General features: G+C 43.0%; 1 protein-coding gene across 7 annotated transcripts; it reads left to right on the plus strand.

Moving 5' to 3' along the window:
* Positions 1–151,934: 151,934 nt before the first annotated feature.
* LOC137518990 (polyamine-modulated factor 1-binding protein 1-like) lies at positions 151,935–691,910 on the plus strand. Of its 7 annotated transcripts, XM_068237519.1 has the most exons (27): positions 151,957–152,013; positions 158,696–158,806; positions 179,141–179,320; positions 216,497–216,580; positions 227,706–227,873; positions 236,126–236,209; positions 248,722–248,889; positions 254,932–255,174; positions 256,624–256,854; positions 297,294–297,524; positions 300,006–300,128; positions 307,177–307,461; positions 319,424–319,670; positions 338,806–338,995; positions 344,934–345,087; positions 401,967–402,134; positions 416,762–416,929; positions 428,364–428,531; positions 431,083–431,250; positions 506,199–506,357; positions 536,273–536,335; positions 555,703–555,812; positions 604,911–604,985; positions 649,919–650,012; positions 654,155–654,216; positions 678,269–678,371; positions 690,943–691,910. In XM_068237519.1, exons 3-27 carry the CDS (start codon positions 179,162–179,164, stop codon positions 691,384–691,386), a joined length of 4,149 nt encoding a protein of 1,382 aa, XP_068093620.1. In that variant the 5' UTR covers positions 151,957–152,013; positions 158,696–158,806; positions 179,141–179,161; the 3' UTR covers positions 691,387–691,910. The 7 variants fall into 7 exon arrangements, with proteins under 7 accessions (XP_068093619.1, XP_068093621.1, XP_068093623.1 ...); XM_068237518.1 differs by lacking the exon at positions 158,696–158,806 and having other exon boundaries at positions 151,935–152,013; XM_068237520.1 differs by lacking the exons at positions 158,696–158,806; positions 536,273–536,335 and having other exon boundaries at positions 151,935–152,013.
* Positions 691,911–812,500: the final 120,590 nt, after the last annotated feature.

Below are 812,500 nucleotides of genomic sequence, written 5' to 3' on the forward strand. Positions count from 1 at the left end.
CATGTAGATGGAAAAGAGGAGGGGACCAAGGACAGAGCCTTGGGGAACCCCGACAGACAAAGCATGAGGAGAAGAGATCTGATCTGAGTAGGAGACTGTGAAGGACCTTCCAGAGAGGTAGGAAGATAACCATGTGAGAGCAAGGCCCTTTATTCCGACATTTGAAAGTATTTGTAGGAGTAAGGTGTGGTCGACAGTATCAAATGCTGATGACAGGTCAAGAAGGATGAGTATGGAAAATTGACCTTTGGATTTGGCTGTAAGAAGGTCATTGGCCACTTTGGTAAGGGTTGTTTCCGTGGAGTGGTTAGAGCGAAAGCCAGACTGGAACTGATCAAGTAGGGAGTTAGCAGATAAATAATGGCTTAATTCTGCATGTATATGGCGTTCAAGTAGTTTGGATGCAAATGGGAGAAGTGACACTGGGCGGTAGTTGGCAAGTGTGGTAGGATCTAGAGAGGGTTTTTTAAGTAGTGGTGTCACAACAGCTTTTTTGAGTGGGGACGGAAAGATGCCAGTAGAGAGGGAGAGGTTAAATAGCGTTGTTAGTGCAGGCAAGAGAGATGAGGATAGCTGCGGAATGAAATGGGAGGGAATAGGATCCAAAGAACAGGTGGTTAGATTAGCTTTGGCAATTTTAGAGGAAAGAGAGTGTTCAGAGAGTGGAGAGAAGGCAGTTAGAGAACAGTCAATGAGAGGTGTGGAGGTGGGATTTGAGGGCCGCATGGAGAATTCACTTCTGATTTTGTCAATTTTATCAGTGAAGTATGTTGCAAATTCTTCAGCTGATAAGCAAGATGAAGGAGGAGGAGGAGGGGGATGGAGAATGGAGTTGAAGGTGCTGAACAAGCGTTTTGGATTGTGTAAATGGGCGGATATTAGGGAAGAAAAATAGGACTTTTTTGCCACAGAGAGTGTGTTTCTGAAGTTGTTCAAGGCAATTTTATATAAGATGAAGTCCTCACTTGTGTTACTTTTCCTCCAGCGCCGTTCAGCTGCTCTAGAGCATCTTTTTAACTGTTTAGTGGTTTTGGTCATCCAGGGTTGGCGACAGACATGGTGAGGGCGGGCCTTGACGAGGGGGGTGAAGTCATCCATGACTTTTGTAATGGAGCTGTTGTAGTGTATAGCAGCCGAGTCTGGGTCAGTGAAGGATTGTTTGAGGAGAGGTGCCAGGGCATCAGAGACAGTTTGAATGTCAAGATTGCGATAGTTTCTTCGAGTATGTGAGGATTACATACATTTTGTTGTACTTATCTTCATATGGAATAAATATGACACAAACTTAATGACTGTCCGGTAATGCAAATTGGTTTGTAACAATAGAAAGAGGAATGTCCTGCAGAAACAAAGATAAAAACATGGAATGGACAGTGCACTGATGTTGAAGCTTGTAAAGCAGCTCTGATGGTTTAGTGTAGGCACCACATACTATATGCAGGTAACTTTGTATGCTACAAATTATTTCCTGCATGCTAACAAAGTCTCATTGTATGAATCCAAACTTAATAAAAACCTAAGGCCCCTTTCACATGGGTACCTGACAGGAGGTGAGTTCCCCGCCTGTCAGTTGCTCTCCTGCACCGCTGGGTGATTCTTAGCGCCCGGTACCGATGCTAGAGATGCCCCCCCCACGCGACCAGATCCATGCTCAGACTCAACCTGTCACGGCCCACTGCCGCCCTGTAACACCACCGTGTGTCAGTGCTTGACACTCATGGCGTTACTATCGCTGCAGTTCGGCTGCATTTAAATTGCTCTGGTGAGCAGCAGTTGGGTGACTGAACTGCTCCTCAACCGCACAGTTCAGCATCTAGTTTGAAGGAGGCCTCACTTACTCTGACTTGAAACCAAAGTCTTACTTGTTTCTGTCATCCATAAATTAATGGTTTCAGGGTACCTCATCGAGATGTCAAAAAAGATAACAGATCATATTATTATTTAGTATTTACAGTATATAGCGCCGACATCTTACGCAGCACTGTACAGAGTATATTGTCTTGTCACTAAATGTCCCTCAAAGGAGCTCACAATCTAGTCCCTACCATAGTCATATGTCTATATATGTATCATGTAGAGTATATATTGTAATCTATGGCCAATTTTTTTAGGGGAAGCCAATTAACTTATTTATATGTTTTGGGGATGTCAGAGGAAACCCACGCAGACACGTGGAGAACATACAAACTCCTTGCAGAGGTGCCTGGCTCTTCTACTGACCACATATGCTATTGCTCCGTTGTTATTGCCTGATGAAGCGGGATCAATCCTGCAAAACGCGTTGCATATTTGGAGTTCATAAATAAAATATATTGACTGTCTTTACTACAGTCGTTGTGTGTCTACTTGGAGGAGGTAAGTCCACCACTACCTCCTCTATTTACCAAGAATTTGTTTTTTTAAGCTCATTTAGCTTCCTTTTATCCTTTTGGCGCCTCTGTTCTCCTGCATAATATTGAGTCCACCCTGGGTGGAGGGTTGAACCTCTTTTTTCTCATCTACAGAGAGCGACTTCTTATTCCTGAGTGGGGTCAGGAAAATCTCCCCACCTGCCTTTACAGTGGTTGCCTAATGGTAACCCTGGTTTGTGAGTATTAATATTTACCATAACCATTACCAGTAACCATTTACCAGTACATATTACACTATTGGGGCTCTTGGTGTTCCTTGTTTTTAAACTCCTTGCAGATGTTGACCTGGCTGGGATTCAAACCGGGGACACAGCGCTGCAAGGCGAGAGCGCCAACCAGTACGCCACCATGCTGCCCTCATAGAAGGCAATCTCTCCTTTGACCACTGATCGGGGTACTTTGTTATTGCGAAGTTCTCGTTGAATTCGATGGATGTAGAAAAAGTCAGAGAAAACGGTTTCTGAACTTTATGGTAACAGCAAGGATGGTTCCATCACCGATTTTATAACATAAATATGCCCTTACACAGTTGAATACATAAACATAGCGTAATTGCATGCCAAGTACATTGATAGACTCCCTCTTTATTTTCTTGTTTGTTAAAAACACACTTTAATTTTTTGAGAGCACACCACAGAAGAGCTTGTTGAAGAGCTGCAATTTGCTATATGTTGATATAATGGGTTTTAGAGAATATTTAATTAAAACGACATGCAGATTTTCCTGATGTACATTAGCTTTGTCTGTGTTCGCCGTACGGCTGAAATGAAACACTTAAGATATTTTGCATAAGCTAGGTTCTTCAAGTGCTGTAAATGGCCAACATTAGTGCTGGTTCACATCTATTAGTAATATAAAGGGTAAGAGAAAAAAACAATATGCATGAAATCTAAGTGGCAGCACTGCTACAAAGGTAGCGCTATAAAATTGCCTCTAAAGGGCATTACATCAACGCAGTATATCTCTAAGAAGAACAGAAGAAGGAATATGGCCATGTGTAATAAAAGAATTGCCCACATTTGAGAAAGGAAGCTACTTTTCCACTAGGCAATAGTCAATTAGTGTATGATGCTGTGCATGCTAATAACAGATAAACGGGGGTTTAGACATATACAACTAATGGAGGTGGACTGGGACAAAGAATCCCAGTTACTGAACCATACAGGAGGAAAAGATGGTAACGGAAAATGTATTTTTTAAAAATAAATTACTGACAGTTAAAGGACCACTATCATGAAAATCATAAAATGTCAAATATATGTAAACAATACAAATAAGAAGTATGTTTCTTCCAGAGTAAAATGAGCCATAAATTACTTTTCTCCTATGTTGCTGTCACTTACAGTAGCTAATAGAAATCTGACATTACCGACAGGTTTTGGACTAGCCCATCTCCTCATATGAGATTCTCAGGGTTTTCTTTATTTTCAAAAGCACTTACTGTGTATAAGACTACTTTTTAACCCTTGAAAATCTTCTAAAAAGTTGGGGGTCGTCTCATACGCCAGGTGTCATTGATGCCGGGTGATACGCTCTATCCTGTTACCGCCTCTCAGATCTCCCTGCTGAGGTTGGTTTGTAACAATAAAAAGAGGTATGTCCTGCAGAAACAAAGATAAAATATGAAACATGGAATGGACAGTGCACTGATGTTGAAGCTTGTAAAGCAGCTCTGATGGTTTAGTGTAGGCACCACATACTATATGCAGGTAACTTTGTATGCTACAAATTATTTCCTGCATGCTAACAAAGTCTCGTATGAATCCAAACTTAATAAAAACCTAAGGCCCCTTTCACATGGGTAACTGACAGGAGGTGAGTTCCCCGCTTGTCAGTTGCTTTCCTGCACCGCTGGGTGATTCTTAGCGCCCGGTACCGATGCTAGAGATGCATCCCCCCCCCCCCCCCCCCCCGCGGGCAGAGCCATGCTCAGACTCAACCTGTCACGGCCCACTGCCGCCCTGTAACACCACCGTGTGTCAGTGCTTGACACTCATGGCGTTACTATCGCTGCAGTTCGGCTGCATTTAAATTGCTCTGGTGAGCAGCAGTTGGGTGACTGAACTGCTCCTCAAGCGCACAGTTCAACATCCAGTTTGAAGGAGGCCTCACTTACTCTGACTTGAAACCAAAGTCCTACTTGTTTCTGTCATCCGTAAATTAATGGTTTCAGGGTACCTCATCGAGATGTCAAAAAAGATAACAGATCATATTATTATTTAGTATTTACAGTATATAGCGCCGACATCTTACGCAGCACTGTACAGAGTATATTGTCTTGTCACTAAATGTCCCTCAAAGGAGCTCACAATCTAGTCCCTACCATAGTCATATGTCTATATATGTATCATGTAGAGTATATATCGTAATCTATGGCCAATTTTTTTAGGGGAAGCCAATTAACTTATTTGTATGTTTTGGGGATGTCAGAGGAAACCCACGCAGACACGTGGAGAACATACAAACTCCTTGCAGATATGCCTGGCTCTTCTACTGACCACATATGCTATTGCTCCGTTGTTATTGCCTGATGAAGCAGGATCAATCCTGCAAAACGCGTTGCATATTTGGAGTTCATAAATAAAATATATTGACTATCTTTACTACAGTCGTTGTGTGTCTACTTGGAGGAGGTAAGTCCACCACTACCTCCTCTATTTACCAAGAATTTGTTTTTTTAAGCTCATTTAGCTTCCTTTTATCCTTTTGGCGCCTCTGTTCTCCTGCATAATATTGAGTCCACCCTGGGTGGAGGGTTGAACCTCTTTTTTCTCATCTACAGAGAGCGACTTCTTATTCCTGAGTGGGGTCAGAAAAATCTCCCCACCTGCCTTTACAGTGGTTGCCTAATGGTAACCCTGGTTTGTGAGTATTAATATTTACCATAACCATTACCAGTAACCATTTACCAGTACATATTACACTATTGGGGCTCTTGGTGTTCCTGAGGGAGCGCAATCTATTCTTCCATACCGCTCTGATAAACAGGTAGACAAGGAGAGCTGACCAGTCTATTTAAGGAGAGTTGACCAATGCAACAAGTTAATTGACTATATACTGTTATATACTAGGTAACACATACAGTACAGCACCAGTATCTGTTCATACACAGCACCAGTACATAATTTTTTTATTTTAATTTTTATTTTGTGTGCGTTGGAAGAGGGGTAGTCTTATACGGCGAGTATATCCCAAACTCTATATTTTAACTGGAAAAATTGGGGGGTCGTCTTATACGCCCAGTCGTCTTATACGCCCAGTCGTCTTATACGCCGGAATATACGGGTAGTAAATGGCAGGTGTTCTGTCCAACTGCCAAAAAAAAGTGTGCAGCGAGCAGGGAGGCTGGCCAGCATCTTTGTATAAATCCTTTTCAGGGAGTGTCTTTATAAAGAATAAAGGTAATGCTGAGAATCCCCCATGAAGATATGGACTAGTCCAAAGCCTGTTGGTTCTGACATATTTCTAATACCTACTGTGACGGCAACATAGTAGAAAAGTAATTTGTGGCTCATTTTACTCTGGAAGAAACATACTTTTTATTTATATGCATTTATGTGTATTTTACACTTTTTCCTGATAGTGGCCCTTTAATCTTTGGCCAATGGGCGTGGCGCCAACCCCAGGACCGCCTAACGCCGATCGGCGTAAAGTCCTGGGGCCAGCTAATGCAGGAGATCGCGCGCAGCTTGGGGGGCGAAACTCCGTCCCGCCTTCATTCTCCAAGCGGCAATTGCCACTCGGGAGACTGTTAGACGGCGCAATCGCGTCTATTTACATGTACAACGCTGCGATCGGCAGCAGCACTGTACTGGGGACAGCCGTGTGACACGGCTGTCCCCCTAGGACATTGGAGAGCGATCGTCTCTCATAGGCAGAAGCCTATGACAGCCGATCGCCATGATTGGCTGGCTGTGGGGAGGGAGGAAGGGAGGGAAGATATTTAAAAAAACACACTTTTTGTATTAAAAAACACTGATAATAATATTTGTACAAAAAAAAATAAACATGAGGGGAGCAATCAGACCCCACCAATAGAGAGCCGTGTGTTCCAAGCCACATCACGTAACTACTATGCTTCTCCCTTAAACCCGGAAGGAGGAAGTGTTTGTAGTCTCGTGACCGTGGCTTGGAACGCAGTGTGGGACGTGCCGTGGGACGGGTTAAAGAAGGCGGCTGCTGGGTAAGTTTAACCCCCCCTCCCGCACACACCCGCTCAGCTGCACTAATTAGAGGATGAAATCCGAATGAAACTCATTTGGATTTCATCCGGAGCTCATCCCTAGATGTAACTGCATTGAGGATAGTGTTAGGTGCAGCAGCAGTGAGGTTAGTGTTAGGTATGCAGTGGCAATGAGGTCAGTGTTGGGAGTAGTGACAGTGTTAGTGTAGTGTAGCAGCAGTACATTTTGTGTGCTGCAGCAGCAGTGAGGTTAGTGTAAGCGGTAGAGAGGTTAGTGTTAGGTGTAGCAGTAGTATGGGGGCTAGTGTAAAGTGTAGGAGGTTTAGTGTGAGAGGAGGGATTAGGAGAGGAGTTTGACGCGAGAATAAGATTTGAAATAGTATAATGTTGGTAATATAAAATTAATAATATTAATACTATCTACTACCGCTCACCCCAAACTCACTAGCGTAGAAACGAAATGTACGCAAAATACATTACTGGTTGAAGAGGTGCCTTTAATCCAGAATTACTTACTTACATGCACTGATGAGGACCAGAAATTCCAATACAGGTTGTATGCATGTTGGATTGGTGTGGCTCTGGAAAGTAAAGCTACAGGCTCACTATACACCAGCAGTCTTGGATGTGTGCTTGGCTTTCAGGGCCATAAAAAGATGATGCACATATTTGGAAGTGATGCATCATGGGAAACCACAGTTGCTCACTTGTAGGATACCAGAGCACAAAAGAAGATGAGAAACGTGGAGAGCAGGCATGTATGGTGAGCTGTCCTGATGCTCACCACCCCTCCCCCCGTTCTCTCTTCTGTCCCACTCGGGTACCTGTAAATGTCCTGGTGTCCCCGCCTTCTGGTTTTCTTGGTCGGGATACAGTGCACCTGCGTTGGCTGGGCTGTATGCTGGGCTGTATGCATACTGCAGCACGCAACTCCGGCTGCAAGCGCTCTGTGCATGCATGTGACGTCATTACAGGTACCCGACGGGGCAGAAAAGAGCATACTCTTCTAGTGGTTCCAGGTCACCATGAGCTATGTGGGTATTCTGTAATTATTTACCGTCTATGCTGATTTTAATTGCCTGCATCTGATGCCTGAGAAACTTAAAGCGGCTATACATCAGGCAACTTGGCGGCCAATCAACCATCTGATTAGTTTATTATAATCGAATCGGATGAAAATCGGTACCGCCAAGTACATGCCCAACCGACAATGTGGCCAATTTCGGCCACAAAATTGGTCGCACAGCCGATCGCGCATGCTGCAAGATGTTAGGGCCGACTTGCTCGATCGGGTGCACGGCGTGCAATTTTGTGATGATCGCCGAACGCAACAAAACCCCAGGTGCTGCCCCCCGCAGGCTCGGCTGTGCATAGACGCGTGCCCCACGTGGTTTCCTAGTAAGGAGCGTGCGTATGAAGTCAGACGTCATACAGGTGGCCATGTGCTAGGCAATCACACGGCGTGTGTGTTTGTCGAGTGCACCCGGAGCCTGCGGGGATTATCGGAGGCGGAGAAAAGGTAATGTATACATTGCACCAGGGCACCCACCGGGGGGCAGCAATGCAGTCGTATGTGGCATCACAAGGCCGATTCCCTAGATATTTTATGCTGAAATTGATTGGAAATTGGCCTGTGTTGTATGGACAGCTGACAGATCTTTCTCTTAACAGATTCGATTAGAGAGAGATTTGTCTCTTGGTCAAATCTGCACATACATTACTAGATGTATGGCTACCTTTAGACTCCTATTAAACATCCCATGATTAGTCATATGTGTCTGTAGAAGGGAAACTGCTCTGAGTAATAAAAACCCAGATGACTAGACTAGACTCTTTGTTACATGGGGCCCCAATGCTATGCAAATAAACAATATGAATTAAAGGCCAACTCACATTCAGAGTTAGTATTTCACTATTGCATGACATGTGTGTGCTAAACCATGTGCTAGCCTTTTCCCCCTTGCTTTCTAAATGACACTTGAGTTGTGGTATCCTCTTATCCACCATAACTCTCGGTTTAGTCCAGCTGCCTCTGTCATTAAAAAGCCAAATGTCATGTCATGTTCAAAGTATTCTGCACAACATAAAACTAATTTCTGGGAAGATCAACTCTAATAGAATGACACCTTTGTTATATGAGGGGGCAGAGAGACAAACTACTGAAAAGATACATCAACAGCAGAGATAAAAAAAGGATGTAAGGAACTTGCTGATGCATTAACCTACAGCAACTTACTCTCAATATTGGGTAGAGATGTTAAAGTTTAGAGAAAAAAAAAAAGAGACAAATAGTCCCACCTTAGGTGCTACCGTCGCTTAAGAAAAAACACAGAGTTTATTGCTACAATACCGTTATAACTAAAAGAAACAGCATGTACCAGTAAAACATACAGTAATACATTTTGTGTTCATATTTTAGAAGGTCCCCTTGTGACATTATTGGAGGTAAGCCTTCATTTTAATGTTTTAATTGTTTTATGGTGATGCATGCCTTTTGTGTCTTAATTAACAATGTTGCTAAAATGCTACCTATAGAAATGTTTCATTTTTTCTCAGGGGATAGACCAATCACCATCATTCAATGGGGAAAGGAGATAGTCTGTTATTATTCAACCTTTTAAATGTGTATACCAGTTGTCCTCTAATGGTTGTCCTCTATTATTTTTAATTGTTTTAAGACTTTTTTGGCACCTCTTGTTTTTTATCTAGCACCGTTGTGTGAAAATGGCCTGTAAAATATCACCAAAGTAAATTAAACCGTTAAGTACATGTAAGGGGGGATAGTATGGTTTCAAGGGTAAGTGTGGGTGAGTGGCAAATGTGTTAAGGGAGGGTGTTCCAGAGGAAGGGAGAGGGGAGGAAAACTCTTGTAAGCGGGAGTGAGAAAAGGGGTGACCAGAGAGGAAGAAAAGAAAATATTGTTAGAGCGGTATGGTATCTGGAAATAAGTTTATTTAGATAAGAAGGAGCTAGGTTGTGGAGAGCTTTGTAGGTGAGAGCAATGCTGGGTACACACAATGCGTTTATCCTCCAGTCGATCCTCCAGTCGATCCTCCATCCAATCAATTTTTGATTCGATTTTCTGGTCGATTTCCTGCTCGATTCTCTTATCTTTTCTTATCTATTTCCATTCACTTCTATGAGAAATTGACCAGAAAAAAATTATCGAAAATAATATCGGACATGACGGAAATTATCTATCGAACCATCTATCTGCTGAAAAAACGTATGGTGTGTACCTAGCATAAGGATTTTACGAACGAAAGGATGTCTGCGCAGTGCCTCTAAGATCAAGCTCCTTTATTCATGGACGTGTCCAAAAAGTCATCACATAACACCAGCTGACATGTTTCGGACCTACTGGTCTTTAATCATAGTAGGACCGAAACATGTCAGCTGGTGGTATGTGATGACTTTTTGGAAACGTCCATGAATAAAGGAGCTTGATCTTAGAGGCACTGTGCGGACATCCTTTCGTTCATACAGTATATCTGATCTTGGAGTGGCTATCCTGGTCCTGGCACTGCCCTACAAGTTGAGTGAGCGGTTTTTCTCGTTTTCTACCATAAGGATTTTACATTGTATCCTTTGTGTAACTGGCGGCCAGTGACGGGACTGACAGAGGGGGATTGGGCTGGAGAAGGAGGAGAGGTGGATGAATATTGTGCCATGTCCATATAAATTGAGCTTGCTAGTAATATTAGACATTTAATTATCAATAAAGAATAATATGTGACAGCCAGCTAGGTGTCCCTTTTGGAAGACCTACCATCCTAGGCCATGGCCTATGCAGAGAACCAGCACTGGATTTGGCTGTCGAACATCTAATATTTGTTAATACAGAGAAAAATCGGATCCACAGTTGCTCGACGAAGCCATATTTCTAAGCATGAAGGCTGCAGGTGCGTTTTTAAGACTGCACACTATGAAGCCTCGCTCGTACTTAATCTTTTTTGAAGTGACTTTAGGTGTATTTTAGGTTACACGATATCTCAGCTTGCCTAAATGGTCCTCAGTGGTGGGTCTGACAACAACCTACATGTCCAAGAATATTTCCCAAAGATAATTATTCACGTTTCTACCTTCCTCCAGAAAGAATGGCCCTCTGCGTGTGTCAAGCAGCAGCAATAATACTCCGGCGTCGCAAAACCAGCAACTGGAAAATAAAAGGCCGTAAAAAGGTAGGCGAAAATATAAGAGAATTTACGAAAACACGATATGGAAATTCTTTTTTTTCCCCTGGATTCCTTCACTTAGGAATTCATAGATTTTCCTCTTATTATTCTTAACCATCCTCGGTAAACCATTCCTTATCAGAGGGTTTTCTTTTTCTGACATTGAACAGATAGAACTATACAGTAAATAATAAATTGTGGGATGCAGCCAGGCTTGCAGAAAATAACCATTTGAGGAATGGCGCATGAACAGAAAGCTGTAATTTTGACAGGTGGCAAGGTGTCGTGTCACCAAGCCCTTCCAAAGTCTCATATCTCATACCTTTTGATTAATGACTCTAATTAAGGAATGAAATCAAGCATGTGAAGACAGGGGATCGCTCTAGGTCCTTGTTTGGTAGTTTTCTCTTCCTGGCACATATCTCATCCATCTAAATATCACTGCTCTTTCATTCATTACAACTGGATGATACCAAAAAGATACTCGTGGGGGTGCATGCTCGTGTCACTGCTGCCAGGTAGCCATATGACAGCTCTTACAAGGGATAAAAATAAATTATTCTGAGCTTTTTACGAGACTATAAATATCTTTTACTTTCGTGAAGTTTTATTTTAGTTCAAATGAGAATCCAAAGAAGATCAAAGACTGCTGGAACTACCCCTGTGCAAAGTTACCTGTTCTGAATTGCAGAGTCAGAGTTATTGATCAACAAAAAGGACTGTATCAGAATTTAGTCATACAGTGGTGTTTAATTAACTATTACGCCATGCCTCTGACCCCTGTGCTCAGTTACAATCATTTGAATGAATAGACCAAGAAAAAGAAAACAGTCCACAGACAATGCATGTAGATATGGAAGTCTATGATTTAAATGACTACAGGTTAGTAAAGGAAAGTAAAACCTTGGATTGAGAGTAACTTGGTTTAAGAGTGCTTTGCAATACAAGCAAAAATGTTTGTAAATTTGTGACTTGATATACAAGCAACGTCTTGATATGCAAGCAAAAAGAAAAAGTATACATGGGTCACCTCATCACAACTGAGCCGATAGTTGTTCTCTCTTTGGTGCTGTACGATTGTACTTAATCTGAGGGTAGAGACTGTGCAAAGTCACATTTCCATGAAATCTTCAAAAGTAACTGTCATTAAATAAGTTCCTTATTAAAGCCCCCCCCCCCCCCCCCCCCTGCAAAAAAAAAAAAAGAAAAAAAAAAGGTTGGGGTGTCCCAACAGATGACAATGATTCTGTAAAGCTCGGTCCAAACTTGCCCGTTTGCAAAACGCAAAACCGGTTTTCAAAAAGCCGAAATGCAAACGAATCCGTTTGTCAAAATGCTGTCCTTTTGCAGCATACGTTTCCATTCCGTGTCCCCAGCCCTGGCCATGGGTGGGGTGGGTGCCGCCAAGCTGAAGGGGGTAGCAGCCAAGAAGAGAGGCAGCAGGCACAGCGGCGGGGACAGGGGGACCACCTCCCTCACCTGGGTCCCTCTTTCCCCGCTCCCCCTCCAGCTATGTCTGCTATAGCAAATGTAATAATGATCCGTTTTTAAAGTGTGTGAAGACGGCCGCTATTTTAAACATTGGCATCCGTGGCTCCGGTTTTGGTCAGGGCCAAAAAACGGAGCGACGGATAAGTTTTTAAAACAAATGTGAACCGACTCTTAGTTACAGTGAACGCCTTGTTTTTCATTTTTATTTTATGCTGTTTTACTATAACTGTTTTTGGATTGTGGAACAAATCAACTGGGTTCCCATTAATCCTTATGGGGAAATTCACTTTGATATGAGTGCTTTGGATTACAAGCATGTTTCCATAACAAATTATGCTCACAAACCAGTGTTCCACTGTACATTGTAAACAGTAAGTTCCCTCTTTTGATCCCTCCTGGAAGGTTGTAGATTGAAGAGCAAAGTATGAAGACCAATCATATTTGTTACCTATCTTTGAAAACGCGACTTATTTACTGTACATTTTCTATGACTATATAAAGTCTATACTACACCATGAACTCCATGTATAGAAAACATTTCTATACAGTGAAAATCTGTAGCCAGTTGATAAGTCTGTTACAATATTTCATTGTCAGCTGTAAGTACCAGTAACTAAAAATAGCAAATCTATTGGAAAATCGCACAGGTGTAACTGTAAAGACTAGAAAGACCCATCAGTTCCACCTTACTATATTAACAGTATTTACTGTCAGTTACGTCTTTAAAACCTGTTTGAAGTTCTTACCCATTTTAAAAGGGAATTTGAACCGAGTAAAATGATTTAAAATAAACCCATGATGTACCTATAAATTAATATTACATACAGGTAGTCCCCGACTTAGGAACGTCCGACTTACGAACGACCCACTGATACAAAAGGATTCTGTGTTTCCATGGGAACTAGTCAAAACATTTTTTTTTCAAATCAGACTTGTAGTTTTTGAAAAAATTGATTTAAAAAAAATTCAAAGAAAAAATGGCTTTTAAATTTGTATAAGCCGGTACAGAGGGCAGAGGTGACACAGAGGGGGGCACTGGAGGCATGGTGGGGAACAGAGGAGGTACAGGGGACAGAGATGGCACAGTATTCCGACTTAAGAACAGATTCAGGTTGTAAGAACTAACCTACAGTCCCTATCTCGTTCGTTAACCGGGGACTACCTGTACTTACCTCGCCGTCCATTCCTCTCAGAAGCTCTCAGAAGCTTCTTCTTACAACGATTCTTTCCAGTCCTAATAAGATTTTGTCAGAACTGAAATATATCAGTTGCTGTCAGTTATAGCTGAAAAGACAACTGATGTGCAAGGTAAGGTCCATGTTTCCCTATGGCTAAAGTGGCCAATAATACAGTTTAACAGTGTGCTGACCCAGAGAAGCTGTTACAGGGTCATTGCCATTTTTAAAATGGAGGATGAAGAATTCCATTGATCACAGTGAATAAACAGGACATAATTGAATATAATGTATTGCATTACCCTCAACTCATTGCCTGCTTAAAGAGGAACTCCAGTGAAAATAATGTAATAAAAAAAAGTGCTTCATTTTTTCAATAATTATGTATAAATGATTTAGTCAGTGTTTGCCCATTGTAAAATCTTTTAAATCCCTGATTTACATTCTGACATTTATTACATGGTGACATTTTTACTGTTGGCAGGTGATGTAACTGCTGCATGCTTTTTTGGCAGTTGGAAACAGCTGTAAACAGCTATTTCCCACAATACAACTGCCAGGAGTACCACAGTCCTCAGAGTTTCTTGTGGGAGGGGTTTCACCACAATATCAGTCATACAGCGCCCCCTGATGGTCTGTTTGTGAAAAGGAATAGATTTCTCATGTAAAAGAGGGTATCAGCTCCTGATTGGGATAAAGTTCAATTCTTGGTCGGAGTTTCTCTTTAAAGCCTCGTGCACACGCTTGATTAAAGTCGGCTGAGGTGGTCGTTATCAACTGCCTTAGCCGACTTTAATCAGGGGTCTATACAGAAGCTGTATAGTGACTGTAGTGAAAATAATATAGTGAATACAATTGCTTATTTTTTACACTATTCATGTATAGATTATTTAGTCAGTGTTTTCCCATTGTAAGATCTTTCCTCTCTCTGATTTACATTCTGAAATGTATCACTGGTGGTGACATCTTTAGTTCTGCCAGGAGATCTGTACAGAATGTTTGTTACTGAGAGTTCTATGCACAGAGGGGATATTGCTTGCTTGGCAGTTGGAAAAAGCTGTTATTTCCCACAATGCAACGAGGTTTACAGACAGCAGACTGTCAGGGCCATGGTCATCACATCACACTGGGGTTTCTCCACAATATCAGTCATAAAGAATCCACCCCACACACACACTTCCTGATGATCTATTCGAGAAAAGGTAAAGATTTCTTGTGAGAAAGGGGGTATCAGCTACTGATAGGGATGGAGTTCAATCCTTGGTTACAGCTCCTCTTTAGAGCAATGCCTTTTTCCCACGTGAAATTTCCCATCTGCACATTTATTCTTATTTGTATCATTGTAAATGTCTTTTTTACATTTTTTTCCCTACAAAACATTCCCACCTACTGTTCAGCTCTTTAATACAGAGATGAATATTTAAATGAACTGTCTCTATCTCTGCCTGATCATCATTCATCTCTAGCTCAATGATGTGCATGCAAAATGCAGAAGACTGGTAGATTATCCTGATGTGGCCTCGCTTGAACATGAAATTAAACTCTGCATTTCGCAGAAATCATCATTTAAGTTCTCCCTGTGTCAAACTGCCTTCAATAGCCCCACTTGTCTCAACTGCATTCTCGCCCAAAATTTTTGCCAAAAATAAAAATAGCTCCAGATAAGACCGTCTCAGTCTTGATCAGGCCCGGCCCTAGACCATTTGCCGCCTGAGGCAAACTTTAAAGAAATCGCTGCTGCGCCCCCCCCCCCCCCCCCCCCGTGGGTGTGAGGGGGCCGCCCGAGCTGGAGGGGATAGCGGGCAGGAAGGGGGTATTGGGGCTAGCGGCGGGGAGGGGGGGTCGGACCCCCCCCTCCCTCGCCTGGGTCCCCCGTCCTCCGCTCCCCTCCAGCTTGTTATGCGCGCTGGCTGGCTGGCTGCGGCTGTAAGAGGCAACGGGCGGGGATCACTCACCTCTTCCTCGTTCAGCCTGCGCTCCACTGACGTCACTTCCTGCTACGCCGCAGGAAGTGACGTCAGTGGAGCGCACGTTGGAACGAGGAAGAGGTGAGTGATCCCCGCCCGTTGCCTCTTACAGCCGCAGCCAGCCAGCGCGCATAACAAGCTGGAGGGGAGCGGAGAACGGGGGACCCAGGCGAGGGAGGGGGGGGTCCGACCCCCCTCCCCGCCGCTAGGCCCAATACCCCCTTCCTGCCCGCTATTCCCTCCAGCTCGGGCGGCACTCCACACCCACGGACGGGCGGGTGCCGCCCCCTCAGAAGCGCCGCCTGAGGCAAAGTTTCACCCCGCCTCATGGGCGGGCCGGCCCTGGTCTTGATGCAATTCTGATGGAACTGGGCAGGAGATTTGACAGAAATGATCATAGCACAAAAGGTGATAACTGATAGAGCAGAGTGGTCTGTACTCGCAGATAGGCACCCAGTATAACAAGTTAGAACTCTTTACTGAAGAAAACATGCAGAGATGGATAAATCATACACGTGCATGAAAAAAGAGCGCCAGGAAAAAAGGGCACATCTGGATTACGAAATGGCGCCAGTGGATAACGAAATCTCAATAACGATAAACATCGTTAACAAAATTGGTTAACAATAAATACATGTTTAGGAGGGAGAGATGAGGTAGAGCCAGCACTGCGATTAGGGTAATTTATTGAGTCAGATAAAACAGATGCACTTACAGTCAGCAGGATCAGATGCAATGTGGGGAGGTGGGCGCCAGATCTATATCCCCCTGCGGACGTCCGTTTCGCGCAGCAAGCGCTTGTTCACCGCAATGGGGAAAGAGGTGGGGGCGGGCAGTTTCAATGTGGGTTACATACCCATGTAGCGGCGGCACTTCCGCCTACGTCAGCCTGCCACACCCCCGGTTTCTAGGGCAACCACTGATGCCCGCCTTCTCCGTAAAGAGGACGGGGAGCGTCCATGTAACTAGGCGATGGAGGACCTAAGCGGCGGCGGCGCCACTCGCCGCACCAATCAGAGCCCAGCTCGCGCGTCTAAATGTAAACAAAAGATGGATGCGTACAGTACTGCAACCAAATGTACAAGTAGATGCTAACTATATTAGAAGCATGTGAGACGCAGGGGCACGGGCAGTGACGGGGCGCACTGGGGCATCGCCGCACAGGGACCCCATCCCAATGTTATAGCACATAAAAACCAACTGAAGTGAAACTTGAGGGAGGGGAGGGAGAGGGAGAGGGGGGGGGGGAAAGAGGGGGGGAGAAAAAGGGGGGGATAAGGGGGGGGGGGGAGGAGGGGGAGGAGAAGCAAAGGGACAAGGCGGGGAGGACAAGGAGCGGACAGAGGAGAGAGCCAAAGGAATGGAGGAAGCACAAAGAATAGCATAAAGCCCAAAGTAGTCCTCAAGAAAGGGAGAAGTGCAGAGTCAAGTAGGGCTGCACATGCATGCGCGGCTAAAAACGGGGGGCCGTGCAGGCATGTGCAACAGAGAACGAGAAGGCTGAGACGTATAGAGGCCAAGGACCCAAGGAGCCAGAAGTCCAGATACCCCAAAGGGTGTAGATATAGAGTCTCACATGGGACGCATGTGAGACTCTATATCTACACCCTTTGGGGTATCTGGACTTCTGGCTCCTTGGGTCCTTGGCCTCTATATGTCTCAGCCCTCTCGTTCTCTGTTGCACATGCCTGCGCGGCCCCCCGTTTTTAGCCGCGCATGCATGTGCAGCCCTACTTGACTCTGCACTTCTCCCTTTCTTGAGGACTACTTTGGGCTTTATGCTATTCTTTGTGCTTCCTCCATTCCTTTGGCTCTCTCCTCTGTCCGCTCCTTGTCCTCCCCGCCTTGTCCCTTTGCTTCTCCTCCCCCTCCTTCCCCCCCCCCCCCCTTATCCCCCCCCTTTTTCTCCCCCCTCTCTCCCTCTCCCTCCCCTCCCTCAAGTTTCACTTCAGTTGGTTTTTATGTGCTATAACATTGGGATGGGGTCCCTGTGCGGCGATGCCCCAGTGCGCTCCGTCACTGCCCGTGCCCCTGCGTCTCACATGCTTCTATTATAGTTAGCATCTACTTGTACATTTGGTTGCAGTACTGTACGCATCCATCTTTTGTTTACATTTGGACGCGCAAGCTGGGCTCTGATTGGTGCGGCGGGTGGCGCCGCCGCGTAGGTCCTCCATCGCCTAGTTACATGGACGCTTCCCGTCCTCTTTACGGAGGAGGCGGGCGTCAGTGGTTGCCCTAGAAACCGGGGGAGTGGCAGGCTGACGTAGGCGGAAGTGCCGCCGCTACGTGGGTATGTAACCCACATTGAAACTGCCCGCCCCCACCTCTTTCCCCATTGCGGTGAACAAGCGCTTGCTGCACGAAACGGACGTCCGCAGGGGGATATAGACCTGGCGCCCACCTCCCCACATTGCATCTGATCCTGCTGACTGTAAGTGCATCTGTTTTATCTGACTCAATAAATTACCCTAATCGCAGTGCTGGCTCTACCTCATCTCTCCCTCCTAAACAAGTTTGTCTGCTGCTACACAGCCTGTGCACGCTTTTAAAGGGGATTACATTGCCTCAGTCATATGCTAAGGAAGGTCGAGCTCAGTCCCCTGCTGCAATCTTGAGAGTGCTGGAGTTCTATCTCCTCTACCTCCTACTAACAATAAATACAGTTTTAAAACGGATGGGAGTTGATAACGAGAATATATTAACGCTAAAAATCATAATGTAATTCAACAATGCAGCTTAACCTAAGCCTACTCTCACACAGAACCCCCCTGGTGGTGCCTAAAAATAACCACTCCCCTGGTGGTGCCTAACCCTAACCACCCCCACAGGGGCCTAACCCTAACTATCCCCCCCTGGGTGGTGCCTAACCCTAGCCACTCCCCCTGGTGGTGCCTAAACCTAACCACTCCCCCTGCAAAAACACTCTTTTACACATAGAAACGATAATATATTTGATAACATAAACTCTGTACATACAAACAAAATAATATGACAAAAACTATAATGTTGCAAGCTTCTAAAATGATAACATAGTTCAAAAACTTTAATTTTCTAATGTTAACGATATTTATTGGGTACCCTTTTTTGTATATTAACGATAATTGCATTAGAATCTGTGGCGGTGCCCTTTTTGTCAACTAGCCGCCGGTGCCCTTTTTTCCTGATACCATTCATACACCACCATCAGAACACAGAATGAGTACAGGAAATTACAATACCATATAGATCTTCACATCATTTTACAGACAGTGACATCTTGTGGTTGCTTTACTATACTGTAGTTTAAAGTGTACCTGGAATAGGGCCACAGCATGATAACATTTACACCTGGGGCTTCCTCCGGCCCCCTCTGGCCTGATCACTCCTACGCCATCCTCTTCTGGCTCCCCTTTCGCCCTGCAACTGGCCCCGTAAAAAACAGCAGTCGAGGCCATTCGGCGCAGGTGCAGTCCGGCCAGGTGCCCTCCCCCATATCGCTCCCATCGCCGGGAGCATTCTGTGTCTGCAGGCACAAGAGCGCCCCCTGGTGACGTGAACAAGGTGGGAGCGCGCACGGCCTGGTCGCGCATGTACAGTTGGCCATGGCCCGGAGGGCTTTCCGGGGCCATTTGCGGGTGAACGGGGAGCCAGAAGAGGATGGCGTAGGAGCGATCAGGCCGGAGGGGGCTGGAGGAAGTCCCAGGTATGTATGTTTTTTATGCTTTGGCCCCAATCTCAGGTTCCCTATAAAGTAATTCTGTTGGTACTTCCAACAATAACCCTAGTCTCTGATCTCTTGGAAGAAAACTACCAATGATATCCAGTCATATTACCATTTCTGCAGTAGACCTAGAAAGCCCTGCACCAAGTGTGAGAACACAAAATCAAGGGTAAATACTTTTTGTTATAATTTATGGGTGCTACACATTTTGTGGGTCCCGATTCCTAAATGACTCTTAAAGGGCAACTGAAGTGAGAGGGATATGGAGGATGCCATATTTATTTCCTTTTAAGCAGTACCAGTTGACGCAGCCCTGTTGATCTATTTGGCTGCAGTAGCATGTGAATAACACAAGAAACAAGCATGCGGCTAATCTTGTCAGTTCTGACAATAATGTCAGAAACACCTGATCTGCATAATATTGTTTAGGGTCTATAGCTAAAGGTATGATGGCCAGTGCACACCAAAAAGCGTTAGTGTAATCGCAAATGCTTAGAACATTTTGAAGTGATTTTCCTAGGCAATTTTAGGCATGTGCCTAGCGATTTTCTAACCATGACTAGTGATTTTTGGAGCGTTTTGGTGTAGTGTTTGTTATTTTTTGTTACAGTAGAGCTGTAACTGAACAGCTTCTGTAACACAAATGCTTGGAGAATCGCTCTGTTCTAGCGCTTTTCAGAGCGATTTTCCACTTTCCTATACTTAACATTGAGGCTGAATCGCCTCAGAAATCAGCAGAAATGCTGCAGGACCCGCGTTTGCGTTTGGGAAAAAAGCTCATCGCTCTGGTGTGCTCCATCCCATTCAAATACATTAGCCAAGCGCTTTTCAAAGCAATGGCGTTTTTAAAATCGTTTAGACGCGCTCTTGGTGTGCACCAGCCCTCAGAGGCAGAGGTCAACAGGATGTCAGGCAACTGGTATTGTTTAAAAGGAAATAAATATGGCAACCTCCATATTACTATTATTATTGATTTATAAAGCACCAACATATTACGTGGTGCTGTATCCCTCTCACTTCATTTGTCCTAATACTATAAACTGCCAGCAAAGTTAAAGAGGAACTCCAGTGAAAATAATGTAATAAAAAAAGTGCTTCATTTTTACAATAATTATGTATACATGATTTAGTCAGTGTTTGCTCATTGTAAAATCTTTCCTCTCCCAGATTCACATTCTGACTTGTATTACATGGTGACATTGTTACTGTGGGCAGATTATGGAGCTGTTTCTAGCTGGCCTGGCTTTAACAGACAGCTATTTCCTGTCTGAACATTGTTACATTGTGACAGTTTGCCCAGAGTACCGTACGGTACCAGAGCCTCTTGTGGGAGGGGTTTCAGCACAAAATCAGTCATACAGCGCCCCCTGATGGTCTGTTTGTGAAAATCATTATTTTTCTCATGTAAAAGTGGGTATCAGCTACTGATTGGGATAAAGTTCAATTCTTGGTCGGAGTTTCTCTTTAAGGTTGCAAGTCTCCTAATTACTACATAAAACAGGCTTAAACCCTCAGAATAGCATTATTGTGCAAATAGTAATAAAGTTATTACACAATCAATAAGAGCACAGCTGCAATGTCAAAACTGCATTGGTCCATAGGGTGAAAAACCTTTGGATGTGAAGTGGTTAATATTGTCAAAAACTACAGTTTAGCCTTTTGCAGAGTACATACGGTACTTCAGCGAGATGCACTGTACTGACAAGTGCCAAGGCAAATTGTTACCTTGCATTATGGTAATTCAGCTGTACACCTCTTAAAGGGAACCTGAAGTGAAAAGCAATGCAGGCTGCCATATTTATTTCCTTGAAAACTATACCAGTTGCCTGGAAATCCTGCTGATCTCTCTGGCTACAGTCTGCATTACACACCTGAAACAAACATGCAGTTATCCCAGTCAGACATCTGTGAGAGCACCTGATCTGCGTACTTGGTTAGGGTCTATGTCTACGGGACAGATAAAAACGGTGCACAGCACCAGGGTATAAAATGGTGCTGCATTGACTTACATTATATATAAAACGCTATTTAGCGTTATAAGTGTTAAAAAATGGCGCACGCAGAAGTGTTAAAAATGCAGGGGGCTGGTGTTAGGCAGGGGGGGGGGGGGGTCGGAGGGGGAGAGTGTTAGGCAGTGGGAGGGTTTAGTGTGAGAGAGGCAGACACAAGCAGAGGGATTTGTATACATTACCTGGTCCCTGATGATTGCATCCTCTCTCCACTTCCTACTTAGTTTGAATGAGTCTGGCAGCCAGCCAATCACCATGTGGCTTCAGTCCCCACATGCAGAGGTGCTCGGATACCCCTTTTTAAAATCCGAATAGATTCGGATTCGGATACCCAGATATCCGGATCCAAATCGGATATCCGAATCCGAACTTTTGCGTATCTGAGTAGAATCGGATATCCGAACCCAATATCCGGTCGGATTCGGATATCCGGATTGAAAACCGGAAGTGGCCTTTAAAATGCTTTCAAAACGGTTTGGAAGGTAAAAAATCTCTCTCTCTCTCCCTCTCTCTCTAGGCCTGACTGCCATCAAAAGGGATTTTTGCCATTGAAGGTGATTTTGGCTTCTGCACGGATATCTGAACTAACTATCCGCCCGGATTTCGGATTTTAGATGGGAAATCCGAGTTTGCTCGGAAAGTCTATTCGGATTTTAAAAAATATCCGAATTGCTATTCAAAGTTCGGATAGTGGAAAAAGTTTGGATTATCTGGGTAACTCGGATATCCAAAATCTTGCTGAGCAGCACTGCCCACATGGTGATTGGCTGGCTGCAGGACTCTTACAAACTAAACAGGAAGTGGAGAGAAGACGGGATCGCCGGGACCATGTAATGTATGAGAGATGCCGCTAATGACATCTTATTACTAAAGTTATTTAACGTTTCAGGACATTTCTGAAACATTAAATAACTTTAGTAGCAAGATGTCATTATCGGCATAAACCAGCGACATTTTTCACAGGCGCCATTTTTTACTGTACCCATGTGGCTAAAGATATTGGAGGCAGAGGATCAGCAGGACAGCCATGCAATTTCCATTGTTTAAAAGGAAATACATATGGCAGCCTCCATGTCCCTCTCACTCCAGCTGTGATTTAAAGAGTGGCAATGTGCAGGTATAGGGCTTATCATAAACTAACAGGGCTGCTCACAAGTATCGTGTAGCAGTCCATAAACCCTTTCCTCTGATATCAGCCACTTTAAGAATGATCTTGGCTATTCACCCTGTTAAATCAAATTAAAATCAAATTTCAACATAGTTCAAAGTTGTTTATGTCCACTGGCTTTAAATCATCGTTTGATATTTATTTCTTTTTTTTTTTTTTTAATATAACTTCGTGTTCTTCATTCAATATATGAAGACATTTCATAACAATTTGCAATCAACAATTTAGCTGTTGAGAAAGCCTTGAGCAAAAAATTTAACCTTGTTGAATAAGAGCCATTTAGGCACTTAGACATTTTGAAAAGACAGGAAAAAAATGCTCATACATTTTGAAGCAGTTTTCTTCCAAGTCCTGGTTCATCTATAAGTTATATACATTAATAACAAACAATACATACACATGAAAAGAACTGAAGTGCTGTAGTCATGGCCAAGCATATATCTGCAGTAATGAAAACATGCCCACTCAAAATTGTACTGTATTGGAGAAAGACCCATAGCCTGGGAATAATGAAATAGTATAGTACATAAACATTGCCGGTAAACATTCCATGTGCCCTTAACATGTACCTTCTGGAATGCATAGTTAGTGTTCAACAAGTTGTATTTCAAACATTCTCTTTACTTTTTCAGCTCAATAAAGGGTCGATGACAAAAAAATTGTTTGTTTTGTGTAAATGAAGGGTGGTTAGTGGATGAAATAGGTCATTGGAATCATGCACTTGAGGATTATTAGAATTATCATTGAAGCAGCAAGACAGCCAGTGTGTCAGAGCTGCCGCTGTAGCCATAGTAGCTGCCATGACGTACGGAGGCACAAGGGACCACCATTGACCTTAACCAGTTCACTTTTTATTTATTAATATTATTTTTAGTGCTTCCATTTTTAGTGCTTCCACAATAAAAGAAAAGGATCAGAATGAACACACACTGTAGCACCTAATGTTCTGCTGAAACAGGAACTGTAGTGAAAATAATGTCATTAATAAAATTGTTTATATTTAACAATATTCACTTATACATGATATACCCAGTTATATGCCCATTGTAAAATATTTATCCGTAAATTTATCACAGGTGGCTGCATCTTTAGTCCTGTCAGGTGATCTCTGTGGAAGGTTGGCTTATGTACTGCGGGAGATACAGCTTGCTTGGCAGGTAGAAACAGCTGTTATATCTCACAATGGGGACAATTCATAAAAGGTTGTGCGGGAAAAAATCTTGTCGGGAAAATACCGCATTCGGTATTTTAGACTTTTGTGTGATCATTCATAAAATGTTTTACAGTTGCGAGATTTACTGAACTAAGCTGGCAGTAACATGGGAAGCTGCCTGAGTTGTTACATTTCTCCATACAGAGACAGCATTACAACAAAAGAGGCAACTTCCCTTTAGATGTGCATTTTTTGTTATACTGCCTCTGTTTGCCCTAAATTTGCGCTGAATCTGTCTTTTAGTCTTTCTAAACAATCTATTTAATTGTCACAGCTTAGAAGAACTTCAAGTAATGTTACACATGCAGGCTTTCTGATGTAAAAAACATATGAAAACAGGTACCCAAAAGGTTAAGAAACACAGTCTGGGGTATACAGGGAACCCTTGTTTGTTCTGCTCTTGCTTCTGCTGCCTGGGAGATCTGCCTCTATTAACTTTGCTCTTATCTGCTCCCTTATCACCTCTTCAAAGCAGGCGGTATTCTCTGTGTCATTACCGCCTGCTCGAATCTTTATGAATTGACATTTACTGACATGTGCTGGAGTCGTTCACCACACAAGGTGGTACCGTAATTTACCTCACTGCTCGGGAATGTCAGCTTTTCATGCGGTAACAGCTTTTATGAATTGACATTTTGCTAAGTGTTCAGTAAAGTCAGCTGTTTTCAGCATTACGGCATGCGGTAATGCTTTATGAATCGACCCCGATGTAACGAGGTTTACAGACAGGAAACTGTCAGGACCATGGCCCTGCCATCACACTGTGGGAGGGGTTTTATCACAACATCAGCCATTCAGATGTCCCTGATTATCTATTCAAGAAAAGGTAAAGATTTCTCCAGGTAAATGGGGCATTGGCCACTGATTGGGATGATGTTCAATCCCGGGTTAAAGTTTCAACAGATCTAATGAGCATACAAAAGAGGACAAATTACTCTGAAAATGGAAGGAACACTACATTGATCACTTTTTATTCATTTATTATTATTATTATCATTTTTAGTGTTTCCATTTTTAGTACTTCCATAATGAAAGAAAATGATCAGCATCACCACATAGCACATAATGTTCTGCTTAAAAATGAACTGTAGTGAAAATAATGTAATGAATAAAATTGCCTATTGTAACATCCATAGAAGCTGCGGCTGCGGGCACCTAGGGTGTCTCCGCAGCCGCCTCGCTTTCCTGCTCAGGGACTTTGCCCGTTCCTCTGGCGTCTAGTACGCCGAGGACGGGGTTGTCAATTGCTCGTAGGGTTACTGTATCGCGCGGGCGCACGCGGAGACAGGAACTTTATGTGGGGAGGAGGCGCGTCAGCTGACCAGCCGGTCGGCTGACGTCAGAGGAGACTCACGGCGCTCCGGATTGGCTGATTGGTGGTGGGCGCGGCCGTGGGTCTCCTCTGCTTCAAAAGTCTTCAGTCTTCACTCGCAACCTGTCTGCTGTTGCGAATACTCATGTGTTAGCGTTCAGACCTTAGATAGTATCCGGTGTGTTTTGATCTGGGAGGAAACCAGGGATTTCACACAAGACTAGGATTATTGTATTATTGTATATTTGATATTCTGTGTATGACTCTAGCAATCCTCTGACCCTGCTCTTGCTAATCGATTCTGTACTTCTGCCCATCTGACTCTGTTGCTGAACTCTGCCTGATATCTTACTACTCTCTTGCCTGTCGATTTTGTACTGTACCTGCCTGCATACTGATCCTAGCCTGTCTGACCACTCTACTCACCAGTGAGCCCTTGTCACTGGTGAGGTGCTCTTTGCTAGTACTCATCAACTTATCTGGTGAGATCTAGTCTATCTATTCTATTACTGTGTACTAATAGTACCCACCAGCTCCTCTGGTGAGGTTTAGCCAAACTATTCAGTTACTGTGTACCAATAGTGCCCACCAGCTCCTCTGGTGAGGTCTAGTTAAACTATTCAGTTACTGTTGCACCAAGCACTATACACCTTGCTATTCTGCTAGCTATACTTGCATTATTGGTGATTCTGCAGATCACCACATAATCAGGTATAGCGTCTGTATTATCGGTGATTCTGCAGATCACACATAATCAGCCGTCTGTGTTGCTACACCAATCGTTACACTTATATTTTACAATATTTACTTAGTGTTAGCCCACAGAAAAATCTTTCCTTACCCCTGATTTTCTATTCAAGAAGAAGTACAGATTTCTCATGGGAAAGGGGGTATCGGCTCCTGATTGGAATGAACTGAAGTTCAATCCTGGGTTAAAGTGTGAAATAGATTTAATGAGCATACATAAGAGCAAAAACATACAAAAAACATAACATAACAAAAACAACATGAAACTTACTACTGCTATGATTACTAGTGCATGAAATCTGCTTGACGATCATCGTACCATTGTGCCACTACTTGCCCATCATCATACCATTACGCCACTGCTTACCGAGCTGCGCTGAATCTAAACGCCCCAGTGCACCCTAGTCACAATAAATATTGAAGGCTATGGGGCTGAGGATGAGGCCACCATATGCTGCCTGTGTCCAAAATAACCGATTTGCATGATTGTACATAAGGGTTAGTAGTTTATCCATAGCTGCCTGAAAGCCTTGCATCTGTAAGGACTGCAGGGATAGTCCTCCTAGGAACATACATTCAGGGCCATCCTCTGCACCCACACACAACAGCTATCACCCAGTCTGGCTTACAATGCCTATACCCTGCTGATCTCCAGTGACATACCTACCATAAGGCTGCAGGTGCTCACAGCCCTGGGTATAGCCATGGCTAGGGGTGCTGATGTGGTGCTCAGTCACTTTATTCTTCCACCTGAGGCTTTTTTTTCGTAGTTTTGGCAACATTCAAGAAAATAGCAGCAGGCAGTGCAGGGGACTGTACTAAAATTGAAAATGGCGCAAAAGGTGGATCAGCGCAACACCAGGCCGCCTCCGAATGGCCTCCATCAGAGATGCGCTGAGCCCCCCCAGGAACTACAAACGCACCTTGAACCCAAACAGAAGCTCTGCATATACACCAAAAGCATGGCTGTTAAGTGGGAGCAGCTGACCAAAAACGAATTACATTAGTACATAGCAAGGAAATGAGCAGCGCTACTTAAAAACAGACTAGTGCCTACCTGCAAAAGAGTGCAAGCCCCACTTGTGGGGTCGAATACACACCGAGCATACACATGACCTGTCTACCACTAGAGGAGGATGTTGGTTTCCATTAACAGCTTGCATGCAACCTATTAAGTACTCGTCCCTCCCACTGCGAAGAAGTCAATCCTCCATGGGAGGGGCCTAACACTAACTAAATCCTAACCTATGTATATGCATAGCCTGGGTGCGGCTAATCAAATAAAATTGAAAATTGCGCAAAAGGTGAACTGTACTACTTCCTACACTAGATGTAGCATTCCCCCATTCATGTCCAGTGGGCAATGTGTCTCCTTACTCTCTACACACAACCTGCAGTGAGTGAATGTGCAGAGCAGCAGGGTGAGTAGAGAGAATGATTGCTGTGCTGCAGATGGGACACTAGCAGGGAGATATAGATGTGTTTAGAGAGAGGATGTGTTTAGTGCTTCCGAAGTTGCCTCTTATTAGTAGCCATGTGCACTGCCTGCTGTAATAGCAGAGTGCCCTAGACTATTGATTGATCATTTATCCTGATCAGAGTAATTGATCAATAATGCAGGGTAGTCTGCTTTTGCAGAAGCCAGTGATACAGGTGCTGACAGCTGACTTCTGTAGTGAGCAGAGAAGCAAGCTCCAGGCAATTTAGATTAGCTTGATTGCAGGTACTCTTATCTCTTTTCCAAGCTCCCCCTTCCACCCTGTTGTCTTCCCCAAGATCCTCTTTTCAGATTTTAGTGGCTTCTTTTAACGCATGTTCCTGCCAAACAGCACTTGTAATGTCTACAGTCCTAGTGAGAGGTATTCCTGACATTTCTCCTCTCCCCCCAGGCTCTCTGTCTTGTGCCTCTACCTCTGTATCCCCCCTTCCTCCTAGGCATCCCCCTCTTTCATATGTCCCCCTTTTCTAACTGTCCTCAGAGGAGCTCACAATCTAATCGTACCATAGTCATAGTTTAATGTCCTACCATATTATTATTGTTTATTTATATAGCACTGCCATCTTCTGCAGCACTGTATAGAGTACAGAGTTTCATAAAGGTTAGCTCTGTCAACATCCTGATGACTCCTTTCCTTTCTCAAAAATCCCCCCAAATTTGCAGCGACACACTCGGCGCCCCAATTTTACAGCACTTTACAACTGAAAAAGTACCCAAAAAATAGGTGATAAAGTGCTGTCAAAATTAGTTGTAGTATTTCCTTGCTTGTTGGTGGCTTAAAATACATTGGGTATCATTCATGAAGGAGCTGTCGGTAAGGAGAATCAATGCGGGAAAACACCGCTGCCGGTATTTTAGACTTCTGGGTGGGCATTCATAAAAATGTATCCAGTTGTGATAGCAGTGCAGAGATTCCCCGAACTAGGCAGGCGGTAGGCAGGCGGAGACACAGGAAGCAGCCGAGTTGATACATTTCTCCGTGTTCCGCTCTACTGCAGCTGCCTGGGAGGTCTGTGTCTCCATTAACTTTACATTAGTATCGCCACATGAGAGGGAGCGGTATTTCCTGTCCACATACCGCTTGCGTAATTCTTTATGAATTAACATTTTGTTACATTTGTTCGGATAATCACCGCACAAGGCGGTGATTTATCACTCTGCTCGGTAGTGTCAGTTTTTCATGCGGAAAAAGGCTTTATGAATGCCGAACTTGCTGAGTGTTCGGAAATGCTTTATGAATGATAGCCATTTTATTATCAAGTTGTGAAAATATCACCTTGGAGAAAGCTTAGGAGAAAAAGTGAATTGCATATGGGCCCTTGTCATAAAATGCCTTTAAAGCACCAGCAAGCAAAATAATATTCATAGGACTTGTATATGACATATGAATCAGGGGAGGACTGGGACGATTCGGCCTGGGGGGAAATCCCAACCTAGAGGCCCGGTCACAGAATCCCCAGCCCAAATACATTTGCATGCAATAAAGATATGTTTTTAATGGTAGTTTAAAGCAACGATACATTTTGCAGTTACGTTAAGCATTTTAGGCTGGGGGTGTAATTGCGTGGGGAACATTTACTTGATGCACTTTGGGCCTTTGAGGGTACAATCTGTATTAGGTTTGTATGTTCTCCCTTTGTCTACGTGGGTTTCCTCTGGGCACTTCAGTTTCCTCCCACATTACAAAAAAATACAGATAAGTTAAAAGGCTTACCCCTAAATTGGCTCTAGACTACAATGGACATATGTCTATGGTAGGTATTGGCTTGTGAGCTCCTCTAAAGACAGTCAGTGACATGACTATGTACTCTGTAATGTGCTGCAGAAGATGTCTGTTCTATATAAATACATAATAATATGGTAGGACATTAGACTATGAATAAAGTAGGATTAGAGTGTGAGCCCCTCTGAGGGACAGTCAGTGACATGACTATGTACTCTGTAATGTGCTGCAGAAGATGTCAGTGCTATATAAATACATCATAATAATAATATGTAGGACATTAGACTATGACTATGGTAGGATTAGAGTGTGAGCTCCTCTAAGGACAGTCAGTGACATGACTATGTACTCTGTAATGTGCTGCAGAAGATGTCAGTGCTATATAAATACATAATAATAATAATATGGTAGGACATTCGACTATGACTATGGTAGGATTAGATTGTGAGCTCCTCTGAGGACAGTCGGTGACATGACTATGTACTCATTTAGCTCCTTTAGTGGTTACCCTCCTACTCTCCCCCAGTATAAACAGAGCAGCTGCCATCATGCTCCTCCCCTTCCATAGCAGTGCCACAGCTTCCAGCATGCTTCTCTTCCTCCATATAGTATTAGATTGTCCCCCAGGGCTCCTGAGGCTTTTTTCAATGTGAATAAATGGTCCCCTGGCGCCCCTGTATTTGCAGTGGAGCGCACTCACCTGTCCTCCCTCTATCCGTGTGCTTCATCCTCATAGGCACCTCATCTCCGTGATCTGGTGACATGTACACACCCATGTGCCGCTGGGTCACTGAGATGAGACGCCTGTGAGGATGGAGACGTTAGCATACAGATGAGCGCGCCAGCTGGACCAGTGAGTGCGCTCCGCTATGAACACACTGCAGAGGCTCCGGGGGTCCACTATTCAATTTGGGGAGACCAAGGTGGGCCCAGCAACCAGCTGTGAGACCCTGGGGACAACCCAACAATATATGGAGGAGCGGTATACTGGGACTTGTGGTGCCTCTTTGGAAGGAAGGGAGCACAATGGGAGCCGTGGTGCTTCTAGGGAGGGGCTTGCTGGGAGCTGTGGTCACTCTATGGAGGGAAAGGGGCATGCTGGGGCTGTGGTGCCTCTATGTAGAGGGATGGGCTAGCTGGGAGCAGTAGTGCCTCTATGTAGAGGGATGGGCATGCTTGTAGCTTTAGTGTCTCTATAGGGGAGGGCGGGACATTGTTGGGGCTGTGGTGTCTCTATGGAGGGGGATAGCATGCTGGGAACAGTAGTGCCTCTATGGAGAAGAAGGGCCTGCTGGGAACAGTACTGGCTCTATAGGGGGAAGACTTGCTGGGGCTGTGGTGACTCTATAGAAGGGGGGAGGGGCATGATCGGAGCAGAAGTGCCTCTATGGAGAAGGGCATGCTGGCAGCTTTAGTGCCTCTGGAGGGGGAGACTTCCTGTGAGCTTTGGTGCATCTATTGAGGGAAAGGAGCATGCTTGGACTTGTGGTACCTCTATGGAGGGGAAGGACATGCTGATAGCAGCTGTGCCTCTATAGAGGAAGAGGGCATGCTGGCAGCTATAGATAGTGCTTCTATTGGGGAAGGAGACCTGCTGGGGCTCACTCTATAGAGAGGGAGGGCAAAACGGGCTACCTAATGCTGTGGAGTGGGGGGAGGGGTGTCAAACTCACAGGCATGCAGCAGAAGGAATTCCCAGCCAGGCACCCGATCCTCTTCTCTGCACTGGGGAACTGGCTGCACTGAGAGCCTTGGCTGCTTCTCCCCATGTGAGCATACAGCAGCCTGGCATGCCGTCTGTCCCAGCGTGGTCTCCACAGGCCGAGGGGGGCGGAGCCTAAATACATACACACACAGTGCAGCAGAGAGGATGCTGGGAGGAGCAGGAGCTCTCAGCCAATGCCCTGCTCCCCGGCCCGACACACGGAGCTGAGTTGAGCCCATGAGAACAGCTGGGGGCTGGGCTGAATCCAGTGGCTGCGGAGCTGCTGATTTTTAATGTAATTCACCACCGCACCGGCCCAGATTGTTTGCGGTGGCGGCAGCCCGGGGGGAGAATGCCACCCGTCCCCCCGGGCCAGTCCGCCTATGCATATGATCTCCTAGAAAAAAAAGGTGAAAAATGTAAATGCATAAGGGCCATGGTGAGAAATTGTGTAACATTTTCATTGGGCACTATCATGTCTGTCACCAATACTTGATTAGGATGAATAGGTTTTACTGGGTGGATAAACATTAAGTCATAGAGCCTGATGTTCTAACCCGAAGGTGTGTTTGTTTACTATATTACGGTGGACATGATTGCCAGATGAGATGCCTTTATGATGCACAAACAACTTCAGACTTTTACAGCTCTGATCAACTCTGATCAGAGATGAGCTCTGATCAAACTAAATAATGCCTGCCAATGAGAAGAAGGTGTTTTTCAAGGTGGATAGGGCTTCCTCTCCTTGCAGAGGCTTGTCTCAATGTTGCCTCAATGCTGTTTTGTATATTGGTAAATGTGGGCCTAGAGCAGTGATGGCTAACCTTGGCACTCCAGCTGTGACAAAACTACAAATCCCATCATGTCTCTGCCTCCCCGAGTTATGCTTAGAGCTGTCAGAGTATTGCAATGCCTTATGGGACTTGTAGTTCCACCACAGCCGGAGTGCCAAGGTTAGCTATCACTGGCCTAGAGCCTTATGCTTGCTTGCTCCACCCTCCCGGAAAATCCATTGGCATGGCTGATTAAGAGGTAAATAGTGCTTGGGTGCCTTCTTTGTTTTTGTTTACATTATTAAATAAAACATTGTATGGCACATAGAGTCCTTTCCCACTAGCTGGGTTTTTGTCAAAAACGCAAAACGCATGCGTTTGTTGATTCTTAAATGCAGCCTGTTTAAATAATAATCTTGGGTGGCCTTTTTGACTGCTGCGTTCCGCGTTTCGTGTTTCAATGTAAAGTATAGGAACGCATGAAAAACGCATAGAAATGCGTTTGCGTTTTGTATTGATTTAACCACTAGTATCTATTTTCAAAAATCAAGACAACACTAGCTAATCAGAAAAACCAAAACACATAAACACGAACAAAAAACGCACATCAAAATTGGTCAAGTTTTGCAGTGGAAAAGGACCCATGCTCATTCATGCGTGGCCTTTTGTTCCTCTTTATTAAATCTTATTTTTCTTGATCACATATCATCACAGCTTACAGGCCTGATATGTACTGTAAATATTTTTTTCATTTGCACATGGATACTTAGAATAAAATACGTTTCGTATTTTAATGGGAGCAATAAGGTTCTGCACACCCGCAAAATCCAAGTATGTCTCTTGGAGGTCTACAGCAGTGGCGTCCCTACCATAGAGCGCAGGGGGGCGGGGCGCACCGGGTGACAGACACCCAGGGGGGTGTCGCCACGACCCCCCACAGCAGCACAGCAGGAGGGGGAAGCAGGGCTAGAAGGAGAGGCTGTGGAGGCAGCCGTGGGGAGGGGGGACATATCCCCCCCCCCCTCACCTGGGACCTCTCCTTCTGCATCTCTCTCCCCCTCCAGAAATTAGCGGCGAAAAGTGCGGGGCAGCCGGAGGCGTATAGACAATTACTCACCTGAATTCCGCGTTCTAAGTGTGGAGCGCAGCGTCATGACGTTACAGGTCTCCGTCTTCAATGCCGCCCACTGTGCTTCCTGATTAGCAGAAGCACAGTGGGCGGCATTGGAGGCGGAGACCTGTAACGTCATGACGCTGCCAGCGCTTGGAATGCGGAAATCAGGTGAGTAATTCTCTGTACGCCTCCGGCCGCCCCGCACTTGTCGCCGCTATGCTGGAGAGGGGAGAGAGAGGCAGAAAGAGGGGTCCCAGGTGAGGGACCCCTCCACAGCCCCTCCATCTAGCCCTGCTTCCCACTCCTGGGGCACCTACATTGGGGGCAACTATACTAGCTTACTGGGGGCAACTATACTAGCTTACTGGGGGCAACTATACTAGCTTACTGGGGGCAACTATACTAGCTTACTGGGGGCAACTATACTAGCTATACTGGGGGCAACTATACTAGCCATACTTGGGGCAACTATACTAGCCTTACTGGGGGCAACTATACTAGCTTACTGGGGGCAACTATACTAGCTTACTGGGGGTAACTATACTGGCTTACTGGGGGCAACTATACTAGCTTACTGGGGGCAACTATACTAGCCATACTGGGGGCAACTATACTAGCTTACTGGGGGCAACTATACTAGCTATACTGGGGGCAACTATACTAGCCATACTGGGGGCAACTATACTAGCGATACTGGGGACAACTATACTTACTGGGGGCAACTATACTAGCTATACTGGGGGCAACTAAACTATACTAGCTATACGGGGGGCAACTAAACTATACTAGCTATACTGGGGGCAACTATACTGGCTGGGACAACTAAACTAGCTATACTGGGGGCAGCTATCCTGGCTGGGGGCAACTATACTAGCTATACTGGCTGGGGCAACTATACTAGCTATACTGGGGGCAGCTATCCTGGCTGGGGGCAACTATACTAGCTATACTGGCTGCGGGCAACTATACTAACTGTACTGGCTGGGGGCTACTATACTAGCTATACTGTCTGGGGGCAACTATACTAGCTATACTGGCTGGGGGCGACCATACTAGCTATACTGGGGCAACTATACTAACTATACTAGGGCAACTATACTAACTATACTGGGGCAACTATACTAGCTATACTGTGGGCAACTGTACTAGCTATACTGTGGGCAACTGTACTAGCTATACTGTGGGCAACTGTACTAGCTATACTGGGGGCAACTATACTAGCTATACTGGGGCAACTATATTACCTACACTAAGGGCAACTATACTAGCTATATTGGGGGCAACTATACTAGCTATACTGGGGCAATAGCAGCGACATTCTCCAAGCACCCCTAAAGCACCCCATAGCGTGAACTGACTTTCGGCGTCTAATAGACGCTGTGTCAGTTCACTGACAGCAGCAGCCCACAGCTGCGGCAGAGCAGGGCTACAGTAAAATGGCGTCTGAAGCCCTGCTCTGGAGACTTTGAGTCTGCAGTGCAGGGCTTCGGGCGCCATTTTCCCATAGCCCTGCTCTAAGCGCGGGAGTTTCAGTTGCTGGCTGGCTGCAGAGGATTGTGGGAGCTGCGCCGGACAGAGGCCGGGACAGGAGGTCTGCTGCTGCTTCAGGTGAGTAAATGGTTTTTTTTTATTTATATTAGCAGGTGTATCGACTGTTCTGGCCAGGTCTGCTACATGATTGAAGTGTTTTCTGGCCAGGTCGGCCACATGATTGCATGTATTTTCTGGTCAAATCTTCCACATGATTGCATGTATTTTCTGGTCAGGTCTGCCACATGATTGCACGTATTTTCTGGTCAAATCTTCCACATAATTGCATGTATTTTCTGGTCAAATCTTTCACATGCTTGCATGTATTTTCTGGCCAGGTCTGCTACATGATTGAAGTGTTTTCTGGCCACGTCTGCCACATGATTGCATGTATTTTCTGGTCAAATCTTCCACATGATTGCATGTATTTTCTGGTCAAATCTACCGACATGATTGCGTGTATTTTCTGGCCAGGTCTGCTACATGATTGAAGTGTTTTCTGGCCAGGTTTGCTACATGATTGTATGCATTTTCTGGTCAGGTCTGCTACATAATTGAAGTGGTTTCTGGCCAGGTCTGCCACGATTGCATGTATTTTCTGGTCAAATCTTCCACATGATTGCATGTATTTTCTGGGCAAATCTGCCGCCATGATTGCATGTATTTTCTAGGCAAATCTACCGCCATGATTGCATTTATTTTCTGATCAAATCTACTCACTTTACGTGTATTTTCTTGAGAAAATCTGAATTATGTGAATTTTCTGGGAAAAGGCTCACCAAAACTTGGGCCCACTGTCTTTGCGTTGCACTTTTAAAGGGAACCCGAGGTGAGAATAATATTGAGGCTGCCATATTTATCTCCTTTTAAGCAATGCCAGTTGCCTGGCTGCCGTGCTGGTCCTCTGCCTCTAATTCTTTCAACCATAGATCCTGAACAAGCATGCAGCAGGTCAGGGGTTTCTGACAATATTGTCAGAACTGACGAGATTAGTTGCATGCTTGTTTCTGGTGTAATTCAGTTTACTACTGCAGCCAAATAGATCAGCAGGGCTCCTTATTGTTTAAAAGGAAATAAATATGGCAGCCTTCATATCACTCTCATCCCGGGTTCACTTTAAATTAGTTAGCTCCGCCCTCATCTGGTCATGGCAATGCCCATTTTTCACCGCAGTGCGCTTCGCGCGCCGTAGGTTATAGCCACACCCAATTATCTTTTAATACCCAGCACCGGGTGTCAAATGCCCTAGGTATGCCACTGGTCTACAGTCTTGCTGATCAGAGACATTTTTTTGTCCCATAAGTAAATTACCCCCTTCACCTCTGTGGGAAATAAAGTGAAGAACTAAACTCCACAAACATATTGTGAACATAGAAGTTTTACCATGTGGAGCACAAGGACTCTCTTTCACTTATTAATGTAATATAAAGGTTAAGTGTACTTACACAAGTACGGTTATCCATTTGACCCCTGACTGCATTAAAAGTATATTGAAGCTTTGTTTCTGACATCTGTAGGAGGAGATCGGCAGAACAATTCTTAGCACGCTGTGTTTTATAAAATTCTTATAGAATTCTTATGCACAACTTCTAATTCCTTAACGGATACCACAGCTGAGAAAAAAGTTTGCTGCAGTGTGTGGGGGGGTTAAAAGTACATACCATTAGCCGGTCCTGCCCCCCTCCGTCTGCCGCCGTTAGTCTCATATAGGTCCCGGTGTCCTGCAACTTGATTAACCCCCACATGGACATACTGCGCCATGTGCGCAGTATGTCCTCCCCTCTTCACCTCTGGCCGGCGCATAGCGAGCGGCTCAGAAGCACACTGACTCCTCCGTCTAGTCTGGGCTGCGTGTGCGCTCCATTGCACTAAGCGTCACATGATTAGCATGTGACGCTTGGTGCAATGGAGCGCACACGCAGCCCAGACTAGACGGAGGGGACAGCGTGCTTCTGAGCCGCTCGCAATGCGCCGGCCAGAGGTGAAGAGGGGAGGACATACTGCGCACACAGGGCGCAGTATGTCCGGGTGGGGGTTAATCAAGTCGCAGGACACCGGGACCTATATGAGACTAACGGCTGCAGACGGAGGGGGCAGGACCGGTTAATGGTATGTACTTTTAACCCCCCACACACTGCAGCAAACTTTTTTCTCAGCTGTGGTATCCTTTAAGAAAGGAAAACATGGTAAGTTTGACACCTAAATGAGCAACATTGATTAGCAAAACAAATGAGGCCTGAATAGCATAGCAATGAGATGGTAGACGCAGGGCCGGTTCTAGACATTTTGCTGCCTGGGGCAAACTTGTGAGGATGCGTCCCCCTCCAAATTGGAATGATCGCACAGCACCCGACAATGTGCATGTTATAGCAGTGGTGAGCCCCCCAAAACACCCTCAGTATAGGTAGGTAGCCAGGTGTAGGTGCCCCCAGTATTGGTAGCTAGGTACAGTTGCCCACAGTATAGGTTAGCCAGGTACATTCGCCCCCAGTATGGGTTGGCCAGGCACTCTCTTCAGTTCCTGTTTCTGCCTGGTGCTGTCCGCAGACTTCTGCCTGAGGAAGTTGCCTCACCTGGCATCATGGGCGGACCAGGCCTGGGTAGATGCTAATAATGTGTAAATGAAGCTTTGATTGTTTTAAATTTGGTCTGAATTGACCTGTAATGGCACAGACTGTACATAGGTAGAATATATATATATATATATATATATATATATATATATATATATATATATATATTTATATATATATATATATATATATATATATATACACATATATATATACATATATACATATATATATATATATATATATATATAGTGGTTACACATAACAATTCTTGGAGGGTTTTTTTATGTGGATTCCTTCTGTTTAGGACAGTAAGGTATATCTGGCCTGAAAACATTTTTGTTTATTTTATGTTTCTGTGTATAACCTATTATCACCTTGTAATTGATGCATGCAAAAGTAAGGTTTTTTTATGTAGACTATGATCTTGCAATTCACAAGTTTGGGGAAGGAAAACGTGGCCTTGCGTAGGGCGCCAACATGGCCAGAATTGGTCCTGCTTGTTAGGCCTACTACTGCCTCTCACCTCCAGGCTCAGTCATTTGTAAGAGCCTGTTTCTACTGCTGAGGAAATTAGGCCGAATCCGCAGAGCTTCCCCACAAGCAAATTGCGCGGGGAAACTCTGCCTTAGTGGATAATGCTGTCGCTGCCCGAATCCCTTGCCTTAATGATTCGGCCGACATTGCAGCATTTTTTCATCTTGGAGGCAGCGAATCCCATAGTCGTGCATGGCACTGCTTCCGTGATTCGGCTGCGTACTCGCACAGGAAGGAAGTGCCATCGTGTGTCTCGCAGGACGCACAGCGGCTAGTGCAAATGGGCCCTAAAAGTTTTCTTTTCACTAAAAGCAGTTTACAGGTAGGTCCAGGGCTAAAACTTACATGCAACAATGGCTCTCTATGACTGTGATGTCAGAAGTCCCATCACCAGCCATTCTCGTTTACCCCTCACCTCATTTTAAAAACCGGGAGATGAACTTGTGTGGACTGGACATTAAGCTGTCACAGTCCATGCACACTATGCAGATAAAAACATGAAACCATGTACGTATAGTAAATTACCTTAACTCATTTTGATTGGCTTCTCCTTAATTGGCTGAGCTAAGAAACACGACAATTGTGTTTCTTCATTTACTTCCATGTTTTATCACCTTAATAAAGGTCATTCAATATCCTCGACTGCTTGTTTGCTGGGTTTTATTACTACAATTCCCATGTGTTATTGGTTTTTGTCTCTTACATGCCTCTCAGTCATGTTAGCAAATAAAAACAATCAAGAATCATTTTATTTAAATGTTTCTGTCTGTCTTGCATCTTCCTGATATTATTAGCATATGGTTCATTCAATCAGTGCTGAGGCTACCTAAATTTGCCTGGTCAGACATTTTTCTTTTAACCTTCTGAAGATATGGCATAACCCTGCCAACGAGGAAGTTATTAATGGACACTATATAGTAACTTTGGTGCATGTGCCACTCGATTTCCTCTACAAGTCCAGACTGTGTTCTGCAGCACAGAGGATTGCAAATGACCCCTCACATCCAGGCTTCGGGCCATCTCCACCAAGACAGCTAGGCATATGAACTCCTTCTTCCCCTCCGCTGTCAACCTCTTGAACTCTATACACTGGCTTCCCCCTTAGGACTGTAGCCAGAGCAAATGCTCCCGATAGAACAGTGGACTGGTACAGCTACTGCTTTTGTGTTCAAGTCTCCAATGTCACACTCCAGTGTCACACTATGCCTAAAGCTGCATTTATTACTGTATTATCAATCACTACTGTTTATGGTTGTCTTCGTTTTTACGGTTGTTTTAGTTTTTGTGTTTTGCTCTACTCATCAATTGTTTTAAGGATTATTGTCTTACTAATATGAGCCGATCTTCTGTGCCAAACCCAATTCCAGGAACGGCCCAGTCGTGCTTGGCGAATAAAACCTGTTTCTGTGTATGGTGTTACTTGGAAGCTCATTGGCTAAGTAATTCTTCTAAGAGTAGCATTTAAAGTATGGTAAGTGAACAGGAGTAGTTTTGGTGTTGGAATTCGGGTTATTGAAATTCAGAAACCTAAATTTAGCCCTCACTACACTTTAGCACCCAGTAATATGGATGGGATCAGGAGTTCACTTATTTGTGCTTCAACAGCCTCCATAGAAGCAGCAGGCCACTGTGAACACGCAAGGCGATTTCCCCCTTCTCCCTCCAGCAGCTGGGACTTCACAATCTTGGTAAGCACGGACAGCACTTTACACTTTATTGATTTTTTGAGATATGCAATATTTTTTAGTGTTCCCGGAATCCATTGAGACAGCAATGGATCATTGGCACTTTTTAAGCACGCAGCACCTTTTTGAATTTTTTTTTTCACATATGCACTTTTTTTACAATGGGAAAACACTTATATATATAAACTTTTGTGTGATGTAGTTAGGGAGCTGTGCAATTTTGAATACCTTGTGCCCCAGACACAATATGGATGTTTATTCTGTCACACCGATATGGCTATAGAACTTTCCCGGTAGCTGGAGAGATTCCTGATAACAATCGGTTTCAGAAGGTGGTTTTAAACTGTTTTTAATTGTTGATGTTTTTTGGATAAGTCCTAAATAAAATGATTATGCTTTGCATCATATCTGGATATGAAGTGTGATATGTTATCAGCATGTCTCCAATTAAAGGGAACCAGAGAGGAATGGGTCGTCAAAAACAGAAACAGCTTTTATACATACCTGGGGCTTCTTCCAGTCCCATAAGCCTGAATCGCTCCCACGCCGCCATCCTCCGCTTCCTGGAACCGCCAGTACCGGGCCCGTCACTTCCGGCGGACGCGGACAATTGTCCGCATCACAGGGGCTCCCTCCATACCTGTACGCATGCGGCTGCGCAGTAGGCAGCCTCATGCGTACTTGTATAGAGGGAGCGCCGTGTGATGCGGAGAATCGGCCGCGTCCGCCGGCCGACTGGCCGACTCGCGCCAATGACGGGATCCGGTGGCGGCGGATCCAGGCAGCAGAGCATGGCGGCGTGGAGGCGATCCGTGCGTATGGGGCTGGAGGAAGCCCCGGGTATGTATAAAACCTTTTTCTGATCCTCTCTGGTTCCCTTTAAGGCCTCTTTTTCATGGTTTTGTATTTGTTTGTTTAGCCTTTAAGAATTTTGGAATTTTGAAGCTCTACTAGCAGTGGTACTAAAAGGAAAGTGATTGTGGTGCACACACACACACACACACACACTTACACACACTTACACCACACACACACTTACACACACTTACACCACACACACACTTACACACACTTACACTACACCACACACACACGTTTTGATTTTAGTGATTTTTCTACAGTAAAAAAAGAGAAAATTCTTCTTAGCATTTCCCATTTTAAAGGACTTCCGAGGCCAAATCTACAAAAAAAAAATTAAAAGAAGTTAGATACCTGCATCACTTTGGAAGACACGGAGGACGCCGTCTGCGCCCTCCATGCTGTTCCACCGGGTCTCAGTCTCACAATAGCTCCCCGAATGGCTCCCGACCACACGCCCGGGTCGGGCTTTCCTGCCTGCACAAAGATGGTTGCCGGAGCTGGCTGCGCAGTCCACATACGCGAGTGCGGCTGTGCAGCTCTAGGGCCAACCCCCCTGATCCACGCTACAAGCTGTTTCCTGTAGCGTGGATTAGGGGGTTGGCCCTAGAGCTGCGCAGCTGCACTCGCGGCTATGCGGACTGCGCAGTCGCGGCCAGCTCCGGCGGCCATCTTTGTGCAGGCAGGAGAGCCCGACCGGGCCGTATGGTCGGGAGCCGTTCGGGGGCTATTGAGCGGCGGAGACCCGGTGGAACAGCACGGAGGGCGCGGACGGCGTCCTCCATGTCTTCCAAAGTGAAGCAGTTATCTAACTTTTTTAATTTTTTTTTTGTGGATTTGGCCTCGGAAGTCCTTTAAGTGTGGCTATTTTGAAGCCAATTCTGATGCCATTTACTCCCTTAGTCTCCTATGCCTGCTTTGCCTGCCCTTCACTATAGAAAGTGCATTGTCTCAGCATAAGAAATATTGGCCAATCAGAGAGGAACAGAGGTGTGGGAGGGGAAAACAGGAGGGAAAGAGGCTTCAGCCAATCAAGCTGCATTTGTCTTAGGGGAAGTACAGAAGCAAAAAAGGACAACCCAGCATGCCCTGCAACTTCCTTTTTGTGTACCAAATTTTGTGTGTACCAAATAAGAGTCAGATAAACTGGGGAATGATAATTTATCAACAAGAAAAGTAATAAAGATTTTAACCACTTCACCCCCCCAGTGCTAAATTTCTCCGTCCCTCTGCGCACCGCTTCACCCCCAGGGACGGAGAAAGGCGCACTTGTTTATTTACTTGCTGGGAGTGGGCGGGGAACTCTCGCGCGCACTCCAGCCAGCCCGCACAGCAGGTGACTAATTGGATGTTAGGAACGAGCGTTCCTAAATCCAATTAGCCTCGCCGATTGCGAGTAGAATGAAGACGGCTTTAAACAAAAGCCGTCTTCATTCAAAACAATGTAATGTAAACAAATGTGCAGCGCGCGATCGCGCGCCCCCGCGACCCGCGCGCGCACACACACCCCGGCTCTGCAGTACAATGATTGGTTATGGAGACTCTCCAGTCCCCAATAACCAATCATAGTACATAAATACTACAATGGAGGCAGCGCTGAAAGGTAAAAATAGCGCTGGTGTTTCAGGGGTAAAACCCCTCAGTTGTGAAATGGTTAATGTTTGGATTGCCTGGTTAGCATCCCTATTACTTGTTTACCAGATAAAAATAAAGAATTGGTTTGTGATTTTATGCCCGACAGTTACACTTTAGAAGACTTTTTGTCATCGCTTCAGCACATGTTCATGTCATGGACATGTCCGAAGTGTGTGTTCCTATCACATAGACAAGAGGTGTGCCCAGATATATGTATGCATTCATACTGTGGCATAACTACAATTCATGATTCATGGGACCTCATAGCAAAAAATTGCTGGAACCCCCTGAGCTAGGCACGCTCAATGACTCCCTTCATCTCCCCTCCCGCCAGAGTTTGCATGTGTGTATACCGATTCATCCCATCATTCTCCACACTACATTCATCCCAAACCCCACAGCCTGATTGCCACTGCTTGATTTTAACTCTTTAGCAGCCGCATTAGTAAAACTATATGTGCATTGCAGGGCCACATTTTTTTCTGCCCCTCCCCAGTGTTTCTTCCCCTATCCTGGCAGCCTAAGCAGAGTGGTGCCGGGAGCCCTTTCATATTTACCTGTTCCGGACGTTGGATCTGCTCTCCTCTTCCTCTTCTCTTCCTCCACCCATTGCACTGCAATGTTGACATCCTGTTCTGGATCCTGATCACATGATATACAATACAATACAATAACATTTCTATAGCACTTTTCTACCATAGGACTCAAAGCGGTTAGGCTCTCTCAGATACAGTAGTTGGTAGTAGGATGAAGTATTCACACAACAAAAGTTATATTTCTTCAAATGCCAAACTGAACAGGTGGGTTTCCAGTCTGGATTTAAACACATCCAGGGATGGAGCTGTCCTGATCTGCTGAGGTAAGAAGTTCCAAAACATAGGAGCAGCATTACAGAAGGCTCTGGGACCAAAAGTTTTCAAGTGGACTCTGGATATGACTAGATTATTAGAACCTGTGGATCTGATAAGAACAGTAATGAAGGTTTTAAAGACATCAAGTAATATATAAATACAGGTTTTAAGGCTGAGAGGAGATCGGGACCCAGAGGATGATGTCATCCTCTTCCTCTTCTCTTACATCCTGTTCCGGGTTCCAATCACATGATATGACAGGTGATCGGGACCCAGAGGATGATGTCATCCTCTTCTCTTTCATCCTGTTCTGGGTCCCGATCACATGATATGACAGGTGATCGGGACCCAGAGGATGATGTCAGCATTGCAGAGCTGCTCGGTGGTGGAAGAGGGTTAATTGAGGAAGAGGAGAGCCATGGGTGGAGAAAGAGAAGAGCCGATCTAGTGTCTGGAACAGGTAAATATCAAAGCGCTCCTTGCTCTCGCTCTGCATTGGGCTGCATTAGGCCCAAGTTTAGTCGTCTGTCGCTGCCCTTCCCCAAGTTATCTAAGGCGAGATTACTCACTGCTAAAAGGTTAATGCAAGTGTCTAGTAGTCAGAGAATGAAGTAACACTGAAAAATGTAAACCAGTAGTGAACACTAAGGGCTACTTTGCTCCTGGGTGCCATGGCAGTCATTATATCTGCTATGGCTATTTCTTTTCCCCTGCAGTCATATGTAATAGGACCTGCCTTACAAAACAAAGTAATAAAGCATTATTGAAATTATAAACTATTAAACAATACATTTATGTAGAGCAGAAACATTATCAGCAGTACATGGAAATTTTCACATCACTAGCTGCTCCATATCATAGCTCGCAACTTAAAAACTATTTTGGAGAAGACAGTTGACCTGCTAGTATGCTCTTACTATGTAGGAGGAATCATAGTAACTGGAGAAACATCTCGTTCAGATTGGGTAAAGAATTCAACCCTGAAAGAGTACCTGTAGTGAAAAAAAGGGCCCCTACGGGGTACTTACCTCGGAGGGGGAACTCTCTGGATATTAATGAGGCTTCCCTTGTCCTCCTTAGCGCACTTGATCCAGCACTGGCCCCCCAGAAAGTCTTTTGTGCAGGCGCACTACGGCTTCCACCGCTGGGTCGCCCGAATTGTGTGCATCTCATGCAGGCACAGTAGCTGCTGTCCATTTGGGCTCCGGCAGAAATAGCCAAGCTTGATCGGGTCCACTCTACTGTGCAGGTGCAGATGGGCCCAGCCTGCACAGTAGAGTAGATCTGATCAGGCTTGGCTATTTCCGCCGGACTCTGAGTGGGAAGCTGATACTGTGCCTGCGCGAGACTCGCAGTGTAAATATTATGGCATCCATTTCTTCGGGGGAGCCGCTGGATCGGAGCTGCAGAGGAAGACGGGGAAGCCTCATTAGGATGCAGAGGCTAATTACCCCCCAGAGGGAGTTTTTTTCCCTACAGGTTTCCTTTAAATCCTAGAGCAGGTAGGAGGCACCAAAAATAATGAAAAGACAACACCATTAAAAAGGAGCACCTCTGCTCTTATAGAGCATTTTTGAAACTGAGGAAGCGTTTGTCCCACCAAACATGTTTTTTGTCTAATAAGCTGTTTTTGACCCAAAACTAACAATTTGGTCACACGTGGCACTGGGGAAATTTGAATGCCACAATAGTCCCCCATAATAAAATAAGAAAATACCAGCTACAGCTAGAAATTTGGGTGCATAGATAGAGGTGGGTTCATGTGAGAGTTAGGGTACATAGAGCATTGAATATCATACAACAAAGACGGATGGCTCGGCCCTCGAATCGGTGGAGATATAAGGGACAAGCACGCTATAAAGCCAATTAAAATGGATCTCACCTGCCTTAACCCCTGTCCGCAGGACCTACTCGACGTGCTGAAGACACACAAGCTGTTGAAATCCAGTCATATCACTATCACATGAAGAAACAGAGTCCAGCACCGTCGGACTCTGTAGTGTGTGACTTTTTCTCCTCTATTCTACTACCGCTACTTCGCACCCATTTTACCTCGCGCCTCCTTTGCCCTGACTTGTTTTGACCTTTGTTGAGGTCTTTCCCTCTACTACAAGAGATAGTAGAATACAATTATTGATATTGTACTATAGCAGATAATAGAATAAAATCATGGATATTCTATTACAGCTATTTCCTGCCCATTTTTCCGTGAACCTTTTTTGCATAGTCACATTTTTACCAATGTTGTGGTCTTTCCTTTTGTGTAGGTAAGTCCACCACTGTTCCTTATAGATGTTTTTTAACCTTGAAAGTCATTTTTGATATCTGCTAGTATCTCTTATGCACAAGGAAAGACTTCCCATTTCTCATCTGTCTCCTTTTTGTCTGTAAGGTCTAGTTTTACAATGCACAGGCCTCTCAATATATATTTTAGGAACCAAAAAATTGCATTGTGAGATACAGGCAGAGTACCAGGAAGGTAAATGTTTAGTGGTCCTTGTGCTGTTGATTGCTTCACACCAGCATTTCATAAAGTACCCCAGGAAGCCGCATGAAATTGACACACAAGTATCTAGATTAATCACTCTTCCATTCTTCATGAATAGCACGTCCCGGATATATAATCTCACAGTCACACACTTTAACTACTAATATGCTGTGAGTATCTGATGTCCCAAGGGATGAAGAGATTAGATTTCAGCATCTTTCATCCTTTCTTAAAATGAAGGGTCCAGCAGGCATCCCATTTCCATCCAGAAGTCATATTGCATTAAATAATTATTTTAAGGCACGGACATGGCATGATTTATTCTACTAATCAGCAACTTGAAGACAAACGTCGTAATTTGATTTAAGTTTTATCCTGACTGATTAATGTAGATCTCTCCAGAAATTTAAGTTGCTTATTTATCAACGTGATCCTTTTGCCAACTATATCAATTTATTGGGCATTTGCATCATAAAAGGAAGCGTGCCTGAAAAAAATAATCCTGACATCTGCACCTTGGTCAAGATAATAAGCCAAGAGTGTGTGTAATGTGGTGATTAGCATGTTAATGCCTGGCATGCGCTAACTGCGCACCATTGTGAATCAAACAATGCTAACAGCAAAAATGCTAAAGCTACCAAATTGATAAGACTTGCATAAAAGGGCAAAACCTGAATAGGAATAGTAAAAAGAAGCTAAATATGCAAGGAGAGAAATTAGGTTACATTTAAACAACCTAAAACATACATTTAAAAAAATGAATGTGGTAGCATAATGTGAATCCTAATATTTAATAATGTAAAAAAAAACTATTTACTTCTACATAATAATTTATATGATATATGAATCTATTATCCGAATGTATACTAGGTTATTTGTATTTTATTGCTGTTTATAAATGCTTCATTAGAAATCTTGTAGCTTAATATATATAGCTTTACACACCTTTAAAATGAATGTTTTGCTTTCTTTTTTAAATTAACGTTATTATGTACTGTATGTATTATGGATAGTATTTAAAAAAAAATAGTAGTAAACATTTCCCTTTAGCAGGGAACTGCAAGCAAATCCACCTACCTGTCTCACTGGATCGATTTCCGAAGAGGATAGGAGGCGCCCGTATGGTGTATTGGGTGTTCTCTTAGTACAAAGAGACTCCACTTGATAAAAAGTTTAAGAGGGTTTATTAAGCACAAAAGACAACGCGTTTCGCGGTCCAAGCCGCTTCCTCAGGTCAGTGACAGGTGCTTTCTTAGGATAATGTCAGGATAGCCTGAGCGCCAAAACAAAAAAGTTTTGGCGCTCAGGCTATCCTGACATTATCCTAAGAAAGCACCTGTCACTGACCTGAGGAAGCGGCTTGGACCGCGAAACGCGTTGTCTTTTGTGCTTAATAAGCCCTCTTAAACTTTTTATCAAGTGGAGTCTCTTTGTACTAAGAGAACACCCAATACACCATACGGGCGCCTCCTATCCTCTTCGGAAATCGATCCTGTACCACCCCATTCGTGGGGTTCTTCGCGACTTACGAGAAGCGAAATCTTTTTCTAAGGAGCAGCGACCAACGATCATAAAGACCGAGTGGGGACGGGACTTCCCTACACGCCTATACAAGTGGTTGCCTCTAGCAACCTACACTTGTGAGTATATTTTTCTCTAATCTCTATCTCATTATCTGAAGATAATACACCAAAAGGGCTCCTGGTACCCCTGCGGTTTTTTCTTTTCTCTCTTCCACACTGACCAGTACCTGTCTCACTGGCAAGTTGTAAGCTGACAATTGCTTTGGCTCATTCATGTACAAACAAGTCTGTAACATCACAGTAACACACATCTTATGACTCTATGATTTATAAGGAAGTTCTATTATTCTCAATGGGTTTATGTTATCTTTCCCGTATAAACAAGAAGCTGCTCTACTTGGAAGACTGGCCAATAAGGATGAGTGAGGTCGGTTTCACGGGATGCCAAACTGCACCCGCTTTTGTCTGGGAGGCGGGGGGGGGGGCTGTGCTAGTGAGAGTTACCTCACCCAGGTATTTGGCCCTTGCTGCGTCACTTTACGATGCAGTCCATGCAACTGATACTTCCTGTTTTACTGCGGAAGTTCCAACTGTGAAATAGGGTGTATCAGGAGGCTGGAGTGGAGTGCTGTTTGTATATTGCCTAGTGTTTTGCTTACCGGGATAATCTTGTAAAGACTATTCTAACCCCTTGTTTCACATGCATAATGGTGTTGCCAGAATCACTGAGCTGACTAATGTGAGTTTCTTATACCTGTAGAATACCAGCTTACATCAGAACCGGATTACACACAAGGCAACCTAGGCAGATGCTTGAGGTCGGTGGGTGTCTAAGGGTCTGCCCGCCACATCTTCTGACCCTCCTCTCATCAGAATCATTTATTTCGGCAAGTACAACGGGGGTTGTACCCGGAATTATTTTTGGAACATACAGGGTCGGTGATGGTACAGCAAAATATACGAAATTACATGGCAAGCGTATACATACTGGTAATACATAGAACTTAGTGGAGGGTCCCGAGGGGTCATCCAAGTGCTATGTGAGCGGAGCTGCTACATTCCCTGTAGAGCTCGACGTCTCTGCAGCTATTCAGATGCCCCAAGGAATTATCTTGGAGAAAAAAGAGCAGAGAGAGAGAGAAGAGAAAGAAAGAGAGAGATAGTCCCTGGGCATTGCCGTAGCTGGCTAGTGGCCTGGTTAAATGACCAAGTGGCCATCAGTGCAGTCCAGTTGATGCAAACGGACAGTTTGGAGGCCTGATGTACAACAATGGTACTGAAGGCACAGTGGTGGTTGAGCGCAGGACTTCTGGTACTCCTGTCCATGTTTACCAAAAAGTAGGATGGTCAAGCAGAGAGGGAACAATGTTGTATGTTGCCTAAGGCCCCATTTATACCTTAATATATACTCTGGCTTACATGGTCCTTGACGTGGGGAGTGTCTTGCAAGAGTTAGGCAAAAATATTAACACCAACCCCTACATCACTAATCACTCTTGTCCATGTCAATGACAAGCTGCCCATCCCTATGCTTGGCAACCAGCAGAGGGGAAACTAACTGCCCCCATGAATGAGGCAATCGACTCTAGGCAGTGACTTAAGGCTTGTACCCACCTTGCGATTTTGTGCGCAATTCTTCCGATAACTGGCAGAAATTTTTTGTGCAATAAGCGATTGTTTCCACAATCTCGCAACATGGGCATAAGTGCGTGATTAGGCAGACAACGCTTTGCGACACATGGCGATAATGACCGTCACAGCAGAACGGATCTTTAAGATCCCCGAAAACTCTTGTGCAAAGTGCCGCGATCATTTTAACTCTCATTCCCGCCCATCATGTGCTATTGCATGACATTGTGTGTTCACATGGACAGGAAGGTTGTTGTCAGGAGACATCGCTGTGATCCATCTTCCTGCAACTTCAGGTGAGTATTCAGCTTCAGGGTGGAATTCCAAATTTCTGCCACTCCAATGGAGGTTTAGAATGATTACGGTGTACACCAGTGTATTATAGGCATACATTAGCACATAATAGTAACTAAACTAAAAAAGGTAAACTCATTTTGTTCAAAAATGGACTATACTGTCATAAATACTGCTATTATTATCAGCATGCACATTTTCTATCACATGGCCATGCAGAAATGTATATTTATGGGCGTCCAGTCCAGCAATAGTTGAAATTGCATCAGGCCTGATATCTTGTGTTATGTGTATGGTCCAGCATGACAGCATGACATATTTCAATGGGCATACATGACCAGATGATCATAACTGCTATCTTTACTGAAAAAGGATTCAGATACTGATAATGCTGATGGCTCGTTACTGCTGTCAAATTATTATAGAAACTCAGTGAAAGAACAAAAACTCACCGCAATTAAAGAATACAAATAGACAATGTGATTATGCTAATTTAAATAGAATTTAATGACGTTTTATTGGACTGGGTATTGAACCGGAATAATCTTTGTAATAAATACCTTTGTAAACTATTTTGACCTTCAAAACTCCCTCAAGTGTTTCTCTAGCCAGTTGTCAGGTAATCAGATTGCAGAAAATACTGGGGGCTGGACTAAGCTTTTCCTGTTAAAGCTGCATCAACAATGACAAAACAATAGAATGGCCAAAATGGCGTTTTCCTGGCCGACCCTGGCCATTCTATTGTCTGACGTTCCAAGATTTAAAGCGGATCCGAGATGAAAAACTAACTATAACAAGTTACTTGTCTATATATCTTATCTAAAGTTTAGATGGTTTACACAGCAAATCTAGCTGCAAACAACTTTAATAGAAAATGATTATTTCTTCCTGTGATACAATGACAGCAGCCATGTTGTTTGTAAACATTACACAGAGGCAGGCTTATCTGGATCTTGAGCAAAAAAAATGAATCCTCCTCCTCCCCTCTGCCTTTGAAATCAATGGCTAGTAACACCTCCTCCTCCTCCTGCCCAGACTGAGCTCCCATGAGCCCTTGCTACTGCCAAGGCTCTCTGAAAACATGTGGGTGGTTTATTTAGTTTATAGGGAATTAGAGTATTAAAACAAAAACAAAAAAGTATTTGGCTTGAGGAATGCCCTATAAACAATAGGAAAGGAACACAATTATGCAATGAGTAAAAGTTCACCTCGGATCCACTTTAATTCACTCATTCCATTATGTCTAAAGCTGTCAATCAAGCATATGAGGTCACCTCTCAGGAGGGTCACCTCCTGAGAGGTAGTTACAGACGTACATATAGACAAAATTTGGGCAATATTGAAAACTTTTGAAGCTCATAATGTCTGAATGGTACAATGTTTTTTAAAGCCAAATGTAACAAATTTCAGAATCATGCAATGCCCAATCTTTATGACTCTTTATGAAGATCATCTCCCATTATCCAATCAGAAGTCAGCTAACACAAGAAGCTTAGGGGTTAATATTCAAACTGTGGTGTCAGATGCCTGGCAATGCATGTAGAATAGATGCCGGAGCCAAACTAGGGAGATAGAGGCACAAGAACAATGTGATGCTTACAGTGTAATTACAGTCTGGCATAACACACACAATAAAAACGTGTTTTCCTAATCTTTTTCCACAGACATATCCTACTTGTATTTGTCCAGTAGTCAGGGGCGTAGCTAAGAAACCGTGAGCCCCAGTGTAAGTTTAGCATTGTGGCCCCCCAAACATGCCATAGATAACAATTGATACAACACACCAAAATCAATCAAGGACAACCACAGTGTCAGAGGTGCAAAAAGGGGATGGGAAACTGTGTGTTAATGATCACTACTATTCAAATCAACTATAGAGGAGAATATTATCAGCACAGGACCAACAAAGAGCTAGAAATGTGTATGAGGGGTGGGCCCCTCTTGCCCAAGGCCCCGATGCGGTCGCTACCTCTGCACCCCCTATTGCTACGCCACTGCCAGTAGTAATGTCATCTGCATAAATATCACAAGTCCCCCAGCTCAGTACAGCTTTGGCAGGAGCTGTCATTAATTACATGGATATGGCGTATCATCAAATTCATGTAGCCTACCGCAGAAATTATGCAGTAATGTAAGTCTATGGCAACACGATAAATGTTAAAGCACGATCACGGTTGCAGTGTGGCACACAGAGCAACAAAACTGGAGGAGCTATGCATTTTACCTTGCTGGTGCAGTCTGCCACAGGGTATGTGCAAGGTAAAATGATGTGGTGCAATTGTCCTGGCAGGGGTCTCATCGCACCGTACCATGTGTAAACGTAGCCTTAAAAGACTGGCTGAAGAGAACTGCATCTGTTATCAAAAACATAATTACAGATTTATCAAGGCCCACCAAACTGGAGCAAAACCAGAGCAGCAGCCCAGGGCAGCCTATCATAGTTCAGCTTATAAAGCAAAAGCGGAGCAGGAGCCCAGGGCAGCCTATCACAGTTCAGCTTTTGAAACAAAACTGGAGCAGCAGCCCGGGGCAGCCATCACAGTTCAGCTTTTGGAGCAAAAGTGGAGCAGCAGCCCGGGGCAGCCATCACAGTTCAGCTTTTGGAGCAAAAGTGGAGCAGTAGCCCAGGGCAACCTATCACAATTCAGCTTTTGGAGCAAAAGTGGAGCAGTAGCCCAGGGCAACCTATCACAATTCAGCTTTTGGAGCAAAAGTGGTGCAGCAGCCCGGGGCAACCTATCACAGTTCAGCTTTTACATAAAGCAAAGTATCAGCTTGGGCAGCTGCTCCACATCTGCTCTAGTTTTCTTTGCACCTGCAAATCAACTCATTTATGTTTGACTATTAGCCCGATATTACTCTCTAAACGGATGGGTTGCTGGAATACAACCACGGATTCACCTAGGTAATGTACAATATAGTAAATTGCCTGCGTACATTTTTTTTTCTTTAATCTACAGACGCAAGCTCAATTCCCTTATTACTCTTCCAGCCCGCTCCCCTGCCTACATGAACTGTAGTTTAGGGCGATTTGAATATTTCATACCATATTTAGAGAAAATACACTCAACATTTTTCCTTTTTGAATTATTCGATTAACTCAGCTGCGGCATAATGCATTCCATAAATTAATTTTCGAGATTACCTCATTCTTTTCATCTAGATTTTAAGAGCCCTTCATTTCAGATTAGAAATAGTGATAAAATCATTGCTTACTGAGGCAAATAGTCTATGAATCTAACTATGCACATTAGGAAGATGTTACACACAGCATACTTTTAATAATGATCATTTAGAAGATAATTTTAGCATCCACACAAGGGAGAAATGGATTTTAGATGAGTTCGTGTATGACCATATGTGGTATTAGTCAGTGTGAGGTATGGCTAGCAAGCTCATTGCTTTCAAAAATCAAAGTTAAATGGTTCATCTATCATCTGAATTTGTGTCTGGCCGACTTGTCTGAACATCAGTATGATTTATGGTTTGAATTCTGGAAGTCAACCATGCATGTTTCTTAGTTTATCGTTTTATGCTGTCTTCAATTAAATGTCTATAAACATAGTGATGGCTTTATGACGTTGTCCATCAATAAGAACCGTCACGTTTTTGCATGGGAATATGCAAAACAGACCCGTGGTGACCTTTAGACTTTAACCTGCCCGGGTACGGAGGCAGTGCGGGGTTGTCACCGTACCAACCTGGTTGATTTTTCTGCCGAATAAATTTTATTTGCGTCAGCATAATTAAGCTCGTAAGCGTGCTAAAACAGGTCACTGGCATTTTCAATTTTTATTAATGTTTCTCCTTTTTACATATCTGTTCCTTTAAGCAATTACAGTTCCTCAGGTACTGGCATTTTTTTTTCTCCTCACGAATCCTGCTGATGCAACAAGAATTAACCGACGCCGCACAATATGTATCTTGTCCGAATTTTCGCCAGCTTATTTTTCATAAGTGAGACGGGGAATGTATATATATTCATCTACGGAGACTCCGTGTGTGTGTGTGTATTTAGACAAAAATTAGTCTGCTAAAGTAATGTGGAAGTTAAAAGGAAAATAAATCATTCTGGTGGAAGAATATACAGTTGAAAATACAGGCTTTCATTTTACTGCGGGACGGTGAGGAATGGTATGCGTAGCCTTCCTATATTATAAATGTAGAGGGTTCTCAGTGGCGGCAGAAAGAAGCTGAACTTCTCTCCAGGGCTGCTGTGTCCTATTATGGATACTAAAAGCTGCAGACTGATCAAGAAAGGGAATTAAGGTTTTAAAGGACAACTGAAGTGAGAAGAATATGGAGGCTGCCATATTTATTTGCTTTTAAACAATACCAGCCCTGCTGGTCTATTTGGCTGCAGCTGTGTCTGAATCACACCAGAAACAAGCATGCGGATAATTTTGTCAAATCTGACAATATTGTCAGAACCACCTGATCTGCTGCATGCTTGTTCGGGTCTATGGCTAAAAGTATGAGAGGCAGAGGATCATCAGGATACCCAGGCAACTGGTATTGCTTAAAAAGAAATAAATATGGCAGCCTTCATATCCCCTCTCATTACAGTTGTCCTTTAAAGCATAATTCCACTGTTAGGCCTCTTTCACAGTGGGACGTTGTGTTTGATGCGACGTTAAGGTCGCACAACGTGCCCCTAATGCAGCGCATGTAGGTTATGAAATTGGACGTTATTTTGCACTGCGTTATGTGTCTCTTGGTGCGCCGTTTTCGTCACATACTGATGGAACAAAAACGGCGCATGCATTACATTTACAAAAAAAAACATTACTGAGCATGTGCAACACACATAACGCAGCAAATTTATTGCTAAACGCACAACATGCAGCACTTTCTAAATATTGCTACACATTACACACAACGTAACGTGTGCACTGTGAATGTCGCTCAGACTTAGTATTGCTGTGCGTTAGTCCACGTTAAAACATTTTCTAACGTGCGACTTTAGCGTCGCACTGTGAAAGAGGCCTTAAGGAGAAAAAATAAGCCTCTCCAAGATTCCATGAAATTCAGAAAAAAGCCATTGTGTGCTCGTTCACACTAAGGTAGTTTTTGCCCTTTTTTCAAGCACAGGCGATTTTCAAACTTGCTCTAAAAACGCTTGTACAATGATTCCCTATGAGACAGTTGACATCTGAGCGGTTTGTTTTCGATCCGCACAGCAAAGCGGTGCCTGTACCATTTTTGAGGCAATTTTGCCTCAATGGAAAGTATAGGAAAAATGCAAATGCTCACAAAGTCGCTTTGTGCAGCGATTGCGTGAGCATATTTAAGAAACCTTTTCCAGGTCAAAGAGTTCACTTCCTGATTTGCGTCAGGGAGTGAATTACAAAATCGCTCTGGAAAAGCACTTAGAAAAGCGCTTTTACCAGAAATGCAGCGCGCATGAGGGAAAAAAACACACAAAACCGCAAAACGCTTGTGTTTGCGTTTTCTATTTTAGGTATGAATGAGGCCTAAAACATGTTATATATTCATGTAAATCACTCTGAACTGGTAAGACACGTGATTGCTGTGGGTGGGCTAGTGAGAGCAAAAGATAACTGTGGATGTCTTTAGAGGTTCAGGCCAGCAGTGGGAAACAGACATTTGGAATTCTAGCATCCCCTTACATGTGAATAGCTTAATTAATTTAAAGGGCCAGATCAGGCTTGTGTTTTTATTTAAAAAGTACCTCCAGTGAAAGAGACAGCACCTGTCAGGCTCTGTCTTAATGCTGCCAGGATCAGGGGGTCAATAGAATAGTGATGCTCCGCCCCCCTTCCATTTTGGAAAAGCTGCCCATGGCACTTTTTTTTTCAAAAGTCTTCCAAAGTTAGGTGACCCCCACCAACGTTGCAGTGGCCCGCCCACAGATCGGCAGCCACGGCCTAAATGGTGGCTGCTGAGCTGGAGGCAAGCCACGGCAGTGCAAGTGGGGTTGGCCACAGAGCTTTGTAAAAGTTCGGAACAATGGCCGCGACTGTCTTGCTGAGGAGGGAGATGGAGCGTCACCTGTCTGATGAGTAACAGGTGATCAGGTAAGTTATTAGCCCTGAGACCCCAAATCCTGGCAGCATTAAGACATAGCCTGACATGATAAGCTCGGTGTTTTACACTGGAAGTTTCTATTTAACCACACCCTCTCCAGTGGCTTTAGAAAATAAATAAAGATCAAAGAGAAATAATCTGCCATACTATGGTGTGGTAATTGATTCAGGTGTTAGCTCCAGGTCCTGCTCAAGACTGGGTGGTTTCCAGATTAGCTACATAGTGGAAGAGGAAAGTGTGCTCCAATAGTACATTAAAGAGAGTCTGAAGTGAGAATAAATCTCGCTTCAGACCTCATAGATATCAGGGGCACGTGTGCCCCTGCTAAACCGCCGCTATCCCGCGGCTTAACGGGGGTCCCTGATCCCCCAAATCCCCTTGTTTCAGCGAGGGAGCGCTTCCTGGTTGGGGCAGGGCTAACCGCCGCAGCCCTGCCCCACGCGCGTCTGTCAGCGTGTATCTCCGCCTCTCCCCCGCCCCTCTCAGTCTTCCTTCACTGAGAGGGGCGGGGGAGAGGCGGCGATGCGCCGCTGATAGATGCAACTGGAGGTAGGGCTTCAGCCGTTAGCCCTGCCTCCAGGAGCGACCAAGTCTGCGACCAAGTGTCGCAGTGGGGGGTTTGGGGGTGAAGGGACCCCCGTTCAGCGGCGCTACAGCGGCGGTTTAGCAGGGGCACATGTGCCCCTGCTAACTATGAGCTCTGAGGCGAGATTTATTCTCGCTTCAGAGTCTCTTTAAATCTTTTATTGGCTTACAAATGTTTAAATTTCCACTGACATGAATTGTAGTGTTACATGCGTGTCTGATGGCCGCCAGTGGGTCCTCTCTGCACCCCTGGCCAAATAGACATACTGAGGAGGGTTTAGGAAGAGCTTAATGCCTTGTTACATACTAAGGATGGGGAACTAGGCGAAAAAACACATATTCTCCTTCCAGCTGGGTGATCACATAACTCACTTATCCAAAGGCAATGTCTCTGGAATGTCTGCATATCTTCTAATTTTGTACTGCATTAACCTGAACACCTTATATTCCTCATGTTTACTTTTGGGCTACGTTAAACACTTTCTAGGTCCAATAAACTGTTATTCTTGTAGACACAATAGTTTGTACACATCCCTAGTGATGATGATAATTTGCTAATTACGATTACACAAAATTTCACATAATTACAATTTAGACATTCAATTGATTCAGTGAAATCTATTCATAATTTTCTTATATTTTTGTGCCGACTTTAGAGGCTAAAAGCTATCGTCACTAAAATTGCTATGTATGTTAAGGAAAAGAGTTGGAAAAAGGCGAAAAAATTTTTTTTTTCAAAATGACCATGTCGTTTTTAAAAAAATCGATTTTAAAAATGCTGATGAAAAATTTGTGCTCATCACTACACATCCCAACAATGATATTATCTGGCACAAGGCCATTCTTGACTAGATATGCAAGAGGCAGGGCTCAGAGAAGGGATGGTATGTCCCATCATCTCTCCACTGTCATATTAATGACCTGGCATTTGATTGGAAGCTGGTTTTATTCTGGCGTCCAGAGACTGCTGGACGGAAGTGTGAAGAAAGTGTTCACAAGCCTGTGTTTAGAACAGGCTTAGGTAGTGAAAGTCAAGGGTAGAAGATCTAGCACTTTTATGCATGAACATGAAAGGGGTGTGTCAGGACACCCTATAGGAGAAAAGACACAAAAACAACCGGGAGCTAAAATAGAATAGTAGGTTTAGTTGAAACAAAGAAGACGTAAATTACAGGATGGCTACTCATGAAAGTGGGTTGCAATGAGGGCTACCAGCCGCTGGAAGCAGGTGGAGACAATGAACCCACTTCACTTGGGGTGCCCAGCAAAAACTGGATGCGGTCACTCTCTTTGGTGAAAAATGACTCTCTCTAACACTGGTGTCAACCAAGTGAGGCCAGGGAGGACCCATCCAACCACAGTAGAGTCAGGTGTATACAGAGCACGAAAGGGGTAAAGAGGTGCGCAGGTGTAGATAAAACTAGGTCAAAAACACTAAAAACATAGAGTGAGGTGGCTTACCTCAATAACGACAGGTTTATTTAGCACAGGCAAAGCGTTTCATGGGTCCAAGCCCACTTCCTCAGGCCAATACAAGTGCCAAAGGAGCGATCAGACAGTAGCATTGAGAGCCACCTTTACATTTGTAGTGTTTTTAACCTATTTGTATCTACACCTGGGTGCCTCTTTAACCCTTTTGTGCTTTTATGTATGTATCTGTTCCCACTCATTCCAATACTTCATGCTGATTGACAGCTGAGTTTATTAGAGCCATGGGGACCTCATAAACTCTAATGGTCTTATCCTATAAAGAGCTGCTGTTGTTTTTGTTCTTCACATGCCCTGGCATTATGTTACATAGCAATTTTAGATGCGAAGTATGCTCAGCAGTGTCCCTTGCTGAAATGTACTTCTGATTTAAGTTTTCCATTGACAGATCCATTTGAGAACTGACTCAGGAAACTGTTGCTGCTGACTGTACCTCCAGCCCTTCGTGTGTCCTTTGTGTGTGAAAGCCAGACACACACACACGGATAGCCTGAGGAAGGTGAGAAATATTTCTGAGATTGTAGCTGTCAGGTCCAATCTTGTGGATTATATCATGACATGTAAATATTTAACATGGAAATATTTTCTCATACAAATGTAAATATGACGTGCATCTGACAAACCGGGGCAAGATTCCAAGCCAAGAAAACAGCATGGACACAGTTTACGAGTTTAAAAATGTATAATATATACAAATTGTATTTCCAAGTGAAAATACTTTGTTATATATACGGTACATGACAGCAAGCTAGGATCTCCCGCTCCACGCATGAGATACTCCATCCGAGACTATGATTGGGTGACTGGACTTTCCTAAATGGGGGAGTAGGACTCAGAGAAGACAACATGGCTATTTAAAGCAGTTAAAACAACTTTTAACTGAGAACTGCTGCAGGGAGGAGAGCTGGACTCCAAGGGTGAAGCAGTTGTATAGCTCTGTGGGAGTTGTTAAAGATTGTGCCTTATCATCACAAAGTTAGCCTGTTGGTAGGCAGGAAATGCCAGACTTCAGAAGGGCCTCAGCTGTGGCTCTCAATCCAAGTTTCACACAAAGTAAGTGAAGCCAATTACGGAGTAAATATGAACAATAATTTATAAGTAAATATGTACAGTTAAAGGACAACTGAATCGAAATGGGTATGGAGGCTGCCATACTTGTCCCCTTTTAAAGAGACTCTGTCACAAAATTTTAAGCCTCAGTTCTTCTTTCCTATAAGTTCCTATACCTGTTCTAATGTGATCTGGATTACTGCGGCCTTTTCTAGTTGCACTGCCTCTGTAATATATCTAATCTTCTTTTCTTTGTGAGGCAGGGAACACACTACATGTGGTTTTGCGTGTTTGGCCGCGAACGGCAAAACGCACACGATTATAAAGGCTTTTGAAGTCAATAGCCTTGCATGGGAAATGCGTGTGCTGCGTCGGTTTGTGCACGTTTGCGTTCGCCTTTTTTTGCGTTTTCTAAACACACAGTTTTCTGCTTTTTCTCGTACGTTGCATGGCAGTACATGCCATGCAAACGCATAAACATGGAAAGGCACGCTCCACCCTCCTCCTTCCACCCTCCTCCCTCCACCCTCCTCCTTCCACCCTCCTCCCTCCTCCCTCCACCCTCCTCCTTCCTCCCTCCTCCTCCCTCCTCCTGCCTCCCTCCAACCTCCTCCCTCCCCCTCCTCCCTCCTCTCCCCTCCTCCCTCCCTCCACCCTCCTCCCTGTGAGTGTGCACACATAGAAGGAGAACACAGGCCTATCAAAAGGTGGCTGTGTATGCAATAAGATATTGCAAAGGTGCTGACTATGTGAGCTTAAAGAAACTTAAAATGGCATTTCAGTTTTTGGATAGAGTGAGAAAGGGTTATCACCTCTGTCAAGAATGTATTGTGTTGCCAAACTGAAATTTCATCTCCTTTCCTGTACCAAAGGTATAACAGAACAAGTCATGTATAGGAAGTAAGGGCATTCTGCTCAATCTGAATGATACAAATTCTACCCCTATACCACACTTTTCAAAATTAGAAATAATAATATGATTGAATTTAAACTTTGGGATGTCCCAGTGTTGCTTGAGATTTTTCACCAATGTAATTTTCACATTGAAAATGCTATTTTCAATTTCAAGAATATATTTGCAAAAGTAAATTGTATTTTCGCAATTCGGTCAAAGAAAACAATTTTTTATGATGGAAAGGTGAAAAATCACTCCTTATAATGTGAAAATTTGCAAAAAAAACAACCAAAAACCTTGTAGTCGCTAAAAAAAAAATTACAAATGCATTACAAAATGATTTTCGAAGGCATTTTCACTCAAAAATCTAATTTTACATTATTTTCACAAAACATTAATCCGAAAAGAATATTGGAATTTTCGCTCATCATTGTACATGCACTGTAGATGCAAGCTTAAAGTCAACCTGAGACAGGGCCAAATATAAAAATGTATAAATACCTGAGGCTTCCTCCAGCCCCCTTCAGGCTTATTGCTTCCACGCCGCCGTCCTCCTCTGCCTTCTCGTTCGTCCACAATTGGCCCCAGAAAGTCCTCTGATCCAGGCCAGTTGCGGACAAACCAGGTGTCGCCTGAGGACGACGAGGGAGCGATTGGACTGGAAGGGGCTGGAGGAAGCCCCAGGTATGTATACATTTTTCCTTTGGCTCTTCTCAGGTACACTTTATAACAATATTTGGTAACAGAATATCTACTTAATTCTTAACAATTGATAAGGCCAGAAAATAAACTACAATAAATTTGGGCCCTGGGGAAATTTTGAACACACTAAATACTTACCGACGTAAGCTTCTTCACCTGATGTAAACCCTTTCTATTGCTTACAATGTCAACTTCAGACTTATGTGAGTTGATGACAGCGCTTAAAGAGAACCTGAACTGAAAATAATACGTGAAAATAACCATGCACAGGTCATACTTCCCTCTTGTGTAGTCTACTCCTCAATCTCTTTCTCCTCTCCTGCGTCCCATTTGTCCACTGTGATCAATGAATTCTCCGTCCTCCATTTTGAAAATGGCCATTACCCCATAACAGCTTCCTTGTCAGCACACTGTTAAACTGTAATATCACCCACTTGAGCCCTAGGGAAACATGGACATTACCTTGCACATTCAGTTGTAACTGATAGCAGCTGATATATAACTGACAGCAACTGGTATATTTCAGTTCTGACAAAATATTGTCAGAACTGGAAGGGATCGCTGTAAGAAGAAAATGGAGACCTTCTGAGAGGAACTGACGGTGAGGTTAGTATGTAATATTCATTTACAACTACGTCATGTGTTTATTTTCGCTTCAGGTTCCCTTTAAGTATACTTCCTGGTATGCCAGGTAGCAACTCAAAGGTACTCTAGGATGCCTGGATATGGGGGCAATTGGCAAACGCAGTAGTTCCACCTAATTCTGCCAATGGCTTCTTATACTATCTCTTAGAGTTTTTAGCATAGAAGGGGCAGGAAATTGTATATGTACAGTATATACAGTACAACTGGTTTATAAAAATGGAAAAAACAATTAAACATTTATTTAAAAAAAAAAAATAAGTTTACTAAATGTATAACCATATTTTCTTGAAGTGAATCACACACTAAAATTTTACACCCATTATGATACAGATCTTGAATGTTCTTTCTTTCTGCCATTTCCTCTGTGTTGGATATCGTTTTTGTATAATACCGTAATCAATGTTAATCTGTTTTGTAAACCTAATAATCACAACCCTCAAAAGGTCAATTTATAATAAAAAACTTAAAGCTGAAAAACAGTGTATACCCAGTTGACATTTAACCTCTTTTCCTTAAATTATTTTTATTAATCTGTTATGTTAGAGATTAAGGCCTCATTTCCACGTATGCGTTGCTGTGTGCATTACAGCAATGTATATAGTGTGCAGTATGCAAGGACTTCAGAAATACATAGATTGCACTGTCTGATGTTCCTGCTTATGAGCTGCACAGCAGTATGTTGCCATAACACTGCTGCATGCATCCATTCTGGCCCACAGTGATGTCCCATTCACTGTCCCTAAATGGGGTCAGCACTACAATGGACAGCAACGCAGGTGTCGTGTATTAAGGTACCAATACATGGCCACCTGTGTTGTATAGTGGAAATGAGGCCTGACTTTGTAGCATCTTTGTTCTCTCTTCACTCTCCTGGGTTACATAGACGGAGCTTCATTACTATTACATTTCGGTAGAGCTGCCTGTTCCTTTTTACATCCACTAAAAGACAAAAGACTCTTATATCGCGCTTTTCTCCTGGCAGACTCAAAGCGCCAGAGCTGCAACCACTAGGACGTGCTCTATAGGCAGTAGAAGTGTTAGGGAGACTTGCCTAAGCCCTAAGGTCTCCTGCTGAATAGGTGCTGGCTTACTGAACAGGCAGAGCCAAGATTCGAACCCTGGTCATCTGTGTCAGAGGCAGAGCCCTTAACCATTACACTATCCAGCCACACACTCAGGATGATCTGATTTGTTTGTCAGGCAGTACCGGTAGGTGTGGCCTTGCTCTTAGCACACTGTTCTCCTTCAGGTCCTGCAGTTAGACGTGCATGTTTTCTTTTACAGCGCAAACATTAGTGTAGTTAGGTGTTGTTGTGAGCACTGTGCAAATACATGAAGGATGTCTGCGTGTAGATGTTCAGTGATGAGTCCATGATTGTGTGTGTGCGTGTTACGTGATTCAAACCAAAGCACCTTTTTGAGTCTAGAGAATGCCACTCTCCAGTGCTGTTGTATTGCAGCTTGTTGTGAATGTGTACTCCCATGACTCCACCTAGTGTCTGCCTGTTTGCGTTTCTGGACCTTGACCCACCTGACTACCCGATCTATCACTGACTTCTGCTATGTCCGACCTGTTACCAACTTCTGCTTGCCTGAGAACCCATCCTGTTGCTGAACTCATGTTTGTCCGGGAGATTGATCCATTGCCGGCCTTCGCCTGGTTGATAACCTATATGTTGCCGAACCTCTGCCTGATCCTAGACCTGCCTGGACGTTAAGAGATTGCAGTTCCAGACTCAGCCTGTGGGAGTGCTGCTGTACCACTTTTTGTCACACACCTGTCCTGCTGGGACTCTGGGCCCATGTTAACTGGAGATGCCCTTTCCAACTCCAGGTTCCTCAGTTGACATGCTGCAAGGGTTGCTGTCCTCAGCTCATCGGCCTCCTGCATCCAAGGTACACGACAGTTATTCTCATTTTCAAATAAAAACATTTTGACATATATGGCATTTTGTGCCATCTGCAAGAAACACTACCCCTTACACTTAATAAAAAAAAAATTTTTCAAATGAAATTCTTTCTGAAATAATATTCTGTGGTATGACTGTAAGAGCCGGCATTGCTGTGCTATGTATACATCTAACAGGACCATACTTATAACACATAGCTGGAAGCTAGTCATTTCTGGATTATATGACTTGCTTTCTTCTTAGGCTACTTTGTGCCAAATCTTTAAAGTGGTTTATAAGAACTTCTGATACTTTTGCCGCCTGGGTTGTTGTCTGTAATCTTAGGGCATTTTTGTGTCAGTTGGAACAAAGTAAAGTTTTAGAATTCTGTGTTTCGGTCATTATTTCAGAGTTTGCATTGTGTACTATTTTGTCTGTCCTCTGAAAGTGTTATTTTTTACTCTTACACTTCTGTGTATTTACACATACAATATGTACTGAAGAAAAAAAAACTTTAAATGTCCAAATAAACATAATTTAGTTGGTTCACTTATTAGCAAACAAAGTACATTTTATCTCTATAAATTTGGTGAGGAGCAGACAATCAGAATTAAAGTGGGATACATCTCTGACATATATATGACATTCAATAAAAATGTGTTTTCCTACTTTTTATTATCCTTACAGTTACCATATTTGCTTTTGTGCATAGCTGCTGTATTTATATATTAAAATCTATCTAGTAATCACTTCTCATCTCTTTCTGCTTCTTAGCTCAGTACAGGTCAGTTTAGCTCAGTTTCGGCAGGTTGCTAAATGTATCTGACAAAGACATGTAAACAAAAGATAATGTTATTACCTCTTTGAAAGCGGCCAGAAGCTTTCCACTGAAGCAGGCAGCTTTCTACTGAAGAACAAAGTGCTGTGTTTAACTGTCTGAATGCTGTTGTGCTACAATTGTTGTTTTGTGGTACTAGATTGTATGCTGTAAAACAGAGGGCATGCTAAGTTTCATACGACTTTAAGCAGACACAAGGAAATTACACGAACGTTTCTTTTTCTTCCTATAAGAAACATAGGCAACCAGCTAAGTATGCTTATAGCTGTAAGAGTAAGCATGACATCAGTTTTACCTGGATGAATCCTCTTACTTCTATATGATGTTGTGCAGTCACCAAGTAAATGTGCAATTATAAGGGCCCTTTTACACTTATGCATTAGTGTGCATTGGTATGCGTTAGTACGCATTGGTACACAGGAAAACTGAGAGCAACTCATTAAGTATAAAAGGGGCCTAAGGAAAATAAAAGTGTGAGTATGGAGCTGTGCTAGTGACATACAGCTTGTCCCCTGTCTGGGGAGGGAAGGGACGCAGGCACAGAGCGTCGCTATAGAGGAGGCGGGGGAGCGGCAGAGACTGAGAGTAACATCCTGGATGTAAACAGCCTGCTAGCGACACGCTGCATGTCGATAGCACAGCGTTTGTTTGAGCTGCACAACCAGCCTCTATGTCCTAATAGCTTTCTTAAAACCCACCTCGGGTTCCGTTTAAAGAGGAACTTTAACCAAACTTTGAACTTCATTCCAATCAGTAGCCGATTCCCCCTTTCCCACGAGAAATCTTTACCTTTTCTCAAATAGATCATCAGGGGAATCTGTGTGGCTGATATTGTGGTAAACCCCTCCCACAAGTGTGATATCACGACCAAGGTCCCGACAGTTTGAAATCTGTGAACCTCATTGCATTGTGGGAAATAATGGCTTTTTCCAACTGCCAAGCAAGCTGCATCTCCCTCTATCATAGAACTCTCAGTAACGAATATTCTGTACAGATCTCCTGCCAGGACTAAAGATGTCACAACCTGTGAAACATTTCAGAATGAAAATCAGGGAGAGGAAAGATTTTACAATGGACAAACACTGACTAAATAATCTATAAATTAATATAAAAAAAATAACAATTTTATTAATTACGTTATTTTCACTAGAGTTCTTTGTTTAGAGCTCCTACCTTGTAAAGTGTGGGCTTGCATAACAATAGACAAAGATAGTTGTAAAAAAAAATAAAAGTGGGCAGCCCATAATAGGTAAAAAATATCATCAAACACCTTTACCAAAGAAGTGGCGATACTAGAGCTAAGTATTTGGGGCATGTGCCTAGAGATGAGCGTAATGACGTAATTACGATTTCGCGAAATTTCGCGTAATTAGTGTAATTACGATTATGGCCGTAAGTACATAATCGTAATGAAGAAGGATTTCGCGAAATTTCGCGTAAGCGTAATTTTCACGTAATTTTCGCATTACAATGGGTATTTGTTCATGCCGTAATTTCGCATTAAACGCTACCGTAATTTTGCGTTAAACCGTAACGCTCCGTATAATATAAAAAAGCCGCCGACTTTAAGGGTTAATAGCAAAGCCCCCTTAAATGCTAAGAGCCTCAAATTTGGAGAATATATTAAGGAGATCAGGAGGAATAAGAGGAAAATTTTTTTTTTCAAAAAGACCTTATAGTTTTTGAGAAAATCGATGTTAAAGTTTCAAAGTAAAAATGTATACATTTAAAAACCTGCCAACTTTAACGGTTAATAGCAAAGCCTGCTTAAAGTTTAGGAACACCAAATTCCTAGGGTATATTAAGGGGATCAGTGGGAATAAGAGGAAAATTTTTTTTTTTCAAAAAGACCTTATAGTTTTTGAGAAAATCGATTTTTAAGTTTCAAGGGCAAAAATGTCTTTTAAATGCGGAAAATGTCAGTTTTTTTTGCACAGGTAACAATAGTGTATTATTTTCATAGATTCCCCCAAGTGGGAAGAGTTTTACTTACTTCGTTCTGAGTGTGGGAAATATAAAAAAAACGACGTGGGGTCCCCCCTCCCAGACCTCTTTAACCCCTTGTCCCCCATGCAGGCTGGGATAGCCAGAATGCGGAGCACCGGCCGCGTGGGGCTCCGCACCCTGACTATACCAGCCCGCATGGTCCATGGATTGGGGGGTCTCGGAAGGGGAGGGGCAGCCAAGCTTTCCCCTCCCCCTCCGAGCCCTTGTCCAATCCAAGGACAAGGGGCTCTTCTCCACCTCCGATGGGCGGTGGAGGTGGAGGCCGCGATTTCCTGGGGGGGGGGGGTTCATGGTGGAATCTGGGAGTCCCCTTTAAAAAGGGGTCCCCCAGATTAGTGTTGGGCGAACATCTAGATGTTCGGGTTCGGGCCGAACAGGCCGAACATGGCCGCGATGTTCGGGTGTTCGACCCGAACTCCGAACATAATGGAAGTCAATGGGGACCCGAACTTTTGTGGTTTGTAAAGCCTCCTTACATGCTACATACCCCAAATTTACAGGGTATGTGCACCTTGGGAGTGGGTACAAGAGGAAAAAAAAAATTAGCAAAAAGAGCTTATAGTTTTTGAGAAAATCGATTTTAAAGTTTCAAAGGGAAAACTGTCTTTTAAATGCGGGAAATGTCTGTTTTCTTTGCACAGGTAACATGCTTTTTGTCGGCATGCAGTCATAAATGTAATACATATAAGAGGTTCCAGGAAAAGGGACCGGTAATGCTAACCCAGCAGCAGCACACGTGATGGAACAGGAGGAGGGTGGCGCAGGAGGAGAAGGCCACGCTTTGAGACACAACAACCCAGGCCTTGCATGAGGACAAGAAGCGTGCGGATAGCATGCTTTGTACCACCATGCAGTCATAAATGTAATAAAGATAAGTGGTTCAATAAACAGGGACCACGCGGCAACGCTAACCCAGCAGCAGCACACGTGATGGAACAGGAGGAGGCGCAGGAGGAGAAGGCCACGCTTTGTGAGACACAACAACCCAGGCCTTGCATGAGGACAAAAAGCGTGCGGATAGCATGCTTTGTACCGCCATGTAGTCATAAATGTAATAAAGATAAGAGGTTCAATAAACAGGGACCACGCGGCAACGCTAACCCAGCAGCAGCAGCAGCAGCAGCACACGTGATGGAACAGGAGGAGGCGCAGGAGGAGAAGGCCACGCTTTGTGAGACACAACAACCCAGGTCTTGCATGAGGACAAAAAGCGTGCGGATAGCATGCTTTGTACCGCCATGTAGTCATAAATGTAATAAAGATAAGAGGTTCCATAAACAGGGACCGGCAACGGTAACCCAGCAGCAGCAGCAGCAGCAGCAGCACACGTGATGGAACAGGAGGAGGCGTAGGAGGAGAAGGCCACGCTTTGTGAGACACAACAACCCAGGCCTTGCATGAGGACAAAAAGCGTGCGGATATAGCAGCAATGCTTTTTGCCGCCATGCAGTCATAAATGTAATACAGATGAGAGGTTCAATAAACAGGGACCGGAAACGCTAAACCATCCCAGATGTTCATCGGTCATGTTACTTGGTTGGGGTCCAGGAGTGTTGCGTAGTCGTTTCCAATCCAGGATTGATTCATTTTAATTTGAGTCAGACGGTCTGCATTTTCTGTGGAGAGGCGGATACGCCGATCTGTGATGATGCCTCCGGCAGCACTGAAACAGCGTTCCGACATAACGCTGGCTGCCGGGCAAGCCAGCACCTCTATTGCGTACATTGCCAGTTCGTGCCAGGTGTCTAGCTTCATGCCCGGTTTCAGGTCCAGCGGTGCCAGCCACAAATCCGTCTGTTCCTTTATTCCCCTCCAAATTTCCTCCCCTGTGTGCTGCTTATCCCCAAGGCAGATCAGCTTCAGCAACGCTTGCTGACGCATGCCAACAGCTGTGCTGCACTGCTTCCACGATCCTACTGCTGTTGGTGCTGGGTTAGCATTTCCGGATGAGGTACAGCTTTGAGATGCGTTGGAGGAGAAGGAGTCAGAGAGGTAGGTGCTGCTGTTGTTATCCAGCTGTTTGCGGCGTGGGCAACACCCGCGCCGTAGCAGGTGAGGAATCGCTGCCAGGCTCCACAAGGTTCACCCAGTGCGCGGTAAGGGAGATGTATCGACCCTGGCCGAACGCACTCGTCCAGGTGTCAGTGGTGAGGTGAACCTTGCAGGCAACGGCATTCTTCAAGCTTCGGGTTATTTAGCTGACCACGTGCTCATGCAACTCAGGCACTGCAGAGCGCGCAAAGTGGTAGCGGCTGGGAACCACGTAACGTGGGATGGCCACTGACATCATGCCCTTGAAGCTGTTTGTCTCCACCACTCGATATGGCAGCATTTCGCAGGCCAGAAGCTTGGCTATGCTGGCTGGCTGTTACTGCCACGGCCCGGGGGTCATTTGCTGGCAATTTCCTCTTGTGCTCAAACATCTCAGAGACAGACAACTCAACCGTAGCGCTGCACACCGAAGGGCTGTTGGTTGTTGTGTTTGATGAACACTGGGAGACCTCAAGAGCACTAGTCCGGAAAGTGACAGTGTCAGCATCGTCTGATGTTTGTGAATGTTGTGAACCACGCAATGGCTGGGCTACTGCTGCTGCTGAGGCGGGTCTGGTGGTGAGTCTGGTGAACCCAAGGGAGGCAGTGTTGCTGGTGGTACCCTGTCCTGCCGCGTTTGCCCACAGAGTGGGATGTTTGGATAGAATGTGGCGGCTCATGCTGGTGGTGGAGAGGTTGTTAATACTTTTCCCCCTGCTCAGGCGGGTCTTGCACACCTTGCAAATCGCCATGGTAACATCCTCAGTGCAGTCTTCAAAGAAAGCCCAGACTTTAACTGGCTGAGGACTCGGACCTCGTGCGTGATGTGCTGGTGCTGCTTAACCCACTGCTGGACGCTTGAGAGGTCATCCAAGTAATTATCTGGTCCTGTTCTTTTGGATCTGTGAGGGTTGTTGTCCTGGACAACATGGGCAGTATTGAGTGGGTTTTCTTGGGTGCTCCCCTGTGGCCTGTACGTGAACCGTCAGGGGAAACACCTCTACCCTTGCCCCTCCCTCTTTCACCGGATTTCTTCCTCATTTCACTTATCCTTAAAGTACACGCTGACTGGCAGCAGTACAGTGGCAGTACAGAAATGCTATACAGTGGTGGGTGAGCGGTGTACCACTATTGTCAGCAGTGACACAGAGCACAATGCTATACAGTGGCGGGTGAGCGGTGTACTACTGTTCCCAGCAGACACAGAGTGGAAGTAAACACAATGCTATATAGTGTGGCTGAGCCGTGTACACAGAGTGGCATTAAACACAATGCTATATAGTCTGCTATATAGTCACCCCGAACAGGGTGATGTTCTGCAGAACCCGAACAGTGGCAAACACTGTTCGCCCAACACTACTGGGAGGGAACGCAGATTTTAGTACCTAAACACACGATACAACATGTTTTCCGGGGTCGGACTCTGAGGCACATACAGATGGTCCCGATCATCATCCTCATCATACAACTCTTCTCCTGAGTCTGACCCACCCACCACCTCTGCCACCCCAACATCCCCAGACACAGACCCCTCATCGTCCTCAACATTAACTTGGGATGCTGGCCTGAGCCAGACCTCCTCCTCCACATCAGGCCCCATCATCTCCTCAATGGCAGCCCTCATTAATCGCTCTGGCGACGGACTGATGGACACAACGTTCTCCTCCGGGGAGGGCTGCTGCTGACCACTGGCTGCTGGGGTGGATGTTATAGCTTGCGTGGGGCGTTGGCTGTTGCTGTTGTTGGGAGTGCTGCTCACAGCGGAGGTCTCTGGGGAACTCATGTTGAGCTCATATAGTGGTTGACGGTGAGTGGAGTATTACTGATCCCAGCAATATACACACTGACTGGCAGAGTACGCAATGCTATATAGTGTGGCTGAGCGGTGTACACAGAGTGGCAGTAAACACAATGCTATATAGTCTGGCTGAGCGAGCGGTGTACTACTGTTCCCAGCAGAATCAGAGTGGCAGTAAACAATGGTATATAGTCTGGCTGAGCGGTGTACACAGAGTGTCAGTAAACAATGGTATATAGTCTGGCTGAGCGAGCGGTGTACTACTGTTCCCAGCAGAATCAGAGTGGCAGTAAACAATGGTATATAGTCTGGCTGAGCGGTGTACACAGAGTGTCAGTAAACAATGGTATATAGTCTGGCTGAGCGGTGTACACACAATGCTATATAGTCTGCTATATAGTGTCAGTAAACAATGGTATATAGTCTGGCTGAGCGAGCGGTGTACTACTGTTCCCAGCAGAATCAGAGTGGCAGTAAACAATGGTATATAGTCTGGCTGAGCGGTGTACACAGAGTGTCAGTAAACAATGGTATATAGTCTGGCTGAGCGGTGTATACAGAGTGGCAGTAAACACAATGCTATATAGTCTGGCTGAGCGAGTGGTGTACTACTGTTCCCAGCAGAATCAGAGTGGCAGTAAACAATGGTATATAGTCTGGCTGAGCGGTGTACACAGAGTGTCAGTAAACAATGGTATATAGTCTGGCTGAGCGGTGTACACAGAGTGTCAGTAAACAATGGTATATAGTCTGGCTGAGCGGTGTACACAGAGTGGCAGTAAACACAATGCTATATACTCTGGCTGAGCGAGCGGTGTACTACTGTTCCCAGCAGACACAGAACAGTAAACAGAATGCTATATAGTGTGGCTGAGCGAGCGGTGTACCACTATTCCCAGCAGACACAGAACAGTAAACAGAATGCTATATAGTGTGGCTGAGCGAGCGGTGTACCACTATTCCCAGCAGACACAGAACAGTAAACAGAATGCTATATAGTGTGGCTGAGCGAGCGGTGTACCACTATTCCCAGCAGACACAGAACAGTGAACAGAATGCTATATAGTGTGGCTGAGCGAGCGGTGTACCACTATTCCCAGCAGACACAGAACAGTGAACAGAATGCTATATAGTGTGGCTGAGCGAGCGGTGTACCACTATTCCCAGCAGACACAGAACAGTGAACAGAATGCTATATAGTGTGGATGAGCGAGCGGTGTACCACTATTCCCAGCAGACACAGAACAGTAAACAGAATGCTATATAGTGTGGCTGAGCGAGCGGTGTACCACTATTCCCAGCAGACACAGAACAGTGAACAGAATGCTATATAGTGTGGCTGAGCGAGCGGTGTACCACTATTCCCAGCAGACACAGAACAGTGAACAGAATGCTATATAGTGTGGCTGAGCGAGCGGTGTACCACTATTCCCAGCAGACACAGAACAGTAAACAGAATGCTATATAGTGTGGCTGAGCGAGCGGTGTACCACTATTCCCAGCAGACACAGAACAGTAAACAGAATGCTATATAGTGTGGCTGAGCGAGCGGTGTACCACTATTCCAAGCAGACACAGAACAGTGAACAGAATGCTATATAGTGTGGCTGAGCGAGCGGTGTACCACTATTCCCAGCAGACACAGAGTGGCAGTAAACAGAATGCTATATAGTGTGGCTGAGCGAGGTACACAGAGTGGCAGTAAACAGAATGCTATATAGTGTGGCTGAGCAAGCGGTGTACTACTATTCCCAGCAGACACAGAGTGGCAGTAAACAGAATGCTATATAGTGTGGCTGAGCGAGGTACACAGAGTGGCAGTAAACAGAATGCTATATAGTGTGGCTGAGCAAGCGGTGTACTACTGTTCCCAGCAGTGACACAATGACAGGGGGGACCCTGGCTAGCGTGGCTGGAGCGCGAACTACCCTGCCTGCCTACCCAAAGCTAAACCCACAGACAAATGGCGGAGATATGACGTGGTTCGGGTATTTATTTACCCGAACCACGTGACCGTTCGGCCAATCAGAGCGCGTTCGGGTCCGAACCACGTGACCCGTTCGGCCAATCACAGCGCTAGCCGAACGTTCGGGGAACGTTCGGCCATGCGCTCTTAGTTCGGCCATATGGCCGAACGGTTTGGCCGAGCACCGTCAGGTGTTCGGCCGAACTCGAACATCACCCGAACAGGGTGATGTTCTGCAGAACCCGAACAGTGGCGAACACTGTTCGCCCAACACTACCCCAGATGCCCACCCCCCCTCCCAGGAGAAATGAGTATAGAGGTACTTGTACCCCTTACCCATTTCCTTTAAGAGTTAAAAGTAAATAAACACACAAACACTTAGAAAAAGTATTTTAATTGAACAAAAAACATAACCACAAAAAAAGTCCTTTAATATTCTTAATTAACCATTAATACTTACCTGTCCCTTTAAATAAATGATCCCTTGAAATAGCCTCGGAAATGTTCTATCAGTTACAATGTAACAAAGTTATTACAATGTAACAACTTTGTTACATTGTAACTACGCCGCACCCGACGTCACTCGCCGCTCAGCCGCCGCATACCCTTCTGCGCTGCACGGACCCGACAGAGCTCTGAGCTATATAGCTCAGAGCTCTCTAAGCATCTTTGAATTTGGGCTCCAAGGAGCCCCATTGGTCCTTAGCAGACCAATGGGGTTCCTTCAAATCAGAAGGAACCCCATTGGTCTGCTAAGGACCAATGGGGCTCCTTGGAGCCCAAATTCAAAGATGCTTAGAGAGCTCTGAGCTATATAGCTCAGAGCTCTGTCGGGTCCGTGCAGCGCAGACGCGTATGCGGCGGCTGAGCGGCGAGTGACGTCGGGTGCGGCGTAGTTACAATGTAACAAAGTTGTTACATTGTAATAACTTTGTTACATTGTAACTGATAGAACATTTCCGAGGCTATTTCGAGGGATCATTTATTTAAAGGGACAGGTAAGTATTAATGGTTAATTAAGAATATTAAAGGACTTTTTTCGTGGTTATGTTTTTTGTTCAATTAAAATACTTTTTCTAAGTGTTTGTGTGTTTATTTACTTTTAACTCTTAAAGGAAATGAGTAAGGGGTACAAGTACCTCTATACTCATTTCTCCTGGGAGGGGGGGTGGGCATCTGGGGGACCCCTTTTTAAAGGGGACTCCCAGATTCCACCATGAACCCCCCCCCCCCCAGGAAATCGCGGCCTCCACCTCCACCGCCCATCGGAGGTGGAGAAGAGCCCCTTGTCCTTGGATTGGACAAGGGCTCGGAGGGGGAGGGGAAAGCTTGGCTGCCCCTCCCCTTCCGAGACCCCCCAATCCATGGACCATGCGGGCTGGTATAGTCAGGGTGCGGAGCCCCACGCGGCCGGTGCTCCGCATTCTGGCTATCCCAGCCTGCATGGGGGACAAGGGGTTAAAGAGGTCTGGGAGGGGGGACCCCACGTCGTTTTTTTTTATATTTCCCACACTCAGAACGAAGTAAGTAAAACTCTTCCCACTTGGGGGAATCTATGAAAATAATACACTATTGTTACCTGTGCAAAAAAAACGGACATTTTCCGCATTTAAAAGACATTTTTGCCCTTGAAACTTAAAAATCGATTTTCTCAAAAACTATAAGGTCTTTTTGAAAAAATTTTTTTTCCTCTTATTCCCACTGATCCCCTTAATATACCCTAGGAATTTGGTGTTCCTAAACTTTAAGCAGGCTTTGCTATTAACCGTTAAAGTCGGCGGGTTTTTAAATGTATACATTTTTACTTTGAAACTTTAACATCGATTTTCTCAAAAACTATAAGGTCTTTTTGAAAAAAAAATTTTTCCTCTTATTCCTCCTGGTCTCCTTAATATATTCTCCAAATTTGAGGCTCTTAGCATTTAAGGGGGCTTTGCTATTAACCCTTAAAGTCGGCGGCTTTTTTATATTATACGGAGCGTTACGGTTTAACGCGAAATTACGGTAGCGTTTAATGCGAAATTACGGCATGAACAAAACGCGAAATTACGCGTTGAAAATTATGCTTACGGTATTTTCAATTACGATTTTAATGGCAATTACGCTACGCTAATTTCGCATCGTGATCGCAAATTTCGCATGCGTAATTATAGTAATGCGAAATTACGAAAATTTCGGCTCAACTCTACATGTGCCCAAAATATACATCGTGATACTTGTTTCAGAGGTACCAAGGTGAAGTAACATTTAACCACTTCCCAACTGGGGGTTTTACCCCCTGACCACCAGAGCAATTTTCACCTTTCAGCGCTCCTTCCATTCATTCGTCTATAATTTTATCATTACTTATCGCAATAAAATGAACTATATCTTGTTTTTTTCGCCACCAATTAGGCTTTCTTTAGGTGGGACATTATGCCAAGAATAATTTTATTCTAAATGTGTTTTAATGGGAAAATAGGAAAAAATGTGGGAAAAAAATTATTATTTTTCAGTTTTCGGCCTTTATAGTTTTTAAATAATGCATGCTACTGTAATTAAAACCCATTAAATGTATATGCCTATTTATCCCGGTTATAAAACCGTTTAAATTATGTCCCTATCACAATGTTTGCCGCCAATATTTTAATTCGAAATAAAGGTGCATTTTTTTCAGTTTTGCGTCCATCCCTAATTACAAGCCCATAGTTTATAAAGTAACAGTGTTATACCCTCTTGACATAAATATTTAAAAAGTTCAGTCTCTAAGGTAAATATTTATGTATTTTTTTTAAATTGTAATTTTTTTATTTTTTTTTTAATTACAAAAAATAAATAAATTGGGGAGTGTGGGAGGTAAGGAGTTAATTTTTTTGTGTAAAACTAGTTTATTTGTGTGTAAAAAATGCTTAGGGTGTAGTTTTACTATTTGGCCACAAGATGGCAACAGTAACTTTTTGTTTCATGTGACCTGCAAGCGTCCTTCCGGACGCTTGCACGAAGTAGAAAGAGGCTGGGAGTTTGTTATTGCTCACAATGATCGCGCTGCTCAGCCGAGTAGGGCTTAGATCAACGAACGGGAATGGATTTTCCCGTTCGTTGATCTCTGGGCGAGCGGGCGGCGGCGTGTTTACTAGCGGCGGGCGGCGTGTTTACGAGCGGGAGCGCGGTCAGCGGCGGGAGTGCGCAAAGTACGGATTTCTCCGTCCCTGGGGGTTAAAGGATGGAAAAAGGGACGGAGAAATCCGTACGGGCGGGGGTAAAGTGGTTAAAAACAGGTTATGAGCTGGGGCACACTAAAAATCGCAAAGCGCAATTGCTAGTGCTTTGTGTCAGCGTTTTGAGCTGCGGTTTCTGGCAATTCAAAATGCTGCATGTCCTGCGTTTGCGATTTCCAAAATTGTTAGTGCTCTAGTGGGCTCAACACTTTTTATACTAGCAAAGCGTTTTGAAATTGAAGGTTCAAAAACGTGCCCAAAATCACTGTTGTGTGCCCCAGCTCTAAAGGTGGCCACACACCATACAATTTTTTAAATATCTGTTCAATTTAAGAATTGCAATCAATTTTTCTGACTGATTGTAACAAATTAAAAAATATGACCAATGTACCACACACCTATGTTCAATTTTTCCCCAATTATGATAAAAATGATTGGAAACTCTGAGAAAATTGCTAGGGTGTGTATATTAATAAACTTACAATCCAACACACACCATACAATCTTTAGAGAAATTGAACAGAAATATCTGGCATTCCGGATCGATTTAAATCGAAAAAAAAGGGAATTCCGATCAGATTTTTCAGTCGAATGAAAAAAAAGCTTTTGATTTTTTCGAGAGATATGATCATTTTCATCGAATTGCTGTAAAATCGGATCATTTTATTGTATCGTGTGTGGCCACCTTAAGGCTAGGTTCACACAGATGCTTGAAGTCCTGAGGGGTCTTGGTCAAATGCTTTTCTGCAAGCCCACAAAAAAGAATTTGACAGCTTTTGGCAGCTTTCAGCGGTGATCAATGTTTTCCATCCCCACAGGGACACACGGAGGTGTGGCAATAAATGACCCTGGAAGCAACCTGTTGCTTCCAGGGTCTGCTTAAAGGGGCACTATGGCGAAAAATTTTGAAATTTTAAATATGTGCAAACATATACAAATAAGAAGTACGTTATTTCCAGAGTAAAATGAGCCATACATTACTTTTCTCCTATGTTGCTGTCACTTACAGCAGGCAGTAGAAATCTGACAGAAGCAACAGGTTTTGGACTAGTCGATCTCTTCATAGGGGATTCTCAGGTATTTATTTATTTTTAAAAGCACTTAGTAAATGGCAGTTGCTCTGTGGGGAAATGGGGATAAAAATGTGGCTTCTGCGCAAATAGTAAATGGTGGGAAACAACAGCAACGGTTGAATGGGCATCGCTTAATGATGAGTTCCACTGCAATTGTTCACTGTGAACCGGGCCTAAAGGGAGGTGATAGATGTGAACTTATAGCTGTGCTCATTCACAAATGAGAGCATGCTCACAAGCTTCTTGAGAGCCCCAACGTCCAATGATAGTCTCGAGGAGGTTGTGGGAGGCTTCTGCCTCTGCCAAGGTAAGTATATGATTTTTCTAAAAGTCACAGGTTTGCTTTAATCACGTTAATTACAAAGTAAGTCATGTTTACATTCACTTCAGGCATCCAACATATACAGGGGAATATGAAAAAAGAGCAACTCTCCACATCAGAGTGTGAAATTGTAATTGCCCTAAAGAGGTCATAGAAAAGTTTATGAGACATGAAGGTCTTGACATACTTGTACTGAACCAAAACGATCATGGAATTATTCACTTTCAATTAAGATTGTGCATCTTAAACATTTGTGGAAAAGGTGACTGCATTCATGCAATTAACTGGGGAACATTTACCTGGATGTCTGACAGGATAAATGAATGATTTTTAAATTATATTAATAATTAAAATAATAATAATAATTTGCTTAAAGTAAATCACAACCTATCAGTAGGTGTCAGCTAAAACACATGTGAAATCCAGAGTGATAATGCCTGGTTTATTTTTATTTATTTATTGTATTACATTTCTTTCCTTTTCCAGCATCATATAGAGTTAGAATTATATTTCTAAATAATCTATACAATTTCTAAATTATAGAATTATAGGTGTTTTTTATCTTTTGTGTACAGCCTTAACTTGATGGCCTTTTTGTGTCCTTAAAGAGGAACTGTCACGAAAATCTTAAAATGAAAAACAGACAAATAAGAAGTATATTTCTCCCTGAGTAAAATGAGCAATGCATTACTTTTCTCCTATGTTGCTGTCACAGTAGGTAGTAGAAATCTGACATTACGACAGGTTTTGGGCTAGTCCATCCCTTCATGGGGGATTCTTAGCATGGCCTTTATTCTTTATAAAGACATTCCCTGAAAATGATTAATACAAAGATGCTGGCCAGCCTCCCTGCTCGCTGCACATTATTTTGGCAGTTGGATGGAGCAATGTCCATTCACTAAAAGTGCTCTTGAAAATAAAGCCCTAAGAACCCCCCACATGAGAAGATGGGCTAGTCCAAAATCTGTCGGTAATGTCAGATTTCTACTACTTACTGTGAGTGACAGCAACATAAGAGAAAATTAATTTATTGCTCATTTTACTCTGGAAGAAACATACTTCTTATGTGTATGTGTTTTAAATTTTAAGATTTTCATGATAGTTCCTCTTTAAGGCCCTGTTCACAGTGGTCAGTTACATTGCAGAATATCTTTGCATGTCAACTTACTGCCTGTACACTTCTATGGACCTGTTCACAGTACTGCGTTGTAACTGATCACGTTATTCTAACTCACTGTATGCAGGCTTTGCATTAACCTCCCCAGCGGTATTGATAGTCAATAAAAAACATGCTGTAAAAAGTATTGACATGGATACACGTAAATACTCTACTGCACTGCACTGTATACTAGACCCTTGCTTGACAGATTTTGACAAGTTACAGGAAAAAAAAAGGTTATACAAATTAATTGGATCATTTTTTTGCACATAAATTCTGGGAAATTGAAAGCCAGGGAGGTTAAAGTCTATGGCTAGTCTCCATTGCAGTTCACACTCATTATAACACATTATAATGCACGTGTTATACAACTGACAACTGTGAACCTAGCCTCCTTCTAACTTTTAATATTTTTTAATATTTTTTAATCATGCCAGCTTTGAGGCCGGGTTTTACACCTATTTTTTGCATTGAGGTGAGATGCGATGCTCCTGCCGCAAAGCAAAAAAATGACAAGCATATGACCCTGTGGCAGAATGCCCCATCAAGGTCATATGCAATATCCAAAAAACTGCACACCCATGAAGCCTGTGTCTAGACTCCTTTTTTGAACATTAGAGTCATATGCATTGCACCGCCCCCTGCTTAGTGACGTACTCCCTGCTGGGCAGGAAGTACGTCATTGAGATTCCTGTCAGGCCTGCGCATGCATACCGTGAGTCATTTACACTACGTGCATTGCCCATAGACTTATGTTACCCCAAGCACCATACGTTACGCATAATATTACTTATGACTATTTTATAAATATTCCTTTCATCTGTTTCACTGCATGCTCACATGCAATTTTTTTACTTTTAAATTGCTTCTGTGTGAGTTTAAACATATCGCAGCAAAACACAACTTCTTTGAAACACTTGCAGTATATGTTAAAAAAAAATCTGCACTCAAGCTGCTTTTAATGCACAATGCAAAGCAAAATTGGAAATGTGAATTAATGCAAAAATATTGCCGAATCGTGAGCAGCCCATATAGAATACATTACACATGTAGCGTTTGATGAAATGTGGTTAAACGTCTATGATGTGCCCTAGTTTGCAACCAGCCAAAGACAACTCCCTTTCAATTTGTTTCTGGGCTACAGGGGTGACCTCTAGAAAAGCAAACAGTGCTGGGCTTTCTAACTAGAAAACTCCTTGCATTTTTCAATTCAGGAAAAATTGATGCTCCTATTAGTACATTTTTTTTTCAAACACAAACAATAGAAAAAAATACATTAAATATCAGTTTGTAAATTTGGCAATATTTCCCGCAAAAACTTACAATAACTGTATTTGGAAAATAAAACAACACAAATTTGAAATACATCACATAATTATGAATACCCTGAACTGAATATAATAATTATTAACCACTTGAGGACTGCAGTGTTAACCCCCTAGTAACCAGGACATTTATTACTAAAATGGCCACTGCAGCTTTAAGGCCAAGCTACAGTGCCAAACAACTCAGCACACGAGTGATTCCCCCCCCCCCTTTTCTCCCCACCAACAGAGCTCTCTGTTGGTGGGGTCTGATCGCCCCCCAGGTGTTTTTTTTTGTAAATATTTATTTTATTCATTTTTGTAATGTAGGTAGATAGTGAAGCACCGCTCTTAATCTAATAGTTGATGTGCCAAGGCTACGACCCGGCAGCACTCCTGGGTCAACGTCAAACAAGAGGAAGGGTAGCCGGCACCATCCAGTATAAATGCTCTTTTATTCTTCAATTTCCATAACAGCCATTATTGCAACGTTTCAGAGTCACAACAACTCCTTTGTCAAGCTAAGCTGTATGTCAAATGCATCAAAGTACAACATCATTACCTTTTTATATCAAACATGGTGGGCTACTAGCCAATAGCGCTGCGCTATAGCTCTCTCCCTATCACTGCAGTCCGTGCTCTTGCCGGACCTGATGGGGAACTGCGCTGCTATGTGCCCATTGGTCGCTGTCTGTAGGCCACCACCTCCTCCCATTTCAAAATTACTGGTCGGCGTCACGCGTCCAAACGGCCGCTTGCGCCACGCGTATACCCGCCGGCCCGCCCACTGCGGACCTGATGGGGAACTGCGCGGCGTGACGCGTGCGGAGGGCGCGTCAACCGTGTCCTATCCGCACCCGTGGCTGACCACCAATGGCAGGAGGGGTTGGCTACAAGCCACCCCCAACAGCCATCTAGATGTAAATAGAAGTTTGTGACGCGTGATACCACACTATTTAAACATATGATCCATGATACACCTATAGCGGGGATATCAGAGGACAAAAGGGGGGGGAAGAGAGGGGAGGGAATATGTACATGTATGTCTATCTATATAATAACACATCTAAATATGATGGAGATGTATGCGCATATGGGGACGCGCAGAACCGCGCATCCCCACACGAGCACACACCAATCCACATCAACATATCAACAGTGCAAATGGCAATCAGCCAGAGGGCGGCACCGACCAACCCACATGAGGAAAATCTAAGGACAATAAATATATTTTCTCGTCTCACATCCTACAGTCTAGATGAAAGGAATAAGATCTAGCTCTCGATTAAGTCCACGGGGTTCCATGGTGTCTAGTCTCTTGATCTATACTGCCTCCCGCCAAAGTAACTTTTTAATGCGATCACCCCCTCTCCTGGGGACCGGGACTTCCTCAATGATCATAAATCTCAGCTGGCTGACATTATGTCTAGCTGCTGAGAAATGATATGGTACAGCCTGGTCGACCAAGTTCTCACGTATGGCATGTTTGTGCGATGATAATCGCACTTTCATTTTTTGTGTCGTCTGTCCTATATATAACAACCCACACGGGCATTTTTACGCATATACTACAAACATGGAGTCACAAGTGTGACATCCATGTATTTTAAATTTAGTACCCTTATGAGGGTGTATAACTTCATCACTTCTAATCACTGAACTGCAATGAACGCAGTTCATACAGGGAAAAGTACCTCTACGTGAGAGTTTTGGTCGACCACCCGTACCACCTGTATCAGCATGTACTAACCTATCTTTTAGATTAGGGGCCCGGCGATATGAAAAAATCGGTAAATTGGCAAAATGCTGTACATAGGGAAAGCTATCGGACAGAAGGTGCCAGTGTCTCCTAATAATTTTATTAACTTGCTCACTAGCTGTACTATAAGTAGACACAAACGGTAATCTATCCTGCTTCTGTCGGCTTTTTCTCTGTCGGCCGGTGTCACCCAATGGCCGATCACGTGCCATCCGAACCACCTCAGCTGGGTATCCCCGCTGTCTGAATTTCACCTGCATCTCATCAAGTCTACTCCTCTGCACTGCCTGATCCTCCACGATGGTGCGAACCCTCTGAAATTGGCTGATTGGCTGATTGGCACAGACTTCTTCGTAGCCCTCGGATGGAAACTCCCATAATGGAGTAGGGAGTTCACATCCGTCGGCTTAACGAAGAGGTCGGTCACCAAGCGACTACCCTGTCTCACTACCACAGTATCGAGGAAGCTGATCCGTTCACTCGAACTGTGTAACGTTAGTTTGATCTCCTGGCACTGTCCCATAAGTTCTGACATAAACGTCTCAAGAGCCGAATGTGGCCCCACCCACACGCAAAACACATCGTCAATATATCTAAACCACTGTGCAGCATGTTGTTGAAACAACCTGTTAGTATATACGTACATTTCTTCATACATACCCATATAGATGTTTGCGTAGGATGGGGCCACATTCGACCCCATAGCTGTGCCCCTAAGCTGCATGTAGAACGTATCCTCAAATAAAAAATAGTTATATTTCAGTACAATCTCCAGGAGTGCACAAACAAATGTAATCTGGGTCTGAGTATAATCAGATGCCACCTCCAACATATGGCGGACCGCCTCCACACCTCCATCATGTGGGATGGAGGTGTAGAGGCTTTCCACATCCATAGTTACCAACAAACATTCGCCCTCAATGGGCTGCATATTGCGCAACACCTCGAGAAACATAGGAGTATCTCGTAGATACGATTTCTGTGATATCACATAGCGTCTGAGGATTTTATCTAGATATTTTGCAATGGGGGCAAAAACTGAGTCCACCCTGGCCACTATAGGCCTGCCGGGAGGATTCTCAAGTCTCTTGTGAATTCTTGGACACACGTACAACACTGGTGTGATGGGGTCAGATTGTATCAAATAATTTGCCAGTTTGTCATCAATGATCTCCTGCGACAGAGCCTGGGCGACTTCCAACAAAATTTTACTTTGTATCTTTCTCAGAGGGTCTCTTGACAGGGCTCGATAAGTATTGTTATCCGCTAACTGCCTTAATATCTCTCCACGATATGTCTCAGTGTCCATTACTACAATGGCTCCGCCCTTGTCGGCAGGTTTTATCGTTATAGATGGATTCTCTGCCAGCTCCCTGATAGCCATATTTTCCTCACGTGAGATGTTGTTTTTGATCTTATAGTCCCATGTATTACCCCTCATAAGGGAGTCAACTTCATTTTGTACTTTCTTCATTAAAAGGTCAATGACTTGGCAAGATGGTGGTTGAAAATTACTTTTCGTGCGGAGACCCGCTTCACTGAGTAACAACCTATCATCATCACCAGCCAGATGTCTGGTTGAGGCCGGAAAGTCTCTAGGGGTAGAGAAGAAGTATTTTAATTTGATGTTCCTAAAAAATCTTTGTAGATCAACATCCATCTCAAGTGCATCAGGGGAATGTACTGGAGCAAAGGACAGGCCATGATTCAGAGCAGACCACTGTGGAGGAGTCAGGACAGTGGAAGAGATGTTGACTACTATGTTGTTCTCTGGTATGGTTTGTTCTGCCGCGATCTCAATCGCTCCCTGATATTTCCTCCACCTCCTTCCACCCCTGCGCCTTCTCTTGCGCTTGACGGGTGATCCGACTGTCCCTCCTGCGAGGAGCTGGTCAAAAAATCAGAAGACTCTTGCTGTGCTCCTGCACGTGGTTGTCCTCTAGGGCCAGGGCCCGGTCGTGGTCTCCGTATCGGTCTTCCACTACAGATTGGTCTCTGCCACTGATACACATAACCGGAACTGTAATCTTGTAGATCACGTTGGTATTTGTCTCGCTTGACAGATTCAATCTGTTTTTGGTGTATCTCTAAGATAATAGCCAGTTCTATGTCAAATTTATTATATTCTTCGCTGGAAATCATCTCACGTAATTCATTTCTGAGTGATCGACATTGTGTATCCAATTTAGGTAATTCTTGTTGTAATCTCTCAATTGTAAGCAACATAGAATCAAAGGATGCCTTGTTCCAGATACGACACCATTTGTGGCAGAACTCCGAATCCGTGGGGAACATAATTGGCGCAACATTAGATCTCATGCCTCTTGGGATGCGCTTGGTTCTGTAATATTCCGCAAGAGTCTTGGCGTGCAGTTCAAAAGCAGTATGAGTTTTAGATATCTTAATGATCTGTTTGCGTAAAGCTTTCTCATCCGCCATGTTCAAATATGTAACTTCTGTGGATACCTGTGATATAATCCTTGAAGCCACTTCAGGAGTATAGGAGAGGACAAGGGCCTCCATCTCAGCGTCCTCCATGTTCTCTGTGAAGAGTGTGCCAGAGGGCGGCACCGACCAACCCACATGAGGAAAATCTAAGGACAATAAATATATTTTCTCGTCTCACATCCTACAGTCTAGATGAAAGGAATAAGATCTAGCTCTCGATTAAGTCCACGGGGTTCCATGGTGTCTAGTCTCTTGATCCATACTGCCTCCCGCCCGTGTGGGTTGTTATACAGACGACACCAAAAATGAAAGTGCGATTATCATCGCACAAACATGCCATACGTGAGAACTTGGTCGACCAGGCTGTACCATATCATTTCTCAGCAGCTAGACATAATGTCAGCCAGCTGAGATTTATGATCATTGAGCAAGTCCCGGTGCCCAGGAGAGAGGGTGATCGCATTAAAAAGTTACTTTGGCGGGAGGCAGTATGGATCAAGAGACTAGACACCATGGAACCCCGTGGACTTAATCGAGAGCTAGATCTTATTCCTTTCATCTAGACTGTAGGATGTGAGACGAGAAAATATATTTATTGTCCTTAAATTTTCCTCATGTGGGATAGTCGGTGCCGCCCTCTGGCTGATTGCCATTTGCACTGTTGATATGTTGATGTGGATTGGTGTGTGCTCGTGTGGGGATGCGCGGTTCTGCGCGTCCCCATATGCGCATACATCTCCATCATATTTAGATGTGTTATTATATAGATAGACATACATGTACATATTCCCTCCCCTCTCTTCCCCCCCCCCCTTATGTCCTCTGATGTCCCCGCCATAGGTGTATCATGGATCATATGTTTAAATAGTGTGGTATCACGCGTCACAAACTTCTATTTACATCTAGATGGCTGTTGGGGGTGGCTTGTAGCCAACCCCTCCTGCCATTGGTGGCCAGCCACGGGTGCGGATAGGACGAGGTTGACGCGCCCCCCGCACGCGTCACGCCGCGCAGTTCCCCATCAGGTCCGCAGTGGGCGGGCCGGCGGGTATACGCGTGGCGCAAGCGGCCGTTTGGACGCGTGACGCCGACCAGTAATTTTGAAATGGGAGGAGGTGGTGGCCTACAGACAGCGACCAATGGGCACATAGCAGCGCAGTTCCCCATCAGGTCCGGCAAGAGCACGGACTGCAGTGATAGGGAGAGAGCTATAGCGCAGCGCTATTGGCTAGTAGCCCACCATGTTTGATATAAAAAGGTAATGATGTTGTACTTTGATGCATTTGACATACAGCTTAGCTTGACAAAGGAGTTGTTGTGACTCTGAAACGTTGCAATAATGGCTGTTATGGAAATTGAAGAATAAAAGAGCATTTATACTGGATGGTGCCGGCTACCCTTCCTCTTGTTTGACGTTGACCCAGGAGTGCTGCCGGGTCGTAGCCTTGGCACATCAACTATTAGATTAAGAGCGGTGCTTCACTATCTACCTACATTTGTATTTACAGCACATTGTGAGTGCACACTCTTCACGGAGAACAAGGAGGACGCTGAGATGGAGGCCCTTGTCCTCTCCTATACTCCTGAAGTGGCTTCAAGGATTATATCACAGGTATCCACAGAAGTTACATATTTGAACATGGCGGATGAGAAAGCTTTACGCAAACAGATCATTAAGATATCTAAAACTCATACTGCTTTTGAACTGCACGCCAAGACTCTTGCGGAATATTACAGAACCAAGCGCATCCCAAGAGGCATGAGATCTAATGTTGCGCCAATTATGTTCCCCACGGATTCGGAGTTCTGCCACAAATGGTGTCGTATCTGGAACAAGGCATCCTTTGATTCTATGTTGCTTACAATTGAGAGATTACAACAAGAATTACCTAAATTGGATACACAATGTCGATCACTCAGAAATGAATTACGTGAGATGATTTCCAGCGAAGAATATAATAAATTTGACATGGAACTGGCTATTATCTTAGAGATACACCAAAAACAGATTGAATCTGTCAAGCGAGACAAATACCAACGTGATCTACAAGATTACAGTTCCGGTTATGTGTATCAGTGGCAGAGACCAATCCGTAGTGGAAGACCGATACGGAGACCACGACCGGGCCCTGGCCCTAGAGGACAACCACGTGCAGGAGCACAGCAAGAGTCTTCTGATTTTTTGACCAGTTCCTCGCAGGAGGGACAGTCGGATCACCCGTCAAGCACAGGAGAAGGCGCAGGGGTGGAAGGAGGTGGAGGAAATATCAGGGAGCGATTGAGATCGCGGCAGAACAAACCATACCAGAGAGCAACATAGTAGTCAACATCTCTTCCACTGTCCTGACTCCTCCACAGTGGTCTGCTCTGAATCATGGCCTGTCCTTTGCTCCAGTACATTCCCCTGATGCACTTGAGATGGATGTTGATCTACAAAGATTTTTTAGGAACATCAAATTGAAATACTTCTTCTCTACCCCTAGAGACTTTCCGGCCTCAACCAGACATCTGGCTGGTGATGATGATAGGTTGTTACTCAGTGAAGCGGGTCTCCGCACGAAAAGTAATTTTCAACCACCATCTTGCCAAGTCATTGACCTTTTCATGAAGAAAGTACAAAATGAAGTTGACTCCCTTATGAGGGGTAATACATGGGACTATAAGATCAAAAACAACATCTCACGTGAGGAAAATATGGCTATCAGGGAGCTGGCAGAGAATCCATCTATAACGATAAAACCTGCCGACAAGGGCGGAGCCATTGTAGTAATGGACACTGAGACATATCGTGGAGAGATATTAAGGCAGTTAGCGGATAACAATACTTATCGAGCCCTGTCAAGAGACCCTCTGAGAGAGATACAAAGTAAAATTTTGTTGGAAGTCGCCCAGGCTCTGTCGCAGGAGATCATTGATGACAAACTGGCAAATTATTTGATACAATCTGACCCCATCACACCAGTGTTGTACGTGTGTCCAAAAATTCACAAGAGACTTGAGAATCCCCCAGGCAGGCCTATAGAGGCCGGGGTGGACTCAGTTTTTGCCCCCATTGCAAAATATCTAGATAAAATCCTCAGACACTATGTGATATCACAGAAATCGTATCTACTAGATACTCCTATGTTTCTCGAGGTGTTGCGCAATATGCAGCCCATTGAGGGCGAATGTTTGTTGGTAACTATGGATGTGGAGAGCCTCTACACCTCCATCCCACATGATGGGGGTGTGGAAGCGGTCCGCCATATGTTGGAGGTGGCATCTGATTATACTCAGACCCAGATTACATTTGTTTGTGCACTCCTGGAGATTGTACTGAAATATAACTATTTTTTATTTGAGGATACGTTCTACATGCAGCTTAGGGGCACAGCTATGGGGTCGAATGTGGCCCCATCCTACGCAAACATCTATATGGGTATGTATGAAGAAATGTACGTATATACTAACAGGTTGTTTCAACAACATGCTGTACAGTGGTTTAGATATATTGACGATGTGTTTTGCGTGTGGGTGGGGCCACATTCGGCCCTTGAGACGTTTATGTCAGAACTTATGGGACAGTGCCAGGAGATCAAACTAACGTTACACAGTTCGAGTGAACGGATCAGCTTCCTCGATACTGTGGTAGTGAGACAGGGTAGTCGCTTGGTGACCGACCTCTTCGTTAAGCCGACGGATGTGAACTCCCTACTCCATTATGGGAGTTTCCATCCGAGGGCTACGAAGAGGTCTGTGCCAATTAGCCAATTTCAGAGGGTTTGCACCATCGTGGAGGATCAGGCAGTGCAGAGGAGTAGACTTGATGAGATGCAGGTGAAATTCAGACAGCGGGGATACCCCGCACAGTTTCCCATCAGGTCCGCAGTGGGCGGGCCGGCGGGTATACGCGTGGCGCAAGCGGCTGTTTGGACGCGTGACGCCGACCAGTAATTTTGAAATGGGAGGAGGTGGTGGCCTACAGACAGCGACCAATGGGCACATAGCAGCGCAGTTCCCCATCAGGTCTGGCAAGAGCACGGACTGCAGTGATAGGGAGAGAGCTATAGCGCAGCACTATTGGCTAGTAGCCCACCATGTTTGATATAAAAAGGTAATGATGTTGTACTTTGATGCATTTGACATACAGCTTAGCTTGACAAAGGAGTTGAAAAGACTCTAAAATGTTGCAATAATGGCTGTTATGGAAATTGAAGAATAAAAGAGCATTTATACTGGATGGTGCCGGCTACCCTTCCTCTTATTCATTTTTTTAAATAAAATTTACATTTTTTATTTGTCTTATATCCCTCCCTCCCTCCCTCCTTCCCTCCATCCTTCCCTCCATTGGCTAGCCAATCACTGCGATCGGCTGTGATAGGCTTCAGCCTATCACAGTGGATCACTTTCCCTGTGTCCCAGGGGGACAGCCGTGTCACACGGCTGTCCCCAGTACAGCCGTGTCACACGGCTGTCCCCAGTACAGCGCTGCTGCAGATCGCAGCGCTGTACAAAGTAATTAGATGGCGGTTACACCATCTAACAGTCTCACGAGCGGCGCTAGCCACTCAGAGACTGGAGGCAGGGCGGAGCTCCACCCCCCAAGCAGGAGATGCACGCGCAGCCTCCTGCTAGCCCCATAGATGGCCGTTCACGACAATCGGCGTGGAGCGGTCCTGGGGCTGCCGCACTGCTCACGCCAATTGGCGTGGAGCAGTCGGCAAGTAGTTAATTCTGTTGAAAATGGTTGTGTTACTTTGTTACACCAAAATGAATTCAGTATGTATGACACTATCAGGCTGTTTACTCTTCCCACCCTTCAACACAATTCTGTGCAGCACAAAGAGTGAATCATTTTCCTTACAGCACTGCTAAGTTGTAACTGAGTAAGGGAGTCAGCTAAGACTTCTCTGTCCTCATCTCCTCGACTTCTCACATACCACCTCCCATTTTCTGAAGGGGGTGTGTCTGGGACACAGAGACTGCAAGATCAGTTTTTGATGAAACTTTTAGCAAAAATCATTGGTAGGCATAAATTCTACTAAACTTACTATGGCAACAATCAAATTTAGCAGCCATTTTTAAAAGCAACCCTGAAGCTAAATATAAATCAAAAGATTGATACCATGGCATTGGTAGCTCAGTTCCCAGACCCTGTTAAATCTGACTGTTTCAGCACTAGGTCCCTCTAAACCTGTTTGACCCGTATAGACTTGACTATAAGTCTAGAAATTTAGGTCTGACTCACTAAATAAAAGTATAGTGGTCGACTTGTACTTGAGTCGGACCTGAGTTTCTGACTCATGATCAAGGGGGTAGTGGCCCACCTTTCTCTCACCTTTTGCAGAGTGATCCCCAGCAGCCAGCATGCTTTATACCCCCCCTCCCGCTGTCACCTTTTGCTTGTAAAAACACTACTTTGTATGGCTTACTTTTGATTTTAGGAGGTTTTAGCGGCATCCATTGCCTGCGAGACACTAATATTTTTACCAACCAATAGCTGCACCACTGAGCACACTGAGTAATGTGTGTACAATTAGTGACATAACTATTTGCACTAATTTACCCAGTGGTAAGTTATACTTTCTTGATAAAGGCAATGCCAAGAAAACAAAGCTTTGAAAGTCTTGGCCACAACAATTAACAAGGAAATTGCAAGGGGAAAGATACTAGCCTGACTAGCCTGCAGTGCTTACTAAGAGGGGGAGTGGATAATGGCTGTATTTAGGGATCTGGAGGAATTATTGGCTGCAATACTGTATGCAGTGCAGTCATTAACCCCACCTGGTCCCCAAGTGCAGTCATTAACTTTCCTGGGTAGACTTATACTTGAGTCAATAAAAATGTTCAGCTTAAAGTGGTCTGAAAGCCAGCATTTCTACTTTGCTCTAAAAGATTCCTCACAGCTTGAAAGCTACTATCCCAGAAAATAATTCTAGTAGAACATCACTGAAATGGTTAAACAAAGCACTTTCTCCTGCTATTCAGCTTCAAATCAGCATCCAAACTGCAGATAACAGTATATTTTTTACTTGTTAAACACAAATGTATCAACACCGGAATGTAAACAAACACTCTCTGAGAAACTTTCTCTGCTTCAGGCACACACAGTGTTCAGAATAGCTCATTAGAATATTTTTATATGTAATAAAAAGCAGTTATAATAGAAGAATAAAATGCAATGCCAGCTTTCAGGGTAAGAAAAACTACACTTTGGAAACTTGTAATTTGTAAGCAGACAATATTACGTATGCACAAAAGCAAATAGCATAACTGTATGAGTAATAAAAAGTAGGAAAACACATTTTTATTTAATGTTCTGTCGGAGTTTCAGACCACTTTAAGTGTTGACTTATACACAAGGTCAATTTATATTTGAGGATATAAGGGTAGGTTTTATCTGACCAGGATCGTGGTCATGGATAGGAGCTTCCATATACAGCAATGCAAGAGTACGATTTGCACATGCCCAGTAGAATGAAGCACTCGTGCATAGAGGAAAAATGCAAGTGCTTCAGTCTACTAGACATGCATGGACCTCACTCGTGTATGCCCAGTACACATGTGCTCGCCTATAGTTGTGCTCATGGAAGAAGACAAAGATGGACTCATCGCTGAAATGGTGGCATGTAGAAGCATCCAGGAAGCCTTTGGACTATCTAAAGACTTCCTACTAATGAGGCATCTAACTAAAGTTGTTTTTTGTTTTGTTTTGCAATTCAGGGTTGCTAAAGGTAATAATGAACAGACTCCTTCTTGAAAAGGGAAATTTGTCCTGGGAGAAATAATGAACTTATCACCGCTAACCTCTTTTTTTTAAAAACTGCTAATTATTTGACTGTCAGGATGATATTTGTGGTTTGATACTTTCCAAGGCCCTGGGCTTGAACTAGAACTCAACTATGAAAGTCTAAAGCTGGGCACTGATTATGTGATTTTTACTTCTACAGGTAAAAATGAATAGCTCCCTTATATCCCACATTTTCCTGAATTATTGTTGTGTGCCACTCAATATCACACAGATTTCAGCAAATATCTGATTGAAAACTGATCGGAATCCCACCAATGCCAGTCCTGTCCCACTCAATGCATGGCTGGGCTATGCAGCTGTTGATCACTCACTAATCATCTTCATTTCTCATTGTTTCCATTTGTGCTCCATCTAAAAAGAATGACCTTTCCTAATTGATCCATTAAAATGTTGCAAAGACGCTTAAAGAATTTTTGCATTAACACTGAAACCAATGCAGTTTAATGGAGCAATTTCCATCCTCTGCATCTCCTGTTGTTACACCACTGCAATCTACTCTTATTAGGGATGGTCAATGAGATGCAAAGAAATCTAAGATGGAGCTCAATTAAGCATTACACCTGGTCTCCCATAGTCCTCTGGGGCAGAATGCTGTGACATCATAGCATGCCCTTGTGTAAGCATCACTAGGAGGTTGGGGCTACATATCAATATACAGAAATATATATAGGAAGCGTTTTTACTGCTGAAACCAGGATAGTTAATGTAAGATTGGGTATCCTGAATAAAGTAAATCACCTCCTTGCATTCACGTATATAGGATTTTGCACGTGTTTCACTTCTCCTCTGAAATCCTCTGCCACAACACATCCGCCACTCTCTAACCTTTGATATCTTTAAATGTGCCCTCAAAACTCACTTTTCCCGTCAAGCATATGATCTAACTTAGGCCAGTTCCCCTTTTGACCTCTGGCCAAGTTGTACTCCAACTTGGGCCCCTAAAACACACGGGCCCATATGCAATTCACTTTTTCTCCTGAGTTTTCTCCTAGGAGATAATTTTTCATCTTCCATTTAAAATAACTTTTTACAGCAAAAATCTATTAACCCTTCGCACTCTCGTATGCAAATGTTCAAACAAATGCATTCACAGATTTATTCATCCAGGCACAACTGTTATCCCTACAGCTAAGTTAAAAGTCGGGGTCTTAGTTCACAGAAGAATGCATTCTTATGCTTAGTCACCTATACTGCGCAGAAGTACCCAGGTAAACATAGGTGCACCTGTAGGGATAACAGGTGTGCCTGGATGAGTGAATCTGTGAATGCATTTGTTTGAACATTTGCATATGAGAGTGCGAAGGGTTAATAGATTTTTGCTGTTTTCTAGCCACACCCCCTTCAGCACCTCCCTTTCCTTAATAACTTATTTAATGTCCTAACTAGAGGCGATGTGCCTGGATATATGTATTTTTTTTAAATAACTTTTTATCAATTTTCAATGGAAAAAGTGACAAAGCGTAGGTGAAAAGGTACTATTCAAATTATTTTCAGTAAATGTTTGCTTGCTGGTGGTTTAAAAGGCCTTTTATTTACAAATTGTGAAAATATCACCTAGGAGAAAACTCAGGTGAAAAAGTGAATTGCATATGGGCCACTGCCTCTAGGTATGAATATTGTACACTAGCCCACCTCTTGTTTCCCCCCTATTCTTTTAGATTGTAAGCTCACAAGGGCAGGGCCATTTCACCCGTTTGGTATACGTTACACATGTATTCATATTAATTTTGTCTTTGTCATTCCCAATTCTATATTTTTTATCAACTCTATCAACTACGTACTTTGTATATTGGTGTATAACAATATTTGTATTATTTTGTACCCCATGGCCTTGATTCACTAACCGGCACTAAGCCGGCTAGTGTGTCTTATCACTTAGTGGGCACAAACTACAGTGCTAACCTTATCTGAGGTTAGTGTGCCTTATCTGAGGTTATTTGCCTTATCTGAGGTTAGTGTGCCTTATCTGAGGTTAGTGTGCCTTATCTGAGGTTAGTGTGCCTTATCTGAGTTAGTGTGCCTTATCTGAGGTTAGTGTGCCTTATCTGAGGTTAGTGTGCCTTATCTGAGGTTAGTGTGCCCTATCTGAGGTTAGTGTGCCTTATCTGAGGTTAGTGTGTCTTATCTGAGTTAGTGTGCCTTATCTGAGGTTAGTGTGCCTTATCTGAGGTTAGTGTGCCTTATCTGAGTTAGTGTGCCTTATCTGAGGTTATTGTGCCTTATCTGAGGTTAGTGTGCCTTATCTGAGGTTAGTGTGCCTTATCTGAGTTAGTGTGCCTTATCTGAGGTTAGTGTGCCTTATTTGAGGTTAGTGTGCCTTATCTGAGTTAGTGTGCCTTATCTGATGTTAATGTGCCTTATCTGAGGTTAGAGTGCCTTATCTGAGGTTAGTGTGCCTTATCTGAAGTTAGTGTGCCTTATCTGAGGTTAGTGTGCCTTATCTGAGGTTAGTGTGCCTTATCTGAAGTTAGTGTGCCTTATCTGAGGTAGTGTGCCTTATCTGAGGTTAGTGTGCCTTATCTGAGGTTAGTGTGCCTTATCTGAGGTTAGTGTGCCTTATCTGAGGTTAGTGTGCCTTATCTGAGTTAGTGTGCCTTATCTGAGGTTAGTGTGCCTTATCTGAGTTAGTGTGCCTTATCTGAGGTTAGTGTGCCTTATCTGAGGTTAGTGTGCCTTATATGAAGTTAGTGTGCCTTATCTGAGTTAGTGTGCCTTATGTGAGGTTAGTGCGCCTTATCTGAGGTTAGTGTGCCTTATCTGAACTTAGTGCCCCTTAAAGAAAACCTGAACTGAAAATTAAAAGTCAAAATAAGCATACACAAGTCATACTTACCTTCCATGTAGTCTACTCCTCAGTGTCTTTCTCCTGCCCCGCGTCCTGTTTGTTCACTGTGATCAAGGGAATTTTCCGTCCTCCATTTTGAAAATGGCCATTACCCATAACAGCTTTCTGGTCAGCACACAGTTAAACTGTAACATCGCCCACTTGAGCCATAGGAAAACATGGACATTACCTGGTACATCAGTTTTCCTCTCAGCTATAACTGACAGCAACTGATGTATAACTGACAGCAACTGATATATTTCAGATCTGACAAAATATTGTCAGAACTGGAAGGGATTATTGTCAGAAGAAAATGGTGAGCTTCTGAGAGGAACTGATGGCAAGGTAACTATGTAATGTTCATTGGAAGTTACCTCATGTGTTTATTTAAAATATTTTTACTCAGTACAGGTTCTCTTTAAGTAGCTTTAATCGTGCACTGCACCGTCGCATCGCGTTGCACCGTGCGCAAAGATCGGTGCATTACGCTGTGCGCGGTGCAGTGCGCGATGTAGCTTTGTGCATCTTTTAGTGTGCACAAAGCTACTTTAGGGGCACTAAGTTCAGATAAGGCACACTAACCTCAGATAAGGCACACTAACTTTAGATAAGGCACACTAACCGGCTTAGCGCCGGAAAACTCTTTTTTACTCCGGCGCCAACACTTAGCGCCGGTTAGTGAATCAAGCCCCATGTTTGTTTCTTACTTTGTACAGTGCCACGGAATATATTGATTCTTTACACATTAATAATAATAATAAATAATAATAATTATATTATATGTAATCGCTGTGGCACTTTAAGTACAAGCAAATGTGCCTAACCCAAGTACAAGTGGGCCTTTATACAGATGTTTTATTTTATAGTCTAAATTAGAAGAAATGCAGCACTGATTGATTGCTGTGGGCTATGCATCCACTTTTATGCTCAGAAAATGTCCCTAAGCTATGTTTGAAAGAAAAAAGAAAAATACAAAAGCACAAATCAAATAAACCTTTGCAAGCTTCATTACAGTAGCTCACATTTACTAAGACACTGGAGAAGAAAATGAGTTGTCAGTGTACTAATTTCTTGATGTTCAATAAAAAGGGGGGGAAAAAACAAAACTGATTTGATTAAAACAAGTCTCTGCAACACATTGGCTGGGAATCAATAAAAATGACTTAATTGCAGAGCATTGAGATGACAATGTAATAACTGAACTTGCCAGTATTCAAAGTGCAAGAAATTTAGGCGCAGAGAGAATGAATTAGTGCAATAAAGATGTATAAATGAATCAATATGGTTTGTCAGTTGTCTCACGGAAGGGCACACTGGTGTTTAGATTATAATACAGGTTATGCTACATTTAAACTAAAGCATATTCTGAGTTGGCGATACATACGATGAAACAAGTTTTTCAATTGCAAATTTTATACAATAATTTTTTGTGTTACTTTCAAATATTCACATCTACATTTTAATTATTATATTTTATATAGAAAATTGTAGATGTAATTTTCGATGACAACTATCTGAACATTTCATTTTTTTAATAAACGTGTCATAAAATTGGATGCTGCACAAGTATTTTTGTAATTTAGTGTTATTAAAAAAATATATATAATTTTCATACTGCAGCCAGCTATACATTTTTAAAACTGTCATCAAACTCATGTGACTACTATTTGTAACTCTGGAAACAGTATTTTGTGTATTTTGTACAGTAAAGTTGATAGGAGCGCTGAATAAATAATTTGTTACTCATTTTCTTCATCTGCACTAAACCACTGACTGGCAGTACCCAGATTTCTGTTAGAAACACAAATAAATTGCTGTGCTGTGCATGAAAATAAGAACAGAATAATGAAGGTGAAACAATATCACTATAACGTTGTTGAAAAATCTCAAAAACAACAACCGAGGGCAACTTCTAGTGTAGTTGCCAAGTCTCAGTGAGATAATAGATGAATGATAATATGAATAGGTGATCAGAGAGAATTCTTAAGTGATTACAACTCTCGCCATTGCAGCGCTGGGTCCCTGACTCTAATCGCATCAGGGAACAATCCGCACAGAGTTTGTATGTTCTCACCGTGTCTGTGTGGGTTTCTCCAGGAACTCTGGTTTCCTCCCACATCCCCAAAACATACAGATAAGTTGATTGGCTTCTCCCTAAAATTAGCCCTAGATTACGATACATACACTACATAATACATACACAGACCAATGACTATGGTAGGGGTTAGATTGTGAGCCTTTCTGAGGGACAGTTAAGTGACAAGACAATATACTCTGTACAGCGCCATGGAAGATGTCGGCATTATATATATACTAAATAAGTAATCAGGCACTGCAGGGGGGGGGGGGGGAGCAGATACTGAAAATGACCTGATTTGAGTATACTAACTCTAGAATAGGCCTTAAAGCTTGGTCATTCCGCCCCAGCACTAAATGGAAAGGTATTCCTGTATAAGAAATGAGCAGATATGTCTTCCCCTCCCTGATCCTACCTCCAACCAAGACCACAACATGTAACATATAGCAAGTAATTGGCACCTGCTTAGATTTTGCTAAATGGGTATGGCGTTGACTTAACACTGTACTACCTTACCACTACCTCCAGTTTCCTGCCAAATGCAGAAAATATAAGGGGTACCTGACAAAGTGTGTAAGCAGTAAATCAACCATCTTTCAGCTTTCTGTGTACACCTCCTGTATCCTACTGTAACCTAAGACAGGGAGAAGGAGGGAGTAGGGTTTGGTGCCCATTTGCGATGGATCCTTTCAGCACAGAGCCGGGTGGACAGTTCTGGGTCTGCTCTGCTGTTTTATTGCCGTGTTTGCGTCCAGGGGCGGATGTGTTGCACCAGAGGTGGCTGGGCATTCATTTGTTCAAACCGTTTTTTATAACTAATGTAAAGGCTCGTACGCACCACGCGATTTTTTTGGGTGATTCTTTCAGCGACTGGTGGTTTTATGAGTGACAAGCGATCGTTTCCGCCATCCCGTGAGGTGTGTACAAGTGTGCAAATAGGCGAACCACGCTTAGTGACGCGCTGCGATAATGACCATCACGGCAGATCTTTAAGATACTCAACGACACCCGACAACTCCCGCGCAAAGTGCGTTTGAACTCTGGTTTGTGCCCATAGTGTGCTGTTGTGTGATGTTGCATGTTCCCAGGACAGGAAGATGGATCACAGAACCTTGTTCATCAGGAGGCGTCGCTGTGATGTTTCCTGATCCATCGCCACGTATGGGTATTCAGCTTTAGTAAATCCTAATTGTAACCATAGGATCCTCTTCCTGCACTGAGCAGGTCTTGCAAAAAAAAAGTTTTTGCAACAAGTAGGTAACGAACATAACTGCTGAAATGTGCCTACAGCTGAGGCCCCCTTAAAATGTATAGATAGGGTTACATAACTTGTTGTTTTACGTCTGAAAATACTCAATCAGACAGCCTATTTATCCAAAAGCAACTCCATCAACATACACATAAAGAAAACAATGTCACATAAAGAAAGCAGCCACACCTGCTTCTGTGCAATATATATCACAGTTATACAGCATCTCCCAGTAAAAAATCAGCTCCTCATTCTTCAAGTAGTCTTCAAACACCATATAAATACTTGAAGAATGAGGAGCTGATTTTATACTGGGAGATGCTGTATAACTGTGGTATATATTGCACAGAAGCAGGTGTGGCTGATTTCTTTATGTGACATACTGTATGTTGATGGAGTTGCTTTTGGATAAATAGGGTGTCTGATGGAGTATTTTCAGAAGTAAAACCATATAAACGATACCTCTGGGCCAATCCTAATCCCAGGTCTGTGAGCATGGAGTAAACAAGGATCCTTATCTCAGCTAACAACCTCTAACCCCATTTAGATGTTCTGTTTGAATTAAGGCATCTTAATGACATGTATTTATGCTTGAAAAAAATATCTGTTTTCCCTTTTGATGTTGCATGTATATAGCTGTCTGTACCACCAGCCTGCAAACTAACAGGATGTAAGCCCGACAAAGGCTGCAAGGCCGAAAGCTTGCTTATTTTTATTCATTTTTAGTTAGCCAATAAATGGTATCATTCTGATTTAAAACTTCTTGCTTTTACTGATGGCTAACACGGTACAATACCCTACTGCATATAAAGAAAGAGATATGCTTTAGCCAACTGATTTCCGAGTTCATGCACCTTCATTAATAATGTACACACCGGCACAGTGAAAGGTCTGATGTTTCAGTTCAGCTCACCAATGGTCTTTTACACAGATGAGTTCCTGAAACTTTTACGTTGGCTGTAACGCATAGCTAAATGTACAGTTCACATAGGGTAATGTGCTGCCGATGAAATGCTATTTGGAGAGGGCATAGGAAGGAAGTTGCTATGTCTGTCTATCAGTTTTTCCAAAACCAAAAACCAGGCAGATTTACATTACTGCTGGTACCAAATTTCATATTTTGACTATCATACCCCTTACCGCAGGCTTGTAGAAATTTTAAACAGTATCTGCCTTCCTAAACCACATAAAAAAATATAAACCAGGAGAAAAAAAGTTTGAAATGCCTTTAAAGCGGACCAGAACTCAGAATTGCTCTCTGCTCTAAAAGATAAGCAACAGCATAATAACCTTTAAAGAGAAACATTTCTTAGTTACAGCAGATACAAATCCTGCAATAAATCCTTGCAAATGCAGTGTGTCTACTTCCAGCTTTCACGGAAGCAGACATAGGGTTAACATCCTGTGCTTACAAATTAGCTGCTTTGCCGAGGATTACCGAGATTCCTAAGGTGACACAGCTGAGAGATCAAATTACAGTTATAGTAAATAGTCACACATGAGGGGGGATTAGACAGGCTAAACTCTCTAAATACATTCAGGGTGCATTTCTCTATGGTTTCCTCCTGTCCTGTGCAAGAGTTCAGGTCCACTTAAAAAACTTTTCTTAGACTCCCTAACACTGCTACTGCCTACTGAGTGTGCTCTAGTAGCTGCCTAGCAAGCGTTTTAAAGTGACTCTGTAACAAAAATTACAACGTTTTTTCTACCTTCCTACAAGTTCCTAAACCTATTCTAATGTGATCTGGCTTGCTGCAGCTCTTTCTACTATAACCATCTCTGTAATAAATCAATGTATCTTTCCCCTGTCAGACTTGTCGGCCTGTGTCTGGAAGGCTGCCAAGTTCTTCAGTGTTGAACTGTTCCTCTATGCACACTCCAGTGTGTGTTTTATTTACATAAGCCAGCAGCTTCTCTGCTATCTTATCAGTGATAGAAGAGAGCTGGATAAAAATCCTCCTCTGGAGGCTGTGAAAGGAGCTGGTCTGTCACATACTGAGGAATTAACAACATAGGCAGAGCTGTCTGCAGGAAGCCTGTAATGTTCAGTGCATGAGAGAAGCTGGGGACAGAAGGTAAACACACACAAGTGATCTCTTGAGATTCAGAAGTAAGGCTGTATACAGCCTGCTTGTGTATGGATGTATTTTCTATGTGTGGACATACTGTACATCAACCTACTTCCTGTTTTGGTGGCCATTTTGTTTGTTTATAAACAAACTTTTTAAAACAGTTTTTGACTACTTTTAATGCTGCGGGGAGCGGCGAAATTGTGACAGAGGGTAATAGGAGATGTCCCCTAATGCACTGGTATGTTTACTTTTGTGCGATTTTAACAATACAGATTCTCTTTAAGTCCGACAGGAGAAAAGCACTATATAAATTCCGAAATTATTATTATAATGACATAGAGCACAATGTAATACATTATTTATGATACCTATCTTTACATTAATTTAAAGGGACTCCGAGCAGTGAATAAAAACAAAATCTGAACTTACCTGGGGCTTTCTACAGCCCACCATAGGTCGGGATGTCCCTCTGTGTCCTTCTGGCTACTCTACCAGTCCCTCCTCAGAAATGGCTCTCGGTGACACCGGGCCCGAGTGTCGGGCTCTCTTTTCCTGAAAGTTGATGTTATTCGTCATCACGCTGGCCGCCTCGCATCCTCACGGCCGGCGTGACAGTACTGCGCATGCTCGATTAAACTGTGCATGCACAGTACTGTCAGGCCAGCCGCCGTGATGACGCGAGGCGGTTGGCGTGATGACGACTAATGTCATCTTTCAGGAAGAGAGAGCCCGACACTCGGGCCCGATGTTGCCGGGAGCCATTTCTGCGGAGGGACTGGTAGAGGAGCCAGAAGGACGCCGAGGGACCTCCCAACCTACAGTGGACTGGAGAAAGCCCCACGTAAGTTCAGATTTTGTTTTTATTCGCTGCTCGGAGTCCCTTTAATTATACTGGTCTCAGCATCAGAAAAGTTTCCTACATGTATATATTGCTGTATACTGGTTCCCAGTGACGCTTAGCCCAAGCTTTGATGTCACACAGCCATCTGCTCCAGAGCACTCCAGGAGATCAGGGCACACATGCAATTAATTTTTCTCCTGAGTTTTCTCCCAGGAGATCATTTTTCATTTTATCTACAAAGTAATGTTTCAGAACTTTGCAATTCAAAAAGTACATAAAAGTAGGTACAAAGGAAATATCAAACCTATTTTGAGTATTTACTTGCTTGCTGGTGGCTTAAAATGCATTTTATTATAAGAAATTAAAATATCTACCAGGAGAAAAGTTAGTTGAATAGGGGACCTGATGTCATTTCTGCTCACTTCGCAACAAACATCCCATAGTGATCCACCTTGACAGAAGTAAAGATGCCGCCATCTGTGATACATTTAAAAATGTAAAAAAGAGTAGGGGATTTTACAATGGGCAAAGATTGACTATCCTTTTTAAAATAAATGGGTAGACTATCCTCTATTAGGCTCTCCCCTTGCACTCTCTTAGTCTGGCTATCAAGCGTGTGCCATCTCATTAGGCCACACCTCCTTCACAGAGCTCTGTAGGGGGGATTATGTGGATAGGAGGTTTCAACTAGTGCCACACCCCTTCCCATAGAGAGCAGAAAGAGGGAGCATGCAAAACAACACAAGCCACACCCTTTCTCAGTAGAGATCCTGAAACAGAGCTTTCCACGTCCTTCTGGAGAACACCGCTGCTGCCCAGGACCCTCCTTATGATTGCAACCATGCTCCTCTTCATGCAGTACTGCGTCTGCACAAGTATGGCCCCGCCTACGCAGTAGCATGTACATGAGTGGCTTCGGCTTACTGCACAGGCAATGCCTTACTCCTGCAAGTGCAGTACGGCCTCACACCTGCATGAAGAGGAGAGTGGCCATAATAACATATCAAACAAGCTTTAGTCGGATAAATATGGCAAAAGTGGAGGCCAAGATGACATGGGAAGCTGCTGCAGGATCCAGAGGCTTCCCTCTGCTGAGGTAAGTATTTCATATTTTTCTTTTACTCCGTCTCAGGTACACTTTATAGTGTAAGTTCAGTTTTGAAGGGATGTTACCTGCATTTAAAAACAGAAATCACTACTGGACAGCAAATCACTCAGGAGTTATGTCTCATTACTAGCCACTCCCCTTTATGACAAGACCTGTAAAAAAGCCTACTTACACTGCTCATTTCATATGATAAAAATGTAGCGTAACTACATAACTACAAGGCAACGATAAACTCTACACAATGAGATCTATAAACAGATTCTCAGAGCCTATTGTCCAAATTTGACTTCTGTTGAAAACACAAGAGGAGTTCTTTAAGACATGGCTGATTACCTTTCCGTCTTCTTGCTCTCCTTTCGCTAAGTCATCAGTTTCCTAAATAATTAAATAACCCCCAACAATTTACATACAGAATAGAGAGGGAAGGAAAACAATTGCTAATGCGGGAACGAAACACTGAAACAACGCTTTGAAATATATTTGGCATACCATAGAGGCCTGACTTATTAATCACCCCTTGTGGTTGTAGGCCATTTTACTTGTCAGGAATAATGCCTCTATGGTTGAGCCTTTTAACTAATGTGTGTAGATCATGGCAGGCTGCCTCACAATATATTGCTGAGGCAGACATTCGAATCATGTTACTCCATTTTCTTTATAAATCATTTTTATGTGGCACCATGCCATATTAACTGAAAAGTACACTTAATAGAAACGTGCCTAAAAGTCCTAAAGCAATTATGTTCGCATATTTCACTCGGGCTGGTTTATTTGGATGTTAATGCTATTCGCGTTTTAATAAAATCTAAAACATATTTTAACCCAAAAAAAAGTAAAAAAACTATAAAGGTTCTCTTTAACGTACCTCTTTAAATATCAAGTAACCGTTGTGTTTACCGGCTTTCCTTGGATGTTTATTGACTTGGCTATGTTTACGCGCTCTAAGGGTGTTAAAAATATGCGCGAGACAGGTTTATTCCTACAGTCAAGCCCGTGCCATTGGCTTGACCGATCTCCGCATATTTGGGGAGTCGTAAAAACACAAGATCTCAAATGGAATTTGACATTAAGAAATCAGGCTCTCGTACAAACCTCATTGCAGGATCTTTGTGTCATGCCTTTCAAAATGGTGAAGTTGGACTTGTTGTCATGGTGCTTTGGAGTTGTTTCCTGCTTCTATTTATTCTCCTCCCCCCCCCCCCCATCACTCAGCTTAACCAATTTAATGCAATCAGTCATCACATTTGTATGTAAATATGTGTTTCTTTAGATAAACGTCAAGGAAATCTGGCAGTTTATGGTCTTGGGCAGCACAGCTATCAGTGTGGCCAGGCTGCAATATAATAGCCTGTTGTTAAAGCCTTATTAAACCCTGGCAGAAAAGTAGTGCCAGGGTTTGCCCCCTCCCCCCAGCACTTACTATAATAAAATAGGTCTTACTGCTAAATGTGGTTTCTCTTTAATAAAAGTATATGAATGCAGAGTGCACAGAAGCAGCTGTCCAGGAGCGTATGAGACCGCAGCAGTAAGACACATCTCTGTCTGACGCAAAGCAGTCTGTATCCTATTAATTAACATTAACCCGTTCCAATACTGTTTCACGATCACCCACATCCCCCCATCACTTCATTTTCTCTGGTGTGCTGGGTGGGACATGGGTGAAGATGCGACCCGGCATCAGTGGCAGGGGGTGGCAGCAGCCGCAATTCCTGCACTGTAGCTAGGCCCGCTTTGCAGTGTAATTCCATTATTACACAGTGCTGCATGTTGCTGTAGAGGATTGATGTTTTTGATCCACATAGGGTGACGCGTCCACATTATATTTACATTACATAGTGCAGAGACCAACACTTTGATCAGAAGAGGATGGTGCTGTGCTGGATTTTATTTGCCCTCAGTGCCATCTATTGGTAGTCAGTTTCCCTAAGCAGGACTATGTCCGACATTGGTCCTATGAAGAAAAAATGCCAATGTCGGTCATGAATGTTCTCTCAAAACACACCTGTCCAGACAAACCTATAACTTGCTACAGGTAGCATTGCAGGTTTACTCTCACATCCTCTAACTCCTGTTTCTCCTTTCTTAATGTCTTCAACCCACTACCCTCTAGCTTGTACGTTTGTAAGGGCAAGAACTTCCTCCTCCTCTGAGCTGCTTTAGCTTCAGTTTACTTTTCAGGAAACCGGATTGAACTTTACAAGATGTTTAAAAGCTTTTTAACATAATTAACTATTTTTAACTCTCACTGTACTGGAAAACAGAAATGGACTTAAGTCAACTTTTTTACTAGGGTTAGTATTATATGTACCTAATATATTAACATGTCACATGTCAATTCAGGTGTGTTTTAAGGAAGCACAGGCACACTGTAACGATTGCGGAACTTTCTCCGTGAGCAGCGCACAACTCGTGCGCTGATACGGCGGAAATCCTCCACAAGCGTATAATTGCAGGCACCCAGCAAAAGGTGCTACGCACTCGTAGAGGGAAATTCCTGTCGGCAGATGGCACTGGGGAGTGCAGAGGAACCAATCCTCTGTACCTCCACAAATGCCAGACAGGACTTGTACGAAGCGCAGAACGCAATCGCAAGAGAAGCGATTGCGAATGAGAACGAGCAAAGGGACAGATTGTATGTGTGTGCGCCAATCTAGTCGCCACCCCGCGACCGCGCACACACAACAGCAGATACGAAACAGAAACGTAACCGCAAGAAAGGCGATTGCCAGAAGTGACACAAGGCAGATCAGAACAGAATACGACAATAGAGACAAGCACGCCTAACTAACCATCGACAGACAAACATGAAACAGGGGACGCAAACGCTTGCTTAACGGTTACCTCACCGAGCCTCCAGCAAGTGGTCGTAGCAGACAAGACAGACACACGAAAACAGGGACAAGCGAGAGATAGGATCCACAGCACTAGCGAAAGTGGCTAGCGCGATCCAGGAAGACAGAACAGAAGGATCCACAGCACTAGCGCGAAGCGAGTGCGATCCAGGTACAGAGTAGCAGAACAGAAGGATCCACAGCACTAGCGCAGGATGCTAGTGCGATCCAGGGAGGCAGAACAGAAGGATCCACAGCACTAGCGGAAAGTGGCTAGCGCGATCCAAGGAGACAGAACAGAAGGATCCACAGCGCTAGCGCAAGATGCTAGTGCGATCCAAGTGAGACAGATCAGAAGAGATAGCTGGTAGCAACCGCTGCACCAGCTATACTCCAAGAACAGAGATCAGAACGATTTCCTGTCGACCACCGTTGGGACAGGACCATCGCAACAGACAAACAAAACAGATAAACAATCCTAACTGCACTAGGGAACCTGCCTAGCACAGTTTCCAGGAATTACTCTAAGCTGATCTTCAACCAAAGAGCATGGCTGACACTCTCCAGAGTGTTTCACAGGAAGACTCCTTATGAACAGCCAAGCATTGTGGGAAACACATAGTACTTATAGTACACGCCTCCAATGAATGTGGCCAGGCAATTTGCATGACAACGTATGCAAATTCCTCAGCAAGCACAAGCTGCAAAACTGACAGAAGCTCTTCTTTCCAGAGTCCTGCAGCATGCAAACCTACACAATGGCCAAAAAACTGCCTGCCTGCACAGGCAGCCGAGCAGATCATCACACACACATAGAAAAAAATGACTTTTTGTTTAGGACAACAAAGGCTGTTAAGTGTAAATACTATAAATAAAAAAAAAACAGCAGTACAGAAAGGCGAACACAAAATACATTTACTCACTACCAAGAGGAAGTACATATGATTAGTTAATAACAGTAATCACTGTACTCCCATCAACTGTCCTCATGGTGTGGTCTTTCTAGTATAACGTAAAGCTGTTGCTGGACTTCTCCACAAAGAATATATTTAGGTGTTATTTTATTGGGTTACTGGGAGTATTATTATTTAAATATTTGTAGGTTGCGTCAGTGTCTAATTGTGCATGAAGCTTGATTTATTAAGGTTCCCTATAGATTAGATTACCGGAGATCATAAGCGATCCTGCAATTCTGGCCTAAAGTAATAGTGCTGTTAGGAACCTAAGCCTCGTCCATAACAGGCCAATGTAAGGGTTACTAAAAGGTTAGCGAATTTGTACTTGTGCCATGTCAATTACATGCATGAATCCATACCAAGAACTTTTTATTTATAAACCTTGAATGTCCTGGATTAAAACGTTCTTACTGCAGGTGCATCTCCGATGATCTTAAGTCCAAGGTAAGAAGCCAGATGGCATTGAGTGCTGGTGAAAAATCACCCAGCTCTTCCAGTAATGCACAGCAATCACTGTGCTAGTATGATGCATATGAAAACACTGCCACTGCATGATCAAAAAAAAAACAAACAAATTCATAAAAAAAACCTACTAAAATAATAAATAAGTGTATATATATATATATATATATATATATATATATATATATATATATATATATATATATATATATATATATATATATATGAGATAAAGTATGTGAACCCTTTGGAATTATATGGATTTCTGCACAAATTGGTCATAAAATGTGATCTGATCTTCATCTAAGACACAATAGACAATCACGGTCTGCTTGAACTTATACCATACAAATAATTAAATGTTTCCATGTTTTTATTGAACACATCATGTAAACATTCACAGTTCAGGTGGAAAAAGTATGTGAACCCTTGGATTTAATACCTGGTTGAATTTCCTTTGGCAGCAATAACTTCAACCAAATGTTTCCTGTGGTTGCAGATCAGACATGCACAACGGTCAAGAGTAATTCTTATTTATTTATTTTTATTTTATTTTAAGTATTTATATAGCGCCAACATATTATGCAGCGCTGCACAGAGTACATTGTCTTGTCACTAACTATCCCTCAGAGGAGCTCACAATCTAGTTCCTACCATAGTCATACTGTATCCTGTAGTGCATGTATCGTAGTCTAGGGCCAATTTAGGGGGAAGCCAATTAACTAATCTGTATTTTTTGGGGGGATGTGGAAGGAAACAGGAGTGCCCGGAGGAAATCCACACAGAAACGGGGAGAACATACAAACTTCTTGCAGATGTTGGCCTGGCTGGGATGCGAACGGGGGACCCAGTGCTGCAAGGCAAGAGCGTTAACCACTACGCGACCTGTTCCCTTTTTACAGAACTGTTTCAGTTCAGCAATATTCTTGGGATGTCTGGTGTAAATCGCTTTCTTGAGGTCATGCCACAGCATCTCAATCGGGTTTAGGTCAAGACTCTCACGGTGCCACTCCAGAAGGTGTATTTTCTTTTGTTTAAGCCATTCTGTTGTTGATTTACTTTTATGCTTTGGGTCGGTGTCTAGTTGCAACACCCATCTTCTGCTGAGCTGAGCATTTCTGCTGAGAAATGTCTATATATATATATATTCTTTTAAATATATTTTATTGATCATTTTGTGACATTTTCCACCCACAAAAAGAACCAAAAAAATAATGAAAATGGTGCATGGAACAGAGGTGCTCACATAGAAGTACAGTAGCCAATCCCACTAACTAATCCTAATTTAATTTATAAAGAATACACATTTATTCGTAAATATTATCATGACAATTAGTCAACATTTAATTGTTGCTGACAATTTTTGTTTTACTCTTTCATAACATATTCTAGTAATGCTTATATATTTGGAAGTAAAACTTAAAAAAAAATAAAAAGTAATAGAAAAAGCCCATTTAAAAACTGTTATTTCCACAAAGTGCAATTTTGAAATCCGTGTATGGAAGGTCAATAAAAGATAGGGGATGCAGATTTTGATGTGTATTGGACCATAATAAAGGACCCTGAGTAAGCTTTACCTACGGAACACACTTTCCCATCACAAAGGAGTTTTTTTCTATTAGAAACCTGAGAAGGACATTTTTGTAGTATTTACCTGAAAACCAGGACAATGGAATACTGTATCTGTACAAGGCTGAAGATAAACATATAAAGCTATACAGAGAATTTCCAAGATTAGTAAAATGTCACATTTTAAAGATTACTCATTGAGAACAGTAAACTCTGCAAAACCCAACAGACGCCTAACAAAAAAAATAGGAGATATTTACCATCTAATAATGTTTGATTCTGTTTCCTCGCCCAACAATGACAAAATCATCAAAAGGATGGACGTATCAGCTTTTAAATTTATCATTTACATATTTGTGTCCGCATGCTAGCAAACCATAAAATGTATTTTGAAAAAGGATTATATGTCCTGTAACTCGCCTTGTAAAAAAAAAAATACATCTTGGACATTTTATCTTTCTGCCTGCTGTATTAGCTAAGCACCCAATGAAGCATTATTACTTGGTTTTATAGGGCAAAATATAACAACACAAAAGAGAAATATTCGACTTGTCAGTATTACCTTTAATGTTAATTACAGGTTATCAGGGATGGGATTTTTTCAGTGTAATTCTGCTCCATTGCCCTAATACAATCTTATATGGTGACATAAACATTTATTCTCGGAGGAGTAGTCACTGGGAGTAAAATGATCACAGATGACCTCAGCATGAAATCTCAAGGTCATCCTAATACAAGTTAGGCACATGTCTGTACATTATACCTGCTGGAGTGGGTTTTGTATAAGATTCATTATTTGTTAAACCTTTCAGCCTATTTATACATTTGGACTCCGCTGCATATATGTGCATAAGCTACCTATACTATTATTTCAAGTTCTATGGTTACCATAAAGTCATTTCTGTAGTGAAGACACACAATAAAACATAAAAACATTATATTACTGCCAAAATGATGTAACTCTGTATACAGTAAACATAAACAACGATATGTTATATGCATTTATATCTGTCCATTAAGTTACCCCCTATTTTCCTCACTCTTGTCATTGTAGCTGGAGGGCATGCCAGTGTTTTCCTCCTGGCATCATGAAGTACTAGGGCTGGTTCAGACGGGTGAATGTCAGGCATCCCACGGCGTCTCTGTCACATGCCTTTCTGCAAGTGTGCAGGAAAGCATTTTAAAGTGTACCAGAGCTCACGTAACTAAAAAGATTTATACATACCTGGGGCTTCCTCCAGCCCCATCCACTCAGATCGCAGCAACGCAACCGTCCTCCGATGTCTGCAGCTCCGGTATCGGGTCCCCGCACCTCCATCAGTCGGAGCCAGTCTGGCGTAAGAGAAGTGCGCCCTCTACGTATCTCTCCAGCAGCTGCTTCTCCTGCGTAGACTGGCTCTTACTGATGGAAGTGCAGGGAGCTGCAGACATCGGAGGACGGGGACGTGGGAGTGATTCAAGCAGATGGGGCTGGAGGAAGCCCCAGGTATGTATAAATCTTTTTAGTTACGTGAGCTCTGGTTTCCTTTAAAGAGAATCTGTACTCTCAAATTCTTACAATTAAAAGCATACCACTCTATTCATTATATTCTCCTGGGCCCCTCTTTGCCTTTTCTCGCACTCCCCGCCGCGACCCTGGCTTTTAATCGCCAGTTTTAGGCAGTGTTTACAAACAAAAAACATGGCCGCTAACCAGGAAGTGAGGTTTGTATGTATATATATATAAATATAGATAGATAGATAGATAGATAGATAGATAGATAGATAGATACTGTATATATCATGTTACAGTATACTACAAGTTTTTATTACATAGTGAATTATATGCACTCCAGTCTGGATTTCGCACAGTTCTCAGCATGTGACAGGCAGCTCCCTTCCCCCTCAGAGAGTTCTGTCTGTGAGGAGTATTCAAAGCACACAAAGCCTGGGGAGGTGTGCATAACTTCTCCCTATCACAGCAGAGGCAGCACATTCCTCCCTGGCTCGACAAAGCTTGACAAAGAAAAGAAGATTAGATATATTACAGAGACAGTGCAACTAGAAAAGGCTGCAGTAATCCAGACCACATTAGAACAGGTATAGGAACTTATAGGATAGAAGACTGAAAATTTTGGTACAGAGTCTCTTTAAGGCTTTTTTTCACCCCCACAGGGGGGCATGGAGATGCGGTATGACCCTGAAAACTGCATGTTGCTTTCAGGGTCGGCTGAAAGAACAGCACAAATCAGGATTGGAACACGGCGTTCGCACAAACGATGGTAAAAGTACGATACAAGTGATGCTTTTCACTTGAATGGGCAGAGCTTAACTGACGAGCGTCGCGGCCAATGGAAAACGACCCGCAATTGTCCATGTGAAGCAACCCTTAAAGTGTTGATTGCTAGAGTGATCCTTCAAGTCTCATACTAAATGCCTCCTGGTATTCTACATGGTATATCATTCTCCTAAATAGTGTGCAGGCACCAAAAGCCGACTTGTTTTCAACTAACTACTACCTACGCTTTACTTTCAGCCAAGGTCAGATTTCTTGAAAGGCCACATAGGCAAGGTGTGGAAGGGCTGCTGTACATACTGTAGGAGAGGAGGCTGCAAATGGCATGATAAGGTAGCTGATGCACATAGAAGGAAAGCCATAAGAAACTCCAGCACTCCATCCTCTCTTGCATTTGTGCACAACATACATCCCACTGCTGTACTTTTCCCTACTTATTGTATGTGTCAGCTCTGCTCAAAGAGGAAAAAAATGAGTGAGCACCACTGACTGTTTGGATGAAAAATAGTTTTTCAGCATTGGGGATGGTGAGATGGTCCCAACCCCTCCCCCCACCACCACCCCTTGATGACTAATAATGAACACTTGCCTCCTCAACACCTCTAAACTCAGTGGAGGTCATGCTAATTTAAAACCCTTGTTCACCACAAGCAGCACACACATTAAAAGTAAAAAGACAAAGACATTAAATCTTTACATCTTTAAGTTGACTCTTCTACATCCCACCAGTTGGGCCATTTCTGACCAATTTGGTGCCCAATATACACCTGCCTGTGACCCCACCTCTCTCCCCGCACACTCTACGGAAAGGGGAAGGAAGAGGATAAGTGGGGTAGTAGAAACTAAAGGTTACACTATAGGGCATACTGAAAAATATCACAGAGCACTACAAAGGCTGTATTATGAGCATATGCAGTAAAGGGGGTATTCACTTTGGTGATGTTGTTGCCGATAGTTAGAATATAGGCAATGTTCTGTTACCGAAATTCTACTATCAGCTTGCCCATTACCTAGCACTAACTCCCCCCCCCCCCAAAAAAAAAAAGAAATCAAATCTCTATCAATTTTCCTAACACTAACCTCCCTCCCTAACCATACCCAAGTCCGTCCTAAACTGTTACTTCCCCTACCCTATGCTACTACTAGCTCTCCTGCAAGTCTATTCACAGTTAGTGATGAGAACTAATTACACATGTGGCTCTGTCTAAAAAAACACAGAACACAGAGAAGTGAATTTCTTCAGAAACTATATGTGGAATAAAGACTTTTTATTGTGTGCTGTGCAAGAGTTTGGGGTCCACTTTCAGCTATTCTTAGTTCTCAGGTTTGTGTTGCACTGTACAGATCCATATTGTGCAAGTCACTCCTAGTGGGCAGCGCGGTGGCGTAGTGGTTAGCGCTCTCACCTTGCAATGCTGGGTCCCCGGTTCGAATCCCAGCCAGGTCAACATTTGCAAGAAGTTTGTATGTTCTCCCCGTGTCTGCGTGGGTTTCCTCTGGGCACTTCGGTTTCCTCCCATATCCCAAAAAACATACAAATAAGTTAAATGGCTTCCCCCTAAATTGGCTCTAGACTATGATACACACACTACACGATACATACAATATACTCTGTACAGTGCTGCATAATATGTTGGCGCTATATAAATAGTTAAATAAATAAATAAAAATAAAATAATGGGTGCTGTGCCATGTAGATTGTAATCTACACCCAGATTTTCTATAAGTAGATGTTTTTTTTATACTCAGTTGTGGGAGATAAAGGAATAATGAGGTGAAAATAAACTAATTAGATAAATAACTGTATCTATCCTCCCCCCTTTAAGATATCCCACAATTTTATTTTATATTTAAATCTACGTTTTAACTGTTTCATTGTATTTGCTTGATGACACATTTAATGAAGCATACCAGACGTAAAATATACGAACTATTGACCCCTTGTATCTCTTTCCTGCATACAGAAGTCATTTTTCTGCCAGGAAAGTGTTTTATGACTGTAATTCCTTATCAGTGAGGGCTATGCTAAAGACCAGGTCGCGACCAGGTCCAGACTGGACAAGAAACTGTAACTTACATTTCTGATGTTTAATTCCTTGAGGCAAAGAAAGAAAAAAGGAACACAGGATAGTTAATTGTGTGCTTGGCACTGTACATACACATGTCTATCTCATCATGTCACATGCCCCCTCGGTATTCCTTTAAGGAGCAATCCAGTTTGTTATGTGCGGAGTTCAGCTTTAAGGCATTAACTTTGAATCCTAGTGCCGCAGTATATTATAATTTCAGCTGTTTATTATTGACAGGATGACTGCGTCGGAATGATGCTTGTCTGGGTTTCATTTTTTATGCATTACGGTTTCTCTGTCCAAGTGCGAGAAACGCTGTAAATCTTATAAAAAGCAGAAAATAATGTTTACAGCTTAGTCTCTTAAAAGCAAACATGTTTTTCCATCTACAAGTTTGTTAAGGAATATGTACTCTTTATAGAACATGTAGCAATCAGTTGCATTTCAGATGTGATGTGAATAAAACATTTATTACAGCCTGGACTGGAATCTGTAATTTATAGATTCTTGGCATTCTCTCGTTACTTAAGAAATACTCAGCATATTTTTTTGCTAACTGCTTTGCAAATATATTTTTAATATTCATTTTATGTAAACCGTTTTTAAGATCTGTGCAATCTGTCAGCCGTTTTGTTTAAACAGAATGTGATGTGCGTAGAGTGCTTAGGTGTTGTTTTATGAAGAACTTGGGATTGGTGCCATATTTAAAGAGCAACTTTACGGAATATAACCGAATAAATAAAATTCCTTACTTTTTACAAGGTTCATTTTTAAAATGATTTCGTCAATTTTTGCTCATTGTAAAAGCTTACCTTGCCTGGATTTACATTCTTAAATGTATCAGTGTTGCCGCCATCTTCACTGTTGGCAAGGTGCATCAATGTAGAATTGTTCATGGTGAATGAATTCTGGCTTCACACACTTATTAATCAGCTGTCTTGAGACATTGTACTGAGGACGGTTTTACATCTATTTTTTGCATTGCAGTGAAGATGAGATGCTCCTGCCACACCCACCGCAACGCAAAAAATGACAAACATATGACCCTGTGGCAGAGTGCACCGACTGGGTCATATGCATAGCGACGCCTCCCGCTCAGTGACGTACTCTCTGCTGGGCAGGAAGTACATCACTGGGATTCCGTGAAATTCCCATCGGTCCACGCATGCATGCCACGATGAAATACGGGCTCCCATCGATGAAATACCTGTGTTACCCATTAACTCCAATACTTCTGCCACCACTGCGTCAACGCAGAAGTCATACGATAACGTGCTGCAGACTTTAGGCCAGCTCGACTTCCAGCTTAAAGGTGGCCACACACCATACAATTTTTTAAATATCTGTTCAATTTAAGAATTGCAATAAATTTTTCTGACTGATTGTAACATTTCAAAAATATGACCAATGTACCACACACATATGTTCAATTTTTCCCCCAATTATGGTAAAAATGATTGGAAACTCTGACAAAATTGCTAGGGTATGTATATTAATAAATTGACAATCCAACACACACCATACAATCTTTAGAAAGATTGAAGAAAAATATCTGGCATTCCGGATCGATTAAAATCGAAGAAAATGGGAAATTCGAGTCGAATGAAAAAAAAGCTTTGGATTTTTTCGGGAGATCCGATCGTTTTTATCGAATTACCGTAAAATCGGATAATTTTATTGTATGGTGTGTGGCCACCTTTACACAACGCGGTAAATGTGCAAAGCTCCATACACCTGCATTGCCGTTGCGCTACTCTGCGGTAAAAAAGGGTAATGCAACACACACTTGCAATGCAAATGTAAAAGGGGCCTCAGGGAATTGCATACTATACTTAAAGTGAACCTCCAGACTAAAAATCTACTCAGCAGCACTGAAAAGGCTTGGTGTTTCTTCAACAGTTTCACAGCATCAGAACTTTGCTTTAGTTACCCAAGCCTCATTTTTAGCTGCACAGAAGCTAAGCTCTGCCCCATCAAAGAAATCTGCCCGGGTATTTTCCCCCTGGTGCTGTGCAAAAGCATGATGGGATTTCTGATGTTGTTGTTCTTGTTCTGCTATTTGTTTGAATTTGAGATTTGAAGCCTAGCGCACGCAGCTGGGAGGGGTGATCAGGACACAGGACAGTTGGAACTGTGTCTCATGCTCCCTGTCACCTCCTTTCAACTAAAAAGATGTCTGTCTACATGAAATCACAAACATTTGTTCTTTTACAACAGAGTGGGTAAGAGATTATATTACCCATCTGTTTTAATTAACATAACTAATGTAACTTAATGACAGTATGTTTGTTTAGGCTAAAGTTCCTCTTTAAAAACAATTATCCACACATTAACAGTTATTCCGCTGACATATTCATTCCTGAATTCTGAGTTTTCACTCCAAATGAATTACTACACTACACTCTTCCATACATGAAAACTTTATCTTCACTGACTGAGGTAAAAGGAAGTTCCATTTTGCCAGGCCCAGGAAGAGCTGTGTGATAACTGAAAGATGGGGTAAATAACAGTATTTAGTAGTGCAGCTAATGTGGCAATAAGCTGGTCATTGCATCATGCCTTAAAGCATTAATGTTACGCAGGGCTGCAATACGGCCTATATAGTCTACACTGCCCATCTTCTCTTTTGCGTCTCTTTTTGCCTTTAATCAGTAACGACAGATATCTAGTGCTCTCCTTGTTGGTCCATTACAATGACACTTCTGAGCTTCTCCCCGGAGGACAGTGCAGAATGTGATGAATTCTGGCTTTACCCACTTATTGATCAGCTGTCTTAAGACATTTCACTGAGGGAAATGCATACACTACTTAGAAACAATAATCCACACATGGCTCTAGAGCTCAGGAACTAAGTAAAATACAGCACACTGTACTATGAATCACTCGCTGCATGTCCCTAATCCAACTGCAGCATCAAAAGCAAATTGCTATGAAGGTACATTTTAAGGTCAGTATTTTTGAATTTTAAATATTTCATTAAAACACCATCTTTCTTACACAGACAATAAATAAATGGTTTGATGTGTTATTTAGATGGTTTATGTTAAAGGAAAACTTCACGTAAAAGAATACTGTGGGGGGGGGGGGATGAGTTGAACTTACCCGGGGTTTCTAATGGTCCCCCGCAGACATCCTGTGCCCACGCAGCTACTCCCCAATGCTCTGGCCCCGCCTACGGTTCACTTCTGGAATTTCAGACTTTAAAGTCTGAAAACCACTGCGCCTGCGTTGCCGTGTCCTCGCTCCCGCTGATGTCACCAGGAGCGTACTGCGCAGGCACAGACCATACTGGGCCTGCGCAGTACGCTCCTGGTGACATCAGCGGGAGCGAGGACACGGCAAGGCAGGCGCAATGGTTTTCAGACTTTAAAGTCTGAAATTCCAGAAGTGAACCAGAGGCGGGGCCAGAGCATCGGTGAGTGGCTGCGTGGGCACAGGATGTCTGCGGGGAACCATTGAAAGCCCCGTGTAACTTCAACTCATTTTCCCCTGACCCCCTACAGTATTCCTTTAATGCAATAAATGCTGTATTATCTGCATTTCACAGACATTCTTCCCACAGCATATTTTTACAGCTGGATCTTCAGAAAACTGACTTCCGCTGCATTTTTTTGCACGCATGGGAACCGTCATCTTGATTGCGGTGACAGCACTGTGCACAGAACATTGGGAATTCATATAATTTTAGCCTGCAATGTTGTTACACTTAGGTTTTTGCATGGACCTCCCATTGAATGCTTAAGGAGGACCACCTTGGCACGACTCAGGAACATCTAAGGTCAGCGTAGCTTAGGAACTTCTAAGGTCCTTCTACTCCGCCACCATTGAATCTGTCTTCTGTTCATCCATCCTGCTCTGGTACGCCTTCTCCGCCCGCGACAGATACAAAATCCAGAAGATAATCAGAACAACCAGTTCCCTCACTAGGCCTCATTCATGACACCAGACTGCGCTCCAGGGCAATGAGGATTGCCAACGATCCCTCACACCCAGGATATAATTTTTTCAGTTGGCTCCCATCAGGCCGGATGTTCCGGGCCATCATCACAAGGACTTCGAGGCATAGCAACACTTTTTTTCCCTTCTGCTGTAAAACTTGAACTCACTGCAACGTTTTTCATCTTCTAGCACCAGATGTTTTTCGTCTTCTAGCACCATGATATTCTTGTGAAGGTGGAAACTATGCAAGCTAATATTCTCATGAGCAACTGAATGTTGCCTCACTACACACATTGAGCTTTAGGTTTGGTTTCTAATTAGTTCACTTATTTGGTGTTGTAAACCTGTTCCCAAAGGTGTGATTTCCGCTGTGTGATGGCCCTTATGTAATTCACTTTTATTACTAAAATGTATCCTTTTATCTCCTAGGAGTTAATTTTTGTGTCTTCTTTTTAAAATAAAATTTCATCACTCTGCAAAAAGTACCAAAAAGTAGGTGAAAAGGTATTTTCTTACTGGTGGCTTAACCTCCTTAGCGGTAACCCCGTGCTGGACACGGGGTAAGCCGCCGGAGGGTGCCGCTCAGGCCCTGCTGGGCCGATTTGCATAATTTTTTTTTCAAACACGCAGCTAGCACTTTGCTAGCTGCGTGTTTGGTCCGATCGCCGCCGCCTGCCACAGATGCAGCGCTACCCGCCGCTAAACAGGGCCCCCCCCCCCCCCCCCCGCATACCTCTTGCGCAGCCTGGCCAATCGCCGCCAGGCTGCACTATGGGGTGGATCGGGACTCTGTGTGACGTCACGACGTCGATGACGTCGGTGACGTCACTCCGGTCGTCGCCATGGCGACGGGGGAAGCCCTCAAGGAAATCCCGTTCAGAACGGGATTTCCTTATGGGCAAGCGGCGCCGGCGGCGATCGGAGGTGACGGGAGGACGCCGCAGGGAGGGGAGAAGCATGTAGCTAGCGCTAGGCTAGCTACATGCTAAAAAAAAAAAAAGGTTAAAAAAAAACTCTGGCGGGCGCGCAGCCGCAGCAATCATACCGCCAGGGGGGTTAAACAGCTTGTTTTGGTCATTTTTGCATTCCCTGATTGGCCAAATACTTCAGAGTTGACTCAGAAGTATTAGACCATTTAGAGAATGCAGAATGTTACCACAGTAATCGGAATACCACAGAAATGTTAGGCCAATCACAAGACTTAGGAATTCTCAGTAGTATCCAAGTCTTCTTATTGGTCTAAAATTACCGGAAACATTTTGCATTCTCTGATTGGTCCAGTGCTTCCAAGTCCTTTGATTGGGTTAACATACTGTATTGCTGTAAATCCAATTTCCGTGTTCCGATCGGTAATGCGGAAATTAAAATTCTGTGTAATCCAAATGAGCATCCCTAAAGGTGTGAAAATACCACCTAGGAGAAAATATGGGAGAAAAAAGTCAATTGAATGTGGGCCCTTATATGGGCATTGGTCAGAATATTCCTAATTAATTGTGGGTTATTGATTGTGCTGACTAATGGTATATGTCACTTGATGATTGGAGAAAGGATGATTATGGATTCCATATCCATTGGTTTTAATCCACTGTTGGTTTCTATTGTTTGATTTGTTTTTTTTTTTTTTTTACTTAAAAGGACATCAAAGGTGAAAATAGACTGATTATAAAAACAATTGTATCTATCCTCAGTCTCCTAAAAATGACATTTTTTAGATATCCCACAGTTTTATTTTATATTTAAATCTATTTTTTAAGTTTTTACTGTTTCATCGTCTCTGCTCTATGACACCTTCATTGAAGTATGCTAGAGCTCAAATCTATGAATAACTGACCATTTTGTATCTCTTTCCTGCTCTCATAAGCCATTAACTGACAGGAAAGTGTTTTATGGCTGTAATTACTTATCATTGAGAGTTATGCTATAGTCTGACCCATTCCAACCCGGGCAGAAGCTGTCCCTTGCATACCTGATGTTTAACTTTTTCAGGCAGAGAAAGAAAAAAGGAACGCAACCTAGTAATTTGTGTGCTTGGCACTGTACAGACACATGTCTCATATCTCATCATATCACATGTCAACTCTGTTATCCTATAAGGTATTCAGGTTACTCTACATTATGTTCCCCTAAAATGGCCAAATAATTTCTTGCACAATTACCTAAATTATATACAACTATAAAAACACAGGAATTGATAATCTACAGATTAGCATGAGTATTTTACGGTTAGCTTGATTCTGTATGTACGACACGTAAGCTCTTACCAGAACAAAGGGGGTACGGATACAAACAAACAGCCCTTCAGTTGGTTACCTTGGATTGCAGCACACTCAGGTCAGTTCTGCAGTTCCCAAAACACCAGTTTGACATGGCAGCTAAAATGCATTATTTCCAAGAAGTAACACCAAAGAAGTGAGAATCATACTTCTACATTTTACATTTTTTTCCTATCTTCCTTTTCTGTTATAGCCATACGTTACACTTATGTTGGCATTACATTGTAGCAAACTGGCACTTTAGTACCCACTTGCCAACTGTAAATAAAAGATAAGCTGCAATGGATTCCTGTATCACCCCCCAAAAAATAAAAATGAATGCCACAATGATAGCAACATATTTTGTGGGCTGTTTACTTCGGCCTTGCCTGAAGTGCAGGAGATGTATCATTGTTTTGCTAAAGAATAGTTTGGTCTACTTTTCTCCACATATTTTCCAGGAAGAATCCCTTATTACTCACCTGAGACAATATTAGCTGCAAACACCATTCCTCTTCCAGTTGCTTGTTGCTGGAATGTAGCTATACCTAAAGATATAGAGCTCTGCAACTCCTGTAAGCAGCCGCAGGAGAGAAGGAGGCCTTGTTTTATTGGTATTTTACCAGAATTAAAGGGAAACTCAAGTTTTAAAGGTTGAAATAAACTTTCTTTATGATCAACACCTGTTTAGAGACAATCTACATTTATAATGGCAAAAAAAAAAAAAAAATATTGCGTTGAATGCCATAAAATCATTGGGAGAAATGTGATTATTGTAATTAATATTGCATGTTTCTACAGCAATGACACATTTCCTACAGCACTTTTCAGAAGATTGAACGATTGACAGCATTAACTGACCCTCAGGAGGCTTTAGAGTTTGAGGCTGAGTTCCCACTAGAGTGGAAAATGAACATTATTTGTCCGTTCTTCTCTCATTGCTAAACAGACAGTTATCAGCTCCTATTTTATAAATAGGAGCCGTTCACACTTGTCATGCTGCAATGGATTTGCAGAAACCGTTGCAATAAGCGGACTGCTCTTCTGTGCAGTCTGCGATAGTCCCGGGAAGGCGGATCCATCTGCATATGCCCCGGGTTATGTGTCTTGCTGCCGATCGCTCCCTATACACATGGAAGTAGCATGGGGATCCCCATTGGGCTGTAAAAGACCAATGGGAATCCTCAGCAACAGGGAGAATTCTCATTGGTTCATGGTGGACCAATAAAAATGATCCCTGTTGCTAGGGAGAATTGGCCTATTGCTGCCGATGGAGAGCCCCATGCTCCTGACGGCCTCTGGGCTAAATATAGAGGGATTGAGCAGTGGTAGGAGAGGTGAGCGGTTATCACTTTGGACTGTGGGTGGATGCGGAGTGGATAGAGCGGTGTCCATTTTGCATCAGCTCAAGTGGGAACTGAGCCTCAATGAGGCTGATTCACAAATGAGCACTGCTTCAGCAAAAACAATTAGCGGCCACTATGCACGCTACGCTCTCTCCTTGCAGCATAGCGTGCCTTATTTCGTTACTCGCATTGCTTCCATAGCAACGCACACTCATTTAAATACCGGCCGCTGCTGTAAAGTATCGCGACTGTGATACTTCACTAGCATGGCCCCTACTATGTTAATTAACATAGTTACTATGTTAATTAACATAGTTACTATGTTAATTAACATAGTTACTATGTTATGTTAATTAACATAGTTACTATGTTAATTACATACCAACTACGTTAACCTCCCTGGCGTTCAGTTTCTGCTGGATTTCTCTGCAAAAAGTGATCCAATTAATTTTCACAATTTCTAGTATACATTTTGAGTATAATAAAAGCTTGAAAACAAAATCAAATCAAAACGAATTTCAAAATTACTCTCTAAACTTTCTGGTCATTTACATTTCTAAGCTGCAGCTGCTCAACCTGCACGAATGTAAATGTAAAGGGGCCATACATCTAGCGATGATGGGCAGATTTGACCAAGAGACAAATCTCTTTCTGATTGAATCTAATTAGGGAGAGATCTGTCGGCTGCCCATACTCCGCAGGCCGATTCCTGATCGATTTCAGTATGAAATATTGTTAGAAAATCATCCGCGTCCGTTGCCTCGCCGCTACCCCCCCGGGTATAAATGTACCACCCCACTGTGTGCGTTTATACATTACCTGTTCACTGTCAGCGGTACACGATGAGGGATCAGCACACCGATGGCGAGTATGAGTGCCCCAAGTATAGGTAGCCAAGTATAGGTGCCACAGTACAGGTTAGCTAGTATAAGTGCCACATTACAGGATAGCTAGTATATGTGCCACAGTACAGGGTAGCTAGTATAGGTGCCAGAGTGCCGTATAGCTAGTATGGGTGCCAGAGTGCAGGATAGCTAGTATGGGTGCCACAGTGCAGGATAGCTATTATGGGTGCCAGAGTGCAGGATAGCTAGTATGGGTGCCAGAGTGCAGGATAGCTAGTATAGGTGCCACAGTACAGGTTAGCTAGTATGGGTGCCAGAGTACAGACTAGCTAGTATAGGTGCCAGAGTGCAGTATAGCTAGTATGGGTGCCAGAGTGCAGGATAGCTAGTATGGGTGCCACAGTGCAGGATAGCTAGTATGGGTGCCAGAGTGCAGGATAGCTAGTATGGGTGCCAGAGTGCAGGATAGCTAGTATAGGTGCCACAGTACAGGTTAGCTAGTATAGGTGCCACAGTACAGGTTAGCTAGTATGGGTGCCAGAGTGCAGGGTAGCTAGTATGGGTGCCAGAGTGCAGGATAGCTAGTATGGGTGCCAGAGTGCAGGGTAGCTAGTATGGGTGCCAGAGTGCAGGGTAGCTAGTATGGGTGCCAGAGTGCAGGATAGCTAGTATGGGTGCCAGAGTGCAGGATAGCTAGTATAGGTGCCACAGTACAGGGTAGCTAGTATAGGTGCCACAGTACAGGTTAGCTAGTATGGGTGCCACAGTACAGGTTAGCTAGTATGGGTGCCAGAGTGCAGGATAGCTAGTATGGGTGCCAGAGTGCAGTATAGCTAGTATAGGTGCCACAGTACAGGTTAGCTGGTATGGGTGCCACAGTACAGGTTAGCTAGTATGGGTGCCAGAGTGCAGGGTAGCTAGTATAGGTGCCACAGTACAGGTTAGCTAGTATGGGTGCCACAGTACAGGTTAGCTAGTATGGGTGCCAGAGTGCAGGGTAGCTAGTATGGGTGCCAGAGTGCAGGGTAGCTAGTATGGGTGCCAGAGTGCAGGATAGCTAGTATGGGTGCCAGAGTGCAGGATAGCTAGTATAGGTGCCACAGTACAGGTTAGCTAGTATGGGTGCCACAGTACAGGTTAGCTAGTATGGGTGCCAGAGTGCAGGATAGCTAGTATGGGTGCCAGAGTGCAGTATATCTAGTATAGGTGCCACAGTACAGGTTAGCTGGTATGGGTGCCACAGTACAGGTTAGCTAGTATGGGTGCCAGAGTGCAGGGTAGCTAGTATAGGTGCCACAGTACAGGTTAGCTAGTATGGGTGCCACAGTACAGGTTAGCTAGTATGGGTGCCAGAGTGCAGGATAGCTAGTATGGGTGCCAGAGTGCAGAATAGCTAGTATAGGTGCCACAGTACAGGTTAGCTAGTATGGGTGCCACAGTACAGGTTAGCTAGTATGGGTGCCAGAGTGCAGGTTAGCTAGTATGGGTGCCAGAGTGCAGGGTAGCTAGTATAGATGCCACAGTACAGGTTAGCTAGTATGGGTGCCAGAGTACAGACTAGCTAGTATGGGGACCAGAGTGCAGGATAGCTAGTATGGGTGCCAGAGTGCAGGATAGCTAGTATGGGTGCCAGAGTGCAGGATAGCTAGTATGGGTGCCAGAGTGCAGGATAGCTAGTATGGGTGCCAGAGTGCAGGATAGCTAGTATGAGTGCCAGAGTGCAGGATAGCTAGTATGGGTGCCAGAGTGCAGGATAGCTAGTATGGGTGCCAGAGTGCAGGATAGCTAGTATGGGTGCCAGAGTGCAGGATAGCTAGTATGGGTGCCACAGTACAGGTTAGCTAGTATGGGTGCCAGAGTGCAGGGTAGCTAGTATGGGTGCCAGAGTGCAGGATAGCTAGTATGGGTGCCAGAGTGCAGGGTAGCTAGTATGGGTGCCAGAGTGCAGGGTAGCTAGTATGGGTGCCAGAGTGCAGGATAGCTAGTATGGGTGCCAGAGTGCAGGATAGCTAGTATGGGTGCCAGAGTGCAGGATAGCTAGTATAGGTGCCACAGTACAGGGTAGCTAGTATAGGTGCCACAGTACAGGTTAGCTAGTATGGGTGCCACAGTACAGGTTAGCTAGTATGGGTGCCAGAGTGCAGTATAGCTAGTATAGGTGCCACAGTACAGGTTAGCTGGTATGGGTGCCACGGTACAGGTTAGCTAGTATGGGTGCCAGAGTGCAGGGTAGCTAGTATAGGTGCCACAGTACAGGTTAGCTAGTATGGGTGCCAGAGTGCAGGGTAGCTAGTATAGGTGCCACAGTACAGGTTAGCTAGTATGGTTGCCACAGTACAGGTTAGCTAGTATGGGTGCCAGAGTGCAGGATAGCTAGTATGGGTGCCAGAGTGCAGTATAGCTAGTATAGGTGCCACAGTACAGGTTAGCTAGTATGGGTGCCACAGTACAGGTTAGCTAGTATGGGTGCCAGAGTGCAGGATAGCTAGTATGGGTGCCAGAGTGCAGGATAGCTAGTATGGGTGCCAGAGTGCAGGATAGCTAGTATGGGTGCCAGAGTGCAGGATAGCTAGTATGGGTGCCAGAGTGCAGGATAGCTAGTATAGGTGCCACAGTACAGGGTAGCTAGTATAGGTGCCACAGTACAGGTTAGCTAGTATGGGTGCCACAGTACAGGTTAGCTAGTATGGGTGCCAGAGTGCAGTATAGCTAGTATAGGTGCTACAGTACAGGTTAGCTGGTATGGGTGCCACGGTACAGGTTAGCTAGTATGGGTGCCAGAGTGCAGGGTAGCTAGTATAGGTGCCACAGTACAGGTTAGCTAGTATGGGTGCCAGAGTGCAGGGTAGCTAGTATAGGTGCCACAGTACAGGTTAGCTAGTATGGTTGCCACAGTACAGGTTAGCTAGTATGGGTGCCAGAGTGCAGGATAGCTAGTATAGATGCCACAGTACAGGTTAGCTAGTATGGGTGCCAGAGTACAGACTACCTAGTATGGGTGCCAGAGTGCAGGATAGCTAGTATGGGTGCCAGAGTGCAGGATAGCTAGTATGGGTGCCAGAGTGCAGGATAGCTAGTATGGGTGCCAGAGTGCAGGATAGCTAGTATGGGTGCCAGAGTGCAGGATAGCTAGTATGGGTGCCAGAGTGCAGGATAGCTAGTATGGGTGCCAGAGTGCAGGATAGCTAGTATGGGTGCCAGAGTGCAGGATAGCTAGTATGGGTGCCAGAGTGCAGGATAGCTAGTATGGGTGCCAGAGTGCAGGATAGCTAGTATGGGTGCCACAGTACAGGTTAGCTAGTATGGGTGCCAGAGTGCAGGGTAGCTAGTATGGGTGCCAGAGTGCAGGATAGCTAGTATGGGTGCCAGAGTGCAGGGTAGCTAGTATGGGTGCCAGAGTGCAGGGTAGCTAGTATGGGTGCCAGAGTGCAGGATAGCTAGTATGGGTGCCAGAGTGCAGGATAGCTAGTATGGGTGCCAGAGTGCAGGATAGCTAGTATAGGTGCCACAGTACAGGGTAGCTAGTATAGGTGCCACAGTACAGGTTAGCTAGTATGGGTGCCACAGTACAGGTTAGCTAGTATGGGTGCCAGAGTGCAGTATAGCTAGTATAGGTGCCACAGTACAGGTTAGCTGGTATGGGTGCCACGGTACAGGTTAGCTAGTATGGGTGCCAGAGTGCAGGGTAGCTAGTATAGGTGCCACAGTACAGGTTAGCTAGTATGGGTGCCAGAGTGCAGGGTAGCTAGTATAGGTGCCACAGTACAGGTTAGCTAGTATGGTTGCCACAGTACAGGTTAGCTAGTATGGGTGCCAGAGTGCAGGATAGCTAGTATGGGTGCCAGAGTGCAGTATAGCTAGTATAGGTGCCACAGTACAGGTTAGCTGGTATGGGTGCCACAGTGCAGGTTAGCTAGTATGGGTGCCAGAGTGCAGGATAGCTAGTATGGGTGCCAGAGTGCAGGATAGCTAGTATGGGTGCCAGAGTGCAGGATAGCTAGTATGGGTGCCAGAGTGCAGGATAGCTAGTATGGGTGCCAGAGTGCAGGATAGCTAGTATAGGTGCCACAGTACAGGGTAGCTAGTATAGGTGCCACAGTACAGGTTAGCTAGTATGGGTGCCACAGTACAGGTTAGCTAGTATGGGTGCCAGAGTGCAGTATAGCTAGTATAGGTGCTACAGTACAGGTTAGCTGGTATGGGTGCCACGGTACAGGTTAGCTAGTATGGGTGCCAGAGTGCAGGGTAGCTAGTATAGGTGCCACAGTACAGGTTAGCTAGTATGGGTGCCAGAGTGCAGGGTAGCTAGTATAGGTGCCACAGTACAGGTTAGCTAGTATGGTTGCCACAGTACAGGTTAGCTAGTATGGGTGCCAGAGTGCAGGATAGCTAGTATGGGTGCCAGAGTGCAGTATAGCTAGTATAGGTGCCACAGTACAGGTTAGCTAGTATAAGTGCCACATTACAGGATAGCTAGTATATGTGCCACAGTACAGGGTAGCTAGTATAGGTGCCAGAGTGCCGTATAGCTAGTATGGGTGCCAGAGTGCAGGATAGCTAGTATGGGTGCCACAGTGCAGGATAGCTATTATGGGTGCCAGAGTGCAGGATAGCTAGTATGGGTGCCAGAGTGCAGGATAGCTAGTATAGGTGCCACAGTACAGGTTAGCTAGTATGGGTGCCAGAGTACAGACTAGCTAGTATAGGTGCCAGAGTGCAGTATAGCTAGTATGGGTGCCAGAGTGCAGGATAGCTAGTATGGGTGCCACAGTGCAGGATAGCTAGTATGGGTGCCAGAGTGCAGGATAGCTAGTATGGGTGCCAGAGTGCAGGATAGCTAGTATAGGTGCCACAGTACAGGTTAGCTAGTATAGGTGCCACAGTACAGGTTAGCTAGTATGGGTGCCAGAGTGCAGGGTAGCTAGTATGGGTGCCAGAGTGCAGGATAGCTAGTATGGGTGCCAGAGTGCAGGGTAGCTAGTATGGGTGCCAGAGTGCAGGGTAGCTAGTATGGGTGCCAGAGTGCAGGATAGCTAGTATGGGTGCCAGAGTGCAGGATAGCTAGTATAGGTGCCACAGTACAGGGTAGCTAGTATAGGTGCCACAGTACAGGTTAGCTAGTATGGGTGCCACAGTACAGGTTAGCTAGTATGGGTGCCAGAGTGCAGGATAGCTAGTATGGGTGCCAGAGTGCAGTATAGCTAGTATAGGTGCCACAGTACAGGTTAGCTGGTATGGGTGCCACAGTACAGGTTAGCTAGTATGGGTGCCAGAGTGCAGGGTAGCTAGTATAGGTGCCACAGTACAGGTTAGCTAGTATGGGTGCCACAGTACAGGTTAGCTAGTATGGGTGCCAGAGTGCAGGGTAGCTAGTATGGGTGCCAGAGTGCAGGGTAGCTAGTATGGGTGCCAGAGTGCAGGATAGCTAGTATGGGTGCCAGAGTGCAGGATAGCTAGTATAGGTGCCACAGTACAGGTTAGCTAGTATGGGTGCCACAGTACAGGTTAGCTAGTATGGGTGCCAGAGTGCAGGATAGCTAGTATGGGTGCCAGAGTGCAGTATATCTAGTATAGGTGCCACAGTACAGGTTAGCTGGTATGGGTGCCACAGTACAGGTTAGCTAGTATGGGTGCCAGAGTGCAGGGTAGCTAGTATAGGTGCCACAGTACAGGTTAGCTAGTATGGGTGCCACAGTACAGGTTAGCTAGTATGGGTGCCAGAGTGCAGGATAGCTAGTATGGGTGCCAGAGTGCAGAATAGCTAGTATAGGTGCCACAGTACAGGTTAGCTAGTATGGGTGCCACAGTACAGGTTAGCTAGTATGGGTGCCAGAGTGCAGGTTAGCTAGTATGGGTGCCAGAGTGCAGGGTAGCTAGTATAGATGCCACAGTACAGGTTAGCTAGTATGGGTGCCAGAGTACAGACTAGCTAGTATGGGGACCAGAGTGCAGGATAGCTAGTATGGGTGCCAGAGTGCAGGATAGCTAGTATGGGTGCCAGAGTGCAGGATAGCTAGTATGGGTGCCAGAGTGCAGGATAGCTAGTATGGGTGCCAGAGTGCAGGATAGCTAGTATGAGTGCCAGAGTGCAGGATAGCTAGTATGGGTGCCAGAGTGCAGGATAGCTAGTATGGGTGCCAGAGTGCAGGATAGCTAGTATGGGTGCCAGAGTGCAGGATAGCTAGTATGGGTGCCACAGTACAGGTTAGCTAGTATGGGTGCCAGAGTGCAGGGTAGCTAGTATGGGTGCCAGAGTGCAGGATAGCTAGTATGGGTGCCAGAGTGCAGGGTAGCTAGTATGGGTGCCAGAGTGCAGGGTAGCTAGTATGGGTGCCAGAGTGCAGGATAGCTAGTATGGGTGCCAGAGTGCAGGATAGCTAGTATGGGTGCCAGAGTGCAGGATAGCTAGTATAGGTGCCACAGTACAGGGTAGCTAGTATAGGTGCCACAGTACAGGTTAGCTAGTATGGGTGCCACAGTACAGGTTAGCTAGTATGGGTGCCAGAGTGCAGTATAGCTAGTATAGGTGCCACAGTACAGGTTAGCTGGTATGGGTGCCACGGTACAGGTTAGCTAGTATGGGTGCCAGAGTGCAGGGTAGCTAGTATAGGTGCCACAGTACAGGTTAGCTAGTATGGGTGCCAGAGTGCAGGGTAGCTAGTATAGGTGCCACAGTACAGGTTAGCTAGTATGGTTGCCACAGTACAGGTTAGCTAGTATGGGTGCCAGAGTGCAGGATAGCTAGTATGGGTGCCAGAGTGCAGTATAGCTAGTATAGGTGCCACAGTACAGGTTAGCTAGTATGGGTGCCACAGTACAGGTTAGCTAGTATGGGTGCCAGAGTGCAGGATAGCTAGTATGGGTGCCAGAGTGCAGGATAGCTAGTATGGGTGCCAGAGTGCAGGATAGCTAGTATGGGTGCCAGAGTGCAGGATAGCTAGTATGGGTGCCAGAGTGCAGGATAGCTAGTATAGGTGCCACAGTACAGGGTAGCTAGTATAGGTGCCACAGTACAGGTTAGCTAGTATGGGTGCCACAGTACAGGTTAGCTAGTATGGGTGCCAGAGTGCAGTATAGCTAGTATAGGTGCTACAGTACAGGTTAGCTGGTATGGGTGCCACGGTACAGGTTAGCTAGTATGGGTGCCAGAGTGCAGGGTAGCTAGTATAGGTGCCACAGTACAGGTTAGCTAGTATGGGTGCCAGAGTGCAGGGTAGCTAGTATAGGTGCCACAGTACAGGTTAGCTAGTATGGTTGCCACAGTACAGGTTAGCTAGTATGGGTGCCAGAGTGCAGGATAGCTAGTATAGATGCCACAGTACAGGTTAGCTAGTATGGGTGCCAGAGTACAGACTAGCTAGTATGGGTGCCAGAGTGCAGGATAGCTAGTATGGGTGCCAGAGTGCAGGATAGCTAGTATGGGTGCCAGAGTGCAGGATAGCTAGTATGGGTGCCAGAGTGCAGGATAGCTAGTATGGGTGCCAGAGTGCAGGATAGCTAGTATGGGTGCCAGAGTGCAGGATAGCTAGTATGGGTGCCAGAGTGCAGGATAGCTAGTATGGGTGCCAGAGTGCAGGATAGCTAGTATGGGTGCCAGAGTGCAGGATAGCTAGTATGGGTGCCAGAGTGCAGGATAGCTAGTATGGGTGCCACAGTACAGGTTAGCTAGTATGGGTGCCAGAGTGCAGGGTAGCTAGTATGGGTGCCAGAGTGCAGGATAGCTAGTATGGGTGCCAGAGTGCAGGGTAGCTAGTATGGGTGCCAGAGTGCAGGGTAGCTAGTATGGGTGCCAGAGTGCAGGATAGCTAGTATGGGTGCCAGAGTGCAGGATAGCTAGTATGGGTGCCAGAGTGCAGGATAGCTAGTATAGGTGCCACAGTACAGGGTAGCTAGTATAGGTGCCACAGTACAGGTTAGCTAGTATGGGTGCCACAGTACAGGTTAGCTAGTATGGGTGCCAGAGTGCAGTATAGCTAGTATAGGTGCCACAGTACAGGTTAGCTGGTATGGGTGCCACGGTACAGGTTAGCTAGTATGGGTGCCAGAGTGCAGGGTAGCTAGTATAGGTGCCACAGTACAGGTTAGCTAGTATGGGTGCCAGAGTGCAGGGTAGCTAGTATAGGTGCCACAGTACAGGTTAGCTAGTATGGTTGCCACAGTACAGGTTAGCTAGTATGGGTGCCAGAGTGCAGGATAGCTAGTATGGGTGCCAGAGTGCAGTATAGCTAGTATAGGTGCCACAGTACAGGTTAGCTGGTATGGGTGCCACAGTACAGGTTAGCTAGTATGGGTGCCAGAGTGCAGGATAGCTAGTATGGGTGCCAGAGTGCAGGATAGCTAGTATGGGTGCCAGAGTGCAGGATAGCTAGTATGGGTGCCAGAGTGCAGGATAGCTAGTATGGGTGCCAGAGTGCAGGATAGCTAGTATAGGTGCCACAGTACAGGGTAGCTAGTATAGGTGCCACAGTACAGGTTAGCTAGTATGGGTGCCACAGTACAGGTTAGCTAGTATGGGTGCCAGAGTGCAGTATAGCTAGTATAGGTGCTACAGTACAGGTTAGCTGGTATGGGTGCCACGGTACAGGTTAGCTAGTATGGGTGCCAGAGTGCAGGGTAGCTAGTATAGGTGCCACAGTACAGGTTAGCTAGTATGGGTGCCAGAGTGCAGGGTAGCTAGTATAGGTGCCACAGTACAGGTTAGCTAGTATGGTTGCCACAGTACAGGTTAGCTAGTATGGGTGCCAGAGTGCAGGATAGCTAGTATGGGTGCCAGAGTGCAGTATAGCTAGTATAGGTGCCACAGTACAGGTTAGCTAGTATGGGTGCCACAGTACAGGTTAGCTAGTATGGGTGCCAGAGTGCAGGGTAGCTAGTATAGATGCCACAGTACAGGTTAGGTAGTATGGGTGCCAGAGTGCAGGATAGCTAGTATGGGTGCCAGAGTGCAGGATAGCTAGTATGGGTGCCAGAGTGCAGGATAGCTAGTATAGGAGCCACAGTACAGGTTAGCTAGTATGGGTGCCACAGTATAGGTTAGCTGATCGCAGCGCTGCACAGAGTAAATAGACGGCGATCACGCCGTCTAACAGTCTCCCGAGTGGCAATAGCCGCTCGGAGACTGAAGGCGGGGCGGAGCTCCGCCCCCCAAGCAGGAGATGCGCGCGCAGCCTGCGCGCGATCTCCTGCAAAACAGAGCCCCAGGACTTTACGCCAATTGGCGTTAGGCGGTCCTGGGGCTGCCGCCGCGGCCACGCCTACCGGCGTGACGCGGTCGGCAAGAGGTTAAAGGACGACTATCACGACAAAAAAAAAAATTGAGAGGCATACATATAAGATGTAGATTTCTCCCAGAGTAAAATGTACTATACATGAATGTTTTCCTATGTTGCTGTCACATCTAAATGTTGTCGTAGACAGGCAGTCACAAGTGTCCTCGTAAAAAAAAAAAAAGTTGCTTATTCAGTATATATACTGGGAAAGACCATTATGGGTCCTTAGCAATAGCGGTTGTGAAGGTAAACACCCATACAGATGTGACAGACCATTGTCTGGAAGAGCATTATCAATAGATGATGAGCAGCAGCATGCCTTAGAGCTCTGTGAGACAGCAAATGACTGAGGAGATTGTGTGTGAGTCTGGATATAAAATACACTTTTATTAAAGCCAGTGCTTTTCTAAGGAAAACTCCAGCTTTCCTCAGGGCAGTGTTGATACATTTACGGCCTGAATGAACATAGTTTACCTTCAAAATACATTAGTTTTAATAAAAGTGTGTTTTATATTTAAACTTTTACAGACCACTATCCTTGGTCACTTTCCTGTCAAGAAAGATGCCACAAGCAGTAGTCAGACAAACATCAGATCCAGCTGGCAGGGCTGTTTCTTGGTACAGGACATCCAGGCAAAGGCCCGGGATGCCCTCTAGTGTACTCTACCATTTGCATATTATAGAATTATTTTTCCAGGCAGCCTGTAGAGCCCATCACAGTATATTCCAGCATTTACAGTGTTGGTGTGATGTCTTGCAGCTATTCAGTGTCCCCGTAAAGTAATCCTTGAAGGTCCACATACACAAGGCTGGATTTATACTTTTTGTGCCCCTAGGCCAAGTATGCTGTGGCTCAGCTTTCATGTGCAGCAGCCCCCCTCCCATTCCATGTGCAGCCCCCTCTTCCATGTGTTTCATCCATGTACTGTAACCCCTCCCATTCCATGTGCAGCCCCCTCTTCCATGCGTTTCATCCATGTACTGTAGCCCCTCCCATTCCACGCGCAGCCTCCTCTTACATGCGTTTCATCCATGTACTGTAGCCTCTCCTATTCCATGTGCAGCCCCCTCTTCCATGCATTTCATCCATGTACTGCAGCCTCTCTCTTTCATTACCAGCTTCCCCTCTTCCATGCATTCCATCCATGTACTGTAGCCCCTCCCATTCCATGTACAGCCCCTCTTCCATGTGTTTCATCCATGTACTGCAGCCTCTCTCTTTCATTACCAGCTTCCCATTTTCATGTGTTGCTCTCCATTTTCATCCTCCTCTTTCATATGCAGCAACTCCTCTTTAATTTTCAGATGTTTCCTTTGGGCTGCAGCCACTCAAGGCCCCAGCCTTTGTGGCCTTTCCAGAAATCATGCCCTGCACATACATGTGTCTGTGAGGGGTAAGGGAGAGTCACATCTTCTTGTCCCTGGAGCACCAAATAGCTTAGAAACAGGTCTGCCCATAGGCATGTCACAGATATCTTTGCTGTACAAGCAAAACAGTGTCATGCTGTGATTAAACCTTTCTTGCTAGGTGAGCACCGCCACATACACACAGGGTTGCTGCTAGACACAGTGCTCACCGTGCATAAGCTCAATCTAGGAAAGGTTATTTGTGACAACCATGGTTGTTGCTATTACTAGTTGAACCCTGTAACTGCCCTCCAGTGCCTAGTCCAGTGATGGCTAACCTTGGCACTCCAGCTGTGAAAAAACTACAAATCCCATCAAGCCATTATCTCCCCGAGTTATGCTTAGAGCTGTCAGAGTATTGAAATGCATCATGGGACACAGCTGGAGTGCCAAGGTTAGCCATCAGGGCTGCTCAAATCCGATCCGGGAGACATCCGGGTGGTTCTATCCGGATATCTCCCAGTAAACCTGTGCGGGGTGGGCGGGGGGTCAATCTTACTTGTCTGTCGTCTTCTTCGGTCCCTCCCTCGGCGCATCCCACGATGTGGTCCAAGCGGCGGTCACGTGATTACAAACACTTCCTCCTTCCGGGTTGAAGGAGGAAGTGTTTGTAATCACGTGACGCGCGTGGGGTGCATCGTGGGAGGCACCGAGGGACAGACGAAGAAGACGTCAGACAGGTAAGATTGCCCCCCCCGCCCACTCCGCAGAGGTTTACTGGGAGATATCCGGATAGCCATCACTGCCCTAGTCTATTGCACTGCTGAAGGGTGCCAAGGATTTCCCCACCCTCTGCAGAGTTGACAGCAAAGCATGCAGAAGATACCTCCCCCCAACCTACTCACAGCCTTCCCAGTCTCTATACAAGCTTTGCATATACTGTACTCTGCACATCTTATATGTATGTATGTTCAATTTTGAAAATTTTCACGATAGTAATCCTATCAAAGAAATGTTTTGTCTGGAGTTCCCCTTTAAAGTATGTAGCAGAGATGATATTATCCAGGGCAATGCGTTTGATTGCACTTTCCAGGGATTCCTTCAGATTTTTCTGACTTCCCACTCTTAACCTTAAACCCAGTCACAAATGACATCAATGTATGCTTTGCGACTGGTAGTCAATAATAATAGTAGCATCTCATGGATAAGTGCAGTCCATGAATAATCTCTCTCTTATTACTGAATGAACTTTTCAGTGAGATATTATCGACGACCATTCATTGTAAGGCTTGGTGGTGTATTCTCCACAGTCAGCATGCATCGCATGAGCTGGCGTGGAGGAGGTACACACACTAGCACCAGGAAACAGGCTATCCCTAGTATAGTGGAGGGGAGGACTGACTCCAATAGGAGATTGTGGCGCACAGAGCCAGTGCAGATCTGACAGCCACAAACAATGCTTTCGTTATAACGTCTCAGCGCAAAGTAGCGCTGAGCGCATAAACCAGAACTGAGGAGATCAGGACAGGTAGTCAGAATGAACGCTTGCTAGCTAGCGGCTACTTAGCGACAGCAAGCGTCCAAAACCAGACAGACTGGAATGAGGCAGCCAATGCGATGCGGCGATGGCGTGCCTCACAAAGACAGGACAGGATAGTCAGAAAATAGCAGGATTAAGATACATGAACGTAACACAGATAAATATACAATAAGTATGTTTTCCTAGCGTATTACAATTACAGCTATCAATGAAACTATTTGTAACGTCTGACTAACATATGTATATATCGGCAATGAACCGATATATGACATAAGCAGGAACGCTGACTAAGACTGGAGTAATACAGGGGACAGGACTCAGAAGGATTCGCTATCTCTTCGCAGAGATGAACGCAATCCACAAACGGTAACAGAACAGGATTCAGAAGGATTCGTTATCTCTTCGCAGAGATGAACGCAATCCACAAACAGTAACAGAACAGGATTCAGAAGGATTCGTTATCTCTTCGCAGAGATGAACGCAATCCACAAACGGTAACAGGACAGGATTCAGAAGGATTCGCTATCTCTTCGCAGAGATGAACGCAATCCACAAACAGAACCAGGAGCAGGGTAACTACCTCAGCACGGGTGGTCACGGTACGCGCAACCTACCAAAACGTGCTGGAAAGCTGACTAACTGCACACAGGATATAAACAGTTCGTGTACGTATACATCAGCGACACTGATGTATCACGTAACACAAATACAAGGAAAATAATAAACGTGCTGGTATGCATATATATTGGCAATGAACCAATATATGATGCAAAGACCAGCAAAGTATCTTTATAACAAGAAACACGATCGGGGGCTAAAGCGACAGCAAGACAGGCTTAAGCTGAAGCTATGAAAACCCAAGGAAACCCTGCAGGAAGCAGATCTTTATACTGAGGTCATCCAATGGGAGCAGACATGCAGATTCCCACACAGGTGAATGATAATCAGTCACAAGCTGACAGCAGGGAAAGACAGACAAAGCTATGCAACTTGCATGGAAATAGATCAGAACTGCCTGAGCTGCAGCACTAATACTTCCAGTAATAGCTGCTGCAGCAGCGATCATTACAGTACCCCCGCCTTTAAAAGTGGATTCCAGACGCTTTTCAAAACTGAAATTTCCAACAAAACAGTCTGACTGATAATTCATGATGACCGGGACAGCCCGGCAAGACCGAATTCCAGAATCAGTCCCCACAAGACTGGACCCATCAGAACCAGAACCTACAGAACCATGCCCATCAGTACTACAAGCCCCAGTGTGACACCCATCAGAACCATGATTTCCAGAAGAAAGCCCTCCGAAACTCCCTGAGCGATACCCACCGCCTTCCAGGAACAGTTCAGAAACGCCAAAGCCTTTGCAATGCCCACCGGTACTGTCTTTACCAACACAAAACCCACTGTTGAACCAGTCCAAGGCACCAGGACAAGTTTTCTCAGAGACCTCCCAGAACACCTTGAAGCTCCAAAGAGATCCCCATAGGTCAGAATGCCCCTTAGGCTCACATGGAGAACTATCAAGAACCCCTATGGAACCTAGGGCAATTCCCGAGTCAGGGCCACAAGGACAAACATCAATATCAGGGCTTTCAGGGACCAGAACCATCTCTGGGCATGCAGGCAGACTGGCAATATCAGAACGTGTTCCCACTAAGGAAGCATCAGAGCACGCTAACACCTTAGACACACTTGGGCATTCTGGCACACAAAGAACATCTGGGCACACCGGCACAAGAGAAACCTCTGGGCATGTCAAGGAACTGTGAGCCTCAGGGTCAGCCAAGACAGGACCAAAACCAGGACTGGCCAAAAAAAAATCATCATGACTAAACTTCGCAACTACTGGACTTTTACACGAGAATGCTGGATCAGACTTAGATGTCGCTGATTCCAGCAAAGTCAGTAACAAATCAGATTCAGGGGCACTAACAAGACAGGACAAATCTTCTGATGTATGCACTGAACCAGACAGGGACTCCACAACTACCTCTGGACTGGACAGAGACTCATTTAATACACTGGATTGGAGCTCATGAGGCGCTGCAGAACAAGTCAGTATTGCAGCAGCCCCCACTGGACTAGGCAAAACTGAGGAATTCCCTGGACAGGAAGGGAACTCTGGAACCTCTGCCACAGCGGCCAGAGAACCAGAATCTTTCAGGATACAGGGCTGGGTTTCAGGAACACTCATCAGACCGGACTGAAATTCTGAGATTTCTATTATTTTGACCAGAGAATCAGAATTATCCATGTTACAGGGCAAGACTTCTGAAACATTCAGAGGACAGGGCTGGAGTTCCTCGGCTGTTACAACACTGGAGAGGGACTCAACATTGGTTAAATCAGACTGTGTACAGGGCAAGGTATCTGACACACTTGCTGACGAGGACAATATTTCAATGGCTTCTGCTTTGCTGGGCAGAAATTCATCAAGTTTTATTAGAGCAGACTTTAATTCCAAAACAGCTGCTAGACAAGTGAATATTACTGCAACACCAACTGAGGTAAGCAGTGCTTCAGCCTCCTCTGCTAGAGGGTTTAAAGTATCCAAAGTACTGGGTGAAGCATAAGACTCTGCGACCACAGCTTCACTGGACAGGATCACTGAACAGTCCATATTGCAGGGCAAAACCATGGAAGCACCTGCTGGACAGCATAATGATTCTGTGACCTGAGTTTCATTGGAGAGATCTACTGCACAATTCATGGTACAGGGCAAATTTATTGGAAAATTTTCTGAACAAGGTAATAATTCTGCGATTTCAGGTTCACATAGCAGATGCTCTGAGCTATTCACGAAACTAGAGCGAGGTGTAGAAACAGGAAGATCAAGACACAATGTTTGCGCATCTGAATCACCATTCATTTGTAAAATTGGAAAATTCAGATGCTGGGGTTCTGAGTTTACTAGACAGGATTGCTGGGACTCGGAAACTGATGCAGTGCACCTACTGGCATCTGCTGGATCAGACAGGAGTTGAACTTTATTAACACAGGTAATTTCTGCAGAAGTGTTTGCAGAGACAGGCAAGATTTTTCTGGTGTCTGTTTCACTAAACAAAGAGTCATGAGTACTGGCTAGACTGGACTCGGAAGTCAGCAGGACCTCTGGATTCTCTGCTGAGAAATTTGCGCAGGGCAAGGTTAAGAATGTATCAGTGGCTTCTGTTTTACTGGGAAGTAACACTGAGTTATCCCTGGTACAGGGTGGAATTGCAGGAACTTCAATTTCACACAAAAAGAGCTCCGAATCACCTGCTGAATCAGCCAAAGGTGCTGAAGCAGGCGGGTCAGAACGCCAAATTTGCGAATTCGGAGTCACATAAAAATCATCCAAAATCAGTTCCCACACATCAATCAAGGGAGCCACACGGTCATACCTACACACACCAGCCTCTATTAGGTTATAGGCTGACTTAATGCATGCGTTCAATACCATTTCACTTTTTGCACTGTAAAATTGACAAAATGAACTTGAATCATTCTTCCATTCACAGACCAGGGCTTCCATCTCTCCCCTCTCGAATGGAGGATCCCATGCATACTTAACAGCGAAACATTTAGGCTGATCACAGTCTGCAGATATGATTGTGGCAGGCACATGTATAGGGTTAATTAGCAGGTGATTGGCAGATTCCTTATTCTTAAGAATTTCCAATACCTGTAGCAAGTGTTGAACTGTAGTGTATGCAAACTTCCCTTGGTTCACAAATAAGTTGATTTGTTCAATACTCTGTAATATCTCATCATAATCATACTCAGATAATTCTTTTAAACAAAAATCTTTATTTTCCCTAGCCAGGGAGGAAAGTTCATTAGTAGTTTCATAAGTCCATTTAACTCCCCTGAAAGACAATTGCATTTCATTATCTGTTAATGGCAGAATCTCATTATAGGTCTCAGTTGCTAAGGATAATGATTCTGCAGATTGGACACGTTTCTTAGAACGTTTGCGTTTTGCCTTTGACCTTGCGGTTTTTGGTGATTTATTCAAAGCTGCAGGAAAATTATCAGTAACACTTTCTGCTTGCTGCTCATTCTTGCAAGCAATTGAAGGAGCAGCTGATTGGCCTGCTGCCAGGAGTTCATTAAGAGGAAAAGGCAATGGATCTATGCGCAACCAGTTATGGATCACAAACGCTAGAAATTCCAGTGGTCTCTCTTTCAAATCGGAATGATTGAGAACATCAAATGCCCACTGGAATAATTCCCCTTTAAACAAAATATAACTTAGTTGGAGTGCCCAGGTTGAAACAGGAGTCGCTTGGAGATCAGGATTGGTCAGGAACCTGGCACATTCAGAGAAAAACTCATTTTCTGTTTCAGAGCTAAGTTCTTCAAATTTTTTAAAGGAACAGGAACCATAATTAACAGTGTCATACTTTCTGGGAATCCCCCCCACAATGGGGATTGGTAATGGGGTTTTCATAATGTAAGGCTTGGTGGTGTATTCTCCACAGTCAGCATGCATCGCATGAGCTGGCGTGGAGGAGGTACACACACTAGCACCAGGAAACAGGCTATCCCTAGTATAGTGGAGGGGAGGACTGACTCCAATAGGAGATTGTGGCGCACAGAGCCAGTGCAGATCTGACAGCCACAAACAATGCTTTCGTTATAACGTCTCAGCGCAAAGTAGCGCTGAGCGCATAAACCAGAACTGAGGAGATCAGGACAGGTAGTCAGAATGAACGCTTGCTAGCTAGCGGCTACTTAGCGACAGCAAGCGTCCAAAACCAGACAGACTGGAATGAGGCAGCCAATGCGATGCGGCGATGGCGTGCCTCACAAAGACAGGACAGGATAGTCAGAAAATAGCAGGATTAAGATACATGAACGTAACACAGATAAATATACAACAAGTATGTTTTCCTAGCGTATTACAATTACAGCTATCAATGAAACTATTTGTAACGTCTGACTAACATATGTATATATCGGCAATGAACCGATATATGACATAAGCAGGAACGCTGACTAAGACTGGAGTAATACAGGGGACAGGACTCAGAAGGATTCGCTATCTCTTCGCAGAGATGAACGCAATCCACAAACGGTAACAGAACAGGATTCAGAAGGATTCGTTATCTCTTCGCAGAGATGAACGCAATCCACAAACAGTAACAGAACAGGATTCAGAAGGATTCGTTATCTCTTCGCAGAGATGAACGCAATCCACAAACGGTAACAGGACAGGATTCAGAAGGATTCGCTATCTCTTCGCAGAGATGAACGCAATCCACAAACAGAACCAGGAGCAGGGTAACTACCTCAGCACGGGTGGTCACGGTACGCGCAACCTACCAAAACGTGCTGGAAAGCTGACTAACTGCACACAGGATATAAACAGTTCGTGTACGTATACATCAGCGACACTGATGTATCACGTAACACAAATACAAGGAAAATAATAAACGTGCTGGTATGCATATATATTGGCAATGAACCAATATATGATGCAAAGACCAGCAAAGTATCTTTATAACAAGAAACACGATCGGGGGCTAAAGCGACAGCAAGACAGGCTTAAGCTGAAGCTATGAAAACCCAAGGAAACCCTGCAGGAAGCAGATCTTTATACTGAGGTCATCCAATGGGAGCAGACATGCAGATTCCCACACAGGTGAATGATAATCAGTCACAAGCTGACAGCAGGGAAAGACAGACAAAGCTATGCAACTTGCATGGAAATAGATCAGAACTGCCTGAGCTGCAGCACTAATACTTCCAGTAATAGCTGCTGCAGCAGCGATCATTACATTCATAACCAATTCTGTGATCTCATGTGGGATGTGTCAGGCGTAGTGTATTATATCTGAGAAATTAGCTCAGCTGAACTGTTATCTACACAGAAATTTACAACAGCTTTAAAGAAATCTTGTAACCCCCCCCCTCCTCTGGAGGATACTTACCTCAGGAGGGTGAAGCCTCTGGATGGTAACGAGGCTTCTCCCGTCCTCTTCCATCCCAGCAATCCAGCGCTGTGACCCCCCCGAACAGCGGTGAGGTAAATATGTACCTACCGCGATCAAGTGCAGGCGTGGCTCTTTGTTCAGGCTAAGGTAGAAATAGTCCTTTGCTCCTGTGCAGTAGAGTGAATCAATCAGGCTTTGCTATTTCCGCCTTAGCCTGAATGAGAAGCAACTACTGCGCCTGCACAGGATCACGGTAGGTAAATATTGCAGCACCGGAGCAGTGTTTGGCAGGCTTTGTCGAGGAAATTTTGCGGGAGCCAGCGATGGAATCCCCCAGGCTACAGAGGACGGAGAAGCCTCATTGGGACCCTGAGTCTTTCCACTCCCGAGGTATCTCGCAGAGGGAGATTTTTTGTTACAGGTTCTCTTTAAATCCTTTTTAACCACTTGAGGACTACAGTGTTAAACCCCCCTAAAGATCAGGCCTTTTTTTGTAAAATAGGCCACTGCAGCTTTAAGGCCAAGCTGCAGGGCCGCACAACACAGCACACAAGTGATTCCCCCCCCCCTATCAACAGAGCTCTCTGTTGGTGGGGTCTGATCACCCCCCCCCCCCCAGGTGTCTTTTTTTTAAAAATAAATATTTATTTACTTTGTTAATATTTTTAACAATTTTTTTTATTTACTTCCTCTTCCCCCGCCAGCCAATCAGCGTGATCGGCTGTCATAGGCTTCAGCCTATGACAACCAATCACCTCCATAGCAACAGAGGGGACAGCACGGCTGTACCACACGGCTGTCCCCAGTACAGCACTGCTGCAGATCGCAGCGCTGTACCAAGTAAAAAGATGGCGGTTTCGCCGGCTAACAGTCTCCGGAGTGGCGATCGCCGCTCTGAGACTGAAGGCGGAGCTCAGCTCCACCCATTAAGCAGGAGATGCATGCGCAGCCTGCATGTGATCTCCTGTAAAACAGAGCCCCAGGACTTTACACCGGTCACCGTTAGGTAGTCATGGGGCTGCCACCGCGGCCACGCCCATCAGCGTTATGCAGTTGGCTAGTAGTTAATCCCATGTTGCACTATGCCTGACATTGGCCTTTTCCAGCATAGATCCATTGTTGGACATAGTAAAAGGGGCTGCCACTAGGTGAACCTGTTTCAGGATATAATCCTGACTCACTTTATGCACGTTGTGTTGCGTTAAAACGTAAGTTATGATCACACAAAACGTTGCAATGGTCCTACAATGGTCCGCTTCCTATCAGTGCATCGACTCTGCAGTGGATCAAGTTCCAGCGTATTAATTCAAGCCGAGCTACCGGACATTGCACACATTACTCCCTCGTTACAAATGAATGGTGATGAGCAACTGAGCGTTGTCTGAAGCTGCTACTTTTCTAATTAGTTATGATGTGCCGCATGCTCACCGCAATGGATTCAATGTGAACTTACCCGCAGTAAATCAGGCCTACTGTGCTTTAAAGAAAGATGAAGGTGGAATAAAGAGGAGAAACTGAGCCCATACAGAGGTGTCGGTATGTTTACAGAAACTACCCCACGTGTCTTGTCTCTCCCAAGAGGCTTTATGTGCCCATCATTTTCTATGGCAGCGGTCATGACTAGATTCAGTCAGCGACCTTTGAAATTCATGTACTAGTACAGCACATGCACAGTATTTCAGATCAACATCTCAGTCCGTGCTCCCTTTGCTTTTGTGCGGACAGAGGGGTGGAAATGAAATACTTTGCATGTTCTGCACAACTACCTCCGATTCCCCAACTGGAACTAGTCTTGGCCACTACTGGAGTAAATTACTGGCACACATAGGTGTCTGCAAACATCATAGCCCTGTGCGGGCTCAGTTTCCCCCCCTTCATTTTGCCTCGGTTTTCCTTTAAAGTGAACCTGAACCAAGTAATATTATTTAAAATAAACATATGATGTATCTGCTAATGAATATTACATACCTCGCCATCAGTTCCTCACAGAAGCTCACCATTTTCTGCGTACAACGATTTCTTCCAGTTATGACAAGATTTTTTCGGAACTGAAATACAGCAGTTGCTGTCAGTAATAACTGAAAGGACAACTGATGAGCAAATTAATGTCCATGTTTCACTATGGCTCAAGTGGGTGATCTTACAGTTTAACAGTGTGCTGACCAGGAAGCTGTTATGGGGTAATGGCCATTTTCAAAATGGAGAGTGGAAGATTCCATTGATCACAGTGGACAAACAGGACGCAGGAAAACAGAAAGAGATTGATGAGTAGACTACACGGGAGGTAAGTATGACGTGTGTATGTTAATTTTGAGGCCTCGTTCACACTGCACGCGTTTTCAGCCGCGTTTTGGAAACGCGTGCAGGAGGCCGACACGCACGACATCAGACAGTGCATAGAGTGCACTGTCTGATGTTCACACTGCATGCGTTCCGGACCAGTGCAGTCTGGGAACGCATGCTGCACGCATTTTTTACAAAACGCGCGGTGAATGGGATCAGCCACGCAATGCATACAAACGCGAATGGCGGGCGTTCGTACGTGTTGCATTCTGAAAGCACGGCCGTCTGCATTTGTAATGTGAACGGGGCCTGACTTTTAACTGTTTTTGAATTTAAGGACCATGGTGATTGAAATCTACGCCCTGTTTTGGTGGTCACCTGGCTGGCAGGGCGTAGATTTCAATCACCGCCACATCCGTCGCTCCCCGCCGATCTCGCCGCTGTAACCCGACGTCTCTCGGCGCAGCTCACTGGCTCTGCCTGTCTCTATGACGGCAGAGTGGATGTCAGGAGGATCCCGGCGTGTGGTGGTGACGGCGGTTGCGGTGGGTATGCGCGACGATTCTTCGGGATTCCAGCGTTATTGTACCAGAGGTCTCTGGTCCTTAAGGGGTCAGAGACCGATCTGTACTTAAGTGGTTAATTATCAGTTCAGGTTTGCTTTAAGTCTACGTCAGTCTACTGGTAAGAGGGCAATTTTGGAAGGTGCTCCAGTAGACTACAATGTCATCACGTGAAAAAGGGAAGCTCTGGGCAAGGTTGCAAAGCCCCTACATCCACTTCATGTCTTCATTTTCAATTTTGGCTAGAGGCTGCTTTTAAACATGCAAGGGAGAAGAAATATCATCAAGCTACAAAGATTGTTTTTTGGCTTCTGTATATGAAGTTTTTCAATGCAAGGTCAAACGAGAGCTCCGGCACACATATATTGTAACTTTGCGCTCAGTGTTTCAATGTTTTACAAACAGCAGCACTATCAATCATTCTGACATTCTTGTCCACTCTCAGAAGCTTGATTAAATTGTCACAGTATTATATAAATAGGTGAGTAGCACCTTTTGCAAATTATAAAATGAAAAGGTCTCTTGCTTGTTGCAGTCTGACAGACAATAAGCTCTCAATCAACATTCTTATTTTCATGTTACTAATAATAAAGTGTATCTCATTTTCATAACACTCCTGAGGGTAAAACATCAATGAAATATTTGTGTTTTTTTTAAACTAAAATGAAGTATTGATAGATAACACATTTTTTTTTATTCACTGTTGTTTTAATTCACCGTATAAACATTGAAAATACATGCAGTGTACCTGCGAAGAATGAGGAACCCTTTCCCATGCGAAAATGTCACCTTTTTTTCAAATAGATTATCTATGTGATTTATATTGTGGTGAAACCCCTCCCACAGTGTGATGTCAGAGTCATTGCCCTGAGCTTCCTGTCTGTGGACCTCATTGCATCATGGGAAACAACAGCATTTTCCAACTCCCCCCCCCCCCCCCAAAAAAAGGTATATATATATATATATTCTTTTAGCCTATCACAGTGTTAGTGAGTGTGTTTATATAATGGCAGTTGGAATACAGATATAGGATGCAACAGGCACTGCAAACACAGATTATCAATAGATATGGTAATTCAGAGTGCTGTGACACTGGCTGGATCCACATATATCAAGGATAGCGTGCTCTAATCCACAAAGAGGTAAAGAATATATACGGCATACTTGAAGAAAGCGAAGATTGGCACATGTGATTCTCCTTGTAAAACACAGCTTTATTAGATCCGGCTGTACTACATTGAGAAAGACAGGATAAATATCCAGTATAGGTAAAAAAGTTCCTACCCAGTCCAGTGTCCGGTGGGATGAAGTGGCAGCGGTGGCTGGCCTGACGCACGTTTTGCTGGTATGAGCGTCTTCTGGCAGTTGGCAGTTGGTTCTGTTTTACCTACCAATAGTAAAGATGATGACCTACAGATTCACAGTGTATCTAACATGAACAAATTACCTGACGTGTAGTAACCACTTAAAGAGGAACTCCAGTGAAAATAATGTAATAAAAAAAAGTGCTTCATTTTTACAATAATTATGTATAAATGATTTAGTCAGTGTTTGCCCATTGTAAAATCTTTTAAATTCCTGATTCACATTCTGACATTTATTACATGGTGACATTTTTACTGTTGGCAGGTGATGTAGCTGCTGCATGCTTTTTTGGCAGTTGGAAACAGCTGTAAACAGCTATTTCCCACAATGCAACAAGGTTCACAGACAGGAAACTGCCACAAGTACCACAGTACTCAGAGCTTCTTGTGGGAGGGGTTTCACCACAATATCAGTCATACAGCGCCCCCTGATGGTCTGTTTGTGAAAAGGAATAGATTTATCATGTAAAAGGAAGTATCAGCTACTGATTGGGATAAAATTAAATTCTTGATCTGAGTTTCTCTTTAAGCCTTCAGTGTTTTTTCACCTTATGCATCCGAGCAATTTTCACCTCCCATTCATTTGTCAATAACTTTATCACTGCTTATCACAATGAAATTATCTATATCTTGTTTTTTACCGCCACCAATTGGGCTTTCTTTGGGTGGTACATTTTATTAATAATTATTTTTTTTTCTAAATGCATTTTAACAAGAATATTAAGAAAAAAAATCATTATTTCTCGTTTTTTGTCCATTATAGCTTTAAAACAATACATGTCACCATAATTAAAACACATATTTTATTTGCCCATTTGTCCCGGTTATTACACCATTTAAATTATGTCCCTATCACAATGTATGGCACCAATATTTTGTTTGGAAATAAAGGTGCACTTTTTCAGTTTTGCGTCCATCAATATTTACAAGCTTATAATTTTACAAACAATAGTAATATACCCTCTTGACATGCATATTCAAAAAGTTCAGACCCTTAGGTAACTATTCATGGGTTGTTGTTGTTTTTTTTATTTGTAATTTTTTTTTTTTTATGAAAAGAAAAAATTATTTGGGTATTTTTTAGAGTGTGGGAGGTAAACAGGTAATTTTAAATGTAATTGAGTATTTGTTTATTTAAAAAATGTATGTAGATGTAGTTTTACTATTTCAGTCATTATTTTTTTATGCGTCCTGTAAGCATAATATGTACGCTTACAGGAAGTGCAGAGGGGACGTAGAACTTGTATGAATGGTAACTGCATTGATCTTTGGTCTAACGGAGCACGCCCGTTCAGCCGCGAGAGTGCGCAGCAACACGGCAGCAGCCTTTTGGATGTAGCAGCTATGTCCAAAAGGCTGAAATGCTTAATAATTTCTTGACCTAGCATCTATTTTTTACTTCTCACGTTGCAATGCATTGATCTATTTCCCCCTTTTACTATCTTTTTGTAAAGTTCCTCTTAACTACCATGTTCACGCCAATTGGCGTGACCACAGCAGCAGCCCCAGGACCGCCTAACACCAATTGGCATCAAGTCCTGGGGCCGGCTACTGCAGGAGATCGTGCACAGGCTGCGCACGCCTCTCCTGCTTGAAAGCTGTGCTCCACCTTCAGTCTCCCAGCGGCGATCGCCGCTCGGAGACTGTTAGACAACGAAACCGCCATCTAATAACTGTGTACAGCACTGCGATCTGCAGCAGCGTTGTACTGGGGACAGCCGTGTGACACGGCTTTCCCCCTGGGACACTAGAGAGCAATCGGCAGAAGCAGAAGCCGAAGTCTATGACAGCTGATCGCCGGGATTGTCCATTATGGAGATCGCTGGTGTCTAATGCTTGATGCTCAGTACCATACACTGATGAACTGGTGAGATCAATCCTATACGTCAATTGCTGCTTATGGGCCTATGCTGCTTTGCTTGACTCTTACTGTGATGCTGCTTATGCTGCTGTGAGTCCGCAAGAATCTGTGGGTTTTGATCACAATGTGGCAGTGAATCTGCTTGTCAGCTAATATTATCTGGTGACTATATCAAGTTCTGCACAAAATATCCCATAAAAACTTTGTTTCTCAATCATCTACAAAGACTCCAATTAGTGGCCTGTGTGAGTGGTGCACCTGGTGTGTGTGGATTTAGGTGTTTGCGTGGTGGGGTGGCCATCCCATGTGTTTTTAATCTTTTTTTAGTGGATATCAGTATCAATAAAAGTTTTTATATTTTTGAAACAATTATTGGATATCTAGTATTTATATCGCACTAGTCAGGTATTTACACACCACTTCCTACTATTTTGGGTATATTGATCGCCAGGATTGGCTGGCTGGGGGGAAGGAGGGGTTTGAAAAAAAAATGAGTAAAATAAACAGTAAAAAATAGTAACACAATAATGACACAAATATTTATAAAAATAAATAAATAAACACTAGGGGGGGCGATCAGACCCCACCAACAGAGAGCTCTGCTGGTGGGGAGAAAAGGGGGGGATCACTAGTGTGCTGTGTCGTGCGCCCTGCAGCTTGGCCTTAAAGCTGCAGTGGCCTATTTTTTTTTAAATAGCCTGGTGTTTAGGGGGGTTTAGCACTGTGGTCCTGAAGTGGTTAAACACTCTGGCCCATATGCAATTCACTTTTTCACCTGAGTTTTCTCTTAGGTGATAATTTTAAACTTGCCAATAAAATTTCTTTTAAGGCTCCAGCAAGCAAGAAAATACTCAAAATAATTTTAATAGTACTTTCTCGCCTACTTTTTGGTACTTTTCAAGTTGAAAAGTGCTGGAAAGTTATTTTAAATTGAAGATGAAAAATTCTCTCCTAGGAGAAAACTCAGGTGAAAAAGGGAATTGCATATGGCCCTCTTTGTCAAAAATGTAAGCTAGATCATTGGCTGGAAGTAAATACGAGTACAAAAATTCTAAAAGCATCACATGCAATAATGACATCTCTCAGGAGCAGTGCACGATAATAGTTCTAATTTTGCTGATAATGGATTTGTGAACTTTAGCTGAAATAATAGCATTCTTTTAACAAATACATTTTATTGTGTTTAATCGTACACCGTATAACAATAAGCAGTAAACAAACAAAAGCCAACAATCTTATCAGGGTTTTGTTTGACAAGCGGGGAATGTACATAAGGGAAGGGCGCATATATCATGCACAGTAAATTCCTCTGATGTGAACAGGACATGAGCATCAAAATACATTCTATTTAGAAATCACAGGATAAACGTTTTATGTTCTATTTGTATGTTTTTATACAAAACAATAAAACATTATTTGTAAAAAAAAAAGAAATCACAGGATGAATAACTGCTTTCATGCTGGGTACACACCATACATTTTCCCTCTCGATAGATGGATTCAACAGATAATTCCCGAAATGTCCAATATTCCTTCTGATCGATTCTGCGCTCGATTTCTCATAGAAGTGAATGGAAAAAGATAAGAAAAACGAGCGGCGCATAAGAGAATCAAGAGCAGAATTGAGCAGAAAAAAATGATTGGGTGGAAAATCGAGCGGAAAAACGCATCTTGTGTACCCAGCATCAGATCCTTCATCACAGATTGTCCATCTCGTTCCTAAGGACAAATGGGCGAAGAGGTGCCCAGGGTATCAATAAAACTAGGTTAAAAACACACAAAATAGAAAAAAGGTGAGATAGCTTTTATGTAATTCATGAATTTTAATATGCACTGGCAACGCGTTTCATGGGTCTATGCCCACTTCCCCAGGCCCAACAAAGTGCCAAAGGGTGCTCTGAGCTGAGACTAAGGTGCCTTTCAAAGGGGGTTCTATTTGGCTCCTTAGTGGCTCTGCCATGTTTTTGAACCATTTAGCCATTTTGTATCAAGAGCATGACCACATCTGTCTGGGCAGGATACCTGGGTGAAGTCAGGCTTGTTCATCTCCACCTGCCTGCAGTGATTGGTTGCCCGTCTTCAACCTCCCTTTGTGAGTACCACATTCTACAGTTTTCACTTATTAAATTCTCTATTATGTACTGCACCATCGGGACTCCCATGGTCTCTGTGCTTTTTCCCTCAAGATTCTTTTAGATCACGCCTATTCCTAAGGAGCACCTTGACGATATCTGAACCAGAAAATGGAAAAAAAAAGAGGCAAGTAAGTGGTGAGAGAACTGGGTGCATGTGTGTGTTGTAACGGGGTGGGGGGAGTAAGGTCTTCTATGCTCTCAAGACAGCACGCATCTCTTATTATCTGGGTTTCCATCCCACAGTGGACCGTTTGCTCATGTATGTAACCTGTGTTGGCCTCTTACCACGTGATTTTAGCAGCGTTTTTGGGAACGAGATTCAATCTGCTGGGACAGTAAAAGCAACCACATTGCCGAAAATTGCATATGAAGCTCCGTGCCATCCACGGTTCCCAAAGCACTCAAGTGGGGAAGCATTCCTAAGGAACAGCATTATTTATTATTTTATTTCTCAAAGGTTAAAATGATAAATAAGGCCACGTTCACATCATGAAACGCGGATAGCCGTGTGTTCGGAACACAACACGTACGAACACACGCTTCATTTCTATGCGTTGCATGGTTGATCCCATTCACTTAAAGTTAATGGGTCAGCCGCACGTTTTGTTAAAAAAATATATGCAGCATGCGTTCCCTGGCCGCACTGGTCCGTAACGCATGCAGTGTGAACATCAGACATTGCAGTCTATGCACTTTCTGATGTCGTGCGTGTCTGCCTCCCGCACGCGTTGCTGAAATCCGGACGGCAACGCGTGCAGTGTGAATGGGGTCTAAGGGTTTCTCCAAACAGTTCTAAATCAAAAAGGTCTCCAGACAAACCAACTCCATGACAACAGCACCCTCTGCAAGCTGGGAAGACGTGGGGTTCCTCATATGTCTGAATTACATGTAGTTTGAAATTTAATAATCTATCTTAACTTGTTCAGAATATATAATTATACGATTTATCCATATGTTCCTTAATATTTTAGCCCCTCTTTTGGCCTATAATGTTAGATCCAGCATGGTAGACAAGTGTTGCATTTGAGGGTTTCCCCACAGAGGTATATAAGTCAACCACTGATTGGGTTTCAAGAGATGGCCCCTAGCCGCAGAGCAAGTTCTAAGTGTAATTATCATCCCGGTTGTAATCCTGGCCTCAGGGGCCAGTCCGCACACACTATACCAGGCATGTCAGTCTCTCATATGAACATAAAAGGGCTTATTCATGTGTCATTGGAGGATTGTAAGTATAGTGAACAAACCACCACATAGCAGCAACTAGCTGGGCAGCCCAAAAGTATGTTTGCCCCTATACTCTTAAGGCCGGCTTTTAGTTTCTGTAGATCTTTGCCTCCAAGCAAGTATTGCCTTGGTAAAGGGGTCCTACGTGGCTCCGAAACGTTGGCCATATTTTTTACATGGAATCAATAAAGATTAATTATGGATGGGCCAGCTTTTTTACTTGTTGAATCCAGGTTGAGATAAGTGCTTCAGAAAATAGCATTGCTCTCTGACTAAATTAGTCGGAGAGCTTAGAGCTCTTTTGCATAGAAAAAAGTGAAGATTCTTAACTCTTCATGTACTGGACTCATATCTGTGCTACTAATGTTCTATATCTTAGCTGTACTACACATACAATTTATTATCTCATACGTTTATTTTCAAGTCAGATTTCCTTTAAATCATTTTGCTTGGTGCAGGTTCACTTTAAGAAACATACTTCATATGGCAAACAACTGTTTAATTTCTCTTTCAGGCTAACAGTTAATTGTTAGATGTCAGCTTTTCCATGTCACAACAATATGTAGCAGTAAAACAATGGGAAAATAGCACTGCGCCTCTTTTTTTCCATTTCCCCAATCTATATGATTATTTCCAGGCAACCGATGAATCATTTTCTATTGATTTAGGCAGTTCCATGATGACTGTGCTGCTTTTCATGTTATCCCAGCAAGCCGGTTGCAGCAAATCTCTAATTCTATATTCTTTTGTTGGAAGACTTTGAAACTGGAGCAGGCAATAATTGAACCGAGAAAGGAAATGAAACAATCCACCAACGTCTTTACTAAGAGGTGCTGGAAAAAAATGGCCGATTACAGGCAAAAATTGAAACCCAGATGATAACAGCTCTGGGAGAACAAGAAGTACTTTTAAACAAGTTGAATACTCTATTCTGTAGGTGACATGTCTTGAATTGTGATTTACTGCTTTTGTCCTTTTGTGAAATTCATAAGTTGGCATATGGTTATAAAATGCTCTGAATGCTCCCTGATGTTGTCAAGGCTTTGCAGGTCATGTAAAGAAAAGGTCAAATGGAAAATTAGAGTACAGTAATGTGCAGAGCTGAAAGCCCCGCTGGTTGTCATCCAGCAGTGCCAAATTTTAGCTGCCTGTGAGCTCTCAGACCCCCTCCCCTACCCCTATCCATCCTTCAGAGTTTGGCAGGAAAGCATGCCAGCTGTAGAATTTGCCCCAAAAGTATGTTGTAATTACCCTCTCCAGGCAACAGTGGCTTACTGGAACCAGAAGTCTCCACACAGCAGTGACTGAGGATAGAGGTGCACGTTTCCCTGCCAAACTCTGCAGGTTTGTGACAGAATGAGGGCTGCACATAGAGGCACCACTAATGTATGTCACTGCAAGCTGGGAATACACTACAAACTTAAGAACACCTTTGTGGCGTACCTATAATATAGCCGCTGGGAGATTTTGGTGCAGGGGAAAGCCAATAAACGGCTTACCCTGCTCCTGCACAAGCCCCGGCGGCGTTAATTAGTATACCCCCTCCAGGTTGATGTGGATGGTAGGGAAAGACGTAATTTGGCTTCCAGCTATTGCTGGCGGGCCAATTTCAGTGTTCTAGTAGTGATTTGTGCTCTGTCTTCTGACGGCGCTCAAAGCAGTCACTGTGCGCTGCTATAGCTGTAATTCCTATTACGGCCTATGGTGGCGCTGGCTGCACCCAAATCTGCACTGTTTTTACAGTGCTCGGCCTTGTGGGCACACCGTATAATAGCCAAACACTGAAACCCATGAGATGATTGCCTACATCCGGAGTTCGGCTTTATAATAGCTGAAGCCCGGTGACGATTATGCACCTGGCACCTAATTTACGAAGCCACACATTATATTGTGGTACGCCATTTCTATTATTGATTTGTAAAGTGCCAACATATCCCGTGGCACTGTAGAAAGTAAGAAACAAACAAGGGGTACATAATAATACAGACAAGGGTGTACAGCAATATACAAAGATTCAGAATTGGTGCAAAATGCAGAATTGGTACATAATACAGAATTGGTAATTACAGTGCCAAAAGTAACATGAATAAAATGTGTAACAAGTTCCAAGACACAAAAGGGTGGGCGAGCCCTGCCCTCGACAGCTTATACAATCTAATTTAACGAATGGGCTGTGAGCCCCAATTAACAGATTTGTATGTGGGCAAGTAGGAAGCTGCTCTTACCATGGGAAGCACTAGAATTTTTTTTTAACATAATAGGGGAAAGCAAATAAGCTGGAAAGTACTTTTCATATGTGGCAAGGGGAAAATTTCCATTAAAACCAGTTTTCAAACAAAAATACTTATAGTTTACTTGAATCAACATGATTGCTTTGAAACTTTCCCTTGTACAGTTTTGCGTTTACTGTTGGGGTTCACAGTGGATTACCTGACTTACACATTGTAGACACATATTATGGATTCCACTAGTAGTTCACTAGCATAAGAGGTCATTTTCATAGTAAATCTAGGATGGCATGACAAGCATGGTTATCTGTGACAAATCAGCTGCTATTCCTATCTGAAACTAACTAGTACATGTATGTAAGTACCCCGATTTAGAGTGTTTGTTTTATCAACCATTTCTGTAAAGAAAGGGTCTGTGCAAAGACACATCAATTAATTTACCTGGGAAGAGGTGGCTATCTATCCTCCCGTTTAATTTAATGGACAACTGTAACAAGAGAAATATGGATGTTGCCATATTTATTTCCTCTTAAGCAATACTAGTTGCCTGGCTGTCCAGCGGCCTCTAATACCTTTAGCCATAGACCCCAAACAAGCATGCAGCAGATCAGGTGTTTCTGACATTAGTGTCAGATCTGACAAGATTAGCTGCATGCTTGTTACAGACACCATTGCAGCCAAATAGATCAGGAGGACAGCCAGGCAACTGGTATTATTTAAAAGGAAATAAATAAGGCAGCCTCCATATACCTCTCAGTTCAGTTGTCCTTTAAGAGGTCAACAACATAGCACATTACATTAGCCCACCTTCTTTTTTTGAAAAAAAAAGATGGGGGCAGATTGGCCCTTGATCTGCCAGTCTTTCTCCCTAACAAAAACAATGATCCACTGACAGAAGTCACATGAGATGGTACAGATTAGGGGGAGGACACGTGTTCACTTGCATTTGCCCTGTTGCATTGTTGATAGGCATAGTTTTAGATCACCATTTTGTTAGTAAACAATGTGAGTACCGTACTCTGAATGCGATGCAGCACATAAACCCCTGATTTGCTTGGATGGGCCTTTCAACTTGTAGGGTCTTCTACAGTATCAGAGCAAGAAAAGATTATTACCTGCTCAATACTATCATGGGGTGGTTCATCCTGAAGAAAGGCTGCTTTGCCTGAAACAGCAGGGCTGTTGCTAAGACACAGACCCTTCTGTGTTTATACCCATATTAAGATGTTTAAATAGTTATATTTTGCTAAGAAGAGCTACATTATTACATAAAGGTGCTGACCTAACCTTTTTCTACTATCACGGGTAAGACTAGCCAGAGATAGCGTGAAATCCTGCCGGAGGTCAACATGTCAGAGAAGGAGCTCGGCAAGAAGTGGGACCGGCGCCTGGCAGACACCGCTGTCAAATTTAGTGGCAGTCTTGACTTGAGGATCGTCTTTTATGTCATTTTCTTTAAAAGGAAAATGTGGCCCATCTCATCTGGCATCGGCCTAGGCATGGCGTACTCCAACTGCCAGAGCAACGTCCAGTCTCTGTACCTTCGGCCACAGAAAGTTCGTCAAAGAACGGTGACCTCTCCAGAGGTGAACATCCTGATCTCTGTAAGAGTCCTAAGAGCTCACAAGCAGCCGCGGCATGGCCTTAGCAGCACCATATTGTGAAATGCAATCTTGAGATGTGCAAGCAGGCCTTTGCAGCTAGTTTACTATCAGTATAGGCTCTGAATGAGATCTTACACTGTTTATCACATAGGTGACATGTGAGTATTACAAAATGAAGCTAAAATCAACCACGCAGGTTTTTATTGTGTTATTGATCAGGACTCCACTCTTAGACATTTTTAGCACACCTAAGAATAAGCACATAAACATGAGATAAAACTCAATAAACATTCAATAAAAATGTGTTTCCTACTTTTTGTTACCCATACAGTTATCGTATTTGCTTTTGTGCACAAGTAATATTGTCTATTTACCCATTACAAATTCTCAAAGTACAGTTGATCTACTCTGAAAGCTGCCATTGCCTTTTATTGCATAGCTGCTGTATTTATATATTAAACATCTATCTAGTGATCCCTTCCTAGCTCTTTCTGCTTCTCAGCTCAGTTTCGGCATTTTGCTAATGTTTACTAAATGTATCTGACAAAGGAATGTAAACAAAATATGTTATCACCTCTTCGGATGCTGCAGAAACTTTCCAATGAAGAACAAAGTGTTGTGTTTACCGGTTTGAATGCTGTTCTGCTACAACTTTTTTTGTGGTAGTATATTTTATTCTGCAAATAATCTTTTACAACAAAGAGGAAATGTTGAGTTTCATACCACTTTAATGATGGCGGCACACAGAACAATGTACATGAAAGATCAGCCTGAATGAATCTAATAATTGATGGAATCCGCACATAAAAGAAGTAGCAAGATTTCAGCTTAAATCAATCTTTCTGAAGCATCCATAAAATTATTTTTATCGATAGACCACGCCAGATATTATTTTAGATCCAATCTGCGGCCATCAATGGAGTGGACTGGAACTATTCATTTAATTTCAGATCGATTGTTCATTTAGATTACTCTTTGTAGGGTGTACCAAGCACCATCAGATTACATGTAGCAACAGACGTACAGTGATAACCTACTTCTTTCAGATGTACACTGTGAAGATCCCCGATGACTGGAAATCAAACTTAACAACAACCAGGAGACTGCTTAGCATGCTATTGATTGTTGAAGAATGCCACTTGACATACCATCTCCTTTATATTTCCAAGGCCTTTATATCAAATTCCCCGATAGCACTTGGCAATAGGACAGATGCTTGAAAATACCCCAAATAATATATGTATAATACACATTTTGTTTATTTCAAGGTGAACAATGGCAGGTGAGCACAAGTGTACGTTTGGAAATGGTCCCCGAAGAAGGCCTTGAAAAATTGTCAAGGAATACAGTGATTTTTAAAGACTGTATTAACACTCAGCTGTATAAAGAATGCGAGAAACCAAGGTGTTTTGTTGGCAAAACACAGTTAAAGGTATGTTTAATTAAGTAAAGTGAGAGCAGAAGAACAAACGCAAGGCCACAGATAATGGACTATGTGCAAGTGAGTATCACAGAGAATCAGCTTCCTTTGTTGCATGTTGGAGCCAATTGATGCAGCAAATAGAATTCCTTCAAAGGTGGCAACGTACCATGTCAAGTTAAAAACAATATAACTAGTAAAAAAAACATACATGTATTTTTTCAACCTTGTCGTACAGCATTTCTCTTATGCCCTCCGAACACTGCAAATGAAGATTCCGTGACTGCGGACCATTCAATTATTAAATATAAATCAATCATATAGTCACTGAATAAACTCAAGGCCAAGAGCTGCCATATGTGTTTTATAGAACTAGAAGTCTTTACCAGAGCTTCCTGAAAGGGGTGATGGGCCGCCAATCCTAGTGGATGATGGGAGTGCTTTGCTGCCTAGTGGCCATCAGGTCATGACCCCCAGGAGTACCCTACCGGTGACAAGAAAAGGAGGGCAAACACCACATTGTAGGAAGGAGAGGTAGGGAAGATTGGAGGGCAGGACTGACAGAATGAACTGGCAGGACAGACTGTTGGGTCCAGTTGAGAGGATGTACTGGAGGGCAGGGCTGTCAGGAAAGACTAAAAGGCTTGACGGTCAGGGTAGACTGACAGGACAGACTGGAGGGTATGACTGACAGGAAGGACTGAAAGGTAAGACTGATAGAATAGACTAGCAGGACAGACTGGATGGTGTCTGGCCCATCAGATCAAAGTGTTGGACTAAAACTTGAGCACCACACTGCAGCGTAATTATGTATTTTTGCTGGTACACATGCAATGTGAGGCAGAGCTACAGAGCGCAAACTGGCCCCCATCCCCCACGGACAGGTCCCTTGTCAGAGACCCTACCAGCTCTTCCTCAGCAGCACACGGAGATCACCCATATCCCTCCCCTTCCCCCCAAGTACAACTGTATTGACCCTTAAAAAAGTCATGTATTCACCTATGGATGGGAAGGCTCTAGATCCTATAAGTTGTCCTGATTCCAGCGATGTCCCTCGTTTGAATTTGCCACCTCCGGGAGCCCTTGGAAGCACATGCATCCTCACAGGCGGCTCTGTACTGCACATGCCGCTGTGCATGCTTCTGCAGTATGGAGCTGCCCATCTTTGGGAGTACTTGGGGTGCAAGGGCTTCCCAGGATCCGGTTGGTTGAATAAGTGCAACTGGGGCGCTGGAACGAGGACACCGAGAGAGGACAGGGAGAGCCTTCCCTCTCATCAGGTGAGTATGTGACTTTTTTTTAGTTTTGGCTTTATGTTTACTTTAAAGTGTACCTGAGATCAGAAGAAATATATACATACATGGGGCTTACTTCCAGCCCCCTTCTTGCTCATCGGTCCCTCACCTTCTTCCTCCACCTGCATCATCTGCCTATGCAATTGGACCCAGTAATTTGGCCAGTCTGCACAGACGCAGTCCGCTCACTCCTGTCGCCGGGAGCGTTCTGCACAGAACACTCCCATACCTCCAACTTTTCGAGATGAGAAAGAGGGACACTTAAGCCACGCCCCTGATCATGCATTTTCATAAGAAAAATATGTTGTTTTATAATTCAAACTACACTGGTCCTTTCTATACTGGTTAATTTTCGTTCATATTAACAATTTAAAATTAGTAATTCAATATCAATTGAAAGGCTGGGAATAAAGTTTAGAGTCAATCAACACATTTTAGTAGAGAAATATATATATTTACATAAAAGAGGGACACATTCCTGAAAGAGGGACAAAAGAGGAGAGGGACAGGGATCCCAAAGAGGGACTGTGGACTGTCCCTCCAAAAGAGGGAGTTTGGAGATATGCACTCCAGTCGTCAGGAATGTGATAGATGGTGTGCATGGGGACTATATATATATATACACACATATATATATTTTTATTTTTTTTATTTTTTCTGATCTCAGGTTTACTTTAAGGCCTGGGGGTAAAGTGGGGGATCAGGAGAAATGATTGTAAAGGGTAAAAAACAAACAAACAAACACGGTGGCAAAGCTGTAATGTACACCACTGCAGTCATGCTATCCTTTGCAGCAATTACAATTCTATGTGACTTTTAATTCCTTGAAAATTCGTCCGACAGACTGCAGTTTTTTTTTCTCTTGCAGGTAAGGATTTGTGCAGTACACGCCCTGTCCCTTCACCGGCACAAGCTCCCCACCTCAGTCTCTGCATCGGCAGCAGCTGCCCCGGGAATGGGATACAGATTGCTACTTTCTGCTCTCTCCATTCATCCCTACACAGAACTCCCAACCGTCACCATACGGCAGGCAGCCAATCAGCGCTCTGCTCTCTCTACTCCGTGTCCCAGCCAGAACTTCCAACCGTCACAGCGCTGTGTCCAGCCAATCAGTGCCTTCCTTTCACAACGCTGAAGTTTCGGGGAAGTTTTGCCATTCACTACTCACATGTGGATGCAGGGGGCGGGCGGTGTTGTGGGGAGAGGGGAAGTGTTGTACAGGGTAACCAGGGAATACATCCGTTACACAGAGGCTGCACATCGCACTGTACACCTGCTGCAAGGTAAAATGTTACACATGCAATATTTATGCCTGATTCCAATAAACCTGGACACTGCTCACTTCCACTGAGCTGTGCCTTGATTAGACAGCATTGAAACTCCATAGAATGTCTGCTTTGGTTTGTAAATGTTTGTTATTGTTATGTACAGCTGAGAGCCATTTCACTCCAAAAATCGCAATGCATAATCGCAAATGCTTAGGGCCCTTTTCCAGTAGCAATCGCTAGCGTTTGCGCTAAATGCTAGTGATTGCGATTCAGCAAAGTCCATATTTTTACCGGCGATTGTGATTGCGATTTTGCACTGCATAGCATAGTAAAATCGTGGCAAAAATCGATCCGTGGTGCGATTGCGCTTTTGTAAAAATCGAACTGTGGTAGTGGAAATAACCTACCGCGATTCCTATGTTGTTTAGCAAACCCTGGCGATTTTAAAATCGCTAGTGATTTGCGATTCAGCAAGCGCAAATGCCTCTAGTGGAAAAGGGCCCTTAGCGATTTGCAGCAGCGGTTCTGGGTATGTGCCTAGCCATTTCTTATTAATGCCTAGCGATTTCGGAGGGTTTGGTTGTAGTGATTTTGTAGTTCTTGTAAATTTTTATCTGGAAGTGAACAGATTTGGGCAAAAAATGCTTTGATAAATTGCTCTGCTCATCGATTTAGGACACATTCACACTGGGGATGCAAAACGCTAACATAATCGCTAGCATTTTGCAAAAGGGTTTTTTTAATTGGACATTTTTGTGATTTTTGAGTGATTGCAATTCACTTCTTTAACATTTCAATCGCGATCACTCTAAAATTGCAAAAAAGTGCTGCGTGCAATGTGTTTGTGTTTATTGTGAATCGCTGGTGATCTCAGCAGAGTGTAAATGGGCCCTTAGAGCACACAAGCACTTAGAGCTATTTTCCACTTTTCCCATACTTTACATCAGGGGTCTCAAACTCGCGGCCCTCGATACGATATTTTGTGGCCCGCGCCGGCAAAAGCTTCCTTATAGTTCGCTTCAGTGCTCCCAAGTAATCCGCCGCATCCCCACCGCTAAACGAGGGCTGCCTTCACAGAGAGGGGCGGGGAGAGGCGGCGATGCGCCGCGATTGACGTCAGGAGGGGCAGAGCTGAAGCTGAAAGCTCTGCCCCTTCCAGGAATTGACGGCGGATTGCCCCCCGGGCGATTTGGGGGCTCTGCATCCCTCGTTTTGCGGCGTGGACACGGCGGATTACTTGTAATGGAAGCACTGAAGTGAACTATAAGGTAAAGTAGGCAAATAGTTTGCTTCAGTGTGAATTTGATTTTGAAATCAATGCAAGGGACGGGCGGGAGCTGCTGATTGATTTTTTTGGGGAAATCCCTTATGTGGCCCAGCCTCATCCTGACTTTGCCTCCTGCGGCCCCCAGGTAAATTGAGTTTGAGACCCCTGCTTTACATTGAGGTGTAATCACCTCCTAAATGCTTCAGGACCCGCGTTTGCATTTGGAGAAAAAAATCACATGGCTCTGGGGTGAACAAGCCCATACAAGCACGCTAGCCAAGCTCTTTTCGAATGCTAGCTATTTTAAAAACGCTCAGAAGCGCTCTTGGTGTGCACCAGCCCTTACATATGTCCTGAGTACTGTGATCAGAATTGTATGTTTTGTGTTTGAGTGAAACCCTCACTGTGACAATACAGTGCTGTTTTTAGGTGAGTGTATTGTGATAAAGAAAGAAATAATTAAATAGTTAAACACTGGAGAAAAAAAATATAACTATTGATGCCTTGTTTTTGAAACCTGATCTCCACTTTTAATGCTGTGTTATATTAAAAAGTTGGTCAGATTTTGTTCTTTATTGATCAGCACTTTGATTGGCGAGCTGTAGTTCCTCTGAATTGGTGATTCACGGAGCGCCATTTGGTTGAGTGGATCACCATTACTTCAAGTTGTCATGAGAAAAAAAAAAAACCGCATCACACAGCCCAAGTCGCCATGTGGCGAACAAGGTTTTCACAACAAACCCTACTTTTCTCCATTGTAGCTTATGGCTTTGTTTGCGCTTAAGAGGCAGACTCTGACTGGTAAACTCTCAGAGCCCTTCCACACCATGGGGTTGATTCACTAAACCGTGCTATGAAAAATAGCAGGCCTTATCAGAGATAACATGCCTTATCAAAGTTAACACACCTTATCAGAGTAGCACAGTAAGCGCTAAGAACCCTAAGGGCTGGAACCCACAGGAGCGCTTTTGGCAGCGTTTTGGCAGCGCTGCGATACACTAGCACTTTGCCAAAATGCTGGGCTAATGTTAATGGATGGGGCAACTTCCACAGGAGCGTTTGCGTTTCCCAGAAACGCAAACGCAGGACCTGCAGCATTTTGGGAGCGTTAGTGCTTCAATGTAAAGTATTGAAACGCTAGCGGAAACGCTCAGCAAAACCTAAACTGAGCGGTTTTGCTAGCGTTTTGCGGTTCAGCACACTGCAACAAAATGAAAAATAATTAACAGGACCAATCAGGATAAAAACGCGAAACGCTACGCAACCGCTGAGCAAACAAATACAATGTTGCAAAACGCAACCGAAAACGCGCATGAATCCGCTTGCAAACCGCTCAGACAAAACGCTAGCGGTAGCGTTTCGCGTTTGCTGATTTCAGTGGGTTCCAGGCCTCACTGTTCCTTTTTTTAATTATGCCATGAGGCTGTAGTCAGTATCATGTGTTAAAGGGAAGGTTCAAGCAAAATAAAAAAATGAGTTTCACTTACCTGGGGCTTCTACCAGCCCCATGCAGCCATCCTGTGCCCTCGTAGTCACTCACTGCTGCTCCAGTCCCCCGCTGGCAGCTTGCCGACCTCGGAGGTCGGGGGCTGCATTGCGTACATTTTTACGCATTCCCGCTAATGCAGGAACATTAACACATACATTTTTACGCGTTACTGGTTCAATGCGTACATTTTTACGCATTGAAGCAGTAATGCGTAAAAATGTATGTGTTAATGTTCCTGCACTAGCGGGAATGCGTAAAAATTTACGCAATGCGTCCCGCCGACCTCCGAGGTCGGCAAGCTGCCAGCGGGGAACTGGAGCAGCAGTGAGTGACTACGAGGGCACAGGATGGCTGCATGGGGCTGGTAGAAGCCCCAGGTAAGTGAAACTCATTTTTTTATTTTGCTTGGACATTCCCTTTAAATTGTAGTCATGTGTCTTAAAGCTTAAATTAAAGGAATTAACCTCCCTAGCATTATGATTATTTCCAGATTTAGGGTCTAAAAGCCTTGCAATTTACTCACAAGCTTTTAGACCCCCAAAACAAGAAAAAACAAAAACATACCACTAAGCGATCTGCAGCAGCCCCTGCATATAACTCACTCAGGCATGGGATTATTGCTCTGAGCTGCGGATTTCCATCCCAAGCTTGACTCGGGATTACCGCTAAGGAGGTTAAAGCAGTGCTGTGGAGTCGGAGTCAAGGAGTTGGAGCAATTTTTACAAGTCAGTTCACGGACGGTGTCTCTGTAAACAGCCTGCGAGCCTCGATCATGGCTCGCAGGCTAAATGTAAACAGGCGGGGAAGAAATCCCTACTGTTTACATCATACTTCGATCCCCGGCCTCTGATTGGCCAGGGATTGCCGGCATCTGATAGGCTGAAGCCTATCAGAAGCGGCGCAGGACGCATCGCCGTCCTGTGCCGCCTAGGGGAAGGAGGGGAGGGAGGGAAAGAGAGGGAGGCCCGATATCGCTGCGGAGGGGGGCTTTAAGGAGCCCCCACCCGCTACACACAGCAAGCCGGCGACGATCAGACCCCCCCTTCCCAGCAGGACATCCCCCTAGTTGGGAAAAAAGGGGGAAGCCTGGTCGCCCTGGCTATTACACAATCTGTGCTGTGGACTGGAGAGCCCACGCAGCACAGATCTGCGAAGCATAGCCTGGTCCTTAAGTGGTTAAATGATCTCTTCTTCTAGCCTCTGCCCCTCATTCCTGGTGGTCAATGGCCTGCTTCCCAATTCTACGTAATGCACATCTGGCCCACCTCCTCTGCCTTGTGAATGCATCCTGTGATTACTGATAGAAGGTCCGTGTCTGCATTCTGCAATAGTCAATGAGCTATGCTTCTCACAATTATCAGCTTTTATCAGTAGATGATACTGAGAGCAGGGAATGTGTGAGCTCTCTTTTCGCAGTTTTCAGTGTGTGAAAGACTCAAAGAGGCTCAGAGCAGGGCTATCAGTGTAACCTCCTCCTGTCTGTAAACAATTACAGCCACTTCCTCTTTGGGCCGACAAGCCTGACAAAGGAGAATACATTTGATTTATTACAGCAATGGAGCAGCTAAAAAAGGCTGCAGTAAGCCAGAGCACTTTAGAATAGATATAGAAACTTGTAGGGTAGTAGAAAAAAGGCTGAAAATTTTGTTACAGTTTATTTAAGCATAAATGGCACACAGTGGTGTGCACATGGAAGTTGCATGTATCGGGGCTGGAAGGAGGAGGCAGCTGTTCTGATGCTGCTTTAGGGCCTTAGCACACTTTGGTGTTGCTGAGTGTATTTTAGCTATATGCATCAGGGTGTGATACTCGGGGACCTCAGAAAATGCATAGACAGCACTGTATTGTGAGAAAAATTGTGTGCTGTGCATTCTGACCAGGCTTATGGAGTCAGTACAAAAATGATTTGACTCCTCAGTTTATGAAACCTCAAATTTCAGGTTCCCAAAAATTGCTCTGACTCCAATTCCTTGACTCCGACTCCACAGCCCTGATTTTGGCAATGCACTGCTGCATGCATCTCTGCCTGGTGGTCAATTGTCTCCTTCCCAGTTCTACATAATGCACTTCTGGCCCATCTCTCCAAAGTCTATCTAACCATCTGTTCTTTGGATCCTATTCCCTCCCATCTCATTCTGCAGCTAGCCTCATCTTTCATGCCTTTACTGACATCACTATTTAACCGATCTCTCTCCACTGGCATGTTTCACCTATTCAGTAAGGAGACCTTGGGCGATCTCCCTAACACTGCTACTGCCTGCTAAGCGCGCCCTAGTAGCTGCAGTTTAACCTCCCTGGCGGTAAGCCCGTGCTGAGCACGGGCTATGCCGCCGGGAGGCACCGCTCAGGCCCCGCTGGGCCGATTTGCATAATTTTTTTTTGCTGCACGCAGCTAGCACTTTGCTAGCTGCGTGCAGTGCCCGATCGCCGCCGCTACCCGCCGATCCGCCGCTATACGCGTCGCCGCAGCCGCCCCCCCCCCCCAGACCCCGTGCGCTGCCTGGCCAATCAGTGCCAGGCAGCGCCGTGGGGTGGATCGGAGTCCCCTTTGACGTCACGACGTCGGTGACGTCATCCCGCCCCGTTGCCATGGCGACGGGGGAAGCCCTCCAGGAGATCCTGTTCTTTGAACGGGATCTCCTGATCTCCGATCGCCGGCGGCGATCGGAGGGGCTGGGGGGATGCCGCTGAGCAGCGGCTATCATGTAGCGAGACCTCGTCTCGCTACATGAAAAAAAAAAAAAAAAAAAAACGTATTTGCTGCCCCCTGGCGGATTTTGCCAAACCGCCAAGAGGGTTAAGCAATTTGATTGCATTTTTTGGACTATAAGATGTGCCTGACCGTAAGACGCACCTAGGTTTAGAGGACACAAACCAAGGGAAAAAAATATATACTAAACCTGGTGCATCCATGGGGAAGGGACATCGTGTGGATTATGCTCCCTTTGTACCTTATGCCCCTTTGTACCTCTTGTGTCCTCCTCTCTCCCCCTTGTGTCCTCCTCTCTCTCCCTTGTGTCCTCCTCTCTCCCCCTTGTTTCCTCCTGTGTCCCCAATGTGTCCACCTCTGACCTCCTTGCTTCCTCCTATATGCACTTTTGTGTCCCCCTTCTGTCCTCCTCCATGCCCTTTTCTGTCCCCCTGTGTCCTCTGTTTGTCCCTCTGTGTCCTCCTCTGCATAGGCACAGTACAGGGAGTCCCCTACATTACGGCGGGTTAGAGGTTCATATTGGCAGGCGTTTCCAAGTCAGGAACTTCCTTCATTTGGACTATAAGACGCAGTGACATTTTCCCCCCACTTTTGGGGGAGAAAAAGTGAGTCTTCTAGTCCAAAAAATACAATAAATGTTGTTTATCTTGTCTTTCTGTTTTCACTCAAAAAGGTTGTTGAGACACCACTACTTAAAAAAAAAAAATCTCTCGATTCCACTGCACTCGTTAACTACCACCGCACTGTGTCACTTCTCCCATTTGCATCCAAATTACTTGAATGCCATACACTGTACATGCTGAACTAACTTAATATTTATCTGCAAACTTTACGCTTAATCAATTCTAGTCTGGCTTTCGCTCTACCCACTACACAGAAACTGCTCTTACTAAAGTAGCCAATGATCTTTTACAGCTAAATCAAAAGGCCGTTATTCCATATTCTGGAGTATATAAATACATTTTTGTTGTTTTGAATATACACAACACTCGTGTGTGTGTGTGTCTGCTTTGGGGAGGTAAGTCCACCTCTGCCTCCTCTCATTTTAAACATTTTAGAATATTTTATCCTTTTGCCGCCCCTGTCTGCTTATACATTATTCCATACTCGTCCTTCTTGATCTGTCATCAGCGTTTGATACTGTCGACCACACCTTACTCCTACAGATGCTTTCATCTGTAGGCATAAAGAGCCTTGCTTTCTCCTGAATATCTTCCTATCTCTCTGGAAGGTCTTTCACAGCCTCTTACTCCGATCAGATGTCCTCTCCTCATCCTTTGTCGCCTGCAGGAATTGATCTCATGGGCAGCGGGTCAGAATTGAGTGCCGTACAGACACATAGGTAAGCTGCAACCTAGAAACATGTTCTGTTGCTATGGTGTGTGAGGTAAGAAGGGAACAATGCGCTCAGCTGAGGAGATCCAGCACTTTAGAACTTTCAGTGACACATCGGAGAGTCACTGCTCACGTTAGATTTTCATCAGAGATTAATCCTAGCATGTGTACCAGCCTTTAGTCACTCATTAAACTGCTTCAGGCCAGGTAATGACGTTTTTAAAACAGTATTTTTAGCTAAAGAAACCCAAAAAACACAATAAGGTTACACTTAGATGATTTATTTATTATTATTATACCTAAAAGTTATTCTTATAAGCATAAGATCAGAAAAACAGACACGTAAAGGTGGCCACTAATGGTATAATTATCAGAATGATCGTTTAGGAACAATTCTTCGCTTGAACGAACGGAAATGATCGTTTATGACCACTAATGGAAAAAAAATCCCCTAACCAATCTGATCAGATTAATGAAATTGATCCGATTTTTGGATCGGTCCCATCTATCTGATCGGATTTGTTTGAGATTTTTGGCTATTAGTGGTCCCAAACGATACTTTCCAATCGTTCACGCAAATAATCGTTTGTAAACGATCATTCGGCTAACTGTATCATTAGTGGCCACCTTTACACTAAAAAATAAAATCAATTAGAATTGCAATCTTGCATACTGCTTTCATTTTTAAAAAATTTTTTTTGTTTCTTTTGAGGTGCTGGGAAGTACATATTTCCTGCAAAACTGTCAGCGGGTCCCTAGAGAATGTGAAGGCGTCCTAGAGGCAGAGTTGCAGTTCAGTACTTCCACCGTTGATTTTGGGTGACTGTTGAGAAATTGGTCTAGCGAAATTCATCTCCCACCTGCAGGCCTGAAATGGGAAAATCATTCTACAGAATCAAAACTGAGTGATTGCTGGGGAATTCATCTCCTTCCCCCATTCAAATATATGGAGGACAAGAGATTAATCGCCAATACTTCCTGCCATGAAATGAAACTGTGCGCGCTTGTGGAAGATCCATTTCATGGCAGCTGTATCGTGTAGTGGCTATAATTGAATCCCAGGTCCACCCAAAACCTGCATTTTATTTTTAGATAGCGTTATGTCTGGTTAAAACTTCTTTGGAGTTTTTGTTGGTATCAGTGTCCTTAATGTGGCTCAATTATTGTCCTCACAGGGAATGGGTAAATCTACTCAACACACACAAAAACAATGAGAAAGTAAACTTGTACATTTGGGAACCGATTTTGTGGCCCCATTGATCATCCAATTCGATAATGCGGTGTTCTCTCCAGGCTCTTTCAGCCGGGTGCTACACCCAGCTAGTTTTGGTGAGCACCTAGTTGTTATCAGCTCACCTCCTCCTATGCTATAAGCAGACATGTGCACAGAAGCACCGGCCCTGCCTTCTCTCATCTCGCCCCACCCGGCTACTTTTTCATGCAACACTGCTGGCTAAGGCAGTCCAGATGATGGCAAGATAGCAGGTTGTGGCAGAAGAATAATCACTAGACACATGCGTGGTCAATAACAGGCTAGAGTCAGTCCAGGCAGAGTTCATGGAAGTCTGTTTTACAAGCAGGGGTCGATCCAGGCGCAGCCGGGAATCCAGGTACTAGCTGAGTCAGCAAGGGGTAATCCAATAGAGAAGCATGGTCAGGTTCAGGCAGAGGTCGGCAACGATAAGGCAATCTGAAAGAAGCTTAGTCAAGAGACAGACACAGGTCGGCAGCAAGACCGGCAACTTAGTATGAGCACAGTCTCAGCAACAAGCCCAGCATAGGCTATCACGGGCGAAGACTGGAGCGCTTACCAGGTTTAAATACAAGGCCTGACAAATCGGAGCTCGGCGTGTCAGCTAATCAGCTGACATGCAGGGAGACACATGGCTACTGTTTACATAGGCGGAACACGCACTGAGACGCATCCTCCGCCTGCCACCCTGCACCCTGTGAGTCAGCGGCAGGGATGGCAACAAATGTGAGTCAGTAGCAGGGCCGGCGGAGGCGGCCTGCTGAATCCTTACAATGCCACATCTAGCATACCTGATCGGTGATTCGACCAATTTTGTGCCAGAATTGGTTGAGTACGTCAATAGGACATGCTAGAAATATCTTGGTTGAAAGCTCTTAATTGCATGCACTGTGGCAACAGTGTTCAGTATTGTGATGATCCACGAATGCGACGAGCCCCTGGCCACTGTACCTCCAAGTGTAAAATGACCCTCCCGGTACCTGTGCAGTGTAAAATCTCACTTGTCTTACTGCCCGAACACCCAGCCTTAACCACCATCACCCCCATGGTGGCGCTCGGGGGTGACAGCGGAGGAGGCTGGGAGTCAAGGCAGCGGGACAGGTGAGAGTTTACACTGCACGGGCACCAGGGGTGGACATTTAGGGGGTGGCATATGCAGCATCATGAGGCCGATTCCCGAGAGATTTCATGCTGAAATCTGTTGGGAATTCGCTGCAGTGTATGGACAGCCAACAGATCAGAGAGAGACCTTTGTCGATTTGCCCATACATCGCTAGATATATGGGCACCTTGAGAATCTCTGTCAGAGGTTACTGCTATCACTTTCTTTGCTGGAGACACCATGGGCTCAGATTGGAATTTGATGTCCCTGGGATGTGAAGAAAGAGAAAATCCCCACAGCAGGGATGAGTTCTACACTCTTCTTAATGGAGGTTCTAATCCTTCACCAGGTGTCTCAGTGTTAGCTAAAATTGGGCTTAAATTGTCTCAGTTTTTCAAGTTCCCCAAAATAAAGGCACGTAGAGGATCAGTGTAAGTAAGGTGTACTTCTTAATAGGAAACCAAGGTGTGAGACCTATGGAAGCTGCCATGTTTGTTTTGTTTTAAAGCTAATGGGAAGACAAAAACAACAGATACTTACCTAATGAGAGTGAAGTCTCTGGGTTCTATAGAGCCTTCTCGTTCCTCCGTTTGCATCCCCATCTGTGGGAGGCTTTGGAAGACTTCGAGAGCCGGAGTGCTCCCGGAGACGGGCAGCTCTGTACTGCGCATGCATGAGCACACACTACTGCAGGCGCTATAATGGAGCTGCCTGTCTTTGGGAGCACTCCGGGTCCTGAAGACTTCTGTGAGCCTCCTGTGGTGGCAGAGAGCAGTATTCGACCGATTGGTCGAATACTGCTACCGGGGGAGCCTGCGCTGGACCGCAGGGACTGTGAGAGGGGAGGACTCTATAGGTCCTGGAGCCTCCCCTCTGTTCCCATTAGCTTTAAAGTGGACCTGAACTCTTGCACAGGACATAAGGGAAACAGAGAAAATCCACCCTGTATGTAATTATAGAATTTAGCCTTGTTTGTGACTCATCACAATTAATTGTAATTTTATCTCAGCTGTGTCAGCTCAGGAATCTCAGCAGCCTCCAGTGGCTTCCCTCTTCTTGGTTAAGTATCTGTTTACCATGGGTACCATATAAAGAGGAGCTTAAAGGATACCCGAGGTGACATGTGACATGATGAGATAGACATGGGTATGTACAGAGCCTAACACACAAATAATTATGCTATGTTCATTTTTTTCTTTCTCTGCCTGAAAGAGTTAAATATCAGGTATGTAAGTGGCTGACTCAGTCCTGCCTCAGGCAGGAAGTGACTACAGTGTGACCCTTCACTGATGAGAGAAAAAAAGGAACACAGCATAGTTATTTGTGTGCTATGCACTGTACATACACATGTGTTTCTCACCATGTCACATGTCACTTTGGGCATCCTTTAAAAAGTGAAAAGGGTGAAAAAAAATACATCAAGACATTGCAAAGTGAGACATTAAAAAATAGAAGAGAGATCAAGAAATGATTGATATTTGCCATGTAATTCCTTCATTTTGTTTGAGCGACAAGGAAGCTTGCACATTATCATCTTCTGGCAGACAAGAAGAAAACTGGTCAGCACCAATTGCCATTATCTATAACCACACCCACTAACATTGCAATAGGCACAGAGGGAGATACTGGTTGCTTAGCAGTTGGAAACCACTCTTATTTCCCACAATGCAACAAGTTTCACAGACCGGAAACTGTCAGGACCTAGGTCCACACTCTGGGAGGGGTTTCACCACAATATCAGACATACAAACCCCCCTGATGATCTATTTGAGAAAAGGTAAAGATTTCTTACGGGAAAGGGGGAATAAACTACTGATTGGGATGAAGTTCAATCCTTGGTTACAGTTCCTCCTTAAATAATACAGCACTGTATAGGATTGTGGGTAGCAAGATCTGCTCTTCTCATCTAATTACCATTTTATTCAAGAACAAGCTTACTAAACTTTACATTTTGTCTTTGGGCATAACAGCTTGAAAACATTATTGCTTATGGAAATGCTAAGGGTCAGTTCACCTGTGAGTAGATGCAGAACGGATACATTTTTTTCCGTTTTGCATCCGTATGCAACAATTTAACCTATCCATTCAGCACCTCATCCGTTCTGCGTCCATCAGTCCCCTCCTGTGTCGATTACGCCCACCTGTACGCATTTCCGCTCACCTGTCCCGCTGCTGCTGTTCATTCCATCTATTCAGCCTGGAGGCCAGCAGAATCATGGGGCTCTCCATAGGCTGCAGCATGCCATTTCTCCCTAGCAACAGGGAGAATTTTCATCGGTCCAACATGAACCAATGAGAATTCTCCCTAATGCTGAGGCTTCCCATTGGTGTTTTGCAGCCGAATGGAAATCCCCATGTTAATACCGGCCACCGGGCTGTGTAGGAGAGACCAAGCGGCGGCGATGGGTGGCGGGACATGCGAGTATTATGTCACGGCAGCGAACGAAATGGGGGATGCCGATACGAAGACTAGCCTAGTGAGAACAGACAGTGTCCGTTCGCATAGGCTTTCATTGGACATATTTTCCTGTCCGGGAAGATGTGCCAAGTTGGGACTCTGCATTCCACGGATGCTATTTATAACATAGGATTCACTTCCTGTGTTAAAGCAGAGCATAAAAAAGGTCCAGACGGGTATGTTTTTTTTAAGCAAGTGTGAACCAGCTCTAATACAGATAACACCTATAGCTACAAATAGATAAGAATTGTGGACCAGTCCGGCCTTTTGTGCAAAGCTTGTTTCTAAAGCTCAACCCCAATGCAAAGTGGAAACTTTCTGCCTGGCCAGCTTTAGCAACTATTCACTTTTTTTTTTTAATGAACTAATCTTTTAGTGGCACAGCGTTTTAACTTTTACAGCTTCAAATTCAAATACTTTTCCGTAAGCTATTTGCATTAAATAATGTATGAGTGAGGCCATTACAATAATACAAATTTCCTGTGTCTTATTATCATAGATAATGCCATGCTATTTTGTTCTATGCAGTCAGTAGTCTGTAAATTAGGTATTATTCTTCAGCTGGCATAATTACGTTTTAAAGATAAACAGGGCCTTTTAACACAGCAACGTTGGTAATTTAGTGTACTGCATAAGCTCTGCGGAGACAGAAGGACGAGTGCGAAGGTGTCTCGGTAATGAACACTTACAGTTGAATTTTTCTTCCTTTTATAAGTAATTTCCCAGGTTTGTTGCAAGCCTTGTTTTTATGTGCTTGCTGAAGGGAAGATACACAATAGAACTCCAGGAGACCTATATGTGGGGAAAAGAAAGAGTTGATACTGTTCATTACTACCGGCACTATATAAAAATATCATGAAGCAAGATTGCTTGGAAATCACTGGATTTTTTCAATACGTGTAGAGAACGAACGCTTTTTGACAGCATAATTACTCCTTATTTTAAATACCGCTGATGCCAAGACACCCCCCACCCCATTCATATAAAAAAGGGTGCAGAATTATCAGATATTAGTGATTATTAATTTAAGGGTGCAGGAAATATCCGCTAATAGAATATTGGTAAAATTACAGATATTCTATATCAATAATATTTACTATGACCTAACCTAATCTTTCCCTCACACAGAACCGTCCCCCTACCAATGCCTAACCCACATCAGAAAAACTTAAAGATAAGTTAATTTGCTGCCCCCTAAAATTGGCACAGGACTACAATAGATGTAGGACTATGGTAGGGGTAAAATTGTAATCTCCTCTGAGGGACAGTTACAAGACTGTATATACTCTGTAAAAGCATTGCAGAAGATATCAGCACTATATAAATACTAATAATATGATCACTTGCCTAACATGTGGACCTAAGTTATACACTGGAGCAGGCTGTAGAGTCGGTATCTGGAGTCTGAGTCGGTAGTTTCATAAACTGAGGAGTCGGAGTTGGATGATTTATGTACCGACTCCACAGCCCTGGTAAGTATTGGGTACCTGGAGTCGGAGCAATTTTGGGTACCTGGAGTCCGAGGTTTCATGAACTTCGGAGTCGGATGATTTTTGTATCGACTACACAGCCTTGCACTGTAGCCACATTTACTACATACTCTTTACCTGTCACATATTCCTCATATATTACTGAGCCGAAAGCAAGCTTTGCTGCTTTAAGAGAACCTGTACTGAGTACAATTATTTAAAATAAACACATGAGGTAACTTCAAATGAACATTACATAGTTACCTTGCCATCAGTTCCTCTCAGAAGCTCACCATTTTCTTCTGACAATAATCCCTTCCAGTTCTGACAACATTTTGTCAGAATTGAAATATATCAGTTGCTGTCAGTTATTTATCAGTTGCTGTCAGTTATAGCTGAGAGGACAACTGATGTGCCAAGTAATGTCTATGTTTACCTATGGCTCGAGAGGGCACTGTTACAGTTTAACAGTGTGCTGACCAGAAAGCTGTTATGGGGTAATAGCCATTTTCAAAATGGAGGACGGGAAATTCCCTTGGTCACAGTGGATAAACCGGACGTGGGAAAGGAAAAACAGATTGAGGAGTAGATTATACGAGTGGTAAGTATGACTTGTGTATGTTTATTTTGACTTTAATTTTCAGTTCAGGTTTTCTTTAACTACTTTTGCTTTTTGGACGTAGCTGCTAAGTCCAAAAGGCTGCTACTGTGCTGCTGCACGCTCCCGAGATCAATGAATAGGTACACAGTGTTTGATATAAGTCCTCGTTAAAAAGACCGACCGCTTCTTTCAAAAGTTGTGATCTTTCTAAAGAAAAGAAAATATCCCGTCCTACCTTACTTCCTGTAAGCGAGAGCTCTCTCTTACAGGATTAAAAAAAAAAAATTACTGTGGCCATCTTGTGGCCAAATAGTAAAACTATATCTACATACATTTTTTTTTTAATAAATACAATTTATTACATTTAAAATTAACTGTTTACCCCCCCACACTCGGAAAAAAATACCTAAATAAATGTTTAAAAAAAAAATTACAATCAAAAGCATAAAAAGTTACCTTAACCACTTGCCGACCGCCCACTGTAGATTGGCGGCGGCAAAGTGGCAGCCCCAGGACCACGTAACGCAGAATGGCGTCGGGTCCTGGGACACTGTTTTGCAGGGGATCGCGCGCATCTGCCGGCAATAGGCTCCGCCCACCCGCGACGTCAACCCGCCGGCCAATCGGAAGCGCCAGCGGGTTGTTAATCCGACGATCGCCGCATCAGAAGCGTATAATACGCTTTGTAATGTTTACAAAGTGTATTATACAGGCTGCCTCCTGCCCTGGTGGTCCCAGTGTCTGAGGGACCACCAGGGCAGGCTGCAGCCACCCTAGTCTGCACCCAAACACACTGATCTGCCCCCCTCTCTCCTTTAAACACCCACTAATTACCCATCAATCACCCCCTATCACCACCTGTCACTGTTACCAATCAGATTAGACCCTAATCTGCCCCTTGCGGGCACCCAATCACCCGCCCACACGTTTAGATTTCCCTCAAACCCCTCCTTATCAATTCGCCAGTGCATTATTTACATCTGTTCTTCCCTGTAATAACCCACTGATCACCTGTCAATCACCTATCAATCACCCCCTGTCACTGCCACCCATCAATCACCCCCTGTCACTGCCACCCATCAATCAGCCCCTAACCTGCCCCTTGCGGGGCAATCTGATTACCCACCCACACCATTAGATCGCCTGCAGACCCGACGTCAGATCACCTCCCAAGTGCACTGTTTACATCTGTTCTCTCCTCTAAACACCCACTAATTACCCATCAATCACCCCCTGTCACCACCTGTCACTGCTACCCATCAGATTAGATCCCTATCTGCCCCTAGGGCACCCAATCACCCACCCACACCCTCAGAACGCCCTCAGACCCCAGCCCTGATCACCTCGCCAGTGCATTGCTTGCATTTATTCCCCCCACTAATCACACCTTGAGACACCCATCAATCACCTCCTGTCACCCCCTAGCACACCTACCCATCAAATCAGGCCCTAATTTGCCCCGTGTCGGCTCCTGATCACTCGGCCAAACCCTCAGATCCCCCTCAGACCCCCATCCGATCACCTCCCCAGTGCATTGATTGCATCTATTTTCCCCTCTAACCACCCCCTGAGACACCCATCAATCACCTCCTGTCACCCCCCTAGCACTCCTATCCATCACATCAGGCCCAATACAACCTGTCATGTAAGAGGCCACCCTGCTTATGACCGGTTCCACAAAATTCGCCCCCTCATAGACCACCTGCCATCAAACTTTGCAGATGCTTATACCCCTGAACAGTCATTTTGAGACATTTGGTTTCCAGACTACTCACGGTTTTGGGCCCGTAAAATGCCAGGGCAGTATAGGAACTCCACAAGTGACCCCTTTTTAGAAAAAAAGACACCCCAAGGTATTCTGTTAGGTGTATGAAGCGTTCATAGAAGATTTCCGCTAACTTTTTGCCAAAAAATAAGATCTTCTATGAACTCGCCATAGACCTAACGGAATACCTTGGGGTGTCTTCTTTCTAAAATGGGGTCACTTGTGGGGTTCCTATACTGCCCTGGCATTTTAGGGGCCCTAAACCGTGAGGAGTAGTCTAGAAAACAGATGCCTCAAAATGACCCGTGAATAGGACGTTGGGCCCCTTAGCGCACCTAGGCTGCAAAAAAGTGTCACACGTTGTATCGCCGTACTCAGGAGAAGTACTATAATGTGTTTTGGGGTGTATTTTTACACATACCCATGCTGGGTGGGAGAAATCTCTCTGTAAATGGACAATTGTGTGTAAAAAAAAAATCTAAAATTTGTCAATTACAGAGATATTTCTCCCACCCAGCATGGGTATATGTAAAAATACACCACAAAACACATTATACTACTTCTGAGCACGGCAGTACCACATGTGTGGCACTTTTTTGCAGCCTAACTGCGCTAAGGGGCCCAAAGTCCAATGAGTACCTTTAGGATTTCACAGGTCATTTTGAGACATTTGGGTTCAAGACTACTCCTCAAGGTTTAGGGCCCTTAAAATGCCAGGGCAGTATAGGAACCCCACAAGTGACCCCATTTTAGAAAGAAGACACCCCAAGGTATTCTGTTAGGTGTATGACGAGTTCATAGAAGATTTTATTTTTTGTCACAAGTTAGCGGAAAATGACACTTTGTGAAAAAAAACAATTAAAATAAATTTCCGCTTACTTGTGACAAAAAAATAAAATCTTCTATGAACTCACCATACTCCTAACAGAATACCTTGGGGTGTCTTCTTTCTAAAATTGGGTCATTTGTGGGGTTCCTATACTGCTCTGGCATTTTAGGGGCCCTAAACCGTGAGGAGTAGTCTTGAAACCAAATGTCGCAAAATGACTTGTGAAATCCTAAAGGTACTCATTGGACTTTGGGCCCCTTAGCGCAGTTAGGGTGCAAAAAAGTGCAACACATGTGGTATCGCCGTACTCAGGAGAAGTAGTATAATGTGTTTTGGAGTGTATTTTTACACATACCCATGCTGAGTGGGAGAAATATATCTGTAAATGGACAATTGTGTGTAAAAAAAAAAAAAAAAAAAAATTGTCATTTACAGAGAGATTTCTCCCACCCAGCATGGGTATGTGTAAAAATACACCCCAAAACACATTATACTACTTCTCCTGAGTACGGCAATACCACATGTGTGGCACTTTTTTGCAGCCTAACTGCGCTAAGGGGCCCTAAGTCCAGGGGTGCTTGTATTAGTGACAAGAAAAGGAGGAAAAAATTCATTTAGATGGTAGGTTGTATGACCGAGCAATAAACCGTTAAAGCTGCAGTGGTCTGAATGGAAAAAAACCGCTCTGGTCCTTGAGGGCTCGTTTCCACTATCGCGAATCTGCATGCGTCCAACGCATGCAGATTCGCACATGTAATGCAAGTGGATGGGCCTGTTTCCACTGTAGCGTTGTTGAGGTGCGTTTTTTTCAGCGGTAAAAAAACGCACAAAAGAGCCAACGAATTCGCCTGCGAGTGGAATGCATGCGAATCGCCGCTAATGTATTTATTAGGAAATTCGCATGCGGCTATGGTATGCGAATTCGCATAGGTACCAATGTAATTCAGACAGGCAGTGACATGGTTAATTTCGCATATACCCTCACCTATGCGAATTCGCATGCGAATTCGCGGCAAAAAACGCGCAAAAATTCGCATCCGCATGCTAATTCATGGAATTTCAACAGCGGTGGAATCCAGGCGATTCTGCACCGCAATAGTGGAAACGAGCCCTAAGGGGTTTTATGACTGCAGTCCTTAAAGGGAAGGTTCAGGGAGGGTGGGGAAAAAATAAAAATCAATTTCCACTTACCTGGGGCTTCCTCCAGCCCGTGGCAGGCAGGAGGTGCCCTCGCCGCCGCTCCGCAGGCTCCCGGTGGTCTCCGGCAGCCGACCCGACCTGGCCAGGCCGGCTGCCAGGTCGGGCTCTTCTGCGCTCCAAGTCCTGGTACTTCTGCGTCCCACGCCGGCGCTCTGACGTCATCGGACGTCCGCCGGGCTGTACTGCGCATGCGCAGTAGTTCTGCGCATGCGCAGTACAGCCCGGCGGACGTCCGATGACGTCAGCGCGCCATACATTGTGATAGGGACATCATTTAAATTTGGTAATAACCGGGACAAATGGGCAAATATAATTTGCCCATTTGGATTTTAATTATGGAAGCATGTATTATTTTAAAGCTATAATGGCTGAAAACTGAGAAATACTATTTTATTTTTCATTTTTTTCTTAATATTCACGTTAAAATGCATTTAGAAAAAAATAATTCTTAGCAAAATGTACCATCCAAAGAAAGCCTAATTAGTGGCGGAAAAAAACAAGATATAGATCAATTCATTGTGATAAGTAGTGATAAAGTTATTGGCAAATGATTGGGAAATGAAAATTGCTCGGATACATAAGGTGAAAAATTACTAAAGGCTGAAGTGGTTAACATACTATACATAGTCATAAGCAGGGGGGTAGCAATAGGGTATGCAGAGGTAGTGACAGCACCAGGGCCCCTGAATCAGAGGGGCCCACTATGTGCCCTCCTTCAACTGCTGTATTAGCTCTTAATTAGTGCTAAACTGGTGATGATCCCCTTTATATGTGCTTTGATTAGTTGTAACCATTAATAGACCAGGTTTTGGTACTCTGTATCAATTGTTATGTATAGAGTGCTTGAGGGGGCCCAATGTAAAACAGAGATCCTAAGCCACGCTACTCCTTACAAGTTAAAACTTGTAAGCTTTGGCAAATGTGATATCTGGGTGTCAATGGTAATATCTGCAAGTTATTAACACCTACCTCTCATTGGTTTTATCTGCATATCAGTATTTTGGGCCAGTGCACACCAAAAAGCGCTAGCGTATTTGCAAGCGCTTTTTGTAGTGATTTTTCAGAGCGATTCTAGGCATGTGCCTAGCAATTTTCTAATCATGCCTAGCGATTTATGGAGTGTTTTGGTGTAGCGGTTTTTATTTTTTGTTATAGTAGAGCTGGAACTGAACAGCTTCTGTAACAAAAACGCTTAGACAATCGCTCTGTTCTAGCACTTTTCAAAGTGATTTTCCACTTACCTGCACTTAAAGAGAACCCGAGATGGGGTTCTGACAATGCTAGCTGCACACAGAGGCTGGGTCTGCCTATACAGCCCAGCCTCTGTTGCCATCCCAATCCCCCCTAAGCCCCCCCCCCCCCTGCGCTCTGCTATCTCCCATAAATCACAGCCACACTGTCGACACACAGCGTGTCGCAGCGGGCTGGGTTTGCATCTATAGTGTTAGTCTGCTGCTCCCTCCGCCTCCTGCATAGCTCCGGTCCCCACCTGCGTCCCTTTCCTCCCCGCTGATTAGAGGGAAGGGACATGGCGGGGACCAGAGCTATGCAGGAGGCGGAGGAAGCAGCAGACTGACAGTGCAGATGTAAACACAGCCCACACAGCGCGGCTGTGATTTATGGGGGATAGCAGAGCGCAGGGGGAACTTAGGGGGGATCTGGATAGCAACAGAGGCTGGGCTGTATAGGCAGACCCAGCCTCTGTGTGTAGATAGCACTGTCAGAACCCCACCTCCGGTTCTCTTTAACATTTAGGCTAAATTGCCTCAGAAAAGCGCAGAAATGCTGCAAAACCCACATTTGCGTTTGCAAAAAAATCACATTGGTCTGGTGTTATACATCCCATTAAAAAACATTAGCCAAGCGCTTTTTAAAGAGCTCAGAAGCAATCTTGGTGTGCACTAGCCCTTTCTGTGGAATTGTTATGCCTTCAGTTTTTAATTGAATGCAGTATTATTATTTTCTCCCCTAACAATTCTTGTTCAATGAATTACTGTGGGCTATATTCACAAAAGAACAGTCAACCTGACGTGTGCACGCAGCATACACAAAGCTTACTAGGATTCACACAATTAACGTAGTGAGTCAATCAAACTGCGTAACTTGCTTTATACATGCAAACTTGCGTTGATTGTGCAACAGGCAATATAAGTGATGCATACATATGGTGTGTTACATAAATTGCGTAACTAGCTATGTAAATTGTGTAAATACCAGTAAACTTTACATGAATGTTGTTGTATGTATTTTTTCCTGAGCTTTCGTATGAGGAACCGGAATGCGAACCAATATTATACTAAGCATATTTTATGGGTAAAGCAGGTGTGGCACAGTAAGATATTGCCTGCTGCGTGGAACTGGTGTACATATATCTGTTTATCCCCATTATTTAACCTCAGCCACAAGGTGCCATGCCCACTTTTTGCTGCTTCGTAAGCTGTACCTCTTTCACGTTATCCGTGCTTGAAGTTACCCTGTATCTTCCGAAATTTTAGCAACTGACTTGTTTATTATTATTTATTGGATTTATATAGCACCAACATATTATGCAGCGCTGTACAATAAATAGGATTACAGACTATGGTAAACAGGGGTGACAACACAATACGCAGGGCTGGGCCAAGGCAGAGGCTGGAGAGGCTCCAGCCTCAGGGCGCAGTGTAGGAAGGGGTGCACAACTCACTCAGCTGTCATTCCCAATTGTGTTTGAAGCAGAAAGAAATAAGAAAAGGGGATACATGACAGTGACTGCAAGCCAGATAACTAGAGATTAAGGTGTTGGGGAGGTTGGGGGCCCTAGGGCACCTATTAGTATAATAGCAATCAGTGTGTGACGGCTGGAGTGGCAGGGATGGAGGGGCGCACTTTGCTGTCTCAGCCTTGGGTGCTGAAGGACCTTGTCCCGGCTCTGAATACAGGTAATAGACCATAGATACAACAATACAGGTAATAGCAATAAGATACTCAACAAAATGCAGATACTAATACAATGCCAGATCATACACGGGAGTGCTAGTGGTAAAAATACACGTTCCATAAATCTGGGTAAAGTGCACACAGTCAAGTATGACACACAAGGGGAGAGGGCCTTGCCAAAGGCTTACAGCAGGGCTGTGGAGTCAGTACAAAAATCCTCCAACTCCGACTCCTAAGTGTATAAAACCACGACTCCCAACTCCTACTCCCGGTACCCAAAATTGCTCCGACTCTGACTCCAACTCCACAGCATAGAATTTCATTTGAGTTGCTGTTTTCTTTTTTTCTTTTTTTTTCTGCTTCTTGTTTTTGCTACACTACTCACAATTCTTAAAGTGGGATGAAACTTTGACATAACATGTTCCTACTTTTTTATTTTTTACATTGTAGCTTCTCTGAAAACTGCCATTGCATTTTATTGTTTTATTGCATAGCTGCTGTCTTTATATATTAACCTCCCTGGCGGTAAGCCCGAGCTGAGCTCGGGCTATGCCGCGCCGGAGGATTTCTCAGGGCCTGCTGGGGCGATTCGCCCCATTCAAAGTGCTGTGCGCGCAGCCAGCACTTTGCTAGCCGCGCGCACAGCTCGATCGCCGCCGCTCTGCGGCGATCGCCCGCACGCAGCGGCGAAAGAGGGCCCCCCCGCCAAAGCCCTGCGCTGCCCGGACCAATGAGTTCCGGGCAGCGCTATGGGCTGGATCGAGTGCGCATGACGTCAGGACGTCGGCTGACGTCCATGACGTCATGCTGATCGTCGCCATGGCGACAGGAGAAGCCAAACAGGGGAACGCGTTATATACGCGCTCCCCTGTTTGCTATTGATGCCGGTGACGATCGCACTAGAGGGCCACATGCGCCCTCTAGTGGTTTCATGTAGCTACCACTCTGGTAGCTTTACATGAAACAAAAAAAAATACAAAAAAAAGGATTTTTGCCCATTTTTTTAAAAAAAATTAACCGCCAAGGAGGTTAATATCTATTTAGTGACCATTGGTCATCTCTCTCTGCTTCTCAGCTCAGTGCTGTTCAGTTTCAAGTAGGCTGCTGGCTGCATAGGAATTGTAGCAACAGAGGAATGTAAACAAAAGATGTTATCCCCTCTTCATATGCGGTCAGAAGCTGCAAGGAGCTTTCCACTGAAGAACAAAGTGCTGTGGCTAAATGTTTGAATGCTGTTCTGATGCAATTTTTTTGTGGTAGATTTTATGCTGTAAATCTTTAGAACTAAGAGGAAATGCTGAGTCTCATACCTCTTTAATAGATTGGACATTAGATTTGATAACATTTAATGCCTGGTACAAACTATGCAATTTCCCGTCAGATTGACTGGTCAAAATCTATCATTTCCATCAGGTATTTTCCGATTGATTTTGTATAGAAAAGATAACAAAAACGATCAAAAACCTTATTTGGCCTGACGGAAATTATTGATTAGACCCGTCTATTACACATGGCATTGCATGGTGTGTACCTGACATTAAACCTAATGAAAATCTGTTAAAAATCAAGGCCCTCTCGATGAATGTCTAATCATTTTATCAGTTGAATGAACGCTGATTGGCAGGGCTGTGGAGTCGGAGTCGTGGAGTCGGGCAATTTTGGGTGCCTGGAGTCGGAGTCGGGAAAAAATGCTCCGACTCCGACTCCTAATGAATTTGTAACTGTAATTTAAAATAGAAAATATGATAAAATGTTCTATTTCTCAGATAATAGTCATTAAAAATAATGTATATATACAGTATATATACAGTAATAGCTGTGCTTAGTCCACAAAAATGAAATAAACCAATCAAAATTAGTTACTTGTGCTGCTTCAATAAAGCAGTCACCGTATTTTTAAGGTCAGATTGATTGTGACTGTATATATGATGTGTACACAGGAATCTCTTATATATGTTACGGCCAGAACCCGAAGTTTGGCCACTTCTAGTTCTGGCCGGCCACTTCGGGTTCTGGCCGGCCAATTCGCGAAGTGCCCGCTGCGCTGCGGCCAATGTTAGAAACGGATTGTTTACTCTGATATGAATGTATCTTCTGGCCGCAGCGCAGCGGCCAAACGTATTAATTTGTTGCAATTTTAAGCCGGCGGCAATGTAACGATTCAAGCCGCCGGCTTTTTCATCTGCCTCATCTCTCTCCCTCTCTTTCTTATGGCCAGCCGGCGGGGGGGGGGGGGGGGGGGGGGGGGACACGCGAGTCCCCCCGGGAGTCGTTCGTCGCAGCAGAGCGGGGAGGCTGCAGACATTGCTTCTGCCAGCACCCGCTCTGCAAGAACGGCAGGCTTCCCTGCCGCGACGAACGACTCCGGAGGGACACGCGTGTCCCCGCCCGGCTGCCCATAAGAAAGAGAGGGAGAGAGATGAGGCAGATGAAAAAGCCGGCGGCTTGAATCGTTACATTGCCGCCGGCTTAAAATTGCAACAAATTAATACGTTTGGCCGCTGCGCTGCGGCCAGAAGATACATTCATATCAGAGTAAACGATCCGTTTCTAACATTGGCCGCAGCGCAGCGGGCACTTCGCGAATTGGCCGGCCAGAACCCGAAGTGGCCGGCCAGAACTAGAAGTGGCCAAACTTCGGGTTCTGGCCGTAACATATATACTAAATAACATCTATGCTGTAAGAATAAAGCCTGATGTGCAGCTGTGTCACTAATAGAGGTGGTCAATGAGATGGAAATAATTCTGCACTGATGTTGATTTATGCAAATGTATGCACTCCCTTTGCTGATGAAATCAAATAATTTGATATGTTGTTAAAATTTGGTTTGGTGACTACAAATTAAAGGGTACCTGAGACGGATGAAAAGTAAAGTTTTATACGTACCTGGGGCTTCCTCCAGCCCCCTTCAGGCTAATCAGTCCCTCGCTGTCCTCCACCACCCGGATCTTCTGCTATGAGTCCTGGTAATTCAGCCAGTCAGTGCTGTCCGGCCGCAATAGTGCTGCACAGGTGTAGTATGCTCCTGCCGGCAGAGTGTGTGCATGCGCACTACGCCCGACTGGCTCAAGTACCTGGACCCATAGCAGAAGATCCAGGTGGTGGAGGAGGACAACGAGGGACTGATTATCCTGAAGGCGGCTGGAGGAAGCCCCAGGTATGTATAAAACTTTAATTTCATCTGTCTCAGGTTTACTTTGTTACACAGTAGTACTATACTCTACATATGCACTCCCCACAGAGCTGCAGGGAATCCGCTGAGAATGCTGTGCACATTGAACACAGAGGTGTTGTCTGTCACCCATAAACCTTGTTCAGATTGTGCATGAAGAATGTGTAATAGAGGAAGAATCTCCTCATTCCCCTGCAGAGTACCTGCACATCATTCTTACATGTACCCACACTTACATTGCCTAGGGCCTGATAGATGTTCTTTGTTCCGGTTTGTACCTTTTACAAGTACTCTTACCAAGGACTAGTTTTAGTCTAAAGGGAATAAATATAGTAGTCTACATATCCTTCTCACTTGGCAGTTAAGAGACGAATTTCATGTTACATACTTTTAATCAACAAAATTGTAATATGCAAATTAGAGGAGTCGGAGTCGGAGTCGGTGGAATCCTAAACTGAGGAGTCGGAGTCGGTGGATTTTTGGACCGACTCCACAGCCCTGCTGATTGGGACGGACCATTCCCACGCTGGTTGTTCAGGTTGGAGTAGGGTTTTGGGTAGGAGAGGCATACAATGGTCGGTCAGCCGTGCAGAACAAACAAGGCAGCCTCATGTGACATGGCAAAAAAAAGTGCATGGTCAAATTGTGGAACGAAGTCAAACAACGGCCCTTGCATTAAAATATGTGAACTGCATACCTTTGTTGCATCGTATAAATGGGGCTATACTTATAAATTATGGCTCATGCAAGACTCGGCTGTAAGCATGCATCAGTGCTTCTCGTGCAGCAGTGTTGGGGCCGCTTCACACTCCGCTTGATCGCGGTTGGCAGGCAAAATGTTGCGATTCAGCGCAATGTGTGCTTGTGATTCCTGTTCAATAGAACGAGAATCACAGCGCAGTCGCCCCTCAAACTGCATGCAGCGCGTTTGTGATTGATTGAAATCGCAAACGCTGCTGTGTGAATGTATCCATAGGGATACATTAGTAACAGCACTTTGCTGATCGCCGGCAATCAGCAAAGCGCTTAAAAATCGCCCAGTGTGAACCAACCTTCACACATGCTCCTGAGACAAAAGACGTACAATAGGCATTTCAACCATATTGTCAAACATGCCTCAGTTTTAATGGGTTTTTGTTACATTTGTTGACTTTTATTGACTCTAATGTTTAATCTATTAAAAACATCTCACACTGTATGGCGGCCTTTACGTTACGGCAATTTGACACTACTGACATTTATTGGAAACCTTTTTTTGAGTGGTATATAGAGTCTGACACCTTAATACGGTAAAAAAAATTGTATGGTGCCGAGCTTTGATGTTGACATTCTGGCTTCAGCAGTCTGAGTCACACTCCTGTAAGAAGCAACCAGTGCAGTCAGAACAACTGAAGTGGGTAAATGACTCAGATTATCAGGATCAGCATGACAGCCAGGCAAATAATCATTTTATTTTTAAAGGGAACCCAAGGTGAGAGTGATATGGAGGCTGCCATATTTATTTCCTTGCCTGGTAGCCATGCTGATCTTCGGGCACATGTAGTGTCTGAGTCAAAACCCTAGAAAAAGCATATGGCAGTAAAACCTGAGTCAGCTGACAGGGCTGTGGAGTCTGTACAAAAATCTTCCCACTCAGACTCCGACTCCTCAGTCTATGAAGCCTCTGACTCAGGTATCCAAAATTTCTCTGACTCTCCGACTCCGTAGTCTAATTTTCACAAAGGCCATAAATTTAAAAAAAAAATCATCCGACTCCAACTCCTCACTTTATTGAAACCACTGACTCAGACTCCAGGTACACAAAATTGCTCCGACTCCACAACCCTGTCAGCTGAGTCAGAGTACCTGATCTGCAAATGCTTGTTCAGGGTCTATGGCTACAAGTATTAGAGACACAGGATCAGGAGGACTTCCAGGCAACTGGTTTTGTTTAAAAGGAAATAAATATGGCAGGCACCATATCACTCTCACCTCTTGTTCCCCTTAACCACTTGAGGACCGCAGTGTTAAACACCCCTAAAGACCAGGCCATTTCTCACTTAATAGGCCACTGCAGCTTTAAGGCCTTCGCTGCAGGGCCATCCAACTCAGCAAACAAGTGATTTCCCCCCGCCCCATTTTTTCCCCACCAACAGAGCTTTCTGTTGGTTGTGTCTGATCGCCCCCCAAGTGTTCATTTATTTTTTTATATTTATTTGTTTTATTATTTTTTAAATAAATCTGCCTATTTTTTTATTTTTACACTTCCCCCTCCCTCCGTCCCACCGCCAGCCAATCAGTGTGATCAGCTGTCATAGGCTTCAGCTACCCTGCTTCTGGAGGGGACAGCCATGTCACACGGCTGTCCCCAGTACAGTGCTGCCTTAGATCGCATCGCTGTACAGCAGTAAAAGACAGCTAACATTCTCCCAGTAGCGAGTGGAGCTCCGCCATCAGAGCGGAGTTGCGTGCACAAACCACGCCCCGAGAACCTTATGCTGATCGGCGTTAGGTGGTCCTGGGGCTGCTGCCACGTCCACACCTATCGCCATGAGGAGGTCAGCAAAAGGTTAAAGTAAAAAAAAGAGGGCAGCCTCCATTTCCTCCATTTGTTTTTATTTCATAGCTATTTCTAGAGCCTTATAGCTTATTACGTGATTTAATGGGATCTTTTAAAAACACTGCTAGTTTAAAAGGGCGTGGCTTTCTCCCCTATTGATTCTAGCTGCTATACAGAAATCTTGGCGCACACAGTATTAAACTGGCGCCGCTATAATAGCAGCTACAATTTGTAGCTGCTATTTGTAGCTACTATTTTTTTTATATGTGGCCGCTATTTCTACCCATGATTTGTAGCTGTTGTTTTCAATGTACTACAATTTGTAGCCGCTATTTGTCACTGCTGAGATTAAAGGTTAGCCACCACCAAGGGGGAGTTAAGGGTTAGGCACTACTAAGTGGGAGTTAAGGGTTAGGCACTACTAAGTGGGAGTTAAGGGTTAGGCATCGTCAGAGGAGGGTTCTGTGTGAGAGTAGGGAGAGGTTAGGTCATAGTAAAATATCGGTAAGTATTACCCATATTTTACTATATTAATGTAGTAGAATATCGGTAACACTACCGATATGTTATTACCGCTATCCTGTGCCCACTTGCAGCTTTTGCAAATGTATGCATTTTAATCACCTGTCTATGAACGAATGGCCCTTCAAATCTGGTCCACATTTTCAGCTGTGACCTCGATTAAAGCAATAACTGTACTTGTAAACACGACTGTGGAAAACAACAAGAGCCGACGACAAGACCGAGCTGAGTGGTTCTCGTTTATAATTAATCAGAACCAGAAGCTGTGGCCACATTTTTCAGTCCCGTTTTGAGCACATGCAGACACCCATCCATTACATTAGAACAGTATCGGGCCACGCTCTCATTCACGTCGCCTGATTTCCATTTGCAGAAGTTATTTTGAGTTTATGTCAGACACATGGCTTTGCTAGAATCCCAGCACCGCAAACTAATTACAATGCTTTTTAAAAAAAACAAAAACATCTGTTTATAGCATATTTCACTTCAGCATATCTGACATCAATCTGTTACAGCTTAGCTGCAGTGACATTAAGATGAATGAGCTCAACTTGGAACTTGGGATCCTGAAATCTGAATTGCATAAAAAGACCAGAGAGATGCAAGTGCTGGAAGCTCAAGTCCATCAGCAGCAAGAGAGCCTGAACAGGGCCAGCGACAGACTCAAGGACACAAAAAGGACCGCGGCAAGCCAGGTAATCAGAATGGGCCCCGCAATGCAGAATTATACGGTGCCACTGCCGCCTTAATGTGGAAAAGTCAGTCCCCATATGAACCAGACCTCCTGGGGCTCAATCAGCCAGAAAACATTCCAGCCACTTAGCAATTTAAGAAGAAGTTTGGGCTCGAAAATTTACTGCATTAGCAATTGTTACAGGTTGTCCCCACTTAGTGAGCTTTGGCTCCATTGTGATCCAAGGCATTAATATAATTTCAGCAGCATATGTTTTGCGGACTATTATGCAGGGAGAAAATTCAGTAAGTAACTCCAATTTCCCTCCGCTCATATTTTTTCCTAAGTATTAAAGGGCACTGTGCTCTTAGCCGAGACTTTGTACCGGTATATAGTTTCAGCTGCCACTTTTTTTTTTTTTTTTGGCTAAACTATTTTTTAGTTTTATTATAATAAACTTTAAAGGCCAATAGTAAAAATAATTCAGAATTATTTTTTTTCCCCGCACAGAACGCTGGGTTTGAAATGCTCCCAGAAGCTTCATTAGGTTGAGGGTTGAATAGGAATAACAGTAATTTAGTAAAAAAAAAAAAAAAAAAAAAAAAAAGGAACAAACTGTGGCCTATAAGATTAACTGAAAAAGTTTTTAAAACCTAGCTAAAGGAACAGATTTAAAAATATCAAATTCGAAGCTTAGTAAAGCGTTTAGATGTTTCGTCTTTTGTGTGTGAATGTAGGCTACTGCAGCTGACAATCCTGCCTTGCAATTTTCAAATGGCCAAAAGCACTGATTACAGTGCGTCAGTCTTCAGGTTTTTCACATTAAAATTTGCGCGAGTGGGCAGATTTTTGCATTCATTCTCTTGAAACCTGCATGCATAAATTTGCACACGTGCATAAATATTAATGCGAAAAAAAGCATGTAAAAACTGCACTTTAAATAAATTACATTTTTCTTTTTGCCAGGATTTTGAGTTTGAAACTTATTGCACATTCAAAATGTATACTAGACACATTTCGGTAAGTTACAGGCAAAAATTTCATGAACGTTTATTGCACATGTGTCGAACTCCAGGCCTGGAGGGCCAGATCCATGCCAGTGTTTAGGATGGACTGAGAAAGAGAGGAATGTGTTCTACCTGATGGACCATACCTTTCCTGATTCAGACCCATCAATTAATTTGAGCTGTATCAAAAATGTGTGAGGATCTCGGCCCTCGTAGGACCGGTTTGACATACCTGGTTTATTGTACCACTTTTTGCACAGAAGTCAAACAGAAATTGAATGTCAGGGTGGTAGAAGAGGAGCTATAATGGCACATAAGCAGAATGTAATTAATTATTTATTTTTTTTATCTTAATTACCTTGTTATCTGCATCAGAAACACATTTTATATCTATATATTGCTGTATATTGGTATGTAGCCCCACCTCTCCAGTGATTTAGCCTAGGCTATAACGTTATGCAGACTTCTTCCCCAAAGCACTCTGGGAGATCATGTGATGTTCCTGCCTACTTCACAGAGGAAAAAAGAAAACATTCCTCAGTGATTCACTTTGCCAGTGGTAAACATGCCAGCAAGATAAAGATAAAAAACTTTAGGACACAAATCTGGGTGAGGTAAGATTACAATGGGCACACACTGAGTACATATTTATAAATAATTATTGCAAAAATAAACAATTTTATTAATTAACGTCTTCCTTAAAGTGACTCTGTAACAAAAATTACAACGTTTTTTCTACCATCCTACAAGTTCCTAAACCTATTCTTATGTGTTCTGGCTTACTGTAGCTCTTTCTACTATAACCATCTCTGTAATAAATCAATGTATCTTTCCCCTGTCAGACTTGTCGGCCTGTGTCTGGAAGGCTGCCAAGTTCTTCAGTGTTGAACTGTTCCTCTATGCACACTCCAGTGTGTGTTTTATTTACATAAGCCAGCAGCTTCTCTGCTATCTTATCAGTGATAGAAGAGAGCTGGATAAAAATCCTCCTCTGGAGGCTGTGAAAGGAGCTGGTCTGTCACATACTGAGGAATTAACGACATAGGCAGAGCTGTCTGCAGGAAGCCTGTAATGTTCAGTGCATGAGAGAAGCTGGGGACAGAAGGTAAACACACACAAGTGATCTCTTGAGATTCAGAAGTAAGGCTGTATACAGCCTGCTTGTGTATGGATGTATTTTCTATGTGTGGACATACTGTACATCAACCTACTTCCTGTTTTGGTGGCCATTTTGTTTGTTTATAAACAAACTTTTAAAAACTGTTTTTGACCACTTTTAATGCGGCGAGAAGCGGTGAAATTGTGACAGAGGGTAATAGGAGATGTCCCCTAACACACTGGTATGTTTACTTTTGTGCGATTTTAACAATACAGATTCTCTTTAAAGTGGATCCGAGGTGAACTTTTACACATTGCATAATTATGTTCCTTTCCTATTGTTTATAGGGCATTCCTCAAGCCAAATACTTTTTTGTTTTTGTTTTAATACTCTAATTCCCTATAAACTAAAAAAGCCACGCCCACAGGTTTTCAGAGAGCCAAGGCAGTAGCAAGGGCTCATGGGAGCTCAGTCTGGGCAGGAGGAGGGGGAGGTGTTACTAGCCATTTATTTCAGAGGCAGAGGGGAGGAGGGAGGAGGAGAGGGGATTAGGCTGATGGCTCAAGATACAGATAAGCCTGCCTCTGTGTAATGTTTACAAACTACATGGCCGCTGTCATTGTATCACAGGAATAAATAATCATATTCTATTAAATCTGTTTGCAGCTAGATTTGCCGTGTAAACCAACTAAACTTTACATAAGATATATAGACAAGTTACTTGTTATAGTTCTTTTTTCATCTCGGATCCGCTTTAAGGAGGTATTCTTCCTTTGTGATCCCTGTGAGTAGCTTGCAGTGATCACAGGGTCCTAATCCAATGAAATTGTGTGCATACAGTAGCTTAACATCCTCTGCAGAGTAAACTGCTATCACCAATGTTACTTACCTAATGCTAGGTACACACAATACAATTTTTTGTCAGATCGATTATTTCTGACAGGTCCAATCTGATTTCCGAGGAAAAAAAGTTGCTTTTAACAATCATTTAAAGAGGCACTGAAGCGAAAAAACAATTATATGATGAATTGGTTGTGTAGTACTGGTAATTACTAGAACATTGGTAGCAAAGAAAATATTCCCATATTTTTATTTTCAGTTATTTAGTGATTTTTATAACATTGCATCATTCTTTAATATTTGCAGTTCACACACTACTCAGCATTCTAAATGATTTTACAGAGCAGTCTTGTGAATTTTTGACTTGTCCTCTGCAGAAAAACAAACAATACAGTTTCTGACACTTGAGATAATAAGCTTCAGAAGACAGAGCTCTCTGCGACTTTGAAAGTCGTGGAGCTCAATGGCTCTTTTGCATAGATAACAACTGGAGTCTCTTAACTAACAATATTAAACTGATGTCTCTGCTCCTAATGTTTTATTTCTTAGCTGTACTACACATACAAATCATTATATCATAATTTTTTGTTGTTGCTTCAGTGTCTCTTTAAAGGAAATCTGGGATTTCTCAGATAAAAACATTTATACTTACCTGGGGCAACCTCCAGCCCTATGTACTACTTGGACCCCTTCAACATCCTCCTGAGTTGCTGCATTCTTGTACAGTCTTTGCCAGTAATAAGTCCCAGTCATGTCAGTTGGGCTGTACTAGGTATGTGCACCTTCCCATCGCGTTCCCATAGCCAGGAGCATTCTGCACCTGCACAATACTACTGCACAGGCACAGAATGCTCCTGTACATTTAAACTGGGGCTACGCCACGCATTTAAACTGGGGCTGGTGGTCACCATATTAAAACTGTAATATGCTATGGAAGACTTTTGATTGATTGGCAGGTACTGTGGTTTGTTTGATTGGCAGTGGTGATTGTGATACGCAGAGCTTAAAGAGGAGCGGTCAGCCATACAATGCAGATAAAAAAAACAGCATATATAAGTAGATAAATACTAACTCTACTTACATAACGTGTATTGCACGGTCCAAGTGTTGATTTCAGTGAACTTTATAAAATAAAAAAGGTAAATGGAGAGAATTCTGTTCGCTGGCAGGGGCCATCTTTACTCCCTCCAGCTGAAGCCAATGGTGAGGTCATTTCCTCCCTTACTCCCCGCTCCTCCCCACCCCAATAGCGAGCGTTGATTGTAAATGCAGGGAATCCCTAAGGAAATGGTAGCAGGGACGGGGGTCCCCATGGTTGCGATGCGATGTGGTGGTGGCAGCCACTGCCCACATGAATCAGCAGAGATGCCTGTCGGGCTGGACTGTGGGGAGGGGGCAGACATGGAGAGTCATGGGAGGCAGCCAATGAGAGGAAAAGGAGTGAGAGTGACACAGGCTGCAGCAAATCAGGCTGAACTAGCTGTGTCTGTGCAGAAACTCCCCCCGCCCCAGCCTGCACTGCAACTTCTCTTTTGCGGCTGATTACTGGCTGCGTACTAAGGAGCTGGGGACATGAGGATTAATCTCTGCAATAAAAAAGTAAGATTGATTTTAAAGTTATGCATTGCCTTTTTAGCATTCCTTGTATATGATCAACAGATAGAAATAGAGAATTGATTTTGTTTTTAATGCCTAACAGTTACTCTTTAAAGAAAACTTCGGGTGAGCAGGGGATAGGTGTGTGTGTGTGTGTGTGTGTGTGTGTGTGTGTGTGTGTGTGTGTGTGTGTGTGTGTGTGTGTGTGTGTGTGTGTGTGTGTGTGTCAGTGTCATCTCTCTTCATCTATTACCTCACATTAGTTTCTGATTACAGAAGGGTGTACTATTGACGCTATACTTGCCATGAGTTTCTCTCTGCTATCACTTTATTTTTAAGGTTTTGAGACGTTTGAAAATCATCTGCTGGTTTGTGAATGGTGCATGATACAATATAGCCATTTAATTTTATGCTTTCCCCTCCTTTTTTTGCCCTCGATATTTTTCAACATCAGGGTCTTCTCCAATGAGGCCTTCTTATTGCGTGTCCAAAGTATTTAATCTTCATCTTCAGCATTGCTCCTTCCAATGGACAGTCAGGGATCATTTCTTTAAGAATTTACAGATTTGATCAGCTTGCAGTCCAAGGAAGCGACTCTCAAGTCTTCTCCAGCACCACGATTCGAAGACGTTGATTCTTTGGCGTTCTGCCTTCCTTATGGTCCAACATTCTCCACCATACATTACTGCTGGGAAAAACATGGATTTGACTATATGCAAACCTTTGTTGACAAGGTGACATCTTTGCTTTTTATTGCACTATCCAAGTTAGTAATTGCTTTCCTTCCAAAGAGTAAATGTCTGTGTCTGCAGTGATTTTTGAGCCCAAGAACACAAAGTCCAATACTGCTTCCATTTCTCCCCCTCTATATGACAGGAGGGAACGGGTCTGGATGCCATGATCTTATTATTATTTTTTTTTAATATTGAGCCTTAGGCCAACTATTGTGCTCCCCTCTTTCACCCTCATTCAAGAGGTTTCTTAATTCTTCTTCACTTTCTGCCATAAGAGTTGTATCATCTGCATATCTGAGGTCGTTGATATTTCTTCCTACAATCTTAATTCCAGCTTTTGTTTCAAACAGTCCAGCATTTTGCATGATATACTCTGCATAGAAGTTAAATAAATAGGGTGACAATATGCAGCCTTGTCATACTCCCTTTTCAATATTGAATCAATCAGTTGTTCCATGTTCAGTTCTCACGGTTACTTCTTGACCTGCAAACAAGTTCCTCAGGAGACGTGTTTGGTTATCTGGTACTCTCATCTCTTTGAGAACTTGCCGTAATTTATTGTGATCCACACAGTCAAAGGCTTTGGTATGGTCACTGAAGCAGAAGAAGATGTTTTCTGATATGCCCTTGCTTTCTCCATAACCCATTGAAGGTTTAATTTATCAACTGTTTATTGGTGAACATTTTCATGGGACCTTCGCCTCATCCTATCAACTGATTATAATGGGAACATTCTCTTGGAACCATAGCTGCGTCCTATCAAGTGATTATTAAAGAACATTTTCATGGGACCAAAGCTTCATCCTATTGACTGAGTATTAATGAACATTTCATGGGACCATACCCTCATCCTATCAACTGATTGTTTGTGAACATTTTCAACGGACCATGGCCTCATCCTATCAACTGAATATTGGTGAACATTTTCATAGTATCATCCTATCAACTGATTAATAATGAACACGTTTATGAGATCACAGACTCCTCATACTTTTCAGTAATTTTTCCAGGTTCTGAACACCCTGCAAGAAGTTAGCAGCAGTTTACTGGAAAATAAGAGTTACACCATTTACAGCTTCAGAGTAGTGTGTCTTGATTTCTCTACCTCGCTTACAGGATATTTCTAGATTTAAAGAATATTTTCTTTCAAAGTCTTATAACCAATTTTCACTACAGTGTTATTTCTTGGAATTAGGGAAGTTTAGTTCAATTTGCAAGACTACAGTGCCTCCAAGTAATTTGGAGATGTGATACAAAAGCTCTGTTGCATGTGATCTTTCCTTGACCCTCCTTACCAAGAAGTTTTTTACACACTGGCTCTGCCGGGGAGGGGAGCATGGGGGGACGAGGAGCTGCTCCAATTTACAACAAATTAGATCTGCTCTTTGCTATGTCTTTTGAGTAGATGGTTACCATAATTGCAGTTAAATTGGTTTCAGAAAAACAGATGTTGCCTTATAAAATCATTTTCATTTGTTGGATTGTAATTTAAAAAAAAAATAGCCTTGATGTCCTTATTTTTCTTTGCTGAGACTTTGCTTCTGCTCTGTTTTGGAGTAAATCTAACAGTATCACTGTTCTCTGATGGTTAATACCATATATTTATATATGGCACCATTCTTATTTGCCCTTAAACTGGAGGAACTTATGATCTAATGTCCCTAGCATCCTTATGCATACAGTCTAGGAACAGTTTGCTCAGACACAAATTAGTCTAGAAGTATATTTTGGGTTACAAATGAGAGGAATACATTACAAATGGCCAGGCAGATTGAACCTCATTTAGGTAAAAGTGTAAAGTAAACTGGTTCCTTTCAGGCATCAAGACTCACTATCATCTATAGAAGAATTAAAGAATACCGTATGTACACTTTTCTAGATTTTTCTGCCTATGTTTTTCTCTTCCACTGCACAAGGGAACTGTAGTATTTTTGTGATAAAATTACTAAATTCTTTTAGCACCCCTAAATCACAATTCCATGATTTCGGCACCGTTCAGAAACCATCTTGGTGGGATTGTACTATTTCCTTTTTTTTTTTCTATTTTTCTTCCAGCTGTTTGCTGTTTGTTTTTTTTAATTACCACCCCCCTTCCCAACCCCACACTAGAGATGGGCGAACAGTTTGGCTGTGTTAGCCGAACTGTTCGGGCTGCCCAATCTGTCATTTATCTATGCCTCTTACTACTTCCGGGTCGCAATGACCCGGAGTAGTACGTCTGCGCTGCCCGGCGGAGCGCGTCCTAGCGACGCGCTCCTGTTGCCGGGCACTTTCTGCGCATATGCGTGACGTCATGAGTGACGTCACGCACATGCGCAGAAAGTGCCCGGCAACGGGAGCGCGTCGCTAGGACGCGCTCCGCCGGGCAGCGCAGACGTACTACTCCGGGTCATTGCGACCCGGAAGTAGTAAGAGGCATAGATAAATGACAGATTGGGCAGCCCGAACAGTTCGGCTAACACAGCCAAACTGTTCGCCCACCTCTACCCCACACCCCCAAGCTCAGAGCAGATATCTCAGGCACAGCAGAAAAGAAGTGGAGCAAGTGAAGCTAGCAGTGCATCTTTCTGACCTGAACTTTTTTTTTTGTAGGGTTGATGGGAGTAATTGGTGTCAATCAGGAGGACAGAGAAGTTTTGAAGAGCAACATTTCAGGATCTGTTAAAAACGATTTCTTACATTAGTAGGGCATTTGATTTTAGGCAGGCCTCATGTATGTAATTAAATAAAAAAAAAACTGACCTCTCCTTTGTGATGATTGGATATATGAAGTGAATACCGTTTTTTTCCCCTTTAATTTTTAATCTTGATCTACTTACAGCAAGAGACAAGGGTGAGTGTTCAATTCTGATTCTTCTTGACTTGTCTGCAGCTTTTGATACTGTGGGTCATGAAATACTCCCCCTGCAGTCGCACATCACCCCAGTACTACAAACGCTTCACTGGTTGCCAGTAAAATGGAGAATCCATTTTAAGATCTGCCTGCTGACATTCAAGGCTCTAAAGAGTCTAAACCACATGGGACCCAAATACATAGCGGATCTATTGGAACGTTATGCCCCTCCACGCACCCTCCAGTAAGATGAAGCTGATTATTCCCAGGATACACTTAACATTTGGTGCTCGGGCCTTTTCCTATGCAGCCCCTACTCTATGGAACTCGCTTCCACAATCAGGACGAGAGGCTCCTTCTCTGGACAGCTTTAAGAAAAGGATAAAAACTCACCTCTTTTCTCGAGCCTTTGAAACTGCATAATGCAGGTCACAGCGCTTTGAGTCCCCAGGGAGAAAAGCGCTATAAAAAATATTATTGTTATTGTTAATCTTACTTGGAATTCACTTTAGATATGTATTAATTCATTTCATCCTGAAAACAGTTTTCAATCATTTAATGACCCTGATGGCCACTCCTGCATCATATATGCACATGTGTCATTTAAAGTAAAGCCAAGTTGAAGAAAGACTTTGACTATATTGCACCAGCAGCATGATAAATACAAAGTACAACAACACTACCTAGATAAACCTCACCCAGTATGTCTGGTAAATGCATTCCTGTATCAAATGTAGCCTACCACCATCTAAAAACTCATCCACAACCTGAAAATCACAAGCGTAAAACGCAATAGCAAAAATGCAAATGCAACCTCCAAAATAAGAAACGCATGCAATTTTTCTGCAGTTCTGTGCGAGTTTCGGGAGAGGTGCTCCTGGGAGGACTTGCCTTGTTGAAGCTAGGAGCACTGTGGCGGTAAAGAGATGAGGTTGGGAGGCCAATTTAGAGGGAAGCATTGACTATTTAATGTATGTGAGGAGACCATTAGTAATGACCCCGCATTCTATCTCCTGTCCACTTTACTTATCCTGAAAAGCCTGGAGCTAATCTGCATGGAAGAGAACAGACCAACCCCCTGAACTGACACATAATTCCTTTAACTTAATTCCTTTAACTGAATATATATATATATATATATATATATATATATATATATATATATATATATATATATATATATATATATATATATATACATATACATCACACACATACATTTCAAGAATCCCCTAAATTACTTTATATACTGTATGACACCACCCAGGATAATGTTCCCCTTATAAGCGCCCCTATACACAATGGCGGGGCGTATGGTGGTTTCCAGTGTATTCTTGGTAGTCTCAATTTAAGGTGCCCCCTACACAGTCAGGTGTTGACTGCTGTTCTACCCCCCCCCCCCCCCCCCCACACACACACACACACACACACACACACACACACAACACAAGCACACATGCTGAGGCACAGCACAACAGCCCGGAAAGATCTGCTGGATCATCAGTTTTCTACAGAGTTCAGGCCAGTTTACATCATGCCTGTGTGTTTGCACTGCTTAAATTGATCTAACCTTGTGTAAGTGTGTGTCTTCATAGACTGTACATTTAAATCCCATGTCTGCATGAGAAAATCCATTGGGAAAGCCTTATTGAAGGCTGGAGAAGAGACAAGAAGCAGAAACATGACTCTGGTTTGTGGCTTGTGGTTGTAAGCAATGCAAGTAATTGTTGTAGCTTGTATGTCTGACATTGCCTCCTTAAAGTTGGGACACCAACACATCTGCTAAGACAGCTCTGAATCTACCACTAGAAAGCGTGAAGCAGGACGCAAATGATAAAACAGAAGTTCCAATTAATATTCACAAACACATGATTATAGTGACTGACTTTTTTTAGTTACTTAAACTACTTGAACTAAAATGCCCAACTCTTGGAAAATATTTACTTTGTTTTCGACAGCGTAGAATATAAAGTTATACATTTTTTTTTAGGCTTTTATTAATGTCTCTTTTGATACCTGGGGAAGGACTCCTTGATACCTGGGAGAAGGTTCCTCACTTCCTTCCCACACAGGAAGCTGGTAAACCCAGGGACAACAACCAATGAACCCCTTTTGTGGAATGTTAGTTAAAACTCTAAGGAATTTTTTTCCATCTCTTTCCTGTTGCCTCACATAACGGTGTTCATAATTTAATTCTACTTCTAAGAGTTGACCCAGATCAGACCCCAATCAGACCGGTATTTGATAGTCTGGTAGTCATGACATTGGCCTTCTCTCCTGCATTGGTGAACAAAGGAAAGACAATTGTTAACAGCCCAACCACAGTGGTGCCTCAAGGAATCCACTGCAGGGTGGAGTGGTTGCCTGTGCTTCCTCATCCTCTTGCAGACAGAGGGTGAATGCCGCCATAGGCTATACCCTCTTCCAGAAGATGATGTGGTAATACCATCAGACAATGGTCCTTATCCTTTTTCAGATTAGAACTGTGTGGAAGGAAGTGTGAGCGATGCACAGAGACAAAGAGAGCCCAAATGGTGCAGTACGTCACAAAGTATATAAAAATTAAAAATGGGCTGAATAAATACTCACAAAGGGAGGTTGCATAGAGAGCAACCAACCACTACAAGCAGGTGGAGATGCACAAACCTGACTCCAGTCAGGTACCCAGAGAGGGTGGTAATGGTCACACTCTTGAAAAACAGTATTAAGGTCCTGACATGTGGCATCAGCCATGTGGTGACCAGACTCCGCCCTCAGGAGGGAAATAAGCACAAACTGAGTTTAAAAGAGAAAAAGGGAGAGGTGTCTTTTCTCAATAACGACAAACTCATATATAGCATTCACAGCTCAACATAGGACAAAAAGTTACCTTCTTCTGAACTGACACAGGCAAGGGGTTGCAGTTAGCTTTTGCCATGTAATAACATGTTTTGTCAAAATCCAGTTCAAGTTTACTCCATGTTGACTGTATACTTTATACTGTAGATGCCTCCTAGTCTTTCTCAGTGTTGAAGCTGGCAGTTTTATTCACCATGTACTGAGTATAACAGGTGTAAATGGTAGGATAATCCATTTTGTATGTGTGTGCTGTTTTTTGCAAAATATTTACTGTTCTGTACTGTCAATTCAAGACTATTTCAGCTAGTTCTTGTGTTTTTGATGGCCAAGCATCAGACATTAAGTTTATGGTACCAGGTAGAGATGAGCAAATTAAATTCAAAGTCTGCTTTTTTTACCTCTAAATTTGAACAACTTTCAACTAGCCAAGATTCTTAGCCAACACCTGACCCAATGTCAATGTCTCATCTGCTGAGGTAAAATGCTGTAACCCTATATGGGAGCTGAAGATGTATTCTTGGTGCTTAATGTTAAAGTGGACCCAAATTAAAAATACAAGATTTCAGAAATAAAATGTATTATCTAATTTATAATAATAAATAGCAGCCTTTTTTCAGCTGCATGATGACAAATATAAAATATTTTACATTTATTGGAGGAACCCCTCCCTTCCTTTCATATTGCTGGGACAGAATCCGGCAGGCTGGTGGAGGAGATAAAAAAAACAAAACAAAACACAGGCTGCTACTGATGATGTCACAGGGCAGGTGATCTCAGCTTGTGTGAGATTTCACATAGACGACTCCCCTGTGAGGGAGGGTAGCTGATAACAAACACACCCACGATCTAAAACCTACTAAGCTCAGAAGTAATGGCTGCCACCTGTATAGCCCTAGTTATGAAAAGAGAAGGGTGGATGGAAGCGGTGCTCTCCTTAGAATACATAATACCAAGAAATTTAAACCTGAACAGTGAGCTGAAGTGAGCAGAAACTCTTGTTACTCTTTTGCATACCTGCTCTAAACATATGATTGCAGCAGGCTGTGACAAATCTGTTTAGTGGTTTCATTGGGGAGATATGAACAGGGTGCTGATGTGTGGCTGAAACAACAATGGGGAAGACAGGGCGCCAATATAGTGTAGTACATTATATACAATAAGCCAAGGCTTCCCAACACTGTCCTCAAGTACCACCATCAGTCCATGTTTTGCAGTAAACCACAAATATTCACAGGTAAAGTAATTAGTGTTTAAGCAGAGCTTCTTAACTTCCAGAAACCATGCACTGTTGGTTTTACTTGAGGACCGGGTTGGGAAGCCCTGCAATAAGCAATATGGTAACTGCAGTACTCCGATACAGTTTACCTCTAGAACAACCACTAAGATTTACAGAGGATGGGAATAACTCCATCTTCACTCATGTGTCACAAAGTCATTGTTCTCCAGAAAAAGCATTAATTGTCAGTGTACATACATTCTAACTTTCCAGAAGAGCTGCAATGTGTATTGAGGCCCCCTTAAATTGTTAAACAAACATATGATATAATGAATTGTATGTGTAGTACGGATAAGGAATAGAACATTAGTAGCAAAGGAAATAGTCTCATATTTTTATTTTTCAGTTCTATAGCTTTTTTATTTTTTATAACATTGCATCTACTGTCACAGTTGCAGTTTTAAAACCACACTTAAGCTATAAAACACAGCAGAAATAACCTTTTTAACTTTCCTGTAGTAAAACCTTATCTCAAGCTGTCTCTCACTGTTTCTTGGCTGTTTAAAGAGACTCTGAAGTGACTTTTAAAACCGCTTTTTACCTTATATTCTACATGGCATGTTTGCCCCTGCTAAAACGCCACTCTCCCGCAGCAGAACGAGGGGTCTTTACCCCCCAAATCCCCCCCTGCAAAATCCACAACCAACTTGGTCGTAGATTTTGCTGCTCCTGGAGGCAGAACTTTTGGCTGTAGCTCTGCCTCCATGCGTGTCTATCAGTGGCGGATCTCCGCCTTTCCCCCGCCCCTCTCAGTAAAGGAAGACTGAGAGGGGCGGGCGGAAGCGACGATCCACGCTGATAGACGCGTGGAGAGGCAGTGCTGCAGCTGAAAGCTCTGCCTCTCACGGAAGCGCTTCCGCAGTGTGGGGGGATTTAATTAGTGTCCAGCTGCGGGGATGCGTGGTTTTAGTTAGGACAGGGATGTTACAGAGGTTTTTGAAATAAGTTGATTTTTTTTGAGACTTCAGCGTCTCTTTAACTCTTCCTGTACTGGATCACAATATGAGAATCTTCCTTGCTACTATTATTCTACTTTTGCTACTATTATGTTCTATTTCTTAGCTGTACTACACATACAATTCATTATCTCATAAGTTTATTTTTGCTTTGATAAGGAGAGTAGGTGTTGGTCTTACCTTTTGGAAGAAAGCAATGATGTATGTTCACAAAACAATTGAGATGCGCAAATGTATATAGTCAAATCAGGCAGTGCGCCAATATTTTTATAGACAGTTCAATATTGGGTTTGATATTAAGCGCTACACAATCCTGCTCCTGAAGGAGGGGAATCCTCTCTATCACAAAAGTTCTTTTGTGTTGCCAAAATGGTTCTCACCACCACCACACCAAATATTGGAAAGGGACTCACCCTTTTCTAAGACCCCCAATTAGGTCTTAGTCTCGCCTTGGGGTTATTCCCAGGTCACCCCCGACCTTATCGAACTGTGTCTTTAGTGGGCTAGGCCAATCCACAAGTGCTGACAGATAACCTCCAAATAAAAAATCTCACATAGCGTAATACTGTATGGTTTTAGAAACCTTAAAAATTTATTGCACTTACAATTTTCTCCAGGTAAAAGACAGCATGAGTTTTTCAACGGGCTCTCCCCCGTATTGGTGGCCTCCGAAGGGCTCCCCAAATGTTGCTACTCGGTCTAGCTGCCGCGCGGTCAGCCTTCCGTGTAGTTTCTGCGTTTGCCCCGCTGTTAGTTCTGCACTCCACGCCGTCTCAGGACCCGCCCGACTAGTTTCGTCACAGTACGTGACTCATCAGGAGATTTTTTATTTGGAGGTTATCTGTCAGCACTTGTGGATTGGCCTAGCCCACTAAAGACACAGTTCGATAAGGTCGGGGGTGACCTGGGAATAACCCCAAGGCGAGACTAAGTCCTAATTGGGGGTCTTAGAAAAGGGTGAGTCCCTTTCCAATATTTGGTGTGGTGGTGGTGAGAACCATTTTGGCAATACAAAAGAACTTTTGTGATAGAGAGGATTCCCCTCCTTCAGGAGCAGGATTGTGTAGCGCTTAATATCAAACCCAATAATGATGTATGTTGGCCAAAGGCAACAAATTCAGTACTCTGTCGCGACACAAGATACTCTCTGGCCTCAATTCACTAAGCAGTTTAGACTAGTCTACAGATGGTTTTTAGTGTACTGATGGTTTGATGTAATGTTGTAGACCTGTTTTTAGACCTGGTCTAACATTCAGCAGTTACACAATTCACAAAGTCAAACAAGGAGTAACCACGCCCACTTTTCCGAGAGAGATTAGACAATCTGATTTCTTGTCAGTAAAGTAATTCTGTGAGGTATTTTAGATGTGAGGATGTGACCTTTTGAATTAATTATGCAGGAGTTTAATTGTATGCAGAGGAGAGCTCATCAAAGGAAAAGGATGTCAGTCATAGCTACTTGTTTGTGAATTGCATCTTTTGATCATTTCCCCTGCTTTACCCACCTAATTACCAAATGTTTTAGACCAGGTCTAAAAACATTTGGTAATAGTGAATTCCCTTTTGATGCAACTGACCAAACCATCAGTAGACTAAAAAACATCAGTAGGCTAGTCTACACTGCTTAGTGAATTGAGGCCTCTTTTTTTTGGGGGGGGGGGAGGGGGGGCAGTATGTGTATAGTAATTATTTTAGCTGTGTCGTAAATGTTTGTAAAAATGTAAGTATGCTAAAAAAAAAATATTAAATGTTTGCTCAGGTTTACTTTTTCAATTTTTTTTTGTTTGATCAAGAGAAGTGAAACTTTACATTAAAGTAAAGCAACACTGCCTTTTGTTAATTCAACACTGTTCTTTTAGTTCTTCCATAGTCTTAATAAATGCCCTCAATGTTCCTGACACCTTTTCTCCTGTGTTATCTCCCTTTTTATGAAATTTTACAATTGCTTTCGTACGTTCTTTTGCCTACCCTATTTGCACAGTGCTTGCTTTGTAGACTGGGAGAATGATTTTATAGGAGTAATTTCAATAGAACACAATATTTTAGATTAGATTTTTAGTAAAAATAATCTTCTTGTAATAACATTTAAAGATTATTTGCCTTTACCTGTATTAATACTGCAATCATTTTAAGAGCATAAAGGCCAGAGTTGTACGGTCTTTAACTCTGTGTAAGCAGCGCATTTACATGTGGATAGGGAACAAAATTACAGAGCCTGTCTGGGAGATAAAATTGCTCAGTAAATTGTCTATGAAGCCTATAAATCTTTTTTCCTGTAGAAATACTTGTGTTCCTTCAAAAACCATAATTTGAGATTTGCTTATTTTCACCCCTTACCATTGAGAGTACTTACAACTCTTTAAACACTAGAATAACTTTGGTAACACGTTAACTATTGTATAGATATGGACTATTGTATAGACATGGAGGAAAAGAATGCAAAAAATATGAAGCCGCTAGTCAAACTATCTTAAAACAAACGCTAAAGTCAAGTATTGATGTTATAACAGATCTATTAAAATTCAAACCAAATTGTAAAGACTGTAAATCATTTAAAGGACACCCAAGGCAAAAATAAACTAATGAAATAAACGATTGTATCTATCTTCCTTCTCCTAACAATGACTTTTTAAGATATTCCACACTTATTTTATGTTTAAATCTACTTTTTAAGTTTTAACAGTTTTATTGTTTTTGTTCAATAGCACATTCATTGAAATATTCCAGAGCTAAAATCTATGAACTATTGACCCTTTTTATCTCCTCCCTGCTCTCAGAAGCCATTTTCTGCTAGGAAAGTGTTTTATGGCTGTAATTTCTTATCAGTGAGGGTCGCAATGTAGTCACTTCCTGTCTGAGTCAGGACTGAGTCAGCCATTTACATACCTGATATTTACAGTGATGTGAAAAACTATTTGCCCCTTCCTGATTTATTATTATTTTGTATGTTTGTCACACTTAAATGTTTCTGCTCATCAAAAACTGTTAACTATTAGTCAAAGATAACATAATTGAACACAAAATGCAGTTTTAAATGATGGTTTTTATTATTTAGTGAGAAAAAAACCTCAAAACCTACATGGCCCTGTGTGAAAAAGAAATTGCCCCCTGAACCTAATAACTGGTTGGGCCACCCTTAGCAGCAATAACTGCAATCAAGCCTTTGCGATAACTTGCAACGAGTCTTTTACAGCGCTCTGGAGGAGCTTTGGCCCACTCATCTTTGCAGAATTGTTGTAATTCAGCTTTATTTGAGGGTTTTCTAATTGAACACAAAATGCAGTTTTAAATGATGGTTTTTATTATTTAGTGAGAAAAAAAATCTCCAAATCTACATGGCCCTGTGTGAAAAAGTGATTGCCCCCCTTGTTAAAAAATAACTTAACTGTGGTTTATCACACCTGAGTTCAATTTATGTAGTCACCCCCAGGCCTGATTCCTGCCACACCTGTTTCCATCAAGAAATCACTTAAATAGGAGCTATCTGACAAGGAGAAGTAGACCAAAAGCACCTCAAAAGCTACACATCATGCCAAGATCCAAAGAAATTCAGGAACAAATGAGAACAAAAGTAATTGCGATCTATCAGTCTGGTAAAGGTTATAAAGCCATTTCTAAAGCTTTGGGACTCCAGCCAACCACAGTGAGAGCCATTATCCACAAATGGCAAAAACATGGAACAGTGATGAACCTTCCCAGGAGTGACCGGCCGACCAAAATTACCACAAGAGCACATAGAAAACTCATCCGAGAGGCCACAAAAGACCCAGGACAACATCTAAAGAACTGCAGGCCTCACTTGCCTCAATTGAGGTCAGTGTTCACGACTCCACCATAACAAAGAGACTGGGCAAAAACGGCCTGCATGGCAGATATGCAAGGTGCAAACCACTTTTAAGCAAAAAGAACATTAAGGCTCATCTCAATTTTGCTAAAAAACATCTCAATGATTGGCACGACTTTTGGGAATATACCTTGTGATCCGACGAGACAAAAGTTGAACTTTTTGGAAGGTGCGTGTCCCGTTACATCTGGCGTAGAAGTAACACAGCATTTCAGCAAAAGAACATTATAGCAACAGTAAAATATGGTGGTGGTAGTGTGATTGCCTGGGGTTGTTTTGCTGCTTCAGGACCTAGAAGGCTTGCTGTGATAGATGGAACCATGAATTCTACTGTCTACCAAAAAATCCTGAAGGAGAATGTCCGGCCATCTGTTCGTCAACTCAAGCTGAAGCGATCTTGGGTGCTGCAGCAGGACAATGACCCAAAACACACTAGCAAATCCACCTTTGAATGGCTGAAGAAAAACAAAATGAAGACTTTGGAGTGGCCTAGTCAAAGTCCTGACCTGAATCCTATTAAGATGTTGTGGCATGACCTTAAAAAGGCGGTTCATGCTAGAAAACCCTCAAAGCTGAATTACAACAATTCTGCAAAGATGAGTGGGCCAAAATTCCTCCAGAGCGCTGTAAAAGACTCGTTGCAAGTTATCGCAAACGCTTGATTGCAGTTATTGCTGCTAAGGGTGGCCCAACCAGTTATTAGGTTCAGGGGGCAATTTCTTTTTCACACAGGGCCATGTAGGTTTTGAGTTTTTTTTCTCACTAAATAATAAAAACCATTATTTAAAACTGCATTTTGTGTTCAATTATGTTATCTTTGACTAATAGTTAACGTTTTTGGATGAGCAGAAACCTTTAAGTGTGACAAACATGCAAAAGAATAAGAAATCAGGAAGGGGGCAAATAGTTTTTCCCATCACTGTATAAGTCAACATGAAACTTGTTTTGAGTATTCTCTTCCTTGCTGGAGGCATCACATGTATTTTATTTATAGAATATGAAAACATCTCTTGTGAAAAAATTCAGGAGGAAAGTTATTTGCATATGGGCCGTAATGTGATATATACCATAACGGGGGTTTCAGGTTGGGCATTGCTGGTCTTAGTTGAAGTGCTGATTTCAGGTTCATAAGGAACCATTCATTTTTCTCAACATACTCCACTTCAGTCATGCTTTGCAAGGTAAAAATAGCAAGTCTGTAGCAAATGCAGCTCTTAATTACAGGTATCAGAGTTTGGAGGGCACATACCAGTTAAAATACTAGCCAGAATAGACACTTAAAGCAAACTGGAAACAAATATGAACTTATGAGATGATTAATTGCATGCGTTATGGTAAAAATATATTTTGAGTTTTGTGTTCTGAACTCTAACCAGCAGCCTTGTCAATATGACGTAATATCTGCTTCATTCAATTGGAAAATAAAATAAGTAATAGCCATTTTAGTATTTTAGTCATTTTATCAGCAGTGTTTCCAAACCCAAAAGTGTTTTGGCTTTTGTTTACTTTTCAGGGGAGCCTTGTCTGAGTTTGTGGTTGAACTGCTTTCATATGCATAGATCAAGCACTGGTTTATTAACCTTTGCAATACAAAAAGGGAGCTTCATAGGACTAGTTCGGTGTACCCATATTTATCTCATATCACATGCCAGCTCTGACTTTGTTAAAGTGTAAAGATTCATTATTTTCCGTTCAGGTTTCAAATCACTAAAATTACATTGAATTGTCTGTTATTTCTAAATTAATTAACAATTTGTAAGTATATTCTAGTTTTCCAGACTTGTATTTATTTGTTGTTGGTGTGTGTGTGTGTGTGTGTGTTAGTTTGTGTTAATATTGTGAGTTGACGCAAGATCCCATTGGAATATTTTCAGCCAAGTGAATTTCCTTTGTATCTCACCTATGTAACATTAAGGTCATTTAATGAAAGGCACAGTAAAAAGAAGGGGGAAAAGATTGGTTTAGACATAATTATTTATAAGTCTGCAAAATAGCTTCAAAACTTAATTTTGGATGGAGTTGCTGTAATTACTGGCCTAGTGGTTCAAGCAAATTATTATGTATAATGGAAAAATGTGTTTAAAGAAATGTGGAGGCTGTAATTAAATGATAGAGTTTCATAAATGCCTGTACTTTTCGTGTTGAGTAAGCAGGGTGTGTTGTACAAATATCTTTTATACTTTCCCTCTTTTTTTTTGTTGCTTGTGCTATATTTATCTGCCATACTAAAATGCTTAAAGGGAAACTGTTGATTTGTTTTTTTCCCCTGGAGTGTCTCTCTTCATCAATCTATTTATTTATCTCTTGCTTATAATCCATTTTATATATTACTAGAGATATCAGAGGTCAGCGAAATGTACAGCTGTGATTCAATAGCACTTTAAATTTGACCTGAAGTTAAAATAGTGTCCCTAAGAGTACTTGCTTCAGGAGGGGGAAGCCTTTGGATCCTAAAGAGGATTCCCCATCCTCAGCAGAGGCAATTCATTGCTAAGATCCCTGAAAGTCCGCTTGTCTCCACTAGAGCGCCCACTGTGATTATTATTTCGGTTTCTCTGGGGTCCCAGCACTGGTATCCAGAAGCTGCCCCTGCCAAAGTAAATATCATTTTTTTTTAATCATTTAAAATTACAGATCCATTTTAAGATTCCTGACAATTTTGGCATTTCAGCTGTGTCGCTATTGATACAGCTAGTGCTCATGCCATCAAAGTGAAGTGTAGGCATTTTACAGGGTAAAAATAGGCGCAAATGCAAAAAAATTACACTTTTTTTCATGTTTCACCCTTCCTAGTTTTCACACAATTGCCACAGTTTTATGTTTTTTAGTTAGGCATGTAGCAGAGTCCAAGGTCGTTTAGCACACCAATTGTGAATTCAGAAGTATTGGATATATATAAGGTGTTTAGACGCCAGTATATGTGTATTCACAGACAGCCTAGCTTGATAAAAGGGGTGGCTGCCCGGAAACGTTGCGATGATTACGGTCTGCTGCAATTAAGAAATAAAAGAGCAAATACATATTGGATGGTGCCGGCTTTACTTTTCTTCTACTGCAAGTGAGCCAGAGTGTGGTTGACTCTGCCGAGGCACATCCGGACATCGTTCGTGAGGAGTGCTCCACTACTTCTACGAAGTATTTATTCTTCACATCATAAGCCAACACATAGATTATGGCTTCGGGTGTGGCTTAACACCCAGGTTACGCACCCACTCACTCAAGCAGCAAGGTGTGCCACTCCAAACCTTCTACCTTAGTTAGGCATGTAGCGTGCCAAGTGCAGGGGCGCACGAGTGCAGTGGCAGTTTTAATGCAGTATATGAGTCTCATGTCCAGGAATCTTTAGTGTTGCCGATTTAGGATGTGACTGGTCAACAGCAAGATCATCAACTGCCATTCCAAGTCAAACAGACGGTAAGCTTGCTTCCGATGACACATTCAAACACAGAAAATTTATAACTCGCTTTTCTCCTGGCGGACTCAAAGCGCCCAGGTCTCCTGTGTCAGAGGCAGAGCCCTTAACCATTGCACTATCCTGTGGTGAGGAGTGCTCCACTACTTCTACGACCGCCACAAGTTTTCAGCGTTGCACATGCATAGAACAGTATTTAAGCCATACGCTTCCGTGCATGTGATTGTTTCAGCCACAGGAAGTGAGAGTCACTTCCTGCTTGGCTGGCAGACGGGGATTACCGCATACTAACGCGGTAATCCCCGAAGGCCTGTATTTGGGGCCGCACCACTACAGCTAATTCTCAGGGTTAAACTGGCCTGAGGAGTTGGAGAAATTTTGGGTACCTGGAGTCGGTGGTTTCATACACTGAGGAGTCAGGTGATTTTTGTACCAACTCTACAGCCCTGGTTCTGTCCTATGGGAAGTGTAAGGAGAAATGAACTGAATGCTTACTACTGACTCTCACTACCGACTCAGTCACTTCCAGGAGCTTCAGTAACAATAGACTGAACAAGTTCTAGCTTTGCAGATGACTGCAACAGCAGCAACATACTTCAGAATTACCGGTACAAACTAAAGTATCCCCCGAAATTATCAAGAGCAATAGTTTCAGCAACAAAAGTCTATCTCTTGTTTGTAGCTTTAGATATGTTCAGTAAAGAAATCCCCAAACCACTGAAATGGGTACATCAGCGCATTCCAGCTCTGTATAGTTTATTCTTTTGGTGTATTTTTAGTTGTGCAACACTGTCCCTTTAACCCCTCACACATCCGGGTCCTGAAAGCACTGAAGCGGTTAACCAGGTACACGATCCCGTTAACGTGCTACGCTTTCAAAAGAAAACATAACTAATAGTTTCTGTAAAGATCACACGTCTTTCCAACATCTGTTTTGAGTCTGCTATGAAAACTGTGTCTCTGATCTCATGTGTTGAACTTCTGTATCTTTGCCACTGTCTATTTCCTGCGAAAAAACACACTGAACAATAATGGCTTTTGTTCTTAACCTTGCAACCACTGGAGCAGCTGAACAAATAACTTCCATGCTTTCATTTGAAATAATTTATTCCACGTCGATGTTTGCGTAAAGTCATTTCATTTATTGAATGTTTCATCATTTAAAAATCAAATTGTGGGATTGAAACTACTGAAAGCTGCCATCTAATGGCTTCCTGATGCTTAACTCTCTTAGTAGAATTTTCTTGGAAATACATCATGTCGACTTGAGCAGCGCCGGCGAAAGAAAAAAACGAATCCTCGGCACTTCGAAACTTTAATGTATTGTGCAAAAAACCCCACAGTTTAAACACTGTTTACTTTTTCTGTGTTTCCTTCCCTGTCACTGTTAATTATCGCTGACATTCAATTTGCTTTATGGCCGTCTCCGCTGCCAGTTTTCAGACAGGAATACCAACGTGGAGATTTCATTGTATTAAACGCCTAAAGTTTTAAATGACATGCAGTTGGATGAACAATTTCACATTTTCAAATGCTAAAATAAAATAGGGATTAGTAGAATGATAGGCAATGATCTTTCTGCTTCGTTCTGCTTTTTAAAAGAAACAGAAGGCAGCTGCCAAACACATAATCACTATGGCCATTTTCACTCCCTCTGCACTTCTATTTAATGGGAGTCTCCTCTTTTTGGGGGCTCTAAGTCGTTCGGACAAGGGGATGACTGTTTTACTGCTCGTTCTAGTAACTCAATGTGCTGCAAATCCATTTTTAAGATCATTAATTTAAATGCTTCTTAGAATCGTTTATTTTTAGAAAGACTTATTAAAAGGTAGTGATGCTACATTGTGTGGAAGATGCTGGCTTTGTACAGTGGTGCAAAGAGAACTGTTAAAGGACCACTATCGTGAAAAAAGTAGGCAGTTACAATTTGACAGAACCGTCAGGTTTTGGGCCAGTCCAACGCCTCATAGGGGATTCTCAGGGTTTTCTTTGGTTTCAACAGCATTTCCTGAACAGCAGTTTAACTGCCAAAATAGTAAGATACCTGCCAGCCTCCCTACTCGCTTGCACACTATTTTGTCAGTTAGACTTTGCAAATGCTGTGTAGGAAATGCTGTTGAAAACAAAGAAAACCCTGAGAATCCCCCATGAACAGATGGACGGGCCCAAAACCTGTTGGTTCTCTCAGATTTTAACTGCCTACTTTTGTCGCGATAGTTGTCCTTTAAAGTGGATCCGAGATGAAAAACTAGCTATAACAAGTAACTTGTCTATATATGTTATCTAAAGTTTAGATAGTTTACACAGCATATCTATCTGCAAACAGCTTCAACAGTGTATGAATATTTATTCTTGTGATAAAATGAGGGCAGCCATGTTCTGTTTGTCACATTGTCACAGGCTGAGAGCTGGAGATGCTATCAGCTTGCCTGTGAGTAAATTCAGCCCCCTCTCCTCCTCCCTCCTCCCCTCTGCCTCTGAAATCAATGACTAGTAACACCTCCCCCTCCCCCTGCCTAGACTGAGCTCCTATAAGCCCTTGCTACTGTCTGAAAATGCCAAGGCACTCAGAAAAACTGTGGGCGAGGCTTGTTTAGTTTTAGGGTATTCGAGTATTAAAACAAAACAAAAAAAGTATTTGGCTTGAGAAATGCCCTATAAACTATATGAAAGGAACACAATTATGCAATGCATAAAAGTTTCTCTCGGATACACTTTAAAGCAGTGTTCCCAAACCCTGTCCTCAAGGCCCATCAGCAGTGCATGTTTTGTATAAATCCACAGCTCTGCTGCAACACTAATTACTCCACCTGTGATTGTGTGTGGTTTCCTGCAAAACCTGTACTGTTGGTGGGAAAACTTTCACAATTTAATAGACTACAGTATTTTAGGAGAATCAAGTTCAAGTTTGCTGGATAACTTGCATTCACCACTGTTCTGCCACCTTAGTAAGGCCTCTTTTCCATGGATGGCTGAACTGCACGTTTGCTGTTTTCGACAAATGTTCATGGTCATGACTAGATTGTGAGCCCTTCTGAGACTAGATTGTGAGCCCTTCTGAGGGACTGTTAGTGACAAGACAATACTGTATATATTCTGCACAGCGCTGCGTAATGTCAGTGCTATATAAATACTTAAAATAAATAAAAATAAATAAAATAAAGGTTTAAGAAGAAGCTGCATGGAAATATGGCTAAGTGACATTTCATAATACTGTGCAGTAGATCATGAAATGGAATTGGACTATACGCCTTGTGCCTGCCTACATTGTGGTGTTTTCTCTGCCTTTACTTTTTTGAAAGATGATGGCACATGTGAATATAAAGAAGACCACAGTTGTCTGAAGTAGATTTCTTGAGTACTCCCGCTGGTTGTCCGTTATGACAAAGGGCAGAGTTGGGTGGTTCACCCCATCACTGTGCTAACACCAGTAGCTCCTGTCTCTTGCTTTGCGTGATTATTATTATTATTATTATTATTATTTAGTATTTATATAGTGCTAACATCTTCCACAGTGCTTTACAGAGTATATCGTCTTATCACTAACTGTCCATTAGAGGAGTTCACAATCTAATCCCTACCATAGTCCTATGACCATTGTAGTCTAGGGCAAATTTAGGGGGGATTCAATTAACTATCTGTATGTCTCTGAGATGTGGGAGGAAACCAGAATGCCCAGAAGAAACCCACATAGTCATGGGGAGAACATGAAAAACTCTGTGCACTGGCTGGGAATCGAACCAGGGACCCAGCACTGCAAGGCAAGAGTACTTATCACTACGCTAATGTGTTGCCCTAGATGTCATCAGATCTTCTACACATCCAGAACCTGCTAATACCAGGGATCCTGAAAGTGGTGCCACTTTCCTTTCCTCTGTGCCTTCTGCAGAGTTGTTAGCGGTTTTTCCATCTTTCATGGAGGAAGGAGGTCAACATTTAAAGGAACCATGAGCAGTCAAAATAAAATGAAACTGGTACTTACCAGTTTTCAAGTCCACCGTAGGCTGCGAGCTCCCTCGGGGTCCTCCTGGCTCCTCTCCCAGTCCTGCTGACGTTTCCATTACTAGCGACTTTTGGGCTGAAGGTCGGATGTTTTTTCCCGAAGGGATACGCTTTACGCCATCGTGCCTGCTGGCGTGACAGTCCTGCGCATGCAAAGTTTTTTAACTCTGAACCGGGCATGTGCAGGACTGTCATGCCTGCCAGTGCATTGACGCATAGCAGGCGGCGTGATGACGTGGAGCGTCTCTGTTCAGGAAGAAACAAATGTACTTCAGCCCATAATTCACCAGTAATGGAGCCACCAGCTGGACCGGGAGAGGAGCCAGGAGGACGTCGGGGGACCTCACGGCCTATGGTGGGCTGGAGGAAGCCCCGGGTAAGTACCAGTTTAATTTTTTTGGACTGCTCAGGGTCCCTTTAAAGTAATCTGAAAATCAGCATTTCTTCTTTGTTCTAAAAGATTGCTTACAGCCTTAAACCTACTACCACAAAAATTGTAGCAGAACAGCATTCACGTAGTTTAAGACAGCACTTTGTTCTTCCATGGAGAGCTCCTTCAGTTTAAAGGGAACCTAAACTGAGAAGGATATGGATTTTTCCTATTAAAATAAAACCAGTTGCCTGACTCTCCTGCTGATCCTGTGTCTCTAATACTTTCAACCACAGCCCCTGAACAAGCATACAGATCAGGTGCTCTGACTGAAGTCAGACTGGATTAGCTGCATGCTTGTTTCAGGTATGTGATTCAGCCAGTAGTGCAGCTAAAGACATCAGCAGGAGAGTAAGGCAACTGGTATTGTTTAAATGAAACTTTTATATCCCTCTCAGTTTAGGTTCCCTTTAAGATCCACATGGGAAGAGGTGATAACATCATCTTTTGTTTTCATTCCTCTGTTGCTGCATTCTTAGCTGTGCTGAAAAGAAGCTCTGTCTACTACACAATTGAGAAGGACTCACTAGAAGATTTTAATATAGAATTACAGCAGCTATGAATAGAATGCAATGGCAGCTTTCAGAGCAGAAAACTGCACTTTGGGAACTTGTAATTTGTAAACAGACAATATTACTTGTGCACAAAAGCAAAAATGGTAACTGTATGAATAATACAAAGTAGGAAAAATCATTTTTATTGAATGTTATGTCAAGAGTTGTATCCCACTTTGAGGAACAAATAAGATAATTAAGCATTATATTCCTTTTAATCTATAAAAACAACCTAAACGTCAGTAAAATGATAGGCTTCACCTGGTCCATTGCTACAGAGCAAGATAATTCTTTTTGGCCTATGCATGATTGGATTAGTAAGGGTGTACAGCCATCAGTATTAATCTCATAGAGGGGAATCATTTTCTTGCATCCCTCATTCTGTGAATGTGCTGATTGCCGTTTCTTTTGTAGAGTTGGAGCTGTTAAACATCGGGATTCATATGATAATACATAAGTAATAACAGTACAAGTGAAATTCTGATTAAAACATTTCCTTATATTTGATTAGTACTAATCTTTTTATTTACACTCTAGCGGAAATGGAAATTAGAGCTCACATAAATACTTTATCATCAGAATAGTTTTGAATATTTGTGTGATTATTTATCACTTAAGCATCATTATTTGATCAGATGTTCTACGAAGTAATGCTCAGTACAGTCTGGAGCTATGAATTAATCCAGTTTTATTTTGAGTTTTTCTGCTCTATGTTAATGGTCCAGTAATTGAAGTTTTCAAAGTGTGTTGTGTTGACAGAATTATGCGATGAACTTAAAAATCGCTTCCGGACCTTGCTAATTGAAATAGGCGCCCTTTTTTGGGAACTGTTATCCCTGTCAAGGCGTACATTTCAATTACCACGCCAGACACTACCGCCAATTGCGCTGCTCTCCGGCCACTGCAGCCTACTCGAAATTGGCTCCTGATCGTCTCAGATCATCTCATTTTGACAGCAGAGATCTGTGAGACGATCAGGAGCCAATTTCATTATCTCCTGACCATGTGATCACTGTGATTGGCTGTGATTAGCTCACAGTGATCACACGGTCAGGAGCCAATGAAATCGGCTCCTGACTGGCTCACGGAGCTTTGCTGTCATAATGATAGTAGAATGAGTGGGCTAAAGCGACAGGAGAGCAGAGTGAATAGCATGAGACAGGCCTGTGTGGCATGATCTCGGTGAGACCCGTTTTCATGCAATTTCTAACCTCCCTGGTGGTTTGATTATGTCAGTATATTGACTAGTCAATGCTATACATTGTATAGGTAGCCAGAAAGTGAAACCCCTCAGTATAGGAAGCTATATAGTGTCACCCCCAGTACCTGTAGCCAGAGAGTGCCACCCTCGGAATATGTAGCCTGCGAATCTCCTCCAATATAGGTTGATAGAGAGTGTCCCCTTCCTCAATTGGTAGCCTGAGAGGTCCCTTTAGTATAGGTAGCCAGAGAGTGCCCTCCCCCCGTATAGTGCCCCCCCCATATAGCTAGCCAGAGGATGCCCCCTCAAAATTGGTAGCCTGAGAGATCTCTTCAGTATAGGTAGCCAGAGAGTGCCCCCCCCCCCAGTATAGCTAGCCAGAAAGTGCCCCCCTCAGAATTGGTAGCCTGGAAGGTTCCTGAAGTATAGGTAACCAGAGAGTGCACCTCCCCCCTCCTTCTGTATAGGTAGCGAACTAGTGCCCCACCTCAGATTTGGTAGCCTGAGAAGACCCTCCGGTATAGGTAGCCAGAGGGTGCCTCCCCAGAATTGGGAGCCTGAGAGGTCTCTCCAGTATAGTAGCCAGAGAGTGCACCAGTATAGGAAGCTAGAGAATGCCCACCTCCACCCCAGTGTAGGATGCCAGAGAGGGGGCCCTCATCTCCATGCCAAGTGCTTAGCGGAAAGGTAACAAAATGCATCTCTCCAGGATGGGGAAGACACATGTGACTTGTCTTCATACTCTTCTCCTTGGTGCTTTATCTCTATGGTGTGAGCACAATTTATTATCACGTGATATACGCACTTGCAGCGTAGAGACGGAGAGCCTAGAAGGAGAGGTTGAATGCGTTGTATGTGTTCTCCTGCAGAGGGGAGGTCTTCACCTCCCGACGTGCACTCTGCTTGGACCTGGACGTTTCCTGAGTGTTGCTCAAGGTTACCGCTTTAGTAAATTAAGTTTTAACGCTGTGGACATTAAAGAGGAACTTTCCTGAATAGAACTTAATCTTTACTGCTGGCAAGATGCATCACTGCAAACTGTTTATTGTGAATTCTGAAGAGAGCAGAAACAGCACCTGGTCTCCCAGCATGCTCTTGGGGCAGAAGGCTGCAGAATTAATAGCCTAGGCTAAAAATTACTTGAAGTAGAGTGTTAAAGGGGAACTGAAGAGAGAGGTATATGGAGGCTGTCATGTTTATTTCCTTTTAGACAATACCAGTTGCCTGGCAGCCCTGCTGATCCTCTGCCTCTAATACTATTAGCCATAGCCCCTAAACAAGCATGCAGCAGATCAGGTGTTTAAGTGGTTCAGACTTATAAGTCTGATCTGACAAGACTAGCTGCATGCTTGTTTCTGGTTTTAATCAGATACTACTGCAGAGAAATAGTCCAGCAGGGCTGCCAGGCAACTGGTATTGATTAAAAGGAAATAAACATGACAGCCTCCATATACCTCTCTCTTCAGTTCCCCTTTAAATACCAGCAATATATACTGTAGATAAAGGATGTGATTTTGATGCTGAAACAAGGGTAATGAACGTAAAATTGTGTATCCTGAATAATGTATTACATTGTATTATATGTCCTTGCAGCTCTTTAAAATGAGACAATAAGAATTAAATTAAACAAATAAGTACAAATCATTAAAGAGAACCCAAGGTATTTTTTTTAATCTTAGTAGGACACAGAGGCATGTTCTGTGCACACTTACATGCCTCCTATTGCCGCCATTAGTCACATCCCCCCCCCCCCCCCGAGCTCTGCTGTCCCCCACGACAAATAGTGCCAGGCTAGTGACAATCTGCTTGTCAGTAGCCTTCTATTTACCTGCAGCCTGTCACTCAGCTTCTCCTCCCCTGCCGCCTCTATTGCAGGGCTCCCCCACCTCTGTCCCCTCACTGCCCGCCTCCGTGAGCTTCCTCCAATTGGAAGCTAATTGGAAGGAAGCCTTCCTGGGTCGCGGCTTAGCTTCCGATTGGAGGAAGCTCACGGAGGTGGGCAGTGAGGGGATAAAGGTGGGGGAGCCCTGCAATAGATGAGTCGGGGTAGGAGAAGCTGAGTGACAGGCTGCAGGTAAATAGAAGGCTAGCGACAAGCAGATTGTCACTGTCACTAGCCTGGCGCTATTTGTCGTGGAGGACAACAGAGCCCGGGGGGGGGGGGGGGGGAAATAACTATGGCAATAGGAGGACACAGAGACATGTCATTGTGCACAGAACATGCCTCTGTGTCCTATTAAGATTTAAAAAAAAAAAAAAAGCCTCGGGTGATATTTAAGCTTGTTTATTAACTTCTCCACGACCACCACGCCTAATGCTGGCGTAAAGTCCTGGGGCTGCAGAGTAAAATGAGCCATAAATTACTTTCCTCCTATGTTGCTGTCACTTACAGTAGGTAGAAGAAATCTGACAGAAGCGACAGATTTTGGACTAGTCCATCTTGTCTCGGGTGGGGGTGGGGGGGATTCTCAGGGATTTATTTTTTTCAAAAGCACTTAGTGAATGTCAGTTGCTCTGTCCAACTGCCAAAAACTGTGTAGGGAGCAGGGAAGCTGGCCAGCATCATAATTTAAATCCTTTTTAGGGAATATCTTTATAAAAAATAAAAGCCTTGCTGAGATTCCTCTATGAAGAGATGGACTAGTCCCAAACCTGCCACTTGTGTCAGATTTCTACTACCTACTGTAAGTGACAGCAACATAGGAGAAAAGTAATGTATGGCTTATTTTACTCTTGAAAAAACATACTTCTTATTTGTCTATTTTACAATTTTTCACCATAGTGCCCCTTTAAATATCTCTGTTGTTCAGTGCCTAGCTATGCTGCTGAAACTGTTTCTCAGTGAATAGAGTATAATGTGTATGAGTGAAATCATGTATACTATGTCCTAGGATACATTTATTGTATTGCTATCCTCTATAATAAAAGCCCTGTGTCCCTGCGTCCCCCGTCCCTGTGTTTTTGTGCTACTGCACATGTGTAGCACATCAGCGGCCATTAGGACAGGAGGAGGACGGAGCCGGGTGGGGGTGCGTGTGCATGTTTGCTTACATGTGGTGGCGGTCACAGGGGAGGGATGGGAGGAGGGTTGTGAGTCAGGCCTGAAGCCCGTTATGTTAACCTCCTTGCCGTTCTGATTCTTTCCAGATTTTAGGGTCTAAAAAAGGTGCAATTTTTTTCCACTCTTTCAGACCCTAAAACCTGAAAAAAATCATTCTGGCAGGGAGATCTGCAGCAGAATAAAACATTTACCTTCCTGGGCTCCTGCGCTGCAGTTTTCTCTTTGCCCACAAGATGGCGCTATTCTACATATAAACAAACTTCTCTATATTTCTCTAATATAGAGAAGTTCGTTTTAAATATTAGCCCCGCCCCGGATGACGTCACGCCGCCACCGCCGCTCCGTTTGGCAGCTGGAAGAATAGCGGGGACGTGGGGATCCCGGCGGCCAGGGAAAGACCCCACACTGCCGGGGAGAGAGGCTGGAGTCCCGCTGTACACTCCACAACTACAGGTAAATCGCTGCACTCCCTACCCCGACCTGAGTTCGGGATCACTGCTAACAGCTTCTTTTTTCTACCCTGAGCTCAGGTCGGGAAAACTGGCAAGGAGGTTAACGGCTTAGGTCTGCTAGTGCCTGATGAAACATTAAAGTAGCACTCTAGCATGTACTTCCCTCATTATACCTTTTATTGCAATTAATCCATGAATAACATTTTCCTCTCTTATAATATGGTTTAACCCTTTAGCAGCCACATATAGCAAAGCTATATGTGCGCTGCAGGGCCATTTTTTTTTCCGCTGGGGAAGAGTGCCTTTCCCAGCCTGGCAGAGTATGCAGAGCGGGGCTGGGAGCTGTCATAGTTACCTGTTCCCAGCGGCTGGATCAGCATCTCCTCTCCTCCACCGTCGGCGCTGCAATGCCGATATCCTCTTCAGCAATCCGATCACTTGATATGACGTGATCCTAACTCAGGGGATGGTGTCAGCATTGCAGTGCTGCCCGGTGGTGGTGAAGGTTAATGAAAGAGTCTCTTTCATCCGCCCCTCTTTCACCACCTGGTGGTGCTGCAACGGTGACACCATCCCCTGGGTTACGATCACATCTCATATCATGTGATTGGAGCTCAGAAGAGACTGCTGGAAGTGCAGCCCCGAGGGTGAATGGAGAGGAGAAGCCGATCCTGCCGCTTGAAACAGGTAAATATAAAGAAGCTCCCTGTGCCACTCTGCAAAGCTGCATTAGGCACCAAGACGGCATATGCCATTAGAAGACGCCCTGCCATGCATTATCTATCTCCAGATAATGTGTGCAGGGCTCTTAATGGGTAAAAATAAATAAATCTGAAAAACGCTTTTCTGCTCACAGACTGTAAAAGATAATGGCCTCCATTCTGGTAGCTGTGTGAGGTCATTTTTTTTTTTTGTAGGTAAAATACCTCATGCGGTATTTTCCTCCTTTTTTTTTTTTTTTTTTTTTTTTGCATTTCCGAACATGCGGTAAAACTTTCAGCAGTAAATAATTAATAGTAGTCTTTAATTGTCTTCCATAAGTTAGGATAGTCTTTGGAAGATGTTTTTATTTTGAAAGGGGGGAGGTGTATTTGATTATGTAGCAACCTATGAAAAATATATTTATAGGCATCCCATATAAAAAAAAAATTCCAGTAAATATTTGGAGTTTTATTTCTACTATTCTTTTCTATTACACAGCCTGACTAGGAACTCCACTAAAACAACAATAGGAACTCCATTAAAAACTGAAAAATGCATACAAATTGACTTTACCTCCAGGTACAGGCAGGTCTTAAACTGATCGGTAAATTATGTGCTAACATGCCCCCTAATTTCCATGAGAATAGTTATTTTTGGTAAAATTAATGCAAATTACCTCATAATTTACCACATGAGGAAAACATGACTAAAACCTACTAGAATTGCTAAATATCATTATCTCATGAGGTAAATTACCATACATGAGGTTTTGCAAACCCTACCAGAATTAATGCCGTATTGCTGGCCATATTCTGACTGTTAATATTGTGGAGTATCTTTGGTGTCTGTTCATATCTGTAAATCATGGTGCTAGATGTTGACCTGGATGTAGTGGCTGCTTCTTCCACTGTTACATTGTGAAGCCTCTTCTCTCCCATCTTCCCCTCACCAGCCTATCAGTTCTTGTTGGTGGATATAGAGTAAATGCCCTACACACTCTCGATTGATGTCACCCTACGGAGATCAGGATCTGATCCCTCGGATGATATCATTGGGCCAGCTGTACAGACACATAGTTGACTTACATGCTAACTACGCATTCTGTTGCAATGTGGGGGGTGGAGGGATGACGGAGAGGTACCAATGTGAGGTCATCCTATGGGCTGGGCGAGCGGCAAGAACTGAGCTATTGGCTAATGTTCGGCCGTGTTGATTTGCCTGGCGGATTGCTGGAAAGGTGCAGTTGGGAATGCTGTACACATGCAGGTTTAACAACTGAGGCAGTTATCAGCCAGCGCAGCCGACTTTAATCGAGAGTGTGTACAGGTCTCGAATTTGTGACTAGCAAATCAGAGCCTCCCATGATTCTTCCTGGGTAATCAGACATCTGAGCGTCACTCCCAATGACTTACATTACACGTTTAAGTTAGCACTGTAGAGAATGTATTAGTCTCTTCTGAATATTTGTTTTTAAATTTGTGTTAACAAAATATTAACTCTATGGGAAAAGTATGATTTGTAAAGCTTAGTTTCACTTTTAAACATACTTGCCACCATCTTAACTTTCTGTTTAGCAATTGCCAGTTGCCTGGCCGTCATATGGATTTATTTATATTTTCTTTCGTAGGGTTTAGCATACAGGTAATGGGGTTCAGAACACCTGATCTGCAATCTCATTCTGGGTCAGTAGTTTAGAAAGCATTGGCAAAGCCGCCAAACAAATGGAACATTTCAAAAGGGAGTTACGAATAATGATTTTCATATTTTTCCCAATTCAGGTATTGGAAATGGAATTTTAAAAAATTCTGCGGGAATAAGCCCATATACAAAAGGACATAAAAAATAGATCATTTTGAAGCAGCCATAACCACTTGAGGACCGCAGTGTTAAAGAGAACCCGAGGTGGGTTTGAAGAATGTTATCTGCATACAGAGGCTGGATCTGCCTATACAGCCCAGCCTCTGTTCCTATCCCAAACCCCCCTAGGGCCCCCTGCACTCTGCAATCCCTCATAAATCACAGCCACGCTGCTGACAAACAGCTTGTCAGAGCTGGCTGTGTTTATCTCTATAGTGTCAGTCTGCTGCTCTCCCCGCCTCCTGCAGAACTCCAGTCCCCGCCTGCATCCCCTCCCTCCCTGCTGATTAGAGGACAGGGACCGGAGCTATGCAGGAGGTGGGGGAGCAGCTGAGACTGACACTACAGATGTAAACAGAGCCTCACGGCACGGCTGTGATTTATGAGGGATTGCAGAGTGCAGGGGGACCTTAGTGGGGTTTGGGATAGCAACAGAGGCTGGGCTGTATAGGCAGATCCAGCCTCTATGCAGATAACATTCTTTAAACACACCTCGGGTTCACTTTAAACCCCCCTAAAGACCAGGCTATTTTACTGTAAATAGGCCACTGCAGCTTTAAGGCCTAGCTGCAGGGCTACACAACTCAGCACACAAGTGATTTCCCCTGCCTTTTCTCCCCACCAACAGAGCTCTCTGTTGGTGGGGTCTAATCGCTCCCCCAATGTTTATTTTTTTTGTGTAAATATTTATTTGATTATTTTTTTAATAAATTTGACTATTTAAAATAAAAAAAATTCCCAGTCCGCCCTCCCCCCCCCATCAGCCAATCCCCATGATCAGCTGTCATAGGTTTCAGCCTATGAAAGCCGATCACTTCCTGTACTTCAGAGGGGACTGCCGTGTCACATGGTTGCCTTATATCCCAGCGCTGTACAGCCTAATTAGACGTTTGTTTCGCCGTCTAACAGTCTCCGCTGAGAGACTGAAGGTGGAGCGGAGCCTTCCTAGTGGAGATACCCGCATTGGCACGCGAGATCTCCTGCTAGCCCCATTGACAGTCGTTCATGCCAATCGGCGTGGAGCGGTCAGCAAGTAGTTAGAGACACTGAAGCGAAAAAAAAAATTATGATATGATTTGTATGTGTAGTACAGCTAAGAAATAAAACATTTGGAGCAGAGACATAAGCCTAATATTGTTTCCAGTACAGGAAGAGTTAAGAAACTCCAGTTGTTATCTATACAAAAGAACCATTGAGCTCCACAACTTTCAAAGTCGCAGAGAACTCTGTCTTCTGAAGCTTGTTATCTCAGCTGCCAGTTACTGTATTTTCTTTTTCTCTGCCAGAGGACAGGTCAATAGTTCACTGGGCTGCTCTGTAAAATCATTTAGAATGCTGAGTAGTGTCTAAACTGCAAATATTAGAGAATGATACAATATTATAAAAAACACTATAGAAAATATGAGAATATATTCTTTGCTACTAATGTTCTAGTATTTAGTCATACTACACAACCAATTCATTATATCATAATTTTTTTTCCGCTTCAGTGTCTCTTTAAGGCCCCTGATCATTTGTGGGCAGCCTTTCCTAGTATAAATATGTTCCCAGTGGTGCGTTCTGCTGTGTAGAGAGAGAAGATGGGTGAGTGCGAGTGAGCTGCTGGCTGTTGCATAAGCACATAACAGTAGCAATCGCACATGGTATCCCTACATACTCCGTTTTTGGGTTCAGAGTGGCCGTCATGTCACCTGTAACAGCAGGAACATAATGGATCAGGAAAATGGTGCCACACATTATTCCTACATTACGTCACTTACAGTGAAGTACAGTGAAGCATAGAGTTTACTGGTAGTGGAGCATACCCAAGTGCCACCCTACCCCCCACCCCCAGATAACAAATGCGGCTCTTATCTGCCTCTTCCGCAGGAAAGAATTGCGGCCAGTATCTGGTCTCCCCCACACCCACCTTACAGAGAAGTGGGGGCCACATTTAGTCTTCCTCACCATCTTAACATGCAGTGGCATATTAAGTGGTCTTCTTTCTTCTGCACTGTAGCCTGTTACCATGCGGTAGTGTCTCCGTACATTTACAATGTCACATGACATGCATTGGGAGCCTATTGAGAGACACTGCCACATGGTGGCTGCAGTGCAGAAGAGGAGAGCACCAGGTAATTGTGGTACACTGTGATCACTGGATATATTAAGATGGTGCCACCCCCTAGATTTTGCCATCTTAACCTCTTGATGACCACGGTCTTAAACCCCCTAGTGACCAGGCCATTTTTTTACTAAGTAGGCCACTACAGCTTTAAGGGCCCATTTCCACTAGAGCGAATCTGCATGCGTTTCCTGCATGCAGATTCGCATAGACAACACAAGTGGATGGGCCTGTTTCTACTTGTGCGGGCTTCTGTACGGTTTGTCGTGCAGAAAAAATCTGCACGGCAGACCCATCAGAATTTGCACACGGCACACCCACACGCGATTCGTCTGTAATGTAACTAAATAGGAAAACCGCAAGCATTTTAGTCTTGCGGTTTTCCCGGTGTTTCCGCGTGCATTTCCGCTTTAAAACCCATTTCAATGCTTGCCGGCATTGACATGGTTAAAATTGCGTCGTGACAACTGCAAGCGATTCCGCATGAAAATCCGCATACAAACGGCAACTAAACCGCAACCGCATGCGGATTCGTTACCGTGATTTTCCCGTCACGCACTAGTGGAAACGGGCCCTAAGGGCTCACTGCAGGTCCGTACAACTCAGCACACAAGTGATTCCCCCCCCCATCCTTTTCTGCCCACCAACAGAGCTTTCTGTTGGTGGGCTGTGATTTCTCCCCCAATGTTTATTTTTTTTAAACATTTTTTTGCTTATTTTTTAATACATTTTGCTGGTTTTTCTATTTTATTTTTTTTTAACCCTCCCTCCCCCGCCATCCAATCGGCGTGATCGGCTGTCATAGGCTTTAGCCTGTGACAGCGGATCACTTTTCTGCTGCCAAGGGGGACAGCCATGTCACACGGCTGTCCCCAGTACAGCGCTGCCTTAGATCGACGCACTGTACAGTGTTATTAGACGGCGGTTTTCACCATCTAACAGTCCCTAACGGCAATCACCGCTGGGAGGCTGATGATGGAGCGGAGCTCCCTCATTCAAGCGGCAATCCCCTGCAATCTCCGCCCCTAGCACTTCACGCCAATTGGCAAGGAGTGGTCCTGGGCCTGCCGCTCTGGTCACGCCGATCGGCATTGAGCAGTCGTAACATAGTTAATCTAATGTTTCAGATGGCTTCATCATGATAGGGCTATCACTGTGCATTACGAAACATTGCATTTTACAGTGCACTGCTTTATGCACTTATCTAGACCGCGTGCACATTAAGTGGAAGTGGCTCTTTGATACATCATTGCGCTACGTTAGAAAAGATCCCATGTTAGAAAACCAACATGTTTTCATGTGTACATTTCACAAAGCACATAATGTAACCTCGTATCCTTGCATTCAAAGCTATTTAATATATTAAGTACGGTCTATGCAGGAGTACAGTGTGTCCTTGTTGAAGCGGGGTTCACAGCGCCGGTATCAATACTGTGCTCCACTGTTCAAGGTGTTAACTTATTGTCTCCACCGTAAACAAAGGCAGCCCGAGACTTCCATGTCTCCTTACTAATGTGTAATTGTGTAAAAATATATATTTTTGCAGCCGGTGACCTTGACTGTTTGTAATGGCATCTAAAGCAATTATGTCTCTGATGGTGATGGAGAACGATGGCAGAGAGCAGACAGAATTGCATGAATTAGTGTAAACAGCCGACGTTGCTAAGCAGGATTAGATGACAGTTAGCTTTTTAATGAGGGAAGACACACAGTAATTAAATGTTGACATACAATTATGAAATATATCAGGTAACAAATCAGCGCCGCAATAAGGGAATAAGAACAGACATTTCTGGAGAACGGGGAAAAAAAATCGTCCCGTGTTCTGTCATCTGAAACTGTTTTTTATGAGTGCAGGGTGAAGGTCAAGGAGGTATCTTAACGCCATCAATCGTTTGGACAGTTACAAATGACCTTTCACTTTCCATAAGACATTCAATATTCCGAATTGGAGAGATACATTTTTCTGCGTTTAGAAAAAAAAAAGCGGTGAAATTGAAGTCCTTCATAGCCTGCAAGGTGCTGCCAGGCTGGAATCTCATGAATGCCTCATTCACCCCAAACGCGCCTTCCGCCTCGTTCCCCATTAACGGCAAGCCACTCGCTTAACATGTGCTATATATTTTACTACCAAAATGGCTGCCGTCTTGCTTCATTCCAGAAGAAAGGAGCGTGTTTAAAGCTCGCGTGAAAAATGGCTGCACAAAACTGCGTATCCAGCAAGTGTTATTAAATATTTGGTTGGTGCTACAAGAAAAAAATAAATAAATAAATTGCGGGCGGGTTTGACATTCTTATAGATGGACTGCACCTATAGCAAATTACTGTGGAAAAAGTTGTCATCAGCACATATTCCAGTCGTTTCTATTGAGATGTTTTCTGAAATTTGTTTTTCCGTAGATACATGACAAAGAAAGCAAGCGCGAGGCCTTACAGAAGGAACTATTAAAAGCTCAAAACCAGTACTCTGCATGTTATGATGAGGTAATCAATTTTAATTGCCTGTTTTGTATTAACCTTTGCTTTTTATTTCCTTATTGCTTGGCAGTGCAAGTACCTAAAATATACATCTATAATTAGGGATCCTGTTGTGATTGTTTATGGTTTCTGTTACCTTTTGTAATGTCTCCATGATGTGTGCCAAACATAAAAACCATTTTCCCTTCTGTTTCCAAACAGCCAAAACTGCACATTTTTTTCTGTTTATAATAATGGGAACAGAGCAGACGAGAAAAAAAGCCCTTTCTTCTAAGGAAAAAAAGAACCACCATGATATTCTCTCTCTCTTTTTCTTTTTTTTTAAATTATTCCTACATGTGAGCTTTTTAACAATGTACGCTTTCTGTATGTTTAGAGCAAGCCGCTAAGAGAACAGAAACATACATGTTGTGCAGATCCTGCATAGGCGGAAAATCTATTATTTATTACGGGCTGAAATATTTATACATGGCTGCAATATGCAACAAATTACTTGCTGCTTAGGAATGAAGTGTGTCAAGGGTAAGACACAGATAAAAAAAGAGTAACTCCACATTTACTGATTTGAAAAATACATATATTCCTATATAAGGATTGTTAAAATTTTAGCAAATTTAAAAAAAAAAAAGTTTACCTGCTGCTGTGCCTCTGTCTGTAAGGCCCGGTTCACATTAGCGTTGAGCGGAACAGAAGTGGAATGTATACTGTACAAAAGATCCGGTATGCGAACTGATCCATTGTTAACCAATGGATCCGTTCACATCCATCCGCTTGTACGGGTCCGTTGTCCGTTCTGCTCAGCAGACAAAAAATGCTGCAACACCAATTTGTCAGACCGTTGTGCCCAGCGGAACGGAAAAGGAAGGTTTTGCAGCTTTATAGGAACTAATAGAAAACTGACAGTTTATAGTACACTGGCTGTAAAAACTTAGTTTTTACCTGATCCTGATGGCCGGATCGGTACGGACGGCTCTGCAAAAAACCGCTAATGTGAACCGGGCCTAGGAGAGACTTTTTAATAGATCTCGGTATACGAGTCTACCACACTATATCCTGAAAGGGAAGTGAGTACTTAAAGTATTTTTCTTAAACTGTAAATGTTTTGCTCTTCCAATCCAGCCAGCTGCAAACTGTGCAGAGAACAAGACAGCTGCTCAGTATGTTAAGTGTTGCCTGGAAACAAACCAGGAAAGGGACTGCACACACCAGAGCAGGCAGCATGAGTCATCAGAGAGAAGGAGGAGAGGGTAGAGTTACCAGAGAGCCTGAGCAGAGCTGTAGATCTGATCATGCTATGGTTGAGTATTTGTAAGGCTTGGTGGTGTATTCTCCACAGTCAGCATGCAACGCATGAGCTGGCGTGGAGGAGGTACACACACTAGCACCAGGAAACAGGCTATCCCTAGTATAGTGGAGGGGAGGACTGACTCCAATAGGAGATTGTGGCGCACAGAGCCGGTGCAGATCTGACAGCCACAAACAATGCTTACGTTATAATGTCTCAGCGCAAAGTAGCGCTGAGCGCACAAACCAGAACTGAGGAGATCAGGACAGGTAGACAGAATGAACGCTTGCCAGCTAGCGGCTACTTAGCGACAGCAAGCGTCCAAAACCAGACAGACTGGAATGAGGCAGCCAATGCGATGCGGCGATGGCGTGCCTCACAAAGACAGGACAGGACAGTCAGAAAATAGCAGGATTAAGATAGATGAACGTAACACAGATAAATATACAATAAGTATGTTTTCCTAGCGTATTACAATTACAGCTATCAATGAAACTATTAGTATCGTCTGACTAACATATGTATATATCGGCAATGAACCGATATATGACATAAGCAGGAACGCTGACTAACACTGGAGCAAAACAGGGAACAGGGCTCAGAAGGATTCGCTATCTCTTCGCAGAGATGAACGCAATCCACAAACGGTAACAGAACAGGATTCAGAAGGATTCGTTATCTCTTCGCAGAGATGAACGCAATCCACCAACAGTAACAGAACAGGATTCAGAAGGATTCGTTATCTCTTCGCAGAGATGAACGCAATCCACAAACGGTAACAGGACAGGATTCAGAAGGATTCGCTATCTCTTCGCAGAGATGAACGCAATCCACAAACAGAACCAGGAGCAGGGTAACTACCTCAGCACGGGTGGTCACGGTACGCGCAACCTACCAAAACGTGCTGGAAAGCTGACTAACTGCACACAGGATATAAACAGTTTGTGTACGTATACATCAGCGACACTGATGTATTAACGTATCACAAATACAAGGAAAATAATAAACGTGCTGGTATGCATATATATTGGCAATGAACCAATATATGATGCAAAGACCAGCAAAGTATCTTTAACAAGAAACACGATCGGGGGCTAAAGCAACAGCAAGGCAGGCTTAAGCTGAAGCTATGAAAACCCAAGGAAACCCTGCAGGAAGCAGATCTTTATACTGAGGTCATCCAATGGGAGCAGACATGCAGATTCCCACACAGGTGAATGATAATCAGTCACAAGCTGACAGCAGGGAAAGACAGACAAAGCTATGCAACTTGCATGGAAATAGATCAGAACTGCCTGAGCTGCAGCACTAATACTTCCAGTAATAGCTGCTGCAGCAGCGATCATTACAGTACCCCCACCTTTAAAAGTGGATTCCAGACGCTTTTCAAAACTGAAATTTCCAACAAAACAGTCTGACTGATAATTCATGATGACCGGGACAGCCCGGCAAGACCGAATTCCAGAATCAGTCCCCACAAGACTGGACCCATCAGAACCAGAACCTACAGAACCATGCCCATCAGTACTACAAGCCCCAGTGTGACACCCATCAGAACCATGATTTCCAGAAGAAAGCCCTCCGAAACTCCCTGAGCGATACCCACCGCCTTCCAGGAACAGTTCAGAAACGCCAAAGCCTTTGCAATGCCCACCGGTACTGTCTTTACCAACACAAAACCCACTGTTGAACCAGTCCAAGGCACCAGGACAAGTTTTCTCAGAGACCTCCCAGAACACCTTGAAGCTCCAAAGAGATCCCCATAGGCCAGAACGCCCCTTAGGCTCACATGGAGAACTATCAAGAACCCCTATGGAACCTAGGGCAATTCCCGAGTCAGGGCCACAAGGACAAACATCAATATCAGGGCTTTCAGGGACCAGAACCATCTCTGGGCATGCAGGCAGACTGGCAACATCAGAACGTGTTCCCACTAAGGAAGCATCAGAGCACGCTAACACCTTAGACACACTTGGGCATTCTGGCACACAAAGAACATCTGGGCACACCGGCACAAGAGAAACCTCTGGGCATGTCAAGGAACTGTGAGCCTCAGGGTCAGCCAAGACAGGACCAAAACCAGGACCGGCCAAAAAAAAATCATCATGACTAAACTTCGCAACTACTGGACTTTTACACGAGAATGCTGGATCAGACTTAGATGTCGCTGATTCCAGCAAAGTCAGTAACAAATCAGATTCAGGGGCACTAACAAGACAGGACAAATCTTCTGATGTATGCACTGAACCAGACAGGGACTCCACAACTACCTCTGGACTGGACAGAGACTCATTTAATACACTGGATTGAAGCTCATGAGGCGCTGCAGAACAAGTCAGTATTGCAGCAGCCCCCACTGGACTAGGCAAAACTGAGGAATTCCCTGGACAGGAAGGGAACTCTGGAACCTCTGCCACAGCGGCCAGAGAACCAGAATCTTTCAGGATACAGGGCTGGGTTTCAGGAACACTCATCAGACCGGACTGAAATTCTGAGATTTCTATTATTTTGACCAGAGAATCAGAATTATCCATGTTACAGGGCAAGACTTCTGAAACATTCAGAGGACAGGGCTGGAGTTCCTCGGCTGTTACAACACTGGAGAGGGACTCAACATTGGTTAAATCAGACTGTGTACAGGGCAAGGTATCTGACACACTTGCTGACGAGGACAATATTTCAATGGCTTCTGCTTTGCTGGGCAGAAACTCATCAAGTTTTATTAGAGCAGACTTTAATTCCAAAACAGCTGCTAGACAAGTGAATATTACTGCAACACCAACTGAGGTAAGCAGTGCTTCAGCCTCCTCTGCTAGAGGGTTTAAAGTATCCAAAGTACTGGGTGAAGCATAAGACTCTGCGACCACAGCTTCACTGGACAGGATCACTGAACAGTCCATATTGCAGGGCAAAACCATGGAAGCACCTGCTGGACAGCATAATGATTCTGTGACCTGAGTTTCATTGGAAAGATCTACTGCACAATTCATGGTACAGGGCAAATTTATTGGAAAATTTTCTGAACAGGGTAATAATTCTGCGATTTCAGGTTCACATAGCAGATGCTCTGAGCTATTCACGAAACTAGAGCGAGGTGTAGAAACAGGAAGATCAAGACACAATGTTTGCGCATCTGAATCACCATTCATTTGTAAAATTGGAAAATTCAGATGCTGGGGTTCTGAGTTTACTAGACAGGATTGCAGGGACTCGGAAACTGATGCAGTGCACCTACTGGCATCTGCTGGATCAGACAGGAGTTGAACTTTATTAACACAGGTAATTTCTGCAGAAGTGTTTGCAGAGACAGGCAAGATTTTTCTGGTGTCTGTTTCACTAAACAAAGAGTCATGAGTACTGGCTAGACTGGACTCGGAAGTCAGCAGGACCTCTGGATTCTCTGCTGAGAAATTTGCGCAGGGCAAGGTTAAGAATGTATCAGTGGCTTCTGTTTTACTGGGAAGTAACACTGAGTTATCCCTGGTACAGGGTGGAATTGCAGGAACTTCAATTTCACACAAAAAGAGCTCTGAATCACCTGCTGAATCAGCCAAAGGTGCTGAAGCAGGCGGGTCAGAACGCCAAATTTGCGAATTCGGAGTCACATAAAAATCATCCAAAATCAGTTCCCACACATCAATCAAGGGAGCCACACGGTCATACCTACACACACCAGCCTCTATTAGGTTATAGGCTGACTTAATGCATGCGTTCAATACCATTTCACTTTTTGCACTGTAAAATTGACAAAATGAACTTGAATCATTCTTCCATTCACAGACCAGGGCTTCCATCTCTCCCCTCTCGAATGGAGGATCCCATGCATACTTAACAGCGAAACATTTAGGCTGATCACAGTCTGCAGATATGATTGTGGCAGGCACATGTATAGGGTTAATTAGCAGGTGATTGGCAGATTCCTTATTCTTAAGAATTTCCAATACCTGTAGCAAGTGTTGAACTGTAGTGTATGCAAACTTCCCTTGGTTCACAAATAAGTTGATTTGTTCAATACTCTGTAATATCTCATCATAATCATACTCAGATAATTCTTTTAAACAAAAATCTTTATTTTCCCTAGCCAGGGAGGAAAGTTCATTAGTAGTTTCATAAGTCCATTTAACTCCCCTGAAAGACAATTGCATTTCATTATCTGTTAATGGCAGAATCTCATTATAGGTCTCAGTCGCTAAGGATAATGATTCTGCAGATTGGACACGTTTCTTAGAACGTTTGCGTTTTGCCTTTGACCTTGCGGTTTTTGGTGATTTATTCAAAGCTGCAGGAAAATTATCAGTAACACTTTCTGCTTGCTGCTCATTCTTGCAAGCAATTGAAGGAGCAGCTGATTGGCCTGCTGCCAGGAGTTCATTAAGAGGAAAAGGCAATGGATCTATGCGCAACCAGTTATGGATCACAAACGCTAGAAATTCCAGTGGTCTATCTTTCAAATCGGAATGATTGAGAACATCAAATGCCCACTGGAATAATTCCCCTTTAAACAAAATATAACTTAGTTGGAGTGCCCAGGTTGAAACAGGAGTCGCTTGGAGATCAGGATTGGTCAGGAACCTGGCACATTCAGAGAAAAACTCATTTTCTGTTTCAGAGCTAAGTTCTTCAAATTTCTTAAAGGAACAGGAACCATAATTAACAGTGTCATACTTTCTGGGAATCCCCCCCACAATGGGGATTGGTAATGGGGTTTTCATAATGTAAGGCTTGGTGGTGTATTCTCCACAGTCAGCATGCAACGCATGAGCTGGCGTGGAGGAGGTACACACACTAGCACCAGGAAACAGGCTATCCCTAGTATAGTGGAGGGGAGGACTGACTCCAATAGGAGATTGTGGCGCACAGAGCCGGTGCAGATCTGACAGCCACAAACAATGCTTACGTTATAATGTCTCAGCGCAAAGTAGCGCTGAGCGCACAAACCAGAACTGAGGAGATCAGGACAGGTAGACAGAATGAACGCTTGCCAGCTAGCGGCTACTTAGCGACAGCAAGCGTCCAAAACCAGACAGACTGGAATGAGGCAGCCAATGCGATGCGGCGATGGCGTGCCTCACAAAGACAGGACAGGACAGTCAGAAAATAGCAGGATTAAGATAGATGAACGTAACACAGATAAATATACAATAAGTATGTTTTCCTAGCGTATTACAATTACAGCTATCAATGAAACTATTAGTAACGTCTGACTAACATATGTATATATCGGCAATGAACCGATATATGACATAAGCAGGAACGCTGACTAACACTGGAGCAAAACAGGGAACAGGGCTCAGAAGGATTCGCTATCTCTTCGCAGAGATGAACGCAATCCACAAACGGTAACAGAACAGGATTCAGAAGGATTCGTTATCTCTTCGCAGAGATGAACGCAATCCACCAACAGTAACAGAACAGGATTCAGAAGGATTCGTTATCTCTTCGCAGAGATGAACGCAATCCACAAACGGTAACAGGACAGGATTCAGAAGGATTCGCTATCTCTTCGCAGAGATGAACGCAATCCACAAACAGAACCAGGAGCAGGGTAACTACCTCAGCACGGGTGGTCACGGTACGCGCAACCTACCAAAACGTGCTGGAAAGCTGACTAACTGCACACAGGATATAAACAGTTCGTGTACGTATACATCAGCGACACTGATGTATTAACGTATCACAAATACAAGGAAAATAATAAACGTGCTGGTATGCATATATATTGGCAATGAACCAATATATGATGCAAAGACCAGCAAAGTATCTTTAACAAGAAACACGATCGGGGGCTAAAGCAACAGCAAGGCAGGCTTAAGCTGAAGCTATGAAAACCCAAGGAAACCCTGCAGGAAGCAGATCTTTATACTGAGGTCATCCAATGGGAGCAGACATGCAGATTCCCACACAGGTGAATGATAATCAGTCACAAGCTGACAGCAGGGAAAGACAGACAAAGCTATGCAACTTGCATGGAAATAGATCAGAACTGCCTGAGCTGCAGCACTAATACTTCCAGTAATAGCTGCTGCAGCAGCGATCATTACAGTATTATAGTAAGCTGACATATATTTGGAAGAAGAACATGTTTTACAGAGTAACAAACAGAACACAACAGCAGTACTTTTTAATAAGCACTCTCCTATTTGAATACAACTGAAGTTGTATACTTGAATGCACTACAGGATCCAGTCAGAGTTTTAGGAAATTGTAAGAAAAGTAGCAGCTAGTGAAGTTTCTACGCAATCAGCTCAGATATCTTGACCAAAAACAGGATTCTTCTTATTCAGAACATTTTTCAAGGGAACCTAGGGTGAGAGCGATATAAACGCTGCCATTTCTTTTTAACCACTTTACCACTTCAGGTGGTGTTACCCTTATAGACCAGAGCAATTTTCATATTTCAGTGATCCTCCCATTAATTTGCCAATAACTTTATCACTTATTATCACACCAAAATGATCTTGTTTTTTTTCCGCCACCAATTAGGTTTTCTTTGAGTGGTACTTTTTGCTAAGAATTATTTTATTTTCCTTATTATTATTTTATACTAAATGAATTTTAACAGGTATAAAAAGGAAAAAAAATTCTCAGTTTTCAGCCATTATAGTATTAAAGTAAAATGTGCTACTTAAAACCCACACATTTTATTTGCCCATTTGTCCCGGCTATTACAATGTAGAAAGATAGGAAAACATAAAAAAGAAGGCTAAACTTTTATATTTTAGTCTGCAGCCAGATATGCATTTCTTACGCTGCAGAAAATTCAAAGTATGCTATCTTGTAACCAGGACAACAGTATCGTGTTTGGTGAAGGACACTCCTCCTACCCTCTGGGCATGCTTTCTAAGCAGTTTATTAGTTACCACTTTCTATTTAGCACAGCTAACACACGAGGGAATGTTTTCATTTTAAAAAAAGAAGCGTAGTTTTCCTTTCAAATGTAATTATTTATTCTAGCTTTTGGCACGTTGTGCTCAAATAATAAAATGGATCCAAAAAGGAGCATAATGGCCTGTATACATACAATGCATACATTATTAGCTCAAGTCATAAGAGGATACACAATAAATGAACATAGGACATAGAAACGACTTGTAGTTTGGCGTCATTGCAACAAACAGGTTAGATGTGTCCTATATGGCCTTTTGACAATCAACATTAGCATTAGCTGATCTAAAAAGACAGAACGGCCAGCACAGTAGACAAACTAAAACAGCCAACTTCTTCAAAACATTCTTTTTTTTACTAGCTACATTTGGGTAAATATTCAGCCCCATACTTTGCCCCCTTAGACTGACAGTTTAACAGCTTTCTGGGTGTGCAGATCAAGATCTTAACAGGATACTTAAACCAGAGCATTGCTCTCTACAAATTAGGGACTGGGAAAATAAGATGGTAACCCAGTTCTAGGCTTTCTCTCTCTCTCCAGTGTTTGTGGATACAAGTTAGATACAATCAAACCTCTCCACCAACCCAATAAATATATATTTTGATCATTACAGCGGTGCCTACAGAAAGGCCTGCTAAATGTGCTGTATCATTACTTGTCCTACATAGTCTTTATGGTAAGTCATGGCTTTCTTCAGGGACATCCTAATCAGTTACTGTATTTGAGAAGTACTGATATACCTACCATGGCCTCTCTGCAGGCCCTTCTACTACCCCCTTAATTTCGCCAACCTACACTCTATAAGCATCCTTTACCCTTGACGCTAAGCTCTGCCATCCAAGTCCAAATATCTCTTGGCTAGAATATGGGTGACTAAAAAAAGGTTGGGGATAATCTGTGCTCCCTCTGCCAACTCCTGGGCCTCAGAATCTGACAGAGTCCCGGGCCGCTTGCTGGGATTTGCACCTCAGAGCTCATGTCTCTCGTTGATATAAACACCTCTTTCTTTCTAATTTCTGTATGTACATTCTTTACTGCTGCATTATTCTGTATATAGTGGTATATTTTCTTATTGGCGATGCCAGGCTGATTTGCTAAGATGGAAAGAGAAGGTACCGAAGAGAACTTTTCCTTTAGACCCAGAGATCCTTCAAAAATTCCCTTACACTGCCCTTAGGGGTGAATTATTGGTCTGCTTTTGTACACATAGGGCAACCATGTGGGTAATTAGTAATGGGGCAATTCTACCTGGTCCTCTATGCTCTCATGTCATTGGATCTGTGTCTCTGAACTGTATGTAGGTAGTACTGGTCAGCAACCGTTAGCATGTTTTATTTTTATTTTTTTTACACAATGGACATGATTCACAAAGCTTTTTCACCTGTTTACCTCTGTTTTCACCTTATCTATGTTACTTTTTTAAGCTCCCAAAGAGCAAACATATAATGTTATTAAGGTAATAAAAGTAATATTGAAATGTAGTTAATCAGGAACAACTTACTTTGAGTAATTATTTTGCTTGTAAATGTGCTGAAAGGTTAATTTTTTTCAATTAGGTGATAAATAAGTAATTTATGAGAAATGTTGTGAATAGAGTCCAATGTGCCTTATATGCATTTATCCTTATTGTCCGCAATAAGCCTTGGCAATTTGGCCAACTGGCGCAAGCGCAGTCTGCTCGTGCGTGCTCCCGTTGCTGGGAGCACGATGGGGGCGCACACGGTGAAGCCACGCATGCGCTGTTTCCCCGAAATCTCTAAATTAACAGGGCTAATTGTGGATGATGCAGGCAGTGGAGGAGGGCGGTGAGGGACCGATGAGTCTGAAAGGGGCTGAAGGAAGCCCCGGGTATGTATATTTTTTTATTCTGATCTCAGGTTTACTTTGAAAATAAATGGGGCTAAAGCACACTTAAGAATGAGTACCTTAGCACTTAAAATGTATAATAAAGGTATGGGCATTCATATGTTTAAATTGCGCTAGCTGCGCGCACACTTGACCCTTGCAAACAGCTGTTAGAGCTGGTACACACCAAAAACCGCTAGCTGATCCGTAAACGCTAGCGGTTTTTTAAGAGGTTTTTCAGAGCGATTCTAGGCATGTTTAGAGAGATTTTCTAAACATGCCTAGCGTTTTTGTGTAGCGTTCTTTATATTTTGCTACAGTACAGCTGTATCTGAACAGCTTGGAAAATTGCTCTGATCTAGCGTTTTTCAGAGCGGTTTTCCACTTTCCTATACTTTTACATTGAGGCAGAAACGCCTCAGAAATCTCAAAAATGCTGCAGGACCCGAGTTTGCGTTTGGGGCAAAAACAAGCCACTCCGGTGTGCACCAGCCCATTGACTAACATTACCTGAGTGGTTTTCCCCCGTTATTTAGAAAGTGTTCTAAATCCTAGGTTCTCAACGTGTGGTACGCGTACCCCAGGGGGTACTTCTGATGGTTCCAGGGGGTACTCGGGCTTGATATACTTAACCAAGAATAACAAATGTAGAGTTTCAGAAAATGATACCTCTTATTTAAACAACACCAAATTACTGTTTTAGCTAATTAAAAGCAATCGTAAATGCTTCAAAATTGTTTAGAACCAATTATCATGTACTATGATTAAACATATATTTGTCAAGGGGTACTTGTGGTAATTTTTACTATGCTAGGGGGTACTTGGTGAGTACAGGGTTTTAAAAGGGGTACATTCCAATGAAATGTTGAGAAACACTGTTCTAAATAACGCTCAGAACCGCTCTTGGTGTGCATCAGCCCTTGGACATGCTCTGGTGGTGTATCGTGCTGTAGTCTGTGTGCTTGCATGTTGTGAATATTCAAAAGACAAGCAGCTTTCTTGCTCCAATTAGGTGCATTTCCTACGGAGCATTAAACTCCACTTAGGGGAACGTAATGTGAAGATGGGACAGCAGTGTTTGAAATGAACCTTGCATTTATCTGTTTTACATCCAGCTGCTCCACCGGGAGAAACTTTTACATAAACTTAAGGAAGAAAATATTCAGCTGACAGAGCGAATCACGCAGCAGTCCCAGGACATTTCCAAGATGAGTGAAGAAAGGAAGAGGCTCGAGCTAAAACTGGCAGTTGTCACCGAGAGACATAAAACTGCACAACAAGAGGTGTGTGTCTGAGTGCGTCTCTATGAATGCCGACCACTACCTCCTCTTGTCATTTACATGTTCAGAGAATATAACAAGGCATGTCATTTGCTTTACTGTAACCTCTACTCTCCGCAAATGACAAGCAAGCATGCATCATTACTTTTAAATGTAATGTAACTTGCTCTTTCATACTATTTTTCTCCTCTTTTTTTTTGCTAGACTAAAAACAATATAAAAATAACATAGAACATAAAAACATTGTGTAGACATTGGGGGACATGTATCAAGACTGCCTGAGACAAAATATTGGTCCTTTTTTTTGAAATCCATGCAGAACAGTCTCAGACATCTTAACCTCCCTGGCGGTAATCCTGAGCTACATTCGGGCTAGCCGCCGGGAGCTCTATGCAGAGTGTTGCGCGCAGTGAAAGCTTTTGCTCACCTCCTGCGGGATCCAGGTGCCAGTAGCCGTTCACCTTCCTGTCCTCTGAGGCTATGAATCACTCTGGTGAGATCGCCATCATTAATCTCACCAAAGTGTTACAGCGCCACCCGGAGGACGGAGGTAAAATTGCAGCATTGGAGCCTCAGATTTTCTTTCCCTTTTATCTTTCTCATCTCTCACACCCACTCCTTTTCTGAGTGAGGAATTCAGTAGAGGGAGGGGCACATCTCAGATCATGACTAGCTTTTAAGCTGCACAATCTGTAGAAGTGCTGTTAATAGCAGTAGAGTGTTGTACCGTGTTAACCATCAGTATACATCCTGCAGCATGTATGCATGCCTTGATCAGCGGATTGAGGGTGTTTACTGTTGCCCTGGATGTGTGCGTGTTGCTCGGTTAGAGGCGGAAGTCGCAGAGCTAAATAAGCATCTCGCAACACTGAGACGCATACACAACATGGAGATGAGCTTGGATCTCACGATCCAGACACTTGATGGAACCCTTGAAGATGAGGTGGGTGGAGTAAAGCCGGAGCAAGAAGCAGAGGTAGCCGCTAGTTGGGTCACAGTTAGAAGGGGTAGGGGAAAAAGTGGCAGGGAGGCTAGTCCCGAGTTGTCCCTCACTAATAAGTATGCTTGTTTGCGTAATATTGGTGAGGACGACTCTGGAGTAGCAATGCTGCAGCAGGATGTGCTCCTTAGCAACCAAGGGGCAGACTGCTGTAACGAGAAAGGGAATAGGAGTGCAGCTAAGGCTAGACAGGTACTGGTGGTAGGGGATTCAATTATTAGGCGCACAGACAGGGTAATCTGTCGAAGAAACCGTGAATGCCGTACAGTCTGTTGCCTCCCGGGTGCTCGGGTTCGGCATATAGCGGAAAGAATTGACAGATTATTGGGTGGGGCTGGGGAAGACCCGGCTGTCATGGTACACATTGGCACCAATGACAAAGTTAGTGGGAGATGGAAGGTCCTCAAAAATGATTTTCAGGTACTTGGAGATAAACTTAAAGCAAGGACCTCCAAGGTGGTGTTCTCTGAAATACTGCCAGTGCCACGTGCTACATCTGAGAGACAGAGGGAGCTTAGGGAGTTAAATAAGTGGCTGAGAAATTGGTGTAGGAAGGAAGGGTTTGGGTTCCTGGAGAACTGGGCAGACTTTGCAGTCGGCTACAGGTTCTACAGCAGGGACGGGCTGCACCTTAATGGGGAGGGTGCAGCTGCATTGGGGGAGAAGATGGCTAAACGGTTGGAGGAGATTTTAAACTAGGATCTGGGGGGAGGCGGGAGGATAAAGTCTCAACATATAGACAAGATAAGGTAAAAAGACAGTGGGAGCCTAACATTATGGGGGGTGGAGAGGGGGGTGGGAACAGTGTAAAGATTAAGGAGGTTGGTAAAACTTCAAGTAGCCCATTTCAGGTAAACAAAATTGGTAAATGTGGTGGTAAAAATATAAAGTGCATGATAACCAATGCTCGGAGCCTTGCAAATAAAATAGATGAACTAGAGTTCATTCTGAATGACAAAGGCTATGACATTGTGGGAATAACCGAGACATGGATGGATGAAAGTCATGACTGGATAGCCAATTTAAAAGGATACAATGTGTTCAGGAGGGATAGAACAGGGAAAAAAGGTGGAGGGGTTTGTCTCTTTGTTAAGAATTCTTTTACAGCTGTCCTCAACGATGAGATGGAGGAAGATTGCGAAGATGTGGAGTCCGTTTGGGTAAATATTCATGGTGGAAATAAAAGTTGCCAATTGCTTATTGGGGTATGCTACAGACCACCTCATATTAATGAAGCTGCAGAACTGCAATTACTACAGCAAATTGAAAAAGCGGCAAGTAAAAATGAGGTCATAGTTATGGGCGACTTCAACTTTCCAGACATTGACTGGGGTATTGAGGCTACCCATTCTGGTAAAAGCAGCAGATTTCTGGCAGCACTACAGGACAATTACTTGACTCAAATGGTAACGGAACCAACTAGGGGGAATGCGTTACTGGATCTGATCATTTCGAATAGACCAGATAATGTATCAAATGTGCAGGTTCAAGAACATTTGGGAAATAGTGATCACAACATGATAACGTTTGATCTGGTGACTGATAGGCCACGGGGCAGCGGGACCACTAAAACTATGAATTTTAGAAAAGCAAAGTTCAATCAAATTAGGCAGGCACTAAGTTTGGTGAACTGGGATAATGTACTACAAGGGGAGGACACTGAAGGGAAATGGCAAGCTTTTAAACGTATTCTCAATCAATATTGTAGTATGTATATCCCATATGGAAACAAAATGTCTAGGAATAAAAAAAGGCCTCTATGGATGAATAGAAAGGTTAGAGATAAAATGAAGAGGAAAAAGAATGCCTATAAGGTCCTAAAACAGGAGGGGTCCGAGGCTGCACTCAGCAATTACAAGGAGTGCAATAAAAATTGTAAAAAAGAAATTAGGCTAGCAAAGATCGAAGCTGAAAATCAAATCGCTAGGGATATCAAATCTAACCCAAAAAAGTTTTACAAGTACATCAACTCTAAAAAAAGAAAGGTTGACTGTATAGGACTCCTAAAGGATGAAGGTGGAAACTCAATGGTGGATGACCAAGGTAAGGCAGAGTTATTAAATGCTTTCTTTGCTTCTGTCTTTACAAAGGAAACAGCACTGTTGCAAATTACAGAGGCGGAAGAGTCTCAATCTTCTAACTGTAATATTAAATACTTAACGCAGGAAGAAGTAAAGGCAAGACTAAATAAATTAAAAATAGACAAGGCACCTGGCCCGGATGGCATGCATCCTCGGGTCCTAAGGGAATTAAGTTCAGTTATAGATAAACCCCTTTATCTTATCTTTTGTGACTCTCTTGCAACTGGCAGAGTCCCAGTGGATTGGCGTACAGCCCACGTTTTCCCATTATTTAAGAAGGGCAAAAAATCAGATCCAGGAAATTATAGACCTGTAAGCTTAACATCAGTTGTATGCAAACTATTTGAGGGGTTACTAAGAGATACTATACATGACTTCATAGTAGAAAATAATCTTATTTCTCAGCATCAACATGGGTTTACTAAAGACAGGTCCTGTTTGACTAACATGCTCAGCTTTTATGAGGTAGTGAATGCTAATATGGATATTGGGAATGCTGTAGATGTGATATACTTAGACTTTGCTAAGGCCTTCGACACTGTTCCCCACAAAAGTCTGGTGCAAAAGATGAGGATGCAAGGACTGGGGAAGAGTCTGTGTGCTTGGATAGGGAACTGGCTAATGGACAGAAAACAAAGAGTTGTGGTCAATGGATCATACTCAAAATGGGAGACTGTTAGCAGTGGGGTCCCACAGGGGTCTGTACTGGGTCCAGTGCTCTTCAATTTATTTATTAATGACCTAGTAGATGCAGTAGTGAGCAATGTTGCTATTTTTGCAGATGATACAAAATTGTGCAGAATCATCAACTCTAAGGAAGATAGTGTTATATTGCAACAGGATCTGGATAGGATGGCTATATGGGCACATACATGGCAGATGAAATTCAATGTTGACAAATGTAAAGTCATGCATTTTGGTCGTACCAATGGTCTAACACCATACAAAATAAATGGGATACAGTTGGGGACATCAAACTTGGAGAAGGACTTAGGAGTACTCATCGACAACAAGTTAAATAATCGTACTCAATGCCAAGCCGCTGCAGCTAAAGCTAACAAAATTTTGGGATGCATTAAAAGGGAAATAAAAACTCGAGATGCTAGCATAATATTGCCCCTGTTTAACTCTCTAGTAAGGCCACATCTGGAATATGGAATTCAGTTCTGGGCACCACATTACAAAAAAGATATTGCAGTTCTAGAGCAGGTGCAGAGACGAGCAACAAAATTGATACGTGGGATGGAAGGTCTCACTTACCAAGAAAGGTTAGATAAACTGGGTTTATTTAGTCTAGAGAAAAGACGCCTTAGAGGAGATCTAATTAACATGTATAAATACATCAGAGGGCAATATAATAGCTTGGCGGATGAGCTTTTTGTCCCTAGGCCTTCTCAAAGGACTAGAGGACATGATCTGCGCATGGAGGAAAAACGTTTTAGCCATTTATTTAGGAAAGGGTTCTTTACAGTAAGAGTGATTAAGATGTGGAATGCATTGCCACAGGAAGTCGTTATGGCAAACTCTATACCTGCATTTAAAGGGGGCTTAGATGCTTTCCTTGCGTTGAATGACATCCATGGCTACAATTACTAGGTAATGCCAATGATGTTGATCCAGGGATTTTATCTGATTGCCATCTGGAGTCGGGAAGGAATTTTTACCTTGTAAGGGTTTTTTCGCCTTCCTCTGGATCAACAGGGATATGTGAGGGAGCAGGCTGGTGTTGTACTTTGTACTGGTTGAACTCGATGGACGTATGTCTTTTTTCAACCAAAGTAACTATGTAACTATGTAAGTAAAAGCAAGATGTTTTGAGTCAGGATAATACCATTTAAGTTAGCCAATAAATGGTATCACCCTAACTCAAAACTTTTAATCAGCGCCAGTTGAGGGATTTGCTCTTAACTGTAGTGAAGTTCTAGAAATTCACACTAAACTGCCGCTATTAACTAAGGATTAATTAAGAATTTTCTTATTATCATGCAGAATAGTCATTCCTCCCATCTGCCCCCCCTCCCCCCCCCCCCCCCATGACTAATTGTCTCGCCTTTCTGCTGCACCCATTCTTTGTTGTATGTTAATAAAGTTATCCATACAGTTGAACACCGCACTTCCCCACAGCTTCAATGAGGTGCGTGGTCAGTCCGCCAAAGCATCAAGCTAGATTTTCCACAAGGACCAGCACACTCAGATGGTCACATTTTCTTTATTAGAAAAACATTTCTTCGGAATCCAATATAATAAAATTGTGACAAATCCAGGGAAAATTTCATCAATTAAATAACCAACATAGATTATTAAAGTCCTTCAAATGCAAAAAGTCCAGCTCAAATGGGGTTGATAGAGCATCAGAAAAGTTAAAAAAGAAGTTGGATTAAAGCCTTGGACTGATTATTGTTCTACTTGTGTTTGTGTTTGTGTTGGTTATATACGGGAGTTCTGGTTTCCAGCATTCCAAAAATATACAAGTAGGCTCCTGGTCGTGGTGGGCTATCTGTTTATTTGCATGGGATGCTATAGAGAGCCATGCTGAAACAATATCAGTGCCAAAGAACTAGCACCAGATCTTTGCCACCATAGCAGTATAATACCATCCGTCTTAATTTTGGTGCTAGATGGCCTCAGTGCAGACTTCAAGGGACCATGGTGCTGGGAATATGGATGGATGACTTCATTAGGTGACTATTATGGGGCTTTTTTTTTACTATTGGCTTTTGGCAGATTGAAGTTGGGTGTTGGCAGGACTGTGATAACATAGTGGAAATAGGTTTTACTTTGGGTATGGGGATTATGTCAAAGAGGACTAATTACATGGTGGGGAATGTTTTCAGGGAGAATTGACATTAGTAAGGGATTGCAAAGAAATACTGGCAAATATTTTATTTATTGGTGGGGGAAGGGGGGGGGGGGTGTAGTACTCCAAGAGAGAATAGTATTTTATGGTGGAGAACAACTGGGAGGCGACACTAAATTGCAGTACAGAGATTAACAGTGCTAAAACTACTATGATAGTGGGCATTGGAATGTGAAGCAGTTTATGCAAGGTAAATTGCTTTAAGTGGACCTGAACTAAGAACTTCCTCTCGGCTCTAAAGGTGCCCATGCATCAGGAGATTATGGGCAGATATGAAAAAGAGACAAATTTATCTCTAAGGGAATCTGATTAGAGATACATTTGTCTGTTCGTGGAAGCTGCCCATATACTACAGGCCGATTTAAGCATGACATCTTAACCTCCTGAGCGTTACGCCGCTCAGGAGGTTGTGTTACTTTTTGCCCGATTTTTGTAATAAATGGCTATAAACCCTCTAGCTAGCACTAGGCTAGCTAGAAGAAGTCTCCGGCACCCCCCGATCACCGCCGCTCCCCTGTTTATACTTTACCCAGCCTGGATCCAGTGATCAGCACAGCCTCCCTGGACAGGACAACTCCGGTCTTCACTATGGGGAGGATCGCAGATGACGTCATGACGTTGCCGACATCATGCGCAAACCCGATCCTCCCCATAGAGAAACCGGAGCTGTGCCGGGAGGCTGCGCGATCGCTGGATCCAGGGGGGGGGGGGGGGGGTAATGTATAAACGGGGGGATCACGGGGGATCGGACACTCTTACTAGCTAGGCTAGTGCTAGCTAGCGGATTTACAGACATTTGGCACATTTATTTCATTATGGGTGTCTCCTGGGGCCACAGAGCGGTATGCCCGACACGGGCATACCGCTAAGGAGGTTAAAGAGAATCAATCGGCTGTGCCTGCTGCGTCCGCCCCACCGCTGCCCCCCAATGTATAAATGTGCCGCCCCATATGCGTGTGTGCATTATACATTGCCTGTCCTGTGTCAGCCTTAAACACGATGTCCGTAATCTCCGGCTGGCTCTCCGTACACGCCAGTGGCGCATAGCTCCTGATGTCAGACGCGATGCGCAAGTGGCGTGTACAGAGGCCGCCAGGAGGTTACAGACACCGCGCGGAGGCTGACACGGGACAGGTAATGTATAATGCACACATTTATACATTACGCCGGCAGCGGCGGGGGTTTTGTCTTTTCGACGCTCATTCTGAAATCGGCCGTCACATACCCGAGCAACCAACTTTGGCCCGACATCTTGCACCAGGCGTGATTGACTAATGCAATATTTCGGCCCGAAATCTGTCATATCGTCGATTGGGCCTGCACTTGGCGGCATCGATTTTCAACCAATTCGATAATAATCTAATTGGGTGGATGATCCTCCTCCAAAGTCGCCTGATGTATGGGCACCTTAAAAGATAAGCAACAGCATAATAACCTTTAAAGAAAAAACATTTCTTTGTTACAGCTGATCAAATCCTGAAATAAATCTGCATTGTGCCTACTTACTGCTTTCATGGAAGCAGACATAGGGTTAACATCCTATATTTACAAATTAGCTGCTCTGCTAAGGCAGCCAGATGACACAGCTGAGAGATCAAATGACACTGGTGCTTAGTCTCAGATGAGGTGGAATTAGACAGGCTAAACTCTATAAATACATACAGGGTGCATCTCTCTGTGTTTTCCTTCTGTCCTGTGCAAGAGTTCAGCTCCACTTTAATGTACTATGTGGTGTAATATGCTAGTGCTATTTAAATAAAGGAAATACAAATGTTAAAACCTTTTAATTAAAATATTTAAGTATTTAAAATTATAAAGGAGACTGTAGGTTAAAGTCACAACCATTCAGAAACCGTTTAAGCAATCTTAACCATCTCTTGCTAAGTATGGGAACTTTGTCTTTTAAAGTGTTGGTTTGTAAATAGCTGATTTATTATTTAAGTCCATGTGAGCTTTGGGGGTGCTTTTCATGAGAGGGGCCATTGGGATATCTCTAGATCAATGCGTTCGGCCCCTTAATGTACATATACTGCCATCCTCCAGAGGGGTTAAGTGTGACTGGTTTAGCTCCAGCGGCACTTTTATATAAAATCCCGTTTGTAGACCTATAACTCAGTAATGGCCTTTGTGTGCAATATCTAAAGAAACATATGTTGAAAGGAACCAGCGAGAGAAAGAAATGGCACACAAAGGTTGAGCGCACAATGCCTTGCCTTGCTCAAGTTAGTTTTGAATGAAGTTAGTTATTCATTCCGGTGTCTTAACTCTCGCTCATTGTCCATCTGGGTTTCATTTTGATATTTTCTTTTTTTTGTAGGTTAATAACAGAGATCAAATCATTTTACAACTTAAAACAGACTTGAAAACATCACAGGAGAAATATTTTGGCTCTCAGGAAGAAGTAAGTATTTTGAGACTTTAGACTGAAATGTCTGTTCACAGATAATTCTTCAGTATCCCGAGCTGTTGGTACGATGAAAATATTCAGCCACTTACCTTCTATTTCATGCTTGCTCTGTGCACTTACGCAGTGGATCGTTCTCCAGATGTGGTCATTTAGACACAAAAATACATTTTGGGCAGGAGGAGAACAATTAGGTCATGAGGAGAACTACATTAGCTTCACTACCCCGATGGGTAGAGAGAATAGAGGCTCGCACAGTATCGTTTTAGCATAAAGGGCAACTTAAAGAAAATCAGTTACATACGAACAATTGTGATAATCTAACTCTCCACGCCGGAAATTCTTTTTTTGTTAACAGTGAACATTGTCTTCCTGGGATGGGGGGTTTGTTAAAATAGTTAAAGAGGAACTGTAACAACATATACCCACTTATACGTGTAAATGTTTCAGCATCAGTAACCCTATAGCTATATATTGCTGTATATTGGTATGTAGGCACGCCCTCCCACTGTGACTAAGCAAAGGATGTTTATTATGTGGAATTCCCTTTTCAGAGCATTCTGGGAGACCAGATATTTTTTTTTCTACTGGCTTTAGAACTATCAGTGAATGAACATTCTGCAGAGATGACCTGCCAGACAGTAAATCAGGGAGAGGAAATCTTTGAGCTAACACTGAGGAAATGATTTATAAATGAATACAGTAAAAAATAGGCAATTGTATTTATTATGTTATTTTGATAACAGTCCCTCTTTAAAGAAAACTTGTAACAAAAAAAGTGCCCATGGGTGGTACTCGCCTCGGGAGGGGGAAGCCTCTGGATCATATCGAGGCTTCCCCTGTCCTCCTCCGTACCACGGTCAGATTCAACTTGACAGGCATCTGACAGAAATGTATCTGATGGTCAAATCTGCTGCAAATCTACAAGTGTATGGTCACCTGCTCTGATGTTCCTTGAATGCATATTTACAATCACTGAAGATAACTGATAATATTGTTGGCTGTAGGACAAATTATCAGATTAATTTCTAATAAAGTAATAAATGAGAGAAAGTTCTCTGCTTCCCTCCCTGGACACAGCAGAAATACAGCTTATTATGCTGGGAATACACGGTTCGTTTCTGCCGTGCATTTCTGCTCGATCGTTTTTGCCTCTCGATTTTTATCTTCCTCTCGTTTTTCTTATCTTTTTCTATTCACTTCTATCAGAAATCGAGAGGCAAAAGAATCGGAAGTGAGATCAGACATGTCGGAAATTATCTATCGAGCCATCTAATCAACTACAAAACAAACTGTGTATTCCCAGCATTACACTTCCAACACTATCTAATAATTCTGGTCAGCAAAGGCAAGCTTATCAATTAGCAGCTAAATTAGGTAAAAACTTGGTTCTTAACCTTTCTTGAACCTTTAAAAACAGTCAGATGGTTTTAGCTGTTAATTTTGTGCAGTGGTTAATGCTTTAGACCAATTTGTGTATTATACCACTTTAATTGTTCTTGTTTTTTCTACTTACTGTAGAAGTGTTAGACTGCAAGGATCCTACACGTTTGTCTATGTCCTGCCTGACAACAGGATTTCTTCCTGGTATTTTTGATAGCACCTCTGTTTTATTACATATTAATTGGTATCTCTGCTCACAAAAGCCTGGTGTCAAAAGGAGTGTCAGATGCTGGTGATGCCTTGTTAGGAATTTGCAGGGAGCAAGATGGCATCTCCATTGTCAGAGACAATACATTTTGCAGCCTTGGCCAGCTAAGTTACATAGCAGTTTGCATTGTTATTTAGGTATGTAGAATATGGCAAAGATGAGATCAAATGAAGGAATGATTAGTTCAGGTGCTTTTTAAGTTATATTTCCCACCATGTGCCATTTGTAAAAACGCAAAACATCTTTTGTTATTCAACTGTTTACAGAACAATGATGTATGATCCACCTACGCCTGCATTGTTTTACATTTTCAGATATTACCCGCTTCCAGAAGCCAATTTCAGTACTGAGCAGGGTTATTTTGAAAACTAGTGTTACAAACACTTTAAGCTGCGTGCAGAAACTGTTATGAAATTAACATACTGCATTCTTTGGACTATAAGACTCACTTTTTCTCCCCAAAAGTGGGGAAGAAAGTCACTGCGTCTTATAGTCCCAATGCAGGGAGTTCTTGACTTGTGAATGCCTGCCAATACGAATCTCCAACCCGCCACAATGTCGGGGACTCCCTGTACTGTGCCCATGCAAGAGGAGGACACAGGGACAAATGGAGGACACGGGGACACAAAGCGGCATAGAGGACACAAGGAGGACAGAGGGAGACAAGAGAGGTACAAGGGGGCATGAGGTACAATGGAGACATAATCCACAAGATGCCCGTTCACCATGGATGTACCAGGTTAAGTATATATTTTTTTCCCTAGGTCCTCTAAACCTAGGTGCGTCTTATGGTCAGGAGCGTCTTATAGTACAAAAATACAGTAATTAATAAAACTGATTTTTTTTTTCAATATTACTATATAAATTATTTAGTCAGTGTTTGCCCATTATACAATCTTTTCTCTTCCTGATTTACTTTCTGAAATTTATGGGCAACATCTTTACTGTTGGTAAGTTGATCTGTTTTTGAGAATTTTGAAGCCAATATAAAATATACCTGGTCTCCCAGAATGCTCTGGGGGGTGGAGAGTTCTGCATATCTAATCAGCCTAGGTGAAGCATCACTGGGAGGGCGGGGTTACATGCAATATACAGCAATTTATAGATATAGGAAGTGTTTCTAATGCCGAAACCAGGATAATTCACATTAAAGGTGGGTAACCTGAATAATTTACTGCCTTCTACTATATGATGTTGCAGCCTCTTTAAAGTGGTCTTTCTACTCAACATTTCTTCTTTGTTCTTAAAAGATTTTTTTCAGCCTTAAAGAAAACCTGTAATAAACGTGAAAAAAAAAGTTTCACTAACTTGGGGCTTCTGCCAACCCCCTGCATCCGCCCTGTGCCAGCACTGTCCTGGAAAGCCTCTGTTTCACTTTCGCCACCTTTGAAATGAGTTGCGCACCTCTTCATTCGCGCTTCCGTCACTGGGAGCATCCTGCACAGGCTCAGTGCGGGGAAAAGTTGTTACAGGTTTCTTTTAAACCTGCTACAAAAAAGGAAAAAAATAACATGTAGCAGGGCAGCATTCAAACAGTTAAACACAGCACTTTGTTCTGCAGTGGAAAGCTCCTTCAGTTTGTGATCCGGTCCAAAGAGGTGACAACATTGTTGATACATTCCTATCTATGCTGAAAACAAGCTCTCACTGCCTCAAGCATGCGCACAGTTCAGAAGAGTTTACTATAGGATTTTAAATATAATATAAGCAGCTATGAATAACATGCAATGGCAGCTTTCAGAGCACATAGACTATACTTTGGTAACTTGTAATTTGTAAATGGACAATATTACTTGTGCACAAAGGCAAATATGGTAACTAAACGGGTAATAAAAAGTAGGAGAACACATTTGTATTGAATGTTATGTCAGAGTTTTATCCCACTTTAACGTTCTTGCCTTTCAGTGCTAACATATCAAGTTCGCTTTCCACCAGGGTGACAACTACCTGGATTTTGTATGACTTGTGCATGTCTTTGAAGATTTCCTCCAACAGACCAAAACTGTATTGAAAAGCTAATTGGCTTCTATTATGAAACTGGCCCTGAAGTCCGTTCATATAACTGTGGCAGAGACATTAGGGATTGATTTCAGTGGTGCATGTTCTTAGAGTTCAGCAATATTTTTCGTCAAAATAATGAAATTAATTAAATCTATCAGTAAACGAAAGGCAGAAGAAGAAGCATCACCAAACAATACAGGTTGACTGACAAGATGCTGTCAAGGTAAAAGTACTATTTTTTTTTTTTTTTTTAAATGCTCTATGTTTTGGGGGATTCCATTCAGTCACTGATGACCCCTGTTTTGGCCATCACACAAAGCCGAACAATAAATTATTTTCAATTCAAAGGAGGAAGTTGGAGAATACATAAGTCAGCCGGTTTAATTCAGTGAAAGGCAGAGCTTGACCTTGTTGCATAGTAACAATCCAAATGATGAATATGTGCTGTCACAATGGGACGCTGCAGCTTATTATTGGAAATGTTCTATTAAATTAATGAAAATTATACAATGCGGATTTTTTCTCTTGTTTGGATGTTATAACACTGCATATTGCATCAACGGCAGTAATATTCACCGGAAAGACGCCGGGAATCTATGTCCTGTCTTCCAGCCAAATACAATCGGTGTTCATGGATCCAGAATTATTTCTGTACTTTGTCATAGGATTATTTTAGCCCAGCCATGGTTATACTGTAACACTTCTTTTTTTTATGGCAAAATTAAGGCTACAGTCAATAAAAACGTGGTTTAAAGCAAGAGGCTTTATCTGAATATATGTATTTTTCTTAGCTGGGAATTAGTGCACTGCTTGTGAATGCAAGTTAATTTTACTGTGCCCCTCCCCAGTGGAACAATAGGACACTTTAGGGTTACTCATGCAGATGTCATTGCCCTCGTGTGAGCTTTGCCCTAGTCACCCTACAGTGAATGGAGCTCAAATGGACCTTGAAATAGAAATTGCTGAGCTCTGTTGTAAAGTGCCCTCTGTACACACAGGCCTCTAGTTCAAACCCTGTTCACCTGTGTAAGGGCAATTTGCATTCATCTTGGCAAAGTTGATCTGGTCATAGGATTCCACTGTGACCTCCGCTACAGGGCCAGCTCGGCAATATGGGAGGCCTGAGGCATGTATAAAATGTGTGGCCTAATGCAAAATGTTATGAACTGCGTGCTGTTGTCTTCTGGCTTCAGTCAAGAGTAGAACGCTGAGCCCTATGCCATTGCACATGGAATGCCAGTTTTTAATTTAATACAGGCATACCAAGCTCAACTTTATTATATCTCAGTGGTGTCATTGGAGAGGTAGGCCACTCTATTTAATCTTGTTTTCAACATAACTTTATTTAACCTGTGCGCCTCTTCACCCTTATTGTGCCAGCTACACCTCCCCTTTTCTAGGGAATGGGGGGGGGGGTGATTGTTGTAGCACAGGGTCTCAGCTATCTCCATTAGCACTTTCTCCAAGAGTGCAACCAATCCTTATCCAGCTATACCTGGAATGCCCGAATAGAGACTAGTCATAGTTCCCCATCTGCTTCATGTGTTTGTTTGCCCTTTGCTGCAACCCACCTTTGTGAGTATATTTCTATTCTTGTTCATTTCTCCTAGTGTAGTGACATATTGCACTATTGTTGTCTCTGTGTTTTTTTCCAAAGTGTTAACTCACTTCACTCTCTCTTCATTATCCTTCAGGTATAAGGATAAGCCTGGTTTTGTTGCCAGATATCTGTCACGATCGCTTCTGCAGCGTTTACTGCTGGCTGCAGTGGTATTGCAACCCAAGCAGTTCTGATGTCATTACATGCATTTGCTTGCATAGTTTGGTTTGCACTCAAACTAGTTGCTGATTCCATCTGCAGTGGCTCTGCAGTTCTGGCCAGCTCAGGATTGAATAATTACCATTCACCTGTGTGGGAATCTGCATGTCTGCTCCCATTGGATGACCTCAGTATAAAGATCTGCTTCCTGCAGGGCTCCTCGGGCTATCATAGTTTCAGATCAGTCTGTTACTCTGTTCTGGCCCCCCTCGTTCCTAGATCTCGTGTGGACTGCACTGACTCCTGCAAAGGGGTCAGTGAGTCCTTCTAAGTCCCGTTCTGTTTATTCAGTATTTGTTACTTGCTAGTCTTGCATCATATATCGGTTGATTGCCAATATATACGCATACTAGCGTGTTTATTTTCCTTGTATTTGTGTTACGTTAATACATCAGTGTCGCTGATATATACGTACACGAACTGTTTATATCCTGTGTTCAGTCAGTCAGGTTTTGGTAGGTTGCGCGTATCGTGATCACCCGTGCTTAGCTTGTCAGTCCTGTTCCTGTTGCCTTGCGTGGATTGCGCTCGCTTCTGCGTAGAAGTAGCGAATCCTTCCTAGTCCTGCTCCAGTTCTTAGTTAGTGTTCCTTGCTTATGTCATATATCGGTTTATCGCCTATATATACATATGTCAGTTAGTCGTTGTAGTTCATTGATAGCTGTAATCGTAATACCCTAGGAAATCTTACCTATTGCATATTTCTATGTACTACGTCTGCCTTCTTTGACTCTATTTCCCAACTATTCTGTCCTGTCCTTGTGAGGCATGCCACCGCTGCAATCGCATTGGCTGCCTCATTCCAGTCTGTCTTGTTATGGACGTTTGCTGTCACTTAAGCAGTGACTAGTTAGCAAGCGTTCATTCTGTTACCTGTCCTGATCCTCTGAGTTCTGGTTTATGCGCTCAACGCTACCTTGCGCTGAGCTACTATAGTGGAAGGATTGTTTGTGGCTGTTCGGATCTACGCCTGCTCTGTGCGCCACATCTCCTGTTGGAGTCAGTCCTCTCCTCCACTAAACTGGGGATATCCTGGTTCCTTGTGCTAGCGTGTGTACCTCCTTCACGTCAGGATATACACCACGTGCTGACTGTGGAGAATATACCACCAAGCGTAACAATATCTGGGTTTTGTACGATTTGGGCATGGGATATCTGTATGGAAGTGATCAACATCTATCCATCTCTTGAGTTCTACTGCCTCCCTACTGCCCTTCCTCCCTACTGCCCTTCCTCCCTTAGTGTAGCCTAAACATTCATTCCCAATTATACTGGGTGGTGCACAAAAGACCATACATGTAGACATCATCTGGTCCCTCTGCGCCTCTTACTCTCTCCTTGCTGTGTGTCTGCTCTCCAGCTTAATTGACACCCATGTTGCATGAATTTGCTGCCATAGGGGTAACACTCTCATACAGCAGCAAATGCAGGTGACACAAGCTTCAGTTAAGCTGGAGAAGACACACACATCAAGAATAGAGTAAGAGGGGGACGTATCGGCAGGCATCTGCCTGTATACTCTCACTTGTGGAAGGCAGCTAAGCTGGTCTTTCATGCACCACTGTGTAGTTTTGTTGCCCAAAACAATCTGTACAGATTTGTTCAGCCAAGATTGCTCTACAGACACACTGTTTGACTCTCAGCTATGTAATTCTCTATGGAGAAAAGGAGACAAGCAAGTGGCACTACACTGGAAAACAAGCTCTTTTCTGCAAACTCTAAACTACATTGGGCAATGAGATCTGTCCTGATGACCAGCGATGTTGGGGGGCACCTGTACACACACTAGATTTCTAAATGAGATAATAATGAATATTTGTTTTGAGCATTGATCCGTTTCGCGAAAGTGCGAAAATGCATTTGCTGCCCATCTAATAAATGTCAATGGAGAATCATAGTTCTGCTAAAATTTGCATTTTTGGGTTCCCATTTTCATATGTGCAGATAAAAAAAACCTACTTCTTGCATCAATTTGCACATCCCATGCAGATTCCCGTTGATTTTAATTACCAGTGGTAACAAATTCTCTGTTTTTTGCAATAAGTGGGAACCCTGCCTTAAAGTCTACATGTAGCCAAACCCCAACCTTGCAAACTGTCCATTGCCTAATCCTAATAATGTTCCCCTCCGATCTTGACTACACTGCTTCTAGCCCTGTACAGTTCAATGCAATGCAAAACTATATAGCACTTAATCACGAACCAACTCTTGCCACTCCCACACTTGAGAGAAATACTCCCTTTCCTAATCATTGTTTGATCAGTAAGATGATTGAACAGATCAAGAGAGCTTTAATATTCAAGGGTTTTTCATCCATTTAATGTTTGTATCAAATCTAGCATAAAAACCATTCAAAATATTGTATAGTAGGCTGGTACGGTATATAAACGGAACAATTTCTTTAGGTCTCATGAGTGAGGAATGTATAATCCACTTACTCAAGCCAGTGTTCTAGCTAATTGGCACTCAGTATGCAGATGTACTATAAGTGTCAGTTAGCTAGGTTGTTGGCTAAGTGGATTACCTGTACTTATAACTGTCTAGGGATTTCCTTTACTTATTATAAGAAGCTCTGCAAGAATGATGAAGCTTCTAAAATACCAGCGTAAATAAATAAAAGGCATCTAGTTGAAGGATCTAAAAAGACCTAGCCAAGGCTGTCACCTAGCCCTACTCAAAAGCCCTAACCTGACACTAAAACTTCCCAAGACTCCCGCAACAAACTCCTTTAAAGGACAAGTAAAGGGAGAAGAATATAGAGCAGTGATGGCTAACATTGGCACTCCAGCTGTGACAAAACTACAAATCCCATCATGCCTCTGCCTCCCGAGTTATGCTTAGAGCTGTCAGAGTATTGCAATGCCTCATGGGACTTGTAGTTCCACCACAGCTGGAGTGCCAAGGTTAGCCATCACTGATATAGAGGATACCATGGTTTTTTTTCCTTTCAACCTCCTTGCCGGTTATCCCGAGCTGAGCTCAGGGTAACCCGCCGCGGAGGATTGCTCTGGCCCTGCTGGGCCGATTTACATACATTTGTTTTTAAATCATGCAGCAAGCACTTTGCTTGCTGCGTGTTACCTGCGATCGCCGCCGATTCGTCGCTACCTGCCGCGTTAGAGGGCCCCCCCGCCAAGACCCTGTGCCCAGCCTTGCCAATCAGTGCCAGGCAGCGCTGAGGGGTGGATCGGGACTCCCGCTGACGTCATCGCGATCGTCGCCATGGCGACAGGGGAAGCCCTAAAGGAAATCCCATTCAGAACAGGATTTCCTTATGGGCGAGTGCGCCGGCGGCAATCGGAGGGGTGGGAGGGGCGCCGCAGGGAGGGGGGGCATCATGTAGCTAGCGCTAGGCTAGCTACATGATAAAAAAAAAAAGGCCGCGGGAATTAGAACTGCAAGGAAGTTAAACAATTCCTGTTGCCTTGCAGCCCTGCTGATCTGTTTGACTGTAGTAGTGTCTGAATAGCACCAGAAACAAGCTTGCAGCTAATCTTTTCAGATCTGCATATGCTTGTTCAGGTTACGTTTGTAACTGCACCATTGAGTTTTAGTTCTCCAAGAGAAGATATGTTTAAACTGTTTTTAATAATTTTATTTTACTTTTGCGTCTCTGAAACAGGTACACAATCCTACCACCTCGTGTGGAGTGTATATCCCTTTTTTGTTTTGCCCATAATTGCAGAGAGCGACTTTTTAACCCGAGTGGAGTCGGGTTTGTTCTTCCCACCTGCCTACTGTACTGTTATGCCACTTAGTTGGCACACAAAGATGAGTATAATTATTCATGTCATCTTAATCCTTGTGCCGCTGACTTACTACACAACATTGCAGTTGGCTGATGGTGTAATGGTTAAGGGCTCTGCCTCTGACACAGGAGACCAGGGTTCGAATCTCGGCTCTGCCTGTTCAGTAAGCCAGCACTAATTCAGTAGGAGACCTTTGGCAAGTCTCCCTTACACTGCTACTGCCAATAGAGCGCGCCCTAGTGGCTGCTGCTCTGCTCTGGCGCTTTGAGTCCGCAAGGAGAAAAGCGCAATATAAATGTTATTTGTCTTGTCTTGACATTGGCTCTTGGTTTCCTCTCACTTCTCGCTCCCCTTGTTCTTCCTACATTGTGTTATAAGGTGAGGTTATGGAAACTACGTAATGTGCATAAAGTAGTTTGCATAGTAACTGGTAGAATTTAGTTGCACTTCATGCGCACGTAAATGTATATTTTTTTTTTAGTAAAGAGACCCCTATGTCTCCTTTTGCACAGCACTAGATATACAGTAGGTATACAATTCTTATAAGATATGTACAGGTACATTGATCTGTTTCTGCACATACTGGTAGAGGCGATTGACAGTTCCTGTATTTAAGGTTGGCAACTGGCATGAATACTTCAGTGTGGTTGAAGCAGTATTGTGGAATTTATCAGTGCTATATAGGTGAGCAAAATAAAAATGCCAAGATTTGCTGGTAGTATATGTAAATACAAACTTTAGCTGCAAGCAGAAAAACTTTCAATCCACCTTCTGGGGCCACTAAATGTAAAATATCAGTCACTGGTGCTCATAAATGTGTAATGGATACTTCTAGTGTCAATAAGTGTGTACTGCCAGCCCCTGGTACTTGTAAAACGTATAATGAAGCCCTCAGCTGTCAGTCTCTGTATCACACCAAGCTCTGGGAATCATGAATGCACAATGCCCATTCCTCCTTTTACGTACTTGCGTTGTGGATCTACGCTATTCACTTTACTGCAGTATTTTTACCATTGCAAATTTATCAGGATCTCTGACCAGACAGTGATGTGAATATGCGAATGGATCTAATAAATGTGGTGTTTTTTGTTTTTTTTGTTTTGTTTTGCATTTTTAAAAATAAAAAAATGGTGAAATGGAACAAAAACAGCGATTTAAGGGAAAAATAGATTCAGCATTAAATATGTCTCCTCTAAACATAGTTTTCTAGGATGATATGAGGTCTTCACCTATAGTATGGAACAATAATAGTGTTACCATTCCTGTCCTAATGAGAACATTCCATTCCACCTGTCCTAGATTTCAGCTTACTCTCCCATGTTTTCTGTACTTAAATAAGGCAGCAGGGGGAAAAAAATCTTCTCAATAGGAGATGTAGTTTCGCATTTCAAGGTTCATCTCTGAAAAGAAAAGTTAAAGCAACTGGCTATTTTTCAGCCTGGGAATCATAAAATATTGCTTAGCTTCTTGTCTCCTAAAGAATTGCTCAATGTTAAAGTGGTATTTAACTGTGACCTTAACTATGCTTTTTGTGTTGCCACCCTAAAAATGATTTTAACCGTTAAGATTTTGGCTGACTTAAAGTGAACCTCCAGACTAAAAATCTACTCAGCAGCTTTGAAAAGGCTTGGTGTTTCTTTAACAGTTTCACAGTATCAAAACTTTGTTTTTCTTATCCAAGCCTCATTTTTGGCTGCACAGAAGCTAAGCTCCGCCCCATCAAAGAAAACTGCCTGGGCATTTTTCCCCTGATACTGTGCAAAGCATGATGGGATTTCTAATGTTGTTGTTCTGGTTTCCTAGCAACTGGGACACTGGGCACCAGGACACAGGACAGTTGGAACTGTGTCCCATGCTCCCTGTCACCACCTTTCAACCAAAAAGATGGCTGCCCCATGAAATCACAAACCTTTGCCTGTTCTTTTAAAACAGAGTGGGTAAGAGATCATTGTACCTATCCGTTTTAATTACCATAACTAATGTAAGTTAATGACAGTTTGTTTGTTTAGGCTGAAGTTCCTCTTTAAAGAGGAACACCAGTGAAAATAATGTAATAAAAAAGCGTTTCACTTTTACAATAATTATGTATAAATGATTTAGTCAGTGTTTGCCCATTGTAAAATCTTTCCTCCCCCTGATTTACATTCTGACATTTATCACATGGTGACATTTTTACTGCTGGCAGGTGATGTCAGTGGAATAAGATGCTGCTTGCTTTTTTGGAAACAGCTGTAGTCAACTGTTATATTTCCCACAGTGTGATGTCAGAACCATGGTCCTGACATCACACTGTGGGAGAGGTTTCACCACAATATCAGCCATACAGAGCCCTCTGATGATCCGTTTGTATAAAAGGAAAGGATTTCTCATGGGAAAGGGGGTATCAGCTACTGATTGGGATGAAGTTCAATTCTTGGTTACGGTTCCTCTTTAAGGTTCAAATACACACTATATTAACCCTTTCCATTCCAATTTTCGAATAACCCGCATCCCCCCCCCCCCCCCAGCACTTTTTACACCGCTGTGCTGGGGGAGACTGCTGTAGTAGGTGACGGTGGGGTCTTTACATCCTGGGGGAAGGGGCATTGCAAGCTTGCGTGTTTTAGCCCTGCCACACATCGCATGCACAACAGAGTGATATGTAGTAACATGGCCCAGCATGGTGCCGAAAGAGATTAAAATGTTGAACTTAGTCCAACAGCTTGATCTGAGTAGCCTGACATTGTGCCAGACTAGATTTAGCAATGTCGCAGGGAGCCGAAATGCTCCCACGTAATCTTTATATGTGTAGGAATTGATAACGATCTGATGGAATTCCAGTCCAGAAGGTGATGAGGGATTTGAATCAGGCTGTTATTGGTACATGTATGCCTAACCTAAGTTTAATATTTTCTTGTGACTTGGCAGCTGGTTTTTTTGAAGGTCCAATCAGGGTAGCAATAAACAAGGTTTATCTGAGGTGTTTGCATTCCTTTACCGTGACTGAACATTGGTAACTGCGCACAGACCAGAGGACACTTACTTCCATATCAGTAAGCCCGCTTCCAAGATTTTCTCCGGAAGCTTCCACGTCCCAGTCCATCCGTTAACATCTGATGGATGATACTACAGAGAAAATAGACACATCTACCTTGGCTGATGCATTCTACTCTCTCTTGCTGATTCGAATCTTTGACTTATAGCATGTCTGAACATTGCTTGTGTATACTTCTTCTTTTAGAGTAACAATATGGTAGAGGTTAATAAGCTGATTTGGTCTTTCATGCATTAATTACCGTTTGTTTCTTAGTTGGGCCTCCAAGAGGGAGAAAACGCAAGACTCCAGCAGAAGATAAAAAGTCTCCAAAAGGAATGCCGGGAACTATGGGAGAAATGCAGTGAACAAGAAGACCAATTGAGTCAAGTCGAGAAAGCGAAGCAGCAGCTCTTGCATGAACAGGAGATGCACCTTGGCCAAGTATGTGAAGAAATCAGCAGGTGCCACACACAACCACAGATATCATCAGTAGTAGAAGATTTAGACCATTTTTGAGATAATCATGTGCTGCAATTGAGCAGCTCTAGTTCCATTACCCTGGTTTATAGCTTAGGAACATTAAACAATTAAAAGGCCTTCAAGCTTGCTGATCAACCAAGTGGTGACAAATAAGTCTTTGTGGATTTAATTCTTAGAAATTATCACATGAGGAGTCTGTCAGTTCCCTTAAAGGGTAACTGAACTATGCATAAATATATGAGATGCCATTCCTGGGGGTTCTTCTGTGCCCCCATAAGCTCCATGGACCCTCAGTTTTGCAAGCCTTCCCTGTGGTTGCGCATTTTCCTATATTCATAGCTCCAGCTGAACTCAGTCAGAGCAAGGGCACATGTCCTGTCCTCACCAGGCAACCTCTTTGAGTGCACTTCCTATCAGCTGTGCAGTGCAGCTGCAGCCAGGAGCGTTCTAAGCATGCATGGTTAGGAGACATTAGTAACTGTGCATGCCCAGGATGCTCCTGCACACAGCTGGTATGCTCTGCTTTCTCAAAGAGGGTGTGCGAGTGGACAGAGCTTGCGCCAGGCAAGAATGCTGCATGCTCTTCTAATGTTAGTGATGGTTTCTGCAGAGGAAGAAAACTACGTTGATGGCGATCACTTCATTGTTAGCCATTAGATGTGCTCTGCCTATGAGATTTCAGTCACTGTCTGGGAGGAAGGAGGCTGGCACTGCATCGGGGTCAGCTATAGCCACTAGGAAAACAGATTACCGGAGGGATTACCCGTGCAGTACTAACAAGCAGAAGTGGACATAGGTCCAAGCAGGCCGGCGTACACACAGGTTTCCTACGTCCTCTGAGGTCCATACAGCTGCATCACACTTAGGGCATGGTTATCCACTAGGCCATGGGTTCCCGACCTTGTCCTCAAGTACCACCAACAGTGCATGTTTTGCAGAAAACCACAAACATTCACAGGTGGGGAAATGAGTGTCTTAGCAGAGCTGATTAACTACCTGTGTGGATTTTTACTAACATGCACTGTTGGTGGTACTGGAGAACAGGGTTGGGAACTTTACCCCGGACATACTGCGCCCTGTGTGCGCAGTATGTCCTTCCCCCTTCGCTTAGCATGTGACGCTCAGTGTAATGGAGCGCACACACAGCACAAAGGGGACAGCGTGCTTCTGAGCCTCGCACTATGCGCCGGCCAGAAGCGAAGGGGGAAGGACATATTGCGCACATAGGGCGCAGTATGTCCGGGGTAAAGTTCAGGAAAGTCGCCGGACACCGGCATGTATAAACTAAGAACGGCGGCAGACGGAGGGGGGCTGGGGGAACGGCAGGTATGTACTCATTACACCCTACACAGTGCTGCAGTCAATTGTACCACAACCGTTCGGTTGTGGTATCCTTTAACACACGAGTAACAGTGATAATTACTTGTGGCCCTGTCATAAAGTTTAAAATGTGTTGTACATTAATACAGTGCCTACAGATATGACCTAGGATCATCCACTCTTATGTTATCAATGTTATTCAGATCCACGCATGATCTGCTATGACCATGGCCACTCACATGGGGCCCCCTTTATTTTTTATGCACAGGGCACCACTGTTGGCTTTGTCCACCTCTTCTAAAAGTGTAACTGTCGGGCATAAAATCAATTATTTATTTGTATCTGGTAAACAAGTAATAAGGATGCTAACCAGGCAATCCAAAAGATAAAATCACTATTACTTTTCTTGCTGATAAATGATCATTTCCCAGTTCACCTGACTCTTATTTGATACACACAAAATTTGGTACACAAAAAGGAAGTTGCAGGGCATGCTGGGTTGTCCTTTTTTGCATCTCTACTTACCCTCAGACTTAACTAATGCAGCCTGATTGGCTGAAACCCTTTTCCCTCTGGTTTCCCCCTCCCACATCTCTGTTCTTCTCTGATTGGCCAGTATTTCTTTCTTTTTTTTCTGAGATAGTATGGCTGACAGCTCATCTTAAAGAAGATGGACAGTAGTACCCTCCCCCTTCTACCTGTGGCCACTTGTAGGTTTCAGCCTTTGTGGTTGCTACATGGTGCCTTTAAAAATTACAAGCAAGTAACATTTCAAAATATACGATTGACAAAGGCATAGCGTGTGATCTAGAAACCGTGAACTACATACGATCTTGAAGGCTGTCCTGTCTTATTTATTTATTAATCTGACATGTGGGCTCAAAAATACGAGCAGGCCCGTAGCACTGCGAGGGTTAAGGAATTAACCTCGGGAACTTTTACTCTTCCCAGACCTGTCTATGGATGCTCTGGATTTTACAAGTAGACATGCGGGATCAAAGGCCGCATACAATTGCAGGGCATGTTAAAGTGTGATGAGATAATTGTTATGACAAAGTTGCTCAGTATGCTCATCAGAATAAAGAGTGGAAACAATGCCTTTTAAATAATTTCTTTTGTAATCTTCTGTGAGGTTTCACAGAAAGCTGTTTTGAACGATTATCCAGACTAATGTAAGATGGCTTTCCTCTGACACCAGACCGCGTTTACAAAGGAATCCGCATAGAGAACCTGCAGGGAAAAAATAGAAAAAAAATCCAGTTGTTGGCGTACAGCTCCTGGAATATACATGTTAATATTTTAACACTCAGTATCTGAAGACGAGAAAATTGCGTTCGCCCGTGTTAGCTGGCAGAAATATGTTGGCAGAAAAGACAAAAGGTATTGTAAAATTAACACCTCTTAGTGACTAAATAAAGAAAAAAAAAAGCTTACAATACTAGCTTTCATAGCATCAGGCCCTTTTATCGGCCCCAGTTACAGATGAAAGCTGAAAGGACAGAAGGCATAATACATACTAATTGTGAACAAAGATGCTGAGTACTGAAATAAATAGGAACAGAAGAATGTGCATTGCACGCACATGTTTCTAATGTAATGAGTATTCAGAATTGTAAAGTGTGGGGAGATCAGAAGTAAGTCCTGGTGATCGGTAAAGAAAAAATAAAAGGATCCCTTTTATCATGCTCATCGGAAGGTTAACCCATTTATGGTAATTAACTGCCATTTTTGCAGTCTTCACAGTGATCAGATATGACTCAGGAAAGTGAAAACTGACCACCCAATAGCTGACCGTTTTGAATATCGTATTTTCTTATTTTAGCTCTGTCATTGCGTACAATCGCTGCACTCACTAAGTCTCAGTGAGTGCAGTGATTGGACACAATGACAAAGCCATGGTCCCTCCCTCGATACCTTTGGCTCCAGTAACAGTGAAGAGCAGCGGCCGTGATTGGCAGTGCCCTGGCGTGATTGGCCGCAGGTCATCTGAAAGCTGGCTACTTCTGCACACACGCTGCTGCTCCCGAGTCAGTGTTAGTGATCCCGATATGGGGATACTGGAAGGACACAGAAAGGACGGAGGTGGACACAGGAAGGACAGAGGTGGGTACTGTGACACAGGAAGGACAGAGGTGGACACGGGGGCACAGGAAGGACAGAGGTGGACAAAGGAAGCACATAAGGGCAGAGGTGGATACATGGGGACATAGGAAGGAAAGAGGTGAACAAAAGGGGACACAGGAAGGACTGAGGATGACACAGGGGGACACAAGAGGTACAAGAGAGACAAAATAATTAGGGGAGAAGACCCACAACACCTGCACAATGGACGCACCAGGATTAGTATATTTCTTCCCTGGTTTGTATCCTCGAAACCAAGGTGTGTCTTATGGTCTGAAAAATATGGTAACTTATGGGGCGTGTTTTATTTATAGTGGCAATTCTGTTGTGTGCAAACCGAACCGATAGTTAATAAAGTGGGAATACCAATATTTTATTAATTGGTTTGTAATAGTGCTTTTGTCTAGGTTTTTGTACTTCTCCCAATTGAGTGGTCTAAACCCAACCTTGTCTTTTAACGTACAGTTTTTTTCTGACATCTAGCCCTAACCCTTTAACCCTAGCTCTCTCCCGCTTTGTTCTTTAATGCTACCCCCCCCCCCCCCCAATATAGTCTATAACTGCCAACTGACTTACTATTACTCACCTTCTGTTGTCTTTTGTGGCAGGTGTATCATTTGGACACCATCTCTCAAAAGCCAGTGCTTGAGCCAGGCACTGTAGTTGGTTACAGACTTTCAGTTTTACAGTAGTCCAACTAACACGCTGGCACCAGAGACTTGTATACTATTAAAATATGCCCTAGATCTATGGCGTTGCCCAGCTGAACTGATGCTTCATCCATATGGTCTAACCAGGTGATGATCTACTGAATCAAGCACCTGTTGTGATGATTTGCTAGGAAGGCAAGTGCAAAGGATCCCCTGGTACATTATTATAAAAGGCCATTCAATGTTGACCTTAATTTTTATGGTGCAGTGTGCACAATTAGCAGGTTAAAGCTAGTTGGTTGCTTTGTGTTACTGAATTTTGCATAGCCTTCTAATAGTTTGCGTGTGTGTGCATTTCCACCTGAAGGGACAGATTTAGGGGTAGTTTCACACTGCATCTGTTGGTGGTGCAGTGTTGGTGACGCAGTGTGGCAACTCCTGTCCGAGTGACGTGCATCATCCTGTTCATTTACTAAACATTGGGTGCAATAATTGTTGCAGTGAAGCATATGTCTGTGTACTGGATGCCTCACTGTATACATTGCATCGCACTTATAACGCACGATGCGACCACCGTTGTTGTCCTTTTTTTCAGGATTTGCAATGCAACGTGCCAAATGTGAAAGTACCCGAAGCCAGCAAACGATCTCTGAGCAACAGCTGAAGTGGATCCCATTGTTCAATAATCACACTTTCAGTGAACGTTTATTTCTGTGTGACTTCAATTTCTATTGATTATAAGATGTAAAAGTATATTTAATAGCCGAGTCAGATCTCAGCACTTGGCAAGTGTTATTCTTTTGTGCTTTTCCTGTCCGATAGCTGGACTGAAGTTTGTCCTGCATGGTGAATGAAGCTGGTTTTACAAGTCAAATGGTGAGCAGTGGAAACGCCAAGCTGCTTAGAATAAGCAGGATGTGGTCTGCAATCAGCAAGTTTTAGAATAGAAATTAGTTAACCAAACAATAAGGCTCTCTGTGAGTGTGTAAAATATGATGTGCAGAAAGGTCTATCCCTCTCTTGTCCTTCCGTCTTCCCCTTTATAGTTGGCTCACTTGTGTTTGTCCCGAACATTAATTTATGCAACATAACTTCTCTCCGTGATCTTTATCATTCCTTTCTTTCATTCACTTTCTTCCTACTCCATATTAAACACCCCATGTGTCGTTTGATACTTAAATCTGGCTGTAATACTGCCTATTGTTTACATAAATTTAACTGTTCTTTACTATATTTCTTTTCAGTTACAGTGCCTCTCTAGATTAAAGTGAAAACCTACTGTATTTTGCTGGGCTTTTCTCATGTGATTTGCTTCATTTTGAAAGTTTACACCTCCTAAATTTAATTTGTAACAACTTTTAATGGCAAAAACTGCCAATTAATACACAATTTGTGGATTTCAAAGACAAACTCTGGGCTCCAACAACATTTTAACTTATGGTATTTACTGTATCCAGTTGCCCTCAGTTGTCAATTATGTAAGGTCTATAGGTGTCATTCCTTCTTTACATAGATCATTAGCATTTGCATCTACAGGTTTCTGTTTTAAATTTCTGTCAAGGTCACAATTATTTTGCATGATATGTTGGTTTTAAAGAAATGTAGAAGCATTTAAGAATTAAAGAACCTGAAAGTAATAAATGATCTGTCTTTAATGCAGGTTATGTGAAGATGCTATTCTGGCAGATTTTATATAAGAACACGCAGACTGGAATATTTTTCGTAAGATAATGTTACATAATCAAATAATATGGAAAATTAAATTCTTTGCTTATAAAGTTCTGGAAACCTTCACCCTCCATGGTGTCTCTGGTGTAAGGTTTCGCTAAAAACCAATAAAATAAATATAGGAATGTATCCTAAAATGTACTTTAATGTTTCACAAAATACTGTGTTGACTGATGTCTTCTAGCTCCAGAATTATGGGATAATTGTGGAAAAACTACAGCGTGATCTGAACGAGACCAAACAGTCCCATGCTACAGACCTAGAACGGTGGAACCAGAAGACCTCACTGATGCAGAAGGAGATGGCTTCTGAAACATCAGCCCATCAAAAAGCCCTAGTGAAGATAGAAGAGTTTAAAGAAAAAATAGCTTCTCTAGAGCTCAAACTGGAGAGTTCTGATCTTGCCTTTCAAGAAGAAAAACACAAGGTAATGAGGCCACAAAATGTGTATAGAAATTGATGTGCTTGTATTCTTCTTTATTTCCTTGACTGAAAGGAAAAAAGTTCCCCGAAGGGGTACTTGCCTCAGGAAAGGGAAGCCTATGGGTCTTCCAGAGACTTCCTCCGTACTCCAGCGCTGTCCCCTTCACAAAACAAATTCTCGATGGCGCATGCATGCATAGTACAGTGGATCCGCTCCGGTTTCTGCAGAAAATTTGAAAGCTCGAGCAGGCCCATGCTACTGCACAGGCAAAGTACGGCCGCGCTTGTGATCTTTGGTGGTTCTAGCACTGGAAAGGCCTGGTGGAGGACAACCCAGAGGCTTCCTTCTCCTGAGGTAAGTATCCCATGTTTTGATATTCCACAGTCACAGGATTACTTGAAGTGTTAGTGCTAACACATGAGTTAAATGCTCATCATCATAGCCTGCTATACACATATTGATTTTCTTCCTGTTGATTTGATCACCTTGGTGCAATCTTACAGCAGAGGACCTATAGTCAAACTACATTGTGCTACACTGAGCAGTACAGTGCTAGTGGTTCAGTTAATTTTCGTAGATCTCGATCATTAATTTAATTGAGAATCAAGTGAACAATTTGTTAGAAAATAGATCACTACCACATTTCTGGATGGGAAGAGATCGGTCATTTACCATATTGGGATTTTATTAACCTGTGCATGGGTAGCATTGGATATAGAGCTAGCTTGAACAGTCCTATACTTCGAGTCTTAGAAATCTGGGAAATGCCAGAAACGATATTAAATGTTATAATTGTTTGAAAATAAATAAATATAGCATCCTCCATATCCCTCTCAGGTCAGTTGTCCTTTGATGCTACTTTTTAATTGGGATACTGCTCACATCAACTTTTTTTATTCTGGGCCCTGAAGATGGCCAACCATGCTCCCAGATTACAGTTAAGATCTAGGTAGATGACAAAGAAAACCTTTCACACTTCCTTCCAGAAATTGTTCGCTACTGATCATCCCCCGCCACTTATGCCAAGTTGTGCCCTCTCCCCTTTGGCATCTCCAACAATTATAAGTTGAAGGTTTCATTGTCTACATTCATGCTGGAGTCAGGTACCATATAGTTATTAATTATATCGTATAAGTTGTAATCAGGGATATGATGTTGTCCATACATTTTCTTCTTTCATGCACTTCTGGGTCCCTGGTTTGAACCTCAATAATACTAATTAAGGTAAATTGCCATAATTTAACTTCTCTGTATACCTTCAGAGCATCCTATTGAATATTTACTTTTTTCTCTCTCGTTTTTTTTTTTTTTTTATCTCCTGTGATATGTTCACATAATTGTGGAGATACCACTTTCTCTGAAATGCACTACGTATTATTGTGGTTTAACTAAAACTTTTAGAAACTTGACTTATTTTCCCAATGCAGCAACCCACTATATTTTTTATTGTAGACTGAAGTGCAAGATGAAATTATAAACAGTCAAAATGTAGACATGGAACACTCACGGCAGAAAGTCAGAACACTTGAAGAGACCATTACTAAAAGCTGCAGACAAGCCAAATCGTTGGAGTCCGCTCTGGACATCTGTAAGAAAAAATATCGGGCGTGTGTAGATACCACCAAGTCCTTGGAAAAGCAAGTCAACTGTTTAGAAGATCAAATGAAGGAATCTGCTGCAGAGGTAGGTGAAGTCTTGTCCTCCAACTTTTCTTTGTTTGTTTTTTACTGAAGTAAATGTATGCGCAGGATTGTTGTGTAATTTGTTGGGCCACAGTGGATTGAACAAAATAACTAGTTTTTGGAACATTTTAAAGGACTTCCGAGGCCAAAATCTGCCCCCAAAACGTAAAAAAAGTTAACTACCTGCATGACTTTGTAAGGCACGGAGGATGCCGTCCGCGCCCTCTGTGCCATTCCGCCTGGTCTCCTCTGCTCAATAGCCCCCCGAAAGACTGCGACCCCACGGTCTGGGTCGGTATCTGCAGCCTGCATAAAGATGGCCGCCGGAGCTGGCCACGGCTGCGCAGTCCGCATAGCCGCTACTGCGGCTGCGCAGCTCTAGGGCCAACCCCCCGATCCACGTAACAGGCAGCGTGGATCGAAGGGTTGGCCCTAGAGCTGCGCAGCCGCAGTAGCGGCTGTGCGGACTGCGCAGCCGTGGCCAGCTCCGGCGGCCATCTTTATGCAGGCTGCAGATACCGACCCGGACCGTGGGATCGCAGCCTTTTGGGAGGCTAGTGAGCAGAGGGGACCAGGCGGAACGGCACGGGGGGCGCGGACGGCGTCCTCCGTGCCTTACAAAGTCATGCAGGTAGTTAACTTTTTTTACGTTTTGGGGGCAGATTTTGGCCTCGGAAGTCCTTTAAAGGGAGCAAAAGTGTAAACCACAGAATTGTTAGTAGTATTAACAAACATTCATTCAATTATTACATTTAAAACTCCAGTTTTATCTCTGATTATTTTCATAAAAATTGGAAAGTAACCCTCCTTCACATGTATACTTCAGCAATGTTTATAATTCTACCTAAATAATCAGTAATTGTGACAAACTGTATACAGCTCAGCCGTAACATCAGTTGTTGGGTATGCTGGGTTTTTTGAGAGCTTTGTATGTATTTTAACATTATATTTATATCAGATAGTACTAATCAGAGAAGCAAATTTGTATAAATACTTAACGTGTACCAGAGACTAACTTAATTAAAATATTTATACATACTTGGGGCTTCCTCCAGCCCCATCCGCATAGATCTCTCCCACGCCGCTGTCCTCAGTCTTCTCCCTCTTCTGCATCGGATCCAGTTAGTGCGGCCAGTCTGAGCAAGCGCAGTGTGCTCCCTCTGGCGTAGAATAGTACTGCGCCTGTGCAGTACTTTTCTCCACTGGAGAGAAACGGAGAGAGCACACTGCATTTGCGTCAGACTGGCCGCGACTGCCGAACTTACAGGACCCGGCGCTGAAGAGGGAGATGACTGAGGACGGCGGTGTGGGAGCGATCCGTGCGGATGGGGCTGGAGGAAGCCCCAGGTATCTATAAATCTTTTAATGAAGTTCATCTCTGGTTTCCTTTAAGCCCCATACATACGTACAACGTTTGTCACACACAGGAATTGGGACTTGAACTCTTGGGTGACAGCTGATTTATCACTAGCCTGCAGCCTAACAATGCACTCTTTTGCTATGGTGTGGGGTGAGGGGGAACAGAGGGAAAATGATACTTCACGCAAAGAAAAGGGAGGAGTATGGAGGAGAACAATAGACTTGGCCTGTGCTCAGACGAGATCGGGCAGGCAGGCTGAATTTCTCATCAATGAATTAGAGCCTCTATACACGCTAGATTTTCTGCAGAGGCCACACTGTTGTATTGATGCATCTGTACAGCATGGGGAGCCCAAACTGTCCCTCAAGGCATCTACTTCCTATCCCTGAAAGCATGTGTACGCATCTTAAAGAGACTCTGTAACAAAATTTTCAGCCTTATTTCTTCTATCCTATAAGTTCCTATACCTGTTCTAATGTGGTCTGTCTTACTGCAGCCTTTCCTAGTTGCACAGTGGCTATATTATCTCTGTTATATAATCTAATCTTCTTTGCTTTGTCGGCTCAGGCAGGAATGTGCTGCTCTGCTGTGATAGGTAGAAGTTATACACACCCTCTCCACGCCCCCTCCAGGCTCTGTATGAGTCACAGACTGAACTTTTCTCAGCCTATCACATGCTGGCTAGCAGCCATGTTTTTTGTTTGTAAACACTGTCTAAAACTGGCAATTACAAGCCAGGATCGCATCAGGGAGTGGCAGAAACAGCAAAGAGGGGCACAGGAGAACATAATGAATAGAATGGTATGCTTTTTATTGCAAGAATTTAGAGTACAGATTCTCTTTTTAAATATGTGGAACCAACAAATCTCTCTCTTTTTTTGGGTGGTGGGGAGGGGTTGCTTCATGTCAGAATGAGATCAGATACTGTGAAAAAGTGCTTATGATAAATGTCCTGAACAAAGACAGGAATGTGATGGATTATAGACTCCATGGATCCTCAGAGCTGATGTGTAATCTGATGCTCCATTTCACTTAATGTAACAGGGATGTGTGAAATGATGACTCTGGGTTTGTATTTGAACAGTGGCACTTGAGCTATTGTGTGATAGTATGGATTAATCGCAGGTGAAATCTACGTCCTACTTGTGGCTGCGCGGCTCTGACAGGACATAGATTTCAAACGGTCCCGCCGATTGCGCCGTTCTCATTCACAACTCAGTAGCACTGCCGTCTATATGACGGCAGAGCTGGGTGAGCTAGTCAGGAGCCGGCTTAATTGGCTATTGACCCTCTCATCACTGTAAGACAATCCCATTGGCTTACATTGATAGACAGCGTCAGGAGCAAATGAAAGCGGCTCCTGATCAGCTCATACAGCTCTGCCATCATAGGGACGGCAGAGAGAGGGACCTGTGGGGATGAGAGAGTGGTGTGACCAGCAAGAGCGAATGGTATGTGCGGTGAATCATCAGTAAGCGCCATTTTTGGATACCAGCAGTCTTTGGTCTTTAAGAGGCCAGAGACTGCTGGTATGGAAGTAGTTAACTAGCCTGTGGAAACAATCCCACAACAGACGGGAATAGACCCACAGATGAACAAGTCCATAAACTGCAAAATCAGTTAACCCTCTGCACACTCCCATGCAAATTCTGTCATGCAAATCGATCATCCAGGAACCACTGATATTCCTACAGCTAAGTTATTGTATATTCTCAAGTATAAGCCTAATTTTTGGGCCAAAAAAAAGGGGCCCAAAAGTGGGGATCTCAGCTTATGCTCGAGTCACTACTCTTTTCAGTAACCCTCACAGTTACCACACTATATGCACAGTGGTGCATCATCTGAGGGAGACCACACACTTGAAATTTCCATGGGAGGTCCCAGCTAACCTCCTCTCCAGTTGTAGCCTTGGACGGCATACAGGGACAGTGTCTGCTGAATGGTTAGAATCCTGGCATTCCTCTGTCAAGTTTTAGATACATGACTATGTGGCTCTGCATTCCTTGCTTTATCTTTGTGCCAGCTTAGACTTTGCAACAGGAGTTCTTTGCATGTCCATCTTCATTGAAGGCCTATGTCCTGGCTTATTATTGCAATCTGCTGAATGTATGCTACTTTTCTAATATATGGTTGAGGCTAGCCATGTCTGTCCGTGGTGTTGTGGCTTTTGCCTCTCCCGGCTTATACAACCATTTTTCCAGGTTTTTTAAGGTAAAAGTTGGGGTGTAGGCTTATGCTCGGGTCGGCGTATACTTGGGTATATACGGTAAAAGCCAGGGTGTTCGTTACAGAACATCATATTCTCTTTTGTAGTCCCATGCACTGCATAGAGGCTCCCCAGAGTTTGTATGTGTCCTAACTGTGGCCCTATAACTTACACAGTGCAAGCATACAGGGCATAATCTAAAGATTAGGAGCACATATTCTAACGTCCTCTTTTGGGATGGATATTGGATGAAACTAACACTACAAGGACGCAACAAAATACATCCATATCCACCATGCACACACTCCAGCATATAAGCTGTGTTTACGATTACAATGGTCACAGACAGGAAAAGAGGGAGAGCACTGGTTTGAACAGAATGTAAGGTGAGAGGGATATGGAAGCTGCCATATTTATTTCTCTTCAAGTAATACCAGTTGCCTGGCAGTCCTCCTGACCCTATCTCTAATACTTTAAGCCATAGACCCCGAACAAGCATGCAGTGAATCAGGTACTCTTGACTCAGGTTCTACTGGATTAGCCATACAGTATGCTTGTTCCAGAGTTTTGACTCCGGTAATACTTCTGCCAGAAGATCAACAGGGCTGCCAGGCATTGCTTACAAGGAAATAAACATGGTGGCCTCCACATCTCTCTCACCTCAGGTTTCCTTTAAACCCTGGCCACAAGGATAAGTTATAAGAAAAAACACAGGATCCAGGCCCATCGCCTCAAGGTATAGTATATGAACAAGTCCATTCACTGGGCCATATTTACAGTTTAATGTATCCAGTCTGCACCAGCCAGCAAACATCATCCCCACGAACAATTCAGTTAGTCTATTAGGAAGGACTTGAAACATTGAATAAAGTAATACACGTAATTCTTTAACACTTCCGTGTTCTTGATTTAATAGGACATTTTGGAAGTCATGCCCAAATCCCAGCTTGGATTTAATTTCCTTTGCTTCAGAAAAAAATTAGGTATTTGTGTCTATAACATGTTTATATTGAACATGGACTTTTGTACAGCTAAAAGAATCTGAACTTTTTATCTAAGAAAGTGCTTTAGGACAACTGTAAATGAACGATGAAAGGCAGTGATGTTTGAAGAAAACAAAATCTGGAATTAATTCTTTTTATCCGTAACAGATTAAAACGATGTTTTTAACTTCTACTATGATAGCACTCTCCACATTACTGATCCTTCCTAGCCACGTTTGGAAGGAAAGCCTATCTCACAGAAAGCCTGCTAGAAAAATAATTACCGACCAAGATCAAAGGCGACTTTTTAGAGGGGGAAAAAATATAAAAGTAACTGAGAGAGGTGCCTTGTTGTTTTGCTATGTAAGGAAATAATCCACTAATGACAAGGTAAAGGAGTGCACTTTTGCAACCTTCTTATTCTTGCATTCCTGCCTTTATCATTGTCTGCGATTGCTTAAAAGAAGACAATTACAGTTAGTACAATTGCCTGATTAGGTCTCTGATAAGGGAATGTAATAATAGAGTATTATTTTGACAGTTCCTTCTGTATGGTTTTATACAATGCAGTGCATGGAGATGTGAAGCTATGATTACTGTGGAAAACTAATGAGCAAATTAGGCTGTATGCACCAGACTTTTATTGAACGCTACTGAATAGCTACAGCAAAGAACTTTTTTTCCCCCTCTATTAGAAGAAAGAATTGGGAGGTGTGCATGAATGTATGTGTTGTCAAAAGATTACACTTAAATGATCTGGCTGTCATATAATTAATAAATATGCGTATAAGATAATGGGACTGCTTTGCAGAAATTGGTTGCAAATGTCTTTTATTCAGCTTATCAGCAAAAGACGATTCCCAGGTTGTATCGTTATTGGGAGAACTGCATAAACTTTCACGGAATTCGGTATTGAACAATATTTGTAACTGTTGTTTGTGTCTTATTTTTATTGGATTTTATAAACTGTTGACTGCAGTAGTTTTAGGTGATTGTGTCAAATGCCTTATTGACAACTTAAAGAGAATCTGTATTGTTAAAATCGCACAAAAGTAAACATACCAGTGCGTTAGGGGACATCTCCTATTCCCCTCTGTCACAATTTCGCCGCTCCTCGCCGCATTAAAAGTGGTTAAAAACAGTTTTTAAAAGTTTGTTTATAAACAAACAAAATGGCCACCAAAACAGGAAGTAGGTTGATGTGCAGTATGTCCACACATAGAAAATACATCCATACACAAGCAGGCTGTATACAGCATTCCTTTTGAATCTCAAGAGATCATTTGTGTGTTTCTTTCCCCCCTGAGGGGGGAGTGCATAGCAGAACCACAACACTGAAGAACTTGGCAGCCTTCCAGACACAGGCTGACAAGTCTGACAAGGGAAAGATACATTGATTTATTACAGAGACTGTGATAGTACAAAGTGCTGCAGTAAGCCAGAACACATTAGAATAGCTTTTGGAACTTGTAGGATGATAAAAAACAGGATGCAATTTTTGTTACGGAGTCTCTTTAAAGCAAACATGAACTGAAAACTCAAAATAAAGATACAAATGTCAAATTTACCTCCCGCGTTGTCTACTTATCAACCTCTTTCTCCTCTCCTACACCCTGTTTGTCAACTGTGGTCAATGGAATTCTCGGTCCTTCATTTAAAAAAATGATGATGACCCCATAACAGCTTCTGGGTCAGCACCATATTAACCAGTAATATTGCTTGAGCCATTAGAAAACAACGACTTTACCTTGCACATCAGTTGTCTTTTCAGGTATAACTAATAACTACTGATATGTTGAAAAAAAAGGCTTCACCTTCCGGAGAGTCTGTCTAGATCTAATCAGAACTGGAAGGAGTTGCTGTTAGATGGTATAAAATGCTGAGCTGCTGAGAGGAACTAATAGTGAGGTAGCTTTGTAATATTAATTTGCAGGTACACCATGCGTTTATTTTACAGAGTTCAGGTTCACTTTAAGTTTATGCTAGGCTTTTTTTTTTTTACAAGAAAATGGCTGTGGTCATTGTACTGTCTAAAGGAAAGTTAGATTTAGAGGTTTGCCAAGGCTGCCATCTTTATTGCCTTTTAAGCCTTTACATTAGTAGCTGCAGGCAGTGCACTTGCCACTTGACAGTTTCTGTAGTGTACCTGTCAGGCACTTGCATGCACTCAGTAAGGCATGGTTAACATTTATAATTGTGAAAACCTGACCAATTTTCACATTAAAATTGCCTTCGTAAGTGATTTTAAGTAGAAGTGCGATTCTCCATTGCACGTAAGGGGAGTAAGAAGCTTCCTGTGTCATAGCACTAGATTGCTGTTGACCTGCAGATTGAAGGCTGCAGAATAAGAAATTGCTTCTTAATGCAAGCTTGACAGGGTGGTGAAAGCTTACACATGCCATAACAAACATGCTAGGAAGAGCATAGAAAGGGGTGAAATACTTAATTACACACTGAGCAGGGAGTAAGGGTGCATACACACATCAGACTATAGTCTTTGGAAAATGAAAGATCACAGACCAATCTTACCACCCTTCATGTAGTATGAGAGCCTTTCTACACAGTCTATTCTATGGAGCTGAACTCCCCATCAGAAAAAAATCTTTGCAAGATGCTGCACACAAACATGCTGTACAGACACAAAAGATCAGTATCTGCAAAAGATCTGTTCCTGCCAAAGATCCGTTCCTGCAATTGCATTGATAGTCTATGAGATCTGCAGATCATCATACACACCTTGTTTAACTGACATTCATCTGCAGATCCGATCCACCAGGATGGATTTTCAGATCTGCAGATGATTGTCTGATCTGCAGATGAATGTCAGTTAAACAAGGTGTGTATGATGATCTGCAGATCTCATAAACTATGAATGCAATTTGCAGGAACGGATCTTTTGCAGATTCTGATCTTTTGTGTCTGTACAGCATCTTTGTGTGCCACATCTTGCAAAGATTTTTTTTCTGATGGGGAGTTCAGCTCCATAGAAAAGACTGTGTATGTATGGCTCTCATACTACATGAAGGGTGGTAAGATTGGTCTGTGATCTTTCATTTTCCAAAGACTATGGTCTGATGTGTGTATGTACCTTTACATAAATTGGAAGATGTTGAAACTTGTTACAGTGCTGACCAAAAATAGTTTATCTCTCAGCAGTGGGAGGAGGAGGGTACGGTCAGGTAAATTGCTCTCTGCTGGGGAAGCTACTCCCACTCTTCTGGGTGCAAGGAGCAACAGGAGCCAGCATGCCACTTGTTTTTCATATATTTATTGTAAAAGGTACAAATGTGAAATGCCTTGACAAGCATGGTTTCTTTTTTAGGAAATGTAAAGATACTTTTTCTAGATCTATCAAATGAATTACCGCTGTACTGTATTAAAGGACGACTGAAGGGAGAGGTACATGGAGGGCGCTATATTTATTTCATTTTCAACCATGCAAATTGCCTGGGCATCCTGCTGATCCTCTGCCTCTAATACTTTTAGACATAGACTGTGAACTTGAATGCAGATCAGACTGAAGTTTGACTACATTTGTGCATGCTTGCTTCAAGTGTGTGATTCAGACACTACTTTATGCATGAAAGATCAGAGATCAGCAGGCCTACAGGCAACTAGTATTGCTTAAAAGGAAATAAATATGGCAGCCTCCATATTCCTCTCACCTCAGTTGTCCTTTAACTTCCCTAGCGGTATGATTACTTCCCGATCTTAGGATCTAAAATCAGTGCAATTTTTTCACCTCATTTTAGACCTTAAAATCAGGGGGAAAAAAATCATACCTTTATATGGATCTGTGGCAGCCCTGCACTTAAAGAGACACTGAAGCGAAAAAAAATTATGATATTATGATTTGTATGTGTAGCACAGCTAAGAAATAAAACATTAAGATCAGATACATCAGTGTAATTGTTTCCAGTACAGGAAGAGTTAAGAAACTCCAGTTGTTATCTCTATGCAAAAAAGCCATTAAGCTCTACGACTTTCAAAGTCGTGTAGAGGGCTGTCTTCTGACTTTTATTATCTCAACTGTAAGTGAACAGTTTTCTTTTTATCTGCCAGAGGAGAGGTCATTAGTTCACAGACTGCTCTGAAAGAATAATTTTGAATGCAGAGTGTTGTGTAATCTGCACATATTAGAGAATGGTGCAATGTTAGAAAACACACTATATACCTGAAAATAAAAATATGAGAATATTTTCTTTGCTGCTAATCTTCTAGTAATTATTCATAGTACACAACCAAGTCATTATATCATATTTTTTTTTTTCGCTTCAGTGTCTCTTTAAGGCCAGTGCACGCCAAAAAGCGCTAGCTTAATCGCAAACGCTTAATTCTTTTTGAAGTGATTTTCCTAGGCGATTCTAGGCATGTGCCTAGCGATTTTGTGAGATCATGAAGACAGAAAGCGATCTCACCAGAGGGATTGTGAGCCTCTGAGGAATAGCAGAAGAATGGCTGCTAGCATCTGAATCCCGGGGAAGGGGAATTGAAACACAGCCAACCTGCACTGTTTCTCCATACATCACGGCGGCGACCTCAAGTCAGGCTCGGGGTTGCCGCTCTGAGCTGCAGATTTCTGTCCCGAGTCTGACTCGGGGTTACCGGTAAGGAGGTTAAGTGGTTCACTAACATCTGCTTGGGCAGTTTGTCAGCTCTGGCAACATAAAGTTCTCCCAGCAGTGCAGCATAATCCTGTCCTAGTTTTGCTCTGTGTAAAATATGCTTTTTAGTGGAACAAATGGATTTTTAGTGTGCCTTGTGCCGGAGTGTACGTTAGTGATTCCCCCGTAACAAAATAGGAAATTAAAGCGTCATTTGTTTACTTTATCAATAGAGCATTCAACAGCTCCCCATTCCAAAAATCCAGACTGGATTTCTTCTCTGCCAGACTTCTATTTATTTTCTCTAATACGATCTGCAAAAGAATAGCACACGCGGACTGGTATGTATACATGTCTTAATGGATCAATATTTCTGCAACTACAAATGAGTTTCCCATACCGTTCTGCTGACTAATATAATCGCTTTGCTATCAAAGGAACCCAGTAAATGGCTCACAGGCCAAATCTGCACATGGCACAGTTGTTTGTCTCTGAAATAATGCTGGCTGCTGTCCAAGCGCTCATTCCACACATGGAATTCAGAGCATGGCCACGTGCCAGGTTGTAGTGTGCCTTCTGTGTAATGAGCGACGAATTAAGCATCAATGCCTGGAGGAAGTGTGTTGTGGGATGGGGCTGTTTGGTACATTGATAGACACAAAAAGAAAAAAAAAGTTAATTACTCTTCAACGCCATCGTGTGATACGTCATTACTTTTATGTGCTTGCTAATTATAACTAAAACAATTGAGAAGATCTGGGCTAATTAGAGCACCCCAGGGACTGGGAACACATGCCAAGAATCACTTGGGTACTGTTAGAACAAGTCAAGAGAGTTGGCTTTGTTTCATATTGTCATGTAATTGAGACATCTGAAGAGAATAACAGGTTTTGGACAGCAAATGAGCACTGCATAATTTGTGTCGGGCTCCTTTGTAGTTGGGATTTTAATCAGATTACTTTTATAACCGTAATTAATTTTATCAACTGTTAACAAATGTTTCTAGGGCATCATTGACAGACTACATTAGACATTTAAACAATCTCTGTGTTATCGTTCTCCCCTTTAAGGATGGTGCAGTAAAGCAATTAGTGTCTCCATTGTGTAATTGCTACGTTCTTTGTCATTTCCTTCTGAATGGAATAATGTAAAGAATATATTGCGCTAAAGTTTTTAACATAAGGTCCGTACAAAAAAAAAAATAATTAATTAAAAACTGTTTGATTAACACATGAAATTTGACAAGCAAACCAATGCAAAGTTATGAAAATGTGTTAGACCACATGCTAATCTAGTATCATTATTATTATTATTATGCATTTATAGAGCATTAACACTTTTGAATGTGCCTTACAGAGTATACTAAACAAGGCTATGTTCACTGTATGAGGAAAACGTACAGTTTCCTGGAACAGACCAAAATGGACTTCTTGACAACTCCTATGTTAACGAACAAGTGACACCCATGCTTACCTAGAAATAAAAAACACATATAGAAGTAGATAAAGTAAATATGTAGATTAATATTAGTTCTACTTACATAACAGATGTATTGCACTGTCCACGTTATGATTCCTGTGAATTGTATAAAGGAAAAGCAGAGAATCCTATTCTAGACAGTTTCCATATTGGTTACCTTTAAATGAAGCTAATCCTGACATTTCCTCCCTCACTCTTTTTTTGTCCTCTTGCTAATTGTGTCTTCGTTACCCGCCCTCCTCCCAGAGTCTTTAGACTCTGACACTGAGGTCTACACTAGGAAGTGCACTGTCTTATGCCATTAGAAGGAGGGGGAAATAAAGGGAAGATAATAGATAAAAAGCCCCCCCCCCCCCCAGCATGCAACTGTTTTGCCAGCCAAAGGCAATGGCAATTAAAGGACCAGTGCTCCTAAAGTATGTGATGACTCTAAACCATAGCAGCAGAAAAAAGTTTTGAATACAAGATTAGCATTTTTATCATTTAATACACTCAGACCGGTTGCTGTTGAATTTTGATTTTTATAGTGACAATCCCGTTTTAAAGCAATACTGAAGCGACTGAGTGGAAAGTCTCTGGATCCCATAGAACCTTCTTGGTTCGCTCTCTGTCCCCTTGTTTCACTGGCAGACAGTGTTGATTTTTTTTCTGCATTCTTGGGACTCCTCAGCAGGTCTTGGAAGCACTTACTTCCCCAAGTTCTTGCAAAGACAGACACATCCATATTGCGAATGCACGAGCCCAGTACAAATCCGCTTATTTTTGGGTATGAAAATACTTCTGAAGGAGGGCGAAAGACTTATTTGTCCAAGCCGGTCAAAGAGCATTACTGGGGCCTGGTGATGGACCGAGAGGGTTGGAGAGAGGATCGGGATGGCTCTATGGCACAAGTGTCAAACTCAAGGCCCACGGGTTAAATGTGGTCCCCGAGAGTTTCCAATGTCCAGTATTGGAAAACGCAAAAGAAGACAGACAACACACTTCCCTTACATTCAAAGGAGCACACAGGTCACAGAGTTTCTGATTGAAATATTGTCAGTTTAAGTCAAGGTGCATCTATAACCCATGGGACCCTCCCTCCCCCCCCCCCCCCACACACACACACACAAAATGGGCATGAGGCCTCTTCTTTGGACCCAATCCCCTTCCTGGAAACACACACACCAACACAACCCCCTCAACCCCCCGCCCCCAACACCATCCCCTAACATTGCACAGTAGCACAGCGGAGAAATGTAATATTTACCTACTCCAGTGCTGCAATGGATCTCTTCTATTCTTCCTAGCAGTTGATTGCTCTGTGCTTCCATACCTCCTGCTCCCGATCACGTGACATACCTCAGGAGCCAGAGTTAGGCAGCATAGAGTGTGTGGCTGTCAGTAATATCGGAGGAGACCTGAAGCAGAAGCGGAATTTTTGGAGGAGAAGGGACTCAGAGGTTGAACAGGTTTCTAAATGCGATGCAGTGGCTGTGTTACTGAGAACCTGGCAAAGCAGGTGACCTAAAGCTTAAATTTAATGTTTACATTGCTGGATAGTGTAATGAATAAGGGCTCTGCCTCTGACACAGGAGACCAGGGTTCATATCTCGGCTCTGCCTGTTCAGTAAACCTGCTCCGATTCAGTAAGGCGTCATTGGGCTAGACTCCCTAACACTGATACTGCCGACTGAGCGTTCCCTATTAGTTGCAGCTCAAGCGCTTTGAGTCCGCCAGGAGAATAGATGCTATTTGTCATCTCAAAAAGCAGGTTATATCCAACACCGTGAAGTTCTGGCTTTCACTAGTAGCTAATTTGACTCAGCCCCATGTGCGCTTTTCCCCGCACATGGGGCTGAGTTATTTTTACTTTAATAACATATGAAAAGTTACAGATCTACTTTTAGTGATGGAGCCTATGGCACATAGCATGAAAGTGGTGCAACAGGCTGGAACTGTAGTAGTAGCAGCAGACATGAAACTACATACAGTTTTTCTGTGTAACAGTTTCCTATGGTTCCAAATGTATTTTTCTGCAGCTTTAAATACTTTAAAGAGAACCTGTACTGAAAAAAAGGGCCCCTGGGGGGTACTTACCTCGGGAGATCCAATTGAGGATTCCCCTATCCTCGTCTGTCTCACAGTGGTCTCTCTAAGCCACTCCAAAATGGCTGCCATGTAAATATTTACCTTTCCCAGCTCCAGCGCAGGCGCTGTAGCGGCTCTCTGCTCAGATCAGGGGGAACTAGCCGATCCTAGTCGGGTCAGCTGTACTGCGCAGGCGCAAGTCACCTGTGCAGTAGAGGGGACCCGACTGGGATCTGGGCAGTCATAAAAAATTGTTTGGAGCAGCAGGAGTTGTCGTAAGCCATGGGACCTAGAGGTAGTTCCACGCCAGTCATAAAAAATTGTTTGGAGCAGCAGGAGTTGTCATAGGCCAATTATTGTAGTCATCTTATTGGATATTGGACTCATTCTCTTATGAATCAGTGAGAGGGGCCTTGTAATTGTCACTGATCCATGACTCGTTAATTTTTATGAATGTTAGACAGACTGTTCCGTTGGTCGGTGACCACCCCACCTGCAGCGCTAAATACTCGAACACTGGTGGTGGGGCATTCAAGAACCTCCAGTGCATACTGAGTGAGTTCAGGCCAGGTATCTAGTTGTTTTGTCCAATATTCCATGGGGTCATCATTACTCTCCATATTGTCTGGAGCACTGGCTGACCCCAAGTAATCATTCATACGTGCCAGCCGCTGGTGGTGACCACTTTGTCCGCTGGTGGTGCTGCTGCTATGAAGGAGTATCTGGCGTTGCCTGGTAAAATTCCTTTAGCATACTCAGCAGGTTCACAGATTGGCTATTGGTGCTGCTGCTGGGAGTGGGACCACCAGACCTTTGCTGAGTGTGGTGATGAGGCTTGGTAGCTAGGGCCCGGAATACAGGTGCAGGAAACGCATTTTCTACCCAATGAAGAAGGGCATCCCGGATCTGGCTCATCCTGGCGTCTGCTTGGGAGGGGGCTATGAACTGGCGCATTTTCCCCTTGCACCGGGGATCTAAGTTGGTGGCCACCCACATGTCAAGCCTTGATTTTAATTTTTTCATCCGGGGGTCCTTACGGAGGCACTGGAGCATATGTGCAGCCATGGGGAAGAGATGTCTGCCATTTATCACCTCTTCCTGGCTGTCAGACTCAGAACTGTCATCATGCTCCAGCTCCACATCATCTGAATCTTCTTCCCACCTCCGGACAATTGGCTCTTCCGCTTCCACAAGCTCTGCCTCCTTATCCAGGACTGGAGCATGCCCACTCACTCCCCCACTTGACTGACCACTGTTCAGTAGGGCTTTCTCCCCCTGTTCGAGCAGTTTGTCAAGAGCCTTTTCCAGCATCAAGACAAGAGGGAGCACCTCTGATATGCTGCAGTGCTCCTCACTGGCCACTTTTGTTGCCTGCTCAAACGGCTCCAACACTTTGCACACCTGTCCAATCAGCTGCCACTGGTCCCCAGTAATGTAGTCCAGTGGCCCTGTTCTGGAGGAAGCTGTCTGAGACAGGTATAGCCTGACCACCACAACCTCTCCAGCATGTGGAGGGTGGAGTTCCACCACGTTGGACCATCTGAAATAAGCCTGTGCTGTGGCAGGCTATGGTGGAGCTGCAGCAGTTTCATGGTCGCGGTGGCAGTTGCGGAGCGACGGATGTGGGCTGACACTTTTCGTGCTGAGGCCACAGCGTCCTTCAACCCATCGAAAGTTTGTAGAAATTTCAGGACTACAAGGTTGAAGACGTGGGCCAAGCAGGGTAAGTGAGTGTAGCCACCTTCCGAAATGGTGGCCAGCATGTTGGCACCACTATCAGACACCGCTACACCTGTGTCCAGTTTTCAGGGGGTCAGCCACTGCCGAATCTGCTTGTGTAAAGCTGCAAGGATTACAGATCCGGTTTGCCTGTTCTCGTCCATTGATTCCATTTTCAGCACTGCTTGGCATCGATGGCGCTGCAGACCAGTGTAGGAGTGGGACCACTTGCGGCAGACTGGCCTTGGACAGAACAGGTAGCAGAGGGAAGTGGAACAGGCGTCCCCTTCAACCAACGTGGCGGCACCACCAGCTGAGATGCACCAGATCATGCACCCTCCTCAGCAGCACCATGGAGGGTGACCCAATAGGCGGTAAAAGTGGATACTTTCTCTGCCCATGCCTGCTGCTCCAGCCATCCATAGTGAAGTGCACCTTGCCACCAACAGCGTGATCCATAGACTGGCCAACACACTCCACAATGTGCTGGTGAAGGGCAGGGATAGCATTCCTGGCAAAATAATTGCGGCTGGGGATCCGCCATTGTGGAGCAACACTGTTCATCAGTCTGCGGAAGGGGGCACAGTCCACAAACTGGTAGGGCAGCAGCTGCTGGCCCAACAGCCTTGCCAGGAGCGCATTATTTTTCACCACAAACGCATCACTTGCAGGAAGCATCCGTTTCCTCTGCAACATTTCTGGCACAGTCTCTCTACACTACAATCTCTCACAAATACACCTACCTTACTACTACTAATATAGCTCACACTCTAACTCTCTCTCACAGAGTCTTTAAAAAGACTTTTGGTTTATATACAGTCTTGAAAAAGACTTTTGTTTTATGTTAAAACAACTAGTATGGGTCTGTCTCTCCTCTCTCCTCTCTCCAACACCAGACTGAAACCCACAAGCTTCCTGACTGCACACCTCTTATATACAAAATGGGTGGGATAGCTGCTGATAGGTAGCTAGGGAGCTGGCTGCTAACGTAGGATTGGTTGGTTATTCTTAAGACTCTAACTGGTGCAGAAATTCCTATTTTCATGCAGAAATCCTCTTAGAAGCTTCTGTCTAGGGTCTTCCTTGTGATTGGCGTCCAAAAATGTGCATACCGACGGTATTCCGCATTGCAATTCCGGAATTCCGTCGGATCGCTAAGGCAATTCCGTTCCAATGCGATGGAACGGAATCACCAGTTTCCGACTGGAATCGCGGAAAACGGAATTCCGTGGAATGCGGTGAGCACCCCTAGTAAAGACAGCCTCATGTATGAGACGACGATGTTTATACAGCATAAGCAAGGTGTGCAAATACTTCCGATACATAGAAATGTGGGTGTAATAAACCTAGTGAGGATCAGGGGATTCATGTTGTAGTGATTTATAGGGGCACTATGGCTACAAAAATTAAAATGTAAAATATCTCCTATGTTGCTGTCACTACTACAGTAGGTAGTAGAAATCTGACAGAAGTGACAGGTTTTGGACTAGTCCATCTCTTCATCGGGGATTCTCAGGGATTTATTTATTTTCAAAAGCACTTGCTTATTTTCAAAAGCACTTGCCCAGTCCAACTGTCAAAAAACTGTGTAGCGAGCAGGGAAGCTGGCCAGCATCACTGTTTAAATCCTTTTTAGGGGATATCTTTATAAAGAATTAAAGCCTTGCTGAGAATCCCCTATGAAGAGATGGACTAGTCCAAAACCTGAAGCTTTTGTCAGATTTCTACTACCTACTGTAAGTGACAGCAACATAGGAGAAAAGTAATTTATGGCTCATTTTACTCTGGAAAAAAAACGTACCTCTTATTTGTCTTTTTGCACATATTTTACATTTCACAATTTTTCGCCATAGCGTCCCTTTAAAGAGAATCTGTACTGTGAAAATCTTACATAAATAAATGTACCAGCCTGTTTGTTGTCTTCTCCTAGCCCCCTCTGTGACATTTTAGCTGCTCCCCGCTGCTTTGTTGGTGATAAAATCACTGTTTTATTCATTGTTTTTGTAAACAATGAAGATGGCCGCCAAACAGGAAATACATCATCAGAGCAGGTGCCTGTTTGCAGAGGCTCCCTTCAAACGTGATTTTATTGATGGAATGTTACTCCACTTGTTGCCTTAGCTGCTTGAGCTCTGAACTGATCTTTCTGCACTCACAGCTGTTCACAAGGTCACAGCTCCTGAATCTGCAGACCCTGGCTGTGAGCAGAGACCTTGTCTGACTCATACACACAGCACACACACAGAGCCTGCAGGGGGCGTGGACTGGAGTAGGTGTGTATAACTTCTCCCTATCACAGCAGAGCAGTGCATTCCTCTCTGCCTTGACAAGGCTTGACAAAGGAAAGAAGATAAGATTTATTACAGAGACAGTGCATCTAGAAAAGGCTGCAGCAAGCCAGACCACATTAGAACAGGTGTAGGAACTTCTAGGATAGAAGAAATAAGGGTGAAAATTTTGTTTCAGAGTCTCTTTAACACAGGAAAGTGGTAAATAAGTGAGAACACACAGTTGTTGGTCTTACATCAGTATTCCAATAAGTCTGCTCAAGATTGTTTCACTTTAGCTTGGAAACTGTGGAAAGGAGATGCCCACTTTTTTGGTTTTTACTGCAATAAAATTTGACTTGTTTTAACCCCTTTTAACATTATTCAGAGCTAAATTATTTTTGCATTTCTATAGTTAGGCTTTAAAAGCTGGTTACATTATGATTTCTTTTCAGAGTTTATTTCAATTGTACAAGTCATCAGATTCTTGTTCTGGCTCCAGATATTTGCATAACAAGTCAATTTATTAAATGGCATACGACACTAAGCAATTTAAATGCAAAGAAATAAACCTTGCCAGTGAAGTACAGGGAAGATAATTGGCCTTAGCATTATCATGATTTTATAGATGTCTCTGGCTGTATTCAGCTTTGCATACTTCCTGTGGTACTGCTGATTAAAAGTTGTAATTAGAAGTAGCAGTACTGTCTTTTTTTTAATGTTTACTTTTGGATCATTTTGATTGGCTCATTGTGATCACATGATCAGTAGCAAATGATATTGGTGCCCGACTGTTGCATAGAGCTATGACTGCCGAGTTTTGCGGTGTTGGAAACGTGATCAAGGCAGGAGCATGCCGAGGTGGTCTGTTGAAATCAATGTCTTGGATGAGATAAGAGGTTTCAAACAGGATGTACATGCTTGCAAATAATATACCGTGCATCATCATAGCAACTTGAGCATTACCTAGGTAAGGCGAGTTGTGCTAATTGGGCAGTGTGAAATAGTCCCCTGGCTTTAGTACTGCTAAAATTGCCATTCTGTTTTATAAGTTTACTCTAGAGCAGGCATGGGCAAACTCGGCCCTCCAGCTGTTACGGAACTACAAGTCCCACAATGCATTTGCCTTTATGAATCATGACTGTGGCTGTAAGACTCCTGCAATGCATTGCGGTACTTGTAGTTCCTTAACAGCTGGAGGGCCAAGTTTGCCCATGCCTGCTCTAGAGAAAGTAACATTCTATTGCCTCTAAAGTGAATATGCTCGCCCTGCAGTAGTCACTGCAGTAGTAGATCCAGTAGTCACATTGACTCCAGGAAAAAAGGAGATTGCTGGGAAATAGCTGGTTCAGGCCAGTTAGGCTACTACTTTACAGTGTCAGTGTCAATTTTTGTTTTTGAAATGAGGTGGTCCCAAACTGCTTTTAATGAACCATCTTTTGAGATAGAATTGACAAGGGCAGAGAAAAGTAGAAAACGGATGGTTGAAAACTCAACATGTACTGTAAGCTGCAGACTTACTGACAATGGTGTTCTATCTATCTGGGGCAGTTTACACGATGACACTTCCTGGCCTACAAAACTTAAAATACATGTTTATTGGTCAAAATATTTTTAAGCCATGGCAGGTTTAAAAGGGGACGCAGTGTGATTGATAGCTATAAGTTTATAAGGGATTGTGTACAGGGGCCCCTCAATAATCTTGCTGGGTGGCTTGGAGCACTCTTGTTACACTACTGCACCCTATCAATTAAAGTTCTAAGTAACTTAAACAGACCTAACTACTGGCTATCTCTCCCTGAAGCATACATTTCTCTCACTGCCTCTGTCACACCGATAACACAAGATGAAGTGACGGACCCCTCCCTTCACCCTCTTTAATTTCTGCCTTTGGTGGGATCTCTTCTTATTGGCTGCTGGGCCTTGCTGTGCATCATGTGGGCAAATAATTAGCTCAGCAGATGCTTATTTCTCGCTTCCCAACAACATTTTAGCGCTGAAGGGCCAACACTGCAAATATTGACCCTTTGCAAAAATGTTATGTACCGGCAATTGTTAATCAAAGCCTTTGAAACTGTAATTTTTATTTATTCCAATGATTTTTATTGAATTTTGCAGTATAATAACAATGTAACAATGTATGAGGGAGAAACATAAATGACTGTAACATGAACATAGAGACAACACTTCCATGTGTACAGTTTGAGGTTCATAACATATATAAAGGGTCATTTCAACATGTAATATTTCAAGGTAAGTATACATATTTAGTTTGGGGTGTTTAGATTCCTAGCTATAATATCGTAAGAGACAAGTGTATGTCTAACTGTGCTAATAACAGTAATAACAACAAAGAGAGAAGATACAATTATGTAATTATTGTAGTTGCAGGCAGAGTTATAAGTAGGTCTCGATCTACTAAGAGGAGTAATGTATAGTTGGGAGATATAGTTGAAGGGGGCCTTATATACTAGATTGAAGCTTAGATGGGAATCAGGGGAACCCGATCAATAGCATTTATGTTCAGGAAGCTGTATGTGCGGAGTGCCAGTCTAGCCATAATTGCCATTTTTTTCAATATGTATTCTCTTTACTGCGTGTTCTAGCAAGCATATGCTCATATCGGCTATTTTGCTGTACAATGTTGTTAACTTGAGAGACTTTTGGGCAATTTTCTATGTTCCTATATTCCTGGCAATGGATGACGTAATTTAACCTTCCTAGCGGTCTGGACGAGCTGAGCTCGTCCATAGATGCCGGAGGTCACTGCTCAGGCCCTGGTGGGCCGATTTGGATATTTTTTTTTTTGAAACGCGCAGCTAGCACTTTGCTAGCTGTGTGTTTCTCCGATCGCCGCCAATCCGCTGCTACCCGACGCGAAAGAGGGCCCCCCCCCCCGCAGACCCCGTGCGCAGCCTGGCCAATCAGTGCCATGCAGCGCTGAGGGGTGGATCGGGACTCTGTCTGTCGATGATGTCAGTCCGATCGTCGCCATGGCGACGGGGGAAGCCCTAAAGGAAATCCCGTTCAGAACTGGATTTCCGGACGATTCTTCACGCCGGCAGTGATCGGAAGGGTGGGAGGGATGGAGCAGGGAGGGGGAAGCATGTAGCTAGCGATAGGCTAGCTACATGTAAAAAAAATTAGGTAAAAAAAAAACCTGCCGCGGCCGTGCGCAGCACGGAATCAGAATGCCAGGGAGGTTAAATACTTGTAATTATACTTCAACACACCACAGAAACAACTGACCTAAAGATCTAAAAACACTGAAGCAGAAAACTTTGTGAAAACCAGCATTTGTGACATTCTCAAAACATTTGGCCATGACTGTATAGTAGCTTAGTGCAGGTGACCAAACATAACCGCTTCTAATGAATATGCTAAAAAAAGTATACGTTCAAAGTTAGGAGTTGGTTTTGGTTAGATACTTCACTATGGACAGGGAAGGCTCTGGATCCTGTTGAGCCTTCTCTGTCCTCTCTTGTACCCCTTATTCCAGCACAGTCACCGCCATTTGATTTGTCGCCTCAGGTGGCTTCGGAAGCACCTGTGTGCCTGAGTGCTTCCAAATATGGGTGGCTCCATACTGCACATGCGCACTCATGCATGCACAGTACGGAGCCGCCAGTCTTCAAAACCATTCGGAGACACAAGTTTTCTGAAGGCTCTCTAGGGCTCACAGATGTCTATTCAACCAATTGGTTGAGTACATACAATGGGGATGCTGGAACGAGGGGAGCAAGAGAGGACATAGAAGGCTCAATAGGTTGCAGAGTCTTCCCTGTCCATAGGTAAGTTTCTGCCTTGGCATTCACTTAAAGTATTAGAAACGAGAAGAGGGTTAGTAAGAAAAAACAGAGTAACAGGAAAAGCATCAAAAAGCCCAACAAAAGCTCAGTTACAAAGCAGATAGCAGAATATCAGTAATCACACTTTACCAAGCTATTCTTAGCGTTGGCCTCAGCTCGCGCCCAACTGATGTGGTGTTTTAACCACAGGCACCCTGAACCAGTGCCTATAACCTGCTCTAGTAATGGGCTGTTTGTTCAGCATGTGTGAAGGGGACATGCTGGAAATTAAAACCATTCTACATTGTTTTCAGTCGCAAAGCCTGTTTTTCTTTCTTTCTTTCTTGTTATGTGCGTCTATCCTGAAACACAAGCGAACGACTATGAAATTCAACCTCCTGTTACCCACGGCCAGCTTCAAGAGTATCCCGCATTCATTCTGTCATGCCAAATTTAGCTTCAAATAAAAGTAGGAACATCAGCAGTGTTTGGAGCAGACATATCTCCAGTTATCTTGTGTAGTAAAATAAATAGTGTTGAGAAAGCCACAAATATTTTGAGTTCCTTCCATTTCTGTTTAATTTGAGTTAATCCCCCATCAGCCAGATCCTTATGAATAGTTTCTCTGTGTCAGTTTTCTTATGCATTTAAAAATCCAGCAATCATATAGTCTCTTGGCTTACTATTTTCCATGAAATATAATTGCTCGTGCCTTTTAGTGTAGCTCAGATTTCCCAGCCTCTTGGTCATCTTAGTGATTCTCTGAGGCACATAATTAGACATGCAACTTCAATTAGCCGTAATGGTGGTTGTATTGCCGATCCTTCTGAAATACAGACCAGTCATAGAGAACATTAACCCTATTAACCAATATAAAATTCGTGCAATAACTCAAGGTGAAGTGGCACAGGCAATTTTTAGTTGCACTGCAGGAGCAATTTCAACTCTTTTTTTGCTAGCTTTTATTGTAGCTGAACTGGCCCTTCTTGTAATGAGTACATATTCCTGCATGTTGTGGGGTAGGCAGTTTGAGCACAGAACGTTCTGTTCTGGGGAACTAGAATCCCAAAGTGCACCTAGTCAGTAATAGGTCCGTAGTATAAAATTATTCTGACTGAAATCCCATTCATCTGATGGCATGGTTGTCAGACGTAGATGTGCTAAAAGTTGACCCTGACTTATCTCAGACTCTGTATCAAAATTGTAGTATTATTGTTTAGTATTTATATAGTGCAAACATCTTCCGCAGCGCTGTACATCGTATATTGCCTTGTCACTTAACTATCCCTCAGAGGAGCTCACAATCTAATCCCTACCAGTCCTGTGCCTATGTATGTATCATGTAGTGTATGTATTGTAGTCTAGGGCCAGTTTAGAGGGAAGCCAATGAACTTATCTGCATGTTTTTGGGATGTAGAACTTTTCTGCATGTTTTTGGGATGTAGAAGGAAACCAGAGTGCCCGAAGGAAACCCACGCAGACACAGGGAGAACATACAAACTCTATGCAGATAGTGCCCTGGCTGGTATTCAAACCAGAGACCCAGTGTCGCAAGGCAAGAGTGCTAACTACTACAGCACTGTGCTACCCGTTTTCTAATTTCAGTTGCAAACTTATCTCATCATTCACATACTGCTTAATGCACATGAGGAAAGTTCTTAAGTTTTGTGTGAGTTTAGTGTGGGCAATTTCTCATGTGTGATAATTAGAGCTGTTTTACACGGACGTCAAACAGGGGTTCGTCGTCCAAGCACTGACAATTCAAATAAATGGAAGAACTTTTTAAATGGTGGTACCGGCTTTTCCTGTCATTCGGGTTAAAAAGGAACTGCAAGAGAACCCGAGGCGGGGTTCTTCCATCGCAATCCATATACAGAGGCTGGGTCTGTCTATAGAGCTCAGCCTCTGTTGCTAGTTAGTTTCCTTCAAAGTCCCCCCTGCGCGCTGTCAGACCCCATAAAACACAGCCGCGCTGGCGACACGCAGCGTGTCGCAGCCGGCTGTGTTTATCTCACTAATGTCAGTCTCGCCGCTCCCCCACCTCCTGAATCGCTCCGGTCCCCGCCCACGTCCCTTCCCTCGCCGCCGATTAGAGGGAAGGGATGCGGGCGGGGACCGGAGCGATTCAGGAGGCGGGGGAGCAGCCGAGACTGACAGTAGTGAGGTAAACACAGCCGCATAGTGCGGCTGTGTTTTATGGGGTCTGACAGCCCCTCCTCCTGAGTTTCCTGTTTGCATAATAAGTAGTAGCAGATTTGCATATGATTTGCATCTGAATTGAATGCAAAGTGTGCAGAAAATCTATTTAGGTGCTTCACACTGAGCTGGTGGTCATTTCAGATGCAGCCTTAGTGGTATGCGCTGGCGTTATCCTCGCTGTTCAACAAAATGTAAGTTACACATTTTTTTGCTTAGCTGCTCCCAAGGTTTTTAATTTAGGTTAGGTCACTTGCCTGGAGGTTTGCCTCACCGTGGCGCAAGTGTCTAGTATAATATACTTTGCATGCAAACCATATTGGAAGCTAAAGTTCCTCCTAGTTTAATAAATGTTAGCACTTGTCTAGGATGCAGGGCATGCATTTTTCATTCTGACAGAGGCGGTGTATGCCTGTGCGATTAACCATTCAATTGCAACATGTGTTTAGGGATGCCCAGCCTTTCCCCCCACCTTTTTTAACCTCCTCAGCGGTATGGACGAATATATCCGTCCATCACCGCCGGAGGTCGCCGCTCAGGCCCTGCTGGGCCGATTTTTACAAAATAAAAAGCAGCACACGCAGCCGGCACTTTGCCAGCCGCGTGTGCTGCCTGATCGCCGCCACTCTGCGGCGGCGAAAGAGGGTTCCCCCAGCCGCCCGAGCCCTGCGCAGCCGGAACAAAAGTTCCGGCCAGCGCTAAGGGCTGGATTGGAGGCGGCTGACGTCAGGACGTCGGCTGACGTCCATGACGTCACTCCGCTCGTCGCTATGGCGACGATCTAAGCAAAACAAGGAAGGCTGCTCATTGCGGCCTTCCTTGTTTATTCTGGGCGCCGGAGGCGATCGGAAGAATGCCTCCGGAGCGCCCTCTAGTGGGCTTTCATGCAGCCAACTTTCAGTTGGCTGCATGAAACAGTTTTTTTTTAATTTAAAAAAAACCCTCCCGCAGCCTCCCTGGCGATCTTAATAGAATGCCAGGGAGGTTAAGAGGGAAGTTCATGTTGCAAGCAACCTGAGGAAAGCATAGACATCTGCTGGTGGAGAGGAGGAAGTTCATGCAGGCAGTTCATAATGTCACCAGCAGATGCGGATCGTAACACAGTTCCAACTGTCCTGTGTTCTGATCACCCCTCCCAGTTGCTAGGCAACGAGAACAACATCATAGGAAATCCCATCATGCTTTGCACAGCATCCGGGGAAAAATGCCCGGGCAGTTTTCTTTGATGGGGCGGAGCTTAGCATCTGTACAGCTTAGGTAATAAATACAAAGTTCTGATCCTGTAAAGCTGTTAAAGATACACTAAGCCTATTCAGTGCTGCTGAGTAGATTTTTAGTCTGGAGGTTCACTTTAAACGCTAATCACAACGTCCCGTCCTGGATGCTAGCGTCCAGGATTGGCTGTGTTTGGCTCTTCCATGAAAACACCTAAACACCAGTAACCAATTCTAAAAGCTTCTCTGTTCCTTTGCAGAAAAGCTTCTAGCATTGACTGAATGGGACAATGCCAGAAGCTTATGTGAACTGGCCCTTAGTACAAACGTTTTGTAATGCAATAAAAGAGACTGATTCAAAACATTTTTTTTAGCTGCTGGCAAAGCGTTGCATGTCCTGCTTTAGTATGCTGTACTGCAGGGACTCCAGTCCTCAAGGACCGAGATCCTCACACATTTTTGGCACAGCTTAAATTAATTACGCAAATTAATTTTAGATGTCCATCTGAGCATAGCCCAAAACCTTTAAACCGCTAAGTCCTTCCTCTCCAATTTGAATCAATGGAGTTCCTACTGCAAATTTCAAAAAATCTGAACTACGTTATATCTTACTCGGTACTCAAGAATTGTATGTGGTGAAGGACGCAGAGCACAAGTGTAAAAGGGGCTTTAAGGAAACCTGAAAAGAAAGGGATATGAAAGCTGACATATTTACTTCATTGTACACAATACCAGTCACCTAGCTGCCATGCCCATCCACTGCCTCTAGTACTTTTAGCCATAGACCCTGGACAAGCATGCTGACCAGGTGTTCCTGACAAAGATCTGACAAGATTGGTTGCATGCTTGTTTCCAGAGTGTAATTCAGACACTATTGATGTCAGAATGATGAGCAGGACTAGGACTGCCAGGCAACTGGCATTGTTCAAAAGGAAATAAATATGGCAGCCGCCATACACCTCTCTCTTCATGTTCCCTTTAAGTCTGAAAATGGTCATTTGGTTAGAGATTATTTTTGTCCTATTTGAAACAAGTTTGAAGGACATTTAAATCACTACATCAGTGGTGCTCAACCTTTTTTGGCCCGAGGGCCGAACTTCAAATCAAGAAAAATCTCGAGGGCCGGAACACATGCATACAAAATTTCGATGTAAAACTTTTAACGTTTTTCTAGTAACAGTTAACATGGTGTTGGAAATGGAAAGAAAACGACAATATAAGAATTGTTGTACTCACCATTTGATGCACATTATCTTAATGAGAAGTTTGCGGCTGTTTTTCAGAAACCAATTTCTGGATATTTGGCTCCAAATTTGTAACATTTTTATTCTTAATACAGAATGAAGATGATCATCTGTGATGCGAGAACGAAGATTAATGCAGCAATGGTATCAGAGTCCAGTACGGTACCTGGGTGTATGCACAGGGCAGATTAATGCAGCAGTAGTATCAGGGTCCAGTACGGTACCTGGGTGTATGCACAGGGCAGATTAATGCAGCAATGGTATCAGAGTCCAGCACGGTGCCTGGGTGAATGCAGTAATGAGCATGTGGCCTGTAGTGTGGTGGCTGAGGAGGCTGTCAGCTCTGCTGAGGAGGAACAGAGGCCTAATTACCCACACGTGGCCTGCCTGTAGTGTGCTGGCTGAGGAGGCTGTCAGCTCTGCTGAGGAGGAACAGAAGCCTAATTACCCACACGTGGCCTGCCTGTAGTGTGCTGGCTGAGGAGGCTGTCAGCTCTGCTGAGGAGGAACAGAGGCCTAATTACCCACACGTGGCTTGCCTGTAGTGTGCTGGCTGAGGAGGCTGGCAGCTCTGCTGAGGAGGAACAGAGACCTAATTACCCACACGTGGCCTGCCTGTAGTGTGCTGGCTGAGGAGGCTGTCGGCTCTGCTGAGGAGGAACAGAGACCTAATTACCCACACGTGGCCTGCCTGTAGTGTGCTGGCTGAGGAGGCTGGCAGCTCTGCTGAGGAGGAACAGAGACCTAATTACCCACACGTGGCCTGCCTGTAGTGTGCTGGCTGAGGAGGCTGTCAGCTCTGCTGAGGAGGAACAGAGACCTAATTACCCACACGTGGCCTGCCTGTAGTGTGCTGGCTGAGGAGGCTGTCAGCTCTGCTGAGGAGGAACAGAAGCCTAATTACCCACACGTGGTCTGCCTGTAGTGTGCTGGCTGAGGAGGCTGTCAGCTCTGTGTGGGGCTGAGGAGGCTGTCAGCTCTGTGTGGGGCTGAGGAGGCTGTCAGCTCTGTGTGGGGCTGAGGGTGCTGTCACAGCGTGTGCCCCGCTCTCTGCCCGCGGTGTCCTGCAGAGGAGGAGAGGATCGGGTGGTATTGCGTAGTATCGGCACTCGGCAGGCATTGCGTCCACCAGTGTGTGCTCGTAGTCAGCCCCGGGTAGCGCTGGGATAGTTAGAAAGCCTCGCTCATTGGTTACTGCAGGAACCTTCCTCCAATAGGAATTAGGCTGATTCCTATTGGAGGAAGGTTCCTGCAGTAACCAATGAGCGAGGCTTTCTAACTATCCCAGCGCTACCCGGGGCTGACTACGAGCACACGCTGGTGGGCGCAATACCTGCCTAGTGCCGATACTACGCAATACCACCCGATCCTCTCCCCCTCTGCAGGACACCGCCGCGCGGGCCACAGAAACTGGCCTCGCGGGCCACAAATGGGCTTGTAGGTTGGGCACAGCTGCACTACATAATCTGGGCCCTGGATACATGAAAGAAATGTAGCAGCTGCGTAGCAATCCCCGCATTCTCAGATCCACATATTCGAATAATCTAGACATAGCCAGAGTCCACCTGGAAAATTGTTGGGCCAGAGCCTTCTGTCATGCCGCTCCCTCATTATGGAACTCTTTACCTCAGCAGATCAGGACAGCTCCAACTCTGGACGTGTTTAAATCCAGACTGAAAACCCACCTGTTCAGTTTGGCATTTGCAGCAATATAATTTTTGTTGTGTTAATACTTCATCCTCCTACCAATTACTGAATCTGAGCGAACCTAAGCACTTTGAGTCCTATGGAAGAAATGCGGTATACAAATGTTATTATTGTTGTTTATTTGCATGGCATAATGGTAATATCAAGAACAATGGCTTGATTCCCTATGTAGTTTTCAAGTAGATTTGAGGGATGTAATTTTTTTCCTTATTGTATCCTTTTATGTTTGTATTAAAGCATTCCGTTTTTGGCAGTGTACAAGGGAATTTATGAGAAACGTCTTTCTGCCAAGGTGGTGTCACTTGCATCATTAAGCAGCCTGCCCATCTAAGGGCATAGTCTTTCTGACAGCTAAGAGCATATGCCATAAAAGTTTGAATTGTACCTTATGACTTCACATCATGCGTGTCCGACATACGGGACAAGGGAATGCACGTGCCCATACCAAATGTATATGTGTTGTTAAGACATTGCAGAATATATTCCCAGTTATTATTCAGTGGGTATGTGAAACCTTATGAGTATTTGACATTTAGTGCCTCCAGAACAAACGTATTAGAGTATTTTTATAATCAAAGAAACAAGAAAAGTGTGACTTTCTAGCAAAACTGTGTTAAGCAGTATTATGCTTATTATCCTGCAATTTGGCTGCAGGTTCTTTACACTGCCTTTATTTTAATATTGCTCTAACATAACATGGCATTTTAATGCTACAAGGAGTTAGGTACTTTGCATTGTACTCTGTTGCGAACTATGGCTTTAAAGGTGCTGTTTAAGCCTCAGGTCCCTGGTGTATAGCTTATTATTATTATTATTATTTTATATAGTGCTAGCATCTTCTGTGGTGCTGTACTACAGCATACAGGGTATAACAATATAAAATAAACAATATAAGTTAATAACCTATAGTGTACATCTGGTAAAATGGGCGGGGGGACATTCCGATGGTACATTACCGGTAATTTTACCTTTAATATACTATCCCTGATACTGTTATTCTACTATGCTTCACTAAACCCCTAATCTAACACTAACACCCCTATCCATGCCCAACACTAATATTTCCCTGCAGCGAATGTAACCGAACCCCCACCTGCAATTCATCCCCAGCTGACTATAGCCAGCATCACCACAGCAATTCCTCTGGAGTTTGGCTATATTAGCTTAACTAGGCTACCTAAGCCCGTTTAAAAACGGGCTCTAGGTAGTTAAACTACTGCCCCCACTCAGAGCGCAAGTGCGCACCCGCCTGCCATGCGCACACATGGCCGCCCTGCTCCCTGGCCCAACCTCCCGTCCCAACGGCTGTCTGTACTGCGCACATGCGAACGACAAACGGACAGACTGAGAGAGTGGATGATGCAGGGACAGTTAGGTTTTATTGTATAGGATTCCAGGGGCCTAATTACTTCTTAATTACATGCCGACCATACCTGCTATCGCCATCACTGTCCCACACCCAAATTTAAAATTACTTAGTTGGCACCAGCTATTGCCAGGTGCTAATTGCTGCAATTTCCTGCTTTGGAACTCTGCTGCCCAGTAGCCACTACCGCTCTCCCATGTCGGGTGCCAAAATTACTTTATTGGTTCTGGCTCTAACCAGGTGCTGACAATAGACACAATTTCCTGCTTCTAATTTGGGACACCCAATAGCCACTACTGCCCTCCCATGTCCTGAGCCAAAATTACTTTTTTGGTGCTGGGTATAGCCAGGGGCCTACAATAGCTGCAATTTCCTACTTCAGAAGTCCAGCACCCAGTAGCCGATACTGCCCTCTGATTTATGGCACTCAAACTACTTTGGTGCTGGCTATAGTCAGGCGCCAACAATAACCACAATTTTCTGCTTTGGAACTCTGACGCCCAATAGCATTTACAGCCCCCTTGTCCTGGGTCCAAATTACTTCGTTGGCGCTAGCAATAGCTGCAGTTTCCTGCTTCAGAATTCCAGCCGCTAACCCTGACCCCCCCCCCCCCCCCCCCTAAACTGCATAGCCCCATATGCTCACACAGACTATCACTTTTAGAGGGTAGTAAAATATTGTAGTTCACCTCTCTCAAAACTATCTGCAAAAGCAAAAGCCCGCCTTATCTAATGACCATATACAGGGGCGTACCTAGAAATCCCCGGGCCCCCTGCTAAGAAAAAAATCCGCCCCCTCCCCTCCCCCCCAGGTCCCGCTCAGGGACTTTTGGGGGCAGGAGCGGTCGCAGCATAAGTGGGGAGGGGGGAAATTCCCCCCCTCCCCCTCACCTCGGGCTCTCCTCTCAGCGCTCCCACTCCTTCAATCATTGGTGGCAGTGGGCGGTGGCAGGCTAAAGCCATTTCCATCCAATGCGAATTTTCGTACGCGTTCGTACGCATGAAAAAAATCCCACATAATTTTTTCGGACAACAGTTTGAGAATGCAAAGCATAGCATTGAAAATTTTCGCATTATTTACGCAAAGATTTGCATTAAATCCATGGTTACAAGAAGTTGTCAGCAGTCATGACTAAACTGTTACTAGGCAGATTATGTTATATTTAACGAATGCAAATTTTCGTGTATGAAAATTTGCATAAAAACGCATACAAGTTTACAAGTGAATTTTCACCAATCAGAAAAATCTTATGATTTTTTTGGATGCGAAAATTTCACACTACAGTGGAAATGCAGCCTTAATCGGCATTCTTTTTTGTAATCTAAATTGTTAGCAGCTCAAATAGCATGATTTACGTGTTGCGTATAAAATATGTGCAGGTGGTATTTCATATTGAACTGGCTGAAAAAAGCTGTGTGTTTGTTTTAGTATTGGAACTAGTACATAAATAGCGTTTCTTTAATTGCGCTTGGGTTTACATTATATGGTCCAAATGGTGCTTGGAGTTATCTGAGGGGTCGAGCTCATAGACTGGAACAATCAGATGATTGTGTTAATTTGTAAACACAATAGAAATGCAAGAAATTGGAAACATCCACAGCAAGGCAAAATCTGGGCAGGAGTCCCAGCATAACTGCAGCAATGCTCAGGGGCAGCCTTGCCGTGATTGCTACAGTGTTTCCATTCATAACAATGTGTAACGTTGTGCGGTGATGACAATCTATTTTATTTCTTCATTAAGTATTATGAATGTGTCTCATTTAAGCTATAAAAGTCTACTTAATAGTAGGACGACAGTAGCTATTTTAAGGCCACAAGCCCTTTGGCAGACAGAAGTGAGACATTGCTAGGACTCCTGAGCAATTGTACGACTGTTATAGATTTTTAGACATTTTTTTTTTTATTTTTTTTTTATTTATTTAACCACTTAAAGTGAACCTCAACATTTGCCTGCTCTTTTAAAACAGGGTGGGTAAAACATTATATTACCTGTCTATTCTAATTAACATAACTAATGTAACTTAATGACAGTATGTTTGTTTAGGCTGAAGTTCCCCTTTAAGGACCACAGTCTTTTCGCCCCTTAAGGACCAGAGCCTTTTTCTCCATTCAGACCACTGCAGCTTTCACGGTTTATTGCTCGGTCCTACAACCTACTATCTAAATGAATTTTACCTCCTTTTCTTGTCACTAATGCAGCTTTCTTTTGGTGCTATTTGATTGCTGCTGCGAGTTTTAGTTTTTATTATATTCATCAAAAAAGACATGAATTTTGACAAAAAAATTTTTTTAACTTTCTGTGATAAAATTTGTCAAACAAAGTAAAATTTCTGTATACATTTTTGTCCAAATTTATTGTGCTACATGTCTTTGATAAAAAAAAAAAATTCAGTGTGTATTTATTGGTTTGGGTAAAAGTTATAGCGTTTACAAACTATGGTGCCAAAAGTGAATTTTCACATTTTGAAGCATCTCTGACTTTTCTGAGCACCTGTCAGGTTTCACGAGGTGCTAAAATTCCAGGATAGTATAAAAACCCCCTAAATGACCCCATTTTGGAAAGAAGACATCCCAAAGTATTCACTGAGAGGCATGGTGAGTTCATAGAAGATTTTATTTTTTGTCACAAGTTAGCGGAAAATGACACTTTGAGACAAAAAAAAAAGTTTCCATTTCTGCTAACTTGTGACAAAAAAAAAATGAAATCTGCCACGGACTCACCATGCCCCTCTCTGAATACCTTGAAGTGTCTACTTTCCAAAATGGGGTCATTTGTGGGGTGTGTTTACTGTCCTGGCATTTTGGGGGGTGCTAAATTGTAAGCACCCCTGTAAAGCCTAAAGGTGCTCATTGGACTTTGGGCCCCTTAGCGCACCTAGGCTGCAAAAAAGTGCCACACATGTGGTATTGCCGTACTCAGGAGAAGTAGTATAATGTGTTTTGGGGTGTATTTTTACACATACCCATGCTGGGTGGGAGAAATATCTCTGTAAATGACAATGTTTTGATTTTTTTTTACACACAATTGTCCATTTACAGAGAGATTTCTCCCACCCAGCATGGGTATGTGTAAAAATACACCCCAAAACACATTATACTACTTCTCCCGAGTACAGCCATACCACATGTATGGCACTTTTTTGCACCCTAACTGCGCTAAGGGGCACAAAGTCCAATGAGTACCTTTAGGATTTCACAGGTCATTTTGCGACATTTGGGTTCAAGACTACTACTCACGGTTTATGGCCCCTAAAATGCCAGGACAGTATAGGAACCCCACAAATGACCCCATTTTAGAAAGAAGACACCCCAAGGTATTCCATTAGGAGTATGGTGAGTTCATAGAAGATTTTATTTTTTGTCACAAGTTAGCGGAAATTGACACTTTGTGAAAAAAAAAACAATAAAAATCAATTTCTGCCAACTTGTGACAAAAAATAAAATCTTCTATGAACTCGTCATATTTCTTTAGCTCTCCTGCTAGCCCCATAGAAGGCCCTTCACTCCAATCAGCGTGGAGTGGTCCTGGGGCTGCCGCCGCGTTCACGCCAATTGGCGTGAAGCAGTCGGCAAGAAGTTAAAGGACAACTGAAGTGTGAAGAATTTGGAGGCTGCCATATTTATTTCCTTTTAAATAATATCGGTTGCCCGGCAGCCCTGCTGATATATTTGGCTATCTTAGTATCTGAATAGCACCAGAAACAAGCATGCAGCTAATCTTGTCAGATCTGAAAATAATGTCAGAAACACCTGATCTGCTGCATGCTTGTTCAGGTTGTATGGCTAAAAGTATTAGAGGCAGATGATCAGCAGGATAGCCAGGCAATGTGCATTGTTTAAAAGGAAATAAATATAGCAGCCTTCAAATCCCTCTTGCTTCAGTTGTCATTTAAGGAGAACCAGAGATGAAGCACCCTCTTGTATTTTACCTTATAAATCAGTGGGAACATGACAGTAAACACCTAATCTGCTCTTTGTTTCATTGTTCTCTGTTTAATCTGACTTATCACCTCTGATAAGAATCCCCGACTGAGCACTCAGTCTAGCTTTGCTATGTAAAGATTATAGCCGAGTCTGTCTTCTCTGGTGTCTTTTCAAGCCCAAGCCTGCCCCCTTGTGGCTCTGCTATAATGACTCAGCTATAATTATTCTCTGCAAAGCCAGACTGAATGCTCAGTCCGAAATTCGTATCACAGCTGATAACAGACACTTTTAGCAGTGAGGATGAAACAGAGAGCATGGTAAGTGTTTTCTCTAATGTTCTTACTGATATATATGGTAAAATACACAAGGGTGCTTCATTTCTGGTTCCCTTTAAAGGATAATTCCATTTTCATAAAACTAAATTAACCATTTACTGACATTCTAACGTATTAAAACGTCATGCTTACCGCTATTAACAGCAACATGACGTTTTAATACGTCCCGCGTTCCCGCCGCTGCTACCGCCGTGTGTGCGCCGCTACCGCCGCCATTACCGTCGGGCTTCCGTGCTGGGTGATTGGGGAAGAGGACCGAACGGTCCTCTACCCAATCGCAGTGCCTGGAGTGAATGGACGTGACCGCGAACAGCGGCTACGTCCATTCACAATAACAGGAAATGTAACAATTAAATAAAGTGAAGAAAAAAAAAAAAAGTGAACATTTCCTATGAGTGTTCACTAGCGCCATCTTGTGGCCAAAAAGTATATTACACCTACAAAATACATTCATTTTCAAGTACATACAAATCTTAATAAAATTACACTTCCAACCCTCCCCCCCCCCAAAAAAAAAAACACTTGTAAAAAAAAAAAAATCAGCTAAAAAAATTAATAAATAGTTGCCTTAGGGACTCAGCTTTGTTAATTTATATTTTATGGGGGGAAATTAATTTTAATTTATTACATAGGGGCTTGTAATTATGGCCAGAATAAAAAAAAAACAGAACAGAAAAATAACACTTATATTTCAAAATAATATACTGTCGCCATACATTGTGATAGGGACATAATTTAAACTGTTTAATAATCGGGACGACTGGGCAAATAAAACGTGTTTGTTTTATCCACAGGAGAATGTTTAATTTTAAAACTATAATGGTTGAAAACTGAGAAATAATGATTTTTCTTCTTTTTTTTCTGTTTTTCTCATTAAAACGCATTTAGAATAAAAAAATTCTTAGCAAAATGTACTATCCACAGAAAGCCTAATTGGTGGCGAAAAAAACGAGGTATAGATCATTTTCTTGTTATAAGTAGTAATAAAGTTATTAGGGAATAAAAGGGAGGAGAACTGACAACTGAAAATTGCTCTGGTCCGTTAGGATAAAAATCCTTGGGGGTGAACTGGTTAAACATAGCCATATACATAGATGATCGGGGGTGCACAAGTCTTTTTGTAATGTAATGGTATTAAAAAATTATCTTTCTCTTTCAATCTGTCAAAACAGAGATTAAAGAGAACTCGAGGTGGGTTCTAAGAACGCTATAAGCACACAGAGGCTGGTTCTGCATATCATGCCCAGCCTCTGTTGCTATACAGTTCCCCCCACAGGCCCACCCTGCGCTCTGCTTGCCCCCGATAAATCATACGCCGAGCTGTCGACACAGCGTGTAGCAGTCGGCTGTTTACCTCTTGATGTGTCACTCTCGCCTCCAATCAGCAGATCAGCAGCAAACTGTATAGCAACAGAGGCTGGGCAGGATATGCAGACCCAGCCTCTGTGTGCTAATAGCGTTCTTAGAACCCACCTTGAGTTCTCTTTAAGCTCAAATTGTTCCTGTTTGCAGGTTTAGCAACCATACAGTACTCTGTGTGAGTAGTCTGTTATACTAGGTACATACGATGCGTTTTTTTTAATCGATTTTCCATTCATTTTTCTGCTCGATTTCCCATTTGATCCGCTTATCTTTTCTAATTCATGTCTATGAGAAATTGAGTGTTAAAATGATCAAAAGTAATATTGGACCTGACGGAAATTATCTATTGGATGCATAACGTATCATGTGTTCTTAGCATTAGGCGAACTGTTCCAGCAAAATTGTGCATACATTAACACCTGCTGTAGGAGTAATAAGCTGCACAGAGCATGAGCCTGTGTTACTCATTTTCAAAACCTGCAGTAATCTGTTGACTGAGAGCAAACTTCAGCACTGATATCTGCTAGTATCTGTTATAATCGTTAGGCACATAAAAAAAGAAACTAAAATGTGCTGTCAGTAATCCTTGCAAATGTATAGAGCCAGTCTGATAACAGTGAGTTTTTCTCATCAAAATTGGAATTTCCCTTTAACCTCCTTAAGACCGCGTCACGCCTATGGGCGTGAACGCGTTGGCTCCCCCAGTACCACCTGACACCGATCAGAGTAAAGTCCTGGGGGAGTGTCTTGCAGCAGATCGTGCGCGCATCTCCGCTTGGGAGATGAAGCGACGCTCCGCCTTCAGTCTCCCAGGGGCGATCGCCGCTCGGAGACTGTTACACCGCCGTCTTTTATTGCTGTACAGCGCTGCGATCTAAGGCAGCGCTGTACTGGGTACAGCGTGTGACACGGCTGCCTCCCTGGCAGGCTCGGGGGAAACAACAGAAAGCTCTGTTGGTGGGGAGAGAATGGGGGAGGGGATATGGCCCATATTGTACAAATTGGCCTGGTCTGTAGAGGCGTTTAAGCACATGGTCCTTAACAAGTGAAAGAAACAACTCCACCTCAAGGTGACCCTACATATATATATATATACAGTATGTGTATGTATATATATATATATATATATATATATATATATATATATATATATATATATATATATAATAAATTGGATTGTTTTTTTCATTTGATCAAATCATTGGAAAAATTGAACTGATATACCATACACTTTTGATTGATTTTCAGAAAAGTGAAAAAAAAAAAAAACATTGTTTTTGTACTTTCTCTATACTACAATGTATTGTCTAGTTGCAAAGAGTGAAAGTTACACCTTATGTCAAGTTACTATAAAGTAGGGAGTGATGTAACAGGCTGGAGTGGCGATCATGGTTACATTACTTTTGATACTGGCAGCTGATGTCTTGTGCTTCACCCTGTTGCCACATTTTTTATTGCCATCTGTGCTCCATCAGGGACAATTTCTCAGAACCCCCATTGTGGGTTTTTCTTTATTTTCTAAAGTGTTACCTGAGCCCCACATAAACCAGGCTTTGGCATGTAACTCCGCCCCCTTGAGATGTTCGGGCCTTGGACCTTCTGAATTTTCTGTATTAGACAAACAGGAAAGGACACGGCTATTTTCTGCAAGAGGGTGTGGCTATGGGCTGGAGCCCAGCTGATGCAAGACTCTGGCGACATCTACTTCTACTGCACTTTCCCGGTCCATTATAAATTGTTTAGTGGTCTCTCACCAGTAGTGCGCGTTAAACAAAACCTGTAAGTACAAAAAGTTCCCCCAGGGGGTACTCACCTCGATTGGGGGAAGCCTCCGGATCCGATCGAGGCTTCCCCCGTCCTCCTTTGTCCCATGGCGGTCTTGCTGTGCCCCTCCGGATAGCGGGGATGTAAATATTTACCTTCCTGGTTCCAGAGCAGGCACAGTATCGGCTCTCCACTTGGAGATAGGTGGAAATAGCCGATCACTGTCGGTCCGCTCTACTGCACAGGCGCAAGTCTCCTGCACCATCGTAGTAGAGCGGACCCAACGGAGATCGGCTATTTACGCCTATCTCCATGCTGAGAGCCGCAACAGTGCCCCTGCTGGAGCCAGGGAAGGTAAATAAATCAGCGATTGTCGGGGGAGGATTCCAGGACGCTTCAGGTGGAGCCAGTGCTGGACTGCCTGCAGCTACAGCGATGGGGGAAGCCTCATTGGGACCCTAAGGCTTCCACCTCCTGAGGTGAGTATCCCCCGGGGATGTTTTTTGTGTGACAGATAGAGTTGAGCCGAAATTTTCGTAATTTCGCATTACTAAAATTACGCATGCGAAATTTGCGATTACGATGCGAAATTACGGTAGCGTAATTGCCATTAAAATCATAATTGAAAATACCGTAAGCGTAATTTTCAACGCGTAATTTCGCGTTTCGTTCATGCCGTAATTTCGCATTAAACGCTACCGTAATTTCGCGTTAAACCGTAACGCTCCGTATAATATAAAAAAGCCGCCGACTTTAAGGGTTAATAGCAAAGCCCCCTTAAATGCTAAGAGCCTCAAATTTGGAGAATATATTAAGGACATCAGGAGGAATAAGAGGAAAATTTTTTTTTCAAAAAGATCTTATAGTTTTTGAGAAAATCGATGTTAAAGTTTCAAAGGAAAAATGTAAACATTTAAAAACCCGCCGACTTTAACGGTTAATAGCAAAGCCTGCTTAAAGTTTAGGAACACCAAATTCCCAGGGTATATTAAGGGGATCAGTGGAAATAAGAGGAAACATTTTTTTTTCAAAAAGACCTTATAGTTTTTGAGAAAATCGATTTTTAAGTTTCAAGGGCGAAAATGTCTTTTAAATGCGGAAAATGTCAGTTTTTTTGCACTGGTAACAATAGTGTATTATTTTCGTAGATTCCCCCAAGTGGGAAGAGTTTTACTAACTTCGTTCTGAGTGTGGGAAATATAAAAAAAAAACGACGTGGGGTCCCCCCTCCCAGACCTCTTTAACCCCTTGTCCCCCATGCAGGCTGAGATAGCCAGAATGCGGAGCACCGGCCGCGTGGGGCTCCGCACCCTGACTATACCAGCCCGCATGGTCCATGGATTCGGGGGTTTTGGAAGGGGAGGGGCAGCCAAGCTTTCCCCTCCCCCTCCGAGCCCTTGTCCAATCCAAGGACAAGGGGCTCTTCTCCACCTCCGATGGGCGGTGGAGGTGGAGGCCGCGATTTCCTGGGGGGGGGGTTCATGGTGGAATCTGGGAGTCCCCTATAAAAAGGGGTCCCCCAGATGCCCACCCCCCCTCCCAGGAGAAATGAGTATAGAGGTACTTGTACCCCTTACCCATTTTCTTTAAGAGTTAAAGTAAATAAACACACAGACACTTAGAAAAAGTATTTTAATTGAACAAAAAACATAACCACGAAAAAAGTCCTTTAATATTCTTAATTAACCATTAATACTTACCTGTCCCTTTAAATAAATGATCCCTCGCAATATCCTCGGAAATGTTCTATCAGTTACAATGTAACAAAGTTATTACAATGTAACAACTTTGTTACATTGTAACTACGCCGCACCCGACGTCACTCGCCGCCGCCGCCGCGTCTGTGCTGCACGGACCCGACAGAGCTCTGAGCTATAGCTCAGAGCTCTCTAAGCATCTTTGTATTTGGGCTCCAAGGAGCCCCATTGGTCCTTAGCAGACCAATGGGGTTCCTTCTGATTTAAAGGAACCCCATTGGTCTGCTAAGGACCAATGGGGCTCCTTGGAGCCCAAATACAAAGATGCTTAGAGAGCTCTGAGCTATAGCTCAGAGCTCTGTCGGGTCCGTGCAGCACAGACGCGGCGGCGGCGAGTGACGTCGGGTGCGGCGTAGTTACAATGTAACAAAGTTGTTACATTGTAATAACTTTGTTACATTGTAACTGATAGAACATTTCCGAGGATATTGCGAGGGATCATTTATTTAAAGGGACAGGTAAGTATTAATGGTTAATTAAGAATATTAAAGGACTTTTTTCGTGGTTATGTTTTTTGTTCAATTAAAATACTTTTTCTAAGTGTCTGTGTGTTTATTTACTTTAACTCTTAAAGGAAATGGGTAAGGGGTACAAGTACCTCTATACTCATTTCTCCTGGGAGGGGGGTGGGCATCTGGGGGACCCCTTTTTAAAGGGGACTCCCAGATTCCACCATGAACCCCCCCCCCCAGGAAATCGCGGCCTCCACCTCCACCACCCATCGGAGGTGGAGAAGAGCCCCTTGTCCTTGGATTGGACAAGGGCTCGGAGGGGGAGGGAAAAGCTTGGCTGCCCCTCCCCTTCCGAGACCCCCCAATCCATGGACCATGCGGGCTGGTATAGTCAGGGTGCGGAGCCCCACGCGGCCGGTGCTCCGCATTCTGGCTATCCCAGCCTGCATGGGGGACAATGGGTTAAAGAGGTCTGGGAGGGGGGACCCCACGTCGTTTTTTTTTTTATATTTCCCACACTCAGAACGAAGTAAGTAAAACTCTTCCCACTTGGGGGAATCTATAAAAATAATACTTTATTGTTACCTGTGCAAAAAAACTGACATTTTCCGCATTTAAAAGACATTTTCGCCCTTGAAACCTAAAAATCGATTTTCTCAAAAACTATAAGGTCTTTTTGAAAAAAAAATGTTCCTCTTATTCCCACTGATCCCCTTAATATACCCTGGGAATTTGGTGTTCCTAAACTTTAAGCAGGCTTTGCTATTAACCGTTAAAGTCGGCGGGTTTTTAACCACTTCACAACTGAGGGGTTTTACCCCTTCAGCATCCAAGCAATTTTCACCTTTCAGCTCCTTCCATTCATTTGCCAATAACTTTATCTCTACTTATCAGAATGAAATGTGTTAAATGTGTTTTTTTTTATCACTTATTAGGCTTACTTTGGGTGGTACATTATGCCAAGAATTTTTTTATTATAAATGTTTTTTAATGGAAAAATAAGAAAAAAAATTGGAAAAAAATCCTTATTTTTCAGTTTTCGGCCATTATAATTTTTAAATAATGCATGCTACCGTAATTAAAATCCACGTAATTAATGTGCCCATTTGTACCGGTTATTACACCATTTAAATGATGTCCCTATCACAATGTCTGGCGCCAATATTTTATTAGGAATTAAAGATGTATTTTTTTCAGTTTTGCATCCATCACTAATAAAAAGCCCATAATTTATAAAGTAACAGTATTATACCGTCTTGACATACATATTAAAAAAGTTCAGTCCCTAAGAAAACTATTAATGCATTTTTTATAATTGTAAATTTATTTCATTGTATTTTTTTACAAAAAAAATAAATGTTGGTAACTATTGGTGAGTGTGGGAGGTAAGGGGTTAATTTAAAATGTAAAAACAGGTCTTTGCATTTAAAAAAAGTACTTTTAGATGTAGTTTTACTATTTGGCCACAAGATGGCCTCAGTCTTTTTTTTGTTATATGTCCTGTAAGCGAAATATGTATGCTTACAGGAAGTGTACTGAAGATGGGAAACTTTTATTTATTAGAATGATCGTGCAGCTTCTCATAAAAGGCGCCGATAATTGCTACGGGGACTTAGATCAATGATTAGGAATTGCTTTCCCATTCATTGATCTCCTGGCGGGCAGATGGCAACATGAACGAGCGCACAAATAAGCGGGAGCGCTTACAGCAGTGGTAGCAGCGGGAGTATGTATATTTACTCCCCTGGGCGGTTAGATGAAGTCTGCAGGGGAGTAGATATACTGTACTGGAGCTGTGAAGTGGTTAAATGTTTACATTTTTCCTTTGAAACTTTAACATCGATTTTCTCAAAAACTATAAGGTCTTTTTGAAAAAAAAATTTTTCCTCTTATTCCTCCTGATCTCCTTAATATATTCTCCAAATTTGAGGCTCTTAGCATTTAAGGGGGCTTTGCTATTAACCCTTAAAGTCGGCGGCTACCTAACATTGATACATGCGTCAACTTTTCCGCTTGGGAGCATGGCCATACGCATTAATTTCGTAATACCGACTGTAATGCGAAATTTCGCGAAATCCTTCTTCATTACGATTATGTACTTACGGCCATAATCGTAATTACACTAATTACGCGAAATTTCGCGAAATCGTAATTAGGTCATTACGCTCATCTCTAGTGACAGAGTCTCTTTAATACCACGGAGGTGCCAAGGACAAAAAGTGTGAAAATATTTAACTAATTGGGATACATTAACCCAACCTGAAACTGCTTTGCTTTGGAAAAGTGCAATTACACTTCAAAATGCTTTTTTTTCTGTGCCGTAATGAAATGTCAGGGAAATGACAGTTGTATGCACTACTATTGGAAAATGTACTATGCAATTATCCATTTGTAATTAAAAAAAGAGAAACACCTAATGGCATTTCATTCCATGCAATAAAAGTCAATAACTTTGTGTCAGCATTTTTTATTGTACAACTTTATTCAATAAACCCCAGAACCATTTAAGAGGAATGTTTGCGGCGTTACAATTGAAAAAAGAATGTGTGGTGTCTATGAAAAATGGAGACAGTATGTTCTATCGCACAGAAGCTCTGGCGGGTCTGTAAAAGAGTCTCTCTTTTTTTCTCTTCCAACTTTGCTAGATTGCTAACAAAGAGGAAACCATTCAGAGTCTGAAAGCTGAGGTATTGATCCTTCAACGTCAGTACAAGGAAAAGAGCGACCAGGTAGAAACCTTTGAGCACCTGATTGACCAGTTAACTGCAAAGCTGAATTCCTCCAAGGATGATGTTAAATTGAACAAAGAGCACTACCAGCAGTATGAGCAGTTGGCTGGGACTATGAAAGAAGAGCTTGCCCGTCGACAAAAACAGGTAGCACATTCTATAACACATCCACTTTACATGAATACTTTAATGCTGTTGCTGTATGTCTAAAGGTTTGTTCTAACAAATATTTCTTATGCAGCCAGTGCTATGCAGAGCTAGGTGTCGTTAGACACACAACTGTTGATAAAGCGTTTACAGATGCAAAGATGTTCAAATGTTCATGGCTGAGTCAAGATAAGCTAAGCCCATTGGCTCGCCGTCGCCATCTGTTGTCATGTGATATTGGTGATGAGATTTCTGGGTACAGATCTTAAGACACTGAAGCGAAAAGAAACTTATGAGATAATTAATTGTATGTGTAGTACGGAAAAATAGAACATTAGTAGCAGAGAAAAGAGTCTCATATGTTTATTTTCGGTTATAGAGCTTTATTATTAACATTGCATCATTCTGTATATTTGCAGTTAAGAAACCACCCTGTATTTTAGGATATAAAAGGGAGCAGAGCTAATGACCCTTGAACTTTCTTGCAGTAAAACCTTATCTAGAGCTGTCTCTCACTGTTTATTGCTTATTTAAGCTATTTAGAAAACAGAAAGGAAGTCTAAGTTTTCCAATATCTCAGAGACGCTCTTTTGCATAGATAACGCAAGTGTTTTAACTGTTCCTGTCCTGTAAAACAACAAGGGTTTTTTCTTTGCTTCTAATGCTATGTTTGTTATCTGTACTACACATACAATTAATTATCTCATTAGTTTATTTTCGCTTCAAATTTGCATTAAGTTAGCTTAGGGCCCTTTTCCACCTGCAGTCGCTAGCGTTCACGCTGAACGCTAGCGATTGCTGAATCGCAAAACCGGCGATTCCCCGACGTTTTGCGGCCGCGATTTTGCTATGCTATGCACTGCATAGCAAAATCGCGGCAAATATCGCTCCGCCGTGCGTTCGCGTTCGGGTAAAAAATGAATCGCGGTAGTGGAAATGACCTACCGCGATTCCTATGTTAAAAAGCAAACCGTAGCGATTGTAAAATCGCTAGCGGTTTGCGACTTTGCGATTCAGCCAGCGCAAACGCGCTGGTGGAAAAGGGCCCTTACAGTTGTGTTCAAAATAATTCAACCTCCACTGTAATTGAGTGTTTTGGCCAGTTTCACATTGATTTTGATCATTTCAGTCATCTTGTTTACAATTAAATGAAGGAGGCACTTGTAAGTCAGACAAATATAACATAACATTTATAATGAAATAACCACAAATGTATTTTCTGTGCTGACATCATTATCTATTTTATTCAACCCCCAAGTGACATTCATTCTTAGTACAACATCCTTTTCCAGTTATAACAGGTTTTAAACGTGAAGCATAGCTTGACACAAGTGTCTTGCAGCGATCTACGGGTATCTTAGCCCATTCTTCATGGGCAAAAGCCTCCAGTTCACTCGCATTCTTAGGCTTGCGCGCTGCAACTGGTTTCTTTAAGTCCCACCAGAGGTTCTCAATCGGATTTAAGTCTGGTGACTGCGATGGCCACTCCAAAATGTTCCAGCCTTTAATTTTCAACCATGCTCTAGTGGACTTGGAGGTATGCTTGAGATCATTGTCCTGTTGAAAGGTCCACTGTCTACCAAGCCTCAGGTTTGTGACGGACTGCATCACATTTTCATCCAATATCTCCTGATACTGAAGATAATTCATGGTACCTTGCACACGCTGAAGCTTCCCTGTACCTACAGAAGCAAAACCGCCCCAAAGCATGATTGACCCCCCGCCATGCTTCACAGTAGGCAAGGTGTTCTTTTCTTCATAGGCCTTGTTCTTCCTCCTCCAAACATAGCGTTGATCCATGGGCCCAAACAGTTCTAATTTTGCTACTTCTAGTTTCGGCGTCATATCCGATAGGCCTGGGAACATGAGTGATTATTTGCGTTCCTGGCCGGAATAGCAGTATAGATGGCGCTACTGCTACCAGGAAGGCTTTTTTTTTTTTTGCCTTAAGTGACCCTTTAAACCGAGAAGCCTGCGGGGGAACGAGGAGACCGGGAAGGCTCTATAGGACCCAGAGCCTTCCCACTCCTTAGGAATCTGTTTTTTTGTTTTAAATTCCACTTGAGATTCATTTTAAGAAGGCAAATTACACTGAGTCTTGCTCTTTAGTAGGAGGGCGGTTTGGTCTGTTTTAGTCCCCTATACATTCCTAGTGATTTTGGATCACCTCAGGCTGCTTGAGTTTTCTAAGGCAGTTCTGTGATTGTTCAGCCCAGCCCTTATTGTATAACACACAGCTCTCTGAAATATGTTGTTGTTATTATTGTTATTATGTCACTTTTATATACTTTTAATTTACTTATATGCTGTTGTGTTCTGCGCCTTTCATGCCGTTCTAGTATCTCTGTAATAGTTGTTAAGAAGAATAATTGTTAAATACCCTTCTGTAACCTTGTAAAGAACCATGTAGGAAAACATACTGTAGATTAAATTAACCTGTCAATCAATTTTCCACAGAACAGAGTTTGATTATTTTTTCAGATCTCGGAGAATGAACGTGACATAAGTAAGATTTGTTTGGAGCTGAAGGAGTACAGGTCTACTCATAGCCATTCCAATGAGGAGTATAATGGCCAGACTTCACAGCTGCAGAAGCACCAACATGTAAGCACATTCTTATTATACTGCTCTGGTAGAAAGGACATGTGACAATTAATTACACTGAAAAATAAATAGTGTAACTTCCACCACTGGTAGAAAATTCACATATAAAAAGATCCCTCCAGAAACCTCTAATAGTGGTAAAATGTTACCTCCCCACAAACTAATGCATTAGGCCTACACGGTACTCAGGCCCAGTACAGCGTCTCTAAATTGCTGATTGGGCTATAAGTATTGAGTGCCAATGTGCCAGTATGAACACGCCCCTTGGGGCCGGATTTGTAGGCATAAATCTATGCATTCTGAATTTGATGCATATAGACTGGACCAGCAAAAGTGAAAGTACAAAGGCAGCCTACATATACCTCTGACTTGCTCTTGGAGCACTTGTTTTTGTTGTTGGTTTTTTTGGGCTGTGTTAAGTGGTGGTGGCGTGGTGCGGGGGAGGGGGGGTTATATTTATGTCTGGTACACTTTATTCTGCTCCTGACAAAATATTCTAGATGAAACATGTCGAGCACATTGTGACACACTATATGTATATATATTGCAGTTCCCCATTCCTTAATGAAACCCCCTTTTATGATAAGGCTGTATATGGACTTCCAATAGGACCAAAATCTTAGAACACAGATGTCTGAGTGCGTTTGCATTTGCTTGCAGGGATATGACACTTTCTGCAGTGCATTGCATCGAATAAACACAAACTCTGGGCACTTTATATGACTGGCCTATTTGACACCATTCTCTTAAATGAATGATTGTACAATACTGCTACAGGTTGAACAGGGCTAGCTATACCCCATTGGCTGCTAATACACCGTCATTGGGGGCATGGGCGTGTCAATAGAGGCTGCAGCCCCTGCACCCGCAGCCCTTGCACCCGCAGGGGGGCCCTGGCCCCCGGGGCCTGCTCAGGGCCGTTTTGGGGGGTGGCGGGGTCGCAGCATGAGGGGAAAGCCATGGCCAGCCCCCCTCACCTTGGGCTCTCCCCTCTGCGCTGCCCTCCAGCTTCAATAACTGTGTTCAATAACTGCGTTTCAACATCCATTCTGGAACGCACGGAAAGTATGCGGATCTGCCGCTGCCCATCGCTGCACACACACAGTTATTGAAGCTGGAGTGGAGCACAGAGGGGAGAGCCCGAGGTGAGGGGGGGGCCTCCCCCCCCCCCCCCCCCCGCCGAGTGTGACCATTGCTTTGCCCTCATGCTGTGGCCCCTCCAGCCCCCCAAAACAGCCCTGAGTGGGCCCCAAGGGGGGGGGGGGCGATCAGAATTTCTGCAGGGGGCCCCTGTGGGTCTTAGGTATGACAGGGATCAGCAAAGACAGATAAGCTCTATACAGATAAGTTCTATACAGATAGGGTCAATTGAGTCTATTGACTCGCGTGTTGTAAGTTTAAATTCCCTGTACATACTTTCGGTTTGTTGCAAGTATATACCGCTCAGTTCTGGTGTGCTTTAAAGTGACACTGAAGCTATGCAATGCTAATGAACCTTTGAACTCCTCTGCAGTAAAACCTTATCTGAAGCTGCCGCTCACCTTTTCTTTGATGTATAAGTGCTTCAGAAAATAGTACCGTCACCAACCCAAATTGGGTCGGAGAGCTCAGAGAGAAGCTCTTTTGCATAGATAAAGTTTCTGAACTCTTCCTGTACTGGAAACAATATGAGACTCGTATCTTTGTTACTAATGTTCCATTTCTTAGCTGTACTATACATACAATTCAGTATATCATAAGTTTATTTTCACTTTAGATTCTGTTTAAAACTTGGGACAAGTCCAACGGGCAGCAAGCACTGCGTCCAGTTGTTTCACTTTCATCCCTTTTTGACTTTCTATCACTTCATGCCTACAGTATTGAGGTTTCCTCTCTGTCCATAGAGAGAAACACAGTAGGATGAGCATCTCTTTATAACATGTGCTGTGACTCTGCACCTACTTGTCTGATGGGCTCCCAACAAGCACTGAAGAACTGCTTCCACAGCTGCCACTACTGTACTCTCCGTGGACAAGTGTTCTGTATTTATTGATGCCTTGCACACCTGAAATTAAACAAGCTTTGTATGAAGTGCTCATAGTGGTCATTAAGTGTAAATAAAATTATTACGGTCTGTGTCCTCCACACATGAAAGGATTGGGAAATAAACACAAAACTTTCATGTTCAGTATAAGACCTGGTTTAAAGATGCCCAAACGCTGCCTTGCAGGGATAACATTTGTAAGTTGAAGTTGCTTAAAGGACAACTGAAGCCAAAGGGAAGAATATATTATAGATAAAAAGAACCCCCAGCATACAACTGAATTGCAATGGCTATTAAAGGGCCAGTGCTCCTAAAGTATGTGATAACTCCAAAACATAAAAGCAGGATTAGCATCTTTATCACTTAATACACTCAGACCAGTTGCTGTTAAAATTTGATTTCCTTTTAAGCAATATCATTTGCCTGACTGTACTGCTGACGCTCTGCCTCTAAGACTTTTAGCCATAGACCCTGAACAAGCATACAACAGATCAGGTATTTCTGACATTATTGTCAGATCTGACAAGATTTGCTGCATGCTTGTTTCTGGTGTTATTCAAACACAGCTACAGCCAAATAGAGCAGCAGGGCTGCCAGGCAACTGGTATTGGTTAAAAGGAAATAAATATGGCAGCCTCCATTTTCTTCTCACTTCAGTTGTTCTTTAAATGACTTTGGAACATACCAGGTAGATATAACATTTTGGACCTCATTTTTTCTGTTTGGTCAGTTAATATGACTGATAACAGTTCTCATTTAATTAGAGACAGTATATCCCTTTAAAGAGGTATTGTCACCATAAAAATCAAATTTCAACAGCAACTGGTCTGAGTGTATTAAGTGATAAAGATGCTAATCCTGCCTTCAAAACTTGCAAAACTTTTTCGCCTTTTTGTTTGGAGTTATCACATACTTTAGGAGCACCGGCACTTTAATAGCCATTGCCATTCAGCTGCATGCTAGGGGTTCTTTTTATCTATAATATATTCCTCCTCTTCCCTTTATTTCGCTACCTAGTTTCTTATCTAAAACACCCTATACTCACTTGTGTTTACAAGCAAGGCTGAGGTGACTCAGAGATTGGAGTATAAGACAGTGCAGTTGCTAATATACACCTCAGTGGGAGTGTCTTAAGACTGGCAGGAGGGCAGCTAATGCATACACAATGAGCAAGAGAAGGGAGGGAGGAACAAGAGTCAGGGATGATATGATGTCAGCATTTGCTTGGGAAAATGGCCGCTGCCTTGAATAGGATTTTCTGCTTTTCCTTTATAAAATTCACAGGAATCGTTACGTGGATAGCACAATACATCTGTTATGTAAGTAGAACTAGTATTTATCTACTTATATATGTGTTTTTTATTTCTAGGTTAGCATGGGTGTCGCTTGTTCTTTAACAGTTTTCTGTAGGTCCATCTGACAGGGATGTCTTGCTTAAATGAGCCACCTCCACCACACCCAGAAGATGGAGCACTTACAGTTATGATGTGACCCTCTATCAGATTGCGTTATCAGCGCTTGTGGGGCAATCAAGGCCTCCCCCTGCCTTTATGGACTCTCCAGCCACCTTATCTTCCAAAATGTAGTGCTATCTTGATTCGCCTTTCACCTCAAATTACAAGCCAGAGGGCTTCCATAGTGTAAAACAGTCTTACAAATGTATTTTAAATTTCAATGGAACACTCACGTCAATAACTTGACGAGCAGCACAGAGTTTTAACGGGCTCTACCCTGATCATGGGCTGTCTGGCTGACGCCGCTCCACACTATATCCCTTGCATTCCATGTCTGCGCTTCTTGCCCAGGCTATTTTCTCTACAGTTTCATTTTAGTCCTATAACACAAGTTTTCCAAACACTTTGTAGGCCATCATTGGGACAGCTTGACTTTTTCTGTGTAAAGATTCCTTGACTATTTCCTACTGTACAGATAGTCATTACTACAGGCTGCAATCTTCTCCAAGAGTTAAGTCTATGCCCACCCCTTTGCATTTTAAACAGTAATGATGCAATCCAAACAGCCCTCCCTCAGACACTGCTACCAACTCCATCAGCATAGCAGTTTCAGGTCATATGACTAAATCGGGTAATATATTTAGATCAAGATGGTATAGTTAGACAAAGATGGAATCTACGGCTCAGGCCCAAAAGGTCATAGACTCCAGCTTGCCCAAAAATGTTGGGATGTTGTATAAAGTGTAAATAAAAACAAAATGTCATTATCAGAAAATCATTTTAAACATGGATAAAATTGTGCAAAGAGAACACAAAAAATGTTGAAATTGACCAATTCTGTTCTTCTATGGCGAAATATAGGCAAGCAGTACATTTCAAGAAATTTGGAATGGGACGACAAAAGACTGGAAAAGTTGTCTAATGCTTTAAAAAAATGTGATGGAACATCTCAGAACTAATTGGGTTAGTTAGCAACAGGTCAGCAATACAGTTTATTCCTGTATCCACAAATGCAAATAAAATCTCCTCCATGCCTCTGAGCTAAAGACACTGCCAAACCACATTTTACATGTATTACAACAGCATGACTCGGTAGTAAAAGAGTCTGGGTGCTAAACTAGCTTGCCTGCAGTCCAGACCTGTCAACCACTGGAAACATTTGGCGCATGATGAAACAAAAATAAAACAAAAGAGACCCTGAACAGTTGAGCTGCTGTAATTCTGGATCAGGGAAAAATCGGACAACATTTCACTTTCAAACTGCAGCAACTGGTCTCATTTCCAAAACATTTATAGAGGGTTTTTTTTAAAGCTAGGCTGTAACCAAAATAACATAATGAATACATTTGTTTTTATTTTTTTACAACATTCATTTATACATTATTTAGCCAGTGTTTGTCCATTGTAAAATCATTCCTCTCCCTGATTTACTTTCTGAAATTTATCACTGGAAACAACATCTTTAGTACAGGCAAGTGATCTTTTCAGAATCTCTTAAAAAACAAAGGAAGAGGATTGAGTGCCGTTGATAGCATAGTATGTTAAATGTCCACAATCATATAGAAATAATAAAGATAGTACTCACAAAGAAAGGTTACCGCTAAGGTAACTACTGTGATCACAGGTGGGGAGATTAGACCCAACTCCACCCGGGTTAAAAGTCTCTCTCTGTAGACAGGAAAAGGGAGAGGGGATATCACCCTTCCACCAAGGGTGTACTTAAAATGCAGATAGTATGACGGAAGCACCAAAAAATAGTAAAATGTTCAAAAAGGGATGTAGCGGTGGACTTACCTCCAACAGTAGACTCACACAAGTCAATTAATCAGCAAAATTTACTTTATTTACCGCTCTAACTTATTGCAACGTGTTTCTCGGCTCTATGCCAGCTTCATCAGGCTGTACAGGGAGCAACTGCTGATTAGCTGTAGCCAATATAAGCGCATCCATCGGTGCAGTGAAATAAAACACTTACGGACAAGCGCTTGATTTTGCTGTGCATGCATGGTTCGGACCGCCCCCCTGCAGACGTACTTGTTTTTTCTATTATATAATGAGGATTTATATGATTTGGATGCAATGACATTCTGTACCCCTTCATTTTACACAACATCACAACTATCTTGGAAATACAACTTGCAGAGGTAGAGCAGGCACACTATTGTGCAGTCCTCGGTGCTTGACAATGTGACACACATGGACATACAGACACAACGTTTGTCAATGCACCATTTTCTTCAAACGCAGAAGACTTTATTGCGCAACAATCCTCATGAATACATAGATATGAATACATAGGCATTCATGTGGATTGTTGCCATAAAATCTAATTCCATTTACCCACTGATCTGCGTTCATTATGCAGCCTGGAACCTCACCCTGTATTGCAAGCACTCCAATCTATTCAGAAATGTTTCTGCTGTAATACATCTTATCTGTCAGCCTGGCTCTATTTTTGCCATCGCCGACAAGAGGGAAGCTTGTCCTCACCCCTCCCACATTCTTGCTCCTCACTGATTGTATGAGGGAAGTTCAGTGTGAAGCTGCTGAAATCTGATCTTGCTGTGCTCACATGTTTACAAAGCAAGCTAGCAATGACAGTGCAGATTATTGGAGGAAAAAAGTAAGAGAGGAAATTAGATGAGGATTGGCCAGGAACAGAATTCTCTTTATTTACTGTATACAATTCACTGAAATCAAAACGTGGACAGTACAATACATCTGGTATGTAAATAGAACATGTAGTTATCTATCTATATATATATATATATATATATATATATATATATATATATATATATATATATATATATGTGTGTGTGTGTTTTTTACCTGGAATAGTATGGCTGATCCTGCTGCTTTAATAGGATTCCTTTTTAGGTCATTTGTACTTCCTGCCAGACATGATTGCAATACTCCCAACCGCCACCTCCATTTCCAATCTCAAGCTAGAAACTATTTAAACCCTGCCGTAAATATCACCTGAGGAAGGCGTGCAGTACGCCAAAATATGTAGTGACAATAGGACGTCACGCACATGAAGTTAGCACTGCCCACCACGTTCCTCTGCTTTACCACCACAGCGCCCGAAAGCCCTGGCCAGGCTTTGAGAGCTGACAGGACCCATTGGTGGCCAACCGACATGCACTTAACACTTATGTAAGTGCAGATTTTAGCATTTGAAACGCTATTAAAAGTTCATTGCACCATTAGAGCGCTCTTTCCATTTCTGATCAGATTTATTCAGATATTAATCTATTTGATGGTCGATCTGGTGGTCATCGACTAGTGTATGTGTTTTTCCGAAGACAACACTTGCAACTCTGCAGTTTTGTACTGCAGGAGATGGCTGGTAAAGTTGCTCCTGACAATGCACTTTTTATTTACTTATTTAAAAAAAATTGCACTTTTTAGAGTGATTTGGTTGATGTCAGCTGAACAAAGAGCTCATGCATATATAATAGCAGGCTCTGCCACTGAGCACCTACAAAGAACAGTGGTGCTTTAACGTTTACACCTCAGAAGTATTTTACACCTTTCTGACCTGTGTTTTTCTTTTTTTTTATCAAAGGAAATTGAACTTCTCAGAGAAAAACTTACTGAAAAGAAAGCTAAGATAGGAGAATGCCAGAGAATCATTGAGAATCAGAGCACTCAAGCTGTGACAGTGCTGGACCAGCAAAAAAAGTACTCACTTGAAATTAAAGAACTAGAAAAGACCTTGCGGTCATTACAGATGGAGATCCTGACATGCCAGCAAAAGCACAAATTAGAACTTGTTCGATCAGAGCAGCAAGTAGCCCAGCTGGAGGCGGAGCTTGCTGAGACCAGAAGACTCTGTGCTCAGAAGGATTTGGTATGTTCGCTGATGTATTTGTGCTGTTTATAATTTTTCAGGAGCTGCATAGGAATCGGTTCTTGCCCTGCAATGCAGACTTTAAAATGCACAATATAGGCTCAAAGGGTAATGCTGGGAATACACGGCTCAATTTGATGGCTCGATAGAAAATTTCCGACATGTCCGATCTCCAGCCCGATCGTTTCGCAGCTCAATTCAGCATTGAAGACAATGAAAAAAGATAAGAAAAATGAGCGGATGATAAGAGAATCGCCTGCGGAATCAAGCGGGGAATCGATCGAGCGGGAGAATCGAGCCGTGTATGCCCAGCATTAGGTTTAAACTATAATGCTATCCTGATAACACACACACTCACACTCACTCACGATCAGGGCCCTTTTACACTTAACTAATTTTAATGTGTTGCTATGCATTGCATTTTAAAGTATTTTTTTCTTCATAGCAGTGCATTGTAAAAACAAGCTTCAGTTTTACAGCATATAGTGTGAAAGAGGCCATATCGAGACATGGACATTGTACATCAGTTGTCCTTTCCGTTACAGCTGACAGAAACTGATATATTGTAAAAGGACACACACACACACACTCACTCACTCCCACTCTCTCATACACACACTCTCACTCACTCACTCACTCACTCACTCACTCACTCACTCACTCACTCACTCACTCACTCTCTCTCTCTCTCTCTCTCTCTCTCTCTCATACTCACACTCTCACTCACTCTGTCACCATCCATATCCTCCCTGCAATAACTTCCAATTCAAATACTCCATCTTCTTACACAGCCTGTGATTTTCCCTTTACAACGATGCTACAATGAGGCCTTCTTCAGATAGGAGTCTGGACCATCGGGTGCTTCATTGTCCTGTCTGCCGCCCACAAGCATCATTTGGGTGCCATCAAAATGCAGCTGAATGGCCCCATTTGTAAGGCATGTCAGTGCTTGACCCATGGTGGGGTCACTATGGGGCAGAAAACCGCGATAATGTTGCGTCTAAGCACGGCTGTGGCCACACTTAGTCATGACTCCATGGCCTTCAGCTGCTCATATTAACCTCCTGGGCGTTACGCACGCCGGAGGGTTTGCAGCTGACAGTCCCCCATTATAAATTTAAGTGATCGGATAGCTGTAATATCTTCAGCTAGCACTAGGCTAGCTAGTAGTGGTGGCCGTCATCCTCTGATTACTTATGATTCCCCACGATCGGATCCAGCGATCGGCGCAGCCTCCCCGGACAGCTCCGCTCTTCTCTATGGGGAGGATCACCGACGTCATGCGCAGACCTGATCCTCCCTCTAGAGAGGACCAGAGATGTGCAGGGAGGCTGCGCGATCGCTGGATCCAGGGGGGTAATGTATTTAGCGGCGATCGAGGGGGATCATAAGTAATCAGAGGATGCCGGCCACCACTACTAGCTAGCCTAGTGCTAGCTGAAGATATTACAGCTATCCGATCACTTAAATTTATAATGGGGGACTCCTGGGGACAGCCGGCGGTATGCCCGACACAGTGTCTGGCATACCGCTAAGGAGGTTAAAGAGGTCTAATACTATCAGATAGCATTTAATATTGAAGTATAGCTATCCATTCTAAATATAAACAATCCAGACTATGTATACAATAAAAACATGTAAACAGAAGCTAACGTCACTCTAAGCGGTATGTTGAGTATTTCCAGAGATATCCAGTAAAGTAATATGCAATCTTTGAACTCTGTAGACTAGTTACTTTTGATTTTTTTGCAGTTGGCTTTGGTGCCAGTGCTCCATAGCAACAACGCTTTTTAAACATTTCACTGGCTGGTGCTTTTGAGCTACGTTTTTAGTAGCCTGCAGATAGCAAGCAGGCTACAAGTGGGTGCTGGACCGACCACAGATTATGGGTCTCCGACTGGTGGGGGAGGCATGTGCCTGCCCACTTTCCTCTATAGCTGGATACAGAATACTGCAGGGGCAAAAAAAATGGGTTCACTGTAACCAGAGTTCTATTCTATCGGCCTTTACTATAACAGGCATTACTCCCGTATACTTATAATGGTGCTTGGCTGGGACCTGGACATTTTGTTTACTATTCCCGAAGTTCTACTGTATCCGAGTTTACAATAACGAGATTATACTGTACATGTAACATGGGAATGCTGCATTAAGCTGCTTTCCAGCACAGAGGCTTTGAAACAATGCCAGGTTTCTTAATAATGGTGATGCTCTATTTTATTTCCAGCACTAGGGACAACCTTTGTTAAAAAGTCCATCACATAGTTACTATTACTGTTTAGGGGAAACCTGGTCTGTGTTTGTACAGACGTTGCACTAGGAGAGTGACTCTAGCAGAGTGTAGGGTACACTGTGTTAGAACCAGGGAAAAGAGAACTGCTGCTGACAGCTGGTTACAGTGAGGACAGAGTTCTATTTAGTCAGGGTTCACTCAGTGTTCTGCCTCTGCTTTAAAAAGTTATGTTTAAGCCCCGGACTTAAGCTCAAGGGATGCTTGTAAAGTGGTTGAGGCAAAAGGTGATTCTCTCAACTCTCATTTGTGTGTCACTCTTCAAAATCTCTGCCTTCAGCTGCAAGAACAAGGAAAAGAAATCATTGTTATAAATGTAACTCGATGTATAGCTGAATGGTGAATTCTGTGCATTATCCATACCACTGATCAGCTGAAACATTACAAGGACCTGCCTATAAGTGTGTAGCTCCCTCTGAGGCATTGAGGTATAGACCCCACAAGACTTTCCGAGGAGTCTGGTGGTATCTGGTACCAAGATGTTAGCAGTGCGTCTTTTTAAAGGATACATGAACTGAACTACCTAATGCAAACTATGCACAAGGTATGTTCAGAAGGGTTGCACATACCTCTATGCACTGTTTGTTGTCCTGTGCACTCCCTCGGTCATCACATTTTCCCCTGCTTTTTTATAAAGTGCATCAAAAACGCATGCATTTATCGCATGTTTTTGAATTCCCACAGGATTACATTGCATATGAATCTGTTTGCATACAGTATTGCAAGGGTGAGTGCAAACATGTACATAATAGCAATTGTATATCTGCTGAAGAAGCTGAGCAGCTTTGTGTATACATCCCATTGTACATGGAGAAAATGAACTTCTTAGCAAGCACATATCTCAGTATAGGACAGTGACCTGCAAACTTGGCTCTCCAGCGGTTAAAGAGAATCTGTATTGTTAAAATCGCACAAAAGTAAACATACCAGTGTGTTAGGGGACATCTCCTATTACCCTCTGTCACAATTTTGCCGCTCCTCGCCACATTAAAAGTGGTTAAAAACAGTTTTAAAAAGTTTGTTTATAAACAAACAAAATGGCCACCAAAACAGGAAGTAGGTTGATGTACAGTATGTCCACACATAGAAAATACATCCATACACAAGCAGGCTGTATACACCCTTTCTTTTGAATCTCAAGAGATCATTTGTGTGTTTCTTTCCCCCTGCAGCTATCTTCCACTGAAGTGTCAGGCTGTTTCTTTCTGCAGAGTGCAGACAGCTCTGCCTGTATGTAATTCCTCAGTATGTGAAAGCCCAGCCAGCTCAGAGCAGGATTTATCCAGCTTGTAAAAGATAAGAGAGAAGAGAGAAGCTGCCCTAATCTAAATAATACACAGGCAGTGTGCAGAGAGGGGCCTGGAGGGGGGAGATGCATCACAGAACCACAACACTGAAGAACTTGGCAGCCTTCCAGACACAGGCTGACAAGTCTGACAAGAGAGAGAGAAGTTGATTTATTACAGAGATGGTGATAGTAGAACGTGCTGCAGTAAGCCAGAACACATTAGAATAGCTTTTGGAACTTGTAGGATGATAAAAAACAGGATGCAATTTTTGTTACGGAGTCTCTTTAAGGAACTACAAGTCCCACAATGCATTACAGGAGTCTGACAGCCACCGTCATGATTCATACAGGCAAATGCATTTTGGGACTTGTAGCTCCTTAACCGCTGGAGAGCCAAGTTTGCAGATCACTGGTATAGGATGACCAACTCTGCAGAAAATGAAAAGAGAGTAGCCATTTATATCAAACAGGAATGACCCATCCTAAATAGAGCAGGGGTCTTTAAAAAAGATTTTTCATTATCCTACTTGCATGCAAATTTAGCGCAAAATGTATGCATCCTAAAATTGGGCCAATTCAAGTCAACAGGACTTTTATTCTTTTATTTCATTGACTCAGTTCCAAATTCCATACAATTTGCACCAAATTTATTTACAAGCCAAAATGATTAGCACCTCATTGACCAACTATATTTGTCACTAACATAAATGCGGTGTTGTCATCTTATCCAGAAAATTTATAGCCAGTACTTTCGTCAGACAGGCTTGTAAAAAAGAACCTAAACAAAAGATTTTTCTGTAGTAAAACACACACACACACACACACACCGGAGCGGACTGCGCAGGCGCAGATCTACTGCGCCTGTGCAGTCTGCTCCGGTCCATGTGGCGGTGATTGACAGCGCCGCTCGCACAGGCCGACCTGGAGGTCAGCCTGACGTCCTTGCAAGGGACCGGAACGGAGCTGCGGCGAACGGCTGCGTGCAGAGCTGCGGTGAGGGACATGCTGGGAGCTTGAGGATGGAGGAAGCCCCGGTAAGTAGCGCTTGTTTTATTAATTTTTGCCTGATAATTCCTTTAAGGACAGAAAAAAAGTTTAGTCAAAGCTTCTGTATTTTTTATTTGTATTTTGAACCCAAATAAATAAGAAACAGTGCAATTATCTTAAACATAATGATTGTTTGGTTATTCTAGTGCAGAAATGTTTACTCTACAAGATAAATTACACCAATTTGTTTTACACAAACATACGTCTATAAAGTCACATAGCTCTTTCAAGACTTGAGAGACTTGCAGCATCCCCATAGTACCTGCTTAAAATGTTAATTATTTAAGTGTCAACATCATACTAATGGCATCCCTCCCAAGAGCTGAGAATAGGGATTCCCCACTCTATAGGGCCATATTCCCAAATTACCCCTCATGATGACGGTACTAATAATAGGACCTTTACCTTCCAGCATTGAGAAATGATAGTAACCAAGCTAATTGCATTATATCTAAATACCAGCTCTAAATATACACATATATGCAATTTTATTTGTTGCCGCTAACAATTTAACATTCCTTATTGAAGGGCGCTTAACATTTGAACCGCAAAAAAATGAATTTCACGAATAATTAAAGGTTGGCGCTAAATACATAGACAGTCGTTTAAATTTAGATCTGCAATAACATTTACTATTATTCTCCGGGGCTTTGACTGCTTGACAGAAACAAAGTACTCTGGGATTAATTTCAAGTAATGGTGCCAACTGTGTGCAATTTGCTGTAATTAAGACATGAAAGAGTACTAAATATTCAGATTAAAAGAGCTGTGATTGAATGTGATAGAGAAGCAAGGTGTGGCAACAAGCCAACAAATACCAGTCAGTCACGATGAGCACAAAATATTAATTGATTCGAAAACCTACGCCACTGATATATTACAATAAAGCAACCCAGATTAAACTAATTACAGCCCGGAGAAAAGAATTAAAAAGAAAACATTTTTTTTAGTGATGAAATGAAATTTCATTTGTTCAATATTCAGCATGCGGAGTGAAAAGAAAAACGTTTGAATAATTACCACGTTTACCAAGACCCATCACCTAATTCCGTTTTATCTTCCTTTTATACAAAAATAAAAACAGGTTTGTTTTATACGCTTACAACACACATCTAACAGTATCAAACTAGAGGATGTAGTGATAGTGTTTACATTTTCTGTACATGCATGATAAAAAAAATAATGAGAGAGAGAGCAAGATACACACTGATTTAGTTTACTTCTTATGCCTGGTACACATGATGCAATTCTCCATCGCATTGTTTATTTCCAACATGTACAAACTGACTTACAATCTTTCTTTATTATTATTATTTTAGTATTTTTATAGCACCGACATATTACGCAGCGCTGTACAGTATATATATATATATATATATATATATATATATATATATATATATATATATATATACATATATATATATATATATATATATATATATATATATATATATATACGGTATATATATCTTGTCACTAACTGTCCCTCAAAGGAGCTCCCAATCTAATCCCTACCATTGCCATATGTCTATATTATGTAGTGTAAGTACTGTAGTCTAGGGCCAATTTTTTTTTTTTTAGGGGAGCTAATTAACTTATCCGTATGTTTTTGGAATGTGGGAGGAAACCGGAGTGCCCGGAGGAAACCCACGCAGACACGGAGAGAACATACAAACTCTTTGCAGATAGTGCCCTGGCTGGGATTCGAACCAGGGACCCAGCGCTGCAAGGCGAGAGAGCTAACCACTACGCCACCGTGCTGCCCCCTACGCCACCGTGCTTCTTTCTAAACAATTTTGTATGGAAGTGATCTGAAAATCGATCAGGAAAACGATTGTGGATTGAATCAGACCTGTTGTAAATAATTGATTCAACCATCAATCTGACAGAAAATTGCATCGTGTGTACCAGACATTAGGGTCAGATCAGAGGGCGTCAAGCAGTGGGCACAACTATGTTAACCGCATACTTCTATTAAGGATTTGGGTGTCTGATTGCATCTAGCTCAAAAGTAACCTAAAGTGCCAGAGAAATAAAGGTTGCCATATTTATTTTCTTTTAAACTATACCTATTGCCTTGCAGTCCTGCTGATCTATCATGCATCAGTAGTGTCTGATAAAACCTGAAACAAACACGAGGCAAATCCTGTCAAACACCTGATCTGCATATGCTTGTTCAGGGTTTATGGCTAAAAGTATTAGTCATATTATTATTATTATTATTATTATTATTATTATTGTTTATTGTATTTATAAAGCGCCAACATATTAAGCAGCGCTGAACAAGAAATATACAATGATACAAGGATGACAGACATAACAAGGTTATACAAAATAGAACAAAGTTATACCAGGCAAATTGTACAAAATACATGATCTCTCTTTTTTTTTTTTTTAATATAATTTATTGAAGAAGTGAGAATATTTCAAACTCTCATATCAATTCCAAAACAACATATCTCACCTTCTCTTCTTCAGTTTTCAAAATTATACATACAAAATAAACAAAACCCATAAAGAAAAACCTTCCCTCTACTCTCCCCAATCTCAAATCCCAACTCTCACAAAAAATTCCATAATAGAATTCCTTCTCTAAAGATCCCCCTCCACCAATTACCTTCCAAAGTACTCCATAAGCACACAAAATAAGAATAAATTATAATTACAGTAGGCTCCGTCCCCTACATCTCCACCATATCTCTATACTCCTTAGTATCTTGAAATTCGCTCCATTTTCCCTATTTGACATTAAATGCTTCCAATCTATCCTGCTGCAAAGCAATCTGATTCTCCATATTGTTTACCATATTAACCCTCTCAACCCATTCTTTAAGGGTTGGAGAACTCTGGCACCTCCATTTAACCGAGATTAAACTTTTAGCTGCATTCAGGAGCTGGGGAACAAAAGATCTCTTATATTTACCAATAGACATACAGTAGATGTTCCATGCAGCAATACCTTTACTGGGTCCCAGTCCTCACAATCTTCCCATCATTTCTTAATACAGTACAAAAGCCTGATATTACTGGGCACTCCCATACTAAATGCATTAAAGGCCCCTTTGCCCCACACCCCCTCCAACATCTATCACTCACCCCCTGAAACATTTTGGCCAGCCTATCTGGTGTTCTATATCATCTTGTCAATAATTTAAAATTAATTTCTTTAATTCTAGAACTAACTGATGTAGCATGAGCCAAAATACATATTTTCCTTTTCAACCCATCATCTAAAGAGATGCCAGCATCCTCCTCCCATCTACTCAAGTATTTAGGAAATTCTCCCTCCCTCATTTTATTCAACTCCTTATATAAAAATGATATCAGATGCATGGGAGGGGCCTCCTTCACAAACAACTTCTCAAATTACGATAATTCAGTACAAATGGAAAGATTTCTCCCCTTCTCCGCCAATTTTTTTTTAATTAACCACTTCAGCCTACAGGGTTGAGAATTTTTTTTACATCTGAGCAACTTTCACCTCCCATTCATTTGCCAATAACTTTATCACTACTCATCACAATGAATTGATCTATATCTTGTTTTTTCCGCCACCAATTAGGCTTTCTGTAGGTGGTACATTTTGCTAAGAGCCACTTTACTGTAAATGCATTTTAACAGGAAGAATAAGAAAAAAACTGAAAAAATTCACTATTTCTCAGTTTTCAGCCATTATAGTTTTAAAATAATACATGCCTCCATAATTAAAACTCACGTATTGTATTTGCCCATATGTCCCGGGTATTACACCGTTAAAATTATGTCCCTATCACAATGTATGGCGACAATATTTTATTTGGAAATAAAGGTGCATTTTTTCAATTTGCGTTCATCACTATTTAGAAGCCCATAATTTAATAAATCATATTGATATACTCCTTTGACATGAATATTTAAAAAGTTTAGACCCTTAGGTAACTATTTGTTTTTTTTTTGTTTTTTTTATTATTGTAATTTTTTATTTTATTTTTTATTAAAACTTGTATGTGGGCATTTTTTGGTGTGGGAGGTAAACAGGGGATTTTACATGTGTAAAAATGTATTTTTTCAATGTAAAGTGATTTTTGGTGTAGTTTGCTATTTGGCCACAAGATGGCCACAGTCAAAAAGTCCTGGGAGCAATCAATCTCGCTCCCAGGAAGAAGAAAGAAGCAGGGGAACTTTTTGATCTCAGAAAAGCCGAAACGTCTGAAGAGACGCTGTCGGCTTTTTTCCGTGGGAGTCCGATCAGTGAAAGGGATTTATAATCCCTTTCATTGATCGCTGGGCTAACGGCCCCCAGCGGGAGCGTGCACGGGGGGGGGGGGGGGGGCAGGAGCGCGTGCAGCCTAACTGGATGAAAATTTTCGTCCAGTTAGGCTGAAGTGGTTAAGTATATCTCCAAAAATCAAATGGGAATTGACCATATTCCTCACGCAACCGGGTTAAAGGTTTTTAATGTCTCCATTAATTAATATCTCTTAAGATTACACCTCCCCTCTCGCCCCATGATCCCCCCCAAAAAAACCCTTACTTTTCCTGGCAGAAAAAAGAATCCTCCTCCAAAAGGCATCATTAAAGATATTCCCACAGACCAACCCCCCCCCCCTTAATTAACAACATCCCACACCTTAAATACATGTTTAACCCAAGAGGTTGTCCATCCCGGTAAATCTCTAAACTTCCCCGGGAGCCAAAAAACCTTTGCCAAATCCAGTCCAACCAATTCCTTTTCAATATCAACCCACTTCTTATCTCCACCCCCATACGTCCAATTGAAAAGTCTTACCATTACACAAGCTCTATAATAAAGTTTCATATCCGGAAGCCCAACCCCCCCCCCTTATCTTTAGGACAAACCAAAATCTCATATGCTAATCTTGAGGGTTTATTCTGCCAAACAAACATCATAAGAATTGATTTAAGGGACCTGAAAAAAGGTGCAGGCACACAAATTGGAATCATAGACATACAGAACACCAACCTAGGCAATATATCCATTTTAGTAATATCTATACACCCAAACCATGAAAAAAAATCCTTTCCATTCCATCCCTCCAGATCTTTTTTTATTGAACTTAATAATGGAAGATAATTTAGAGAATACAGCCTCGATAAATCGCTCGGTAACATTATTCCCAAATATTTAATAGCCTCTTTCCTAAAGGGAAATTAAAAATTACTTTCTATCAATTTCACAACTCCTGGTGCCAATGACACATTCAGTGCTTCAGATTTAGTCATATTAATCTTAAAATTTGAAAAAAATACCATATCTCTCAATTTCCTTGATCAAATTCGGCAAAGACACGAGAGGTTCTGAAACATAAAATAGAATATCATCCGCAAAAGCCGATATCTTATGCTCCTCATCTCCAACTCTATAACCAGTGACAAGGGACACCCCTGTCTCGTTCTATTCTACAAAGAGAAGGCATCCGACAGGGCACCGTTCGCTCTAATCCAATAGGTAGAAGAAGGCACTCCACAGGCTCCAAACTTGCGTTTGACTTCTTTATTCGAGCAACAGCACACACTACATGTTACGGGTACTCTGACCCTTCATCAGGTGTTCGCTCTAACCCTTGCAGTTGGACCAGAGTACAGTGCCTCCACCCAATTTAACATTTTCTCTCCCAATCCTACAAATTTTAAAACCCCAATTCACCGTCGAATGCCTTCTCCGCGTCCGTCGATAACACCATCATAGGAACTCCTTTCATTGAAGACCACTTAAATAATGCCATCGCCCTTGCCACATTATTCCTCCCTTCCCTCCCTGGCACAAACCCAACCTGATCTCCCTTAACCACTAATCCCAACCATGGTTTAATTCTCTCAACTAAAATTTTTGCAACATTTTTTATATCCAAATTCAGTAATGATATAGGCCTGTAACTTTGGCACAAGGCTGGATCTTTCCCATTCTTATGGATAACTGTTATATGAGCTTCTAACACGTCTTTGGGCATTACTCTACCCTCTTTAAGGAAACAAAATACATGATCATGTGATATGGGCTGGTTAGGTAGGCTCAATACAATTACAGGCTGTCATAGGACAGGAGCACACGATCCTGTAGATTACACTAGGGAAGGGAGGACCCTACCATAGGCTTACAATCTAAAGCGGTGGGGTGGAAACACTAGGTGGGACTGTGAAATAAATATTCAGTAGAGAGTTGCTGTGTGGTAGGGGGTGGGTAAGCCATCTTAAAGAGGTGGGTTTCGAGGGCTTGCTTGAATGTGTTGAAGGAGGGAGCAAGTCTGATGGGTGGTGGAAGGGCGTTCCAGAGGGTGGGGCGGCTCTTGAGAAATCCTGCAGAAATCCTGGGGTCATAGGATCAGTAGGAGAGCCAGGGAAAGTGTATTGTGTAAAAGGAAATAAATATGGCAGCCTGCATAGAAAAGGTACAAGGGACAGAGATGGCACAGTGTTTTGACTTATGGACAGATTCAGGTTAAGCACGCACCTACAGTCCTGAACTCGTTCATTAACTGGTGATCACCTGTTACTGTACAATACACTGAAAAAATGCAACTTTATTTCCAGTACAATATTTTTTTTTAAATAGTTAGCTAACTAGAGAAATCATTATGATGTTTAAAGAGAACCCGAGGTGGCTTTGTATAACGTTAGTGGGGCACAGAGGCTGGTTGGGCACACTAACACCAGCCTCTGTTGCCCCATGGTGTGTGTTAAAGACCCCCCTGCTCGCCGCTATACCCCCGCAATGCTGGCGACACGCAGCGTGTCGCCAGCACAATGTTTACCCTAGCGCTGTCTGTCAGCGCCGCTCCGCCGCCTCCTCCGCATCGCCGCTACCCGCCCTCGTCCCTTCCCTCACGCTGATTGGAGGGAAGGGACGAGGGCGGGTAGCGGCGATGCGGAGGAGGCGGGGGAGCGGCGCTGACAGACAGCGCTAGGGTAAACATTGTGCTGGCGACGCGCTGCGTGTCGCCAGCACTGCGGGAAGGATAGCGGCGAGCAGGGGGGTCTTTGACACACACCATGGGGCAACAGAGGCTGGTGTTAGTGTGCCCAACCAGCCTCTGTGCCCCACTAACGTTATACAAAGCCACCTCGGGTTCTCTTTAAAGTGTTATATCCTTAAGCAAGTAATCAGTAAAGCTTACTTTTTCCGTGGTCACATCAGTTAGAAGTTGATTTGGGATTAATTGCAACGGACCACTGCAATTTACACATCGCCGTTGCTCTCTGTGCCAGTTTTAAAATGTATGATATTTTTTTTTCTCCCTCTGTGCTTATATTTATGCTGTCCGTAGAGATGAATGCCTATGTGCCTGTATTGTCTGTAGTGGCAAATACATTTTTTGTGCTTTTCATCCTTACAGGCAATAAGCAAAAGAGATGACCTTCTGCAGAAATCGGAAGGCGATCTCCTGCAGGCAAGAGAAGGTATCAAAGAGAAGGCGGCTGAGGCAGAGCACCTTGACAGCGTGGTCAAGCAATTGGAAGAAAGAATCCAGGACGCACAGAAAAAAATGAATCAAAAGGAGAAGGAAAACGATGTGTTCAGAGCTGAGATGAAGGACCTCGGTGCAGAGCTACAAGATGTGCATAAGCTCTACAGAGAAACAGGTAATATAGCCGAAAGGTACGGTGATAGCCAGTGGTGCAAGGGCACAACCTGCAGTATGGCCTATGCCAATAATACAGAGGAAGAGGATTCTTATTTCACTTCACAGTATTTCCAGAAATGTACATCTCACAGCCAGGATTATGCTTAGTAAATGCCAGAGATGTCATGGTTAAAAGATAAATATAGTGATTCTTTTTGCTCAGATATATTCATTCGAAGTGTTAAATCTTGTGAATGAGTGCTTATATTTTTATGGTACCTATTCTGTATTTACAAAAAAAAACCAAAGTTTTGTAAAAGTATAAGCTTTTAATGGCTTTGTGTTGGTTACCTAAAACTGCCATCTTTGTGTTTACTATTTATCTGCATCAGTTTTTACTTCAGCGAACATCTGGAAATATGCCTGAAGAAGGGGACTAGATCCCAGAAAGCTTGCATAATTTTACTCTATCAGTTAGTATAGTACTGTATTAGCTAGGCCTATTTTTAACATTCAGTTTTAAACAACCATAAAGCACACTTATCCAGCATCAGCCGATCATCATCGGTGCCGGATAACTGAGAGTCTACTATAATAATGTAAATCTGGGAGTTTTAAAAGTCCAAACTGTGGGTACTTGTCTCAGGAGAGGTAAGCCTCTTGATCCTCCGAAGGCTTCCCTGTCCCTCTCTGTCCCTCCTTTCCAGCGCTGGGACCACCAAAGTTCCACGGAGTTCGCCCTCACTGCACACACACAGATGTGTGTCGCATGCTCAGTAGCTCAGAGCCGCAGATCATGCAGGTGCAGGAGGCCGCAATAGCAGCATAGGGGGAAATATACAGGCTGGGAACGCGAACAATCACTCGCGTTTACATGCCTGTCGGCCGGTGACGGCCAAACCGGAAGTGTTCGCCGGCGGGTCCTGGGCCATCGGAGCGGGGCTTCGAGAGCACCGATCGTCTGCAGGGGGCTGAGGGAAGCCCCAGGTGAGTTAATCTCATTTTTTTTGGTTGCCTTTAGGTTCACTTTAAATGTAAATTGTAATGCATGCCTAAAATGTATCTATGAGATGACAAACTCCCACTGTGCAGACCACACCTATAAACTATATATATTTTTTCTTTTATTATTATCTTTTAAATTCAAGCAAATTTCTTGATTGATTGTATTGTTTGAAAAATCCATCATACACTGATCAATTTTTCCTGAACATCGATCTGAATTTCCCACCACAGTGGATAGATCAAAACATCAAAAATTCAGGAAATGTTTTTTGTGATTGCTTAAAGAGCGTCTGAAGCCATAATAAAAATGGCTTTTTTCCTTAAATATAGCAGGGGCATGTGTGCCCGTGCTAAAACGCCGCTATCCCGCGGCTGAACAAGGGTCCTTTCCCCTCCAAATCCCTCCCTGCAAAATCACGACCAACTTGGTCGTAGATCTTGCTACCCCTGTGCGCTTCCGTGTGAGGCAAGGCTATGAGCTGCAGCCCTGCCTCACACGCTTGTATCAGCGGCTGAGCTCCGCCTCTCCCCCGCCCCTCTCAGCGAAGGAAGACTGAGAGGGGCGGGGGAGAGGCGGAGATCCGCCGCTGATAGACGCGTGTGAGGCAGGGCTGCAGCTCATAGCCCCGCCTCACACGGAAGCGCTCCCCGGGCAGCACAGGGGGGATTTGGAGGGGAAAGGACCCTCGTTTAGCCACGGGATAGCAGCGTTTTAGCTGGGGCACACATGCCCCTGCTATATATAAGGAAAAAAGCCATTTTTATTATGGCTTCAGACTCTCTTTAAAAAAAAAAATAATATTCTATGCAATTAAAAGTTTTTAGAAATGTTTTTTTTTTTAATCATGTATAGTCAGCTTAAAGGACTCCAGAGGCAAACAGGTTGATCTATCTTCACTTACCTGCGGCTTCTTTCATCCCCTTTTATTGATTTTGGTTCCTTGCCTGGTGTCCTGCTGGCCGCCTGTAAAGATCGCCGACATGGCGCATCTGTGCATGCGCACATCCATGTCACCGGGCGCCTGCTGCGCAGGTGCAGCACTTGCACAGATCTTTACGAGCGGCCAGCTGGACACTGAAAAGGACCAGAGCTGCTACGAGGAACTGAAATTACTTCTGGGACTGGAAGAAGCCCTAGGTAAGTAGATAGATTAACTTGTTCGCCTCGGGAGTCCTTTAAGGGTAGATTTGGGGGACTAGTTAACCTTACCTCATGTTTTTTGAATGTTGGAGAAAACATGATGAAATCCATGCAAACAGAGATAGAGCATACAATGGGGATGGGCCACCTTTTTGAACGGTGGCTTTTAGCGAATCAAGGCGAGGGTGTGATCCACTATTTCAAGGTTGCCATAGAAAATGGCATACTACTGCCTCTATTATTTTTATTTCCTTATTATTGCATATTTATATAGCGGTTGACATCTTCCATAGTGCTTTTTTTAGTGCATAAAGTCATGTCACTAACTGTCCATCAGAGGAGTTTACAATCCAATCCCTTTTCGTAGTCAGTTATTATCTTATATTCTTATTGTAAAACTTATTGTTATTTTCTTAAAGAGAACCTGAACTGAAAATAAAAAGTAAAACTAACCATACACAGGCAATACTAACCTCCCGTGTAGGCTACTCCTCAATCTCTTTCTCCTCTCCTACGCCCCATTTGTCCACTGTGATCAATGGAATGCTCTGTCCTCCATTTTACAAATGGCCATTACCCCATAACAGCTTCCTGGTCAGCACACTGTTAAACTGTAATATCGCCCACTTGAGCCATAGGGAAACATGGATATTACCTTGCACATTCAGTTGTAACTCACAGCTGCTGATATATAACTGACAGCAACTGGTATAGCTCAGTTCTGACAAAATATTGTCAGAACTGGAAGGGATCACTGTAAGAAGAAAATGGTGAGTTTCTGAGTGGAACCTACAGTGAGGTTAGTATGTAATATTCATTTGCAGCTACGTCATGTGTTTATTTTAAATAATTTCACTCGCTTCCAGTTCCCTTTAAGGGGAGGGGGTACTAAATAACCAATGTGTATGCTTTTTGGACGTGGAAATAAACCAGATTGCTAGGAAGAAACCCACAAAAACACAGGAAGAACATGCAAATTCCGTGCAGATAGTGCCCTGTCCCAGATTTGCTGCCCATTGTATCACATCAGTATCGATACGAATGATATGTCGGAGATATCTTGACAGAGCAGCTAGCATGAGATCAATAGATTTTCTTAGAAAAATCATGTAGTCACTCATATTTTCAAAACATTCAAGTAATGCACTTAACAAAAAATAAAATAAAGAAACCCATCTTCTGAATAAATCTGAAGTTATTATAGCATGATATGAGTACACCTTTCAGTTTCCATTCCAGTGGGCTACTCACTAGACAAGGCCGCTTACACATGGGACTGTGTATTTAGTGGCATGACTTGTGGTTCCAGGCGTGAGATCACTAGACAAATGTTAAACACCAAGATCCCATTACAGGGTGATTCATAGAATTTATTATTTCTTTTGCCGTATTCATAAGTGTTTATCATCATTATCTTTTTGTTTGCCAGAAATGACTGAAACAATTGAGAAAAGTCAAAATAATAGTATTCTGCTTTGAAAGGGGGGGAAAGAATTCAAACTCCTCTGAGAATGATGGTCCTTTGTTTTATCATGAAGTGGGAGCAAACAAGATTCAGTCTTCTGGCCGCAGCTCAACTGTCCATCCCGCTACGTATGTTTGTGGCTGGGACTTTAAAGGCTATATTTCATTACCAGCTGGGATGGAGAATCTCGGAATACAGAAAAGGGATTCATTTATCAAAGTGTCTCAAAGAATAACTGTCTGTGCTGCCATAGTAACAAAACAGGTTCCACTCAAATTTTTTTTTTTGTCCAGAGCTGGCTTTAAGTAAAAACTGCTTATGCAAGAGCGAAAAAGGGGTATCCTTTTACTTTAAAGCGAAATGTTTGTATATTAGATTAGAAAAGGACTCTATATGGTAAGATCCATTTAGATACAATTGGCCTCAATTCACTAAGCAGTTTAGACTAGTCTACAGATGGTTGTTAGTCTACTGATGGTTTGGTGTAATGTTTTAGACCTGTTTTTAGACCCGGTCTAACATTCAGTAATTACACAATTCACAAAGACAAACAAGGAGTAACCACGCCCACTTTTCCGAGAGAGATTAGACCAGCTGATTTCTAGTCAGTAAAGTAATTCTGTGAGGTCTTTTAGATGTGAGGATGGAACCTTTTGAATTAATTATGCAGGAGTTTAATTGTATGCAGAGGAGAGCTCATCAAAGGAGAAGGATGTCAGTCATAGCTACTTGTTTGTGAATTGCATCTTTTGATCATTTCCCCTGCTTTACTGACCTAATTAACAAAGATTTTAGACCACGTCTAATACATTTGGTAATAGGGAATTCCCCTTTTATGCAACTGACCAAACCATCAGTAGACAAAACCATCAGTAGACTAGTCTAAACTGCTTCGTGAATTGATGCCATTGTAGAGAGCACATTTCACATTACCTCTTTTCAGTTCAATAGCATTTTAGGTTCAAGAGAATTTTTAACCCGGCCTAGGCATTTTTTGTTGTTAATGTAATGGTTTTCTTCATCTCCCATTAAAGAACCAATTTTGAGAGGTTGATTGTTGCCCCAGCTGCTCATCAGCCTTATCAATCAGGGCACTGGAGGGGGTGTGTGGCTTATCCGCTACTTATCACCTTTCTTCACTCAAAACGTGGGAGAGGTAATGTTGCTGGTCTCCCACTCACCACTCTTCTCCATCGGGGTAAGGTAGAACTGTGTGGCCAAACCACCTACTCCCCACCCTTCTCAATCAGGGCATGAGAATGTTGTGTGGCCAAGCCACCATTCACCCAGTGCGCCCAAGCTGCAGCTCTCCACCCTGGTTTTGACTGGATGGTGTAATGGTTAAGGGCTCTGCCTCTGACACAGGAGACCAGGGTTCAAATCACGTCTCTGCCTGTTCAGTAAGCCTGCACCTATTCAGTAGGAGACCTTAGGCACGTCTTCCTAACACTGCTACTGCCTATAGAGCGTGCCCTAGTGGCTGCAGCTCTGGTGCTTTGAGTCTGCCAGGAGAAAAGCGAGATATAAATGTTATTTGTTTTTTCTTTGGCTTATCAATCAGAGCACAAGAGGAGTGTGTGGCCTAGCCACCACTCATCACCTTCCTCAATCAAAATACGGTAGATGTAATGTGACTGAGCACCCACTCAACACTCTTGTTAATCAGGGTATGAGAGGAGTGTGGCCAAACCACCACGCACCACTCTTCTCAATAAGTCCATGGGAACGATGTGTGGCAAAGCTGCCACTAACCTCCCTTCTCAATCAGGACATGGGAGTGGTGTGTGGCCAAGCCACTATTAACCACCTTTCTCAGTCATGATGTGAGAGGGGTGTGTGGTCCTGCAGACATTTACCACCCTTTTCAATAAGGGCACTGGAGGGGTTTGTGGCTGAGCTGCCACTCAATTCACCTCATTGGAGGAAAATGGAGCACAGAAGCAGTAGGAGATCAAGAGACAATTAAAATACGAACCCCCTAACTACAGCAAAAACACCAAAGCGTCTGGCTGCAGCAGGATGAGATATATTAGATTGGGTCTCTGCTGCGAACGGATCCAGTATCTTATAGGGCTCTGTGGCAAAGTGGTAAATGATTGAATTCAGGAAGATATTGATAATTTACCACATCTAATAAATGTATGCCTGACGTTAGCTTTTAACCGGTGAATCCTGCATCATTTCTCCTTCTTCTTTGCAATAAATCTCATGTCTCTTTAGGAGTGAAATATGTGGAAATATGCGAGTTGGTGAATATTTATGCAAAGTACTGTTTAAAGAACAATGGAGATTTGTAGCCATTTACATTAGCCGAGATACCTATGTGAGCATTCCTGAGCAGTCGGGTGAAGGGAAATTCACAAGGACGGTATGTTAATACCATTCGATTAGATCAATTTATAAACACAAGTTGCAGGATCTCATACAGCCTGGTTTCAACACACTCACACAATTTGGATACATATTTATAGGTACATTTCTAGGAAAAAGGTAGCTCTTCTCAGTGCTTACAGTATAAAAGCTATGGAGTGCTTGAACATTTGCAACAAATGATATTCAGTGCAGTGCTCTATACAGATAGGAAAGGCCCTGCTGCCAGTAGCTTAACCACTTCAGAACCACAGGGTTTTTTGCTTAAAAACCAGAGCAATTTTCACATTTCAGCGCTCCTCCCATTCATTCACCAATAACTTTATTGCTACTCATCAGATGTAAATGATCTATATCTTGTTTTTTTGCCACAAATTATGCTTTGTGAGGGTGATATTTGCTTTTAGTAATTATGTTATTATCTGTGCATTTTAAAGGGAAAAATGAGGGGGAAAAAGTAAAAATACACTATTTCTCCATTTCCATCCACTATAGTTTTCAAATAAACAATGTTACCATAGGTAAAACCCACACATTGTATTTGCTAATTTGTCCTGGTTATCTCAACATTTAAATAATGTTCCTAGTACAATGTACGGCGATAATATATTAGTTTCTGGTTTGTGTTTTTTGTTTTCTCATTGTACTCTATCAGTAATTAAAAGCCCTTATCTTCATGATTAACAGTAATACACTCTCATGGCATACATATTTTAAAAGCTAAGTCCCTAGGGTAACTATGTATTCTCTTTTCAATGCTGTCACTTTTGTTTTGTTTTTTTACAAGTATTTCTTTGGGGGTATAGAGTACATGAAAATAACAGTTTTATTGCTTTTCATTCAGTTTTCCGGTAAAAACAATCACATGACTTTGCCCTCAGTTTTCAAACAACACAAAATCTATTCTCTCACTTTTCACGGTTAAAATGATACCCTATATACATAATCGGATAGCTTATTGGGCATACAGCACACTGTTTACCACAAGTACGCCTATCTACTCCCCTGAGCTTCAGATGAAGTTTTGTGGGGAGTAGATAAGCGTAGCAAGGGTTTCAAAGTGGTTAAAGAGAACCCGAGGCGGGGTCCTGGGAAATAAATCCTCATACAGAGGCTGGGTCTGCCTATAGAGCCCAGCCTCTGTTGCTATATAGATCGCTCCTAAGCCCCCTCCTGCACTCTGCAATCCACCCATAACTCACAGCCGCGCTGGGCGGCTGTGTTTACCTCTCCTCTTTCAGTCTCGCCGCTCCCCGCCTCCTGCATCGCTCCGGTCCCGCCCGCGTCCCTTCCCTCCAGTCAGCGGCGACGGAAGGGACGTGGGCGGGGACCCGAGCGATGCAGGAGGCTGGGAGCGGTGAGACTGACAGAGGAGAGGTAAACACAGCGCGCTCTGACAAGCTGCGTGTCAGCAGAGTGACTGTCTTTTATGGGGGGATTACAGAGCGCAAGGGGGGGGGGGGGTTGGCGGTGATCTATATAGCAACAGAGGCTGGACTCTATAGACAGACCCAGCCTCTGTATGGGGATTTTATTCTCAGAACCCCACCTCGGGTTCTCTTTAAAGTCTTAGGGCTGTTTCACACCAAAAGTGCTTTTAAAGCAGCAGGGACAGCCATATTACCCCGGGGGAAAAACATGTGTAAGTAGATAGCTTGCATGCTGTTCTATTTTTGCTACTTTTTCACGATGATTTAATAAAGGACTGGTTTTACTCCATGGAAGGTATACGGAGGAACCCTTTTTTGATCATATATAAGTAGATAACTGCTTATTCTACTTACATAACATATGTATTGTACTATCCACATTTTGATTTCAGGGAATTTTATACAGTGAATAGAGAGAAAACTGTTACTGGTGTATTCCTTCTTAACTCCCTCTGACTAAAGCCAGTCCTGGTGTCCTTTCCTCCCCTACTTTTTTTTTCTCCTAGAAACTGCACTGTCATAGCCAGCTTGCTTTGTAAACACATTAAACACATGTGAGCACAGCATAGATCATATTTCAGCAGCTCACTGAACTTCCCTCAGCCAATCAGTGAGGAGCCAGGAATGTGGGAGGGGAGATGACAAGCTTCCTTCTTGTCAACAATGTGCCAAATATAGCCAGGCTGACTGAGATAAGGTTTATTACAGCAGAAACATGTATGATTAGAGTAGAGTGCTTGCAATGCAAGGTATGGTTGCAGGATGCAGAATAACCACAGAGCACTCGGTAAATGGAATTTTATTTTATGGCTGACAATCCCTCTTTAAAGAGCTTTGCTGATCCCCAGCCCTTCCCAGTTTTTTGAAAAGCACTTGGACAATGAAATCATATGGGCTATTTAACACCAGACAGATTTTTTTTAATTAAAATTGGAAAAGCGCTGCATGTAGCATTTTTGCGATGGTTGCGATTTTGTGACTAGTATAGGAAAGCAATAAAGGAAACCGGAAATGAGTAAGCGATGATCGTATACAATGAACCAGCCACCTCTAATTTTAGAACACGATTGTCACGTTGATGCTCTGTGAACCTTTGTGCTAGTTGGAGTCTGAACTGTTATAAGTGACTTAAAATCCTTTAAAAGCACATTTCAAAAAAATTGTTTATACTACATGTCCAAATACAGAGTTATTATTATTTATTGTATTTATAAAGCACCAACATATTACGCAGCGCTGAACATTAATTTAGGTTACAGACAATATTTAGGGGTGACATACAGCAATATGACAATACAGGAATACAAGAAAACCAGATCACACAGCACAGTATGAGTACAAGGTAATGCTTAGTCACTGGAGGGGAGCATGGAGATTAGGCAAGTTAGGTTCACTCAGATGCATAGGATGGGTGCACAGTAATGGAGGTGCATGATCAGGTAGGACACAAAAGGAGGAGGACCCTGCCCAAAGGCTTACAATTTAGAAGGAGAGGTAGAGGCACGAAAGGTAGGGGGCCAGAGTTCCGTTGTGGGTTTAGAGCAATTGTGAGGGGTGGTAAGCCAGAGTGAAAAGGTGAGTTTTGATGGCCTTCTTGAAGATGTTGAAGGAGGGGGCTGCCCTAATGGGTGGAGGTAGAGAGTTCCAAAGTGTTGGAGCAGCTCTTGAGAAGTCCTGGAGAGTTGTCCGAAAGTAAATCAGTTAGCCACGTTTCGCCATGTTTAACTCGGGACTCAATTTATAAACAAATTCAACTTACAATCTCCTGGAACGGAACCTGTTTGGAAGTAGGGGGGCCACCTTTATATTTTAGTCTGAGGAACAATAGGCTATACAGAATTATAGGGAAAACACAGTCCTCTCTCTTTTTTGATACAAAAATGCTTACACAGGTAAGTGGGTGTTGTACACCTCTGCTACCACATGGTGCACTTGTTCTTGGGTCTCCAACTAGTAATATAAACTGAATACAGGAAGAGAGCAAGACGGTGATATGAGACCTCAAGTTCAAAAAAATAGAAAACTTTATTGGAACCTTCTAAATTGACACTAATTCAAAAGTATTAAAATCACAGAATTAAAGCTCAACCGGATCTCCACCACTCTCCACTCTGGGGTCCTCCATACACACCTTCACACACCAGCAGCATCATATACATCACACATACTGTGAGATACACAGGCCTAAATACCAGACATTAGATTGCATTTGGGTACCAAGATGATAAACATCGATTGCATCAATATAGATATAAATATGTGCAGCAATTCAGCTTGTCAAAGCTTAAAAGGATCATGCAGCACTTGGATATGTTTTAAACAACGCTCATCATACTCTAGTGATAGTAGTATTAGCATGTAGAGCCATTCCAATCACATGGTTGTTAGTAAGCATAAACTTGGCCAGTGTCCAGTATTTGCATGCAGGCTTGGCATTCACTGTACAGCACATTAGGTTAGTTAAGTGTTCATCAGACGTTAGGCTGACAGCCTTTACAAGGCATAATAACATGCAGCAGCAGTCGTGGTATAAGCACTTAATTTGAATCAGGCAGTCAGTGATTGCTTGAGCGGGCAGCACTGCCCTACTTGGGCTCGCTCGCCGCAATCCTAGATTTGCCGTAAGGAGTGCGTACTCACGCTTCCAGAGGCGCCCGCTGACTGTGTGCACGGGTAGGGGGTCCCCTGTGGATAGGTACTCTTCGTCCCGCGATCAATCGGCATTCAAACAGCTGCTCAGCGGAGATCAGCGAACAATAGGCTATAATCAGCAACTGTTCAAAGCAGCCAATAGACTTTATCTTAAATTTAGTTTGCCAAAGAGGTTTGTAATTGCTGGTGGATGGCTGGATCCTGTACAAGCTTATATGAAATTGTAGGAAATGAAAGTGTTACGGCACATACAGTGAAGCATACCGTCAATGAAAAGTATGCTTCAGTGAACGTTAGATTGCACTGCACTGGGCGCGCTGTGAATGTCACATACTTTTTTCATTGCAGTGCGTTTTTCCGTAATTTGATGCACCCGTTACATCGCACTGTGAACGTAGCCTAAGGGCAGAGGATCGACATGGAAGTCTAGAAATCTAGCACCTTTTGTTTAGAAAAAGGTGCTAGAAAAAGATCAGGATTAGACACTTCGTATTTCTGATTTCCTGTTATATATGCTGCAGATTTGTCTGATCATACGCTTCATATTGTAGTAATTCTCCATCAAGAACACAAATCTACAAGCAAATATACCGCAGAAACCAAAACTTGTTTTTCAAACAGTTCATTTAGATTTTATTAATTATTTTATCTTGAGTAAGTATGATAGAAAAAATATATATATTGTTAATTATTAATAAAAAAAATGTACTTTCAAATCGTTAAGATTGTAAGCTCACAGAAACAAAGCAATCTCCATTTTTTTCCCAGTAATTGCAGATGTTGTCTTTAATATATATTATTTAGACAGTGTAAGTGCATTTGTTATTGTAAGATTTATGTTGTACCCCACCTGGGTATAATGTACCCGTGTTTGTATCTTACTTTATACAGCAGAACACCATGAGATGGCACTGTATAAATCAGTAATTATAATTGTTTTCTAGTCACCATGCCATAAAAAATACTTTTTCGTTCTGCTGTGGTGTTACATTATGAGCAATGTCAGAAAATCTGCCTAATGACAATGACATTGTTAATGTTTACACATGTCTGCGGCATCGGATTCTTGATCATTTTGTTTTGTTTTCTGAGATCAAGCCACAATGTATCAATATTACAGATGGCATAATATGAAAGGCATCAGAGAAAACTGCTTTAAGAGCTTTATTTAATTCAAAATCTTTAAATGGCAGAAAACAAAAGAGGCTTCAAAACAAAAGCAGAGGATGGTATGAGGCTCTGCATGAGATGGGTGCGCCAAGTGTGTTTTTATCTGCCATCATATTGCACGTTTCTCTGTAGTCCTGAGCAGTGTTAATTCAAGGTAAATGACTTTCACTGCCTGTCATAGCTTTCCTCCTCGATTGGATCTGCTGTGAAATGAATTCCCAGAATGAGATCCTAGCGTACACCTTACTGTCAGCCTGTCTGTGTGCTTGTCACCTGACTGCAATCCTTTCTCAGCTCTCTGTGTAATGTTTCCCTCTATAAAGAATGACACCACTGTAGTGCTTTCCAGAGTGTGGGACGTGTGCCAGTGGTCGTGCTCATCCTCACTGGAGATATGCCGGAGAGCTGAGGATTTATCGAGAGGATGGGCTTGTGGGAGGATAGGCGCTCTCTAGTGTTTGCTGATTATGGCAGGAAGGTCTAGCCTGCAGTGGCAGGTTAGTGTACTGGTTAATAGGAAACGCAGGAGACCAGGGTTCGAAACTCTGCGCCTCCTGGTCAGTAAGCCAGCACCTATTCAGTGGGAGAGATCTTGGGCAAGATTCCCTAACACTGCTACTGCCTATAGAGCGCACCCTAGTGGCTGCAGTTCTGGTGCTTCCACCTGGAGAAAATCATGATATAAATGTTCTGTATGTGTGTGACTAGAGATTGCAAAGCACTCTGAAAAGCGCTAACGCTAACACCAAGCACTTTCTGGAGCATTTTCATGGAATGGAATTTTGGACCCTGCATTCCCTGAATTAAGTTGCTCAGAACGTGCTGCGGGTACCGTGATTGCAATTTTGGCAATTGCAATCGCTCCTGTGGTATCACGACCGTTGAGTTACATTAGTGGAGCTAATTTTAAATCACCGGCGCTTCCTAGAAAGTGCTAATCGGAGCTGTAAGCACTCTAGTGGACCCAGGGTCGAACAGTCCTTTGCTGTTTTTCACATATAATCTCCCATTTCAGGGGTAGGGAACCTTGGCTCTACCTTGGATAAAACTACAAATCCCAGCATGCATTTGCCTTTATTAATCATGACTGTGGCTGTCAGACTCCTGCAATGCATTGTGGGTCTTGTGGTTCCAAAACAGCAGGAGAGCAGGAACCTGTCCTATTTAGTGGTGGTATGTGTTTAAGGTTAGGTTGAGGGATTGGAAGCTTCTACATCTTTGTCTCTTGAAACAATCTTGACTATATGCCGCATGTCCATCCATTGGAGAAGTGGCCTCGGACTTGAAGACACACTTCTGTGTACTTCAGTTAAAATTAAGCTATTTTGATAAATTAAACATCATATAAAAATAAGAAATGTGTCCAAATTCCCAAATGATCAATTTAAATTTTTTAGCACTCTGCGCTTTTCTTAAAATAAATGAAAAAGCTTTGCTCCCAATGGCAAGAGAGTTCTAATGCTAATATCCATAGAGTGCAAGTAAGAGAAAAAGAAAGACAAAAAAAGTATGCTATTTAATAGGCTAAAACTGAACAGGTTCTACCTGATGCAAGAACATTTTACATTTGCCAAATGAAGCCAGCAGGTGGAACAACAAATTGGTTTTAGGCCTCTTGCACACTACATGTGAATCTGATTTGCGATTTTGACTCGATTCTACGTGTGATACCAATTTGCGATTTTTAATCGGTACTGCACTTTGCGTTTTTTCTGCATTTTTCTTTTTTTTTCGATAGCATCTAGGAAAAATCGGAATCGCAAATCAGAATCGCAAATCGGAATCGCAAATCGGATTTGCAGTGTGCAGGAGGCCTTAGAACTGGTTTTCTTAGCCAAGTAGCCGTGCAGACTGTATTTCCTTTATTGTTGGAGAGAGTGGCTCCAGGCACGCAGCTACTTCTCAGCTTTGCTTTTTTTAGTACCTATGTGGATTTGCAAACTGTGTAACATGGCTGCACCCTGAGTAAAACGTTGCTTTTTAAATCCGAATTGTTAAACAAATCTCATAGTCTTAGTATAAAATCAGATGCAATCCGTGCCACTGTTTTTTGTTTTTTTTATCTAATGTACAGCTAAAATGTATATAGATTAAAAAATCCTATTTGCAATTGATGATAAATAAAAAAAAAGAATATTGTGTGCGATTCAAAGTAACCACACAGATGCTGTCTTTCAATCTGCAACCTGGCCTATAAAATTGCAGTTGTTACATTCTTCTTTACTTTAGCAATACCTTTTACTATTCATAAACAATAGCGATGAATGGTAAGCTCTGGCCACCAATTACAAATAATATTTCATTTCTCCTACCACCTGAAATTGGAGATGGCTACCGTGAGAAGTCTACCTTAAAAATCACCCATTTTTTCACCCTAAATAAAGATAATTCACGATTATTCAGTAAGGTAGTGTGACTAGTATAATCCCACCACAGAAAATCCAGAATTATTTTTCCTTCGTGCCTGAGAATTGTAAGTGCAATCTGATTGGTTGCTATAGGTTACCACACTTTGCATTTCATTTTTGCACTACACCAAATCAGCCCATTTCTGTAGCGCTGACAGCTGCAGAGAATGAGTAGGTTCGATGCTTAGTACACCTTATGTGGGTGGCTGTCTGAAGCCCTTTTTATGCTATAAAAAAAGGCAACAAGATTTGGAGTCCTGTAGTCAAATATTAATGAAGTCATAGGGAATGTTATAGACAGACAATGTCAGCACCTTCATTTTCCACTTCCCTATTCACAGCCTAGACAGATACTTGATTCTAGATAAAACCCCTAGAGGTCTACTGCAAATTCTTTTTCAATACAACCAGATCATTGCAGATAATTGTATTACACAGGGTATTGATCCGAGATCGCCGTTCACCGGAAGCCTGTGTGTATATATGGCTTTTTCAAGATATATTTTTTTTTCTATTTGCTGTTGTTTTACAAAACATATTATAACCTTTTTCTATTTATTGTTCGCACATCCTATGAGTGTGCTTTTGTGCGATTCACCTGTAAAGAAAAGCAAGGTGGAAACATCAGAGAAATTACCTCTTTACAACAATCTATTGATCACTTTAAATCAAAGAAGTATGTTTGACATGAGATTACCTGCCAGTTTGAACATTAGGTACACTATGTTATAGCTCGGGGCAGTTGTAAGTCTGCCAAAGGGATTGTAAATAAAGCATGCAGCTGCTAGTGCCTCTGGCCTGGGATCAACTAGAGCTCAAGTCCGGGGCATAGGTAAACCTAAACCAATTTAACCCTTCCTTTTCAGCCTGCCTGCTTTTACATACAGGTGCTTCTCTGGACCTGAAGCTAATATGTTTCCTATTCTTTATCTCTTGGGAGTATTTTTATTACGTTTCAGTTTCTTCCTTTCTTCATTGTTAATTCCCTAAATATATTTTATAATAGGATTGCTATGCATATTTTTGTTTAACATTTTTTTTTGTACTGCTCATTAGGCAAGGAAGGGGTAATGTTAAGATCCTATTTATTTTATTTTTTTCTTTTAATTATTGATTTTTTTAAACACATTTAACTAGTCATTCATGATAATTAAACTATTATTGATTTAATTGTACATGATACTTTTTCAAATTTGTTTTTTTTTTACAGGTTTAAATTTCTAATCACGTAAATATTCTATTGATTTATTTAACATTTCATTTCCATGTTAAAGAACATTGACTACTTAATATCTGCATATTACATTTTTTAAATAGGTCATCTAATTTAGGGTTGTGTATTAATATTTTTTAATGTCTGCCTAGGTGTGAAATAAATTGCTGTGCACTTGTTTATTTTCTAGTTATACAAGGATTCCAAGGAGCAGTCACATAGTCACATCATTGAAAATATTCAGCCACAGCAACGTTTAAAGGATGTCCTGTTTCTTAAGGGCATCAGATGCCATTTTTTCCTGCAACCTAAATTGAGTAGCTAGCACAGAAGAGGCACACTTCCCTTTGCAGACAGTGTGTGTGTGTGTGTGTGTGTGTGTGTGTGTGTGTGTGTGTGTGTGTGTGTGTGTGTGTGTGTATATATATATATATATATATATATATATATATATATATATACAATCATTTCTTTGCACAGATTTGTGTATTTGCCATTTGGACATTTTTTTTATATGTGAATTACATATGTATAATATATGTATATGTATAGTATATATAATTTATATGTTGTTTCTTGTGTCTTTTTGTACCTTTTTGTTATACATGCATGTATTCATTGGCAATTTAATGTTTGCAAATGCACGCATGTTATGAAATAGACACATGCACACACCATATACCATATATTAATGATATAACTTATATGTTGTTGTCTCATGTGCCTTTTTGTACCTTTTTGTTATGCATGCATGTATTCATTTGCAATGAAATGTTTGCAAATGCATGCATATTATAAAACAGACACATGCACACACCATATAACATATATTAATGCACACATCATACATGTAACGTATGCATGTATAATACTACAATTTCCTGCTGTGCAATTGAGGGAAAGTGATTGCTTTCCAGGGCTTACTGATTTCTCCATAAGCTGATACACACCTGGTAAAGGGAACAAAATGTTGCCTCATCTAAAACATTCAAGGCTTGACACTTACAAAGCCAAAAACATTGCTTTAGAGTGAGGGGGGAAAAAAAGCTGATTTACTGTGTGATTACATTTCCTTTATTGGGTAATGGCAGCACTCCCCCTCTCCCCTTTCCCCTTTAGTGAGATTTTGTTTTACAGCCTGGAGGGTTTATCTTAGATTTTGAAAGGAGTCTCACTTGAAGTTGTTCATTAGATTGCGTCCGTATTTCAACACGTGTTGAAATTATTAAACGTTCCACTCATTTGCTCAAAGAGATGCAGATGTACTTGGGACTTAACCCTTTCACAACCAACTGGGACCTGCTGCAGAGTGCATTACAACAGATGGTGGTGTAATAGTGCCAAGACCTAAGTCCATGTGATGGTTAAGAGAGAAATTTTGAATGAAGCTTGCTTACTGTCACATATTGACTATTTCATAATGTGTGATTTTTGCTCTTGGTAGAACTATAATAATTTTATTTTTTGTGAACTGGGATTTTTTTTAAATGCATTTTGTCTTTTACCTACCGTACTTTTTTTTTTAAATAAAGAGGTAAAATGACATTAATCTCTGTTCAAGTAAAAATGTTTAAATGTCTCCTACACACATACAATATGTTTATGCAGGCACGCAGCACTGGAACTGAGCAGTAAAATAAAAATGGCACATATTGTCGGCAGATGTATCAAAATGTCTGCATTGTGCGCTAATCGAGGAAGTTAATGTAATGATTCACAAATTAAGCTAATTGAGCTGATTAATTAGTTGCAGCAGCCCTGCATATAATTGCTGAAATGAACTAATTAATTAGCGCAAAACCACCCACTTTTTGCTATCGCTCCTACCATTAACAAACACGTTTGTACAATACTAAATTACTTCTTGATATCTTATGAATATTTTTGAGAAATAGATTTATGCTTTTTGCATTTTTGTATATATTTTTTTTACTGCAGTGGCTTTGTTTCTTTGTGTACTTTTAAAGGGCTCACTCTAAATGAGATTTTAGTTTATATTAATAACCAGGAATCTCCAAGGGTATAAAGGAAGTTTGCCACCTCTGCCATTGATTCTGTTGTGACTCTTTTTTTTCCCATTGATATAATATCTAACCTTTTAAAATGTGATCAGTGATGCCACATGATAAATCTTTAAGATACATAAAGTGTGCTTCTGTTCAGTGGCAGATGTTTCAGATATGCAGCTATATGATATCCACCTTTGCAAGACAGATGATGATAATTCACTGAGTTAAGATGCTTGTCTCACACCTTCAGGCAAGTTCAGTAAAAAAAAAAAGTATGGCCTTTTGGATCAATATCAAAGTGTTTAGCACATTCATACAGCATGCAGGCTTAAACCACGATTCAAAGTCAATTTTGGAAATCTGCAATTAACAGTAATTTATAGCATGTTTTGCTTATGTGTACATTTACACTAGCATGTTTACCTTAACTTTGTGTATTTATATGAGCATATAGAGTAGCACCGTAAATGATTTTCATAAGCAAAACATATATATATATATATATATATATATATATATATATATATATAACATCATACATGTTAACACATGCATATGTGTGTCTAGATCATGTTAACACGTACGTAATAAAGTAACAGAGGCGCCAGTAGAATAAAAAAAGGACCGTTTTAAAATCGGTAAGACACGGGGGGCAAGGGTGGACTTACCTCCCCAATCATTCAAACAATACCACTGTGATCAAATGTACAAAAAGCATTTAATCTGTACTCCAAAAACCAAACAATTGCAACGCGTTTCGCGGGTCTCAAGCCCGCTTCCTCAGGCAAAATACAAGACAAGGAGCAGCTCAGCTGTATGTAGTCGGAGCAGGGCGCCTCCTTGTCTTGTATTTTGCCTGAGGAAGCGGGCTTGAGACCCGCGAAACGCGTTGCAATTGTTTGGTTTTTGGAGTACAGATTAAATGCTTTTTATACATTTGATCACAGTGGTATTGTTTGAATGATTGGGGAGGTAAGTCCACCCTTGCCCCCCGTGTCTTACCGATTTTAAAACGGTCCTTTTTTTATTCTACTGGCGCCTCTGTTACTTTATTACATATTGTTATCCACCCGGTGGATGGGTGTGGACACCCACTCTATTTTTCTACTACAGAGAGCGACTTCTTAACCTGAGTGGGGACAGGGTTAATATCCCCATATGCGTCCATAGTGGTTGCCTGAATTTCGGCAACCCATGTTTGTGAGTATATATCTCTCATTTTTTTACTTAAACCACATCCATCATCAATAATACACTATTGGGGGCTCCCGTCTCAATTTTTTGTCTCCTTACATGTTAACACGTACGTTTGCATATATATGTTTTTACATAAGAAACCATGATATTTTATAAGTAAATCTGTGTGTCTAAAATGTGCATATGTGTTTAAATATATATTTATTATATATATATATATATATATATATATATATATATATATATATATATATATATATATATATATATATATATATATATATATATATCATACATATGCGCATACAGATACTGTGTACATTGAAGGCAGAATCAATGTACATGTTTAAAGTGCATACATATTCAGTGTTCCCTGATACAGACATACACATTTTTGTTTTATTTCCTGTGGTAGATGTACTAAATTATATATTTATTTTTTTTAATAAAGCTAGCCATGAAGAAACGGGCAATATTTGTATTTGATGGGCAGCAAGCTTCTTATTCAAATTGTCTCCACATATCATTTTGGACTGCGGTCAACAAAGAACAAAGGGAAATGTCTTTGTCTAAAAATCGCTTTTTTCAGAGGGGAAAAAAAAAGACCTGCTAGTGTCTGCTCTATTTGTGTTTTGGTCTGGTTATTGAGCGCCATCTATTGGTTGACCTTGAAATGACTGTCAGTAGTTTAAAACGACCATGGTAATATGTCTAAATAAATGGACTTGGAGGAAAATACAAGATGTGCTGGGTTTTATGCAGAGTGCGAGGCTGTTGTTAAGTTTAAAACAGATCCACAAGCTATTGTTTGAAGTAATCAGCATAGCAATAGTAATGATAATGATGCAGGGAATGTGGTGTATACGGTTTAATTTTGCAAATAGTTAAAGCATTGAAGGATTTACGGAAATATGAACAATTAATTATTAAGGTACAAACACTAAAAGTTTTCAAAAGGCTATCTTTTGAAAACTTAACCCGAGCAAAAAGTTTAAGTAAAATCATATGTAGGATGTTCACCCTTTACTTCTTGTATGCCTTACTTTCTTCCATTTTTTTTTCATTTTTTTTCTTGCTTCCTTGCTATCCTTTAGCACAAGAACTTGCCAGTCAAGAAGAAAAACTTCTTCTACTGGAATCCAGCTTGAAAGCAACTCAAGAGCAGCTAAGCGAGCAAATAGCAGAGACTGTTCGCCAGGAACAGAACAGCAGAAAATGCCAGACAGACCTGAAGATCCTTAAAGAAAGACTCGCAGCTTCGGAGGAAGAAAATAGTGAATGCAAGTGAGTAGTGACCAACATTATTAGGCAAGCTAGGTCCCTGTCATCAACTGGTTTGTGCATTACACCTTTAATGATGCTCATCTCTGCTGATTGTCCACATTTTGCTGTATCTCTATGTTCATATTCATTACACACAGATTCCTTTTCTCAGCATTAAAGGATCGCCTTTCTTTTTTAGCGTGTTACAGGAAACAAGGTGTCGGCGTTTCTTTTAGAAGTCTTCCATGGCACTGCGGCGGGGCAAAAGTCTTAATTTTCCAACACTGAAGAGTACAAAGGTTACATATGGCTCTTGTTGTCTCCTCTTTGTCGTCAGAGTAGCTGACTCGAAGCAGGATGGTACCAAATTATGCTGAATGCTCTGATTACATTTCTTTCCTGTTACTTCACTTAAGGAAGGCTGCTAAAAATAACCACCATATTGAACTGAATCTTTGATAAGAGCTCAGTATGCTAGGTAGAGGCCCCTGGTCACTCTCAGTGCTCTTGTTACAAAGATGCATTATTTAGCTATCAATTATTTTAGTGCTCCGAGGGATGACATGAGCCAAAGTTAAGGGTTTAAAGATGCTCAATATATGTTATGATCATTTAATTAAAATCTCATAAATTATTAAAATAATTTTGCTATTTATGCTCATGCATATTAATACAGTCTGAACGAAAATGTTTTCCCTATTAAACCTTCAAGGTTGTCTTTTTATGTCCAGATAGTTCATCTGCAGCAGATGTGTGTATAAAACTTAATTGCACCTTACCATGATTGACAAGTTGCACAACTTCATTACGTGTTTTTCTTTGAGTCTAGGGTGATGTTTTGTCAGAATCTGTGAATTTGTGTACCTCACCGTACTGGAATAATGTTTGTATGAGGCTGCCCCATGATCCAAGTTTTTTTTTTGTTAGTGAGGTAGAGGAATAATTTGATTCTGAGTATAAAGTACAGCAGAAGTTTCAAATTGCCTCACCAAGTCTTGCAAACTGGTACTAGTTAGCCACATGACCAACATGTGGGTATTGGATTTACTTATTTGACTGAACGTACGATGTGACACCTTGCATAGTCATAATATGTGACGTGAGTTGTTTTGGAACAAGAAGTTTAGGTCCAGTGAATAAAACCTAGGTCATGCATTTTACAAAGCACTTAAATTAAGCTCCGCCACTGCTCCTTAAAGTGCTTTCAAAGTATTTGAAGCTGACCTCCTACAGTGCAAAGGATGATGTCCCTCTCGTTCATACAAGTCTAAGCCTCAAATGGCCCTGCAAAAAAAATATTTTTTTTATTTTTAGCAGAAGCAGTATTAGTATTATTGATTGTAGTAGTATTATAGAAAGGGGGGGCCGTTTTCAAAAATATTTTCAGAAGCAAAAATGTAACACCTTGCAAGGTAGAAGACTGTGCAGTATATGACCTATATTATTATAATTGATGTCAATTATTCATGCAGTTAAGTGCAAAACATTCCAAAGTCATACATATCCTTCCAAGATAGATATCAGTAATTGGCAAACAGAATTTAAATTCACCCTTTTGTTGTATCAGGTGCTCTGGTGTTCTAGAATCATAATTATTCTAAAAATGTGACCTTATTATCGGTCAGAGATGGGATATTTTACGTTTTGATAATGGCACAATCAGATGGTTTAATTTTTGTGCTTTACGATATAATTTATTTAGTTGTTTTTATTTGTTTACTAAAAAAACAAAAACAAATTAGTATATATAAACAAAAATAATTGAGGACACAAGTATAAAACTGAATTATTTTTGTATACTGGTATATGCCACATTTGAACATGAAAACATCATTTAACTTTTTCAGCAAGAAAAAGTTGGCTTTTAATATCATGATGCATGTGCTTTTTATTTTATTGAGCCACCGCTTAATGAGCAGTCCAGTGTATAGACAGGGGAAAAAAAAAGAATCCCAGTTCAGACCTGCTCCATGTAAAATACTTGTCCAAAGCTTCTTGTGGGCGGCTGGAAATCGTAATAATTTGTTGCATCGATTTTTGTGCGGCTGTGCAGCTGAGGTCCCCAGTGAATAGATAAGAATAGACATTTTATTGATTCACTTTTCATAGTTATATTTGCAAGGTTCTATTGCAAAATTATTTAGACTTTTAAACTCTGAACTGAGGCATTATGAAAATGTGATTTTTCTGCCTAATCATATTACTACTTAAAGGTAAAAATTTGGACTAAATATCAAGTTTAAATATTGATCTATTTGTCTTACATCCCCTGCTTGCAAAAAAAATATATATATTGCACGGTTTTTGCTTGCAGTATGTATTTAATAGTTGACATTGCAGCCCTAAGCCTATAATTTATATATATATATATATATATATATATATATATATATATATATATATATATATATATATATATATATATATATATATATATATATATTATTATAGTGTATTTTAACTGCATATTTTTTATTGTACAGCATTTCAGAACATGTAGAATACGGAAGCCTTTCCTTTGAGCTCTTGTTTAACAGGATTAAGTAAACTCTGCTTGCTTGAAATAGCCTTCTATAATCTGAGTATTTTTATGGCCACTTTATGCGTCCAGAACTGCTTTATGCGCACAAGATGCACTTGAAATCTGTAAACCTTTGAGAAAAATCCAATTGTTATGGTAACTTTCAAGATGAGGATAAAATGGAAATATCCTCAGTTGTTGCATAAAAGACACACATAATTAGGAAGAAAAACTATCTGATTTTATTATTTATTGATTAAGCTGATCAAATGTTGTGTACAGTTGTATGGTAGGCAGCTGGTAGCTTGATTGTTCCCTGTCAGTATATAGGTATCCTTTCTATCTAGTGGCTGCATGTAGATAGACTTCATGATTTTTTTTAAAGTGTACCCGAGGATATACTGTATGTGACATGTTGAGATAAACGTGTGTATGTACAGTGCAAAACATATTAATAACCAGGATGTTTTATATGTTTTATTTTGCTGCCTGAAAGAGTTAATCTATAGGCATGGATGTGGCAACTTCTGTCTTGTCAGTACCTTGTTAGCAATATAGTAAGTATCACTGATAAGCAAATTACAGCCAAAAAAGTTTTACTTGCAGAATACAACTTCTGAGGGTAGAAAAGGTCAATAGTTAATGTATTTTAACTCTGGGACACTTAATAAGCTGCCACTGATTAGAGACCTTAAAACATTCAACCTACTTTGCAAATGTTGAAAGGACTACTAAAGTGAGAAGTATATGGAGGTTGCCCTATTTATTTATTTTTAAGCAATGCCAGTTGCCTGGCTATCCTGCTGATCCTCTGCCTCTAATACTTTTAGCCATAGTCCCTGAACAAGCATGCAGCAGATCAGGTGTTTCTGACACTATTGTAAGATCTGATAAGATTAGCTGCATGCTTGTTTCTGGTGTTATTCAGGCAATTCTGACCCCGTATAGATCAGCAGGCCTGCCAGGCAACTGGTATTGTTTAAAAGGAAATAAATAAGATAGCCTCCATATTCCTCTCACTTCAGTTGTCCTTTAAATATAAATGAAAACCATAGGATACTTGAAAAAGTCATTTTTAGGAGTAGGAGGATATATATAATTGCTTTTCTCATCAGTTTATTTTCATCTCGGGTTCACTTTAAAGGGACTCTGAGCACCTCTCATGGGTATGCCTTTTAAAGAGACTTGGACCAGTACTGCAGAGTACTTAAAAATGTATACCTTTCTGTAGCGTGTGCTCTCCTTTTCATTAGATGCCTGAATCGCCGTTCTACACCAAATAGTTTTCGCTCGATTTCAGTTTAAAAATTCCGGTTCACCCCTGTCTTCTCTGTTAGAGAAGTGCATCACTAAATGAAGCAGGAAGAGGAAGTGACATGCATGGCCATTGCAAGAGGCTCCTCCAGAGGGGTCATAGCACAACTTTGTTGGAAGTCGTCTGCCTTAAAGGCATGCCCATGAGAGGTACTCGGAGTCCCTTTAAGCCTTTAAATGACAATCTAGTTTACCATGATCAGCTTCACATTCTGTCTGTCTTCTTGAAAGAACATAAACACGTGTGTTTACATGTTTTGAAGCTGAATTTATTTCATACTTGTGATTGTTTTAAGAAATCAATAAAGTTATGAATAAATTTATTGCCTTGAAAGTTAAGTAAAAATGTGTTAGCTTGTACAAGGTGGGGTGCGATTACCTATCACACTTGCTTTGTGTTTAATGTTGGAAATGCTGCAAAGACTTACTAGCAACACACTGACAAGCCTTCTTTTTGAGGAACAGATTGCAAAATGATTTATAGTGTATATAAACTAATCTTTTTTCCTTGCGGCAAGTTTCTGTTTTGAAAAACATTAGTCCTTATGTGCCATTCAGAATTGCATGTATAGACAATATATATTCATGACCTGTTTGTGGGCTTTGCACTGGGAAGGTCTATTTTGTATGGCAGGTGTGTGATGGAATTATTGGGAAATCTTCTCCAGATGTTTACAGCCCCTGCTATTCAGGAATATAAAAGCATAAAATAAGAGAATTTAGTATGTACATTACTGCGCCCAAGCCGGTGCTGCAGAAGAGGCAAAACAACATCAGGCATCAGCATTTCTCACTGCAAACTTTTTTTTGTGTGTTTGTTACATATTACAAATCTAACAAAACATTTTTCTATCTTATATGGGAATTAAAGGGTACCAGAGCCGAAGAAAATACTGAAAATGGGACGTCATTGTGCCTTCGTGTGCAAGTGTAGAGCACTCCTGGCCATGCGGCCTACACACTACCGCCCAACCTTTGGTGACCTGGGATAAGCCACAGTGGAGGATTTTGGTAAAAAGGACTTCACCTAATGCATGCCTGCCCCCCTCCCCCCCTGTTTATAGTATTTTCCTGGGCTCTGGTATCCTTTAAGGGTCATGTAAGGAGATGTTCTTCAAAAAAAGGTTTAATCAATATAAATGAAGACCAGGCCTGATATGATAAGGGTCTGCTGGCTGTAGAATAGTAGAAGAAGCATGGGTAAGTATGGTTGCTAAGTGGTTAGTGCTCACACCTTATATATCCAGTGTCCCAAGTTTGAATCCAAGCTAAGAGAAGATCTGCATGGAGTTCCGTAAGGTCTCTTGATGTTTGCGTGGGTTTCCTCCAGGTGATCTGTTTTTCTCCTGTGTTCTAAAAGCATACTGGTAGGCCAGCTTGCATTTTCTCAAAATTTGGTTTGGCTTTGCGCTATGATAGGCGCTGTGGAAATTGTGTCAGTGCTATCAGTGCTATGTAATTGCGTTTCAAGCAGCGGTTACGTGACTATAAACACTTCCACCTTCCAGGTTGAAGGAGGAAGCATAGTAGTCATGTGACGCGGCTTGGTAACGCGCTGTGGGACGAGTTAAAGAAGAAGGCTGCTGGGTACGTTTAAACCCCCCCCCCCCCCCTCCCCACACACACACACACACACACACATCAAGCCGCTCAGGTGCACTAATTAGGAGGATGAAATCATCATTTCATCCGAATTTGATCCGGAGCTCATCCCTGCTTTCTAATTCCCCCTCATCTGTGACTAAGCTCAAGTTGTAATTTGATCTTTCAGCTGTTTCAGCTGACTGCCAAAGCAGAGAGCACATTTTTAAACACAGGATGTTAGCAATACGTCTGCTTCCATGAAAGCAGGAAGTAGACAAACTGCAGATTTATTGCAGGATTTGTATCAGCCTGTAACAAATAAATGTTTTTCTTTAAATCTTATTATGCTGTTGCTTATCTTATAGAGCAGAGAGGAAGTTCTGAGTTCAGGTCAGCTTTTATAGCTCCAGACCAGGCTTGCAAGACCACTTTAGTTCTTCTGAGGTCTTCTGTGAATAGGAAGCCAAGACCTATTCTGTCACTCTGGATATCTGCGTTAAAATACCTATTTTCCCCTCTGTTTTTTTTCCTGTAACCTAGGCAAAGGCTTGAAAATGTGAGGACAGAAATGACCTCCCTAAATGATCAGCACCATCTCACAGTCCAAGAAATGCTACAGCTTCAGCAAACCAATCGCAAGTACCAAACGGAGATCACTGCAGTCCAAGACAATGCTTACAGCTTACAGCAGCAGGTATTGGATTGTTATCTATTTCACAATTACTCTGTTAGCTGCTTTCTATTAAGTTCATCCTTTTACTGCAATAAACAGATCCATGCTCTCTACCTATGGTCTGTGCACAGTAGATGGGTATTTTGCAGACTGAACCAATGGTTATGCATTCCTCAAGCACTATACCACTCATTCTTTGCAGTCTCATGAAGGTTTAGTACTGGTCCAGCTGTTTCATAGGTGTTAGCTGGGGTTTTGACCTGGATTAATATTTGCATGGCTTAAAGAGGAACTCCAGTGAAAATAATGTAATACAAAATTGCTTCATTTTTACAATAATTATGTATAAATGATTTAGTCAGTGTTTGACCATTGTAAAATCTTTCCTTTCCCTGATTTACATTCTGACATTTACCACATGGTGACATTTTTACTGCTGGCAGGTGATGTCTGTGGAAGGAGATGCTGCTTGCTTTTTTGGCAGTTGGACCCAGCTGTAAACAGCTGTTATTTCCCACAATACAATGAGGTTCACAGACAGGAAACTGTCAGGACCATGGTCCTGACATCACACTGCAGAGGGGTTTCACCACAATATCAGCCATACAGAGCCCCCTGATCATCCGTGAAAAGGAAGAGTTCTCATGGGAAAGGGGGTATCAGCTACTCATTGAGATGAATTTAAATTCTTGGTCAAGGTTTCTTTTTATAGTGATTAGATATATATTACCTTCTACCTTAGTGATTTTGCCGTTGCCTGGAGAAATGAATAGTCGGTTCAGCCTATGCAGTGGATGCCTGTGTCTTGTGTAGGACTTAAAGGAATACTGTATGGGGGTTGGGGAAAATGAGCTGAACTTACCTGGGGCTTCTAATGGTCCCCCGCAGACATCCTGTGCCCACGCAGCCACTCACCGATGCTCTGGCCCCGCCTCTGGTTCACTTCTGGAATTTCAGACTTTAAAGTCTGAAAACCACTGCGCCTGTGCTGCCATGTCCTCGCTCCCGCTGATGTCGCCAAGAGCATACTGCGCAGGCACAGACCATACTGGGCCTGCGCAGTACGCTACTGGTGACATCAGCTGGAGTGAAGACACGGCAACGCAGGCGCAGTGGTTTTCAGACTCCCAAGTCTGAAATCCCAGAAGTGAACCAGAGGCGGGGCCAGAGCATCTGTGAGTTGCTACGCAGGCACAGGATGTCTGCGGTGAACCATTAGAAGCCCCAGGTAAGTTCAACTCATTTTCCCCACCCCTCTACAGTATTCCTTTAAATCAGCACCTGTTTTGCATACAAGATGTGTATTTAGCCTCTAGGGGGCTTTGCACACCTCTGTTGGTAGTCAATTTAGGTGTAGCCTGATTAGGAGCCCTGCATATTTCTCTGTTCCTTAAAATCTTTACTGTTTATTCAGGGTTCTGTTTAGAAAGCTGGCAGACAGCTGATCACCTAATAGGAGGCATTGTTTATGAAGAAATAATGGAACTTTTCAAGTTGCTATATTTATAAAAAAAAATAGAAATTGGTTGATAAAAAGTACTTAACAGTATTGCCACTTTTATATGATTATTGGAAATGTGTTATATAATAGCCCTTAAGCTATATTTATAAATTGACAATAAAACTGCCTTTTTAGAAATCATTGCACAGCTAGAAAGTAGTGCTGTTCACATTGGGCATCTTTATAAATTGGCTCCTCAGGCCACAGTAAAGAAGAGCAGCAATAATAGTCTATGAGCGGCGTATGTCGCTACTTTTTAAGAGTCGGCTGGCAATCCATTACGCCTTTCAATTGTAGGGGGCTGTGGATTACCACTTTGCAGGAAATGTTGGTACTGGGGATCAGGTACTGTTGGCCAGTGATTAAAATAGGATGCCCTTTTATAAATCCGATACTATTAAAGTAGCAATTAATATTTTTTAAATTGCTAAATAAAAAGAAGCAACTTATATGTAAGCGATATGCCTGTCTATTTATTCTTATAGTATCCAGGCACAGATGCTCAAAATGTATTATCTATTATCTTTTAAAATTAATTTTTTAACCTGCATTAAAAGGGTACCTGCTCTTTGAAGTAACTTGCTCAACGAGCAATTCTATGTGTGTTATTACTTTTTTCTTTTTTTTGTTTTACTTGCAAAAAGTATACCGGAGGTTACAAGCATACAAATAACTAGGTTGTGTTCCTTTTCTTCTTTTTCTGACTGAAAGAATTAAGCATTCATGCATGCAAGTGAAAGTTTCTCTACGGTCATGACCTAGTTGGACTATAGCATAACCTTTACCGAAAAAGAATTACAGGTCCTTCTCAAAAAATTAGCAAATTGTGATAAAGTTCATTATTTTCTGTAATGTACTGATAAACATTAGACTTTCATATAGTTTAGATTCATTACACACAACTGAAGTAGTTCAAGCCTTTTATTATTTTAATATTGATGATTTTGGCATACAGCTCATAAAAACCCCAAATTCTTATCTCAAAAAATTTGCATATCATGAAAAGGTTCTCTAAACGAGCTATTAACCTAATCATCTGAATCAACTAATTAACTCTAAACACCTGCAAAAGATTCCTGAGGCTTTTAAAAACTCCCAGCCCTGTTCATTACTCAAAACCGCATTCATGGGTAAGACTGCCGACCTGACTGCTGTCTAGAAGGCCATCACTGACACCCTCAAGCAAGAGGGTAAGACACAGAAATACATTTCTGAACTAATAGGCTGTTCCCATCAAGTCACCTCAGTGGGAAGTCTGTGGGAAGGAAAAAGTGTGGCAGAAAACGCTGCAAAACGAGAAGAGGTGACCGGACCCTGAGGAAGATTGTGAAGAAGGACAGATTCCACACAATGGGGGACCTGCGGAAGCAGTGGACTGAGTCTGGAGTAGAAACATACAGAGCCACTGTGTACAGGCGCGTGCAGGAAATGGGCTACAGGTGCCGCATTCCCCAGGTCAAGCCACTTTTGAACCAGAAACAGCGGCAGAAGCGCCTGACCTGGGCTACAGAGAAGCAGCACTGGACTGTTGCTCAGTGATCCAAAGTACTTTTTTCGGATGAAAGCAACTTTTGCATGTCATTCGGAAATCAAGGTGCCAGAGTCTGAGGAAGACTGGGGAGAGGGAAATGCCAACATGCCTGAAGTCCAGTGTCAAGTACCCACAGTCAGTGATGGTCTGGGGTGCCATGTCAGCTGCTGGTTGTTTTATCAAGGGCAGGGTCAATGCAGGAGATTTTGGAGCACTTCATGCTTCCATCTGCTCTAAAGCTTTATGTAGATGAAGATTTCATTTGTCAGCACAACCTGGCACCTGCTCACAGTGCCAAAACCACTGGTAACTGGTTTACTGACCATGCTATTACTGTGCTCAATTGGCCTGCCAACTCTCCTGACCTGAACCCCATAGAGAATCTGTGGGATATTGTGAAGAGAAAGTTGAGAGATGCAAGACCCAACACTCTGGATGAGCTTAAAGAGAGTCTGAAGCGAGAATAAATCTCGCTTCAGACCTCATAGATAGCAGGGGCATGTGTGCCCCTTCTAAAACGCCGCTATCCCGCGGCTTAACGGGGGTCCCTTTACCCCCAAATCCCCTCGGTGCAGCGGGGGAGCACTTCCTGGTTGGGGCAGGGCTAACCGCCGCAGCCCTGCCCCACGCGCGTCTGTCAGCGCGTATCTCCGCCTCTCCCCCGCCCCTCTCAGTCTTCCTTCACTGAGAGGGGCGGGGGAGAGGCGGCGATGCGCCGCTGATAGACGCGACTGGAGGCAGGGCTGCAGCCGTTAGCCCTGCCTCCACGAACGACCAACTCTACGACCAACTATTGCGGGGGTGGGTTTGGGGGTGAAGGGACCCCCGTTTAGCGGCGCGATAGCGGCGGTTTAGCAGGGGCACACATGCCCCTGCTAACTATGAGCTCTGAAGCGAGATTTATTCTCGCTTCAGAGTCTCTTTAAGGCTGCTATCGAAGCATCCTGTGCCTCCATAACACCTGAGCAGTGCCACAGGCTGATTGCCTCCATGCCACGCCGCATTGAAGCAGTCATTTCTGCAAAAGGATTCCCGACCAAGTATTGAGTGCATAACTGAACATAATTATTTGAAGGTTGACTTTTTTTTGTTTTAAAAACACTTTTCTTTTATTGGTCGGATGAAATATGCTAATTTTTTGAGATAGGAATTTGGGGTTTTCATGAGCTGTATGCCAAAATCATCAATATTAAAACAATAAAAGGCTTGAACTACTTCAGTTGTGTGTAATGAATCTAAAATATATGAAAGTCTTGAAAATAATGAACTTTATCACAATATGCTAATTTTTTAGAAGGACCTGTACAGCTATAAAACTCCTGCTTGGCAGAGTACAGCTTCTGAGTGCAGAGGATAGATTAAGAAGGTAAATTGTTGATCTATTTTGGCTCTTGAACACTAAGAGTGTATCATTCAAATGAGACAATACAGTATTAAACTTTTTTTCTTAAGCTCTTTTCACTTCGGGCTGCATTAAGTATTCTAGAGAGTTGCACCTACATTTGGCATATGTTCATCTCATGATTACATGGCATCACTTCAGGTACACTGTAAGTGTGATCAAAATTAGGCCCTAATCAATAATGACATGCACTTTTTGCTGCCTCTTTCAGCATACAGGCTATTTTTATTTTCTTTTTTTTCTTTACAACTTAATAACTTTTTATAATTGTATTTTTTTTTAAATAAAATCCCTTTCTGCTTAAAGTGTATGTAGAAAAGGATAGATGTACAATGTCAAGGCTGCATTACCCAGATGTGTCACATGATCAGCCTGTCATGTGACTATAGTAGGCAGTCAGATAGATTGAAAGATTTGCTCTGACTTGCCAGAGCTCTGGGACTTGGGTCGCTGTGGGAGCCATTTCCCAAGCTGTTACAGCAGCTGAACATAGGGAAACAGTGACAGGAAGTGGATTATTTTGCTTGCGTGTCAAGGACTTTCCTGGGAAACTGACAGCTTATGAAAATGCTGCTGCGTGAGGGTTAAGCAATATCCAAATTGGAAGGAATATGAGAAAAAACCTTGCTGACTGCTAATCTCACTCCTGAAGCAGCTTAAAGAGACTCCGTAACAAAAATTGCATCCTGTTTTTTATCATCCTACAAGTTCAAAAAGCTATTCTAATGTGTTCTGGCTTACTGCAGCACGTTCTACTATCACCATCTCTGTAATAAATCAACTTGTCTCTCTCTTGTCAGACTTGTCAGCCTGTGTCTGGAAGGCTGCCAAGTTCTTCAGTGTTGTGGTTCTGCTATGAACTCCCCCTTCCAGGGCCAGGCCCCTGTATGCACACTGCCTGTGTGTTATTTAGAATTAGAGCAGCTTCTCTCTTATCTTTTACAAGCTGGATAAATCGTCCTCTGAGCTGGCTGGGCTTTCACATACTGAAGAATTACAGACAAGGGCAAAGCTGTTTGCAGGAAGAAACAAGCAGCCTGAAACTTCAGTGCATGAGAACAGGGGGAAAGAAACACACAAATAATCTCTTGAGATTCAAAAGGAAGGCTGTATACAGCCTGCTTGTGTATGAATGTATTTTGTATGTGTGGACATACTGTACATCAACCTACTTCCTGTTTTGGTGGCCATTTTGTTTGTTTATAAACAAACTTTTTAAAACTGTTTTTAACCACTTTTAATGCAGCGAGGAGCAGCGAAATTGTGTCAGAGGGTAATAGGAGATGTCCCCTAACGCACTGGTATGTTTACTTTTGTGTGATTTTTTTTAACAATACAGATTCTCTTTAACCACTTGAGGACCCAGCCTTTACCCACCCTTAAGGACCAGCGCTGTTTTTTTATGATCTGTGCTGGGTGGGCTCTGCAGCCCCCAGCACAGATCAGATTGCATGCAGAGCGATCAGATCGCCCCCCTTTTTTCCCCCCTATGGGGATGATGTGCAGGGGGGGTCTTTTTGCTCCTGCCGGCTGGCATGTTGTGGGGGGGGGGCACCTGAAAGCCCCCCTCCGCGACGAAATTCCCCCCCCCCCCTCCCTCTCCTACCTCTCCCCCCTGGTGATCGGGGCTGCACAGGACGCTATCCGTCCTGTGCAGCCTGTGACAGGATGTCCTCTGTCACATGGCGGCGATCCCCGGTCGTTGCTTGGCCAGGGATCGCCGATCTGCCTTACGGCGCTGCTGTACAGCAGCGCCGTTCAATGTAAACAAAGGAGACAAACGTCTCCTGCGTTTACATTTAGTCTGCGAGCCGCGATCAGGGGCTCGCAGGCTATTCACGGAGACCCGCTCCGTGATCTAACAGGAAACGGCCGCTCGCGCGAGCGGCCTTTCCTGATTAATTAGGGAGGCACCTGGCGACGCAGATGTGCGTCGCTGGTCCTCCAGCTACCACTTTGCCGCCGCACGGTATGAGTGTGCGGTCGGCAAGTGGTTAAAGGACCACTATCAGGAAAAACTATAACATTTAAAATACGCGAAAACACATAAAAAGTAAATTTCTCCCAGAGTAAAATGTGTTATACATTAATTTTTTCCTATGCGGCTGTCACTTACAGTAGTTAGTAGAAATCTGACTGAAATGACAGGTTTTGGACTAGCCCATCTCTCCTCATGGGGGATTCTCAGGATTTTACTTTATTTTCAAAAGCCCTTATTGTGAACGGCAGTTGCTCAGTCCAACTGCCAAAATAATGTGCTAACCGGTACAGGGCTGGCCTGCATCTCTGTATAGATCCTTTCCAGGAAGTGTTTTTGTAAAGAATAAATGACATTCTGAGAATCTACATGAAGAGATGGACTAGTCAAAAACATGTAAATTCCATCAGTTTTTGACTAACTACTGTAAGTGACAGCAACATAGGAACGAAGTAATTTATAGCTAATTTTACTCTGGAAGAAACACACTTCTAATTTGTGTGTTTACATGTATTTTAAATTTTACAATTTTTCACGATAGTGGTCCTTTAACCTCTCTGGCATTCAATTTCCCCTGGATATCTGTGCAAAAAGTGATCCAATTAATTTCCATAACCTTTTTTTTTACCTATACAGTGCAGGAGAGAATTGACTTTTATGCACATCAATACTGTTCACAGCATGTTTTTTATTGACGTGTATAACCGTCAATACCGACAGGAAGGTTATTGGAAACCTAAACTGAGAGGGATATGGATGTTTCTTTTTAAACAATACCAGTTGCCTGGCAGTCCTGCTGATCTCTTTGGCTGCAGCAGTGGCTGAATCACCTGAAACAAACATGCAGCTAATCCAGCCTGACTTCAGTCAGAGCACCTAATCTGCATGCTTGTTCAGGGCTGTGGCTAAAAGTATTAGAGACAAAGGCTCAACAGAAGAGTCAGGCAACTGGTATTATTTTAAAAGGAAAAATCCATATCCTTTTCAGTTAAGGTTCCCTTAAAGGAAAGGTTCAGGGAGGGTGGGCAAAAAATAAAAATCAAATTCCACTTACCTGGGGCTTCCTCCAGCCCGTGGCAGGCAGGAGGTGCCCTCGCCGCCGCTCCGCAGGCTCCCGGTGGTCTCCGGTGGCGCGCCCGACCTGGCCAGGCCGGCTTCCAGGTCGGGCTCTTCTGCGCTCCAAGGCCCGGAACTTCTGCGTCCCACGCCGGCGCTCTGACGTCATCGGACGTCCTCCGTGCTCTACTGCGCATGCGCAGTAGTTCTGCGCATGCGCAGTAGAGCCCGGAGGACGTCCGATGACGTCAAAGCGCCGGCGTGGGACGCAGAAGTTCCGGGCCTTGGAGCGCAGAAGAGCCCGACCTGGCAGCCGGCCTGGCCAGGTCGGGCGCGCCACCGGAGACCACCGGGAGCCTGCGGAGCGGCGGCGAGGGCACCTCCTGCCTGCCACGGGCTGGAGGAAGCCCCAGGTAAGTGGAATTTGATTTTTATTTTTTGCCCACCCTCCCTGAACCTTCCCTTTAAACTAATTATTGAACATTTGAACTTTTCTAGTTCTAACTAGAAGTCTTTGCATATGAACTGCACACTCAGCATGATTTGAGTCATCTGCCATGTCAGGAAAAAGCATAGCTGGCTGCAGATTGAATAGTATTGGTAGTTTTTAATCTTACAAAGCAGCTTCTGTAACACTGATACACCTTAGATCTATTTTCAGCAAATAAACGTTTTCCTTTAAAATGCCTCAAGCTGTTGTGGCGATCCCCTGCCTTTAATATCTTCTGAATCACTTCACTCAGGGTACAAATTAAAAAGACCAGCGCAAGAAACACTGAAGAACTGGAGCAGTTACCCACAGAAATTAACCATTTTTCAGCTATTAAATGCTTGATTTCTCTGGGCAGCTGTTTCATTTTTTCTTTGGTTTTTATTGCACTTTTTAAAAAAATATATAAATCATGTCTGCTATTTTCTGTAAGTTTGGTGGATGCATGTATCCAGTAAAATCCCCTTATAGTAAACTTAAAGGGACCTGACCAAGTAGTTTACTATATCAGAAGTTTAGTATACATATCGAAGTTGGTTATACATTGTATATTCATACAGGCACATGGTCGGGGTGTGGGGCTGATTTTATTATAGGCAGAGGTTTACAATACTGAAGTTTACTATAATGAGATTGTACTGTATTAACGTCAGTGGTGGTGAGAGCTTCTTGTAGGTTATGTGATGGACCTACAAAGTTACAGATTGTTTTGTATTTTCCATTTGGATTTCAGCTGAACATTTTGGCCTGCTGAAGTCCGGCAGTTGTTTAGCATATTTTTCACTTGTAGAAGATCTTGTGGACAATGAAATGATTGATGTCTTGTAGTTTGGTGATCTGTTAACATCTCTTCCCAGACTTTGGGGCATCTATGACCTTCTTTCTATAGATCTCACAGAGGTATTTTGATGTGTGTACAGTGATATCACTAACTTCATTAGCAAAGAATAAATCAAACTATATGTCCGAGTCTTATGCAACACAGGACCTTCCAAAATCCGGTCTAATAATGTTTTAATAATTTGCACCTGATGTAGTGTGCACCTGTTTCATCTTATACGGTGTTTATGGCAGTTATTGGGGGTGCATATGTTTCCTTACACTACCCACTGGGGTAGAATATGTAAATGGTGCATATTTGTTACATTATATCACCTTTACCTATCGGTATTATTGAAATCAAGATCACATATTTGTATGTTTAGGAAACAAAAATGTTTTCCATAGGGTGCACTTGATTTTTTCAAATAACTGTACATAGATCTCGATCACATTCACAGAAATGCTTTCAGTGCGGATGGAAAGTGAACACATTTGATTTTCTGCAGCCTGATTTACTGAGTGAAATCATGAAGCCACTCTTTTAGGTCCTATTCTCGTGGGCATTTTATATTGATTTGTGGTGTGTTAGCCTACAACTGTTCTATAGAACACACCATAGTGAGCACTAAGAAGAACGTTACTAGCATTTTTTTTTTAAATGCATGATGGGTTCTGCTTGCTGCTTGCTGTCTTTCGGCCATCAGTACCGATAATGGTCTTCTTAAGACCTTACAGGAAGCTCCGATACGTTAGTCTCTTGCTGTTGAACAGGGAATAGCATGTCATCGGATGACTGAGCGTCTCGGAGCATTTGAATTGTGCTTTGAGGTGTTTAAAAAGCTGCTTCATTATTGCAGTTCATCTTTCAAGGGTTAAAATACTTTTACTACAGTTAGCATATTCTAATTAAGCTGCTCCTCTGCTAGAGCAGTCTGTCTACCAACAGTAATTAATACTGGCTGAAGAATACACAAGTGGACTTTATAAAACTCGTGCTATCAGCTGCAGGGCCCAGTGCCTGGAATTTCCAAATAGTTAAAAAAGAGACAGTACCTAATTTATTATTATTATTATTATTATTATTATTATTATTTATTAAAGTGGAATAAAACTTTGACATAACATTCAATAAGAAAAGTATTTCCTACTTTTTATTAATCATACAGTTACCATATTTGGTTTTGCGCACAAGTAATATTGTCAGTTTACAAATTACAAGTTCCCAAATTATAGTTTATCAGCTCTGGAAGCTGCCATTGCATTTTATTCATAGCTGCTGTAATTATAGATTAAAATCTTCACGTGGTAATTTACCAACTGTGTGCATGTTTGAAGCAGCAAAAGCTCCTTTTCAGCACAGCCAATAATGTAACAGAGGAATGTAAACAAAAGATATGTTATCAATGTTATCACCGCTTCGGATGTTGATAACAAGCTGAAGGCACTTTCCACTGCAGAACAAAGTGCTGTGTTTAACTGTTTTAATGCTGTTCTGCTATGCTACATTTTTTTTGTAGTAGGTTTAAGGCTGTAAGTAATCTTTTAGAGCAAAGAAGAAATGCTGAGTTTCAGACTTTATTCACTTGCACCACAGCCTAAATAGAATCTGTTCTTGAAAGTGAAGCTGATGTAGTGAGATGTAATAAATAGCAATAGGAGCTTATCTTATGTCTTCTGTAGTTTTTTTTTTTTAAATCACATTTTAAATCTCTTCTTTTTGGGGTGAAACAAACTGCCATTATGCTTTTTGAAGGGAACCTGAAGTGCGATGGTTATGGAGGCTGTCATAGTTATTTCCTTCTAAACAATACCAGTTGCCTGGCTGTCCTGTTGTTCCTGAACAAGCATGCAGATTAGTGGTTTCTACCAAAAATCAAATATTTGTTGTATGCTTGTTTCAGGTATGTGATACAGACACTACTGCAGCCAAAGAGTTCAGCAAGATGCCAGGCTACTGATATTGCTTAAAAGGAAATATATATGGCAGCCTCTATATGCATCTCACTTCAGGTTCCCTTTAAGCCTTATACACATATACAAGGACTGTCACCCACAGGGATCTGCCTTACCCAACCAAAGTTTGAGCCTGAGTTCTATACAGACGGGAGGCTAGCCTGCAGGCTAGCAACACGTTCTGTTGCTATGGAGGCATAGCACGATGCACAAGAGGACGGGGGGAACAGGAGAACAATGCCCTGAGCCTGATCTACCAGTCTAGTCCCTCTCTGACGCATTGAGGGGATCATTGCTGCTGTATACATGGTGGATTCTTGGCAGTGGCCCTGAATCTCTAATCTTGTAGAAGATACTCTGATGGAAGCAGACAGGGATATAATTCTAGATACTAACCAGGTTGCAGTATGTTTTTAGATGACTTAATTAGTAATCCTTCAGAGGAAAATTGTATTCATTTTGTAGCAACAGTTTTATATTTCTCAAAAATAATGTAACTGGGGCAAAGTATGGTTTAAAGAGACTCTGTAACAAAATGTTCAGCCTTATTTCTACTATCTTACAGGTTCCTGTATGTATTCTAAAGTGCTCTGGCTTACTGCAGCCTTTTTTAGTTGCTCTATTGCTGTAATAAATCTAATTTACTCTCCTTTGTCTGGCTTGTCGGCCCAAAGAGGAAGTGGTTGTAATTGTTTACAGACAGGAGGAGGTTACACTGATAGCCCTGCTCTGAGTCTTTTTGAGTCTTTCACACACTGAAAACTGTGAAAAGCAGAGCTCACACATTCCCTGCTCTCAGTATCATCTACTGATAAAAGCTGATAACTGTGAGAAGCATAGCTCATAGACTATTGCAGAATGCAGACACAGACCTGCTATCAGTAATCACTACTAAAGATTGCAGCATTCTTTACAAGGCAAAACGTCTTCTAAACTATGAATAAACTCTACAGGCTGAATTTATTGTTCAATAATATAACCTTTCATGGAAACTGCAATGCAGTTTACAGGAATATGCAATATTATGATGAACTTCCTGTTTGCCAGCCATATTTTTTGTTTACAAAAACAGTTTATAAAACTGCTTTTTTTGGGGCCAGGATTCTGGTGGGGAGCAGCGAAAATGTGACAGAGGCGGACAGGAGATCAAAACCTACAGGCTGGTATGTTTATTTATAGGAGGTTTTTAGGTTACAGATTCTCTTTAATTCCAAAATGTACAAACTTACACACAGCATACTGAATACAACATAACACTGTAGTAGGTTTGCATTTGACTTATTGTAGTCCTTTTTTTTCCTTTTAATAAGTTTATTATTTCAGAAAGAAACCGCTTACAACCTATAAAATGCAGATAGGATCAACAAAAGCAGGTCAGAATAATGTAGAGTGAAGCGTATAAACTCTACATGTCTAATAAAATAAACCATTTAGTCCTCTAGCATGCAAGTCTCTATAGTAACAATAAAGGGGTGATAATCACATATTATCCCCGTCCCTACTTCTTTGGCTTATATTGTAAAAACCCAAAAGAGTATTTACTGCACTGATTTGTGTGCCACAATGGGATTGGAATCATATGATTAGCTCTTTTCATCAATCTTTAGTTTGTGTGGGCGTAGACCCAAGAGATCCACAATAAAATAGATATAAATTCTTCAACAAATACGAATATATGATCTGGAAAAATATAAGCTAAATAGAAATAAGGCAATGTAAAGAAGAAAACTTATATTTCCCTCATGCATGAAAAGTATCGTTAACCACTGAATGAGAAGCAGACTTATAAAAACGTCCTGCTAGAACCTCTTAACGGCTCCAGGACATTTTTATAAGTCAAACAGTGCTGCTGCCACTGTGCACGTGTGCGTAAGCACGCGCGTTCCCGCGCACGTGAGATTAGTGAACAAATACATACATAAAATACACCTTTATTTTGAAATACTATATTGTCACCATACTTGTACTAGGGACATAATTAAAATCTTGTGATAACCAGGACAAATGGGCAGATAAAATGTTTGGGTTTTATGTACAGTAGCAGTGTTTATATTAAAACTATAGGGGATGAAATTGGAGAAATAGTGTATTTTTTCATTTTTTCCTTGTTTTTCCCGTTAAAATGCATAGAAAATAAAGTATTTGCTGAAAACAAATATCAACCCCAAAAAGCCTAATTGGTGGTGAAAAAAACAAGATATAGATCATTTCATTATGATTAGTAGGAATTAAGCTATTGGCAAATGAAAGGGATGAGCACTGAAAGGTGAAAATCACTCGTCCGTTAGGGTAAAAACGCTTTGGGTGAAGTGGTTAAAGCAAACCTACATTCAACTTTATGCATGGTCCATATTAGGTTTATTTTGTGTGTCCTTATCACACTTTCTGCAGTGATGGCTTTAAAATAAGTCTGTAGAAAGTATTATTTGCTGCTTGTATTTCCTGGTACAGCTATGTAGAAGTGACTTGTAGCAATGTTCCCACTAGTGTTGGGCGAACAGTGTTCGCCACTGTTCGGGTTCTGCAGAACATCACCCTGTTCGGGTGATGTTCGAGTTCAGCCGAACACCTGATGGTGTTCGGCCAAACCGTTCACGTGTAGTGTTGGGCGAACATCTAGATGTTCGGGCCGAACATGGCCGCGATGTTCGGGTGTTCGACCCGAACTCCGAACATAATGGAAGTCAATAGGGACCCGAACTTTCGTGCTTTGTAAAGCCTCCTTACATGCTACATAACCGAAATTTACAGGGTATGTGCACATTGGGAGTGGGTACAAGAGGAAAAAAAAATTAGCAAAAAGAGCTTATAGTTTTTGAGAAAATCGATTTTAAAGTTTCAAAGGGAAAACTGTCTTTTAAATGCGGGAAATGTCTGTTTTCTTTGCACAGGTAACATGCTTTTTGTCGGCATGCAGTCATACATGTAATACATATAAGAGGTTCCAGGAAAAGGGACCGGTAACGCTAACCCAGCAGCAGCACACGTGATGGAACAGGAGGAGGGTGGCGCAGGAGGAGAAGGCCACGCTTTGAGACACAACAACCCAGGCCTTGCATGAGGACAAGAAGCGTGCGGATAGCAATTTGCATTTTGTCGCCATGCAGTCATAAATGTAATACAGATGAGAGGTTCAATAAACAGGGACCGGAAACGCTAACCCATCACAGATGTTCATTGTTCATGTTACTTGGTTGGGGTCCGGGAGTGTTGCGTAGTCGTTTCCAATCCAGGATTGATTCATTTTAATTTGAGTCAGACGGTCTGCATTTTCTGTGGAGAGGCGGATACGCCGATCTGTGACGATGCCTCCGGCAGCACTGAAACAGCGTTCCGACATAACGCTGGCTGCCGGGCAAGCCAGCACCTCTATTGCGTACATTGCCAGTTTGTGCCAGGTGTCTAGCTTCGATACCCAATAGTTGAAGGGTGCAGATGGATTGTTCAACACAGCTATGCCATCTGACATGTAGTCCTTGACCATCTTCTCCAGGCGATCGGTGTTGGAGGTGGATCTGCACGCTTGCTGTTCTGTGTGCTGCTGCTTGGGTGTCAGAACATTTTCCCACTCCAAGGACACTGCCGATACCATTCCCTTTTGAGCACTAGCTTCGGCTTGTGTTGTTTGCTGCCCTCCTGGTCGTCCTGGGTTTGCGGAAGTCAGTCTGTCGGCGTACAACTGGCTAGAGGAGGGGGATGATGCCAATCTCCTCTCTAAAGTCTCCACAAGGGCCTGCTGGTATTCTTCCATTTTGACCCGTCTGACTCTTTCTTCAAGCAGTTTTGGAACATTGTGTTTGTACCGTGGATCCAGAAGGGTATAAACCCAGTAATTGGTGTTGTCCAGAATGCGCACAATGCGTGGGTCGCGTTCAATGCAGTCCTAGGCCGAAGAAGTCATAGCCTAGGGTCACAAAAACCTGTTTATTTAGGCAATTTCAATGGTAGTGATGCTGACGTACATAAATCTCAGCCATGGCCGTTAGCAACATCTGAATTTCACGAAATATCTCATGCAGGTAGAAGACATATTGTTAGACTTGGATTCCAAAGATGGGGTCCCTACATCTCTGCAAACCAGGTTACAGGGGTGCAAAATTGGTAAAATCCCCCATAGGCTTTCATTGCCTCCCTATTTCACTTTCCAAAATCTCACATCTTTTCAAAGGGCAATTGCTCAGCAGTGGCAAATTTTCTAGCATTGTTGGGACCCTTAGGGGGATCATGACTGGTGAGTTTCGGGCCCCTAGGCCGAAGAGGTCATAGCCTAGGGTCACAAAAACCTGTTTATTTGGGCAATTTCAATGGTAGTGATGCTGGCGTACATAAATCTCAGCCATGGCCGTTAGCAACGTCTGAATTTCACGAAATATCTCATGCAGGTAGAAGACATATTGTTAGACTTGGATTCCAAAGATGGGGTCCCTACATCTCTGCAAACCAGAGTTACAGGGGTGCAAAATTGGTAAACTCCCCCATAGGCTTTCATTGCCTCCCTATTTCACTTTCCAAAATCTCACATCTTTTCAAAGGGCAATGGCTCAGCAGTACCAAATTTTCTAGCATTGTAGGGACTCTTAGGGGGATCATGACTGGTGAGTTTTGCCACTGCTGAGCCATTGCCCTTTGAAATGGTGTGAGATTTTGGAACGGTAAATAGTAGGCCCAATGAAAGCCTATGGGGGATTTTACCAATTTTGGAGCCCTGTAACTCTGGTTTGCAGAGATGTAGAGACCCCATCTTTGGAATCCAAGTCTAACAATATGTCTTCTACCTGCATGATACATTTCGTGAGATTCAGACGTTGCTAACGGCCATGGCTGAGATTTATGTACGTCAGCATCACTACCATTGAAATGGCCCAAATAAACAGGTTTTTGTGACCCTAGGCTATGACCTCTTTGGCCTAGGGGCCCGAAACTCACCTGTCATGTTCCCCCTAAGGGGTCCCTACAATGCTAGAAAATTTGCCACTGCTGAGCAATTGCCCTTTGAAAAGATGTGAGATTTTGGAAAGTGAAATAGGGAGGCAATGAAAGCCTATGGGGGATTTTACCAATTTTGGAGCCCTGTAACTCTGGTTTGCAGAGATGTAGGGACCCCATCTTTGGAGCCCAAGTCTAACATTATGTCTTCTACCTGCATGAGACATTTCGTGAGATTCAGACGTTGCTAACGGCCATTGCTGCGATGTATGTACGTCAGACTCGCCACCATTGAAATTGCCCAAATAAACAGGTTTTGTGACCCTAGGCTATGACCTCTTCGGCCTAGGACTGCATTGAACGCGACCCACGCATTGTGCGCATTCTGGACAACACCAATTACTGGGTTTATACCCTTCTGGATCCACGGTACAAACACAATGTTCCATAACTGCTTGAAGAAAGAGTCAGACAGGTCAAAATGGAAGAATACCAGCAGGCCCTTGTGGAGACTTTAGAGAGGAGATTGACATCCTCCCCCTCCTCTAGCCAGTTGTACGCCGACAGACTGACTTCCGCAAACCCAGGACGACCAGGAGGACAGCAAACAACACAAGCCGCAGCTAGTGCCCAAAAGGGAATAGTATCCGCAGTGTCCTTGGAGTGGGAAAATTTTCTGACACCCATGCAGCAGCACACAGAACAGCAAGCGTGCAGATCCACCTCCAACACCGATCGCCTGGAGAAGATGGTCAAGGACTACATGTCAGATGGCATAGCTGTGTTAAACAATCCATCTGCACCCTTCAACTATTGGGTATCGAAGCTAGACATCTGGCACAAACTGGCAATGTACGCAATAGAGGTGCTGGCTTGCCCGGCAGCCAGCGTTATGTCGGAACGCTGTTTCAGTGCTGCCGGAGGCATCGTCACAGATCGGCGTATCCGCCTCTCCACAGAAAATGCAGACCGTCTGACTCAAATTAAAATGATTCAATCCTGGATTGGAAACGACTACGCAACACTCCCGGACCCCAACCAAGTAACATGAACAATGAACATCTGTGATGGGTTAGCGTTTCCGGTCCCTGTTTATTGAACCTCTCATCTGTATTACATTTATGACTGCATGGCGACAAAATGCAAATTGCTATCCGCACGCTTCTTGTCCTCATGCAAGGCCTGGGTTGTTGTGTCTCAAAGCGTGGCCTTCTCCTCCTGCGCCACCCTCCTCCTGTTCCATCACGTGTGCTGCTGCTGGGTTAGCGTTACCGGTCCCTTTTCCTGGAACCTCTTATATGTATTACATGTATGACTGCATGCCGACAAAAAGCATGTTACCTGTGCAAAGAAAACAGACATTTCCCGCATTTAAAAGACAGTTTTCCCTTTGAAACTTTAAAATCGATTTTCTCAAAAACTATAAGCTCTTTTTGCTAAATTTTTTTCCTCTTGTACCCACTCCCAATGTGCACATACCCTGTAAATTTGGGGTATGTAGCATGTAAGGAGGCTTTACAAAGCACGAAAGTTCGGGTCCCCATTGACTTCCATTATGTTCGGAGTTCGGGTCGAACACCCGAACATCGCGGCGATGTTCGGCGAACGTTCGCGAACCCGAACATCTAGGTGTTCGCCCAACACTAGTTCCCACCTCACCAGGGGAAAGCCACACCCCTTTTACACATATGCCCAGGTGGACGAGGGAGAGAGCAGGTTCACAGGGTGCGACCACGCCCACACTCCATATGCATACATATGTAATCGACGCGGGAGACTTGGGCGCCGGATACACCTGGTATGGCTTATCCTGCTGCTGCACTAGTCTGGGCCGTGTTAATTACTATTCCCCCTCCAGGCCGCCATGGATGGTGGGGAATGATATAATTTGGCTTCCAGGTATTGCTGGGTGCCAAATTATTGGGTTTTAAAAGTAACTTCAGCTCCATCTTCTGACGGCGCCAAAGCTACTGTTGTGTGCCGCTATAGCCGTAATTCCTATTACGGCCTATGGTGGTCCTGAAAATAACTGCTCCGCTCTATATCCCTCTCACTTCAGGTACTTTTCAAGGTGTCCATACACCATACAATCTTGAACAGTCTTATCTCATCTATGAAGTCTATAGGCCCTTTTACACTGGAGCGGAGCAGTGCAGTATTTGTACCGCACCCCACCGCGGGGCGATGAAAGTTTATGGAGACTTTCATACTGCCACGGTGCAAGACGTTGGAAGTAACCTTTTCGCCACATCCCTGACACTGGTCTGGAGCTACGTTACCGCGCGGCTTCTGCAGTGATCCCGGAACTCATGTTAGTCCTTAGTATGCCGACACGGGGATTTTGAAACAGTTTCCTACACGATGACACTCCATGCATGCACAAAAGCGTATTTTTACAATCCGCTTCCATGCACTACCATAAACCCCGAAGCAGGAAGTGACTGCAAGTGCGCATCACTTCCTGCTTGGCTGGTGGCCAGACAGGGAGCACCGCAGCATACTAAAGCGATGTTCCCTGAAGGCCTGTTTCTGGCGGTGCGGTGGAAGCGAAGCACAGCATCGCTGCCGCCAGTTTACAGTGTTAAAGAGACTCTCGCTCTGGCTTACTGCAGCCTTTTCTAGTCTCTGTAATATATTTAATCTTCTATATCTAATCTTCCTTTGTCAAGGTTTGTCGGCCCAAAGAGGAATGCACTACCTTTTGCTGTGATAGGGAGAAGTTATGCACACCTCCTCCACGCCCCCTGCAGGCTCTGTGTGTGCTTTGTTTATCCCTCACAGACAGGTCTCTGCTCACAGCTAGGGTGTCTGTGACCTTGTGAACAGCTGTGAGTGCAGAAAGGTCAGTTCAAAGCTCAGACAAGCAGTTAAAGGATACCTCAACTGACATGTGACATGATGAGATAGACATGTGTATGTACAGTGCCAAGCACACAAATAACTATGCTGTGTTCCTTTTTTTCTTTCTGTGCCTGAAAGAGTTAAATATCAGGTATGTAAGTGGCTGACTCAATCCTGACTCAGACAGGAAGTGACTACAGTGTGGCCCTCCCTGATAAGAAATTCCAACTATAAAACACTTTCCTAGCAGAAAATGGCTTCTGAGAGCAAGAAAGAGATAAAAAGAGGGATTTCTTATCAGTGAGGGCCACACTGTAGTCACTTCCTGTCTGAGTCAGGACTGAGTCAGCCACTTCCATACCTGATATTTAACTCTTACAGATACAGATAGAAAAAAAAGGAACACAGCATAGTTATTTGTGTGCTAGGCACTGTACATACACATGTCTATCTCATTATGTCACATTTCAGTTCGGGTATCCTTTAAGGCAACAAGTGGAAGAAACACTACAGCAGTACAATCACGTTTGAGAGGAGCCACTACAAACTGACATGTGCTCTGATGATGTATTTCCTGTTTGGTGGCCATCTTCATTGTTTACAAAAACCATTAATAAAACAGTGATTTTTATCACCAAGAAAGCAGCAGGAGCAGCAAAAATGTCACAGAGAGGGCTAGGAGAAGACTACAAACAGGCTGGTACTTTTATTTATGTAAGATTTTCACAGTACAGATTCTCTTTAAACCGGCCTAAAGGTGCCCACACACCATACAGTTTTTTTTTTAAAATATCTTTCAATTCAAGAAATGCAATATTTTTTTCTGACTGATTGTAACATTGCATAAATCTGACCAATGTACCACACACATATGATCAATATTTCCCCAGTTATGAAAAAAATGATTATAAAACCCGTAAAAAATTCCTTGGGTCTGTACATCAAGTAAGTGACAATCTACCACACACCATTCAATTTCCATAAAAAATTATCAGAAAAATCCAACACTCTCGATCTTTTTGTATCGAATAAAAATGGGAAATTTGATCAGATTTATTCTCGAATGAACAGAAAAAAAGCTTTCGATTTTTATCAAATTGACGTAGAATGTATCATTCTATTGTATGATGTGTGGCCACCTTAAAGAGAAACTCCGACCAAGAATTAAACTTTATCCCAATCAGTAGCTGATACCCCCTTTTACATGAGAAATCTATTCATTTTCACAAACAGACCATCAGGGGGCGCTGTATGACTGATATTGTGGGGAAACCCCTCCCACAAGAAGCTATGAGTACTGCGGTACTTCTGGCAGTTTCCTGTCTGTGAACCTTGTTGCATTGTGGGAAATAGCTGTTTACAGCTGTTTCCAACTGCCAAAAAAGCATGAGGCAGCTACATCACCTGCCAACAGTAAAAATGTCACCATGTGATAAATGTCCGAATGTGAATCAGGGATTTAAAAGATTTTACAATGAGTGAACACTGACCAAATCATTTATACATAATTATTGTAAAAATGAAGCACTTTTTTATTACATTATTTTAACTGGAGTTCCTCTTTAAGAGCCAACAGATTGAGATTTTTTTTCAAAAGGTTGTTTAGAGAAGACCTCATACTACATGGAAGGGACAAGATTGTATGGTGTAAGGCCAGTCTCACTCTTATGGCACCCATACACTGTATAATAAAAACATTCGATTTTCCATTTTTTTTTCTACCAAAACGATCGATTTGAATGATAGTTGAAAAGAATATTTTTTTCGATCAAGAAAAACAAACGATTATCCCGTTTTTTCTCTAAAAATCTGATCAGACATGTTGGAAAAATCTTTATATTCGAGTGAGGACTGTGCGATGCCTGAAACAGATTTATTTTAATAAATGTTGTTTTTGTCCAATACAAAATATTTGTTTCATATCAGACTAGCACCAAATGACAGTTCAAATCTGTATGACCGCAAAAAAGATGAACTCTGTTCCCTCTTTAAAATATGGAGGTGTACCAAATTATCTTGTATAATGGGAAGAAAAAAGGTCCAATTGGTTAAGTAGTGCACCATTTGTTTATTTATTTAACCACTTGAGGACCACAGTGCTAAACCCGTCTAAAGACCAGGCTGTTTGTCTGTAATTGGCCACTGCAGCTTTAAGGCCAAGCTGCAGGGCCGCACAACACAGCAGAGGAGTGATTTCCCCCCCCCCCCATTTCCCCCCACCAACAGAGCTCCCTGTTGGTGGGGTCTGATCGCCCCCCAGTGTTTATTTTTTGTATCAATATTTATGTAATTTATTTTATTTTTTTACGATTTCTTTTTTTTTTTTTTTCTAAACCCTCCCACCCCCCAGCTGGCCAATCCTGGCGATCGGTGTTTCACGGCTGTCCCCAGTACAGCGCAGCTGCCGATCGCATCGTTGTACATGTAAATAGTCTAACAGTCGCCGCTCGGAGACTGAAGAGGGGGCGGAGCTCTGCCCCCGAGCAAGAGATGCGCGCACATCCTGCGCGCAATCTCCTGCAAACCGCAGCCCCAGAACTTGACACCAATCGACGTTAGGTGGTCCTGGGGCTGCCACAGCGGCCACACCCGTGGGCGTGGAGCGGTCTCAAGGTAGTTAAAGGACGACTGAAATGAGAGGGATATGGAGGCTTCCATGTTTCTTTCCCTTTACGCAATACCAGTTGCCTGTCTAGTCTGCTAAACCTCTGCCTCTAAGGGCCCGTTTCCACTATCGCGAATCTGCATGTGTTTTCTGCACGCAGATTCTCACAACCAATACAACTTAATTAGCCTGTTTCCACTTGTCGGGAAAACAGAGCGTTTTTCTGTGCAGGAAAAATCTGCACAGCAGAGCCATCAGAATTCGCACACTGCCTTGCGGTGTGTGATTTGCATACAATGTAATTGTAGGAAATTTGCATGCGTTTTCGCTATGCGAATTTTCCATGTAAATTTGCGTACTTTTTTGCCTAAAATCAACGTAAAAGCACACAGGCACTAACATCGTTAAATTCGCATACTTACAAAAAAAACCGTGAAAACGTACGCGAATTCGCGGTAACATTTGCATCCGGATGCAAATTCATTTTTGCATTTTCCATAACTAATTTGCACCGCACAAGTGGAAACGGCCCTTATAGTTTTAGCCATAGACCCTGAACAAGCATGCAGCAGATTAGGGGTTTCTGACATTATTTTCAGATCTGACAAAATTAGCTGCATGCTCGTTTCTGCTGTTAATCAGACATTACTGCAGCCAAATAGATCAGCATGGCTGCCAGGCAACTGGTATTGTTTAAAAAGAATTAAAACATGGCAGCTTCCATATTCTTCTCACTGTAGTTGTCCTTTAATTTTCCTAAGGATCCTTTTAGATCTTAAATCTGTGTGGCCGCCAGATGAGTACTTCATCTTAACAAAATTGATTAATTTGGGCTCAGTCCAGTCCAGTCATGTTGAAAGTCCACCTTTAAGCACATTGTACAGTTTTCTAGATCAGCACCAAAGTTGATAAAGTATCTCCCCAATAGGATAACCCGGGTAGTACAGTGTTGTTCTGTGGAAACAAGAGAGTGTAGATCAGGGGTCTCAAACTGGTGGCCCGCGGGCAATTTGCGGCCCTCGTTACATTGATTTGCGGCCCGCGCCGGCAAGACACTGAAGCGAACTACTTTTGTTCGCTTCAGTGCTTCCATAGTTAATCCTCCTGTCCCCGCCGCAAAATGAGGGCTACAGAGCCCCCAATTCCCCCAGGGGGCAATTCGCCTGCATTTCCTGGAAGGGGCAGAGCTTTCAGCTTCAGCTCTGCCCCTCCTGACGTGAATCGCGGCGGATCGCCTCCTCTGCTCGCCCCTCTGTGAAGGAAGAGTGAGAGGGGCGGGCAGAGGCGGCGATCCGCCGCGATTGACGTCAGGAGGGGCAGAGCTGAAGCTGAAAGCTCTGCCTCTTCCAGGAAATGCCGGACAGATTGCCTCCCGGGGGAATTGGGGGCTCTGCAGCCAGGGGCGGCGACACGCTGGGGCTTACCCAGGCTTCAGCTCCGGCTGGCGCATCATTAGCCCCTATTGAAGCCCCCCGGAAGCTCAGCTAGACAGCCAGGCAGAGGCAGGCAGGACTCGGAACTTAAGTCGGAACTCCGACGAGACAAGGTGGGTGCAGGATGCAGTGGGTAGGTGGGTGGGTGTCCTCCTGACTCCTGTCCTGTAGCCAGCCAACTTCCAAATTGTTTTTTTGCCCTCCTGTGCTGAGCGGGCTAGCAGCACCAGCAGCAGGCACCACCACCAACCACCATCAGGCCTGCCTGACTCTGAGTGAGCACTCCCCTGGACTGGTAACGCTGTCTCTTATGTGCAGTTACTGGGGTAACGATGTCTCCTATATGCATTTACTGGGGTAACGCTATCTGTCATTACGAGCAGTAACTGGTGAAAAGCTATCTCTTATGTGCGTTTACTGGTGAAACGCTGTCTGTCATGATGTGCATTTACTTCATATTTTTTTTATGCAACTACATTAGTTAGCCCCGCCCACATGATGTCATGACCACGCCCATTTTGTGGCCCAGCCTCATCCTGACTTTGCCTCCTGCGGCCGTCCAGGTAAATTGAGTTTGAGACCCCTGGTGTAGATGGACAAAAAGTAGGGATTAATAAAAATTGCACCCTGCAGAAAGAAAACACAGAGACAACATGAGCCCAAATGGTGCATTATGTCACCGTACCAGAAGTATGTGAAACATGCGGATTAATTATACTCACAGAGGTGGGTTGCAGAAGGGCAACTGACCACTAGAAGCAGGTGGAGATTTATGTCCCAGACTCTACTCTGGTGACCAGACGGAGCTGGTGAGGGTAGCACTCTTGATAAAAAGCAAACCTCAAATGACCTAAATTGGTCAAAGAGGGTTGATCCCCCCTCTAAAAGGAGGTGAAGGCAGATAAAATGTGTTAAAAACAAATCAAATGAAAAAAGTGAGGTGGCTTACCTTGTTGAAGACAAATTCACGTATTACTAGAATTTTATAGCGCTGTCAACGCGTTTCGTGGGTGCATACCCACTTCCTCAGGCCAAATAGCAGTGCCCAATAGTGCTTGTAGCCACAAACAAGGCGCCTTATAAGGCTATAAGCACTATTGGGCACTGCTACTTTTTTAATTTTATTTGTTTTTAACGCATTTTATCTTCTCTGGGCGCCTCTTTCCCCTTTATCCCAAGAGAGTGCAGATGTTCATGACATCATTTTTGACTGACGGAAGAGATTATAATCATAATCTGTCAACACAGCCCAAGTCTTAAAATACGGCATTCTTCCGTTTCTATCAGTAGCTCACACTGTACAATGCTCTACTAACTGTGGTTACGGATCTCACAACATTCATATAGATCTAACACTGACACACCTGGATAAAATTTTTTGGGCAAAAGTTGATAAAGATGCGGATGCCAAAATAGCACTTTAAGTGCCCTACTTTATTACATTAAGCAAGATAAAAAAAAGGAAAAAAAAAAGACTCAAGCCAACTTGAAAACTTTCTTCAGTTATTTACTTGGCTAACCAATAAAAAGTACCATTAAATCCTACATTTACATGCAGCATGGTAACATAATGTGGAGGTGTGGTGTCACCATCATCTACAGTGTGTGAAAAAGTGACTTCATTTCCTAATTCTACTATATCTTAAGAGAGATCAAGAAATGATTGATATTTGCAGGCAATTAGTTCATATTGTTTGATCCACAATCAGCCTGCACTTAAAGAGGAACTCCAGTGAAAATAATGTAGTAAAAAAAGTGCTTCATTTTTTACCATAATTATGTATAAATGATTTAGTCAGTGTTTGCTCATTGTAAAATCTTTCCTCTCCCCGATTTACATTCTGACATTTATTACATGGTGACATTTTTACTGTGGGCAGGTTATGTAGCTGCTCCTAGCTGTTTTGGCTGTTAGAGACAGCTGAAAACAGCAATTTCCTGTCTGTGAACATTGTTACATTGTGGCAGTTTGCCCAGAGTACCACGGTCACAGAGCTTCTTGTGGGAGGAATTTCAGCACAAAATCAGTCATACAGCGCACCCTGATGGTCTGTTTGTGAAGAGCATTATATTTCTCATGTAAAAGGGGGTATCAGCTACTGATTGGGATAAAGTTCAATTCTAGGTTGGAGTTTCTCTTTAATCATCTTTACTACCGGTAGACATGAAAAAAAAAAACACAGCACCAATCGCCATTATCTATAACCACACCCCATAACAATGCGATAGGGTAAAACATTGTTGTTGTTTTTTTATAGATATACATATCCACAGAGGGAGATACTGATTGCTTGGCTGTTGGAATAGCTGTTATTTCCCACAATGCAACAAGGTTCACAGACAGGAAACTGTCCTGACATCACACTGTGGGAGGGGTTTCACCACAATATCAGTCAGAAAGACCTCCCTGATGATCTATTCGAGAAAAAATAAGCTTTCTCATGGGAAAGGGGGTATCAGCTACTGAATGGAATGAAGTTCAATCCTTGGTTACAGTTTCTCTTTAAAGGCACACTGTAGTGAAAGCTGGATGTGGAGGCTGCCTTTTTTCCATTTAAACTATGACAATTTCCTGGCTGTTCTGCTTTTCTTGTGTTTTGTAATACTTTCAGCCACTGACTGATGTGCAAATTAAAGTCTGACAATATTAGCCAGTATCCACATGCTTGTTTCAGTTATGTGGTTTACCATCAGTTATGTGGTCATGACACTATGGCAGCCAAAAGGATCAGCAAGACTGCCAGGGAATTGGTATTCTTTAAAAGGAAATAAATATGGCAGTCTCCATATCCATCTTACTACAGTGTCCTTTTAAGGTTTACAGTTGAAATCATCATGCTTTATATCAAACCATTTACATATCATCTGTATTAAAATACCAAGACCTAAAAAAAAGTTGTGCATTCTGAGGATATAGTGCTAAGTGGCTAGAACTTCTATTGAACTTTTATTGCTGTTCTGTCTTATGTTACAACTTCCGTTGTTTTATGCCCAGATGGCAACAAATATCTTTTGCTGTTTTTCTTATGGGGAAGACCAGAAGCTTTGAATCAGGATGATGCCATTTATTGGCTAACTTAGAAGAAAAAGCGTAAGCTTTCGGCTATGAAGCCCTCATCAGACTGATTCCTCTATACTGACAACTTTTAGAACACAGCTTATATATACTGGGCATTAAAAGGCGATACATTGTTCTGCAAACATAAATAAATGTGATCAGATGCCTTAATTACAACATCAAGAGGGTCTCATGGGGATGCTAGCTAATTTATGCTAAAAAATAAGATCAGTTGTTTGCTTAACATCACATACCACAGACTCAGTGTGATGAGGAGACATCATAACTTAAACTTAACTTGGTCAGGCTATAAACAATATTTCTTATAGGCTAAAACAAATTGTAGAATTTAAAACCCATCTTACCAGCACAATAATTAAAAAGAATTATGGCACAAGAAACCAAAAAAATAAAAGAACAGTGGTATTTAAAACCCATCATATCTGCACAAGAAATTGTAATCCTTATTGAACCACTTAAGGACCATAGGCTTTCACCTCCCCCCCCCCCCCCCCAGTGACAAGGCTATTTTTTACAAAGCAGGCTACTGCAGCCTTAAGGGCTCGCTTCAGGGCCATACAACTGATCACACAAGTGACCCCCCCTCCCCCTGTCTGCCTACCAACACAGCTTTCTGTTGGTGGGCTCTGATCGCTCCCACTCATGTTTATTTATTTTTATTTGTCTTTTTTTAACTACCTGCGGACTGAGTGAGTGCCAATCTACGTCGGGCAGGGGGCGCTGCGGTCCTGACCGGACGTAAACTCTACGTCCCATTGACTGCGTGCCCCTGCCCGTCTCCGCCGCTCGGTCCGCTCTGCCCCCGCCGCTCGTTGCTGCCCTGCCGCCTCTATGACGGCAGAGCTCTGTGAGCCGGGCAGGAGCCGTTTTCATTGGCTCCTGGCCCTGTCATTCATGTAAGCCGCTCTCATTGGCTTACATGGAGTGACAGGGTCAGGAGCCAATGAAAGCGGCTCCTGACCAGCGCACATCGCTCTGCCGTCATAGCGACGGCAGAGAGAGCAGCCTGCGGCGGGGACAGAGCGGCGTGTTGGGAGCGGCGGATCATTGCGGCGATTCGTCGGGAAGCGGCGATTTATGGGACCAGCACCCTCTGGTCCTTAAGGGGGCAGAGGGTGCTGGTCCAGAAAGATTAAATAAGATTACCTATTTTTGTATTTTTTCCCTCCCTCCCCCCCCAGCCAATGACCGCAATCGGCTGTCATAGGCATCAGCCTATGAGAGCCAATTGCTCCTGAGCCTCCCAGGGGGAGGAGTGACACGGCTGTCCCCAGTACAGCGCTGCTGTAGGTCGCAGCGCTGTACAGTGTAAATAGACTGTGGTTTTGCCTTCTAACAGTCTCCTAGCGGCAATCACCACTGAGAGACTGATGACGAAGTGGAGCTCCGTCATTCAAGTGGAGATGCTCATGCATCGGTGCGTCCAATCTCCTGCAAAACACTCCCCCAGCACTTGACGCCAATTGGCGTCACACGGTCCTGGGGGAGCCACCGCGTTCACGCCAATTGGCATGAGACGGTCATTAAGTAGTTGAACCTTCCTCAGCAGTTTTGAACCAATGTATACATTTTGTCTCTCTGATTAGTCTTTCATTATCCGATTTGAAGCCACCCATTAATACAGGAAGGAAAGGATCACTTAAAATGTGGCCATGTGAGCAGAAGTGTGTGGGAACTGGGATATTAGCATACTCGTTTTTTTCTGTTTGTTTTTTTTCCTGTTATTGGTGAACATGTGATGGTTCACATGCTTATGTAGAGTGGGGAAGAGTGAGGCTAAGTTTACTAAGGCCATTCTGTTCTCTGTAGCAATAGGAATGCAACAGATTGAGAAAGTGGCACCGGACGCTATTCACGTGTTGCGCCACAAACCTTGAAGTATACTATCAATGAAAAGTGCACTTTAACCACTTGAGGACCACAGTGGTAAACCCCCTAAAGACCAGGCTAGTTTTTACTAAAATGGCCACTGCAGCTTTAAGGCCAACACGGCACACGAGTGATTCCCCCCCCCCCCCCCTCTTTTCACCCAACCAACAGAGCTCTCTGCTGGTGGGGTCTGATCGCCCCCCAGTTGTTGTTTTTTTTTTTAAATAAATATTTGTGTGTGATTTTGTGTTATTTTTCAATGTTTTTCTTTTTTTTTCAGCAAACCCCTCCCTCCCCCCAGCCGGCCAATCCTGGCGATCGGCTGTCTTAGGCTTCTGCCTATGAGAGCCGATCGCTCTCTTGTCCCCCACACACGGCTGTCCCCAGTGCAGCGCTGCTGCTGATCGCAGCGCTGCACTATGTAAATAGACAGCGATCACGCCGTCTAACAGTCTACCGAGCGGCAATACCCATTCGGAGACTGAAGAGGGGGCGGAGCTCCGCCCCTCCCGAGAAGGAGATGCGCGTGCACCCTGCGCTCGATCTCCTTCAGTAGCCGGCTCCAGGACCTGACGTCAATTGGCGTTAGGCGGTCCTGGGGCTGCCACCGCGGCCACGCCCATTGGCGTGGAGCCGTCTTAGAGTAGTTAATGTCACTGTTCATGCACATGTTTTGTGGTAATGCATGCAGTGCAGTACAAGGCTATGTGCTGTTACACTGCAATGCATCTGCAGCTCTGTGAATGATGCATAGGTGGTCCTTGCAGTGCGGCAAGCCATGTTACAAAATGGACGTTAGGGCTGGTTCACACTGCAAGAGCTTTTTAAAGGAAACCTGAAGCGAGTCAAATTATTTAAAATAAACACATGACGTAGCTGCAAATGAATATTACATACTAACCTCACCGTCAGTTCCACCGTCGGTGATCCCTTCCAGTTCTGACAATATTTTGTCAGAACTGAAATATACCAGTTGCTGTCAGTTATACAGTATATCAGCAGCTGTCAGTTACAACTGAATGTGCAAGGTCATGTCCATGTTTCCCTATGGCTCAAGTGGGTGATATTACAGTTTAACAGTGTGTTGACCAGGAAGCTGTTATTGGGTAATGGCCTTTTTTAAAATGGAGGATGGAGAAATCCATTGATCACAGTGGACAAACAGGACGCAGGAGAAGAGAAAGAGATTGAGGAGCAGACTACAAAGGGAGTAAGTTTGACCTGTGTATGGTTATTTTCATTTTCAGTTCAGGTTCTCTTTATGCGCTTGCGTTTTGAAAAGCTCTTGCTAATGCAATGCTATGGTTGATTTTTATAAAATCACATCCCTCATGTCAGAACACGCACATAGCATTACATTAGCAAGAGCTTTTGAAATCACAAGAGCTGAGAAAAAAACTCTTGCAGTGTGAACTAGGCCTTAAAGGGGCTCTGTGGAGTCATTCAATACTATAAACATAAACAGTCACTTACCTGGGACTTCTATCCTGTAGCTGTAATGTCCCGCGCCGTCCTCCTCCGATCACTCGTTCCCCGCGTGTAACGCAGCTGCGGGCTTCCGCTTGCGCCTCCGGGAGCTTACTGCACAGGTGCTGTACAAGAAAACCTCGTACTGCACCTGTGCAGTAAGCTCCCGGAGATGCGAATGGGAGCATGCATTATTGGTCTTGTTAGACAAATAATTACCCGGTGACGGCAGCGGGGAACGAGTAATCGGAGGAGCACGGCGCGGGACATTACAGCTACAAGGAGCTGATAGAAGCCCCAGGTAAGTATCTATTTATGTTTATTGAATGACTCCACAGAACCCCTTTAAGCTGCAACATACCTATGTGAACAGCCTTATATTCCCCAACACTTGCTTTTTGCTGTCCCTCATTTTCTGTCCCTAGGACTACCACAGACAGTCATAAAACCTTTGTAAACAATACTTCTCTCAAAACACTTGAAAGGATCTTCCCTTGATGTGCCTTTCCAGTGGGCCAGAGAGAGAACTGATACAAGGACATATCCATGCTCTGCTTAGCTACACTACCATACAAGAGGCAGGCTGAGACTTGAATCAAGACACAAAACAACAAAAACACCTATGTCTAGTTTGACAAGAAAACCGCTATAAAGTATTTCCAACTCTTCTTTCTGCATTGTGTTTTACAAATCCAAAAATAATCCTGGGGGTAAGCCTGTTGTTTCTGTAGCACAGATAACACTCACATGTGATCCATACAATTATATTTTTGCACGGACTTTTTTTATTTTTATTTTTTATTTTTCATGGATTCATTTGTATTTATATGCCCAGTTTTTACCTACCAACAGTCCATATCACCTACATTTCTTCTTTGAGCGTTACTATGGTTATCCTTTCGAATTATTTTCTTTTTAGTATTGTGTTTATTTTATTTTGGGTAGTTAACCTATATCCTATTTTTAACACTGAGCTTTTGGAGGCTCAAGGAGCAGTAATAATAGGAAGACTCAGAGCAAGAGTGATGAATATTTATTGCGCTATATAGTGATTGAACAAAAAAGGTCATTACACACTACCAGTTTGTACTCTCCTGGAATACAAATCGAGAACAACTTTGCAAGGAGGATTTAAGTTAATTTTGCCATTACATGGAGAAATTCTGAAATGATTGAACTAGTGAAAAAAAGAAAGAGAAAAGAGGGGAAACTGCATGCTTTATTCTGTAACTAGAAAAGCTTTATTAAAAAATGCAGAAACAATTAGGAGAGAAAAGAGATTGAACCATGCAAGGAAAGTATAAATAAGTCTGAATTGAGATTGATTTCAGCATAATGCTGTGCAGGAATTCCTGTCTATTGATTCGTTTTAAAGCCTGCGCAGAGAACCTAAAAAGATAAAGTAAGCAGGGTCAGATAATCAAACTGTTTTTTAATAGTAAAAACAGCAACTGCCACTGTACACTATTAAAATAAATCCATAATACAAATTGCTTTGGAGAAAAAGTGGATGAGAAGCTGATCGTCCTATTGAACCTTTCTACTGTTCAGTGACCACACTGGGTAAAGGATAGGTAGGGATGCCTGTGAGATCGATACTAAGTAAGATGTAACAAGGAATCATTCAGAACATTAAAGGCTTACAACGAGGGAGGATAGTGGTGGTGATGTCTCTTCACTACGTCACCAGCTGAAAACATATTAACTCCTCCAAGCAGCTGCTGCTATTGTTGTTTAGTCTTTTCTTTTTTTTCTATGCCTCTGGCAAGTTATTCGTGTTGTCTTTCAACTTATTTCTTTTGGGTGTTCTTTTCGTGTGTGTAATTATTTATAGTTACTTTGTCAGGTAGTTAAACACCTGCAAGTTGAGGCTCTCAAGTAAGTATCCATTCTCTCACTGAAATCCCACACTAGTTTTAGTGATTGTGAAATTACATTTATCAGGCTGATTGCTAATGGCTATTGTCTCTTCAGGCCCCTTTCACACCGGTGCGTTGCATTACCCTGTTTAGCTACACCAATGAAAGTCTATGGGGCATTTCATACCTGGTGCGATACGAACCGCTGAAAATGCCGGATTTAATGTGAAAGCAAGCATTGTCAGGCAACATGCGCGGCTAGGTGGGGCGATTGGAAGTCATGTACGTCTATGGTGACGCAGCTTTTTTTCAAATTTTCTGCATTTGTGTTGCGTCATGCATGCACCAAAGTGTATTTTTTCAATACACTTCTGTGCAATTCTAATTTCAGCCACAGGAAGTGAGTGCTAGAGAGCATCACTTCCTGCTTGGCCTGCAGCAAGAAGGGAGATTGGCGAGCATTGCCGTGGTAATCCCCGAAGGCTATTTTTAGCTTTGCGGTGAGATGTGGTCATGGCACTGCAGGGCTCCCATAAAGCTGGTTGACGGTTCGGCACTACGTGGAATTAAAACTACGCTCACAGAGGTACCTGGCTCTTCTACTGACCACATATGCTATTGCTCGTTGTTATTGCCTGATGAAGCGGGATCAAACCTGCGAAACGAGTTGCATTGTCCCCCAGAGTATTAAAATAAACTTGTTGTATTTGACAAACACATTGGCAATTTTTCTGTCTGCTTGGAGGAGGTAAGTCCACCACTGCCTCATGTTTTAAACTTTTTAGATTCTTTTATCCTTTTGGCGCCTCTGTATCCATACTACGCTTTATTAAGTCCACCCCTGGTGGAGGGGTGTTACCCCCTTTTTTCCTCATCTACGGAGAGCGACTTCTTAACCTCCTTAGCAGTAATCCTGAGTCAGGTTCGTGATGGAAATCCACAGCTCAGAGCGGTAATACCGTGCCTAAGTAAATTATATGCAGGAGCTGCTGCAGATCTCTCGGTGGTATGTTTTTTTTCTGGTTTTTTGGGTCTAAAAGCTTGTGAAAAAAGGCGTAGACTGACGAGAATCCCAGTGATGTACTTCCTGCCCAGCAAGGATTATGTCACATGACCCTGTCGGCACACTCTGCCACAGGGTCATATGTTTGTCATTTTTTGCATTGCGGTCAGATGCGGCAGGAGCCGCATCTCCACAGCAACGCACAAGATGTAAAATCGGCCTTAATCTTTTAAGACCTAAAGTACGAGGTGTGTTACAGACCTTACAAGAAATATAAATATTCAGCAGTCACGTGAGCACTAAACGGCCTCTTCATTTTGTTATCATGATTGTAATACATGTAATGCATGCTTTATTACTGTACTGCATCTATCAAACTACATTGGCTTAGAAAAAAAGAAATCAATTTCCACCAGTGCAGCTGCCAACAAATAGCGCTGACAAGCACCTCTGATTTATTAGGCACAATGCAATGGGGATCTCAAGCAATCACAGTTTTACGGAAAAAAAACAAAATGTGTGAGTTACCATAGATGCGGTGGCATCAGTAAGCATTCAGCAAGCAAGATATGACCTAGGCTATTGCTGCTATAAGCCTGAAGTGTTGCTGAATAACCTGGCTGCCCTTTGCACATCGGCACACTGTGCTGCACCACGGTACTCTTCCCCACCACAAGAAGACTTGCACAGTTCATGCGATGTGGTGTGGTGAAAGTATCCAATCGCCGCAATGCCGATGTAAAGGCTGCAGCGCATTACCGCATGATCTGTGCCTACTGCAGGATGCAGCAATGCAAGTCAATGGGCGATGCAAGCAATGTGTACAATGCATGCGCGGACAGGAATCCCAGTGATGTACTTCCTGCCCAGCAGGGGGTATATCACCAGCCAGGGGGTGGGTCTATGCATATGACCCTGTCGCTGCATCGGGGCCTCATATCTGCGGTGCTTGCAGCGCATCACATTGCACAAATCCAGCATAAAACCGATCTGTACATTGTTTAGAAAGGACTCATTTAAACATCACTGTAGCCTTAAATAATGTTAAAGTGGACCTGAACTCAGAACTCCGTTCTGCTCTAAAAGATACACAACAGCATAATAACCTTTAAACAAAAAATTTTTTTTGTTACAGCTGATACAAATCCTAAAATAAATTTGCACAGTTTTTCTTCCTGATTCATGGAAGCAGACATATTGTTTACCTCCTGTACTTTCAAATCGACTTATCTGCTGATCTGCCATAGCCAGTCATGTGACACAGGGGAGGATCAAATTACAACTTGTGATTAGATACAAATGAGGGGGAATTAGACAGGCTAAATTCTCCATATACATTCAGGGTGCATTTCTCTAGGTTTTCCTTCTGTCCTGTGCAAGAGTTCAGGTCCACTTTAAGAATATTTTTAAGCCATAATTATCTTGTTACAAAGCGATAAAACTGTGTTCTTTTCCTTTCTGCAAACTTTTTTTTTTCAGTTCTTGATCATTAAGAAGTTTTCTCATTTAATTTTAAAAATTAAAGGACAACAATCAAAGTTAACTGAAATTCTAAATGCCACATATATTTCCAGTAATCACTAGCAAATAGCAATACAAAGGCTTTTTTTTTAATCTTTTCATGTTTTATGTGAAGAAAATAGGACATTTACCGAGAACAGTTTTCACTGTGGCGTGAAAGAACGGTGACATAGTGGACAGCACTCTCCCCTTGCAGAGCTAGGTCCCCGGTTCGAATCCCAACCAGGTCAGCATCTGCAAGGAGTTTGCCTGTTCTAACCATATCTGTGTGGGTTTCCTCCGGGTACTCCGGTTTCTTCCCACATACCAAAAACATACAGATAAGTTAATTGGCATCCCCCTAAATTGGCCCTACACATACACTACACAATACATACATACTGTATATTCCTGCGTATAAGACTACTTTTTAGCCCTTGAAAATCTTCTGAAAAGTTGGGGGCCGTCTTATACGCCGGGTGTCATTGATGCCGGGTGATACGCCCTATCCTGTTACCGTCTCTTAAGGTGGCCACTAATGATCCAACCTTTTTCATCCAATCTTACCATTTCTATGTAATATAAGGTAACTGCCTGAAGTATCCATTCAGTATATTTACTCAATTTACCCTTCTACTACATACATTTGGTAAGATTGGATGAAAAAGATTGGATCATTAGTGGCCACCATCAGGTCTCCCTGCTGAGGGAGCGCAATCCATTCTTCCATACCGCTCTGATAAGCAGGTAGACAAGGAGAGCTGACCAGTCTACTTAAGGAGAGTTGCCCAATGCAACAAGTCAATTGACTATATACTGTTATATACCGGGTAACACATACAGTACAACACCAGTATCTGTTCAAACACAGCACCAGTACATGATTTTTTTTCTTTTTCTTTTCATTTGGTTTGCGTTGGAAGAGGGTCTTATACGGCGAGTATATCCCAAACTCTATATTTTAACTGGAAAAGATGGGGGGTTGTCTTATACGCCGGAATATACGGTAGATATATGACTATAGTAGGGATTAGATTGTAAGACAGTTAGTGACAAGACAATACACTCTGTACAGCGCTGCGGAAGATGTCAGCACTATATAATTACTAAATAACAACTGGGCATTACTATGGAGGACATACAGCATACACAAACATTCTTCACTGGCTGTAATCCTATGAGTAAAATGTGTTTAGAATGATAGAAAGCAGAATTATACTGTAGCTTCAAATAATCATCAGCTTCAGCTCTGTGTGCCTGATCCTGTGTTTCTCTCTGCCTTGCAGTGTAAAATAAACAGTTTACAGCCAGGGAGATCTCATTCTGAATGGGGGGAAGCATCCAATAAGGAAAAAGTACAAGTCCTTCTTTTCAGATCCTTCTCTGTATCTAAAAATCCCTCAGCTGTTCTCATATTATCTGTGAAAAAGAAGGCAGGGCAGAAACAAACAGTAAATCATTCATCTCTGAATAGGGACAGAGAAGCGTAACCTAGCTACATGGCATAGCTCTAGCCTCTAGCATCTACACGGACACAAATTGTTACAAACAGCTGGTAGGCAAGGCATTTTTTTTCCACACAGGCTGTGATGAGAGACCTCTGAAAAGCTTTATAGTGTTGCTGGCTAAAAGCTCTATAGGTATGTGGGGTTTACAGCACAGTTTCTTTGATAGTTGGTTCTTTAAACTACTAGCATTTCTTCTTCTATGACAAGCATTAAAAAACACATTAAAAAAGAGACTTTTAAAAGCATTATTATTTTTTCATGCAAACTCTTACGTCACAAGAACAGGTGGTGCACGTAGCCTGTTGACATAAGGGGGCCTTGGAATGTAGAGTATTGCAAGATGTGAAGTGATGATATTATTTCCAGTTATTCTGCTTGTGACAGTCACATAAAGTGCAATTCGTGGTGACATTTGGGGGTTGGTGACTACAAATCACGTTAGATAGTAGTACTATATGCACTCACCACAAAGCTGTTGTGAATCCACTGAGAATGTTGTACACATTGAATGCAGAGGTGTTGTCTATCACCTGTAAGCCTGGTTCAGATTGTGCATGAAGAATGTGTAATGCAGGAAGAATCCCTTCATAGTCCTGCAGAGTACTGTACCTACAACCACTCTTAGATGTACCCACAGTTAGATCCCCAATCAATATTTATTTGGTTTTGTCTTCACCCTCTACAAATACTTTCACCAAGGACAGTCACAGAACATTTATATTGCGATTTTCTTCTGGCAGACTCAAAGCGCCAGAGCTGCAGCCACTAGGGAACGCTCTATAGGTAGTAGCAGTGTTAGGGAGTCTTGCCTAAGGTCTCATACTGAATAGGTGTTGGCTTACTGAACAGGAAGAGCTGAGATTTGAACCCAGGTTGCCTGTGTCAGAGCCCTTAACCAATACACTATCCAGCCCAGGACCAGTTTTGATTTCTATGCAACGGCTACTCCACAGCTGTATCCTTAGTTTAGTTAAAATATCTGGTGGACCTAAAAAACACAGAGGTCCGCTAATGCTTAAGAGTTAGGCTTTTCCAACACATTGTTTAACCTCCCTGGCGTTCTGATTAATTGCGGCGTACGGCCGCGGGATGGTTTTTATAGTTAAATGTTGTTTTTTAACATGTAGCTAGCCCAGCGCTAGCTACATGCTTCCCCCCTCCCTTTGCTTTCCCATCCACCCCTCTGATTGCCGCCGGCGCAAATACCCAACAGGAAATCCCGTTCTGAATGGGCTTCCCCGTCACCATGGCGACGATTGGAATGACGTAGCGGCGGATCAGTGGCGAGCGGAACAAACACGCAGCTAGCAAAGTGCTAGCTGCGTGTTTGAGAAAAAATTATGCAAATCGGCCCACCAGGGCCTGAGCAATCCACCGCGGCGTTACTGGACGAGCTGAGTTTGTCTGTAATGCTCAGGTGGTTAATAAGATTCACTGGAACCCTGTTTCAGCTGGGTTTCGGTGCATAGATCTGCCCCCTTGTAGAAAATGGCCCTGACCTTTTCTATGTCCGATATAGAAAAGTCAGAGGCCTTTTTCTGCTCAATGGCAGGGCTACACACTGGAAGCCAGCTTATATATACTAAGGTCAGTACAGAGCATTGAAGACAAGCTGAAGGTCCAACAACAGATTAGGAAGTAGAAGACTAGCAAGATGAGTGTTGATGCTTTATAATTAAACTAATCAGCGTTAGCAAGACTGACTGGAGAGTGGTGCACGACCTAGACATTAAAGCCCTACCACACATGCTCAGGGCCATGCAAGTGGTCATCCCCAACCAAAGCACACACTAACACACACACACAGTCAAGGCAACCAGCAGCTAATAACAACTGGGCATTACTATGGAGGACATACAGCATACACAAACATTCTTCACTGGCTGTAATCTTATGAGTAAAATGTGTTTAGAATGATAGAAAGCAGAATTATACTGTAGCTTCAAATAATCATCAGCTTCAGCTCTGTGTGCCTGATCCTGTGTTTCTCTCTGCCTTGCAGTGTAAAATAAACAGTTTACAGCCAGGGAGATCTCATTCTGAATGGGGGGAAGCATCCAATAAGGAAAAAGTACAAGTCCTTCTTTTCAGATCCTTCTCTGTATCTAAAAATCCCTCAGCTGTTCTCATATTATCTGTGAAAAAGAAGGCAGGGCAGAAACAAACAGTAAATCATTCATCTCTGAATAGGGACAGAGAAGCGTAACCTAGCTACATGGCATAGCTCTAGCATCTACACGGACACAAATTGTTACAAACAGCTGGTAGGCAAGGCATTTTTTTTCCACACAGGCTGTGATGAGAGACCTCTGAAAAGCTTTCTAGTGTTGCTGGTTAAAAGCTCTATAGGTATGTGGGGTTTACAGCACAGTTTCTTTGGGAAACAGTAAATTCGGGCGCCTGAGGCTAGTGGACAAATCGGGCGCCGCCATTCACTCCTATAATAAATATCGTTTAATGGGCGCCCGATAGGAAAAAAGGGCGCCGGTGAAAAATAACGTTTTAAAAGCGGCGCCCGGAGACTTAATGTTTTATTACTGCTTCTCATGATTACACATTATTTAATGATTTATACATTTTTAAATATTATTTTTAAACGAAAAACAGTACAATATTTTTTTTTCAAACATTATTTTTAAACGAAAAACAGTACATTTTTTTTTTTACATTATTTTTAAACGAAAAAACCAACAGGGGGGGTCTTAGGTTTAGGCACCAACAGGGGGGTCTTAGGTTTAGGCACCAACAGGGGGGGTCTTAGGTTTAGGCACCAACAGGGGGTCTTAGGTTTAGGCACCAAAAGGGGGGTCTTAGGTTTAGGCACCAACAGGGGGGTCTTAGGTTTAGGCACCAACAGGGGGGTCTTAGGTTTAGGCACCAACAGGGGGGTCTTAGGTTTAGGCACCAACAGGGGGGTCTTAGGTTTAGGCACCAACAGGGGGGTCTTAGGTGTAGGCACTAACAGGGGGGTCTAGGGGTTAGGGGTAGGTACAGGGAGGGTTACTTAGGCACCAACAGGGGGGGGTCTTAGGTTTAGGCATCAACAGGGGGGTCTAGGGGTTAGGGGTAGGTACAGGGAGGGTTACTTAGTAATTTTTTTTTTTAACGTTATTATACGTTTCAGTATTTAAACGAAAGATTAACGTTTTTACAATTGCCGATTTAATGCACATTATTTAATGATTTATAACTTTAAAAAACATTAATTTTAAACGAAATACAGTACAATACATTTTTAAACGTTATCCATGCTTATCGTTAAAAACCCGGCGCCCTTTTTTCCCAGCGCCCCTTTTTAACGTACGCGTTTCTTTGATAGTTGGTTCTTTAAACTACTAGCATTTCTTCTTCTATGACAAGCATTAAAAAACACATTAAAAAAGAGACTTTTAAAAGCATTATTATTTTTTCATGCAAACTCTTACGTCACAAGAACAGGTGGTGCACGTAGCCTGTTGACATAAGGGGGCCTTGGAATGTAGAGTATTGCAAGATGTGAAGTGATGATATTATTTCCAGTTATTCTGCTTGTGACAGTCACATAAAGTGCAATTCGTGGTGACATTTGGGGGTTGGTGACTACAAATCACGTTAGATAGTAGTACTATATGCACTCACCACAAAGCTGTTGTGAATCCACTGAGAATGTTGTACACATTGAATGCAGAGGTGTTGTCTATCACCTGTAAGCCTGGTTCAGATTGTGCATGAAGAATGTGTAATGCAGGAAGAATCCCTTCATAGTCCTGCAGAGTACCGTACCTACAACCACTCTTAGATGTACCCACAGTTAGATCCCCAATCAATATTTATTTGGTTTTGTCTTCACCCTCTACAAATACTTTCACCAAGGACAGTCACAGAACATTTATATTGCGATTTTCTTCTGGCAGACTCAAAGCGCCAGAGCTGCAGCCACTAGGGAACGCTCTATAGGTAGTAGCAGTGTTAGGGAGTCTTGCCTAAGGTCTCATACTGAATAGGTGTTGGCTTACTGAACAGGAAGATCTGAGATTTGAACCCAGGTTGCCTGTGTCAGAGCCCTTAACCAATACACTATCCAGCCCAGGACCAGTTTTGATTTCTATGCAACGGCTACTCTACAGCTGTATCCTTAGTTTAGTTAAAATATCTGGTGGACCTAAAAAACACAGAGGTACGCTAATGCTTAAGAGTTAGGCTTTTCCAACACATTGTTTAACCTCCCTGGCGTTCTGATTAATTGCGTCGTACGGCCGCGGGAGGGTTTTTATAGTTAAATTTTGTTTTTTAACATGTAGTTAGCCCAGCGCTAGCTACATGCTTACCCCCTCCCTTCGCTTTCCCATCCACCCCTCTGATCACCGCCGGCGCAAATACCCAACAGGAAATCCCGTTCTGAATGGGCTTCCCCGTCACCCTGGCGACGATCGGAATGACGTAGCGGCGGATCGGCGGCGAGCGGAACAAACATGCAGCTAGCAAAGTGCTAGCTAAAAAATTATGCAAATCGGCCCACCAGGGCCTGAGCAATCCACCGCGGCGTTACTGGACGAGCTGAGTTCGTCTGTAATGCTCAGGTGGTTAATAAGATTCACTGGAACCCTGTTTCAGCTGGGTTTCGGTGCATAGATCTGCCCCCTTGTAGAAAATGGCCCTGACCTTTTCTATATCCCATATAGAAAAGTCAGAGGCCTTTTTCTGCTCGATGGCAGGGCTACACACTGGAAGCCAGCTTATATATACTAAGGTCAGTACAGAGCATTGAAGACAAGCTGAAGGTCCAACAACCGATTAGGAAGTAGAAGACTAGCAAGATGAGTGTTGATGCCTTATAATTAAACTAATCAGCATTAGCAAGACTGACTGGAGAGTGGTGCACGACCTAGACATTAAAGCCCTACCACACATGCTCAGGGCCATGCAAGTGGTCATCCCCAACCAAAGCACACACTAACACACACACACGGTCAAGGCAACCAGCAGAGGTAAAGCCGTGGCTGTGTTTACATTACTAGCACCATAACTGTACACGCAGGACAGCTTTTAAAAATGCCCAATATTATCTCTGATAAATGCATTCATCACACAGAAAATATGCTTTGGTAGTAAACTCATCATCGTTCCCGGCAAAGTTTTGACTATAATTTGCCACAATTTAGAATTAATTTCATGCAGTAGGAATGCATTTTTTTAATCCTGTAATTTCACATTCCTCTTCTAATCATGCTTTTGATAGTTGAAGCCCAGGGCTACAAAGTAATTATATGTGATCATGATAGACACAAATCTGTTAATTATATAGTAGCAAGAACATAGGCAGCTCACGGTTATACCTTATTTTTTTGTCATGTTGTATTGGCTTTAGATTAACATTCTTATTAATCTCAAGAGGCACTTTGTGACATGATGTCAGGCAGGGGAAGAGAAGGTGATGTTCAGAATTCCACTAGAAAATGTTCTTTGAATTATGTATACAAATATCACTGTAACAGCATGCTAAAGAATAGCATAAAACCCAATGTAAGATAAGCTGTACTTTCATTTGGCTTTGAATCATGATTATATTTTAAAACATAACTCCAGGGATCTTTCATAAAACATTTTGTACTGCTTTAGCCCCATTCTTGATTTAAGACAGGGCGAAAAGAAATGTTAAAATTAAAGGAATACTTAAGTCACCTAAAAAAAATGACTTTTACTCACCCGGGGCTCCCCTCAGCCCCCTGCAGCTGAACGGTGCCCTCGCCATGTCCCTCCGATGCGCCTGGACTCGCTGGCGGCCACTTCCGGTTTGGCCGTCACCGGCCGACAGGCTGGGAACGCGGCTGATTATCTGCGTCCCCGGCCGCAATAGCGCCCTCTATAATGCTATTGCGGCCGGGGACGCGGATAATCAGCCGCGTTCCCAGCCTGTCGGCCGGCGACGACCAAACCGGAAGTGGCCGCCGGCGAGTCCTGGTACATCGTAGGGACACGGCGAGAGCTCCGTTCAGCTGCAGGGGGCTGAGGGGAGCCCCGGGTGAGTAAAAGTCATTTTTTTAGGTGACTTAAGTATTCCTTTAAAGTTACTGCATACCTATTTAGTGTCTTAGAAAAGTAGTTACATGCTTGAAGGTTGTATCTCCTTAACCTTTTAACTGTTGTGTTTGGTCTTTTTACATGCATGCTGCGGTACCACTTAATTATTTTGCCCCACCTCCCCATCCCCAGCCTAATGCAGAGCTGTGCAGGGAGAACTTGATATCTACAAAACAAAATGAAATTGAGCACTCGGTGCAACAACAACTGCAAAACTGGTTCCTCTGCAGTTCTGACTTATTTGTTAACTTTTTTTTTTAAGTCATTTGGTGGGAGGTTATTATGATTTTGTGTTCCACACTTGCACTGTATATATTATGTGTACCTGTGACGATGCCCTTCTTGCATGAAACACATGGGTCACTACCTTCAACCCTGTCTGACTTTACCCACTCTCGACCTACCTCTTGAGTCTCAACCTCTATGAGGTATATAAATATAATTTTTGTGCATCTGTCTATTTACCGACTCAATACCCATTTTGAATCCCATGTCACCTATGTGATTTTTGTCATTACCCTATCATTTTAGAATAAGTCAATAAAAGTTCTATTTTAGCGTGTCCACAGGGGAATTTTTCCTAGTTTTGCAGCACTTGATATCTGTGATGGATTGCGGAGAAACCGCCGCGCGTTCTGACAGTGAGGCGGCGGTGTCCGCGTACAGGGCGGCGGTTTCCCCGCAGCAACATGCATCTAGTTTGTCTGGACCTAGTAGTGCACACAGATGGAGAGCTACGCGCGCGCCGCAAGACAGGCTCTTTATGCCAATAGGAGAAGGGTCAGCTGATCGAGGCAGTCAGCTGATCCCAGCTCAGCAGGTGATTGGTTGATAGGAGCTGGGCGGCGCTGTGGAGCGCTTTGCTATATATATCTCTTGCCGTTCAGTTGCTGGTTGTCTGGCGTTGTGAATACCTATGTGTTAGCACTCAGACTTTAGTCAGATCCTTTAGTGTGGTGGAACCAGGTGGACCTGGGAATCCACACTTAGTCAGTTCACTGTATTATTATCTGTGTTATTCTTTAGACCAGTTCCATGGTGTAGAGACCATGGACCTCACACCCCAGACTAGGAATACTGTATATCATCTGTGTTATTTCTTAGACCAGTTCCTGGGTGTGGGACCACGGACCTCACACTCTAGACTAGGCAATATTGGATATCTGTTTATGAATTGTAGCTCTCCTGACTTCTCTTCTGCTTTCTGATTTGGTACCTTCGCACATCTGATCTACTGTTGCCGACCCTGCCTGTCCCTGGTTACCGAATCAGTCTCCTGTCTCTGTACTCTATCTGTCTGTGTGTTTCCGACCCGGCCTGCCCGACCTTCTGGTTGTCACCCACCCCTTGGGTGCTCAGTCCTCATGCAGAGGTGCCCTGCTCCTCAGAGGGGCCTTGCTGCAAATCCAGTCAGGGACTCCCCCCTCCTGGAGCCCTTGACTGTAGAGTCTTCTCTACTTATTGGGCCACCTGCTACCCCGGTGGTCCAATTCCTCCTGTTACACCAAACACTTACACGCTTCAGGTGTCTAGAGGTTAGTTATACTTGGATTATTGGCGATTCTGCAGATCCTCAATAATCAGGTATATCTGTATTCTTGGGGATACTGCAGATCGCCAAGAATCAGATTCTCTCTGGTTGCTGACACCAATTGTTACAATATCTACATGATGCAGGTACAGGATTGACTCTCTTTATGTAGGGTCGGTTCTCCTCTTGCACCACTGAGCAGTGCTGTAACGCTGATGTCATCCTCTGAGTCCTGATTATATGACATAATCGGGACCCGAAGGAGGATGTCCGCGTTACAGCGACGCTTGTGATTATCCTAAAATTTCCAATTTTAGGCCAATGACAAGATTCAAAATTTGGAAACATTCGATAGCATTGGACCAATCAGAGAATGCAGAGGTTTACATGGAAATTTTAGGACAATCACAAGACTGTATTATAGGAGTCTCGTGGTGTATGCAGTATGCTGATTTCCTTGGAAAATGTCTGCATTCTGTGATTGGTCCAATGCTTCTGAGTTCTGTGATTTGGCTACAATTTCAGAGTTGCAGTAATGTGGAATTCCGTTTTCTGCAGCCAATTTCTGATTACTGCTGCAGAAAGCCGATTTCCAACTGGTAACTTGGAAATTGAAATTCCGAAGGAAATTTCTGACCAAATACCTTGTCCCTGGTGTCAACTCTGAAAAGTTAATAGTATTCTCTAGTTTCTAGTTGGATAATTCTATTTAGCAATCTAAAAAGTAGCATTGCCAATAATTATGGGCAATAGTGGTGATTACAGGAAACAGGCTCTCAGTATGATTACAAAGTATATGGTTATGGAAATTTTGTAAATAAGGGTTATTTCAACGTGCAAAAATGTCACGTTAGCGGAGGCAATCCTTTGCTCTATTTGTGTATATTGTGGAATAAGGTTCACATTTCTATATCTCTGTAAAGATTGTATTGCTGTCTGTGTTCCTGGTTAGAGAGATTTACCATAACAGAGGAATGTTAGTGGAAATGAAGGGGAAACTCCACCTTTGGCCGTTCTCATAAGAGCAGATGCCACCCTGAAAAATGTATCCTTAATTTCCTGTTCCAGACAGCAGTAAGATCGTCTTATTTCCTTTGCTGGTGCCAACTGTCACTCAGACAGGTTATTAGAGAATGTCTTCCCTTAAAGAGAACCTGAGGTGGGGATCTTAGAATTAAATCTATACACAGAGGCTGGGTCTGGCTATAGTGCCCAGCCTCTGTTGCTAGTTGAATCCCCCTAAGTCCCCCCTGCGCTCCGTTCTAGCCCATAAATGACAGCCGCGCTGTCGGGCTCTGTTTACCATTCTAGTGCCACTCACACCGCTCCCCCCGCCTCCTGCAGAGTGCCGGTCCCCGTCCGCGTCCCTTCCCTCCAATCAGCGGCGAGGGAAGGGGCGCGGGCGGGGACCGGCACTCTGCAGGAGGCGGGGGAGCTGCGTGAGTGGCACTAGAATGGTAAACAGAGCCCACAGCGACACGCTCAGTGTCGACAGCGCGGCTGTAATTTATTGGGGGAGAGCAGAGCGCAGGGGGGATTTAGGGAAGATTCAACTAGCAACAGAGGCTGGGCACTATAGCCAGACCCAGCCTCTGTGTATAGATTTAACTCTAAGATCCCCACCTCGGGTTCTCTTTAAGGACACAGACATCATGAAAAAGGCAAACAGGAGTTCCATAAATCTTCTTCATGTTACTAGGAAATAAAACGTTTAGCCTTGATTTGTATTTCATGGAGTGTACACTCAGGTTAGGTTCCTACTTGAGCCGGACCACAACCGACGAGGGAGGGGGCAATTTAGTGCCCGCTCCGATGGTCCGTTGTGGTTCTGGTCCGAGTCTGATAAGTTTCAACCATAGGCTATAATGGGAAAGGCATATGTTCCATTGGATCCTTTCACTGCCAGTTTTGCGATGCGGTAAAACAGACAAAATATAGTGAGTTTTCCACTGTAGTGTAATTAGTTGAAAGTGCATACACACATCCAACTTTGACCAATTTTACCACCTCCATGTGGTATGTGAACTTACCTACACAACCTGTTCAAAGTATTCAAAATCAGTTGGCCTTCATACTACATTTAATTGGGAATACTGACCAGTCATTGGCCAATCAAAATTGGATAGGTGTATGCACCTTTAAACCTGGTACACACTTTCAATTATGATTGGCCAATTGCTGACCAATTTTACCACCTTCATGTAGTATGAGGGTTTACCTACACAAACTGATCAGGGTATTCAATAGATCAGAATGACGTCCTCCACGTCATGGGGAGTCCCGATCCACCCCATAGCCGCAGCCTGGCAGTGATTGGCTAGGCTGCGCTATGGGTCGGGAGGGGGGGCTCTTTTGCGGCGGTGAGCGGAGGCGGTCAAATAAAACACGTAGTTAGCAAAGTGCTAGCTGCGTGTTTAAAATAAAATTGTAAAAAACGTCCGATCAGGGGCTGAGATATCCAGCCTGGCGGTACTGGACTAGCTGAGCTGGTTAAAGAAACACCAAGCCTTTTCAGTGTTGCTGAGTAGATTTTTAGGGTGCATACAGACATCAGACTATAGTCTTTGGAAACTGAAAGATCACAGACCAATCTTACCACCCTTCATGTAGTATGAGAGCCATACTCTACACAGTCTTTTCTATGGAGCTGAACTCCACATCAGAAAAAAATCTTTGCAAGATGCTGCACACACAGATGCTGTACAGACACAAAAGATCAGCATCTGCAAAAGATCTGTTCCTACCAAAAATCCATCCCTGCAAATTGCAATGATAGTCTATGAGATCTGCAGATCATCGTACACACATGATTTAACTGACATTCATCTGCAGATCAAGCAATCATCCACAGATCTGAAAATCCATCCTGGTGGATCTGATCTGCAGATGAATGTCAGTTAAATCATGTGTGTATGATGATCTGCAGATCTCATAGACTATCATTGCAATTTGCAGGGATGGATTTTTGCTAGGAACAGATCTTTTGCAGATACTGATCTTTTGTGTCTGTACAGCATCTGTGTGTGCAGCATCTTGCAAAGATTTTTTTCTGATGGGGAGTTCAGCTCTATAGAAAAGACTGTGTAGAGTATGGCTCTCATACTACATGAAGGGTGGTAAGATTGGTCTGTGATCTTTCAGTTTCCAAAGACTATAGTCTGATGTGTGTATGCACCTTTAGTCTGGAGGTTAACTTTAAGTGTCCCTCTTTCTTATTTCAAAAGAGGTTGAGAGGTTTGTTGTCCGTGGTGATTGAGCCTAAGAAGTTGTTCATGAGCATTTTGGTAGAGGCTGCAAATTTAAGTTATCTTTACCAGCTTTTAAGGTTGCAGAGTGGCAGGGTATAGATTGAAAAACCTAAAGATGTAAAACTTTGGAAGTCGGTACATAAAGGAGCTCAGTGTTCTCCCCAGAATTTTTCCAGCCGGGTGGCATGAAAAAGTAGCCGGGTGGGGCAAGATGATAGAATGCAGGGCCGGTGCGTATCTGCACAACTCTGCTTACAACAGAGAAGGAGGTGATGAAAGCCGGGTGCTCACCAAAACTAGCCGGGTGGAGCACCTGGCTAAAAGAGCCTGGGGAGAACACTGGAGCTGGTGAATGGTGTTCTGATACTTTGAAAGTGATTTGACAATTATAAGTGTGTTTAGAAGCAACTAATGATAATAAAAAGTCAGCCTCTGAACACCTACACAAGACTTAGAAAAGTTGAAGTTGGGCAAACTTTATCATTGTTGAGAGTAAAAGTAATTATTTCAGGTTGGCTTTAAGTGCTAGAATTAATGCCACATTTATTTCAGGTTTCCCACCTACTGTGGACTATAAGACTCACTCTTTTTACCCCAAAAGTGGAGGGGGGGGGGAGTCACTGTGTCTTATAGTACAAATGCAGGGAGTTGCTGACTTGTGAATGCCTGCCAATACGAACCTCCAACCTGCCGCAATGTCGGGGACTCCCTGTACTCTGCCCATGCCATGCACAGAGACAAAATGAGGACATGGGGACAAACGGAGGACACAGGGGGACTTAAAGGGGCATAGAGGAGGACACAAAGGGGCATAGAGGAGGACAGAGGTGGACACAAGGTGGACAGAGGAGGACATGGGGAGATGCAAGAGGTACAAGGTGGAATGAGGTACAAAGAGGGCATAATCCACAAGATGCCCCTTCACCATGGATGCACCAGGTTTAGTATATATTTCCCTTGGATTTTGTCCTCTAAACCTAGGGTGCGTCTTTTGGTCAGGAAGAGTCTTATACTCAGAAAAATATTGTATGTATATATTAAATCAAATGCCCAGTTGCTCCTGATGGATTTGAACTGTCTAGTCTGGGTGTGTCAGTCACTCATTTTGCATAGATGTGGAAAGAAAGCAACATGTACTCTACCTCTCTGCAGCTATTATGTAGAAAGGGACAGCACGTGGCCTGTCTGTATTTAGAATGAGTGCAACACACCACAATTTCCAGACTACAAAATTAATGAAATTTGAGCCTACAGTCCATTTTCAAAATGTATATCTGCCTGCAAATGGAAAGGTAATGTTTAGAAATATTAAATTGTAAATGCATTTGTGCAGCCCTGATACGTGTTTATACCAAATTTATAGTAAGAGTGGAATTTCACTTTAAGTAATTATCATCATCGGTTTATTGCAATCATTGAGTTAATATATCATATGTCTAATGTGCTTTTACAACATTTAATTTTCATGCCAACTGCTTCAAATTGTATTTGGGGGCAGATCATACACTAAAATGTCCAATTTTGTAATATGTACTTTATATTAGTTGTTGTCTCCAACTTTAAGTTCAATAAAATATTGATCTATATTGTTCTATTGCAACTGCAAACGCTTTATAAGTTTAAATGTTTCAAAAAGTTAAAATAATAAAATCAAATACTATTTTTAAGCCTTTTATTGTAGCCTGAACTTTTAAAGGCAGCCTTTGATATTCTTATTGGTCTGTTTTGGCTACTTTAAAATGTCAGCATGTGTCTTTTACTGTGTTATGTTCTGTTCTTTGGCACTTTAAACTTTTCCCCGTGTTAACTAGCAGCATCGCAGATGTTAGCATCTAGCGCATGGCTTTATATGGCACGTGTAGGTTTGGGTGATGACCACATTGTAAGTTAGCGTGCACCTGTTTTCCATAGAAAACATTATTCTATGAATCTGGTATACAGGCAAAGAGGCACACGGTTTTTGTGCGTGTGTTTTTTAATGCATTTTTTTGTATATTTGAATGAATGGTAAGGATGAGAGAGAATGGCTCTGACAGTCTCGTGAAAATTTCCTCAAACTTTGTGGGGTTTTGCAAATTTTCAACAGACCAAATTTGTGAATTTCACTAAAGTCAATAGGCCAACTTTAAATATTAATAGTAAAGCTGCTAAACATGCTGAAACCACCAAATCACTGGCGTAACAATAGGGGAAGCAGCCCCTGCCCCCGCCCGCTCATGGCCATTTTGGGGGTGCAGGAGGTTTCGCAGCATAAGGGGAGAGCTTTGCACATCAGCTGGGGGGACAATCCCCCCTCCCTCACCTCGGACTCTCCCCTCTGCGCTCCCCCCCCCCCCCCTGCATCTATCTAAGTGGCAGCAGCTATAATTACCTCCATTCACCACGGAGGTCTCCGATCTGCAAGGGCTTCACATTACTTCACTGTTTTACTTCACTTCACATTACTTCCTGTTTTAACAGGAAGTAATGTGAAGCCCTTGCAGATCGGAGAAGCCCTTGCAGATCGGAGACCTCCGGTGGTGAATGGAGGTATTTATAGCTGCCCGCCGCCGCTGCTGCCACTTGGATAGATGCAGGAGGGGGAGCACAGAAGGGAGAGCCCGAGGTGAGGGAGGGGGGGATTGTCCCTCCTCCCCGCTGATGTGCAAAGCTCTCCCCTCATGCTGCAACCCCTCCTGCCCCCCCCCCAAACGGTCATGAGCAGGCCCGGGGGGGCACTCAAATTCTTGCAGGGGGGCCTGGGGACTTCTAGTTACGCCCCTGCACCAAATGCTCGGTATACATAAGAAAACCATGGCAACAAGGGAAAAGAAAAGTTCCAGGGCGTGGCGGGAAGCCGATGGAGTAGGTCGCAACTTGCCGTGCTCTCGCTCCGTGATCCGCTGCCCATCCGTGTATAGAGCCTGATTGCTTCTCTCTTTGCCGACACCTGGAAAATACAGGGTGGTGGGACTTTGTGGACGGGTGCAGGGTAATAAACCGTAGGGCTTTATTGAAAAGCTTCTCTTTGTTCTGTTTGGCAGGGAGGCCTTTTCCACAGGTTTTATTATTGAAAGAGAACACCGGATCTCGCCTAGGGCCCCCCACCTGGAACACCTCCTTTGCACTTTTGTTTTTAAACTTTTAAATTATTGCAACCGAGATGCTGTTCTTCATGAAGCAAGCAAAAAGGGACAAGTTAAGTATGAGAATGCTTGCATTTCTTTCTATCCAGATGACTTGCTGTATCTTCAGTGGCAGAGAGTTAAAGAGAACCTGAACTGAAAATAAAAAGTCAAAATAACCATACACAGGTCATACTTGCATCCCGTGTGGTCTACTCTTCAATCTCGTTCTCCTCTCCTGCGTCGCCTTAGTCCTCTGCGATCAATGGAATTCTCTCTCCTCCATTTTAAAAATGGTCATTACCCCATAACAGCTTCCTGGTCAGCACACTGTTAAACTGTAATATCGCCCACTTGAGCCATAGGGAAACATGGATATTACCTTGCACATTCAGTTGTAACTGACAGCTGCTAATATATAGTCAGAACTGGAAGGGATCATTGTAAGAAGAAAATGGTGAGCTTCTGAGAGAAACTGACGGTGAGGTTAGTATGTAATATTCATTTGCAGCTACTTCATATGTTTATTTTAAATAATTTTACTCACTTCAGGTCCCATTTAGGTTTCCTGAGACCAAGCTCTGCCTCCGTGACCTATACTTACCCTATGCTATGCTTTACTTAGCCAATGGTTTCTGCTGAGGGCCATAACCCCCCCCCCTTTTTTTTTTTTTACTGACCCCGAAAGTGTTTTTGGATGGATTAAGGGCTGCCCACAGGGGAGAAGATCTCCACCTCAGAACCAACCAGAGCCACGACAAAGTCCTCCAGCACCCAAGGCTGAGACATCAAAGTGCACCCCTCCATCCCTTTCACCGCAGCTATCACACACTGATTGCTATTAGACTAAGAGGCTCCCCAACACACACACACACACACACACACACACACACACACACACACACACCTCGCTGCAGTCACTGCCATGTATCCCCTTTTCTTATTCCTCTCTGCTTCAAATCAATAGGGAATGATAGCTGAGTGAGACGTGCGCCTCCTCCTACACTGCGCCCTGAGGCTGGAGCCTCTCTCGCTCTGCCTCGGTCTGACCCTGGGACCAAGATTAATCTGTGAAATGCAAATTGAGCATCACTGCTCATTATTAAAGTTGTTAACTCTTTGGATTTTCTATCTGCACATTTAATTTCTGGAACTCTCACTGTGAGACACTCACTCTGTTGTAATGAGGACATGCTGTGAGTGAACTTTTTTTGGGGTTTTTTGCGCTCCATGGACTATGTTTTCCCTTTTCCTCTATTTCTTGCTAAAATGTGTGCAGCAGGAGGTCCTGGATAACCTGCCAATTCTGACCATCTCCAATATTTACATGTCGCTATGTCTCTGGATGACTACCAGTTTTTGGAAGGACTTCCCTGCTGGCTCATAAAGACATTATTTTTCTGTTCATAAAGTTGATAATTATTTTTACAGGAGACTCTTTCCATTGCAGTAGCAATGCTTCTGAATGCTTACATATTAAATATCCTGATGTGACAATGCAGGTTGACTTCACGGTTATTTTGCTGAGATTATACCATGTTTAACCTCTTTCAGGTGCTGTTGGTACGTTAAATATGGCTCATTGTTTCCCGGACCTAGTAGTTCGGTTTCAAAGGTTCTAATATGTTACTTGTGGTGTCAGTTTAAAACTTGGGATTCACTCTGAGGCTCCCTTGACATCTTTTGTACCCCCTGCTCTCAACAAGATTAGTGGTTATTGTCGCTTAGAGTTCCTGGGCACTGTAGTGGTGGTATAGATAAGTTGCTACCCAGATGATACACGTGTTTTTTGTGTTTATTTGTACGTTGCTGTTTATTGTTTTTCTGACCTCCTGCCAGACCTATCTTTTAACCCTATGTACCATTCAGTAACGTTATGTCTGTTTTTATGGTGATCACTCATAATGTCCTGGGCCTGAATGAACCGGTTAAATGCCTTTTGCTCATTGTTTTACCTGTAAGCTTAAAGCCCTTATCTCCAAACTGCAGCTCTTTGACGTCTGGAGGGCCCAAAACAGTAGATGTAAGAAATATGCATTTTTTTCATAGTCTAGACAATCATATGTCAGATTATATTATGTCTTTGACTCAGGTTATTGCTGCAAATTCTGTTGATGCCAGGATAGTTAGTTGTGTATGCTCCAATCATCATATGGTATTGATTACTCTACAAGGGTTCAGGCTACCTGTTCATCCTAGGGATCTGGAGACTGAATGATAGTTTAATTGCTTCATGTTCCAGCCAAATGGAGATCGCCACCAAAACTGGAGAAGTGTTGTTTTGTTTTTTATAATGATGCTGGGGATACTCCCCCTCTGAGATGGGTTTGCTCGTAAGGCTGTTATTCGAGGGTTGTTTTTTAAAAAGTTCTTAACAGTTGCAACTCTCTCCAAATAGTTGGGCTAGCTTTATAAAGTAGATTTTCATTCCCTTAGGCCTGGTGCACACCAAAAACCACTAGCAGATCCGCAAAATTCTAGCAGATTTTGAAACGCTTTTTCTTCTTTTTCTGTAGTGTTTCAGCTAGCATTTTGCGGTTTTGTGAAGCGTTTTTGGTGTAGTAGATTTCATGTATTGTTACAGTAAAGCTGTTACTGAACAGCTACTGTAACAAAAAACGCCTGGCAAAGCGCTCTGAAGTGGCGTTTTTCAGAGCAGTTTGCGTTTTTCCTATACTTAACATTGAGGCAAAAACGCATCCGCAATCCAAAATCTGCAGCAGCCCGGGAGTATGCGTTTCTGCAAAACGCCTCCCGCTCTGGTGTGCACCAGCCCATTGAAATACATTACCCTAGCGGATCCGCACCCGCAAGCGGATCGCAAACAGCAGCAGAACCGCTCTGGTGTGCACTAGGCCTGCGTGCAGAGGAGCTGCACCTATTCACTCTCAAAAGAACAGAGCTTAACACCCTTTTAGATGTCACCCATCAGAAAGCTTTAGCTCCCTTTCTTCGATGTAGTTGTGATTATGGTTGAGTTCCGTTTGAGTTACATTTGCCTTGCATTCTCATTGTCCACAGTAAAGTCAGATAAGCACTTCAAATGCAGCATGATGAGTAACATATTGCAGAGCAAATACCGTTGTAAACAATTTCAAGCGCCTCAAAGAAAATGATGCAAGAAACAAACACATATTCACACTAGCCCTAAAGGAAAGAAAACTGGATAATATTATGGAAAAGCAGACAATGACATTAATAATTCTTGAAAGCTGGAGAACCTGAAGAGTCTTTAATAGCGGTGAAACTGTTGTCTTTGAATAACAAAGGGGCTAAAATGGTGGTTCATCTTCCATGTCCCTCGAGTAAAAGTTTCTACCTGCATCATCAACCTATTTATCCCTTAACAAAAGTGGAACGCATCACCCGCTGTGGCTCTTGCAAAAGCCAATCTTCAATTAACCTTTGTTTTTAAGGAATGCTGCTCTCTAGAAGAAATGACTATGAATTTCGATGGAAACCAATTACCAAAGTGTTTCTCTAATATTTATATAAAAATTATGCAGAGCCGCATCCACGCGATGATTTGAGAGGCTCTTCAGACAAAAAGCTACGTGAATAAAAGAAATTCATTATGCAACCGAGACGCTCGTCATCTAAATATATACGCTTTCAGACGCTGAAGGTTCAGCCACTTGTTTTGTACGATTTTGATTTCCTCTTGCTATTGTCAAGATTTTTTTTATTGTTTTTATTTTTTGTTGGGTGGTGTTTTTGTCTTTTTTTTCTTTCCTTTTCTGCACGCACTCTCTATTTTTCTAGCTTGCTTTTTTTCCTGTTTGTAATGTGAATTGCTGATAACAGCAACTTTAATGGCAAAAGTATGAAACAATATTCAAGCTTGTCAAGGAAAGGTCAAACTATTTGCATTCATTAGGAACCTGGGGAAGCGTGCAGTGTGTGTTTCATTGGAAGGCTTATGGTTATTGATTTTCATACAGCTGTAGGAAGAAGATAATTAGAAGTATACTTCACTTATAGGTGATGCAATTAGGTATAATTTGCCTATAACTACACAGGCATAGAGCTGTGCTGCAGCTAAACACCATTTCCGGACAGCTGCTTATCCAATAAATCTCACATAGCACTGTCCATATGGGTCGCGGTCTACCATGTTAATGTACTGTCATGGGACGGAGTGCAAGGAAATGTAACATTTATTACTGGGATCAATGTGCATAAATAAGATATAGTGCCCGGTGGCAAATCAGTGGACCATTCACAGTTGTCATTGCAAACTCTGCAAGTGATTGGCCGCAGCAATTTTTGTATGCGTTTGAATGCAAGTTTTCATTTTGCAATTGTATTTATTTTTTTTACTGTACATGCCTGTGAAGTTAACTTACGTGATAATCTATCTACTTAAAGGGGACCGGAACTCAGAACATCCACTAAAAAGACAAGCAACAGCATAATAACCTTGAAAGAATTTTGTGTAACATCTGATACAAATCCTGCAGTAAATCTACAGTGTGTCTACTTCCTGCTTTCAAGGAAGCAGACATAGGGTTAACACCCTGTGTTTACCAATTAGCTGCTCTACTGAGGAAGCCAGATGACACAACTGATAGATCAAATTAAGTTGTGATTAGCAGGGATGATCTCACAAGTGCTCATGAGTAGTGAGCTAATCGAATTCGTCATTAAAATGAGGCTTAATTGCTTCAGGTGTGCGGCTGGGAGATAAAGGGCTACTTTCCCACAATGCCGCCGGCTTATGTGTGTATTACGTCTTGCACATGGCCTATTGGGCGCGTTGGAAGACTCACTAGCTTGCACTTCCTCCTTTCGGCTTGAAGGAGGAAGGGCATGCTAGTGAGTCTTGCAACGCGTCCAATAGGCCGTGTGCAAGACGTGATACACATAGAAGCCGGCGGCATTGTGGGAAAGTAACCCTTTATCTCCCAGCCACACACCTGAAGCAATTAAGCCTCATTTTAATGACAAATTTGAGTAGCTCACTACTCGTGAGCACTCGTGAGATCATCCCTGGTGATTAGTCACAGATGAGGGGTAGGTAGACAGGCTAAACTCTCTAAATACATACAGGGTGGATTAATCTGTGTTTTCCTTCTGTCTGTCCTGTGCAAGAGTTCAGGTCCACTTTAACTTCAAAATCGCACACAAAACAAAAAAAAACCATTCCTGTGTTGCCCTTGACTTACATTGTTAAGCAAATTGAACATGAAAAATTTGCAAGCCTGCTTCTTGAACTTAAAAAGCAGAAAAAAAACATAAATAGCATATGTAAATTGCATACTGAAATACGGTAGAAGTACGGCAAACGCAATTTTTTTAAAATTCCAAATCACTCATATTTACAAATAAGGGTGACCCTACCTGCGGACCGCCGCAGTATAAATCTACGGCGGGCAGGGCGTGCTGCGGTTCTGACCTGACGTAAACTCTACGTCCCATTCACTGCGCGCCCCCGACCGTCTCCGCCGCTGTCGCCGCTCGATCTCCGCCGCAATATGCTGCCCTGCCGCCTCTATGACGGCAGAGCACTGTGAGCTGGGCAGGAGCCGTTTTCATTGGCTCCTGGCCCTGTCATTCATGTAAGCCGTTCCCATTGGCTTACATGGAGTGACAGGGTCAGGAGCCAATGAGGCGGCCCCTGACCGGCGCACAGTGCTCTGCTGTCATAACGACGGCAGAGAGAGCAGCCTGTGGCGGGGACAGAGCGACGTGATCGGCGGATTTTAGCGGCGATTCGTCGGGAAGCGTCGGTTTACTGGACCAGCACCCTCTGGTCCTTAAGGGGGCAGAAGGTGCTGGTCCTGAAGTGGTTAAGCATGTTTAAAAAATGTGACACCCTCTGGGTCTTGATGTAACACGTTTAAAAAAAATTTCTTTCCTATATGTGATTTCAGCCACCTTTATCTTGTTTATCATGTCAGCACTATGCACAGTAATGTACAACATACAGCATATTCTCATTCTGTTTGACACAGTGATCACAGAATAAGGCTAGGACCACATTTGTCCGCTTGCAGATCAGATCCGTTTTTCAAATTTTCTCTTTCCTCCCCCATTTTTTCTGCAAATGTCACTTTTGCAGCATATGTTTCCAGTCTGTAGAAACGTATGCCCAGCCCTGGCCATGGAGGTGGGGGTGAACTGGAGGGGGAAGCAGCCAGGACTGGGGGCGGGCAGTGGGGGAGGTCACCCCCCTCACCTGGGACCACTCCTCTCACCTGGGTCCACTCCCCCTCCAGCTAGTTGCGCAAATATTGTTAATGTAAAGTATGCAGCAAGCAGGGATGCTTACTTTCCTCCTTTGCGTTGCACCACTCGCCGCTTGACTTTCTGCAATGCCGCCCTCTATACTTCAGAGGGTGGCATTGCAGGAAGTGACACACTCACTGCATACATTGCATTAAATTACAACATTTGCGCAAATAGCTGGAGGGGGAGCAGGGACGGGGGACCTAGGTGAGGAAAGGGGGGGTGACCTTCCCCCTTCCCGCAGCCCCCCCCCCCCTGTCCTGGCTGCTACCCCCTTCAGCATGGCGGCCCACTCCCCACCCACAGGCTGAGACACAGAAAACAGATGCGTTTCTGTGTCCAAAGCTGCCTTTGGAGAGGGGGATCAGTTTTTCTATTGATTTTCACTATCCGTGTATCCGGGGTCTGTGAAAACCTGCAAATCTGGGCCGTCCGTTCAGATTTTCAACACGGATCCCCCTGAATGCAGTGAAGAGGGCTGCTATTTTTAACATTGGTATCCGTGGCTCTGTTTTTGATCCAGGCCAAAAAACAGAGCCACGGATATGTTTTTAAAATAAGTGTAAATGTACTCAAATAGAAAAGGTGGTCACTGTGGGGATTCGATAGTCACTTGTATGACAAAGAGAGACCCGGAGGCAAATGGTGCAGTATTGTGGGGTGTTAGATTGTAGTATAAGAGTATTTATACTCACAAAGGTGGGTTGCAGTCCCTGCAACCACCGTATATCCATCCCCGCTCGGTATTCCAGGTCCTACTGATACTCAGGCCTCTACAGGACTTATTGTGGTTATTTACTCCACTAGGATGTGTTAGCTGGCCCAAAGACTTTAGATTTTGGTGTCAAATTATGGAACCCAATACATTATATAAAAGTAATTGTAACGATCTGCTAGTGTAGGGGCACTAGCAGATCGTATATCTGAACAGAGTAGCAATATCAGAACAATAGTCAGTATTTTATTCAGAGTGTGATCACACGTGTTTTACTGTGCACAGTAAGTAATAGGAGTACTCCTACGTGATAGCCCTTGGCTGTAGGGACTATCACTGGAAAGAGTGGTCGTACAGGCAATGTCTGTAACAAGTCGGTCAGGTAGCGGTACAGTAACGTCAGACAGATACGTGGTCGAAATACAATCCGAGATCGGCAGCAATCAGATGTGCAAAGGTACAGAATCAGGAGACTAGATCAGAGTGGAGGTCGGGCTGAGGTCGGCACCAGATTAGATTGGCAAGGTACAGAATCAAGAGGCAGAAGAGTAATCAAAGGTTCAGGCAGAGAGTCATACACATAAATACAATGTAATATATTTCCCTAGTCTAAGTGTGAAATCCCTGGGGTCCTGCCGGATCAAAACACACAAGGATCTGACTAAGGTCTGAGAGCTTTCACTGCAAAGTTTCAGCAACAGCAGACAACGAGCCACTGATGACTCAGGCCTTAAATACAGAATGACATTCAGAATGTTCCGCCCCATGGATTCTAACCAATGGGCGGCGATAACCAATCCAATGTTGTCAGCTGACCGGCAGGTCAGCTGACCCACCTCCTTAATGCATAAAGGTCCTGTCTCCTGGTGCGCGCGTGCGCTGCTCTGCTTTGATGCACCCTGGAGAGACCTGCTCTATTGGAAGAGGACACCTGAGATGACGCGGCGAGATCACGGGAGCGGCGGCCGCACTGCTCCCTGCTGCAGAAGTAACCTTATTAATTCTGACAGCCATACTATATGTGCAATTGAAAAAAAAAAGTAAACGCTTTATGTAAAAAAAAAAAAAAAAGAAAGGCTTACCTTTCCACAAATTTGACCCTGGGAACACCTCTTGTTAATACCACCTGTATGAATGAAGCATATATTGGCATATAAAGCCCTACTTAAATGATTTTTGACTGTTCATTAGGTTCAGAATTACGAAGAACTCGTGAAAGGCTTGCGGGAAGAGCTTAACCAAGGACAGCGTCATCAACAGGATGAACAAAACCATATAGAGAGGTTGAGAAAACAGACTGCGGACGTGCAAAGTGAGATTGAGACATTGAGGTCCAGACTGAAGAGTGATGATCAGAAGGTAATCCCCTAAAATAACAACTGGAGGGGATGATTTGGGTCAAATATTGCATTCTATTGTTCAGTTGCACTGGTCAATTTTGCACGGTAGCAAAATAAAAATGAAATGCGATACTGAAATGTTTTTCATTATGTGTTGAAAATATTTTAGTGAGAACATGGTTTGCAAATCTGTTTCAGTCCAGTGGAACCCCATCCACACGTACCTGAACCAAGCTCGATAGGCAGTGAAGGTGGATATCGAAGTGAACACTATGGGGAAATAGAATTTAGCAAAACCTGTCGGGGCAAAGGCTATACAAACAGGTCGCTAGTCTGTAGGCTAGCAACGCATCCTGTCACTGGAGGGTTGATGTGTGGTGCATGACAGAGGTGGCGGAGCAGCGTACATGTAAAAAGGGTGCTGAAGATGGCCACTGGTAGGTTATCAGTAAAAGTACTGATATTCTACTACTTAATTATGATAGTAAAATATTGGAAATCTTTACCAATATTTTACTGTGACCTAACCCAACCTTACTCACACAGAATCCTCCCTCTACTATTGCCTAACACTAAGACTTCCCTGGTGGTGCTTAAAGAGAACCCGAGATGGGATTTAATGATGTTAATGGGGCACAGAGGCTGGTAGTGCACACTATCACCAGCCTCTGTTGCCCTATGGTGTGCCTCCAGGACCCCCCTACGCTCCCCTATCCCCAGTGCCGTGCTAGCGACACACAGCGTGTCGCCAGCAGGCTGTTTACATTTGACTGTCTGTCAGCGCCGCTCCCCTGCCTCCTCTGTATCGGCGCTACCCGCCCGCGTCCCTTCCCTCCCGCTGATTGGAGGCAAGGGACGCGGGCGGGTAGCGCCGATACAGAGGAGGCAGGGGAGCGGCGCTGACAGACAGTCACATGTAAACAGCCTCGCTAGCATGGCGCTGGGGATAGCAGAGCGCAGGGGGGTCCTGGGGGCACACCATAGGGCAACAGAGGCTGGTGATAAGTGTGCACAACCAGCCTCGGTGCCCCACTAACATCATTAAATCCCACCTCGGGGTCTCTTTAGGACCACTGTCACAAAAATCTTAAAATTTTAAATATACGTAAACACATATAAATAAGAAGTATGTTTCTTCCATAGTAAAATGAGCCATACATTACCTTTTTCCTATGTTGCTGTCCCTTACAGTAAGTAGTAGAAATCTGACATTACCAACAGGTTTTGGGCTAGTCCATCTCTCCACAGGGGATTCTCAGCATGGCCTTTATTGTTTATAAAGACACTCCCTGAAAAAAATTGGTATAAATATGCTGGCCAGCCTCCCTGCCCACCGTACATTTTTTTGGCAGCAACTGCCATTCAGTACTTTTGAAAATAAGGAAAACCCTGAGAACCCACCATAAGGAGATGGGCTTGTCCAAAACCTGTCCGGTCTGTCAGATTTCTACTACTTGCTGTAAGTGACAGCATTGGAGAAAAGTAATTTATGGCTCATTTTACTCTGGAAAAAACGTGCTTCTTTGTATAGGTTTAACATGTATTTTAAATTTTAAGATTTTCACAATAGTGGTCCTTTAAGCGTAACCCCCATGGTGCATAACCTTAAAGTGACCCAGAGATGAAGAAAGCTGCTGTTTTTTCCTTACCCAAGGCTTCCTCCAGTCTCATAAACATGGCTGTGTCCCTCGCTGTCCTCCTACAATGTCTGTTCAGCTGCGGCGAACCCCGGTAAGCAGCTCAGTGGCGTTAGAAGCGGACCTTCTGCGCAAGCTCAGAAGGCCCCGGCTGACATCACTCAGTCAGACTGAGTCCAACTGAGCCGCTTGCCGGGAGTTGACTGCGGCTGAACGGAGGATTTTGGGAGGGCTGCGGGAGGATGGCGAGGGATGCATCCAAACTTATGGGGCTGGAGGCAGCCCCGAGTAAGTAAAAAGCTGCAGTTTTCTTCATCTATGGGTCACTATAACCCTCCGGTGGTGTCTAACCTCAACCCACTGGTGGTGTCTAACCTTAACCATACCCCTGGTGCCTAGCCTTAACACCCCCCCCCCCCCCTTGCGCCCATTTTACCTGCTACATTCAGCGCAAGGGAGAGAACAATAGAGTAGTGTCTGGGCAAGATAATCTGACATGCTGGATCTCTCACTAACTTATCGATCCACCGTACACAGGCAAGATTCTCACCTTAGGCAGGTTTTAGCTTCTAATGTGTACACACCTTTACAGTGATGTCCTCTAGCTGCCTGTGGCTACATGGTCTTTTAGTGTTTAGTGAATGAGGTTTAAGGTTTCCTACTTATACACACCTCATTTCAGAAAGCATGCTGCATTTATAACATAATACAAATGACTATGGGATAAACAAATATAAAAGCAAGCCAAATCTATAGAAATTGGGCATTTGGTGGAAACATTTTTTGTAAAAATGATAGCCCAAGTAAACTGCATTTAAAACAGAGATACAAGTTGGAAAGGTTAAAAGTAATGTGAGTTTAGCTTTATAGCTCTCTGTTGCTCAGCGAATACTCTGATCACATGAAAAAAAACTGTGCACCTATATGAACAAAGGCATCTGCAAACCCATGTGCAAAATGGTGTGCAAAGTACAGAATATTAGACCATGTACCAAGAGCTCTTGATACATGAAAAAAAAACTGTAGGGAGGTGGAAGGGATTAAACTAAGGACCCATAGGACACGTCAATACCGGTAGTCCCTGATTTACAAACACCTGCCAATATGAACGGACTGAAAATGTGTTTGTTTTTGTTTTTTTAAAAAAAGACCTTGTAGTTTGAGAAAATACATTTTAAAAAAATTGAAAGAAAAATTCAATTTTGCTGCACTGAGAGCACAGGGGGACACACTGAAGGCACGAAGACACAGAGTAGACAGAGGGAGATGCTGGAGACACGGGGGGTTTGGGGTGGTTCTGCATAGAGGAGGTACAGGGGACAGGGATGGCACATTATTCCGACTTATGGACAGATTCAGGTTAAGAACACCCCTACAGTCTCTATCTCCTGTGATAACCGGAGATTACCTGTCAGCCTTTATCTGTGGAGTAAGTGATATTTTTGATAGAAGCCCTACTAAAGTGTGAGTGTGTGTGTGTGTGAGTGTGTGTGTGCGCGTGTGTGTGGTTATCTCTATGGTTCTTTTGTGCCACAATAGTTCAGATTTGCCACAGAACCGTAAAGTCTGCTGTTGATTTCCTGATTTGATTTCTTGATTGAGTTTGTAGTTTCCCTCCATGTCTTTAATGTCCTTGGACATACCTAAGCCAACGGGATATTATGTTCGAGACCAATGCCAACCTGGATGAGCTATTTACAGCTTCTTTAGCCTTTCAGATCCAGAGCCTTTAGGGATTGCAGTTCAATCCTCCAGTATAAGTAAGTTATTGACAATTGAAAACAAATGACAAAGTGACCGAATTTCCTGTAAGCGAAAGTGTTTTTTTTTCTGAATAGAAAGGCCTTCCTTATACACCTGTTAGATTGATATCATTGTTTTTTTTCTGTAAAGTATAACTGCAATGATAAAACACATTTTCAAAATGTGTTTCAAATTCCCTCTTCTTCAATAATGCAGCTGTCTTGCATTATTCATTTTGTTGCTGGACCTACATGCAGCAGCCTGCATAGAAGTCCCAGTTCTGTAACCCAGCCACGTTCCTGCTGTGCTGCTGCTGTCCTGCTATGTTTTTCTGAAAACTCAGTTCACTCTACATCTTTAGGTAACTACTTGTTCTACTTTCCGGTAATCTTTTAACATAGTTTGAGATCTCACTCTGACATTTATTTCCCAGTCAGGAACTAGTTTAAGGGCTGGCTCCCATGGGCGTCTGAATCAGTCGCCTGACGGCTCGTTCAAATGCTTTTCTGCAAGTGAGCGAAAGTACTTGGTAACTTCACCCGGGGCTTCCCGTCATTTGATTTTTGCGTCATGTTTTGACCCCTACAGGGGGACACAGAAACATTGCAGTTAGCCGATCAGGAAAAAAACGAGACCAAGGGTGACGAGGTGATCGAGCGCAGCATTTGCACAATGATGGCAAACGATCATGCTGGCGGCTGTCCATTCACTTTGGGAGTGATGAAAATGATCCGAATGGAATCAAGAGTTGGGTGCTGCTTCGTGTCGTATGTTATTTGTACACTTTTGGATCTCACTGATGTTTTTTTATCTGAGTGTATCTGAGATGGAGAAAGCAAAAAGATTTATACTTATCTGGGGCTTCTTCCAGCCCCCTCGCCGTCTTCCCAGTCCCCGCGGTTGTGCCGCTGTCGGCTCCAAAAAGTCTGCGACTCGACTGAGTGGTGGACTACTGCGCATGCGCAACCCAAGTCACATGCACCCCCCATTGAACTTCCATGGCAAGGAGTGGTCTGTGCGTGCTCACTTCATTAACCACTTGAGAACCACTTGAGCGCTTAACCCCTCTAAAGACCAAGCAGTTTTTACTGAAATGGGCCACTGCAGTTTTAAGGCCAAGCTGAAGGGCGGCAGAACACACAACGCAAGTGATTCCCCCCCCCCTTTTTTTCTCCCTACCAACAGAGCTTTCTGTTGATGGGGTCTGATCGCCCCCCAGTTGTTTATTTTTTTTAAATAAATAAACTGTTTTTTTTTTCCAGCCTATCACTGCCGATCGCTTTCTTGTGCTCCAGGGGGACAGCCGTGTCACACGGCTGTCCCCAGTACAGCACTACCTCAGATCGCAGCCCTGTACCCAGTAAATAGACAGCGGTTTCGTCTTCCGAGCAGCGATCATCACTCGGAGACTGAAGGAAGGGCGGAGCTCCGCCTCCCAAGTAGGAGATCGCGCAGCCTGTGCGCGATCTCCTGCAGTAGCCGGCCCCAGGACTTGACGCCAATTGGCATTAGGCAGTCCTAGGGATGCCGCCACGGCCACGCCCATTGGCGTGACACAGTCTTAAGGTAGTTAACAGCGTAATTGCATTTGCGCAGAACACTCTCGACCACGGTAGCGCGATGGAGGAGGCATACAACCCAGAACAGAGCATGCGCAGAGCGCATTGGCTCGCAACCCAGCTGGATCACACACTTCTCAGGAGCACAATGGATCAGCCGGGGAGGATAGTGAGGAAGCTGATGGACTACAGAAGCCTGGTAAGTAAAAATCCTTTTCCTCCATTCATCTCAGGTTTACTTTAAATGCATCCCTATAGCTTTAAAACTTTTTTTTTTCCTTTCCTTCCTCCAGATCCAGTTTTTGAGCCTGCTTATATGCAGCAGTTGAAAGCCAGGCTTGTTAATGAACTTTGAATAATGTGCCTAAGCAAGCATTTTGTAATTGTAAATGGAATTTCATGGCTTCCTTTGCTGTAAATCAGAACGTGTGTTTATAGGGCGCTTTTTAATCCAGGCTTAATACACAATTATTTTTTAATAATCGCAGCCTTAGAACTGCAGCTGTGAGCTCACCAGTTTAAACAGCTGACTGAAGTAAGGCGTTTTATGTTGCTAATATTGCCGGGCATGTCAGGAGGGAGAGAATTATTTTCTTCAGGTGTGTTTGAGTAAGACTCCTAATTTCATTACTTTTAAAGGCAGCGTGAAAATAAAACATGTCATCCCCCCAGATATTGCGGGGTTTGGTCAAATTGAAACGTTGTGTGATTACTTCCTACGTTCTCTCACCACTTTATAACAGCACATATTTGATCAAACATGACTAGGCCTCCATTCTGCGCTGTGAGCGCTCCTTAAGGCATTGCGGGCTCTTGTAGCAGCAGAGGCACAGGGATTAGCAACAATGGGAGCCTGCTTTAAAATAACAACATGTGGCGCAGCAGAGTCGGAGCTTCTTAATAAGGTACAGTGTGTAGGATAAAGTGCTCATTATTATGTTGGGGTTTTTTTTAGCAGAATACAAAAGTACTCATTATTTAAATGCTATTCGCTAATTACCCGTGCTGAATATCACAACTGTGCACACTGGTGGCATTGACCAAGTCTGTGGATTTTTCTATACATATTCGCACATTTTCTTTGCCTAGCTTTAAAGCAAATCTGAAGCGGAAATAAACTTATGAGATAATGAATTGTATGCGTAGTGCAGATAGCAAATAGAACATTAGTAGCAAAGAAAACAGTCTCATGTTGGTTCCCAGTGCGGCAAGAGTAAAGGCTCATACTCACCTCCAACTTAAAGAAAATCTGTAACGAAAAAAACCTCCCCTGGGGCGTACTCACCTCGGGTGGGGGAAGCCTCCGGATCCTATTGAGGCTTCCCCCGTCTTCCTCGGTCCCACTGTGGTGGCAAAAATCCTCCCGGAGCAGCGACGATGTAAATATTTACCTTTTAGCTCCAGTGCAGGCGCAGTATCGCTCCTTCCCACGGAGATGGGCGGAAATAGCCGATCTCCGTCGGGCCGCTCTACTGCTCAGGCGCAAGTCTCCTGCGCAGTAGAGCGGACCAGACGGAGTTCGCCTATTTCTGCCTATCTCCGCCAGAAGAGCCGCAACAGCACTTCCGCTGGAGCCTGGAATGGTAAATATTGAACAGGCTATCGGGCCACTGTTTGGAGGGCTGCAGCGAGACCCCCGTGGGACACAGGAGGACAGGGGAAGCCTGATTAGGATCCGGAGGCTTCCCCCTCCCGAGATGAGTACTCCCCAGGGGACATTGTTCTTGTTACAGTGTCTCTTTAATGCACAACCACCCGTACAACATGACAAGATGTTTACATGACAAGTACGTACACAAACGTCAACCAACTAAACAACCAACTCAGTTAAATACTGTGCATGCAAGCTAAACAACGAACTGCACAACATGTCTACATTCAAAAACAATAAAAAAAAAATGGTTCAAATCCCTTGTATACACATTCCAACCTGCATGATGGTTGGTCAGCTTGATCCTCTGGTTGGATCTGGCAAACAACCTGTTATCAGTTGGTCGTCTTGTTGTTTGCCAGCCTTACACACACCCAACTTTTCATCCAACAGACACGTTTGGAAGATATTTGGACATATTGTCCGTATGTGTGTATGAGCCTTTAAACACTTGAGTTATCTATGCTGAAGAGCTTCTCTGAGCTATTCAATCAACTTGGTCCTGTTGTCTAAATAACTTAAAGCGGACCCAAACCAAACATTTTTTTTTTTATTCAAAATATTTAGTAGCACAACTCTGACGCATACAAATATAAATTAACACTCCTTCAAGCCTATGAGCATTTCAGTGCATGCTTTTCACCCTCCTCTTTGCATAACTAGGGTTATACAGGTGGCAGCCATTAGCAATTCCTCCTTGGCTGGACACCTTCTACTCCACCAGTTTGCCGGATTTTTTGCCGGCAATACCAAAGGAAGGGAGGGGTTTCTCCAATAAATGTAAAATATTTTATATTTGTCATCATGCAGCTGAAAAAAGGCTGCTATTTATTATTATAATTTAGAAAATAGATTTTATTTCTGAAATCTTGTATTTTTAGTTTGGGTCCACTTTAAACAGCCTAGAAACAGTGAGAGACAGCTTGAGATAAGGTTTTACTGCAGGAAAGTTCAGATGGTCATTAGTTCTGCTCTGTTTTACAGTTTAAAATACAGAGTGTGGTTTCTCAACTGCAAATATGACAGAATTATGCAATGTTATAAATAAAGCTATATAACTGAAACTAAAAATATGAGAATCTTTTCTTTGCTACTAATGTTCCATTAATTATCCATACTACACATACAGTTCATTATCTCAGAAGTTTATTTTCGCTTCAGTGTCACTTTAACCTCTTGAGGACCATGGTGTTAAACCCCCCTAGTGACCAGGCTAATTTAATCTTAATTGGCCACTGCAGCTTTAAGGCCAAGCTGCAGGGCCGTATAACTCTGCACACAAGTGATTCCCCTCCCCCTTTTCTCCCCATCAACAGAGCTCTCTGTTGGTGAGGTCTGATCGCCGCCCTGTGTTTGTTTTATTTTTTTATATAAATTTTTGTTTTTTTTAAAAAATATTTTTTGCTATTTTTTTCTTTTTTTTTTTTCTAAATCCCCTCGATCCCCCCAGCCGGCCAATCACGGTGATCAGCTGTCATAGGCTTCTGCCTATGAGAGCCGATCACTCTCTTGTCCCCCAGGGGGACAGCCGTGTCACACGACTGTCACCAGTACAGCGCTGCTGCTGATCGCAGTGCTGTACATGTAAATACATGGCGGTTTTGCCGCTCGGAGACTGAAGGCAAAGCTCAGCTCCGCCCACCAAGCGGGATATGTGTGCGCGATCTCCCGTAAACTGCTGCCCCAGGACTTTACGCCAATCGGCGTTAGCTGGTCCTGGGGCTGCCGCGCGGCCATGCCCATCGGCGTGACGCGGGCGGCAAGCAGTTAAAGTAAACCGGTTACAAATAGGTATTTGTAATTGATGAAGAGTGCATCATTTTTAAGGAGTTATGAATAAGGATGATCATGGATATGCAAATTCTTCTGAGTTGATGCAAATCTATGCAGCTTGAAAATGAACCAATCGGTTTAAACCTGGGTTTAAATGGATTGGTCCATTTTCAAGCTGCATACATTTGCATAGAAATTTGCATCAACTCGGAAGAATTTGCCTATCCAGAAAAATTGGTATCTCATTGATCATCCCTAGTTATTAGCCAAAATATGCTGGCCCATACTTACCCGGGGATTCCTCCATCCCCTTGTAGCCGACATGTCCCTTGCAGCATCTCCGCTCGCTGCCACCAACCCGGGGTCCCAGCCGCTGTAGGGGCCAACCTTGAGGCTGTCCTTACTGCCCTGTTCGAGCGCCGCTGTCCATCAAGTCAACGTTGTGTGCACTTTACTATGCAGGCGCAGAACTACTGTGCCTGCGCAGTATACTGCGGATAATGTGGGCTTGATGGACAGCGGTGCTCGCACAGGCGCAGTAGAGGAGGTCGGCCTCTGCATCGGCGGGACCCCGGGCCGGTGGCTGCGAGCGGAGAATCTGCGAGGGACATGTCAGCTGCAAGGGGCTGGAGGAAGCCCCGGGTAAATATATCATGGGGCAGCATATTTTGGCTGATAACGCCTTTAAAGATGGGCAAATGCAGATTCCATATCTGGCCAAATCGTAATTTGGATTTTCTTCTGATTGCTGATCACTCACCCTAAAATATATCCTGTACAGAAAAGTTTTTTTCCCTTTTCTGTAATAAATGTCTGTCCTGTTCTTAAATTGCGTAGTGTTCTTACAACACAACAGACTTCAGCTTTGTGTGAGACTGAAAGTAGGCCGCATGCAGGGGTGAGCCTGGGGTGCCTGGCACCTGGGTGCAAGATTTTCTCTGGCGCCTATGGGAGTGGTTAAATTAACCGCGCCCAACCACATAACCACACCCGTGTCCTGCCTAATCACAACCACACCTTCCACCTCTTTCCGCATGCATGTGATACCCCATTCCTACCCCTCTTCCATGGGCTTGCTCCTGGCTGGCTTTGGCTTCCTGCGAGTCTGCTAGTCTCTGGACTGACTCAGGCTAAGAGGCTCTGCGAGTGCGACGCAGTCACACACTGCGTATTTATGGCTGCCTGCAGCCACCCTACTCTCGCTCGATGTCGTCGGCTCCTCCCCCCGCCAAGCCCAAGCGTGAGGTGGGCTGCCTGTATCTTTCCCGTTGCGCCGCGCAGCCTGCCAGTGCTGCCAACCTTTCACGTTATTTTTTTACTGACAAATACCTAAAAATTTACTGACAAAAGATTTTTACTGACAAAATTTCCCCACTAAATGCACATAAGAGACAGCTTTTCCCCATGTAAATGCACATAACAAGAGACCGCTTTTCACCAGTAAATGCACATAACAAGAGACCGCTTTTCACCAGTAAATGCACATAACAAGAGACCGCTTTTCACTAGCAAATGCACATAACAAGAGACCGCTTTTCACCAGTAAATGCACATAACAAGAGACCGCTTTTCACCAGCAAATGCACATAACAAGAGACCGCTTTTCACCAGCAAATGCGCATAACAAGAGACCGCTTTTCACCAGCAAATGCACATAACAAGAGACCGCTTTTCACCAGCAAATGCACATAATAAGACAGCTTTTCACCAGCAAATGCACATAATAAGACAGCTTTTCACCAGCAAATGCACATAATAAGACAGCTTTTCACCAGCAAATGCACATAATAAGAGAGATTTTCACCAGTAAATGCACATAATGACAAACAGACAGTGTCCCCAGAATATATAGCCAGGGATATATGTGCCCAGTATAGGTAGGCAGGGGGTATATGTCCCCAGGATAGGTAGCCAGGGGGTATATGCGCCCAGGATAGGTAGCCAGGGGGTATATGCACCCAGGATAGGTAGCCAGGGGGAATATGCGCCCAGGATAGGTAGCCAGGGGGTATATGCGCCCAGGATAGGTAGCCAGGGGGTATATGCGCCCAGGATAGGTAGCCAGGGGGTATATGCGCCCAGGATAGGTAGCCAGGGGGTATATGCGCCCAGGATAGGTAGCCAGGGGGTATATGCGCCCAGGATAGGTAGCCAGGGGTATATGCGCCCAGGATAGGTAGCCAGGGGGTATATGCGCCCAGGATAGGTAGCCAGGGGGTATATGCGCCCAGGATAGGTAGCCAGGGGGTATATGCGCCCAGGATAGGTAGCCAGGGGGTATATGCGCCCAGGATAGGTAGCCAGGGGGTATATGCGCCCAGGATAGGTAGCCAGGGGGTATATGCGCCCAGGATAGGTAGCCAGGGGGTATATGCGCCCAGGATAGGTAGCCAGGGGGTATATGCGCCCAGGATAGGTAGCCAGGGGGTATATGCGCCCAGGATAGGTAGCCAGGGGGTATATGCGCCCAGGATAGGTAGCCAGGGGGTATATGCGCCCAGGATTGGTAGCCAGGGGGTATATGCCCCCAGGATAGGTAGCCAGGGGGTATATGCCCCCAGGATAGGTAGCCAGGGGGTATATGCGCCCAGGATAGGTAGCCAGGGGGTATATGCGCCCAGGATTGGCAGAGAGGGGCTGCCTCAGAGGATCTAGAAGAGAGGTGGATGAGACGGGCCGCAGAGTTTAGTAGGGATTGGAGAGGTGCCAGTCTGCTTTTTGGTAGACCACAGAGTAGGGTGTTGCAGTAGTCAAGACGGGAGATGATTAGGGCATGCACAAGCATTTTAGTTGCTTCTTGTGAAAGGAAGGGACGGATTCTGGAAATGTTTTTCAGATGGAAGTAACAGGAGGTAGTTAAATTGTTAATATGTGGTTTAAAGGAGAGCTCAGAGTCCAGAGCTACCCCTAGGCAACGAGCTTTGGGGCTTGATGCTATTGGGGTGTTCTCTACATTGATTGTGACAATGGGAGGTGGAACAGAGAGCGAAGGTGGAAATATCACAATCTCCGTTTTGCTCATATTGAGCAGAAAAAGTGGGATCAGCGCATCACCAGGCCGCCTCTGAATGGCCTCAGCTCAGAGATGCGCTGAGCCCCCCCAGGAACTGCAAACGCACCTTGAACCCAAACAGAGGTGCAGACCCCACCTCTGTGGGGTCTGCACTTTTTTGCAGGTAAGCATTCATCTGTTTTTAAGTAGCGCTGTTCATTTCTTTGCTATGTTTGCTCATATTGAGTTTAAGGAAGCGGGATGACATAAATGTAGATACAGCGGATAGACATTTGGGGATTTTTGATAGTAGTGTGGAGAGGTCTGGGGCAGAACAATAAATTTGGGTGTCATCAGCATAGAGGTGGTATTGAAACCCAAAAGAGCTTATTATCTGTCCCAGGCCATGGGTGTAAATGGAAAAGAGGAGGGGTCCAAGGACGGACCCTTGTGGTACTCCCACAGACAGTGGGCGTGGAGAGGAGTTGGTATTGGCATAGGAGACCATGAAAGAACGTCCAGACAGGTAAGAGTTGAGCCAGGAGTGTGCTAGGCCCTTGATTCCCAGTGTTGAGAGGGTCTGGAGAAGCAGGGTATGATCAACAGTGTCGAAGGCAGAGGACAGATCTAGGAGTATCAGTACCGAAAATCTGCCTTTGGCTTTAGCAACTAGGAGGTCATTGGCAACCTTAGTGAGAACGGTTTCCGTAGAGTGTTGAGGGCGGAAGCCAGACTGGAAGGGGTCCAACAGGGAATTAGCAGAGAGAAAGTTAGACAACTCTGAGTAAATGTGGCGTTCCAGTAGTTTGGAGGCAAAGGGAAGGAGAGAGACTGGGCGGTAATTAGAAAGGGCAGTAGAGTCTAAAGAGGGTTTTTTTGATTAGTGGTGTTATGATAGCTTGTTTAAATGAAGAAGGGAAAATGCCAGTTGAGATGGAAAGGTTAAACAGTGTTGTTAAAGCAGGAATGAGGGGGGAGGAGAGCTGGGGGATAAGATGAGAGGGAATAGGGTCTGAGGCACATGTAGTAAGATGAGCTTTAGAGATTAGTGAAGAAAGACGCTGTTCAGTTAAGGCAGAGAAGATTGTTAGCAGGGAGGGGGTTTGAGTGGGTGAGTGGTTATGTGGAGAGGGATAGTTAATAGTAGGGGAGCTGCCGGGAGGAGAGGAAAAAGGAAGAGGTGATTGGACCGGTGAAGAGGGTTGCTTTTGAAAGCTGTTCTGTAGCGTTTCAATTTTGCTCACAAAATATGCTGCAAAGTCCTCTGCAGACAAGCTTGTGGTTGTAGGGGGAGGCGGGGGGTGGAGAAGAGAGTTGAAGGTGTTAAAAAGTTGTTTAGGGTTATGGGATTGTGAAGAAATAAGTGTAGAGAAGTATGACTGCTTTGCAAGTGAGAGAGCGTCCCTGAGCTGGAGCAGCGTGTTTTTATAGTGGGCGAAGTCATCTGCATTGGAGCTTTTCCTCCACTGCCGTTCTGCTGCCCTGGACTGTCTTTTCAGTTGTTTGATGGGTTCAGTCAGCCAGGGCTGTCTGTTGATGCGGTGGGGGCTGAAGTTGGTGAGAGGGGCGGCTGTGTTCATGGCAGCAGAGACTGTGGTGGAGTAGTAGATGGATGCTGACTCGGGGTCAGTGTAGGATGACAGGGAGACCAGGGGTTTTAGAGAATCAGCTAGGGAACAGAGGTCGAGGTTGCGATAATTCCTTACAGAGCTTCCTGTCCCTTTGTTTGCTGATAACTGATACACAGCAAAACCTTTAGCTTTTTTTTTTTTTGCTTTCCTAACTGAAAACAATAGGCTGGTTTCCCATTGCATATTGGCGCTGGCATTGCAGCCGCACCGCCAAAAAAACAGGCCTTCAGGGCACACCGCGATAGTACACGGAGTTCCCGGTCTGGCATCTGCCCATACAGGAAGTGACTCTTGTTTATGGTCACTTCCTGCTTCGGTTATGATGTGGAAGTGCACTGAAGCGTATTGTAAAAATGGGCTCCCGCGCATGCACGCCGCAATGTCGCAACACCAATGTTCTTAAAAAAAAGACTTAGACTAACCTGACTTCTGGGCTGACACAAATCGCCAAAGGAGCTGCACGGTAACGTAGATATGTGCTAGCGTTAAATTGGGCAATTCCGGCGCAGCGTACTGCAACGTGGGAAGTATGAACTTCCCCATAGACTTTTATTAGGCTGTGGTAGCAGTGCGGCAATTTGACGCATGGCACCGCCCCAGTGTGAGAGGGCCTTGAATCTGACGTTTATATGAGGAGTTTCTGCTAACATTTTCAACCCTAGGCAGCTTTTAGGGCTGGTGCACACCGAGCGGCTTTTTGGGCGTTTTCAGATCCGCTTGCGGCTGCGGATCTGCTTGGTTAATGTATCTCAATGGGGTGGTGCACACCAGTGCGGCAGGCGTTTTGCAGAAACGAAAAATGCCTGGGTGAGGCATTTTTTGGATTGCGGATGCGTTTCTGCCTCAATGTTAAGTATAGGAAAAACGCAAACCGCTCTGAAAAACGGCACTTCAGAGCGGTTTTGCAGGCGTTTTTGTTACAGAAGCTGTTCAGTAACAGCTTTACTGTAACAATATATGAAATCTACTATACTGAAAACCGCAGCAGCAATCCGCAAAACGCTAGCAAAACGCCTCATAAAAATAAAAAAAAGCGTTTAAAAATCTGCTAGCGTTTTGCGGATCTGCTAGCGGGTTTTGGTGTGCACCAGCCCTTAAAGGACAACGAAAGCGATAAGTATACGAAGGCTGCCATATCTATTTCCTTTTAAACAATACCAGTTGCCTGGCAGCCCTTCTGGTCTATTTGGCTGCAGTAGTGTCTGAATCACACCAGAAACGAGCATGCAGCTAACTGTCAATAATGTCAGAAACATCTGATCTGCTGCATGCTTGTTCACGGTCTATGGCTAAAAGCTTTAGCACTCCGTTCTTTTCAACAGATGGTATTTCTCCTGTTGTGAGTTTGAGCATCACTCTTTCCTAAGGACTTCTCTGTACCTAATGATCTGAGCGTTTGGTGTTCCCCATTCTTGTTTTTTATTTGTTTTGTTTTCTTCTGTGAACTGCAATGTGGCAGTTTGTTAGAGTAGCTTTGCTGTTTCTACTATACCAAAGTCATTTCTAGGAAAGGTTGAGAGGCGTGTCCCTCCCTTGCTCTCTGTGGTGTCATAGCTTATGGCATTTTATACATTTCCTTAGTGTGTTTCCATATTAAGTGTAATAAATGCATGGTGCTTCTTCAGTATTTATATTAAATATATCCTACGTTTTATTGCAGCTTAAAGAAAAAGATAATCACTTGGTAAAATTGGAGAATGAGATCCGTCAGTTGCAGGAAAATAATACCTCCACTCAAAGTGATCTTCTAAAAGCCCAAGCACAAGAAAAAGTGCTCCAACTCCAACTGTGCACTGCTGAGAAGCAAATTAAACATTACATGGCACAGGTACGTGATTGAAAGAAAAACACCTCTGTTTTCACTCGTGATCCCCTATGTAAATGCTAAAATAATTGTTTAATTACTAATTCACGATTTGAAAAAGAAAGAAAAATATATTTGTTGATAAACAGAAAGTTGTCCAAAATTAGTTAAGATAATAGAAAACTATTTTGTTAGTCTTCTCTACAGTAAGGTGTTACAGCAAAAAAAAAAGTTTGGCTTTGTAGTTCTGATAATAAATATGATGTGAAGCAGAGAATATTGGATAAACTGGATGCTGCTTCCCATGTTAATCTCGGTTAATCAACAAGTAAAAACACTGTGCACAACCTCTGCCCCCTGTGCCTGCTCTGTGCCCCATGGTGCTTCCAGTGTCCCCCTTTGACCACCTCTGTCCCTCGTTACTCCTCTGTGACACCTCTGACCCCCTGTGCCTTCAGTGGACAATGTGTCTCCAGAGTCCTCTGTGCCACCTCTTTTCCTCTGCACCTTCTCTGCCACCTCTTCCCCCTATGCCTACAGTGTCCCTGTGTCCACTCATGACCTATTTGTCTCCTCTGTGCCTCCTTACATCTCCCTGTGTCTCCTTCTTCTCCCTCTGTATTTTTTCCATCCCCTGTGCCCCTTTCTGTCCCTCTCACGTCCTTCCACCCCCCTGTGCCCCCTTCTGTCCCTCTCACCTCTTTCCATTCCCCTGTGCCTCCTTCCTTCCCTCTCACCTCCTTCCACCCCCTGTGTGCTTCCTTCCATCCCCCTTCTGCCACCTGTGCCTCTTTCCATCCCTATGCCTTCTTCCAACCTCTTTGCCTCCTTCTGGCCTCAGTGCCTCCTTCTGACCACCATGTCTCCATCTGTCCCCCTGTGCCTCCTCCCAACTCTGCCAGGCCCCTTCCTTTTATATCCTCTGTGTGTGAAGTCCTTTTAGATGGTTGTCTTTCCAGTCACAGTTCCCATCTCCATATTTACTCCCTCCACACCTCTTTTATTCTCCCCTTTACTTTGTTCTTCTTTTTCCGAAGACGGACTCTGCTTGAAAGAGGACCATTATTTCTTCACTAAGCCCTCTCTGTGAAATATTGCAGTCTGGTTATTCTTTCTGTTTAGTTTATTCACACGTGTCTGCTCTCCCTACATTTCTTATGTTTCCTTAAAATCTTTTAGTCACCATATGTGCAGCAGTGGTATGGCGACTAGTTGAGCCGTGCACCTTGTAGGGTTTTTATTATTACCTTTTATATATATAGCGCCATCATCTTCTGTAACACTGTACAATGTACAAAAACATTCAATATCGGGGAGCACAAATACATGACCAGTTCAACATACTTTTCAATTAGCACAACTGGTGATATAAGTACAGATACATACAATTGGTGTGTAGTTTGAAAAACATCATTACTGATGGTTTGGAAACAGGAAAAACAAGGGAGAGGTTCCTGCCTTTGCAAGCTTACAATCTAGAGGTAGTGGGGTGGACACACTGGGGGTGTAGATGAAATGGTTAGCAGATGAGGTAGTGAGCTTTAAATTATAGCTATAGCAAATTATAGGCATGTCTGAACAGGTGTGTCTTGAGGGTACATTTGAAAATTCCTAGACTTGGAGCAAGATGGACTGGCTGTGGGAGAGTGTTCCAAAGGAGAGGTGACACCAGTGAGAAGTCCTGGAATGCGAGAGTGAAAGGAGGTGACCAATCTGAATGACAAGAGGGTCTCTTGGGAGGTGTGAAGTTTTTAGGAGATATGATATCTGGAGTGGTATAAGGAAATGTATGGAGGAGATAGCCTATGTAGAACTTTGAATAATAGTGTTAAAGAGAACCCGAGGTGTGTTTAAAGAATGTTATCTGCATACAGAGGCTGGATCTGCCTATACAGCCCAGCCTCTGTTGCTATCCCAAACCCCACTAAGGTCCCCCTGCACTCTGCAATCCCTCATAAATCACAGCCATACTGTTAGGCTGTGTTTACATCTGTAGTGTCAGTCTCAGCTGCTCCCCCGCCTCCTGCATAGCTCCAGTCCCTGTCCCCGTCCCTTCCCTCCAATCAGCAGGGAGGGAAGGGATGCAAGCGGGGACTGGAGTTCTGCAGGAGGCAGGGAGAGCAGCAGACTAACACTATAGAGATAAACACAGTCAGCTCTGACAAGCTGTTTGTCAGCAGTGTGGCTGTGATTTATGAGGGATTGCAGAGTGCAGGGGGACCTTAGGGGGGTTTGGGATAGCAACAGAGGCTGGGCTGTATAGGCAGATCCAGCCTCTGTATGCAGATAATATTCTTCAAACCCACCTCGGGTTCTCTTTAAGAGTTTAAACTGGATCCTTTGCAGTGGCGGCTCCAGGAATTTTTTTAGGGGGTGCTATGCAGTGCGGCAAAAAATGGGTGTGGCTTGCGTGCCGCGGTGAAAAAATGGGCGTGGTCATGACCGGATGAGGAAGGGGCTAACTGTAATTTAAAGTGAACCCAGGGTGAGAGTGATATGGTGGCTGCCATATTTATTTCCTTTTAAACAATTCTAGTTGCCTGGCAGCCCTGCTGATCTATTTGGCTTCAGTAGTGAACTGAATTACACCAGAAACAAGCATGCAGCTAATCTTGTCATATTGTCAGAAACCCCTGACCTGCTGCATGCTTGTTCAGGGTCTATGGTTGAAAGAATTAGAGGCAGAGGACCAACACGGCAGCCAGGCAGCTGGTATTGCTTAAAAGCAGATAAATATGGCAGCCTCAATATTATTCTCACCTGATAACAACCGTTATCAGATATGACCCCAATATGCACAACCGTTATCAGATATGACCGCAATATGCACAACCGTTATCAGATATGACCCCAATATGCACACTCGTTATCAGATATGACCACAATATGCACAACCGTTATCAGATATCACCCCAATATGCACAACCGTTATCAGATATCACCCCCATATGCACAACCGTTATCAGATATGACCCCAATATGCACAACCGTTATCAGATATGACCCCAATATGCACAATCGTTATCAGATATGACCCCAATATGCACAATCGTTATCAGATATGACCCCAATATGCACAACCGTTATCAGATATGACCCCAATATGCACAATCGTTATCAGATATGACCCCAATATGCACAATCATTATCAGATATGACCCCAATATGCACAATCCTCAGCAGATCTGACCACAATATGCACAATGCACAGCAGATCTGACCCCAATATGCACAATGCTCAGCAGTTCTGACCCCAATATGCACAATGCTCAGCAGTTCTGACCCCAATATGCACAATGCTCAGCAGTTCTGAACCCAATATGCACAATGCTCAGCAGTTCTGAACCCAAAATTGCACAATGCTAAGCAGTTCTGACCCCAATATGCACAATCGTTATCAGATATGACCCCAATATGCACAATCCTCAGCAGATGTGACCACAATATGCACAATGCACAGCAGATCTGACCCCAATATGCACAATGCTCAGCAGTTCTGACCCCAATATGCACAATGCTCAGCAGTTCTGACCCCAATATGCACAATGCTCAGCAGTTCTGACCCCAATATGCACAATGCTCAGCAGTTCTGACCCCAATATGCACAATGCTCAGCAGTTCTGACCCCAATATGCACAATGCTCAGCAGATCTGACCCCAATATGCACAATGCTCAGCAGTTCTGACCCCAATATGCACAATGCTCAGCAGATCTGACCCCAATATGCACAATGCTCAGCAGTTCTGACCCCAATATGCACAATGCTCAGCAGTTCTGACCCCAATATGCACAATGCTCAGCAGTTCTGACCCCAATATGCACAATGCTCAGCAGTTCTGACCCCAATATGCACAATGCTCAGCAGTTCTGACCCCAATATGCACAATGCTCAGCAGTTCTGACCCCAATATGCACAATGCTCAGCAGATCTGACCCCAATATGCACAATGCTCAGCAGTTCTGACCACAATCAGCAGCACCACCTGAAAAAAGAAAAGAAAAACCCATTTACTTACCTAGTCAGAAGACCTCCTGTTCCGACCTCCTCCTCTCCCGACCTCCTTGTGGTGCGCAGCTCAGCTCCCACGATCCTCTTTCTTCCTGCAGCAGCCTGCATTACCCGGCGAGCAGGGCTACGGGAAAATGGCCGCCTGAAGCCCTGCACTGCAGACTCCAAGTCTGCAGAGCAGGGCTGCGGGCGGCCATCTTACTATAGCCCTGCTCTGCTGCTTCGGGCTGCCGTTGTGAACTGACTCGGCGTCTCTTAGATGCCTGAAGTCAGTTCACGCCAGGGGGTGCTTTGGGGGTGCTTGGACAAATTTAGGGGGTGCTTGAGCCCCCCCAAGCACCCCCCTGGCGCCGCCACTGATCCTTTGGGTGATTGACAGCAACTAGAGGGATTGGCAGAGAGGGGCGGCATCAGAGGACTGGGAGGAGAGGTGGATGAGAAAAGCAGAAGAGTTTAGTAGGGACTGGAGACATGCCAATCTATTTTTGGTAGGCCACAGGGTAAGGTGTTACAGTAATCAAGACAAGAAATGATTAGAGCATGTACAAGCATTTTTTTCTTGTGTAAGGAAGGGATGAATAACCGGAGAAGCCATGCAGAGAAGTGGTCTATAAAGGAAGAGGCTGGTCCAGGAGGACTATAAATGACAGCAATATGGAGATGGTGTGGAGAGTAGACACAGACAGCATGAACCTCAAAAGATGAGAGAAATAGTGAAGGTGCAAAAGACAAGAGAGATAGTGAAGGGTTAATAAACTCTTTAGATGAATACATGGGTTTATATGCATGTCTCACGTCACCCATTACCCGGGCCCAGACTATAGATGAGGCAGATCTTATTGAGGAAACACCCCACCCCACAGGATAAAGCCATAAACAGCTTTGTCGTTTACCAGTGGTTTTGCTTCAGAGGAAGCATGCCCGTTATCCTGATGTGGATTGCACTCCTGCATGGGACTCCCTCTCTGCCTCTTATAGCAACGCAGGGCTGACAAGTTTGTTTTCTTTTGATTCAACAAGCATTATTGGCAATGCCCAGGCATTTGTGCTCGTGAGTAGGAAGGCTTGTCAAATTAAGTCTGCAAGATCATCTACCCTCTGCTGTCTTTGGGCAGAGGTGAAGTAGACCACATACAGTTAGCAAATACAGCTACCAATATTTATCCTTATCAAACATTGACAATATTATTTCAAATGAGGTGCTACTTTCATGTATATGTCCTGATTTGACAAGGTTCTCTGGGGCTGAAGGACATTAAAGAACATAAGTGGTCTTGGACATTTAGCTTGGCTTTACACAAAAAACAAATCAACTTGATTAGGTGGCAGCCCTTTGCAGTCCTCTGCTGTATCATACTGGACCTTAGTGAAGACTGCTAAACGAGCAGTGAAGTATCCGCCTGGTGGTTGCAGTTACTTAGAGCAGCGATCTGCAAACTTGGCTCTCCAGCTGTTAAGGAACTACAAGTCCCACAATGCACTTGCCTTTATGAATCATGACTGTGGCTGTCAGACTCCCACAGTGCATTGTGGGACTTGTAGTTCCTTAACAGCTGGAGAGCAAAGCTTGCAGATCACTGACTTAGAAGCATCTGCTTTGAGGCTATCCTGGAATTCAAAAAGTTCTCACTTGAAGTCACACTGCTGCTAATTCACTAACCATTTAGCAGTCTGGCTCAAAGGGAGGTTACAGACTCTTGACAACTAATAGCAGATGATAATCTAAACCATACCTAAATTGAAATGGCGAGTTTACATGTATAGATTACTTTCATATGATGCTATATACTAGCAACATTCTTTTCCCAATAGAATCTTTTGCTAGTAAAATGTATCACTGCAGGTTCCAGTAGGGAATTCTGCCTGGGCCAGGGATGTCCAACTCCAGACCTTGAATGCTACATCATGCCAGTGTTTTGGATGGACAGAGAAATGGAGAAATGTGTGCTACATGATGTACCACACCTTTCTGTCCCATCAATTAATTTGATCTGTGCCAAAAATGTGTGAGGACCTCGGCCTTTGAGGACTGAAGTTGAAGGTCTTCCTCCCAAAAGCTTTGTGGGAGAGGGAACATAATCTGTAGCATGTAAACTGTACATGCAGAGTCAGGGAGCATAGACAAAGGTATGGAATGTGTCATAATCCAGAAGATACAATCGTAAACCTTTGCAACAAAACCAGTATGGATGTCCCAATTACAAAAATGTAAGAAAAGTAAGCTGATAATTTTTTGAATGTGTCAGACCACTCGAAACCACCGGATTTGCCGCCTTGTTGATCACTGTATTATTTGCCACACTATGGGCCTGATTCACTTATTGTGGGTAATATTACCATGCGCAGGCAGCGCACATCAATATTACTTTTACTAATAACAACAGAGTACTGCGTAACAAGTGTGACCCACGCTACATTGGTAATGCTTACCTTGTTCTTGTACCATGGGTTGTGCTTATTGTAAGATGTTATCTTAGATACAGGGAATCAGAGCAAACACAATACATAGAAATGGTCACTTCTTTAAAAGACCACTCCAGTGAAAAAAGTAAGAAGTTACAGTATGACAGAACTGACAGGTTTTGAACTAGTCCATCTCCTCATGAAGGATTCTCAGGATTTGCTTTGTTTTTAAAAGCACTTCCTAGAGGGCAGTTTAACTGCAAAAATAGTAAGATACAAGCCAGCCTCCCTACATGTATACATATTATTTTGTCAATTAGACTTAGCAACAGCCTTTTTGGGAAATGCTTTGAAAAACAAAGAAAACCCTGAGAATCCCCCATGAGGAGGTAGACAGAAGAGCTGACTGGGTGGAAAAAACAGTGAGGGGAACCCGGAAGGTTAGTTATGGGGTGGGGATTTTTTAACTGGTCATAAAAATACAGTTCAGGAGTACTTTAGAGAACAAAATGATGCTACTGTTGGTTTATTTATGTAAAGAGTGTATGTTCTCTTAAAAATACATGTCCCCCGAAGCTGTGATAATTGCAGCCAAACTCATTCTATCATTTCATACCAGTCCTTCACTCCACTGTAATTCAGCCTGGTCTTCTTTGAAGAAATGCTTTAATACTACAGTTTGTGTTTTTTTATTCTTTTTTTATTTTGGGGGGCATTTCAAACAGTATTTGAAATTAATTAGGCATTCAGAACATTGTAAAAATATAAATAGGAAATATTTGTTCTCTTAGTCAGTGGCGGCTCCAGGGTTTTTTGGGGGGTGCTATGCAGGTGCTGGACCAACTTCAGGGCTAACTGATGAAAAGAAATGGGCGTGGTCATGGCCGGATGAGGGCAGAGCTAACTAATTTAAAATTGCAACGCAAAGACAGTGGGCCCAAGTTTTGGTGACCCTTTCCCCAGAAAATTCACATAATTGTGCAGGTTTTCTCCAGAAAATACATGTAATGTGAGCAGATTTGCCCAGGAAACACTTCAATCATGTGGCAGATTTGCCCAGAACAGCCACAATGTCAGCAGGCCAGCAGCAGATTTGACCACAAAATACACCTGTTTAAATAAAAAAAAAACATTTACTCACCTGCAAAAGACCTCCTGTCCTGGCCTCCGTCCAGCGCACAGCTCCCACGATCCTCTGCAGCCAGCCAGAAACGTTCCTGAACTGAAACTCTTGCGCTGAGAGCAGGGCTACGGGAAAATGGCACCCAAAGCCCTGCACTGCAGATTCGAAGTCTCCAGAGCAGGGCTTCGGACGCCATTTTACCGTAGCCCTGCTCTGCCACTGCCGGAGCTGCGCTGTGAGCTGCGGGCTGCTGCTGCCGGTAAACTGACGTGGTGTCTGTGAGATGCCGAAAGTCAGTTCACGTTGGGGGGTACTTTAGGGATGCTTGGACAATTTTAGGGGGTGCTTCAGCACCCCAAAGCACTCACCTGGCGCCGCCACTGCTCTTAGTATGCAAAAGTAAACGACTTAGTCTTCCACTATAAAGATTCTCATGGACTGATGGCTACTGGTTAACACCCAGTCATCCTGAACCACTCCCCTTTTATCCACATGGGCATAAAAAATGGATTGGTCTATCTGCTGAAGCATTGCCTTCCTAATGACTGTCAGCTAATCTTAGCTTCAGACTGATGGAGGGGGTGTGGTCAAGTTTGATAATAGTGTACTTGTAGAATCTTTGTGATTACTTATTTTAAAGCAAACCTGTGAGTTTTAAAAATAAAAAAAACCACATACCTTGATAGAGGAAAGCCTTTGGATTTCCCACCTTCCTCCTCCTTGTCGTTCCAGCGCTGAGACCCCTCAAGCTTGCTGGTGCTCTCCTGTACGAGAACGAGCATAACCGCACTGCATAGGAGCAGAATGGCCCACGTCTGCACATGAACCACTGCTGAGCCAGTTTTCCTGTGTTCTAGAGAGCAGAGTTAAGCTATGTACTCACCACCCCATGGGTCCAGCAACGTCCCCTTGGCAAAGGTCGTTAAGCGACGCCTCATCCTGCTCATGACGTCATGCGACTACACGACTGGCACGAACGGGAAGTAAGCAATCCCAGTGCTTTGCACAGAGTCGTTGGAGATCTTAATGATCCGTTCTGCCAATGTTAAACGATGTTCCCCGACGTCGGGTAACATCGCCCCAAATATCGCCCCGTGGGTACGAGGCTTAAGGGAGCTGCCTTCGCAGTGCTGCCGAGCTCCGTCGACTAAGTTTTGTCTACAAGCTTTGGGCGGTGCTGGAACGGTCAGGGAGGAGGAAGGAGATTAGGGATCCAGAGGCTTCTCTCTACACCCTGGTAAGTACCTATTTGGGGCACTTTTTTTTTTTTACTACAGGTACACTTTAAGGTTTACTATGAAATGACATTTTAATCCTAGCTGTTTTTCCACCTGTGTTTAGTCAGATTAATCTAGTAATCGATATTTTTTTCCAGTTTACTTTTAGCAGTTTGTAGAGCACATATTGTTTGACATGGGTGGTACTTTGTTGTATAACAGCTCGTTGTATAAATGAAATAACCGTTCAAAAACTGTACAGTGTGTTTATTCAGGTGTCCTTAGTTTAATATTGTTTCCATTTAAGGATCAAAATCCAGTTTGAAAACTAAGAAAATAGCAGGAGGGGGCTTCATTACAGCACTGTGCCTATAACACATAAAAGCAAACACTACAATGAAGAAGTTGTCTCTGGAATATGTTTACGCTATTATATGAAATGAAGAGTGTTCCTATCGGGAAGTATAAAGGCCAAACCTTTGCTGCAAGCTTCTGTCTGCCATCCGCACTATCACACCTGGTTAAGGTTGGGCCCCACCAGGAAGTGGTTATTAGTTGTCTGTGTTTGGTATTAGTTGCCCACTAGTGGGTTGTTATTAGTAGTCCTGGGGGGTTAGTAATTGTCCACCAGGAGGAGTTATTAATTGCCTGCCGGGGTAGAAGGGGTAGAAGTTATTAGTTGCCCACCAGGGGAAGGTTCTGTGTGAGAGTAGGGAGAGGTTAGGTCATAGTGAACTATCGGAAAATATTATAGATATTTCACTTTATCAATTAAGCAGTAGAATATTGGTAAATTAACCAATATGTTACTAGCGCTATTTTATGTGCCTTTAACCAGATTTTTTTTTCGGTTTATGCCGCTCCCAAATTAGCACGCAGTGTTTTCAAATGTTCGCATTACTTTGGTTTTTACTTCCCCGGGGATTCTTCCAACCCACCATATTGTGTCAGTACCCTTTGCATCCTTTGGGTCCCCTCCTCTGCCAGCTCCGAACAATCTGCATGCCAACTGTGCATGCGTGTTCCTATCCACGCCCATTCCACATTCGCGCTTCCATCACCGGGTACTTTCTGTGCATGCGCGGTTCTTAAAAGAATTAACAAAGAATGTGCAGAACCCACCCCCCGACGAGAGCCTGATCATGGAACTGTGCAGATATTTCTGAGCTGGCAGCTGGAGAATGTAGGGAACTCAGAGGACGCTAAGGGACCTGATACACTACGGGGGCTGGAAGAATTCCAAAGTCACTTTTTATAGCATAGCTCAGGTGTGCTTTAATTTTTTCTCTGCCTCTATTTGCATTGAGAATGAGTTATTTCCTAATGTTAAAGCGGAACTCCAGTGAAAATAATGTAATAAAAAAGTGCTTAATTTTGACAATAATTATGTATAAATGATTTAGTCAGTGTTTGCCCATTGTAAAATCTTTCCTCTCCCTGATTTACATTCAGACATTTATCACGTGGTGACATTTTTACTTCTGGCAGGTGATGTCACTGGAAGGAGATGCTGCTTGCATTTTTGGCAGCTGGAAACAGCTGTTATTTCCCACAATGCAACAAGACTCCCACAGTGTGATGTTAGTACCTCAGTGCTGTGAGGCGCTTACATTACACTGTGGGAGGGGTTTAAACCACAAAATCAGCCATACGGAGCCCCCTGATAATCCGTTTGAGAAAAGGAAAAGATTTCTCATGGGAAAGGGGGTATCAGCTACTGATTGGGGGTGAAGTTTAATTCTTGGTTACGGTTTCTCTTTAAAGCTTCTATTTAATGAAGGTCTTAACTCTGCAAAGCTAATCCTTTAGTAAACTATTGTCCGCGCAAATAAAAAGAGTCTGATCTTTGATATAAATAAAAAATTCTTTCCATGCCAAACAGAAAAAAAAAAAGTAATGGCTCGATTTTATCTAAAGTTACCGTATAGCAAAGGTTACCTAAACATTTATGCAGATAGAGAAAAGGTGTCTGCCGGCAGGAGTCTCTTCTATTTATGTCATTTTATTATAATGCAGCCGGATCCATCTCTCTGGAAATTATTGTGCATGTATATAACACAAGCAATGATTATGAATCGCTTTCCGAAAAGTAATCTATATCCCAGCTTTATCACCCCCCCCCCCCTCTTCTCCCCGTCCTGTAGGTGCAGTGAGCAGCAGGCGAAATTGGCCTGGCAATTTGAATTGTTCACATAAGTAATTTAACGGAATAGCGAAGCTTGCAAGGTAATAAGACAGGTTTTAATCCTCTAGTTTTGGCTTGTGACACCATCCGACTGCACGTCTCCTCTGTTTGCCCCTGTGGGGAGGTTAGATGACGGCAGGATTACAGAACCTGGGCCTTTTATTATTTGTAAAAGCTCTATTCTCTGATAAAAGGCAAGCTGGAAAAAAAAAATTGTATTCACACATTTAGCAAGAAACTCCTTACAAATGTGCCTTCACATGCAGGTCAAGCGTTGTCTCGTGCTTCATGTGTGCCCCTGTCATCAGGACGGGGAAACTTAAGAGAATTGTTTAAAGATCGCGATCACAGCAAAAAGCAGCTCTGGGCTATACAAAAGGCGTCAAAGTAGCAAGCGGTTGCTTTTTGCTTTCCGCCACAATCACGTAGCGATTTTTATGTAATCTCAAATGTTAAAAAAGGAGGTTTCTTGAAAGGTCTTCATCAGGCTTCACTTTTTTTTTTTTTTTTAATGTTCAAGGCTGAATTTTACGAGGTAACGATAACGAAACTGCAGGAAGATTTGGAACAGTCAAAGAAACGGTGCAGAAAAAGTACAAAAAGTCTGGAGAGTGCCGAACAGAACATTTATGATCTAAACCTGGAGATGACTTTATTACAGGCAAATCACAATCAGACAGCTGAGCAGGTAACACCGTCACCTTCATCTTCCGGCTGTTTTTATTTTCATGTTTAGTCCCTGAATAGAATTTTGAGAATATTTTGTGCGGCAGGGTAAAAGTAAAATCTTATAAAGAACGTCACAGTAATACCAGTTTGAAAACTTCTGCTTTCTAAAATTCCATTGTTGTAGATAATACAGTATATAATGTCCAATACCAAATGCTCCCAAGTGGCACTACTCTAAAAATGTACTCCTAAATCCCTCCCCCATACCATCCTAGGGGGTGCATAATATGAGGCCATGTGACCCCCAAACTCTGATGGCACAGCCTTTACTCTTCCAGCCACAGCGCTAGGATTATACTGTCCCAGTGCCCCTCTGTCCTTGAGCTACACCTTCCTCCCATAGAAAACAGCATGAGAGAGTTTGACCATGGCAACTCTAGGATACTCCCTCGTACAACTTCTCCTTAACTCAAACCAGAAGCTCCACTGCTACACCACGTGACTCTAATTCACCTGACTACACGCTGCTGTCTGACAATCAGGGTGCACTCTATAACTATGGCAACACATGCCTCTCCGGTCTGGGGGCCTGCATGACTTCACCACAGCATGCCAATGCAGGTGGTGGTGCATTAGGTGGGAGGTTGCCCATTGGAAGTGACTCATGTATAAGCCATGGGCCCAAAAACTCGGCTTATACTTGAGTATATATGTAATCTCTGTACTACCATTGTACCATCTGTCCACAAACACACTTACAGATAGGAACTGCTGAAATTCAGTCATTTCACCAACTATCAGCCATCCAGCAAACATACGCTAGATCATTCTTCTTGCTAGCAGCTGTTTACTCTTTTGTCATCAGTCCCCACCTCAAAGTGTGGGACCTTGGGACAGAATCAGCAGAAAGAAGAGGGGGTGCAGCTAGGAGGAGAGAGGCAGCAAGAACAACTTAGTAAGGTTGTGGCCTTCTATAGCCTTACTAAATAAAGAAGGGCACTGTGGGGTACAGTTAGTCCCCAGTTAACAAAGGAGATATGGGTCTGTAAGTTCTTCTTAACCTGAATCAGTTTGTTAGTCGGAACACGGTTAAACCTCTGTTCCTGTGTGTCCACTGTGCACCATCTTGCATTCAGTGTCCCCCATCTGTATCATGTTTGCCCCAGTGTCCCCCTCTGAGGCCCCAGTGATCCCTTCTGCTGAAACCTCTGTTCCCCTGAGCCACCCCCTGTAGTTGATTTCCACTAGCGCGGGACGACAAAATCATTACAGGTAACTATGTCTCCACCAAGGAGACAACTCAAATATGGTACCTTTAGGCTAGTTTCACACTTTAATCTGTGCAGTCATCCTGCGACAGGAGAGCCTGGGATAGGACTATTCCACCGTACCATGTCCCCATCCATATTAAGCTTGGTTCACACTGCAAGAGCTTTATTTTTAGCGCTAGTAATTTTAAAAGCTCTTGCTACTGCAGTGCTGTGGGTGATATTAATAAAATCACATTGCTCAAGTGAGAACAAACTCATAACGTTACATTAGCAAGAGCTTTTAAAATCACAAGTGCTTAGAAAAAGCTCTTGCAGTGTGAAACAGCCCTTACCCTTAATATGCGGGGGGTATATTTAAATAATTTCATAGGGAGCCCCAATATCAATATATCAAAAAACATTTATTAATTACACAGATACAAATAGTCCCAATATCCCCTTTAAAAACAATAGCTGTATTGAAATGTGAAGCATGGGGCTATCTAAGGAGTGCACTCCTTTTGAATCTATTACCGGTATTTATTCTTCGGGCCCACAATATATAGCTTCCTGTATCCAGTATGTGTCAGGTGACCAGAGAGTCCTAGCGCTTTAGATTATGTTCATAGGCCTCTATATCAGCAGTTCACGCTCCTCATTACATGCGGGGTAATTCACCCTCCGCATACCCAATCAGCCAGTAACCGGTATGTCATCCGGGACTCACGTGACCAAGTTGGTATAATTGCTTTTGCCTCCACGTAGTTGCTCTGTAGCCTTGGGCGGGTACTACCGGTGCTGTGTCAGCCAGTAGCCAGGTTCCCTGCGCGCCCTGTTCATTGCCGGCATCTATAGTGGAATGGCAGTCCGCAGCGTGCTTCTCTTGGCGTGATCGGGGAGAGAGCGGAGGCCCGGCAGGAACTCAGGTCACGTGACGACAGCTCACGTGACGCGTTTCACCTGCAACTCAGGTTTCATCAGATGCGGGGGTATATTACAGCAGTAATATGCGTAGTGACGCTCCCCACTCAGTGACCCACTTCCTGCTGGACAGGAAGTCCGTCACTGGATTACCTTTGCTCTCTGCATGCACGCTGCTGCCACGGTTGATCCTTTACACTTACCGCATCTCCATACACCGCCACAGACTTGCAATGCTGCATAATCCGTGTGGTAGGGACAGATCATGCGGCAACGCACAGCAGAGTTTGCGGCGGTCTTGGGGTGATTTTGCTACTTCTGTCACACTGCATCTCGTTGCAATAGTGTGTAAGTCTCCATTGATATGTCAGAACCTATAATATTGTTTTTGTCCTTTAGCTGAATGAGAAAAACAAAGAAAACTCTGCCATGATCTCTGAACTCAGCAATCTACGTCACCAGAATAAAAAATTAAGGGAGGAACTTTCAGAGTTAAAACTCAACTTAAAGCAATCCAACGCTGATATGAAGAAGCTTCAGTATCTAAACCAGAGGACACAAGAAGAGGTAACCCCGCTTAGAACATATGTTTACAATCACAGCTTCTCGGCAAGCTTAATTTAAAGCACTTTCTCCATCTATACAGTTCAAACAACTAAGTTATTCTGCTTAGACCGCTCTGCGCTCCTTCATCTGTTATCTAATTAGGAGCTAGAAAGATTGTGGGATAGTCAGCCAGCTTCGCACACTATACCTCTTGACTGAAATGATTAAGATTAAATTTCTCTCCCGTGGCGTCAAACATTTTTCTTTCAAGAGTTCCCATTCTTAGTGTTGAAGGGGTTAAACGACACAAGATGTTACGGGGGCACGGGGCATCGGGTTTCCACATTGCATTTTTCCAACCGATACGGTTGGCTTTAACGACTCGTAATTATAAGTGTTTAGTAAAGTGAAAACACTTTTCTTTTAACTTGTGACCCGCTCTGATTTCGGATCATGCTGTGTTTTTGTGGGGAATCATGACTTAATAAGTAAAAAGTTTTCAGGCCTCAAAGAATGGTAATATTATAATGGAAGACAGAGAAAAACATTTAATCACTTGAAAAATGAGAAGTGACTTGTGGTAATTTCTTAAAATGTACTTTCTGCACGTCTTTCTCATCCATAACCAAAAGCATGGTAGTAATTAGCATGGGGAAGCGCCGGGATCTACTCCCCGGGTTAATTTTCTGAAACGCGGCATAGAAGAGAAATGACCCAGTGACCGTATGGCACCAGCGGTGTCCCTCTGAACCTGTCACTTAATGCGATTTCATGTATGGAAGTGATAATTTCTGGAACACCGTTTCTAAGAGTTTCTTAATTTCTTTAATTAAAGCAATAACTGTTGTTGAGCATGCCTTGCGAAATAGTCCGGAGGAGTTGTCCGCTGAATACATTTTTTTTTTCCTGTGTGAAGGATTCTTGTATCAAAGCAAGCAGATTTAAAAGATACCCGAGGTGACATGATGAGATAGACATATGTATGTATAGTGCCAAGCACACATATAACTATGCTATGGTCCTTTTTTTTTTTTTTCTCTGCCTGAAAGCGTTAAAGTGTACCAGAGATGAGGCCCCCACCATAAAATATATATACTTGATGTTTCCTCCAGCCCCCTCCGGCCTGATCGCTCCTACATCATTCTTTTCTCTTTCTCTGTACGCATGCAACTAGCTCAGAAAAATCCTACAGTCTGGCCCAGTTGGTGCAGGTGCAGTCCGCCCAGGTGCTATCCACTGTGTCGCTCCCATCGCCAGGAGCATTCTGCAGGAGCAGAATGCTCAAGGCAACGTGAATGTGCGCAGTTGGCCCCGGACCGGCGGACTTTCCGGTGCCAATTGTGGAGAAACAGAGCCAGAAGACAATTATGTGGGAGCGATCAGGCCGGATGGGGATGGAGGAAGCCCCAGGCATGTATATTTTATGGCGGGTTCCCTTTAGACATCAGGTATGCTAGTGACAGTTTCCATCTGGGTTGGGCTACGGCATAACCCCCACTGACCAGGAATTCCAACCATAATACACATTCCTAGCTGAAAATTGCTTCTGAAATATACGACTCCTGCCATGATCACCGCTGTGTGCACTCACACATGGGTTCTCGTTGCCGTCCACAGATGAGTGAATGGGAACAAAGAACACATACACGCATTATTTCCTGTCGGCGCACTAAAAGTTTTCACAGGAAGAGTGGAAGGTGGGACATCTAGTGGCCAAATAGTAAAAATACACCCTACATACATTAAACGCTAATACATAAATTCCCATTAAAATTAACCCTTAACACCCCCTCTCCCCTAGTTACTAAAATAAAACGTGTGTGTGTGTATATATATATATATATATATATATATATATATATATACATATATATATATATATATATATATATATATATATAATCTCTGCAGAATGCTCCTGGCGATGGGAGCGACACAGAGGATAGCACCTGGGTTTCTCGGATCCACTTTAAACAAAAAGCATTTCTTTGTTGCAGCTAATACAAATCCTAAAATAAATCTTTAGTGTTTCTACTTCCTGATTCATGGAAGCAGACATATTGTTAACGGCCTGTGCTTCCAAATGAGCTTATCTGCCAATCTGCATGGCAGTCATGTGACACGGGAGAGATCAAATTACAACTTGTGATAAGACACAAATGAGGGGAAATTAATCAGGTTAAACTCTTTAAATACACACAAGATGCATTTCTCTCTGTTTTCCTTCTGTCCTGTGCTGTTCAGGTCCACTTGAAACGTATCATTCTTTGTGTAATTAATCTATATGATATATGAGAGTCACTTTCTGAATTGAATTGCTGAAATAAATTAATTTAGTGATGCTATTCTTATTCACGGACTCTCACAAAGTTATCTATTTCAGCAGTGGCGTAGCTAAGGAGCTGTGGGCCCCGATGCAAGTTTTACAATGGGGCCCCCCAGGCACTCTATACATAATAATTGATACGGCGCACCAAAACCTGCCAATGGCAACTACAGTGTCAGAGGTGCAAGAAGGGGATGGAGAAGAGCTTGTTAATGTTTACCACTACTCAATGTGTATATAGAAGTGATTAGTATGAGCACAGGACCAATAGAGAGCTAATACTGTAGTTGAGGGAGGGCCCTTCGGGGCCCCTCTGGCCCAAGGGCCCCGATGCGGTCGCTACCGCTGCACCCCCTATTGCTACGCCCCTGTATTTCAGTATGTCAGGACCTTTTAAAAATGTCCACATTTCCAGACAAAATGTATTGTTTATTTTTATATTCTAGAAAATACAAACGAATTGGCAGCAGTATACATCTTCTTGCATGTACAATTACATGTACAGATCAGGGAGAAACACCTTGTGTCTCCGGGCAACTTTCTTAGCTTTTCTAAAGTGAATGCATCTTTTATATGGTGGTCTAGGACACACATCTGTCAGAATGCTGAAGACTCTACATTTTGGATTTTCTAGTCTGGGCTGAAAATGTGAGGGCACTACAAATAACCACTTCCCTTCAGGTGTACACTAAAATCACTTGTCTCAAAACAACATATATAGTTAAGAAACAGTATCAAAATGCCAGACCAGAGATCACTGTATTATATATTGCTGGAGCTGAGGAGACCCCTTCAGATATCGGACTTTTATGCTAGGTTGCTGTCATGAGGTATGACCACGATTCTCTGTTTACTCCACATCCGCTGCACGGATTTTGTAGCACAGAGGGCAACAGTAAGCAAGTAGTGATGCTACTAATGTTCTCATTGCGATTTTGCAAAATGTAACGTTATCGTCATTACGATTATGATCATAATGGAAAAATCATAACCATGAAAAATTAAGCAACATTTTGCATAATTACAATACAATAATACAATACAATAACATTTCTATAGCGCTTTTCTCCCATAGGACTCAAAGCGCTTAGGCTCTCTCAGATTCAGTAGTTAGTAGGATGAAGTATTCACACAACTAAAGTTATATTTCTGCAAATGCCAGACTGAACAGGTGGGTTTTCAGTCTGGATTTAAACACATCCAGGGATGGGGCTGTCCTGATCTGTTGAGGTAAGGAGTTCCAAAACATAGGGGCAGCATGACAGAAGGCTCTGGGACCAAAAGTTTCCAAGTGGACTCTGGGTATGACTAGATTATTAGAACCTGTGGATCTGAGAATGCGGGGATTGCTACGCAGCTGTAACATATCTTTCAAGTATCCAGGGCCTAGATTATTCAGGGATTTAAATGTCAGTAGGCCGATCTTGAATAGGACCCTCCATTCTATAGGTAGCCAGTGAAGGGAATGCAGGACTGGCATTATGTGGCAGTGACGGGGTTGGTTGGTTAGCAGTCTGGCAGCAGTATTCTGTATCAGCTGTAGGCGGTACAAGACCTTTTTTGGAAGGCCAGTGTAGAGAGCATTGCAGTAGTCCAGTCGGGATGTGATGAAGGCGTGGACTAAGGTTGGCAGATCTTCTGGGGGTATGAGGTGCTTGATTTTTGCAATGTTCTTCAGGTGAAAATAGGATGATTTCACCACCGCAGAGATTTGAGTTCTGAAGTTTAAATCCCCATCAATTAGAACTCCCAGGCTACGCACATGATCAGAGCTGCGTAGATCCGTGCCTCCTATTCCCAGTGGTGAAGACTGCAAGTTAAGTTGTTTTGTTATCATGCTCTGCCCTCCAATCAGAAGGACTTCAGTTTTGTCTGCATTTAGTTTCAGCCAGTTGTCATTCATCCATTGCTGTAGTTCACGTAAGCAGGCGTTTATAGTTAGAGTTGGGTCTGTCACACCAGGCTTGAAGGAAAGATATAGTTGGGTGTCGTCTGCGTAGCAGTGGTATGTCAGGCCATGTTTTTGGATTAGTTTTCCCAACGGTACGACCATAAACACATTTTTGGTAATTACAATAGTTTTTGTAATAAAATGTGCATAACTACTAAATTTTCATAATTACAGGTATTTTTCGGGACCAATTTTCATGTTAAACACGAAATTATGAGTTCGCAGTACTCGTAATTTTGTGTAGTTTTGTTGTTTTACAAGAAAGTATGCGCTACACAAAAAAACCCCACAAAAATGATTTAATATGAAATTAAGGATTTTCTGATAAGTATGAATTACAATTTTGTGCCGTAATTGCAAATTTCAAGTTTTTTAATTATGAAAACGTGAAATTTTGGCTCATCACTGTAAGCAAGTCAATTTGCATCTTAATCTGATGCTGATCGGGCACATATCAAGCTTTTACATAGGTAGCAACTGATTTGCGTTGGTACCTGAGTAACTGAGCTACATGTGGGCCCACAATGCGCTGTGTTAATTAAAGGGAACCTGAAGTGGGAGGTATATGGTGGCTGCCATATGTTCACATCACTGCAGTTACGCTTTACGTTACCTCCACAGTCGGACTGCACTTTGCCTTGCTATAGAATTTACTCTGCAGATGGAAAGTCCACAAACACCTGTGACTTACTATATGCAGACTACCCAACAGACATTACAGAGCAATGACTGCTGAAACACCACCCATTGTCCCTCTATCAGCTGACAAACTGCAAAGGTGTGCCGATGGAGCAATGGATGGATATTATCCATCCGCCATTCTGTGTTGTTGCCATTAAAACATGGCACTAGCGCAATGCTCGCCTGGAAGAATTTGCCCCAGTAGTTCTGTTTTTCTGCAAAGAATAATCTTTCACTCAGAAAATGAAAGATCTTTCTTGCATCGTACAGTCGGCCAAAGTGGGTGATATTTGTCAGCTCAGTCCGAAAAAGTACCGAGTCTGGGCCATACCACAAATAAATCTGAGTGACAGTAAAGGTCAGCGCATACCCCTATCATAAGACGTGAGCTATGAACGTTCTTCTCAAAATATTGCAAGACCTTTTGTATTTCTTGGTAACCAGATTAATGTTTGTAGGTCAGTAAAGCATGCTGCTGATACACAGTTCCTCCCCAGCCTCTTGTTTTCAGCCTAGAATTTTATAGTGTTTGAAGTATAGGCTGCAATTGTGTTCCCGGCACTGTAATTTTTTTTCCCTTGTAACACTTAAACAGAAGCCTCATGTCACTCAATCCCAATACTCTTCACACTTGCTTACTGTCCCCTTAAGGTATGGCAGCAATTTCCTTCATTCAATCCATGCTATGTTCTGCTCTTATATTATAGGGACAGTCAGATGGAATGGAGAGGAACAGGTTGACTGACATTATAAGAGAATTACAGTATGGTCCCTGAGATTGCAGCCTGTATCATGGTGATTCGGGTTTGATGAAAACATGATGGATGGAGAGAAGGAGCCATCTGCAGAGCAGTCAACTAATTAAACTCAGCTTTAGGATACAGTTTATCCAGCCATACTTGCAGGTTTGCAGTTCTGTATGATGAGTTAGAGCATAGCTACAACCTTAGGATTAGTATTAAACCTGCAAAATCCAGAAAGTGACTTCATTAGCACTCTTGTGCTAGTTAAAGCTTTCATTTTTCTCTGTTATATACATACAGCAAGACTTCTGGTATCCGGCACAGACAGGGATTGCCTGATGCCGGATACATGTGCTTGCCGGTGATTGCTTGAACTGGCATTAAAAGCACTCTCAAGACCCTCCCCCCCCCCCCTCGAAAGCAGCTGGGAATTCTCACTGAACATCCTGGCACCGTCTTCTATGCATCCTGCAGCTCCCAGTGGTTTTCTGTCGTCCTATACGGTTCTTAGCATGTCACCTGACCCGCATTGGGTCACACGACACGCTGGGAGCTGTGCATGGACACCAGAAAGTCGCTGTAAGGTGCAGGATGTGTTGAAGAGAGCGCCTGGATGATTGGTGAGTACCGTATGTACTGAAGTATAAGCCGACCCCCCCAACTTTTACCTTAACAACTGGAAAAGATTTTGACCCGAGTATAAGCCAGGGATAGCAAAAGCCACAACCACAACACCACTCACAGCCTTGGCCGGTCACAATCATATATTAGAAAAGCAGCATAAATTCAGCAGATTGCAATAATATGCCAGAACATAAACCTACAATGGAGATGGACATGCAAAGAACTCCTGTTGCAAAGTATAAACTGGCATAAAGATAAATCAAGGAATGCAGAGCCACATAGTCAAGTATCTAAAACTTGATATAGGAATGTCAGGATTCTCACCACTCAGGAGACACTGTCCTTGTATGCCTTCCAAGGCTACAACTCGAGATGAGTTCCGGACAACAGGGACTTTGCTGTAATAACAAACATCATGTGAGCAATTTTACACTCATAACTAGTGTAATGAGATCCCTTAGGGCTTCTTTCCACTAAGGTCAGCATGTGTCTCCGGTAGGCATCCCAGTAGTATGCCTGATGCAAGTACACTTCTTCTTTTCGGAGCAGAGAGGAAGTTCTGAGTTTAGTTCCACTTTAAGGCAAGGCTCTGATCAGTAATGTATTGTGTATTACTTATTGTGCTTCTCTTTTAAAATGCTGCATTATCTTATGCTACAGTTGATATTTCAAACGCGAGTCAGCAGGAGTCCTTCTCCTTATTTAATGTTTATTTAGTATTTATTTAGCACTGTCATAGTATATAGTCTTGTTCCTAGCTGTCCCCAGAGTGGCTCACAAATTAAACCCTACTGTATTCATATGTCCGTTATAGTCTAAAGACAATTTTTGGGGGAAGCCAATTAACTTATCTGTATGTTAATGGGATATGGAAGGAAACCAGAGTGCCTGGAGTCTGCCCATGGAAATAAGGGTAGAACATACAAACAGATAGTGTCCTGGCCCAGATTCAAACCAAGAACCCAGCCTGGCAAGACGAGAGTGCCATCCACTATGCCACCAAGCTGCCACTAATGTGCAGATATCGTCAGTGCTTTAGCTTAAAGGACAAGCAAGGCAACTAAGTAAATCTATCTTTACTTACCTGGGGATTCTTTCAGCCCCAGAAGTCACGTGTGTCCCTTGCCAAGCTTCGGTCTTCTCACATTTCCTGCTGGCATCCTCTGAAGATCGCTGAACCAACATCTTGTGCGCATACATAGGTGCGCGCGGTGGCATGCATAGGTGTGCGCGGTGGCATGCGCAACAGATGATGACCTACCTGGGGTCAGCAATCTTCAGAGGCTGCCAGCAAGAGACAGGAGAAGACTGGAGCTGTGTCAAGGGACACACGTGACTTGTAGGGGCTGGAAGAGGCCCCAGGTAAGTAAAGATAGTATTATTTCATCTTTAAAAAGGACCTGTACTGAAAATTAAAAGTCAAAATAAACATAAATACATCATACTTACCTCATGTGTAGTCTACTTATCTCTTTCTCCTCTACCCTGTCCCGTTTGTCCACAGTGATCAATGGAATTTTCTGTCCTCCATTTTGAAAATGGCCATTACCCCATACTAGCTTTCTGGTCAGCATACTGTTAAACTGTAATATTGCCCACTTAATCCATAAGGAAACATGAACATTACCTTGCGCATTCAGTTGTAACTGACAGCTGCTGATATATAACTGACAGCAACTGGTATATTTCAGTTCTGACAAAATATTGTCAGAACTGGATGGGATCACTGTCAGAAGAAAATGGTGAGCTCCTGAGAGGAACTGATTGTGAAGTTAGTATGTAATATTGATTTGTAGCTACATCAAACGTTTATTTTTAATCATTTTACTCAGTTCAGGTTCCCTTTAAGATCCACTATAAGTGCATAGAATCCATATATCTATGGCTCCATCCTGTTGGTTGCGAGGAAGTAGCGAAACAAGATACAATCACTTTAAATGATTAGTTTAGTTCAGCATGTTGTGCTTTTATTGCTAGAATATGAAAATATTCTATTATTAATGATCATTTTGTGCAGCCATAATACACCCATAATCTTAATTTGGGTGGGATATCTGCATATTTATTTTTAATTTATTACCTTCAGCCGCAAGACAAAACACAGCAATTGTTCTCAGGTCAGTCCTGTTTATTGTGTTTAAAATTCACAGTTAATGAAAGTTTTATTGCCTCATCATAAATTACATTAAAACCTGTTTGTCACCTGATATAACGTAAGGGTGATTTAGAGCCGATCTCATTTTAGATGATCAGATTAGGGATAAAACGAGTCCCTCTGATGTTCGGAAGATCGACATAATGAAGTCCTATTTGTTGCTACTTATTTTCGATAAAGCAAACTTAATTTCGCTTTCCAAATAAATCCAGGTTCGTCTTTTAATGAGGCAACACCATTATTAGGTTTGGGGAGGAAGCAGATGCATTGTATTATTATAGCATGAGAGAAAACATGAAGAAAAATCTGTTAATATAAATATGTTATGTAATGTAAATGGGATTTAATGTAGAAAGTACATTGGTACTGCTTTGTATTGCAGCAGCTTTTCAGATAATGTAGAATACCTTTTATGTAGAATGCAGAAATATGATCCAAATACACAAGCAAAAAAGGCTCTAGGGGGCGTGGCTTTATGGATGTTGCCAGGTGATTGGCTAAGTAGTAGTGGACTACAGTCCAGCTAAGATGTATTTAGAATTCATGATGCCCCAGGGTTATGTATATGATTAATCTGTAAACCTGTTAATGCTAGCTACATATATACAGCAGCTCTGGAATTGATCGAAAACCGGTGCAGGGAATCATACATATCCGTTTAGAACAATAGCAAATCCATAAACACTTGGGTTTATCATATTCTGCCTGTAGTTTACTATTGTAACGAGGGAAGGCAATACTAAAGAAAAGACTTCTGAAATTGCATGCACAGAATTAGTACTGGCAATGCCCACCTACACTAACAATTATGCATATACTCCTCGTCTGCTGTGGTCACAAACCAGCCCACAAGCTCAATAAGAGACCGCTATTTAAAAAAGGGAAAAATTATGCATGTATACAGGCAGTATCTGATGTCACTGCTGGATTTTGAGGCTTTGTCCCTTCGTCAGGAGAACCTGATAGATGGGCGGAGTCTTGAAACTGGTAGTGATTGTATGTGTTTGTTGTTACAGGATTGTCAGAGAAACAGACACAGCAGTTGTAGATTCATCAGTTTTTATTGTCATTACATTTACTGTATATTGTAGGACTATATAAGTGTTGAATGTATATGATGGCAGGTCTTTTTTTAGAAGATCCATGCCTTTTATGTCAGGTCGTGTTACATACGTGACCTCAGATATGCAGATGTTACATGAATGACATGACCGAAAGTGAGAGTGAAAGAGTAGGGTGCAAAAGTTTTCCGTAGGCTCAATATTAAGAAAAAAGATCCTGGCATTTAGACTCAGCCCCTCCTGGCATTTAGGGGTGGAAAGAAATGGAAGCTGATTTTGTGTTCTTGGTTCAGATCACTGTAGATGGAGAATGCAACCATTAAATTAAGTCGTTTACTCCTTGGAAGAAAAGCAATGACACACTTGGACAATGTAATTAAAAGCAGAGCTGTCACCTTGTCAAAGGTTCATATAGTTAAAGCCACGGTTTTTCAAGTAGTTATGTATGGCTTTGAGAGTTGGACCATAAGGAGTGCTGAATAATCAACACCCCTCGAACTGTGGTGCTGGAGAAGACTTTTGAGAATCCCCTGGACTGCAAGAAGATCCAATCGGTCAATGCTAAAGAAATTAACCGACTGTTCATTGAAAGGAGCAATGCCGAAGCTGAAATACTTTGGACACACAATGAGAAGGCAGGACTCATTGGAGAATGCTAAGAAATATCAAGGGCAAAAGGAGTAGAAGACAAGCTCTCAAAACTATGGAGATGATAATAGACTTTAGGAGATCTCCCCCCAAGCACCTCCCCTTAACCATAAATGGATCAACAATAACCCAAGTAGAGGCATTCAAGTTTCTTAGGTCCACGATCTCAAACAACCTAAAATGGGACAACAACACTGCCACTATTGTCAAGAAAGCCCAACAGAGGATGTACCATCTACGGCAGCTGAAAAAGTTTGGCCTACCTCAAAATCTAATGGTGCAGTTCTACACTGCAATCATCGAATGCACCATAACATCATCTGTGACTGTATGGTTCTGCTCCTGCTCAGCATTAGAAAAGGGGAGGCTGCAGCGCATCATCCGATCAGCGGAAAGGATAATTGGCTGTAGTTTACCTTCCCTGCAGGATCTTTACGCTAGCAGGTGCAGAAAGAGAGCAACCAAAATTGCCCCTGACCCCTCTCACCCAGCTCACTCCATCTTCCAGCTCATTCCTTCAGGAGTAAGATTCCGGTCAATCGCTACCAAAACCTCTAGACACAGGAACAGCTTTTTTCCTCAAGCGGTAGCCATATTTAAAGAGAATCTGTATTGTTAAAATCGCACAAAAGTAAACATACCAGTGCGTTAGGGGACATCTCCTATTCCCCTCTGTCACAATTTCGCCGCTCCCCGCCGCATTAAAAGTGGTTAAAAACAGCTTTAAAAAGTTTGTTTATAAACAAACAAAATGGCCACCAAAACAGGAAGTAGGTTGATGTACAGTATGTCCACACATGCAGGCTGTATACAGCCTTCCTTTTGAATCTCAAGAGATCATTTGTGTGTTTCTTTCCCCCCTGAGGGGGGAGTGCATAGCAGAACCACAACACTGAAGAACTTGGCAGCCTTCCAGACACAGGCTGACAAGTCTGACAAGGGAAAGATACATTGATTTATTACAGAGACTGTGATAGTACAAAGTGCTGCAGTAAGCCAGAACACATTAGAATAGCTTTTGGAACTTGTAGGATGATAAAAAACAGGATGCAATTTTTGTTACGGAGTCTCTTTAATGCTGAACCACGCTAGAGCTGCTAGGACTTAGCAGAAAAGTAATCAGCACAGAACTGAAAATGAACAATTCTCACATTGCTTACTGCCACTATACTTATAATGTCCTTGGCTTGTAATATACACACTGTCTGTCCTTGTATTGTTTTTGTTTGTGTTTGTTAAGCAACTGCCAAGACAAATTCCTTGTAGGTGCAAACCTACTTGGCGAAAATAAATTGAATCTGATTCTGAGAGGTCTAGATCGTCTCATTGAAGCAACAAATATGAGCTTGGACAAGCTTTGAGAGGCAGTAGAGGATAGCGTGGCCTAGTGTACTATGGTCCATGGGGTTGCAAAGAGTTGGACACGACTAAAAAGAAACTGAACAACAGATATAGCTCCTTCATATACAAAGTTGCTACAGGCTTGTACCATTGGCAGGCAATGGTGCGCAGACAATTTTCTGTTTCTTAAAGCAGAACTGAAGGTTGTTATAAAAACAAACAGTTTTACTTACCAGGGGCTTCTACCAGTACCCTGCAGCTGTCCTGTCCCGCACCAGTCCTGCACGATCCTTCATTCTCCCACTGCGATGCAGTTTCATTACTGTCTACTTGTAAGTCGACGGCAACTGCAGCTGCGTACCCGGGGCCACGTGTATCTTTATTCGCGTTACTGTCACTGTGGTGGATGGTATCGCAGAGAAAGATACGCATGGTCATGGGTGCGCAGGCACTGTTGCCGTCAACTTACAAGTCGGCAGGTGTGAAACTACACCACAGCGGGAGAACAGAAGATCGTGCAGGACCGGCGCGGGACAGGACAGCTGCAGGGGGCTTGGGGAAGCCCCAGGTAAGTGAAACTGTTTGTTTTTATAACAATCTTCAGTTCCGCTTTAAGCTATGAAGAATCATCTGAGTGGGCCTTTTTTCGAATCCCATCCTTTTTTAATAACAACAATTTTTCCAAAAATCTATGACTTCTTAACCACCCTTACAGCTGTCCATTCTTACTGTGCAGCCCAGAGCAGTCCATAAATAGCCTCTCCTATTCCAGTATAATGTATATTCTGTAAAAAGAAGAGCAGCGTATAATGTACATTATCCTACAAGAACCAAACAGGATACATTTTTTTTTACAGATCTGACTATACTGATTTGAGTTCTCTGGGCTATAGGTTATTACCCTTTACACATCTTCATTGTGCTTTATTGCAAGAATCCAATAGATTGATTAAAATAAGGTCACAGTGCATGGCCACACATCCTCAAGGCTAAAGCATTTGCAAACAACATTGTCCCTTGAAATCACAGCCACTTGTTCATCATTGATTGGTATTTCTGTTTCCACAAACACTATTTTTGTTTTGAGATTATTTGACTACTACTGTAATATGTTCAGTTTAGCGGCTCATAATCTTTCATATCTGGCTTTCCAAAAATACTTTAGTGGCAAGTAATGGCACAATTTCATCTGCTTTAGACACCCATAGTGTTGCTTAAAGGAGAACCCAAAGTGAGAGGTATATGGAGGCTGCCATGTTTTTTTTTTTAAATAGTATCAGTTGCCTGGCAGCCTAATGTTTCATGCATCGGAAGGGTCTGAATCACACACCTGAAACAAGCGTGCAACAAATGCGGTCATACTTAACCCTCTGCCGACTGCTCCACGCCAATCGGCGTGAACGAGGAGGCAGCCCCAGGATTGCTTCACTCCAATTGGCATGAAGTTCTGGGGTGGGGTTTTGCAGGATCTTCACATGAATGACAGAGCTCCGCTTCGCCATCAGTCTCCCAGCAGCGATCCACGTCTATTTACTCCGTACATCGCTGCGATCTAAGGCAGCGCTGTACTGGGGACAGCCGTGTGACCTTGTTGGCAGGGAAGCGATACACTGTCATAGGTTGAAGCCTATGACAGCCGATCATGCTGATTGACTGGCGGGAAGGGGGGGAGGGAGGGAACTGGAGAAAAATTTTAGGCCTTAAAGGGAACCTGAAGCGAGTAGAATTATTTAAAATAAACACATAACATAGCTGCAAATGAATATTACATACTAAGCTCACCATCAGTTACTCTCAGAAGCTCACCATTTTCTTCTTACAATGATCCCTTCCAGTTCTGACAATATTTTGTCAGAACTGAAATATACTAGTTGCTGTCATTTATATATCATCAGCTGTCAGTTACAACTGAATGTGCAAGGTAATGTCCATGTTTCCCTATTGCTCAAGTGGGTAATATTACAGTTTAACAGTGTGCTGACCAGGACGCTGTTATGGGGTAATGGCCATTTTTAAAATAGAGGCTGGAGAACTCCATTGATCACATTGGACAAATGGGATGCAGGAGAGGAGAAAGAGATTGAGGAGTAGACTACACAAGGAGGTAAGTAGGAATTGTGTATGGTTACTTGGGCTTTTTATTTTCAGTTCAGGTTCTCTTTAAAGCTACAGTGGCTTTAATTGTAAAAAAAATAGCCTTAAAGTGGAATATAACCCAGTATTTCTTCTTTGCGTTAAAAGATTATTTACAGCATATAATATACTTACTAACATAATGTTTGTTTTTTTGTTTTTTTAGTAAAACAGCATTTAAAGAGTTACATCACAGGACTGACTTTTTTCCTGCAGGGGCTGCTGCATCCAAACTGGTGATTAGCTTATCTTCTGTATACATTCTTTACTTGATACAATTAACTAAACATTCTCTGGCTGTGCAGAAACTTATGCTAATAAGTCCTGGAGTGAAACACGGGTCAGAAATCACTGATGGCTGCATTTAAAACAGAATTACAACAGTTATGAATAAAATGCACCAGCAGCTTTCAAAGTAACTGAACTTTGGGAAGTTATAATTTAGAAAATTAATTATAATACTTGTGCACATTGCACAAAATCAAATATGATAATTGTATGGGTTATAAAAAGTAGGAAAACACATTTTTGTTGAATATTTTGTCAGAGTTTTAAACCGCTTTAAGAGGTTAAAGGTTATGGGTAATCCAGACATGGGCTTGAAATGCAGATATTTAAATTCAGGGTCACTACTTTTATGGGTCAAGAGCAAATGGCTGGTGTACTCGAGGAGTGCTCTACCTAAATAGCTATAATCTGGGACCTATGGAGACCGATGATGGTGAGCAGGTAGGGGTAAGGTGGTGGTGAGGGGAGGATGCATTCCTGTGATTGTAGGCGGCTCCTAATTTCTTAACTCTTTTCTGTCTTTTTTCTTTCTTCTCTCTTAATCTTCCTTTAAAGTTTAACTGTCGGCCATAAAATAAAAAATCAATTCTTTATTTTTATCTGGTAAACAAGTAATAAGGATGCTAACCAGGCAATCCAAAAATGTAAATCACGATGACTTTTCTTGTTGATAAATGATCATTTCCCAGTTTACCTGACTCTTATTTGGCACATTGCCGCACAAAGAAAGTTGCAGGGCATTCTGGGTTGTCTTTTTTTTTTTGCTTCTTTACTTTGCTCTCAGAATTAACTAATGCAGCCTGATTGGCTGAAGCCTCTTTCCCTCCTGTTTTCCCCTGCCACACCTCTGTTCCTCTCTGATTGGCCAATATTTCTTATGCTGAGACAATGCACTTTCTATAGCAAAGCTGGGTGAGAGTGCCTGAAGACTGGGAGGAGGGCGGGCAATGCATACACAATCAGGCAGAGGAGAGAAAGGGAAGAAATGACATCAGGATTGGTTTCAAGATAGACACAGTTCAAATGGAGAATCCTAAGAAGGATTTTCTCTTTTTTTTAATTATAGAAAAATCACTAAAATCAAAACATGGATGAAGCAATACATATGTTATGTAAGTAGAGAAAGTATTTATCTACTTATATATGTGTTGTTGTTTTTTCTGAGATAGTATGGCTGACAGCTCCTCTTTAAACTTTCCCTTAAATTTAGTATCCTTGCTGGTACACAAGGCTCAAACCTGAACCTTAAACTTCAATATATCGAAGACCATAGCATTCACTTGAGTATGTCTAATTAGCTGGAAGTGTTTTGAAAGGGACTCAAACACAGTTGTCTATTATTTTCTTTTGGGTCTGCTCAGACAATTGTCTTCATTCTATTCTGTGGACCATGATTAGTGTGGGGCCACACAATGGTATGGAATAACAGGGTTACACTTTCCTCCATCTAAAAAGCCTGAATGACTGATTGCAGGAGGGGAGACATGTATGATACTAATTAAAACAGACCTCCAGTGTAACTTAAAGATAGTGTCAGGAACACTATCTCTATAGTATAATGGATTTGGACAGACAGATTACTCTTTTAGGAGAGAGGTAATCTTGCGTGATTATGCTGCGGCCACAGTGCTTGGGGCTAGCTGCAGAGCAGGAGGCGGGGCTGTGGAAGATGTTACCCCACAGTTATTCCAGAATGGGGTGGGGCCTTCTCCTTTTACGTCATAGAGTGGGTGAGTAGATGATAAATGGTATATAGAGATGGTGTCCTTGACACTATCTTTGAGTTGCACTGTAGGCCCGCTTTAAAGAAAGCAGCCAGTTTAAAAAAATCACTCTAATTCAAATATATCTCATTTTCTGGAGCAGGGGTGTCAAACTCAAATACAAAGTGGGCCGAAATTGTACACTGGGACCTCGTCGCGGCCCAACCGTAATGTCTCTTGGCCACCTTACTCCCTTATAAAGTTCCCAGATGTCTTATGGCCCCCCTCCAACCCCTAAACAGTTCCCTAGAGTCTAGTGGTCCTCCCTCCCCTATACAGTTCCCTGGTGACTAGAGGCCCACACTCTCCCGTATACAGTTCCCTAATATTTAATGCTTTCTCCCTACCTCCCACATATGATTTCCCTGGTGTTCTATAACTTCACATCCAATATAGCTTCTCTGGTGACCTAGAGTGGGCCAAATATAATGCAAAGTAGGGAAACCACTTGAGGACCAAATTTAATGGCTCTGAGGGCCAGATTTGGCCCGAGGGCCGAAGTTTAACATGTATGTTCTAGAGGTACCGCAACATATGTCCAAGCTATTTTTTTTTACTCTGTTGTAGAATAACAAGACAAATAAGATTTATATTGCACTATTCTCCTGGCAGACTCAAAGAGATGGAGCTACAGCCACTAGGACGCGCTCAATAGGCAGTAGCAGTGTTAGGGAATCTTGCCCAATGACTCTTTACTGAATAGGTGCTAGCTTACTGAACAGGAAGAACAGAGAGATTCGAACCAACCCAGGTTTCCTGTTTCGGATGGTCAACTGCATTTCATTGAATCACTTTTCAATGGGCAAGATGAGCTCTAAATGTTTTTACAGAGGGGTTCCAACATATACACCCATCTATTTGACATTAAAATAGATTTCTTGCATCTAGGACACATTACAATACCTTAAAGGGGCGCTACAGCGAAAAACTGTAAAATTCTATTTTATGTGCAAACATATACAAACAAGAAGTACATTTTTTTCCAGAGTAAAATGAGCCATAAATTACTCTTCTCCTATAATGCTGTCACTTACAGTAGGCAGTAGAAATATGACAGAAGTGATAGGTTTTGGACTAGTTCATCTCTTCATAGGGGATTCTCAGCAGGGCTTTTATTCTTTATAAAGATATTCCCTAAAAAGGATTTAAACAATGATGCTGGGCAGCTTCCCTGCTCGCTACACAGTTGTTTGGCAGTTGGGCAGAGCAACTGTCATTCACCAAGTGCTTTTGAAAATAAATATATCCCTGAGAATCCCCTATGAAGAGATGGACTAGTCCAAAACCTGTCGGTAATGTCAGATTTCTACTACCTACTGTAAGTGACAGCAACATAGGAGAAAAGTAATTTATGGCTCATTTTACTCTGGAAAAAAATGTACTTCTTATTTGTATATGTTTGCACATTTTTTAAATTTTAAAGTTTTGTGCTGTAGTGCCCCTTTAATTAAACCCCAGGTAAACCAAAGCAGCATAATCTCTGCTGGAGTTTTATTAATCATGCTTCTTTAATGAGTTAAGCAAAGAAAGAAAAATTAATTAGGAGAGCTGTGCTGGAGCACAGCAGCAGCTTGCAGCCCACAACCTAAGACCTCTCCTGAGAGGGCTATTTCCAGCGCAGCCTACTGTGGCCGGAGTCCCCATACAATATTATTAGCTTGCACTTGCAACCTACTGCTAGTGGCCAGGGGTGCAGTTGAGCTGTTAACGGCACCTTCTGGAGTGGTCCTGACCCTTGGCTTTCAAGCTGTTTCCATGTTCCTCCGCCACTTTGCCAGTTATACATTTAAAAGAAAAATCATATAGCAGGTAAAACCTGTTTCTCTTTTTATAGCGGCATGGTTAAATTCCCTAGCAGCGATTATGCTGCCAGGTTTTTACTAGGGCTTTAAATAAGCCCATTCTATAAAGTAGCACAAAGAGGATGTGCGGACTGCAGTAACTCCTAGTTACTAATGAGATTTTACTTTATTGCAGTCATAAGGAAAATAATTTCTGTTCGGTTGTTGTGCGTTTATATTCTGTTTCCCGTACCGTGCTGCATAAATGTTAATCCTGAAGACCGTACCAAGCCTGTAGTGGATTTTAATACTCACACAAGGGCTGTGTACCACAGATGGCTGAACTCAAAAGGAGATGACGCAGGCGTAAGATGCTGAAGGAGCTATGTTACAAAACTGCAGATCTTGATGCATCAAAACTCAAAGGCACAGTACACAGACAGATGGCAGAGCAACGACAGCAAGAATGTGGCTGTAACTACATAATTGTCCTCTAGAATCACTTTCTCGAATTTACGTATTTAAGACTTTTCAAGTGCTTCACTCCTCCTCTGGAATGCCTTTCAACTGCACATCCGTCACTCTCCAACCTATACTCAGTCTAACTTACCATATATACTTGAATACAAGTTGACCTTGTGTATTCCTCCAATATTCAATCCTCTTAAGCTGGAATTTTTATTGACTCAAGTATAAGTCTACCCAGCAAAGTTAATGGCTGCACTTGGGGCTCAGGAGGGGTTAATGACTGCACTGCATAAAGTATTGCAAATATTAACCCCACCTGTCCCTTAAGTGCAGCCAATACCTCCCTCCATGCCCCCAAGTGCTGCAATTATTCACTCGCTTTTATGCAGGCAAGTATTTCCCCCCTGCCCCTTTCTTTGGTAATTGTTGTGGCCACTAGCCAGGACTTTCAGACCTGTGTTTTCTTGGCATTTCCTTTCCTCAAAGTATCACTTACCACTGGGTAAATTGCTGCAAATTGGAATGTCACTATTAGTACACACATTAGTCTGATCAGTGTCGTCAGTGACACGTGTATAACCCGACCCCTATACTTTTATGAAGCGAATCAGACCTACATTTCTAGAGTTATACTTGAGTATATACATTAGGCCATTCCCCCATTCAACCTCTCGCAAAGTTGTACTCCTTACTAGATAATCTAAACACACACTGCCTGTATGTATACTGTTTGTCCATTGTAAAATCTTCACCCTGATTTACATTCTGAAGTCTTTCAGGTGGTGACATGTGTCCTGTCAGGTGCAGATATACAGAATGTTTGTTTCTGTGAATTATAAAGAGATAGAAAATAATGCCTGGTCTCTCAGAATGTTCTGGGAGGAGAATTCCACATAGCTTAAAAGCCTAGGCTAAGCATCACAAATCACTCAAGAGCTGCAGCCAATGGGATGCACTCAAAAAGCAACCCTGCAGTGTTAGGGAGTCTTGCCTTGTACTTCTTACTAAATATGTACTGGCCCTACCCAGGATTCGAACCCTGGTCTCACATGTCAATGGCGGGGCCCTTAACCAGTACACCTGGTTACCTAGCAAAGGTGTGTGTGTGTGTGTCTGTGTATGTGTATTGACAGTAAATTAAATCCTCGGTCTTGAAACCACAATGACCAATCAGAAATCATTTTCCAGTGGTCTGAGTAATATATTGGCTTTTGTTGTTGTATAGTTGTTATAGGCTGCAGTAATTTATAGGCGTTGAAGCTCCCTCATCACTCTTTGCATTTCTTTATGGAATAATCCCGCTGCTAAGGCAGCAGCCAGTATCCATCTGTTTACCCTGCCACACAGAAACAAGAGCTGCACCTCATGCACGTATAGACAAATGCACCTGGTGGGCAGTCTATCATCCGCTGCGTTCCTGCTATCAAGCTCCAGGGAGAATTACCGAGTGTACACTTGTCAGGGAATTCAAACCGGGTAACAGCGCTTTGTTTAAATTGAAATTAGAATGCATCTCCTATTCACACAATGGATTTTTATTTTCTCTTTTTTTTCCTCGTGCTCTTTGTGCCTGTTTCTTAGAATCGCAATGCAGACTTGCAGCGCTCTCTGTGTGATGTTGTAATTGAACCATTGTTGTCGGTTCCCAAATTCAGCGTTTGATCTCCCTCCTCATAATAGTCAGTCTTTAATCATTTTCTCTCTGTTGCCTCATTTTGCCTTCTCAGTATATTACGCATGCTGAATACCATTATTGCCTTCAGTTATTAACTAGGGATGGATTTGGAAAAAGCAATTTTGTGCTGGCTTGATATTGCAGAATAAGCTGTCAAACATCATACCAGGTGACAGTGTGATGTCCTTCTGCGGAGCTGTTGCACAGTGTGTATTACAGCTGGAAGCTTATAGGTAATCAGAGAGGATTACCAATGGCAGCTTTATTAAATATCTGTGCAGGTCTACTGTGACTGTGACCAGATAATGTGAGCTTCCAATATAGGGACAGGAAATTATTAATAAAACCGGATTGGCTGTTCAGAATGCCCTTGGAAAAAAAAAGTTGATCTAATATTATTTTCTAGGAAGATGAATGTCAAGTATTACTTTCATTATTACTTAAGGGGCAGGCCTTGTGTTATTCCAAGTGATTTGCTTTTAATTTCTCCTAATCCTCCGGGTAGCTGATGATATTAACATTGTTTTACTATAATAAAGCTCATTTTCTAGTCAGGTCATTCATTTTTGTCTCTCTTTTTGCGGTGACAAGCGCTGATCAGTTGGAATGACCAATTGTAGGCAGACAGGTTAGAAACGTTTTTAGTTTTTTCAATACATAGTGCTGCTTATGATGTCATAGTCCAATTTCATTGTCGTTATGGGGCAAAAAAAAATATAATTTATGCACAAACCATTTCTTAAAGTGGTTTTAAACTCTGACAAAATATTCAATAAAAATGTGTTTTCCTACTTTTTATAACCCATACAATTATCATATTTGCTTTTGTGCACAAGTATTATTATTCATTTAGAAATTATAAGTTCCTAAAGTTCAGTTTATTTACTTTGAAAGCTGCTGGTGCATTTTATTCATATCTGGTGTATTTCTATTGTAAATGCAGCCAGCAATGATTTCTGAGCAGTGTTTCAGTTCAGGACTCATTAGCAGAAATTTCTGCACAGTAAGAGAATGTTTACTTAATTGTATCAAGTGAAGAATGTAAACACAAGATAAGGTTATCACCAGTTCGGATGCGGCTGCCCCTGCAGGAGAAAAAGTCAGTCCTGTGATTTAACCCTTTTGAATTATGTTTTACTTAAAAAAAATGTGTTAGTATATCATATGCTGTAAATAACCTTTTAGAGCAAAAAAGAAATGCTGGGTTTCATTCCACTTTAATATAAAGTGCACCATGTGTTACAACTTTTAAAAAGTAGCACAGCAGGCTGAATACACAAATGTCTTACTTTATTTATGGTAAAAACCCTGTGCAGAAATTACCCTCAAATCCTGTTTAGTGCAGTTTCTTTTTTAACTTAAAGTGGATCCGAGATAAACTTTTACTCATTGCATAATTGTGTTCTTTTCATATACTTTATAGGGCATTCCTCAAGCCCAATGCTTTTTGTTTTGTTTTGTTTCTTTTAATAATCTAATTCCTTATAAACTACACAAGCCTTGCCCACAGCTTGGCACTCTCAGATCCATGTAGCAACGGCTTATGGGAGCTCAGTTTGGGCAGGAGGAGGAGGAGGCGTTACTAGCCAGAGATTTCAGAGGAAGAGGGGAGGAGGGAGGAGGAGAGGGGAGTGAAGTTTTCACAGGTTGAGGACTGGAGATGCATATTAGCTTGCCTGTGTGTAATGATCACAAACAGAACATGGCTGCCCTCGTATCACAGGAAGAAATAATCATATACTGTTGAAGCTGTTTGCAGCTAGATTTGCTGTGTAAACTATCTAAACTTTAGATATATATAGACAAGTTACTTGTTATAGTTAGCTTTTCATCTCGGATCCACATTAAAGGGAACCTAAACTGAGAGGGATATGGATGTTTCCTGTTAAACAATACCAGTTGCCTGGCAGTCCTGCTGATCTCTTTGGCTGCTGTAGTGTCTGAATCGCACACCTGAAACAAGCATGTAGCTAATCCAGTCTGACTTCAGTCACAGCACCTGATCTGCATGCTTGTTCAGGGGTTGTGGCTAAACATATTAGAGACACAGGATCAGCAGGAGAGTCAGGCAACTGGTATAATTTTAAATGGATAAAATCCATATCCTTCTCAGTTTAGGTTCCCTTTAAAGGATGGGAATAGATCTTTGTTCTTCAAACACTGAACTGATAAGAAAGCACTTCTCTGTGCTTACGTTTGTACACGGTGTGAGGAATTTTGCCCGCAGGGAGAAACCGCCAAATGAAATGGAGGATCTTAATTTTCCAAGAATGCCACAGCATTCTCAAAATCAAGCCAAACTTACCCTGTCAAGGTTACGTCCTGAGGATTGGTCTACTCACACCAGCATGTAAGCAACAATGCACGCACACAACTTGAAATTTAGACTGGGAGCAACTGGAGTCCTTAAAGTGAACCTCCAGACTAAAAATCTGCTCAACAGCACTAAAAAGGCATAGTGTTTCTTTAACCGCATCAGAACTTTGTTTTTCTTATCCAAGGCTCATTTTTAACTGCACAGAAGCTAAGCTCCGCCCCATCAAAGAAAGCTGCCCAGGCATTTTCCCCTGATGCTGTGCAAAACATGATGGGATTTCTGATTATGTTGTTCCCGTTCTGCTGTTTTGGCGCAATTTTTTATTTTTATTTTGAATTTGAGATTTGAAGCCTAGCATGCACAGCTCGCTCATCCAACACATATGATATGCATTTGATATGGCCAAATCAAATGCAAATATACATATATGAACCCTTGACATGGTGGGTTGGCTTGATTTTGAGAATACTGCATCTTTTTTCCGTGAGCTAAGATCCTCTGATTTAATGTGCTGCTCTAAGTGTAAACTTTGAGTGCAAGGATTAGTAATGGTTTACAATGTGTTTTGATGCTATGGAGGGGGAAGGGGGGACCAAGCGGTTTTCAGTGGGAGGGGAGGGGTAAGGAGTAGAACAATGTGCTAGGCTAACATGGTCCGGCACATTCATGGCTTCGGGAGGCTATACTCATGCTAGACTCTTGACAGAGATGCCCCCTTTGGTCAAAAGCCCTCGACCTTTTGTGTATGAGTCTTCAGGCCATGTATGTATACATCTGTAAACTGATCATGGGTGAGCAGTCTCTCAATGTGATCACAAAAGATTGTTTGAGGCAACCTTTATTTTAGGTGTATGTAACTTATAGGGCTTGATTCACAAAGCGGTGATAACTCAGTTATCACGCCTAAAAGACTTTAGGCGTGATAAGCCGTGCAAAGCTGAGTTATCACCGATTTGTGCTGCTATTCGCGCGAAGCTCCCGCGCGCAAAGTTTTGCGCGTGCAAACGCGCCAAGTCCCATAGGGCTCAATGGACGCTGCGCGCGAAGCACGGTACACTGCGCGCGCAGCGCGGTGCGCTACGCGCACAAAACTTTGCGCGCGGGAGATCGCGCGAGTTTCTTCTTATCACGCCTAAACTGAGTTTAGGCGTGATAAAGGGCTTTTCACAGGCGTGCAAACACTTTGCACCGCTTTGTGAATCAAGCCCATAGAGTCAGCGAAAGATAGTAGAAGGGGAGAAAAGTAGATCAAGACATTTTTAACATTAATGTTGGTTGATCCTCCATGAGCCTGCATGTCAGCATCTTTACTGCTGGCAGGAATTAAAAAAATGGAAAGCACCAACTAACCTTTTCTATAAACACACCCATTAACAGTGTGATAGGCTAAAAGATTGTCTATGTATAAATATACACAGACACACACACAGAGGCACTGCTTGCTTGGCAGCAGCCGTTATCTCACTCAATGCAACAAGTTTCACAGACAGGAAACTGTCATGGCCATGACATCACACTGTGGGAGGAGTTTCACCTCAATATCAGCCATGCAGGCATCCTCCATGATCTATTTGAGAAAAGGTAACAATTTCTTGTGGGAAAGGGGGTAAAGTTCAATTGTGCACTAACATTCTTCTTTAAGAAATGTTTCAGGTGACAAGTTGAGATCCCTGTATAGTTAGTGCCAATTTCACTGGGAAGATGACAACAAATATGTAAGCAAAAAATCAAACTGGCCAAGCTACATGTGGTGGCTTAGAAGTATAAAAAAAAAAAATCATATAATACTGTTAATAATTGTGCCCCCTCCCCACCCACCACTAAACCTTGTTTCTCTAGCACGGCAACTCACTGCAATAGCTGTCAATCTCCACTGGTTGATCAGGATGCTTATTTCAAGCTAGATTTCCTCTTGGTTTCCCAGCACTTGGAGTTCTGTCATCTCCCAATGACATCAGCGCTTTGGCGTCTTGTCTTCACTCTCCTGCTTCCCAGCACAACGTGTGCTCTCACTCCTCACATCCTTTGAAGACCTCAAATGAAGGTGCAGAAACCCCTCATCACATTAAACCATTTAATTGTATTGCATACAAATGCTTACTGCACTCCCATTTGACAACTTTAAAGGACAACTGACCTGGACACTGTGACAAGCAATATATGTATGTATATTACTTACCTCCTGCTGATTCTTCCTGCCACCTTTTTTCAACCCCGGTTGGCCCCGTTCCACTGCAGCATCTGTCTGAAAAACAGCTCCTCCATCTTTACAAAGGCACTGAACCAGGAAGAACTTACTGGTCAGTGTTTCCTCCGTTTCCAAATGCATGCACGTGTACAAGCTACCAGGGTGTCCTGAGCATGCTCAGGAGGAAGAACTGAAGCAATCACTGTAGGCAACAAAGAGACAGGTAAGGTGGCTGGGATCAGGAGGAACTAAATAGAAAAGACTGCCTCTTCTGTTTTGAAGTTGGACTTTCTTAGGCAAACTTTTTGGGGGGATATTCCGAGACTGGGGGGACCAGATCAAACATCTCAGAGCGCACAGAGGTATGTATGTTGCTGGCAAACATACCTCTGTGCTTTAATTCAAAATTTCAATCCAGGTTAAAGAGACACTGAAGCGAGAATAAATCTCGCTTCAGAGCTCATAGTTAGCCCCTGCTAAAACGCTGCTATCCCGCAGCTAAACGGGGGTCCCTTCACCCCCAACCCCCCCCCCCCCCCCCCGCAAAATCAACGACCAAATTAGTCGTAGATTTTGCTGCTCCTAGAGGCAGGGCTAACTGCTGCAGCCCTGCCTCTCAGCGCGTCTATCAGCGGTGCATCGCCGCCTCTTCCCCGCCCCTCTCAGTGAAGGAAGACTGAGAGGGGCGGGGGAGAGGCGGAGATACGCACTGACAGACGCGCGTGGGGCAGGGCTGCGGTGGTTAGCCCTGCCTCAATCAGGAAGAGATCCCCGGCTGCACGGAGGGGATTTCAGGGGGTAAGGGACCCCTGTTTAGCCCCGGGATAGCTGCGTTTTAGCAGGGGCACACATGCCCCTACTAACTATGAGCTCTGAAGCGAGATTTATTCTCGCTTCAGAGTCTCTTTAACCACTTTACCCCCGGCGGTACGAATTTCTCCGTCCCTTTTTTCCCTCCTAAAAAACCAGGGATGGAGAAATCCGTATCTTCCGCGCTACCGCCACTGTCCGCGCTACTGCCTCTCGTGCGCGCGCACCCGCCGCTCGTGCACGCCGCCGCCCGCTCACCCGGAGATCAATGAACGGGAAAATCCATTCCCGTTCGTTGATCTAAGCTCCCGCAATGATCTGCTGCTTCTTTCAGAAACAGCGCGATCATTGTGAGTCTCCCAGCCTCCTACTGCTCCTGTAAGCGTCCTTCCGGTCACTTACAGGTCGCATGTAAACATACTCACTGTGGCCATCTTGTGTCCAAATAGTAAACTACACCCTAATGCATTTTACACATAAAAATAAATTATTTTACATAATAAATTAACTCATTACCTCCCACACTCCCAATTTTTTTTTTTGTAATTTAAAAAAAAAAAAAAAATACAATTCAAAAAAACATAAATAGTTACCTTAGGGACTGAACTTTTTAAATATTTATGTCAAGAGGGTATAACACTGTTACTTTATAAACTACGGGCTTGTAATTAGGGATGGACGCAAAACTGAAAAAAATGCACCTTTATTTCCAAATAAAATATTGGGGCCAAACATTGTGATAGGGACATAGTTTAAATGGTTTTATAACCGGGAATAATGGGCAAATACATTTCATGGGTTTTAATTACAGTAGCATGCATTATTTAAAAACTATAAAGGCCGAAAACTGAAAAATAATATTTTTTTCCCACATTTTTTCCTATTTTCCCATTAAAACACATTTAGAATAAAATAATTCTTGTCATAATGTCCCACCTAAAGAAAGCCTAATTGATGGCGGAAAAAACAAGATATAGTTCATTTCATTGCGATAAGTAATAATAACGTTATAGACGAATGAATGGACGGAGCGCTGAAAGGTGAAAATTGCTCTGGTGTTCAAGGGGTAAAACCCCTCAGTGGTGAAGTGGTTTAAGTATCCTTTATAAAGCTATTTGTAAAAAAATAAACAAAACCATTAACCCCACCCCTGGATGTGAAACATGCCACATGAACCTCCCACTTTTCTCTGCACTGGGTGATAAAGAGGGGAAACAGTCCTAGTAATCGGGATTGTGGTCCATTTTCATTTTGGGATTTACAAATCACCTTTGCAAAAAAAATATTTTCACAACATTTGTCTTGGAAGAGATTAATCTTTATTCCCACAAAGTGCAGTTACACCTATCAAAAAAAGAAACACAGGAGGTAAGCCCACAATTCTTTATTTATTGTAGAAGTTTGTGTAAGTGTATTTCACTGTAAACTTGAACTGTAATCTAAAAAGTGTTCAGGGAAATGGATGACGTGCCAAGGAAATAAATCAGCCGGTAGAGGAAAATAGAACAATTCTAAATTTAAAGCAGGAAAAAAAAAACCTTGAAGATTTTTCCCCCCATTTTTTTTTTGTCTGTTTGGATACACCTCTACTCATTTTTTTGGCAGCTGCTAAAAAGAATCCGGAGGTTCGGAACTGGGGAGTTTGACAAGCATTGAAACAAAAAAAGGAAGTGAAAATTTTACTAATCAAAACATCTGCACCATGTGGCCATTTACATCTTCCTATCAAGACATGAGAGAAATGTTAATTTCAGACGACTCGTTTTATGACCTATAATTACTGTCATTAAGAACGCTCTGGAGAGTTACAGCAGGCTTTGACTGAAATACAGTTTGACATGTTCTATAATTAATGCTGAATTAACATGCCGTAGTATGTTCACTGGGAGAAAAAAAAAAGTTTGATGCTGCCCCCTCTCTTCACTTACAGAAAACATTATTCTGTTTCCAAATCTCCTGGTAAATCTAATTGGTCAACGACATAAGATGAGCATCAACCAAATTCTACCAGGACTGACCATTTCAGAATCAGAATCATAATCACAATCAAGTTTAATGGCCAAGTACAGGGGTTTGTACCTGGAATTATTTTTAGCACATACAAGCTCAAGTAGTACACAAGACAAGATATACAGTAATGTAGGCTAACAGATAGGCAATAGTAGTACCGAAAGACAATAGAGTACTTAGTAGGTCAAGACCACGTAAGGAGGTGTAATGTCGGCGAGTGACTACCCAGGTGTGAGCGCTGGAGCAAGGGAGTGTGGTTGGGAGGGACGGTTGAGGAGATCAATGGCTTGGGGGAATAAAGTGTTCCTGTGTCTTGTTGTCCTTGTGGGTAAGGACCTGTAGCGGCGACCTAAGGGGAGAAGATTGAAGTAGCAGTTGCCAGGGTGAGTGGGGTCTCTTGCTATCCTAGCGGCCCTTGAGCGCAGTCTAGAGCAGTAGAGGAGATTGAGTGGTGGGAGGGGAGTACATTGTTAGATGCATGCTCCCAGTGTACTAGTTCGGCTCTGCTGAGGATTGTGCGATGGGTGGTAAGGGGGATTTGGGCCTGCATTGTGAAGAGGGCCTACAGGAAAAAAAAAAAAGGGGGGGGGGGGGGGCGTGCAGTTTGGTAGTAAGGGCAGTCAGTACAGTAGTAGTACTCATAAGCAAACAGTATAAAAGCATACAGGGCAAGTATTACAACAATATTACAAGCATACAGTAAGAAGGTGGTATCAGTCAGTGCAAGTTAAAAGCAGTTATCAAGCAGGTGGGCAAGGCATTCACAGTAAACCACATTTCATGTCCACATTGGCAGCAAATAGCCCTGAAGATTAACCTCAAGGCAGAAGATTGATCAGACAGGCTTGTTGAATTGTGAATATTCCTGCTGAGATAAGTTGATGTCAGCACTTTCATTCCATTGGATCATACCATCTTTTCCTCCTTGGGTGGCATTTTTAGTTTCTGATGAGCTGGGTGATGGACACCCCCAACAGTGGTATGATTGTGCCTGCACACCTGGCTACTCTTAGGTCCAAATACCTCCACAGATGATTTTTGGCAAGACCAGTGAATGACTGGTATCAGTTTGCAGATGTTTTTGAGCTTGTTTGAATATCCATGCAAAATTGCTGCTGTTATTCCCAAAGTTAAAAGATTACTCCCCTTTGCTATAAAAAAATTGTATAACTATTATAATCCCTTGAAGAGACTCTTCTGCCTCAGCTGAGGTTCAATTTTGCATTGCCATTCTGACAGTTGTCATGTCTCTTTGCAGTATGTATTTTGGTCAGTTAGTATGTAGTACTGCCACCCTGTGATCCTTTTTTTTTTTCTGCAACACCATCTATCTGTTATGTAGATTTGTTCCCATCCTACTTTCTGTTGACCTTTGGGCCGATTTCAGACTACCGGCTGGTTTTAGTGGTGCAGGGCGGTCCGGGCACCGCACGTCAAACTCATGCTTTTGGGCATTACCACGTTAGTACACGGTTATCCCATTCTGGCTCACAGCCAAGCACAAAGGGGCGCTGGGTTGTGCTCACTGCCTGTTTCGGAAATACAGAAGTGCATGGAAAAGTATTATAAAAATACGCTTTGGCCTATGCGCATGGCAAAGCCACTCTGTCAACTTGCATCGCCATAGACTTACATGAGTCCCGGTCCACCGCACATCTCTGCAGAACCGCGCAGTAACATAGATCTGTCTTTGCGTCTGGGATGTGGCGAAACACGTCACTTCTGTCCTATTGCGCCGCACTGCGTCAGTATGAATGGCTCCATAGACTTCCTTTGGGCTGCGGTGGGGTGTGGTAAAAATACCGCACTGCACTAGGCCCAGTGTGAAAGCACCCTCATTCTGAGCAAGCCATTCCTGGAAATATATCAGAGGTAACTGTGGAGTATGTCCAGTAAACTGTACACATTATCAGTCTGGCAAAGTGTTAGGGCCCTTTTCCATTGTAAAGTGATGCGAATGCGTCTACCTGGCCACATCGCATCACTTCGACTGCTGGCCGCGTCACCTCTGCATCAGGAGATGTGGAAGTGTATGGAGGGGACGGCGGGTGGATGTGGCTGTGCGAGAATCTGCAGCAGGCTGTAGATTCTCAGATGGCTCCGCACGCAAAGCAGGCAATGGAAACTGTTCCATTACCGTGTATTGGTTTTAGGACACCGCGATGGTGAGATGCCGCTACGTAGCCGCATCGCACCGCTTCTAATGGAAACGGGCCCTAAACCTACCCTCAGTCTGTTCTTTGAAGTTATAGTGGTGTGGTGTATCTGTTGAAGAAGGGAAACTTTAATTCTAATTCTGCATTAAAGTGGGATTGTCAGCCGCAAAATGAAATTCTATACTCAATACAAATTCAGTATTGTGGGAAATGATTCACACATTAGTGGGGATTCTATGGAGTGCACAGCCCAGGATGGAAGTTTGTGTTTTACTGTTTTTACACTCTCAGATTGCAGCTCTTAGGGGTTTTTCACATCAGAGCTGCTTGCATTTGGAAAAGCTAAAAGCATGCGTTTTTGCATTTTCAATGTGTTTTCAATCCATTACAGCAAATAGGAAAACGCAGGTGAAGTTATTGTTTTTTGACTTTCAACTGTAACTGTGTGCGTTGAAATGTTTTAACCACGTGCCGACCAGGGGATTTTACACTGATCGGTGCTGCCTGGGCTCTACAGCCCGCAGCACCGATCAGGAGTGCAGCAGGGCGATCAGACTACCCCCCTTTTTTCCCCACTAGGGGGATGTCCTGCTGGGGGGGTCTGATCGCCGCCGGCTGCAGTTGCTTAGCGGGGGGGGCTCTTCAAAGCCCCCCTCCGCAGCGCTTTCAGCCCTCTCACCAGCTCCCTCCCTCTCCCTTCCCCTGTGTGCTGCTCAGGACGGATTTCCGTCCTGCACATTGAAGGATAGGCTTTAGCCTATCATATGCCGGCGATCCCCGGCCAATCAGAGGCCGGGGATCGCCGATCTGCCTTACGGCGCTGCTGTGCAGCAGCGCCGTATGATGTAAACAGCGGGGATTTGTTCCCCGCCTGTTTACATTTTGCCGGCGAGCCGCCATCGGCGGCTCTCCGGCTGTTCACGGAGACACCCTCCGTGAACTGACATGGAAAGGCCGCTCGATCGAGCGGCCGTTTCCATGGTAACCCGCAGACGACCAGTTTACGCCAATCGGCGTTAGCTGGTCGTCAAGAGGTTAAAATGCATGCTCTTCTTGGAGCTTGCGTTTTACATTGATTTACATTGTAACGCAAACGTCGGACGATTAAAAGCTCCGGGGAGCATTGAAACGCAACGCACAAAAACGCAGCGTTATATGTGATAGGTAAAATGAATCCATGGACTTTCATTTTTACCTTGGAAAACGCAAACTATCGACATTGCGTCAAAACGTCCAAAACCAGCTCAGATGTGAAAGAGCCCTGAGGTCTTTCCAACCTGCAACATCCAGTGAGCTGACAGGAAGCTGAAGAGAAACAATCTAAATCATCAAAAACAGCTGCGCACTGATGTTCCCGTGACCAAGACACTACTTCAATATATAAAGTTCAGTTCCAGATTTTCATCAGGTGTACAGATTTGCTCACGCAGTCAGCTGCCACTATTACCACTTCGGCGATACACCACCACCACACCCCAAGCAGTGGGCACTCACCGCATCAATTTGACCCTCTATTAGATGGGTCTCCAGCGCTTATGGGGTCATATGGCCACCCCCTGCCTTATCGAGCAAACTTGTTCACTGCTTCCACCTTTCTCACCAGGGACATCACACCTCAAAAGATAATATTTGGGATACCATAGCGTAAAACCATAAAACTTATTTATTAATAAAATCAGTTTGCACTCACAAGCTTAGACGTTTTCTTCGGCACAGAGTTTTTATGGGCTCTACCCCAATCGTTGGCCGCTGGGTGGGCTTGCTGCGCTGGTGTAGTCAGCTCCTCCCGGCTTCCCCCTCTGGCTCCACGTCCCTCCTTGGCCACTAGCTTTACTAGTTTCGTCGCTATCTGCGACTCATCAGAAGCATATGCGGCCATTATCCTATCTTCCTTATATACCCTTACTGACATCCCTCCCCCCCCGGATGTGACCTCTATTGCCCTCTTTCATCCTATAGATTGCTTGCCCAAGCGCCATCTAATGACGCTGCACATTGCAACCTTGCTTCCTAGGGTCAGGAACGCCATATCCATGGTTACGTAAACTCAATGTAGGCGTTTACCCGCCCCTCATCCTGGACGCGTGTATGCGTCTCACCAGGCTTATATTACGTCACTTCCCTATACTCAGTGCGCACGCGTCCATTTGGACGCCTGCATCCCCATTCATATTATAGTAACACAATGCGAAGTTCATTCTACAGCCACTATCATACTCCACCCAGTGGCCGCTTTGGGGTATAGTCCTTACATCATATATATATACCATATCAGCCAATTCTTTCAGGGAAATATAACATTTATACAATCTTTTATTCCAAGTTTTTTCTTCTTAAGTGGTGTGCTTATCCACTCTGCCTGTCAGTCCGCCCTTATCCCATCCCCCCATTTAAACCGTTTTAAACTATTCCAACATTAATTGTAATTATAATCATAATGTGCATAACTTTAGTCTCACATCTTCTTTGTGATAAAATAATTAAATATTTATAACCGTGCCCACCACATCAAAAAAACACTCCGGACATCTGGGCACGAGTGCTGCTGCTCACCACTTATATTCCATCCTTTTTTATCTGTTTCAGTCATTACTCAAAAAACATATTAAATCTATATCTGCATTTAAACCTCTCGGTTTCAATGTATTTAATAAATGTATCCATTTAGTTTCTCTCTGTGATATTTCCCTCACCATGTTCCCCCCTCTCCATGGGCGATTCACCTTTTCCACCCCACAAAAAGTCAGTAATGTTGGATTACTACCATGTGCCTCTTTAAAATGTGCAGATAGAGTGTGACCCTTCAAACCATTTCTGATATTCCTCACATGCTCCCCTATCCTTTCCTTCAAGGGTCTGGTGGTCCTCCCCACGTATTGTAGCCCACACGGGCACCATGCCAGGTACACCACATATCTATCATTGCATGTAATGAAGTCCCTTAATTTTACTTCTTTATTGTTGGAATGTCCAACTACCCTTTCTACCTTCCCTGCTTTCTCCTCCCTGCATCCCTTACAGTCCCTGCATGGGAAGAAGCCTGGTTTTTGCCACCCTAAAAATCGGGGTGGTTCTCTCTTTGGTTCAACAAAGGCACAATAAAGGCATAATTGTGCTCATTTCCATCAGTGTGCCCATTCCTCTCTCTATTAATAAGCTCCATTCTGTCTTGTTCTCTCACCCTTTTTATTTCTTCATCCAAGAAGTTTTCCTGATGGAAATGAGCACATTTATGCCTTTATTACACAGTACAACGCACAATACAAGCAGGTGGAGCAAATAATTCAAAAACATTGGGAGATACTATTATCAGATACCGAGCTGAGTAAAATATTACCCTCAAGGCCCAATTTCATATATAGAAAGGCCCCCAATCTCAAAAATTACATGGCCCCTAGTTGTGTTGAACCAAAGAGAGAACCACCCCGATTTTTAGGGTGGCAAAAACCAGGCTTCTTCCCATGCAGGGACTGTAAGGGATGCAGGGAGGCGAAAGCAGGGAAGGTAGAAAGGGTAGTTGGACATTCCAACAATAAAGAAGTAAAATTAAGGGACTTCATTACATGCAATGATAGATATGTGGTGTACCTGGCATGGTGCCCGTGTGGGCTACAATACGTGGGGAGGACCACCAGACCCTTGAAGGAAAGGATAGGGGAGCATGTGAGGAATATCAGAAATGGTTTGAAGGGTCACACTCTATCTGCACATTTTAAAGAGGCACATGGCAGTAATCCAACATTACTGACTTTTTGTGGGGTGGAAAAGGTGAATCGCCCATGGAGAGGGGGGAACATGGTGAGGGAAATATCACAGAGAGAAACTAAATGGATACATTTATTAAATACATTGAAACCGAGAGGTTTAAATGCAGATATAGATTTAATATGTTTTTTGAGTAATGACTGAAACAGATAAAAAAGGATGGAATATAAGTGGTGAGCAGCAGCACTCGTGCCCAGATGTCCGGAGTGTTTTTTTGATGTGGTGGGCACGGTTATAAATATTTAATTATTTTATCACAAAGAAGATGTGAGACTAAAGTTATGCACATTATGATTATAATTACAATTAATGTTGGAATAGTTTAAAACGGTTTAAATGGGGGGATGGGATAAGGGCGGACTGACAGGCAGAGTGGATAAGCACACCACTTAAGAAGAAAAAACTTGGAATAAAAGATTGTATAAATGTTATATTTCCCTGAAAGAATTGGCTGATATGGTATATATATATGATGTAAGGACTATACCCCAAAGCGGCCACTGGGTGGAGTATGATAGTGGCCGTAGAATGAACTTCGCATTGTGTTACTATAATATGAATGAGGATGCAGGCGTCCAAATGGACGCATGCGCACTGAGTATAGGGAAGTGACGTAATATAAGCCTGGTGAGACGCATACACGCGTCCAGGATGAGGGGCGGGTAAACGCCTACATTGAGTTTACGTAACCATGGATATGGCGTTCCTGACCCTAGGAAGCAAGGTTGCAATGTGCAGCGTCATTAGATGGCGCTTGGGCAAGCAATCTATAGGATGAAAGAGGGCAATAGAGGTCACATCCGGGGGGGGAGGGATGTCAGTAAGGGTATATAAGGAAGATAGGATAATGGCCGCATATGCTTCTGATGAGTCGCAGATAGCGACGAAACTAGTAAAGCTAGTGGCCAAGGAGGGACGTGGAGCCAGAGGGGGAAGCCGGGAGGAGCTGACTACACCAGCGCAGCAAGCCCACCCAGCGGCCAACGATTGGGGTAGAGCCCATAAAAACTCTGTGCCGGAGAAAACGTCTAAGCTTGTGAGTGCAAACTGATTTTATTAATAAATAAGTTTTATGGTTTTACGCTATGGTATCCCAAATATTATCTTTTGAGGTGTGATGTCCCTGGTGAGAAAGGTGGAAGCAGTGAACAAGTTTGCTCGATAAGGCAGGGGGTGGCCATATGACCCCATAAGCGCTGGAGACCCATCTAATAGAGGGTCAAATTGATGCGGTGAGTGCCCACTGCTTGGGGTGTGGTGGTGGTGTATCGCCGAAGTGGTAATAGTGGCAGCTGACTGCGTGAGCAAATCTGTACACCTGATGAAAATCTGGAACTGAACTTTATATATTGAAGTAGTGTCTTGGTCACGGGAACATCAGTGCGCAGCTGTTTTTGATGATTTAGAGTGGACTTTGTAACTTTAAAGCAGCGCACCGCCAAATTTGTTTCACCCGAGCATTGATATCAGCGCGGTTTATTTGATTGTATTGAAGAGAAACAATGCATAACCAGGCAAAGTCTGTAAACAAGCTAAGGTCGGGACAGGTGAAGTTCAGAGTAATTACAAAGGTAGGAGGTCAAGTCAGGCAGCTATGAGCAGAACCAGAGCTCAAGACACAGCTGAAACCAAGGTAGAAGACATAATACCGAAAAGTTCATCAAAATTCAGCAGAAACCTTTGCTTAACCACTTCCCGACCGCCCAACGCACAGAGGCGGCCGGGAAGTGGACCCCGCAAGGACCGCCGCATGCACAGAGGCGGCGGTCCTCGTAGGGGCATGGGCGGCGCGATCGCGTCATTCGTGACGCGATCGGGTGCCGGGGACTGGCTCCGCCCACCTCGCGCTGTAACCCGCCGGCCGTTCGGAAGCGCCGGCGGGTTGCTAGCACCCGGATCGCCGCATACAAAGTGTATAATACACTTTGTAATGTATACAAAGTGTATTATACAGGCTGCCTCCTGCCCTGGTGGTCCCAGTGTCCGAGGGACCACCAGGGCAGGCTGCAGCCACCCTAGTCTGCACCTAAGCACACTGATTTACCCCCCCTGCCCCTTGATCGCCCACAGCACCACTCAGACCCCCCCCCCCCTGCTCACCCCCCAGACCACTGTTTGCACCCAATCACCCCCCTAATCACCCATCAATCACTCCCTGTCACTATCTGTCAATGCTATTTTTTTTTATTCCCTAAACTGCCCCCTGCTCCCTCCTGATCACCCCTCCCACCCCTCAGATTCTCCCCAGACCCCCCCCCAGACCACCTCCCCCCCTCCTGTGTACTGTATGCATCAATCCCCCTGATCACCTGTCATTCACCTATCAATCACCCATCAATCACCCCCTGTCACTGCCACCCATCAATCATCCCCTAACCTGCCCCTTGCGGGCAATCTGATCACCCACCCACACCAATAGATCGCCCGCAGATCTGACGTCAGATCACCTCCCAAGTGCAGTGTTTACATCTGTTCTCTACCCTAAACACCCACTAATTACCCATCAATCACCCATCAATCACCCCCTATCACCACCTGTCACTGTTACCCATCAGATCAGACCCTAATCTGCCCCTTGCGGGCACCCAATCACCCACCTACAAGCTCAGATTGCCCTCAGACCCCCCCTTATCAATTCGCCAGTGCAATATTTACATCTGTTTTTCCCTGTAATAACCCACTGATCACCTGTCAATCACCCATCAATCACCCCCTGTCACTGCCACCCATCAATCACCCCCTGTCACTGCCACCCATCAATCAGCCCCTAACCTGCCCCTTGCGGGCAATCTGATCACCCACCCACACCAATAGATCGCCCGCAGATCCGACGTCCCATCACTTCCCAAGTGCAGTGTTTACATCTGTTCTCTACCCTAAACACCCACTAATTACCCATCAATCACCCCCTGTCACTGCTACCTATCAGATTAGACCCCTATCTGCCCCTAGGGCACTCAATCACCCGCCCACACCCTCAGAACGCCCTCAGACCCCAGCCCTGATCACCTCGCCAGTGCATTGCTTGCATCTATTCCCCCCTCTAATCACACCTTGAGACACCCATCAATCACCTCCTTGTCACCCCCTAGCACACCTACCCATCAGATCAGGCCCTAATTTTCCCCGTGTGGGCTCCTGATCACTCGGCCAAACCCTCAGATCCCCCTCAGACCCCCTTCCTATCACCTCCCCAGTGCATTGATTGCATCTATTTTCCCCTCTAACCACCCCCTGAGACACCCATCAATCACCTCCTGTCACCCCCCCCCCCCCTAGCACTCCTATCCATCAGATCAGGCCCAATACAACCTGTCATCTAAAAGGCCACCCTGCTTATGACCGGTTCCACAAAATTCGCTCCCTCATAGACCACCTGTCATCAAAATTTGCAGATGCTTATACCCCTGAGCAGTCATTTTGAGATATTTGGTTTCCAGACTACTCACGGTTTTGGGCCCGTAAAATGCCAGGGCGGTATAGGAACCCCACAAGTGACCCCATTTTAGAAAAAAAGACACCCCAAGGTATTCTGTTAGGTGTATGACAAGTTCATAGAAGATTTTATTTTTTGTCAAAAGTTAGCGGAAATTGATTTTTATTGGTTTTTTTTCACAAAGTGTCATTTTTCACTAACTTGTGACAAAAAATAAATTCTATGAACTCGCCATACACCTAACGGAATACCTTGGGGTGTCTTCTTTCTAAAATGGGGTCACTTGTGAGGTTCCTATACTGTCCTGGCATTTTAGGGGCCCTAAACCGTGAGGAGTAGTCTAGAAAACAAATGCCTCAAAATGACCTGTGAATAGGACGTTGGGCCCCTTCGTGCACCTAGGCTGCTAAAAAGTGTCACACATGTGGTACCGCCGTACTCAGGAAAAGTAGTATAATGTGTTTTGGGGTGTATTTTTACACATACCCATGCTGGGTGGGAGAAATCTCTCTGTAAATGGACAATTGTGTGTAAAAAAATCAAACAATTGTCATTTACAGAGATATTTCTCCCACCCAGCATGGGTATGTGTAAAAATACACCCCAAAGTACGCTAAGGGGCCCAAAGTCCAATGAGTACCTTTAGGATTTCACAGGTCATTTTGCGACATTTGGTTTCAAGACTACTACTCACGGTTTAGGGCCCCTAAAATGCCAGGGCAGTATAGGAACCCCACAAATGACCCCATTCTAGAAAGAAGACACCCAAAGGTATTCCATTAGGAGTATGGTGAGTTCATAGAAGATTTTATTTTTTGTCACAAATTAGCAGAAAATGACACTTTGTGAAAAAAAAACAATTAAAATCAATTTCCGCTGACTTGCGACAAAAAATAAAATCTTCTATGAACTCGCCATACTCCTAACGGAATACCTTGGGGTGTCTTCTTTCTAAAATGGGGTCATTAGTGGGGTTCCTATACTGCCCTGGCATTTTAGGGGCCCTAAACCGTGAGGAGTAGTCTTGAAACAAAAATGACCTGTGAAATCCTAAAGGTACTCATTGGACTTTGGGCCCCTTAGCGCAGTTAGGGTGCAAAAAAGTGCCACACATGTGGTATCGCCGTACTCAGGAGAAGTAGTATAATGTGTTTTGGGGTGTATTTTTACACATACCCATGCTGAGTGGGAGAAATCTCTCTGTAAATGGACAATTGTGTGTAAAAAAAAATCAAACAATTGTCATTTACAGAGATATTTCTCCCACCCAGCATTGGTATGTGTAAAAATACACCCCAAAACATATTATACTACTTCTCCTGAGTACGGCAATACCACATGTATGGCACTTTCTTGCAGCCTAACTGCGCTAAGGGGCCCAAAGTCCAATGAGCACCTTTAGGCTTTACAGGGGTGCTTACAATTTAGCACCCCCCAAAATGTCAGGACAGTAAACACACCCCACAAATGACCCCATTTTGGAAAGTAGACACTTCAAGGTATTCAGAGAGGAGCATAGTGAGTCCGTGGCAGATTTCATTTTTTTTTTTGTCGCAAGTTAGAAGAAATGGAAACTTTTTTTTTGTCACAAAGTGTCATTTTCCGCTTACTTGTGACAAAAAATAATATCTTCTATGAACTCACTATGCCTCTCAGTGAATACTTTGGGATGTCTTCTTTCCAAAATGGGGTAATTTGGGGGGTATTTATACTATCCTGGAATTCTAGCCCCTCATGAAACATGTCAGGTGGTCAGAAAAGGCAGAGATGCTGGAAAATGGGAAAATTCACTTTTTGCATCATAGTTTGTAAACGCAATAACTTTTACCCAAACCAATCAATATAGGCTGAATGGGGTTTTTTTTAATCAAAAACATGTTTGTCCACATTTTTCGCGCTGCATGTATACAGAAATTTTACTTTATTTGAAAAATGTCAGCACAGAAAGTTAAAAAAAATATTTTTTTTGACAAAATTTATGTCTTTTTTGATGAATGTAATAAAAAGTAAAAATCGCAGCAGCAATCAAATAGCACCAAAAGAAAGCTTTATTATTAGTGACAAGAAAAGGAGCCAAAATTAATTTAGGTGGTAGGTTGTATGAGCGAGCAATAAACCGTGAAAGCTGCAGTGGTCTGAATGGAAAAAAAGTGCCTGGTCCTTAAGGGGGGTAAAGCCCACGGTCCTCAAGTGGTTAAGCACAGGGGGCTAACAGGGGAAAACATGCACTGCTGAAGTCCTCAACCCCATCTAGCAGAAGCCCCTGGTGCCTACCTGGTAGAAGCTGAGAATGAAGATGCCATCATGGGACTATGTTATTGAGTCTATAATATACACCTATGCACACAGGATGGTTGGCTGCCTGAGAAAGGTGAGCTGAAGTCCCTAGTTCCTTCTACCAGCTGTACAAAGTTACGCTCTTGGAAGGAAGATTTCCTATAATTCCTTATGTGCCTTTTATATTTCAACAGCTTTATGACAAATGTGAATCTTTAATTATAAAAGTTACAAGAGCGGCATGTATAAAGTTGGCTGTCTGAAACTAGATTAAATGCAAAAGGTTAATGCATTGTCTTTCCTAAGAAGGTTTTATAGTCCCTTCGTATTGAAGTTCTGAAATAAAGAAAAATGTGATCTGCTAGTCTGACTAAAGTCAGAAGTAGCAAAGAAAAGTAGAACAGTGCTCTTTGTTGTTCACTTCACCATTTTCTTGCCTTATAACTTCCCTTAATTGTTGTAGACCTTGATGGAAAATACATTGTTATATAGACACATAATTTCTATTTTTTTCCCTTAAAAACAGCATCAAATTGTCTTTAGAAGAAAGTTCTACTTGTCAGTTTTGTAAAAAATGTGCAATGTAAAACTTTATTGTTTAGTGATATCTTTTTGCCCCTGGGATTTAACCTCCCTGGCGGTTTATTAAAATCCGCCAGGGGGCAGCAAATAAGTTTTTTAAATTTTTTTTTTTTCATGTAGCGAGACAATGTCTCGCTACATGATAGCCGCTGCTCAGCGGCATCCCCCCAGCCCCTCCGATCGCCTTCGGCGATTGGAGATCAAGAGATCCCGTTCAAAGAACGGGATCTCTTGGAGGGCTTCCCCCGTCGCCATGGCGACGAGGCGGGATAACGTCATCGACGTCGTGACGTCAAAGGGGAATCCGATCCACCCCACAGCACTGCCTGGCACTGAATGGCCAGGCAGCGCACGGGGTCTCGCCTGGGGGGGGGGCCTGCATCGCGGCGGGTAGCGGCGGGCGGCGGCGATCGGGTGAGACACGCAGCAAGCAAAGTGCTTGCTGCGTGTTTTTAAAAAAAATGTATTCAAATCGGCCCAGCGGGGCCTGAGCGGTGACCTCCGGCAGTAATGGACGTAACAATGCGTCCATACCGCTAAGGAGGTTAAAGTGTATTTGAGATAAACTTTTGCTGCCTTAAAAGGTAACCTTAAAGGGATACTTAAGTGTGAGATAAAAAAATGACTTTTACTCACCTGGGGCTCCCCTCAGCCCCCTGCAGCTGAACTGTGCCCTCGCCGTGTCCCTCCAAAGCGCCTGGTCTCGCCGGCGGCCACTTCCGGTTTGGCCGTCACCGGCCGACAGGCTGGGAACGCGGCTGATTATCCGCGTGCCCGGCCGCAATAGCGCCCTCTATAATGCTATTGCGGCCGGGGACGCGGATAATCAGCCGCGTTCCCAGCCTGTCGGCCTGTGACGGCTAAACCGGAAGTGGCCGCTGCCGAGACCAGGCGCATCGGAGAGACACGGTAAAGGCACCGTTCAGCTGCAGGGGGCTGAGGGGAGCCCCAGGTGAGTACCTGACTTAAGGTTACCTTTAATATTTCTCCCCCTTACATATAATTTATTTGGCATTCTTGCCCCCAAATGCTTTTTTAAATTTTATTTATTACCTAATTGCATGTAAATGAATGTATCCACGCCCCCAGCTCCTCCAGCGCCTAGCCATTCTGAGTCCCATGCTGCAAGTGCTCATGGGAGCTCAGCATTGGGAGGAGGATGCTTTTGCTGAAGCATGCACAAGATTTCAGAGGTAAGGGGGGGGGGGTAGGAGAAAGAAGGAGAGGGAAGTGGAGTTTCCATAGGCTGAGGGGAGGAGATGCAGAGCAGTTTGCCTGTGTAATGATGACAAGTAGAATAGGGCTGCTGTCATTGTAACACAGGAATAAATAATCATATACAGTTGAAGCTGTTTGCAACTAGATTTACTGTGTAAACCATCTAAACTTTAGATAAGATATATAGATAAGTTACTTGTAATAGTTAGTTTTACATCTCTGATCCGCTTTAACAATCTGTTCTAACTTTTATTTGTCTTTTTACATATTTGTACATCATCTTCTTGTAGCTGTAAAGGAATAACTGTGGTCCTTGTATCTGTCTGCTGTATATGGTTAGCTTTTTTGAGATCTTGATACTTTTATATTGTATCTTGACACTTGCACCTTTTATGGAGGAAGCAGAGCATGCATTAGTATGTGCATGTTATGTGGCAGATATTGATCTGTGCCTGTTATGTGGCAGTTATTTGTTTGCAGGCAGGTAAAAGCAGCAGTGCATCATGAACCTAGTACTGTACATTTATGTGGCAATTTGGGCAGGATGAAGAAGTCCTGCATTCTTTCATGCTGTTGTACATGGGTCCACAGTTCCCTGATTGTAGAAAGAATTATTCCAAGTTGAAATGGTCTCCACAGTGCAGCATATTGTCTCAATAGGATGCTGATGAAATCTGATCAAAAATGTATTCCATCCTCCCTGAACCTCTAGCTCACTGACCATTACAATGCATATTGATTAGAGATCCATTAGACTCATTAAAGGAACACTACCAAACCAAGTGTTCTAAAATGACAACGTACAAATAATGTCAAAGTAGCTGTGTAAACATTTTCCTACTTTTCATGTTAAATATCAGAAGCAAAAGCTTTAATTCATTGTGTGTAGGACTTAGCTCTATTGGAACAAATCATTCTCAAATGGGGTGTCTGCTTCAATGCACAGCCAGTGTTGTTTTTTTGTATATAAGACTACAGAGTATTTTTCTCTGAAAGCAAAAGAAAAGTATGAAAAGCTGTGGTGTCACAGATGATTACAAATGTTTATAACAAGTTACATCTGCTACAAGTTCCTCTGCTTTCTTCAGACACTTCAGTCAGAGACAGGCAGCTGCTGAGCGCTTTCTCTCACACACAGGGTTAACAGATGCACTGTGAGGGAATTCCCCCTCCACTCATGGTTCACTCTGCTGTCAGATTAGAGCAGACTTACCGTCAGTTAAGAGTGAATGGAATTTGATACAGTAATTAAAAGAGATAAGCAAGTCAAATGTATACATCATTATTTACCAACACTTCAGAAACTCTCTCAATCCCAGGTTAAAAAAAAAACATGTTAAAGAGACTCTGAAGTCTCCTCAAAACAAGGATTTTACTTTAAAAACCTTTTTAACCTAATTGGCCCTCCTAAAACTCTGCATCGCCGCCACTGACAATGCCATAAATCACCCCAAATTACCTGGGGGACATCGCTGGGCCCCTTCCGCACAGAGGCAGATCTTTCAGCTGCAGCTCTGCCTGTACACGTGTCTATCAGTCTTCCTTCACTGAGAGGGTTGGGGGAGAGGCGGAGATATGCGCTGATTGATGCACATGGAGGCAGAGCTGCAGCTGAAAGCTCTGCCTCCTCCAGCAGCAAAATCCACGACCAAGAAATCGGGGATTTTGCCGGGAGGTATTAGGGGTGATTTATGGCATTGTCAGCCGTGGGGATGCAGCGTTCTTAGGAGGGGCAATTAGGTTAAAGAGGTTTTTAAAGTAAAAACCTTGTTTTTAGGAGACTTCAGAGTTTCTCGTGTCCCTACCTCTTCCTTTAGATTGTAAGCCGTTGGGCAGGGTCCTCCTCCTTTTGTGTCCAACCTGATCATTCACCTCCATTACTGTACACCCATGCTATGCATCTGAGTGAACCTAACTTGCCTAATCTCCATTCTCCCCTCCAGTGACTGACTAAGCATAACCTTGTACTCATACTGTGCTGTGTGATCTGGTATTTCTTGTATTCAAGTATTGTCAATTTGCTGTATGTCACCCCTAAATATTGTCTGTAACCTAAATTAATGTACAGCGCTGCGTAATATGTTGGCGCTTTATAAATACAATAAATAATAATAATAGTGTTCCTTTAATTTAAAAAAAAACTTTAATTTAAAAACCTACTAAGCTTTGGAAATAGGAGTGCTGCCAGGTTCTCCAACAGTTATTAAACATTAAGGCAGGTCTCACCTGCCAAATTATGATCATTATTGCAAAATGTTTTGTTATGTTGTGGCCACTAGGCGGAAATCTGTTTACATCTGTGCACCAAATGACTACACATAACCAAAACTTTTTCACTGACCATTCCAGAGGACACGCACATATTGGTCTACCCTTGGAAGTATGAAAACCTGTATGAAATGAAAGAGCACGTGAATGTATGAATGAAAGAGCATATAGTGGGCCTGATGCATAAACTTATGGTTATATTGCTGTGCATTATTACTGGTACCAACACCAGGAGAGTACTCTGAGTTGCCCAATTAATGCTACCCGCAGTTTGTCGGTAAGTGAGTGTTGCTATGGTAATGTGCATTAAGCAAGCAACATAAAGTGCATTACCATAGCAATGGTTGCGTTACAATACTTATTGATGTTACCATAGCAACACTCATGTACTGCAGGTTGCGTTAATTGCGCAATACTCAGCTGGTGTTGGCGCACAACAATATTACAGAAGGTTCATGCATTTGGTCCCAAATTCCCAATGTAACATGTCAAATATTATTTTAAAAAGTTGTATAAATCCTCTGTAGGTATATTCTAAGAATCATCACATTGGGACAAATTCTTTTTTATCATTGGATGGACAATCCTTATTTTGCGTATCCAACTGGCACCTTATCCCTATCACTGCCTCTGCTCAAGGGAGTAACCCAGTCAAGGACACCCCCCCCCCCCCCTCTCTAAGTGCAAACGACTATGTTTCATGTCTCAAAGTTTCCCACCACAGAATGGTCACTCTTGGAGGCTAGGCCCGAGCTTATTAGGTCTTCATTATAGCTGAGCATCCTGTTGCATTGAAAGTAATTTCTGCCCAGCTTGGTTGCAATCCAGCTGCTTATTTTATTGCCATCAATAAAAACCATGCGCAAACATGACAGTTCGATCAAAAGCTATCTAAACTGTGCGTTACTCTCATTTCTTTTTAACCAACAGATAATTTTATATTGAACTGGAAAGATTGGTGTATCTGATGCAGGTCTCAGTTTGGGGAATGTTATCTGCTTAGCCTCATCTCTAAATTCTACTCATTTACTTTCTCTTTAGACTTTTTTTTATGATGGGTTTATTGATCCTTTATATGAGGATGGTTTGCAAACAAAATCTATATCTACATTCCCCACGCAAAGAGGATTCCACACATACCTGGTTTGCAGAAGAGAAATGTTTTCAGGAGAAATTCCTTTCTATTACTAATAACTTTGTCTGAGAATGAACTGCCTGATAGTTTGACTCTGCTGTGATCTCAAGTATAAACAAACTTTTGTACTGAGAGTGAACAACTCTTCAGAGTCTATACTGCAGCAGCAGATAGATCGCTCCCAGAAACTACTTCCTGCAGTCAGACATGTGCATTTGCATTCTAGTTAACTTTGGTGCTAGGTGTCAGGCAGGGTGCAAACTTGTTTCATTCGCATGCCTTTTGTCACACTGCAGGGAATGCGCACCGCAGCATCTGCAATGAAAGTCAATGGGCCACTTGTGATTCGGGGATTTTTTTGTATTCCACTGCGTTTCGTTTTCACACCTTCTACCACGTAGAAAATATATACAGCATTCAGATTTTATTCCGCTTACTGTGCGCTACTAATTCCAATGTACTTTTCTGCAATTACAAAATCGCACACAAAAAAATAAATCAGAATGTACATGAAAAAGTGCTAACAGAAATACAAGCACATAATGACAGCAAACTGCCCATTATTATATCACAGAGATAAGTCTATGTCTGTGCCCTGCTTTAATGGAAACATCCAGGGAAATGTAAAAAAATTCAGCAAGTTTACTTACCTGGGGCTTCCTCCCTCCCCCTGGAAGTTTATCTGCCCCTTGCCATGGCTCTGCTCCAAGCTGGACTCCCTTCTGTAGCAACCGCCAACCCAGCCAAGTTTACTTTGTTTATCTTTACTATCACTACCTGTCTATCAACAGTAATCTGATGAAAAAGAGTTTTATTTTGTAGACTCACGCTGAGAGGAAGGATAGTTGGGAGTAATCCCTCAATAAAGCCCATTCCAGTTATTCATAATGCAATGGTGTAAAGGGGTGAATAACCAGGGCCGAGGCATAGGCTGGAGAGGCTCCAGCCTCAGGGCACAGTGTAGGAGGGAGCGCAGAATTCATTCAGCTGTCATTCCTAATTGTGTTTGAAACAGAGAGAAATAAGAAAAGGGGATACATAGCAGTGACTTCAAGCCAGATAACTAGATATTAAGGTGTTGGGGAGGTTGTGGGCCCTGTGGCACCTCTTAGTCTAATAGCAATCAGTGTGTGACGGCTGGGGTGGGAGGGATGGAGGGGCGCACTTTGGTGTCTCAGCCTTGGGTGCTGGAGGACCTTGTCCCGGCTCTGTGAATAACCCATTGAAATGTAATACAGTAAACAAGAATTCTTATTTCACCACTTGCTCTGGTAAACATTGCCATAGTGGGTTATCATTAAAGCAAATCTGGACTGAAAAGTCAAAATAAACATACACTTGTCATACTCACCTCCCACGTACTCTGCACATCAATCTCTATCCTCTTCTGCGTCTTATTTGCTTGCTTTGATCAATGGAAATGTCTGTCCTCCATTTTAGAAATGGTGATGACCTCGTAACAACTTCCAGGTCAGCACAGTGTTAAACTGTTATATCGCCCATATCAAGCCATAGGGAAACATGGACAATACCTTGCTCATAAGTTGTCCTTTCAGTTATAACTGATAGCAACTGATATATAACTGGCATCAGCTGAAATATTTCAGTTCTGACGAAATCCTGTCAGAACTGGAAGGGATCATTATTAGAAGAAAATAATGAGCTTCTGAGAGGAACTGACTGAAAAGTAAGTATGTAATATTCTTTTGCAGGTACGTCATATGTTTATTTTAATAATTTCACTCGGTTCAGGTTCACTTTAAGTATCAACTTATCTACCCTAACAGAACTTAACTATTTAAATTAGGTTTGGCTCCTCCTAGATTTTCCCTCTTATTATTATTATATTGCATATACAGTAGGACATTATTTCAGCCAGCTGGTTAGCTCTTCCATAAGGACGTCACCAATGGCTTCTCCCATATACTTCTCTTATGAGAAGCACGCTTTACCATTTAAGCCGTAAACTTCTTTTGTGTCTTTTTTTTTTTTTCCTTTCTCTTTTTTAACATTGCCGTTATTAGCATTTAATAAACCTCGAGTTTTGCTTCAGATTTCTTTTTTGCAGTTCTCTTTTTGGATACCGCACTGTAATAAAACATATATATGTATCCATCAAAGGAAATTGACGGAATATATTTTCTGTTTGCTAGAACCGATCTACCTAAAGAATCGAGATAAATCCCTAATGGAGATGTGCTCTTGCATAATACATTAAAATTGTAATTTCTAATAATTCCTGACATGCTTTGAATAGGAAATCCCAGTGTGTTTTGTCTGAGTGTGCAGGAGAGCTACTTTGGTTAATTCACTATGAAGTAGCAGATCCAATCTGAGCATCATTCCGGTCGCCATGTGACCTCCATCCCCCGCGCTTCAGGTATAAGTAGGAGATAAAAGGCGCCTCTTCTCGGATTGATTGTGTCTGCCGTCTAACACATGCATAATTCATATTTTTGATTACTGGCCTTTTCTCCTGGTTAATTTTTTTTTCTCTTTCCCAAGTCACATTTGTAATATGCCTGGGTGACTTTGGGAAAATTGTGTTGCGCGTGCCTTGCTTTATTTTCTGCCACAACCACGAGATATTAACAATTATTAACATGGCAATTACCAAGGCTTTGTGGCCAATATTTATCATCTTGATGGTAAATGCTGTAATCTGAACGCAGTGTTAGCTGATACATAAAAGAACGAAGGGTTTCAGAGGACACCTCTGAATGTTCAAAAAATAACTGTATTAAAAATACATCTAAATTAAAATCTAAGTATTTGATACATTTAAAAAACTTAGGAGCTTGGAGTGCTGATGCTTCAGGAGAATTGCTCATGGTTTGACAGTGTCGGCATCTACAGGAACAGATCAGTCTGTAAGAATACATATGATGTACTTATTTAGTGAAGACATCTTTGGCAGCAGTCTACAGAGTCCATAGTTATGTTGCCAACTGTGCCTCAGAGGGGCTCACAATCTAAGGGCCGGTTCACATGGACGTCTACTGTCGGTATTTTTGGTCATTTAACTGTCACGTTTTAACCGCTCGTAATAGGTTTCTATGAGAGCGTTTATGTTAGTATCGTCTGTCAGCGGTTGTGCGAGTTTTTTTTCAGTGGCAAGGTAGATGGAGTTTTTTCGGATGTCTCATGCGACTTCTGTTGACGGCTACATTTGACAAAGCGGTAAATGCATACAATCGCCGTCGTAAGCATGCAAAAGGCGTCCCGGAGGTATTCGGTTGACAGGAAATGGACCACAATTCATAGGAAAGCTAACAAGCGCTTTTGAACGCAAACGCTCCCTTGAACGCTGACAACCGCAGGCAAACAGTTTTGTCAGCCGCTGTTCAACCGCATGACGATTTATGTCATTCGGCGTTCAGCGGTTGAACGCTTATAAACGCGGACGCAGCACAGACGTCCATGTGAACCGGCCCTAATCCCTACCAGAGTGTACTTGTCCTATCTTTGTCTAAAGCTTCAATTATTGTCCCCCGTCAGGGATCTGGTAAAGATCCCACGGGCGACAATTCGGGACCTGACGCTGTACTGGCATGAAGGCTAGTGATGTGTTCTCTTTCTGTGGAGAGGGATGAAGGGACATTGAGCGGCGCACAACAGAAAATGTGATCGGGGCTGCTTGGGTGTTGGGGGTAGTTATGGATCCCCCATGTTGAATCCTTAATCGACATTGGGTGGCCACTGTGCACACACACAATGAGTAAACAGTCGTCAGCCAGATCGGTCATTATGAAACTTTCAGGCTGACTTTTTTTTGAGTATGTGTATGTGGATTAAGGCCAAGTTTTGAGGTGTACCAAATAACTTTTTTTTTTGAGATGTGGGAGGAAACTGGAGTGCCTGGAGGAAACATACACAGAGAACGTACAATCTCTAGGCGGATTGTGTTCTGGCTTGCTTTTGAACCAGAGAACTCAATACTGCAAGGTGAGAATGCCACCCACTAGGACACGAATAGCATATCTTGGACCCATCATAGGCAGCCAACAAAATACAATATATCTGTGTTACATCTTTACTTTCTGCTTCCTGAAAAGTAATTAAATGAAGAGCAATTGTCTTTTGTAGAGCTACATGCCGTTGATATGTCAACAAGTTAAAAAAAAAAAAAAGTGTGAAAAGACAAGGTTTTGCCAGTTCTGCAAAGGTATTCTAAAATAGCTTAGACACCCTTTCGGAAGCTCTTGAACAGAAAAGATAGTAAGAAAATTGGATCATCATGATTTTTCAAACTAGTGGTTTTATTTATTGAGTATAACCTGTCTCCTTTTAGGCCTGTTTAAATCGGAAAAAATGTGGTCTCTCTCTGCTTTTTGGTATCATTGTGTGTCCCACACTGAAAATGGGCCAGAGAAAGCTAAATCGGGAGTTGTCTGAAGAGACTTAAAGAAAATTGTGGGCAAGCATGCTAAAAGGATACCTGAGGAGAACTTCTGTTTGGAAATGGAGGCTACAGCAACGTCGGGGGCTTGTGTGCCGCTCCTTGCTGGTCTTCTTTCTGACGAGGGCTCCGTTATCTGCCAAGACATTTTGGGAATTCTGATGACTCCTGTGACACTCTACCCCACAATTTGCTCCGGTAGTGGCCACAACTTTAGCAAGTTGCCAATTCTTTACCAGGAGGTACTCGCCTGTGAATGCTCAGTATGTCTGATCCACCCTTCTTGTGACCGCGCTTGCCTTTCTCTTGCATTCCTGCACCCATCAAAAAAGGCAAGCATGGTCACAATGGGCGTGGATCAGATATACTTCATATTCGCAGGCGAATACGTCCTGGACAAGAGTCAGCAACTTACTAAAGTCACGGCCACTACCAGAGCATATTGTGGGGATACAGAGGCTCACAGGGGTGATCAGGAAGCCCAACATGAAAGTCTACAAACCTCTTCATGGTGGGGGTAGAATATTTACTGGAAAATAATGTACATTTTTATTTAAAAATGTTTTTTCTCCATCAGTGCATAAAAACCATATCGTTAGAATTTAATGAAATTTAGGGTTGTCCAGCTTTTGTGCACCCTCATTTGTTGGAGCCAGTCTGTGCAGATTCCTTTATGCCTCTAAACATCTGATGAGTGCAACATCTGTTTTTAGTATTGTTTTGTTTGCTTTTTCTTCTTCTTTTATATGTTCTCAAAGTATAGCATTTCATAAAGCCTAATAAAAATAAGTTGATCCCATGAGTGTGTTACTTATAACATTATCTAATAAAGCTGGTAAGGAGGTTGTACAGAAGGAAAGTTTCCAGGTATTCTATGAGGTTTTATGTGATACCGAGTGGAAAATATGAAATGCAACATCGATAGGAGCTTGTTATTTGTTCAATGCTTGATTTAGGAATTGCCCTCTCTACCTCTTTCAAGTAAGTTTTCATTCCTTGTGTCTGAGGACGACAACAATAGTGGTAATAATTTGCTTTGCTTATTTTATTATTATTATTGTTCTTTTTTTTTTCAATTTGTAGTCTTAGTTAAAGGGAACTTAAACTGAGAAGGATTTGGATTTTTCCTTTTAAAATAATACCAGTTGCCTGGACCTACTAGCAGTGCTTTTCTAAGTGCTTGTGATTTGAAATGCTCTTGCTAATGTAATGCTATGTGTGATAAAAAAAAAAAAATATCCCTCAAATGGGATCACACACATAGGATTTTATTAGCAAGAGTTTTTCAAATCATAAGTGCTCAAAAAAGTGCTGCTAGTGGGTTCCAAGGCTTAATGTGGATCTATAATGAGAATCTTCAGCAGAGAACAGACGCTACTAGTGGGTTCCAGGGCTTAAAATTGATCTATAATGAGATTCTTCAGCAGAGAGCAGATGCAATGGATCAGGCGTCTCTACATGCTGCTAGTGGGTTCCAGGGCTTAATGTGAATCTATAATGAGATTCTTCAGCAGAGCCACCTGCTTATAAAGCTATAATTTGATAACAGGTACTCCCCAACTTATGAACACCCGCCTTACGAATTACCACCCTATAAGAACAGCCTGAAAAATATAAATTTTATTCTGTGAAAACAAGTAAAAAAAAACAAACAAAAAAAAACCTCGTATCGTTGTTGAGAAATTTGATTTTAAAATATTGTAATAAAATTAGATGGTTTTAAAACTGGTAAAATGACATTTTGCAGTGGTACACTGAGGATATAGGGGGGCAGAGGTGACACAGCGATTGGGGGGGAGGGGCACAGGGGACGGAGATGGCCAATGTTTCAACTTATGGATAGATGCGGGTTAAGAACAAACCTCCAGTCCCTATCTTGTTTGCACCGCATCACACCGCAGAAATTAGGCTTCATATGACCCTGCATCACCGTGCGGCGACAGGGTTATATGAATAGGCCCCCCCCCCCTCCAGCTAGTGACATACTCCCTCCCAGACAGGAAGTACACGACTTGGTTTCCTGTTGGTCCGCATTTGTGCACTGCATGGCACCAGGTTTCCTTCGTGCACACTTTCTGTGTCTCCCATTGACTTGCATTGCTGCATAATTTGTGCGGCAGGCATGGATCATGCACTAACACGCTGCAGACGTTGCATCAGGATTGCGGCATTTTTGCTACTACACCGCACTGCATCGAGTGAACTGCGCATGTCTTCATAGACTTGCACGGTTATTGCATCTGGGAAGCATACTATGGAGCAACGCAGCGTGCAATTGTGCAAGGAGCCCAATGTTTTTTATAAGGTGTTGGGGGTTCACCATGAATTCTTCTTTATTGTGTATTGAAGAATAATACCATTAATAATTGAGACCTTTTAAAAGTTTTGGCCTTTCAGAAGCTAGTGACTATAAAGATTTTCAGCATTCCACAAAGTGTCTTTCAAGAAGTTATCTCACTGCCTCCTGGGGAGGTGCTCCGATCTCCCCAGATAAAAACAAGGAACACCAAGAGCCCCAATACTGTAATATGTACTGGTAAAGATAGAGTAAATAGATATAGAGTAAATATTAATACTCACAAACCAGGGTTACCATTAGGCAACCACTGTAAAGGCAGGTGGGGAGATTTTCCTAACCCCACTCAGGAATAAGAAGTCGCTCTCTGTAGATGAGAAAAGGGGGTTTAACCTTCCACCCAGAGTGGACTCAGTATTATGCAGGAGAACAGAGGCGCCAAAAGGATAAAAGGGAGCTAAATGAGCTTAAAAAACAAATTCTTGGTAAGTAAAGGAGGCAGTGGTGGACTTACCTCCTCCAAGTAGACACACAACGACTGTAGTAAAGACAGTCAATATATTTTATTTATGAACTCCAAATATGCAACGCGTTTCACAGGTTTGATCCCGCTTCATCAGGCAATAACAACAGAGCAATAGCTGTAAACAGATAATTGGCTCATAACCCATGTGTAGTCATACAGTCATTAATTATATAAAAAATAAAATATATATAAACTTATAACTATAAATAAATATCAAACATTCAAGGTGAAATAGGTATTAAAGAGTGGGGTTGATTGGGACAAAGGCAGTGGAAAAGGTAATTGTGAGCAGTGATGAGCAAAACTGTTAATATTCTTTTCGCATAAAGTCTTGCAAAAATAATGTTTAATTCAATTTTCGAGCAAACATTTTTGGGAAAAAAATCCTGTTATCTTGCGCAGTTTTTGCGTACATTGCAAATTTCCATGAAAAAAATACTGATCTTTTGGGCTAGAATAAAACATATTGTTTTAGACGTTTTGCGCTAAAACATAGTTTTATATTACAATAAAATATTGATCTTGTGCATTTTTGCGCTAAAAGCAAAGAATGTAAAGATCCAAGATATACCTCGAATCGAAAACCGAATTCTTAATGGTAAAAATTCACAAGCAATGAAAAAAATGAAGGTATCATAAGGAATGGAAAGCTGGGACTTGCCATATGTGGTCAGTAGAAGAGCCAGGCACCTCTGCAAGGGCTCACTTCCAGGAGTGCTCATTTATACTACTTTGGGGATTGATTGACCAATCACAGTGCTTGGTAAATGTGCAGAGTCATTCTGCACATGTGCAGATGCAACTAGCAGTCGCTGGTGCCATTTTGGAATAGGGCAAGAGTAAGGGCAAGTTCATTTAAGTGATGCAGTGCCATCTAGTGGTGGATTGTGGATCTCCCCAGATGGTGAACTGATGGCTTCAGGCACAATGGAACGCATGTCTTGAGCTTGTCTTAGCATTTTAGACCGTAGAATTACCTATTTTTTCTTGGCAAATCCAATACAATAATAAGGGATTTTCAATGTACACTTCTTTCTGTTTTAAATGTTGTGTCACTTTTAGGCCTCTTTCAGATGGACAGCTGAACAGTGCGCTGCAGCTCTTGCTGAGCAGCTCAGTGTCCCATTTGCCACTCACGATCGTCATTCGGGTGCAATTAAAATACCGAATGGCAGCGTTTGTAACACAACGTGTCAACCATTGACACGTGGTGGCGTTACCTGGCAGCATAGAACCGCAATATGGCCGTGGCCATGCTCAGAAATGACTCCATGTCTCCTGCTGGTACTGAGCTCTAACAAGCTTCCAGTCGTTGCAGTAGAGTAGGAAAATTCAAATTGTGAGCCCTGTCCCTCTGTCCCTCTTTCCTCCTCATTTGTCCCTCTTTCCGGACTTTGTCCCTCTTTCTATGTAAATAGATATATTTCTCTTCTAAAAATGTGTTTTGACTCTAAACTTTATTCCCATCCTTTAAATTGATATACAGTTTTGCTAATTTTAAAATGTTAACATGAAGGAAAATGAACCAGGATAGAAAGGACCAGTGTGGTTTGAATTATAAAACAACATATTTTTCTTATGAAATCTTTATGGTATGCGTGACTAGGGCTGTGACAGGGACGTGATCTCGTGTGTGGCAGGGACATGGCTTAATTGTCCCTTTCTCATCTTAAAAAGTTGGGAGGTATGTATATACTACTCTTGGGGATCAGTTTATGCAGTGTACAAAACGCGCATCTCACTGTCTTCAAAAGAGCATTTCCTATGCTTGAAGTGTAGACTTAAGAGTTTTGACCGTTGGTCTGACCCCCACAGTGTTTCTAGAGTTCTGAAGTCAGATCACTGTCTAACGCATGCATCTTATAAAAGGACAACGTTTTTATTTTTCTCATTCAGCGCTGGGGAAGATCAATGAATTGCTAATTTTTCCAACTTAATACAAATTTGGTTACAAATTTTATGTAGATTGAAATGTGGCCAATCTAAATGAGCCGTAACAGTCTGCGTACAGACTGCAACTAAATGTGGCTTTAATCTCACTTTATGGACATGGTCTACTAGCTGGGTGGCTGTCAGCATTGCTTTGGTATTATTAGGTATCATTACATGTGTATTTTGCGAATGGACTACTTTCTAGATTGAGAGCGATCATTCCTGTTTATAGACGATTTTATGTGGAAAAGGCATTCATCCAAGGAAATGGCTACAAGTTTGAGGTGTAGTGTTTTATATCTATGACTCTTAATAGTCCTGGTTGTCTTGTAGTCTGCTATATGAGCTAGTCAATCTGATATCCTCCTATACCAATTATAGATGGGAAAATAGGCATGCGATGAATGAAATCTGCTGTACAGCTTGCATCATGAAACTGGAATAGTATGTGATAGCCAAACAATAATGGTACCTAGACCACTTACTGCCTGTGCATCACTTTCTGTTTAACTACTTCCGTACCGGCAGTCTTTGCCCCCTTGAAGGGGCCCTATGGCAAAAAATTGTAAAATTTAAAATATGTGCAAACATGAACAAATAAGAAGTACGTTTTTTCCAGAGTAAAATGAGCCATAAATTACTTTTTTCCTATGCTGCTGTCACTTACAGTAGGTAGTAGACATCTGACAGAAGCGACAGGTTTTGGACTAGTCCATCTCTTCATGGGGGGATTCTCAGGGGTTTAAAAGCACTTAGTGAATTGCATGCAATATAGTAGTATGGATATGCACTCCCAAGTAACATGCAGCGTGCAAGCACCAGAGCAAGTTATAGAATCATGTATACACACAAAAAAGAAGAATCCCTGGTATAGAAGTTGCTGCACCACCATTAACCATGCAAAAAGTTTTATTGAAATGCTTGGTACATCTAAAAACATTTAAAACCCAAAAAGTCCACAATACATTCATGTTGAAATCATGCATCCGCTTGGACCCAATCGGCCACCGTAGTTTTGTTTTCAGCACACAGGAGCACTGTGTGCTCCAGCGTGGTTTCTGGATACTTCCTATTGGGATGCACCACTACTGCCTCCCTGACGCGGACCAACCCCCTTCCTTAGATTGCGCAGATGACTAGGAGGCGCAGCTTTTACCACACTCCAGTCAGAGCTGTGCCTGCTTGCTATTTTGCCCAATTGACACTATGGAAAAAGGACGCTGGGGTACTTAAACCCTTCTTACCCACAATGCATCGCTCCTGACGAAGTGGTCACGTGGACGCCACGTGTGGAGTGTTTGCTGTGCCTCCCTCCGCCCTCACCACTCTGGCTGCCTCACATTGCTATCATAGGACCCTGTCCAGGTTGCAGATGACTGAGGAAGACGAGAGAGCAATCAGGCCCCTAGGAAGCTGTTATGGGGTAATGGCCATTTTCAAAATGGAGGATGGAGAATTTCATTGATCACAGTGGACAAACAGGACGCAGGAGAGGAGAAAAAAATTGAGACCTAGATTACACGGGAGGTAAGTATAACGTGTGTATCTTTATTTTGACTTTTAATTTTCAGGTTTGCTTTAATGCACACTGTATAAGTGAATACATCACTGCAAGAACAGTCTCAGGACAGTATCACAGTAGGATCATACTGCGTCATGGTGGGGCAAATGCCCAATGAACTTAAAGTGTACGTGAGATGGTGGTTGAAAGAAAAAATATACATACCTGGGGCTTCCTCCAGCCACTTCCACTATAGCGTTTGCGATTGCCGAATTTTCCAAATTGCTGCGGTTTGCTTTTTAACATAGGAATTGCAGTAGGTCATTTCCACTACCACGATTCGTTTTTTACCTAATCGCGATCGGGCGGCGGAACGATTATTGCCACGATTTTGCTATGCAGTGCAGTATTAAAGGAGAAGATGGGAAGGATTTCCTTTTATTTATTGAGCGTTCAGTACACTTGTTTTAATTTCAGTTTTAATTTTTAACCTGTATTGATCATAATATGTAAAAACGGGCTCTCAGCCCACAGCCCGTAACCACGGTGGAGCGCACATCCAAGCCCTATTTCCTATCTCACCACGCAGCGGAGCGCACGCATAGGCGTGACGTCACTACGTCGTACGGGCCGCCATCTTTAGCCAGGCGGAACTGCTCCCATGACCGGCTGAATAAGCTGGAAGTGGGAAGGAATAAGAACGGTGGCAGATTATAAATTACCTGGAGCCCTGTGGCTAACCATGCCCCTGATGAGTCACGCGTGTGACGAAACGCGTCGGGTGGAGCCACAGGACAACCAGGAACTACACTCTAACGTGGAACGGACGGCGAGAATCGAGTGGGACGTAGAACCTCTGTAGGCCTTACCCGGGAGGCACGGGGGAGAGCCCGTTATTAACTCTAGACGCCTGTACCAAACCGATGTTTGTGAGTACATTTTTTATGGAATAAATTGTTGCACTTTTTACGGAGTTACGCTATGGTCTATTCATTCCCTCTATGAGGTACATTGGAGACATTTACCCTCTATGAGCAGTATTGAAGACATTGGAGTCATCTACACATATTGGAGGCATCATCCTATACGGATAACGTGCAGTGCAATAAGGACTCCACGGACAGGTGCCAACGAGGAACACCTATAATACGTTATTGACCAGTCTGACAGTGGTCCATCTGAACGGGTGAGTGCGGTCCTAAAGGGGACCAACTATCCTTTATTCCTCTATTAATGTGGAGCGCTATCTATACAGAAAACTTGCAGAAGGGATTTGCTACATCCTACAGAGAAGCGCATACATAGAGACTTTTTATTTGAACATTTTGTTTGAAGTTTTGGACTTTTAATTTTGGTACACCAGTATTGCAGCACTGTTTGATATATATACTAGTGCATAGCAAAATCGCGACAAAATTTTGTACATTTGGTGAATTGCAATCGCTAGCATTCAGCGCGAACACTAGCGATTGCTAGTGGAAAAGGGGCCTGATCACTCTCTCGTCTACCTCAGTTATCTGCAACTGGTCCTGGTAAGACGTCCGGTCGGAGCAGGCGCATTCCGGCCGCGTGTGCTCCCTAGTTGCGCTCCCAATGCCTGGTGCATTTTGCTCCTGTAATGCGCAAGTAGCAGAACGCCCCTGGCGACGAGAGCACGTATGCAGCCTGGACGTGCGTGTGCAGTTGCCCCCGGACTGGTGGACTTTTCGGGGCTAATTCCAGAAGAACCGGGAGGCGATTGAGGCCTATAATTGAGCAATCAAGCCGGAGGGGGCTGGGGGAAGCCCCCGGTATGTATATTTTTTTCTTGCAATCGCCATCTTAGGTTCCCTTTAAGCTATAGGTAATATGCTGCTGATAAAGGTCTGTTCTAATGTCCTAAATCATTTTTTTCTTAATATACCACTTCTAACGCAGTACATTCCTCTATCAGCAATTATACTCCTTTGTTTGGAAGTAGGTTAAACTGTCTGCAGCCTGTAATACTTACTCCTATAGCGTGTGCCTTAAGGCTCAGCAAGCTCTATAAATCTGCTTGTCTTTTACTGATAATAAATAGGAGGAAGAATTTGCAGGACAAAAAAGATCCCAAGCCATCACATGATGAATTTCAGGTCTATTAAGAGAGAGCAGAAAAAAAAGCGATATCTATATTTTTGGGCTCGGTGCCAAGAAAAAGCAAGAAGTATATCCATGTGTTCTCTAAAAATAAACCGGAATGTTTTAAATCAGAGGGAAAGTAGATGCTTTTTCCTGGTTGTGCCAATACCCCTAGAAGAAAGATATTTGAATCTGTACGGCTTTTGATACCTGTCTAATAAAAACATTCTTAAATGCGTGTAAATCTTTTTTCTTTCCTTTCCTAATACCGTCATAAAACATTTTCTTTTGTACAAAGTAGTAAAGGAGCTTGCACCTGGTATTAGCAGACAAAGAACGGCCGGATACATTTTTTACTTTGTATATTTTAAAGGGTGTGTTATATGTAGCATATGTTATATTTTTTTTTCCTCCTCCATCAAGCTCTGCTTTTTCTCAAATTCTGCAGTGCATAACGCCTTACTTCCAATACCGTTGCTTTATAGTTTAGGACAGAGAAGATGGTTTGATTACAAAAGAAGGTAGATCGGCGCATCACCAGGACGCCTCTGATTGTTATACCTACAGAGAGGTGCTGAGCCCTCCCTGAGACAACAAACGCACCTTGTACCCAAAACAGAAGCAGTGCATATACATTTGCATTTAGTTTTGTATTTAATGTTAATGTATATGCACAGCTTCTGTTTTGGGTAAAAGGTGCATTTTTCTGTCTTGGGGGGAGGGGGGCTCAGTGCATCTCTGTAAATATACCAATCAGAGGCAGCCTGGTAATGTGCTGATCTACCTTCTTTTGTATTTTGAATTTCACTTCATGTCACACCCAGGTTATGCATATGCATGGTTTTAATTTAGTTAGCGCTAGGTCCCCTCCCAGCTGAGGATTACCTCATTGTGGTGGGACAGTCGAGTACTTGATAATTTGCCTGTAATTTATTATGGAAACTAACATCCTTCAGTGGTAGTCAGGTGCATGTCATTTGAATACAGGGTGTGTACTTTTTCTACAAGTACCGTATATACTCGCATATAAGCCGACCCGCATATAAGCCGACCCCCCAACTTTTCCCTGAAAAAAACAGGGAAAAATGATTGACCCCCATATAAGCCGGGGGTAGGAAATGCTGGATTGGTGCAGCCCCCCCAGTGTGTCCCAGTATAGCTAGTATAGTGCCCAGTATAGGTAGGTAGTGTCCAGTATAGCTAGTATAGTGCCCAGTATAGCTAGTAAAGTGCCCAGTATAGCCAGTATAGTGCCCAGTATAGCCAGTATAGTGCCCAGTATAGCGCCCAGTATGGGTAGGTAGTGCCTCAGTTTAGCTAGTATAGTGCCCCAGTATGGCTAGTAAAGTGCCCAGTTTAGCCAGTATAGTGCCCAGTTTAGTCAGTATAGTGCCCAGTTTAGCCAGTATAGTGCCCAGTTTAGCCAGTATAGTGCCCAGTTTAGCCAGTATAGTGCCCAGTTTAGCTAGTATAGTGCCCAGTTTAGCTAGTATAGTGCCCAGTTTAGCTAGTATAGTGCCCCAGTATGGCTAGTAAAGTGCTAGTAAAGTGCCCAGTTTAGCCAGTATAGTGCCCAGTTTAGCCAGTATAGTGCCCAGTTTAGCTAGTATAGTGCACCAGTATGGCTAGTAAAGTGCCCAGTTTAGCCAGTATAGTGCCCAGTTTAGCTAGTATAGTGCCCCAGTATGGCTACCAGGGAAGACTCGCATACAAGCCGACCCCCCAACTTTTGACCCCCTTTTTGGGGGTCAAAAATTCGGCTTGTATGCGAGTATAGTACTCCTTGCACACTTCGTGCTGGTAGTCATTAGAATGCAATCTGTTCCAAGTACCGCTGTCCATTGTTCGCTGTCTACATAAGACGCTTTGTTTGCTGGGTGTACGGTGGCTTGTTGTGGCCCTGTGTGACAAGTGATGTCGTAATTGGGGTGATGTAATGACATCATCTGTATGGCTTCTGCAAATCCAATGTATGAAGATCTCACTTAACCCCCTTGGCGGTATGAAAAATACCGGCAGGGGGCAGCGCAGCAGTTTTTTTTTAATTATTTTTTTTTTAAATCATGTAGCGAGCCGAGGGCTCGCTACATGATAGCCGCTGCTCAGCGGCATCCCCCCAGCCCCGCCGATCGCCTCCGGCGATAGGCGATCAGGAAATCCCGTTCAAAGAACGGGATTTCCTGGAGGGCTTCCCCCGTCGCCATGGCGACGGGGCGGAATGACGTCACCGACGTCAGCGACGTCGGGACGTCATTGGGAGACCCGATCCACCCCTCGGCGCTGCCTGGCACTGATTGGCCAGGCAGCGCTCGGGGTCTGGGGGGGGGGGGGGCCGCGCGCCGCACCGGATAGCGGCGATCGGGCGCACGGCGGCGGCGATCGGGGTGCTGGCGCAGCTAGCAAAGTGCTAGCTGCGTCCAGCAAAAAAAAATTAAGTAAATCGGCCCAGTAGGGCCTGAGCGGCACCCTCCGGCGGCTTACCCCGTGTCACACACGGGGTTACCGCTAAGGAGGTTAAAGGACAACTGAAGGGAGAGGGATATGGAGGCTGCCATGTTTATTTCCTTTTAAACTATACCAGTTACCTGGCAGCCCTGCTGATCTTTTGGCTGCAGTAGTGTTTATATAACACCAGAAACATGCATCTAGTCATTTATGTCAATAATGTCAGAAAGATCTGATTTGCTGCATGCTTGTTCAGGTTATGTGGCTAAGTATTAGAGGCAGAGGATCAGCAGGACAGCCAGGCAACTGGTATTGATTAAAAGGAAATAAATATTGCAGCCTACATAACGCTCTCGGTACAGTTGTCCTTTAAGTTTACTTGTCATTATAGAACTCTTAGAGGAAATCTGTAGTGTGAAAAAGTGATGAAACAAAACAAATCGCTACTTTTGGCAGTGATTGTATTTACCAACGGTTACCCAATTTTCATCAGCCATGGACCAGTTCTGGGACCACTGTGTTTTGCATGTTTGGCAGTTTAACTGCCTGAGTGTGCCAGCCCATTTACCACGCCCTTGCTTACTGGTTCCCTAGGCCATGGCCTTTGTGGCCTTGCCTCAAATTAAGCCATGTCTGTGCTATCATGCAGGTGATCAAATTTGTCAAGTGCTTAGATCAGACAGGATGCAGATGATCAAAAAAACACCCTGAGCGGAAAAAACACAGAGACAATGGGAGTCCCAATGGTGCAGTAAGTCAAAGTATTGAGTAGAATATCTAGTGGTGGATTGAGGTACTCACAAAGGAGGGTTGCATACGGGCAACCAACCAATGAGGGCAGGTGGGGATCAACAAACAGTACCCCACTGGGTGTCTCACGCTAGGCTTGCATCTACTTCGGTACTGTGTTCGGCCTGAGGAAATGAACAAGAACCCACGAAACGCGTTGCCTATTGCATATTAAAGATTATTTCCCATACGAATGTGTCATCCTTGCGGTAAGCCACCTCAATCTTTCCAATTTTAGCGGTTTTTAACACAGTTTTACTATTCCATTGGTGCCTCTTTCCCCCTTGTACACTGAGGGGTAGTTCTACAAATGGGGTCCAGGTAACTCATGCAGCTGACTATCAGTATGGTCAGTGTCCAATATGGTGATATTATTACTCTTTATACTGTTTCTTTACTTAAGGGTACCTTTGAGGCTGCCATTTTGACCTTTTGTAAATGATGTAGTTACATCCCATACACATCATACACAGCTTCCCTTCACCTACTGTCCTATACCTTAATGGACAACTGAAGTGAAAAGAATATGCCATATTTATTTCCTTTTAAACAACCAGTTGCCTGACATCTCTGCTGTTCTATTTGGCTTCAGTAGTGTCTGAATAATACCAGACATAAGTATGCAGCTAATATTGCCCTATCTGATAATAATGTCAGAAACACCTGATCTGCCGTATGCTTGTTCAGGGTTTTTGACTAAAAGTATTAAAGGCAAAGGATCTGCAGGAAAGCCAGGAAACTGGTATTGCTTAAAAGGAAATAAATATGGTATCCTCTATATCCCTCTCACTTCAGTTACTCTTTAGAATTCAGTGTTCCCCAACCCTGTCCTCAAGGTCCACCAACAGTGCATGTTTTGTGAAAATCCACAGAGGTAGCTAATTACCACTGCCGGGATGGTAATTACCCCACCTGTGCATGTTTGTGGTTTCCTGCAAAACATGTACTGTTGGCGGGCCTTGAGGACAGGGTTGGGGAACTCTGCTTTAGACCATAAGGTTGATTGGCCAGGGCGCTCTTCCCCTTTTGTCTCTCAATACTGTGTATAATGTGAGTGAATATCTTCCACCCCTACATAAAGATCTGTAATTGATTTGTTTACTGCATCAGCTGTTACCCACCATTGTATTTTTATATTGTATTGTTATACCTTGTATTCTGTTGTACAGCGCCACGGAAGATGCTGGTGCTATACAAATCAATAATAATAATAATACAAAGCTGTAGCTTTGATTGCTTGGCCTCAATACACTCTGAGTAGCGATGAGCAAACTATTCTCCCAGCATGCAAATGTCCACTGACGCAAGAAAATAGGGGAAATTGAGCCAATCAAAGCCTTTAGCTACTGATTATACAACCATTGCCAGCTGTTTAATCACATTTTGCAGCCACATCAACCAATCATATAGTGTCAAATATTCAAAAGCAAATGTTCATATCACAGGATTCTACTTTTGCTTGTCCAGTAAAGTGGAGTACCTCATACAACCACCAGGGGCGTAACTACAGGGGAGCAGCATCTGTGACTACAGGGGGCCCAAAGCTGTAAAAGGGCCCCAACTTCTACTTCACTTCCTCCCATTTGTTATAGGTGTGAGGATTATGATGTCCACACTTGTTTTACGACACTTGCAAGATGAGCCCCTAGGCCAGTGATGGCTAACCTTGGCACTCCAGCTGTGACAAACCTACAAATTCCATCATGCCTCTGCCTCCCCAAGTTATGCTTAGAGCTGTCAGAATATTGCAATGCCTCATGGGACTTGTAGTTCCACCACAGCTGGAGTGCCAAGGTTAGCCATCACTGCCCTAGGCTGTGAGGGAGATCAGGGGCATGCAAGAGTAAGGGGGTGAACATGAATTAGGGGCCCCTTCAAAGTTTTTTCTGGGGGGGGGGGGGGGGGCTGTGATTTGTAGCTATGCTACTGGCAACAAGTGACACCTAAGATGTACTCCAGAAAAATGGCTGAAGCTACAGCAGAGAGTGAATTTACACAGACATACAATAACAAGACACAGAGAAAATAATTACTTTTTTCTTGTCAGCTATCATTTTTCCCAATCAAAACATTTGATTCACAACCTAACTCGTTTTGAAAGGTAATTTTAGAAATGCACAAGAAAGAAAAACCTTTGAACTCCGAATGATAACCTTATACAACACAAAAGATCAAAGAGTAAATATTGATCTGAAGCTCCATATCATACATTTTGACTACAACTTTCACCTCTGTGACAACTATGCCTATTCCTTAAAGGGACTACGAGCTCCTCCAAAGGGCATGCCTTTAGGACTCCAAGCAGTACTGCAAAGTACTTAAAGATGCATACCTTTCTGTAGCTTGTGCTCTCCTCTTTCATTTGATGCCTGAATCGCCATTCTACACCAAATAGTTTCCGTTCTATTTCAATTTAAAAATCGCGGCTGCCATCTTGGCTATGTTTTTACTTCTGGGTCTCCCCGTCTTCTCTGTTAGAGAAGTGCATCACTGAATGAAGCAGGAAGAGGAAGTGACACGCATGGCCATTGCAAGAGACTCCTCCAGAGGGGTCGTCTGTCTTAAAGGCATGCCCATGAGAGGTGCTTGGAGTCCCTTTAACCACTTGACGCCCACAGTGTTAACACCCCCTAACGACCAGGCTCTGTTTTGCTTTGCTGGGCTGTGTAGTTTCTTCAGCCTCCTGCACAGCCCAGCTATGGAGCCCAGCGATCGGACTCCCCTCTTTTTTTTGTCCCTAAGGGGACATGCCGCCGGAGGGGTCCGATCGATGTGGCAGCAGTGTTTTTTTTTTCCAGCCTGAAAAGGCTGTTTCACTCTTCCTCCCCCCCTTCCCTCCGTGCACTCCATTTGAACAGGACGGCGATCCGTCCCGTTCTGTCTCTCATAGGCATCAGCCTATGAGAGGACGGCAATCCCCGGGCAATCATAGGCCGGGGATCGGCGATCTTGTACAGCGCTGCCGGAGACCGCAGCGCTGTACAGTTGCGATTGGCGGCTAGCATGCTAATCACAGAGATCCGCTCCATGAACTGGCAGGGAAAGATCGCACATGCGAGCGGCCATTCCCTGGGAAACTGCAGCTCCAGGACTTGATGCCAATTGGCGTTAGGCGGTCCTGGGGCTGCCGCTGCGGTCACGCCCATTGAATACAGTAGTTAGTAGAAATCTGATGGAACAGGTTTTTTACTAGTCCATGTCTTCATGGGGCATTCTCAGTACTGCATTTCATTTATTCTTTACAATGATCAGCACAGGGAGTTCCCTGGAAAGAAAAGGTGCAGGTTGCCCCCACACACAGCACACACACACCTGTTTGCACATTATTCTGGCAGTTGGACTGAGTAACTGTAGTTGCTTTTGAAAATAAAGAAAACCTTGAGAATCCCCAATGAAGAGATGGGCTAGTCCAAAACCTGTTAGTTCTGCCCGATTTCTACTACCTACTATAAGTGACTTCTGAGAAAAGTACTTTATAGCTAATTTTTACTCTGGGAAAAATGTGCTTTTTATCTATGTGTTATGTATTTTAAATGTTAACATTTTTTTACGATAGTGGTCCTTTAACCCTGCTGTTACTGTTTATAGTATGCTTGTACTACATTCTTAGATTAATTCATAAGACTGCCTCCTTATAATCCTGCATATATTCTAATGTTCACTTAATATGGCCTTAATCTAAGGAAAGAAGTTAGACTCCCCCAAAACTAATCCTGTAAAAGTTCATAGATCCATGTGCATGGCACTAAGCCAGAGGCTTTTCTGTTGTCAGTGAAAGTTTTTCTCAGGTTAGTCAGTCTAGCCCTTGAGTCTTGGGTAAGTGATTGTTTTATAAGTAACTGGTAATTGGTGCCTTTCCATGTTATTGGCCTTGGATACTGTTCATTTTTAGGTCTTACGTGTATATACACAAGTACTGTATATTCCTGCATATAAGTCTACTTTTTAACCCTTGAAAATCTTCTGGAAAGTTGAGGGTCGTCTTATACGCTGGGTGTCATTGATGCCAGGTGATACGCCCTATCCTGTTACCGCCTCTCAGATCTCCCTGCTGAGGGAGCGCAATCTATTCTTCCATACCGCTCTGATAAACAGGTAGACAAGGAGAGCTGACCAGTCTACTTAAGGAGAGTTGACCAATGCAACAAGTCAATTGACTATATACTGTTATATACTGGGTAACACATACAGTACAGCACCAGTATCTGTTCATAGACAGTGCCAGCACATGATTTTTTTATTTTTACTTTAATTTGGTGTGGGTTTGAAGAGGGTCTTATACGGCGAGTATATCCCAAACTCTATATTTTAACTGGAAAAGTTGGGGGGTCGTCTTATACGCCCAGTCGTCTTATACGCCGGAATATACGGTATCTTGTTTTGGGGTAGAGGGCCTCTGCACTAAGATATCAGTGAAGAGTGAGACACCCTCTTCTGGATTCGAGCCCCACGTGGTTGCCGACACATTGCACGCGGTGTTGACACCACACACGTTACCCACGTGCAGTACGCCAGCAACCACATGGGGCATGAAAGTGGAATAGGAGTGCAGATAGGATCCGGAGGCTTCCCCCTCCCAAGGTGAGTACACCCTAGGGGAACTTTTTCTCGGTGCAGGTTTTCTTTAAGGGCTCTGCCTCTGACACAGGCGACCTGGGTTCAAATCTCGGCTCTGCCTGTTCAGTAAGGTGTACCTATTCAGTAAGGAATTTATTGGGCAAGTCTCCAAAACACTGCTACTGCCTACTAAATGCGCTCTTCTGGCTGCCTCACAAGCGCTATACAAATATAGCAATTATTATTATTACAGTAGAGGGACGGCGGCCGGGGGCAACAAGACAACTTCACGAGGCCGATTCCATTGAAAGATGATGTGCAGTGCGTGCAAAGAATCGATTCCTTCCTGATTCAATTAGTTTCAGAGAGGAATCAATCATTTTGCCACATTGCCTATCAATCTATATGTGTATGGCCAGCTAGCTTTGCCACATTTAAAGTATATATTGGACTAGTTTTAGCCAAGGCTGCCAGCGTGTAAAACCACCATTCTGTCCGTATATGACCTCCTCCTGACACATCTAGGTATTTTTTACAATAACTGTCAATTGAAGTACAGAATCCTCAATTATAAGTTTGAGTCAGTATGTATGTGTGACAAGTCTCACCAATAAAATAGATGTATAGTGACTTGGGGAAAAGTTATATGTTGTCTGCGAATCCTCATATATATTTCTTCACTAAGTCATAAAGTGCGTTACATACCAGGCTGCATGCGGCAATCTTTCAAGCTACTTTTCCACAAAGAGCTGTGTATTTTTCTTCTTAAAAATAATTTACTGTTGATCTTTCTCGGCGCTCACAGATTTTCTGACCGTCATACATTCCCTTTCCACTGTCTTGGCAGAAAATTGCTCTTTGAGACCTTTTATAAATGTAATATTTTGGGGTCCTCTTCACCGCAAAGGCAATGTTTTCATTATGAGATGCTGCATTTTTTATGTTCTGTGCTGGACCAGAAGAAAGAGGAGGAAAAAAAAGAAAAATTGAAATTGGTATTTGTTACAATCACTCATTTTTTACCTTAAATGTGAAACATGTGCAGCTGTATAGTGCCTGTGTAGCCATTACAGTCTTGGAGCCTTATATGGTGTACATTGATAATAAACTCTGGTCAAAATGTGAAATTCTTCAATAAATATTTTAAGGTTTGTTTTCATGCCTTTTGGTGTAACTGATTGACACAAAAACTACATTTCCATCTAGTATGGGTCTGTAATGCTTTCAGTATTATTTTCCTAGCAACAGCTTGCCTACATGGATCTCCTAGCAGCCAGATACTACAGACTCGTCGATTGAAAGCACAGTAACCAAGCAGCTAGAGGTAACCCAAAACCACCAGGCGGGTATAGGGGACTAAAAGAGACCAAAAAGCCCTCCTGCTAAAAAGCAATGCTTAGGTTGGTTTGCCTTCCTGAAACAGAAGAAATTTACAATAATTCAGCTTTAAGTGAACATCTGTGGTTGCCCACAATGCACTGCTACTGAATATGCAAATGATCTCTTTATGCCCCTGAAAGCGATTGAAAGCCGTGACTTTCTTTAAAGAGGAACTGTAGCCAAGGATTGAACATCATTCCAATCAGTAGCTGATACCCCTTTTCACATTAAAAATCTTTACCTTTTTTCGAATAGATCATCAGAGGGGGGCTGTCTGTGAGGATGATATTGTGGTGAAACCCCTCTCACAGTATAATGTCAGGACCTAGGTCTTGATAGTTTTCTGTCTGTGAGTTTTGTTGCATTGTGGGAAATGGCAGCTGTTTCCAACACCCAAGCAACCAGTATCTCCCTCTGTGCATATGTACAGTATAGCTATAAAAAAAAACAACCTTTTAGCCTATCGCATTGTTAGGGGGTGTCATTATAGATAATGGCAGTTGATGCTGCCTGTTTTTTTCAAGTGTGCCAGTAGAAAAGGTTATTGCGTGCAGCCTGATTGTGGATCAAACAATATGAACAAATTACATGGCAAATTTTATTTCTTGATCTCACTTCTATTTTTTTAACTTCTGACTTTGCAATGTATTGATATATCACCCTCCTTTTCACTAAAGTTTCTCTTTAAAGTGGGGTTAAACTCCATTTTAACTGGCAAAAAAAATCGGAAAGACACTTTTTTGAGCTTACCTATCCTGTTGTTTTCAGTGTTCACTTTCAGATTTAGGAGAAATGTAACCTGAAAAAAACATGAGTATTTCTGCAGGATTCAATCTTTACTGTTTCTCTGTGATGCCAAAAGTGACATCACTTCTACCCTTTTCATTTTTTTTGTACGCAGCTCAGTGTTAATTTCCCCTTCCTACTTCCACAGCTTACTGTCCCTCCATCCACAAACCTCACCTAGACTGCAGGCTTAAGCTAGGTACACACCATACAATTTTGTGTTAGATAGATGGTTCGATAGATAATTTCCGACATGTCCGATCTTATTTTCGATCGTTTTTCTGATCGATTTCTCATTGAAGTGAAGGGAAATAGATAAGAAAAGGTAACGGAATTGAATCGGAAACCAATCAGAAAATCCAATCGGAAATCGATCAGACGGTATATCGTCCAAAAAACCGCATCGTTTGTACCCAGCACAACATCACTATGTAAACTCTTCAAAGGGGGGGGGGGGGATTCAGTTACCTTCTGGGCATAGTGCCCTTATCTTATCTGAAATTAAAAGCTTTTTCTTATGTGCATGCTGAGACAAACCTGTTTTTTTTAGTTAAAAAAAAAAAAGAAGCTTCCCACAATCCTTGTAAAACCACCAGGTACAAATAAAAAATGGGGTACATAAAGGGGTCTTTTTTAGAAAAACGGGGTTTATACACATATTTGGAGCACTAATTATTTTTTGGCATTGACTTCCTGAATCGTTGTAGTACTCCTTAAACTTCCTGTTAATTTTATAGCACTATAGACCAGACTTTCTAAAACTGGTGCTGATGTAGACAGACATTTCCAGTAAAGCACGAGAAACTAGTCTATATTTCTAAATTAATAATTCTATACACCTTGTTCACTGTCTGTCTGATGGGCCACCAGTCTAAATTCCATTACACTTTCTAGGACAGAGTTTTTAAGAAGTCTAGTAACCCAGTGTTCCCTAACCCTACATTGCATGTTTTGTAGCAGTCCTCAGAGGTAATCAATCAGCCTTGCCGAGGCACTAATTACCTCAACTATGAATGCATGTGGCCATCTGCAAAACATGTACTACTGTATAGTAGAATACAGTGAAACTATTCAGGATAACCTCTTTTATTGTAATGATCCTGTTTTCAGCATAAGAAACACTTCCTATCCCTATATACTATATATTTATTTACTGTATATTGATATATAGCCCTGCTCTCCCAGTGATGTCACAGCCAAGGCTGTTTAGATATGAGGAATTCTCATCCCAGAGCATTCTGGGAGGTGAGGTATTATTTCTACTCGCTTCAGAACATGGAATAAACAAATATTAAGCAGTGATGCACCTGCCAGTAGTAAAGATGTCACCACCTATGATAAATTTCAGAATGCACCAGTAAATCAAAGTGAGAAAAGATTTTACAATGGAATTATGAAGTAATATTGTAAAAAAATTAGCAATTTCATTCATTACTTTATTTCTACTTCAGTTCCTCTTAAAAGATAGGGTTAGAGAACACTGTGTTAAATTATAGTGTGTTTTTGAGTTGTGAGAAGAAACAAGGAGATGAGGAGAACAAAGATCGCAGATATGATTTGAGCGCGAGACTCCAGAACTGAGAATGCTTGCCACTGTGTCACTCCATGGGCCTAGTCAGTATTCTCCTAGCATTCTTCTACTTGTTTGCAAGTTAGGTAGAGGGACAGGGTGTTCCACAAAAGTGCAAAGTGATATTTAAGTAAAAACAAAGTGAAGAGCTAAACAATTGTATCTATCCTCCTACTCCTAAAATTGGCTTTTAGATATCCCAGTTTATTGTTATGTTTAAATGCTTACATTCAGCTGAGGCTAAACAATAAATCAGTTTTTTTAACAGTCTGTCTCGGTGTCTCGGAGTGCTCAAGTATGTGAACTATTAACGTTTTTTACCTATCCTCTCTGGCAGAGAACTGGGCTTCATAGAGCAAAACATTTTATGGTTGTAATTCCTTATCAGTAATCTGACTGGGTCCTGACTGGAGAAAAAACTGTCAGTTGCATAGCTGAATATTAACTCTTTCAGGCAGATAAAGAAGAAAAGCATCACAGCATATGTATTTGTGTGCTTGATGCATCTCATCATGTCACATTTTACTTCAAGGACACCCGAGGTGAAAATAAACTAATGAAATAAACGATTGTATCTATCTTCCTTCTCCTAAAACTGTTTTTTTAAGATACTCCACAGTTTTATTTTATGTTTAAATCTACTTTTTACGTTTTAACTGTTTTATTGTTTTTGCTCAATGACAGGCACATTTCCTCTGCACACTTACATTGTCTAAAAAAACTGTGCTATTTAATTAAGTTGACTTTGGTAAAGTACAGTAACTGCTGCTAAAATATGAAAGCTGCCATTGCTGATCACCTTGTAAAAATACTAGGTAACAAACTGTAATATTCATTTCTTAGGCATAGTACTTTCTATATATGTCGTTTTTTTATTTTTACAGACTGGGTGATAATTAAATGTTTGTATATATTTTCAACCTTCCCAAGGTCTCTCATGTCCGACCTCTCTTGGAATAAAGTGATCAGAGTGGAGGAAACGTAATGAATGACAAAACTTTTAATTAGTAACAGTTGTACAGATTTCAGTGAGGCTCTGTGAGAGCTGTTTATAAGAAGGAGTTAGGTACAATCTCTAGAAAATCTATGCACTCTGATGTCTAGGCACCCGCTGCACTTTTTTTTCAATTATTATTTTCTTATAAATCATTAAATGTAATGTACTATTTTCCAACTCTGTAGAATTAGTGTTTGAACAGAGGCGTCAGAATAGAGTAAAATAACAGAAAACAATTTAACCACTTAAGCCCGAAGGGTTGACATTTTTTTACATCCGAGCAACTTTCACCCCCCATTCATTTGCCAATAACTTTATCACTACTCATCACAATTAATTGATCTATATCTTGTTTTTTCCGCCACCAATTAGGCTTTCTGTGGGTGGTACATTTTGCTAAGAGCCACTTTACTGTAAATGCATTTTAACAGGAAGAATAAGAAAAAAATGGAAAAAATTCATTATTTCTCAGTTTTCAGCCATTATAGTTTTAAAATAATACATGCCTCCATAATTAAAACTCACGTATTGTATTTGCCCATATGCCCCGGGTATTTCACCGTTAAAATTATGTCCCTATCACAATGTATGGCGACAATATTTTATTTGGAAATAAAGGTGCATTTTTTCCGTTTTGAGTCCATCACTGTTTAGAAGCCCATAATTTATTAAATCATATTGATATACTCCTTTGACATGCATATTTAAAAAGTTCAGACCCTTAGGTAACTATTTATGTTTTTTTTTTTTTTTTTTATTATTGTAATTTTTTTTTTTTTAATTTAAACTTGTATGTGGGTATTTTTTGGTGTGGGAGGTAAACAGGGTTTTTTTTAATATATTTATATGTTTAATTTGTTTTTTTTTTTTTTTACAGGTGTAATTTGCTATTTGGCCACAAGATGGCCAGGATCAAAAAGTCCTGGGAGCGATCGATCTCGCTCCCAGGCAGAAGAAAGGAGCCCAGAGCTCAGAAAAGCCGCAGCATCTGAAGAGACGCTGTCGGCTTTTCTCTAGGGGGGTCCGATCAGCGAAAGGGATTTATAATCCCTTTCACTGATCGGTAATCTAGCGGCCAGCAGCGGGGGCGCGCACGGGGGGGCCCGCGGGAGCGCGCGCGACCCGCGGGAGTGCGCGCAGCCCAACTGGACGAGAAATCTCGTCCAGTTGGGCTTAAGTGGTTAAAGGACACACAAGGCGAAAATAAACGAATTAAAAAAAGTTTGTATCTTCCTTCTCCTAAAAATTACTTTTTATTTAAGATATGCCACAGTATTATTTTATGTTTAAATCTACTTTAGAAGTTTTAACTGTTTTATTGTGTTTGCCCAATGACACATTCATTGAAGTATGCCAGAGCTACAATCTATGAACTATTTTCCCTTTTTATCTCTTTCCTGCTCTCAGAAGCCATTTTCTGCTAGGAAAGTGTTTTATAGTTGGAATTTCTTATCAGTGAGGGTCACACTGTAGTCACTTCCTGTCTGAGTCAGGACTGAGTCAGGCACTTACATACCTGATATTTAACTCTTTCAGGCGGTGAAAGAAAAAAAGGAACACAGCATAGTTGCTTGTGTGCTAGGCACTGTACATACCCATGTCTATCTCATCATGTCACACGTCACTTCGGGTATCCTTTAAGAAGGGAGGTAGTGGTGAATTTACCTCTCCAAGCAGACTCAACAGTCTATCAGCAGAAAAATTATCTTTTATTTGTAACTCCAACATTTGCAACACGTTTCATGGGTCTATGCCTGCTTCATCAGGCTATAACAGGCAATTGATAGAATCAGAAGGCAGAAGCACCTCTGTGGAGTTACAGATTAAGCGGATCAGTTCATCTTGGCGCGCAGCTCTGAGAGCCGAGCGCCGAAGCTGGGTGCCATCATAGCAGCAATGCGTGCCCTGCATATCGGTAATTCGGGGCTCTGCCCGCGGTCAGACCCCGAAATACATCTCCCTCTGAGTTGCAACAACTCGGAGGGGGAATAGTGTTTAACACTGCCTGTGAGTTTAGCGGTAGCGGGGAAAGCCGTCATTTGGCTCTCCCGGCGCCGAACTGAGCGGCGCCGTCATAATATGTACTCCACATAAAGATCATTTTTCTGTTGATGACTATTTTGAGTCACCTATGTGAGTGCATCTCTTTCGTTTTTACAAAATACACCGTTTGGTACTAACTTACTACACTATCATTGGCCCTCAATTATCTCTCCCTTTTTTTTGCAAGTATTTTCCAACTCTGTAATAGGAATAGAAAAGGTTTGCCTTTTTACTAAAGGGTAGCAGTTGTCTAATTTTTTTTAGAAATCTTATTAATCAATGTCTTGTATGTATATGTGTACCACAGTATTCCCTAGTTGCCTTAGGTACATCTATATAGGAGTGCTCAAATATGTAATGAGCAATTGTAGCAGTCCTCCGGTACATATTTTTAATTAAACATTAAAAACCGATTGAAGATTCGTGAAATTATTCACGTTTTTTTTTTCTTTTTGTTTTTGCCACTAGACTGCACTCATTCACGCACACTTTAAAAATGTAAAAGTGAATACATGCTCTTAAAAAGCTTTGATTTATTGTTCTAAATGTTGCCATGTAGATTTCTCTTAATGCCTTGTCTTTTTTCTTTACACCCGTTTTTCCTCTTTATATTGTATTTTATATTGAAAATGATTAATAATTCTACACATGTTCATGTTATAAAGACAGACCTACTTCCTTTCATTATCTGCAATAACCTTGGCTGATTTATGGCACAGTCCTTGTCCTAGATAATTGGCAATGCAAATAAATAGGGAAGTGACAAAAAGAGTTAAAGGTTGCTTGTATAACTTGTGTAGTTTTGTAGCTGTTGGATGAAATCCATTCTCAAACATATTGTTAGCAACACCTTGTTGCTATTGAGCTATCACATTATTGTAGTAAATTGTATTAAATTGACTACTATAAAGCAATTATGCATATACTTTCTCCAATTTTTCTGTTTTATTTTCTTTAAACTGACCTAAACGCTTGCACAAGAAACCCAGGGCCAACCGCACCAGCACCTTGTATAGTCTTACAAGGGGTCTGAGGATCTCATCTCCGTGCCTAATGGCAGTCAGGCTACCTCTGGCAAGCGCATGGAGGGCTGTGTGACCCCCCAAAGAAATGCCACCCCACACCATTACTGACCCACCAGTCATGCAGGAGGATGTTGCAGGCAGCAGAACGTTCTCCACGACGTCTCCAGACTGTCACATGTGCACAATGTGAACCTGCTTTCATCTGTGATGAGCACAAGGCGCCAGTGGCGAATTGGCCAATCTTGGTATTCTGCGTGGTATTGGGTTGTAAGCACAACCCCCACATGTGGACGTTGGGCCCTTCTACCATCCTCATATAGTCTGTTTCTGACCGCTTTTATGCAGACACATGCACATTTGTGGCCTGCAGGAGGTAATTTTGCAGAGCTCTGACAGTGCTCCTCCTGTTCCTCCTTGCACAAAGGTGGAGGTAGCGATCCTGCTGCTGGGTTGTTGCTCTCCTACGGCCTCCTCTACATTTCCTGATGTACTGGCCTGTCTCCTGGTAGCGCCTCCATGCTGTGAACACTATGCTGACATACGCAGCAAACCTTCTTGCCACAGCTATCCTGGATAAGCTGTACTATCTGAGCCACTTGTGAGGGTTGTAGAGTTTTTCTCATGGTACCACTAGAGTGAAAGCACCACCAGCATTCAAAAGTGACCAAAACATCTGCCAGAAAGCATAGAAACTGAGAAGTGGTCTGTGGTCACCACCTGCAGAACCACTCCTTTATTGTGGGTGTCTTGCAAATTGCCTATAATTTCCATCTGTTGTCTGTTCCATTTGCACAGCATGTGAAAATGATCGTTAACCTGCTGGGCGGTCTGGACGAGCTCAGCTCGTCCAGTACTGCCGGAGCCTGCCGCTCAGGCCCTGCTGGGCCGATTTGGCTCAAATAAAAAGCAGCACACGCAGCCGGCACTTTGCCAGCTGCGTGTGCTGCCTGATCGCCACCGCTCTGCGGCGATCCGCCGCGAGCAGCGGCGAAAGAGGGTCCCCTCAGCCGCCTGAGCCCAGCGTAGCCGGAACAAAAAGTTCCGGCCAGCGCTAAGGGCTGGATCGGAGGCGGCTGACGTCAGGACGTCGGCTGACGTCGATGACGTCACTCCGCTCGTCGCTATGGCGACGATGTAAGCAAAACAAGGAAGGCTGCTCATTGCGGCCTTCCTTATTTATTCTGGGTGCCGGAGGCGATCGGAAGAATGCCTCCGGAGCGCCCTCTAGTGGGCTTTCATGCAGCCAACTTTCAGTTGGCTGCATGAAATAGTTTTTTTTTTATTAAAAAAAAACCCTCCCGCAGCCTCCCTGGCGATCTTAATAGAACGCCAGGCAGGTTGTTACCTAAGTGCACAGTTTGATTTTACCGAAGTGTGATTGACTTGGAGTTACATTGTGTTGATAAAGGGAACCTAAACTGAGAAGGATATGGATTTTTTCTTTTAAAATAATACCAGTTGCCTGACTCGCCTGCTGATCCTGTGTCTCTAATACTTTCAGCCCCAGCCACTCAATAAGCATGCAGATCATGTGCTCTGACTGAAGTCAGACTGGATTAGCTGCATGCTTGTTTCAGGTGCGTGATTCAGCCACTATTACAGCCAAAGAGGTCAGCAGGACAGCCAAGCAACTGGTATTGTTTAAAAGGAAACATCCATACCCTTCTCAGTTTAGGTCCCCTTTAAGTGCTTTCTTAATTTTTTTTTAGCAGTGATATATATATATATATATATATATATATATATATATATATATATATATATATATATACACATTATATATACATTATATGAAATATATTTGCTAGGGAGTCCACGTTTTGGTTTGACTGGCAAGGTTTTTTGAATACAAGTACAGTAAAGCAAATATAAACCAATTAATATAAATCAGTTAATAACCACAGGATCCATTCAGCAGAGCAGTCACACAAACACAGTTATACTTCAGTGCGCTATCATGGATTAAGTCTATATATGCAAGCTACATATGACTTCTCCTGCCACTGAGTAATGTACTGTACGTTAGCGGTTATCTTTCGCCTCAAAGATCGGCTGGATATGTCACTTAATGTGTAAAAACTGCATCAAGAGAGAAAACTGAAAAGAGCTTCAAAGACACCTGAGTCTAAGGGGATATGGAAGCTGCCATATTTATTTCCTTTTAAACAATACCAGTTGCCTGGTGCCCTGCTGATCTTGCATCAGTAGTGTCTGACTCACCCACCTGAAACAAGCATATAGCAAGTCCAGTCAAACTTCAGGCAAACATTTGATCTGCAGGAATGTTCAGCATCTGTGGCTAAACGTATTAAGGTACTTACACACCTAATAACTGATGTCACTTGTTGGGGATCGGAACCAGATCCCCTTGGGTGACATCGCTGGGCCGGCCTGTACAGATGCGTGTCAGCTCTATAACTGACAACATGTTCTATTTCATCAATCCAAGAAGGGGGCGGGGGGAGGGGGCAGAGGGACCACGGAGCCGAACATGTCAGGTGGTGGGTGGGGGAGTGGTGTTTTGAAAGAAGTTGGCCGCCGCTGGGCCAAGTTGATCCTCCGGGCGGATTGTTTGCTAAGCGACTGTCTCTGTTCGGGGGGGCTCTATACACACGCTTTACCATTGGCTAAGGTGGTTTTTATTGCCCACCTCGGCCAACTTTAGTTAGGCTTTAGAGACAGTTGATCAACAGGACAGCTAGGCAATTTGCATTGTTTAAATGAAAATAAATATGGCAGCCTCCATTTCCTCTCACTTCAGGTGTCCTTTCAACATGGCCTTTGCCTTTATAAAACTAATGGCATCATTATTTCCCCTGACAGATAACTAAACAAGAAGAAACTGTCCAGAAGATTAGTGACAAACTTTCTGTGACCCAAAAACAAAGCATAGAAGATGTTTGCAGTAGAGATGAGAGATTGGCAATCCTAGAAACAGAGCATGCGCACTCGCTGGAGGAATTAAAATACAGCTTTGTAGAAGTAAGTTGGATACCATTTTTGATACATCTTTAAACACAGTTCAGCCTTTTCACAAGTATTCAGTTGGGGGGGCACTTACCATATGTACTGATGATTAAACAAGTGTGTCATCTTGTCTTACTAAAATTCCAACCTAAATATTGACTTTGTGGTGCGCTTATTATTGTGTTTTATTTATGTAGTATCATCTTCGGTAGTACTGTACAGGGTTTATACAGAAAATAGATTACAGGAAAAATGCATGTGGTCTGTGCATGGTAGAGTACGCAGATCCAACAAGGCAAATACCGTGCAAGTGAGAAACCATCAAGAGCCTATAATTTTCAAGAGACTGATGTGGGGACACTAGGTATAGTCATGAAAAAGGAGTACATATTATCTCGGCGCCGGGAAGTTTAGCTCAGGGGAAGCTGAATGACGGCTCTCCCTGCTGCCGCAAAATTTCCGGCGGCATTAAATAATATTCCCCTTCCAAGTTGGCGCCCGAATTACTGTTACACAGGCACGCAGCATAGCATTGCTGCTATGACGGCGCCCATCTTTGGGACTCAGCGCCACATGCCAAAATGAACTGATTCAATGAAAAACTATGTATGACAGTCTATGCAAAAGAAAAGAAATGTACTGTGTATGTATATATATATGTGTGTGTGTGTGTGTGTGTGTGTGTGTGTGTGTGTGTGTGTGTGTGTGTGTGTGTGTGTGTGTGTGTGTGTGTATGATTCTTCATATGAGATATCGGAAATGGTCATTTGTGACCACTAATGGAAAAAATCTAGCCGATCCAATCAGATTAACCCCCTTGGCGGTATGAAAAATACCGCCAGGGGGCAGCGCAGCAGTTTTTTTTTTTTTTTTAAATCCTGTAGCGAGCCCAGGGCTTGCTACATGATAGCCGCTGCTCAGCGGCATCCCCCCGCCCGCTTCGATCGCCTTCGGCGATTTCCGATCAGGAAATCCCGTTCAAAGAACGGGATTTCCTGGAGGGCTTCCCCCGTCGCCATGGCAACGGGGCGGGATGACGTCACCGACGTCAGAGATGTCGGGACGTCACTGGGACTCCGGATCCAACCCTTGACGCTGCCTGGCACTGATTGGCCAGGCAGCGCACGGGGTCTGGGGGAGGGGGCGCGCGCCGCACCGGATAGCGGCGATCGGGCGCGCGGTGGCGGCGATCGGGGTGCTGGCACAGCTAGCAAAGTGCTAGCTGCGTCCAGCAAAAAAAAAATTATTTAAATCGGCCCAGCAGGGCCTGAGCGGCACCCTCCGGCGGCTTACCCCGTGTCACACACGGGGTTACCGCTAAGGAGGTTAATGAAATAAATCTAATTTTCGGATCGATTCCGTCAATCTGATTGGATTGGTTAGGAGATTTTTGTCCATTAATGGCTCCAAATGAACATTTCCAATCATACAAAGAATCGTTTGTAAATGATCGTTTGGCAAATTGTATCATTAGTGGGTCCCCTTAAGAGAGGTTGTAAGCCTAACTAAACTTCAAGGATTGAGTTTCAGAGCAAGGTGAAGGGGGCGGGGACGGTTTCCACTAGCCGCAGTGGCGGCAGTTCCTGGTCTGTATGCAGACGAATCCCAGAAGCCGTGCCATGCATGGCTATGGGATTCGCTGCCTCCCGCACAAAAAAAAAATGCTACAATGTTGTCCGAATCGCTAAGGCAAGCGATCCGGAAAGCTGCAGCATTATCCCCTATGCCAGTTTCCCCGCATGATTTGCTTGCGGGGAGACTGCGGATTCAACCTGCTTTCCGCAGCAGTGGAAAGGGGCTCTTGGAGTTCCAAAGAAGAGATGAAGCTTGTGAGAACTCTTGAATGGGAGAGTCTGAGATGGTAGCTAACATGGAGCAATGTGCAGAGTTACAGTAAGAGTGTGGTATGGGCAATAGCAACTGATAATTAGAGAGAAAGTATACAGAAATCTGGAATTATTTTTTTCTCCCCTAAACCAACTTTCTTGTGGCTTCCTTTTGCATGCTAGGCCTTCCTTTTATATACAGTATAGGAGCAACCCATCCCATGTGCAGCCCTCTTTTGTATGTCCAAGATCCATGTAGTTCAGTCTCTCTTTCCTTTACAACTCCCTTGGGCAGCCTCTCCACTGTTCCATGAGTTGCCCTCCATTAGCAGGCTCTTCCTATTTTTGCAGCAACCCCTTCTTCTTCCATGTCCAGCCATCCCCTGTGGGCAGTAACTGCTCTATTCTCTAGGTGGTCTATAATGTAGCCTTTGCAGAAATTCAGCCCTGAGTGCAGGGGAAGGCATGTTTGGGGTAACTTTGTTAGGGCTTGTGAACACCGAGAGCAATTTTTAGCGTTTTTTAAAACGCTTAGGGATAGAAAACCGTTTGCCTAATGTATTTCAATGGGCTGGTGCACACCAGAGCGGCTCGTTTTTCCCCCCAAATGCAAACTCGGGTCCTGCAGCATTTTTGAGATTTCGGAGGCGTTTCTGCCACAATGTATAGTACAGTTGAAAACTGCTCTGAAAAACTCTAGATCAGAGCGGTTTTCCAAGCGTTTTTGTTACAGTAGCTGTTCAGTTACAGCTATACTGTAACAAAATATAAAAAACTCTACACAAAAACGCTCCAAAAAATGATAGGCATGTTTTGAAAATCTCTCTAAACATGCCTAGAATCACTCTAAAAAACAGCTTAAAAAACGCTAGCATTTGCGGATCCGCTACCGTTTTTTTGTGTGCACTAGCCCTTCGTTAGGGTTTAATTAGGAGACTAAGCAATGCTCCAATGTTTTAAAAGTACCAACAATGTCAGCTGATCTCAACAGAATGAGTCACGCCACTCTTGACACAGAATTCTCCACTTGCCTGATACTGTGATTGCCCTAATAGCAACCTAGGTTTGTAAGTAGTATTTGTTTTCACACATTATTCCATTGCCTGGAAATACTACACTGCTTGGTATTTTGTGTTTTCTGTTTCATGTTTCCTCTCCCATTTCCTGAGGTTTGTTACTTGAATTTCATTGACGGGACACCCCTCTTCGCTCACTCTGAGCGCTTGGTTATACGGGCTTGCAAACAGAGGCTTAGTGCTTCGTGTTGTGTGCTGCCAGCTACTCCTGAACAAAGATAGGAATTTGAGGATATTTCGTACACCAATGGTGTACAGAAGCATGGTTAGCTAAAACAGAACTGTACTTTCCACGCAATCTAAAATTGTACCATCTAAAATTAAAGCCCCTTGCACACTTGCATGCTGTGTTGACCCGCCACGTTATGCTTCATCGCAGTATTCCTGCAGCAAGGGCCATGCAAGTCTATGGAGACCTGCACAGTTTGCACAGTGCACCGGTATTATCAAAATCGCTGCAATCTCAACTCAAACTCTGCAGCGTGTTACAGCATGATCCTTGCCTACTGCCCAGGTTATGCAGCAATACAATGAGCAGCGCGGCAAGTGTGCTCGACAGGAGCGCGGTGCAATGTAGCGTTCATGCATGGACTGATGGGAATCCCAGTGACATACTTCCTGCCCAGCATATAGTACGTCATTAGCCAGGGGCGGTCCTATGCATATGACCCTTTTGCGCACACAGTGGTGCAGAGTCATATAAAGTCTCGTTTCTGCATTTCTTGCACCACCACATTGCACCGCTAACCTCAGGTGTACAACCAGCCTGAAAGAAAAGGACCACTTTTAATAACATGAAATTACAAAACGTCTGCACTCTGTCTTTAGTGATGTTCCGTTTCGCAAGATGCAAATCTTCTGAAGATTTTACATTTTGCTCAGGATAGAAGTTCCTGTTATATTAAACAACAGCTCATTGTCATTTCTAATAAAGCATTTGATTTGTATAAAGAAAACAGTAAAGGATGGGATGTGATAAGAGCTTAATGAATTATTGTAGTATAATGGATAGGATGCCAGTCACTCCAGTCTCACCATATCATTTAATATCTGCCAAAGAAATGCATGATTAGCCACAGCGATACAGGGCAGAGGAGGCTGGCTTCATTATGAAGCTTCCTTGCTTATATATTGCCTAATAATTATATATTATATCCAGTGTCAGACTAGCCATAAATATAGAGCTCCAGCCTGAAAAACAAATATATAACTGAGATATATGTGAATTTGTTTTGATCTTCCAAAATCGTAATAGCGCAGTTCTATTTGTCTTCTCTGCACTGTTCCCGAGTACAGGGTCTCTATACCATCACCATGTAGCCAAATCAAATTCTGCTCCACCATTTATAATTACTTGCCTCATCACTACTGATAAATCTATTACATATTAAAGCAAACTTAAAGCAAAAAACAAACAAAAAACGTATGGAATAATAAAGTGTATGTGTAGTACGAACAGTGGTGCTCAGCAGAGCTCGAATATTCGAGTAGCTCGAATATTCGAGCTCTTTTCCAGCTATTCGAGCTCGGTATTCGAGCTCCGAATAGCTGTAGCTATTCGAATGGGCTATTCGCGTACACTCAAATAGCCCATTCACTATTCGAGCTATTCGAGCAAACGGCGCTATTCGAGCTCGGTACCGAGCTCGAATAGCGTCATAGCCCAGATTGATGTCCTTAGAGCCAATCAGAGGGCTCCCAGGCCCTCTGACGGCAGCCAATCACAGAGGGGGACCCTGGCCAGCCCCTACCCTATAAATAGCGGCCGCCATGTTACGTTTCTCCGTCCTTGCCTGAGACTTGCATAGAGAGAGAGTTGCTCCTTTGTGCTTTGGCTTAGCAAGAGCTTTATTGTGGTCATTTACCTAGCGTTTTTGCTCACATACACCTCCTATACACACCTATATTGTTGTTAGTTAGTTAGACATTGTATTTTAGTTAGTAGCTTTTGTGTTACATAGAGACAGGCCAGCTGCTGCAGGCTTACAGCTTTAGGCCTCAGGGCCTGCCTGTGTGGGCAGCTATCCTCCTGTCCTCTGTTTATTTCTCTCTATTCTATACCAGTATTTCTGCTGTCCTTTACTACTGATTGTATTAGTATTGTAGTTATATACTGTAACTGTACTAGGACACTCACTGTCACTGTTCATAGGCTACTAGCTGCTCCTGCGTGCGTGCACTCACTGTCTGTGTACACACTACACACACTCTATTTCCAAGTTCTGATAACTGATTGATTATTGTAATTGAATATTGTAATTAGTTAGTTGTACTCACTGTTACTACTTACTGTACTAGGAGTCTAGGACACTCAGTCACTGTTCATAGGCTACTAGCTCCTGCGTGTGTGCACTCACTGTCTGTGTACACACTACACACACTCTATTTCCTTCTGATAACTGATTGATTATTGTAATTAGTTAGTTGTACTTACTGTTACTACTTACTGTACTAGGAGTCTAGGACACTCAGTCACTGTTCATAGGCTACTAGCTCCTGCGTGTGTGCACTCACTGTCTGTGTACACACTACACACACTCTATTTCCTTCTGATAACTGATTGATTATTGTAATTAGTTAGTTGTACTTACTGTTACTACTTACTGTACTAGGAGTCTAGGACACTCAGTCACTGTTCATAGGCTACTAGCTCCTGCGTGTGTGCACTCACTGTCTGTGTACACACTACACACACTCTATTTCCTTCTGATAACTGATTGATTATTGTAATTAGTTAGTTGTACTTACTGACTGTTACTACTTACTTACTGTACTAGGGACACTCACTCAGTCACTGTTCATAGGCTAGCTCCTGCGCGTGTTTGCGCGTGCGTGCACTCACTGTCTGTAGTGTACACACACTAAATTTACTTGTGATTACTACTGATTATTGTAACTGCTAGTTGTACTTCCTGACTGTTACTACTTACTTACTGTACTAGGGACACTCACTCAGTCACCTCACCCACCAACCCACTCCATTAAAGTACTCCACTTTTCACCCGCCCTTTTAAAAAACTTTTGTCTATACGCCCAAAACATCGAAGATGTCTGGAAGTGGCAGCCAGCGCGGTTTGGGCAAGGGGAAGGGCAGCAAGGGAATCAGGAGGAGAGGAAGCAGCATTGTGGCAAGCCGCGGGCGCGGGCGCGCCACCATGCACAGTTCCGCAGCAGCAGCAGCAGCGTCAGTGGCTAACATTCCTCCCATAGCCACTGGCCGTGGACGCCTTGGGCGCCGCCCAGCAGGAGCATCTGCAACTCACGCTGCAGAGACACAGCAGCAGCAGCGTGTAGCACCTGCTCCGATTTTCCTCCAGCCGGGTCGGAAACGTCCCATTGAGGAAAAGCATGCAGACACTGTGGTGCAACTCATGACGGAGGATGAGCAGCCCGCCATCAGCTCTGCATCTGAGGCCTCCACCCTCACCACCACCACCACCACCCCTGTTCGCAGCAGCCGCCCAGCAGGGTCTGGGGAGGAGGCCAGTTCACCGTCACTCGCCGACCTGTCATTCAGCAGTCTTTTGACCCCAGGCATCATGAGTAAATTGTCTGCTGTTGTTGGCGATCTTGAGGAGGAGATGCTGATGGGCACTTTGGGGGATGAGGGATTGGACAGCAAGACTGTGGCGACAGTCAAGCAGCCCATCCATGCATCAGGAGAGGAGTTTGGGGGGTCCTCATCCCAGCAGGACATGTTTCAGGAGGGGGAGGATGTTGATGACCCGGTGACAGACAGAGACTGGGTGCCACCACCTCCAGGGGATGTCGTCCTCAGCAGCTCTGAGGAGGAGGAGCAGGATGCTCTTGTGGGCCTTGCAAGGAGGCGCATCATTGCAAGCATTGGCAGCAGCAGTAGGCAGGTCCCACAGCCTGCTGGTGTCTCAGGCTCAGCAGCAGCAGCATCTGCCAGTACCACCACCAGCCGCACCCAAGCCCCCCAAGCCCCACCCCCAACCACCACAGGGAGACAGGCAGCAGCGCTTCCATGCCGTAGGGGGATGTTTCTGTCACCAATCTGGCGCTTTTTCACCATGCCCACAGTGTACAGCAAGTACGCCACTTGCAACCACTGTCAGCGGAAGTTGAGCAGAGGTGCAGACCCCTTAAAGTTCTGCACCAGCTCGCTCATCAACCACCTTGCTGCGAAACATTTCCACCAGCATCAGGAGTTCCAGAGGCTGAAGGCATCTGGTGCTGGCAGTGGCACCACACCCATCACTGCACAGCCTTCAGCAGCAGCAGCAACAGCAGCCACCCGCCCTCCTGCTCCTCCAGCAGCACCAGCAGGAGTGCGGAAACGCACTGCTCCTCCCCCCTCTGCAACTCCTGCCGCCGACACTGAGGCCTGTTCTGGCAGCCAGTCCTCAGTGGCCTCCTCCGCTGTGTCTGCTGATTCCCGTGCCAGCAAAAGGCCACGCCAGAGCCTTTTGAGCGAGTCCTTCCAGGGGGTGGTTAGGGCTCTGCCTCCCAGCAGCCGTCACGTGCGGCAGCTGAACGGCTTGCTGGCACGGGCCATGTGCTCCCAACTCCTGCCGTACACGCTCGTGCAGGAGGGGAGCGACATTCGTGCGCTGCTTGCTTGCGCAGCCCCAGACTGGCAGCTCCCCAGCAGACACTTTTTCTCCCGCAAGGCCATTCCCACTGCACCGCTTTGTGATGGCCAATGTGGAGCGAGGGCTGGAGCACGCGGTTGGTGAAAGGGTCCACGTCACCATGGACTCCTGGAGCAGCCGCTTCGGGACAGGCCGCTACCTGTCCTTCACTGTCCACTGGGTCAGCTTGGTGGAAGGGGGTGAGGATGGGAGAGCAGAAGCGGGCACAGCAGCAGCAGCAACACAGTGGGTGGTGCCACCCCGCAGGGTCAGGGGAACTGCAGCAGGTTCCTCCGATCCTCTGCCATCCTCCGGCACACCTGGCCAAACCCCCCGCCTCAGCAGCAGCGTGAAGGCCCGCCACTGCCAAGCGCTGCTGCACTTGGTCAGCCTTGGGAAGACCAAGCTGACGGCAACCCATGTGTTGGCCAAACTCCAGGAGCAGGAGAGGATTTGGCTGACCCCCAGAGGCCTCAGAGTCGGAGAGGTGGTGGCCGACAATGGGGCCAATCTGGTTGCCGCAATAGACAGGGGAAACCTGACCCACATCCCCTGTCTTGCCCACGTGCTGAACCTGGTAGTGCAGAAGTTCTTGCGCACCTACCAGGGGATGGGCGAACTGCTGGAAACGGCAAGGAACGTTGTGCGTCACTTCCGGCGCTCGGCTGCAGCCTGTGCGAGCCTGGAAGACGTGCAAAAGGAGCTGGATCTGCCACGCCATCGGCTGATCCTTGACGTTCCGACTCGCTGGAACTCCACCCTGGCGATGTTGGAGCGTCTGGTTGAACAGAAGCACGCTGTCAACCAGTACCTTGCCCTGGCCACTGTTTCCGCCGCTCAGAGAAGGGACAAGACCAGCAACATCCCGTCCATCGTCCCCGATGATGACTGGAGGCACATGCAGCAGGTGTGCTTAGTGCTGGCTCCCTTTCTGCAGGCCACTAACATGGTGAGCAGGGACCATGCTATGGTCTGCGAGTGGGTGCCCCTGGTTTGTCTGCTGAACAGGGCCCTCGATGCTTTGCTGGAACAGGGAGCGGCTGCCTTGGACCAGCAGGAGCGGCAAGCAGCTGCACAGTCCACCTCTGAGGGGGAGGAGGAGGAGGACTTGGTGGAGGTCCCTGACCTTGCTGCTGATGAGGGGGAGCAGCACAGTGCAGCTGAGTTGGTGCGGGGGTGGAGAGAGGATGAGGCTGACGAGGCAGAGGAGGAGGATGAGGACAGCAGCACTGCCGTCGATGTGCCAGCAGACGTGGCCCGCCTCTTCCCAATGGCAGCGCACATGCTGACGTGCCTGCGCAGAGACCCCAGGGTGATCCAGATGAAGCAGAGGGAGGACATCTGGATCAGCATGATGTTGGACCCACGCCTCAAGGGGAAGTTGAGCCAGTTCCTGCCGCCTGCAGGAGGAGACCCAGCGCAACAAATAAGGAGCTTGCAGCAGGCCCTTGTTGAGCGCTTGGAGGAAGCCTTCCCCCAGCCTTCCACCCCCACTGTCCAGCAGCCAGCACAGAGGCAGCAGCAGGTGCCTGCATCCAGCAGCAAGCGCCCCACAGACCTGCTGTCTCTCAGCCACGAGCTCTACAGGACTGTAGAGGCTCCGGCAGCAGTGACTAGAGAGGAGGTGCATGCAGCAGCATCCTCCACCGGTCACAGCCAGCGCATGGTGACTGACTACATGGGGTCCTACAGCGGGCTTGACAGCGATGCCCCTGTTGATCCCATGGAGTATTGGGTCAAGCGCCTGGAGATCTGGAGCGAGCTGGCGCAGTACGCCCTGGAAGTGCTGTCCTGCCCCCCTTCCAGCGTGCTGTCCGAGCGCTGCTTCAGTGCAGCTGGTGGTGTGGTCACCGAGAACGCTCACGTCTGTCTCACAAGTCTGTGGACAGACTGACGTTTCTCAAGATGAACCAGGCGTGGGTGGAAGGCGAGTTCCTGGCCCCTGTTGTCGGCGAGAGGGGGACATGAACTGGCTAAGAACCATCGTTAATGTGCCTTACCACCCTTTACCACCTCCTGGCTCCTGCTCACTAAGCCAGCCTGGTTCACTTTGACTATTACGTCGCCTGCAGCCACACATTTTACACCTACAGTGGGCTGCTGTGTACTGCCCTTCTGCTGTCTGTCTGTGTTTCCCACTGCCAGGGTACACAGATTTACCTTCTGCTGCCACTCTGCCACCAGCTATTACGTCAAACAATAGCTATATATCTGTGTAATTTGTTTTACAAACAAAACCAAAAAACCATTAAAAAAAAAAAAAAAAAAAGGTTTAATTTTTCTGAGGTGCCCGGGTTGAAAACTGTGTTGTCCCAGTTGTGTATTGGACACGATGTGGGCTGCACGACCGCTGTCTGGGATCTCCTGTTGTGTTCATTTACGGCCTGGTATCACCGCTAGGTACCAGGGCTATTATGTCACGCTGCCTGCCTGCTGCCACACTCACACTACTCCTCCATTCCTCCTGCTGATGCTGCTGTCTGTCTGTGTTTCCCAACAACAGGGTACACAGATTTACCTTCTGCTGCCACTCTGCCACCAGCTATTACGTCAAAAAATAGCTATATCTGTGTAATTGGTTGTAAAACCAAAACTACAAAACCATAAAAAAAAAAAAAGGTTTAATTTTTCTGAGGTGCCCGGGTTGAAAACTGTATTGTCCCAGTTGTGTATTGGACACAATGTGGGCTACATGACCGCTGTCTGGGACCTCCTGCCTGCTGTGTTTATTTACAGCCCTGGTATCACCGCTAGGTACCAGGGCTATTATGTCACGCTGCCTGCCTGCTGCCACACTCACACTACTCCTCCATTCCTCCTGCTGATGCTGCTGTCTGTCTGTGTTTCCCAACGCCAGGGTACACAGATTTACCTTCTGCTGCCACTCTGCCACCAGCTATTACGTCAAACAATAGCTGCTCACATTACTCCTCCATTCCTCCTGCTGCTGCTGCTGCTCTCTGTCTGTCTGTGTTTCCCAACGCCAGGGTACACAGATTTAACTTTCTGCTGCCACTCTGCCACCAGCTATTACGTCAAAAAATAGCTATATCTGTCTGTGTAATTTGTTGTAAAAACAAAACTACAAAACCATAAAAAAAAAAAAGGTTTAATTTTTCTGAGGTGCCCGGGTTGAAAACTGTGTTGTCCCAGTTGTGTATTGGACACAATGTGGGCTGCACGACCGCTGTCTAGGACCTCCTGCCTGCTGTGTTTATTTACAGCCCTGGTATCACCGCTAGGTACCAGGGCTATTATGTCACGCTGCCTGCCTCATTGACTGCCTGCTGCCACACACTCATCCTCCTCCTCCTGCTGCTGAATTTACCTCCTGCTGTCTGTGTGTTTCCACTGCCAGGGAGCACATACAATGGCGCTTCCAACATGCGTGCGCCACCAGCTATTTGTTACGCTCAAAAATAGCTGCATTTCTTTAAAAAAAAAATTTGAAAAGAGAAATAAGTGAAGAAGAAGACGATATAGAAGAAGATGAAGAAGATGAAGAAGAAGAAGATGAAGAAGAAGAAGAAGAAGAAGGAGAAGAAGAAGAAGGAGAAGAAGAAGAAGATGAAGAAGAAGAAGATGAAGAAGAAGAAGATGAAGAAGATGAAGATGAAGAAGATGAAGAAGAAGAAGATGAAGAAGAAGAAGATGAAGAAGAAGAAGATGAAGATGATGAAGAAGAAGAAGATGAAGAAGAAGATGAAGATGATGAAGAAGAAGAAGATGAAGAAGATGAAGATGAAGAAGATGAAGAAGAAGATGATGAAGAAGAAGAAGAAGATGAAGAAGAAGATGAAGATGAAGAAGAAGAAGAAGAAGATGAAGATGATGAAGAAGATGAAGAAGAAGAAGATGAAGATGATGAAGAAGAAGAAGATGAAGAAGATGAAGAAGAAGATGAAGATGATGAAGAAGAAGAAGATGAAGAAGATGAAGAAGATGAAGATGAAGAAGATGAAGAAGAAGAAGATGATGAAGAAGAAGAAGAAGATGAAGAAGAAGATGAAGAAGATGAAGAAGATGAAGAAGAAGAAGAAGTTGAAGATGAAGAAGAAGAAGATGAAGAAGATGAAGAAGATGAAGAAGATGAAGAAGTTGAAGATGAAGAAGATGAAGAAGATGAAGAAGAAGAAGAAGAAGAAGATGAAGAAGATGAAGAAGAAGATGAAGAAGATGAAGAAAAAGAAGATGAAGAAGAAGAAGATGATGATGAAGAAGAAGAAGAAGAAGACAATATAAAAGAAGAAGAAGATATAGAAGAAGATATAGAAGAAGAAGATATAGAAGAAGATATAGAAGAAGAAGATATAGAAGAAGAAGATATAGAAGAAGAAGAAGAAGAAGAAGATATAGAAGATAAAGAAGAAGTATATACAGTACTGAACAAATTTCTGGACACAACTTCTCTTTTCAACTTTTTTTTTTTAAAGGAACATCCCCACATAATCACTTGCTGTTGTTACTTGGAAAAAAAGAGGTTTCTTGCATCATTCACCCTCAAAACAAGTGTTGGAAGCTATTTAAGGCCATTTCGAATAGTCAGCTCGAATAATGAGCTCGAATACCGACTCGAATAGTGAGCTCGAATTCCGAGGTCGAATCGAATAGTAAAAATTATTCGACTCGAATATTCGACTGATCTCGAATAATTTACTATTCGAATTCGACCTAACTCGAATTTTGAAAAGGGGTATTTGAGCACCACTAAGTACGAATAATAATTAGTAGCAAAGAAAAGAGTCTCATTTATTTTCAGTTTTACAGCTTTGTTTTTTATAACATTGCATCATTCTTTCACAGTAACCACACTCTGTCTTTTAAGCTATAAAACAAAACAGAAATAATGACCCTTTCAACTTTCCTGCAGTAAAACCTTATCTCAAACTGACTGTTTGTTGGCTGTTTAGGTGCTTTAGAAAACCAGCACTGTATTCGACCCAAGTTGAGTAGAAAAGCTCAGAGAAGCTCTTTTACTCTTCCTGTACTAGAAAAACAGTATGAGACTATTTTTTTTTGCTACTAATGTTCTATTTGTTATCTGTTCTACACATACAATGAATTATCTCAAACATTTATTTTCGCTTTAGGTTGCTTTAAAGAGACTCTGTAACAAAATTTTGAGCCTCATTTCTTCTGTCCTATAAGTTCCTATACCTGTTCTAATGTGGTCTGTCTTACTGCAGCCTTTCCTACTTGCACTGTCTCTGTAATAAATCTTATTTCCTTTCCTCTGTCGTGTCTGTCAGGCTGAGGCTGGAATGTGTGGAATGTGCAGCACTGCTTGTCATTGGCAGAAGCTTTACACACACCCTCCAAGCTCTGAATGAGTCACACAGTAAGCTAGTTCTCAGCCTATGATACTCTGGTTAGAAGCCAGTCTTTTGTTTGTAAACACTGCCTAAAACTGTTAATTACAAGCCAGGATTGCAGCAGGGAGTGGCAGAAACAGCACAGAGGGGCACAGGAGAACATAAGGACTAGAATGGTATGCTTTTTATTGTAAGAATTTTAGCGTACAGATTCTCTTTAAGTGCATTACCACCAAGTGTTCCAGTATTTTATGGTAATCCATGGTTTCATATAAACATAGCATTTTGCAGAATACGATCTGTAATCATAGAGCAATTGGATTCATAATACACTATAATCTACCTATAAGGGATTGATCGCTGAACACTAAGTCACAAGAACTCTGCCCTCATACAGTATATGTACAATTAAAACATTTATTTTATTGAGATAGGCTAAATAGTTCCCTAATGACTATATACACAAAAAAGGGCTTTAAAACATACCTGAAATGACATGCGACATGATGAGATACATATAGTTTTAGCCCTACTAAGAAATTGTCTATTCCTTTCTGTTCTCCAGTACAGGAACAGCTTACTGAATTCAGTCCAGTTTCCTAAAAAGTAAATCAAAGCCAAAACAGCTGACAAGCAGGTAGATAAGGCTTCTGATAAGATTTTAGTGCTGGAAGGCACAAAAAGTCTACTTCTATTTGCTTTTGTTTATGTCAGAAAGGCAAATTTGTTGGTTGCTGTTCAGAAAGATGAAGCCTAAAATGAAGCCTTTAAACTAAACATAAAAATATGAGATATATTGGCAGGTGAACAGAGGTGCCAGAAGGATAAAAGTACATAACATTTTTAAAAAATTGCTGGGAGGAAGTGGTGGACTCGCCTCCGTTAAAGCAGACACCAAGGACTGTAAATATATAGATATACACATTTATTGAAAATACCCCAAAGATGCTGGATCTTTGGGGTATTTTCAATAAATGTGTATATCTATATATTTACAGTCCTTGGTGTCTGCTTTAACGGAGGTGAGTCCACCACTTCCTCCCAGCAATTTTTTAAAAATTTGATGTACTTTTATCCTTCTGGCGCCTCTGTTCACCTACCATATATTTGAGTCCACCCCAGGTGGAGGGGTGATCTACCCCCTTTCTTCCTATCTACAGAGAGCGACTTCTTAATCCTGAGTGAGGACAGGTCTAATCTCCTCGCCTGCCTAATGAGTGGTTACCCGTGTTTGTGAGTATTACCATCTCACTGTTTCATTTATCCAATCAATTTTGACATACTACACCATATTGGGCTCTCGATTTCTCTTCAACTTTATAAAAATATGAGACTTGGTTTGGTGTTTAATTTACATTTAGTAAAACACATGCAATTAACCATCTCATAAGTTTATTTTCACTTCCGATTCACATTAAGTGCCTGTGTGAAAGTGGCGATACACAAATCCATAGTTTTCAAAAACAGTAGTATTTTGCTTGAATATATAAATTAGCAGTAGGGTATTGGGTATAACCCAGCTGTGCCCAACCTACGGCCCGTGGGCTATTTGCGGTCTGCGAAGCTGTCTTTTGTGGCCCACGGAAGTGTACCATCACAAGGATGGACTGGAGCCAATTTAGGCAGAAGCCAATGACCTTATCTGTATGTTTTTGGGGTTGGGAGGAAACCGGGGTGCCTGTAAGCCACCCACGCATACATGAGGAGAACATACAAACTCAGTGCAGATGTGAAACTTGACCTTGTTAGGATTCAAACCGGGGACCCAGCACAGCAAGGTGAGAGCGCTAACCACTACGCCACCATGCTGCCCTCTAAACTAATTGGTTTTTTATTTGTATATATATATTTTCTTGTTCTGCAAAATTGAGTTTTACAAAACATACGCTGTTTGTAAGGTCGGAAGACACTTTTGAGTACCACATATCTAGTCCTAACTTTATTTATTTTATTGACTTGAAAGATAGGAAGTGCTACTTTGAAAATAAACACAAAGACAACATGAGCCTAGATGGTGTAATATTTTCTACTAAAGTGATGAGGAAAATTGTAAAGAGGGCTACATACAAGATGAGGTTGCTTTAAAGTGCAACCAACCAATAAAGCCTTTAGAAGAATAAGTGTCTTCCCTTGGGTACAGGCCACGACCACCACTGTACTTTGGTCACTCTCGCTCTCTTTCAAAAATACAAAAACAAACAAAAATAAAACAGGCTGAAACTTGTCAGTTAGCTAGAACTGCCTGGCAGAAGGCCGCCTTCCTTGGCAGAGTGAAAAAGACGATGGGGGAGAGGCGCCCAGTAGGGTAAAATACTTAAATCCTTAGACTAGAACATAAGAGGTGGCTTACCTCAAAAATGTCACGGATAAAGAGTTAGCAGCAGTTTCGTTTCACTATGGCAACATGTTTTTTGAGCATGTACACCTAACTTCATCAGGCCAAATGTTAATGCCAATATACCAAAAATAGTCTGGCATGGATGCCTCTCTAGTGCTGATATATGAAAAATAGTCTGGCGCTGAGTGCCTCTCTTTTTTTATTTTCTGTTCACAAGGATTCTGACAGGCATGACCTTGTTTGCAGCAGCTGTGACTTTTGAACTTGGTTTGTCCTGTGCTTGAGTCTGTGCTACCAGTCGTTGGCTGTCACCTGCATAGTCCTTCAGTGCCACAGTGTGTCGACTGTCCTACCAGTAGCGCTGTCATTTTATGCATACTGTGTTTCTTAAAAGAGAAACAAGGGATATGGATGTGTCCGTAGATGCACACAGAACCAAAAGCAGGCCTACATAATTCTAACAATGTTAATGGGAAACTCTGCCGGTCACACATGTAGGGAGTTTGGAATTCATGGACATTCTGTAAAAAAAAAAAAAAAAAAAAAAAATAGTGAAGTAAAATGTAAATTTCTGAGCAAAATTAGCAAATGGTAGCTGGCAGCAATTTGATGTGGAGTTGTAGTTTTTAATTACATTAAATTGAAAAAATGGCTTTTATTCGTACAGTGATCAGCCAAACATAAAAACCATCTGCTTAAAGGGAATGTCCAAGCAAAATAAAAAAAATGAGTTTCACTTACCTGGGGCTTCTACCAGCCCCATGCAGCCATCCTGTGCCCTCGTAGTCACTCACTGCTGCTCCAGTCCCCCGCTGGCAGCTTGCTGACCTCGGAGGTCGGCAGGACGCATTGCGTACATTTTTACGCATTCCCGCTAGTGCAGGAACATTAACACATACATTTTTTACGCATTACTAGTTCAATGCGTAAAAATGTACGCATTGAACGCGTAAAAATGTATGTGTTAATGTTCCTGCACTAGCGGGAATGCGTAAAAATGTACGCAATGCGTCCTGCTGACCTCCGAGGTCAGCAAGCTGCCAGCGGAGGACTGGAGCAGCAGTGAGTGACTACGAGGGCACAGGATGACTGCATGGGGCTGGTAGAAGCCCCAGGTAAGTGAAACTCATTTTTTTTTTTGCTTGAACCTTCCCTTTAACACTGTGCCACCAAAACATTTTTGATCTGTCAAGTCAAGGACCCCACAATACTTTAGATGGGGTCCTCTGGTGTTTGGCGCTGAGACCTTTAGGTCGTGTAAATTGCAAGGTGGGGCCTGACCTGTTTTTCCAGTACATCTGATGCTCAATCACATAGCAATCTGGGAATCTGTAGGTCTAAGAAAATGTGATTCATTAGACTAGACCATCTTCTTCTGTTGTTCTATGGTCCAGTTCTGATGTTCATGTGCACGTTATAGGACAGGAGATCACATAGGTACTCACATTGTTTGTGGCTAGGCAACGCCATGTGCATCAAGGTTTAATGCACTGTATGTTTTGACACCTTTCTCTTTATGGGCACTGGGCAGTATTAGGCTTTTCAGAACTCAATGCTACAGTATCTTCTCTATGCGATCTTACTAGATGGTCCACCCTTTGCTCCTCATGTGACGTCATGGATGTCCTTGTCCCTGTTGCTGGTTGTCCTCTCCTGGATCACATTTGGTAGATTTGGTAGGTTATGTTTTTTAGAAACATTCAACCAGACCTCCTACTATGGAAATACTGAACTGTTCACTTTATGCATGATATATCCCACTTCTTGACAGATGCCATCATAATGAATTTGTTATTCACTTCAGCTGTCAGTGGTTTAATGGAAACCTGAGGTAAAAATAAACTAATGAGACAAACAATTGTACCTATCCTCCGGGCACTCCATTTGTCGTCCACGTCCCAAAAACATAGAGATACGTTAATTTGCTTCCCCCTAAAATGGCTTTAGACTATGATGGACATACAGTACAGTATGACTATGGTAGGGATTAGATTGCGAGTTCCTCTGAGGGACAGGTGGTGAAATGACTAAGCTCTTTACAGTGCTGCGGAAGTTGTCGACGCGATATAAATTTCAAATAATAATAATCCCTCTGTTTCTAAAAATGATTCTTTTTAAAATCCCTGTTTTATTTTCTGTGTATCAGCTGAAAAAATAGGTTTAACTTGTTTTTTTCTCAACTGAATGATAGTCAGTTTAATCTCTATCCTGCATTCAAAAGCTGTTCTCTGCCAGAAAGGTTTATGGCTGTAATTCCTCATTAGTGAAGGTAAAGGTAGCCATACATCTAGCGAAGATGGGCAGATTCGACCAAGAGACAAATCCCTCTCTGATTGAATCTGATAAGAGAGATTTGTCGGCTGCCCATACACCACAGGACGATTCCTGATCGATTTCTTATTAAAATTGACCAGGAATTGGCCTTATGATGTCGCCTCTCTGACCTGGTGCTGTCCCCCTTAATGTCAGATGTGTCCCCCACATGGTTTGTGGCAAACTGCAAACGGCACTTCTTATGCTTTCTGTTAACAATGGCTTTCTTCTTGCCACTCTTCCATAAAGGCCATCTTTGTACAGTGCACGACTAATAGTTGTCCTATGGACAGAGTCTCCCATCTGAGCTGTAGATCTCTGTAATTTGTCCAGAGTCACCATGGGCCTCTTGACTGCATTTCTGATCAGCTCTCTCCTTGTTGGGCCTGTGAGTTTAGGTGGGTGGCCTTGTCTTGGTAGGTTTACAGTTGTGCCATACTCCTTTCATTTCTGAATGATCGCTTGAACAGTGCTCCGTGGGATGTTCAAGGCTTTGGAAATATTTTTGTAGCCTAAGCCTGCTTTAAATTTCTCAATAACTTTATCCCTGACCTGTCTTGTGTGTTCTTTGGACTTCATGGTGTTGTTGCTCCCAATATTCTCTTAGACAACCTCTGAGGCCATCACAGAGCAGCTGTATTTGTACTGACATGAGATTACACACAGGTATTTAGTCATTAGCACTCATCAGACAATGTCTATAGGCAACTGACTGCACTCAGACCAAAGGGGCTGAATAATTACGCATACCCCACTTTGCAGTTCTGTATTTGTAAAAAATGTTTGGAATTATGTATGTTTTTTGTTCCACTTCTCACGTGTACACCACTTTGTATTGGTCTTTCACGTAGAATTCCAATAAAATTGATTTATGTTTGTGGCAGTAATGTGATAAAATGTGAAAAACTTCAAGGGGGCCGATTACTTTTGCAAGCCACTGTATATCATTCGTTAATTTTTTAGCATAGTCAGTGTCACACTTTAATATATGAAGAACAGTGAAGGAAACTGTAAGGATATACGAGGCGATAAGGAAATGTATGGTATTATTCAGAACATGGTAGCCGTTCTATTTAACTTGTATCTTGTGGGAGCCTCCATTTTCTGTATGACCATCTGCTTGGGTAAGATACAGATTTATATTTGCATTCTATTTCATTTGCAAACTACAGTACAGATGTAATTCAACAGCCCCACTAGGACTGCGAAAACTGTTAATTAGCTAGCCATGAATAGTCTGATGTGCCTGTAGGATGTCAGGACTACACATAACACCTGCACCACTATCCATTCAAATAGGAAGTTAGACTTTAGCAGGCTATTGTCCCAGTACACATCTAGACTGTCTGCTGTCTCAAAGGGCCTGCAGGAAGCTCTGATCTTTTGAGTCTTGATGTAACAACTGTGATGTCACCATGTAAGGAAATTAGATTAATTTTGGATGAGGAGTTTATGTAGCCCACAGGGCAGACTTTGCTCTATAAGAAACCGCTTCCAAGATTCAAAACTTGTAGTCCCCCAGGAGGTAGCTAGAGCTAGGTCTACCCTGATTTCCAAAACGCTGGTCAAGTTTACGCTGGTCAAGTTCAATTTCTGTTTTATTCCCTTTTTATTTTGATAAGCAAATTGTCTTGTGTGTGTCTTTATACTTTTTACTTTGTTTTTGTAAATATCTTTGTATATATTGCCTTCTGCACTTTTCCACTTTTTTGGGAATATGAAATCCTTATTTAATAAGCTTGTCTTCTGAGTACTAAGTGGAGCTTTACATCTCCTAGAGAGAAACTGCAGTGTAATTTACAAGTTCAGTGCCTGATTGTGGGCGAACTAGGATTGTTCATCGCTACCGTGTGAGATTGCATTGTGTGCATGGCGTTCTCGTACTTTACCCTAAAACCTGTGGCTGACCTAAAATATGTAAAATGCCAGCCTTAGTGTGTGCAGCTCGACAGCAGAGTATGAATTGTTGTAGTGTCTAGCTAATACCGTAGGGGACGACTGCTAGTGGTGGCTGAGCCATGCAGAGTGTGGTTGAAGGGCGACAGCTTTGTATTAGCTTCAATAAGGCTGCTCCTCCTTTTGATTTTGGTTGAAACCACCCTGTCTCTGCAGGCTTGCCGTGGGGCCGGTTCCTGACAGAAACCTGTAATTATTATATTGCTAGCTATTGCAGTCTAATTTGTCCTCACAGTTTCTCTGCATATGATTGGATGTTTCAAGTGAACTCAGGTTCTCTTCATTGCACTTCACAAGTAAATCACCTCCAAGATATCTATACACATTGGACATACATTGGACCTCCTCTTATAGACACGTGTCAAACCAATCAATCCTGCCTTTTGTGCAGAGAGAAGAAACATCATCATTGTTATATTATGATATTTCTCTCGCATCAGTCATCTGCAAGGTTTGCATAAGGAAATGTACAACTGTGAGCAAGTGTCGAAAAGCTACATTTAGGGATCACTGCGCATAAGGAAATGTTTTCTTTTTTCCTAAAAGGAACCTCAACCTGGTAACATTTATTTAAAATAAACACATGATGTACCTGCAAATCAATATTACATACTTACCTCGCCGTCATTTCCTCTCAGAAGCTCACCATTTTATGTTTACAGCGATTCCTTCCAGTTCTGACAAAATTTTGTCAGAACTGAAATAGATCAGTTGCTGTCAGTTATAACAGAAAGGACAACTAATATGCAAGGTAATGTCCATGGTTCCTGATGGCTCAAATGAGCAATATTACAGTTTAACAGATTGATGACTAGGAAGCTGTTATGGGGTAATGGAGAATGGAGAATTCCATTGATCACAGTGAACAAACAGGACACAGGAGAGGAGAAAGAGATTGAGGAGTAGTCTACATGGGAGTGAAATATGACGAGTGTATGTTTAAGTTTTTATTTATTATTTTTCACTATTCTATTCATTTACTGCACGCAGGACCCCCCTTTAGTATTTTCCTTACACGTTATTTGATGAAGATGTGTCACTGTTTCAAGTTTGCGATTTTATTGACTAATTTCCCCCGACCCCTTCTTGATTTGTCACTGTGTTTTAAAGACCTGCTTAACAGTCCTATGAGTCAAGCATGCCGCTTTCACTAAGCGTTTACTAGTGAATCTCCTACAGTAAAGTCACAAAGCCAAGCAATGACTTTTATCAGTTTTATGAGTCTCCACATGTAAAGTCACTATATAAATCTCCTCCTAATATGGTCATGAGCATGCTGCAGTCTTCTTAGGCTTTTTTTTTCATTTGTAATGAAGCAGAAGTCTGTTTTATTCTGTTACCCATTATCCATGTGCAGAGCTTTCTTCCACAACTTTAATTAGCCACATGTCATAAAACACCTTTAAGAAGTATTCAGTAGGCTGTGCAAGAACAGCGTGCTGTGAAGTTGCTCCACAAGTAGAAGAAAAGCCAAAACTTCATTTTTTTTTTATTAATTTTTTTTTTAACATTCCCTTAGTTCTTTTGCACACAGATTGGAAATGTTTGTAGGTAACTGAATTACTTTATGTGCTTTCTTAAAGTGAACCCAAACTCTTGCACAGCATACAATGCAAACACATGTAATTGCTCAAGGCTCGTACACACATCCAACTTAAAGAGAGCCCGAGGTGGGTTTCTGCCATCAGTATTAAGACACAGAGGCACATTCTGCATACAATGCCCAACCTCTGTGTCCTTATAGTGTGCCCCCACTCCCCCCCCCCGTGCTCTGCTGTCCCCCAATATAAAAACCGCCAGGCTAGCGACACGCAGATTGTCGCTAGCTGGCTGTTTACCTTTAGGCTGCCATTCAGCGCAGCTCCCGGAGGAAGCTTACAGAGGTAGGGAGGGAAGGGGCACAGGCGAGGAGGCGGGGGAGTGGTGGTGAGTTGCAGCTCAAAGGTAAACAGCCAGCTAGCTACAATCTGTGTGTCTCTAGCCTGGCGGTTTTTAAATTGGGGGACAGCAGAGCATGGGGGGGGGGGGACACAGGACACAGAGGCTGGGCATTGTATGCAGAATGTGCCTCTGTGTCCTAATACTGATGGCAGAGACCCACCTCGGGTTCTCTTTAATGTACAGCCAACCGCACAACACGACCAACCACACAAGTTGTTTACATGACAAGTACGTACACAAATGCAAAACAACTAGAACGTAAATGTAAAGGAAAAAAGGGGGGCTGGGGAGCATATGTCACAAATCACAAAAATCAAAAAATGAGTGAAAAATTACAAAATTTATTAATATTATAATTGAACATATTAAAAAGCACCAGTGCAAACTGCCAAGAGACCACGCTCAGCAACCAATCAACCATCAAACACACCACTGCCTAAGACCACCTAATGTGATCAGGGATCCCAAATGTCATATAAAAAATAGGCCTAGACAAGTATAGTGCATCAAAAAATGGGGACAATGGAAAAGTAGCAGTTTTAGCAGGCTGGTACAGATGACAGAGGCAAGGTAAGTCAATATATTCAGCAAAGGCCAGGAAGCCAATATAGCATCTGCAGACAAACAGTTCAATGAAACAGCATAGCCAGCATGGACAGATGGAATGCAGGTTGCAGCAAGCACAAATCAGAAAAATGGCATGAAGCATAGGCCATACTATACCCAATCCTGGTACAGCAGAGCGGAGTCCAGTTAGCTCCTGAAGGCTGTCTGGTCTCTCAACCCCATGTGTAGAAGCCCAAGGCTGGGGGAGTGACTTTTGATCCGGTAGAGGAATCAGGTCCAATGTACTAATGTGGCAGGCTATGATGGTCAGAGCAGAGTCCCATGTCGGCAGAGAGCTAGTGGCCTTCCAGGTGGAGATCGTATAGATGCCTCAGGCCAGCAGAGGGTGGATGCGGAGAGTGGAAGGGCAGCGGGACAGAGGCAGACAGGTGCTAGCACCACGCCGGCAGCCCTGACATGTTTCGCCGGGTCTACCGGCTTTTTCGAAGACCTTATAGTGTGCCCCCACTCTCCCCCCGTGCTCTGCTGTCCCCCAATATAAAAACCGCCAGGCTAGCGACACGCAGATTGTCGCTAGCTGGCTGTTTACCTTTAGGCTGCCATTCAGCGCAGCTCCCGAAGGAAGCTTACAGAGGTAGGGAGGGAAGGGGCACAGGCGAGGAGGCGGGGGAGCGGTGGTGAGTTGCAGCTCAAAGGTAAACAGCCAGCTAGCTACAATCTGTGTGTCTCTAGCCTGGCGGTTTTTAAATTGGGGGACAGCAGAGCACGGGGGGGGAGCTCACTATAAGGACACAGAGGCTGGGCATTGTATGCAGAATGTGCTTCTGTGTCCTAATACTGATGGCAGAGACCCACCTCGGGTTCTCTTTAATGTACAGCCAACCGCACAACACGACCAACCACACAAGTTGTTTACATGACAAGTACGTACGCAAATGCAAAACAACTAGACCACTAACTCACTTAAATACTGTGCGTGCAAGCTAAATGACAAACTGTACAACATGTCCACATTCAAAAACAATAAAGTTGTTCAAAAGACTTGTACACACGTTCCAACCTGCATGATAGTTGGGCAGATTGATCCACCGGTTAGATCTGGCAAACAACCTGTTATCAGTTGGTCAACTGGTGGTTTTCCAGCCATACACACACACACAACTTATCTTCCACCAGACAAGTTTGGAAAATAGTTTGACAGATTGTTGGTATGTGTGTATGAGCCTTAAGGAACTCACTCTGTGTGAGTTTAGGGAGATTAGCCTGTCTAGTTAACCATTATCAGCCAGTGTGAATCAGGGCTGTGAGCTGTGCCCCAGTTCTGTGATATGTCAACACTAAAGGTCAACCCTTTTGGCCCATTCACAATAGGGCAAATAGCAGCCATTTACTGCTAATCGCTGAAGCGTTATCGCCTTTTAAAGCACGAGTACTTTTTTACGTGCTGGCGCAATGGTAACTATATGGCCGCGATCCCACTGCCATGATTGCTGCCGATCACGGGTGTTCCGCGATTAACGGCAATCGCAAACGTGTTGCATGCAGCATTTTGCCGCGATTAAAGAGTGATTGTGATTAAGGTTATAAAAGGAGACACTGAGAGCCCAGTATAGTGTAGTATGTACTGGAATTTTGGGTGTGGAGGAGTAACTATAAAGTTATACTCACAAGTCAGGGTTACCATCCAGGCAAGCACTATATAGGCAGGTGGGGAGAATTAGACCTGCTCCACTCAGGATTAAGAAGTCACTCTATGTAGATCGGAAAAAGGGGCCAAATCCCCTCCACCAGGGGTGGATTCAAGTGTTGTACAGTTGTACAGAGGTGCCTCTGTACAACGATTGTAATTAGCATGCTATTAAAGCACTAATCGCGATCGCAAAAAAAAAACCTAGTGAATTTGTACAGTGATTTTACCGCGATGGTCGCGATAAAATCACCCGTGCAAAACAGCGCTAAGTGCTACCGGTTTGCCATATTTCATTGTGAATAAGCCCTTTCTATCCTTCCAGGAAAGCACAGGAAGCTAACACTTGAACTCTTAAACAGGACAGAAGGAAAACATAGAGAAATATACACTGGATGTATTTAGAGAGTTTAGCCTGTCTAATGCCCCCTCATCTGTGTCTAATCACAAGTTGTAATTTGATCCCTCAGCGGTGTCAGCTGACCGCCATGGCAGAAAAGCTCATGAAAGCACAGGATGTTATCAATATGTCTGCTTCAATGTAAGCAAGGAAGTAAACAAACTGCAGATTTATTGCAGGATTTGTATCCTTTGTGACAAAGAAATGTTTTTCTTTAAAGGTTATTATGCTGTTGCTTATCTTTTAGAGCAGAGAAGCAGTTCAGACTTCAGGCCCGCTTAAAGCGGGATGAAACCCAGCATTTCTTCTTTGCTCTAATAGATTATTTACAGCATATTATATACAACCAGCATTTTTTTTTATTAGAACATCATTCAAAGGGTTCAACACAGGCCTTAGAAGGTCCCCTGCAGGGAAAGCTGGACGAATCCGAACTAGAGATAATGTTATCTTGTGTTTAATTGTATCAAGTGAGAAATGTAAACAAAACCCTTCTCTGACACTGCAAACTCTCCTGAAGACAGTGAGACAATCAGAAAGCATTTCTGCTTACGTTAGAAGATGAATAAAGCAGTTATGAATAAAATGCAAAGTCAGCTCTCAGAGCAAAAAAAGTGTACTTTGGGAACGTATAATTTTTAAATGAATAATACTTCTGCACAAAAGCTAATATGATAACCGTATGGCATATAAAAAGTAGGAAAACATGTTTTTATTGAATATTATGTCAGGGGTTTTATACCGCTTTAAGGAGTTTTTGTAGGATTTTTATAAGTTGTGATGATGACCATTCTGACGCAGCCTGCAGTGACCATCAGCAACCATTCAACTCATCACTTTTTTGTCCCTCAGAGCCTTGAATGTTTTTTTTCACTGTTGTAGGTTGGTGCTCATCACATATTACATTCGCCTTATAAAATAAGCGCCCAAGGCTTGTCAAATACGGCACATCCCGCGGTTTGTAAATATTTTATGCCGGATGAATATAGCAAAGCATATGTTTAGTGTGTCTTAGCAGTGACAGAAGAATGCCAGAGCAGATTAAGTGGATGGGTGAAAAATGCCTTTACTCTATGCACGTTTAGAAGGATCACAGCTAAGCTAAAGCCGACGTAGATAGAACATATTTATTACGGCTTAGAAGAACCGCCACAGCGCAGCCCGTACAGTGCCGGGTAAATGACAGTGTGGATTTCTGTCAATCACCAGCAGCTGATTACTCAAATTGCAGCCTGCATATAATATTTATATAAGCTATAATGTACTTCCAGCCAACAATAATGAGGCCATAATGACACACAGCCTCGTGAGTGACTTATAAACAGCAAGACGCAGCGCTGAACATTTTATAGGCAGAGCATAGAGATGCTGCCACATGTAATTTAGCCAGATTTTGGTAAATCAGTAATTATACCATTCTTGTGTTATTAGGATGGAAGGGCTCTGAATGACGGGGCTTCTGCTGGGAGTTTAATGTAAATTAATGATGGATCTCTGTGCGTTTCGTACAGCTAAACTATGGCCTGCTGATTCAAGGGAAAAGTCTAGTAACCGTGCTTATCCTGCCACTTAGATACTTTCAGAAGTAGCTGTAAGATCTCTGGTAACTTGGTGTAAATCTTCCTAAGGCTGTTTACACTGGGAAATAATGCACTTTAATGTACATGCTTTAACCAGTTAGTCACATGCAGACGTATTAAAACGTCCTGCTGAAGCCTCTTAATGGCTCCAGGACGTTTTAAAATGCTGCTGCTGCTGTGCGTGCTCCCGCGTGCACATGCATTCCTGTGCACGTGAAAATGGTGAACCCCCCCCCCCCGAAAAAAATACACCTTTATTTCCAAATACTATATTGTCACCATACTTTGTACTAGGGCCATAATTAAAATCTTGTTATAACCAGGACAAATAGGCAGATAAAATGTGTGGGTTTTATGTACAGTAGCAGTTTTTATAATAAAAATATAGGGGATGAAATTGGAGAAATTGTGTATTTTTTCATTTTTTCCTTGTTTTCCCCTTTAAAATGCATAGAAAATAAAGTAATTACTGAAAACAAATATCAACCCCAAAAAGCCCAATTGGTGGTGAAAAAAACAAGATCTAGATCATTTCATTGTGATTAGTAGTGATTAAGCTATTGGCAAATGAAAGGGATGAGCACTGAAAGGTGAAAATTGCTCTTGTCCGTTAGGGTAAAAACCTCCTTGGGGTGAAGTGGTTAATGCACACACTTTCCATGTACAGGTTGTCCTCGATTTATGAACAACCGACTTACGAACAACTTTAAAATGGGAAATTTGATTCTATGGGAACAAGTGAATTTTGTTTTCAAAAAGACCTTGTAACTTTTGAAAAAATCAATTTAAAAAAAATTAAAAGAAAAAATTGTTGAATTCCACTCGGACCGCCTAACGCCGATAGGCATCGGGAAGGTGGCTCCCCAGGACCGCCTAACGCTGATCCGCGTCAAAACCGGGGGGTGGAGATTAGTGGGAATCGCGATCGCGGCTGGCAGTTTGTAAAAGAAAAGAAAACAAAAACGGCCAAAACAACTTGTACTGCACTGCGATTTAGTGTATCGCTGAACGGGGGACAGCTCTGTCACTGAGCTGTCCCCAGGATAGGCTAACAAACAGATTGCTCTCATAGGCTGAAGGCTCTGAGATCACTCTCATAGGCTGGAAAAAAAGGACTTTTTTATTACAAAATAAACAACGCTTACATTAATGAAAAAGTTGCAGCAGCAATCAGATGCCACCAACGAAAGCTCTGTTGGTGGCAAGAAAAGGGGACAAGATTCATTTGTGTGTTAAGTTGTATGGCTGTGCAGCAAGCTGCAGTGTGCTGAATTGTAAAAAATGGCCTGGTGGTCACTAGGTGGTGTAAGCCTGTGGTCCTCAACCAGTTAAACTGGTAAAATGAGTCATGACATTTTGCTGTAGTACACTGAGGGCACAGAGGTGACATAGTGAGGTTGCAGAGGTAGACTCTGAAGACATGGTGGCATATAGGAGGTGCAGGGGAAAGAGATAGAATAGCGTTTCTACTTCTGGACAGATTCAGGTTAAGAATTAACCTACAGTCCCTGTCCGGTTTGGTAACAAGGGACTACCTTATATGCTATGCGCTATAATGGCGTAAATCTAAAAGTGGCACCTGGTAAAACAGGCATGTGTGGAAATGGCAATAGTAGAATGTTGGTAATGATACGGATATTCTACTATCCCCCTTTATAACCTAATTCTCACACTATCCCTCGCCCCATCTAGGCCTAGTTCTAACTCCTTTCCCCACCCCCACCTACTTCTAACACTAACAGTCCCCCCACCGATCTTCGCTTAACACTAACTCCTCCCAGCCTACTCCTAAAACTACTCCTAACACTAGCCATCCTCCTATACATGCCTAACACTAACCCCTTCCTTGTAAAGCTGCTAAATACAGCGGCTCTAAAGTTGCAATTTAATTGAGCGTCCATAAAGCCAAGCCACACATTAGAGCACCAGTAAAGCCACAATGTACCCAGCAGCATAAAGCTGCTAATTACAATGACGGTAAAGCCATAATTTACCCAAGCTGCTCAAATCAGCTATTCAAAGTTTGGCTACAGTGTCGGACTCCTGTGTTCTAATAACTCACCTGGGGGTTGATTCACAAAGGTTTCTTATTTTTCACCTTTAGGGCTTGTTCACAATAGGGGCGTTTTTGAGATTTTTTTAAGCGCTGGTGATTTTCAAAATTGCCCTGGAAGCGCTTGTGCAATGATTGTCTATGAGAGAATTCACATCTGAGCAGTTTGTTTCCGATCCGCTCAGCAAAGCGGTGCCTGTACCATTTTTGAGGCGATTCTGCCTCAATGGAAATGGAAGGTATAGGCAAAACGCTCACAAAATCGCTTTGTGTAGCAATTACGTTTGCGTTTTTAAGAATAAATATATTGTATTATTTTCCAGTTCAAAGAGTTAATTTCCTGACTTGCGTCAGGGAGAGAATTACAAAACCACTCGGGGAAAGCGCTTAGAAAAGCGCTTTTAAGAAAACTGCATTTCCCACACAAGCATCGGGAGAGGGGACAAAAAGCCTCTAAAAAAGCCCAACACGGACGGACACGCCAGCGGAACACAATGGGAACAAGGCCTAACTGTAAGGAGTACTAATGCATGAGATAAACAAATAAGGAGAGATAATTCATGAGATAAATAGATAAGGACAGCTAAACCATGCGTTATGTCAAATAAGGAGAGCTAAACCATGCATTATGTCGAATAAGGAGAGCTAAACCATGCGTTAAGTCACTTAAGGAGAGATAAATTGTGAGTTAATAAATAAGGTGAGATAATTTAACAGAAAAGCTTTGTGAATCAGACCCCTGGTGAGTAATAGTATTGCGGCCTATGTTGGTGCACAAATTACCAGGCAGGCACAGCATGTGCCCATTCTACTTGCCCTGCTTTAATGCATGCAGCAAAATGTAGTGTACATGTAATCTGACCTATATGGAAATGTGAAAATTTATGTCACCTGCACTGCGCATCTGTTGCAATGCATTAAAGCTCCCTGCAGCACATTCACTGTAAAGAAGACCTACAGTTGTGCTTATAAGTTTACATACCCTGGCAGAATTTATAATTTCTTAAATATTTTTCATAATATATGAATAACAAAAACTTCTTTCTTTCACTCATGGTTAGTGGTTGGCTGAAGTCTTTTATTGTCAAAACAGCTGTGTTTAAAGGGGAACTGAAGAGAGAGGTATATGGAGGCTGCCATGTTTATTTCCTTTTAAGCAATACCAGTTGCCTGGCAGCCCTGCTGATCCTCTGCCTCTAATACTATTAGCCATAGCCCCTGAACAAGCATGCAGCAGATCAGGTGTTTCAGACTTTAAAGGCAGATCTGACAAGACTAGCTGCGTGCTTGTTTCTGATGTTATTCAGATACTACTGCAGAGAAATAGACCAGCAGGGCTGTCAGGCAACTGGTATTGATTAAAAGTAAATAAATATGGCAGCCTCCGTATACCTCTTACTTCAGTTCCCCTTTAATCTTCTTGTGCGTGACTATCGGCTCATTGTGCTGTTGAAGCCGAAAACCAGGCACATCACACTGTGAAATACAGGAGTGCATCCCATTGAAAACAATACTTTGTGAGAATGAATTGGAGTTAGGTTCCCATAATAAATTTTAAAGGAATTTTCATTTTTTTTGTTATATATATATAGTGATTGGGGTATATCCCTCGCCATATTTGCTTCTAAGAGATTAGTTATCACTGGAGTGTTCTTTATATAAAGGCCCACAGGCCAAAACGTTGTGTATTTTATGCTATGGTACTTTAAATATAGAAAAGCTAAAATTGCTGAAATTCAGATGGAGACCCGATCATTCTTGTTGTTTGTGGTCTTCTTCATATACCCAGTCAAGCCACCAACCTATTGCCAAATAACCTCATAAGTTGTTTTTTTTAGTTCTAACAGATGCATTGGTGGGAAGGGGGGGGGGGGGGGTCTTACACAACTTTTTCTGTCTTTTGTTGCTTTTATCTAAAACATTTTTGGAACGTTTTTGGCATCAAATTCAAAATAAACATACTTTTGTAGAAAAACAATAACATATTGGACTGTCAACATTTGCAGTGATGTCTTTGTACAATATACAATCAAATAAATTGTTGAAATGATTTGCAAATTATTGCAATCTGCTTTTATTCACATTTTACACAGTTTCCCAACTTTTTGAGGAAATGGATTTATTTATCATATTTTCGATTTAAACCTGCATTTTCTAGTACAGTACAACTGTAAACAGGTCCTATGTACGTGTAAGTGAGCAGTATGTGATTTATTTGTGTGTTTTTGAAGTTGATATGTTTCTATTTTTTATAAAGCCTTGATAATTGATCCATATCTCTATTAGGTAGCAAATTTGCAAAATGAACTGAAAACCTCTGAGAAGAAATACATTGCGGCACAGAGGGAGGTAGGTTCAAAGAAAATACCACACTGTTAGCCTCTATTTCTTACAGCTTAACTACCGTGCCTCCTGCATTTTCTGAAATAGGCCTTTATGACAGCAGAGTGGTCTTTAATGAGAAATAAACATAGAAATTTGGTTTGTGCATGCTTCCCGGTATTTGTACTATCGGTGTATTTATTAACCTGTAAAAGGTATTTTTTAAATTTACAGTATAATATATTATATTGATGGCCTTTGATTATTTGCATGTTTCTATTAAAACAGTAAAGATTTTAATAGTTGTTTCTCGTGCAAAAAACAAGTCTTGGTTATTATATTTTCTTTGCCGCCTCACTTTGAGCAAGAGAAACAAAATTCCCAAAAGCATTGTAGCAGGTTTCACTAAAAGTTCTCAGTGTCCTAAGTGTTGCAGATGATGACACAGGCCTCTCCAGTCAGTGTTTCTTTGTGGAAGTGGTTGGCTTGGCTTGCTAGGATCACATGATTAGCTTTGGCGGTATATTCACAAAAGATCTCGTGTGCGCAGTTAGCGCATGTAGTTCACTGGGCTCTACACAATCTATAGTGCGTTACAGAAATAGCATAAAGCTGGCTATACACTTATAGATTTCCACTCAATGTTCCAAGACTATTGATTCCTTGCAGAAAGGAATCGATTCAGAAGTAACCAATTCTTACCGTACACTGCACATCAATTTTGAATAGGTTTGCTGAAATCTATTGAAAAGTGATCGAACCGCAGTGTTGTACTGTTCGATGCAACTCAACACTATGGCTTATTGTTCGTCCGCTGCTACTGCCCCACCCCCTAGATTTTCTGTCCTGTCCGATCGGGACTTTTTAGCGATTTTTGGTTAAAGTCCATCAAGTTGAACATTTAAAGGACTCGATTCGCCTCTGATTTGAATATTTTAAGAAATCGATTACCATCCAATTTGATCAGAGTGATCTAGATCTGCAGAGAATCTAATGGGAAAATCAATGTGTGTATGGCCACCTTAACTCAACTGCAAGGCTGCTTGCATGACAGGCAGTGCAAGTTAGCCTATTTGCGTATCTTGCTACATAGATTGCATAAAGCCTGTTATACGTTGTGTTCTGTCTGCACACATACATTTTACCTTTAAAAGAGAAAAATTGTGTTCCTTTGCCAGAGATTTTAAAAGGATCAGCACAGTAAAGGTATTATCAATGATTTATATAGCTTCATCATCTATGTTGGCACTATAGAGAGTAAGAAACACACACATAAATATAGATAAACATTTTGGCATTACATAGTTATTTGGGTTGAAAAAAAGACATACGTCCATCGAGTTGAACCAGAAAATAAAGTACAACACCAGCCTGCTCCCCCACATGTCCCTGTTCATCCAGAGGAAGGTGAAAAACCCTTACAAGGCATGGCCCAATTAGTTCCAAAAGGGAAAAAATTCCTTCCCGACTTGTACTTGTAAAACTTCTTTGGGTTAGTTAGATATGATATCCCTAGCGATTTGATTTTCAGCTTCGATCTTTGCCAGCCTAATTTATTTTTTTACAACTTTTATTGCACTTCTTATAATTTCTTAATGCAGCTTTGGTCCCCTCCTGTTTTAGGCCCTTATAGGCATTCTTTTTCCAGTTCATTTTATCTCTAACCTTTTGATTCACCCATAGAGGCCTTTTTTTATTAATAGACGTTTTGTTTCCATATGGGATATACAGTATTTACTACAATATTGATTGAGAATAATTTTAAAGGTTTGCCATTTCCCTTCAGCATCCTTCCCTTGTAGAACATGACCCCAGTCCATCAAACTTAGTGCCTGCCTGATTTGATTGAACTGTGCTTTTCTAAAATTCATAGTTTTAGTTGTCCTGCTGCCCCGTGGCCTATCAGTCACCAGATCAAATGTTATCAAGTTGTGATCACTATTTCCTAAATGTTCTTGAACCTGCACATTTAATACATTATCTGGTCTATTTAAAATGATCAAATCCAGTAACGCATCCCCCCTAGTTCAGGGGTCTCAAACTCAATTTACCTGGGGGCCGCAGGAGGCAAAGTCAGGATGAGGCTGGGCCGCATAAGGAATTTCTCAATCGCGGCGCATCGCCGCCTCTGCCTGCCCCTCTCACTCTTCCTTCACAGAGAGAGGTGGGGAGAGGCGGCGATCCGTGCGGCGATTGATGCCAGGAGGGGCAGAGCTGAAAGCCGGCGGATTGCCCCCCGGGCGATTTGGGGGTTCTGCAGCCCTCGTTTAGCGGCAGGGATGCGGTGGATTACTTGGGAGCACTGAAGCGAGCTATAAGGAAGCTTTTGCTGGCGAGGGCCACAAAATATTGTATCGAGGGCCGCAAATGGCACCCGGCCGCGAGTTTGAGACCCCTGCCCTAGTTGGTTCAGTTACCATTTGAGTCAAGTAACTGTCCTGTAATGTTGCCAGAAATCTGCCGTTTTTACCACAATGGGTAGACTCAATATCCCAGTCAATGTCTGGATAGTTGAAGTTACCCATAACTATGACCTCATTTTTACTTGCTGCTTTTTTAATCTGCTGTAGTAATTGCAGTTCTGCAGCTTCATGAATATGTGGTGGCCAGTAGCACACCCCAATAAGCAATTGGCAACAGTTATTTCCACTGTGAATATTTACCCAAACGGTCTCCACATCTTCACAATCTTTATCCATCTCATTGTTCATGACAGCTTTAAAAGAGTTTTTAACAAAGAGACAAAAACCCCTCCACCTTTCCTCCCTGCTCTATCCTTCCTAAACACATTGCATCCCTCTAAATTCGCTACTCATGGTTTTCATCCATCCATGTTTCTGTTATTCCCACAATGTCATAGCCTTTGTCAATCAGAATGAACTCTAGTTTGTCAATTTTATTTGCAAGACTTCTTGCATTGGTTACCATGCACTTTATATTTTTACTACCACATTTTCCAAGTTTGGTTACATGAAGTGTCCACTTAAAGTTTTACCAAGCGTCTCACGTTTTACACTGCCCCCCCCCCCCTCCACTCCCCGTAATGTTAGGCTTCCACTTTTTACCTTATCTTGTCCACGTATTGGGATTTTACCCTGCCGCCTCCCCTCAGATCCTATTGATATATAATACATAATTATAAGATCACATAAGTGTTGCAGTGACAGATATATAAGCCCTCATTCAATTCACTTTTCTCTTAACCACTTCAGGACAAGAGCAAGTTTCACATATCAGCGCTGCTCCCATTAATTCACTAATAACTTTATTACTACTTATCACACCTAAATAATATACAGTATATATTGTTTTTTTCAGGACGTATTAAGATTTTAGGGTGTGATAAGTTTGTTTAGTAATTACCTTATTTTCTATGAATTTTAAAGGAAAGAAAATAGAAAAAAAATACTATTTCTACATTTACATCCAGTATAGCTTTACAATAAACAGTGCTAACTATAAGTTAAACCCACAAATTTGATTTGCGTATCCATCTTGGTTATTACAGAATTTAGATTATGTTCTTAGTACAGTGTATGGTGACATTATTGTATTTAGAAATAAAGGTGTCTTTTTTTCTGTTTCTCATTGTACACTATCAATGATTCCAAGACCTTATTTGCAAAAATAATAGTAATATACCCTCATGGCATACATATTTAAAAAGCCAAGTTCCTAATGTAGCAATATATGTTTTTTTATTTTATATTGTGTAACTTTGTTCTCATTTTACAAGTATTTTATTTTAGTACAGCATATGCAAACATGTAATTGCTTTTGATTCAGTTTGTGACTAAAAAAAATACACAAAACATGGGCCTCAACCCTAAAACTCTCTAAACACTATTCTACTACCTATCACCATTAAAATGTTACCACATATGTCTCTGGTAGTTTTCCTACAATTTTCTCAAGTTTGATCTGAATTTTAAAAATGATGTTTTATGTTTTAATTGAGTTTGTCTCCAGGGCCGGCCTTAGGTTTCACAGCGCCCTGAGCATAACCAGATTTTGGTGCCCCCCCCCCCCCCCAATTCATCCTCTTTGTGTGTGAGCGCACCACACACATACACTAATGGGGCTGCCCCCAGTATAGATTAGATAGGTAGCTGCCCCCGGTATAGATTAGATAGGTAGCTGCCCCCAGTATAGATTAGATAGGTAGCTGCCCCCGGTATAGATTAGATAGCTAGCTGCCCCCGGTATAGATTAGATAGGTTGCTGCCCCCAGTATAGATTAGATAGTAGCTGCCCCCAGTATAGATTAGATAGGTAGCTGCCCCCGGTATAAATTAGATAGGTAGCTGCCCCCGGTATAGATTAGATAGGTTGCTGCCCCCAGTATAGATTAGATAGGTTGCTGCCCCCAGTATAGATTAGATAGGTAGCTGCCCCCAGTATAGATTAGATAGGTAGCTGCCCCCAGTATAGATTAGATAGGTAGCTGCCCCCGGTATAAATTAGATAGGTAGCTGCCCCCGGTATAGATTAGATAGGTTGCTGCCCCCAGTATAGATTAGATAGGTAGCTGCCCCCAGTATAGATTAGATAGGTAGCTGCCCCCAGTATAGATTAGATAGGTAGCTGCCCCCAGTATAGATTAGATAGGTAGCTGCCCCCAGTATAGATTAGATAGGTAGCTGCCCCCAGTATAGATTAGATAGGTTGCTGCCCCCAGTATAGGTTAGATAGGTAGCTGCCCCCAGTATAGGTTAGATAGGTAGCTGCCCCCAGTATAGGTTAGATAGGTAGCTGCCCCCAGTATAGATTAGATAGGTTGCTGCCCCCAGTATAGATTAGATAGGTAGCTGCCCCCAGTATAGGTTAGATAGGTAGCTGCCCCCAATATAGATTAGATAGGTAGCTGCCCCCAGTATAGATTAGATAGGTTGCTGCCCCCAGTATAGATTAGATAGGTTGCTGCCCCAGTATAGATTAGATAGGTAGCTGCCCCCAGTATAGATTAGATAGGTAGGTGCCCCCCAGTATAGGTTTAATAGGTAGGTGCCCCCAGTATAGGTTAGATAGGTAGGTGCCCCCAGTATAGGTTAGATAGGTAGCTGCCCCCAGTATAGGTTATATAGGTAGCTGCCCCCAGTATAGGTTATATAGGTAGGTGCCCCCAGTATTGGCTAGATAGGTATCTGCCCCCAGTATTGGCTAGATAGGTAGCTGCCCCCAGTTTAGATTAGATAGGTAGGTGCCCCCAAGTATAGGTTAGATAGGTAGGTGCCCCCACTATTGGCTAGATAGGTAGGTGCCCCTCCCCCTCATAGTGGAGGGGGAGCCGCGGGGAGGGCAGCCCGACCTCTCCCTCCCTTCCTCTCCGGACCGCCCTCCGTGCTCCCCCCTCCGATCCGATGCAGACTGCAGAAGCTGCAGAGAGATAACAACTCACCTCCCTCCCTGGTTCCAATCGCCGGCGCCTCTCACTTGCCGCTGGTCTCCTCTTCTACATTGTCACTGATGCACACTAAACTTCCTGTTAAGCAGGAAGTTTAGTGTGCATCCGTGACAATGTAGAAGAGGAGACCAGCGGCAAGTGAGAGGCGCCGGCGATCGGAACCAGGGAGGTGAGTTGTTCACTTTGCAGTCTGCATCGGAGGGGGAGCACGGAGGGTGCCCGGAGAGGAAGGGAGGGAGAGGTCGGGCTGCCCTCCCCGCGGCTCCCGCTCTATCACGGGCATGTTTGCCAACTTTGCCCCCCAGCCATCACCCCCAGCAGCGGCACCAAGGGGCGGAGCAAGACGGACCCAGCCGGGGCCGCAGCTTCGCAAGTTCACATTAAAATACAGGCGGCAGGAGCGCCCCCTGGAAGCCGGCGCCCTGAGCGATCGCACAGGTCGCTCAGGTCAAAGGCCGGCCCTGTTTGTCTCTACCTATTTTTTATGTGATCCAAGCTTTGACACACCAAAATGTATTCTACAACTTGTCACAGTTAAAATGATACCACATTTAGTAACAAACTGTTGGTGCACTCTCGATAATTACACTGGACATATGTGTATGTCCTGGTGTCATGAAGTGGTTAAGTTTTCTCCTAGTTGACATTTCCATACCTCATCAATAAAATGCTTTATAAGCCACCCGGAATCATAAATAAATGTGACATTTCTTTTCAACCTGTTGAAAACATATTTTTAACAATACATGAAACATCAGGAGAAAACTTGGGAGAAGAAGGGAATTGAATAAGGGCCATTGTGATTAACTTAATATACAACACCCAGCAGGACAATTGCAGCAGTGGCATCACTAGGAGAGTGCGGTAGGAGTGAACCACACCTGGTGTCACCAAGCTCTAAACTCAGGTAGAGTGGGGTAAAGCTATGTAAATATAGACACTAGTCTGATGTACTTTTCCCTCCAGCTCTTCTCCCTTCTGGCTACTCACCCCTTAGCAAAGGTGTCCCATCCAACCACCCATTCCCAATAGCAAGGGTGTCCAGCATGATACCCATACCTCACAAACATGTCCAGACTCCCCCACCCTAGCATGTAGGCCAATATAACAATCAACAATGGTGTGAAAGGATGATTACCCTGAGAAACATCCGGGTGGGTAAAGAAAGGATACAGGTGAGGGAGTTTTTCACTTGTCAAACAGAATTTGTTGTTTAGATTTTGATATGTCCCTGTAGTCGATTTTATATCGGGCAGACAACTAGGCCGATGAAAACAAGATTTGGGGAGCATATTGGTTCTATTAAGTCGGGAAAAGGCTGTACATGATTAATTGAACACATGAGAAATTATAGTATTGAGAGATTCAATTTGAGGTTTGCAGCCCTGGAGAAGCAGGATATACCCCAGAGAGGGGGAGACAGAGAGAGATTGTTACTGAGAAGAGAAACAAGGTTAATCTTGAGAAGAGAAGCAATGGGACCTATAGGATTGAATGACAAAACTGAACTGTCGTGTATGTTAGATCCTTAATGGAATTGTGCTGGTCTTGAAGGATTTTGGTGTGTAGAACTGCAATTTTGAGTAAGATGGGTTGTGTATGCATGCCCACAAAGTAGGCTCTCTGGTAACAAATTAGCATGTGTATTATTAATTGATACGAATACTATTGTTCCTGCAATATCTGTTTGTGGAATGTGATGGTTGTGCAGGTAATTTGTCGCCACAGGAAACCGACACCAATCATGTACAAAAGTTTTTGTAGTTTGGTGTAAGTGATTGTTTTTGATTAGCCGGTGTGGCACCTTTAATAATAATATTTTTAGGTTTCCTGTTGGTGACATAGACAAGCACCCCACCACATATATGAGGAAGATACCTGTTGCCTGTTCCCATGCTTATTGAATTGTGAGTGGCCATATTAATATTTCCCCGTCTATGTGATTTTAATGACACTGTTATTATTTTTTTTCACATATGAGTCACCCTGTCCCTGATTGCCTGGGAGACAGTGACGCTGGATTGGAGATTAGGCTTGTTCTACTTTTTATGGTGTGCCTTGTGCATAAAAATGTAGGTAGCGATTGGCTGCACAGGTGCCTGAATTGATCACTGGCTGCCGAGGCTACCATAAGCACAGGCACGTTTAAGATGACCGCGAGAGCGGACGTAAATATTTTTAGATTGGCCTATTACAGCTGGACGGGAACTTTGTCCCCGCCCTACTGCTCCCCTGACTCGGCGTCCACGTCTCCTAGACAACGGGCTGTAACACGGAGGAAGTGATGCAGCCGGAAGGGGTGGGGCCTATTCCCGACATAATCCCGGAAGCTCACGACCTCCTCTCTGAGTGGCTTGTAGCGTGACCAAGCGTCAGGTGACGCGAAACGGCCGTCGCTCGCCACCTCTGTGCCTACCACTCACCTCCCACCCACTGATCAGCCACACTATGAACACGTAAGAAATCACGTTTGTTCACTATGCTAATGTTGCCTGGCTATGCATGTTCAAGTTGGACTGTAACACTGTCACCCGTTGTGGAATTAAAAGCCTTGGATGGAAGGTGCACGCCTCTGTAATCTTTGTGACAAACAACATAACAATCATTCATCCCACCCCCCCCCCCCCACCCCCTTTATAGGCAATATATCCCATATAAACCATTGCAAGCAACAATAACAAGTGTGCTCAGTGCAACACACCTCCCTCTTTCCCCACAGCAACGATGGCCAGAACCCCCACCCATAGCAAAGTGTGGCCAGTATTACAATCCCTAACTCCTCCCTACTACCATATTAAGTGTGTCCAGTGTGGTACTGCTCCATCACCCCTCATAGCAACGATGGCCAGAACTCTACCTCTCCACAGTAATCCCTATCTCCCCCCCCCCTCCCCAATAGCAAGCGTATCCAATGCATTACTGCTCCCACACCCCCCCATAGCAAGCAGGAAAGCTCCCCAGAAACTTCCCCTGACAAGCAGTGCACAGGCGCAGAAATATTTACCTTCGGGGCTCCAGCACAGGCACAGTAGCAGTTTTCCGATGGGCTGCAGTGGAAATAGCCAAGCCCAATCAGGCTTGGATTGGAGCGGACCTGATTGGGCTCGGATATTTTCACCTGAGCCTGATGGGAAAGCCACTACTACACCTGCGCTGGATCGCGGTAGGTAAATATTTACCTTCCCAGTGTTTGGGGGCTTCCAGCACTGGACTGCCGGGCTGGAGAAGAACAGGCAAAGCCTTATTAGGATCCAGAGGCTTCCTCCTTCTGAAATGTTTTTTTAAACACTTCAGCCTTCAGTCGTTTTCACTTTATGCATCTGAGCAATTTTCACCTCCCATTCATTAGCCTATAACTTTATCACTACTTATCACAATGAACTGATCTATATCTTGTTTTTTCCGCCACCAATTAGGCTTTCTTTGGGGGTACATTTTGCTAAGAGCCACTTTACTGTAAATGCATTTTAATAGGAAGAATAAGAAAAAAACGGAAAAAAATCATTATTTCTTAGTTTTCAGCCATTATAGTTTTAAAATAATACATGCCTCCATAATTAAAACTCATGTATTGTATTTGCCCATATGTCCCGGTTATTACACCGTTAAAATTATGTCCCTATCACAATGTATGGCGACAATATTTTATTTGGAAATAAAGGTGCATTTTTTCCATTTTGCATCTATCACTATTTACAAGTTTAAAATAAAAAAAAATGTAGAAATATTTCATCTTTACATTGATATTTAAAAAGTTTAGACCCTTAGGTAAATATTTACATGGTTTTTTTTATTGTAATGTTTTTTTTTTGGTTTTTTTTTGTATTAAACATTTTATATGGGTATTTTTGGGAGGGTGGGATGTAAGCCATTGTTTTATAATGTAAATGTGTCTTGAGTTTTATATTTTTCACTTGTAGTTGTAGTTTTAGTTTTTGGCCACAAGATGGCGGCCATGAGTTTGTTTACATGATGTCACTCTAAGCGTAACATACGCTTAGAGCGACGTATGGAGGACGTTACAGCCAGAAAAAGCACAGCTTCCGAGAGAAGCTGTCGCTTTTTCAGCGGGGGAGAGCAATCAGTGATCGGGCACCTAAGCCCGATTCACTGATTGCCAGGCTAACAAACCGCTTCCGGGAGTGCGCGTGCACGCACGCGATCGGCCGCGGGAGCGCGCGGACGCACACATGGCCTCCTGGGCGTAGCTACTACGTCCAGGAGGCCAAAGTAGTTAAAATTATTATTATTAAAGGTTTCCTTTAAAACAGAATGTATTTGTGATAATTTAGCTTTACGTGACCAAGCGTGGTTTCCCATAATGCATCCATCCCAAATATGCAAAACATCTCTTTATGCCCGTGAAGCCAGGCTCACATCCTGAACTGATGGTATAAATTTTATAGAATCCAACATGTGTACAGCCTGTTTTGGTCCTTATCAGTGCACGCCGGCATAGGCTCACTATACATCAGCGGTTCTGGATGTGAAACAGATACTTACTTCAGAGGGAATTCAGAACAGTCAGTGTCATCTCTCATGAAAGGTTTACTTTAGGGTTTTTTTTTTTTGGGGGGGGGGGGGGTTCTATTTTTCAATCTATTTACAGTGAGGGACACCTTAGTCACGAAGTGGTGTTCACTCCTGCTTCCAGGGGGACTATCTGTGCCAGTCTTCCAAAGTTTGCCTAATTTTCACGTGACTAATTTGCTTTCCTTCTGTGGCCCATGGTACAATGTAATTTTCCTACAACATTTTTAATTGTAAAGCATTTCTTCCAGCCCATATCTAAAATGCAAGCACGCAATTCAGCACTTAAAGAGCAAGTGAAGCTATGCAAAATATTCCTTTTATTTCATGTGCGCCAAGTTTGCATCTGAAAAAGCTGGTCCGTAACACAAGCTCACTTTTAACTTTAGAGTAATTATTTTGAATTTGCATCTAGCTCCAAATATGTTCTGAGAGTGTAATTGGTTTCCCTTGGAAGTTGTCCCTAGATTGAGGAAGACACATAAGGTTTTCAAGCCTTTTGTGAGATAAGGGCCCTGATTTACTAAGGCTTATCCACAGCGAATTGTACAAAAGATATAACACGGACTATACAATCAGTCAGATGGACTATACAATCAAAGTTGTGTGTGTAAAATACAATATAGGGTACAGGTACATAAATACAGCAATAACCACATTTGAATACAAACACGTGAGAAGATCAGGAGAAAATATTATCCTCTATGCCTATAGAGATGCAGGCGTATATGGGCAGTCTGAGTCAAATATCCATTTGTGGGCACATTGCATGTAAAAAGCCCTTGGGATAATCAAATGCAAATAGTATGAGGCATATCAGATAGTTCAACACAGCGTGGTGAAGGGGCAAACCCCTCCAAGTATTACCCAGACAGATGACGTTGTTTCGAACAACAGAGTGTCCTTTCTCAATGGGTGCAAGCAGATGCAGCAAACTGAAGCAGTAATGGCAGACTGCCGGAGAAGCATTAGTTTTTAAATGCACAAGGAAGGTGGAGGAAGCTGTCACACCAGAGCCGGCCCTTGTAGTGTGATGACATAATGCGATGGGCGTCGCCCATGTCATCATCACTATGTGCGGACACCTGACATTCCCCCCAGGGCTGGCTAGAAAATTTGTATCCAAATCTTCAAAGGATTGTTCCCTGCTTGCAGCACCACCTATCCTGCAATTACTCTTGCTTGCACCCATTGAGAAAGAACACTCTGTTGTTCGAAACAACGCCGTCTGTCTGGGTAATACTTGGCAGGGTTTACCCCTTCACCACGCTGTGTTGAACTATCTGATACACAGTACCTCGTACTATTTGCATTTGATTATCCCAAGGACTTTTTACATGCAATGTGCCCACGAATGGATATGTGACTCAGACTGCCCATATACGCTGCATCTCTATAGGCATAGAGGATAAGATTTTCTCCTGATCTTTGCATATGTTTGTATTCAAATGTGGTCATTGCTGTATTTATGTACCTGTACCCTATATTGTATTTTACACACAATTGTGATTGTATAGTCTATCTGACTGATTGTGTAGTCCATGTTATATCTTTTGTACAATATATTCCCTTTTTGCAACCAAAATTGCATGGTTTGCGTATCTCATTGTATTTATATGGTTCATTGTTATTTATGATGCAGCGCCCAGATTAATTTTAACTGATTACTTTTGAACTCATAACTTTTAAATTTGAGGTGTGCATCCTCACTTGTCTTTTTCCATATCCAGAGTGAATGGCATGGTTGTTTTTTTTCCTAGTGAGACTCAAAAAGAAGGGACCATGCCTTTCCGCCCCACCAATCCGACATGCGAACGTTGGTTCCGTCCCAAACAAGGTGGATGAGCTGCTCATACTACTTGGTAGCAAACTCTTGATTGGCAGAAACACCCTGGTTCTCTGCTTTACAGAGACCTGACTGAATGACAATGGCACTTACTTCTCCCTTCAGGTGCCCAGCTGCAACCTCCTCCGTGCATCCCTACAAAGATATGGTTATCTGTTCTACATATCAAAAATACACACAGTCTTCATTCTCACCATAACTTTCATACTGACCAAGGAAGCATTCCGCATATGATGTCTAGTGCTCCATGGTGTACAGCTCATAATATATTTACTAGCTCAACGTAGTGAGTAATTAAAAAAAAAAACAAATCACTACATCCAGTTCATGTTTGCAGGAACATGTATGGGAACACCAATGGAGATCCTGGAGATGCCTTGGTAAATCAGGCCCACTCAGTGCGATGCTTGATTCAGTGTCCTCTGTATAATGGTAAGGATGGAGGGGCACAAGTATAAAACATATATATAAACTTCTTATAGCTAAAATAAGAATGAGAGGTCATTTCTTACCTCTCCTGACGACAAAAACATCAGTAATACTGGAAAAGTATTTATTCAAAACACAAAATAGACAACTTGTGTCACGGGTACTAGCCCACTTCCTCGGGTCAATACACAGTGCCCAGTGGCGTAGCTAAGAAGCTCTGAGCCCCAGTTCAAGTTTTACATTGGGCCCCCCAAGCACTCTATACGGCGCACCAAAACCTGCCAAAGACGACCACTGTGTCAGAGGTACAAGAAGGGGGTGGGGAATAGTTTGATAATGATCACTACTATTAAGCGCATCTATAGAAGTGATTATTACCAGCACAGGACCAATAGAGAGCTAATACTGCAGTTGAGGGAGGGCCCCTCTAGCCCAAGAGCCCAGATGCAATCGCAACCTCTGAACCCGCTTTTGTTACGCCAGAGACAGTGTCTTGCAGCAAGGTGAATAGAATATGGGCATCTCTGATAGCCTGATGGGCAGGACCTGGAAAACCGAGCGGGGACAGTTAGCTTCCTGCTGGCTTATACGGTGGCTGCAGGGATCTGCAACCTACTCTGGTGAGTATAGGGGTGTGTGTGTGTGTGTGTGTGTGTGTGTGTCTATATATACATATATATATATATATATATATATATATATATATATATATATATATATATATATTTTATATATATATATATATATATATATATATATATATATATATACACACACACACACAACTTTATTGATGTTACTACACCATTGGGCTCCTTGTCTCTCAGTTTACCTGTATATTTTTGAGTACAAGGTCACTTCAAGCATTACCCAAGCCATCCTCTGTATGAAGCTCTCGAAATGTAAACAGTATATAAGTATATAAAAAGAAAACAAAACATTAAATCAACAAAGCTCATTACATTGTAGTGTGTACAATCTGTCTATACATTGTAACAGTTTAAAATGATGATATCTTTCTGTATGCAAAATAAAACAACAAAATGTTTTCCTAAGGCGCTGGAGCATGAAGAATATTAATTAGCTTCCTGTAATATTAAAAAAAAAATTCTGGTTATATTTTAAATTGGATTTTAACAATTTATTTGTCAATTTGCGAAAACCAAATTTTATGGCGAAAAAAAAATGAAATTTCAAAAATATATTGCATTTTGATAAATTTGCAAGCTGATGAATGAATCTCCGGGTTTCCCCTTTGCAATAACCTCTAATGAAAACACCATAATGGGATGTATGTATGTATAAAAGCAATTCAGGGCCGAGCCATTTGGTTCGCATGTAGTAATTGTATGTCAAAAGGGAAGTCGGCAATCGGACTCAAAGTATTTATCACTTGGTCCCTTTAGATACAAAGCTTATTATTTGCTTTTCAACATATATACTAAATGGGATAATGCTCAAGAAATTTAAAAAGGAGATTGATATCTTCATTGAAAACCTTTGCCTGGAAGGGACAAGGCTGGATACAACATGGGTTTTATCAATAAATTATGACCCAATAATCCTATTCCTCAATCCTTTGAAGATCCATCAACAGCTTGTCAAACCCCTCAGAATGACTAATCGTTTTAAGTATGAATTCTTTATTTCATCCACCAGCTTGTTCTGGCGGTCCATGGCAACTAACTGATTACTGGGATGGTTTTATCTCTTTCATCTGATATGGCTGGAGAGGTGCTATCGTGGCCACCTGCACTCTGCTTTGACTCAATTTCTTTATCTAGCATGATGGACCTGGAGGAGTCATCCCAAGCTTCTCATTTACACGCTAGAACACCATGATGCATTCTCTCTCCACTAAGCCACTGTCTCAGCTTCCCATACAAAGATATCTGCAGGGGACGTAGCCAGTCCCAACATCATCATTTTTCCTAGACTGCAATTTCTTTGATGTACCTTGTGAATATGTATGATGTCATCAGTCATGCACAGAATGACACTGACAAGGAAGGCAAGCCTTATAGGAGGCAGAGGGGTAATCTAGCTATCTCTGTATAATGCTGGAAATCAGGCGTTCTGAATCATGCATCCAAAAAAAAAAAAAAGTCCGGAGCTTATTCAGAGCTTAAAATTCCCTTTGCTGCTGCTTTAATGGAATACGGGCAAGATAGGCTTCCGTCGAAATATGTCGTGTTTAATGTAAAGTTGTAGAGTAATTAACTAGAAAGAGTTACCAGGTTTTTAAATCTCTGCATCCCTTCTTTGAGCAGAGTGCAAAAGTGTAATGCCGTAGATGCTATATATTTAAAACACCAAGGTATCTAGAGACATCAGCGCAGAAACTGCAGCTCTAATCAGTAACAAAAAATAAAAGAATCATATTTTTGCAACAAAGGTCTACCTGCAACTTTAATGCTGTAAAAAACAGTCAAACATATAACATAGAAAAATAAATAAATGACTGTAGCACACATGGTTTGCCACTGGTGGAGATGCAAACCCGATTCTTATACATTCCTGCTTGCCTTATACATGGGGGGGGGGGGGGGGGGGTATTCGAGTTAAAGAACCAACTATGCAGGGCACAGCTCAGTGCACATACTTTTATGCTAACTCACATTAAAGTCACTCCGAGCACCTCTCATGGGCATGTCTTTAAGACTCCGACCAGTACTGCAAAGTACCTAAAGTTGCACACCTTTGAGCACTCCTCTTTCATTTGATGCCTGAATCGCCATTCTACACCAAATAGTTTTCATTCAATTTCAATTTAAAAATTGTGGCTGCCATCTTGGCTATGTTATAACTTCCGGGTCACCCCTGTCTTCTCTGTGAGAGAAGTGCATCACTGAATGAAGCAGGAAGGGGAAGTGACATGCATGGCCATTGCAAGAGGCTCCTCTAGAGGGGTCATAGCATGACTTTGTTGGATGTCGTCTGGCTTAAAGGCATGCCCATGAGAGGTGCTCGGAGTCCCTTTAAAGTGGGCCTGATCTCTTGCACAAGACACAAGGAAAACTGAGATACATGCACACTGTGAGTTTTTAGAGAGAAGAGCATGTCTAATTCCCCCTCATCTTTATGTAATCACAACTGTAATTTGATCTCTTATCTTTATCAGCACAGAGAGGTCCTCAGCAGACACAGCTAATATGTAAACACAGATGTTAACCCTTTATCTGCTTCCTTGAAAGCTGAAGGTTGACACACTGAAGATTTCTTGCTGTAACAAATACATGTTTTTCTTTAAAGGTTATGATACTGTTGCTTATCTTTAGAGCAGAGAGGAAGTTCTGAGTTCAGGCCGGCTTTAAAATCTCCGGAAAACAGTTGAATCGCAAGATTGAACTTACGATTATTGCTTTCTCATCCCTATTTATGACTACTAGTTTGCTATCTTGTCCAGAGATGAAGGGTAGTCTCTCTGCAACTGAGCTCCCAAAGCTTATCTGTTGCACAATATGGCTGAGCTTGATTTGTGTTTGAGGAAGGGTTTTTGTTAAATTTTTGATTGTTAAAGAAGACCCAAACCAAACATTTTTTTAATTCAAAAAATTTAGTTGCATCAGTCTGACACATACAAAGATAAATAAACACTCCTTAAAGCCTATGAGCATTTCACTGCCTGCTTTTCATCCTTCTGTTTTCATAACTAGGGTTATACAGGTGGCAGCCATTAGCAATCCCTCCTTTGCCGGACACCTCCTACTCCACCAGTCTGCCGGATTCTGTCCCGGCAATATGAAAGAAAGGGAGGGGTTCCTCCAATAAATGTAAAATATTTTATATTTGTCATCATGCAGCTGAAAAAAAGGCTGCTATTTATTATTATAATTTTGAAAACAGATTTTATTTCTGAAATCTTGTATTTTGAATTCGGGTCAACTTTAAAGTATATTATGTTTTTTTATGAGCCAAGGTGAGGGTTGCAAATCTTTGTCTCCCAACAAACTGAAAAATTCAACCCACGTTTGCTAGATTCGCTGAAAAAAAAAATACAAAAAAACACTCCGACACTTGATTTTTTAAGATCTACATAAAATAAAAATCTTTTTTGTAGTGTGTAGTGTCATCTCACCTTCCAATCTACAATCAGAATCTGCTGACTTTGTTTCATGCGACTTCTCTCTTGCTTTTTGCTAATTCTCAAAATGACCTTACCTGCAGACACGTGCTCCTGACATTAAAGTGTTATCTCTGCCTTTAAGGTCCCATCAGAGGAGTATATTTACACTATACATTCATATCAGTGTCAAGCTGTGAATAAACACTGCTCATTTCTAAAGATCTTCACAGACATTGAGTAAAAAATACAAGGCAAGTCCAAGCAGTAGGACGAGAAAAGTGCTTATCACTAGTCCCAGCAGGTTACGAATGCAGGCAGTTTGGCAACAATGGAGTAGTCTAGAAGTTGAGTGAGGTCTGAGGGATATTCTGGAGTTCCCTTCAATCATCAGTTGGCTGATTGGTCCTGCAGTAGTAACAACGGCAATTAACCAGTTCTGGTTGAACTCGATGGATGTATGTCTTTTTTCAACCCAAATAACTATGTAACCACTTCATCCCAAAGGAGTTTTTACCCTAACGGACAAGAGCGATTTTTACCTTTCAGTGCTCACCCTTTTCATTTGCCAATTTGCTTAATCACTAATATTCACAATGAAATGATCATTCTATATCTTGTTTTTTTCACTACCAATTAGGCTTTTTGGGGTTGATGTTTGTTTTCAGTAATTACTTTTTCTATGCATTTTAAACGGAAAAACAAGGGAAAAAAAGTGAAAAAATACACTATTTCTCCAATTTCATCCTCTACAGTTATAATATAAACACTGTTACTGTGCATAAAACCCACACATTGTATCTGTCTATTTGTCCTGGTTATCACGAGCTTAATTATGTCCCTAGTACAAAGTATGGTGACAATATATTATTTGGATATAAAGGTGGATTTTTTCTATGGTGTTTTTTTCACTGATCTCACGTACACGGAAACGCACGCGCACAGCGGCAGCAGTGCTGTTTCACTTATAAAAATGTCCTGGAGACGTTAAGAGGCTCTAGAAGGACGTTTTAATACGCCTGCTTGTCATTACGTGGTTAAACAACTTTTATTCAGTGGGGCCTGAGCCACAGTTCCTGGACTTCCCTCTCTTGTAGCAGGTCAAGGACAAGCCTCACTTGTCCTCTGGGAGCCCTAACTAATCTTCAGGAAGAGCAGCAGGACACACACTGATCTTTAGTTCCCTACCTAGACAATCAAGCTTCACAAGGTAGTGGCCAGGGGTGTAACTACAGGGGAGAAGCCCCAGTGATCACAGGGGCTCCCAGAGCTATAAGGGCACCCCCAACTACTACTTTACCCCCTCTGATAAAGGGGTCCATCCTTCAGATCAGATATTGTTTGTGCCTACACTTGTTATGGGTGTGAAGATTGTGACGGCCACACTTGTTTTATACCTCTTGCGAGATGCCCCCTTTCCCCAGGCTGTGAGGGTCACCAGGGGTAGGCAAGGGAAATGTGTGAACATTGGTTGGCCTCATCAAAGTTTTTCTGGGGGCCCCATAATTTGCAGTTTCGCCCCTGGAAGTGGCTGCAGCACTTGTTTGTTAGGGGACAACTTAGCAATGGCTCTCATGGAACAGGCCAGACCCACTCATGATCCAGTAGTCAGGCAGAGTGTGTCATTTGGTGTCGACTTTCTATGTTCATAAAAGGGCTAATTATAAACAATGGGCAGTATTTCAAATAGGACAGATATGTGTGGAATTGTCTTTTTAAAATAAACTCCCCCTTAGCAATTTTTTTTACAAAAGTGTCACCAGGTGTATATTTTCTTCAGCATTCTCTGCCCTGAGGGAATCCTAATGAATCAGGTCCATTGTTTTAATAAGAGGCTGGTACCTATGCTAATAAAAAAATCTGTTGTGTCATTACTTTAGTCCATTTTAAGTTTAGCCCATTATGTGGTGACCTGTTGCATATTTAATTTTTCATTTGACTTTCAGCATTTTTTACTGTATAAGTGGACAGCCTGAAATGCACCTGCACAAAAACAGTGATGCTACCCAATTCTTTGCGGTTCATAAATATTCTAGGCTTTTAATAACCAGCTGGGCGGTATGGACGAGCTCAGCTCGTCCATCACCGCCGGAGGCTGCCGCTCAGGCCCTGCTGGGCCGATTTTCATAAAATAAAGAGCAGCACACGCAGCCGGCACTTTGCCAGCCGCGTGTGCTGCCCGATCGCCGCCGCTCTGCGGCGATCCGCCGCGAGCAGCGGCGAAAGAGGGTCCCCCCAGCCGCCTGAGCCCAGCGTAGCCGGAACAAAAAGTTCCGGCCAGCGCTAAGGGCTGGATCGGAGGCGGCAGACGTCAGGACGTCGGCTGACGTCCATGACGTCACTCCGCTCGTCGCTATGGCGACGATCTAAGCAAAACAAGGAAGGCCGCTCATTGCGGCCTTCCTTGTTTATTCTGGGCGCCGGAGGCGATCGGAAGAACGCCTCCGGAGCGCCCTCTAGTGGGCTTTCATGCAGCCAACTTTCAGTTGGCTGCATGAAATAGTTTTTTTTTTATTTAAAAAAAACCCTCCCGCAGCCACCCTGGCGATTTAATCATAACGCCAGGGTGGTTCAGAGATTTTCTTTTTTTCCCTTTATTTGAAATTTCTTTGCTGTCTACCCTTCAACAACTTCAGTGATAATCAAAAGTACATAGCCATAATCCTGTTTCTCTAGCAAAAGCCATAATAATTCTTTGTTCATCTTGCCCAGCTTCTGCTTGTGATAGTTCTGAGAGATACACCTCGGCTGCAAATGGCTTCTTTATGAAAAACATATCACACAGCACACATTAAGCAAGAAACCAAGGCTTAAAGTTAACAAGTTGTAACGGCTTTCTTTTTCATTTTTCATAAAATAAGCCTGATTTGAATTAAACAACCTCTGGAGGTAAAGTAATGCATATTATAGTAAACTGGTAAATGTAAAGCGTGGGAAAGGTTCAGGCATTCCATCTCGCATATTGAATCAATTAATAGCATGTACAAGGAAACCATGATTATTTGAAGGAGTGGAGAAAAATGACTTGATTCTTTACAAGTATTACAGACTATTATTAGTATTCCAGATAGCTCTCGTTCTAAGGGAGTCCATCATACTCTTTGATCTGTCTACATCCACAGCTGGAAATCCTATGCCAAGCTCTAGAAGCAACACAAACTGACAACAGTCGCCTCCATCAGGAAAGTGAATTTGTGGCCGCAAATGTTAATCAGTGGATCAAAGAACAAAAGTAAGTAAATTTGATAAATGCTGCACATCATTTTCTGCATTGTTCCAGCCATCATCAGGTTTTTGTTTTGCTTTTTTCTTTTGAGCTGTTAAAATTTCTTTCAGTCACCAGTATGGTGTTTTTCTGACAGTTTTTGTTTTTTTTGTGTGTGTGCTGCTTGGCCAGTGTTTTAAACTGTGGCTTTCGGATAGTTTATGCTTTGAAGTGAACCTGTAAGTAGAAAACAGAGAGTAAAACTGACAAAACTACTACAGTATGTACCATGTGATGCCTGTACTGTACATAACCCTGAACTGTGGCAAATTACCTTGTACGGGGAGTGCAGAATTATTAGGCAAATTAGTATTTTGACCACACCATCCTCTTTATGCATGTTGTCTTACTCCAAGCTGTATAGTCTCGAAAGCCTACTACTAATTAAGCATATTAGGTGATGTGCATCTCTGTAATGAGAAGGGGTGTCTAATGACATCAACAGCCTATATCAGGTGTGCATAATTATTAGGCAACGTCCTTTCCTTTGGCAAAATGGGTCAAAAGAAGAACTTGACAGGCTCAGAAGAGTCAAAAATAGTGAGATATCTTGCAGAGGGATGCAGCACTCTTAAAATTGTAAAGCTTCTGAAGCGTGATCATCGAACAATCAAGCGTTTCATTCAAAATAGTCAACAGGGTCGCAAGAAGCGTGTGGAAAAACCAAGGCGCAAAATAACTGCCTATGAACTGAGAAAAGTCAAGCGTGCAGCTGCCAAGATGCCACTTGCCACCAGTTTGGCCATATTTCAGAGCTGCAACATCACTGGAGTGCCCAAAAGCACAAGGTGTGCAATACTCAGAGACATGGCCAAGGTAAGAAAGGCTGAAAGACGACCACCCCTGAACAAGACACACAAGCTGAAACGTCAAGACTGGGCCAAGAAATATCTTTTTCTAAGGTTTTATGGACTGATGAAATGAGAGTGAGTCTTGATGGGCCAGATGGATGGGCCCGTGGCTGGATTGGTAAAGGGCAGAGAGCTCCAGTCCGACTCAGACGCCAGCAAGGTGGAGGTGGAGTACTGGTTTGGGCTGGTATCATCAAAGATGAGCTTGTGGGGCCTTTTTGGGTTGAGGATGGAGTCAAGCTCAACTCCCAGTCCTACTGCCAGTTTCTGGAAGACACCTTCTTCAAGCAGTGGTACAGGAAGAAGTCTGCATCCTTCAAGAAAAACATGATTTTCATACAGGACAATGCTCCATCACACGCGTCCAAGTACTCCACAGCGTGGGTGGCAAGAAAGGGTATAAAAGAATAAAAACTAATGACATGGCCTCCTTGTTCACCAGATCTGAACCCATTTGAGAACCTGTGGTCCATCATAAAATGTGAGATTTACAAGGAGGGAAAACAGTACACCTCTCTGAACAGTGTCTGGGAGGCTGTGGTTGCTGCTGCACGCAATGTTGATGGTGAATAGATCACAACACTGACAGACTCCATGGATGGCAGGCTTTTGAGTGTCCTTGCAAAGAAAGGTGGCTATATTGGTCACTGATTTGTTTTTGTTTTGTTTTTGAATGTCAGAAATGTATATTTGTGAATGTTGAGATGTTATATTGGTTTCACTGGTAAAAATAAATAATTGAAATGGGTATATATTTGTTTTTTGTTAAGTTGCCTAATAATTATGCACAGTAATAGTCACCTGCACACACAGATATCCACCTAAAATAGTTAAAACTAAAAACAAACTAAAAACTACTTTCAAAAATATTCAGTTTTGATATTAATGAGTTTTTTGGGTTCATTGAGAACATGGTTGTTGTTCAATAATAAAATTATTCCTCAAAAATACAACTTGCCTAATAATTCTGCACTCCCTGTATGTACTTTGTTCCAGGCAAAAATGTAAGTAAGTTTCAGCTTTATCTCTAAGCTGGATATTCTGCAGCCTCCCCTCATATTACACTGAATACTTCTTAGGAGCTTATTAAGCTTTATGTGCAAAGCATTGTGGGATTCAGGTGTAGAACATTGAAATTTACCATAAAGTAACTTAGGCACTAGCACATTTGGGTGCCCTAAATGTCACTTCAGTAGGCCTAGGTAAGTATTACATGTTTCAGGAAAGTCCTGTTTAGGACTGTAGATATAAATGTTTATCTTATGACTTTATTTTCACTTGAGGATTGCTTAACCGGTTTGGCACCGCAATAAGTAGAATTTACGCTGCATTTTTGGGTCTCTAACTCTGATGCGGCGTAGATTCTATGCCGTGGCTTACTGAGGTCCCGAGCTAATCACTGCTCCTGGAGGAAGTAAACTCGGCTGTCATGTGAGCTTCCTCTTGATCAGGAGTCATTTTCATTGGCCAATCACAGTGATCGGGAAGGGAAAAAATGAAAAAAAACTTTGGTACTTAAAGGGACCAGAGGCTCCCATCTCATATGAGTTAAATTGTTTCTTATTCAATTGTCGTTGAAAATAATTTTGAATCTTTGGAAAAAATAACTTTTCAGCACTTTTCAGCACTTAACTATTAAAAAAGTAATCTTATCAAAATGATTTTGAGTATTGTCTTGCATTCTGACAGCTTTAAGGCCTAGTTCTCAGTTGCATTTCAGAATTATTCTGTAGGTCAATTCATTGTCTATAGAAGTCTACGGGGCTGTTCACAGGACTGCGTTCTACATGATCACGTTATTGTAACTCACTGCATACAGGCTTTTAATTAAAGTCTATGTCCAGTCTCCTTTGCAGTTTACTCACATTTTAATGCGTGCATTATGCAACTGACGCCTGTGAATCCATCCTAAAGGTATTTTATTAGTAAGGTTTAGAAGTATCTTGTTGGAGAAAACTTAGAAGAAACATTAATAGGATATAGGCTACTGTGTTTTGGCATGTCAGGAGGATTAGAGAAGGTTTGTGTAAGTGGACATTTGTTTGAAGCTTTCAAGGATTGTTAAAGGAACCTTTCAATTGAATAAATGTAAAAAAAGTAAAATGCGCTTCTAAAATATCAACTACTTTTTAATCAGATAATTGTATGAGTCAACAAATCAATATAATTTAAAAAGGATCCTATACGTATAAAAACAATCCACAATCATCCCACCATCACATTCACACAATCATACACTATGCGTGACCTGCCGCATATAGCCTTCCAGCACCAAGAAAAATTTGTTTAGTTTCCAGGATGCAGTTCACTTTTGCAAAAAAAGGGAGCTCAAGTTGCAGCGTTACAACGAATAAAACTTGCGAGTCCTTTAAAAAAAAGACCCAGTGTGTCCACAATGGCAGGTAGAAAAATTTTATATGCTCTCCACCGTTATAGAGAAACTCCAGGATTAATCCTCCCAAGGTTGTAATGTGGTCTATAATGTGCTTCTTAGATATATATAAAATTGCTCATATCATTGATCCACTCAAGGTACCTTAAGTTAGATGATCAGGTCCTGCGTGGCTAAGAACTCCACAACTCTCCGTCTAGATTGCGGGGATACCCGGCGGCCTACGTCACTTCCTTCTGGCAATCCCAGTGGTGACGCTCGCTCTTCCGGGATCTTCGCTTGTAGTGTCTTTGTAGTCGGTGACGTCACCTTAAAGATATAGGAGCTCTTTTTCGAAGTGCAGCCGCTAAGCGCTTCTACGGCTCACAGCTCTTAGATATCTTGACACATAGAAGACAGAGTCAATATCTTCACCTCTACGCGTTTCAGCTAAATAACGTTAGCCTTCTTCAGGAGGAACAGTTGCCATTTGGGACCTCTCGTGTTATATAGACCATCTGATTCAAGCCACCACCTCTACAGGGGAGTTTCCTCCCATAATTTCATATGCAAATTTCTCCATTCCCCCTGGCTGTTAACCCTTTCCATACCCACATTTTCTCTCACATTCACCCAAATTACATCAAGGGATTGCCATACAATAAAAATTAATTTATTCATTAAAAAATGCAAATGTTTCCATTTCATTGTTTAAACCTTTAGGAATCAAAGTGTCCAATTGGAAGATCCACTTTGATTCATTTCTTGACATTTTACGGATGTAATCTCCTCCCCTTGGATCTTTTTTAATAATTTCTAGGCCCCAAAAAGTCGTTCCCCTCAGAGATCCCCCATGTTTTTCTTTGAAATGGTTAGATAATGGGTGTTTCATGTTTTTCTTCATGATATTTTTGCAGTGCTCACCTATACGTGTATGCAGGGCCCTCTTGGTTCTACCTACATATATTTTATCACAGGGACACTGGATACAATAAATAACTCCCTTTGTGTTACAGGTTATTGAGTCCTTAATTTTGTATGTTATTCCGGCTTCTGTAATAACTTCTAATATCCTGCCAGGGTTATGAGTGACTCTACACCCAGTACATATTCCACATCTCTTGAAGCCCTTTTTCCCCTTTGCCTCTTCCGGAAAATTCTGCTTTTTCTCATTGGCAGCTGTGGCAATTGATAGCCCTATATTTGGTGCCCTCCTAAAGATTAATTTTGGTGTGTTTGGCAGTAAATCGCCTAGAGTTTTATCTTCCCTCAATACACTCCAGTGTTTTTCTACTATTTTTGCAACCAATCTAGATTGGGAAGTGTATTGAAAGATCATGGAAAAATCCACGTTATTGTTTTCAATCCTACTCTTTGATGCCAGTAGGTCTTTCCGTCCCTTTCTATCTACCATATTTTTTGACTTCATAATCATATTTTCAGGGTACCCCTTTTCTAGGAGGCAGTCTACGAGACCCCGCGCGGGTCTATGGTAGATAGAAAGGGACGGAAAGACCTACTGGCATCAAAGAGTAGGATTGAAAACAATAACGTGGATTTTTCCATGATCTTTCAATACACTTCCCAATCTAGATTGGTTGCAAAAATAGTAGAAAAACACTGGAGTGTATTGAGGGAAGATAAAACTCTAGGCGATTTACTGCCAAACACACCAAAATTAATCTTTAGGAGGGCACCAAATATAGGGCTATCAATTGCCACAGCTGCCAATGAGAAAAAGCAGAATTTTCCGGAAGAGGCAAAGGGGAAAAAGGGCTTCAAGAGATGTGGAATATGTACTGGGTGTAGAGTCACTCATAACCCTGGCAGGATATTAGAAGTTATTACAGAAGCCGGAATAACATACAAAATTAAGGACTCAATAACCTGTAACACAAAGGGAGTTATTTATTGTATCCAGTGTCCCTGTGATAAAATATATGTAGGTAGAACCAAGAGGGCCCTGCATACACGTATAGGTGAGCACTGCAAAAATATCATGAAGAAAAACATGAAACACCCATTATCTAACCATTTCAAAGAAAAACATGGGGGATCTCTGAGGGGAACGACTTTTTGGGGCCTAGAAATTATTAAAAAAGATCCAAGGGGAGGAGATTACATCCGTAAAATGTCAAGAAATGAATCAAAGTGGATCTTCCAATTGGACACTTTGATTCCTAAAGGTTTAAACAATGAAATGGAAACATTTGCATTTTTTAATGAATAAATTAATTTTTATTGTATGGCAATCCCTTGATGTAATTTGGGTGAATGTGAGAGAAAATGTGGGTATGGAAAGGGTTAACAGCCAGGGGGAATGGAGAAATTTGCATATGAAATTATGGGAGGAAACTCCCCTGTAGAGGTGGTGGCTTGAATCAGATGGTCTATATAACACGAGAGGTCCCAAATGGCAACTGTTCCTCCTGAAGAAGGCTAACGTTATTTAGCTGAAACGCGTAGAGGTGAAGATATTGACTCTGTCTTCTATGTGTCAAGATATCTAAGAGCTGTGAGCCGTAGAAGCGCTTAGCGGCTGCACTTCGAAAAAGAGCTCCTATATCTTTAAGGTGACGTCACCGACTACAAAGACACTACAAGCGAAGATCCCGGAAGAGCAAGCGTCACCACTGGGATTGCCAGAAGGAAGTGACGTAGGCCGCCGGGTATCCCCGCAATCTAGACGGAGAGTTGTGGAGTTCTTAGCCACGCAGGACCTGATCATCTAACTTAAGGTACCTTGAGTGGATCAATGATATGAGCAATTTTATATATATCTAAGAAGCACATTATAGACCACATTACAACCTTGGGAGGATTAATCCTGGAGTTTCTCTATAACGGTGGAGAGCATATAAAATTTTTCTACCTGCCATTGTGGACACACTGGGTCTTTTTTTTAAAGGACTCGCAAGTTTTATTCGTTGTAACGCTGCAACTTGAGCTCCCTTTTTTTGCAAAAGTGAACTGCATCCTGGAAACTAAACAAATTTTTCTTGGTGCTGGAAGGCTATATGCGGCAGGTCACGCATAGTGTATGATTGTGTGAATGTGATGGTGGGATGATTGTGGATTGTTTTTATACGTATAGGATCCTTTTTAAATTATATTGATTTGTTGACTCATACAATTATCTGATTAAAAAGTAGTTGATATTTTAGAAGCGCATGTTCCTTTTTTTACATTTATTCAATTGAAAGGTTTGTGGAATCCCCTTTTGGAATAGTGCAGCTGAGAAAGCCCACTAGCGCCGCTTCCCATTGAGTTTTTGGAGTTGTTAAAGGAACCTATCATGCTGAGCTTTTGGCTACTAGCACCATTACTACCTGTTAAATGACCCATGACTGGTTTGTGCCCCACACCCCATCCGAGGGACAACTGTGGAAAGCTGAGCCACCGGTACGACTTGGAGACTGTCCAACAACCAGTCATTGGGATGGTGGCTGGATGCCCCCCTATAATGTAATCAGTGGAGTTTAAATGGGGCTTCGTGGTAGTGACCATGCAATAAAAGTATTCTGTAGGATACAATCCTTGAAAGAGAACCTCTCACTGAAATCACACTTCAAATTAATGAAAAGGGCGTGTGTCAGAATTACAATGTCAAGTTATTATTTTGCGTGAAAAGTACTTCTTCTTTGATGTAGAGCGCTTCAGCTTGCACTGTGCCTGGACATTAGATGAGGTCTTATGGATCACCTTGGTAAGGGTAATATTTCTCATGTCTTTGAAAAATAAAACTACTTCTGTTTAACTGCCTAACGACTGCTCCACGCCGATAGGTGTGAGCAGTGCGGCAGCCCCAGGACCACTCCGCACCGATTGGCGTGAAGTCCTGGGTCAGGGTTTTACCCGGCGTGGAGCAGTCGTTAGGCAGTTAAACAATAGTTTAATTAATAGTTTTATTTTTCAAATCATGAGAAATATTACCCTCATTACCCTTTTGATCTACAGCAGCGCTGTACTGGGGACAGCCGTGTGACACGGCTGTCCCCCTGGGAGGCACTATGGCAACCCACTGTCATAGGCTACAGCCGATCACGCTGATTGGCTGGCGGGGGGAGGGAGGGAGTAAGGTATACATAAATAATAAAAAGGGTGAAATTTATTTTAAAAAAAAATCTAATAAATATTTAGAAAAAAAACAAACGCTCCAGGAGCGATTAATGCCCAACAACATAGAGCTCTGTTGGTGGGCAGAAAAAGGGGTGGGGAATCACTTGTGTACTGAGTTGTATGGCCCTGCAGCGAGGCCTTAGAGCTGCAGTGGCCCTATTTTTTTTTGAAGATTCTTTTTATTAATTTTCATGTTAAACAAAAACAGTTACAAACATTAACGTAACAGCCCTGAGCTCCACCACATGCAGGCGGGGAGAGAGGGAAGTAAAACACCACAAGAGTAGATAATCTAAAAATTATACACAGCACATAAGTCACTAGGGGGTTTAAGACTGAGGTCCTTAAGAGGTTAACTAGTTTTACTCTGTGCAGGTGAGATACAGGTGAAACTCAAAAAATTAGAATATTGTGCAAAAGTCCATTCATGGCAGTAATTCAACTCAAAAGTGTAAAATTATATATGAAATAGATTTATTACATGCAAAGCGAGATATTTCAAGCCTAGATTTGTTATAATGTTCATGATTATGGCTTACAGCTTATGAGAACCCCAAAATCAAAATCTCAGACCATTAGAATATTGTGAAAATGTTCAATATTGTAGGCTCAAAGTGTCAGACTCCAATCAGTTAATTTATTCAAAACACCAGCAAAGGTTTCCTATTTCAAATATTAGTTTTGTTAGAACCTATTCTATATCACCTTGCTTCGACACCATTAACTTCTTACAGTTGCGTCCCACAGACTGTGAGATCACTTGACTCTCAACACAGCAAGCAGGAGATAGACTTTTCTCAGGCTTCTTCAATGTTTACGGAGTTTATTCAGGAAACAGAAATACAGATAGATACATTCATCATATCCTAGCCACGCCAATCTTCATGTTGCGTTACAAGCTTCTTGATTAGACTTCCTGCTGAAGTCAATCAGGTACCTTCTTCCTAACTACGTTACACTACGTTACACTAGACTACCTATGTACAGCATACATTATATCAGATTACATATAGAATGGAAATACTTAGAGGTTCCAGTCAGCCTTTAGATCTAGTGGGAAAGTCAGAAGCAGAGTGAGCTCTGAGCGCCCACCTAGGTTTTTAATACCGACTAGGAAAGAGTTCAACGTGACATCATATTCACCATCCCCTAGACCCGACTATTGGATGAGCCCCATCGTGGTGTCATAATACCCACCCACTCGATTAATATTTAATGTCACCTTTCCTTTACTTACTGGAATGTGGATATTTAGTAAATATGGCTGATGTTTATTGTTCCAGTGGCGTACAAGCTGAGGTCAGTGAGACCTGCGGCCTTGTCCATAGAACAGCTTCTTGGTATGTTCTAGTTCTGCTGACAGAACTGCAGATTTTCTCTCTAAGAGAAAATCCCTTAAAGGGCAGGTCTGCCCCTCAAGCCTTTTTGACTAACTCAGTCCAAATAACTGAGGCCTACTTAAATTATAACAATCCCCCCTAAAAAGGCTTGACCTGCAGATCCCAACTTCTGAACCTAACCGTACCTGGTTTCTTTATGTTTCACTTTTCGATGTTCGTGCTCACACACCTTCTCTGCTCTCGGTGGTTATCCCTGGAAGAGAGAGAGCAATACCTCTTGGTCTTCCTGTAACCAGGCTCTCTGGGGAGGCCCTACTTCTAAGTCCCTCTATTCCACATGCTCAGCATTTGCGTCATTTGCGTATCACTCACAAACTTGCATGACCACAGAAAAGTGAAACTCGTTTGTTTGTTACTCAATGGAGCAGTGCCAGGTGCCTTCTAAAAGAGCGCCTTTATACAATCAACTCCATCACCGGTACTACTAAACCTATACCCGTAACCCTGTATATCCCTTAATTTGAAAATATTGGATCATGAGATTGTTTATGAGGCACCAATCTCTTGACCAGGTTAATTTGTTTTACGTAATTTTAACACACAACCTCACCTGGATAATGATGCCTAAAGTTGTCATCCCCATCCAGACGACCAGTGGGTGTGAGAAGAACCTTTGAACTGCAGAGGCCCAGTCCGAGTGTCCCTGGAACATCACCGGAAACCTTTTCCACCAAGTCAGACTGGAACTCACCTTCTTATTTTTGTGTTCTACCTCGTTAAAATCACCTGGATCATGGTGAAATCTTACCTCTAACTTTGTGTACTGTTTGTTTAACCTTTGTAACAAAATGTGGTCGTCTTGGATCAAACCCTGTTCCCCTTTGTCCCATGTCGTGTTCTCTTTTAGGACGGGAACTACCCGTGAAACTTTGACCTTAAGAGTTCTCTTAACAATTTGAGAAATAACGTCATCAAACCTGGATGACTGGATCCATATGGGATCTCCGCTCCCCCAATATGTACCCCTTGGAAACTCCCCCTTATCGGAACAATTATGAGAATATACCTTGAATGTATCATTAGACCTTATGTTAAAAAAACACACCTTTCCTTCAGCCACCGAAACTATCGGTTGGGCTTCAGGGTGGATCTTTTGAATGGTAGCCTCGCATTCTGCGTTATTGAGCCCACAGGCTTCTTCACTACGTTTGACTTGCCCCGGCCAACGCAGGTACTTCTGCAAGAATTGCCCGCATGAGGACAACTCTACTTGTTTCACCTCCCCGTCTAGCACCAAAAAAGGTTGACCTCTCAGGTCATGGTGTAAGACATGTGTTGAGGTGGGAACTAAGGAAGTGGCGGTGCCTAAAGGAATGTTGCACCGTTTCAATTTGTTCACCCAAACATCTCGAAGCTGCCATGCAAAAGATCCTTCTCCAGAAAAATCGATATACCTCCCCTTGTCCAATCTCAGTTGCACAGGATCTTTTAGCCTCTCCCTGACAAAATATGCCCCCAACTGTCCTGATTGGACCTCTTCCCCCCTTAAGTCCTGAGGCACAATATGTACCTGAGGTCGGGAAGACTGTACTCTCTGCAATCTTTCAATTAAGAGTACCTCTTCACTTACCCAACTAGCATGAGGATAAGTGGCTGCATATGGACTGTGTAATATCGTCCCCTGTTGTGACCCGTGTAGTGTGAATGGGGTTCCCTGTGTTGGCTTTCCCTCCCCCGGGACCGCTCTCCCCACCCTCTTTGTCACCTGGAAATGTGGCTCGATCTCGATTTTTACTTCTTGTTTCGAGAACCACCACCCCTCGGCTTTCCAGCCTTTACGTGTGTATAGTTGTTTCAGAGGCACTCTCTGTTGGTAGCTCCAGAGTGCGATGTTGTCCCCTGCGTCTCTCTGGTAGGAGAATTGACGCCTCCTGCTCGTTCCTCTCCAATCTGGAACCATCTCACTCTGCATAACCAAGACAAGGTACCCCTGAATTACACACTCCACCTTTTGCATGTACCCATTGTACTGCAATGTACCTTTTAACCAAACTTTGGATCGGTGCATCGATTCTGGGAGTGTGGCATTCAATAGCAGATTTACACTGCCATTCAATTCCCACTGCCCGCACACCTGACCCTTCAGACCTTTCACCCACCTTGTGCCATGAAATTTGTTTTCACCTGGCACAAGTGCTCTTTTCCTCCGTCCCTGCATGGTCCATCTGTGCCAAGCGAAGGGAGGTGTGAAAGGATTAGTACCTTTGTCACCAAACATTAACATGCTTGGGCCTTGCATTCTCATTAACCCCTTATTATACATGAGAATGTCCTCTCTTCGTTCTCCTAGGACGAAACGGCAACCTAGGATCACCATCAGCACGGTACTCTTCATTATAAAAGCACAACCTTTTAAGTTGAGTTACTTAAAAAAAATAGGCTTTTGCACAACACTCTAATTTTTGGGTTTCACCTGTAGGTGCTAAGGTAAGAGGAACAACATGACCTAAAGCCTTCGTAGGTAGAAAATGTGGCTGCTTCAATAGATTATTAAAATAATGGAAGCTATTCTGTCGGATTATATTCATCTTTGGAAGATTTGTCCTCACTTCCTTTCCCTCCATCTAACTCAGGGAAGTGGAACTCTAGTGCTTGAAAGGCCATATCCATGCCAGTGTTTAGGCTGAACCACACCTTTCCTGACTCGGTCCCATCAATTAATTTGAGCTGTGCAAAAAATATGAAGGGACCTTGGCCCTCGAGGACTGGAGTTTGACACCCCTTGTCTAACAGAGGAGTAGGACTATAATGTTATGTTTCTAAATAAATGAGTTTTGAGTAAAACTGAGGTTGTCAAATGACCACCACTGCTCCATAGATTAATCAAATGATGAGCAAGCTCTCTTGGGTATGCCGTGAGAGTCTTCCTGTCCAAACTCCACCCACTGGGTGTTTAAAGTCCTACTCCATATTAATCCATGCCGTGCACTGATGAGGATCAACTTGTCCTAAACAGTTTGTATGCATATTGGATTATTGTGCCTCTGTGCAATTAGCAAGCTGACACATCGTGGCATTCCAGTGGTTCTGGAGGTGTGTTTGGCTTACAGGGACAACAAAGGGACAATTTACATATTCAGCAGTGATGCACTGGGGGACACCTTAAATGCTTACTCCAACCTGAATAATCGCAAATACCTTCTGCTTTAAAGGGGAACTGAAGAGAGAGGTATATGGAGGCTGTCATGTTTATTTCCTTTTAGACAATACCAGTTGCCTGGCAGCCCTGCTGATCCTCTGCCTCTAATACTATTAGCCATAGCCCCTAAACAAGCATGCAGCAGATCAGGTGTTTCAGTGGTTCAGACTTATAAGTCTGATCTGACAAGACTAGCTGCATGCTTGTTTCTGGTTTTAATCAGATACTACTGCAGAGAAATAGACCAGCAGGGCTGCCAGGCAACTGGTATTGATTAAAAGGAAATAAACATGACAGCCTCCATATACCTCTCTCTTCAGTTCCCCTTTAAGAAAGCAAACGTCTGTGTGACCATTTGAAGCTCCTACAAGTTCGCACATGGTCCAGGAACAGATGGCCAGCATACTAGACGATAGGGTTGAAGCTTACCATAAAATTTGGGATACATGGAGCCACTACATTGCCTCAACTTCAAACTAAGAATCTACCCAGCACTTCTGAGAAGGCCCTAACCCTCGGTTGAGGCTGGAGTCTAGACCTTGACCCCCTCCCCCCCCCCACTTGTCTGTTTTTCTTACCCTTCTTCCCCCCCTCCACCCCCCCCCCCCCCCTCCACTCTTTCCCCTCCTTTGTCTGTCGGAGGGGCCATGACCTAATCAATATAAAAGTGGTCAGAATAACATCCAACTATAAGAATCTCACCCGTGGACATTACAGAAGAGTATGTATGATGCCATGAGCTAGCATACTGAGATGACTTGAACCTTGGGGGATACCCGCTACCCCCCCTGACCCGTCTGAACTGTTCTGTATAAGTTTATGCGTTGTATTCTGTAAACTGTATTCAAAAATGTCAATAAAATTTTTGAAACAGAAGCTCCTACAAGTTGAATTGTTTTGCAAGTGATTTTCTTGCGCAACTTTTTTTTTCAGACACTTGTGCTTTGCTGTAATGTACCTATGATGAATGATAGTCATGTCTAGGAGAACTCATGAAGAAGCATGTGATCATTTGGGTCAGGTGATAGGTATGTAAGTCTAGTCTGATTTGCTAGTCATGATCATGTGCTAAAGTAAGATGTGACCACAGCAAATCAGAGCTTTTCAAATCTATCAGCTGATCAAACAAATCACATGCTTCTCCACAAGTTCTCCTAGACATGACCATCACTACCTATGATTCAACATCACCAGTGTTAAAGAGGAACTCCAGTGAAAATAATGTAATAAAAAAGTACTTCATTTTTATAATAATTATGTATAAATGATTTAGTGCGTGTTTGTCCATTGTAAAAGCTTTCCTCTCCCTGATTTACATTCTGACATTTACCACATGGTGACATTTTTACTGCTGGAAGGTGATGTCACTGGAAGTAGCTGCTGCTTGCTTTTTGGCAGTTGGAAACAGCTGTAAACTGCCATTTCCCACAATGCAGTAAGGTTCACAGACAGGAAACTGCCAGGACCATTGTCCTCACCGTTTCCTGTGGGAGGGGTTTCACCACAATATCAGTCATACAGCGCCCCCTGATGGTCTGTTTGTGAAAAGGAATAGATTTCTCATGTTAAAGGTGGTATCAGCTATTGATTGGGATGAAGTTCAATTCTTGGTAATGGTTTTAGGCTTTAAGGCTGCCTTTTGCATCCATAGAGATATGAATAGATATGTTTGCTGTTGCCTGGCCAAAGCTAAAAAGTTCATTTTGGTGAAATACTTATATAATAAGCTTGTCGATGTAGTTATTGCAGTAAACTGGTAGCACATAAAACATACGTAGCTTATTTAATAAATGGTCTCATTTGGCTGGAAGGGTGTACTGCTTAATTTCCACTCTCAGAACACTCCCGTAATCCAAAATATCTGTCCTTCCAAACCTTGATATGTTTTAATGTATTATTTAGAAAAGTATCAAGTGTTCAACCAAATGGCAAAAGCCAAAGCCTTTAAATACCACACATGTCACCGATTGTACGTATATAAATTGAAAGTTTAGTCTGTGTTTTTATTATATTATGTGTTTGGCGTTGCGACTTTCTTTTCCATTTGAAGGAGAGGCTGCCAGACAGCTCCAGCAAACTTTCAAGCATCGTATGAAATATTTATACATATCTCAATATTGCATTTTGTCAGCAGTTTTTGAAATGCCTCCTTAATTGGGAGGCTTTTCCCCCCACTGGGAAAGCACGGGCTTAGGAGGCAGCGAGGTGGCTCCCCAAAGAGCTGGGAGAGGTTTCAAAGTTAAATCTGAAGTGCCATTAATTCAGCCTAGGTAAAGTTTTGAACACATTTGAGATGGCGTTTTTTTTTTCATTTGAATTCCAGCAGCAGAAGCCAGCAAAGCAAGGGCCTATTTATAAAATTAGAGGCCTGCACCTGGTAAGGAGTCCTGTTTTGAAACTAAGCCATGTTATAATCAAAAACTGTTCTTTTCCAATCCCCCCGCAGCTCTGATTATCATCATACCCAGGGCCAGAGTTTTATTTTAGTGCCGTGGCATGCATTAAATCTTTCCAGAGGCTTATAGCTATGAGGCCAATCATTTTCTTGAAAGAGCAGAGTGTAATTAATTAAAGGAACATTAAAGATGCATTACACAATTTTTATAAACTGGTTTAATGTAAGAAGTTTCAGTTAACATTTACGCTGGAAAATGGAAAAAGCTTATCAGAGCTGGATGTGTTTAAAAACAATGTGTTTTTTTTTTCTTTTTAATATTTTTTTTTTATTTAGAGTGTTTCATGAAAGATTTCATTGGGAAAGTATGAAATGTTACAAGTAAATATTTCTCTTTTATTGTTAACAAAAACACTTCCTGTTTCAGCTCCATCTGTGGATTTGATTGATAAACTTTTTTTTTTTATGTGTGTGTTGCTTAAAGGACAACTGAAGCAAGAGGCTGCCATATTTGTTTTCCCTTTTAAGCAATACTAGTTGCCTGGCTATCCTGCTGATCCTCTGCCTCTAATACTTTTAGCCATAGATCCTGAACAAGCATACAGCAGATCAGGTGTTTCTGACATTGTCAGATCTGACAAGATTAGCTGCATGCTTGTTTCTGGTATTATTCAGACACTAATGCAACCAAATAAATCAGCAGGGCTGCCAGGCAACTGGTTTTGTTTAACAGGAAATACATATGTCAGCCTCCATATTCTTCTCACTTCAGTTGCCCTTTAACTGTTGCTGTAAAGTCTCTAACTTTTCAAAAGCAAATTTTCAGACTTGGTTCTTGCTCTTCCTGTTCAGGAACCAATACGTATTCAGTAAGGAGACCTTGGGCAAGACTCCCTAACACTGCTACTGCCTTTAGAGTGCGCCCTAGCGGCTGCAGCTCTGGTGTTTTGAATCCACCAGGAGAGTGATATAAATGTTCTGTGTCTTGTCTTCTTGGTAACCAATCCCTATCATTTTCAGAGGAGCTATATTTTTCTTGCATGCTTTTCTTATAACTTTAGTTTATTCACTTGGACCTGCAAATTGATGCGGGGAGTATTTTTTTTTTTCTATTTTGCAAAAACTACAAAACTTTTTACAAAATGTATAATTTTAATTGTCTATTCAATAAAAATGGAAAACTGTCCCTAAACAGAGGCTAAAGCCTAGTACACACAATACAATTTTTCATCCAATCGACGGGTAATCTGAAAAGATGTTGCACTGTGTGTAGACGTCCAAACTGTTCCTGTTCAATAATGCAATCAATTTTCTGTTCAAAACTACCCAAAATCGATCGTGTTATCCATCGGGATCGGACTGGTCGGAAATGATCAGATTAATCCGTCGATCTGATGGAAAATTGTATAGTGTGTACTAGGCTTTTATCTTTCAAAACGTTTCAGTCAGCAGAACCTGGAGATATAAATAAAAATACAAACAAAATGTTGTTGTCTTTCATTTTCCCGTTTAATAAGTTTGATGCTATTTTTTTTAACACAAGATGGGTAGAGACAGGTTTACTCAGGGCCGGTTATAGCTACGTCGGGGCCCTGGGGTAAAAGTAACTTGGGGGCCCCCCTGAACTGGAGCGCTGTAAGAACAGCGATGGGAATTTTGGCGGAGTCGGCGCCACTATAGGCCGTAATAGGAATTAAATAATAATAAATAATCATGATAGTATATGGAAGCTGCAGAAAGTTGTCAGAGCTGCCTCAAGCAGTGCAAAACCATCTATAACAGTGGGTTTGATGCGGATAAAATCTCTACTGCTTCCTGATCAATGTGTAGCAGTTTAGTAGTATTGAGCAAGAGCACAGTTGAGCCAAAATTACTGTGCTGAGCTTAAAGTACTGCTTGGTGAAATTTTCTTTCTTAAAACAGAAAGAAACGTGCAATAATTCAGCTATTAGTGAACATGTGTGTTTACCCACAATGCACCACTACTGAATATGCAAATTATCTCTTTTCGCCCCTGTAAGCCAGTCAAGCATCCAGATCCACCCTCAGGTAAGAGGATATTTTTCTCTATGCAACATTGATGCTTTGGCTCTGCTGCACTGTCATCAATCACTGATAGGCTCCTTAAACAATCCCCAGCACGCCCCTATCCTCAGCACGCCCCTGCTAGGGATTTCTGCCGACCTCTAGGGCTCACTTCATCCTGCAACTGACAGATGGTTTCACCTATCACCGGGGTTGTTTTGAACACGCCCCCTCAAATGGAGGGGCAGGTCTCCTCCTGTCCTCCCTCCAATCACCTTTCCCTCCAAAACTTCCTGTACTTAAATCCCTCGTGTGCGAGCTGGCATCATCATCTGACGAAAGCATGGAACGCTGAAGCGCGTAATACCATCGCCAGCACATGTTTACCTCATGGTGGGGCTTCAAGCGTCACCTTCCACCAGATTTGCTAAGCTACGATGGCCACGGCAGTTTGAGGCTGTACCCACCTGGGATTGATTGAAGGGCCACTGGCCCAACTATATGCCTGTTTTTATATTGATCTAGTAAGTGGATTTTTATTGCGCATTTTTGTTTTAATAAAACGTTACACTACGGATCGCTCCTGCTCTTCTATTTTTGTCTTTTGCTCAAGCCTCACGACAGCCGGGCTCAACAGTACAGCTAGAGTGTCACAACCACCACCTCCGCAGCGCATGATTTCACATCTCTTTGGTCAGCACTACAGCCAAATACCCCCTTTATTTAAAGTGACACTGAAGCGAAAAAAACTCATGATATAATGAATTGATTGTGTAATACGGATAAATAATAGAAAATTAGTAGCAAAGAAAATATTTTTATTTTCAGGTATATAGCTTTTTTTTATAACATTGCATCATTCTCTTATAATTGCAGTTTCCACAATACACTCAGCATTTTAAATGATTTCACACAGCAGGCTAGTGACCCTTTAAATAAGAGACAGTTGAGAAAAGGGATTCACAAGATAGTGCTGTCCACGACTTTATAAAGTCGCAGAGCTCAAAGAAGCTTTTGCATAGATAACAACTGAAGTTTCTTAACCCTTCTGGTACTGGAAACCATATGAGACTCATAACTGCTAATAATGTTTTATTTTTTAGCAGTACTACACATACAAATCATTATATCATAAGTTTATTTTCACTTTAGTTTCCCTTTAAGGAATCAAATTCAGCTGTGTGTAAAATTAAAAACCTAATGTGGAAAAGAATAGTACTTACTGGCAGTGTGATAGTTGTCTGGGCCCGCAATGCACAGATCCACCACTACTCTCATCCAATGTCAGTAAGGCCTGGGACCCACTAGCAGTGATTTTCAAAGCCTTTTCTAAGTGCTTTTGATTTAAGAAAAAACTCTTGCTAATGGAATTATATGGGTGTGATCCCACTTGAGGGATGTAATTTCTTTAAAAATCCCCCATAGCATTATATTAGCAAGAGTGTTTAAAATCACAGGTGCTTAGACCTGTCCCCAGACCTGAATATAATTGAAAATCTGTGGTGTGAATTAAAGAGAGCTGTCCATGTTCGGAAGCCATCAAACCTGAATGAACTAGAGATGTTTTGTATAGAGGAATGGTCCAAAATACCTTCAACCAGAATCCAGACTCTCATTGGAACCTACAGGAAGCATTTAGAGGCTGTAATTTCTGCAAAAGGAGGATCTACCAAATATTGATTTCATTTCTTTTTTGTGGTGCCCAAATTTATGCACCTGCCTAATTTTATTTAAACGATTATTGCGCACTTTCTGTGAATCCAATAAACTTCATTTCACTTCTCAAATATCACTGTGTATCTCCTATATGATATATTTAACTGACATTTTTGTCGTAACAACCAACGATTTATAAAGTAAAATCATGACGATTAGCAATGTTGCCCAAACTTTTGCACCCCACTGTATATAAGTAGATAAATACTTGCTCTACTTACATAATATATGTGTTCCACGTTGTGATTTTAGTGATTTTTCTGTAGTTAAAAAAGAGAAAATCCTTCTTATTTACATAGTTATTTGGGTTGAAAAAAAGACATGCGTCCATTGAGTTCAATCAGAAAACAAAGTAAAACACCATGAAGGACACAACAAATTGGAGAAAAGCGACTACTGGTGCTCACGGTACTACCCAAATAAACACTGAAATCGTAATTATAAAAGTATATAATGCAATTTTTATTTAAAAATCTATTCCATAAACATGGTAAGTAAAAAAAAGTAAAACACCAGCCTGCTCCCTCACATATCCCTGTTGATCCAGAGGAAGGCGAAACACACTTACAAGGCATGGTCCAGTTAGCCCCAAAAGGGAAAAAAAAATTCTTCATGACTCCAGATGGCAATCAAATAAAATCCCTGGATCAACACCGCTGGGCATTACCTAGTAATTATAGCCATTGTTGTCTTTTAATGCAAGGAAAGCATCTAAGCCCCCTTTAAATGCAGATATAGATATAACTACTTCTTGTGGCAATGCATTCCACATCTTAATTACTCTTACTGTAAAGAACCCTTTGCTAAATAAATGGCTAAAATGTTTTTCCTCCATGCGCAGATCATGTCCTCTAGTCCTTTGTGAAGGCCTAGGGACAAAAAGCTCATCCATCAAGCTTTTATATTGGCCTCAGATATATTTATACATGTTAATTAGATCCCCTCTAAGCCGTCTTTTCTCTAGACTAAATAAACCCAGTTTATCTAACCTTTCTTGGTAAGTGAGACCTTCCATCCCTCGTATCAATTTTGTTGCTTATCTCTGCACCTGCTCTGAAACTGTAATATCTTTCCTTAGGATCCTCCATTTTAACTGTCTATCTTGAAGCCAGTCCTGATGACATTTCCCCCCTTACTCTCCTCTGCCTGATTGTGTATGCATTGCCCACCCTCCTCCCAGTCTTCAGGCACTCCCACCCAGCTCTGCAATAGAAAGTGCATTGTCTCAGCATGATAAATATTGGCCAATCAAAGAGGAACAGAGGTGTGGTGGGGAAAATAGGGGAAAGAAGCTTCAACCAAACAGACTGCATTAGTTAAGTCTGAGAGCAAAGTAAAGAAGCAAAAAAAGACAACCCAGCATGCCCTGCAACTTCATTTAAAGAGAGTCTGAAGCGAGAATAGATCTCGCTTCAGACCTCATATATAGCAGGGGCACGTGTGCCCCTGCTTAAACGCCGCTATCCCGCGGCTTAACGGGGGTCCCTGTCCCCCCAAATCCCCTCCGTACAGCGGGGGAGCGCTTCCTGGTTGGGGCAGGGCTAACCGCCGCAGCCCTGCCCCACGCGCGTCTGTCAGCGCGTATCTCCGCCTCTCCCCCGCCCCTCTCAGTCTTCCTTCACTGAGAGGGGCGGGGGAGAGGCGGTGATGCGCGTCTGATAGACGCGTTGAGAGGCAGAGCTGCAGCAATTAGCCCTGCCAGTGCCTCTAGGAAGCATATTTTACGACCAACCTTTGCGACCAACTTTTGCGGGGGGTGGGTTGGGGGGGTCAGGGACCCTCGTTTAGCCGTGGGATAGCAGCGTTTTAGCAGGGGCACACGTGCCCCTGCTATATATGAGAGCTGAAGCGAGATTTAGTCTCGCTTCAGTGTCTCTTTAAGCGGCAGATGTACCAAGTAAGAGTCCGATAAACTGGGGAATGATCATTTATCAACAAGAAAAGTAATCGTGATTTTAACTTTTGGATTGCCTGGTTAGCATCCTTATTGTTTACCAGATAAAAATAAAGAATTGTTTTTTTATTTTATGCCCGACAGTTACACTTTAAAGGTATATCTTGTTGTTTTATTTGACTACAGTTCTTGAAAGGGTATCTCAACAAAGAGCTATGGGGGCTGACATTTTTATTTTCTTATACAAAGTGCTATTTACAGAAAATAGGAAATGCAAAGGATCAGCAGAATAGCCGGGCAAATGACATTTTCACAAGGGAGTCAGCAGTGGGGCCATAGATGTTCCTCTTAATTCAGTTTTCCTTTAACTGCGAAATTGCCCGCAGCTGATTGGCTGTTTACCACATAAAATGATCATTGACAGCCAGAGAAATAATCCTGGTTTCTGCCTGCTTAGTTGCAATGAATGTTTATGGTTCATATCCTCTAGGACAGAATAAAGACTTTGCTAAGATTTATAGGGGCATATTGTTAAGAAAACAGCTGGCTTCTGAAGGAGATCGCAGCGACGAGAGAACCCCTAATAACGGTGTGAGCGTTCTGTATGATATTAAGAAGTAAAAACATGTTAATATTCATTGATGACTTTTGGGAGAGATAAATATGCTTCAGTGGTAAATTATTACATGTAAATGTTATTTTTATTAGACATACATAAACCTAAAGGAATTTTTACAAGCATTATAGATCACAGATTTAATAGGAAGTGTAAACAGGAAAAGAATGTGAGCCCCATGGTTCTATGGTTTTTTTTTGTTGTTGTTGTTTTTATGTTGCTTGTTTTGTAATACTGTCAGGGTTTGTCAGAAAATATGATACTCATGATGTAATTTGCTGAATTTATTTACAAACTTGAAATGCTGCCTTTAATAGCAAAGGCTATTAGCTACGTTCTACAACTGCACCCTTGCTTTTGTGTTAAAGGCCCACTATCAAGAACAACTGCAAAATGTAAAATACATGTGTACATATGTACGGAAATCAGCCTGCAGCAGGGCTGAGGCAGAGGCGAGAGAGGCTCCAGCCTCAGGGCGCAGTGTAGGAGGGGGTGCAAAACTCACTAAGCTATCTTTCCCCTATTGTGGAATGTGTGGGGGTTTCTTGACACCCTGCAGAAAAAGGCACAGGAAACAAAAACAGGAGCCCAGCAGTGCAATACGTCAGATATTAGTGTTGTAGAAAAAAGAAGGTAAATACTAACAAAGGAGGGTTGCAGGGGGCAACCGACCACAGGAAGCAGGTAGAGATCACAAACCTGACTCCACTCGGAGTGATCCACAGTGGACCTCGATGTGGTCGCTCTCTAATGGAAAAAGGAGACAGATGTCTACCCTTGTGGACACCACGGGTGTTCTGTCACCACCCCTCATACAAGATTTGTACGGGGGTATATACTATGCACATAGGGGGAAAGAGGCGCCCAGGTTAGATAATACTTTATCTAACCTGGGCGCCTCTTTCCCCCTATGTGCATTTCCCCTATTGTATTTGAAGCAAAGAGAAATAAGAATAGGGGATATATGGCAGTGACTGCAAGCCAGATTGCTAGAGATTAAGGTGTTGGGGGCCCTGGGATGCCTCTTACTCTAATAGTGATCAGTGTGTGACAGCTGGAGTAGGAGGGATGAGGGGGTGCACTTTGGTGTCTCAGCCTTGCTGGAGGATCTTGTCCCGGCTCTGGCCTGCAGTGTATGGGCAGGCAACAGATCTCTCTCTGATCAGATTTGATCAGAGAGAGATCTGTCGCTTAGTCGATCTGCCCATACATCAGGCAACTTGGCAGCCAATCAACTATCCAATTCAATCATTATAATCGAATTGGATGAAATTTGGTGCCGCCAAATGAATGCACGATTAACGATGTGAGTAACTTTAAGCCGATATTGGTGGCATGCATCGGTTGGACATGCTGCAAGATGTAGGACTGACTTGCTTGATCGGGTGCACGGCGGTAACTGCGAGCGATATCAGGATGAGTGACGAACTCGACAAATCCCCCAGTGCTGTTTCCCCTAGAGTATAAATGTACATGTGTGCATGTGTGGGTTTATTCATCACTTGTCCTATGTCGCAGTGCCGTCCGTCGTCCGAATCCAATGCTTTTTCATTAGCCCCATACACACCATCGGCGCATAGTACACCAGCCTGTGGTGTATGAGAAGCTGACAGATCTTTAACCAATCAGAGAGAGATTTGTCTCTTGGTCCAATTTGCCCATCGTCCCCTGATGTATAGGAACCTTAAAGAAGAGCTGTTAGTTATAAGGTCTCAGAGAAAAAAAAAAACACATATATCAGTAGCTAAATATTGGCTGTACTTACATTACATATGCATTTCACTGTCCACGTTTGGATTTCACGGAATTTTTATATAGTATTTGCAGAGATTGATGCTCATGGCAGGTTCCATCTTTGACTGTCTTGTCTGAAGCCAATTGTGATGTAATATCCTCCCTTACCCTGCTTCCTGATTGATTATTCTTTAGCCCTCCCAAGTCCCAGCCCTCAGACACTCCCACCAGTCTCTGGTCTAACGGGGGGCATATTGTCTGTTACTCAGCTGGGGGGGAGCGATCATGTCTAGGGGGGGTTGCGTGCGATCTCGCTGTCATTTGGGGGGGCTGGGGGTGCGGACGATCACCTTGTCAGTCTGGGGGGGGGGGGGGTGGCAAGCGATCTCGCTGTCAGTCTGGGTAGGGGGGGGTGGGCGGTGCGGCCGATCGCGCTGTCAGTCTGCGGGCGGGGGGGGGGATGCGGGCGATCTCGCGATCTAAGCTCGGGTGACTGCAGATTGCTGTGTTAGCACAATTACATTGTGCAATCAAAGCACTGATCATCAGCAAATGAAATCTGATCACTGTTTTATAGATCTGGTATTATAAATCTGACGACCAGATTTTGCAAAGTAGAGACTGTAAAAGTGGAGATCTGCTTCCAGATTACTGTAAGAATATTATAAATAAGCACCTGGCTAACTAGATTACTATTTGGCAATGTATGAAAAGGTGTAAGAGACTGTCTGCTTATATTGTCTGTCACTCAGTGGTAGAGGGGAGCGATCATGGGGGGTTGCCTGCGACCGCACTGTCAGTTGGGGGGGGGTGGGGGACGTGAACGATCACGTTGTCAGTCTGCGGGGAGTGGGTGCGGGCGATCTCCCTGTCAGTCTGCGTGTGTGGGGGTGAGTGCGGGCAATGTCATTGTCAGTCTGCGGGGGGGGGGGGGGGGGGGGAGACGGATTGGCTGCCAGTGATCGCGCTGTCAGTCACGGGGGTGGGGGGGTTATGCGTGCGATCATGCTGTCAGTCTGCAGGGGGGTGCGGGTGATCACGCTGTCAGTCGGGGGGGGAAGGGGTGCGGGCGATCGTGCTGTCAGTCACGGGGGGTGCGGGCGATCGTGCTGTCAGTCGCGGGGGGGGTTGTGAGCAATTGCGCTGTCAGTCGTGGGGGGGTTGCGGTTGATCGCGCTGTCAGTTTTGGGGGTGCGGGTGATCGTGCTGTCAGACGCGGGGGGGGGGGGGGTGCGAGCGATCGCGCTGTCAGGGGGGGGGGAGGGGTGCGGCCGATCGTGCTGTCAGTCAGAGGGGGAAGTGGTGCGGGCGATCTGCACTACACGTATGCTGGCTGTCCCAGCTTTCACTTTTACCTTACTTCCCTTAGCATACGGTAACCAGAGCTATCCTTAGTATTAAGTAGCTAGCTGTGCCCCTGACTGAAGGGAGATCTTGTCAGAGGCATGCTGAGAGCAGGGTGACTAACCTCTCATTTACTCTCTTATCAAGACTCTTCATATGGAAGGAAAGAGGGAGGCACTTGGGGTTGGGAGTGAGCCAACTTCTTCCATCTTTAGGCATGTGCCTACAGTGCTTTATGTTAAATCCAGCCCTGGGTATTGCATCCAAGGCTGTCCTGACAGGTTGACTTTAGTATTAAAGCGGAATTTGAACAGGGACACACATAGGGCCTGATTCACAAAGCGGTGCTAACAGTTAGCACGCTAGTGAAAAGCCCTTTATCACGCCTAAACTCAGTTTAGGCATGATAAGTTTAGGTGTGATAAGTTTAGGTGTGATAAGTTTAGGTGTGATAAGTTTAGGTGTGATAAGTTTTTAGGCGTGATAAGTTTAAGCACCAACCGGGTTAGCACCGCAGTGCACCGCTGATCAAAAGTTTTGCGCTAGCAAAGTCTGGTGCACTTTGCATAGAGTTTAATGGCGCTGCTTTGCGTGCAGGACTTTGCGCTCGATCTAAACTTATCTAAACTTATCATGCCTAAAATTATCATGCCTAAAGTTATCATGCCTAAAGTTATCATGCCTAAACTTATCATGCCTAAACTGAGTTTAGGCATGATAAAATGGTTATCAGGCCTAAAGTCTTTAACTGAGTTATCACCGCTTTGTGAATCAAGCCCATAGTCTTTGACAAAGACTAGCAAACTCGAAACTTGGACTGCATGGCAATATTAGCTGAATAAAATGATATTACTATATTTACTTATCCCATGTTTATGTTTCCAAAGCTATACAAATTCCACAGCTATTGAAACGTTCACTTTTATTTCCAAATCAAATATTTATCGACCTTTAAGCTTTTACTACTGAATCAAGTGGAGATTATTCTTCCCTCCAGTAAAGTTTTGATAAGAAATTAGCATGTTTAATTTAACATAACATTAAATCATGCTTGTTTCCATGGACTGTGAAAGGTATTTGGCAAAGTGAGGTCATATGACTACATTCTCTTACCCCTTGAGATGAAACCGTTAATTTGCTAGTAAAGCAGAATCCAATTGTACACACACTTTATAATAACAAAATATGTCATATCTGCGGCGAGAGTTTTGGTGTAATAGACGCCACATGCTTAATCACATTTTATCTGATCCACAAAAGTAGAACAAAGAGATCTAAAGCTTAAAGCAAATGTGAATCGAGATTTAAAAAAGACTTAAAGAGATACCGTAACCAAGAACTGAACTTCATCCCAATCAGTAGCTGATACCCCCTTTCCCACGAGAAATCTTTTACTTTTCTCAAACGGATCATCAGGGGTCTCTGTATGGCTGATATTGTGGTGAAACCCCTCTTACAGTGTGATGTCAGGACCATAGTTCTGACATCACACTATGGAAGCATTGTGGGAAATAGTATCTATTTACAGCTGTTTGCAACTGCCAAAAAAGCAAGCAGCATCTCCTTCCACAGAGATCACCTGCCAGCAGTAAAAATGTCACCATGTTATAAATGTCAGTATGTAAATCAGGGAGAGGAAATATTTTACAAGGGGCAAACACTGACTAAATCATGTATACATAATTATTGTAAAAATGAAGCACTTTTTTATTGCATTATTTTCACTGGAGTTCCTCTTCAAAGGGAATCTGAAATGAAAATAAACTTATGAGATAATGATTTGTATGTGTAGTACTGCTAAGAAATAAAACATTATTAGCACAGATATGAGTCTCATATTGTTTTCCAGTACAGGATGAGTTAAGAAACTTCAGTTGTTATCTATGCAAAAGGGTTTCTCTAGCTCTGCGACTTTATAAAGTCGTGGACAGCACTGTCTTTTGAAGCTCTTACCTCAATTGTCTCTCATTGTTTTTTCTTTGTTTATGGTTTTTCTGCAGAGAAAAGTTCAAAGAGTCAATAGCCTTCTCTGGGAAATCATTTAAAATGCTGAGTGTATTGTAGAAACTGCAATTATTAGAGAATGATGTTATATATACTGTATATAAAAAAGCTATATACCTGAAAATAAAAATGACACTAATTTATTTGCTACTAATGTTCTATCAATTGTCCGTACTACACAACCAATTCATCATATCAGTTTTTTTTTTCGCTTCAGTGTCACTTTAAGGATGCCCATACATCTACTACTAATGTTGCAGCCTGATTGACCATCTAATTTGATTTTTGTGAATTCGATGAAAAACAGTGCCGCAGCAAACATGTCCGATCAAGGATTTGACAGATTTCAGGCTGAAATCGGTCAAATGCATCGATCGGACATGCTGGAAAGTGCTTGATTGTGTGCGTGGCAATAATGGTGGTCGATATAACGATAGCCGATGAATGCTGCTACTGTCCTCCCAAGTGAAAATGTCATGTGTCCAGCCCCCCCCCCCCCCCCCCTTCCATTGCCTGCAAAATCTCAGCTGTCCCACTTCCGTGACTCCTTGCCTCATCTGCAGTCACCCCCGTGTGGCATCAGGCGCATGTGTGATGAGATGGCGCTCAGGGGTGACAGCGGAGGAGTCCAGTAGTTGTGTCAGCGGTACACTTGAGGTTTGAGGTTGAGGATGTAAAACCTGCACTGGCATCAGAGGGGACATTTACACTTTGGGGGCAGCCGAGCAGACGGTAGAGGAGGTATCGCTAGGCTTATTCCTGATAGGTTGAATAAATAACACTTTTTTTTTGCTCTGTTCAGGTTTCCTTTCAATTGTATTGCAAATCAGTTAAGAGACTTAAAGTGGCCACACACCATACAATTTTCTAAATATCTATTCAGTTCAAGAATAGCAATCAATTTTTCTGACTGATCGTAACAATTCAAAAATCTGACCAATGTACCACACACCTATGTTACATTTTTCCTCAATCATAAATAAAATAATTGAAAGCTCATCAAAAATTGATTGCAACCGTACATTAAGTAATTGACAATCCATCACACACCATAAAATTCTTGATAAAGTTGGTCTGAAATTTCCAACGTGTCCAATCTCCAAAAATCTAAGAAAAAATGGGAAATTCGATCAGATTTATCGATTGAAAACGAAGAAAAGCTCTTAATTTTTTGGGACAACTAATCGAAATGATCAAATTGGTGAAAAATTGTATGGTGTGTGGCCACCTTAAAGTGAACCTAAAGCCATAAAAAAAAATGAGATGAACTCACCTGGGGCTTCCCTCAGACCCTTGCAGCCGATCGGTGCCCTCACAGCTCCGCTCTGATGCCTCTGGACCCGCCGGCGACGACTTCCGGTTTCGCCGTCACCGGCCGACAGGCATGGGAACGCGAGTGATTGTTCGCGTTCCCAGCCTGTATATCGCCCCCTATGCTGCTATTGCGGCTCCTTAGCAGCATAGCAGCATAGGGGGCGATATACAGGCTGGGAACGCGAACAATCACTCGCGTTACCATGCCTGTCGGCCGGTGACGGCGAAACCGGAAGTCGTCGCCGACGGGTCCAGAGGCATCGGAGCGGAGCTGCGAGGGCACCGATCGGCTGCAGGGGGCTGAGGGAAGCCCCAGGTGAGTTCATCTCATTTTTTTTTGACTTAAGGTTATCTTTAAGGCCCATATGCAATTGACTTTTCTCCTAAGTTTTCTCCTTAGTTCTATTTTCACAACTTGTCACAATATGCCCTTTAAGCCACCAGCAAGCAAAACAATGTTGATAGTACCTTTTTTACTAACTTTAAGGTGCTTTTACAATTGTAAAATGCTGAGAATTTAGTTTAAAGAAAAGATGAAAAATATCTCCTAGGAGATAACTTGGGAGAATAAATGCCTGCGCTCCTCCTCTTCTGCTCTCTCAGATCTGCCCACGTTCCACGCATGAGTGCCAGGCACGATGCATGGACACAGGAACACCGGGATGCAGTGACAGGGATTTTATTACATAGGATAATGGGGGAAAAAAAAGCAATTGTATTCATTATGTTATTTTGACTGCAGTTCCTCTTTAATATCAAAACAGTAAAACACATTCAAATGGTATAGACATGTATCAGTGTAAGCCTGAACAATGCCAGCATTGTATGCATTAAACAATAGTAGAGAATCAAAGGGATTCAGACTGCTCACATTTTTGAGACAACTTGGCATGAATGAATGCTTGTAATGCTGTGAGATTTTCTGGCAGATTTACTGTCAGATCAATATTTCCAACATGTCTGATTTCCGATCAATTTCCGATAGAAGTGAACGGAAAACAGTCAGAAATCGATCGAAAAATGATTGGAAATCAGATTTGGTCATGTTGGAAATAATCGATCTGGCAGTAAATCTCCCCGATAATCTCATTGTGTGTACATATAATTTGTTGAATAGGTTTGTTCTTAATTAGCGCATCCTGACTGCGCATGCACAACTAAGGCTCATGCATGCCTAGTAAAACGCTGTTCTCATGCTGGGATGAAAAAAGCTGTGCACAAGTGGCTTGCGCGGGCCTTACGCATGCGTGCCCAGTATAGATGTACTTATCCATAGCCAGGAGTGCGGCCAAAAGATGAAGAGGAACCCTGGGCTGGAATGGTAGGCTCTATGTCCCTGTTTTCACTCGAGTTATCTCCTAGGAGATATTTTTCATCTTCTCTTTAAACCAGGGGTCTCAAACTCAATTTACCTGGGGGCCGCAGGAGGCAAAGTCAAGATGAGGCTGGGCCACATAAGGAATTTCACAATCGCGGCGCATCGCTGCCTCTGCCCGCCCCTCTCACTCTTCCTTCACAGAGAGGGGCGGGAAGAGGCGGCGATCCGTGCGGCGATTGACGTCAGGAGGGGCAGAGCTGAAGCTGAAAGCTCTGCCCCTTCCAGGAAATGCCGGTGGATTGCCCCCCGGGCGATTTGGGGGCTCTGCAGCCCTTGTTAAGCGGCGGGATGCGGCGGATTACTTGGGAGCACTGAAGCGGACTATAAGGAAGATTTTGCCGGCGAGGGCCACAAAATATTGCATCGAGGGCCGCAAATGGCCCGCGGGCCGTGAGTTTGAGACCCCTGCTTTAAACTAAATTCTCAGCATTTTACAATTGTAAAAGTACCTTAAAGTTGGTGAAAAAGTGTAGCATTAGAATTTGATTCTCAATTCCTGCATTATAGGAGAATGTTTATGTGAGAATGTTTATCTGTCGGGAGAAGATGTATGTTCTGTTGATTTACTTTTTGTGCCTGTTATGCTGGAAAATGCCTATCCGGCATCCTGGACTCAAGATTGATAATACATCCTAATAAAAGTTATTAGTGGGGCCCGGCTAGAAGAGAGCTGAGCTCAGGCAGTAAAATAGACAACGGCTGTGGGGGTCTTTACAGCCAGCACAATTTCACAGTTGGAAAAGTTGCTAACCAGATAAATATTTGTTCCAGGCTGGTAAAACATGATTGTTAAATCCTTCTCAGAATGGGATAAATTTCAATGTGATCAGATCACTTTTAATTAGTATATAAATGAAACTTGGAGAAAATGAAAAAAGTAATTACACCAGAATTGTTTTGACATAATTTCCTTGAGGTGGAAGATAATGAATTGTGCAGTAATTAACCCTTTAACCCATTACAGACAATATCTATTTGCAAATGTTTCCATCCTTTAATAAAACTCATTTAAGTTTCCAATTATATTTAGCACTATAGTAATTATAGTATTTAGGAGTGTCAACATGATGTCCGTAGAGGCACTGAGCTCATAGAGACCCGATCTCAGACACTCCAACCTATAGTGCCTGAGGAAGCAGGATGTTGATCTCATGAAATGCGTTGCATATTGGATTTTTTTCGTCTGAATGAAGCTTTTTACTTTGAATGAGACCATTTGTGTCCTTTTTGGAGCTACAATTCCAGGGAAGGATCCGCACACAAGCAATTTGCAGGAACAATGCAATTTGATTGTCCTATAGCATACACATGTACTGACATCTGACCGTTCACTATCTTTCAGGACCAATCGCATCCCCTTTGTCAAGGCACAAGGCAGATAAAACTTGAATGAGACCATTTGTGTCCTTTTCTTGGAGCGATTTCCACCGCTACCTCCTTTTAAACTGTTTTTTTAAAATATATGTTATACTTATTGCCACCTCTATTCTTTCAGTTATATCAATATGGTGCCCATGGCAGTCATTATTATATGTCAGAAGATTACAGATATGATCAAAATAATCCAATTTTTGAATGTATGGCTCCTTTACTCTACAAAAAACTTTCCTGTGTACCCAGGATACCTGCACTTAATAGAGGCCTTAAACCAATAGCAACTTCAATAGAGTTATCTTATTTGAAATAAGTGCACTGCTTTTGACCTCAGTTGGCACAACTCATTGTGCTGTAAATTCTTGGAATGCTTTGATCTCTCTCTACTAGCAGAAAATACAGAAACTGCAGGCAGAAGCCTTCTATTATTGTCTCATACTGCTCCCTTGAGACAAATGGCCATAAATACACATTACAGGATTACTAATTAGAAGCAGGGAAAGTAACACATAAATAAAAAAGTGCTAAAATAAGTGTCCCAGGTTCAAACAAACCAGGGACACTTGCAAGCCTCTAAATAAATTGGCTGCTAAATGGTAAAGCCTTGTGAAGCAAAACACTTCCTCCTCTTGTACTCCACTAACCAATGAGAGCATGCTTACTGACAGATGACTGACTTATGGCTAAAAAGGAAAGGCATAGCACCATTACAAGACAATGGCTTCAACTCCTTTATATAATGCCAACTCCAAGCATGACATAAAAAAACCTATTCAATGTCAAAAAGCAAAGCATACCTTCTCCCCCAAAAAAGTAGAAAAGCTGAAATAGATGCTTTCTGAGCAGCAAATGGGATCTTTTTGAGTTTAGCATCAGCTGAATTTAGGATTCAGTGTCAATCGTGATCATCAAGGTAGAAATTATAGCTAAAAGGAAACAGTAAGTAGTATATAAAGCAGCACTGTGTGCTTTGTTACATAGTGGAGGTGGTAGCCGTGCAGGTTCAACAAATGAAAAAAATAGGTAATGCTTGTCTAAAGAAGCAAACTTTTTTTTTTATTTTTTTTTAACAAATGTCAATTTTCCCTATCCCTCATAAAGCTCAGTCATTACCAGTAGTAGTATTGTCAGTAGTGACTGTTGTAAAAAAAAAAAAAAAAAAAAAAAAAAAAAAGATTACAACTACCTTTTAAATTAAGTCACATGACTGTGGGCTGCACTTGTCCATTTTCCATCTCGCTTTACTAGTTAGTGCACTGTTTCATTGATGAGCTCATTAGCCACTTTATAGGTCTGCACTAAAAATGTCAGTGGGTAAGGCTGATGAGCGTGTGCAGAGGGACTGTAAAGGAAGGTTCATGAAAAGTCCTAAATAGGAAGAGATGTAGAGGAAAGAAGGTGATTTTTCACATAGAGGGGTGTGTTTTTATGGTGGTTTCTGGCAATTCATATGCATAACTATGCAGGGAATAAATTGGGGTGATCCTTGGATTCTAGGTAAAAAAAAAAAAAAAAGGTGTGCCTTGAGTTCTCTGTTTAGTTTCATCTGAAGAGGCAATGTTACCAATCATAAGTAACAACAGAAGATGGTAAAGTAGAGGGAATGGGGAAGAGAGAGAAATGCTAAATACTATTGGCATTCACATAATATTAGAAGCCAACCTTAGGTATGTGGGTATGTAGGAAGCATGTGTATGGGTGTCCCTTGAGGTTGCTTAAAGTTCTAACACACTATACTTAAAGTGAGCCAGGCACCATTTTTAGCACCCAGGGCATCTCAATAGCACATTAACCACTAGCGGAGCACGCATTGTTATAAAACGTTCTGTTGGTTCCTCTTAACAGACCAACAGGCGTTTTAAAACATCCTCTGCTGCTGTGCACACTCACACAATTGGTGAAAGGGAAGAGATGTTCATAGAGTACCTGAATATGGCTGGGAAACTGTAAAAAAAGTTAAGGAAGAACTCCCTGTGCTGAAAAGTATAAAATAGATCATTTCCTCTTTACGTAGAGAGCGTCTCACGTTATTAGCTGGCACCATCAAGGGATCCAATATAGAATCTGTTGAAGCTCTCCAGATGAGTCCTCAGCCAGATTGGGGTATTAGAAAATCACAGGCTATTTGCGCCAATTGGTGAGTTACAAACCTTTATTAGACAGAAAAATAAATAACTAAAATGAATGCAGTGGCCTAATACATTTCCCAAGAATCATACTGGTTTCATCAGAGACAGTCATAAAGTGCCATCGTCAAACTGCCTATGATGAAACAAGGGGGGTCCTTGGGAAACGTGTCAGGCCACTGCTTGCATTTTGAGTTATTTTTTTCTGTCCAATAAACGTTTGTTACTCACCTATTAGCCCAAATAGCCCGTGATATACTAATGTCCGTATCTGGCAGAGGAATCATCTGGAGAACTTCAGCGGCCTCCACATTGGATCCCTTTATTGTGCTTCCACACAGATGGGATGATCGAGGACAGATCAACAGTGGTGTATCTACTAATACATTTGTATGCTGAACTGTCAATATTGGCATTTGCAACCATCTAATAAGGTGAGCTGCTCTCTGCATAAAGAGGCAAGGATCTGTTTTATACTTTTAAGCGCAAGGAGTGCTTCATTTATATCTTTTTTTACAGTACTCTACACCTAAGGCTGGTTTTATTTCTGAGGATAGCATTGCAGTGTGATACTCTGCCCCCCCTCGCATCACACCGCAGTGCCAAAAAAGCAATCCATATGACCCTGCGGCAGAGTGTGCCGACAGGGTCATATGCATAGCACCGCCCTTCACTCACACGCCCTTCGCCGCCCCTCACCCAATGATGTACTCCCTGCTGAACAGGAAGAATGTCACTGGGATTCTCAGCTTCCCTGTCATATTTGTGTCGTTCCGTGCACTGCGCCACCAACAAATTAATTTTTTTTGCGTTGCACATTAACTTACATTTATTCAGCCATGGCTGCTTCACCGCAGAAGTCAAATGGTAACGTGCTGTTGACGTCACAACTGGGCAGCTGCAAATCAGGTACTGCGATACGACGCAGATAGTGTACTTGGCCCCATACACATTCTTTGCTGTTTCGTTACCCTGTGTGCTGAAAGGGTAACAAAACCCTAACAAATTGTAAAAGGGGCCTAACTCTAATCTTGCTTAGTGATATATGATGCCACTTGCCGAGGTGGGTTGAATCTATTGCTCACTGGTCCCAAATCTAAGCACTCCCATGCACCATAGCCCCAATTAACTTTTCAGGCTATGGTACTGCTGAGCAGGCATGAGCTCAAGTAGTTACGAGTCCCTACGGACTCAAATTCATGATTTAAATTAGACTTAATTGCCTCAGGTGTGCGGCTGGATGAGAAGGGGTTAGTTACCCATAACTCCGTCGTCCTCCCTGTGCTCCAAACAGCTTGCAGGCATCCTATTGGACGCGTTGCGAGCCTCACTACATGGCACTTCCTCCTTCAAGCCGGAAGGATGAAGTGCACGGTGGTGAGGCTTGCAACGCATCCAATAGGACACATGCAAGCTGTTTGGAGCGCAGGGAGGATGACAGACTTATGGGTAACTGACTGTTCTCATCCAGCCGCACACCTGAGGCAACTAAGCCTCATTTAAATTCACGAATCCAGGTCCTTAGGGACTCGTAACTACTCGTGAGCCCATGCCTGCTGTCGAGGACATTGCATCCCGGATGTGTGCGGAAATGAGTCTTTGCATGCAGACGACTGCAGTGGTGCAACTGCCAATAATCTGAGGCTGAGAAGGCTGCCAACATTTTATAGCATATCATTTATATTAAACACTAGCCAGGATTGTAGCATCACTTACTGTACGTTATCCAAAGATCTCAAGCCAAGCTAAAACGTAACATGTTCTAATGTGCCAGTGCCAAATAAATACAGGAAATAAAAGAATACATAAGGGAGTGGGAAGATTCACAATAAACTTCTTTTTTATATAAATAATACATTCCATATATCTGAGAGGAGCGCTTTAAATAATACTTGAAATGAGAAGAACAGAATTTGGTAGCATTATAAAATTTTCCTTCTCTGGATGTTAAATCATCACACAAATCTCTTTTGGGACCATTTTTCACAGCTCGCCACTTTCCTTGATCAAACAGTCAAAGGAAAACAAAACCATTAGAGTTACATACGTCAGCCTTGGCTCGCAGTCATCAGAATAGTTTTCCTTTTACATATTAGCTTTGTAACAAGCAAATGTAATTCCTTCCCTTTGAGTTTCTTGGAATCTCCAGCCTCCCATCAAAGTCATTGTTACCTTTTATGAAGCTGGGAGCCCAAGTACAAATTAATTAAATCTCAGTATCTTCAGTTCCTGATTGGCAGATCTGCAATTACATCTCTGTCTCATCAGTTGATTTCTAACATTACAGGTTGCCACTGCAACAGCAAAATTATATATAATTTCCTAAGTGAGAAGCAGCATCTCTTAAGTTTGCAGATAATTTGGTGCGTATTACTGCTGCACAGACATACAGTGCTCTTAACGCTTGATGAGTTATATTCTTCTGAACAAATTATTATGGTGAAAAACTTAGCAGATGTGTTCCCATTTTGCTGGAAAAGAAAGTTTGAGAATAAAATTAATTAGACTATGAGTTATACTTTGCTTAAAGAGGACCTTACACAAATAGTCGTTTTTAATCTGAATCTGAATTATTTATTTGTTAATTAAAGGGAGTCTGAAGTGAATATTCAAAAATAAAAACTGATACTTACCTAAGGAGAGGGAAGGCTCTGGGTCATATAGAACCTTCCCTTTTCTCTCCTGGTACTCTCGTTCCAGTGCTGGCTCCCCCGTTAGCAGCCTTCGACCGATGGGTCGAAGACTGCTCTCTGCTGCTGCAAGAGGCTTTAAAAGTCTTTGGGAGCCTGAGTGCTTCTGAAGCGGGGCCGCTCCATACTGCGCATGGGTGAGCGTGCACAGTTGTGCATGCGCAGTACGGAGCCGTCTGTCTTCGGTAGCACTCTGGCTCCTCAAGACTTCCGAAGCCTCCTGCAGTGGGAGGTTTGAATGGGAGCCAGAGCTGGAACGAGGGGATCATGAGATGAACGGGAAGGCTCAGTAGGACCCAGAGCCTTCCCTCTCCTTAGGCTTTTTTTGTTTTGTTTTTTTGCAGATTCGCTACAGATCCACTTTAAGACAAAATTAGGTTGTAGGTAAGGTAGCAGCCTTAGATTTTCCATGCTTGAGCCTGGGCGCTTTATTTAGTTATCTTTTCTCCTGAGTTTTCTCACCAGAGATACCTTTTAAAGCACACCTGAACCTAGACAAAGCTTTCTAAGGTAGGCGCAGAGGTATGCTCATTGCCAAACCACATACAGTAGAGTCTCGGTTAACTGGAATTCAGTTAACTGGCAGTAAATGAGGATCCATGAGATTGTAGCTTCCCTTCCTCTCTCCGGTGCCGTCCTCTTTCCTGCATACAGCTGCTGGCTGTTCTGCTACATCCTCTGTAGGCTTTCAAGGATGTCACCTGACCTGCATGGGTCACATGCACACATTGGGAACCGAGGATCCAGCAGAACAGTTGGCATCTGTAAAAAAGTGAAGAGGATGGCAGCCAGAGCTCTGGTAAGTGTCTCTGCATTAGTGGGACAGAAATAGCTCAGTGGAGGCTTAGTGTTTTATGGGGGACACCCGTTGCTTGTACTCTCGTGTATTGGTTTTCTGTGAAAGCAATACATTTTTTTTAATTGCCAACTCTCACAGCCCCTTAATTTGGAGAAATTTTGGCCATACTGGTCTTATACTATGGGAATGCCCTTTAATGCAAGCACTTTGGGAAATACTTAATCTCACCCACAAACCTTTTCACGTACCCCTGAGTTTACATTACTCCATACAGGAGTAACTCTATCCTTCCGCCAACCCAAAAAATCCATCTCCCACATTGTGTGTGCTGAAGGAAACTCTCTCCCATCCACTTAGAAGCCTAAGCCAATCTCCCTCCCCCCCAACCCCCTGATCTTACTGTGATCATATCTATGATATCCAACCTTTGTGACCTACCTTGAATCATAGACCGTGTTGTTCCCTCCCCCAATTAGAGACCAAACTTTCCCTTAAGCTGGTGGAATAGTTCTTAATTCTTAAGAAATAACATACAGTATGTTCTTTTAGTTAAAGCACACCTGAAGTTAGAAGGATATGGAGCATGCCATATTTATTTCTGTTTAAATAATACCAGTTGTCTGATGACCTGCTAATCTTTCATACATCAGTACAGGGGCACACCCATATTTTCAAGGGGGGGATGCCTGAGAGGTCTCCCTCAGCCATGCACAATACAGTATAAAAATTTGGTAGGACATCATGCTAGGAACATATAATGCAATTTCCCGTCCGACTGACAGAATCTGCCAATTATTTCTGACATGTAGATCTGCTCCCAATCAACAATAGGATCAAACAGGAGCAGTTTGGATACGGATAATAATGAGGGCAGCCAACATTGCAAATGAAGAGGAAAGTGAAGCATTCACACAGCAGGGCACAGGGCTGTGCTCATACCCGACTCTTAAGTTCCCTAGAGCTGCTCCATGTTCTGTACACATGCTGCTGCTCAATCCAAAGTCAACTGTAGCAGGAAAAGAAAGAGGGCCTGCGGATAATATGGTGTCTCAGCTTGTGCCTGTCCCCAGACACTACACAGGCCCTGGTCTGAGGGGGGAATCTGGGCAGCTGTAATCCCCCCTGCGTTTGTCTATGCCACATGTGTCGAACTCCAGGCCTGGAGGGCCAGATCCATGCCAGTGTTTAGGATGGACTGAGAAAGAAAGGAATGCGTTCTACCTGATGGACCACACCTTTCCTGATTCAGACCCATCAATTCATTTGAGCTGTATCAAAAATGTGTGAGGATCTCGGCCCTCGTAGGACCGGTTTGACATACCCGGTCTATGCGGTAGTATCTGAATCACACATCCCACTATACATTCCTCTCACTTCAGGTGTCCATTAATTAACAATGTTCTCTGATTTATGCTCTGAGTATTGTCAGTATTATTATATGTTATGCTTGTACCCAGCCACACCGGATACATTTGTGTCTCTAAAGCTATTTGTAGAGATCCTATAAGTACCACTCATGACTTTCTCCTTATGAGCCTATTTTGGTTCATCCTCTTCCACTAGTTTCTTCTGTAGGCAGAAGGTTATTAGCCCCTTGTCAGTTCGCTATCAGGACATCTCCTTTCATCTTGACTGGTACTCCGGCCAGTCCCTCTTCCATTAGTTAGGCCCATGAGTTCTGTTCCTCTTCTCTCACTTCTATCAGTTTGGCTAAATTGGATTCTACATTAGCTCACTACTTGCTATATAACCAATTTATAGTTTTGTTAATTTTCATATACGTATTTAGTTTTGGTATAGTGTTGGATTTAGCCTGCTACTCCTAGAGGCAAATTCAATTTCATTATGTATGTTTTTGAAAACCTTAAAACAACGTTTAATGATATAAAAATGGACCAAATGAGTCCCGCCTGGGTGGTATTCCATTGGTCCTTTTTTAAAACTATATTATTATTGGTTTATAAAGTGCCAACATTTTCCGTGGCACTGTACAAAGTAAGAAATGAACATGGGTTACATAATAATACAGACAATGATTTACACCAGTAAACAAAATACATAATTGGTGACAAAATACAGCATTGGTATTGACAGTGGTAAAAGTAAACAAATGGGGGGGGGGGGGGGGGGGGGGGCGGGCGCAAGATTTGGGTTAGTAAACAATTAACATATAGAGGCAGTGTATTTTAGGATATCTAGTAGGAGTACAACTTGGTCTTAGGACAAAGGGGAAGTGGACTAAGGTATGCCTATAATATTTGCATAATCCTTCATCAACTTGGAATTATTTGCATCTCATTGACGATTCCAACTTGGTCAACCCTGTCCCAGGATATGCTGATCAGATGATCCACCTCCACTGGCTAGTGGTGTGAAAGTTACAAATCACTAAAGCCACAATCCCAGCATTATAGCCAGGCAATTGGTCATTTTTGTGAGTGAGTAAAGATGGCAGCTTCCATATTCCTTTTCAGTAGGGTTTGGAAAAAAAAAATCCAGCACTTCAACATATTGGCGTAACCCGTTTCCCATCCTGAAACTTAGTAAATCATGACTATAGCTGGTGTTCTGTTAGCGGCCCTGCGTTTGCTTGAAGCATTAACAGAAATGCACATCTTTTATGTCATTACAAATATGCTGTTATCAGAGGTTCTGTTTTCTTCCCTGACGCCTGCCATGCACAGGCAGGTAATTTTATGAAGATGAGCTCCATCAAGCAGATTCATCAACCTCTTTTATTCTGTCTCCAAATTGATTTTTTTTTTCTCCCCCTTCCTTGTTTTTCTATTTTTCCTTTTTTGTTTAAGACAGGTCTTTTCTTTCCGCTTTATCCGCCCACAATTGTCTATTAATGTCAAACTGTTGTCAAGAAAACAGTGTCAAACCAGCGGAATTTTTAATTTTCTCCCATTCTTCTTAGTTGATATTTCACTTCAGACTCAAATTAGAGTTGAGGCAGTCAGAGCTATGACAGAAAGTCTAATCAAGCGCAGGCTTTCTCCCTGACTTTCCATACATACAGGACAGCTGTTTGCCGTTCACTCCATACGTCAAGATGACAGGACTATCTCATGATGACATTATGTGATATACTTTTTTTGGGGGGGGGGGGGGCTAGGCCTTCTGTGTCTCCCTTCAGAGACTTATTACCATCTTCTAAACACATAAATAGAGAGCATCAAATAATCAGAGATCCGTAGAAACATTTGGCAGTTTTTTTGTAATTTTTTTTTCTTTTTCTTATGAGTGGTTTATTGAGAAAATATGTTTTTAAAGGACTAAACTTCTCCATATGTCCATCTCAATGGTAATGTTGAGTAGAAACATTCGGCAAGCTGTGGTTAAGAAGAGTGGTAATTTTTGAGCCAACTGAAAATGATATTTTCATGTTACTCGGTTGTTAAATAGAATATTGCTTGGAAGGATGTTTATCTCTAGTTACATAGACACTTTATAGTTAAGCATTGATAAATGAAGACATATAGGAAAAGAAAATAGGGGATTACTGATTACAATAGTAAGGCTAAGAATTGGCTTAAGCAAAGCAGAATAACCTTCAGAGCACCACATTTCCCCTTTGATATGTTCTTATTTTTATTTTTGAAAAAACACTGCTCAACGTATGTAAGTTAATGTACTTATACGTTAAGAGTGCTTGAACTGACATGTGACATGGGGCCTGATGCACTAACTAGTGGTAATATCACTGTGCAGAAACCGCGCATGGCAATATTACCAATAATGTGTACCACAAGTTACGCTATTCACATGACCTGTGGTAGTCGAGTAACGCGAGTGTTGCTATGGTAATACACGTGTTACTGTAGCAACACTCGCGTTACTTGAGTACCACAGGTAGTGCTAATAGCATCTGTGGTGCAGGAATTGGTCTGTATGTGAGCTCTTGACTCTGTATTTTTAGATGTATTTGACATTAGCTACTATACAGAGAAAAAAAAGCTCAGCAACTGAATACCTACATAGATCACATGCGCCGAGAGTAAAGCATTAAGATATAGGCCTCAATTCACTAAGATCATGCTGGAGATAATAGGGCAAGAGAAAACTTGCCACTGCACAGTGAGAGAGTTATCTTATCTCTTCATTCTGTAAGTTACCTCCTCTGTAGTTATTTTCACACGCAGTTAATTAACAGCCTGTCTTTAACTTTAGAATTCTGGAGTTATTTTAAAGACAGAAGAGTTAACTTTAGGTTTGCCTGAGGTAAAATGTTTCCTAAATACTACATGCCTCATCACGATGGTGATAACTCTAGAAACGTTATTAAAAACAGGAGATAAGCTTAGTGAATTGAGGCCTTTATCAGCTAATGTGGCACTGTCGGCATGTTTACACTATTACTTACTTTTCTAAGGGGGATTCCAGCTTTTTTTTTTTTTTTTGGTTAATCTATTTAGGTGTCATCATCTGCATTGTGATGTCACACTACTTGCCTAGTTATCATAAAGATTTCACTTCAGTCTGTAGTAGTGATGGTCAATGAGAGGCAAATTTCAGCTAGCATCCAGGCTTAAAGTGAACGGTGCACTATTTAAAAGAAACATACTTGTTAAATGAGTTTCCTCCTAAAGGAAGGTTCATAAACTGTGTGGACTTTGGGGAGTGCAGCAGGCATTTTTTTACCTACAAACTTAAAAAAAGACTCCAAACCTTGGGTAAGTAACCAGCAAATATCTGGCCAGACGGTGACCAGCATGATCCAACAGGCACACCGTTCCTGTTGATCCAATGAACAGACACGAAAAAAAGAACCCGGCACTCAGAGGCTATATGCAGCAAAAAGCTGTATTGGAGCAAGTAGACACATTTTCTCCAATACAGCTTGTTGCTGTATGCTCTGAGTTTTGTGTCCTTTTTTAGCTTTGTTCATTTACTTACTTACCTGTCTAAATGGAAGTCTCCATTCTCTGTTTCTCTCTGCCACAGGTTTAACTTGCTGCAGTAACATCCTGTCTCCCCAGCAGCCACAGTCCATGCCAGGAGATGTAGTTCATTGATGCGGTTGCATCTCCCAGTCAGGCTGTGGCTGCCAGGGAAATTGGACAAAACGGTGGGGGGGGGGGGGGGAGGGGGTGGTGGTGCAGGCCTCCATATAGGCGGGAAGCTACAAAGCAGATAAGTAAATGCCTGCTTCAGTTTATGGTTCATCCTTAAAGGACCATTATCGTGAAAAAAGTAGGCAGTTAAAATCTGACAGAACCACAAGGTTTTGGGCTGGTCCATCTTCTCATGGAAAATTCTCAGGGTTTTCTTTGTTTTTAACAGCATTTCCTGAACAGCAGTTGCAAAGCCTAACTGACAAAATAGAGTGCAGGAATGAGTAGGGAGGCTGGTATCTTACTATTTTGGCAGTTAAACTGCGGTACATTAAATGCTGTTGAAAACAAAATTAAAGAGGTTCCTCCAGTGAAAATAATGCAATAAAAAAATGCTTCATTTTTTTACCATAATTATGTATAAATGATTTAGTCAGTGTTTGCTCATTGTAAAATCTTTCCTCTCCCCGATTTACAATCTGACATTTATTACAAGGTGACATTTTTACTGTGGGCAGGTTATGTAGCTGCTGCTAGCTGTTTTGGCTGTAAGAGACAGCTGTAAACAGCTATTTCCTGTCTGTGAACCTTGTTACATTGTAACAAACTGCCAAAAGTACCGCAGTACTCAGAGCTTCTTGTGGGAGGGGTTTCAGCACAAAATCAGTCATACAGCGCCCCCTGATGGTCTGTTTGTGAAAAGCAATATATTTCTCATGTAAAAGGGGGTATCAGCTACTGATTGGGAAAAAGTTCAATTCTTGGTTGAAGTTTCTCTTTAACCCTGAAAATCTCCCATTAAGGAGATGGACTGGCGCAAAACCTGTCGGTTCTGTCAGATTTTAATTGCTTAGTTTTTACGACATAGTGTTCCTTTAAGTATTTTACAAATAGCGCACAGTTAGCTTTAGTGCAAATTGAGCCAATCAGATTTAATTCCTGATGAATTTATTTACAATTTGATGTATGTTTTAGTGTGCCTATTTTTAGAGACAAAAATAGCATATTTCATACTTTTTTACATTTTACCTGTTAGGGCCTGTACACACTGAAAAACGCAAGCAAAATCGCAAGTGCATGCGTTTTTAAAGTGCATGTAGTTGTAAAACGCATGCGCTTTTGCCTGCGTTTTTTTGTGCGTTTGCGTTTTTCTTGTAATTGCTGATTGGCTAAAGAATCCTTTGTTTTTTTTCTAGTTTACATTTCAACAGGAATCAGGAGATTGCAGAGTCTTCTGGGATACTGACTTCTGAAAAACGCAGGCAAAAACGCAAGCGCATGCGTTTTTAATGCGTTTTTCATGCGCTGCGCTTAAAAAAGCGCAGCAGGCACTGCGATTGCGTTTTTCAAAAAACGCATCGCACCAGTGTGTACAAGTCATCACGATTTTCATTCTTTTTCAAAAGACCTTGCGATTTTAAAAACGCATGCGTTTTTAAAAACGCAGCGCAAGCGCAGCAGTGTGTACAGGCCCTTATAATACCTGTTACCTGCAGCGCTTTGTGATTTTAACAGACTTTACTGTTATTAGTTCTGCTAATTGCGCTATAACTCCAGTTTCTTTAATATAGCTCTTACTTTCTAAGCTTAAAAAAAACCTGTTACTCATGGATCTGTAATTGTATCCAGGAATTGTAATACCGTTTTATACTTCAGCTTTTATCAGACATTTATAGAAACGCTTCTATCTTTACTTCTAAAATAACGCTCCTTTTTGAAAGTTGTGGATGTTGCTGGATAACTTTGCCAAGTTCAGATTGTGGCATTAAATAACATTCATTCTCCGTTGCCTGACATAAGCAATTTTGCATTTCAAGGAATTGAATTGATGTTGCATTATAACCTAACTTTCCATTCAGTGCAGATTTGTGCCTGAGGGTAGATTACAGGTAAATTTAACCTTGCACATCTGGTAATAAGTTTCACATATTATAAATAACACTATGATGTTAACTGTTTAAGTGATAGCGCTAGCTTTAGACGCTTGTAGATATTTCAATATTGTTAAGCACTGTTTTTCAATGTACCTTATGCCATTTCCTGAAGATCAAAACAATAATAAGCACTTATACAAGGTGTGTTACTATTAAATAGCATTGGGCACACCGAGTGGCTATGAGCATATAGCTAATTGTAATCAAAATTTAAATTGGACAGCGCTGTTTGCGGCAGAGGGGCGGTTAACTTACTCATCCCAGTGCCTTAGCCGATGCACTTCACTCACGTTTCACGTTGCATTCCACGTTATTCCTATGCTTCCGCCTTAAACCCGGAAGAAGGAAGCATGGGAGGGATGCGGACGGGGGTGGGGCACATTGGCTAAAGCGGTGGCATAGGTAAGTTAGCCCCCTCTCTGCCGCGGGCAGCGCTGTCCAATTTAAATTTTGATTATGAGCAGCTACGTACTCGAAGTTACTCAGTGTGCACACCACTACTATTAAAATGTCTTAGATATCAGTGTGGTGCAGATTTTACTATTTGAGAGTATAGGATCCTGCAGGTAAAAAAAACAAGGTATTGTAGAAATTATTCTTTTTAATAACTAACTGAAAACAGTTTTATAACACAAGCTTTCAGAGAGCTAGTCTCCTTCTTCGGGAATATTTTGGATCATGGTGAGCAAATATGGCCATTTTTTTTTTGCTATAATTTTTATGAAAGTTGTTTTCACACATATATTTTTTTTTTTGCAAAAACGTGAGCATGAGAAAACCAGTAACCTTTTCACAGAGTTGATGGTATGTGTAAAAATATATGGTAATGGGGAAAACACATGTTTTCAAATGCATGAGATAACACCTTTTGAATAAAGTTCTAATTTTTGCAAAAAGTTGTATCTTGTGAAAATCCAAATGTAAATTTTTGTGTGACCATGAGTTTGGAAAAAAAGGTTAAGCTAATCCCTATTTTTGGAATTAACTAAATATCATAGGGCCTGATGCATGAAAGGCTGGTAATGTCTGCCGTGGTCAAGCTGTGCGCAGCAATTTTACTGATCCTAACACCAGGGTAGCACCGCCTTTTACACTATTAGTGCCACACATGTTGCCATAGCAACACAGGGTTTATCCCGGTAACGCCTGTGGCACTAATTCAGTAGTTTGTGGAGTTCCCCTGGTGTTGGAACCAGTAAAATTGCTATGTCATGGCATAATTACTGACTTTCATGCATCAGGCCTCTAGTGATTTATAAATTGCTTTAATCCAAGATGTTTTATATAGTAACTGGTAACCAAAAGCCATTAAAGAGAGTCTTAAGCCATATTAAAAATGGCTTTTTAGCTTATATTCAGCAGGGGTATGTTTGCCCCTGCTAAAACGCTGCTATCCCGCGGCATAATGAAGGGTCTTTACCCCTCAAATCCCCCCTGCTACCTCTGGGGATCGCTTCACTGAGAGGGGCGGGGGAGAGGCGGAGATCCGTTGCTGACAGACGCGTGTGAGGCGTGAAGAAAGTCGTGGATTTTGCAAGGGGGATTTGGGGTTAAAGACCCCTCGTTATGCCGCGGGATAGCGGCGTTTTAGCAGGGGCAAACATGCCCCTGCTGAATATAAGCTGTAAAGCCATTTTGAATATGGCTTCAGACTCTCTTTAAGCAAATTTACCAATAAACATATTAATGGTAACTGTGCTGACTTCTGTTTAGAAGCAAGATCCTTGAGTCAAAGCTAATTGTGAGGCACAAAAAATGGTACACATACAAGCGATCAAATACAACATACCAGTGCTGCGGCGTGTGGTGATGCGGTGAGTGCTGGGCACTTTTCGTCTGACGGTCGTTTCACGCTAAAATGGGCTTCCACAGAGGCTGTACTGAATGTAGTGGAATGCAATGTTATGTAGTGGAAGCAAATTTTAGCGTGAAACGGCCGTTAGGCGAATTCTGCCCAGCACCCACCGCATCACCACACTCTGCAGCACTGGTATGTTGTATTTGATCGCTTGTATATGTATCATTTTTTGTGCCTCACTATGGAAATAGTCACTTTCTGTCCTGATCCCTCCTTACTCCTCTTTTGTGCATGTACAGTATTCCAGACTGGATCAGAGAAGTGTGTGAAGCCTGCCTGTTACCTCCATCATCAGCTATCCCATGCTGTAGTGCCAACTACTCCACCTCTTTGATCGTATCCAAGATAATTGTTTTACTACAAAAAACTATTGTTATGTTGGAGAAAAATGCAATTATCATTATTTGGAACAATCTGTTTTAATCTATGACTAACATGGCATAATGATCTACTACTGGTAAAGTCAGGCATCAGGAACCACAGTACCAAAGCCAGTAAATAACTACCACTGTAGGCTGCTGAAAGGTAATTGGCCGAAATGGACTGCTGAACCGCACTATTAGTAAATAAAGGTATGGGCAGACAGTAAACTTGTCACAGCCTATGAGATAATTTGTAATCCTTTTGGCTGTGTCTGCATAAGGAAGACGGTCATGTGACACATCAAACTTATTGGGAATTTCACAAGAAAAACAGTGGTGTGCTTGGTTTTAATGTAACTTTATTCTTTCATGAGTTATTTACAAGTTTCTGACAACTTATAAAATGTGTTCAATGTGCTGCTTTTTATGTTGGATTGTCAACGCAACCCTCTTTTCACACTCTTCACACACTGATAGCAACACCACAGGAGAAATGCTAGCACAGGCTTCCAGTATCCGTAGTTTCAGGTGCTGCACGTCTCGTATCTTCACAGCATAGACAATTGCCTTCAGATGACCCCAAAGATAAAAGTCTAAAGGGGTCAGATCGGGAGACCTTGGGGGCCATTCAACTGGCCCACAACGACCAATCCACTTTCCAGGAAACTGTTCATCTAGGAATGCTTGGACCTGACACCCATAATGTGGTGGTGCACCATCTTGCTGGAAAAACTCAGGGATTGTGCCAGCTTCAGTGCATAAAGAGGGAAACACATCATGTAGCAATTTCGCATATCCAGTGGCCTTGAGGTTTCCATTGATGAAGAATGGCCCCACTATCTTTGTACCTCATTTACCACACCATACCATGAATTTTTTTGTTCCAACAGGCTTGGAGGGATCTATCCAATGTAGATTAGTGTCATACCAATAGCGGTGGTTTTGACGCAGTGGTTTTGTTTGTGAACTTCACCATTCACATAAATGTTTGCCTCGTCACTGAACAAATCTTCTGCGTAAACTGCAAATTCAGTGCGCCGAGCTGGGTCATCCTTGTTGAGATGCTGCAGTAGCTGGAGTTTGTAAGGGTTCCATTTGTGAGTAGCTAATATCCGCCGAAGGGATGTTCGACTAATGCCACTCTCCAGTGATATGTGGCGAGTGCTACGCTGTGGGCTCTTGCTGAATGAAGCTAGGACAGCCATTGATTTTACTTCATTAGTGACAGATTTCATGCGTCCACATTCTGGCAAATCCAACACTGAACCAGTTTCATGAAACTTAGCAAGCAGTTTGCTAACTGTAGCATGGGAAATGGGTGGTCTCGTAGGATGTCTTGCACCCGCTTACTGCATTCACCAGACATCAACACAATTTCTATCTGCTCCTCACGTTTTAATCTCGGCGACATGTCAATGGCTGTAAACAAAGAGAAACTTGTAAATAACTCATGAAGGAATAAAGTTACGTTAAAACCAAGCACACCATTGTTTTTCTTGTGAAATTCCCAATAAGTTTGATGTGTCACATGACCCTCTTCCTATTGAAAAAACTAAAGTTGGATTCAAAATGGCCAACTTCAAAATGGCTGCCATGGTCTCCACCCATCTTGAAATGTTTTCCCCCTCACATATACTAATGTGCCACAAGCAGGAAGTTAATATCACTAACCATTCCCATTTTATTAAGGTGTATCCATATAAATGGCCCACCCTGTACATTCAGCCTGCATGTAATCTTTACTTCTGGCAGACATGAGAACAAACAGCACCAACTGCCATTATTTATAACTACACCCCCCTAACAATGCAATAAGCTAAAAGCACAGAGGGAGATTCTGGTTGCCTAACAGTTAGAAACATTTGGTTATTTCCCACAATGCAACGAGGCTCCTGGTCCTAGGTCCTGACATCACACTGCAGGGGGAGTTTCACCACTATATCAGCCATACAGACGCCCCTGGTGATCTACTTTAGAAAAGGTAAAGATTTCTCATGGGAAATTGGGTATCAGCTAGTAATTGGCATGAAGTTCAATCCTTGGTTACAGTTCTTCTTTAAAGAGGAACTGTAACGACAAAACGTCCCCTGGGGGGTACTCACCTCGGGTGGGGGAAGCCTCCGGATCCTAATGAGGCTTCTCACGCCGTCCTCCATCCGTCAGGGGTCTCGCTGCAGCCCTCCGTGCAGCGGTGACGTAATATTTACCTTTCTGGCTCCTGCGCAGGCGCTCTGACGGCTGTCGGCTCCGAAGTAGGCGGAAATACCCGATCGCCGTCGATCTGCTCTACTGCGCAGGCGCAAGTTTCCGGCGCCTGCGCAGTAGAGCGGACCCGACGGAGATCGGGTATTTCCGTCTATTTCCGTGCCAAAAGCAGCCACAGCGCCCCCGCTGGAGCCAGCAAAGGTAAATATTGAAGCTACAGTCGGCTCTGTCGCCGGCTGTTCGGAGGGCTGCAGCGAGACCCCCGTGGGACAGAGGACGGCGTGGGAAGCCTCATTAGGATCCGGAGGCTTCCCCCACCCGAGGTGAGTACCCCCCAGGGGAGGTTTTTGTTGTTACAGAGTCTCTTTAAGTCTATATGATCGGTTTTGGGCTTCATACAAAATCCATATAATGAACACAGTCTAGCAAGGCTTGTTGGAGCATTCATATAACTAAAGGACATACCGCTTACAATTAAGAAAGGCGATTCTGACATAAAATCACAGTTTCTTAATTATAAAGTAGACATTCGAGAATCTTTGCAATTCTACACTGTCAGTTCTAATCTTGTCATGATTATTAAGTAATGACTTCATTGTAGTGTAAAAGTAGTTTAGATGGAAATGATCCCTGAGTGAGTTCCACTTCTAGTCTGAAAGATTGCTGGTTAAATTATTGTTTGATTTTGATCAGTGCATTCATTGGAATAAATTTGTGTGTTATATCCACATGCGCATAAAAGAGGAGCACAATGTGTGTTAGGTAATTATTGAATAGAAATCAGACTGGTTTTTGACAGCTGATACGATGGTGACTGCACAGTCATTTTTGTGAGACTGATTAAAAAGAACTGTTTACTCTTCGGTGATTGTGACTTGTACCACCCAGAAAACATTTTGCATTATTTCGATGGTGTTGACTGAACATGTGCCAACTATACAGAACTTGCTTATGCGATGTAACTTATAAGAGTTAGTTTTCCTTATAGAGTATTTTTTCGTGTATCTTTAGGGCCGATTTACATGGGGTTATTGCGTTGCCGTGTTTAGCTGATGCGAAACTCTTCTATTCAAAAAAGCAGAGAAGATTAAAAGTTGGAAAAGATAATATATATGCATAGGGAGGCTCCACATACATTTGAAAAAAATTTGACAGGGTGTCTTGATACTGCGGGCTTCCAGATATAGCCCTTATTCCAGATAGATTGTTTATAGCTCCAACATGAATCTGATATTTGTGCTATCGTTGCGTCATTTCCCCACCATCACCATTGGAAGTACTCAGTTTTTGCTTGAATTATGTCAAGTTTGTTTTTCCATATATGTGATTGTTTTGCCTGGTCACCTGATCTCATACTTTTGTATTCTTGTTCTATTACTTTATACTGCTGCAATGTATATTATATTTCTATTGGATCTCTTTTTTTGAAAAAAAATGAGCAGAGAAGCGTTTGGCCATGATAACATATCTGACAAGCTCTTGTTGGATAGGTTCCAGGGGCCTGCACTCATCAACAGTGGAGGGAGGAGGGACACGGACAGCCTCTGGAGAATCCAGAGGCTTCTTTCTTCATAGGTAAGTATCTGTTTTTTGGGTCACAAGTTGCCTCAGGTACACTTAGGCTGCTTTCACAGTGGGACGTTACAGGCGCACGTTAGAGCAGCCTGTAACGCAGCCCAACTCACAGTAATGAAAAATCAATGGGCTGTTCACAGTGCCCACATTGCGTTACAGTGTAATGCTGCACGTTCAATGAGAGTGCAGCATGCTGTGCGTTATACGCGGTTTTAGCCGCGTTAGATTGTTTGCACATGCTCAGTAATGTTGGAGGAGGAGGGGAGAGTCCGCTATTGTGCCTAGCCACATGGCTAATTAATATTCACTGCACTGTGTGACGTCACATGTTTACTTCCTGGAGAGGCTGCTTTGTGTGACGATTGGCTGGTGGGACCACGTGATGCGGAGTGTTCCCATCACGTGGTCTCCATAGTCTTTTGACGCATGCGCTGTTTTCGTTCTACCAGTATCAAACGAAAACGGCGCACCAAGAGACGCATAACGCGTCTCTATGTAGCGTCCAACTTTAGCACCACCATGCGTTGCGTTAGGGGCACGTTATGCGACCTTAAGGTCCCCTAAAACGCAACATCTTGGTGTGAAAGAGCCCTTAAGGTGAAAGGTAAATGATGAGATAATTCAAGAGAAAAGACTGTGTAAATCAACCACATTATCTACACATTTGTTATCTTCTGTTCAGTGCTTACTTTGAAACATAGCTGCTGCATGCTGACAGAGGAGTCTTTTTCTTCTTCCTAACTATAATATCAACTTATTCATGTTCTTATCTAATTCTTACACAGGCTTGCCAATGAAAACTTAGGTGAGAAAATCCGTGAACAAAACCTGCTCCTGGCTCACCTCACCGCAGAACGAGAGTAAGCCCAGTTGTTTTTCCATCACTACTTTTCTGCTACATTGTGAAATGTTTGCTTTGGAGTTCCTCCTAAATTACTGTAATCTCTTCAACTGCCCATGTAATATATTTCATATGTTTCTATTAAGGGTCAACGCATTATACACTCAAAACAGAACTTTCATTATGCTTCTACGCGGTTCCAAATGTTGATTTCTTTGGTCAGATGTCTGCTTTGAGCTAGAACCGTAAGACATATTGTCAGAATTGTTCTTCTGATTCCATCTCATTTAAAAGGGATCAATTATGAAACCTAGATGAAACACATTCTTATGATTTTTGTAATATGTTACCTTGATGTATAAGGTTACACAATCTTCTTGGGATTGAAGTAGAATTCTAAAATGTAACTTTGTTTTGTTGGTTGTAATTTTTTGCATTTTAAGGTCATCAGCTATTTATTTGACTATTCTGGGAGCCTACATTCTATGTTAATCATTCTTTTGAAAGACAAGAGCATCGTTAATGTTTAAAAGTATGCTATTATACTTAAAGTCAAACTCCGCTTTCACTGAAAATTGCTACAGCTGTAAGAACTTTGTCTGGAAAGTATATAGCCATGTAATATGAATACAGACACGTATATTGAAGAAGATAAGTGATAGAAGAAACATTGTAGATAGGATAATGACTTCTTCGACCTCTTCAATGTAGCCACCTTGTGGATATATAGTATATTTTTCACAGCATCTATTTCTTAGTTTTGGTCATGTCTTGGAGAACTCCTGGAGAAGCATGTGATTTTTTTTGATCAGCTGACAGGTTAGCAAAGGTCTGATTTGCTGTGATCACATCCTGCTTTAGCACATGATCATGACTAGCAAGTCAGAGACTTACATGTCTATCACATGACCAAACTCATCACATGCTTCTCCATGAGTTCTTCTTGACATGGCCATCATTACGCTTCCATTGTTCGAAAGACTCTGCAAAATCCTTTGTTGAAGTCACCATCGCCTACTTCATCATGTTTTCCTAAACGGCCACGGACTGTATTTCACTGCAACATGTTCCATGAAAGGATCCTGACACAAAATCTCAGACACAGTCGTTTTTGGAATTCCTAACCCTCACACTCTTAGTTACAGATATTTGTTAATTAACATTTACATTCTCAGGTATTAAGCTAGGTAAACACATGAGTTAAAAGTATTTTCAAAACGAAAGATCAAAGATCATCTTATAACAACAACAAAAAAAATTGCAAAAGACCACCAAACATAGCGACGAAAGATATCAGTCTCTCAATGGTTCAAATTTATCCCGGCCGATATCATCGACTGTTCGTTAAACCAGGTGTGTATGAGGTCACCAGATATTTCTTGACTTCTGTGTACACAGCGCATGCGTGAAAATGTATTTCAAACCTTCCTGACAGACCTCTGCAAAAGATTGATTCCTCAATTTCCAAAGACTTTTATCTCATGTGTGTACCCAGCTATATGCTTGTTGCAAGCCTTCCAAAATATCAATCACTTTCAACATATTCTCTTCCATCTTTGAAGCCTTTGTGGCAGGCCTTTATTTGTACTGCACTTCTTGCATCACCCCCAAAATCCTTCTGAATCATCAAAATTGTCCCCATGGGTGAATATTGAAGCTTAACCCTTGATATACTGTAGATTCATTCCTCTACCCGCTCAGCCATTTTTAATGCAAAATCCACACAATACCCTTACTCACTCTGTGTCATCTAGCACTTGCACTAAAGTTGTCATTGTTTGCACTTGTGCATTCCAATCCATTCTTCTTGGCTTCCAGGTTACGTCAATGCTGCAAAAAACACTTTCATTACATTAAACGGGGCAGCACGGTGGCGTAGTGGTTAGCTCTCTCGCCTTGCAGCGCTGGGTCCCTGGTTCGAATCCCAGCCAGGGCACTATCTGCAAAAGAGTTTGTATGTTCTCTCCGTGTCTGCGTGGGTTTCCTCCGGGCACTCCGGTTTCCTCCCACATCCCAAAAACATACAGATAAGTTAATTGGCCCCCCTAAAATTGGCCCTAGACTACAGTACTTTCACTACATAATATAGACATATGGCAATGGTAGGGATTAGATTGTGAGCTCCTTTGAGGGACAGTTAGTGACAAGATATATATATATATATATACACATTGTACAGCGCTGCGTAATATGTCGGCGCTATATAAATACTAAATAATAATAATAATAATAATAATTAAAGAGAACCAGGGTTGTGTAAAAATTAATGTGAGATAGCCCTTAAAGCGGTATAAAACGCTGACATAATATTCAATAAAAACATGTTTTCCTACTTTTTATATGTCATACGGTTATCATATTTGCTTTTGCGCATAAGTATTATTATTCATTTAGAAATTACAAGTTCCCAAAGTACATTTTTTTGCTCTGAGAGCTGACTTTGCATTTTATTCATAACTGGTTTAATTCATCTTGTATTGAAGGCAGAAATGCTTTCTGATTGTCTGTCCGTGTTCAGGAGAGTCTGCACAGTCAGAGAGCGTGTCACATTCCTCACTTGATACAATTGAGTAAACACAAGATAACATTATCTCCACTCCAGGTGCATCCAGCTTTCTCTGCACTGAGCTTGTAAGTCCTGTGTTTAACTAGTTAAATGCTGTTCTAGTAATGAAAAAAATGGTGGTAGTATATAATATGCTGTAAATAATCTTTTTGAGCAAAGAAGAAATGCTGGGTTTCATTCTGCTTTAAGATAAACCTCTTTGAAAGTACTAAAAGAGTCGGCTGGTGTCAGGGTTAGTAATTCATCCTCTCAACCTCTCAGGCTGTCTACATGTGGGGTTGATATGGCTGTGTAACATTTAAAGCTATAGGCTGGCTATACAACAGCAGGTCTGGATGCTAGCCTGGCTACAGGGCATCAAGAGATAATTTGCATATTTAGTAATGGTTCGTTGTGGGTAACCACAAATGTTCACATATAGCTGAATTATTGCAAGTTTCCTTCTGTTTTAAGAAGGCAAATCACACCAAGTATCCTCTCAACTGTAGATCATTACATGTTTGAAACTTTGCACCTTACCTCCCTTGGCTGCACAAGTGTTTCCGGGGCTCAGTGGCTACCCCTACCTGCATTTTTGTTGCCCGCCCCCAGCTCGCCAGCCATCTAATAGACGTCAGCTGCCAGGGAGTGTCCTGCACATGGGCAGTTTGTCAAGACTTGTAACCATACACATGCAAGATGCTCCAGGGCATGGCAGCGTGATGGAGGCAGCACGTTGCCAGGTCAACGCATACGAAAATAGCGCAAGATTTAGCTTGCGGGCTGGGAGGGGGACAACACCCATACTGGGTGGGCATCTTTTCCAACTAGGTTGGAAAAGGGGGCACACAACTCTACGGATTAGAGGGCTCATAGCAGTACTTCACAAGTTCTGCAGCAGCCCCCCCCTCCCCCCCCCCCCCCCCCTAGCACCAGATGTTCCATTCAGGTCCTAAGTCAGTTGCCTCAGTTGACTTGTGGGTAATTCAGCCCTGCATACAGTTAAGAAACTCAGCAATTCAGACTTCCAGGCATCAAATATTTTGGCAAAGAGTGAAGCAGAAACCCTTATAAAGAAAGTCTACAAGTGCATAATTAAAGGACACTAGAGGTGAAAATAAACAAATGAAATAAACAATTGCATCTATCCTCCTTCTCCTAAAAATGACTTTTTAAGATATTCTACAGTTTTATTTTATATTTAAATCTACTTTTTAAGGTTTTACTGTTTTATTGTTTTAGCTCAGTGACACATTCATTGATATATGCCAGAGCTAAAATCTATGAATTATTGACCCTTTTTATTTCTTTCTTGCTCTCAGAAGCCATTTTCTTTTAGGAAAGTTTTTTATAGTTGTAATTTCTTATCAGTGAGGGTCACACTGTAGTCTGACCCAGTCTTGACTCAGACAGGAACTGTCACTTGCATCCCTGATGTTTAACTCTTTGAGGCAGAGAAAGAAAAAAGGGAACACAGCCTAGTTATTTGTGTGCCAGGTACTGTACATACACTTTTTTTTATCTCATCATGTCACCTCGGGTATCCTTTAATCTCCAGGCAACTAAGGGTGTGTACACACTAGAAGAGTTTTTTTTTTTAACCTCCCTGCCGTTCTAAAAATGTGCTGCGCACGGCAGGGAGGGTGTTTTTTTGAAATGTTTTTTTCTTTTTAGCATGTAGCTAGCCTAGCGCTAGCTACATGCTTCCCCCCCTCCCTGCAGCGTCCCCCGTACGCGCCGATTGCCGCCGGCGCATATGCCCATCCGGAAATCCCGTTCTGAACGGGATTTCCATGAGGGCTTCCCCTGTTGCCATGGCGACAGGCGCGATGACGTCACCGACGTCGTGACGTCAGAGGGAGTCCCGATCCACCCCTCAGTGCTGCCTGGCACTGATTGGCCAGGCAGTGCACGGGTCTCGGGGGGTGGGAGCACCCTCTGATGCGGCGAATCAGCGCGGAGCGGCGACGACCGTAAGTAACACGCAGCTAGCAAAGTGCTAGCTGCGTGTATTAAAAAAAAAATTATGCAAATCGGCCCACCAGGGCCTGAGGAATCCTCCGCGGCGGGTTACCCCGAGCTGAGCTCAGGATAACCGGCAAGGAGGTTAAACACTAGTGATTTTGAAATGCTTTTGCTAATGCAATGCTATGGGGGATTTTTACAAAATCGCATTGCTCCAGTGAGAACACTCACATAGGAAGACATTAGCAAGAGCTTTTAAACTAACAAAGCGCTTAGAAAAGCTCTTGTAGTGTTAACAAGCGCTAACAGATGCAGGCAATTTTGCAGTAATTTTGAGCTACTGATACCACCAACAGGGGAAATGGTGGATTACCTTCTTTGTTCAAAGTCCAGTCCAGATGCACTTGACGATGGATGGTTACGGCCAGAAGAAATCTGTTTGACTTGCCCTGAGTCAAATAGGTATAGGGGGACGATGGCTGGAACAATGAGCGTTTTGAGAGTCTACTACTGAAGTATCTAACTTTTTTTTTAACTTCAGGTGTACTTTAAGTGAAAATGTACGGTATTCTATTTATATGAGCAGCCACTTGAAATAATACTCTTTTGTACTTCTGCATTTTACAGACATGCAAATATTTGTTAAATATGGTGCATTGCAACAGTTTCCACACAGAACATACAGAAGGGGTTTCATTTTTTAATTGGCTCGGATTGATCTAATTAAATTTATCATACAATAGGATGTAGTGAAAGCATAGAGCATGTTCTGAGTGCCAAGGGAGAGCTAGTGTTGGATTTAGAGTGTAAGATATTAATAATTACTTTTTATTTCATCTTATTGCAATGTGCTGCTACTTGGGATATGGCTAAAGTTCCTTGCTTATAATGCTACTTTAATATGATTTCTTTTAATAATAATCTTTTTTTTTTCTTCCTTTTTTACGGCGTGTAATATTATATGAGCGCATGCATGATCCTCAACTTTCATAAAGAAGGTACAAGTAATACAATTAGAGATCCAACTGCTTTTTTTGTTCTCTTTCTTGTATTTCAATATAAAATTGAAAAGAAAAAAAAAAAGCTAGTTCACTGGCTAATCAAAAATTGAGATACATGTAATACTATCTTCATTAAGCACATAGTTCCTATTTACGGAGGACCTTTTGCCAGTGCAGTGCATATTTGCTACACTTATGTCATAGGCCAGCAGTCATGGTCTGTATTTTAATGCATGCTCTTTGTCACTGACACTTTTACCGTATTATTGACATTTTTGGGGGACACGGCTATGTCTCCACTTTGTGTCAGTCTTAGAGCATATGGAAAGTAAAATGGCGGTACATTTAGCAGTTTGTTTGGGTGGAGCACAGTGCTGCTCGGAGACCCCTTTTCAAAATCCGGATTGATCCAGATCCAGATCGAATATCCGGATTTGACCTTTTTGGTATCCAAATAGAATCGGATATCCGACCCCAGAATCTGGGGTATCCGGGCGGATTCGGATATCTGGATAGAAAAACTGGAAGTGGCCTTTAAATTGCTTTAAAAACTTTTTTAGGGGTAAATGAGGCATGTAGCATGATTATTTTTCAAAGGGAAACACTAATTGATGATGTGGGGACTTAAAATCCCCGCCCCTCCCAAAAAAATGGCTGTCAATTAACATCAGGACTGGGTTCCAGACAGAGGTCGTGCAGCCCACATTGTATCCAAAGTCCAACTGCACAACTGGGACATGGCAGTTTTCAGCCCAGACACCTCCCAAAAATTACGCAGCAATTGTGTTTTGGGTTAAATATAGGTGGTATCAGCACAGCAGCAGTGGCCTGTGGCACCCTGGCGCTGGGATCAGAAAATGCAGCAGGGCAATGCAGCAGCAGCAGGTGTAACGTCTGCCAGGAGAATGCCGGACGTGGCACTTGGCACGTGGCACTTGGCACGTGGCACTTGGCACGTGGCACTTTGCACGTGGCACGTTGCACTTGGCACGTGGCACTTTACACTTGGCGCGTGGCACTTTACACTTGGCACTTTGCACATGGCACTTTGCACGTGGCACTTGGCACGTGGCACTTTGCACATGGCACTTTGCACATGGCACTTTGCACGTGGCACTTTGCACATGGCACGTGGCACTTTGTACGTGGCACTTTGCACTTGGCACTTTGCACTTGACACTTTGCACGTGGCACTTTGCACGTGCCACGTGTCAAGTTCCACGTGCCACCTGCCTAATGCAAAGTGTCACGTGCAAAGTGCCACGTGCAAAGTGCCACCTGCCACCTGCCACATGCAAAGTGCCACGTGCCAAGGGCCACATGCCAAGTGACAGTCAGACAGCAGAGGAGAAGACACTAACTGTCACACTGGCACTGCTCAGCAGCACAGTAGTTCTGTAGTAAGCTAAAACAGTAGTAAACTATACTGTAGCTAGCTAAGGCTAATAGCTGACCAGCAGGCAGCAGCTGGCCTGGTCTGTGCACAGCACACACTCTACCACACAATGAAATCAAGCTAATTAACAATACAACAATACAATAGTGTAGTGATAGTGAAGGGTTTAATCACTGAACAGCTTTAGGTTTATCACTGTGTAAAGGCAGCCCTGCCATCAGCACTGGAGCATGTCTCTCAGTGAGCATTCACAAGCAAGGACGATATGTCTCATCATGGCAGCCCTCCTTATTATACAGGGGGGCCTGGCCAGGGTTCCTTTCTGTGATTGGGTGCCAGGCCTTAGGCTGGGAGCCTTCTGATTAGCTCAATGAGGTCAGGTGGGGATGGGTGCCAGGGCTTAGGCTGGGAGCCCTCTGATTGGCTCAGTGAGGTCAGGTGGGGCCGGCCAGGGTTCCCCTCTGTGATTGGTTGCTAAGGCTTCTGCCGGGAGCCCTCTGATTGGCTCAATGATGTCCTGGACGTCATACAGTATCTCAATAGTCGGATTTCTGCGGATATCCGCAGATATGCGCATTGCCAGCCAACTATCCGCAGATGGCTATCTGGATTTCCACAGAAATCCGGAATCTTGAAACAGAATCGGATAGCTGAAAAAAGTTCGGATATCCGGAATCCGGATGAGCAGCACTTGTGGAGTACAATGAGTGCAGCAATCAAGCGTACAATTGCAAACTGCTCAAACTTCCATCTAGTGTACGAAAAGATATATCCATTTTCGCCTGATGACTCCTTTAACACAAGGCCATAAGATTCCTATGTAATTGTGGGTAAAAGGCATTCCTTTGAACACTACGTAGCAACATTCTGAATAGGGCTTAAGGTGTTCTTTTCATCATAGGCCTTGTTCTTCCTCCTCCAAACATAGCGTTGATCCATGGGCCCAAACAGTTTTAATTTTGTTTCATCAGTCCACAGAACACTATCCCAAAACTTTTGTGTTTTGTCCACATGCCTTTTGGCATACTGCAGTCCACTCTTCTTATTCTTTGGAGACAGCAAGGGGCTGCGCCTGGGAGTTCTGGCATGGAGGCCTTCATTACGCAGTGTGAGCCTTATTGTCTGAGCTGAAACTTCAGTACCCGCATCTGACAAAACTTTTTTTAGTTCCTCAGCAGTCACACGGGAGCTTTTCTCCACTTTGTGCTTCAGATAGCGCACAGCAGTCAAAGTCAGCATCTTCTTTCTGCCACGACCAGGTAGCATTTCAACAGTGCCCTTTGCCTTGAATTTGCGAATGATGCTTCCTATGGTGTCTCTTGGTATGTTTAACATCTTTGCAATCTTCTGATAGCCATTGCCCTTTCTGTGAAGAGAAATCGCCTCTTCTCTTGTCTTCCTGGACCATTCTCTTGACTTCAACATGTTTGTAAACACACCAGTAAATGTCTAGAAGTAGCTGAGTATCACAGTCATTTTAAATTTGCCTAATTGGTGCTTATTATGCTTGATTGCTGCTCGTTAACATCCACAGGTGTTTTCAATACCTGATCGAAAACACTTGAATAAACCTCTGTTCTTAAAGAGACTCTGTAACAATTTTTTCAGCCTTAGTTCTTCTATCCTATAAGTTCCTATGCCTGTTCTAATCTGCTCTGGCTTACTGCAGTCTTTCCTAACTGCACTGTCTCTGTAATAAATCAATGTATCTTTCCTCTGTCCTGTTTGTCGGGCTAAAGCTTGATTGTGTGGAATGTGCAGGGCTGCTTGTGATTGGTAGAAGCGATACACACCCTCTGCAGGCCCCCTGCATACTCTGAATGACTCACACACTATGCTTAGCTGAGCCTATTAGAAGCTGGTTAGTTTGTTTGTAAACACTGCCTAAAACTGTTAATTACAAGCCAGGATTGCAGCAGAGAGTGGCAGAAACAGCACAGAGGGGCACAGGAGAAAATAATGAATAGAATGGTATGCTTTTTATTGTAAGAATATTAGAGTACAGATTCTCTTTAAGAGTGGTAGTCTTTAAGGGGTTCAATAATTGTGTCAATGAAGAAATCACTCACAAAAAAAAACATTTAATACTGTATTACAAAAACAATTGATGTCACTTTAGTTGCATTTGGTTCTTTAAAAAGTCCTTGTAAGATTTCATTCTAAACACAATTACAAATGTTCACTAAATTTCCTAAACCCCTTTTCAGCATTGGGGGTTGAATAAATTTGAACACAACTGTAGTTGCCCCATTATAGGTAGCTAGTATAGTTGCCTCCAGTATAGGTAGTATAGTTGCCTCTAGTATAGGTAGTATAGTGTCCCCAGTATAGGTAGCATAGTATAGTTGCCCCCAGTACAGGTATTATAGTTGCCCCAGTATAGGTAGTATTGTTGCTCCAGTATAGGTAGCTAGTATAGTTGCCCCTGTATAGTTAGTATAATTTCCCCATATAGGTAGTAGTATTTCCCCCAGTATAGGTAGTATAGTTGCCCCAGTATAGGTAGCCCTAAGGGGGTAGCAGACAGGAAGGGGAGGGGGAAGCGGGCACAGCAGTGGGGAGGGGGGTCGGACCCCCCCTTCTTCACCTGTGTCCACCCCCCCCCCCCGTCCGTCCGTCCGTCCGCACTCCTCCTCCAGCTATCAGTGTTGTGTAATTGTGTCAGGCAGCAGACAGGGAAACAATGACTCACCTCCTTCGGCGTTCCAGGTGCTGCATTCCACAAGCTCATCTCCTCCTCAATGCCGCCCACTGTACTTCCGCAAGTACAGTGGGTGGCATTGCAGGAAGTGACGAGCTTGTAGAACCCATCGCCTGGATCAGAAGGAGGTGAGTCATTGCTCCCCGCCCGCTGCATGACACACATACAGAGCACTAATAGCTGGAGGGGGAGTGCAGGGAGGGGCAGACCCAGGTGTGGGAAGGGGATCTGACCCCCCTCCCCACCGCTGTGCCCACTGCTCCCTCGTCCTGGCTGCTACCCCCTCCAGCTCATCTCACGACGGGCCCCACCACGGCCAGGCGGGCAGCTGCACACTGGGAGGCAGCAGGCCAGGCACCCTTCCTGGCCCTGCCTGGCACCACCCCCCAGACTTCCACCGCCTGAGGAAGACGCCTCACTTGGCGTCATGGGTGGGCCGGCCTAGGAAGGGCGGAGAGGTGAGGCATTCGGGCTACTAGAGGAATGCGGCCCGCAGCGGGAAAAGGTTTGCCCAACCCTGCCTTAGAGGGACTCGAAGCCACAAACGCAGCCAATGCTGGACGCTACACATAGCTTTCAGGTTTAGGCGCGATCGCAATTAGCGGTTATATACATGCTAATCGCGATCGTTCCGGACTCGCCGGCAAACTGCTGCATGTAACACATTTGCCGTGAACGCTAACCGCAAACGCGGCAGTGAGAACACTGCCATAGTGTTACATGTGCTAGCGGTTTGCCTTGAGCGGGAATCACGCAATTCCCGCTCAAGTGCGAATGGATTGTAACTCTGCCAGTGTGATTACTTGGCACTTCTTAAAGAGAAACTACAGCAAAATTTAGGCTATGGGGATTACCCTAGTAACATGTTTCTAATAGGGAAAGCAACACAAATTAGGTAGTGTTTTAGTTTGCTGGATGGCATAATTACAGCACAAATACAGATCCTGGTGTCCATAATAGAGAAGCAGGGAAGCAATGTCCTCTATTCAGTTAGGCTGATAACAGCTGATATATCTCTTCTCTCTGTGCTGTGAGCACAAATTCAGTGCTTCTAATGCAGGCTCAAAAGCAAGTATTGTTATGTGCTGTGGGAGACTCCTTGTTTATTTACCTAACAGGTTTTGGTGGAGCGGTGAAGTGTACTGTTATAATTGTGTGGATGATTATTAAAGTGAATGTTCGACCTCATAAGAAAAAAATAAATAAACATCTACTGACCCAGTGCTTCTTTCAGCTCCTTGAAGCCGACATGTCCTGCGCTGCAACTCCACTCTCAGCCACTGGCCCGGGGTCCCCGCCAGTGCAGAGGTCGACCTCGCGAGGTCGTACTCTACTGCTCCTGCGTGATCGCCTCTGTCAATCACATCCACGTTGTCCTGAGTGTACTGCGCAGGCAACGTGGACTTGATTGACTGAGGCCCTCGTGCAGGCATAGTAGAGGACGACCTTTGCGAGGTCGGCCTCTGCACTGACGGCTGAGAGCGGAGCTTCGACAAGGGACATGTCGGCTGCAAGGGGCTGGAGGAAGCCCCGGATAAGTAGATTTAAAAAAAAAATGTATGAGGTTGGATATTCCCTTTAAAGAGAACCTAAACTGAGAGGGATATGGATGTTTACTTTTAAACAATACCAGTTGCCTGGCAGTCCTGCTGATCTCTTTGGCTTCAGTAGTGCCTGAATCACAGACCTGAAACAAGCATGCAACTAATCCAGTCTGACTTCAGTTAGAGCACCTGATCTGCATGCTTGTTCAGGGGCTGTGGCTAAAAGTATTAAGAAACACAGGATCAGCAAGAGAGTCAAGCAACTGGTATTATTTTAAAAAGAAAAATCCATATCCTTCTCAGTGTAGGTTCCTTTTAAGCCAAAGATTGCACTGCATATTGCAGCAAAGATACCTTCATTTGTGGCGATATTTGTCTTATAGAATGCTAGTGAATGGCAGGTGAAAAAGAGTTGCAGCGGAAGTTATGTTTATGTAAGCATTTGCACATCACTTCTTGTTTTGCAATTCTACTCTCAGCAAATACTAAGTTATGTCACCCAGCTGCGATTCAGATTCCTAATACACTTTTTGGCAAATTTTTAGGATTACTCTAACACTTTATTAATTGATAATTCATGTAAACTTTTGTTTTTCTATTAGCTTGAAACAGTCTGTAGAACTACGGCTCACAGTGGATTATTTTTTTTTATTTGTTTAGTATTCACAGTAAACTCTAGGGACTGTTGTGCATGAGAATCCCAGATGGATCATTGTTATGGAAATACTCAGATCATCCAGTATGGCATCAAAAATCATGCTACGGTCAGAATCACTGAATCTCATTTTCTCCTATTTTGCTGTTTAATGTGAACCTTAACAAAAGTAACTGACCCGTATCTGCATGATTTATACATTCCACTATTACCACATGATTGACGGATTAGATAACTGCTTGAATAAGCAGGTGTACAGGTGTTCCTTCCGACTACATCACTGTAAGGAAATGAGAATTTTATAAAATCCTGACCATGGAATTACTTATGCCATGTATATAAGGCTGAGCTGTAATAGAAAAGTAACTGAAAATATAATTATTGTACAAATTGGCTTTAGCAAGCACAATTGCTATTGATGTTTTAATTATGATGATTATTATTGTTCTTGTTGTTATTATTATTATCTGCTGTCATATGCAAATAATTCCCTCCTTCTGACAAGATCACATAGTTTCAATAACTGTCAGGTGTCTGCTTAAATTATTATACAGCTAAACCAAGTAATACTAGATAAGGTTGGGGGTGGTTATAATAAAGAAGCCAACCTGAAAGATAATTTGTTGCTTATTTAGTAGCAGGATATACAGCAGGATATACAGTATAATAGCACATGCAATTACTATAGCACGTGAAGTCGCATGTGTGCGCTCCCTGGCCATCGCATCATCATGCCAATCGTCGTAAGCAGCCAGCGCGGTTCTCTAAAGATTGAACCATGCATGTGAAGGGCGCTTACGGCGACAGGCGGGATAACGTGATGGAGACGTGGTGGCTGGGCGTGCATATGCTACTGCTGTTCCAAGAGAAGAAGTAAGTGTGACACTCCTTTAATTCCAAGGAGGATCTGTGGGTAGAGATGGTGTGGGGCAAAGCTTCCCGCACAGCGGGTCCCAATGCCCAAGTAGATAATACTGGCCACTGGCGTGTGCTCCGTGTCAAGATGTAGGAAGGAAGGGTATCGAGGAGCTTTGTCAACAAGAAATAGGTACGGGCACCATCCGTCATTCAGCTCATTTATTGTATAGACATTACATGTGCAACACATGACATCAGATACACATCACCTGTATGTCATGGCGATATCTGTGCGGGGTGGAGGTGGGTGTTCAGGGCTGCATAAGGGTCGGCGACGGCCGTTTTGCTTCCACCAGGTCGCTTGGAACGCAGCGTGACCAAGCATCCTGGTGGATGCGAAACGGCCGTCGCCGACCCTTATGCAGCCCTGAACACCCACCTCCACCCCGCACAGATATCGCCATGACATACAGGTGATGTGTATCTGATGTCATGTGTTGCACATGTAATGTCTATACAATAAATGAGCTGAATGACGGATGGTGCCCGTACCTATTTCTTGTTGACAAAGCGCATATGCTACTGCACCTGAAGTCACCGATTACTGCAGCTGCGTGCGGGACCAAGAGCGAGCAGAAGAGGATGTCGGGAGACCTGGTACGGGGAGCTGGAGGAAGCCCCAAATAAGTCTAAGTCTAATAAGAAGTCTCCTTCAGCACCACCCACACCTCAGAACGCCCTCAGACCCCAGCCCTTATCACCTCGCTAGTGCATTGCTTGCATCTATTTCCCCCCTCTAATCACACCTTGAGACACCCATCAATCACCTCCTGTCACCCCCTAGCACACCTACCCATCAGATCAGGCCCTAATTTGCCCCGTGTGGGCTCCTGGTCACTCGGCCAAACCCTCAGATCCCCCTCAGACCCCCTTCCAATCACCTCCCCAGTGCATTGAATGCATCTATTTTCCCCTCTAACCGCCCCCTGAGACACCCATCAATCACCTCCTGTCACCCCCCTAGCACTTCTATCCATCAGATCAGGCCCAAAACATCCTGTCATCTAAGAGGCCACCCTGCTTATGACCGGTTCCACAAAATTTGCCCCCTCATAGACCACCTGTCATCAAAATTTGCAGATGCTTATACCCCTGAACAGTCATTTTGAGAAATTTGGTTTCCAGACTATTCACAGTTTTGGGCCCGTAAAATGCCAGGGCAGTATAGGAACCCCACAAGTGACCCTATTTTAGAAAGAAGACACCCCAAGGTATTCTGTTAGGTGTATGATGAGTTCATAGAAGATTTTATTTTTTGTCAAACGTTAGCGGAAATTGGATTTTTATAGTTTTTTTCACAAAGTGTCATTTTTCACTAACTTGTGACAAAAAATAAAATCTTCTATGAACTCACCATACCCCTAACGGAATACCTTGGGGTGTCTTCTTTCTAAAATGGGGTCACTTGGGGGGTTCCTATACTGCCCTGGCATTTTAGGGGCCCTAAACCGTGAGGAGTAGTCTAGAAAACAAATGCCTCAAAATGACCTGTAAATAGGACATTGGGCCCCTTAGCGCACCTAGGCTGCAAAAAAGTGTCACACATGTGGTATCGCCATACTCAGGAGAAGTAGTATAATGTGTTTTGTGGTGTATTTTTACACATACCCATGCTGGGTGGGAGAAATCTCTCTGTAAATGGACAATTGTGTTTAAAAAAAAATCAAAAATGTGTCATTTACAGAGATATTTCTCCCACCCAGCATGGTTATATGTAAAAATACACCACAAAACACATTACACTACTTCTTCTGAGTACGGCGATACCACATGTGTGACACTTTTTTGCAGCCTAACTGTGCTAAGGGGCCCAAAGATTTCACAGGTCATTTTGCGACATTTGGTTTGAAGACTACTCCTCACGGTTTAGGGCCCCTAAAATGCCAGGGCAGTATAGGAACCCCACAAATGACCCCATTTTAGAAAGAAGACACCCCAAGGTATTCCGTTAGGAGTATGGTGAGTTCATAGAAGATTTTATTTTTTGTCACAAGTTAGCGGAAAATGACACAAAAAAAAAAAATCTTCTATGAACTCACCATCCTCCTAACGGAATACCTTGGGGTGTCTTCTTTCTAAAATGAGGTAATTTGTGGGGTTCCTATACTGTCCTGGCATTTTAGGGGCCCTAAACTGTGAGGAGTAGTCTTGAAACGAAATTTCTCAAAATGAAGTGTGAAATCCTAAAGGTACTCATTGAACTTTGGGCCCCTTAGCGCAGTTAGGGTGCAAAAAAGTGCCACACATGGTATCGCCGTACTCAGGAGAAGTAGTATAATGTGTTTTGGGGTGTATTTATCCACATACCCATGCTGAGTGGGAGAAATATCTCTATAAATAGACAATTGTGTGTAAAAAAAATAAAACAATTGTCATTTACGGAGATATTTCTCCCACCCAGCATGGGTATGTGTAAAAATACACCCCAAAACACATTATACTACTTCTCCTGAGTACGGCAATACCACATGTGTGGCACTTTTTTGCAGCCTAACTGCGCTAAGGGGCCCAAAGTCCAATGAGCATCTTTAGGCTTTACAGGGGTGCTTACAATTAGGCACCCCCCAAAATGCCAGGACAGTGAACACACCCCACAAATGACCCCATTTTGGAAAGTAGACACTTCAAGGTATTCAGAGAGGAGCATAGTGAGTCCGTGGCTGATTTAATTTTTTTTTTGTCGCAAGTTAGAAGAAATGGAAATTTTTTTTTTTTGTCAGAAAGTGTCATTTTCTGCTAACTTGTGACAAAAAATAAAATCTTCTATGAACTCACCATGCCTCTCACTGAATACTTTGGGATGTCTTCTTTCCAAAATGCGGTCATTTGGGGGGTATTTGTACTATCCTGGAATTTTAGCCCCTCATGAAACCTGACAGGTGCGCAGAAAAGTCAGAGATGCTTGAAAATGGGAAAATTCACTTTTGGCACCATAGTTTGTAAACGCTATAACTTTTACCCAATCCAATAAATATACACTGAATGTTTTTTTTTTTTTTATCAAAGACATGTAGCAGAATAACTTTCGCGCTCAAATGTATAGGAAATTTTACTTTATTTGAAAAATGTTAGCACAGCAAGTTAAAAAAGTCATTTTTTTTGCCAAAATTCATGTCTTTTTTGATGAATATAATAAAAACTAAAACTTGCAGCAGCAATCAAATAGCAGCAAAAGAAAGCTGTATTAGTGACAAGAAAAGGAGGTAAAATTCCTTTAGGTGGTAGGTTGTATGACCGAGCAATAAACCGTGAAAGCTGCAGTGGTCTGAATGGAGAAAAAGGCTCTGGTCCTTAAGGGGCGAAAAGACTGTGGTCCTCAAGTGGTTAAAGGGAACCTAAACTGAGAAGGATATGGATTTTTCCCTTTAAAGTACGGTAATACCAGTTACCTGACTCTCCTGCTGATCCTGTGTCTCTAATACTTTTAGCCACAGCCACTCAACAAGCATTCAGATCAGGTGCTCTGACTGAAGTCAGACTGGATTAGCTGCATGCTTGTTTCAGGTGTGTGACTCAACCACTACTGCAGCCAAAGAGATCAGCAGGACTGCCAAGCAACTGGTATTGTTTAAAAGGAAACATCCATGTACCTTTCAGTTTAGATTCCCTTTACATGGAAAATAAATATGGCAACCTCCATATACCTCTCACTTCAGTTGCAAATTGCCTGGCTGTCCTGCTGATCCTCTGCCTCTAATACTGACAGTACCCTACTTACAAATGACATAAGTTACAACGGTTATTACAAAGTTGTCTGTATTGTTTTTATTATTAGTTTTTTTCTCTTTTTTTTTTACGTTACACTATTCATAACCTGTTACAAGAAGTAAAAAAAAAAAAAAACTACAAAAAGCGCATTGAAAACAACACAACATATTGTTTCTATGTCCAAATCCAGAGTTGTCAAAAAGCAAATAGTTGATTCACATTTCACTATGTATAACATATGACTTCACTTACATATTCAAATTACAAACAACCTCCCATAACGGAACCTGTTTGTCAGTAGGGGCCCGCCTGTACTTTTACCTATAGACTCAGAACAGGAATGCAGATCACTTGCTCTGACTGAAGTCTGACTAGATTAGCTACATGCTTGTTTCAGGTGTGTGATTCAGACACTACTGATACATGAAGGGTCAGCAGGACTGCCAGGAAACTGGTATTGTGCAAAAAGAAATAAATATGACAGCCACCATATTCCTCTCATCTCAGGTTCCCTTTAAAGTGGACCTAAACTTTTGCACAGGACAGAAGGAAGCCAGAGAGAAATGCACCCCGTATGCATTTAGAGCAGGGGTCTCAAACTCAATTTACCTGGGGGCCGCAGGAGGCAAAGTCAGGATGAGGCTGGGCCGCATAAGGAATCAATCAATCAGCAGCTCCCCCCCCTCCCCCCCCCCCTTGCATTGATTTTTATTTCAAAATCAAATTCACACTGAAGCAAACTATTTTGCCTATTTTACCTTATAGTTTGCGTCAGTGCTCCCATTACAAGTAATCCGTCATGGCCCCGCCGCAAAACGAGGGCTGCAGAGCCCCCAAATCGCCCGGGGGGCAATCCGCCGGCATTTCCTGGAAGGGGCAGAGCTTTCAACTTCTCTGCCCGCCCCTCTCACTCTTCCTTCACAGAGAGGGGCGGGCAGAGGCGGCGATGTGCCGCGATTGACGTCAGGAGGGGCAGAGCTGAAGCTGAAAGCTCTGCCCCTTCCAGGAAATGCCGACAGATTGCCCCCCGGGCGATTTGGGGGCTCTGCAGCCCTCGTTTAGCGGCGGGGATGCGGCGGATTACTTGGGAGCACTAAAGCGAACTATAAGTAAGCTTTTGCCGGCGAGGGCCACAAAATATTGTATCGAGGGCCGCAAATGGCCCGTGGGCCGCGAGTTTGAGACCCCTGATTTAGAGAGTTTAGCCTGTCTTATTACCCTCATCTGTGACTAATAACTGTAATTTGATCTCTCAGCTGTGTCACTCAGGAATTTCAGCAGTCCTGGCAGTGCAGCTAATTTGCAAACACTGGATTTTAACCCTATGTCCGCTCCCATTATTATGCTGTTGCTTATCTTTTAGAGCAGATAGGAAATTCTGAGTAGAGGTCTGCTTTAAGTGACACAGATGGGGGGGCTCCCAAATGAACTTACTATTGGCTGCCTCCATTTACATGATCTTGTGTGTGTGTATGAAGAATAGATTGATTTCTTGTAATCCGGCTGATGTATGTGTGTTTCCTACATTCTGACATAAGATGACATTTCATGCAGTGTAGCTGTCATTTAATACTGCCTTTCATTCATGGCTGCTGATAATTCATGTAGAACATACCAGTGTCTCAGGCATGTTTTATGACCTCTGACTTGATTCTGTTAAACACGCAGACATCAGGATACATATGGATCCGGATAATTAGAACCATGTATAGATGGTAGAAACACACAAGGTATCTGTTTCATAAGACTGTGTACATGCTGCGTACAGTGGGAATAATGTAATTATAATAGATCTGTAAAGGTATTTTCATGTGCAAGTGAGCTGCCCCTGCAGCCATAGTGGGACCCAGCTTTTTACCCTCTCTTATATAGGGGCCCCCATCTAGAGGTTCCCCAGTAACCTCCAATGGCAGCAAAGCAGAGCAGTACATAAAGTAGGCATAGTTATATCTCCCTTCCTGTTTTGGTGCACATTGCCATTCCGCTTTTCCCACCTGCCTTGCTCCCTGGAGTCTGAACCTTGGTACGGTCCATCACAATTTGGGAGGGATTGCATGCTCTCTAGTTACGCCTCTTGACTATGTCAATATCTTCTAAATCGTGTTTCTCAACATTTTGTTGGTATGTAACCCTTTTGATAGGCCGTGCTCACCAAGTCCCCTGTTTTTTTTCGAGCTACTACTGGATAGTGCAGTGGTTCCTCTGACACAGGATACCTGGGTTCAAATCTTGGTTCTGGTAGATAGAGAGAGAAAAGAGCGAGTGCACACCTATGTCTCAATGCCTGGTGCTCACTTCCATCAGCGGTGCAACTTCCGGATTGGAAAAATAGTGGCAAACGCAACATCATACAAAAGGGAAAAGAAATCCAGGAGCAACTTGCCATGTTAGATTCCAATAAAACTTCAACAACTTTAATCTGTTTCTTCCAAGATAGGAGGTGGTGCGGAGGAAGCCGCACCACCTCCACTGCCTCCTGAACGTTAAGTATATGCTTTATGTCTTTTTGCCGCTGATTATCTTTTAATGGAAGAAACAGATTACATTTGTTGAAGTTTTATTTGAATCTAACATGGCGAGTTGCTCCTGGATTTGTTGTCCCTTTTGTATGATGTTCAAATCTTGGTTCTTCCTGTTCAGTAAGCCTGCTCAGATTCAGTAAGGAGTCCTTGGGCTAGACTCTCTGCGGCTGCAACTCTGGCACTTTGAGTCCACCAGGATAAAATATAGCAATATCAGTAAATACTGTAGAACAATGTAATTGTTCTGTCTTGTCTCAAGAGCCCCTTGACACGGATATATTTAACCTTCTGCAGCCCACGTCACGCCAACGGGCGTGGCCGCGGCGGCAGCCCCAGGGCCGCCTAACGCCGATTGGCGTAAAGTCCTGGGGCTGTAATTTGCATGAGATCGCGCGCACGCTGCGCGTGCATCTCTTGCTCGGGGGGCGGAGCTCCTCCCCGCCTTCAGTCTCCGAGCGGCTATTGCCGCTCGGGATACTGTTAGACGGCGAGATCACCGTCTATTTACTAGGTGCTGTCCCCCTGGGGGACAAGAGAGCGATCGGCTCTCATAGGCAGAAGCCTATGACAGCCGATCGCCATAATTGGCTGGCTGTGGGGAAGGAGGGAGGGAGGGTACATACTTAAAGAAACACTTTTTTTTTTTTTTAAATCACTGACAATAATATTTATTTAAAAAAAAATAAACATGGGGGGAGCGATCAGACCCCACCAACAGAGAGCTCTGTTGGTGGGGGAGAAAAGGGGGCAGGGATCACTTGTGTGCTGTGTTGTGCGGCCCTGCAGCTTAGCCTTAAAGCTGCAGTGGATAATTTTACTAAAAATGGCCTGGTCACTAGGGGGGTTTAGCCCTGCAGTCCTCAAGTGGTTAATATGGTAATTGTTTCTTAACAAATGATAAGCGTTTCCTATTGCTTTTAGTTAGCTAAAATATAAATTTATATACCGGTACTTAAAAAGAAACCGTGACCAAGAATTGAACTTCATCCCAATCAGTAGCTGATACCCCCTTTTACATGAGAAATCTATTCCTTTTCACAAACAGGTCATCAGGGGGCTCTGTATGGCTGATATTGTGGTGGAACCCCTCCCACAGGAAACTGTGAGGACCATGGTCCTGGCAGTTGCCCGTCTGTGAACCTCGTTGCATTGTGGGAAATAGCTGTTTACAGCTGTTTCCATCTGCCAAAAAATTAAGCAGCAGCTACTTCCAGTGACATTAACTGCCAGCAGTAAAAATGTCACCATGTGATAAATGTCAGAATGTAATCTCTGCTACATCCCCTGCTACTTAACTGCCTCTGGGCCCATGTGTGGCCACCTCTGTGACTGGCCCACCCTCCTCTATACAGCTAAGTAGTGACATCATCATACACATCAAGCTGTGGGAATGGATGGCACTTTCAGCCTGTGGTACCACTTCTGCCCTGCCTTATGTGGCAGCAATCAGAAGAGGTGAGATGGCACCAAATGGTATGATAGCATGTGCCTGGCAAGTCAGTCAGCACTACTGACTACTGACTTGTGCTAAACAATGCTGATTGTCACTAATGGTGGCCATACACGGTACAATAAAAACATTCGATTTTCCCGTTTATTCGATCTAAATGATCAAATTGAATGAAAGTTGAAAATATTTTTTTTTTTTTTCGATCAAGAAATTCGAACGATTATCCCGTTTTTTCGGGAAAAATGATCGGACATGCTGGAAAAATCTTTATATTCGATCTAATGGAATAATCGAACTAAATTATCTAATTGAAAAATTGTACCATGTATGGCCACCTTAATATTTATTATGTGATTGGTTCATTTAGGATCCAGGATTACTATATTCAGTATATAAGGTATAGTTTGAGTGTGTTTGGTGCCCATACACGATACAACAAAAATGTTTGATTTTCCTGTTTATTCGATCTAAATGATCAAATCGAATGAAAGTCTAAAATATTTTTTTTTTCGATCAAGAAATTCGAACGATTATCCCGTTTTTTCGAGAAAAATCTGATCGGACATACTGGAAAAATCTTTATATACGATCTAACGGAATAATCGAACTAAATTATCTAATCGAAAAAAAAAATGAAAAATTGTCCCATGTATAGCCACCTTTAGACAGACTAGCTTGAAAAAGGAGCTACCCGTAGGCCTTGGGCCTGTGCTTACGTTTATCCCTGATCATGTAATTTTAAATCTGCCCTTATTAGTCAGAGTTTGGAGCTGACAGAGACCTTACTCTGTCTGAATTGGTATTGGACAAAGCACCCCTGTTCCGCTGCATTATGTAACAAAGTTCAGAAGGTAGACTTGAAGACTTAAGCCTCCTACTCATGTACTGACTGGGCTGAGGCTGTAGCGACTATTTTTGTTGCAGGGGGGGGGGGGGGGGGGGGGGGCACAGGAGTGATGTCACGTGGCAGGGTAGGTGTGGAGAACGCAGATTGCTGGCTTAGGGGCATGGGTGGGGGGAGGGCTGGATTCTCAGCAGAGGGATCATTATTGGCTGCCTCAGCTCAGTTTTATCTAGCGTGTGTATGGGGTTTTAGGCTGTCAGCACCGCTCACTTAAAGGGAACCTTAACTGAGAGGGATATGGATGTTGCATTTTAACCAATACTAGTTGCCTGGCAGTCCTGCTGATCTCTTTGGCTGCAGCAGTGGCTGAATCACACACCTGAAACAAGCATGCAGCTAATCCAGTCTGACTTCAGTCAGATCACCTTATCTGCATACTTGTTGAGGGGCTGTGGCTAAAAGTATTAGAGACACAGGATCAGCAGGAGACTCCGGCAACTGGTACATTATTTTAAAAGGAAAGATCCATATCCTTCTCAGTTTAGGTTCTCTTTAAAGCAAATATGAACCAAAGTTACCTTTGCCCAGGGGGCCTATAAGAACATATACACGCTAATTTGATCCTGCAATCAAAAAGATAAACTCTATTGCCTCTAAATCCTATTAAATTTAACTTTAAATCCATTATTTAAAACAAATTCCAAAAACACAGCATGACTAACTACTAAAACAGCTGATATAGATCGCTAATAACTTCCTATAGGGATACTTGAACTCTGTACACTATGTGTATTATTTGATATGATACTTTTCATGTCTGGTGTACTTTCATTGTCCCTGACGAAGCCCCCTTGTGGGGTGAAACATGTTAGTTTTAAGGGGAGAATGTTTGTAGCACCTTAGTTACAGGTGCTCAGCATGTTACTCGGCATGTTGCGGCCACTATTTTCATTGGGAGATCTCCCTGATTAAAAAGTGTCTGTGAACTGCTGGGTGTAGAACTGTGCTGGACGTTCACTGCGTTCTGGCTGGAAAAACTACACAAGGCCCTGGCTTCCTGGCCACAAAAGGGACCCAATTCACTCCAAACCTCTTTGAAGCTCAGGTGGGCTAGACTGTACACTATGTGTAATATTTGATATGATTCTTTTCATGTCTGCTTGTATTACCTTTATACACACTTTGCACTATCCCTTACAAAGCCCCCTTGTTGGGGGGAAACATGTTAGTTTCAAGGGTAGAATGTTTGCAGCACATTAGCACCTTAGTTACAGGGGCTGGTTCACAAGTGATGCACCTCTGGCATGGTCTTCTACTCTGCATGCCAGGGCCACTATTTTCTTTGGGATATCTCCTTGCTCAAAAAGTGTCTGTGAACTGCTGGGTGTAGAACTGTGCTGGACATACACTGCGTTCTGGCTGCAAAAACATCACAAGCCCCTGGCTTCCTGGCCACAAAAGGGACACAAGTCTCTCCAGTCCTCTTCAAAGCCCTGGTGCAGCAAGGAGCAACAGGTAGCCATTGTGCCCTATCAAAATCAGTGGCGTTCTAAATCCCCACTAGATTCTTCTGTAGCAGGCTTAGTGTTTCACAGATGAGCCCATTCTTACTGCTTCACAAAAATCAGACTTATTCCAATAATTACAAATTTCCCTTAGAAGTGAGGTTTTTACAACACTAAAGCACTGATCTGTTTATCTCTTCCTTTTGTATATCTTAAACATCAAAAAGACTATAGCTCTGATTTCAACCTCCAGCTTTTAACACCTCTAAAGTATTTTTCAACATGAGATTTTATTATAATCAATAGCATAAAAGCGTGCCAAGGGAATGTAAATCGATATTAAATAAAATTGTCGCCGTCATTTTCGCATAACGCATTCAGCTATTTTGGACAGTTATATTGCGCCACTGAAACTGTTAGCATTTACATTCTGTTTAGTGACATCTTAAAGGCTACGTAAATTTCATCGGTAGGCTTAGAAGCCGTGCCGTTCGCGGTTTTATGCAAAGTAGGTGTTTTCCTACTTAGGCACAGTTCAGATCCCCCACTGAAGCGTACCGTATAGGTAAATACCTTCGGAGACAGCTGAATAATGGGGGCTGCATCACTGGCGTAATTTTGCATTTTTGAGGTAGCTGAAACGAGGAAAATGGCTTGCAGATTTCCCCGTATATGGAGTTTGAAAGTAACAACTGAAAAATGATGTTCATAATCTGAATTGCAATGAAACCAATTATCTGTACCGTGGCTGCTCGCAGGGGAATTCTCCTAAAGGTTTAGTGTTTCTTAAAAGAAATTAAAAACAGCTGTAAAAATACCATAAAACAAAAATAGCAGCTGCAAAAGAGATTAACATTCCTAAATTTCATTTGAACCTGATATGTTATTTTTCCAACAGCAACATATATGTATTTATCTGTCCATATACTGTATTTATGGATTCGTACACTGTATCAGTAGATTCTTTTTTTTCTATTTACAAAAAAAAAAAAAAAAAGCATCAGAGGAAGCAGATTGCAAAAATCATTAATCTATAAAGACGATTTGGTTTAAAGAAGCAGTAAACCTACTTAAAGCAGAATATAACCCTGCATTTCAACTTTGCTCTAAAATATTATTTACAGCATATTATATGCAAAAAGCATTTTTTTTACTAGACCAGCATTGGAAGGGTTAAACACAGAGGTTTAAAGTTCCATGGAGAGATATGCAGAAGTTCAGATTGTTACATTCTATTTAGTTGAAAGTATCTATTGATAAATGTTACACACTCTTTGGCTGTCCTCCAAGCTCTTTCTCAGTCAGAGAGATGAGTCACATTCAACACTTAGATACATTTATGTAAACAAAATGTATCTATTTCAGCTTCGGATGCGTCTGCAGAAATCTCCAGGAACTTTAAAGCCCTGTGTAACCCTTCCAATGCTGGTCTAGGAAAAAAAAAATGCTGGTTGCATATAATATACTGTAAATAATGTTTTAGAGCAAAGTTGAAATGCAGGGTTATATTCCGCTTTAAAGAGGAATGCTGACAGTGCAAAATTATTATTATTTTTTAAAAAGTATGAGCTTTCCCAGATACTCACTAAGGCTTCTTTGATATAGGCAGCCAGTGGCGTATATAGAGGGGTACAGGCAAGGCTCATGCCATGGGCACAAAGCCTGCCCCTGTGCCTCTCCGTGACTCAGGTAAACAAGGGTGGGCTGGCACTAGTAGTCTACCTGTCGAACATTCACCAGTAGGATAGAGCTACAGCAGCAGACAAGGGGATAGAAACAGAGGGGGGGGGGGGGCATTGAGGTATGCTGCTATTATGCAGTGAATTTTATGATAATAAGTTTTTGTTTTGTTTTAAAGTGCACTGCCCACTACCAGGGATGAGCAAGGGGGATGTGTGTGTGAGGGGGCTCAAGCTGTCACTGTGCAAGATTATCTTACAATCTAATCCCAGCCACACTTGACTACCTAATTATTTTATCTGGATGTGTGTGACTACTTAATATTTTAGTGGGGATCAGTGTTTACTTGATTAACCACTTAAGGACCAAGCTGATTGAAATGTACGCCCTGTTTTGGTGGTTACCTGGCTGGCAGGGCGTAGATTTCAATCAGCCTCCGCTGCGCGCATCTGCAATCTGCTTCCGTCGCTCCCGCCGATCTCGCCACTGAATCCCTGCCATCTCTCGCCACAGCTTACTCACTCTGCCTGTCTCTATAACGGCAGGGCCCTGTGAGCGGGTCAGGAGGTGATTTCATTGGCTCCTGGCCCTGTCTTTCAATGTAAGCAACTCCCATTGGCTTACATTGATAGGCAGGGTCAGGAGCCAATGAAAGCGGCTCCTGACTGGCTCACAGGAACTCTGCCGTCATAGAGACAGCAGAGTGGATGGCCCAGGATCCAACGTGCGGCGGTGACAGCGATTGCGGTGGGTATGTGCGGCGATTCGTCGTTATCCGTAGGGCTACCACCGTTTCTATACCAGCGGCCTCTGGTCCTTAAGGGGGCAGAGACCGCTGGTACTTGAGTGATTAATTATCTGGAGGCATGTGACTATTTGGTTGGAGGGAAGGGGACGACGACGACGCAGTTTCAGTGTTTGCCATGAGCGTTTTATTGTCCAGATACACCCCTATGGGCAGCTGACATGTTAGTGTGTCCACTGCCTGTGTGCTGCTCCTGTGCACTTTCCATGTGCTTGCAGTCACCATGGGCAATGCAATGGCATCTGTTCTTAGTGTGAACATCTTAGCAGGTTACAGCAATATGCCAGACAAGATATGCAGCCATTTTCTGCAGCAGAGTGACCCCGCTGTGAGTCACCCTCTGACTCGCATATCTTTACAACAGATTGGCGTTTGGATGGTTAAAGGACACAGCAAGCTTGCAATAAATAGGAAAGGACCTTAAAGTATATGGAGGGTCAAAGAAAAAATCAGGAAAAACAGCAGAATAATCACAAATATGTCATTATTGTACAAGGAGCTATGGTTGGATAGTGTGCTGGTTAAAGGCACTACCTATGGCAAAAAATACAAGGGTTAGAATCTTGGCTAGAGCCAGTAACCTATTAAGCAAGGGGTCCTTGGTCAAGACTCCCTAATGGTTCAGAGTGGCCTACTGAGCGCCCTCCTAGTGGCGGCAGCTCTCAAGTGCTCTAAAATACCCTATTGAATTGTTAACATCATCTTCTATCATCATCAAGTTGTTAAAATACAAGCAAACAGCATATCAGCGCCAAGGTAATAAACAGGTGATCGCTGCTGAGGATGAACAACATCCAAAAACCACTAAGTAACATTAATAATCAGCAAAGATCATCAATAAATATTTTACAATCAATAGGACTCCCCCACGGTGATATTCCAACTTCATATGGTCTTGTGGCTAACCATCACCTAGAAGAATAAAAGGGGCTTACCAGCTACCAACAACTCACATTATAAGGTTGTATGTCTCGCATTTAGTAATAGTGCTGGAGGACCTTGGTCAACCTTAGATCCAAACGAACATCACTCGATCACTCTGATAAGGTATGGAATCCAAGAAGGCCAATATATAAACACAACAAGAACGACAACTCTAAGTGTAAACCGTTTAGTATAAACCATAAAAGGACAAAAGATAAAAACAAGTACTTAAGGAGCCAGGACAATTTTGTGCTATAGGCTGGTCCACAGCCGATAAGACAGTTAAAGGTGAACCCCTCAAAGTCAGCAGCTCCATTCAGCAGAATGGAGCTGCTGACTTTAGGAAAAAGTCGCCCTGTGTAATACAATGTAACTATGGAAAGATGGATATCACTTTAAAGCTCTCTTTCTCCTCTTTCTGACGACCCCTAAATCATCGCCTTATGCCTTTTAGTTTTCTCTATTTTCGCGATCAAAATCGCGGCCGCTGCAATTTCAATCGCGAAAATAGCGAAAACTAAAAGGTGTAGAGCGGCGATTTATATATCATTGGAAAGAGGAGAAAGAGAGCTTTAAAATTATATGCATCTTTTCCATAGTTTCTGCACTGCTCAGAGTCCCTTTAAAGAAATTTAAAAAAAAACTTGTTTAACCTATTAAAAAACATTGTCCCATGTGTGTTAATGATAATGAATTTTCCAGTAACAGACTGGTGACACTGGAAGCAAGAAAGCCAAAAAAAAGGCACTCACCTGATAGGCTGTGCAGGGTTGCAGGGGTAAATAATAAACTAAACTGATTAAAATTAAAAGTTTTATTTATGTACAATAGTTCACTTTTATATCAACTGCCTGTTTAGTGGTTTTTATAGAGTTTCTCTGCAGTGTATTGTTTCTAATATGCTGTTTTTTTTTTAAAAAAGTGCTCCTATGCAGACGCGACCCCCTTCCCGCAATATCTATCCCTATGATCCTGCAGTATTACTTTACAGCACTGATCAGAAGGAAGCTAGCAGGAGACAATTAGAATGACTCCTGCTGCTGTGAAGGCAGTGATATCCAACCTCTGCCTTCCCATTCTAAGTGTTAGGTTAGGAAGGTTATATTCTGATCCCTGGAGAAATATAGGACACTGAATAATACACACATATTTAGTATCTTTGCAAAAAGGGGGATGCTTCTGAAGTATAGAGAGCCACATGTCCTAATTCTAGAGAAATAAAAAAAAGATCCTGGTTCAGATTTTCTCTTTTGTTCATTTTTTTTGTTCTGATTTGTACAGTACTGTCATAAAGATCTATGTATACTGTGGAAAATACTAGACCTATTTTGGTATTACTAAGAATAGTCATAATATACTAAATAGCTTCCTGCTCTTATGTGCGCACATTGCGCATGTATTTTTACTTGTATTGTAGGCGAAAATACGATTGTGCATATCCACAGCAGCATGACGTAAAAGAGAGAGAGAAAGCATGGAAAAATGCATCCAGCGCTTCAAATGTTTTCCGTAAATATAAGGCAATTGAAAAATCTGACTATAATAACAAATTACTAAAAGATGAGTTCAGTTTTTGCTGTCTAAAATAGTGTCAGCTCCCATTTAAGGACATCAGAAAAGGTGGCCTGATGTTATTTACCAGGGGTCAGTTTCAAGCCTCCCTGCACGCTGCACACTTTTTTGGCAGTTGGACAAAGCAACTGCTATTCACTAAGTGCTTTTGAAACTAAACAAATCTCTGAGAATCCCCCATGAGGAGATGAGCTAGTCCGAAACCTGTCTTCTCAGTTAGATTTCTACTACCTACTGTAAGTGAGAGCAACATAGGAGAAACGTAATTTTACTCTGGAAGAAACGTATTAAAATGTACAATTTTTGCGATAGTGGTCCTTTAAGCTGGCCATACACTTATAGATTTCCACCTAATGTTCCAAACGATTAATTCCTTTCTAAAGAGAATTGATTCAGAAGGAATCACTACCTACCATACACAGCACATCAAATTCCAATAGACTCCAGCAGAGAATCTATGGAAGATCGATCGAATGGCAGAGTTGACCTGTTCGATGCAGTGCAGAACTATAGGCCATCCATCTGCCAGTGCTCTTGCCCTGCCCCTAATTGGTTTACATTTTCCACCCTGTCCGATTGGTATTTTGGATTTAGTCAAAATCCATGAAAAATCGATACATCTGACATTTTGGGGAATCTGCAAGGATTTGAATGAAAAAAGCGATGAGTACATGGAATGACTAAATCATTTTGTTACCTTAATTAATTACTGACTTACTGCTCATTGACAATTATTTTTTTTTGGGCGGGGGGGGGGGGGGGGAGAGGCAGGGGATGTCACTGTTAAAGCAGTTACCGTATTCTGTTTAACTGACATGATTTTGAACTTTGTTTGTTACCTCTGTCTTTGCAATGAGTAATGAGCACTATGATTGTAATGTATCTATTTGCAAAAACAAAGAAAAAGAGATTATGATTGACAACTGAAATAGAACGTGGCATGGAGCTAAAACCTAGTTTTGAGTAGTTAGCAGTAAGTAAGTGAGTTTGTGACAGAGAACTACATGATCATTTTCTGATAACTTGGAGATTTACACAGTTTGCTATGAATCAATCCAATATAGGGTCCCTTTAATTAAAGTAACTGTTTCACAGAAGTGGGATTTCACTTTATACGCAGGAGTACCTAGCGACTTTGCAAATATTAGACTTTATGTCTGTAGCACTATAAACACTGCTTTGTTTACATATTGACTATCTACAAGCTACAGCTTATTTTCCCAGATGTCTGTATGGCAGGCTTTCCACACAGACAGGCTGAGAACAGAGGTGTTAGTGATACTTCTGGATATGTAGTTTGCTTTCCATGACTGGCTGCCTGGGGATCAAATACAGTATAGACAAAGCTTAGCTAAATTCAAGCTGCCATGGTACTGTCCTGTAGCTTACTGAGCTATTAAAGAAATACTGTGGCTGTTTAACCCTCCTGGCGGTCTATTAAATACCGCCAGGGGGCAGTGCAGCAGTCTTTTTAAGTTTTTTTTTTTAAAATCATGTAGCGAGCCCAGGGCTTGCTACATGATAGCCGCTGTGCACCCCCCCCCCCCCCCCCCTCCCCGCCCGCTTCGATCGCCTCCGGCGATCTCTGATCAGGAAATCCCGTTCAAAGAACGGGATTTCCTGGACGGCTTCCCCCGACACCATGGCGACGGGCGGGATGACGTCACCGACGTCGTGACGTCATTGGAAGTCCCGATCCACCCCTCAGCGCTGCCTGGCACTGATTGGCCAGGCAGCGCACGGGGTCTGGGGTTGGGGGGCACGGCATGGCGAGCGGCAGCGATCAGAGTGCACACGCAGCTAGCAAAGTGCTAGCTGCGTGTTGCAAAAAAAATTATTCAAATTGGCCCAGCAGGGCCTGAGAAAGCCTCCTGTGCGGCTTACCCCGAACTATGTTCGGGGTTACCGCCAGGAAGGTTAAAGGACAACTGACCTGAGAGGGATATGGAGGCTTCCATATGTATTTCCTTTAAAACAATGCACATTGTCTGGCTTTCCAGTTGATCCTCTGCCTCTATTACTTTTAGGAATTTCACCATAAAGCAAGCATGCAGATCAAATTTTTGACTTAAGTTTGACTTTCTTTTATTGCATGCTTATTTCAGGTGTGTGGTTCAGACACTACCGATGCATGAAAGATCAGCAGGACAGCCAACCAACTGGTATAGTTGTAGTAGGGAACTACCTAAACTGATATTATGGGCTGAGCTATGGGTGGACAAAAACCTCACTCTACTCCCTCTCACTTAACGATTCCCACTTTTTGAAAACAACCTAAATAACACAGGAATTCAATGAGGGGCATATAACAAAACATTGCCGCTGATCTGCTTTTGGATGCTTCGATTCTGTGTTTTCTGACAGTATTTTCAAAGGCATATTTATTGGAGAGTGGTGGCTTTATCCCCTCTCCTTTGGAAAGGTGAACCCCCTCCGTTCTTCAATCCTATCACCTCATCAGTGCCTGGAAATCTACACTTTTGGAGTAGTGACGTTGGCAAACATTTCGCCAGCGAATAGCTATGGGCGGCCTGACCCCTGTACTACTTCCGGGTTGCAATGACCTGCAGTAGTATGCAAGCCCTTCATTAGTATGCATGCCCCGGGCCCATCGATGCGCGTCCTTGATTGCACGCCTGTGGCCGGGCACGCTTCGTAACATTACGCTCATGCGCAGAGCTTACCCGGCCACAGGCGTGCAATCCAGGATGCACCCCACTGGGCCAGGGCATGCGTACTAATGAATGCATCCGGCCCAGGGCATGCGTACTACTGCGGGTCATTGTGACCTGGAAGTAGTACAGGGGTCAGGCAGCCCATAGCTTTGCAGCGAGCAGTTCTGCGAACTGCTCGCTACATCTCTATTTTGGAGCTGACCAATACAAGTCACTCTGCAAATACTTGCTGATTAGATAATCAAAAACCATGCAATTGAGCTGACTGTAACCATCTTGTTGCTTAAGTGCTAAGATTTGTATGTCTAATTTACATATTGTACATCTGTATTATCTGCTGAAAGTTTTTAATTAGGCCTCCTTCACATTACACAACGCAGATGGCTGTACGATCGGTACGCGACGTGCCTGATTGCACTGCCATCTGCGTTGCCGTCCGCTGCAATGCTGATTCAATTTATCACAGAAAATGGGAGCAGCAAAGTGCTTTGCTGAATATGCTTACAGCAGTGCGATCACACGCACATACAGTCTTGGGCGTCGCACAGCATACGCGCTGCTGAAATGTGCACGGCAGCACATATAGTGTTAATGAAGGCCTAAGGCAGGGAATACACTTGTCTTTCAGTTTTCTGCGCGCGTTTTCCTGCATACCTTTTCTGCACACCAAGTGTGTCTCTATGCAGGAAACCGCGCGCGTTTTTTCATAGCAGCTGTTGTATTTGATACATAGAAATCACAAAATGTGCAGAGTCATGATGCAGAATGTCAGTTTTTTTTCTGCGCGCGAACAAAATATTAAGTGTGTACTAGCCCATTGATTAATATGAGTTCTCAGTTTTTCTGTGCAGAAAACGTGTACGAAAACAGTAAAGTGTGTTCCCTGCCTAAGTGTTAACATCTGTTTAGTTTATCTAATCTCTGCTATATTTTATAGGTAAACCACAACAGTAAAAAAAGGATTGTGCTTCCCCACAACTAATTGGATACCTACAGTGTAAGGCACAGGTGTCGAACTCCAGGCCTGGAGGGCCAGATCCATGCCAGTGTTTAGGATGGACTGAGAAAGAAAGAAATGTGTTCTACCTGATGGACCACACCTTTCCTGATTCAGACACATCAATTCATTTGAGCTGTATCAAAAATGTGTGAGGATCTCAGCCCTCGTAGGACCGGTTTGACATACCTGGTGTAAGGGAATGCAAGCTACAGACCAGGTCACTGAGAGCTATAGCAAAGCTGACCGTGACGACTCATACATACAATATGGAGAAGCAGCCTGACCCAAACCTATCCATGTTGCTTAGCCTTTAACTATATTTATCTATAAACGTTATTAATTTTTCCTTTTACGCCAACAAAGTAAAGCTGTAATTAAGATTTACTGTCACTTTAACATTGTCACGTTCATTATTTCAGCCTTCGCCGGCTTGATAAGAAAATAGTTAAAATAATTACTTTAATGAAAGCCTTTATAGATTTAATAAGCTCGGTAATACGGGCATGTACCAATTACGGCACCTCTTTTATTTCAAGCCGTCAGTAGTTTTCTATTCTGAGCATTGCTCACTGTTTTAAAACCTTCCTCTCCATTTTTTTCCCCTCTTTTTTTCTTTCAATCTAGCAGTAGGGCACAAGTGAAACAGCCTCTAATCCATTTCATAAGTCTATTAAAGCTGGTACAATACATAAAACAGAGCTGGAGGTGGTGACAATATAAAACAGTTTGTTTTGTCATGTTGGCCAAAACATATGGCAGCCAGTTCTGCAGAGCCCATCCAGATGGCGAACACTAATCGATTCTTTATGTTGGGTAAGCGGCTGTGCACTCTTTCTCTTTCAAAGCACTGCTGCGTAGTAAATTTACAAATAATGTAATGACCCATGTATGTTGAGCTAATACGAGTAAACTTTGTAACAGAAAACAGTTAATGTAGCAGCTGCACAAAAGAAAAAAAAAAGGAAATATAAGAGCTGGCGGGAAGATTTGATCATCTTTGAGAAGGGAGGAAAAGAAAAGAACTTAATTATTTTGTTAGGCGTTCGCACCGCAACAGATTTCACAGTAAAAAGAGATTCCGGAACTCCCGTGTCTCACATGATCTTCAGCTTGGAGTTACTTTCAGCACAGACATTTTTGGCTAAATTGAACATTATTCACAAAATACTGCATTTTTCTATATAGTTTCGGATGAGAATGCTTGTCCCAGCAAAAGTCTGTTTTTTATTTTACAGAAAAACTACTGATTGTTGCATATATACTCTATAATCCCACTTGAAATATTGCTGGCCTAGGAATTGCACTCAACCTTGCATTGGAGGCTAGAGATTACAGTGCTTAGGAGAACTCGTAGATAAGCATGTGTGATCAGCTTGATCAGCTGATAGATTTGTAAGGTTCTGATTTGCTGTGTTGACTTCCTGGTTTAATGTATGATCATGACCAGCCAATCAGATCCTTACAGATCTATTAGCTGTTCAAACTGATCACATGCTTTTCTATGAGTTCTCCTAAGCATTGCCATCTCTACTGAAGGTTGTAGAAGAAGTCGGCTCAGGCAAGGGCAAACCCCACCTCCTACTGAACATTGCTGATCCCCCTTTTCAAAAACGTGACTTGTTTTCATCTGCTTTGCTGGTTTTCTTTTTTTCTTTGACATAACTTGAGTAAAACTGATACTGAAAAAGTCTTTAAATCACATCACAATTAAGATAGTAAAGGATAAATGCACTTTTATCTAAAATACCTTAGGGCCTGTCTTACCTGCTCCCCTGTCATCTGCACTCACAGGCAGTGAGGGCTGAGTAATCAGAATAGCTTAGACTTTGTTTACCAATATGCATTACTTCATGTAGGTCAACAACTCTGTTTACTGTAGAGAGCAACAGAAACACTTTGGCCTCAATTCACTAAGCTTTATCAAACACTTTATCAAACGTTTGATAATTTACCTCAGGGGTAAAATTTAATTTTGAATTCACTAAGGTGTTATAGATTTATTGAATATTTTATCGATAAAACATTCAATAAATCTATAACACCTTAGTGAATTCAAAATTAGATTTTACCCATGAGGTACATTATCAAATGTTTGATAAAGTGTTTGATAAAGCTTAGTGAATTGAGGCCTTTGAGTCTTCTTCCTCCTTGGCCTCCTGTCTCTATAGTGTCAGCACCTTCTCTGATCATGTTAGTGTCACATGATCACAGGCGGCACTGTTACCAATGAGGCGGGATGCCCAAGAGAAAGAACATGGGTCGCGTGTGGATACTAGAGAGGTGAGTTAACTTCACCTCTCTGCAGCGGAGATGGTCATTGCTTCTGGCACTACATAGGATTCACAGGTTTTGAATTGCAGAAATGGAGGGGTAGTTTTGAATCTCTGAATCCCTTATCTTTGTAAAGATTCAGGGACTCAAGGATTCTACAGATACGTCATCCCATCTCTAAAGGATGAAAGCTTCCATTTTTCTCACCAGTGTCCCAACAGTCCACAAATTCAGCTGGACTTTCAGATTTTGAAATCTTGCCACATTCCTGCCTATATCATACCTCCACCTCCATCTATTATTCCCCAAAATCTGAAAGTGAAGGAACACGTTGACTTGAAAACCAGATATCCTTCTTAATGATTGTTCAGCATTTACGTTAGATGTTACAATGGATAAATCTATCGCTCATAATGGCTGACCAGTGACTACTTTACAGGTTCTTTTTCCAAATTTATAAAGCTATATTGTGGTTATAATACAATGAGTCTGCCTCTAGGTAGAAAACAGGTTAAAAGCAATATAACTTCTATCTATATGACATTTTTATCTCAGCAGTTGTTCCTCAATAAAACTATAAATCTTTATATCTAATAAATGCTGTGGTGCCCCATCATTCACAGTTGTTCCCTTTAAAGCAATGGATTATACCACAGAACCTATGTTCAAAAATAAATATATTTTCATAGGTACGTCAGGAAAAACTGCATGTCAAAATAAGCAGTTCAAGTGGTACAGGTTTTTCTAGTCAAGATATTTAAAGCAATAGTCTTAAGCTTCCCTAATGGTCTCTGAAGTCGTTGTATTCCATAAAATTGAAGGGGAAACGGGTCCCCCCAAAAATCTTAAATATCTAAAAAAAAAAACTAAGTTTAAAAGGTAAGAAAAACTTACCTTCAGCATAGTTAGAGTAAAAAATGTATACATTTTATAAGAAAAAACAGACAACGCGTTTCGTGTGTATCAACCAGCTTCTTCAGGTCAGTGAACAGTGTCAAATAAACAAAGTACAGGTACAAACTCATAGCTAGAGGATAAGACCAAATGTAATGGTTACAACAATACATTTAAGTCTAAAATCATTTGGCTTAGTCTGCAATGATAGAAGTATATAAACAGTGTAAGAGTGGGTTTATAAGGCTTGGTTCAGATAGACAGTTCTGCGCCGGTAAATGACAGCCTCCGTGCTTATCAATAAATGCTGTACATTCAGATGAATAGCCAGCTGTCGATACTATCACTTACTGCCATTTACCGTTGTTTGTGCAAAAGCCGCGTTTGGGTCTTGATTTTTATCATTGTCTGCCTAGCACTTAGACGATTCCAGAAGCAACTGGTTGCTTCCAGGTTCATGTACTGCCAAACTTCTGTGAGGATAAAAAAAATGCCACATGCAAGAAAGTGCTGCTGAAAGCTGACAAATACTTTTCTGCACGCTTGCAGAAAAGCATTTGCAGCGAACCGCCGGGCTGCTGTGGGCAGCTGGTTCAGATGTCCATCTAAACCAGGGAACCTGAAATAAGTTTCATTTACCTGGGGCTTCTCCCAGCCCCCTGCAGCCATACTGTCCGGTGCCGGTACACAAAGATTCTCCGGTCCTCCGCCACAGTTCACTTTCTCTTTCTTCAGTTGCTGTCCACTGCGCCTAGCAATAGATATTTTCTCATACTGCGTCTGCACAGGATGTTCGGGATCGCGAACTAGGATGCACGTGGCCAGGGCCACGCAGGCGCAGTGGCCTTCGACTTGTAAGTCACCTGTGGAGAAACAGAGCTGCAGCGGGGGATCGGAGGATCTTACAGTACTGCCGCAGGACAGGACAGCTGCAGGTGGATGGGAGAAGCCCCAGGTAATTGAAGCTCTCTTTTAAAAAAAAAAAAAAAAACTTATTTTAGGTTTGCTTTAAAGAGAATCTGTATTGTTAAAATCGCTCAAAAGTAAACATACCAGTGCGTTAGGGGACATCTCCTATTACCCTCTGTCACAATTTCGCCGCTCCTCGCCGCATTAAAAGTGGTTAAAAACAGTTTTAAAAAGTTTGTTTGTAAACAAACAAAATGGCCACCAAAACAGGAAGTAGGTTGATGTATAGTATGTCCACACATAGAAAATACATCCATACACAATCAGGCTGTATACAGCTTTCCTTTTGAATCTCGAGATCATTTGTGTGTTTCTTTCCCCCATGCACTGAAGTTTCAGGCTGCTCTTTTCTTCTTGCAAACAGCTTTGCCCTTGTTTGTAATTCCTCAGTATGTGAAAGCCCAGCCAGCTCAGAGGACGATTTATCCAGCTGATTAGAGCAGCTTCTCTCTTCTCTCTTATCTAAATAACACACAGGCAGTGTGCATAGAGGGGCCAGAAAGGGTGAGTTCATAGCAGAACCACAACACTGAAGAACTTGGCAGCCTTCCAGACACAGGCCGACAAGTCTGACAGGGGAAAGATACATTGATTTATTACAGAGACTGTCATAGTAGAAAGTGCTGCAGTTAGCCAGAACACATTAGAATAGCTTTTGGAACATGTAGGATGATAAAAAACAGGATGCAATTTTTGTTACGGAGTCTCTTTAAATAGTGGGCCTTGTCTAATAACATTTTAGTTGAACAAGTCCTATTAGTATGGGTTACTATGTAGAGGCTCAAGTTTAAAACTTATGAACTCCTTTTAAATCCTTAAGAATTGGGAGAGAAAAAAAACCATTGGAGGTATGGACACACAATGTTGGGTACAATACAATGTGCAAGTGTGGATATAGAAAAATACATATAAATAGGGATCTGCCTAATAAATAAATCCATGCAGTAAAACTGATCATGACCATATATAAACAGTTTGGGAATAACAACTATTAAAATCAATGCATATAGGTAGGGACTAATACATAATTAAATTCTGTTACAAGGTTAGAAAAATAATAATAGAGGAATAAATACTATAGCGAGGACATTACATAAAATGACAATCAGGGAGGTTTGATAGACTGAAGGCTGCGGGGATAAAAAAGTACAACTGCAAAAACTGACGTTACATTTTGCACATGAATGTATTAGCCTGCGTTTTTATTGGTTAATTTAATATGCACTTTTCTCCAACACCAAATATTTCCATCACTTATTCATATCTTTTTGTCCAGTGTTGAGATAGGTTTGCTTTGAGACAAACACAATCATAAAAAAAACTCAAAAATACGCGCTAGCCGAAAATATCCTGTCGGTCTCCCTCTGGCCCAGTGTGCCCCGTAATAATTATTCCGTAATACTGCTGTACACTAGAGCTGCTATGTGCAGAGTATTAATAATGATAGGTTGGATAGAAACACCTGACAAGTCCCAATTCAACCTGTCTACATCAAACACATCCCAAAAGTGGCAGGCTAAATTAAACAGTTGATCCTTTCTACCAGATTGCCTGTCTGTCTTATCCAAAGATTTATGTACAATCCTAAATAAATAGCTCCCCTAACTAAAGAGAGGAGGGGGGAAAAAACTGGTTTGTTGCCTTACTATTCTGTTTTTTTCCCTTTTTCTTCATCTTTTTTTTTCTTTCTTGGGTGATATTAATCTCATGAATATCTAGTTTGCCATTTTCCTTTTGTACACATAACTGTGCCTTTTGTTACCCAGGATCAGATTCTGAATTAAAATTAGATGCGTGCATCACAGAGAATCAAATGAAAGGGACCGATCTCTGGAGAATTGAGTAATCCCCTTTTTTTAAGAGCCGAGTTCTCCAGCAGCCTTTAACATATTCTCAGCTTATAACAACATACGGAAATGGTGTATGTATGAAACCCAATATCAAGCAGAACTGTCCTCCTTAGCATGTTTATTTTATGACTGTGTTGCATCTGAAATAAAGCAGGAGTATGATAATATGTGCATAGACTAAATAGGTTGTGTTTATCCCTAGTAGTAATTCAACAGAAGTACAAAACAGAAGAGCCGTGTTTTTTTCTTCCACCCTCTTTTTCTTTTCGCGCCTATAAACCAGCGAGGGCAAATGACAGCCATGCCTGATGGCTGATATCTTTCATGGTACAGCTGTGACATATTTTATGCATCATAACGAATGATCAAAGATGTCTCTGGAGTCACTCTGTCATGGAATTTTACCCCATCCCTGTATCTTTCTTTAAACCAAGAAGAATAAGAAGTTAGGTAGTTAGCTTCTTCTGCCTTCTGATAACACAGAAAGAGCAATATTTGAAGGTTGTGGATTTCATTTGCTGTCTTTATCCATTTTTTTTCTTTAGTTAGTTATTTTTTTTTCTTCTTTGCTTTCTCTTTTCTGTTTTGTAATCGTGAAGCTAATCCAGTGTGCATAATAGTGGGTTTCAATGTGTGTTTATTGCCATATATATGCTACAGTTTAAACTAGCCTATCTCAACCTTTTTTTTCCTGGAGGGACCCCACTGAAACATGTTTGTTTCAGTTACACATACTGTGTGTATTTCAGCCTTCCATTCAGTAGTCATGAGCCATAAATGACAAGGATAGCAACAGTTAGCCCAAAAATGACAAATGCAGCAACAGTTACTTTCAAATATCAACTACAGCAATTATCACCCCCCAAATAGCAAATGCAGCAACCACTACCTCACAGGAAATAATAATAAGGGCCCTATTATTTGGAGTTGTATTATGTCCTCATTATGCAAAGACACTGCTCTTTAATCATCAGTGCTCAGTAGGCATAAAAACTGCTCCACAGCCCCCCCCCCCCCCCCAACCAACAAAAGCCCCCATAGAGCAGTCATTTTACTCAAAGCCATTAATTAGTGCCTTGTAGGCTGAGAAAAACCCAATGCAGCATGTGCCCCCCATATTGCAGCAACTACGCCACACCCGTCATTGGTGCCCAGTGGGATGAGAAAGTGACCCTTATTCAGCATGAGCCTTTTGCAGCTACTTCCTTTCGTCGTTTGTGCTCAGTGGGCCTAAGAACATACCCACATGCAGCATGTGCCTCCTTCCCAAGCGTAGTAGCTTCTGCGCTCTGTTATTGGTACTTAGTGGGCCTAAATTCCTCTTAAGGGGGCCACTAACGGTCCAATTTCTGGCAAAAAATCGTTCGAGCGATCAGAAATTCTAAACGGACGAAAAATCGTTCACTACACCATCAACTAACCAATCATTGCTTCCATCTATCACGACCAACAAGAAAATCCAAATTTTGGTTTGACGAAAATTTAATCGGATGATTTTTTTTATAATCGTTTATTATCGATTGTGCCCATCAACTGGAATTATTTATAACCAATCCGATCAGAATTTCTGATCGCTCGAACGATTTTTCACTAGAAATTGGACCATTAGTGGCCAGCTTATGAAGAATGTGTCATTGCAGCCACTGCTCCCTGTCATTGGTGCTGAACACTCTCATACAGTATGTACATACCCACCTCCATAGTGCGCAGCCACTGCCTCTTATTCATATAGGAATGAAAAACAAACAACTGGTAACTTAATTTGCCTCTTGCTTCTCCATCTGCTTTTTCTTTTCTCATGCATCCTTGCTGTCCTGCATCTCCTCTTCAGCCTGCTGTATCACCGCCCCCTTCAGGTCGCATGCCGATGTGCGGCAAGCATCGGGTGATGCACCACACTACAGATCAATACACCCACCGGATCACTGGAGTATCGGGACTATTTTGTCTTACGGAAATAGGGACTTTTTGTCCCATGGCAGTGTCTAAATGATGCAAAACCAACCATTTGTTTCTGTTCCGTAGAGAGATTAAGAGCAAAATATTGGGTCAGGCCGTAGTGCAAACAGATTTCAGATTCCAATCTTGAAAAAATGCTGTCATTTGTGCTTACGATAAATAATGGAAACTCATATCTAGATGGAAATTGAAAAAGGTAAATTTAATCATACTAAATTACAAAAAGAATTTCACAGCAGTGATTCATGCTTTTAGAACAAATGTTTAGCATATGTAGAAATTAACTTTAGGATCAGGAGGCTCCAGTAACAACTGCCATTCTACATGTGGCATGTGATGTCATTTCCTGTAACGGAGCATTACATGAGCATTCAATGAGAGAGGAAGCTGAGATACAGCACAAGACACCTCCCACCATAATTTCTACAGGATGCAGTCTAGCCATACAGCTACAAGCACCTTTCCCTCCCCCTCCCCTTCCTGAACTTCTGCATCTTGATTTTATTACAGTCTCTAGTGGTTGCAGTGAGGGAAACTAAAACCTATTTAAAAAATATTGTGCATAAGGTTCTGCCTCCCCAATGTTCCACCCATGGCTCATGCCCCCAAGTGCTAATAGTAAATAGGGCCTTCGTGGTGGTGTGGAGAACGACGTATAACAATTATACCAGCTGAATGCTGACTCCTGCTACAGTCTGTGTTCATTTTTGTGTGAGAGAAAACAAAAGTGCTTATGCACTGAATGTTTTTGTGTAAAGGTGGTCAGTGAGATGTAAATAATTCTGTCTTGCATGCAAATTGTATGCAGTTTGATTCTGAGCCAGTCAAATTCACTTCCTGTTAGTTTTGATTGGTACAAATCCAAGATGCATACAATTTGAATGAAATCTGTATGCAAACTAGAATTAATTTGCATCTCATGCATCCTGTTGAAAAGGGAACCATCTGTTTTAGTGGGCCACTTTTTAATAGGACTTAAGGGGTTAAGGTTAGGTGCTCACATGGTAAGATGGTAAGGTTAGGTGCCCACAGGGGGAGGGGGTGTTTAACTATTTAACGACCGTAAAATGGAGAAGACCGGAGCTGTGCAGGGAGGCTGCGCCTATCGCTGGAACCAGGCTGGGTAATGTATAAGCGGCTGGATCAGGAGGATCCTAGGCAATCGGGGGGGTTGTGGCCACTTGTACTAGTTAGTCTATTGCTAGCTAATATCTTATATATCCATAGAAACAATTAGTTTTATAGCGGGGGACTCCTGAGGCCAGCAAAGCCTCTGAAGCGCCATGCCCGCTCATGAGGTTAAGGTTAGGCACCGCTGGGGTGACTGAGATTAGGCACCAAAAGGGGGAGGTTTCGGGTAGGCACTACCAGGGGGGATTTTGTGTGAGAGTAGAGTGATTTTAGGTCATAGTAAAATATTTGTAAATATTACTGATTTTTTACTATATGAATGAAGTAGTAGAATATTAGTAAATTTACCGATATTCTACTACCCCCAAATACCTGCCATGTCAACGGATGCCTTTATAAAATGTACGCCTGTGTATGTGTTCAAACAGCTGGTTGTGTTATTATTATTAATAATTAGAGATGGCCCGAAAGATTCGCCGGTGAACGGTTCCCGGCGAACTTCCGGGGTTTGCGATCGTGGAGAACTGCGAACTTTACCGGACATTCGATTCGCCCCTATAGTACACCCTCTACATCACAGTCAGCAGGCACATTGTAGCCAATCAGGCTACACTCCCTCCTGGAGCCACACCCCCCCCCCTTATAAAAGGCAGGAAGTGCCGGCCATTTTACACACTCGTGCGCCTGCAGTAATTAGAGAAGGGACAGGTGCTGCGAACTCTCATAGGAAAAGATTAGTTAGGCTCTTGTAGGCTTCTTAGCTTGCTCCTTGCTGATTCTTATTGCTAAAATAGCACCCCACAACAGCTCTTTTGAGAGCTAATCTTGCTCTTGTGATCTTTTTTTTTGTGTGTGTGTGTGTCCCACTGCCACTTGTGTTGCATAGACAGCCTTGATAATTCATACTGTGTGTGCCACTGCCAGGCCCAGCACATTCAGTGACTACCTGTGTGTGTGACAGGTGCACATTGTAATACCCATTACTGCATATACCTACCTGTTGTTCACAGTGCACCCACCTACCTATGTGAGCTGAGCGCATGCAGTGTCACTGTGCCTGTCCGCTACCTGTCTGTGTGTGACAGATGCACATTGTAATACCCATTACTGCATATACTTACCTGTTGTTCACTACATACCTTTCATACCTTTCAACGCTGCTTTGCATCAAATCCAGATTTTTTTCCTGGGACTTTTGGCGTGTATCCCACTCTGCCATGCCCCCCTCCAGGTGTTAGACCCCTTGAAACATCTTTTCAATCACTTTTGTGGCCAGCATAAGTGTTTCTAGTTTTCAAAGTTCACCTCCCCATCGAAGTGTATTGCGGTTTGTGAAAGTTCGCGCAAATCGAACGTTTGGCGAAGGTTCGCGAACCTAAAATTGGAGGTTTGGGCCATCTCTATTAATAATATGCTTCAACACAGTGCCCTACCGGAAACATTGAAAAAGTCTCTAACTAATTAAAATTCATTAACTGGGCTCTAAGTTTAATGTTTTTACCCCAGTCTGGGGCCAATGTTTGGGGAGAGCCCTCTGTTTCAGCCCTGGGATAGCTTAGCAGATTTTATAAGCGTGTGCTGAGTTTCTGTTTTGTTGCCCATGTGTATGCAGCCTTACACAGGGCCATTTTACCTGCTATATATAAGTACAAAGTCACGGTACATTTGGTAAGGATGTTATTAATATAAATGGTGTTGTCTCAGCCGACAGGAATGTGAGAACCCATGTGGCTGAAGAACAATATATAAGTAATAGGCTATTGAAACAGGATGTTAGAAAAACATAAAACAAATAATGAATAAGCTGTTAATACTCAGAAGATGAATTTTACAGGTCCTACTTCACCCCACGTCTATAAATGTTTCATATTCCGCATATGAGATGGGGACTGCAGCAATTTACAACAGGAAGAATTATGATGTCATCAAGCTTTATTGGGGAGCTTTGTCTGTGCTAAAGTGCTTTTATTAAAGTTCGTTATATCAAAACTCTTTTTGTTTCTTTTTTTTCCTGCGCTGGTTGGGTAATGCATTACAAAAGTTGGACACATAAGTTAGTTACAAAAGAAATATTTGAAGTTATAAACAAGAAACACAACACATGATCACGCTCTGCACCAAGATACGTAAGTGAGAGCTGTCTGAAGGTTATAGCGTGGTGGACCCGTAGATTCTGCAATCATAAATTATACATTACAGCTTTTGTGTTTCTAATATACAAATCCATTGGCCTTGTTCCTGATTTATTGTGAGCTTTAGCTGTAAGTAGGAAATACAAATGAAGCAAACATGACTGTATATACAATATATGTGATATGTGGCTTTGTGCCACTCCCCCACAGTTACAGCTTTGCAAACAATGCTCCACAGCAACAGTAGACTTTTCTGCACTTTCTGCTACTTTACTTTTCATTCAGTTATATATTTGAACGGTTGGAGATGTTTAAGGCACAAGTACTAAACTGTATCATATAGTTCGATCTGTGTTTTTTAACCTCCCTGGCGTTCAGTTTCTGCTGGATTTCTGTGCAAAAAGTGATCCAATTAATTTTCATAACCATTTTTACTGTGACTTACCAAAATGTGTCAAGCAAGGGTCTAGTCTACATTTTGATGGGCAGATTCGACCTAGAGACAAATCTCTCTCTGATTGAATCTGATTAGAGTGAGATCTATCGACTGCCCGTACAACTTAGGCCGACTCCCGATCGATTTCAACATGAAACCGATCGGGTATCGGTTGCGTTCGTTGCCTCGCCGCTGACCCACCCTGGTGTATGAATGTGTACCCCCTTGCGCATTTATACATTACTTGTCCTGTGTCACCCACCATGCGGTGCCCATCTGTCTTCAGGATCCCCCACAGATTATTGTGGGTAGGTAGCCAGATGTAGGTGCCCTGAGTATAGTTTAGCTAGGTACCGGTGTCCACCAGTATAGGCTAGGTGGGTACAGGTCTCCTTCAGTATAGGCTAGGTAGGTACAGGTGTTCCCCAGGCTAGGTAGGTACAGGTGTCCCCCAGGCTAGGTAGGTACAGGTGTTCCCCAGGCTAGGTAGAGGTGTTCCCTAGGCTAGGTAGGTACAAGTGTCCTTCAGTATAGGCTAGGTAGGTACAGGTGTTGTCCCCCGGGCTAGGTACAATTGTTCCTCAGGCTAGGGACAGGTGACCCCCAGGTTAGGTACAGGTGACCCTGTAGGCTAAGTACAGATGACCCCTGCAGGCTAGGTACAGGTGACCCCCAGTATTGCAAGAGAATGTGTCACTAGCCTTCAGACTAGAGACATGTCTGTACAGCCTCAGCCCTGCAATGGCCCCCCAAGGGATTGGCTCTTGAGGTTATAGGTTACCACTGAGGTAACCACTATGCAGGCTTGTGGAGATCTTATAGAGTAGACCCATGCCTAGTCAGGTGATGTTACATCTGGTAGTATTAGATCTAATGAACTCTCAAATGTAGGAGGCACTTCTCACATTTGAGAGTTTGGAGGGGATAGTTGGAACTGATGTCCGTCAACAAGGCTTCCAGCTGTTGCAGTCCTTATTCAATGGATGAAAAGTTGAAAGGCCTGAAACGATAGGAGGACTGAAAAGGTATTAAGTCTTCTCCAAATCTTCCACACTGAACACTTTAAAGCTGGTAGGGCGCCATGAAAGAAGAGAAACTATACAAAAATAACGAATTTGTCCTCTTTTCTAAGGTTAGATGAGCCATTCAGTGAATTGACTAGTACTGGTAGCACAGAGAATTACAAAGCTAGCCACCTGCTCAATGTACATCATAATTGGATGTGTATGTATGCATATTTAGGTGGACACTATGGTAATACAGTACATAGTACAGCCCTAGAGTCCCAGGTTAAAATCTAACTAGCACATTGTCTGCATGGAGTTTGTATATTATCTCTGTAAATTTACTTCCACATTCCAAATTCAAATTCAATTAATTGGTTTTCCTCCAAACTGGCCATATATTATGGCGGAGATTAGATATTGAGATCCTGAGAAACAGTTAGTGACATGACTATGTATTCTGTAAAGCGCTGTGAAAGATGTCTTTGTTACCTAAATAAAATCTTGGAAACATTCCTGGACTTAGCTTGATAAAGAGAGCATGAACTCTTCATACACCACAGCTATAACTTTGCTTTATGCCTGCAGAATTGCTTGATCATTTATGCAAGATGCTGTACTTTACTATTTGTGATGCCCCTGTGTAGATGAAATACATTTTGAAGTATTTGTTACAAATGTGATTGAAGGAAAGTATAAATAAAAGCTAAACTGCTTTTTTTTTTTTCTTTTTCTTTAAAGGTTTCTGAATTTTCTGATTTGGGTTTTTTGTTTCTTTGTATAACATCAAATACATTGTAGCCATCAAAGCTTTGTAAAATGCTAATGACCATATTTTTTCTTAAAGAGAAATTTATTAAATCTAACAAAAAGTCACTCTTTATGTTTTGATATAGTAACTTCCGGAAAAGAGAAGATACTTTGTTAGATGTGGTTAATAACCTGAAAGCTGATTTGGAAGAAATAAAAACTGAAAATAATCGGTTAAAGGTATGGATATTGTTATATGAAGGCACTCTATAAAATATTTTAAGGAATATACAGTGGTTAACTTCATGGTATGTTTAAAGCCCTAGGTCACTTAAAGTGGTCCCAAATTAAAAATTCAAGATTTCAGAAATAAAATCTATTTTCTAAATTATAATAATAAATAGCAGCCTTTTTTCAGCTGCATGATGACAAATATAAAATATTTTACATTTATTGGAGAAACCCCTCCCTTCCTTTCAAATTGCCGGGACAGAATCCGGCAGACTGGTGGAGTAGGTGGTGTCCAGCAAAGGAGGAATTGCTAATGGCTGCCACCTGTATAACCCTAGTTATGAAAAGAGAAGGGTGAAAAGCAGGCACTGAAATGTTCATTGGTTTGAAGGAGTGTTTATTTATCTTTGTATGTGTCAGAATAGTGCAACTAAGTATTTTGAATTGAAAAAATGTTTGGTTTGGGTCTGCTTTAATTTTATAAGTAGATTTCAGAGCAATGCACATAAAAAAATAATAATTTGCATTACAAAAATTGTATCGCATTTGTAATACCTTTATATATGAAAATCATTAGGCAAAAATGCCCCCTTGAATAGATAAGTGCAGAGGCCCTGGCCTCACACCACCACTGGTCGTATGTTCCGATCCCCTGGCTCCACACTGGGGACTCACCACGTGGGCTACAGCTTATGGCTGCTCATGTAACTCAAGCGACCAGCCAATCAGGAACTCTCTGCCTGCTTCCATCCACAGGCTGCACAGGTAAATACTGTCATATTGCCTTCACTGCTGCCTGCCACCATTCACAAGCTAGTCAGGACATTGCTGCCTGCCTTCACTCTCATGCTGGTCAGCATAGTGCTGCCTGCATCCATCCACAAGCTGATCAGGTCATTGCCCTGGATTCTTGCAGCCAGCTTGGCCTTTAACCTTCCTGGCGGTAAGCCCGAACTGAGTTCGGGCTATGCCGCCGGAAGGCACCGCTCAGGCCCCGCTGGGCCGATTTGCATAATTTTTTTTTTGCTGCACGCAGCTAGCACTTTGCTAGCTGCGTGCAGTGCCCGATCGCCGCCGCTACCCGCCGATCCGCCGCAATTCCTCTCGCCGCGGCCGCCCCCCCCCCCAGACCCCGTGCGCTGCCTGGCCAATCAGTGCCAGGCAGCGCTATGGGGCAGATCGGAGTCCCCTCTGACGTCACGACGTCGATGACGTCGGTGACGTCATCCCGCCCGTCGCCATGGCGACGGGGGAAGCCCTCCAGGAGATCCCGTTCTTTGAACGGGATCTCCGGATCTCCGATCGCCGGCGGCGATCGGAGGGGCTGGGGGGATGCCGCTGAGCAGCGGCTATCATGTAGCGAGACTTTGTCTCGCTACATGAAAAAAAAAAAAAAAAAATTTAAAAAAAAAGATTTGCTGCCCCCTGGCGATTTTTTTGCAAACCGCCAGGAGGGTTAAGAAAGAGTTTTGCATGTCCCCTAAGGTGCTTAAAATGTGACAACGAAGCTTGGGTAAACAGTGCTGAATATTGCCAAATGCTTTTCTGCTTAGTAGCAGAAAAACATTTGGCATCAGCTAAACAAGTCACCGCCACTGCTGCCTTGAGATACCTGTTGGAACCAACCCTTACTGCTGCAACAGATCTTAAGTAGCCAATTTCTTGCTGTAAACATGTATCTTCCTCTTTGCAAGCTTTCTTATTGCACCCTCCCTGCAGCCTATGTAGTGCAGCCTCAGTACTCTTTTTGTGAATTACCTGGTGCCCCCAGTGACCTAATGCAAGTCATGGGTGGAAAAGCCTATTGGGATCACAGCCACAGAGGTACATCTTCTGTACAGGTATTGGTGCTCATGTCTATCAGTTTTAATGAATTTGCATGTTATTAAAGTGATCAGCTAATTTCTAAGGGCCTGTTTCCACTGCAGCTGCACGCATCTGCGAGACGCGTGTCAGCACTTCCAGATCTGCGGTTACACTGACGAATCCCATGAGCCGTGCCATGCACGGCTATGGGATTCGCACAGATTCGGATGGAAAATCCAGCCGAATCGCTAGTGCAAGTGATTCGGCTGGCGGCTCTATTACTCCCTATGGCAGAGTTTCCCCACGTGATTTGCCTGCGGGGAAACTGCAGATTTGGCCCGGTGTCCGCGCAAGTGGAAACTGGCCCTAAGACTCTGATTTGCTGTAATTGCATTTTGATTTAGCACATGACCAGAGTCACAAAATATGATTACAAGAAGCTAGCAGATTGGTGCCTCTGCCAGCAATCTGCCTGGCAGATCATCTCGGTTGCCGAGGACATTGTTCTTCCACTCACCCTGCCCGCTGTGCACAGGTTGTCGGCCCTCCTCCCCCTTTATAGCAACAGAACACATTAAAATCTTGGAGGCTAGCAACGTTTCTGTATAGCCTTGCCTACGCACTGTTGCCCGAGGGATCAAGTCAAAAAACTTTACATAGGCTTTTTAGTCACTGGGAAGGTGTGACTTGGGCATGGATTGTATTCCACTGTCATGATGTTGACCACATTATTGAGAATAATAGCTGACACTATTTCATAACAAACTGGAATATCTAAACATGAATGGGGCTCTTTTACATCACTTATCAGCAGTATACAATGCAGTTTTAGAATCTTTAACAATATCAGGGTGCCAATATGATTAAGTAATGATTGCTCAATGTGAAGATAATCTTCATAAGTAGGTATTCCTCCAGGATAAGCAGCACTAGGAGTGAGCGGTCTGGTAGATGGGATAGTATTGGTGTTGCTTGATATTCTGTTTGAGAGGCACAAACATGGGAAGTGTACAAAGTAAAGGTGAATAAAAAGAGGACATGTGCCCCATATGGGCTAGTCTGGTCCAGAATGTAGGAGTGGCATGTATGCACAAGAACCAGCAAGAAGCAGGCATCCCTCGAAACCAGGGACTGGGTGCCCGGATTGGATCATCAGGAGTACTCTCCATAATCGTCTTCTGTTGGATAAGCTAGGCAGCAGGTTGAAATCCAATGAGTCTCTGTACTGGTGCGGATGGTGTATGGAGGCATCTGAGCCTCCAGGGACAGACGAGGCAGGATGAGCTGAGTAAACTAGTTAAAACATTTCTCATAATAAAGTTCTTGAGAACTGGGTTACAAAACTCTTCATAGTAGTGCTTCTTCCTCAGGTATTGTTCTGACAGGACAGGAGGAGCGAGCAACATCTGAGGAAGTGGGAAAGAGGCATCCCCATGAAATGTTTTATAGCCGAGTTCTCAATTGCTTTATTATAGTTAATATTTTAACCAGTATACTCTGATCTTCCTGCCTTGTCTGTCCTTGGAGGCTCAGATGTGCCTTGCTTGACTTCATACACCACCTTCACCAGAGTAGAGACCCAGTGGAGTTGAACTTGTGGCCTGAGTTGATAAATGTAGAGAATGCCAAACACAAGAAGTGAATGCTCACTCCTAGACAGCCACTTGCCATTTAAATTGGTCCACAGACAGCCTGTCAGCAAATAAAAAGATACAAATACTTGCACCTGTGTCTTGGAGTGAGCTTCCGCTTCATGTGTTTGGCATTTTGATTCTATGGTAGCTGTAGATGTTTCCCATTGTGGTGAGAGCACTGGGGTTCACCTGCACTTCCCTTTGTGTTGCATGTGAAATGGGGGTCCCGTGTGGTGGCAGAGAACGGGGACTCTGCCTCTCATGTGCACCAACATTCTAGGTGAGACTGGCCCACATAGGACAGCTTCCCTTCTACTGACCACTGTGTACACCTGAAGAAGGAAAAGTGTGTCTAAACATTGTCAGCTAAACTGTACATGCTGCTCTTTATTCTAGTCTATAAATCGTATAATCCTACATGGTTGAGCCCTGTACTTGATTCAGTTCAAGTAAATTAAATACTGCCCACACATATAAATTCCTGGTATTTTTTTACTTAATTTGCACCGATGAAGCCACTTCGTTAGCGGTGAAACATTTTCAAGGGTATAAAAATAAGAGTCCAGATGAAACTACCTTGTTTCCAACCACTCCAGTGAAGCATATATATATATATTAAAAAAAACTAAATTCATCATGGCACATAATAATAGCAGGAATTAAGATGCACTTTAATTGATTAAGCTCTCTCATTCTTTTTACTTTGTGAAGGAAAATGGACTGGAACAACAAGAGCTAATGACCAAGTTTAAGAGACAGCTGGAAACACAAGAGTAAGTGGGCTTTTATTTCATTTATAAGTTTTATGCTACCAGTACATGTGTCTGAAAATATCCCTGGGCTCAGCCTTTTGCAAGCATGTATGCTAATGGGATCTGCAGCTTATTCCTGTGAGTCAGACGACCCTTGTGATAACATACTGTACACTCACTTTAGGGAACATTGAATGTTTTGTGGTATGTGAATGTTCTGGGGATGAATATTTAACTGATATAATGAAAGTACCATTTTTGACAATCATGGCAAGATCAAATGTATTATATCCGTGTCTATTCTACATTATTATTATTATTATTTAGTATTTATATAGCGCCGACATATTACGCAGCGCTGTACAGTGTGTATATATATATATCTTGTCACTAACTGTCCCTCAAAGGAGCTCACAATCTAATCCCTACCATTGCCATATGTCTATATTATGTAGTGTAAGTACTGTAGTCTAGGGCCAATTTTAGGGGGAGCCAATCAACTTATCCGTATGTTTTTGGAATGTGGGAGGAAACCGGAGTGCCCGGAGGAAACCCACGCAGACACGGAGAGAACATACAAACTCTTTTGCAGATAGTGCCCTGGCTGGGATTCGAACCAGGGACCCAGCGCTGCAAGGCGAGAGAGCTAACCACTACGCCACCGTGCTGCCCATGAGCTTGAATTATACATGAGCTTGAATTATAACTAATAACGACCGGCTTTGCATATGACAACAGAAGACACTTCCGGAATTTCACACCAGGGATGCCCTTTGCAAAAGCCAAAACATTGCTGGTAATTACCAAGTCAAGCTGTCACTTGGCTTTGCTATGTCCCTATGCCCCCACCATCCATCATGTGCATTATATTAAAGAGTAATAGAGTTGTAGGTGGAGTACATATATAGCCGCCACTGCATGAGCTGGGTGCACAAGAGTTGCCGATAGTAAAAATATTGATCATTAAACGTACTCATACTTTACTAGTAAAGACAAACCCGGCAACCATTCTCACTTAAGCCTCCCCCATACCTAAACTGCCCCAACCTAATGCCTAAACCTAATCCCCTCTCTAGGTGCCCAAAACAAACTCCCTCAGTTAATGCCTAACCCTATTCCCCCACCCTCTTGTATCTAAACTAAACCCCCACCTTATTCTTAACCTATTCTCCCTCCTATTTCCTAAAACACCCCCACAACCACCTAATACTTAACAATAACTGTCACCTGTAAGTGCCTAAAATAAACCCAACCCAGGCACCCAAACAACCACTAGTTGTAGCCGATCATCGAGGATTGGCTACCACCACTAATTACTATGTAGTCGCAGATCGAGGACCCTAACAGTGAGTTGGGCACCCAATGCTACTAGCCGTATTGGGCTCTCAACTTACTGCTTGGGCACCCAAACACAAGCGTCTATTAGACATCTGTTGTTCCCCGTTCCTAAAGGACCTCATCCACATGGGGGACCATTTAAAGTATAGAGAGAGGAGAGGATAATGTTGAGTTAGCTTTTTTTTAAGCCCGGTAAAAAAAAATAGATGACACTTGGCCAAGGCAGCTGGTGAGGACTATCTAGGCCAAGAATCTAATGTGTGTGTTGGTGTCCTACAATAATGCATTAAGATCTGGCATGCTGGATCCTTAACAACACAGGAGTGATGCCTGAGCCCACTGTTTCCCTCTTCACCCCTTCGGCTGGAAGCCACTCTGTCGGTGGGTTTCTGTATATATGCCCAAGGCATTGTTTATCAGCTGCATTGGCCGAGTTTAATCCTGCATGAGCACCTAGCTTTAAATGCAGTACAAGAAAGTTTCAGCAGTGGCAAACCTTACCAAAGAGGTGGGTGCATAAGCTGGGGTGCTAAGCCAAGTCACCCAGTATTCAATCAGTTGCATGTAGAGCCAGGCCTGTGTGTGCTGATGATGCAATAAACAGAATACTGCATTTACAAGTTTAATGTGCTAACCTGGCTCTACATGCAACTAGCTTTAAAAATACAGAGGTTTAGATTAGAGAATTATCTGAGATAAGATACGTTTTACAATCAAAGGTATAGTTGTTAGGTGGCAATGAACAGTACCAGAGTGTTTAAGGTTAAAGGCAAAGGACACAACCTGTAAGGAGTTTATAGAGTTCTCTTATCCCATCTGTGTTTGACAGGCGTTCCTTATTATTATTTATTAAGCACCAACATATTACACAGCGCTGCACAATAGATAAATGGGTTAACATACAAGGAACTTGCAACAAAACAAGATCACACAAATGTCTTTGATAACAGTAGCTCAGTGTCTGGTCAAAATAGACTGTTCTAGTCCGCAAGAGGATTGTCAGACAGTAGGACTGCATAATCAATTGGAAGCACTAGCTGGGAGTGCCCTGCCAGAGGCTTATAATCTAAAAGGTGGGGGTAGAGCCAATAGGTGCGTCTGTTGTAAGGGTGCCCAGCAGAATGTCTTATGGTACTGATGCGGGGGGAAGGCGAGCATGGAAAGGTGAGTCTTGAGGGCTCGTTTGAAGGTATAAAAGGGGGGGCGAGTCTGATAGCTGGCGGGAGCGAGTTGCAGAGAGTGGAGGCAGCCCTAGTGAAGTCCTGCAATCGTGCATGAGAGTGAGGCATGTGCGATCAGGTGCAGGTCATTGGAGGTAGGGTGATCCAGCTTTGTGACGACATTCTAAAAACATATTGCAACCCCCCCTCCCCCCCCCCCCCCCTTTACACCTGGCTCCTCTTCCTCCTCCCTTTCCCTAAGACAGCGGTAGGGACTTTTGATTGTGGTTCTTTCAGCTGATGGTCAAGTGAGTGATTTAAATATCTGAATAGTTTTCTGTATATCAGTGCAGAGAATGTGTCAGCACTATGTAAAGGCGTACTGGTAATAGCAAGATCCTGGCAACAGCTAGGTAAGTATTATTTTCAAAAGGTTGCCAGCAATAGCTCCTTTGATAATCCCCCTCACCTCTAGTTTCTATTAACTATTGCTGTTACTTTGCTTTATGCTGGTTGCTTTCTTCATTTGAATTTAATTGTGAATGAAGATGAAACAAGATGTTATTTACAGTCAAAGGCACAGTTATTAGATGGCAACGAACCATATCCTTCTGAAACGCTAACAAAAGAGTACCCAAATATCTGTGAGCGCTGCTGTGTCTTTACCTTTGCTGCTGCAATAATTATTTTTTTGGTGGGAGTAGAATATACACAGCATGTTACAAGTGAAGCAACCGGCGAGGATTCCACTACTGTATTGCAATTAAGCATCCTCTTATTCTCAGTGATGCTTCCAGCTCACCGCTGGGGCTCTTAAACGAGGCCAGTAAATCTGACAAAACGACGACTATTCATTCATATCTTATAAAGCACATCAAAAGTTGCGATCTGCAAATAAATCTCGCCAAAATTGAGCTTTTGAGAATTGCAAATTTAATACAATTTAATTGCAAGGATTTTCATGCGGCGGGGAAAAAAAAAACCCGCCACTTTAGTAAATTGTGATCTTCATATTAAAACATGGCAGGCCGGGAGTGAGGGGCGTTTATTATAAAGATGTCAGTTAGTTTGAAGCATAAACATATTTTCTGCTCCGATATTAGCACTTCCAGTGATCAATGGCCGGTTTGCACGGAGTACATTAGAATTTGTTTCTGATCAGCCGAATGCAATTATTTACAAAAACTCAAAACAGAAGGCGAACTTGTAGGGGGAAGAGGAAGAGTTATGGCTTTTCTTACAGCGCAGGTAATTTTAATATAGACGAGATTGGTCCAAGTCCTGCCGTTTGGACTGATAGATCATCTCGCAGAACTATCATTTCAATAATCTCAATGACAGTGCAGCACTGGATACCCGGTACACTATTATAAATTAAATTTACGGCAAATGTCATTGGCGAGAACGGGGAGAGAAATCCGTCATTTGTGTTTGTGGAAGTTAAGATAGGAAAAAAAAAAATTTAAGATTCTGTAACAAAACATAACAAAAATGATGTATAGGCCTCGGCGATATTACCAGTTGTATGCAATTTCCTTTTTCCATTACAATTTCATTAATATACTGGAGTCACAACTGAGTATGCTATAGCAGCACAGCATGTACTCTGAAGAAATAAGCACATACCTAGATGCCCAGCGATAAGAGGAAATGGCAGGTTTGTTACTTGAAGCGGAAACGGACTCGGCTTCGTATGACAAATTTGTTTCAGCTGAGTGCTGAATGCGTAGATGGGAGCCATGTTTATCCAGGGCTGTTCTTTAAGCATTCTGAAATACATTCTGCAAGTACAGTGAGAGGAGACACAGCAGGTAGGCCATATAAGATGCCGCGGAAATGTTGCAGCTCTGATTAGAACACGGCTGAGTTAAGCATGGGTACACGGAATACACATCAATCAATACAACTCAGATGTCTTCTCCAGAACTCATTACATGACCACGATGTTAGATACATTATTACCACATTACTGATTTTAGAGGAGCTGTCCACTTTCATTCCGCCCCTCCGGTGTCCGCCTTGCCATGCAGGGCTCGCCATACGACGGGCATTGATATACCGGATGCAAAGTAGGTCATTTACAAATTCAACACAAGACTTTTTTTTTTTTTTACTGTACTCACGGTTCTAAACGATTACAGCAAATTAGTAGCAATGCTGGATTGGATAGCTCCAGCCAGAGTAATTCAGTAGGTGAGGATTTAACAGCGTTGTAATCTGTCTTTCAGTTTGTCAGATAGCTGTATATCCTCTGTGCACCAGTAGATAAAAAAACAAAAACAAGGGTAGAGATGTGGGCTTATTCATCAAGGCCGGTGCAAAAAAAAGGTAAGAAAGGAGAAAAGTTGCCAAAAGTAACCAATCAGATTTTGGCTTTGTTAACCATTTGTTTCCAGCACTGCAGTATGTTTGTTTTCTCTACTTCCATGTAACGATTGTGGAATTCTCTCCGTGATCAGCGCACAGGATGTGCGCTGACACTGCGGAAATCCTCCACAAACGTATAATTTGCGGGAACCCAGCAGAAGGTGTAATGCACCTGTAGAGGGAAATTCCTGTCGGCAGGTGGAGCTGTGGAGTGCAGAGGAACAGCTCCTCTGCCCTACCACACACGCCAGACAGGAATTGTACGAAGGAAAAAAAACGCAATCGCAAGAGAGGCGATTGAGAATGAGCACAGAGACAGATTGTATGTGTGTGCACCAAACTAGTCGCCAACCCACGACGGTGCACACACCACAGCAGATATGAAGTAGGAACGCAAGACGTGACACAAGGCTACAGCAAGGCGGAGCACGAGAGTAGCAAAGGCACAGCAAATCATACGAGGAGATAAGGAAAATAACAAACGCTAACTGAACGCAAACACCGCACTCATTCGCAACAGTGCACGCGTTCATGCGCGGTCTCCACGTGATAAGCACAATAGAGACAAGCACGCCTAACTAACCACTGACAGACAAACATGAAACAGAGGACGCGAGCGCTTGCTTAACGGTTACCTCACTGAGCCTCCAGCAAGCGTTCGTAGCTGACAAGACAGACACACGAAAACAGGGACAACCGAAAGATAGGATCCACAGCACTAGCGAAAAGAGGCCAGTGCGATCCAGGGAGACAGAGAGATGGAGATCAGACGGATCCACAGCACTAGCGCTAGGCGAGTGCGATCCAGGCAGACAGAACAGAAGGATCCACAGCGCTAGCGCAAGATGCTAGTGCGATCCGAGTACAGAGTAGCAGACCAGAAGGATCCACAGCACTAGCGCAAGATGCTGGTGCGATCCAGGAAGACAGAACAGAAGGATCCACAGCGCTAGCGCAAGATGCTAGTGCGATCCAAGTACAGAGTAGCAGACCAGAAGGATCCACAGCACCAGCGAAAAGAGGCCAGTGCGATCCAGGAAGACAGATCAGAAGGGGCTACCAGTAACAACCGCTGTTCTGGTTAGCACCCAGACACACAGAATGATTTCCTGTGAACCACCGCTGGGACAGGACAATCGCAACAGACAAACAAAACAGATAAGCAATCCTAACTGCACTAGGGAACCTGCCGAGTGCAGTCCCAGGAATTACTCTAAGCTGATATTCAAACAATGAGCAAGGCTGACACTCTCCAGAGTGTTTCACAGGAGGACTCCTTATGACCAGCCAAGGTCTGTGATATCACATGGTATATATAGAGCAGGCCTACAAGGGATGTGGCTAGGCAATTTGCATGACAAACGCATGCAAATTCCTCAGCAACAGCAAGCTGAAAAACTGACAAAAGGTCTCTCTTCCAGAGACCTGAAGAATGCAGACCTGAACAATGGTCAAAAAGCTGCCTGCCTGCACAGGCAGCTGAGCAGATCATTACATTCCAGTTTTGGCATAAGGATGTAAATACAGTATAATCTTGTTATAGTAGACTCCAAGGGAAAAGTGGTTTATTATATCAGAAGTTTACTATATCAGAAAATGTCCTAGAAATTGCCCAGTGTGCCCTGGTACACTTTCTGCTGCAAAGGAGCAACTCTGTCCTACCATTGGAAGTACTGAGTACAAGCACTTGCACTGCAAGGTTAAGTATACCTTAGGGCTGCATAGTCAGGCTGGACAAATGCTGGTACAGTAGCTAGGGATATTGCAGCCATCACTGAATAGAAACAGCCACTCGCTTCCTGTGAGTGGCTCCAATACCTCCAAAACGCGGGACTTGCTGAATTTGTCCTGCAAAACTTTCTGCTCACCCTTGGGCCAGTCATGAAGGCATCTTCAAAATGCAGCCAATCATAAGCCACTCGCATCTGTAATACGAGTGGCTCCAATACCTATGCGGGCAAGACTTAGCACTCTCCTCTCCACTTTCCTTAGTTTTGCAGCGAGACAGCCCACTCTGATCTGCACTACAAGTGACATTAGCCTGTACTGAACTCCACACGCTAACAAGGGAAGTGATACCCGGGAGAGAATACACTCCCATGGGAGGACTGTGACGATACTTTTATCAGTGATTGCATCGTGGAAGTGGTAATGCTATATCCTCTTTTGTTTCCATTTACATTATTCCTAATTTTCCCCAGGCTGCTTATTTGTACAAAGACGAGCAACAAAATTGATACGTGGGATGGAGGGTCTCATTTACCAAAAAAGGTTAGATAAACTGGGTTTATTTAGTCTAGAGAAAAGACGCCTTAGAGGGGATCTAATTAACATGTATAAATACATCAGAGGGCAATATAATAGCTTGGCGGATGAGCTTTTTGTCCCCAGGCCTTCTCAAAGGACTAGAGGACATGAACTGCGCATGGAGGAAAAACGTTTTAGCCATTTATTTAGGAAAGGGTTCTTTACAGTAAGCGTGATTAAGATGTGGAATGCATTGCCACAGGAAGTCGTTATGGCAAACTCTATACCTGCATTTAAAGGGGGCTTAGATGCTTTCCTTGCGTTGAAAGACATCTATGGCTACAATTACTAGGTAATGCCTAATGATGTTGATCTAGGGATTTTATCTGATTTTATCTGATTGCCATCTGGAGTCAGGAAGGAATTTTCCCTTTTGGGGTTAATTGGACCATGCCTTGCGGGTTTTTTTCGCCTTCCTCTGGATCAACAGGGATATGTGAGGGAGCAGGCTGGTGTTGTATTTTGTTCTCTGGTTGAACTCGTTGGACGTATGTCTTTTTTCAACCAAAATAACTATGTAACTATGTACTGTATATCCAGCGCTGGTACCACTCTACTTCTTTTAGAAATGTTATCAGGCATCAGCTGACCTGCATCCAGCCTGAAGAGAGCTGCCGACCATGGGTTTCACACTGACATATGACACATGCGCCAACCACTCTTTAATATATCAAGAGTCAGCGTCAAGAAGGGGACCAAAAACATGTTTACTATAACAGAAGTTTTGTTATATCTGGGTTTACTATACCAGGAGTTGCTCCCACAGACTTATAATGGAGATTGGCTGGGACCTGGAGAAGTAGTTTACTATACCTGAATGTTCATTATACACAAGTGTATTATATCGAGATTATACTGTATATCTCTGAAGCTGGTAATGAGCACAGGGTGCTTGCCGGCATGGGCCTATGTTCATTATTCTCAGGGATTTTTAGAGGAATGATCTGGGACGTCCTCCCTGAAGTCCAATCCCCCCATGCAAAGGTCAACAGAGGAAGCAATGCTGGAGTAAGTAGAAGAAGGGGGAAGGGGTGCCATTATATCACCGGGGGGGGCACTACAGGTGACCTTAGGATGCTCTATGAGCCACTCTATAGCAAGCTCTTAGGGTCACCCTATAGGAGGCTCAGTGGGAGTTCTGTATTAGAGGCACTATGTGTACCATTAGATGCATGCTGTGCATAGTGGGTCTATATATAGAGGCACACTATAAATGAAGTGGATGCTCACTTTACAAGGAAGCATTGTACTGTATGTGGTGGATTGTGAGGGTAACAACTAAATGCAGAGACCTGAGGGGTATATAGTAAAGGATGCAATTGGAAGGAACCCTTCTTTGCTCTGTCACTCTCATTCCTGTGTAAATAAAGTTATCTCACAGATTTTTACAGCAAAAAATGAAGGCTATAGTCACACTATTTTACCACATATCTGAACACTGCTACTGCCGTTAGGACACGGCCTAGTGCCTGCGGCTCTGGCGCTTTGAGTCCGCTGGGAGAAAAGCGCAATATAAATGTTCTGTCTCTTCACATATTCATTTTTACATGTAAATGTACAATTTGTGCTGCGTACATTTATTCGTATTCTACATTCTTATCTTGCACATAACTGGTGCTAATGCAGAACATTTTATTATTATTGATTTATAAAGCGCCAACATATTCCTTGGCACTGTACAAAGTAAGAAACGAACATGGGGTACATAATAATACAGACAATGGTATACATACGAAATACATCATTGGTGACAAAATACAAAATCGATACAAAATACAGATTTGGTAACAACAGTGATCAAAGTAACATGATGAATAAAATGTATAATGAATTCCAAAAGGGGAGAGCGCCCAGCCCTTGTGATCTTAAAATCTAAGGGAATGGGGGGGGAGGAAACACGAGGTGATATAGTATACAATAAACATATAGAGGCGGTGTGTTTTAGGATATCTAGTAGGAGTGCAATTTGGTCTTAGAACAAAGGGGAAGTGGTCTAAGGCAGAGCGTATGCGTGTTGCAACAAGTGAGTTTTAAAAGAGCATTTAAAGGTAACAAAGGTTGGAGAGTGACGGATGTGTTGCGGAAGGGCATGCCAGGACAACAGAAGGTCATGTGCAGATCTGAGATTGCGGTTGGGGTGGTATCTGGAAATTAGTGAGGAGATTGTGGAGAGCTTTGTAGGTTAGGGTTACGAGTTTGAACTGGATCCTCTGGTTTTAGTGTAATTTTAGTGTTAATTGCATGCTAGAGGATGACCGCCCCTTTGCCGAATGCACTCAGTACAGTCATGGCCAAAAGTACCTTGGCCAAATATTGGTTTTCAGAAAGTTTGCTGCTGTGTAGTGTTTTTAGATTTTTTTCTCGTCAGTTGTGGTGTTGGTGTGTGAAATATAATTACAAGCATTTCATAAGTTTCAAAGGCCTTTATTGACAATCACATCAGGTTTATGCAGAGAGTCAATATATGCTGTGTTGGCCCTTCTTTTTCAAGACTCTGCAATTTGCCCGGGCATGCTGTCAGTCAACTTCTGGGCCAAATCCAGATGGCAGCAACCCATTTTTTCATAATAAATGCTTGGAGTTCATCAGAATTAGTGGGTTTTTGTTTGTCCACCTGCCTCTTAAAGATTGACCACAAGTTCTCAATTGAATTAAGGTATGGGGAGTTTCCAGGCCATGGACCCAAAATTTTAAAGTGTTCCTCCCTGAACCACTTAGTTATCACTTTAGTCTTATGGCATGGGTCTCTATCAGGCTGAAGAAAGCCATTTTTCTTCACCGAACTGTTCTTGGATGGTTGGAAGATCCATCTATGGCTTAGATTGTAAGCCTCTGGCAGGGTCCTTCCCTAGTGTATTCTACATGATTGTGTGCCCCATCATTGTGCTCTTTACCTATGATCACCTCATACTTACTTACGTATTACTCTGGGTCTACCTAATCAGCCTAAAATTGCATGTTCATGTACTGTATTTTGTACCGCTTGCCTTGTATAACTTTCTCCTATGTTGTATAACCTTGTTACGTCTGTCATCCTTTGTATCACTGCATGTTTTTATTGTCCAGCACTGCATAATATGTTGGTTCTTTATAAATACAATAAATAATAATAATATGGCTGTGTTCTTAAGCAACATTGTGAAGTGCGTCCACTCCCTTGGATGAAAAGCAGCACCACACATGAATGGTCTTAGGATGCTTTACTGTTGGCATGAGACAGGACTTATGGTAGTGCTCACCCTTTCTTCACCCAACCAAAGGTGTAGCAATAGCCATAGCAGCCATACAAGCTCTATGGGGCCCTGGAGCAGAGGGGGCCCAGGTGGTTCTTGATGTATCCCCCAGTAGCTCTCTTGTGTTCCTCCACCCTATGATTTTAAAGAGAAACTCCGACCAAGAATTTAACTTTATCCCAATCAGTAGCTGATACCCCCTTTTGCATGACAAATCTATTGCATTTCACAAACAGACCATCAGGGGGCGCTGTATGACTGATTTTGTGATGAAACCCCTCCCACAAGAAACTCTGGTACCGCGGTACTCTGGGCAAACTGCCACAATGTAACAATGTTCACAGACAGGAAATGGCTGTTTACAGCTGTCTGTAACAGCCAAAACAGCTAGGAGCAGCTACATAACCTGCCCACAGTAAAAATGTCACCATGTGATAAATGTCAGAATGTAAATCTGGGAGAGGAAAGATTTTACAATGAGCAAACACTGACTAAATCATTTATACATAATTATTGTAAAAATGAACCACTTTTTTTATTGCATTATTTTCACTGGAGTTCCTCTTTAAGTTCCAATGGAAGTACCTGATTCGCCGTGCAAAGTCAACAGCACGTTACTGTGCAACTTCCACGGCAATACACCAGTGGTAGAATGCATTGAAGTCAATATGCGATGCAGACATTTTAAATTTGTTGCTGGCGGTGCTGCGCATATGTGCGGAATGACGCAAATACGCCGGGGACGCCGGGAATCCCAGTTACGTACCTCCTGTCCAGCAGCATGTACATCACTGGGCAAGGGGCAGTGAAGGGTGTGCGGGGTGGAGGGCGGCTTTATGCATATGACCCTGTCGGTGCATGGCACACTCTGCCGCAAGGTCATATGAATCTACTTTTTGCCATTACGGTGCGATGCGAGGGGGCGGAGCCTTACACCGCGATGATTTCCGCAGATATAACTCCAGCCTTAGCGTTTGCCTTAATAGTTGATGTTAGCAGTAAAAAAACAGGAGAGCGGAAAGGCAATTGCTTTTCCTAAGCACAGCATGTAAGTAATAAGTGTCTCATATCCTCCACATATAGCTATTCAATTAGACACTGGAAATATAAACGTAACACGTGGTGATTATATTATGTACATTAACAATATAACATGTATGGACATCTATTAAATGTATTTCAGTAATGAAACCCTCTCGCTAATTGTGGAATTCAATGATCTGCTCATCGTTTGTACACACGCATACTACATATATTTTCATTTTATACAAACATAACAGATCTGTTTGAAACCACTTATCATGTGTGCTTTTGTGGGTTTTCTTTACGGGCAGCGTAGAAGGTAATAATGAACATCCTGTACAGTGATTTGCAAGCGGTATTTAGCTAGAAATATACAGTGTTATGCACAGGCGGCTCTGACCGCTGCTAGTCATTCTGCAGGATTGTGACCATATAGGGGGAATATCGTGCAATGTTGGGAGTTGTAATTTTGCAGGAGACGGGCTACTGAGTGTTTCCTCCCTGTGGAGTACTTCTGATCTATCTATCATTGTCCCTTCACGTGATTGATAGTTTAATAACGTTTCAGGGAACAACACAACTGACACACACAAGCTGGGGATCCAGTTCTCAATAAGAGAGACGCAATTCCAAAGTAAATTGTCTATAGGCACATTTTGGGCGCACACTGTGTTTGTTGACAAATGAAGTATTGCGGTGCTTGAAGGGGCACCCGCTGGTAGCAGGCAACCTTTTATAAAAGAATATGTGGAAAAAGGGGCAACGGTTGACATTATGGGAGCGGTCAAGTAAAAACAATTTGCATACTTTCAGAAAGAAAAAAAAAATCATGATCTCTCTGTCAGCGATTAGCGCTGCCTTTGTTATTAAACTGTGAGAGGAAGTCTAATCAGAAACTGGTATCATTTTTATTTTCTTTTAAAGTTCTTTTGATGCGTTTGTGGTTTTATTCCATGCCGGAGATTTCTAGAAGCCAAGTGCTGACTTTCAGAGGAGAGAGTCACCCTCAGAGTGAGATAATACAAATAGAAATGAGATGAGTAGTGTTTCCCTCACCAGTAGGCTGCCTTTGTATCTTTTTTCTCTCACTCTGAGGGTGGCTTTTCTCCTCTGCACATCAGCAGGCAGCCAGCATGGCAAGGAAAATCTTTTCAGTGATTTCTGAGCACCACAGTATGAAAGTTTAAAGAACTTCAAGCATGTATTTCAAACTCCTTCCAAGTTTTATCAATCATTGAAATTAGTGTTTAAATACTGGTATTTTTTGCTTATATAGTTAAAAAGATCCTGTTTTGATCGCCAAATCAGCGTTTATTATTTTGTGAGTTTTTCTTTGCTTGGCAGGCTTATCTCGTCTCGTCGTCCTATTTCAGCAATGATAAATGTTTCTCGTAGTCAGAAGTCACTCAAGCTCTTGTCTCTGGAGCTGTCAATCAAGAATTTTCATACATCAGTCTAGTGCCTGGGGACTTGGAGGGAGAGCTGACTAAAAAGAAGGGTTGTCTTATAATAAATAATACTTGTAGTTAATAACATTTAAAGAACAGCATTTTAAAATTATTGCTATTATTACTTAGTATTTATATAGCGCCAACATAGTCTGCAGTGCTGTAGAGAGTACATTGTCTTGTCATTTAAATGTCCCTCAGAGGGGCTCACAATCTAATTTACTACCATTGTCATATGTCTATCTATGTATCATAGTGTAGGGCCAGTTTTGGGGGGATGCAATGAACTTATCTGTATGTTTTTTGGGGGATTTGGTGTGGGAGTGCCCGTAGGAAACCCATGCAGAAAGAGGGAGAACATACAGTATTCTGTGCAGATAGTGCCCCGGCTTGGATTTGTCCGGGGACTCATGATGGGGTAAACACAAATTTAGGGTATACTTTAAATAAATGTGACATGGGCCTGGTTCAACTTGCCATGCACGGGCAGATCACAGCAGTTTTACTGTTACTAACTTAGTAATGGTTAAATTAATGTACACTGTCTGCACATGGCAATCTTACCTTTAGTTGGTACATTAGGCCCATGGTCTGCTTCTTGAAGTTACAGACCTGTTTACTGCAGTATGTTTCCACTGTTATTTTTCCCATGTTTGACTTCTGCTGTCTGGTGAAAGGTAGTGCATAGCAATTTATCAGTATAGGTCACCACCAGTTACTACATAGATCTGTGAATGGGAACAGAGTTCCTATTCACCGATCTAAGTGCCTGTGATCATTGACCACTGGCATGAATGAGATGCCATGGCCATTGATAAAACAAAAGTAAAACATAATCACATTACTTCCTGTTGATGTACTAACAGTACGCACAGGAGGATAAGGGGGGGGGGGGTACATCTAGTGGCCAAATAGTAAAATTACAGTTGCATACATTCCAATAAAAAAAAATATAAAAAATACCCCATTAATTAACCCCTAACATCCCTTCCTATAGTTAACAAAATAAAACACTTTTATAAAAAATGTAAAAAAAAAACAAAAAAAAACATAGTTACCTTAGGGACTCAACTTTTTTATATGAATATCATGAGGGTATATTACTGTTATTTTTGCAAATATGGGCTTTTAATTAGTGATGGACACAAAATGGAATAAATACACCTTCATTTCCAAATAAAATATTATTGCCATACATTGTACTAGGGACATGCTTTAAACGTTGTAATAACCAGGTTTTATCCATAGTAGCACGTTTTATTTTACAACTATAATGGCTGAAAACTGAGAAAAAAATAATTTTTTCCATTTTGTTCTTATTATTCCAGTTAAAATCAATTTAGATTAATAGAATAGCGAAACATACCACCTAAAGAAAGCCTAATTGGTGGCGAAAAAAAAACAAGATATAGATAATTTCGTTCTGATAAGTAGTGATAAAGTTATTGGCTAATGAATGAGCACTAAAATGTGAAATTTGCTCTGATCCATAAGGAGAAAAACTCCTCAGTGGCGAACTGATTAAACTGAGACTTTATTTTTATTTATTTTTTTGTTTGTTTTAACAAAAATAAGAATGTGCTGCTGTTATTATGATATAATTATTATTCATTGATGTCTAGCAGGCGAAGTCTCCTAGAATGATAGGAACTCAGCTGGTTATTTAGCCCATCTGAATCTTCTCCTGTCTAAATTGAAGTACACCTCATTATATTCTGTGCCCTATACAGTGTGTGCCTTACCACAGCCTATCTGTATGTAGTGTTTTGCTCCCTGCTTCCCATATTCCGTGTACCTCTTCAGCACAGGGCACATTACACATCTCTCCCCTCTCTGTGACATGACGCTGGGCCGGCATCAGATGCCACTTCTTGATTGTTTGCTTGTATGGGACATTAAAAGATGAATGTCATTGTTGATAAGATGTCTCTTTAATATGTATTTATTCATAAAATATTTCTCCAGGAAAGATAAAACAAGACATAAATGTTGTTTCATTATGCACCATGATATGCAGAGCAGAGAAACAAAGACCCCGGACAGAATTAACAATGATGAGATGCATTTTGTCAGGAGAAAGGTCCAGAAGTCACTGGTGTTCACCCAGATAACAGTCACATGGCCCTGTGTAATATTTCACACTGTATCTGCCCTTCCTCCCCATTATAGTCCTGCTAATCAAGCTGGCAGCGTAAAGGAGGCTGTGATTAATTGCCACTGGCACCAATCACTAATCACCCAGGGTGTCATAAGACTGAGTACTTGTGGCATTGTACACCTGCTTATGTGACTCCCTTAAAGGGTACCCGAGGCGCCATGTGACATGATGAGATAAACATGTGTATGTACAGTACAAAACATATTAATAAACAGGCTGTTTTACTAGTTTTATTTTGCTGTCTGAAAGAGTTAATTTTTAGACATGGAAGTCACTTCTATGTCTGGAAGTCACTTACATGTCTAAAAATGAACTCTTTCAGACAGCAAAATAAAACTAAATAAGTGATTTTTTTTCTGATATCCCATAGTTTTATTTTATTTTTACACAATTATGAAATAGAATGAATGTTTTGTTACCCCTGCTCAGTAGCAGCTTATTAAGTGCCCCAGAGTAAAAAATACATGAACTATTGATCCGATTACTATCTCCTTCTGCTCTCAAAGTTGTATTCTGCCAGTAAAACTTTTATTGCTGTAATTGGCTTTTCAGTGATGCTTACTATATTCTCGACACGCTACTGACAACAAGACAAAAGCTGTCACAGATATTAAAAAAAAAAAATCACTTTTAGGAGTAGGAGGATGAAGACAATTATTTATCTCATCAGTTTATTTTCACCTCGGGTTCCCTTTAACTGGTTAGTGTTCCACGGTTTTACCCCTTATGGTTCCTGACATTTTTTACACTTTAGCTGTGTCGTTTTGAAACAGCAGTAACTTAAATTAACTTAAATACTTATGCCATCTTAGTGAGATATATCTTGTTTTTTTTTCCAGTACAATCTGGGCTTTCTTTGGGTAATTTCCCCCCCAAAATATTTAATTTTATGGGAAAAATTAGGCATAAATGCGATTGGTTGCATTCGCTAGGGCGCCAGGTCGGGGGCCATAGTGCTGTACAGATGCATCGCTAGGCAACGGCAGAGCGATACATCTGTAGAGTGTTGGGGACCCAAATTTTTGCCCTAACGATTTCATCTGATCGCTGCAGGCGGCAGTCATTAAAAGTTTATAAACGGTATAGGTATTGCAGGGGCTAATGGGTTAATAGGCTAGGTTGGGGTTAAAAATTAACTGGGGATTTAATAAAAAAACAACACTTTTTATTTTGTCACTTTAAAAAAAAAACTTTTTTGTCCCTAACTTTATTGAATGATTGTTGGTATTAGCTAGCAGCAGTCATTCACAGAACCATGCATGTGCACGACCACGTTCACGCTCGGGATCTCACATGGGCATACATGGCGGCAGGTGGCAAATTTTTCAATACATAATGTAGATTCTACAACCTAAAACCTACAGCAGCACTAAGGCCCGGTTCACATTAGCGTTTTTTTTGCGGATCGGAACGTATACTGTACAAACGGAACAGATGCGAATGGATCCAATGTTAACCTATGGATCCATTCACATGCGTCCGTTGGTACGGATACGTACCATATGTTGAGTCTACGGATCTAAAAAATGCTGCAGGCCCTCATTTTCCAGACCGTTCTTCCCAGCAGAACGGATCCAGACAAAAAATACTGCAGCATTGGGGCAAAGGGAAACGGAAAAATTTTTCACACTAGTGAAGAAACGGACCGTTCCACAGGGGATGGGGGCATGTGACTACGCAAATCTAGCGACGGGAGGGTGAGGGGAGGGTGCAGCAGCCGAGCGGGTGGGGGAAGGAGGGTTTATACATACCTAATTTTTCAGTAGTAGCCGGCGGTAGTGGCTTCCGTCGTCATGTGACTACATTCCTGTGAAGCGCTGTGTAGTCACAGCGGAACAAGAGGAAGCTTCTACCGCCAGCTACTACTGAAAATTAGGCATGTATATGCTGAGTGAAAACGGATCCGATCAATCATAGATCAGATCCGTTTTCACTATGTGAACCGGGCCACTGACTGAGCCATCCGGATCCGGTGAAGCGGAGACCGGATCCGCTCACCGGATCCTTTTGGCTCAGAACGCTAATGTGAACCGGTCCTAATTAGGACGTAGAATTTACGTACTGGAACTACAAGCAGTTAAGAAACTTAACACACACACACCGCGCACACACACACCGCACACACACACACCGCACACACACACACCGCACACACACACACCGCACACACACACCGCGCACACACACACACTTTTGTAAACAGAAAGACACTGCTTCTCTTCATTATTATATAAGCATATTTGGGGGACATTTATCAGCTGTGTTGGAATTATTGCGCATACATTTTTGACAAAGGCATGAATTTTGATGCAAATACAGAGGGAGGTTTTGAAGGTCATGCTCAGAAATCATAAATATGACACTGTGCATAAATCAGGCACAATTGCTTTTGCAATTCCAGCATTTTAGCTTTTAACGTATGACAAAAAAAAAAGGAACAAAAATTCTCCATTTGATGATTAAAGATGATACATTAATTTTACATATTTCTAAATTTCATCATTTACATAACAGAGCTGTGGTGTTCATCAGTATATGACATCCAGCTAGATTTCAGCAATTTAATGCAGTCACTAAAAATGAGACTTGAGTATTTGATGCAGGGTTGGTGTGCCTGGCACATTGTTTCATAATCCTCTGATCAGCATTAACATAGTAGAGGAGACAGCAGGGCAACTCCAGAAAATTTCTTTCTTTATTTGTATACATTTTAAAAATGACAGTAATTGGTAGACTCTCACCGATAGAGAGAGATGCAGGCAGGCCCGGATTTACATCACAGGAGCCTATAGGCACAGATGTTCAGGCACACTAAACTTTGCCCTCCTCAAACTCACAAACTCCCAGCCGAACCGCACTGCAAGTGTGCTGGCTGACCCAGCTGTTACCTCTTTCCTACTTAACTTGCCCGATGTAGGTAGCCACATGTGCCACATGTAGAGTAGTCACATGTAGGTACCATTTATGGTCCGCTTGGGACTTTTCATAGGGAAGGAGGGAGGTGCTAGGGGACAGGAGTAAGCTGCCTCTCCATCATCTGGCGGCTTTAAGCATGTGCCTGCAGTGCCTTATGGAAAATCTGGCTCTGGTGCCTTATGAAAATACTGTGCAGAGGCTGACAGCCATTTTGCGCTAAGTCATGTAGCACAGTAGCACTTCATCAGTGTTTTGTGGTCCCGACAAAGCCTTATGTTATGTGCTCTTCTTCAGCGGTTCATGATCTTGACACAGTACCATGTTACGCAGCTCTTCGTCAGTGTTTCATGGTCCTGACAAAGTGTTATGTAATGTAGTGCCTTGTGGTCCTCACAAACCACTGCGACCTTGTGCACATAATTTGGTAACTGGTGGAATTTGAGCCAATTGTACGCTTTTCGTGGGTCTCAAGCCTGCTTTCTCAGGCAATAATACAGATAGGAGTAACTCGGTAGTTGTGTAGCCAAGTAAAGCGCCTCTGTACTTGGCTACACAACTTCTGAGTTACTTCTATCTGTATTGTTGCCTGAGGAAGTGGGCAAGAGACCCGCGAAACGTGTTGCATTTGTCCTGGAGTACGAATTAAATCTTGTTTAAACCATACATAGTGGTTGTGTTTGGTTTTGGGGAGGTAAGTACATCCTTGCCCCCCAACTTTTATCTGTTTTTACCTATCATCAATTTTTACTCTGCTGGCGCCTCTGTTTCCATTGCAATTAGTGTTATCCACCTGGTGGATGGGTGTACACCCCTTCTTTCCTTCTATAGAGAGCGACTTTTTAGCCTGAGTGGGGACAGGCCTAATATCCCCATGAGTGCTTTAAGTGGTTGCCTGAACCTGGCAACCCATACTTGTGAGTATATTTCTATTTGCTGCTACTTTGGCGTTCCTTTATCATCAATAATACACTATTGGGGCTCTCGATTGTGTATTTCCTTTCTTTTACAGGTACTGATCTCTGGAGGAGGAAGGCTCTGGGTCCTATAGAGCCTTCCTACTCCTCTCCTGTTCCCCGAGATCCAGCGTTGTGACATTGCAAAGCAGTATCCAACGGATCGGTCCGAATATTGCTCTGTGCTGCCACAGGACAGGAGGCTTCGAAAGTCTTCGGGAGCTCAAGTATTCCCAAAGACGGGAGGTTCCATACTGCGCATGTGGGGGCACACATTCTCGCCCGCTCACGCATGCGCAGTACAGAGCCAACCATCTTCGGGAGCACTTGGGCTCTAATTTCTCCTTCAAATAAACTGATAAATACTGTACTCGTACTTTTGCCAAAAGTATTAAAAGCAGTGGGTCAGCAGGGAAGACAGGCTTTGCGCATTGTTTAAAAGGGCATAAATATGGTAGCCTCCATATCCCTCTCACTTCAAATGTCCTTTAAGTAATTATTGGGGTTGCAAAGGTACCGGACATGTTTTACTTCCAGTTTGAGGAACGTTATGCAAGGAAAGCTTTAAAAAATAAAGAAATATGTCATATCTTTAAATTGCACATACATACCCAAGGCTTGGTTTTCTTTGATTCTGAAGCACTGTGAAAAGAGCTTAATGCAAAAATTAATTCCATGAAATGTACTACTTATCTCCTGAGGTGTGTGTGACCTGCACTGTGGTAGACTCTGCATGTTTAGCACTCACAGCCAGGATGGGGTGGTGGTCACAGCAGTGCGTTTGTTGCACTGGAGTATCCACATGTCTTGTGGGAATCTGATCGGATTTTACCCCGTGGCCCCTGGGGTTTCTGCTCCACAACCGCAGGGATCTCAGCCAATTTACTCTGTAGTAACTCAAACCTCTATTGATTGCATGAAGCCATTTATTTCCTATGAAGATTGCACAGAACATAATGGGATGTACTGGCAGCAAAGCAGGCTGGAATCACATTCAGATTTGTGCGGTATAAATCACAAGTCTCCTTACTGTTACCTAATGCATATTTAATCACAAATATGTTTGCCCTTGTTCATACTATTACAAACAAGGATGTGTTAAGTAGTACACATCCTGCCATTAGCTCTACCCTTGAATCTTTCTTCCAGTGATCCTGTTACTGTATCTCTCCTGACAGACTCCACAGGCAAGTTACAAGGAACTTTGAAGCTGTGTGTGTCTGTCATAAGGACAGGCTGTCAGATCTGCATGCCATCTGCCTCTCTGACTCCGCTTTGATACTGTGTAATGACTGCATTTGAACCTGTTTGTGAATAATATACATAATCTCTTACCCTATGCCACTGCTAGCTAGGTTCCTTATTTAAATATTTCTCTTCTGGTATAGGAGCCAGTTCCAGATAAATCTACTAGTTAGGTACCTCATCTCTCTCAATAAAGCTGCGGTCACATTATTCAGAGTGACCATTACAAATGTGCACCGTATTTAAAGGACCTCTGTCATGAAAATCTTAAAATGTAAAATATATCTAAATGTTTACAATTAAGAAGTGCGTTGCTTCTAGAGTAAAATGAGCCATAAATTACTTTTCTCCTATGTTGCAGTCACTTACTGTAGGTAGTAGAAATCTGACAGAACCGACAGGTTTTGGACTAGCCCATCTCCTCATGGGTTCACAGGGATTTATTTATTTTCAAAATTTACTTAGTGAATGGCAGTTGCTCTGTCCAACTGCAAAAAAAGTGTACGGTGAGCAGGGAGGCTGTTCAGCATCTTTGTATAAATGTTTTTCAGGGAGTGTCTTTATAAAGAATAAAGGTCATGCTGAGAATCCCCTATGGAGAGATGGACTAGCCAAAACCAAAAAAGTTGGTAATGTCAGATTTCTACTACTTACTGTAAGTGACAGCAACATAGGAGAAAAGTAATGTATGGCTCATTTTACTCAGGAAGAAACGTACTTCTTATTTCTATGTGTTTTACATTTTAAGATTTTCACTACAGTTCCTCTTTAAAGCAAACAGGAAGTGAAAAAAAAAGGAGAATATAATGAATTGTATGTGTAGTACGGATAATGAACATTAGTAGCAAAGAAAAGTCTCATATTGTTATTTTCAGTTATATAGTTTGTTTGTGTTTTTTAGGACATTGCATCATACTGTCACAGTTCCAGTTTTATAACCACACTCTGTATTTTAAACTATAAACACAGCAGAAATAATGACCCTTTGAACTTTTCTGCAGTAAAACTTTACCTCAAGCTGTCTCTCACTGTTTTCAGTGAATGTTTTACTGTGGTCACATAGGTATTGATTAAGATAGATGCATTACATCCTTCAAAGGCTAAAACGTCAACATTTATTTAATCCATATAAAGCAGGTATCACAGTCTCATACAAAAAATTCACAGTACACGAGGCAACAAACCTCATGACCACCAATTAGGAAGGTCCAAAACAAAGGAGGTGCTGAGGAGGTTGGTAAACGTTTCGCCCCACTATTAGGGCTTTCTCATTGCTGCTTGACGGCACCAATCAGTCAAAGCCTGGGACAACCCACCAAAAGGGTGGTGTCCCAATAAAATAAGCCTCTCAGCACTACATAGGATCAGTCACCCATTCATCCATATCACCAACGCTCTCCGTGGACTCGGTCCCTCTGGGCTCGAGGGAAATGCCTTCTTTTTCTGACTCTTTTATTCCTTTATACCTGGGCAGCATGGTGACATAGTGGACAGCACTCTTGCCTTGTAGCACTGGTGTCCCAGGTTTAAAGCTGGTTCAAAACACTATCTGTATGGGATATGTATGTTCACCCTGTGTTTGCATGGGTTTCCTCCAGACACTAGTTAACTTCTACATCCCAAAAAAAACACTAGTAAGTTAGTTGGCTTCCCTTCTCTAATACGGGCTTTGGACTATAATAGGTACATCATACTATGATTATTGTAGAGATTAGATTGTGAGCTCCTCTGAGGGCCAGTGATTTTCTCGATGACTGAAGATTTTTTGAGCGCTGAGCGGTTGTTTCCGCGATATCACGACATAGGTACAGGCACACACCCACACGAACATCGCAATAATGACCGTCACGGCACATCGGATCGCTAAGATCTCCGACAACTCCCGTGCAAAGTAATGCTATTGCTTGAAGTCTCGTTCGCCCCCGACGTGTAGTGTAATGTGACATCATGCATACCCGCTGGCGGGAAGAAGCATCGCTTGACAACCATCGTCAAGGGGACGTTGCAGAACCTGTCGGGTGGTGAGTACCAGGCTTGATGCTGGGAATACACGGTTCGTTTTTGAGGTGATTAGATGGTTCAATAGATAATTTCCGACATGTCCGATGTCCCTTTCGATCCTTTACCTGCTCGATTTCAGATAAAAGTGAATGGAAAAGGATAAGAAAAAAAAGACTGCAGAATCGAGCAGCAAAAACGATCGAGAGGAGAATCGAGCGCCAGAAACGAACAGTGTATGCCCAGCATAAGTGACGCGACTGTGGACTCTGTAAAGTACTATGGAAGATACCTTATCATCAAAGCATTCAGCATTCCCCTCCCATTAATGGTCTCTGCATGTCTGACCCAGCCTGGGTATGCAAACCAGGGCCCTGGTGCAATAAAAAAAAAATCTTGCTGTTTTTGCACCTTGTCTACAAAACATCTTTTCAGCTTCCAGCAAGCCCAAATTAAGTTATGCTTGATATTATTTACTTATCTACTTTTTAGCACTTTTTTTTTACTAGATGTTAAAAAGGTAATTTGTAGTTAAGACAAGAAAACATCTATTTGAGAAAAACTTTTGGAGTCAGTGCCCAGGTGTTCGGTCCGCACTCTCTTATCAGCACCTAGCAGGAGAACCAGACAAGTATCATTTTGCTAAAGTGGACCTGAACTCTTGCACAGGAGAGAAAGAGAACCTAGATAAATGCACCCTGTATGTATTTAGAGAGTTTAGTCTTTCTAATTCCCCCTCATGTGTGACTAAGCACAGTGTAATTTGATCTCTCAGCTGTATCAGTTGGCTGCCTTGGATGAACAGCTAATTTGTAAGCTCAGGATACTAACACTATGGGCTCGATTCACAAAGCGGTGATAACCCAGTTAAAGACTTTAGGCGTGATAACCATTTTTATCATGCCTAAACTCAGTTTAGGCATGATAAGTTTAGGCATGATAAGTTTAGGCATGCTAAGTTTAGATAAGTTTAGATTGCGCGCAAAGTCCCGCACGCAAAGCAGTGCCATTAAACTCTATGCAAAGTGCACCAGACTTTGCTAGCGCAAAACTTTTGATCAGCTGTGCACTGCAGTGCTAGCCCAGTTGGTGCTTAAACTTATCACACCTAAAAACTTATCACACCTAAACTTATCACACCTAAACTTATCATGCCTAAACAGAGTTTAGGCGTGATAAAGGGCTTTTCACCACGGTGCTAACTGTTAGCACCGCTTTGTGAATCAGGCCCCTTGTCTTCTTCCATGAAAGCAGGAAGTACACTGCAGATTTATTGCAGGATTTGTTTCAGCTGTAACAAAGACATGTTTTTCTTTAAAGGTTATCATACTGTTGCATATCTTTTAGAGCACAGTGGAAGTGCAAAGTTCAGGTCCCCTTTAAACGTTGGACAGATATGGTGACCTTCATAAAATTTCTCCAAATATAAGTTTGCTTTACGGATTAAAGAAACGTTTTCTTTATACAACCAGCAATATTTTTTTTCCATGAACTTCTCCTTTAAACATTCATTAATTCCTGCATTACCTCTAAGACATTGCGGAACTTCCAGTCTGATATTCTGACATGCTGGCTGCGGAATGTTGAGATAGATCCCTCAGAGACTTGGAGTAACTTTGTCATTGGGGACCTAATTAATTGCCTAGGCATGCTATGTAACACATGCACTTATAGAGTTGTACAGCGAAATCAGCTATATCACAATTGCAGCCAATGCCCCCCTTTAGTTAACATTTATTTCTCTGGAGAAATGAATGTGAAGGTTTTTGCCGTGAGAGATTTGTGTATGGATCTGCCCATGAAACGGCTTTGCTTATAGAAAGAAAAGTAACATTGTTCAATTACTGATTCTCGACTTGCTGTCTTTTATCATTTCCGGCAAATGGTCTGAATAGTCTAAACAGAGTTTGTCTTTCAATTTCATTAGGCTGGAACATACGAGCCTCTTGGAAAAGAATCTAGCGGCTACCGAAGATATGCATGGCAGATTACAAACCAACATAAAATCAATTCATTATTTAAACCAGAAGGTAAGGTCCACTCTGTCTCCACCCAACACAATTCATTATGTATTGTCTGTATGATGGACCCTAATAATACGGGTCAAATAATATTTTGTGTCTTTGACGCTCATTTGCAATCATTGTAGTAAAAAAGTAACGTCAAGGTTCTTCTTACCAAGCAGGGAAGTATTTGATTTGTGATTGTGAACAGTTGTGTCCTCTCTGACGGGTTTTGTCCTCGGTCACGTTATAAATACAAAATACATGATATTGCCTGCAGTAGTAGAATGCAAGGTTAACACATTCACTGTACTGCATTCTGTGCTAGCCACTCACCCTTATAGTGTACATTAAGTTGGGACACACCAAAAAGTGGGCACCTGTTTTTGATAATAAAATGATCCTTAATATCTATTCTTTGTATTTAAAGTGTAAATAGTGTACAGTATTGTAATAAAATATTGGTATATATTTACAATATTTTACTACAACTTAACCTTACCCTACCTACACAGAAGCCTCCCCCTTCCAATGGATGCCTAAACCTAACCCCCCCCCCCCTCCTGACACCTAACCTTAAAATCCCCCTTCCTGATGCCTAACCCTAAAACCCCCCTTCTTGATGTCTAACCCTAACCCCCCCCCCCCCCCCCTTTTGAAGCCTATACCTAAAACCACCCTTCCTGACGCCTAGCCCTAAAACCCCACTTCTTGACGCCTAACCTGCAAACCCCTTTCCTGACGCCTAACCCAAAAAAAAACCTTCTCGATACCTAACCCTAAACCCCCACTTTCTAACTTTATAATGTTCAAAATGATACATTTCAGAACCATCATTTTCAAAAATAAATTGTAAATACAAAACATTAAACATTTCATCAACAATAACATTCTAATGTTCAAAATGATAAAAAATGTCAAACTGTAGCATTGTAATTTTCTAAATGATAATTATTGTGCACCCAAATTTCTGTTTTGGGTGCCTAATAGCTGATATTTGCATTAGCGCCTACGGTGCACCCAAATCATCCAGTAGCCCCTAGGTGACCAAATTCTCCTCCAAGTGAGTGAGAGGGTTTATGTTTTCCTGGTTTTTATTTTACAGAGTATTCCCATGACTGTACTCTTGAACTCTGATGATACATCTGAAAATTCACAATTGTTCTGTATTGTAGTCAGAAGGTAGCATGAAAGGCAGGAAATCAGCACAGAGGATCAGCAAAGTAGCCTTTAAAAAAATAAGTCAACAATGACATCTCTCACATCCTGTCGCTGCTGCAGGCTTTTTTAATGTGTAGCTTCAGTCTCAGAAATCTGACAGTATTGTTTTTCCTGTGGTCAGGCTGAAATCCAGTAGCCTGTAGTCATTAGAACTTGTTTTCAGTCTGTCCTGAAATTGTGATTCTCAGATTTCTGTCTTTGGATGTTGTGTCCATGCTTGACATCATTTATTGCCTCTGCTCAGAGGCATAACTAAAAATCATGGGGCCCTCCAGAAAAACTTTGATGGGGCCCCCATTGTTCACACCCTTTCCCTTGCCTACCCCTGATGACCCTCACAAAATTGGGGTGTATCTTTCAAGGGTCATAAAACAAGTGGGGCTATCATCTCCACTCCCATATAAAGTGAAGCCACAAAAACACCTTATCTGAGGGATGGACCCCTTTAACAGAGGGAGTGAAGTAGTGTTTTTTGCCCCCCTTATAGCTCTGGGCCCCCCTGTAGCTGCAGGTGCTGCTTCCTTCTAGTTATGCCCCTGCCTCTGCTCCATTACAAAGGTTCAGGTCAGACAGATCTACCACTGCACCAATGTCATCACTTCTCTGGGGAGGGTTAATAAGTCTTTGGGCAGGGGTGAGGTGGACAATAGATGGTGAGAGGAAAAAGAACACTTTCACATGGACCTCAGCTGAGTAATTATATATATATATTTTTGTAGAAGACGGAGTGTGAGTTTTTCTCAGTGAAGGAACCATCTGCCTGATTTCTGTTCCCTCAAGTTTCATAGATGGCTACTAGATTTGACCATCAAATTGATCGCTTTCAGATCAAATCTGATCTAAGAAGGATCAAATCCTTCCACACACTGTATCCAGATTTTCAATAGATTCCATCATGAAATATGTTGAAAATCTTTCGAGCCATGCACCACCTGCTGAGCCCCTCATGTCTCCCCTAAGTAATGTGTACCCACCGGGGTTTGTGAGCAAAGTTGCATGTCCAGCAACCTGTTTGATCTCTTTTGGCCAAATTTCGATTGATCAGGCATTATTTACGGCATTGATTTCTAGCAGATTCAATCACTGTGATTGAAACTGCTGGGTATGGCCACCTTAATTCCTGAAGATGAGAGACTCGGGACAGACATAGAAATATTTCCCAATCTGATCAAAAACAAGCCACGTTAGCAACAGTAATCTCATGTATGTGTCATTTTATGCTGCTTTTTATGCATAAGTGGCTTAGTCATTGATAAGTGAGGATGATTAATATAGCCCCTTAGGACACATAATTGAATCCTAGTTGAGAATGGCAGCTCTGTTGACATTGTGCCATTTTACAGTTGTCTTCCGCCTCCTTTAAGAAGGAATATTGTATTTTCTTTATGTTGTGAGGTGATGACTCATCAAACGCCAAACTTATATCTTATTTCCAAGATTTCATATGGTCATCTCTACTTACTTCCGATGGGCCACAAACCAGCCTGTGATGGGGATGTCTCCATCATTGTGAGCAGCCACAGGTTCCTCTACATTATTATTATTATTATTATTATTATTATTATTACTAGCTTATCTCGGGTTATGAATTTAGTTGTTGGCTCCATTCACTTTCTTGAATATTAATCCCAGTCAAAAAGTGACTAACTATGCCAAGTTTGAGAACCCTGCGAAGAACAGTCTAAGAATGGCTGCAGTGTACATTTTCCCATGTAAATGAATGACTGAAATTTGATTGGCTGCTTTATGCTCCACCCACTTTTCCTGCATTTTGAACCTCGTTTAAGTGACCAACTGTGCCAAGTTTGGGGACTCTGGCTTTATTACGGTGAGAATGGCAGCTTTTTACATTTTTTTCCATTGAAGTGAATGGGTGAAATTTGATTGGCTGTGGTTCCGCCCAGGTGTGGAGGGGGGACGCAAGACACCCAGAACATATCATCCCTGGTAGTAAGTGATCTGTATACCAAGGTTTGTTGAAATCATTCAAGATGTTTTTGAATTGGGCGGTACACACACACGCACGCACGCACGCACGCACGCACGCACGCACACACACACACACACACACACACACACACACACGATTTTATATATAGATTATTATTATTAATTCTAAATAAATGAGCCTCATGAATAAATGTAATGGCTTGGTGACATCTTTTTTTTTTCTTTCTTGTCAACATTCTAATTTGGCATTGTTAATATCTCAGCACTTTGGCTTTGAATAGGGTGCATCCTCCATGGAACATACATTATCTTTGCTAGATTGCGCTGGCTAGCAAGTCTCTAATGATGTGCACTCACTATTCAATTCAGATCAATAAATAATGCAGTAAGTATGGAGGGATGCACAGCACAGTCTGTACAGGCAATAGGTGGCAATCTCTCTTTGTCCTCAGGCTATAAATGTGTTAAAGGATGAATAGAGACTGCTGTCTATTGCCTATACAGACTGAGCTGTGCATCCATTCATACTTAGTTCATCCTTCAAGGAGTCTGTCCTTCTCATCGGAATTGTGGGAACTTAGTGTAAAGCTACCTATAAAACCCAGGTCAAATTTACCTTTAACACAGAAGTGAGATAGTACAGCTCTCGGTGTAAAAAGGGTGAATCCTAGTAGTCTGTTATTTATTTATTAGGTCTTGCATTCTTTGTTCACAAACTTAGGGTACATACACACATCAGACCATAGTCTTTGGAAAATGAAACATCATAGACCAATTTTACCCCCTTCCATGTAGTATGAGAGCCATACCTACACAGTCTATTCTATTGAGCTGCACTCCCCATCAGACAGAAATCTTTGCAAGATGCTGCACACAAAGATGCTACACACATGCAACAGATCAGTATCTGCAAAAGATCTGTTCCTGCTAGATTACAGCAATTCATTACAAGATCATCTTACAAAGCAAAATTCAGAGTGCAGAAAGACACAAGAGCCACCTAGACATTATCTGTTGTTCCAAAAGCAAAATCTGATTGGTTGCTGTAGGCTGTCGCATCCCGCCCATTGTATGCATTCTTCGCCTATCTTCGTTAAATAAACCCATAATTATGCCAAGAAGCTTCCAGATGAGAAACAAATAATCTGACCCAAGATTCACTGGCGTTTAACTCTGAGAAATACAGCTACGTACACTGTCATTATTCACCTGAAACAGTGCACTACTGTGCCGAGATACAGTAACACATCTGACAGCTACAAAGCACCCTCTGTGCACCGCAACGGTAATAAATTTCACGGTTTATGCTAACCTGTCAGCAAAAGTTTAGATTTCTTTTCGCAAACTTTTTTTTTTTTTCAAATTCCATATCCTCCAGTGTATAGATCAAAAGAATATCTTACATTTCTTATTTCAATATTTGATATAATAAAACCGAAATTAATTCCCCTTTGAGTCCTTAACTGAATAACAAAGCATGCTCTGTGTCATAATTTAAAACTGTGCTCCGTCTCATTTTAATACACACATTTTGCTCCCTAAGATCCACCAGTAAATTTTAAGACTTAGGTGACTAATATAATGATGGCATTCTTCTTTGACAATGCGAGAGTTGTTTTTTTTAGGGTTGGAGATGGTTTTTTTTTTCCATTTTATTTTTTGTATGTTGGATATTTTATTTGTGTTCTTTTTAAAGAAAGAGAAAATGCACAAGGAAGCTGCATTGATAGTAGCTGATCATGAAAAGAAACCCCCGGGAGCCACAGGCACACTATAAAAAGCTCTTTCAGGAAGTCATTATGCTGTTGAGGGAATAAGAAAGTTAAGTCTGAGAGTTGTGAAATGTTCTCATTATGGGTCATCTTGGTAATTATCTGACATCTACAGATGGAGTCACTTCTTAATCAAAAGAATGAATCATTACTGATATTGATTCAGACCAAGATGTTTGAAATAATGAGTGTAGTAACTCAAGTATAAATTCAGAGGTAATTTTCAGCAACTTCTCGGTAGAAATTTTCATACTAAATAATAATGAAATATCTCATTTCATTTCCTGCTAATAGTTGGAAAATGGCCATGCCACTGCAGACTAAATTGTCCATGCATAATCGGCCTGCTAGGCAGGAGGAAGGTGGCTGATGTTTACCATCTCATTGTACGCCAGCTATAATTACCCCAGCTGCTTGCAGGCCAGCTTTGTGGTATTAGTAATGCTGAGCGTTATTGTTTTTTTTTAGACATAAAACAGTTTATGTGATCATTAGAGACCTAATGTAAGCAACAATAGGACTGAACATCTGAGCAAGCCTATAGCTCAGGAAGACTCTCGTTTCTTTCTGCACTTGTCCGTCTTTTAGTGTTTGAATTTTAAGAGGGTGGGTTTCAGATGTGGGGCTATCGGGGTTTATTTGGCGTTTTATGATTTTTCAAATAGAAATGGATTTGCAGCTTTCATGATGTTGCCTGCAGCTCGCTAATGAGGTGGTAATTGCTGTATAAAGCTTTACAAGATAATATAGATCATTATCTGCAGAGCTGTTAACAATGACCACACATCATCCGGAGAGAGTGCCTGTGAAGTGGCTGGTCCTACTGCAGCCACATCGGCCTAATGATTACACTACGCAGGAGATGGTTATAAAAAGCAGCACGAGATGAGGGCATATATACATGAAGAATTCCTCCTCAGCACCAAAACCACACCTCCAACTGCTTTTCCTCCCACACATCAGCACAGCCTTTCTTTTAAACTGGTTGACCCTGCCTTTTCACCTCGGTGCTACTTCCTCACCTCAACCTTCTCCAGCTGTAGTCACAGTGCAACGAAGAGCATCTCCATTTCGTTTAACTCCTAACTGCAGGTTTAAAACTTGAATTAAAGAGGCACTGTGGTGACATATAGCAGAATGCAGTTCATTATTTAGGTAGTTTCAGAGTAGTAGCTATGGGTGGGCAAGAGGAGACATATGTCCCCAGGCGCAACACTTTGAGGGTTCTCAGCATGGTCATTGCAACCCCACGTGCATAAGAGGTGGCTCGCTGGCTGCCCGAAGTACTCCTGCTTCTCTCCCTTCCTCTGCAGAAGCGTTTACAGCAGCAGAATAAGGCTATCTAAAGGGGGCACATCGGACCATCTAAACAGGGTGAAGGCGGGCACATCTGGATAACCAAAGGGGAACACATTTGGCTATTTAAAGGGGGGCACATCTGGCTATCTGAATGGGGTGAGAGGGCACATATAGCTAACTAAATAACTTCTGACTCCACCCATGACCATGACCACATTTTGAAGACCCTAGCTACGCCTCTGGATAGTTTTCCTGGTTTCAGCATCAGAAACACATCCTATGTCTATATATTGCTGTATATTAGTAGGTCGCCTTGCTCTCCCTGTAATGCTTAGGCTGGGCTGTTTAGATATGTGGGATTCTCCTCCCAGAGCATTCTGGGAGACCAGGTATATTTTGTTCTGGCTTTGGAACTCTCAGAAAATGAACGTTCCACAGAGCTTCACCTGACAGGACTAAAGATGTCACCCACATGTGATATATTTCAGAATGTAAATCAGGGCAAGGAAAAGTTTTACACTGTGCAAACACTGACTTAATAATCTATAAATTAATATTGTAAAAAAAAAAAGAACCATTTTAATTTATTTTCACTATAGTTCCTCTTTTAGTAATTTGTATTATTGGTCATAGACCTGTTTCTAACATTTCTTGCTTAAAATTATGGTCATACTTTAAAGGCAACCTGTGAAGATTCTACCCAAGTTGGCACAACCACCTTTCAGTTCACTTGGTGCTCTGGGCTTTCAGCTGCATTCATTCAAGAGAACCATAGCTGTGTTCTGCCTCCATTCAGTTCAACCAGCATGATATTCTAGCAGAAACCTATTCACATAGAGTGTGCTATTATTACTTTCTTATAGGCCATTTCAGGTCCCTAGAAAGATATGTATGTGATGGGTTAGTTTACTCCTTTGACCAAAAAAGGTGATGTTTGGTTGTCCTGCTAACTAACCCATAAGGGTGACTTTTCACTTATCCCTTCAATTTCTGGCCACGTTTCTCCTTATTTGTGCTTCTGCATCTTGCAGAAAGTTTTGCACCCGATTCTCCTTGTTTTTGTTTGTGGTTTTATTCAAATTTCCGCATTCTGATCTTCCATGCATGCCAATGAAATTAATTTACATGACTTTGTATGTAATGAAATTTACATTCGCATGTGAATTTTTTTTTGTTCACATTGCTGTTGACTTGCATTGTAAGCGATACATGTGTTCGGTACAAAAAAAATGGCTATTTTTTTCTGCAGATTTGCAAATTTGTATGAGAAACGTCAAATGTCAAATGCAATGCCATTGACTTGCATGATATATGTGGCGAACATGAATGCGCAAAGATGGAAATCGCACACTAACTCTGCCATGTATGAAAGGGGTCTAAGATAGTATATGTAAAATTTGAGGTTTTATTTTTAATTTTTTTTTATAAATAGACTGCCCTGAGGAAGGCAAAAACAACTGTGTAATGTTAGGGGTGGAGTGTCATTGTGTGTGTTCCACAATTTACTGTATTGCCCAAAACATTCCATCAAAGTGGAACTAATGTAGCTTTAACTCAGGCAGAACTATTGGAGAGAGCTCCATTGTCTATACTGATTGTTCTTTCTGACTTCCAGCATCACTTTTTATTCGTAAATGTGATAATTATGCATGTTATATGGTGACATAAGGGCCCACATATGTTATATGGTGACATGAAGGCCCACATATGTTATATGGTGACATGAAGGCCCACATATGTTATATGGTGACATGAAGGCCCACATATGTTATATGGTGACATGAAGGCCCACATATGTTATATGGTGACATGAAGGCCCACATATGTTATATGGTGACATGAAGGCCCACATATGTTATATGGTGACATGAAGGCCCACATATGTTATATGGTGACATGAAGGCCCACATATATTATATGGAGACATGATATGCCACACTTGTTATTAGGGGGTAGGCATGAAAGGCCACACTTGTTATTAGGGGGTATGAAGGGCCACACTTGTTATTAGGGGGTATGAAGGGCCACACTTGTTATTAGGGGGTATGAAGGGCCACACTTTTTATTAGGGGGCATGAAAGGCCACACTTGTTATTAGGGGTATGAAAGGCCACACTTGTTATTAGGAGGCATAGAAGGCCACACTTGTTATATGAAGTAGTGGGTGTCAGGACACCTTCTGAAAAAGGACACAGGGAACAAAAATGGGGAGCCCAATGGTGCAGTACGTCAATACAATCGGGTAATTGTAGTAAGTGAAAATCTACTCACAAAGGTGGGTTGCAGAGGGGCAACCAACCGCAGGAAGCAGGTGGAGACAATAAACCCGACTCCACTCTGGGAGGTCACCGAGGACCTGGATGCGGTCGCACTCCTTGGGTAAAAGAAAGGGGACAGGAGAGGCTCCCTTGGCTAAATATTCCATTTAGCTTGGCACTTGTATTGGCCTGAGGAAGCGGGCTTGGACCCGCGAAACGCATTGCCTGTGCTATAAATAAATCTTTTGTTTATTACAAAGATTTGTCGTCATTGAGGTAAGCTACCTCACGTTTTTGTCAATTTTAAACTGTTTTTAGATGCTTTTATCCACGATTAGGGCGCCTCTTTACAATTGTCTTGTTATATGAAGGGCCATGCTCATTATATGGAGATAAGTTGGGCCTCACTTTTCATTGGATAAATGAGGAGTCACACTTTTTAAATAGGGAATTAGAGTCCACGCTTTATATAAGGGGGTATTAAAGAGAATCTGTACTCTAAAATTCTTACAATAAAAAGCATACCATTCTATTCATTATATCCTCCTGGGCCCCTCTGTGCTGTTTCTGCCACTCCCTGCTGCAATCCTGGCTTGTAATTGCCAGTTGTAGGCAGTGTTTACAAACAAAAGACATGGCTGCTAACCAGAGTGTGACAGGCTAAGAGGAGAGCTTGGAGAGGGTGTGTAAAGCTTCTGCGTATCACAAGCAGTGCTGCACATTCCACACATTCCAGCCTGAGCCTGACAGAGGAAAGAAGATAAGCTTTATTACAGAGACAGTGCAACTAGAAAAGGCTGCAGTATGCCAGAGCACATTAGAACAGGTATAGGAACTTATAGGATAGAAGAAATAAGGCTCAACATTGTGTTACAGAGTCTCTTTAAGTGTCACACTAGTTATATAGATACTTGAGGGGCAAAACTTGTTATATGTTTATATACAGAATCAGACTTGTTATATGGAGACAGGCAGGGCATAAGGGGTCTCACCAGCCATTAAAGGGCATGAGTGAGCACACGTTGAGGGAAAATAATGAAGCCAGCATTTGTCATTAGAGGCGAAGATGGCTTCATTTGTCATTAGAATTATGCATTTATGCAATGCAAGTATCCTCTGCAGTGCTCTACAAAGTCCATAGTCAAATCACTAACTGTCCTTTCGAGGAACTCAAGATCAAATCCCTACTGTACTCAATTTCTGGGGACCAATCAGTTAATTTATCCATAAGTTTCTGAAATGTTGGAGGAAAGCAAGGTGCCCAGAGGAAACCCACGCAAATAAGGATGAAGGATATACAAGCTCCATGCAGATAATATCATGGGCCACATTTGAACCTGGAATCCTAGTATGAGTTCTATCCACTTCCCCGCTGTGGCACCTATATGATGATATTGTTGCTTGCCTCTGTCCTATGGGAGTAATGATGCCAGCACATGTTACGTGAGAGTAATTATGGATGTCTTTATTAAGTGAAACTAATGATGGCTGTGTTTGTAATATATGGGTCGAAAGCCTGTATTTGTCTTATCAGGGTAAAGATGACATTTGTCTTATTGGAGTAAAGATAGCTGCATTTGTCATAGGGGTATGATGATTGCTGCATTTCACATATGGGAATAATGATGCCTGCACCTGTTATATGGAGGTTATGATTATGATGCGAAACTGCACACAACTGTGCAGGGAAATTTGGGTGCAACATGCGCCCCCATAGGCTGTAAGTCGAGGAGGGTGGGGGAAATCCTCAGGACAATGTAGAGGCTTCTCTCTACTGATGTAAAGAAAAGTATCTAACTTTTTTTTTCAAAAGCTAACTTCAGGTTCACTTTAAGGCCCCATTTACTCTTGCATTGCAAGTGTACATTGCGTTACCATTTTATCGTAGGGTAACGCAATGGCAATGCAAGTGTATGGGGCCTTGCACACTTACCGCACTGTATTGTACCGGAGGCTTCCAAATCGCTGTTGAGTCATCTCAAAGTCTGCAGCGCATTACCGTATGACTTCAGTGATGCAGCGGAAGAGGAAGACATTGGAATCAATGGGCGATGCAGGAATTTAATCCCTGTGATATACTTCTTGTCTAGCAGGGAGTACGTCACTGAGTGGGGGTGGCGCTATGCAAATAACCGTCTGTGCTTTCTGCCGCAGGGTCATATGTTTGTAATTTTTTGCGCTGGAGTGGAATGCGGCACGAGCATTGCATCTCCATGGCAACGCAAAAAATAGGTGTAAAACAAGCCTCCAATAATGAATCACTGTAAGTAAATATATGTGTTATAATGACAGGAAGGACCGGGCTTTACTGAATCTTGTACAATGCAAGCACTATTGACTTTACAGTCATGTCTCGCCCAGAATGGCTGTTGAAATGTGATAAATGGGATTGAAAATTGTCTTGTAAAGATGAATAGATTTTGTTTTAATTCCGTATAAAGATAAGTGACACGAAACTTGATTCCAATTATTACTGTTTTAAAGTTTCCAAAAAAAAGAAAAATGAAGGGAAAGTATTAAAAGCTGGCACACTAATCATGTCAAATACCTAGCAAGCTTTATGAAGTGCACATCTTTGTCCATTATTCCACAGATGAATTTCAATGACTTGTATTTTATCATTTTAAGACCGCAGAACGATCCTTTAATTAACACTCAAATTGCTAAATACAGCATTTCAGTTACCGCTAATGACTAATCTTTACTTCTCTCTATGATTATTACAACCATTTAAAAATCTCTAACATTATCAAATCATGCAACGGAGACAGGCGAGATTTGAGATCATTTCTCTGGTGAATGCCCTTTCCATAGTGTTTCCAATGGATCTCATAAACTCAGCAGCTTCTAAATGATAAAGGGTTTCTCTGCTTTACAACAAAAATCTACAATGTATAACACGTCATTACCAGGGGCGTAACTAGAAATCACTAGGTCCCCCTGCAAAAATGTAGATGGGGCTACCCCCACCCCAGGTTTAGGTGCCGAAGCAAGTGGTTTCAGTACACCGAGCTCACTGCCAGGTGCCCCCAGTACAGATAGCCAGGTATAGGTGCCCGTCACCAGTATAGCCAGGTATAGGTGCCCCCAGGATAGCGAGGTATAACAACAATAACAATAATATTTATATAACGCTTTTCTCCCTGGGGACTCGAAGCGCTGTATAGGTGTATAGTGTATAGGTGTATAGGTGTAAGTATAGGTGCCCTCATTATTGCCACCCCCAATATAGCCAGGTATAGGTGCCCACATTATAGCTAGGTTTAGGTGCCCCCCAGTATTGCCAGGTATGGGTGCCCACAGTACAGCCAGGCATGGGTGCCCACAGTATAGCCAGGCATGGGTGCTCCCAGTATAGCCAGGCATGGGTGCCCCTGGGTTTCAGCGCATGAGGGGAGAGCATTGACCACCCACATCAGCAGGGAGGGGGGGCACTCCCCCCTCCCACACCTCAAGCTCTCCCCTCAGCACTCCCCCCTCCAGCATTAATCAGTGGCAGTGGGCAGGGACACAGAATGCGGACATACCTCCATGCGTTCCACCACCGGACTGTAAAAAAGGACTGTTCACATATTTTTTCTTTTTGTCCAAAATCCTCTGTTTTGTGCCAGGTGTCTGGGGCCTGGTGCGTGTCAATGGTCCCACCAGTCACCTTTTCTGACCTCTCTCCACTTCAGCTTACCAAAAAGACCACATGAGAGCCTCAAATCTACTACCTTGCCCCATTATATCTTAATCCATCACCGTGACACTGTGTATAAGTAAACAATGTCATTTAGGTATGTACAACATGGTAGAGATGAGATCAAGTGAAGAAAGGTTTAGTCCAGATTTGCTTCCAGCTTAACATTTCCAATAAAGATTGCATTTTAAGCTTACTGCTTAGCAGAATGGCTGCTCCGTGCATTTATATTTTGTAGTTTCTTTTGACTTCAGAGCAAAAAAGCGAAAGACTGGAATGACAGCTGTTGAAAAGCTCAAAATGATGTATGATGGAACGGTTTGCTTGTTTTAGGTGTACTGTGTTAAAACAAGTGATCTATATCTAGTAAAATACTAAGGCAAACCAGATAATCTTTCTGTCTTTTTCTAACCCAGCTAAATGAATTAAACCAAGAAAATGGAAGCTTGCAGCAGCAGTTGGAAGCTGAGAAGCTGAGATGTCAACAGCATGAACGTCATCTGGAGACCTGCAATCAGACTCTCTCTAATCTCTTCACTCATCTAAAAGTCCTACAAGAACAGAGAGATTCCCTCCAGAAGGAGCCCCCTTACAGAAACGTTTTATCCTGCAGCCAAAACAACCTCATACCCCCTGTAAGCACTGGATCTCATAAGCCGTATCAGACTCACTCCCCAAAGGGAATGTTCAATGGGGGATCTGAACAGTTACTATTAAAAAGTTCAGGAGACAAGTCCTATTGGATACAACGAAGTGGAGAGCTTTGTAATCAGTTTCAAGACAGCACAGAGAGCTGGATGGAAAAAATGAATGGACTTATGGTACAGATACAACAATGCATAGGAAGATCCAGCAAGTGAAAGTGTTTCATGAATGCCCTTTTATGTGAAATTATTCCCTGAATGATATGACAAATTCTTGTTTTACCAAGAAAAATCCGTGCTTTGGGATCATTCATTCTAAATTGTATTAGGGAGGGGCAGAGGCAAATCTGCCACAAACACAAAACCAATCAATCCAAATTTCCAATTAGCTGTGTTGCACACTAGCACAGTGTCTCGAGAAACAAAACTGTACCCACTGTGTCTGAGGAGGGACCACGGCAGAGAAGGTCACCCAACTGACCACCTCTTGCCTCGGCACTCCACGAAGCGCTCCATGTGGCACTGCAGTCTCCTGATTTAGTATTGGGAGTAGGGATGCTCGGAAAAGCCCATTTCCGATTCTGCCGAAATTCCGATTTTCCTCAATTCCAATTTCTGTTTTTCTCATTTCTGTCTTTCCGATTTTCCATTTTTTGATCTTCCAATTTCTGAGGAGTATTTTGTCATTTTTTATGCATCAGAGAATGCAAAAAATTACAATAAAAAATGTAAATCAGAAATGTTGTGATTGGTCTAAAATTATTGTGGTAATCCGATTTTTGCAGAGAAATTCTGCATTCTCTGATTGGTCAAGTGCTTCTGAGTTCAGTAATTGGGCTAAAATTACAGAGTTGTGGTTAATTGGTTGTCCGCGGAATTCCGTTTTCCGAATTTTGATCGTAAATGCGGAATTCTCAATTCCGAGGAGTCCAGGGGCATCCCTAATTGGGAGGATGAAGCTCTGCAGCAAAAGGCAATCATCAAGGTAAAGTAGCCCCTTACTTGGACACAAGCGAGTACAGTTTCCCTTTAAATGAAACTGTGTCCACTCATCCCTATTCATCACACATTGTACACACCACCTTGATCAAAGCTTTGCATACCAGAATTGATTAGACCCAGGCTATGGGGCCATATAGTACACAAGCTCCACCAATGAAATTCAACCTCTGAGTGTCCACATCATAAGGCAGTCTTCACAAGTAAATATTTCCCAGTGTAAATGAAAAATAAAATACACACTAAGTGCAAACCTTTTAAATAAAGTGAGGTCTTTTTTGCATGCACGGAGTAAAAGAGAAAACAAACTTACATCCCAGCTTCATATGACACAGTGGATCCTATATACATAACCAGCACTTTGATCAATTATTGCTGCCTCCTCTCCACCCAACTAGTTTCGTTCTCACTTTATCCGGGTGCCTACAGTGAACACTGCTATTCCAGCGCAGCAGACTTGGGCGCAGCCAGCGCTACCATAGACCGTAATAGGAATTACGGCTATAGCGGCACACAGTGAGTAACTTCGGTGCCGTCAGAAGACAGAGCTGAAGTTACTTTTTAAACACTGTAATTCGGCCTCCAGCAATTGCTGGAAGCCGAATTATTTCATTCCCCACTATCCACGTGGACCTAGAGGGGGAATAGTATTTCATGTTGCTGGGAACTTGTGCAGAAGCAGGATAAGCTATACCGGCTGTATCCTGCGCCCAAGTCTCCCGACGGTGATTTCTCTTGTACGTGCCTACAGTTCATGCTGATGTTGAGGCTAAAATATTACGAGCTGTTACTAAGTTGTGATATTTTCGATGTATCAGCTGATGTCATGTCAAAGTTATGAATATTATCCTGGCTAATATGTACTGTACATCTTAAAATTAAAATATATCGCTGACAACAGGAATTATGGGAAACCTATTTCAAATCCAACTAAGTGCCACAAGCTAGTGACAGTTACAAGATTTGTAACAGATGTATAAGACACTAGACACACCCATGATGCGGTGCAGAGGAGTCCCCAGCCTCACATCCTTAATTTATTTTTATTTTGTTTTTTCAAATGCACCAAAAGCACCAGGCAAAATGTTCAAGGTATATTGGATATGACTTAATTGTAGATTTATTTTTTTTTATTTATTTTTTACTTTAGATGGGCTTTACATTTTTTATGTCTGGCCTTGGGACTTAAATTCTTTTAAAGCAGTATTGTCACCATAAAAATCAAATTTCAACAGCAACTGGTCTGAGTGTATTAAGTGATGAAGATGCTAATCCTGCATTTAAAACTTGCAAAACGTTTTCTGTTGTTATGGTTTAGAGTTATCACATACTTTAGGAGCACTGGCCCTTTAGTAGTCAGTGCCAAACAGATGAATGCTGGGGGTTCTTTTTATTTATAATATATTCCTCCTCTTCCATTTATTTTGCTGCCAAGCTTCTTATCTGAAACACGATCCCCTGCTCACTTGTGTTTACAAGCAAGGCTGAGGTGACTCAGCGATTGGAGGAGAAAAAAAAAAGACAGTGCAGTTCCTAGTATACACCTCAGTGGGAGTGTCTGAAGACTCTGGGAGGAGGGCAGCTAATGAATACACAATGAGCAAGAGAAGGGAGGGAGGAAAACAAGAGTCAGGAAGGATATGATGTCCGCATTAGCTTGGCAAAATGGCCACTGCCAAGAACAGGATTTTCTGCTTTTCCTTTATCAAATTCACAGGACTCATTACGTGGATAGCACAATACATCTGCTATGTAAGTAGAACTAGTATTTATCTACTTATATATGTGTTTTTTATTTCTAGGTTAGCATGGGTGTCGCTTGTTCTTTAAAGACTTTTTGAGACTAGCGGAATCAGTGCAAAAAAATTGTAATACACAAAGCAGTCATTAATCTAGCTTTTGCATTATGGATCTGAAGAACATACAGATAATAGGATATCAGTAATTTTACTGATATTCTACTTTTCCCAATTACCGAGAGAAGAATATCGGTAATTATACAGATATTCTTTTATGCCCTACTGTACAGTAATTTTTACCCTAACCCTACCCTATCTACGCCTAACACTACCTCCTCCCCCCCACCTACTCCTAACATTAACTCCGTTCTTCTATATACCGAACACTAACTCAGAGCTTTGGATTTTTTTTTTGCTTTGCTGGCTATGTTGCCGCACTCAGGAGATCATGCTCGGCGACCGGCCAGTTGCAGGTTTACGGAGCATCTGCAGGTCCACCTTCATGGGGCAATGAAATATCAGAGCGGGAAGCTGCGAGCTGTTGCAAAGTTTGCCAAAATTGCCACCCAAATTAAAATGCTGGGAGCTGAAAAACTCGTGAAGCTGAGAGTTGTTGCAGAGTCACTGATATCTGCTTCCAGTGCCCAAAAGAAAAAGAATGCTGGGAGCTACTGCAGAGTCACGGATATCTGCTTCTAGTGCCCAAATTAAAAAGAATACTGAGAACTGAAGCCACTAGGGATGCAGGGAGCCACTGCAGACTCACCAATAGCTGCGGTTGGCACCCAATTAAAAAGAATGCTGGACGTTGCAGCCGCTAGGGAAGCTGGAAGCTGCTGCAGAGTCAGAATCACTGATATCTGCTCCCTGCTTCCAAATGAAAACGCATGCTGGGAGCCGCTGCAAAGTCACCGATATCTCCTTCCGGAGCCCAAATTAAAAAGAGTGCTAAGAGCTGGAGCCACTAAGGATGCAGGAAGCAGCTGCACACTCACCAATATCTGCGCCCGGCACCATCATAAAAAAAAAATGCTGGGAGATGCTGCCTCTGGGGAAGGTGTGAGCTGATGTGGCAGTCACCGATGTTGGGCTCTCAAATTAACGAGAATCAGGGCTGGATTTACCATAAGGCACTGTAGGCATGTGCCTACAGGCGCCTGATGATAGAAAGACGGCTCACTTCCCTCCCCTAGTGCCTACTTACCTCCTTTCCTTTGCAGAGTCCTGACATTATTCACCCTGCTCTCGGTATTCTTTTGATCAGATCTCCCTTCATCTCTAGCTACTTAATACTGATGTTCTTCTAGCTACCTAATACTTGGAGGCACCTTTCACTACTTAATACTGAGGATACCTCTGGCTACCTAATACTAAGGGGCACTTGTAGCTACCTATGACGAGTAAGGGAGAAGTGACAGCTGGGCCAGCCAGCACACTTGCAGTGTGTGGGGGTTTGTATGTTCAGGGAGGGTGAAGTCTAGGGCGCCAGGATATCTGTGCCTATAGGCTCCTGTGAGATAAATCCGGACCTGACAAGAATGCTCGAAGCTACTAGGTAAGCTGCAGAGCTGTAGTGGTGGACTTCTCAGAAGTCAGGTTCCCAAAATAAACTCCTGGTGCTGTCAGGTAATTGCATTGGGCTATGGTGGCACCCAAATAAAAGGGAATGCTTTGTAGCCTTTTTAACTGCTTCACTTGGTGGCTGCTGATCCTCCCCAATATGTTGGTGAGAGATTCAGTGGATCGTCTCAGCCAAGCCTATTTTTCTACTCACCCTGCCCTCTCCATCTCGCTCCATCCTTGCCATTGTTGTTCCCCCATCACCCATAGCAACAGAACAATTCCCTAGCCAGTAGGCTAGCAAAACATGTACACATGTGTACAGAGCTCGGCCCTTAAATAGAACCCGAGGTTGGGTTCTACAAATGAAATCTGCGCTCAGAGGCTGGGTCTGCCTATACAGCCCAGCCTCTGTTGCTACTTCAATACCCCTAAAGTTCCCCCTGCGCTCTGCTCTTCCCATAAATCATCAGCCGCGCTGCCGACATGGAGTATGTCACAGTGGGCTGTCACTGTCACTCTCACCACCCCCCCCCCCCCAGCCTCCTGCATAGCGCCGGTCCCCGCCCTCGTCCCTTCCCTCCAATCAGCGGGGAGGGAAGGGACGCAGTCGGGGACCGGAGCTATGGAGGAGGCGGGGGAGCGGCAGAGATAGACAGTCCAAAAGTAAACACAGCCCGCACAGCGCGGCTGTGATTTATGGGGAGAGTGGAGCGCAGGGGGAACTTTGGGGGATTGAAATAGCAACAGAGGCTGGGCTGTATAGGCAGACCCAGCCTCTGAGCGCAGATTTTATGCGTAGAACCCCACCTCAGGTTCTCTTTAACTATCACCTGAGGGATCTGATCCCTGTTGGCGATAGTAATTGTGCATGTGTTTGCACATTTAATAACAGTTACATAGGAAAAAACAATACAGTGCATTTTATTATGGGATAAATTCACATTGTATAGATGTATTTTAAATTTTATAGTTGTTTGTGATAGTGGTCCTTCATAAGAGTAATTTGCTATTTTTTAATGTTATTATGAATAATGGAAGTGCTCATAATGTAAATAAAATAATATATGTACTATAATTTATTTTCAGCATGCGGTCTGGTGTAAGGGAAGCAAATGACTGCATTGTTTTGTATAGGTTTTTCCCCAGTAATACTTGAAAGCGGGCATCCATTAGTAGCTTCATGGCACAATAGAGCTGGAGGAAATTAGTTCTCTCCTAAAGCTGGTGGGTCTAGTGGTTTAATACATGTGGGGGCGAAGATACATTCTTCATGTCTATCTCCATACATTGTCATTTTGCTTCTGAACAAAAAGTCACCTTATTTATTTTGTTGTGATTCTGAAATGCAGTTTTCAGTTAGAACCCGGGATTCTGTAATTTTCTGTGACCTTATATGTGATTCAAACATGATGTTTTCAATTAAATTCTAGACGTAGTCTTTTTAATGCTCCTTTTTGGCGTGTGTCTGTATTACCTCCCTACTGAGTCGCTAGTGCAATCAATAATTATATTCGGAATACCTAGCAACTGTTTTAATTGTGTTTTTATTATTGGCTAGTATGCCAGAAACAGTTGTTGCTATGTTTTTCACAGCTGCTGATTAATTAGCAATGGTTTGCCCATACTGGCACTCTGCATCTGATCTATACATGTACTGTATATACTCGAGTATAAGTCTAATTTTTGGGCCCAAAAAGTGTCCCAAAAGTGGGAGTCTCGGCTTATACTCGAGTCACTACTCTTTGAGTAACCCCCACAGTGCCCCCACTACATGCACAGTAGTGCATCATCTGAGGGAGACCACACACTTGACATTTACATGGGATGCCCCAACTAACCTCATCTTGACTTGTAGCTTTGGAAGGCATACAGAGACTGTGTCTACTGAGTCATAAGAATCCTTGCATTCCTATATCAAGTTTTAGACACATGACTATGTGGCTCTGCATTCCTTGATTTATCTTTATGCCAGCTTAAACTTTGCAACAGGAGTTCTTTGCATTTCCATCTCCATTGTAGGCTTATGTTCTGGCTTATTATTGCAATCTGAATTTATGCTGCTTTTCTAATATATGGTTGTGGCCGGCCATGGCTGTGAGTGGTATTGTGGTTGTGACTTTTTTTTTTTTCCAGTTTTTTAAGGTAAAGGTTGGGGGACGGCTTATATTCGAGTATATATGGTATGTGTCTTCCTTTTTTTACCTGGCATGATGTACACCGATACACTTATTTATTGGGAACAAGATACACATGGGTATTGGTAGGGTAGGATGTTTTTAGTGCAAAGATTCCTTTGACATTCTAGTTGACGTGATTATGCACCATGAAATTTCTGCAGATTTGTCAGCTGCACATCCATGCAGTGATGAGTGAAAAATGACGGTATTCTTTTCACGTGAATTTTGTGAAAATAATGTTAACCATTTCAGCCCGCGGGTATTTTCGTCACCTTATGGACGAGACGAATTTTTACATTTCAGCGCTCCTCCCTTTCATTCACCAATAACTTTATCAGTACTTGTCACAACAAAATGATCTATACCTTGTTTTTTTCTGCCACCAATTAGGATTTCTTTAGGTGGTGCATTATGCTAAGAATGATTTTATTCTAAATGCATTATAATGGGAATAATAAGAAAAAAATGGAAAAAAAATCATTATTTCTCAGATATCAGCCATTATAGTTTTAAAATAATTCATGCTACCATAATTAAAATCCACACATTTTATTTGGCCATTTGTTCTGGTTATTGCAACGTTAACATTATATCCCTAGTATAATGTATGGGGACAATATTTTATTTGGAAATAAAGGTGCATATTTTCAGTTTTACATCCATCACTAATTTTTAGCCCATTATTTAACCATTTAAGCCTCCTGGACGTGATTGTTACGTCCAGGCGGCTGCTGTAGCACTGCTGCGCGCTCCCACACGCGCACATGTTGCCCCCCGTTAGCCCAGGGATTAATGAATGGGAACATGGTTCCCATTCATTGAGCTAAGTCGCCGGTAGAAAGACCAATGGCTTCTTATCAGAAACTGCCGTCTTTCTGATGAAAAAAAGTTTGCCATTCTCCTTATACTTCCTGGAAGCGAGCACTTCGCTTCCATGGCTTAAAACTAAAATCTCACTGTGTGGCCAAATAGTAAATCTACATCTACATACATTTTTTACAAAAATAAAACCACATTATTACATTTAAAATTAACTGTTTACCTCCCACACCAAAAATTACCCAAATAAAATTTTTAATGAAAAAAAAAATGCAATTAAAAAAAAACACATAAATAGTTACCTAAGGGTCTGAACTTTTTTAAATATGCATGTGAAGAGGGTATATTATGAACTTTTTGTAAATTATAAGATTGTAAATAGTGATGGATGCAAAACTGAAAACATGCTCCTTTATTTCCAAATAAAATATTGGCGCCATACATTGTGATAGGGACATAATTCAAATTGTGTAACAACCGGGACAAATGGACAAATAAAATACATAGGTTTTAATTATGGTTGCATGTATTATTTTAAAGCTATAGTGGCCCAAAACTGAGAAATAATGATTTTTTTTCAATTTTTTTCTTAATATTCCTCTTAAAATGCATTTATAAAAAAATAATTCTTAGCAAAATGTGCCACCCAAATAAAGTCTAATTGGTGGTGGAAAAAACAAGATATAGTTCAATTAATTGTGATAATTAGTGATAAAGTTCTTGGCGAATGAATGGGAGGTGAAAATTGCTCTGATGCATACGTTGAAAAATACCCGCGGGATGAAATGGTTAATAATAATATGCCATCTTGACATAGATATTATTTTTTTATTCCCTAAAGGTGTAAGTGTAATTTTACTATTTGGCCACAAGATGTTCCAGCTTACTACGCTACTTAGGAAACAATGTATTGCTACATTGTAACTAGGGAAGTGATGCAGGCTTCCATTGGAAGCCTGCAATCACAGTGCCAGCAGGGACATTAAAAATTGGGAACTTTGTTCCCATTCATACATTTAATGATTGATGGCGGAAACCAGCGGAAATCACGGCGGGAGATAGTGCGGCGGCAAGAGACAGAATTGAGCAGAGAATCGAATGGTTAATAGATGGAGAATCAAAAGCAAAAATTGTAACGTATATTCCCAGCATTACCCTTATAGACTTTGTAAGCAATAAAAAGGAGGAAATGTTTGTTTACATAGTAATCATATGACAAGGTCACTTCAATAGAAATTTTAATCTCTTACATTTGGGAAAAAAGCAGAATGGATTATTTTGAAAAACACTTGAAGTCAAAAGGAACATATGTGATTCCAATAATTTGCATTTACTTTATCATGTGAGAAAATGCAGGGGTCATGTTAAATCCTACAGAGAAAGTACAAAGGCATGCACCGAAGGGAAAGTAAATAAAACATGCTCATGGCCATTTATTCATCATCTGGAACACTTGCCCATACTTCCAAGCGTTTTTCTTATAGGTATCATTGAACTCTGCATGCCAAGGAAAAGCCTATTGATAATCAATGAACCTTGTACACTTAGGGGAAACCTATGTGATAATCAAAGGTTAGCATATGTGTATATCTTTGCTTATGTGCAGAACTGAACTCCATACCTCAAGTAATAGGAATTATTCTCATTAGGGGAATCTGTTAGCCGTGTGTTGCCATCTATTGTTCAGTTCATTACACTAAATGGGGCAATACACAGACATGTAGATATCATAGACCAGGCTGGTGGCAATGTGTGACATTGCTTTCTATGCAGTATCTGATGATGGACCTGTGATTGTGACTGTATGCCGTTCTGTTCTCTATGCTGCACAACATGCACAACACATAGTATGATGACCTGCACAAATCTCCCCAGCACTAACCGTACTGCTGTAACTGCTGAAATACAGGACAGTACACCACAGGGCTTTGTATAATGAACTCCTTACATCTTGTAAGCCATTATTATACTGTCTCTGTGATTATTTTATTTGTGGGTGTAGGGGGAGGGTTTATACTCACTCCAGTGTGGATGTACTTCTTGATGAGAAGGAGAGTTGAGGGAGGGGGAGGGCAGGGGACAGATACCGACCACCCTTCTTACTGAGAGGGGGAGGAAACAGATACTATTACTAGCTGCTCTTAATAGGAAGGGGGGGGGGGAGGTGTAGAACCTGCCTTGAGTATAGTGCTATAATATTATCTATTAAACATCAGGTAAACCCTGGTATCATTGCAGTCGCTAGGTACTTGTCCCTGGATGCAGAGCCACACCCCACCGATACTACCCAAACAGTAATGTACTCCCCACCCACTTTCCTCATGTACAGGTGTATAGACCAGCAAGAAGGTAAGGCTATGGAACTATAGGACTGAGGAGGGGGAAGGAGAACACTGAGGTGAGTATCCTCACTGCTCTACACAGGGTTATCTTCTGTTTATTATGTCTAAAGTCTCGTACATTAAATAAAGGCGCCTGGAAAAAAGGGCGCATGGGATTGCCGCTAGAATAATATCACTACAATTAGCTATATACTACTGCTGGATATCATAGTAAAATATTGATAATGTTTCCAATATTTTACTATAACTAAATCTAACCCTACTCTCCCACAGAAACCGTCCTCTACCAATGCCTAATCCTAGGACCCTGTGGTGATGCCCCCTGGGTGCCTAACCCTAACCCCCCCCCCCCCCTGTGGTTCCTAACCCTATCCCCCCTAGGTGCGCCTAAACCTTCCCCCTCCCCTTTGCTGCAAAACTGCAATATGCGGCAAGGAAGGTAAATTTCGGCGGCGGGAGGTGCATGATTAGCAGCAATGACAGTACATTTCAATGCTCACCAAAATGCACTTTTAATGCCACTAGGCTGGCACCTCCCAACGCTGAAATGTACCTTCCTTGGTGCATATCGCAGCCATTATGAAAGCCACCATTTACAGCAAAGAAGGTAAAGTTTGGTTCCAATAGCGGGTACCGCCGTGCACCCAAATTTCCTTCCTTTGTCACAAATCACAGTTTTTCCAATAGGCGTCTATAGTGGAACATTTTTTCCGTAAGGGCTCCTGCACTGCCTGTGCCTGATTTGCAAAAGTCAATTCAAGTAACCGTTCGAATTTGCCCTAAATGCAGAGCTGCATTTCAGCCATCTGTGCCTACACAGTGACCTACATCCCTGTACATCCCCACCTACCTTCTGCGTGCAAACACTTGGACCAGCTATGCAGATTAAATAACTGCATTTAACTGACAAGGATCACTGAGGACGAGGACACTCACAACTCTGCACATGGCCCTCTTCTCTTTATTATGCTTTTAGTCGCTTTAGGTATACTTTAACTGCTTTCAGAAGCCTGCTTTAGAAGAACTTCATTGTTCCAATATCTTCTGTTTTGCACTATACTACCTTACCGTTACCTTCTTATTATTCAGAATTATGCTAAGGCAGCAGAAAAATCAAGAAACATGATATAGTTGTTTAACTATCGCTCCTTCCCTCTCAGATATGCAAATCAAAGAGAAGCCTCAATCTTTTATCATAGTGGAAAATAGTGTAAATCCAGGAGGTCTTGTCAAGCGATTACATTTCTTTATTTCACAGTAAAGTCTTCAGCCGCCCTGATTACATCCCGCCTAGGGGTTTTGTCAATCACCTTTCCTGCTATACAGATTTGCATTTGCAGTCAATTTTTAAGTTCATTTCCTTATGGGAGTGTTTTTTTCATTCTATTAAGATAGTCCTGAATTCCTGTTGTGACTTCTTGAGAAAGAAATGTTCTACCTGGCTCCTATCTTCATTTAGCATTACGTTAGGTCAAACACTTAACCTGCTCTAATTAACAATTATTGTATATAGTCCGAGGCTTTAGACTTGTGGTTTTATCTTGGAGTGCCTCATATTCTGAACTGACGTAACCAGGGAAGATCTGAAATATATACAAATGATGAGGACAAAGTCTTGGCGAATGTTTTAATGGAAATTTTCCAATTTAAAGCAAACCCGTACGATTTTTAAAAGTAAAAGTTAGATACTTATGACAGGATTCCTCCCGCCTCCCTCCACCTAGCCGTTCCAGCACTGTGTCCTCCCAAAGCTCATGGCCACGCTCCCTCACAAGAACTAGTGCAACCGCACTGCGCCTGCTCAGTAGCACAGACCCGCTTAGGCTTCTATGGAAAAAGCCTAGCCCAATCAGGTCCATGAAGAGGACTCTTGGGCTTGTCGAAGGCTTTCTGGAGGACGCAGCTCCCAAAGAGGGGTGAAAAGCACAAAGGGGGTAAGAGGCGCCCAGAAATAGATAAAACTGAGTTAAAAAAAGCTAAAAATGGACAAATAGAGGTAGCTTACCTCAATAACAACAAGTTCTTATACATATGAATTTTATTAAGCACAGGCACCACGTTTTGTGGATCTGTGTCCACTTTCTCAGGCCAAATAAATTGCCAGTTGTATCAGAGCCAGGTATGGACCACCTCCATACCTGGCTCTGATACAACTCTGGGCGCCTCTTACCACTTTTGTGAATATTGACCAGTTTGACAGAATCTGATTGGTCCATATTTTAAGCTGCATAAATTTGCATAGAACTCAAAAATGATTTGCATCTGATTGACTATCTCAGCTTTTCAGCACTGAGAAATGAGCTCAGTAATATCTCATGAACAAAGGAAAGCTGTAGTCTTTTTGATGCAAGTATGCGCATGGAAATTAGACATATTCAAATTGAGGTTAAGTTTGCCATAAACAAATTACTTTTCGTGGCAGATTCGATAACCTTGAACAAATACTGGTATGTGAAGATCTTTGGTCCACACCTTTGCTGATCAATACATTTTCATTTGATTTTGGGCAGTTTATTGACAGAACCTACCATTGGGATATGCAGTGAGCTCTTGTGCTTTGGGTGGTGAACTGAGCAGGGCATGTCTAGCCACAGTGTTGTGTCCTGCATCAGGCATTACAAAGCTGGAAGAAGAGATGGTTCAGTCAACGGCCAGTAAGATTTTTGCTGAAATGCAACAGTGATCACTATGTTTGCATTTGAAGAATCAAACCCCAACATAGCTTAACAGCTCAGACAGTGCTCCTAACGCAACGCCTGGTGGTGTTGAAGGAGGACGCCAGAGTGAGCCGCGTTATGCAGCTTTTGGTGCACAGTATAGACTGCAGAGACCACGTGATCGGAACACTCCGCATCACGTGGTCCCGCCAGCCAATAAGCGGCTGCTCCAGGAAGAAAACACTGCAGTGCAGTGAATATTAATTAGCCATGTGGCTGCCGACAATGGCGAACTCTCCCCTCCTCCTCCTCCTGCACAAAAATATTTTTAAAAAAAATTACTCGCAAGCGCAGAGCTGATCCCATCACTGTCAATGGATGGGATCAGCAGGGCAGCGGCGCAGATGGCGTGTGATCGGATGCCCTGCGTTCGGATCGCACGGCCATCTGCACTCCTCAAATGTGAACGAGGCCTAACGCGGCTAAAGCCGCTTAGAACACACAGCCTGATGCACTCTCTTTGAACGTCCAGCGTTACACTGTAACACAACGTGGGCACTGTGAACAGCCCATTGATTTTTCATTACTGTGAGTTGGGCTGCGTTACAGGCTGCTCTAACGTGCGCCTGTAACATCCCACAGTGAAAGCACCCTTAGAGGCAGGGGATCACTAGGACAGCCATGCAATTTGTATTGTTTAAAAGGAAATAAATATATCAGCCTTCATATTCTTCTCACTTTAGGTTCCCTTTAAAGTGACACTAAAACGAAAAAAAAAAAAAACTTATGATATAATGAATTGTATGTGTAGTACAGACAATTAATAAAACATTAGTAGTAAAGAAAAGAGTCTCATAATTTTATTTTATGCAGCTTTTTTTTAAAACCCTTGCATCATTCTTTCATATATGCAATTTACAAATCACACTCTATATTTTAAGCTAAGAAACAGAGCAACGCTAATGGCCCTTTGAACTTCCCTGCAGGTAAAACCTTATCTGAAGCTGTGTCTCACTGTTTCTTTGATGTACAGTGGGTTGCAAAAGTATTCGGCCCCCTTGAAGTTTTCCACATTTTGTCACATTACTGCCACAAACATGCATCAATTTTATTCTAATTCCACGTGACAGACCAATACAAAGTAGCGTACATGTGAGAAGCGGATCGAAAATCATACATCATACCAAACATTTTTTACAAATAAATAACTGCAAAGTGGGGTGTGCGTAATTATTCGGCCCCCTGAGTCAATACTTTGTAGAACCACCTTTTGCTGCAATTACAGTTGCCAGTCTTTTAGGGTATGTCTCTACCAGCTTTGCACATCTAAAGACTGAAATCCTTGCCCATTCTTCTTTGCACAACAGCTCCAGCTCAGTCAGATCAGATGGACAGCGTTTGTGATCAGCAGTTTTCAGATCTTGCCACAGATTCTCGATTGGATTTAGATCTGTACTTTGACTGGGCCATTCTAACACATGGATATGTTTTGTTTTAAACCATTCCATTGTTGCCCTGGCTTTATGTTTAGAGTCATTGGCCTCAATTCACTAAGATCATGCTAGAGATAATAAGGCAAGAGAAAACTTACCTCCACACGTGAGAGAGTTATCTTACCTCTTCATTCCTTAAGTTACCTCTCCTGTAGTTAATTTACCTCCTCTGTAGTTAATTTACCTCCTCTGTAGTTATTTTCACATGCAGCTAATTAAGAGCCTGTCTTTAACTCTGGAGTTATTTTAAGGATTGGAGAGTTACTTTAAAGACAGAAGAGTTAACTTTAGGCTTGCCTGAGGTAAAATGTTTCCTGAATACTACATGCCTTATCACCATGGTAACAACTCTAGAAGAGTTATTAAAGACAGGAGATACGTTTAGTGAATTGAGGCCATAGTCCTGCTGGAAGGTGAACCTCCGCCCCTGTCTCAAGTCTTTTGCAGTCTCCAAGAGGTTTTCTTCCAAGTTTGCCCTGTATTTGGTTCCATCCATCTTCCCATCAACTCTGACCAGCTTCCCTGTCCCTGCTGAAGAGATGCACCCCCTGAGCATGATGCTGCCACCACCATATTTGACAGTGGGGATGGTGTGTTCAGAGTGATGTGCAGTGTTAGTTTTCTGCCACACATAGCGTTTTGCATTTTGTCCAAAAAGTTCCATTTTGGTCTCATCTGACCAGAGCACCTTCTTCCACATGGTTGCTGTGTCCCCCACATGGCTTGTGGCAAACTGCAAACGGGACTTCTTATGCTTTCTGTTAACAATGCCTTTCTTCTTGCCACTCTTCCATAAAGGCCAACTTTGTACAGTGCATAGTTGTCCTATGGATAGAGTCTGAGCTGTAGATCTCTGCAGCTCGTCCAGAGTCACCATGGGCCTCTTGACTGCATTTCTGATCAGTGCTCTCCTTGTTCTGCCTGTGAGTTTAGGTGGATGGCCTTGTCTTGGTAGGTTTACAGTTGTGCCATACTCCTTCCATTTCTGAATGATCGCTTGAACAGTGCTCCGTGGGATGTTCAAGACTTTGGAAATCTTTTTGTAGCCTAAGCCTGCTTTAAATTTCTCAATAACTTGATCCCTGACCTTTCTTGTGTGTTCTTTGGACTTCACGGTGTAGTGTGTGTAATATTCTCTTAGACAACCTCTGAGGCCCCTACAGAGCAGCTGTATTTGTACTGACATTAGATTACACACAGGTGCACTCTATTTAGTCATTAGCACTCATCAGGCAATGTCTATAGGCAACTGACTGCACTCAGACCAAAGGGGGCCGAATAATTATGCACACCCCACTTTGCAGTTTTTTATTTGTAAAAAATGTTTGGAATCATGTATGATTTTAATTCCACTTCTCATGTGTACACCACTTTGTGTTGGTCTTTCATGTGGAATTCCAATAAAATTGATTCATGTTTGTGGCAGTAATATGACAAAATGTGGAAAACTTCAAGGGGCCGAATACTTCTGCAACCCACTGTATAAGTACTTCAGAAAACAGCACTGTAGCCGACCCAAGTTGGGTCGAAGAGCTCAGAGAGAAGCTCTTTTGCATAGATAACAAGTGAAGTTTCTTAATTCTTCCTGTACTGGAAACAATATGATACTCTTTTCTTTGCTACTAATGTTCTATTTATTAGCTGTACTACACATACTTATAAGTTTACTTTTACTTCAGATTCCCTTTAAATAACAACAGTGCCGGGGATCTTGACTTTATTCCAGTCCCTGATAGTCCACTGTATGCTCTCCAGTCAAGCTGAGAGGAGAGAGGATGAGCCAGCCAGTTTTATCAGCATAAGCTTGGTTACAGGAAAGCGTAATGAGCAGAACGACAGCTCATCACTCTGATGCTATACAGTACTGCGTGATCAGGATTCGCTAAGTCAGAGTGACGGGCTTTGATTTTTTTATTAATGTAATAATCAATAAGGTAATGCTATCTTGTGTTGTTATTTAGTTTTTTGTTGTATGTAATGTTCACCACAATTTAGACTTCCTAGAGCAGGAGAGAGCTCAAATAACACAATCATGGATGAAGATAAAGTCCAACAGGTCATGCCGTAGACAATTTCAATGAATGAAGCTGACTGGTAAGTGGCAGAATGAATAGTATAATGCATATCAGTGTTCTTTTGTTAGTCAAGCAGTAGAGTCCCGGTATCTTGCTAGATCATATCAGGATGATTAAGGAATGCTGGATGACCTCATTCATGCAGAGTGCACAGAGTGCACAAGGAGCCAATGCTGATCTCCAAGCAGATGAGACACAACATCTGGCTGTTGTTAAGATATGCATAATCAGCTTAGCAGCATGTGTCTATGTTTTCCAGAGGCTTAGCAAGTAAGGCCTGCTCTATGGGGGAATACATATCTGTCACTGCTTCTCCTAATTCTTTATGTAAATATGGCCTAATAATTGGACATTGCCAAAAAGACAAAAAGAATAATGCATTTTCCCTGCATAATGTATTGCAGAAATGATCCAGCGCTTTGGAACAAGGGTTAAAACCAGTGTACAGAAAGGGCCGGCGCTTCCATAGAGCCTGTCGGAGCCCCCCAAGGTGCCCCTCCTCCCTCCAGCTATGGTGGCCCATGACAGTAGGGATGATGTGTGTTTACTCTGTATAGGAAAAGGAGGAGGTGAATAATGGGAACCCCAAAAATGCTTCTTAGGTGACCTGTGATGGACACTTAATGATATTGTGTGATGGGGGAGGTGGATCAGGCCTGGAAGCCGGCTCAGGGGTCCTGGGGTTGATTTAGTTAAAAGGAGGGTACCGGGCCCCCCCCAGGTTACTTTTGCCCCAGGGCCCTATTGTAGCTAGAACCAGCCCTGTGTACAGATCCACCGACTGTATTAGGAAAATGCTTCTTACTTCTGTACATTGGTTTAACCACTTGCCGACCAGGGCTGTATTGGCTGATCTGTGCTGCGTGGGCTCTCCAGCCCGCAGCACAGATCAGTATTATGCCAGGGAGATCAGACTTCCCCCCTTTTTTCCCCACTAGGGGGATGTCCTGCCGGGGGGGGTCTGATCGCCGCCGGCTATCTTCGTTCAGCGCGGGGGGGGGGGGGGGCTCCTCAAAGCCCCCCTCCGCAGCCATTTCCGCCCTCTGCCTCCTAACCTCCCTCCCTCCCTCTTTCCGTAATGCGCAGGACGGATTTCCGTCCTGCGCATTGAAGGATAGGCTTCCGCCTATCAGATGCCGGCGATCCCCGGCCAATCAGAGGCCTGCGCAGCAACGCCGTTTGATGTAAACAGCGGGGATTTTTTGTTCCCCGCGTGTTTACATTTTGCCGGAGAGCCGCGATCGGCGGCTCTCCGGCTGTTCACGGAGACACCCTCCGTGAACTGACATGGAAAAGCCGCTCGATCGAGCGGCCGTTTCCATGGTAACCCGCAGACAACCAGTTTACGCCGATCGGCGTTAGCTGGTCGTCAAGAGGTTAACCACTTTACCCCCCGCGATACGAATTTCTCCGTCCCTTTTTCCCCCCTAAAAAACCAATGGACGGAGAAATCCGTACCTCCCGCGCTACCGCTGCTGTCCGCGCTCCCGCTGCTCATGCGTGTGCTCCCGCCGCTCGTGCACGCCGCCGCCCGCTCGCCCGGAGATCAATGAACGGGAAAATCCATTCCCGTTCGTCGATCTAAGCCCCCGCAATGATCTGCTGCTTCTATGAGAAACAGCACAGCCATTGGGATTTTCCCAGCCTCGTAGTGCTTCCTGTAAGCGTCCTTCCGGATGCTTACAGGTCGCATGACAACAAACTCACTGTGGCCCTCTTGTGGCCGAATAGTAAAACTACACCCTAAAGCATTTTACATATACAAATACATTAGTTTTACACAATAAATTAACTCGTTACCTCCCACACTCCCCAATTATTATTTTTTTTGTAATAAAAAAAAATACAATTAAAAAAAAACATAAATAGTTACCTTAGAGACTGAACTTTTTAAATATTTATGTCAAGAGGGTATAACACTGTTACTTTATAAACTACAGGCTTGTAATTAGGGATAGATGTAAAACTGAAAAAAATGCACCTTTATTTCCAAATAAAATATTGGTGCCAAACGGTTTTATAACCGGGACAAATGGACAAATACATTTCATGGGTTTTAATCACAGTAGCATGCCTTATTTAAAAAGTATAATGGCCGAAAACTGAAAAATAATATTTTTTTCCCACATTTTTTCCTGTTTTCCCATTAAAACACATTTAGAATAAAATAATTCTTGGCATAATGTCCCAACTAAAGAAAGCCTAATTGGTGGCAAAAAAAACAAGATATAGTTCATTTCATTACCAAACACACAATTGGAGAACCTCACTCCCAAACAGTTCTCTGCTGCTTTATAAAGCCTGCAGGCTGCTTATAAGCCAATGAAAAGTGCACACATAATACACCTAGCTTGCAGTGATAATCAAGCAAAAGCTGAGCAAGTCAGCCAATTAGTAGGAGAGGGCTTCAGTTGCATATAGACAATGGCTATATGACCAGCAGGGGGCACCAGCGTGCAGGATATTCCCTCTCATCTGCCCCCCTCCTAACTAAACTGCATGGGATACTACAATAATTAACCACTTGAGGACCTAGGGCTTTCTACCCCTTAAGGACCGGCCACTTTTTTTCCATTCAGACCACTGCAGCTTTCACGGTTTATTGCTCGCTCATACAACCTACCACCTAAATGAATTTTGGCTCCTTTTCTTGTCACTAATAAAGCTTTCTTTTGGTGCTACTTAATTGCTCCTGCGATTTTTACTTTTTATTATATTCATCAAAAAAGACATGACTTTTGGCAAAAAAATGATTTTTTTAACTTTCTGTGCTGACAGTTTTCAAATAAAGTAAAATTTCTGTATACATGCAGCGCGAAAAATGTGGACAAACATGTTTTTGATTAAAAAAAAACCCATTCAGTGTATATTTATTGGTTTGGGTAAAAGTTATAGCGTTTACAAACTATGGTGCAAAAAGTGAATTTTCCCATTTTCAAGCATCTCTGACTTTTCTGACCCCCTGTCATGTTTCATGAGGGGCTAGAATTCCAGGATAGTATAAATACCCCCCAAATGACCCCATTTTGGAAAGAAGACATCCCAAAGTATTCACTGAGAGGCATAGTGAGTTCATAGAAGATATTATTTTTTGTCACAAGTAAGCGGAAAATGACACTTTGTGAGAAAAAAAAAAAAAAAAAAAAGTTTCCATTTCTTCTAACTTGCGACAAAAAAAAATGAAATCTGCCACGGACTCACCATGCCCCTCTCTGAATACCTTGAAGGGTCTACTTTCCAAAATGGGATCATTTGTGGGGTGTGTTTACTGTCCTGACATTTTGGGGGGTGCTAAATTGTAAGCACCCCTGTAAAGCCTAAAGGTGCTCATTGGACTTTGGACCCCTTAGCGCAGTTAGGCTGCAAAAAAGTGCCACACATGTGGTATTGCCGTACTCAGGAGAAGTAGTATAATGTGTTTTGGGGTGTATTTTTACACATACCCATGCTGGGTGGGAGAAATATCTCTGTAAATGACAATTTGTTAATTTTTTTTACACACAATTGTCCATTTATAGAGATCTTTCTCCCACTCAGCATGGGTATGTGTAAAAATACACCCCAAAACACATTATACTACTTCTCCTGAGTACGGCGATTCCACATGTGTGGCACTTTTTTGCACCCTAACTGCGCTAAAGGGCCCAAAGTCCAATGAGTACCTTTAGGATTTCACAGGTCATTTTGAGAAATTTCGTTTCCAGACTACTCCTCACGGTTTAGGGCCCCTAAAATGCCAGGGCAGTATAGGAACCCCACAAATGACCCCATTTTAGAAAGAAGACACCCCAAGGTATTCCGTTAGTAGCATAGCGAGTTCATAGAAGATTTTATTTTTTGTCAAAAGTTAGCGGAAAATTGATTTTTATTGTTTTTTTCACAAAGTGTCATTTTCCACTAACTTTTGACAAAAAATAAAATCTTCTATGAACTCGCTATGCTACTAACGGAATACCTTGGGGTGTCTTCTTTCTAAAATGGGGTCATTTGTGGGGTTCCTATACTGCCCTGGCATTTTAGGGGCCCTAAACCGTGAGGAGTAGTCTGGAAATCAAATTTCGCAAAATGACCTGTGAAAGCCTAAAGGTGCTCATTGGACTTTGGGCCCTTTAGCGCAGTTAGGGTGCAAAAAAGTGCCACACATGTGGTATCGCCGTACTCGGGAGAAGTAGTACAATGTGTTTTGGGGTGTATTTTTACACATACCTATGCTGGGTGGGAGAAATACCTCTGTAAATGACAATCTTTTGATTTTTTTACACACAATTGTCCATTTACAGAGATATTTCTCCCACCCAGCATGGGTATGTGTAAAAATTCACCCCAAAACACATTGTACCACTTCTCCCGAGTACGGTGATACCACATGTGTGGCACTTTTTTGCACCCTAACTGCGCTAAAGGGCCCAAAGTCCAATGAGCACCTTTAGGCTTTCACAGGTCATTTTGCGGAATTTGATTTCCAGACTACTCCTCACGGTTTAGGGCCCCTAAAATGCCAGGGCAGTATAGGAACCCCACAAATGACCCCATTTTAGAAAGAAGACACCCCAAGGTATTCCGTTAGTAGCATAGCGAGTTCATAGAAGATTTTATTTTTTGTCAAAAGTTAGTGGAAAATGACACTTTGTGAAAAAAACAATAAAAATCAATTTTCCACTAACTTTTGACAAAAAATAAAATCTTCTATGAACTCGCTATGCTACTAACGGAATACCTTGGGGTGTCTTCTTTCTAAAATGGGGTCATTTGTGGGGTTCCTATACTGCCCTGGCATTTTAGGGGCCCTAAACCGTGAGGAGTAGTCTGGAAATCAAATTCCGCAAAATGACCTGTGAAATCCTAAAGGTACTCATTGGACTTTGGGCCCTTTAGCGCAGTTAGGGTGCAAAAAAGTGCCACACATGTGGTATCGCCGTACTCGGGAGAAGTAGTACAATGTGTTTTGGGGTGTATTTTTACACATACCCATGCTGGGTGGGAGAAATAACTCTGTAAATGGACAATTGTGTGTAAAAAAATCAAAAGATTGTCATTTACAGAGGTATTTCTCCCACCCAGCATGGGTATGTGTAAAAATACACCCCAAAACACATTGTACTACTTCTCTCGAGTACGGGGATACCACATGTGTGGCACTTTTTTGCACCCTAACTGCTCTAAGGGGCCCAGAGTCCAATGAGTACCTTTAGGCTTTACAGGGGTGCTCACAATTTAGCACCCCGCCCACTTGCCAGGACAGTTAACAAACCCCACAAATGACCCCATTTTGGAAAGAATACACAACAAGGTATTCCATGAGGGTAATGGTGAGGTCATTGAAAATTTTATTTTTTGTCACAAGTAAACGGAAAATGACACTTTGTTAAAAAAAAAAAAAAAAAAAAAAATTCTACTAACTTGTGACAAAAACTAAAATCTTTTATGAACTCACCGTGCACCTCACATAATACTTTAGGGTGTCCTCTTTCCAAAATGGGGTCATTTGTGGAGTCTGTCCTGGCATTTTAGGGTCTCTGCAATCATTACATGTATGGCCAGTATTAGGAGTTTCTGCTATACTCCTTATATTGGGTATACAAGTAATGCACTCTGGGCTGAAAGGAAAAATGAACGGCAAACATACCTTGCTCCACATCAATGGCAGTGATAACCTCAGGAGAGAGACACACCTTGTGCCACCCTGCACTCAGGGTGAGCCACCAACTTATGTGACTGGGCCTCAGAACTTTAGTATACAGCATTATGCCTGTAGGATACAGCAATATGCCTGCCAATAGAGATGACTCTGTGTGGCATTAAAGCATCATCATAGGCCCAAATCACATATAAACCGGGGGTGTCCACACTCAAGGGAAATTCAAACATGCCGTCTTATATCGCCAACCCAGGACAGATCAGCAATATCAAGCATGGAAACCGATCCTTCTTCCCACTTTTATGCTTACCCGTTTGGTCTTCAAGCTTACCTCTCCTCTCCCTGCGACAATGTGCAAAAGACCACCGAGTGTGTGCCTACTCCTGTGTCTGGAGTTCCCTAGGTTCTAATAGTGTACCTGCTCGTGGTACCTCTCAAAACACGGCCCTACGCATAGGCCAGGCTGGTCAGGACAGCGGGGACAATAATAAACGGTGTCACTCCTTGTTCCAGCCCTGCTGCAGACACGGCAATGTTTTCTTCGGATGCGTTGACCTGGGGCACACGGAAGCTGATAGGCGTAATGCCTTCCATGCAGTCGGCTAGTTGCATCTGGGGGGGGGGGGGGCCTGGCACCACCTGGATACAGGATGTCCAGAATGATCTGTTCCTGAAATTGGAGGAAAGATCCAGTTCTCCCAGCCTTACTGTAGAGAACAAAGCTGTTGTAAACCGCCAATTGAATCAGATAAAAAGACACTTTCTTATACCAGCGTCTTGTTTTCCGGGTAACTAAATAGGGCGCTAACCTCTGGTCATTGAAGTCCACCCCTCCCATGTTGACATTATATTCGTGGATGACAAGGGGCTTTTCAATGACCGCAGTTGCCCGTTGAATTTGGACTGTCGTGTCTGTGTGAATGGTGGACAGAAAGTAAACGTCCCTCTTGTCCCTCCATTTCACCGCGAGCAGGTCTTCAGTACGCAAGGCGGCCCTCTGCCCCCGTTCAAGTCTGGTGGTAACGAGCCGTTGGGGGAAGCCCTGGCGACTAGGCCACGCAGTGCCACAGCATCGGATTCCTTCTAACTTTAAGTGCTGAAAGAGGGCCACACTTGTGTAATAATTGTCCACAAAAAGATGGTACCCCTTCTGGAACAAGGGTGACACCAAGTCCCACACAACCTTTCCACTGCTCCCCAGGTAGTCAGGGCATCCGACCGGCTCCAATTTTGAGTCTTTTCCCTCATAGACCCTAAAACGACATGTATAGCCTGTGGCCCTTTCACAGAGCTTATACAGTTTCACCCCATACCGGGCGCGCTTGCTTGGGATGTACTGTTTGATGCCAAGGCGCCCGGTAAAGCGTAAGAGGGACTCGTCTACGCAGATGTTCTGTTCAGGGATATAAGCATCTGCAAATGTTGAGGACAGGTGGTCTATGAGGGGCCGAATTTTGTGGAGCCGGTCATAAGCAGGGTCTCCCCTTTCATGACAGGTTTTGTCGTCGTTGAAGTGCAGGAAGCGCAGGATGGACTCAAATCGTGTCCTGGACATGGCAGCAGGGTACAAGGGAACATGATGTACTGGGTTCGTAGACCAATACGCCCGCAATACATTTTGTTTCATTAGTCCCAAGTGAAGGATAAGGGCCAAAAAGATTTTAATGTCGGAAACTTGGACTGGTTTCCACCCGAAAGGCTGGGCATACATGCTCTCCGGGTGCTCGGTGATGAATTGTGTGGCTTTACGATTGGTCTCAACCACAATTAAGTCCAGGAGAACCTGGGTGATGAACAGCTGCAAAAAGTCTAGGGCCGTTCCTAGATGAGCTGTCGCCACCTGGACTCCAGACTGGGCGGTGAAAGGGGGCACTACGGGTGCGGCGGAATCAGGGGGTTGCCAATCTGGTTGTGCCAGCACCTCTGGGAGTCTATGGGTACTACGGGCCCGTCTTCTTCTTGGTGGCTGCGACGGGGGTACTACTGCACTTGCCACCGTACCAGTTTCAACTTCCATGCTGACGCTCACCACTTCGCCAGGGTCTACGGAAGCACTGGCACTAAGTCCAGGAGATGCTGCGCTGCTGGTGCCTGCCTCACCAAGAAAACTATCAACAGCGCTAGCACCACCCTGCTGCCCTTGAGGCGGATCCTGCGCCACCTGCGGTCTAACGACTTGGGGTCTGGTACGCCTGGCTCTAGCCGGGACCATAGCCTCGTCATCAGTATCGGTCAGGGAACCACTGCTTTCTACAGGTTCAAATTCGGACCCGGAAGATTCGACGGATGATTCTTCCCAAAAGAACTCATCCGACTGGTCCATGTACCTGTATACCTCGTCATCGGAAAGCCCCCTTCTTGCCATTTTGGATTGCTAAATTTATGGGGTTTTCCTCCGAGACTACCCAGAAAAAAAGAGCACCTACCTAGCAAAAAGGGAGTATTTGAGAGGTATTGGGGTTGGTGGGAAGTGGGGTCTCAGAGGCAATCAAACAATCACGGGACAATCAAATACAATTACAGCACAATCGACTCCAATCACAGCACAATCAAATCTGATGCACTCGGAAGGTGATGGGGGGAGGGTGGGATTGGGTGTGGCGGGAAGTGGGGTCTCAGGCAATCAAACAATCACGGGGCAATCGAAGCCGATCACGGGACAATCAAATACAATTACAGCACAATCGACTCCAATCACAGCCCAATCAAATCTGATGCACTCGGAAGGTGATGGGGGGAGGGTGGGATTGGGTGTGGCGGGAAGTGGGGTCTCAGGCAATCAAACAATCACGGGGCAATCGAAGTCGATCACGGGACAATCAAATACAATTACAGCACAATCGACTCCAATCACAGCACAAGCAAATCTGATGCACTCGGAAGGTGGTGGTTGGAGGTGGTGGGGGGGAGGGTGGGGTTGGGTGTGGGGGGGGGAGGGTGGGGGGGGGGTGTGGCAGGAAGTGGGGTCTCAGGCAATCAAACAATCACGGGGCAATCGAAGCCGATCACGGGACAATCAAATACAATTACAGCACAATTGAATACAAGCGCAGCACAATCGAATACAAGCGCAGCACAGTCAAATACAATGCACTTGGACGGTGATTAGGGGGGGGGGTCTGAGGGCGATTTGAGGGGGTGGGGGGTTGATCAGGAGCCTGCACGGGGCAGACTGAGTCCTGATCTGATGAGAGGCAGACACAGGGGGTTACTGATCAAAGATCAGTTAGTGATTGCTGGGGAGGACAGATGTAAACAAACAGCAGGGGATGTAATCAGAAGGGGGGTATGAGGGCAATCGAGGGCCTGGGCAGGTGATCGGTTACCCCCGCGGGGCAGTTAGGGTCTGCTCTGATGGGTGGGGGTGCTGAGGGCTGATGGACAGGTGATAGACAGGTGATCAGAGGGGGATCAGAGGGGGATCAGAGGGTAATGTAGCTGTATACAGATGTATACAGTATACAGGGGGGTAGTCTGGGATGGGGTGTGGGGGTGATCTAAAGGTAGGGGGGGGGGATCAGGGGTGACTAGGAGGCAGTTAGGGAACACAGGGGATAGCGTCGCTAGTTAGTGATAGGTGGGGGGGTGGTGGTTTTAAATGGGTGCAAGGGTGCTGGGCAGGGGTCTGCTGGGGTGATCAGGGGGGGTATGAGGCCTGGGGTGGGAGATCAGGGGGGCTGTAGGCCAAAAAAAACACGTGTGCTGTACTACTCACAAAAGGCTTCCTCCTCGCTGGTGGTCTCTGCAACAATGAGACCACGAGGCGAGGAGGAAGCACGTATAAGGCACTTTGTTTACCTAACAAAGTGCCTTATACATCCTGATTGGCTGATCATGCGGATTCCTCCGCTCGCCGGCTCTGCTAAGTGGCCGGCGAGCGGAGACAAAATGCCCGTGCTTCGATCCCGGGCGGAGGATCGCGTCACGGATGACGCGATCGCTCCGCCCATGCCCTTTAATGGACCGCCGCCTCTGTGGGTGAGGCCGTCCTGAAGGGCTCCACTTCCCCGCCGCCCCTGTGTAGTGGGCGGTCGGGAAGTGGTTAAAAACAATGGTGCATGTAGTATCCCATGCAGTTTAGTTAGGAGGGGGGCAGATGAGAGGGAATATCCTGCACGCTGGTGCCCCCTGCTGGTCATATAGCCATTGTCTATATGCAACTGAAGCCCTCTCCTACTAATTGGCTGACTTGCTCAGCTTTTGCTTGATTATCACTGCAAGCTAGGTGTATTATGTGTGCACTTTTCATTGGCTTATAAGCAGCCTGCAGGCTTTATAAAGCAGCAGAGAACTGTTTGGGAGTGAGGTTCTCCAATTGTGTGTTTGGTAAGTTTTAGAGCAGTAGGAGACAGGCCTTGGAGGTGGCAGCTCCAAGGTTTTGGCTGCGCTCACATATGGTGTTAGATGCTGGTTCTGGGGCCCCGGGCAGTGAGAGTTCCCGGGGCCCCAGGCTGGCTCATGCACCATTGTTTTTAATTATTGTAGTATCCCATGCAGTTTAGTTAGGAGGGGGGCAGATGAGAGGGAATATCCTGCACGCTGGTTCCCCCTGCTGGTCATATAGCCATTGTCTATATGCAACTGAAGCCCTCTCCTACTAATTGGCTGACTTGCTCAGCTTTTGCTTGATTATCACTGCAAGCTAGGTGTATTATGTGTGCACTTTTCATTGGCTTATAAGCAGCCTGCAGGCTTTATAAAGCAGCAGAGAACTGTTTGGGAGTGAGGTTCTCCAATTGTGTGTTTGGTAAGTTTTAGAGCAGTAGGAGACAGGCCTTGGAGGTGGCAGCTCCAAGGTTTTGGCTGCGCTCACATATGGTGTTAGATGCTGGTTCTGGGGCCCCGGGCAGTGAGAGTTCCCGGGGCCCCAGGCTGGCTCATGCACCATTGTTTTTAATTATTGTAGTATCCCATGCAGTTTAGTTAGGAGGGGGGCAGATGAGAGGGAATATCCTGCACGCTGGTTCCCCCTGCTGGTCATATAGCCATTGTCTATATGCAACTGAAGCCCTCTCCTACTAATTGGCTGACTTGCTCAGCTTTTGCTTGATTATCACTGCAAGCTAGGTGTATTATGTGTGCACTTTTCATTGGCTTATAAGCAGCCTGCAGGCTTTATAAAGCAGCAGAGAACTGTTTGGGAGTGAGGTTCTCCAATTGTGTGTTTGGTAAGTTTTAGAGCAGTAGGAGACAGGCCTTGGAGGTGGCAGCTCCAAGGTTTTGGCTGCGCTCACATATGGTGTTAGATGCTGGTTCTGGGGCCCCGGGCAGTGAGAGTTCCCGGGGCCCCAGGCTGGCTCATGCACCATTGTTTTTAATTATTATAGTTCATTTCATTGCGATAAGTAACAATAAAGTTATAGACGAATGAATGGAAGGAGCGCTGAAAGGTGAAAATTGCTCTTGTGTTCAAGGGGTAAAACCCCTCATTGGTGAAGTGGTTAAGTGTGGCTATTTTGAAGCCAATCCTGATGTAATTTCTTCCCTTATTTTACTCTGCCTGATTGTGTATGCATTGCCTTCCGTCAACTATAGTGCATTGTCTCAGCATGAGAAATATTGGCCAATCAGAGAGGAACAGAGGTGTGGGAGGGGAGAACAGGAGGGAAAGAGGCTTCAGCCAATCAGGCTGCATTAGTTAAGCCTGAGGGGAAATAATGATGCAAAAAAAGACAGCTCAGCATGCTCTGCAACTTCCTTTTTGCATAGCAAATTTTGTGTGTACCAAATAAAAGTCAGGTAAACTGGGAAATGATTATTTATCAACAAGAAAAGTAATAGTGATTTTAACTTTTGGATTTCCTGGTTAGCATCCTTATTACTTGTCTACCAGATAAAAATAAATAATTGATTTTTGATTTTATGCCTGACAGTTACACTTTAAATGGAACCTGAAGCGGTGAAAATGATTTATAATAAACACATGCCGTAGCTGTAAATGAATATTACATACTAACCTCACCGTCAGTCCCTCTCAGAGGCTCACCATTTTCTTCTTACAGTGATCCCTTCCAATTCTGACAATATTTTGTCAGAGTTGAAATACACCAGTTGCTGTCAGTTATATATCAGCAGCTGTCAATTACAACTAAATGTGCAAGGTAATGTCCATGTTTCCCTATGGCTCAAGTGGGTGATATTACAGTTGAATGTGTGCTGACTAGGAAGCTGTTGGGGGTAATGGCCATTTTTAAAATGGAGGATGGAGAAATCCATTGATCACAGTGGACAGATGGGACAGAGAAAGATTGAGGAGTAGACTACACAGGAGGTAAGTATGACCTGTGTGGGAGAGATCACGGAAAAGCCCCCGCGTGTGCTACTAAGGAGGCGGCTGATTCCGCGTCCAGTGCGGCGGTTTGCACGCGGAAGCGTGTGTCTGGTGGCAGGGCAGAACGCGGAAAAGCCGCCGCATGCAACAACAGTAAGGCGGCTGGTTCCGCGTCCAGCACGGCAGTTTGCACGCAGCAGCGTGTGTCTGGTGTGGCTGAGTCTGTTAGTGCACATAGGCTTAGGAATACACGCGCGCGCGCTGAGAGGCAGGATTCTTATACAAAGCAGGAAGAGTCAGCTGACCACGCCGATCAGCTGACTCCAGAGCAGGATACTATTGGTTGAGCAATTAGGGGTGGTGCTGGAGAGCACTACTCCATATATAGTTTCTGCTGGTCACTTGCAAGTTGTCTGCCGTTGCGATCACTACGTGGAAGCACTCAGACCTAGTCAGATCCTTCAGTGTGTTTGAACCAGGTGGACCTGGGAATTCACACTTAGCCAGATTATTTGAATTGTATTCTGTTTTGTACTTAAGCTAGTTCCAGGGTGTAGAGACCAAGGACCTCACACTCAGATTAGGGAACTGTGTTATCATCTGTGTTATACTTTAAGCTAGTTCCAGGGTGTAGAGACCAAGGACCTCACACCCAGCTTAGGGAACTGTACTACCATCTGTGTTATATTTCAGACTAGTTCCAGGGTGCTGAGATCACGGACCTCGCACCCAGTCTAGGGAACTGTATTATCATCTGTGTATACTTCAGACTAGTTCCGGGGTGCTGAGACCAAGGACCTCGCACCCAGAATAGGCATTGTTTGTTATGTGTTATGACTTATAGCTTTTCTGACTACTCCTCTGTCTTCTGATTCAGTACCTCGCATATCTGATATTCCGTTGCCAGACCCTGCTTGCCTTGGATACCGAATCAGCCTTCTGTCTTTGTACTTTATCTGTCAGTGTGTTGCCGACCAGGCGAGGCCAACCTTGAGAGCTATCTCTTCTGTTAAGAGATAGTCTCCAGATCAGATAGTGACATCCACCGTCAGGTGTCACTCACTCTCTGGCCTTCCCTATCCTTAGCCTGACTCCTCCCCTTGAGGAGCCTCAGGCTGCTGGAAGGTTCCTGTGCTCTCTGAGCCGTGTCTCTTCACTGTCAATTATCACCTGCTCTGCAGGTGTGTTACTCAAAGTATTACTGTTACACCAAACACTCACATACCTATAGGTGTCCAGAGGTTAGCAATATATCTGTATTATCAGTGATTCTGCAGATCATCAATAATCAGGTATATATCTGCATTCTTGGTGATACTGCAGATCACCAATAATCAGATTCTCTCTGCGTGCTGACACCAATCGTTACACTGTGTATGGTTATTTTGACTTTTTATTTTGAGTCTAGGTTCTCTTTAAAGGGATACTTAAGTCAAATAAAAAAAATAGTTTTACTGACCTGGGGTTCCCCTCAGCCCCCTGCAGCTGTCCGGTGCCCTCGCAGCAATCATCTGCAGATCAGATCCACCAGGATGGATTTTCAGATCTGCAGATTATTGCGAGATATGCAGATGAAGTCTGTTAAACAAGGTGTGTATGATGATCTGCAGATCTCATAGACTATGAATGCATTTTGCAGGAATGGATCTTTTGCAGATAATGATCTTTTGAATGTGTACGGGCATCTTTGTGTGCAGCATCTTGCAGAGATTTTATCTGATGGGGAGTTCAGCTCCATAGAATAGACTGTGTAGAGTATGTCTCTCATACTACATGGAATGGGGTAAAATTGGTCTGTGATCTTGCCTTTTCCAAAGACTTTTATCTCAAGTGTGTATGCAGCATAAGAATCCCTCATGAGGACATGGACTGGTCCAACATCTGTCAGATCTGTCATCTTTTTCTACCTGCTGTAAGTGACAGCAACACAGGGTAAAAGGTATTTGTAGTGCATTTTAAACTGGGAGAAATGCACATTTATATGTATGTATTAACATTTTAAAAATGTTCATGATGGTTGTCCTTTAACCAAACATTCCTTTACCTCTGCTTATATCAGTCTCACACAGAGGTTGTTATTATTATTATTTAGTATTTATATAGCGCCGACATATTCCGCAGCGCTGTACAGAGTATATTCTCTTGTCCCTTAACTGTCCCTCAGAGGGGCTCACAATCTAGTCCCTACCATTGTCCTATGTCTATATTGTGTAGTGTATGTATCATAGTCTAGAGCCAATTTAGGGGGAAGCCAGTTAACATATCTGTATTTTTTGGGGGATGTGGGAGGAAACCGGAGTACCCAGAGGAAACCCACACAGACACAGGGAGAACATACAAACTCCTTGCAGATGTTGACTTGGCTGGGATTTGAACTGGGGACCCAGTGTTGCAAGGCGAGAGCGCTAACTACTACGCCACCGAGCTGTCCTTGAAAACTCGTTTTTTGTGAATAGTATCATGCAGTTATTATATATAGAGTGCTGGGAGGAAGGGGGCCCAGTGTAAAGCTGTGCCCAGGGGCGCCTCTAGCCATTTTGTCACTCCAAGTGTGAAAACCTGTGGCGCCCCCATGACATTCACCAGAAAATAATTGTAATATGGCAGCATTTCACCAGAAAATAATTGTAAGGTGGCAGCATTTCACCAGAAAATAATCATAATGTGGCAGTGTTTCACCAGAAAATTATCATAATGTGGCAGTGTTTCACCAGAAAATAATCATAATGCGGCAGCGTTTCACCAGAAAATAATTATAAGGCGGCAGCTTTTCACAGGAAAAAAAACACACATTTGTGGCAGCGATTCACCAGAAAATACAGTTATCGTTGCAGCATTTCACCCGAAAATAATCGTTATGCAGCAGTGGTTCACCAGACAATAATCATTTATGCGGCAGCATTTCACCAGAAAATAATCATAATGCAGCAACATTTCACCAGACAATAATGTAATGTGGCAGAAAATAATCATAATGCGGCAGCATTTCACCAGAAAATAATGTAATGTGGCAGCGCTGCACCAGAAAATAATTGTAAGGCGGCAGCATTTCACCAGAAAATAATCATAATGCAGCATTGTTTCACCAGAAAATAATTGTAATGTGGCAGCGTTTCACCAGGAAATAATTATAAGGTGGCAGCTTTTCACAGGAGAAAAACACACATTTGCAGCTGCATTTCACCAGAAAATACACTTATTGTTGCAGCATTTCACCATAAAATAATCGTAATGCAGCAACGGTTCACCAGACAATAATCATAATGCGGCAGCATTTCACCAGAAAATAATCATAACGCGACAGCATTTCACCAGAAAATGCACTTATTGCGGCAGCGTTTCACCAGAAAATACACATATTGTGGCAGCGTTTCTTCAGAAAATAATCGTAATGCAGCAGCGTTTCACCAGAAAATACACTTATTGCGGCAGCGCTTCACCAGGAAATACACACATTGCAGCTGCATTTCACCAAAAAATAATCATAACGTGGAAGCGTTTCACCAGAAAATTATGTAATGTGGCAGCGTTTCACCAGAAATTAATTGTAAGGCGGCAGCATTTAATCAGAAAATAATCATAATTCAGCATTGTTTCACCAGAAAATAATTGTAATTGTAATGCGGCAGCATTTCACAAGAAAATAATCATAATGCGGCAGCGTTTCACCAGAAAATAATTATAAGGTGGCAGCTTTTCACAGGAAAAAAAAAACACATTTGCGGCAGCGTTTCACCAGAAAATACACTTATTGTTGCAGCATTTCACCAGAAAATAATTGTAATGCAGCAACGGTTCACCAGACAATAATCATAATGCGGCAGCATTTTACCAGAAAATACACTTATTGCGGCAGCGTTTCACCAGAAAATACACGTATTCTGACAACGTTTCACCAGAAAACATAATGCGGCAACGTTTCACTAGAAAATACACTTATTGCAGCAGCATTTCACCAGAAAATCATAATGTGGCTGCGTTTCACCAGAAAATACACTTATTGGAGCAATGAGACACAGCGCAAAATCAAAGAGTGGTGTGCAGCTACAAGGTGGAGGCGGGTCCCAAGCCCCAAAAGTAAAAAATAAAAACAACAATGTACCTAAGCGCACTAATGGACAGTGGATGGCTATTCCTGCAGGTGCAGTGATGTCTCAACAAGACAGGTCAGCCGATATAGTGAGCATAAGGAGCAATACAGTACCTCTTCCAGCCGTGTGTGTGGTGGATGGTACCTCTTTCTGTGCATAAATCTTGCTGTAATCCCGATATCCAGGGACAAGCTGGTGCTCTGCTCAGCGTGGATGGAAACTGACCACGTCATCTCCTGGTCAGCTGATACCCAGACTTCCTGTTCCTGGCTTCTCTGCACTCCACCAATGGCTCCAATCCCAGTAGCAGAGCTTGTTTATTTGCACATAAAAAAATCTGCAGCCTCACTACCCGACTCGAGTTTCGGCATTGTGCCTTCGTCAGGGGGTCTCTGTGCAAATAAACAAGCTCTTATCTAGTAAGTGATAACCCCCTGCGTGGCTTCTTTAAGCGCACAGTGTACACTATTTCTGCTCATTTTCCCTCAACCAGGAAGTGCTGCTGTTTGCCTTCACTGCTACTGGGATTGGAGCCATTGGTGGAGTGCAGAGAAGCCAGGAACAGGAAGTCTGGGTATCAGCTGACCAGGAGATCACGTGGTCAGTTTCCATCCACGCTGAGCAGAGCACCAGCTTGTCCCTGGATATCGGGATTACAGCAAGATTTATGCACAGAAAGAGGTACCATCCACCACACACACGGCTGGAAGAGGTACTGTATTGCTCCTTATGCTCAGAAAATACACTTATAGCGACAATGTTTCAGCAGAAAATTATGTACGTAGGCTCTTCTATTTTTGTCCCTCCCCCCTCCATTAGTGCCCTGTAATCCCCTGGTGCTAGTGAGGCACCTGTAAAGAAAAACATTTACTCACCTTCATGCAGCAAGTCCTGATGCAAAACTGCCACGCTGTCAGGAAGAGCAGGGCTATGGGAAAATGGTGCCCGAAGCCCTGCACTGGAGACACAAATAATCTCCAGTGCAAGGCTTTGGATGCCATTTTCCTGTAGCCCTGCTCTGCCTGCTGGAACCCACAGTCTCCGCAGGCTGGACATGGGCTGTGGGCTGTGGCCGGTGAACTGGTGCGGTGTCTATTAGATGCCGCAAGCCAGTTCACCACCTGGGGGGGACACTATCTGCCCCTGCATCAGAGGGCTGTATGTGCCCCATGGGCCGTAGTTTGCCCATGCCTGGGGTAGATAGAGTAAAAAGGAGGAGGAGTGCGTGGGAACTGGGAAGAGAAAGAGCAGTATAGAACATTGTTTACTTCCTTCTATTGACTGGCCCATGCCTGGAGCTGTGTAAAGAGGCAGTAGCGGCGAAGGCTGGAGAGAGTACGTGGACAGACAGGACAGTAAGAAACACCACAAAACCATTAATGTCACACTCTGTAGTAGCGGCGGGGGGCAAGGGTCTCCCTCCTCCTGCAGCTGCGCCTCCCCCCTTCACAGCGCTCCAGCAGACCACCTGTATGGCCTGGTGCATCAGGCACCCCTGGCTGTGCCATTGCGCATGGGAGGTGCAGGTGGATTTACAGTATTTTAGAAGTTACTTTGCTTTCGTGGCATCTTGTAATGAGTATTTATAGCACTGAGAGCTGCTGAAACCCAGTATGGGCTCGCTACACATTGGCCCTTATTCAATTCACTTTTTCTGTCAAGTTTTCTTCTATGATATATTTTTACACTTTCTCAAAAAAGTGCCACCAGCAAGCAAGAAAATACTCAGAATGTTGAAAAATTATTTTAAACTGAAGATTAAAAAAATATATATATCTACTAGGACCATTGCCCATATGCAATTCACGTTTCTCCTAGGTGATATTTTCACACCTTGTCATAAAATGCCCTTTAAACCAGCAGCAAGCAAGAAAATACTCAAAATAATTTTGATAGTACTTTTCCACCTACGTTTGGGTATTTTTTCAATACTTATACTTTTTATAATGTTTAAAATGTAATTTAAAGAGAATATGAAAATTATCTCCTAGGAGATAATTTAGGAGAAAAAATTAATTACACATGGGCCATTGTGTGTGTCCACTGTCCAATCCATACTGGACTCTGGTTTACAGATGAGTCAGAATATTTTGAATACACGGGTTGTAATAGGGGAATATCTATCCACACACAATAAAATAAACAAAGGGATGCATTTTTTTTAACCGTAAGGTAAAAATAGATCTCCGAAAATGAGTTTGCTATCTAAGAAAATTCTGTTTTCACAAAAATCAATCTTGTATTGCAATGTGCGAACAAACCTTGCTATGGTTCATGGCCAGAGACATCTGTAACGCTTGTTCCCCTAAGCCATGTTGTACTGGCACTAAGCGCGCTTGTGACAGGGAACCATTATTTTTATAGTGTTTTTCTTTGTTATTTCAATTCATGCATACAAAGTGTGATACAAAGATAATGTTCCTTGCTATTCAAAGGAAATGTGTTCCCCACGGTATCAAATTATTGAAACAAGAAGAACAACATAATTGCTTGAAGGAATTATGACATTGCAGTGCTGGATACAAAGGATGATGGACAGCTTCGCTAAAAACAATTAAGTAGGGCTGGATCTGTGTGTATGTTAATAAAGTTTGATGAAATTCCTAGAACCGGGAAAGTTGTGTATACAAGTGACTTAAGCCTGAGTAAACCAGCAAAAGGTAAGTATGATCAGGGCAAGAATATGAGATATGTAAAATATACCTCACACTCTGTATTATTAGATATATTGTAATTCCTACAATAATGGACCTCAAATAGGAACAGATATTAAAAAGTTGCTTGAGGTCTCTGGGGAGATTATTTAAACATGCTGGCCTGATCGCCGGCTCAGCTAAGCTACCAGTACAATCACCGTTATTTTTTTAGGATTTGCTTTATGTTATGTTAATGTTGTTACTTAAACATTGCCCGGAATTAAATTGAACCCATTTTCTAGAGCCCAAGCATGAACATGGATCGGGATTCTCCAAAAGCCAGCTTAAAACGGCACATGCTTTATATAATGTATACATATCATATGATCATTCGTTCTGTGTTTCAGAGTATGTCTTACTATTGCCAGTCTACCTTGGGAGAATGTGATTGCTACCAAGACATTATACTGACTACTGTTTTGGGTGATCTGATGAAGTAAACAAGACTCCCAATAACTCATCATAGCACAATTTTTGTTGAAGCTCACAATCTAATTCCTACCTTAAAACTAATAAAGATAAAAAAACACAGGGACACCGGGAGCCCAATATCGTGTATTATCGTTGTGTGAGATGATCTATTTAAAGATAAAATATACTCACAATTCTGGGTTGCTGTTTAGGTAACCACCATCAAAAACATGTGGAGAAGTACCATCTCCACTCGGCCTTGTCAGGTACCTGCTCCCAAAAAGTACTACTATAATGAGCTTACAGTAAGTATAACCCCACGTGGTGGGGTGATAATGAGTATCAAAATACTGTAGGAGGCGCCCTTAATCTCGTTATAACATGTACAACCAGTTCATAGGTAAGTGTAGTGTGTCTTACCTGTTATGAAGGCTCGTGCACACGTAAATCATATAAATTGGGTTTATTATAGCACAATGGATTAGACAACGCGTTTCGCGACTACAAGTCGCTTCTTCAGGTCAAATAAAGTGCTGTTTGCCAGAAGATGTGCAGCGTGGGCGCCCACGCTGCACATCTTCTGGCAAACAGCACTTTATTTGTGCTTTTGTGTCACCAGCCCCTCCCTCTAGATTGTAAGCCTTTGACAGGGCCCTCTCCCCTTGTGTATCATACTTGACTGTGTGCACTCTACACAGAATTTGGAACTGGTAATTTTTTACCACTACCATTCCAGTTTATGATCTGGCATTGTACTATTTTCTGCATTGTGTTGTGTATCTTTTTGCTATTACCTGTATTGTTGTATCTATGGTCTGTCACCTGTATTGTTCTGTCACCCCTGTTATCATTGTCTGTAATCCTATTTATTGTACAGCGCTGCGTAATATGTTGGCGCTATATAAATCTAATAAATAATAATAATAATAATAATAATATATACAGGTGGATAAGCCCTCCACAGTGCATACACAACCAACACACAGGGATGTAACAATAGACCCTGCAAGGGATGCAGCTGCAGGGGGCCCAGAAGCAGCAGGGAGGGAAGAAGTTTCTTTTCTGCTTTCTGCACGATTGTTCTAATGACTGCATCTGCTCAGCCACTGATAACAAATCATGCAAAGTTTTGTATACAAAGATTTGTAGACCGTCCCTATTCAGTATTTAGCAGGGTCTTGTGTACAACACCCAGCCCCCAACCTCTCTACTCCTCCCCAAGTGGTGTGTACTGTAGTGATGCTGGAGGAGTCTGCAAAGCCAGTTCTGCTCCTTCAGAGATGGACAGAGTGAGTGTAATAACATGAGGCTGGGGGCACACTCATCTGTCAGTTTTCTGTATGCATTTTCTGAACACCATGTGTGTCTGTATGTGTGAAAACATGCAAGTTTTATCACAGAACTTAATGTAATTGATAGAGAAAATGCCTGCAGTGCTTCACTGCAATCTGTTTGTATCTGCATGGGGAAAACACATTCAAGTGTGCACTATCAATTGAATAACTTTAGTTCTCAGTTTACCTGTGCAGAAAGCAAAGGGGGGAGGGGTCCCATCCAAAGTTTTGCAGGGGAGCCCAGTGATTTCTAGTTACGCCCCTACACACACACACACACACACACACCTTTGGCCTAAAAATAGGCCAAAAGGTATAATTTGCTACCATCCTCCCGCAGAGTGCAGGTTGGAATGGAACATGCCACCAGGTGTGCAATGCATGTTGGAGCATGCCGCCAGGTGCACAGTGCACGTTAGGGCATGCCACCAGGTGCACAATGCATGTTGGAGCATGCCGCCAGGTGCTCAGTGCATGTCGGAGCATGCTGCAGAAGGTCTAGCTACCTACCCTTGCTCTGGCTTGCATCTGTTAGCAGCTTCTAAACTGGCCACTGTAGTGCCACTGTCATGTGACCTGTGTCATGTGAGCCCGGAGCTTTAGAGGTGAGTTCAGAAGCTGCAATGGACACTAGTGAATTCAAGCAGGAGTGAGGACAAGTAGCTATAGCTTCTGCAGCACGCTCCAACACTTATGTCACCTGCAGGCCACCATACGACACCCACGGTATATCATGCATGGATAGGTTACACCCACCCCCTCCCACTTTACACCCAAATGTTGTTGTCAAAAAATTGGCCTATCCATTGGGATATAAGGTATGTATTTACTGTATGGGAGGAATGGTACTTTTCCCAAAGTAGATGGTACTGTCGTGCACCAAGAATCTGGGTGTACACTTTAGCTGTAGAAATGTCTTTATTGTCTTGTGCTGGATAATATATAATGAGTCTTGAAAGGACCTCAGAAAGGATGAAGGACAGTGGCTTAGCTAAGAAGCTGTGGGTCTCAGTGCAGGTTTCACATTGGGGCCCCCAAACCACTCTATACATAACAATTGATACGACACACCAAAACCAATCAAGGGCAACCAAAGTTTCAGAAGTGCAAGAAGTGGATGAGAAACCGTGTTTTAATGATCACTACAATTCAAAGCATCTATAGAAGTGAATATTATCAGCACAGAATCAATAAAGAGCTAATACTGTGTGTGGTCGCAACCTCTGCAAGCCCTACGTCATTGATGAAGGATAATAATGGTGCTATATTTACTCCGTTTAAAACAGTGCTGAATAAAATAAGTTGAAGGTAGATACTCACAAAAAAGGTCTCCTTCAGACCACCCTTATATCAAGCAGGTAAGATGTGCAGGCAGATGTGCAGCCAGGTATAGTTAGTCAGATGTGCAGCCAGGTAGTACAGTTATCCAGATGTGCAGCCAAGTATAGTTAGCCAGATGTGCAGCCAAGTATAGTTAGCCAGAAGTATTAGCCAGGAATAGGGAGCCAGATGTTTTGCTAGGTATAAAAGGAGCCAGATGTGCAGCCGGGTTTAGGGAGTCAGATGTATAGGGAGCCAGATGTTATTTTTATTTATGCAACGCGTTTCAGGGAGAGAACCCCCCCCCCCCCCCTTTCATCAGGCAATAAAACATGGGCAGCTAAATGCAGGGAATTCCACCGCTCGTATTGCTAGGACTCGGCACAGGTGATGGACAGACGGCCCCTATGGAGTGACATGAGACAGAATTTTGCCACTGGGTAATTACACCATGTGTCAAATATGACACGTTGGAAGGTACTTGTGGCCAGCAGCGAGGAGCCTAAATTGCCCAACAAAATGGGAGATTAAAAATAAGGGATTAGGAATGAGAAGGACCTTGTTCTGGATTAATTGACAGGTAACAGGAAACAATGGCGATAATGTGGACAAAACTACCATTGCAATACAGCTAGTAGAATATTGGTGACAGCATATTACCGATATTCTAACTTTCTGCATCACCTGGCATCCAAATTCAATAAGCGCCTCTAATAAATGTATGCAGTTTCAGTGCCTATAATCTCCTAAAGTGTAAATCCAAGTCTGGGTTTTTTATTAGTGGAAGAGTTAAAGAAGAACTTTAACCAAGGACCGAACTTCATCCATTTCAGTAGCTGATACCCCCTTTCCCATGAGAAATCTTTCTTTTCTCTAATAGATCATCAGGGGTGTCTGTGTGGCTGATATTGTGGTGAAATCCCTCCCACTGCGTGATGTCATGACCATGGCTCTGACAGTTTGCTGTCTGTGACCCTCATTGCATTGTGGGAAATAACAGCTGCCTAGTAAGAAGTATCTCCCTCTGTGTAAAGAACTCTCAGTAATGAACATTCCATACAGATCTCCTGTCAGAACTAAAGATGTCTCAACAAGTGATCAATTGCACAATGTAAATCAGAGAGAGGAAATATTTTACAATGGGCCAACACTGATTAATCTATAAATGAATATTGTAAACAATAAGCAATTTTATTCATTACATTATTTTCCCTACAGTTCCTGTAACTGACTGTAACTGAGATGGGGCCAAAGCAAAATATATACATACCTGGGGCTTCCTCTTCTGACTCCCCGTTCACCCACAACTGACCCCGGAAATATCTCCAGTTGGGGCCAGTCAGCACAGGCACAGTCTGGCCAGGTGTGCTCCCCCTTCTCGCTCCAGTCGCCAGGAGCTTTCTGTGCCTGCATAATACTGTGCAGGTGCAGAGCGCTCCCGGTAACGTGAAAGAGGCGGGACCGTGCACGTGGCCTGGCCGCGGATACGCATTGGGCCCCAGACCAGAGGACTTTTATAGGCCGGTTGCGGGCGAACGGGGTGTCAGATGAGGTTGGCGTGGGAGCGATCAGGCCGAAGGGGGCTGGAGGAAGCCCCAGGTATTTATATTTTTTTTTGCTGTGGCCCCATCTCAGGTTCCCTTTAAGGCTTTACACAATATGATTTTTTCTTCAAGGAAAAACAACTTTGATAATTGCTACCATACTATATACAGGAATCAATAAACGCTGTGTTTTCTGACATTTTTCTTGAGAACTTTCATAATTACAGAAAACTTTGATAACATTTCCTCTGACCTACAGTATTAGAAACAAAATGATATTTAATATTGTAAGAGAAATAGGTTAACGCTGCGTGGGAAGTCACAAGCACTTGACAGATGCATAGCTGACGACCGACAAATGAACAATGCGCTATGTGCGGAATCTGCATGTCGTCTACTCATTTCCTTTGTGCACATTATGCGATCTTGTGCCATTAGATATATGGTTACCCTAATACAGCTGTCTAGTTACTTTTTAATTATAGCTAATGGTATCTCACCATGAGTTATGTTAAAAATAATTTCCACCTAACCTTATTATTTGGTGTTAGAACAGGAAATTATATGCATCCATCATCTACTGTATTGCTTCGGTGAAACTTTATAAACAGATTACGTGATGGTGTCTTGCCACAGTCTCACAAAGTTAATATGCTTGTTTAGTAGATACTCCAACGAATTGGCTTTGATAAAAAAAAAAAATCTATATTATCACAAGTTGCAAAGATAAACTCAAGGCATACTCCTGGGTACAATAATAAAAATATGATGACAGCCACCAGGTCCTACCTGCTGTTTACAATAAAAAAAAATGGAAAAATTGCCTAAACTTAACCGGGTATTGTGGAAACTTAAGGTGCATACACAGGCACTACTATAAAGAACGACGGGTCCGTCAGACCCTCCCGTTGGGTGGGCGTTCCAGCGACAGTAGAGCGTGTGTACAGTCTGTCGGCAGACTGATAACACTGTTTCTGACCGATCCGCTTGTCTGACGGACCCGTCGTTCCTTACAGTAGTGCGTATGTACGCACCTTAAGGAACATATGTTGCACACGTTTCCCGCATTACACACACAGTGCATATACTGCTTGTATAACCTGTACACCGCTATTTGACTAACACATCATACAAGCAATGTATGCGTTGTGTGTACAATGCGAGTTACACAAACTATGCTACATTCTCCATGTAGTTTGAGTAACTATCAATTGAAAGGTTGGACTCTACAGCATTTGTAACACATGTGACATGCGGTGGCATAACCCTATGACAGAGAACCGTGACACGTTGCGGCAATGCTCAGATGTGACTTTTTAGGAAGGGCCGCCTGTCTACCACCGGTACTGAGTGCCAACAAGCGCCCTGCTGGTCAGTGTCGGTTCTAGACTTTTTGCTCCCTGAGGCAAACTTGTGAAGGATGCGTCCCCTCCCAATTTGGAATGATCGCCCAGCACCCAATAATAAACTCTATATATCTCTTCAAAGGGGATTCTCAGCAAGGCTTTTATTCTTTGTAAAGATATTCGCGAAAAAAGATTTAAACAATGATGCTGGGCAGCTTCCCTGCTCCCTACACAGTTTCTTGGCAGTTGGACAGAGCAACTGCCATTCACTAAGTGCTTTTGAAAATAAATATATCCCTGAGAATCCCCTATAAAGAGATGGACTAGTCCAAAACCAGTCACTTCTGTCAGATTTCTACTACCTACTGTAAGTGACAGCAACATAGTAATTTATGGCTCATTTTACTCTGGAAAAAATGTACTTCTTATTTGTATATGCTTGCCCATAATTTAAATTTTACAGTTTTTTGCTGTAGTGCCCCTTTAAAGACAGACGAGTTAACTTTAAGTTTGCCTGAGGTAAATTGTTTAGTGAATACTACATGCCTTGTCACCATGGTGATAACACTAGAAACAGCTCAGAAATGTTATTAAAGACAGGAGATGAGCTTAGTGAGGCTAATGTTTTGAAAATGTTATACTTCCAAAGCATAATGCTGGGAATACACGACTCGATTCTGAGTCATTTCGATGGCTCGATAGATAATTTCCAACACGTGCAATCTCCCGCCCGATCGTTTCGCTGCTCGATTCTGCATTGAGGACAATGGAAAAAGATAAGAAAAAAAAGCGGAAGATAAAAGAATCGCCTACAGAATCAAGCAGGGAATCGATCGAGCGGAGGAATCAAGCTGCAAAATCGAGCTGTGTATGCCCAGCATTAGACTTAACAGGTTGCTACTAACAGAGAATTGATAAATGATGGCAAACTTTCTTTACTGGGTATATAGTTTTGCATTTTGCTGTAGTGCTACTCTGCTTGTGTTGAGTAAATAAACAACCCCACAATTCAATCATATACATTACAAAAAACTGTGCAAACATTATATCAGATTTCTTACTTTTGTTGTATAGATTCCATCGCGCCTCTTTCAGATGAACGACGGATCTGTGCGCTTGTCGGGCAGTTCAGCCTCCTCTGTTCTGGCCAGCTACAGTTTAATGTAGCCAAATAGCCAGATTGCAATGTTTGACATGCGGTGTGGTTATCTAGTTGCAAAAAAAGTGTCATGTTGCCTTTAAAGAGGAACTCCAGTGAAAATAATGTAATAACAAAGTGCTTCATTTTTACAATAATTATTTTATAAGTGTTTGCTCATTGTAAAATCTTTCCTCTCCCTTATTTACATTCTGACATTTATCACATGGTGACATTTTTACTGCTGGAAGGTGATGTTACTGGAAGGAGATGCTGCTTGCTTTTTTGGCAGTTAGAAACAGCTGTAAACAGCTGTTATCACCCACAATGCAACAAGGCCCAAACCATGGTCCTGACATCAGACTATGGGAGGGGTTTCACCACAATATCAGCCATACAGAGCACCTTGATGATCTGTTTGTGAAAAGAAAAATATTTCTCATGAGAAAAGGGGTATCAGTTACTGATTGGGATGAAGTTCAATTCTTGGTTGCGGTTTCTCTTTAAGCATGGACAAAGCTTTGCAGAGACGTGACTCAATATAATGACCACCTGTCATGCCGAGCGCAGCCAAGTGCATGGCCAGACTTCAGGGGCAAACCCATGATTCTCAAGGGGGGGATTCCTGAAAGGTCTCCCTCAGCCGCACACAATACAGTATAATTATACAGTAGGAAATCATGCTGGGTGCACATAATGCAATTTCCCATCCATCTGACAGGATCTAACAACTATTTTCTGAATGTCCGATCTGCTCCCGATCAGCAACTGAATCGTTTAGGAGCAGTTTGCATACAGATAATAATGAGGACAGCCAACATTGGTAATGAAGGGGAAAGTAAATCATTCACCCAACAGGGGCATAGGGCTGTGCTCATACCTGACTGTGCTCTTTTAAAGAGAACATAAACTGAAAATAAAAAGTCAAAATAACCATACACCGGTCATAGTGTGTGTGTGCGTGCGTGCGTGCGTGCGTGTGTGTCACACCTTCGACAGGATTTTTGGCCATTTTCAGGTCACTTCCGGTGTTCTATCCAGATATCCGAATGCGGACGGATACTGGGGTTGGATATCCAACCCGGATTCGAATCGCAAAATTTTGAATCCAGATATCCGACCTGGATCGGATAGAGGGGTATCCGGATCCGAATTAGTTCCAGATAGTGAAAAATGGTATCCGAGCAGCACTGGTGACAGCTGCTGACATATAACTGACAGCAACTGGTATATTTCAGTTCTGACAAAATATTGTCAGAACTGGAAGGGATCACTGTAAGAAGAAATTTGTGAGCTTCTGAGTGGAACTGACGGTGAGGTTAGTATGTAATATTCATTTGCAGCTACGTCATGCTTTTATTTTAAATAATTTTACTCGCTTCAGGTTCCCTTTAAGATCCCCAGAGCTGATCCATGCTCTGTACACATGTTGCTGCTTCATCCAAAGTCAACTGCAGCAGGGAAAAAAGGCGGTGGGGCTGTGAGCTGCAGGATACCTGTAGATATTCTGGTGTCTCAACTTGTGCCTGTCCCCAGACACTGTAGTGGCTCTGGTGTGAGGGGGGATTCTGGGCAGCTGTAATCTCCCCCTGCGTTTGCCTATGCCAGTGCATGCGGGTAGCTGCCCGACTGTGAATTCACCACCTTCAGCCTCTAATGTGAAAGAGGTCAAAGCTTGGCCACAGGATTAGCAAAAGCTTAGGCTATGTTCGCAGTGGGCGTTGCATTCACTGTAACAGTAGGAATTCATGGATCGGGAAAGCAATGCCACACATTATCTGTGCGTTGTGTTGCATACAGCCAATGAAAAGTATGCGTCACTGTATGCATTTTGTGGTTAGGATTGCAGTTGCGATTGCAAGTGGGCCCCGGCCTCGAGGATCTAAGGATCTGTCTACAACGAGTTTCACATGTGCCATGCAATGAAATTATATATATAATTGCTACCAGCAAAGTGTGTGAGATGGATCATGCCCACGCTATAGTGCAGGTGCTGTACAATGCAAGTAGATGAATGTACCCTAAGGCTGCTTACACACCAAGACGTTACAGGCGCACGTTAGTGCGCCTGTAACGCTCCCCCAACGCACAACAATGTAACACAAGTGGGCTGTTCACACAGCCCACGTTGCGTAACATGTAACGCTGCACGTTCTGTGCAAGGTGCAGCATGCTACGGCGTTGGAGCGGCTATAGCCGCGTTAGACTGTTTGCACATGCGCAGTGGGGGGCGGAGAGGAGGCGGGGAGAGCCAGCTACAGTAGCCGCGCACATGGCTACTTAATATTCACTGCACTGGCGGGCGCTGATTGGCCGGCGGGACCACGTGATGCGGAGTGTCTCGCTCCGCATCACATGGTCCCGCTGGCCAATCAGCGCCACTCTGGGAGACATTATAGGACTCGAGCCGCCTAACGCGGCTCACTCTACCGTCGGCTCTTGCAGCACCATACGTTGTGTTAGGTGCACGTTATGCGACCTTAACGTGGCACCTAATGCAACGTCTTGGTGTGCAAGAAGCCTAACAGTCTTCACCTTTTATGCATAGAGAAAACAAAGAAATCTTGACTAGAACATATTAAGAACTTACAGGCCATATAAATCAAAAAGCTCATGCCATGTTTTTCCATTTGCAGAAAAAGAAAACTTAAACCTGTTCACATTTTTGTACTAAAATACATTTTTAGCATCCACCAATGTGCACAATTTAAGACAAGACAAGACAAATAACATTTATATCGCGCTTTTCTCCTGGCGGACTCAAAGCGCCAGAGCAGCAGCCACTAGGGCGCACTCTATAGGCAGTAGCAGTGTTAGGGAGACTTGCCAAAGGTCTCCTATTGAATAGGTGCTGGCTTACTGAACAGGCAGAGCCAAGATTCGAACCCACATCTCCTGTGTCAGAGGCAGAGCCCTTAACCATTACACCAACCAGCCACCCATAACATATACAAACACACAAACACACATGCTTTGCATCAGAAAATGCACATATAAAACACGTACACAAATGCGTTTTGCACCCCATTGAACAAAGCTCTAGCACCGTGCAATGTGTTTAAGTAGGTGCATCTGACTCACGCTACCACTCTGCATTATGTAACTGTAGCATATTCATAATTTAGAGATGCAGCCAGAGATTGTAAATTCCAAAGAAATAAATCTGAACAAGCTGGACTTTGTGTCTAATTGCAATGCATTTTTAATATGTTATGTTAAATGGGACTTTAATTGCAAGCTGGGAAGACTCTCCTCTGGAGGGTGTGGATAATGGATCTGATGAATTCTGTGGGCCAGGAGATGTCAAAGGTCGAGCTGTCTGTGCAAAGGGAACGATTGAGTACAAGATGAAAGTGCACTACATGTCCCCTTCTCTGTTATACTTCTTGGATTCTGCTAGAACAAATTATCCATCGAACGTTGATGGAAGCAATTGACATAAAACAGTGGTGCGCACTACTAAGGGCTGAACTAATTACAGGCATTTTGCTAAGTGTTCAAATAAATTGAATTGTCAGGGCAAATATTTTATACTGAGTGTTGCTTTGGTTTTGAGTTTTGTGTGATAACAAAGGTTCCTACATTTTTTTCTTTGTTTTTATAATTTTATTTTATTTCGGTTTTGTTCTTTCATAGCTATCGTGTAACAAAATACAGATGATTTTAAAGAGAAACTCTAACCCAGGACTTAAAACCTAAATCAGGAGCCAATACCCCTTTTTACACAAGAAATCTTTACCTTTCCCGATTAGATCGTCAGGAACATCTGCATGGTTGCTATTGTGGTAAAACTCTTCCCACAGTGTGATGTCAGGGCCATGGCCCTGACAGTTTGCTGTCTGTGAACTTAGTTGCATTGTGGGAAATAATGGTTGTTTCCAACTGCCAAGCAAGCAATATCTCTCTTTATCCCTCTCAGTAAAGAAACATTCCCCAGAAATCACCTGGCAGGTGTCACCGCCTATGATAAATTTCAGAATGTAAATCAGGGAGAGGAAAGACTTTGCAATGGGCAAACCGTGACGAAATAAGGTGTAAATGAACACAGTATAGTAAAAAAAAATAAAAAATTAAGCAATTTTATTCATTATGTTATTTTCACTATAGTTACTCTTTAAAGTGACCCTGAAATAAAAAAAAATAAACAAAAAACAATATAAAAGCAGAGACAGAAAATGTCATAATGAAAGTTACATATAGAGATAGAAATGATCTCGACATAGGTTTGCCACTTCTGGCTTATAATATCCAGCATAACCCCTGAACAGTAAGTTAGTAGTGGGGATAGAGTTTGCTGCAGTGACTGCGCTCGTGAACCCACATTCCTATTGGGCCACACAGGTTTTTGAACGCCATTGCCCAGTTGACTTCAGGTCAGAGGTCATGCTGTGCATTTTGGTACGCAAGTTCGCCACTGGCAAACCTATACCGCGGCTAATTCCAATCCCTAGAAACATTTAGTGTAATTTTTCTTTTGTTTTAACTAGAGCTTCACCCTGTAGTACTATTAATGCCAAGACTACACCTGAGGAAGAGTGAGGAGTTTGAAATGTTTGTGTACAATACACTGTACGTGTACCGTATATACTCGCATATAAGCCGACCCGCATATAAGCCGACCCCCCAACTTTTCCCTGAAAAAACAGGGGAAAATGATTGACCCCCATATAAGCCGGGGGTAGGAAATGCTGGATTGGTGCAGCCCCCCAGTGTGTCCCAATATAGCTAGTATAGTGCCCAGTATAGGTAGGTAGTGTCCAGTATAGCTAGTATAGTGCCCAGTATAGCTAGTAAAGTGCCCAGTATAGCTAGTAAAGTGCCCAGTATAGCCAGTATAGTGCCCAGTATAGGTAGGTAGTGCCTCAGTTTAGCTAGTATAGTGCCCAGTTTAGCTAGTATAGTGCCCCAGTATGGCTAGTAAAGTGCCCAGTTTAGTTAGTATAGTGCCCAGTTTAGCCAGTATAGTGCCCAGTTTAGCTAGTATAGTGCCCAGTTTAGCCAGTATAGTGCCCAGTTTAGCCAGTATAGTGCCCAGTTTAGCTAGTATAGTGCCCAGTTTAGCCAGTATAGTGCCCAGTTTAGCTAGTATAGTGCCCAGTTTAGCCAGTATAGTGCCCAGTTTAGCTAGTATAGTGCCCCAGTATGGCTAGTAAAGTGCCCAGTTTAGCCAGTATAGTGCCCAGTTTAGCCAGTATAGTGCTAGTGCCCAGTTTAGCCAGTATAGTGCCCAGTTTAGCCAGTATAGTGCCCCAGTATGGCTAGTAAAGTGCCCAGTTTAGCCAGTATAGTGCCCAGTTTAGCCAGTATAGTGCCCAGTTTAGCTAGTATAGTGCCCAGTTTAGCCAGTATAGTGCCCAGTTTAGCCAGTATAGTGCCCAGTTTAGCTAGTATAGTGCCCAGTTTAGCTAGTATAGTGCCCAGTTTAGCGAGTATAGTGCCCAGCATAGGTGGGTAGTGCTCCCCCCCCCGTGGCCGCCGCTGCTATTTTACCTTCTTAGACAGCGGCCGCTTCCTAATCCGCGTTCCTCTTCTTTCTCAGAGTGTCAGTGTATCACAGCAGCGCGCCGGGCGCTGCTGCTGTGACGATGCAGGGGGCAGGAAATAGCGCGGCTCCCTATAACGGCGATCTGTATCGCCGTTACCAAGGGAACCGCTCTTTCCTGCCCCCTGCATCGTCACAGCAGCAGCGCCCGGCGCGCTGCTGTGATACACTGACACTCTGAGAAAGAAGAGGAACGCGGATTAGGAAGCGGCTGCTGTCTAAGAAGGTAAAATAGCAGCGGCGGCCGCGGGGGGAGCGGGGAGGGGGGGGAGCGGGGCGCGGACCACCCGACCACCCACCACTAGACCACCAGGGAAGACTCGCATACAAGCCGACCCCCCAACTTTTGACCCCCTTTTTGGGGGTCAAAAATTCGGCTTGTATGCGAGTATATACGGTAATTAAGGCGCCGGGAAATTTGGGCGCAGGGTGAAGCCAAAAAAGTCTCATCTTGCTCTTGCCAAACTCCCGGCGGCGTTAATTACTATCCTCCCTCCAGGCCACTGTGGACTTTTGGATAAGATTTTATTTGGCCGCTAGCTATTGCTGACGGTCAAAATACACCATCTTTATCGTAAATTGGGCTCCGTCTCTTGATGGTGCTAAAATTACTGACTAAGGGCAACTTTAGCTGTGATTCCCATTATGGCCTATGGCTGCTCCTGGTGTGCCCAAATTTCCAGCACTGTTTTTGCCTGACTCATTGCCCCGCACCATTACACACACTTCAGTATATGCGGCAGACTGCGTAAACAGAGACATTGTAGGCAACCTGCCTGCAAAAAGTCACACGTATAAAGCTGGAAAGGAAGTACCTCATCTAAATATCTACATCTGTGCATGCGCACCGCTTTGTAAACGCACCAAAATTTAATTATGAATGTGCACATTTCCATCGACTTTAATTGCTTGCTGTGGCGCGTGAAGTAATGCACTACAGCTTCTGTGTCAGCTGGAGCACTTGCGTCCAATCACATCGCAGGAGGTGTGTCATGTTCCATTGACTTTAATGGCCACTGTAACGAGGTGCGGTACGAGAGGCCAATGCAATGCAACACAACACAGTAAGTGTAAAACTGGGCCCTGAAAACAGTGATTGAATGAGTCAATAGACTTGAGGCAGCCAGTATATAAGTCAGGTGAAACTGGTCAGAAGCACACACCTCTGTTTCTCCCTTTGCAATGAAAACAGTGATTAGGTTGTCTTATTTTCTTGTTTTCAGTTCTTATTTATTTCAGGGTGAATGTAAGGCTGCACAGTTGTAAACAAGTTTTCTCAGAACAAGTTTGCTCAGAACAGGTGGAAATCTGATTGGATTGGTGCAGAATGGAGACTTGGATAGAGGATGAAGCAGAACTTTTAACTTTGTCTGTTTTGATTTTGTCTTTATCAAGTGAGCAGTGTGAGCAGTTAGTTGTGTTGTCATGAAGCAATGATGCTCCTTTATGCAAAAGGCGAGACTTTTCTTCCGTATTGCTTGGCACAGTTTTCTAGTGTGTGATGGTCAGTGGTGCTCAGCAGAGCTCGAATATTCGAGTAGCTCGAATATTCGAGCTCTTTTCCAGCTATTCGAGCTCGGTATTCGAGCTCCGAATAGCTGTAGCTATTCGAATGGGCTATTCGAGTACACTCGAATAGCCCATTCACTATTCGAGCTATTCGAGCAAACGGCGCTATTCGAGCTCGGTACCGAGCTCGAATAGCGTCATAGCCCAGATTGATGTCCTTAGAGCCAATCAGAGGGCTCCCAGGCCCTCTGACGGCAGCCAATCACAGAGGGGGACCCTGGCCAGCCCCTACCCTATAAATAGCGGCCGCCATGTTACGTTTCTCCGTGCTTGCCTGAGACTTGTACAGAGAGAGAGTTGCTCCTTTGTGCTTTGGCTTAGCAAGAGCTCTATTGTGGTCATTTACCTAGCGTTTTTGCTCACATACACCTCCTATACACACCTATATTGTTGTTAGTTAGTTAGACATTGTATTTTAGTTAGTAGCATTTGTGTTACATAGAGACAGGCCAGCTGCTGCAGGCTTACAGCTTTAGGCCTCAGGGCCTTGCCTGTGTGGGCAGCTGTCCTCCTGTCCTCTGTTTATTTCTCTCTATTCTATATATTTCTGCTGTCCTTTACTACTGATTGTATTAGTATTGTAGTTATATACTGTAACTGTACTAGGACACTCACTGTCACTGTTCATAGGCTACTAGCTGCTCCTGCGTGTGTGCACTCACTTTCTGTGTACACACTACACACACTCTATTTCCTTCTGATAACTTATTGATTATTGTAATTGATTATTGTAATTAGTTGTACTTACTGTTACTACTTACTGTACTAGGAGTCTAGGACACTCAGTCACTGTTCATAGGCTACTAGCTCCTGCGTGTGTGCACTCACTGTCTGTGTACACACTACACACACTCTATTTCCTTCTGATAACTGATTGATTATTGTAATTAGTTAGTTGTTTGTACTTACTGTTACTACTTACTCTTACTGTACTAGGAGTCTAGGACACTCAGTCACTGTTCATAGGCTACTAGCTCCTGCGTGTGTGCACTCACTGTCTGTGTACACACACTACACACACTCTATTTCCTTCTGATAACTGATTGATTATTGTAATTAGTTAGTTGTACTTACTGTTACTACTTACTCTTACTGTACTAGGAGTCTAGGACACTCAGTCACTGTTCATAGTCTACTAGCTCCTGCGTGTGTGCACTCACTGTCTGTGTACACACACTACACACACTCTATTTCCTTCTGATAACTGATTGATTATTGTAATTAGTTAGTTGTTTGTACTTACTGTTACTACTTACTCTTACTGTACTAGGAGTCTAGGACACTCAGTCACTGTTCATAGGCTACTAGCTCCTGCGTGTGTGCACTCACTTTCTGTGTACACACTACACACACTCTATTTCCTTCTGATAACTGATTGATTATTGTAATTGATTATTGTAATTAGTTAGTTGTACTTACTGTTACTACTTACTGTACTAGGAGTCTAGGACACTCAGTCACTGTTCATAGGCTACTAGCTCCTGCGTGTGTGCACTCACTGTCTGTGTACACACTACACACACTCTATTTCCTTCTGATAACTGATTGCTTATTGTAATTAGTTAGTTGTACTTACTGTTACTACTTACTCTTACTGTACTAGGAGTCTAGGACACTCAGTCACTGTTCATAGGCTACTAGCTCCTGCGTGTGTGCACTCACTGTCTGTGTACACACACTACACACACTCTATTTCCTTCTGATAACTGATTGATTATTGTAATTAGTTAGTTGTTTGTACTTACTGTTACTACTTACTCTTACTGTACTAGGAGTCTAGGACACTCAGTCACTGTTCATAGGCTACTAGCTCCTGCGTGTGTGCACTCACTTTCTGTGTACACACTACACACACTCTATTTCCTTCTGATAACTGATTGATTATTGTAATTGATTATTGTAATTAGTTAGTTGTACTTACTGTTACTACTTACTGTACTAGGAGTCTAGGACACTCAGTCACTGTTCATAGGCTACTAGCTCCTGCGTGTGTGCACTCACTGTCTGTGTACACACTACACACACTCTATTTCCTTCTGATAACTGATTGATTATTGTAATTAGTTAGTTGTTTGTACTTACTGTTACTACTTACTCTTACTGTACTAGGAGTCTAGGACACTCAGTCACTGTTCATAGGCTACTAGCTCCTGCGTGTGTGCACTCACTGTCTGTGTACACACACTACACACACTCTATTTCCTTCTGATAACTGATTGCTTATTGTAATTAGTTAGTTGTACTTACTGTTACTACTTACTCTTACTGTACTAGGAGTCTAGGACACTCAGTCACTGTTCATAGGCTACTAGCTCCTGCGTGTGTGCACTCACTGTCTGTGTACACACACTACACACACTCTATTTCCTTCTGATAACTGATTGATTATTGTAATTAGTTAGTTGTACTTACTGTTACTACTTACTCTTACTGTACTAGGAGTCTAGGACACTCAGTCACTGTTCATAGTCTACTAGCTCCTGCGTGTGTGCACTCACTGTCTGCGTACACACACTACACACACTCTATTTCCTTCTGATAACTGATTGATTATTGTAATTAGTTAGTTGTTTGTACTTACTGTTACTACTTACTCTTACTGTACTAGGAGTCTAGGACACTCAGTCACTGTTCATAGGCTACTAGCTCCTGCGTGTGTGCACTCACTTTCTGTGTACACACTACACACACTCTATTTCCTTCTGATAACTGATTGATTATTGTAATTGATTATTGTAATTAGTTAGTTGTACTTACTGTTACTACTTACTGTACTAGGAGTCTAGGACACTCAGTCACTGTTCATAGGCTACTAGCTCCTGCGTGTGTGCACTCACTGTCTGTGTACACACTACACACACTCTATTTCCTTCTGATAACTGATTGATTATTGTAATTAGTTAGTTGTTTGTACTTACTGTTACTACTTACTCTTACTGTACTAGGAGTCTAGGACACTCAGTCACTGTTCATAGGCTACTAGCTCCTGCGTGTGTGCACTCACTGTCTGTGTACACACACTACACACACTCTATTTCCTTCTGATAACTGATTGCTTATTGTAATTAGTTAGTTGTACTTACTGTTACTACTTACTCTTACTGTACTAGGAGTCTAGGACACTCAGTCACTGTTCATAGGCTACTAGCTCCTGCGTGTGTGCACTCACTGTCTGTGTACACACACTACACACACTCTATTTCCTTCTGATAACTGATTGATTATTGTAATTAGTTAGTTGTACTTACTGTTACTACTTACTCTTACTGTACTAGGAGTCTAGGACACTCAGTCACTGTTCATAGTCTACTAGCTCCTGCGTGTGTGCACTCACTGTCTGTGTACACACACTACACACACTCTATTTCCTTCTGATAACTGATTGATTATTGTAATTAGTTAGTTGTTTGTACTTACTGTTACTACTTACTCTTACTGTACTAGGAGTCTAGGACACTCAGTCACTGTTCATAGGCTACTAGCTCCTGCGTGTGTGCACTCACTTTCTGTGTACACACTACACACACTCTATTTCCTTCTGATAACTGATTGATTATTGTAATTGATTATTGTAATTAGTTAGTTGTACTTACTGTTACTACTTACTGTACTAGGAGTCTAGGACACTCAGTCACTGTTCATAGGCTACTAGCTCCTGCGTGTGTGCACTCACTGTCTGTGTACACACACTACACACACTCTATTTCCTTCTGATAACTGATTCATTATTGTAATTAGTTAGTTGTACTTACTGACTGTTACTACTTACTTACTTACTGTACTAGGGACACTCACTCAGTCACTGTTCATAGGCTAGCTCCTGCGCGTGTTTGCGCGTGCATGCGTGCACTCACTGTCTGTAGTGTACACACACTAAATTTACTTGTGATTACTACTGATTATTGTAACTGCTAGTTGTACTTCCTGACTGTTACTACTTACTTACTGTACTAGGGACACTCACTCAGTCACCTCACCCACCAACCCACTCCATTAAAGTACCCCACTTTTCACCCGCCCTTTTAAAAAACTTTTGTCTATACGCCCAAAACATCGAAGATGTCTGGAAGTGGCAGCCAGCGCGGTTTGGGCAAGGGGAAGGGCAGCAAGGGAATCAGGAGGAGAGGGAGCAGCATTGTGGCAGGCCGCGGCCGCGCCACCATGCACAGTTCCGCAGCAGCAGCAGCAGCGTCAGTGGCTAACATTCCTCCCATAGCCACTGGCCGTGGACGCCTTGGGCGCCGCCCAGCAGGAGCATCTGCAACTCACGCTGCAGAGACACAGCAGCAGCAGCGTGTAGCACCTGCTCCGATTTTCCTCCAGCCGGGTCGGAAACGTCCCATTGAGGAAAAGCATGCAGACACTGTGGTGCAACTCATGACGGAGGATGAGCAGCCCGCCATCAGCTCTGCATCCGAGGCCTCCACCCTCACCACCACCCCTGTTCGCAGCAGCCGCCCAGCAGGGCCTGGGGAGGAGGCCAGTTCACCGTCAGTTGGCGACCTGTCATTCAGCAGTCTTTTGACCCCAGGCATCATGAGTCAATTGTCTGCTGTTGTTGGCGATTTTGAGGAGGAGATGCTGATGGGCACTTTGGGGGATGAGGGATTGGACAGCAAGACTGTGGCGACAGTCAAGCAGCCCATCCATGCATCAGGAGAGGAGTTTGGGGGGTCCTCATCCCAGCAGGACATGTTTCAGGAGGGGGAGGATGATGATGACCCGGTGACAGACAGAGACTGGGTGCCACCACCTCCAGGGGATGTCGTCCTCAGCAGCTCTGAGGAGGAGGAGGAGGATGCTCTTGTGGGCCTTGCAAGGAGGCGCATCATTGCAAGCATTGGCAGCAGCAGTAGGCAGGTCCCACAGCCTGCTGGTGTCTCAGGCTCAGCAGCAGCAGCATCTGCCAGTACCACCACCAGCCGCACCCAAGCCCCCCAAGCCCCCCCCCCAACCACCACAGGGAGACAGGCAGCAGCGCTTCCATGCCGTAGGGGGATGTTTCTGTCACCAATCTGGCGATATTTCACCATGCCCACTGTGTACAGCAAGTACGCCACTTGCAACCACTGTCAGCGGAAGTTGAGCAGAGGTGCAGACCCCTTAAAGTTCAGCACCAGCTCGCTCATCAACCACCTTGCTGCGAAACATTTCCACCAGCATGAGGAGTTCCAGAGACTGAAGGCATCTGGTGCTGGCAGTGGCACCACACCCATCATTGCACAGCCTTCAGCAGCAGCAGCAACAGCAGCCACCCGCCCTCCTGCTCCTCCAGCAGCACCAGCAGGAGTGCGGAAACGCACTGCTCCTCCCCCCTCTGCAACTCCTGCCGCCGACACTGAGGCCTGTTCTGGCAGCCAGTCCTCAGTGGCCTCCTCCGCTGTGTCTGCTGATTCCCGTGCCAGCAAAAGGCCACGCCAGAGCCTTTTGAGCGAGTCCTTCCAGGGGGTGGTTAGGGCTCTGCCTCCCAGCAGCCATCGCGTGCGGCAGCTGAACGGCTTGCTGGCATGGGCCATGTGCTCCCAACTCCTGCCGTACACGCTCGTGCAGGAGGGGAGCGACATTCGTGCGCTGCTTGCTTGCGCAGCCCCAGACTGGCAGCTCCCCAGCAGACACTTTTTCTCCCGCAAGGCCATTCCTGCACTGCACCGCTTTGTGATGGCCAATGTGGAGCGAGGGCTGGAGCACGCGGTTGGTGAAAGGGTCCACGTCACCATGGACTCCTGGAGCAGCCGCTTCGGGACAGGCCGCTACCTGTCCTTCACTGTCCACTGGGTCAGCTTGGTGGAAGGGGGTGAGGATGGGAGAGCAGCAGCGGGCACAGCAGCAGCAGCAACACAGTGGGTGGTGCCACCCCGCAGGGTCAGGGGAACTGCAGCAGGTTCCTCCGATCCTCTGCCATCCTCCGGCACACCTGGCCAAACCCCCCGCCTCAGCAGCAGCGTGAAGGCCCGCCACTGCCAAGCGCTGCTGCACTTGGTCAGCCTTGGGAAGACCAAGCTGACGGCAACCCATGTGTTGGCCAAACTCCAGGAGCAGGAGAGGATTTGGCTGACCCCCAGAGGCCTCAGAGTCGGAGAGGTGGTGGCCGACAATGGGGCCAATCTGGTTGCCGCAATAGACAGGGGAAACCTGACCCACATCCCCTGTCTTGCCCACGTGCTGAACCTGGTGGTGCAGAAGTTCTTGCGCACCTACCAGGGGATGGGCGAACTGCTGGAAACGGCAAGGAATGTTGTGCGTCACTTCCGGCGCTCAGCTGCAGCCTGTGCGAGCCTGGAAGACGTGCAAAAGGAGCTGGATCTGCCACGCCATCGGCTGATCCTTGACGTTCCGACTCGCTGGAACTCCACCCTGGCGATGTTGGAGCGTCTGGTTGAACAGAAGCACGCTGTCAACCAGTACCTTGCCCTGGCCACTGTTTCCGCCGCTCAGAGAAGGGACAAGACCAGCAACATCCCGTCCATCGTCCCCGATGATGACTGGAGGCACATGCAGCAGGTGTGCTTAGTGCTGGCTCCCTTTCTGCAGGCCACTAACATGGTGAGCAGGGACCATGCTATGGTCCGCGAGTTTGTTTCCCCCTTATTTGTCTGCTGAACAGGGCCCTCGATGCTTTGCTGGAACAGGGAGCGGCAGCCTTGGACCAGCAGGAGCGGCAAGCAGCTGCACAGTCCACCTCTGAGGGGGAGGAGGACTTGGTGGAGGTCCCTGACCTTGCTGGTGATGAGGGGGAGCAGTACAGTGCAGCTGAGTTGGTGCGGGGGTGGAGAGAGGATGAGGCTGACGAGGCAGAGGAGGAGGATGAGGACAGCAGCACTGCCGTCGATGTGCCAGCAGACGTGGCCCGCCTCTTCCCAATGGCAGCGCACATGCTGACGTGCCTGCGCAGAGACCCCAGGGTGATCCAGATGAAGCAGAGGGAGGACATCTGGATCAGCATGATGTTGGACCCACGCCTCAAGGGGAAGTTGAGCCAGTTACTGCCGCCTGCAGGAGGAGACCCAGCGCAACAAATAAGGAGCTTGCAGCAGGCCCTTGTTGAGCGCTTGGAGGAAGCCTTCCCCCAGCCTTCCACCCCCACTGTCCAGCAGCCAGCACAGAGGCAGCAGCAGGTGCCTGCATCCAGCAGCAAGCGCCCCACAGACCTGCTGTCTCTCAGCCATGAGCTCTACAGGACTGTAGAGGCTCCGGCAGCAGTGACTAGAGAGGAGGTGCATGCAGCAGCATCCTCCACCGGTCACAGCCAGCGCCTGACCCGCATGGTGGCTGACTACATGGGGTCCTACAGCGGGCTTGACAGCGATGCCCCTGTTGATCCCATGGAGTATTGGGTCAAGCGCCTGGAGATCTGGAGCGAGCTGGCGCAGTACGCCCTGGAAGTGCTGTCCTGCCCCCCTTCCAGCGTGCTGTCCGAGCGCTGCTTCAGTGCAGCTGGTGGTGTGGTCACCGAGAAACGCTCACGTCTGTCTCACAAGTCTGTGGACAGACTGACGTTTCTCAAGATGAACCAGGCGTGGGTGGAAGGCGAGTTCCTGGCCCCTGTTGTCGGCGAGAGGGGGACATGAACTGGCTAAGAACCATCGTTAATGTGCCTTACCACCCTTTACCACCTCCTGGCTCCTGCTCACTAAGCCAGCCTGGTTCACTTTGACTATTACGTCGCCTGCAGCCACACATTTTACACCTACAGTGGGCTGCTGTGTACTGCCCTTCTGCTGTCTGTCTGTGTTTCCCACTGCCAGGGTACACAGATTTACCTTCTGCTGCCACTCTGCCACCAGCTATTACGTCAAACAATAGCTATATATCTGTGTAATTTGTTTTACAAACAAAACCAAAAAACCATTAAAAAAAAAAAGGTTTAATTTTTCTGAGGTGCCCGGGTTGAAAACTGTGTTGTCCCAGTTGTGTATTGGACACGATGTGGGCTGCACGACCGCTGTCTGGGACCTCCTGTTGTGTTCATTTACGGCCTGGTATCACCGCTAGGTACCAGGGCTATTATGTCACGCTGCCTGCCTGCTGCCACACTCACACTACTCCTCCATTCCTCCTGCTGCTGCTGTCTGTCTGTGTTTCCCACTGCCAGGGTACACAGAATTACCTTCTGCTGCCAGTCTGCCACCAGCTATTACGTCAAACAATAGCTGCACACATAATTACTCCTCCATTCCTCCTGCTGCTGCTGCTGCTGTCTGTCTGTCTGTGTTTCCCACTGCCAGGGTACACAGATTTACCTTCTGCTGCCACTCTGCCACCAGCTATTACGTCAAACAATAGCTGCTCACATTACTCCTCCATTCCTCCTGCTGCTGCTGCTGTCTGTCTGTGTTTCCCACTGCCAGGGTACACAGATTTACCTTCTGCTGCCACTCTGCCACCAGCTATTACGTCAAAAAATAGCTATATCTGTGTAATTGGTTGTAAAAACAAAACAAAAAAAAACCCAAAAAAAAGGTTTAATTTTTCTGAGGTGCCCGGGTTGAAAACTGTGTTGTCCCAGTTGTGTATTGGACACAGTGTGGGCTGCACGACCGCTGTCTGGGACCTCCTGTTGTGTTCATTTACGGCCTGGTATCACCGCTAGGTACCAGGGCTATTATGTCACGCTGCCTACCTGCTGCCACACTCACACTACTCCTCCATTCCTCCTGCTGATGCTGCTGTCTGTCTGTGTTTCCCACTGCCAGGGTACACAGAATTAGCTTCTGCTGCCACTCTGCCACCAGCTATTACGTCAAACAATAGCTGCTCACATTACTCCTCCATTCCTCCTGCTGCTGCTGCTGTCTGTCTGTGTTTCCCACTGCCAGGGTACACAGATTTACCTTCTGCTGCCACTCTGCCACCAGCTATTACGTCAAAAAATAGCTATATCTGTGTAATTGGTTGTAAAAACAAAACAAAAAAAACCAAAAAAAAAAAGGTTTAATTTTTCTGAGGTGCCCGGGTTGAAAACTGTGTTGTCCCAGTTGTGTATTGGACACGATGTGGGCTGCACGACCGCTGTCTGGGACCTCCTGTTGTGTTCATTTACGGCCTGGTATCACCGCTAGGTACCAGGGCTATTATGTCACGCTGCCTGCCTGCTGCCACACTCACACTACTCCTCCATTCCTCCTGCTGCTGCTGTCTGTCTGTGTTTCCCACTGCCAGGGTACACAGAATTACCTTCTGCTGCCAGTCTGCCACCAGCTATTACGTCAAACAATAGCTGCACACATAATTACTCCTCCATTCCTCCTGCTGCTGCTGCTGCTGTCTGTCTGTCTGTGTTTCCCACTGCCAGGGTACACAGATTTACCTTCTGCTGCCACTCTGCCACCAGCTATTACGTCAAAAAATAGCTATATCTGTGTAATTTGTTGTAAAAACAAAAAAAAAAAAAACCAAAAAAAAAAAAAGGTTTAATTTTTCTGAGGTGCCCGGGTTGAAAACTGTGTTGTCCCAGTTGTGTATTGGACACAATGTGGGCTGCACGACCGCTGTCTGGGACCTCCTGCCTGCTGTGTTTATTTACAGCCCTGGTATCACCGCTAGGTACCAGGGCTATTATGTCACGCTGCCTGCCTCATTGACTGCCTGCTGCCACACACTCATCCTCCTCCTCCTGCTGCTGAATTTACCTCCTGCTGTCTGTGTGTTTCCACTGCCAGGGAGCACATACAATGGCGCTTCCAACATGCGTGCGCCACCAGCTATTTGTTACGCTCAAAAATAGCTGCATTTCTTTAAAAAAAAAAATTGAAAAGAGAAATAAGAGAAGAAGAAGAAGAAGAAGAAGAAGAAGAAGAAGAAGAAGAAGAAGAAGAAGAAGAAGAAGAAGAAGAGGAAGAGGAAGAGGAAGAGGAAGAGGAAGAGGAAGAGGAAGAGGAAGAGGAAGAGGAAGAGGAAGAGGAAGAGGAAGAGGAAGAGGAAGAGAGAAGAAGAAGAAGAAGAAGAAGAAGAAGAAGAAGAAGAAGAAGAAGAAGAAGAAGAAGAAGAAGAAGAAGAAGAAGAAGAAGAAGAAGAAGAAGAAGAAGAAGAAGAAGAAGAAGAAGAAGAAGAAGAAGAAGAAGAAGAACTGAACAAATTTCTGGACACAACTTCTCTTTTCAACTTTTTTTTTTTTAAAGGAACATCCCCACATAATCACTTGCTGTTGTTACTTGGAAAAAAAGAGGTTTCTTGCATCATTCACCCTCAAAACAAGTGTTGGAAGCTATTTAAGGCCATTTCGAATAGTCAGCTCGAATAATGAGCTCGAATACCGACTCGAATAGTGAGCTCGAATTCCGAGGTCGAATCGAATAGTAAAAATTATTCGACTCGAATATTCGACTGACCTCGAATAATTTACTATTCGAATTCGACCTAACTCGAATTTTGAAAAGGGGTATTTGAGCACCACTGGTGATGGTGTCCTTGAGCATTTTCATTCTTAATAAAGTAAAAACTCAGTGCACAGCATATTGTTTGCATTCCATAACCATTTGAGCACCGCAGTGTTAAAGGGACACTTAAGTCTCTGAAAAAAAATGAGTTTTACTCACCTGAGGCTTCCAGCAGCCCCCTGCAGCTGTATTGTGCCCACGCCGACTCCATCAGATGCTCCTGACCCCGCCGGCAGCCACTTCCGGTTTTCGGCGACAGGAGCCGACAGGCCGGGAATGCGAGTGATTCTTTGCGTGATCCCGGCCACAATAGCGCCCTCTATGCTGCTATAGCATATAGCAGCATAGAGGGCGCTATTGTGGCCAGGATCACGCGAAGAATCACTCGCATTCACGGCCTGTCGGCTCCTGCCGCCGAAACCGGAAGTGGCTGCCGGCGGGGCCAAGAGCATCTGATGGAGTCTGTGTGGGCACAATAAAGCTGCAGGGGGCTGCTGGAAACCCCAGGTGAGTAAAACTCATTTATTTACAGAGACTTAAGTGTCCCTTTAAACTCCCCTAAAGACCAGGCCCTTTTTCATTAAATAGGCCACTGTAGCTTTAAGGCCTTGCTGCAGGGCGCCAAACTCAGCACAGAAGTGATTCCCCTTCTTTTCTCTCTACCAACAGAGCTTTCTGTTGGTGGGGTCTGATCGCACCCCAAATGTTTGTTTTTTTTTACAATTATTTATCTTATTTATTGTGTAATAAAAATAACTATTCTTTTATTTATTTTACTGTGTCCCCGCCCTCCCTCCCCCCGCCAGCCAATCACTGTGATCGGTTTAGCCTATGACAGCCGATCACCCCTGAGCCTCTAGAGGGGACAGCCGTGTCACACGGCTGTACCCAGTACAGCGCTGCCTTAGATCGCAGCGCTGTACAGAGTGAAAAGACGGTGGATTCACTGTCTAACAGCCGCTAGGAGACTGAAGGCAGTGCAGAATTCGCGCGTGCATACGATCTCCAGCAAAACAAGCCCGCAGGACCTTATGCCGATCGGCGTTAGGCGGTCCCGGGGGCAGCCTCAACGTTCACGCCCATCGGCATGACGCGGTTGGCAAGTAGTTAAAGCAGGCCTAAACTCAGAACTTCCTCTCTGCTCTAAAAAAAAGAAACAGCATAATAACCATTACAGAAAAACATGTATTTTTTTTGCAACTTACAGAAACTCCTGAAATAAATCTGCCTTGTGTCTACTTCCTGCCTTCATGGAAGCAGACAAAGGGTTAACATCCTGTGTTTACAAATTAGCTGAGGCTGGAGAGGACTGCCAAATTTTATGTTCTAACACAGCTGAGAACTAACATTACAATTGTGATTACTTGCAGCTGAGGGGGAAACTGGACAGGCTCTTCACTGTAAACACAAACTGTGTCCAGCGCATGAGTTCAGGTCCACTTTAAGATGAATTAGGAATTCTTTCTTTGCTAAGAGTTACTCAAATGTATTTTGGCCAGTGGAGTTAGTAACTTCCACGTCATGCTGCTAAGCTTTGATTCTGCTATTAAAGCAGACCTGAAGATTGAAAAAAAAATTAGTTTCACTTACCTGGGGCTTCTGCCAGCCCCCCTTCAACTGCCCTGTGCCCACGCCGTTACCATACGATCGTCCAGTCCCGCATCGCAGCTCACTTTTTCTTTCTGCAGTCGCATCCACTGCACCTGCGTGGCCCTGGCTGCGCTCACCCTCGCTTTCGGATGAGCTTTGTGTGATATGCTGGCCTGAAGCTTTCTACAACAGAGTAGTGGACTATGATGTTGCAGGCTGGCAAACCATACATTTTTCAGTAGAAATATTAAGGGCTACTGTTGATTACAAATTTGCTGGACACTAAGCATGATATTGTAAGCATGGTATTGTGACTCTATTTGTCAAGCACTGTTATATTTGGCTTACTAAGTAGGACTCTATAATATGCATCTAATTGAGCTTGTGGTAATCACTTATAGACTGCCGCCGTGCTGCAATCATGGCTTGCATCTGTAGGTAGATTCTACCTGGTAGATCTTTTTTAATTCATAATTGTTGAAGTAGTGTTCCACGTGCCTTGAAAAGTGGAGACTATGTAGCTCCCGAAACAATTGTCGAGCTGTTTTTGAGCACAATTTGGTGTGCTGATGGACTTCGTAATCTAAGCTTAAAAAGTGTGGGCACCTCTGTGCTACATAGGGATAATTTACATATACATACATTGGGGTGGGCTTATGCAAGGACTACTGGGGTTACGGAGGAAATTGCAAATTTGAACTGAGTTCCATAGATCTAAACAAGAAGACATTTTTCAATACACTCTAATGAGTGTTTTTGGGGGTAAAAAATCTATTGGCCAGTTACCACTTGGTTCTCTATTCATTATAAAAGAGCCAAGAATGCTGCCATCCATGATCCTCCACCAACAGTATGTTGACCAGATATTCATATTTTGAGAACCACCTTAAACAGGCAAAACAGCAGCTAGGAAAAGCATTTTTAAAGGAAAAATTAATTTCTGCAATCTCGTAATTGCCAAATAAAATCCATGAAGTAATATACAACGGTACATCATCACCTACATCCACTTCCCACCATACGTTGACTGAAGATTATTTCTCATAAATGCTGGTGTTAAGCTAAACATATTTTGCCGTTAAGCTCCTGCAACCAACGCCCCACGGCTGCTTGTTAGGGAACGTCTGTCTCCGATCTTGAGGCTTTGAGTGATCATGCAAATAGGCTTCACTAAGTAAAGAGTTTATGCAACAGAAAAATTAAAGTGCTTACAATCCATCAAGAAGAGCTGTCACAGCATCCTGCCGAAACAATTTGACAAAATACACATAGGGCTCATGTTGCAGTAATGATGAATGACAGTACCGTGTTCAGCAAATCCTTTTAAATATTCAAATGCAGCATAGATCATGATGAAAACCACAGAGTTCCTCGATGTTTGCACGTGTGTTGAGATTGCCGCGGTCAGGCCAGAAGATGTACTCCCGTACATCTCATTTTCAGGCGCGCGTTCTTGATCTTTGGAATGATTCCTGGAGCGTTTTAATCACAAGTGAAAACGATCATTATTTATTGTGGTCGCACATATTCCATACGCCATTACGTTGACATTATTCTTTTACATTGGCCTGACACCTTCATCTTGATATATATGGAATATTGTACAGGTAGGAAGTTTTTAATACCTTAGAGGTTTCTTCTTCAGAAAGACCCTGGATTTGTAAAAGCTCCATAAAGATGAGGTCCCTATTACTGTACCTTTTGATGTGAAATGAAAGGCTATTTGGTGTGCTATATATCTGGAATTGACTTGCAAAACAAATGAGAGGTCATTAGAGAAAATGTCACGTACCGTGCGGGTTCTGGAGAGGTCTTTATAATCAAACGATACAGTAAATTCCACAGTGCTTATGGCACCATTATATGTATAAATTGATATTGCACAAAGACATGGAGGGCTAAAAAGGCTATATGGGATGACTGACAATACAAATATAGAAGATAATAAAAGAGAATATTAATAGAAAGAGTCTCATTCTGCCATAAATGTAATAATATATGCTGTCAGTTCAAATAATGTAATACTGGTGACATCGTCTAGCTATATTGGGAATAGTAGGTTTCTATTTTATTGTGTTATACATTGTGTACACAGGCAACAATCATATTTATACAATGGCATTATTATGGACATTTCCCATGTATGGTTATTATCCACCTGCGTTTCAGTTACACTACATTCAGATAAAGAGCACTATAGTAGAAGTATATAATGATGTATTATTGTTAGAAATGGATGTTCTATTTTAGGGTTCCACCTTATATGTTCTGTTCTGACTCTTCTGGACTATGATTAAACCCTATCTTTGTTCAAAACCAAAAGGACTTCAGCAGGCAGTCCTCCTGCATATAATGTAAATATAAGAATACATGTGGTAGAGGAGAATAGCCTGGTGTTTGGTTTGAGTGCTTTGCTGTCTCATTCTTAGTTCACGTAATATTTATAATTTCTATTATCTCTCTTGGTGGGGACCTCTTGGAAAGCTTTAAATAGCTGATCCTTAATCGATCAAAAGATTGATTGGGCAGCCATGTTGCAGCAGCTATCCTCTTCCGATTTGATAGCATTTTCGAATTGGAAGGCCAATTGGGCCACAATATTGAGTAATGTATGGGCTGCCTTACAGTGTGTATTTTTTGTTCATCTAATCTGCAAGTATTTTCAGAGTGACTCATAGCTTTCAGCTTCCAGGACACAGACTTTAAAGCCCCGTCTACACAAAGCGATGTGACTTATCAATCGAGCCGCTAATGCGGCTCGATTGATAAGATCCGACAGGTCGGATCTTGCCACCGCCGATTCCCTGCTCGTTCCCCACGAGGGGACAATGGCAGGGAATCGAGCAGAAGATAAGCGGCACCAGGCGGGGACGAGGGCGGATCGAATCCGATGCACGCGCGACGAGCGGGGACACTGCGGGTACGCGCAGGGATGCGGAAGAGGTGATCCGGGGCTAATCGAGCCGCCGGATCGCTGCGTGTAGATGAGGCTTTAGACAACAATCAGGTTGGTGGACAGACAGGTAGATGGAAAGGGAAACAGCAATGCAGAGGGGGAGGATAATGCTGAAACCTGCAAATACAGTTCCTCTGGTGAAACTGCCTGAAAATACAAAGGCCTGTCTTCCAGATAAAGATAAATTACCCTACTTTGTTTATATGCACTATATTACTGTTTATGCTATTCAGTTTTAAGCCTTAAAAGGGAAGGTTCAGGGAGGGTGGGAGCCTGCGCAGTAGAGCCCGGAGGACGTCCGATGACGTCAGCGCGCCGGCGTGGGACGCAGAAGTTCCGGGCCTTGGAGCGCAGAAGAGCCCGACCTGGCAGCCGGCCTGGCCAGGTCGGGTCGGCCACCAGAGACCACCGGGAGCCTGCGGAGCGGCGGCGAGGGCACCTCCTGCCTGCCACGGGCTAGAGGAAGCCCCAGGTAAGTGGAAATTGATTTTTATTTTTTACCCACCCTCCCTGAACCTTCCCTTTAAAGGGAAGCAGAGATCTTGTTATGTAAAGATGTGTTACCCAGGGCATCCTCCCACCCCATAAACACGTGTAAGTTCCTCCCCGGCCTTTCACGGTCTGCCATTCAGCCACGATCAGCCAGTCATAAATAGGCTCAGTCGCATCAGGCTGGGTCTACTGCGCTTGCGCGGGATGTCCACGCATGTGCAGAAGACCCAGACTGGACCCGACTGAGCCTATTACTGGGGCTAATCGCGGCTGAACGGGAGACCACGGAAGGACGGCGAGGGACTCGGGACTCATGTGTTTATGGGGTGGGAGGAAGCCCCGGGTAAGTATCAAATCTTTACATAACGAGATCTCTGGTACATTGGGTTGAGGTTTCTTCACCCATTACTCTTCTCAAGATGTAAGTCAAGTTAGAAAAGCAGGAAGCATGCCCTATCACTCATATTGCTCTGTTAGGAAAAAAACATTTTATGGACGACTTGATATGTTAATCTGCCATAGTATTTCTTTAATATGATGGTTTAGCAACGACAGAAGCTAAATCTGCTTTAGTAGTATGTCCATTGGGAATACCAATAATGTAATGGTTGATGGAGCAATGACGCTGTGTATTTCAACATGGAGCTGATGACTGTTGTACAAGATGTCTTTAAAGAGGAACTTTAACCCAAGATTGAACTTAATTCCAATCAGTAGCTCATACCCCCTTTCCCTTGAGAAATCCTTAACTTTTCTCAAATATATCATTGGAAGGGGGGTGATGTCATGACCAAGGTCCTGACAGTTTGCTGTCTGTGAACCTGATTGCATTGTGGGAAATAACAGCTGTTTCCAGCTGCCATGTAAGCAATATATCTCCCTTTGCATAGAACTCTCAGTAACGAACATTCTGTACAGATCACCCGGAAGAACAAAAGATATCACCACCAGTGATAAATTTCAGAATGTAAATCAGGGAGAGGAAAGATTTTAGGATGGACAAACGCTGACTAAATAATCGATTAATGAATATTGTAAAAAAATTAAGCAGTTTTATTCATTATGTTATTTTCACTACAGTTCCTACTGATCCTCTCCCTCTGATACATTTAGCCACAGCCCCTGAACAAGCATGCAGATCAGATGTTCTGACTAAAGTCTGACAGGATTAATTGCACACTTGTTTCAGGTGTGCGATTCAGACACTACTGCAGCAAAAAGAGATCAGCAGGACTGCCAGGCACCTGGTATTGTTTAATAGGAAGTTAATATGACTGCCTCCATAGCCCTCTCACTTTAGCTCCCCTTTAAACACCATGTTTGTATTCCAAAAAATGAATAGCAGCATTAAGTGTAATAAGAAAACAAAATACTTTTAAGGCAAAGGTGATATCACCGTCATTTCCTGATTTACAAGTACAAAAAGTTGTGACTGAAAAAAAAGTGAATTCCTATGCCAGAAATATGAGGATCACAATGCAATAGATATTTCAAAGGTTATTACACCAGGTTTGGTACTCCTTAAAAAAGCCTCAGCATTTGTAACAATTACAGGTGGGTGTGGGAGTGAAACTAGATAATGGAGATGCACCATTTTTCAACATATTCCAATGGGATTCTCACTAAGTGCGATGAGATTTCCTTCTGCAATTTTCATAAGTGCTCCATAGAGACAGCGGGCTGCGGTGTTAGCTGCAGAATGGATGACGAGTATTTTTGACCAAAATAGCAAACTTAACAGAGGGTGTTAAAAGATTAACTGTAGTGAAAATTATGCCAAGCCTTTACAGACCTGAGCATTTTATCATCCCCAACTAATTGTCTTATGACCAAACTCATGTCCTTAACCACTTAAGTGTTAAAACCTCCTAAAAACCAGGCCATTTATTCACTAAATAGACCACTGCGGCTTTAAGGCCTCACTGCAGGGCCGCACAACTCAGCACACAAGTGATTATCCCCCCCCCCCCTTTTTCTGCCCACCAACAGAGCTCTCTGTTGGTGGGCTAAGATCACTGCCTGGATGTTTGGGGGGTTTTTTTTGTAAATATTTATTTATTTTTAAATACATTTGGCCATTTTTTTTTATCATTTTCCCCCGCCCCTCGCCAGCCAATCACTATGGTCGGCTGTCATAGACCTCAGCCTATGACAGAGGATCACCCCTGAGCCTCCCATGGGGACAGAACTGCCTTAGATCGCAGTGCTGTACAGTCTTATTCGACGACGGTTTTGTCGCCTAACAGTCTCCTAGCGGCGATCGCCACTGGGTGGCTGATGATGAAGCCCCGCTCTGTCATTCAAGCGGTGATGCGTGCGCATCGGCACGCACAATCCCCTGCAAACTCCGCCCCCAGGACTGCACGCCATTAGGCGGTCCTGGGGCTGCAGCTGCGTCAACGCCAATTGGAGTGGAGAGGTCGTCTAAAGGATAAAGTGAACCCAAGGTGAAAATAAACTGATTGAGATAAACAATTGTATTTATCCTCCTACTCCTAAAAATGAGTTTTTTAGATATCCCATTGTTTGAATAAATATTTACAAAGTAGATTGAATGTTTTGTTGTCTCTGCTCAGTGGCAGCCTGTTTAGTGTCCCAACGTTAAAACACAAGAACTATTGACCTTTTTCTATCTCCCCCCTGCTCTCAGAAGTTGAATTCTGCCAGGAAAACTTTGATGTTTGTAATTTTCTTATCAGTGATGTTTACTATATTCTTAACAAAACAGAAGCAGTCACTTACATGCCTGAACATACTGGCATTTTTAACACCCCTTAATTAATTTAGATTCTCAGGTGTTATTCCCTATACTCTAGTTACTGCATCCCTATACTGCTCAGGCTAACTGGATTCAACTCCAGCAGCTAGAAGAAGTGACAGATATATGAGAAAAGCCTCAATAAGTGACTGCGGGGATACAAAGTCAGACTGTCTGGCACAAGCTTTGCAATGCCTACTAAGAATCACATGACTAAGAAACAGGGGTTAAAGTAAAAGTGCCTCATGATAAGCCAATTTAGCCAGATTTGCACAGCCAGACTTGTAAGGGTTAAGTTTGGTCTTGAGCACACATACATTTTCTTGTGGTTAGCATTTTGCAGTTTCTATCCTTTGGAGGCAGGTGGTGGATGGCTTGCTCTAGGTGGTGTGAGCCCTGGAGTGGGCTGTCTGTGCCTGTCCTCCCCCCCCCCCTCTTCTGGAGTGTTGTGTGTGAGCCAGCCCTGAGCCCCAAGCTTGGGGTGACCCATACTTCGTTCCTTTCCCATGCAATACCCCTAAGTTAATGCGCAGTAGCAGAACACAATAGACGTTAAGGTAAGTGCCTGTTTTTAATCTTGGGAGGTGGGTGCGGATGGCTCTCCCCGGCGCTGGCCACGCTTGGGGGGGTCGTCTGCGCCACCCAGCCTCCCCCTCCGGGGTGTCGCTGTGGTCCCTCGGCAGTGAGAGAGCCTGGGGCCCCGCAGTCCCCCCGGTTGTATGGGGGCATTGGGAAGCCTCCCCGTGGCGCTCCTGGATAGTGCTATGTAGCATGAACTAATTCCCGCAGGGCAAACGCTTCGCGGTATTAGTTTTTGACCCTGCAAAGTTTGGCATGCGAAAGCAAATGCATTTTTGCATGAGCAATGCCTCATGATAAGCCAATTTAGCCAGATTTGCACAGCCAGACTTGCAAGGGTTAAGCTTGGTGTTGAGCACGCATACATTTTCTTGTGGTTAGCGTAAAGTAAAAGTGAACAGTGGCGCAGCGATCGCAGGGGGCCCAGAGCTGAAAGGAGGCCCAAAATACTACTTCACTTCCTCTGATGAAGGGGTCCATCCTTCAGATCAGATGTTTTTGTGACTACACTTTATATGGGTGTGAAGATTATGAAGACCACACTTGTTTTATGACCCTTGAAAGATGCGCCCCAATGTTGCGGGGGTCATTAAGGGTACACAAGGGAAAGGGTCTGAACATCAGTGGTAGGCAAGGGAAAGGGTCTGAACATCAGGGGTAGGCAAGGGAAAGGGTCTGAACATCAGGGGTAGGCAAGGGAAAGGGTCTGAACATCAGGGGTAGGCAAGGGAAAGGGTCTGAACATCAGGGGTAGGCAAGGGAAAGGGTCTGAACATCAGGGGTAGGCAAGGGAAAGGGTCTGAACAGATAATGTGAAACATTATCTGTATGCTCAAGTGTTTTTTTTTATACAATTTTTTTTTTTTATACAATTTTTTTTTTTTACACAATTCCTGTCATTTTTAACATTTTCTTGAAGGCTTTGTGCACTTATCTGGAACTTGTAAACTGACTCACCCCACACAGAGTTTTTTTTCTAAAACATTTGAAATGTAGTTGACAGCAACAAGAAAATTAAGATATAAAAGAAAACAAATGTTCAGTTTTTTACACACACCAACCACCTACGCACATCGCACACCTAACTCCCAGTGCTACCAGAGCAAGGACAGACAGGTATGGATACAGAGTGTGCTTGGCAACACATGGGGCTTGATTCACAAAAGAGTGCTAACTGTTAGCACGGGCGTTTTCGCGTGTTCGCAAATTTTAGCGCGCAATTAAATGGTTTCGCGCGCAAACACAAATTTTCGCGCAAAATCATTATCGTTTTCGCACGTAAACAAAATAACGATTTTGCGCAGAAATTTGCATTTGCGGGTGAAACTGTTTAATTGCGCGCTAAAATTCGCGATCGCGCGCAAACGCCCGTGCTAACAGTTAGCACTCTTTTGTGAATCAAGCCCATTGTGTGCCATAAGCTTTGCAACTTACTGTTTTGGTTTTTTTTACCTTTAGTCATTATAGCATTTCATAACTTTATAGCATTTCATACATATTTTACATACAGAACATTTATATTGCGCTTTTTCTCCTGGCAAACTCAAAGCACCAGAGCTGCAGCCACTAGGACACGCTCTAGGGCAGTAGCAGTGTTAGGGAGTCTTGCCCAAGGTCTTCTTACTGAATAGATGCAGCTTACTGAACAGGAAGAGCCAAGATTCGAACCCCCGTCTCCTGTGTCAAAGGCAGAGCGCTTAACCATTACACTATCCAGCCACCATAAAAGTGTCCTCACTAGAGATGTAGCGAACGGTTCCAGGCGAACTTTGGTGGTTCGCGTTCGCCTGGACCAGGCGAACTTTTGTGGAAGTTCGATTCGCCCCATAATGCACTATGAGGGTCAACTTTGACCCTCTGCATCACAGTCAGCAGGCACATTGTAGCCATTCAGGCTACACTAAGCCCTGGAGCCCCACCCCCCCCCTTATATAAAGCAGGGTCCGGCGGCCATTACACTCACTTGTGTGCCTGCTAGAGACAGACTAGGGACAGCTGCTGCAGACTTGGGGCTCGATTCACAAAGCGGTGATAACTCAGTTATCATGCCTAAAAGACTTTAGGCGTGATAACCTTTGCACCAGCAAAGTTATCACCGCTTTGTGCTCTAACTCGCGCGAGTTAACTACCTGCATCTAACTTCCTGTCGTGTTGAGTGAACCCAGCTCACTGCATCTAACTACCTGTTGTATATAGTGAACCCACCTCACTGCATTTACCTACCTTTAATGTTCAGTGAACCCACCTCACTGCATATAACTACCTTTACTGTTACTGAGTATTTAACACAGAACACCTCATCTCACGCAGCCACCAGCGCTACAACAAGCACCACATCTGCTGCATTTGACACTTCACACGAGTTATTTGGTGGTGATGAAATCACTGATTCACAGCCACTACTGCAACAACAAGTAGAAGGCGCAGGTACACCACCTCGTACGTCTGAGTTAGATAGTATGGACGTAACGTGTGAGGAGGGGGATGATGAACCACCTGAAGTTGGTGCAGTTGAGGAGGTGTCTGAGGAAAGCGAAGCTGGGCAGGAGGATTATGATGACGATTATATGGATGCCACGTATGTTCCCAGTAGAGGAGATGACCAGGGGGACCGTTCAGAGGGGGAGTCAGAGAGGAGTAGGAGGAGACAACTCCATGATAGAAACAGAGGAAGCTCATCCTCAGAAACAGCTGGGGGCAGCGTCCGGCGCCATGTATCGCCAGCTATGGACAGCCAGCCAACATGCCTTCAACGTCAGCTGCTGATGCCACCGTAGCGCTATCACCCCAGGGGGGCTCAGCGTTTTGGAAATTTTTTAACATGTGTCTCTCAGATTGGAGCAAAGCCATCTGTTCTCTCTGCCAGCAAAAATTGAGCCGTGGAAAGGCCAACTTTCACGTAGGGACAAGTGCCTTACGAAGGCACCTGGAAAAAAGGCACAAACAGCTATGGCAAGAACACCTGAGGAAAAGCAGCACCCTTTAGGTGCATCGTCTTCATCCGCTTTCTCCCTTGCACCTTCACAGCCACCCTCCTCCACACCGCCTCTTCCCTTGAGCGGTTCCTTCTCCTCTGCCCACAGCAGTACCCAGCTGTCCGTGAAGGAAGTATTTGAGCGTAAGAATCCAATGTCTGCCAGTCACCCTCTTGCCCGGTGTCTGACAGCTGGCGTGGCGGAACTATTAGCTTGGCAGCTATTACCATACAAGCTGGTGGAGTCGGAGGCTTTCCGTAAGTTTGTGGCCATTGGTACACCACAGTGGAAGATACCAGGCCGAAATTATTTTTCACAAAAGGCCATACCCAAACTGTACCATGCAGTTGAGTGGCAAGTGGTGTCATCTATTGTGAAGAGCGTTGTGTCTAGAGTTGAGCTGAAATTTTCGTAATTTCGCATTACTATAATTACGCATGCGAAATTTGCGATTACGATGCGAAATTAGCGTAGCGAAATTGCCATTAAAATCGTAATTGAAAATACCGTAAGCGTAATTTTCAACGCGAAATTTCGCGTTTCGTTCATGCCGTAATTTCGCATTAAACGCTACCGTAATTTCGCGTTAAACCGTAACGCTCCGTATAATATAAAAAAGCCGCCGACTTTAAGGGTTAATAGCAAAGCCCCCTTAAATGCTAAGAGCCTCAAATTCGGAGAAAATATTAAGGAGATCAGGAGGAATAAGAGGAAAATTTTTTTTTTCAAAAAGACCTTATAGTTTTTGAGAAAATCGATGTTAAAGTTTCAAAGGAAAAATGTAAACATTTAAAAACCCGCCGACTTTAACGGTTAATAGCAAAGCCTGCTTAAAGTTTAGGAACACCAAATTCCCAGGGTATATTAAGGGGATCAGTGGGAATAAGAGGAAAAATTTTTTTTGCAAAAAGACCTTATAGTTTTTGAGAAAATCGATTTTTAAGTTTCAAGGGCGAAAATGTCTTTTAAATGCGGAAAATGTCAGTTTTTTTTGCACAGGTAACAATAGAGTATTATTTTCATAGATTCCCCCAAGTGGGAAGAGTTTTACTTACTTCGTTCTGAGTGTGGGAAATATAAAAAAAAAACGACGTGGGGTCCCCCCTCCCAGACCTCTTTAACCCCTTGTCCCCCATGCAGGCTGGGATAGCCAGAATGCGGAGCACCGGCCGCGTGGGGCTCCGCACCCTGACTATACCAGCCCGCATGGTCCATGGATTGGGGGGTCTCGGAAGGGGAGGGGCAGCCAAGCTTTCCCCTCCCCCTCCGAGCCCTTGTCCAATCCAAGGACAAGGGGCTCTTCTCCACCTCCGATGGGCGGTGGAGGTGGAGGCCACGATTTCCTGGGTGGGGGGTTCATGGTGGAATCTGGGAGTCCCCTTTAAAAAGGGGTCCCCCAGATGCCCACCCCCCTCCCAGGAGAAATGAGTATAGAGGTACTTGTAGTACCCCTTACCCATTTCCTTTAAGAGTTAAAAGTAAATAAACACACAAACACATAGAAAAAGTATTTTAATTGAACAAAAAACATAACCACGAAAAAAGTCCTTTAAAATTCTTAATTAACCATTAATACTTACCTGTCCCTTTAAATAAATGATCCCACGCAATATCCTCGGAAATGTTCTATCAGTTACAATGTAACAAAGTTATTATGTAACAACTTTGTTACATTGTAACTACGCCGCACCCGACGCCACTCGCCGCTCAGCCGCCGCATATGCGTCCGTGCAGGACGCTAAGTCCCCGCAGCTCCCGCCGTCCACCCCGCCCACATCTGTCACCCACATGTCACCCACATGTGGGTGACATGTGGAAGAGGCGGGGAGGGCAGCGGAGCCGGCGGGGACTTAGCGTCCTGCACGGACCCGACAGAGCTCTGAGCTATATAGCTCAGAGCTCTGAGAAGCATCTTTGTATTTGGGCTCCAAGGAGCCCCATTGGTCCTTAGCAGACCAATGGGGTTCCTTCAAATCAGAAGGAACCCCATTGGTCTGCTAAGGACCAATGGGGCTCCTTGGAGCCCAAATACAAAGATGCTTTCGAGAGCTCTGAGCTATAGCTCAGAGCTCTGTCGGGTCCTGCAGCGCAGACGCGGCGGCGGCGGCGGTGAGTGACGTCGGGTGCGGCGTAGTTACAATGTAACAAAGTTGTTATATTGTAATAACTTTGTTACATTGTAACTGATAGAACATTTCCGAGGATATTGCGTGGGATCATTTATTTAAAGGGACAGGTAAGTATTAATGGTTAATTAAGAATATTAAAGGACTTTTTTCGTGGTTATGTTTTTTGTTCAATTAAAATACTTTTTCTATGTGTTTGTGTGTTTATTTACTTTTAACTCTTAAAGGAAATGGGTAAGGGGTACTACAAGTACCTCTATACTCATTTCTCCTGGGAGGGGGGTGGGCATCTGGGGGACCCCTTTTTAAAGGGGACTCCCAGATTCCACCATGAACCCCCCACCCAGGAAATCGCGGCCTCCACCTCCACCGCCCATCGGAGGTGGAGAAGAGCCCCTTGTCCTTGGATTGGACAAGGGCTCGGAGGGGGAGGGGAAAGCTTGGCTGCCCCTCCCCTTCCGAGACCCCCCAATCCATGGACCATGCGGGCTGGTATAGTCAGGGTGCGGAGCCCCACGCGGCCGGTGCTCCGCATTCTGGCTATCCCAGCCTGCATGGGGGACAAGGGGTTAAAGAGGTCTGGGAGGGGGGACCCCACGTCGTTTTTTTTTTATATTTCCCACACTCAGAACGAAGTAAGTAAAACTCTTCCCACTTGGGGGAATCTATGAAAATAATACACTATTGTTACCTGTGCAAAAAAAACTGACATTTTCCGCATTTAAAAGACATTTTCGCCCTTGAAACTTAAAAATCGATTTTCTCAAAAACTATAAGGTCTTTTTGAAAAAAATTTTTTTCCTCTTATTCCCACTGATCCCCTTAATATACCCTGGGAATTTGGTGTTCCTAAACTTTAAGCAGGCTTTGCTATTAACCGTTAAAGTCGGCGGGTTTTTAAATGTTTACATTTTTCCTTTGAAACTTTAACATCGATTTTCTCAAAAACTATAAGGTCTTTTTGAAAAAAAAAATTTTCCTCTTATTCCTCCTGATCTTCTTAATATATTCTCCAAATTTGAGGCTCTTAGCATTTAAGGGGGCTTTGCTATTAACCCTTAAAGTCGGCGGCTTTTTTATATTATACGGAGCGTTACGGTTTAACGCGAAATTACGGTAGCGTTTAATGCGAAATTACGGCATGATACGACTGTAATGCGAAAATTACGCGAAAATTATGCTTACGCGAAATTTCGCGAAATCCTTCTTCATTACGATTATGTATTTACGGCCATAATCGTAATTACACTAATTACGCGAAATTTCGCAAAATCGTAATTAGGTCATTACGCTCATCTCTAGTTGTGTCAAGGGTCCACCTGACCACGGATGCCTAGTCTGCCAAGCATGGGCAGGGCCACTACATTACATACACGCCCATTGGGTCAACCTGGTGACCGATGGCAGCAAGCAGGGAGTATGTGGCTGCGCAGCGGACCGACTTGTCACACCTCCACGGCTTGCAGGCAGGCCTCCAGCCATCTCCTCTCCGCCTGCTACCACCTCTTCGCTGTTGTCATCCTCCTCCTTGGCTAGTGCCGCAATCTCCTCTCCAGCTACACAGCCCCCACACCCCAGGGCCTATGCTGCATGCCAGGTACGACAGTGTCACGCAGTGTTAGACATGTCTTGCCTCAAAGCGGAGAGTCACACTGGAGCAGCTCTCCTGGCTGCTCTTAACAAACAGGTGGAGCAATGGCTGACCCGCACAAGCTTGAGATCGGCAACGTGGTGTGTGACAACGGCAGCAAGCTCATTTCCGCGTTGAATTTGGGAAAGCTGACACATGTACCCTGCATGGCACATGTGCTGAATCTGGTCGTGCAAAGATTTGTGTCCAAGCACCGAGGCATAGAGGACGTCCTGAAGCAGGCCAGGAAGTTGTGTGGGCATTTCAGGTTCTCTTACACGGCCATGGCACGCTTTGCGGACATTCAGCGTAGAAACAACTTGCCAGTGAGATGCCTGATCTGCGATAGCCTGACTCGCTGGAATTCCACCCTGCTGATGTTCTCTCGCCTGCTAGACCAGGAGAAAGCCGTCACCCAGTACCTGTATCATTACAGTACAAGGACACAATCTGGGAGGATGGGGATGTTGTGGCCCAACCACTGGACACTGATGCGAAATGCATGCAGGGTCATGGAGCCCTTTGAGGAGGTGACCAAACTGGTGAGTCGTGCTGAGGGCACCATCAGCGACTTGATCCCCTATGCCTACTTCCTGGAGCGTGCCATGCGTAGAGTGGTGGATACAGCTGTGGAGGAGCGTGAACGAGAACAGTTACGGCAGCAGGAGTCGTGGGAGCGATTTACATCCGAACCCAATGTTTCCACAACACCTGCTGCAGCACAGGGGGGAGGAGGAGGAGGAAGAAGAGGAGTCGTGTGGGGAAGGAGAGGAGTCAGACTCTGATGATGATGATGAGGAAGGTGTTTCTGTGGAGGAGGAAGAGGCGGTGGAAGAAGAACAACCGCGGCAGCCGTCACAGGGGGCTTCTGCTGCTCCACGTTCCTGTGGTATTGTTCGTGGCCGGGGGGGAGGAAGAGGAGTTGTGTCCCATCACTGAGGAAGAGCAAGAGGAGATGGAGAGTACGTCTGCATCCAGCTTTGTGCAGATGGCCTCTTTCATGTTGTCCAGCCTGTTGAGGGACCCCCGTATCAAAAAACTCAAGGCGAATGACCTGTACTGGGTGGCCACGCTACTAGACCCTCGGTACAGGCACAAAGTGGCGGACCTGTTACCAACTCAACAGAAGGCGGAAAGGATGCAGCCCTTGCAGAACAAGCTGTCGATGATGCTTTACAATGCGTTTAAGGGTGACGTGGCTGCACAACGCAATCAAGGTACCACTGACAGTAACCCTCCTCCTCCCAAGTCCACGCAGGCAAGGACAGGACGCTCCAGCAATCTCAGGGTGATGTCGGACATGCGGACATTCTTTAGTCCAACTCCTCGCCATGGTCCTTCCGGATCCACCCTCCACCAACGTCTGGACCGGCAGGTAGCCGACTACCTGGCCTTGAGTGTGGATGTAGACACTGCGAGCAGAGACAATGAACCCTTGGACTACTGGTTGCACAGGCTTGACCTGTGGCCAGAGCTGTCCCAATTTGCCATACAACTTCTCTCTTGCCCTGCCGCAAGCGTCCTGTCAGAAAGGACCTTCAGTGCAGCTAGAGGCATTGGTACTGAGAAGAGAAGTCGCCTAAGTCACGACTGTGTTCAGTACCTGACCTTTATCAAAATGAATGAGGAATGGATCACGGAGGGCTACTGCACGACCGAAGACTAAGTCAGTCCCCACACACAGCATCTCTGCCTGCAGGCCACTTTCCTTCTCCGCCAACACCAACAGGGTCCAGGACTCTAGGCGGATTCCCGAATTTTTAAGGCCGCTGCTAGCCTTAATTTTTTGGGTGCATGTACATGCCTGCCTAATTTTTCTGGCTGCACTGCGGGCGGCTGCAACAAAAAAACAAAAGGCATGTACATGTACCCATCCCCCTTTGTGATCATTACCTTGCCGCGGTGAAGGGGCTTGCGTATCACAATGAAGCAATGACCACCGACTATTTGAGTGTCTTGGGTGGGGGTGGGACACAAAAGATAATAAGGTCGTTGCTTCATTGTGGTCAGACCAAATTTGATCAGCTGGACAATCACTGTTGTTCTATCATTGAGCTACCACAGCCCGGCGACCATATGGGCTTGAAAACTGCCACGGCCTACACTCTCGCCACGGTGCGCACCAGTCCAGCACGGCCGTCACTACGCAAACAGTTGTTTGCGGTGCGTTATACAGTGAGTTTGGTGTGTCAGTGTGAAGCAGAACTCTAATTACACTCCCTGATTGATGTATACACATGCAAGATGTTTTAAAGCACTTTAGGCCTGCAATTTAGCATTCAATGTGATTTCTGCCCTTAAAACGCTGCTTTGCGTCACATCCAGAATTTTTCCCGGGACTTTTGGCATATATCCCACTCCGCCATGCCCCCCTCCATGTGTTAGACCCCTTAAAACATCTTTTCCATCACTTTTGTGGCCAGCATAATTTTTTCTATTTTTCAATACACATTGAAGTCTATTGCCTTTCGCGAACTTTTCCGCAAACCGAACCTTCTGCGAAGGTTCGCGAATCAAAAATCGGAGGTTTGCGACATCACTAGTCCTCACTAGTTTCATCCCTAATGAGGAGGAAGCTGTGTAAAATTGCAGTGGGCACTAAGCCTAAGGGTGGATGCAAAAAGGGGCGTGAAGTATTGCAATTCTATAACCCATTATTGATGGCGCCATCTATTTCTGGTGTAGCGTGCGGTGGTCCATTTACAGGTGTGTATAAGCCCATTGATTAACATGGGATGTCACATTTAATGCGATTCTGTATGCAGGGAAACTGCGAGTGATACCCTCAAGTGTAACCTCTGCCTGAGGCCTGGGACCCACTCAGAGCAATTCTGCAACACTTGCCAATTGCTGGTGATCAGCAAAGTGCTGCAACAGTGGAACCCTATGAGGAATGATCGCAAATCACTGCTTGCAGCATTGTGGATGCAATCCCAGAGTGATCGCATCAGTGGCTGCAGTAGCCAAATTACGGTATCTGCAGGAATCGTGGTGAAGTCTCAGCATTTCTGCAATTGAATAAAACACAGGCGATTTGCGATTTTCTGTAAAGGGCCCATAGTGGGTCTCAGGCCTTAGGTCATCAGGGCTACAGCATTTTCTTAAAATCAATTAAAACTTAAAGTAAATCTTAGATGGGCAAGCCTGCAAAATAGGCCATTGTTTTTTGCAAAATTAGACTGAATTTTGAGACAGAAAAAACTTTCGCTGAAGTGTACCTGAGCTGGGCATTGTGGAGCTATTAATACTTACCTGGGACTTCCTCCAGCCCCATTAGGTGTGTGGTGTCCCTTCGCCGTTCTCTTCGGCCACTCCGTTCTCTAGGTATCCCCCCTGGTAATTCGGCTGGCTGGGCTGTTCTGTGCACATTGCGCTCCTGCTGTAGTACTGCACTGGTGTAGAACGCAGCAGGGGTGCACACGCATCCTGGCTGCGCATGCGCAGAAGCACACGACTGGACTAGCCGCGACTGGCCAGATTACAGGGAGATTTTCTAGAGAACGGCGAGGGATCCCACGCACCTAATGGGGCTGGAGGAAGCCCCAGATAAGTATAAATAACCTTACCATGCCCATCTTAGGTACACTTTCATTAAAAGATTTTTCTTTCTGAAAATTCAATTCACTTTTGCTAAAAACAATGTCCTATTTTGCAGGCTTGCCCATCTTTCTTCTAGTAGTTAGTTTATAAGAACATACAAAGAATTCACTGCAGACATCAGAGTTTGGCTGGAAAGATCATTTTGGGCGGCATCATCCTTTAACATCCCAGTCTGGAGCAATGTGTTTGGTGTGCGCCCCCGTAACAAATCCATTAGCACATGTGTTGAGAAAAGGGAGTCAACTGATAAAAGGCTAGATCCATAATTTTTTTCAGCAATTGCAGAAGATTAAAAATGTATTTTCCCTTGACTTGTGTGGTCCTCTGGAATACCGTGTGCTATTTTCATTGGTTTCAGAAACTCATTCTTTCCAGGGTTAACCAGCAAATATAATCCAAAAACGTGTTCACAATTATATTTTGCATTAACCGAGAAAGAATGTGGTGTTCTTCAGCATTAAAATTCATTTTCCCCAGCTTTGTTCTTTAATAACTAGGTCATCAGTTTGGGTGCTGCTGCCGCTGCTGCTGCTTAAAATGCATTTAGCATCCATATGTATCCTCTCACCTAAAGGCTTGATATTTTTTAATGAGATTATATCAAGGATTGTACAGACTGGAGACTGGTAACATCATTTCGCTATCTAATTCCCAGAACCCTGATCAATTTCAGCAAAGCAATTAAAATGCTGACTTCAATAAATGATACCAAGATTATAAGGATTTTTTTCCTCTTTTTTTTCCACAGGAGTGCACCAACCAGTGTTACTTAATAATAAAAACACACCTTGCATTGCTAGATCAATTCATCTTTTGTGTTTGTTATTGTTTTCTAAATATACAATCTCTGCTTTACCGGATGATAAACATGTCTTTACTGACTAGTGATTTAAAGAGGAACTGTAATCAAGGTTTAACCTTCATCCCCATCAATAGCTGATACTCCTTTTCCCATAAGAAATCTTTACTTTTTCTCCAATAGATCATCAAGGGGTCTGTATGGCTGATATTGAGGTGAAACCCCTCCCACAGTTTGATGTCAGGACCATGGTCCTGATGGTTTCCTGTCTGTGAGCCTTGTTGCATTGTGGGAAGTAACAGCTGTTTCCAACTGCCAAGCAACCAGTATCTCCCTCTGTACACATGTATATCTATTAAAAAAATAAACTTTTAGCCTGTCGCAATGTTAGTGGGTGTTGTTGTAGATAGTGGCAGTTGGTGCTGTTTTTTTTATACAGATGATGACATGCAGGCTGATTATGGAGCAAACAATATGAACAAATTACATGGCGAATATCAATCATTTCTTGATCTCTCTTCTATTTTTTTAACTTCTCATTTTACAATGTACACTTTGTTTCACTTTACAATGTATTGATTTATTTGTTCCCCTTTTCGCTAAAGTTCCTCTTTAAGGTGTGGACATATGCTTGGTGTGACTCAGCTGAAGCAGCTGTCCATGGTCGCTTTGGCCCACAATTAAGCTCAGTGGAGCTCAGTCTAAAAGACACAGGATCACTGCTGCAGTAAGAGATGATGTTTTCTAGTGACAGCCAGTGCTTCTCAGTCATAGTGCAGAAATACCTGAGCTCTAGATGGGACATCTACAACCTGCAAAGTGAGAACCCATTGTGCTACTTAACATACAATATTGAGCAGTAGCCGGAGCTGGCAGAACATTTCATTCAGATATTTGCCTGTCTTGCTGCAAGTGTCTTGTTGGAAAGAGTGTTCAGTGCAGCTTGGGGGGGGGGGGGGGGGGGAGGGGGCTGGTTGGGAGTGAGAAGTGCACTTGCCTTTGCACAGACAGTGTTGACCATCTCCTCTGACTGCCTGTTTTCTTAGCTGCTTGCCCTCCAAGTTACTTCCCCCCTCCTGTAAAACCAGCAAAATTTTAGGAAAGAAAAGCTGTGTAGGATCTTATGCCCATTGGCATGGCTCATTTTTTGGGAAGAGCACATTCAGACACTTCTGCATCTCTCTACTACAGGATATTTTTTGGTCTGGAGAACTCCACTCAGGGGGCCCTCTTAGTCTATGCAGAGTCCTATATCACTTGTAACAGAGCTGAGAAACTGGCTTATTTTTGTTCAGGAGGACCCTATTTGGGTCCTCTGGCCCTACTTGGAATCCTGATATCACTTGTAATGGAACATGTGAAACCTGCTCATATTTGGTCTAGAGGACCCCACTCAGGGCCCTCTGCTCTACTATGAGGCCTATATCACTTGTAATGAAGTCTGTGAAACCTGACATTTTTTGACCAGAGGAACCCCCAAAGAGCTCTATGCCCCTACTCAGAGGTCTTTATATAATTTAGATGTGAAACCAGGTTCACTTTTTTTTTTTACTAGGGGGCACCCCTTAGGGTTCTTTTCCTCTACTCATAAACCTGTATATAGTATATTACTTGTAGTGGAGCAGCAAAACCAGGCTAATTCTTTGGCCAGAGGACCTCTTGGGGGCTATCTGCCTCTACTCTGAGGCCTATATCACTGGAGCTGTCAAATCAGCGGATTTAAATTACTTTAATGGTGTTCTAATTGACTGTTCAAACAACCTGAACAATTTGGGCCTATTTGATCAGGTGGCCAGCGAAACAAACGAAGTGGTGTTTCACTAAAACTAGACTTTACATAAGATATTGATTTTTTTTTTATTTAAAGAAAAAAAAATTCTACAAAAGTAAATATAAAGTGGTATACATTTCTGACCCTTCGAAAACATCAGAAGTTAACCACTACCATGTCTAGGCAACCAACCCCATCAATTAAAACAGTGAGCACAATGTCAGGACAAATAACTAAGCATTAAAAAGAATTATATGCACACCCTCATTAATAGGCTAATATTGACTTTATTTACAGTTTCAAACAGAAAAATCACTGTCGCTGTTTTGCTTTCCATTTTGCATCCCTCAAGTGAATGGTACATCCTCTTCTACTTAAAGTGGGATATAACCCAGTATTTCATATTTGCTCTAAAAGATTATTTACAGCATATAATATACTAAAACAATGTTTTTTTTGTTTTTTTTAGTAAAACAGCATTTAAAGGGTTACATCACAGGACTGACTTTTACTCCTGCAGGGTCTGCCGCATCCGAACTGGTGATTAGCTTATCTTCTGTATACATTCTTTACTTGATAAAATTAAATAAACATTCTCTGGCTGTGCAGAAACTTATGCTAATGAATCCTGGAGTGAAACACAGGTCAGAAATCACTGATGGCTGCATTTAAAACAGAATTACAACAGTTATGAATAAAATGCACCAGCAGCTTTCAAAGTAAATAAACGGAACTTTGGGAAGTTCTAATTTATAAATGAATTATAATACTTGTGCACAAAAGCAAATATGATAATCGTATGGGTTATAAAAAGTAGGAAAACACATTTTTGTTGAATATTTTGTCAGAGTTTTAAACTCTCAGAGTTTTTAAGTGATAAAACTATTTTTAGTTTAGGCAGTGCATGAACTGGTGTCTAGTTTAATAGCATTTTTCCAACTGGTGACTGAAATAGTCATCTTTGCACCTCAGCTAGTGTAGAGCTATACCCCAAAATGCTTATAAACTCTATATTCTAAAAAAGCAAGGGAAAAAAAATTGAAAAATATGAGATTTGGAGGAAGCTCCTACTCTGATATCCCTCATTTGCAAATAATGTATTGCCTGAGGCCCATAGATCTATAAAATGGCATAAAAAGTGCAAAGAAATACACTGCTAAAGAATGACTTACTTTTTACAAATAACTCGAAATAAAAAAATAAATACAAAAATCTCAATTTATGATTCTTATATATCTCGGTGAGAGGTTTAGGTGCAAACTTGCTTTTAACCCTCTCCTGTATGTGACCCATCAGAGCGGGCAGGACAATACAGATTAAATTTATTTTTTTTATCAAAAAATATATAGAAAAATCAAAGTTTGTCATCTTGAAGAGTTAATTCTGAAAGCTAGATGACCTTTATTCTTATGTAGTCACTCATTTTTTTTATCAAGTCTCTCCAAGGGGACTCATCATATGCAGGACTCTATGAACAGTACTGTCCTTATCACCTTCTTCCAGAAAGTGGTAGAGTAATAGGACTTTGTAAAGCGAAATGAAGCCCAGTCTGATGGTTGCTGATTAAAAATTGACTCTGCCACATCAAAGAAGAGTTGAAGGTGAAAATGATGATCACTTCTCTCTCCCAGGGATCCTGCACTATTTCTTTTATTCAACCTTGAAAGGTTCTTTCTGAATAAGATAATATCCCTTGAGTCTATTCTAGCCAGGCAGCATGAAAAAATGTAGATCAGTACGTCTATTTTTTATAGGAAAATATGGGATTTTTGTTAATGACAGGGCACGTTAAAGAGGTAGTTTGTATGTGTTAAGTGCTGATAAATTAATTTGAAAATGATGTTTAAAGCTATGCAGATTAACTCTTTTGATTCAGGAGATATGAAGCCTAGGCAGAAATGGGCAATATGCAAAGAAGCGTATTTGACATTCTGCATTGTCCAATGTGTCTCGTGGTCAGTGATGCATGGATCAGTGTTTATATGAGCAAAAAACGCATCGGCTGGCTGGACTCCCTTAAAGCATCCTGCACTGATATGGATGCATTTAGCAACTTGAAATATTTTGAGAATATAAAGCTATTTGAAAAGAGACATTGGCTGTGAACGCTGTGTGTGTGTAAAACTATAGCTTAAAGGACTACTGTAGGGGGGAAAAGAGTTGAACTTACCTGGGGCTTCTAACGGTCCCCCGCAGATGTCCTGTGCCTGTGTAGCCACTCAACGATGCTCCTGCGCAGGTGCAGACCGTACTGGGCCTGCGTAATACACTGCTGGTGACGTCAGCCGGAGGGAAGACGTGGGCGCGCAGGCGCAGTGGTTTTCTGACTTTAAATTTGCAAATTCCGGAAGTGAACCGGAGGTGGCTAAGCGGGCCGGTCGAAGCCACCTCTGTTGAGAATCTATCATGAGTACAGCTGTCCCACTGTTCCCTCTGATGCATTGCCAAGAGATCCAGACTGGCATATTCAGGGTCGGGATGAGGCCGAGGTGAGAGAGGCTCCAGCGTCAGGGCGCAGTGTAGAAGGGGGTGCACAACTCACTCAGCTATCATTCCCCTACTGTGTTTGAAGCAGAGATAAATAATAAAAGGGGATACATGGCAGTGACTGCAAAACTAGAGATTAAGGTGTTGGGGGGGGGGGGGGGGGGTTGGTGGCCCTTGGGAGCCTCTTAGTCTAATAGCAATCTGTAACGGTCGGTGTCAGTTTGCAGAGAGAATCTGATTATTGGTGATCTGCAGTATCACCAAGAATACCGATCTATACCTGATTATGAATGATCTGCAGAATCACCAATAATACAGATATAGTGCTAACCTCTGGACACCTCTAATTAAGTATATAGTGAGTGTTTGGTGTAACAGTAAGACTTTGAGTAACCCACCTGAAGAGCAGGTGGCCCTAGGCAGTACAGGAAGTACTACTATAGAGAGTACAGAAACCTTCCAGCAGTCTGAGACTCTCCAAGGGGTGGAGTCAGGCTGAAGGTAGGAAGGACCAGAGAGTGAGTGACACCTGGAGGTGGATGTCACTGACAGATCTGGAGACTATCTCTTAAGCTACATACACATGAGTCACGGATGTCTGCAGTTGCATGGAGACAAGCAACAGTTGAAAGTCTCCAGCAACGACAGTTGTATACAAGCAACGATTGTATAGACGCGGCAACAACCTGTCTGCAACATAGCGGAAACTGTTGCTCAGCAACTTCTGTCACAGGTTCAATGAACTATCGGACTCACAAGAGTTGCTAGAGTCTAGCATACAAACGACCGCACCGACTTGAGACTAGGGACGGTTGCTGCAACAGCTGTTGCCAGGGATTGAACAAGTCAATCGCCTGGAGACAGCTCTGATTAGCAACAGTTGCTTGCGCGCGCCTCATACACATGGAGGACCTGTTGCCGTAACATGCGCGTGCCATGTGTTTCCAGCAACAGTTGTAGCCCGTGTGTATGGGCCTTTAAGTGGAGAGAGATAGCTCTCGAGGTCGGGCAAGCCAGGTCGGCAACACACGCACAGACAACGTACAAAAGACAGAAGGCTGATTCGGTATCCAGGGCAGGCAGGGTTTGGCAACGGAATATCAGATATGCGTGGTACCGAATCAGAAAGCAGAGGGATAGTCAGGAAAGCAACAGGTCATAACAAATATCAAACAATGCCTAGTCTTGGGTGTGAGGTCCGTGGTCTCTACACCCTGGAACTAGTCTGATGTATAACAGAATGATAACACAAGTTCCCTAGTCTTGGGTGTGAAGTCCGTGGTCTCTACACCCTGGAACTAGTCTGATGTATAACAGAATAATAATACAAGTTCCCTAGTCTTGGGTGTGAGGTCCGTGGTCTCTACACCCTGGAACTAGTCTGAAGTATAACAGAATAATAACACAAGTAATCTGGCTCAGTGTGAATTCCCAGGTCCTCCTGGTTCAAACACACTGTAGGATCTGACTAAGGTCTGAATGCTTCCACGTAGTGATTGCAACGGCAGACAATTTGAGAGTGGCCAGCAGTAACCATATATAGAGCAGTGCTCTCTGGCGCCACCCTAAATTGATTAACCAATGGTTACCAGCTCTGAGGTCAGCTGACCGGCCTGGTCAGCTGATCCCCCCTTGGCCATCATAAAAGTTCTGCCTTTCAGCGCGTGTATTCCTAAACCTATGTGCACTAACAGGCTCAACCACCCCAGCTGCACGCTGCTGCGTGCAAACCGCCGCGCTGGACGCGGAACCAGCCGCCTCGCTATCAATACATGCGGCGGCTTTTCCGCAATCCGCCATGTCACTAGATGCACGCTTCCACGTGCAGACCGCCGCGTTGGACGCAGAATCAGCCACCTTGCTGCCAGTACATGCGGCGGCTTTTCCGCGTTTTCTCACAGTACCCCCACCCTGAGGAGTGGACTCCGGACACTTCCCACCAGGCTTTCCAGGATGTGGGTCTATAATCTTTCCGGTCTTACATTCCGATTGGTTTTTTACCATCACAGGGAGGGAGGGAGGGGAATCCACGTGCACTGCTGGCTTCAACAGAGACACATGGACTGATCTTACACCTCTCATACTGGCTGAGAGATCAACAGCATAGGTGACAAAATTAACTTTCCTGGTCACTGGGGATGGTCCTATGAATGTAGGACCCAGTTTGGGTGATGCTCGCTTCAGGGCCCCATGCCGAGAGGATATGTACATCATGTCCCCAGGGGAAAACTCCCACTCTACAGACTTTCTCTTATTAGTCTGATTTCTCTGAGTCCGGGGTTTCCTTGACACTGGTAAATGTTGAAAAAGTACCCGGTGAGATCTGACTAGATGTTTTACCCTCGCTGGCAAGGGCCCAGATTAGGCATCCAGTCCTCCACCGTCTCCGTAGGTGCCCTGATCACCTTCCGAGGTAGGCCGGTCTCAGGCTCGGAACATTTAATTAACGCTTCGGCTTTGACCTGCACTGCCACTTCTCCAACCTGTATCTTGGTAGCACCAACCCCAACTCTCCCCAAACAATGCCGATGACAATGGGCTGACCATTTCAGTAATTGCCCTGAAGCCCAGTCAATCAGTGGGGAATGGATTCGCAACCAGGGCATACCAAGAACAATTGTGGAGGTTGCCATGGGCATTACCAGGAACTGTAATCTCTCTTCATGTAACATCCCTAAACAACATGACAACCAGGGGGTTTGGAAGAGACTCTGACCACTCTGCAACGGAGAGTCATCCACTGCAGTGACCAGAATCTGCCGGTCTAATGGGACCAGGGGTATCCCCAATTTTTTTTACAAAATCGTAATCTATGAGGTTTGCTGCAGAACCGGAGTCCACAACGGCTTCTGCGGAACTAGTCTGACCCTCCCATGTAATAGAGCAGGGAAGGAGCAGACGATCATTGTTTAGAGGTAACGACTGCTCGCCTCTGGTGTTGACCAACCCCAGACGGCAGCATTCTCCTGGCCCCTTAGCACCATATAGATCGCATTTTCTTGGCCTTTTGTGACCCTTCTTCACCTGACTCAGCCCTGTATATCCGATTTGCATTGGCTCGTCAGAGGGTGACGAAGATCGAGACGGGTTGTCTGAGATAGACCTTACAGCATTCCTACCACGAATCTGTTTCTGGTAGCGCAAACGGCGATCTATCTGCACGGCCAAAGAAATTGCCTCATCTACAGATTTGGGCTCAGGATTTCCTATCATTACATCATGGATTGCATCTGATAATGCTGCCAAAAAACAGTCCAATAGTGCAAATGACACCCATCTCGCAGATACTGCCCATTTCCTGAACTCAGCAGCGTAATTTTCAACCGGACCCTTGCCCTGCCGCAATGTCTTGAGCTTCCGCTCAGCAGTAGAAGCAATGTCCGGATCATCATAAATTATAGCCATTGCTTTAAAAAATTCCTCAACCGAGGCTAGGGCCTCATGCCCTGTCGGGAGACTATACGCCCAGGTCTGGGAATCCCCTGACAACAGAGTCTTAATAAACGTAATTCTCTGTGCCTCGGTTCCAGACGAATTAGGCCTCAACTCAAAATATGATAACACTCTATTTCTAAAATTCTGAAAGTCAGATCTATGGCCAGAAAACTTTTTTAGGTACAGACATACGAATATCCGTGACAAGAGGAGATCGCACTGAGTTTATAGCTGATTGAAGTTCCTGAATAGCCCCAAATAACTGGCTAATCTGGGTCTGTTGGTTCAGAACTGTGCCGGAAAGATTGTTTACCGCGGCGGTCAGGACTTCAACATGGCTATATAGTGCGTCCATTTGGTTTTGGTCTGCCGTTCTGTAACGATCGGTGTCAGCTCGCAGAGAGAATCTGATTATTGGTGATCTGCAGTATCACCAAGAATACAGATCTATACCTGATTATGGATGATCTGCAGAATCACCAATAATACAGATATAGTGCTAACCTCTGGACACCTCTAAGTATATAGTGAGTGTTTGGTGTAACAGTAAGACTTTGAGTAACCCACCTGAAGAGCAAGTGGCCCTAGGCAGTACAGGAAGTACTGCTATAGAGAGTAAAGAAACCTTCCAGCAGCCTGAGACTCTCCAAGGGGTGGAGTCAGGCTGAAGGTAGGAAGGACCAGAGAGTGAGTGACACCTGGAGGTGGATGTTACTGACAGATCTGGAGACTATCTCTTAAGTGGAGAGAGATAGCTCTCGAGGTCGGGCAAGCCAGGTCGGCAACACACGGACAGACAAAGTATAAAAGACAGAAGGATGATTCGGTATCCAGGGCAGGCAGGGTTTGGCAACGTAATATCAGATATGCATGGTACCGAATCAGAAAGCAGAGGGATAGTCAGGAAAGCAACAGGTCATAACAAATATCAAACAATGCCTAGTCTTGGGTGTGAGATCCATGGTCTCTACACCCTGGAACTAGTCTGATGTATAACAGAATGATAACACAAGTTCCCTAGTCTTGGGTGTGAGGTCCGTAGTCTCTACACCCTGGAACTAATCTGAAGTATAACAGAATAATAACACAAGTAATCTGGCTCAGTGTGAATTCCCAGGTCCTCCTGGTTCAAACACACTGTAGGATCTGACTAAGGTCTGGGTGCTTCCACGTAGTGATCGCAACGGCAGACAATTTGAGAGTAACCAGCAGTAACCATATAAAGAGCAGTGCTCTCTGGCGCCGCTCTAAATTGATCAACCAATGGTTACCAGCTCTGAGGTCAGCTGATCGGCCTGGTCAGCTGATCCCCCCTTGGCCATCATAAAAGTTCTGCCTTTCAGCGCGCGCGCGTGTTTTCCTAAACCTATGTGAACTAACAGGCTCAGCCACCCCAGCTGCACGCTGCTGCGTGCAAACCGCTGCGCTGGACGCGGAACCAGCCGCCTCGCTATCAATACATGCGGCGGCTTTTCCGCGATTCGCCATGTCACTAGATGCACGCTTCCGCGTGCAGACCGCCGCGTTGGACGCGGAATCAGCCGCCTTGCTGCTAGTACACGCGGCGGCTTTTCTGTGTTTTCTCACACAATCATTGTTTTTAATAGCAATCATTGTGTGACGGCTGGGGTAGGAGGGATGGAGGGGCGCACTTCAGCCTTGGGTGCTAGAGGACCTTGTCCCGGCTCAGGGCATATTGTCTTGCTTAGCGCAAGCTGATGATGTCGTTCTCATCGTCATCTTGTGCACTCCATTGTGTGCCGACCCATTGGCCCTCCTTCCGCCTCCAAAGCAACAGAATGCATCCCTAGCCTGTAAGGCTACTGACCTGAGTGTACAGAACCCGGTCTCAGACTGTCATCCAAAAGATCGCACCCTGACCTTTGTGGGCTACGGTAATTGTGCATGAATGCTTCTTTAGGCTATGATGGACATACAATAATGATTGTGATTACATTGTGAGGCCCTCTGAGGGACAGTTAGTGATAATCTACTGCGGAAGATGCCAATGCTATATAAATACAAAATATATAAACAAATGTCAGCAGACATTTTGCCTTGCATACAGAGAGACTGATTTATGGTCATTGGCCATTACCAGCAACTACCAATAAAGTCTAAAAAAAAATGGTGGCGATGGAAACACATTGCAAACCAAAGAATAACAAGCAAAGGCCAAGAATGATAACTACATAAAATAAAGACTATACATAGACAGCTACTATATCATAAGTTAAAACTGTGAGAAAATGTTCTCCACTACAGTGCAGAAATGTCAGACAGGTTCTCTTCCTGCACCCTACACTATATATATGCTGTTGAGATACTTTTAAAAGAAATGCTGAAATTCATTACTGTACAGCCATGCTACAGTATATAGCAATCAATTTTACTTACATATCGCCATACTTTGAAATATGCATGTGGTTCGCAGTCATAAAACACTTATCTTCATGCATTTTAATTAGTACATTAAGAGAAGTGCTGGCTTATTAAAAAGCAGATTATTAGAAGATAAAACAGTGTATTACTTGTACATGGAGTGGAAGATAATCTTTTCCTGGGGGCATGATTAATTAATTTGGTTAAATAATGTAAATGCATGTATGGAATTTCATATGCTGTGTTTTTACTCTAGGCTAAGAGCAACGGTCAACTTTTAGCTGGTAGCTTGGTAAACACTGAGTTCTTATTCATACTTCCAGGCTTAAAAACGCCTTCACTTTTATATGCATTTCTAAAGACGTTCTGAACTTTCTTCAGGATTCTAAGCTACTTCCCCCTCCCCCGATATAACATTGCAGGTAAGGTGACAGCTGTGACTCTCACATGATCTGTTTCAGATTCCCAGAAGATCCTTAAAGGACAACTGAAGTGAGAGGGATATGGAGGCTGCCATATTTATTTCCTTTTAAACAATACCAGTTGCCTGGCAACCCTGCTAGTCTATTTGGCCGCAGTAGCGTCTGAATCACACCAGAAACAAGCATGCAGCTAATCTTGTCAGATCTGACAATACTGTCAGACACATCTGATCTGCTGCATGCTTGTTCAGGGCCCTTTCACACTAGGACGGTGTGGTAAATTTACCGCACCCCACCGCAAATCTATGTGGGCGTTCACACTAAGGTATGCTGCGCTGGAAGTGCCCTATCTAACACGTGGACATACCTACATTAGTACACGGCTGTAAGTCTATGGTAGCACGCAGGTATTTAAAAAACCTGATGCAGTTTTAAGCATTGCACATGCATGGAAGCCTATTTTAGCAATACGCTTCCGCGCACGTTATCAATTGCACAACAGGAACTGAGTGTCACTTCCTGCTTGGTCGGAAGCCAGACGGGGATTACCGTGTTCTAATGTTGCAATCCACGAAGGCCTGTTTTTGGTGGTGCAGTGTGGTTTGGCCCGGGGGCAATGCTGCAACCAATCTGCAGTGTGAAGTTGGCCTCGGGTCCATGGCTAAAAGTATTAGAGGCAGTGGATCAGCAGGATAGCCAGGTGACTGGTATTGTTTAAAAAGAAAATAAATATGGCATCCTCCATATCCCTCTCGCTACAGTTGTCCTTTAATGTTTCCTGACCCCCATTTGATAATACAGTATTTATAGCTCAGAGTTTTGACACTTTAGCCTATGTATACTGTCCCCTGACCCCCAGAGCTCCCCCCCCCCTTCCCTGCACACACAACCACACACATATTTCATTGTTGCTGGAAGACAAGCAGTATGTGGTCCTCATATTTGCAAGCAAGCTGTGGTCATTTGGGTGGCGGAAAAATCCGCTATTGGAATATTGGTAAAATTACTGATATTCACTACAGTCAGCGGCTGATAGAAAAATATTGGTAATTGTCACTGATATTTTCCTAAAATCGTACCCAACCCTGTTCTCACACAAGCACTTGCTCTACTGATGCCTAAGCCTAACTGACCCTCCCCGATCCACCACGTCGTTATCTTCTTCACCATCTAACCGTAACCTATTCCCACTCGAAATGTCCTAAGCCTCCTCTACTGATGCCTAACACTGACCAGCCTCCCCCCCCCCCCCCAACAATTTCTGCTGATATTCGCACCACCTTTGCATCTAAATTCGCCCTCTCTTTTGTTATTTATTGGGCACCCCCCCATCTGCTATTTATTAGGTGCAGCCAGCACCCAATAGAACCTCTAACTCAATTCTATTTGATTGTAAAATGTTATTGGCTTATTACAATATGTTTCAATATGAATGTCTGGACCACTTCAGGCAGTGTGCTGATTTGACTACAATCTCACACAGGTATGAGCACCTCAAATTGAATTGAGTAAGAGTGCAATACCTACCTTTTATTATATCATATACTTTCTGGGCTCCTCCAGTATAGCTGTTCCTTTAGATCAAAAATTTACACTTTATAGTTGGTCCCCCCTTCCCCCTTCTTCTACCCAACCCTTCTGACTACCACCAACCCCAACTTACAGGTCATAGTGCGACTGGAAGACCCAAAGACATGTTGACGATGGGTTTTCTCAACAAGCACAACATTTTGTTGCAGTTGGGCAACCACCGTATAGGAGTAGCATCAAATCGAATTAGTCATCCAGTGTTTAGATACAGTTACTGTATTTCATACAATTACAGCACTTGCAGATCCTGCACTCCAGTATTTTTCTCTTCCCTTTCTGAGTTTCCTCAATTAAGATTCAATGGGGTTAAAGGGAACCTAAACTGAGAAGGATATGGATTTTTCCTTTTAAAATAATACCAGTTGCCTGACTCTCCAGCTGATCCTGTGTCTCTACTACTTTTAGCCACAGCCCCTCAACAAGCATGCAGATCAGGTGCTCTGTCTGAAGTAAGACTGGATTAGCTGCATGCTTGTTTCAGGTGTGTGATTCAGCCACAGAGACCAGCATGACTGCCAAGCAACTTATATTGTTTAAAAGGAAACATCCATATCCCTCTCAGTTAAGATTCCCTTTAATTCAAAAAGTATAATAGCATAAGAGTTGACACAAGTTTTACAGCTGAACATTTAATGTTCATTAACCACTCTGGCATTTGATTAATTGCGGCCATGCAGCCGCGGGTGGCTTTTTTTAATTAAATGTGTCTACGTTGGTGTAGCTAGCACTAGGCTAGCTACACTTTGCCCCCAAGTCCCCCGGCACTGTCCCCCTCCCTCCGCTCGACGGCGGCGATATTTACTTGGCCGCGATCCCGCGATGACTAAGTTTTCCGCCATAGCTTCAGGCGTTGCTATAGCGACGATCGGGCATGATGTCTGATGTCATTACGTCATGCGCAGTTCCGATCGCCGGCATAGCAACCACTGGAGGCTATGGAGAGGCTGTGCCGGAGCTGCAGGCTCCGGGGGTGGGGGGGTGTATGTATAAAATAGCACGATCAGGGGGATCAGAACGCGCCGGCGGCAGTCGAAGGGGTGATGTAGCTAGCCAAGTGCTAGCTACAACCCCTCCAAAAATTTGGTGTAAAAGACCCTCAAGGGGCTGAGCAATCCACTGCGGCGGTTATGGATTAGCTGCGCTTGTCCATATCGCTCGGGTGGTTAAATATATATTACAGCTAAAGATTTAATGTCCATTAAATATATATTGTATAGTGGGCAAATAGGCAGATAGCACATTTCTTATCTGCTCGCTCCCACATAAATTTATGTGGTGTATAGTTAACGAGATGTTACTTTTTGAGGCATAAGAATTTTAGACAAGACACAGAACATTTATACCTCACATTTCCCCTTGGCGGATTCAAAGCGCCAGAGCTGCAACTAAACCAATGAGCTCTATAGACAGTAGTAGTGTTAGGGGGTCTTGCCCAAGAACTCCTTACTGAGTAGGTGCTGGCTTACTGAACAAGAAAACCGAGGTTTCAAACCCTGGTCTCCTGTGTCAGAGGCAGAGCCCTTAAAGACCACCTCCAGCCAAAAAAAAGGTCTGAATGGCAATACATATATGTAGTCTAGGCACTGTGTACAGTTAGATGAACATGTAAAGTTTACAGCTGGTACATCACATTGGATAGAACAGACTCACATTTATATCTGTAAGTAGCACTTCCTTATTCCTCCTGAAGCTGTAAGCATTATGCCCGCCTCTTCAGCCTAGTTAACTCCCCTGCCCCTCCCTCGCCTGCTGTCTGCCTGCCTAGATCAAATTACTACTCTTTTCACAAACTGTAGTACAGAGAAAAGACAGGAAAACTGCAGCAGCCTTATCATATCTGTTGCTATAATTCTTATTTCAGATGTCTGTCTGCCTAGACTAGATCACATGGACATGATGGGTGGACTTGTGACATCAATCCCCCAGCATCCTTTGCACCTATGGTTTGGAAAGGAAAAAAAAATGCCCAGGGCCTAATTTCACACTGAGGGCAAGGATTTCAAGACCATATGTGGAATTTGAGAAAATCACACCTTACTATGTGTGAGTTTATATATCTTGGCAACTTATTAGGTTTAAAGAAAACTGTCATTTATAATTTAGGTACTCTTTAAACAGTACACTATTCAGCCACTAATAACATTTATAACCCCACTGAATCTTAATTGATGTTTTCTCCTAGCGGACTGAGCTGCAACCACTAGGGCACACCCATTAGGCAGTAACAGTGTTAGGGAGTCTTGCCCAATGATTCCTCACTGAGTAGATGCTGGCTTACTGAACAGGAAGAGCTGAGATTCAAACCCAGGCAGCCTGTGTCAGAGGCAGAGCCTTTAATCATTGGCACATACACCGTTATCCGTGCGCATTGCGATAAAATTATGTACGTAAATTCAAGTGTTACCGCATAACGCTGCTTTGTGAATCAGCCTCAATGTGTGAAACAATCCTCTCAACTATAACTATCCTCCCTCAATAAAACTGGTTAAACCTACTATGCAAACGTTTAAGCTATATACATGGTTCCCTTAAAAACAAAGCAATGATTAAAATATGAAATCCAGGTAGGGTGAAGGTTATTCCTTTTATCTATTGAACTGAAAAACTGTGAGAGCTTTCAAGAACATAAACTTTTTTCTTCAGGCATGATATACTTATGAAGCTGAAATCAGTCATTTTTATATACACTTGGGTATACTATGTCACATATACAATTAGTGTCTCACACAGTTATGTGAAGTGGAAATGCAGACAGCGTATATTCACCTCTATCCGCTAACTTCTCAAGGAGACTTCAGCTAATATTCTGTGTTTCTTTATTAGAGGTTTTCACGTAATGAAGAAATCTATAGAGACCAGCTAGATGTGAATATTACTTTTATGTAAGAACTTTTTGTTTTACTTATTAAATCTGGATTAAATATTATGGTAATGTCCAATTTAACTTTTGCCAGTCTAGGGCAAACTTAAATGAAAAATCAGAGTAGATATTAGCGTAGCGTAGAGAAAACTAATTTGAATTTTATCTAACACTATTTTTTTAAAATAAGTTTTGAATACTCTGGAAAAATATTTTTGATCTCCTCCTTCTAATGATACGTGGAGTAACAAACAAATTCCGATAGAACCAATATCAGATCTTTGAATTAACTGTTGTCAAGTGAGTGACCTTTAGACCTCTTTCACTCTTGCCTTGCAAGTGTGCATTGCGTTACCCTGTTTTTCCACAGGGTAAGGCAACGACCAAGCAAGGCAATGGGGCCTAGCACACTTACCGCATCGTATTGCGTCAAGAGTTCCCAATGGGCTGCTGACCCCCCACAAACTCAACAGCGTGTTACTGTCGGACTTGTGCAGTGGTGGTGATGGAATGCATGTAAGTCAACAAATTTAAATTTAAATTTGTTGCTGGAGGCGGTGCGCATGCACAGAATGACGTGATTATGACAGGGAAAATCAGGAATCCCAGTGACACACTTCCTGTCCAGCAGGGGGTACGTCACTGGGCAAAGGGCGACGATGGGTGGTGAAGGGCGTGCAGGGGGCCAGCGAAGGCGTGCATGGGGGGGCGCTATGCATATGACCCTGTTGTCACACCCTGCTGCAGGGTCATATGCATGTCGTTTTCAGTGGTGCGATGCAATGGGGCAGGTGTAAAACTGGCCTCAGAAAAAAAAATGGCAGATCCTCTACATCCCATTTGAACAACACACCAGTATTACATGATTGAAAAGGAGGCACAAAAGGGACTTTAATTCCTCACAGACACCATGGCCTAATTATTTTATTCTCCTGAGTTTTTTTCCTAGGAGATATACTGTATATTTATCTTGTATTTTTAAAAAAAATCAGCACTTTTTTAAAGTGAAAAAGTACCAAATAGTAGGTGAAAAAGTACCATCCAGATTATTTTGAGTATTTTCTTGCTTGCTGGTGGATGAAAAGGTAGGAGAAAACTCAGGAGAAAAACTGATTTGCGTATTGGACCCTTTTGTAAAAACTGAAGCTATGTATGCGTAATACATTTCATCAAACAAAATCATCATTCATGAAAATTTCAAGTGAAAATTTAAAGTGAGGTCAAGTTCTGTGTAACATTAGCATCTTCCACCTTCTTACATGCTTTCAGGGAGCCCATGGCCCCCTTCTTTTTCCATCATCTCCTTGCATGCAGCAATGACATCATGCATGATAGGCAGGGCAGTTTCTAGGCTAAATTGCACCCGGGTGAGTGTGTAAAAATTGCCCCTCCTCCCCCCCCACACACACCCGTGGACCCTTACTCTTTAGGCACAGCCACAGTCACAAGTAGATCTGCCAACTTACTAGTAACCAGCCGCTCATCCAGGAGGAAGCAGGGACCAGGAAAACACACAGGCAAAGAGAGCCCGGAAAGCCGACTCCTCCATGGGCGGCACGCACTGACAGCCTACAGTACCACTACAGGACATCAGGTGTCATCACGCGGTAGTGACGTGATGATGACTTGACATCTGACGCAGGCAGCCTACGAAGAATCAAGGAAGGTGATTGAGCTAATAATCTTCTTCCATTTGGCTGCACCGCACGTCACCAGCTACCTAGCGGTTATGTCCTTCTGCCTGCGCCCCCCTTCTTCTACTTGCTGGTCTGCACCCAAGTCGCCCTGCACAAGAGACGGCCCTAATGATAGGCCACCCTGGAGTGAGTTAGGGAGCCTAGTCCAATAACTACTTTCTAAATAGGTAACTGGCTGCAGCCAGGATTCAAACCCTGGTCTCCTGTGTCAAAAGTGTTGTCTTTAACCAGTACATTATCCGTCTGCCCAATGATCAACTCCCATGTATTTTGGATAAAATGGATCATGCTTTTGGATGGACAGTTGCAATGTATTTAATTCTTGCTTCTTTGTCCTTCATTGATTATTAAAGGTTATTAGCTATTTAATGTTTTTGATATTACCTAAACCTAGACCAGTCTTCACTGTGTTAGCCGGGAATACAAAATTTGTATCCAATTGCTTGAGTGCCAGCTCAAGAGGCAATAGAAGAGGAGTGTTCCCATTGGATGAAATTACTTAAATTGTTTACAAAGCTGAGAGAGGTAGAGTTAAAGCGGACCAGAACTCAGAACTTTCTCTCTGCTCAAAAAGATAAGCAACAGTATAATAACTGTTGCTTATCTTTTGTATTTGTTTCAGCTTACAGAACTCCTGCAATAAATCTGCAGTGTGTCTACTCCCTGCTTCTATAGAGGCAGACAAAGGGTTAAATTTATTATCGCCATAAAAATCGAATTTCAATAGCAACTGGTCTGAGTGTATTAAGTGATAAAGATGCTAATCCTGCATTCACAACTTTCAAAACCTTTTCTGCTCTTATGGTTTGGAGTTATCACATACTTAAAGAGACTCTGAAGTCATGTTTTTATATTAAAAATCTCTTTAACATGATAGCCTTAACTAAAACGCTGCATACCCGTGGCTGAACTCTAACTAAATCCCCCCAAACATCCCGGGGTACATTGCGGGGAGCCTTCCATGAGAGGCAGAGCTTTCGGTTTCAGCTCTGCCTCTACACGCGTCTATCAGCACGGATCGCCGCCTCTCCCCGCCCCTCTCAGTCTTCTTTCACTGAGAGGGGCGGGGGAGAGAGGCGGAGATACGCGTGGATTGATGCGCATGGAGGCAGAGCTGCAGCTGAAAGCTCTGCCTCCCGGGACAGAAAAATCCACGACCCAGAAAGTCGTGGACTTTGCAAGGGGGGGGGGGAGTTAGGGGGGATTTAGTTAGAGTTCAGCCACGGAGATGCAGCGTTTTAGTTAGGGAAATCATTTAAAGAGAGATTTAATTAAAAAAACATGATTTTTATGAAACTTCAGAGTCTTTTGAAGGAGCACTGGCCCTTTAGTGGTCAGTGCCAAACAGTTGCATGCTGGGAGTTCTTTTTATCTATAATATATTCCTCCTCTTCCCTTTATTTCCCTGCCTAGCTGCTTATCTGAAACATGATCCTCTGCTCACTTGTGTTCTACAAGCAAGGCTGAGGTGACTCAGCGATTGGAGGAGAAAAGAAAAAAAAGTAAAGGGAAGAAATTACAACAGGATTTAGCCTAAACTGTGGGCAAAAGACATGGTTCCCTGTCATTGCTATGCCTTGTTGACAATAAAAGAGCATTGATACTATTTACAGGAGTCGTGCCGGTCCTGCTTGTCTTGTGGATTGTTGCAGGCCTCTTGGGGCACTGAGGCCTTGACCAGGGCACACTCGAACACTATCACCATTTGTGGTGCTCCTCCTATACTTTGAGTGTTGATATGGTTCCCACCAGGAACAGAATTCTCTTCATTTACTATATAACATTAACTGAAATCAAAACATGGACAATACATGTCTTATGTAAGTAGATCAAGTATTTATCTACTTAGATATGTGTTTCTTTCCCTGGCATAGTATGGCTAATCCTACTGCATAGTATAGCTTTTTCCCTGGCATAGTATGGCTAATCCTACTGCTTTAACATGACATCCGGGCCCATATGCAATTCACTTTTTCACCTGAGTTTTCTCCTAGGTGATAATTTTAAACTTGTCAATAAAATGCCTTTTAAGCCACCAGAAAGCAAGAACATACTGAAAATAAATTTGATAGTACTTTTTTACCTACTTTTTGGTACTTTTTAAATTGAAAAGTACTGGAAAGTTATCTTAAATCGAAGATGAAAAATTATCTCCTAGGAGAAAACTCAGGTGAAAAAGTGAATTGCATATGGGCCCCTGTGTTTACATATTAGCTGTGTCTGTCCAGGACTGCTGAATGTCTGTGCTGACCCAGCTGAGAGATCAAATTACAGTTGTGATCACTTACAGATGAAAGGGAATTAGACAGGCTCTTCTCTCTAAAAAAACACAGGCCCATATGCAATTAACTTTTTCACCTGAGTTATCTCCTAGGAGATACTTTTCAACTTATCTTTAAACTAAATTTTTAGCAATTAGCGCTATTGGGGGCCGCAACGCGTACAAAAATACGCATTGCCGCATATCTATGCGTTCGTAATGCGGCAGCGCGTATTTTTGTATGTGTTGCGGCCCCCAATAGCGCTAATTACAGTCGGGAATGCAGAAAAAGCTACGCGTGGCCAGTCCTGACGGGCCTGTCGGCAAAAACTAAACTAGCTGGCAGCGGGAGACCAGAGGATTAGTGAGTGGCTGCGAGGGCACAGGACTGCTGCAGGGGGCTGGTAGAAGCCCCAGGTGAGTAAAACTGATTTTTTTTTCTGACTTAAGTGTCTCTTTAAACTAACTTTTCAGCGTTTTAAAATTGATAATGTACCCAAAAGTTGGTGAAAAAGTACAATCAAATTTATTTAGAGTATTTTTTTGCTTGCTGGTGACTTAAAAGGCATTTTATGACAAGTTGTGAATTGCATATGGGCCAGGGTGCATTACTCTCGGTTTTCCTTGTGTCCTGTGCAACAGTTCAGGTCCACTTAAACCAACTAAAACTCCATTTAAACCCATGCTACGGTAAGCTGCTCAGGCTGCAAGCTAGAGGGAGAAGTACAATAGCCTAGATAAAATACAGATAGTACAGTTCCACCCCAAACAAATGCACAATATGATACAAATCACAGATTTTCCTAGTCGCGGATACAAAGTGAAGACATAATTCAGTGATCCGTTTCACAAAAAGGACTGCCTGACACGTGTTTCACGGTCAGAAGCCACTTCCTCAGAGGCACACAATGTGGATAAATATCAGCTCAGGTCGCAAGATGAATAACGACCCGCAGTCTGTGATGTTATGTAAAGAGCTATCTACGACGAGTCCATGCTGGCACGTCATAGAGGAAGTTACGTTTAAAAATGACTTTCAAGATATAATATATCTTGAAAATACTTTCATGTGAGACAATGTATACTCTATACTTTTGGTCCAAGCACTTAGTAGTATTGTAATTTGCTTTATCAATGCTAGCTGATCTTGCTGGCAGTAATTTCATGCAAACATGCATGTGGCTTACTGATTTCATTTGCTGCGTATGCCCATGCGAATAGTTTTACAAACTCTTGTAGGTCATTAATTCTATTACTTTAGTACTTTGACCCCTGTGAAAATAAACTTTGTCCTAATCGACAAGCAGCCAAACCAAACTAACATAAATGAAAATGTCTCCTATCTTCTGTTCTTAATTCACCTCTCCTAACCCCACGCTCAGTATAAATATATAAAACGATGAAAATGATTTTATGGTTTCCAAAGTCTCGGCTGTACGAGAAGCTTAAAATTTATCTTGCTAGCAAATGAAAGAATGTCTCGTGAATGCTTCAATGACTCTTATAATAACAGGGATCGGCTTGCTCTGTCACTAGGGCAGAAAAGTACAGCGAGCAAAGACAAACATACAGAAGTTGTGTACACAATGTAAAATAGCAATGTGCGCATTCGATAGCACCAGGACAAACAGCGAAGCGCGTTAGCTACGTTTAGGTCTGTCAAAGTTATTAAAAAAGAAAAAAAGATGTTGGAACTGTAATTTTTCTAAGCAAAATGTCAATTTTGATAACCAGAACACAGAGTACAGAAGCCCGGGCCTCTCTTTTAGATCCTAGACTTTTTCCTTTAAGATGTTATGATTGGCAAAGGAGCTGATGGACTAAATGTTTTAAAAAGAAAATTAAAAGACACTTGATAGGAGACATGCTGAATTGCGGGCGATGAAATCAGGCCAGGTTGCATATTTATATATACGTTCGGAAAGGAAAAGCCAAATTGTGGATTTGTCAGTTTTCCAAGCTTTGTCTTGAGGGAATGAACAGTGAAAGGGATTCTTGGTGGTCTGCAAACAGCATCTTGTTTCATTTGAAGGAGAAATTATTACGTTCCACTTTAAAAAAAAAAAAATTGTGTGTATATTTTATTTTAAATTACGACCAACAGAAAGCCTATTAAATGTGATCTATAGCACAAACATGCTCATTTACTTTTTTTTTTTTTTACTGAATTTTCAGTAGCGTTTAGATAGGAGAGATGTTGAAATATATTTTGATAATATGTTCAAACGTGAAAGTAAATTGAGGTTACAATAAACAGAGAGGGATGAAATTACAAGGAGGAAGAGGGCAACAAAATCTAATCTTGGCAAAGCCAATATTTTACTTAATTTGAAAAAGGAGAAAAAATAAAAAAAAAATTGCAATGGGGAAATCAGCATAATAAAAGAGCCTGTGTTCATACAGACCAATTTAGCTGAGATTTCTCATATACAACAATCATTTACTTTGAAAGGTGTGTTAGATGAGGACAAGAAGGGGGGCTTTTTTATTGGGCGATATGCATGTCATTTATCAATATAGGCTTTGGTATCGTTGGAAATGTTCATTTCTGATTTCCGCCAATGCCGACTTTCTGATTTCCAATTTTCCATTTTCCAGATTTCCGAGTATTGTGTTAGTATTTTTCCATCAGAGAATGCAAAAAATGAAAAAGAAAAAATCGAAAAATGGAAATCAGTCTTGTGATTGGTCAAAAATTACTGCGGTGATCCAAGTTTTGCAATATTCTGCATTCTCTGATTGGTCCAATGCTTCCGATTTCTGTGATTGGGGTAAAAGTACCGAGTTGCGGGAAAGTGGATTTACATGGAACACCCATTTCTGAATGCCAATTTCCTATCAGGAATGTTGAAATTTCAATTCCGTGGAACCTGAATGAGCATCCCTAGAAACAAGGAGCCTAGCCATCTGGAGGTGATAAGACCTATAAGACAGGGATGAGCTAAAATTTTCACCAAAGTAATTTTTTCTTGATGCAAAATTTTCACAAAAATATAATGGCGTTTAGGCAGTAAACACATTTTTGGAAAAATAAGAACTTTTTTGAAAATGTGTTTTCTCATGCCTATTGACTTCAATGCATTTAGGGAAAATGTGTTTTCGCATGAATGCCCAGAGATTTTTGCAGCTTGATGAGTTGTCCCAGAACTCACAGGAAACAAATAAAAAAGCCACTGGGGAAATACCAGGAGCCAACAGTGTGAACTACAATTAACACTTTATAGGATAAGGTTTAGGTCAGGCGTGCCCAACCTACGGCCCGCGGGCCATTTGTGGCCCGCGAAGCCAGTTTCTGTGGCCCGCGTGGTGTCTGCCCGTGGTGTCCTGCGGAGGGGAGAGGATCGGGTGGTATTGCGTAGTATCGGCAGGTATTGTGTCCCACGCATACACCAGCGTGTGCTTGTATTCAGCCCCGGGTAGCGCTGGGATAGTTAGAAAGCCTAGCTCATTGGCTACTGCAGGAACCTTCCTCCAATAGGAATCAGCCTAATTCCTATTGGAGGAAGGTTCCTGCAGTAACCAATGAGCGAGGCTTTCTAACTATCCCAGTGCTACCCGGGGCTGAATACGGAGCACACGCTGGTGTATGCGCGAGACGCAATACCACCCGATAGCACTTATGTCTGTGAGCAAACTTTCTCAGTGATGAAAAGGGCAAAAACTGGCTCACGTTCACGCATCACAGATGATCATCTTCATTTTGTATTAAGAATAAATGTTACAAATTTGGAGCCAAATATCCAGAAATTGGTTTCTGAAAGACAGCCGCAAACTTCTCATTAAGAAAATGTGCATCAAATGGTGAGTACAACAATTCTTATATTGTCGTTTTCTTTCCATTTCCAACACCATGTTAACTGTTACTAGAAAAACGTCAAAAGTTTTACATCAAAATTTTGTATGCATGTGTTCCGGCCCTCGAGATTCTTCTTGATTTGAAGTTCAGCCCTCGGGCCAAAAAAGGTTGAGCACCACTGGTTTAGGTGCTATACTCATGTTTTACTGATTGCTAGGAATTGCAATTACCTTCAATGCATGTGGAAAGTTCCAGCTTTCACTCGGGTTCGGTTGTCCACCCCTGGTGGTCACTCTTGAGGAATTTAGGCTTTCTGATGGAGGGAGTAAGCACAGGCAAACTCTTGAACATGAAGAAAACAAAAATTGCATCATTCCAACCAAGGTGTAAACAGACAATAACTAATTGGAGGAGGCGCCCAAAAAAAGAAAATATGTTAAAAATGTTAAAAGTAGGCCAACCTCTTCCTCTTCTTTTTTATTGTTTTGAGTACATTTTATCTTTCTAGGCATCTCCTCCCACCAGTTATCAGGAATTTTTGCTTATTTTCTCATTTGTGCAAAAATAAACAATTTTCACGCAAATTGAAAATGGCCATACTTGCCCATCACTACTGTAGGGGATTTTAGTACTCAATTCACAAGGAGACAGAAGTATTTACAATAGTACATTTATTTAATAGGTTTTCTCCTCAATGCCCCTACTCAGCTACCCCAAATAGTTCCATATTCCTGCTTGATTTCCTATTCCTATCTATGATGGCTATTTTTATGGTATGTCCAAACTCTTGCCACAAAAAAAAAAATCAAATCATTTCTGATGTTATAAAATTTCAATTACCTCATATTTTTGTGAAATCAGCTGTTAGTTCCTGCTTTGGGAAAAAGAAAAAGTTGACGTGTGGTCAGTCCAGTGCCTCAATGATCTCTTAGTTCTCATTTATTTATTAGTGCTATTTAATTATTTTTTTAAATGACACACTGAGCTTTAATATCTCATGTAACTCATAAAAACCTGTTCACTAAATGGAAAATCTATACACATTATGATTGCTTATTCACTATTTACAACTAAAAACATCCTTTCCACCTTCAACAAGTGGTCAAGCTACATTAGGAAGGGTTCAGGACCTAACTGTCCCCATGTGACACTGGTAGAGGGAATACACTCCCAGTGAGAAACCCCTTGATCATGGTTAGGCATAATGCTTTAGGAAAGTTGTCCTCCTTTTTTGTTAGAAAAACTCTAAAAAGTGTTCATCATCAGTCCATGCTGGAGGATATGCATAGTGGTATTAGAGTCCAGTCTCTGAGCCACTCCGTATCCCCAACACATGTTTGTTAAAGTGACCCAAGCACCATTTTGGGCACCCAGGGCATCTAAATAGCACATTAAACATGCATGCCAACAGTGTGGCTCATTATTTTAAAAAAAACGTACAAATTTTACCTCTTTTTACATTTTAAAGTTTAGCAGATTACATTATTACCCTACTACCGAGGCCTGCCCGACCACCAAAATTTCAGGCAGATAAGGATTGATGTAATCATTTTATTTCACTCATTTACACAGAGCAAACAAAAGCTTTCATCATCATCAGCAGGGAGGGTGGAGAGTTAGGACACTATGTTTCAAAGAGTTTTGAGAAGACACAGATGCTATCTTTACAGATTTCCCTGGATAAATAATGGGCAGCTAGAAGGGGAGGGGGAAACATGGCAGCTCCTGTAGCTATTAGAAACTAGGACAAACTGCAGAAATAAAATTGTGCTTTGTTCCCTTTAAAATAATCTTCCACTGAGTCTTAATGGGTCCCTGTAATGACCACACCTCTAGGTGGTGGAAGTGCAGGCATACACCTCAGAGGTATTCAGAGAGGGAGAGGGCCAGGATCACCAAAATTCTTTTCTAATTTACTGGGGGTCTACTCAGAGTCAGGGCTCATCTTCATATCATTTTAAAAGACACACAGAGGCTTATATAAGTAAGCCTGCTTGTAATTGGAGTTTCATGGCTGCAACCTGAACTATATATTACATGTATAGTAAAGATTAACATTAGGCTGTAAGATTTACAACAGGGTATTTTATCAGCTTCTGTATGTTCATTAAAGATTTCCTGCCAGGAGCTGTGAGGGTCACACATCTCTCTTAACCAACATTTTATATAGGAAAAGGAGATCTCCCATTTGTTGTCCTTTTGCAAAATTCGCAGTTACAAAGTCTTAATACAAACACTAAAACGTAGTTCTCAAAGTATGCTTTGGGTAGAGCAATCTCTATAAAGTTTCTGAAAGTAGCTGCTACGTTCACACTTTAAATGGCAAATTATTTTCAACATTTGAGTTCTGGCAAATAGAGACTTTATAGGTTATGTGGGCTTTGTGTTAAACCAGTAATACCATGGTACAAAAATGCAAAAAGGACAGGTACAAAAATAAACGGCAAAAATGTCAAGAACATTAGCAGAATGTGGAATGTGATCTTGTTGTTATATATTTAAGATAAAGTGAGAGAGAGAGCAATAAATATAAATGTATATACAGTAAAACTTTGGATTGAGAGTAACTTGGTTTGAGAGCAACTTGGTTTGAGAGCGATTTGCAATACAAGCAAACATTTTTGTGAAATCTTGACTTGATATACAAGCAACAAAAAGTATACATGCGTCACTTTATCACAACTTAGCAGATAGTTCTTCTACCTTTGGCACTGCAGGATTGCACTTAATCTAAGTGTAGAGACTGTACAAAGTCATATTTCCATGAAATCCTCAAAAGTAACTGCCATTGGATAAGTTCCTTGTTGAAGCCACACAAAAAAAAAAAGGTTGGGGCAAACCAACAGATGGCAATAATTCTGTAATGCTAGGTACACACAATGTGTTTTTTCGGTCTATGTTCCGTCCAATCGATTCTCTGCTCGATTTCCAGCTTGTTTCTTTTATCTTTTCTTATCAATTTCCATTCACTTCTATGAGAAATTGACCAGAAAACGATCAGAAATAATATCGGACATGATGTAATTTATCTATCAGGAAGCAGAGAAAAAGATCTCACATTGCACCAAATTACCAATGTATCAAAAATATATATATATGTTTATTAGTATCAAAATACAACAGCTACACATAACAAGTCTGATAAAACCATAATATCACCGTACATAAAAAGTGGGGGGGACAAAGACAATCTAAAAATTGGAATAAAAACACCCTATAATAAGGGTGGGGTGGCTGCAAGAAAAAGATCAGGGCGGTATGGGGCTAGCAGTAATGTAGTGAATATGGGCGGCAAAATATATATCTCTCCACGCTCAAAAAAATCAAAAATCAAATATAAGGGGGTAATAGCTGTGGACATGCATACATCAAGGGATCAATTGTACTTATTATGTGTAGCTGTTGTTTGATACTAATAAACATATATATATTTTTGATACATTGGTAATTTGGTGCATTGTGAGATCTTTTTCTCTGCTTCCTGATACTAGTGTTTTGCTCTAGACACGCACATTTTGTCCATTATTATTTTATAGTATATATTTTTTTGCAGTGCTCTCTGGGTATTTTCCTTGTTCTTTGGTAAGTTATCTAACAAACCATCTATCTGCCAAAAAAAGTATGGTGTGCACCTAGCATAAGTAATAGTGAAAGTCTTGTTTACATGTTTATTTTACACTATTTTAGTATACCTGTTTTTGGATTGTGTAACAAATCAACTGGGTAATCGATAAACTCTTAAGGGGAAATTTGCTTTGATATCGGAGTGCTTTGAATTGCAAGCATGTTTCCGGAACGAATTATGCTCGCAAACCAAGGTTCCACTGTATTTATCTATATTACACACAGCGCTATACTATAAAAGGGGCGCTCTCTCATCTGAACTTCAGAACTTCGTGCGCCTTTTTATACATACTCCCCACAAAAAGCCTTAGTTATCAAAGACCTGGATTTTGTATGGTGTAGGCAATGTACATATGTTTACATGCATCTCTCTGCCGTTTTGCTGGACAACTTGAATTATATTTATATATGTTAAAAATGAGTTTAGTTGAAATATTGATTTTAATTCCACTTATAAACAAATATGTAGTTATTCCATTCTATCAGTACTAATATAAATGGCACAATCATAATCTAAAGCCAAATTTGTAAAATTGATTTGAGTTTTATGCTAAAGGCGACTAAGAGCATTGGTATGCATGTGTAGCTTTCAGCATAGTATGATTATTCCAAACACAACCTTACACATATTTTATTTTGTATATAAACACAGAATAATTATTTGTGATGATACCATTGAGAATACTAGGATGCACCAATTAAACACTGCATGAATATTTAATAAGATAATTAATTTTAATCTCCATATTCCCTCTTGACATTGCTATAGGCAGTCTTGCATAGATCTGGTCTATGGAATAAATGAGCAAGCTATCTTTCAACCAATAGGTTGGTGATTTCCCTTTATTCTGTTCATTCTGTATTTTATGACTAGGTCGGGTTTTAATGGTCTTTATTAGACAATAATAGTTATTGGCTGGAAAATGGTGAAAGTAAACTTTCCATAATTTTGAGCTTTATGTCATTAAACAATATATTATTATTAATATTGTCCTTTATTTGCAATGCAGCAAAGTTTAATGCAACCATGTACTATAATATAGTATGTTATCCTGCATTAAAACAGAAACTTTTCCATATTGCTTTGCAAAGTACAACAAACATGTCACACTTCCCCTAGTCAGCAGAGCTCCTTTCTGATGACCTTATGATATTACTATCTAGAGCAGTGTTCCTCAAACAAGGCCCGAGGGCCGAATGTGGCCTCCTGAGGCTTTTTTACTGGCCCCATACCACACAAAATGTATTACTTATAGATGCGGTCAGCTACATCTGTAAATATTGGTGGTCCACATATAGAATAGCAGTGCTGGCAGCACCAATCCACATGGAAGCCAGAAAACAGTAATTCTCTGGTTTCCAATCAAATTCCACATCAGATGAAACTGCTGTCCAATTGGACTGCAGGTTGTCACCTGGGTATGCTTCACTGTCTGGCCCACAAAGACTTCTACATCATTTTATGTATACTCCGGCCCCCTAGCAGTCTGAAGTATGTTGACCCGACCCTCGACCCAAAACGTTTGGGGACCCCTGATCTAGAGTTTTGAATTAGGATGATACCATTTATTGGCTAACCTAAAAGAAAAAGAGTAAGCTTTTAGGCAGCTAACAAGCCTTCTTCATACCCTATTCCTGTATGCATACTTATTGTCTTTCAAAATAGCCAATAAGTTAGATCATCCTGATTCAAAACATCCTTCCTTTATTATGGCTATGGCTAACTCAGTACAATATGCTATTTCTATTACTATCTGGCACAATAACTGTACTGCATTTTTTGGTGGAAGTAAGAGGACATCTGAATGGTGAAAATACAAACTCCATGCAGATACTGATATATCCTAGAGTGAAGCCTTGTACCCATGTATAAGGACTGTCACTCGGCAGAGATCTAGACTTAAAGAGACACTGAAGCGAAAAAAAAATGATATCATTAATTGGTTGTGTAGTACAGATAATTACTAGAAGGTTAGTAACAAAGAAAATATTCTCCTATTTTTATTTTCAGTTAAATAGTATGTTTTATAACTATTGCATCATTCTTTAATATTTGCAGTTTACACACTACTCAGCTTTATTTTTCAGAGCAGTCTTGTAAACTATTGACCTGTCCTCTGGCAGAGAAAAAGAAAATTCTTCACTGACAGTTGAGATAATGAACTTCAGAAGACAGAGGTGTGACTTTGAAAGTAGTGGAGCTTAATGACTTTTTTGCATAGAGGTAACAACTGGAGTTTTTTAACTCTTTCTGTACTGGAAACAATTAGACTTATGTCTTTGATCCGAATGTTTTATTTCTTTGCTATACTACACATACAAATCATTATATCATATTTTTTTCTGCTTCATTGTCACTTTAATTAGGGTAGGGATGTTCGGCAATACCCAGATTCCAGAATTTCCACGGCGCCACTGCCAATTTTCATTTTTACGATTTCCTATTTTTAGGGCTTGTTCACACCTAGAGCGTTTTGCGCTTTTTTTTTTTAAGCGCCGGTGATTTTTGAAATCACCCCCTAAAATCGCTTGTACAATGATTCCCAATGAGAGTGTTCACATCTGAGTGGTTTGTTTTCTATCCGCTCAGCAAAGCGCTGCCCGTACCAATTTTAGGGCGATTTTCTTATAATGGCGTCAGGGAGTGAAAAAACAAATCACTCTGCTAAAGCGCTTTGAAAAGTGCTTTACAAAAAACTGAAGCGCGCAGATAGGCGCTTAGATGGGGAAGAAAACTCACTCACAAAATCGAAAATCGCTAGCGTCAGCTATTTCGACTTATTTTAGATGTAAACAAAGCCTTAAGGAGTATTTTATTAGCCATTTTTTTCATCAGAGAATGCATCCTGTGATTGGACTAAAACGACTATGGTGATCTGATTTATGCAGAAAAATTCTGCATTCTCTGATTGATTCAAAGCTGACAAATTATGTGATTGAGCTAAAATTACAGAGTTGCAGTAAATTGGATTTCCACGGAATTTCGATTTTCGTATTCCAATTTCCGTAATGCCGATTTCAATGTCAATTCCATGGAGTCCAAATGAGCATCCCTAGACTCAATGCCTTGGGGAACCATGTAGGGCCAATGCAGCACAAAAGCTAAAGGCGAGCAACCTTTTTCTGTAGCTATGTGGGTGAGGGGAGGGGCAATGGTGCAATGCACGAGGAACGTCACGGAGCAAGTGGGTTGAGTGGGGAGAACAATGCCTAAATCAGCACCCAGCTGATCCACTAGGTGGATTGCTCGTCGACATGCTGAGGAGGATCAGGGGCCACTAAACACATGCTAGATTCTCATCAGAGTCTAACCTAGAGTGTGTACATCGGCGTAACTAGAGGGCAGCAGCACTTGAGATTGCAGGGGACTCAGAGCTGTGGGGGTATCCCTACTACTAACCATTCCTCCCATACAGGGGACTATATTTCAAATCAGGTGTTTTGGGGCTACGCTTGGGTGTGAAGACCATCAGGGCCACACTTGTTTTATGACCTTTGTGAGATGGGCCCAAGCCTGTGAAAGGCACCACGGGGAGGCATGGTAGGGGGTGGTTTAAACATTGGGGGGCCCAATCAAAGTTCCGCAGGGGGCCCCCATGAACTGTACTTACACCACTGAGTGTGTACAAGGCTTTAGACCATTGTTATGATACAGAGTTACTAGGTGATCTGGGTTCTGAAGGTAGTTGGTAGAGCAGTCAAGGAACCACAAAAACACATGAATTGGACTTTATTTCATCTAGGAATAAATATTAGGTTTGCTCAGGGTTAACACTTTTCTTTCTGCAGTGCCCAGAATTGAGCTTTAACATTCAGCTGCAGCCTGTCATCTCACTGGTATGGAAAGTTTTCATTGTGAAACTTTGAGTGTTAATATTTTAATATGAGTATGTAAAATGAACTTTGGGGCATGGTGGGAAAGAAAGTAATTTTCTTGATTTAAATGTCAAGGTGATTTATGACTAATTGGTTACTGAAACACAGTTCTAAAATGCAAATGTTAATTCGTGTATTGATTAGAGGGGATGACATAAAATGCATGATTAAGAACGGTTTCCTTGAGTGTTGCTTATAAAAGCTAGATGAAAGCGTGTGATCTGCACGGAGTGACTAGTCAGGTTCACTTATCAGTTAAATCCGGGCACAGAACAAAATATAGCATGGAGTAGCTTGAAAATGTAATTTCTGAAATGCAATGTTTCTGTCTGTAACACGGCTTTTGCAGTTAAAGAGGAACTGTAACCAGGGATTGAACTTCATTCCCAATCAGTAGCTGATACTCCTTTTCCAATGAAAATGTTTTATCTTTCTCAAATAGATCATCAGGGGGTTCTGTATGGCTAATATTGTGGTCAAACCCCTCCCACAATGTGATGTCAGGACCTAGGTCCTGACAGTTTCCTGTCTCTGAGCTTTATTGCATTGTGGCAAATAACAGCAGTTTCCAACTGCCAAGCAACCAGTATCTTCCTCTGTGCATATGTATAGCAATAAAAAAACAACAACCTTTTATCCTATTGCATTGTTAGTGGGAGTGGTTATAGAAAATGGCTGTTGGAGCTGTCTCTTCCATCACCCCTCTACCACTACCGGCTCCCTGTGCCGATCTGCATACCCTACCAGGCTAGGGAGGGCACACTTAACCAGCTGCAGAAAATTATTAGCAGTAGACCACAAATGAAGCCCTAACAGCAGTTAAATGGAGGGCCCCTAGTGGGCTCTTCTGATCCAGGCAGCCCAATGCAGTTGCAAACTCTGCACCTCCTATTGCTCCACCACTGGGCTGCTGCCTGGCTGTACATCATCATTCTGATCAAATTGCTTAGAGATGTGGTACAGGGCTTTAACCACTTCAGCCTTCAGTCGTTTTCACTTTATGCATCCGAGCAATGTTCACCTCCCATTCATTAGCCTATAACCTTATCACTACTTATCACAATGAACTGATCTATATCTTGTTTTTTCCACCATCCAATTAGGCTTTCTTTGGGTGGTTTTGCTAAGAGCCACTTTACTGTAATTGCATTGTAACAGGAAGAATAAGAAAAAATCAGAAAAAATCATTATTTCTCAGTTTTCAGCCATTATAGTTTTAAAATAATACACGCCTCCATAATTAAAACTCATGTATTGTATTTTCCCATTTGTCATGGTTATTACACCATTTAAATTATGTCCCTGTCACAATGTATGGCGACAATATTATATTTGGAAATAAAGGTACATTTTTTCCATTTTGCATCCATCACAAGTTTAAAGTTAAAAAAAACATAGAAATATTTCATCTTTACATTGATATTTAAAAAGTTTAGACCCTTAGGTAAATATTTACATGTTTTTTTTATTGTAATGTTTTTTTTATATTAAACATTTTATTTGGGTATTTTTAGGAGGGTGGGATGTAAACAGTTTTTTTTTTTTTTGTAAATATGTGTTGATTTTTATTTTTATTTTTTACATTAAGTTGTTGTTTTATTTTTGGCCACAAGATGGCATGAGTTTGTTTACATGACGTCACTCTAAGCTTAACATATACGCTTAGAGGGACGCATGGGGACGCAAGAGCCAGAAAAAGCGAAGCTTCCGAGAAAAGCTGTCGCTTTTTCTGTGGGGGAGAGGAATCAGTGATCCGGCACCATAGCCCGATTCATTGATTCCTGGGCTAACGGTCCACGGCCAGGAGCGTGCGTGCACACGTGAGATCGGCCGTGGTAGCGTGCGGACGTGCACATAGCGAAAGTGGTTAAAAAGGTTGCTGTTTTGTCTGAAATAATTAAACAACCAATTAATCCCCAACCCAAGCTATGTTTGTCAAGTGTTCCGAATGAAGGAAAATTATCTACGCTTGAACGTATTATCATATGACATACTATGTTTTTAGCTCGTAAAGCTATCACCTCGATCTGGCACTCTCCCAAGGTTCCAACAGTGGCTGCTTGGGTTACAAGTATAAATAAAATCCCTTTGTTATATTAAACTGGTATATACACATAGAGGTTGTGCACCTAAGTTCCAGAAGGTGTGTGTAACGATTGTGGGATATCTCCGTGTTCAGCGCACAAAGATGTGCGCTGACACTGCGGAGGTCCTCCACAAGCGTGTCAAGATACTAGAACCCAGCTTTTGGTGCAAGCACCAGTAGAGGGAAATTCCTGTCGGCAGAGGGCGCTGGGGAGCGCAGAGGAACCAATCCCCTGCACCTCCACAAATGCCAGACAGGAATTGCACGAAGCGCAGAACACAATCGCAAGAGAAGCGATTGCGAATGAGAACGAGCAAAGGGACAGGTTGTATGTGTGTGCGCCAATCTAGTCGCCACCCCGCGACCGCGCACACACAACAGCAGGTGCGAAACAGAAACGTAACCGCCAAGAACGGCGATTGCCAGAAGTGACACAAGGCAGATCAGAACAGAATACGAGGGTAGCAAAGGCACAGCAAATACAATGAGAATATACGGAAAATAATAAACGCTAGCTAACCGCGAACACCGCACTCATTCGCAACAGTGCACGCGGTTATGCGCGGTCTCCACGTGATAAGCACAATAGAGACAAGCACGCCTAACTAACCATCAACAGACAAACACGAAACAAAGAACGTGAACGCTTGCTTAACGGTTACCTCATCGAGCCTACAGCAAGCGCCCGTATCAGACAAGACAGACAAACGAGAAACAGGAACTAGGCAGAAAGGATCCACCGCTCTTCCGCCAGAGCAAGTGTGATCCAAGCAGGAACACAGATCAGAAAGATCCACAGCCGCTAACGCTAGCGGCTAGTGCGATCTAAACAAGACAGATCAGATGAGGTAGCCGGTAGCAACCGCTGCTCCAGCTTACACTCCAGGAACTCAGATCAGAAGGATCCACAGCCGCTACCGCTAGAGGCTAGTGAGATCCAAACAAGACAGAGCGATTCGCTATCAACCGCCGCTGGTGACAGCGCAATCGCGACAGACAAGACAAGACAGAATAGGCAGTACAAATTATACACAAACTGACTGCACTAACTAGGAATGCAAGGAGCACTCCCCAAGAATTAACTATACTAAGATAGCAGTGGCTGACACTCCAGGTGAGTCCAGCAGGAACAAACCTCTATGAGCAGCGAAGCATTGTGGGACACACATACTACTTATAGTACACGCCTCCAATGAATGTGGCCAGGCAATTTGCATGACAACGTATGCAAATTCCTCAGCAAGCACAAGCTGCAAAACTGACAGAAGGTCTACTTTCCAGAGTCCTGCAGCATGCAGACCTGAATAATGATCAAAAGGCTGCCTGCCTGCGCAGGCAGCTGAGCGGATCGTTACAGTACCCCCCCCTCTAGGGACGAATTCCAGACGTCTTTCAAAACTGGCGTTACCAAAAAACTCTAACTGAAGACTCATGAAGGTCGGGGCAGCCCGACAAGGTCCAATTCCAGAGTCAGTCCACCCGAAACCGACCTCATCGGAAACAGAAGCCACCGAAACATGCCCATCAGTACTACCAGTCTTAGCGTAACACCCATCAGGACTGTGGATACCAGAGAAAAAGCCATCGACACCCTCCAGACAATACCCACCACCTTCCAAGGAGCGTCCGAAAATACCAAACCTGCCACAATACCTGTTCGAAGTGTCCCTTACAACACAAAAGCCACCATTGATCTTATCCAGGGGACCAAGCAAAATCTCTCCCGGAATCTCCCAGAACCTTTTGAAGCTCCACAGAGATCCCAAGAGGGCAGAACAATCACCAGGCTCACATGGAGAATTACCAAGAACCCCCATGGAACCAATGACAATTCCGGATTCAGAATTACGAGGACACCCATCAAGATCAAGACTTTCAGGGACCACTTCTGGGCATGCAAGCAGGCAGGCTAAATCAGAGCATGTCTCCACCAAGGAAGCATCTGAGTACGCTGGTAACCGAGGCACACTTGGGCTTTCTGGGTCACAGAGCACACTGGGGTACACCAGCACAGGAGAAACCTCAGTACATGTCGGGGAACTGCCAGCCTCAGAGTCCGGCACGACAAGACCAAAACCAGTACCGGACAGAGAATCATCATGAGTGGAGGTCACAGGCACTGGACTTTCACAAGAAGACTCGGATACAAATTCAGAAATTTCTGTGACAATAATATCATCATTGACTACATATGAGTGAAGCTCCATCAGAGCTGAAAAGGTAGCCAGCAAGGCAGCAATGCCTACGGAAGAGGGTAACACCTCAGAAGGACTTGGGGGGCAGGAGACATCTCCTACAAGTTCTGCACCCTTTGGGAGGAACTCGGAGACCTCCAGAACATCTTTTTTCAAGTTTTCTCGGAAGGATTCTGAACTATCCATGTTACAGGGCAAAACTGGAACTTTATTTTGTGGACAGGGCAGATGTCCCAGGAATGGTTCCACCATAACCTGAGACTGGATCTCATCATCATGAGGGGAATGTGCAGGTATATTTACTGGAACACACACTGACTCCCTAAATTCATTCTCACTGTACCCAGAATTCTGTGTGGCAGTCAAACTAGCTTGTAACTCCAAAACTGCAGAAAAACAGGTGAGTATAGTGGCAATACCTAGACGAGCCTCTAGGGACACTGCAGGAGACTCTAAACAAGGCCATCTTAACTCATCCAGAGTACAGGGTGCAGAATCAGCACTTTCCTCAGAACAAGAAAGGGACTCACAAATGTCAGTGTGATTGGACATCATATTGTTATTCATGGTACAGGGCAGGCTCAGAGAAACTTTCTCTGGACCCAGCAGAGATGTTTCAGAGTCAGATTCGCAAAACCGAAGCGCTGTCTCACTCTTAGATTCGGCTAACAATGTCAAATCCGAGGAGCCAGAACGCAAAACCTGCGAATCCAAGATCGCTTTAGGTTGTGAAACTGACGCTTCCATAGCGCAAATCTCCGCGATCTGCGGAGCAGACTGCAAGGCATCTAGGGTCGAAACACTGGAGCAATTGTCCCCAGGCAACGGACCCTTACAGGTGTGAACAGGGTGAGACAGAGACTCATCTGCAGAAGAAATAGCGACATCAACAGAATAAACTTTATTAGGCATATTAATTTCACTTTTGATGCTGCATAGTTTAGGAATTTTTCCCATAGCAGGATCATAGATGGAAGATCTTAAAGATCTGTTCTTAGATGACAAGGGATCCCACATATCTTTGAGAAAACTGGCACATTCATGTTGATCACAATCTGCAGGAACATCTGAGAAACAGGCATTACATCGCATAGATTCAAACTTCACGCAATCAGGAGAGAATCTTTCAAGATTCGCACAAGAATCAACCACAGTAGTGCACCCATTCATGTCAGGTCGCACAATATCTAGACTCACATGCTTTACCCCAGAAAGGCAGGAACAATCATCCGATAACGATGTCTCTTTATTGAAGTTAATTGATTGGTGTGTGTGCAATTCATCCAAAATCGTCTGCCACACATAAGTCACCGGATTCACAAAACATTCATCACACTCATCAGAGTCAATCAAAGCGTACACCGAATCAAGACAAGCATAAAGAATCTCTGCGCTTTTTGCGATGTAAAAATCGCAAAACGCCTTCCAATCAATCTCGAACTCCTCAATTAATGCTCCAATATCCCATGGAGCAAATGGGGGTTCAAACAACTCTGTTTCCAAGAAACCCTCATAAGGGTTGGGGTCAGGAACATGCAAAGACTTTCTCACTCCTTTAATATAGAAAATAATTCTGCCTATCAAAGGATCCACAAATGCCCTTTCTTGGGGTAATGAAACCTGAGACTGAGAAATTTCAGACTTTACAGACACAATTTTTTTATTTGTAGTTGCTATGGGCAACGGATTTTTCAGCTGAGAAGTCTTCCTTTTTTTCCTGCTTTTAGTCCTTGCTGCTTTAGGTGGATGCTGTTTAGACACAGGGGAATAGTTACTGCATTCATTTTCAAACTGAATGGTTTTGCATGAAGTAGGTAGAGCAGCTGACTCATTAGCAACTACACACTCATACAGGGCAGGTGGCAAGCAAGGCAACTCAAACCAGTAGGAGAATGTAAATGTAAGAAACTGATATAGATTATCATTCCAAGAATTGTCTTGCAAGATTTCATGAGCCCATACAAACAGATCATCTTTCAAAAGCACATAAGCTAATTGGAGAGCAGACGTGGACGGATCAGTAATTTGAAATGTAGGATTCAGACAAAATTTTACGCATTCAGAGAGAAAATCCTCTTTCGTCTCTGAATTTAATATTTTGAAACTCTTAAAGACACAGGAACCATACTCAGCAAAATCGTACAAATCAGAAATTCCCTCTACACTGGGGTTTTGGGTTGGGCTGCTCATAATGTAACGATTGTGGGATATCTCCGTGTTCAGCGCACAAAGATGTGCGCTGACACTGCGGAGGTCCTCCACAAGCGTGTCAAGATACTAGAACCCAGCTTTTGGTGCAAGCACCAGTAGAGGGAAATTCCTGTCGGCAGAGGGCGCTGGGGAGCGCAGAGGAACCAATCCCCTGCACCTCCACAAATGCCAGACAGGAATTGCACGAAGCGCAGAACACAATCGCAAGAGAAGCGATTGCGAATGAGAACGAGCAAAGGGACAGGTTGTATGTGTGTGCGCCAATCTAGTCGCCACCCCGCGACCGCGCACACACAACAGCAGGTGCGAAACAGAAACGTAACCGCCAAGAACGGCGATTGCCAGAAGTGACACAAGGCAGATCAGAACAGAATACGAGGGTAGCAAAGGCACAGCAAATACAATGAGAATATACGGAAAATAATAAACGCTAGCTAACCGCGAACACCGCACTCATTCGCAACAGTGCACGCGGTTATGCGCGGTCTCCACGTGATAAGCACAATAGAGACAAGCACGCCTAACTAACCATCAACAGACAAACACGAAACAAAGAACGTGAACGCTTGCTTAACGGTTACCTCATCGAGCCTACAGCAAGCGCCCGTATCAGACAAGACAGACAAACGAGAAACAGGAACTAGGCAGAAAGGATCCACCGCTCTTCCGCCAGAGCAAGTGTGATCCAAGCAGGAACACAGATCAGAAAGATCCACAGCCGCTAACGCTAGCGGCTAGTGCGATCTAAACAAGACAGATCAGATGAGGTAGCCGGTAGCAACCGCTGCTCCAGCTTACACTCCAGGAACTCAGATCAGAAGGATCCACAGCCGCTACCGCTAGAGGCTAGTGAGATCCAAACAAGACAGAGCGATTCGCTATCAACCGCCGCTGGTGACAGCGCAATCGCGACAGACAAGACAAGACAGAATAGGCAGTACAAATTATACACAAACTGACTGCACTAACTAGGAATGCAAGGAGCACTCCCCAAGAATTAACTATACTAAGATAGCAGTGGCTGACACTCCAGGTGAGTCCAGCAGGAACAAACCTCTATGAGCAGCGAAGCATTGTGGGACACACATACTACTTATAGTACACGCCTCCAATGAATGTGGCCAGGCAATTTGCATGACAACGTATGCAAATTCCTCAGCAAGCACAAGCTGCAAAACTGACAGAAGGTCTACTTTCCAGAGTCCTGCAGCATGCAGACCTGAATAATGATCAAAAGGCTGCCTGCCTGCGCAGGCAGCTGAGCGGATCGTTACAGTGTGGCTATCCTGGATGGAGTCTCCCCTTACTCTCCCCACCAATTAAATCTAGAATAACTGGGCCGGCCATGTACGTTTCCAATGACAAAGCTCCTATTCTTCCGTGACACCCCCTACGGCCCTAATAATATTTGCTTGAAATATTTATCTTCACAAAAAAAAGTATTTTATAAGCAGAACGTGGAAAGTCTATTGTTTTCATTCAGATCCTGTCTGGTAGCTTTGCAATGAAAGCATAATTAAGAGACATATCTGGCATATGTGTAAATACAGCTGTCCCTGTGCACGTGTGGAATTATTAATTAATCTGAATATGGTAACAAGATCTACCCATAAAGTTAAATACAAAAACAAGGTCTATTTAACATTAATTGGCTGGGCATTTATTAAACCTTTCCATGAATATTAACAAAGGTTAAACACACACTGGGAGGTAGAAGTTTGGAGAAAGAATTACAGGTATTTTTAATTTGGTTGAAAAAGGTACATTTATAATGCTCACAAGTAAAGATATTTTAAATTAGTATGTGCTTTGTAGATTTAGCATGCCTAAAGAGCCAAAAATCCACTTTCATTAAGTACAACAAATGAGACACATTATTCAAAGTCATTTAACGTACTTAGTGTTGTCATTTTAACATATAGTGAAAATATGGCACAGCAAAGAGGTCATATTAATTTATTCTAAAATGAATGATTATACATGAATTACTTCAATCAGCAAATTCTGCCTAGCACATACCATTTATTCTTCCTTGTGAACTGTGATGCCACCACAATTATTTTTAATTCAGGATAAAGACTCCGGGACTTCAACCTACAAAAGTGTCCTTGCCCCTATTTCACCACTTTTCTTAAGTATATATGTATGTGTGGGAAGTGGGATTTGCATATCTTACGATATTTCATATAAAACATGAATGAAATGCAAGGACCTTTCCTTGTAGTTACTCAAATAAATCAAGAGGATTTGGATACACTGTGAAGTTTACAATGCAAAGGGACTTAAAGAGAAACTCCAACCAAGAATTAAACTTTATCCCAATCAGTAGCTGATAGCCCCTTTTACATGAGAAATCTATTCCTTTTCACAAACAGACCATCAGAGGGCGCTGTATGACTGATATTGTAGTGAAACCCCTCCCACAGGAAACTCTGAGGACCGTGGTACTCCTGGCAGTTTTCTGTCTGTGAACCTTGTTACATTGTGGGAAATAGCTGTTTACAGCTGTTTCCAACTGCCAAAAAAACATGCAGCAGTTACATCACCTGCCAACAGTAAAAATGTCACCATGTAATACATGTTATAATGTAAATCAGGGATTTAAAAGATTTTACAATGGTCAAACACTGACTAAATCATTTATACATAATTATAGTAAAAATAAAGCACTTTTTAATTACATTATTTTCACTGGAGTTCCTCTTTAAAATAGCCATACATCTAGCCACGATGGACAGATTCGACCAAGAGACAAATCTTTCTCTAATTGAATCTGATTAAAGAGAAATCTGTTGGCTGCCCATACACCGCAGGCCAATTCCCGATCAATTTCATGCTGAAATCGATCAGCAATCGGCCTTGTGACGCCGCATCTGGCTGCCTTGCCGACCCAACACTATACCCCTATTGTACTCCTGTACTTAATACAAATCGGCAGTGGAGCGTTATACATAACCTGATGCTGGCGGTGGAAAAGTCCTCCTCCTCAGTGGAAAAGCCTTGTACAGCCAATCACCATGTGGCTTCCATAGCTGCATGATGATTGGCTATATGGTGCTTGTATACTAAGGAGGAGTGAGGAGGGAGGACCTTCCCACCTCCAGAAGCAGTTAATGCATGACGTTTTGCTGCCACAATGGCGGAGCTCACGTGGGCTGAAGGGGCTGGATAATGTACTGGTTAAGGGCTCACAGGTGACCATGGCCCAAATCTCAGCTCTTACTGTTCAGGAAGCATCCACCTATTTAGTAGGAGACCTTTGGCAAGACTCCCTAACACTGCTAGTGCCTATAGAGCTTGCCCTAGTGGCTGCAGCTCTGATGCTTTGAGTCCGACAAAAGAAATGTGTGTTATAAGTGTTCTTTGTCTGTCTGGCTATTTTTATGCACCTAACTATATTTACATCTAAACTGAAATTATTTCATTATCTCATTGATCATTTCTAGTGGTAATGTTTCATGCTGTCATTCTGTTCAAATTAATCTGAATACAAAACTGATGAATTAAAAAAAATAATATATATCGGCAATATCTCTATTCCCAAAACTAACCTCCCTCTCCATGCCTAGCGCTCACCTCCCTCTCCACACCTAACGCCGAACATTAGCCTCCCTCTCCATGCCTTCCACCTACCTCCCTCTCCATGCCTTACACTTATCTCCCTCTCCAACTATAACTCCGAACAGTAATCTTCCTCTCCATGCCTGGCACTCACCTCTCTCTCCACACCTAACGCCTAACATTAGCCTCCCTCTACATGCCTAACTAGTATCCCTCGCTATGCCTTACACTTACCTCCCCTACACCCCTAACTCTGAACACTTATCTCCCTCTCCATGCCTAACACTAGCCCCCTCCCCGCTGCCTTAGCGACCCTTTGGGCTCAGCTATATTATAGCAAAACCCTGTTTCATATCCCCTCACTCTGAAGTCCCATCTCTGCCTCTATGTATGTTTAGCTACGCTGCACCAAAGATTCTGAAAAAAAGATTCTTGCTCAAAGTTTATGCTCCAAAACTATGTTGCTGCTATTAAAACCTTCATTGAAATACAGGATTTAAAAATAGTACAAAAGATGTAAAAGTACATCCTGCTTTATGCTAGTTTCATCTTGGGGCATTACATTTTTTTACAATCAGGACAAGCTAGAACCCCATAGGTGTTCAACCACCTACATCACCCACATTTCCTGTCCATGGTACCACCAATGTTCATGTGAAAGCCACAAAGCTCCCCAGAGATCCTAGGCAGGGGTGCAACTACAGCAGAGCAGCCCTGTGACTGCAGGGTGTCCAGAGCTGTAGTGGGCCCCAACTGCTACTTCACTTGCTCTGATAAAGGGGTCCATCCTTCAGATTAGGTGTTTTTGTGGCTCACTTATTATAGGTGTGAAGATTACGATGACCACACAATGACCATATGATGACACATTTTATGCCTCTTGCAAGCCGGTCCCCCTGGCTTTGAGGGTCACCAGGAGTAGGCAAGGGAAAGGTTGTGAACATTGGGCCCCAGCAAAGTTTTTCAGGGGGGGAAGGGGGCATGATTTTTAGTTATGCCCCTGGTCCTAGGGACAGAAAGTGAGGAAACATCTCAGCAATAGTGATAAACACTTCAATAATGACCTAACACATTTTCTCACCCCTTTTGGAAATATCAAAAAGTAAAATGAAAACCAAAATATAAAAATTAGACTTTAAATGCCCTCATAAAGCCAATAGGTTGTTGCCCAAGTTACAGGGAACCAACAGTTGTTGAATGTCCACCACATGGATACCCAACATATACAGTATCCTGGGTTGAGAGCTCAACGGATATTCCACTGAAGCCAGATTATCTAAACAAAAACTCCTATTCTGACAGAGCTCCCATCCCCAGGTGTAATTTACTGATAGAACCATACAGCCAACCCACCCTAACATACTGTAGACATTCTCTGATCTTAGAATGCCCAATAACATCCCTAACAAATTATATCTGAGTAAGAGCAGCCAATCAGAATCCTGGATCTGCACATCTACTGCATTTTTGCACCAATCCTTTCCTTGCACGTATTTTGATAAATATTGTGCCTGGACTATGTGTTGTATCTGCCACTTGCCAAAGTGTGAATACACAGGTTCTCCCAAAGATTGTCTGTTGTATTGTAGCAATATCTTTATGGTCATGCTCCGGATCTCTTCAAAAGTGTAATAGTGTGTTTTGCTCAAGGAAAATGTCATTGGCCCCTATTCAATTAACTTTTTCTTGAAGGTGATATTTGATACCTTGTCAAGAAAATGCCTAAGCTGCCAGCAAGCAAGAAAATGCTCAAAATAGTTTTTATAGTATTTTTTATCACCTACTTTTTGGTAATCTTTCAATCATATTGTATGTAGAAGATGAAAAGTTCTCCTGTGAGAAAACTCAGAAGAAAAAGTAACTTGAATAAGGGTCATTGAGTCAGTGGCGTAACTACAATTTATAGGGACTCCCAGCAAAATTAGATAGGGCCCCACCAATGTTCACAACCCCTTCCCTTGCCCCCTCTTGGTGCCCTTAAGAGCCTGGGGTAATAAAACGTGTGGCCATTATGATCTTCACAATTGTTACAAACACACCTGTGGTTTCAGGGGCTTCTCCCCTATAGCGTGATGGTTAAAGGGAACCAGAGATGAATAAGGGAAAAAGATTTTATACATAGCTGGGGCTTTCTCCAGCCCCGTCCGCTTGGATCACTCCCACAACGCCGTTCACCACAGCCCGCAGCTATGAGAACCGGGTCCCCGTCACTGATGTCATTGGAGCCAGACTATGCAGGAGAACGTACGTATTTCTCCAGGTACTACTGGAGAGATACCCAAACAGCGCACTTCTCTTACGCTAGACTGAGTCCGACTGATCGAAGTGCAGGGACCCGGTTCTTGTAGCTGCGGGCAGCGGAGGACGGCAGCGTGGGAGTGATCCAGGCAGATGGGGCTGGAGGAAGCCCCAGGTATGTATAAAAGCTTTAC

Source organism: Hyperolius riggenbachi, chromosome 5, assembly GCF_040937935.1.
Source record: "Hyperolius riggenbachi isolate aHypRig1 chromosome 5, aHypRig1.pri, whole genome shotgun sequence".
Classification (NCBI taxonomy): Eukaryota; Metazoa; Chordata; class Amphibia; order Anura; family Hyperoliidae; genus Hyperolius; species Hyperolius riggenbachi.

Bases quoted from the DNA above. Each gene is read 5' to 3' on its own strand.
- LOC137518990 (XM_068237518.1), top strand. From the start codon at position 179,162: ATGAATGAGCTCAACTTGGAACTTGGGATCCTGAAATCTGAATTGCAT. The intron at 307,462-319,423 runs GTATGTTCGCTG...TCATCCTTACAG, and splicing joins TCTGTGCTCAGAAGGATTTG to GCAATAAGCAAAAGAGATGA. The intron at 555,813-604,910 runs GTAAGTAAATTT...ATTCTTACACAG, and splicing joins CAGTGGATCAAAGAACAAAA to GCTTGCCAATGAAAACTTAG.